This window comes from Malaclemys terrapin, chromosome 15, assembly GCF_027887155.1.
Source record: "Malaclemys terrapin pileata isolate rMalTer1 chromosome 15, rMalTer1.hap1, whole genome shotgun sequence".
Lineage (NCBI taxonomy): Eukaryota > Metazoa > Chordata > Testudines > Emydidae > Malaclemys > Malaclemys terrapin.
Window position 1 is genome coordinate 10,200,075 of NC_071519.1, and position 1,144,383 is coordinate 11,344,457.

Genomic DNA, 1,144,383 nt, shown 5'->3' on the forward strand with positions numbered 1-1,144,383 from the left:
CGGGAAACTGAACAAAGGCTGTGGGAGGGGTCGCTGAAAGCAGAGTGCTGGAAGCAGGCTGGAGAGATGGCTGGGAGGCAGAGATGGCTCTGACCCCCCAAGGGGGGTGGGCTGGCATGCCCTGGGACCCCAAGCTGGACCTAACTGAGGGGGGCCCTGTTGTCTGTGCCTGCAAGACCTGTCTTGGACTGTATTCCTGTCATCCAAATAAACCTTCTGCTTTACTGGCTGGCTGAGAGTCATGGTGAATCACAGGAAACCGGGGGTGCAGGGCCCTGAGTCCCCCGATACTCCGTGACAACTGGTGGCAGCGGCGGGATCTACTGCACCCCGTGGACGGCGCTTCCTGCAGTAAGTGACTGGGGAGCAGTAAAACGAAGGGGGATTGACGGGGACCAGGCCTGCTGAAGAGTGGGAGAGAGACGGTTATTACCCCTGGGAGTGTGTGACCAGCGAGAAGGACTTTTGCAGTAACAGGGTCCCCCGGGGGGATCGCAGCGAGTGGTCCCAGGGGCGGAGGAGTCTGCAGCTCGACCCTGGCAGAGAGGCGGTGACCTCGAGAAGGGCTGGCACACTAGGGGGCCCCCTGGGAACTGTGGGGAGCTGTGAGCACACAGGCCGGTGAGTGGCCAGCAGGAAGATGTATGCCAAGCGGCTTAAGAGCGACCTGGTGGAGCTGTGCAAGCAGAGGCGGCTGCGCATTGGGAGGCTCACCAAAGAACAGCTCATTGCCCAGCTAGAGGCGGAAGATCGCGCGAATGAACTGATCCCTGTGTCTCAGGGAAGCAGCCTGGCAAATGCAGCGCAGGCACCAGTGTCTGTCCAGCTGGGAGTGGTCAGCCGGCTGCTGAGGGCTTCCCGAGACCCCTCCTTCCTATGCCTAGGGGAAGGGTGGGGAGGAGCCCAGCAAATACCGAAGGCGCCGTGACCCCCCCGGCCAGCAGGGGACCCTCCCGGCGAAGCTCGCCGGCCAGCAGAGGATCCTCCCGGCGACGTTCGGCATCCGTGGAGCGGAATTGGCTGGAATGGGAAAAAGAGCTAAAACTGAGAGAGCTGGAGGATCGTGAACAACAGAGACAGCATGAACGGGAGGAGAAAGAGAGACAGCATCAGCGTGAAGAGAGACAGCGTCAGCATGAACGGGAGGAGAAAGAGAGACAGAGACAGGAGAATGAGAGACAGCGTCAGCATGAAGAGAGACAGAGACAGGAGAATGAGAGACAGCGTCAGCATGACCTGGAACTGGCGAGATTGAAGGGCAGCGAACCCCCGGCTGCGGTGAGTGAGGGGGGACCCAGGACTGCACGGAGCTTTGATAAGTGCATCATGGCCCCATACAAGGAGGGGGAGGACATGGATGACTTCCTGGAGGCCTTTGAGACGGCCTGCGAGCTGCACCGGGTTGATCCCGCGGACAGACTCCGGGTCCTTACCCCCTTACTGGACCCCAAAGCCGTGGCATTGTACCGCCAACTGGGAGAGGCAGAGAAAGGGGACTACGAACTATTCAAAAAGGCCCTGCTACGTGAGTTTGGGCTGACTCCTGAGATGTACCGGGAAAGGTTCCGGAGTCAAGATAAAACCCCTGAGATCTCATATCTGCAACTAGCCGTCCGCATGGAAAGATACGCCAGCAAGTGGGCTGGTGGGGCCCAGACGAAGGAGGACCTGATTAAACTGCTGGTACTGGAGCAACTGTATGAGCGGTGCCCATTCGACCTGAGGCTGTGGTTGGTGGACAGAAAGCCAGAGAACCCGCAACACGCCGGGCAGCTGGCTGATGAGTTTGTAAAGAGCCGGTCAGGGGGTGGCAGGGAGGAGCCCCAAAGGAACAGGCCCGCCGCGATGCAGAGAGAGAGTCTCCCTGGGACCTCCCAAAGGGGGAATATGGGGAATCCCCTCCCACGGGGAATGCCCAGCGTCAGGGACAACCGACCGGCTCGAGGGGACCCACAGGTCATGAGCTGCTATTACTGTGGCCGAAGAGGCCACGTTCGGACCCAGTGCCCCAAGCTCAAGGACAGACTGAGCAGACCGAACCCGCATAGGGTTAACTTGGTAGAGGCCCAGACGGACGAGGGGCAGGCTTCTCACGCCAGAGGGGCTGGCAGCTTATCAACTGCTCAAGAGAGAGAAGGGCCCCAGGCCAGCTCCTCTAGGGGTCTGGATGCCCCAGACTCAGGGTTTTTGGTTCATACGGTGGGCGCGGGGCTGTCCCTCCGGAGAGAGTACCTTGTTCCCCTGGAGGTGGATGGGAGGAAGGTCAATGGATACTGGGATACGGGCGCAGAGATGACGCTGGCCCGGCCCGAGGTGGTGGCCCCAGATCAGGTGGTGCCCAACTCCTACCTGACCCTGACGGGGGTGGGCGGAACACCAGTCAAAGTGCCCGTGGCAAGGGTACACCTGAAGTGGGGGGCCAAGGAGGGCCCCAAGGATGTGGGGGTACACCCGTATTTGCCCACTGAGGTATTGATGGGGGGGGACCTGGAGAACTGGCCAAGCAACCCCCAAAAGGCACTGGTTGTGACCCGCAGTCAGAGCCGGCGAGGGGCCCTGCGCCCTGGCCTTGGGGGGGGTGCCTTGCCTGAGGCGCAGGACCCTAACCTGGTGGGGAGGGAACGCCCAGGGACACGGCTCAGGGAGGCTGCAGCTTCAGACCCAGCGGGCGAGAAAGAGCAGGTGGCCATCCCTGTCCCAGCTGCTGAGTTCCAGGCCGAGTTACAGAGAGATCCCTCCTTGCGGAAGATAAGGGACCTGGCCGACCTCAATGCGGTACAGACCATGGGACGAGGTGGCCGGAAAAGGTTCCTGTGGGAGAAGGGGTTCCTGTACCGAGAATGGGCTCCCCCAGGGAAAATGGAGTCAGGGGGGATCAGGAGGCAGCTGGTGGTACCCCAGAAGTATCGCCGCCAGCTGCTGTGCCGGGCCCATGACATTCCCCTCTCAGGGCACCAGGGAACCTGGCGTACCCAGCAGAGGCTGCTACGGAGCTTTTACTGGCCTGGGGTCTTTGTTACTGTCCGACAGTACTGCGGATCCTGTGACCCCTGTCAGAAGGGGAGGAAGGCCTGGGACAAGGGGAAAACAGCTTTAGGACCCTTGCCCAGCATAAAGGATCCTTTCCGGAGGGTGGCCAAGGTTAAAAGGGCAGCTCTAAACCAAGAGAGCCCAAAGCACAGACCTCCAGACTGGAGCGCTGGGAGAAGACCACAGCCCAGTTGGAACCCCAGAGGTATGGGGGTGGGAAAAGGGCACAGGCCACATAAACCTTCCCACATGCGAACTGCGAGTGCCATCAAGCACCCTGACCTAAGGGGGGGCGTGAAATTGAAGGGGCCTGGTGTAATTCCCACCAAGGAACTGGAGGGATGCGGGGGCATCCATGGGAACGGGGGTAGGTTCGAACTTCCCCAGGTCACTGGCTAAAGTGACCCCGCTCAGTTCGGTCTCGAAGGGGGGAGAGATGTGACGAACTGGGACTGTTCTTGCTGGGGTGTGGGAATGCTGACAGGGGAGTGTGACTAGGATGGTCTGCATCGGAGGATGGGAGTCGGCCCGAGGGAACATACCTGAGCTTGTAACATGAGAACCCAGGAGGGGGTTGGAGGTCAGGTGACTCCGGGGCCCGGGAAACTGAACAAAGGCTGTGGGAGGGGTCGCTGAAAGCAGAGTGCTGGAAGCAGGCTGGAGAGATGGCTGGGAGGCAGAGATGGCTCTGACCCCCCAAGGGGGGTGGGCTGGCATGCCCTGGGACCCCAAGCTGGACCTAACTGAGGGGGGCCCTGTTGTCTGTGCCTGCAAGACCTGTCTTGGACTGTATTCCTGTCATCCAAATAAACCTTCTGCTTTACTGGCTGGCTGAGAGTCATGGTGAATCACAGGAAACCGGGGGTGCAGGGCCCTGAGTCCCCCGATACTCCGTGACACCTACTCTTAAATATCTCCAGAGATGGAGATTCCACAACCTCCCTAGGCAATTTATTCCAGTGTTTAACCACCCTGACAGTTAGGAACTTTTTCCTAATGTCCAACCTAGACCTCCCTTGCTGCAGTTTAAGCCCATTGGTTCTTGTTCTATCCTTAGAGGCTAAGATGAATAAGTTTTCTCCCTCCTTATGACACCCTTTTAAATACATGAAAACTGCTATCATGTCCCCTCTCAGTCTTCTCTTTTCCAAACTAAACAAACCCAATTCTTTCAGCCTTCCTTCATAGGTCATGTTCTCAAGACCTTTAATCATTCTTGTTGCTCTTCTCTGGACCCTTTCCAATTTCTCCACATCTTTTTTAAAATGCGGTGCCCAGAACTGGACACAATACTCCAGCTGAGGCCTAACCAGAGCAGAGTAGAGCGGAAGAATGACTTCTCGTGTCTTGCTCACAACACACCTGTTAATGCATTCCAGAATCATGTTTGCTTTTTTTGCAACAGCATCACACTGTTGACTCATATTTAGCTTGTGGTCCACTATAACCCCTAGATCCCTTTCTGCCGTACTCCTTCCTAGACAGTCTCTTCCCATTCTGTATGTGTGAAATTGATTTTTCCTTCCTAAGTGGAGCACTTTACATTTGTCTTTGTCTTTGAACTTGTGTGTGGTTAACCTTGTCCTAAAGCTTTGCAGCATTAAGCACCATTGCCTATATTACTAGCGATATATACAATCATTTTAGGTAAAAGCACACTCTAGTTTGTGCCAATCATTTGTGAAACAAACAAGCTGTGTCCCCATTAATTTATTCCAAACAAGAACCAGTTGAGTTACCAGTGCTTTGGGTTCTAAAACCCGTGAGTAACAGATTTGGCAAGCCAACCAGGAGTGGTGGAGAGAAGGGGATGATGGCACAAATGGTTTGTTGGTTGGTTTCCTGTGCAAAAGGGAAGAACTGCAGGGTAGGGTAGCAACCTGTAATTTCCCTGTGACATAGTCAACAAGTCGATTTACGAATACATTCCATTACTGGAACTCAGGGCTCAGGCTGGTAGCCTGGTCAAGGAAAAAATAAGCCTGAAGTCAAATCCAAATACCCTCCGCATCACCCGTGTAACTCAGGCCACGCAAATCATGGCAAAGGAAAAGTAGGTATGTCCTAGTAAGCAAAAATGTCACAGGCTGAGGCAAGAACTGTCTAAATTAAAACAGCAAACAATAAAAAGCAAAGGGGAAAAAAAAGTTACAGCCTGACTAAAAAAAATCCCCAAATAAAACCGACACAGATCACGGGGAATGTAAAAGACAAAGCTGGGCTCTCAAGCCATGTTAAAAAAGCAAAAGTGGATGCAATTCGAAAAAGTCGTAGTCTGAAAAGGGTTGAAGAAAAAGTTAAAACAAGAAGAAAAAAAAAAGAGTTCAAGGTTAAACCCTTCACCCCTAACCATGCTAGGGCAGCAGAAAAAAATCGGTTGGCCCGATAAGTAACGATAGACATTTTTCCCACACTCAGAGCATCTAGAGTGTCTCTATGAGGTGTGGAGCCTCTGATGTCTAATAAGATTGGAGCTCCGAGTGAAGTTTTTCCCGCACTCGCTGCATTCATAAGGTCTGGCTCCCATGTGGATTCTCTGATGTTTCAAAAGTGCTGAGTTGTCTATGAATTTTTTCCCACACTCACGGCACCCATAGGGTCTCTCCCCTGTGTGGATTTTCTGATGTGTAATAAGGTTGGAGCGCCAAGTGAAGCTTTTTCCACACTCAGCGCATCCATAGGGTCGTTCCCCCGTGTGGATTCGCTGATGTTTAATAAGGCATGATCTCTGAGTGAAGCTTTTCCCACAGTCACAGCATGTATGCGGTCTCTCTCCAGTGTGGATTCGCTGGTGTTTAATCAGGTCTGAGCTGTCAGTGAAGCTTTTCCCGCACTCACCACATTCATAGGGCTTTTCTCCGGTGTGGATTCTCTGATGTTTAATAAGGTCTGAGCTGTCTGTGAAGCTTTTCTGACACTCACCACATTCATAGGGCCTCTCCCCCGTGTGGATCCTCTGATGTTTAATAAGGAGAGAGCTGTCCGTGAAGCTTTTCCCGCACTCACAGCATTCGTAGGGTCTCTCTCCTGTGTGGGTTCGCTGATGTGTAATGAGATTTGAGCTGCGAGTGAAAGTTTTCCCGCACTCACAGCATCCATAAGGCCTGTCCCCCGTGTGGATTCTCTGATGCTTCTTAAGCGATGAGCTGTCAATGAATTTTTTCCCGCACTCACAGCATCCATAGGGTCTCTCTCCTGTGTGGATTCTCTGATGTACAATTAGGTTTGAGCGCCGAGTGAAGCTTTTTCCACACACAGAGCATGCATAGGATCGCGCCCCGGTGTGGATGATCTGATGTCTAAAAAGTCCTGAGCTCTGAGTGAAGGTTTTCCCGCACTCACAGCATTCATGGGGTCTCTCTCCTGTGTGGATTCTCTGATGTTTAATAAGCGATGCTCTCTGAGTGAAGCTTTTCCCACACACACTGCATTCATAGGGTCTCTCTCCTGTGTGGATTCGCTGATGCGTAATGAGGTCCGAGCTCTGAGTGAAGCTTTTCCCGCACTCACTGCATTCGTGGGGTCTCTCTCCCGCATGGAATTTCTGATGTTTAATAAGGGCTGAGCTGTCAATGAAGTTTTTGCCACACTCACAGCACGCATAGGGTCTCTCTCCTGTGTGTATCCTCCGATGTTTAATAAGGGATGATCTGTGAGTGAAGCTTTTCTGACACTCACGGCATTCATAGGGTCTCTCTCCTGTGTGGATCTTCTGATGTTTAAGAAGAACTGAGCGGCTACTGAAATTTTTCCCACACTCAGAGCATGTGTTGTTTCTCGCTCCTGCCTGGATTTTCTGCTGGGCTATGGTTTTCTTGACGTATTTGTGAAGTCCCCAACTATTAATGGATTTATTCAATTTCTCCTTTGGCTTGTTTCCCTGCTTCCTCTCTGGCCTGTGCTGACTCTCACATCCTTCTCTCTGCTCAGCACTCCTCGACACATCCTCCTCAGATATTTGCAATAATGCCCCGTGTGGTTGGTCTTGCTCAGCATCTTCCTGCTGAGGTTGGTGCTCTTCCTTCTCCCTCAGCATCCCATCACCTGTTGGCAGAAAAAGGAATCAAAAAGGGGAGACCAACCATGATGCAAATTAGCTGCGGTGGAAGAGGCCAGAAGCGCCTCGTGTTCTGGCAATCCCTAATCCCTAGAGTTTCAATGAGACCACTCACATAGAATCATAGACTCATAGAATATTAGGGTTGGAAGAGACCTCAGGAGTTCATCTAGTCCAACTCCCTACTCAAGCAGGACCGATCCCCAACTAAATATTTAATGTGCTTTCAATTAAGCACATACTTCGGTGGATTCAGACTGGTAGGCTTGAAAGGATTAGATTGTTATCAATAAATATCAATTTCACTGCAAACACACAAACCAAGCAAAAATATTGCCGTCAAGAATCAAAATTTCACATAGGCAACTTAAGAAAAATGCTGCTTGAGAACACAGAGTTTGCTTTAAGGATACCGACTTCGTATATTTCGGCACGTGAGGTTGAGAGTTTGTTTTCCCAGCGAAAAAGCTTTAACGGTTTGAATCTCAACATCTACTCATCCGAATCTCAACAGCTATGCATCCGAAGAAGTGAGGTTTTTACTCACGAAAGCTTATGCCCAAATAAATCTGTTAGTCTTTAAGGTGCCACCAGACTCCTTGTTGTTTTCAACATCTACTGCCATTAAATAATGATTGTCTGACTTCCCCGCATAATTTCCTGCAACTGAAAACTTAAAATGGATAAACATTGAAAAAAAAGGCTAAAACTTTTATTTTGCACAATTATGAAAATTTAAAACAATACAAATTGAAAAAAAGCTTAAAAATAAGTTGACATTATAAAAAAAAATAAAAATAAAAATTGAATTCTACAGGTTGGTGACCTAAAGGTAAAGTTCCCTCACCCCATTGCTATTCATCTGAGCTATGTAGTCCTGTACCTCGATACTTTAATACAGTTAACTTGTGTTTTGTTCATCAAATTCTAGACCAGACCCCTTAGCTTCTAGAATACTTTAGAGCAAAGTTGGAGGCATTTAAAGTATGTTTTTCATCTTTGGCCCTGTTTTCTTCTCTCTACCTTCTTCTAAGGGAGTCTGATGCAACAACCATTCAGGCTCTGAGTTCTCTTCACAGATCCCAAATTTTAGACTTAAAAATTTTTTAACCCAGAGATCTTGTTCTAAATATCACTTTATATCTCACCGTGACAGGGCATGCTTTCCCCGCACTGGTTCAGCAGGGGTTAACCCCACTCTGTGGGCCAAAGAGGCCACACCCCCTCGACTCTGCTGGGCATGCTCTGGCTGGAACCCAGGTATAAAAGGCAGCAGCTCTGCTCAGTTGGGGCTGATCGCTGAGGAGGGAGGATGCACCAGCCTGGGAGCTCCGGAAGCCTCAGACCACAGGAGCCAGAGACACCGAGACTCAAGCGGACGCCCAGGTACCTACGGACACCCAAGAGGGATTAGAGCCACCAGGAACTGTGCAGGCTGAGGAACCTGGAGACCCCAGAGGTGCCCGGACCACAGCTTCAGGGACAGAATAGGAAGTAGCCCAGGGGGACTAATGAATGTGACGGGTGATATCAGTGTGTTGTGGTCCCGCTGACTCAGTGGCAAATACTTTCACCACTGACAGGGTCCTGGGCTGGGACCCGGTGGAGCAGGGAGGGCCCAGGTTCCCCTACCCCGGCCACCAACCACCCCTAGGTGATGGTACACTTCTTCCCATTGGCCATCAGGCTATGCAGTCCTGAGGGATGGGGGCAGCCATATTGCCTTTGGTCCCTACACCGCATCACCCCAAGGCTCAGGGAGATCAGGCGGACTCAGCCACAGGGCGATAATGTCCCCTCTCCTGTCCCAAAAAGGGGACGGGGCGCGCTTGCACCATGACATTCACCAACTCAGAGAGCCCCAGTCCTAACAGTTTACCTGCGAAGTCTGCATAACCATCTACACAGCGTGCTTTCACTTCAAAATAAATGGCGAGCAAATGCTGCGCAGAGAGAAGTGGAGGAATAACAGTGCTGGCTTTGAGCCAGCAATTGTGTAGACAGGAGCTGTGCAAGCTTTCTCCCACAGATAGGGTTACCATTCGTCCGGATTTACCCGGACATGTCCTCCTTTTCGCGCTAAAAATAGCGTCCGGGGGGAATTTGTAAAGCACTCACAATGTCCGGGATTTCCCCCTCCCCCGGCAGAGCGAGCGGCTGGGAGGGCTGCAGAAAAATCCTGGGCTGGACTCCTGAGCAGCTGTAGAGGAGCCGGAGCCGCCCTGCATTCTGAGTTGGCCTCTCCTGCAACCCGGTCCGGCAGCACTGTGCAGGGCCAGGGACCGGGTTTTGTTGTGCAGGGCCAGGGACCGGGTTTTGTTGTGCTGGGAAGCGCAGCCACGTGTCCGGCTCGGCTCGCACAGAGCCCAACACCCTGTTCTGAGCAGCAGGGTAAGGGGGACCGGGGGCAGGAAGGCTCTGGAGGGGGCAGTCAAGAAACAGGGGGGGGGGCTTTTGGGGGGGGTGGAGAAAGTTTTGGGCAGTCAGGGTACAGGTAGGGGGTAGGGTCCTGGGGGGCAGTTGGGGGGGGTCTTAGGAGGGGGCAGTTAGGGGACAAGGAACAGGGAGGCTTAGGGGTGGGGTTCTGGAGGGCAGTTAGGAGCAGGGGTCCCAGGAAGGGGCAGTCAGGGGACAAGGAGCAGGGGGGTGGGGAGCTGGGAGTTCTGGGGGGGGGCTGTCAGGGGGCAGGAGTGGGGAGAGGGATCGGAGCAGTCAGGGGACAGGGAGCAGAGAGGTTTAGATGGGTTGGGAGTTCTGGGGGGGGCTGTCAAGGGGGCAGGAGTGGGGAGAGGGATCGGAGCAGTCAGGGGACAGGGAGCAGAGAGGTTTAGATGGGTTGGGAGTTCTGGGGGGGGCTGTCAGGGGGCAGGAGTGCGGAGAGGGATCGGAGCAGTCAGGGGACAGGGAGCAGAGGGGTTTAGATGGGTTGGGAGTTCGGGGGGGGGCTGTCAGGGGGTGGGGAGTGGTTGGATGGGGCGTGGGAGTCCCAGGGGTCTGTCTGGGGGTGGGGATGTGGATAAGGGTTGGGGCAGTCAGGGGACAAGAGGCAGGGAGGCTTAGATAGGGAGTGGAGTCCTGGGGGGCAGTTAGGGGCAGGGGTCCCAGGAGGGGGCAGTCAGGGGACAAGGAACGGGGGGAGGGTTGGGGGTTCTGGGGGGGCGGGAAGTGGGAGGGGCAGGGGCGGGGCTAGGGCGGGGCTCCTCCCGTCCTCTTTTTTGCTTGCTGAAATATGGTAACCCTACCCACAGAGCCACCAATGAATACTAGTTCTGTCCTACAAAACTCCTGCTGTTTCAATGGCCTTCTCTTGAGCCAGCTGTATAGGACCAGGATTTTATATTTGTACTATAAGAAATAATATATGATTTAATTATTTTGTTAGTTTTTTTTTTGAATAGCGAAAAAGAATGATTTTTTGGGATATTGGTAGAAACATTTGATAGATTGCTAGTGTTTGTACTGATGTTAAGGCAGGGGCAGATTAGAATAATTTTTATGATTATGGGTTTTTTTTTGTTTTAGGATAAGGGTACGTCTACCGGATCAGCGGGTAGTGATCGATCTATCGAGGATCAATTTATCGAGTCTACAAATCGATACCCGATCGCTCTGCTGTCGACTCCTGTACTCTACCGCGGCGAGGCGGAAGTGGAGTCGACAGGGGAGCGGCGGCAGTTGACCCCACGCCGTAAGGACGCAAGGTAAGTCGACCTAAGATACGTTGACTTCAGCTACGCTATTCACGTATCTTAGGTCGATCCTCCCGTCCCCCTCACCCCCCAGTGTAGATCAGGCCAAAGTTATAATGTTTATTATGTTTTTTTTATATGTATTATAAATTAGGCGTTTTAGTTAAATATCAATTTTTTTTGTTTTAAGGTTTAGTAAGTAAAAAATAGAATTTTGTATTGTGTTTATGTTAAGGAAATTAGAGGAATGTTAAAGGCTCGGGCCACAAGGTGTACTGTTTTAATTACAAAATTTAGTGAGGTTTAATTTATAATGCTTTTTTTGCTTAATATAAAAATTGCTGTATATTTTTTGAAGGTTTTTGTAAAAAACTGTTTGTGTAAATAAAAAATGCATGCATTAGAAAAAAAATGGTGTAAGGGCCACTGTTAACCAATGGTTTAAAAAAATAAGTGTTTTTGCTATTTATTAATGCTAAAAAACTATTACCGCGCATTTATGATTGAAGAAGGACAAATTAACAACCCTGAGGTATAGGCTGGCATTTTAAAACACAATTAATTAAATTTGGAACAAAATAGCCTTTTTGGCGGTGTTTTAAAATATTAATATTAAAAAATAACACCAATTTAAAAATGACCGGTTATAAACTAACACAGCAAACTTTATAAACTTTAATAATAATTAAAAAAAAAAAGACTATAAAAACAGTGTGCTTTGCCATGGGACTTTGGGTTCGTCTTGCCACGCTCCAGAAGCATCGAATCGCAACTGACAGACCCCTGTTCCCCTCTGCGACCAATCTGTCTGGCCACTAAATTAATCCAAACTCTGGGCTAGTAACTATAAACATCAACTGGCGGGACTGTGTGCATGGTGTGGGTCTGTAATTAAAAAAGCATGTGCTAACTGTTGTATTCTCAATAAATGCAGCGTGCTGCCTTCTCCCCTATAAAAATCCCGTGTGCTTCTAAGAAGTATAACATTTTTGGTGGAGAATTGCAGCAAACAGGAATGTTGTGGAGCAGGCCAAGATAAAAGCAAACTCCTTTCCATGGTTGATCGGAGATGAATTTTGAACCCATGGGTAAGTGGCTGGCACACTGCCCTGTTGGCAAGTATTGATCTATCAGTATCAGGGAAAGGTTTACATGAGTTCTGCTGACTCCCTGAGGCAGATGAGTCCTTCGCACAGTTGATTAGAAGTATAAGGGAAGTGTGTGATTATGACCCAAGAGTCCCTCAATGCCACCCGGCAAGGGGTTACAAGAATACCCTGTTCTGGCATGTACATTCTGCTTTAACAAAAAATCTCATGTGAAGTTATAAATGAAGCCAGGGTCATAAGAACGGCCACATTGAGTCAGACCAATGATCCGTCTAGCCCAGTATCCGGTCTTCCGACACAGGCCAATGCCAGCTGCTTCAGAGGGAATAAACAGACCAGGCAATCATCAACTGATCCATCCCCTGTTGCCCACTCCCAGCTTCTGACAATCAGAAGGCTGGGGACACACAGGCTGGATCCCTGACTATCCTGGCTAATAGCCATTGATAGACCTAGCTTCCATGAACTTATCTAGTTCTTTTTTGAACCCTGTTATAGTTTTGGCCTTCACAACATCCTCTGGCAAGGAGTTCCACAGGCTGACTATGAGTTGTGTGAAAAATACTTCCTTTTGTTTGTTTCAAACCTGCTGCTTATTCATTTCATTGGGTGACCCCTAGTTCTTGTGTTATGTGAAGGAGAAAATAACATTTTCTTATTCACTTTCTCCACACCTGTCGTGATTTTATAGCCCACTATCATATCCTCCCTTCATTGTCTCTTTTCCAAGCTGAAAACACCAGTCTTTTTAATCTCTTCTCATACAGAAGCTGTTCCATACCCCTATTCATTTTTGTTGACCTTCTCTGTACCTTTTCCAAATCCAATGCATCTTTTTTGAGATGGGGAGACCACATCTGCGCACAGTATTCAAGCTGTGGGTGCATCATGGATTTATATAGAGGCAACATGATATTTTGTATCTTATCTATCTTTTCCTAATAATCCCCAATATTGTTACCTTTTTTGACTGCCGTGGCATATTGAGCAAATCTTTTCAGAGAACTATCCACAATGACTCCAAGATCCCTTTCTTGAGTGGTAACAGCTAACTTAGATTCTGTCATTCAGTATGTATAGCTGGGATTATGTTTTCCAATGTGCATTACTTTTCATTTATCAACTCTGAATTTCATCTGCCATTTTCTTGCCCAGTCGTCCAGATTTCTGAGATCCCTTTGTAACTCTTCACAGTCTGCTTTGGACTTAACTCTCCTGAGTAGTTTTGTATTGTCTGTATATTTTGTCACCTCCTTTTCCAGATAATTTATGGATATGTTGAACAGTGCAGGTCCAATACAGACTCCTGGGGAACCCCACTGTTTCTCTCTCTCCATTCTGACAATTTAACATTTATTCCTAGTTTGTTTCCTCTCTTTTAACCAGATCCTGAGAGGACCTTCCTTCTTAATCCATGACAGTTTACTTTGCTTAAGAGCCTTGAGTGAGAGACTTTGTCAAAGGCTTTCTGAACATCTAAGAACACTAGATTCATTGGATCACCCTTGTCCACATGCTTGCTGACTCCCTCAAAGAATTCTAGTAGATTGGTGAGGCATGAATTCCCTTTACAAAAGCCATGTTGACTCTTCCTCAACAAATCATGTTCATCTATGAGTCTGATAATTCTCTTCTTTACTAGAGTTTCAACCAATTTGCCTGATAGTGAAGTTAGGCCTACTGGCCTGTAAATGCTGGGATTGCCTCTGGAGCCTTTTTTAAAAATGTGCATCGCATTAGCTCTCCTCCAGTCATCTGGCACAGAAGCTGATTTCAATGATAGATGACATACCATAGTCACTAGCTCTGCAATTTCACATTTGACTTCCTTCAGAACTCTTGGGTGAGTCCTGTTGACTTATTGTTGTTTAATTTATCATTTGTTCCCAAAACCGCTTCTAATGACACCTCAATCTGGGACAGTTCCTCAAATTTGTCACCTAAAAAAGAATGGCTCATGTGTAGGAATCCCCCTCACAATCTCTGCAGGGAAGACTGATGCAAAGAATTAATTTAGTTTCTCCACAATGACCTTATCATCCTTGAGTGCTATTATAGTACCTCGATCGGCCAGTGGCCCCCCGTCTGTTTAGCAAGTGTCCTGCTTCTGGTGTGCTTAAAAATTTTGTTGTTGTTACTTTTTGAGTCTTTGGCTAGTTGCTCTTCAAATTCTTTTTTGGTCTGCCAGATTATACTTTTACACGTGGCTGTGACATTATCTGATTAAACTATGACCATATAGATCATTGTTGCAACCACTGTTATATATTTGCAACCAATCGTGTACAAAATGGGGCGTGTAAGATGTCTATGGAAAGGTTATGATTTGCTGAATATGATTATGCTATCTGGATGCATGTATCATTCTTGTATTTGAAGTTATGAGCATTGGCTCTACAACTGGGTTTCAAATGTTGGCTCCTGGGATAACGCCCACACGGTAGCTAGCCAGCGCATCTTGGAGGGACTATTCAAATTGCGTGGCCCATTAAAGGACACTTGATTTACAATGGGAGACGGCGATCTACTCTTAATGGACTTTCCTGACAGGACTAAATGAAGTCAAGCACAGACATGTGACTTGCCCATGTGACTCCAAACTCCATCTTGTACCTGTAATTTTCCACTAGCTTTGTTTGAAAGAATGGGTTTCCCGCCACATGGCAGAAGCTATAAAAGGCCCTGGAAACATCTCCACTGTGCCTCTATCCTGATCCACCCTCTTTCCTGCTCAAACCTCTGGACTATGGACTTATACTAATGGGAGCATCTAACCAAAGGACTGAGGACCCTCCAGTTATTTAGAAGCAACCAGAGACTTATCAAGCCAGCAGTTTATTCCATCACTGCTACAAGCCTGAACCAAGAACTTGGCATTTATTGTATGTATTTGACTCCTTTAACCAATTTTAACTCTCACCTTTCTTTCTTTCTTTTTATAAACAAACCTTAAGATTTTAGGTCCTAAAGGATTGGCAACAGTGTGATTTTTGGGTAAGATCTGACTTGACCTGGGTGTGTGGCTGGTCCTTTGGGATCAGAAGAACCACTTATTTGATTAAATTGGTTTTAAAGAACCACTCATCAATAAGTCTAGTGTTTTTGTTGGTGATACAAGGGACTGGAATTCCTAAGGAAACTGCTGTTCTGACTTCTTGGTAGCCAGTGTGGTGAAACAGAAGTTTACTTTTGTTGCTGGTTTGGTATATCTCATGGGAGAATAACCTCCTGTTTTGGGCTATGTCCACCCTATTTCTCAGCAGTTTGTCCTGAATTTGGGTATTGTCAGTTGTGACCCACAAAGGCATGGTTACAGTGGCTTTCCACAGTTTATGTTCCTTTCTATTTTCCTCAGTAGGATTTAACTTCCTTTTTGCCTCTAACAGCTTCTTTTACTTTGTAGTTTAGACATGGTGGCACTTTCTTGGTCCTCTTACCACATTTTTTTAAATTTTAGGATACACATGTAATTTGAGCTTCCACTGCTGTGTTTTTAAGTTTCCATGCAGTTTGCAGGCATTTCTCTTTTGAGATTGTACCTTTTGATTTCAGGTAAACCAACTTCCTCATTTTGGTGTAGGTCCCCTTTCTGAAATTAAATGCTACTATGGTGGGCTTCTTTGGTGTTTTCCCCCTTCCGCGGGGATGTTAAATTTAATTATATTATAGGCGCTATTACCAAGTGGTCCAGCTACATTCACCTCTTGGACCAGATCCTGTGCTCCACTTAGGACTAAATCAAGAATTGCCTCTCCTCTTGTGGGTTCCAGGACCAGCTGCTCCAAGAAACAGTCATTTATGGTGTCAAGAAACTTTCTCTCTGCATCCTGTCCTGAGGTGACATGGACCCAGTCAACATGGGGATAGTGAAAATGCCCCATTATTGAGTTTATTTTTATAGACTCTCTAATCTCCCTGAGCATTTCATGGTCACTATCACCATCCTGGTCAACCAAAGAAGGGCTGGAGAGATGGACATAAATCAGGGACTGAATTTCCCCAAATTCTGTCCTGCAGAGGTAAGGGGATCAATTCTGCCTGTAAATCCCGTCCAAGCACTCAGGGGGAAGGGAGGTGAAGGAGGGAGTTACTGCCAGCTGTCACTCACGATGGGTAGGAAGTCATGAGCAACTTCTGCCCTGAGGATACAAACCTGCTGGGCAGAATCCTGAACTCAGAGAACTCACAAGGTCTCTGTCGGGAACCCCAGCTGTGTCCTTCAGACATGGACAAGTTTTGAATTGATTTAGTGATTCCTCACCTGTGCAGGTACCTCTCAGGATCTCTCTTTCCTCTGAATGCAAGAGATCTGGGACCCACGGCTCTTTGTCTTCTTCCAGGTGAGAGAGCTCATCAGGTGTGACAACTGGAAACTCTGCACGGGGAAAGGAAATCAGGTGGGCTCAAGGGGATTTCTCACAAATTTATTATTATTTTAACCTGAGGCCATTTTAACATAGCAATGTGCTGAGGCTAGTGCCACAGAGGTGCAGATGTGTAGGACATTCTGCTTAAAGAGGGATTTAACAAACCCCATCTCTGCTGGGAAAACACATCGCCCGACCATCCTCCTCAAAGAGGAGCCTAAAACACAGAGACTGCAACTCCGTAGCTTAGAAGGTGAAGATTGCAGCCAGCAGGGAAACCACCTATTTCTTTCCAAGAAAGAGAGGACAAGAGAAAAAACAGAGTCACAGGAAAGCTGGGTAGAGTGAGCGTGGGTCGGTGGGGTTCAGAGGGCTAATGTGCATTATGCATTTTCCCTGCATTCTGCAGGAGTTCCTCTGGGGCGTTGTGCCCACGAAAACCAAAATTTCTGGGCTCAGAGCAGTATTTTAAAGTCCTCTAATATCCACATGCAGATTACGACTTGGGCTGCTTTTTCAAATCTGGCAGCATACTTAGCTCAGTCATAGAATCATAGAATAGCAGGGTTGGAAGGGACCTCAGGAGGTATCTAGTCCAACCCCCTGCTCAAAGCACGACCAATCCCCAACTAAATCATCCCAGCCAGGGCTTTGTCAAGCCTGACCTTAAAAACCTCTAAGGAAGGAGATTCCACCACCTCCCTAGGGAACCCGTTCCAGTGCTTCACCACCCTCCTAGTGAAAAAGTTTTTCCTAATATCCAACCTAGACCTCCCCCACTGCAACTTGAGACCATTGCTCCTTGTTCTGTCATCTGCCACCACCGAGAAAAAACGGTTACTCACCTTCTCGTAACTGTTGTTCTTCGAGATGTGTTGTTCATGTCCATTCCAAGCAGGTGTGTGCGCGCCGCGTGCACGCCAGCCAGAAGATTTTACTATAGCAGCGTCCATAGGGTCGGCTTCGGCGCCCCCTGGAGTGGCGCCTTCATGGCGCTGTATATAGGGACCAGCCGACCCCTCCACCCCCTCAGTTCCTTCTTGCTGATACTCCGACAGAGGGGTAAGGAGGGTGGGTATTGGAATGGACATGAACAACACATCTCAAAGAACAACAGTTACGAGAAGGTGAGTAACCGTTTTTTCTTCTTCGAGTGATTGTTCATGTCCATTCCAAGCAGGTGACTCACAAGCCCGAATCTAGGCGGTGGGGTTGGAGGTCACTGCAGACTGGAGGATTGCGCGGCCAAAGGCAGCATCAGCTCTGGCCTGGTGTGTGATGGCGTAGTGCGCCATAAAGGTGTGGATTGAGGACCAGGTGGCCGCTCTACAAATTTCCTGCGTCGGGACCTGGGCCAGGAACGCAGCAGAAGAGGCCTGCGCTCTTGTGGAGTGGGCCGTGATAGGCAGGGCTGGTATACTGGCCCAACTGTAGCACTCCCGGATGCAGGTTCTGATCCAAGCCGAGATCACTGTGAGGAGACCAGCAGCCCTTTCATCCTTTCGGCCACGGCGACAAAAAGTTGGGTGGACTTCCTGAAGGATCTTGTCCTTTCGATATAGAACGCGAGAGCCCTGCGAACGTCCAGGGAATGCAGCCTACGCTCCTTCGCAGAGGAGTGTAGTTTCGGATAAAACACCGGGAGAAAAATGTCTTGACCCATGTGAAATGGGGAAACCACCTTAGGGAGGAAAGCTGGGTGTGGCCTGAGTTGGACCTTGTCTTGTGGAAGACGGTGTATGGAGGTTCAGATGTTAGAGCTCTGAGTTCTGACACTCTCCGGGCTGATGTCATAGCCACCAAGAATGCAACCTTATATGAAAGATGTAACAGCGAGCATGAAGCCAGCGGCTCAAAGGGGGGCCCTGTGAGGACGGACAGGACCAAATTGAGGTCCCAAGCAGGGACAGGTTGACGAATGTGCGGGAACAATTTGTCAAGGCCCTTGAGGTATCGTCCAACGAGTGGGTCCGCAAACACTGAGGTACCCCTCGCTCCAGGGTGGAACGCCGAGATTGCAGCAAGGTGTACTCGAACCGAAGAGAGAGTCAGTCCCAGGTGTCTCAGATGTAGCAAATAGTCCAATATCAGAGGGACTGGGGCGAGCAAGGGAGCCTGACCCCGTTGTGTGGCCCAGAGGGAGAAGCGTTTCCACTTGGCCAAGTACGTGGTCCTTGTTGAGGGCTTCCTGCTACCAAGAAGGACCTGCCTGACCTGATGAGAGCATTGCAACTCCACGGGGTTTAGCCATGGAGCATCCAGGCTGTAAGGTGGAGCGACTCCAGGTTCGGGTGAAGGAGGCGACCGCAATCCTGTGTGATCAAGTCCGGTAGTAGGGGCAACCTGAGGGGCACCCGCATAGACATGTGCAGGAGAGACGTGTACCAGTGCTGGTGCGGCCACGCAGGCACTATCAGGATGAGCTGAGCGTGATCTCTGTGGGCCTTGAGGATTACTCTGTGAACCATGGGAATCGGGGGAAAGGCGTAAAATAGCCCGTCTGCCCAAGAGAGGAGAAAGGCATTTGTTAGAGACCCCGGACTGCATCCCATGAGGGAGCAGAATTGACGACACTTCCTGTTCTCGCTGGAGGCAAACAGGTCCACCTGGGGATGACCCCAAAGCCGGAAAATTGAGAGTACTATATCTCATCGGATAGACCACTCATGACCCTGGAACGAGCAGCTGAGGGCGTCCGCAAGCCCGTTGTGCGTCCCTGGGAGGTAGGACGCTGTGAGGTGAATTACGTTCTGTACGCAAAAGTCCCATAATGCAAGGGCCTCCCAGCAAAGGGGAGAGGAGCGAGCACCACCCTGTTTGTTGATATAGAACATCGTTGGAGTATTGTCCGTGAGGACAGAAACGCACCTGCTTGCCAGCTGGGATTTGAAGGCTATGCATGCGAGGTGCACCGCTCGTAATTCCCTGACATTGATGTGCAACGAAAGATCCTCTCATGACCAAAGGCCTTGGGTTCTGAGGCCGCCCAGATGTGCACCCCATCCCCGATCCAATGCATCCGTTGCCAGGGATAGGGAGGGCTCGGGGTCGAGGAAAGGCACTCCCGCGCAGACCACCCGTGGATCGAGCCACCATTGAAGGGAATCCAACACCAGCCGAGGTAACGTCACCACTGATTCTAGGGAGTCCCTGACTGGCCGATAAACCCCTGCCAACCAAGAATGGAGTGGGCGCAGTCTGAGTCTGCCGTGTCTCACCACGTAGGTACATGCCGCCATGTGCCCTAGTAATTTGAGGCAGCTTCTTGCTGTGGTGGTCGGGTAATGTTGGAGGCTGAGAATAATGTTGGATATAGTCCGGAATCTGGCCTCTGGGAGATACGCCCTGGCGTGTGTCGAGTCCAGGGCATATCCTGCTCCTATGAATTTGATTTTTTGGGTTGGAGATAGTGTGGACTTGGCCTCATTAAGTAAGAGGCCGAGCGCGAGGAAGGTCTGCCTGGTAAAGACCACCTGAGCCTCCACCTGCGCCTTGGTCCTGCCCTTGATGAGCCAATCGTCCAGGTAGGGAAACACCTGAATCCCCTCCTGCGCAGGAAGGCTGCCACGACTGCCATGCACTTTGTGAAGACCCTTGGGGCTGCTGACAGACCAAAGGGCAGAACCGTAAATTGTAGATGAGCATTGCCCACGAGAAACCTGAGGTAACGCCTGTGCCGAGGGATTATCGCAATATGAAAGAATGCGTCCTTTAAATCGAGGGCGGCATACCAGTCTCCTGGATCCATGGAAGGAATGATGGAGGACAGGGAGACCATGCGGAACTTGAGCTTCTTCACAAACTTGTTGAGACGCCGCAAGTCCAGAATAGATCTGAGGCCCCCTTTCGCTTTTGGTATTAGGAAATAGCGAGAATAGAAGCCCTTGCCCCGTAGCTCCTGAGGAACCTCCTCTACTGCCTCTGCTGCGAGGAGGGACTGAACTTCTTGAAGTAGAAGTTGCTCGTGAGAGGGGTCCCTGAAGAGGGACGGGGAGGGGGGCTGGTGGGGCGGGAGGGAGGAGAACTGGATAGAATATCCCTCTCTACCGTGCGAAGCACCCAAGCGTCCAATGTGATCCGGGCCCATGCACTTTAGAAGGGGGACAGACGTGACGAGAAGGTAAGGTTGGACGGATCCAGGGTTCTGACTGGGAGGTCGTCCTCGACCAAGCCATCAAAATGATGGTCTAGGCCCCTGTGTAGGCCTTGGTTGGGCAGATGACTGGCCGAAGGGCTGCTGTTGTTGCCTCCTCCTGCCCGTCCTTGTCCTTCTGCACAATCCCCTCGATTTGGAGGCTGGTACAGCCGAGGGGCCTGCGTTGGCCTGAATGCCTACGCTGGGTGACCGGGGTGTGTAGGCCTAATGAACGGAGGGTGGTCCGTGAATCCCTTAGGCTATGAAGCCTCTTATCGGCCTTCTCCGAGAAGAGCATGGGCCCTTCAAAGGGGAGGTCCTGGATCGTTTGTTGGACCTCATGAGGGAGGCCGGAAACTTGAAGCCAGGCTCAGCGCCTCATGACAAGACCAGTCGCCAATGTGCATGAGGCTGAATCGGCCGCGTCCAAGGCCGCCTGGAGGGAAGCCCGGGTAATCAATCTTCCCTCTTCAACCAGGGCTGAAAACTCAGTTCGTGACTCCTGTGGAAGGAGGTCCACGAACCTAGACAAAGCCGAGCACGTGTTGTGTCCATACCGGCTCAGTATGGCCTGCTGATTGGCAATGCGCAATTCAGGCCCCCCGTCGAATATACCTTGTGCCCGAACAGGTCCAACTTTTTGGCCTCTCTATTTTTAGGTGTAGCTCCCTGAAACCCTTGGCCGCATCTACCACTAGGGAGTCGGGGGGAGGGTGTGTATAAAGATGTTCATAGCCCTTGGTTGGAACAAAATATCGCCTCTCAGTCCTTTTAGCCGTAGGGGCCAATGAGGCTGGAGTTTGCCACAAGAGCAGGTTGTGTCCATAACAGTCTTTATGAGAGGTAGGGCTACCCTAGATGGGCCTGACGGGGTCAGGATATCAATCACCGGATCTGTATCCACCTCGATCTCCTCGGTCTGTATCAAGAGGCTTTGGGCCGCTCGAGTAAGCAGCTGTTGGAGGATCCTATTGTCCTCTAGGGCCGGTGCCGCTGAAGTTCCCGCTACTGCCTCATCCGGAGATGAGGAGGAAGAGATCCCCTGAAGAGGGCCTTCATCTACCCCCTCTCCCTCTACGAGGGCCTGCAGCACACGGTACTCAGGCTGCGTGGCCGGTGTGGGCTCAGGATGCGGCATCGCGGCCGGTACCAAGGTCGATGCCGAGTGATGAGGTGTGCTGGACGGTGCCTGCGGTGTTGGGAGCAAGGTCCCCGTCGGTGCCGTTGTTTGGCTAGGCGGTGCCGTGTCCCTTTGTGGCACACTCCTGTCAGACGGCGGTGCCGGTGGTGGTGGCATTAGCGGCGGGACTGCCGACGTCAAAGAGACAGATGCGGCTCATGAGCAGGGTCCGTACGCCTGACCCACTGACTGGTGGTAGGCCCATGGCGTCCAGAATGGCCACTGGGGGGGCGGTTGCCACTGCTGCTGCCACTGCGGTGGGTACGGTTAGGTACTCATACGCGAGGACGATCGCCTACTCCTTGATCTGTTAGAGTGGTACGAGTCCACCTCCGAGTCCGAAGTCTCTGAGTAGGAGGACATAGGAGGCGCGGTACCCACTGTCGCCGTAGAGAGTGCCGTCTGCACCGGTGCCGCTAGAGTGGCGCGGCGCGGGGAGCGCGGCAAGAGCATTGCTGGTTTGCCCCTAGATTGATAATGGGGCCGAGCAGTAACCAGAGGTTCTCTGCACCGGTGCGGTGACACCGGCACCGGGAGGCTCAAGAGGTCTGAGGTGGCCTCGAATGCCTCCGGCGTCGATGGGAGACGCACTTCCTCCATCATATCCGGGGATCTAGGCTTTTCTGGACTCGACCGTACCCTCTCTGGGGCGGGAGTCAACGGGATGGCCAAATGGGTCTGCGGCGCGAATTGTCCTGTAGCACTCGTGGACAGCGCCAGCCCTTTAGTGTCCCGGTGGGGAGAGTTTTCCCTCACCGGCCTGTTCCTTTTAACTGACACTGGCAATGGGGAACGGTGTCTCATCGAGGCCGGTTTCTTGTGCGCCAACTCTCTCCGGTGCTGGGGTTTGGGGGCCTTGGCCTCACGACTTATCTCCGATGCCGGGGCACTGCGCACCGAGGATGAAGTGCTGGGTGCCGGCTCGGTAGGCCCGGGATCTGATTGCGGCCGCAGGGGTCCATTAGGAGGACTTTAAGTCTCTACTCTCTATCTTTGAGAGTCCTGGGGCGAAAAGCCCTGCAGATACTGCACCTATCTCTTTGGTGGCTCTCCCCTAGGCACCTTAAGCACGAAGAGTGCGGGTCACTCTTCGGCATGAATTTCCCGCAGTCCCGGCAGAGTTTGAACCCTGGGGACCCGGGCATGCCCCAGCGGGGCGACGAAAACTTGGGCAAAACCCCCCAACTAATATCTAACTAAGTTAACACTAAACAACAAACTAACTAACTATTTACAACGACGGAACACTGCCACGATTGCTGAAGAGCAAGCGAAGTTCCAGCTAGCCGTCACCGGCGGTAAGAAGGAACTGAGGGGGTGGAGGGGTCGGCTGGCCCCTATATACAGCGCCATGAAGGCGCCACTCCAGGGGGCACCGAAGCCGACCCTACGGACGCTGCTATAGTAAAATGTTCCGGCTGGTGAGCACGCGGCGTGCACACACCTGCTTGGAATGGACATGAACAATCTAAGGAAGGAGATTCCACCACCTCCCTAGGGAACCCATTCCAGTGTTTCACCACTCTCCTAGTGAAAAAGTTTTTCCTAATATCCAACCTAAACCTCCCTAACTGCAACTTGAGACCATTACTCCTTGTTCTGTCATCAGGTACCACTGAGAACAGTCTACATCCATCCTCTTTGGAACCCCCTTTCAGGTAGTTGAAAGCAGCTATCAAATCCCCCCTCATTCTTCTCTTCTACAGACTGAAAAATCCCAGTTCCCTCAGCCTCTCCGCATAAGTCATGTGTTCCAGCCCCCTAATCATTTTTGTTGCCCTCCACTGCACTCTTTCCAAATTTTCCACATCCTTCTTGTAGTGTGGGACCCAAAACTGAACAAAGTACTCCAGATGAGGCCTCACTGAACAGAGGGGAATGATCACATCCCTCGATGTTTTTTCTGCTTTTGACAGTCACCACGTGTCTCCCGCTTACAGGTGGGAAGAATCATACCCTGAACCAAAAAAATTATAGTCTAGGCTCAGTTAATTCACTTCAACCCAGAGTTAGGGTTGCCGAGGGCTGCCATGCGTCCTTCCAGAACGTGGACGGTGACGAAACTTAGAGCTCTGAAAACCAGGAAATGAAGCATGAAAGTTCATACCACCTCTGCAGCATAACCTTAACTCTGCTCCCCAATCCTAGAGCTGGCATTAGCCACTGACTATCGATTAGTGAGGGTTACTGAACTACTGAGGAAATGGGGGATTCTCTTGGGAGTCTTCAAGTCAAGACTGGATGCCTTTCTGGATGAGTATTTAGTCTAACACAAGGTATTCAACTCAATACAAAAGCAACAGGAGAAAACTCTATGGTCTGTGTTATACAGAAGGTCAGAGGCGATGACCTAATAGTCCCTTGGGCCATAAAATCTATGAATTTATAATAGAGATGAGGAAGGACTAAGAGAACGTGCCACTGTCTGTGTTGTGTTCACAGATGGGAATCCCAGCATTTATCTGCATGCCCTGCAGCTGTGTGCAGTGTGTCACCTGTAATGGCGGGATTAGTAGCAGTGATATAAAGGGAGGTGCATGTGATCCTTGAAGGAGCAAGCCTGCCTCATTTCATTCCTGAGTGTTGTAGGTTGCAACAATCAAGGTGCACAAGGGTGTGTTCTTTCCATGAGTGTTGTCGGCACTTTGGGGGAACACATGCTAGCCCTCTGCAGGGTTTAGAGAAAGGTAATAGATGGCAATGACTCAGAAGGAATTATCATCAGTGGTAGATGACAGAACAAGGAGCAATGGTCTCAAGTTGCAGTGGGGGAGGTCTAGGTTGGATATTAGGAAACACTGTCACTAGGAGGGTGGTGAAGCCCTGGAATGAGTTACCTAGAGAGGTGGTGGAATCTCCTTCCTTAGAGGTTTTTAAGGCCCGGCTTGACAAAGCCCTGGCTGGGATGATTTAGTTGGGGATTGGTCCTGCTTTGAGCAGGGGGTTGGACTAGATACCTCCCGAGGTCCCTTCCAACCCTGATATTCTATGATTTGCCAGAGGCTGGGAATGGGCGGCAGGGGATGGATCTCTTGATGATTGATTCCCTGTTCTGTTCATTCCCTGTGGGGCACCTGGCATTGGCCACTGTTGGAAGACAGGATACTGGGCTAGATGGACCTTTGGTCTAACCCAGTCTGACCGTTCTTAACCCTCAGGGGCAAAGACATGGTGATATTTTGCAAGTCTGTGATGGTTCGTGTGGTGTAGGCTCCATCTGAGAGCCGGCCAGGAGTCGGAAGCTTCTGTTCGCTATGCCGGACTTAAACCCAAGTTTTGCCTGAGCAAAGAGAAGATGTTAGACTTTGTGCTGTACTGCTCTGTTCCCAGAGCGCTCGGTAATGAGCAGGTAATGAGAGTGCTGGTGTGTGTGTCACTGGCTTGTTGCGGTGTTGTTGAATCAGGGCAGAATGAACAAGGCATTGCGGGGGGTGACATGAACCTTAACGCTGCATTTCCCCTTCTAGTAACCGAGAGGACAGGAATCCTTACCCAGCGAGGTCACATTCTCATAGTTCTCCTGCATGACGTCTCTGTAGAGGGCTTTTTGACGGGGGTCCAGCAGAGCCCACTCTTCCCTGGTGAAATACACAGCCACCGCCTCAAAGGTCACCGGCCTCTGGAAAAGCAAGAGCAAGTGGAAGAGGAAGAGGGATAGCTCAGTGGTTTGAGCATTGGCCTGCTAAACCCAGGGTTGTGAGTTCAATCCTTGAGGGGGTCATTTAGGGAACTGGGGCAAAAAAAAAAAAAAATCTGTGGGGGACAGTACTTGGTCCTGCCTAGTGAAGGCAGAGGACTGGACTCAATGACCTTTCAAGGCCTATGAGATAGGTATATCTCCATATATTAATTATTAAGAGTTCAACACTCAGTACCTACTGCCCCATTATTCATGGGGGAGGAGGACAATCAAAAGGATACAGCGTCAGAGGAGTCCAACCCAACGGCCACGTGGCTATTCCTAAAAACTTGGTCCTGGGTTTACCAAGTCCCAGCAGCTCCATCACACCTAGAACCCTCCTCCCACCCTTAGATCAAACTCCCACTTCCCGTGTATTCTCTGGCTCCTGCGGGAACCCCCCAGCATCCCTACCTGAGACAGCTCTGCTGCATCCATTTCCCTTCCCCAGGAGGATCTGGAGGGACCCGGGGATGTTATTCTGCAGCCTATCAGGGAGAGAAGGGTTATGGGGGGGGGTTTCAGAACAGACTTTAGGTCATTACACGTCTCACAGGCGCTTTCTCTGCAGAGACGTTTTCGACTCTCCCGCTGGGAAAATGCTCCGTCACTGCAGTGTAGATCCATCCCCTCCCAGCAGGGCTAAACCCACTGAGACCCTTTAAAGCTGACATGGATCCCCAGGACAGAACGTAAGAACGGCCATACTGGGTCAGACCAAAGGTCCATCCAGCCCAGTATCCTGTCTGCCGACAGTGGCCAACGCCAGGTGCCCCAGAGGGAGTGAACCTAACAGGTAATGATCAAGTGATCTCTCTCCTGCCATCCATCTCCACCCTCTGACAAACAGAGGCTAGGGACACCATTCCTTACCCATCCTGGCTAATAGCCATTAACGGACTTAACAGCCATGAATTTATCCAATTCTCTTTTAAACGCTGTTATAGTCTTAGCGTTCACAACCTCCTCAGGCAAGGAGTTCCACAGGTTGACTGCGCACTGTGTGAAGAAGAACTTCCTTTTATTTGTTTTAAACCTGCTACCCATTAATTACATTTGGCGGCCCCTAGTCCTTATATTATGGGAACAAGTAAATAACTTTGCTGTATTCACTTTCTCCACACCACTCATGATTTTATAGACCTCTATCATATCCCCCCTTGGTCTCCTCTTTTCCAAGCTGAAAAGTACTAGCCTCTTTAATCTCTCCTCATACAGCCAAACCCCTAATCATTTTAGTTGCCTTTCTCTGAACCTTTTCTAATGCCAGTATATCTTTTTTGAGATGAGGAGACCACATCTGTACGCAGTATTCAAGATGTGGGTGTACCATGGATTTATATAAGGGCAATAAAATATTCTCCGTCTTATTCTCTATCCCTTTTTTGAATGACTCCTAACATCCTGTTTGCTTTTTTGACCGCCGCTGCACACTGCATGGACGTCTTCAGAGAACTATCCATGATGACTCCAAGATCTCTTTCCTGATTAGTTGTAGCTAAATTAGCCCCCATCATATTGTATGTATAGTTGGGGTTATTTTCTCCAATGTGCATTACTTTACATTTATCCACATTCAATTTCATTTGCCATTTTGTTGCCCAATCACTTCGTTTTGTGAGACAGCAGAGGGAGAACTACGCAGAGGTAAGGACTAGGCAAAGCTTGTCCAGTGCTGAGACAGGAACTGGATCTGAGCAGGTCAGCACGTTCCCCCCCAGCACAGGGGGACAGATTTATTATAATCTTCAGCAAAGAAAAATCTCACTCCCTGCACTTTTAGTCCTCAGGGACACCCCTTTTCCATCAGCCTCTTGAGACACACACATGCACATTCTATAGGATCAGCCTTGTTACGGGTTTTATTCTTATTTTCTACTAAATGTCAGGGGTTTGCCAAAAAAAAAGGGGGGGGGGACCCCTTTTTGGAAATCAATATGAAAAGTATGAAAAACTTGCCCACGCACTGCACAGCTCCCTCCGCATTCACCATGAACATTCACAGCTGGTCTGTCTGCGGTACACCAGCCCCACGGCACAGCCCACGGCACAGCCCACGGCACAGCCCACGGCACAGCCGGGCTCCCCCCCTCCTCGCGCCCGAGACTCTGCTGCCCACATCTGACCATTTACACTCACTCATGAAAGCTTTCAGACTCCACAGGGGCTGGAGATTTTTTCCTTGTTTCATCCTATTTCACACCATTCAGGTGTTGTTCCTTTCCCCAAAGGGAAACACCCCCCTGAGATCCGGGATTCGCTCTGAATCCCCGTCAGACATCACAGCAGGAGCGAATCAGTCACGGGGGTCACCCGGCTTCACATTCTTCCACAGCTTCTAGGTGCACATGGGGGCTGGAGGCCATGATGCCCCATCACTAACATGGTTATTGGTCTGAAATCTCCCCATGGCCCGTCAGAGACAGACACGTACCTGTGTCGCTCCCCAGCTCCAGTCGCAGCATCTCTAGGGGAAGGAGAAGACAGGAGAGGTGAGAATTCAGGCCCTCGCATTCATGGAGAAATCCCCATTGCTTATTAATGTAACTGCTGTTAACTACGAGATGGTGACAGAGATCAGAGGCCGATAACGCAGCCGCTGCAGACAGAGCCAGCCCCACAGGGCTACTCCCATGTGGAAGGGCGACCCGCTGAGCTGGGCTGTGAGATGGAGCCGAGGATCAGTGATATCACTCGAGTCCCCGACTCCTCCCCAGGGTGAGGGTCGCTCTAACCAGAGGAGACGCCACCTCCAGACTCCAATTCACCTTTGAATCCCAGCAGCACCTCCTGGAGCATGGCACTTTTCAGAGAGAAATCGCTGAGTCTCTTCTCCAGCTCCACAAATGCCGGCTCTGGCTTCTGAAACGTCCCGTCCTCTCTGCTGGGGAAAGGAGGAGGGCTGAGAAATAGTCCTGATCCCTCGACCCTGAGCCCAGCAACCCCCAAACTCCAGGAACCCTGGATCTGAGCTTTGTAGCCTGAGATAGTCACGGTTATGGTGAGTCACCTGCCTTCAGCCCTGTGCTCGCCATGGGCCAGAGAGATGGGACACGGGGAAACACTGAGGCAAGGAACAGAGACAGGTTCAGGAGCTTTCTGCGGGACGCTCTGGTTCTGTGGGGAGCAGAGCCACCTCCCACCCGGGAATATTCCAGCAACAAGGGGCACCAGCACTGGGATTATGTGGAAAGGGAGGAGACGCAGACCAAAGAGTGGGCAGGTCCCACCTGCTCAGACAGAGCCCAGGTCTTCAGCAGGGAATGAACGTGGGCCCTTAAACACCAGAAGCCCTGAGCCCTTCCGCGGAAGCAGTAACGCTGGGGTGTCCAGCTCCTTTGGAGGAGAAGCTGTCTTCCACTTTCTGTTATGGACAGTGGCCCAGGGCATCAATTTTGGACTCTGTCCCCCACCTCCCTCCAAATACACCTCCCTGCTCTCAGTGGGACACCCAGGCGCAAAGAACCAGAGGAGACGCTGCCCGTTGAGCAGGAAATAACAGTGTTATTTATAAAGTCCTTTACTGTCACAATCAATATCACTCCACGGGAAAATAGCTCCCCTCGCACACAACCCTGTATGGCCCCTGCTATTTCTCCCCTTTCCTTGCCTTCCTTTCCCACCATCCTCCCTCTATTTATCTCTTGCTTCCTTGTGTCTCTCCTCTGTCCCCCACAAAGCAATCCCCTATTCCTGCCTCTCTATGGCTTCGTTCCTGCCCCCTCCTGATTCCACTTCCTCAAGCGATCAGCCAGGGAATGTTGTCACCAAAGCGTCGGCACTCCAATGAGATCAAGGGAGGCCAAGGGCATTCACACCCCTCTGAGCTACGGTTTCAGGCTGTCTGCAGACTCAGGAAGGCAACGCTGGCTCCTTGTGTCCATTTGGGAGGGTTTCTTTGCAACCAGGAGGGCTAGAAACTTACTTTAAAAAAAATAAACTGAAAGCTGAGATTCTGCACATTCTGAATATGTGATGTGGCCACATAAATACGTCAGACAGGCCCTGTCTGGCCTATACGTCTGACAGCCCTTGTGGGACCGTATCAGCTGCCCGAGAGTAACAGGGTCCGCCCCTTGCTGAGGCAGCCGCTAGGGGAGACAGATTCACAGGCTCCAAGCCAGCGTCACACGGCGGGGGCTGGGGGAAGCTCCGTATTCAGTGCAGTTACCAGACCTAACACACCACGAGGGGAGTGAGACAGAGCCCAGGACTTACCTGCTCCCACAGCTCCCGGCACCCTAGAGAGGGAGAGAAAGACGAGGCCGTCAGAGGACTTGTCCCAGGCTGCGGGAGCCTCCTGCTCTGCAGGGTATCACCAGGGAACCTCTGGGATTTAGGGGAATTTCAGACACTCGGGTTCTTGTGCAGACAGCAGCGGCATCTCCCCCGTCCCCCCCAGCCGGGACAGTGGCTCTCAGCAGCCCCAGCAACCCCTGCTGGGAGGTGGCCACAGGGGGAAAATGTCTCCCCAGGCACTTTACAGGGAGAAAATGTTTCTCTGCCCTGAGAGGCAAATTCCCCCCAGGGCTGAGAGTCCCACAAGCCCCCTGGCCCCAGTAACCCATTAACCTGGTGTGAGCGGGGTCCTCAGCATGGGGGAGGGGATTTACAGACATTTCCAGGAGAGGAGAGAAGGTCTCGGGATTGGCAGCATCCAGGAGCCATCCCTGGTGCTGCCACAGACTCATTATTTGACCTCGGGCTCTGCCCCTCCCTCTGCCTCACTTTCCCCCTTTGTCCCATAGGGCTAATGCCCTTGACCCCCTTTGTAAAGTGCTTTAGGGTCTGGGGCTCAGAAGCGCCTGCAGAAACGCTGCGTATGATCATTGCAATAACAGCCTGACCTGCAGGGACTGGCTCAGCGGCTGCTGCCCCTCGTCTCCTCCCCTCTCCCTGAGCAGGGAAATCCCCCGGGACAGGCTGCAGACGCCCTCATCCCTTCCCTGGACAATGGCTCTCTCTAGCTCTTCCAGCCGGGACAGCAGCCGCTGCTCCTGCTCCTCCAGAAACCCTCGCAGCTCCTGCCACTCCCAGACGATCTTCCGCCTCTCGGCTGCCGTCTGTTTCTGCAGCAACAGGGAGAGGGCGGGTCGGTACTGGGGGAGAACCATAAATACACCTCCCGGCGGGTGGGGGAGTTATTTACCAGAGCATGGGACCTCTTGCGCTGGGGGATGGGAAGTTTATTTACCCCAGGAAGGGAGGACAGATCAGGGCCGGGGTGAGCTGTACATTGCTCACAGGGGGGGACTGTTCTCCTCAAAACCTCATCAGATTGCCCTGGGCCAAACCCTCCATCTCTGCAACCCACATTTCATCTCCTTCCCCCCAGGCGCTAAAAAGGATCCCCGGTCGCTGTGACATGCAGCCAGCCCGTGGGCAGGGGCTCTGGGCTCACACAGACTGACCCTCTCCTGCCCAGCAGCCTCCTGCCCCCTAAGGGCATCATGTCACCCCTGTGTCTGACCCTGCCTCTCCCGGGGCTCCCGTGGGGATGGGTCCCCGGCTGAGGCTGGCAGGCCGGGCCCTGCATTCATCGTCACTCAGGGCTCTGGGACCCCAGACAAACCTGAGGGGCAGGTGGCCTTGGGCACCTACCAGCAGCTCCTCGGCTTTGGCGGCTTCTCCGTCGTCTGGCAGAGGGGCCGGACGCTCTGGTGGGGGCTCCTGGAAGAACCAGGGGAGGGGGTTACACACTGCTGCAAACCACCTCCCAGCTGCCAGATTTCAGGGCCTGTCCCGCCCTGCAGAGCCCCTGGGACTCCCTGAGACCTTTTTTCCAGCTCTAATTCAACCTCAGCGAGGATGATACGGGAGGCGATGGTGAAAGTGGGGGGGACCACGTTTTCCAGAGAAAACACAGAACCCCCTGGTGAAGTGACGGGGGTGCAGCACAACCCCCAACCGTGATCTGACATCATTCGCTACCAGTAGCCGTTAATCATCAGTACGATTGTGCTTATTTGCTGACTTGCCCCAATTGGCTACCTCTCTGCTTTCCCGGCTTCTGGTGCACAGGGAGCAAATTGGGGGCACCTCTGTCGCAGGCTGACACCTCTGACATTGTGGAACGCTATGGGTTGCATATGGCCCGTGGGCTCTACTTTGGCCATCACCGGCACCAAATTAGAAATCACAGTAAAAAACCACAGCAATTGCAATGCTAGAAACACAGATGTCATTGCCACTACTAGCAACATCCCTACTTATACAGACTTCCGAGGAGTATTTGAGATTAAAATATAAATGAAATAGCACAAAGACATGTATGTGCACAGTGATAACACGGGTACATGAGGACGTGCTAAGAGTAATTAAAATAGTATTTAAAAAGTAACCCATGAAAAGGAGCCAATGGATGTTGAAAATGGATTCCAAGGAAGGGAGAGTCACTCAGGGAATCCAAGCAGCCAATATGAGAAATCGGTGAATGGCTACGAGACTCTATGCAGGCAGATGCACTGATAAGGGATTCTCTGTTTCTGAGGGGGGCGTATGGAAAATATTTCACTGAATCAAGTCTCCTACCGCACCTCAGTAGGTGACACAGACAGAGAGGAGCGGCAGTGACTAGGCATTGGGATGCCCTGTGTCTTTAAGAACCCAGTCCTGGGAAGCCCATGCTGAGAGGTGCTGTCTGGGGGAGGGGAAATAAAAAAGCCCCTCTGCCCCCCCTCCACCCTATTTTTACAAACACTGGGGTCACTGTTCCCCCCCTCTACTCCTGCCTGGGCCTGGAGTTTACCCTCTGGCAGAGCCTCAGCCTTGAGCTTAACTCCAATTCTTCTTCCCCCTCACCCCATTTTGTCCCTCAGCCCCTCTCCTAACCCTGCCTCCAGCTGCTTTACCCTGTCAATTTCCACCCCCTGCTCAGACCCTGGACACCCCCCCTCCTCCGATTTGCCCCTTTTTAGCCCCTGTAAAAGCAGTACACAGACTCTGATGGCAAGGAAGGGCAGGGTGGGGGCCGTGGCTTCAACAGAGGTGACTGAGCATGCTCAGTACAACCGAGGTAGGAAATTTTGCCAGAGAGCAGATTGTTACACCCCCAACCCACTCCAGACATTCCCAAAGCCTGAGCCCCCCAAGCTCCCGCAGGGCCAGAGCTCAACATGGACCCCCCCCCCGCCGAACATCCCCCCCAAAGTCCCGGCTCTGCCCCCCCACCGAACATCCCCCCGACCCCCCCAGCTCTGCCCCCCCACCGAACATCCCCCCGACCCCCCCAGCTCTGCCCCCCCACCGAACATCCCCCCGACCCCCCCAGCTCTGCCCCCCCACCGAACATCCCCCCGACCCCCCCAGCTCTGCCCCCCCACCGAACATCCCCCCGACCCCCCCAGCTCTGCCCCCCACCGAACATCCCCCCGACCCCCCAGCTCTGCCCCCCACCAAACATCCCCCCGACCCCCCCAGCTCTGCCCCCCACCAAACATCCCCCCGACCCCCCCAGCTCTGCCCCCCACCAAACATCCCCCCGACCCCCAGCTCTGCCCCCCACCAAACATCCCCCCGACCCCCCAGCTCTGCCCCCCCACCGAACATCCCCCCGACCCCCCAGCTCTGCCCCCCCACCGAACATCCCCCCGACCCCCAGCTCTGCCCCCCACCAAACATCCCCCAAACCCCAGTCCTGCTCCCCCCAAACTCCCCGCTCCAAACAGGCCCCAGCAGCCCCACGACCCCCAGCTCCAGCCGGTCCCCCGACCCAGGCTCTGACTCGCAGGCCCCTCCCCTCGCTCCCGGGCCCCGCCTGGGCTCCGAGCTCCGCAGCCGAGCCGGGCTCCGGGCCCCGCCCCGCGTATCCGCCCCCGGACCCACCGCGCTGCCCCGCGGGCTGCAGGGCCGGAGCAGCCCCCGCGCTGCGCTCCCGGGCCCGGCCATGGCCCCGCTGCAAACACACAAAGGGGCGGGGCCGGGCCGGGCCGGGCCGGGCCGGGCCGGGGGGGGAGGGGGGGGCAGGAAGGGGCGGCTCCTCCCCGGGCCTGGCCCGGCCCCCACGCAGGCGGGCGGGACACGCGGGGAGCCCAGCTGCAGGAGACCCCGAGCGAGAGGGGCAGGTGCCCACGGTCGGCTGGGGGGACACGTGACAGTCTGGGGGGGGGGGTAGAACTGGGGTTACCACGGTGGGCCGGGCTAGGCCCGAGGAGAACAAACTGCTCTCACTCCCGTTTCGCTACTTTGGGTGCACTGAGCATGCGCACTCGAACTGAGCATGCCCAGTAACCTTCGCTGTAGCCACTGCCCTCTCTCTGCCCTTACTTCTGCTAACGATTTGCTGCCTCCTCTTTGGGGGGGGGGGGTTAAAAGGATTAAGGGGGCAAATCGCAGCGGGGGGCTGTCAGGGTCTGAGCAGGGGGCAGAATTTTACTGGCCTGGGGGGTTCAAGCTACTGTAGCTAGCGTCAGAAGAGGGGCTGAAGGGCAAAAATCGGTGGTGGGGGGTGAGAGCCGGGGTTAAGCCGGGGGGGGGGGGGGGAGACACTGCCAGACCCCGTGCGGGGACAAAACCCCCGTTTAGGGAGGGGGAGGGGGGGGAACAGTGACCCCGTGGGATGAGCCACACACTGTGCTCGCTAATCTAGGGGTGTGGGGGGGGCAGAGGCTGTTTTTGTTGTTCTCACTGGGACGCTGCATGTCAGCCTCGGAGCAGGGGGCGGGTTCCTGGGGCTGGGGTCTTAAAGGCACAGGCCTCCAATTCCTAGCCTGTCAAAGCTTAATCACCGCAGCTCCTCTCTATCCTATACAAGTGTTGCAGGGCCAGGGCCGCCCAGACGGGGGGGCCAAGTGGGGCAATTTTCCGCAGGGGCCCCCACGAATATGTCGGAGGCTGCCCCCGCCTCCGTCTTCCCCCGGGGTCTCAGCGTGCCGCGTCCGGGAGCGGCCCTGGCGCACTGCAGCGCGGTGGCTCCAACGCTGTCCGGGGCCGCTCCTGGTCGCAGCACGCTGAGGCTCCAGGAGAGGGGGTAAGCGCCATGGTAAGGGGTGGGGCACCCCCCCCCGACCCCATCCTAACCATCACCATCACCCAGCAACAGCCCATTATGTAATTGCAAATGTATACATACCATTAAAGCATTTAATGTTTTTAAATAATGTATTTAGTGTATTTTCAAATTATTACAAATTAATTTTTGAATGTATGTCACTGGTTATTTTTTACATTTCAAAATACATGTTACTATAGTATTGCAACTGTTTTTATGGAAGGGGCCCCCAAAATTGCTTTGCCCCAGGCCCCCTGAATCCTCTGGGCAGCCCTGTACACGGCTACGTTACTGATCCAGCCAGGAGACTGAATGCGGTGAAATATTGTACAGACACCCCCTCCCTCCAACTCTGCCTCTCACATTTTGAATATGTAAAAGTGTCTTCTATCAGTTTCTATGCCTATATGAAATCACTGCAGCTCATTTCTCTTATATAACGTGCTGAGTTGCTAACTCCCTCCCAGAGCCCACATGTCTGCACCCCCTCCTGTACCCCAATCCCATGCCCCAGGTCAGAGCCTGCACCCCTCACTCAAACTACCCATAGCCTGCAACCCTCCTGCACCCCAACTCCATCCCAGAGCCTGCACCCCAAAAAGGGCTGGATTAACTTTTTGTGGGCCTGGTGCTAAACATATTTGTGGTCCCCAAGGGGGGAAATGGGGACATGGGGCATGGGGGGCAGAGTCCTCAGAGCGACGGGCTGGCCGGGGGCAATGGGAGATGGGTCATGGCACGGCAGGGACAACCCTGCTCCACCCAGCCCAGTACAATAGCACTGTTTACAAACCGGGAGCTGCCAGACGCACACTGGCCAGCCCCGCCCTGTGCTCCCATCATGCTTCTTCCCCTTCGGGGCGGGCCCATGACCCCAAGGTGATACCAGAGTGGCCCCTTTGGTTGATCTGCTTCCTCCTGGCTAATGTGACAAATTGATCTATTGTACGATTGAGGCGCGCTGTTTCACGTATTTGTGTGTGAGTCCGTGAAAAGGGAGGTAAGCTTTGGGGGTATGGAGCATGCCCCTGAGCCCAAGGTGAGACCAGAGTGGCCCCTTTCATCGATCTGCTTCCTTCTGGCTAGCATGCCCCTGAGCCCAAGGTCATACCAGAGTGGCCCCTTTCATTTTTTCCACTGGCTTCCGCCTTCCTTATTTCCAATGACTTGTCTGCTCATGCACCTGTCACTGGTCCATGGGGTTGCAAATCAGGAGGGATGGGGTTTGTGGTCAAAAACACTCACGGTCTGCTTCCTCCTGGCTAATGTGCCAAACTGATCTATTGGACAATTGAGGCGCGCTGTTTCACGTTTTTGTGTGTGAATACGTGAAAAGACCCCCACAAACCCCCATGCCCAGTGCCCTCCCACAGACCACTCCGAACCCCCCCAGATCCTCTCACTGCCCAGTGCCCCCTAGCTGTAGACCCCCCACAGGCCTCCCACAACTGCACAGTGCCCTGCCCCTCCCCGCCCAGAGCCCCCCCACAGATTCCCTCACTGCCCAGTGCCCCCCACCGCCCCACTGCCACAACTGCACAGTGCCCCACCCAGACCCCTGCACACTTCCCAGTGCCCCAACACACACAGATCTCCCCACCCCCCACTGCACAGCACCCCCCCAGACCCACTAGAGACCTACTCTCCCACACCCTAACCCCCAGCCACAATACCCGGCCCTGATGGGAGGTGACTGTGTCTGCCAGGCTGAGCCGGCAGCGCAGCCAGAGCTTGTCCTGGGGCAGGATAACTCCGGCCCTTGGGGGTGCAATCAGCCAGGCTGGAGCAGGAGCAGGGCCTACCCGGGCCAGGCTCCCTCAGGACCCACATGCCTGGCAGGACCCAGCTGAGCCTCCCACACTCTCCCCCTCCCCCAGCCGTCCTCTGGGACTGGCTGAGACTGGCCCAGCCTCTGCACCAATCCCAGGTGGCTCTTTCCCTGGGGAGGCAGGTGGGGCCCCACAGGTCCCAGACAGTGGAGACAGCTCAGAGCTGGAGCAGTGCTGGGGAGTGGGGCATATCCCTGGGACATGACTCCTGAGATCCCACCCACAGCCATTGGCCCCGTGGCCAGCAGCCCTGCCGAGCCCACATGGTAGCCCCCAGCTGCTGGGTGATGAGCCCCCTACAGCAGCGGCATAGCCAGGTTCTAACATCAGGGATTTCTTGTATTATGTATAGTGAGTGTATTATATACAAATCAGGTAGTAGGTGTACAATGTTCTAACAAGAGATTCTGCTATTATCATTCTCCAGTCAACTTGCACACCACTATTTTGAATTCGTGATAATTCACAGAGAGAGAAAGAAGAAAGCTGAATTTAGAGAATAATTATTAACCAGATTCTTGGTTATTCACTCCAGTCCATAGCACACAGCACCATAAACCCAGTAGAATCTGGCCAAGAGAATATTCACCTCAAATCGGCATCTGCTACACTCTCCCCACCCCATTCCCAGTCACCACTATTCAGGAGATGGCGAAGTGACAAGCTGGCATGGCTGAAGAATTTAGCAGGCAATTGAAAACTAGTCTAGAGTTTGTACAGTCCCTGAGAACACTGCTTCATTCTGAGCACGGGGGCTGCAGCTAGTCAGCAGTGAGACTGAGGAGATATAACTGGCACCTTAAAGCACATTTACCCTCCTTCCTTCACAAGCTGCACTAAGCACAGTTTCACAGCCCCGGGCGCAGCACTGGGGGGTAAGTTCGGGGGGGGGAATAACCCAAAGTCGCTCTTTTGCCTCCTGGTCCTGCCGCTCTCTCAGCCCCCTCCGCTGAAGAGAGACCACGAGGAAAAAACACCCCCCCCCCCTGTTTTCCTTCCTTCTCCACCAGCACCAGCTGGGCTTCAGAGCCCCCTTCCCTGCCATGGCCGCCTTGCTATGTATGGGGCTGCCGGGGACCAATGGGGCTGCTGCTCCTCAGCCCCCCGCCACGCTGGGGGGCTATGCCGCCACGCTGGGGGGCTACGCTGCCACCCCTTCCCCTCCTGGCAGAGCCCACCCCGGCTTAGATAGTGGTGTAGCCAGCTTCTCAGTGCAGGGGGAGCAACCATAAATAAGGTGCCCCCCCTTGGCTCCTCCTCTGGCCGCTCCACGCTCCCCCCCTTGGCTCCTCTGGCCATGCTGCGCCCCCCCCCCCCAGAGGGGCTTGGGGGCAGGCACGGGGGAAGGGGTGGCGGGCAGGCGCTGCTCGCTTCTCCCGGGGGCTGGGGGGAGCAGAGCAGTGGGGCGGGCAGCAGCTGGAGGGCAGATCCCCTCTCCCCGGCAGCTTCCTGGTTTCCTCGCCTGGGCAGCCTAGCAATTTTTTCAAAAGCGGAGCCTGCCGGGCCGCCGCTGGGCTCCTGCAGGCAAGGGTGGGGCAGCACGGCCGGACTCCGGAGGAGCCATTGGGGGGGGCGGCGGGCGTGGCCGGAGGAGCAAGGCGGGCGCGGCCAGAGGAGCAAAGTGGCCGGGCTCCTCAGCCATCGCGTCCCAGGCTCAGCACGGCCGCCTCCTGCAGCGGCTCAGGGCTCGGCGGCCGAGCGCTCCACAGCTGGCGGGCAGATCCCCTCTCCCCAGCAGCTTCCTGCTTCCCTCGGCCCGGCGATGTTGGGGCCGCGCTGAGCTTGGGGCGCGATGGCCGAGGAGCCCAGCTGCCTGCCACCCCACCCCCAATGGCTCTTCCGGAGTCCGGCCATGCTGCCCCTCAGACGGGAGGAGCAGGAGGTGGGTCAGCAGGATGGCAGGAATCAGGGCAGACAATCCCCCAGAACGGATGGTTTAGTTTATAACTAGATTCAGCTTTTGCTGTACCACGCTGCTTGACCAGAGGCCAAACACAGCCCCCTTTAGGCATTCCAGGCCTTGGCTCCCGCTGACACAACCAGCTGTAATATAGTGAGAGGTTACTGAAAACCCAGTGCACCACATGTGAGGCTCTTACTCATCCCAAAGGATCAGACACTTACCCCAGGTCAGTATGTATCTCAGACCTTACCCAGATATCACGCTGCCAGCCAATCCTTGGTAAACAAAGATTCGTTAATACCAGAAAAGAAGAGCGTTATGAATGGTTAATAGATCACATGCACACAAATGATTGCAAAGCCCTTAGATCAGAGGCGTGGCAGCGAGGGAATAGATCGCTGGTTTGCAAGCGTCTGGTAACTGCCAAAAGATTGGCTGTCCTCGGTCCATTGTTGAAAACACCGCTTTTCCTTGTAAATCCACAGCCCGGAGAATCGGAGCAGGATGTCACAGCTTGCAATTCAGAGCCTAGCCCAGGAGCATGGAAAGTTACCGGCCCAATTTGGAGTCCGGGGTCACATGAGCATGGGACGGTTACTGGTAAAAGCTGGCGTCTTAGGTCACATGACCTCGTCCCATGTCCTTGCACGGTTCGCTGAATCACGGGGGCAGCCAGCACTATTCATAACTTCCGATGCAAAGCTGCTACAGGCCTATAAACAGGATCATCCTACTTAGCAAAGCGCCACTTTCCCGGTGGTACCTTCCAGGATATAGTGCAAGATTTAGTGCAACTTCGTAACCATGGGGACGGCATTGTTGTAACCAGTCATCACCATTAAACAAGGTCTCCTCCCGTGCCAGGAAATCCCCAAATCAATCCCCCCCCCCTTCAAGCCCCGTTTTCTACCCCCCAATACGGAAAAGAGGCTAGAGCTGCCCGGGCTTTGCCGTTGCCGGCTGTGAAACGGGGTCCTGGTGCAGAGCCGTTGATGCACGGATTGGAGTTTGGGGCTGGGGGAGGTATGGGGGCGATACAGGCAGACACACCTATGAGTGGCTGCTCCGGGGCAGCTGTGGGATGCCCAAGGTGCACTTGCTGTCATAGGTGAGGGTCCCACGTTCCCACGGCATCTCCAGGAGCCTCTCTTGTTTCATTTCCCGGCCCCCGGCTGGGGGCGCAGCCTGCGATAACGGGGAGATTCCTGCAGCCCCAAAACCCTGCTGCCACCAGGATCGGGCATGCTTCTAGGTAAATCTTTGTTCTTCGTTTAATAAACCTTCTTTGGGTTTTTTTTAATAGGGGCTCACGAGTGCTGCCTGGTGCACCGGCGAGGGGGGTTCAGGGAAAACTGGAGTAGACTGGACCTGTGGGTACCGCTGATGTAGAATTTCTGTGAGTAGCCAGAGTCAGGAGCAACATTCCCTCTAATTCGTTACGTCCGTGTGTGGACTGAATTTTGTTCTGGGCGCCAATATGGAGGGGATGTGTGGCGGGGGTGGGGCTGAGGGGTTCGATGTGTGGGAGGGGGCACAGGGCTGGGGCAGAGGATTGGAGTGGGGGGGGCTGAGGGCTCCGGCTGGGGGTGTGGGCTCTGGGGTGGGGCCAGGGATGAGGGGTCTGGGAGGGGCTCAGGGCTGGGGAAGAGGGTTGGGGTATGGGGGGGGTGAGGGCTCTGGGGTGGGCCCGGCGATGAGGGGTCTGGGGTGTGGGAGGGGCTCAGGGCTGGGGCAGAGGGTTGGGGGGGTGAGGGCTCTGGCTGGGGGTGCAGGCTCTGGGTTAGGGCCAGGGATGAGGGTCTGGGGTGTAGGAGGGGGCTCAGGGCTGTGGCAAAGGGTTGGGGTGCATGGGGGGCGTGAGGGCTCTGGCTGGGGGTGTGGGCTCTGAGATGGGGTTGGGGATAAGGGGTTCAGCGTGTGGGAGGGGCTCAGGGCTGGGGCAGAGGGTTGGGGTGTGGGGGGCTCAGGGCTCCGGCTGGGGGTAAGGGCTCTGGGGTGGGGCTGGGGATGAGGTGGTGTTGGGGTGTTGGGGGGGCTCAGGACTAGGGCAGAGGGTTGGGGTGCGGGGGAATGAGGGCTCTGGGGTGGGGCTGAGGGGTTCGGGGTGTAGGAGGGGCTCAGGGCTGGGGCAGAGGGTTGGGGTGTGGGAGGCTGAGGGCTCTGGGTAGGGGTGCAGGTTCTGGGGTGGGGCTGGGGGTGAGGGGTTTGGGATGCGGGGGGGCTCAGGGCTGGGGTAGAGGGTTGGGGTGTGGGGGGCTGAGGGCTCTGGGTAGGGGTGCAGGTTCTGGGGTGGGGCTGGGGGTGAGGGGTTTGGGATGCGGGGGGGCTCAGGGCTGGGGTAGAGGGTTGGGGTGTGGGGGGCTGAGGGCTCCAGCTGGGGGTGCGGGCTTTGGGATGGGGTTGGGGAGGAGGGGTTCAGCGTGTGGGAGGGGGCTCAGGGGTGGGGCAGAGGGTGGGGGTGTGGGGGGCTCAGGGCTCCAGCTGATGGGCCCAGGGATGAGGGTTTTTGAGGTGCAGGCTGCCCCGGGGCTGCCGCGGGGAGAAAGGACTCCCTTCATCTCTTTCTCCTTCCCTGCGGCAGCCCTGCATGCCCCAACTCGCTCCCCTCCCCGCCCACCCCCTTACCTCTCTCCTCTCCAGGCCCCTGTGGCTGCCTGCGCGACCCTTAATGGCCGGCTGCACGGCCGCGCAGCTTAGAGGGAACTTAGGCCAGGAGCTGGATACCGCGGGGGAACGATTCAAAGGTACTAGGGGGCTGGGGGTGCAGCTATTGTTAACCTGCAAGGCAAAGTTAGGGGCGGCGTAGCCCAGAGGCGAGTGCCTGAGAGGCTCACAGGCTGCTGGAGACCTGCCACGAGAGACTCCCTCTCAGGGGGTAATTAGGTGACTCAGTTCTGAGTCCCCCCAGAACCACCACAACACCCCAAACTGCAGGGAAGTGTTGACACGCCCAAAGGAATCCAAGGGGTTTCGGGGGTGGGGGGCTGGCTCTACCTGACATTGTCTGCCTGGTAAGCTGCCGGCGGAAGATGCACACGGAAACCCCCAAACCACAAGCTTGCAGGCGTTCACTGACAGAGACAGCCAAGCGCTGAATCGCAACTCCTGATATGGCACCAATGGGCATGAGCGAGGGGAAATAAACAGGGGCGGGGAATTTAGCAGGGAAGTTAGAGGGCCGAGACCGAGACCAGAAACGCAAAAGGATCTCGGAGCTCACTCCTTGGGATGTGGGGGCGGGAATTGAGTGGGGGACAGCAATGCTTCTGCAGAAAATGCGACCCGACTCCAGTCCCCGTGTGTTCCTGGGTGTGTCTTGGTCCTGCCTGAAACGCACAAGGAACTCCCCAACGGTTTCTACCTTATCTCCTGAGAACAAGCAAATCCTGGGTCATAAGGATGAAGAAAGCTGCCTTTTAAATGTCACCTTGCTTTAACTTTGTACCGTTTTCTTTGTACTATGTTTAAAAGCTGCCTTCATCATTGAAATTTGTGCTTTGCACGGTATTTTTAATAGATGTTGAATCACTACCGCGAACAAATGGTAACTCGAAGCAGCTTGGGTCGAGAAGATCACACAGATAAAACATTCATGTTTTCAGGAAGCGACCCAGTTGCAACAGGATGTTATAAGAACGATAAACAACGTCATCAAGTGCATCTTTTAGCCTTCCTCTTTGCAAAGGAAAAACCTCAGCTTAATCCTGCGCACGGAACTTGAGAACTATCCTTACTGAAATGAATTTATTTCGTAAACCCACTGAAATCGTCATTCTTTAAACTTGGAGAATGTGTACGGTGGGAAATGTTTTACAGAAGATACTGGTGCCTTCTACTTCACGTTTCCAATTAAAGGTTTTGCTGTTTATCAAATGCTTAAGATGGAATAAGCGTCTTTTGAAATGTATATTTGCAAATATTTTGTATCTAAAGGCAAACGTTCATGTAATAACTTCCTGATCTCACTGTAGCTCCTGTGTGGACTGGAACCAACTGGGTCTTAGTGCCACCTCAGGGTGAGCTGCCCGCTCCACTCAATGAGTCACTTTTTGCCCAGGCTGGGCAGCAGTTGTGGGGCTGTTATGTGATTCCCACGGAGGGATGAGGGGGATGGCGCAGGAAAATAGGTTTGGGATCCTCTGAGCTAAGCCAAGGTGTAAAGTCAACGAAAGAGTGAATACAACCAACTTTGAATCTCAACACGCCTGAAGGAAGTGGGGTGGGGGGTGGGGTTTCCCATCATTTCATGAAAATCGGAAGAAGGGTGTAAAAGAATCCTGCTTGGATAGCAAGCACACCCCATCCAGCTCTGCAAGCAAGCTGCCCCAGACCGCTAAGCAAAACAGTGGAGACTCGAGAGACCCAAGCCAAGGAAAACCTCCCCAAAACTTCAACGTGGACTGGTGAGAGAACGTTAACTGCACTTGCTTTGCTGTGGCGCTTAGTGAAGACACTAGCTATATCAAGAGGAGAACGTCTCCCACGGGCGTAGGTACGCCACTTCCTTGAAAAGCACTGTCTACACGAGGTCAGTATCACTAGGTCGCTCAGGGGTGTGGATTTTCCACACCCCTGAGCCATGCACTTACACTGACATACGTTTGTTGAGTAGACCAGAGCTGGGACAACGCCAGGGGTTTAGATTTGAACGCGTGTTGTGATTTTATTGGAATTTCAAAGTGGTGTTGTCGCTTAAAATACGAACAGTTTCTCAAGCGGTCAGACCATGACTTACTGGAGATGTGAAAAGGGCTAAACATTGTTAAACAGAGAAATAGCAGGACTTAATTGAATTTAAAATTCTTGATATTCGTAATTGGCCTGTTTAAATACAGGTCCTTAAATGGCTTCTTCTAATAAACAGATCTGAATATTTTCTTCATTTTCATAGGATCTAGTTAAGATTCGTCACTTTGCCCAATTATAAATGGGCTGGTTATTCGTTAATAACCAACACGATACGCCTGCCCTTAAAGCAAATTATTTTGCCCATTTAGAAACATCCGTAGTTATCTAAGGATATACCAGAGAATGGAATCTCCATAATTTTGAGAAACAATATACCTTGGTCTCAACGTACCTGGAGAAAAGTACCCCTGTGAAGGTGAGCCGACTCTAATAGGGTTAAAAACTCTCAACAGAGAGGCATACAAAAGAGATTGTAACAGAAATAATCAGTTTATCATGTGTAGGCTGTCATTTGTGTTGCTTTTTTTGATGTTTCCTTTTTTAATAATAAAATAGCCATGGTTAATAATTGTGGTGATTTTGCTTGGTCTTAATCCTGGTCTCCTCTAAGGTACATAAAAGAACTCCGGTGACTAAACATTGGGAGCCAGCACCCTGAATTGCAGTGAGATAAACAATTGGTGGAGCTCGCCTCCCTGCTCTTATTTCTCTAAACTATATGTTTGTTAGTCATTTTTAAAATAAAATGACTTTGTGTATGTAAGGAGGACAAACTCTGGGTAGGTCAGGCAGAAGCTAATGCTGCTGGAGTGAGGGGGTGGGCGGGGGCCAGACGGCGATGGGGAAAGAGCGAATCTCTCGGACTCACCCCGAGATAGATCTGTTTTCAGTGTGTCTAGCTGAGGTCAGCTCTGTCTCCCTCACCGGGAGACATTCCGGGTAAGAGAGGGACACACTCCCATGACTAATAGGACAAAAGACTTGATAGAAAGGATCATGGGATTTACCAAAGGCCAAGCTGTAAAAGCAAGCAACTCCCCTGAGAGACCACGGTGAGCAAATGGTGCAAACACCCTTTCAAGGCCACTCTGCGGGAAGCAAAATCTTTGTCCCGTTAGTCTCCGTTGTGGATCCTCTGGTGTTTAATAAGGGCTGAGCTCTGTGTGAAGCGTTTCCGGCACTCAGTGCACATATAGGGTCTGTCTCCTGTGTGAATTCTCTGATGTGCCGTAAGGTTTGGAGTTCTGTTTGAAGCTGCTCCCACAGTCGGCGCATTTATAAGGGTTCTCGCCAGTGTGGGTGCCCTGGTGTTGAATAAGGTGTGAGCTCACCGTGAATCTTTTCCCGCACTCGGCGCATCCGTAGGGGGTCTCTCCCGTGTGGATTCTCTGATGCCGGATCAGGTTTGAACTGATGGTGAAGCTTTTCCCACAGTCATGGCATTTGTAAGCTCGCTCCCCGGTGTGGATCCTCTGGTGGGCTATGAGGTTTGAGCTCTGAGTGAAGCGTTTCTCGCATGCCGAGCACTGATAGGGGGTCTCCCCAGTGTGGATCCTCTGGTGGCTAACAAGGGCTGAGCGCTGAGGAAAGCGTTTCCCGCACTCGGGGCATTTGTAAGGTCTCTGCCTCGTGTGGAGTCTCTGGTGTCTGATAAGGGTTGAGCTGCGATTGAAGCATTTCCCGCACTCAGGGCACTCATAGGGTCTCTCCCCCATGTGGATTCTTTCGTGTATAAGAAGGTCTGAGCGGTAAGTGAAGTTTTTCCCACACTCGGTGCATGGGTTTTTTCTCTTTGCCGTGGGGATTTGCTGCTGGGCTGTGATTGCTTTGAGGTTCCTATGAGTTCTCTGACAATCAGTGGATTTACCCACTTTCTGCCCTGGCTGGTTTCCCTGTTGCGGCTCCGGCCTGTGCCGCCCCTCATGAGCTTTTCCCTGCTCACGATGCCTGGACGCGCTCCCTTTGGATCTCCGCGATAATCCTCCATGTGCTCCCACGTGCTCAGCCTCTTCCTGCTGCGGGCTCTGCGCCGCGTTCTCACCCAGCACCTGCTGGGACAGAGAGAAAGAGTCCAGCGACCAGTCATCCCCCGGGCCCCGCCGAAAGGGGAAAGACTCGGGGGCAACACACCAAAGGAAGTGCTGTGGAGCTGGAAAGAATTAGGAGCCTAATCCCTGACACTCCTCATAAGAACATAAGAATGGCCGTACTGGGTCAGACCAAAGGTCCATCTAGCCCAGTATCCTGTCTACCGACAGTGGCCAATGCCAGGTGCCCCAGAGGGAGTGAACCTAACAGGCAATGATCAAGTGATCTCTCTCCTGCCATCCATCTCCACTATCTGACAAACAGAGGCTAGGGCCACCATTCCTTACCCGTCCTGGCTAATAGCCATTAACGGACTTAACCTCCATGAATTTATCTAGTTCTCTTTTAAACCTTGTTATAGTCCTAGCCTTCACAACCTCCTCAGGCAAGGAGTTCCACAGGTTGACTCTGCGCTGAGTGAAGAAGAACTTCCTTTTATTTGTTTTAAACCTGCTGCCCATTAATTTAATTTGGTGGCCCCTAGTTCTTGTATTATGGGAATAAGTAAATAACTTTTCCTTATCTACTTTCCCCACATCACTCATGATTTTATAGACCTCTATCATATCTCCCCTTAGTCTCCTCTTTTCCAAGCTGAAAAGTCCTAGCCTCTTTAATCTCTCCTCATATGGGACCCATTCCAAACCCCTAATCATTTTAGTTGCCCTTCTCTGAACCTTTTCTAGTGCCAGTGCTCCCAAGGGAGAGAAGCAGGGATCGATTCCGCCCTCACACCCCCTCCAACGCTCAGGGGGAAGGGAGGCCAGGGAGGCAGCTGCCAAGTGTCGGACAGGATGGGTAGGAAGCCATGAGCAACATCTGGCCTGAGGCCACGACACCTGCAAGGGACAATCCTGATCTCAGAGAGTGGGTTTAATGAATTCACCCATGCAGACGCCTCGCAGACTCTGTCTTTTCTCGGAGCCCTGGAGCTCCAGGATCCACGGCTCTTCACCTTTTCCCAGCTGGGAGATCACATCTGCTTTGGAAATCGGCAACCCTGTTCGCAGGAAAGGAAAAGAAAACAAGTGAGCTCAGGTGAATTCACGGGGCATGTGCCACCAGGAACCTTCTAGTGTTTTAACCCCGGGTCATTTCTAAACAGTAACGTTCGGGGACCAGCTCCCCAGGTAATCCAAGCCACAGAACACTCCCCATGAAAGCAGGCTCCTAGAACTCAGAGACAGCATCTCTGTGTCCCAGCCAGAGCGGGGAGTCACCCTGGCCCGGCTTTATACTGACACAGAGGGGCCCCGGGACACATCACCAGGAAGCTGGGACCAGGGAGGACGGGCTGGTGGGGATTAGCTCAGTCAGGAACTGGAGGGAACAGGGGCTTTCGCCGAATGCAGCAGCTAAGGGGATGAGAGGCCAAGACAGCATATTTTGAGGAATTAGGGAACGTAGCGAGTCAGATGCAGTGGAAGGCAGGGCCGTCCCTAGCCATTTGGGTGCCCTATGCAGCCCTCCCATGTGGGGGCTGTGTGGGGCCCCAGGCCTCCCCCCTCCAGGGTCTGGAGGGTAGGAGCGGTGGGGGGGCACTTTTGGGGGCCCCGCAGTCCCAGAGTGGCCCGGGGGATTAGCGGGGGGCTGGGAGCCGCCCATTCTGCTTCCCTCGCCCCGGCCCCAGCTGTGTCGCTCAGGGGAGGGGGTTTGGGGGAAGGGATCCCCCCCACCCCCTGCAGCGGCAGGAAGCAGAGCAGCCCGGCCCTAGCCCGCTCTACTCCACCAGCTCCCAACCTTTCTCCAACCCGAGCGACACAGCTGGGGCTGGGGCAAGGGAAGTGGAGCGGGTTGGGGCTGCGTCTCTCCGTTTCCCACCGCTGGTGAGTGTGGGGGGCGTCCTTTTCCCCAACCTCCCCGCACTCACCAGGGGGGAAGGGTAAGAGGTAGGGCGGAGGGAGTTGTCCAGGGCCCCACACCCTCCTAAGGACAGCCCTGCCCCTTGCAGTGGGCACAGCCCATGGGGGGGCCAGCCAGGGGATAGGGCTGGTCGCTGGGGCTGCCGCGTATGAAGCATGCAGCTGCTTAGGGCACCATGAAATTTGGGGCAATTTGGGGCCCCAAATGTCATCGTGCCCTACACAGCTGCGTATGCCTGAGGACGGCCCTGGTGGACGGGATTATGAAGAGCCCCAAGTGTGTGGAATCAGTCCCGATAATTCAGGCTCTATAAACTGGAGACTCGTCTGCGGGGGAGGACAGAGGAGAAAGACCCAGGTGTATTAGTCATTCAGAGGATGGATTATAAGACACCAGTGTGAAGCAGCTGGGAGAAAGGCAAACGTAATCCCCGGCTGGATCAGGGGAGGGATTTGTAATGAGCAGCTGAAAACCTGGGCTGTTCCGTGGGTGGAAGTTAGAAAGTCAGGTGCAGAAAGACACTGAAAAGGGCTGAGAACTGAAAAATTGGACGGCGACAGATGGCAAATCCCAGTGATGACAGAACCTGGAGATCTTCTCAACAAGACGAGCTCTCCTTGACTGTTGCCGTCACTTCAGCCTGATTCAACAGGCATTTTAGGCTTCAGAGCAGTGTTTGGGGTGCATGCCGGTTGTGTTGTGTGGGGGTGGTTTGTGCGTAGGAGGGGTTGTGCGGGGAAATTCGTGTTGGTTTGGGAAGGAGGCGAATGAGCGGTGCTCGCTGGGGCGAGGGGCTACGCGTGTTTGGAGTTATTGTGAGTGTGCGGGTTGTGTTGTGTTGTGCTGTGTGGATTGGTGTGTGTGGCGTGTGCTGCGGTGAGGGGCTGTGAGCCTTTGGGCATATTGCGGATGCTGGTTGTGTAACTCTCTCAGCATTAGCCACAGTGCCGGTTGCAAGCCTGGAGAAAAAGAGGAGAATTCTGCGACCAGGTCAGGGAGAACTTTACTGCATGTACTTTGTGAACTCCAGGAAAGCTGACACCGATTCCGTGAGAAATGAGAAAATACTTGGTGTCCGTGGGATGCGATGGGGAGGGAGCAGGGAGATGTTGTCTGAGGGTGCAGCAACCTTATATTCAGGAGGACGAACCCATGACAGACGTGTAGGAATGATACTGGAGAACATCACAACTGTCACAGCTGATTCCCCGCTCTGGTGCTTCGAGCGCAGAAAGTGGGGACCCGCCAGGATTCTAAAAATTCATACTGGCCACTCCAGGCTGGTATTAAACCCCCAAGGTTACAGCTTCTCTCTGACCTTGGCTTGGTAAATGCTGCCACCACCAAATGCAAAAAAACCCCTTGGCCCCAGGAAGGAACACTTGGGAATTTCTCCCTGTGGGGTACCCTCCAGCCCCTTCACCCCCGCTCCGAGAGAGCTGAGAAAGAAAACAAAGGAAATCAGCTGTTGCCCCCAGCTAATTAAACGACATGCACAAACCTCTTAGGACACCAAAACCCAAATCCTGTTCTTAAAAAAGGTAAATTTTATTAAAAACAAAAAGGAAGAAGATTTTAGGCTTTTCCCTAGATCTTAAAAGAGCAATTCTAAAAAATTAAGCACCCAAACTAGCTTTCTTGGGGGTTCAGCTTAAAGGTTACAAGCAAACAAAAGCATCAGGGGTTAGCACAGAGGAGATCCACAAGCCAAAATAAATAAATAAACCTGATTGCATTTATCTAAACATTCCCTACCCAAATGATTCCTTCTAGGTATGGAAGATAATTTTTCATACCTGGTTCAAACCTTACACAGCATTGCTGCTTATAGCATTGCTGCTCTGTGTCCCTGCAGCCCAGAGAGAACAACGGGCAAAGGGAAAGTTTCTTTCCCCATTTTAAAAAGTTCTACCTTCCCATTGGCTCTTTGGGTCAGGTGCCCACTTTCTTTTCTTTACCTGGGGGACTTTGGAAGCCAGCGCGTGACAGAATGACAATCACCAGCCTGCAAACAAGACCTGTGAAGTGACCAGTCATCCAAATATCTGCCCCAGGAAATGCAGCAGATGACGGCAAAAAGGATATACTCTTAGGGTTACCATACGTCCGGTTTTTCCCGGACATGTCCGGCTTTTCGGCAATCAACCCCCCGTCCGGGAGGAATTGCCAAAAAGCCGAACATGTCCGGGAAAAATACGGGCCGGGCACTTGCTCTCCCGCGGCTGCTCTGCTCCTCCCTGACTCAGACTTCGGCTCTGTTTAAGAGCCAAGCTGCCCGAGCCAGCGCTACCGGCTTCGGGCAGCCCCCGTGCCTCCGGACCCCAAACCGCCGGCCGGGCACTTCTCCTCCCCGGCTCCAGCTGCTCTGCTCCTCCCCAACTCAGACTTCGGCTCTGTTTAAGAGCCAAGCTGTCCGAGCCAGCGCTACTGGCTTCGGGCAGCCCCTGTGCCTCCGGACCCCAAGCCGCTGGCCGGGCACTTCCCTTCCCGGGCTCCAGCTGCTCTGCTCCGGCGGTGCAGGGTCTGGAGGCAGGGGGGCTGCCCGAAGCCGGTAGCGCTGGCTCGGGCAGCTCGGCTCTTAAACAGAGCCGAAGAGTCAGGGGAGGAGCAGAGCAGCTGGAGCCTGGGAGGGGAAGTGCCTGGCCGGGGGCGCAGGGTCCGGAGGCATAGGGGCTGCCCGAAGCCCGAGCACTACCGGCTTCACGGGTTTGCCGGGCAGCCTCCAGACCCTGCGCCCCCGGCTGGGCGCTTCCCCTCCCGGGCTCCAGCTGTGCTGGGGAAGAGCCGGCCGGGGGCGCAGGGTCTGGGGGCTGCCCGGCAAACCGTGAAGCTGGTAGCGCTTGGGCAGCCCTTTTCGCGTGGCTGGGAGGGAGGAGGGAGAGTTAGGGCGGGGACTTTGGGGAATGGGTGGGGAATGGGCGGAGTTAGGGCGGGGAAGGGACGGAGTTGGGGCGGGGGCGGGGTTGGGAAAGGGGCGGGGCCAGGGCCCGTGGAGTGTCCTCTTTTTTTTATTTTTTAAATATGGTAACCCTGTATACTCTGCCTGCTGGGAAGGAGTTGTGAATGGCTCTTGAATCTCCCTGGCACAAACAGCCTGAAGACCAGAGCCAGTCTTTTTCAGCACAAGAGGATTCAAATGCACATACGAAGATTGGCCCACAATGCGACTGGCAATCGCAGAGAACACGTGGGTATATGGGCATTCGCTCAGAGGGGTGCCTGAGTCAGCAGAGGAGCAGATGGGGTCTCAGATCACTCTCTTTTAGTGGCTCCGTTACAACTGACACTCAAAAAGTTCCCGGGGAGAGACAAAAGGCGAGTTGTAGCAATAGAGGAGTTCAGGGTCCAAGAAAGACGGGGCAGATTCCAGACTGCATTCAGCAACTGTGCCAGTGTTTTACAGGAACAGGCTGATCAAAAGTCTGTGAGACAGATGTTTGAATGGGAAAAAGACAGTAGACAAGACAGCAGAGGAAGTAGTGGGCCACTGAAGAGGCCAGAAGAAGGCGGAACGTGGGCATTGATTGACAAGGGGGCAAAGACGAACGGTGCAAGAGACAGACCTCAGAGTGCACACGAGAGAAAAGGGATAAAGCCGGGAGGCATGCAAGATAGGAATGCCTGGGTGCAGGTGAAGGCTGTGGCGGCAGAAGTAGCGGCACAGAGGAGAGATATCAAGCAGCTCTATGAAATAGTGGAAGACCTCTCAGGAAAAACCAGACCACCACAGGCGGTGCCCATCAGCGACTCTCCTCGACAGATATTTGAAATGCACAAGTCAGACGATGAAAAGTGCATTCCCATTCCATATTCAACTGCCCAGAGCCAGAGATCGTGCCCAGGTTTCAGAGAAAGGCCAATGCTAAGTTAGAAACAGACGAGGCACCAGTAACACCCAAAGAAATGAAAGGGCTCAAACAGGAGAACGCTCCAGGGGTGGAGAGAATTCAAGAAGCTGGAGTTAAAATTCTAATTGAACAGCTAACCAAACGACCCAAATAAAGGTGAAGGAACGAATGCCACGTGGCGTCATTGTGACAGTGCCCAAAAGGGGGATCTTAGTGTGCAAACTGGAGCGGCGTTATGCTGTTATTAATCCTGGGGAAAGTAGTGGCTACCGTTTTGCTGAACTGAATTAAGGAGGCCGGGAAAGAAACATTATGAGCAGAACAGGCTGGCATCCAGCCAGCCAGATCATTTTGGAACAGCTGTTCATGCCTCAACTGTTCATCGGAAAAGCGACGGGAGCTTAGTCAACTTTAAGGAAGCGTTTGACGGTGTCCACAGAGAGACCTTGAGGAATACAGACAATCTGGTCTATGTAAGGAGGAGTTGATATGATGGATGTACGGCAGAACCTCCGGGTTACCAACACCTCGGGAAGGGAGGTTGTCTGTAACTCTGAAATGTTCGTAACTCTGAACAAAACGTTATAATTGTTCTCTCAAAAGTTTACAACTGAACATTGACCTAATACAGCTTTGAAATTTTACGGTGCAGAAAAAAAAGTGCTGCTTTCCTTTTATATTTTTAGTAGTTTGTGTTTAATACAGCACTGTATTGTGTTTGCTTTTCTTCTTTGGTCTCCGCGGCTGCCCGATTGTGTACTTCTGGTTCCAAGTGAGGTGTGTGGTGACTAGTCAGTTCGGAACTCTGAGGTTCTACAGCAGATGAGCATTAGGATTGGCTGCAGGCTTTGGTGAATGGCTCCATATTGTGAGTGGGGTCAGATGAGGGTATGTATAATCACCAATCCTCTTTCCATTCACAATAGAGTGGCTGATGAAGCAGGCAACCAAAGGCATTATGGACTGTGTCCAATGGGTTGGCACAGTCCAGTTACACAACTTTGACTTTGCTGAGGACTTTGCTTTACTAAGTTTGACATGGAACAAAATGATCACCCTTAACCCAGGGCAATCAAAAATTAGATTGAACGTAAATGCCGGGAAAACCAAGGATGGAATCCAGACAACAGGGGCAAAGATGCAGGTGGATGGCACAGAAATCTAACCGGTCGAAGAGCTTTGCTCTTGCGGGAGTGTGGTGATATCTGAAGGTGGCTGCGCTGAAGATATTCGTGCCAGCTGAGGAAAAGCAAACACCGCTTTTGGAAGGATTAGCAACATCTGGTCAAACAGAGTATCAGAGTCATAGAACCAGAGGGTTAAAATGGACTGCAAGGGTCATCTAGGCTAACCCCCTGCCAAGACGCAGGATGTGTTGTGTCTAAGCCAGCCGAGACAGATGCTCTCCAGTTCCCTTCTGAAAACCTCCAGTAAAGGAGCTTCCAGGACCTCCCCAGGCGTCTGTTCCATTGTCCTGCTGTTCTCACACTTAGGAAGTCTTTCCTGAGATTTAATCTAAATCTCCTGTTCTGTAGTTTGACCCCATCACCTCTTGTCCTGCCCTCTGTTACAGACTAGGGACCGAATGGCTAGGTAGCAGTTCTGCAGAAAAGGACCTAGGGGTTACAGTGAACGAGAAGCTGGATATGAGTCAGTGGGCCCTTGTTGCCAAGAAGGCTAACGGCATTTTGGGCTGTATAAGTAGGGGCATTGCCAGCAGATCGAGGGACGTGATCGTTCCCCTCTATTCGACATTGGTGAGGCCTCATCTGGAGTACTGTGTCCAGTTTTGGGCCCCACACTACAAGAAGGATGTGGAAAAATGGAGGGCAATGAAAATGATTCGGGGGCTGGAGCACATGACTTATGAGGAGAGGCTGAGGGAACTGGGATTGTTTAGTCTGCAGAAGAGAAGAGTGAGGGGAGATTTGATAGCTGCTTTCAACTACCTGAAAGGGGGTTCCAAAGAGGATGGATTTAGACTGTTCTCAGTGGTAGCAGATGACAGAACAAAAATTAATGGTCTCAAGTTGCAGTGGGGGAGGTTTAGGTTGGATAGTAGGAAAAACTTTTTCACCAGGAGGGTGGTGAAACACTGGAATGGGTTCCCTAGGGAAGTGGTGGAATCTCCTTCCTTAGAGGTGTTTAAGGTCAGGCTTGACAAAGCCCTGGCTGAGATGATTTAGTTGGGGATTGGTCCTGCTTTGAGCAGGGGGTTGGACTAGATACCTCCTGAGGTCCCTTCCAACCCTGATATTCTCTGATTTTATGAACGGTCAAATGGGGTCAAACCCATGGTCTGTCTATCCCAGTATCCTGTCTGCCGACAGTGGCCAGAGCCAGGTGCTTCAGAGGGAATGAACAGAACAGGGAATTCCTAGTGATCCATCCCCTGCTGTCCAATCCCAGCTTCGGGAAATTGGAGGTTTAGGGACACCCAGAGCAGGGGGCTGTGTCCCTGACCATCTTGGCTAATAGCCACTGATAAACGTATGCTCTATGAGTTTATCTAATTCTTCTTTGAATCCAGTTATACTTTTGGCCTTCACAACAGCCCCTGGCAGGGAGTTCCACAGGTTGACTCTGAGTTGTGTGAAGAAATATTTCTTTTGGTTTGTTTTAAACCTGCTGCCTATTCATTTCATTGGGTGACTCCTAGTTCTTGTGTTATGAGAAGGAGTAAACAACACTTCCTTATTTACTTTCTCCACACCGGTCATGATTTTATAGACCTCTATCATATCCTCACCTTAGTCATCTCTTTTCCAAGCTGAAAAGTCCCAGTCCTATTAATCTTGCCTTATAGAGAAGCCATTCCATACTCCTAATCATTTTAGTTGCTCTTCTCTGATCCTTTTCTAATGCCAGTATATCTTTTCTGAGATGAGGTGACCACATCTACGCTCAGTAATCAAGGTGTGGGCCTATCATGGATTTATATAGAGGCAACATGATATTTTCTGTCTTATTATCTATCCCTTTCTTAATGATTCCCAGCATTCTGTTTGCTTTTTACTGCTGCTCGCAGTTGAGTGGATGTTTTCAGAGAACTATCCACAATGACTCCAAGTTCTCCCTCATGCTAACGGGGTTAATGGAGGCCAGATGGACCAATTAACCTATTAGGCTGAAGGCTGAGAGGAAAATCCTACTTAGGGGACGCTCGCCTGTGTGGGAACAGGCAGGGAGCTGATCATAGGAAGGGGGCTTCAGGGAGGTAGTTTGCAGTCACTCCCTGGGAGACGGGAGCTGTGTTTGGGGGCTAGAGAGACGAACGGCCCACGGTTGCTCCCTGGGAGAGCGGCGTACAGAGACCAGCAAAGGCCAGACAAGGGGGAATGCTGGGATAGGAAGCAGCCCAGGGATTAAAGAGCAACGTTGTGGCCTGAACAGAACTTGGATGTTTGTTGCAGGGTCCCTGGGCTGGAACCCAGAGCAGCCAGGAGAAGTCGCAAGCTGAGTGGCGCATCCAGTGATTGGTGGTAACAGTTAATTGAGACCTCGTTATTTTGTGTGCATAGCTGGGATGTTTTCCAACGTGCATCACTTTGCATTTATCCGCATTGAATTTCATTGGCCAGTTTGTTGTCCGATCACCCAGTTTTGTGAGATCCCTTTGTAGCTCTTCGCAGTCTGCTTTGAGTCATTCTGGATCCTATGCAAACTTGGCCACCTCTCTGTTTACCCCCTTTTCCCAGATTATTTATGAATATGGTCCCAGTGCAGCTCCTTGGGGGACCCTGCTAGTCACCTCTCTCCATGCTGAACCCGACCGTTTTATTTCTATCTGGCAGGTAGAAATCACCCAGGAAGGGGCTCTGGGAAGAGTGCCTGTCACGGCGACTTCACGGAGAGCGTAGGGGCTGACCCCTCAGGAATGAGAGGAGGGCTGTGGGAAGGAAACAGGATCACACATGAGTTGTGGGGACGATGTGACAAAGTCTCCTTTAATCTAAGGAACCAGGGAAAGAACTTCCAGCAGAGACTGATACGGGTGCTGGAGAGACCCCACAGCTTCTAGTAACCGAGGGGACGGGAATCCTTACCCAGCGAGGTCACATTCTCATAGTTCTCCTGCATGATGTCCCAGTAGAGGGCTCTCTAAGCGGGGTCCAGCAGAGCCCACTCTTCCCTGGTGAAATACACAGCCACCTCCTCGAAGGTCACCAACCCCTGAAAGAGCAAGAGTCCCACACTCAGCACCTGCTGCCCCACTCACAGCCCCACTATTCACGGGAAAGGAGCCAATCAAATGAAAACGCTGGGAGGCTCCCAGTCAGAGTCCCATCCCCAAACTGGGAAGTTGACCCAGCCCAGTCCGGGGAGGGTTGTTTCCAGTTTCAAAAATTGGGGAATTTTCACCTCAACCTCATGGGTCTGTTCATAGAATCTAGTTCCAGGCTGAACAAGTCCCAGTAGGTGAGTCACACCCTGTCCCCTTCCCTTTCTCCGCCCTGGGTATTTCCTGCCCCTTCCTGTCTGAAGACCAAATCCCTCAACAGCGCCCACCTCTTGTGCATCTACTGCCCCTCTCCCTCCAGTCGGAGCCACTGGGAAGTCGCTACCTGAATCATCTCCTCTGCAGCCTTTTCTCTTCCCTGTCCCCGTGAACGATGGGACAATCTGGAGTGACAGCCTGTCCAGGTGAGAGGGGCAATTGAGGCGATAGTTAATTTCACACCCTGATTCCCCCAAGCCCTTTCCCCTCAGATGGACATCGTCAACCCTGCCGCGCTGGGAAAACGCTCCGTCTCTTTGTAACTCAGCAGGCCCAGCCCCCTCCCCAAAGCGCCGAACCCACAGAGACTTTTTAAACCCTCCCAGGAACGGTGTCTGCATCGAACACTAGAGAAAGAGCAGCCGCAAAGGAGCCCCCGACGCTGTCCCGCCAGCAGGGCCAGAACTAGACAGAGCCAGGAAGCGTTTTTTCCTCTCTCTGCTCCTCACCCCGTCTACAGTGGGCGTGTCTGGGTGAGTTAGAGATTCGGGAATCTCCCACCACTTCTTTCTCCTGACGCCCTCTTCAGTCGCTCTCTCTCTCCCCTATCTCCTCCCGCCCTCGAGATGGGAGACTGGGCCACCACCCCATTCTTGGGGGTTTTCTCTTCCCCTCACAGGACCCGCTCCGCCAGTCAGGAAGGTAAGCTTTATCAACAACTCAATACAAGGTCAGTGGGAGACATTTAAGGGCCCGGGTGAAGCCGGTCAGCCTCTCTGACAGAAACATCCCTTTTGGCCTGAATCGTTAGGAGGGCAGCAGCTCTGTGGCTCCCAGAGACACGAGGAGCGGAGATGGGGGAGGAGGAAGCGCTCACTGTGCAGTCAATTTCCTGCCCGGCCCCAGTGCTTTCCCTGAGCTCTCTCTCAACCACCTGGACGCTCTGATCAGGAGATCCTGTCAGCAGCGTCTGGGGCTAGTCCTAGCTGGAGAACTTCCCCACCTTGGCTGGGCTCAGAAGGAGCTTTAATGAAGGTCTCTTCCCAGCACAGACCCAGCTGTTTCTCTGCAGGCAGCGTCAGGAATAAATCAATGGGAACACAGGGCTTCCGTCTGATAAATGACGGATACAAGCAAGCGTGTTCTTATCTAAAACTACTATTTATTAGATATTAAGCGCGCGCACAAACACACACACACAGAGTAGGTTTAGGACAACCCAGATATAATTAACCACAGTCTGAGATGGTTTCGAGTGATCACCAGCCGGGTTTCCAGAGGCCCTTGTTCCATCCAGCTGATGGGGAGTTTAGATGCAAGCTCCTTACCCTAAGAAAAGCTCCCTCGGACTGCTCCAAGGTGTTTACTTTCACCTAATCTTTTATAGCAAACTCTAACAAAGCACATAACCCACAGGGACTCCTCCCCTGGGTCACCAATTCTCCTCATTTCAACAAACTGCTCATTATCTCAAAACACTTCTAGTATTTCTACCCAGAACAACAATACATCTGGGGCACTTCAAACCCAGGTCGCTGTTCACTTCCATAACTTTCTCTCCCATCCTCCCATTCTGGTTAACCAACTGCAAGCCTGCCGCTGTCTGTCCTTGTCTCATACAGGCCTAAGATCATTCCTACGTCAGTGGTAGTGGGGTTTCAGATGGCAGTGGGGGGAGGGATAGCTCAGTGGTTTGAGCATTGGTCTGCTAAACCCAGGGTTGTGAGTTCAATCCTTGAGGGGGCCATTTAGGGAACTGGGGTAAAAATCTGTCTGGGGATTGGTCCTGCTTTGAGCAGGGGGTTGGACTAGATGACCTCCTGAGGTCCCTTCCAACCCTGATATTCTAATCTACAAAATCGCTGATGGCAGGGCTGTCACGTCCAGGGTATATGCAAGAATGTCAAATTCCGGGGTAACGTTCCTAGTGGATGATGATCAGGCTGGAGTTTTTCATGCCTCTCGGCTGCACTCCAGCAATGCAACAGACCTGGGCATGAAGCCTTCTCTGCTTAGGACACTTGAACTTGTACAGAGCCTGTCACACATCTCAGCAACACACGAGACTGCAAAAACCTCAGAGCGGTCCTCTACCTTCTGGGCTGCCTCCAGAGCATTCCCTGGCCTGGGCCCAGGATAGCTAATAGATCACGTAACACTCTGGGAGGAAGTGTGTGGTCACCAGCTACGCTTCTCTGGCACAACAGAACTCTCTACAAGAAGGGTGAAGCTCATAAAAACCTAAGAACGGCCACACTGGGTCAGACCAATGGTCCATCTAGCCCAGTGTCTTGTGCCAGATGCTGCAGAGGGAATGAACAGAACAGGGCAATAATTGAGTGATCCAGCCCCTGTCGCCCATTCCCGGCTTCTGGCAGTCAGAGGTTTAGGGGCACCCAGAGCGTGGGGTTGTATCCCTGACCATCTTGGTGAATAGCCATTGATGGACCTGTCCTCCATGAACTTATCTTTTTTTCCCCTTTAACCCAGCTCATCTGTGAGGGAGACAAAGCTTTCTGAGAGTCTGGAATGGACGCTCCTAGGAACTAAAGACCATCCCAAACCTCACCACCTTCCAATCCGAGTGCAAGGCACTTTTTTTTTTTTAAGGTTGTCTCCTCTAACGGCAAATACATCGCAACTATGAGTCTATTCAGACCCACCACCACCAGAAAGTGAAACCGGCAGACAACCCAACCAAAACGAGACACTCCGGTGCACAAGCTTCTCCCGCAGGAGAGAGGAGAAGAAAACAAAGAACAACATGTAACTGATGAGTAGTTACCTTGTTTAATGACTGGAAACTCCTCACGTACCATGATGCTGTATGCAATACAAGGACCTAATCGAACAGAGATCCTGCATCTCAACCCCATAGCAATACCCAGAGACCTCTGGTGATAGGATCTAATGAAACCACCTCCCCACAGAGACAGAGGCTGATCATTGGGGAGCCTCTTCCCACCAATCCTGACCCCCACATCAGGGGTAAAGACTCAGAGCAACCAGTTTTCACTCCAAAACATGAAGTTCCTGTAGTTTTGAAGGGTGGAAAGAAAAAAAAAACCCACCTATTTCTTTGATTTTTGACATGAGTATTTAATATTACCACCCGCAGATGGCCATGCACACAGGCCACAGGGAGCCCCTTGCAATGTGGCTTTAGCAGGAGAAGGGAGACATTTCAAGTCGGAGATAACTAGAGCGAAAATGGGGCAAAAACTGAACAGCGGAGAACGTGTAATAAAAATGCAATGCCTGAGAGACAAGGGGAGAAATTGGAGGGGATTTTAAATGAATGTTTGATCAATTAGAAAATGACGGCATGCCCCTGGAGTGCCGTTCACATGGGCAGCAGGAAGCCTTGGGCGACCCACTTTAAAAAGGGAAAAGGCGGGGTTATGGGGCTGGATGTTTCTCTGACAAAGTGGGGAGGTGTGGGGTGGGATGGCCTAGGTACGGAGGCCCCCTACTGGGGGCCTCGTGGCCCTACATCAACCTGCCCCAGAAAAGAGCAGCGAGAAGTCCTCCAGGCAGCCTAGAGTGGCTGCAGAGGAGCGGCCAATCAGAGGGGCTGATGGAGCGACCAATCCGGGGCCGGAAGGGCCCTATATAAGACAAGCAGCAGGACCAGAGAAAGGTCAGTGCGGGCAGGCTGATGCCCAGGGGGCTGAGCACAGAACCTGCCCAGGCCAGGGAGGTTACTGAGATGGGCCCCACTGATCTGGTTGAAATGGCTAGGTGGGGAGTGCAACATCTGTCATGGGAAAACTCAACCTGGCATTAATGATTTCACCTTCTTTCTTCCCTGACTGCCTCTCATAGGCTTTCCCCTGCTCATGATTCTGGGAAACCTTCCCTTTATATCTTCCTGCTAATCTCCCGTGTGGTTCTTCCGGCTCTGCTTTCCGCCGCTGAGACGTCTCCACCTCATTCTTACTCATCCTCCCCTCTCAGCTGCTGGGATGGAGGGAGAAGTGAGACGTGGGTCGCGCCCTGTGCCGAGGAGAAGGGGCAAGTGGGGAAGAAACCAGATTAAATGGTGGAGAGATGGGGGGGGAAACTCAGGGGTTGAATCCGCCAAACTATTCCCCATAGGGGAAGAGAGGAGGGGATCAATTCTGCTTCCACATTCCATCGGAAAACTCGGGGGGAAAGGAGGTGAGAGAGGGAGCTGCTGCCAGGGATCAGTGACGATGCATGGGGCTAGCACATCTGTGGGGGGCAGCCCTGACCTCAGAGCTCCCAACTGTTTCCCACAGACCCTGAGATTATTTTTTGAGTGGGTTTAACTAATTCCTTACCTGTGCATGAAGTTCTCAGCATCTCCCTTCCCTCATAGCCCTGCAGATTCCTCGGGGGACCCCTGGCTCTTGTGAGATGCAAAAGCGGGTAAATAACCCCCCCTTATTCATTTTCTGCACACGACTCGTGATTTGAGAGATTTCTATCATATGCCCCCTCCATGGTCTCGCTTCTAAGCTGACCGTTTCCAGTTCTTTTAATCTCCCCTGGCACAGGAGCGGTTCCGTGCCCCTAATCATGTTCGTTGCCCTTCTCTGTCCTTTTTCCAATTCGAACAGATCTTTGTCGAGATGGGGCAGGCCCTATTCAAGCTTGTTTCTAAGCAGCGAAATCCTGGGGCTCCATATTTAATTATCTGCATCTCTGCTGGGAACACACACAGCCTCGCCCTCACCGTCCAAGGGACACCTCAACCCCAGAGAAGGCACCTCTGTGTCCCAGTATATAGAGACTCCAACCAGAGGGGGAACTGCTCTGGGTCATCATCTGACTGACAGACAGGCCCAGTAGAAAATGAGATCGTCCTAGGGAAGCCGGGGGCCAGTGAGCGTGAGCTAGCGGGATGCAGCCTAGGAAGGCCTGGTAAGAGGGTCAGAGGTATCTCAGAGGGATTAGATGCCAGGAAAGCACCTGTGAGAAATTAGAGAATCTACTGAGTGCAGTGGGAGGGAGTGTTAAATTCCCCCCAGCCCTAGGGACAAGGCTAAAGAATTAGATGCTATAATTCAGGAGCAACAGAATCAACGAGTGCTCGATCCCCCGAGGTCACCCAAACGGGACAGGCCTCTCGTTGCTGTTCGCCCAGGGGTCAGGCACTCATCCAGGGAGTTAATATTGGATCAGGGGTGTTCCGCCTCTCAGGGGAGCACCTGAGCGCTGGGCTAAAGAGAGATTCTCCTGCGGTCGGTGGCCCAATTAATATTTAATCGATTCCATTCGTTACTTGCAGTGGCATGAAGCCAGCAAGAAGATTGAGAACCCCTCGCACCTGGAGTCGTGCAGCGGTGGTGGTCCCTAAGCTACCAGGCTCCTGGAGAGGGGTTCCCATCTATGGATCACAAATTAGCCACACTGCCCTGTAACGAGTTGACCCCTGGGAGGGGGATGATGGGGAAATTCAGGGGAAATCCCTGGCCTCTTCCAGGCCCTGTTGCTGGCAGAGAACAGCCACCCCGGCTCCACCCCAGAAGCAGCCGGGTCTCAGGGCTCCCCCAAACAGCCCCCACTGACCCCCTGCCCATTTGGGGGAATGAATCGAGACAATTTCCTACCTGGACAAGGACAAATGGCTGCCGATCAAATGGGGTGGGGAAAATCCCCCACATCGGAGGAAATTTGAAATGGACATTTTGAGAATTGGAAAGAAAAAATGGGGCAAGCGCGGAGGAGGGGAAGAGAGAAGAGACGGATACTTTGAGAGAAAAGGGGAAAATCTACGTGGATTTAATGCACCTTTTTTAGTGATGGGAAAAGGGGCAAAACTGGGGGAGAATTTGATCAGTATTAGAGAGAGAGAAGAGGGACCTTCTGAGGGGAATTGATGACCCCCTTTCTCTCCCTAATGTCCAGCCGCACAGAGACAGGGAAAGCCACCGCACTTCCCCCCAGTCCCTGCCCCCTTTTCCATCCCTTCCCTGCCCGACCCCTCCAGCCCCCGCGGGGGCCCAGCTCTCTTCCCACCTGGGTCCCGCAGTTTGGCCCCGGATGGGTTTGCAGCTAAGCCGCTTCCCGCAAGCTCCTTAGCAGCAAGGGGGCAGTGTCCCAGGGGGGCTGGGAGATTTAATGCCCCCAGCGTCACTTTCCTGCCCGCCCCCGGCACGTTCCCACGGGCTCTGTACCTGGCTCCGGAGTGGATGCGGGCAGAGCGCAGGGGGCAGGTCCCCGTCCCCCCAGGCCAGGCAGGGAGGTGTTAATGCCGGGCTCCCCCTCCCAGCACAGACCCGTGTCTGATGCTCTCCGGGCTTTGTTCTCCCAGCTCCTGTCTCCTTCCTCCCGGCACCCATCGCTCCCAGCTGCTCCAGCCCCTTCCTGTGCCTGCAACCCCCCTCTCCCTCGAGGACACGCATGTAGGTTTTTCATAAATGATCTGGAAAAAGGGATAAACCGTGAGGTGGCAACATTTGCAGATGATACAAAACTGCTCTAGATAGTTAAGTCCCAGGCAGACTGCGAAGAGGTACAAAGGGATCTCTCAAAACTGGGTGACTGGGCAACAAAATGACAGGTGAAATTCAATGTTGATAAATGCAAAGTAATGTACACTGGAAAACATAATCCCAACTCTACATATAAAATGATAGGGTCTAAATTAGCTGTTACCACTCAAGAAAAATCTTGGAGTCATTGTGGACAGTTCTCTGAAAACATCCACTCAACATGCAGCGGCAGTAAAAAGCAAACAGAATGTTGGGAATCATTAAGAAAGGGATAGATAATAAGGCAGAAAATATCATATCGCTTCTATATAAATCCATGGTATGCCCACATCTTGAATACTGCATGCAGATGTGGTCGCCCCGTCCCAAAAAAAGATCTATTGGAATTGGAAAAGGTTCAGAAAAGGGCAACAAAAATGATGAGGGGTATGGAATGGCTTCTGTATGAGGAGAGATTAATAAGACTGGGAGTTTTCAGCTGGTAAAAGAGATGACTAAGGGGGGATATGATAGAGGTCTATAAAATCATGACTGGTGCGGAGAAAGTAAATAAGGAAGTGTTGTTTACTTCTTCTCATAACACAAGAGCTAGGGGTCACCCAATGAAATTAATAGGCAGCACGTTTAAAATAAACAAAAGGAGGTATTTCTTCACACAACGCACAATCAACTCGTGGAACTCCTTGCCTGAGGATGTTGTGAAGGTTAGGACCCTAACAGGGTTCAAAAAAGAACTAAATAAGTTCATGGAGGAGAGGTCCATCAATGGCTATTAGCGAGGCTGGGCAGGGATGGTGTCCCTAGCCTCCATTTGCCAGAAACTGGGAATGGGCGACAGGGGCTGGATCACTTGATGATTGTCTGTTCTGTTCATTCCCACTGGGGCACCTGGTACTGGCCACTGGCGGAAGACATGACACTGGGTGAGATGGACCCTTGGTCTGACCCAGTACGGCCACTCTTATGTTCTTATGAAAGGAAGTCCCCACTTGCAGCTTTCTATAAAGGCCGGTGTTCCTGAAGATACCTGCGTCATGCACCTTCCCAGACCACAAGTGCCTTCAATACCATAGAGAATACTATTGGTGTCCTGCGTCACAAGATGCTCCGGGACCAACACTAGGATCTGCATTCCATCGATCGCCCTTCCACAGCTAGGGAATCCCATTGCCGCAAAGCCATGCCCTATTTCACACACATTCCCAAGAATCACAGTCCTTCGTAGCAGGGTTCAAGTCCCTGGTCAGGGAATACGCCTCTCCAGCTGTTCCATACACCTACAGCTAAAAAGTTCTCTCTGGTTAAGGCAGCCCCCACGATCGAGTGTGGCGCTCAAGTCACCAGAGCGAGCAGGGAAATGACCGGCTTCCACGTCATTTGAGAGTGCAAGAGAAAGCCAGGCAAGTCCCAAGATATCTACGTGGCCAGCAAGGTGCCCTAAGGCCCCACCGGCTTTTAAATTCGGATTGCAGGATTCAAAGCCCTCAGTGCTGGCCCTTACACCATGGGACCAAACGGCTGCTTGGCTTTTCTCTGCAGACTTCTGACGGAGAGGACTTAGTTGGGACAAGATGACGCTTCTCTCAAGCAAGGCCTCCATCACCTCTCTGCCCATGCTCAACAGCTCAGCACAGGGTGCTTTGCTCCAGGCCTTTCTTCCTCCAGACTGCGAGGCCGGGGGCATGGTAGGAAGCTGCCTCTTGAATCCTACCCACTAAGGGCATTTCCCAGGAAACTCCAAGTCCTCAAAAGAAACCGCAAGGATGCCGCAGAGGCAATTTTTTAGCTGTAGGGACATGAAAGAACTCAAGAGGTTAATAGCCTGACCAGGGATTTGAACCCTCAGATTAAAAGTCTGATGCTTTACCAACTGAGCTAGCCAGGCTGCCAGAAAAGCCTTTCAGGTTGGTGCAGAAGAGACGGCAGACAGGAAAAAGGGAGCGATACAGAGCAAACGCAGGGGTAGGCAACCTATGGCACGCGTGCCGAAGGCAGCACACGAGCTGATTTTCAGTGGCACTCACACTGCCCGGGTCCTGGCCACCAGTCCGGGGGGCTCTGCATTTTAATTTAATTTTAAATGAAGCTTCTTAAACATTTTAAAAACCTTATTTACTTTACATAGAGGGACATATGAATCTTTAGCGCATCTGGCATGTAAATATCTTGCAATGCCGGCTACAAAAGTGGCGTGTGAACACCCATTCTCACTTTCAAGTGACGTGAACAAGAAGCGGGCAGCATTATCTCCTGCAAATTGTAACCAAATTTGTTTGTCTGAGCGACGGTCAGAACAAGAAGCAGGACTGAGAGGACTTCTAGGCTCTAAAGTTTTACATTGTTTTATTTTTGAATGCAGTTATTTTTTGTACATAATTCTACATTTGTAAGTTCAACTTTCACGATAGAGAGATTGCACTACAGTACTTGTATGAGGTGAATTGAAATATACTATTTCTTTTGTTTTTTCAGGGCAAATATTTGTAATCAAAAATAACTATTAAGTGAGCATTGTACACTTTGTATTGTGTTGTAATTGAAATCAATATATTTGAAAATGGAGACAACATCCACAAATATTTAAATAAATCGTATTCTATTATTGTTTAACAGTGCGATGAATCGCCATTAATTTTTTTAATCACAGGACAGCCCTGGTTCCTGCACAAGTGATTGCCGAGCGGCGCGGGAACGTTTCCTACAACGGGGGAAGAAACAAAGCAGTTCTGTCACAGAACCTTTGGCAGAGAATTGGCGAGTGCTTCCAGGAAATTTTCCTAGAGATCTCTCTGGAGGATTCCCGTGAAATCTCAGGGTGCTTTAACACGCTGTTGTGACTGTCAAGGCTGCTTCCCCACTTTGAACTTTAGGGTACAAATGTGGGGGCCTGCATGAAAACTTCTAAGCTTAACTACCAGCTTAGATCTGGTCCGCTGCCACCACTCCCAAAGTGCTAATTCCCTTCCCTGGGTAGCCTTGAGAGACTCTCCACCAATTCCCTGGTGAATACAGATCCAAACCCCTTGGATCTTAAAACAAGGAGAAATTAACCATCCCCCTCCTTTCTCCCACCAACTCCTGGTGGATCAAGATCCAACCCCCTTGGATCTAAAAACAAGGAAAAATCAATCAGGTTCTTAAAAAGAAGGCTTTTAATTAAAGAAAAAGGTAAAAATCATCTCTGTAAAATCAGGATGGAAAAATAACTTTACAGGGTAATCAAACTTAAAGAGCTCAGAGGACCCCCCTCTAGCCTTAGGTTCAAAATACAGCAAACAGAGATAAACACTCTAGTAAAAGGTACATTTACAAGTTGAGAAAACAAAGGAAAACTAACACGCCTTGCCTGGCTATTTACTTACAAGTTTGAAATAGGAGAGACTTGTTTAGAAAGATGGGGAGAACCTGGATTGATGTCTGGTCCCTCTCAGTCCCGAGAACGAACACACTCCCCAACAAAGAACACAAACAAAAGCCTTCCCCCTCCCCAAGATTTGAAAGTATCTTGTCCCCTTATTGGTCCTTTGGGTCAGATGCCAGCCAGGTTACCTGAGCTTCTTAACCCTTTACAGGGAAAAGGATTTTGGAGTCTCTGGCCAGGAGGGATTTTCTAGTACTGTACACAGGACAGCTGTTACCCTTCCCTTTCTAGTTATGACAGTGACGCACTGCTTAGCTGCACAAGGGCATGTGGAGCACAGTCAAACACAGCTTGTCTTGCATATTTCTATTCCTTCCTTGACTTCTAGAATATAGAGCAACAGAAACCTGCACCTCATACAACTGAGCAGCAACAGCTCAAAGAGATCACTTACCAGAGCACCCCTCTTCTGCACCATATGGACCAGAGTGGAAAAGAGGTTCTGACTCACCACTGGGCGACCCTACCGTGTGCTCCATATCGTCCTCCAACTCATCCTCCTTGGCCAGGACTATCTTCGCCCAGCACTGCACCGTGTCCTGTTCATTGCTCTTTTCTAACAAGCCACGAGCATTTTGCCCAGAGGTGTCGAAGTGCCTACGGCTGGAACAGCGCTGGCCCTGCCCAGCTGCCTCTCCTCACAGACCCAGCAGATCCAACCACTCATCTGTGCTTCAAGTGGAAGAGCATTTGTTGCGTGGAGCTGCCATGGTCAGCAGGGCAGATGCGATGTGAACTCTACACCCCGAGCAAACAGGAAGTGGAATTTTAAAATTTCCCCGGCCTTTAAAGAGGGAGGGACAGATACTTGTATACCTGGATGCAGGGCAGTGGAGTTGAAACTGTTGGTCAGGATGGGCATTGTGGGACACCTGCTGGAGGCCATCAACAGCGACAAAAATCCAGCCTGACGCTTTGTCAATATGACTTTGCCGCAAAAAGCTCTACACCTCTCGTCGAGGTGGTTTTATTTTGTTGGCAAAGCAGGAGAGTTTTGCCAGCGGGAGGAGCATCGTAGTGTGTAAACCTGCACTGTTTGGTCGGCAAAAGCTGCCTTTTGCCGACAAAGTTCTGTAGTGTAGACAAGGCCCAGATTGGTGCAAAGATAGACAATTGAGCAATACATCATGTAATTGGCTAGCAAGCGTGGGGTGATAATTTCCTCCCACTGGAACGGGCCGCCACCACTGAGACCTATGATTGGGGTGACGTTCACTCCAAGACAATACCGGCATAATTTCCCCATATTTACATTATTCCTTAAATATGACTCATCCACACGTCTTGCAGTGATGACGAGTCCCCATAATTTACAAGCTTTCAGGAGAGGCCTCACATGCTACCCTTCCTGGACAAATATCATGGAAGTAGTGTATTAGGTGTGGTGAGTTTGTCAGGGCCGAGACAGGAGTCGCTTGTGAAGAACAGTGACCCCTTTGCCAATTGGCACCAGTGGGCTTCTGTCACACACACACACACACACACACACACACACAGCTACACTGTCACAGGCTGATATAACAGACAGGCCAGGATACCTCCTAGTTAATAAAAACAAAACAATTGAGACTGGAACAATGAGATCCCAAAATGGCAATGGTTGGAACGCTCCATTTCTCTCGGTCTTTGGATTCATGGGTACTACGAGCTGTAGCTACATCTGATGAACCAGGCGATCGGGTAGCTGGCTCAGCCCTCCATACTAGCAGCTTCTTTCCCAGAGGGGCTCAATCTCTCTAAGGCCTGAGGGTTAAATGGCCGTGCTCCACCAGCTGCCCTCCTCAAAAGGAAAATAGGTGTCAGCTCCTATAACAAGAACTGGTAGCAAAAATATGTAACAGCAAAATTGCATCATGCGCCCACCATCATTCTTAAAAATAAATGGAGATATCCTATGACAGATGTCCTGTCTTTCCTTGGCAAGTAAGAGAAGCGGGGAAGTCAGTGACTCTTACAGTCTAACTGGGTAAAAGGTTATACACCTTGTCTCCTTGACTAGTTTTCCTGTTAATAGAAATGAACTTTGAAGCTCATCAAAAGAAGTTCCATTTGAAATACAAAAAATGAAGATCTGTACTGGTCCAACATTCTCTTCTAGACTATTTCCCACACACATTCTCCCAGCCTAACCATTGGCGTGAGGTTTTCTATCAGAACTCCTGAGGCAAAAGGGAGTCTATTACATCAAATAAACTTTTCAGGATTAGCCACCGTTCTCCGCATGACTACCAAAACAAAACACGAGACAACTTTCCGTTTTCCAATGTAATTAAGGGGATCACACCTGGTTAACACGCAGGTAGCCTGATTCCGGGACAAGAAACTTCTCTTCTGGTCAGATCAATTGGTGACCCCTATAACCATAATATACAACTCTCGAAAATCAGGTAACATATTCAAAGATCACAAAACCTTGTCATATGTGTTAGTTTTCATTTAATCATCACAGTCACTAAGTGAACCTTTGAGTCAAGTTGTGGTTTGAGGTGCCTCCCACTTATGTGAGTTCACATATCTCCAGAACTTCTGCCATGTGTGTTGGTGGAAGGGGTCTTCTCTGTGGGAATATTTGCATCGTGAGAAAAAACTCCTTCCTTGTATTTTCACACTTTTTCGTCTTTCAAAGTAGGAGGACGTAGAGGAGAAGGGATGCAAATGCACAAAACACAAGAGCAAAACCACAATCTGGTCTACGCTACAGTCCTGTATCGGTATAACGGCATCGCTTAGGTGTGTGAAAAATCCACACCCCTGAGCGGCTTAGTTATACTGACCTAACGCCCCATATAGACAGCACTGTGTGGGCAGGAAAGCGTCTTCTGCTGACATAGCTACCACTGCGTGGGGAGGTGGAGTCACTGAGCAGATGGGAGCGCTATTATTTGAGAGTTTCTTCCTTACAGATTGCAGCATTTTAAGTGTAGTAGACAAGCCCTGAGACAAAACCAGAGAATCAGGACTCAACATGCGTGTACCCTGCCGTCTGATATTGGAGCTCGACAAGTTCATACCCTCACTGGTTACTATTATTTCCACTGCATGCAAGTCCTTGTTACCGCCTCAGACAGCCAGTCTGGGATCCACGGGGAAGGAATGTCCTCTAAAGAACTCTCTTTCTCTCTCTGCCTTATGAAACTTTGGAGCCAAACAGTGAAGGATGATTGTGCTCAATCTAACCATGGCATCCTTTGGGACTGTAACCAGGGACACTGAGATAGGGAGTGGGGTTCTACAAACATTTTCCTTGGGCTGTTGGTCACCATAGCTACCTTTATTGGGGTGAAAATCAAGAACCGGGTGTGTACTATTCCTTCCCCCCTTCTTTCTAAATCCTGGGCCGGGTTAGGGTAAATTGACACGTCTCTGAAGTAGAATCCTTTACCAAACCAGCAGTGTTAGTACGGAATGGCTTCCCCAAACATGCCCAAATTTTTTTTAATGCGGTGGCACGGGTCTAGACTAGGAACTAGATACAGGCCTGGATCAGAATCTCTGTACATTACCAGAAGTGACATTTCTATTCAAAAATGGCTATTTTTCTGCAGCTATTACATTTTATACATATTTGTGGCTCCTACAAAGGATAAATTCAACAAAAAACCCACTTCTATTCCTTCCACACACTGCATCGTGAAGGGCAGCATTTCCCATATCATAGGATTAGCTAGGAGAGATCTTCTGTAGAGCCTGGGTTACAAATGCTCTGGGTACTGAATACAGGGGCATTTTGCCTAGCTCCAACTCACTTACGGTGGAATTCTCTTCCCAGATCATCTGAGACGATATTGACTTAAACAATGTGATCATCTGCACTTCCTTCAATTCAGTCTGCTGGTGGTCACCATTTCCGAGTGGAGATTTTAAATCACTGCTGTTTCTTTGTTAGCATGTCCAGTAAATTGGAGAGTTCTCTCCTGTTGACAGAACTGCACTTGAACTTTCTCCATGTCATCATGGAGGGGTGGGGAAAAAGCAACGCTGAAGTGAGAAGTAATGACTTTAGCAAATGGTCATTTGTCTCAAAGTCTCCAATAAATCTGAGCTATATCCTGTCAAACTAAACTAATATCCAGTTGGGCGACCAAACATTCTTCAGGAGAGATAGAAACCCACATCACAGAGAGACAGAATACATGACAATAAAAGTGTCAAGGGAAAAATCCAGAGCAGGTTACATCTAATAACTCAGAATCAAGACAAGATTCTCCCATGACATTCTCCTCTGATCCATTCAAACCTGCTTCATTAAGCACGGTCTCATTTTTTGAGTTAAATTATATACAAAAGTTTTAGCATCCTCACAATGGGGGGAAAAACAGCCACCTTGCCAGAAGTGGCTTTGCCAATAGATGGAACCTGGGATTTAAACTCCAAATGATCACAATGTGTTTGAGATCCATTTGAATTCCCCTTCCAGGTCTTTGACACTTTCCTCTCCAGTCACAGTGACTCCGATATAGGATTAAAGAAGTCAAAGCGTCATCTCCAAACACAAACACTGCATCACATGACTCTCTGAGAGGTTGAGGGACTGAATGTGATGAAGATACCTCCTGTCTGAGCCAGGCAGAGTTTAACAGTTCTGCAGTGATGGGGAAGGAAGGAATCTCTGAGTTACCCCATCTCCTTCCTGTGTCGCAGAGGCTGAAATGACACTTTTCCCCCTGCACCGCCTGCTTTTCACCATATTTAAATATATTTAAAATAAAAACAATGTCCAAAAATAACTGCTCTTCAGCACAACCCAGAGCAATCTGTTCATTGGAGACTCTAACAGTACCTTTGCAATAGGAGGAACGGTATAAATGTGATGCTCCCTGGTTCCTGGAAGGAGGGACGCACTCCCATTACTCATGGGACAATGGAGTTGATAGAAAAGACAATTGGAACCACCTCAAAACACGGCAAATGGCAAAAAGCAAAAATGGGCAACTCATCTGGACAAGCTGAGGGAGAACAGTGATGCAAATGGTTCAAACAGCCTTAAAGGTTACTACGTGGGAATTAGCACAAGAAAATTTTTTTTTCGGTAGCCCTAAAGTTTTTTATGGCGTTTCTCTCCCTTGCAGATTCTCTGATGAGAGATAAAGGCGGAGCTCCGAGTGAAGGTTTTCCCGCACTCACAGCATTTGTAGGGTTTGTCTCCTGCGTGGATTCTCCGATGTTTAAGAAGGGCCGAGCTCTCCGTGAAGCTTTTCCCGCACTCACATTGATAGAGCCTTTCCGCTGTGTGGATTCTCTGATGCGTTATAAGGTTTGAGCTGTGAGTGAATCTTTTCCCGCACTCACTGCATTCGTAGGGTTTCTCACCTGTGTGAATTCTCTGATGTGTAATGAGGTTTGAGCTCCGAGTGAAGGTTTTCCCGCACTCAAAGCATACGTAGGGTCTCTCTCCGGTGTGGATTCGCTGATGATTGAGAAAGGCGGAGCGGTCAGTGAAATTTGTCCCACACTCACAGCATTCATAGGGTCTCTCTCCCTTGTGCATTCTCTGATGTGTAGCAAGTTCTGAGCTCTGAGTGAAGCTTTTCCCACACTCGCAACATTGGTATGGCCTCTCCCCTGTGTGGATTCTCTGATGCTGAATAAGGTTTGAACTGGCTGTGAAGCTTTTCCCGCACTCACAGCATTCATAGGGTTTCTCACCTGTGTGGATTCTCTGATGCGTAATCAGGTGTGACCGTCGAATGAAGCTTTTCCCGCACTCACAGCATACATAGGGTCTCTCCCCCGTATGGATTCTCTGATGTGTAGTAAGGTCTGAGCTCTGAGTGAAACTTTTCCCACACTCGCTGCATTCATAGGGCCTCTCCCCTGTGTGGATCCTCTGATGCTGAATAAGGTTTGAGCTGGCAGTGAAGCTTTTCCCGCACTCACAGCATTCATAGGGCCTCTCTCCTGTGTGGATTCTTTTATGCGTAATCAGGTGTGACCGTCTAATGAAGCTTTTCTTACACTCACGGCATTCATAGGGTCTCTCCCCTGTATGGATTCTCTGATGGGTAGTAAGGTCTGAGCTCTGAGTGAAGTTTTTCCCACACTCGCCACACTCATAAGGTTTCTCACCTGTGTGGATTTTGTGATGTGCAATAAGGTTTGAGTTCGGAGTGAAGGTTTTCCCACCCTCACGGTACTCATAGCGTTTCGCACTGGTGTGGATTCTCTGATGCGCAATAAGGTGAGAGTGCCAAATGAAGGTTTTCCCACACTCACAGCATTCAAAGGGTCTCTCTGCTCTGTGTGTTCTCCGATGTTTAGTAAGGGTTGAGCAGTGACTAAAGTTTTTCCCACACTCGGGGCATGTATTTTTTTTCGTTCTCCTGAGGATTTTCTGCTGGGCTGTGGTTTCCTTCAGGTCCTTGTGAGTTCCCTGAGAGCAAATGAATTTCTCCAATTTCTCCCCTGGCTGGTTTCCCTGCTCTCTCTCTGGTGTCTGCTGAATCTCACAGGATTGTCCCTCCTCATGACTCCTGGACACATCCCCTTCGGATCTTTGCGATAATGCTCCATGTGATTCCACTTGCGCAGCATCTTCCTGCTGAGACTTTTGCACCTCATTCTCACTCACCATCACCTCACCTGCTGGGACAGAGAGAGAAACCTCAAACAGGGATGGAAAAGGGAAGAGCAAACCAAAACAAGTGCTGGAGAGATGTCAAATAAAAACCAGGAACTGAACTCCCCCAAACTCTTCCCCCAAAGGGAATCAATTCGTCCTTCACATCCCATCTAAATACTCCATGGGAAGGGAAGAAGCTACTGACAGGTGTCAGTTAGGAGCTGTAGTACGCCATGAGCTATATCTTCCCTGGGGATACGACACCTCCTGGGGACAATCCTGAACCCAGAGAGCTCCCAAGCTCTTTGTAGAGGATCCCAGATGTTTCCTTCAGGCACTTTCATACTCTGAGTAGGTTTCACGTTTCCTCACCTGTGCAGGGAAGTCTTAGGATCTCTTTTTCCCCTGAACCCTGGAGGTCTGGGACCCACGGCTCTTCCCCCTGTTCCAGCTGGGAGATCACATCAGGTCTGGAAATGGGAAACCCTGCTCAGATGAAAGAAAACAAATGAGATCAGGTGAATTCCTAAGATGCTGTCATTAATTATTTTTTATTAATTAAGCCCCAGTCCTTAGTAACCAATAAAGTCCAGATCCAGCTCCCCAGGTCCTCAAAGGTGCAGAACACTTTGCTTATGAGGGACATATCTGCTGGGAACACGCACAGACTAAAGGCCTAGAACACATGACCTACGAGGGAAGATTGAAAAAAAATGGGTTTGTTTAGTCTGGAGAAGAGAAGACTGAGTGGAGACATAACAGTTTTCAAGTACATAAAAGGTTGTTAGATAATAAGCCAGAAAATATCATATTGCCACTATATAAATCCATGGTATGCCCACATCTTGAATATTGCGTGCAGTTCTGGTTGCCCCATCTCAAAAAGGATAAATTGGAATTGGAAAAGGTTATGATAGAGACCTGTAAAATCATGACTGGTGTGGAGAAAGTAAATAAGGAAATGTTATTTATTCCTTCTCATAACACAAGAACTAGGAGTTACCAAATGAAATTAATAGGCAGCAGGTTTAAAACAAACAAAAGGAAGTATTTTTTCCACACAACATACAGTCAACCTGTGGAACTCCTTGCCAGAGGATGTTGTGAAGGCCAAGAATATAACAGGGCTCAAAAAAGAACTAAATAAGTTCATGGAGGACAGGTCCATCAATGGCTATTAGCCAGGATGGGCAGGGATGGTGTCCCTGGCCTCAGTTTGCCAGAAGCTCTAAATGGGCAACAGGGGATGGATCACTTGATGATTCCCTGTTATGTTCATTCCCTCCCTGGCATTGGCTGCTGTCAGAAGACAGGATACTGGGCTAGAGGGACCTTTGGTCTGACATAGTATGGCTGTTCTTATGTTACAAAGAGGAGGGAGAAAAAATTGTTCTCCTTAACTACTGAGGAGAGGACAAGTTGCAGCAAAGGAGGTTCAGGTTGGACATTAGAAAAAACTTCCTAGCTGTCAGAGTGGTTAAGCACTGGAGTAAATTGCCCAGGGAGGTGGTGGAGTCTCCATCATTGGAGATTTTTAAGAGCAGGTTGGACAAACACCTGTCAGGGAAAGTCTAGATAATACTTAGTCCTGCCATGAGTGCAGGGGACTGGACTAGATGACCTCTCGAGGTCCCTTCCAGTTGTACGATTCTGTGATCAGCCTCCAAGTGACCAATGGTTTGCCCCTATCAGTTAGCAAGTATTGTAAGTGCATGTTACTTGCTCAGGTGACCCTGGACTCCATCTTGTGCCTGTAATTTTCTCCATACTTAGACTGAGGGACAGTAGAATCCCATCTACACGGGAGAGGGGATAAAAGACTGTGGAAACATCTCCATTTTGTCTTCTTTTCCTGTTTCATTTCTTGGGACTGGATTTCTAACAAGGAAGCTTCAAACAAGGACCAATGACCCCCAAGTTGTTTGGGTAATTTCCAGAGAAGCCTTTTGCAAGCTAGCAGTATTAAAAGACTGGAAACAGTATGATTATTGGGTAAGATCTGAATTATATACTGAGCTGGCGATGTGGCTGATCTTTTGAGATCAGAAGAACCCTTTGATGACAGTGGTTTTCAGTATTCACTAATCATAACGTCTAGGGTCTGGGGGGTGAAATAAATGCTGAGAGGCTTAAGGAGATGGCATTTTTGACGACTGTGTGGTGAGACAGACATTTACTTTTGTTACTGCCTTGGTACGTCGAAGGGTAGAATAACCACCCGCTTGGTGAGGAGTCTGCCCTATTTCTCAGCAGTTTGTCCTGAATCTGGTATTCTCAGCTGGAACCCACTGAGTCATGGTGACAACAGGATCTCAACAGTATTAGATGTCAGGAAAGCACCTATTGCAGAATTAGGGAATCTAGTGTGTCCAGTGTAATGGGCGGGAGTATGAAAATCTCTGGGTGTGGAGAACACTGGGAAATTAGCCGCTATAATCCAGGAACAACAGACTCTAATTCCTCTGGACAAGCAGAATGTGAAAAATAAGCATCAGGCCAGGTGACGTCAGGCATGATGGAGCCCAAGATCCAAGGCGCCTGCAGAGAAGAGAGATTGTGGCTATTGCAGGTGGGGTTGGGGGAGCAGGACTCTCGAGATGTTTCACTACCAACCTAGGCCATTTTCACATCCTGGGGGCAATCCAGACCCGTGAGGAGTTGTGTCGTCTGTAATCCTGGGGGAGTTTCAATGTTCTGCTGCTGGAGCTCCCTTGTCTGGATGCTCCCAGCCAGCATTCAAGGACACACCGAGTGTCTGTGTGATAAGTGACCCTGGACCAGCAGCTCTGAGACCAACAGCCTGCTTCTTACACCCCAGGCACACTCTGGATTCTACCAGCCTTGAATACACTTGGCAAGAGTCAGCAACAGCTGAATTTTCCCCAAACCATGTGCTCTGCAATGGCTACTTTGTCCTGAACCGTTCAGAGGAATAATAAGGATTCTTTGCTGATCAAGAGAGACAAATGGTACAACTTACTACTTTAACTAGAGTTAACTATCAACATAAGAAAATAAGAACGGCCCTACTGGGTCAGACCAAAGGTCCATCTAGCCCAGTATCCTGACAGTGGCCAATGCCAGGTACCCCAGAGGGAATGAACAAAACAGGGAATTATCAAATGATCCATCCCCTGTCACCCATTCCCAGCTTCTGGGAAACAAACAAAAGGAAATATTTCTTCAAACAACACAGACAACCTGTGGAACTCCTTGCCAGAGGATGTTGTGAAGACCAAGACTATAACAGGATTCAAAAAAGAACATGATAAATCCATGGAGGATAGGTCCATCAATGGCTATTAGTCAGGATGGACAGGGAAGTTGTCTCTCACTTCTGTTAGCCAGAAGCTGGGAATGGGTGACAGGGGATGGATCACTTGATGAAAACCTGTCTGTTCATTCCCTCTGGGGCACCTGGCATTGGAAGACAGGACATTGGGCTAGATGGACCTTTGGTCTGACCCAGTCTGGCCGCTCTTATGAGACACACCAGGAAGGGGACAGGGTCCCTGATTTTGACACCCACTCCCCTTCCACCCACTGCTCTCAACCACTCTGCCCTCATCCCACTGCCCCTGGAGCACCCTCTCCTTGCGATCTTCCCTCCACTCCCATTGCCCGCAGCCTTCCTCACTACAGGCTCCCCCAAATTTCCCACAGCCCAACCGTTTTCCAGCTCACCTTCCCACTGCCCCAAGTTGTCTTTGCTTCAAACTCCCAAGAGCTCCTGTTCCCTCCCTCCCATTGCTAGTTCCCCCATTTTTTGCGGCAAACATTACCCAGCCCCCACCTCCCCTTTACTCCCCCCTCCAACTCCTCGGCATCCCAACTCCTTCCCAGATCTTCCAGCCCTTCACTACCCCCAGACGTCCCAGTGCACAGGAACTCTTCACCCCAAACCTACTCCCCACCAGCCTGCCACTGCCTGGACACTCTCCTACTCTCTCTCCCATTGCTTGGGCCTGCCAATGATTGTTATTTGTATTACTGTAATGCTCATAGTCTCAGTCGTTGGCCAGGATTCTGTTAGTACTGGTTATTAAATATTAATACTTTTAGTTCAACAAAGAGTCTCTCTGAATTCTAAGGCCCAGAACACCGGCCCTTGACTGATAAGTGACCCAATTCAGGAATGTTCTCTATTATGCTATATTTTAACCATCTCGAATACCTTCCATGTCTATACAACTGCAGATCTGCTTGGAAACCCTCTCTTTAACATAGATCTATAATGCTGGCATAAGCACATATAGATTTGGGAAACTAATTAGGGATGAATGTTACAGCAGATGTTCCCTGTTGGGGAATCAACAGGGAAGAATAACTGTGGGGTAAGAAGGACCCACAGAGAGATTATCTTGAAGAATTGTTAGTTCTCCCAGCTGTAAATAATCATGCCTTCACATAAATCAGGTAAACGGAGAATGTACAGAAATGACACCAAAACACATGTTTCTGGGAGAATATTCTTGGCAATGAGGTTTCCTTTGTCTGAAACCCTATGCCATTATATTGATATGGGAACTTAGTTGAGGGAATGAACACTGCGCATCCCCTCCAGATACAGGAGACACACAGATCCCGCTTAATCTGACAACAAAGGGTGGTAATGTACCTATTTCTGTCTGTGCTCTGTATGGTGCTGTACTAATCTCCGATTGATGATCTTACATTAAATAATTCCAAGTGAGTCGGTTATTTTGACAACCTCGAGTCATTAACTCGGACACGCAACAATCCCACGGGGCTGGAGATTCTACAGACACAGACCAAAAAGACGCCCCCCTTCAGAGCTGGCAATCTAAGACTAAGACAAGAGACAGATGGGATCAGACAGACAGATGGGGGACGTGGCCCAGTTTGTACGCTGAGCCAACTGCTAATGAAGAGATTGTGAAATCTGCAAGAGAGGAAATGTACACACGCACACAAAAAAGCGGCAGAATCCTATTTATGAGTGATGATAATGGCACGTGGGGGTACGTTTCAGGGTATAGAGGAACACCCTGCATCTTCCACCTTGGAGGCAAGCTGGCAGCGGGATTTGTCTCACGAAGCATTTCACAGCCAACCCCGGCTGTGAAATGCTGGAAGCATTTTGCAATTGCATTGCTGTACAACACACGAAAGAATCTAGTTCTGTAAGGCTAGGTCCAGGGCTCTGATTGTACTTGAGGTGTAGTTTTCCCCAATACTTCCCCTTGCTATCACTTAAACTTCTAGACTTCATTAAATAAACATTTACTTGTTTTCACTCTAAACACGTCGAAGTGCTGTGTTAGGCAGATCAGTGATGGGAGGTGTAACTGTTAAACTGGAATATCTGTGAATCTGAGAGTACTGAGAGCATCTAATGGAACAGGGGCTGGATTCTCCAGGGAGACTCTCAGAGGGCTCAGCGGTTTGAGTGTGTCTATCGCTTCCCTGTTGAGAATATTTTGAAGTGCTGCAAAATCCATATGCAGACTCTGACGTGGTCTGCTCTTGAAAGTTTTGCCAGGATAGCGCGATTGTTTAGGGCTGTGAAAAATCACTTTCCTTCCTGCTCCCTTCCCTTGCAAATCCACACAGTTCTGCTGGCAAAAGTTTGAGTGTAGTCAGAGTTAGAGTGGCAAAATGTCCACTACAAAAAATGAAGCAAACTAAATACCCAGAAACTACTTTACTGCGGAGCTAAGGGCGCCCAGGGCTGTCTCCTGCCTTTCACCATATGGACGGCGGCTAAACTTAAACCTCTGCAAACCAGAAAACGAAGTTCATGTACATGCCACCCCTACAATGCAACCTTTACTGTGCTCACACCTCCAACTCTGCAGCTGGCAAGAGCCACTGGGAATGCAATGGTGCAAAGGTGAACAAACTACCACAGGAACCGGAGACTTCTCCATCTGTTGAAGTCTTCACGTCAAGACCGGATGCCTTTCCGAATAGGATTTAGTCAAACACAAGGTGTTCAGCTCAGGACGGCAGTAACTGGATGAAATTCCATTGCCGGTGTTATTGTAACATTCCATACCTTAGGGGAGCACCCTGAACCCCCCATATTCCTCATTTATATATAATTGTGATCTTGCATAGAAAGCCTGCCTTGTAAGGTATCCGGGGAAAGGTTATGATCTGCTGAAAGCCATTGTTCTATCTAATTAGGTATGTCATTAGTGCATATGAAGTTATGAGAATTGTGTTGTAGGATTGTCACTAAAACATGCTGTGGGTTTGGGAGGTGCCCAAATACTAGCTCTCCAGAGACAATGATAAGGGGGGTAACCAACACCCAGGTGGGTGCTGAACAGACATCACCAGCCATTGTCCAGCAAGGGAGCTACAATGCAATGACTCACCTGCATAAAGCCACACCAGGGGAATTGCTCAACCTCCCCTGGTGACTCAGTAATGCCCCCCAGACATGCCTGGATGTGTGTTCTCCAAGCACCTGGGACTAAGGGTATAAAACAGAACATGGGGGTCCCAGGCTTGGCCTGTCTCCTGCCCCCACCTGTGCTGAAAACAACAAGGACACTGAAGACTTGAGACGCCAACAGAAGATACTGGCCCAGATTTCAAGGGTGAAAGGACTGCAATATCTGGTGGGTGGGGGTGGGAACTGCTTAATCTAGATGTTGCCCAGTCTAATAGGGTAGAGAGTTTAGACTGTGCGCTTATATTTTATTTTATTTTGGTAACTAACTCTGACTTTTTGCCTATCATTTATAATCAGTTAAAATCGATAGCCAATACATTTGTTTAACTGTTTATCTTTACCAGTGAGTTTGCCTGACGCGCCTGGTAATTCTGCTCAGGTTTTACAAAGGCCGGTGTCTGTCCACTTTCCATTGACGAAGTGGGGAACCAATTAATAAATCTGCACTGCTTATCTTGAGCAGTGCAAGGTGGTATATTCCTGAGGTACAAGGTTGGGAGCCGGGGGGATTTGGTTGGTGCCTTTCTTTGTGTGATTCATGAGTGGCTCTGGGAGCATTCATGCAATAGAGCTGGGTGTGGGGTCTCCACATGCGGTTGTGCTGAGTGGTCACAGCGCCTGGAGGGGTTGCTGCTGGTCACTCGTGAGGCATTGTGAGAGACAGCCCAGGCTGGAGAGTTAAGGGGGCAAAGCGGTCGCACAGTGCCAGGCTGCACCCCGGGGGTCCCGTTTCAGTTATACAGGAGATCAGACTAGATAAGCTAAGCCAGCCCTGGCCTTACAAATCTATAATAGATATGAGGAAGGACTAAGAACGTGCCATTGTTTGCATTGTGCTCCACAGACTAGAACACCAGCATTTATCCGCATGCCCTGCAGCTGTGTGCCCTGGGCCAGCTGACGCTGTAATCGGATGGTGGAGGGAGCAGTTGGAGCAGCCTGGCAGAGCTGTGACTGTGGTATGCAGAGAGGTGCAGGTGACCCCTGAGGGACCGAGTCTGCCCCACGTCAGTGCTGAGTGTTGTAGGTTGTGTCACTAAAGATGCACAAAGGGGAGTTCTTGCCCTGAGGATTGTCAGCAGGCTGGTGCCGTACACGCTAGTGGTTTCCAGGGCTCAGTGAGGGGCAAGTGCAGGTAACGACTCAGAAGAAATCCTCACGGTGAGGGTAAGGGAGTGGGATCATTTTGCAAGTCGGAGCTGGTTTGTGTAGAGGAGGATCAGTGTTTTAGTGAAGTCCGGGGGTAAGAAGTTTCTTTTCTTTATGCGGGACCCAAACCCCAGTTTTATCTTAGCAAAGAGAAGATATGTGACATTGTGCTGTACTGCTCCTGTACTCTGTTCCCAAAGTGTCGTGTAGCAGGGGAGGGCAGAGTGTTAGTGTGTGTGTCTCTGGTATGCTGGGGTGATGCTGAAACAGGGCAGAGTACAAGTTGCATTGTAGGGGTGATGTGAACCTTATTTCGTCATTTCCCCTTCTAAGAACCGAGGGGACGGGAATCCTTACCCAGCGAAGTCACATTCTCATAGTTCTCCTGCATGACGTCCCTCTCTTCCCTGGTGAAATACACAGCCACCTCCTCGAAGGTCACCGGTCCCTGAAAGAGCAAGAGTCCAACACTGAGTATCTGCTGCCCCATTCACAGCCCCACTATTCGTGGGGGAAGAGGAGCCCATCAAATGGAAGCTCTGGGAGGCTCATGGTCAACACAGTCCTATCCCCATCCAGATCTCTGCTTTCCCATCCAGGAACCACCAGGGTGAGGGGACAGAGAGAGCCCCTTGTCTCTCCCAGCAGATCCATCACACCCCTACTAGCCACAGACTGACATAGGAGGTGGAGCCCCTAGCAGGGTGCAGGGAGAGCTCCGGAGAAGGAAGCCCAACATGCTTCTTGTTGTGAGGAGCTGGATATGAGAGGAGAGAGATGTCCCCTACGCCTCACTGGTGGGTGCCCCCTTCATATCTCACAGCAGCCGCTGGTTAGTCGGCTCAGGCTCCAGCACTGGGAGTCTGGTGAGTTTTCCGTACCTATGATGAGATCTATCTACTCCACATTGGCCATGCTGGGGTTAGCTGTGCATTGCAGGCTGAGGAAACCACACCCTGCTGTCCTGCAAGGCACGCCCAGCCTGGAGACAGGATATAAAGGAAAGCAGCAGAGCTTTGTCGGGCTGGACTGCCCAGGAGGAAGGATGCATATTGCGAGCTGCTCCCCAGGGATCTGTGGGACCCCCTGTCCACAGAGGCCAGGCACACCAAACCCCAGGTGGACATGGGACAATTTGCAGTGATCCAGGAAGGGACGGAGATGGGTAGGAAGAGGCCCAGGGGAAATAGATCCTGAAGTTCAAGTCATAGGACCAAGAAATTGGTCAGCACGTTACAGCTGGATCCCCGCTGACACACACCACTGTTCAGTCCCTGGGCTGGGACCCGGAGGAGCAGGGTGGGCCCGGCTCTCCCTACCTCCTGCGGCTAACCCCACACAGGGGTGGCAGCTCCCCAACCGCTAGGTCACGCTCTCCTGTTTTCTGGGTTAGGCCATCAGGGAGACTCTGGCAGCTGAGACGTAAGCTCCCCGCTGACTCTACATGACCAGACACCCCTTCACCAGGTGTATCTACCCCACGACACAGCCCTATGTAGGTGGGTTGTTTCCCCTTCCACAAAGTAGGGCATTTCCACTTCTGAACCCTCATGGGTCTGTTCCTAGAATCTAGGCCACTTATGAGTCCTCGCAGGTTTGCCACCCCCATCCTCCTCCCTTTCTCCACCCCGTGTATTCCCATGGGAGGTCGGGAAAAGGGCGTTCAGGGTCCACGAAAACAGAAGGAATGTTTGGACAGCCGACTTTGGGGTTCGGTGTCTCTGCCACGTACATTTTATTGCTGTTATCAGAAAGCGTTTCTAGTCATAAGAAGAATGGTCATTGGCGGTGGCTAGGGAAATGGTTCGCCTGGTAGGGGTGGTTCTGAGTTATGTGATTTGTATGGAGAACATTTATAAAATGGTGATTTTGACAGCATGCAGTCCGAGGAAGTTTTCTTTGGGCAAGGATCTGCCACCTCAGCTCCCCAGCAGCTAGACGGAAGGAGGCTTTAGTTCCAGGGCCGGTGCAAGGATGTTTCGCGCCCTAGGCGAAAGTTCCACCTTGCGCCCCCCCTCAGCCCTGCGGCAGCTCCCCGCTCCCCCCCCCGCCCTGAGGCGCTCCCCCCACGGCAGCTCCCCCCCGGGGAGCCGTGCGGCAGCTCCCCACCCCAGCTCACCTCTGCTCCGCCTCCTCCCCGAGCACACCGCTCCCGCTCTAATTTTCCTCCCCTCCCAGGCTTGCGGCGCCAAACAGCTGATTGGCGCCGCAAGCCTGGGAGGTGGGAGAAGTGGAGCGGCGACCACGCGCTCGGGGAGGGGGCGTAGCAGAGATGAGCTGGGGTGGGGAGCTGCCGCACGGCTCCCCGGGCTGGGGGGCGGGGGGAGCTGCCTCGGGGGGAGGGGGTGCCTCCAGGTGTGGGGGGGGAAAGCTGCTGCAGAGCTCCCCACCCCAGCTCACCTCTGCTACACCCCCTCCCCGAGCACGCCGCCCCCGCCGGCAATGACAATAATTGCATGGAGCGGCCGCTGCGCTGGGAGAGGGACTCTGAGCCGCACGTGTCAGTGCGCCGCCGGCAGCCCAGACTGAAAACACTGTAAAAAACAAAATTGGGGGCACCGCTTTTTGGCGCCCCCAAATCTTGGTGCCCTAGGCAACCGCCTACTTCGCCTTAATGGTAGCGCCGGCCCTGTTTAGTTCATTTCACAGCACGATACCCCCAGGCCCTTTCCCTGCAGACAGACACCCCAGATTCCCATGCTGGGAAATTGCTTGATCTCTTTGTTACAGTGTAGACCTGGCCCCACCTGCCAGTCTAAGCCCACAGAGACATTTCTAAGCCTTTCCAGTAACAAAGTCTTTATTAGAAAAGAGCAGAACCAAAGGAATGACTTGGGGAGATTCCCACTGACAATGACTCCATGGCAGCCACACCCCAGCTGGTGGGGATATGGAGTCAGGAACTGGCTTTTCCTCTCTCTGAACCTCATCTTGTCCACAGCAAAGTGACACTGCCCAGGAGTGCTGCAATACCTGTGTCTACACAGATCAGAGTCCTGGAAATCTCTCTCCCCACTTTTCTCCCACTTCCCTTTCAGTCTCTCTTTCCCCTTCTATCTCCTTTGCCCAGTCCCCTCTCCCTGCCCCTCTGGCTGGGAAAGCCCCATTCCTGGGTTCTTTGCTCCCCCATGGGTGGATTTTCTCCTCACAATTGCAGATGGGAGGAGAAACGAGGAGAGAGTCACTTTCATGCCAGACCCCAGCACTTTCCCTGAGGTCCCTCTCGATTACCTGGAGTCTCTGGCTCAGAATTTAGTATTAACGGCCTAGGGCTGCCCTAGGGGGCTAGTACCAGCTGGAGAAAGGACTCAACTTGATGGGCAGAGAAGAAGCTTTAATTAAGGTCACTTCCTCGCAGACCCCCATGGAGCAACAGCTGCTAAGCCTGGTCTCCCAGATCACAGCGGAGGCTGCAGCATCTGACCCAGGAAGCCAAACCCCAATATCCTGAGCAGAGGGGGACAGAGCGTTTGAGCAGCTTCCCTCCTTTAGCAACAACCAGAGCTCTCTGGGGGGAGCAGCTAATGAACCCACCTCCCCATGGGGACAGGTGCTGATCTCATTGGCCCAACTGTTCATCTGGAGTCACTCCTTGTCTTTCCTTGCCATGACTCCGGATTAACACTGGTCTCAATGACACCAGAAGCACAGTTCAGAAAGGAGGGGGCCAGAATCCTCTTCAGCAGATCACTGTGTGGGACTCCTAACCCCCTTCCCACCTCCCTCACCCCCAGATCTAGGACAAGGACTCAGGGCAAGAATTCTCCCCAGGGCCGCCTAGAGGATTCAGGGGGCCTGGGGTCTTCGGCAGCAGGGGGTCCCCACCGCCAAATTGCCGCCGAAGACCCAGTGCTTCGGCGGCAGGTCCCGGGGCGGAAGGACCCCCCACCGCGGGTCTTCAGGGCACTTCGGCGGCAGGTCCCGGGGCGGAAGGACCCCCCACCGCGGGTCTTCAGGGCACTTCGGCGGCAGGTCCGGAGCGGAAGGACCCCCCGCCACCGAAGACCTGGAGCGGAAGAAGCTCTGGGGGCCTGGGTGCCACGAGAGTTTTCCGGGTGCCGCGGAGTGAGTGAAGGACCCTGCTCCAGGGGCCCCGAAAAACTCTCGTGGGGGCCCCTGCGGGGCCCGGGGCAAATTGTCCCACTTGCCCCCTGCCCAGGTGGCCCTGATTCTCCCTACAGAACATGAAGTTTCTGCAGTTGTCCAGAATTGCAGGGGAGAGGAGCAAAATCGGTGGTGGTTTCACCTCACAGTGGTTGATAAGTGGATAGAGATTTATCACACACACACCCCCCGCCAGCCATTCACAGAGGCAGAGGGAGCCCTGCGGGATGCTTCTATAACAGGAGAAGGGATGGCCTGGAGGGCCAAAATAGGTAAGACATGTCCATGCCCTGTCACTAGCAAATAATGGGCACCTGGATCCACCCCAGAGGTGGCTGCATCTTAGCACGGTGGGAAGCAACCCCTCATGGAGGACATTTGTCATGAGGTTTGGGAAACTTCTGGACCCACACTGCACTCAGAGAGACCTCCTCATCCTGTGCCAGCTGGAGCAGAGAAAAGGGTCCAGCCAACTCTCCTGTTACCAGGTGGGGGCCACTGATCCCCAAACAGGGGGAGGCCTCTGGCTTTGACGTGTATTAGAGATATGGCTGATCTCATTCATAGGCAAACATTTTAACAGAGATAAACGGGGGGACAAATGATTCTCAAAGGAGAGGGGGGAAGATGAGGACTGGGCAATTTAACCCTCTGCGACCTCCAGGATGGAGAACGACTCAGGGCAACAGGTTCCCCCCAAGGAAGAAGTTGTTGTGATTTAGGAACGTGGGGAACAGCCCCAAAGCCGAGAGGATTTTTAACTGACATTTCATAATGACATAGACAGAGGCAAAACCTGAAATCTGAGATCAGTGTTCAGAAATGAAAGAGAAAGGCTGGAAATCTGAGGGATTTTGGATCCATTTTTGCAAATTATAGAGAGGAAAGTGGAAAATCAGAGGGATTTCATATTAGTTGTTGATATGAGGTAAAATCTGAGTGTATTTCACATCAATAGTCGATAAATGAATAGCGAGGAAATGGGAGACATTTGCAAAGATTTTATAGCCATGTTCAAGAATTTGAGAAAAAGGGTAAATCTGAGATTGTTCATATTTTATAATTAGAGAGACAGGGAAAAAGCTCAGGGTGTATTCAATTAGTAATAGAGAACTAGAGAGAAAAGGGGTAAAATTTTGGAGTATTTTATATCAATCTTTGAGATTTGCAGAAAAAAAGCAAGTCCCAAACTATGTATTTGATCACATGAGAAGAAAAACACCAGTATCTGAGGGGATTTTATGTTGCTATTAAATAAGGAGAGGGGAAAGGGGGACAGTTTGAAGGGATTTTATGTGACTGTCCAACACAAACAGAAAGTGACGGTTCCCCCCCCCCCCATTCACACGGGCCGCAGGGAGCCCTGGGGGGGGGAACCAGTTTGAAGGGGGTCAGGGAGGGGAAGCTGGAAGGTCCCTGGATGAGGGAAGAGGGCAGCAGTGGGGGATGGGCAGGTGGCCCCACTGACCCCGACTCAATGCAACAATTTCCCACCGGGACTAGGACAAATCACTGCAGATACAGTGGGTGGGAAAATCTCCCACATCAGAGAGTTTAAATGGACACTTGAGGATGGAGAGAACATCAGAAAATCAGGAGAGATGAGAGAGCTGATCATCTGAGGGGAAGGGGGGGGGAAATCGCCACGTGTGAGATAAGGAGAGTGCAAAGGGGCAGAACTAGAGAGAATTTGTATCGGGGGTGAGAGGCAAGTGTCACAAACAGGGACCGGATCCAAAAACTCACCTCCCCCCCCCGAGTTACCCCCCTCATCCCACTGACCTTCCCCGCTGCAATTCCAGTTCCCCCCGACACCTCCCCCCACACCACAGAGGACCCTCGCCAGGCCCCAGTCTCTGCCTCCCCTCCAGGGTGACCAGACAGCAAGTGTGAAAAATCAGGACAGGGGGTGGGGGGGGGGTAATAGGAGCCTATGTAAGAAAAGGACCCAAAAATTGGGACTGTCCCTATAAAATCAGGACATCTAGTCACCCAACCGCCCCCCCTCCAATCCCAGCTGTGCCGGGGGCAGCTCTGAAGCTTCTCCCAGGTTCCCGGGGCGGAGAGTCACTTTCCTGCCCGGCCCAGCGCCCGCCCCCCCGTCTCTCACTCCCGGGGCTGCCCGGGGGCGGGTCCCAGCTGGAGAAAGCCCCCCCGGCCGGGCCAGGCTCCCCCCTAGCAGCAGCTGCCCCGGATCACAAGGGAGGCAGCAGCCGCGTCTGTTCTGTGCCAGGGCCCCCAGCCCTGGGAGCTGGGAGCGCTGTGCCCAGGAATTGGGGGGGCAGCTGCTGCACCCCCCGGGCTGGAAGCGGTTTCCATCATCCCCAGTGGTTACAGTTCGGTTCAGTGGCTCTCAGCCCCCCTGCACAAATCGTTCCAGCCCCCCCCCTTGCCTCTGGGCTTTGTTCTCCTTCCTCCCGGCACCCACCGCTCCCAGCTGCTCCAGCCCCTTCCTGTGTCTGCAAACCCCACCCGGCCTTACCGGCGGCCCCTGCCAGCAGTCAAGGGCAATGGGGTGATGCACAGCAGCAGCGGGAGACAGAGGCGCCCTGCACCGGACCAACCAGCGCCAGGGGCTTGTTGGGGGCGAGAACCCAGGAGTCCCCACACCTTAAGTTGCAGGAGAGAGAGAGAGACAGGGATGGAGGTGTGGCCTGATGCCCTCTCTGTATCCGCAGCTGATTGGTCCATTCCTCTGCAAGCTGACAGATCCCCAGCCCTGTGGAGGGGGGGGCTGGTCCATGCCAGAAACTGCCCCCACCCCCGAATGTGCTACCTTAGTCTCTAAGGTGCCACAAGGCACCTGTTCTTTTTGTGGATACAGACTAACAGGGCTGCTACCTGTAGTAACAAGGAGTCTGGTGGCACCTTAAAGACTAACAGATTTATTTGGGCATAAGCTTTCGTGAGTAAAAACCTCACTTCTTCGGATGCAATACCTGTAGCAGTTACTCATAGGTAAGGGATTGTGAAAAACAGCAATTGTGAAAAACGGCTCGCTGATCTCGCCAGTTCCTACAGCTAGCAGTTTCCTCGCACGCTTGTAAAAAAAACCCCACAAAACTGCTCTCTGGTGCAATTCGCTGCCAGGAGCCGTGATCGAGACCAAAGGTAGTTCTTATTTGCTGACTCGTCCTGATTTGCTAAAACTCCACAGTGGCGGGGGGCGGCAGCATGAAGTCTTGGGCTTCCAAACGACCCAGGCTGGTGCACAAGTGCCTCTTAATAGAGGATTGTAAAAAAAAAAAAAAAAAGAGAGTGAGGTCATTGAAACGTTATTTGTGGTGTCTGAGTGGTCTAAAGCACCAGGCGTAGTAGAACTTTATTATCTCCTCACTTGGGTGTTCTGGTCTCTGGATGGAGGCTTGGGTTCAAAATCCCACATCTGAAAAGTGAAATTCTTTCAACCCCCAGCAGTGTGTGCGTAGATGTGGGATCGTTTCAACGCAAGAACTAGCACTAAAAGATGATCAATTTACCACTGAAGTGAAAAATGTTAGAATTAAAAATTCCAAATTAGAAATCACCTCAGAAACATCGCAAGTGCAATGCTAGAAACACAGCTGTCATTGCTACTACTAGCAAGTACGTACTTACACAGATTTGCGAGGAGGACTTGTTGTTAAAATAGGAATGAAATAGCACAAAGACCTGCATCTGCACAATAACAAAGCAAAATGATGAAGTGATAAAAGTAATTCAGGGAGTCCCAGCAGCAGAGAAGACAAATTGGTGAAGTGCTGGGAGATTTTATGCCGTCAGATGCACTGGTAAGGGATTCTCTGTTTCTGAGGGGGGGGGGGGGGCGCGTATGGAAAATAGTTCACTGAATGAAGTCTCCTGCACCACCTCGGGAGGTGACAGCAGACAGAGGAGCTGCGGGGGACTAGCCCTGGTGCCTTTAAGCACCCAGCCCATGCTGAGAGGTGCTGTCTGGGGAGGGGAAATAAAAAAGCCCCTGTGCCCCCCACCCTATTTTTGCAAACACGGGTGTCTCAGGCCACTGGGGTCACTGTTACCCCCTCTGCCCTTGCCTGCGCTGGGGTTTTACCCTCTGCCAGCCCCTCTCCTAACCCTGCTCCAGCTGCTTCACCCCCCTGACGAGTCAATTTCTGCCCCCAGCTCAGACCCTGGCCACCCCCCTGCTCCGATTCGCCCCTTTTTAGCCCCTGTGAAAAGCAGCCCACAGACTGTGATGGCAAGTAAGGGCAGGGAGAAGGGCAGTGGCTACAGCCGAGGTGACTGCGCATGCTCAGTTCCTGTGCGCATGCTCCGTGCACCCCAAGGGGCACACTGCCAGGGAGAGCCGTTTCTCCAGCACACACGGGCCCGGGCTGGTGGAGCGTTTCAACGTGGGGCGGGAAACGGTTAACAATCCCCGCAGCCAGCCCCGCCCCCGCTGCCCCCGGGCACCGCCCCCTCTGCCAACCCCCCGCCCCCGCCTTGCACCCCCTGCCAAGTCCCCCTCCCCGCAGCCCGGCGCCCCCCTCCCACTTTGGGATGAGGCAACCCCCGCGCGCCTGGGCTCTGGCCCCGCCCCCCAACCCGGGGCAGCTCCCGGCTCCGCCCCCCTGCGCGCGGCGCGCTCGCTCCAACCGTCCTAACGGAACCGCCTCGCGCCGGACCCGCGGGTGCGTCACTTCCGGCTTCTGCTGCCCGGCTCGCACCTCCTTCCCCCACTCCCCGGTAAGAGCCGGAGCCGGGTCACTGCGGGCCGGGGGTCACCTGCGGGGTGGGCGGAGCCGGAGTCGCGGGGGGTCAGTGCGGGGGGAGGGTAACTGTCTCGGGGCAGCAGGAAATCCCCGGGGGGTGGGGGGAGAAACTGGAGTTGCGGGGGGGGAGTTAATTGTTTGTGCCACTTGCCCCCCCCGATAATTCCCCCCCCCCGGTTACGTTCCTGCCCTGGGAGCAGATCCCGAGTCTGGGACCCGCTTTTCTCCGCCCGTCTCACGGGTTGGATCCAAACCTCGAATATCCCCCTTGTCTCCCGGTGTCTGTCCCGGACTGAACGTGCCCCGAGATCCCCCCCCCCCCGCTCTGATTATCAAATACCAACAACCCCAGATGGACCCTCCCCCGATTCTCCAACCCGGGTCTCAAATCTGTGCCCATGTCGCCCCCTTGTCTCTCTTCACTCGTCAGTTACTGATGGGAAACACGTTCAGCTTTCACCTCATCTCCACCACTGACATCACCCCCCCCATTTGTCACTTTTCTCAAATTTACAAAACTAGACCCACATTCCTCACATTTCTGCCTTTTCTCTTCCATTGCTGAACATGGACTCAGATCTCAGGTTTGCCTCTTTCTATGTCATTATCAAACGGCAATTACAAATCCTGGACTTAAGAGGGTTAAATTGCACAAGGATCATCTTCCTCCTCTCCTTTGAAAGTCATTTGTTCCCCCCTTTATCTCTGTTAAAATGTTTGCCGATCAAAGAGACCAGCCACATATTTAATACACGTCAAAGCCAGAGACCTCCCCCCGTTTTGGGGATCAGTGGTTCCCAGCTGGTAACAGGAGAGTTGGCTGGACCCTTTTCTCTGTTCCAGCCGGCACAGGATGAGGAGGTCTCTCTGAGTGCAGCGTGGGTCCAGAAGTTTCCCAAACCCCATGACAAATGGTCTCTGTGAAGGGTTGATTCCCGCAGTGCTAAGATGCAGCCACCTCTGGGATGGATCCATGGTGGCCATTATTTGCTAGTGACAGGGCATGGACATGTCTTCAGTGTTTTGGCCCTCCATTCTCCCGTTAAAGATGCACCCCCCAGGGCTCCCTCTGCCTGTGTGAGTGGCCAGCAGAGGCTGGTGATAACTTTCTATCCACTTATCAGACATTGAGAGGTGAAACCACCAGCAGATTTTTGCTTCTCTTCCCTCTGGAAAACTGCAGGAACTTCAGGTTCTGTAGGGAAAATTCTTCCTGAGTCCTTGTCCTAGATCTGGGGGTGAGGGAGGTGGGAAGGGGGTTAGGAGTCCCACACAGTGATCTGCAGAAGAGGATTCTGGCCTCATCCTTTCTGAACTGTGCTTCTGGTGTCATTGAGAGTAGTGTTAATCCGGAGTCACTGCAAGGAAAGACTACTAGTACCATGAACAATTGTCCCTCTCAGGAGGGGGTTTCATTAACTGCTCTTACCACAGGGTTCTGCTTGTTGCTAAAAGAGGGAAGGCGGCTCAAACTCTCTGTCCTGGGTATTAGGATTCAGCTTCCTGGGTCAGAGACTGCAGCTTCCATTGTGATCTGGGAGAAGAAAAGCCAGTTCCTGACTCCATATCCCCCCAGCTGGGATGTGCACGGCTCGGGGGTCAGTGTCGGGGTAATGCCCCAAAGTGACTCCTTTGGTTCTGCTCTTTTCTGGGGGCTTAAAACTGTGTGGGCTTTGCCTGGCAGGAGCGGCCAGGTCTACACGGCAATAAAGCGATCAAACATGTTCCCAGCATGGCAGAATCTGGGTTGTCTGTCTGCAGGGAAAGGGCCTGGGGGAATCGTGATGTGAAATGAACTAAAGTCTGTTCTGAAACTTCCACAACTGCCCTTCTCACCCTGCCAGGCTGCAGAATGACGCCCACGTTTCGCTCCAGCTGATCCCAGTCTCCCATGGGACAGGGAAGGGAAATGGCTGCAGAGGAGCCAGTCCAGGTAGGGATCACTGGGGGGTTGCTGGTGGGTTCCTGCAGGAGGGAGAGGGGCAGCAAATGCACAGGAGGTGGGAAGGTTTGTGCAGTCTGGTTTGGAGGTTGGAGCGGGGCAGGAAATACACAGGGTGGGGAAGGGAGGAGGCCGGGGTGGAAACCTGCTGGGATCTGTTTAATGAGAGGCTTAGATTCCAGGAACAGACTGTAGTGGTGGTGTAATCATCCTTCCCCTTCTGGGTCGGAGGGAGGCCGCAGCACCTGCCTCATCTCAGGGGAATAAGTAGTCCAGGTGTCTGTGTCCCGACCTCCCTAACAGGCGAAAACCCCTGTCAGTATCAGGGTTATGATCCTCAGGCAGGAGCAGGGCCACCCAGGAGTCTGTGGGTTCTAGGCCCTTAGGTGGGGCAGAGCGGTGAACAGTCTAGCACCCTGGCTTTGGCAGGTGAACGCTGGCCTACGGTGGGCAGGCTGCCACCCCAAAAGTGGGGGGCCCGGGGCCTACCCGACTCCAGCAGTCCCAGCCCAGGGCTTAACAGTGGTGGAGTGATCCGCCGCTGGGTTAGCAGGGAGTCCAGCCGCAGTACGCTGACCGCGCTTCACGCTGCCCCGGGCCACTTCCTCCCTCCCCTCCCCTCGGGGCGTACCTGGGTCAGCGGCGGGCCTGTCTGCCTGGGGTCGGTAGCCAGTGGCAGTCACGGCAGGTCCCCGGGTTCCTCCGGGAGCAGGGTGTGTCTTGGCTCCAGCAAAGCCGCAGTCTGGAGCTACGAGGATGCATCTGTCTCCGCTCCAGCTGAGTTGGGGGCTGGGCCTTTTATACCTCCAGTTCCCCTGATCCACTGCTGGGTCAGCGGGAGCCCCCTCCGCCCCAATGCAATGTGGCCAGTTCTCTGGCTGCCGCTGGCGGGAGCACTCCCTGGCTGCCACTGGCTGGACTACCCTGCCCTCCGAAGGGACGTGAGGCCCCACCACCCTCCCTGGGGTCTCCTGGCTGCCTGCTGCTGTGGGCGAGGAGGAGGAAAAGGAGGAGTCACAGGACGGCTGCAGGACACGGGAGGGGGTTTGTTGCGGGTCTGAGGGACTCTTCCATCTCTGCTCCTGTGCTGGTGAGAGCTACTGGTGTTGTGGGGAGGGGGCATGGAGCCCTCCCCCCCTCTCACCACCCCCACCTACCCTCTGGACCAGCTCTTCGCCCCTCGACACAGCTGCTTCCTTCACGGCCTTCCCCATACCCCTCGGACTGGCCCTGCCTTCCCCAGCTCTGTTTGGCCAGTGGGCTCCCCAGCTCTGTTTGGCCAGTGGGCCCCCCCCCCCCCCCCCGGCTTGCCCACCAGCCTCCTTGCAGCAGTTTCCCCCCTTCCCCTTGCTGCCTGCCCCCCTGCCCCTTACTACCCATTTTCCTCCACCCTCCTTCCGCCTTGACCCCTTGGGAGTTTGTGTTCATTTGCCTGGCCCTCCCCCAGCCTGTCTTCAGTCTGCTCCCTCCCCCTTTCCCTGCACTGCTCCCTCCTCACTCAGCCCCCGGCTGCGTGCGCCACGTTCCCTCCCTAAGTACTTGTGCCCCTTTCCCTTTTTTACATTGCCCTCCCTTCACTGCACCCTCCCATTGGTATTGTGGTCCCTCCCCTTCCCAGTGCAGCCAGAGGAGCAGGTACCCCCATTCTGCCTCGCCTCGATCGGCCTCCCCAAGCCCTCCCTCCATTGGCACCTTCCTGCCCTGCCCGCAGCCTAGCGGGAGGAGTGGTTGGCCTTTCCCCTTCCCCTTCTCCCTCCATCTCCCGCCCCCCACCGGTGCTCCCTCCTGCCCCTTCCCAGAATTGCAGGGGAGAGTGTGGGTGGGGCCTCTCATGCTGACCCTGTGGCCCCCTCCTGCCAGCTCTCCCATCTCTCCCTGCTGCTAACCTCTCCACCACCACCGCCGGCCCCTCTGCCATTGCCCCGATAGGGGGCGCCACCAGCAAACACAAGAACGGATTCTGAGGCTGCCGTGGCCCCTGCCCCCTCCAGTTTTGGGGGAGCCCCCTCGGCCACTAAAAAAGGCCCGGGGAAGAAAAAGGGCAAGAGCCCCATTCGGAAGGTGAAACCCCCCCTGTGGTCAGGGCCATCCTCCCATCATCCACCATGGGACCCCCCTTCTCCTGCTATTCCCTCCACCAGCTCTGGGGGTGTCCCTCCCTTGACCCCAGAGCATACGCCCAGGTGGCTGCAGCCCATCCACCCGCCACTACTTCACCTGCCGCATCCAGTTCCATCCCTGGCGGCCGGGGCCCCTTTCCCACTCTAAGCAGGGAGCCTGGCGTCTGTAGCCTCCTGGTGCCGACCTCTCCCCACATGGAGACCTACGTGCGGGCGTTGGCGCGGGTGGTGGGGCTCACAGCCGCGGTGGCAGCCTCCAAGATGTACAGGAAGATCGTTGTCTTCCTGGCGTCGGAGGCCACCTCTTCTTGGAGGTAGGGGGCGAATATGTCCCCCATTGACCCCTGGAAGACATGAGCGTACGGGTGGATTTTACCTCCTTCCCACCCTTTCTGCCCCATGCTGACCTACTGCCCTTCCTCTCCATCCTGGGGAGACCCCTTTCTGTCATCAGACCTCTCCCCCGGGGCTGGAAGGACCCCGCCCTCTGTCACATCCTGTCCTTCCGCCGGCAGCTCCAGAGCCACGCTAGAGGAGTCCTTTCTGGTGTCCCACCATGGGGCCCATTACCGGGTTCTCTGCTCTTCGGGGGAGGCCCGGTGCTCCCTCTGCCAGTCCAGAGGGACTGATCCCTGGTCTGGCACGGAGGAATGCTTGGGACCGCCAAGACCCAGGTGCTGGGAGCTCAGACAGGGGAATGTGTCAAACGCGAGGCCCGGTCTCACCACCTGCCTTGACGCGGAGAGGGAGGGGACCCCCGCAAGACTGAGGGGGGCCGCTACTGCCGAGCCGTCCGTCCCACCCCCTCATAGGGCCCAGCAGGGGGAGCCAGCTGAGGATGCTGTGGGGAACGGCACCGCCCTCCTCCTGGAGTCCCTCCCTGGGGGGGCCTCGGATGGAGCCCCTCCCGCCCCCTCGGCGCCGAGGCAGTTGTTGACTCGGTTGCTGGCGGGGAGAGATTTTCGCTCCGGTTTTCAGGAGATGGAGGCCCTGGGTGTGACCCCGCTCACCCAGCGGGAGGATGCCCCCTTTGCCAGAGGCCTCGATGTGGGGGGAGCATTAGTCACGCTGCCTCCTCCTCTCCCTTCCCTTCCCCAGGCCGCTGCCTCCACTCTCGGCCCTGGGGTGTTCCTGGGCTCGTCCATCTGCACAGCCACAGATGGCACCAAGCCACGGCCCTTGTGGCGACGGACAGTGCCGAGTGAGCGGGCCCAGAGCCCTTGGGTGCACCCCCCCGAGGCGAAGTGCTGCCTTTCCTCCCAGCGGGGGCTAATTGCAGATGCCATCCTGCCCGACACCGTGGTTACGGGTGCTGAACTTGCGGTGCCCAGGCCCGATGTCGTTGAGGGCCCCCTTCCTCTCCCGGTACCCTTGGCCCCTGAACGCCATCGAGAGGTGCTGCCCGCTGGGGACACTGACCCCATCTCTGCCTCTGCTCCTGATCCCGTTCGCACTCCTGGCTCTGTCGCATTCTCCGTCTCTCTCCCCTCCACCTCCCATACCGCTGCCGCCCCCAGGGTCGTCTCATTCCCCCTTCCCTTGGACGACCCTCAGAGCATCTGTCTCCCCTTCCCAACCCTTCTCTGAGCGGCTGCGGAGGTGGATGTGACTGCTCCGTGCCTTTCCCTACGGGGGAGGACGCTGATGCTCAACCCGCTGGTCCTGTCCATACTCTGAGCCCAGCCCCGTGTATCCTGGCCCGGCTCCAAAGGTGAGCTCTGGAGTTCGTCTGGCCAGGATAGCACTGGGTCTCGCTACACAGACGCATGGGGTTCGGAGGTGGAAACGCCCTAATTTGTGGAACAGGAAACAACCCACCTAGCTGGGGTTAGGAAAAAGAACCACACTCCTAGTGCTGGAGCCTGACCTGACTAACCACTGGCTACTGAGCGATGACGGGGGCATCCACATGTGAGGTGTAGGGGACATGTCTCTCCTCTTATATCCAACTCCTCACAACAAGGAGCGTGTTGGGCTTCCTTCTCCGGAGCTCTCCCTGCACCCTGCTAGGGGCTCCACCTCCTGTATCAGTCTGTGGCTAGTATGTGTGATGGATCTGCTGGGAGAGACAAGGGGCTCTCTCTGTCCCGTCACCCTGGTGGTTCCTGGATGCTCTGAGCGGGGTGGGGGTGGGACTCCTGACTGTGAGCCACCCAGAGCTTCCATTTGATTGGGTCCTTTCCCCCATGAGTGGTGGGGCTGTGAGTGGGGCAGCAGGTACTGAGTGTGGGACTCTTGCTCTTTCAGGGGCCGGTGACCTTCGAGGAGGTGGCTGTGTATTTCACCAGGGAAGAATGGGCTCTGCTGGACCCCACTCAGAGAGCCCTCTACAGGGGTGTCATGCAGGAGAACTACGTGAATGTGACCTCGCTGGGTAAGGATTCCCGTCCCCTCGGTTCTTAGAAGGGGAAGTGACTAATTAAGGTTCACGTCACCCCTACAGTGTAACCATTATGCTGCCCTGATGCAGCATCACCCCACATGCCAGTGACACGCGCACTATCTCTCTGGCCTTCTCCGCTACACAACACTACAGGAACAGAGCACAGGAGCAATACGGCACAATGTCCCACCAGAGCGCTGACAATCCTCAGGGCAAGAACTCCCCCTTGCGTACCTTTAGTGACACAACCTACAAGACTGAAATGGGGCAGACTCGGTCCCTCAGGGGTCACCTGCACCTCTCTGCATACCACAGTCACAGCTCTGCCAGGCTGCTCCAACTGCTCCCTTCACCATGCGACTACAGCTACAGCTGACCCAGTGCACACAGCTGCAGGGCATGCGGATAAATGCTGGTATTCCCGTCTGTGAACACAACACAAACAATGGGATGTTCTTAGTCCTTCCTTGTATCTATTATAGATTCATAGATTTTTAAGCCCCGAAGGGATGACTTGGTCATCTAGTCTGATCTCCTGTATCACAGACTGTAGAATTTCTTTCAGTTACTGCTGTACTGAGCTGAACATCTTCTGTTTGACTAAATCATTTTCAGAAAGGCATCCAGCCTTGATGTGAACTCCTGAACAGATGGGGAATACCCCAGGGACTGGGGTAGGTTGTTAATCTTTGCACCACCCTTAGAGAACCATTCCCAGTGGCTCTTACCAGCTGCAGGGATGGGAGCAGGGTTAAGGTGGCAATGCAGGGATGGCGTGTACATTTATTGTTCATTTTCTGGTTTGCAGAAATTTAAGTTTAGCACCGTCCATATGGTGACAGGCAGGAGACAGCACTGGGCACTCTTAGCTCTGCAGTAAAGTAGTTTCTGGGCATTTAGTTTGTTTAATTTTTGTAGTGGACATTTTGCCACTATAACTGTGTCCACACTCATCCCTTTGCCAGTATAGTTGTGCGTGTGAGATTTTTCACAGCCCTAAACAACAGAGCTGTCTTGACAGAACTGTAAAGAGCAGACCACGCCAGATTTTACAGCATGTGGATTTTACAGCACTTCAAAATATTCTCAACAGGGAAGCAATAGACACATTCAAACCGCTGAGCCCTCTGAGAGTCTCCCTGGAGAGTCCAGCCCCTGTTCCATTGGACGCTCTCAGTACTCTTATATTCACAGATGTTCCAGCTTAACAGTTACACCTCCCATCACCGATCCACTTAGCACAGCACCTATGTGATGTCTACACTAGCACTTTTGTCGGTAACACTTTTGTCAGTCAGGGGGTATGAAAAAAACATCCCCCTGACCAACATAAGTTTCACCCACAAAAGCCCTGGTGTGGACAGCACTATGCTGGCGGGAGCCGCTCTCCTGCTGACATAGCTACCGCCGCTTGTGGGGGGTTTCATTCTGCCGAGAGGAGAGAGCTCTCTCTCGTTGGCATAGAGAGGCGACATGGGAGACTTACAGCAGTACAGCTGTGCCTCTGTAGTGTAGACAGTCTGAGATGCGTATAGAGTGAAAACAAGTCATAGTTTAATTAATGAAGTCTAGAGATTCCAGTGATAGCAAGTAGAAGTATTGGGGAAAAATAGTTACACACAAAGTACAATCAGAGCCCTCGGTCTAGACCCTAGACGTACAGAACTAGAGCCTTTTGTACGTTCTACAGCAATGCTCACACAAAGTCCTTCTAGTGTTTTACAGCCGGGCTGGGCTGTGATCTTCTGTTCATGAGACAAATCACACTGCCAGCTTACCTCCACGCTGGAAGATGCAGGGTGTACCTCTTGTGACAAAGTTCCTCCTCTACCTTGGTGGGTCCTGCGCTTATTGGTGGATTTTCTTGCCTCACAGATTCACCATGTGGATTGGGAAACAGCCCAGAGATCTTCCCCTCTGGTAGAAGCCACAGTCCAGGTCAATTCCTCCTGTGTTTGATCAGGAGTTGGGAGGTTTGGGGGGAACCCGGGCCTGCCCTCTACTCCAGGTTCCAGCCCAGGGCCCTGTGGACTGCAGCTGTCTAGAGTGCCTCCTGGTACAGTTGCACGACACCTACAACTCCCTGGGCTACTTCCCCATGGCCTCCTCCAAACACCTTTATCCTCACCACAGGACCTTCCTCCTGGTGTCTGATAATGCTTGTGCTTCTCAGTCTTCCAACAATAGGTCTTCTCGCTCTCAGCTCCTTGTGCCTCTTGCTCCCAGCTCCTCGCATGCACGCCACAAACTGAAGCGAGGTCCTTTTTAAACTCAGGTGCCCTGATTAGCTAGCCTGTCCTAATTGATTCTAGCAGTTTAATTGGCTCCAGGTGTCTTAATTATCCTGCCTGTCTTAATTGGTTCTAGCAGGTTCCTGATTACTCTAGTGCAGCCCCTGCTCTGGTCACTCAGGGAACCGAAAACTACTCATCCAGTGACCAGTATATTTGCCCTCTACCAGACTCCTGTACCCCACTGGTCTGGGTCGGTCACACTCTGTACAGCCAAATGTACCCCAACATGCCATTATCCTCACTCATAAACAGGATCCTGCTTTTTATTATTTTGTGTAAATTTCCTCTCTTACAGATTTCACAATCTCTTCATTAGCAGTTGGCTCAGCGTACAAACTGGGCACCTCCCCCATCTGTCTGTCTGATCCCATCTGTCTCTTGTCTTAGTCTTAGGTTGTCAGCTCCATGGGGCAGGGACTGTGTTTTTGTTCTGTGTCTGGAGAACGTCCAGCACACTGGGATGATGGTCAGTGGCTGGGGATATGAGCATTACGGTAATAGAAATAATAAATACCAATCATTGGGAGGGGGTTGGAGAGCAGAGAGGTGCAGGGTAGGTTTGGGGTGAAGAGTTCCTGTGAGCTGGGAGGCCTGGGGGCAGTGGGAAGGAGATGTACCATGGAGCAGGTCCTGTAGGGAGTTGTGATGCAATGGAGGGCTGGAAGAAATAAGAAGGAGCTGGTTTCAGTGGGCATGAACCGTTCAGAGTACCCCAACTCACTACAATCGTAACCTGTGCAATAGGACCTCAGAGTTACAAACACCTGGGGTATGGCATTTGTTCTAATTCTGAACAAAATGTTGTGGTTCTTCTTTCAAATGTTTACAACTGAACATTGACTTAATACAGCTTTGAAACTTTATTATGCAGAAGAAAATGCTGCTTTCAACCATCTTCATTTAAATGAAACTAGCACAGAAACACTTTCCTTTTTGTGTCAAAGCTTTTTTTAAAACTTCCCCTTTATTTTTTTAGTAATTTACATTTAGCACAGTACAGTACTGTATTTGCTTCCTTTTTGGGGGCATACGGGGGGGGGTCTTTGCTGCTGCCTGATTGAGTATTTCCCATTCCAAATGACGTGTACGGTTGACCGGTCAATTCATAACTTTGTAACGCTGAGGTTGTAGTGTGTTTAAAAGGTGTCATGGAAGGCTATGGCTGCACTACGGATGATCTAAACCAACAGGAGAGAGTTCTCCCATCGACTTAATTACTCCAGGCCCCAGGAGCAGCAGTAGCTCTGTTGGCAGGAGAAGCTTTCCCACTGACACAGCGCCGGCCACACCGACACGTCACTGTAACTTACGTCGCTCAGGAAGGTGGCGTCCTCACACCCCAGAGTAACATTATTTATACCAACAGAATCTGTAGTGTGTATCTAGCTTAAGATGCCAATTAGGGCTGTCAAACGATTAAAAAAATTAATCACGATTAATCAGACTCTTAAAAATAATAAAATATCATTTATTTAATATTTTTGGGATGTTTTCTACATTCTCAAATATATTGATTTCTATTACAACACAGAATACAAAGTGTACAGAGCTCACTTTATAGTTATTTCTCATTACAAATATTTGCCCTGTAAAAAACAAAAGAAATAGTATTTTTCAAGTACTGTAGTGCAATCTCTTTGTCATGGAAGTTGAACTTACAAATGTAGAATTATGTACAAAATATAACTGCATTCAAAAATAGAACAATGTAAAACTTTAGAGCCTACAAGTCCACTCAGTTCTATTTCTTGTTCAGCCACTCGCTCAGATAAACAAGTTTGTTTACATTTGCAGGAGATAATGTTGCCCGCTTCTTGTTCACAATGTCACCTGAAAGTGAGAACAGGCATTCGCATGGCACTGTTGTAGCTGGCGTTGCAATGTATTTACATGCCAGATGTGCTAAAAATTCATATGTCCTTTCATGCTTCAACCACCATTCCTGAGGACATGCATCCATGCTGATGACAGGTTCTGCTCGATAACAATCCAATGCTGTATGGACCAATGCATGTTTATTTTCATCCTCTGGGTCAGATGCCACCAGCAGATGGTTGATTTTCTTTTTTGGTAGTTCAGGTTCTGTAGTTTCCGCATTGGAGTGTTGCTCTTTTAAGACTTTTGAAAGCATGTTCCACACCTAGTCCCTCTCAAATTTTGGAAGGCACTTCAGATTCTTTAACCTTGGGTCGAGTGCTGTAGCTAGCTTTAGAAATCTCACATTGGTACCTTCTTTGCATTTTGTCAAATCTGCGGCAAAAGTGTTCTTAAAACGAACAACATGTTCTGGGTCATCATCCGAGACTGCTATAACGTGAAATAGATGGCAGAATACAGGTAAAACAGAGCCGGAGACATACAATTCTCCACCAAGGAGTTCAGTCACAAATTTAATTAGCACATTATTTTTTTAATGAATGTTGTCAGCATGGAAGCATGTCCTCTGGAATGGTGGCTGAAGCATGAAGGGGCATACAAATGTTTAGCATATCTGGCACATAAATATCTTGCAATGTCGGCTACAAAAGTCCCATGCAAATGCCTTTTCTCACTTTCTGGTGACATTGTATATAAGTGGGCAGCATTATCTCCTGTAAATGTAGATAATTTGTTTGTTTTAGAGATTGGCTGAACAGGTAGGACTGAGTGGACTTGTAGGCTCTAAAGTTTTCTTTTTGAGTGCAGTTATGTAACAAAAAATCGACATTTGTAAATTGCACTGTTACAAGAGCGAGCTTGCACGACAGTTCTTGTATGAGGTGAATTGAAAAATAGTATTTCTTTTGTTTATCATTTTTACAGTGCAAATATTTGTAATAAAAAATGATATAAACTGAGCAGTGTACACTTTGTATTCTGTGTTGTAATAGAAATCAATATATTTGAAAATGTAGAAAAGCATCCAAAAAGATGTAATAAATGTCAGTTGGTATTCTATTGTTTAACAGTGTGATTAAAACAGCGATTAATCGTGATTCATTTTTTTTAGTTTATCGTGTGAGTTAACTACAATTAATCGACAGCCCTAATACCAATAGAAACCTAATGACATCATGTTCATTAATATTATTGCATGGTGTATGTATGGAGGACAAATTCAATATTATAGATGTTGCAAATGATGTTCTTAAAGCGTGTCTGCCAGCCAGGGTTGAAATTACCCCACCCTAGACAAAGGCAGGTAGTTCTGTTACCTTGAAGGTACTTTCAAGGTACATTAAGAGACAATGGGAATGCAATTTACATAAAAGAAACCATCAAAACTAACAAGGTAACCACTCAGCATCATGGTGGGAGAGGATATCGCAGGACCAGACCAAATTCCATTTTCGCAAACACCAGCAAGGGAATAAACCACCATGGAACTTCCTTCAGCACTAGACTCCAGGCCTTCCTCACAGCTTGAATGCCCTTTACTTTAGAGAGGAACCTTCAGAAAACTCCCTTTCAAAGGTTCACTGAACTATACAAAAGAGAGGCAGAGAATCCCAAGTTATCTTCCACTTAAGAAGACAAAGGAACCAAGCCCTTTGGACTTTGGGGGAGATATTGAGTAAGGGGATGGTCTGCCCTCTTGCTGGTAAGTAGCGTGGTAAGAATCTTACCTTGAGCCAGGACTGTAGTTTTATTAGGTCCTAGTCTCCAGATAGGGTGAGCAGATGTCCCGATTTTATAGGGACAGTCCTGATTTTTGGCTCTTTTTCTTATATAGGCTCCTATTACCCCCTCATCCCCGTCCCGATTTTTCACATTTGCTGTCTGGTCGCCCTATCTCCAGAAAGCATTTTTCACTTTCACTTGCTTGTAACCATTTCTGACTTTCTCCTTTATACCTGAACTCACCTTAATGCTTTTGTTTCTAAACTTGTTTTAATCTTAATCTAAACGAATCCGGTGCTGTCTTTGAATTCAAGTGCTAGCCAGCTCCAGTTGAAGTGATAAGCTGGGCCATTTGAGGAGAAAACAATCCTTATTATTCCTCTGAATGATCTGGGACAAAGTAGCCATTGCAGAGCACATGGTTTGGGGAGAATTCAGCTGTTGCTGACTCTTGCCAAGTGTATTCAAGGCTGGTAGAATCCAGAGTGTGCCTGGGGTGTAACAAGCAGGCTGTTGGTCTCAGAGCTGCTGGTCCAGGGTCACTTATCACACAGACACTCGGTGTGTCCTTGAATGCTGGCTGGGGGTATTCAGACAAGGGAGCTCCAGCAGCAGAACATTGAAACTCCCCCAGGATTACAGACAACACAACTCCTCACGGGTCTGTCTCGGGGCAGCAGGAAATCCCCGGGGGGAGAAACTGGAGTTGCGGGGGGGGAGTTAATTGTTTGTGCCACTTGCCCCCCCCGATAATTCCCCCCCCCCCGGTTACGTTCCTGCCCTGGGAGCAGATCCCGAGTCTGGGACCCGCTTTTCTCCGCCCGTCTCACGGGTTGGATCCAAACCTCGAATATCCCCCTTGTCTCCCGGTGTCTGTCCCGGACTGAACGTGCCCCGAGATCCCCCCCCCCCCCCGCTCTGATTATCAAATACCAACAACCCCAGATGGACCCTCCCCCGATTCTCCAACCCGGGTCTCAAATCTGTGCCCATGTCGCCCCCTTGTCTCTCTTCACTCGTCAGATACTGATGGGAAACATGTTCAGCTTTCACCTCATCTCCACCACTGACATCACCCCCCCCCCCATTTGTCACTTTTCTCAAATTTACAAAACTAGACCCACATTCCTCACATTTCTGCCTTTTCTCTTCCATTGCTGAACATGGACTCAGATCTCAGGTTTGCCTCTTTCTATGTCATTATCAAACGGCTATTACAAATCCTGGACTTAAGAGGGTTAAATTGCATAAGGATCATCTTCCTCCTCTCCTTTGAAAGTCATTTGTTCCCCCCTTTATCTCTGTTAAAAGGTTTGCCGATCAAAGAGACCAGCCACATATTTAATACACGTCAAAGCCAGAGACCTCCCCCTGTTTGGGGGATCAGTGGTTCCCAGCTGGTAACAGGAGAGTTGGCTGGACCCTTTTCTCTGTTCCAGCCGGCACAGGATGAGGAGGTCTCTCTGAGTGCAGCGTGGGTCCAGAAGTTTCCCAAACCCCATGACAAATGGTCTCTGTGAAGGGTTGATTCCCGCAGTGCTAAGATGCAGCCACCTCTGGGATGGATCCATGGTGGCCATTATTTGCTAGTGACAGGGCATGGACATGTCTTCAGTGTTTTGGCCCTCCATTCTCCCGTTAAAGATGCACCCCCCAGGGCTCCCTCTGCCTGTGTGAGTGGCCAGCAGAGGCTGGTGATAACTTTCTATCCACTTATCAGACATTGAGAGGTGAAACCACCAGCAGATTTTTGCTTCTCTTCCCTCTGGAAAACTGCAGGAACTTCAGGTTCTGTAGGGAAAATTCTTCCTGAGTCCTTGTCCTAGATCTGGGGGTGAGGGAGGTGGGAAGGGGGTTAGGAGTCCCACACAGTGATCTGCAGAAGAGGATTCTGGCCTCATCCTTTCTGAACTGTGCTTCTGGTGTCATTGAGAGTAGTGTTAATCCGGAGTCACTGCAAGGAAAGACTACTAGTACCATGAACAATTGTCCCTCTCAGGAGGGGGTTTCATTAGCTGCTCTTACCACAGGGTTCTGCTTGTTGCTAAAAGAGGGAAGGCGGCTCAAACTCTCTGTCCTGGGTATTAGGATTCAGCTTCCTGGGTCAGAGACTGCAGCTTCCATTGTGATCTGGGAGAAGAAAAGCCAGTTCCTGACTCCATATCCCCCCAGCTGGGATGTGCACGGCTCGGGGGTCAGTGTCGGGGTAATGCCCCAAAGTGACTCCTTTGGTTCTGCTCTTTTCTGGGGGCTTAAAACTGTGTGGGCTTTGCCTGGCAGGAGCGGCCAGGTCTACACGGCAATAAAGCGATCAAACATGTTCCCAGCATGGCAGAATCTGGGTTGTCTGTCTGCAGGGAAAGGGCCTGGGGGAATCGTGATGTGAAATGAACTAAAGTCTGTTCTGAAACTTCCACAACTGCCCTTCTCACCCTGCCAGGCTGCAGAATGACGCCCACGTTTCGCTCCAGCTGATCCCAGTCTCCCATGGGACAGGGAAGGGAAATGGCTGCAGAGGAGCCAGTCCAGGTAGGGATCACTGGGGGGTTGCTGGTGGGTTCCTGCAGGAGGGAGAGGGGCAGCAAATGCACAGGAGGTGGGAAGGTTTGTGCAGTCTGGTTTGGAGGTTGGAGCGGGGCAGGAAATACACAGGGTGGGGAAGGGAGGAGGCCGGGGTGGAAACCTGCTGGGATCTGTTTAATGAGAGGCTTAGATTCCAGGAACAGACTGTAGTGGTGGTGTAATCATCCTTCCCCTTCTGGGTCGGAGGGAGGCCGCAGCACCTGCCTCATCTCAGGGGAATAAGTAGTCCAGGTGTCTGTGTCCCGACCTCCCTAACAGGCGAAAACCCCTGTCAGTATCAGGGTTATGATCCTCAGGCAGGAGCAGGGCCACCCAGGAGTCTGTGGGTTCTAGGCCCTTAGGTGGGGCAGAGCGGTGAACAGTCTAGCACCCTGGCTTTGGCAGGTGAACGCTGGCCTACGGTGGGCAGGCTGCCACCCCAAAAGTGGGGGGCCCGGGGCCTACCCGACTCCAGCAGTCCCAGCCCAGGGCCTAACAGTGGTGGAGTGATCCGCCGCTGGGTTAGCAGGGAGTCCAGCCGCAGTACGCTGACCGCGCTTCACGCTGCCCCGGGCCACTTCCTCCCTCCCCTCCCCTCGGGGCGTACCTGGGTCAGCGGCGGGCCTGTCTGCCTGGGGTCGGTAGCCAGTGGCAGTCACGGCAGGTCCCCGGGTTCCTCCGGGAGCAGGGTGTGTCTTGGCTCCAGCAAAGCCGCAGTCTGGAGCTACGAGGATGCATCTGTCTCCGCTCCAGCTGAGTTGGGGGCTGGGCCTTTTATACCTCCAGTTCCCCTGATCCACTGCTGGGTCAGCGGGAGCCCCCTCCGCCCCAATGCAATGTGGCCAGTTCTCTGGCTGCCGCTGGCGGGAGCACTCCCTGGCTGCCACTGGCTGGACTACCCTGCCCTCCGAAGGGACGTGAGGCCCCACCACCCTCCCTGGGGTCTCCTGGCTGCCTGCTGCTGTGGGCGAGGAGGAGGAAAAGGAGGAGTCACAGGACGGCTGCAGGACACGGGAGGGGGTTTGTTGCGGGTCTGAGGGACTCTTCCATCTCTGCTCCTGTGCTGGTGAGAGCTACTGGTGTTGTGGGGAGGGGGCATGGAGCCCTCCCCCCCTCTCACCACCCCCACCTACCCTCTGGACCAGCTCTTCGCCCCTCGACACAGCTGCTTCCTTCACGGCCTTCCCCATACCCCTCGGACTGGCCCTGCCTTCCCCAGCTCTGTTTGGCCAGTGGGCTCCCCAGCTCTGTTTGGCCAGTGGGCCCCCCCCCCCCCCCCGGCTTGCCCACCAGCCTCCTTGCAGCAGTTTCCCCCCTTCCCCTTGCTGCCTGCCCCCCTGCCCCTTACTACCCATTTTCCTCCACCCTCCTTCCGCCTTGACCCCTTGGGAGTTTGTGTTCATTTGCCTGGCCCTCCCCCAGCCTGTCTTCAGTCTGCTCCCTCCCCCTTTCCCTGCACTGCTCCCTCCTCACTCAGCCCCCGGCTGCGTGCGCCACGTTCCCTCCCTAAGTACTTGTGCCCCTTTCCCTTTTTTACATTGCCCTCCCTTCACTGCACCCTCCCATTGGTATTGTGGTCCCTCCCCTTCCCAGTGCAGCCAGAGGAGCAGGTACCCCCATTCTGCCTCGCCTCGATCGGCCTCCCCAAGCCCTCCCTCCATTGGCACCTTCCTGCCCTGCCCGCAGCCTAGCGGGAGGAGTGGTTGGCCTTTCCCCTTCCCCTTCTCCCTCCATCTCCCGCCCCCCACCGGTGCTCCCTCCTGCCCCTTCCCAGAATTGCAGGGGAGAGTGTGGGTGGGGCCTCTCATGCTGACCCTGTGGCCCCCTCCTGCCAGCTCTCCCATCTCTCCCTGCTGCTAACCTCTCCACCACCACCGCCGGCCCCTCTGCCATTGCCCCGATAGGGGGCGCCACCAGCAAACACAAGAACGGATTCTGAGGCTGCCGTGGCCCCTGCCCCCTCCAGTTTTGGGGGAGCCCCCTCGGCCACTAAAAAAGGCCCGGGGAAGAAAAAGGGCAAGAGCCCCATTCGGAAGGTGAAACCCCCCCTGTGGTCAGGGCCATCCTCCCATCATCCACCATGGGACCCCCCTTCTCCTGCTATTCCCTCCACCAGCTCTGGGGGTGTCCCTCCCTTGACCCCAGAGCATACGCCCAGGTGGCTGCAGCCCATCCACCCGCCACTACTTCACCTGCCGCATCCAGTTCCATCCCTGGCGGCCGGGGCCCCTTTCCCACTCTAAGCAGGGAGCCTGGCGTCTGTAGCCTCCTGGTGCCGGCCTCTCCCCACATGGAGACCTACGTGCGGGCGTTGGCGCGGGTGGTGGGGCTCACAGCCGCGGTGGCAGCCTCCAAGATGTACAGGAAGATCGTTGTCTTCCTGGCGTCGGAGGCCACCTCTTCTTGGAGGTAGGGGGCGAATATGTCCCCCATTGACCCCTGGAAGACATGAGCGTACGGGTGGATTTTACCTCCTTCCCACCCTTTCTGCCCCATGCTGACCTACTGCCCTTCCTCTCCATCCTGGGGAGACCCCTTTCTGTCATCAGACCTCTCCCCCGGGGCTGGAAGGACCCCGCCCTCTGTCACATCCTGTCCTTCCGCCGGCAGCTCCAGAGCCACGCTAGAGGAGTCCTTTCTGGTGTCCCACCATGGGGCCCATTACCGGGTTCTCTGCTCTTCGGGGGAGGCCCGGTGCTCCCTCTGCCAGTCCAGAGGGACTGATCCCTGGTCTGGCACGGAGGAATGCTTGGGACCGCCAAGACCCAGGTGCTGGGAGCTCAGACAGGGGAATGTGTCAAACGCGAGGCCCGGTCTCACCACCTGCCTTGACGCGGAGAGGGAGGGGACCCCCGCAAGACTGAGGGGGGCCGCTACTGCCGAGCCGTCCGTCCCACCCCCTCATAGGGCCCAGCAGGGGGAGCCAGCTGAGGATGCTGTGGGGAACGGCACCGCCCTCCTCCTGGAGTCCCTCCCTGGGGGGGCCTCGGATGGAGCCCCTCCCGCCCCCTCGGCGCCGAGGCAGTTGTTGACTCGGTTGCTGGCGGGGAGAGATTTTCGCTCCGGTTTTCAGGAGATGGAGGCCCTGGGTGTGACCCCGCTCACCCAGCGGGAGGATGCCCCCTTTGCCAGAGGCCTCGATGTGGGGGGAGCATTAGTCACGCTGCCTCCTCCTCTCCCTTCCCTTCCCCAGGCCGCTGCCTCCACTCTCGGCCCTGGGGTGTTCCTGGGCTCGTCCATCTGCACAGCCACAGATGGCACCAAGCCACGGCCCTTGTGGCGACGGACAGTGCCGAGTGAGCGGGCCCAGAGCCCTTGGGTGCACCCCCCCGAGGCGAAGTGCTGCCTTTCCTCCCAGCGGGGGCTAATTGCAGATGCCATCCTGCCCGACACCGTGGTTACGGGTGCTGAACTTGCGGTGCCCAGGCCCGATGTCGTTGAGGGCCCCCTTCCTCTCCCGGTACCCTTGGCCCCTGAACGCCATCGAGAGGTGCTGCCCGCTGGGGACACTGACCCCATCTCTGCCTCTGCTCCTGATCCCGTTCGCACTCCTGGCTCTGTCGCATTCTCCGTCTCTCTCCCCTCCACCTCCCATACCGCTGCCGCCCCCAGGGTCGTCTCATTCCCCCTTCCCTTGGACGACCCTCAGAGCATCTGTCTCCCCTTCCCAACCCTTCTCTGAGCGGCTGCGGAGGTGGATGTGACTGCTCCGTGCCTTTCCCTACGGGGGAGGACGCTGATGCTCAACCCGCTGGTCCTGTCCATACTCTGAGCCCAGCCCCGTGTATCCTGGCCCGGCTCCAAAGGTGAGCTCTGGAGTTCGTCTGGCCAGGATAGCACTGGGTCTCGCTACACAGACGCATGGGGTTCGGAGGTGGAAACGCCCTAATTTGTGGAACAGGAAACAACCCACCTAGCTGGGGTTAGGAAAAAGAACCACACTCCTAGTGCTGGAGCCTGACCTGACTAACCACTGGCTACTGAGCGATGACGGGGGCATCCACATGTGAGGTGTAGGGGACATGTCTCTCCTCTTATATCCAACTCCTCACAACAAGGAGCGTGTTGGGCTTCCTTCTCCGGAGCTCTCCCTGCACCCTGCTAGGGGCTCCACCTCCTGTATCAGTCTGTGGCTAGTATGTGTGATGGATCTGCTGGGAGAGACAAGGGGCTCTCTCTGTCCCGTCACCCTGGTGGTTCCTGGATGCTCTGAGCGGGGTGGGGGTGGGACTCCTGACTGTGAGCCACCCAGAGCTTCCATTTGATTGGGTCCTTTCCCCCATGAGTGGTGGGGCTGTGAGTGGGGCAGCAGGTACTGAGTGTGGGACTCTTGCTCTTTCAGGGGCCGGTGACCTTCGAGGAGGTGGCTGTGTATTTCACCAGGGAAGAATGGGCTCTGCTGGACCCCACTCAGAGAGCCCTCTACAGGGGTGTCATGCAGGAGAACTACGTGAATGTGACCTCGCTGGGTAAGGATTCCCGTCCCCTCGGTTCTTAGAAGGGGAAGTGACTAATTAAGGTTCACGTCACCCCTACAGTGTAACCATTATGCTGCCCTGATGCAGCATCACCCCACATGCCAGTGACACGCGCACTATCTCTCTGGCCTTCTCCGCTACACAACACTACAGGAACAGAGCACAGGAGCAATACGGCACAATGTCCCACCAGAGCGCTGACAATCCTCAGGGCAAGAACTCCCCCTTGCGTACCTTTAGTGACACAACCTACAAGACTGAAATGGGGCAGACTCGGTCCCTCAGGGGTCACCTGCACCTCTCTGCATACCACAGTCACAGCTCTGCCAGGCTGCTCCAACTGCTCCCTTCACCATGCGACTACAGCTACAGCTGACCCAGTGCACACAGCTGCAGGGCATGCGGATAAATGCTGGTATTCCCGTCTGTGAACACAACACAAACAATGGGATGTTCTTAGTCCTTCCTTGTATCTATTATAGATTCATAGATTTTTAAGCCCCGAAGGGATGACTTGGTCATCTAGTCTGATCTCCTGTATCACAGACTGTAGAATTTCTTTCAGTTACTGCTGTACTGAGCTGAACATCTTCTGTTTGACTAAATCATTTTCAGAAAGGCATCCAGCCTTGATGTGAACTCCTGAACAGATGGGGAATACCCCAGGGACTGGGGTAGGTTGTTAATCTTTGCACCACCCTTAGAGAACCATTCCCAGTGGCTCTTACCAGCTGCAGGGATGGGAGCAGGGTTAAGGTGGCAATGCAGGGATGGCGTGTACATTTATTGTTCATTTTCTGGTTTGCAGAAATTTAAGTTTAGCACCGTCCATATGGTGACAGGCAGGAGACAGCACTGGGCACTCTTAGCTCTGCAGTAAAGTAGTTTCTGGGCATTTAGTTTGTTTAATTTTTGTAGTGGACATTTTGCCACTATAACTGTGTCCACACTCATCCCTTTGCCAGTATAGTTGTGCGTGTGAGATTTTTCACAGCCCTAAACAACAGAGCTGTCTTGACAGAACTGTAAAGAGCAGACCACGCCAGATTTTACAGCATGTGGATTTTACAGCACTTCAAAATATTCTCAACAGGGAAGCAATAGACACATTCAAACCGCTGAGCCCTCTGAGAGTCTCCCTGGAGAGTCCAGCCCCTGTTCCATTGGACGCTCTCAGTACTCTTATATTCACAGATGTTCCAGCTTAACAGTTACACCTCCCATCACCGATCCACTTAGCACAGCACCTATGTGATGTCTACACTAGCACTTTTGTCGGTAACACTTTTGTCAGTCAGGGGGTATGAAAAAAACATCCCCCTGACCAACATAAGTTTCACCCACAAAAGCCCTGGTGTGGACAGCACTATGCTGGCGGGAGCCGCTCTCCTGCTGACATAGCTACCGCCGCTTGTGGGGGGTTTCATTCTGCCGAGAGGAGAGAGCTCTCTCTCGTTGGCATAGAGAGGCGACATGGGAGACTTACAGCAGTACAGCTGTGCCTCTGTAGTGTAGACAGTCTGAGATGCGTATAGAGTGAAAACAAGTCATAGTTTAATTAATGAAGTCTAGAGATTCCAGTGATAGCAAGTAGAAGTATTGGGGAAAAATAGTTACACACAAAGTACAATCAGAGCCCTCGGTCTAGACCCTAGACGTACAGAACTAGAGCCTTTTGTACGTTCTACAGCAATGCTCACACAAAGTCCTTCTAGTGTTTTACAGCCGGGCTGGGCTGTGATCTTCTGTTCATGAGACAAATCACACTGCCAGCTTACCTCCACGCTGGAAGATGCAGGGTGTACCTCTTGTGACAAAGTTCCTCCTCTACCTTGGTGGGTCCTGCGCTTATTGGTGGATTTTCTTGCCTCACAGATTCACCATGTGGATTGGGAAACAGCCCAGAGATCTTCCCCTCTGGTAGAAGCCACAGTCCAGGTCAATTCCTCCTGTGTTTGATCAGGAGTTGGGAGGTTTGGGGGGAACCCGGGCCTGCCCTCTACTCCAGGTTCCAGCCCAGGGCCCTGTGGACTGCAGCTGTCTAGAGTGCCTCCTGGTACAGTTGCACGACACCTACAACTCCCTGGGCTACTTCCCCATGGCCTCCTCCAAACACCTTTATCCTCACCACAGGACCTTCCTCCTGGTGTCTGATAATGCTTGTGCTTCTCAGTCTTCCAACAATAGGTCTTCTCGCTCTCAGCTCCTTGTGCCTCTTGCTCCCAGCTCCTCGCATGCACGCCACAAACTGAAGCGAGGTCCTTTTTAAACTCAGGTGCCCTGATTAGCTAGCCTGTCCTAATTGATTCTAGCAGTTTCTTAATTGGCTCCAGGTGTCTTAATTATCCTGCCTGTCTTAATTGGTTCTAGCAGGTTCCTGATTACTCTAGTGCAGCCCCTGCTCTGGTCACTCAGGGAACCGAAAACTACTCATCCAGTGACCAGTATATTTGCCCTCTACCAGACTCCTGTACCCCACTGGTCTGGGTCGGTCACACTCTGTACAGCCAAATGTACCCCAACATGCCATTATCCTCACTCATAAACAGGATCCTGCTTTTTATTATTTTGTGTAAATTTCCTCTCTTACAGATTTCACAATCTCTTCATTAGCAGTTGGCTCAGCGTACAAACTGGGCACCTCCCCCATCTGTCTGTCTGATCCCATCTGTCTCTTGTCTTAGTCTTAGGTTGTCAGCTCCATGGGGCAGGGACTGTGTTTTTGTTCTGTGTCTGGAGAACGTCCAGCACACTGGGATGATGGTCAGTGGCTGGGGATATGAGCATTACGGTAATAGAAATAATAAATACCAATCATTGGGAGGGGGTTGGAGAGCAGAGAGGTGCAGGGTAGGTTTGGGGTGAAGAGTTCCTGTGAGCTGGGAGGCCTGGGGGCAGTGGGAAGGAGATGTACCATGGAGCAGGTCCTGTAGGGAGTTGTGATGCAATGGAGGGCTGGAAGAAATAAGAAGGAGCTGGTTTCAGTGGGCATGAACCGTTCAGAGTACCCCAACTCACTACAATCGTAACCTGTGCAATAGGACCTCAGAGTTACAAACACCTGGGGTATGGCATTTGTTCTAATTCTGAACAAAATGTTGTGGTTCTTCTTTCAAATGTTTACAACTGAACATTGACTTAATACAGCTTTGAAACTTTATTATGCAGAAGAAAATGCTGCTTTCAACCATCTTCATTTAAATGAAACTAGCACAGAAACACTTTCCTTTTTGTGTCAAAGCTTTTTTTAAAACTTCCCCTTTATTTTTTTAGTAATTTACATTTAGCACAGTACAGTACTGTATTTGCTTCCTTTTTGGGGGCATACGGGGGGGGGTCTTTGCTGCTGCCTGATTGAGTATTTCCCATTCCAAATGACGTGTACGGTTGACCGGTCAATTCATAACTTTGTAACGCTGAGGTTGTAGTGTGTTTAAAAGGTGTCATGGAAGGCTATGGCTGCACTACGGATGATCTAAACCAACAGGAGAGAGTTCTCCCATCGACTTAATTACTCCAGGCCCCAGGAGCAGCAGTAGCTCTGTTGGCAGGAGAAGCTTTCCCACTGACACAGCGCCGGCCACACCGACACGTCACTGTAACTTACGTCGCTCAGGAAGGTGGCGTCCTCACACCCCAGAGTAACATTATTTATACCAACAGAATCTGTAGTGTGTATCTAGCTTAAGATGCCAATTAGGGCTGTCAAACGATTAAAAAAATTAATCACGATTAATCAGACTCTTAAAAATAATAAAATATCATTTATTTAATATTTTTGGGATGTTTTCTACATTCTCAAATATATTGATTTCTATTACAACACAGAATACAAAGTGTACAGAGCTCACTTTATAGTTATTTCTCATTACAAATATTTGCCCTGTAAAAAACAAAAGAAATAGTATTTTTCAAGTACTGTAGTGCAATCTCTTTGTCATGGAAGTTGAACTTACAAATGTAGAATTATGTACAAAATATAACTGCATTCAAAAATAGAACAATGTAAAACTTTAGAGCCTACAAGTCCACTCAGTTCTATTTCTTGTTCAGCCACTCGCTCAGATAAACAAGTTTGTTTACATTTGCAGGAGATAATGTTGCCCGCTTCTTGTTCACAATGTCACCTGAAAGTGAGAACAGGCATTCGCATGGCACTGTTGTAGCTGGCGTTGCAATGTATTTACATGCCAGATGTGCTAAAAATTCATATGTCCTTTCATGCTTCAACCACCATTCCTGAGGACATGCATCCATGCTGATGACAGGTTCTGCTCGATAACAATCCAATGCTGTATGGACCAATGCATGTTTATTTTCATCCTCTGGGTCAGATGCCACCAGCAGATGGTTGATTTTCTTTTTTGGTAGTTCAGGTTCTGTAGTTTCCGCATTGGAGTGTTGCTCTTTTAAGACTTTTGAAAGCATGTTCCACACCTAGTCCCTCTCAAATTTTGGAAGGCACTTCAGATTCTTTAACCTTGGGTCGAGTGCTGTAGCTAGCTTTAGAAATCTCACATTGGTACCTTCTTTGCATTTTGTCAAATCTGCGGCAAAAGTGTTCTTAAAACGAACAACATGTTCTGGGTCATCATCCGAGACTGCTATAACGTGAAATAGATGGCAGAATACAGGTAAAACAGAGCCGGAGACATACAATTCTCCACCAAGGAGTTCAGTCACAAATTTAATTAGCACATTATTTTTTTAATGAATGTTGTCAGCATGGAAGCATGTCCTCTGGAATGGTGGCTGAAGCATGAAGGGGCATACAAATGTTTAGCATATCTGGCACATAAATATCTTGCAATGTCGGCTACAAAAGTCCCATGCAAATGCCTTTTCTCACTTTCTGTGGTGACATTGTATATAAGTGGGCAGCATTATCTCCTGTAAATGTAGACAAATTTGTTTGTTTTAGAGATTGGCTGAACAGGTAGGACTGAGTGGACTTGTAGGCTCTAAAGTTTTCTTTTTGAGTGCAGTTATGTAACAAAAAATCGACATTTGTAAATTGCACTGTTACAAGAGCGAGCTTGCACGACAGTTCTTGTATGAGGTGAATTGAAAAATAGTATTTCTTTTGTTTATCATTTTTACAGTGCAAATATTTGTAATAAAAAATGATATAAACTGAGCAGTGTACACTTTGTATTCTGTGTTGTAATAGAAATCAATATATTTGAAAATGTAGAAAAGCATCCAAAAAGATGTAATAAATGTCAGTTGGTATTCTATTGTTTAACAGTGTGATTAAAACAGCGATTAATCGTGATTCATTTTTTTTAGTTTATCGTGTGAGTTAACTACAATTAATCGACAGCCCTAATACCAATAGAAACCTAATGACATCATGTTCATTAATATTATTGCATGGTGTATGTATGGAGGACAAATTCAATATTATAGATGTTGCAAATGATGTTCTTAAAGCGTGTCTGCCAGCCAGGGTTGAAATTACCCCACCCTAGACAAAGGCAGGTAGTTCTGTTACCTTGAAGGTACTTTCAAGGTACATTAAGAGACAATGGGAATGCAATTTACATAAAAGAAACCATCAAAACTAACAAGGTAACCACTCAGCATCATGGTGGGAGAGGATATCGCAGGACCAGACCAAATTCCATTTTCGCAAACACCAGCAAGGGAATAAACCACCATGGAACTTCCTTCAGCACTAGACTCCAGGCCTTCCTCACAGCTTGAATGCCCTTTACTTTAGAGAGGAACCTTCAGAAAACTCCCTTTCAAAGGTTCACTGAACTATACAAAAGAGAGGCAGAGAATCCCAAGTTATCTTCCACTTAAGAAGACAAAGGAACCAAGCCCTTTGGACTTTGGGGGAGATATTGAGTAAGGGGGTGGTCTGCCCTCTTGCTGGTAAGTAGCGTGGTAAGAATCTTACCTTGAGCCAGGACTGTAGTTTTATTAGGTCCTAGTCTCCAGATAGGGTGAGCAGATGTCCCGATTTTATAGGGACAGTCCTGATTTTTGGCTCTTTTTCTTATATAGGCTCCTATTACCCCCTCATCCCCGTCCCGATTTTTCACATTTGCTGTCTGGTCGCCCTATCTCCAGAAAGCATTTTTCACTTTCACTTGCTTGTAACCATTTCTGACTTTCTCCTTTATACCTGAACTCACCTTAATGCTTTTGTTTCTAAACTTGTTTTAATCTTAATCTAAACGAATCCGGTGCTGTCTTTGAATTCAAGTGCTAGCCAGCTCCAGTTGAAGTGATAAGCTGGGCCATTTGAGGAGAAAACAATCCTTATTATTCCTCTGAATGATCTGGGACAAAGTAGCCATTGCAGAGCACATGGTTTGGGGAGAATTCAGCTGTTGCTGACTCTTGCCAAGTGTATTCAAGGCTGGTAGAATCCAGAGTGTGCCTGGGGTGTAACAAGCAGGCTGTTGGTCTCAGAGCTGCTGGTCCAGGGTCACTTATCACACAGACACTCGGTGTGTCCTTGAATGCTGGCTGGGGGTATTCAGACAAGGGAGCTCCAGCAGCAGAACATTGAAACTCCCCCAGGATTACAGACAACACAACTCCTCACGGGTCTGGATTGCCCCCAGGATGTGAAAATGGCCTAGGTTGGTAGTGAAACATCTTGAGAGTCCTGCTCCCCCAACCCCACCTGCAATAGCCACAATCTCTCTTCTCTGCAGGCGCCTTGGATCTTGGGCTCCATCATGCCTGACGTCACCTGGCCTGATGCTTATTTTTCACATTCTGCTTGTCCAGAGGAATTGGAGTCTGTTGTTCCTGGATTATAGCGGCTGATTTCCCAGCACTCTCCACACCCAGGGATTTTCATACTCCCATTACACCTGACTCACTAGATTCCCTAATGCTGCAATAGGTGCTTTCCTGACATCTAACAGTGGTGAGATCCTGCATTCAGTAATATCCCTGCCCTTCCTATTCCTTACTCCACCGAACCCCACCAGCCCAGGCTGACTGTTCCCAGCTTCCCCAGGACTCTCGCATTGTCTCTGGACCTCTCTGTCAGCAAGAAGAAGTGCCAGGGAGACTTGCCCTCTGTCTGGACTCTCCACTTTCTGAGTCAGTCATTTACCTTCTGTGTGTTTTAGGAGCCCTCTTTGATAATGAGTGTCTGGGACATAAATAAATTAAATAAATTAATTAATTAATGGAGATATCCTATCTCTTAGAACTGGAAGGGACCTTGAAAGGTCATTGAGTCCAGCCCCCTGCCTTCACTAGCAGGACCAAGGCTACATTACCCAGGCTACACTCTGGACTGTTGAACAGCTGTCCCTCATCAGTTTTCCAACCTGGGATGCCTTTCCACACTGCTTTGCTGTGAGAACAGCCACTCCTGGGCAGCTAGCACACATTCTCCAGCATGTAACTCGCTCCCAGCGGCACAGTATTGAGTGCTGCTACTCAACCACTTGTGAATTACACCCCAGGGGAATACCGGCACATTCTCTAGTCCCAGATTTCCCCCCAGAAATGTGTCTTGCACTCTCCAGCACATTACTGAACAATACAAGGTCATACAAAGTCTGTCACTTCATCCATGAGAAATGACAGGCAACAGGCTTGTTATCCCAAGTGCAGTTTCTTACACTGTAATCCAACAATAAAGTTGTTTTATTGTTTTATCTATTAACTACAGAAAGAAAAGATTTTAAGTGACTACAAGTAATGAGGCGTAAAAGTCAGAATTGCTTACAAAAGAAATAAAAGATGAAACGCAAACTAACGTCTAACTTCACAAGCTGAAACAGATGCACAGCAAATCTCTCTCTCTCCCCGTATGCTGTGACAGGCTGAGTTTCCTTTCAGCCAGGGGCCCTGTCTCCCAAAGTTCAGTTCTTCAGGAGGAGTTGATGTCCTGAGCAGAGAGAAAAGGGGCAGGAGAGAGAGAGAGAATCAAGTGTTTTCCTCACCTCTTTTTATAATTCAGTCCTTTGTGCTAGAAACATCTTCAGTTTTCAGCTGAGTCATGGTGACAGGCTCCATGTGCTGTCGATGTGAGGTTCAAGTCCTCCCTGTGATGGAATGTAAATTTCTCGCTCACGCCTTCCCCCTGCTGGAGAATGGCCACTTAACCAGCTGTTAGCTGTGCTGTCTCGGAGGAACTGGTCCGCGGGTGTTCCCCAGAATTCTAACATTTTTTCTGTAACATCATGCAGTAAAATCTTATATCTTTTGTGACGGGGTCAGGCCAGCCGGTTACAGGAGAGTGGTGGAAGGCAGGTATATTAGCTCCAGGATAAGCAGGTTCCTTTTCCCCTGGTAACTGAACAGGAGTTACCCCAGGTTAATTAAGACACCTGGGGCCAATCAACTGGCCTGCCAAAACCTGTTAAGAGCCTCCCCCTCCAGCCAGATAGGAGGGCACGATAGGAGCTGTGGGAGGCAGGCACGCTCCCGGAGACCTGGGTGGTGCAGATGCTGACAAGCACCAGGAGGGAAACCCCACAGGTGCAAAGGCAAAGGGCAGGGCAAACAGCCCTTCTGGGTCCTGGAGGTTTGAGGGATGAGAACCCACCAGAGGGAAGAGACTGAACTGGGTATCTGGCCTGTCCCCACCATGCCCAGAGGGGCTACCAGACATTAAGAGGCTCCCCTCCGCCTTCCCCTGTCAAGAAGGCCGTGAGGAACCCTGCTCAGGCAAGGCATGGACAGTAAACCAAAGGGCATGGGTGTAACAATGCCGTCTTTGGCGGGACACTACTGAGAGTATCAATTCAGGACAAATTGCTTAGAGCAGGGCAGTTACAGCCCAAGACTGGGGGTCTAAGGCACACCAAACCACCCAAACAGAGGACTTCGGTTTTACCCCACGGGCTAACCAGAAGTCATACAAACAATTCCCTTAGATACTCCTGTTCCCTTGTATACCCACCAGCGCCACTCCTTATGGGGATGAATGGTTATGAAAACCAATACCCCAGTAAAAGAGAAAAGGTTCTCTCAATTCCAAAGGACCAAGCCCCAGCCCCAGGTCAATATACCAGTCAGATCTTGCCCACAAATCACGCTGTTGCCAATCCTTTAGAATCTAAAATCTAAAGGTTTATTCATAAAAAGGAAGTAATATAGATGAGTTAAAATTGGTTAAATGGAATCAAATACATACAATTGCAAAGTTCTTAGTTCAGGCTTGTTTCAGGTTTGATGGGATTACTGTTGATTTAAACCAATCAAGTCTCTGGAGTACAAACATCCCAGCTTGGATGGGTTATTCAGTCCTATGTTCAGAGCTTCAGTTTCAAACACAGTTCCTCCAGAGGTCAGAAGGAGGACTGAAGACAAAATGGAGGGGTTTCCAGGGCCTTTTATATCCTCTGCCATGTGGAAGGACCCCTTTGTTCTTACTGTGGAAAATCACAGCAGCAAGATGGAGTTTGGGGTCACATGGGCAAGTCACATGTCCATGCATGACTCAGTTTGCAGGCAGCAGCCATTGCTGACATGCTACTTTGAACGTTCCCAGGAAGGCTCCTCAGATGTGCATTGGAGTCTCCCAAGGTCCACTGTCCGTTCAGTGTTTCTTTACTGGGCAATTAATCTGAAGAATTCCTTTCTCAAGAAGCTGACCAAAAGCTTTACTAATGCTACTTAAAAGAAACACATTGAGATACAAGTACATAGCCAATATTTATAACTTCAAATACAAAATAATACACCTACAGGCATCATAATCATAACCAGCAAATTATAACCTTTTCATAGACACCTTTCTTGATCATCTTTGTACAAGATTTGGTGCAACTATAGGACCTTGGTTGCAACAATGATCTATACGGTCACAGTTCATGTCAATAACGTCACAGTGGGGAAATCCTGAGGGGAAGAGGAATACCCCACCCCGCCACTAAGAGGAAGCGTGGAACCCACTGAGGCGGAGGAGCTCTGTCACACTTTATATATGCAGTGTTTCTATTTTAAATACACAGTTTGACAAGACAATAATGTTCAGCATATTACGAGTTTCCAGATTATACTCAACAAGGTAGACTTTGTACAAAATATATCATAGTTTTGCAAAAGAGTGAATACAGGGTTACAGACTGTCACAGTGTCTGTTTGTGTTCCCAGCAGATGTGTGATTACAATCCCTCATGAAAGCAACAGAGGGTCCTGTGGCACCTTTGAGACTAACAGAAGTACTGGGAGCATAAGCTTTCGTGGGTCAGAACCTCATGAGCAGAGCGTTCTGCACCTTTGAGGACCAGGGGAGCTGGCCCTGGGATTTCACTGGTTTACTAAGGATTGGGTTTTAAATTAATAATTATTTTTCATGACAAAGTCTTATAAATTCACCTGATCTCCTTGTTTTCTTTCATCTGAACAGGGTTTCCAGTTTCCAAACCTGATGTCATCTCCCAGCTGGAACAAGGGGAAGAGCCGTGGGTCCCAGACCTCCAGGATTCAGAGGAAAAAGAGATCCTGAGAGGTCCCTGCACAGGTGAGGAACATTTAACCAACTCAGAATCTGTAAGTGCCTGATCAGAAAATCTGGGGATACCCTACCAAGACCTTGGGAGCTTTCAGTTCAGGATTGTCCCCAGCAGGTGTCGTATTGTCTGGGAGGTACAGCTCAGGGCTTCCTACAGATCCTAACTGACACCTGGCAGTAGCTTCCTCCCTTCCGCCTGAGTATTTGGATGGGATGTGAAGGAAGAGTTAGGGGAATTCAGTTCCTGTTTTTGACATCTCTCCAGCACTTATTTTGGCTTGGTCTTCCCTTGTCCAGCCCAGTTTCAGGTTTCTCTCTCTGTCCCAGCAGGTGATGCGATGGTGAGTGAGAATGAGGAGCAGAAGTCCCAGCAGGAAGATCCTGAGCAAGTGGAATCACACGGAGCATTATCGCAAAGATCCAAAGAGAAAGTGCCCACGATTCATGAGCAGGGAAAAGTCTTTGAGATTCAGCGCAGTCCAGAGCGTCAGCAAGGAAACCAACCAGGGGAGAAAATGGGAAAAGTAATTTACTCTTGGGGAACTCACAAGGACCACAAAGAAACCACAGCCCAGCAGAAAATCCTCAGAGGAAAGAGAAAATATACATGCAGTAAGTGTAGGGCAAACTTCAGTGAATCCACACAGGAGAGAAACTCTATGAATGCAGTGAGTGCAGGAAAACCTTCACTCTCAGCTCATATCTTACTACACATGAGCGAATGCACAGGGGGGAGAGGCCCTTTCAGTGCTCTCAGTGTGGGAAAAGCTTCACTAGGAGCTCATCCCTTATTAGACATGAGAGAATCCACACGGGGGAGAGACCCTATAAATGCTGTGAGTGCGGGAAAAGCTTCACTTCCAGCTCAAACCTTATTCAACATCAGAGAATGCACACAGGGGAGAGGCCCTATGAATGTGGTGAGTGCGGGAAAGCCTTCACTTGCAGCTCCGAGCTCACTAGACATGAGAGAATCCACACAGGAGAGAGACCCTATGAATGCAGTGAATGTAGGAAAACCTTCACTCTCAGGTCAGATCTTACTACCCATGAGAGAATCCACACAGGAGAGAGGCCCTTTCAATGCTCTCAGTGCGGGAAAACCTTCACTAGGAGCTCAGACCTTACTAGACATGAGAGAATCCACATGGGCGAGAGACCCTATGAATGCTGTGAGTGTGGGAAAAGCTTCATTTCCAGTTCAAAACTTATTCAACATGAGAGAATCCACACACGGGAAAGTCCCCATACATGCGGTGAATGCGGGAAAGCCTTCAGTTGCAGTTCAAAGCTCACTAGACATGAGAGAATGCACAGGGGGGAGAGACCTTATGAATGCTGTGAGTGCGGGAAAACCTTCACACACAGCTCAGATCTTACTACCCATGAGAGAATCCACACAGGGGAGAGGCCCTTTGAATGCTCTCAGTGTGGGAAACGCTTCACCAGGAGCTCAGACGTCACTAGACATGAGAGAATCCACACAGGAGAGAGACCCTATGAATGCTGTGAGTGCGGGAAAAGCTTTGTTTCCACCTCAAACCTTACTAAACATCAGCGAATCCACACCGGGGAGCGCCCCTTTACATTCGATGAGTGCGGGAAAGCCTTCAATTGCGGCTCACAGCTCACTAGACATGAGAGAATCCACACGGGAGAGAGACCCTTTGAATGCTGAGAGTGTGGGAAAACCTTCACTCACAGCTCAGATCTTACTAGATATTGGAGAATCCACACGACAGAGATCCTATGAATGTGAATTCAGGAAAACCTTCAATCAAAGCTCATACCTCAGTACTACGGCTATCCATTAATTATAGTTAACTCAGGCGATTAACTCAAAAAATTAATCACGATTACAAATATTAGTCGTTATTATTCACAGTTTTAATCACACTGTTAATAGAATACCAATTGACATTTATTAAGTCTTTGTGGATGTCTTTCTATATTTTGAATATATTGATTTCAACTACAACAAAGAATACAAAGTGTATGGTGCTCAGTTTATATTATTTTTATTAGATATCTGCACTGTAAAAAAGATAAAGAAAACAGTATTTTTCAGTTCCTCTAATACAAGTAATGTAGTGCAATCACTATCATGAAAGTGCAACTTACAAATGTAGATTTTTTTTGTTACATATCTGCACTCAAAAACAAAACAGTGTAAAACTTTACAGTCTACAAGTCCACTCAGTCCTACTTCTTGTTCAGCCAATCGCTAAGATAAACAAGTTTGTTTACATTTACAGGAGATAATGCTGTTCGCTTCTTATTTGCAGTGTCAACTGAATGTGAGAACAGGTGTTCATATGGCACTTTTGTAGCCGGCATTGCAAGCTATTTACATGCCAGATACGCTAAACATTTGTGTGCCCCTTCACGCTTCGACTACCATTCCCGAGGACATGCTTCCATGCTGCTGATGCGCGTTAAAAATCGCGTCACAAATTTAATTAGTGCATTTTTTTTTAATGAGCGTCATCAGCATGGAAGCATGTCCTCTGGAATGACACTATGGGGTCATGACACTGGTCACATTACACTATGGCAGGCCTGCACAACTTGTAGTGTCGAGGGCCATATTACTCCAAAGAAAACAGCTAAGGGCCGAACTCCCCCAGCCCTGCTGAAACACTGCCCCCCCCAGCACTGCCCGCCCGCCCCACGGAAACAGCCCCCCCAGCACCGCCCAGCCCCCCCGAAATATCCCCCCAGCACCGCCCGCCCCATGGAAACAAACCCTCCTTCCCCAGCGCCGCTCCGCCAAAACAGCAGTATTGAATCTTGGTAATATGTTATAGCGGGTCCCTAAGGTAGTATAATTAAGGTAAAAGAAAAATGTTTTTTTGCTAGAAGTAGAATAAGATCTCCCCCCCCCCCCACTTTGTAATCAATTGCCCTGTTGAATGAATGAGGTGTGAATGAGGAAGGTGTGGAAGGCAGGCACTTCCAGACAGCTGCAACCCTTGGAGAGGGGTTGGGAGCCAGACCAGATCAGTAGAACAGGTCAGCCACCGACTCGCCGATCGCCTCCTCAGCCCCCATCCCCCGCCACTGGCTCACCTGCCCCCCCACCACTGCCCGCCCGCTCACCTCCTCAGCTGCTGGCTTACCTGCCCATCCGTCTCCTCAGACCCCCCCCTTGGCTCACCTACTCACTACCCGCCCGCTCGCCTCCTCAGGCCCCACCTTCCCCGGCTCGCCTACTCACCCCCTGCCACTACCTGCCCACTCACCTACTCAGCCCCCCTCCCTCACCCGCTGCTTGCCTACTCACCCCCCGCGGGCCGCACAGTGAGCCCACGCGAGCTGCATGTGGCCCCCAGGCCACATGTTGTGCAGGCCTGCACTATGGGGTCATGTGACCAGATCACCTGGTACTGGACTCCATCTTGGAATAACAATGTTTTTCCACTGAAAGGTGTGGGCACCAAGCTTGGAGACAAATGATTCCCGCCATATGCAAAAGATATTTAAGGCAGGAGCGTGACATCTCCCTATCGCAAATACCTAAGGAACAAAGACTGAACTGGGGGAGAAGTGCTGGACCCAGGCTAGAGGGGTTTCTAGTCTGTAAAAGGAATACCTGGGGTTTTTAAGTTGCAAGCCAGGGCAGCTGGCCCCTTAAGAATCTCTGAAACCAGCTTAAATCATCTAGGGTGAGAATTTGCTATTCATATCCAATTACATTAGTATATTAAGTTTAAATTGTGTTTTTATTTGCTAGGTCATCTGCTTTGATCCATTTGCTATCTCTTATAACCACTGTGGAAGAAAACGCGTTTTCTTCCACACCACTTAAAATCTATCTTCTGTAGTTAATAAACTTGTTTTTGTTTGTCTAAAACCAGTGCGTGGAAGTCATAACTTGGGGCAGAAAGCTGTTGTATATTCCCTTTCCGCACTGAGGGAGGAGGCGAATTTCATGAGCTTACACTGTACAGTTCTCTGTGCAGCGCGAGGCGGTATAATTTTGGGTTTACCCTCTGGGGGGTGGTGCCTTAGGAAATGGGAGGTGCCTTAGCTGTGCCTTCCCAGGCAGGGACCAGTTAAAGAACCCGTGTGTACGTAGCTGCAGCTGGGTGTGTCCCTACCTGTGTGAGCGCTGGTGGAAGGGCATTGTGAAGCCTGGAGGGGTTGGGAGCTAGTCACAGCAGTACAGCGTGAGTGGAAACCCAGGCTGCTGGGTCAGGGGGTCTCAGTGGTGACCCAGTTCCAGGTGGCATCCCAGGGGGGAACCCATCACAGTGACGCAATTGAGCAGGATCATATGCTCAGTGTGTTGCTCTGAGACGGGGTCTCCAAACTTTATGAGACAAGGGCCAGATTAGATTTTTGAAGGGGCTTCGCGGGCCGAAGCAACTGTGAAAGAAATGAAATGTATGCAAATATATGCAAAATCATTAAAAAAACCAACACTACTGTGTCAGTGTTGCATTAAATTCTAAATCAGGTATAAAAGTTAATCGATGCAGGTACTGTGAAATCACACAAAATATTTGTCAATACATTAAAAATCATTTCACTTTTTTTTTTTAACTCACCCATTTGTCTCATACAAATACTGTTTGGTTCTATTAGTGCTGTAGTTAAAATTTAACCATTATGAAATTGTTAATTTCCATCTTCTTTACTCCATTTATTGGAGATGTAATTAAGCATCTGGCTTCTATTTTTACTCTTAGGCAGGGGTCCGTGCCTGCTCGGCTGCAGCAGCAACTCTCCCCTAAGTTGGCTCCCCTTTTGGGGGGACACTGGCTCCTGGGGACACTCACCCCTCCACACAGCTCAGCTGAGCTACCCCACCTCCCCCCCGTGTGAGCCGGCAGCCCCTCCCCCTGCCTGCTCGGCTGCCTACTCAGCTGTTCGCTTCTCCCCTGTTGGTTGGAGGGCTGGACAAATGCAAGCCCCGGGCTGGATTCGGCCCGCGGGTCGTAGTTTGGAGACTCCTGCTCTGAGACACTGGTGGTGATTTTATGTGAGTTTTAAATGTAGTGGCTGAAGATCAGTCAAAGAAGTTACCAGTTATTTTCTGTTTGCTTATTTCGGGCAAGGGAAGTCGGGAGAGAAAAACAGGAAAATGCATGAAAGTGAAACTAGTAAGAAGCTGGAGCTGTGCAGATTGCAGGCAGAAGAGAAGGGAAAAGAACACAGAAGACATATGGCATTACAGCGACTGCAGATTGAAGCAGAGAATGCCAGACAAGAAGCTGCGCACCAAAGGGTCCTGGAACTCCAAGGTAAAGAAATAGAGGGGAAGGAACAAGAAAGGAAGCACAAACTAGACTTGATATAGAGGTGGAACAAGAACCCCCCCTCCCGCTTCAGGGAGTCCAACCTCCAAAAATCAGTGCTGAGTGAATCAGGTTTGAAAGGATCAGAGGAGACTGTGATGGGAGAATCTCTTTTCCTAATTCTGAGTCATCAGATGTAACCGGCTCTGGAATTTCACTTGACACTTTCGTTTTCATGTAGTCTACCTCTCTGCAATGTGGGTTTCTCTCTTTCCCAAAGGCTGTTTCGTCACCCAATTGGAGATCTGTTTATTTGGACAGGCTGGAGCTCAGATTTATTGGAGACGTTGAGACAAATGACCATTTGCTAAAGTCACTACTTCTCACTTAGCTTTGCTTTTTCCCCACCCCTCCATGATGACGTGGAGAAAGTTCACGTGCAGTTCTGTCAACAGGAGAGAACTCTCCAATTTACTGGACATGCTAATGTAACCCTTCTGCCCATCTAAGTTGGCAGCAACAAGGGCTGGGTTCTGTATCTAGGGGTTCCGTTTCAATAACGCAATGCAAAACCGGCTCGAGCCCCCACCCAGTGACCTGGGACAATTATATACCACCCCCTGGGTGCCTCTAAGAGTCAATACTTCCCCTCTCGCAAGCACGGAGTCTGAGTGTAACAGAAAATGTTTAATAACATGAGGTAAACGACATCAGCATTAAATTGGAAAAACACCACAAACAGGATTCATAACACAAACCATGAGCAAAAAACCCACCCCAGCAAGTTGGGCTGTGTCCTTTCCCTTTGGGTTCTTGAAACCAGCAACCCAAGGATCACCAAAGTCCCAAAAGTCCAACAACCCCCCAAAGTCTCTGTCCCTGGTCAGTGCAGCCCCAGAGTTCAGGGGGAGGGTGGGGGGGCACGCAGGGTGTTAAGGGGCACCTTACGTGATCCAAGGCCGACTGGGTTCCGCCGCAGCCTTCACCATGAGCCGCTCCACTCCACCAGCTGTCCCGTGAGCTGCTCCCGCTGTCCCACGAACTGCTCTGGCAGCTGCTCCACTCTGCTCACCGAGCTGTGAGCCGCTCAGCTCTGCTCTGCTCCACTTCAGCCGTTCCTTGGGCCGCTCCCACAAGGCTCCGCTCTGCTAGCTGCTCCTCCAGCCGCTCCGCTCTCCGACCTGTGAGTCACTCAGCTCCACTCCAACCGTCCTGCAAGGCTCCACTCTGCTAGCTGCTCCGCCAGCCACTTAGCAATATAGCTTCAGGCTCCCCCACTAGTTAACACAGCCTCAGTGATCTCAGCTCTTTTGTGAATTCAGCTCTTAGCAATTTCAGCTCATAGTAGGGGAGCCCCACTGCTAGTGCACCATTGGCCCAAAGTGAATTCAGCTCAGCAGTCTGTAACTAGAGGGGAAGTATTGCCTCTTAGAGGCGCCCAGGGGGTGGTATGTAATTGTCCCAGGTCACTGGGTGGGGGCTCGAGCCGGTTTTGCATTGCGTTATTGAAATGGAACCCCTAGATACAGAACCCGGCCCTTGTTGCTGCCAACTTAGATGGGCAGAAGGGTTACATACATTTGGGCGTTAGGTGTGTGGACGGAACTGAGCCTCTCATTCGTAATTCCTCAGAGTGGAAGCCATTGCGTGCGATGAAGCTCTGAGGTCGAATTGGGATCCTTCTGTCCCATCCCCTGTAGCGGTCAGTATTAGTAGAAATTCCTGTAATAGGATCCTATTAGGCCATAATTCCCTCTGTTCTCTGTGTAATTCTCTGTTAGAGTATCAGCAGGCAGATGGGTGGGTCTCTGGTAAAACCCTCTAAGGATAGCCTTTTGAATTATATGTTAAGTAAATGGCCTTTACCCAGTGTTCAGAAAAGAATGTCGAAGAGATGCTTGTTGCAGCTTTGCACCCAGGATTGGCCAGCCCTGGGCACTAATTGGCCCGAATCCGGATCTTTTGACATTCCGACTTACTTAACTCCCTTGCACCTGGTACTGGAAAACCAGGCACCGGGACAAATAAATGATTGGTTTTTGTGGGATCTGTGTTTTATAAGTTTGAGATGAATTGGTATTGTTTAAAGTTTCAAAAACCGAGAATACTTTTGCCAGACACAGGAAACTAGTGTTGTTTAATATGGTATTTAGGATTTAATCCTTAAGGTGACTTAATGCTTTACAAGATTTAAAATGTTTTAACTAAAGACCAAAGGTTGTGGCTGCAGCAGGGTAGTCAAAGCCAGGAGAATAAAAGATTTGAATTTGGTTTTGGGTAACAAAATAGCAGATAAAAGATCTGGTAAAGAGAGAGAAGGACAGTGCCCCTGGCTCTGTGTGGTCAAACTGTCACTTTACTAAGGGTGCATGGAGATTTTGTAAGCACAAAAGAAACAGTTACACCTTGTGTAGAAGTTGATGTGGCTAGTGTTGTGGAAATTGAATTGTGGAGAGGATGTGCATTTTCCCCAGAACATGTGCAGTGTATATTGTAGCAGAGGTAAAAGAAATGCAAACCTACCAATATAGGTTGTGTTGTCTCTTTCAGATCACTGGGTGTTTGAAAGCAGGAGTTAGAAGTAAAAGGCAATCAAAAGTCTGGGAAAGTTAATTGTGACCCTTTTTACGTAAGAATCTTTAAGCTGTGGATAGCTTTGGTTCTGAAAGCAAGCCAGAAAGCATCTGTATTAATGCAATTATCTAACTAATAAGGTAGAAGCCACTGAAACCTGGGCTGCCTATGAAACAAATACAAGGAAATATGGGGTAATTCCTCTGTTTTGTCTACTCTGGGAGTCTGATGACCGGGTAGGTCGGGAGACAGTCACAGCTGTGGGATGGGAAAAAGGGAGTGAATTCCTCAGAAAGATAAATTTTTTGGTGAACAAAGAAAATAGTCTTTCTCTGTGAACAAGACCATTCACAGCACCTATCACATGCGCACTCAGGACAAGGTCGAATTTTCGGCCTTCGCATTCAGTCCCTGGGGTCTTGCAGTGCAGATCACAGAAGCGGAACAGGACAGCGGAATTTGGGTAGCAGGCTGACATGGTAAGCTGTAGACTTGTGGCAGCTTAAAACTTTAATAATAGCACTGCCCTACTTTCACGTTCAAAGCAATGCTCCTAGCATTGGCCAGTTCCTGCTGCCAGCAATCCGGCAAGCATGAACTCTGCCCCTGTCCCACCCCCTCGCGGCTGTCCCCGGGAAAGATCCCTCTATGCTGCCCCTCTCCCGCCTCCACCACATGGCTGTAAACCGCCGGTTACAGTTCTGTAAAGGAACAGGCAAGCAGTCCCAATACTAACATTCCCCTAATTCAAAGCAGGTCACCATGAGCGACATCACTCTGATGCGGATTTCAGACAGCGACAAGGAATTCAAACTGTCCAGACAGGAAAAAGAATTCAAATTTTCCCGGGGCTTTTCCTGTGTGGCTGGTCAGAGCATCCGAGCTCGGACTGCTGTCCAGAGCGTCAACAGAGTGGTGCACTGTGGGATAGCTCCCGGAGCTATTAGCGTCGATTTCCATCCACACCTACCCTAATTCAACATGGCCATGTCAAATTTAGCGCTACTCCCCTCGTTGGGGAGGAGTACAGAAGTCGAATTTAAGAGACCTCTATGTCGAACTAAATAGCTTTGTTGTGTGGACGGGTGCAGAGTTAATTCGATTTAATGCTGCTAAATTCGACATACCCTCCTAGTGTAGACCAGGCCTTACAGTCTAACTGGGTAAAAGTTTATACACCTTGTCTTCTCAAGTAGTTTTCCTTTCAGTAGAAATCGACTTTGAAGCTAAACAAAATAAGTTCCATTTGAAATACAAATAAAATATAATCTATAGTAGGCCAATATTCTCTTCTACACTATTTCCCACACACATTTCCCCATCCCAGCCTTTGGAGTGAGGTTTTACATCAGAACTCCTTATGCTACAGGTGGTAAATTATATTAATAAACTTGTCAGGATTAACCAACACTTCCTGTATTACTAACAAGAGACAATATAAGTCAGGTGATCACATAATTAGTCTCTTCCGCTTTAACCCATAACTTCACCTTTAATTTCCTTTTCAGTGGTGTAGCCCATAGGGCTGGCAGCTGGTTGCTTTATGATATCCTGCCTTTATTTATTGGTTTGCTGTTTGTTTTATTATATTTATCTTATATTTTTGTATTGGATTATTCTATTATGTTTGGCTGTAATGCGAGGATCCTACAGGTCTGTATGATTCACTTAAGTAAATTAGCATAAATTTGGCTTGTGACCTTTGGCATAAATAAATGGCCTTGTAGTTACCCTTTTGGATTTTGAGGAACTAAACATGTCTACCTAAGACATCTGGGACTTTGCAGTAACCACAAGGTACACCACAAGAACATGGACGTAACGACCAGAAACTGGTTTGAGCAACAGATTTTGAGAACGAGCTTGTTGGCATTAATAGGTATGACTGTGCTAGCCTATAGGATAAGTGCACCCCAATATTATGGGGGTGAGGAAATTAGGTTTAGGAACAGAAGTTTGGGCACTGGCATGAATATTCAGGAGTGCTCAGACCCCAGAAGAGAGCAAACCACCATGTGGAAGCAGCTCTCGCTAGGTTTTTCCAGCTGTAACGATGCGGTTCTGGCGGGACCCAACTGAGAGTGCCAGTTCAGGACAAATCGCTTAAAACAGGGCAGTTACAGCCCTGGGCTGGGGTTTTTCCACCTCTAAGGCAAACCAAACCAGCCAGACAAAGAGGACTTTGGTCTCACCCCACTGGCTAACCACAAATCACACAAGCAATTCCCTTAGACACTCCAGTTTCCCAGGATCACCACCAGTGCCACTCGTTGTGGGGACAAATGGTTATGAAAACCAATACCCCAATAAAAGAAAAAAGGTTCTCCTGATCCCATAGGACCAAGCCCCAGACCCAGGTCAATATACATATCAGATCTTACCCACAAATCACGCGGTTGCCAATCCTTTAGAATCTAAAATCTAAAGGTTTATCATAAAAGGAAAAAGATATCGCTGAGAGCTAGAACTGGTTAAATGGAATCAATTACATACAGTAATGGCAAAGTTCTTGGTTCAGGCTTGTAGCAGTGATAGAATAAACTGCAGGTTCAAATCAAGACTTTGGAACATCCTCAGCTGGGATGGGTCATCAGTCCTTTGTTCAGAGCTTCAGTTTGTAGCAAAGTTCCTCCAGAGGTAAGAAGCAGGATTGAAGACAAGATGGAGGAGAGGCATCAGCCTTTTATAGTCTTTTCCAGGTGTAAGAACACCTCTTTGTTCTTACTGTGGAAAATTACAGCAAAAAGGAGTCTGGAGTCATATGGGCCAGTTTCTGCATACTTTGCTGAGTCTCAAGGCATATTTGCCTTCTCTCAATGGGTCTATTGTATAGCTGATGGTCCTTAATGGGCCATCAAGCAGGCTAGGCAGAGCTAACACCAGCTTGTCTGGGATGTCACCCAGAAGCACAGCATAAGTTTGAAATACAGATAGTATAGAGCCAATATTCATAACTTCAACTACAAAATTGTTACACACATATAGACAGCATAATCATAACCAGTAAATAATAACCTTGTCTTAGACACCCCATTTGACCCCCTTTATACAAGATTTGGGTGCCACTACAGGACCTTGGTTGCAACCATGTTCTATATGGTCCCATATTATGTCAATAACGTCACACCAGCTCTTGGCTTTTTCATCTTCTTTATTTTTTAAGGGCTTGTCTCTAGTTACCGTGGATTGACGCTGCGGTGATTGATCCACCGGGGGTCAATTTAGCAGGTATTCACTAGACCCGCTAAATCAACTGCCAATCGCTGTCTCATCGGCTCAGGTACTGCATCGGAACGAGAAGCATAAGGTAAGTCGACAGGAGAGTTTCTCTCATTGACCCAGCGCGGTGTAGACACCACAGTAAGTCTACCTAAGGTACATCGACTCCAGCTACATTATTCACATAGCTGGAGTCACGTAACTTGGGTCGACTTAACCCCATAGTGTAGACCTGCCGTTAGTCTCTTAGTTGGAAACTTAGCCACTCAACATTTGACCCTTCAGCTCTATTATTCACCATCAATGTCAAGCGTTGAGGAACCTGGACCATCAGACTCATTTGACATTGCCAGAGACGAGGCTGGTCCTATGTGTCTTACCACTGGGTCCCCAAGGAAGGTGTGAGGATGCTAATTTAGGAAACTTTTCTACAACGGTACCACATGTACCCCCAGAACTGTATTATTTTGGGATCTTCTGCCATGTGTGTTGGTGGAAGTGGTCTCGCAAGTGAGAATATTTGCATCATGAGAAACACCTCTTGTATTTTCACACTTCTTAATCTTTCACAGGAGGAGGAGGAGGAAGAGAAGTGATGCAAATGCATAAAACACAACAGAAAATCTAAGGTCTGGGCTACACTACAGTCCTATATCGGTATAACGACATTGCTCAGGGTTTGAAAAATCCACACGTCTGAGCAACGTAGTGATACCGACCTAAACCCCTGCGATGGGATCCCTGCGGTACAACCGGGCACTGTGGGACCACTGTGCCTCCTTAATTCTCCTGCCTGGGTTGACTCTCACAATGCTATGTCAGTGACAAGCAGCAAACCCCGCCAAGCACTGTGATCACACAGCCATTAGCACGTGGAGCCCCGCACCCAGCTAAATTGCATGATGCTCCCCAAGTTCCCCATGGAAAATAGAGAGGCACCAGTTAATCGCCCCAGCCCACACTCTTACACCCCAGAAACATACCATCTTACACTGCTCAAGACTCCCTTGGACAGTGCAAGCTCATTAATTAATTTGCCACTTCTTCCAAGGAATGTGGACATGCACCAGCCTTTGTAACCTGAACAGAGATTCCCCAAGCACTTCAACCAAAATCACACTGGTTTAGATAAAATATAAAACAGATTTATTAACTACAGACAGATTTGAAGTGACTATAAGTAGCATGAATAGAGAGAAAAATTGGTTACCTACCAAATAAAAATAGAAACAGTCTAAATTCTAACTTTAACAGACTAAGCAAGATTTGAATCAAACAGTCTCTCACCCTAATGGACGTTACAGGCAGCTCACAGTTCTCAATACTCAGCCTGAACTCCCTTCCAGCCTGGGACCAATCTCCCTAGTTCAAAGTCTTTGTCCTCCAGACAATCTTTCAGGTGTTGATATGAGGAGGGGAGGGGGAGAGGCCAAGTGATGTTGTTTTCCCTCTTTTATACTTCCAGCTGCTAGAAAGATCCTTGCTGTGACATTGGTTAGGGTAAATTCAACAAAAAAACCAACCAAACAAAAACACCACTTCTATTTCCTCCACATCTGCATCGTGAAGGGCAGCATTTCCCATAACATAGGATTAGCTAGGAGATACCTTCTGGGTTACAAATCCTCTGGGAACCAAATACTGTACGTGAGCATTTTGCCTAGTTCCAAGTCAGTTACTGTGAAATTCTCTTCCCCAGATCATGAGACAATATTGACTAAACCAGCAGTTCTCAACCCATTTTAAGGGGATCACCAGGGCTGGCGTTAGACCCTGGACTGAAGCCCAAGCCCAAGCCCCCCTGCCTGGTTAAAGCCAAAGCTTGAGGACTTCAGCTCCCACACATGGCAGGACTTGGGCTGTGGCTTCATCCCCCCTGCAGGGCGGGGTACTGCCCTGCCGCCTGGGGCTGAAGCTCTTGGACTTCAGTTTCCGGGGGGGGGGGGGGTGGAATCCTGTAGCAATTTTTGTTGTCAGAAGGGGGTCACGGTGCAATGACGTTTAAGAATGGTGTTTAGCTCCCTTGCAGCTTCTGATAAGGGCTGAGCTCCGAGTGATGCTTTTCCCACACTCTCAGCATTCAAGGGGTCTCTTTCCCATGTCGATTCAATGCTGTCGAGTGAGCTGGGAGCTGCAACTGAAGGTTTTCCCGCACTCGCAGCATTTATAGGATCCCTCTCCTGTGTGGATTCTCTGATGTGCAGTGAGTAGTGATTACAAAAATTAATTATGATTAATTGCACTGTTAAACAATCATAGAATACCATGTATTTAAATATTTTTGGATGCCTTCTACATTTTCAAAAATATTAATTTCAATTAGTGTGATGGGTTCCCCCCTGGGATGCCACCTGGAACTGGGTCACCACTGAGACCCCCTGGCCCAGCAGCCTGGGTTTCCACTCACGCTGTACTGCTGTGACTAGCTCCCAACCCCTCCAGGCTTCACAATGCCCTTCCACCAGCGCTCACACAGGTAGGGACACACCCAGCTGCAGCTACGTACACACGGGTTCTTTAACTGGTCCCTGCCTGGGAAGGCACAGCTAAGGCACCTCCCATTTCCTAAGGCACCACCCCCCAGAGGGTAAACCCAAAATTATACCGCCTCGCGCTGCACAGAGAACTGTACAGTGTAAGCTCATGAAATTCGCCTCCTCCCTCAGTGCGGAAAGGGAATATACAACAGCTTTCTGCCCCAAGTTATGACTTCCACGCACTGGTTTTAGACAAAACAAAAACAAGTTTATTAACTACAGAAGATAGATTTTAAGTGGTTATAAGGGATAGCAAACAGATCAAAGAAAATTACTTAGCAAATACACAAAACACAATCTAAACTTAATATATTAAAGTGATTAGCTATGAATAGCAAATTCTCACCCTAGATGATGCTTTAAGCTGATTGCAGAGATTCTTAAGGGGCCAGCTGCCCTGGCTTGCAGCTTAAAAATCCCAGGAATTCCTTTCACAGGCTAGAAACCCCTGTAGCCTGCATCCAGCACTTCTCCCCCCAGTTCAGACTTTGTTTCTTAGATGTTTCCGAGAGTCTCTTTGGGATAGGGAGTCAGTGAAGAACCCCGATGATGTCACTCTCCTGCCTTAAATATCTTTTGCATATGGCGGGAACCATTTGTCTCCAAGCTTGCTCCCCACGCCTTTCAGTGGAAAAACATTGGTATTCCAAGAGGGAGTCCATTATCAGGTGATCTGGTCACATGACCCCATAGTGTAATGTGACCAGTGTCATGATCCCGTAGTGTCATTCCAGAGGACATGCTTCCATGCTGAGGATGTTCATTAAAAAAAATAATGCATTAATTAAATTTGTGACTCATGTTTTTAACGAGTGTCATCAGCATGGAAGCATGTCCTCTAGAATGGTGGTCAAAGCGTGAAGGGGTACACAACTGTTTAGCGTATCTGGCATGTAAATACCTTGCAATGCCGGCTACAAAAGTGCCATATGAACACCTGTTCTCACATTCAGTTGGCACTGTAAATAAGAAGCGAGCAGCATTATCTCCTGTAAATGTAAACAAACTTTTTTGTCTTAGCGATTGGCTGAACAAGAAGTAGGACTGAGTGGACTTGTAGACTGTAAAGTGTTACATTGTTTTGTTTTTGAGTGCAGATATGTAACAAAAAAAATCTACATTTATAAGTTGCACTTTCACTATAGAGATTGCACTACATTACTTTAATTATATTAACTGAAAAATACTGTTATTTTTACAGTGCAGATATCTAAGAAAAATAATATAAACTGAGTACTGTACACTTTGTATTCTGTGTTGTAGTTGAAATCAATATTTGAAAATATAGGAAGACATCCACAAATATTTAATAAATGGCAGTTCGTATTCTATTAACAGCACAATCAAAACTGAATAATCACAATTAATTTCTCTAATTGTAATTAATTTTTTGAGTTAATCGTGTGAGTTAACTGTGATTAATGGACAGCCCTAGTACTGAGGTATGAGCTTTGATTGAAGGTTTTCCCGAATTCACATTCATAGGATCTCTCTCCCATGTGGATTCTCCAATATCTAGTAAGGTGTGAGCTGAGAGTATAGGTTTTCCCGCACTCTCAGCATTCATAGGGTGTCTCTCCCATGTGGATTCTCTCATGTCGAGTGAGCTGTGAGCCGCAATTGAAGGTTTTCCCGCACTCACCGCATTTAAAGGGGCGCTCCCCAGTGTGGATTCGCTGATGTTTAATAAGATTTGAGGTGGAAATAAAGCTTTTCCCACACTCACTGCATTCATAGGGTCTCTCTCCTGTGTGAATTCTCTCATGTCTAGTGACATCTGAGCTCCTAGTGAAGGTTTTCCCACACTGGGAGCATTGAAAGGGCCTCTCTCCTGTGTGGATTCTCTCATGGGTAGTAAGATCTGAGCTGTAAGTGAAGGTTTTCCCGCACTCACAGCATTCATAAGGTCTCTCCCCCCTGTGCATTCTCTCATGTCTAGTGAGCTTTGAACTGCAACTGAAGGCTTTCCCACACTCACCGCATTTATAGGGTCTCTCCCCTGTGTGGATTCTCTCATGTTGAATAAGTTTTGAGCTGGAAATGAAGCTTTTCCCACACTCACAGCATTCATAGGGTCTCTCTCCCGTGTGGATTCTCTCATGTCTAGTAAGGTCTGAGCTCCTAGTGAAGCTTTTTCCACACTGAGAGCATTGAAAAGGCCTCTCCCCTGTGTGGATTCTCTCATGGGTAGTAAGATCTGACCTGAGAGTGAAGCTTTTCCCACACTCTCTGCATTCATGGGGTCTCTCTCCTGTGTGGATTCTCTCATGTCTAGTGAGCTCGGAGCTGCAATTGAAGGCTTTCCCGCACTCACTGCATTCATAGGGCCTCTCCCCTGTGTGGATTCTCTGATGTTGAATAAGGTTTGAGCTGGAAGTGAAGGTTTTCCCACACTCACAGCATTTATAGGGTCTCTCTCCCGTGTGCATTCTCTCATGTCTAATAAGGGATGAGCTCCTAGTGAAGCTTTTCCCACACTGAGAGCACTGAAAGGGCCTCTCCCCTCTGTGCATTCGCTCATGTGTAGTAAGATATGAGCTGAGAGTGAAGGTTTTTCCACACTCATGGCATTCATAGGGTCTCTCTCCTGTGTGGATTATCTCATGTCTAGTGAGCTGTGAACTGCAATTGAAGGTTTTCCCGCACTCACTGCATTCATAGGGTCTCTCTCCCATGTGGATTCTCAGATGTCGAGTGAGGTGTGAGCTGCGATTGAAGCTTTTCCCGCACTCACAGCATTCATAGAGTTTCTCTCCTGTGTGGATTTTCTGATGAGCAATAAGGGCTGAGCAGTCACTGAAGTTTGCCCCACACTCACTGCATGTATATTTTCTCTTTCCTCTGAGGATTTTCTGCTGGGCTGTGGTTTCTTTGAGGTCCTTGTGAGTTCCCCAAGAGTAAATTAATTTTCCCATTTTCTCCCCTGGTTGGTTTCCTTGCTCACTCTCTGGACTACGCTGAATCTCCAAGACTTTTCCCTGCTCATGAATCGTGGGCACTTTCTCTTTGGATCTTTGCGATAATGCTCCGTGTGATTCCACTTGCTCAGCATCTTCCTGCTGAGACTTCTGCTCCTCATTCTCACTCACCATCACATCACCTGCTGGGACAGAGAGAGAAACCTGAAACTGGGCTGGACAAGGGAGGGATGTGACGGAGCAGGGAGCAGGGCAGATTTGACCTGGGAATGTTGCAGGGGGGTTGCAGTGGGGATGTGGGACTTCCCTTGAAGGAAGCTACCTGAGCTGTAACCTGAGCCAGGAACGGGGGTGGGGAGAATTAACACCTTCTGCCCGGGAGACTGAACAAAGGAGAGGAGGAGCTGGGGGGAGGGGGAAGAGAGGAGCTGCAGGAGGAGTTTTGGTTTGGTTTCAGTTTGGGCTGGGTGGTGCAACGCAGGGAACCCCAAGCTGGGGTCTAAGCTCCCTGAACCTCCCAGAGGGACCTAATTGAGGGGGTCTGGTCGTACCTACACGCTCTGCTTGAGACTGTGTTCCTGTCCTTAAATAAACCTTCTGCTTTACTGGCTGGTTGAGAGTCACAGTGAATCTCAGGAAGAGGGGTGCAGGGCCCTGACTCCCCCACACTCCGCGACAACTGGTGGCAGCGGCGGGATCTACTGCACCCCGTGGACGGCGCTTCCTGCAGTAAGTGACTGGGGAGCAGTAAAACGAAGGGGGATTGACGGGGACCAGGCGTGCTGAAGAGTGAGAGAGAGACGGTTATTACCCCTGGGAGTGTGTGACCAGCGAGAAGGACTTTTGCAGTAACAGGGTCCCCCGGGGGGATCGCAGCGAGTGGTCCCGGGGCGGAGGAGTCTGCAGCTCGACCCTGGCAGAGAGGTGGTGACCTCGAGAAGGGCTGGCACACTAGGGGTCTCCCTGGGAATTGTGGGGAGCTGTGAGCACACAGGCCGGTGAGTGGCCAGCAGGAAGATGTATGCCAAGCGGCTTAAGAGCGACCTGGTGGAGCTGTGCAAGCAGAGGGGGCTGCACATTGGGAGGCTCACCAAAGAACAGCTCATTGCCCAGCTGGAGGCGGAAGATCGCGCGAATGAACTGATCCCTGTGTCTCAGGGAAGCAGCCTGGCAAATGCAGCGCAGGCACCAGTGTCTGTCCCAGCTGGGAGTGGTCAGCCGGCTGCTGAGGGCTTCCCGAGACCCCTCCTTCCTATGCCTAGGGGAAGGGTGGGGAGGAGCCCAGCAAATACCGAGGGCGCCGTGACCCCCCCGGCCAGCAGGGGATCCTCCCGGCGAAGCTCGCCAGCCAGCAGAGGATCCTCCCGGCGACGTTCGGCATCCCTGGAGCGGAACTAGCTGGAATGGGAGAAAGAGCTAAAACTGAGAGAGCTGGAGGATCGTGAACAACAGAGACAGCTTGAAAAGAGACAGCATCAGCATGAATGGGAGGAGAATGAGAGACAGAGACAGCATGAACTGGAACTTGCGAGACTGAGGGGCAGCGAACCCCCGGCTGCGGTGAGTGAGGGGGGAGCCAGGACTGCACGGAGCTTTGATAAGTGCATCCTGGCCCCACGCAAGGAGGGGGAGGACATGGATGACTTCCTGGAGGCCTTTGAGACGGCCTGCGAGCTGCACCGGGTTGATCCCGCGGACAGACTCCAGGTCCTTACCCCCTTACTGGACCCCAAAGCCGTGGCATTGTACCGCCAACTGGAAGAGGCAGAGAAAGGGGACTACGAACTATTCAAAAAGGCCCTGCTACGAGAGTTTGGGCTGACTCCTGAGATGTACCGGGAAAGGTTCCGGAGTCAGGATAAAACCCCTGAGATCTCATATCTGCAACTAGCCGTCCGCATGGAAGGATACGCCAGCAAGTGGGCTGATGGGGCCCAGACTAAGGAGGACCTGGTTAAACTGCTGGTACTGGAGCAACTGTATGAGCGGTGCCCATCCGACCTGAGGCTGTGGTTGGTGGACCGAAAGCCAGAGAACCCGCGACATGCAGGGCGGCTGGCCGATGAGTTTGTAAAGAGCCGGTCAGGGGGTGGCAGAGAGGAGCCCCAAAGGAACAGGCCCGCCGCGATGCAGAGAGAGAGTCACCCGGGTACCTCCCAAAGGGGGAATATGGGGAATCCCCTCCCAAGGGGAATGCCCAGCGTCAGGGACAACTGACCGGCTCGAGGGGACCCACGGGACATGAGCTGCTATTACTGCGGCCGAAGAGGCCACGTTCGGGCCCAGTGCCCCAAGCTCAAGGACAGACTGAGCAGACCGAACCCGCACCGGGTTAACTTGGTAGAGGCCCAGACGGACGAGGGGCAGGCTTCTCACGCAAGAGGGGCTGGCAGCTTATCAACTGCTCAAGAGAGAGAAGGGCCCCAGGCCAGCTTCTCTGGGGGGCCAGATGCTCCGGATTCAAAGTTCTCCGTTTACAGGGTTGGCGTGGGGCTGTCCCTGCGGAGCGAGTGCCTTGTTCCCCTGGAGGTGGATGGGAAGAAAGTTTATGGATACTGGGACACGGGCGCAGAGGTGACACTGGCCCGGCCCGAGGTGGTGGCCCCAGCTCGGGTGGTGCCCAACACCTTCCTGACCCTGACAGGGGTGGGCGGGACCCCATTCAAGGTTCCCGTAGCGAAGGTACACCTGAAATGGGGGGCCAAGGAGGGCCCCAAGGACGTGGGAGTGCACCACCATTTGCCCACTGAGGTGTTGATGGGGGGGACCTAGAGGACTGGCCAAGCAGCCCCCAGACCGCCTTAGTCGTGACCCGTAGCCAGAGCCGGCGAGGGGCACTACGCCCTGACCTTGGGAAGGATGTCACACCGGAGGCACCGAACCCTACCCGGGTGGGGAGGGAACACCCAAGGACAAGGCTCGGGGTGGCTGGGGCTTCCGACCCAGCCGACGAGAGGGAGCAGGTCCCCATCCCTTCCCCAGCCGCCGAGTTCCAGGCCGAGTTGCAGAAGGACCCCTCCCTGCGGAAGCTAAGGGGCCTGGCTGACCTCAGTGTGGTACAGACCATGATGAGAGGATGCAAGGAGAGGTTCCTGTGGGAGAAGGGGTTCCTGTACCGAGAGTGGGCTCCCCCAGGGGAAGTGGAGTCGTGGGGGATCAGGAGGCAGCTGGTGGTTCCCCAGAAGTTTCGCCGCAAGCTACTGTACCTGGCCCATGACATCCCTCTCGCAGGGCACCAGGGGATCCGGCGCACCAGGCAGAGGCTGCTACAGAACTTATACTGGCCCGGGGTCTTCACCAACGTCCGGCAGTACTGCCGATCCTGTGACCCCTGCCAGAGGGTGGGGAAAGCCCGGGACAAGGGGAAAGCAGCGTTGAGACCTTTGCCCATCACAGAGGAGCCTTTCCAGAAGGTGGCCATGGACATAGTGGGACCTCTCAGCAAGACGACCCGGTCTGGGAAGAAATACATCCTGGTGGTGGTAGATTTCGCCACCCGCTACCCCGAGGCAGTGCCCTTATCGTCCATCGAAGCAGACACTGTGGCAGATGCGCTGCTGACCATTTTCAGCCGAGTGGGGTTCCCCAAGGAAGTCTTGACGGACCAAGGGTCCAACTTCATGTCGGCCCTACTCCGGTGCTTGTGGGAGAGATGTAGGGTCCGGCACAACTGGGCCTCAGCATATCACCCCCAATCCAACGGGCTGGTGGAGAGGTTCAATGGGACGCTAAAAATGATGCTGAAAACATTTATGAATCAGCACCCGCAGGACTGGGACAAGTACTTACCTCACCTGCTGTTTGCGTACAGGGAGGTACCCCAGGAGTCTACCGGGTTTTCGCCTTTCGAACTGTTATATGGAAGGCGGGTAAGGGGGCCCCTGGACCTGATGAGAGACGAATGGGAGGGGAAGGCCACTCCTGAAGGAGAGTCGGTGGTGGAGTATGTCCTGACCTTCCGGGAACGACTTGCCGAGCTCATGGGCCTGGCCAGGGAGAATCTGGCCAGAGCCCAGAGGAAGCAGAAGGTCTGGTATGACCGCACAGCACGGGCCCGGGCGTTCGCCACTGGGGATCAGGTGATGGTCCTCATCCCCGTGAGGAAAAACAAACTCCAGGCCGCCTGGGAAGGGCCCTTCAAGGTTATCAAGCAACTAAACGAGGTAAACTATGTGGTGGAGCTGTCGAACCGGGCACACCACCACCGGGTGTACCATGTGAATATGATGAAGCCATATTATGACAGGGGGAATGTGGTGTTGGCCGTGTGTGGACATTGGGAGGGGCAGGGAGATGACCCTTTAGTAGATCTATTCCCTGGGACAAGAGCTGGCTTCCCCCTGGAAGCAATTCCCCTCTCTGATCGGCTAACCCCTGCCCAGCAAGCTGAGATCGGAGGGGTGCTGTATCTGTACCAACAACTGTTTTCCAACCAGCCTGGACGCACTAATCTGACTGTCCACCGGGTGCAGACAGGATCGCACCCGCCTATAAAATGCTCCCCCTTCCGAGTCACAGGGAAAACTGCTCAGGACCTGGAAAGAGAGGTCAATGACATGCTGGCTTTGGGGTTGATCCAGCCGTCTTCCAGCCCTTGGGCCTCGCCGGTGGTGCTGGTCCCCAAAAAGGACGGGTCGATCCGGTTCTGTGTGGACTATCGGAAGCTCAATGCCATCACTGTAGCCGATGCCTACCCCATGCCCAGGCCTGACGAGCTCCTAGACAAGCTGGGAGGTGCTCGGTACCTTACCACCATGGATCTTACAAAGGGCTATTGGCAAGTGCCGCTGGATGCAGATGCCAGGCTGCAATCGGCCTTTATCACCCCTCTGGGGCTCTATGAGTTCCTGACCCTGCCCTTTGGCCTCAAGGGAGCGCCGGCCACCTTCCAACGCCTGGTGGATCAGCTACTGAGGGGGATGGAGAGTTTTGCCGTGGCGTATATCGATGACATCTGTGTCTTTAGCCAGACCTGGGAGGACCACATGTCCCAGGTTAGACAAGTGCTGGACCGACTCCAGAAGGCTGGGCTGACCGTAAAACCGGAGAAGTGCAAGGTGGGGATGGCTGAGGTATCCTACCTAGGCCACCGGGTGGGAAGTGGCTGCCTAAAGCCGGAACCAGCCAAAGTGGAGGTGATCAGAGACTGTCCCGCTCCTCAAACCAAAAAGCAGGTCCAAGCCTTTATTGGGATGGCAGGGTACTATCGAAGGTTCGTGCCCCACTTTAGCGCCATAGCCGTCCCCATCACTGAGCTGTGCAAGAAGGGGAAGCCAGACAAGGTGGTCTGGACCGAGGAGTGCCAGGAGGCTCTCCGGGCGCTGAAGGAGGCTCTGGTCAGTGGCCCAGTTCTGGCAAACCCAGACTTTGACAAGCCCTTTATGGTGTTCACCGACGCCTCAGACACGGGACTGGGTGCGGTGTTAATGCAGGAGGATGAAAAGGGGGAGAGACACCCCATCGTGTACCTGAGCAAGAAGTTGCTACCCCGGGAGCAGAACTACGCGGCCATCGAGAAGGAATGCCTGGCCATGGTGTGGGCCCTCAAGAAACTAGAGCCATATCTCTTTGGGCGACACTTCACCGTGCACACCGACCACTCTCCCCTGACCGGGCTGCACCAGATGAAAGGAGCCAACGCCAAGCTCCTGAGATGGAGCCTGCTCCTGCAGGATTATGACATGGATGTGGTCCATGTGAAGGGACGTGACAACCTGATAGCAGACGCGTTGTCCCGGAGAGGGAGCCCTGAACTTCCCCAGGTCACTGGTCAGAGTGACCCCGCTCAGTTCAGTCTCGAAGGGGGGAGAGATGTGACGGAGCAGGGCAGATTTGACCTGGGAATGTTGCAGGGGGGTTGCAGTGGGGATGTGGGACTTCCCTTGAAGGAAGCTACCTGAGCTGTAACCTGAGCCAGGAACGGGGGTGGGGAGAATTAACACCTTCTGCCCGGGAGACTGAACAAAGGAGAGGAGGAGCTGGGGGGAGGGGGAAGAGAGGAGCTGCAGGAGGAGTTTTGGTTTGGTTTCAGTTTGGGCTGGGTGGTGCAACGCAGGGAACCCCAAGCTGGGGTCTAAGCTCCCTGAACCTCCCAGAGGGACCTAATTGAGGGGGTCTGGTCGTACCTACACGCTCTGCTTGAGACTGTTCCTGTCCTTAAATAAACCTTCTGCTTTACTGGCTGGTTGAGAGTCACAGTGAATCTCAGGAAGAGGGGTGCAGGGCCCTGACTCCCCCACACTCCGCGACAAGGACCAAGCCAAAATAAGTGCTGGAGAGATGTCAAAAAACAGGAACTCAATTCCCCTAACTCTTCCCCAAAATTCAGCCTTCACATCCCATCCAAATTCTCAGACGGAAGGGAGGAAGTTACTGCCAGGTATCAGTTAGGATCTGTAGGAAGCCATGAGCTGTATCTGCCCTGACGATACGACACCTGCTGGGGACAATCCTGAACTGAGAGCTCCCAAGGTCTTTGTAGGGCATCCCCAGATTTTTCGCTCAGGCACTTACAGATTCTGAGTTGTTTAAATGTTCCTCACCTGTGCAGGGAGCTCTCAGGATCTCTTTTTCCTCTGAATCCTGGAGGTCTGGGACCAATGGCTCTTCCCCTTCTTCCACCTGGGAGATGACATCAGGTTTGGAAACTGGAACGCCTGCTCAGATGAAAGAAAACAAAGGAGATCAGGTGAATTCATAAGACTTTGTCATGAAAAATAATTATTTATCCAAAACCCAGTCCTTAGTAAACCAGTGAAATCCCAGGGCCAGCTCCCCAAAGGTGCAGAACGCTCTGCTCATGAGGGATTGTAATCACACATCTGCTGGGAACACACACAGACACTGTGACAGTCCGTAATCCTGTATTCACTCTTTTGAAAAACTATGATATATTTTGTACAAAGTCTGCCTTGTCAAGTATAATCTGGAAACTCATAATACGCTGAACATTATTATCTTGTTAAACTGTGTATTAAAATAGAAACACTCCATATGTAAAGTTTGACAGAGCTCCTTCTCCAGCTCAGTGGGTTCCATACTTCCTCTTAGAGGCAGGCTGGAGTATTCCTCATCCTCTCAGGATTTCCCCACACCCCTGGGTTTACTGTCCAAACTTTGCCTGAGCAGGGTTTCTCCCAGCCTTCTTGATGGCGGAAGGGGGATGGGAGCCTCTGAATCACTACTAGCTCCTCTGGGCATGGTGGCGACAGGCCAGATACCCAGTTCAGTCTCTCCCCTCTGGTGGGTTCTCTTCCCTCAAACTTCCAGGACCTGGAAGGGCTGTTTGCCCTGCCCTTTACCTTTGTATCTGTGGGGTTTCCCTCCTGGTGCTTGTCAGCGTCTGCACCACCCAGCTCTCCAGTAGCGTGCCTGCCTCCCACAGCACCTATCATGTGCTCCTATCTGGCTGGAGGGGAGGCTCTTAACAAGTTCTGGCAGGCCCCTTCATTGGCCCCAGGTGTTTTAATTAACCTGGAGTAACCCCTGTTCAGTTACCAGGGGAAAAGGAACCTGCTTATCCTGGAGCTAATATACTTGCCGCCTTTCACCCTCTCCTGTAGCCAGCTGGCTTGACCCCGTCACAAAAGATATAAGATTTTATTGCATGATGTTTCAGAAAATATGTTAGAATTCTGGGGAACACCCACAGACCAGTTCCTCCGAGACAGCACAGCTAACACCTGGTTAAGTGGCCATTCTCCAGTAGGGGGAAAACATGAGTGAGAAATTTACATTCCATCACAGGGAGGACTTGAACCTCACATCGACAACACATGGAGCCTGTAACCATGACTCAGCTGAAAACTGAAGATGTTTCTAGCACACAGGACTGAATTATAAAAAGAGGTGAGGAAAACACTTGATACTCTCTCTCTTTCCTGCCCCTTTTCTCTCTATTCATGACATCAACTCCTCCTGAAGAACTGAACTTCGGGAGGCAGGGCCCCTGGCTGAAAGGAAACTCAGCCTGTCACAGCATACGGGGAGAGAGAGAGATTTGCTGTGAATCTGTTTCAGCTTGTGAAGTTAGACGTTAGTTTGCGTTTCATCTTTTATTTCTTTTGTAAGCAATTCTGACTTTTATGCCTCATTACTTGTAGTCACTTAAAATCTTTTCTTTCTGTAGTTAATAGATAAAACAATAAAACAACTTTATTGTTGGATTACAGTGTGAGACACTCCGCTTGGGATAACAAGCCTGGTGCCTGTCATTTCCCATGGATGAAGTGACAGACTTTGTATGACCTTGTATTGTTTAGTAATGTGCTGGAGAGTGCAAGACACATTTCTGGGGGGAAATCTGGGACTAGAGAATGTGCCGGTATTCCCCTGGGGTGTAATTCACGAGTGGTTGAGTAGCAGCACTCAATACTGTGTCGCTGGGAGCGAGTTACATGCTGGAGAATGTGTGCTAGCTGCCCAGGAGTGGCTGTTCTCACAGCAAAGCAGTGTGGAAAGGCATCCCAGGTTGGAGAACTGATGGGAGACAGCTGTTCAACAGTCCAGAATGTACCCTGGGTAATGTCACAGACACACATTATCAAAGAGGGCTCCTAAAACACACAGAAGGTAAATGACTGTCTCAGAAAGTGGAGAGTCCAGACAGAGGGCAAGTCTCCCTGGCACTGCTTCTTGCTGACAGAGAGGTCCAGAGACAATGCGAGAGTCTTGGGGAAGCTGGGAACAGTCAGCCTGGGCTGGTGGGGTTCGGTGGAGTAAGGAATAGGAAGGGCAGGGATATCACTGAATGCAGGATCTCACCACTGTCAGATGTCAGGATAGCACCTATTGCAGCATTAGGGAATCTAGTGAGTCAGGTGTAATGGGCGGGAGTATGAAAATCCCTGAGTGTGGGGAATGCTGGGAAATCAGCCGCTATAATCCAGGAACAACAGACTCCAATTCCTCTGGACAAGCAGAATGTGAAAAATAAGCATCAGGCCAGGTGACGTCAGGCGTGATGGAGCCCAAGATCTAAGGCGCCTGCAGAGAAGAGAGATTGTGGCTATTGCAGATGGTGATGGGGAGCAGGACTCTCAAGATGTTTCACTACCAACCTAGGCCATTTTCACATCCTGGGGGGCAATCCAGACCCGTAAGGAGTTATGTCATCTGTAATCCTGGGGGAGTTTCAATGTTCTGCTGCTGGAGCTCCCTTGTCTGGATACCCCCAGCCAGCATTCAAGGACACACCGAGTGTCTGTGTGATAAGTAACCCTGGACCAGCAGCTCTGAGACCAACAGCCTGCTTGTTACACCCCAGGCACACTCTGGATTCTACCAGCCTTGAATACACTTGGCAAGAGTCAGCAACAGCTGAATTTTCCCCAAACCATGTGCTCTGCAATGGCTACTTTGTCCTGAACCGTTCAGAGGAATAATAAGGATTGTTTTCTCCTCAAATGGCCCAGCTTATCACTTCAACTGGAGCTGGCTAGCACTTGAATTCAAAGACAGCACCGGATTCGTTTAGATTAAGATTAAAACAAGTTTAGAAACAAAAGCATTAAGGTGAGTTCAGGTATAAAGGAGAAAGTCAGAAATGGTTACAAGCAAGTGAAAGTGAAAAATGCTTTCTGGAGATAGGGTGACCAGACAGCAAATGTGAAAAATCGGGACGGGGATGAGGGGTAATAGGAGCCTATATAAGAAAAAGAGCCAAAAATCAGGACTGTCCCTATAAAATCGGGACATCTGGTCACCCTATCTGGAGACTAGGACCTAATAAAACTACAGTCCTGGCTCAAGGTAAGATTCTTACCACACTGCTTACCAGCAAGAGGGCAGACCATCCCCTTACTCAATATCTCCCCCAAAGTCCAAAGGGCTTGGTTCCTTTGTCTTCTACGTGGAAGATAACTTGGGATTCTCTGCCTCTCTTTTGTATAGTTCAGTGAACCTTTGAAAGGGAGTTTTCTGAAGGTTCCCCTCTAAAGTAAAGGGCATTCAAGCTGTGAGGAAGGCCTGGAGTCTAGTGCTGAAGGAAGTTCCATGGTGGTTTATTCCCTTGCTGGTGTTTGCGAAAATGGAATTTGGTCTGGTCCTGCGATATCCTCTCCCACCAAGATGCTGAGTGGTTACCCCTTGTTAGTTTGATGGTATCTTTTATGTAAATTGCATTCCCATTGTCTCTTAATGTACCTTGAAAGTACCTTCAAGGTAGCAGAATCACCTGCCTTTGTCTAGGGTGGGGTAATTTCAACCCTGGCTGGCTGGCAGACATGCTTTAAGAATATCATTTGCAACATCTATAATATTGAATTTGTCCTCCATACATACACCATGCAATAATATTAATGATGTCATTAGGTTTCTATTGGTATTTGGGCTACCGATTAATCGTAGTTAACTCAGACGATAAACTCAAAAAAAAAAAATTAATCATGATTAATCGCTGTTTTAATCACACTGTTAAACAATAGAATACCAACTGAAATTTATTACATCTTTTTGGATGTTTTCTACATTTTCAAATATATTGATTTCTATTACAACACAGAATACAAAGTGTACACTGCTCAGTTTATATCATTTTTATTACAAATATTTGCACTGTAAAAATGATAAACAAAAGAAATAGTATTTTTCAATTCACCTCATACAAGAACTGTCGTGCAAGCTCGCTCTTGTAACAGTGCAATTTACAAATGTCGATTTTTTGTTACATAACTGCACTCAAAAAGAAAACTTTAGAGCCTACAAGTCCACTCAGTCCTACCTGTTCAGCCAATCTCTAAAACAAACAAATTATCTACATTTACAGGAGATAATGCTGCCCACTTATATACAATGTCACCAGAAAGTGAGAAAAGGCATTTGCATGGGACTTTTGTAGCCAGCATTGCAAGATATTTATGTGCCAGATATGCTAAACATTTGTATGCCCCTTCATGCTTCAGCCACCATTCCAGAGGACATGCTTCCATGCTGACGACATTCATTAAAAAAATAATGTGCTAATTAAATTTGTGACTGAACTCCTTGGTGGAGAATTGTAGGTCTCCAGCTCTGTTTTACCCGCATTCTGCCACCTATTTCATGTTATAGCAGTCTGAGACGATGACCCAGCACGTGTTGTTTGTTTTAAGAACACTTTTGCCGGAGATCTGACAAAATGCAAAGAAGGTACCAATGTGAGATTTCTAAAGCTAGCTACAGCAGTCAACCCAAGGTTAAAGAATCTGAAGTGCCTTCCAAAATTTGAGAGAGACTAGGTGTGGAGCATGCTTTCAGAATCTTAAAAGAGCAACACTCTGATGCGGAAACTACAGAACCTGAACCACCAAAAAAGAAAATCAACCATCTGCTGGTGGCATCTGACCCAGAGGATGAAAATAAACATGCATTGGTCCGCATAGCATTGCATCATTATCGAGCAGAACCTGTCATCAGCATGGACGCATGTCCTCAGGAATGGTGGTTGAAGCATGAAAGGACATATGAATTTTTAGCACATCTGGCATGTAAATACATTGCAACGCCAGCTACAACAGTGCCATGCGAATGCCTGTTCTCACTTTCAGGTGACATTGTGAACAAGAAGCGGGAGCATTATCTCCTGCAAATGTAAACAAACTTGTTTGTCTGAGCGAGTGGCTTAACAGGAAATAGAACTGAGTGGACTTGTAGGCTCTAAAGTTTTACATTGTTTTATTTTTGAATGCAGTTATATTTTGTACATAATTCTACATTTGTAAATTTAACTTCCATGACAAAGAGATTGCACTACAGTACTTGAAAAATACTATTTGTTTTTTACAGTGCAAATATTTGTAATCAGAAATATAAAATGAGCTCTGTACACTTTGTATTCTGTGTTGTAATAGAAATCAATATCTTTGAAAATGTAGAAAACATCCAAAAATATTAAATACATGATATTTTATTATTTTTAACAGTCTGATTAATTGCAATTATTTTTTTTAATCGCTTGATAGCCCTAATTGGTATCTTAAACTAGATACACACTACAGATTATGTCGGCACAAATAACGCCACCTTCCTGAGCGACGTAAGTTACAAGGGCTCTGGGCCCGCTCGCTCGGCACTGTCCGTTGCCACAAGGGGCGTTGCTTGGTGCCGTCTGTGACTGGGTAGATGGACGAGCCCAGGAACACCCCAGGGCCGAGAGTGGAGGCAACGGCCTGGGGTAGGGGAGAGAGAGGAAGAGGCAGTGTGACTAATCCCCCCCCACATCGAGGCCTGTGGCAAGGGGGCGTCCTCCTGCTGGGTGACCGGGGTCACACCCACGGCTTCCATCTCCTGAAAACTAGAGTGAAAATCTCCTCCCCACCAGCAACCGAGGGGGCGGGAGGGGCTCCATCCGAGGCCCCCCAGGGAGGGACTCCAGGAGGAGGGCAGTGCCGTTCCCCACGGCATCCTCAGCTGGCTCCCCCTGCTGGGCCCTATGAGGGGGAGGGACGGACGGCTCGGCAGTAGCGGCCCCCCTCAGTCTTGCGGGGGTCCCCTCCCCCTCCGTGTCAAGGTAGGTGGTGAGCCCGGGCGTTGCGTTTGACGCATTCCCCTGTCTGAGCTCCCAGCCCTCCAAGGTGGAGGCAGAGGGCTGAACAACAGGGTGGAGCCGGGGGGTAGGGATACCTCCCCCGTGGTGGGCCCTCTCCCATGTCCCTCTGGACATGGCAGAGGGAGCACCAGGCCTCCCCCGAAGAGCAGAGCACCCGGTAATGGGCCCCATGGTGGGACACCAGAAAGGACCCCTCTAGCGTGGCTCTGGAGCTGCCGGCGGAAGGACAGGATGTGACAGAGGGCGGGGTCCTTCCAGCCCCAGGGGAGAGGGCTGATGACAGAAAGGGGTCTCCCCAGGGTGGAGAGGAAGGGCAGTAGGACAGCATGGGGCAGTAAGGGTGGGATGGAGGTAAACTCCACCCGCACGCCCAAGTCTTCCAGGAGCTCAATGGGAACATATACGCCCCCCACCATCAGGCCTTTCTCCACTTCCTCCTAGGCAGTGGCCTCTGATGCCAGAAAGACAACGACCTTCCTGTACATCTTGGAGGCCGCCACCGCCGCCGTGAGCCTCACCACCCGCGCCAACGCCCGCACGTAGGTCTCCACGTGGGGAGAGGCCAGCACCAGGAGGCTACGGACGCCAGGCTCCCTGCTTAGAGTGGGAAAGGGGCCCCGGACGCCAGGGATGGAACTGGATGCGGCAGGTGAAGTAGTGGCGTGTGGAGGGGCTGCAGCCACCTGGGCGTATGCTCTGGGGTCAAGGGAGGGACACCTCCAGAGCTGGTGGAAGGAATAGCAGGAGAAGGGGGGTCCCATGGTGGATGATGGAGGGACAGCCTCGACCACAGGGGGAGTTTCACCTTCCGAATGGGGCTCTTGCCCTTTTTCTTCCCCAGGCCCTTTTTTAGTGGCCGAGGGGGCTCCCCCGAAACTGGAGGGGGCAGGGGCCACGGCAGCCTCAGAATCCGTTCTTGTGTTTGCTGGTGGCGCCCCCTATCGGGCAATGGCAGAGGGGCCGGCGGTGGTGGTGGAGAGGTTAGCAGCAGGGAGAGATGGGGAAGCTGGCAGGAAGGGGCCAGAGGGTCAGCACGAGGGGCCCCACCCACACTCTCCCTCGCCATTCTGGAAAGGGGCAGGAGGAAGCACCAGTGGAGGGGGGGGTAGGCAAGAGGGGGGGAAGGGGAAAGGCCAACCACTCCTCCCGCTAGGCTGCGGGCAGGGCAGGAAGGTGCCAATGGGGGGGGGCTCGGGGAGGCCGATCGAGGCGGGGCAGGGTGGGGGTACCTGCTCCTCCGGCTGCACTGGGAAGGGGAGGGACCACAATACCAATGGGGGGGCACAGTGAACGGGAGGGGGCGTAATGTAAAAAAGAGAAAGGGGCACAAGTGCTTAGGGAGGGAACGTGGCGCACACAGCCGGGGGCTGAGCGGGGGTGGGGGAGCAGTGCAGGGAAAGGGGGAGGGAGCAGACTGAAAACAGGCTGGAGGAGGAGCAGGCAAACGAACGCAAACTCCCAAGGGGTCAAGGCGGAAGGGCGGGGGGGAGGAAAATAGGTAGTAAGGGGGGGCAGGCAGCAAGGGGAAGGGGGTCAAACTGCTGCAGGGAGGCTGGTGGCCAAACAGCTGGGGAGCCCACTGGCCAAACAGAGCTGGGGAAGGCAGGGCCAGTCCAAGGGAGGTGGGGAAGGCCGTGAAGGAAGCAGCTGTGTCGAGGGGCGAAGAGCCGGTCCAGAGGGTAGGTGGAGGTGGTGAGGGGGGGGGGAGGGCTCCACGCCCCCTCCCCACAACATCAGTAGCTCTCACCAGCACAGGAGCAGAGATGGAAGAGTCCCTCAGTCCCACAAGAAATCCCCTCCCCCGTTTCCTGCAGCTGTCCTGTGACTCCTCCTCACCCACAGCAGCAGGCTCCGAAGCAGCAGGCCGCCAGGAGACCCCACGGAGGGTGGTGGAGCCTTGCATCCCTCCGGAGGGCAGGGCAGGCCAGCCAGCGGCAGCCAGGGAGCGCTCCCGCCAGCAGGACAGCCAGAAAGAACTGGCCAGGCACTGCAGTGGGGCGGAGGGGGCTCCCGCTGACCCAGCAGTGGATCGGGGGAACTGGAGGTATAAAAGGCCCAGCCCCCAACTCAGCTGGAGCCGAGACAGATGCATCCTGGTAGCTCCAGGCTGCGGCTTTGATGGAGCCAAGAGACACCCTGCTCCCAGAGGAACCCAGGGACCTGCCGTGACTGCCACTGGCTACCGACCCCGGGCAGACAGGCCCGCCGCTGACCCAGGTACGCCCCGAGGGGAGGAGAGGGAGGAAGTGGCCCGGGGCAGCGTGAAGCGCGGTCAGCGTACTGCGTCTGGACTCCCTGCTGACCCAGTGGCAGATCACTCCACCCCTGTTAGGCCCTGGGCTGGGACTGGTGGAGTTTGGTAGGCCCCAGGCCCCAAACCGCTGGGGTGGCAGCCTGCCCACCGTAGGCCAGTGTTCACCTGCCAAAGCCAGGGTGCTAGACTGTTCACCACTCCACCCTGCCTTAGGGTTGGGGCCTTGGACTAATGGTGCCCGCCTTGCCTGAGGCCTGGGCCCCTAAAGCGTTGTCTGCTCTGCCCCACCTAAGGGCCAAGAGCCCACAGACTCCAGGGGGCCCTGCTCCTGCCTGAGGATCAGAACCCTGATACTGACAGGGGTTTTGCCTGTTAGGGTGGTCAGGACACTGCTAATTCCCCTGAGACGAGGCAGGTGCTGCGGCCTCCCTCCGACCCAGAAGGGGAGGGACGATTACACCACCACCACCAGTCTGTTCCTGGAATCTAAGCCACTCATTAAACAGATCCCAGCAGGTTTCCACCCCCGGCCTCCTCCCTTTCTCCACCCTGTGCATTTCCTGCCCCACTTCAACCTCCAAACCAGACTGTGCAAACCTTCCCATCTCCTGTGCATTTGCTGCCCCTCTCCCTCCTGCAGGAACCCACCAGCAACCTCCCAGTGATCCCTACCTGGACTGGCTCCTCTGCAGCCATTTCCCTTCCCTGTCCCAAGGGAGGCTGGGATCAGCTGGAGCGAAACGTGGGCGTCATTCTGCAGCCTGGCAGGGCGAGAAGGGCAGTTGTGGAGGTTTCAGAACAGACTTTAGTTCATTTCACATCACGACTCCCCCAGGCCCTTTCCCTGCAGACACACATCCTAGATTCTGCCATGCTAGGAACATGCTTGACCTCTTTTACAGTGTAGACCTGGCCCCTCCTGCCAGGCAAAGCCCACACAGTTTTAAGCCCCCAGAAAAGAGGAGAACCAAAGGAGTCACTTTGGGGCATTACCCCGACACTGACCCCTGAGCCGTGCACACCCCAGCTGGGGGGATATGGAGTCAGGAACTGGCTTTTCTTCTCCCAGATCACAATGGAGGCTGCAGCCTCTGACCCAGGAAGCTGAATCCTAATACCCAGGACAGAGAGTTTGAGCCGCCTTCCCTCTTTTAGCAACAAGCAGAACCCTGTGGTAAGAGCAGCTAATGAAACCCCCTCCCGAGAGGGACAATTGTTCATGGCACTCGTAGCCTTTCCTTGCAGTGACTCCGGATTAACACTGCTCTCAATGACACCAGAAGCACAGTTCAGAAAGGATGAGGCCAGAATCCTCTTCAGCAGGTCACTGTGTGGGACTCCTAACCCCCTTCCCACCTCCCTCACCCCCAGATCTAGGACAAGGACTCAGGGCAAGAATTCTCCCACAGAACTGGAAGTTCCTGCAGTTTTCTAGAGGGAAGAGAAACAAAAATCTGCTGGTGGTTTCACCTCTCAGTGTCTGATAAGTGGATAGAAAGTTATCACCAGCCTCTGCTGGCCACTCACACAGGCAGAGGGAGCCCTGGGGGGTACATCTTTAACGGGAGAATGGAGGGCCAAAATAGTGAAGACATGTCCAGGCCTCTCACTAACAAATAATGGCCACCATGGATCCATCCCAGAGGTGGCTGCATCTTAGCACTGCGGGAAGCAGCCCCTCATAAAGACCCTTTGTCATGGGGTTTGAGAAACTTCTGGACCCACGCTGCACTCAGAGAGACCTCCTCATCCCATGCCAGCTGGAGAAAAGAAAAGGGTCCAGCCAACTCTCCTGTTACCAGCTGGGATCCATTGATCCCCCAAACAGGGGGAGGCCTCTGGCTTTGACGTGTATTAAATATGTGGCTGGTCTCTTTGATCGGCAAACCTTTTCACGTAGATGAAGAGGGGAACAAATGACGTTCAAAGGAGAGGAGGAAGATGATCCTTATGCAATTTAACCCCCTTAAAGTCCAGGATTTGTAATAGCCGTTTGATAATGACATAGAAAGAGGCAAACCTGAGATCTGAGTCCATGTTCAGCAATGGAAGAGAAAAAGGCAGAAATGTGAGGAATGTGGGTCTAGTTTTGTAAATTTGAGAAAAGTGACAAATGGGGGGGGTGATGTCAGTGGTGGAGATGAGGTGAAAGCTGAACGTGTTTCTCATCAGTATCTGATAAATGAAGAGAAAAAAAGGGGCAGGAAGGGGTCAATCTGGGATTGTTGGTATTTGATAATCAGAGCGACGGGGGGATATCGGGGCACGTTCAGTCCGGGACAGACACCGGGAGACAAGGGGGATATTCGAGGTTTGGATCCAACCCGTGAGACGGGCGGAGAAAAGCGGGTCCCAGACTCGGGATCTGCTCCCAGGGCAGGAACCGGGAGGGCCCCGTGGGTCGGGGTTTGTAACGGGGGAGGGGGGGTGACCCGGGGGGGGGGGAAGTGGCACAAACAGGAACTGGATCCGATTAACTCCCCCCGGGGATTTCCTGCTGCCCCGAGACAGTTCAACCTCCCGCCCCCCACTGACCTCCCCTCCCCCCGCACCTCCCCGCACTGACCTCCCCTCCCCCCGCATCTCCGGCTCCGCCCCCCCCCGCACTGACCCCCGCGATTCCGGTTTCTCCCCCCGGGGATTTCCTGCTGCCCCGCAACAGTTCAACCCCCCGCCCCAGCTCCGGCTCTGCCCCGGCCCGCACTGCCCCGGCTCCGGCTCCGGCTCTTACCGGCTTCCGCAGCCTCCCCCCGCACCGGGGAGAAGTGGAGGCGAGGCGGGCAGCAGAAGCCGGAAGTGACGCACCCGCGGGTCCGGCGCGAGGCGGTTCCGTTAGGACGGTTGGAACGAGCGCGCCGCGCGCAGGGGGGCGGAGCCGGGAGCTGCCCACGGGTTGGGGGCGGGGCCAGAGCCCAGGCGACGGGGGGGGCCTGGCGCGCGGGTGCTGCCCCGTCCCAAAGTGGGAGGGGGGCTCAGCGGGGCGGGTGCTGCGGGGAATGGGGGGTTCAGTGAGGGGGCGCTGTGCTGCGGGGAACGGGGGGTTCAGCGGGGGGGAGCGCTGTGCTGCGGGGAACGGGGGGCTCAGCGGGGGGGCGCTGTGCTGCGGGGAACGGGGGGTTGGGGGGGCGCCGGGCTGCGGGGAGGGGGGCTCAGCGGGGCGGGTGCTGCGGGGGGGCGCTGTGCTGCGGGGAACGGGGGGCTCAGCGGGGGGGCGCTGTGCTGCGGGGAACGGGGGGTTCAGCGGGGGGGGGCGCTGTGCTGCGGGGAACGGGGGGCTCAGCGGGGGGGCGCTGTGCTGCGGGGAACGGGGGGCTCAGCGGGGGGGCGCTGTGCTGCGGGGAACGGGGGGCTCAGCGGGGGGGCGCTGTGCTGCGGGGAACGGGGGGCTCAGCGGGGGGGGGGCGCTGTGCTGCGGGGAACGGGGGGCTCAGCGGGGGGGGCGCTGTGCTGCGGGGAACGGGGGGCTCAGCGGGGGGGGGCGCTGTGCTGCGGGGAACGGGGGGCTCAGCGGGGGGGGCGCTGTGCTGCGGGGAACGGGGGGCTCAGCGGGGGGGGGCGCTGTGCTGCGGGGAACGGGGGGCTCAGCGGGGGGGGCGCTGTGCTGCGGGGAACGGGGGGCTCAGCGGGGGGGGGCGCTGTGCTGCGGGGAACGGGGGGCTCAGCGGGGGGGGCGCTGTGCTGCGGGGAACGGGGGGCTCAGCGGGGGGGGCGCTGTGCTGCGGGGAACGGGGGGCTCAGGGGGGGCGCTCGCTGCGGGCAGCAGATTTGAATCCCAGCTGTTCTCGTCCTATACCTGCCTGTGCCTAGTCCCTGCACTCCAGAAGAAATGTGCTGCCCTCAGGGACCATGTCAGGGTTGTAGAAGGCCTCAGTGGGTTTAGCCCTGGTGGGAAGGGTTGGGTATGTTCTGTAATAAAATAATAGAATGACTGATTGTTTTCCCAGGGAAAGCGCTAGGGGGAATCAAGATGTGACATGAACTAAGGTGCCTTCTGAACTCTCACCTGTTCTCCTCTCACCCCGACAGGCTGTAGAATAACACCCACGTTTAGTGCCGGATTGTCTCATCCTCCCAGGAGAAGGGGAAGGGAAATGGCTGCGGAAGAGGAGGCTCAGGTAGGGACCACAAGGGAGTTGTTGGTGTTTTCCTGCTGGAGGGAGAGGGGCAGCAAACACAGAGGCGTTTGGGGCTTCTGCGGGGTTCAGTCTGGAGGTGGGGCAGGAAGTCCACAGGCTGGAGAAAGGGAGGGGATCAGGGGGTGACAAACCTGCTGGGGCTTGTTTTACTTGGGGACTAGATTATAGGAACAGACCCCCGGGGGTTATGGTGAAGATTCCTTATTTGTGGAACAGAAAACAACCCCCTGACCCGGGGCCGGGAAAAACAATCAGATTCTCAGTCCTGGAGCACGAACCTAGTACGCGGAGATAAGAAGGAGGCACCAATGAGACACCCCATCCCCTCCCATCCAGCTGCTGGCAATGGGGAGGGTGTTCTGATTCCCACTAGGGAGTTGTCCCTGGTTCCTGCTGGGGGCTCCATCTCCTGTATCAGCCTATGGCTAGTAGGTGTGTGATGAGTGTGAGGGCCCCTGTCCCCTCTCTCTGCTAGGAGGGGTGAAGGGCTCTCGCTTTCTCCCCTCACCCTGATGCCTCCTGGCTGCTCTGAAGAGGGTGGGACTCTGGGCCTCCCAGAGCTTCTAATTAATTGGCCTTGCTGCCTCACGAAGAGTGGGGCTGTGAGTGGGGCAGCAGTACTGAGTGCGGGGCTCTTGCTCTTTCAGGGGGCGGTGACCATTGAGGAGGTGTCTGAGGAAGAGTGGGCTCTGCTGGACCCCGCTCAGAGAGCCCTCTATGGAGATGTCATGCAGGAGAACTATGAGACTGTGACCTCGCTGGGTAAGGATTCCCGTCCCCTCGGTTCTTAGAAGGGGAAATGACGAAATAAAGTACGCATCACCCCTACAATGCAACTTGTACTCTGCCCTGTTTCAGCATCACCCCGACATGCCAATGACACACACACCAGCTTTCTGCCCTCCCCTGCTACACAACACTGCGGGAACAGAGCCCAGGAGCAGAACAGCACAAATTCTAACAGGGTCTTTCTACTAAGGCAAAACTTGGGTTTAGCTCCATCCTTGCAAACAGAAGCTGCTTATGCTCAAACACGGAGCCTACTTCACACAAACCATCTCAGACTTGTAAAATGTTACCCTCTCTTTACCATCGCCCCGAGAATTCCTTCTGCCTCGTCGCCTTCACGTCCCCCTCACTGAGCCCTGGAGACCCCTAGTGTGTATCCCACCAGAGCGCTGACAATCCCCCTGACAAGAACGCACCCTTCTGCACCTTTAGTGACACAGCCTACAACACTGAGCACTGACGTGGGGCAGACTCGGTCCCTCAGGGGTCACCTGCACCTCTCTGCATACCACAGTCACAGCTCTGCCAGGCTGCTCCAACTGCTCCCTCCACCATCCGATCACAGCTACAGCTGACCCAGGGGCACAGCCGGAGGGCATGCGGATAAATGCTGGTGTTCCCATCTCTGGAACACAACACAAACAGTAGCATGTTCCCTTAGTCCTTCCTCAGATTGATTATAGAGTCATAGGTTTTATGGCAAGAAGGGATTATAAATTCATCTAGTCGGACCTCATGTGTAAGAAGCCAAAGAATCTCATCCAATTACTGTGGGATTGAGCTGAATAGCTTGTGCCGAACTGAATCATCCTCCAGAAAGTCATCAAGTCTTGACATGAAGATTTGGAGTGATGGAGAATCGGCCGCTTCCCGTGGTGGTGTGTTTACCTTTGGAACGGGGGTCACAGCAGGAGCTTTGCCGTGGCAATCCCGGTCACCCTTAAAGGTTGGGAATCCCACAAAACACCTCCTATTATCACTTTTCCACTTCTTATTACTATGGTGCTATAAAACAGAGGAAGACATCAGTGACAAGAACTTTCATCCAAGTCCAGACACAAAAGAGTCCTTGTCTCTGCATAAAAGATAAAGGACTCAGTTCCTAAACAGCAGGGCCTGCGGACCCCAGTTTGAGAGATGCTGCACTGACATAAGAACATAAGAGCGGCCAGACTGGGTCAGACCAAAGGTCCATCTAGCCCAGTGTCCTGTCTTCTGACAGTGGCCAGTGCCAGGTGTCCCAGAGGGAATGAACAAAACAGGTAATGATCAAGTGATCCATCCCCTGTCACCCATTCCCAGCTTCTGGCAAACAGAGGCTAGAGACACCATTCCTGCCCATCCTGCTAATAGCCATTGATGGATCTATCCTCCATGGACTTATCTAGTTCTTTTTTGAACCCTGTTATAGTCTTGGCTTTCACAACATCCTCTGGCAAGGAGTTCCACAGGTTGACTGTGCGCAGTGTGAAGACATACTTCCTTTTGTTTGTTTTAAACCTGCCGCCTATTCATTTCATTTGGTGAAATTCTAGTTCTTGTGTTACGAGAAGGAGTAAATAACACTTTCTTATCTACTTTCTCTACACCAGTCATGATTTTATAGACCTCAATCCTATCCCCCCTTAGTCGCGGGTCAGTATCCCCACCAGCTGATGCTTAGTTGACTAAAGCCACAACAAAGTTTTCTTGCTCAGTTAAACTCCTGACGTGGTGACCCAAACAGACAAGAGTTCAATTGTGGGCAACAAAAGCAGAAAACGGCCCTGTAGCCTTTGCACTCCAGTTCCCACCCAGGGCAGATCAGGCATGGCCTTAATTCACTCTGCGCAGGAGTTGGCTTATCTAGAGATGCGATGATCAAGTGAGGCGATGTCACAGTCCCCAGTGGCTGGGAGTGTGGCTGAGAGACTCAAAATACGAAGAATCCGACCTGTGATGCCAGCCAGCTCCAGGGCTATGGGCTGGGGGGCAGAGTTAAGGTTTCATAGTAGGGATAGCGTGAACTTGAACTCTTCATTTTCTGGGTTTCAGAGATTTAAATGGAAAGAGTCCAGCAGAGGGCAACAAAAATGATTAGGGGGCTGGAGCACATGATTTATGAGGAGAGGCTGAGGGAACTGGGATTGTGTAGTCTCCAGAAGAGAAGAATGGGGGGAGATTTGATAGCTGCTTTCAACTACTTGAAATGGGGTTCCAAAGACGATGGAGCTCGGCTGTTCTCAGTGGTGGCAGATGACAGAACAAGGAGCAATGGTCTCAAGTTGCAGTGGGGGAGGTCCAGGTTGGATATTAGGAAACACTATTTCACTAGGAGGGTGGTGAAGCACTGGAATGGGTTACCTAGGGAGGTGGTGGAATCTCCTTCCTTGGAGGTTTTTAAGACCCAGCTTGACAAAGCCCTGGCTGGGATGATTTAGTTGGGAATTGGTCCTGCTTTGAGCAGGGGGTTGGACTAGATACCTCCTGAGGTTCCTTCCAACCCTGATATTCTATGATTCTATGATTCATTTATTCACTCTAATTTAAGGTTTCATGTTCCAGTAATACATTGTAATGTTTTTAGAAGGTCTCTTTCTATAAGTCTATAATATATAACAAAACTATTGTTGTATGTAAAGTAAATAAGGTTTTTAAAATATTCAAGAAGCTTCATTTAAAATTAAATTAAAATGCAGAGCCCCCCGGACCGGTGGCCAGGACCCAGGCAGTGTGAGTGCCACTGAAAATCAGCTCCCGTGCCGCCTTTGGCACACATGCCATAGGTTGCCTACCCCTGGGCTAGTGGGAGGAGCAGATTTGTTAGTGGAAGGGATTAAGGCTACCCAGGTGGGGACAGTTGTCACTAGGTGGGAACTGACAGTCTATTATTTAGTTGTAGTGAGTTGAAGTGCTTTCGCTTGTGAAATGGCGTGCCTAAGCAAACAGCTCCAGGGAAAAAGCCAATTCATTTTAGGCTAAAACCATCTTTTTCAGCTCCAAATATGGAACATGGGGAGGCAAAAACTACAAACATTGAAAATAAAAGGGCTTTTTTTTTTTAGCCCTGCACTTTAAAAGCCCTGTGTTCTTAAAAAAAATTATAATAAAAACAAAAAATATTTAAATAATAGAGTAGTTAAATAATACCATGGTCCTAATCAAAAATAAAAAAAATTACCTATAATAAAAAAAATCTAAAAAAATCACTATATTTATTTTACTAATATCAAAAGCAAAAATAAAATGAAATATTTTCCCCCCATTATAGGCACAGAGAGGGAGAGAGAGAGAGTGAGCCTTAGATAGGGCCTTACCGTTAATCAAATCGTAATAAGGCCCATAAACCACAGCGTATCGGTAACAAACAAGTCCAGGGTAAAAAACAATAATATTACAAACCTGCTTAAATAACCTAAAATTAAATATAAATACACTAAAAATAGCTTGCAGCCACAAAATATATGTTAATTTTTTTAAATAGTCATTATGCCATTTATCAATTTGCAAATACATCTGTAATAGTATATGTGGGTAATAATTACGTATGTTTTAAAAGTTAATGCCGAGAGCCAATAATTATGTGTATTATGTACCTCATAATCCACATAAAATATTTTTGCCATATTACAGCTATTAAAAAGTAATTTTAAATGCCTAAATTCAAATATTGTCAATTAAAAATGAAATACACATTCTATTCAAATGTAATGCGGGCAGGGGACTGGACTCGATGACCTCTCGCGGTCCCTTCCAGTCCTAGAATCTATGAATCTATGAATAATGCCTGTACCCATTGAAATAAATGTGGGCACTACCATTTTAAAATTATTTACAGGCTGCTAAATAAAATCATAGTCACTGTCCATGACTCCCCTCAAAAAATTAAATAAATAATTTAAAGGCTTAGCACAAATTTCAAATAGAAATGGTAAAATAAGATTGTTGGAATGGTCCCCCATGGCAATGGGGATTTTTAATTTGGCCTTACATCCAATTGTGGGACTCCTAATGTTTCAGGCGTTTGTTTTATTCTTGGCACTGACGTACTGGGTAGTAAAGAAAATTAACTGGCTGCGAAGCTTGTGGTTTTACAGACCCTGGCCCTTTCCTAAGAAAGACCATATAAAATCTGGCCACTAACAAGGCAAAAATCAGAGGCAAAAGTTAAGGACGCAAGTGAAAAGATCTTTGCTCGGTCTCAATTAAAAGCCATAAGCCTATACTGGGCCGCTCACTAGTAATCTACTGAATGCATTATAAGTGAAGGTTGTCATGTTATAAGATCTTCAAGGAGGGGAATAGTATCAGAGGGGTAGCTGTGTTAGTCTGAATCTGTAAAAAGCAACAGAGGGTCCTGTGGCATCCTATCCTATCTCCTAGAACTGGAAGGGACCTTGAAAGGTCATTGAGTCCAGCCCCCTGCCTTCATTGGCAGGACCAAGTACTGATTTTGCCCCAGATCCCTAAGTGGCCCCCTCAAGGATTGAACTCACAACCCTGGGTTTAGCAGGCCAATGCTCAAACCACTGAGCTATCCCTCCCCCCTTTAAGACTAACAGAAGTATTGGGAGCATAAGCTTTCGTGGGTAAGAACCTCACTTCTTCAGATGCAAGTAATGGAAATCTCCAGAGGCAGGTATAAATCAGTATGGAGATAACGAGGTTAGTTCAATCAGGGAGGGTGAGGTGCTCTGCTAGCAGTTGAGGTGTGAACACCAAGGGAGGAGAAACTGCTTCTGTAGTTGGATAGCCATTCACAGTCTTTGTTTAATCCTGATCTGATGGTGTCAAATTTGCAAATGAACTGGAGCTCAGCAGTTTCTCTCTGGAGTCTGGTCCTGAAGTTTTTTTGCTGTAAGATGGTTACCTTTACATCTGCTATCGTGTGGCCAGGGAGGTTGAAGTGTTCTCCTACAGGTTTTTGTATATTGCCATTCCTGATATCTGACTTGTGTCCATTTATCCTCTTGCGTAGTGACTGTCCAGTTTGGCCAATGTACATAGCAGAGGGGCATTGCTGGCATATGATGGCATATATAACATTGGTGGACGTGCAGGTGAATGAGCCGGTAATGTTGTAGCTGATCTGGCTAGGTCCTGTGATGGTGTTGCTGGTGTAGATATGTGGGAGTTCTCCTACCAACTCTAAGAGGCTAATCAATTAAGATGAGCAATTATCAGCAGGAGAAAAAAAAACTTTTGTAGTGATAATCAAGATGACCCATTCCAGACAGCTTGACAAGGTGTGAGGATACTTAACATGGGGGAATAGATTCAATGTGTGTAATGGCGCAGCCATTCCCAGTCTCTAGATGTGCTTAATTATTCATGTGCTGTGCCTTTTACACACGCACACAAGACACAGAAGAAACTGAATTATTTGAGTTATCCACATTCCCACTTTCTCACGGCATGTTAGCTCTGATGGTTGTTTTAATTTCCTAATTTTCTTGGAACCAGAAATAGGGAAAGAGAACACTGGAGTCAGTGGAATTACAGCAGTGAGAGATTAGTCTCATTATTTGTCACTAACCAAAGGCTCTGTTAACAGAGCGTTAATGTTAGTGAATGGTATGTCTAGCCCTGCAGTTAGTTGGATGCAGACACACCCAGCGCTGTGGGTGGTAAATTTACAGAGACTCTGCCGCTGATCATGAAATAGAAGCACATTATCTTTAAATGGCTGCCCTTTCAATGCCTCTGAAAGTTACAAAAAACAATGATCTGGGTTAAAGGAAAGTTGCCATTTCTCAGAGTCCCAATTTCTATTGTGTGTGTACAGGAAGGTTTGAATGTGTCACAGGTAGTTTGGTAAAGCTTAGCTATTTTGTGTTTGTAACAGGCTCTTGTCCACCTTTCAGTCACATGCAAAGGGAACTTACCAAGTGTAACACAAACTAGCCCATTCCTCCCCCTATGCAATCTCTGACCAGAATGTTGGAATGAGGCAGAGTACTGGGAAAGTATCATAGTAGGAATAAATGAAAAACTAGGATTAATCAAAGGTGAGATGCAGATACAGCCTATTGTACAGCTGGTGAAGTGAGAGGGACACACTCCCGCTGGTGCTGGTTCTGAAATAACAGCAGAAGCTGATCAAAGAGAACGAGTTCATGTAGGAGCTAGGGGCAGCTGCCTTCTCAGTGCATCACTCACCTGGGAGGTGTTTCACAAAACACAGCGCTTCCCCTCTGGAAGAGAAACACTTCCCCCCGCTGCCACCACTTCATTATACTATCCATTGGGCTGTTTGTCCTGCAGGACTTTGATGTCTCTGGGTGGTCCATGGTGATCCACAAATAGGGTGACCAAACAGCAAGTGTGAAAAACTGGGATGGGGATGGAGGGTAATAGGAGCCTATATAAGAAAAAGACCCTAAAATCGGGATTGTCCCTATAAAATTGGGACATCTGGTCACCCTATTAGAGGAGCAGGAGTTATCCCCATGGAAATCTCTTCACTTCTTTCTCAGGGCCACCTTCTTAGCCCTGGCTTTGGGTGGTTTGAAGTTGGCTTTAGTTTTGCTCTCTACTGTCTTGATTTTAGGTGGGATCTTGGCTCAGCGGCTTAGACCTTTTGAGGGCTTTTCTCTGCTTTTTTGGTCCCTGATGAAGTCAGCACATACTGATGATTATTTCTAGCCCTGGGCATGGTGGCCTTCCTGAGGATCTTGGCAGCTTTAGCCAGCTCCTTGGTGGCTATTTTCCAGCTCAGAGCCGCTGTCTTCTTCTCATGCCTTGTCCTGGGGGCCCAGCTGCTGGCTGAGTGTGAAGGAGCCAAGGGGCTGGTGACTTCAGCCTGCACCAAGGTGGCTTTGCCCATCAGACTCCTGAACCCCAACTGGATGTGGCTCTTCTTCTTCTGCACAGCATAGCCCCTGGAGAACAGGGATCTGCAAATGTGTATTCATATTATGCCTTTGTTTAATTGATGAAAAAATAATCTAGACACTTAGGGGACTGGAAGTGATTTCAGCTGATGGACAGATTTGCAAGGTTTTTATGCATTTACAGAGAAAACCATTGAGTGTTTAAATTCATTTCAAGCATCGCCGTGCAGTGGAACTCATGAGCATACTGGAGATGGATATGAAAATATATTTCCATTAAAAAAGGGAACTACCAAGGGAGCATCTGGATTTGAACCAGAGACCTCTTGATCTGCAGTCAAATGCTCTACCACTGAGCTATACTCCCTCTGACACTGTAGTCTTGGACCTAGTCATCTTGAGGATTATGAAGGACACACCCTAGTTCAAAGAGTTCATGTTACATTTCCAGACATGGGTGGTTTTGAAAATGGGGTTTCACTGAATTTTATATATAAACATAAACACCACAGCTTGCACAATCCCCGCACCTGCTCAGTCTCACCAGAGCAGAACAACTATTGAGGGACCGCACCCCGCTACCCAGCTGTGTGCCCTTTAACCTCTTCACCATTACTCCAATTCCTTAAAGGCACAGGGCACATGTAACTTGAACCCACAATAATGACTTAATTCCCAAAGAACTCCATTCTGACCAGAAGCAGAGAGCTCCCAGGAGTATCAGCCACATCCCTGTGCCCTGTAGCAGAGACGGGCTGTGGCAGTGGGTAGGGCTCATAGTGCACAGGTCACTTTTTATATTTTGCATACTTGTGGTCCAGTGGGAGAATTCTTGTCTCCCATCCAGCAGGCCTGGGCTTAATTCATGGCCAGGGTGGACCTGAGCTTTATGCTTAGATGTAGAAATTGCAGAATTTAAGCTTGAAATACGGGCCGGTTTCCCCCCATAGCATTTCACATTTTTACATCCAAACACAATGACTCTCTGAGTGATCTGTCCTTGTTCAACCATAAGGTGTTGGGGTCCATGTAGGACTCACTGGGTATAATTCTCTGGACTGTTAGGCAGCAGGTCAGACCAGATGTTCACAGAGGTTTAACCTGCCTTTAAAATCTATGAATAAAAACAAAATATGGTGTCATATTAACCCTCAGAAGCTGCTTCTCCCCTATCCAGATCCCCAGCAAAGTGCAGTCCAAGGAAGAGGGCTGTTTATGAAGGATAGAAAAAGGATAGCCTTCTCCCGCTGGACGAATCAGACTCCAACTTTGTTACATGCTGAGTTGGCTTCCTTTCCTACTCCAGATGGTCAAGCCGTGCGTGGTAGTGTACTCCCATTAAAGACTTCCTTAGACAAAGTAGGCTTGAATCCTATTTCTGATAACAGGCCTATAAGAAGCCACTTGGATTTGAATCAAAGACCACTGGATCTGCCATCAAACCCTACCACTGAGCTATCCCCCCATAACAATGCTCTGCTGGAGTCAGTCATCTCCAGGACTCTGAAGGACAGACCTTGCTTCAGCAACCTCCTTTTCTATTCCCCAACCACAGGTGGTTTTAAAAATGGGGTTTGATTAAACGTAATAAACACCACCACTTGCACACCCACCGACATAGCTTCTCCCATTGACATAACTACCGTCTCTTGGGGAAACCGATTAACTACACCGACAACAAAGCTCTCTCCCATCAGCATAGAGCATCGGTTCTCAAACTGTGGGTCAGGACCCCAAAGTGGGTCGTGCCCAGCGTTCCCGCTAATTTTTCATGTCCATGTGCGGAATGAATTTTGTTATGTGCACCAATATGGAGGTGATGTGTGGTAGGGGTGGGGCCGAGGGGTTCAGAGTGTGGGATGGGGCTCAGGGCTGGGGTGCAGGGGGGGTGATGGCTCTGGCTTGGGGTGTGGGCTCTGGGGTGGGGCCAGGGATGAGGGGCTCAGGGCTGGGGCAGAGGGTTGGGGTGAGGGGGGGTGCGGGCTCTGGGGTTGGGCTGGGGATGTGGGGTTTGGGATGCAGGCCATCTCTCACTGCAGCAGCTTGGGGCCAGGAGAGAGGCGCCTCTCCCTGGGTATGGGAGCTCCGGCGGGGCTGGGCCAGATTGGGGGAGGGCTCCTCTCCCTCATCAGCGGCAAGTCTGGGGCAGATCCATGCTGGGGCCGGTGGGGAGGGGTGCGTCTCCCCACTGCGGCAGGTCCACACTGGGGAGAGGCATCTCTCCCAGCCGCAGCTCTGAGCCCCTGTGAAGGGCTTAATAGGCGGCTGCACAACTTACAGGGAACGTAGGTCGTGACCCTGTTATCATGGGGTCACCAGGGCTGGCGTTAGACTTGCTGGGGCCTGGGGCTGAAGCCAAAAGCCTGAGCCCCACCACCCAGGAATCATCATCAGCAAACCGTTCTGTACGTAGCAGGAACCAACACAAAATGTGCTTTAAAAGGAGCTGTCTCCTTCCTGCTGGGGTGAAATTTGTCATTAGGGTCATTGATTTTCATTTCCCTTCTCTGAGGGCAGAGATGGGGTTGGAGCTACCTGAGGCTGGGATGTCGAGCCCATGTCCCCATCTGTCCGTCACTCTGGGAACCTGTCTCTGCTCACAGGCTGCCTCCAGCCTGTCCAGCCACCTCCTGAGCTCTGTGGGGGTGAGTCATTTGGCATAAGTGGCACCTGGGAGAAACACTCCTGCCAGACGCATTAGTGGTATAGTGGTGAGCATGGCTGCCTTCCAAGCAGTTGACCCGGGTTCGATTCCCGGCCAATGCAAGGATGTCCCTTTTTCTTGGCTGGGAATTGGTTTAATTTCAGTCACATTGTAGCAGTTTATCAATGGAACAAGAGAATTAATGTCCCAAATCCCACCAGGTCATTCAACACCCGGTGGCGGAAGAAAGGGGTGGGACCATACAGTGAGCTGTTGGAGTCATCCTGGTATTACAATGTTTGGTTTATTCTTTAAAAATGTGTTCTTTACTCCCCTCTCCTGTTTAGACTCAGACCCTTTAAGATCAGAAGGGACCATCGTGATCATCTGGTTAAACCTCCTGCACCTTGCAGGCCAAAGGACCCCAACCACCCGCTCCTGTAATAGACCCCCAACCTCTGCTTGAGTTACTGACATCCTGAAATCATGGATTAAAGACGTCAAATTACAGAGAATCCACCATTTACACTGGTTTAAATCTGCAAGTGACCCATGCCCCATGCTGCAGAGGAAGGCGAAACCCCCCAGGGTCTCTGCCAATCTACCCACGGGGAAAACTCCTTCCCAACCCCAAATATGGCCATCAGTGAGACCCTGAGCATGCGGACAAGACGCACGGGGCAGACACCTGGGAAAGAATTCTCTGCAGTAACTCTGAGCCCTCCCCACCTATTGTCCCATCTCCGGCCGTTGGAGATATTTGCTGCTAGCAATCACAGATCGGCCACATGCCGTTACAGGCAGTCCCATCACACCACCCCGTCCATAAACTTATCAAGCTCAGTCTTGAAGCCTGTTCAGTTTTTTGCCCCCCCACTGCTCCCCTTGGGAGGCTGTTCCAGAATTTCACTCCTCCAGTGGTTAGAAACCTTCACCTAATTTCAAGGTTAAGCTTGTTGATGGGCAGTTTATATCCATTAGTTAATTACTAGTGGGGGCATGTGATAGTGTGGGGGAGGGAGGGAGGGAGAAAGACTGGAGAACTGAAAGTGGGAGCCGGAGAGATTCCCTGTTCCCCGATCACCCATCTCTGGGAGGAACCAGTTGGAATTGCCCTTGGGAAGCTGCCGCTAATGACTCAGGTGTAAAATCATTATTCCATTGGAATCAGATTATAGCCTCCTCACACCCGGTGTCACGGTCATCGATACGGCTCATTCCTGGGATGTTACCTGCCGCAGCAATGCAATGAATGGAACCAAATCCCTTTCCAGAGCCCAGGCACACAGAAATCCTGGGGCTTTTCATTCCTAGGCTTCTGGCGCCATCGTGTGGCCATTTGGTTTCACTCCTTTCTGTTAAAACCTTTAGCTTTCTGCACAGAAATGTTAATTCCCTGGGAGAGACTCGGGAGCGTTTCTCTGTTTTGTGTTCATAGAATCATAGAATATCAGGGTTGGAAGGGACCTCAAGAGGTCATCTAGTCCAACCCCCTGCTCAAAGCAGGACCAATCCCCAACTAAATCATCCCAGCCAGGGCTTTGTCAAGCCGGGCCTTAAAAACCTCCAAGGAAGGAGACTCCATCACCTCCCTAGGGAACCCATTCCAGTGCTTCACCACCCTCCTAGTGAAATAGTGTTTCCTAATATCCAACTTGGACCTCCCCCACTGCAACTTGAGACCATTGCTCCTTGTTCTGTCATCTGCCACCACTGAGAACAGCCGAGCTCCATCCTCTTTGGAACCCCCCTTCGGGTAGTTGAAGGCTGCTATCAAATCCCCCCTCATTCTTCTCTTCTGGAGACTAAACAATCCCAGTTCCCTCAGCCTCCCCTCATAAGTCATGTGCTCCAGACCCCTAATCATTTTTGTTGTCCTCCGCTGGACTCTTTCCAATTTTTCCACATCTTTCCTGTAGTGTGGGGCCCAAAACTGGACACAGTACTCCAGATGAGGCCTCACCAATGTCAAATAAAGGGGAATGATCATGTTCCTCGATCTGCTGGTGTTGTTAAGGATTGAAAATGTAACCCTTCTGCCCATCTAAGTTGGCAGCAACAAGGGCCGGGTTCTGTATCTAGGGGTTCCGTTTCAATAACACAATGCAAAACCGGCTCGAGCCCCCACCCAGTGACCTGGGACAATTACATACCACCCCCTGGGCACCTCTAAGAGGCAATACTTCCCCTCTCGCAAGCACGGAGTCTGAGTGTAACAGAAAATGTTTAATAACATGAGGTAAACAACATCAGCATTAAATTGGAAAAACACCACAACTAGAGTTCTTAGACCAAACCATGAGCGAAGACCCACCCCAGCAAATTGGGCCGTGTCCTCTCCCGTTGGTTCTTGAAACCAGCGACCCAAGAATCACCAAAGTCCCAAAAGTCCACCAATCCCAAAGTCTCTTGGGTCCAGCAACCCAAGAATCACAAAAGTCCGGCAACCCCCCAAAGTCTCTGTCCATGATCAGTGCAACCCCAGAGTTCAAAAGGGGGGGGGTGAGCAGGGTGTTAAGGGGCACCTTACGTGATCCGAGGCCAACCGGCTGCTTCTCCGTGGGGTTCCACCACATCCTTCACCACGAACTGCTCTGGCAGCTGCTCCGCTCTGCTCCGCTCACTGACCTGTGAGCCGCTCCGCCCCGCTCACCGACCTGTGAGCCGCGCCACGCCGCTCCGCTCGTCCCTTGGGCCGCTCCCACAAGGCTCTGCTCTGCTAGCTGCTCCTCCAGCCGCTCCGCTCACCCCCGCTAAGCTAAGTTAGCTTAGCAATAATAGCTTCAGGCTCCCCCACTAGTTAACACAGCCTCAGTGATCTCAGCTCTTAAATAGCTTTAGCTCTTTTGTGATTTCAGCTCTTTTGTGATTTCAGCTAGTAGTAGGGGAGCCCCAGTGCTGGTGCACTATTGGCCCAAAGTGAACTCAGCTCAGCAGTCTGTAACTAGACTCCTAAGGGAATCAAAGTTAGTTCTGACATTCAACAGTGGAGAGAGGAGGAGGTGCAATTGGTGTTTCGGACCCACACCACCAGGTACCAATACCTACCCCCAACCTCTCTCAATTCACTGGGTTTTGTAACCCATGCTCCTTGACAAGCAAATGCTACTTAGGTAATGGTGAATGACTCACTCAGTCCTTCTGTCATACAACAGTTCCACTGGCCTTGATTCACAGAATCAGGGTAACAAAACTTTATTCTTCCTGCCCCAATAACAGAGAAACTGGGGATCCCACACCAGCCAAAGTAACCACTTTGAGTTGCTGTTGTTTCCTGCCAGGCGAGTGAGTGTGCCTATGCAAACAAGATCAGCCCCTGGAGTTCTTTTCCACACTCGCCATAATTCACCACCAGATGTCAGGGTAGAGCTCATCCTGACTCTGCTTACAAAATGTTCCCTGGTTCCTCGGTGCCCTGTGCTGGCCTTGACTCATCTAGGGAGGATAACAACATTTCATTGTACTCATGTGATTTGTAACCCACCATCAGCCAAAACTGGTCCTTTTGGCAAAGCCACCCCATCATGCTGCGTAGCTAGGCGGAGTAGGTGGGTCTGTGCGAACACGGTCTGTTCCTGAAGTCTTTCCGCCAGCTCATCACTAGGTGTGAGGGGGAGCTCGTTCAGACCCTGCTTACGCTTAAACTCCTTATTGTCCCTACCCCTGCTGGCCTTAGATTTCTCCTCCTGTCCCTTCCCTGATAGCTCAGATGAGGTGGCCGAGTGGTTAAGGTGCTACTGCTAATTAATTGTGCTCTCCCTGTGTGGGTTCAAATCCCCTCCTCATTAGAGGCCTTCTGTTTTCCTTTACAAACAACCATCTTCTCCCTTTGGTACAATCACAGACCAAACCATGTTGCTTCCTGCAAACAAAAACAACAAGGAGTCCGGTGGCACCTTAAAGACTAACAGATTTATTTGGGCATAAGCTTTCGTGGGTAAAAACCTCACTTCTTCAGAGGCTTTTCTCTATCAAATATGGGGATCAAATCCATGTAGATCCCCCCAACACACACATACACACACCCTTTTCTCTCCAGTGATTGTCCATGTCTCTATTCTCCTCGGATTTTGCCCCGGTTTCTAATTCTCACACGCTAGATTAAAATCTCCTCGGCCTGGGGAAATTTTCCCACCTGTTTTATCTGCAGCCGATTGTCCTTGTTCAGGTGGGAAATTGTCGCCCTGAGTCATTCCCCGAAACTGGCAGGAGGTTAGAGTCTGCAGCTGAGGGGAGCCAGGAGAAGCTGCTGGCTCTGGGGTGGGACGGGGCGGCCGGTTGGTCTCTGCCAGTAACAGGGCCTGGGAGGGACACAGGAGGGGAAGGGAGAAGCAACTGTTCTCAGTGGAGTAACTGGGCCCAGCTGCTGCCCCTAGGGTGACCAGATGTCCTGATTTTATAGGGACAGTCCTGATTTTTGGGTCTTTTTCTTATATAGGCTCCTATTACCCCCCACGCTCGTCCCGATTTTTCACACTTGCTGTCTGGTCACCCTAGCTGCCCCCCCCCCACACCCTCCTGTCTCCCCAGTGCAGCGCCCCACAGCCACCAGCTGCCTGGCCCCTACCCCTCCCATCCTGCTGCCCCCTCCCCACAGCCAGGGAGCCTTCCTGCTCCAGCCCCCCTCCCTGGCCTTAAAACACCTTCACAAAGGGCTCCAGCTGCCCCTGGGACTGGTGGTGATGGAGGGGAACCGTAACTTTCTGGTTGTTTATTTGTTGTACAATCAGCCTGGACAGCGGGTAATGGAAGCTGGAGGAGGCCCTGGCAGGACTCAGAGCGACTCTGTGTGGCCCGGCTCAGGGCTTGGCCCTGGCTGGCTGAGGCTCGGGGCTCCTTGGGTGCCGGTGGGGACTCAGGGCCAGCCCACGGTAGTGGGGGTGGGGCAGGGTCCTGGACATTAGAGGGAGGCAGGGGGTGCCCGAACCGGGGGTGCCCCTGCCGCCCATAAAAATCAGATCCAATCCTGTCAAACTTTCCCACTAATTATTGACCATCCCTCAGATCTTGGTGTTTTTATCTCATATTATCAAATATTCCGTTTTTGACCCATTTTCTCCCCAGTTCTTAAGGACTGTTCTAAAGTACCCGAGCGGCCAGGTGGGTGAGGTGACAGTGTTTACTGTACCGATTTCCGCTGTTGAGCTCTTCTTCCCGTCGGGGGAAGATACTCCGAGTGGAGCAGATCGTTAAGCGTAAGAAATGAACCCATGTTGCCAGAACTGTTCAAACTGAAGTGGGCAGTTAATACCGCTGCACTCCTAGGAGAAAGGAGAATTCGTGGATTACAGATTGTTATAATGAGACACATAGCCAGCATCTTTCTTTTTTCTTGTTCTGTTTTTTGAGGCCATGATTTTTAGAGTCTGGCACAGCTATGAATGTAAGCTCCCAGGCTCGGCTTTTGAAGGTGTTTTGCAAGTTTCCTTTGAGGGCTAGGACTGAGAGGGGAGATCTTGAGTGATTATTTGGTGGAAGTGTTTGTCCACAGGCGATGGGGTGGGTTTTGTCTTCTACCGTGTTTCTGTGTGAGTTCGTTCAAGCGCAGAGGGATTGTCTAGCTTCACCCATGTAGTTTTTGCTGGGGGCATTTGGTGCACTGGATGGAGTCCAGCACATGCTGTGATAGGCATGTGTAGGACCCCATAGGTGCCAGAACTGCCACACCCCCAGGTTTTACTGTGAAAAATTTGCTGGTGCTGTCAGAACAAATTCTTGAGAATCCTGGAGCTTCACTGCAGCCATGTGGTGTGAGCAGGAATTGCGCTTTCCACGTTGCTTTTGAACACATGGTTTACAGGCCTAGTCTTCACTTACCGGCTGGTCCGGCGGCACGCCATCGATGTTCTGGGATCGATTTATCGCGTCTGGTTAAGACGCGATAAATCGATCCCGGATCGATCCCGGAAGTGCTCACAGTCGGCGCCGGTACTCCAGCTCGCCGAGAGGAGTACGCGGCGTCGACGGGGGGAAACTTCTGGCCGCGTCTGGACCGCGGTAAGTTCGGACTAAGGTACTTCGAATTCAGCTACGTTATTAACGTAGCTGAATTTGCGTACCTTAGTCCGAAGTCCGGACTAAGTGGGGACCAGGCCACAGTTTCCTAGCTGGCTTTCAGCACCCCTCATACAAAAAGTGTTCCCATGCTACTGTGTAGATCTTGTCAGGTGTGTTTTGTGGGGCATTGATCATGGCAGCAGGGGAGATATGGCTGCAGGTTTGGCATCAGTTGTTCTGGTGAGGTCTGGTGCAGCTTTGAGTTGGTGTGTCCTGGTCTGTAGGGAACCTGGTTGTGCTGATGAGGTTGGGGGGTTGTTTAAGGGCCAAAAGAGGGGATTGGGGAAAGATGTCTTTCAGGATGTGGTCCCCATCAGGTCTGGATTGTAATTGTTTGCAGATCCCCCAGGTGGATTGTAGTGTGGTGTGGTGGATGACCATCAGAAGGGTGGTCATTGTGTTTTTCTATACTGAAGCAGGTTCTCTTGAGGTACGAGGGGGCCCATTCCATGATGCCAGGGTGATGTTCTGGCGCCTCCTGCTGGTTGCTCAGGGAATTACCTCTGAGCATCAGCAGGGCGCCCCCCTCTGGTGGTGTCTCATTCTTCGTTGCTCCATCTCTGCTCTCTGTTGGGACCCATGTCGCTCCCTGACGGCGGCGGCCTCTTCAGGGCCCGGCCCTCCGGCTGTGCCTCAACTCCATTGTCTCCCCGCCCTTCCGGGGGAACCGGCAGTCCTTCGCCCGGCCTCTTGCCGCAGTGGTGAACTGCAGCCCTTAGTCCAGCCCTTCGCCAGTCCTTTGGCTGGCCACTTCCCTCAGTGCCCAGTGAGGGCCAGTCCCGCCTGCTATTCTGGCCCTGATCCAGGGACCCTATAGCTGGCAGCTGCTCACTGCCTCTCCTTCCCCTCTGTTGCAACCTGCTTTCCCTGGGCCACTTCCCCTAGCCCCAGCACCTACTCGGCCCCTGTATCAAGGCCTCAGTCTGGGAGCCAGCCAGGCTGGAGCTCCGTTTGCTCCCCTGACCCTGCCCAGCACTGCTCTGTCGCTACGGGCAGCCAGTCCTTCTCCCTCAAGCTCCAGGGAGAGACCGAGCTCCTCTTTGCCCTGCAGCCCTTCTTATAGGGCCCAGCCTGGCCCTGATTGGCTGCTTCTAAGCCTTCCTCTGATTGGCTGGATTCTGCATGGCTGCTCCAAGGGCTGCTATTAACCTTTTGCCAGGCAGTGAGGGGCACCTGCCCCATCACAGGGAGACCCCAGGAAATCCCTCCAGTCTTGCACCCCAGAAACGTACCGCCTTACACTGCTTAAGACCTCTTGAACAGTGCAAGCTCATTAATTAGTTTGCCACTTTGTCAAAGGAAAGTGGACATGTACCAGCCTTTGTAATCTGAGCAGATTCCCCCAAACACTTTAGACATACTCACTAGTCAGTATAAAACATTCAACTAAGTTTATTACGTACAGAAAGATAGATTTTCAGTGATTATAAGTGGTAGGCATGAAGGTCGGATCTAGTTACCTTAAGAAAATAAAAAGTAAACACGCATTTTACTTATTATCATTTTCATTTAGTAACAAGAAGGGTTTCTTCAGGTATGTTAGCAACAAGAAGAAAGTCAAGGAAAGTGTGGGCCCCTTACTGAATGAGGGAGGCAACCTAGTGACAGAGGATGTGGAAAAAACTAATGTATTCAATGCTTTTTTCATCTCTGTCTTCACGAACAAGGTCAGCTCCCAGACTACTGCACTGGGCACCAGAGCATGGGCAGGAGGTGACCAGTCCTCTGTGGAGAAATAAGTGGTTCCGGACTATTTAGAAAAGCTGGACGAGCACAAGTCCATGGGGCCGGATGCGCTGCATCCGAGGGTTGGCGGATGTGATTGGAGAGCCATTGGCCATTATCTTTGAAAACTCATGGCTATCGGGGGAGGACCCGGATGACTGGAAAAAGGCTAATATAATGCTCATCTTTAAAAAAGGGAAGAAGGAGAATCCAGGGAACTACAGGCCAGTCAGCCTCACCTCAGTCCCTGGAAAAATCATGGAGCAGGTCCTCAAGAAATCAATTCTGAAGCACTTAGAGGAGAGGAAAGTGATCAGGAACAGTCAGCATGGATTCACCAAGGGCAAGTCATGCCTGACTAACCTAATTGCCTTCTATGAGGAGATAACTCACTCTGTGGATGAGGGGAAAGCAGTGGATTGTGTTATTCCTTGACTTTAGCAAAGCTTTTGATATGGTCTCCCACAGTATTCTTGCCAGCAAGTTAAAGAAGTATGGACTGGAGGAATGGACTATAAGGTGGATAGAAAGTTGGCTAAATCGTCAATGGGTAGTGATCAGTGGCTCCATGTCTAGTTGGTAGCCGGTATCAAGCGGAGTACCCCAAGGGTCGGTCCTGGGGCCGGTTTTGTTCAATATCTTCATTAATGATCTGGAGGATGGCGTGGACTGCACCCTCAGCAAGTTTGCAGATGACACTAAACTGGTAGGAGTGGTAGATACGCTGGAGGTTAGGGAAAGGATACAGAGGGACCTAGACAAATTAGAGGATTGGGCCAAAAGAAATCTGATGAGGTTCAACAAGGACAAGTGCAGAGTCCTGCACTTGGGATGGAAGAATCCCATACACTGCTACAGACTAGGGACCGAATGGCTAGGAAGCAGTTCTGCAGAAAAGGACCTAGGGGTTACAGTGGACGAGAAGCTGGATATGAGTCGACAGTGTGCCCTTGTTGCCAAGAAGGCTAACGGCATTTTGGGCTGTATAAGAAGGAGCATTGCCAACAGATCGAGGGACATGATCATTCCCCTCTATTTGACATTGGCCTCATCTGGAGTACTGTGTCCAGTTTTGGGCCCCACACTACAAGAAGGATGTGGAAAAATTGGAATGAGTCCAGTGGAGGGCAACAAAAAAGATTAGGGGACTGGAGCACATGATTTATGAGGAGAGGCTGAGGGACCTGGGATTATTTAGTCTGCAGAGGAGGAGAATGAGGGGAGATTTGATAGCTGCTTTCAACTACCTAAAAGGGGGTTCCAAATTGGATAGATCTAGACTGTTCTCAGTGGTGGCAGATGACAGAACAAGGAGCAATGGTCTCAAGTTGCAGTGGGGGAGGTTTAGGTTGGATATTAGGAAACACTTTTTCACTAGGAGGGTGGTGAAGCCCTGGAATGGGTTACCTAGGGAGGTGGTGGAATCTCCTTCCTTGGAGGTTTTTAAGGTCAGGCTTGACAAAGCCCTGGCTGGGATGATTTAGTTGGGGATTGGTCCTGCTTTGAACAGGGGGTTGGACTAGATGACCTCCTGAGGTCCCTTCCAACCCTGATCTTCTATGATTCTATGATTACTGATGCCCTGTTAAAATTTGCTACCCCTGGACCAGAGTCTGGGAAAGGTGAGAGGGAGAAAATTGAGACAGATGTACTACCATCTGTCAGCCTGTGCAAAGAACACCAAATCTATTATTTTTACATAATCTCATGATTTTTAAGCCAATTTCATGATTTTTGAACATTTGGGGTTGGCGATAAGTCAGTTTCACTCCTATTTCAAGTCAGTTTCCTGTCTATTATTTATAGTATGGTGACCCCCCAAGAGCCCCAGGCAGGTGAAGGATAAACTTACGAGGTCTTGCCCCTAGTAGGATGTTTCCAAAAGTTAAATGATCTATTCCAAGCTTGGTGAACTGCAAAAAGTAAGTAGCTTAAATGATAGAAAAAAAAACTAGGTGACATTCTACAATTGTTTCAATAGTTGTATTCAAGAGTGAGAATATACATGAAAATTTTAAACCTAACCAGTGTCCAGTGAGTGACTTGATACAAGGTGTCAGAACATGTTAGCATTTGTGTTGAGCGGGTCTAATATTCATTTAATTCTCTTTCTTTATATAGGAATTAGATACAGTGCTCTTGTCAACTAATTGCTATGTTGCGATCCGTAAAAAAAAAAAAAAAAAGCTTAAGAGTTTTCATGTCCCTGGAGTCACAGTTAAACTTGTGCACGCCCCCTCCCACCCCCCAAAAAATCTAAAATGGTGCCCGTTTCTTGGGCCCAGAACCAGTAGTCCTCCATCTGCACCTGCTCCGTGAATGCCACCAACCATTTTGAATTGGTTGTCGCTATGTCCCCCAGCGAGCTGTTCTGCATGGACTCATCACGTCCCCCACTTCCCTTCCTGCAGCTCTGCAAATACTGCAGGGTCCTGCACCCTGGGCTTGCAACGCTCATGACAATAGTGCAGCGCCGTGCAGGGTCCATGTTCTGTCAGAGATGGCAGACAGCGAGGAGGGCCAGGAGAGTTTGGGAGATTTGGGAAAAAAGGTGCAAAAATTGTGTATAATTTTAAATTGGGATAAGTATAAAATTAGGGGATGGTGAACCCTGCACAATGTGAAGTTGATCCCTGTGTGACCCATGTTGGCCCCAGCATGCATTGCCAAAACCTCTAAAAGTACAGTACAGGGGAGGGTGGCGCGTTGCACCGTGCGATACCGATCCACGGTGCACTGCACTCCGGATCGATACAAGCATTTCTGGTGAGCACACTTAGCTCCGAAACAAGTAGGCCCGCGCCCATGTGACATACTAACTGTGGCAATTCTATGGAGATGTCATGTGAGTTAATGTCAGTTTCTAGTGTTGATATGGCCTTAGGTCTATGAAAGGTTTGGGAGCGGTAACAGGAAAAGTGTGAATCTAGGCCAAGATTCAGTCAGGTGTTTAGGTTCCTGCTTTTGTGGAACTGGGCCCATGGCCCCCTAAAGGCTCAGGAACCAAGAGGCGCATACAAAGAACCCAGCATCATTTCTTTCTTTTTTGATAATTTCATGACTTGAGAGTGTATAACTCATGATTTTGGAATTTGTGTGGTTGTCAAGCAATGTTGGGGCTGTAGATGTGTGTTCATTATGCTGTGAAGGCCAAAACTCTCAGTGGGTTCAAAAAGGAATTAGATCAGTTCCTCACGCTAGGTCCATCAATGGCTATTAGCCAAGCTGGTCAGGGATGCAACGCCAAGCTCTGCGTGTTCCTAGCCTGTGACTGCCAGAAGCTGGGTGTGGACAACAGAGGGTGGATCACTCGATAATTGCCTGTTCTCTTCATTCCCTGTGAATGAAGACAGGATACTGGGTTAGATGGACCAGTGATCTGACCCACTGTGGCTATTCTTATGTTCAGCAAAAATGACAGAAAGTTTTGCCCTTGAGAAGGATGTTACATGACACAGCATACTGCCCTCAGTGAATATTTGTGAATCAAGTCCTACACACAAGCAATGACAGGTGAAAAACCACTAAGAGCTGGATTGAAAGGCAAAACAACAGTTGGGAAAGGCAGTCCCCATTAATGGATCAAATGCAAATGAAGTTTTGACACCAGGCCAGGAAATCAGTCAGACTGGAAGTCACAGGATCCAACAGAATAAACTTGTGCTATAAAAAGTTAGAATTAAAAATTCCAAATTAAAATCTCAGTAAAAAACATCGCAAGTGCTATACTAGGAACACAGATGGCATTGCTAAAACCACCCGCAACTGTTCACTTATAAACGCTTTTGATGAGTATTTGCCATTAAAATAAAAATGAGATAGCACAACGACCTGCATCTGCACAGTGATAACAAAGGTCTGTTGTGGTCAAAGACACCCACGCAATGATTTTAGTTCAAAGACTCAAGCCTGAGGCCAGTTTATTGACATACATACCAGTGCACTGGGGTGCAGTCCGAAGACTGACACCCCGAGGGCCGCTCGCAGGCGGGTTTTTATTTAATTAAACCGCAAGCAAAGTACAAACAATACGTCATGAGTTAAGAAACTGGGGTTGGGGTCAGTTCCTCCCCAAACCGCGAGTTAAGAAATTAGGGTTGGGGTCAGTTTCCCTCCCGCTCCCCCCCAGGTATCTTCGTCATTTTTCCGAGAATTGGATGTTTATTTGGATAGAGGGGCGCTTGGTGGTTTTCCCCAGGGGTGGTACTTGGCACCAGTTTGGGTACATTTCTCAAGACACATGTTATTTTCCGGGGTCTTTTGGGTAAAGATTGGGGGGGGTGTTTCTAGGGGACGCCTACAGAGCGTCTATGATTGGTCATTTTGCAGATAGCTGGAATCACGGAGTGGGTCACAGATCACCCAAAAGAGAAGCTGCATGAGTCAAGAAATTGCATTTAGCTAAAGTTACCTATTGCTTCACACAAGTGGTTATTATATTTCATTAGTGCTGCTGCTGGGGCTTTTTTTTATTCTTTCCCTCCTTGCCCCCCCCCCCCCCCCTCTGGTCATGACCCTTGACCGAGTTTGGCAGGGAATTGTGCCGTCTAGTCTAGTTCAGGCCCTGGCCTGGGCCCTGGCCTGTACTGCTTTGTGTAAGGGTAGTTAGCATAACAGATCTCTGTTGGAGGGTTTATTTTGGGGCCTTCAGATTCACAGCTCTGGCTATTAAAAAGAAGGCCCCGCTGCTCTATTTCCCCACAGGTCAATGATGAAGTGGTGAGAGTAATAGAAATAACATTTTAAAAGGAGCAAAACTCGATTTAAAATGGATTCCAAGGAAGGGAGCGCATCAGGGAAACACAGCAGCAGATAAGCAGTGACCTGCTCGGAGACTTTCTGCAGACATCTAAACCGATACGGGATTCTTTTAAACACTCACAATGCGTGACACAGAGTTTTTGGTGGTCGATGTAAAACATTTCACTGAATCAAGTCTTGTGTATCCCCTCAGTAGGTTATGTCAGAGAGAAAGGAGCTGCCGGGTCTAAGCATTGGGATGCCCGGCCCTTTAAAAACCCAGCCCTAAAAAGCCGCTCTGTCCCCTGCTTTTACATACACACCAGGTGGCTCATTCCCTCGGGGTAACTGTTCCCCCTCCTTTGCCCTCTGCTACAGTCTGGCAGCACCTCCCCCCTGGGCTTAACCCTGGCCCCTACGGCTCCATCCCTGATTCAGCCCCTCTCCTGCCCCTGCCTCCAGCACCTTGACCCCTCTGGCCAGTCAGTTTCCACCCCTGCTCCGACCCTACCCTCTGATTTCCCCCTTTTAACCCCTCTAAAGAGCACGCAGCAGAATCTGATGCCACGGGCGGGCAGCAGCTTGAGCAGATGTTCCTGACCGTGCTCAGTATAAACAAAGCAGCAAACTGTGACAAGGAGCAGTGTGTGACGGGCGACACGATGCCCCTGGGGTCTTTCCAGCCCTGCCAGCCCTCTGCGCAAACTCCCATCCCCCCTCGGAGCCACTCTGTGCCCACTGCCAGGACACATCAGGCCAAACCCCCATCCCTGTCTGTGTCCTGCAAGCCCTGGGTTCTCGGCCTGGCTCCGGGAGGGGAACAGGGGCTAGTGGGTTAAGGCAGGGGGGCTGGTTCCCAAAATTTTGTAAAGCGTTGAGTTACCTTCAGGGTTAAATGCTAAATACCGAAGTTAAACAACACTGGTTACCTGTGTCTGGCAAAAGTGTTTGCAACTTTGAATGGAAGATTCAAATGGATGTTAATGGTATTATTTAAACAAAACCAGTTCATTTAGTTCTTTTTCTTAACACCCCTTACACTGCTTTAATTTGTACACAGCTGTACCTAGATTACATTTGTATCCACTTAGGGGCAGTTAAGTTCCAATAGACGCCCCTTATGTTCTTTTAGCAAATCTGACTAAATTGTCTAGAGTCAGAGGATTTCGGTTGAAGAGTCTCTTTTCCTGGATTAGTTACAGATATTCCTCTGGAAAAGGCCCATTTTCCCTTCAGAATTGCTGCAAAGAAACCAAGAATGTTCTTCTCTAACACTTTTACAACGTTCAACCGATTAATTCTCTCCAGCCTCTGCAGAGTTAATTTCTCACTCTCTTTCCTGAAATCACTTGCTGCTCTCCCAAAATGACACCTTACTCCACTCAGATTTTACCATTCCAAGTACTATTTCAGGGATTTAAATTCCCCATGTCGGCACTTATTCCTTTTTTCACTCCTGCTGCTATGCCCTCAAGGCTGTTTTCCAATTTCTTTATCTGTTGCCTGCCTGCTTGTCTGGGCCTGATCCTGTTTTTCTCGTTGAACCGTTTCTTTCCATTGGCACAGGCTTTGTTCCACTACCAATTCAGCAAGGAGAGTGGGCTCCTTAACTAGACACCACCCCTCCTGGTCCCTTTGCTTTTCATAATCACCCCTCGTAGTTGGGGGCGCCGTACATACAACTTTCTCCCCCCTTCACCCGCTGGACCTCTCCTCAGTCTTAATGAGGGCCACTAGACAACAAGTTTCCGCCCAAAATTGAGGATCCTCACAAAAGGGAGAGATTAAACAAGGGTCACCCAAATCGTCCCCCGAACACACGGCCAATCGATGTTTTAACTGTTCCAGTTCCTTTTCTTGGCGAGCACACTGCCGCTGCGGTGTATGCTGGGCACTGATGGTCAAGTCTTTGACAAGTCCCTGAAGGACTGGTACCTGCTTAGCCAGTGCTTCCAGGTGGGTGGATTCTGCCTTTTCCGACTGGAAGTCCTGTCTCAAGGTCTGCGACTTGTCCTGGACATAGGCCTGGGTTGCCACCTGGTTAGTGATCTGCGCTTTCAGTTGTTTAATTTCCACCAGCTGTCGGGCACACACCTCCTCCCTTCTCTTCAACTCCTCTGTCTGTCCCGACAGCATTTGATACCACATGGCTGCTGCAGTCCAAATTAATCCCACAGCTGCCCCTAGGGTTTTGCCCTTCTGCTTTTTATACTCAGTGGACAGATCCAACAAATCCTGCCAAGAATGCACCCTTTTCTGAAGCTCTGTCACGGAACCCCAGCGATTGTACCCCACCTTGGCGACAGCCCTCTCCAGCCGGGAGAGGTCCTCACTCCCCTTTTGAAAGCGGCAGCAGGGTCCCGTCCCTCTTTGCTGCCTCCCCCGTGCCTCGGGCATCAGGTCCAACTGCCTCCCGTGACGCCAGCTGACCGGGCATGCCTGTGCTCCCTAAAGGCTGAAAGTCCAGCATTGAACCCATCGCTGATGCCGTCGCCCACGACTGTGGGACTCCCAAGTCTGCAGCTGCACCCTTCTGTTTTCTGAACATGTCACAATCTCTTAGTACAACTCTTAAGCTCTTTCAATCACTTGAAATTTCACATAGCTCTCACCGACTGGCACCGGGGCTTACAATGCTCACCCTTCCCGGGCCGGAGGGAGAGACCCTAAATCTCCCTCCATATTACTCGGTCCGTTCCCACCGAGGGTCCATACACCAAGTGCCCCCCTGGGCTGAGCGAAAAACCCAAAGCTCTCCTCTATACTCAGGCATACTATGGCTGAGTGTGTATGAACCGAGGATTGTCCGCTTAGAGCGAGAATCTTTAAGTCCTCCTCCTAATACCTGGGACTTCTACACCCGGGGATATACCCACTTGCACCCTTCCCCCGCCGACCGGGGTGGAGAGAGGAACGCTAAACCTCTCTCCGGTTCTCAGTCCTACTACGGCTGAGGGTGGGCACCACCTTTATCATAAAATCCTCAACATGCAATACTAACAGTGCCGTGCGAAGCAAACATGAAATACCAACGGCAGAACAGTTGGTGCGCGCCGCAGGGCTCCCCCTCCGCAATTCTCCACCAAAACTGTGACAGATTTTCGTTACCAATCTGCCTGGGACCACGGTTGATCAGGCCATGGCCACAGGATCTTTTTGGCAGTAGATGACGAGGCACACCAAGTGTCTACATTTTAAAGCTTTATTGATAAAATAATAAAATAACAGTGCGGTGAGTGATGGAAATGCTTCCACGTCACTCAAGGGAAGGAAGAAAAGTGTTAGTGCCCCAAGCCCCAGCCCACTTTCATACTCACATATGCTCGACCCAAAGCTGGCCAGGCCTGGGTGTAACGTAAGACGAAGAAGGGGGATGGGGTGGACAGGAGTGCTGTACTGGGCCCAGGCCATCCAAGAATCCGCTGTGCTCTCTGATTTGCTCCGGTTCTCAGGCGGGTTTTAAGTCCTGGGTTCCTTTGGGGGGCATCTCCTTCAGGGACCTTTGTTAGTGGTGCTCTTTGTGCCAGTCCAAACAGGCTTGCTGTGGCCTTCCCTGTTTCCCAAAACTGTTGTAGGAGCACCAGTGATCTGTATCCTATGTGTAACCTGTATGCTGAAAAGGTCTGTTACACTTACCCCACCTTTTGTCTCCTCTCCCTCTCTGAATACCTGTGAAGTGGCTTTCCTCCTCCCCCACCCTCCTGGAATGCTTGTGGGATGAAGGGGCTGGTTGAACAGCTGGAAGATCAGAAGAGCTCCTAGATAGACAAGATGTCTGGGACTCGGATTAGGCAGCGCTCACACACCCAGTGCATGGACACTGCATGGACACTGGCCGAGGTGGCGTGTGACAAACTAGACGCAGCTAAGTCATCTCTAGTTGCAGGCCATGAGGAGCAGGTGCTTACTAGGGGAAAGGGCCATGTGCTCAGGAGTGCACTCACAAGCCTGTACCTCCAGTGAAAGCCCTTCGCCCAGACCACCTGGCCAGCGGTTTGCCACGTTGCATTCCATCGTGCCTCGGGAAGACTTACCTTCATCGCCCCGTCCATCGCTGCGCGGTGGGACATTTACCTTGAAGGATCCTGACATCTCCAGTGCCATGCCTGTCCTGGGAGCGTGAGTATGCGAGTGTGTGACCCCTCCCCTTTTTTTTGAGCTTAGCTCTCAGTATAATAAACATACTGCTTTCCGCCAAACTCTGGTGGGTCATTAGTCCTCCCTAAGCTTACTAGCTGGCCCAATTTCGGGTAACAAAAACATCCCGGCTCCAGAGACTGTTTTCCCTTCTGTCGGCATCTGCTGTTGCTCTCACTGTTCTCGTTCTCACTGTGGGACCGCTGTGCCTCCTTAACTCTCCTGCCTGGGTTGTCTCTCACAAAACTAAGCCAGTGACAAGCAGCAAACCCCGCCAGACGCTGTGATCACTCAGCCATCGGCAGGTGGAGCCCCGCACCCAGCTAAATTGCATGAATGCTCCCTGAGCCACTCATGAAAAATACGGTGAGGCACCAGCCAATCACCCCAGCCTTACACCCCAAAAATATACCGTCTTACACTGCTCAAGTGCAAGCTCATTAATTTGCCACTTCTTCAAAGGAACATGGACATGCACCAGCCTTTGTAACCTGAGCAGAGATTCCCCAAGCACTTCAACCAAAACCACACTGGTTTAGGTAAAATATAAAACAGATTTATGAACTACAGACAGATTTTAAGTGACTATAAGTAGCATGAATAGAGAGAAAAATTGGTTACCTACGAAATGAAACTAGAAACACAGTCTAAATTTGAACTTTAACAGACTAAGCAAGATTTGACTCAAACAGTCTCTCACCCTAATGGACGTTACAGGCAGCTCACAGTTCTCAATACTCAGCCTGAACTCCCTTCCAGCCTGGGACCAATCTCCCTAGTTCAAAGCCTTTGTCCTCCACACAATCTTCCAGGTGGTGAGAGGGGGTGGGGGGAAGAAGCCAAGTGATGATGTCATTTTCCCTTTTTTGTACTTCCAGCTGGTAGAAAGAGCCTTGCTGTGACATTGGTTAGGCTGTCCCCATTACGTATGTGCCCTCTCTAAGGAGCCTCTGGGAGAGTGGATTTTTCTTGATAAGCCATCAACGCCAGTCTGGCCGGCGATAGCTTCTCCCTTGTTGCAATGGAAAGGCTGGCTCTGGGCATTTCCCAACCTCACAACGTATTTCAGTAATACATAGAGCAGTACTTCACAACTTCACATACAAGGATTGTACCTACAATTCAACAAGGTATTAAGGTTCAACAGACCAAGACTTAAAATGACACTTCACAAGGCCTGCATTGTACAAAACATGTCCATTGTATGACAGTGGTGAATACGGGGATTCCAGGGTGCTTTGAGGTACAGAGTATTAGTCCTCCCCCTCTCCCCCCGTACACAGGGCCATATCAGCGGGAGAGCTTCTCCTGCTGACAAAGCTACCGCCTCTCGGGGCAGTGGATTACCTAAGCTGACTGGAGACCTCTCTCCCTTCTCCTTAGAGCTTCTTCATTCGAGTGCTAGAGCAGCACAGTTCCACTGGTGCAGCTGTGCTGATGCAGCATTTTAAATGAAGACGAGCCCTAAGACGCAAACCCATAGAATCAGAACTCTAACATTCGTGTATCCCACAGTCTGCAATTGGAGCCCGACATGTTTATTCCCTCATTGGTTACCATCATTACCACAGCATGGTAGTCCTTGTTAACCAATCCGCCAGCCAGTTTGGGATTCATGGGGAAGGAATATCCCCTGAAGGAATCTCTCTCTCTCGTTGCCTCATGAAACTTTGGCGCCAAAGAATGAAGGATGGTTGTTCCCATGGCATCCTCTGTGACTGTAATCAGTGACATTAAACTAGGGAGTCGTGTACTACAATTTTCCTTGGGCCGTTAGTCACCTTAGTGTCCTTTACTGGGGTGAAAACCAAGAACTGGGTGTGTACTATTTCTAACCCACTTCTTTCCCAATCCTTGGCCTTGCTTAGAGTAGAGTAAATGTACACTTCTCTGAAGTAAAACTCTTTCCCAAACCACTCAAAATCTCAGCCGTGCTAGTGCAGAACGGCTTCCCCAAACATGCCCAGTTTTCCTTTCATTTGGTGGCACGGGTCTGGGCTAGGAACTAGATACAGACCTGGACCTGAAATCTCTGTAGCTTACCAGAGGTGGAGTTTCTAGTCAAAAGTAGCTATTTTTCTGCAGCAATTTCATTTTCCACACGGATTTCATTTTATACCCGTTCATAGCACCTACAAAGGGTAAATTCAACATCAACAACAAAACCCCACTTCTATTTCCTCCACATCTGCATCGTGAAGGGCAGCATTTCCCATAACATAGGATTAGCTAGGAGACACCTTCCCTAGGGCCTGGGTTTCAAATGCTCTGGGAACCAAATACAGGGGCATTTTGCCTAGTTCCAAGTCACTTACTGTGGAATTCTCTCTCCAGATCATGAGACAATATTGACTAAACCAGCAGTTCTCAACCCATTTTAAGGGGATCACCAGGGCTGGCATTAGACCCTGGACTGAAGCCCAAACCCTGCTACCTGGGGTTGAAGCCAAAGCTCCTCAAGCCCGGGAGGACTCGGGCTGCAGCTTCATCTCCCCTGCAGGGTGGAGCTCAGGCTACTGTCCTGACGCTTGGGGCTGATGCCCTCTGACTTCGGCTTCCGCGGAGGGGGGCAGAGGTCGTGTAGTAATTTTTGTTGTCAGACGGGCGTCACGGTGCAATGAAGTTTGAGAACCATGGACTTAAACAATTGAACTCCACTGTGATCATCTGCACTTCCTTCAGTTAGTTGCACAGTTTGGGTCTGGTGGTGTTCACCATTTGCGAATGGAGATTGGAAATCACTGCTTCTTCTTTGTTAGCATGTCCAGTAAATTGGAGAGTTCTCTCCTGGTGACAGAACTGCACATGAACTTTCTCCACGTCATCATGGAGGGGTGGGGAAAAAGCAAAGCTAAGTGAGAAGTAATGGCTTTAGCAAATGGTCATTTGTCTCAACGTCTCCAATAAATCTGAGCTCCAGCCTGTCGAAATAAACAGATCTCCAACTGGGTGACAAAACAGCCTTCAGGAAAGAGAGAAACCCACATTGCAGAGAGGTAGACTACATGAAAACGAAAGTGTCAAGTGAAATTTCAGAGCCGGTTACATCTGATGACTCAGAATTAGGACAAGAGATTCTCCCATCACAGTCTCCTCTGATCCTTTCAAACTTGATTCACTCAGCACTGATTTTCGGAGGTGGGACTCCCTGAAGCGGGAGGAGGGAGGGGGGTGTGACGGAGCAGGGAGCAGGGCAGATTTGACCTGGGAATGTTGCAGGGGGGTTGCAGTGGGGATGTGGGACTTCCCTTGAAGGAAGCTACCTGAGCTGTAACCTGAGCCAGGAACGGGGGTGGGGAGAATTAACACCTTCTGCCCGGGAGACTGAACAAAGGAGAGGAGCAGCGGGAGGGGCTGGGAGTTTAGTTTCGGTTTGGGCTGGGTGGTGCAACGCAGGGAACCCCAAGCTGGGGTCTAAGCTCCCTGAACCTCCCAGAGGGACCTAATGGAGGGGGGGTCTGGTCGTACCTACACGCTCTGCTTGAGACTGTGTTCCTGTCCTTAAATAAACCTTCTGCTTTACTGGCTGGTTGAGAGTCGCAGTGAATCTCGGGAAGAGGGGTGCAGGGCCCTAACTCCCCCACAATCCGCAACAACTGGTGGCAGCGGCGGGATCTACTGCACCCCGTGGACGGCGCTTCCTGCAGTAAGTGACTGGGGAGCAGTAAAACGAAGGGAGATTGACGGGGACCAGGCGTGCTGAAGAGTGGGAGAGAGACGGTTATTACCCCTGGGAGTGTGTGACCAGCGAGAAGGACTTTTGCAGTAACAGGGTCCCCCGGGGGGATCGCAGCGAGTGGTCCCAGGGGCGGAGGAGTCTGCAGCTTGACCCTGGCAGAGAGGCGGTGACCTCGAGAAGGGCTGGCACACTAGGGGTCCCCCTGGGAACTGTGGGGAGCTGTGAGCACACAGGCCGGTGAGTGGCCAGCAGGAAGATGTATGCCAAGCGGCTTAAGAGCGACCTGGTGGAGCTGTGCAAGCAGAGGCGGCTGTGCATTGGGAGGCTCACCAAAGAACAGCTCATTGCCCAGCTGGAGGCGGAAGATCGCGCGAATGAACTGATCCCTGTGTCTCAGGGAAGCAGCCTGGCAAATGCAGCACAGGCACCAGTGTCTGTCCCAGCTGGGAGTGGTCAGCCAGCTGCTGAGGGCTTCCCGAGACCCCTCCTTCCTATGCCTAGGGGAAGGGTGGGGAGGAGCCCAGCAAATACCGAAGGCGCCGTGACCCCCCCGGCCAGCAGGGAATCCCCCCGGCGAAGCCCGCCGGCCAGCAGAGGATCCTCCCGGCGACGTTCGGCATCCGTGGAGCGGAATTGGCTGGAATGGGAGAAAGAGCTAAAACTGAGACAGCTGGAGGATCGTGAACAACAGAGACAGCATGAACGGGAGGAGAAAGAGAGACAGAGACAGCATGAAGAGAGACAGAGACAGGAGAATGAGAGACAGCGTCAGCATGACCTGGAACTGGCGAGATTGAAGGGCAGCGAACCCCCGGCTGCGGTGAGTGAGGGGGGGACCCAGGACTGCACGGAGCTTTGATAAGTGCATCATGGCCCCATACAAGGAGGGGGAGGACATGGATGACTTCCTGGAGGCCTTTGAGACGGCCTGCGAGCTGCACCGGGTTGATCCCGCGGACAGACTCTGGGTCCTTACCCCCTTACTGGACCCCAAAGCCGTGGCATTGTACCGCCAACTGGGAGAGGCAGAGAAAGGGGACTACGAACTATTCAAAAAGGCCCTGCTACGTGAGTTTGGGCTGACTCCTGAGATGTACCGGGAAAGGTTCCGGAGTCAAGATAAAACCCCTGAGATCTCATATCTGCAACTAGCCGTCCGCATGGAAAGATACGCCAGCAAGTGGGCTGGTGGGGCCCAGACGAAGGAGGACCTGATTAAACTGCTGGTACTGGAGCAACTGTAGGAGCGGTGCCCATCCGACCTGAGGCTGTGGTTGGTGGACAGAAAGCCAGAGAACCCGCGACACGCCGGGCAGCTGGCTGATGAGTTTGTAAAGAGCCGGTCAGGGGGTGGCAGGGAGGAGCCCCAAAGGAACAGGCCCGCCGCGATGCAGAGAGAGAGTCACCCTGGGACCTCCCAAAGGGGGAATATGGGGAATCCCCTCCCACGGGGAATGCCCAGCATCAGGGACAACCGACCGGCTCGAGGGGACCCACGGGACCTGAGCTGCTATTACTGCGGCCGAAGAGGCCACGTTCGGGCCCAGTGCCCCAAGCTCAAGGACAGACTGAGCAGACCGAACCCGCACCGGGTTAACTTGGTAGAGGCCCAGACGGACGAGGGGCAGGCTTCCCACGCAAGAGGGGCTGGCAGCTTATCAACTGCTCAAGACAGAGAAGGGCCCCCGGCCAGCTTCTCTGGGGGGCCAGATGCTCCGGATTCAAAGTTCTCCGTTTACAGGGTTGGCGCGGGGCTGTCCCTGCGGAGCGAGTGCCTTGTTCCCCTGGAGGTGGATGGGAAGAAAGTTTATGGATACTGGGACACGGGCGCAGAGGTGACACTGGCCCGGCCCGAGGTGGTGGCCCCAGATCGGGTGGTGCCCAACACCTTCCTGACCCTGACCGGGGTGGGCGGGACCCCATTCAAGGTTCCCGTAGCGAGGGTACACCTGAAATGGGGGGCCAAGGAGGGCCCCAAGGACGTGGGAGTGCACCACCATTTGCCCACTGAGGTGTTGATGGAGGGGGACCTAGAGGACTGGCCAAGCAGCCCCCAGACCGCCTTAGTCGTGACCCGTAGCCAGAGCCGGCGAGGGGCACTACGCCCTGACCTTGGGAAGGATGTCCCACCGGAGGCACCGAACCCTTCCCGGGTGGGGAGGGAACACCCAAGGACAGGCCGCGGGGTGGCTGGGGCTTCCGACCCAGCCGACGAGAGGGAGCAGGTCCCCATCCCTTCCCCAGCCGCCGAGTTCCAGGCCGAGTTGCAGAAGGACCCCTCCCTGCGGAAGCTAAGGGGCCTGGCTGACCTCAGTGTGGTACAGACCATGAGGAGAGGATGCAAGGAGAGGTTCCTGTGGGAGGAGGGGTTCCTGTACCGAGAGTGGGCTCCCCCGGGGGAAGTGGAGTCGTGGGGGATCAGGAGGCAGCTGGTGGTTCCCCAGAAGTTTCGCCACAAGCTACTGTACCTGGCCCATGACATCCCTCTCGCAGGGCACCAGGGGATCCGGCGCACCAGGCAGAGGCTGCTACAGAACTTTTACTGGCCCGGGGTCTTCACCAACGTCCGGCAGTACTGCCGATCCTGTGACCCCTGCCAGAGGGTGGGGAAGGCCCGGGACAAGGGGAAGGCAGCATTGAGACCTTTGCCCATCATAGAGGAGCCTTTCCAGAAGGTGGCCATGGACATAGTGGGACCTCTCAGCAAGACGACCCGGTCTGGGAAGAAATACATCCTGGTGGTGGTAGATTTCGCCACCCGCTACCCCGAGGCAGTGCCCTTATCGTCCATTGAAGCAGACACTGTGGCGGATGCGCTGCTGACCATTTTCAGCCGAGTGGGGTTCCCCAAGGAAGTCTTGACGGACCAAGGGTCCAACTTCATGTCGGCCCTACTCCGGTGCTTGTGGGAGAGATGTGGGGTCCGGCACAACTGGGCCTCAGCATATCACCCCCAATCCAACGGGCTGGTGGAGAGGTTCAATGGGACGCTAAAAATGATGCTGAAAACATTTATGAATCAGCACCCGCAGGACTGGGACAAGTACTTACCTCACCTGCTGTTTGCGTACAGGGAGGTACCCCAGGAGTCTACCGGGTTTTCGCCTTTCGAACTGCTATATGGAAGGCGGGTAAGGGGGCCCCTGGACCTGATGAGAGACGAATGGGAGGGGAAGGCCACTCCTGACGGAGAGTCGGTGGTGGAGTATGTCCTGACCTTCCGGGAACGACTTGCCGAGCTCATGGGCCTGGCCAGGGAGAATCTGGCCAGAGCCCAGAGGAAGCAGAAGGTCTGGTATGACCGCACAGCACGGGCCCGCGCGTTCGCCACCGGGGATCAGGTGATGGTCCTCATCCCCGTGAGGAAAAACAAACTCCAGGCTGCCTGGGAAGGGCCCTTCAAGGTTGTCAAGCCACTAAACGAGGTAAACTATGTGGTGGAGCTGTCGAACCGGGCACACCACCACCGGGTGTACCATGTGAATATGATGAAGCCATATTATGACAGGGGGAATATGGTGTTGGCCGTGTGTGGACAGTGGGAGGGGCAGGGAGATGACCCTTTAGTAGATCTATTCCCTGGGACAAGAGTTGGCTTCCCCCTGGAAGCAATTCCCCTCTCTGATCGGCTAACCCCTGCCCAGCGAGCTGAGATCGGAGGGGTGCTGCATCTGTACCAGCAGCTGTTTTCCAACCAGCCTGGACGCACTAATCTGACTGTCCACCGGGTGCAGACAGGATCGCACCCGCCTATAAAATGCTCCCCCTTCCGAGCCACAGGGAAAACTGCTCAGGACCTGGAAAGAGAGGTCAATGACATGCTGGCTTTGGGGGTGATCCAGCCGTCTTCCAGCCCTTGGGCCTCGCCGGTGGTGCTGGTCCCCAAAAAGGACGGGTCGATCCGGTTCTGTGTGGACTATCGGAAGCTCAATGCCATCACTGTAGCCGATGCCTACCCCATGCCCAGGCCGGACGAGCTCCTAGACAAGCTGGGAGGTGCTCGGTACCTTACCACCATGGATCTTACAAAGGGCTATTGGCAAGTGCCGCTGGATGCAGATGCCAGGCTGAAATCGGCCTTTGTCACCCCTCTGGGGCTCTATGAGTTCCTGACCCTGCCCTTCGGCCTCAAGGGAGCGCCGGCCACCTTCCAACGCCTGGTGGATCAGCTACTGAGGGGGATGGAGAGTTTTGCCGTGGCGTATATCGATGACATCTGTGTCTTTAGCCAGACCTGGGAGGACCACATATCCCAGGTTAGACAAGTGCTGGACCGACTCCAGAAGGCTGGGCTGACCGTAAAACCGGAGAAGTGCAAGGTGGGGATGGCTGAGGTATCCTACCGAGGCCACCGGGTGGGAAGCGGCTGCCTAAAGCCGGAACCAGCCAAAGTGGAGGTGATCAGAGACTGGCCCGCTCCTCAAACCAAAAAGCAGGTCCAAGCCTTTATTGGGATGGCAGGGTACTATCGGAGGTTCGTGCCCCACTTTAGCGCCATAGCCGCCCCCATCACTGAGCTGTGCAAGAAGGGGAAGCCAGACAAAGTGGTCTGGACCGAGGAGTGCCAGGAGGCTCTCCGGGCGCTGAAGGAGGCTCTGGTCAGTGACCCAGTTCTGGCAAACCCAGACTTTGACAAGCCCTTTATGGTGTTCACCGACGCCTCAGACATAGGACTGGGGGCGGTGTTAATGCAGGAGGATGAAAAGGGGGAGAGACACCCCATCGTGTACCTGAGCAAGAAGTTGCTACCCCGGGAGCAGAACTACGCGGCCATCGAGAAGGAATGCCTGGCCATGGTGTGGGCCCTCAAGAAACTAGAGCCATATCTCTTTGGGCGTCACTTCACCGTGCACACCGACCACTCTCCCCTGACCTGGCTGCACCAGATGAAAGGAGCCAACGCCAAGCTCCTGAGATGGAGCCTGCTCCTGCAGGATTATGACATGGACGTGGTCCATGTGAAGGGACGTGACAACCTGATAGCGGACGCATTGTCCCGGAGAGGGAGCCCTGAACTTCCCCAGGTCACTGGTCAGAGTGACCCCGCTCAGTTCAGTCTCGAAGGGGGGAGAGATGTGACGGAGCAGGGAGCAGGGCAGATTTGACCTGGGAATGTTGCAGGGGGGTTGCAGTGGGGATGTGGGACTTCCCTTGAAGGAAGCTACCTGAGCTGTAACCTGAGCCAGGAACGGGGGTAGGGAGAATTAACACCTTCTGCCCGGGAGACTGAACAAAGGAGAGGAGCAGCGGGAGGGGCTGGGAGTTTAGTTTCGGTTTGGGCTGGGTGGTGCAACGCAGGTAGGGTTACCATTCGTCCGGATTTACCCGGACATGTCCTCCTTTTTGTGCTAAAAATAGCGTCCGGGGGGAATTTGTAAAGCACTCACAATGTCCGGGATTTCCCCCCTCCCCCGGAGCGGCTGGGAGGGCTGCAGGAAAGTCCCGGGCTGGACTCCGGAGCAGCTGGAGAGGAGCTCCGCCCTGCATTCTGAGCAAGTGTCTCAGCACAAAGTGCAGCCCTCCCCTTTTGCAACTGGGAGCGGTTACTGCCATGCAGCGTAGCAAAACGGGAGCGAGAGCACTTTGTGCTGATACAAGGGCAGCTCTCCCCTGCAACCCGGTCCGGACCAGGGACCAGGTTTTGTTGTGCAGGGGAGCTTAGCCACGTGTCCGGCTCGCACAGAGCCCAACACCCTGTTCTGAGCAGCAGGGTAAGGGGGGCAGGAGAAGGGGCAGGGAGGTTCTGGAGGGGGCAGTCAAGAAACGGGGGGGGGGCTTTTTGGGGGGAGTGGAGAAAGTTTTGGGCAGTCAGGGTACAGGTAGGGGGTAGGGTCCTGGTGGGCAGTTGGGGGGGGGTCTTAGGAGGGGGCAGTTAGGGGACAAGGAACAGGGAGTCTTAGGTAGGGGGTGGGGTTCTGGAGGGAAGTTAGGAGCAGGGGTCCCAGGAGGGGGCAGTCAGGGGACAAGGAGCGGGGGGTAGGGGGCTGGGAGTTCTGGGGGGGAGCTGTCAGGGGGCAGGAGTGGGGAGAGGGATTGGAGCAGTCAGGGGACAGGGAGCAGAGGGGTTTAGATGGGTTGGGAGTTCTGGGGGGGAGCTGTCAGGGGGCAGGAGTGCGGAGAGGGATCGGAGCAGTCAGGGGACAGGGAGCAGAGGGGTTTAGATGGGTTGGGAGTTCTGGGGGGGAACTGTCAGGGGGTGGGGAGTGGTTGGATGGGGCGTGGGAGTCCCAGGGGTCTGTCTGGGGGTGGGGGTGTGGATAAAGGTTGGGGCAGTCAGGGGACAAGAGGCAGGGAGGCTTAGATAGTCCTGGGGGCAGTTAGGGGCAGGGGTCCCAGGAGGGGGTAGTCAGGGGACAAGGAACGGGGGGAGGGTTGGGAGGTCAGGGGGGGCGGGAAGTGGGAGGGGCAGGGGCGGGGCTAGGGCGGGGCTTCTCCCGTCCTCTTTTTTGCTCGCTGAAATATGGTAACCCTAAACGCAGGGAACCCCAAGCTGGGATCTAAGCTCCCTGAACCTCCCAGAGGGACCTAATGGAGGGGGGGTCTGGTCGTACCTACACGCTCTGCTTGAGACTGTGTTCCTGTCCTTAAATAAACCTTCTGCTTTACTGGCTGGTTGAGAGTCGCAGTGAATCTCGGGAAGAGGGGTGCAGGGCCCTAACTCCCCCACAATCCGCAACAGGGGGTTCTTGTTCCACCTCTATATCACTTCCAGTTTGTGCTTCCTTTCTTGTTCCTTCCCCTCCATTTCTTTACCTTGCAATTCCAGGACCCTTTGGTGCGCAGCTTCTTGTCTGGCATTCTCTGCTTCAATCTGCAGTCGCTGTAATGCCATATGTCTTCTGTGTTCTTTTCCCTTCTCTTCTGCCTGCAATCTGCACAGCTCCAGCTTCTTAGTAGTTTCACTTTCATGCATTTTCCTGTTTTTCTCTCCCGACTTCCCTTGCCCGAAATAAGCAAACAGAAAATAACTGGTAACTTCTTTGACTGATCTTCAGCCACTACATTTAAAACTCACATAAAATCACCACCAATGTCTCAGAGCAGGGGTCTCCAAACTACGGCCTATGTGCCGAATCCAGCCTGGGGCTTCCATTTGTTCGGCCCTCCAACCAACAGGAGAGAAGCGAACAGCTGAGTAGGCACGCCAAGTGGGCAGGGGGAGGGGCTGCCGGCTCACATGGGGGGGGGGGTAGCTCAGCTGAGCTGTGTGGCGGGGTGAGTGCCCCCGGGAGCCAGTGTCCCCCCAAAAGGGGAGCCAACTTAGGGGAGAGTTGCTGCTGCAGCCGAGCAGGCACGGACCCCTGCCTAAGAGTAAAAATAGAAGCCAGATGCTTAATTACATCTCCAATAAATGGAGTAAAGAAGATGGAAATTAACAATTTCATAATGGTTAAATTTTAACTACAGCACTAATAGAACCAAACAGTATTTGTATGAGACAAATGTGTGAGTTTAAAAAAAAAAAATAAAAAAAAAAATAAAGGGAAATGATTTTTAATGTATTGACAAATATTTTGTGTGATTTCACAGTATCTGCATCAATTAACTTTTATACCTGATTTAGAATTTAATGCAACACTGACACAGTAGTGTTGGTTTTTTTAAATGATTTTGCATATATTTGCATACATTTCATTTCTTTCACAGTTGCTTTGGCCCGCGAAGCCCCTTCAAAAATCTGATCTGGCCCTTGTCTCATAAAGTTTGGAGACCCCGTCTCAGAGCAACACACTGAGCATATGATCCTGCTCAATTGCGTCACTGTGATGGGTTCCCCCCCTGGGATGCCACCTGGAACTGGGTCACCACTGAGACCCCCTGGCCCAGCAGCCTGGGTTTCCACTCACGCTGTGCTGCTGTGACTAGCTCCCAACCCCTCCAGGCTTCACAATGCCCTTCCACCAGCGCACACACAGGTAGGGACACACCCAGCTGCAGCTACATACACACGGGTTCTTTAACCGGTCCCTGCCTGGGAACGCACAGCTAAGGCACCTCCCATTTCCTAAGGCACCACCCCCCCGAGGGTAAACCCAAAATTATACCGCCTCGCGCTGCACAGAGAACTGTACAGTGTAAGCTCATGAAATTCGCCTCCTCCCTCAGTGCGGAAAGGGAATATACAACAGCTTTCTGCCCCAGGTTATGACTTCCACGCACTGGTTTTAGACAAAACAAAAACAAGTTTATTAACTACAGAAGATAGATTTTAAGTGGTGTGGAAGAAAACGCGTTTTCTTCCACAGTATAAGAGATAGCAAATGGATCAAAGCAGATGACCTAGCAAATAAAAACACAATTTAAACTTAATATACTAAAGAGATTGGCTATGAATAGCAAATTCTCACCCTAGATGATGATTTAAGCTGCTTGCAGAGATTCTTAAGGGACCAGCTGCCCTGGCTTGCAGCTTAAAAACCCCAGGAATTCCTTTCACAGGCTAGAAACCCCTGTAGCCTGCATCCAGCACTTCTCCCCCAGTTCAGTCTTTGTTCCTTAGGTATTTCCGAGAGTCTCTTTGCGATAGGGAGTCAGTGAAGAACCCTGATGTTGTCATTCTCCTGCCTTAAATATCTTTTGCATATGGTGGGAATCATTTGTCTCCAAGCTTGCTCCCCACGCCTTTCAGTGGAAAAACATTGGTATTCCAAGAGGGAGTCCATTATCAGGTGATCTGGTCACATGACCCCATAGTGTAATGTGACTGAGCACTGTACACTTTGTATTCTGTGTTGTAGGTGAAATCAATATATTCAAAATATAGAAAGACATCCACAAAGATTTAATAAATGTCAATTGGTATTCTATTAACAGTGTGATTAAAACTGTGAATAATAACGACTAATATTTGTAATCGTGATTAATTTTTTGAGTTAATCGTGTGAGTTAACTGTGATCAACGGACAGCCCTAGTACTGAGGTATGAGCTTGATTGAAGGTTTTCCTGAATTCACATTCATAGGATCTCTGTCGTGTGGATTCTCCAACATCTAGTAAGATCTGAGCTGTGAGTGAAGGTTTTCCCACACTCTCAGCATTCAAAGGGTCTCTCTCCCGTGTGGATTCTCTCATGTCTAGTGAGCTGTGAGCCGCAATTGAAGGCTTTCCCGCACTCACTGCATTTAAAGGGGCGCTCCCCAGTGTGGATTCGCTGATGTTTAATAAGGTTTGAGGTGGAAATGAAGCTTTTCCCACACTCACAGCATTCATAGGGTCTCTCTCCTGTGTGAATTCTCTCATGTCTAGTGACGTCTGAGCTCCTAGTGAAGGTTTTCCCACACTGAGAGCATTCAAAGGGCCTCTCCCCTGTGTGGATTCTTTCATGGGTAGTAAGATCTGAGCTGTGCGTGAAGGTTTTCCCGCACTCACAGCATTCATAAGGTCTCTCCCCCCTGTGCATTCTCTCATGTCTAGTGAGCTTTGAACTGCAACTGAAGGCTTTCCCACACTCACCGCATTTATAGGGACTTTCCCCTGTGTGGATTCTCTCATGTTGAATAAGTTTTGAGCTGGAAATGAAGCTTTTCCCACACTCACAGCATTCATAGGGTCTCTCTCCCGTGTGGATTCTCTCATGTCTAGTAAGGTCTGAGCTCCTAGTGAAGGTTTTCCCGCATTGAGAGCATTGAAAAGGCCTCTCCCCTGTGTGGATTCTCTCATGGGTAGTAAGATCTGACCTGAGAGTGAAGCTTTTCCCACACTCTCTGCATTCATGAGGCCTCTCTCCTGTGTGGATTTTCTCATGTCTAGTGAGCTCGGAGCTGCAATTGAAGGCTTTTCCGCACTCACCACATTCATAGGGCCTCTCCCCTGTGTGGATTGTCTGATGTTGAATAAGGTTTGAGCTGGAAGTGAAGGTTTTCCCACACTCACAGCATTTATAGGGTCTCTCTCCCGTGTGCATTCTCTCATGTCTAATAAGGGATGAGCTCCTAGTGAAGCTTTTCCCACACTGAGAGCACTGAAAGGGCGTCTCCCCCCTGTGCATTCGCTCATGTGTACTAAGATATGAGCTGAGAGTGAAGGTTTTCCCACACTCATGGCATTCATAGGGTTTCTCTCCTGTGTGGATTATCTCATGTCGAGTGAGGTGTGAGATGCGATTGAAGGTTTTCCCGCACTCACAGCATTCATAGAGTTTCTCTCCTGTGTGGATTCTCTGATGTGCAATAAGGGCGGAGCAGTCACTGAAGTTTGCCCCACACTCACTGCATGTATATTTTCTCTTTCCTCTGAGGATTTCCTGCTGGGCTGTGGTTTCTTTGTGGTCCTTGTGAGTTCCCCAAGAGTAAATTACTTTTCCCATTTTCTCCCCTGGTTGGTTTCCTTGCTCACTCTCTGGACTGCGCTGAATCTCAAAGACTTTTCCCTGCTCATGAATCGTGGGCACTTTCTCTTTGGATCTTTGCGATAATGCTCTGTGTGATTCCAATTGCTCAGGATCTTCCTGCAGGGACTTCTGCTCCTCATTCTCACTCACCATCACATCACCTGCTGGGACAGAGAGAGAAACCTGAAACTGGGCTGGACAAGGGAAGACCAACCCAAAATAAGTGCTGGAGAGATGTCAAAAAACAGGAACTCAATTCCCCTAACTCTTCCCCCAAATTCTGCCTTCACATCCCATCCAAATTCTCAGACAGAAGGGAGGAAGCTACTGCCAGGTGTCAGTTAGGATCTGTAGGAAGCCCTGAGCTGTATTTGCCCGGATGATATGACACCTGCTGGGGACACTCCTGAATTGAGAGCTCTCAAGCTCTTTGTGGGGTACCCCAGATTTTTCGCTCGGGCACTTACAGATTCTGAGTTGTTTAAATGTTCCTCACCTGTGCAGGGAGCTCTCAGGATCTCTTTTTCCTCTGAATCCTGGAGGTCTGGGACCCACGTCTCTTCCCCTTGTTCCAGCTGGGAGATGACATCAGGTTTGGAAACTGGAAACCCTGTTCAGATGAAAGAAAACAAGGAGATCAGGTGAATTTATATGACTTTGTCATGAAAAATAATTATTAATTTAAAACCCAGTCCTTAGTAAACCAGTGAAATCCCAGGGCCAGCTCCTCAGGTCCTCAAAGATACAGAACACTATGCTTAAGAGGGATTGAAATACACACATATCTGCTAGGAACACACACAGACAGACACTGTGACAGTCTGTAACCCTGTATTCACTCTTTTGCAAAACTATGATATATTTTGTACAAAGTATGCCTTGTCGGGTATCATTGGAAACTCATAATATGCTGAACATCATTGTCCTGTTAAACTGTGTGTTAAAATAGAAACACTGCATATATAAAGTGTGACAGAGCTCCTTCTCCGCCTCGGTGGTTTCCATGATTCCTCTTAGTGGCGGGCTGGGGTATTCCTCTTCCCCTCAGGATTTCCCCACTGTGACGTTATTGACATGAACTGTGACCGTATAGATTATTGTTGCAACCAAGCTCTTATAATTGCACCAAATCTTGTACAAAGGAGGTCAAGTAAGGTGTCTATGAAAGGTTAGAATTTGCTGGTTATGGTTATGCTGCCTGTAGGTGCATTGTTTTTGTATCTGAAGTTATAAATATTGGCTATGTACTTGTATCTCAATGTGTTTGATTCTAAGTAGTATTAGTGAAGCTTTTGGTCAGCTTCTTGAGAAAGAATTCTTCAGATTAAGTGCCCAATCAAGAAACACTTAACGGACAGTGGACCTTGGGAGACTCCAATCCACATCTGAAGAGCCTTCCTGGAAACGTTCAAAGTAGCACGTGAGCAATGGCTGCTGCCTGCAAACTGAGTCATGCATGGACATGTGACTTGCCCATGTGACCCCAAACTCCATCTTGCTGCTGTGATTTTCCACAATAAGAACAAAGGGGTCCTTCCACATGGCAGAGGATATAAAAGGCTCTGGAAACCCCTCCAGTTTGTCTTCAATCTTGACCTCTGGAGGAACTGTGTTTGAAACTGAAGCTCTGAACATAGGACTGAAAGACCCATCCAAGCGGGGATGTTTGTACTCCAGAGACTTGATTGGTTTAAATCAGCAGTAATCCCATCAAGCCTGAAACAAGCCTGAACTAAGAACTTTGCAATTGTATGTATTTGATCCCATTTAACCAATTTTAATTCTTATCTATATTTCTTCCTTTTTATGAATAAAACTTTAGATTTTAGATTCTAAAGGATTGGCAACAGCGTGATTTGTGGGCAAGATCTGACTGGTATATTGACCTGGGGCTGGGTCCTTAGGGCTCGGGAAAACCTTTTTTCTTTTATTGGGGTATTGGTTTTCATAACCATTCATCCCCATAAGGAGTGGCGCTGGTGGATATACAAGGGAACAGGAGTATCTAAGGGAATTGTTTGTATGACTTCTGGTTAGCCCGTGGGGTAAAACCGAAGTCCTCTGTTTGGGTGGTTTGGTGTGCCTTAGACCCCCAGTCTTGGGCTGTAACTGCCCTGCTCTAAGCAATTTGTCCTGAATTGATACTCTCAGTAGTGTCCCGCCAAAGACGGCATTGTTACACCCATGCCCTTTGGTTTACTGTCCATGCCTTGCCTGAGCAGGGTTCCTCATGGCCTTCTTGATGGGGAAGGAAGAGGGGAGCCTCTTAATCTCTGGTAGCCCCTCCAGGCATAGTGGGGACAGGCCAGATACCCAGTTCAGTCTCTTCCCTCTGGTGGGTTCTCGTCCCTCAAACCTCCAGGACCCGGAAGGGCTGTTTGCCCTGCCCTTTGCCTTTGTACCTGTGGGGTTTCCCGCCTGGTGCTTGTCAGCATCTGCACCACCCAGCTCTCCAGGAGCATGCCTGCCTCCCACAGCTCCTATCGTGCCCTCCTATCTGGCTGGAGGGGAGGCTCTTAACAGGTTTTGGCAGGCCAGTTGATTGGCCCCAGGTGTCTTAATTAACCTGGAGTAACCCCTGTTCAGTTACCAGGGGAAAAGGAACCTGCTTATCCTGGAGCTAATATACTTGCCTTCCACCACTCTCCTGTAACCAGCTGGCCTGACCCCGTCACAAAAGATATAAGATTTTACTGCATGATGTTACAGAAAAAATGTTAGAATTCTGGGGAACACCCGCAGACCAGTTCCTCCGAGACAGCACGGCTAACACGTGGTTAAGAGGCCATTCTCCAGCAGGGGGAAGGCGTGAGGGAGAAATTTACATTCTATCACAGGGAGGACTTGAACCTCACATCGACAACACATGGAGCCTGTCACCACGACTCAGCTGAAAACTAAAGATGTTTCTAGCACAAAGGACTTAATTATAAAAAGAGGTGAGGAAAATACTTGATACTCTCTCTCCTGCCCCTTTTCTCTCTGCTCATGACATCAACTCCTCCTGAAGAACTGAACTTCGGGAGGCAGGGCCCCTGGCTGAAAGGAAACCCAGCCTGTCACAGCATATGGGGAGAGAGAGAGATTTGCTGTGCATCTGTTTCAGCTTGTGAAGTTAGACGTTAGTTTGTGTTTCATCTTTTATTTCTTTTGTAAGCAATTCTGACTTTTACGCCTCATTACTTGTAGTCACTTAAAATCTTTTCTTTCTGTAGTTAATAGATAAAACAATAAAACAACTTTATTGTTGGATTACAGTGTGAGACACTCCGCTTGGGATAACAAGCCTGGTGCCTGTCATTTCCCATGGATGAAGTGACAGACTTTGTATGACCTTGTATTGTTTAGTAATGTGCTGGAGAGTGCAAGACACATTTATGGGGGGAAATCTGGGACTAGAGAATGTGCCGGTATTCCCCTGGGGTGTAATTCACGAGTGGTTGAGTAGCAGCACTCAATACTGTGTCGCTGGGAGCGAGTTACATGCTGGAGAACATGTGCTAGCTGCCCAGGAGTAGCTGTTCTCACAGCAAAGCAGTGTGGAAAGGCATCTCAGGTTGGAGAACTGATGGGGGACAACTGTTCAACAGTCCAGAGTGTACCCTGGGTAATGTCACAGACACACATTATCAAAGAGGGCTCCTAAAACACACAGAAGGTAAATGACTGTCTCAGAAACTGAAGTATCAGAGGGGTAGCCGTGTTAGTCTGAATCTGTAAAAAGCAACAGAGGGTCCTGTGACACCTTTGAGAATAACAGAAGTATTGGGAACATAAGCTTTCGTGGGTAAGAACCTCACTTCTTCAGAAAAGAAGCTTATGCTCCCAATACTTCTGTTAGTCTCAAAGGTGCCACAGGACCCTCAGAAACTGAAGACTCCAGACAGAGGACAAGTCTCCCTGGCTCTGCTTCTTGCTGACAGAGAGGTCCAGAGACAATGCGAGAGTCCTGGGGAAGCTGGGAACAGACAGCCTGGGCTGGTGGGGTTCAGTAGAGAAAGGGGAGGGAGATCACTGAATGCAGGATCTCACCACTGTTAGATGTCAGGATAGCACCTATTGCAGCATTAGGGAATCTAGTGAGTCAGGTGTAATGGGCGGGAGTATGAAAATCCCTGGGTGTGGGGAATGCTGGGAAATCAGCCGCTATAATCCAGGAACAACAGACTCCAATTCCTCTGGACAAGCAGAATGTGAAAAATAAGCATCAGGCCAGGTGACGTCAGGAATGATGGAGCCCAAGATCCAAGGCGCCTGCAGAGAAGAGAGATTGTGGCTATTGCAGATGGTGATGGGGAGCAGGACTCTCGAGATGTTTCACTACCAACCTAGGCCATTTTCACATCCTGGGGGCAATCCAGACCCGTGAGGAGTTGTGTCGTCTGTAATCCTGGGGGAGTTTCAATGTTCTGCTGCTGGAGCTCCCTTGTCTGGATACCCCCAGCCAGCATTCAAGGACACACCGAGTGTCTGTGTGATAAGTGACCCTGGACCAGCAGCTCTGAGACCAGCAGCCTGCTTCTTACACCCCAGGCACACTCTGGATTCTACCAGCCTTGAATACACTTGGCAAGAGTCAGCAACAGCTGAATTCTCCCCAAACCATGTGCTCTGCAATGGCTACTTTGTCCTGAACCGTTCAGAGGAATAATAAGGATTGTTTTCTCCTCAAATGGCCCAGCTTATCACTTCAACTGGAGCTGGCTAGCACTTGAATTCAAAGACAGCACCGGATTCGTTTAGATTAAGAGTAAAACAAGTTTAGAAACAAAAGCATTAAGTTCAGGTATAAAGGTGAGTTCAGGTATAAAGAAAAAAGTCAGAAATGGTTACAAGCAGGTGAAAGTGAAAAATGCTTTCTGGAGACTAGGACTTAACAAAACTACAGTTTTGGCTCAAGGTAAGATTCTTACCACGCTACTTTCCAGCAAGAGGGCAGACCACCCCCTTACTCAATATCTCCCCCAAAGTCCAAAGGGCTTGGTTCCGTTGTCTTCTTAAATGGAAGATAACTTGGGGTTCTCTGCCTCTCTTTTGTGTAGTTCAGTGAACCTTTGAAAGGGAGTTTTCCGAAGGTTCCCCTCCAAAGTAAAGGGCATTCAAGCTGTGAGGATGGAAGCCTGGAATCTAGTGCTGAAGGAAGTTCAATGGTGGTTTCTTCCCCTGCTGGTGTTTGCTAAAATGGAATTTGGTCTGTTCCTGTGATATCCTCCCCCACCATGATGCTGAGTGGTTACCCCTTGTTAGTTTGATGGTTTCTTTTATGTAAATTGCATTCCCATTGTCTCTTAATGTACCTGGAAAGTACCTTCAAGGTAGCAGAACCACCTGCCTTTGTCTAGGGTGTGGTAATTTCAACCCTGGCTGGCAGACACGCTTTAAGAACATTATTTGCAATGTCTGTAATATTGAATTTGTCCTCCATACAAACACCATGCAATAATATCAATGTCATTAGGTTTCTATTGGTATTAGGGCTGCCAATTAATTAAAGTTAACTTGTGCGATAAACTCAAAAAAATTAATCGTGATTAAAAAAGTTAATTGCGATTAATCGCTGTTTTAATCACACTGTTAAAGAACAGAATAACAATTGAAATTTATTAAACATTTTTGGATGTTTTTCTACATTTTCATATATACTGATTTCTAGTACAACACAGAATATAAAGTGTACACTGCTCAGTTAATATTATTTTTGATTACTAATATTTGCACTGTAAAAATGATAAAAGAAATAGTATTTTTCAATTCACCTCATACTGTCGTGCAAGCTCGCTCTTGTAACAGTGCAATTTACAAATGTCGATTTTTTTTGTTACATAACTGCACTCAAAACCAAAACTTTAGAGCCTACAAGTCCACTCAGTCCTATTTCTTATTCAGCTAATCGCTAAGACAGACAAGTTTGTTTACATTTACGGGAGATAATGCTGTCCACTTATTTACGTCTCCAGATAGTGAGTATAGATGTTCACATGGGACTTTTGTAGCCGGCATTGCAAAATATTTACGTGCCAGATATGCTAAACATTTGTGTGCCCTTCATGCTTCCATGCTGACAATGCTCACTAAAAAAATAATGCGTTAATTAAATTTATGACTGAACTCCTTGGGGGAGAATTGTATCAGAGGGGTAGCCATGTTTGTCGCTTTTTACAGATCCAGACTAAGAGTCCTGTGGCACCTTATAGACTAACAGAAGTATTGGAGCATAAGCTTTCGTGGGTGAATACCCACTTCGTCAGACACATGACGAAGTGGGTATTCACCCATGAAAGCTTATGCTCCAATACTTCTGTTAGTCTATAAGGTGCCACAGGACTCTTTGTCGCTTTTGGGGGGGAGAATTCTATGTCTCCAGCTCTGTTTTATCCACATTCTGCCATATATTTCATGTTATAGCAGTCTCGGATGATGACCCAGCTCATGTTGTTCATTTTAAGAACACTTTTACTGCAGATTTGACAAAATGCAAAGAAGATACCAATGTGAGATTTCTAAAGATAGCTACAGCACTCGACCCAAAATTTAAGAATCTGAAGTCCTTCCAAAATCTGAGAGGGACGAGGTGTGGAGCATGCTTTCAGAAGTCTTAAAAGAGCAACACTCCGATGCGGAAATTACAGAACCTCAACCACCGAAAAAGAAAATCAACCTTCTGCTGGTGGCATCTGACTCAGATGATGAAAATGAACATGCATCAGTCTGCACTGCTTTGGATTGTTATCAAGCAGAACCCATCATCAGCCATGTACGCATGTCCTCTGGAATGGTGGTTGAAGCATAAAGGGACATATGAATATTTAGCACATCTGGCATGTAAATATCTTGCGATGCTGGCTACAACACTGCCATGCAAATGCTTGTTCTCCCTTTCAGGTGACAATGTGAACAAGAAGCGGGTAGCATTATCTCCTGCAAATGTAAACAAACTTGTTTGTCTGAGCGAGTGGCTGAACAAGAAATAGAACTGAGTGGACTTGTAGGCTCTAACGTTTTACATTGTTTTATTTTTGAATGCAGTTATTTTTTATGCGTAATTCTACATTTGTATGTTCAACTTCCATGACAAATTGTACTACAGTACTTGAAAAATACTATTTCTTTTGTTTTTTACAGTGCAAATATTTGTAATCAGAAATAAATATAAAGTGATCACTGTACACTTTGAATTCTGTGTTGTAATAGAAATCAATATCTTTGAAAACATAGAAAACATCCAAAAATAGAATGCCGTTTATTTAAGTATTATTTTTAACAGTCTGATTAATCGTGATTAATTTTTTTAATCGCTTGACAGCTCTAATTGCTATCTTAGGCTAGATACACACTACAGATTATGTTGGCATAAATTATGTTACTCTGGGGTGTGAGGACATCACATTCCTGAGCGACGTAAGTTACAGTGACGTGTCGGTGTGGCCGGCGCTGTGTCAGTGGGAAAGCTTCTCCTGCCAACAGAGCTACTGCTGCTCCTGCGGCCTGGAGTAATTAAGTCGATGGGAGAACTCTCTCCTGTTGGTTTAGATCATCCGTAGTGCAGCCATAGCCTTCCATGACACCTTTTAAACACACTACAACCTCAGCGTTACAAACACCAGAGTTATGAACTGACCGGTCAACCATACATGTCATTTAGAATGGGAAATACTCAATCAGGCAGCAGTAAAGACCCCCCCCCCCCAAAACAAATACAGTACTGTACTGTGTTAAATGTAAAATTACTAAAAAAATAAAGGGGAAGTTTTAAAAAAAGATTTGACACAAAAAGGAAAGTGTTTCTGTGCTAGTTTCATTTAAATGAAGATGGTTGAAAGCAGCATTTTCTTCTGCATAATAAAGTTTCAAAGCTGTATTAAGTCAATGTTCGGTTGTAAACATTTGAAAGAAGAACCATAACGATTTGTTCAGAGTTATGAACATTTCAGAGTTACAAACAACCTCCAGTGCTTTTGTGGGTGAAACTTATGTTGGTCAGGGGGGTATTTTTCATACCCCTGACTGACAAAAAGTGTTACCGACAACAGTGCTACTGTAGACATCGTCTAGGTGCTGTGCTAAGTGGATTGGTGATGGGAGGTGTAACTGGTAGGCTGGAATATCTGTGAATCTGAGGCCTGGTCCACACTAACCCCCCATTTCGAACTAAGGTACGCAAATTCAGCTACGTTAATAACATAGCTCAATTCAAAGTACCTTAGTTCGAACTTACCGCGGGTCCAGACGCGGCAGGCAGGCTCCCCTGTCGATGCCGCGTACTCCTGTCGCCGAGCTGGAGTACCGGCGTTGATGGCGAGCACTTCCGGGATCGATTTATCGCGTCTAGACAAGACATGATAAATCGATCCCAGAAGATCGATTGCTTACCGCTGGACCCGGAGGTAAGTGTAGACCTACCCTAAGAGTACTGAAAGCATCTAATGGAACAGGGGCTGGACTCTCCAGGGAGACTCTCAGAGGCCTCAGCGGTTTGAGTGTGTCTATCACTTCCCTATTGAGAATATTTTGGAAGTGCTGTAAAATCCACATGCAGACTCTGGCATGGCCTGCTCTTTACAGTTCTGCCAAGACAGCTCTGTTGCTTAGGGCTGTGAAAAATCACACACTCCCTCCCCCGGACAGCTATACTGGCACAAGGATGAGTGTGGACACAGTCATAGTGGCAAAACATCCACTACAAAACATGAAACAAACTAAATGCCCAGAAACTACTTTTCTGCAGAGCTAAGGTTGCCCGGTGCTGTCTCCTGCTTTTCACCGTATGGTCGGTGGCTAAACTTAAATCTCTGCAAACCAGAAAATGAACAGTAAATATACATGTCTTCTCAGCACTGCCACCTTAACTCTGCTCCCATCCCTGCAGCTGGTAAGAGCCACTGGGAAAGGTTCTCCAAGGGTGGTGCAAAGATTAACAACTGTGACAGACCCAGACCAGTGGGGTACAGGAGTCTGGAAGAGGGCAAATATACTGGTCACTGGATGGTAGTTTTCTGTTCCCAGAGTGACCAGAGCAGGGGCTGCACTAGAGTAATCAGGAACCTGCTAGAACCAGTTAAGGCAGGCAGGCTAATTAGGACACCTGGAGCCAATTAAGAAGAAGCTGCTAGAATCAATTAAGGCAGGCTAAACAGAGCACCTGGGTTTTAAAAGGAGCTCACTTCAGTTTGTGGTGTGAGTGTGAGGCGCTGGGAGCAAGAGCCGCAAGGAGCTGAGAGTGAGAGGGTGTGCTGCTGGAGGACTGAGGAGCACAAGCGTTATCAGATACCAGAAGGAAGGTCCTGTGGTGAGAATAAGGAAGGTGTTTGGAGGAGGCCATGGGGAAGTAGCCCAGGGAGTTGTAACTGTCATGCAGCTGTTACAGGAGGCACTATAGACAGCTGCAGTCCACAGGGCCCTGGGCTGGAACCCGGAGTAGAGGGCGGGCCCGGGTTCCCCCCAAGCCTCCCAATTGACCTGGACTGTGGGTTCTTCCAGAGGGGAAGGTCTCTGGGCTGTTCCCCAACCCACATGGTGAATCTCTGAGGCAAGAAAATCCGCCAATAAGCGCAGGACCCACCAAGATAGAGAAGGAACTTTGTCACATTGGTGTCAGGAGTAGGATCTTGGGGTGCACAGCGTGGCGGAAGGAGGGTGATTTAAAAAAACAAAAAACAAAAACAAAAAAAAAGGGAGAGGGTTTATTTTTTTTCACCACAGTGGATGACGTAGTGCGGGCACTGATACAAGCTACGGTGGCCCAGCAGGAGGCTACCTGTGTCCAGGCAGCCGCCCAACAGGAGGCAGTGCGGCTGCAGCAAGAGACTAATCGCCTGCTGATGGACCAGGCTGCTCAAGACCGAGCTATGTTGCGGGATCTAGTAAACCAGGTAAAGTCCCTTACAAAGCTGAATCGTGTTCATGCTGGGAAGCAGCTCATACGGGCCAGCCATTGGCTGCAGAAAATGACATGGGAGGATGATGTAGAGGCAAACCTTCTGGCCTCTGAGAGGACAGCCTTACGGGAAGCCTGGCCTCGAGATCAGTGGTCTGGCATCCTTGCCCCATTCCTGTGTGGGGAGGCCCAGAAGGCCTACCATGATCTGCCGGAGGCTGCGGCAGACTACCCCCAGCTGAAAGCAGAGATCCTGGCACAAGATCTGGGGTAACGACAGCAGTGCGGGCCCAGCAGTATCACGGTTGGAGGTACCAGGAAGACAAAACCCCGCGGTCCCAATTGTATGACCTCATCTATCTCGCACGAAAGTGGTTGCAAACAGAGTCCTGGAGTCCGGAAGAGATACTAGTGGTTCTGGTCATTGATCGATACGTGAGGGGACTACCACCAGACCTTCGTGCCTGGGTAAGCCAGAACGAACCCTCCACCTATGACGAGGTTGTTGCCCTGGTAGAGAGGTGAAGGACAGCGAGGGAGATGACCCGACCAGTTAAGGAAGAGGCACCCCGGGTTAAACTAGCAGCACCAAGCCCTAAAGTTCGGGTGACTGGGCCAGCAGGAGGGCCCAGGTGGAAAAAGAGAGAGACTGAAGGCCCATCAGAGGCCACAAAGAGTCGGAGCACTGAGGGAGAAGAGGATCGTGATGTTAGACTGCCCAAACCAAGAGACTGAGGAACGCCTAGGGCTCCATACACATGTTATGCCTGCGGGGAGTGGGGACACATAGCTGCACAGTGTCCCAATGCTGAGGACCCTATGCAGTGTAACCTGGGGAACTGGGCAGATCCATGCTCCCTAATCCACCTTGTGGGGGTCTCACTAACCCCACATATGTATACCAGACCAGTGAAACTAAATGGGGTAGGGACCACGGCACTGGTTGATTCGGGGAGTGCTATCACACTTATCTCAGGGAAGCTCGTGACGCGTAGTCAGCGGCTACAGGCTAAACGTACGGGGATAACATGTGTCCATGGGACAGTTAGTTACTACCCCACCATCCCAGTAAAAATTGAGATCCAAGGGAACACTACTGAGGTAGCAGCAGGTGTAGTCCCTAAACTCCCATACCCGGTGCTCATAGGGAGGGACTTCCCAGGTTTTGGAAACTTACTCCCAGTAGAGGGATTGAAGAAAGATGGCGACCCTAAAATTGGTGAGGCATCCACAGCAGACTGTCAACCCCCAATCTTCTCTGAAATATCCCCAGATTTGTTCTCCACTCCCAGACAGAGTAGAAAGACAAAAAGGGAAAGAAGGGCAGCTAAGGCCTTGGGAACCTGAATACGGACCCAAAGCCAGAAGGTCGCTCTCGTAGGTAGGCGGACCCACGCAGCTGAAAAGGAGGCCACGCAGGAGGGAGAAGCACCTGAGTCTGACCCCCACCCTAATGCTTCTGAACCAGTAGAGGCAACAGAGACTGGGCCCCTAGATCTTGGGCAGATTAGCTCCGGGAGAGGAAATTATGGACGGGACCAGGCAGAAGACCCAAGGTATGACAACACTAGGAAGGAAGTGACTGAAATAGATGGGGTCCCGTGGAAGGGAAAACCCAGGGACCAGGACCCTACTTCATATTGAAGAAGGATCTCTTATACCGGTTGTACCAGTACAGGGGCAGAAGGTACAGCAGATCCTCGTACCTCAAAAACACCAGAACGCTGTATTAAGTCTTGCTCATAGTCATCTTTTTGGGGGGCATTTGGGGGTAGAGAAGACCCTGGCACGAGTCCTACAACGGTTCTTCTGGCCCGGAGTACATGAAGAAGTGCGGAGGTACTGTGCCTCAGGCCCGGAGTGTTAGCTGCACAGTCCCTGTCCCCACTTGAGGGCACCTTTAGTACCCCTTCCCATCATAGAGGTCCCCTTCGAGCAAATAGCCATGGACCTAGGGGGACCCCTGGAGAAGACGGCTCGGGGCCACCAATATATACTTGCTGTTTTGGACTATGCTACTCGCTACCAAGAAGCCGTCCCCCTGCGGAACACAGCCTCTAAAACTATAGCCAAAGAGCTGGTGGGGATCTTTGCCCAAATGGAGCTACCGAAGGAGATATTAACCGACCAAGGAACCCCATTTATGTCGAAGCTAATGAATGACCTCTGTACGCTGCTCCATATACATACCCTGAGAACTTCTGTCTACCATCCGCAGACTGATGGGTTGGTAGAAAGGTTTAACTGAACCCTCAAGGCTATGATAAGGAAGGTGGTAAGTCGGGACGGGAAGGATTGGGACACCCTACTACCCTACCTTATGTTCGCTATCCGGGAGGTACTTCAGACCTCAACTGGGTTTTCTCCCTTCGAGTTATTATACGGGCGTCACCCCCGTGGCATACTAGATATCGCCAAAGAGATCTGGGAAGAGGAACCCAATGAGGAGAGAAATATAATAGAGCATGTAATGCAGATGCGAGACCGGATAGCCCAGGTTACCCCTATTGTATGGGAACATTTGGAGAAGGCACAGGAGGCCCAGCGAACCCATTACAATCGCCAGGCAAAAATGCGACAGTTCCAACCAGGGGATCAGGTTATGGTGTTGGTACCCACAGCAGAAAGCAAGCTTCTGGCCCAATGGCAGGGACCCTATGAGGTGGTTGAACCCGTGGGGGAAGTAACCTACAAGGTGCAACAGCCTGGACGCAGAAAACAAGAACAGATTTATCATGTTAACCTTCTGAAACCTTGGCATGCACAAGAGGCATGCACAACGGTCCAAGAAGACCTAACCCAGGAAAACAAGCCTTCCAAACGGGTGAGAATGTCTCCCGATTTAACACCAGACCAGAAGAATGAGGTGTCTGAGATGATCTTCCGGAACCAAGATGTGTTCTCGACAAAACCGGGTCAAACAACCGAGACATATTACCACATCGTCACGAACCCTGGGGCCAGAGTAATAATCAGGCCCTATCGGGTGCCAGCAGCAAAAAGGGAGGAAATAAAAGCAGAAGTAAAAAAAAATGCTGGAGTTAGGGATCATCGAAGAATCCCACAGTCAGTGGTCCAGCCCAATCGTGCTGGTGCCCAAACCTGATGGCACCACAAGATTTTGCAACGACTTCCGGCGACTAAACGAAGTATCCCAGTTCGACGCGTACCCCATACCTCGCATAGATGAGCTAGTGGACCGTCTGGGTAATGCCCGGTACTTGACTACCCTAGACTTGACAAAGGGGTACTGGCAGATTCCCCTTGCAGAAGACGCAAAGGAAAAGACTGCGTTCTCTACACCAGAGGGTCTTTTTCAATATACTGTCCTACCTTTTGGACTACATGGGGCCCCAGCTACCTTCCAGCGCCTCATGGACAAGCTATTACGCCCACATAACAGTTATGCTGCTGCCTACTTGGACGATGTGGTCATTCATACCCCAAACTGGGAAACCCACCTGGAGAAGGTGGAGGCAGTCCTCGATACCTTCAGGCGAGCTGGCCTTACAGCAAACCCTGCCAAGTGCGCTGTGGGGTTTACAGAGGCCAAATATCTTGGTTACATTGTGGGAAAAGGTTTGGTAAAACCCCAAGTGAACAAGTTAGAGGCCATCTAAAATTGGCCCCGACCAAGTCGCAAGAAACAAGTCCGGGCGTTCCTAGGTGTGGTGGGGTATTACCGACCATTTATCCCCCACTTTGCCACAAGGGCAAACCCCCTGACAGACCTAGTGAAAGCCCATGGACCTGATCTGGTGAGATGGTCTGATGCAGCAGAGGAAGCATTCACAGACCTACGAACTGCCCTCTGCAGTAACCCTGTACTGATAGCCCCTGATTTCACCAAGGAGTTTATCCTGCAGACGGATGCATCGGAAGTAGGGTTGGGGGCCGTTCTATCACAGATGGTCAGGGAGGAGGAACACCCAATTCTATACCTCAGTCGGAAACTCCTTCCAAGGGAACAAAAATATGCAGTGGTGGAGAGAGAATGCCTCGCTGTAAAATGGGCCATGGAAACATTGCGCTACTACCTGCTCGGGCACAGATTTGTCCTTGTGACTGACCATGCCCCTCTTCAATGGATGCAGTGGAACCAGGAGAAGAACACAAGGGTGACCAGGTGGTTCTTATCCCTTCAACCTTTCCAGTTCCGTGTGCAACACAGAGCAGGGAGCCGTCATGGCAACGTCTATGGCTTGTCACGTGTGCACTGTCTGGCATCCCAAGCTGCCCAACCCCTTGGCGTTGAGCAGGGGGGAGGGATATGTGACAGACCCAGAGCAGTGGGGTACAGGAGTCTGGTAGAGGGCAAATATACTGGTCACTGGATGAGTAGTTTTCTGTTCCCTGAGTGACCAGAGCAGGGGCTGCACTAGAGTAATCAGGAACTTGCTAGAACCAGTTAAGGCAGGCAGGCTAATTAGGACACTTGGAGCCAATTAAGAAGAAGCTGCTAGAATCAATTAAGGCAGGCTAATCAGGGCACCTGGGTTTTAAAAGGAGCTCACTTCAGTTTGTGGTGGGAGTGTGAGGAGCTGGGAGCAGGAGGCGCAAGGAGCTGAGAGGGTGAGGGTGTGCTGCTGGAGGACTGAGGAACACAAGTGTTATCAGATACCAGGAGGAAGGTCCTGTGGTGAGAAAAAGGAAGGTGTTTGGAGGAGGCCATGGGGAAGTAGCCCAGGGAGTTGTAGCTGTCACGCAGCTGTTACAGGAGGCACTATAGACAGCTGCAGTCCACAGGGCCCTGGACTGGAACCTGGAGTAGACGGCGGGCCTGGGTTCCCCGCAAACCTCCCAATTGACCTGGACTGTGGGTTCTTCCAGAGGGGAAGGTCTCTGGGCTGTTCCCCAACCCACATGGTGAATCTCTGAGGCAAGACAATCTGCCAATAAGCGCAGGACCCACCAAGATAGAGGAGGAACTTTGTCACACAACCTACCCCAGGCCCTGGGGTATTTGCCATCTGTTCAGGACTTCACATCAAGGCTGGATGTCTTTCTGAAAATGATTTAGTCAAACACAAGGTGTCCAGCTCAGTACAGCACTAACTGAAAGAAATTCTACAGTCTGTGATACAGGAGATCAGTCTAGACGACCAAGTCATCCCTTCGGGGCTTAAAAATCTATGAATCCATAACAGATACAAGGAAGGAGAAAGAACGTGCCATTGTTTGTGTTGTGTTTCACAGAGTGGAACACCAGCATTTATCTGAACGCCCTGCAGCTGTGTGCACTGGGTCAGCTGTAGCTGTAGTCGGATGGTGAAGGGAGCAGTTGGAGCAGCCCGGTAGAGCTGTGACTGTGGTATGCAGAGAGGTGCAGGTGAACCCCGTGGAACTGAGTTTGCCCCATTTCAGTGCTCAGTGTTGTAGGTTGTGTCATTAAAGGCGCACAAGAGGGAGTTCTTGCCCTGAGGATTGTCAGCGCTCTGGTGGGATAGACGCTAGTGGTCTCCAGGGCTCAGTGAGGGGCAAGTGCAGGTAACGACTCTGAAGAAATCCTCACGGTGAGCGTAGGGGAGTGGGATCATTTTGCAAGTCGGAGCTGGTTTGCGTGGAGGAGGATCCGTGTTTCAGTGAAGGCCGGGGTTGGAAGGTTCTGTCCATTGTGCGGGATCCAAACCCCAGTTTCACCGTAAAACCAGAAGGTATTTGACCGTGTGCCAAACTGCTCCTGTGCTCTGTTCCCGCAGTGTTGTGTAGCGGGGAGGGCAGACAGCTAGTTTGTGTGTCACTGGCATGTGGGGTGATGCTGAAACTGGGCAGCGTAATGGTTACACTATAGGGGTGATGTGAACCTTAATTAGTCACTTCCCCTTCTAAGAACCGAGGGGACGGGAATCCTTACCCAGCGAGGTCACATTCTCATAGTTCTCCTGCATGACGGCTCTGTAGAGGGCTCTTGGAGGGGGGTCCAGCAGAGACCCCTCTTCTCTGGTGAAATACACAGCCACCTCCTCGAAGGTCACCGGCCCCTGAAAGAGCAAGAGTCCACCACTCAGTACCTGCTGCCCCACTCACAGCCCCACTATTCGTGGGGGAGAGGAGCCAATCAAATGGAAGCTCTGGATGGTTTGGCATCAACAGTCCCACCTCCACACCACTCAGAGCATCCAGGAACCACCAGGGTGAGGGGACAGAGAGAGCCCCTTGTCTCTCCCAGCAGATCCATCACACAGCTACTAGCCACAGACTGATACAGGAGGTGGATCCCCTAGCAGGGTGCAAGGAGAACTCCGGGGAAGGAAGCCCAACACGCTCCTTGTTGTGAGGAGTTGGATATAAGAGGAGAGACGTGTCCCCTCTGCCTCACGCGTAGGTGCCCCCTTCATCTCTCAGTAGCCAGTGGTTAGTCGGGTCAGGCTCCAGCACTGGGAGTGTGGTTCTTTTTCCTAACTCCAGCTAGGCAGGTTGTTTCCTGTTCCACAGATTAGGGCGTTTCCACCTCCGAACCCCAAGCGTCTGTGTAGCGAGACCCAGTGCTATCCTGGCCAGACGAACTCCAGAGCTCACCTCTGGAGCCAGGCCAGGATACACGGGGCTGGGCTCAGAGCATGGACAGGACCAGCGGGTTGAGCATCAGTGTCCTCCCCCGTAGGGAAAGGCACGGAGCAGTCACATCCACCTCCGCAGCCACTCAGAGAAGGGGAGACACAAAAACTGCCCCCCGAGGGTCACCCAAGGGAAGGGGGAATGAGACGACCCTGGGGGCGGCAGCGGTATGGGAGGTGGAGGGGAGAGAGACGGAGAATGCGACAGAGCCAGGAGTGCGAACGGGATCAGGAGCAGAGGCAGAGATGGGGTCAGTGTCCCCAGCGGGCAGCACCTCTCGACGGCGTTCAGGGGCCGAGGGTACAGGGAGAGGAAGGGGGCCCTCAACGACGCCGAGTCTGGGCACCGCAAGTTCAGCACCCGTAACCACGGTGTCAGGCAGGATGGCATCTGCAATTGGCCCCCGTTGGGAGGAAAGGCAGCACTTCGCCTCGGAGGGGTGCACCCAAGGGCTCTGGGCCCGCTCACTCGGCACTGTCCGTTGCCACAAGGGGCGTTGCTTGGTGCCATCTGTGGCTGGGCAGATGGACGAGCCCAGGAACACCCCAGGGCTGAGAGTGGAGGTAGGGGAGGGAGAGGAGGAGGCAGCGTGACTAATCCTCCCCCCACATCGAGGCCTCTGGCAAGGGGGCGTCCTCCCGCTGGGTGACCGGGGTCACACCCAAGGCCTCCATCTCCTGAAAACTGGAGCGAAAATCTCCCCCCGCTGCCCCAGACTCCTTCCCGCCAGCAACCGAAGGGGGCACAGATGACGAGGGGGCGGGAGGGGCTCCATCCGAGGCCCCCCAGGGAGGGACTCCAGGAGGAGGGCGGTGCCGTTCCCCACGGCATCCTCAGCTGGCTCCCCCTGCTGGGCCCTATGACGGGGTGGGACGGACGGCTCGGCAGTAGCGGCCCCTCTCAGTCTTGCAGGGGTCCCCTCCCTCTCCGCGTCAAGGCAGGTGGTGAGCCTGGGCCTTGCGTTTGACGCATTCCCCTGTCTGAGCTCCCAGCCCTCCAAGGTGGAGGCAGAGGGCTGAACAACAGGGTGGAGCCGGGGGGAAGGGATACCTCCCCCGTAGTGGGCCCTCTCCCATGCCCGGCAGCAGCCCTGCTGTCCTCTCCTCCATGGGCCCCACTGCACTGCGTCCGACGGAGGTGGGGCCCACCCTCTCGTCTGGGCATGATGGGGGGGTCACCCCCGGGGCCTGAGTGCGAGCAAGGACAGAAGGAGGAGAGGCGACTATGGGAGCCGGGCCATCAGGGTCGTCAGTGATGACAGGGTCGGCACCCTCCCGGGTATCGGTGGTCCCAGGCACCCCTCCGTGCCGGGGGCAGTCCCTCCGGACATGGCAGAGGGAGCACTGGGCCTCCCCCGAAGAGCAGAGAACCCGGTAATGGGCACTATGGTGGGACACCAGAAAGGACCCCTCTAGCGTGGCTCTGGAGCTGCCGGTGGAAGGACAGAACGTGACAGAGGGCGGGGTCCTTCCAGCCCCAGGGGAGAGGGCTGATGACAGAAAGGGGTCTCCCCAGGGTGGAGAGGAAGGGCAGTAGGGCAGCATGGGGCAGTAAGGGTGGGATGGAGGTAAAATCCACCCGCACACCCAGGTCTTCCAGGGGCTCAATGGGAACATATACGCCCCCCACCGCCAGGCCCTTCCCCACCGCCTCCTAGGCAGTGGCCTCCGACGCCAGGAAGACAACGACCTTCCTGTACATCTTGGAGGCCGCCACCGCCGCCGTGGGCCCCACCACCCGCACTAACGCCTGCACGTAGGTCTGCACATGGGGAGAGGCCAGCACCAGGAGGATACGGACGCCAGGCTCCCTGCTTAGAGTGGGAAAGGGGCCCCGGCCGCCAGGGATGGAACTGGATGCGGCAGGTGAAGTAGTGGCGTGTGGAGGGGCTGCAGCCACCTGGGCGTATGCTCTGGGGTCAAGGGAGGGACACCCCCAGAGCTGGTGGAGGGAATAGCAGGAGAAGGGGGGTCCCATGGTGGATGATGGGGGGGGTTTTACCTTCCAAATGTGGCTCTTGCCCTTTTTCTTCTCTGGGCCCTTTTTACTGGCCAAGGGGGCTCCCCCGAAACTGGAGGGGGCAGGGGTCACGGCAGCCTCAGAGTCTGTTCTCGTGTCCACCGGTGGCGCCCCCTATCGGGGCGATAGCAGAGGGGCAGGCGGTGGTGGTGGAGAGGTTAGCAGCAGGGAGAGATGGGGAAGCTGGCAGGAGGGGGCCCACCCACACTCTCCCCCGCCATTCTGGGAAGGGGCAGCACCAGTTGGGGGGGGGGGGGGAGATGGAGGGAGTGGGGGAAGGGGAAAGGCCAACCACTCCTCCCCGCTAGGCTGCGGGCAGGGCAGGAAGGTGCCAATGGAGGGGGGGCTCGGGGACGCCGATCAAGGCGGGGCAGGGAGGGGGTACCTGCTCCTCCAGCTGCACTGGGAAGGGGAGGGACCACAATACCAATGGGGGAGGGCGCAGTGAACGGGAGAGGCCGCAATGTAAAAAAGGGAAAGGGGCACAAGTGCTTAGGGAGGGAACGTGGCGCACACAGCCGGGGAGTGAGCGAGGAGGGAGCAGTGCAGGAAAAGGGGAAGGGAGCAGACTGAAGACAGGCTGGGGGCAGGACAGGCAAACGAACACAAACTCCCAAGGGGTCAAGGCGGAAGGAGGGTGGGGGGGAGGAAAATGGATAGTAAGGGGCAGGAGGGGCAGGCAGCAAGGGGAAGGGGGGCAAACTGCTGCAGGGAGGCTGGTGGGCAAGCAGAGCTGGGGAGCCCACTGGCCAAACAGAGCTGGGGAAGGCAGGGCCAGTCCGAGGGGGGTGGGGAAGGCCGTGAAGGAAGCAGCTGTGTCGAGGGGCGAAGAGCTGGTCCAGAGGGTAGGTGGGGGTGGTGAGGGGGGGGAGGGCTCCACGCCCCCTCCCCACAACACCAGGAGCTCTCACCAGCACAGGAGCAGAGATGGAAGAGTCCCTCAGTCCCGCAACAAACCCCCTCCCGTGTCCTGCAGCCGTCCTGTGACTCCTCCTCACCCACAGCAGCAGGCAGCCAGGAGACCCCAGTGAGGGTGGTGGAGCCTCACGTCCCTCCGGAGGGCAGGGCAGGCCAGCCAGCGGCAGCCAGGGAGCGCTCCCGCCAGCAGGACAGCCAGAAAGAACTGACCAGGCACTGCAGTGGGGCGGAGGGGGCTCCCGCTGACCCAGCGGTGGATCGGGGGAACTGGAGGTATAAAAGGCCCAGCCCCTAGCTAAGCTGAAGCTGAGACAGATGCATCCTGGTAGCTCCAGGCTGCGGCTTTGCTGGAGCCAAGACACACCCTGCTCCCGGAGGAACCCGGGGACCTGCCGTGACTGCCACTGGCTACCGACCCCAGGCAGACAGGCCCGCCGCTGACCCAGGTACGCCCCGAGGGGAGGGGAGGGAGGAAGTGGCCCGGGGCAGCGTGAAGCGCGGTCAGCGTACTGCGGCTGGACTCCCTGCTGACCCAGCGGCAGATCACTCCACCACTGTTAGGCCCTGGGCTGGGACTGGTGGAGTCGGGTAGGCCCCAGGCCCCCCACCGCTGGGGTGGCAGCCTGCCCACCGTAGGCCAGTGTTCACCTGCCAAAGCCAGGGTGCTAGACTGTTCACCACTCCACCCTGCCTTAGGGTTGGGGCCTTGGACTAATGGTGCCCGCCTTGCCTGAGGCCTGGGCCCCTAAAGCGTTGTCTGCTCTGCCCCACCTAAGGGCCAAGAGCCCACAGACTCCAGGGGGCCCTGCTCCTGCCTGAGGATCAGAACCCTGATACTGACAGGGGTTTTGCCTGTTAGGGTGGTCAGGACACTGCTAATTCCCCTGAGACGAGGCAGGTGCTGCGGCCTCCCTCCGACCCAGAAGGGGAGGGACGATTACACCACCACTACAGTCTGTTCCTGGAATCTAAACCACTCATTAAACAGATCCCAGCAGGTTTCCACCCCGGCCTCCTCCCTTCCCCACCCTGTGTATTTCCTGCCCTGCTCCAACCTCTGAACCAGACTGCACAAACCTTCCCACCTCCTGTGTATTTGCTGCCCCCTCCCTCCTGCAGGAACCCACCAGCAACCCCCCAATAATCCCTACCTGGACTAGCTCCTCTGCAGCCATTTCCCTTCCCTGTCCCAAGGGAGGCTGGGATCAGCTGGAGCGAAACGTGGGCGTCATTCTGCAGCCTGGCAGGGCGAGAAGGGAAGTTGTGGAGGTTTCAGAACAGACTTTAGTTCATTTCACATCACGATTCCCTCAGGCCCTTTCCCTGCAGACAGACAACCCAGATTCTGTCATGCTGGGAACATGTATGATCGCTTTATTGCCGTGTAGACCTGGCCGCTCCTGCCAGGCAAAGCCCACACAGTTTTAAGCCCCCAGAAAAGAGCAGAACCAAAGGAGTCACTTTGGGGCATTACCCCGACACTGACCCTTGAGCCATGCACACCCCAGCTGGGGGGATATGGAGTCAGGAACTGGCTTTTCTTCTCCCAGATCACAATGGAGGCTGCAGCCTCTGATCCAGGAAGCTGAATCCCAATACCCAGGACAGAGAGTTTGAGCCGCCTTCCCTCTTTTAGCAACAAGCAGAACCCTGTGGTAAGAGCAGCTAATGAAACCCCCTCATGAGAGGGACAATTGTTCATGTCACTCCTTGTCTTTTCTTGCAGTGACTCCGGATTAACACTGGTCTCAATGACACCAGAAGCACAGTTCAGAAAGGATGAGGCCAGAATCCTCTTCAGCAGATCACTGTGTGGGACTCCTAACCCCCTTCCCACCTCCCTCCCCCCCCCAGATCTAGGACAAGGACTCAGGGCAAGAATTTTCCCACAGAACCAGAAGTTCCTGCAGTTTTCCAGAGGGAAGAGAAGCAAAAATCTGCTGGTAGTTTCACCTCTCAGTGTCTGATAAGTGGATAGAAAGTTATCACCAGCCTCTGCTGGCCACTCACACAGGCAGAGGGAGCCCCTGGGGGGTACATCTTTAATGGGAGAATGGAGGGCCAAAACACTGAAGACATGTCCATGCCCTGTCACTAGCAAATAGCAGCCACCATGGATCCATCCCAGAGGTGGCTGCATCTTAGCACTGTGGGAAGCAGCCTCTCATGGTGACCCTTTGTCATGGGGTTTGGGATACTTCTGGAGCCACGCTGCACTCAGAGAGACCTCCTCATCCCGTGCCAGCTGGAGAAAAGAAAAGGGTCCAGCCAACTCTCCTGTTACCAGCTGGGAACCACTGATCCCCAAACAGGGGGAGGCCTCTGGCTTTGACGTGTATTAAATATGTGGCTGGTCTCTTTCATCAGCAAACCTTTTAACAGAGATAAAGGCGGGGACAAATGATTCTCAAAGGAGAGGAGGAAGATGATCCTTGTGCAATTTAACCCTCTTAAACCTCCAGGATTTGTAATTGCCATTTGATAATGACATTGAAAGAGGCAAACCTGAGATCTGAGTCCATGTTCAGAAATGGAAGAGAAAAGGCAGAAATGTGAGGAATGTGGGTCTAGTTTTGTAAATTTGAGAAAAGTGACAAATGCGGGGGGGTGATGTCAGTGGTGGAGATGAGGTGAAAGCTGAACATGTTTCCCATCAGTAACTGACGAGTGAAGAGAGACAAGGGGGCGACATGGGCACAGATTTGAGACCCGGGTTGGAGAATCGGGGGAGGGTCCATCTGGGGTTGTTGGTATTTGATAATCAGAGCGGGGGGGGGGGATCTCGGGGCACGTTCAGTCCGGGACAGACACCGGGAGACAAGGGGGATATTCGAGGTTTGGATCCAACCCGTGAGACGGGCGGAGAAAAGCGGGTCCCAGACTCGGGATCTGCTCCCAGGGCAGGAACCGGGAGGGCCCCGTGGGTCGGGGTTTGTAACGGGGGAGGGGGGTGACCCGGGGGGGGGGGAGTGGCACAAACAGGAACTGGATCCGATTAACTCCCCCCGGGGATTTCCTGCTGCCCCGAGACAGTCCAACATCCCCCCCCCGCGACTCCGGCTCCGCCCCCCGCACTCCGTCACTCCTCCCGCCCCACAGGGGACCCCACTGCCAGGCCTCGCTCTCTGCCCCGCCCCCCCCCGGCCCGCACTGACCCGGCTCCGGCTCCCCCCGGCCCGGGAAGAAAAGGGGGGGATCCGAGGCGGGCAGCAGAGGCCGGAAGTGACGCACCCGCGGGTCCGGCGCGAGGCGGTTCCGTTAGGACGGTTGGAGCGAGCGCGCCGCACGCAGGGGGCGGAGCCGGGAGCTGCCCACGGGTTGGGGGCGGGGCCTGGCGCGCGGGTGCTGCTGGGAGGGATGGCTCAGCGGGGCGGGTGCTGCGGGGAGGGGGGCTCGCTGGGGGCGGCAGGTTTGAATCCCAGCCAGTGCGGGCAGCGGGTTCAGATGTTCCGCGCATGCGCAGTCCAAGCCCCCGTGAGCGCTGCAGCCCCGGGGGGTAATTAACAAAGGGCGGTGAGGCGGGGGGCTCTGGGCGCCGGCACAGGCAGGGACACAAGGGGGCCCAGATCCCCCCGCCCCTGGGAACCGGCCCCTGGTTGTTCCCGCCCCTGGGGCAGGCTCCGAGCTGCGTTCACACCAGTGACCCGCTGCCCCCCTCCAGCCAGGGGCATCAGCAGGGCGCCCCCCTCTGGTGGGGTCTCATTCTTCCTTGCTCCATCTCTGCTCTCTGTGGGGACCCGTGTCGCTCCCTGACGGCGGCGGCCTCTTCAGGGCCCGGCCCTCCGGCTGTGCCTCAACTCCATTGTCTCCCCGCCCTTCCGGGGGAACCGGCAGTCCTTCGCCCGGCCTCTCGCCGCAGTGGTGAACTGCAGCCCTTAGTCCAGCCCTTCGCCAGTCCACTTCCCTCAGTGCCCAGTGAGGGCCAGTCCCGCCTGCTATTCTGGCCCTGATCCAGGGACCCTATAGCTGGCAGCTGCTCACTGCCTCTCCTTCCCCTCTGTTGCAACCTGCTTTCCCCGGGCCACTTCCCCTAGCCCCAGCACCTACTCGGCCCCTGTATCAAGGCCTCAGTCTGGGAGCCAGCCAGGCTGGAGCTCCGTTTGCTCCCCTGACCCTGCCCAGCACTGCTCTGTCTCTACGGGCAGCCAGTCCTTCTCCCTCAAGCTCCAGGGAGAGACCGAGCTCCTCTCTGCCCTGCAGCCCTTCTTATAGGGCCCAGCCTGGCCCTGATTGGCTGCTTCTAAGCCTTCCTCTGATTGGCTGGATTCTGCATGGCTGCTATTAACCCTTTGCCAGGCAGTCAGGAGCACCTGCCCCGTCACAGGGAGACCCCAGGAAATCCCTCCAGTCTTGCACCCCAGAAACGTACCGCCTTACACTGCTTAAGACCTCTTGAACAGTGCAAGCTCATTAATTACTTTGCCACTTTGTCAAAGGAAAGTGGACATGTACCAGCCTTTGTAATCTGAGCAATTCCCCCAAACACTTTAGACATACTCACTAGTCAGTATAAAACATTCAACTAAGTTTATTACCTACAGAAAGATAGATTTTCAGTGATTCTAAGTGGTAGGCATGAAGGTCGGATCTAGTTACCTTAAGAAAATAAAAAGTAAACACTCATTTTACTTATTATCATTTTCATTTAGTAACAAGAAGGGTTTCTTCAGGTATGTTAGCAACAAGAAGAAAGTCAAGGAAAGTGTGGGCCCCTTACTGAATGGGGGAGGCAACCTAGTGACCGAGGATGTGGAAAAAGCTAATGTATTCAATGATTTTTTGGCGGATGTGATTGCAGAGCCATTGGCCATTATCTTTGAAAACTCATGGCAATCGGGGGAAGTCCCGGATAACTGGAAAAAGGCTAATGTAGTGCCCATCTTTAAAAAAGGGAAGACGGAGGATCCGGGGAACTACAGGCCAGTCAGCCTCACCTCAGTCCCTGGAAAAATCATGGAGCAGGTCCTCAAGGAATCAATTCTGAAGCACTTAGAGGAGAGGAAAGTGATCAGGAACACTCAGCATGGATTCACGAAGGGGAAGTCGTGCCTGACTAACCTAATTGCCTTCTATTACAAGATAACTGGGCCTATGGATGAGGGGAAAGCAGTGGATTGTGTTATTCCTTGACTTTAGCAAAGCTTTTGATACGGTCTCCCACAGTATTCTTGCCAGCAAGTTAAAGAAGTGTGGACTGGAGGAATGGACTATAAGGTGGATAGAAAGCTGGCTAAATCGTCAATGGGTAGGGATCAGTGGCTCCATGTCTAGTTGGCAGCCGGTATCAAGCGGAGTGCCTGGGCCGGTTTTGTTCAATATCTTCATTAATGATCTGGAGGATGGTGTGGACTGCACTCTCAGCAAGTTTGCAGATGACACTAAACTGGGAGGAGTGGTAGATACGCTGGAGGTTAGGGAAAGGATACAGAGGGACCTAGACAAATTAGAGGATTGGGCCAAAAGAAATCTGATGAGGTTCAACAAGGACAAGTGCAGAGTCCTGCACTTGGGATGGAAGAATCCCATGCACTGCTACAGACTAGGGACCGAATGGCTAGGCAGCAGTTCTGTAGAAAAGGGGTTACAGTGGACAAGAAGCTGGATATGAGTCGACAGTGTGCCCTTGTTGCCAAGAAGGCTAACGGCATTTCAGGTTGTATAAGTAGGGGCATTGCCAGCAGATCGAGGGACGTGATCATTCCCCTCTATTTGACATTGGCCTCATCTGGAATACTGTGTCCAGTTTTGGGCCCCACACTACAAGAAGGATGTGGAAAAATTGGAAAGAGTCCATCCGAGGGCAACAAAAAAGATTGGGGACTGGAGCACATGACTTATGAGGAGAGGCTGAGGGAACTTGGATTATTTAGTCTGCAGAAGAGAAGAATGAGGGGAGATTTGATAGCTGCTTTCAACTACCTGAAAGGGGGTTCCAAATTGGATAGATCTAGACTGTTCTCAGTAGTGGCAGATGACAGAACAAGGAGCAATGGTCTCAAGTTGCAGTGGGGGAGGTTTAGGTTGGATATTAGGAAACACTTTTTCACTAGCAGGGTGGTGAAACACTGGAATGGGTTACTTAGGGAGGTGGTGGAATCTCCTTTCTTAGAGGTTTTTAAGGCCCGGCTTGACAAAGCCCTGGCTGGGATGATTTAGTTGGGGATTGGTCCTGCTTTGAACAGAGGGTTGGACTAGATGACCTCCTGAAGTCCCTTCCAACCCTGATCTTCTATGATTGCTGATGCCCTGTTAAAATTTGCTACCCCTGGACCAGAGTCTGGGAAAGGTGAGAGGGAGAAAATTGAGACAGATATTCCACTATCTGTCAGCCTGTGCAAAGAACACCAAATCTATTATTTTTACATAATGTCATGATTTTTAAGCCAATTTCATGATTTTTGAAAATTTGGGGTTGGCAATAAGTCAGTTTCACTCCTGTTTCAAGTCAGTTTCCTGTCTATTATTTATAGTATGGTGACCCCCTAAGAGCACCAGGCAGGTGAAGGATAAACTCACGAGGTCTTGCCCTAGTAGGATGTTTCCAAAAGTTAAATGATCTATTCCAAGCTTGGTGAACTGCAAAAAGTAAGTAGCTTAAATGATAGAATGTCACCTAGATTTTTTTCTACAATTGTTTCAATAGTTGTATTCAAGAGTGAGAATATACATGAAAATTTTAAACCTAACCAGTGTCCAGTAAGTGACTTGATACAAGATGTCAGAACATGTTAGCATTCGTGCTGAGCGGGTCTAATATTCATTTAATTCTCTTTCTTTATATAGGAATTAGATACAGTGCTCTTGTCAGCTAATTGCTCAATTACTATCTGTTAAAAAAAAAAAAGCTTATAGTTTTCATGTGCCTAAGTAGCCCCTGGAGTCACAGTTAAAGTCCCCCCCCAAAAAAAATCTAAAATGGTGCCTGTTTCTTGGGCTCAGAACCAGTACTTCTCCATCTGCAGCCGCTCCGTGAATGCCACCAACCATTTTGAATTGGTTGTCGCTATGTCCCCCAGCAAGCTGTTCTGCATGGACTCATCACGTCCCCCACTTCCCTTCCTGCAGCTCTGCAAATACTGCAGGGTCCTGCACCCTGGGCTTGCAACGCTCATGACAATAGTGCAGCGCCGTGCAGGGTCCATGTTCTGTCAGAGATGGCAGACAGCGAAGAGGGCCAGGAGAGTTTGGGAGATTTGGGAAAAAAAGTGCAAAAATTGTGTATAATTTTCCATATGAGATAAGTATAAAATCTTGGGGCTGTAGATGTGTGTTCATTATGCTGTGAAGGCCAAAACTCTCAGTGGGTTCAAAAAGGAATTAGATCAGTTCCTCACGCTAGGTCCATCAATGGCTATTAGCCAAGCTGGTCAGGGATGCAACGCCAAGCTCTGCGTGTTCCTAGCCTGTGACTGTCAGAAGCTGGGTGTGGACAACAGAGGGTGGATCACTCGATGATGGCCTGTTCTATTCATTCCCTGTGAATGAAGACAGGACACTGGGTTAGATGGACCAGTGACCTGACCCACTGTGGCTATTCTTATGTTCAGCAAAAATGACAGAAGGTTTTTGCCCTTGAGAAGGATGTTACATGACATAGCATACTGCGCTCAGTGAATATTTGTGAATCAAGTCCTACACACAAGCAATGACATGTGAAAAACCACTAAGGGCTGGATTGAGAGGCAAAATAACAGTTGCAAAAGGCAGTCCCCATTGGTGGATCAAATGCAAACGAAGTTTTGACACCAGGCCAGGAAATCAGTCAGACTGGAAGTCACATGATCCAACAGAATAAACTTGTGCTATAAAAAGTTAGAATTAAAAATTCCAAATTAAAATCACAGTAAAAAACATCGCAAGTGCTATACTAGAAACACAGATGGCATTGCTAAAACCACCCGCAACTGTTCACTTATAAACGCTTTTGATGAGTATTTGCCATTAAAATAAAAATGAAACAGCACAACGACCTGCATCTGCAGAGTGATAACAAAAGTCAATGATGAAGTGGTGAGAGTAATAGAAATAACATTTTAAAAGGAGCAAAACTCGATTTAAAATGGATTCCAAGGAAGGAAGCGCATCAGGGAAACACAGCAGCAGATAAGCAGTGACCTGCTCGGAGACTTTCTGCAGACATCTAAACCAATACGGGATTCTTTTAAACACTCACAATGCGTGACACAGAGTTTTTGGTGGTCGATGTAAAACATTTCACTGAATCAAGTCTTGTGTATCCCCTCAGTAGGTTATGTCAGAGAGAAAGGAGCTGCCGGGTCTAAGCATTGGGATGCCCGGGCCTTTAAAAACCCAGCCCTAAAAAGCCGCTCTGTCCCCTGCTTTTACATACACACCAGGTGGCTCATTCCCTCGGGGTAACTGTTCCCCCTCCTTTGCCCTCTGCTACAGTCTGGCAGCACCTCCCCTCTGGGTTTAACCCTGGCCCCTACGGCTCCATCCCTGATTCAGCCCCTCTCCTGCCCCTGCCTCCAGCACCTTGACCCCTCTGGCCAGTCAGTTTCCACCCCTGCTCCGACCCTACCCTCTGATTTCCCCCTTTTAACCCCTCTAAAGAGCACGCAGCAGAATCTGATGCCACGTGCGGGCAGCAGCTTGAGCAGATGTTCCTGACCGTGCTCAGTATAAACGAAGCAGCAAATTGTGACGAGCAGTGTGTGACGGGCGACACGATGCCCCTGGGGTCTTTCCAGCCCTGCCAGCCCTCTGCGCAAACTCCCATCCCCCCTCGGAGCCACTCTGTGCCCACTGCCAGGACACATCAGGCCAAACCGACATCCCTGTCTGTGTCCTGCAAGCCCTGGGTTCTCGGCCTGGCTCTGGTAGGGGAGCGGGGGCTAGTGGGTTAAGGCAGGGGGGCTGGTTCCCAAAAAGAGGATACTGTGGCGGAAGGGGTTGGTGGAACTGGAGGAGCAGCTGGGGGGGGTACAGTTGTGGGCGCTGAGAGAGGAGCTGGGGGTACAGTTGGGGGAGCTGGGGAGGGGGAGTTGGGAAGGGATGGGGGAGTTAGGGGAGATGGGGTGGGTGGGGTTGGGGGAGTTAGGTGAGGAGGAGGTGGGGGGTTCAGGGGGTACAGGTGGGGGAAGAAACGGGGGAGTTAGGGAAGGGTGAGGGATTGGGGGTAGAATTGGGGGGAAGTTGGGGGGATGGGGAAGTAAGGGAAGGTTGGGGGAAGATGGGATGGGGAGGGTGGGGAGAATTGGGGGTGCAGGTGGGGGAGTTTGGGGGGATAGGGGATGATGGGGGGTTCAGGGGGTGGAGCTGGGGGTGTTAGGGGAGGGCAGAGTTAGGGAGGGATTGGGGGTGCAGATGGGGGAGGGTGTAGAGGAACCCTGGGGTGCAAGATCAGGGGATGCAGGAGTGGAGATGGGGGGAGTTATGGGAGGGGCGGGACGAGCCCGGGTCAGTATCCGCAGGACCCAGGCCGGGGCTGGAGCAGCGCGCGGGGGCTGCCAGGAGGAAATTAGGGTGGGGCCGGAGCTGCGTGCGCGGGGGCTGCCGGGAGGAGCCCGGGGCCGTTGGAACGTCTCGTGCGCTGCTGCAACCGCTCCAACTGCCGCATCTTGCGGCACACCGTCCCCACTCCCGCGCACGCACACCCCCCACCGAGTGCGGCCCGTCACTTCCGGTCTCTGCTTCTCACCGCCTGATGTCCCCCCCCCAACCTCCTCCCGGTGCGCTGAGGCCAGGGCCGGCTCTAGGCACCAGCAAAGCAAGCAGTTGCTTGGGGCTGCAAATTTGCAGGGGCGCAAGAATCCAGCATGGGAGCTGAGAACCAACAGGGGGCCCTGGGAGCTGTAGTTCCTTGGTTAGCTCCCTGCCTGTAGAGCCAGCCCTGGAGCAGGGAAAGAACTACATTTTCCAGCATTCCCTCGGCCGCAATTAACAGGAAAAGGAGGGGGAAGGAGTGTGGAACTGAAACCTCATGCTGCAGCTTGCTGTGAATGGTAGGGACCAAGCCAGCTCTAGGTTTTTTGCTGCCCCCCCCACACCAGCCCTGGGTTCCCCACGCACTCCCATGTTGCCCCAGCCCTGGACTCTCCCCCGCCCACATCCCCTGCTGCCCCAGCTCTGGCCCCCACCTGCACCTCCTGCCACCCCAGCCCTGGACTCTTCCCCCCCACCACCATCTCTTGCCACCCCAGCCCTGGGCTCTTCTCTCCCCCCTGCACCCGCACTCCCTGCCGCCCCAGCTCTGGCCCTCACCTGCACCTCCTGCCACCCCAGCCCTGGACTCTTCCCCCCCCGCCACCATCTCCTGCCACCCCAGCCCTGGGCTCTTCTCTCCCCCCTGCACCCGCACTCCCTGCCGCCCCAGCTCTGGCCCCCACCTGCACCTCCTGCCACCCCAGCCCTGGGCTCTTCTCCCCCCCCTGCCGCCCCAGCTCTGGCCCCCACCCGCATCTCCTGCCACCCCAGCCCTGGGCTCTCCCCCCACCTGCACCTCCTGCCACCCCAGCCCTGGACTCTTCCCCCCCCGCCACCATCTCCTGCCACCCCAGCCCTGGGCTCTTCTCCCCCCCCTGCCGCCCCAGCTCTGGCCCCCACCTGCATCTCCTGCCACCCCAGCCCTGGGCTCTTCTCTCCCCTCTGTACCCGCACTCCCTGCCGCCCCAGCTCTGGCCCCCACCTGCACCTCCTGCCACCCCAGCCCTGGGCTCTCCCCACACCCGCATCTCCTGCCGCCCCAGCTCTGGGCTGTCCCCCAAAGAAAGAATTGAGTGGACTAAATGGACGTTGCACCTCTCTGGAGCCTAGCAAGGCAGGTACGTGGATCCCACTAGAATTTAAAATGAAAAGTAGTGGGGGGAGGCTCTACTAGACTGGGCAGCTTTAGATCCAGTACCAGGCACGTAGGAGGATTTCCACTTCTGAGCCATGGAAGCAGAAATTGACTTTTCTTTTCCAGATGTAGCTAATATTCAGAAAGGGAATCCAGCACCTGCCCTCCAGATTTGAACACCTCAAAATTCAGGAGTGCTCAAGCTCAATTTGGGCAGCTGTTACTTCATTTCTCCCAAATCAAATCTACTGATCCACTGTAACTTGCTGTAGAAAAAGTAGAATAAATTGAGCAAGAAATGCTTCCCAGTGGTTATTAGGACTGGAATTGCTATTTTCAACAGCCATTGCTTTTGGTTTTATTTGTTTAAAAGGAAGACAGTGATATTGCATTGGCAAATTCCCCATAGAAACAAAGAATGGAACAAAAGAATAATAAAGGCACCTCAACTTTTCCTCATTTATGTAGGACAGTCTTATAATATGCATCCAGATATCCTCCAATCACACGAGCTGAAAATTGTTCCACTTCACTGCAGTTCTGTAACCATATGGGAACCAATCCTGTCTGTGTTCTGTGCACATCCAAAATTCCTGCTGAATGACCTGCCCTGGGAGCGAGTTACCAGTGGCAGGAGGGTGCGGGGGGGGGGCAACCAAAATTTTTTTTGCTTGGGGCAGCAAAAAACCTAGAGCCGGCCCTGGCTGAGGCCGGGGTCGCTGCGGGGGAGTTGAACTGTCTCCGGGCAGCCAGGAAATTCCCGGGGGAGGGGGAGTTAATTGGATCTGTTGCCCCTCCCCGTCACTCAACCCCACTGGCTGCCCCTGAACTGCCCCCAGTCACCTGCCCCCCCCCCACTGCCCCCTTCCCTCCTCCAGCAACCTGCCAGCCCCCCCTCCCCGGCCCCCTGAGAGCTGGTCCTGACCCGTTTTCTCTGCAGATCTCAAAGCTGGGAAGAAAATCTCCTAAACATTTGCCCCCTTTTCTGTCTCAGGGTCTGTTACTAATCGAATGTGCCCTGAGATTCCCCCCGTCTCTCTAATGATAAAATACCCACAACATCCCCAATTTACCCCTTTTCTCAGATCCTTCAACATGGGTGTCCCATCTGTGTGAATGTCGCCCCCTTTTCTCTATTCATTTATCAGATATTGTTGTGAAATACACCCCGATTTTACCTCCTCTCCACCACTGACGTCAAACCCCTCCGATTTTCTACTTTCCTCTCGAATATTCAAAACTGGATCCAAAAATCCCTCACATTTCTGCCCTTTTCTCTTTCATTTCTGAACGCTGATCTCAAATCTCAGGTTTTGACTTTTTCTGTGTCATTTTCAAATGTCAGATAAAAATCCTCTCGGGTTTGGGCTGTTCCCCATGTTCCTAAATCCCAGCAACTTCTCCGTCCTTGGAGGGAACCTGTTGCCCTGAGTCGTTCTCCATGCTAGATGTTCCAGGCAGTTAAGTTCCCCAGTGATCATCTTCCCCCCTCTCCTTTGAGAATCATTTGTTCCCTCCTTTATCTCTGTTAAAATGTTTGCCGATGAATGAGACCAGCCACATCTCTAATACATGTCAAAGCCAGAGGCCTCCCTCTGTTTGGGGATCAGTGGTTCCCAGCTGGTAACAGGAGAGTTGGCTGGACCCTTTTCTCTGCTCCAGCTGGCACGGGATGAGGTCACTCTGAGTGCAGCGTGGGTCCAGAAATATCCCAAACCCCATGACATGTCCCCATGAGGGGTTGCTTCCCACTGTGCTAAGATGCAGCCACCTCTGGGGTGGATCCATGGTGGCCATTATTTAACAGTGACAGGAAATGTGAACTTTTTAATTATTTTGGTCCTCCAGGCCTTCACCTCTCCTGTTCAAGAAGCAAACCTAAGGCTCTCTCTGCCTCTTTGAATGGCTGGCAGAGGATGGTGATAACTTTCTATCTACTTATCAAACACTATGAGGTGAAACCACCACCGATTTCTGCTTCTCTTCCCTCTGGACAACTGCAGGAACTTCGGGTTCTGTAGGGAAAATTCTTCCTGAGTCCTTGTCCTAGATCTGGAGGTGAGGGAGGTGGGAAGGGGGTTAGGAGTCCCACACAGTGATGTGCTGAAGAAGATTCTGGTCTCATCCTTTCTGAACTGTGTTTCTGGTTTTATTGACACCAGTGTTAATCCACAGTCATAGACTCATAGAAGATCAGGATTGGAAGGGACCTCAGGAGGTATCTAGTCCAACCCCCTTCTCAAAGCAGGTCCAAACTCAACTAAATCATCCCAGCCAGGGCTTTGTCAAGCCAGGCCTTAAACACCTCTAAGGAAGGAGATTCCCGCCCTGCTCCCCAGGTAACCCATTCCACTGCTTCACCACCCTCCTAGTGAAATAGTGTTTCCTAATATCCAACCTAAACCTCCCCCACTGCAACTTGAGACCATTGCTCCTTGTTCTGTCGTCTGCCACCACTGAGAACAGCCGAGCTCCATCATCTTTGGAACCCCCCTTTCAGGTAGTTGAAAGCAGCTATCAAATCCCCCTTCATTCTTCTCTTCTGCAGACTAAACAATCCCAGTTCCCTCAGCCTCTCCTCGTAAGTCATGTGCCCCAGGCCCCCTGATAATTTTCGTTGCCCTCCGCTGGACTCTCTCCAGTTTGTTCCCATCCTTTCTGTAGTGGGGGGGGAGGGGCAAACATGGACACAATACTCCAAATGTGGCCTCACCAGTGCCGAATAGAGGGGAATAATCACTTCCCTCGATCTGCTGGCAATGCTCCTTCTAATGCAGCCCACTATGCCATTAGCCTTCTTGGCAACAAGGGCACACTGCTGACTCATATCCAGCTTCTCATCCACTGTAATCCCCAGGTCCTTTTCTGCGGAACTGCCGCTTAGCCAGTCGGTCCCCAGCCTGTAGCAGTGCATGGGATTCTTCCATCCTACGTGCAGGACTCTGCACTTGTCCTTGTTGAACCTCGTCAGATTTCTTTTGGCCCAATCCTCCAATTAGGGTCACTCTGGACCCTATCCCTACCCTCCAGTTTATCTACCTCTCCCCCCAGCTTAGTGTCATCTGCGAACTTGCTGAGGGTAAAATTCATCCCATCATCCAGATCATTAATGAAGATGTTGAACAAAACCAGCCCCAGGACCAACCCCTGGAGTCGTTGAAGTCACTGCAAGGAAAGACAAGGAGTGACTCCAGATGAACAATTGTCCCTGTGGGGATGTGGTTTCATTAGCTGCTCTTTCCACCGAGTTCTGGTTGTTGCTAAAAGAGGGAAGGCGGCTCAAACTGCTCACGATATTGGGATTCAGCTTCCTGGGTCAGAGGCTGCAGCCTCCATTGTGATCTGGGAGACCAGGCTTAGCAGCTGCTGCTCCTCCAGTGGGGTTCTGTGCTGGGAAGTGACTTTCATTAAAGCTTTCTCTGTACCTGGCCAAGGTGAGGACTTACTCCAGCTAGTACTAGCCCCCTAGGGCAGCCCTGGGCTCTGTTAATAGTAAATTTTGAGCCAGAGTCTCCAGGTAAGTGAGAGAGACCTTGGAGAAAGTGCTGGGGACTGTGCAGACTCACTTTCATGGCACATAGCTCCTCCTCATTTCTCCTCCCATTAGCAATTGCCAGGAGAAAATCCAGCCATGGGAGACAAACCCAGGAGTGGGGCTTTCCCAGCCAGAGGGGCTGGGAGACAGGACAGGGGAAAGAGACTGAAAGGGGCAGTGGTAGAAAGAAGTGGGGAGAGAGATTTCCAGCTCTCTAATCCACCCAGGCACATGTACTGCAGCATCCCTGGGCAGAATCACTTTGATGTGAACAAGATGAGGATTGAAGAGAGGAAAAGCCAGTTCCTGACTCCATATCCCCCAGCTGGGGTGTAGCTGCCATGGGGTCAGTGTCAGAGGGACTCCTTTGGTTCTAATTTTTTCTAGCATTCTGTTCAGACACTTTGTGATTCGGGGGGGACTTAAAAATATTTCTGTGAGCTTGGCCTGGCAGGAGCGGCCAGGTCTACACGGCAATAAAGCGATCAAGCATGTTCCCAGCATGGCAGAATCTGGGTTGTCTGTCTGCAGGGAAAGGGCCTGGGGGAGTCGTGATGTGAAATGAACTAAAGTCTGTTCTGAAACCTCCACAACTGCCCTTCTCGCCCTGCCAGGCTGCAGAATGACGCCCACGTTTCGCTCCAGCTGATCCCAGCCTCCCATGGGACAGGGAAGGGAAATGGCTGCAGAGGAGCCAGTCCAGGTAGGGATCGTTGGGGGGTGGCTGGTGGGTTCTTGCAGGAGGGAGAGGGGCAGCAAATGCACAGGAGGTGGGAAGGTTTGCGCAGTCTGGTTCGGAGGTTGAAGCGGGGCAGGAAATACACAGGGTGGGGAAGGGAGGAGGCCAGGGGGTGGAAACCTGCTGGGATCTGTTTAATGAGTGGCTTAGATTCCAGGAACAGACTGTAGTGGTCGTGTAATCGTCCTTCCCCTTCTGGGTCAGAGGGAGGCTGCACTGCCTCACTACATCCTAGGGATCACTGCTTAGACTCAGGGGAATTAGCAGTCCAGGTGAAAACCCCAGACAGGAGCAGAGCCACCCAGGAGTCTGTCAGCTCTGGGCCCTCAGGCAGGGCGTGACACTAACAATGCAAAGCTCCAGCGCTAAGGCAGGGCAGAGCGGTGAATAGTCTAGTGTTCTAGCTTTGGCAGACGATAGGTGAACATTGGCCTCCTGGCCTACAGTGGGGAGGCTGCCACCACAAGTGTGGGGAGGTAGGGGGACCCGGGCCCACCTGACTCCATCAGGTCCCAGCCCGGGCCCTTACAGTAGTGGAGGAGTCCATCAGTGAGGATTCCACCTGCAACACAGCACCAGTTTTGAAATACAAATCATAGGACTGGAAGGGACCTTAAGCGGTCATCTAGTTCAGTCCCTTGCACTCAAGGGAGGACTAAGTATTATCGAGACCATCCCTTGAGAGGTGTTTGTCCAGCCTGCTCTTAAAAATCTCCAATGTTGAAGATTCCACAACCTCCCTGGGCAATTTGTTCCAGTGCTTAACCACCCTGACAGTTTTTCCTAATGTCCAACCTAAACCTCCCTTGCTGCAATTTAAGCCCATTCCTTCTGGTCCTATTCTCAGAGGTTAAGAACAACAATTTTTCTCCCACCTCCTTATAACAACCTTTTACGTACTTGAAAACTGTGATCATGTCCTCTCCCAGTCTTCTCTTCTCCAGACTCAACAAACCCAAATTTTTCAGTCTTCCCTCACAGGTCATGTTTTCTAGGTATTCATAAAAATAAAATGTCTGATATATTCCATACAGCATCACAATGCTGACTGCGTTTCAGGCTGCACTACAGCCAGACTGGGGTTGGCTGCCCCAGGCCACTTCCTCCCTTCCCCTCAGGGTGTACTTGGATCAGCAGCGGTCCTCCATCTCCTCGGGACAGGTAGCCAATGGCAGCTCCCCCGGTTCCTCCGGGAGGAGGACATCTGTGTCCCTCACTGTCTCAGCTCCAACTGAGCTAGGGGCTCCGCCTTTTATACTTCCTGTGCCATCTATCCACTTCCGGCGGGAAGGGCGAGGCGGGTCTGGCTCTGCCCACCTGGATACAGAGTGTGGTTCTTCCCCTTCCGGGTCAGGGGGAGGCCACTTCTCCTCACTACAGTGGCTGTGTACAGAGCCGTGAGCACAGGTGTGTACCTGGCGCAGTTCACCCCCACCCCCGACACCTGCCCATTTTGCGTTGTGAGAGCCCCTGACACTCGCCTATCTGGAATGTGCCAGGTTGCAGCCCCTATTCCGGCTCCTCCAGAACCTCCTTTTGAAATTCTGAATGCACCTTTCCCCACATCTTTTCCTACGCTCACCTGTCTATGACCCCACGAAGTCACGAGACCTCCTTGTCAGCCTCCTCCTGGCGCGGGCCAAAGTGGCCATCTACAATACCAGGAGGATGCTGGACGAGGAGGTGCCTATTCCGTTCCTCCCTTGTCTCACCTATCTGGGCAGAGTTCCTCTGGGCGGCATCCACTGGCTCACTAGACAGCTTTGAGGAGCAGTGGGTGCTGTCCGGGATTGTTTGCTTGGTGTCCCCCGCCGCTCCCAATGGATCCCCAATTTTGAACCTATGACCCCCACTCCTGGCCCTGTTATTCCTTAGTTGTTCCCCGTATTCTGTTGGGTCCCGGGTCCAGTGGCTCCTCCCACAAGGCTGGAATGCCCGGAATTGAGTAAGGCCTCATTACACAGACCTATGAGGTTTGGAGGTAGAAATGCCCCAATTTTGTGGAACAGGAAACAACCCACCTAGATGGGGCTGGGAAAATGGACCAGACTCCCAGTGCTGGAGCCTGACCCGACTCACCAGCGACTGCTGTGAGATATGAAGGGGGAACCCAGCGGTGAGGCTTAGGGGAGGTGCCTCTCCCTTCAGATCCAGTTCTGGCATTCACTATGTTAGACGACCAATCACCACCAACCTTCTTGGTGAAATCCGAAACAACGAAGTCATTAAGCACCTCTGCCATTTCCACTTTTTCTGTTAGTTTTTTCCCCCATCATGGATTAATGGGCCTACCTGTCCTTTGTCTTCCTCTTGCTTCTGATGTATTTGTAGAATGTTTTCTTGTTACCCTTTATGTCTCTGGCTAGTTTGATCTCGTTTTGTGCCTTGGCCTTTCTAATTTTGTTTCTACATACTTGTGTTATTTGTTTATATTCATTTAACCTAGTTTCCACTTTTTTAGGACTCTTTTTTTTTTTGATTTTCAGATAATTGAAAATTTCCTGGGTTAAGCCAGGATGGTCTCTTGCCATCCTTCCTGTCGTTCCTACGCAGAATGGGCACCTTCTGTTCCTTGTACCGTCCCCTAGTGTTGAGTGCAAGGGATAGCGAACTTCCCCCACTCCCGTCTCATAGACTGTTTGTGGGAGGAGTATTAAGAACTGGTCGATGCTGGCAGGCAATTCTGCATAGGTTGCAGAGTGACTCTAGCATCCAACTGCCTTTCTTGAAGCTCAATCAGATGCCTCAACATGTCTGATTGGTCCTTTATAATCCGCAGCATCTCATTCTGCATGGCACGTTCCTGTTCCCAGCATGCTCGCCTGTTCATGTCCAGTTTCTCAGAGAGTGTAATCCTCTATACTCTGAACTCTGTCTCAGCTGTCCCGGAGGCGTGCATTAATTTGATGAACATGTCCTCCCGAGTCTTCTTTTTCTGCCCTCTAATCTGGGAAAGTCTCTGTCCCGGTGTGGAGGATGCACTGCAGGACAAGGTTTCCACTGCAAGGTATGCAAAGCACAAGGGAAGCACTGACAGTGCCTACATTGTTTCTGGTGCAAGGTTGGGTTTTTTTTTTTTTTTAAGCATCCCCCAATATACACTTCACTGCAAGCCACAACGTATTCACAATGCCTAGTTATTGCAAGAGTCGGTTTGCTGCTCCAGCCGTGGTGAGTATGGCCATGAAGCATGGGCGCAGGTCTTGTGCTACTACTTCTGTAAAGACATCATCGGGAGCACAGCTGGGCTCTTGAGAAAGACTCCCTTTCCCCTCGCAACCTGGACCATGTAAAGCTCCTCTTTCTTACAAAGGCGGCACCAAGTGGGGGAGGAGGCACACTCAGGAAGCCCTCCCCCCACCCTTTTTTTCAATGCTGCTTGCAATACACGGTGATCCTTTCCAACCACAGCCATGGTATATTAGGGAAAGCGTGGTTGTGGGACCTGGATTTCACCAAATGGGAGGTGGATTATTTGTTGAATTTTTTGCGGTTTAAGGACTAGCATGAAAACTTCCCCCAGGTGACCCTATGCGATATCAATCTCCTGAGGGGAACAGAGGCAGCCAGGGAGCAGATGCTGAAAACATCTGGGTACAGACTTGGTCCTTATGCTCCGTGCTGCAATGATGCCAGCAGAGTTAATACGGGAGTGGCGCGGGAAAGTGTTCTACCCTGGTGCAAGAAATAAGGCAGCTCTTCCCAGAAACCTTCTGCAAAGGATTGCAGAGTTACCTCCATGAAAGCGCCCTAGAGATCTCCATGGAGGATTCCCAGGCCATCCCTGTGCACATAAACCATCTTTTTCTGAGAGCAATGTCTGCGTAACTGGTGTGGCCACCAGGAAGCAGATACCCATGGCACCTCCTCTTTTCTTCACATTCAACATCAAATACAATAGCATGTAACCCCTTCCGTTTGATTGGAAATGTGTACTCACCAGAGGTGCCTCCCTGGCATCATGCTCGGCTGCTACCTTGTCCTGTGAAGGAATGGGCTCCAGAGTTAAAAACGGTGCTTGTCTCTTGGGGAGAATGGATCCACCGCTCGTCTGTCTCCCATTCTCCTCCTCATCAACAATGTGCTCATTGTTGCCCGAGGTAGCCCAGGACTCCTGGGAGGTAATTAACAGGAAATTAAAATTCAAAAGTTCCTGGGGCTTTAATGGGAGCGGCTGCTTGTTGTGTACCTGGCTGACAGGCAGTGGAGTTGAAAATGCTCTCCAGAGCGGTCACAGCGCAGCACTGTGGGACACCTCCTGGAGGCCAATTCATTTAAATTACACAACGCAGTGTCTACACTATCCCCATGTCCACCCGTGGATGTTGAATCAAGTGCTGCGCCTCTCTCAGAGGTGGAGTACAGAAGTTGACTTTACAGGTGACTTAGGTCTGAGGAAGGGACTCGGTCGTATAGACACACACCTCATTAGATCAAATTAACAGGGCTTCTGTCGACCTAAGTTTGTAGTGTAGACCAGGCCTGAGTGTCTCCCTGGGAAATCCAGTCCCTGTTCCACTGCATGCTCACAGTACTCACAGATTCACAGCTATACCAGTTTCCCAGTTACATTTCCAATCACCGCTCTGATTAACATCTATCTCTTAAGTGCTAGTGTGGACATAGGCTTTATTGGTAAAGCTTTTGTCAGTCAGGGTGTGAAAAAAACACACCAATGTAAGTTTCACCGACAAAAGCGCCGGTGTGGACAGCGGTATGTCGGCAGGAGACGCTCGTGGGAGGTTGAATGATGTCGATGGGAGAGCTATCTCCCGTTGGCATAGAGCGGCTAGATGGGAGACTTTCAAGTGACGCAGCTGTGCTGCTATTCAGTCTGTCGTGGACGGTGTTTGGTCCTGCTGTGAAGGCAGGGGACTGGACTCGATGACCTTTCAAGGTCCCTTCCAGTTCTATGAGATCGCTATAGCTCCATATTAAAAAAAAAAAAAAGTGTAGACTTAGTCTAAGGTGTGATTAGACTGAAAACAAATAAAGGTTTATTTAATAAAGTCTAGTGATTCAAGTGATAAGTAGAAGTATTGGGGAAAAATTGTTACACATCAAGTACAATCAGAGCCCTCAGTCTAGATCCTAGACGTACAGAACTGGAGCCTTTCGTATGTTCTACAGCAATGCTCATGCAAAGTCCTTCCAGCGTTTTACAGCCGGGCTGGGCTGTGATCTTCTGGAAGATGCAGGGTGTACCTGTGTATAGCCAAATATACCTTCACATGCCATGAGCTGACCTCATAAACAGGATCCTACTGTTTATTATTTTGTGTAAATTTCCTCTCTTATATTGCTTTGCTGTGAGAACAGCCATTCCTGGCCAGTTAACACACTGTGTGCAGCACGTAACTCGCTGTCAGCCGCACAGTGTTGAGTGCTGCTAGTCAACCGCTCATGAATTACACCCCAGGAGAACACCTGCAAATTCTCTAGTCCCAGACTTTCTCCCTGGCACTCTCCAGCACGTTATTAAACAATACAAGGTCGTATAAAGTCTGTCACTTCATTAGTGGGAAATGACATGCACCAGGCTTGTTATCCCAAGTGGAGTTTCTCACACACTTTAATCCAAACACGCTAGTTCTATGAAACAATAAAATAACTTCATTAACTACAGAAAGAAAAGATTTTAGGTGACTACAAGTAATGAGGCATAAAAGTCAGAATTGGTTACCAAAGAAATAAAAGATAAAATACTAACTTCTAACTTAAGCTAAAACAGATTCACAGTGAATGTCTTTCTCTCACTATATGCTGTGACAAACTGGGGTTCCTTTCAGCCGGGACCCTACCTCCCCAATTTCAGTTCTTCAGGAGTGGTTGTGATTAGCAGAGAGAAAAGGGGAGAGAGAGTCTCAAGCATTTTCCCCACCTCTTCTTCTTATTCAGTCATTTGTGCTAGAGACATCCTCATTTTTCAGCTGAGTCATGGTGAAAGGCTGTCTGTTGTGGATCTGAGCATCAAGCCATCCCTGTGATGGAATGTAAATGTCTAGTTCACACCTTCCCCCTGCTGGAGAATGGCCATTTAACCAGGTGATAGCTTTGCTGTCTCTGAGGAACTGGTCTCTGGCTGTTCTGCAGAATTCTAGCATTTTTTCAGAAACACCATACAGTAAAATCTCATATGTTTACAGATACAGTGTTGCTACACATATTTTAACAAGACAGTAAAGTTCAACATATATTCATTTTCCAAATTCTGCCTGACAAGGCAGACTTTGTACAAAATATATCATAATGTTGCAAAAGAGTGACTATACGATTACAGACTGTCACAGTGTCTGTCTGTGTGTGCTCCCAGCATATATGTGAGTAATTCAATCCTTCATAAGCAGAGTGTTCTGCACCTTTCAGGACCTGGGGAGGAGGCCCTGGGATTTCACGGGTTTACTAAGCACCAAGTTAATTTTGTCATTATTTTTTATTACAAAGTCTTAGGAATTCACCTGCTCTCATTTGTTTTCTTTCATCTGAGCAGTTTCCAAACCTGATGTGATCTCCCAGCTGGATACAAGGGGAAGAGCCGTGGGTCCCAGACCTCCAGGGTTCAGGGGAAAGAGAGATCCTGAGACATCCCTGCACAGGTGAGGAAACATTAAACTAACTCCAAATCGGTAAGTGCCTGATGGAAAAATCTGGGATACCCTACAATGACCTTGGGAGCTCTCTGAGTTCAGGAGGATAGTCCCCAGCAGGTGTTGTATCCTCAGGGTATATATATATAGCTTATGGCTTCCTACAGATCCTAACTGACACATGTCAGTAGCTTCCCACCTTCCCACTGATTCTTTGGATTTGATAGGAAGGCAGAATTGATCCCCTCCTGTCTCCCCTTTTGGGGAAGAGTTAGGGGAATTCACTTCCTGGTTTTTGACATCTCTCCAGCACTTCTTTTGGTTTGCCCTTCCCTTTTCCATCCCTGTTTGAGGTTTCTCTCTCTGTCCCAGCAGGTGAGGCGACGGTGAGTGAGAATGAGAAGCAGAAGTCTCAGCAGGAAGATGCTGTGCAAATTGCACCACACGGAATATTATCAAAAATAACGAAAGGGAACATGTCCAGGAATCATGAGCAGGGAAAATCCGTGAGATTCAGCACAGGCCAGAGAGAGAGAGCAGGGAGACCAGCCAGGAGAGAAATTTAATAAAATTATTTCCTGTCAGGGAACTCACAGGGACCTCAAAGAAACCACAACCCAACAGAGAATCCTGATGGGAAGGAGGGAAAAAAAATACACCATGTGTGGGAAAAACTTCAATGATGGCTTAGCCCTTATTAAACATCAGAGAATTCACGCAGCTGCGAAACCCGTTGAATGGTGTGAGAGTGGGAAAAGCTTCACGGAGAGCTCAGAACTTACTGCACATCAGAGAATCCACACACGGGAGAGGCCCTATGAATGCAGTGAGTGCAGGAAAACCTTCACTCAGTGCTCACACCTCATTAGACATCAGAGAATTCACAAGGGAGAGAGACCTTATAAATGCTCTGAGTGTAGGAAAACCTTCACTTCCAGCTCAAGCCTTATTAAACATCAGAGAATCCACACAGGGGAGTGGCCCTATGAATGCAGTGAGTGCAGGAAAACCATCACTCGCAGCTCATACCTCACTAGTCATCAGTGTATCCGTACAGGAGAGGCTCTATAAATGCTGTGAGTGTGGGAAAAGCTTCACTGAGAACTCAAACCTTGCTTGACATCAGAGAATCCACACATGTGAGAAACCCTATGAATGCAGTGAGTGTGGGAAAAGCTCCACTTGGAGCTCAGCCCTTAACTATCATCAGAGACTCTCCAAGGGAGCTAAACACCATAAAAACCTCCAGGGCTATCCCAACGTTTGTTCTTTCATACTTTTGCTAATTCCCACGTAGTAACCTTTAAAGCTGTTTGAACCAGTTGCATCAGTGTTATCCCTCAGCTTGTCCCGGCAAGTTGCCCATTTTTGTCTTTTGCAGCTCTCCCTTTTCTGGGGTGGACACGATTGTCCTTTCTATCCACTCCATTGTCCCATGAGTAATGGGAGTTTGTCTCTCCTTCCACAAAACAAGGAGCATCACATTTATACCGTTCCTCTTATTGCACAGTTATTTTTAGAGTCACCAATGATAGATTGTATCATTCTCAGTTGTTCGCACATTGCTCTGGAGTGTGCTCAACGGCATTTTTGGACCTTTTTTTTCCATTTATGATGTATTTAAATACAATGAAGAGAAGCAGGGGCAGGAAAAAATTGTCATTTCAGCCTCTGACACTGGAAGGAGATGGGGTGACTCAGCGGTTTCTTCCTTCTCCATCACCCCAGAACTGTTTCCTCCTGTCTGAGCCAGGCAGAGTTTATCTTCTTCACATTCTGTCCCTCCACCTCTCAGAGTGTCATGTGGTGCAGTGTTCTCAGTCGTCTGTGCTTGGAGATGACGCTTTAACTTGTTTAATCCTATACCAGAGTCGCTATGACTGGAGACGAAAGGGTCAAAGACCTGCAAGGGGAATTCAAATGGATCCCAAATGCAGTGTGATGATTTTGGGAGTTTGAATTCCAGTTTCCATCTATTGGCAAAGCCACTTGGGGTGTTTTTCTTCGATGAGGACGTTGGATTGGTAAAACATTTGTAACTAATGCAATTCAATAATGAGACCGTGCTGAGTGAAGCAGCTTTGAATGGATCAGAGGAGAATGTGATGGGAGAATCTATCGTCCTAATTCTGATTCATCAGATGTAACCTGCTCTGGAATTTCACTTGACTCTTTCATTTTCATGTAGTCTATCTCTTTGTGAGGTGGGTGTGACACTATGCCCCATATTCTTCATAGAAATATTGTTATAATTATAGCATATCTAAGATGTATTTTATGCAAGGTGGGTCATGTGAGGTATTATTGGAAAGGCTGTGATTAATTGAATGTGATCATCCTATGTATGCATGTATCCTTTTTGTATCTAAAGTTAGGAATATTGACTACACATCTGTACTGCAAAAGTGTTTGCACCTCGGGAACGCCCACCAGACAGAATGCAATCAGTCTGGATCGGCCATTAGGGAGAACAATTGGTCTTTGAAGATGCTAATCTCCCACCTTTCTGAGAAGCTTTTCTGGGATGCCACAAACAACCTCTGACTCATGGCTGCTTTGACACTGCAGGGTCATGTGATCACGTCACCTGGTGCTGGACTCCATGATAGAATACCAGTATTTTTTCCACTGGGGGTTAGAAACCACACTCAAAAACAAAGGGTTCCCGCCCTATGTAAAACCTATTTAAGGCTGGGGAGTGGCTTAATCAGTGTTCATTCTTCACTGAATCCCCGCCCAGGGTGACTGTTGGAAACATCTAAGAAACAAAGACCCAGGGGGCAGGGGGGAGAAGGCCTGAGCCCAGGCTGGGAAGGTATCTGGCCTGTGAAAGAAATACCTGGAGTTTTAAGCTGCAAGCAAGAGCAGTTTGTTTTCAAGAAACTCTGCAACCTGCTTAAAACAACATTTAGAGTGAGAAATTACCACTTGTAGCCAGTTTCTTTAGTGTATTAATCTTAGTTTGCGTGTTTTATTTGCTCAGTAAGCTAATTTGATCTGTTTGCTAACCCTTATAATCACTTAAAATCTATCTTTTGTAGTTAATGAACTTGTTTTGTTTTCTCTAAACCCAGTTTGTGGAATTCATAACTGGGGGCAAAAAGCTGTGCATATCTCCCTCCACACTGAGGGGGAGGGATCAAATTTCAATAGCTTACACTGGACAGTGCAAGACAATACGATTTTGGGTTTGCACTCCAGAGAGGGGTGTGCACTTGAGTTCCTTAGCTGAAGCCTTCCCGTGCAGTGCTGATTTCAGTGTCTTTCTGCAGCTGGGTGTGCCCCTACCTGTGTGTGCTGGAGGAGGCTTGAGGGCCTGGCTCAGCAGGACAGTGTAAGGGAGTCCAGGCTGGTGGAAAAGGCGGGCTCAGTGGTATCCCAGTATATCAGGTGGCACCGTTACAGTGGGTTTCTCTCTTTCCTAAAGGCTGTTTGGTCGCCCAATTGGATATTAATTTAGTTTGACAGCATGTAACTCAGATTTATTGGCGACTTCGAGACATTTTGCTAAAGTCATTGTTTCTTGCTTTTTTTGTTTTGTTGAATTTATCCTTTGTAGGCGCTACAAATGTGTATAAAATGAAATCAGTGTTGAAAATGAAACAGTTTAAGAAAAATAGCTATTTTTGAATAGAAACTCCCGCTCTGGTAATTAAGAGAGATTCTGATCCGGGCCTGTATCCAGTTCCTTGCCTGGACCTGTGCCACCAAATTAAAGAAAAACTGGGCACGTTTCGGGAAGCCGTTCCTCACTTACATACTGAGATTTTGAGTGGTTTGGTAAAGGGTTCGACTTCAGAGAAATGTAAATGTACCCTGGCCAAGGCCAAGGATTTGGAAAGAAGGAGGGTAGAAATAGTACACACCTACTTCTTAGTTTTCACCCCAGTAAAGGAAGCTTAAGGTGACCAATGGCCCAAGGGAAAAAAAACAAAAACCAAGACAACTTTCAATTTTCCAATATAATTCAGGTGATCACATAATTAGTCTCTTACTCTTTAACCCATAACTTCACCTTTAATTTCCTTTTCAGTGGTGTAGCCCATAGGGCTGGCCTGCTGGCTTGCTTTATGATATCCTGCCTTTATTTATCGGTTTGCTGTTTGTTTTATTATATTTGGCTTATAATTTTTTATTGGATTATTCTATTATGTTTGGCTGTAATGCAAGGATCCTACAGGCCTGTATGATTAGCTTAAGTAAATTAGCATAAGTTTGGCTTGTGACCTTTGGCATAGATAAATGGTCTTGTAGTTACCCTTTTGGATTTTGGGGAACTAAACATGTCTACCTAAGACATTTGGGACTTACCAGTAACCACAAAGTACACCACAAGAACATGGACGTAATGACCAGAAACTGGTTTGTGCAACAGGTTTCCAGAACAAGCTCGTTGGCATTAATAGGTATGACTGTGCTAGTGTCACGTTATTGATTTGAACTGGGACCATATAGAACATGGTTGCAACCAAAGTCCGGTAGTGGCACCAAATCTTGTATAAAGGGGGTCAAATGAGGTGTCTAAGACAAGGTTATGGTTTGCTGGTTATGATTATGCTGTCTATATGTGTGTATCAGTCTTGTAGTTGAAGTTATGAATATTGCCTCTATACTGTCTGTATTTCAAACTTATACTATTGCTTCTGGGAGACATCCCAAACAAATTGGTGTTACCCCTGCCTAGCCTGCTTGATGGCCCATTAAGGATCATCAGCTACAACTGACCCATTGAGAGAAGGCAGAAAGGCCTTGTAACTCAGCGAAGTATGCGGGAACTTGCCCATTGACCCCAGTGACCCCACACTCCATTTTGCTGTAATTTTCCACAGTAAGAACAAAGAGGTGTTCTTACACCTGGAAAAGACTATAAAAGGCTAATGCCTCGTTTCTATCTTGTCTTCAATCCTGCTTCTTACCTCTGGAGAGACTTTGCTACAAATGGAAGCTCTGAACAAAGGACTGAATGACCCGTCCCAGCTGGGGATGTTCTCCAGAGACTTGATTTGAACCTGCAGTTTATTCTATCACTGCTACAAGCCTGAACCAAGACTTTGCTGTCTCTGTATGTAATTGATTCCATTTAACCAATTCTAGTTCTCATCTACATCTTTTTCCTTTTATGAATAAACCTTTAGATTTTAGATTCTAAAGGATTGGCAACAGCATGATTTGTGGGTAAGAGCTGATTTGTATATTGACCTGGGGCTTGGTCCTTCGGGATTGAGAGAACCTTTTTTCTTTTACTGGGGTGTTGGTTTTCATAACCATTTGTCCCCATAATGAGTGGCACTGGTGGTGATACTGGAAAACTGGAGTGTCTAAGGGAATTGCTTGTCTGACTTGTGGTTAGCCAGTGGGTTGAGACCAAAGTCCTCTTTGTCTGGCTGATTTGGTTTGCCTTAGGGCTGGTCTAAACTAGGGGGGGGATCGATCCAAGATACGCAACTTCAGCTACGCGAATAGCATAGCTGAAGTCTAAGTATCTTGGATTGAATTACCTGGGGTCCAGACGGTGCGGGATCGATGGCTGCGGCTCCCCCGTTGACTGCGCTACCACCGCTCGCTCTGGTGGAGTTCCGGAGTCGACGGTGAGCACTTTCGGGGATCAATATATTGCATCTTAACGAGACGCGATATATCGATCCCGGATAAATTGATTGCTACCCGCTGATACGGCGGGTAGTGAAGATGTACCCTTAGAGGTGGAAAACCCCAGCCTTGGGCTGTAACTGCCCTGTTTTAAGCAATTTGTCCTGAACTGACACTCTCAGTTGGGTCCCGCCAGAACCAGCATCGTTACAGCTAGCCTATAGGATAAGTGCACCCCAATATTATGTGGGTGAGGACATTAGATTTAGGCATGGAAGATTGGGCACTGGCATGAATATTCAGGAGAGTGCTCAGACCCAAACCACCATATGGAAGCAGCTCTCGCTGGCTTTTTCCAGCTCTTGGCTTTTTCATCTTCTTTATTTTTTAAGGGCTTGTCTCCACTTACTGGTGGATCGACGCTGCGGCGATTGATCCACCGGGGGTCGATTTAGCGGGTGTTCACTAGACCCACCAAATCGACCGCCAATCGCTCTCCTGTGGACTCTGGTACTGCACTGGAATGAGAAGCATAAGGTAAGTCGACAGGAGAGTTTCTCCCGACAAACCAGCATGGTTTAGACACCGCAATAAGTCGACCCAAGGTACGTTGACTCCAGTTACATTATTCACATAGCTGGAATCACATAACTTTAAACTAGGTTCACCGGGGGAAGGAGACCAAAGCCCTGAGATAATTGGGAAAATGGGATACCGGGAGGAAGCACGAGCAGGAGAGTGCAAGAGGGGAGGACTCCTGTCTCAGACTGAGAAAGCGGGACAATCAGCGAGTTATCTTAAGTGCCTATACACAAATGCAAGAAGCATGGGAAACAAGCAGAGAGAACTGGAAGTCCTGGCACAGTCAAGGAACTATGATGTGATTGGAATAACAGAGACTTGGTGGGATAACTCACATGACTGGAGTACTGTCATGGATGGATATAAACTGTTCAGGAAGGACAGGCAGGGCAGAAAACGTGGGGGAGTTGCATTGTATGTAAGAGAGCAGTATGACTGCTCAGAGCTCCGGTATCAAACTGCAGAAAAACCTGAGAGTCTCTGGATTAAGTTTAGAAGTGTGAGTAACAAGGGTGATGTCGTGGTGGGAGTCTGCTATAGACCACCAGACCAGGGGGATGAGGTGGACGAGGTTTTCTTCTGGCAACTAGCAGAAGTTACTAGATCACAGGCCCTGGTTCTCATGGGAGACTTTAATCACCCTGATATCTGCTGGGAGAGCAATACAGCGGTGCACAGACAATCCAGGAAGTTTTTGGAAAGTGTAGGGGACAATTTCCTGGTGCAAGTGCTGGAGGAACCAACTAGGGGCAGAGCTCTTCTAGACCTGCTGCTCATAAATGGGAAAAATTAGTAGGGGAAGCAAAAGTGGATGGAAACCTGGGAGGCAGTGACCATGAGATGGTCGAGTTCAAGATCCTGACACAAGGAAGAAAGGAGAGAAGCAGAATACGGACCCTGGACTTCAGAAAAGCAGACTTTGACTCCCTCAGGGAACTGACGGGCAGGATACCCTGGGAGAATAACATGAGGGGAAAAGGAGTCCAGGAGAGCTGGCTGTATTTTAAAGAATCCTTATTGAGGTTGCAGGAAAAAACCATCCCGATGTGTAGAAAGAACAGTAAATATGGCAGGCGACCAGCTTGGCTTAACAGTGAAATCCTTGCTGATCTTAAATGCAAAAAAGAAGCTTACAAGAAGTGGAAGATTGGACAAATGACCAGGGAGGAGTATAAAAATATTGCTCAGGCATGCAGGAGTGAAATCAGGAAGGCCAAATCACACTTGGAGTTGCAGCTAGCAAGAGATGTTAAGAGTAACAAGAAGGGTTTCTTCAGGTATGTTAGCAACAAGAAGAAAGTCAAGGAAAGTGTGGGCCCCTTACTAAATGAGGGAGGCAACCTAGTGACAGAGGATGTGGAAAAAACTAGTGTACTCAATGATTTTTTTGCCTCTGTCTTCACGAAAAAGGTCAGCTCCCAGACTGCTACACTGGGCAGCAAAGTATGGGGAGAAGGTGACCAGCCCTCTGTGGAGAAAGAAGTGGTTTGGGACTATTTAGAAAAACTGGACGAGCACAAGTCCATGGGGCCGGATGCGCTGCATCCGAGGGTTGGCGGATGTGATTGCAGAGCCATTGGCCATTATCTTTGAAAACTCATGGCTATTGGGGGAGGACCCAGATGACTGGAAAAAGGCTAATGTAATGCCCATCTTTAAAAAAGGGAAGGAGGAGGATCCGGGGAACTACAGGCCAGTCAGCCTCACCTCAGTCCCTGGAAAAATCATGGAGCAGGTCTTCAAGGAATCAATTCTGAAGCACTTAGAGGAGAGGAAAGTGATCAGGAACCGTCAGCATGGATTCACCAAGGGCAAGTCATGCCTGACTAACCTAATTGCCTTCTATGAGGAGATAACTCACTCTGTGGATGAAGGGAAAGCAGTGGATGTGTTATTCCTAGACTTTAGCAAAGCTTTTGATACAGTCTCCCACAGTATTCTTGTCAGCAAGTTAAAGAAGTATGGGTTGAATGAATGGACTACAAGGTGGATAGAAAGCTGGCTAGATCGTTGGGCTCAACGGGTAGTGATCAACGGCACCATGTCTAGTTGGCAGCTGGTTTCAAGTGGAGTGCCCCAAGGGTCGGTCCTGGGGCCGGTTTTGTTCAATATCTTCATTAATGATCTGGAGGATGGCGTGGACTGCACTCTCAGCAAGTTTGCAGATGACACTAAACTGGGAGGAGTGGTAGATACGCTGGAGGGTAGGGATAGGATACAAAGGGACCTAGACAAATTAGAGGATTGGGCCAAAAGAAACCTGATAAGGTTCAACAAGGACAAGTGCAGAGTCCTGCACTTAGGACGGAAGAATCCCATTCACTGTTACAGACTAGGGACCGAATGGCCAGGAAGCAGTTCTGCAGAAAAGGACCTAGGGGTTACAGTGGACGAGAAGCTGGATATGAGTCAAGTGTGCCCTTGTTGCCAAGAAGGCTAATGGCATTTTGGGCTGTATAAGTAGGGGCATTGCTAGCAGATCGAGGGACGTGATCATTCCCCTCTATTTGACATTGGCCTCATCTGGAGTACTGTGTCCAGTTTTGGGCTTCCACACTACAAGAAGGATGTGGAAAAATTGGAAAGAGTCCAGCGGAGGGCAACAAAAATTATTAGGGGGCTGGAGCACATGACTTATGAGGAGAGGCTGAGGGAACTGGGATTGTTTAGTCTGCAGAAGAGAAGAATGAGGGGAGATTTGATAGCTGCTTTCAACTACTGAAAGGGGGTTCCAAAGAGGATGGATCTAGACTGTTCTCAGTGGTACCTGATGACAGAACAAGGAGTAATGGTCTCAAGTTGCAGTGGGGGAGGTTTAGGTTGGATATTAGGAAAAACTTTTTCACTATGAGGGTGGTGAAGCACTGGAATGGGTTACCTAGGGAGGTGGTGTAATCTCCTTCTCTAGAGGTTTTTAAGGTCAGGCTTGACAAAGCCCTGGCTGGGATGATTTAGTTGGGAATTGGTCCTGCTTTGAGCAGGGGGTTGGACTAGATACCTCCTGAGGTCCCTTCCAACCCTGATATTCTATGACTCTAACTTAGGTCGACTTAACCCCGACTTAACCCCATAGTGTAGACCTACCGTTAGTCTCTTAGCTGGTAACTTAGCCACTCAACATTTGACCCTTCGGCTCTATTATTCTGCGTCAATGTCAAGCGTTGCGCAACCTGGACCATCGGACTCATTTGGCATTGCCAGAGACGAGGCTGGTCCTATGTCTCTTACCACTGGGTAAGGAAAGTGTGAGGATGCTAATTAAGGAAACTTTTCTACAATGGTACCACATGTACCCCCAGAACTGTATTATTTTGGGATCTTCTGCCATGTGTGTTTGTGGAAGGGGTCTCCTATGTGAGTATATTTGCATCATGAGAAACACCTCTTGTATTTTCACACTTCTTAATCTTTCAAAGTAGGAGGAGGTAGAGAAGTGATGCAAATCTGTAAAACACAACAGAAAATCTAAGGTCTGGTCTACACTACAGTCCTATATCGGTATAACGACATTGCTCAGGGTTTGAAAAATTCACACCCCTGAGCAACATAGTGATACCGACCTAACCCCCTGTGATGGGATCCTCGGGGTACAGCCTAGCACTGTGGGACCGCTGTGTCTCCTTCACTCTCCTGCCTGGGTTGTCTCTCACAAAGCTATGCCAGCGACAAGCAGCAAACCCCAAGTGCTGTGATCACGCAGCCATCGGCAGGTGGAGCCCCGCACCCAGCTAAATTGCATGAATGCTCCCTGAGCCACTCATGAAAAATACGGTGAGGCACCAGCCAATCACCCCAGCCTTACACCCCAGAAACATACTGTCTTACACTGCTCAAGACTCCCTTGGACAGTGCAAGCTCATTAATTTGCCACTTCTTCAAAGGAACATGGCCATGCACCAGCCTTTATATCCTGAGCAGAGATTCCCCAAGCACTTCAACCAAAACCACACTGGTTTAGGTAAAATATAAAACAGATTTATGAACTACAGACAGATTTTAAGTGACTATAAGTAGCAAGAATAGAGATAAAAAAATTGGTTACCTACCAAATAAAAATAGAAACACAGTCTAAATTTGAACGTTAACAAAGCAAGATTTGAATCAGTCTCTCACCCTAATGGACGTTACAGGCAGCTCACAGTTCTCAATACTCAGCCTGAACTCCCTTCCAGCCTGGGACCAATCTCCCTAGTTCAAAGTCTTTGTCCTCCACACAATCTTCCAGGTGTTGAGAGGGGGGGAAGAAGCCAAGTGCTGATGTCATTTTCCCTTTTATACTTCCAGCTGGTAGAAAGATCCTTGCTGTGACATTGGTTAGGCCAAAGACGGCACGCGAGCCGATTTTTAATGGCACGCTGCTACCTGCCACCTGCCGGGGTCTCGGCCCCACTCAGCCCCCCCCCCACCGCTCTCTCCTGTGGGGGCAGGAGGCAGAAGCATGGTCCTGCCGGCAGCCAAGCTCCCCCCTCCCCCGCTTCTTCCCCCAGCGTGGTGCTTTCCTGCCCCTCCTCCTCTCCTTCCCTGCGCCAATCACCCTAGCCAGGGGGAGGGGGAGCAGAGACGCAGCATCCTTGCTCTCCAGGGAGGAGGCAGAGAAAAGGTGGGAAACGGACAGGGCCCTGCGGAAAGGGGTGGAATCGGGCATATCCCCTCCAGCCCCCTGTCGTGAGCCACTCATGGCAGGGGGGCTGGGAGCACCCCCATGAGCTGAGCACTCCAGCTCTCTGCCCTGAACCCCCCCACACACCCAGCCCTCTGCCCTGACCCCTGAAACCCCCCCACACACATCCAGTCCTCTGCCCTGACCCCTGCACCCCCCCACAACCCTAGCCCTGACTTTTGCACCCCCCCACATACCCAGCCATCCCACACGACTCCTGCACCCCCTCACACATCTCCAGCGCGTTCTGACTCCTGCACCCCCCCCACATCCCCAGCCCCCCCCACACCCCATGCCCTGACTCTTGCACCCCCCCTCACATCCCCACCCTGAGCACCAGACGGGAGCTCCTGCACCCCTCTCTACATTCCCATCTGCACCCCCGGTCTGGGATCCCAACCGCCGGCCCCGCTCAGCCCGCTGCCGGTCTGGGGTCCCAGCTGCTGGCCCTTTGCCAGCCGGGGTCCCGCAGGCCCCGCTCAGCCCGCTGCCGAACTAGGTGAACAGAACCCCAGGCTGGCAGTGGACTGAGTGGACCACCTGCATAAGATCAGCATTTTAATTTAATTTTAAATTAAGCTTCTTAAACATTTTGAAAACCTTGTTTACTTTACATACAACAATAGTTTAGTTATATAATATAGACTTATAGAGAGAGTCCTTCTAAAAAACGTTAAAATGTATTACTGGCATGCGAAACCTTAAGTTAAAGTGAATAAGTGAAGACTCGGCCCACCACTTCTGAAAGGTTGCCAACCCCTGGGTTAGGCATATGTTCCCTCTCTAAGGAGCCTCTGGGAGAGTGGATTCTTCTTGGTGGGCCATCAATGCCTGTCTGGCCAGTGATAGCTTCTCGCTTGTTGCAGTAGAAAGGCTGGCTCTGGGCGTTTCCCAACCTCACAACGTATTAAAGTAACACATAGAGCAGTACTTCACAACTTCACATACAAGGATTGTACCTACAATTCACAAGGTATTAAGGTTCAACAGACCAAGACTTAAATGATACTTCACAAGGCCTGCATTGTACAAAACATGTCCATCATATGACAGTGGTGAATATGGGGATTCCAGGGTGCTTTGAGATACAGAGTATTACCCCTCCCGCCCCTGTACACAGGGCCATATCAGCGGGAGAGCTTATCCTGCTGACAAAGCTACCGCCTCCTGGGGAGGTGGATTATCTAAGATGACTGGAGACCTCTCTCCCTTCTCCTTAGAGCTTCTTCATTCAAGCACTAGTGGCGCAGTTCCACTGGTGCAGCTGTGCCAATGTAGCATTTTAAGTGTAGACGAGCACTAAGACAAAAACCCATAGATCAGAGCTCTAATATTCGTGTATCCCACAGTCTGCAATTGGAGCCTGACACCTTAATTCCCTCATTGCTTACCATCATTTCCACAGCATGGAAGTGGCAGCCACTTTGGGATTCACAGGGAAGGAATGTCCTCGGAAGGACTCTCTCTCTCTTTGCCTCATGAAACTTTAGATCCAAACGGTGAAAGATGATTGTTCTCAATCTAACCCTGGCATCCTTTGAGACTGTAATCTGTGACACTTAACTAGGAAGTGGAGCTGTACAAACAATTTTCCTTGGGCCATTCGTCGCCATAGCAGCTTTTACCGGGTGAAAACTAAGAACTGGGTGTGTACTATTTCTGCCCCCTTTTTTTTCCCCGAATCATTGGCCTTGGCTAGGGTACATTTACACTTCTCTGAAGTAGAACCCTTTACCAAACCACTCAAAAAACTCAGCAGTGCTAGTGCGGAACGGCTTCCCCAAACATGCCCAGTGTTTCTTTAACTTAGGAACTAGCTAAAGGCCTGGACAAGAATCTTGGTAAGTTACCAGAGGTGGAGTTTCTATTCAAAAATAGATATTTTTCTGCAGCTATTCTGCATCTTCAGCCCCCTCATATGGCAGGACTTGGGGTGCAGCTTCATTCCTCCCCCAACACACACACACACGGCAGGACTCGGGTGTGGCTTCATCCACTCTGCAGAGCAGAGCTTGGGCTACTGTCCTGCCGCCCTGGGCTTCAGCATCCATCGGGGGAGGGGCATGTCATGGATTAATTTTTGTTGTCAGACGGGGGTCACGGTGCAATGAAGTTTGAGAACCACTGGCTTAAACAATTGAACTCCACTGTGGTCATCTGCACTTGCTTCAGTTAGTTGGGATTCTGCTGTTGTTCACCATTTCCCACTGGAGATTTAAAATCACTGCTGCTTCTTTGTTAGCGTGTCCAGTAAATTGGAGAGTTCTCTCCTGTTGACTGAACTCCACTTGAACTTTCTCCACGTCATCATGGAGGGGTGGGGAAAAAGCAACACTGAAGTGAGAAGTAATGACTTTAGCAAATGGTCATTTGTCTCAAAATCTCAAATAAATCTGAGCTATGTCTCATCAAAGTAAACTAATATCCAATTGGGCGACCAAACAACTTTTCAGGAAAGATAGAAACCCACATCACAGAGACAGAATACATGACAGTGAAAGTGTCGAGTGAAATGCCAGAGCAGGTTACATCTAATAACTCACAATTGGGACAAGAGATTCTCCCACCACATTCTCCTCTGATCCATTCAAACCTGCTTCATTCAGCACTGTCGAGTTATGTAATTTAGAAAAGTTTTAGCATTTTAGTATCGTCATAATGGAGGAAAATACAGCCAACCTTCCCCCAAGTGGCTTGGCCAATAGTTGGAAACTGGGATTTAAACTGCAAATAATCCCATTGTGTTTGGGATCCATTTGAATTCCCCTTCCAGGTCTTTGACATTTTCATCTCCAGTCATAGTGACTCTGCTATAGGATTAAAGAAGTCAAAGCGTCATCTCCAAACACAGACAGCTGAGAACACTGCACCACATGACACTGAGAAGTAGAGGGACAGAATGTGATGAAGATAAACTCTGCCTGGCTCAGACAGGAGGTAACAGTTCTGCAGTGATGGGGAAGGAAGGAATCTCTGTGAGTCACCCCATCTCCTTCCAGTGTCACCGAGGCTGAAATGACACGTTTTTCCCTGCCACTGCTCCTCTTCATTTAAAATACATTTAAATATAACGGGGGGAAAAGGTCCAAAAATAACGGCTCTTCAGCACAACCCAGAGCAACGTGAGAACAACTGAGAATGAAACAATCTGTATCATGGATGACCCTAATAATAACTTTACAATAGGAGGAACAGTATAAATGTGATGCTCCTTGTTTCCTGGAAGAAGGGACGCACTCCCATTACTCCTGGGACAATGGAGTTGATAGCAAGGACAACCGGGTCCACTCCAAAACAGGGCGAAATGCAAAAGGCAAAAATGGGCAACTCTTCTGGACAAGCTGAGGGATAATGGTGCTGCAAATGGTTCAAACAGACTTAAAGGTTACTATATGGAAATTAGCAAAAGTATTAAAGAAAAAAATGTCTGGCTAGCCTGTGAGGTTTTTATGGAGTTTCTCTCCCTTGCAGATTCTCTGATGATATTTAAGGGATGAGCTCTGAGTGAACCTTGTCCCACACTCACGGCATTCATAGGGCTTCTCTCCTGTGTGGATTCTTTCATGTCGAGTAAGTTCTGACAGCTGAATGAAGGTCTTCTCACACTCACAGCACTCATAGGGTTTCTCACCCGTGTGGTTTCTCTGATGTCTAATGAGGTGTGAATGCTGAATGAAGGTTTTCCCGCACTCAGAGCATACGTAAGGTCTCTCCCCCGTGTGCATTCTTTGATGTATAATGAGGTCTGAGCTCTGAGTGAAGCTTTTCCCGCACTCACCGCATTTATAGGGTCTCTCACCTGTGTGGTTTCTCTGATGCCTAATGAGGTGTGAGTGCTGAATGAAGCTTTTCCCGCACTCACAGCATCCATAAGGTCTCTCCCCCGTGTGGATTCTCTGATGTCTAGTAAGCTCAAAGCTCTGACTGAAGGCTTTCCGACACTCACAGCATACGTAGGGTCTCTCTCCCGTGTGGATTCTGTGATGTTTAAGAAGGGCTGAGCTATCCGTGAAGCTTTTTCCACATTCACCGCATTCATAGAGTCCCTGCCCAGTGTGGACTTTGTGATGTTTAGTAAGGTGTGAGCTGTCAGTGAAGCTTTTTCCACACTCCCTGCATTCATAGGGTCTTTCCCCTGTGTGGATTCTCTGATGCGTAATAAGGCTTGAGTTGTTAGTGAAGCTTTTCCCGCACTCACAGCATTCATAGGGTCTTTCCCCTGTGTGTATTCTCTGATGTCTAATAAGGGATGAGCAGTGACTAAAGTATTTCCCACACTCAGGGCATGTAGTTTTTCTCTTTGCCCTGAGGATTTCCTGCTGGGCTGTGGTTTCCTTCGAGTCCTTGTGAGTTCCCCAACAGTAAATTAATTTTCCCATTTTCTCCCCTGGCTGGTTTCCCTGCTCCCTCTCTGGTCTGTGCTGAATCTCACAGGCTGTTCCCTGCTCATGACTCCTGGACACATCCCCTTTCAATCTTTGCGATAATGCTCCGTGTGATTCCACTTGCACAGCATCTTCCTGCTGAGACTTCTGCTCCTCATTCTCACTCACCATCACCTCACCTGCTGGAACAGAGAGAGAAACCTCAAACAGGGATGGAAAAGGGAAGAGCAAACCAAAACAAGTGCTGGAGAGATGTCAAATAAAAACCAGGAACTGAACTCCCCCCAAACTCTTCCCCCAAAGGGAATCAATTTGGCCTTTACATCCCATCTAAATACTCAGTGGGAAGGGAAGAAGCTACTGACAGGTGTCAGTTAGGATCTGTAGTACGCCATGAGTTATATCTTCCCTGGGGATACGACACCTCCTGGGGACAATTCTTAACTCAAAGAGCTCCCAAGGTCTTCCTAGGGTACACCAGATGTCAACTTCAGGCACTTAGATTCTGAGTAGGTTTAATGTTTCCTCACCTGTGCAGGGACCTCTCAGGAGCTCCCTTTTCTCTGAACTGAGGAGGTCTGGGACCCATGGCTCTTCCCTTTCTTCCAGCTGGGAGATCACATCAGGTTTGGAAACTAGAAACCCTGCTCAGATGAAAGAAAACAAATGAGATCAGGTGAATTCCTGAGACTCTGTCATAAAAAATAGTCTAACTCCAGTCCTTAGTAAACCAATGAAATCCCAGGGCCACCTCCTCAGGTTCTCAAAGGTGCAGAACACTCTGTTTATATGGGATTGAACTACCTGCTGGGAACATGACACTGTGTGACAGTCTGTACTCCTATGTTCCCTCTTTTACAAAATGAGCTATTTTGTACAAATTATGCCTTGGGAGGGATCATTTGAAAACTCATAATCCGCTGAACATGATCATCCTTTTAAGCAACATGGCATGTAGTTATGAGATTTTACTGTATAATGTTACTGAAAATATTACAATTCTGTGGAACACCCTGAGACTGGTTCCTCAGAGACAGCAAAGCTATCATCTGGTTAAATGGCCATTCTCCGGCCAGGGGAAGGGTGAACAAGAAATTTACATTCCATCACAAGGACGGCTTGAAGCTCACATCCACAACAGACAGCCTTTCACCATGATTCAGCTGAAAACTGAAGATGTTTCTAGTACAAAGGACTGAATTATTAAAAGAGGTGAGAAAATTGCTTGATACTCTCTCTCTCCCTTTTCTCTGTGCTCATGACATCAACGCCTCCTGAAGAACTGAACTTGGGCAGCAGGAAAGGGTGAGGGGAGCCCTGGCTGAAAGGAAACCCAGCCTGTCACAACATGCAGTTAGAGAAAGACATTTTAGCTTATGAAGTTAGACGTCAGTTTGTGTTTTATCTTTTATTTCTTTCTTAACCAATTCGGAATGTTATGCCTCGTTACTTGTAGTCACTTAACATCTTTTCTTTCAGTAGTTAATAAAACTGTTTTATCTAACCAGTGTGTTTGGATTAAAGAGTGTGGGAAACTCCATTTGGGATAACAAGGTTGGTGCAGGTCATTTTCCACTGATGAAATGACAGACTTTATATGAGTATCAGTAGTGTGCTGGACACCGCAAGAAACACATTTCCGGGGGAAAGTCTCAGACTAGTGAATTTGCTAGTATTCTCCCCTGGAGTAATTTCTAAGTGGCTGACTAATATAGTGTTTCTCAAATTCAGCCACCAGGGGCTTTTCTTACCACCACAGCATCCTGGGTAGTGATTCGGGGAAGTAAAGCAGGGATTGGGCCCTGTCCCCTTTCTGGGCATGGTGGGGCTTGGGCTTCAGCCCTGGGGTGGCAGGTGGCAGGCTCTGGTTGTGAGGGTTCAGGCTCCAGCCACATGGCAGTGGGCCCCATCCTCGGAGCTCCAGCTGTCGGACCCCAAGATGCAGCTGTGGGGCTTACGGCCCCAGCCTGCAGGGGGTGCTGGTCCCAGGCTCAACACCCCACATCTTCCTGGTCCCTGCTACCTCCTCCGGCTTCAGGCTCTGGTCCCAGGCTTCAGTTGTGCAGTGGCAGGCTCTGGCCCCAGGATATAGCTATGGGGCTTCAGGCTCTGGGCCTGGCTATGAAGCAGGGGTGCTGGCCTGGGCTCAACCCCTGCCCCACATTGCCCTGGCCCCCCCTGCAGGGCTTTGGGCTCTAGCCCTGGGCTCCGGGCCCTGGCCACACAGCAGTGAGTGCCAGCTCCAGTCTCACCCCCCATCAACCCACCACCCCCAGCTTGCCAGGGCTGAGTAAGTCCACTGTGAAAATTGATATTTATAGGTTTGTTAATATCACTTTTCACAGCAGACTTACTAGCTAGCGAGGAGGTTGTGAAAAGTGATATTAAGAAACATACAAATAGTACTTTTCACAGCAGCTGACTTATGACCTAGCAAGTCTAGGGGGGAAAAAGCAACCAAAAATGCAAAAGAAACAAGAACAAAAGACAAGAACTTGCAAAGCACCTTCTTTGTGTTTCTCTGCTGCTTAGGTCCAGTAAAGAATAGAGACAACTGTATATTATTTTATTACTGAGTCTGCAAAAAAAACCCTACATAAATTATTTTTGTTTTTCCTAAAGTTAATTAAGTATTTTAGGAAAAATTGTCAGAGCGGAGGCCAGCAAGAGTTCATGGCCGCACTCTGAGGCCACCAAAATACGTGTTGTGAGAACTCCTGGACTAGCAGCACCCAATACTGTGCAGCGAGAGTGAATGACATGCTGGAGCCTGGGGGTTAACTGGCCAGGAGAGGTTGTTCTCACAGCAAAGCTGTGTAAAAGGCACCCCGGGTTGGGGAACTGAGGGGAAACAGCTGTTCAACAGTCCAAGGGTAATGTCACAGTGGCGCTGTGAGAAAGATCTATGCACAGCTTGTTATTTTAAGCACTGGTATAGTGATTTTAAGGGAAACTCAAGCATGGTGGCTAGAAACAGTTAAAGAAAGGTTACAGTTTGTTGTGTTCTGTCTGCTTACTTTGGGAAAGGGAAAACGAAACAGTAAAGCATAAATATGAGCAGTGACAACTGCAAAGTTAGAGGCAGCAGGAAAAGTACCAGCTCTGGCAGGCAGAAATGTGACTGAAAGCTGCACTGGAAGCTGAAAAGCAAAAAGCAGAAAGATCTCCTGTGAAGGAAGAGAGCCCAAGAAGGTGTTATCGGTGTATCAGTACCCTGCTGAAAGAAACCAAGCCCCAAGCAATCCATGATAATGGGCTAATGATAGCTGCAAAAGCCTCGGAGGCATCTGAAGCCTACCTGACACATTTTAGAACTGGCTCTGCAGAGCCAGATATGGAGCATATTAAGGTTGTCAAAATCAATGGGCAGGCATCTGCGGGATGGAAATGTGATGGTGCACAGATTTCTCTGGTTAAACAAAGGGTGGTCCTAGAGACTGACATGGTACCTGGTCAACTGGCAGAACTTGTGTTAACAGGAGGATCTAGGCTCCTTGTGCCTTTAGTGAACATGCCCTATTGACAGCCTTAGCCACATGGGGTGGACAGAGGCTGAATTACCCCCTCCTATCCTGGGCATTCACTCCTGAGTGACTAGCAAAAGGACAGTTATGTGCTAACAACATTACCCCCCCGCCTCCCCCCAGTGCTGGACAGGTACAATCAACTGCTTATAAGGCTGCCCAGGGCTTTTCTTCTTCCCCACGGGAGCCTCCCTTTTTATGTTCTTCAAAAAAATGTGTCTCCCTTTTCCCTTCCAGGGGCCTCCTCCAGCACACACTTCCTTGTGCTCTCTGGAGTGGGGTCTGCCTCTGTTCAGCTCCAAAACGCTGGCAGCTGACAACTGGGTTAGACGCCTCTGTTAGAGGCATCACTTCTCCCTCTCCCTGCCCTCCTTTGGCTCTGAGGGTGTGTTGCCTTTTGGTGCTGTGTAGGAGTTATTCTCACCTCCCCGCACATACACACACAGATACACACTGCTTTCTCCTTTAGCAGTTTCTGCGGTTTACCATTTCCTTCTGGACAAGCAGAATGTGAAAAATAAGAATCAGGCCAGTTGACTTCAGGAAAGATGGATCCCAAAATCCAAGGAGCCTGCAGAGAAGAGAGATTGTGACTATTGCACATGGTGATGGGGGAGCAAGATGCTCCACATCTCAAGGAGTTTAATTACCGACCTAGGCCATTTTCACATTCTGCCGTACAGTCGAGACCAGTGAGGCGTTGTCATCTGTAATCCTGGGTGACTTTCAATGTTCTGCTGCTGGAGCTCCCTTGTCTGGCATTGAAGGATGCACTGAGTATTTGTGAGATAAATAACCCTGGACCAGCAGCTCTGACTTCAGCAACCTGCTTATGGCACCCTTGACACATTGTGGCTTCCACCAGCCTTGGATACAACTGGCAAGAGATTGCAACACCCCCACTCCTTAATTTTCCCAAAACCATGTGCTCTGCAACGGCTACTTTCTCCTCGACCATTCAGAGGAATAAGGATTGGTTGCCCTCAGAAGAGACAAATGGCCCAGCTTATCACTTTAATTGGAGATAGCTATCGCTTGTATTCAAAGACAGCACCAGATTCATTCACTAAACGTTTAATCTAACGAAAGCATTTAAAGTGAGTTCAGGTATAAACAATAGAGTTAGAAATGGTTACCAGGAAGTGAACAATGCTTTCTAGAGACTAGGACCTAATAAAACTACAGTCCTGGTCCAAGGTAAGATTCTTACCACACTACTTTCCACCAAGAAGGCAGACCACCCAGGGCCGATGCAAGGATATTTTGTGCCCTAGGTGAAACTTCCACCTTGTGCCCCCCCCCCCTCACCTGCCCTGCCCCCCCGGGACCATCACTTATTATAAACTTTCAACATACTTTCAAAAACACACCCTTTTTAGTCACATATTTCCTTCCTTCATTCTTTCATATCAAAATCTACTACATTTTATTCTACCTTTAGAATATCCAATTATTGTTACTAATAATTTTTTTAAAATTAGAATGGTGGATACTCCATCATACAACAACTGACAATATCAATATGACAAATTTCAACAACCTACACACGCCTATTCACACAATAGTGAGTTGGGATCCCATGCCACTCCCAGGAGTCATCGGTGGATCCCTGGTGAGACTAGTGGATCCAATCGGAGAGAAACCCCCATGCAGCTCTGGGGTGGGCAGGTGGCCTGAACTAGGTCCTTTGCCCGATGTCCCTTGACCCTTTTTGCTTAGTGCCAGGGAGTCCCACTTTTTTGACTGCTTCTTGGGCACTGGCAAAGGATAGTGGTGCCAGACTGAGCCCGGTGCCAGGGGTGCACTACAAACCGAGGTCGAGGTGCCAGGCCTAGAGGCAGGAAGGAAGCAGGTGCTTCGGGCGGCCAATACAAAGGGGCGGCACGTTCAGGTCTTCAGCGGCAAGTCCTTCAGTCCCTCTCTTCCTCTTTGAGCTGCCGCCAAAGAGGAAGGGAGGGAGTGAAGGACCCAGCACCAAACTGCCACTGAAGAAGGAAGCAGCGTGATTGAGCTGCCGCCGAAGTGCCACCGATCGGCTTTTTTTTTTTCCGCTGCTTGGGGCGGCAGAAAACCTGGAGCCGGCCCTGCCGAGATTGCAGTCCTGCGCCGGGCAGAGTGCAGCCACCATGAGGAGAGCCCTCAAACGAATATCACGCTCCTATGTTCTCGGACGAAAATTTTTACAAATCCGACACTTGTCTTTCATGTGTGATCGCCCCAAGCACTTCAGGCAGCTGCTATGGGGGGTCACTCATAGGCTTAGGCCTGTTGCAGGCATAACAGGGCTTAAAACCCAGATACTGACAGGGGTGGCAGGTCTGTAGAAATTTTGGTGGTGCCTAGAACCCACCCCCCCAAACTCCAGCCCCCACCTGCCTAAGGCTCTGGAATGGAGTTGGGGGGGGGGGAGGAGGTCTTGGGTGCAGGCCCTGGGAGGGAGTTTGGGTGGGGGAGGGGGGTCTGGGGTGCAGGCTCCGGGAGGGAGTTTGGGTGGTGGGTGCAGGCTCCGGGCTGGGGCAGAGGGTGAGGCTGCAGGAGGGGGTGAAAGGTGCAGGCTCTGGGAGGGCGTGCGAAGGGCTGGGGTGCAGGCCCTGGGACGAAGTTTGGGGGCAGAGAGGGTGTGTAGGAAGGGGGTGGAGAGGTGAAGACTGGGGGGTGGGGCTGAGGGATTTGGGGTGTGGGAGGAGGCTTAGGGCTGGGCAGAGGGTTAGGGTGCAGGAGGATAAGGGCTCTGGCTGGGGGTGCGGGATCTCGGGGGGAGCAGGGCTGAGGATGAGTTTGGGGTGCAGGCAGGCTGCCCCAGGGATGGGGCCAGAGAGGACTCCCCCCAGCCCTCTCCCCGAAGGCAGCAGTGAACTCTGGGGGAGGGACCCCTCCTCTCTTCCCCCCGCAGCACATTCACTCTGCACCACGGTCACTGCACATGCTCCTAGGGCCCCTCTCAGGTCCAGGAAGCCCCCTCGCCTCCCCGGTGGTGGATGCCGGGGGGGGGGGGGTTGCCATCACAGGTGCGCCTCCTCCCCTGCTGCTGCTCCTCACTGTAGCCTCACTGGGGGTGACCCTTGCCCAGTGTGGGGCAGGAGCGGTGACTGTGGGCACGGGCTGTGCTGGTGGAGGGTCCCAACGGAAAAGGGAAGGGTCGGAGGGGGAAGGGCAGGCTGCCCTGCCACTAGTGATGGAGAGGCACTAAGACCTTGCGGCAGCAGTTGATGCCCAGAGCCAGTAGAGTGGAGGCAGCGTGGGACACACTCGGGGGAAGTGTGGGGAGGCAGCAGGTGGGGGCTGGCAGGCTGAAACACTGTAAAAAAAATTGAGGGGCACTGCTTTTTGGCACCCCCAAATCTTGGCATCCTAGGCAACCGCCTAGTTTGCCTAGTGGTTGCACTGGCCCTGAGATCACCCCCTTACTCAGTATCTCCCCCAAAGTCAAAAGTGCTTGGTTCCTTTGTCATCTTTGTGGGAGGGATAGATCAGTGGTTTGAGCATTGGCCTACTAAACCCAGGGTTGTGAGGGGGCCACTTAGGGAATCTGGGGCAAAATCAGCACTTGGTCCTGCTAGTGAAGTCAGGGGGCTGGACTCAATGACCTTTCAGAGTCCCTTCCAGCTCTATGAGATCGGTATATCTCCATATATTATCTTAAATGAAAGATAACTTGGGGTTCTCTGCTCTCTTCTGTATAGTTCAGTCAACCTTTGAAAGGGAGTTTCCTGGAGGTTCCCCTCCAAAGTAAAAGGCATTCAAGCTGTGAGGAAGGAGGCCTGGAGTCTAGTGATGAAGGAAGTTCCATGCTGGTTTCTTCCCCTGCTGGTGCTTGCTAAAATGGAATTTGGTCTGGTCCTGAGATAGCCTCCCCTGCCATGATGCTGAGTGGTTACCTCTGCCCCTTGTAAGTATGACAGGTTTGTTTTTCGTTTATGTAAATTGCATTCCCATTGTCTCTTAATGTACCCTGAAAGTGCCTTCAAGGTGGCAGAACCACCTGCCTTTGTCTAGGGTGGGGTAACTTCTGCCCTGGCTGGCAGACACGCTTTAACATCATTCCCCAGCTATCTGTAATCTTGCCTTTGTCCTCCATACATACACCATGCAAGAATATTAACGAACATCATGCCAGTAGCTTTCTATTGATATCTTACATGACACCTTTTCAAGACAGGTGAAGACATTAGTGACTTGGGGTCAGGCCAGCTGAAACTCACTATCAGATACCATGGAGCCCCTTCCCCCGGGATGCTGGGAGGGTCAGAGACATAACCAAGGAAGTGCATATTTGTGCCAGGCCTGCTGGGTAAGTCCAGCGGATACCCAGGACGTTGTAGCCCTGGTCTAGTCCAGGAGAAGGATAGTTGTAGAATTCCAGTCCAGGAGAGGAAAAGACAGGTGGCCTGACACCTGTGGGGCGAAGGGGCGCACTGAGAGAGAGCAGGAAGGGGACAGGGTGAAGCTAGCCTTCTCACTCATTATGACACCCACTACTCTCACCCCTCCCCACCTTCTTGGGACCCACAAGCACCGCTCCTCGTGTTCTCCCCTCCCCTCCCATTGTCGCCAGCCTTCCTCACTAGAGCTTCCCCCAAATTTCCCACTGTCCAACCACTTTCCATCTCACCTTCCCTCTGCCCCAAGTCGTCTTTGCTTCAGACTCCCAAGAGCTCCAGTTCCCTCCCCATTGCTAGTTCCCCCATTTCCTGAAGCAAACACTACCCAGCCCCCACTTCCCCTTTACTCCCACCGCCACCACCACCCCTCCCAGCTCCTTGACATCCTGACCTACGCCTTCCCATTTCTTCCAGCCCTCCATTGCATCACAACTCCCTACAGAACCTACTCCATGGTACATCTCTTTCCCACTGCCCCCAGACGTCCCAGCTCACAGGAACTCTTCACCCCAAACCTACCCCCCACCAGCCTACCACTATCTGGACACTCCCCTGCTCTCCAACACCCTCCCTCCCACTGCCTGGACCCTCCCAATTATAGTTATTTATTATTTCTATTACCGTAATGCTCATATCCCCAGTCATTGACCAGATCCCACTGTGCTAGAAATTCTACAGACATAGAACAAAAACACAATCCCTGCCCACAAAGGGACGAAGAATAAGACAAGAGACAGATGGGAACAGACAGACGGGAGATGTGTCCCAGTTTGTACGCTGAGCCGAATGCTAATGAAGAGATTGTGAAATCTTCGAGAGAGGAAATTTACACGAAAAAATAAACAGGATCCGGAGTTTAGATAATGGCATGTCGGGGGTACATTTGGATGTACAGGGGTACAACCTGCAACTTCTACCGGGGAAGCAAGTGGACAGCATGATTTGTTGCATGAAAAATAATGGAGCAAATAATTAAGCAATCAAGATGCAAACCCCTAGAAGATAATAAGGTGATAAGTAACAGTCAGCATGGATTTGTCAAGAACAAACCGTGTCAAACCAACCAGATAGCTTTCTTTCATGGAGTAACAAGCCTTGTGAATGGGGGTAAGCAATAAATGTGGTATATCTTGACATTAGTAAGGCTTTTGATACTGTCTCCCATGACCTTCTCATAAACAAACTAGGGAAATTTCAACCTAGATGGAGCTACTGTAAGATGGGTGCAAAACTGGTTGGAAAATCGTTCCCAGAGAGTAGTTATCAGTGGTTCACAGTCAAGCTGGAAGGGCACAATGAGTGGGGTCGCCAGAGATCAGTTCTGGGTCCAGGTCTGTTCAGTATCTTCATCAATGGTATAGACAATGGCATAGAGAGTACACGTCTCAAGTTTGTGGAGGATACCAAGCTGGGAGGGGTTCGCAAGTGTTTTGGAGAACAGGATTAAAATTCAGAATGATTTGGACAAACTGGAAAAATGGTATTAAATAAATAGGATCAGTAAGGTCAAATGCAAAGTACTTCACTTAGAAAGGAAAACTCAACTGCACACATACAAAATGGGAAAGGACTGCCTAGAAAGGAGCACTGCAGAAAAAGATCTGGGGGGGTCATAGTGGATCACGAGCTAAACGTGACTGAACAGTGTTGCAAAAAAAAGCAAACATCATTCTGGGCTATATTAGCAGGAGTATTGTAAGCAAGACACGAGAAGTAATTCTTCCGCTCTACTCCACGCTGATTAGGCCTGAACTGGAGTAGTGTGTCCAGTTCTGGGCGCCACATTTCAGGAAAGATGAGGACAAATTGTACAAAGTCCAGTAAAGTGTCTTTCGCTTCTGTTGAGAATAATTTCAAGTGCTGTAAAATCCACAGGCAGGCTCTGACATGGCCTGCTCTTCAGTTTTGCCAGTACAGCTCTGCTCTATAGGGCTGTGAAAAAAAATCACCCCTCTCCCCCTAAACCAACATAGCTATCTTGGCAAAAGATTCAATGTAGACACAGTTATAGTGGCAGAAAGTCCACTACAAAAAATGTTGCAAACTAAATGCCCAGAAACTACTTTACTGCAGAGCTAAAGGTGCCCAGTGCTGCGCCCGCCCCCGCCCCCCCCCCCCCCCCCCCCCCCCCCGTAATGCAACCTTAACTCTGCTCTCAACTGAAACCTTGCAGCTGGTAAGAGCCTCTGGGAATGGTTCTGTCAGGGTGGTGCAAAGGTTAACGAAGTACCACAGGAACTGGAGAATTCTCCATCTGTTGTCAAGGCTGGATGCCTTCCTGGAAGATGATTTAGTCAAACACAAAGTGTTCAGCTCAGTACAGCAGTAACTGGATGAAATTCTATTGCCTGAGTGACACAGGAGATCAGCCTAGATAACCTAATCATCCCTTCTGGCTTTAAAAAAAAAAAATCTATGAATCTATAACAGATACGAGGAAGGACGAAGAACATGGCATTGTTTGCGTTGTGCTCTACAGATGGGAACACCAGCATTTATCTGCCTGCCCCCCAGCTGTGTGCCCTGGGCCAGCTGTAGCTGTAGTCGCATGGTGGAGGGAGCAGTTGGAGCAGCTTGGCAGAGCTGTGACTGTGGTATGCAGAGAGTGCAGGTGACCCCTGAGGGACCGAGTCTGCCCCATGTCAGTGCTCAGTGTTGTAGGCTGTGTCACTAAAGGTGCACAAGGGGGAGTTCTTGCCACCGGGATTGTCAGCACTCTAGTGGGATACACGCTAGTGTTCTCCAGGGCTCAGTGAGGGTGCAAGTGAAGGCAGGGCCGACTCTAGGTTTTTTGCTGCCCCAAGCAAAAAATTTTTTGGCTGCCCCCAACCCCAGCCCTGGGCTCCCCCCGCACCTCCCTGCCGCCCCAGCCCTGGGCTCTCCCCCCCGCCCCAACCCACCCCACCCGCACTCCCTGCTGCCCCAGCCCTGGGCTTCCCTCCACCAGTGCTGACTCTGCCCGCTCCCCCCTCGCCTCCAGCCGGTCTGGTGCTGGCAGAGTCGAGGTAAGCAGCGGGTCTCCTGGGCCGCACCTCAGCTCAGGGTCCCTACAGCCAGGGCTCCCGCCTCCAGGACTGGCCGGGACCGGGAGGGCAGAGCTGAGGGACTGCCCGGCAGAGGAGCCAGGGCAGGGCAGCCCCACAGGGAGCGGAGCCCTGGAGAACGGGACGCGGGTCTCGCACAGCAGCGCCCCGGGCACCGGTCCCCACTATGGCCCCGCTGCTGCTGCTGCTCCTGGCTGCCCTGTCGCAGTCCCTGGGTGGCTCGGGCTGCGGCGCTGGGGGGCACCCACAGGCGGCTCCGTACGCCCCACGGGGCGGACCCCAGCCTGAGTGTCCCATGCTCGGAGCCTGCTCAGCCATAAGGGCGCCCCCCGTGCAGGATGCGCTGCTGCTGCCAGGGCCGGCTCTAGGCTTTTGCCACCCCAAGTGGGGGGAAAAAAAAAAAAAAAGGCTGGCTGGAATGCCGCCCCTGAAAATGTGCCACCCCAAGCACGTGCTTGGTTTGCTGCTGCCTGGAGCGCTGGTGCCTGGAGCCAGCCCTGAGTGAAGGTAACGACTCAGAAGGAATCCTCACGGTGAGGGTAGGGGAGTGGGATCATTTTGCAAGTTGGAGCTGTTTTTTTGTGGATTAGGATCAGTGTTTGAGTGAAGTCCGGGGGTAAGAAGTTTCTTTTCTTTATGCTGGACCAACCCCCATTTTTACCTGAGCAAACAGGAGATATTTGACATTGTGCTGTTCTGCTCCTGTGCTCTGTTCCCGCAGTGTCCTGGAGCAGGGGAGGGCAGAGCGCTAGTGTGTGTGTTACTGGCTGAAACAGGCCAGACTAGAGGTTGCATTGTGGGGGTGACGCGAACCTTAATTAGTCACTTCCCCTTCTAAGAACCGAGGGGACGGGAATCCTTACCCAGCGAGGTCACATTCCCATAGTTCTCCTGCATGACGGCTCTGTAGAGAGCTCTCTGAGCGGGGTCTAGCAGAGCCCCCTCTTCCCTGGTGAAATACACAGCCACCTCCTCGAAGGTCACCGGCCCCTGAAAGAACAAGAGGCCAACACTGAGTATCTGCTGCCCCATTCACAGCCCCACTATTCATCACGGTGAGAGAGCCCCTTGTCTCTCCCAGCAGATCCATCACACCCCTACTAGCCACAGACTGATACAGAAGATGAAGCCCCTAGTAGGGTCTGGGGAGAGCTCCTTGGTAGGAAGCCCAACACCCTGCTCATTATGAGGAGCTGGATGTGAGGGGCAGGGTATCTCCCCTAAATCTGACTGGTGGGTGCCCCCTTCATATCTCACAGCAGTCGCTCGTTAGTCGGATCAGGCTCCAGCACTGGGAGTCTGGTCAGTTCTCCTAGCCCCACCAAGTTGATTGGTCCTGTTCCTTATATTAGGGCATTTCCACCTCCAAACGTCACTGGTTTCTTCCTAGAATCTAAGCCACATATTAAACTAGTTCTGGCAGGTTTGCCAGACCCTGTCCTTTTCCCTTTCTGCACCCTGTGTATTTCCTGCCCCGCTCCAGCCTCCAAACCAGACTGCACAAACCTTCCCACCTCCTATGTATTTGCTGTCCCTCTCCCTCCAGCAGGAACCCAGAAGTAACTCCCAATAATCCATAGCTGAACTGGCTTCTCTGCAGCCATTTCTGTTCCCTGTCCCAAGGGAGGCTGGGATGAGCTGGAGCCTGGCAGGGCGAGAAGGGCAGTTGTGGAAGTTTCAGAACAGGCTTTAGTTCATTTCACATCACGATTCCCCCCAGGCCCTTTCCCTTTGGACAAACATGATAGATTCTGCCATGCTGGGAAAACGCTTGATCTCTTTGTTACAATGTAGACCTGGCCCCTCCTGCCAGGCTATGCTCACAGACAGATTTTTAAGCCTCTCCAGTCACAAAGTCTTTGCTAGAAAAGAGCAGAACCAAAAGAGTCACTGTGGGGGATTCCCTCTGACACTGACCCCATGGCAGCCACACCCCAGCTGGGGGGGGATATGGAGTCAGGAACTGGCTTTTCCTCTCTCTCATACTCATCTTGTCCACAGCAAAGTGACACTGCCCAGGGATGCAGTAATCCATGTGTCTGGGCAGATTAGAGTCCTGGAAATCTCTCTCCCCACTCATTTCTCCTACTGCCCCTTTCAGTCTCTCTTTCCCCTGTGCTCTCTCCCTGCCCCTCTGGCTGGGAAAGTCTCATTCCTGGGTTGTTTGCTCTCCCATGGCTGGATTTTCTCCTGGCAATTGCTAATGGGAAGAGCTGTTTGTGCAGAGTCTCTTTCATGCCAGTCCCCAGTGTGTTAGAAAGTCTGAGACAGGAGGTCTGGTATAAGGGCCTGGGATAAGGCCTAAAGCAAAGTTAGCAAAGAGTCAGGCGCTGCGTAAAAGTCAGCCCCCATTACAAAACAGATGCCTGCTTGCAAGTTCACCATGTGGCCCATGAACTTGGCTTGCGTTGCACAAACACAAGCAGTCCCAGGCACTAAGAAGTCATGTAAACACCTAGCAGAGGGGTAGTATCAGAGCACCCCGACACAAAGTTATGGTATAAACACACTCCCCAGAGATGATACAGGGACACACTGACCCCTCCTAAAGATCAGGGCAGGACAGGGTGATGGATAGAGATGTCTGGATCGAACCACCAAGTACAAGGTGAAGGGTGGTAACTAACCACGTCAGAGGGGTAATACAGAACTTGTTTGTATCAGTGTAGAAGAAAGGGGTCACAGAGGGGGTGGAAAGTCCCACCACTCACTGAGCCAAGTCCGTTGTAACGGGCGTCCACGTGTTAGTGTCCCCGAACAGTCTGCCAGGCATTAGGACTGTGCATCGTTAATAATAAGCCTGGCCAAGCGCCTTTGCCACTCAACCCAAGTCTGTGGTCCTTAGGGGCAGTTCGATCCAGGCTTGTGGTGCCGGCTACCTGGCCAGAGCTGGTGCAGCACGCAGAGGAAACACAGCCAAGCACTGACAACAGCCAGCACCTTCCCTGAGGTCTCTCAATTACCTGGAGTCTCTGGCTCAGAATTTAGTATTAACAGGGCCTAGGGCTGCCTTAGGGGGCTAGTACCACTTGGAGAAAGTCCTCACCTCAGGTGGGCACAGAGGAAGCCTTAATTAAGGTCACTTCTCAGGACCTCCCTACCCCCGGCTCCCCGGGGAAAACAGCAGCTGCTAAGCCTGGACTCTGATCACAGCGGAGGCTGCAGCATCTGACCCAGGAAGCCGAACCCCATATCCTGAGCACAGAGGGACAGAGTTTGAACAACCTTCCCTCCTTTAGTGCATTTCACATCTATATTTGATAACTAAATCAAGAAAAAGGAGCAACATTTACCAAGATTTTATATTCACGTTCAAGAATTAGAGAAAAGGGGTAAATCTGAGATTGTTCGTATTTTATAATTAGAGAGACTGGAAAATCTCAGGGCATATTCAATCAGTAATAGACAACTAGAGAGAACGTGGGGCAAATGTTTAGGGTATTTTAGATCAATCTTTAAGATTTACAGAGAAAACGGGTCCCAAACTCCCCATTTGATCCCGAGAGAAAAACACCAGTATTTGAGGGGATTTTATGTTGCTACTAAATAAGGAGAGGGGAAAGGGGGACAGTTTGAAGGGATTTTATGTGACTGTCCAACAAACAGAAAGTGACGGTTCCCTCCCCTTCACACGGGCCGCAGGGAGCCCTGGGGGGGGGGCAGTTTGAAGGGGGCTGGGGAGGGGAAGCTGGAAGGTCCCTGGATGAGGGAAGGGGGCAGCAGTGGGGGATGGGCAGGTGACTGGGGGCGACCGTGTTGGCAGTTCGGGGGATTGTGTAACTGGGTCTGGGCCATCCCCATGGGGGACACGTGCTCCCGCTTCCCTGCCCTGGCAGAGAACAACCCCCCACTCCCACCCCAGAGGCAGCCAGGTCTCAGGGCTCCCCCAAACAGCCCCCCCGACCCCGACCCCTTTGGGGGAACGACTCAGGGCAACAATTTCCCACGGGGCCCAGGACAAATGGCTGCAGGTACAGTGGGTGGGGACCCCCCATGGGAGGGGGTTGTAAAGGGACCTTGGAGGGTTATGGGGAGAACAGGAGGGATCGGGGGAGGGGAAATGGGGGGGCGCCCCGGGTTTTACACCCACGTGTGACACGGGGAAGAACTGGAGAGAAGCTGTATTGGGGGAGGGGAGGCAAGTGGCACAGACAGGGACCGGATCCAATTAACCCCCCGCAACTCCGGTTTCCGTCCCCAGCCCCCGGGAATTTCCTGCTGCCCAGAGACAGTTCAACATCCCCCCCACCCGGACCCAGCCTCTGCTCACCCCCCCGGGGTCTCTGACTCACCGGGGGGGTCCCGCTCCCCCCGCCCGGGCGGCTCCTACCAGCAGCAGCTGCGAGCCCCGCCTGGCACCGGGCAGGGGGGGAGGGGGCGGAGAGAAGCAGCGGCCGGAAGTGACGCACCGCACTGGGTTGCGGGAGGCGGGGGTGGCCGCTGCCGTTAGGGCGGTTGCAGCAGCGCCGCCGCGCGCAGGAGTTCGGTCGGGGGCGGGGCTATTGCCCATGCGGCGGGAGGGGCCAGAGCAGGGGGCGGTGGCGCGCGGGGAGGGCAGCTGTGGGGCTGGCTCTGGGCGGGGCAGGATGGGTAAGGGGGCTGGAAGGGAGGTGGGGCTGGCTCTGGGAGAGGCGGGGCGGGGAGGCTCCGTTTATTGCCAGCGGGGGGGTTTGTCTCACACTCCATGGGGCTGGAAGGGAGGTGGGGGGGCAGCTGTGGGGCTGGCTCTGGGAGGGGTGGGGGGCAGCTGTGGGGCTGGCTCGGGGCAGGACAGGGGGGGCAGTTGTGGGACTGGCTCTGGGAGAGGCGGGTTGGGGGGCTCCCTTTATTGCCAGCGGGGGGGTTTGTCTCACACTCCATGGGGCTGGAAGGGAGATATGTGGGGCAGCTGTGGGGCTGGCTCTGGGCAGGGGGGGGATCCCTTTATCCCCAGCGCTGGACCCCCCAGGATCTCCCTCCTCTCCCAGGACAAACCCCCACGGCCTCACCGCCGCCTTAGGCAGGGCCTCCGTGCTGGCAGCCCCCTGCGTCCCACCCTAAGCTGCGTTCAGCCCCCGGAAAGGACTCCGGCTTTCCGCTCCCCGCCCCGTCACACTGGCCGTGTTGTCAGTGGGTGAATCGTAGCGTCGTAGGCCTGGCAGGGACCTCACGGGTCAGGACTAAGGATTATCTAGCCCATCCCTGACAGGGGTTTGTCCAGCCTGCTCCTAAAAATCACAACCTCCCTGGCCATTTATTCCAGTGCTTAACCACCCTGACAGGAAATTTTTCCTAACGTCCAACCTAAACCGCCCTTGCTGCAATTTTAGCCCACTGCTTCTTGTCCGGGCTGCACTGGTTCCAGAATGCCTGTGGATGTGGGTGGTGCCTGCGACCCCCGCAAAGGGGAGCCCTGACCAGGGAAGCTGGTCATAGTGAGAGGCTTGTTCCCGGGCTAGCACCGGCCCAAAACCTGGTTGTCAGACGGGTGTCCATTTTTAGCAGTGCCTCTGAGGTCACGCTCGCTTAAAAATGGCATCCCCCCCCATGCAGCGTGACCTCATGCACCATGCATAAGAGTTTGCATGGGGGAAGGGCGGGTCACATGAAAGGGGGTGGGCCCCAAACATTCCCAGAAAGTCCAGTATTCCAGCCCCCTGACCCACCTCAGCCCTGACTAGGGTGACCATATGTCCCGATTTTATAGGGACAGTCCCGATATTCAGGGCTTTTTCTTAGATAGGGACCTATTACCCAGTGGAGCCGGTTCGCAAGAACCGGTTGTTAAATTTAGAAGCCATTGTAGAACTGGTTATTAAAGGGGCCAGCGGGTTAGCAAACTCTGGTCTGTGGGCCACATCCGGCCCGTGGGACCGGCCTGTCCGGCCCACCTGAGCTCCCAGCTGGGGAGGCTCCCCTGGCCCCACCCCCACTCGCCTCCCCTCGCAGAGCCCCAGCTCTGCAGCTCCTGCCGCTTTGAGCAGCATAGTAAGGGTGCCAGGGCTGGGAGGAGAGGTTCGATAAGGGGCAGGGAGGGGCTGGAGGGGGCAGAGGTTTTGGGTGTGGGGACAGTCAGGGGATGGGGAAGGTGGGGTTTGGGTAGGCATGGGAGTTCCAGGGGTCTTTTGGGGTGGTGGTGGATGGGGTCGGGGCAGTCAGGGGACAGGGAGTGGGGCAAGTTGGGTGGGGTCCTGGAGGGCAGTTAGGGTGGGGGCAGGCAACGAAGCTTGGGGTTTCTGGCCTGCAGTGCAGAGACTTGCCGCAGACCGGATGAAATGAAGCAGTGGGCCGGATGCAGCCCGCGGACCATAGGTTCCTCGCCCCTGGCTAATGTCGATGTAACTTACATCATTCAGGGGTGTGAAAAAAACAACCCCCTGAGCTATGTAAGTTACATCAACTTAAAGGGGTGTCTGCACCCTGCTATGTCAGCGGGAGCTAATGAGAAAGAATGGGTGACGGGAGACAGCTCTGAGTCAGGAAAGATCGGAGTGCTGGTGCCAGAAGAATGACGGAGAATTTGAGAAAGGCAGCTGTGCCCAGAGACACAGATCACAGGGTTGTCTACACTGCAAAGTGAAGTCGACATCAGGCAGTTTATGTCCGTCTAACGATGGAGGTGTACACGCTACAATGCTCCTCGCGCCGCTGTGGTTTGCCTGCTAAGCCAACATAGTACAACCACCTTGCCGAAAGGCATAGTGCTTAGGGCAGTGGTTTCTAACCGATGGATCATTGTGGGCCGCCTATGTGTTACCTGGGCCGCCGATTGAGAACCACAGCGCCCCCCCCCCCCCCCCCCCACAGACCCCTCTGCCCAGCGCTCCCACCCCGAGTTCCCTCCACAGAGTGGGGCCAGAAGCAGACCCCGCTGAGGGGCTGGGTGGCAGGGCGGCCCCAGACCCAACGGCGTGGCAAGGCAGTGCAGCCCCAGCGGCTCTGGACCCAGTCACGTGGGCCCTGCAGCCTTTAGCACGCAGGTGTTTTTTCACACCCTTGAGCGACAAAAGTTTGGTCAATGAAAATGTCAGTGTAGACATAGACTGTAAGGGTCACTGAGGCTAAATGGGTAAAAGGTTATACACCTTGTCTCCTCAAGTAGTTTTCCTTTTAATAGAAACGGACTTTGAAGCTACTCTAAATAAGTTCCATTTGAAATACAAAAAAAAAAAAAAAAAATCTATACTGGGCCAATAATCTCTGATATATTATTTCTCACACACATTCCCACACCCCAACCTTTGGAGTGGGGTTTTACATTAGAAATCCTTCTGTTAAAGATGGTAAATTACATTAATAAACTTGTCAGGATTAGCCACCACTTCCTGTATTACTAAGAAAACAAAAACCAAGACAACTTTCAATTTTCCAATATAATTCAGGTGATCACATAATTAGTCTCTTACTCTTTAACCCATAACTTCACCTTTAATTTCCTTTTCAATGGTGTAGCCCATAGGGCTGGCCTGCTGGTTGCTTTATGATATCCTGCCTTTATAGATTGGTTTGCTGTTTGTTTTGTTATATTTAGTTTATATTTTTGTATTGGATTATTCTATTATGGTTGGATGTAATGTGAGGATCCAGCCGGCCTGTATCTTGTATCATTAGCTTAAGTAAATTAGCTTAAGTTTGGCTCATTAATTAAGCTCATTAATTTGGCACTTGTTCCAAGGAACGTGGCCATGCACCAGCCTTTGTAACCCATGCAGACACTTCCCAAGCACTTGAACCAATTTCACACTGGTTTAGATAAAACATAAAACAGATTTATGAACTACAGACAGATTTTAGGTCATTATAAATAACAGGCATAGAGATCAGAATTAGTTACCTAAGAAACAGAAATAGAAACGCAGTCTAAATTCTAACTTTAACAGACTAAGCAAGATTTGAATCAAACAGTCTCTCTCCCTAATAGATGTTACAGGCAGCTCACAGTTCTTCTTCGAGTGCTTGCTCATATCGATTCCAATTAGGTGTGCGCGCGCCGCGTGCACGATCGTCGGAGAATTTTCTACCCTAGCAACACCCGGTGGGTCAGCTGTAGAGCCCCCTGGAGTGGCGCCTTCATGGCGCTGGATATACACCCCAGCCGACCCAACGCCCCCTCAGTTCCTTCTTACCGCCCCTGACGGTCGTTGGAACTGTGGAGCGCGGCATAGCTGTTCTCCACTCTCCCTAGCTTATCCTGTTAATTCTGTAGATAGTTCTAGTCATAGTTGTTGTATAGTGTTAGATAGTTTTTCATCTTCGTCTCGCTCCTCCATCCATTCCAAACCCACCCCCCTTCCCCACTGTCGGAGTAGCCGGCAAGAAGGAACTGAAGGGGCGCTGGGTCGGCTGGGGTATATATCCAGCGCCATGGAGGTGCCACTCCAGGGGGCTCCACAGCCGACCCACCAGGTGTTGCTAGGGTAGAAAATTCTCAGACGATCGTGCACGCGGCGCGCGCACACCTAATTGGAATGGATATGAGCAACACGTCTCGAAGAACAACAGTTACAAAGGTGAGTAACTGTCTTTTCTCAATACTCAGCCTGAACTCCCTTCCAGCCTGGGACCAATCTCCCTAGTTCAAAGTCTTTGTCCTCCACACAATCTTCCAGGTGGTGAGAGGGGGTAGGGGGAAGAAGCCAAGTGATGATGTCATTTTCCCTTTTTTATACTTTCTTCTAGCTGCTAGAAAGATCCTTGCTGTGACATTGGTTAGGCTGTCCCCAGTGCATATGTGCCCTAAGGAGCCTCTGGGAGAGTGGATTCTTCTTGGTGGGCCATCAATGCCTGTCTGGCCAGCGATAGCTTCTCCTTTGTTGCAAGTGGAAGCCTGGCTCTGGGCGTTTCCCACCTCGCAACATATTTCAGCAACACACATAGAAGAACATAAGAACATACGAACGGCCGTCCTGGGTCAGACCAAAGGTCCATCCAGCCCAGTATCCTGTCTACCGACAGTGGCCAATGCCAGGTGCCCCAGAGGGAGTGAACCTAACAGGTAATGATCAAGTGATTTCTCTCCTGCCATCCATCTCCACCCTCTGACAAACAGAGGCTAGGGACACCATTCCTTACCCATCCTGGTTAATAGCCATTAATGGACTTAACCTCCATGAATTTATCCAGTTCTCTTTTAAACGCTGTTATAGTCCTAGCTTCACAATCTCCTAAGGCAAGGAGTTCCACAAATTGACTGTGTGCTGTGTGAACTATACTTCACATACAATGAAACTACATATAATTCAACAGGATATTAAGGTATAAAGGCTCAAGCATGCATTGTTCAAAACATATAATCACACTACAGTAGTGAATATAGTGGCTCCAGGGTGCTACTTTGAAGTACAGAATATAGTCGCCCCCTCCATGTAGACAGTGCCTTGTCGGCGGGAGAGTTTCTCCTGTTGACAAAGCTGCCACTTCTCGGGGAGGTGAATTAATTAAGATGATGGGAGAGCTCTCTCCCTTCACCTTAGAGTTTCTTCATAAAAGCACTACAGCAGCAAAGAGACAGCAAGCCCTAAGATACAAAACCATAGAATCAGGACTTCAAATGTGTGTATCCTGCAGTTTGAAACTGGAGCCCGACACATTAATTCCCTCGTTAGTTACCATCGTTTCCACAGCATAAAAGTCCTTTTCACCCAATCGGGGAGCTAGTTTGAGATCCACATGGAATGAATGTCCTCTAAAGGACTCTCTCTCTCTCTGCCTAATGAAACGTTGGATCCAAAGAGTGAAGCATGATTGTGCTCAAACTAACCATGGCATCCTTTGGGACTGTAATCAGTGACACTGAACTAGGAAGTGGTGTTCTACAAACATTTTCCTTGGGCCGTTGGGTCACCATAGCTTCCCTTACTGGGGTGAAAACCAAGAACTGGGTGTATACTATTTCTAACCCACTTCTTTCAAAATCCTTGGCTTTGATTAGAGTAAATTTACCTTTTCCTGAAGTAGAATCTTTTACCAAACCACTCAAAATCTCAGCAGTGTTAGTGTGGAACGGCTTCCCAAAACATGTCCAGTTTTTCTTTAATTTGGTTGCCCGGGTCTAAGCTAGGGATTGAATACAGTCCTGGATCAGAATCTCTGTTAGTTACCGGAGTTGGAGTTTCTATTCAAATATAGCTATTTTTCTGCAGCTATTTCATTTTCAACACTGATTTCATTTTATACACATTTGCAGTACCTACATAGGGTAAATTCAACAAACCCCACTTCTATTGCCTCGACATCTGCATCATAAAGGGCGTCAAGTATCAGGGGGTGGCCGTGTTAGTCTGTATCCACAAAAACAACAAAGAGTCCAGTGGCACAAGTGGCAAAAGCTTTGCCTCTCCTGGAATTGACACCTCCTCATCTATTATTGGGAGTGGACTATATCCACCCTGATCAAATTGGCCCTGTCAACACTGGTTCTCCACTTGTGAGATAACTTCCTTCTCTTCATGTGCCATTATATAATGCCTGCATCTGCAATTTTCACTCCATGCCCCTGAAGAAGTGGGTTTTTTTACCCACGAAAGCTTATGCCCACATAAATCTGTTAGTCTTACAGGTGCCACTGGACTCCTTGTTATCATAACGGGCAGCATTTCCCATACCATAGGATTAGCTAGGAGAGATCTTCTGTAGGGCCTGGGTTACTACTCTAGGAACCAAATACATGGGTATTTTGCCTAGCTCCAACTCACTTACTGTGGAATCCTCTCCCCAGATCATCTGAGACAATATTGACAAACAATTGAACTCCACTGTGATCAGCTGCACTTCCTTCAGTTAGTTGCACAGTTCGGGTCTGCTGTTGTTCACCATTTCCGAGTGGAGATTTTAAATCAGTACCGTTTCTTTGTTAGCATGTCCAGTAAATTGGAGAGTTATCTCCTGTTGATTGAACTGCACTGAGAACTTTCTCCATGTCATCATGGACAGGTGGGGAAAAAGCCAAAGTAAAGTGCCAAGTATCAGAGGGGTAGCCGTGTTAGTCTGTATCCATAAAAACAGTGAGAAGTAATGACTTTAGCAAAAGGTCATTTGTCTCAAAGTCTCCAATAAATCTGAGTTACATGCTGTCAAACTAAATTAATAAAATTGGGTGACCAAACAGCCTTCAGAAAAGATAGAAACCCACATCACAGAGAGGTAGACTACATGACAATGAAAGTGTCAAGTGGGATTCCAGAGCAGATTGCATCTGTTGACTCAGAATCAGAAGAGATTCTCCCACGACATTCTCCTCTGATCCATTCAAACCTGCTTCACTCAACACTGTCTCTTTATTGAGTTATGCTATTTACAAAAGTTTTAGCATCCTAACAGCCTCATAATGGGGAGGAGGGCGGGGAACAGCCAACCTTCCCAAAGGTGGCTTGGCCAATAGGTGGAAACTGGGACTTAAACTCCAAATGATCCCATTGCATTTGGGATCCATTTGAATTCCCCTTCCAGGTCTTCGACACTTTCTTCGGCAGCCATGGTGACTCTGATTAAAGAAGTCAAAACGTCATCTCCAAGCCCAGACAGCTGAGAACACTGCATCACATGACACTTTGAGAGGTGGAGGGATAGAATGTGAAGAAGATAAACTCTGCATGGCTCAGACAGGAGGTAACAGTTTTGGAACGATGGGGAAGGAGGGAATCTCTGAGTCACCCCATCTACATCCAGTGTCACAGAGACTGAAATGACACTTTTTTCCCTGCCCCTGCTCCTCTTCATTTAAATATAATGAAAAAAGGTCCAAAAATAACTGCAGTGCAGCATAACCCAGAGCAACCTGAGAACAACTGGGAACGATACAATTTGTATCATTGGTGACATAAATAACTCGGCAAAAGGAGGAACAGCATAAATGTGTCAAGTATCAGAGCGGTAGCCGTGTTAGTCTGGATCTGTAAAAGTTGCATCCGACGAAGTGGGTATTCACCCACGAAAGCTCATGCTCCAATACGTCTGTTAGTCTATAAGGTACCAGCGGACTCTTTGCTGCCAGTATAAATGTGATTCTCCTGGTTTCCTGGAAGGATGGACTCACTTCCATTACTCATGGGACAATGGAGTTGATAGCAAGGACAACCAGGTCCAACCCAAAACAGGGCAAACTACAAAACTGCAAAAGGCAAAAATGGGCAACACTTTTGGACAAGCTGAGGGATAACAATGGTGCAAATGGTTCAAACAGCCTTAAAGGTTACTACATGGGAATTAGGAAAACTATTAAAGAAAATAAAAGTTTTGATAGATCTAGAGGTTTTTATGGTGTTTAGCTCCCTTGCAGATTCTGTGATGTCTAGTAAGGGCTGAGCTCCGAGTGAAGCTTTTCCCGCACTCACAGCATTCATAGGGTCTCTCTCCCGTGTGGATTCTGTGATGTCTAGTCAGGGCTGAACTCCGAGTGAAGCTTTTCCCGCACTCACAGCATGCATAAGGTCTCTCTCCCGTATGGATTCTCTGATGCGTAGTAAGGTCTGAGCTCAGAGTGAAGTTTTTCCCACACTCACAGCATTCAAAGGGTTTCTCTCCTGTGTGGATTCTCTGATGCCGAATGAGGTGCGACCTCAGAGTGAAGCTTTTCCTACACTCACAACATACATAGGGTTTCTCTCCTGTGTGGATTTTCTGATGTATAGTAAGGTGTGAGCTCTGAGTGAAGGTTTTTCCGCACTCACAGCATTCGTAGGGTCTTTGTCCTGTGTGAATTCTGTGATGTGTAATGAGGGTTGAGCTCTGAGAGAAGCTTTTCCCGCACTCCCAGCATTCATAGGGTTTCTCTCCCGTGTGGACTCTCTGATGAGAGATAAGGGATGAGAGATCAGTGAAGCTTTTCCTGCACTCACAGCATGCATAGCGTTTCTCACCTGTGTGGATTCTCTGATGTGTAAAAAGGTGAGCGCGCCGAATGAAGGTTTTCCCGCACTCACAGCATACATAGGGTCTGTCTCCTCTGTGTATTCTCTGATGTGCAAGAAGGACTGAGTGGTCCCTAAAGCTTTTCCCACACTCAGTGGATGTATTTTTTCTCTGACCCCTGAGGATTTTCTGCTGGGCTGTGGTTTCCTTGAGGTCCTTGTGAGTTCCCCGAGAGCAAATGAATTTATCCAATTTCTCCCCTGGCTGGTTTCCCTGCTCTCTCTCTGGTGTCTGCTGAATCTCACAGGCTATTCCCTGCTCATGACTCCTGGAGACATTCCCTTCGGATGTTTGCGTTAATGCTCTGTGTGGTTCCACTTGCTCAGCATCTTTCTGCGGAGAATTCTGCTCCTCATTCTCACTCACCATCGCATCACCTGCTGTGATAGAAAAAAAAAACCTCAAACACGGATGGAAAGGGAAAGACCAAACCAGAATAAGTGCTGGAGAGATGTCAAATAAAAACCAGGAACTGAATTACCCCAAACTCTTCCCCTAAAGGGGAGAGAGGACAGGATCAATTCTGCCTTCACATCCCATCTAAATTTTCAGTGGGAAGGGAAGTAGCCACTCACAGGTGTCAGTTAGGATCTGTAGGAAGCCATGAGCTATATCTGCCCGGAGGATACATTTGCTGGGGCAATGCTAAAATCAGAGAGTTCACAAGGTCTTTGTAGGGTATCCTAGAGGTTTCCTTCAGGCATTTTCAGATTCCGAGTAGGTTTCATGTTTCCTCACCTGTGCAGGGACCTCTCAGGATCTCTCTTTCCCCTGAACCCTGGAGGTCTGGGACCCACGGCTCTGCCCCTTGTTCCAGCTGGGAGATCACATCAGGTTTGGAAACTGGAAAGCCTGCTCAGATGAAAGAAAATAAAGGAGATCAGGTGACTTCATAAGACTTTGTCATAAAAAACATTCTCTTAGCTTAACCCCAGTCCTTAGTAAACCAGTGAAATCCCAGGGCCAGCTCCCCAGGTCCTCAAAGCTGCAGAACACTTTGCTTATGAGGGACTGAACTACCAACATATCTGCTAGGAACCCACACAGACACCGTGACAGGCTGTACCCCCGTATTCACTCTTTTACAAAATGATATATTTTGTCCGAAGTATGCCTTGTAAGGTATCATTGGAAAACTCAAAAACCTTCTGAACATTAACTATGTGAAGTTATGAGACTTTACTGTATGATGTTACTGAAAATGTTACAGTTCTGGGGAAGACCCACAGACCACTTCCTCAGAGACAGCACGGCTATTGCCTGGTTAAATGGTGTGAACAAGACATTTACATTCCATCACAGGGATGGCTAGGAGCTCACGTCCACAACAGACAGCCTGTCACCATGACTCAGCTGAGAATTGAAAGCGTTTCTAGCACAAAGGACTGAATTACAGTAACTCCTCACTTTAAGTTGTCCCGGCTAACGTTGTTTTGTTGTTACGTCGCTGATCAATTAGGGAACATGCTCATTTAAAGTTGTGCAATGCTCCCTTCTAACGTCGTTTGGCTGCCTGCTTTCTCCACAGCTAGCAGTCTCCCTAGGCCCCCCCTCCCCAGAGCACCTCCCGCCCGCCGGCAGACCCCACGGATCAGTGCCTTCCTCCTCCTTCCCTGCCTCCTGCCCGCGGCAATCAGCTGGCTTGCGGCGTTTAGGGAGCAGGAGGGAGGGGGGAGGACTCGGCACACAGGCTCCCCGTCCCTCCCCTGTCTCCTGAACGCCGCAAGCCAGCTGATTGCCCCAGTTAGTTTGGACTTGTCTATGCTACCAAGTTATGTCAACAAAAGCAATGCTGACACTCAAAAATCAGCATAATAAAAGTTGGAATGTCATGTTCGCACTAGCTCCCTCTGTCAGCAGAGCGCGTCCACAGTTGGGGCATTATCATCAACAGTGTGAGCAATGCACTGTGGGTACTTATCCCACAGTTCATCTCCTCATCATCTTCTGTCACTAGGTGTTGTGGGAAGGCGGAGTGGATCGCGGCGTCTCTTGGGACCAGGCGCAATGCATTGCTTTCTGTGCTAGCACTCCATGGGCTTCCAGCTTGATTTCACAGCATTTTTCAACGGTCCTTCTTTGCTGTGCACATCTTTGTGAGAAGGGATGGATCCCACACTGCTCTCCTATGCTCTGTTAACTGTCATCATGACAGGCAGTTCAGTTAATCGTGAAGTTCCTAACTGAAGAAGACTCTCAGGCACCTGACATGCTGCATGATATGGATAGGAGCAACTTTAGATTGCTTTTGGCATTCACAGAACAGCTGCATAGGGTAGACTATCGCTTTTGGGCTCAGGAAACAAGCACCGAATAGTAGGATTGTATCGTCATGCGGGTGTGGAATGAAGAACAGTGGCTAGAGAACTTTTGAATGCGGAAAGCCATCTTCCTGGAAGTGTGTGCGGAGCTCGCCCCAGACCTGCGGCACAAGGACATCAGAATGAGAACTGCTGTATTAGTAGAGAAGTGTGTGGCAATTGCTGTGTGGAAGCTGGCGACACCAGACTGCTACCGGTCGGTCACAAATCAGTTTGGAGTCAGGCCGTTGGGGCTTCATTGATGCAAGTGTGCAGGGCAATTAATTGCATCTTGCTGCGAAGGACCGGGTCCGTGACTCTGGGAAATGTTCATGAAATAGGGAAACCCATTTCTGTAAAGCCATCCACTAACTGTGGAGAGGCGATAGATGGCACATATATTCCAGTTTTGGCACCAGACCACCTTGCGACAGAGTACATCTATAGGACGGGGTACTGCTCCATGGTGTTGCAGGTATCTGTGGATCACCGTGAGCATTTCACTGACATCCACGTGGGGTGGTCCAGGAAGGTGCATGATACACACATTTTCAGGAACACGGGCCTGTATAGAAAGCTACAAGCAGGGACTTTCTTTCCAAATCAAAAGATTACAGTGGGAAAAGGTAAAATGCCTATAGTGATCCTGGGAGACCCGGCGTACCTCTTACAGCTGTGGCTCATAAAACTTTACACAGGAAACTTGAACAGCAGTAAGGAGCGGTTCAACAACAGGCTGAGTAGGTGCTGGATGACAGTTGAATGTGCCTTTGGCAGATTAAAGGCACGCTGGCGATGCCTTTATGGCAAGTCAGACCTTAATAAGGATACTATTCCCATGGTCATAGATGCATGTTGTAAGTTGCATAATCTTTGTGAAGCTAAGGGTGAAAGTTTTGCTCAGGGGTGGAGTGCTGAGGAAGACCACTTTGAAAATGAGAACCAGTAATGTATGTTTCTGTCAGAGATGCTTCAATGTTACTTTACATGTCATTTTCCTGAGAAGCAATGGTGACATTTGGGGCCTTACATTCCAGCAAGCACATGAATAAGTAAGTATTGGTAGTGCCTGATGTCTCAATGTGTAGAAAACAAATAAAGATGAGTTATCATTCAGAAACTTTACTTTTATTGCACAAGAAACAGCATACACAGACACACAAAGATGCTTGGTGGGAAAGGAGGAACCAGGGAAGGGCAGACATTCGAACATGTGTGTATGTCCAGCTATCACTGTGAAAGTTGTCGGAGGGGGTGGAGTGCAGGGGTAACAGAGAAGTCCTGGAAAGTGGAAAGAACTGTGTGGGCGGAGTTGGGTGTGTGTGTGTATGTGCATGGAAAAGGGTTCTGAATGTGCTGCAGGGGAGGGCAGGCACAGATCTGCTGACTCTGCAGCATTATTAAGGACTTCAGCCTCTGTATTTGCGCCTCCATTACTTTAATCATCCATTCAGTAGCATCCTTAAACTCCTGATTTTCTTTTCCGTCTTGCCTTTCAGCTTCCCAGCACTCCTTGCATTCCCTTTTCTCTGCATTGGAGCAGTGCAGTACCTCCTGAAACATGTCTTCTTTGCTCCGTCTTGGGCGCTTTCTTATTTGGTGGAGACACTTGGCTGGTGTGTGGCGGGTGTTCCTGAAGGCCACATCTGCCGAAGCACAAGGGACAATGCACAGATTGTTAAATTCACGCACAACATTGACACGTTTCAGTTAAATACACCTTTTGCAACATAACAATCACTTTCTCGCTGACCCTTGGCAAGCACACATCTCTGTGAACATCCAAAGCATGGTGAGTGTTTTCCACAGGCGGGTGTCATTCTAGCAGCTATCTCACTGCTAGGGGTAAGCAGAGAGATGAGGTGCGACCTATATAGAATCTGGGGGACACTTGAGGATATTATGCATACCAATAGTGTAAAATTGCAATGAGTTGTGCCAGATATGCCATGGAAGATTTTTGCACAAATGTTATAATTTGCCAGATATGATAATCTCATTTATGTATTTGTATCACCTTTGTATTATGAGTTTAGATATGTACATATGTCTGTATTTCAAAACTCGTGTTATGCTTCTGGGTGACACCCCCAGACAGTTTGGCATCAGCACTGCCTAGCCTGCTTGATGGCCCATTAAGGACCATCAGCTATACAACTGACCCATTGAGAGAAGGCAAGGGATACACCTTATGACTCAGCAAGGCATGCAGGGACATACCTATGGACGGAAAAGGCTTCCAAGCCATGTGCTGGGCAGCTTGTGTTTGAAACAAAGGAAGTACAAACCACATGGCAAGTCTAAAAAAGGCAGCTGCATTTTCTCCATTTTGTCTTAAATCCTGCTTCTTATCTCTGGAGGAACTTTGCTACAAACTGAAGCTCTAAACAAAGGACTGAATGACCCATCCAAGCGGTGGATGTGTTCCAGAGGAACTTTCAAGCCAGCAACACACCAATACTGCTAAGAACCTGATATATGGACTTTGAAATCTTTGTGTGTATGTGACTGTTTTACCAATATTTCTCTTCTTGCTCTGTTTCTTTATATTAAACCTTTAGTTTTAGATACTAAAGGATTGGCTGGGAGCGTGGTATTTTGGGTAAGATCCAAACCTACACTGACTTGGTAATGTGGCTGACCCTTTGGGGTCAGAAGAATATTTTGTATATGTGAGCAGAGTTTTTAAAATAACTTCTCACTGTACCAGGCCTAGGTGCTGATTGGGAGCCTGAGAACTGGAATGCAATAAAGGGGGCTATGTGATTTCTTTTTTGCTTCTTGATAACCAGTGTGGGGAATCAGCAGCACAGTTTGTGACTGGCTGGGGAGTTTAATTTCAGTGTTACGCACCAGTCTTGGGAGTATCTGCGCTCCCTTTTGCAGCCTGCCCTGAACTTGGTATTTCCAGGGAGGGCTGCCCCAGGCACCACAGGTCACATGAAGGTACATCTGCTCCATGCTTGTAGCTTCCGCCCTGCTCACCTGTGTGCTGCTTTAGTCCCTGCACAAGTGACTGCCGAATGGCGCGGGAAAGTTTCCTACAATGGGGGAAGGAACAAAGCTGCTCTGTCAAGGAACCTTTGGCAGAGGATTACTGAATACCTCCAGGAGATCTCTCTGGAGGACTCCCGTGAGATCTCGGCATGCAGCAACACCCTGTTCTGCCGTACCAATTAGCTACACAGGAAAACATCCAGCTCACAGAAATACAGCCAGCCTCCCACGTTTCTATAACCAGAACCCACCTCCGCACTACACAGGCCACAGCCACTTACCAGGGATCTTATCTCCTGCTTCTTGCTCCCCGAGAGCAACTGCTGACACTGGCTAGACACCTCTGGAATGGAAAACAGTTCCTGGCTGCTTGCCCCACCGGACGACCCTGCCGGGAGCTCCACATCCTCATCTAACTCCACCTCTTCATCGATTACTTCATCCTCTGGGTTAGATCCTCTTTCCACTGCCTCCAGGCCCGCCAAAGTATCCACGGGGCTCTTGGTGCTGGAGGTGGGGTCACCACTGAGGATAGCGCCCAGCTCCTTATAGAACCAGTAGGACTTAGGTGCAGCACCTGAGCGACGGTTTGCCTCCCTCGCCTTATGGTAGGCCTGCCGCTGCTCCTTTATCTTTGCTCTGCACTGCAGCATGTCCCGATCACAGCCCTTTTCGCACAAGCCTCAAGAAATGTGCCCGTAGGTATCCCAATTCCCATGTCTCAAGCGCATCTGGGACTGCACAGCCTCCTTTCCCCATATACTGAGCAGAACCAGCAGCTCCGCAGGAGTCCAGGCGGGACAGCGTTTGCTGCAATAACCTACCCTGGTCACCTGGGAAGACGCGATGAGTCCTCTCCACGCCGAGCCAGCAGGAAATGGGATCTCAAAAATTCCCAGGGCTTCTAAGAGGGAGGGGCAGATGGTCGTTTACTTGGCTGCAGGGCAGTGGAGTTCAAAATGCTGAGCAGAGCGGTCACGATGGGCATTGTGGGACACCTCCTGGAGGCCAATTAAAGCGATAAATTCACTGCCACTTTGTTGACAAAAATGTAGAGGAAAAAGACATATGTCTCTCATTGGGGTGGTTGTATTTTGTTGCCAAAACAGGGCATTTTTGCCGCCAAAATTCACATTGCAGTGTGTACGCATTCATTCTCTTGTCGACAAAAGCTGGCAGGGGAGTAAGGGAGTGGGATCATTTTGCAATTCAGAGCTGTTTTGTGTGGAGTAGGATCAGTGTTTGAGTGAAGGCCACAGGTAGGAAGCCAGACCTGAACCCCAATTTTGCCTCAGCAAAGAGAAGTTGTTAGACTTTGTGCTGTAGTTCTCCTGTGTTCTGTTCCTACAGTGTTGTGTAGCAGGGGAGGGCAGAGTACGTGTGTGTGTGTGTCACTGGCATGTTGGGGTGATGCTGAAACAGGGCAGAGTTGAGATTGCATTGTGGGGGTGACGAACATTAACTGCTCATTTCCCCTTGTAATAACTATGGGGACAGGAATCCTTACCCAGCGAGGTCACATTCTCATAGTTCTCCTGCATGACGGCTCTGTAGAGGGCTCTCTGAGTGGGGTCCAGCAGAGCCCCCTCTTCCCTGGTGAAATACACAGCCACCTCCTCGAAGGTCACCGGCCCCTGAAAGAGCAAGAGTCCCACACTCAGTACCTGCTGCCCCACTCACAGCCCCACTATTCATGGGGGAAAGGATCCAATCAAACGGGAACTCTGGATGGCTCACAGTCAACAAAGCTCCACCCCCACCCTGCTCAGAGCATCCAGGAACCACCAGGGTGAGGGGACAAAGAGAGCCCCTTGTCTCTCCCAGCAGATCCATCACACATACTAGCCACAGACTGATACAGGAGATGGAGCCCCTAGCAGGGTCCAGGGCGAGCTCCCTCGTAGGAAGCCCAACACCCTCCTCATTGTAAGGAGCTGGATATGAGGGAGGGGCACTTACCCTAAGTCTGATTGGTGAGTGCCCCCTTCATATCTCACAGCAGTCGCTGGTTAGTCGTGTCAGGCTCCAACACTGGGAGTCTGGTCAGTTTTCCTAGCCCCATCTAGGTGGGTTGTTTCCTGTTCCACAGATTAGGGCATTTCCACCACCAAACGCCATGGGTCTGTTCCTAGAATCTAGGCCACTTATTAAACTAGTCCTGGCAGGTTTGCCACAACCTGGCCTCCTCCCTTTCTCCAGCCTGTGAGTTTCCTGCCCCGCTCCAACCTCCAAACCAGACTGCACAAACCTTCCCACTTCCTGTGTATTTGCTGGTTTCAGAGTAGCAACCGTGTTAGTCTGTGTCCGCAAAAAGAACAGGAGTATTTGTGGCACTTTAGAGACTGACAAATTTATCTGAGCATAAGCTTTCGTGGGCTACAGCCCACTTCTTCTGATCCCTCTTCCTCCTGCAGGAACCCACCAGCCACCCCGGTTAATCCCTACCTGAACTGACTCCACTGCAGCCATTTTTCTTCCCTGTCCCATGGGAGGACGGGATGAGCTGGAGCGAGACATGGACGTCATTCTGCAGCCTGGCAAGGCGAGAAGGGCAATTGTGGAGGTTTCAGAACAGGCTTTAGTTCATTTCACATCATGATTCCCCCAGGCCCTTTCCCTTCGGACAAACATGATAGATTCTGCCATGCTGGGAAATTGCTTGATCTCTTTATTATAGCGTAGACCTGGCCCCACCTGCCAGTCTAAGCTCACAGAGACATTTTTAAACCTGTCCAGTAACAAAGTCTTTATTAGAAAAGAGCAGAACCAAAGGAGTTACGTTGGAGGATTCCCTCTGACACGGACACCAGGGCAGCCACAGTCCAGCAGGGGAATATGGAGTCCGGAACTGGCTTTTCGTCTCTCTGTTCCTCATTTTGTTTACAGGAAAGTGATTCCACCCAGGGGTGGCTACCTTCTCCCACTGCCCCTTTCAGTCTCTTTCCCCTGTCCCCCCTCCCTGCCCCTCGGGCTGGAGAAGTCCCATTCCCGGGTTCTTTGCTCTCCCATGGCTGGACTTGCTCCTGCAATTGCTAATGGGAGGAGAAATGAGGAGGGGCTGTTTGCACAGAGTCACTTTCATGCTAGTCCCCAGTGTAGTAGAAAGAGAAAGCCTGAGACAGGAGGCCTGGGGTAAGGCTTAAGGCCCAAACTAAAATCAAGCCCTGCTGATACAAAGCAAAGTTTGCAAGAGTCAGGCTATGAGCAAAAGTCTGGCCCGATTACAAAACAGATACCTGCTTGCAAATTCACTGTCTGGTACTTGAACTTGACAAGAACAGGGCTGGCGTTGCACAAACACGAGCAGTCCCAGGCGCTAAGAAGTCACGTAAACACCTAGCAGAGGGGTAGTATCAGAGCACCCCAATACAAAGTTATGGTATAAACACACTCCCCAGAGATGATACAGGGACACACTGACCCCTCCTAAAGATCAGGGCAGGACAGGGTGATGGATAGAGATGTTTGGATCGAATCACCAAGCACAAGGTGAAGGGTGGTAACTAACCACGTCAGAGGGGTAATACAGAACTTGTTTGTATCAGTGTAGAAGAGAGGGGTCACAGAGGGGGTGGAAAGTCCCACCACTCACTGAGCCAAGTCCATTGTAACGGGCGTCCATGTGCTAGTGTCCCAGAACAGTCTGCCAGGCATTAGGACTGTGCATCATTAACAAGCGCCTTTGCCACTCAACCCAAGTCTGTGGTCCTTAGGGGCAGTTCGATCCAGGCTTGTGGTGCCGGCTACCTGGCCAGAACTGGTGCAGCACGCAGAGAGCACACACACAGCCAAGCACTGACAAGAGCCAGCACTTTCCCTGAGGTCTCTCTCAATTACCTGGAGTCTCTGGCTCAGAATTTAGTATTAACAGGGCCTAAGGCTACTCTAGGGGGCTTGTACCAGCTGGAGAAAGTCCTCATCTTGGCTGGGCACAGAGGTAGCTTTAATTCAGGTCACTTCCCAGTACAGGTTCTCTCCCCCTCCTCCTGAGAAAGCAGCAGCTGCTAAGCCTGGAGATCACAATGGAGGCTGCAGTGTCTGACCCAGGAAACTGAACCCCCGTATCCGAGCAGAGGGACAGAGAGTCTGAGCAGCCTTCCTTCCCATAGCAACAACCAGAGCTCTCTGGGGGGAGCAGCTAATGAAACCACCTCCCCATAGGGACGGGTGCTGATCTCATTTGCCCAACTGTTCATCTGGGGTCACTCCTTGTCTTTCCTTGCAGTGACTCCGGATTAACACTGGTCTCAATGACACCAGAAACACAGTTCAGAAAGGATGAGGCCAGAATCCTCTTCAACAGATCACTGGATGCGAGTGCTAACCCCCTTCTCACCTCCCTTACTCCACAGATCTAAGACCAGCACTCAGGGCAACAGTTTACTCCCCAGAACCTAAAGTTTCTGCAGTTTGGAAGAGGGGGAGAAAAGCAAAAAATAATGGCCACCCTGGATCCACCCCAGAGGTGGCTGCATCTTAGCACTGTGGGAAGCAACCCCTCATGGAGACCCTTTGTCATGGGGTTTGGGATACTTCTGGACTAACATTCCTCATCCTGTGCTGGCTGGAGAAAAGAAAAGCGGCCACCCAACCCTCCTGTTACGGGCCAATGAGGGGGAGGCCTCTAGCTTTGAAGTCTATTAAATATGTGGCTGGTCTCTTTCATCGGGAAAGCTTTTAACAGAGATAAAGATGGAAACAAATGATTCTCAAAGGAGAGGGGGAAAGATGATCACTGGGCAATTTACCCCCTGCAACCTCCAGGAAGGAGAACAATTTAGGGCAATAGGTTCCCTCCAAAAAAGGAGAAGTTGCTGGGATTTAGGAACATGGGGAACAGCCCCAAATCTGAGAGGATTTTTAATAGACATTTGATAATGACATAGAAAGAGAGAAAACCTGAGATTTGAGATTAATGTTCAGCAATGAAAGAGAATAGGGTGAAAATCTAAGGAATTTTGGATCCACTTTTGTAAATAAGAGAGGAAAGAGGAAAATCAGAGGGATTTTGTATCAGCTGTGGAGACTGAGGTTATTTCCCATCAATATTTGATAAAGGAATAGAGAGAAAATGGGCAACATTTACAAAGATTTCATGTCCATGTTCAAAAATCTGAGAAAAGGGCTAAATCTGAGACGTTGTTAGTATTTCATAATTAGAGAGACAGAAAAAATTCCCAGGGCATATTCCATGAGTAATAGAGAATTAGACAGACCGTGGGGCAAAATGTTAGCGTATTTGAGATCAAACTTTGAATATGGGGGAAGAAAATGGGTGACAAACAACATGTTTGATAATACACCTCTAACCAGATACAACACGAATTCGGATATAACGCGGTAAAGTAGTGCTCCGGGGGGGGGGGGCGGGGCTGCGCACTCCAGCGGATCAAAGCAAGTTCGATATAACGCGGTTTCACCTAGAACACGGTACGATGTTTTGGCTCCTGAGGACAGCGTTATATCGAGGTAGAGGCGTAGAAGAGAAAAACACCAAGATCTAAGAGAATTTTATATTGCTGTTAAATGACTAGAGGGAAAAGGGGGACTGTTTGACTGAATTTTACGACTGTCTAACACATAAACACAAAGTGATAATTCCCTCCACCACCATCACCCACATGGGCCGCAGGGAGCCCTGGGGGGGACCAGTTTGAAGGGGGCTGGGGAGGGGAGCTGGGGAGGGGGAGCTGGAAGGTCCCTGGATGAGGGAAGGGGGCAGCAGTGGGGGATGGGCAGGACAAATGGCTGCAGGTACAGTGGGTGGGGACCCCCCATGGGAGGGGGCTGTAAAGGGACATTGGAGGGTTATGGGGAGAACAGGAGGGATCGGGGGAGGGGAAATGGGGGGGGCGCCCCGGGTTTTACACCCACGTGTGACACGGGGAGAGAAAAGGGGAAGAACGGGAGAGAAGCTATATTGGGGGGGGAGGCAAAGGCACAGACAGGGACCGGATCCAATTAACTCCCCCGGGAATTTCCTGCTGCCCATCGACAGTTCAACCCCCTCCACTAACCTCCCCCACCCGCACCTCCGGCTTCGCCCCTGCCCCCCCCTCAGCCCCACCCCCCGCGTCTCTCGCTCACCGGGGGGCTCCGGCCCGGGGGCGGGTCCCAGCTGGAGAAAGCCCCCTCCCCCCCCGCCGGCCGGGCACGGAGGGGTTAATGCCGGGCTATTCCCCCCGGACCGCAGTACTCAGACGGACCGGAAGTGACGAAGGTTTCTCCCCCCCCCCTCGGCGCGCGCTGACGCCGCTGCGGCCGTTTTTGGCCGTTAGGGCGGTTGGGCCGCGGCGCGCGCCTGGAGCGGGGGAGGGGCGGGGCTAGCAGCCGGCGTCGCCGCGCCCGTTGGGGGCGGGGCCTGTGTCGCGCTGGGGGCTGCCCCGTCCCCCGAGTGGGGGCAGGGCAGGGCCGTGCGCTGACCTTTGCCCTACTTCTCCCAGCCAGATCTAGGGGGTCGCCTGGGGTGTGTGCGTGTGGGGAGCTGTTAACCCTTTCCTGGTATGGGGGGGTCCGGCTCCCTCTGGGTGGCTGGTTGCTTGGGGTCGCTGTCCGGGCCGTTGTATTTGCCTTTGTCTTCTCAGAGGCTCCATTGATAGAGGGGCAAAGGCCCCCCCTACAGCTTGGCGACACCCCCACCTCTGTCCCTCAGCCGCCCCTGAGAGCAAACAGCCCTTTCCCACCCCACTGGGTCACAGTGCATCATGCAGGGGAAACTGAGGCACGCAGTGGCTTCCAAAAGATGGCCGACTGCTCCAGCTTCCTCACGCCTGCCTTCTAGCCAAAGCCACGTGCTCCACTGATACGGGGGCCTGAGCCCCCTGGGCGACACCCCCATTATAACAAAACTGTCCATAAAGACATTGTCTGAACGGGAGCTTTCTGTGATGAACGGCTGGTGCCTGGTTCCCCCAGTTCAGTTCCAAATTCTCTTCTAGAAACGCCCCCCCGGGACTAGGGCAACCAGACAGCAAATGTGAAAAATCGGGACGGGGTGGGGGGGGTGTAATAGGAGCCTACATAAGAAAAAGTCCCCAAAATCAGGACTGTCCCTATAAAATCAGGACATCTGGTCACCCTACCTGGGACCCCGCACTCCCCAGCAGGAGTGAAAGGAGAAACCCCCAGCTCTGCACTTAGCTCCAGGCTGATTTATCGGGGAACGGGGGAGAAATTATTCTTTGCTGCTGAGCAGGGAGCCAGGGCCGTTCTCTGGGAATCAAGGTGCCCAGCCTGACCCAGCTGCTTCATTGCCCCCCGGGGGCCCTGCAGGCTCAGACCGCCCCTGAGGCCAGGCAGCTGCTCGGGGAGCTGTCCTGGTGTCGCTGGCCGTGCCTGGATATCCCACTCTCAGGACCTGAGTTCAGCCATCAGCAAAGGCAGCAGCTTTACTCTCCACTTCAGACTTGTCAAGGCAGAGCTCGGGGGGGGAGGGGGGGAATAAAGACTCAATCGATTTGCCAGCGCTCATGATTTTGCCATGAGTCTCATGAGAATGATTGTTTTCCGTCAAGCCCCAGCTCCTGGAGTCCAGTGAGCATGTGATGATTTCAGCCTTGGCTTTTAAAGAAACAGTATGTGGCTGTGGAGAAAGCTTCAAAATGTCACCCCAGTGAGCCCTAAAGGCATATCAAGCAGAAGACAAATAAATACAGTAGATTCCTCAAATCTATTATTTGTACAGAATCTCCTGATTTCAAAGTCAATCTGGTGATTTTTGGTGAGCCTGATTCAGGGTTTTTGAACGTTCGGGGTCGGCCATTCTGCAGACTGAGAGCTGGGCACCCTCCTCCACACCTAGCGCACCCAGACTGTTCTAAAGCTTTAACTCTCTTCTCCTTCCTGCCGCTGTAACGCAGCTGGGAATCCCCAGTCCTAAACGTGCTTTTCCACAGACAGTGAATTCCCCACAGGGCTGTTCCAGGGGCTCCAGGCCCCCACCCCAGGACAGACGGGGCAGTTATCTCACATCACCCCTTTGTGACTCCCAGGGACCCTGCAGGGACAGCAGCTCCATGCTGGGCCCTAGGGCCCCCCAAAGCACCTGGGGGGAGGAGGTAGTAAACCCCCATGTCAGGGGGCTCCTGCTGCCTGGAGGTGACCATATCCTCACAGCCCCTCCCCTCACAGAGACACTCCATAGCCCTCCCCCTCACAGCCCCTCACCTCACACCGACACCCCATGGACCCTCCCTCTCACACTGACACCCCCATGGACCCTCCCCCTTACAGCCCCTCCCCTTCCCACTGACATCCCTGTGGACCCTCCCCTCATACTTACACCCCATATCCCTCCCCCTCACAGTCCCTCCCCTCATCCTGACACTTCATAACCCTCCCCCTCACAGCCCCTCCCTTCACAGAGACACCCCATAACCCTCCCCCCTCACAGTCCCTCCCCCTCACACTGACAGCCCCATGGACCCTCCCCCTCACAGCCCCTCTCCTCACACCAACACCCCATGGACCCTCTCCCTCACAGCCCCTCCCTTCACATTGAGACACACATGGACCGTCCCGCTCACACACAGAGGGACTTGTTTGCTGGGGCCTGATATTACAAACCCAGGGGTGAGATTTCTGAGGAATTTACTCACTGAGCCCCTCCACCCCCCGACCCCATTTGGCATCTTACCCTATGGCCCCACACAGGCTCAACCCCAAGGCTCTGACCCTGCTCAGCCTCTTCTCCCTAGGCCCACACAGGCTTCACCCCGAGGCCCTGTCCCCACTCGGCCTCTTACCCCCATGGCACTGCCCACGCTGCTCCTCTTCCCACACTTGCTACAAGATCCTTGATTTGGGACATTAATTCTCTCATTCCATTGATAAATGGGTAGAACGTGACTGAAATTAAACGAATTCCTGGCCAAGAAAAGGGCACATCACTGCATTGGCCGGGAATCGAACCCGGGTCAACTGCTTGGAAGGCAGCTATGCTCACCACTATACCACCAATGCCTCTGACAGGAGTGTTTCTCCCAGGTGCCACTTATGCCAAATGACTCACCTCCACAGTGCTCTCAGGAACTGGCCAGACAGGCTGGAGGCAGCCCATGAGTAGAGACAGATTCCCAGAGTGACGGACAGATGGGGACATGGGCTTGACATCCCAGCCTGAGGTAGCACCAACCCCATCTCTGCTTTCAGAGAAAGGAAATGAAAATCAATGACCCTAAGGGCAAATTTTACCCCAGAAGGAAGGAGACACCTCCTTTCAAAGCACATTTTGTGTTGGTTCCCGCTACGTACAGATGGTTTTGTTGTTGCTGCTGATTCCATTTCTTGAGCTCTGCCCAGATAAGGAATGATTCAGGCTGTCACTCAAGTGAAGATGGGAGATAATTTTTTTGACAGGGACGGCTGCCTCATCTTAAGGGTGTTTGTCTGTCACCTTCTAATCTAGTGGGTACTTGGTACATGCAGGCAGCCTCCGCTCCTGGAAATAAAGTTTCTACACAAAATCCAAAAGCTTTTAACTGAAAGGAGGGAAAGGAAATGGCCAGTAGGACATAAGGAATGTAAGCCTACACAATTCTTAGGGGTAAGCCATTCTTTTTTGTCAAGGTCCAAATTTCTTGGTCACGATCTACTCAAAGTCCAGCCTCCAGAGAAAATAATAATAAAAAATAACAATAATGGTAATGTTGCGGAGTCCCCGGGTGATGCTCTGGAACTGCTCCGTACAAAGCCAGACAGGACTCTGGGGAACCTCCTCTCAGCAGACTGTCTTCAGGGCAAGAAGCTTCCACAGCTTCCACCTTCCTGGGTCTGACCTTGGAGCATTCAGCTGCCCCTGCTCCACCAAGCGCTTCCCACAGCGAGTCGCCCGGGCGGGGTCCTGGGTAAGCCAGAGGGCCCTGCCCCGCAACTCCGCAGTCAGACGTGACTCTCAGCCAGCCGGGAAAACAGAAGGTTTATTAGATGACAGGAACACGGTCTAAAACAGAGCTTGTAGGTACAGAACCAAGACCCCTTAGTCAGATCCATCTTGGGGCCAGGGAGGCCAGAGCCCCATCTGGACCTCCCTCCATTTCCCCAGCCAGCTCCAAACTGAAACTCTCCAGCAGCTCCTCTGCCTTTGACTCTGTCCCGGGCCAGGAGGCCACCTGATCTCTTTGTTCTCCAACACCTTCCGTTGGCACCTTGCAGAAGAGGAGGGGCCCAGGCCATCAGTTGCCAGGAGATGGGATGTCGGCCATTCTCTGTGCAGACACCATCACACTGGCCCTCTAGAGCTCTGCAACAATCACACCCCCTGATTCCCACCACCTAGAGACTTAAGAACTGCATAGGGGAAACTGAGGCACCCACACAGTATTCAGAGAAAACATTAAGAACATTCCCACTTCTTCTCAATTGGTGCACCAGCACCAGGCCCATGGGCAGCAGGGAGCCCTCGGGGAAGCTGCTTTAAAAAGGCAGAAGAGGGGGTGTGGATCTAGAAGGCTCCCTGGCAGCGGGGTGGGGATGGGCAGGGGACTGGTGGCTGTGGGGTACTTCCATTGGGAGCTGGGACTGGTTACTGGGTGACACTTGCTTCTCCCTTCCCCTCCTGTGCCCCTTCCAGGCCTATTTGCTTGCAGAGAATGGCCACCCCATTCCACCCCAGAGCCAGCCGTATTTCAGGGCTCTCCCAGGCTGCGCCCTTCCCCATTTAGGGGATGACTCACAATTTCCCCCCCAAACAAGGACAAATTGCTGCAGATAACACGGGTGGGAAAATATCCCAAATCGGAGGAGATTTTAAACTGACCTTTGAGGATTAGAGAGAAAAAATGGAGCAACATCTCAGGAGGAGACCAGAGTGTCAAGTATCAGGGGAGAGCCTCGGGGCTGGTGCGCGCAGAGCCCGGGGGCTGGTCCCAGCTGGAGAAAGCCCCCCCGGCCAGACAGGAAGGGGTTAATGATGGGCTCCCCCCCAGCACAGATCCCAGAGAGCAGCAGCGTCTGGTCTGGGCCAGGAGCTGCCCCGGGTCCAGGCTCTGGGCTTTGTTCTCCCGGCTCCTTCCTCTAGCCCCTTCCTGTGTCTGCAAACACCAACCTGGGCTGCAGTGCTGGCTGGGACGGGGGCTGAACCCAGAGATTTCCAGCCCCCCCCATGTCTGCCAGTCCCAGAGCTGCAGGATGTGAGCCCCCCGGGTCCCGTGGGAACAGGAAAGAGACGCATTCTCTCAGCCAGAGGAGGAGAGGAGATGGGGAAGGGGCTAGCAAGGAGAAGAGGAGAGAGAAATTGAAAGGGGGGAGAAGGAGAAAGAAGTGGGCCGGGGGGTGGGGTGGGGGAGTTTTTCCAGCTCTTTTTGCTGCCTGGCCCTAGCTGGTTCCTCCTGAGCGCTGGGGAAATCCCCCCAAACTCAATGTCTAGTGAGTCCCTGGCTCCCAAGTGAACTCACCCCGGTGTCTCCTTCAGGCCGGTGACCCGCCGGGCTGAGAATGGCAGAAACTCAATGCTGCTGCTGCCCCTTTGTTACCCCAGGGGGCAGGAACTGTGCGGGGGGATGCCAGGAAAAGCCCCCATTATTATGTTACCCTGCTGATACCAGCATAGTCCCGCTGCTGAGCGAGAGGTGGCCTGGGCCCTGCAGGTCGGCTTCCCAGGGGAGGAGAAATCAGCGCTCAGAATCTAGGGTCATCAGCTGTCCCGATTTTATAGGGACAGTCCTGATTTTTGGGTCTTTTTCTTAAATAGGCTCTTATTCCCCATCCCCAACCCCCTGTCCCGGTTTTTCACACTTGCTGTCTGGTCACCCTCACAGAGTCTGTGTGGATTCTAAGTGTGATTTGCTTTTCTTTACACAAATACTCCTGCAATAGAGATCAGCCGCACACGGACAGCCCGTCTACCAGAAAACTCAGCCCACCGCAGGGCCGGGGTCCCAGGAAGCTACTCCGGGGCCAGGAATCACCTCCGAATCCAGAGAATGAAGCCGAGTGAACTCCACTGTGTGCCGCGGCTTCTCTCCCAGGACAGCTGCATCACTGGTCTCACCGCACCCAGCCTGTCTGCCAGCGTGACTGACCACTTCCTCACCTGCTGAGAAAGAGAACCTGTCAGCCAAGCTGGGCTCCCGGGTGCCCCCCTCGCCCTACCCCACCCCACCCAACCCCACTGATTCCTGGAGGAAAGAAGCCAGGAGCTCTTGGCTAAAAGGGGAGGTCAGTCTCCAGACCAGGGGTGGGCAAACTTTTTGGCCTGAGGGCCACATCAGGGTGTGAAACTGTATGGAGGGACGGGTAGGGGAAGGTGTGTCCCCATACAGCCTGGCCCCGCCTGCCCCCTATCCGCCCCTTCCCACTTCCTGCCCCCTGACTGCCACCCTCAGAACCCCCAACCTATTCAACCCCCCCTGCTCCTTGTCCCCTGACTGCCCCCTCCCGGGACCCCCGCCCCTAACCGCCCCCCTGGGATCCCACCCCTTATCCAACCACCCCTGCTCCCTGTCCCCTGACTGCTCTGACCCCTATCCACACCCCTGCCCCCTGACCGGCACCCCCGGGGACTCCCATGCCTATCCAATCCCCCCCGTTCCCATCCCCTGACCGCTCCCCCGCCCCAGAATCTGTGCCCCATCCAACCGCCCCCTGCTCCCTGTCCCCTGACTGCCCCCCCGGGACCTCCAGCCCCTTATCCAACCCCCCCGTTCCTGCCCCCTTATCATGCCGCTCAGAGCACCAGGACTTGTAGCCGTGCCGCCCGGCCGGAGCCAGCCAGGGCACCGCACAGTGTAGAGCACCGGGGCAGGCCGGCGGTTCTCGCAGCCGCGCTGCCCAGCAGGAGCTCGCAGTCCCACTGCTCAGAGCACTGGCAGCACGGCAAGCTGAGGCTGCAGGGGAGGGGGGACAGCAGGGGAGGGGACGGGGGCTAGCCTTCCTGGCCGGGAGCTCAAGGGCCAGGCAGGACGGTCCTGCGGGCCGGATGTGGCCCCCGGGCCGTAGTTTGCCCACCTCTGCTCCAGACCCCGTTCAGCTTTGGCCTGACCTGCCCCACTATGGAGCATATTGCCGGGGAGTGAGGAATTCAATCAACCAGGTCTTTGTCCCTTGATTCTACATGATGCCCCGTTCGCCTTCAATGGGATGAGCGCTTTACCTGAATTCATGCTGCTTTTCCTATTTGGGGAGGAACAGAATGACAGAGGTTTACAATCTGTCTTCATACCATGGGCTACCAGTATTATAAATAGGATTAACGCATCCTGCATCCTAAAGTGGAGATGCCTGACACGTTCTTACAACCCTTCTTACGACGGGTAGCTGTGTTAGTCTGCATCCACAAAAACAACGAGGAGTCCGGTGGCACTTTAAAGACTAACAGATTTATTTGGGCATAAGCTTTCGTTGGTAAAAAAAACCCCACTTCTTCAGAGTGTGATTTGCTTTCTTTACACAAACACGCCAGCCCTGGAACAGAGGCAAACAGATGCATCTGAAGAAGTGAGGTTTTTTACCCACGAAAGCTTATGCCCAAAGAAAGCTGTTAGTCTTTAAAGTGCCTCCACCGGACTCCTGGTTGTTTTTGAGGAATATTAGCTCCCAAAGCTCATTCATTCCTCAGTGACCCTTACAGAGAGCCCAGCGAGTCCTGTTCATTCCCTGGCTGACCCTGAGCTCCTGTCACCAGCTCTGATCTCTCAGCATCGGAGGGGTGCAGGGTAGGGAGATGATCCTGAACGGACATGCGGACACTGAGCCCTGCAGGGTTCAACCTCCAGCTCTGGATTCTCCTGACACTCAGCATCGAACGTGAGCGCTGGTCCCCACATGTCACAAACACCCTGTGAGGGGCCCGCCCGGGGCAGGGCCAGGCCCGGGTAGGATCCACCCCTTCCTGTCCCCCTCCCCAGCCCGGGAGCCCTTTGTGTTGGCAGCGGAGCCGAAGACAGTGGGGCAGTGCGGAGTGAGCGGGTCCTGATGGGGCGGAGGAGGGCGTGGGGCGGACACGATCCTGCCGGGAGAGGCCAGGCCTGGCTCAGCTGTAAAGCTTGGAGCGAGGGGATGGTGTGTGTGGAGGTGTATCTGGGGGTCAGAGTCGGGGCTGTGGGATGGGAGGAATGGCTGGAGCTGGGAGTTTGGGGTGTGTTTGTGGGTGGGTCATAGAATCGTAGGACTGGAAGGGACCTCGGGAGGTCATCTAGTCCAGTCCCCTGCACTCAAGGCAGGACTATGTATTATCTAGACCATCCCTGCAGGTGTTTGTCCAGCCTGCTCTTAAAAATCCCCAATGATGGAGATTCCACAACCTCCTTGGGCAATTTATGTCATCCATTCCCAGCTTCTGGCAGTCACAGGCTAGGGACACCCAGCGCATGGGGTAGCATCCCTGACCATCTAGGTGAATAGCCATTGAGGGACCTATTCTCCAGGATCTCACCTAATTCTTTTTTGAACCCAGTTATAATTTTGGCCTTCACAACATCCCCTGGCAACAAGTTTCTAATAACTTTCTTTTTTAGGTATCGCCTTATCTGGAGGAGGTATAACACTAGCCTACCAGAAGGCGGATGCAATTCTCGAATTGCCCACGTCCACTGACTTAACTTCTTTATGATATTTTCTAGGACACCACTCACCACTGATACTTCATTCCTCACTTGGTTTCCATTGCAGGTCCACTGTATAAACTGCTGAAAAAAGGGGTTGCTTGGGCCTGGTCAGACCGGCATGGGAATGCATTTGTAAAATTGCAGCAAGCAGCAAGGCAAGCACCTGGGCGGATCACTCCAGATCCCAGCAAACTGTGTGCTCCTGATATCTTGGACAAAACATCCCTGTTCGTTGTTTTGTCAAACCATCTTATCTTGGACTAGTCTGGGATGTAGCTGGACTAGCTGGGATATATTTACATAAATCTCTAGTGCCGAGGACACTAGCAACAGCTTTGCCAAGTTCACGTACTGGGCAATGAACTTGTAAGCATCCGCTTCAATACATGGCCTGACTTTGGTTCACAGCCTCTGGTTCAGACCTCAGCACCAAGCCCTCTGCTCCAGGCCCGCTCTCTCTCTCTACTATGTTGGCAGAAGCCTATTTTGACAAAGGCCAAAGAGAAAACAGTTGTGAAATTGGAGATCATGTTATGTCCCTATCGTATGCTGTGTCAGCACACCATTTATGTAATTGATGGACTGGCCCACACCATATTATGGATAGACTCACTTCCTCTGTGTACAAGAAAGATTAGAATGGTGTCTCTAGCCTCTGTTTGCCAGAAGCTGGGAATGAGTGACAGGGGATGGATCACTTGATGATTCCCTGTTCTGTTCATTCCCTCTGGGGCACCTGGCATTGGCCTCTGTTGGAAGACAGGATACTGGGCTAGATGGACTTTTGGTCTGACCCAGTATGGTCGTTCTTATGTTTTTATGACAAAAGAAAAGGGTTCAAGGGCTGTCAAAAGAGAGAGCACCAGTGTGAGATCATGTGCAGCCGCAATTTGCTTATTGACTTTGTTCGTGACCAGACGTGACCAGACGTCCCGATTTTATCGGGACTGTCCCGATATTTGCTTGTTTGTCCCGCGTCCCGACTGATGGTAGGTCGGGACACTGGACAAACAAGCAAATGCTCCGGAGCCCGGAAGTGCTCCCGCCCCCCCGCACCACCCCCTCCTTCCCCATTGGCTCCCTCGCCAAATCCCCGCCTCTTCCCCAGGCTCACCATTCCTCCTCCCTCCACTAGCTCTGGAGGGAGGACCTGGAGACGCAGGGGGAGCACGGTGCCGTGAGTGAGAGTCCGGCCTGGCCCCGAGCAGGCAGGACTCAGTCGGGCAGTAGGGAGCGTAGGGGGGCGGCCCGCAGGGCCAGGTGGCAGCTGTTCTCCCCCCCGGGCAGCGGGATTTGGGAGCAGCCGCTGCTGCAGCTACCACTGCCGCGGGGGGAGGAAGCGGCCGATGGCCAAGCTCGGCGGCTGCGGCTCTGGCGCCCAGGCCCGAACCCCCCGAGCCCGGGCCTGCTGCGGGGACCCAGCAGCACGCATGCTGTGCCCAGCCCCTGGCCAGTCACGTCTGGGCTGGCTGCCCAGCTGGTGCAATCCCGCGGCGGCCCCGGGGCGGAGGCATCGGTAGCCCAGGCCCGTTCGTTCCCCTGCGGGACCCGAGCAGGACGGGGGGGCTGGGGCCTGCTGCCCCCACTCCGGGGCCGCCGCGGGATTGCACCAGCTGGGCAGCAGCCCAGATGCAACTGGCCAGGGGCTGGGTGCAGCGTGCGCACTGCTGGGTTCCCCGCAGCAGGCCCAGGCTCAGGGGGTTCAGGCCCGGGCACCAGAGCCGCAGCCGTAGCCGCCGAGTTTGGCCGCTTCCTCCCCCCGCGGCAGTGGGAGCTGCAGCAGCGGCTGCTCCCGAGTCCCGCTGCCCGGGGGGGGAGAACAGCCGCCGCCTGGCCCCGTGGGCCGCCCCCCTCCTCGCCCTACCACCCAACTGAGTCCTGCCTGCTCGGGGCCAGGCCGGACTCTCACTCACGGCACCGTGCTCCCCCTGCGTCTCTGGGGCCTCCCTCCAGCACTTGTGGAGGAGGGGTTTTTTTTTGTTTTTTTTTTGCCCCACCCCCCGCATCCCGATATTTGACCTGGGTGATCGGGTCACCCTATTCGTGTTCCTACAAGTTGTAGGAACATGTTAAGGGTCAGCAGCACAGAATGGAGCAAGCTAATGACTGGTTGGTTTATTATCAGGGGCTCGTTCACCTGCACATCTACCAATGTGATATATGCCATCATGTGCCAGCAATGCCCCTCTGCCATGTACATTGGCCAAACCGGACAGTCTCTACGCAAAAGAATTAATGGACACAAATCTGACATCAGGAATCATAATACTCAAAAACCAGTGGGAGAACACTTTAACCTGTCTGGTCATTCAATGACAGACCTGCGGGTGGCTATATTACAACAGAAAAACTTCAAAAACAGACTCCAACGAGAGACTGCTGAGCTGGAATTGATATGCAAACTAGACACAATCAACAAAGGATTGAATAAGGACTGGGAATGGCTGAGCCATTACAAACATTGAATCTATCTCCCCTTGTAAGTATTCTCACACTTCTTATCAAACTGTCTGTACTGGGCTATCTTGATTATCACTTCAAAAGTTTTTTTTCTCTTACTTAATTGGTCTCTCAGAGTTGGTAAGACAACTCCCACCTGTTTATGCTCTCTGTATGTGTGTATATATATCTCCTCATTATATGTTCCATTCTATATGCATCCGAAGAAGTGGGCTGTAGTCCACGAAAGCTTATGCTCTAATAAATTTGTTAGTCTCTAAGGTGCCACAAGTACTCCTGTTCTTTTTATTATTAATGTTATTATGAGAGTACTGGAGGATTGGAGCCTAATGGATGATTTGAGCCTGTGTGGCACATTGTATATTGTTGCTGACATCGATAGTGCAGCAGTTTAAAAATTAACACGTTTGCTTTGCAATGTAGGGCTAGTGCTGATAAAAAAAATTTTGAGGGAGGGATAGCTCAGTGGTTTGAGCATTGGCCTGCTAAATCCAGGATTGTGAGTTCAATCCTTGAGGGGACCAATTAGGGATCTAGGGCAAAATCAGTACTTGGTCTTGCTAGTAAAGGCAGGGGGCTGGACTTGATGATCTTTCAAAGTCCCTTCCAGCTCTATGAGATAGGTATATCTCCATATATTATATTTATCTGTTCTACCATGCCAATCAATTAAAGTTGTACCAGAAAAGAAAGATTTCAGAGACTTTGTTCACAAAAGAGGAAGTGAAGAACCAGATACAGACAGGCCAGTAGTGGCGGGATGGGGCTGCATGTCTTAACAACATTGATTCTGTATTATCACCTTAATACTGCATCTGTTCATACGGAACAACAACAGACTGTTCTAGTGGAACAGAAAACAAGGATAATCAAGGCTGATCAGGATGTTCTGTTGGGAGTAGACTCAGACTTGCCGGCTGAAGCTCATAATCAATAACAACTGCGATTTGAGTGCGAGAATGGATGAAACAAGACCAAGGACTCAAGTTGATTGCACCACATCAATCAACTGAGATTCATTAGAAGAAAATCTATTAACCCATCCAGAGGCAACTTATGACCAAAACATGGGCCAATACACTGTTTACAGCATGGACTAATAGTACAACTTGGAAAATCCATAAAGTACAAAGTCATCTGTCAAGTCTGGATAGTCTAACATTAGATGGTAGACGAAAATGTATATTATGGAGGGACTTCCAATTGAAAGTCAAAAACCTGGAGTAAATACTTAAAAAATAACAATAATAATAATGCAAGTTGCAGTTTTTGAAGATGAGACTGTTATCCTTAGTAACCCAGATAATCAAGATTTAATTAAGAAACGCACTCCAATATTTCATGCATATATACCGCCATTAAATTTGCAGCTAAAGCAGCTGTTGAAAAGGAAAGATTCACATTCAGCTGAGATTAGTAACAATAGGAATAAGGCAGAAGAAGCCCTGTCTGAGGTTTTGGACAGTAGCCCTCCAAGTGAAGTATTCACCTCTCCTCAAGTGGTGTTCTAAACACGTTTTGATCTAGCGATAATTCACAAGAGCTTCCTTCTCTGGGGTGAAAAATAGCAACTGGGGGTCTGCTATTTCTACCTGAGTTCTTGCCAAATCCTGGGCCTGAGTAAATTTGCTCATCTCTGGGGCAAATCTCAGAATGGGGACCCCAAACAAGCCCTGTGTCTTTCTTTAATCTGGTGAGACAAACCTAATTTAGGGTCCGGATAACAGCCTGGATCAGAATCTCTGTCAGTTACCCGAGGTGGAGTTTCATGTTCAAAAATTGTTATTTTTCTACAGCCATCTCACATTCAACACTAAATGAATTTAATATGCATGAGCAGCATCGACAAAATATGAGCTCAGCAGGAACCCCACTTCCATTTCCTCCACAGCTGCATAGTTAGGGGCCCCATTTCCCAGATCATAGGACTAGCCAGAAGACATCTTCAGCAGTAACCTCCTGTAGGACCTGGGTCACAACGGCTTTGGGACCTAAATACATGTGGATTTTACCTAGTTGCAAGTCAGTTCCTGTGGAATTCTCTTTATGGATCATCTGAGTCATAACTGATCTAAAACAACTGTGATCGTATCCAGTTAATTGCACAGTTTGGGATATGCTGTTTTTCGCCATTTCAGGCTGGAGATTTAAAAACACAACTGTTTCCTAGGTAGCAGGTTAAATAGTTTGGAGCATTCGCTGCTGTTGACTGAACTGAACTTAAACCTCTTCCCTGTGATCACGGAGGGTTGGTGGGAAAGCAAAAATATAGTCAGAAATGATTATTTTAGCAAATGGCCATCTATCTCAAAGCTCCCCCCCCCAAAAAAAATCTGAGCTATATTCGGTCAAACAAAACTAATATCCAGTTGTGTGACCAAAAAGCCTTCAGAAAAGAGAGAAAAAGCCATGTCTCGGATCAGTGTAAGACCCTTTCAGTTTCATAGAGGGTGACATTTCATATCAGGTTACATCTGACGACTCAGAATCAGGACAAAAGATTCTCCCATTGAGTTCTTCTCTCATCCGTTCAAAGCCGCTTCACTCAGCGTTGTCTCGGAAATATGGAGGTGTGTTATTTATTAAAGTTTTAGCATCGTCATAATAGGAGAAAAAAATCAGCCAAACTTTCCATCTTCAAGCCATCCCAACTCGGCAGGAAAAAGCCAAGCAGTGGCTTTGGAAACTGGGATATAAACGCTGCATGATCACACTGTTTGGGCTCCATGCATATTCCCTTTCCACTTCTGTGACACTTTCCTTTCCAGCTCTGATGAGTCTGTTCTAGGATCACAGAAATCAAAGTGTGAAGGGGTAGACTGTGAAGGAGATAAACGCTATCTGGCTCCGACCATAAATGACACTGCTGGGGATGATGGGGAAGAAGGAAATTCCTCCAATTCACCCCATCTCCCTCGGGTGTCACAGAGGTTGAGACGACACTTCCCCTCCCACCTGCCCCTGCTCTTCTTATATTTAAATATCTTTTAAATGAGCAACATGGTACAAAAATAACTGAGGAAACGTGTATTGATATCAGAATCGCTAACTCGAGATGGCTAACTCCCTGGGCAATCTAGAAGAGATGAGGTCCAGGTAGATTTTCCCTTGATGTAGTTAGTTGAGGTCACCCCGGTGACACTGTTCGCCAAAGCAAAACCCTAGTACCCCATATTCACCATGGTGATATATATATATATATTATATTTTTTACAAAGTATGCCTTATAACAGGGGTGGGCAAACTTTTTGGGCCAGGGCCACATTGGGGTTGCAAAACTGTACGGAGGGCCGGGTAGGGAAGGCTGTGCCTCCCCAAACAGCCTGGCCGCCGCTCCCTATCCGCTCCCTCCCACTTCCTGCCCCCCTCAGAACCCCCAACCTATCCAACCCCCCTGCTCCTTGTCCCCTGACTGCCCCCTCCCGGGACCCCCCACCCCTAACCGCCCCTGGGACCCCACCTCCTATCCAACCCCCCTGCTCTCAGTCCCCTCACTCCTCTGACCCCTATCCACACCCCTGCCCCCTGACAGGCCCCCCCGGAACTCCCACACTTATCCAACCCCCCCCCCCCCGAGCAGCATGTCTGGCAGGCACGCCGCCCGGCTGGAGCCAGACACGTTGCTGAGCTACTCTGCAGGAGCATGCAACCCTGCCACCCAGAGCACTGGCGGCACGATGAGCTGAGGCTGCGGGGGAGGGGGGACAGCAGGGGAGGGGGCGGGGGCTAGCCTCCCTGGCCAGGAGCTCAAGGGCCAGGCAGGACAGTCCTGCGGGCCAGATGTGGCCCGTGGGCCGTAGTTTGCCCACCTCTGCCTTATAAGGATATAATTCTAAAAGTCTTGATCTGTTGACCATTAATATCCTGTTGGATTGCACGTGCTGTCATTGTATGTGGAGTTATGAAGTTTGGCTACGTGTATGTGACTGAAATAGGTTGTGAAGTGGGGAACACCCACAACCAGCCTTTCAGGTACAACAATGGGGCAGGCAGACACTGATTGGGGTATACACACCCGCACAAGGACGACCCCAGGAACTGCATACAATGGAGACCTCTCAGAGAGAGCATGGAGACAATGGAGGCCGCTTGACTCACCTCATAGCAAAGGGTCTTTCCAGCAAGCTGGAGGAACCTATCAAAGAGGGGAACTGACATCATCACTTGGCCTCACTTTCCCCCCACAACTCAACACCTGGAAACACATCTGGAGGACAAAGACTGACCTGGGGAGGTGGTCCCGGGCTGGAAAGAGGAATCCCTGCCTGTGTATGAAGGAACTACATCATCAGGGTGAGATACGGCTTGATTCAAATCCTCTCTGGTTTATAGAACCCAGATTGTGATTTTATTTTTTATTTCATAGGTAACCAACTGGGATCAGTGCGCTTATTACTTATAATCACTTAAAATCTACCTTTCTGTCTTCAATAAATCTGTTTTATATTTAATCTAAAACAGAGTGTTTTGCTTGAAGTGCTTGAGAAATCTGCTCAGGGACAAGGGCTGGTGCATGTTCAATATCTTCAATGACTTAGATATTGGCATAGAAAGTATGCTTATTAAGTTTGCAGATGATACCAAACTGGGAGGGATTGCAACTGCTTTGGAGGATAGGGTCAAAATTCAAAATGATCTGGACAAATTGGAGAAATGGTCTGAGGTAAACAGGATGAAGTTTAATAAAGACAAATGCAAAGTGCTCCACTTAGGAAGGAACAATCAGTTTCACTCATACAGAATGGGAAGAGACTGTCTAGGAAGGAGTACGGCAGAAAGGGATCTAGGGGTTATAGTGGACCACAAGCTAAATATGAGTCAACAGTATGATGCTATTGCAAAAAAAGCAAACATGATTCTGGGATGCATTAACAGGTGTGTTGTGAACAAGACACGAGAAGTCATTCTTCCGCTCTACTCTGCACTGGTTAGGCCTCAGCTGAAGTATTGTGTCCAGTTCTGGGCACCGCATTTCAAGAAAGTTGTGGAGAAATTGGAGAACGTCCAGAGAAGAGCAACAAGAATGATTAAAGGTCTTGAGAACATGACCTATGAAGGAAGGCTGAAAGAATTGGGTTTGTTTAGTTTGGAAAAGAGAAAACTGAGAGGGGACATGATAGCAGTTTTCAGGTATCTAAAAGGGTGTCATAAGGAGGAGGGAGAAAACTTGTTCATCTTAGCCTCTAAGGATAGAACAAGAAGCAATGGGCTTAAACTGCAGCAAGGGAGGTTTAGGTTGGACATTAGGAAAAAGTTCCTAACCGTCAGGGTGGTTAAACACTGGAATAAATTGCCTAGGGAGGTTGTGGAATCTCCATCTCTGGAGATATTTAAGAGCAGGTTAGATAAATGTCTATCAGGGATGGTCTAGACAGTATTTGGTCCTGCCATGAGGGGAGGGGACTGGACTCAATGATCTCTTGAGGTCCCTTCCAGCCCTAGAGCCTATGAATCTATGTCCTCTCCACATTGAGGGAGGGCCAGACTGGGTTATAAACTCACACTGGCCAGCCTTCTGACCAGGGCAAGACGGTACAGACCTGGGGTCCTAGTCTGGGGAGCTAGAGAAATTGGCTGAAGCTTCTCTGATGTTGGTTCATGAGTGGCTAGAATTGCATTCATGTAACTCCGTTGGGTGTGTCCCGGCCTGTGGATGGCTGTGTAAGTGCAGGACATGGAGAGGTTTGCAGCTTGTCACAGCATCATAGTGTGAGAGGGAGCCCAGGTTGGTAAGACAGAGGGCTCACCGGTACCCCAGTTACCTAGGTTGCACCCAGGGGAACCTGTCATAACCGCTATCTCCCCAACATGGGGTGGATGGAAATATCTGGTAGGAAGGACACATACTCACAAGACTCATAGGACAAAGGAGTTGATAATAAGGACCATGGGAGAGACTCCAAAGAAGGGTGAATTGCAAAGGTAAAAGCTGGCAATTCACGTGAGTAACCTGTGGGAACACAGCAAAGAAAATGGTGCAAATACCCTTACAGGTCACTATGTAGCAAAAGACCTACAGAAAAAAAAATCCTTTTTCATGCCTAGACAAGATCTGTATGTTGTTGATCTCCTTTGCAGATTCTCTGATGATAAATGAGGTGTGACCTCTGATGGAAGCTTTTCCCACACTCGGAGCATCTATAGGGTCTCTCTCCTGTGTGGATCCTCTGATGTCTAACCAGGGCTGAGCTCACGTTGAAGCTTTTCCCACACTCACAGCACTCATAGGGTCTCTCTTTTTTGTGGATCCTCTGATGTTTACTAAAGGCTGAGCTGTCAATGAAGGTTTTCTCGCACTCACTGCATTCATAGGGTCTCTCTCCCGTGTGGATTCTCTGATGATTAATAAGGGCTGAGCTGTCAGCAAAGCTTTTCCCGCACTCACAGCATTCATAGGGTTTCTCCCCTGTGTGGCTTCTCTGATGCCTAACAAGGTGTGAACGCCGAGTGAAGGTTTTCCCGCACTCACAGCACTCATAGGGTCTCTCTCCCGTGTGGATTCTCTGGTGCGTAAGAAGGTCTGAGCGGTCGCTGAAGTTTTTCCCACACTCACCACATTCGTAGGGTCTGAGTCCGGAGTGGATTCTCTGGTGTCTAATAAGATCTGAGCGGTAAATAAAGTTTTTCCCGCAGTCACAGCATTCGTATGGTCTCTCTCCCACGTGACTTCGCTGGTGTCTGATAAGGTCTGAACTCTGACTGAAGCTTTTCCCACACTCACAGCACTCATAGGGCTTCTCTCCCGTATGGTTTCTCTGATGTCTAATAAGGTGTGAGCTCCGAGTGAAGGTTTTCCCGCACTCACTGCATTCATAGAGTCTCTCTTTCACGAGGATTCTCTCATGGGTAATAAGGACTGAGCGGTTACTGAAGTTTTCCCCACGCTCAGTAAATGTGTTGTTTCTATCTCCCATGAGGGTTCTCTGCTGGGCTGTGGATTCCTTGAGGTCCTTGTGCATTCCCTCACAATTAATAGATTCACCAGCTTTCTCCCCTGACTGGTTGTCCTGCTGCGTCCCTGGCCTGCGCTGACTCTCACAGGCTTTTCCCTGCTCACGACACATGGACGCATTCCTTTTAGATCTTTGCGATAATCCCCTATGTGCTTCCACTCCCTCAGCCTCTTCCTGCTGAGACATCGACTCCGTGTTCTCACTCACCATCCCGTCACCTAATGGGATAGAGAGAGAAACCTCAGAAACAGGAATGGAAATGCGGAAAGCAAACCAAAAGTGTTGGAGAGATGGGGGGGGAAATGATCAGGAACCGAATTCCCCCAAACTCTTCCCTATGTGGGGAGAGAGGAGGGAATTGAGTCTGCCTCTACGTTGCATGAAAACACTCAGAGGGAAGGGAAGGAGCTCCTGCCAGGGGTTGGGATGGGTAGGAAGCCCTGAGTGATATCTGACCTGACACCTGCTGGGGACAATACTGAACATGCAGAGCTCACAAGGTCTTGGTAGGCAAAGCCACTTGTTTCCTTCAGGCATTGCCAGTCTTTGAGTTGGTTTAATGAGTCCTTACCTCTCAGGATCTCTCTTTCCTGGAGATCCAGGACCCACGGCTCCTCCCCCCGCTCCAGCTCGGAAACCGCGTCAGAATGGGAGACTGGAAACCCTGCTCATGAGACGGGAGATCAGGGGAATTCATGGGACATTTGTCCCAAAAAAATCTTCCATTATTTTAACCCCAGCTCATTTTAAAGCAATAAAGTCCCAGGGCCAGCTCCCCATATGCTCAAAGGTGCAGGTCCCTCTGCTTATGAGTGAATTTCCCAACACACACAGCCAGACACTCCTCATCAAAGGGGCTCCTAAAACATAGGGTAGGTAACTCCATGGCCCAGAAAGTGAAGACTCCGGCCAGAGGGGAAGTCCCCCTGAAACTGCTTCTTACTGACAGAATGAGACCCAATGATACCACTGGTCTACACTTTTTGAGAAGTCGTCTGCTTCAGAGATAAAATGTGCTATTTATTATGTATTTTGATGTGCTGAATTCAAATATGACAATTAAAACAACTGATTGGCTAGTGTTTCTAAGATATTTAAGTTTTTACATTTTATGTCTATGTATATTGTGTAGATAGTAGAGTTTTAATCATAAATTGTAAACCTAGGTCTTTTCATGTGTTTATGGTTGCTTTACATGATAATATTTCACCTGTCCTGTTTATGTAACACTTTAAAAATCAGCAAAAGGGTTATATAAATAAAATTGATTATGAAACAAAAGGCAAAAAACTATTCTGTACATAGTTTAGTCCTATTCAGTGTCTACTCGGCGCTTCTTGGCTTGTCTCTTGTATTCATTAAATGGAGCATCTCTTGTCACTGTCCAGCAATAGTCTGCAAGCATTGATGGGCTCCATTTGCCCTGATAGCGTTTCTCCATTGTTGCAATGTCCTGGTGAAATCGCTCGCCGTGCTCGTCGCTCACTGCTCCGCAGTTCGGTGGAAAAAAATCTAGATGAAAGTGCAAAAAATGTATCTTTAGTGACATGTTGCAACCAAGGCTTTTGTATGCCTCGAGGAGGTTTTCCACCAACAACCTGTAGTTGTCTGCCTTGTTGTTTCTGAGAAAATGTATTGCCACTAACTGGAAGGCTTTCCATGCCGTCTTTTCCTTGCCACGCAGTGCATGGTCAAATGCATCGTCTTGAAGAAGTTCACGAATCTGAGGACCAACAAAGACACCTTCCTTTATCTTAGCTTCACTTAACCTTGGAAATTTTCCACGGAGGTACTTGAAAGCTGCTTGTGTTTTGTCAATGGCCTTGACAAAGTTCTTCATCAGACCCAGCTTGATGTGTAAGGGTGGTAACAAAATCTTCCTTGATTCAACAAGTGGTGGATGCTGAACACTTTTCCTCCCAGGCTCCAATGACTGTTGGAGTGGCCAATCTTTCTTGATGTAGTGGGAATCTCTTGCATGACTATCCCATTCACAGAGAAAACAGCAGTACTTTGTGTATCCAGTCTGCAGACCAAGCAAGAGAGCAACAACCTTCAAATCGCCACAAAGCTGCCACTGATGTTGGTCATAGTTTATGCACCTCAAAAGTTGTTTCATGTTTTCATAGGTTTCCTTCATATGGACTGCATGACCAACTGGAATTGATGGCAAAACATTGCCATTATGCAGTAAAACAGCTTTAAGACTCGTCTTCGATGAATCAATGAACAGTCTCCACTCATCTGGATCGTGAACGATGTTGAGGGCTGCCATCACACCATCGATGTTGTTGCAGGCTACAAGATCACCTTCCATGAAGAAGAATGGGACAAGATCCTTTTGACGGTCATGGAACATGGAAACCCTAACATCACCTGCCAGGAGATTCCATTGCTGTAGTCTGGAGCCCAACAGCTCTGCCTTACTCTTGGGTAGTTCCAAATCCCTGACAAGGTCATTCAGTTCACCTTGTGTTATGAGGTGTGGTTCAGAGGAGGAGGATGGGAGAAAATGTGGGTCCTGTGACATTGATGGTTCAGGACCAGAAGTTTCATCCTCTTCCTCTTCCTCTTCTGACTCAAGTGAGAATGATTCTGGTGCATCAGGAAGCTGCAGTCCTTCTCCGTGGGATACTGGGCGTATAGCTGATGGAATGTTTGGATAATGCACAGTCCACTTTTTCTTCTTTGACACACCTTTCCCAACTGGAGGCACCATGCAGAAGTAACAATTGCTGGTATGATCTGTTGGCTCTCTCCAAATCATTGGCACTGCAAAAGGCATAGATTTCCTTTTCCTGTTCAACCACTGGCGAAGATTTGTTGCACAAGTGTTGCAGCATATGTGTGGGGCCCACCTCTTGTCCTGATCTCCAATTTTGCAGCCAAAATAAAGGCGATAGGCTTTCTTAACCATAGTGGTTATACTGCGTTTTTGTGATGCAAAAGTCACTTCACCACAAACATAGCAGAAGTTATCTGCACTGTTCACACAAGTACGAGGCATCTCTGCTCACTTTGGCTAAACAGAAATGTGTCCCTTTGCAAAATCAAACACTGACAAATAAGAGAGCACGACACTGTGTGATTTCTAGAGCTGATATAGGGCAATTTGTTCAGCAGAGTGATGTAAGCTTCGTTATGATTGCATCATCCATGACTTCTAGGAATAACATGATGCAATTCATATCATGTATGACGCAATACCAGCTTCAGATTGCATCATTCATTGTTTTGCCTAAAAAGCAAGTACTGTCCAAACCCAGTCATAGATTTATTCATAGATCCAGTCAAAGATGTATTTTAGTCATTTCTGGTTTAAATTGAGATCCCTTCCCTTTATGACTCACTTATCCTCCGCCATTCCCAAGTCAAGGGTCGTATATACTGACCGAATAGCATATCTTGAAAACTAGAGCCAATCAACAATTTTAAGCATCATTTTCGTTCTCAGTGACCCAGAATTAGTAAAGTTTGACTACATTTATTTCAGAAGCATTTTAGCTGTAGAGCAGTGTAGTGGGAAAAGTCCTAAGGAACCTGGGACCGGTGAGAATGGGCTAGAGGTGTTCAGTGCAGTAAGGAAGAGGAGGGAGAAGGGATATCACTGAATGCAGGATCTCAGGTGTATTAGATGTGAATAAAGCCCATTTTGAGGAATTGTGGACTATAGAGAGAGTCAGGTGTAACGGTAGGGAATATGAAAATTGCCCAGTGTGTGGAGGTTATAGAATCGTAGAAAGGTAGCTCTGGAAGGCACCTTGGAAAGATGTCCTGTGGCAGGACAAAGTAACCTTAGACCATCCCTGACAGGCGTTTGTCCAACCTGTTCTTAAAAACCTACAACGATCGAGATTTCCGCAATCTCCCTCGGTAACCTATTTCAGTAATTAACTCCCCTTATTGTTAGAAAGCTTTTCCGAATATCTAACCTAAATCTCCCTTGCTGCAGATTAAGTTAGTCATTTCTTGTTCTACCCTGGTGGACAGGCAGAATTATTCAGCACCATCTTTTTTATAGCAGACCACAACATTTTTATCAGGCCCCCCTCTCAGCCTTCTTTTCTCAAGACTAAAACAGTCCAGTTTTTTTAAAAACTTTCCTCTTCGGTGAAGTTTTCTAAATTTCTTGTTTTTTTGTTGCTTTCTTCAGGACTCACTCTAATTTTTCCACATCTAAAGTGTAATGCTCAGAATTAGACACAGTACGCCAGCTGAGACCGCATCAGTACCAAATAGAGCAGGACAATTACCACCCGTGTCTTACATCTGACACTCCTGGTAATACACCAAACAATGATCTGAGCTTCATTTGCACCTGCGTCACAGTGTTGACTCGTATTCACTTTGTGATCCGCTATAGCCTCCGATCTTTTTCAGCCGTACTGCTACCTAGACCGACGTTCTCCATTTGGTAGTGGTGTATTTGATTTTTTTCCTTCCGAAGTGGAGTACTTTGCACTTACCTTTATCGAATTTCATCTTGTTGGTTTCACAGCAATTTGTCAAAGTGATTTTAAATCCTAATAGTGTTCTCCCAAGTGCCGGCAATCCTTCCCAGCTTGGTGTCATCCACATATTTCATAGGGCTGGTCTACACTGGGGGGGATCGATCCAAGATCCAAGTTGAAGTATCTTGGATTGAATTACCTGGGGTCCAGATGGCACAGGATCGACGGCTGCGGCTCCCCCGTCGACTATGCTACCGCCGCTCGCTCTGGTGGAGTTCCGGTGAGCGCGTTCGGGGATTGATATATCGCGTCTTAATGAGACGCGATATATCAATCCCAGATAAATCAATTGCTACCCGCCGATATGGCGGGTAGTGAAGACGTACCCTTAGGCATCCTCTCCACTCCATTGTCCATGTAATTAATTAAAATATTGAATAGTACTGGACCCAGGACTGACCCCTCTGGGACCAATTAAGAGACAGCCTCCCAATATGAGAGCAAATGATTGATAATTACTCTCTGATTACTGTCTTCCAAACAGTTGTGCACTCATCATATAGTAGTTTCATCTACCCCATTTCCTTATGTTAATGTCATGTGGGGCTGTATCACTATCCCTAAAATCAAGCTATGACAACTCCTCTGCTTCCCCCATCCACTAGGCCAGTAATCTAAGTTCCCTCCAAGCTGCGCGGCCATGCAACAGGCTATCAAGAGCCGTGCAGGTGCTCAGGCACCTCTCCCCTGGCCCCAGCCCTGTAGGGATCAGGTCTTCGTCTGCAGTCAGATTAAAAGAGCAGCCGAGCAGCTGCCATTGGCTGAGAAGCAGGAAGTCACATCCTCACATTCCATCTAAATGACATTAAAACAATGGAATATCAGGCAGTTAAGAAGGAGACCCCCGTCCTAATGGCCCCCACTATCACCATATAAAGAAACAGATCGTAAGATGGTTAAAGAAAACTTAGTTCACTAGCATCCTGTCTGGCAAGAACTCACTTCTCAATAGTTGTGGTTGTGAAATCCTCATTTTGTATTGTTTTATCTTTATGGTCTCTCCCCCAGCCCCAGAGCTACTGCAGTGGGGAGAGGCACACCAGGTGCTGGTGCAGGGAAAGAGGGTTGGGGGGAGCCTGCAACCCAAACCCCTCATCCCCGGCCCCACCCCAGAGCCCGCATCCCCAGACGGAGCCCTCACCCCCCCACAGCCAAACCCTCTGCCCCATCCCTGAGCCCCCTCCCACACGCCGAACCCCTCGGCCCCACCCCTGCCACACATCACCTCCATACTGGTGCCCATAACAAAATTCATTCCGCACATGGATGGGAAAAACAAGAGGGAACATTGCGGCCGTAACCTTCCCAAAGAAGGATATTAGCTTGGTTTGGCATGATCATTCTAACTGCGGTGACTTACTCACACTTACTTATATTGTCTTGAAATTTGCTACTCTTTATTGGCATGCCGAGCTGGGCTACTGGTTGAAATTTGGGTTTAATTGATCAAGGGGCTCCTGAGATACAGCTTTCGGCCAATGTATGTTGCGAATTTTTATTGCATTTTGAAGGAGTTCCTTTTGGAAGTTTTGCCCTCTGATATCAACATGCCTGGATTAAGAGCACTATTTTAGAGTACTTAAATCCAAATGCAGACTTTTGCCTGGTCTACACTTAGACTTAGCTCTGTGGGTTAGGGATGTGAAAAAAAAAAACCCACCCCTAACTGAAAGAGCTATGCCAGCAAAATCTCTAGTTATAGCGGCAAAAAAAGGTCCATTAAAAAAAAATCAAGGAAATCAAATGTCCATAAACTACATTAATTATCTACAATTGCCCAGTGCAGCCTCATGCCCTTCCAGCATATAGACGGTGGCTAAAGTTAAACCTCTGAAAAAGCAGAAAATGAAGAGATAAAGTACACTCCATCCCTGCATTGTAACCTTAACTCTGCCCCCGCCCACGAACCCTGGAGACGGCAATAGCCGCTGCGAATGTGTCTGTCAGGGTGGTGCAGAGGTTAAAAGCTACCAAGGGAAGTGGAAGTTTCTCCATCACTTGAAGTCTTCAAGTCCAGACTGGATGCCTTTCTGGAAGATGATTTAGTCCAACACAAGGTATTCAGCTCAGTACAGCAGTGACTGGATGAAATTCTATGGTTTGTGTGATACAGGAGATCAGAGGAGATGATCTAATATCCCCATCTGGCCTTAAAAAATCTATAATAGATATGAGGAAGGACTAAGAACATCCCATTGTTTGTGTTGCATTCACAGACGGGAACACCAGCATTTATCCGCATGCCTTGCAGCTGTGTGCCCTGGGCCAGCTGTAGCTGTAATCGGATGGTGGAGGGAGCAGTTGGAGCAGCCTGGCAGAGCTGTGACTGTGGTATGCAGAGAGGTGCAGGTGACCTCTGTGGGCCCAAGTCTGCCCCATTTCAGGGCTGAGTTTTCTAGGTGGTGCCAGTAAAGGTGCACAAGGGGGAGTTCTTGCCATGGGGACTGTCAGCATTCCGGTGGCGTACGTGTTAATGGTCTCCAGGGCTTCGTGAGCGGTAAATGAAGACAATGACCCCGAAGGAATATTCAGGGAGAGGGGAAATGGGTCGTAAGATTTTGCACGTCTGAGCTGGTTTGTGTGGAGGAAGCTCAGGACAGGTATAGGCAAATTCCAGTCACGAGGCCAGACCTAAACCCCAGTTCTGCCTTAGCAAAGAGAAGTTGTTAGACGTTGCCCTGTTCTGCTCCTGGGCCCTGTTCCTGGAGCATTCTGTAACGGGGGAGGGCTGAGTGTTAGTGTGCATGTCACTGGCATGTCGGGGTGATGCTGAAACTGGGCAGAGGAGAGGTGGCATTGTGGGGGTGACATGAACCTTATTTCGTCACTTCCCCTTCCAAGAATGGAGGGGACAGGAATCCTTACCCAGCGAGGTCACAGTGTCATAGTTCTCCTGCATGATGGCTCTGTAGAGGGCTCTCTGAGCGGGGTCCAACAGAGCCCACTCTTCCCTGGTGAAATACACAGCCACCTCCTCGAAGGTCACCGGCCCCTGAAAGAGCAAGAGTCCCACACTCAGTACCTGCTGCCCCACTCACAGTCCCACTATTCGTGGGGGAGAGAAGCCAATCACATGGAAGCTCTGGGAGGCTCCCAGTCAGAGTCCCACCCCCACCCCGCTCAGAGCATCCAGGAGGCATCAGGGTGAGGGGAGAGAGAGACCTTCACCCCTCCCAGCAGAGAGAGGGGGGTAGAGGCCCTCACACTCATCACTCACTTACTAGCCAGAGGCTGATACAGGAGATGGAGCCTCCAGCAGGCTCCAGGCCCCCAGGTAATAAGCCCAACTCCCTCCTCATTCCCAGCAGCTGGATGCAAGGGGATGGAGCATCTCCCCTAAGCCCTACTGGTGGGTGCCCCCTTCTTATCTCACAGCAGCCGCTGGTTGATCTGTTCTGGCTCCAGTGCTAGGGGTCAGGAAGGTTTTCCCGACACTTTCCAGGGGGGTTTGTTTCGTGTTCCAAAAATGAAGGAATTTCCAACCCCAAACCCTAAGAGTCTCTTCCTAGACTCTAGGAACCAGGTGACAAGTCCCAGCAGGTTTGTCACACCCTCTTTCTGCACCACCTCCTATGTATTAACTGTTCCCTTCCCCAACTCCCCAACAGTCCCTACCTGAACCAGTGCCAGTGCAACCCTTGCCCTTCCCCGTCCCACAGGAGAATCGGATGGTCGGGAACAAAATGTGGGTGTTATTCTGCAGCCTGTCAAGGCGAGAGGAGCATCTGGGGAGATGTTAGAAGGGGCTATAGTTAGCTTCACATCCCGGCTCTTTGCCCACCCCCCTCCCAACGCTTTCCCTGCAGAAAGACATTCCAGGCTCTGCCACTGAAACAACAGAAAAGTCCCAAACACAAGACCGGTAATAAGAGGGGGGTAAGAGTAACTAGATATCTGTGGGTGAGGGGCTCAGGGCTGGGGACTGGGGCGGTGCTTACCTGGGGAGGGCTCCCCAGAAAGGCGACAGGAATGCCCCTCCCTCAGCTCCTAGCTCCACATGCTGTCTCCGCCCGCAAGCACCGCCTCGGCAGCTCCCATTGGCCACGCACGGTTCCCAGCCAATCATAGAATCATAGAATTGGAAGGGACCTCAAGAGGACATCTAGTCCAGTCCCCTGCACTCAAGGCAGGACTAAGTATTATCTAGACCATCCCTGACAGGTGTTTGTCCAGCCTGCTCCTAAAAATCCCCAATGATGGAGACTCCACAACCTCCCTGGGCAATTTATTCCAGTGCTTAACCACCCTGACAGTTAGGAAGTTTTTTCGAATGTCCAACCTAAACTGCCCTTGCTGCAATTTAAGCCCATTGCTTCTGGTCCTATTCTCAGAGGTTAAGAACAATTTTTCTCCCACCTCCTTGTAACAACCTTGAAAACTGTGATCATGTCCCCTCTTAGTCTTCTCTTCTCCAGACTAAACAAATGCAATTTTTTCAATCTTCCCTCATAGGTCATGTTTTCTAGACCTTTAATCATTTTTGTCGCTCTTCTTTGGACTTTCTCCAATTTGTTCAAATCTTTCCTGAAATGTGGTGCCCAGAACTGGACACACTTCTCCAGCTGAGGCCTAATCAGTGTGGAGTAGAGCAGAAGAATTACTTCTTGTGTCTTGCTTACAATACCCGTGTTAATACCTCCCAGAATGATGTCTGCTTTTTTTGCAGCAGCATTACACTGTTCAATCATATTTATCTTGTGATCCACTGTGACCCCCAGATCCCTTTCCGCAGAGCTCCTTCCTAGGCAGTCATTTCCCATTTTGTATGTGTGCAACTGATTGTTCCTTCCTAAGTGAAGTACTTTGCATTTGTCCTTATTGAATTTCATCCTATTGACTTCAGACCAGTTCTCCAGTTTGGAGAGCTGCAGAACCGGGGCTGGGGGTGGAGCAGAGGCAGCACATGGAGTTAGGCGCTGGAGGTGGCGGCTTCCCAGGAGCCAAGTAGGGACCTGCCCCAGCCCCACCAACTCCCCCCGAGCACCTGTGCTCCCCCAAGCACCCACAGTGCCCCCCCCCAGGCTGCGACCCCCCCAGCAGGAGTGGGTGAGTGGTCTGGGCTGGGGCAGGGGGTTGGGGTGCAGGAGAGGGTCGGCGCTTACCTCACTCCCAAAAGCGACCGACACACCCCTCTGGCAGCAGCTCCTAGGCGGGGGGGCTCAGGGGGTGTCCACACACTGCTGCCGGCAGGCACTGCCCCCGCAGCTCCCATTGGCTGCAGTTCCCAGCCAATGGGAGCTGTGGAGTCGGCGCTTGGGGCAGGGACAGCGTGCGGAGACCCCCTTCCCAGGGGCCGCAGGAAGGTGCTGGCTGCTTCCGGGAGCGGTGCGGAGTGAGTGTGGGCAGAAAGCCTCCCTTAGCCCCGCTGCATTGCCCCCAGGCCCTTTTAAATCGCCCAGGCCCCTGGGAAATTGCCCCCCTCCCCATCAGTGGGCTTGGGGATAAGAACTCAGGGCAACAGTTTTCCCTTCAGATGATGAAGTTCCTCCATCTTAGATTGAGGGGAGAGAAACAAAACCTGTGGTGATTTCCTCTCGCGATTGGATAAATAGATAGAAAGTTGCCACCAGCACCTGCCGGCCATCCACACCGGCAGCGGGGAGCTCTGGGAGATGCTTCTTGAACAAGAGGATGCTGGGCATGGAGGAGCCGAAATATTTAAGACATTTCCAGGCAAATAATGGTCACTGACCCACTCCAGAGGTGGCTGCATCTCTCAGCAACCCCTCATGGAGACCATTCCCTCATAGGTTTTGGGGATATTTCTGCTCATAATCAAAGAGTCATGGTCAGAGAGACTGAGGCCAGAAAGGACCACCAGATCATCTGATCTAGCTTCCGGTGCATCTCAGGACACTGTCGCTCGATGTAGATTTGACTTGGTAAAAGATAAGCAGGACTAGCACCACGGGGTTTGGACTGGATCACCGATGACTGTGAATGAGGTGTGTAGGTAAGATAAGGCTCCCCACTTCCGTTTGAACAGTTTCTGGCAATATGGGTTAATTTCTTATGCTTTGTGAAGGTGTTTTAAGAAGGCCAGGGAGGGGGGCTGGAGCAGGAAGGCTCCCTGGCCATGGGGAGGGGGCAGCAGGATGGGAGGGGCAGGGGACAGGCCGCTGGTGGCTGTGGGGTGCTGCACTGGAGAGACGGTGGTGGTGGGGGAGCTGCTGGGCCTGGTCACTCCACTGAGAACAGTCGCTTCTCCCTTCCCCTCCTGTGTCCCTCCCAGGCTCTGTTACTGGCAGAGTCCGACCGGCCGCCCCGTCCCACCCCAGAGCCAGCCGCATCTCCAGGCTCCCCTCAGCTGCACCCACTAACCCCTCTTTCAGTTTGGGGGAATGACTCAGGGCGACAATTTCCCACCTGAACAAGGGCAATTGGCTGCAGATAAAACGGGTGGGAAAATTTCCCCAGGCCGAGGAGATTTTAATCTAGCGTGTGAGAATTAGAAACCGGGGCAAAGCCTCAGGAGAATAGAGACATGGACAATCACTGGAGAGAAAAGAGTGTGTGTGTGTCGAGGGGGGATCTACATGGATTTGATCCCCATATTTGATAGTTAGAGAAAAGGGGGAAGAATTCAGGGAAATGATTCAGTCTCTGAGACTGAAGTGACAAAACCAGAGAGAACCCCCCCTGCCTCCCCTCGATCTCCTGCCTGCCCAGAGCCGGGTCTCCCCCCCCCCCCCCCGCTCATCCCTCCCCTCCCGGTCCCCCACCCCCAGACACACCCAGGGGAACCTCACTGGAGCCCGGCCTCTGGCCCCATCTGATCCCCCGCCCCGCCTCTGGGGCAGCCCCTGGCTGGAGGGGCTGGGCAGAGTGTCACTGCTGTGAACGCAGCTCGGAGCCTGCCCCAGGGTGGGAATAAACCGGGGTCCGGTTCCCAGGGGCGGGGGCATCTGCCCCCCCCTCGCCCTTTGTTAATTACCTGCGGGCTCCGGCTCGGGGCTGGTCCCAGCAGGGAGGGGTTAATGCCGGGCTCCCCCCCAGCACGGACCCCGGGGGGGGGGGGCAGCGTCTGGTATTGCCCCGCCCGGAGCTGCTGCAGGATTTTCCTGCCTCCGCCCCCGGCTGCTGCATCCAGCCCCTTCCTGCGCCTCCTGCAAACCCGGGCCGGGCGGCTGCGCCGGCTGGGCCAAGGGGGGACCCAGCCCCCAGCCCTGCCCCTGCAAACGGGAGGACGCCCAGGAGCTTTGGCTGCAGCCTTCCCTGGGGGGGACCCTCTGCTCCCTGCTGAGGTTAGAGGGGGGAAATCTAAAGGGAATCTGTGCAAGGGCCAAACTGCCCCTCCAGGAGGGCCAAACAGCTGGAGGCAGGGGCAGGAGAGGGGCCACGGGGCAGGATCAGGGGTCGGGGGGTTAAGAACAGGGAGCTGCACTTGCAGTGGAAGAGAGAACCGCCAGGAAAGGGGGCTGGAAGTTCCCACAAAAGGGGTGAGCCCTTCTTCCAGGGGTACATCCCCTCATCTCGAGATTTGCAACCGGCTCAAGAAAAAGCACCTGCAAAGTCAGTCCCAACTAAAATTGCAGACAGGGGCATGTTCCTACTGCTCTCTATCCTGTGTGCTGCCACGTCTGCGCAAGGCTTATTTTCCAGTGGATTTATAACTATCTGGTACCGTGAGAAATTCAGCCGTTGTTCCAGTCCTGGTGCACTGGGACACCTTTGTATTTTTCAGAGTAGCAGCCGTGTTAGTCTGTAGACGCAAAACAAACAGGGGTATTTGTGGCACTTTAGAGACGAACCAATTTGTTTGAGCATAAGCTTTCGTGGGCTAAAACCCACTTCATCGGACGCATAGAATGGAACATACAGTAAGGAGATATATATACACACATACAGAGAACATGAAAAGGTGGGAATTGCCCCACCGACTCTAAGAGGCTAATTAATTAAGATGAGCAATTATCAGCAGGAGGGAAAAAAACGTTTGTAGTGATAATCAAGATGGCCCATTCCAGACAGTTGACAAGAAGGTGCGAGGATACTTAACATGGGGAAATAGATTAAATTTGTGTAATGACCCAGCCACTCCTAGTCTCTATTCAAGCTCAAATTAATAGTATCTAGTTTGCAAATTAATTCGATTCACGAAAGTTTATGCTCAAATAAATTTGTTAGTCTCCAAGGTGCCACCAGTGCTGCCGTTCTTTGTATTTTTATGTTAGATTTTGCAGGCAAGCAGAGGTGAAATCAGACTCCTGAAAGGGGTACAGGGTAGGGAAGTCAGCTCTCCCGTCAAGGGTGACTTACCGAGCTGCAAAAGGAAACTCGGTTCCGGAAATGTTCTGCATACACACACCCCATGCACGTTGTTAGTGTTTAAAAGAGTCATTTCTCCGTTTATACTGGAGCTCGGCTGGTCTCAGTGGTGGCAGATGACAGAACAAGGAGCAATGGTCTCAAGTTGCAGTGGGGGAGGTCTAGGTTGGATATTAGGAAACACTATTTCACAAGGAAGGTGGTGAAGCACTGGGATGGGTTCCTTAGGGAGGTGGTGGAATCTCCTTCCTTAGAGATTTTTAAGGTCAGGCTTGACAAAGCCCTGGCTGGGATGATTTAGTTGGGGATTGGTCCTGCTTTGAGCAGGGGGTTGGACTAGATGACCTCCTGAGGTCCCTTCCAACTCTGAGTCTATACATCTGCAGAAAGCCTCCTCGCAGTTCCCAGATCTGGCTTATCTGCTCTTCTGAGTCCCTGCATTGGGACTCCAGTGTGAATGGAGTGGTGCTCCTTTTATTTGCTTTTTAAAAATGTTTTTTTTATTACTCTTAGCATTTCCTCATTTACCTGTGTTAACATTGTGCAGATGGATGTCACTATGGTATTGAATTGATATGTTAATAGCCAATAATCACTGAACATATTAATATTTGCTACTTTTAGCAACCACAGCTCAGTGTTTCTAGTATAATGTTTCCTATGTTTTTATTAAAAAGAACGGGAGTACTTGCGGATACAGACTAACATGGCTGCTACTCTGAAACCTATGTTTTTATTGTGATTTTGTAATTTGCAATATTTCATTCAAAGTTTTTGTTCATATATGTTTATTCTTTTGGTACATGTGATTTCAAGGCTGACCGATTTTCAAGGCTGATGTCAAAACTAGGTCTGCCAATTACTCGCAGTTAACGCAAGTGATTAATGCAAAACAAATGAACTAGATTACAAAAAAATATTTGTGATTCATTGCAGTTTGAATCGCACTGTTAAACAATAATAGAAGACCAATTTAAATGTATTATAAATATTTTGGATGCGTTTCTACATTTTGAAATATATCAATTTCCGTTATAACTCAATACAACGTGGACAGTGCTCACTTGATATTTTTATTACAAATATTTGCACGGTAAAAAAGATAAACAAAAGAAATAGTATTTTTGAATTCACCTCATACAAGTCCTATGGTGCAATCTCTTTATCATGAAAGTGCAACTTAAAAATTGTTTGTCTGAGTGATTGGCTGAACAAGAAGTAGGACTGATTGGACTTCTAGGCTCTAAAGTTTTACAATGTTTTATTTTTGAATGCAGTTTTTTTTTTTTACATAATTCTACATTTGTAAGTTCAACTTTCATGATAAAGAGATTGCACTACAGTACTTGTATTAGGTGAATTCAAAAATACCATTTCTTTTGTTTTTTACAGTGCAAATATTTCTAATAAAAAAAGTGAGCACTGTACACTCTGTATTCTGTGTTGTAACTGAAATCAATATATTTGAAAAAGTAGAAAACCTCCAAAAATATTTAAATAGATGGTATTCTATTATTGTTTAACAGCGCAATTGATCATGCAATTAATCATGATTATTTTTTTTAATCGCTTGACAGCCCTAGTTCTTTGCCATTTTGTTCCTGAGCCTTTATGGTGCACTAGGACGAGATCCACAAAAGTATTTAGGATTCTAATTTCTATTGGTTTCCTTTGTGGATCTGGGCCTATGCTCATATTTTTGCTGTTACCTTTCCCAAAGAATCCCTATATCTAAAATGGCTCTATGATATTCCGTACTGTTTTGGACTCCCCCCTTGCCCCCATCGAAAATGTATTTTAAAAGCCTTATTTCTGTAAGTAATTCCCCCCCCCTCTTGCAAACACTGAAACACACGCTGTACTCTTCCATTTCCTCATTTGCTGCATAGCTCGATGCTGATTTTTCTACAGACTTGTTTACATTTCTAATTACATACTTGACGGTTGTAGCCTTTGATGTATGATACATAGTTTTGCTATGACCCAGCTCGGCCATGTTCTTCATACTGTGTACAAACCAGTAAACTTTTCAGTACACAAATCAACATGGATTTTTAAAACAGAATTATTTTGTTCCTCCTTTGCGTTGGTCACGTGGCGGGGCAGACTGTTGCATTCACCAATTTGACGTTTTGGTGAAACTAAAGTGTCTTGGCTCCCCTATGTTTTTGCAGTAGGATAGGTTAAGACATGTTAGTTACCCCCATAGCAAAACCACACATTGTGGCTAGCCACAGGTGACGTAAACCCTCCATTTTACTAACGGGGCGCTCCTTGGAAAATGTAACTTGCAAACCCAGCATTGTCTCTTGCAGCTTTCTTACATTAGTTATGATTGATTCAATTGTGATATCCACAAAGGTGTGAGGACCCAATCTGATAGGCTGCAGCAAAGAGGTTGTCAGCTCACTTCTAGCTCTGAGAGGTGTCTCTGCCCTCATGCAAAGGGCAGGGCAATCACTGGCCAGAAACATCCAGAAGTAAGGGGGTTGCCATTATCAGACACTCTCTGTGTTTGATGCCCTAGAGGCAGTTTTCATTGTGGGCGATCCACCTGGCAGGCCACTCCCTGTTACCTCACCTGATAGCTGAGCCAGTCAGGCCCCAAGGTGGGAAATGTTTAGACAGGGGCGGCTTTAGGCCGATTCAGCCGATTCGGCTGAATTGGGCCCCGCGCCAAGAGGGCCCCGCGCTGCAGCTCTCCACCCCGCCCTCAGCTCACTTCCCCCTCCTCCCCTGAACGCTCCACCCCCTCCCCTGCTTCCCGCGAATCAGAGATTCGCGGGAAGTCTGAAAAGAAGCAGGGGCGGGCAGGCAGCACCAGGTAAGCTGGGGTGGTGGGGGCGCGAGAAGGGCTCCGGGGAGGCGCGGCCCAGCTTGGCTCCAGCCCGGCCCCCGCGGCGCGGTGTGGCTCGGGTCCGGCTCGGCCCCCGCGGCGCGGCCCGGGTCGGCTCCGGACCGGTCCCCGCGGCGCAGCTCCGGCCCAGCCCGGTCCCCGTGGTGCAGCTCCAGCCTGGCCCCGGCGGCACAGCTCTGGCCCGGCCCCGGCCCGGCCCCCGCGACGCGGCTCCGGCACGGCCCCGGCCCAGTCCCCCGGCACGGCTCCGGCACGGCCCCGGCCCGGTCCCCGCGGCGCGGCTCCGGCAGTGTGACAGTGTTATCTGCAACAGAGGACATAGCAAACCAAGTGACTGATGGGAGGGGCGGGAGACAGCAAGGAACAGCGGCCGGCGGGGCGCCTGCCAGAGCAAGTGCTCAGATGGGCACAGTAAAGGAGATTTTGGTGGTAGGACTCAAGAACATGAGGCAGAAGACACTGCCCCACACACTCTAGGGTGGCCGTCCTGCTCACAGTTTTATGATTATGAATCCGCTTGTGGCATTGTCGGCTGACTTCCCTCCTTTCATTAAACATTTCTTTTCTACACTCAGACTCTGTGCTTGCGAAAGAGGAACTACTGCCTCTTAGAGGCACCCAGGGGTGCTGTGTAATTCCCCCAGGTTACTGGGTGGGGGCTCAAGCCGGTTCTGTGTTGTATTGTTTACAAGGAACCCCGAGATATTGAACTCAGCCCTGGATACTGCCGGCTCCACATGGCAGAAAGTTTACACTGGCACTACCCTCCTGCACGCCGTTCTCCCCTAATCTCTGCCACCTCCCATATTATGTTCCCATAATATAAGAACTAGGGGCCACCAAATGAAATTAATGGGCAGCAGGTTTAAAACAAATCAAAGGAAGTTCTTCTTCACACAGCGCACAGTCAACCTGTGGAACTCCTTGCCTGAGGAGGTTGTGAAGGCTAGGACTGTAACAGGGTTTAAAAGAGAACTGGATACATTCATGGAGGTTAAGTCCATTAATGGCTATTAGCCAGGATGGGTAAGGAATGGTGTCCCTAGCCTCTGTTTGTCAGAGGGTGGAGATGGATGGCAGGAGAGAGATCACTTGATCATTGCCTGTTAGGTTCACTCCCTCTGGGGCATCTGGCATTGGCCACTGTCGGTGGACAGGATACTGGGCTGGATGGACCTTTGGTCTGACCCAGTACGGCCGCTCTTATGTTCTTCCTCATGGCCTGAGCCCCCCGTGCCCCCTCCCCATGCAGCGCCCCCCACCCCCCAGACACTCCTACCTCTCTTCCCCCCTGTTCCTCCCAGCTCCAACCCTGACTCCTGGACTTTGCCATCCACCCCAGACAGGCCTCTGTTCCCCTCCCACACTGCCCCCCTGCATTCCCCTGATACTCCAGCTGGGCTCCCCCGACACCCCCACTGCTCGCCAGCAGACCCTGTCTGCCCCCCAGATTCTGCCCCCATGCCTCCCCCCACACACCCCGGTGTAAAACTGCGCTCTGCTGATATGTGTCAGGGCCTGCAGGCTGGGGAGACGGGGAGGGCTGGTGGGGATAGAGGGAAGGGGCCCCCACCTCTGCCCCCCCAAAAGGGCCCCCAGTTCTAGCACAGACCCCCCCCCAAGTCACCAGCCTCAGATAAAAGGGACGTTCTCTCCCCCACAGGATGTAAGGGGTGCGTCCCCCATCTGGTGCTGGTGCCCCACAGCGATCTCAGGGGCCGACGACTGCACCTGGATGTGGGTATGGACCTGCTGGTGGCGGGTGGGGGGTGGATACAGGGATATCTTAGATGCCCCAAGGAGACCAAGCGGGGGCATCTGGAGTCTCTGCCCCCAATCATGCTACAATGGACCTAGAGAGAACCCCGGCCGCTCCCCACCCCCCCAATCTGCCCTGGCCCTTCGGCCCCCCCTCTTCCCTGGTCACGCCCCACCACCCCAATCTTCCCTGGCCCTACCGCCCCCTCTGCCCCCCATTCTTCCCTGGCGGCACCCCATCCCCCCAATATGCCCTGGCTCTATGCCACCCCCATTCTTCCCTGGCTGCACCCCACCCCCCAATCTGCCCTGGTCTAGGGCCCACCCTGCCCCCCATTCTTCCCCGGCTGCGCCCCACCCTCCAATTTGCCCTGGTCTAGGTCTGGCCCCTGCCCCCCATTCTGCCATGGCCGTGCCCCACCCCCAAATCTGCCCCGGTCTAGGTCTGGCCCTGGCTCCCCAAGAGGGCACCCAGGACCCCGGCCAGCCCGCTACACAAGGGACCGAGGGGCCGGTCAGGCCCCCAGGGATACCAGGTGCTATACGCCAGCCCGTACTGGCCCAGCCTGACCCTGTTGGTGCCCCACTGGCAAAGCAGGGCCAGCGCTAGCCCTCGCGGCAGGGTGGCCGGCCCTGCGCTCGCCCAATGGCCCAGACAGCGGCGGTAGGGCCAGGGTTGGTGCCCTGCGCCTGGAGCTCCCCTGGCAGCTGCACCCGCGTCTTCATCACCATCACCCGAGCTGCCGCTGCAGCCCGCAAGCCTGCAGCCCATGGCCCGGGATGCTGGGGTGTGGATCAGAGGCGCAAGAGATTGGGATTTTAGGGGGGCTGGGGAAAGCAGAAAGATGGGGGAAGTCAAGGAGGCAATGGGGGGAGGCGGGGTAGTAAGGGATTGGGGGGACCTTTCGGGGGGGTGGGGAGATATTAGGGGTGGCGGGCACTCTGGGGGGGTGGATGAAGCAAGAGATCAGGAAGAGCAGGGTGGGGCGGGGGGGAAGATCAGGGATTTGGAGAAGGGGAGGGTGGAGACTGGGGGAGCTGGGGGCAGGGGGAACCAGTCTGTTGGGTGGTTGGATGTGGAGGTCGGTAAGGGACCTGAGGGAGATCAGGGTGCTATGGGGGGGTCCCTTTGGCGCTTGGTGCAGCTGGTAATGGAGGGGTGTGGGGGGAGGGAGGGTCTCTGGGCACACTGACCTGGGAGGGCTCTGGCCATGGGGGTGGGATCTCAGCAGGAGCAGGGATCTGGGGGCTGGGTCAGGGGGTCCCAGACAGGCAGTGGGGGAGTGAGTTTCCAGTGGGGCACCCCTGACTGGTGAAGTGTGTGTGGCGGGGCTGGCCGCTGGTAGGGGTCTCCCTTTGGGGGTCCTAGGCAGGTGGTGGGGGGTACCAGGAAGGTGGAGTGGTGGGATTCTGGGGGGGGTGGTGGTCCCTGGCCTGTGATGGGGGTCCTAGTGGTGGGCCTGGGGGGCTCATGGGGGGAGTGTCTGAGGAGAGTCTCGGGGCAGGCCCGGGGGGTGTCTGGGGGCTGTGTCCCTGCAGGCAGCGGGGGTCTCTGGCCAGGAAGGTGTTGGGGGGTTCCTGGCTGAGGGGGGCTGGATCCTGGGGGGGTGTCTGGGGTTCCCTGAGCGGTGGCTGCTCCCAGCCACACTCCTCACCCGTCAGCTGGTGCTGGACTCTCAACTCAGGTCAGGCAGGAGGGTTTCTCTGCCCACACCCCAAGACGGGAGGGTCCGAGCTGGACCTGTGGTGCCGCGAGCCTGGGGAACTCCCTGCCACTGGACCCTGCGAAGACTCAGCCACCTCGCCACAATAGGGATGTGGAAGAACCATGGTGGGAGAGATGGGAGGATGCCCCCCCCCTTGCTTCCCAGCTTTTCCCACAACCCCCTGAGAGGCATGTAATCAGCTTCAGGTTACCCCGGGGGAAACTGAGGCAGAGAAGGACAAAAATCCCCCAAGGTGAGACATAAAGGATTAGAACCCAGGCATCCGGGCTCCCAACCCCCACTCTAACCACTAGTCCCCACAGCCTTCCCAGAGCCAGGATAAAACCCAGGAGTGAGCCGGGGCCTATGCCCAATGGTGGCCCCTGGGTACCTCCCGTTGCAATAGACACAGGGTGGCTCATTCTTCTCCCCCCTCCGTGTGGGAGCAGGGAACGTGCCCACCCCCCCCTGCTCTAACCACTAGACCCCACTCCTCCCCTGGCCCCCGGGGATAGAAACCAGGCATCCTGAGCTGGGCTAGCTGGCACCAGTAACCACCTTGCCCCGCGGGACTGCCCCAGAGCCAAGACTCAGCCCTTTCCCAGCCCAAACCCAGGCACCCTAGCTCCCAGCACAGGACTTACAGGTCTGGGAGCCAGGACTCCTGGTTCTCTCCCCGGCTCTGGGAGGGGAGTGGGGTCTAGTGGTTAGAGGAGGGGGAGTTGGGAGCCAGGACTCCTGGGTTCTCTCCCTGGCTCCAGGAGGGGGGCGGGGGCATTAGAGCAGGGGGGGCTGGGAGCCAGGACTCCTGGGTTCTCTCCCCGGCTCTGGGAGGGGAGTGGGGGCTGGTAGGTTAGAGCAGGGGGGGCTGGGAGCCAGGACTCCTGCGTTTTCTCCCCAGCTCTGGGAGGGGAGTGGGGGCCGGTGGGTTAGAGCAGGGGGGGCTGGGAGCCAGGACTCCTGGGTTCTCTCCCCGGCTCTGGGAGGGGAGTGGTGGCTGGTGGGTTAGAGCAGGGGGGCTGGGGGCCAGGACGTCTGGGTTCTCTCCCCGGCTCTGGGAGGGGAGTGGGGGCGCTGGGGACCCAGGAGTCCGGGCTGCAGGGAGCGCTGCCGCCCGGGCTGGTATGCGCAGGGCACAGGAAGGGGGCGGGAGGAAGGAGGCAGGAGTCGGGGAGAACAAAGGACGGTGAGTAGATCGGGGGGGGGGGGCAGAGGCTGGGTCCGGGTGGGGGGGATGTTGAACTGTCTCTGGGCAGCAGGAAATTCCCGGGGGCTGGGGACGGAAACCGGAGTTGCGGGGGGTTAATTGGATCCGGTCCCTGTCTGTGCCACTTGCCTCCCCTCCCCCAATACAGCTTCTCTCCAGTTCTTCCCCGTGTCACACGTGGGTGTAAAACCCGGGGCGCCCCCCCAATTTCTCTCTTCCCCGATCCCTCCTGTTCTCCCCATAACCCTCCAAGGTCCCTTTACAACCCCCTCCCATGGGGGGTCCCCACCCATTGTACCTGCAGCCATTTGTCCTGGGCCCCGTGGGAAATTGTTGCCCTGAGTCGTTCCCCCAAAGGGGTCGGGGTCGGGGGGGCTGTTTGGGGGAGCCCTGAGACCTGGCTGCCTCTGGGGTGGGGGTGGGGGGTTGTTCTCTGCCAGGGCAGGGAAGGGGGAGCACGTGTCCCCCATGGGGCCGGCCCAGACCCCGTTACACAATCCCCCGAACTGCCCACACAGTCGCCCCCAGCCACCTGCCCATCCCCCACTGCTGCCCCCTTCCCTCATCCAGGGACCTTCTAGCTCCCCCTCCCCAGCTCCCCTCCCCAGCCCCCTTCAAATTGGTCCCCCCCAGGGCTCCCTGTGGCCCGTGTGAAGTGGGGGGGGGAACCGCCACTTTCTGTTTATGTATTGGACAGTCACATAAAATCCCTTCAAACTGTCCCCCTTTCCCCTCTCCTTATTTAATAGCGACATAAAATCCCCTCAAATACTGGTGTTTTTCTTTCATGTGATCAAATGGGGAGTTTGTGACCCATTTTCTCCACAAATCTCAAAGATTGATATAAAATATCCTAAAATTTTGCCCCACTTTCTCTCTAGTTGTCCATTACTAGTTTAATACACCCTGAGAATTTTCTGTCTCTCTAATGATAAAATAATAACAAAATCTCAGATTTAGCCTTTTTCTCAAATTCTCGAGCATGAATATAATTTTTTTTTTGCAAATGTCGCCCATTTCCTCTTTGTTCATTTATCAAATACTGATGTAAAACACACTCAGATTTTACCTCTTACAACAACTGACATAAAATCCCTCTGATTTTCCACTTTTCTCTCTAATTTGCAAAAATGGATCCCAAAATCCCTCACCTTTCCATCTTTTCTCTTTCATTTCTGAACATTGATCTCAAATCTCAGGTTTTCCCTCTGTCTATGTCATTATCAAATGTCAGTTAAAAATCCTCTTGGGTTTGGGGCTGTTCCCCATGTTCCTAAATCCCAACAACTTCTCCTTCCTTGGAGGGAACCTGTTGCCCTGAGTTGTTCTCCATCCTGGATGATGCAGGCAGTTAAATTTCCCAGTGATCATCTTCTCCCCTCTCCTTTGAGAATCATTTGTCCCTCCCCCCCCTTTATCTCTGTTAAAATGTTTGCCAATGAAAGAGACCAGCCACATCTCTAATACACGTCAAAGCCAGAGGCTTCCCCCTGTTTGGGGGATCAGTGGTTCCCAGCTGGTAACAGGAGAGTTGGCTGGACCCTTTTCGCTGCTTCAGCTGGCACGGGATGAGGAGGTCTCTCTGAGTGCAGCGTGGGTCCAGAAGTATCCCAAACCCCATGACAAATGGTCTCCATGAGGGGTTGCTTCCTGCAGTGCTAAGATGCAGCCACTTCTGGGATGGATCCATGGTGGTCATTATTTGCTAGTGACAGGGCATGGAAATTTCTTATCTATGTTGGCCCCTCTAGGCCTTCCCTTCTCCTGTTAAAGATGCACCCCCCAGGGCTCCCTTTGCCTGTGTGACTGGCCAGCAGAGACGCGTGGAAACTTTCTATCCACTTACCACTGTGAGGTGAAACCACCACCGATTTCTACTTCTCTTCCCTCTGGAAAACTGCAGGAACTTCATGTTCTGGAGGGAAAACTGTTGCCCCGAGTCCTTGTCCTAGATCAAGGGAGGTGGGAAGGGGGTTAGCACTGCCACACAGTGATCTGTTGAAGAGGATTATGGCCTCATCCTTTCTGAACTGTGCTTCTGGTGTCATGGAGACCAGTGTTAATCCAGAGTCACGACAAGGAAAGACAAGGAGTGACTCCAGATTAAGAGTGGGGCAAATGAGATCAGCACCAGTCCCTGTGGTGAGGTGGTTTCATTAGCTGCTCTCCCCACAGAGTTCTGGTTGTTGCTAAAGGAGGGAAGGTGGCTCAAATGCTCTGCCCCTCTGTTGTCAGTGCTTGGCTGTGTGTGTGCTCTCTGCGTGCTGCACCAGCTCTGGCCAGGTAGCCGGCACCACAAGCCTGGATCGAACTGCCCCTAAGGACCACAGACTTGGGTTGAGTGGCAAAGGCGCTTGGCCAGGTTTATTGTTAACGATGCACAGTTCTAATGCCCGGCAGATTCTATGGGGACACTAGCATATGGATGCCCGTTACAATGGACTTGGCTCAGTGAGTGGTGGGACTTTCCACCCCCTCTGTGACCCCTTTCTTCTACACTGATACAAACAAGTTCTGTATTACCCCTCTGACGTGGTTAGTTACCACCTTCACCTTGTGCTTGGTGCTTAGATCCAAACATCTCTATCCATCACCCTGTCCTGCCCTGATCTTTGGGAGGGGTCCGTGTGTCCCTGTATCATCTCTGGGGCGTGTGTTTATACCATAACTTTGTATCGGGGTGCTCTGATACTACCCCTCTGCTAGGTGTTTACGTGACTTCTTAGCGCCTGGGACTGCTTGTGTTTGTGCAACACCAGCCCTGTTCTTGCCAAGTTCATGGACCACACGGTGAACTTGCAAGTTGGCATCTGTTTCCTAACATGGCCTGACTTTTGCTCAGATCCTGACTCTTTGCTAAGTTTGCTTTATAGCAGCAGGGCCTTACTTTAGGCCTTATCCCAGGCCTCCTGTCTCAGACTCTCTCTTTTCTACTACACTGGGGACTAGCATGAAAGTGACTCTGTGCAAACAGCCCCTCCTCATTTCTCCTCCCATTAGCAATTGCCAGGAGTAAATCCAGCCATGGGAGAGCAAACAACCCAGGAATGGGACTTTTCCAGCCCGAGGGGCAGGGAGAGGGGACACAGGAAAGAGAGACTTAAAAGGAAAGTGGGAGAAAGAAGTGGGGAGAGAGATTTCCAGGACTGCCCAGACACATGTAACACAGCACCCCTGGGCAGAATCACTTTCCTGTGAACAAGATGAGGATGCGAGAGAGGAAAAGCCAGTTCCTAACTCCATATCCCCCAGCTGGGGTGTGGCTGCCCTGGGGTCAGTGTTAGAGGGAACCCTCAAAAGTGACTCCTTTGGTTCTGCTCTTTTCTAGCAGAGGCTTCGTTACTGGGAAAACGAGGAGTCCGGTGGCACCTTAAAGACAAACAGTTGTATTTGGGCATCAGCTTTCGTGGGCTAGAACCCACTTCATCAGATGCATGGGGTGGAAAATAGAGTAGGCAGGTATAAATACACAGCCCATGAAAAGATGGGAGTTACCCTCGTTAGCACTGACCCCCCAATTGGTAAGGCAATTCAATTAGGGTGGATGTGGCCCATTCCTAATAGTTAATAAGAAGGTCTGAGTATCAACAGAAGGGAAATTATTTTTTGTCGTGACCCAGCCACTCCCAGTCTTTATTCAGGCCTAATTTGATGGTGTCCAGTTTGCAAATTAATTCCAGTTTTGCAGTTTCTCATTGGAGTCTGTTTTTGAAGATTTTGTGTTGAAGAATGGCCACTTTTAAGTCTGTTATTGACTGTCCAGGGAAGTTGAAGTGTTCTCCTACTGGCTTTTGAATGTTATAATTCTTGATGTCTGATTTGCGTCCATTTATTCTTTTGCGTAGAGACTGTCCAGTTTGGCCAATGTACATGGCAGAGGAGTATTGCTGGCTCATGACTGCTCTTGGAAATGGGCCACATCCACCCTAATTGAATTGGCCTCGTTAGCACTGACCCACCACTTAGTACGGCACCTTCCATCTTTTCATGGGCTGTGTATTTATACCTCTCTACTGTATGTTCCACTCCACGCATCTGATGAAGTGGGTTCTAGCCCATGAAAGCTTCTGCTCAAATAAATTTGTTAGTCTCTAAGGTGCCACCGGACTCCTCATTGTTTTTGTGGCTACAGACTAACATGGCTGCCCCCTGATATTTGTTACTGGGGAGGCTTAAAAATGTGTCTGTGAGCATAGCCTGCAGGAGGGGCCAGGTCTACATTGTAAGAAAGAGATCAAGCATTTTCCGAGAATGGCAGAATCTAGGATGTCTCTGCAGGGAAAGGGCCTGGGGGAATCATGACATGAAATGAACTAAAGCCTGTTCTGAAACCTCCACAACCTCCCTTCTCGCCCTGCCAGGCTGCAGAATGACGCCCATGTTTCACTCCAGTTCATCCCAGCCTCCCTTGGGACAGGGAAGAGAAATGGCTGCAGAGGAGCTAGTTCAGGTAGGGATTATTGGGGGGGTTGCTGGTGGGTTCCTGCAGGAGGGAGAGGGGCAGCAAATACACAGGAGGTGGGAAGGTTTGTGCAGTCTGGTTTGGTGGTTGGAGCGGGGCAGGAAATACACAGGGTGGAGAAAGGGAGGAGGCCAGGGTGAAGTAAACCTGGTGGGAGTTGTTTAATAAGTGGCCTAGATTCTAGGAACAGACCCATGAGGTTGGAAGGTGGAAATGCCCTAATCTGTGGAACAGGAAACAATCCACCTGGATGGGGCTAGGAAAACTGACCAGACTCCCAATGTTGGAGCCTGACCCGACTAACCAGCGACTGCTGTGAGATATGAAGGGGGCACTCACCAGTCAGACTTAGTGGAGGTGCCCCTCCCTCATATCCAGCTCCTCACAACGAGGAGGGTGTTGGACTTCCTACCAGGGAGTTCTCCCTGGACTCTGCTAGGGGCTCCATCTCCTGTATCAGTCTGTGGCTAGTAGGGGTGTGATGGATCTGCTGGGAGAGACAAGTGGCTCTCTCTGTCCCCTCACCCTGGTGTATCCTGGATGCTCTGAGCAGGGTGGGGGTGGGATTCTGTTGATGGTGAGCCATCCAGAGCTTCCCTTTGATTGGCTCCTCTCCCCCACGAATAGTGGGGCTGTGAGTGGGGCAGCAGGTACTGAGTGTAGGACTCTTGCTCTTTCAGGGGCCGGTGGCCTTCGAGGAGGTGGCTGTGTATTTCACCAGGGAAGAATGGGCTCTGCTGGAGCCCGCTCAGAGAGCCCTCTACAGAGCCGTCATGCAGGAGAACTATGAGAATGTGACCTCGCTGGGTAAGGAGTCCCGTCCCCTCGGTTCTTAGAAGGGGAAATGAAGAGTTAAAGTTCACATCAGCCCCACAATACAACCTTAACTCTGCCCTGGCTCAGCAACACCCCGACATGCCAGTGACACACACGCTAGCACTCTGCCCTCCTCTGTTACACAACACTTCAGGAACAGAGCACAGGAGCAGAACAGCATAAAGTCTAATGCCTTCTCTTTGCTAAGACAAAACTTGGATTTAAGTCCAGCGTAATGAACAGAAGTTGCCTACCCCTGGCCGGCCCTCAAACACTGAGCCTGCTCCGCACAAACCAGCTCAGACTTGCAAAGAGATCTCACCCCCGAGGATTCCTTCTGAGCCACTGACTTCATTTACCCCTCATTGAGCCCTGGAGACCACTAGCACGTACGGCCCCCAGGCCGCTGCCAAGCTCCGTGACAAGAACGCCGCCCCCCCCCCCCTCCCGGTGCTTCTTCACAGACACAACCTACAACACTCAGCATGGAAATGAGGGATACTTGGTACTTGGTCCCCCAAGTTCCACACACACCTCTCTTCATATCACAGTCACAGCTCTGCCAAGTAATCCATCCACCATCCAATTACAGCTACAGCTGGCCCAGGGCACACAGCTGGGGGGCGTGCGGATAAACACAACACAACACATGTTCTTCGTCCTTCCTCGTATCTGTTCTAGATTCATAGATTTTTTTAAAGCCAGAAGGGGTGATTAGGTTATCTAGGCTGATCTCCTGTGTCACTCAGGCAATAGAATTTCATCCAGTTACTGCTGTACGGAGCTGAACACCTTGTGTGGGACTAAATCCTCTCCCAAAAAGGCATCCAGCCTTGACATGAGACTTCCTGAGATGGAGAATCTGCCACTTTCCTTGCTAGTTTCTTAACCTTTTCCCCAGCCTCACTGACCCATTCCCAGTGGTTAGTGCCAGCTGCAGGGTTCGTGAAGGAGCGGAGCCCCAGTTGCATTGCAGGTGTGGTTTGTACTTTAACTCTTCATTTCATAGTTATCAGAGATTTAAGAGCAGCTGCCATGCACATGCTGCAAGGCCAGGAGTCAGCACTTGGCAATTTGAACTCTGCATGAATGGCACGTGTGGGTATTTCATTACCTTGATTTTTTTTTTTAATGGCTCTGTGGCGGGCTTCTTACCTTGTCGACCCCTTAAGTCAGGGGGACGGGAGGTAACCCCGCCTCTCTTTGCCTAGGTCCATTTTCTAACCTCCCCCCCTCCCCCAGTAGTCAGCTCAGTGTGGCCCGATGGCCAGGGTCCGTCTGTTGCCTCTTCCCGAGTGGGGTAATGCAGCCTAGCGGCCAGAGTCGATTCAATGTGCCCCTAGGGCAGTGTGGCCTAATGGCCAGAGTCCACCTAATTCTCCTCCTCTAGTGGGATAGCACAGCCTAGCGGCCACAGTCAATACAGCCACTTTTGGAGGCAAATCAGGGGCCTAGTGGCTGGTGCCTGGGGGCCATCACAAGGGGGTGGCAGCCCCCGGTAGGGGGGGCCCGGGCCCACCCAACTCCACCGGGCCCCTACCCAGGGTCCTGACAGCGGCGGAGCCATCCTCCACGGGGTCAGCGGGGAATCCTACCGAAACACGCTGACCTCATAAGGGGTGGGAGGTACCACTCCCCCACCCTCCCTGGGTCACTTCCTCCCGGCTCTCTGACAGCAGCGGTCCATAGGGTATTGGGGTCTCCAGGATCCACAGGACCAGACACTCCCTGGGGTTCTGGTAGCAGCAGGTCTCTGGTACAGGTTTCGGGCTGCTCAGCTCTCGTAGGTAAAGGCTGTAATGGTTCCTGGGATGGAGCCCCTGCCGAGTGTCCTTCCTCCTCGGCAGTCTGCCCCGACTGAACAGCTCTGCAGGCTTTTATACCTGGTGGCACATGCCCAGCAGAGCCTCGGGGCGGGGCTTCGTCTGCTAGGAGGGAAGGATTAACCCCCTTCGTACCAGTACAGGGCCGATCCGCCCCATCACAGGTTCTTTTTTGTGTTTGCCACAATAACTGTGCCTACCTTAGAGCTTTTTCCGGCATCACTGTGTTGATTTTTTTCACACCCCTACCTGGTAGGACTATACTGGCAAAACTTTTAAGTACAGACCAGGCAAGAGTCTGCATGTGGATTTTAGGGCACTTTAAAATACTACTCTTGACTGAAACATTTTGGTATCCAAGGGCAAAACATCCAAGAAGCGTGTCTGCGAATGCAAGAAAAATGCACAACACACATTGTCTGAGAGGTCTGGCTCAATCTCAAATTCAAGTTCTGGTTCAATGGCCACAGCACATCCCCTTGGGCCAACTTTTTACAGTGACAGCAGCTTGCAGGAAACCTCTAGCAGTTAAAAGGGATTTAGTCTTGCAGCACATGTGCATTTCAATGTCATCGACTCACCAGTTTGGCTTGTGCTGCTCTGAAATTCCAAATTCTACAGTTATTGACTTTTTCAGTTCTGGCTCCCCGCAGAAGTAGTGGGTACGATGTATTAACTGAGTGACTGAGATAAGTCAGGGGACAAGGCGAACCATAGCCTGAGCCCCAGCTGTGTGCAAGGAAATGTTATAAGAACGAGACGATTTTGTAAGAGGACAGAAGATGCTAAAATATGGGTCGGATCTGATGAGAAACAGTCAAATGAAAAAAAGGCCCATTCAATTCCATCACGTAACGGCAGACAGCTAAAAAGTGACAGTGCTTATATACGAATGCTAGAAGTCTAAATAATAAGATGGGTGAACTAGAGTGCCTCGTATTAAATGAGGAGATTGATATAATAGGCATCACAGAAACTTGGTGGAATGAGGATAATCCACGGGACACAGTAATACACAGTGATGCGTCTGACGAAGTGGGTATTCGCCCACGAAAGCTTATGCTCCAACATGTCTGTTAGTCTATAAGGTGCCACAGGACTCTTTGTTGCTTTTTACAGATCCAGACTAACACAGCTACCCCTCTGATAAATAATACCGGGGTACAAAATATATCGGAAGGACAGAACAGGTCATGCTGTTGGGGAAGTGGCATTATATGTGAAAGAAAGCGTAGAATCAAATGAAGTAAAAAACTTAAATGAACCAAACTGTACCATAGAATCTCTATGGATAGTAATTCCATGCGCTAATAATAATATAGCAGTAGGGATATATTACCGACTACCTGACCAGGATGGTGATAGTGACTGTGAAATGCTCAGGGAGATTAGAGAGGCTAGAAAAATAAAAAACTCAATAATAATGGGGAATTTCAACTATCCCCATGTTGACTGGGTCCATGTCACCTCAGGACGGGATGCAGAGATAAAGTTTCTTGACACCTTAAATGACTGTTTCTTGGAGCAGCTGGTCCTGGAACCCACCAGAGGAGAGGCAATTCTTGATTTAGTCCTAAGCGGAGCACAGGATCTGGTCCAAGAGGTGAATGTAGCTGAACTGCTTGGTAATAGTGACCATAATATAATTAAATTTAATATCCATGTGGCGGGGAAAACACCACAGTGGCCCAACACTGTAGCATTTAATTTCAGAAAGGGGAACTACATAAAACTGAGGAAGTTAGTTAAACAGAAATTAAAGGGTACAGCGCAAAAAGTGAAATCCCTGCAAACTGCATGGAAACTTTTTAAAGACACCATAATAGAGGCTCAACTTAAATGTACACCCCAAATTCAAAAACGTAGTAAGAGAACCAAAAAAGACCCACCGTGGCTAAACAACAAAGTAAAAGAAGCAGTGAGAGGCAAAAAGGCATCCTTTAAAAAATGGAAGTTAAATCCTAGTGAGGAAAATAGAAAGGAGCATAAACTCTGGCAAACGAAGTGTAAAAATATAATTAGGAAGGCCAAAAAAAGAATTTGAGGAACAGCTAGCCAAAGACTCAAAAAGTAATAACGATTTTTTTTAAAGTACATCAGAAGCATGAAGCCTGCTAAACAACCAGTTGGGGCACTGGACGATTGAGATGCTAAAGAAGCACTCCAGGACGATATGGCCATTGCGGAGAAACTAAATGAATTCTTTGCATCAGTCTTCACAGCTGAGGATGTGAGGGGGATTCCCAAACCTGAGATATTCTGTTTAGGTGACAGATCTGAGGAACTGTCCCAGATTGAGGTGTCATTAGAGGAGGTTTTGGAAAAAATTGATAAACTAAACAGTAATAAGTCACCAGGACCAGATGGCATTCACCCAAGAGTTCTGAAGGAACTCAAATGTGAAATTGTAGAACTACTAACTGTAGTCTGTAACCTATCATTTACATCACGATGACTGGAGGATAACTAATGTGACACCAATTTTTAAAAAGGGCTCCAGAGATGATCCCAGCAATTACAGGCCTGTAAGCCTGACTTCAATACTAGGCAAACTGGTTGAAACTATAGTAAAGAACAAAATTGTCAGACACATAAATGAACATAATGTGTTGAGGAAGAGTCAATATGGTTTTTGTAAAGGGAAATCATGCCTCACCTGTTATATCCTTGGTGGCAACAGTTTTAGGAAGAAATCACTGGAGACACAGAGAGCTGTAAACCTTGGAGTAGCCATTTATTGCTACACACAGAACTAACCAACAGCCAGCCAAACAGGCTGGACTATCCCCTAATAATCTAACTCAGTTGCCATAGCAACACAAGATTCTATTACCACGACAACCAAATACACAACATATTCCTCCCCCCTTAATAAGAATGTCCCCAAAATAAAACAAACACTAACTAGACAAGGAGGGTAGAATGCCTCCATTCCTGGCTAAACCCTGGGGATTATTTTGCCCCGTAACCATGGGTTCGCCCTAGCTAAAGATCCAGCCGACGAGGAGGCCCTCTGTCTCTAGGTGGATTACGGCGGACTTCTGGTGTTGTTGCACCCGAAAGTGTCTTGGGCACGGGCCTGACAATGGGCTCAGGGTTCGTAGGGAGAATGGGTGAGGATGTGGTATCAGCTCGTGCCGGGCAGAGGGGTATCTCTGCCACCAGCAGTAATGGAGGGGAAAAGTCAGGAACAGTTGACTCTCGATTCAGTGTCTCACCGGAGGTGGTGAAGTCAGGCAACTCAACTGAAGATGTGTCCTGAGGACTGGTATGACTTGGCAGCAGCTGATCTACATGTCGCCGCCAGGTGAGATCCTCTGCAGTCCGGACTGTGTAGGAAACAGGTCCCGTTTGAGCGATGACAGTGGCAGGGACCCATTTAGCTCCAGAAGTATAATTCCGAGCCAAAACCGGCTGTCCCGGGCTAAAGGTTTGGTCTTTTGCTCTGGGTGCATGCCTGATGACTTGATCTTGCTGCTGACGTTGCACAATTTGTTGGGGTTCAGAAGGTTTCAGCAGATCAAAGCAAGTGCGCAGCTATCGTCCCATCATTAGAAAGGCCGGGGATGCCTTGGTCGTAGCATGAGGTGTGTTTCTGTAGGATAGTAAGAAGGTGTCCAGACGCTTTTGAATGGATAATTGTCCCCTTGCCAATTTCAAAGCTTGTTTCATTGTCTGCACAGATCTTTCAGCTAATCCATTGGTGGATGGATGATCTGGTGCTGAAGTGATGTGGTGTATCCCATTTGCCTTCATAAACTTTTGAAACTCCTGAGAGACGAACTGCGGTCTGTTGTTACTCACAAGTTGTTCTGGCAGACTGAAACGACTAAAGAGTTCTCGTAGTTTTTGGATAGTACTCTCTGCAGTAGTGGACTGCATTATAGAGACTTCTGGCCATTTAGAATGGGCATCTACCACCACCAAGAACATGGTTCCTTCAAGGGGGCCAGCGAAGTCAACGTGAATACGTTGCCACAGGTTTTCAGGCCAGTCCCATGGATGTAGGGGTGCCCACTGGGGTGCATTCCTCACACCCTGACATGACATACAAGCTCTTGCCTTCTCTTCAATAGCATGTCCAATCCAGGCCACCAAAAAAACTTTGTGCAATTTCCTTCATGCGCACTATTCCACAGTGACCGGAATGGAGCTGTTCTAACATCTGTGATCTCAGTGGTGGTGGCATAATGACACGTCTCCCCCACAACGAACAACCAGATTGGATTGATAACTCCGTCCTCCTGGACATGTAGGTAACGAGGTTGGGTGAGACCAGAGAGGTTCGTCGAGATGTTCCATACATTACCAGGTCCATAACCTGGGACAATACTGGGTCAACTCGAGTTGCCTTCTTTACCTGAATAGCGGTGATGGGTGTATTCTCTACCTGTTCAAAGTAAAAGATTTCCTTCTGGGCAATATCTCGACGCTTGACTGGCAAAGGCAGCCTTGAGAGACCATCCGCATTGCCGTGCAGAGTGGATTTCCGATATTTGATTTCTTATGTGTGCGCGGAAAGCAACAATGCCCTCCGTTGCATACAACTAGCGGCTAATGGAGGAATGCCTGTGTGGGGTCCAAAAATTGAAGTCAGGGGTCAATGGTCTGTGAGAAGAGTAAACTTCCCTCTGAACAAGTACTGATGAAACTTCCAAATTCCGAAAATGATTCCCAGTGCCTCACGTTCGATTTGGGCATAGTTAGTTTCTGCTTTGCTTAGAGTGCGTGAAGCAAAAGCAATAGGTCTCTCTTCTCCCGAAGGCATAATGTGTGACACGACTGCTCCCACTCCATAAGGGGACGCATTGCAGGCCAGCTGTAGGGGTAAGGATGGATCAAAGTGTGTCAGAACTTCAGAATTTAGCAATGAATCCTTAGCTTTGTTAAATGCAACATCACAGGCTTCAGTCCACTTCCAGGCCTTGTTCTGCCCAAGGAGTTTGTGAAGTGGTTTTAGCAGCGTGGCTAACTGTGAGATGAACTTTCCATAATAGTTCAATAGTCCTAGAAACGAGCACAGCTGGCTAACATTTCGAGAAGGGGGAGCCTCGACAATAGCCTGAACTTTGGCAGGGGCCTTATGAAGACCTGTAGCATCAATAATGTGTCCCAAATATTCAACAGAGGGCTGGAAGAATTCACACTTGTCTTTGCGGACTCGCAGTCCATACTCTTCCAGTCTTTGTAGGGTAGCCTCTAAATTCTTTAGGTGATCCTCCTCATTTCTTCCAGTGACCAGGATGTCATCCAGATAGCACTGGACTCCTGGCAAGCCACACAAGATCTGGTCCATAGCCCTCTGGAACAGGGCAGGAGCAGATGTTATTCCAAAGGGTAGGTGACAGTATCGATAAAGCCCCTTATGCATCACAATAGTCAACAGCTCTTGGGACTTTTCGTCAATGTGCATCTGTAAATACACTTGACTCAGATCAATCTTACTGAACTTTTGTCCCCCAGCCAGGCCTGCAAAGAGGTCATCAATGCTGGGAAGCGGGTATTGCTCTGCACATAACACTGGGTTGACAGTGACTTTAAAATCACGGCAAATCCGGAGGGAGCCATCTTTCTTCACTATTGGAACAATAGGAGTTGCCTATGGGCTATGGGTAACTGATATTAGGACTCCATTTGTGACCAGGCGCTCCAGGTCCGCTTCAACTTTTGGCCTGACAGCATATGGCACGGTTCTGGCTTTCAGATATTTCGGTTGACTGTCAGGTTTAATGTTCAATGTCACAGTGATTCCCTTCATACTTCCCAGATCCTCTCCAAAAACAGCAGCATGTCTCCTTAGTCCTGTGGTCAGACCGGTTACTTCTTTAGTCACTCGGTGCACTCTGCCCAATTCAGCTGAATCTTCCTAAGCCAAGACCTACCCATTAAGGATGGGTAATTACCTCTCACCACAAACAGTGGCAATTTAGCAGCCTGTCCATTGAGCTCCACCTTAACATCAATAGTGCCCAACATGGGCACAGCTTCTCCTGTATATGTCTTCAGAACAGTTTTTGTTGCTTTAAGCGGAAGATGCTGTAGCTTTTCTATATACACAGTCTCAGAGACCAGCGAGACGGCTGCACCGGTGTCCAGTTCCATGCGTATAGGTTTGCCGTCCAACAACGGGGTTACCCAGTATTCATGTGAGCCCACTGCCAAAGACAAAACGTGCAGTGGCTCTTCTTCTTGTGAGGAGGTATCTCCTTGGTCATCCTGGGTCTGCTCTAGGGTATGCAGGGTTCCCCTTTTGGTCGGCCAGACCACAGGCCTCTTTTTCTTTTGTTTACAGGCACACTCGATATGTCCCTTTTTGCCACACTCTCGACACACCAGGTCCTTACACCAGCATTCTGACGCCTGGTGACCCGGCTTACCACAGCGGTAACATTCCTGACTCCCCACAGTTTTGTGGGTAGGTTCTTGTGACACCTTATGCACCCTAGGGGATGCACCGATGTATTGCACCTCCTTTGTAGCCAGTTCCATGGAGACAGCAATATCAACAGCCTTCTGTAAGGTAAGCTGAGCCTCTGTCAGTTAGGGTGACCAGACAGCAAGTGTGAAAAATCGGGACGGGGGTGGGGGGTAATAGGAGCCTATGTAAGAAAAAGACCCAAAAATCGGGACTGTCCCTATAAAATCGGGACATCTGGTCACCCTACTGTCAATAGGCGCTTCCGTATAGCTTCACTGTGCAGGCCACACACTAACCTGTCACGTAGGGCATCATTTAAGATCTCCTTAAATTCACAGTGCTCTGCAAGCTTTCTCAAAGTTGCTACAAATTGTACAACTGTTTCATCTTCTTTCTGGTCTCTTTTGTGGAACCTATATCTTTCAGGTTTCAGAGTAGCTGCTGTGTTAGTCTGTATCCGCAAAAAGAACAGGAGTACTTGTGGCACCTTAGAGACTAACAAATTTATTAGAGCATAAGCATAAGGAGCATAAGGAGATATATATACACATACAGAGAGCATGAACAGGTGGGAGTTGTCTTACCAACTCTGAGAGGCCAATTAAGTAAGAGAAAAAAACTTTTGAAGTGATAATCAAGCTAGCCCAGTACAGACAGTTTGATAAGAAGTGTGAGAATACTTACAAGGGGAGATAGATTCAATGTTTGTAATGGCTCAGCCATTCTCAGTCCTTATTCAAGCCTACGCTACCAGCACTCCCGGCTATCTTAGAGACACCACTGACTTCCTGAGGAATCTACAATCCATCGGTGATCTCCCAGAAAACACCATCCTGGCCACTATGGATGTAGAAGCCCTCTACACAAAAATGGACTACAAGCTATCAGGAACAGTATCCCCAATAATGTCACAGCTAACCTGGTGGCTGAACTTTATGACTTTGTCCTCACTCACAACTATTTCACATTTGGGGACAATATATACCTTCAAATCAGCGGCACTGCTATGGGTACCCGCGTGGCCCCACAGTATGCCAACATTTTCATGGCTGACTTAGAACAACACTTCCTTAGCTCTCGTCCCCTAACTCCCCTACTCTACTTGCACTACATTGATGACATCTTCATCATCTGGACCCATGGAAAAGAAGCTCTTGAAGAATTCCACCATGATTTCAATAATTTCCATCCCACCATCAACCTCAGCCTAGATCAATCCACACAAGCGGTCCATTTCCTGGACACTAATGTGCTAATAAGCGATGGTCACCTAAATACCACCCTATACCGGAAACCTACTGACCGCTATACTTACCTACATGCCACCAGCTTCCATCCAGGACACACCACACGATCCATTGTCTACAGCCAAGCTCTAAGATACAACTGCATTTGCTCCAATCCCTCAGACAGAGACAAGCACCTACAATATCTCTATCAAGCATTCTTAAAACTACAATACCCACCTACTGAAGTGAAAAAACAGATTGACAGAGCCAGACGAGTACCCAGAAGTCACCTCCTACAAGACAGGTCCAACAAAGAAAATAACAGAACACCACTAGCTATCACCTTCAGCCCCCAACTAAAACCTCTCCAGCGCATCATCAAAGATCTACAACCTATCCTGAAAGATGATTTTCCAAACTTTGCAGATGATACCAAACTGGGAGGGATTGCAACTGCTTTGGAGGACAGGGTCATAATTCAAAATGATCTGGACAAATTGGAGAAATGGTCTGAGTTAAACAGGATGAAGTTTAACAAAGACAAATGCAAAGTGCTCCTTTTAGGAAGAAAAAATCAGTTTCACACATACAGAATGGGAAGAGACTGTCTAGGAAAGAGTACGGCAGAAAGGGATCTAGGGGTTATAGTGGAGCACAAGCTAAATATGAGTCAACAGTGTGCTGCTGTTGCAAAAAAAGCAAACATGATTCTGGGATGTATTAACAGGTGTGTTGTGAGCAAGACATGAGAAGTCATTCTTCCGCTCTACTCTGCTCTGGTTAGACCTCAGCTGGAGTATTGTGTCCAGTTCTGACACATTTCAAGAAAGATGTGGAGAAATTGGAGAGGGTCCAGAGAAGAGCAACAAGAATGATTAAAGGTCTAGAGAACATGACCTATGAAGGAAGGCTGAAAGAATTGGGTTTGTTTAGTTTGGAAAAGAGAAGACTGAGAGGGGACATGATAGCAGTTTTCAGGTATCTAAAAGGGTGTCGTAAGGAGGAGGGAGAAAACTTGTTCACCTTAGCCTCTGAGGATAGAACAAGAAGCAATGGGCTTAAACTGCAGCAAGGGAGGTCTAGGTTGGACATTAGGAAAAAGTTCCTAACTGTCAAGGTGGTTAAACACTGAAATAAATTGCCTAGGGAGGTTGTGGAATCTCCATCTCTGGAGATTTTTAAAAGTAGGTTAGATAAATGTCTATCAGGGATGGTCTAGACAGTATTTGGTCCTGCCATGCGGGCAGGGGACTGGACTCGATGATCTCTCGAGGTCCCTTCCAGTCCTAGAATCTATGAATCTATGATCCCTCACTCTCACAGATCTTGGGAGACAGACCTGTCCTTGCTTACAGACAACCCCCCAACCTGAAGCAAATACTCACCAGCAACCACACATCACTGACAGGGCCAGCTCCAGGGTTTTGGCCGCTCCAAGCAGCCAAAAAAAAAAAAAAAAAAAGCCGCGATCTGCGGCGGCAATTCGGCGGAAGGTCCTTCGCTCCAAGCGGGAGTGAGGGACCGTCCACCGAATAGCTGGACCTGCTGCCCCTCTCCAGAGTGGCCGCCCCAAGCACCTGCTTGCCAAGCTGGTGCCTGGAGCCATCCCTGAGCACTGAACAAAAACACTGACCCAGGAACCTATCCTTGCAACAAAGCCCGACGCCAACTCTGTCCACATATCTATTCAAGTGACATCATCATAGGACCTAATCACATCAGCCATACCATGAGGGGCTCGTTCACCTGCACATCTACCAATGTGATATATGCCATCATGTGCCAGCAATGCCCCTCTGCCATGTACATTGGCCAAACCGGACAGTCTCTACGCAAAAGAATTAATGGACACAAATCTGACATCAGGAATCATAATACTCAAAAACCAGTGGGAGAACACTTCAACCTGTCTGGTCATTCAATGGCAGACCTGCGGGTGGCTATTTTACAACAGAAAAACTTCAAAAACAGACTCCAACGAGAGACTGCTGAGCTGGAATTGATATGCAAACTAGATACAATCAATTTAGGCTTGAATAAGGACTGGGAATGGCTGAGCCATTACAAACATTGACTCTATCTCCCCTTGTAAGTACTCTCACACTTCTTATCAACCTGTCTGTACTGGGCTATCTTGATTATCACTTCAAAAGTTTTTTTCTCTTACTGAATTGGCCTCTCAGAGTTGGTAAGACAACTCCCACCTGTTCATGCTCTCTGTATGTGTATATATATCTCCTCAATATATGTTCCATTCTATGCATCCGAAGAAGTGGGCTGTAGCCCCAGAGGGAATGAATGCTCTAAGAAATTTGTTAGTCTCTAAGGTGCCACAAGTACTCCTGTTCTATATCTTTCAGCAATTACCAGTGGTTTTGGAGAAAAATGGGACCCCAGGATTTCCACAATGTCACTGTAAGATTTAGTGTCTGGCTTAACAGGGTGTAGTAAGCTGCGTAGCCGGGAGTAGGTCTTAGCCCCTACAACACTTAAGAATATTGGCACCTTCTTCTCTTCTGTAATGTCATTTGCAATAACAAAAAGCTCAAAACACTCAGTATATACATGCCTTTGCATTATAGTCTCCTCGAAAGGTTCCAGTGGCCCTGTAAGTGTGGTCATAATTTTAGTTTCAGTTTGCACAGTCAGAGCAAACAAGCCAGTTCTCACCCCCTTCCAGCAGCAAACAAGGTTTGTTTGTTTGTTTTTGGACCTTAACTTCTACTTCCTTCTGTTGCTGGGCCAGCACAGATATCCCATACTCATCGCCACGTTGTTATATCCTTGGGGGCAACAGTTTTAGGAAGAAATCACTGGAGACACAGAGAGCTGTAAACCTTGGAGCAGCCATTTATTGCTACACACAGAAATAACCAACAGCCAGCCAAACAGGCTTGGTTATCCCCAATAATCTAACTCAGTTGCCATAGCAACACAAGATTCTATTACCACGACAACCAAATACACAACAACACCAATCTACTAGAATTCTTTGAGGGGGTCAACAAGCACGTGGACAAGGGGGATCCAGTGGACATAATGTACTTAGATTTTCAGAAAGCCTTTGACAAGGTCCCTCACCAAAGGCTCTTAAGAAAAGTAAGCTGTCATGGGATAAGAGGGAAGGTCCTCTCATGGATTGGTAACTGGGTAAAAGATAGGAAACAAAGGGTAGGAATAACTGATCAGTTTTCAGACTGGAGAGAGGTAAATAGTGGTGTCCCCCAGGGGTCTGTACAGTTGTGTTCAACATGTTCATAAATGATCTGGAAAAAGAGGTAAACAGTGAGGTGGCAAAATTTGCAGATGATACAAAATTAGTCAAGATAGTTAAGTCCCAGGCAGACTGTGAAGAGCTACAAAAGGATCTCACAAAACTTGGTGACTGGGCAAAAAAAATGGCAGATGAAATTCAGTGTTGATAAATGCAAAGTAATGTACACTGGAAAACATAATCCCAACTCTACATATAAAATGATGGGGTCTAAATTAGCTGTTATTACTCAAGAAAGAGATCATGGAGTCATTGTGGATAGTTCTCTGAAAACATCCACTCAATGTACAGCGGCAGTCAAAAAAGTGAACAGAATGTTGGGAATCATTAGGAAAGGGATAGATAATAAGACAGAAAATATATTGTCTCTATATAAATGCATGATACGCCCACAGCTTGAATATTGTGTGCAGATGTGGTCGCCCCATCTCAAAAAAAGATATATTGGAATTGGAAAAGTTCAAAAAAGGTGAACAAAAATGATTGGGGTATAGAATGGCTTCCATATGAGGAGAGATTAATAAGACTGGGACTTTTCAGCTTGGAAAAGAGATGACTAAGGGGGATATGCTAGAGGTCTATAAATTCATGACTGGTGTGGAGAAAGTAAATAAGGAAGTGGTATTTACTATTTCTCATAACACAAGAACTATGGGTCACCAAATGAAATTAATAGGCAGCAGGTTTAAAACAAACAAACAAAGGGAAGTATTTCTTCAGTCAACCTGTGGAACTCTTTACCAGAAGATGTTGTGAAGGCCAAGACTATAACAGGGCTCAAAAATGAACTATGTAAATTCATGGAGGATAGGTTCATCAATGCCTATTAGCCAGGATGGGCAGGGATGGTGGCCCTAACCTCTGTTTTCCAGAAGCTGGGAATGGACGATAGGGGATGGATCACTTGATGATTCCCTGTTCTGTTCATTCCCTCTGGGGCACCTCGCATTGGCCACTGTCAGAAGACAGGATCCTGGCTAGATGGACCATTGGTCTAACCCAGTATGGCCGTTCTTATGTAAAAAGCTGCCTCTGGTGGCAAGGTTGTATCCAGGGCCAGCTCTAGGCACCAGCAAAGCAAGCAGTTGCTTGGGGTGGCAAATTTGCAGGGGTGCAAGAATCCAGCATGGGAGCTGAGAACCAACAGGGGGCCCTGGGAGCTGTAGTTCCTTGGTTAGCTCCCTGCCTGTAGAGCCAGCCCTGGAGCAGGGAAAGAACTACATTTCCCAGCATTCCCTCGGCCGCAATTAACAGGAAAGGGAGGGGGAAGAAGTGTGGAACTGAAACCTCATGCTGCAGCTTGCTGTGAATGGTAGGGACAAAGCCAGCTATAGGTTTTTTGCCACCCCCACCCTAGCCCTGGGCTCCCCTCACACCCCCGTGTTGCCCCAGCCCTGGACTCTCCCGTGCCCACACCCCCTGCTGCCCCAGTTCTGGTCCCTACCTGCACCCCTCTGCTGCCCCAGCCCTGGGCTCTCCCCCAACCCGCATCTCCTGCCGCCCAGCCCTGGGCTCTTCTCCCCCCCACACACCCGCACCCCCTGCTGCCCCAGCTCTGGCCCCCACCTGCACCTCCTGCTGCCCCAGCCCTGGGCTGTCCCCCAAAGAAAGAATTGACTAAATGGACAGTGCACCTCTCTGAAGCCTAGCAAGGGAGGTACGTGGATCCCACTAGAATTTAAAATGAAAAGTAAGGGGGGGGAGGCTCTACTAGACTGGGCAGCTTTAGATACAGTACCAGGCACGTAGGAGGATTTACACTTCTGAGCCATGGAAGCAGAAATTGACTTTTCTTTTCCAGATTTAGCTAATATTCAGAAAGGGAATCCAGCACCTGCCTTCCAGATTTGAACACCCTCAAAATTCAGGAGTGCTCAAGCTCAGTTCGGGCAGCTGTTACTTCATTTCCCCCAAATCAAATATACTGATCCACTGTAACTTGCTGTAGAAAAAGTAGAATAAATTGAGCAAGAAATGCTTCCCAGTGGTTATTAGGATTGGAATTGCTATTTTCAACAGCCATTGCTGTTTTTCTTTAGTTTTAGTTTTATTTGTTTAAAAGGAAGACAAATTGGCAAATTCCCCATAGAAACAAAGAATGGAACAAAAGAATAATAAAGGCACCTCAACTTTTCCTCATTTATGGAGGACAGGCTTATAATATGCATCCAGATATCCTCCAATCACACGAGCTGAAAATTGTTCCACTTCACTGCAGTTCTGTAACCATATGAGAACCAATCCTGTCTGTGTTCTGTGCACATCTAAAATTCCCGCTGAATGACCCGCCCTGGGAGTGAGTTACCAGTGACCCAGGGCTGGGGCAGCAGGAGGGTGCAGTTGGGGTGGGGAGAGAGAGCCCAGGGCTGGCGGGGGGGTGGGGAGGGGGACAGCCAAAATGTTTTTGCTTGGGGCAGCAAAAAATCTAGAGCCGGCCCTGCTTGTATCTCAGGAATCTCTTGATCAAATCACCCAATATTTGGACCAGTCGCCCTTCATTGAATGCCCATAAAAAACAGAAAATGTCAAGACAATTCAAATAAATATGTGGCTTTTATAGTTGTTAGAATAGATAATGTTTAAACAGGAAATAAGGCTTCTGTCCACCGAGCCGAAGGAGAACCCTTCGCATTGCTGGATTGAGTGGCTACGCTGAAGCGCCACAGAAGTGCAGCTACAGTTTCTCAATTGTAGACAAGCCCTGAGATATGACATTTAGTGACACCCCCCCCCGTCCCTCCTATTCCTTACTGCCCTGAACCCCACCAATGCATGCGCGCTGATCCCGGCTCTTGTACAACTCTCTGGGTTTCTCTCTGTGATGAAAAAACAGGTCCAAGGTGACTGTTGTAGCCTGATTTAGGGTGTACTGATAATATTAATTTGGATAATATAGGAATTTAATTTTAATTTTATTTTGATTTAATTTAAGTAACAATATTGATAATAATTAATCATTAATATGAATAGTATGGGTTTTAGGCTCGCCAATCTGTTTCATCAGAAGATAAAAGTTCTTGTCCTGAATCAGGCTCCACAGAATTTACAAAGGACCCTCGGGGGTGTGACAGGAAGCTCACACTGAGAGAGATGTAGCCTTAAAGACTTTTTATTAAAATTAATGAAATAGTAAGTAAATGGTAAAATAACCAGAGTTCCAAAGTTACAATTGCATTACTGCTATTCAAAAGATACATGTGCTAATAGAATATTATATGCAGCAAAGCTTTGGTTAATATACTCACATCCTTCCTTGATAACCTGGTGGTAAGAGACACAGGACCAGCCTTGCAGTTCAGGTTTTTCAATTCTTGAGTGAGGGATGCAGTGCTTAGAAGAAACTAATGCTACGAGCTATTAAAGTGAACTTAGGGTTTACTTGACTAACTTAAACTTAAAATCAAAACCTAATAAACAAACTAAGAATAAAACTTAGGGAAACCAAGCTTAGCCTGCATGCGTCTGATGAAGTGGGTATTCACCCACGAAAGCTTATGCTCCAACACGTCTGTTAGTCTATAAGGTGCCACAGGACGCTTTGTTGCTTTTTACAAGCTTAGCCTAGTTCCCTTGAAACTTAAAGTTTAAGGGTAGGTCTACACTTACCTCCGGGTCCGGCAGTAAGCAATCAATCTTCTGGGATCGATTTATCGCGTCTTGTCTAGACGCGATAAATCGATCCCGGATCGATCCCGGATCGATCCCGGAAGTGCTCACCGTCGACGCCAGTACTCCAGCTCGACGAGAGGAGTATGCGGCATCTACGGGGGAGCCTGCCTGCCGCGTCTGGACCCGCAGTAAGTTCGAACTAAGGTACTTCAAATTCAGCTACGTTATTAACTTAGTACCTTAGTTCGAAATGGGGGGTTACTGTGGACCAGGCCTAAGAAGAACAAGTATGGCCTACTAAGTAGTAGTAGCCATTGTAGATAGATAGAATAGATAGAGAATAAGTAAGAATAGAAATGGAGTAAGTAAGAATGGAGCAAAGTGAGAACTGGAGATACTCTATTGAGGTGGGTCCCCTCTTTGGTAGGGCAAATGCCGGAAATCCTTCCTCTTATGCCCAAATTTCATTCCTCACCCACAGAAATGTTAGGGTCACTTACCCCATAGGCGTATTGATGACAGGTATGTACGCACATCAGTCTCTTGTGGTGTACTTGTTAAGTCTGTGGGTACAACACTGGAAACCCCCCCCCATGCCATTCTCCATTGTCTACTGGTCTAAGTAAAGGGCTTAGCCTCAGGTGTAGGCACTTTATTTGGGGATAGGAAAAACAAGATAAAAGGTCAACTTTGCTTTTCTGGGTAAAAGGGCGCAGGATATAGATATGCTAACTTTGCCTTAGCTCAATATGCAGGATCTGGCCTGTTGGTCTCCTGCATTGCAGCCAAACTTACCTTAATATACATCTATAAACCTATTACGATAAACCAAACACTTAAACTATAAGAAAATATATAGATATATCCATATATCTATATAGAGATATATATTATCTATCTATCTATCCATCCACAGACACCCCATCTATCTATCTATCTATCTATCCATCCACAGACACCCCATCTATCTATCTATCCATCCACAGACACCCCATCTATCTATCGATCTATCCATCCACAGACACCCCATCTATCTATCTATCTATCTATCTATCTACAAACAAGCAGGTTAGTCCTATAGGCTACATCTCTTCTCTGGCTGGAGTCTTTACTTTCTGGGACATGTGTTTTAGCACTCCTTTGATGAGGAGTGTCTGGCTGTGTGTGTTCCCAGCAGAGATTGGGATTGTCAAATCCCTCCTAAGCAGAGTGTCCTGCGCCTTTGAGCCCCTGGGGAGCCGCCCTCGGGATTTTACTGCTTTAAAATGGGCTGGGGTAAAAGTCATCCAATCTTCCTTGAGACAAATGTCCCACGAATTCATCTCCTCCCCCTTGTTTTCTTTCCCCTGAGCAGGGTGTCCCGTTGCCAAACCAGACGTGATCTCGCAGCTGGAACGAGGGGAAGAGCCGTGGGTCCCGGACCTCCAGGGCTCTGAGGAAGGAGAGATCCCGAGAGGCGCCTGTGCAGGTGAGGGATCATTAAACCAATTCAAAAACTCTCAGTGCCTAAAGGAAAGAGCTGGGACTCCCTAGAAAAACCTTGTGAGCTCTTGGGATTCAGGAGTATCCCCAGGAGGCCTTGTACCCTATGGGCAGCGATCGCTCACGGCTTCCTACCCATCCTCACTGGCAGGAGCTCCCTCCCTGATGTGATGCGGAGACAGAATCGGTCCCCTCCTCTCTCCCCTATGGGGAAGGGTTTTGCAGAATTCAGCTATTAGGTTTTTTCCTGTCTCTTCAGCTCTAATTTCAGTTTGTTTCCCTGTTCCACCCGTTTCTGAGATTTCTCCCTCTGTCCCAGCAGGGGATGCGATGGTAAGTGAGAATGAGGAGCAGGAAGATGGTGAGCACGTGGAAGCACACGGGGGATTATCGCAAGGATCCAAGGGGAATGTGTCCAGACGTCATGTGCAGGGAAAAGCCTCTGAGAGCCAGCAAAGTCCAGAGAGAGATCAGGGAAACCAGCCCAGGGAGAAAGTGGGCAAATCCATTAATTGTCAGCGAACTCACCAGGACTTCAAGGAAATCACAGCCCAGCAGAGAACCCTCACAGGAGAGAGAAAAAACACATGTACTGAGTGTGGGAAACACTTCATTCTGAACTCCACCCTTATTAAACATCAGAGGATCCACACAGGAGAGCGCCCCTACGAATGCTGTGAGTGTGGGAAACAGTTCAGTGAGAAATCAAACCTTATTAAACATCAGACAAACCACACCCAAGAGCGACCCTATGAGTGCCATGAGTGCGGGAAAAAATTCACTCGGAGCTCAACCCTTATCAGACATCAGAGGAGCCACACAGAAGAGAGACCGTATGAATGCAGTGAGTGCGGGAAAAGGTTCACTCGGAGCTCAGTCCTTATTAATCATCAGAGAATCCACACAGGAGAGCGACCCTATGAATGCAGTGAGTGCGGGAAAACCTTCCCTCAGAGCTCAATCCTCTTTAAACATCAGAAGATCCACACGGGAGAGCGCCCCTACAAATGCTATGAGTGTGGGAAACAGTTCATTGAGAAATCAACACTTATTAAACATCAGACAAGCCACACGGGAGAAAGACCCTATGAGTGCCGTGAGTGTGGGAAACAGTTCAGTCAGAAATCAAGCCTTGTTAAACATCAGACAAGCCACACAAGAGAGAGATCCTGTCAGTGCTGTGAGTGCGGGAAAAGCTTCACCCACAGCTCATCCCTTATCAGACATCAGAGGATCCATACGGGAGAGAGACCCTATGAGTGCTGTGAGTGTGGGAAAAGCTTCACTTTCAAATACGACCTTAATAAACATCAGAGGATCCACACAGGAGAGCGCCCCTATGAATGCTGCGAGTGCGGGAAACAGTTCACCTGGAGCTCAGGGCTTATTAATCATCAGCGAATGCACACGGGAGAGCGCCCCTATGAATGCTGTGAGTGCGAGAAAAAGTTCACTCAGTGCTCGGGCCTTATTAGTCATCAGAGAATGCACACAGGAGAGCGGCCCTATACATGCTGTGAGTGCGGGAAAAGCTTCACTCAGAATTCAGGCCTTCTTAATCATCAGAGAATTCACACAGGAGAGCGACCCTATACATGCTCTGAGTGCGGGAAAACGTTCCCTCAGAGCTCAGCCCTTTTTAAACATCGAAGGATCCACACGGGAGAGCACCCCTATGAATGCTCTGAGTGCGGGAAACAGTTCAGTGAGAAATCAAAACTTATTAAACATCAGACAAGCCACACAGGAGAGAGACCCTATGAGTGCCGTGAGTGTGGGAAAAGCTTCACTCAGACTTCATCCCTTATTAGACATCAGAAGATCCACACGGGAGAGAGACCCTATGAGTGCTGTGAGTGTGGGAAAAGCTTCACTTTCAAATACGACCTTAATAAACATCAGAGGATCCATACAGGAGAGCGCCCCTATGAATGCTGCGAGTGCGGGAAACAGTTCACCTGGAGCTCAGGGCTTATTATTCATCAGAGAATCCACACAGGAGAGCGACCCCATGAATGCTGTGAGTGCGGGAAAACCTTCACTCAGAGCTCAGGCCTTATTACTCATCAGAGAATGCACACAGGAGAGCGACCCTATACATGCTGTGAGTGTGGGAAAAAATTCACTCAGAGCTCAGGCCTTATTAATCATCAGAGAATGCACACAAGGGAGCAACCCTATATATGCTGTGAGTGCGGGAAAACCTTCCCTCAGGACTCAGCCCTTTTTAAACATCAGAGGATCCACACAGGAGAGAACCCTATGAATGCTGTGAGTGAGGGAAAAGTTTCATCTGGTGCTCACACCTTAATAGACATCAGTGATTTCACAGGATAGATAAACACCATAAAAAGTTTGTGCGGGGCAGAGACATATTTTTTAAAGACCTTTGCTAATTCCCACCTAGTGACTTTTTTTTTTAGGGCTGTTTGTAGCATTTGTATCACCGTGTTCTCTCAGCTCCCCCAGGTGAGTTGCCCGCTTTTCCTTTTGCAGGTCACTCTTCTCAGGGGTGAATCCCATGGTCCTTTCCACCAACTCCTTTCTCCTGGGAGTCATGGGAGTGTGTCTCCCTCCTGCCAGGAGCGTCCATTAGCCCCAGGTGCGGGAAATCGGGGTGACCTCAAGTAGCTAAACTGAGTGAAAGTTGACCCGGGCTTTGTCTCTCTAGGATACTGCGTAAAGATGTGGTCTCCCCATCTCAAAAAAGATATACTGACACTAGAAAAGGTTCAGAGAAGGGCAACTAAAATGATTAGGGGTTTGGAAAGGGTCCCATATGAGGAGAGATTAAAGAGGCTAGGACTTTTCAGCTTGGAAAAGAGGAGACTAAGGGGGGATATGATAGAGGTCTATAAAATCATGAGTGATGTGGAGAAAGTGGATAAGGAAAAGTTATTTACTTGTTCCCATAATACAAGAACTAGGGGCCACCAAATGAAATTAATAGGCAGCAGGTTTAAAATAAATAAAAGGACGTTCTTCTTCACACAATGCACAGTCAATTTGTGGAACTCCTTACCTGAGGAGGTTGTGAAGGCTAGGAGTATAACAGGGTTTAAAAGAGAACTGGATAAATTCATGGTGGTTAAGTCCATTAATGGCTATTAGCCAGAATGGGTAAGGAATGGTGTCCCTAGCCTCTGTTTGTCAGAGGGTGGAGATGGACGGCAGGAGAGAGATCACTTGCTCATTACCTGTTAGGCTCACTGCCTCTGGGGCACCTGGCATTGGCCACGGTCGACAGACAGGATACTGGACTAGACGGACCTTTGGTCTGACCCAGTACGGCTGTTCTTATGTTCTTATGATTTTTCATGGAGTTGGCCTGCTGGAAGTAGCTATCCTAATGTGTAAACACTGCTATATGTGCAGTGCTGATACAGCGCAGACTCAGTGGTTGGGGTTAGCTAGCACGTTCCCCTTTGAGCTGTCCTAATCAACACCAATTTTCATAGTGTAGACAAGCCCTGAGCATCACATTCATACTATCACCATAGTAGCAGAGCGATTGTTAGAGTCAGCAAGCTCCCCCTTTGGCAACAGATTGTCTCATTCCCAGGTTTTCTCACGCTGGTCCAGGTTTGCACTGGACAGCAGGTTGTTTAGTTTATTCACCGTTTTTCTCATTTAAAATATATTTCAATATAAAATAGAGGAGGAGGAGGAGTGGGACAAATGCATATTTTCGGCCTCCGCAACATCAGAAGGAAATGGGGTGAGTTGAGGGATTCCCTCCTTCTCCATCACCGTTATTAGGCTGGCTCACTCCAGCAGCGCTGGCGTCTGTCTGAGCCCCGATGGAGTTTATCCACCTTTATTCTATCCCTCCACTTCCCAAACGTAATAATAGCAATTTGATCCTAAATCCGACTCTTGAGGGCTGGAGATGAAAGTGTCCCAGACCTGGATGGGGAATTCCAGGGGCTCCCAAACACACTGTGATCATTCCCAGTTCAAATCCCAGTTTCTGCCCAGTGACAAATCCACTTCTGGGCTTTTTCCTGCTGAGCTGGGATAGTTTGCAGGTGAGAAGGTCGGCAGTTTTTCCCTATTACAATGATGCTCATTTTTGTTTTTGTGAATAACACGGCTCTGTAATAAGGAAGTGCTGTTGAGTGGAGCAGGTTTGAACGGATCAGAGGAGAAAGCGACGGGGGGAATCTGCTCTCCTCATTTGTGAGTCATCAGATGTAACCTGCTCTGGAATTTCATTTTGTATGAACGAGAAAGTGACTTATACCGCTCTGTGTTGTGGGTTTTTCTCTCTCTCCTGAAGGCCATTTGGTCACATAACTGAATATTAGTTTTGTTCTCCAGGATGTAGCTCAGATTTATCGGGGACTTTGGGACAAATGACTGTTTGCTAAAAGAGTCCTTCCTTATCTTATTTTTCACTTTCCTCCACCGCTGCACGATGACGTGGAAGAAGCTCATGTGAAGTTCACTCACCAGGAGAGGATGCTCCAAGCCACTGGGCAGGCTACCAAGAAAACAGTTGCGGGTTTAGGGCTCCACTCTGAAATGGTGAAGAACAGCACGCCTTAAATTGTGCAACTAACTGAAGTCACTGGGTGCGCGTGGCCCATGATGTGGGAAACACGGTCTCTGTCTGTGGAGAAAATAAAAGTGGCACTTTTGCTGAACTTGTCCCTGGTAGATGCTGCAAATGTGCACTACAATGAAACTGGTGCTGAATGTGATATAGCTGCAGAATATCTATTTTTAATATATTCCCCTCCTTTGGTGACTTACAGGGATTCTGATGCAGGAGTGTTTCTAGTCCCTAACTTGGACCTGTGCCACCAGATTAAAGAAACAAATAGGGTGTGTTTGGGGAAGCCATTCCTCACTAGCACTGCTCACATTTTGGGTAGTTTGGTAAAAGATTCTACACCAGAGAAGTGTAAATGTACCCTGACCAAGGCCAAGGATTTGGCAAGAACTCAGTTTGATATAGAAGGCACCCAGTAGTCGATTTTCGCCCCAGAGAAGGAAGCTGTGGTGAACGACAGTCCAGGTAAAACTGTTTGTTTCTTAACACTGGTGTTAAAAAACACCAGTTTGGTGTCTCTGATACACACCCAAAGGACCCATGACTCGAGTGGAAGGACCTTCACGATTTTGATCCAAAGTTCCATGAGGCAAAGTGAGAAATAGTTGATGCCTTCAGAGGAGATTCCTTCCCCAGCCTGGTTGGGCAACAAGACTTTCATGGTGTTGAAATGACGGTAACCTAGATGGAGCTACTATAAGGTGGGTGCAAAACTGGTTGGAAAACTGATCCCAGAGAGTCGTTATTAGTTGTTCACGTCATGCTGGAAGGGCATAATGAGTGGGGTTCTGCAGGGATCAGTTCTGGGTCCGGTTCTGTTCAATATCTTCATCAATGATTTAGATAATGGCACAGAGAGTACACTTATAAAGTTTGTGGAGGATACCAAGTTGGGAGGGATTGCAAGTGCTTTGGAGGATAGGATTAAAATTCAAAATGATCTGGACAAATTGGAGAAATGGTCTGAAGTAAAGAGGATGAAATTCAATGCGGACAAATGTAAAGTACTCCATTTAGGAAGGAACAATCAGTTGCACACATACAAAATGGGAAATGACTGCCTAGGAAGGAGTACTGCGGAAAGGGATCATAGTGGACCACAAGCTAAATAAGAGTCAACAGTATAACACTGTTGCAAGAAAAGCAAACATCATTCTGGGATGTATTAGCAGGAGTATGGTAAGCAAGACACAAGAAGTAATTCTTCCTCTCTACTCCACGCTGATTAGGTCTCAACTGGAGCAGTGTATGCAGTTCTGGAAAATTTCAGGAAAGATGTGGACAAATTGGAGAAAGTCCAGAGAAGAGCAACAAAAATGATGAAAGGTCTAGAAAACATGACCTATGAGGGAAGGTTGAAAAAATTGGGTTTGTTTAGTCTGGAGAAGAGAAGATTGAGAGGGGACACGATCACAGTTTTCAAGTACATAAAAGGTTGTTACAAGGAGGAAGAATAATTGTTCTTCTTAACCTCTGAGGATAGGACAAGAAGCAATGGGCTTAAATTGCAGGAAGGGCGGTTTAGGTCGGACATTAGGAAAATCTTCCTGTCAGTGTGGTTAAGCCCTAGAATAAATTGCCTAGGGAGGTTGTGGAATCTCCATCATTGGGGATTTTTAAGAGCAGGTTGGACATACACCTGTCAGGGATGGTCTAGATAATACTTAGTCCTGCCTTGATAGCAGGGGACTGGACTAGATGACCTCTCGAGGTCTCTTCCAGTTCTATGAGTCTATGAATGAATGCATCAGCCTCCAATTTTAGACTGCCAGGTATACATATGTTGAGTCCTGATTCTACGCTTTTGTCTCATAGTTTTGTTCCTGTGTCTTATGCATTTGTCCCACATTGCCTCCACCTCCTGCTTCTTTGAAAGAGTAGAAAGTGCTAAAATAGAGCTGAGGTCCTTTTCCTCATGATGCAAACCTTCCCGCGTAGCCTGAGGCCTCTTCCACTCACACTTATGTCAGAAATGAACAGACAGAAATGAACTCTCAGATGTGGAAGGCTCCTATGCTGGTGTAAACCACATTGACACGGTGCTTGCTTGGTGGAAATGGGGCTTAAAAGCAAACTAACCTGTATGAATAGATGTTATAATCTTTGACTGTGTTCTTGTTAGCAATGAAATTAAACATGAAGTTAATCACCAGTTCAAGCCTTACTTTGTGATCACCTGAATTATATCGAAGCACTGTGACTTACAGTTCTGTTAGTCATATAGAAAGTGGTGGCTAACCCAGAAAAGTGTATTTGATGTCAAATAAGCTTTTGAGTTTACACGGAGTTTTTCTTCAGGCCTGGGAATTTAACGCAGAATGTCACAGCTAAATACCAGGTAGAAAAGCTCACCTCTCACACCAACACAAGTTGCTTAATAAAAGATATCACCTCCCCCACCTTGTCTCTCTAATATCTTGGGGCTGACATGGCTACACCCACACGGCACACGACAGTAGCCGTGTCGGTCCCAGGATATTTTACTTTTAACAGAAAGAAATGAAAGGAAATGGCCACATGAAGGCACCAGAACCTAAGGAATAAAACAATGCGCTTCTATGCACATTGATTCTGAATGGTGCTTGAATTTGACTCCCTTATAATTAGAAAGACTTTTCTTTCTATGGCAGGTAAAATACAGGATAAAGAAACGTTGATAAGTGCAACAACTAAATTTATAAGAGCGGTCAGACCAAAGGTCTGTCTAGCCCAGTGTCCTGTCTTCCGACAGTGGCCAATGCCAGGCGGGTCACAGCGAATGAACTGTCTGTGGGGGGCCGGGAAACCCCCGGTGGAGAAAAGTGTGTGTGTGGGTCTGTGTGTTGCACCTGTCCATCCATCTTATGTTCTTATGTCTGACCTGCTCAGGGGGAATGTGTGTGGAAGGATCACCTGGCTGGAGGGGAGCTGAGACCCGGGGCTGGGAGGACAACGGGGGTTGAAGGAGCTCAGGGGAACAGTACAAGGGCTGGTGGAGACACAGGCTGGGACCCCAACACGCCTGAGCAGGGGCTTTGTACCGCAACCAGTGCCCCCTAAAGGGGAAATGGAATGGAGTGGTACCATGCGTTACATTTTGTGGGGATGGAAGCTGGTCTGAGATCTCTGCCTGAGACCCCAGTGTGCCCTGTCCCCACAAGCTCAGTATTTACAAGTCACACACGTGTGCCCACCCCCCCCCACTGCACATACGCTCCTGCCCCTAGCACCCCATATATTCCACTGGGCTTTTACAGAATGATCACCATCAAGCGGGGAGTTCAGAATCTTTCCAATTATAGAGACGAGAGCCCCGTGCATCGCCCGATCCCCCACCGGGAATACAACAAGGAGACCCGGAACAATGACATCATGCCACTGCAATGCTCCTACTTATACAGCCCAAAATGCCGTTAGCCTTCTTGGCAACACGGGCACCCTGTTGACTCAGTGATAACTTGGTGAACCCATACAAGAGTGCACTACTGGCCTTGCGTACTGAGCTTGTGGTAAACACCTCCAGTGGCTCCACTTACCTTAGTCTAGTGAGATCCTGCCATGGCCACTGATCCTTCAGCACTGTGCACCCTCCAGTACAAGTTGTATGTACCCAAAGATTGAGGGTCTCCCTGGCTGAGTGTGTGAACAGGGGTTTGTGGGATTTAGGGGAAAAGGTGCAAAAATGATGGATAAAGTTCCGTATGGGATATGTATAAAATTAGGGGATGGTGAACACTGCACGATGTGAAGTTGATCCCTGTGTGACCCATGTTGGCCCCAGCATGCATTGCCAAAACTTCTAAAAGTACAGTACAGGGGAGGGTGGCGCGTTGCACAGTGCGATACCGATCCACGGTGCACCGCACTCCAGATCGATACAAGCATTTCTGGTGAGCACACTTAGCTCCGAAACAAGTAGGCCTGTGCCCATGTGACATACTAACTGTGGCAATTCTATGGAGACGTAACTCGAGTTAACATAAGTTTGTAGTGTCGATATGGCCGTAGATCTATGAAAGGTTTGGGAGAGGTAACAAGAGAAGTGTGAGAATAGGCCAAGATTCATTCAGATGTTTAGGCTCCTGCTTTTGTGGAAATAGGCCCATGGCCCCCTAAAGGTTCAGGAACCAAGAGGCGCATACAAAGAACCCAGCATCATTTCTTTCTTTTTTGATAATTTCATGACTTGAGGGTGTATAACTCATGATTTTGGAATTTGTGCGGCTGTCAAGCAATCTTGGGGCTGTAGATGTGTGTGCATTATGCGGTGAAGGCCAAAACTATCAGTAGGTTCAAAAAAAAATTAGATCAGTTCCTCATGATAGGTTCATCAAAGGCTATTAGCCAAGCTGATCAGTGATGCAACCCCATGTTCTGGATGTGCCTAAACCTCTGTTTGCCAGAAGTTGGGAATGGGCAACAGGGGATGGATCACTTGATGATTCCCTGTTCTGTTCATTCCCTCTGAAGCACCTGGATTTAGCCACTGTCGGCAGACAGGATACTGGGCTAGATGGACCTTTGGTCAGACCCAGTGTGACCATTCTTATGTTCAGCAAAAATGACAGAAGGTTTTTGCCCTTGAGAAGGATGTTACATGACATAGCATACTGCCCTTAGTGAATATTTGCTAATCAAGTTCTACACACAAGCAATGACAGGTGAAAAACCACTAAGAGCTGGATTGAGAGGCAAAATAACAGTTGGGAAAGGCAATCCCCATTGGTGGATCAAAGGCAAATGTACTTTTGACACCAGGCCAGGAAATCAGTCAGACTGGAAGTCACATGATCCCATAGGCGCCGACTTCTGCTCCCGCTGGTGGGTGCTCGACCCCCACTCTGCCCCCGGCCCCGCCCCCACTCCACCCCCTTCACTAGGCCCCGCCCCTGTCTCACACTCTCCCGCCCCGGCCCCGCCTCTTCCCCTGAGTGCACCACATCCCCCCTTCACCCCCTCTCTCCCAACATGCCACTAAACAGCGGTGGCAGCCGGGCGGGAAGCGCTGGGAAGTAGGCAGAGGAGCAGGGATGCAGCACGCTCTGAGGGGGTAGGAGGACGGGACGGACTTTGGCTGCCAATGGGTGCAGAGCACCCACTGATTTTTCCCCAAGGGTTCTCCAGCACCAGAGCACCCACAGAGTCAGCGCCTATGCATGATCCAACAGAATAAACTTCTGCTCTAAAAATCAGAAGACAAAGATAGAGTTAAAAATTCCAAATTAAAAATCACAGTAAAAAACCATCGCAAGTGCTATGCTAGGAACACAGATGTCATTGCTAAAACTACCAGCAACTAGGGCTGTCAATTCATCACAGTTAATGCCTGCGATTAACTCGAAACAAAATTAACACATTCATTTTTCTAACGCGTTAATCGCATACCTGTGTGGGATGACGTTGGTGATGGAGGGCGGGGCCTGAAGCCCCAGCTTGTGTGTGTGTGAGAGAAGCCCCAACTCACAGTTCAGAGGCGGCTGGGAGGTGTGGGGGCTGAAGCCCCGTGATTCAAGGGGGGCTGAAGCCCCAGGCCCCAGGCTCCGAGCCTATATTTGAAAATATAGAAACCCTGCAAAATATTGAAATAAACGATATTCTAATATTGTTTACCAGTGTGATTAAAACTGAGATTAATCACAATTAAGTTTTTAAATCTCGCAACGAATCGCTATTCGTTTTTTTAATCGCTTGGCAGCCTTACTAGCAGCTATTTACTTATCAATATTTTTGATGAGCATTTGCTATTAAAATATAAATTAAATAGCTCAGTGACGATGAAGTGGTAAGAGTAATAAAAAATAACGTTTTCAAAGGAGGAAAACGATGTTTAAAATGGATTACAAGGAAGAGAGTAAAAAGAACAGGAGTACTTGTGGCACCTTAGAAACTAACAAATTTATTTGAGCATAAGCTTTCATGGGCTAAAACCCACTTCATCGCATGCATGCAGTGGAAAATACAGCAGGAAGATATATATATATATATATATATATACACAGAGAACATGAAACAATGGGTGTTACCCTACACACTATAACGCGAGTGATCAGTTAAGGTGAGCTATTACCAGCAGGAGAGAAAAAAAAACTTTCTGTAGTGGTAATCAAAATGGCCCATTTCCAGCAGTTGACAAGAAGGTGTGAGGAACAGTAGGGGGGGAAATAAACATGGGGAAATAGTTTTACTTTGCAAACCAGGGCATCCCAGCAGTAGATAAGACAAACTTGTGAACTGCTAGGAGACTTTATGCAGTCAGATACACTGAGAAGGGATTTTTTTTTAAACACTCCAAATGTGTGACATCACTTGTAGGGGTGTGTGTAAAATCTTTCGCTGAAGCTGGTCTCCTGCAGCACCTCCCTACATTAAAGCAGACAGAGAGGAGCTGCAATTTCTAGGCACTGGGATGTTCTGTGCCAGGTTGAGAATCCAGCCCTGGGGAAGCCTGTGCTGAGAGGTACTGTCCTGGAAGGGGGGAAATAAAAAAGCCCCCCAACCCTATTTTTGCAACCTCGGCAGGTGGCTCAGCCCCTCGGGGTAACTGTTACCACTTCTACCCCTCCCTGTGTGGGGGTTTTCCACCAACTCCCAGCGCCTCACCCCTGGGCTTAACCCAGGGGTGCAGATAAGGTCAGGTACACCGTAGCATGAAGATATTTATTGCTGGTACGCTGGACCGGAAAGACACGGGAGCAGAAGGTGGGGCTGCCGGGCGGGCCCACATGCCAGCAGCTCCTCCGGAGCGACAGTACCGCCTCCAGCCCCTCCGCGCAGCGGCGCCTCCTCTTTGGGCGTCTTTACTAGGGTGACCAGACAACAAGTTTGAAAAATCGGGACAGGGGATGGGGCGGTAATAGGAGCCCATATAAAAAAAAGCCCCAGATATTGGGACTGTCCCTATAAAATCAGGCCATCTGGGCCCCCTAGTCTGTACAGGGCTGGGGGGGCTGGTACAGCCGCCCAGGTGGAGCTGCGGGCCCACGTTCGGCTCCGTTTGCCGCTGCGGGTCAGAAATCTGTATCCGGCGCGGCGGGGCGGGGGACAGAGCCCCCATCCCAATGGGGCAGGGAGAGGGGAGGGAGGCGCTAGGGGCAGGGCGGAGTCATGGGGGGGGTCCATGTGCTCCCCTTTGTGGCCCCCCCAGGAGTCCCCCATGCACAGTGGTAAGAAATAAATTCTACTTGCACTGGGGCTGCCCCCCCTCCCTGATTTATCCCCCCTCCCCCACGTCAATTTCCGCCCCCGCTCAGACCCTGCCCATCCCCCTGCTCTGATCCGCCCCCTGGGAACAGCACGTGGGGCGTGAGACTGTGCGACTGAGCATGCGCAGTTCACCTGCCGAAGCCGCTGCCCTCCTCCACGCCCTTCCTCGCCAGCACTGTCTGCGGCTGCTATCGTCCGCGGCTGGAGCGGGGCGGGGCCCGGAGGGGGGGATAAGGGGCGGGGCTGTGGAGAACCCCGCCCCCAATGGCGGGGCAGCACCGCCTCCCAGCCCCCCCTGCACACGGTGCGTTCCAACGGCCCTAACGGCCGCAACCGTCACGTGTCTTCTGCCCCCTCTCTTCGCGGGGCGCGTCACTTCCGGGCCGCTGCGGGGGGAGCCGGTAAGAGTCGAGTCGAGCCGAGCGGGGCGCCCTGCCTGGGTCCGAGACCCCCCCCGCCCTGGGGTCCCGGTGCGGCCTCCGTAGCGATGGGGGGGGGGGTTGAACTGTCTGGGGGGGGCCGGGAAACCCCCGGTGGAGAAAAGTGGGTCTGTGGGTCTGTGTGTTGCACCTGCCCATCCCCCACTGCTGCCCCCCTCCCTGCTCCAGGGATCTCCCCCCCCCGGCCCCCTTCAAACTGCCCCCCCCCGGCTCCCTGCGGCCCGTGTGAAGGGGGGGGAGGGGAACCGTCACTGTCTGTGTGTGTTGGACAGTCACATAAAATCCCTTCACACTGCCCCTCCCCCTCCTCCTCCCCTCATTTCATAGCCACAGAAACTCCCCCCGCCCCTCCCCAGCGTCTGGGGGTTTGTCTCTCCTGTTACCAACTGCGCAGTGTGTGACCCGTTTTCCCCACAACTCTCATAGATGGATATAAAACAGGGGTTCTCAAACTGGGGGTCGGGACCCCTCAGGGGGTCATGAGGTTATTACATGGGGGTCCTGAGCTGTCAGCCTCCACCCCAAACCCCGCTTTGCCTCCAGCATTGATAATGGTGTTAAATATATAAAAAAGTGTTTTTCATTTATAAGGGGGGGGGGTCGCACTCAGAAGCTTACTGTGTGAAAGGGGGTCACCAGTACAAAAGTCTGAGAACCACTGATATAAAAATCCTAAAATCCCTCCGCCCCCCCGACACTTTCTCTCTCGGGACCTTAATTCTGCCCAGTCCCAGCTGCTTCTGCCCCCCACCATACCCCAAACCTCTTCACCCCTGGAACTATCCGTTTCCAGTCTTCCCTCGCTGCTACCCCTTCCTGACTGGCAGAGAAACTCTAAGCTCTATCCCCTTCTCTTTGCTTCTGAAAGTTGCCTTTCCCAGGGCTTTGCTGCCTGTGGGAATGGCAGGTAGGGATGGGGAGCCATCACTTTCTGCATATTTACTGAACATTCATCTAGTCCCTGACACCTTCATTAATGCAGAGGTAAGGTTGCCCAGCAGTATGTTGGGCCTTCCCAGAGTGTCAAGTTCAGCAAAATTCAAACCTCCAAAAACTAGGAAATGGAGAGCTAATGTGCATGCCAATGCAACCTTAACTCTGCCCCCTCAAGCTGGCAACAGCCACTGGGCATTATCTGCCAGCACTCCAGCTGCACTCACTGTGTTAGGTGTAGCTGCACTGAAAGGTAGAGGCATTAGTTAGAGCAACTTGGTGGAGGTGTGATTGTGATATGAGAAGATCTGGGTCTGAGTCTCCCGGTGTGCGATGAAAGGAAAGAGGTGCATGTGTACCTTGAGCTTCCAGTCTGTATCATTTCTGCACTGAGCTGTGCATGTTGTCACGAGGAGAGAGGGGACTGTTTGCCATGGGAATGGTCAGCAGTGAGATGGGATGTGGGAGCAGTCTGTGTGCTTAACGATGGGTAAGTGAATGTAGAACGTTAGCTGGAACTTCTGTGAGTAAGGATGAAAGAGTTGTAAAAAGGGGTGAAGAGGTGTTCAGTTGACCAAGTGTGTGGCTGTTTCTGGGGAGCAGGCCCAGTGTCTGAGTGTAGATCAGGTGTCGGTAGCTCGTGTACAGCGCAGCTCACCTAAAACCAAATTCCGTCTTAGCAAAGATAAAGTGCTTTATTGTGTGCCCTGGTTGTCGTTTTCCCTAGTACTTTAGTGATAGGCACTATCTCAACTGGCTGGGTGCACATAGGTCTGTTGTAGGAGTAAAGAAAGGGTCATTGCTCACATGGGTCAGAATTAGGATTACATTGGTGTGTACCTTATCTCTGCATTTCCTGATTATTACAAGTTTGAGTTTTGCTGATCTCTCTTCTGGAGGGGCACCAGACAGCTCCGGGCAATCTTAAATCCTGAATCATCATTTTTTGGAAGTGAATTTCCTAGGTTTTTGCACAGAGTGATGTTGGCGGGAGGAGTTAGCAACCCTATAGGCAGTGGCGGGTCTCATACAAGTTTGCAATCGGAGGCACAGAGAAGTGCAATGACTTACCTAAGGTCACCCAGCAGGCCCGTGGCAGAGCCAGGAATAGTCCCTGTCCAGTGCTCTCTCCACGTAGTTGCTGGGTGATTCTGAAGTGGTGCTCCCTTCTCCTGTACCTTTTGTTATGGTGGAATGGGACCAGTTATGCTTTCAAACGTCTCTCTCCTTCTCCACCTCCTCCTCCTGCCACCATTTCCTGTTCAACCTCCCCTTCTTGTCCATCCCCTCCAGCTCTCTCTTAGCGCTGTAGGAGCCAGTAGCTGTCTGCTGTCCTAGGCTGCTGCACACACATTACAGGCAGCAGCAGCATATGGTCTGGTGCATGCCAGCTTGGTGATGTAGCCTGAGCTGGGCCCCTCACTGCTACTTACAGCTGGGTCTCCTGCCCCTGGTCCAGCCATGCCCTAGCTCTATCCAGTCTGCCTCTCCTCCAAACAGCCCCCCCCCCGCCCCCATACACTCTGACCTGCCCCTCCACAACATACATGGGTGACATGTACCTTTAAACTATTCATATTTTCAATTTCAGATGATTAAATTTGTGTTACCTTCAGCTCCCCCCACCCCAGTTTCAGTTGTCTGGTGGTGCCCTGATGGTTTTCCATTGATAGTTTGGGAGGGAGAAAGGCTGGTCACTTGAGCCTTGCGTTACCTTGCCAGCTGACTAGTGAGAAGTGACGACTCCCTCTTGGGTGGATGGGCCAATCCCAGGGCCTGTTACTTCTCGGTGATTGATTTTCCATTCCAAGTCCATAAAGTAGATTTTCAATATAAATGCTTTGTTCCTTACGTATGGCCCATACGTTGATCTCTCAGTCATTGAGTCTTGACCAGCTATGAGCTTTCTGTAGACACCTCACATGACCATCCTCCGAGAGATGTGTTTGGTGTGATGGGTTTGTCAGTCTTTGCCAGCAGCTCTCACCTGAGACCTAAGTGACCCTTTGCCAAGGGATCTCTGTGTCACTGTCTGACCCCCGTAGGCCAGGGAGAGGACGACTTTCTGCCAATAGCCTTCAGGAGGGGTGCTGAATTCACTGCAGTGCCCCTCGTCCCCTCTCCATTTCCCTTCTCGGTGTGCTGTCTGGGACGCTGCCCCGCTTCCTGCTCCGCAGGCCACCCCATACTACTCCATGTGCCAGGCTGCTGGCAGCCCCCAGTGAGAGGCCATCCAGCCCATCAAACTGGTGCCAAACTGCTGGGCCTCCCTCAGTGAAGGCGAGAGCCCCGAATGCTGCCAGCCCTCTCTTTGGGGCTGGAGATGCTCCACAGACTGTTCCCTTCCCAGGGTTGCCCCCGTCTGTGTCAAGTAAGTCTCTCCTGTTAACTCCTGCTCCAGTCCTGGCATGGGTTGCAGGTGTGGAGGAGCTGGGCGAGTCCAGATTAAAGCAGTTTAACCCCTTCTGTGCCAGCGTGGGGTTTATATAGCCCTTCACAGGCACCCAGGCCCAGGGAATGGCCCCCTATCAGCCCCATGCCTGATGTGGTGGGGAGACCCACTGGCAGCATTGCCTTTGAGGGTGCTGCTCCCTCCTGCTCCCACTCCCTCCCCTCCCCTCCCCTTTACTGCCACCCCAATGTCTGTGATTTTAACTTCCTGAGGGGTGACCCCAGAAGGTGTGTTTTGTTATCCCTTTCCCTACCCCCCCCCCCCGGATCCGTTGCGCACCCTCTGTCACTCACCTGTCTCAGGAGTCAAGGCGGGTCATGCGGCGCGGGTGATGCTATGCTGGGGATCCATCATCACTGAAGGAGTGGCAGTCTTGACAGCCCTTGAAGGTTGCCGGGATGCTGACGTGCATTGGTGGAGAACTGGGGCTTGACTGAGTCCATGGACCATTTGGCCCACACTGTGTCACTGTAAAGCCTGCTCTGCATTGGTGCAATTTGTTGCTGGTGGCGTTGTGCCCATAAGTCTCTGTAACGCTGTCTTCAGTGACTCGAGGGCATGAGCACCAGCCTCAGGCAGACTGGTAAAAAGCAGGGAACAAACCCCAAATTGGTTGTGAGGTCCATATGTAGATTTCACCAACCAAATATCCAGTGTAAACGCTTCAGGCACTGTAACAGCATTAACATGGAATCACCGACAGTCCCCTTGGGTCATCCCATATATCTCACCACACAGGTGAGCTCACCTTTGTGACAGATGGTCCCTTACTCCAGGGGCTCTCAACCTTTTTCTTTTTGAGGGCCCCCCCAACATGCTATAAAAACTTCACGGCCATGTGGGCCACAATAACTGGTTTTCTGCATACAAAAGCCAGGGCTGGCGTTAGGGGGTAACAAGCAGGGCAACTGCCTGTGGCCCCATGCCACAGGGCCCCCACAAAGCTATATTGCTTAGGCTTTGGCTTCAGCTCCTGGTGGTGGGGCTCAGGGCCCTGGACTTCATCCCCGTGCGCTGGGACTTCTGCTTTCTGCCCTGGGCCTCAGCAAGTCTAATGCTGGCCTTGCTTGGCAGCCCCTGATAACTGCTTGTGGCCCCTAAAGGGGCTCCAAACCCTTGGTTGAGAACCACTGCCTTACACCACGAATCACAGCAATGTTCAGGTTACTCCCAGTCCCAAAGGATCAGTCACTTCCTGAGGTCAATTGAATCTTAGATCTCACAACAAAGACAACACTTGTAGCCAGTCCTTTCATAACCTGTATTGAGATTTATTTAAAAGGAAACGAGAGTTGTTTACAAAGTTAAAGCAGGTTAAAGCAGGTGCAAACGAGTTACACTCTTAAATTTCAAAAGGTAATAGAAGCTTCTATAATGAGCAAGCTCTACATATTCTTTAGGACTAATGCATGCTAAGCAGCTGGGGATCTCTTGCTTATGCCTAAAAACCTTTCCCCCCAGAGTCCAAGCAGCATACAGCTAATCAGTTCCTTCCGTATGAGGTTTCTTTATCCCCTTCCTACCATGTGCTCTGAGCTGCAAACCCAGCTAATGGGAAGTCAAGAGCACAACAACAGTCTTGTGTCTTCTTTAACATCCCATAATAGTCTCTCTGGTGTTGATGGACCTTTCCTGCCAGGCAGGGTGTAATGCATTCTGTTGCCAATCGGCACTTCACATAGATAAAGTCTCTCTCCTGTCTGGTGATTTACATAGCCACAGAGGCTCACAATGCAACTAGTCAGATATTAACCCCGGCAGCAACTCACTAAACACATTGTTATAATTCTAATACCTGTTTTAACAATACTAACACAGGTGAGCCAGACTGATTCCAGCTATGCGTTTGTCGCTGTTCAGTTAAGACTTGGGAGCTTTTGCAAGAGCTAAAACCTCATCTGCCAGTGTCACAGGCAGGATGGGCAGGGATGGTGTCTCTAGCCTCTGTTTGCCAGAAGCTGGGAATGGGTGATGGGATGGATCACTTGATGATTACTGGCATTGGCCACTGAGCTAGATGGACCATTGTCTACACTACGGGATTAATCCGAATTTACAGAATTCAAATTTTGGAAACAGATTGTATAAAGTCGAATGTATGTGGCCACACTAAGCACATTAATTCAGCGGTGTGCGTCCATGTACCAGGGCTAGTGTCAATTTCTGGAGCGTTGCACTGCGGGTAGCTATCCCATAGTTCCCGCAGTCTCCTCCGCCCATTGGAATTCTGGGTTGAGATCCCAATGCCTGATGGGGCCAAAAACATTGTCGCGGGTGGTTCTGGGTACATCCTACCCCTCTCTCTAGGAAAGCAATGGCAGACAACCGTCTTGTGCCTTTTTCCTGGGTGAAAAGTGCAGACACCATACCACGGCAAGCATGGAGCCCACTCAGCTCAAGACAGCAGTCCTGAACATTGTAAACACCTCGTGCGTTATCGTGCAGTTTATGCTGAACCAGAACCTGCAAAACCAAGAGGCGAGGAGTAGGCTACGGCAGCGCGGCGGTGAGAATGATGAGGACATGGACTTGGAATTCTATCAAACCACGGGCCCCGGTGCTTTGGAGATCATGCTGTTAATGGGGCAGGTTATAGCTGTGGAACGCCGATTCTGGGCCCGGGAAACAAGCACAGACTAGTGGGACCGCATAGTGTTGCGGGTGTGGGACGATTCCCAGTGGCTGAGAAACTTTCGCATGCGTAAGGGCACTTTCATGGAACTTTGTGACTTGCTTTCCCCTGCCCTGAAGCCCCAGATTACCAAGATGAGAGCTGCCCTCACAGTTGAGAAGCGAGTGGCGATAGCCCTGTGGAAGCTTGCAGCGCCAGACAGCTACCGGTCAGTCGGGAATCAATTTGGAGTGGGCAAATCTACTGTGGGGGCTGCTGTGATGCAAGTAGCCAAAGCAATCGCTGAGCTGCTGCTACGAAAGGTAGTGACTCTGGGAAATGTGCAGGTCACAGTGGATGGCTTTGCTGCAATGGGATTCCCTAACTGTGGTGGGGCGATAGATGGAACCCATATCCCTATCTTGGCACCGGAGCACCAGGGTACCCAGTACATAAACCACAAGGGGTACTTTTCAATGCTGCTGCAAGCACTGGTGGATCACAAGGGACGTTTCACCAACTTCAACGTGGGCTGGCCGGGAAGGGTTCATGACGCCCGCGTCTTCAGGAACACTACACTGTTTAAACGGCTGCAGCAAGGGACTTACTTACCGGACCAGAAAATAACCGTTGGGGGATGTTGAAATGCCAATAGTTATTCTTGGGGACCCAGCCTACCCCTTAATGCCATGGCTCATGAAGCCATACACAGGCAGCCTGGACAGGAGTCAGGAGCTGTTCAACTACAGGCTGAGCAAGTGCAGAATGGTGGTAGAATGTGCATTTGGCCGTTTAAAAGATCGCTGGTGCTCCTTACTGACTTGGTCAGACCTCAGCCAAACCAGTTGTCACGGAGTATTGGGGAACTCAGGGCCCTGCACCCCCGGCTTCCTGCGATTCACTGCGACTCTCAGCCAGCCAGTAAAGCAGAAGGTTTATTTGGATGACAGGAATACAGTCCAAGACAGGTCTTGCAGGCACAGACAACAGGGACCCCCTCAGTTAGGTCCATCTTGGGGGCCCAAGGCATCCCAGCCCAGCCCCCCTTGGGAGGTCAGAGCCATCTCTGCCTCCCAGACATCTCTCCAGCCTGCTTCCCACACTCTCGCCTCAGCGACCCCTCCCACAGCCTTTGTTCAGTTTCCCGGGCTAAGGAGTCCCCTGGCCTTCAACCCCTTCCTGGGTTCTCGTGTTACACACTCAGGTATGCGCCCTCAGGCTGTCTCCCATCCTCCAATGCAGACTATTCCAGCCACACTCCCCTGTCAGCACTCACAGACCACAGTGAGAACAGGCCCAGTTCGTCACATCTCCCCCCTTCGAGACCGAACTGAGCAGGGTCACTTTAGCCAGTGACCCTGGGAAGTTCGAACCTACCCCCGTTCCCATGGATGCCCCCGCATCCCTCCCATTCCTTGGTGAGAATTACACCAGGCCCCTTCAGTTTCACGCCCCCCCTTAGGTCGGGGGTGCTTGATGGCACTCGCAGTTCGCATGTGGGAAGGTTTATGCGGCCTGTGCCCTTTCCCCACCCCCATACCTCTGGGGCTCCAACTGGGCTGTGGTCTTCTCCCAGCGCTCCAGTCTGGAGGTCTGTGCTTTGGGCTCTCTTGGTTCAGAGCCGCCCTTTTAACCTTGGCCACCCTCCGGAAAGGCTCCTCTATGCTGGGCAGGGGTCCTAAAGCTGTTTTCCCCTTGTCCCAGGCCTTCCTCCCCCTCTGACAGGGGTCACAGGATCCGCAGTACTGTCGGACAGTAACAAAGACCCCAGGCCAGTAAAAGCTCCGTAGCAGCCTCTGCTGGGTACGCCAGGTTCCCTGGTGCCCTGAGAGGGGAATGTCATGGGCCCGGCACAGCAGCTGGCGGCGATACTTCTGGGGTACCACCAGCTGCCTCCTGATCCCCCCTGACTCCATTTCCCCTGGGGGAGCCCATTCTCGGTACAGGAACCCCTTCTCCCACAGGAACCTTTTCCGGCCACCTCGTCCCATGGTCTGTACCGCATTGAGGTCGGCTAGGTCCCTTATCTTCCGCAAGGAGGGGTCTCTCTGTAACTCGGCCTGGAACTCAGCAGCTGGGACAGGGATGGCCACCTGCTCTTCCTCGCCCGCTGGGCCTGAAGCTGCAGCCTCCCTGAGCCGTGTCCCTGGGCGTTCCCTCCCCACCAGGTTAGGGTCCTGCGCCTCAGGCAAGGCACCCCCCCCAAGGCCAGGGCGCAGTGCCCCTCGCCGGCTCTGACTGTGGGTCACAACCAGTGCCCTTTGGGGGTTGCTTGGCCAGTTCTCCAGGTCCCCCCCCATCAATACCTCAGTGGGCAAATACGGGTATACCCCCACATCCTTGGGGCCCTCCTTGGCCCCCCACTTCAGGTGTACCCTTGCCACGGGTACTTTGACTGGTGTTCCGCCCACCCCCGTCAGGGTCAGGTAGGTGTTGGGCACCACCTGATCTGGGGCCACCACCTCGGGCCGGGCCAGCGTCACCTCTGCGCCCGTATCCCAGTATCCATTGACCTTCCTCCCATCCACCTCCAGGGGAACAAGGTACTCTCTCCGGAGGGACAACCCCGCGCCTACCATATAAACCAAAAACCCTGAGTCTGGAGCATCCAGCCCCCTAGAGGAGCTGGCCTGGAGCTCTCCTCCCTCCTTAGCAGGTGGTACTCTGCCAGCCCCCCTTCCCTGGGAATGCTGCCTTTCGCCGGGCTGGGTCTCTACCCAGTCAACCCTCTGTGGGTTCGGTCTGCTCAGTCTGTCCCTGAGCCTAGGGCACTGGGCCCGTATGTGGCCCTTTTGGCCACAGTGGTAGCAGCCCATGTCCCATGGGTCCCCTTGAGTAGGTCGGATGGTCCTGATGCCGGATGCTCCCCTCTGATGGGTTTTTTCTGTATTTTCCCATGGGGAGGTCCCATGGTGACTCTCTCTCTGCGTTGTGGTGGGACTGTTCCTTTGGGACTCCTCCCTTTTATCTCCTGACCGGCTCTTTACAAACTCATCGGCCAGCTGCCCGGCGTGTCGCGGGTTCTCTGGCTTTCTGTCCACCAACCACAGCCTCAGGTTGGATGGGCACTGCTCATACAGTTGCTCCAGTACCAGCAGTTTAATCAGGTCCTCCTTCGTCTGGGCCCCACCAGCCCACTTGCTGGCGTATCTTTCCATGCGGGCGGCTAGTTGCAGATATGAGATCTCAGGGGTTTTATCTTGACTCCGGAACCTTTCCCAGTACATCTCAGGAGTCAGCCCAAACTCTCGTAGCAGGGCCTTTTTGAATAGTTCGTAGTCCCCTTTCTCTGCCTCTCCCAGTTGGCGGTACAATGCCACGGATTTGGGGTCCAGTAAGGGGGTAAGGACCCGGAGTCTGTCTGCGGGATCAACCCGGTGCAGCTCGCAGGCCGTCTCAAAGGCCTCCAGGAAGTCATCCATGTCCTCCCCCTCCTTGTGTGGGGCCAGGATGCACTTATCAAAGCTCCGTGCAGTCCTGGGTCCCCCCTCACTCACCGCAGCCGGGGGTTCGCTGCCCTTCAATCTCGCCAGTTCCAGTTCATGCTGACGCTGTCTCTCATTCTCCTGTCTCTGTCTCTCGTTCTCCTCCTGTTCACGCTGATGCTGTCTCTCTTCATGCTGTCTCTGTTGTTCACGATCCTCCAGCTCTCTCAGTTTTAGCTCTTTCTCCCATTCCAGCCAATTCCGCTCCCCAGATGCCGAACGTCGCCGGGAGGATCCTCTGCTGGCCGGCGAGCTTCGCTGGGAGGGTCCCCTGCTGGCCGGGGGGGCCACGGCGCCTTCGGTATTTGCTGGGCTCCTCCCCACCCTTCCCCTAGGCATAGGAAGGAGGGGTCTCGGGAAGCCCTCAGCAGCCGGCTGACCACTCCCAGCTGGGACAGACACTGGTGCCTGCGCTGCATTTGCCAGGCTGCTTCCCTGAGACACAGGGATCAGTTCATTCGCGCGATCTTCCGCCTCCAGCCGGGCAATGAGCTGTTCTTTGGTGAGCCTCCCAATGCACAGCCCCCTCTGCTTGCACAGCTTCACCAGGTCGCTCTTAAGCCGCTTGGCATACATCTTCCTGCTGGCCACTCACCGGCCTGTGTGCTCACAGCTCCCCACAGTTCCCAGGGAGACCCCTAGTGTGCCAGCCCTTCTCGAGGTCACCACCTCTCTGCCAGGGTCGAGCTGCAGACTCCTCCGCCCCTGGGACCACTCGCTGCGATCCCCCCGGGGGACCCTGTTACTGCAAAAGTCCTTCTCGCTGGTCACACACTCCCAGGGGTAATAACTCTCTCTCTCTCACTCTTCAGCACGCCTGGTCCCCGTCAATCCCCCTTCGTTTTACTGCTCCCCAGTCACTTACTGCAGGAAGCGCCGTCCACGGGGTGCAGTAGATCCCGCCGCTGCCACCAGTTGTCACGGAGTATTGGGGAACTCAGGGCCCTGCACCCCCGGCTTCCTGCGATTCACTGCGACTCTCAGCCAGCCAGTAAAGCAGAAGGTTTATTTGGATGACAGGAATACAGTCCAAGACAGGTCTTGCAGGCACAGACAACAGGGACCCCCTCAGTTAGGTCCATCTTGGGGGCCCAAGGCATCCCAGCCCAGCCCCCCTTGGGAGGTCAGAGCCATCTCTGCCTCCCAGCCATCTCTCCAGCCTGCTTCCCACACTCTCGCCTCAGCGACCCCTCCCACAGCCTTTGTTCAGTTTCCCGGGCTAAGGAGTCCCCTGGCCTTCAACCCCTTCCTGGGTTCTCGTGTTACACACTCAGGTATGCGCCCTCGGGCTGTCTCCCATCCTCCAATGCAGACTATTCCAGCCACACTCCCCTGTCAGCACTCACAGACCACAGTGAGAACAGGCCCAGTTCGTCACACCAATATCCCCATTGTTATTGCTGCTTGCTGTGTGCTCCACAATCTCTGTGAGAGTAAGGGGGAGACCTTTATGGCGGGGTGGGAGGCTGAGGTAAATCGCCTGGCTGCTGATTATGCGTATCCAGACACCAGGGCGATTAGAAGATCACACCAGGAAGCGCTGCGCATCAGAGAAGCTTTGAAAGCCAGTTTTGTGACTGGCCACGCTATGGTGTGAAAGTTCTGTTTGTTGAAAACCCACCCCCTTGATTGACTCATTCCCTGTAAGCAAACCACCCTCCCCTCTTAAATCACAGCTTGCTTTTAAAGGAAATAAAGTCACTACCATTTAAAAATCATGTATTCTTTATTAATTGATTATAAACATAGGGAGAGAACTGACAAGCTAGCCTGGGTGGGGTTTGGGAGGAGGATAGGAGGGAAGTAAAAGGCCACTGAAAAAATTCAATATAATGACAGCCTTTTGCTTGGGCTGTCCACTGGGGTGGGGTGGAGTGGAAGGGTGCACGGAGCCTCCCCCCCACGCGTCCTTACACGTCTGGGTGAGGAGGATATGGAACATGGTGAGGGGGAAGGGAGGTTATACAGTGGCTGCAGCGGCACTCTGTTATCCTTCTGCCGTTCCTGAAGCTCCACCAGACGCCGGAGCATGTCCGTTTGATCACGCAGCAGCCCCAGCATTGCAGCCTGCCACCTCTCATCTCGAGCGTCCCTCATGACCTCACGTTTACTGACATCTTTCCTGTACTTAGATACCGTGTCCTGCCACTCATTCAAATGAGCTCTTTCATTGGGGGTGCATTCCATTATTTCCGAGAACATCTCATCTCGCTGCCTCTTTCTCCGCCACCTTATCTGAGATAGCCTTCGGGACGGAGGAGGGAGGCTTGAAAAATTTGCAGCTGCTGGAGGGATGGAAAAAAGGAGAGAAGTTTTTAAAATGATACATTTTACAGAACAATGCTTATACTCTTTCATGGTGAACAATGCTATTCACATTACATAGCACATGTGATTGTACAAGGTCACGTTTTCCATCTTAATATTGAGTGCCTGTGTCTTTCGTGTTAGAGATCACAGACGCAGGTCCAGGCAACAGAATTTGGCTTGCATGCGGCCATGGTAAGCCATTGTCTTTTGGCTTCTGCTCCCTCCTTTCCCACATACCAAGCAAAGCCCGTTGACTGCTGCGGTTTTCCTGTTAACCTTGAGCAGCAGAAAACAAACTAAACCCCCTGCCCCCCCCCCATCCAATTCTCTGGGATGATCGCTTTATCCCTCCCCCCACTGCGTGGCTGGTATCAGGGAAGATCCCTGCTAGCCAAACGCAAAAAACTCAGCGCCAATTCCCCCCCCCCCCTCCGCGCTTGGCTAACTGCAGGGAAGGATTTCCTTTCAGCCACAGGCAAACAGCCCAGTAGGAACAGCCACCTCTGTCCCTTTAATTAAATTCCCGTATTTCAACCACGTTACCATGAGCGATATCACTCTCTTGAGGATTACACAGCGAGATAAAGAACGGATGTTGCTTGAATGCCAGCAAACACCGGGACCATACGCTGCCAGGCTTTGTCAGGCAATGATACCAGATTACTTGCTACTAGCATGGCATTTTCAAGTGTCCTACCATGGAGGACGGAATAAGGCTGCGCTGCCCAGAAACCTTCTGCAAAGGCTTTTGGAGTACCTCCAGGAGATGTCCCTGGAGGATTTCCGCTCCATCCCCAGACACGTTAACAGACTTTTCCAGTAGCTCTACTGGCCGCGAATGCATCCCAAGTCCTCAGGGCAAAGTAATCATTAAAAAACACTTGCTTTTAAACCATGTTTTATATTTTAAAAGGTAAACTCACCTTAGGTCCCTTCTATTGGGTCATGGTCTTGGGTACTAGCTTGGGAGGGTACTTCAGTCAGGTTGAGAAAAAGATCCTGGCTGTTGGGGAGAACGGAGTGCTGTGTGCTCTCCGCAAGCTCATCCTCCTCCTCCTCTTCCCCGTCCGCAGAATCCTCAGGTGTGGCTGATGAGATTACCCCCACCTCGGAATCCATGGTCAGAGGTGGGGTAGTGGTGGCGGCCCCCCCCCTAGAATTGCATGCAGCTCAGCATAGAAGTGGCACGTCTGCGGCTCTGACCCAGAGCGACTGTTTGCTTCCTTTGTTTTCTGATAGGCTTGCCTGAGCTCCTTGACTTTCACGCGGCACTGCTCTGAGTCCCTATTGTGGCCTCTCTCCATCATGCCCTTGGAGATTTTTTCAAAAGTTTTGGCATTTCGTCTTTTCGAACGCAGTTCTGCTAGCACTGAATCCTCTCCCCATATAGCAGTCAGATCCAGTACGTCCCGTACGGTTCATGCTGGTGCTCTTTTTCGATTATCGGCCTGCATGGTTACCTGTGCTGATGAGCTATCTGTGGTCACCTGTGCTCTCCTGTGCTGGGCAAACAGGAAATTAAATTCAAATGTTTGCGGGGCTTTTCTTGTCTACCTGGCCAGTGCATCCGAGTTCAGATTGTGACCGCTCTGGACAGCAATGGTGCACTGTGGGATAGCTCCCGGAGGTCAATACCATCGAATTGCGGCCACACTAACCCTAATTCGAAATGGCAATATTGATTTCGGCGCTATTCCGCTCGTCGGGGAGGAGTACAGAAATCGATTTTAAGAGCCCTTTATTTTGAAATAAATGGCTTCGTTGTGTGGACGGGTGCAGGGTTAATTCGATTTAACGCTGCTAAATTCGAATTAAACTCATAGCGTAGACCAGGCCCTACTCATTTGGACTCACTGGGGAGCCGCAGAAAGAAACAAGGTGTGCTGAGACAAGGAGGCCCAGTCTCAGAGCCCCCAGGGTCACGCTTGCCAAAAGCTAAAACTAGGCCCAGCCCATGAAATGGGGCACTCCCAGGAGAGACTGTATAAAGGCTGGAGCATCAAACAACTTAGTAAACCTGAGACAGCCTTGGAGACAATGAGAGGGAGAATCCCCCAAAGTGACTCCTTTGATTCTGCTCTTCTCTGGCCCTTGGTTTATAAAATCATAGAACTGGAAGGGACCTTGAGAGTTCATCTAGTCCTGTCCCCTGCACTCAAGGCAGGAGTAAGTATTATCTAGACCATCCCTGACAGGTGTTTGTCCAGCCTGCTCTTAAAAATCCCCAGTGATGGAGATTCCACAACCTCCCTAGGCAATTTATTCAAGTGCTTAACCACTCTGAGAGATAGGATTTTTTTCCTAATGTCCCACCTAAACCTCTCTTTCTGCAATTTAAGCCCATTGCTTCTTGTCCTATCCTCAGATGTTAAGAAGAACAATTTTTCTCCCTCCTCCTTGTAACAACCATTTATGTATTTGAAAACTGTGATCCTGTCCTTTCTCAGTCTTCTCTTCTCCAGACTAAACAAATGCAATTTTTTCAATCTTGCCTCATAGGTCATGTTTTCTAGACCTTTCATCATTTTTGTTGCTCTTCTCTGGACTTTCTCCAATTTGTCCACATCTTTCCTGAAATGTGGTGCCCAGAACTGGACACACTGCTCCAGTTGAGGCCTAATCAGCGTGGAGTAGAGAGGAAGAATTACTTCTCGTGTCTTGCTTACAATACTCCTGCTAATACATCCCAGAATGATACTTGCTTTTTTTGCAACACTGTAACACTGATGACTCATATTTACCTTGTGATCCACTGTGACCCCCAGATCTCTTTCCGCAGTACTCCTTCCTAGGCAGTCATTTCCCACTTTGTATGTGTACAACTGATTGTTCCTTCCTAAGTGAAGTACTTTGGATTTGTCCTTATCGAATTTCATCCTATATACTTCAGACCATTTCTCCAGTTTGTCCAGATTATTTTAATTCTATCCTTCAAAGCACTTGCAACCCCTCCCAGCTTGGTATCATCTGCAAACTTTATAAGTGTAACAGAAAGACTCTGTTACTGGGAGGGTGTCACCATGTCTCAGAGGGTTACACCCTTGTGGGTGGGGGCTAGGCCTGTACTGGAATAAGGTCACTCTGTGCTTCGCAGTGTGGCAGAACCTAGAATGTCCATTAGCAGGGAAAAATCCAGGGGGAATCGGCTTGTGGAATGGACAGAAACCCCATTTGAATGCTCTCACATTGCCCTTCTCGCCCTGGCAGGCTACAGAATAATGTCCACATTTCGCTGCAGATCATCCCCTCCTCCCAGCAAGAAGGAAATGGCTGCAATGGAGCTGGCTCAGGTAAGGGATTATCAGGGAGCTGGTGATGGGTTCTGCTTGGAGGAAGAGGAGCAGTAAATGCATAGGAGGGTGGGAGCTGCTCGAGGTGGTGGGAGGCAGGAACTATGTAGGGTGGAGAAAGGGAGGGGACAGGATGTGACAAACATGCTGAGACTTGTGTAATCTAGGGTGTGATGGGTTGTCACTCTGGGGTGCAGTCTGGGGGGCTTCTGGGAATTGCTGTGCCCTCTAACCCTCAAGCTGGGCTGGCCCTTCTCATACTGCTTTGCTGGAGATTCAGCCAGCCTCTCCAGGCCTTGTTATCACCCAACACGAGAGCAGGTGGTGCCATACACTCAACTAAGCTACCCGAGTGCTTTACCTAAGCCACTCAGGGACAGATAGAAGCCATCAGCCAATTTCCCAGCGATAAGTGATAGCAAATAGATCAAAGCAGATTACTTAGCAAATAACCAAAAACTCAAACTAAGCCTAACATACTAGATCAGAGGTGGGCAAACTATGGCCCACGGTCCACATCTGGCCCGCGGGATTCTCCTGCCCGGCCCCTGAGCTCCTGGCCCGGGAGGCTAGCCCCCAGACCCTTTCCTCCTGTTCCCCCTCCCCCGCAGCCTCAGCTCGCCCCTCTGCCAGCGCAATGCTCGGGGTGGCGAGGCTGTGAGCTCCTGCGGAAGTGCCGCTGCAGGGTCCGGCCTGACCCGGTGCTCTATGCTGCACAGTGTGTGGCTGTAGCATCACCAGCCACCGGTGCTCCAGGCACTGCGGTAAGGAGGCAGGGAGCGGGGGGGTTGGAAAGAGGGCAGGGGAGTTCAGGGTGTTGGTCGGGGGCCGGGGTGTGGATACGGGTCAGTGCGGTCAGAAGGTGGGGAATTGGGAGGGTTGAATGGGGGTAGGTGTCTGGGGGGGGCTGTCAGGAAGGAAGGGGGGTTGGCTGGGGTGGCAGGGGCAGTCAGGGGTGGGGGTTCTGGGAGCAGTCATGGAACAGGGAGCAGGGGGGTGGATGGGGCAGGGGTCCCAGGGGGCCATCAGGGAACAGGGGGTGTTGGATGAGACAGGAGTCCTGGGGATGGGCTGTCAGGGGTGAGAAGTGGGAGGGAGCAGATAGGGAGTGGGGGCTGGGCCACTCCCCCCTCCCCGAACCGGTCCTCCATACAATTTCCAAAACCCGATGCGGTCCTCGTGCCAAAAAGTTTGCCTGCCCCTGTACTAGATGGATAGAATTTGAATTAGCAATTTCTCACCCTGACTGATGATTGAAGCAGTCCGCCAAGTTTCCATACACAAGCTGGAAATCACTTTACCCTGGGACCAACACTTCCCCCAGTTCAGTCTTTGTTCCTCAGGTGCTTCCAGGAGTTCTGTTGTGTGGGAAATGAGGCCAAGAGAAGATGTCACACCCCACCTCATGTAGCTTTTCCAGATGGCGGGAACCCTTTGTTCCAAACTCAGTTTCCATTCCTGTTAGTGGAAAAATACAGGTACCAAAATGGAGTTCAGTGTCATGTGGTCTGGTCACATGCCCTAGCATGCCGTGCTGAGTCATAGTAGCCATGACTCATAGGCTGGCTGAAACATTCACAGGAAGGGTAAGCTCTTCCACGGTCCATTGTCTTTGTTGGTGAGCCATCAGCACTGTCTGGCTTCTTCATTGTTGTACCTGAAAGGCTAGTTGTGGGTGTTACCCGAATAAGCACATTTGAAATACAGATACATAGTCAATGTCCATAACTTCAGATACAAATATGATCCATGTACACAAATAGGATAATCATATTCAACAAATCATAACTTTTCCAATGATACCGCACATAACGCATCTTGCACAAAATGCATCATAATTATATCCTATATCATATTATAATCCTACCACTATGCTGAATATGGGGTGTAGTGTCAGATAGGGCCTAATTTCAAGGCACAGGAGTTGGGAATGGAACTTCCCCTCTTTGTGGAACAGGAAATAACCCTCCAGCCAGGGCTGGGAAAACTTCCCAGACTCCCAGTGCTGGAACCTGAATCTACTGACACTTCATTAGTTACCACCACTCCCAATCTTTGTGGCAACTGCAAACTTTATAAGTGATGATCTTGTATTCTCTTCTAGGTCATTGATAAGAATGTTAAATAGCACAGAGCCAAGAACCAATCCTTGTGGGAACCCCCTAGAAAGAAATCCACTCGACCATGGTTCCCCATTTACAATCACAGTTTTTAATCTATTTAATGTATGCCGTGTGTGTTTTGTATCTTTCTAGTCAAAATATTGTGCTGAACCAACTCATATACCTTACAGAAGTCTAGGTATATTACATCAGTTCTATTAGCTGCAACCAAACTTTTGATCTCATCCAATAAGGATATCCAGTTAGTTTAATAGGATCTATTGTGTCTACACTTTTGTTAACGGGTACTAATGATATTACCCTCCTTTAATTCTTTATTAATGAAGTCCAGTATCGGCTGCTCCATTCTCTTGCCCAGTATCGATTTCTGACTAACACTCTTGTAATGAGATAGGTCATCTCTTTTATACCTTTTAAATATTGGCACAGCATTAGCTTTATTCCTGTCTTATGGAATTTCCCCAGTGTTCCAAGCCGTAATTAAAATCCACATTAACAGTCCACCATGCTCCTCCACCAGGTCTTTCAAAACTCTAGTTATATGGACCCACTGATTTAAACACATCTAACTTTAATAGCTGCTGTTTAACATCCTTGTGAGTTGGGGCTGGTCTTCACTAGAGGGGGGGATCGATCCAAGATACGCAACTTCATCTACGCGAATACCGTAGCTGAAATCGAAGTATCTTGGATCGAATTACCTGGGGTCCACATGGCGCAGGATCGACGGCCGCAGCTCCCCCGTCGACTGCGCTACCGCCGCTCGCTCTGGTGGAGTTCCGGAGTCGACGGTGAGCACGTTCGGGGATCGATATATCAATCCCGGATAAGACGTACCCTTACTGTTGGAATGGAAAGACTGTCGGCGTCAACATCTTATGATATGAGTTACATCATCTGTTTTTCTCCAAATCCAGGAGAGAAATATTTATTGAACACTTTACCTCTTCTGCATTATTTTTGATAATTCTACCATTTCCATCTAGTAATTTACCACTACCATTGTTAGGATTCATTTTGTACTTAATATACTTTTTAAAACTTCCTTCTTATTTTCATTGATTTCTGATAGCTTCCCTTACCAATTTTCTACAATTCTGACCTTCTAACTTATATTCTTTACTATTGACTTCCCTTTCTTTCATATATTTTATTTGAAGGGTGTTGGTATTCCTACCAGGGAGCCACCAGCAGGGTCCAGAGACAGCCCCATCTCCTATATCAAGCTCTGGCTAGTAGGCATGTGATAAATGTGAAGACCCTGCCTCCATCTGTCAGCTGGGAGAGACAAAGGTTCTCTCTTTCTACCCTCTGATGCCTCCTGGCTGCTCTAAACAAGGTGGGGTGGGACTCTGTTAACATGTGCCTCCCGGAGTTTCCATTTACTTGGCGCTGCTGTTCCGTGAATAGTGGGGTTGTGAGTGGGGCAGCAGGTACTGAGTGTTGGACTCTTTCTCTTTCAGGGGTTGGTGACTTTCGAGGAGGTGGCTGTGTATTTCACGAAGGGGGAATGGGCTCTGCTGGACCCCGCTCAGAAAGCCCTCTACAGGGATGTCATGCAGGAGAACTATGAAACGGTGGTCTTGTTGGGTAAGGAGTCCTGTCCCCTGGGTTATTAGAAGCTGCAGGGTCTCAAGAACCAGAATAACTTTATACCTTTATTCGTCATACAAGTTTTGACAAGTTTCCCTGCCCCCCCCTTTTTGCCTTATCTCCCATACGCTAGTATAATTTTTGCCCATGTGCCTTTTTGGTGCCGTTAGTCATTTTAAAATTGCATTTAAGGTATCCTTATTGGCTACATTAATAACTGTAGCTTTCATGCCTTTTCCTCATTTTAAGAGGCAAATATGCTGCCTGTAGAATTCTAAATTAAGTAAATAGGTGTATGACTCATGCATGGCTTGTGTGACAGTAAATTAAATAAATTAATGGAGATGTCCTATCTCCTAGAACTGGAAGGGACCTTGAAAGGTGATTGAGTCCAGCCCCCTGCCTTTACTAGGAGGACCAAGTACTGATTTTCCCCCAAATCCCTAAGTGGCCCCCGCCCGGATTGAACTCACAACCCTGGGTTTAGCAGGCCAATGCTGAAACCCCTGAGCTATTCCTCCCCCCAAATGAGTCAGATGAGCTCCTCTTTTGCTAGGAGAGCGTAAAATGTTGCCATTCAGGACCCCATGGGTGAAGGGAGAACAGAGCTTTGGGACGGGAGGAGAATGGGGGAGTAGATAATTCTGGGGTGCCAGGACATGAGGAGGGTGTGTGCAGGATTAGAGTTAAGAATCAGCAGGGAGGGATGAGGTAGTGAGAGACTAGGAGGGAAGACAAGAAGCTCCCAGGGTGCCGGGAGGTGGTGATGGCTGAGAGTAATGGGAAGAAGGGGAGGGGAGTGTGGAGGGAGGGCACCCAGGAAGTGAGCTGAGTGGGTCAGTGGGAGGGAGGAGAGGTTTAGGGATCTAGAGCTGTGGGGGATCCCAGACCTTTAACCCCGAATCCCTGCCCAAGCCTCAAGTAAATCCTAGACTTCAGCATAACTACTCCCACAAAGCCTCAACTTAATATAAGGCCCTGAACTGTAGTAAGCTTAGGCTATGTTTACACTACTGCGGCCAGTCAACCTGCACTACGCAACTCCAGCTACAAGAAAAACAGCTGGAGTGGACGTACCTTAGGTCGAGTTCCAGCAGGGTGTACACTGTGGGGGGTCGACGGGAGAGCTTCAGGGGTAGAGTCAGGAGTAGAGAACTGGAGAGCGATTTGCAGTCGATTTGGCAGGTCTTTATTAGACCCGCTAAATCGACCACTGGTGGATCGATCTCAGAGCGTCGATCCCGGCTGTAGTGTAGACCTGCCCTTAATAACCTATTTATTTATGTTCACCTCCTTGCCCCTCCACGCATGTTCCAAGCTAATAAGCAATACTGTGATAATGGCATTTTACCTCTAGCGAGTATAAAATTGTCCACAAGACATGAGACTAGGGCCTGGTCTACACTATGAGTTTAATTCGAATTTAGCAGCGTTAAATCATCCACACAACGAAGCCATTTATTTCAAAATAAGGGGCTCTTCAAATCGATTTCTGTACTCCTCCCCGACGAGCGGAGTAGCGCCAAAATCGATATTGTCATTTCGAATTAGGGTTAGTGTGGCCGCAATTCGATGTTATTGGCCTCCGGGAGCTATCCCACAGTGCACCATTGTGACCGCTCTGGACAGCAATCTGAACTCGGATGCACTGGCCAGGTAGACAGGAAAAGCCCCGCGAACATTTGAATTTCATTTCCTGTTTGCCCAGCACAGGAGAGCACAGGTGACCACAAAGAGCTCATCAGCACAGGTAACCATGCAGGCTGATAATCGAAAAAGAGCACCAGCATGGACTGTACGGGAGGTACTGGATCTGATCGCTATATGGGGAGAGGATTCAGTGCTAGCAGAACTTCGTTCGAAAAGACGAAATGCCAAAACTTTTGAAAAAATCTCCAAGGGCATGATGGAGAGAGGCCACAATAGGGACTCAGAGCAGTGCCGCGTGAAAGTCAAGGAGCTCATACAAGCCTATCAGAAAACAAAGGAGGCAAACGGTCGCTCCGGGTCAGAGCCGCAGACATGCCACTTCTACGGTGAGCTGCATGCAATTCTAGGGGGGGCCGCCACCACTACCCCACCTCTGACTGTGGATTCCGAGGCGGGGGTAATCTCATCAGCCACACCTGAGGATTCTGGGGACGGGGAAGAGGAGAGGAGGAGGACGACAAGCTTGCGGAGAGCACACAGCACTCCGTTCTCCCCAACATACAGGATCTTTTTCTCAGCCTGACTGAAGTACCCTCCCAAGCCAGTACCCAAGACCATGACCCCATGGAAGGGAACTCAGGTGAGTTTACCTTTTAAAATATAAAACCTGTTTTAAAAGCAAGCGTTTTTTAATGATTACTTTGCCCTGAGAACTTGGGATGCATTCGCGGCCAGTACAGCTACTGGAAAAGTCTATTAACGTGTCTGGGGACGGAGCGGAAATCCTCCAGGGACATCTCCATGAAGCTCTCCTGGAGATACTCCAAAAGCCTTTGCAGAAGGTTTCTGGGCAGCGCAGCCTTATTCTGTCCTCCATGGTAGGACACTTGAAAATGCCATGCTAGTAGCAAGTAATCTGGTATCATTGCATGACAAAGCCTGGCAGCGTATGGTCCCGGTGTTTGCTGGCATTCAAGCAACATCCGTTCTTTATCTCGCTGTGTAATCCTCAGGAGAGTGATATCGCTCATGGTAACCTGGTTGAAATACGGGAATTTAATTAAAGGGACAGAGGTGGCTGTTCCTACTGGGCTGTTTGCCTGTGGCTGAAAAGAAATCCTTCCCTGCAGTTAGCCAAGCGTGGCGGGGGGGGGGGAATTGGCGCTGAGCTTTTCGCCTTTGGCTAGCAGGGATCTTCCCTGATAACAGCCACGCAGTGGGGGGAGGGGTACAGCGATCATCCCAGATAATTCATGGGGGGCGGGGGGTTAGTTTGGTTTCTGCAGGGATCTTCCCTGATAACAGCCACGCGGTTGGGGGAGGGATAAAGCGATCATCCCAGAGAATTGGATGCCGGGGGGGGGGGGAGTAGTTTGTTTTCTGCTGCTGAAGGTTAACAGGAAAACCGCAGCACTCAACGGGCTTTGCTTGGTATGTGGGAAAGGAGGGCGCACAAGCCGAAAGACAATGGCTTACCATGGCCACACGCAAGCCGAATTCTGTTGCCCGGACCTGCGTCTGTGATCTCTAACACCAAAGCCACAGGCACTCAATATTAAGATGGAAAATGCGACCTTGTACTGAAATCACATGTGCTATGTAATGTGAATAGTGTTGTTCACCATGAAAGAGTATAAGCATTGTTCTGTAAAATGTATCATTTTAAAAACTTCTCTCCTTTTTTTTCATCCCTCCAGCAGCTGCAAATTTTTCAAGCCTCCCTCCTCTGTCCCGAAGTCTATCTCAGATAAGGCGGCGGAGAAAGAGGACGCGAGACAAGATGTTCTCGGAAATAATGGAATGCACCCGCAATGAAAGAGCTCATTTGAATGAGTGGAAGGACACAGTATCTAAATACAGGAAAGATGCCAGTGAACGTGAGTCATGAGGGACGCTCGAGATGAGAGGTGGCAAGCTGCAACGCTGGGGCTGCTGCGTGATCAAACGGACATGCTCTGGCGTCTGGTGGAGCTTCAGGAACGGCAGCAGGATAACAGAGTGCCGCTGCAGCCACTGTATAACCTCCCTCCCCACTCACCATGTTCCATAGCCTCCTCACCCAGACATGTAAGAACGTGGTGGGGGAGGCTCCGTGCACCCTCCTAGTCCACCCCAGTGGACAGGCCAACCAAAAGGCTGTCATTATATTGAATTTTTTCAATGGCCTTTTACTTCCCTCCTATCCTCCTCCCAAACCTCACCCAGGTTACCTTGTTGGTTCTCTCCCTATGTTTATAATCAATTAATAAAGAATACATGATTATTAAATGATAGTGACTTTATTTCCTTTAAAAGCAAGCTGTGATTTAAGGGGGGAGGGTGGTTTGCTTACAGGGAATGAGTCAATCAAGGGGGCGGGTTTTCAACAAACAGATATTTCACACCGTAGCGTGGCCAGTCATGAAACTGGTTTTCAAAGCTTCTCTGATGCGCAGCGCTTCCTGGTGTGATCTTCTAATCGCCCTGGTGTCTGGCTGCGCATAAGCAGCGGCCAGGCGATTTGCCTCAGCCTCCCACCCCGCCATAAAGGTCTCCCCCTTACTCTCACAGAGATTGTGGAGCACACAGCAAGCAGCAATAACAATGGGGATATTGGTTTGGCTGAGGTCTGAGCAAGTCAGTAACGATCGCCAGCGGCCTTTTAAACGGCCAAATGCACATTCTACCACCATTCTGCACTTGCTCAGGCTGTAGTTGAACAGCTCCTGACTCCTGTCCAGGCTGCCTGTGTATGGCTTCATGAGCCATGGCATCAAGGGGTAGGCTGGGTCCCCAAGAATAACTATTGGCATTTCAACATCCCCAACGGTTATTTTCTGGTCCGGGAAGTAAGTCCCTTGCTGCAGCCGTTTAAACAGAGAAGTGTTCCTGAAGACATGAGCGTCATGAACCCTTCCTGGCCAGCCCACGTTGATGTTGGTGAAACATCCCTTGTGATCCACCAGGGCTTGCAGCAGCATTGAAAAGTACCCCTTGCGGTTTATGTACTGGGTACCCTGGTGCTCCGGTGCCAAGATAGGGATATGGGTTCCATCTATCGCCCCACCACAGTTAGGGAATCCCATTGCAGCAAAGCCATCCACTATGACCTGCACATTTCCCAGAGTCACTACCTTTCGTAGCAGCACCTCAGTGATTGCTTTGGCTACTTGCATCACAGCAGCCCCCACAGTAGATTTGCCCACTCCACATTGATTCCCGACTGACCGGTAGCTGTCTGGCGTTGCAAGCTTCCACAGGGTTATCGCCACTCGCTTCTCAACTGTGAGGGCTGCTCTTGTTTTAGTATTCTGGCACTTCAGGGCAGGGGAAAGCAAGTCACAAAGTTCCATGAAAGTGCCCTTACGCATGCGAAAGTTTCGCAGCCACTGGGAATTGTCCCACACCTGCAACACTGTGCGGTCCCACCAGCCTGTGCTTGTTTCCCGGACCCAGAATCGGCATTCCATGTTTATAACCTGCCCCATTAACAGCATGATCTCCAAAGCACCGGGGCCCGCGGTTTGATAGAATTCCATGTCCAGGTCCTCATCACTCTCAACGCCGCGCTACCGTAGCCTACTCCTCGCCGCCTGGTTTTGCAGGTTCTGGTTCAGCATAAACTGCACAATAACGCACGAGGTGTTTACAATATTTATGACTGCTGTCTTGAGCTGAGCGGGCTCCATGCTTGCCGTGGTATGTCGTCTGCACTGTTCACCCAGGAAAAAGGCGTGAAACAGTTGTCTGCCGTTGCTTCCCTGGAGAGGGGGGAGGATGTACCCAGAACCACCCGCGAAAATGTTTTTGGCCCCATCAGGCATTGGGATCTCAACCCAGAATTCCAATACTTCTGTTAGTCTTAAAGGTGCCACAGGACCCTCTGTTGCTTTTTACAGATTCAGGCTAACACGGCTACCCCTCTGATAAGGGAATAATTGTCTCCTGTCCATGGGAGGATCTCCACTTGGCTGAGTGAAGCATACATGGATTCGTTACGTTTTGGGAGCGGGAAGGACTGGGCTCGCAGATGCAGGGAGCTCTACCGGAGCGAAGACTAATGGATAGGCACAGGGAAAGGAAACCAAAGCATTTTCTACAGCAGCAGGGCTCACGGGCATTGGCCAGTATGGACTATATTGTCTTCTTCGCTTCCCTGTGCTAATCTAAGGACTTTCCAATGCTGTGTTTCGGTCGACTAATAAACCCTGCTATGTTTTAAAAGTCTGCCCAGTGTCACAGCAAAAACTTGCTCTGTTCATTGACTGAGGAACAGTCTCTGACCAGGAGTATCATTCAGCTGGACCTGCTGGGCAGAGCTCACAGGTTGAAATAGGAGTGTTGAAGCCAGAGGCTCAGTCTCAGGTGTTGAAGCTACATGGCCTATTCTTGTGGAAGAATGGGACCCCTTGGGGGTCTAATGCACTCAAGGGGCACCTCCCAAGGACTGTTTAAAAGCCAGGGCATTGCACAGATCCTGTGGATCCATGACAGTGTGCCAGTGTGCCTTCTGGGGAAAAGATATAAAACAAGAAAAGGATCTAAATGTGTATTTACCATCGCCCCCTCATCAGTCCTCGTGGGAATCCCTGATCAGTTCCAAAGTGTATTAAAACCTTCCTTAAAGGCTTACCTGTTGCTTATCAGGTCATGTCAGTTTTGTTAGAGGGCTTTCCCTTCACCCTCCCACTTCCCTGGTTCTTGTCACGCAGACAGCAAGCAGCAAAAGACCAGACGTTCGAAGCGCAGATAAGGCATATTCCGAAGCCCTTCACACCAATTGGCCTTATCTCTATACGCGATAGAGTCTGTTCCCCAGTGTTCCGTTGACAGCTCTGATACCGCAGAGCATTTTCCCCGTGTCCCCCTTCCCAGCTGTGACGCCACAGAGCGTTTTCCCCGTTTCCCCCATCCCAGCTCTGACGCCACAGAGTCTTGCCTGTGTCTCCATTCCTTGTTCCTGTTTTCCCCCCTTAACAAACATGATTCCAATTTCCTTTCCCCCTCCTTTTTGATCCCATTTATATAGTAATATTCTCAGCTATACCTTAACCAATCATTGTACTGAAATTTAACTAACCAATTCTAACATATTCTCTAACCAATTGTATTCCACTACATAATTTGCTTACACCTAGCAACATTAATTATACAGCAGACAGAAACAATTAGAGAACCAGACAGATTAACAAGGTAAAAGTTGTGGCCATAAAGATAAAACAATATGGAAATGAGGGTTTCACAACCACAACCATTAATAAGTGATTTATTGCCAGACATGATGCTATCAAACTAAGTTTTCTTAAACCATCTTAAGATCTGTTTCTTTATCTGGTGGGGATGGACGCTGTCCGGACATTGACCGTCTTCCTAACAGCCCAATAGCACCTTATGTCAGTGTGATTGGTTTGGGAGGTGAGGATGTGACCCTACGCTTCCCAGCTTATGGCTGCCCCTCCTGCTTAGCCAAAGGCCTTAGCCTGAGAACAAGGCCTCAGACTATCCTAGTGAGAGAAGGCCCAGACACAGGTGGACTGTGATCTTGATTCTTTGTTTTTATACCCCTGTAAGTAGCTAAGTGATAAAAATACACCTAAGTTCTTAAAGTATAGGCTTTACAGGCAGGCCTGAATATCTATATCCTAACAGTGGGTTCTACCCCTTCCCCCATTCTGTGTCTGTCTTGTCTATTTAGATTGTAAATTCTTCAGGGCATGGACCATCTATCTACTATTCTGTGTTTGTACTTGTCCTAGCACAATGGGGACCCACTGTTAATGGGTCCTCAGGCACTAAGGTAATGCATATGATTTATAATAATAATAACTCTCCTGCCACTTTGAGCCAAGGAAGATGGCCTTGGGATGTTACTGCTTAAAAATGATCTGGGGTTAAAACCATGGAATATTCTTTGTGACAAGTATCCCACAAATTCCACTGACCTCCCTTGTTTTCTTTCCCTGGAGTAGGGTTTCCAATTTCCAAACCTGATGTGATCTCGCAGCTGGAACGAGGGGAAGAGCCGTGGGTCCCGGACCTCCAGGGCTCTGAGAAAGAAGTGCTCCCAAGAGCTGCCTTCACAGGTGAGGAATTGGTTAAACCAACTCAACAACTGTTTGGGAATGCAGGAAACATTTGGGATGCCCTACAAAGACCCTGTGAGCTCTCCAAGTTCAGGATTGTTCCCTGCAGATGTGGAATCATTACGGCAGATGTCACTCATGACTTCCCTCCTATTCTGACTGACAACTGGCAGGAGATCCCTCCCCGATCTCGCTTTCCCCTGAGTGTCCTGGTGAGATGCGGACCAAAACTGATCCCTTCCTCTCTCGTCTGTGGGAAGGGTTTGGGGAAAATCAGCTCCTTATAGGTTTGATCTCTCACACACATATTTTGGTTTGTTCATCCCTTTTTCCATTCCTCTCTCTGAGATCTCCTTTCTTTCTTGCACAGGGACTGACCTATGTCTGGATTCTCTCTGTCTCCCATCAGGTGTTGGGATGGTGAGTGAGAATGAGGAGGAGAAACCCCAGCAGGAAGATGCTGAGCAAGTAGAACCACATGGAATGTTATCAGGAAGATCCAAAGGGAATGTTTCCAGGAGTTGTGCACTCCGAGAAAAAGCAAAAGCCTGTGAGACTCAGGAGAGGTCAGAGGAAAACTTTAGTAGCCACTCAGACCTTATAACAAGCAACAGAATCAACTTGGAAGAGAGACACTACACATGCTCCGAGTGCGGGAAAAGCTTCAGGCGGAGCTCAAACCTTATCATACATCGTAGAATCCACACAGGAGAGAAGCCCTACACATGCACTGAGTGCGGGAAAAGCTTCAATTACAGCTCTACCCTTATCACACATCAGAGAATCCACACAGGGGAGAAGCCCTACACATGCTCTGAGTGTGGGAAAAGCTTTAATCACAGCTCTACCCTGATCACACATCATAGAATCCACACAGGGCAGAATCCCTACACATGCTCTGAGTGTGGGAAAAGCTTCAGTCGGCGCTCAGACCTTGTCACACATCGTAGAATCCACACAGGAGAGTTGCCCTACACATGCTCTGAGTGCGGGAAAAGCTTCAGTCGGAGCTCAAACCTTATCACACATCGTAGAATCCACACAGGGGAGAAGCCCTACACATGCTCTGAGTGCGGGAAAAGCTTCAGTTGTAGCTCATACCTTATCACACATCGTAGAACCCACACAGGAGAGACGCCCTACACATGCTCTGAGTGCGGGAAAAGCTTCAGTTGTAGCTCATATCTTATCAGACATCAGAGAATGCACACGGGGAGACACCCTACACGTGCTCTTAGTGCGGGAAAAGCTTCAGTCACAGCTCTGCCCTGATCACACATCAGACAATCATCACAGGAGAGACGCCCTACACATGCTCTGTGTGCGGGAAAAGCTTCAGTGATAGCTCAAGCCTCATTAGACATCAGAAAATCCACATGAGAGAGAACTGTAATAAATCCCCTGACTAGGGCTGGCCAAAGATTTTTTGTTTTCTTTTGTTTTTTAAATCACATTTGCTAATTCCCACATCGTGATTTTTGCACCATCTTCACTGTGATCTCTCAGGTCCACCATATGAGTTGCCTGCTTTTGCCTTTTGCAGCTCACCCTTCTTTGGGGTCAGTCCTGTGATCTTTTCTATCAACTCCTTTTGAGTCATAGGAGTGTGTGTCTGTGACGTTATTGACATAAACTGGGACCGTGTAGATCATTGTTGCAACCAAGGTCCTGTAGTGGCACCCAAATCTTGTGTAAAGGTGGTCAAATGGGGTGTCTAGGACAAGGTTATGGTTTACTGGTTATGATTATGCTGTCTATATGTGTGTATCAGTTTTGTAGTTGAAGTTATGAATATTGGCTCTAGACTGTCTGTATTTCAAACTTATGCTATGCTTCTGGGTGACATCCCAGACAGACTGGTGTTAGCTCTGCCTAGCCTGCTTGATGGCCCATTAAGGACCATCAGCTATACAATGGACCCATTGAGAGAAGGCAAATATGCCTTGAGACAAAGCAAAGTATGCAGGAACTTGCCCATGTGACTCCAGACTCCATTTTGCTGTAATTTTCCACAGTAAGAACAAAGAGGTGTGCTTACACCTGGAAAAGACTATATAAGGCTGATGCCTCATCTCCATCTTGTCTTCAATCCTGCTTCATACCTCTGGAGGAACTTTGCTACAAGCTGAAGCTTTGAACAAAGGACTGAGGACCCATCCCAGCGGGGGATGTATTCCAGAGACTTGATTTGAACCTGCAGTTTATTCCATCGCTGCTGCAAGCCTGAACCAAGAACTTTGCCATTACTGTATGTAATTGATTCCAGTTAACCAATTCTAACTCTTATCTCTATCTTTTTCCTTTTATGAATAAACCTTTAGATTTTAGATTCTGAAGGATTGGCAACAGCGTGATTTGTGGGTAAGGTCTGATTTGTATATTGACCTGGGTCTGGGGCTTGGTCCTTTGGGATCAGGAGAACCTTTTTCTTTTACTGGGGTATTGGTTTTCATAACCATTTGTCCCCATAACGAGTGGCACTGGTGGGAATACTGGGAAACTGGAGTGTCTAAGGAGATTGCTTGTGAGACTTGCGGTTAGCCAGTGGGGTGAGACCGAAGTCCTCTTAGTCTGGCTGGTTTGGTTTGCCTTAGAGGTGGAAAAAACCCCAGCCTTGGGCTGTAACTGCCCTATTTGAGCAATTTGTCCTGAGTTGGCACTCTCAGTTGGGTTCCGCCAGAACCGCATTGTCACAGTGACGTAGTCGTGCTTGGATCCACAGAACCAGGTCAATTAAGCTTTGGATCAGAACCCCACGTTATCCAAATTTGAATTTTGGGATTGAGAGTTTGGTTGGTTAAAGAGCAGTTGCAATGGGTGAGCAAAGAGCATATGAGGGCCTTGACAAAAAAGCCCTGAAAGATTTGTGTTCAGAAAAGGGGATAAGCTTTAGAAAGAAAGCTACAAATCAAGAACTGAGAGATCTATTAATGGCCAGTGATCAGAAGGCAGAAGCAATTGAAAAGCAAAAGGCAGCAAGTAAACTGCAACTTGAACATGAACAAAGACTGGCAGAAATTCGATTGCAGGAACTAGAAGCTGAGGCAAAAGTGCAAAGATTTCAGCTCCAAGTCAAAAAAGCAAGGGAAGAAAAGCAGAAATTGTATCCTCTTGAAAGTCCGGTTTATAACAATGTTGGTATGTTGTATAACTCTGAGCAGTTGTCTGGGTGTAACCAAATGTACCCCAATTCTGCCACCTTTTATGTAAATGCTTTTACTGTGTGTTCAGTAAAGGGGGTGGCTCCATAACTTGTGCCAATGCTCTGTATGGGAGTGGTAATGAAAAATTCACAGAGAATGTAAAAGTCAATGGTAAAAGCTGTTTAGGGCAAATTATGGCTTCTAACATCACTCTGGTTAAAGCAGATCTTGTCAAAGAGGAAGATTATTTACCAAATCAGAGTGTGAATGTTGTAGTCCTCTATGAGTTTACTGTAAGCGTGCCATTAGCCAGAATCCACCTTGAATGGAATGGTGCTAAGCATGAAGTTATAGCTGGTGTAAAAAAGTTATTGCCTAAGGATCTTTTGATTGGGGAAAATGTTAAAGCTTTGTTCAGTCCAGGTAGTCAGTCACAGGACAGGAATGATCTTAAACCTGTGTCTATTGTGGGCAATGATTTGCCTGGGGAGGGTTGCTCCAAAGTTTTGTCTGAGAAGAGCTATTTGTCTGTAAATGAAGTTTCTGAATGTTGGTCTAGTGTCTCAGAAGTGAATCTGGAGTTAAATCAAGAGCAGCAAAATCTTATTGGGCAGGAAAATGTTTCTCTGGAGCAGATTAAAGTAGATGGTCAGGTGGAAGCCCTAACTGAGGAAGGAAAGGGTGGATTTTGGATGGGTGATGCATTGGTGGCTAGTACAGCTTGTAAAAGTGAATCTGAAAAGGGTAACTGTGATTTGCTGGCAGTGGCTCAGTGTAGTAAGAAGAGCAGTTTATCTGTTGGGAGTGGCAAGGTGCCTGGTAAGGAAGCTGCCCCATTCTCCCAGTCTTTGTCTGTAATCAGCCCTGTGTGCTGGGACAAAGGAGAGGAAGGCAGGAAAAGTTTGGAGGAGCCAAGGCAGCCTTGTGAGCCGATGGCTTTGTCTAGTCAGCAGTTTGGGAAGGCAGGGATAGTGGAAGATGAATGTCCCTATACCTTACCTGTTTCCTGTGTGGAGAATAGTGATAGTGAAGGAAATGTGCCTGTATCTGTCAGGGGTATTGACTTGCCTATGGAGGAAGCTACCTCAGTCTCCAAGCAGTTGTCTGGGAACAGCCCTGTGTGCTGGGACAAGGGAAATGAAATCCCAAGCTGTGTGTCTGGTAGAAAGGGTGTCTCCAGCTCTTCTTTGTCTGTGGAGCAGACAGAAGGTGCCTTTCAGCCTGTGATGGTTGAGAATAGTGCAGTTATCTCAGAATTGGTTCTGAATTCAACTAAAGCCCAGGAAGGGAATGATCCTAAGTCTGTGTCTGCTGGGGAGAATGGCACTGTAACTAGGTTGCATCCAGTTAGTGTCTTAGCAAAATCCCAGAGAACAGACAATTCTGGTGCTTATATTTTGCCTGTTGCTAGTGTATGGTTGGTAAAGGGTGTAGCAACTCTGTCTAATCAGGGTAATACCCTAGCCAGGGCACAAGGAGAGCATGAAGGTGATTTGGTTGTGTTATCTACTGATGGTGTGGAAACTTGTAGCAAGAAGGAAAGAATTCCTGAACTTGTGTGTGGCAAAGGGAAGGGAAATGTTTCTAACCTTTTATCTAGGAAGTCTATGGGTTTGCCTGAAAGGGGATTGTGTAGAGATCTGCCTGATGGGCCAAAGGTGATCCTGGATGTAAGTAAGACCCAGAAAAAGTCTGTTATTGCTCAGGGAAGTGTTCCTTTAGAGCAAGCCCTAGGTGAAGAGGGTAAGGGCAAAATTTCTGTGAGGGGTGATTTGCTGCTTAGAAAAGCTCCTGGGGAAAGGAATCCTCATGGTAAGCTGTGCAAGCAGTTCCCTGTAACTGAAGGGTGTGAGAGTGATTTAATCAAGGAAGTTTCAGTTCCTAACAGCCAGAAATTTTCTGTTGTGAATGGATCCACTGACTTTCCTTTCGAAAGATCCAGCGTGGGTAGCTTTGAGAAGGTCTCAGATGGAGTAAGAGCTGTTAAGAAAGTTGAGCAACCCTATAACCGAGTGGCTGTGTGTGGCCAGCTTGTTGGGAAGACAATGGTGTTGGAACAGGACTGTCTCCATGCTAATTCTTTAAGTGAGCAGTCTGTGCTTCAGGGTCTGAGGACAGATTTGGTTACTGGTGTTTCAAAGCAGAACAGTTTTATGGCTAAATGCTTGGGGATGCAGGGGAGAGCAAGCAAACTCTCACCCTCAAACTCTTTGGATTTGTGTGGTATCTCTTTAAGACAGAGTCCAGCCTTGGAAATGATAGCAGTTAAGGATATGAAAACTGGTGGACTGGCTTCTGTCTGTGGTAATGCAAATTACTTGTCTGGCTGGGAGGGGAAGGACTTGCTAATAGCTGTTAGCACAGAGAGCCCACCCCATCAGCCAGTGAATTCTGGTAAGCAAGAAAAATCAGGGTTTGATCCTGCAGGACAAGGAGGAAAGAGAAAACTGCATTTTGCAAAGGGAAGCAACAGGTTAACCCTAAAATGTCCGAACTCCAATGGTATTGAGCCAAATGTGTGGCATGACAACCATAATTGTAGATGGACACTTGCAATGGATTTGTTGTTAATGCTAATAGTGATTTTGTAACTAAGGGTATGTCTACACTACGAAATTAGTTCGAATTTATAGAAGCCGGTTTTATTGAAATCGGTTGTATACAGCCGATTGTGTGTGTCCACACAATAAAATGCTCTAGGTGCTCTAGTCGGCGGACTGCGTCCACAGTACAAGGCTAGCGTCGACTTCCGGAGCATTGCACTATGGGTAGCTATCCCACAGCTATCCCACAGTTCCCGCAGTCTCCGCCGCCCCTTTGAATTCTGGGTTGAGATCCCAATGCCCGGATGATGCAAAACAGTGTTGCGGGCGGTTCTGGGTACATGTCAGGCCCCTCCCTCCCCCGTCACAGCAACGGCAGACAATAGATTCGCGCCTTTTTACCTGGGTTACCTGTGCAGACAACATGGAGCCCGCTCAGCTGAGCTCACAGTCACCATATGTCCTCTGGGTGCCGGCAGACGTGGGACTGCATTGCTACACAGCAGCAGCTGCTAACTGCCTTTTGGGGGTAGACGGTGCAGTAGACTGGTAGCCTTCATCGGCGATCTGGGTGCTGGCAGCCGTGGGGCTTGCCTTTTGGCAGTAAATGGTGTATTACGACTGTTATCTGTCCTATTACAAGTCGGGTCATCGTACGTTAGCAGAGTCTTTCCTGAGCAGCCGATTGTGCAATAGGCCTGAAGACCATCGTCATACACCGCCCCGTATTTGCTGCCAAGCACCCAGAAAGATGCCGAGGGCTATCAGTCACGCTGCACCGTCGTCTTAAGATGTAAAAAATAGATTTGCTCTGTATTCATTTGCTTCCCCCTCCCTCCGTCAAATCAACGGCCTGCTAAACCCAGGATTTTCAGTTTAATCTTTGGGGGGGACCATTCTGTGTGACAGTTGTTTGTGTCTCTCCCTGATGCACAGCCACCGTTCTTGATTTTAATTCCCTGTGCCTGTACGCCATGTCGTCACTCGGCCCCCCTCCCTCCTTCCCCTAGTCCGTCAGATAATACGTTTGCGCCACAGCTCAGAGAGCCGAGAAGCGGTTCGCACCTTTTCTTTGAATTCTGGGTTGAGATCCCAATGCCCGGATGATGCAAAACAGTGTCGCGGGCAGTTCTGGGTACATGTCGTCAGGCCCCTCCCCCCTCGTCACAGCAACGGCAGACAATAGATTCGCGCCTTTTTACCTGGGTTACCTGTGCAGACAACATACCACGGCAAGCATGGAGCCCGCTCAGCTCAGCTGAGCTCACCGTCACCATATGTCCTCTGGGTGCCGGCAGACGTGGGACTGCATTGCTACACAGCAGCAGCTGCTAACTGCCTTTTGGCGGTAGACGGTGTAGCATGAGTGATAGTCGTGGGGCTGGCAGCCGTAGGGCTGCATTGCACCAGCCCCTTGCAGGCGATGGTATATTATGACTGGTACCCATCGTCGTCATACTGGTATGGCTGTCAATCATGGCCACCTGGGCAGACATGCTACTGTTTTGATGATGATGGTTACCAGTCGTAATATACTATTTTCTGCCAATTGCCCAGTATTGTCTGCTAAGCACCCAGAAGAGGCCGAGGGCGATGCTGGGTGCTGGCGGACGTGGGGCTGGCAGACGTGGGGCTGCATTGCTACACAGCAGCAGCCCCTTGCCTTTTTGCAGATGATGGTATTTTATTATTGGTATCCATCATCATCGTACTGGAGAGGCTATCACTCATGCTGCACCGTCGGCTGCCACCTTAAGATGTAAAAAATAGATTTGTTCTGTATTCATTTGCTTCCCCTTCCTCCGTGAAATCAATGGCCTGCTAAGCCCAGGGTTTCCAGTTTAATCTTTGGGGGGACCATTCTGTGTGACAGTTGTTTGTGTTTCTCCCTGTTCCTGTACCTGTACGCCATGTCGTCACTCGGCCCTCCTGCCCTCCCTCCTTCTCCTGGTCCATCAGATACTACTTTCGCGCCTTTTTTCTGACCAGGCGCCATAGCTAGCACTGGGATCATGGAGCCCGCTCAGATCACCGCGGCAATTATGAGCACTATGAACACCACGCGCATTGTCCTGGAGTATATGCAGAGCCAGGACATGCCAAGGCGAAACCCGGACCAGGCGAGGAGGCGATTGCAGCGCGGCGACGAGAGTGATGAGGAAATTGACATGGACATAGACCTCTCACAAGGCACAGGCCCCAGCAATGTGGAAATCATGGTGTCACTGGGGCAGGTTCATGCCGTGGAACGCCGATTCTGGGCCCGGGAAACAAGCACAGACTGGTGGGATCGCATCGTGCTGCAGGTATGGGACGATTCCCAGTGGCTGTGAAACTTTCGCATGCGTAAGGGCACTTTCATGGAACTTTGTGACTTGCTTTCCCCTGCCCTGAAATGCCAGGATACCAAGATGAGAGCAGCCCTCACAGTTGAGAAGCGAGTGGCGATAGCCCTGTGGAAGCTTGCAACGCCAGACAGCTACCGGTCAGTCGGGAATCAATTTGGAGTGGGCAAATCTACGGTAGGGGCTGCTGTGATCCAATTTGCCAGGGCAATGAAAGACCTGGTGATAGCAAGGGTAGTGACTCTGGGAAACGTGCAGTCAATAGTGGATGGTTTTGCTGAAATGGGATTCCCAAACTGTGGCGGGGCCATAGACGGAACCCATATCCCTATCTTGTCACCGGAGCACCAAGCCACCAACTACGTAAACCGCAAGGGGTTCTTTTCAATGCTGCTGCAAGCCCTGGTGGATCACAAGGGACGTTTCACCAACATCAACGTGGGATGGCCGGGAAAGGTACATGATGCTCGCGTCTTCAGGAACTCTGCTCTGTTTCAAAAGCTGGAGGAAGGGACTTTCTTCCCGGACCAGAAAGTGACCATTGGTGATGTTGAAATGCCTATCGTGATCCTTGGGGACCCAGCCTACCCCTTAATGCCATGGCTCATGAAGCCGTACACAGGCAGCCTGGACAGGAGTCAGGACCTGTTCAACTACAGGCTGAGCAAGTGCCGAATGGTGGTGGAATGTGCATTTGGACGTTTAAAAGCGCGCTGGCGCAGCTTACTGACTCGCTCAGACCTCAGCGAAAAGAATATCCCCATTGTTATTGCTGCTTGCTGTGCGCTCCACAATATCTGTGAGAGTAAGGGAGAGACCTTTATGGCGGGATGGGAGGTTGAGGCAACTCGCCTGGCCGCTGATTACGCGCAGCCAGACACCAGGGCGGTTAGAGGAGGACAGCAGGGCGCGGTGCGCATCAGAGAAGCTTTGAAAACGAGTTTTGTGACTGGCCAGGCTACTGTGTGAAACTTCTGTTTGTTTCTCCTTGATGAACCCTCCAACACCCCCCCCCCCGACCCGGTTCACTCTACTTCCCTGTAAACCAACCACCCCACCCCACCCTCCCCTCCCACTTGCAGAGGCAATAAAGTCATTGTTTTTTCACATTCATGCATTCTTTATTAGTTCCTTACAGAGGTAGGGGGATAATTGCCAAGGTAGCCTGGGATGGGTGGGGGAGGAGGGATGGAAAAGGACACACTGCATTTTAAAACTTTAACTCTTATTGAAGGCCAGCCTTCTGATGCTTGGGCGATCATCTGGGGTGGAGTGACTGGGTGGACGGAGGCCCCCCCACCGTGTTCTTGGGTGTCTTGGTGAGGAGGCTATGGAACTTGGGGAGGAGGGCTGTTGGTTACACAGGGGCTGTAGCGGCGGTCTCTGCTCCTGCTGCCTTTCCTGCAACTCAACCATACGCTCGAGCATATCAGTTTGATGCTCCAGCAGACGGAGCATTGCCTCTTGCCGTCTGTCTGCAAGCTGACGCCACCTATCGTCTTCAGCCCGCCACTTGCTCTGTTCATCCCGCGATTCAGCCCGCCACCTCTCCTCTCGTTCATATTGGGCTTTTCTCATCTCCGACATTGACTGCCTCCACGCATTCTGCTGTGCTCTATCAGCGTGGGCGGACATCTGCAGCTCCGTGAACATATCGTCCCTCGTCCTACGTTTTCTCTTTCTAATGTTCACGAGCCTCTGCGAAGGAGAAACATTTGCAGCTGGTGGAGGAGAAGGGAGAGGTGGTTAAAAAAGACACATTTTAGAGAACAATGGGTACACTCTTTCATTACAAGGTCGCATATTTCATAGACTCATAGACTTTAAGGTCAGAAGGGACCATTATGATCATCTGGTCTGACCCCCTGCATGCTGCAGGCCATAAAACCGTCCCTACCCCTTCCCTGGACTCTGCTGTTGAAGTCCCCAATCCTGTTTTTAGTGACTTCAATCGGCAGAGACCCTCCTGCTAGAGATCCCTGCCCCATGCTGTGGAGGAAGGCGAAAAACCTCCAGAGGCTCAGCCAATCTGCCCTGGAGGAAAATTCCTTCCCGACCCCAAATATGGTGATCAGTAAGACCCCGAGCATATAGGCAAGAGTCTCCAGCCCGACCCCTGTTAGCCATTATACTATTTACCTACCATTGCTTGGCTTTCCTTGACTACTATGTTTTACCATTAAACCATTCCCTCCATAAACTTATCTAACTTAATCTTAAAACCAGACAGGTCCGTCGCCCCCACCGTTTCCCTCGGTAGGCCGTTCCAATATTTCACCCCTCTGACGGTCAGAAACCTTCGTCTAATTTCAAGTCTGAACTTCCCCACGGCCAGTTTATATCCATTCGTTCTTGTATCCACGTTAGTACTAAGCTGGAATAATTCTTCTCCCTCCCTTGTATTAATCCCTCTAATATATTTAAAGATAGCAATCATATCCCCCCTCATCCTTCGCTTTGTCAGACTAAACAACCCAAGCTCCTCTAGTCTCCTTTCGTACGACAGGTTTTCCATTCCTCTGATCATCCTAGTGGCCCTTCTCTGCACCCGTTCCAGTTTGAGTTCATCTTTTTTAAACATGGGAGACCAGAACTGCACACAGTACTCCAAATGAGGTCTCACCAGTGCCTTGTACAACGGAAGCAGGACCTCCTTATCCCTACTAGATATACCTCGCCTAATGCATCCCAAGACAGCATTGGCTTTTTTCACCGCCACGTCACATTGTCGACTCATAGTCATCCTGCGGTCTACAAGAACCCCTAGGTCCTTCTCCTCTTCCGTTACTTCTAACCAATGCGTCCCCATCTTGTAACTAAAATTGTTATTAGTCATCCCCAAATGCATCACCTTACACTTTTCACTATTAAATTTCATCCTATTTCTGATACTCCAATTCACAAGCTCATTCAAGTCTCCCTGCAGGATATCCCTATCCTCCTCCGAATTTACAACGCCTCCCACCTTCGTATCATCCGCAAACTTTATCAGCCCACTCCTGCAATCGGTTCCGAGGTCAGTTATAAATAGATTAAATAAAATGGGTCCCAAAACCGAACCTTGAGGCACTCCACTAGTAACCTCCCTCCAACCTGACAGTTCACCCTTTAATAAAACCCGCTGCATTCTCCCCATTAACCAATTCCTTATCCACCTCTGGATTTTCATATCGATCCCCATGTTTTTCAGTTTAACTAATAATTCCTCATGGGGTACAGTATCAAACGCTTTACTGAAATCCAGGTATATTAGGTCCACCGCATTTCCCTTATCTAATAAATCCGTTACTTTCTCAAAGAAGATCAGATTCGTTTGGCACGATCTGCCCTTCGTAAAACCATGTTGTAATTTATCGCAATTGCCACTACCCTCCAGGTCCTCAACTAGTTTCTCTTTCAGAATTTTCTCTAACACCTTGCACACTACAGATGTTAAACTAACAGGCCTGTAGTTACCCGGATTACTTTTTTTCCCTTTCTTGAAAATAGGAACCACATTAGCTATTCTCCAGTCTAACGGGACCACCCCCGCGTTTACAGATTCATTAAATATTATCGCTAATGGGCCTGCTACTTCCCGTGCCAATTCCTTCAATATTCTCGGATGAAGATCGTCCGGTCCTCCTGACTTAGCCCCATTAAGGTGTTCAAGTTTTGTTTCTACCTCGGATATGGTAATCCCCCATCCTGAATGCCCCTCTGTAGTGGTGCTAGTATCCCTAATACCTTCATTGGCCTCATTAAACACCGATGCAAAATATTCATTAAGATATTGCGCCATGCCTAGATTGTCTTTAATCTCCTCTCCGTCAATAGTCTTCAGCGGTCCCACTTCTTCTTTCTTTGCTTTCTTCCTATTTATGTGGCTGTAAAACCTCTTACTATTGCTTTTAATTCCCCTCGCTAGGTCCAACTCTACACGGCCTTTAGCCTTTCTCACTCTATCTCTACATTCTCTGACTTCACTTAGGTACATTTCCTTACTGATCCCTCAAATTTCGGCTTGCAGGCAGCCATCGTAGGCCACAGTGTTTTGGCTTTTTTAACCTTCTTAACATGCGGGAAAGGTTGCAAACAGCAGCGCATTTCCCATATCAAGGATGAATTGGGTTGTCCATTTAAAATGGGGTTTCAATGTAAAAGGAGGGGGCTGCGGTTTCCCGGTTAACATGCGGCACAAACACAAGTAAACCACCCCCCCCCCACACACACACACACGATTCTCTGGGATGATCACTTCACCCCTCCCCCCACCGCGTGGTTAACAGCGGGGAACATTTCTGGTCAGAAGAGCAGGAACGGGCGCCTCTGAATGTCCCCTTAATAAAATCACCCCATTTCAACCAGGAGAGCTTTCTGGAGATGTCCCTGGAGGATTTCCGCTCCATCCCCATACACGTTAACAGACTTGCTTGCTTTTTTTTTGTAATGTTTACAAATATTTACAAAGGTACACTCACCAGAGGTCTCCTGTGTGCCCTGAGGGTCTTGGGTGAGTTCGGGGGTTACTGGTTCCAGGTCCAGGGTCACAAACATATCCTGGCTTTTGGGGAAACCGGTTTCTCCGCTTCCTTGCTGCTGTGAGCTACCTACAGTACCTCCATCCTCATCTTCCTCGTTCCCCGAACCGTCTTCCCTGTGTGTTTCTCCAGTGAGAGAGTCATAGCACACGGTTGGGGTAGTGGTGGCTGCACCCCCTAGGATCGCATGCAGCTCTGCGTAGTAGCGGCAAGTTTGCGGCTCTGCCCCGGACCTTCCGTTTGCTTCTCTGGCTTTGTGGTAAGCTTGCCGTAGCTCCTTAATTTTCACGCGGCACTGCTGTGTGTCCCTGTTATGGCCTCGGTCCTTCATGGCCTTGGAGATCTTTTCTAATACTTTTCCATTTCTTTTACTGCTACGGAGTTCAGCTATCACTGCTTCATCTCCCCATATGGCGAGCAAATCTCGTACCTCCCGTTCGGTCCATGCTGGAGCTCTTTTGCGATCCTGGGAGGACTCCATCACGGTTACCTGTGCTAATGAGCTCTGCGTGGTCACCTGTGCTCTCCACGCTGGGCAAACAGGAAATGAAATTCAAACCTTCGCGGGTCTTTTCCTGTCTACCTGGTCAGTGCATCTGAGTTGAGAGTGCTGTCCAGAGCGGTCACAATGAAGCACTGTGGGATAGCTCCCGGAGGCCAATAACGTCGAATTCCGTCCACACTACCCCAATTCCGACCTGCAAAGGCCGGTTTTATCGCTAATCCCCTCGTCGGAGGTGGTGTAAAGAAACCGGTTTAAAGGGCCCTTTAAGTCGAAAGAAAGGGCTTCGTTGTGTGGACGTGTCCAGGCTTAATTCGATTTAACGCTGCTAAAGTCGACCTAAACCCGTAGTGTAGACCAGGCCTAAGGGGTTGCTATTACCAAGAACTGTAAGAATGTACAATGTTCCTAATCTGTTGGAAAATCCCTTGAACATGTTAAAAGGAATACATGAGAACACACTTTATGTTAAAAGGCCTTGTTATACTGATGTTTCACAGTTGATGCCTATAAACAGTATTGGAACTTTTCACAGGAGAAAAGACATTCCAGACCTAATGTGCTGTATGAGAAGGGAAACTAAGGCACACTACCATATTGCTTTCACGGCTAAATTCCAAGATTCCTGTACTATGAACATCATTAATATCTGCATTTATTTGATGTTAATTGGGTTCCAAACATTTGCCCGAGCTCGTGTGGATAAAGTAGCTGTTTTCTCTAGCTCTTGGCAAGGTCACATGAGACATACAGGAACCGTGCTGCAAGAGCAGATCCAATCCACTATTGTTCTAACCAAGTTTTACCTTGAGTTTGTAAAGAGGTTCAATCATGTTGTTGAACACAATTTTGATAAACCATTTCTGTTATACACTGGTACGGCTTCTAACCCAATACTAGCTGTAGTGAGACAGAACCCAGGATGGGGAGCTCTTGGGATGCAGTCAGTGATGTTTGTGTCATCCCTTCCTGCATCAATTTTGCGTTGGGGGTGTGACGTTATTGACATAAACTGGGACCGTATAGATCATTGTTGCAACCAAGGTCCTGTAGTGGCACCCAAATCTTGTGTAAAGGGGGTCAAATGGGGTGTCTAGGACAAGGTTATGGTTTACTGGTTATGATTATGCTGTCTATATGTGTGTATCAGTTTTGTAGTTGAAGTTATGAATATTGGCTCTATACTGTCTGTATTTCAAACTTATGCTATGCTGCTGGGTGACATCCCAGACAAACTGGTGTTAGCTCTGCCTAGCCTGCTTGATGGCCCATTAAGGACCATCAGCTATACAATGGACCCATTGAGAGAAGGCAAATATTCCTTGAGACAAAGCAAAGTATGCAGGAACTTGCCCATGTGACTCCAGACTCCATTTTGCTGTAATTTTCCACAGTAAGAACAAAGAGGTGTGCTTACACCTGGAAAAGACTATATAAGGCTGATGCCTCATCTCCATCTTGTCTTCAATCCTGCTTCATACCTCTGGAGGAACTTTGCTACAAGCTGAAGCTTTGAACAAAGGACTGAGGACCCATCCCAGCGGGGGATGTATTCCAGAGACTTGATTTGAACCTGCAGTTTATTCCATCGCTGCTGCAAGCCTGAACCAAGAACTTTGCCATTACTGTATGTAATTGATTCCAGTTAACCAATTCTAACTCTCATCTCTATCTTTTTCCTTTTATGAATAAACCTTTAGATTTTAGATTCTGAAGGATTGGCAACAGCGTGATTTGTGGGTAAGATCTGATTTGTATATTGACCTGGGTCTGGGGCTTGGTCCTTTGGGATCAGGAGAACCTTTTTCTTTTACTGGGGTATTGGTTTTCATAACCATTTGTCCCCATAACGAGTGGCACTGGTGGTAATACTGGGAAACTGGAGTGTCTAAGGGGATTGCTTGTGAGACTTGCTGTTAGCCAGTGGGGTGAGACCGAAGTCCTCTTAGTCTGGCTGGTTTGGTTTGCCTTAGAGGTGGAAAAAACCCCAGCCTTGGGCTGTAACTGCCCTATTTGAGCAATTTGTCCTGAGTTGGCACTCTCAGTTGGGTTCTGCCAGAACCGCATTGTCACAGTGTCCCTCCAGCCAGTACTGTTCATTGGCTCCCGGAGGGAGAGAGAGGTTTGATCCCAACAAGCTACACTGAGGCAAAAACTACCTGTGCCTGACATCCACTAGGACTGTACATGGCGTTGGCTCCTCAAGTTAGTGATCTTGGTGTAAAAAGACAATTCTAGTTGTAGAGCAGATGCAGCCCAGGTGCAGTGGTTGGCATTAGCTTTCCCCTTGATCTGACCTAAACAAACCCTGAGCGTCACGGTTATACTGTTTCCCCCATTTCAAAGCAATTGTTAGTCATCAAGTTCCCCCTTTGGGAACAAATTGTTTCATTCCCACTTGCTCTGATGTTGCTTCAGGGAGTGCTGGAAAGCAGATATTTTTACTACGGTTTTCCTCACTTAAAATATATTGAACTATAACAAAGAGCAGGAACAGGGCAGAGATAGTGAAAAATGTCATTTCACTCTCTGTAACAACAGAAGAAGATAGAGTACATCAGAGGGATTTCCTTATTCCCCATCGCCATCCCAATCCCCCTGTTGTTCAATTGGTTAAGACAATATTTTTTCTAAAGGGCTGGGAAGAGGATTCCCTAGTAAATGACTTGGAACTAAGCAAAATGCCCATACATTGGGCTCCCAAAGCAGTTGTGGCTCAGGCTCTGCAGGAGGTCGCTCCTGAAGATATCTCCTTCCTAATCAGCTGCATGTTGCCTGTTATCTGGGAAAGGCAATCCCTATCTAGGTAAAGATGGGAAAAATGGAAGTGACATTTCTGTTCAACTCTCCCCTGGGAGAAGCTGCAAATGTGTAGAAAATTAAATCCATATTGAATGTGATATAGCTGCAGAAAGATATCTATTTTTAATAGATACCTGACAATTTGGATCTTACACGGATTCTAAGCCGTACCTGAATTTCGGTCCTAATTTAAATCTGTGCCACCAGATTAAAGAAATAAAAGGGCATATTTGGGGGAGTTATACCTCACTATCACTACTGATATGTTGTGTGGTTGGTGAAGAATTCTATGCCAGAGAAGTGTAAAATTACTCCAAGTAAGGTCAAAGATTTGACAAGAACTCAGGTAGAAATTGCAGGTACTGGTGGTTTCACCCCAGAGATAGAAGCTATGGTGACCTGTGGCCAAGGTAAACTATTTTTAGAACCCTGCTCCCTTGTTAAGTGGCATTGGTCACGCTCCTAAAGGATGCCATGATTAAATTGGGCACGACTGGCTTTTACCATTTGGATCCAAAGTTTCATGAAGCACAGAGAGAAACAGCTGATTCCTTCAGAGCCATTCCATGCTCGGCAAATAATGGTAGCCAGAGTCTGTGGTTTGGTCTCTTCGCTTTTCTTATTAAAACTAATGCATTTGTATCACTTCTCCTCCTGCTGCTACTTTGAAAGATTAGAAAGTGTGAAAATGAAGAGAAAACTGCCCTATAGGTTTATATTTTGTAATCTTTGAATAAGTTGTTACCAGCGACAATGAAGTTACACTAAATAACTTCATGTTTAACGGAAGAGGCTGATCATTTGATAACTTTCAGTGTTACAATATAATTCAGGTTTCTTCTAGTTCTGTCCCTGCCCCCTCCTACTACATAGGAAATGGAGGCTAATTCTGAAATTAAAACCTCACTCCAAAGGAGTTAGTGGGGGAATATGTGAGAGAAATAGCATGTACGAGAATAGAGACCCAGTATAGACGGTAAAATGGAATTTATTATGATAAATTTTAAAATAAATCTTCCCTTAAGAGGAAAATTACTCGAGACAAGATGTGGAACCTTTTACCCAGTTAGAGGGTAACAACCACAGAGTTCTCCAGGTCTCTTGTTTGCAAAGCAGAGATGTCACATCAGGCAGGAGATGTCAAAAGCTAAAATGGTGATGGATGTGTGATGGTAGCTTTTCTGGGTTGGTTTTTAGGGGGTTGGTTTTTTAATGTGATTTTTGTTTTGTTTTTGCAACCAGTTATTTTTATAGGTGCTGAGGCCCTTTTCCTTTTGAGCACAGCTGTTTAACCCTCAGGCCTGGCTCTGGAAACCTCCCCAAAACTGGCCTTGTGTTTCTTTCATGTTTGATATCTTTGGGGTTGACACATCCACACTACATGCAGTTCACAGCAACAGATACTTTGAGAAACCTGCTGGGTTAAGCGGACCTTTTCCAAACTGACATTGGCCCAAAGTCTGCCTCAATTCAGCTGGACTGGGACACATCTGCATCAAAGGAGTGGTTCACACCTGATTAGCCCAGAAACCTCGGGGGAGCTGTGGTAAAATAGGATAAGTAGGAATCCACAACAATAAAGTTAAAGGTAAGGGTGAAAGACTCTCACCTTGCAGGTCAACAAGCCTGTTCTGTTCATTCCCTCTGATGCATCTCGCACTGGTCACTCTCAGGCAGCATACTGGGCTTGACGGGTGACTGTGGGTTTCCTCATCTGAAAGCTCTGCAGCCACTGCTCGCCATCCCAGATGTGTATGATGATGTGATCCCACCGCTCAGTGCTTGTTTCCTGAGCCCAAACGCGGCGTTCCACTGTGAATGCCACAAGCGATCTCCTGTCATAGCTACTACATGTGGTGAGATCAATGTTGAACTCCTCTGCTTTTGCACTTTAAGGAAAACTCCACTGCCACTCGTGGCATGTAACATATTGGTCAACAGTGCGGGATCCATTCCTGCAGCACGAAGAGGCAGAATGCGCAGTGCACCAACCGTTGAAAGATGGCGCCAAATGTGGATGGAAGCACAGGGATTGCTGGGATGCGAAGCAATGCATCACGGGGCATTGGGACAGGACCCAGGATGCCCCGCAATCCCCTCTGTCTTCTCACAATGCTGAGTGGCAGAAGAGGAAGCGATGCTCAGTGTGATAGCTGCCCAGAGTGCACGGCTCCCAACACCGCTGCAAGTGCCACAAGTGTGAACACGCTATTGCACAGGCAGCTGACTGTGAACACACAATAGCGGTTTCCCTTCAGCACTCTCTGAGCGGCACTGTAACTCCCAGCGCTGTACCTCTGCCAGTGTAGACACAGCCTCAGAGGGACTGACTGCCAGGATCCCAGGACTGATCCCCTCTGGGGAATGAAGCACAATGTCAACAAAACCATGCTAGTCCAAAGTGCTGGACCATCTATGCCATTTCCTGGTTCCTAAACTGCAGCTACAGTTCCTCCTCCAAGTGAATCCAAAGACTGAGAGGTGCAGAGATCCAACCCCTTATAATCTTAGAAACGTTTTGTTTCTTCTTCTATTTTTTGTCTGTTTCTTTTTATGAACTTGGAGACCTCCCAGCTTTTCTATTAGATTGGGCGGGTGTGTGTGTACACACAACTCTGAAATCTATAAAGGGAAGATGCTAGGAATAATAGTTCCCCAAATCTTAATAGTTTTAAAACTCTGCCCTATGAAATGACTGAACGCATGCTCCTCACCTATGGAAGCACTGCAAGGAATTGAGCTGTCAGATATGTATTGTTCAGCGAGAGCTGTTTGAACTTTTTTTACTAATGTCTCTCTAAGGTCTGTATGTGTTTTGGGGCGAGAAGGCAGGAAGTATTAGCTACACAATAGTGACATCTAAGAAGAAAACTAATTGGCTTTGAGGTTGTGGGATAAATGTAAGCAATAATTTGGTTTTGGTATTGAAATATTCAGCTGGCTAAATCTGGGTTGCACTGCCTGGGGAAAAATCTCTGATTGGGGTTTCGGCATCACTAACTATTCACCTGCCTTCTTGGGTTGCTCTTTTACGATTTATAAAGGTTGGTTTTCTGGTGTATTAATCTGATGGTTTGACTAAATTGATGACTTGATTCCAATGCAATATCCTTCTTAACTCATTGATTTACTGATTTGACCTGAACTTTGTCACTGTATTGTTTAACCCTTAGCTGAGTGGAGTCTGTAGTCATTTAGCCTTAGTGATGGGTGCTCTTGGATTTATTTGTTCGTGTTAATAAAACATGTAACTGGGCTATTGAGTCATTTCTTTCAATGAGCAACCGGGGCTGGAACTTTTATTTGTAGATTTCCCTTTAATTCAATCTCCATTTTCTTCATTTCATACTGTCCTAAGTTAAGGAATGTGCAGCACCAGAAACTGACACAAGCCTTTTGCTGTCCCATTCTGTGCCCATCCAGCAGGAGTAGAGAACAAACCCCTCCTGGAGGGGGATTGTCACACTAGACTGTAAATACAGACGCATGTTCCCAAGCTTTGCTGTCTGTCTCAAATCCTGGCATAAGGGTGACCCCTACAGCTGCTTGTATTCATGCCTGGCAGGAAGGAGACCCCTATGTGCATTCCCTTGGGAGGCAGGGGGATCTGGGAGACCCTGGACACTGGGGGATATTTACCCAGAGCTCAGGAGCAATCTACTCAGGGGTGATGCAGGAGAAAAGAGCTGGGTGCTGCTTTCCCCACTTATTTCTCCTTATCCCCTTTCGGTCTCTCTCCTCTTTCCCTTTCTTCCATCCCCCTGCCCCCTTGCAAGGAGACTTGGTCACTTCCCTGCTCCCAGGGGCAATAATTTTCCCATAGCTGGATTGGCCCCTGCAAGTGCTAATAGGAACGAGAGCCTGGGTGCGGGACAGTCCCTGCAGCGGCTCTGGGACACACACAAGCAAGAGGAGCAGCAGAGATGGGGCTAGTTCCCACCTCAGAAAGTCCCTGGCTTGGTTAGTGCGGCAGCTGCAGCCCGGGTTAGGCTTGAAGGAGGCAGGAAGGGCCCAGAACAGGGAGCTGGGAAGAAGGAAGCAGGAAAAACAAGGAAAAGAGCCATGGGGCAGCTCCTGGAGGCGGAGCTCTGTAAGGTAGGAGACATTGCTGGTGCTGCTGCCTCCAGTGTCAGCTGGGAGCCCGGGCTGTAGTGTGAGAAACTGCTGTCTGTAGGATTGTGCTATTGAGAGTGCACTGGGCATGCTCAGTAACATCTGCTGAAGCCACTTCCCTTCACCCTGCCCTTACTTGGAATCATATTCTGCAGACTATTATTTACAGGGACTCAAAGGGGGAAAATCTGAGGAGGGGGTGGAAATGGACTGGTCAGTGGGGTCAGCTGGAGGCAGGGTTAGGAGAGGGGCTGAGGGCCAAAATGAGGGATGAGGGGAAACCCAGGGGTGAGGCGGTGACAGGGTAAAACTCCAGCACAGGCAGGGGCACAGGAGATAACAGTTGCCGCGATGGACAGACACTAGTGTTTGCAAAAATAGCATGGGCGGGGGGGCAGAGGGGCTTTTTTGTTTCCCCTCCCACAGACATTACCGCCGATCTTATTGTGGTCACTTAGAACAGGGGCAAGGGTGTCCCCATTCTGGGGTCCTCTCTCCACACTGGACTCTTCCCTGACCCACTGATCATTGCATATGCTTCAAGCAAATACCATTTATTAAATAGCAATCAATTTAAAAAATAAGGAAAGATGGGAAAGGTTAAAGGCAAACACGTAATCTCATTCTGTGGCACAGGGATATCACAGACAGCGTCTCTGGAACATAAGGGAAGTTCATAGTCTCTCCCTCACGTGTCCCAGGCCTCCTTCCCAGGTCCTGGCTGTGGTGCAGAGATGCTACAGATCGGACACTTGCTCTGGCGGTGGTCACATGTCCTCAGGCGCTAGATGGCAGGACACTTCTTCCCAGCATCAGCCCCCATGTCGGGGTTACGATCCCCCAAATCTGGCCTGCAAGCCCTCTTGACTGGTGGCGTCTCCCTGCGCTTCTGCCCTGGGTCCCCCTCACTCTCCCAAGCTGCTCCCCACACCCACCTCCAGCCACAGGCTGCCGCTGCTCTGCCTCCATGTCCCTGGGCTTCTTCTCTGGCTCTGGCAGTCACAGCTCGGTTCCCCGGCTCTGCTTGGGCTCCTGCTCTCTCCTTAGCTCGGCCCCACTCGGGCCCAGGTAGTTCCAGCTGACATGGAGGAAGGGACCCCCTGGCCTCCTAAATCTCTCAGACTGCCTGCCCGTCAGGGTGACCTGGAGATTTGGCATCTCCGCATTGCCCCTAGAGCTGAAAGCTGAGGAAGCTGAACGCCAAAGACTCGCCATGAAGGAGAAAGAAAGAGCAAAACCATTAATTGGACGGCTAGAAAAGCAGAACCAGAACCTTCCCCTGTCACTGATTCCCACCTTCCAAAAATCCACAAATGGGAACAATTGTGTCTTGCATCCAAAGTGACAGATGATGTTACAGAACGTTTCACTACCTTTGAGAGGCTGTGTGTGATTCATGAGATTCCTGAGGACAAGAAAATCCCCACTTTGGTTGCAAAGTTAACTGGTAAAGTTCTGAATACATTCAAGGAAATGCCAATTCAGGATGCTTTAGATTACTAGAAATTCAAAGAAATGATTTCAGATCACCCCTGATACAGATCGGGCGAATTTTAGGAGTCTTAAGAGAAATGCGTGTTTGAGTAACGGGGAATGTGTAACAGGATGAAAGATCTGATGGGAAATGGTGAGGGGAAGGGGAATTGCAAGCTTTGAAGAAATGTTTGAACTTGTTACTCTGGAACATTTCTTAAGCATATGTAGAGATGATATGAAGCAGTGTCTGTGGGATAAAAATGTGAACACTCTGGATGAGGTGGTCTCTCTAGATGATGCTTTGAGTGTAAACCTATTGAGTGTAAACCACACAAAGGGAAGTTTAAACCTGGTGGGAAGCAGGGTTCCCGTTTTACTCGTGGGAAAAAGGAGGGTGGCTGGGAGACTGGGCACTCACAGCCTGTGACATTTCCCTCTGGTGTTGTCTGGACCAGTGATCTGCTAGGTCACTCCAATTCTTGCCTCTGGGAGCCAGCCTTACCCTGCTCTGCTGTGAGAACCCCCACTCCTGGGGTGCTCACGCACAGCCTCTGGCATGTCAGCTGCTCCCAGCTACTTGTGAGCGAATGACACTAGCCAGTATCTCCGGTCTCAAAGACAACCCTAGGAACCTCCATCCTGCAGTGTCCACTTATGCCCACTGGACACTGCAAGCTTATATAAGTTCCTCAATTTAACAAAGAAATTGAAATGTACCAGGCTTGTTCTCCCAAGGGAGTCTCTGACACACTGCAAACCAAACGCACTGCTTCAGGTAGAATAAACAGATTTATTAACTATAAAGGTAGATCTGAGTGATTATAAGTCAAAGCACAACAAAGTCAGATTTGGTCAAATGAAATAAAAGCAAAACACATTCTAAGCTGACCGTAACACTTTCAATGTCCTTTCAAACTTAGAGGCTTCTCACCACAGGCTGGCTCTTCGGCTAGGGTCTCCCCTTTGATCAGTGGTTCAGTCACTTGGTGGTGGTGGTGTCTGTAGATTGTGACAAAGTTCCTCCTCTGCCTTGGTGGGTCCTGCGCTTATAGGCGAATTTGCTCACCTCAGAGATTCACAGCAGCTCTCAGTTTGCCCACTTTTTCTAGTGGCTCAACCCTGCCGTTCACTCAGCTAACCTCATCACTGGCCAGCCTGGGGAAAGGGAGGAGAACAATCCCCCGCAGTCTCTGCTGATCCACCTAGTCGGGGGACAGGCCAGGGACCTTCTCCTCTGGTGGGACCAACAGTCCAGGTCAACTCCTCTTCTATCCAATAGGGAGTTGGGGGGGAACCTGGGCCCACCATCTACTCTGTGTTCCAGCCCAGGGCCCTGTGGATTGCAGCTGTCTACAGTGTTTCCTGTAACAGCTGCGTGACAGCTACAACTCCCTGGGCTACTTCCCCATGGCCTCCTCCCAACACCTTCTTTATCCTCACCACAGGACCTTCCTCCTGATGGCTGTAGCCACTTGTACTCCTCAGTCCTCCAGCAGTACGCCTACTCACTCTCAGCTTCTTGCACACCTCTTACTCCCAGCTCCTCTCACACACCTCACTAAGTGAAGTGAGGTCCTTTATAAACCAGGTTCCCTGATTAGCCTGCCTGTGCTAATTGATTCCAGCAACTTCCTGATTGTTCTGGAACAGCCCATTATCTTACTCAGCAAAAAGGGACCTGCTTAATCTGGGGCTAATAGATCTACCTTCTATCACTCTCCTCTACCCTGACCCTATCACAAGATGTAGGCGAAAGAGAGAGAGCATGGCAAAATGTCACTTCCTTTTATCATATCCTTTCTTTCTGCTTGGCTTCCCCCCCCCCCCCCCTTCAGAGTCAGGTGAGTATTACCTCATCACAGTCCCAAACTGCCCAAAGGAAAGGGGTGATTCCCTCCAGGGTCTAACACAGGGGTCTCAAACTCAAATCATCACGAGAGCCACATGAGGACTAGTACATTGGCGCAAGGGCCGCATCACGGACACCTTTACATATAAAGATACAACCCCCCCACCCTCACTCCACCCCTCCCATGAGGCCCTGGCCCTGCCCTGCCTCTTCCCACCCCTTTCCCAAAGTCCCCACCCCAATTCTGCCCCCTCCCTGCCCCTATTCCAACCCCTTCCCCAAATCCCCACCCCTGTCCGGCCTTTTTTCTGCCTCCTCCCTGTTCCTCCCCCTTCCTCCTGGAAAGTGCTAAATGCCACCAAACAGCTGTTTGGTGGCAGGAAGCGCCTGGAGGTAGGCAGAGGAGCGGGGGATGCGGCACGCTGGGAGGGAAGGGGGGCGGTGGGTGAGGGGAGCTTGTTGGGCTGCAGGAAATAACTCCCCGGGCCGCATGTTTGAGACCCCTGGTCGAACAGATTCTTTATTGCTGCCTAAGACAGCGTCCATTGTTCCTGTGAGGCTGGGCTGGGTTTGTCCCATCCATGCTGTTACCATGATGAGGTGTGAACTGCCTCTCTGCTCTTGGACAGTTTTTGCAGGGGTTTGCTTTAAGCCACGAGGGTACATTTTCAGCCTCATAACTATATACATGAAATTGTAACCTACAACCTTACTATAACATTACAAAAACAACAAAGAGTCTGGTGGCACCTTAAAGACTAACAGATTTATTTGGGCATAAGCTTTCGTGAGTAAAAACCTCACTTCTTCGGATGCATCCGAAGAAGTGAGGTTTTTACTCACGAAAGCTTATGCCCAAATAAATCTGTTAGTCTTTAAGGTGCCACCAGACTCTTTGTTGTTTTTGTAGATACAGACTAACACGGCTACCCCCTGATACTTTATAACATTACAGTAACAATTATTATAACAACCATGCACAGTGCATCACGAGCCTTCCGAACACACCCAACATGACAAACTTTGCATTGGATACCACACAATCATTTTATAAAGATGAAGATGGGGGTGTAGGATGTCCCCCCGAAGTACAGAGCGTCACACATCCCCAAAACCATTCCTCTAATCCCCATCCCAAACCTCCAGTGAAAACAGAAGAGCCAAAAAGGTGCTATCCCTGTAATTAACCTGAGGAATAAATGCCCTGTACTGATAGGAAGCAGACAACAAATAGCCCATGTTAATACTGCTGTCCTCAACACAGAAATCTCACAGGCGCCGGACACTTATCATCTTGGTTTTGTGGGATTACCCTCTGCAGAACCAGACATGGAGCACATCAAGGTTTTCAAGATTCATGGCAAGGGATACTTATGATGGGAGGCTACAGGTGCAGAAATTTCTGTGGTTAAGCAGAGTATAATTCAAGAAGGTAACACTGCCAGAACTTTTATTAGTAGGAGGTTACAGGATTCATGTGTCTTTGACTGAAATGCAGATCAACACTGATGGTTTTAAAAACTATTGACATTGACATACTTATTGGAAATTATTTTTTCAGTGCAGCTCAGGCTGTTATACCCGCAGCAAGAAGAAATACGATGCTGGGACCTCATAGGGAAACAGTAAAGTCCCATGAACTGCTGAACGAATGTGAGAGAGTCTCTTTAACTGCTCTGCAGAAGGGGGAAGCAGCATTCTTCCAGGTGTGGGGGAGGTGGAGACCAGTTCCTGCACTGCAGCTGAAGGCACCACCACCACCACCTCAGGAAGGGAGGGGGATAAAGTGCCTGTCAGTGAGAAAACTGTCCAGGCTGTTGGCTGTGAGCCCTTTGCAGCTGAACAGGGGTCATAGACTGCTGTAGAAAGCACAGAGGTGTGTGCCCTGGGGCGGGGGGGCGGGAGGGCAGAGAAGAAAACTGGGGAAAGAATAGTGGAAGTACATGAATGTCTCCTCACTGGTCACTTGGGACAGGATGCCCAGGACAGAGTGGCTGATTCAGCATCTCTGCACCCAGGCACTCAGCCTGTGACTCGGGTTCAGAGAGGACGGACTGTGAAACCGACCTCCCGAAAGGGAGCAGTCACACAGCTGACTCCTCAGGGATAGATTGGGAACCCCAATCCAGGTCCCAGTTTTTCAGGACACTGGTCGGTCCCGATATGCTTGTGGAAATTAATGGTCTCTTTAAGACAGGATGCAAATTCTACTGAAGAAATACTTGTCTGTAAGAATGCAAATGACCCAACTGGCAGGGGGAGGAGGGCTTCCCCTGGGGTTGGGAAGACACAGAAAGCAGCCGAGAGAGATACAGATTTAATGTTTTATCCTTACCAGTGAGTTTGTCTAAAGTGCTGGAGAAATCTGCCCAGGTTGCAAAGGCTGGTGCATGTCCACTTCCCTTTGACAAAGTGGCAAACTGGGTAATGAACTTACAGTGGCCAGGCTTCTGACCAGTGCAAAATGGGACAGTTCTGGGGTGCTGGGCTGGGGAATTGGCTGGAGCCCATTGATGGTTCATGAGTGGCTGGGAGATCATTGGTGTAACACAGTTGGGTTTGTCCCTGCCTGTGGAGGGCTGTGTAAGTGCAGTGCCTGGCAAAGGCTTGGAGCTTGACATCAGTATCACAGTGTGAGAGGCGAGAAGACGCCGGGGCCGGGTCTGAGGGGCCCGGGGGTCACTGCGGGCGGGGGGACAGGGGCCGGGGGGGTCTCTACGAGGGGAGGGGAGATGGGGAAAGGCTCAGGCTGACCCCGGGGCCCGCCCTTACCTGGCTGCAGAGGACAGAAGCGCTCCCGGGGCAGGCTGGGAGATGTAGTTCCGGACTCTCCCGGGAGCGGAAGTGACGTCGGGCGGGGAGGCGGGGCGCTGCGGCTCTGCCTGGTTCGCGCTGGGCCGTTGGAGCCTCTCCCGGGGCCGGGGCCGGTTTGTGCCGTTGGAGCTCTGGGCATGCGCAGATCGCGGCGGGGGGAGAGACCTTCATTAACCCCCCCGTGCCCGGCCCGCGCCCTGCTCCCGCTGGGGCCGCCCCGGGCTCTGCTCGCCCCGCTGCGGCGCTGCAGCCTCCAGGTACCGGAGCGAGCCCCGGGGGCGGGGCCGGGCGGTGACTCTGCCCCAGTGTCCGTGGGGGGGACCCGGCATCTCGCAGCGCCGGGATCTGCTCCCTGGGGCAGCGCCCGCGGGGGGCTCGGAGCTGCTGTCCCCGCAGGAGCCCAACGCCCCCGGCCCGGCCAGGCTCTGCCCTGGGGCCCCACGGGGGAGAACCAGCCCCCACTGGGGTCCCGGCGTGGGGCCGGGCGGGGGGGAGACCTGGGAAAGGGGCGGATGGAAAATGTCTGTGCAGCCCGGACATGGCCGGGGGGGGAGAAGAGCCGGTGACCCCCGAGGAGCGGGGAGAGGAAGGGGGGGCTGAGATCCCCTCGGATTTACCGCTGCCCCCTCCCGTGGGGACCCCCCCATCCTCTCCAGCCCTGCCCCCTTTCTCCCTAGAGAGCAACGAGCCACATCCAGGGTGACCCCCCCCCTTTCCCTCAGATCCTTGAGAAGGTCTCTGTTCCCCTCCCCCGATTGTGCCCCATTTTCTCTCCACTTCACCAGTGACCAGTTCAAATCTCAGGTTTGGGGTGTTTCCCCCCATTTTTATCTGCAATGATTCGTCCTTGTTTAGGTGGGAAATCGTGGCCATGTGAATGTGCGGCAATAAGAATCCGTCCCATTCTGTTGTTGATTGAATATCGCTGTATAATCCCCTCAAATTTCCCCTCCTTTCTCTTGAACTGTTGAATGGTGACATAAAATCTCCCCACATGTTGGTGCTTCTCTCTTATATTGGCAAATATTTAGTTTGTGCCCCATTTTTTCCCCTCAGTTCTGAAATACTGATAGCTAATTCTTGAAAATCTTCCCGCTTTTCTCCCCAGGTGTCTGACTGAGATCAGGGCTCTTCTCATACTGAGCGTGGCACATGCCTTGCCTGAGATCAGGTCCCCCAGTGTGCCGGGCACTGCACAAACCCTGACCAGAGCAGGGACCTTGCTGGCCCGGGCGCTGCAGAGACCCCAAGTGAGGTCTGGGCCCTGTTCTGCTGGGCGCTGCAGAGACCCCAACTGAGATCAGACCCCACTGTTGTGCCAGGTAAAACTGAGACCTGGACCGAGCTCACGGCCCCCTTTGTGCCAGGCAGTGCACGACTGCAGCCCAGATGGCTGCCTCCATTGTGCTGGGCACTTCAGAGACCTCGACTGAGATCTGTGTTCCTGTCGGGCCTGGGCTTGCACTGATCCCGACCGAGATCATGCCCCACCATTGTACTGGGCACTGCAGAGACCCTGACAGAGATCCTGCCCCCACATTTTGCCAGATGCTGCAGGGACCCCAAATAAAATCAGGGATCCTGTAATGCCGGGAGTTGCAGAGCCCCTGACTGAGGTCAGGCCCCTGTTGTGCAGGGCTCTGCACAGACACTGACCAAGATCAGGGTCCCCATTGTGACAGGTGCTGAACAGACACCAAGGGTATCTCTACCCTGCCATGAAAAACCCACAGCTGGCCCATGCCAGCTGACTCAGGCTCACAGGGCTCAGGTGAAGGGGTTGTTTAATTGCAGTGTAGATGTCTGGGCTCGGGCTGGAGCGAGGCTGTAGGACCCTGCGAGGTTGGACTGTGCCAGGCCTTGGGCTGCAGCCCAAGCCGGAACATCTACACCACAATTAAACAGCCCCGCAGCTGTGTGAGCCCAAGTCAGTGGGCATGGGCCAGCCGCCGGTGTCTAACTGCAGTGTAGATATGCCCACAGTGATCGAGAGTCCTTGCACAAAAAGTTCAAAGGCTAAATAGGCAAATGGTGGGAGGCGACTCTCCATTTTACAGATGGGGAAACTGAAGCTCAGAGAGCTGAAGTAATTTGCTCAAGTTGCATGGAGAATTTGGGGCAGAGCTGGGAACTGAACCCAGATTGTTTGAATTCTTGCCTCTCCCCTTAACCGCAAGCCCAGCGTGTGCGTGTACAGCGTTGTTTTGGTCTGTGTTTGTGTTGTATTGACTTCCAACGGAGGTTGTGGAAATTCCTTCATTGGAGGTTTTTAAGACCAGTTTAGAGGTCCACCAGTCTGGGAATGTCTAGGGATACTTGGTCCTGCCTCATCACAGGAGGCTTCAGTAAACAACCTCTCAAGATCCCTTCCAGCCTCCATTGAAATAATTCTGTCTTGTGCTGTGCCGTGTTCTACGCTGAGCTGTTTTGCATAGTGCCATTTGGAACTGTGATGCATCATGTTGTGTTGCATAGTTTTATAGTGCATTGTTTTGCCTCCGCTTGTTTGGTGCCTGTGCTGTGTTGGTTTGAGTTGAGCTCTTTTGTATGGTGTACTTTTGTTCTAGGTTGTGTTAGTTCGCATTGTGTTGCTTTGCTCTCCTTTGTATTCTGTCATTTGATGTTGTGGAGTGTAGGGGTTTTTTTTAGGGGGGGAGGATGAATTGTCTGGCATTATGTTGTGGTGGGTTTTATTCTGTCTGTTGTGTTTTCATTTGTACGTATTGCCTAGCATCCTAGAAATGTAGGGCTGAACAGGGCCTCAAGCTGTCATCAAATCCATCTCTCTCTGCCGAGGCAGGACCAAGTATATGTAGATTCTCTCTGACAGAAGTTTGTCCTACTGTTCTTAAAAAGCTTCCAGGGAAAGAGACTCCACAGCTGCCCTTGTAAGACTATTCCAGAGCTGAACTACCTGAGCTCTGGGGACCCCACACAGATTTTAGTGGTGAGCAGCTCTGGAGAGAGGAGACCCCAGTGAGTGGGCAGCTGAGTAAATAGACTAAAGTTGGGAGGAGAAACATTGATGTGTCCACGGTCACCCAGGCTGTCTGTGACAGAGCTAGAAATAGATCCCACCTCTAGTGCCACCGTACTGCTGTTTTGGGTACTGAAGATCTCTGCTACACTGATATTTTAGGCACTGGTGCAAACCCTTCGTATAGACAGAATTTACACTAGTGCACTCTGATTGGCACTGGTGCATGTCCCCGTTTGAAGGCTTGCAGGGGGGGAGGGGTGGATAGTGACCTCAATGAGGCCTGGGACTGGCTGACCAGTGCAGCTGGTAATGGAGGGGCAGCAGTGAGGTATGAGCCAGGAGCACAGCCCCACAGGACTGGGCACTGACTTCCCCCAACCCAGGACACCCACCCGCAGCTGTGTGCAGGGACTGCAGCTGAGCTGCCCTGCCAAGACAGCCTGTGCATCCATGGAGAAACCACCGCTTCTTTTGTTTTCTGCACATTTAGGAGTCCATGTCTCTGCTCCCTGTGGCCGTGGTGCATTCCGTGCTAGAGCAGGACGTCAACAGAGCAGACGCACGCACCATAGCTCCGTCTGGAACACGCAGCATTCACTGCCAGACGGGATGGGTGATTTTTCAGGGGCCCAGCTTGTTATGCCTTGCTGGGGTGGATTCAGTTGGATGGGGGTCTGGTGCTCTGATAGTTTGGGATGTTCCTTTTTGCAAAGTCAGTTCTTTCCCTTTATTGTTTTACCCCCACCTATGCCTGATGCCACTCTCTTCTTAACTTGCTTTGGTTATTTCAGTTCCAGTTTTTAAATGGGATCTAATAATCGCAAAGGAATGGAAAACCTGTCGTATGAAAAGAGATTAGAGGAGCTTGGGTTGTTTAGTCTGACAAAACGAAGGCTGAGGGGGGATATGATTGCTATCTTTAAATATATCAGAGGGATAAATACAAGGGAGTGAGAGGAATTATTCCAGCTTAGTACTAATGTGGACACGAGAACGAATGGATATAAACTGGCCGTGGGGAAGTTCAGGCTTGAAATTAGACGAAGGTTTCTGACCGTCAGAGGGGTGAAATATTGGAATGGCCTTCCGAGGGAAATGGTGGGGGCGACGGACCTGTCTGGTTTTAAGATTAAGTTAGATAAGTTTATGGAGGGAATGGTTTAATGGTAAAACACAGTAGCCAAGGAAAACCAAGCAATGGTACGTAAATAGCATAATGGCCAACAAGGGTCAGGCTAGAGACTCTTGCCTACATGCTCGGGGTCTTACTGATAGCCATATTTGGGGTCGGGAAGGAATTTTCCTCCAGGGTAGATTGGCTGAGCCTCTGGAGGTTTTTCGCCTTCCTCCGCAACATGGGGCAGGGATCACCAGCAGGAGGGTCTCTGCCGATTGAAGTCACTAAAACACAGGATTGGGGACTTCAACGGCAGAGTCCAGGGAAGGGTCTTGTGGCCTGCAGCATGCAGGGGGTCAGACCAGATGATCATAATGGTCCCTTCTGACCTTAAAGTCTATGAGTCTGAGTCTATGAAAGATAAAACAAACAGAACCATTTCAATTTTGGCACATAGCTGGTAGAATTATACCTAGTGAAGGTCTGCTGTAATTACCTGGTTACCTATAGCATTTTTTGGTGGGGCGGATAAAGCAATGTCAAAGAGCCAAAAGCACTTTTTAGGGCAAAAGGGCTCATCAAATGTTTGCTCTCTAGGGAGCATGTCACCGGCCAGGGCTTGCAGTCTTTCAGGGGTGGTGCACTGGATTGTATTTAGTAATCTCAAAGTAAAAGGTTAAGACGGCTGGTTCACAATATCCACTGAAATCTTGCAAACAATTATACAAACAGACTCTAAGGGTATGTCTACACTACGAGAGTAGTTCGATTTTACTTAAATAGAATATGTGGAATCGATATTACAAAGTCGACTGTGTTTATCCACACTAAGAACAGTAATTCGACTTTGTGAGTCCACACTAATGGGGCAAGCGTCGACATCGGAAGCGGTGCACTGTGGGCAGCTATCCCACAATTCCCGCTGCCCATTGGAATTCTGGGTTGAGTCCCCAATGCCTGCTGGGGGAAAAATGTGTCGAGGGTGGTTTTGGGTAACTATCGTCATCCAACCGTCACTCCCGCCCTCCCTCCCTGAAAGCGCCGGCGGGTAATCAGTTCGTGCATTTTTCTGGTGAGTGACAGCGCGGACGCCACAGCATTGCAAGCATGGAGCCCGCTGTGACCATGGAGCCCGCTGCCACCATTGCTGTAGTTATGGCTGTTGTCAACACCTCGCACCTTATCATGCACCTTTTCCAGAGGCAGATGGTGAGAAATCGGGCGAGGAAGCTACAGCAGCGTGGTGAGGACATGAAGTCTGAGAGTGGCACAGACCTGTCACAAAGCACGGGACCCCATGCCGTGGACATCATGGTGGCAATGGGTCATGTTGATGCTGTGGAACGGCGATTCTGAGCCCGGGAAACAAGCACGGACTGGTGGGACCGCATAGTGCTGCAGGTCTGGAATGAATCACAGTGGCTGCGAAACTTTCGCATGTGGAAGGGAACTTTCCTGGTACTTTCTGAGTTGCTGTCCCCTGCCCTGAAGCGCAAGGACACCCGGATGCAAGCAGCTCTGAGTGTCCAGAAGCGAGTGGCCATAGCCCTCTGGAAGCTTGCAACGCCAGACAGCTACCAGTCAGTCGTGAACCACTTAGGCGTGGGCAAATCTACCGTGGGGGTTGCTGTGATGCAAGTAGCCAACGCAATCGTTGAGGTACTGCTGTCAAAGGTAGTGACCCTGGGAAACGTGGAGGTCATCATAGATGGCTTTGCCGCGATGGGATTCCCAAACTGCGGTGGGGCTATAGATGGAACTCACATCCCTATCCTGGGACCGGACCACCAGGCCAGCCAGTACATTAACCGAAAGGGCTACTTTTCAATGGTGCTGCAAGCACTGGTGGACCATAGGGGACGTTTTACAAACATCAACGTCGGATGGCCGGGCAAGGTTCATGATGTTTGTGTTTTCAGGAACTCTGGTCTGTTTAGACGGCTGCAGCAAGGTATTTACTTCCCAGACCACAAAATAACTGTTGGGGTTGTGGAGATGCCTATAGTCATCCTCGGGGACCCAGCCTACCCGCTAATGCCCTGGCTCATGAAGCCCTATACAGGCGCCCTGGACACTGAAAAAAACCTCTTCAACTACCGTCTGAGCAAGTGCAGAATGGTGGTGGAGTGTGCTTTTGGACCTCTCCAGGGGAGATGGAGAAGCTTACTGACTCGCTGTGATCTCAGCGAAACCAATGTCCCCATTGTTATTGCAGCTTGCTGTGTGCTCCACAATCTCTGTGAGAGCAAGGGGGAGACCTTTATGGCGGGGTGGGAGGTTGAGGAAAATAGCCTGGCTGCTGATTACGCACAGCCGGGCGATTAGAAGAGCCCAGCGGGACACGCTGTGCATCCGGGAGGCTTTGAAAGCTAGGTTCCTCAGTGAGCAGGGTAACCTGTGACTATTAAGTTTGTTGAAAGAGAAGCTGAACCTGCCCCCGTTTCTTTACCCAGTGAATGTTCACTCTCCTCTCCAGTCACATACCCTGTTCACCTCATTCCACACACATTTAAAAATAAAATCACTGGAAATTTGTTAATGAACACATTTTTCTTTATTACTGTTTTCGCGGTAAAGTGTTGAAACTGGGACACAGACTGTGGTGGGGAGCGGGTGTAGTGATGCAAAGATCGCTTCTAAACTTGAGGAATGACAGGCTCCTGCTCCTAGAGTGGTCCGCACTGGTGGACTGGTTGTTTCAACGGAGCCTGCCACCCCTCCTGTTCGGGACTCTGTGTGGGGGCTATGTGACTTTGTGGCAGGGGGAGGACGGTTACAGATCCCCTGCTGCGTGGCTCTGTGATCCAGGTTAAGGACCGCTGCATAAGATCTCTAACCGCCCTCCCCCGCCACAAAGTCACATGCCCCCCCCCTCTCCCCCCCCGCCCCAGAACATGAAAACCACCTCCCAGACTGACCAGGGTGCCTAGTGACTGCACTGTGTGTGTGACCTGCTGCTGAACCTGCCCCTGCGTCTGTACCCTGGTAAAGGTGACTGTCCTGTCCAATTACCAACCCCCTTCCCTCCCTTCAAACAGCCTCTCCTCTAAAAGCACATGATGGAAACAGTAATTAACAAACATATTTTTTATTAGCAACTACACACTTAGGGGATGAAACTGGGACGGGGGCTTGGAAAGGACTTATCAAATTTTGGGGAATGACAGCCTTCTGTTACTTGAGCGGTCTGCAGGGGTGGAGTGAGTTTTCACGGCCTCTGCCGCCCCTCCTTCTTGGGACTTTGGGTGAGGGGGGTATGGGACTTTGTGGCGGGGGAGGGCAGTTAGAGAGAGACTGCAGCGGGGCTCTGTCCTCCTGCCTCCGGACCTGCAGAACATCCACAAGGCGCTGGAGCGTGTCCGTTCGCAGCTGTGGGAAAAAGGGAGTGAATTCCTCGGAAAGATAAATTTTGTTGTGAACAAAGAACACAGTCTTTCTCTGTGAACAAGACCATGCACAGCACCTATCACATGCGCACTCAGGACAAGGTCGAATTTTCAGCCTTCGCATTCAGTGCCTGCGGTCTTGCAGTGCAGATCTGACAAGCGGGGCAGGACAGCGGAATTTGGGTAGCAGTCTGACGTGGTAAGCCGTAGACTTGTGGCTGCTTAAAACTTTAATAATAGCACTGGCCTCCTTTCACGTTCAAAGCAATGATCCTAGCGTTGGCCAGTTCCTGCTGCCAGCAATCCGGCAAGCATGAACTCTGCCCCTGTCCCACCCCCTCGCGGCTGTCCCAGGGAAAGATCCCTGTATGCTGCCCCTCTCCCGCCTCCACCGGTTAATTAATGAATGCATGTCAATTACTGATGGCTTTCTGTTGCAAAAGCATCTGATTAAGCACCTAATTAAAACTGTAGCATTTTGAATGGAAATGTATCAACACAGTTTAGCTCCAGTGTGTTTAAATGTAAATGAAAAGTTTCTAAGTTAAATACATGGCATGATGGTAAATGGGGAAAATAAACTGAAGTTCCTCTAAACAGTCCTGAGGACTTCTGCTCCCAGCCCTTCCTGAGTTCTGGCCTCTTGGCCCACTTGGCTCCCAGTCCCCCATTAGCTGTGTCCCCCTCCCCCAACCTCACCCCTGCTTTTACTGCAGATCTTCACTCCCCTCAACTAGGCGAGGGGGTTGGCACTGCAGCCCCTAAAGCATCTGCATTACTCTGGTCTTGCTGATACTGTCTCACATATTGGGGTATGTAGATGGGAAACGATTTGCCGGAGTTACGGATCCTGGGAGGTCGGAAAGAAGAGTCTGAGAGAGAGTTTGCTCCCCACACTCTGTAGGGCCATGTTCAACCCTGGTAGGCTCCATGTTACCTCATCCTCTCCCCTCCCCCCATGTGTCTCTGCTCATGTGTCAGAGTGTCACCTTCTGATCATAATGCCACTGGCCTCAGCAGAGCTCCCAGAAAGGAGCTACATCATGATGGGGTTAAAGTGGAGAGCACATGTCAGGGACTGAGGGTGAAATACGTCACAGGGAGGGTGTAATTATCCTCATAGCAAGCATTATAGTCTAGGAAGTGAAAGAATTAAAGTACTTCATTACTTAAAAGTACGGTTGAAAGGATTGGATTTTTATCAGTAAATCTCAGTAAATGTCAATTTCATTGCACATACATAAGAACGGCCATACTGGGTCAGACCAAAGGTCTATCAAGCCCAGTATCCTGTTCTCTGATAGTGGCCAATGGCAGGTGCCCCAAAGGGAATGAACAGACAGGTTTTCATCAAGTGATCCATCCCCTGTTGCCCAATCCCAGCTTCTGGCGAACAGCGGCTAGGGATACCATCCCTGCCCATCCCGGCTAAAAGCCACTGTTGGAAGATAGGTCCATGGACCTATCTAGCTCCCTTTTGAACCCCATTATAGTAATGCAAACACACATACACAGATGAAAAAAATATTTATATAGGCAAAATGGCAAAAATGCTGCTGGAGTAAGTCGAGTTTGATTGAAGGATATTTACACTGTAGATTTTGCGTGTGACATTGACAATTTCTGTTTGAACCGTTCTAAAGTTCTATCTTTTTTTGAATCTCAACATTTAATTACATAATTATTGTCTGACCACCCCCATAACTGCCCACAGCTCTGAACACTGAAATTGGAGAAAGGGCTTAAAAACCGACATTGATATCATCTGTTGAAATTAACAACAAAAAATAGACATAATGGATTCAGCCAAGCCTACCAAACAGCAATCGCAATATGCTAGGGGATGGAAATTCACAACTAAGCCACCCAACCTTAATTCTGCCCTGTAGTGACACCAGGTAATCGCCATAGGGCTACGAATAAGGCATTTTAGTGTATAATGTCCCAGATTAGACTACACTGATTTGTAAAGACACATGAGATTTTTCCCTCAAGGTATCACCTTCACTGGGTTGTTCCTTTTATAGGTAATTCCCAGAAGTCAAGAGATAAATAAGATTCTATCAGTTATAAAGTGGCCATTTCAGATTTCTGGGGAGGGACTATAATTTTGCACTAGTGTCCAGGTCCTTGGAGAGAAGGAGCCTTGGTAATATCCGGCCAAGTCTAAGAAGGATTGGACCTGTTTGACTTTGGGACAGGCCACTTTTGGATAGCATTCACTTTAGCCTGTAGGGGGATGAGAATTCCTTGACCCACCTGGTGTCCAAGGTAAGTCACTCTATTTAGGCCTATTTGACGCTTTTTAGCCTTAACAGTTAGTCCTGCCTCCCTTATGTGCTCAAAGACTTTTTGTAGATGCTCCAGGTGTTCTACCCATGAATCGGAAAAGATGGCCACATCATCAAGGTAGGCAACTGCAGATTCTCCCAATCCCACTAGGAGACTATCTACAAGTTTCTGGAAGGTGGCGTGTGCATTTTGCAGCCCAAAAGGGAGCACATTAAATTCATACAGCCCTACATGGATGATGAAGGCTGACCTTTCCTTGGCGAATTCATCTAGCGGTACTTGCCAGTACCCCTTGGTTAAGTCTAAGGTAGAGATATACTGGGCACATCCCAGTTTCTCCAATAGCTCAGCTGTGCATGGCATTGGAAAGTTGTCTGGGTGAGTCACGGCATTTAGCTTATGGTAGTCCACGCAAAAGCGTATTTTCCCCATTTGGTTTGGGAACTAGAACCACTGGAGATACCCATTCACTTTTAGAAGGGGGGATTGCCCCCATCTGTAGCATGTCCTGGATCTCCTGTTCTATAGCAGTTTTGGCTTGAGGAGCCACCCGGTAATGTTGGGCTCTAATTGGGCGAGCATTACCTGTGTCAAAGGTATGGTATACCCGTTCGGTCCATCCTGGGGTGGCTGAGAACATTGGCGCGAAGCTACTGCACAGCTCCTTGATTTACTGTCACTGCATACGTCCGAGGGTCATGGAGAGGTTCACCTCTTCCACATCACCATCACTTTTTCCTTCATAGTAGACACCTTCAGGCCACTCAGCACTCTCCTTCCTGGGCTGTAAACTGACAAACTTTTAATTCTCTGGAATAAAAGGGCTTTAGAGAATTAACGTGGTACACTTTAGGCTTTAGGTTTGAGGTGGGGGATGCTATGAGATAGTTAACAGCTCCCAGGCGCACTTGGACCGTAAATGGCCCATCCCACAACACTTCCATCTTATGGGCCTGGAGCGCCTTCAAGACCATGACCTGGTCCCCTACTTTGAAGGAACGCTCTCTGGCATGTTTATCGTACCCGGCCTTTTGCTCTTCCTGAGCGTCTTTTAGGTTTTCTCTAGCAAGGGCTAAAGCGTTTCGGAGGGTGTTTTGTAGGTTGTTTACAAAGTTCAGAATGTTAGTTCCTGGAGAAGGCGTAAACCCCTCCCATTCCTGCTTCACCAACTGTAATGGCCCGTTAACCTCATGACCATACACAAGTTCAAATGGTGAAAACCCTAAACTGGGATGTGGCACAACCCTGTAGGCCAAGAGCAACTGCTGCAACATTAGGTCCCAGTCATTGGAGTACTCATTTACGAATTTATGTATCATGGCCCCCAAAGTTCCATTAAACTTCTCCACCAGGCCGTTTGTTTGATGGTAAGGGGTGGCAACCAAGTTGTTCACCCCATGAGCTTTCCAAAGGCTTTTCATTGTCCCTGCCAGGAAATTAGTTTCCGAATCTGTAAGGATGTTGGAGGGCCAACCTACCCTGGCAAAAATGTCTGTTAATACCTGGCACACGTTTTTAGCCCTGGTGTTGCTTAGAGCTACTGCTTCCAGCCATCGGGTGGCAAAATCCATGAAAGTCAGTAGGTACTGCTTTCCTCTGGGTGTTTTTTTTCAGAAAAGGACCTAGAATATCCACAGCTACTCGCTGAAATGGAATCTCAATTATGGGGAGTGGCTGGAGAGGGATTTTGACCTGGTCTTGGGGTTTTCCCATTCTTTGGCACACCTCACAAGACTGGACATTGGTAGAAATGTCCTTGCCCATTCCCTCCCAGTGGAATGACCTCCCTAAAAGGTCTTTGGTCCTGTTCTCCCCAGCCTGGCCACTATAATGATTGTGGGCTAAGCTCAAGAGCTTTACCCGCATGAAAGACCCCCTAAGCTTATTTCTACCTGCTTAGGTTAAATCTTCCCCAAGGCACAAATCCTTTTCTTGTCCTTGGACGGTATTGCTGCCACCACCAAGTGATTTAGATAAAAATCTAGGGAAAAGGGCCACTTAAATTCCCTGTTTCCCCAAAATATTTCCCCAAACCCCTTCACCCCCTTTTCTGGGGACGTTTGAGAAAAATATACTAACCAATTGGTTACAAAGTGAGAAGAGACCAACCCCCTGGGATTTTAGGACACTGAAAATCAACCAGGTTCTGAAAAGGGGGAGGGATAGGTCAGTGGCTTGAGCATTGGTCTGCTAAACCCAGGGTTGTGAGTTCAGTCCTTGAGGGGGGCATTTAGGGAACTGGGATAAAAATCTGTCTGGGGATTGGTCCTGCTTTGAGCAGGGGGTTGGATTAGATGACCTCCTGAGGTCCCTTCCAACCCTTGTATTCTATGATCTGAGTGTAGAACAGATGTCAGTAGCCCCTGTACAGCGCAGCTCACCTAAAACCAAATTCCATCTTAGCAAAGATAAAGTGCTTTATTGTGTGCCCTGGTTGACATTTTTCCCAGTACTTTAGTGATAGGCACTATCTCAAATAGCTGGGTGCACATAGGTGTGTTGTAGGAGTAAAGAAAGGGTCATTGCTCATGTGGGTCAGAATTAGGATTACGTTGGTGTGTACCTTATCTCTGCATTTTCTGATTATTACAAGTTTGAGTTTTGCTGATCTCTCTTCTGGAGAGCACCAGACAACTCCGGGCAACCTTAAATCCTGAATTATCATTTTTTGGAAGTGAATTTCCTAGTTTTGGCACAGAGCGATGTTGGCTGGAGGAGTTAGCAGCCCTATAGGCAGTTGTGGGTCTCTCACTAGTTTGCAATCAGGCACAGAGAAGTGCAATGACTTACCCAAGGTCACCCAGCAGTCCCGTGGCAGAACCAGGAATTGTCCCGGTCCAGTGCTCTCTCTACGTAGTTGCTGGGTGATTCTGAAGTGTTGCTCTCCTCTCCTGTACCTTTTGTTATGGTGGAATGGGAATAATGGTCATGCTTTCAAACGTCTCTCTCCTTCTCCTCCTCCTCCTTCTGTCACCATTTCCAGCTCCACCTCCCCTCTTTCAAGTGTTTGTCATGGGCAGTTGATAACAGAGCCAATGAGAGAAATCTCTGATATGGTCTGTGCCTCAAGATCTTGACAGTTTAATCATGTGTTGGTTACAGTAACTAAGTATATGAGAGAAGACTGGTGTTTGTGTCTCTCTCTCCTTCTCCACCTCCTCTTCCAGCCACCATTTCCCGTTCAACCTCCCCTTCTTGTCCATCCCATCCAGCCCTTTCTTAGCACTGTAGAAGCCAGTAGCTGTTTCCTGTCCTAGGCTGCTGCACACTCGTATTACAGGCAGCAACTGCATGTGGTCTGGTGCATGCCACCTTGGTGACGTAGCCTGAGCTGGGCCCCTCACTGCTACCTCCAGCTGGGCCTAGTCCAGCCATGCCCTAGCTCTGCCCCTCCTCCAAACAGGCCCCATCACCTATACACTTTGGCCTCCCTCTCCACTCCCCTCCTTTAAACTATTCATATTTTGGATTTGGGATGATTAAATTTGTTACCTTCAGCATCCCCCCCTTCCCCCCCCCCCCCCAGTTTCATTTGTTTGGTGGTGCCCTGATGGTTTTCCATTGATAGTTTGGGAGGGAGAAAGGCTGGTCACTTGAGCCTTGCGTTACCTTGCCAGCTGACTAGTGAGAAGTGACGACTCCCTCTTAGGTGGATGGGCCAATCCCGGGGCCTCTTACCTCTCGGTGATTGATTTTCCATTCCAAGTCCATAAAATAGATTTTCAATATAAATGCTTTGTTCCGTACATATGGCCCATATGTTGATCTCTCAGTCATTGAGTCTTGACCAGTTAAGACTTTCTGTAGACACCTCACAGGATCATCCTCTAAGAGATGCATTTGGTGTGATGGGTTTGTCAGGTCTCAGGTGAGAGCTGCTGGCAAAGACCAAATGACCCTTTGCCAAGGGATCTCTGTGTCATTCTCTGACCCCTGTAGGCCAGGGAGAGAATGACTTTCTGCCAGTGGCCTTCAGGACAGGTACTGAGTTCACTGCAGTGCCCCTCGTCCCCTCTCCATTTCCCTTCTCGGTGTGCTGTCTGGGACTCTGCCCCACTTTCTGCTCCCCAGGCCACCTCGTATCTGTTCCATGTGCCAGGCTGCTGGCAGCCCCCAGTGAGAGGCCATCCAGCCCATCAAACTGGTGCCCAACTGCTGGGCCTCAGGCCTTCTGGGGTGCACCTCTGTGAGTCCAATTACCCCCTGCGCCAGAGGTACTACAGATGCATGTCCTTCTAGTGTGTCAGGGCTCCACCCTCTGGCTAAGGCCTTGGGGCACTTTCTTATTCTCTTGGGGTACCAGGTGAAACAGCAAAAGAGCCAACTGTCGGCAAACAAGGGTAAATAAAGGAATGAAAGAAAGAAACGGGGTGGGGGGGCGGAATGTGGACAGCTCCCATCAGGATATGGGCCTCTCTTACTTCTGAGGGCCCTGGGAGCGTCTCAGTCCCCTTCAGAGTTTACTGGGTCTCTAGTGCAAGTTTCAGCCTGCTCCCCCTTTGAAACTTTGCCCCCCCAGAATCCAAGTAGCATACAGGTAATAAATTCCTTCTGTATGGGTTTTTTTTATCCCCTTCCTGCCATGTGCTCTGAGCTGCTGGGAACTCAGCTAATGGGAGGTCAAGAGCACAACATTAGTCTTTTGTCTTCTTTAATGTCCCATAATGGTCTATCTGGTGTTGATGGACCTTTCCTGCCAGGCAGGGTGTAATGCATTCTGTTGCCAATCAGCACTTCCCCTAGGTAAAGTCTCTTTCCTGTCTGGTGACTTACATAGCCACAGAGGCTCACAACGCAACTAGTCAGATATTAAACCAGGCAGCAACTCACAAGCATTCAATAAATCTAAACACTAAACACATTCTTATAATTCTAATACCTGTTTTAACAATACTAACACAAGTGAGCCAGACTGATTCCAGCTATGCGTTTGTCCCTGTTCAATTGAGACATGGGGGCTTTTGCAAGAGCTAACTTCTCATCTGCTGGTGTCACAGGCAGGATGGGCAGGGATGGTGTCTCTAACCTCTGTTTGCCAGAAGTGGGAATGGGTGACTGGATGGATCACATGATGATTCCCTGTTCTGTTCATTCCCTCTGAAGCACCTGGCATTGGCCACTGAGCTAGATGGACCATTGGTCTGACACAGTGGGTCGTTCTTATGTTCACAGTTTCTATCAGGAGTATCTACTTGTTTGGACTCACTGGGGAGCCACAGAAAGAAACCAGGTGTGCTGAGGAAAGAAGGCCCAGTCTCAGCGCCCCCGGGGTCACGTTTGCCAAAAGCTAAAACAAGGCCCAGCCCATGAAAGGGAGCACTCCCAGGAGAGAGTGTATAAAAGCTGGACCATCAAACAACTTTGTAAACCTGAGTCAGCTGCCTTGGGACAATGACAGGGAGAATCCCCCAATGTGACTGCTTTGATTCTGCTCTTCTCTGGCCTTTGGTTCATAGCATCATAGAACTGGAAGGGACCTCGAGAGGTCATCTAGTCCAGTCCCCTGCTATCAAGGCAGGACTAAGTATTATCTAGACCATCCCTGACAGGTGTTTGTCCAGCCTGCTCTTAAAAATCCCCAATGATGGAGATTCCACAACCTCCCTGGGCAATTTATTCCAGTGCTTAACCACTCTGACAGGAAGTTTTTTCCTAATGTCCCACCTAAACTGTCCTTGCTCCAATTTTAGCCCTTGTTTCTTGTCCTATCCTCAGAGGTTAAGAACAATAATTTTTCTCCCTCCTCCTTGTAACAACTTTTTATGTACTTGAAAGCTGTGATCATGTCCCCCCTCAGTCTTCTCTTCTACAGATTAAACAAACACAATTTTTTCAATCTTCCCTCATAGGTCATGTTTTCTAGACCTTTCATCATTTTTGTTGCTCTTCTCTGGACTTTCTCCAATTTGTCCACATCTTTCCTGAAATGTGACACCCAGAACTCGACACAGTAGTCCAGTTGAGGCATAATCAGCGCAGAGTAGAGCAGAAGAATTACGTCTCTTGTCTTGCTTACAATACTCCTGCTAATACATCCCAGAATGATGTTTGCTTTTTTTGCAACAGTGTTACACTGTTGACTCAAATTTAGCTTGTGATCCACTATGACTCCCAGACCTCTTTCCGCAGTACTCCTTCCTAGGCAGTCATTTCCCATTTTGTATGTGTGCAACTGATTATTCCTTCCTAAGTGGAGTACTTTGCATTTGTCCTTATTGAATTTAATCCTAGATACTTCAGACCATTTCTCCAGTTTGTCCAGATAATTGTGAATTTTAATTCTAGCCTCCAAAGCACTTGCAACCCCCTCCCAGCTTGGTATTGCCCACAAACTTTATAAGTGTGACAGAGACTCTCTGCTACTGGGAGTGTTTCACCATATCTGAGGGTTACACCCTGGTGGGAGAGGGCTTGGCCTGTACTGGAATAAGGTCACTTTGAGCTTCACAATGCGGCAGAACGTAGAATGTCTATTAGAAGGGAAAAATCCAGGGGGAATTGGCATATGGAATGGACAAAACCCCTGTCTGAAGTCTCTCACATGGCCCTTCTCGCCCTGGCAGGCTACAGAATAACGTCCACGTTTTGCTCCAGATCATCCCTTCCTCCCAGGGGGAAGGAAATGGCTGCAATGGAGCTGGCTCAGGTAAGGGATTGTCAGGGAGCTGGTGGTGGGTTCTGCTTGGAGGGAGAGGAGCAGTAAATGCATGGGAGGGTGGGAGCTGCTAGAGGTGATGGGAGGCAGGAAATATCTAGGGTGGAGAAAGGGAGGGGACAGGATCTGACAAACCTGCTGAGACTTGTGTAATCTAGGGTGTGAAGGGTTGTTGCCCCCGGGGTGCAGTCTGGGGGGCTTCTGGGAACCGCTGTGCCCTCTAACTCTGAAGCTGGGCTGGCCCTTCTCACACTGCTTTGCTGGAGATTCAGCAAGCCTCTCCAGGCCCTGTTATCACCCAGCACGACAGCAGGTGGTGCCATACACCCAACTAAGCTACCTGAGTGCTTTACCTAAGCCATTCAAGGACAGATAGAAGACCACAGCCAATTTCCCAGCTCCCCAACCTTGTACACCTGCTGTAGTATAAATCCAAAATTATACCATCTTGTAGTGCACAGGGATCTGTATAATGGAAGCTCATTAATATAGTTCGTCTTTCCCTCAATATGGGGAAGATATGCACAACAAGCTTGTGCAAACCAAGCTGAGATTTTCCCTAGACACTTCACTCAAAGTACACTGGTTAAGATAAAGCATAAAACAAGTTTATTAACTACAGAAAGATAGATTTTAAGTCATTATATGTGATAGCAAACAGATCAAAGCAGATTACTTAGCAAATAACCAAAAATTCAAACTAAGCCTAGCATACCAGATGGATAGAATTTGAATTAGAAATTTCTCACCCTGACTGATGATACAAGCAGTCTACCAAATTTCCATACACAAACTAGAAATCTCCTTACCCTGGGACCAACCCTTTCCCCACTTCAGTCTTTGTTCCTCAGGTGTTTCCAGGAGTTCTCTTGTGTGGGGAATGAGGCCAAGAGATGATGTCACACTCCCCTTATGTAGCTTTTCCACATGGCGGGAACCCTTTGTTCCAAACTTCCAAGTTTGTGGACTACTGGTACCAAAATGGAGTTCAGTGTCATGTGGTCCATAACGTCAGAAACAAACATGATCCATGCACACAAACAGGATAATCATATTCAGCAAATCCTGACTTTTCCAGTGACACCGCACATGATGCATCTTGCACAAAATGGATCATCATTATGTCCTAATCATATTATAATTATACCACTACGCTGAATATTGGGTGTAGTGTGAGATAGGCCATAATTTCAAGGCACAGGAGTTGGGTATGGAACGTCCCCTCTTTGTGGAACAGGAAATAACCCTCCAGCCAGGGATGGGAAAACTTCCCAGACTCCCAGTGCTGGAGCCTGAATCTACTGACACTTCATTAGTTACCACCAACCCCAATCTTTGTGGCAACTGCAAACTTGATCAGTGATGATTTTATATTGTCTTCTAGGTCATTGATAAGAATGTGAAATAGCGCAGGGCCAAGAACCAATCCTTGCGTGAACCTGCTAGAAAGAAATCCACTCGACCATGGTTCCCCATTTACAATTCCAGTTTTTAATCTATTTAATGTATGCCATGTTTATTTTGTATCATTCTAGTTTTTTAGTCAGAATATTGTGCTGAACCAAGTCATATGCCTTACAGAAGTCTAGGTATATTACATCAATACTGTTAGCTGCAACCAAAGTTTTCATCTCATCCAATAAGGATATCCAGTTAGTTTGATAGGATTTATTGTGTCTAAGAGCTCTTCTTGACCTGCTGCTCACAAATAGGGAAGAATTAGTAGGGGAAGCAAAAGTGGATGGGAACCTGGGAGGCAGTGACCATGAGATGGTTGAGTTCAGGATCCTGACACAAGGAAGAAAGGAGAGCAGCAGAATACGGACCCTGGACTGCAGAAAATTAGACTTTGACTCTCAGGGAACTGATGGGCAGGATCCCCTGGGAGAATAACATGAGGGGGAAAGGAGTCCAGGAGAACTGGCTGTATTTTAAAGAATCCTTATTGAGGTTGCAGGAATAAACCATCCTGATGTGTAGAAAGAATAGTAATATGGCAGGCAACCAGCAGGGCCGGCTTTAGGAAGTGTGGGGCCCAATTCGAACGGTTTCGATGGGGCCCCGGCAGGGATGACTAAAAAAAAAAAACTTTAAAAAACCGCTCTCATTTCTTCCATGTATTATTTACTTTCCATGACTATATAAATAACAAAATTATATATTACAAACATTGCATCATATATTATAAAATATCAAGTTCATTAAGAGGAACTTTATTGTACACCTCACCTATATGTTTTTAAAACTTTATCTTCCTTGCTTTTTGTTTGACAGAATCTTTCAGTATATTGCCTAACTCTAAGCTCTTCATTACTTCGCATTCAATTGACATGATTGCCAAATTGTTTAATTGGTCATCCTGCATTGTTGATCGCAGATATGTTTTAATTAGGGAGGGGACTGCCATCACATGTGGCTTCCTTCCTCCCCTGCTGCCCCTCACCATAGCCTCACTGGGGGTGGGGGATGGGGCTGCCCCTTGCCCAGTGTTTGCAGGAGTGGTGGCTGGGGGGGAATCACAGGGTCAAACACTCACCGACCGAAGCCCCAGCAGCTGCTCAGGTGAGTGAGGTCCACTGCAGATGATCCTGTCTCCCACCGGACTGGAAGCCCCCTCGGCATCTCCTCCAGGTGGGTGCCGGGGGAGGGGAGGGAAGGGCTGCGAAACACATGTGTGCCTCCCTCCTCCCGACGTGCAACAGCCGCTATCTCTGCCTCAGCCCTCTGCCAGCTGGGCCAGCATCAGCGTCTCTCGTTGCCATAACAACAGCTGCTTCCGGGAGAGATGCACAGCTTTCCTTCTGGCAGCGTCCCGATTGGTGGGGCCCTCTTAGACGTGGGGCCCAATTCGGGGGAATCGGTGGAATCGGCCTAAAGCTGGCCCTGGCAACCAGCTTGGCTTAACAGTGAAATCATTGCTGGTCTTAAACACAAAAAAGACACTTACAAGAAGTGGAAGATTGGACAAATTACCAGGGACGGGTATAAAAATATTGCTCAGGTATGTGGAATCAGGAGTGAAATCAGGAAGGCTAAATCACACTTGTAGTTGCAGCTAGCAAGGGATGTGAAGGGTTTCTTCAGGTATTTTAGCAACAAGAAGGTGGTCAAGGAAAGTGTGGGCCCCTTACTGAATGAGGGAGGCAACCTAGTGACAGAGGATATGGAAAAAGCTAATGTACTCAATGCTTTTTTTTTTTTTTTTTTTTTTTTTTTTTTTTTGCCTCTGTCTTCACGAACAAGGTTAGCTCCCAGACTGCTGCACTGGGCAGCACAGCATGAGGAGGAAGTGACCAGCCCTTTGTGGAGAAAGATGTGGTTCAGGACTATTTAGAAAAGCTGGACCTACACAAGTCCAAGATCTAATGCATCTGAGGATGCTGAGGGAATTGGCAGATATGATTGCAGAACCATTGGCCATTATCTTTGAAAACTCATGGTGATCGGGGGATGTCCCAGATGACTAGAAAAAGGCTAATGTAGTGCCCATCTTTTAAAAAGGGAAGGAGGAGGATCTGGGGAACTACAGGCCAGTCAGCCTCACCTCAGTCCCTGGAAAAATCATGGAGCAGGTCCTCGAGGAATCAATTCTGAAGCACTTAGAGGAGAGGAAAGTGATCAACAACATGGATTCACCAAGGGCAAGTCATGCCTGACTAACTTAAATGCCTTCTATGATGAGATAACTGGCTCTGTGGATGAGGGGAAAGCACTGGACGTGTTATTCCTTGACTTTAGCAAAGCTTTTGATACAGTCTCCCACAGTATTCTTGCCAGCAAGTTAAAGAAGTATGGGCTGGATGAATGGACGACAAGGTGGATAGAAAGCTGGCTAGGTCGTCGGGCTCAACGGGTAGTGATCAATGGCTCCATGTCTAGTTGGCAGCTGGTATCAAGTGGAGTTCCCAAAGGGTCGATCCTGTGACCAGTTTTGTTCAATATCTTCATTAATGATCTGGAGGATGGCGTGGACTGCACCCTCAGCAAGTTTGCAGATGACACTAAACTGGGAGGAGTCGTAGATACACTGGAGGTTAGGGATAGGATACAGAGGGAGCTAGACAAATTAGAGGATTGGGCCAAAAGAAATCTAAGGTTCAACAAGGACAAGCGCAGAGTCCTGCACTTAGGATGGAAGAATCCCAGGCACTGTTACAGACTAGGGACCGAATAGATAGGCAGCAGTTCTGCAGAAAAGGACCTAGGGGTTACAGTGGACGAGAAGCTGGATATGAGTCGACAGTGTGCCCTTGTTGCCAAGAAGGCTACGGCATAAGTAGGGGCATTGCCAGCAGATCGAGGGATGTGATCATTCCCCTCTATTCGACATTGGTGAGGTCTCATCTGGAGTACTGTGTCCAGTTTGGGGCCCCACACTACAAGAAGGATGTGGAAAAATTGGGAAGAGTCCAGCAGAGGGCAACAAAAATGATTAGGGGGCTGGAGCACATGACTTATGAGGAGAGGCTGAGGGACCTGGGATTGTTTAGTCTGCAGAAGAGAAGAATGAGGAGGGATTTGATAGCTGTTTTCAACTACCTGAAAGCGGTTCCAAAGAGGATGGATCTAGATTTTTCTCAGTGGTAGCAGATGACAGAACAAGGAGTAATGGTCTCAAGTTGCAATGGTGGAGGTTTAGGTTGGATATTAGGAAAAACTTTTTCACTAGGAGGGTGGTGAAACACTGGAATGGGTTATCTAGGGATGTGGTGGAATCTCCTTCCTTAGAGGTTTTTAAGGTCAGGCTTGACAAAGCCCTGGCTGGGATGATTTAGTTGGGAATTGGTCCTGCTTTGAGCAGGGAGTTGGACTAGATGACCTCCCGAGGTCCCTTCCAACCCTGATATTCTATGATTCTAAACCTTTGTTAATGGGTACTAATTATATATTTGGAGCATGCCCAGTATGAGCGGGGCAGGACTTCCGCCGACAGAGCTACTTGTCTGGCGCTGCCGGGGCTAGTGTGAGGTGGGGCTGCCCTGTCACCCCCCCCCTTTAATTCTTTATTAATGAACTCCAGCATCAGCTGGTCCATTATCTTACCCAGTATCAATGTCAGACTCTTGGATACAAGTTATCTGGACGCGCTGATTTAAACATGTCTAACTTTAATAGCTGCTGTTTACCGTCCTCGTGAGTTATTGTTGGAATGGAAAGAGTGTTGTCATCAACATCTTCTGATAAGAGTTACATTATCTGTTTTTCTCCAAATCCAGGAGAGAAATATTTACTGAACACTTTTACCTCTTCTGCATTATTTTTGATAATTCTGTCATTTCCGTCTAGTAATTTATCATGACCATTGTTGGGATTAACTTTGTACTTTAAAAAACTTCCTTCTTATTTTCATTGATTGGTCATTAATTTCTGATAGGTTCCCTTACCAATTTTCTACACTTTTGATCTTCTAACTTACATTCTTTACTATTGACTTCCCTTCTCTTCCATATATTTTATTTGGAGAGTGTTGGGATTCCTACCAGGGAGACACCAGCAGGGTCCAGAGCCAGCCCCATCTCCTGTATCAAGCTTTGTCTAGTAGGTATGTGATAAATGTGAAGACCGTGCCTCCGTCTGTCAGCTGGGAGACACAAAGGTTCTCTCTTTCTACCCTCTGATGCCTCCTGGCTGCTCTAGGCAAGGTGAGGTGGGACTCTGTTAACATGTGCCTCCCGGAGCTTCCATTTCCCTGGTGCTGCTGTTCTGTGAATAGTGGGATTGTGAGTGGGGCAGCAGGTACTAAGTGTTGGACTCTTGCTCTTTCAGGGGCCAGTGACTTTTGAGGAGGTGGCTGTGTATTTCACCAGGGAATAGTGGGCTCTGCTGGACCCCACTCAGAGAGCCCTCTACAGGGATGTCATGCAGGAGAACTATGAATCGGTGGTCTTGTTGGGTAAGGAGTCCTGTCCCCTCGGTTATTCGAAGCTGTGAAGTCTCTAAAGAGCCTGAGTAGTAATAACTTTATACGTTTGTCATACAAGTTCTGACAATTTTCCTTGCTGCCTTTTTTTGCCTTATCTCCCACACACTTGTATAATTTTTGGACATGTGCCTTTTTGGTGTCAGTCATTTTAAAATTGCATTTAATGTATCCGTATAGTTATTAATATAGCTATTAATGTATCCAATAGCTTTCATGCCTTTTCCTCATTTTAAAACGAAAATATGCTGCCTGTAGAATACTAAATTGAGTAAATAGGTGTATGACTCATGCACGGCTTGTGTGACAGTCAGATGAGCTTTTCTTTTGATAGAGCATATAATGTTGCCATTCAGGACCCCACAGGTGAAGGGAGAACAGAGCTGTGGGAGGAGAGGAGAAGGGGGGAGGAGATAATTCTGGGGTGCCAGGACATGGGGAGGGTGTGTATAGGATTAGAGCTAAGAAGCAGCAGGGAGAGATGAGGTAGTGAGAGATGAGGAGGGAACACAAGAAGCTCCCAAGGTGCCAGGAGGTGGTGCTGGCTGAGAGTAATGGGACAAAAAGGAGGGGAGTGTGGAGGAAGGGCACCCAGGAAGTGGGCTGGGTGGGTCAGTGGGAGGAAGGAGAGGTTTGGGGATCTAGAACTGTGGGGGATCCCAAACCTTTAACCCCGAATCCCTACCCAAGCCTTGTTGCTTTAGAGCCTACACTCCAGTTTTATTTCTGTTCAGTTTCACTTCATTATACATTTCCCCCAATTATTATTATTTTAACTCTTGACCTCCCTCTTCCACTCATTACCCCCTCCCCATATAACCTCCCCATCTCTATGCACAGCGACCCTGGCCACCGATCCTGATCCTTGCTGCATTCCTCCCTCCCATAGCAGGGCTCCTACTCAGGCTCAAATGGGCACTTTGTTGATGATGTCACAGGGTGGTAGTGTAGCCTGTACAATTTTTACACCTATAAGATTACGTATTGGGGTACAGCTTGCCCTTGTAACATGGCTACTCAAAGTTAATTGAGAAGATGAAATTTGGTGAAACGCACAGAAACTTGATTTAATACAGACAGTTATAATTGAAATCATAGGCAAGGATCAATACACATAATGATTAGACTACGATAAGTATAGTAAAGAGGGTCTTGCACCGTGTGTACTTACAAGTTATGGACACCATTGGAAACAAAGATGGAGGGGCAAGGGAGACCATCAAAAGGGAGGCCCTGATTCAATTTACCCTGTCTTGGGGACCTGACAAAATGAAAAAATGGTAAGTAGAAGAGGTGTATTATCCGCTTTCTTATGGTAATAGGATGGCTATATACCACATCTGCTCCTTTACTCTGATTACAAGAATGTCAATAGTTCCTCCAACCCATATGTGGCCTTTGGGAAGTCCATAATTAAGCATCAAGCATTGATACTCATGATTTATGTCATTTATTAATAATTCCAATATATGATGTAGCCTGGCCCAAAGTTGGCTATATATATAATTATAACTTGAGGATAAACAGGTTCTTGTCCCAAGATCAGGCCCAGTAAGATTATTGTAAAATGATCATATAGTTTGGGAACCCCATGTGCACAGGTGCAACTCTCACACCATGGGAACTCTCTCTCTATATTTATACAAGTAAATGATGTATTAATAATTTAGCACACTTAACACACTTAAACTCAACAAAGCAGATAGAGATAATACAGAAAGTACTTTTGGACGACCATACTTACATCCTTATCTTTCTTAACCTTCTGAACCATTATCTTACAGACTTAACCATTATCTTTCTCATCACCGTCATTGTCCTCATCTTCCCCGGCGGCAAATCATTCAGGCCCCTCCCAAAGTCTACATCTCTCTACCCTCTGCTGCCCCTGGGATGTTACTTTTATAGTCGGTTAAGCTGATGCTGCCATGTCCAATGCATATTCAAGAGGTTCTTATTTGTATTTCCTCCGCTTAAGGTGTCCGTTTCTATTGGTTAGTATATGTATGGTCAAAAAGAACGAGGAGTACTTGTGGTACCTTAGAGACTAACAAATGTATTTGGGCAGGGATTCTCAGACTTTTCTACTGGTGACCCCTTTCACACAGCAAGCCTCTGAGTGCGACCCCCCCCCATACATTAAAAACACTTTTTTATATATTTAACACCATTATAAATGCTGGAGGCAAAGTGGGATTTGGGGTGCAGGCTGACCGCTCATGACCCCCCCAAGGAATAACCTCACAACCCCTGAGGGGTCCCAACCCCCAGTTTGAGAACCCCTGTATTTGGGCATAAGCTTTTGTGGGCTGAAACCCACTTCATCAGATGCATGCAGTGGGAAAATACAGTAGGAAGATATATATATACACACACACACAGAGATACAGAGAACATGAAAAAATAGGGGTTGCCATACCAACTCTAACAAAACTAGTCAATTAAGGTAGGCTATTATCAGCAGGAGAAAAAAAACCTTTTGTAGTGGTAATCAGAATGGTCCATTTCAAACAGTTGACAAGAAGGTGTGAGTAACAGTAGGCGAAAACTTAGCATGGGGAAATAGTTTTTAATTTGTGTAATGACCCATCCACTCCCAGTCTTTATTCAGGCTTAATTTAATGGTGTGCAGTTTGCAAATTAATTCCAGTTCTGCAGTTTCTCATTGGAGTCTGTTTTTGAAGTTTTTTTGTTGTAGAATTGCCACTCTTAGGTCTGTAATTGAACGTCCAGGGAGGTTGAAGTGTTCTCCTACTGGGTTTTTGGATGTGTTAATTCTTGACATCTGATTTGTGTCCATTTATTCTTTTGCATAGAGACTCTCCAGTTTGGCTAATGTACATGGCAGAGGGGCATTGCTGGCACATGATGGCATATTTCACATTGGTAGATGTACAGGTGAACGATGGTGTGGCTGATGTGATTTAGGTCCTATAATGGTGTCCCTTGAATAGATATGTGGACAGAGTTGGCAACGGGCTTTGTTGCAAGGATCCCTCTGTAGAGGGTCTGGACTCACCCCTGCGGCGCCTCCTGCTGGTCGTCCAGGGAATTATCTCACCAGCCTCTGGAGCACCCTCTGCAGGCCGGTGATCTGCCTTGTCCTCTGCACTGGCCCCAGTGTCCCTCCCAGGACCCCGGTGCCCCTTTGCTCTGGGTGCTGCCCCCTGGCAGTACCCACACGCTAGGTCTCCCCTCCCTGGGGAATCCCCACCCACTATCCCCACCTTACCTCAGCACTAGTCACCAACTGCCAGTCACCAACTAACCCCTGCTCCCCGTGGCAGACTGCAGTATAGGCCACTCATCACTGGCAAGGAGGGTTTGGACCTGCTGCCTTGGCCTAGCCCTGGGCTGCCCTCTGCAACCCCCAGTACCCCTTGGCCTTCCGCTAGGCCGCAGCCTGGGGCTATCCAGGCTGGAGCTCCCCAGCTCCTCAGCCTGTCCCCAGCCCTGCTCCACCACAGGTACCCTGTCTAGCTCCCTGCAGCCAGGCCCTTCTCTTTCTGAAGGCAGAGAGAGACTCTACTGAGCTCCTGGCGCCTAGCCTCTTATATAGGCCTGCTGAGGCTGTTTGGGGCGTGGCCCCAGCTGCAGCCACTTCCCCCAATCAGCTCAGCCTTCACACTGCCTACTCCCTGGGCTATCCCAGGCCCTTCCAGGCAGGAGCAGGTATCCACCCTGCTACACCCCCTTCCCAACTCTAACGCCGCAGAGCCTTGCCTGTGTCCCTGTTCCCCATTTCTTGTTCCCGCCCCCTTAACAAACGTGATTCCAATTTCTTCTTCGAGTGATTGCTCATGTGTATTCCACAGTAGGTGTGTGTGCTCACCACGTGCACCAGTGTCAGAAGTTTTTTTCCCTTAGCAGTACCCATACGGGGGAGTGTCGCTGCGACCCCTAGAGTGGCTCCTCTATACCGGACTATAAGGGGAGCTGCGCAAAGGACTTCAAGGCTCTGGTAGTGGAAGGGGTGGCAGCGGCAAAAGCAACCCTCCAGGCGGCATCGGACGCGGCCGATATGGCAGCCTGCTCGATGGCTTCCGCCTTTTCCATGCGCAGGGCATCGTGGCTCCTCCTATCCGGGCTGTCAGCGGCGGCCCAGTCCCTCATGCAGGACCTGCCCTTTGATGGGAAAGTGCTGTTTGCAGACCAAACGGAGGTCCGTCTGCACAGGATGAAGGATTCCCGTACCACCCTGCAAACCTTGGGCCTCTACGTCCAGCTGGCTAAGGACAAGCCCAGGCCGCAAACTTTGACTCCACCTGCATGGAGCAGATATGAGCCCCCATTCAATAGGTCGAGAGACCAGAGGCGTCCGTCTCAACGTCAGTCCCGCTCTGCCCCGCAGCCCGGGACCTCTAAGGGCAAGAGGCAGGGAAATAGGTGGTTTTGACTATTTGCAGGGGGGGCACCAGGCCTGTTGCCAGGGAACCCCCCCATTAATAAAGTTCGTGTTCTGCAACCGATTGTCTGCCTTCCGAGTGGAGTGGTCCCCTATGACGTCGGACCAATGGATCCTCAACACCATTTCCAAGGGCTACATGTTGCAGTTCACTTCACCCCCACCTTACCACCCCACGTCCCTTGTGAGTCCTGGGGACCCAGAGCATGCTTGCTTCCTAGGGCAGGAGGTGGCACATCTGCTCCACCTGGGGGCGTTGGAAAGAGTACCAGTTGACTCCCAGGACAGAGGCTTCTACTCCCGGTACTTCCTGATCCCAAAGGCAAAAGGGGGGCTCAGGCCCATCCTGGACCTACGGGATCTCAACCGGTTTATAGTCAGCTCCAAGTTCCACATGGTGTCCCTAGCCTCTATTATTCCCTCCCTGGACCTGGGGGATTGGTACACAGCCGTGGACCTTCGGGACGTGTATTCCCATATCCATATATTTGAAGGGCACAAGCATTTCCTCTGGTTCCTGGTGGGGCGGGATCACTACCAGTTCACGGTCCTCCCTTTTGGTCTATCCACGGCACCCAGGGTTTTCACCAAGTGCATGGCAGTGGTAGCGGCCTACCTCTGGCGGAAAGGTGTGCAGATCTTCCCATACCTGGCGATTGGCTTCTCAAGGGCAGCTCTCGGTCCCAGATGCAGACCCACGTGGAACTGCTCCTGTCCACATGTGCAGTTCCCAGCCTAGTAGTGAAAGAGAACAAATCCACGTTAGTCCCAGTTCAGCTCATAGAATTCATAGGAGCGATGCTGGACTCCTTAAGGCCCACAGCCTCTCTCCTTCCGGGCAGGTTCGAGACCCTCAAAGGCCTCATTGCCTCGGTCACAGCCTTCCCTATGACAATGGCAAGCGCGTGGCTTCAGATCCTCGGGCACATGGCAGCATGCATGTACGTGGTCCGCCATGCCAGGCTCAGAATGAGGCCCCTCCAGCTCTGGCTAGCCTCTCAGTGCTCCCAGGCCCGGGACGGGCTGGATAAGGTTATCATGGTACCGCCCCAGGTAGTTGCCTCCCTATAATGGTGATCCCTCCCGAGCAACATGCTGCAAGGGGTCCCTTTCTGGGAACCCTCCCCATCATTAGACCTGTGTCAGATGCCTCTGATCTGGGATGGGGAGCTCATATAGGGAACATTCAAACCCAAGGGAGATGGTCTGCCTCGGACTTGTCCCTCCACATAAATGCCAGAGAGCTCAGGGTGATACGGTTGGCATGTGTAGCTTTCAGCATGCACCTTCACGGGAAGGTAGTCAGAGTCCTTATGGACAACACCGCTGCGATGTATTACATCAACAGGCAAGGCGGGACTCATTCCTTGGCCCTATGCCTGGAACCCCTGAGCCTATGGGAATTCTGTATAGCCCACGATATCTCCCTGCAAGCCTTCCACCTACTCGGCATCTGCAATGTGCGAGCCGATCGCCTCAGAGGGTTTTCTCCTGCCAGTATGAGTGATCTCTCTATTCGGAGGTCACCCACCAGCTCTTCCGAGAGTGGGGAGTTCCCCGGGTCAATCTCTTTGCAACCGACCAGAACCAGCGCTGTCTCCAGTTCTGCTCCAGTGGAGGAGTGGGGAAGGGGGCAATCTTGGATGCCTTCTTCATGCAGTGGTCAGGCCAGCTTTTCTATGCCTTCCCACCCTTCCCCTTGATCGGCAAGGTCCTGCAAAAAGTAAAAATGGACAGGACACGGGTTATCTTCATAGCCCCAGACTGGGCCCAACGACGCTGGTACGGGACCCTCATGCACCTCTTAGCGGCTCCCCTGCGGAGGCTACCGCTTCACCTGGACCTTTTCTCCCAGGAAGGGGGCCGCCTCCTTCATCCCAACCTAGCTGCGCTCCACCTGACAGTGTGGTTGCTCAGTGGTTAGATGAGGAGGAGGGAAGGTGTTCAGAGGACGTCAAACGAGTCCTGCTGGAAAGTAGAAAGCTGTCCACATGACGGATGTACCTGGCAAAGTGGTCCAGATTCTCTAGGTGGGCGGCAGAGCGGGGAACCTCCCCATCATCCGCACTGCTTCAGATTATCCTTGATTACCTCCTGTCCCTTAGAACCCAAGGGCTAGCTCCCGCCTCTGTCAGGGTACATTTGGCAGCCATATCGGCCTTCCACCCACCAGTGCAGGGCCAATCGGTCTTTTCTCACACTATGATCTCCCGCTTTCTAAGAGGCCTGGACCATTCATTCCCGTATGCTAGGTCCCCCGTTCCACAATAGGACTTAAACCTAGTGTTATCCCATCTCACAGGACCTCCCTTTGAACCCTTGGCCACGTGTTCCTGGTCTCACCTGTCATGGAAGGTAGCATTCCTTGTAGCTATCACGTCACCCCAATGTGTCTCGGAGCTCAGGGCCTTGACCTCGGAACCCCCATATACAGTCTTCCACAAGGATAAGGTCCAGCTTCGCACACACCCCGCATTCCTCCCGAAGGTGGTCTCCACCGTCCATATGGAACAGGACATTTTCCTCCCGGTGCTCTGTCCTAAGCCCCATTCCTCCAATGAGGAACGTCGCCTTCACACGCTCGATGTGTGTAGGGCACTGGCCTTCTACCTGGACCAGAGCAAGCTGTTCCGGAAATCCTCGCAGCTGTTCGTTGCATCGGCCGAGCGTATGAGGGGGCAACCAATTTCCACCCAGTGCCTGGATCACCTCGTTCATATGCACGTGCTATGACCTGGCAAGGGTTCCCCCGCCACCAATCATCAGAGTGCACTCAACGAGAGCTCAGGTCTCGTCGGCTGCCTATGTAGCCCATGTCCCAATCCAGGACATCTGTAGGGCTGTAGGGCTGCCACATGGTCCTCTGTCCACACATTTTCTTCACGTTATGCGATTGTCTCCCAAGCGAGGGATGACGCTGGATTTGGTAGGGCGTTACTGCGTCCCAGAAACCCTTAAACTCCTACCCGCCTCCATCAGATATAGCTTGAAGTCCCCTACTGTGGAATACACATGAGCAATCACTTGAAGAAGAAAGGACAGTTACCTGTTCCGTAACTAGCATTCTTCGAGATGTGTTGCTCAGGTGTATTCCACATCCCGCCCTCCTTCCCCTCTGTCGGAGTTGTCTGCCAAGAAGGAACCGAGGGTGGGGGGAGTGTGCAGCTCCCCTTATAGGGCGGTATAGAGGCGCCACTCTAGGGGTCGCAGCAGTGTTTCCCCGTATGGATACTGCTAAGGGAAAAACTTCCAACACCAGTGCACGTGGCGAGCATGCACAACTACTGTGGAATACACCTGAGCAACACATCTCGAAGAATGCTAGTTACGGAACAGGTAACTGTCCTTTCCCTTCCCCCTCCTGTTCAACCCCAGTTTATACAGTATTATTCTCAACTATACCTTAACCAGTCCTTTTACTGAAATTTATCTTAACCAATCCTAATATATTATAACACAATTCTCTAACCAATTATATCCCACTACCCTAATTAACTTGCACCTAGCAAAATTAATTATACAGCAGACAGAAACAATTAACGAACCAGACACATTAACAATAGAAAAGTGGAGGCCATAAAGATAAAACATACAGAAATGAGGGTTTCCCAACCACAACCATTGATAATTAAGTGATTTCTTGCCAGAGAGGATGCTATCAAACTAAGTTTTCTTTAACCCTCTTAAGATCTGTTTCTTTATCTGCTGGTGATGGGCACTATCCGGACAGGATCATCTTCCTAACAGCCCAATACCACCTTATTTCAGTGTGATTGGTTTAGGATGTGACCGTACTCTTCCCAGCTTATGTCTGCCCCTGCTGCTTAGTCAAAGAACAAGGCCTCAGACTATCCTAGTGAGAGAAGGCCCATACACAGGCGGACTGTGATTTTGATTCTTTGTTTTTATACCTTTGTAACTAGCTTAGTGATAAAAATACACCTAAGTTCTTCAAGTATAGGCTTTACAGGCAGGCCTGAATATCTCTATTCTAACAGTGGGTTCTATCTCTTCCACCATTCTGTCTTATCTATTTAGATTGTAAATTCTTCAGGCCATGGGCCATCTAATATTCTCTGTTTGTACTTTGCCTAGCATAATGCGGCCCCACTGTTAGTTGGCCCATAGAAATTAAGGTAATGAATATCATTTACAATAATAACAATTCTCCTGCCGCTTTGAGTCAAGGAAGATGGCCTTGGCATGTTACTGCTTAAAATTGATCTGGAGTTAAAACTATGGAATATTCTTTGTGACACGTATCACACAAATTCCACTGACCTCCCTTGTTTTCTTTGCTTGGAGTAGGGTTTCCAATTTCCAAACCTGATGTGACCTCGCAGCTGGAACGAGGGGAAGAGCCATGGGTCGCAGACCTCCAGGACTCTGAGAAAGGAGTGCTCCCGAGAGCTGCCTGCACAGGTGAGGAATTGGTTAAACCAATACAAAAACTGTTCATGAATATAGGAAACATTTGGGATTCCCTACAAAGACCCTGTGAGCTCTCCAAGTTCAGGATTCCTCCCAGCAGAATGGAATCATTAGGCAGATGTCACGCATGGCTTCCCACCTATCCTGACTGACAACTGGCAGCAGGTCCCTCCCCGATCTCGCTTTCCCCTGAGTGTGGTGGTGAGGATGTGGACCCAAAACTGAACCCTTCCTCTCTCCTTTGGGGAAGGGTTTGGGGAAAAGCAGCTCTTGCTAGGTTTGATCTCTCCCACACACATTTTGGCTTATTCATCCCTTTTTCCATTCCTCTCTCTGAGATTTCTGTTCTCTCCGGTGCAGGGAGTGACCTATATCTGGATTCTCTGTCTCCCATCAGGTGATGGGATGGTGAGTGAGAATGAGGAGGAGAAACCCCAGCAGGAAGATGCTGAGCAAGTAGAACCACATGGGATGTTACCAGGAAGATCCAAAGGGAATGTTTTCGGGAGTTGTCCACTCCCAGAAAAAGCAAAAGCCTGTGAGACTCAGCACAGGCCAGAGGAAAACTTCAGTAGCCACTCAGACCTTTTAACACGTGACCAAATCAACTTGGAAGAGACGCGTTACACATGCCATGAGTGTGGGAAAAGCTTCAATGGGATCTCTGACCTTCTCACACATCAGAAAATCCACAGTGGAGAGAGACCTTTCATGTGCTCTGAGTGCGGGAAAAGCTTCAATCGGAGTTCCTCCCTTATCACACATTGGAGAGTCCACACGGGTGAGAAACCTTTTGGATGCTCTGAGTGTGGGAAATACTTCAATTGGAGCTCACATGTTATCCGACATAGGCGAATCCACACAGGTGAGAAACCTTATGGATGCTTTGATTGTGGGAAACGCTTCAATCGGAGCTCACACCTCATCAGACATAGGAGAATCCACACAGGAGAGACGCTCTACGCATGCTCTGAGTGTGGGAAAAGCTTCAATCAGAGCTCTGCCCTTACCACACATCAGAGAATCCACACAGGAGAGACACCCTACACATGCTCTGAGTGCGGGAAAAGCTTCAATCAAAGCTCAAACCTTATCAGACATCAGCGAATCCACACAGGAGAGACGCCCTACATGTGCTCTGAGTGTGGGAAAAGCTTCAATGATAGCTCAGCCCTGATCACACATCGTAGAATCCACACAGGAGAGAAACCTTATGGGTGCCCTGAGTGTGGGAAACGCTTCAATCGGAGCTCACACCTCATCAGACATAGGAGAATCCACACAGGAGAGACGCTCTATGCATGCTCTGAGTGTGGGAAAAGCTTCAATCAGAGCTCTGCCCTTATCACACATCAGAGAATCCACACAGGAGAGACGCCCTACACATGCTCTGAGTGCGGGAAAAGCTTCAATCTGAGCTCAACCCTTATTAGACATCAGAGAATCCACACAGGAGAGACACCCTACACGTGCTCTGAGTGCGGGAAAAGCTTTAGTCAGCACTCACACCTTATCATACATCGTAGAATCCACACAGGAGAGAAACCCTACACGTGCTCTGAGTGTGGGAAACACTTCAGTGATAGCTCAGCCCTTACCACACATCAGAGAATCCACACCGGTGAGAAACCTTATGGATGCTCTGAGTGTGGGAAAAACTTCAATCAAAGCTCAACCCTTATTAAACATCAGAAAATCCACATGAGAGAGAACTGTAATAAATGCCCTGACTAGGGCTGGCCAAAGATCTGATTTTTTTAAAAATCACTTTTGCTAATTCCCATGTGGTGCAAATATCACTATCTTCATGTGGTCTCTCAGCTCCCCCAGATGAGTTGCCTGCTTCTGCCTTTTGAAGCTCACTGTTCTTTGGGGTCAGTCCTGTGATCTTTTCTATCAACTACTTTCCTTTTGAGTCGTAGGAGTGTGTGTCCCTCCAGCCAGGAATGTTCATCAGCTCCCGGAGGGGGAGAGAGATTTGATCCCAACAAGCTACACTGAGGCAAAAACTGCCCGTGCCTTACATCCACTAGGACTGTACATGGCGTTGGCTGCTCAAGTTAGTGATCTTGGTGTAAAAAGATAATTCTAGTTGTAGAGCAGATGCAGCCCAGGTGCAGTGGTTGGCATTAGCTTTCCCCTTGACCTGACCTAAACAAACCCTGAGCATCACGGTTATACTGTTCCCCCATTTCAAAGCAACTGTTAGTCATCAAGTTCCCCCTTCGGGAACAAATTGTTTCATTCCCAGTTGCACTAATGTTGCTTCAGGTTGTGCGGGAAAACAGATATTTTTACTACCATTTTCCTCATTTAAAATATATTGAACTATAACAAAGAGCAGGAACAGGGCACAGATAAGGAAAAATGTCATTTCACCCTCTGTAACAACAGAAGAAGATAGGGTAAGTCAGAGGGATTTCCTTATTCCCCATCACCATCCCAATCCCCCTGTTGTTCAATTGGTTAGGTCAATATTTTTTCTAAAGGCCTGGGAAGAGTATTCCCTAGTAAATGACTTGTAACTAAGCAAAATACCCATGCATTGGGCTCCCAAAGCAGTTGTGGCCCAGGCCCTGCAGGAGGTCGCTCCTGAAGATATCTCCTTCCTAGTAAGGTGCATGTTGCCTATTATTTGGGAAATGCAATACCTATCAAGGTAGAGATGGGAAAAATGGAAGTGACATTTCTCTTCAGCTCACCCCTGGGAGATGCTGCAAATGTGTAGAAAATGAAATCCGTGTTGAATCTGATATAGCTGCAGAAATATATCTATTTTTAATAGATACCTGATATTTGGTATCTTACAGAGATTCTAAAACGCACCTGAATTTAGTCCCTAATTTAAATCTGTCCCACCAAATTAAAAAAATAAAAGGGCATATTTGGGGGAGTTATACCTCACTATTGCTACTTATATGTTGTGTGGTTGGTGAAGTATTCTACGCCAGAGAATTGAAAATTACTCCAAGTAAGGTCAAAGATTTGACAACACTCAGGTAGAAATTGCAGGTACTAGTGGTTGATTTTTCACCCCAGAGATAGAAGCTATGGTGACCTGTGGCCCAGGTAAACTATTTTTAGAATGCTGCTCCGTAGTTCAATGGCATTGATCACACTCTTAAAGGATGCCATGATTAAAATGGGAACAACTGTCTTTTACCATTTTGATCCAAAGTTTCATGAAGCATAGAGAGAATCATAGAAGATTAGGGTTGGAAGAGTCCTCAAGAGGTCTTCTAGTCCAACCCCCTGCTTAAAGCAGGACCAACACCAACTAAATCATTCCAGCCAGGGCTTTGTGAAGCCGTGCCTTAAAAACCTTTAAGGATGGAGATTCCACCACCTCCCTAGGTAACCCATTCCAGTGCTTCACCACCTTCCTAGTGAAATAGTATTTGCTAATATCCAACCTAGATCTCCCACTCTGCAACTTGAGACCATTGCTCCTTGTTCTGTCATCTGCCACCACTGAATAGCCAAGCACCATCCTCCTTGGAACCCCCCTTCAGGTAGTTGAAGGCTGCTATCAAATCCCCCTTCAATCTCCTCTTCTGCAGACTAAATAAGCCTACTTCCCTCAGCCTCTCCTCGTAAGTCATGTGCCCCAGGCCCCTGATCATTTTCGTTGCCCTCCGCTGGACTCTCTCCAATTTGTCTACATCCTTTGTGTAGTGGGGCCCCCAAAACTGGACGCAATACTCCAGATGTAGCTTCACCAGTGCCGAATAGAGGGGAATGATCATGTCCCTCAATCTGCTGGCAGTGCTCCTACTAATGCATCCCAATATGCCGTTAGCCTTCTTGCCAACAAGGGCATACTTCTGACTCATTTCCAGCTTCTGATCCACTGTAATCCCCAGGTCCTTTCCTGCAGAACTGCTGCTTAGCCAGTCCATCCCCAACCTGTAGCAGTTCATGGGATTCTTCCATCCTAAGTGCAGGACTCTGCACTTGTCCTTGTTGAACTTCATCAGACTTCTTTTGGCTCAATCCTCCAATTTGTCTACCCCTCCCCCCCTGTTTAGTGTCCTCTGCCGACTTGCAGAGGATGCAATTAATCCCATCATCCAGATCATTAATAAAGATATTGAACAAAACCGGCCCCAGGACCGACCCCAGGGGCACTATGCTTGATACCAGCTGTCAACTAGACATCGAGCCATTGATCACTACCCATTGAGCCTGACAATCTAGCCATCTTTCTATCCACCTTATATTCCATTAATCCAATCCATACTTTTTAACTTGCTGGCAAGAATACTGTGGGAGACTTTAGCAATGATTTTGATACCATCAAGATATATCATATCCACCACTTTCCCCATATCCCCAGAGCCAGTTCTCATCATAGAAGGCAATCGGGTTGGTCAGGCATGACTTGCCCTTGGTGAATTCATGTTGACTGTTCTTGAGCGGGGAGGGATAGCTCAGTGTTTTGAGCATTGGCCTTCTAAACCAAGGGTTGTGAGTTCAGTCCTTTGAGGGGGTCACTTAGGGATCTGGGACAAAAATCTGTCTGGGATTGGGCCTTCTTTGAGCAGGGGGTTGGACTAGATGATCTCCTGAGGTCCCTTCCAACCCTGATATTCTATGATCACCTTCCTCTCCTCCAAGTGTTTCAAAATAGTTTCCTTGAGGACCTGCTCAATGATGTTTCCAGGGACTGAGGTGAGGCTGTCGTTCCCTGGATTCTCCTTCTTCCCCTTTTTTAAAGATGGGCACTATATTTGCCTTTTCCATTTGTCTGGGACCTCCCTCGATTGCCATGAGTTTTCAAAGATAATGGTCAATGGCTCTGCAACCACATCAGCCAATTCCCTCAGCACCCTCAGATGCATTAGATCTGGACCATGGACTTGTGCATGTCCAGTTTTTCTAAATCATCCTTAACCTGATCTTTCTCCACTGAGGGCTGCTCTCTTCCTCCGCATACTGTGTTGCCCAGTGCAGCAGAGTGGGAGCTGACTTTGTCTGTGAAGACGGAGGTAAAAAAAGCATTGAGTACTTCAGCTTTTTCCTCATCATCTCTCACTAGGTTGCCTCCCCCATTCGTTAATGGTCCCACACTTTCCCTGACCACCTTGTTGCTAACATACCTATAGAAACTTTTATTACCCTTCACATCCATTGCTAGCTGCAACTCCTGCATGCTTGAGCAATATTTTTATACCGTCCCTGGTCATCTGACCAAGTTTCCACTTCTTGTAAGTTTCCTTTTTGTGTTTAAGCTCACCGAAGATTTCACTGTTAAACCAAGCTGGTTGCCTTCCATATTTGCTATTCTTTCTGCACATCGGGATGGTTTGTTCCTGTGCCCTTAATAAGGCTTCTTTAAAATACAGCCAGCTTTCCTGGACTCCTTTCCCCACCCCATGTTAGCCTCCCAGGGGATCCTGCCCATCAGTTCCCTAAGGGAGTCAAAGTCTGCTTTTTCTGAAGTGCAGTGTCTGTATTTTGCTACTCTCCTTTCTTCCTTTTGTGAGGATCCTGAACTCAACCATCTCATGGTCACTGCTGCCCAGGTTGCCACCCACTTCTACTTCCCCTACCGATTCTTCCCTGTTTGTAAGCAGCAGATCAAGAGGAGAAAGGCCCCTGGTTGATTCCTCCAGTAGTTGCACCAGGAAGTTGTCCCCAACACTCTCTAAAAACTGCCTGAATTGTCTGTGCACTGCTGTATGGCTCTCCCAGCACATCAGGATGATTGAAGTCTCCCATTAGAAACTTCAGTTAATTGTCCAAAGAAAGCCTCGTCTAACTCATCCTCCTGGTCTGGTGGTCTATAGCACATGCCCACCATGACATCACCCTTGTTGCTCTCGCTTCTAAACTTAAACCAAAGACTCTCAACAGGCTTTTCTCCAGTTTCATACTGGAGCTCTGAGCAATCATACTGCTGTCTTACATACAGTGCAACTCCTCCACCTTTCCTCCCTTGCCTGTCCTTCCTGAATAGTTTATACCCATCCATGATAATGCTCCAGTCATGTGAGCTACCCCACCAAGTCTCTTTATTCCAATCACATCATAGTTCCTTGATTGGACCAGGACTTCCAATGCTTCCTGCTTGTTTCCCAGGCTTCTTGCGTTCGTGTACATGCACCTAAGATAACTAGCCGATTGCCCCGCTTTCTCAGTATGAATCAGGAGCCCCTTCCTCCCCCCCCCCCCGGTTACAAGGAAGAGGGTGTGTTTCCTCCCGGTATCCCACTTCCCTACTTACCTCACGGCTTAGGTCACTGTCCCCCCGTGAACCTAGTTTAAAGCCCTCCTCACTAGGTTAGCAAGCCTGCCTGCGAAGATACTGTTCCCTCTCTTCATTAGTTGGATCTCATCTCTTCCTTGCAATCCTTCTTCCCGGAACATGCCATGGTTGTGGAATCCAAAGCCCTGTCTCTGACACCACCTGCGTAAACACGCATTCACCTCCACAATTCAACGGTTCCTACCTGGGCCTTTTCCTTCAACAGGGAGGATGGATGAGAACATGACTTGCGCCTCAAACTCCTTTATTCTTCTTCCCAGAGCCACGTAGTCTGTAGTGACCCACTCAAAGTCATTCTTGGCAGTATCATTGCTGCCCATGTGGAGAAGTAGGAAGGGCTAGCGGTCCCAGGGCTTGATCAGTCTCGGCAGACACTCCCTCACATCCTGAATTCTAGCTCCAGGCAAGCAGCACACTTCTTGAGTTTCTCAGTCTGGTCGGCAGATGGATGACTCCGTCCCCCTTAGGAGGTAGATATGTGCATCATGCACCTTTCTGGACCAGCCTGACTTCATGTCTGTGAAACGCCCACAATCGCCTGGAAAACCATTGAGAACCCCCCCCTTGTGATTAATTTTTTCGAGGGCTAGGTTGTCTGGTGCCAGAATTGGAATATGCATGCCATCTATCGCCCCTCCGCAGTTAGGGAAGCCCATTTGTGCAAAGCCGTCTACAATGTCATTCACGTTGCCCAGAGTCAGTGTCTTTCAGAGCAGGATGCAATTAATTGCCCTGCACACTTCTATCAACACGTGTTCAACGGTTGACTTTCCCACTCTGAACTGGTTAGCGACTGATTGATAGCAATCTGGAGTAGCCAGCTTCCACAGTGCAATTGCCACACAGTCCCATGAATGTGGCTTTCCTCATCTGAAAGCTCTGCAGCCACTGCTTGTCCTCCAGATGTGCATGACGATGTGATCCCACCACTCGGTGCTTGTTTGCTGAGCCCAAAAGCGGCGTTCCACTGTGGTCAGCACCTCCGTGAATGCCACAAGCAACCTCCTGTCATAGCTGCTACGCATGGCAAGATCAATGTTGCACTCCTCTTGCCTTTGTAGTTTAAGGAATAACACCACTGCCACTCATGACGTGTTAGTGAGAGCGAGCAGCATATTGATCAACAGTGCAGGATCTATTCCTGCAGCTTGAAAGAGGCAGAATGTGCAGTACTCAAACAGTTGAAAGATGACGCCAAATGTGCACGGAAGCACAGGAATTACTGGCATATGAAGATATGCATGACGGGACATTGGGACAGGACCCAGGATGCCCCGTGACGCCCTCTGCCTTCCCACAACTCTTAGCCGTAGAAGAGGAAGAGATGCTTAGTGGGATAGCTGCCCAGAGTGTACCACTCTAAATACTGCTGCAAGTGTGAACATGCTATTGCACAGGCAGCTGACAGTGTGAACACACAATAGCAGTTTCCCTTAAGTGCTCTCTGAGCCGCACTGTAACTCCCAGCGCTGTAACTCTGCCAGTGTAGACATAGCCTCAGAGAGACCGACTGCCAGGATCCCAGGACTGATCCTCTCTGGGGAATGAAGCACAACGGCGACAGGCTATGCAGCCTTCACTAGTCTCCCTGTACCTGAAAAGCCTGCTAGCCCAAAGTGCTGGACCATCTATGCCATTACCTGGTTCCTAAACTGCAGCTACAGTTCCTACTCCAGGTGTATCCAAAGACTGAGAGGTGCAGAGATCCAACCCCTTATCATCTTAGAAATGTTTTGTTCCTTTTTCTATTTTTTGTCTTTCTTTTTAGGAACTTGGAGACCTCCCAGCCTTTCTGTTAGATTGGGTGTAACCGTGCGGCTCAGTGAGAGTGAGGGTGTGAACACCATTGAAATCTACAAAGGGAAGATGCTAGGAAGAATATTTCCCCAAATCTTAATAGCCTTAAAACTCTGCCCTATGAAATGACTGAATGCATGCTCCTCACCTATGGAAGCATTGCAAGGCATTGAGCTGTCAGATATGTATTGTTCAGCGAGAGCTGTTTGAACTTCTTTTACTAATGTCAAGGTCTGTGTGTGTTTTGGGGCGAGAGGGCGAGGAGAAGTGTTAGTTACACAATAGTGAAATCTAAGGAGAAAACTGTAATTAGCTTTGAGGTTGTAGGCTAAATGTAAGCAATAATTTGGTTTTGATATTGAAATATTCAGCTGGCTAAATCTGGGTTGCACTGCCTGGGGAAAAATCTCTGATTGGGGTTTCGGCATCACTAAATATGCACCTGGCTTCTTGGGTTGCTGTTTTAGGATTTATAAGTGTTGATTTTCTGCTGTATTAATCTGATGGTTTGACTAAATTGATGACTTGATTCCAATGCAATATCCTTGTTAACTCATTGATTTACTGATTTGACCTGAACTTTCACACTGTATTGTTTAACCCTTAGCTGAGTGGAGTCTGTAGTCATTTAGCCTTAGTGATGTGTGCTCTTGGATTTATTTGTTCGTGTTAATAAAACATGTAACTGGGCTATTGAGTCATTTCTTTCAATAAGCAACAGGGGCTGGAACATTTATTTGTATATTTCCCTTTAATTCAATCTCCATTTTCTTCATTTCATACTCTTCTAAGTTAAGGAATGTGCAGCCGCAGAAACTGACACAAGCCTTTTGCTGCCCCATTCTGTGCCCATCCAGCAGGAGTAGAGAACAAACCCCTCCTGGAGCGGGTATTGTAACACTGGACTGTAAATACAGACGCATGTTCCTAAGCTTTTCTGTCTTTCTCCAATCCTGGCATAAGGGTGACACCTACAGCTGCTTGTAATCATGCCTGGCAGGAAGGAGACCCCTATGTGCATTCCCTGGGAGGCAGGGGGATCTGGGAGACCCTGGACACTGGGGGATATTTACCCAGAGCTCAGGTGCAATCTACTCAGGGGTGATGCAGGAGAAAAGAGCTGGGGGCTGCTTTCCCCACTTATTTTTCCTTATCCTCTTTCGGTCTCTCCTCTTTCCCTTTCTTCCATCCCCCTACCTCCCGGCAAGGAGACTTGGTTACTTCCCTACTCCCAGGGGCACTCACTTTCCCGTAGCTGGATTGGCCCCTGCGAATGCTAATAGGAACGAGAGCCTGGGTGCGGGTCAGTCCCTGCAGCAGCTCTGGGGGACTCAGAAGCAAGAGAAGCAGCAGAGAGGGGGCTTGTTCCCATCTCAGAAAATCCCTGGCCTGGTGCATGCGGCACCTGCAGCCCGGGTTGGGCTTGAAGGAGCCAGGAAGGGGCTGGAGCAGTGGGGAGCGGGAGCTGGTAGGAAGGAAGCAGGAAAAGATCTATGGGTCAGATCCCAGAGGCAGGGCTCTATAAGGTAACACTGCTGGTGCTGTTGCCTCCAGTGTGAGCTGGGAGCCGGAACTGAGCTCCGGGCTGCTGCTGTGGCTCCAGCACGGCTGGTCCAGGGACAGACTTTCACAGAAGCACTTTCTGTTCCCATCCGAGGTGGGGATTTTCTCCAGCCGACCCAGTCCCAGGATCTGCTGCCCCTGGCCAGGAGCTGCAGGTACCAGGGTCCAGAGAGACCCCGGGGCCAGTGCTGGGCGGGCAGGACAGAGACTCTGGCCAAAGGCTTCGGGAGCAGCAGGTCTCACTGCCCCTGGGGATCTGCTCTTGGGGGGGGGACGTTCCTGAGCAGGACAGTGATGGAGCTGCTGCCCTCACGCTGCCTCAGGTGTAGTGTGAGAAACTATCTGTAGGAATTTGCTACTTAGGGTGCACGGAGCATGCTCAGTAACATCTGCTGAAGCCACTTCTTCTGATTGGCGCTGCAAGCCTGGGAGGCGGGAGAAGTGGAGCGGTGACTGTGCACTCGGGGAGGGGGCGTAGGAACGCTGTAAAAAAAATTGGGGGCACCGCTTTTTGGTGTCCCCAAATCTTGGAGCCCTAGGCAACCACCTAGTTTGCCTTAATGGTAGCACCGTCCCCGATCCAGAGGGACCCACTTCCTGGATCCCAATAGGTCTGGTCACTCAGAGAACAGAATACTGTTCAGCCAGTGGCCGGTGTGTTTGCTTTCGACCAGACTCCTGTACCCCTCTGGCCTAGAGGGAGATAGGTAGAGAGCTGCTCCTCCTGCTACTAGGCCCTGGGTTCTCCCTACAACTGCTGTCTGTTGCTGCTGCTCCAGCTACTCTCCTGGCTGAGCCAACGCCCCCATCTCTGCTACCTGCTTGTTGGTTGGCTGGCTGCTAGACCCCCCCCGCCCCCCGGTTGCTGCTGCTCCAGTTACAGCCCCTGGGGGGGGCCTGCTGGCCCACTCCCCAGAGGAGGGGAGGGAGGGAGCCAGCCATTGCTCCTGCTGCTGAGACACCACCACCATCGACACCTGAGGGGTCCTTCCTGCTGGCCACCAGACTGCCACCTAAAGCTGCTGGAGCCCTGAGGAGGAGGAAAAGAAGAGGGCCATCTGCCAGTAGGGGAGCGCGTAGGAACAGACCACCATGGAGGGGGTTCTCACAGACTGAGTAACTTTCGAACTGTGCTCTTGTGGTGGGGGTCTAGACTGTGTTTGTGGGACACAGGGGGTGTGGTGTGGAGCCTGCCCCCTGGTCCATCTGTGTCCCACCCCCACCATCATCGTTGCCCCCTCCACCACCCCCACTGGCTACTCACTATCTGCCTTGGACTCCTGCCTCTGGGGCTCAGCTGCTCCCCTAGGCTTGCCATGCCCTGTTGCCACCATTGGGCCTGATGCAGCAACCAGCTTACAAGAACTTTCTTTTTTGTTGCAAGTGCATGTGGGTGCATGTGCCCCCCGTTTTGGACTGACCCTTTCCCCCCTGCAGCAAGCCCCCAACTTTGCCCGTTACCTACCCTTTTGCCCCTCTCCCTTGCCCCAGCCCCTCGCTAGCTCCAATTTGTTTGCCTGCCCCGCCCTTTCCCTCTGCAGCCTTTGTTTGTTTGACTCGCCCCAACCTCCGAAGCTAGCCCCATGGTTCCTCTGCCCCATTCCCCGACTGGTTGCTCCCTTCCCCCTGCAGTCCCCTTGCCCTGATTAGCCCCTTCCCTCATGCGCCCATGTCCCCTCCAATGCGCTTCTGCCCCTCCCCGTTTTAGTTTGAACCTGTCTCACTGCACCCCCCATGGCTGTTATATCCCCCTTTCCTTGGTGCAACTAGAGGAGCTGGAAACCTTCCCTGAGTCGGTGACTGACCCCTAGCCCTTGATAGCCCCCGCATCCACCCCTCCCTTTTTTTGGCACCCTCCTCCCCTGCCTACAGCCTAGCGGGGAGGAGTGGTCGACCTGCTTCCCCCTTCCCTATCCCCCCTCCAGTGTTTGCTCTCCCCCCGTCCTCATTATGGCAGGGGACGAGGAGAGTGAGACCCCTCGGGCAGACCCTGCTGCCCCTCCTCCACCCGCCCCACCATCGTCCCCCCCCAGCCTCTACCTCAACTGCCGCTGCCGAGCCACCTGCTACCACCCCTGCTGGAGCGCTGGCAGCGGTGGGTAACGAGGTGACCTCCGCTGCTGCCACGTCCCTCGCCCCCTCTGACTCTGGGGGAGTCCCCCCAGCCGGCAGGAAGGGCCAGGGCACAAAGAAGGGTAAAGGCCCCGCTAAAAAAGCCAGGCCCTCCATGGCAGGAGGTGACCCCACTGCCGCGGCCCTGCAACCGGCCGTGGCGTCCCTCCCTGCTGTTCCCTCCACCAGCTCTGTAGGTGTCCCACCCCCGGCTCCCAGGGCGTATGCCCAGGTGGCAGCGGCCCCCCCCGCCTACCCCTATGTCATCTCCCCCATCCACCACCTCTGCTACCATCTATAGCGGCCAGGGCCCCTTCCCCACCTTGACCAGGAAGCACGGCATCCGTTGCCTCCTGGTACCCGCCTTACCCCACGTGGAGACCTACGTGCAGGCTTTGGCGAGGGTGGTGGGACCCACGGCCATTGTGGCGGCCTCCAAGATGTACGGAAAGGTCGTCTTCTTCCTAGCATCAGAGGCCGCCGCCCAGGAGGCAGTGGAGAGGGCCTAGCGGTGGGGGGCGTGTACGTCCCCCTGGAGCCGCTAGAAGACCTGGGCGCCCGACTGGTCCTGACTTCTGTCCCTCCCTTCCTTCCAAATGCCGCCCTGTTACTCACCCTCTCTACCATGGGGAGGCCGATCTCTGTGGTCAGCCCTCTCCCATTGGGCTGCAAAGACCCCGCCCTCCGTCACGTCCTCTCGTTCCGCCAGCAGGTACAGTTACAACTGCCGCCAGCGGCACGTGACAGTGAGGCGCTCAAGGGGTCCTTCTTGGTCCCTTACCGTGGGCCTGCTACCGGGTGCATTATTCAACGGGGGAGGCCCGGTGCTACCTCTGCCGGGCGATAGGACACGTCCGGAGGGACTGCCCCTTGGCCCGGCATAGAGGGACATCCAGTACCCCCGAGCTCCGGCAGGGCGCCGGCCCCATCATCGCTGGCGCCCCTAGCTGCCTGGTGCCCGAAGCCGCCCCTCCTCCTTTCCGGCCCACCAACGCTCCCGCTCGGGCCCAAGGGGTATCTCCCCCAGTGCGCCTAGATGAGCGGGAGGGCCCTGCCTCTGCCGCCTGTGATCTGGCGGGACCTGTGGAGGAGGGTGAGGTAGGGATATCACCGGGCATAAAAGAGGGCATGCCCCAGGGAGAATCCTCCCTCCTACATGCTGCCCCACCATTGCCTCCCCGAGCCCGTAAGCCTTCGCTCTTGCTCCCTGACCCGACTCCTGTTAGCCAGCCCTCAGATGATGCCATGGAGGGCTGGTCCTCAGTACAGGGGAAGCGGGGGCAAGCGGAAGGCTCGAGCTCCGCTCCTTCCATCTGATGCGGTAGCCCCCCGGAAGACCAGGAAGGGGGGCACCGATGCTGAGCCTTCCGCTTTGCCCCCTTCCGCTTTGTCCACCATTACCGGCTAGGGAAGACGTGGCAGAATCGGAGGATAGCACTACCCCTCCTCCAGAGTCCCTTCCTATGGAAGCCCCTGATGGAGCCCCTCTCGCCCCCTTACAATCTGAAGCCCCTGCACACACCATGGCGAGCGTCGCTTCGGGTGCAGGCGGGCAGAGCCCTGGGGTGGTGGAAGGTGATCTCCCTTCCATTTATGAGGAGATCGAGGCCCTGGGTCTGACCCCGGCTACGCAGGGGGAGGACGACCCTCTGCCAGCGGGCCTCGATCTGAGCAACCTCGCCTCGGCCCCCCTTTCCCCATGTTCCGTCCCCCTACCCACTGTTTCCGCTCCCACCTCCGAGGAGCCCCTGGAGTCTTCCACCAACCCGGCCGCAGAAGGCACCCCACTAGCGGCCACCGAGCCTCTTGAGGCGATGGCCAGTGCCATGCAACCGGCACCCGAGTCACCAGGGGACTCACTCATGGCTGAGGGGCAGCCGACCTCCTTCCCGGGTGAGGGCCCCATCATTGATTCTCCACCTACGGATGCCGTGGCCTTCCATCTGCCTTGGAGCACAAGTCCTGCATCGCCGAGGGCCCACCTCCCTCCCTGCAAATCCCTGAGCCCCTTTGCGGGGTGTTACCCCCCCCCACCCAGTGGCCTGGCTGCTGGGGCCCCCGATCCCACTATTGCCCCTTCCCCTGTCCCTATTCCTGACTCCGACCCTGCCCCTGTCACTGACCCCGTCCCTGTCCCCTCCACTTCCCGTGATGCTTTTGCCGCCCCTGGGGCTGTCTCCTTCCATATCCCAGAGGATGACTCCCAAGGAGCGGCCTTTGTTTTTCCCTGTCCCGACCCACCAGGGGCTGCTATTTTCCCTCCGCCGCCCCCCATTGAGCCAGGATCTGAGGAGGGCCACGTGGCGTCGGCCCATCGGACTCCACGTCGAGGGTCTGCCCCCTGCTTGCCCGTCTCAGTGGGCCACGGGGCTGTGACAGGGGCCCCACTGGGGGAAAGCCATAGATCAGTGACCCCACCCCCCCATACACTGAGAGAGGAGCTACGGGAGTTCCTTGAGGACGTCCGTGGCTCCCGCAACAAGGTACAGCTTGCACTCCAGCAATGGGGGGATTTTCATCAGATCCTCTGGGCCGCGAGGGCCCTCATGGGGGAGGGTAAGAGGACCGGGCAGCAGGCCGCCGCGGCGTACCAACGGGTCTGCCTCTTCCATGACTCCTTAATCGGTTCTGGGGTAGGTCACGGATTGTTGCGTGGCCCGACGGAGGCCGTGAGCATCTCTACTGGCAAGGATCCCCCCCAGCCCTCCTTATGGCACCAATCACTTTTGCAACTTTAAACAGCCGAGGCTGTAGGATGCGTCTCCGCAGGAGCCAGGTGCTCTCCTTCCTTTGGGAGGGGAGGTACTCTGTGATTTTCCTGCAGGAGACCCATACGGATCTGGCCGCTGAAGCTAGCTGGCAGCTGGAGTGGGGGGACAGGGTCTATTTTAGCCACCTCACAGTTCGTATGGCTGGAGTGGTGACCCTGTTCTCCCCCGACCTATGGCCCGAGGTGCTGGGGGTCGCCGAGGCTGTGCCGGGCCGCCTGCTGCACCTCCGGGTCCACATGGAGGGGCTTGTGGTTAATCTCGTCAATGTTTACGCCCCAACATCGGGCCCGGAGAGGTTGTATATTTATCAGCAGGCATCCGCCTTCCTCGACACCTTGGATCTTCGCGAGTGCCTGGTCCTGGGCGGGGACTTTAACGCCACCCTCGAGGAACGGGACCGCTCGGGGACCGAGCAGCACCCGGCCGCCGTGGATGTCCTCCAGGAGATCATCAAACATCACTCCCTGATGGACATCTGGTGCGACCACCACCTGGATGACGTTTCGACATTCACTTTTGTCCGGGTAGAGGTCCATCAGTCGTACCACTCCCGGTTGGACCGCATCTATATGTCATGCTTCCATCTTTCCGGGGCCCACTCCTCCAGCGTCCGGCCAGCCCCTTTTTCAGATCACCATCTAGCCACCGTGACAGCCTCTCTCTGCGCGGAGAGGCCGGGGCCGGCCTATTGGCACTTTAATAATAGCTTGTTGGAGGATGTGGGCTTCGTGGCGTCCTTCCGGGAGTTCTGGCTGGCCTGGCGAGGGCTGCAGCGTGCCTTTCCCTTGGCGCGGCAGTGGTGGGACCTGGAGAAGGTGCGCGCCTGGCTCTTCTGCTGTGACTACACCCGGGGCGCCAGCTGACGGAGGGATGCGGCGATAGGGCAGTTGGAACGGGAGGTCTTAGAGCTGGAGAGGCGTCTGGCCGCCAGCCCCGGTGATCCATCCCTCTGTGGAGCGTGCCGGGAGAAGCGGGAAGAGCTCTAGACCCTCGAGGACCATCGGGCCTGAGGTGCCTTTGTTCGATCCCACATCCGCCTCCTTCGGGAGATGGATCACGGCTCCCGCTTCTTCTACACCCTGGAGAAAAAGAGGGGGGCCAAGAAGCACATCACCTGCCTTCTAGCAGAGGACGGCACCCCCCTCACGGATCCGGCGGAAATGTGCGGGAGGGCCAGGGCCTTCTACGCAAGCCTTTTCTCCCCGGATCCGACCGATCCTAACACTTACAGAATGCTCTGGGATGAACTCCCGATGGTCAGCGCGGGCGACCGAGACCGGCTGGAGCTGCCTCTCACTCTGGCCGAGTTCTCGGAAGCCCTCCGCCGCATGCCCACCAATAAATCTCCGGGCATGGACGGGCTGACCGTGGAGTTCTACCGCGTGTTTTGGGACGTCCTCGGCCCGAACCTTGTCACCGTCTGGGCCGAGTCCTTGCAGGGCTGGGTCCTCCCTCTTTTGTGCAGGCGAGCCCTGCTCGCCTTATTGCTGAAGAAGGGGGACCTCCGCGATTTACGGAATTGGCGTCCCATCTCGCTCCTCAGCACAGACTATAAAATCGTAGTGAAGGCCATCTCGCTGCGGCTAAGGTCTGTGCTGGTGGACATGATCCACCCAGACCAGACCTACACTGTCCCGGGCCACACCATCTCCGACAACTTGTATCTGGTCCGGGACCTCTTGGAACTTGGGTGTAGGGATGGTCTGTCGTTCGCCCTCCTGTCCCTGGATCAGGAGAAGGCGTTCGACAGGGTGGACCACAGGTATCTCCTGGGCACTCTGTGAGCGTTTGGCTTCGGGCCCCAGTTTGTGGGTTTTCTCCAGGTGCTGTACGCCTCCGCAGAGTGTTTGGTCAGGCTCAACTGGACCCTGACCGAGCCGGTCAGCTTCGGGCGAGGAGTACGTCAAGGGTGCCCCCTCTCGGGCCAGCTGTATGCTCTGGCGATCGAGCCCTTCCTCTGTCTCTTCCATAAGAGGTTGGCGGGGTTGGTGCTGCGGGAGCCGGAGCTGCAGCTGGTCCTGTCGGCGTACGCCGACGACGTGCTCGTCGTGGTCCAGGACCCGGGCAACTTGGTGCAGGTGGAGGCTTGCCAGACCATCTATTCGGCGGCCTCCTCCGCCCGGGTCAACTGGGGTCAAGAGCTCTGGCCTGGTGGTAGGGGACGGGTGGCAGGTGAGCTCCCTCCCACCCACGCTTCAGGCCGTCCGGTGGAGCGCGGGTCCGCTGCTCTATCTTGGCGTTTACCTTTCTGCCACGCATCCGTTTCCGCCGGAGAACTGGCTAGGTTTAGAGGGCAGAGTGTCGGAGCGGCTCCGGAAATGGACAGGACTACTCCGGTGTCTCTCCCTTCGAGGGAGAGCACTGGTGCTCAATCAACTAGTCCTGTCCATGCTCTGGTACCGGCTCAACACCCTGGTCCCGGCCCCAGGCTTCCTGACCACCCTCCGGACGTTGATTCTGGAGTTCTTTTGGTCAGGACTGCACTGGGTCTCTGCGGGGATTCTCCATCTACCCCTGGAGGAGGGAGGGCAGGGCCTGAAGTGTCTGCACGCTCAGGTCCACATCTTCCGCCTCCAGGCCCTGCAGAGGCTCCTTTATGGTGCAGGTAGTCCAGCATGGAGCGTATTGGCGCACGCCTTCCTGCGCCGCTTCCGAGGGCTCCGATATGACCGGCAGCTCCTTTGTCTCCATCCGAGAGATCTTCTGCGAGACCTCTCCAGGCTGCCGGTCTTCTACCAGGACCTCCTCCGGACCTGGAAACTGTTTTCAGTGACCAGGTCCATGGCGGCTACCGTGGGGGCAGATCTCCTCGCGGAGCCCCTGCTACACAACCCCCAGCTTCGTGTGCAGGTGGCGGAGTCCCCCATGATGCGCCAGAGGTTGGTCCTAGCAGAAGTCACCAAAGTCGGAGACCTCCTGGACTACGACCGAGGAGACTGGCTGGATCCCCTGACACTCGCTCAGCGCATAGGGCTCTCCAGACCTTGTACTCCCCGGTGCGTTCTTCAGGAGGTGAGGGCCGCTTTTCCGCCCTCTGCTCGGGACTACCTCGACCGGGTGCTGCGAGAGGGCACGCCCCTCCCACCCTCCACTCCGAGCCCTCCAGACTTTTTCATCGGGCCCCTGCCCCGTGGACCCAATCGCCCCCCCCGCCCCTTCGCCATGAGCCGGCTGCACCATCTGCAGCCGGTTCTGTTCCGGACCGCGCCAAGGAAACATCTATACACCCTCATGCTCCATGTTCTTCATGTCCTCACCCTCGCGTCCCACCCCAATATGAAGTGGCGGGACCTTCTGCCACCTCTGGAGTGTGAGGAGCCCCGGTAGGCCAGCCTTTATTCTGCTCTGATCCCGAAGCCCACCAGGGACATCAATTGGCGGCTCCTTCACGGAGCCGTGAGCACGGGTGTGCACTTGGCGCGGTTTACCCCTATCCCAGACACCTGCCCCTTTTGCGGCGTGAGGGAGACCCTGGCGCATGTTTACCTGGAGTGCGCCAGGCTGCAGCCCCTATTCCGACTCCTCACGGATATTTTGTTAAGATTTTGGTTGCACTTTTCTCCTCACCTTTTTATTTATGCACTCCCTATCCATTGCACCACGAAGTCACGGGACCTCCTGGTCAACCTCCTCCTGGCCCTAGCAAAACTGGCCATTTATAAAACCAGAGTGAGGAGGTTGGCCGATGGAGTCTCCTGTGACTGTGGGGCCTATTTCCAGTCCTCCGTTCGTTCACGTATCCAGGCAGAGTTCCTCGGGGCGGCATCCACTGACTCCCTTGACGCCTTCGAGGAGTAGTGGGCGCTGTCCAGAGTTCTCTGCTCGGTGTCCCCGTCTGGTTCCCTTCTTTTGACCCTTTGACCTCACTCCTGTCCCTGTTCTTTTATTAGTTGTCCCCCGTAATTTTTTGGTCTCCAGGCCCTGTGAACCCCCCCCCAAAGGCTGGGGGGGATCCTTTAGCAGTGGGCGGGCTTCGCCCGCCCACATCCTGGATCCCAACAGGACCAGACTCCTGTACCCCATTGGTCTGGGTCTGTCACAGTGGGTTCAGCTTGGAAAAGAGACGACTAACGGGGGATATGATAGAGGTCTATAAAATCATGACTTGTGTGGAGAAAGTGGATCAGGAAGAGTTATTAAGCCCTTCACATAACACAGAAACCAGGGGTCATGTGATGAAATTAATAGGCAGCAGATTTATAACAAAGAAAAGGAAGTACTTTTTCATACAATGTAAAATCATCCTGTAGAACTCATTGCCAGGGGATGTTGTGAAGGCTGTAATTATAAGTAGACTAAAAAAAAATTAGATAAGTTCATGGAGAATAGGTCCATCAATGGCTATTTGCCAAGATGGTCAAAGATGCAACCCCATGCTCTGCGTGTCCCTAAGCCTCTGACTGCGACGTGCTGTGAGTACATATATCTTCTGTTCATTCCCTCTGAAGCGTCTGGGATTGGCTACTATCAGAAGACAGGACACTGCACTAGATGGGATCATTGTTCTGACCCAGTGTGGCCATTCTTATGTTCTGATCAGTTTGGCTTTTGCTGATCTGAAGTTCCAAGTTGTACGGTTATTACCTTGGTGAATACTGCTTCTCCGAACAGGGAGTGTAGCTCAGGAACCTCTGGAGCAATTAACCCCATCTTCGGACCACTAACCTTGTCATGCAGCCACGTGCTGAGCAGTGTATTTCAGGGCAATGTGAGTAAGCAGGTAAACTGTAGAGAAATTAGAATAGTTGGCCTTTAAACAGAAAGTAATGCTGAATCGTAAATATAGTGGTGCTGGTGGATCTGCTAGGATAAACACTGGAAGAGTGGTAAAGACAGAAAAGGTTCATGATCAGCGACAAAAATATCTGCCCCATCATGTAGCCTGCCAACTACTGGCTTGGGGTCTCAGTCCAGTGACAATGATTAATGGTCTCCTAAATCAAGAAAATAAATGAAGTAATTTCTTTCATGTGTCAAAACAAAATAATGTTTAATTTTGTGGGTCACAAGTCACAACAAAAGGGACTATATATATATATATATATATATATATATACATTTCTGCATACATAAAGACACTAGATAAAAAACTTTTTTATGTGTCAAGTCAAGAGACGTACTCTTTTAATTTCAAGCATAAAGAAAGTGTAACAATTATTTTATTTCATTCATCAATACTAATGATAAAATATTTTGTTTCCTATGTCAAGAAAATAGATAATTTTTGTTTTATGCCTCAAAGGAACAGATACATGTAAGATTCTAAAAGGCTATTGAAAATTTTACAGTGTTAATTTTCTTTTTATTTGATTTCATATTAAATAAACATCTTAAGCAGCGCACCTTACTGATTATCCCTTGTTTTACTATTCTTTCTTCTTCCATACCTATAACTTTTTAAAAATATATTATATCTAGGTTTTTTGTTTGTACTGGTGGGTGGTGATGCACATAACAAATGCATTCCGCACATGGATGGAAATAATTAGAGGGAACATTGTGGTGTGGCTAATATATCTCCTCTCCCTCTCCCTCCAACATATGGAGCAGGACCTTTAGCTGAAGTTAAGGAAACAGGTGTGCCGCTGTATGGAATATGAGTTACTATGTATAATATTGATACCAATATTACAAACTTGCAATTGATCTTACAAGATATGCCATGTAAGGTATCGGTGGGAAACTTATAGTTGGCTAAATATATCATATTTATATGTATGTGTCATCTTTGTATTGTGAGTTATAAATATTTGTGGCATAACTGTATATCAAACTTCTGCTGTTTCTGGGCAACATCCCCAGACAGATGGGCATCAGCACTATCTAGCCTGCTCAATGGCCCATCAAAGACAATGAGCCCATTGAGAGAAGGCAGGGGTTACATCTGTGAGTCAGCAGGACATGTAAGGACATGTCTGTGTACAAGGGACTTCAAGTACTTTTCCATGTCCATGTATTGTCAGCTTATGTTTGGGACACACAACGTACAGGCCACATGGCAAAGGATATAAAAGGCAGCGGCATCACCTCCATTTTGTCTTCAATCCTGCTTCTTACCTCTGGAGCAACTTCTCTGCAAACTGAAGCTCCGAACAAAGGACTGATAGACCCATCCAAGCGTTGTATGTGTTCCAGAAGGACTCTACAAGCCAGCAAACACACCAATGCTGCTAAGAACCTGACATATGGATTCTGAAGTGATATGTATCTGATTGCTTTGACCAATTAAAAACTCTTCTTTTCCTTTTCTAATAAACCTTTAATTTTAGATACTGAAGGATTGGCTGGCAGCATGGTTTTGGGTAAGAGCCAAACTAGTACTGAGCTGGTAATGTGATTGGCCCTTTGGGGATCAGAAGAACATTTTGTATAGTGAGCAGAGTTTTTAAATAACTTCTCACTGTACTGGACCTAGGTGCTGATTGGGAGCCAGAGAAATGGAATGCAATAAAGGGAGTGGTTTTCTTTTTTTCTTTAAGCTTCTTGATTGCCAGTGTGGGAGATCAGTTTGTGACGGGTTGGTGAATCTAACTGCAGTGTTAACCACCAGTTTTGGGAAAATCTGCTCTCCTTTTGCATCTTGCCTTGACTTTGGCATTTTCAGTGTGGGGTACCCTAGCCACCTCAGGTCACACCAATTATGACATAGATGGCCCAGGACTTTGGGCTAGCAGGCTTTTTCAGGTACAGGGAGATTAGTGAATGCTGCATAGCCTGTCGACATGCTTCATTCCTCAGAAGGGATCAGTCCTGGGATCCTAGTCTCTCTTAGATGGCTTACATAATATAAGAACGTAAGACTGGCTATACTGGGTCAGACCAATGGTCCATCTAACCTTATGTGCTGCCTGAGTGATCAGTGCCAGATGCTTCAGAGGGAATGAACAGAACACGCTTGTTGACCTGAAAGGTGATGAACTTCCACCCTTACCTTTAACTTTATTATTGTTGATTCCAGCTTACCCCACCTTACCACACCTCCACTGAGGTCTCCGGGCAAATCAGGAGTGAACCACTCCTTCGATACAGATGTGTCCCAATGCAGCTGAAGTGAAGCAAACTTTGAGCCAATGTCAGTTTGGAAAAGGCCCGCTTAACCCAGCAGGTTTCTCAAAGTATCCATTGTTGTGAACCGCATGAAGTATGCATATGTGAACCCCAAACATTATCAAAAATGAAAGAAACATAAGGCCAGTTCTGGGGAGGATTCCAGAGCCAGGCCTGAGGGTTAAACAGCTGTGCTGTAACAACTGGCCTCCTCAGGACCCATAAAAATAATTGGCTGCAAAAACAGAACAAAAACAAAATTAAAAAAACAAAACAAACCAACCTACAAAAGCTACCATCATGCATCCATCTCCTGCCCGATGTGACATCTTTGCTTTGCAAACAAGAGAACTGGAGAACTCTGTGACTGTTATACCAATTAAATAAAAAATGATACATCTTGTCTCAAGTAACTTTCCTCTTAACAGAAGATTTATTTTAAAGCTTATCAAAATAAATTCCATTTGAAATAGAAATAATTACCGTCTATACTGGGTCTCTAGTTTCATACATGCTATTTCTCTCACATATTCCCCCACTCTAATTCCTTTGGAGTGAGGTTTTAATTTCAGGATTAGCCTCCATTTCCTATGTAGTAGGAGGCGGCAGGGAAAGAAGAAGAAAACTTTGAGGTTTATAAAAGAATTCAGGTTATCACATAATCAGTCTCTTACTTTACACTAATTAACTTCATGTTTAATTCCATTTTCACTGGTAAAAATTTAAGATTATAAAATATAAACCTATAGAGCAGTTTCCTCCCAGTGAGCTTTGTGTGAAGTCACATTCTACAATAACCTAGGAGCCTTCCATTTCTGTGAGTTCATTTCTCCCTGGGGCTTCTCCCAGAAGTGTGGGTGGAAGGGGTCTCACACTACATGGGAAGGCTGCATCATGAGAAAAACCACCTGTGCTCTATTTTCACACTTTCTAATCCTTCAAAGTAGCAGGAGTCGGAGAAGTGGTACAAATACATTAGATTCTAGAGCAAAACTAAGAGACCAAACCACAGACTCAGGACTCAGCAGTCATGTATTCTGCAGTCTGAACTTGGAATCTGATACATTCATTCCCTCACTGGCTACCATCATTTGCCCAGCACGGAAGTGTTTCTTGTCCAACAAGGCAGCCAGATTGGGACCCATAGGCATGGAATGGCTCTGAAGGAAGCTCCTCCACTCCTGTCTGTTTCTGGCAAGTCTTTCAATGGTTCCTGAGCTGTGCCCCAGATTTTTCAGCTTGACTTCCACAGCTCTTCAACATGTTGTTTTTGGGCAGCTTCATTTTCGCTTGCCTTCAGGTGTCCATCTTATTGCTATTCTGGTGATGGAATCAGTTTCCTTCCGAATCACATGGCCAATCTATCTCCAATGCCTCCTGGCAATGATGGTGCGCAGATCCTCTTGGCTGCACTGTATCAATAGATCTTGGGTTTAGATTGTTCTGGGCCAAAAGATACAGAGGATTTTTCTGAGGCAGGTTGTATGGAATGCAGACAGTTTGGACATGTCAGACTTTCTCATTCCCCTGCATTCGGCACTATAAAGTAATGTTGAAAATACTCAGCTCTGATAAATCTTGAATTTGGTTTTGGTGTTGTATTTTGATGATTTCCAGACTGTATGTTTAAGCTCCTGAAGTTGTTCCTGGCTTCCTGGCTGATGGTGCTACCCAAGTATGTGACTGTTTCTACATAGGTGAGAACATAATCATCTATCCATATTGGTGATGGTGAGGCAATATTAAAGGTCATGATATCCATCTTATTGTGGTTGATTTTCAATCCAATTTCCTGGCTGAAGGGTTGAGTCGATTTGTTTTTTCTTGTATATGGTTTTGGGTATGTGATAGGAAAGCGAGATCATCTACAAAGTCCAGGTCTTCAAGGAATGAGAAGGGTGTCCATTTAATCCCTCTTGGTGTGTCTTCTGTTGTACGCCACATTACCCAGCCAATGGCAATGTTGAAGAAGATTTCAGACATGACACATCCCTGACATACTCCTGTTTTGACTTCAAAACTGCTCTCACTCTGATCAACACTGCATTTGAAGTTGAAATAGTGAGGTATAACTCCCCCCAAATGCCCATTTCTTTCTTTAATCTGGTGGCACAAATTAAACTAGGCAGTAAATACAGGTGTGGCTCAGAATCCCCATAAGACACCAAATGTCAGGTATCTATTTAAAATAGGTATCTTTCTGCAGATATATCACACTCAACACTGATTTCATTTTCTACACATTTGCAGCATCTCCCAGGGTGAGCTCAACAGAAATGTCATCCATTTTCTCCCTTTCTACCTACATAGGGATTGCATTTCCCAAATAATAGGCAACATGCACCTGATTAGGAAAGAGATATCTTCAGGAGCGACCTCCTGCAGGGTCTGGGCCACAACTGCTTTGGGAGCCAAACACATGGGTATTTCACCTAGTTCCAAGTTATTTACTAGGGAATAGTCTTCACAGCTCTTTAGAAAAAATATTGACTTAACCAATTGAACAACAGTGTGATCGTATGCAGTTATTTCCACAATTTGTGATTTGCTGTTTTTCACCATTTCAGAATGGGAAGTAAAAGTGCTACTGTCTCCTTGGTAGCATGCCCAACAGATTGGAGTATTCTCTCCTGATGACCTAATTGCACTTGAGCTTCCCCCAGGGCATCATGGAGGGGAGGGGGAAAGAAAAAAAACTATCCTAAGAAATTACTGTTTTAGCAAATGGTCACTTGTCTCAAAGTCCGAAACAAATCTGAGTGACATGCTGCCAAAGAAAACTAAGATGTAATTATGTAACCAAATGGTGTTCAGGAAAGAGAGACACCTGCAATACCAAGGAGCGTAAGATATTCCTGCGGGAATTCTGTGCCAGACATGAATTCTGCACGTGTGCAGTGGCGCAAATTCCTCCAAGAGTAATTAAGACACTTTCAGTTTCATATAAAATGAAATTCCAGAGCAGGTTATATCTAATGATTGAAATAAGAACAGAATCTTGCACTTCATTCTCCTCCGATGTATTCAAACCTGCTTCACACAGCATCACCTTATTATTAAGTCATGTTCTTTACAAGACATTTCACATCATCATAACAGGGAAAAACAGCCAACCTTCCCATCTGTAAACAAAACTCCCAGATCAGCAGGAAAAAGGTCAGAAGCAGCTTTGCAAATAGGTAAAAACAGGAATTGAAACACAGAATGAATACCCTGTGTTTGGGATCCATTCAAATCTCCCCTCCAACTCTGTGATACTTGAATCCCCAGCCCCAACAAGACTGATTGAGAATCCAAGTCTGGTACCTAGCACAGAGAGCAGAGAACACCACATCATGAGATATCTGCTCTCCAGCACAACCCAAAGCAACATGAGAGCAACGGGGAAGGAGACAATTTGCCCCCAAAGGGAGAAATAAATGACTAACAATTGCTTTGAAATGGAGGAACAGTATAACCATGATGCTCAGGGTTTGTTTAGACTAGGAAAAGTGATGGAGTTTAGGTCACATCAAGGCAAAAGCTAACGCCAACCATTGCAACTGGGCTGCATCTGCTCTACAACTAGAATTGTCTTTTTACACCAAGATCACTAACTTGAGCAGCCAACGCCATTTACAGTCCTAGTGGATGGAAGGCACAGGTAGTTTTTGCCTCAGTGTAGCTTGTTGGGATCAAACCTCTCTCTCCCACCTGGAGCGGATGAACATTCCTGGCTGGAGGGACACACACTCCTATGACTCAAAAGGAAAGGAGTTGATAGAAAAGATCACAGGACTGACCCCAAAGAAGGTGAGCTGCAAAAGGCAGAAGCAGGCAATTCATCTGGTGGAGCTGAGAGACCACTGTGAAGATGGTGCAAAAATCATTATGGGGGAATTAGCAAATGTGATTTAAAAAACAAAAATCTTTGGCTAGTCCTAGTCAAGGGATTTAGTATAGTACTGTGTCATGTGGCTTTTCTGATGTCTAGTAAGTGCTGAGCCCTGACTGAAGCTTTTCCCACACTCAGAGCACGTGTAGGGCGTCTCTCCTGTGTGGATTCTCTGATGTGTGATAAGGGCAGAGCTGTGACTGAAGCTTTTGCCGCATTCAGAGCACACGTAGGGCGTCTCTCCCGTGTGGATTCGCCAATGTGTGATAAGGTTTGAGCTCTGATTGAAGCTTTTCCCGCACTCAGAGCACGTGTAGGGTGTCTCTCCTGTGTGGATTCTCCGGTGTCTAATAAGGGCTGAGCTATGGCTGAAGCTTTTCCCGCACTCAGAGCATCTGTAGGATGACACGCCAGTGTGGATTCTCTGATGCGTGATAAGGTTTGAACTCCGATTGAAGCTTTTCCCGCACTCAGGGCACGTGTAGGGCGTCTCGCCTGTGTGGATTCTCTGGTGTGTGATGAGGGCTGAGCTATAACTGAAGCGTTTCCCGCACTCAGGGCATGTGTAGGGCGTCTCTCCCGTGTGGATTCTCTGATGTGTGGTAAGGGCTGAGCGCTGATTGAAGCGTTTCCCACACTCTGGGCATGTGTAGGGCGTCTCTCCCGTGTGGATTCGCCGATGCCTAATAAGGTTCGCACTCTGACTGAAGCTTTTCCCACACTCAGAGCACGCATAGGGCGTCTCTCCAGTGTGGGTTCTCTGATGTGTGATCAGGGCAGAGCTATGACCAAAGCTTTTCCCGCACTCAGAGCACGTGTAGGGCATCTCTCCCGTATGGATTCTCCGATGTCTAATAAGGGCTGAGCTACGATTGAAGCTTTTCCCACACTCAGAGCATGTGTAGGGCGTCTCTCCTGTGTGGATTCTCTGATGTGTGATCAGGGCAGAGCTCTGACTGAAGCTTTTCCCACACTCCGAACATCCATAGGGCATCTCTCCCGTGTGAATTCTCCTGTGTGTGATAAGGTGTGAGCTCTGATTGAAGCTTTTCCCGCACTCCAAGCAGGTGTAGGGCGTCTCTCCCGTGTGGATTCTCCAATGTGTGATAAGGGCTGAGCTCTGATTGAAGCTTTTCCCGCACTCAGAGCACGTGTAAAGTCTCTCTTCTCTGTGGATTCTCTGATGTGTGAAAAGGTCTGAGCTCACTTTGAAGCTTTTCCCACACTCATGGCATGTGTAGCGCGTCTCTTCCAAGTTGATTCTCTCATTTCCAATAAGGTCTGAGTGGCTACTGAAGTTTTCCTCTTGCCTGTGCTGAGTCTCACAGGCTTTTGCTTTTTCTGGGAGTGCACAACTCCTGGAAACATTCCCTTTGGATCTTCCTGGTAACATCCCATGTGGTTCTACTTGCTCAGCATCTTCCTGCTGGGGTTTCTCCTCCTCATTCTCACTCACCATCCCATCACCTGATGGGAGACAGAGAGAATCCAGATATAGGTCACTCCCTGTACCACAGAAAAATGAAATCTCAGAGAGAGGAATGGAAAAAGGGATGAACAAGCCAAAACAATTGTGAAACGAACAAAAATATAAGCTGGGGAGGTCAAACCTATCAGGAGCTGATTTTCCCCAAACTCTTCCACAGAGGAGAGAGGAAGGGATCAGTTTTGGTCCGCGTCTCACCAGAACACTCAGGGGAAAGTGAGATCGGGGAGGGACCTGCTGCCAGTTGTCAGTCAGAATAGGTGGGAAGCCATGAGTGACATCTGCCGTAATGATTCCACATCTGCAGGGAACAATCCTGAACTTGGAGAGCTCACAGGGTCTTTGTAGGGCATCCCAAATGTTTCCTGCATTCCCAAACAGTTGTTGAATTGGTTTAACCAATTCCTCACCTGTGAAGGCAGCTCTTGGGAGCACTTCTTTCTCAGAGCCCTGGAGGTCCGGGACCCACGGCTCTTCCCCTCGTTCCAGCTGTGAGATCACATCAGGTTTGGAAACTGGAAACCCTACTCAAGGCAAAGAAAACAAGGGAGGTCAGTGGAATTTGTGTGATACTTGTCACAAAGAATATTCCATGATTTTAACCCCAGCTCATTTTTAAGCAGTAACATCCCAAGGCCATCTTCCTTGGCTCAAAGTGGAAGGAGGGCTATTATTATAATAATAAATCATATGCATTACCTTAGTGCCTAAGGAGCAACTAACAGTGGGTCCCCATTGTGCTAGGCACAGTACAAACAGAGAATAGTAGATGGCCATGCCCTGAAGAATTTACAATCTAAATAGAGAAAATAGACGCAGAATGGAGAAAGGGGTAGAGCCCAGCAGCAAAGTGAACGATGTGATGGCAGAGTGACAGATCTGATGAACGCAGGCATATATCTTGAGACTATTGTATTTAATGTTATGACTTGGGACAGAGTTTTCTGGAAATTGCCGCTATTACTGCATTTCCCCCCCAAAAAATGACTCTTCATTTCTGGAATCACGTTTCATATCCAGAATTGCTGGTCAGAGGGTGGGTGGGCACACAGGATCATGCCCCCCCCCCCCCCCGCGCCCCGGATTTCTACTTGGAGACACCTGACTCATCCCCAGGGTGCAGGGCAGAGGCTGGGTGCACAGATGATGTGTGGGCGGAGCATACAGGGTCACACACCTCCAGTTTCTGACAGAAGACACCTGACTTCTCCCCAGGGCACAGGGCAGAGGCTGGGGACTGGCTGCTGTTGAGACTTGCTGGCCAGGGCCGGCTTTAGCAAGAGCGGGGCCCGATTCCTGGGGGCGGGGCTTGCTGCAAGCCCCGCCCCCAGGACCCGAGCCGCGCCGCGGGGGGGGACGGGACGGGGGACCCGAGCCGCGCTGCGGGGGGGGGAGACGGGGGGACCCGAGCCGCGCCGCGGGGGGGGGGGGAGGGGGGGAGAGAGCCGAGCCGCGCCGCGGGGACCGGGAGGGGGGGGGGGAAGAGAGCCGAGCCGTGCCGCGGGGACCGGGAGCGGGGGGGGAAGAGAGCCAAGCCGCGGGGACCGGGAGCGGGGGGGGAAGAGAGCCGAGCCGTGCCGCGGGGACCAGGAGCGGGGGGGGGAAGAGAGCCGAGCCACGCCGCGGGGGGGACGGGGGGACCCGAGCCGCGCCGCGGGGGGGGACGGGGGGACCCGAGCCGCGCCGTGGGGGCTGTGCCGGGGGGGGACCTGAGCCGCGGGGACCGGGCCGAGCCAGAGCCGGGCCCCGGGGCCGGGCTGGAACCAAGCCGGGCCAGAGCCGCTGGGGCCTGCGGGAACGGGCCGCGCCTCCCCGGAGCCTTTCTCCCGCCCCCACCCCAGCTTACCTCGTGCTGCTGGCCCGTCCCTGCTTCGTCTCAGACTTCCCGCGAATCTCTGATTCGCGGGAAGCAGGGGAGGGGGCGGGGCATGCAGGGGAGGGGAGGAGGGGGAAGTGAGCTGGGGGCGGGGTGGACAGCTGCAGCGCGGGGCCCTCTTGGCGCGGGGCCCAATTCAGCCGAATCGGCTGAATCGGCCTAAAGCCGGCCCTGTTGCTGGCAATCCACCTCAGCAAGTTTGTGCTGTGACACTGGGCAGAGTTTCAAAACATAGCACGGTTTATTAGTCAGCTGAACCACAGCATTGGAAAGTCCTTAAATTAGCACAGAGAAGCAAAGATAAAGACATAGTCCATGCTAGCCAATGCCCTTGAGCCCTGCTGCTGTAGAAAACGCTTTGGTTTCCTTTCACTGTGACTGTCCATTTGTCTTCACTCCGGCAGAGCTTCCTGCGTCTGCGAGCCCAGTTCTTCCTGCTCCCAAAAACATAACGAGTCCATGTATGCTTCAGTCAGCCAAGCGGATATCCTCCCATGGACAGGTGACAATTATATTCCCTTGTCTCTGTTGGGTATTCCATTGATGTGGGTTGGTCCCAGCTAGTCCGTAATGACTAGAGCCCTACCAAATTCATGGCTGTGAAAAATGCGTCACGGACCATGAAATCTGGTCTCCCCCGTTAAATCTGGTCTTTTGTGTTATTTTACCCTATACTATATAGATTTCACGGGGAGACCAGCTTTTCTCAAACTGGGAGTCCCAACCAGCAGGGGATTGTGTGTGGGGGGGAGGGGTTGCAAGCCTATTGTAGGGGTGTTTTGGTATTTCCACCTGTACTTCTGCTGGCCCCCCAGCTCTGAAGGCAGTGCTGCAGCCAGCAGCAGCACAGAAGGAAAGGTGGCGATACCATACCGTGACACCATTATTTCAGCGCTGCTGCTGGCAGTGATGCTGCCTTTGGAGCTGGGCTCCCAGCCAGCAGCTGCAGAGCTTCCTGCAGCCGGGGCAGGTTCTTGGAGCCAGGTGGGTCTGACCCAGCCCCAGCAGCAGCCCCGGCAGGGGAAGAGGAAGACCCGTCCCTTAATAGCCCAGCCAGGACCAGCAGTTGGAGCCCAGCGTGTAGTAGGAGCTCTCGGCCAGATCGCCTCCAGCCCTGGCCCGCCCCAGCTCCAGGCCCCATGGCACTCAGGGCTTAAAGAGGCCTTGGCTTGGCTGTGTACAGTTGGGCAGTGACCAGAGAAACTCCCAACCACGGTACCATGGGCGGTCGTCCATGTCGCCCACCCAAAGGCTGGCCCTGACCCCTCCAAATGTGAGGACCCCACCCATGTCATGCGCCCCTCACTTCTGCTCTGCTGCTGGTGGCGGTGCTGCCTTCAAAGCTGGGCACCCAGCCAGCAGCTGCTGGTCTCTGGCCACCCAGCTCTGAAGGCAGTTCCACCACCAGCAGCAGGGCAGAAGTGAGGGGGGCAATACCACACCTCCCCATACAATAGTCTTGTCACCCCACTCCCCATGTTCTCCATAATCCCCTTTTAGGTTGGGACCCCCGTGGTTAGAACACTGTGAAATTTCAGATGTAAGTATCTGAAACTGTGACATTTCAAATCCTATGACTGTGAAACTGACCAAAATCGACCGTGAATTTGGTAGGGCCCTAATGACCCATTCATATCACCCCATGACAGTTACATGAAAAAACACCTGATGTCTCCTGTTCTTTCTAATCACAGCAGTACCAATCACAGAGGGAAACTGAGGTGTGTATTGGAGTCATAGAAATATTACCAAAATTCCCACCTCTATCACACACACACTGCTCACAGCCCTTGGAGAGAAAGCAAAGCACAGGAGCTGGACTTTCGTCCAGTGAACACAGTGGAGGACAAGCTGCAATCCTCAAACCCTGGTCAAAGAGGAGAGGCATGTGGGTCCCCACCCATAGAGAGGGGCTGTCTAGAGGCCTGATACCTGAGAGGGCATTCCTTGAGCAGACCATGGAGGCAGGTGAAATGTGTAGCTACCTGTGATGGGGTGGAGTAGGCTCAGAGGCCCCCTGCTGGAGGCCTCAGGGTCCTGACACACCCATCCCAGGTAAGGAGCAATGGAGAGGTCCTCCAAGCAGGCGAGAGTGGCTGCAGGGGAAGCAGCCAATCAGGGCCCAGGAAGGCCCTATAAAAAACAGCTACAGAGTCCAAAACAGTGCAGTTCCTTGGAGGAGTGTGGCTGGCCTAGTGCTAGTAGAGACTGGGGGAGCAAGTAAGATCTCCTGACTGACTACTGGGCCTGAGCTTAGAAGAATCCTGAGCTAAGGGTAAGACATTGGTGAAGGCTGGAACCTGGAGTAGTGAAGTAGGCCTGGGTCCCTCCCAGTAGGACACTGGGGCAGGGCCTACGATTGGATATCAGTAAATCCCCAGAAGGGCACTGAACTGTCAGGAGGCCCAGCTGAAGACTTGGGCCAAAACAGACTAAGTGAAGAAGTCCTATGGGTATGGCCCAATGGCAGGTCTGGGACTGGTTTAAAGACCATGGACACACCAAACTAGAGGGGGTGTTGTGAGAAGCAGATGCTGACCCCATTACATTACCCTGTAACATTGCAAAAGCACATTTTGGGGAATTAGGAAATCTAGTAATGGGAGGGAGAATTAAACTCCCCCAGCGTGTGGAGAAGGCTGGGGAATTAAACACTAAAATTCAGGAGCAACAGCCTCTAATTCTTCCGGAAAAGGAGAATGTAAGAAACAAGAATTGGGCCATGCAACCTAGGAGGGACAGGCTCAAAGAGCCTGGAGGGAAGACAGCTTGTGACTGCTGCACATGGGGAGAACAAGACTCTTCCCCAAACATACTCCCATTGACCCAGATAATGACCCAGTCTCATGGGCAATGTTATGCTAGCCAGAGGTAAAATGACATAATCAGAGAATGGTTTATTAGCTTGGAACATGTGTGGAGGGGCAAGCAGGTGAACATAAATAAATGGCTTCTTAAGCTTGCTACAGTTAAAGGCCTGTTCTATTAAGCTGAGGCTTTGTGGGAGGAATTATGCTAAAATCTGGGTTTTAGCTGAATGGGCCTAAGGAGAGAATCCCAGGTCAGGTACTTTACACCCTCATTTTGAGAGACTAACGAGGAACCGCAAACAGGTGCAATACGCCACAGGATACTGGAAGAAGGAAGTTTGGGGCGGGCTTTAGCAATTAGGTTGCTATGAAGTATCTCAGCAGTTGGACACATTCATAGATTGGAATTATTAATAAATAAGTGATGTAAATCATGTGTATTAATGCTTGATGCTTAATTATGGACTTCCCAAAGGCCACATATGGGCAGGGGCAGCTATTGAAATTATTGTAATCAGAGTAAAGGAGCAGATATGGTATATAGCCATCCTATTACCATAAGGAAGGGGATAAAATACCTCTCCCAGTTACCATTTTTGCAGGTTTGTTGGGTCCCCGAGACAGTGTAAACTGAAGCAGGGCTTCCCTTCTGATGGGCTCCCTTGCCCCTCCATCTTTGTTTCCAATGGTGTGGATAAGTTATAAGTATACACAATGCAAGATAAGTATGAACAATGCAGGATCCTTACTACAGGTATTTAAAAGGGTGTCATAAGGAGGAGGGAGAAAACTTGTTCACCTTAGCCTCTAAGGATAGAGCCAGAAGCAATGGGTTTAAACTGCAGCAAGGGAGGTCTAGGTTGGACATTAGGAAAAAGTTCCTAACTGTCAGGGTGGTTAAACACTGGAACAAATTGCCTAGGGAGGTTGTGGAATCTCCGTCTCTGGAGATATTTAAGAGTAGGTTAGAGAAATGTCTATCAGGGATGGTCTAGACAGTATTTGGTCCTGCCATGCGGGCAGGGGACTGGACTCGATGACCTCTCGAGGTCCCTCCCAGTCCTAGAATCTATGAATCAATGAATCTACACTTACCTTATTCTAAGCATTATGTATATTGATCCTTGCCTATTATATCATTATAACTGTCCGTATTAAATAAAATTTGTGTATGTTACACCAAAATTTCATCTTCAGAATTAACTCTGAGTAGCCACCTACAAGGACAAGTTATATCCCAATACATAATCTTATAGGTGTAAAAATTGTACAGGCTACACTACCACCCTGTGACATCATCAACCAAGTGCCCATTTGTGCCTGGGTAGGGGCCCTGCTATGGGAGGGAGGAATGCAGCAAGGACTCAGGAAGGTTGGCCAGGGTCACTGTGAATAGAGATGGGGAGGTTATATGGGGATGGGGTAATGAGTGGGAGAGGGAGATCAAGAGTTAAAATAATATTTTTGGGGGGAGAAATGTATAATGAAGTGAAACTGAACAGAAATAAAACTGGAGTGTAGGCTCTAAAGCCACAAGGGTTGGGTACGAATTTGGGGTTAAAGGTCTGGGATCCCCCACAGCTCTAGATCCCCAAACCTCTCCTCCCTCCCATTGACCCTCCCAGACCACTTCCTGGGTGCCCTTCCTCCACACTCCCCTCCCCTTCTTCCCATTACTCTCAGCCGTCACCACCTCCCAGCACCTTGGAAACTTATTATGTTCCTTCCTCATCCCTCCCTACCTCATCCCTCCCTGATCCTTCTTACCTCTAACCCTGCACACACCCTCCCCATGTCCTGGCACCCCAGAATTATCTACTGCCCCCTTCTCCTCCCCTCCCATGGCTCTGTTCTCCCTTCACCTGTGGGGTCCTGAATGGCAATATTATACGCTCTCCTATCAAAAGAGGAGCTCATCTGACTGTCACACAAGCCAGGCATGAGTCATACACCAATTTACTCAACTTAATTCAGAATTGTACAGACAGTATATTTTCTTCTTAAAATGAGGAAGAAGGCATGAAAGCTACAGTTATTAATGTATTTTAATGCGTCCAGTAAGGATACTTTAAATACAATTTTTAAATGACTGACAGAACCAAAAATGCAAATGTCCAAAAAATTATACCAGCAAGTGGGAGATAAGGCCAAAAAATGTGGGCAAGGAAACTTGTCAAAACTTGTTTGATTACTCCTGGGGGAATTCTGCATCAGTGCATGTGCACAGAATTCATGGCCTCCACAGATTTCTTTGCTTACCTGCAGAAAAATGACTATTGACGGGGAAGCAAAGGGAAGCCGCAAGAGCGGTCATTTGCCCACTCCTTGGCAGTGTAGACAGGTCAGTTTGGCAGCTGGTAGAGATGTAAATCACCGCCTGAGGGTGTGGGGCTGGGTAATCGTGTGTGTGTTTGTGAGAGAGAGAAACTCTGTCCCTCTTGCTTGCTATTGCAGCATGCTTGGCATGGAGGGGTAGGGGTAGTGGCTTGGGGCATTTCTGAATTGTTCCCATTGTTAGTGAATTCCCCCAAGAGTATAAAACAGGTTGGCAATGTAAGGGAGCCTTAACATTTGTACGAGTGGTGTAAAAGAATCTTATTCTAAAGGACAATATGGCTTTATAAATGCTCATGGTGCATTAGTGATTAGAACTGGTCTAAATTTTTGGACTGAAAAAATTTCCTCTCAAAACATGCTCCATGAACTGAGCATATGGCTCCATATATTTGTTGACTAATAATTACAAGTAAAGGGTCAATACTAGCTACATTACTATTAGACTGAGGGGGGTTGGTGATTTCCACCAATGCTCCATGCTCCCATTCTCCATCCATTGTATTGTAGTTTAAATAAATTACCAAAATAATTGAAACAAGCTGGATTCTATTGCATTATTTTGAGGGGAAAAATGCAGAATTTTAAAACATTGTGCACAGAATTTAATATTTTGGTGCAGAATTCCCCCAGGAGTAGTATAAGTAAAGGTATAAAGTTGTTACTCAGGTTCTTCAGAGACGCCACAGCTTCTAATAACGGAGGGGATGGGGAATACTTACCCAGCAAGGCCACCGTCTCATAGTTCTCCTGCATGACGTCTCTGTAGAGAGCTCTCTGAGCGGGGTCCAGCAGAGCCCACTCTGCCCTGGTGAAATACACAGCCACCTCCTCGAAAGTCAGCAGCCCCTGAAAGCACAAGAGTCCCTCACTCAGTACCTGCTGCCCCAGTCACAGCCCCATTATTTGTGGGAGATCAGGGTCATGTAAATTGAACATGTAACTCCAAGAGCTTCCAAGTCCCACCCCCACCTTGCTTAGAGCAGCCAGGAGGCATCAGAGGGTAGAGTAGAACAAGAGAACCTTTGTGTCTCTCAGCTGACAGAGGGAGGCAGGGTCTTCACATTTATCTCACACCCACAAGCCAGAGCTTGGTACAGGAGATGGAGCTTCCAGCAGTGTCCAGAGACAGCCCCCTGATAGGAATCCCAACACCCTCTCAGCAAAATATATGGAAGAAAGGAGAAGTCAATAGGAAAGTGTATACAAGTCAGAAGATTGGAAATGTAGCAAATGGGTAAGGGAAGCAAACAGAAATATATGGCCAGCAGAGCCTAGGAAAATCAGAAGGAAGTTTTTAAAAGTATATGTACAAAAAGAATCCTAACAATGGCATTGGTCCATTATTAGACGGAAATGGCAGAATTAGCACACACAAAAAATGCTGAAGAGATAAGTGTTCAATAAGAATTTCTCTCCTAGATTTTTTTTTGGGGAAAGCAGATGATGTAGTCCTATTATATGATGATGAACATGACTCTTTCCTTTCCAATAATAACTCACTAGGACGTTAAACAGCAGCTATTAAAGTTAGATGTGTTTAAATCAGCAGGTCCAGATAACTTGCATCCGAGACTTTTAAAAGACCTGGTGGAGGAGCGTGGTGGACTGTTAATGTTGATTTTAATTAGGACTTGGAACACTGGGGAAATTCCATAAGACTGGAATAAAGCTAATGCTGTGCCAATATTTAAAAAGTATAAAAGAGATGACCCAGCTAATTACAAGAGTTAGTCTGACGTCGATACTGGGCAAGAGAATGGAGCAGCCGATACTGGATTTTATTAATAAAAGAATTAAAGGAAGGTAATATAATTGTACTAATCAACAAAGGTTTAGGGAAAATAGATCCTATCAAACTAACTGGATATCCTTATTGGATGAGGCCAGACGACTGGTTGATATGTTGCCCCGGATCTGAGGGTGACAAATTTGTGTATACCCCAGAATATGATCAAGCTGATTGCAACCATATTGTATGCATTCAGCCACCAGGAATTAATTAATTAGAACACAACATAGTTAAGGGTTAATTTGAAAAACAGGCTTTTAGAGGCAAGGTCAAAACTACACCTCTACCTTAATATAACGCTGTCTTCAGGAGCCAAAAAATCTTATCGCGTTATAGGTGAAACCGCGTTTTATCGAATTTGTTTTGATCCACTGGAGTGCGCAGCCCCGCCCCCCTGGTGTTATATCGGGTCACGTTATATTGGGGTAGAGGTGTAGCTGGCATTTTCTGCTAATCAGAATGGGAGGAGGGGAGAGAAGTAAATAACTGAGAATGACAGAAGATAAGTGGATGAAAACCTTGAGTGTAGATGCCTCTGATATTAGAAGTTTATTGAAAGTTAGGAGACGTGATGAGCCAGTAGGGGTCATTATGACCTATATGTCTTGAGAAGTCAGCTATAAGAAGTTTAGATAATAGAGTGTACTTTGGAGCAGTCATCTGGAGCTATCCTTGAAGAGAAATCTTTCCTGTCCTCTTTTGTCCCTGGCAGGGAGGCGTTTGGCCAGCACTGACCCATCGTTGATTACTCAATACTGTCCCAGAATTTAGGTAAATACCTGGGATGTTCTAAATCTATTGTTTATCTGTGTGTGCGTAAATCTAAACATTGCAGTGTTAGACACGAGCACGCTTACTTGCATTACTCTCTGATCAGACAGAATTGCTTTAAGTTTCTGAAAAACCACAGGTAACAGATAAAGCTAAGAGTATTGATTTAATATACTGAGACTTCTGTAAGACACCTCACTTGGTTCAGTACAATATATTGATTAAAAAAACTAGAATGATACAAAATAAACACGGCATACATTAAATAGATTAAAAACTGACTGATAGATTCAGGCTCCAGCACTGGGAATCTGGGAAGTTTTCCCAGCCTTGGCTGAGGGGTTATTTCCTCTTCCACAAAGAGGGGAAGTTCCACTCCTATTCCTTAAAAGTAGACCCCAGATTACACAAGTCTCAGCAGGTTTGTCACATCCTGTCCCCTTCCTTCCTGCACCCGAGATATTTCCTGCCTCCCAGCACCTCTAGAAGCTCCCACCTTCCTATGCATTTACGGCTCCTCTCCCTCCAAGCAGAACCCAACACCAGCTCCCTGATAATCCCTTACCTGAGCCAGCTCCATTGCAGCCATTTCCTTCCCCCTGGGAGGAGGGGATGATCTGGAGCGAAATGTGGACGTTATTCTGTAGCCTGCCAGGATGAGAAGGACAATGTGAGAGAATTCAGACGGGGTTTTTGTCCATTCCACAAGCCGTTTCCCCCCAGGATTTTTCCCTGCTAATGGACATTCTAGGTTCTGCCAAACTGCGAAGCACAGAGTGACCTTATTCCAGTGCAGGCCTAGCCCCCTCCCACCAGGGTGTAACCCTCTGAGACATGGTGAAACCCTCCCAGTAACAGGGATCCTGACCGAGATGTGGCAGTAATAGCAGAAGCCAAGGCTGGGGGTGCTGAGTCCATCCAGGCAAGGTCACAAGTCTGTAGGTGGTGGAGCGCCCCCTTTAGGAGGAAAAAGTCCCTTGCTTCTTGCTGGCAACATGCACAGCTCGGCGGTTCCAGGTTCATTTTTGCACAGGTACACATGCGCACCTTTCCTTTCATCACACACATGGGGCACTCAGACCCGGTTCTCCTTATATGACTATCATACCTCCACCACTTTGCTCTCACTAACACTTCTCCCAATCAGTGCAGCTACACCGAGTACCATGAGTGCAGGCAGATAACGCCCAGTGGCTGTTGCCAGCTCCAGGGGGCAGAGTTAAGGTTGCACTGGAATGCACATTAGCTCTCCATTTCCTAGTTTTTGGAGGTTTGAGTTTTGCTGAACTTGACACTCTGGAAGGGCCCAAAATACTGCTGGGCGACCTTACCTCTGCATTAATGAAGGTGTCAGGGACTAGATGAATGTTCAGTAAATACCCAGAAAGTGATGGCTCCCCATCCCTACCTGCCATTCACACAGGCAGCAAAGCCCTGGGAAAGGCAACTTTCAGAGGCAAAGAGAAGGCGATAGAGCTTAGAGGTTCTCTGCCAGTCAGGATGGAGTAGCAGTGAGGGAAGTTTGGTAGTTGGAGGGGTGAAGAGATTTGGGTCATGCTCGGGGGGCAGAAGCGGCTGGGACTGGGTAACCCGGGGCTGGGCAGTCTCCATGGGGGACACATGCTCCTCCTGTGCCCCTTCCACACTCGGTTGCTGGCAGAGAACAGCCACCTTGCTCCCAATCCCAGAGGCAGCCAGGTCTCTGGGTTGTCCCAAGCGGCACTCGCTAACTCTCTTCCCATTGGGGAATAGCTCAGGGCAACCATTTCCCACCCAAGCAAGGACAAATCCTGCAGATAAAATGGGTGGGAAACGCCCTAAATCTGAGGAGGTTTTAAACAAAGGTTGGAGCTTTACAGAGAAGAGGGGACAAAAATCAGTGCAGAAGATAAGAGAAATAGGGTCATTTTATTCACTATCGGGGAGCACCAGCTGCTCAATCCAGACTCCCAGATCACAGTGGAGGCAGTGGCATCCTGCATTTTACCAAGAACTCACACCCTGCACAAACATCCCCTCCCCACTCCCATCTCTTCTCCCTATGCATCTCTGAATCCCAGAGCTGCTGCTGCCTCTGACGCACCCTGGCTTCCACTCCCGTTAGTGTTGGGGGGACCTAATCCAGCTCCAGGAGTGAGCCCTAATTTCCCCATCATATGAGGCAGTCCCAGCTGAGAGGGGGGTGACAGGGGAAGGGGGTACAAGGAGACAAGGAGTGAGATTGAAAGTTGTTGTAGCCATGTTGGTCCCAGGATATTAAAGAGATGGAATATTTTTTTTCAATGGGTCCTAAAAGAAATTACCTCACCCACCTTGTCTCTCCAAGAGATCTGAAAGTGGCAGAAGGAGACAAACAGGAAGACAGAGCTCAGGACTCTAAACCAAACATTTCCAATCCCCTGGAGGAAACTGCATTTCCCATCTGCCCATGGGTGTGTTCTATATGAGGGACCACCCCATTCCTCTCTCAACAGCAAGAAGAGACTGCAGCCAGCCCCAGAGGGTCCTTCCCCACCCTGGGATGTGAAAGATCCTTGTGCCTTAGGTTCCACACTGGGCAAAGGAGGTTACTAGTACTTCCTCCCCAGACTCCCCGGGGCAGCCAGGGATAATTAGTGGGTTATGGGAATTAGAAGAGGAAAATTCATTAAGAATGATGATATTTGTGTGTTTATTAAATCCCCAGACCCCCACAAATCCCCGTCCTTCTTCTGATGAGCTATAAATATCTAAGGGACTCAGCTACTGATCCTACAGGGAGTTTCTGCCACTCCCCTCTTTCTATAGCAGCTCTTTTAAGAACAGGCCAGAAAAACATGGAACTACTTTAAACCAAATTCTGGAAGCCGCTGAGCATGCACAAGTTAAAATGAAACCAAGGCTCCGTCTTACAAGGACCTGGCCCCTAGTGCAAAATTATAGACACTCGACAGAAATCCAAAATGGCCACTTCATAACTGATACAATGTTATTGATCTATTGACTTCTGGGAATTACCAATAAAAGAAAGAACCCAGTGAAGTTGATACCATGAGGGAAAGATCTCATGTGTCTTTACAAATTGGTATAATCTAATCTGGAACTTTATACAGTAAAATGCCTTATTCGTAGCCCTATGGCGATTGTCTAGTGTCACTAAGGGGCAGAATTAAGGTTGGATGCCTTAGCTGTGAATTTCCATCCCCTAGCATATTGCGATTGCTGTTTGGTAGGCTTGGCTGAATCCATTATGTCTATTTTTTTATTAATAATTTCAACAGATGATATCTATGTCTGTTTTTTAAGCCCTTTCTCCAATTTCAGTGTTCAGAGCTGTGGGCAGTTATGGGGGTGGTCAGACAATAATTATGTAATTACATGTTGAGATTCAAAAAAGCTAGATCTTTAGAACGGTTCAAACAGAAATTGTCAATGTCACATGCAAAATATACACTGTAAATATCCTTCAATCAAACTCAACTTTCTCCAGAAGCATTTTTGTCATTTTGCCTATATCAATTTTTTTCATCTGTGTGCATTTGCATGTGCAGTATAATTGACATGTACTGATTAAAAATCCAATCCTTTCAACCGTACTTTTAAGTAATGAAGTACTTTCATTCTTTCACTTCCTAGACTGTAATGCGTGCTCTGAGGATAATTACACCCTCCCTGTGATGCATTTCACCCTCAGTCCCTGTCACGTGCTCTCCACTTTAACCCCATCGTGATGTAGCTCCTTTCTGGGAGCTCTGCTGAGGCCAGTGGCATTATGATCAGAAGGTGACACTCTGACACATGAGCAGAGACACATGAGGGAGGATGGAGGATGAGGTAACATGGAGGCTACCAGGGTTGAACATGGCCCTACAGAGTGTGGGGAGCAAACTCCCTCTCAGCCTCTCCTCTCTCCCACCTCCCAGAGTCAGTAACTCTGGCAAATCGTCCCCTGAAATCTAAATAGCCCGGATATGTGAGACAATATCAGCAAGACCAGAGTAACGCAGATGCTTTAGGGGCTGCAGTGTCAACCCCCTCGCCTAGTTGAGGGGAGTGAAGATCTGCAGTAGAAGCAGGGGTGAGGCTGGGGGAGGGGGACACAGCTGATGTGGGACTGGGAGCCAAGTGGCCCAAGAGGCCAGAACTCATGAAGGGCTGGGAGCAGAAGTTCTCAGGACAGTTTAGAGGCACTTCTGTGTATTTCCCCCCTGTTTACCATCCTGCCATGTATTTAATTTGGAAACTTTTCATTCACATTTAAACACATTGGAGCTAAGCTGTTTTGATACATTTCCATTCAAAATGCTACAGTTTTAATTAGGTGCATAAGCATCTGATTAAGCAACAGAAAGCAATCAGTAATTGACATGCATTCATTAACTTGACTGGTTGCTGTGCATCAAATTTAAAAAAAACACCACCAAAACAGATGGTGTGAGTGAGTGTAAAAATATCAGGCATTAAGAAATGGAAATTAGACATCAGTTCATATCCCATGTGCTCATCTTGTAATTTTAATTACATAGCTTTAAGGGACTGAATAGTAACACCATGTTGTTTTAATAGCATTAGAGTCTGTATAACTGTTTGCAAGATTTCAGTGGATATTGTGAACCAGCAGTCTTAACCTTTTACTTTGAGATTACTAAATACAATCCAGTGCACCACTCCTGAAAGACTGCAAGCTCTGGCCGGTGACATGCTCCCTAGAGAGCAAACACCGACGAGCCCTTCTGCCCTAAAAAGTGCTTTTGGCTCTTTGACATCGCTTTATCCGCCCACCAGACAATGCTATAGGTAACCAGGTAATTACAGCAGACCTTCACTAGGTACAGTTCTACCAGCTATGTGCCAAAATTCAAATGGTTCTGTTTGTTTTATCTTTCATTCAGCTTTGCAATTATTAGATCCCATTTAAAAACTGGAACTGAAATAACCAAAGCAAGTTAAGAAGAGAGTGGCCTCAGGCATAAGTGGGGGTAAAACAATAAAGGGAAAGAACTGACTTTGCAAAAAGGAACATCCCAAACTATCAGAGCCCCAGACCCCCGTCCAACTGAATCCACCCCAGCCAGGCATAACAAGCTGGGCCCCTGAAAAATCACCCATCCCGTCTGGCAGTGAATGCTGCGTGTTCCAGACGGAGCTATGGTGCGTGCGTCTGCTCTGTTGACGTCCTGCTCTAGCACGGAATGCACCACGGCCACAGGGAGCAGAGACATAGACTCCTAAATGTGCAGAAAACAAAAGAAGCGGTGGTTTCTCCATGGATGCACAGGCTGTCTTGGCAGGGCAGCTCAGCTGCAGTCCCGGCACACAGCTGCGGGTGGGTGTCCTGGGTCAGGGGAAGTCAGTGCCCAGGCCTGTGGGGCTGTGCTCCTGGCTCATACCTCACTGCTGCCCCTCTGTTACCAGCTGCACTGGTCAGCCAGCCCCAGGCCTCACTGAGGTCACTGTCTCCCCGCCCGCCCCCCGCAAGCCTTCAAACTGGGACATGGTGCACCAGTGCCAATCAGAGTGCACTAGTGTAAATTCTGTCTATACTAAGGTTTTCCACCAGTTCCTAAAACACCAGCGTGGCAGAGACCTTCAGCAGCCAAAACAGCCCCTAGAACTGGGATCTATGTCTAGCTGTGTCACTGACAGCCTGGGTGACCTTGGACACGTCAATGTTTCTCTTCCCAACTTTAGTCTATTTACCCAGCTGCCCACTCACTGGGGTCTCCTCTCTCCACAGCTGCTCACCACTAAAACTTGTGTGGGTGTCCCCAGAGCTCAGGTAGTTCAGCTCTGGAATAGTCTTACAAGAGTGGCTGTGGAGTCTCTTTCCCTGGAAGTTTTTAAGAACAGGTAGGACAAACCTCTATCAGAGATAATCTACATATACTGGGTCCTGCCTCGGCAGAGACAGCTGGATTTGATGACATCTTGAGGTCTCTTCCAGCCCTACATTTCGAGGATGCTACGCAATATATATGTATAAAAACAAAACATACAGGAAAAAAAACCCACCACACACAATGTCAGGCAATTCAGCAAAAAACAAAAAAACCCACCCTACACTCCACAGCATAAAATGACAGAATACAAAGGAGAGCAAAGCAACACAAAGCAAACTAGGACAACCTAGGACAAAAGTACAGCATGCAAAAGAGCTCAGCTCAAACCAACCCAACACAGGCATGAACCAACCTGAGGCAAAACAATGCACCATAAAACTATGCAACACAACGTGGTGTGATCACAGTTCCAAATGGCACCATGCAAAACAGCTCAGTGTAGAACACGACACGGCACAAGACAGAATTATTTCAATGTAGGCATAGAAGGGATCTTGAGAGGTCGTCTACTCAAGCCTCCTGTGCTGAGGCAGGACCAAGTATCCGTAGACGTTCCCAGACTGGTGTATCGCTAACCTGGTCTTAAAAACCTCCAATGATTGAAATTCCACAACCTCTCTTGGAAGCCAATGCAATGCAAATAATGAAATCAACACAACACTGAACATGCACAAGCTGGGCTTGAAGTTAAGGGGAGAGGCAAAAATTCAAACAGTCTGGGTTCAGTTCCCAGTTTTGCCCCAAACTCTCCATGCAAACTTGAGCAAATTACTTCAGCTCTCTGAGCGTCAGTTTCCCCATTGGCGTAGTGTGAAAAACTGCTCTCTGTCTTAATTTGCTACCAGTCGCAGTTACTGATCCGTAAGGTATTGTAAAAAAACTGCCATCTGCCCTAATCTGCTACTGGAACAGGGGTAGCGAATTGTAACCAGTAGCAGTTACTAATACATAAGGTTGTTATTTGCTGACTTGCTAAAACTTGACAGTGGTGGGGGATGGAAGCACAGGCTTCAGCTTCCAAACAACCCAGCCTGGTACACATCTGTTTCAAGTACCTCTTAATAGAGCGAGGCTATTTAAACATCATTTATTTTGCAGCTTCATTTACTGTGCTCACAATGTAGCATCCAGACATTGATACTTCTGCCCAAGTGACCTGTGGGTTGGATTCATTTTAGTGGAACGTGGGACATGTGGTGGATAATTTAAATTCTTAATATCCTTCAGCAAAAAGAAGAACAGGAGTACTTGTGGCACCTTAGAGACTAATAAATTTAAATTTGTTAGTCTCTAAGGTGCCACAAGTACTCCTGTTCTTTTTGCGGATACAGACTAACACGGCTGCTACTCTGAAATATCTTTCAGGTTCGCCTTCGATATACTTCTATGCTGGTGAGATGTCTGACCATTACAGTTCATCAACTCGGCAGGCAGGCACCGGCAGCAATGCACTTGTCCTGGTGCCTTGACTGAGAGAGGTTTCTGATCAAAGGGATTCCAGCCAGCTCCTGGGGTAATAACTCATTGGAGATGTATCAGAGGGGTAGCCGTGTTAGTCTGAATCTGTAAAAAGCAACAGAGGGTCCTGTGGCACCTTTGAGACTAACAGAAGTATTGGGAGCATAAGCTTTCGTGGGTAAGAACCTCACTTCTTCATTGGAGATGAAAGGGCTTGTTCAGAAAAAGATTTTGACATCTGTAGGGTAAAGATGAGCCAGGTGAGTTTATCTCCATGCAGGTGTATTTTAGATTCTGGGGCTAGGTAGAAAGGAGAGAGAAGTATTTGGGATTTCCTATTTACCTTCCTCAGGGCAGGGCCGGCTCCAGGCACCAGCTGAGAAAGCAGGTGCTTGGGGCGGCCAAGGGGAAGGGGTGGCATGTCAGGCTCGTTGAGGGCAATTCGGCGGAGGGTCCCTGTCCCTCTCGGAGGGAAAGACCTGCTGCCGAATTGCCGCCGAAGAAGAAAGCGGCGCAGTGGAGCTGCTGCGGATCACAATCGTGGCTATTTTTTTCCCCGCCGCTTGGGGTGGCAAAAACCCTGGAGCCGGCCCTGCCTCAGGGCCATCTATGCTCACCTGACTTTTTTTATGGCAGAAGTAGTTCCTATCAAAGGTAAATGATGAAATCCTAAGAGGAATTCAGGGAATCCCAACAGCAGATAAGACAAATTGGTGAACTCTTATGAGACTTTATGCAGCCAGATACACTGGTAAGGGATTCTTTGTTTTAAAAAAAGTCTCTCTGCCCCTCCCACCAGGGTATAGTCATGTGCTGCCTGGCACAAGGGGGGCTGTAATCTTGGTTCGGGTCTCAGTTTTACCTGGCACAACAGTGGGGTCTCATCTCACTTGGGGTCTCTGCAGTGCCTAGCAAAGGAGAGCTAAGTTCTCTCTAAGCTGCATGGCCACCCACCAGCTTATCAAGGGCTGCGCAGCACTCAGGCTGAGGCGGGGAGAGATGCCTCTCTCCCAGCCCTGGACCTGCCATGGCAGGGAGAGGCAGGGACAGACACTCTCCCACAACCCCATAGCTGCTGCAGCTGGGGACAGGTGCCTCTCCCCAGTCCTGGATCTGCCGCAGCAGTGAGAGGCAAAGCATCATAAAATATCAGGGTTGGAAGGGACCTCAGGAGGTATCTAGTCCCATCCCCTGCTCAAAGAAGGACCAATACCCAGACAGATTTTTGCCCCGGATCCCTAAATGGCCCCCTCAAGGTTGAACTCACAACCCTGGATTTAGCAGGCCAATGATCAAACCACTGAGAGATGCTCTCCCCCAGCCCTGTAGCTGCCAAGGGAGAAGCGCCCCTCCCCAGCCCCGGAGCTGCCGCAGTGGGAAGAGATGCCTTCCCACCCAGCCCCAACCCAGCTGCTGCTGCGGGGAAAGAGGGCTGGAGGGAGTCTGCACCCCCAGCCGGAGCCCTCACCCCCATCCCAACCCTCTACCCCAGCCCTTTGTCCCTCCCACACTCAGAACCCCTCAGCCCTACCCCAGCCACACATCACCTCCATATTGAGGTACATAACAAAATTCATTCTGTACATGCATGGGAAAATGAGAGGGAACATTGAGAGAGGGTCTGTGATGTCAGTCAGGGTCTCTGCCATGTGTGGCACAATAGGGACCCTGATCTTGGACCCTGCACTAGGCTGAATGAAGGCCCCAAACTTGGTCAAGGTCTGTGCAGCACACCGTGGGCCCTGAGCTCAGTCCAGGTCAGAGCCATGTTCAATACAATAGGAGCCCTGACCTCAGTCACGGTTTGTGCCACATTTGTCACAATGGGGATCCAGCTCTTGGTCAGGGTCTGGGCAGAGCCTTCCACAATGCGGGGCCTGATCTCTGTTGAGGTCTCTGCCATCTCCAGCACATCAGGGGCCCTGATCTCTGTCTGGGTTTGTACAGGGAGGGATGGGGGGGTGGAGATACAGGGCCTGATCTGGGGGAGGGGGCGGGATTCCAGGCATCAGATTGGGGAGTTCTGGGAGCGGAGGTAACCCTGCAACCTCCAACATGGAGAAAGAGTCAGGCAACAGGTTCCCTCCAAAAAAGTAGAAGAGGCTGCATGAGGAGCACCTCCACATCAGTGAGGATTTTTTTAAATGAGAGCTGGATAATAATATGGGAAATGGTAACATCTGATGTTTGAAATCGGTATTTAGTAATACAAAGAAAAGGCTGCAAATATGGGGAACTTTAGCATCCTTCTCACTGGTTAGAGGAAAAGCTTGAGGAATTTTCTAGCAGTAGTTGACACAAGGGAAAGAGATAAAATTTGAAAGGATTTCAGGTCAATCTTTGATAGCTAGAGAGAAAAGGGCAAAATTCGCAAGGGTTTTATATCAATCAATATTCAAGAAGTTGAGGAAAGGGCAACACCTGAGGAGCTTTGATGTTCTCAGATAAATTAGATGGGAAAATCTCCAGGAATAATAAATGAGTCAGACACCTGGAGAGAAAAGTGGGAAGTATTTCAGAAGTGAGGAGAAAATGGGGTACAAACTAAGTATTTGCCAATATAAGAGAGAAGCACCAACATCTGGGGAGATTTTATGTCACTGTTCAACAGTTCAAGCAAAAGGAAGGGAAATTTGAGGGGATTATACAGCGATATTCAATCAAACCAGAATGGGATGGATTCTCTTTCCCTCACATTCACAGGGCCAGGAGGGAGCCCTGGGTGATGTCCTTGTCACAGGGGAAAGGAGCGGGGCTGGAGCCAGAAGGTCGCTGGCAGTGGGGTCTGGGAATGGGACTAGCAGGCAGTTGTTTGGGGGGGAGGGGGGAGGAGGAAGTAGTTGGGACTGGGAAACCTGGGGCTGGGCTGTCTCCAGGGGGACGCTTGCTCCTCCCTTCCCTTCCTGGGCCTTTCCATGCCCTGTTGCCAGCAGAGAGTGCCCCCCGCAAGCTGAGCCCAGAGGTATCCCTGTCTCAGGGCTCTCCCAGCCTCTGCCCATTAACCCTCTGCCCAGTTCAGAAATCACTCAGGGGAACGATTTCCCACCTAAACAAGGACAAATCACTGCAGATACAAATGGGGGGAAACACCCCAGACCTGAGATTTGAACGGGCCACTGGTGAAGTGGAGAGAAAATGGGGCACAATCGGGGGAGGGGAACAGAGACCTTCTCAAGGATCTGAGGGAAAGGGGGGGGGTCACCCTGGATGTGGCTCGTTGCTCTCTAGGGAGAAAGGGGGCAGGGCTGGAGAGGATGGGGGGGTCCCCACGGGAGGGGGCAGCGGTAAATCCGAGGGGATCTCAGCCCCCCCTTCCTCTCCCCGCTCCTCGGGGGTCACCGGCTCTTCTCCCCCCCCCGGCCATGTCCGGGCTGCACGGACATTTTCCATCCGCCCCTTTCCCAGATCTCGCCCAGCCCGGCAGCCCCCGCCCGGCCCCACGCAGGGACCCCAGTGGGGGCTGGTTCTCCCCCGTGGGGCCCCAGGGCAGAGCCTGGCCGGGCCGGGGGCGTTGGGCTCCTGCGGGGACAGCAACTCCGAGCCCCCCGCGGGCGCTGCCCCCAGGGAGCAGATCCCGGCGCTGCGAGATGCCGGGTCCCCCCCACGGACACTGGGGAGAGTCACCGCCCGGCCCCGCCCCCGGGGCTCGCTCCGGTACCTGGAGGCTGCAGCTCCGCAGCGGGGCGGGCAGAGCCCGGGGCGGCCCCAGCGCGAGCAGGGCGCGGGCCGGGCAGGGGGGGTTAATGGGTCTCCCCGGCACAGACCCTCCTGCTCCGCCCGGGGTCCCAGATCACAATGGAGGCAGCAGCAGGCTGCAGCGTGGCATTTCCATTCGCAGGAGCTGGTCACACACCGCCCTTCCTCCTTTGTTCTCCGGACTCCTCCCCCAGCGCTCTCAGCGCCCTGGGCTGCCAGCTGATCCTGCGCCTAAGGACATGGGGGGACGCTCGCGGGGAGGAGCTGCCTGGAAAGCCCCATGTGCCAGATTTTCTGGGAAATGTAGTTTCTCTGGGTTCTGCCTCTGCGCATGTAGGATTGTCCCCCACCGCCCTACACTGCGATCTGCACATGCTAAGAGCCTGCAGCTCGAGAGACGAGGTGAGGGCAAGGTTACATCTGTCACTGCACCAGTCTCTGTTGGCGAGAGAGACAAGCTTTCGAGCGGCACAAAACTCTTCTCCGGCTCTGGGAGAGGCTTAGGGTGACCAGACAGCAAATGTGAAAAATTGGGACAGTGGTTTGGGGGGGGGTAATAGGAGCCTATATAAGAAAAAGACCCCAAAATCGGGACTGTCCCTATAAAATGTGGACCTCTGGTCACCCTAGAGAGGCTCCCACTGTACCGCATGAGCCAGGCAGAGCCACAATGCCCCAGAGTTAGCAGCCCGGCTCGTCATCCCCCGTCCAACTGGCTTGCGTATTATTAAGCCCCCCCCCGACACCCAGCCTTAACCACTGTACCCAAAAGAATAAAACTGGGGAGGGGGATGCAGCCCCAAAGGAATTCTGGGCAACAGGTCGACCAATAGGGCTGCATGTAATTCCATAGACGCATAGGACTGGAAGGGACCTCAAGAGGACATCTAGTCCAGTCCCCTGCACTCAAGGCAGGACTAAGTATTAACTAGATCATCCCTGACAGGTGTTTGTCCAGCCTGATCTTAAAAATCCCCAATGATGGAGATTCCACAACCTCCCTGGGAAATTTATTCCAGTACTTAACCACCCTGACAGGGAGTTTTTCCTCATGTCCAACCTTGCTGCAATTTAAGCCCATTGCTTCTTATCCAAGCACATGGTGCAGCTGGAGGATACACCACAAATACAGTCTCCACACTTTCCCATAGGGCTCCACACAACTGCAGCCATCTGGAGCAAATGTCCCTTCTAGCATTCAGTTGTAAGCAGCCTGCAGGCAAAAGCCAGGTGTCACTGTTAACTACAATTACATCTGTATTACACACACACACACACACACACGCTAGGTGCCAGGCTCCTTAGCCATCAACTGTCTTGGGTAAATGCCTATGTCTCTCTTCCTCCTCCTGATTGGGTTTTTCCAGGCAACACAGTTCCCTCCCTACACCAGGGGTTCTCACAATAAATTTTTGGTGGCCTCGAAGTGCAACCACCAACTCTTGCTGGTGGCCACACTGACAGTTTTCCCTGAAATACTTAATTAACTTTAAAAACAATGAGGAGTCCAGTGGCACCTTAAAGACTAACAGATTTATTTGGGCATAAGCTTTTGTGGGTAAAAACCCACTTCTTCAGAGGCATGGAGTGAAAATTACAGATGCAGGCATAAATATACTGACACATGAAGAGAACTGGAGTTTATTCCTTTGCACATGGATGAGCATCATAACTTGGTCCACCATACCATATGTCCAACTCCACATGGTACGGTCACACCAGACTTTCTGTTACTCCTGTGTTGTAGTTAGAGTCTCCTGGGCAAAACCTAGGAGTTCTGTGAATTTTTCCTGGAAGGCCAACACAGACTCCACCACAGACTCCCCTTCAGGAGAGGTCAGACCTTCCCGTTCCATGTTCATTAGGTCCAGGGGCCCAGTATCTCCTCCCATAAAGCAGTTGAAAAGTGGACGATCCTGTGCATTCCTGGGCAAACCTCCTCACAGGGAAATGGCAGGTAACTTGGGCAGTTGGTCCACAAAAGTTTTCAACATCATTTTAAGGGTTCCATTAAATCCTTCAACCAGCCAGTTACTCAAGGGTGGGACGGAGGTGACCAGAAGTGTGGAACATCACATTTCTCTCATAGTCACTCAAAACGTTGGAAAACATAATCCCAACTATACACATAAAATGGTGGGGTCTAAATTAGCGGTTACCACTCAAGAAAGAGATCTTGGAGTCATTGTCGATAGTTCTTTGAAAACATCCACTCAACGTGCAGCAGCAGTCAAAAAAGCGAACAGAATGTTGGGAATCATTAAGATAATAGGACAGAAAATATCATATTGCTCTATATAAATCCATGGTATGCCCACATCTTGAATACTGCGTGCAGATGTGGTCACCCCATCTCAAAAAAGATATATTGAAATTGGAAAAGGTTGAGAAAAGGGAACAAAATGATTAGGGGTATGGAACGGCTTCCGCATGAGGAGAGATTAATAAGACTGGGACTTTACAGCTTGGAAAAGAGAAAGCTAAGGGGAGATATAATTGAGGTCTATAAAATCATGACTGGTGTAGAGAAAGTAGATAAGGAAGTGTTGTTTACTCCTTCTCATAACACAAGAATGAGGGGTCACCACATGAAATTAATAGGCAGCAGGTTTAAAACAAATAAAAGGAAGTTGTTCACACAGTGCACAGTCAACCTGTGGAACTCCTTGCCAGACAATGTTGTGAAGGCCAAGACCATAACAGGGTTCAGAAAAGAACTAGATTAATTCACAGAGGATAGGTCCATCAATGGCTATTAGCCAGGATGGGCAGGGATGGTGTCCCTAGCCTCTGTTTGTCAGAGGCTGGGAATGAACGACAGGGGATGGATCACTTGATGATGACCTGTTCTGTTCATTCCCTCTGGGGCACCTGGCACTGGCCACTGTTGGAAGACAGGATACTGGGCTAGATGGACCTTTGGTCTGACCCAGTAGGGCCGTTCTTATGTAGAGCAGAGATAAAATTTGCCCTGAGTCTAACCCGCACAGACAAACCCCACCCAGCTGATTGTTGCTAGCGAGGCATTAGCCACCATATTCGCCTCTAAAGGAGAGAAAATCGACTACCACCGGGATATATTTTTCCTCATCCAGGTAACTTTGCTAAGGGGCCCTACAATGACCAAAGTGACCCGCAGAAAATGTTCTGCTATGATGGAAAGTGAAATCAGGGCAGCCTTGCCCTTATCTTGGGCCTTTCCCACACTTTCACCTGGGTCACAGGACTTACAGTATTTTTGTACTGCCTCAAAAGCCTCCCCCTAGCAGAAGTTCTGGAGTCAGCACCGTTTGATGTGCTGTATTCCTTGTGCCTTAAGGAGTGCATCTTGTGGGCCAGGCTGAGTAATCTAAGCTGGTTCTTTTGTGGTACCAAAAATTGTCTCCATGTTTTTTCTGGCTGCATTCCCCTCTGCAGTTTTATTCTTTCAGGTACAGTGGTTAAGGGTGGGCATGAGAAACGGGGGCTTAATACTCAAGCCAGTTTGGCAGGGATGAAGAGCAGGGCTGCTAACTCACGCCAGGCATGACTGCTCTACCCAGCTTGTGCACCTATTGAAATCTGGGAGGCGGGCGGGCAGGCATATGCATCTAAAGGCCCCTCCCCCAGCTTGAGGGTAGGAGCTGCTGGACCTGGGATTCAAATAATTATGGGAGACAACTAATGAATCAGGAGTGAGGAGTGAGGGTCAGGAGTGAGAGTCACAGGTACAAAGTCACAGATCCAAGCAGAGAACTTTGGTCAGCACCCACTGCTCCTCAAATGTGTCTAGGGAGCCAGTGGACGCCGCCCAGAGGAACTCTGCCCAGAGACATGAGCCAAGGGAGGAACAGAAGTAAGCTCCACAGTTGCAGAGCACCTCCCTGTCCAACATCCTCCTCCTGGAGTTATAGATGGCCACATTGGCCAACTCCAGGAGGACATGAGTGCAGGAGACTAGACCAGATGATCTCTCAAGATCCCTTCCAGACCTACGATTCTATGGAATGACATGCAGCCCTATTGGTCGACTGTTGCCCAGAATTTTTCTGGGCTACATTCGCCTCCCCAGTATTACTCTTTCTGGTATAGTGGTTAAGGGCAGGACCGGCTCTAGGCACCAGCAAAGCAAGCACGTGCTTGGACAGTTCCAGTCTCGGAGCTTGGGGTGGCAAAAAACCTAGAGCCGGTCCTGTTTAAGGGTGAGCATCAGAGAGGGAGGCTTAATACTCAAGCCTGTTTGGCAGGGATGAGGAGCCGGCAGAGCCGGTGCTACCATTAAGGCGAACTAGGCGTTTGCCTACGGTGCCAAGATTTGGGGGCACCAAAAAGCAGTGCCCTCAATTTTTTTTACAGCGTTCCTCCCCGAGCGCGCGGTCGCCGCTCCACTTCTCCCGCCTCCCAGGCTTGCAGCACCAATCAGCTGTTTGGCGCCGCAAGCCTGGGAGGAGAATTGGAGTGGGGGTGGCGTACTCGGGGAGGAGGTGGAGCAGAGGTGAGCTGGCGTGGGGAGGTGCCGCACAGCTCCGGGGGGGGGGGGGGAGCTGCCACGGGGAGGGGGCTTCGGGAGGGGGGTGAGCTGCCACAGGGGGGCGCCTCAGGACAGGAGGAGGGGTGGGGAGCTGCCACAGGGCTGGGGGAGCGCAAGGTGGAAGTTTCGCCTAGGGCGCACGGAACTTCCTTGCACCGGCCCTGGGAGCCGGGCTGCTAACTCTGGGGCGCTGCGGCTCTACCTGGCTCCTGAAGTGCAGTTGGAGCCTTTCCCAGACCGGAAGAAGAGTTTTGTGTGGCTCGATAGCTCGTCTCTCTCGCCAACAGAGGCTGGTGCCCTGACAGATGTGACCTTGCCCCCACCGTTGTCTCTCTAGCTGCCCGGCTCTTGGCATGCACAGATGGCAGTGCAGGGAGAATCCTACATGCGGATAGGCAGGACCCAGAGAAACTACATTTCCCACAAGACCTGGGGCTTTCCAGGGGGCTGCCCGTTCCTCCCTCAGGTTTTAGGCTCAGGCAGCCCAGCCAGGAGGTGCTGAGATCCCGAGCGGGTGCTGGGGAGAGGCGGGAGCCGGAGAACAAAGGGAGGGCGGAGTGTGATCAGCTGCTGGGTGAGCACCGCGCTGCTACTGCTGCCTCCATTGTGATCTGGGACCCCGGGCGGAGCAGGAGGGTCTGTGCCGGGGAGACCCATTAACCCCCCGGGCCCGGCCCGCGCCCTGCTCCCGCTGGGACCGCCCCGGGCTCTGCCCGCCCCGCTGCGGCGCTGCAGCCTCCAGGTACCGGAGCGAGCCCCGGGGGCGGGGCCGGGCGGTGACTCTGCCCCAGTGTCCGTGGGGGGGACCCGGCATCTCGCAGCGCCGGGATCTGCTCCCTGGGGCAGCGCCCGCGGGGGGCTCGGAGCTGCTGTCCCCGCAGGAGCCCAACGCCCCCGGGCCCGGCCAGGCTCTGCCCTGGGGCCCCACGGGGGAGAACCAGCCCCACTGGGGTCCCTGCGTGGGGCCGGGCGGGGGGGAGACCTGGGAAAGGGGCGGATGGAAAATGTCTGCAGTCCGGACATGGCGGGGGGGGGGGGGGGAGAAGAGCCGGTGACCCCCGAGGAGCGGGGAGAGAAGGGGGGGGCTGAGATCCCCTCGGATTTACCGCTGCCCCCTCCCGTGGGGATAATGGAGCCCACACACCTCCTGGGTGTGCTGGTCTGGCCCATCTAGTGGCACCAAGACCCCTTAGAGAGCAATTAATGAGTCTGTGACAGCCTTAGCTAGCAGCCAGCTGGCTTTTAGCTCATGCTGTAGAGGCTCCTGCACTAAGCTCCAAAGGCCCCTAGGTCTATCCTGCCCCCTTCCCCCCTCCCCCCCCGGATGTTATGTTCTCTTCCATCCTGCCCCCTTTCTCTCTAGACAGCAAAATCCATGGTGAGCCCCCCCCGCTTCTCTCAAATCCCTGAGAAGGTCTGTTCTCCTCCACTTATTGTACCCCATTTTCTCGCCACTTCTCTAATGCGCACTTCAAATCTCTTCTGATTTGGGGTTTCCCCTTCCTCCCCCCATTTTTACCTGCAGTGATTTGTCCTTGTTTAGGTGGGAAATCATTTCCCTGAGTGATTTCTGAACTGGGAAGAGGATTAATGGGCAGAGGCTGGGAGAGCCCTGAGACACAGATACCTCTGGGCTGGGCTGCGGGGGACCACTCTCTGCTGGCAACAGGGCATGGGAAGGCCCAGGAAGGGAAGGGAGGAGCAAGCGTCCCCCATGGAGACGGCCCAGTCCCAGCTACTTCCCCTTCCCCCACCCTGCCCAACCCAGAAGCCCCCCCCCCAAGACACCGCCTGCTAGTCACATTCTCAGTTCCTGTTCCGCCGGCGCTGCAGAGACCCCAAGTGAGATCTGGGATCTGTTCTGCCAGGCGCTGCAGAGACCCAAATCAACATCAGATCCCACCATTATACCAGGCACTGAAGAGACCCCAACAAAGGTCAGACCCCACTGTTGTGACAGGTGCTGTGGAGACCCCAACTGAGATCTGCACCCATGTTATCCTGGGCACTGTAGAGACACTAACTGACATCTGGCCCCCCATTGTGCCAGGCAAAACTCAGACCCGGCCCGAGATCACAGCCCCCCTTGTGCCAGGCAGCGCACGACTGCAGCCCAGATTGCTGCCTCCATTGTGCTGGGCACTTCAGAGACCTCGACTGAGATCTGTGTCCCTTTGGGCCTGGCCCTGTACTAACCCCGACCCAGATCACACCCCACCACTGTACTGGGCACAGCACAGACCCTGACAGAGATCCTGCCCCCATATTTTGCCAGATGCTGCAGGGCCCCCAAACAAAATCAGGGATCCTGTAATGCCGGGAGTTGCAGAGCCCCCAGTTGAGCTCCTGTTATGCCAGGCACTGAAGAGAAGCCAGGGGAGATCAGGGCTTCTGTTGTGCCACTCACTGCACAGACCCTGACCTACATCACCTGTTCATTTTTTTGCCCCCACTGCTCCCCTTGGAAGGCTGTTCCAGAACTTCACTCCTCCGGTGGTTAGAAACCTTCATCTAATTTCAAGTCTAAATTTGTTGATGGCCAATATTCATTTGGTTTAGTGCCAGCATTGGTGCTTAACCTCAATAACTCCTCTTCTTCCCTGGTATTTATCCTTCTGATGTATTTATAGAGAGCGATCATATCTCCCCTCAGCCTTCTTTTGGTTAGACTAAACACAAGCCAAGCTCTTTGAGTCTCCTCTCATAAAGCAGATTTTTCCATTCCTCGGATCATCCTAGTAGCCCTTCTCTGCACCTGTTCCAGTTTGAATTCATTTTTCTTAAGCATGGGAGACAAAAACTGCACAGTATTTCAGATGAGGTCTCACCAGTGCCTTATATAATGGCACTAACACTTCCCTGTTGCTACTGGAACTACCTCACCTGATGCATCCTAGGACTGCATTAGCCTTTTTCATGGCTGCATCACAGTGGCAGCTCATCCTGTGATGAACCAATACACCTAGGTCTTTCTCCTCCTCTGTCACTTCCAACTGATAAATCCCCAGTTTACAGGAAAAATTCTTGTTGTTAGTCCTTAAATGCATGACTTTGCACTATTAAATATCATCCCATTTCTATTACTTCAGTTTACAAGGACATCCAGATCTTCTTGTATGATAATCTGGTCCTCCTCCGCATTGGCAATCCCTCCCAGCTTTGTGTCATCTGCAAATTTTATTAGAATGCTCCCACTTTTTCTGCCAAGGTCACTAATAAAAATGTGAAATAATACTGGTCCCAAGACCAATCCCTGAGAAACTCCACTAGTGACCTCCCTCCAGCCTGGCAGTTCAGTATGACCCCTTGTAGTCTCCTCTTTAACCAGTTCCTTATCCACCTTTCAGTTCTCAAATTAATCCCCATCTTCTCCAATGTAACAAACAGTTTCCCATGTGGAACTGTATCAAATGCCTTACTGACATTCAGATAGATTTGAGCTACTGCATTTCCTTTGTCCAAAAAATTAGTTACCTTCTCACAGAAGGAGATCAAGTTTCTCTGGCATGATCAGCCTTTTGCAACACCATGTTTTATTTATTTACAGTGCTGAAGGCTGGAAGGAACTGTTAGCAATAGGCTGAGAATGGCCATGTGGAGGTGGGGGAGGGGATGGCAGACTGTGTGGAGGTGGGGAGGGGATGTGATGTTGGATTTGGGGATTTTGTTTTGTAGGAGTCCATGTCTCTGCTCCCTGTGGCCGTGGTGCATTCTGTACCAAAGCAGCATGTCAGCAAAGCAGACACACACCCCATAGCTCCATCTGGAACACGCAGCATTCACTGCCAGATGGTCTGGGCAGTTTTTCAGGGACCCAGCTTGTTATGCCTGGCTGGGGTGGATTCAGTTGGACGGGGGTCTGGGGCTCTGATAGTTTGGGATGTTCCTTTTTGCATAGTCAGTTCTTTCCCTTTTTTGTCTTACCCCCACCTATGCCCTATGCCACTCTCTTCTTAACTTAGGGGGGAGGGATAGCTCAGTGGTTTGAGCATTAGCCTGCTAAATCCAGGGTTGTGAGTTTAATCCTTGAGGAGGCCATTTAGGGATCTGGGGCAAAATCAGTACTTGGTCCTGCTAGAGAAGGCAGTGGGCTGGACTCAATGACCTTTCAGGGTCCCTTCCAGTTCTATGACATAGGTATAGCTCCATATATTATTTATTTAACTTGCTTTGGTTATTTCAGTTCCAGTTTTTAAATGGGATCTAATAATTGCAAAGCTGAATGAAAGATAAAACAAACAGAACCATTTGAATTTTGGCACATAGCTGGTAGAACTGTACCTAGTGAAGCTATGCTGTAATTACCTGGCTACCTATAACATTTTGTGGTGGGGTGGATAAAGCAATGTCACATAGGGTTACCATATTTAATAAATAAAAAAAGAGGACCCTCCACAGGCCCTGGCCCCGCCCATTTCCCCACCTCTAGCCCCGCCCCAACCCCCCCCTTCCCCGCCCTAACTCCGCCCCCTCCTCCTCCCACTCCCAGCTATGGGGAAAGGGCTGACCCAGCGCTACCAGCTTCACGGTTTGCCGGGCAGCCCCTAGACCCTGCACCCCCGGCCAGCGCTTCCCCAGCGCAGCTGGAGCCCGGGAGGGGATGCGCCCAGCCGGGGGCGCAGGGTCTGGAGGCTGCCCGGCAAACCGTGAAGCCAGTAGCGCTTGGGCTTTGGGCAGCCCCTATGCCTCCGGACCCTGCGCCCCCAGCCGGGCACTTCCCCTCCCGGGCTCTGGCGGCGCAGGGTCCGGAGGCACGGGGGCTGCCCGAAGCCAGTAGCGCTCGGGCAGCTCGGATCTTAAACAGAGCCGAGCTGCCCGAGCGCTACCGGCTTCGGGCAGCCCCCGTGCCTCTGGACCCCGAGCCGCCGGCCAGGCACTTCCCTTCCTGGGCTCCAGCTGAGCTGCTCTGCTCCTCCCCTCTCAGACTTTAAAAGCCGAGCTGCTCGAGCCAGCGCTACCGGCTTCGGGCAGCCCCCCTTGCCTCCGGACCCCGAGCCGCCGGAGCAGAGCAGCTGGAGCCCAGGAAGGGAAGTGCCTGGCCAGCGGCTCGGGGTCCGGAGGCAGGGGGGGCTGCCCGAAGCCAGTAGCGCTGGCTCAGGCAGCTCGGCTTTTAAAGTCTGAGAGGGGAGGAGCGGAGCAGAGCAGCCGCGGGAGGGGAAGTGCCCGGCCGGCATTTTCCCGAACATGTTCGGCTTTTCGGTAATTCCCCCCGGACAGGGGTTTGATTGCCGAAAAGCAGGACATGTCCGGGAAAAAACGGACGTATGGTAACCCTAATATCACAGAGCCAAAAGTGCTTTTTAGGGCAAAAGGGCTCGTCAGGTGTTTGCTCTCTAAGGAACATGTCACCGGCCAGAGCTTGCAGTCTTTCAGGAGTGGTGCGCTGGATTGTATTTAGTAATCTCCAAATAAAAGGTTAAGACGGCTGGTTCACAATATCCAATGAAATCTTGCAAACAATTATACAAATAGACCCTAATGCTATTAAAACAACATGGGATTAATACTGATTCAAAACTGAAATTAAAATTATGGGATAAATGCATGAGAATGGAACTGACACCTAATTTCCATTTCTTAATGCTTGAAATTTTGACACTTGCTCACATCATCTGTTTTTGTAAAAGCGATGCACAGCACACAGTCAAGTTAATGAATGAAAGCACACCAATTATTGACTGCTTTGTGTTGTGTAAGCATCTGATTAAGCACCTAATTAAAACTGTACCACTGTAAGTGGAAATGTATCAACACAGTTTAGCTCCAATGTGCTTAAATGTGAATGAAAAGTTTCTAAATTAAATACATGGCAGGATGATAAACGGGGAAAATACACAGAAGTGCCTCTATCCAATCCTCTTGATTTCTTGTCCCAACCCCCCATGAGTTCTGGCCTCTTGGTCAACTTGGCTCCCAGTCCCACATCAGCTGTGACCTCTCCCAGCCTAACCCATTTCTACTGCATTTCTTCATCGCCCTCATCCAGGCAGGGGTTGGTGCTGCAGCCCATAAGGCACCTGCGTTAATCACTGTCTCACATACTGGGGCTATTTAGGTATCATGCAACGATTTATCAGGGTTTCTAACTCTGGGAGGTGGGTGAGAGGAGAGGCTGAGAGGGAGTTTGCTCCCCACCCTCTTTAGGGTCATGTTCAAGCCTGGTAGCCTCCATGTTACCGCCCTCTCCCCCATGTGTCAGAGTGTCACTTTCTGATCATAATGCCACTGGCCTCAGCAGAGCTCCCAGACAGGAGCTACATCACTAGGGGATTATGGTGGAGAGCACGTGTCAGTGACTTAGGGTAAAATACATCATAGGGAGGGTGTAGTTATCCCCAAAGCAAGCATTACAGTCCAGGAAGTGAAAGAATTTGAGTATTTAGTTACTTAAAAGTACACTTGAAAGGATTGGATTTTTATCAATAAATCTCACTAAATGTTGATTTCACTGTACACACATACACAAACACAAAAATATTTATATAGGCAAAATACAAAAATGCTTCTGGAGAAAGTTGAGTTTGATTTAAGGATATTTACACTCTATATTTTGCATGTGACACTGACAATTTGTGTTTGAACAGTTATAAAGATTTGGCTTTTTAAATCTCAACATTTACTGTAATTAAATAATTGTTGTCTGACCACCCCTGTAACTTCCCACAGCTCTTAACATTGAAATTGTAAATATTGGAAAAAGGTCTTAAAATAAATATCAATATCATCTATTGAAATTAAAAGAAAGAAATAGACAAAATGAATTTTGCCAAACCCACTTAACAGCAATCGCAATATGCTAGGGGATGGGAATTCCCAGCTAAGGCATCCAACCTTTAACTCTGCCCTGTAGTGACACCAGGCAACCGTCATAGGGCTACGAATAAGGCATTTTACTGTATAAAGTTCCAGATTAGATTATACCAATTTGTAAAGACACATGAGATCTTTCCCTCAGGATATCACCTTCACTGGGTTGTTTCTTTTATTGGTAATTCCCAGAAGTCAATAGATCAATAACATTCTATCAGTTATGAAGTGGCCATTTTGGATTTCTGTCGAGTGTCTACAATTTTGCACTAGGGGCCAGGTCCTTGTGAGATGGAGCCTTGGTTTCATTTTAACTTGTGCATGCTCAGCGGCCTCCAGAATTTGGTTTAAAGTAGTTCCATGTTTCCCTGGCCTGTTCTTAAAAGTGCTGCTATAGAAAGAGGGGAGGGGCAGGAACTCACTGTAGGATCAGTAGCTGAGTCCCTTAGATATTTATAGCTCATCGGAAGAAGGACGGGGATTGGTGGGTGTCTGGGGATTTAATAATAAACACACAAATATCATCATTCTTAATGAATTGTCATCTTATGATTCCCATAACACACTAATAAACTCTGGCCACCCCTGGCAGTCCAGGGAGGGTATTAATAAACTCCTTTGGCCAGTGTTGAACCTAAGGCACAAGGATCTTTCAGTGGCTGTCTGAGTCACCCAGAGTGAAATTCACTTCACTGGATAAATCCTTAGTTGCTGGCTCTGCAGAGGGGAGGTGAATTCCATCCCCCATTCCTGGGCATGGGAGCCCCACACAATCCTCACCCCAATCTCAGCCATTACCCGAACCTTCCCCTGCAGTAATGGACCCACTTGATGCTGCCAGTGCCATCTGCCATGGGACCCAGAGGGAGCAGAGGCCCAGCTCCAGAACTGCTCCCCCTGCCCAGAGCCCCCATGCTGTGCTGGAGTTGCCCTGGCTTTCAAGTCTGCAGATGGGTCTAGCTGTCTGGGGACCTAGCCCGTGCACCCACCACACACACACACACACACACACACTTCATCTCAACACACATCCCAGGATGGGGAAGGACCATTTGGGGCTGGCTGCAGTCTCCCCTTGCTGCTATAAGGGGAATGGGGTAGTCCCCCATATAGGACACAAATACACCCATGGGCAGATGGGAAATGTAGTTTCCTCTGTGGGGTTGAAAATGTTTGGTTTAGAGTCATGAGTTCTGTCTTCCTGCTTATTTCTCCTTCTGCCACTTTCAGGTCTTTTGGAGAGACAAGGTGTGTGAAGTAATTTCTTTTAGGACTTATTAAAAAAACTACTTCTCTTTAATATCCTGGGACAAACATGGCTACAAGAACCCATTCAGTCTTTCTCCTTTTCCCTTTGTACCTCCTCCCCTTTTTACTTCCCCCTCAGCTGAGACTGTCCCATGTGATGAGGAAATTAGGGTTCACTCCTGTAATGATTGGGTCCTGCCATCACTAATGGGAGTGAAAGCCTCTGTATGTCAGTGACAGCAGCAGCTCTGGGACTTGGAGACACCTAGGGAGAAGAGATGGGAGTGAGCTGGTGATGTTTGTTCAGGGTGTGAGTTATTCCTCACATGCAGAATTCATGTCCAGCACATAATTTCTTTTCTCCCCTCCGCAGAAAATACATTCTGCCTGAGAAGTACTGCATTTACACCTTTCACCCACCAGAGGACACTGTGGAGCCAGACCAGCCAGCAGTAAGCTGGGCTCATCACAGCACTCTGCCTGCAGAGCCAGGTTAGGACAGACAATGGGGCACATGGGATGGCGGAGGTGTGTGTCACAGACTGGGGTTCAGAATGCCTAGTGGGGCGGGGGACACAGACTGGGGCATAGCCTTAGGAACTAGTGGGGTGACAGCATTGAGCCAGGGGTTGAATGGGAGGCGGGCTGCAGGGCCACATGGTGACAGGGGGTATGGAGGTTCAGGGACACATGGGGGGCTGCAGGGACACACAGGGACAGGGGCAAGTGTGCCTGACTGAATGGGAGAGGCTTGTGGTCAGCCAGGGTCTACATGAGGGAGGCTCCCCAACTCCTAACAATCGCTTCCCCTCCCCCCAAAAATCTGTTTCATACGTCTCTTACCCGCACCAAATAACCCACCAGGTTCACTCCCAGGCTCCTTCCCTCTCCCTCAGCTCCCCTGTCACCCCTGACTCCTCCAAGCCTTTGCGCTGCTTCTGAGGGGTGTGGGAAATACAGTTCTCTATTGTATTTTGAAGTAATTACTCAAAGTTCTGTATTAATATGCCTAGTAAGGAATCTATTTGTAAAAAAAAATACCTGAATCATTGGTGCTTTTTTGTTTGTTCTTTGGGTCGAGGGTTGTCTGTATTGTTAGAGATATACTTGGTGACAGGTATTTTGAAATAAATTACCAAAACAATTGAAAATGGCATGCTTATATTTTGTTATTTTGACAAATAAAATATGCAGAATTTTAAAATATTGTGTGTAGAATTTTTAATTGTTTGGCGCAGAATTCCCCCAGGAGTAGTGAGTGCTTGGTAAAATACAGGATGCTGCTGTCTCCTTTCTGATCCAGGAGCTGGGCTGAGCAGTTGCTGCTCCCCAGTGGTGTCAATTTATTCACAATTTCTCTATTTTCCTCCACTGATTTTGTCCCCTTTTCTCTCTAAAGCTCCAATGCTTTTTAAAAAACACCTCAGATTTGGTGGGTTTCCCCACCCACTCTATCTGCAGGATTTCTCCTTGCTTCGGTGGGAAATTGTTGCCCTGAGCTATTCCCCAATGGGAAGAGAGTAAGGATATGTCTACACTGGCAGAGTTACAGCACCACTCAGAGAGCGCTGAAGGGAAACCGCTATTGTTTGTTCACACTAGCAGCACTTCACACTAGCAGCTGCCTGCTCAATGCGTGTTCACACTAGCAGCACTTGCAGTGATATTCAGAGTGGTGCACTCTGGGCAGCTATCCCACAGAACATCTCTTCCTCTTCTGCCACTAGGAGTTGTGGGAAGGTGGAGGGGTCATGGGGCATCCTGGGTCCTGATACAAAATTACTAAAGATACCAAAGATAGTTAAGACTCAGGCAAACTGTGAAGAGCTACAAAAGGATTTCTCAAAGCTGGGTGACTGGGCAACAAAATGGTAGATCAAATTTCATGTTAATAAATGCAAAGTAATGCAGGTTGGAAAGCATAATCCCAACTATACATATAAAATGATGGGGTCTAAGTTAGTTGTTACCACTCAAGAAAGAGATCTTGGAGTCATTGTGGATAGTTCTCTGAAAACATCCACTCAGTGTGCAGTGGCAGTCAAAAAAGCAGAATGCTGGGAATCATTAAGAAAGCGATAGAAAATAGGATAAAAAATATCATGTTGCCTCTATATAAATCCATGGTATGCCCACATCTTGAATACTGCATGCAGATGTTGTTGCCCCATCTCAAAAAAGATATATTGGAATTGGAAAAGGTTGAGAAAAGGGAACAAAATGATTAGGAGTATGGAATGGCTTTTGTATGAGGAGAGATTAATAAGACTGGGACTTTTCAGCTTGGAAAAGAGATGGCTAAGGGGAGATATGATTGAGGTCTATAAAATCAGGACTGGTGTAGAGAAAGTACATAAGGAAGTGTTGTTTACTCCTTCTCATAACACAAGAACTAGGGCTCACCACATGAAATTAATAGGCAGCAGGTTTAAAACAAATAAAAGTAAGTATTTCTTCACACAATGCACAGTCAACCTGTGGAACTCCTTGCCGGAGGATGTTGTGAAGGCCAAGACCATAACAGGGTTCAAAAAAAGAACTAGATAAATTCATGGAGGATAGGTCCATCAATGGCTATTAGCCAGGCTGGGCAGGAATGGTGTCCCTAGCCTCTGTTTGCCAGAAGCTGGGAATGAGCGACAGGGGATGGTTCACTTGATGATGACCTGTTCTGTTCATTCCCTCTGGGGCACCTGGCACTGGCCACTGTCGGAAGAGCTAGGTGGACCTTCCACAATTGGTGCCATCTTTCAATGGTTTGTGTACTGCACGCTCTGCCTCTTCAGTCTGCAGGAATGAATCCTGCATTGTTGATCAGTATGCTGCTCACTCGGACTTACATGTCACAAGTGGCCGTGAAGTTATTCCTTAAAGCAGCAAAGGCAAGGGGAGTGTGACATTGATCTCACCACACGTAGTAGCTATGACACAAGATTGCTTGTGGCATTCACAGGGGTGCTGAGGATAGGACAAGAAGCAATGTGCTTAAATTGCAGCAAAGGAGGTTTAGGTGGGACATTAGGAAAAACTTCCTGTCAGGGTGGCTAAGCACTGGAATAAATTGCCTAGGGAGGTTGTCGAAACTCCATCATTGGAGATTTTTAAGAGCAGGTTAGAAAATACCTGTCAGGGATGGTCTAGATAAAACTTTAGTCCAGTCCCCAGCACTCATGGCAGGACAGATGACCTCTCGAGGTCCCTTCTCGTCCTATGATACTCAGATATTATCGCAGGCAGCAACTCAAAAGCATTCAATAAAGTCTAAACACTAAACAAATGCTTATAATTCTAATACCTGTTTTAACAATACTAATACACGTGAGCAAGACTGATTCCAGCTATGCGGTTGTCCATGTTCAATTGAGACGTGGGGGCTTTTGCAAGAGCTAACTCCTCATCTGCCAGTGTCACAGGCAGGATGGGCAGGGATGGTGTCTCTAGCCTCTGTTTGTCAGAAGTGGGAATGGGTGACAGGGGATGGATCACTTGATGATTACCTGTTCTCTTCATTCCCTCTGAAGCACCTGGCATTGGCCACTGAGCTAGATGGACCATTGGTCTGACGCAGTGGGCCATTCTTATGTTCACAGTCTCTATCAGGAGTATCTACTCATTTGGACTCACTGGGGAGCCACAGAAAGAAACCAGGTGTGCTGAGGAAAGAAGGCCCAGTCTCAGAGCCCCCGGGGTCATGCTTGTCAAAAGCTAAAACTAGGCCCAGCCCATGAAAGGGGCACTCCCAGGAGAGACTGTATAAAGGCTGGAGCATCAAACAACTTAGTAAACCTGAGACAGCTGCCTTGGGACAATGACAGGGAGAATCCCCCAAAGTCAGTCCTGGGATTCTGCTCTTCTCTGGACTTTGGTTCAGAGACTCAGTTACTGGGAGGGTTTCACCATGTCTCAGAGGGTTGCATCCTGGTGGAAGGAGGCTGGCCTGTCTGGAATAAGGTCACTCTGTGATTCACAATGTGGCAGAACCTAGAATGTCTGTTAGCAGGGAAAAATCCTGGGGGGAATTGGCTTGTGGAATGGACAAAACCCCTGTCTGAAGTCTCTCACGTTGCCCTTCTCGCCCTGGCAGGCTACAGAATAACATCCACATTTCACTCCAGATCATCCCCTACTCCCAGGGGGAAGGAAATGGCTGCAATGGAGCTGGCTCAGGTAAGGGATTATCAGGGAGCTGGTGATGGGTTCTGCTTGGAGGGAGAGGAGCAGTAAATGCATAGGAGTGTGGGAGCTGCTAGAGGTGCTGGGAGGCAGGACATTTCTAGATTGGAGAAGGGGAGGGGACAGGATGTGACAAACCTGCTGAGACTTGTGTAATCTAGGGTGTGAAGGGTTGTCACCCTGGGGTGCAATGTGGGGGGCTTCTGGGAACCGCTGTGCCCTCTAACTCTGAAGCTGGGCTGGCCCTTCTCACACTGCTTTGCTGGAGATTCAGCCAGCCTCTCCAAGCCCTGTTATCACCCTATACAACAGCAGGTGGCACCACACATCCAACTAAGCTACCTGAGTGCTTTACTTAAGCCACTCAAAGACAGATAGAAGACAACAGCCAATTTCCCAGCTCCCCAACCTTGTACACCTGCTGTAGTATAAATCCAAAATTATACCATCTTGTAGTGCACAGGGATCTGTATAATGGAAGCTCATTAATATAGTTCGCCTTTCCCTCGATATGGGGAAGATGTGCACAACAAGCTTGTGCTAACCAAGCTGAGATTTTCCCCAGACACTTCACTCAAAATACACTGGTTAAGATAAAGCATAAAATAAGTTTATTAACTGCAGAAAGATAGATTTTAAGTGATTATAAGTGATAGCAAACAGATCAAAGTAGGTTACTTAGCAAATCCTTAAAAACTCAAACTAAGCCTAGCATACTAGATCCGGGATCGGCAACCTTTCAGAAGTGGTGTGCCGAGTCTTCATTTATTCACTCTAATTTAAGGTTTCGCGTGCCAGTCATACATTTTAACATTTTTAGAAGGTCTTTCTCTAAGACTATAATATATAACTAAACTATTGTTGTATGTAAAGTAAATAAGGTTTTTAAAATGTTTAAGAAGCTTCATTTAAAATTAAATTAAAATGCAGAACCCCCTGGACCAGTGGCCAGGACCTGGGCAGTGTGAGTGCCACTGAAAATCAGCTTGTGTGCCGCCTTTGGCACGCGTGCCATAGGTTGCCTACCCCTGTACTAGATGGATAGAATTTGAATTAGCAATTTCTCACCCTGAATGACGATAGAAGCAGTCCACCAAGTTTCCATACACAGGCTAGAAATCCCATTACCCTGGGACCAGCACTACCCCAGTTCAGTCTTTGTTCCTCAGGTGTTTCCAGGAGTTCTCTTGTGTGGGGAATGAGGCCAAGAGATGATGTCACACTCCTGGGTGTGGAGTTCTGTTCCACTTAGAGAGAGATTAATGAGTCTGCTCTACCGTCTTAGTTAAGGGCTACATGGCTTTTTAGCTCATGCAGTAGAGGCTCGTGCACTAAACTCGAGAGGCCTGAGGTTCGATCCCACCCATTGATGACCGGGGTCCATCGGTGTTACAATAGCAGCCATTACTCATAGGTTCACTGAAAGGTTCATGGGAATGCTAAACTCTTCCATTGTCTTTGTTGATGAGCCATCAGCACTGTCTGGCTTCTTCATTGTTGTACCTGAAAGGCTCGTTGTGGGTGTTACCCAGAGTAAGCACATTTGAAATTCATATACATAGTCAATATCCATAACTTCAGATACAAACATGATCCATGCACACAGGTAGGATAATTATTGTGACGGGTTGGTTCACAGAAACCCCCTTGGGAGCTGCCACCTAATGTACCAAGACTACTTCTATTCCTGTTTTCCCTGCCAGCTCAGGACTTCAGCATCCTGTCTTGCTGAGCCAGACACTCCCATCTGCTCCAACACACCCCCAAACCTGCAAGTTTACCTGAAAACAGCTCACAGAAGTTTCCTTGTCTTTAGCACTCAGATGCCCAACTCCCAAAGGGGTCTAAACCCAAATAAATCCATTTTACCCTGTATAAAGCTTATACAGGGTAAACTCATAAATTGTTGACCCTCTATAACACTGATAGAGAGATATGCACAGTTGTTTGCTCCCCCAGGTATTAATACATACTCTGAGTTAATTACTAAGTAGAAAGTGATTTTATTAAATACAGAAAGTAGGATTTAAATGGTTCCAATTAGTAACAGACAGAACAAAGTAAGTCACCAAACAAAATAAAATAAAATGCGCGAATCTATGTCTAATCAAACTGAATACAGATAATCTCACCCTCAGAGATGCTTCAGTAAGCTTTTTCTCAGACTGGACACTTCCAGGCCTGGGCACAATTCTTTCCCCTGGTACAGCTCTTGTTGCAGCTCAGGTGATAGCTAGGGGATTCTTCATGATGGCTCCTCTCCTCACTTTGTTCTCTTCCACCCCTTTATATATCTTTTGCATAAGGCGGGAACCCTTTGTCCCTCTGGGTCCCCCCCCCTCCGCTGGAAAAGCACCAGGTTAAAGATGGATTCCAGTTCAGGTGACATGATCACATGTCACTGCAAGACTTCATTACCCACTTGCCGGCACACACATATACAGGAAGACTTAACAGGTAAACACAGCCATCTGCAGACCATAGTCCTGGTTAATGGGAGTCATCAAGATTCCAAACCACTATTAATGGCCCACACTTTGCATAATTACAATAGGCCCTCAGAGTTATATTTCATATTTCTAGTTTTAGATACAAGAGTGGTACAGTTATACATATAGGATGATCACACTCGGTAGATTATAAGCTTTGTAATGATACCTTACAAGAGACCTTTTGCATGAAGCATATTCCAGTTACATTATATTCACTTCTTATTATGTTTTTATAAAACCATATAGACTGCACAACGTCACAATTATATTTAGCAAATCATCACTTTTGACACCACACATGACACATCTTGTACAAAATGCATCATAATTATGTCATAATCATATTATAATCACACGACTATGGGGTGTAGTGTCAGATAGGGCCTAGTTGCAAGGCACAGGAGTTGGGAATGGAACTTCCCCTCTTTGTGGAACAGGAAGTAACCCCCTAGCCAGGGCTGGGAAAACTTCCCAGTCGCCCAGTGCTGGAACCGGAATCTACTGACACTTCATTAGTTACCACCACCCCCAAACTTTGTGGCAACTGCAAAATTTATCAGTGATGATTTTATATTCTCTTCCAGGTCATTGATAAGAATGTGAAATATCACAGGGCCAAGAACCAATCCTTGCGGGAACCTGCTAGAAATAAATCCACTCAACTACGCTTCCGCATTTACAATCACATATTTTATGTATGCCGTGTTTATTTTGTATCATTCTAGTTTTTTAGTCAAAATATTGTGGTGAACCAAGTCATTAGCCTTACAGAAGTCTAGGTATATTACATCAACACTATTTGCTGCAACCAAACTTTTGACCTCATCCAATAAAGATATACAGTTAGCTTGATAGGATCTATTTTCTCTAAACCTTTGTTGATGGATACTAATTATATTACCCACCTTTAAGTCTTTATTAATGAAATCCAGTATTGGCTGCTCCATTATCTTGCCCAGTATTGATGTCAGATTGACACTCTTCTAATTAGCTGGGTCATCTCTTTTATACTTTTTAAATATTGGCACAGCATTAGCTTTATTCCAGTCTCCTGGAATTTCCCCAGTGTTCCAAGCCCTAATGAAAATCAACATTAACAGTCCAACACGCTCCTCTGACAGGTCTTTTAAAACTCTTCGATACAAGTTATATGGACCTGCTGATTTAAACATATCTAAGTTTAATAGCTGCTGTTTAACGTCCTAGTGAGTTATTACTGGAATGGAAAGAGTGTCGTCATCAACATCTTATGATATGACTACATCATCTGTTTTTCCCCCAAATCCAGGAGAGAAATATTTATTGAACACTTTTACCTCTTTTGCATTATTTTTGATAATTCTGCCATTTCCATCTAGTAATTTACCACTACCATTGTTAGGATTCATTTTGTACTTAATATACTTTTAATAACTTCCTTCTCATCTTCATTGTTTGGTCATTGATTTCTGATAGCTTCTGTAACGGGGTCTAGACTCAGCACCGCTGGCGCCTCCTGCTAGTTACTCCGTGAATTAGCTCTTGTCTGTGCGTGATGTCTCGCTCGTTGTCTGCTCTGCTGATTTGGGAACCGCCTTGCTCCCTGCTTTGTGGTGTCCTCTTCAGGACATTGCCCTCCAGAGCCCACTACTCCATTCTCATCCCCTTCGGGGGGGAGGGGGGGGTTAACGGCAGTCCTTCAGCTTGCATCTGCCTCAGTGGCCAACCATAACCCCAAAGTCTAGCCCCTCACCTCAGGGGTAAGTTGCAGTCTTTCTCAACCACCCTCCTAGTGGCCAGGTGCAGTGCAAGGGGGGAAGAGGGGGAACTCAGGGCCACGCGCTACTCTGGGTCCTGACCCAGGGACCCTCTAGCAGCAGCCTCCCTCTGCCCTCCTTCTTTCCCCTCTTGTCCGCCTATCTTCTCTGGGCCCCTTCCTCTTTGGCCCCGAGCACCTTCTCCACCCTTTTTATCAGGGGCCGCAGCCTGGCAGGTAACTGGGCTGGAGCTCTCCTCTGCTCCCCCAAGCCTGCCCCGCACTGCTCTGTCCAAGGTGCTACCTCCCTACCTCAGGAGCCAATCCTCCTCCCTTGCTAGTCAGGGAAAGACTGCCCTCTCCTTTGCTAGGCAGTCTTTATATAGGGCCCAGCCCAGCCCTGATTGGCTGCCTCTTTCTTTGCTCTCCACAGGCCTTTGCTGATTGGCTGCTGGTCTGTGCAGCCTCTCTGGCCTGTTCCAGCCCTTTTTCTCATGGAGTGGGGCAGCCACCCAACTACCCTTCCCTTACCAATTTTCTACAATTCTGACCTTCTAACTTATATTCTTTACCATTGACTTCCCCTTTCTTCCATATATTTTATTTGGAGAGTGTTGGGATTCCTACCAGGGAGCCACCAGCAGGGTCCAGAGACAGCCCCATCTCCTATATCAAGCTCTGGCTAGTAGGTATGTGATAAATGTGAAGACCCTGCCTCCGTCTGTCAGCTGGGTGACACAAAGGTTCTCTCTTTCTACCCTCTGATGCCTCCTGGCTGCTCTAAGCAAGGTGGGGTGGGACTCTGCTAACATGTGCCTCCTGGAGCTTAAATTTACATGGCCCTGCTGTTCCGTGAATAGTGGGGTTGTGAGTGGGGTAGCAGGTACTAAGTGTTGGACTCTTGCTCTTTCAGGGGCCGGTGACTTTTGAGGAGGTGGCTGTGTATTTCACCAGGGAGGAGGGGGCTCTGCTGGACCCTGCTCAGAGAGCCCTCTACAGGGACGTCATGCAGGAGAACTATGAGACGGTGGTCTTGTTGGGTAAGGAGTCATGTCCTCTTGGTTACTAGAAGCTGTGGGGTCTCTGAAGAACTTGAGTGGTAATAACTTTATACCTTTACTCATGAAAGCTTTGCAGGTTTCCTTTCCCCCCTTTTCTTGCCTTATCTCCCACCTATTAGTATAATTTTTGGACATGTGCCTTTTTGGTGCTGTCAGTCATTTTAAAATTGCATTTAATATATCCTTATTGAATGCATTAAAACTATATTGATAATGATAGCTTTCATGCCTTTTCCTCATTTTAAGAGGAAAATATGCTGCCTGTAGAATTCTAAATTGAGTAAAATAATGTAATTACGGCAGTTTATGATCATTGATGTAACTTAAGTCAACTTAACTCTGTAGTGTAGACATAGTGTCAGTTGATCCTTAGTCACAAAGGCAATGAACATGGTTAATAATAATTATAACTATCCTGCCACTTTGACCCAAGAAAGCTAGCCTTGGGATGTTACTGCTTAAAAATGAGCTGGGGGTAAAACCATGGAATATTCTTTGTGACAAGTATCCCACAAATTCCACTGACCTCCCTTGTTTTCTTTGCCTCGAGCAGGGTTTCCAGTTTCCAAACCTGATATGATATTCCAGATGGAACGAGGGGAAGAGCCGTGGGTCCCAGACATCCAGCGCTCTGAAAAAGAAGTGCTCCCGAGAGCTACCTTCACAGGTGAGGAATTGGTTAAACCAACTCAAAAACTGTCTGTGAATACAGGAAACATTTGGGATGCCCTACAATGACCTTGTGAGCACTCCATGTTCAGGATTGTTCCCAGCAGGTGTGGAATCATTATGGCAGATGTCACTCATGGCTTCCCACCTATCCTGACTGACAACTGGCAGCAGGTCCCTCCCTGATCTTGCTTTCCCCTGAGTGTTCTGGTGAGATGTGGACCAAAACTGATCCCTTCCTCTCTCCTCTGGGGAAGAGTTTGGGGGAAAATCAGCTCCTGATAGGTTTGATCTCTCCAACACATATTTTGATTTGTTCATACCCTTTTCCATTGCTCTCTCTGAGATTTCCTTTCTCTCCGGTGCAGGGAGTGACCTATGTCTGGATTCTCCCTGTCTCCCATCAGGTGAGAATGAGGAGGAGAAACCCCAGCAGGAAGATGCTGAGCAAGTAGAACAACATGGAACGTTATCAGGAAGATCCAAAGGGAATGTTTCCGGGAGTTGTGAATTCCCAGAAAAAGCAAAAACCTGGGAGAGTCAGCACAGGCCAGAGGAAAATTTCAGTAGCCACTCAGACCTTACTGGAAATGAGAGAATCAACTTGGAAGAGACATGCTACACATGCCATGAGTGTGGGAAAAGCTTCAAACACCGCTCTGCCTTTATAACACACTATAGAATCCACTCTGGAGAAAGACCCTACACATGCTCTGAGTGTGCCAAAAGCTTCAGTCATAGCTCAACCCTTATTAGACATCAGAGAATTCACACTGGAGAGACACCTTACACATGCTCTGAGTGTGGGAAAAGCTTCAATCACAGATCAGCCCTTATGACACACCAGAGAATTCACACAGGAGAGAAACCCTACACATGCCCTGGGTGTGAGAAAAGCTTCAGGCATAGTTCAGCCCTCATCACACATCAGAGAATCCACACTGGAGAGAGACCCTACACATGCCTTGAGTGTGGCAAAAGCTTCAGTGATAGCTCAGGCCTTATCACACATCAGAGAATCCACACTGGTGTGACACCCTACACATGCCCTGAGTGTGGGAAAAGCTTCAGTCGGAGCTCAGCCGTTATCACGCATCAGAGAATCCACACTGGCGAGACACCTTACACATGCACAGAGTGTGGGAAAAGCTTCAGTCAGAACTCAACCCTTCTTAGACATCAGAAAATCCACACTGGAGAGACACCCTACACGTGCCCTGAATGTGGGAAAAGATTCAGTCGGAGCTCATACCTTATCACACATCAGAGAATTCACACTGGAGAGACGCCCTACACATGCTCTGAGTGTGAGAAAAGCTTCAGTCAGAGGTCAAACCTTATTAGACATCAAAAAATCCACATGGGAGAGACACCCTACGCATGCCCTGAGTGTGGGAAAAGCTTCAATCAGAGGTCAAACCTTATTAGACATCAGAGAATTCACATGGGAGAGAACTGTAACAAATGTCTTGATTAGGGCTGTGCAAAGATTTAAAAAAAATAATCACATTTGCTAATTCTCACATAGTTATCTGTGCACCATCTTCACTGTAGTCTCTCAGGTCCACCAGATGAGTTGCCTGCTTCTGCCTTTGCATCTCACCTTCTTTGGGGTCACTCCTCTGATCTTTTCTATCAACTGCTTTCCTTTTGAGTCATAGGAGTGTGTGTCCCTCAGCCAGAAATGTTCATCGGCTCCAGGTGGGAGAGAGAAGTTAGATCCCAACAAGCTACACTGAGGCAAAAACTACCTGTGCCTTACATCTACTAGGACTGTACATGGCGTTGGCTGCTCAAGTTAGTGATCTTGGTGTAAAAAGACAATTATATTTGTAGAGCAGATGCAGTGGTTGGCATTAGCTCTCCCCTTGACCTGACCTAAGCTCCATAAATTTTTCCTACTCTAAGCGCACCTTGAGCATCACAGTTCTACTCTTACCCCATTTCAAAGCAATTGTCTATTTCCCCCTTAGGGGAAAAATTGTCTCAGTCCCAGTTTGCGCTCATGTTGCTTCAGGTTGTGCTGGATAACAGAAAATTTTTCTACCATTTTCCTCACCTAAAATATATTGAACTATAACAAAGATCAGGAACAGGGGTAGGGAAAAATCTCACCCTCTGTAACATCAGAAGAAGATAGGATGAATTAGAGGGATTCACTCCTTCCCCGTGACTATCACAATCCCCCTTCACCCCAGCAGTTTTCACTTCTGTGTCAGCCATAATAGAGTTTATCCTCCCCATATGCAATCTCTCCGCTTCCCAAAGTGTCACATGATGCAGTGTTCTCTGCTGTCTGTGCTAGCTATCACACTTTGATTCTCAATCAATCTCACTGGGGCTGGAGATTGAAGTGTCAGAGAGTTGGAGGGAAAACATGAATGGATCCCAAACACAAAGTAATTGCTTTTAATCCCTGTTTCTGTCTCTTGGGAAAGCTGCTTCTGACCTTTTTCCTGCTTATCTGGGAGTTTTGTCTACAGATGAGAAGGTTGGCTGTTTTCCCCCATTATGATGATGCCAATGGTCTTGTAAATAACATGACTTGATAATAATAGGGTGGTGTTGGGTGAAGAAGGTTTGAATGCATCAGAGGAGAATTCAGTGCAAGATTCTGTTTTTATTGTGAATCATCAGATTAACCTGCTCTGGAATTTCATTTTATATGAAACTGAAAGTGTCTTATTACTCCTTGGGGAATTCTGCACCACTGCGCATGCGCAGAATTCATGTCTGTCACAGAATTTTTTTTCCTGCAGAAAATACATTCTGCCTGAGAAGTGCTGCAATTCCGCCTTTTTCCCACCAGAGCCTAGTGTGGCACCAGAACAGCCACAAGCGTGAATGCACCCTGCTGTTCTGGCACCACAGCAGCCTCTGGTGAGCCAAAGGTGAAAGTGCAGCACTTCTCAGGTAGAAAGTATTTTCTGTAGGGAAAAAATTGTGTGCATGCAGTGGCGCAGAATTCCCACAGGAGTAGATGTTAATCACAGCAGCCTGCCCATGAAACCAGGTTAGGACAGAAGAGTGGGGCATATGGGGCTTCTGGTGGGGGTCACAGACTGGAGTTCAGAATGGCTAGTGGGAGGACAGACAGGGGCACGGGCTCAGGAGTTACTGGGGAGACAGCATTGAGCCAGAGGCTAAATAGGAGTGGGGGTGCAAGGCCACATGGGGACAGGGGAGAGGGGCTGCCGGGACACATGGGGATGGGGAGGCAGCTGCAGAGACTCATGGGTATAGGGAGCGGTGCAGGGACAGGGGAAAATGTGCCTGACTGAATGGGAGCAGCTCGAGGTCAGTCAGGGTCTGCATGGGGAAGGGTCTCCCTAACATACCTTCCCCCAAAAAATACCTGTTCCATACTTCTCCCACACACACCCAACAACCCTCCAAGTTCACTCCAGGCTCCTTCCTTTCTCTCAGCTCTTCCATTATCCCTGACTCCTCCAAGCCTTTGCACTGCTTCTGAGGGGGTGGGAAATAAGTTTCTGTGTTGTCGTTTAAATGAATTACTCAAAGTTCTGTATTAATATGCCTAGTAAGGAACCTATTTGTCAGAAAAATTACCAGAATCTTTTTCTGTCTGTATTGTTACAGACATACTTGCTGATAGGTATTTTGAAATAAATTACAAAAATAATTCAAACTGGCATGATTATATTATGTTATTTTAACAAATAAAATATGCAGAATTTTTAATTTTTTGGCTCAGAATTACTCCAGGAGTATCTTATGCCCCTCTGTGTTGTGGGTTTTTCTTTCCTGAATGCTATTTGGTTACATGATTGGATATTAATTTTATTTGACAGGATGTAGCTCAGATTTGTTCCAGACTTTGAGACAAAGGACCTAGGGGTCACAGTGGACGAGAGGCTGGATATGAATCAACAGTGTGCCCTTGTTGCCAAGAAGGCTAACGGCATATTGGGCTGTACAAGTAGGGGCATTGCCAGCAGATCGAGGGACATGATCATTCCCCTCTATTCAACATTGGTGAGGCCTCATCTGGAGTACTGTGTCCAGTTTTGGGCCCCACAGTACAAGAAGGATGTGGAAACACTGGAAAGAGTCCAGCGGAGGGCAACAAAAATTATTAGGGGGCTGGAGCACATAACTTATGAGGAGAGGCTGAGGGAACTGGGATTGTTTTGTCTGCAAGAGAGAAGAATGAGGGGGGATTTGATAGCTACTTTCAACTACCTGAAAGGGGGTTCCAAAGAGGATGCATCTAGACTGTTCTCAGGGGTACCTAATGACAGAACAAGGAGTAATGGTTTCAAGTTGCAGTGGGGGAGGTTTAAGTTGGATATTAGGAAAAACTTTTTCACTAGGAGGGTGGTGAAGCACTGGAATGGGTTACCTAGGGAGGTGGTGGAATCTCCTTCCTTAGAGGCTTTTAAGGTCAGGCTTGACAAAGCCCTGGCTGGGATGATTTAGTTGGGGATTGGTCCTGCTTTGAGCAGGGTGTCGGAGAATAACAGAGTTCTCACTTTTTGTTTGGGTACAGCAAGTCAGATACTTTATTTTCTCTCTATCAATTGCATAGAGGGAGAGAGCTAAATAGGTCTCTTCACCGGTAAACAATTACAGCAAGCATTTATACCTTTTGTTACAGACAATAATAAGCAACAGCTGCATTTTGTTTATACATATGTAAGCAGAGTCAGGATGAGCTCTACCCTGACATCTGGTGGTGAATTATGGCGAGTGTGGAAAAGAACTCCAAGGGCTGATCTCGTTTGCATAGGCACACCCACTCGCCTGGCATGAAACAACAGCAACTCAAAGTGGTTACTTTGGCTGGTGTGGGATCCCCAGTTTTCTCTGTTATTGGGGCAGGAAGAATAAAGTTTTGTTACCCTGATTCTGTGAATCAAGGCCAGTGGAACTGTTGTATGACAGAAGGACTGAGTGAGTCCTTCACCATTACCTAAGTAGCACTTGCTTGACAAGGGGCATGGGTTACAAAATGCAGTGAATATAGAGAGAGGATGGGGACAGGTATTTGTATCTGGTGGTATGGGCCCCCATCTGAGGGCTTGACAGACCAATTGCACTATCTTCTCTCTCCACTGTTGAATGTCAGAGCTAACTTTGATTTCATTAGGAGTCTAGTTATAGGCTGCTGAGCTGAATTCACTTTGGGCCAATGGTGCACTAGCACTGGAGCTCTCCTACTATGAGCTGAAATTGCTAAGAGCCGAAATCACAAAAGAGCTAAAGTTATTAAGAGCTGAAATCACTGGGTGCTGTGTTAACTAGTGGGGGAGCCTGAAGCTATATTGCTAAGCAGCTGGTGGAGCAATTTGTGGGGATGACTGGAGGAGCAGCGAGCGGTGCGGAGCCTTGCGGGGCCGGTTGGAGCGGCCCAAGGAACAGCGAGCGGAGCTGTTTGCGGGGACAGCTGGAGTGGCTCACAGGTCGGTGAGAGGAGCGGAGCAGCTTGTAGAGCGGAGCTGTTTATGGGACGGCAGGAAGTGGACTGGCTCGTGGTGAAGGCTGTGGCGGAACCCCACGGAGAGATGGCCAGCTGGCCTCGGATCACGTAAGGAGCCCCTTAACACCCTGCGTGCCCCCCCTTTTACTCTGGGGCTGCACTGACCAGGGACAGAGACTTTGGGGTCTGTTGGACTTTTGGGACTTTGGGTGGTTGCTGGACCCAAGAGATTTTGGGGGTGTTGGACTTTGGGGACTCTGGGTGATTTTTGGGTTGCTGGATTCAAGAACCAAAGGGAAAGGACACAGCCCAATTTGCTGGGGTGGGTTTTTTGCTCATGGTTTGTGTTATGAATCCTGTTTGTGGTGTTTTTCCAATTTAATGCTGATGTCATTTACCTCGTGTTATTAAACATTTTTTGTTACACTCAGACTCCGTGCTTGCGAGAGGGGAAGTATTGCGTCTTAGAGGCACCCAGGGGGTGGTATGTAATTGTCCCAAGTCACTGGGTGGGGGCTCGAGCCGGTTTTGCATTGCGTTATTGAAATGGAACCCCTAGATACAGAACCCGGCCCTTGTTGCTGCAAACTTAGGTGGGCAGAAGGATTACACATAGGTTATTTTGATATTTTGTTTTGCTTACTAATGTAGACTCTTAGTCTACATTCCATATTATTTACACATTATTTACACAAGGTCGCAACAACTTTTTACACAGTTCTTTTCCACTTACCTTACACATTTTTTGCTTTTACAAATCTCGCGTTATTAGGGTTACACGTAGCCTGACTTTTGCTAACAAACTGTTATACATTGCATTTTCTTTCTGTTAGTTCTTTTTTTGCTTTTACAACCCCCCCTTTTGTACTACTAGTACAACAAACATTTTCAAATTTGTATTTGCATTAAGTTTTGGAATTTAGATTTTACTTTAGATGCTTTAACCTTAGGAGTTTTGATTGGATGTAATGACAATGCGTGATGAGCATGGACATGAAAGGTACTACTATTATTACATTTTTTACAACAACAACAACAACAACAACAACAACATAATTTTAAAACTAACTAATAGCAACACACGCAATAACATTTTCATAGCAATAATATGATGGGGTTGTTCAATTTTAGTTATAAAGCAAAATACATTTTACTTAGTACATAAAGTAGACACTTTATAAGCATACTTTTTAACTTCATATATATTTTGAAACATGAATTTGCCCTTGTATTTCAGAGATTTTCTGAACCTCTGGTAACAGTGAAAGCAAATTCTGAAATTGATTAGGCACTAAACTAGTTTAATAAAAGGGTATTTGGAACGTAAGGGCTACTTGCAAAATTCTATCTGCAGGCCAGTAAATAATATGATTGCCTGCAGTGGTAATGAGATTAAAATGTATGTTTTGCAATGTGGTGGCTTTAACATACACACAGCTATTATTAGCTTGAAAAAGTAAGTGTTCTGTTAGGGTAGTTTCTTGTTCCCTACCCTTCCAGCAAACGTAGTTATGAAGAGTAACAACTTTTTCTGGGTTTAGTTTACGGATACACTGAAGCTGTGGGGGTTTTAACGGCCAAAATGTTTATTGACTTCCTAACCCCATTTAAATGTCAGATGTAATTTTAGGAGCACTAACTAAAAATTGATTGGGCATACCAGGTAGTTTAATTTTTCAGATGTTTTGGTGAATTACCCAATTCCACATGCATTTTTTCCACGGACCCGGCAGGATTCGGTATGTGGGAGCCCACACACCCCCAACTGCTCCATATGCTTGGAAGGAGCACTGAGAACGTCTGCACTTTTACCCAGAAAGTTTTCAAGTATGTTTTTATGGCCACAGATTAGATGGTACTCCTGATGTGTTTGTAAGGGCAGTGGGCCAAGCCTGATGCTCTAGATCATTCCGAATGGCCATTAGCTGGTTATTCAGGAAATTCTGAATTTTGAACATGCTAGATTTTACTGCAATGCCTTTTTAGCCTTAGTGATATTTAATACTATTTTTGTTAGCAACTTCTGGGTCATTGAACTAAGGGCGGAAATAACATGTAACTCACCAACTCCAGCCTGTACCTGGGTTAGTTGTGCCCCACAAACAAGGCCAATGGCCTTCTTTAGTTGCCCCAATTTTTTATTATGTTTTTGGTTTTTAAAAATATTTTAAACTGCTGCTGCACTATTGGCCCCATTCCAAAGGGATCCGGTCAAGTTTTTTTTTTTTTTTTAGAAGAAATAACCCAAGCTCTCTGTTGTGCTAATTTAATGACAGCCCTCTTTGAAGAATTTGGGTATGTAGAGGTAATTTGGAAACTGGATAAGGGCAATGAAAATTTAACAGTTCCTAGTGTAGTGTTAATTACAGTTTATTGATATTTTGATACATTTTTTTGGGTGTAATACTATACCATATTTGTTGGTTGAACACCTTTATGTATTTCCAGGAGGCATTGATATTAATGGCATAAGAAGGGGTGTATTGCATTAAGGTACAGGTCACATTATTAGTCACTGGAATAATTTTTATGCAGGTAAAATTTCCAGTGGCAAAACAAACTTTTTGGGTATTTGTTTAATTGTTTACTAATTGAGTGACCAAATAACAATAAGGGCCTCTTTTATTTAACACAGTGCAAATTTTAGGAACATTCGCTATAGAACCCATTAATTGCAATTACAGATTCTTGGGGTTTACTGGTAGTGATATTATATACTTTTATTTTCACTGATTTTTTTTTATTTAATTGTTCGCTTATATGGGATATCCTGAACCTTAAAAAATATTTTTTTAAACAGTATTTAAATAAATTACTAAAGTGTGAAGGCCTTGGCCATTGGTTTTATCAAATATATGGCATTGTCTGTATTTGGATGTGTTACAGGGGTAATAGTGTAATGGAGGAGATGGCAGGGGCAATGGCAACAAGTGCCTTTGGTACTTATCATTTAAAATCCAATTAGGGAGGCAATACATCCTGAAGGACTTATCCAAAACACAGGGCGCAGCCTGTAGAATAAACCCCAAAATTTAATTAATAACACGTTTTCAAGCATGGGTCCCACAAGTTTTTTTCTGCCAGTATATAATTTTTTGGTTTTTTACCAGGGTTAGTTTTTAATGTTTTTTGTAGTTAGGAATTCCTGGACTTTGGTGGTTTCAATGAAGCAAGTGTTTCTTTTCTTTTTTTTTCTGAAACAGTTATGGTTTAGCATTATACAGGGGAGAGGTTACTAGCACATTGCCCTGTAATGGTTTTGCGTTTTTTAAAAAAAAAATTAAAGGCACAGTAGGTCTGTCAGTGGACAAGGGAGAGGTTACTAGCACTTTACCTTGGTTTTTTTTCCTTTTTCCTGATGTTCAGAAGGCACAGCAGAGCTAAAAGGAGAAATAAGTTTATTAGTCGGAGAGTTCTTCCGAGGTGGAGGGGTCTTTTTACAGTGAGAAGCATGGGTCCAGGTAGGCAGTCCTTGGCACTTAACCTGTCGTTAACAGGACTTGGAAAGGGCCTTTCCAGCATGGAGCCAAAGCAGTCTTTTGTTGATGGACTTTACATAGACTTAGTTTTCTGGTTTCAATGAATGGCAGGGCTACTAGGGTCTTTGGGTAGCACTTCTTTTGTCTGTGAGAAAAGAAACCTAACACATTTCATTAATGCCTGGAAGTGTTTTGCAGATTTTATAGTTGCTTGGGCACATTTAGGCCCCCCTTTTTTGGTTGTTAGCCAAGTTTTAGCTGTGAACAATGTTTTTGGATGGGGCCAGCATTTTATTTTTGGACTGAGCTTGCTAGCTATACTTTTTTTTTAGTTAACTTGTTTTTTGTTGTTGTTTTTTGTTTGTTTGTTTTTGGCTTTTTTTAACCTACAAAGGAAACTTTTACTTTTCACTTATACACCTTTTCCCAACAATGAACACATACACATTGCCATTATACAGTACATTAGTTTTATTACTTAATGTATGCCATGTACACTCTTTTAGTCAAATAACTTTATTACAGAGCTTTGGAGCAACAAACCAGGACAAGCACACCCACTTTTGAGGAGTCCATTTGGTACAACCTCTGGTGTCCAATAGCTTTTCCTTTTTTCCATCCTTTGGCTAGAAATCTGAGGTGGCCAGAAGGATCCCATGGGCAATATGGGGAGTGGGTTAACCTTTCATATCCTTGCTTCCAAAGACTGTTGGTATGCAAATTTTAACAACAATTTTTTAATTAAAAAAAATCTGGCCAATGAAGTTTTTTTTTTTTACTTAAGCAAATGTAATAGACTTTAGTATATCACATTTTTCTGATTTATCCAAACACTTTGTATTCCAAGTTCAATAAAACAAGTATTTGCTTTTTGATTGAACCCTTCTATTTAATTTTGAACTAGACTGTCCTATGAAAATATTAAACACAACAATTCTGGCCACAAGACAAACACCACAAGACAGGACATAGAACACAAAAATAATTCCTATTGTACCAGTAAATGCATGGTACATTGAATGCTGTTCAGCTGGCATCCGTTTTCTCTGATGATCTGAAAGACAAAAGAACAGAGGTTTACCCCTTTTGGGCAGTTAGTTATTGCTTACAATATTTTTGATATACACATACTCTTGTTGATTTTAGGCAAAACAGAGGAATTATTTTTTTTGTATTTGTTTCATAGGCAGCCCAGGTTTCAGTGGCTTTTACCTTATTAGTTAGAAAATTGCATTAATACAGATGCTTTCTGGCTTGCGTTCAGATACAAAGCTATTCACAGCTTAAAGATTTTTACTTAAAAATAAAAGGACACAATTAACTTTTTCAGACTTTTGATTGCCTTTTACTTTTAACTTTTGCTTTCAAACACCCAGTGATCTGAAAGAGACGACACAACCTATATTGGTAGGTTTGCATTTCTTTTACCTCTGCTACAATATACACTGCACGTTCCAGGGAAAATGCACATTTTTTTCACAATTTAATTTTTACAACACTAGCCACATTAATTTTTACACAAGGTGTAACTATTTCTTTTTTGAACACCGGGTAAAGGCCATTTACTTAACATATAATTCAAAGGGCTATCCTTAGAGGGTTTTACCAGAGACCCACCCATCTGCCTGCTGACACTTTAACAGAGAATTGCACAGAGAACAGAGGGAATTATGGCCTAATAGGATCTTATTAGAGGAATTTTTAGTAATACTGACCGCTACAGGGGACGGGACAGAAGGATTCCAGTTTGACCTCAGAGCTTTATTGCACGTGATGGCTTCCACTTTGAGGAATTACGAATGAGAGGCTCAGTTTCGTTTATACACCTAACGCCCAAATGTATATGACAGAAATTTATTAACCGGTTAACCAAAACAGAACCAAACCAGAACCAGATAGTGTTTCCTTATCCTATTAGGACTCACCTTATTGGAACACGAACCCCAGGGGCTGTGGTGAAGCAGAGAAAAGGGGCGAAACACCCCGTTGGTGCCGTTCCCAGTTCGCCGCAGCCATCTGGAGTCCAATGTCTGAGCTAGGAGAGTTCCGGCGGAGTTGCCAGAAACTGTTACCGAAATATCGGGTCCACCTAGCTGAGAGCCAATAACAGCCAGACAGGGATAAGGAAGAGTTGCTTTATTTTGCAGAAGAAAGGAGAGCTTTGCACCTTGGTACAAAGACTTTGTTTTACACACATTTTACCATTTCAATTATTATCCTGGGGATTTGAAATCCCCATGCTTATAATTACTTACATCCCAGCCAGGGCTTTGTCAAGCCTGACCTTAAAAACATTTTGGGGGGGGGGGGCGGGTGTTAAGGGATAAAGTAGAGTCTTTTGCTGGAGCAAAGGGAGAATTTTTTGTAGATGAATTTTAACCCAGTGACAAACCCCCTTCCTAGGTCCCAACTCTGCAACCTCCCAACATGCTGGAAAAGCTCCCAGATATCCTGGGACAACCTCCACCCCCCCCTCAGTCTGGCCCGTTCTCTGCTGTAAACCCCCTGTCCCGATCCCAGACCAACCCCTGTCCCAGCTGGGTCCGTGGCAGCCACAGCTCATTGAGGAGCTTCCCTGTCTGGTTCTCCTCAGTGCCTGTGCAAAAGCAGCTCCTAATTTCTTCCTCGTTAGTATAGGGGTGAGTTTTCCTGCCTGTCCCGTAGGAGACTGGTGTCTGATTCCTCAATGGGAAAGCCACGCTTTGATGCCAGGTCTCACTGCTGCAAATTATTCCAGAATCTGGGAAGAAAATCACAGTAGCCCACAATCCCAGCACTGGTAGCTCTTTGCTGTCACTGGGACATGTTGTCACAAGTCTGTCCCTGCTCAGTGTGCAGGCAAACATCTCTGTGTTTTCTCTGCTGTTCATGGTGGGGAGTTGCCCCATTTATAACATTTCTTGCTGGGAGGGGGAGGGGAGAGAGCAGAGGTGTTTTCTCTATTTCTTTCCTCTCCTTTTGCTGTTCCTCCCTGGCATTGCAGGTTGCGCAGTGACCCCTTTCCAACCCCCGGGACTCTGGAGCCTTTGGAGCAGAAAGATCCCATGAGCTCAGCAGTGAACAAGGGACATTTCCACCACCCAAGAGACCCCAGCCTGAGACTAAAGGCAGCTCTGGGCTTTGCCTCTCTCCCTTGACCTGGGATCAAGGTCATGAGGCCTTAGCCCTGCCCCCTGGGTCTGAATTAATATCCCATTTCCCACTATGTGCTTGGAAAAAACAAATGTTTCAAACCCGAGTGGAGTTAATTCAGTTTTCAGCCAGAGTCCTTCCCCTTCATTCCTTAGGGCATTGTCCCACCATGTGGGTGTTTCTTTTCCCTCCTCAGTTTCACACAGAGAAACAATTTCCTTTGCACTGATCCATGAACAGCAAAATCTTTCCCTGGGAGACGCTCTCCCATTGACTTACCTTACTCCTCTTGTTCCGGTGGAGTACCAGAGTCAACCGGAGAGCGCTCTGTGGTCGATGTAGCGGGTGACCCACTAAATTAACCCCTGCTGCATCGATTACAACAGCATCAATCCCCTGGTAAGTGTAGACATGCCATAAGGGAGTCCATTGACACTGCTGTATTTATACCAGTAGAACACCCCATGGGGACACTAAGGCCTTGTCTACACTACAGGAGAAATTTGATCTAAGCTACACAATTTGAGTTACGTGAATAGCATAACGCAAATCAATGTAATTTAGATCTACTTACCGTGGGGTGCACATTATGCAATGTCGACTGGAGGGATCTCCCATTGATTCCCCCTATTCTTTTTGATCCGGTGGAGTACAGAATTCACTAGACCCACTAAATCGACCGCCGATGCATCGATCACCACTCGTAGATCCCCCAGTAAGTGTAGCGAAGCCCTCATTCTCGTAGAAGTGGGGCCTGTTCTCAGTTTAGCTGATATCACCTTGGAAGACAATTAAGCTATAAGAAACCCACTTTTAGTCTGGGATAAGAGAGGTGAGACCAGCTGCCTCCACCTCTCTCTCTCCTCCCCCTACACCTCTCAGGAGCTCTCCCCTCAGCACTCAGGAGAAGCCATTCTCTAGAACAGTGTTTCTCAACCTTTTTGATACCAGGGCACAGGCAGATTAAGATTTATTGGGGCCCTGGGCACAGACTGGGGAGCAGGGTGTGGTCTCACAAAAATAGTTGTGCTCTGGTGAGACTGAGCAGGTGTGGGGATTGGGCAAACTGTGGTGTTTATATGCATTTATAAACTTTAATATAACCCTAATTTTAAAATCACCCATGGCCTGGGAATATAACAGAAACTCTTTGAAAGTGGGTGTGTCCTTCATAATCCTCAAGATCACTGGCTCCAATATTCCATTATCAGAGGGAATAGAGCTCAGTGGCAGAGCATTTGACTGCAGATCAAGAGGTCTCTGGTTCAAATCCAAGTGCTCCCTTAAGAGTTTTTATTAAATTAAAATATATTTTCATATCCATCTCCAGTATGTTCAGGAGTTCCACTGAATGGGTATGTTTGAAAGGAATTTAAACACTCGACATTTTCCCCTGTTCAAATGTATAAAAACTTAGCACACCCATCCATCAGCTGAAATCAGTTCCAATCCTCTGAGTCTGTAGTTTGTTTTCTTACCAAATGTAATCCAAATTAGTCCATTCCTCCCCGTATTCAATCTGTGACCAAATATTAGAATGAGGCAGAGTACTGTGAAAGTACCATAATCCAAATAAAGTAAAAGCGAGGATTAATCAAAGCTGAGATGTAGACAGTCTATTGTACAGCTGGTAAAATAACTACCTGTTACAGATTAAAACTTTTCTTTGTGCGCAAAACATGAATTGGGGCTCTAATAAATGGCACCCTTCCTTTAACACAGATCATTGTTTTTTGTAACTTTCAGATGCATTCATAGGGCAGCTATTTAGAGGCAATGTGCTTCTATTTCATGATCAGCAGCAGGTCTCTGTAAGTTTACCGAGCATAGAGCTGGGTGTGTCTGCATCTAACTAATTGCAGGGTTAGTATAATACCAGATAGTTAATTGAACAGTCTTACTTCTCTAGTCTCACTTTCTGGTCTCATTGAACCCTTGGTGGAAAAGGCTAGGGATTTCCCCCACTTTATTTTCTCCTAAGGACTGTGTGATCTTGGGCATGTTACTTTAACTTCCCTATGGGTCAGGAAAATACCATCTCTTTGAAATGTGTGGGGAAGTGAGCTGTTTGGATAACCAATTAATTACTAAAGAAACAAACTCTTGGGAAGTAGCTGTAATTTGTCCCCAAACCTTTCTTTGTTCGCATATGGTACCATGGAATCTCTCCAAGAGGGCAGAGTTAAGGTTATCTGGGCATGTACCTTCAGTCTCTATTCCCTGCATTTCCAGAGTTTGCATTTTGCTGAACTCAATGTTCTGGATGTGTACGAGATACCTCTGGGGGAACCTTAACTCTGTGTTAACAAAGCCTATTGTTACTGACAAATAATGAGACTAATCGCTCACTGCTGTAATTCCACTGACTCCAGTGTTCTTGTTCCCCATTTCTGGTTCCAAGAAAATAAGGACATTAAAATAACCTTCAGAACTAACATGCTGTGAGAAAGTGGAAGTGTTGGTAGCTCAAATAATTCAGTGTTCTCTGTGTGAGTGTGTGTTTGCATGGGCACGTGCATGTAAAAAGCACAAAACATTAATTTATACCATCTTTCTTAATTCCTTTAAATATCATGTAGTACATTAATTATATCAAGTGGATTGTTCAATGCAATGACTGTTTTTATGCATTGCCCAGAACATATTTTTAGAATTATTTAAATTATTTAACTCATCTAATTGAACATAAAGGTGTTTACTATATTCTGTTAAGTGTGTTAGTAACTCAAATAATTAACAACCCTGGGTTTAGCAGGCCAATGCTCAAACCACTGAGCTATCCCTCAGTCAAATAATTAAGTTATTTTCCCTGTGTGGGTGTGAGGCACAACACATTAATTTAGTAATGCTGAAAATGTTCCCTTCTCCCTCCAGAACTGCCTTGGGATCACCTTCCCTTTGTAAATTAATCAACTCCTGTGTCTGTATGACAAAAATATCGTTTCTATGAAAAAAACGTTGTTTATTTAAAAGGACTGACACCGAATGGCCACACGATGGAGCCACAGCATCAGGAATGCAAAGCTCATTGATTATGACAAGGGATTGAACTCAGCTTCCCTCTGGCCACAGACAGATTTGTTTTTCTCTGAGAGCCAAACATAAGCTTAAAGAAATGTCTAGAGCTGATGAAAGGAGACTTTGGGATTGATTTCACTTGTAAAAACCACAGTGTTTGTTGGTATAAATAGCACAGGGGCTGGCCAGAGAATGGAGACAGAGTCCCTGACTTGCCTGGTAGCAAAGCCTGGCTTCCCAGCTGCAATTGGATATGCCGCACATCTGCAGTGCTGATATAAGTAGCCCAGCCTGGCCCTTTTGGGGTTTTGTGCCTGGCCCAGGGCTGCTGGTAGAAGTGCTGATGCCATGAATGGCTGCACAGTGCTGTGGCATGATGCCCACATACCCTACACCAGGGTCATTCTATCCCCCAGCTCAGATGCAAGAACAGGAGTTAGTTTCACATGCCTTTTCTTCAGGCTGTGATCTGAGGCACCCTGCTCTGTGGGAGGGATCCCGGCAGCTCAGACTCAGGGCTGGAACAGGCCCCTGATTTAGCCAGTGGCCACAGGGTTTCCAACACTCTGATGTCTCAGACAATCTCTCTCTCCCAAAGCCTCAGGCCCGTGGCCCCAGGGAAGGCTCCTGCAATGCCTCTGCTCCTTTCGCACTCTACAGAGAGGAGCAGAAGCCAAGACTAGAGCTAATCCATGGGCATGGGGTACTAAGCAGGTGCCCGGAGTGTTTGCCCCTCCTGGGCATTTTGCCAGAAACATTAGGGGCACAGTGTGAGGCAGGATCCCAGGCCAGGACCCAGAGCTGGGGCAGATTCTCTCCCCAGAGAAAGGGGCTGAATGGGAAATGAAGATCCGGGCCTTGGTACCAACATGAACAAATGCCCCCTCATAGTCCATAGAAACCTGGATCCTACCCTGAATCCTACTGCCGCTCCCACTGCCCACAGCTCAGATCCCCCCTCAGGGTTAAACACATTGTGACATTCTCTGGACTGAAAAATAGCTGTGTCCCCTCAGTACTCCAACCTGGGATGCCTTTTACACTGCCTCGCTGTGAGTGGTACCACTCACATCCAGCCTCCAGCGTGTGGAGAACGTAAATAAGGAAGTGTTATTTACTCCTTCTCATAATACAAGAACTAGGGGGCAGCAACTGAAATTAATAGGCAGCAGGTTTAAAACAAACAAAAGGAAGTATTTTTTTCACACAATGCACTGTCAACCTGTGGAACTCCTTGCCAGAGGATGTTGTGAAGGCCAAGACTATAACAGGGTGAAAAAAAGAACTAGATAAATTTATGGAGGATAGGTCCATCAATGGTTATTAGCCAGGATGAGCAGGTATGGTTTCCTAACCTCTTTTTGCCAGAAGCTGGGAATGGGTGACAAGATGGATCACTTGATGATGACCTGTTCTGTTCATTCCCTCTGGGGCACCTGCCATTGGCCACTGTCGGAAAACAGGATACTGGGCTAGATGGACCTTTGGTCTCACCCAGTATGGCCGTTCTTATGTTCTTATGTAAGTCAGCCCCAGTTATGCTATCTGAGTGCTATGGCCAGCCACTCTGAATCACACTGCAGAGCGACACAAGCAAGTTTCCAGTCCCAGACTTTTCCCCAGAAATGCGTGTTTTATACTGTCCAGCACTCTTCTGGATAGTACAAGCTCATATAAAGTCTTTATATTAATCAATGACAATGAGATGTGCAGCACTGTTATCCCACATGGAGTTTCCCACACACTTTAATCCAAACACACTGGTCTAGATAAAACAATAAAACAAGTGTATTAACTACAGAAAGACAGATTTTTAAGTGACTACAAGTAATGAGGCATAAAAGTCCGAATTGGTTACAAAGCTATAAAAGGTAAAACACAGGTAACACCAAACTCAACAAACTGAGTGACTTCAAGGCATACGCTGACACAGTTTTACCAGTTGAGTCAGTGTTCAGGGAGGCTCTCCCCCTCAGTCCTTGCTCCTTCCTTTGTTCTTCAGATGTTCATGATGTTGTGGGTAGAGAGAAAAGGAGGGAGACCATGTGCTGCGTTTTGCTTTCTTCTTTTATAGACCCCTTTCTTGTGCAAGAGTCATCTCCAGACAAAAAGTCTGTTTGGGAAGGAACTTCAAGCTGCTTCTTTGTCAAGATGCAGATTTTTGCTCACACCCTCTTTCCTGCTGATGAATGGCCACTTAATCAGGTGATGGTCCATTTGATCTTTTTGTCACCTGGCTGGGGCATTGGCTAGCCTTTTGTCTCTGGAGAACTGTTTGTAGACTACTATAACTTTACATACAATGTTGTCATACATATTTTACCAGGACAATAATGATCAGCCAATTATGAGCTTTTAAATGATACCTTATAAGGCATACTTTGTAGAAACTTTGACATAGTCCAGTAAACGGGTGAACAGACTGGGATGCACACTCCATGGAGTCACCCTGGGCCCACTAACTGCCCCTACCCCCACTTACCAGTGACATCTCCTAGAGGTGACTCCTTCCCAGCCCAACATGCAAGGAAGCAGTCAGATGGCTGGGGTGGAGGGGAGAGCTTTCTCCTTTGGCCCTTGCAGATGGGAGTTGGGGATCAGTCACATCTAGGTTCAGAGTCACCATTGCCACTTCCTGCAGCTCCCATTGGCTGGGAATGGTGAACCGTGGCCACAGGGAGCTGAGGGGCTCCATGCCTGCAGATGCTCCAGGTAAACAAAATGACAATGTATTAGATATTCAATGTAATGATTCCATAGAGTTTAAAATCATCAAATTTTGGTGTAGACCTGTTTATAAGCCGACCCCCATTCTTTGATGCATCACTTTTTTACCAAAAATATTTGGCTTATGAACGAGCATATACAGTATAAAATGTCCTAGTAACATCTCCATTTTGCATCTTTCCTGCTCTAACCTCTGGACTATGAACTTATACTAATGGGAACAGTCTAACCAAGGGAGTGAGGACCTTCCAATCATTTGGAAGCAACCAGAGACTTAACAAGCCAGCAGTTTATGCCATCACTGCTTCAAGCCGGATTCAAGAACTTGGCAATTATTGTATGTATTTGATTCCTTTAAACAACTCTTACCTCTTTCTTTTCTCTTATAATTAACATTTAGATTTTAGATACTAAAAGATTGGCAACAGCATGATTATTGGATAAGATCTGAGTTATATATTGACTTCGGTACATGGCTGGTCCTTTGGTTGATGAAATTGGTCTTAAATAACCACTCATCATTAAGTCTAGTGTCTGAGTGTTGAATCCAAAACTGGAATACTTAGGGAGGCTGCATTTCTGACTTCTTGTTACCCAGTGTGGTGAGACAGAAGTTTACTTTTGTTTCTAGTTTGGTATATCTTACAGAAGAATAACCACCAGTTTTGGGGTGTGTCTGTGCTACTTCTCAGCAGTTTGTCCTGAATATGGTATTTTCAGATGTGACCCACTGAGGCAGGGTGACAACTCCCATTACTCATGGGACAATGGAGTTAACAGAAAGGACAACGGGATCCACCCCAAAATGGGGCAAAATGCAAAAGGCAAAAATTGGCAACTCATCTGGACAAGTTGCAGGATGACAGAGATGCAAATGGTTCGAACAGCACTAAAAGTTACTACATGGTAATTAGTAAAAGTATTAAAGAAAACAAAATGTTTGAATAGCCCTACAGTTTTTCCTGGTATTTATCTCCCTTGCAGATTCTCTGATGATAGATAAGGGCTGAGTTCCAAGTGAAGCTTTTCCCACACACAAAGCATTCATAGGGTTGCTCATCTTTGTGGATTTTCTGATGCGTAATAAGGTGTGAGCGCCGAGTGAAGCTTTTCCCACACTCACAGCATACATAGGGTCTTGTCCCCATGTGGATTCTCTGATGTGTAGTAAGGTCTGAGCTCTGAGTGAAAGTTTTCCCGCACTCACAGCACTCATAGGGTTTCTCTCCTGTGTGGATTCTCTGATGCGTAATAAGGTGTGAGCTCCGAGTGAAGCTTTTCCCGCACTCACCGCATTCATAGGGTCTCTCCCCTGTGTGGAGTCTTTGTTGCGTAGTAAGGTCTGAGCTCTGAGTGACCGTTTTCCCACACTCACAGCATTCATAGGGTTTCTCACCTGTGTGGATTCTCTGATGCGTAATAAATTGTGAGCGCCAAGTGAAGCTTTTCCCACACTCACTGCATTCATAGGGTCTCTCCCCTGTGTGGAGTCTTTGATGCGTAGTAAGGTCTGAGCTCTGAGTGACGGTTTTCCCACACTCACAGCATTCATAGGGTTTCTCACCTGTGTGGATTCTCTGATGTGTAATAAGTTGTGAGCGCCAAGTGAAGTTTTTCCCACACTCACAGCATTCATAGGGTCTCTCTCCAGTGTGGATTCGCTTATGTATAATAAGGTCTGAGCTCTGAATGAAGGTTTTCCCACATTCACAGCATTGATAGGGTTTCTCACCTTTGTGGCTTTTTTGATGCGTAATAAGGTGCGAACACCGAGTGAAGCTTTTCCCACACTCACAGCATTCGTAGGGTCTCTCCCCCATGTGGATTCCATGATGTTTTATAATGGCTGAGCAGTGACTAAACTTTTTCCCACATTCAGTGTGTGTATTTTTACTCTTTCCCCCAAGGGTTTTCTGGTGGGCCGTGGTTTCCTTGAGGTCCTTCTGAGTGCCCCAGAAATAAATTAATTTACCCATTTTCTCCTCTGGCTGGTTTCCCTGCTCCCTCTCTGGTTTGTGCTGAATCTCACAGACTTTTCCCTGCTCATGACTCCTGGACACATCCCCTTTGTATCTTTGCAATAATGCTCCATGTGATTCCACTTGCTCAGCATCTTCTTGATGAGACTTCTGCTTCTCATTCTCACTCACCATCACATCACCTGCTGGGACAGAGATAGAGACAGAAACCTCAAACAGGATGGAAAGGGGAAGACCAAACCAAAATAAGTGCTGGAGAGGTGTCAAATAAAAATCAGAAACGGAATTTCCCCAAACTTCCCCCAAAGGGGAGATGGGAGGAAATCAATTCTGCCTTCATATCCCATACACATTCTCAGTGGGAAGGGAGGAAGCTACTGTGAGGTGTCAGTTAGGATCTGTAGGAAGCTGTGAGCTATATCTTCCTTAGGGATATGACACTTGCTGGGGACAATCCTGAACTCAGAGCTCCCAAAGCCTTTGTAGGGAATCCCAGATGTTTTCTTCAGGCACTTACACATTCCGAGTAGGTTTCATGTTTCCTCACCTGTGCAGGTACCTCTCAGGATCTCTCTTTCCTCTGAACCCTGGAGGTCTGGGACCCACGGCTCTTCCCTTTCTTCCAGCTGGGAGATCACATCAGGTTTGGAAACTGGAAAGCCTGTTCAGATGAGAGAAAACAAATGAGATCAGGTGAATTCATAAGACTTTGTCGTAAAAAATAGTCTATTAATTGAACTCCAGTCCTTAGTAAACGAGTGAAATCCCAGGGCCAGCTCCCCAGGTCCTCAAAGGTGCAGAACTCTTTGCTTATGAGGGATTGAATTACCCACATATTGGCTGGGAATACGCACAGACAGACACTGTGAAAGTCTGTAACCCTATATTCACTCCTCAGCAAAATTATGATATATTTTGTACAATATATACCTTGTGAGGTATCATTTGAACATTATCATCCTGTTAAAATATGTAGCAACACTGTACGTAGTTATGAGATTTTACTGTATGACGTTACTGAGAATGTTACAATTCTGGAGAGCCGCCACAGACCAGTTTCTCAGAGATAGCAAAGCTCCCACCTGGTCAAATGGCCATTCTCTGGCAGGAGAAATGTGTGAACAAGAAATTTACATTCCATCACAGGGACGGCTTGAAGCTCACATCGACAACACCTGGAGCCTGTCACCATGATTCAGCTGAAAATTGAAGATGTTTCTAGTACATAGGACTGAATTATAAAAAGCGATGAGGAAAATGTTTGAAACGCACTCTCTCCCCTTTTCTCTCTATTCATGATATCAACAAGACCTGAAGAACTGAACTGGTGCAGGAGAGGGGGTTGGGGCAGTCCTGGCTGAAAGGAAAGCCAGACTGTCACAACATGTGGTGAGAGAAAGAGATTTGCTTTGAATTCATTTCAGCTTGTTAAGTTAGACGTTCATTTGCGTTTCATCTTTTATTTCTTTTGTAGCCAATTCTAACTTTTATGCCTCATTACTTGTAGTCACTTAAAATCTTTTCTTTCTGTGGTTAATAAACAAGTTTTATTGCTTCATCTAACCAGTGTGTTTGGATTAAAGTGTGTGGGGAAACTCCATTTAGGATAACAAGGCTGATGCATGTCATTTTCCACTGATTAAATGATAGACTTTATACGAGCTTGTACTGTTCAGTCATGTGCTGCACATTTCTGGGGGAAGTCTGGGACTAGAGAATTTGCTGGTGTTCTCCTGGGGTGTAATTCATGAGTGGCTGACTAGCAGCACTCACTTAGCTGGAAGTGAGTTACATGCTGGAAACTGTGTGTTAACTGGCCAGGAATGGCTGTTCTCTCAGCCCATGTTGGAGAACTAAGGGCACATATCTGTTCAACAGTTCAGATTGTACCCTGGGTAATGTCACAGACACTCATCATCATCGTCTCCTAAAATATAGAGAAGCTAAATCCATGTCCCAGAAAGTGAAGACTCCAGACAGAGGGAAAAAGTCTCCCTGCAACTGCTTCTTGCTAACAAAGAGGTCCAGAGACAATGCGAGAGTCCTGGAGAAGCTGGGAACAGTCAGCATGGGCTGGTGGGGTTCAGTGGAGTAAGGAACAGAAAGGGCATGTATATTACCAAATGCAGGATCTCAGCAGCATTCAAGGGCAGGAAAGCACATATTGCGGCATTAGGGAATCTAGGGAATCCGGTGTAATACAAGGGAGTATGAAAATCCCTGGGTGTGGAGAACACTGGGAAATTAGAAGCTATAATTCAAGAGCAACAGACTCTAATTTGTCTGAAAAACCAGAATGTGAAAAATAAGAATCAGGCCCCATGACTTCAGGGATTCAAGGAGCCTGCAGAGAACAGACATTGTGGCTACTGCAGATGGGGAGCAAGACTCTCCGTGTCTCAAGAAGTTTCACTACTCCACTAAGCCATTTTTTCATTTTGGAGTGCAAGCCAGATGAGTGAGGAGTTGTGTCATCTATAACCCTGGGTGACTTTCAATGTTCTGCTGCTGTAGCTGCCTTTTCTGGATGCTCCCAGTCAGCATTCAAGGACGTACTGAGTGTCTGTTTGATAAGTGATCCTGGACCAGCAGCTGTGATTCCATCAGTCTGCTTGTTACACCCTGGCACATTCTGGCTTCCACCAGCCTTAGATACACCTGGCAAGAGATCGCAATACCCCCACTCCTGAATTTTTCCAAAACCATGTGCTCCGCCATGAGTATTTTTCCTGGACCACTCAGAGTAACAAAGATTGTTTGCTTCTCAAAAGAGACAAATGGCCCATCTTATCGCTTTAACTGGAGTTAGCTATCACCTGAATTAAAAGACAGCAGTGGATTCGTTTTGATTAAAAGTATAACAAGTTTAGTAACACAAGCATTTAAAGTGAGTTCAAGCATAAATGAGAGTCAGATATGGTTACCAGGAAGTGAAAGTGAACAATGCTTTCTAGAGACTAGGACCTAACAAAACTATAGTCCTGGTTCAAGGTAAGATGCTTACCACACTACTTTCCAGCAAGATAGCAGCCCATCCCCTTGCCCAATATTTCCCTCAAATCCAAAGTGCTTGGTTCCTTTGTCTTAAGTGAAAGATAGAGTCAGAGAATCCCACGTTCTTTTGTATACTTCAGTGAACCTTTACAAAAGGGAGTTTTCTGAAGGGAGTTTGAAAGGGAGTTTTCTGGAGGTTCCCCTCCAAAGTAAATTTCATTCAAGCTGTGAGGAAGAAGGACTGGAGTCTAGTGCTGAAGGAAGTTCAATGCTGGTTTCTTCCCCTGCTGGTGTTTGCTAAAATGGAATTTGGTCTGTTCCTGAGATATCCTCCCCTGCCATGAAGCTGAGTGGTTACCTCTGCACCTTGTTAGTGTGATGGGTTTGTTTATTGTTTATATAAATTGCATTCCCATTGTCTCTTAATGTACCTTGAAAGTGCCTTCAAGGTGGCAGAACCACCTGCCTTTGTCTAGGGTAGGGTAACTTCAACCCTGGCTGGCAGACACGCTTTAAGAACATCATTCCCCAGCTATCTGTAATCTTGCCTTTATCCTCCATACATACACCATGCAATAATATTAATGAACATCATGTCAGTAGCTTTCTGTGATATCTTTCATGACACCTTTTCAATACAGATGAAGACATTAGTGAGTTAGGGTCAGGCCAGCTGAAACTCACTATCAGATACCATGGAGCCCCTTCCCCCGGGATGCTCGGAGGTTCACAGACATAACCAAGGAAGTGCATATTTGTGCCAGGCCTGCTGGGTAAGTCCAGCGGATACCCAGGACGTTGTAGCCCCGGTCTAGTCCAGGAGAAGGATAGTTGTAGAATTCCAGTCCAGGAGAGGAAAAGACAGGTGGCCTGACACCTGTGGGGCGAAGGGGCGCACTGAGAGAGAGCAGGAAGGGGACAGGGTGCAGCTAGCCTTCTCACTCATTATGACACCCACTCCCCTTCATCCCACTGCTCTCACCCCTCTCCACCTTCTTCAGCCCCAGGAGCACCTGCTCCTTGTGTTCTGTCCTCCCCTCCCATTGCCCACAGCCTTCCTCACTAGAGCTTCCCCCAAATTTCCCGCTGCATAGCCACTTTCCGTCTCACCTTCCCACTGCCCCAAGTCGTCTTTGCTTCTGACTCCCAAGAGCTCCTGTTCCCTCCCTCCCATTGCTAGTTCCCCCATTTCCTGGAGCAAACACTACCCAGCCCCCACCTCCCCTTTACTCCCACCAGCACCACCCCTTGACATCCTGACCCTTCCCATTGCTTCCAGCCCCCTTGCATCACAACTCCCTACAGAACTTACTCCATGGTACATCTCCTTCCCACTGCCCCCAGGCATCCCAGCTCACAGGAACTCTTCACCCCAAACCTATCCCCCACCAGCCTACCTCCATCTGGACACTCCTCTGCTCTCCAACACCCTCCCTCCCACTGCCTGGACCCTCCCAATTATTGTTATTTATTATTTATATTATCATAATGCTCATATCCCCAGTCATTGACCAGGATCCCATTGTGCTGGACGTTCTCCAGACACAGAACAAAAAGACAGTCCCTGCCCCACGGAACTGACAATCTAAGAATAAGACAAGAGACAGATGGGATCAGACAGACAGATGGGGGAGGTGCCCAGTTTGTACGCTGAGCCAAATGCTAATGAAGAGATTGTGAAATCTGCAAGAGAAGAAATGTACATGACAAAAATCAACAGCAGGATCCAGTTTTCAAGAGAAGATTATGGCATGTTGGGGTACATTTGGGTGTACGGAAGTAGACTCTGCATCTTTCAACACAGAGGCAAGCTGACTGCGTGACTTTTCTCATGAACAGAAGATGTCAGCCAAGCCTGGCTGTAAAATGCTGGAAGGACTTTGCATGAGCATTGCTGTATAACATATGAAAGGATCCAGTTACGTAAGTATGACACTCTGTACCTCAAAGCAGCACCTTGGAGCCCCCATATTCACCACTGTCATGTGATTATATGTTTTGTACAAAGCTGACCCAGTGACGAATACATTCGCTGCTGACACAGTGGCATAGGGAGGGCCCGGGTCCCCCAGCCCAAGCCAACAACCAACCCCTGGATGGTGGCCCTATTTGATGGTGGCTGCTGGTCCAGGCTCCCCTGCCCATGGTCACCAGGCCAGGCTGCCCTCAATCTGAGGATAATCCCCCTAACAGGGTATACCTGCCCACAGTCATTCTTTCAATAAGGACAAAGGAGCACCCATCACTTGCCAGACAGGCATTAATGGCTCCTCAACACCCATTCCACTATCCCAGAGGCTTCTCAGAGAAGGCTTGTATGCCATGTGAGCAGACTAACCCACATCACAGCAAGGATCTTTCTAGCAGCTGGAAGAAAGTATAAAAGAGGGAGAATTACATCATCAATTGGCCGGCCTCTCTCCCTCCCTCACCCCCCCAATCTCAAAACCTGGAAGAAGGTCTGGAAGACACAGACTTTTAACTGGGGAAGATTGGTCCCAGTCTGGAAGGGCGTCCAGTCTTGGTACTGAAGAACTGTAAGCTGCTTTTACCATCTGTTAGGTTGAGAGTCTGTGATGCAAATTTTACTTAGTCTGTTTAAGTTAAGAATTCAGACTGTAAATATACTTTTATTTCTTTAGGTAACCAACTCTGATCTCTATGTCTGCTACTTATAGTCACTTAAAAATCTACTTGTCTGTAGTTCATAATTCTATTTTATATTTTACCTAAAACAGTGTGTTTTTGGGTGAGATGCTTGGGAAATCTCTGCTCAGTTTACAAAGGCTGGTGTATGTCCATTCCACATTGAGGGAATGGCGAACTAAGTAATGAGCTGACAGCGGCCAGCGCAAGATGGAACAGTTCTGGAGTGTAGGTCTGGAGCTGGGGGGAATTGGATGAGGCCTCTCTACTGATGGTATGTGAGTGGCTGGGAGATCATTCATGTAACTCAGTTGGGTGTGTCCCTACCTGTGAACGGCTGAGTAAGTGCAGTGCCTGTCAGAGGCTTCTATATTGACATTAATATCACAATGTGAGAGGCAGCCCAGGCTGGTGGGTTTGGAGGGCTCAGCGGTTCCACACCAGAGACCCTGTCACAGTGAGCAAGGTGAAATGCACAGATAATTGTTCAGAGTGAGAGTTGCACATCTGGTGTAGAGATTTTAAGTGAGACTGCAAGTATGCTAGCTGAGAACAGTCAAAGAGAAGGTTACCAGTTTATTTTCTGTTTGCTTATTTTGAGAAAGGGAAGTAGGAACAGAAAAAGCAGAAAGATGGGCAAGCGCGATGCAGTTGCAAAGTTATAACTGTACAGACTGCAGGTGGCAGAGAGAGAGAAAACATCAGTAAATCTTGGAGCTAAAGGATCTGGAAACAGGGGCTGAGGAGTTAGCACATCAGCAAGCCCTAGAGCTGAGGCCCAGAGACTACCCATGGAGGATAAGGAAAAAGAGCAGAGGCATCAATTGGATGTGCTAGAAAAGCAAAACCAGAACCCTTCCAGACCACTGATTCCGACCTCTCCAGAATTCCACAAATGGGAATAATTGGGTCCTGCGTGCAAAGAGACAGACGATGTTACAGAATATTTCACTACCTTTGAGAGGCTGTGTGTGATTCATGAGATTCCCTCAGACAAGAAAATCCCCACTTTGGTTGCAAAGTTAACTGGTAAAGCTCTGAATATGTTCACTGAAATGCCAATTCAGGATGCTTTAGATTACTGTAAATTCAAAGAAATGGCTGTGAAATTATTTCAGATCACCCCTGAAACATATACGGTGAAATTTAGGAAGCTTAAGGGAAATGCTGGTATGAGTAATGGGGAATATGTAACCAGGATGAAAAAAATCAAGAGGCAAAAATGGGTGAGGGAAAAGGGGTTGAAAGTTTTGAAGAAATGTTTGACCTTGTTGCTCAGAAGCATTTCCTAAACATATGTATAGATGATGTGAAAGTGCCTATGGGACAATAATGTGAAAACTGCATTAGATATTGTCTCTAGCTGATGCCTTTTAAGCAGACCCAGGTATCTATTGAGTGTAAACCACAGAAAGAGGGGGTTAAACCTGGTGGGAAGCAGGGCTCCCATTTTACCCCTGGGAAAAAGGAGGGTGGCTGAGAGGCTGGGCACTCACATCCTCAGAACCATCCCTCTAATCCCCATCCCAAATCTTCTGTTAAAAACAGAAGAGCCCAAAAGGTGCTATCCCTGTAATTCCACTGATCGCCTGAGGAATGAATGCTCTGTGCTGGGAGGAATCAGGCAACAGATAGCAGCATTTACATGGGCTGTCCACAGCACAGAAGCCTCTTGGGCATTTGAGATTAGCCTCTGCAGACCCAGACGTGGAGCACATAAATGTTGTCAGGATTAATGGCAGGGAATACTGAGGATGGGAGGGTACAGGTGCAGAGATTTCTGTAGTTAAGCAGAGCGTAATTCAAGAAGGGGACATATTGCCAGGACAAAGGGCGGAGTTTTTATGAGGAGGAGGTTTCAGGATTCTTGTGCCTTTGGCCAAAATGCGCATAGACACTAATGGTTTGGAAAGTGTATTGAAAGCGGGAGTAGTTGACGATATTCCCAGCGACATGCTTATTGGAAAAGATTTTTCTGTGTGGCTCAGGCTGTTAAGGTATTTACTCACTGCAAGGTGGTGTACTATACTGGGATCCCAGAGGGAAAGGGTAAAATCCCAAGAACTGCTGAAGGAAAGGGAGAAAGTCTCTTTGATTCCTCTGCAGCAGAGGAAAGCAGAATGCCTCCAGCTGTGGGGGAAGGTTGAGACCAGCTCCTGCACCGCAGGTGAAGGCAACACCTCCCTCAGAAAGGGAGGGCGTGAAGTGACTGTCACTCAGAGAACTGTTCTAGCTGTTAGCTGCAAGCTCTTTGTAGCTGATCAGGGGGCCTATCCCACTCTAGAGAGCATAGAGAGAGGTGTCTGGGGGGCGGGGGGCAAGAAGCAGAAAGGGAAACTGGGGAAAGAATAGTGGAAGTACATGAATGTCTCCTCACTGGTCACTAGGGAGAGGATGCCCAGGACAGAGTGGCTGATTCTGCACCTGTGCACCCAGGTACTCAGCCTGTGACTCGGGTTCAGAGAGGGAACTGGGTAACTGTCCTTTCAGTAGGGAGCAGTCACACAGCTGACTTCCCGGGGGCAGAAAAAGGGATGACGGAGGGTACCCCAACCCAGCTCCCAGTTTTCCAGGACACTGGTCCTGCTTATGCTCGTGCAAAGTAACTGTCTCTCTTTAAATCAAGATGCATCTCCCATGCCTGTGACAGCCAAGAAGATGAGTCCAGGAAACTTTTAGGCAGCAGTTGTCTGTGAGAATGTAAATGACTATGCTGGCAGAGGGGAAGAGGACATCCCAAGGGCTGGTAAGACAGAAAGCAGCTGAGGGAGAGTGCTGGGAAAAGGTGCATCTGACCAAAGAGTAGACACTCTTATAGTACAGATCACAACCCTCTAGGAAAAGGGGGCGGAGAAGGTCTCAGTGCAGGGAGTGGGGGTCACAGGGTAATTCCAAACCAGGAGATAGATTTTTTTTGTGCATAACCCTGGGATTGGGAGATACCTCCACAAAGGGCTAGCCGATATGCAGAATCCCTTATCTCACCAGACCCTGGAGAACCAAAGCCCCGAAGATACCACTGAGTTGAGGACCCACAGTGAAAGGAACACTAAAAGAAAAGAAAAAACAGGAACTCAGCACATGCTAAGGTTCAGAAAGGAGTTGGAAGACACAATGGGTAATGAAAAAACCAGATTGTCTAAACAGAAGGTGTGGTATGATAAAATTAATTGGAAATGCGTGCCTGTGATGAAGATTTGGTGATACTGTTAAACCTCATAATGAAAAAAAAATTGATGCCAATGTTAAACCTGATCATAAAAAAATTGGTACTGATGGTAAACCCTAGGAAAAGGTGCAATATGCATAATTTTTGTGAAAAGCTTTTGGACATGCTAGGAGCAGTAGATAAGAAGACACCCTGTGTTAAGAAGCCTTATGGTAATGCTGCTTCTCAGCTAATACATGTAAACTGGCTTGAAGCTTGTCACAGCAGAGAAACCATAATAAATCTGGTCTGCTGTGTAGAAGGGGAAACTGAGGCACACCATCTCATGGCATCGATGGATAAATGCTGAGATGCCTATGCTCTCGAAAACATTGATACTTGCCTTGGGATAACAGCTCTGCACAGATACAAAAATGTTTTCTAGCAACCCAGAGAAGACACACTTACTAACTTTGAGATCAGACTGATCCACAAAGTATTAAAAGGTACACAAAACTTTGCAAGAGCTTATGGGGAGAGCACTGTAATATTTAGCAACACTTGGGAGTTACATTGTCAAAACCTTGGGCACACTGCATCCTCTGCATTAGTGACTAACACTAAGCGGGGAGGCGTGACACTCTGTACCTCAAAATAGCATCCTTGAACCCCCATATTCAGCACTGTCATCTAATTATGATATGTTTTCTACAAAGTATACCTTGTGAGGTATCATTTTAAAATTTTGATCTGCTGAACATTAATATAAGAACGGCCATACTGGGTCAGACCAAAGGTCCATCTAGCCCAGTATCTTGTCTGCCGACAGTGGCCAATGCCAGGTGCCCCAGAGGGAGTGAACAGAACAGGTCATCATCAAATGATCCATCCCCTGTCTCTCATTCCCAGCTTCTGGGAAACAGCGGCTAGGGACACCATCCCTGCCCATCCCGGCTAATAGCCATTGATGGACCTATCCTCCATGAACTTATCTAGTATCCTTTTGAACTGTATGTACTATCACTGTACATGAAGTTTTGCTGTATGTTGTGAGGTTGGGAAATACACAGAGTCAATGTTTCAGTAAGGACAAAGGAGCAGGAAGACAGACTTCAAACTGGGTAAGTTTGGTCGCAGGCTGGAAGGGGGTCTAGACTGTGTATTGAAGAACGGTAAGCTGCTTGTACCATCTGTTAGGGTTAGAGTCCGTTTGATTCAAATCTTACAGAGTTTGTTTAAGTTTGAATTCAGACTGCAAATTTATTTTTATTTCTTAGGGACCCAATTCTGATCTCTATTCCTGATACTTATAATCACTTAAAATCCACCTTTCTGTAGTTCATAAATCTATTTATATTTTACCGAAAAGAGTGTGTTTTGGTGGAAGCACTTGGGAAATCTCTGCTCAGGTTACGAAGGCTGGTGTGGGTGTCTTCTCCACATTGAGGGCAGGGCGATCTAGGTGATGAGTTTAAACTGGCCAGGCTTCTGACCAGTGCAAGATGGAACAGTTCTGGGGTGCAGGGCTGGAGCTGGGGGGAATTGGCTGAAGCCTCTCTATTGATGATTCATGAGTGCCTGTGGATGGCTATGTAAGTGCAGTGCCTCTCAGAGGCTTGAAGCTTGACTTCAGCACCACAGTGTGAGAGGCAGCCTAGGTTGGTAGGTTTTGGGGGGGGGGGCTCAGCGCTCCCACAGTCCAGATTGCACCCTGGGGATCCCATCACAATAACTCTAGGTTGTAGAAAGAGTGTTCTGATTTTATTTTTTACCTATTTTCCCCCAATACTTCTACTTGCTATCACTTAAATCTCTTGACTTCATTAAATAAACTTACTTTTTTCACTCTAAAAACTGTGAAAAATCACCCCCATGCCCACCAACATAGCTGGAACAAGGACAAGTGTAGAGACAGTTATAATGGCAAAGAGTCCACTACAAGAAACGAAGGAAACTAAATGCCCAGAAACTACTTTGCTGCAGAGATAAGGTTGCCCAGTGCTGTCTCCTGCCTTTCACCGTATGGTCGGTGGCTAAACTTAAACCTCTGCAAACCAGAAAATGAACAGTAAATGTACACACCATCCCTGCATTGCCACCTTAACTCTGCTCCCATCCCCATCCCTGCAGCTGGTAAGAGCCACTAGGAGTGCATCTGTAAGGGTCGTAGAAAGATTAACACACTGCCACAGGAACTGGGGAATTCTCCAGCTGTTGACATCTTTATGTCAAGGCTGGATGCCTTTCTGGAAGAGGATTTAGTCAAACACAAGGTATTCAGCTCAGAACAGCAGTAACTGGACGAAATTCTGTTGCCTGAGTGATACAGGAGATCAGACTAGATCAGGGGTCGGCAACCGACAACACACGAGCCGATTTTTAATGGCAGGCTGGAGCCTGCCGGGACTCCAGTGTGCCATTAAAAATCCTGCCCAGCCTGGCCTGCTGTCCTTTGCCCTCTGCTCCCCCCGCGGGGGCAGGGAGCAGAAGCATAGCCGTACGCAGGGGGTGGGCAAATGACCCACTCTCCCGGCACGGCAAGCCGTGGGATCCGCGCTCCTGGGCCAGAGCGCAGCAAGCTGCCAGCCTCTCCCATGCCTTCTCCCCTCCCCTGGAGCTCTGCCACCGCGCGCACAGCACTCTGGGGGTTGGGGCTGTGCACTCCCACGGGGCAGTGTTTGGCTCCGCGGGGAGGGAAAGATGCTCCCTGCTCACCTGGAGCCCTGCCGCCACGTGCGCAGAGCTCTAGGGGCCGAGGCTGCACGCTCCCGTGGGGCAGCTTATCATGCTCTGCGTGGCGCCTCATGGTAAGGGGTCCGGGGCTGGGGGGGTTGGATAATGGGTGGGCATGGGGGCAGTCAGGGGACAGGGTGGGTTGGATGGGGGGGGGTCTCTGGAGGGGGCAGTCAAGGAGCGGGGGGGTTGGATGGGGCATGGGAGTCCCGGGGTCTGTCAGGGGGCGGGGGCTAGATAGGGGTCAGGGCAGTCAGGGGACAGGGAGCAAGGAGGATCCTGGGGGGCAGTTAGGGTTGGGGGTCTCTGGAGGGGGTGGTCAGGGGACAAGGAGCTGGGGGGTTGGGAGTTCTTAGGGGGGCAGTCACCCAGCCCTCTCCCCTGAGCCCTGACCCACCCACACACACCCTGCCCTCTGCCCTGAGCCCCGCACACACCCCAGACCCCTGCCCTAAGCCCTGTACCTCCCCTCATACACATCCAGCCCTCTGCTTGACTCCTTCATCCCACCCCCACAACCTTAGCCCTGACTCTGGCACCCCCACACATCCCCAGCCCCCCCCTCTGCCCTGACACCTGCACCGCCCCACATTCCCAGCCCCCTATATCCATGCACCCGCCACATCCCCACCCCCACCCAGAGCACCAAATGGGAGCTCCTGCACCCCCCCACATTCCCATCTTCACCCCTCGCATCAAATGGGAGCTGCCCAGGTAAGTGCCCCACACTCGAACCTCCTGCCCCAACCCTGAGCCCCCTCCCTCATTTTAGCTCCTGGCCCAACCCTTCATCCCCAGCCCTGTGCTCAGTGCACTGCCACCCTCAGCTCAGTGCAGAGAGAGGAAGAGAATGGCCAGAACCAGGGAGAAGGTAGGTACCCACTGTATGTGGGGAGGGCCAGGACCCCAGACTGGTAGCGGGCTGAGTGGATCTGGCAGCCAGGATCCCGGCTCGCAGGAGCCGGCGGATGGAACCCCTGAGTGGCAGTGAGCTGAGCCGCTCAGTCCACTGCTGGTTTGGGGTCCTGGCCGCCGGCCCCACACAGCCCACTGCTGGTCTGGGGTCCTGGCTGCCGGCCCCACACAGCCCGCTGCTGGTCTGAGGTTCTGGCTGCCGGACCCTTGCCAGCTGGGGTCCTGGCCGCAGGCCTCGCTCAGCCCGCTGCAGGCCTAAGTGAACAGAACCCCAGACCAGCAGCGGGCTGAGCGGGCCGGTGGCGTAAGATCAACATTTTAATTTCATTTTAAATGAAGCTTCTTAAATATTTTAAAAACCTTGTTTATTTTACAATACAACACTAGTTTAGTTATATAATATATAGACTTCTAGAGAGAGACCTTCTAAAAAACATTAAAATATATTACTGGCACGCGAAACCTTAAATTAGAGTGAATAAATGAAGACTCGGCACACGGCTTCTGAAAGGTTGCTGACCCCTGGACTAGATAAACTAATAATCCCTTCTGGCTTTAAAAATCTATGAATCTATAATAGAGATGAGGAAGGACTAAGACTGTGCCATTGTTTGCGTTGTGCTCTATAGATCAGAACACCAGCATTTATCCGCGTGCCCTGCAGCTGCGTGCCCTGGGTCAGCTGTAATCGGATGGTGGAGGGAGCACTTGGACCAGCCTGGTAGAGCTGGGACCGTGGTATGCGAAGAGGTGCATCTGAACCCTGAGGGGCCTAGTCTGCCCCATTCCAGTGCTGAGTGTTGTAGGGTGGTGGATATCGGAGGCCAGGGGAGGCTAAGCCTTCCCAAACAGCCAGCCATAGCCATGCCCTTGCTGTGTCCCGAGGCCCCCTCCTGCTGCATACCGCTCTGTCTCCGTGGCCCCAGCTCAGGCTGCTCCTCTTCCCGCTGTTGCTCAGCCTCTTCCACCAAAGTGGACAGGGGCTGGGGCGGGCCAGCCAGCGGCCTGAGACTCAGGGTGGCTGGTGTGGGGCTCCTCTGACCATGGTAGGGGGCTAAGAGCTCCAATGGGGCAGGGCCTCAGGCAGAAGAGGCAGGGCTGGGGGCTAACCTCCTTGAACAGGGGGTCACATGCCACCCATGGTGGTAGGCTGTATCAGTAAAGGTGCCCAAGGGGGAGTTTTTGCCCTGAGGATTGTCAGCAGGCTGGTGACGTACATGTTAGTGGTCACCAGGGCTTAGTGAGTGGGCAAGTGAAGGTTATGACTCGGAAAGAATCTTAAAGGTGAGGGCAAGGGAGTGGTATTATTTTGCAAGTCAGAGCCGGTTTGTGTGGAGTAGGCTCAGTGTTTCAGTGAACTCCATGGGTAGGAAGCTTCTGTCCATTATGCTGGAAAGTGTTGGGGACAACTTCCTGGTGCAAGTGCTGGAGGAACCAACGAGGGGCCGTGCTGCTCTTGACCTGCTGCTTACAAACAGGGAACACTTGATAAGGGAAGTAGAAGTGGGTGGCAACCTCGGCAGCAGTGACCATGAGATGGTTGAGTTCAGGATCCTGACAAAAGGAAGAAAGGAGAACAGCAGAATATGGACCCTGAACTTCAGAAAAGCAGACTGACTCCCTCAGGGAACTGATGGGCAGTATCCCCTGGGAGGCTAAGATGAGGGGGAAAGGTGTCCAGGGAAGCTGGCTGTATTTTAAAGAAGCCTTATTGAGGGTGCAGGAACAAACCATCCCAATGTGCAGAAATAAATAGCAAATATGGGAGGCAACCAGCTTGGCTTAACAGTGAAATCTTCGGTGACCTTAAGCTCAAAAAGGAAGCTTACAAGAAGTGGAAACTTGGTCAGGTGACTAGGGAGGAGTATAAAAATATTACTTGAGCATGCAGGGGTGTAATCAGGAAGGCCAAAGCACAACTGGAAATGCAGCTAGCAAGGAAAAATTCAATAAGGACAAATCCAAAGTACTTCACTTAGGAAGGAACAATCAGTTGCACACATACAAAACAGGAAATGACTGCCTAGGAAGGAGCACTGCAGAAAGGGATCTGGGGTCATAGTGGATTACAAGCTAAATATGAGTCAACAGAGTTACACTGTTGCAAAAAAAGTAAGTCTCATTCTGGGATGTATTAGCAGGAGTATTGTAAGCAAGACACGAGAAGAAATTCTTCCACTCTACTCCGCGCTGATTACGCCTCAACTGGAGTATTGTGTCCAGTTCTCGGTGCCACATTTCAAGAAAGATGTGGACAAATTGGAGAAAGTCCAGAGAATAGCAACAAAAATGATTAAAGGTCTAGCAAAGATGACCTATGAGGGAAGAAATTGTGTTTGTTTAGTCTGGAGAAGAGAAGACAGAGGGGACATGATCACAGTTTTCAAGTACATAAAAGGTTCTTACAAGGAGGAGGGAGAAAAATTGTTCTTAACCTCTGAGCCTAGGAAAAGAAGCAATGGGCTTAAATTGCAGCAAGGGTGGTTTAGGTTGAACATAAGGAAAATCTTCCTAACTGTCAGGGTGGTTAAGCACTGGAATAAATTGCCTAGGGAGGTTGTGGAATCTCCATCATTGGGGGTTTTTAAGAGCAGGTTGGACAAACACCTGTCAGGATGGTCTAGATAATACTTAGTCCTGCCTTGAGTGCCAGGGACTGGACTAGATGACCTCTCAAGGTCCCTTCCAGTTCTATGATTGGAAAAAGGCAAATATAGTGCCCATCTTTAAAAAAGGGAAGAGGGAGAATCCGGAGAACTACAGACAGGTCAGCTTCACCTCAGTCTCTGGAAAAATCATGGAGCAGGTCCTCAAGAAAACCATTTTGACGCATTGGAGGAGAGGAAGGTGATCAGGAAAAGTCCACATGGATTCACCAAGGGCAAGTCATGCCTGACCAACCTGCTTGCCTTTTATGATGAGATAACTGGCTCTGTGGATATGGGGAAAACAGTGGATGTGAGATATCTTGACTTTAGCAAAGCTTTTGATATGGTCTCCCACAGTATTCTTGCCAGCAAGTTAAAAAGGTATGGATTGGATGAATGGACTATAAGGTGGATAGAAAGCTGACTAGATCATCGGGCTCAACGGGTAGTGATCAACAGCTCCATGTCTAGTTGGTAGCTGGTATCAAGCGGAGTACCCCAAGGGTCGGTCCTGGGGCCGGTTTTGTTCAACATCTTCATTAATGATCTGGATGATGGGATGGATTGCACCCTCAGCAAGTTCACAGATGACACTAAGCTGGGGGGAGAGGTAGATATGCTGGAGGGTAAGGATAGGGTCCAGAGTGACCTAAACAAATTGGAGGTTTGGGGCAAAAGAAATCTGATGAGGTTCAACAAGAACAAGTGCAGAGTCCTGCACTTAGGACAGAAGAATCCCATGCACCGCTACAGGCTGGGGACCAACTGGTTAAGCAGCAATTTTGCAGAAAAGGACCTGGGGGTTACAGTGGATGAGAAGCTGGATATGACTCAGCAGTGCGACCTTGTTGCCAAGAAGGCTAACGGCATATTGGGCTGCATTAGTAGGAGCATTGCCAGCAGATCGAGGGAAGTGATTATTCCCCTCTATTTGGCACTAGTGAGACCACATCTGGAGTATTGCATCCAGTTTTGGTCCCCCCACTACAGAAAGGATGTGGACAAATTGAAGCAAGTCCAGTGGAAGGCAACAAAAATGATTAGGGGGCTGGAGCACATGATTTACGAGGAGAGGCTGAGGGAACTGGGATTGTTTAGTCTGCAGAAGAGAAGAATGAGGGGGGATTTGATAGCAGCCTTCAACTACCTGAAGGGGGAGTCCAAAGAGGAAGAAGCTCACCTGTTCTCAGTGGTGGCAGATGACAGAACAAGAAGCAATGGTCTCAAGTTGCAGTAGGGGAGGTCCAGGTTGTATATTAGGAAACACTATTTCACTAGGAGGGTGGTGAAGCACTGGAATGGGTTACCTAGGGAGGTGGTGGAATCTCCTTCCTTAGACATTTTTAAGGCCTGGCTTGACAGATCCCTGGCTGGGATGATTTAGTTGGGGATTGGTCCTGCTTTGAGCAGGGGGCTGGACTAGATGACCTCCTGAGGTCCCTTCCAACCCTAATCATCTATGATTGTATGATCCTATTATTCTAACCCCCAGTTCTACCTTAGCAAACAGGAGATATTTGACATTGTGATGCTCCTGTGCAATGTTCCCAAATTGTTCTGTAGCAGGGCAGGGCAGAGTGCTAGTGCGCGTGTCACTGGCATGTTGGGGTGATACTGAAACAGGGCAGAGTTATGGTTGCATTGTAGGGGTGATGTGAACCTTAATTAGTCACTTCCCCTTCTAAGAACTGAGGGGACGGGAATCCTTACCCAGCGAGGTCACAATCTCATAGATCTCCTGCATGATGGCTCTGTAGAGGGCTCTCTGAGCGGAGTCCAGCAGAGCCCCCTCTTCCCTGGTGAAATACACAGCCACCTCCTCGAAGGTCACCAGCCCCTGAAAGAGGAAGAGTCCCACACTCAGTACCTGCTGCCCCATTATTCCTGGGGAAAAGGAGCCAATTAAATGAAAGCTCTGGGAGGCTCGCAGTCAGAGTCCCACCCCCACCCTGCTCAGAGCATCCAGGAAACACCAGGGTGAGGGGAGGAAGAGAGCCCCTTGTCTCTCCCAGAAAATTCATCACACAGCTACTAGCCACAGACTGATACAGGAGGTGGAGCCCCCAGCAGGGTCCAGGGTGAACTCCCTGGTAGGAAGCCCAACACCCTCCTCATTGTGAGGCGCTAGATATGAGGTGAGGGGCATCTCCCCTGAGCCTCACTGCTGTCTGCCCCCTTCATATCTCACAGCAGAAGCTGGTTAGTCGGGTCAGGCTCCAACACTGAAATCTGGATAGTTTTCCTAGCCCCATCTAGGTGGGTTGTTTCCTGTTCCACAGATTAGGGCATTTCCACCACCAAACGCCATGGTTCCTAGAATATAGGCCACTTATTAAACTAGTCCTGGCATGTTTGCCACACTCTGGCCTCCTCCGTTTCTCAACCCTGTGTATTTCCTGCCCCGCTCCAGCCTCCTGTCCCTCTCCCTCCAGCAGGAACCCACCAGCAACCCCCAATAATCCCTACCTTAACTGGCTCCTCTGCAGTGATTTCCCTTCCCTGTCCCAAGGGAGGCTGGGATGAGCTGAAGCAAAACATGGACATCATTCTGCAGCCTGGCAGGGCGAGAAGGGCAGTTGTGGAGGTTTCAGAACAGGCTTTAGTTCATTTCACTTCACGATTCCCCCCAGCCCTTTCCCTGCAGACAGACATCCTAGATGCTGCCGTGCTAGGAACATGCTTGATCGCTTTATTGCCATGTAGACCTGGCCCCTCCTGCCAGGTGAAGCTCACAGTGACATTTTTAAGCCTCTTCAATAGCAAAGACTCTGAATAGAAAGCTAGAAAAGAGCAGAACCCAAGGAGAGAAGCTTTTTTAACAGGAGAATGGAAGGCCTGGAAGGGCCTTAGGTAAGACATTTCCATGCCCTGTCACTAGCAAATAATGGCCACCAACTGCTGAGAAATAGGGCAGATACATCCCAAAACAGGTGGTTATTCTTCTATTAGATATACCAAACCAGCTACAAAAGTAAACTTCTGTCTCACCACACTGGGTAACAAGTAGTCAGAAATACAGCCTCCTTAGGCATTCCAGTCCTGGATTCAACACCCAGACACTAGACTTAATGATGAATGGTTATTTAAGACCAGTTTCATCAACTAAAGGGTTTTTCTGAACCCAAAGGACCAGCCATGTACCCAGGTCAATGTATAACTCAGATCTTATCCAATAATCATGCTGTTGCCAATGCTTTAGTACAGGGGTCGGCAACCTTTCAGAAGTGGTGTGCCGAGTCTTCATTTATTCACTCTAATTTAAGGTTTCACGGGCCAGTCATACATTTTAATGTTTTTAGGAGGTCTCTTTCTTTAAGTCTATAATATATAACTAAACTATTGTTGTATGTAAAGTAAATAAGGTTTTAAAAATATTTAAGAAGCTTCATTTAAAATTAAATTAAAATGCAGAGCCCCCCCAGACCGGTGGCCAGGACCTGGGCAGTGTGAGTGCCACTGAAAATCAGCTCGCGTGCCGCCTTTGGCATGCGCGCCATAGGTTGCCTATCCCTGCCTTAGTATCTAATATCTAAAATGTCTATTTAGAAGAGAAAAGAAAGAGGTGCGAGTTTAAATTGGTTAAAGGAATCAAATTTATACAGGAATTGCAAGGGTTTTGGATCAGGTCTGAAGTAATAATGGCATAAACTCCTGGCTCAGTCCCTGGGTTAGAATGCTCCCATTAGTAGAAGTCCATAGTCCAGAGATCAGAGCAGGAAAGAGGCCCTCAGTCAAGTTTGTGGAAATATACATCTAACAAGATCAATTTTAGGGTCACATGGTTTAGTTGCATGCATGCTTTGCTGAATCATAGGCCATTACCCATACCCTAGCTAGAAAGTTCACAAGAAAGAAGCTTCCACTACATGGAAGAAACCTATGGTCCATTGTGAGTTAAGTGCTCTTTGATGGCCCATCAACTTGCTGGCTAAATACTTTGAGGGTGTTACCACAGGAACAAACATTTGAAATACAGGTACATGGTTAATATTTATAACTTCAGCTACAAAAACGATACACGCACACAAATATCGTAATTATATTCAGCAAAGCATAACGTTTCCATAGACATCTTACATGGAATACTTTGCACAAGACTTGTTGCATTTATATAACAATGGTAGCAACAATGATCTACTTGGTCATATTTTAATCATATATCATCACACGCCCAAACCCGCGAGGATTTTTAATTGACATTTGATATTGATGCAAAGAGGGAACACCTGAGATTTGAAATCAATGTTCAGAAAGGAAAGAGAAAAAGTTGGGAATCTGAGGAATTTTGGATTCATTTTTGCAAATTAATTACAGAGGAGAGTGGAAAATCAGAGGGATGTTATATCAGTTGTTGCTGGCAGAAAATGGCCATCCCATCCCCACCACAGCGACAGTCATATTTTGGGGAATAACTCAGGGTAACCATTTCCCACCTAAATAAGAAAAAAAAATTGCTGCAGATAAAAGTGTGGAAAATCCCACCCCACCCTCAAATCTGAGGAGATTTAAAAATTGACACAATTATTATTTATGGAGGGAACAGGGCAAAATCAGAGAAGACAAGAGAGTTGATCATTTGAGAGGAAAGGGGAAAAATCTGTATGGATTTTATAGCCAGATGTGATAACAAGAGAGCAAAGGGGAAGAACTAGAGAGAATTCGTGTCAGTGTGTGAAAGGGAAGTGGCACAAACAGGGAAAGGATGCAATTAGCTCTCACACTCAGATGCACCCCCACCCCCCGCACAACCCTCCCCCCAAACACACACCCCTGGAATTTCCTGGCTGCACAGAGACAGTTCGATTCCCCACCCCACTGACCTCCCCCCCCCCCCCGCAACTCCAGCTTCTGCCCCCCCACCTCCACCCTACCACAGGGGACCCCCGCCGGGCCCCAGTCTCTGCCCCCCCCATCCCAGCGGGGCCGGGGGCAGATCCTGCTGCAGCTCCACTGGCGCTGAGGCAGCTCCGAGGCTTCTCGCAGGTTCCCCGGGGCAGAGAGTCACTTTCTTGCCCGGCCCCAGCGCCCCTCGGGGTCTCTCACTCACCACCGGCCCTGGGCTGGTCCCAGCTGGAGAAAGCCCCCCCCCCCCCGGCCGGGCAGGGAGAGGTTAATGTCGGGCTTCCCCCAGCACAGACTCCAGGAAGCAGCAGCGTCTGGTCTGTCCCAGGAGCTACCCCGTGTCCGGACTCTGGGCTTTCTTCTCCGGGCTGCAGTGTGAAAAGCTGCTCTGGGTGACTTGATTTGCTACTTCGGCTGGACTGAGCATGCTCACCTGAACAGGGTGGCTAAGGGCTGGGGGGGGGCAAAATCAGGGAGGAGCTGGAGTTAAGCCCAGGGGTGAGGCGCTGCCGGAGGGTAAAACCCGGCAGGGGCAGAGGGGGAAACAGTTACCGCGATGGACTGAGACACCCGTGTTTGCAAAAATAGGATGTCAGTCTCAGCTGTAAAAAGCAACAGAGGGGCCTGGGGCACCTTTAAGACTAACAGATGTATTGGAGCATAAACTTTCGTGGGTGAATGCCCACTCCGTCTCAGCTGGGCTTCCCAGGGCTGGGGTCTTAAAGGCACAGGCATCCCAATGACTAGACACTGCAGCTCCTCTCTGTCTGCTGTCACCTCCTGAGGTGCTGCAGGAGACTTCATTCATATGCCCCCCTCAGAAACAGAGAATCCCTTACCAGTGCATCTGACTGCGTAAAATCTCACAGCAGGTCACAGATTTGTCCTAGCTGCTGCGCGGACTCCCTGAATGACTCTCCCCCCTTGGAATCCGTTTTAAATATCCACTTGCTCCTTTTTAATTGATTACTTTTTAAAATGTTATTTTCATGACTCTTAGCAAGGCTGGCAAACTTCAGCCTGTGAGCGCAGGCTTCCTCACTCTGGCAGACAGACTTGGTCCAGTGAGATCAGTGTTAGGGGGACCAGATGTCCCGATTTTATAGGGACAGTCCCAATTTTGGGGTCTTTTTCTTATATAGCCTCCTATTGCCCTCCATCCCCGTCCCAATTTTTCACACTTGCTGTCTGGTCACCCTAGTTTGCCCAAACTGTGCACTGATTTCTCCTCCCGGGGAAGCCACGGACCTGAAGGACTAAGGCCATCTCTCGCTCAGCAGCGGGGCCACGCTGGCTCCAGTAGGATTATAGAATCAGACAGAACAATGGCAATACAATACCAACAGTGTCTTCGGTTATTATCTGAACAGCGCCCACGAGTGTGTGAGTTTCCTGGGGGCCTCCCCACAGAGCTCAGTGACACAGTTCATCCCCCGGGAAGCAGAAAAGCTAACCACAGCCATGACCCAGTCTTAGGGGTAACAAAGGGGTAGGGTGGGGAGGAACAGCAGCAGCAGTGGGTTTCTACTGTTCTCAGCCAGGCTGGTCACAGGCATGAAGGAGACACAGGCGTGAGTTCCCTTGAATATTGGAAACACTATGTCACTAGGAGGGTGGTGAAGCACTGGAATGGGTTCCCTAGGGAGGTGGTGGAATCTCCTTCCTTAGAGGTGTTTAAGGCCCGGCTTGACAAAGCCCTGGCTGGGATGATTTAGTTGGGGATTGGTCCTGCTTTGAGCACGGGGGTTGGACTAGATGACCTCCTGAGGTCCCTTCCAACCCTGATCTATGATCTGTGACTTGCTAGACACTGGGGGGATTTCCCCAGCGCTCAGGAGGGATTCAGGAAAAGGAGTTGGGAACCTCTCTCCCCACCTATGTCCCCTTCGGCCATTCGCCCTCCCTCTGTCTTTCCAGCCCTTTCCCCTGTTCCCTCCCGCACCGGCAGAGACTTGGTCACTTGCCTGTCCCTGGGGGCCTCTCCCCTAGCTGGATGGCCTCCTGCGAGTGCTGACAGGAGGGACAGTCAGGGCAGGGGGTTGGGGGCTGGCAGAGGTGGGAGCCAGCCCCTGTCCCAGCCAGCGCTGCAGCCCGGGTTGGTGTTTGCAGGACACAGGAAGGGGCTGGAGCAGCTGGGAGCGGTGGGGGCTGGGAGGAAGGAGCAGGTAGGAATCAGACTCCGAGAACAAAGCCCAGAGACCGGACCCGGGGCAGCTCCCGGGCGTGGGGAAATACAAGGAGCTGCTGCCTCCGGTGTGATCCGGGAGCCCTGAGCTGCTGCTGCTGCTCCCCCAAGGAGGTCCGTGCTGGGGGGAGCCCGGCATTAACCCCTCCCTGCCCCGCCGGGGGGGGAGGGGGCTGGGCTTTCTCCAGCTGGGACCAGCCCCTGAGCCAGAGGCTGCAGGTAAGTGAGGAAGATGTAGCTTCCCCCTGTTCTCTCAATATCGATCTGTAATCTAGTCCCCTCCCCGGATTTTGCCCCGTTTTCTCTCTATTTCTCCGAATGTCCATTGAAAATCAGGTCAGATGGGGGGGGGGGGGAATTCTCCACCCATTTTATCTGCAGCGATTTGTCCTTGTTCGGGTGGGAAAGTGTTGCCCTGAGTCGTTCCCCCAAAGGGATCGGGGCTTAGTGGGAGAGCCCTGAGACCCAGCTGCCTCTGGGGTGGGGATGGGGGGGCCTTCATGGAAGGGGCACTGGCGGCGGGGAGAGGAACTACTGTACCCCATGTGCCCAGCCCCAGCTTACCCAGTCCCACCCGCTTCCTACCCGGCCCAACCCAGCTCCCCTGCAGCCACCAGCTGCCAGGAACCACCTGGCTCCATCTTTTCCCCTGTGAAAGCCGCATGGCCCCCAGGCTCCCTGCTGACACGTGACTGTCCGCCCAAAAAAGGGGGGTGGGACATGGCTTCTGGTTGTGTATTGAACATGGCCCCCTTCCCCCTCTGGCTTCCCCACTTCCCCTCCCATCACTGACTGTCAACGCAAAGTCCCCGCAGAGCTTCTCTTAGGTTAGCAAAGATTGAGCTTTTGCCCCATTTTCTCCTCATTTCTAAAATACTGATTGTCATGCTTTCAACTACCTGAAAGGGGGGTTCCTAAGAGGATGGATCTAGACTGTTCTCTGTGGTGGCAGATGACAGAACAAGGAGCAATGGTCTCAAGTTGCAGTAGGGGAGGTTTAGGTTGGATATTAGGGGAAAAAATTTCACTAGGAGGGTGGTGAAGCACTGGAATGGGTTACCTAGGGAGGTGGTGGAATCTCCTTCCTTAGAGGTTTTTAAGGTCAGGCTTGACAAAGCCCTGGCTGGGATGATTTAGTTGGGGATTGGTCCTGTTTTGAGCAGGGAGTTGGACTAGGTGACCTACTGAGGTTCCTTCCAACTAGGGTGACCATATAGCGAGTGTGAAAAATCAGGATGGGGGGGGTGTAATAGGAGCCTATATAAGAAAATGACCCAAAAATCAGGACATCTGGTCACCCTACTTCCAACCCTGATATTCTGTGATTCTATGCTTGAAAATCTCCCCCCGTTTTCTCTCTAGCAATCCAGGTCTGATCCATTATCCGTGAGATATCCCATCTAATTATCAGATATTCACATCAAAGCTCAGATGTTGCCCTTTGAGCCGATTCTTGACTATTGAGTGATATAAAATCATTGGAAGTTTTGCCTCTTTTCTCTTGACTTAACAAAACATTTATATGAAATCCATTCACATTTTACCCTTTTCCTTTGTATCAACTATTGGTACAAAATTCCTCATGTGTTTCCACTTTCCTGAAATCGGTGACAAAGATTCTCAAATTCCTTATATTTGCCTCCTTTTTTATTAATCACTAAACACCAATGTCAAATTTCAGATTTTACCATGTCCCATGTAGTGATGGAAGATTGATTTGAAAAAGGCCTCTCAGGTGTGGAGGGCTGTTTTTAATGGCAACCTTTTCTCTGTTTTGGAGGGAACCTGTTGTCCTGAGTCATTCTTCATACTAGAGATTGCAGGGGGTTAAATTGTCCCGCTCACCTTCTCCTGATCAGACTCAGGTCCATGCAGGCCGGGATCTCACCAGTAGATCACAGTCATTGGCCCAACAAGCCTGATACCCTCTCTCTGAGAAACAGCCAAAGACACTGTAACCCTTTCCCCACCCGCTCACACGGACCCTTATCATACTGTATTATGTGGGAATATTCCCCCTGAAACCCAGCCCAAGGGCAGTTTGTGACCTGAAGCAGGAGTGTAGCCTGTCCCTTTTATTTTCATTGTCAATGCAGATTCTAATATTACTTCTACCATGCCAGAATATGCACCATAGCAGAGATCCCTGCCTCCTCTTCCTGCTGTGAGAAAAGTTACAGGTTACTGATGGGGAAACTGAGGCACAAAGTGAGTAAGGGACTTGCTGAAAGTCCCACAGGCTGTGTCAGAGCTGGAAGGGAACAAAGACCCTTAGAAATGCCTTAACCACATCACTGCCTTTCCTCCCAGATGTGTCCCACTCTAGGGCTGGGCAAGCAGTCCCTGCTCAGTTACTATCCAACTGCCCTGACCATAGAACCCAGGAGTCCTGGCTCCCAGCCTCCACCTCCCCTTTGGCCCCCCCATTCTAACCTATTAAATCCCACTCCTTTCATCAAGCAGCAAATTCAAGAATTAAGGTGATATTTAAAAATAGGCTTGAAAGGATTGGATTTTTAATCAGTCAATATCGGCAAATCTTGATTTCACAGTACACACACAAACGAAAAACCCATTTTGAGTATAATAATCTAAAGTCAACGAGAGGCAATGTAAGGGGAAAATGCTGTTTCAGAACCTCTTAAATTGATTTAATGATATTTACTTTTGTCCATTTGGTGACGGTTTGTATCTGAGCAGTTATAAAGCTGTAACTTGAATCTCAACATCTGCCATTGAATAATTGTCTGGCCTCAACCCAAATTCCCCACAACTGTGAAAATTTAAATCCATAAAATTAGAAAGGCTTCAGTAAACATCAATCTCTATCAAAATGATTTTGATCAAAAATCAAATTCTGCCAAGTTTATTTAAAAGCAATCCCAACATGCTAGGAAATCAAACTATCCACATAAGGCACCTCAACAACCTTAACTCTGCCCTGTAGTGACACCAGGCCATAGCTGCAGTGGTAGGATGAAAGCATTTTAACATGTGGAGTCCCACATTCGATTAAAGGGATTTGTAAAGACACAGGCGACTTTTCCCCTCAGGGCGCCACCTGCACTCGATTGTTCCTTTTATTGTTAATTCCCTGAAGTGAGCCGATGCATTCAATTCTGTCTGATCTAAAGTATCCCTTTCAGATTTCAGGCATGTGTCTATTACTTTGCACGTAGGGCCAGGCCCTGGGAGAGACAGAGCTTTGGCTTCATTTAAACTTGGGGTTGGAAGCAGCTTCCACAATTTGGCCCCTAGTATTTACATTTTCCCCTGTCCTGTTTAAAAAGTCCTGGGCAGTGGGGAGGGTCTGCAGCTGAGTCCCTTAGATTGTTATAGCCCAGCAGAGGGAAGGCCGGGATTGGTGGGTCTCTGGGGATTTAATAATAAACACGCCAATGTCCTAGTTCTTAATGAATTTTCATCTGACGATTCCCAGAACACACTGGCCAGCCCCAGGAGTCTGGGGAGGGAATATGATTAACCTCCTTTGGCCAGCGGGGACCCAAAGCACAAGGAGTTTTCCGCGGTTGGCTCGCAGTCACCCAGAGTGAAATTCACTTCATGGGGTAAATCCCAAGTCACTGGGCTGTGCAGGTGAAATGCTGGGATGGGGAGGTGAATTCCAGCCCCGCTTCCCAGGCATGGGACCCCAGCACAACCCCCGCCCTCGGCCTTCCCTTGCAGTGATGGCTTCTGCCCCACTTGGTGCTACCAGAGCCCCCTGCCATGGGGCACAGAGGGGGCAGAGTCCCTGCTGCAGAACCGCTCCTCCTCCCTGCAGCCCCCATGCTGGGCTGTGGTTGTGTGTAATGGGAGGAGGTTACTCTGGGTCTCCAGGCTGGGGGTGGGTTTCACCCCAAGAGAGAGACAGGGACAGAGCAGGAACTAGCACTCCTGTGACCCATTCCCTGCCCCAACCCCACACCCAGTCTCCAGACAGAGCCTAGAGGAGGGGAAGGGTCCTGGGGGCTGGCTGCTCTCTCCCTGGGCTGCTGTGAGAGGAACGCAGTGCCCCCTCGCACAGCATGCACACAGCCTGAGGCAGATGGGAAATGCAGTTTCCTTGGGGGGGTTGAAAAATGTTCGTCCTGGAGCTCTGTCTCCCCTTCATGACTGGTCCATGTCCAAGCATGGCCATGATCTGCCATGGGGCTATGCAGTGGAGGGGTCTGGGAGGGTATAACCCCTTTGCCTATTTATTTCTCCTCCTGCCTCTGCCCGTTTCTCTCTCCTTTCCCCTTTGTGCCCTTCCCGTGTGTGCCAGCAATGGCAGCAGTGCCGACACGCCCAGAGAAGGGCTGGGGAGGGGCTATTCGTGCCGGCTGTGAGTGCTCTTAAAATATATACTGCTGCTCACTCCACTGGGATCTGGGAGCCCGGACTCAGCAGCCGCTGCTCCCCAGCAGGGTCAAATTATTGACCATTTCTTGATTCCCCTCCGCTGATTTTTGCCCCATTTTCTTTCCAGTTCTCCAATGCCAATTTAAAATCCCCTCGCACTTGGGGCGTTCGCCCACCCATTTTATTTGCAGCGATTTGTCTGGGCGTAGGGGGGAAATTTGTTTTTTGCCCTGAGTCATTCCCCAAGTGAGAAGAGAGTTAGTGGGTGCTGCTTGTGAGAGCCACAGCTGCCTCTGGGGTGGGAGTAGAGGGGCTATTCCATGCCAGCAACAGGGCATGAAAGGGGCACAGGAGGGGAAGGGAGGAGCAGGTGTCCCCTATGGAGACTGCCCAGTCCCAGGTAACTCAAGTCCCAACTGCTGCCCCCCCCCACCATGGCCCAACTCTGTTCTATGCCAACTACCAGCTGCCTGTCATCTCCTGCTGCTCTGGCCCTGCTGCCAGAGAACCTCCCAGCTCCATTCCTGTTCCTTTGCCTGTGAAAGTTGCCTTGCTCAGGGCTTTGCTGCCTGTGTGAATGGCAGGTAAGGATGGGGAGCCATCACTTTCTGGGTATTTACTGAACATTCATCTAGTCCCTCACACCTTCATTAATGCAGAGGTAAGGTTGCCCGGCAATATGTTGGGCCCTGCCAGAGTGTCAAGTTCAGCAAAAGTCAAACCTGCAAAAACTTGGAAATACAGAGCTAATGTACACGCCAATGCAACCTTAACTCTGCCCCCTGGATATGGCAACAGCCACTGGGCATTCTCTGCCAGCACTCCAGCTGCATTCACTGTGTTAGGTGTAGCTGCACCGAAAGGTAGAGGGGTTAGTTGGAGCAGCTTGGTAGAGTTGTGATGTGATGAAATCTGGGCATTAATTTGAGGAGTGTCACAGAACCGTGACTGTGATATGAGGAGATCTGGGTTTGAGTGTCTCTCCCCCATGGGTATGATCAAAGGAAAGAGAGGTATGTGCACCTTGAGGTGCCAATCTGCATCATGTCTGCACTGAGTTGTGTTAGTAGCAGGCCACAGGGGTCTTCTTGCCGTGGGGATTGTCAGCAGTAAGGTGGGATAGGAGCGCCGTCTATGTGCTCGGTGATGGGTCAGTGACAGTGGAACGTTAGCTGGAAATCTTCTGGGGAAGGGTGGAAGGGCTGCAAAAGGGGGCGAAGGTGTTGTTACATTTACCAAGGCTACGTCTGCACTGGAAGCACTACAGAGGCAAAGCTGCACCAATGCTTCTAGTGCAGACGCTGTAAGCTGGCGGGAGAGAGCTTGCCCATCGATTTATTAACTCCAGCCCCCAGGCTCAGGGGTGGCTTATTCACACCCCTGAGCAGTGTAAATTATACTGGAGTAATTTCCAGTGTTGACATGATCCAGGAGTGAGATGGTTTCTAGGGAGCAGGCTGAGTGTTTCAGAGTAGAACTAATGTAAGTACCTCCTGTTCACCTACAACCAAATTCAGTCTTAGCAAAGGGCAGGGGTTTGTGCTGCATTTGTCATGGGCCCTGTTCTCTGAGTGATATGCACCATCTGCAACAGCACAGTGGAAGTGTGGGAGTAATCAGTCATCATAGATGATTAGGCTTGGAAGAGACCTCAAGAGGTCATCTAGTCCAATCCCCTGCTCAAAGCAGGACCAATCCCCAACTAAATCATCCCAGCCAGGGCTTTGTCAAGCCGGACCTTAAAAACCTCTAAGAATGGAGATTCCACCACCTCTCTAGGGAACCCGTTCCAGTGCTTCACCACCCTCCCAGTGAAATAATGTTTCCTAATATCTAACCTAGACCTCCCCACTGGAACTTGAGACCATTGCTCCTTGTTCTGTCACCTGCCACCACTGAGAACAGCTGAGCTCCATCCTCTTTAGAACCCCCCTTCAGGTAGTTGAAGGCTGCTATCAAATCCCCCTTCACTCTTCTCTTCCTCAGACTAAATAATCCCAGTTCCCTTAGCCTCTCCTCATAAGTCATGTGCCCCAGCCCCCTAATCATTTTTGTTGCCCTCTGCTGGACTCTTCAATTTATTCACATTGTTTCTGTAATGGGGGCCCCAAAACTGGACTCAGTACGCCAGATGTGGCCTCACCAGTGCTGAAGAGAGAGGAATAATCCCTCGATCTGCTGGCAATGCTCCTACTAATTAATGCAGCCCAATATGCTGTTGGCCTTCTTGGCAACAAGGGCACACTGCTGACTCATATCCAGCTTTTCATCTACTGTAATCCCCAGGTCCTTTTCTGAAGAACTGCAGCTTAGCCAGTCAGTCCCCATCCTGTAGCAGTGCATGGGATTCTTCCCTCCTAAGTGCAGAACTCTGCACTTGTCCTTGTTGAACAGTATCAGATTTCTCTTGGCCCAATCCTCCAATTTGTCTAGGTCACTCTGGACCCTATCCTTACCCTCCAGCGTATCTACCTCTCCCTCCAGCTTAGTGTCATCCGTGAACTTGCTGAGGGTGCAATCTATCCCATTTCCAGGGGGTTGGGGTTTTTTACACTATAACTAGAAATGTTTGCTGTAGGAGATAATGTTAATTCAGGCAGTTATAATTCTCACATAGGTTGTAATTGTAAGCATAGAGAGGTGAAGTGTCTTGCCCAAGGTCATGCAGCAGACCATTAGCAGAGCCAGGAATTGTCCCAGTCCAGCTGTCTTTCCCCTGGGACTCACAGTGGCCATGTGATTCTTAGCTGTTTCTCCCATCATCCCTACCTGTTGTTACAGTGCACTGGGGATAATGGTGTTTCAAAATGCTTGCAGTGTCTATTTGCTAACAGGACTGATGGGAGACATTTCAGGCATGCTTTGTGGCCCAAAATCTTGACAGCTTTATGACATCATGTCATGACCAGGCTGGGGGTGGTCAGTCCTAGTGGTTGGAGCAGGAGTTGGGAGCCAGGAAGTGGAGTCAGTGGTCAGAGCCGAAGTCAGGAATCAGGAGGGTCAGAGCTGGAGTTGGGAAGCAGGAGAGGAGCAAAACTGGGAACAAGGCAGGATCAAGGCGTGGAACAGACACAGGTGCACCTGATGCACTGTGGTTACAATAACTCTCCGTATACAAGAGGAGACTGGTGCACTGCTATCTTTCACCCCTACCCCTCCCTCAAACACTTCCAGCTCACTCTCCCACTCCTGTCCATGCCTGGCAGCCATTAGCTGGCACTGGAGAAGCCACGAGCATGTAAGAAGATAAGACCTGCTCTCTCCTGCCTTGTGCGGCTGCATTCACAGATCCCAGGCAGGAGCTTACTGGAGGGCCGCATGCTACCCTGGTTATGTAGCCCAAGCTGCAGGTCCCACACTCCCATTTCCAGCTGGGACTTTTGCCTTTGCTTTAGCCAGGTTTCCCAAGGCCCACCTAGTTTATCCTTCCACCTAGCCTAGGGTGACCAGATGTCCCAATTTTATAGGGACAGTCCCAATATTTGGGGCTCTGTCTTATATAGGCTCCTATTACCCTCCATCCCCTGCCCGGTTTTTCACACTTGCTGTCTGGTCACCCTAACCTAGCCAGGCCCCCTGCCCCACGGAGGGGTGACATATACCTTAACTATTCATTTCCTGGATTTTGGAGGATTGAATTTGTTACCTTCCCTCCACCCCCACACATCCCCAGTCTCAGCTCCCATGGGGCCAAGGAGAGGGGATCAAACTCCTGCAGATGGACAGAGCCTCCTTGACGTCAGCTCACATTGGGGAAGAGAGGTGGCAGAGAGAGCCGCTCACACTGTCCCAAGAAGGGCAGAATCCCCCAGATCCCAGGACAGAGAGGGGGCAGAGAGAGGGACTCTCTCCCCTGCAGAGGTGCAGGGCCTCCCCTAGATCCTAGTGCACACAGCTAGAGCCAGAAGTCCAGAATCAGAGCTGAGGGTCAGAACTGAGTTACCTGGAGTGAAACAAAACCAAGGCAAGGCTGGAAACAAGAAGGTGCAGAAGCTGTCACAGCCATGGGGAATGGTGTGGGAAGCCAACTGACTCTGCTGCGGGTCCTGCTTGCTGACAGTAACCCCCCCCTCGGCAGCCTTAGGGCCAAATTTCTCAGAGTACTTCTGGTGGAACTCTCACAAGGATGTTCTCTACTGGTTAGGGGGGAGGGATAGCTCAGTGGTTTGAGCATTGGCCTGCTAAACCCAGGGTTGTGAGTTCAATCCTTGAGGGGCCACTTGGGGATCTGGGGCAAAATCAGTACTTGGTCCTGCTAGTGAAGGCAGGGGGCTGGACTTGATGACCTTTCAAGGTCCCTACCAGTTCTAGGAGATGGGATATCTCCATTAATTATTATTCTCAGGTCACTTGGCCAGATCAAAGCCTTCCCAGTCCACCAGAAACTGGGGCTTTACTCTAACTCACCAAGAGTCAAGGATTTGGTGGACCAAATTGTACCAGGTTGGATCACAGAAACCCCCTGGGAGCTGCCACCTGATGTGCCAAGACTACTTCTGCCCCCTGCTTTCCCTGCCAGCTCGGGACCCCAGCACCCCATCTTGCTGAGCCAGACACTCCCGACTGCTCCAACAAAGACCCAGGGTCTGAATTATTTGCCCCAAAGCTGCAGGTTTACCTGAAAACAGCTCACAGAAGTGTGCTTGTCTTTAGCACTCAGATGCCCAACTCCCAATAGGGTCTAAACACAAATAAATCCATTTTACCCTGTATAAAGCTTATAAACTCATAAATTGTCTGCCCTCTATAACACTGATAGAAAGATATGCACAGCTGTTTGCTCCCCCAGGTATTAATACATACTCTGAGTTAATTACTAAATAAAAAGTTATTTTATTAAATACAGAAAGTAGAATTTAAGTGGTTCCAAGTAGTAATAGACAGAACAAAGTAAGTCACCAAGGAAAATAAAATAAAATGCACAAATCTATGTCTAATCAAACTGAATACAGATAATCTCACCCTCAGAGATGCTTCAGTAAGTTTTTTCTCAGACTGGACATCTTCAAGGCCTGGGCACAATTCTTTCCCCGGTACAGCAATTGTTCCAGCTCAGGTGGTAGCTAGGGGATTCTTCATGATGGCTCCTTTCTCCTCTTTGTTCTGTTCTACCCCTTTATATATCTTTTGCATAAGGCAGGAACCCTTTGTCCCTCTCTGGGTTCCCACCCCCTCTTTCTCAATGGAAAGACACCAGGTTAAAGATGGATTCCAGTTCGGGTGACATGATCACATGTCACTGCAAGACTTCATTACCCACTTGCCAGCACACACGTATACCAGGAAGACTTGCAGGTAAAACACACCCATCTGCAAACAATTGTCCTAGTTAATGAGAGTCATCAAGATTCCAAACAACCATTAATTGCCCACACTTTGCATAATTACAATAGGCTCTCAGAGTTATATTTCATATTTCTAATTTCAGATACAAGAGTGGTACATTTTTACAAATAGGATGATCACACTCTTTAGATAATAAGCTTTGTGATGATAGCTTACAAGAGACCTTTTGCATGAAGCATATTCCAGTTACATTATATTCACTCATTATCAATTTTTTATAAAATCATATAGACTGCAACGTCACACAAATACTCCTCCTATCGACTGAATCTTATGGGTGGCAGTGGTGGGCTGGAGCAGGTTGGGTTCCCAGTATAGGGCTTCAAAAGTGAGATGTGAAAGAGGAGATGGATCTTCAAGAACTTGAGCAGCTGTAACTTGATGGCTCCTGGAGTCACTGGTTCTGTAATATTGAAGGGACCCAGGACTTGATAGTCTAGTTTGGCAGATGGGTGGCTTGATCAAAAGTTCTGGGCAGAGAGCTGCAGCTTGCCCCTATGGGCAGATTGGGGGCAGCCCACATGGTGCTTATAGACTTGTTTAGTGAACTACAAGTGGCCTTTGAGCTCCCGGTCCACCTGATGTGGTGGGAGGCTATATCTGTGGTGGCTGGTACTGGGTAACTCACGGACGAGTCTGGGTGGTAGCCATAGTTTGCAAAGAATGGGCCATATTGGATCAAGGCATGGCTTGGATTTTTCTATGTAAATTCAGTGTAGCACAGGAGGGAAAAGCCAGTCACCCTGGCAGTAGCTCAGAAAGAAGCAAAGATACTTCTGTAAGATTTTATTAGTTTGCCTATTAGCCTGCAAGTGAAAGATGGATTAGGGGAGGGACTTGATGCCAAGGACTCCCAATATGATGCCTGTATGTAACCTGTGATAGCAGAAGGCTTTTTCAAGCTAGAGCCGAGCCATCTCCCCTGTGGTAGGAATTGTACGACACAGGATGAAGTGCACCATTGTTGTTAGCAGGTGGATGACAAGCAGGATTACTAAGTGTCCTTGGGAGCATGGCAGCTCTACAGTGAAGTCCATTGAGATAGTCAATCAAAGCTGTGGATTCATGGGCAGAGTTTGGAGGAGATCTAGGGGCTTCAATCCTGAGTTCTTGGTATGGGCGCGCAGGTCACAGGATTGCATATAATCTTAGATGTAAGCTCAGAGGCCTGGCCACCAGAAGCTCATTGAAACCAGATTCCAAGTCTGTAGCTGGCCAAAATGGCCTGCAAAAGTGAATTGTGACAATGTTTCAATATTTGAAGCCTAGATTGTCCCTCTGGATCATAAAGACAACCTTGCAATAGGGGAAGCCATTCTGTAGTTGAAACTCTGATTCGTGTTGGGTTGGATACCTGCATCATTCAGGGTTTGGGTCGGGAATGGGTCATCGGGGATCAGGTAGTGGATGGAAGATGTCACACAGCTGACAATAGTCCTGTTGACAGAGTTGGATGCCTTGAGCATGGTGATGGAATGCTCTTCATCAAGTGTGAGAGACTCAACTTTGCAGAACAGGGCATCTGCCTTCCCTTTTCTCATTCCTGGGTGAGAGATTACAACAAAATGTAAGTGAGAACCAAAGTGGGATCCGTTGGTCCCTCTTCTTCAAATTCATGTAGCAGTCCCTAGGTATTCGAAGTTCTTATGGATCATCGGGACTTGGATTAGGAATTGGGTTCCTTCTAGGAGGCGGCACCACTCCTTGAAAGCCACCTTTTAAGATGGTATCTCCTTCCCCAAATATTGTAATTGTTCTCTGTGGCGGTTAGCTTCCAAGATTAAAAAGCACAGAGTGGATTTGGTTGTGCGGACCTGCACGTTGAGATAATATTGCACCAATGGCAAAGTTTGAGGCATTGTTCTTGATATAAATGGGTTAGTGGGATCTGAGTGAATCAGGATAAGTGATGAGGTGAATGCACTCGTCAGTCAATCGAGGGTTGACTGATTCTCTGTGGACCAGGCAAAATTGGGTCCCCTTTTTCTCGGTGAAACCAGGCTAGAGAATCTTTTAATAAATTGCCTGTAGAAATTGGCAAATCTCAGGAATTGTTGCTCCCCTGTACATCCTTGGGTGCGGCCCAGACAGATACTGCCAGTCTTATGTGGGTCCAAGGTGAGTCCCTCAGGTGTGACCATCTATCCCAAGAATTTCACTATCTCCTTATTGAACTCGCATTTCTCAAACTTTGAGTAGAGATGGTTGGTTTAGGTGTAGACTCTCCCAAGACTGCACACATGCTCAGGAGTCAGACCCCAGGGTCAGAACCTAGTTATCTGGAGTGGGGCAAGCCTGGGTCCAAGGCTGGAGCAGAGCTGGGAACAAGCAGGTGCAGGAGCTATCACAGCCATTGATGAATGCTTTGAGCAGCTGCTGGACTGCTGTTGCTGCTGAACATAAGAGTTGGTCTGCTGACTCTTCCAATCAATCACACAGTATAGCCAATTAGCAATCTATTACAAGCTAGCTGCACTCGTTAGGTTGCACAGAAACTGGTTCTGCTGCAGGCCCTGCTTTCAGGCTGACTGCTTGCAGGCCCTGATTCCTGACAATCATTTATTTTTTTTATAGAACAGAACTGAAAAAAATTACCTCTTCTTCATTATTAGTGATACTTCTACCATTTAGTAATGTACCAATACCATTGTTAGGATTTGTTTTGTTCTAGTACAATTTTAAAAAATATCTTCTTTATATCATCCTTAACTCTGCTGGCCCTAGAGTTCTCCTTGTGTCCCTTTGCTTCCCTTTTCAATTTCCTACAATTCCAAGCTTCTGACTTATATTCTTTCCTATCGACTTCCCCTTTCTTTTATTTGTTATATATTGTTTCTTTATTTTGAGGGAGTTGGGATTCCTTCCAGGGGGCTGTACCAGGACCCTGCTGGGGGCTCCATCTACTGTATCAATCTCTGGTTAGTAGATGTGTGATAAACGTGAAGACCGTGCCTCCCTCTGTCCTCTGGGTGGAATGAGGGGCTCTTTCTCACCTTACCCTGATGCCTCCTAGCTGCTCTGAAAAGCATGGAGGTGGGACTCTGCTACCATGCCACTCCAAGAGCTTCCATTTTACTGGCCCCGCTCTCCCATAAATAGTGTGATTATCACTGGGGCAGCAGGTACTGACTGGGGAATTATTCTCTTTCAGTGGGTGGTGACCTTCTAGGAAGTGGCTGTGCATTTCACCAAGGAAGAGTGGGCTCTGCTGGACCCTGCTCAGAGAGCCCTCTACAGAGACGTCATGCAGGAGAACTATGAGAATATGGCATCGCTGGGTAAGAATTCCTATCCCATCAGTTATTAATAATTGTGGGGGTTTGCTTTTATGTTTTCTCATCATATACTTTGACAAGTTTCTAAAGTTTTTATATCCCCCTCCCCCCTTTTTTTTTCTTATGTGATTTTTTTTGTGCTATCAGCCATTTTGGAAAAAAATAGCATTTTTACATTTTATTTAATTTATCCTTTCTGGATTTATGAAAACTGAATGATGACTTTCCTACCTTTTCCTCATTTTAAGAGTCAATTCTAAATAAAGTCTAGTAAACAGATGTACTATGTCATGCCTGGATTGTGTGGTGGTCAGATGTGCCCATCTGTTGATAGGAGAATGTATATGGTGCTGTTTGGGAGTGAAGGGAGAACAGGGAGCAGTGGGAGGGGAAAAGAAGTTGCCAGTAGGTGGGGAGGGCTGAGGCTGTGTAAGGAAGGGGAAGGTGTCTGTGGAGGATTAGGGCTCAGGCCTGGTCCACACCTGAAACTTAGGTTGACCTAGCTATGTTACTGAGGGATGTGGGAAAAAAAAAAAATCACATCCCTGAGAGACATAGTTAAGCCAACCTAAGCCGTGGTATAGACACTGCTAGGTCGATGGAAGTATTCTTCTGCCAACCTAGTGTGGCAGAGCTCAGACCTTGTCCCTGTGGGTCCCGCACTTCTAGGCGGTATATACTAGCCTCAGTGGCTCACTGCGACCCTCCACGTAGCCCTTCTCTCTCGAGGGCCAGGGTTACAGTCTACTGAGCCCTTTTCATCATCAGCCAGCAAGGAGGTTGGTGAGAGAACTCCCACAGTCTCTGCTGTCCATACGGGCTTATTTCAGAACAGTTTAGCCTCCTGTCCTGACAGGGGCCTGTCTTCCCTTCCTAGGGGGTGTTTCTGTAGTGGCAGGTTGGGGGGAACCCAGCCCCGCCCTCTATTCCAGGTTCCAGCCCAGGGACCCTAATGGTAGCAGCTGTTGGCAGCCAACCTTTCACTGCCAGAGTTGCTACATTTCCCTGGGTCACTTCCCCACAGCTCTCCCGCTTCTCCCTTCTTCACCCTTACCTTAGGGCTCCCTTACCGATGGCTTGAGGGTGTCTTAATTAACCAGCCCTTCAGCCACACTTCCTCTCCTCTGGCTCCTTGGCTTTCCCCAGCCTGACTAGAGGGAGCCCTTTTATAGTATCAAAAGGGCCTTAATTAGAGTCAGGTGTTCACATTATCTTAATGGCCTCACCTGACTCTTTGCAGGTTAATTGGAGTCAGGTGTTCTCATTAGCCTGGAGCAGCCCCTGCTCTGATCAGTCAAGGAACAGAAAACTGCTAATCCAGTGGCCAGTATATCTGCCTTCTACTACTTTGTTGTACTCCACTGGCCTGGGTCTATCACACTAGCTACCGTCTCTCAAGGAGGTGGATTTCTTACAGTGACAGAAAAACGTCAGTGTACTGAGTGTCTATGCTTATAATTAAGGGTTGTTGCTGCACTTAATTGTTTCTGGGCATTATATGTTATCTTCCTATGTACTCTGGCCTCACTAGGCATACATAACAAAATTATTGTCGGACTCTTGCATTAAAAATGATTGCTATTTTTCTTCTATATATAGTTATGGTCTCTTGTTCTCGCCACAGTACTGATGTCTTTATGCTTCAAATAGGTTTCTGCAGACTAATAAAACTTTGAATTAGAAATCATATCATACCAACACACCATTAAGACATAATAATGAAAAATTTACATTAAATAAGTTTAGAATGATTGGCTCACAACTGTGTCCATTCCCTTGTGTTTCACAATTTGTTTTCCAGAGTCCTGTTGTAGAATTCCCAGTTTTTCATCAGATGAAGGATCTGAAATGAATACGGAGTAGCAGTAGCCAATTGTATAGACAGATTTCATGTTTTCTTGAAGTTACTCTCAATGTTTACTACGGCTTTATTTTTCTGTTCAATGAATAGTTGCAATTAGCTCATGATCATATATTTACACAGACTTAGGCCTTGTCTACGCTATAGAGTTTTGTTGACAAAAGTCAGATTTCATCAACAAAACAGTTGTGTACACACTACAATGCTCCTCTTGCCAATTTAACTCTTCTGCTTTGCTGACAAAATAAAACCACCATGATGAGAGGCATAGGGTTTTTGCGGCAAAGTTAGGTCGACAATGTGTCAGTGTAGACACTGTGCTGGTTATATCACTGTACATGGCCTCCAGGAGGTGCCCCACAATGCCCATCCTGACCGCTCTGGTCAGCAATTCAAACTTGGCTGCCCTGCAGCCAGGTACACAGACATTCACCTCTCCCCCTTTAAAGTACTGGGAAATTTTGAAATTCCACTTCCTGTTTGCTTGGTGTGGAGAACTCACATTGCATCTTCCCAGCTGACCATGATGGCTCCATGCAGCAAACGTGCTCCTGCCTGGAGTAAATCGGAGTTGTTGGATCTGCTGGGTCTGTGGGGAGAGCAGTCTGTCCCAGCTCCTTCCAGCCATAGGAACTGAAATAGCTACGGGAAGATTTCTCATGGCATGTTGGAAAAGGGCTACAAACGGGATGTACAAAGATCAAGGAGCTGAGGCAGATGTACAAAAAGGCAAGGGAGTCAAACCATCTGGTGCTGGACCTCTAGTGCTGCACCAGAGACCTGCCACTGCTACAAGGAGCTGTATGCGGTCTTCGGTGGTGACCCCACCTCCACCACCAAGAGCCCTGTGGATACTTCAGGGGGGCTGGAGACAGCGGCCAGCACACTCAACCCTGAGGACAAAGTGGAATTGGAGGATGAGGTGGGAAAGGGTCATCCAGTACCATGGCAAGCCAGGACCTCTTTTCAACCCTGGAGGATTCAAGACAGTCCCAGCACTCTGGCTCTGGCACTCACGGTGCAGAAGGGAGCTTCGGTAAGTGCTCATTTTGATTTCCGACTGCTCTGTTTCATATATAGATGTCCTTGGTTTCATTTTATGGTAGAAGTTGGTTCAGGTATAGAAATGTACAAGACTAGCAGTTTTTGTGTCTGCTTCCCATTCCCCTATGTGGCTACACAGTGGGGGTGTGACCAGACCCCCAGGGTACAACCTGGAACTGTGGGACCACTGTGCCCCCTTAAAATCTCCAGCCTGGGCTGGCTCTCAATACTTAACCAGCGATAAAGAGTGAAGCCCTCAAAGTGGTGTTTTCACTCAGCCACCAGCAAGCAGAGGCACACCCAGCTAAGCTGCATGAAGGCTCCCAAGCCCCTAACCTTGAACCCCAGAAACATACCATCTTACACTGCTCAAGACTGCACTCTTCAAGAGTGCAAACTTACTCATTAGTTCACCACTTCTTCAAAGGAAAGTGGACATGCCCCAGCCCCTTTGTAAGCTGAGCAAATTTCCCAGCACTTTAGACAAACTCACTGATAAGGATAAAATGTTAAAAGAATAAATTCATTAACTACAGAGCTAGATATTTAAGTGATTATAAGTGGTAGGCATAAAGGTCAGAAATAGTTACCAAATAAAATAAAAAGTAAGTATGAGTCTAAATCCTAAATCTCGTTAGACTAAGCAGTATTTGGATCAAGCAGTTTTTCTCACCTCACTGGATGTTGCAGGCAGGTTACAATCCTTAATACACAGGCTGACTTTCCTCCTCAGCCTGGGACCAGGCTCCTCAGTTCAAGTCTTGTCTTCCCACTGTTCTTGTTGCCGTCAGTGTAGGTGGGGGAGGAGAAAGGTAATTGCATGATGCCACTGTCCCTTATTTTATACCCTCAGTCAATGTGCCTGGAAAATACTAGCTCAGACATATCCTGGTAACTCTAGTATCGGAGGTAGCCGTGTTAGTCTGTATCCACAAAAACAACCAGGAGTCTGGTGGCACCTTAAAGACCAACAGATTTAATTGGGCATAAGCTTTTGTGGGTAAAACCCCTCACTTCTGCAGATGCAAGAACTCCGGTAACTCTGTGACTGGTAATTCTGTGACTCAGCAAGGCCTGAGCAATCCCACTGGTGTGGCCTTGTGCAACTGTGTCATAGAGTTGAGCAATCCAGATTGTGTGGTACTTGCACAACAAGGCACAATTTACATAATTGTAAATTCCTTGTTTATGACACCCTTGCGGTCGTTTAATGCCCTGGGTGTGGGTTACCTCCTTTGTTGTCACTGGAGAACTAGCCGTGGGCGACTCCCAAACCCACAACGTATTTCATTAATAACCATATAACAGGCTCTCATAACTTCATACACACTAACGATATACATATTTTGACAAACAAGGAGTTTCAGCAGATCATGACCTTTCATATGGTATCTTAAATGGCATGCTTTGTATGATATATCACAGCCATATATGAATGAAGAATAGGGGGTGTAATGGGGTCAGGACTCACCACCACGGCACCTCCTTCTGGTTAGTCCAGGAATTAGCTCGTCCCAACCTCAGAGCACCTCCTGCTGGCCGGTGTCTCTCCTGCTTCCTGATAAATCTCCACCACTGAACTTCAGGCCCTGCGTCCCTCCTGGCCTGCGGTGCCCCTTCTCTTGTGTACTGCCCTGGGGAACCCTAATCCTCTAAGCCCACTTTGCCTCAGTGACCCATTGCCAGTCTTCATCTAGCCCCTTCCCTCAGGGGCAAACTGCAGTCTGAAGTGGCCACTCATCATCGGCAACGGGGTTGGACCTGCTACCTCTTCCTCCTGTGGCTGCTTCCCCACAGCCCTAGGACCTCCTCCAGCCCTTAAAACAAGGCCCCTGCCTGGGGGTTTGCCTGGCTAGAGCTTCCCCAGCTCCTCCTGCCCTTCCCCATCACTGCGCTGTCCAAAGTACCCTTTTTTCCTTCAGGCAGCCAGGTCCATCTCTCTCCAAAGCTGGAGAAAGACTGACTGCCTTCTGGCCCTGCAGCCCTTTTATAGGGCCCAGCCTGGCCCTGATTGGCTGCCTCCCAGCCTTCTATGTTTGGTTTTCAGCCCCAGCCCCCTCCGAGGACTGGCTTTTAACCCTTTTAGGGCTGGAGCGGGGTGACCGCCCCTTTACAAGGGGTTACAGGGTGCTACTTTGAGGTACAGTGTGTCACAGGAGGCCCAGTGGAAAAGTGTTAATGCACACCAAGATTTCACAGGAGTCCTCCAGAGGGATAGCTAGGAAACTTTCCTGGAGGTACTTGCCAATTCTCTGCTGAAGGTTCCTTGACAGAGCTGCTTTGTTTCTTACCCTGCTGTAGGAAAATTTCCCGCATCAATTGGCAATCACTTGTGCAGGGATCAAAGCAGCACACAGGCAATCAGCATAGGGACCCGATCTGAAGCCACACGTACACAGGAGATGCACTATTGCATTCTTGTTTACCCTCAGGAATGAAGTATCAGCTTCAATGACCCCTGCTTATGGAAAACGGTGACAGAATTTACAGTAGTGTCTCTAGTTGCTTGCAGTGATTCTCTTCCAAAACCACCCAGACATTTTGCCCCATCTTGGATCTTCCCCCATCCCCCCCATGGGCCAAACTCACCACGTTTAGGGCACTCATAGTGCTTGCCAAGGGAGAGTGAGAAAGAGGTGTATTTAATTACTATGATTAAATGCTGTGAGTGCACTCACACAGTCCTGCCTCTATTGATTGCTTCTTGTGTTTCTGCAGATGTGGCCTTGAGGGGAACCCCTTACACACCGGCAGAGCGCTTGCGTCAGATAAGGCGGCCACCCAGGTGGAGGAAGGAGGACATGTTTAGAGAGGTGCTCCAAACGTCTGACACCACAGATCATGATCACAGGGAATGGCGAGAGTCAATTAATGAAAAATTGAAAATACATAGCCAGGAGAGGTAGCAGGGCCAGGAGCAGATAATAGAATTGATGGAGGACCAAACAGAGATGCTGAAGTCCCTAACTGAGATAACTGTGTGCCATACCCTTCCCAAACTCCACCCTCACATTCTTTGCATGTGCCCTGCTTGTTGTTGCGCTCCATCCTTCAGACAGGTTCCTTAACTACAGTTGGACTTACACACAGCTATGAGAGCCTCCATTAAGAGACTGCACTTCAGTGTGCTGTCCCTTGCAAGACATTGTATATTAGTTATTGCTGTTTAATAAAAATGTGCTCATAGGAGAAAAATAAAGACTCATTTTCTTTCTACATATGATGGTTGCTGCTGGAATTCATACACAGTGGGAACGGGCACATATGCAGACTACAGATCATACTCAGGAAACAATCATCACAAGGGTCATTCCAGGCAGCATGTAAACAAAGCCTAGCTTTGCATTGCAGAAAGACACATTACTGTGGTTCATTGTCAAAATGCTGCTTCAAAGCCTCCCTGATTCGAATAGCCCCCCTATTGTGTCCCTTTAATAGCCCTGGTATCTGGCTGCTCAGAATCAGTCGCCAGGTGATCTGCCTCCATGCTCCACCCCAGGCAAACTTTTCCCCTTTAGTTTTACAAATATGCAGAGTTCAGCAAGCTGCTATGTCCATGGAAGTATTTTCCTCATTGGAGGTCTAACCTGCCATAAAGGCATCGCCAGCGAGCCTTTAATCTGCCAAACTACATTCAACGGTCATTCTGTGTCTGCTCTGCCAGTTGCTGAAGCATTCCTTGCTGCTGTCAAGGTTTCCACTATATGGCTTCATGAGCCATGGGAGTAAGGGGTAGGCTGAGTCTCCTAGGATCACTATGGGCATTTCAACATCCCCCAGTGGAATATTCTGGTCTGGAAAGAAAGACCCTGCTTGCAGCTTGCTATACAGGCTAGTGTTCTTAAAGATGAGTGTGTCATGCACCTTCCCTGACCACCCTGCTTTGATATCAGTGACACAACCCCGGTGATCCACAAGCACCTACAATACCACACAGAAGTAGCCCTTTCTATTGATGTACTCCATCGCAAGATGGTCTGGGGCCAAAATTGGGATATGGGTGTCATCTGTCACCCCAAAACAGTTAAGGAATCCCATTCCTGCAAAGCCATCTGCTAATTCATGCACATTTCCCAGAGTCACAGTCCTTCATAGCAGGATGCAATGAATGGCCTTGCACACTTGCGTGAATGTGACCCCCACCGTCAACTTCCCGACTCCAAACGGATTCGTGACCAACCTGTAGCAGTCAGGAGTTGTCAACTTCCACACAGCAATTGCCATGTGCTTCTCCACCGAGAGAGCAGCTCTTATTTTGGTGTCCTTGCAGCGCAGGGCAGAGGTGAGCTCTGCTCACAGTTCCAGGAAATTGGCTTTGTGCATCCAAAAGTTTTTCAGCCACTGCTTGTCATCCCAGACCTGCATAACAATATGATCCCACCACTCAGTGTTTGTTTCCCAAGCCCAGTAGCAACGGTCCACCATGTGCAGCTGCTCCATGAATGCCAAAAGTAATCTGGAATTGTTTCTTTCCATGGCACACAGCAGGGCAGGCTCCTTGGATTCCTGTTCAGATTTGCAGCTGATGAAATACTGTATGATTAGCCACATTATGTAACCAGGGCACTACGAATGTGCCTGGCGGGCAGTAAAACTTGCTGAGTGCCTTTGTCACTGAACCATGCTTGTATTTGTCTTTTTTATAAGTAACATTGAGGTTTGCTGAATTAACATGCTGAACTATTTACTAATTACACTAAAGTTTTAAGGACAGAAGCAGGGAGCACCCTGAACACCATTACTAAGGCAATGACATTTTAGCCTTTAGCCCCCTCCCACACACACACGTTTTTTCCCTAAGCCCTGTGACCCAGCCACCTTTGCTGAAATCTTACGTTCCTTGTTCCAACAATTCGCTCCATTCCTGCCACAAATGTGTGCTTTCTAGTGATGTCATTGGTTGGTAGGGAAACTTCTGGGAACTGAAAGGGTCTCACTTCACTCACTCTCCTTCTGCAGTGACCACAATCTGTCTTCCCTGCAGGTTCCTGGGATCTATGAGTTAGTCCCTCCTAAAGTTGCATGTCCTGATTCTTCTTTTTCACATTCTTCTTTCCCCGAAGAATCAGAGTCTGTTGCACCTAAATTATAGTATTTAATTCACTGGAGTTATCCACACACTGGGGGAAATTCATACTCCCTTCCATTTCTCCTCACTTACTAGAGTCCCCATTTCCTCAAAATGTGTTTTCCTGACATATAATACCCTGACATACTGCATTCTGGGACCTCTGCACTCCCTCTTCTTCCTTACTGTGCTGAACCCCACCAGCCAATGCTCACCTGTTCCAGCTCTCCTCTGGCTCATAGTCTCTGGTCCTCTCTCTGCCAGAAAGAAGCATTTCTCGGGGGACTTACCCACTGTCTGGAGTCTTCACTGTCTGGGACACGGAATCTCTGTGTTTTAGGAGCCCATTTGATGAGTGTCTGTCTTTGTGTGTTCACAGGAGAGATGGGGATAGTTAAATCCCCCAAAAGCAGAGTGTCCAGCACCTTTGAGCAACTTGAGAGTTGGGCCTGGTTACTGGCTGGGGTTAAAATAATAGAACTTTTTTTCTGACAAGTGTCCCATGAATTCAACTGATGTTCCTTATTTTCTTCCCCTGAGCAGGGTTTCCTGTTTCCAAACCTGATGTGATCTCCCAGCTGGAGAAAGGGGAAGAACCCTGGGTCTCAGAAATCCAGGAATCAGAGGAACAAGAGATCCTGAGAGGTGCCTGCCCAGGTGAGGAATCATTAAACGAACTCAAAAACTGTCAGTGCTTGAAGGAAAGAGCTGGGACTCCCTACAAAGTCCTTCGGAGCTCTCTCAGTTCAGGATTTTCCCCAGCATGTGTCATATCCTCAGGGCATATGTTGCTCATGACTTCCTGCCCATCCTGACTGACCCCGGGCAGTAGCTCCTTCCCTGACCTGTTGTCATCCTGAGTGTTTGGATAGGGGGTGTGGAAACAAAATTTCTCCCATTTTCTCTCCCCTATGGGAAAAAAAGGTTATGTAATTCAGTTCCTGATTTCCCCTCCATCTCTCCAGCACTTACTTTGGTTTCCTCTTCCATTTTCCATTCCTGTTTGTGATTTCTGTCTGTATCCCAGCAGGTGATGGGATAGTGAATGAGAAGAAGGGTCAGAATCTTCAGCAGAAGGATGATGTGCAACTGGAACCACACAGGATATTATTGCAAAGATCCAAAGGGAATGTGTCCAGAAGTCTTGAGCAAGGAAAATTGTATGAGAGTCAGCACAGGCCAGAGAGCCAGCCAGGGGAGAAAGAGGGTAAATCCATTAATTGTCAGACAACTCTCAAAGACCTCAGGGGAACCACAGGACAGCACACAAACCTCACAGAAGAGGGAAAAAACTCATGCACCGAGTGTGGGAAAAACTTCCGAGGACGCTCAGGCCTTAGTAATCATAAGAGAATCCACACAGGAGAAAGACCCTATGAATGCAGCGAGTGTGGGAAAACCTTCACACAGAGTTCTCACCTCATTAGACATGAGAGAATCCATACTCGGGAGAGACCCTACGAATGCTGTGAGTGCGGGAAAAGCTTCACTCGGCACTCAGACCTTATTATACATCAGAGAATCCACACAGGGGAGCGGCCCTATGTATGCTCCGAGTGTGGGAAAACCTTTGCTCAACGCTCAGCCCTTACTAAACATCAGAGGATCCACACAGGCGAGCGACCCTATGAATGCAGCGAGTGTGGGAAAAGCTATACTCGGAGCTCAGACCTTATTACACATCAAAGAATCCACACGGGGGAGAGACCCTATGAATGCAGCGAGTGTGGGAAAACCTTTACTTGGCGCTCAGCCCTTACTACACATCAGAGTATCCACACAGGGGAGAGACCCTATGAATGCAGTGAGTGTGGTGAAACCTTTGCTCAGCGCTCAGCCCATATTAGACATCAGAAAATCCATGCAGGGGAGAGGCCCTATGAATGCTGTGAGTGTAGGAAAAGCTTCACTGAGAGCTCACATCTTATTACACATCAGAGAATCCACACAGGAGAGAAGCCCTACGAATGCTGTGAGTGTGGGAAAAGGTTCAGTCAGAGCTCATACCTTACTAAACATCAGAGAATTCATACAGGAGAGAGACCCTACGAATGCTGTGAGTGCGGGAAAAGGTTCACTGACCACTCTAGCCTTACTAAACATCAGAGAATCCACACAGGGGAGCGTCCCTATGAATGCAGCGAGTGCGGAAAAACCTTTACTGAGAGCTCACACCTTATTACACATCAGAGAATCCACACCGGCGGGCAATCCTATGAATGCGTCGAGTGCAGGAAAAGGTTTGCAGAGCACTCAACCCTTACTAAACATCAGAGAATCCACACAAGAGAGAAACGCCATCAATGCACTGAGTGTGGGAAAACCTTCTCTCAACACTCACACCTTATGAATCATGGGAGAATCCACACAGGAGAGAGACCCTATGAATGCAGTGAGTGTGGAAGAACCTTCACTTGGCGCTCAGCCCTTAGACATCAGAGAATCCACAGCGGGGAGAAACCCTATGAATGCAGCCAGTGCAGGAAACGTTTTACTGAGAGCTCACAACTTGTTAGGCATCAGAAAGTCCACAAGGGAAATGATAAATCATAAAAAACCATATCTAGGGCTGACAAATGCTTTTTTCCCTCTTTAATACTTTTCCTAATTCCGACATCCAGACCGTTAAAGTTATTTGCACCATTTGCTTCACCGTGGGCCCTCATGTTGTTTCCCACCTTTTCTTTTGCAGCTAGCCCTTCTTTGGAGTGAATCTCATGGGCCTTTCTGTAAAACTCCATAGTCCTATGACTCAAGGGAACGTGTGTCCCTCCTGCCAGGAATGTCAGTCAGCTCAAGGTGTGGGAGATAAGGGTGATCTCAACTAGCTATATCAGCGTAAAAATCTACCTAGGCCTCATCCCCAGTAGGATTTTCCATGGAGTTAGGTAGCTCGTGTTAGCTATCCTGATGTAAAAACACAACTAATCTTACAGTAACAACATTGCTCATGTCTAGTGTCCAAGGTTCTCTAGCACATTTCCTTATGACCTGACCCAGTCTCCGTTTCCTAGTCAAAGCCAATCTGGATCATTACATTTATACTCTTCCTCCCACTGCAAAGTGACTGTTAGAGCCACGGAGTTCACCCTTTGGAACAGATTGTCTCATTCCCAGTCGTTCACACGTTGAATTTGGGTGTGCTGAAGATGTTTTGTATCATTTTCCTCATTTAAAATACATTTAAATATAACAAAGAGCAGTAGCAGGGTGGAAAAAGTGTGGTTTCAGCCTCTGTGGCACCTGAAGGTGATGGGTGATTTGCAGGGATTCCATCCTGTTACAGTGTTACCTTCTAAGTTTATCTTCCTCACATTCTGCCTGTCTACTTCCTAAAATGTCACTTGATTCAGTGTCCTCAGCTCTCAGAGGCTAATACCCTTGAAGTCTAGAAAGGAGCTGTGATGCTATCAGGTTGCCAGCTCAGACCAAGGCAGCAGCCTAATTCACTCACATGCTAAGAGAAATCAAAAGAGTGTCAAAAGGTATTGTACTGTGATCAGGCCAATTCACTTCTGTGTTGGTATATTTCAGAGGAAATGTAATATAATTGTTCTCGCTTATCCATAAACCTGTTGCGATAACCTTACGTTAGCTATGTCCCTATACTTAGTTAACCCTAGATCAAAAGCATGTGATTGTATTAGGATGAGAATTTATTTGATGTGTAAACTTCATTTCAACTAATGAAAGATTGCTTGGAATGCTCAAATGAATGCATAATGGTACTATTCTTGCATCGGAATTGGAGCCTTGGAGCGGTAAATGAAGAAGCATGCTGACTTCAAAGCATGGGTCATTGTGTTTGACACTGGGAAATCTACAAACTTAGCCCTGGTCTACACTACACAGTTACGTCATCATAAGGCAGCTTATGTTGACCTAACAATGTCAGTGTACACACTACAGCCTTGCTCTCACCAACGTAAGGGCCCTACTACACCAACATAATAAATCCACCTCCATGAGAAGCATAGAGTTTATGTCAGTGTAGTTAGGGTGAGGCAGTATCAGTGTAGACACCATGTTACTTACATCAGCTGTTGGCTTACCTCCACCGCAGCCATGAAATTGATAAGAAGGCCCGGCTACCCAGCCAGGCTGCTGCCGGGTCTCTGCTCCAAGCCAGGCTGACACCCAGGCTCCCAATTTGGGCTGCCACTCAGACTCCCCGCTGGGAGCCCTGCGCTCTGTCCCTCCCCCGGGCTCTCAGTTCCCCACCGGGAGCACAGCAGCTGACTGGACTGTGGGTGTGGATCTCCCTGTGGAAGTGCTCCTGGTAAGGATATGCACCACCAACAGAAGGAGGGTAGTGTGGACATCAGCCACCTAGTTCAACTTAAAATTGTAGTGCAGACATGTCCTGAGTCTGTTTAGTCAACAAAGGAAGAGGCCATGCAGTGATGAGAGCACCTGCCAGATTGCTTTCTGGGGAAAGCAACTGAAAGAATGAACCCTGGGAATGATCCCATATCTCTGAGCTGTTTGGACACTTACAGGGAAGCATTACAGATGCAAGACAGAGATTCTCCAGAATTGTTTTGGGTATCACTGGAGCCTTTTTGACACTGGGAGATAACTACATCTCTACTATCATTTTGGACTTACAAACTTGGTCTCGCCTGTTCATGTATTTTACTTGTTTTAACCTCAAACTCTCATTTCTTTTTCTTAGCTAATAAATCTTGAGTTAGTTTACTAGACGAGAAATTGGCTGCAGCATTGTCGCTGGTGTGAGATTGAGAGTATCCATTGACCTGGGGTATGTGACTGGCCCGTTGGGGCTGGGAGCATCATGGGCTGCACTGGCTTGGTGCTTGGGAACCACTCCGAATGAAGTTCAGACAGGACCCTTGTGTAATGTGACATCACTCAGCATACACGCTTTAGGGCAAGTCTCCTCGGCTTCAGCGCCTCCTTGGGTCTGACCTCAGAGTGTTTCATGCCTGATTCATGCTGTGAGCTCCCTGCAGTGAGCCCACCTGATTAGGACACCTGGGGGAGGATTACTTGCCCCCAAAGGGACCATGCACCCCACCTTTGCAGTCAGCAGTGACTCTTAGCCAGCATTGTAAAACAGAAGGGTTTATTAGTTGTCTGGAACACAGCGTAGAACAGATCTTGTAAGCACAGAAAGCAGGACGTTACAGCAAAGACCATCTTGGGGGCGGGAGGGGGATCCAGAGCCCTGGGCTCTTCCATCTGAGTCCCAAGCTAGGAGAACGACCAGCTTCTAGCAGTCCACCCTCAGTCACGCCCTGTTGCTCCTCCATCCTTGGTCTCTTTTCTAGCTAAACTGGTCACCTGGCCTCCACCTCTCTCTTTGTTCTCCAACTCCTTCGGCTGGCTCCTTGGGTATGATGGGCTCCAGCTATAAGTTGCTAGGATACAGAGCATCCAGTGGGCTCAGGCAACTAGATAGCACTCACACCTGCCCTCCAGTGCAATGATCACACACCCATGTTCCACCACCTAGATACTTGTGCAACACATAGGGGAAACTGTGGGGCACACAGTATTCTTGCATGTCACAGAGCAAGAACCCCCCATCATCCTGGGGGTTGGGTCAAGGGTATAGTAGCCCCGCACTTAAGTCTGTATGGCTTAGCCTTGGGGCTGTGTAGCCCAATGGCCAGAGTAAATAGGGCTCTCCTCGGCTGCAGGGAAGTGCAGCCCAATGGCCAGAGTCAATAAGGGAGGTTTGGTGAGCTGCCTACTCAAAGGGTAGGGGGACCCAAGCCCGGCAACTGCAATCTCCCTGGGGTATCTGGGCATCTGTCTGGATCTCAGAGTCTTCTGCTCCTGTAGCCTGGAATTCCAGCTGCTCCTCAGCTGGAGCCAATGAGGTGCATCCTCCCTTCTCAGTGGTCAGCCCTGACTGAGCTGGGCTGCTCCCTTTTATACTGTAGCAGCCGTTGGAGCATGCCCAGTAGGGACGAGGGGGCGTGGCTTCCACTGCCAAGAGTGCTGCCTTAACCCCGTCATCTCCAATGCAGGGCAAGTACACCCTGTCACAATGCAAAACATTAAGAACGTTCCCACTTCATCACAAGGGGCAACCTAAGGTGCGGATCTTTGGCTTCAATAATTTTTCATTACAAATTCTAGTTTGTCTGGGTGGTAGAGAAGGGGGCTGGAGAGCCTCAGGGGCCTGTGGCTCCATGGTAAAACTGATTCTATAATCCAGGGGTTCACATTTGTTCCTGGCTTGGTGAAACCTAAGTATCTCACCAGTTTGGGGGGGAGGGGTCTGCCCTGTTTTCTGACCTGAGATCGGCACTCTCAGTTCTGAGCATGCCCCAGACAGCATGACAAGAGCATCCAATCTAACCTCCCGCACATCACAGGCTACGGAACCTCACCCACCCACTACTGCCCTCAACCTCTGGCTGACCTCCTGAAGTCCTCAAATCATGATTTAAAGATTTCATATGACAGACTCCACAATTTACTCTTGTCTATGGGTTCTCAGACTGGGGATTGGGACCCTTCAGGGGGTCACAAGGTTATTACATGGGGAGTCGTAAGCTGTCAGCCTCCCCCCCAAGCCCCACTTTGCCTTCAGCATTTATAATGGTGTTAACTATATTAAAAAGTGTTTTTAATTTATAATGGGGGGTCGCACTCAGAGGCTTGCTGTGTGAAAGGGGTCACCAGTAAAAACGTTTGAGAGGCACTGCTCTAGTCCAAACCAGCAAGTTACCTGTACCTCATGCTGCAGAGGAAGGCGCACACACACACACACCCCCTCTACCAATCTGACCTAGGGAAGAAATTCTTCCCTATGCCAAATATGATGATCAGTTAGATGGTGACCATGTGGGTGAGACCCACCAGCCAAAGATCTGGAGAAAAAATTGTAAGAACTTTGAGCCCTTCCCCTCTATGTGACCACTGGAGATGTTTCTATCAGCCATCATGCAGGGGCCATATGCCACTGTAGGAAATCTCATCATGCTGTTCCCTCCAGAAACTTATCAAGCTCAATCTTGAACCAAGTTAGGTTTTGTTGTCCCCACTACTGCCTTTGACAGCTGTTCTGGAATGTCACAGCTCTGCTGGTGGGAAACCTTCTTGTAATTTCCAGCCTAAATTTGTTGAGGGCCAGATTATATCCATTTGTTCTTGTTCCTACACTGGGCCCTACCTTGAATAACTCCTCTCCCCTCCCTGGTGTTTATCCATCTGATGAATTTATAGAGAGCAATCATCTTTCCAATCAGCCTTTGTTTTCTTAGGCTAAACAAGCCAAACTCTTTCAGTTTCCTCTCATCAGGTAGGTTCTCCATTCCTCTGATCATCCTAATAGTTCTTCTCTGGGCTTCAGAATCATGTTTTGATTTCTTTGACCCTAAATCAGATTCCTTAGGGCTGGACATGAAAATGTCACAGAGCTGGAAGGGGAATTTGAATGGATCCCAAACACAGTGTGATTATTCAGAGTTTAAATCCCAGGTTCCATCTTTTGACAAAGCGACTTCTGGGCTTTTTCCTGCTGAACTGGGATTGTTTGCAGGTGGAAATGTGGACTGTTGTTCCTATTATGATGGTTCTAAACCTTTCATAAATATCACAACTAGTAACAGTAACAAGACATGGGAGAGTGAAGCAGATTTGAACAGATCAGAGGACAACACAATGGGAGAATCTCTTGTCCTGATTCAGAATCATTAGATGTAACCTCCTCTGGAATTTCAATTTATATGAAACTGAACATGTCTTATACCTCTATGTGGTGTGGGTTTTTCCCTTTTCTCTGAAGGCGGTGTGGTCACCTAACTGGATATTAGTTTGACAGAATGTAATTGAAATTCATTGGGGACTTTGAGACAAATGATCATTTGCTAAAATAGAGACAAGGTGGGCCAACTTCTCTTGATGAGACAGACAACCTTTCGACCTTAGTCCTGGTCTACACTACAGGATTAGGGCAACATAAAACTGCTTACATTGACCTAACTGTGTAAGTGTGTACACAAAAATGCAGCTCCCACCGATGTAACTCACCCTGGGCAGCAGGTGGCACGCTGGTTCGTCACCTTTGGAGCGCTGCCGCCAGAAGTTCCTGAGAAGTGGGGGACCACTAGCGCCCACACTGTGGCTCCCCCTATGCTCTGTCCCATGACCCCCTCAGCCCTCTTCCTGCCCACACTCTGCTTCTCCCACCCCCCGCCCACCGCTTGCAACTTTCTAGGTGAGGGGGCAGAAAGGTCACGGGGCAGAGAACAGGATCCTAGTCCCTGTGATCTACACAACCACCTAGGAATTCAGCCCTGTATAACTGAGGCTGAGCAAGGCCACCGTACCAGGTGCTGATGGGGACAGCACGTTAAACAGGGATTCCGCAGGCACTTCCATATCCTCTGCCTGGAGATGGAGGCTTGCTGCCACCCTCTTTAAGAGGTTTTGGTGGGCCCTGAAGCCCTCCTGCAGGATGGAGGGGGTGGGGCTGCAATCACCTCCTCTGGGCAGGGCGAAGAGGCCGGGGCAGTGCTCTGGATGTCAGCCGGCACCGTAGGATCCACCGCCTGGTTGGACTCTGGGCACAGTGCCAAGGATGTGCGTCCCACCGGCTCCTCCGTCGGGGGTCTGGAGATGAATGCTGATGGAGCTTCCGAAGCTATGGCCACCAAGCGAGCTCCCACCAGGGGCTGCGTCAGAGGCCGCAGTGCCCACTGGTACCACTGGGCCAGCCATGACGCTTGGTGCCACTGCACTTGCTCTGGCACTGGCAGGGCCAGCTATCTGGGTTGGCCGGTTTGGCTCGTTGAAGGGCGGCTATGAATGGAGACCTGTCTGGTGTCGGATATGCTGCTGTCTCTCGCCCAAGAGGCGTGGCAGTGCCGGGGCCTGTGAAGGTCACGGGACCACAATCTCAATGTGGAGGACTGGTACTGACGGTAATAGCTGCTCCGCGAATAGCCTCGATGGGCGGACCCACCATGTCGAGATGCCGGCAGTTGACACCCGGGGCTGCGATGTCTCAGCAGCAACTCAGAGACAGAGTCCAATTGGGAACGGTGTCCACAACTGTGCTGTGACTGACTGTGGTCCCTTTTCCAGGATGAGGACTGATGACAACGTCCGCCGTGGTCCCGTCGATATCTGCTCTCTGAGGAGGACCAGTGCCACGAGTCCCAGCTGGATGGAACCCAGCCCGACAGTCTAGCCGGTGTCGGGGGCAATCCATGTGGACTCTGCCCCGAGCAGACGCTGGGCGGGGATCGGTGTCAGGAACATTCCCTCGACCGAGACCGGCACTGAGCCGGGGGCGACTGCGGAGATCCCAGCAGCGGCTTGCCTCTGGAGCATGGGGCTAACATCAGAGGGGCTCTGGGCACCAGCATGGACATGACGTCCTGGGCCGCCTGGAGGGCTTCAGGTGTGTAAGGAATCTGGACATCCAGAGAGGCCTTCATCCTCTTGGCGTGTCCCGAGGACGGGGAGCGGTGCCGACTGGTCAAAGGCACCAGCTGATCGCCATGTACCGACACCGCGGTGCCTGGTACCAGCTTGGAGGGGCGTTCCGGGGTCGGAGTCAGTGCTGACTCCATCAGAAAGGCCTGGAGCCTAATGTCTCTTTCCTTTTTGGTCCAAGGCTTAAACGATTTGCAAATTTTGCACCTTTCACTGATGTGTGTCTCTCCCAAACAACCCAAAAAGTCTGTGTGCGGGTCCCTTCTTGCCATAGAATGCCAACAAGAACCGCACTACTTAAATCCCAGGGTACGGGGCATGCCCCGGCCTGGGCTCACTGACTGACTAAAACTAAAACTAACTACAGGTACTAAACAAATCAACAGTTCTGGGGACGAGCTACAGGGAAGCTGAAGCAGAGCAGTTCCGACACACCTTCACTGGCGGCATGAAGGAAGGCTCCACCTTAGAGGTCGTGGGGGGTGCTCCCCGCTATAGATACTGCTAGGGGAAAAACTTCCAGCACCGGTGCACTTGGTGAGCACGCACACCTACTGTGGAATACACATGAGTAATCACTCAAAGAAGAACTAGTCCCATCTCTGCTCCTCCTCCTGCCTCTGTGCATCCCAGATACACTGCAGGGACTGACCTGCACCCAGGCTCTCGATCCTATTAGCACTTGCAGGGGCCAATCCAGCTACGGGAGAGTGAGCGCCCCTGGGAGCAGAGAAGTGAACAAGTCTCTCTGCCAGAGGGTGGGGGGAGGGGGATGAAAGGGAAAGAGGAGAGAGAGACCGAAAGGGGATAAGGAGAAATAAGTGGGGAAAGCAGCGCCCAGCTCTTTTCTCCTGCATCACCCCTGAGTAGATTGCTCCTGAGCTCTGGGTAAATATCCCCCAGTGTCCAGGGTCTCCCAGATCTCCCTGTCTCCCAAGAGAATGCACATAGGGGTCTCCTTCCTGCCAGGTGTGATTACAAGGTGTAGGTTTCACCCTTATGCCACAATTTGAAAAAGACAGCAAACCTTGGGAACATGAATCTGTATTTACAGTCCAGTGTTACATTCCCTGCCCCAGGAGGTGTCTGTTCTATACGTTGGATGGGCACAGAATGGGGCAGCAACAGGTTTGTGTCAGTTTTTGTTGCTGCACATTTCTTAATTTAGCAGAGTATGAAATGAAGAAAATGGAGATTGAATTAAAGGGAAATATACAAATAAAAGTTCCAGCCCCTGTTGCTTATTGAAAGAAATGACTCAATAGCCCAGTTACATGTTTTATTAACATGAACAAATAAATCCAAGAGCACACATCACTAAGGCTAAATTACTACAGACTCCACTCAGCTAAGGGTTAAACAATACAGTGATAAAGTTCAGGTCAAATCAGGAAATCAATGAGCGAACAAGGATATTTCATTGGAATCAAGTTGTCAATTTAGTCAAACCCTCAGATTAATACAGCAGAAAATCAACTCTTATAAATCCTAAAAGAGTAACCCACGAAGGCAAGTGCATATTTAGAGATGCCGAAACCCCAATCAGAGATTTTTACCCAGGCAGTGCAACCCAGATTTAGCCAGGCTATGTCCTCACTACGGGGGGGGGGGGGGGGTGTCGATTTAAGATATGCAAATTCAGCTACGCGAATAGCCGACTTACCCCGCTGTGAGGATGGCGGCAAATCGACCTCCGCGGCTCCCCCATCAACGGCACTTACTCCTACCTGCCCTGGTGGAGTATAAGCGCCAATTCGGGGATCGAATGTCGCGTCCCGACGAGACGCGATAATTCAATCCCCGATTGATTTCTACCCACCAATTCAGGCGGATAGTGTAGACGTAGCCCCAGCTGAATATTTCAATACCCATACCAAATTATTGCTTACATTTAGCCTACAACCTCAAAGGTAATTAGTTTTACCTTACATTTCACTATTGTGTACCTAATACTTCTCCTTGCCCTCTCACCCCAAAACACATACAGACCTTAGAGAGACATTAGTAAAAGAAGTTCAAACAGCTCTCGCTGAACAATACATATCTGACAGCTCAATTCCTTGCAATGCTTCTATAGGTGAGGAGCATGCGTTCAGTCATTTCATAGGGTACAGTTTTAAGGGTATTAAGATTTGGGGAACTATTCTTCCTAGCATCTTCCCTCGGTAGATTTCAGAGGTGCGCGTGCACACATACACAGTTACACCCCAATCTAATAGAAAGGCTGGGAGGTCTCCAAGTTCCTAAAAAGAAACAGACAAAAAATAGAAAAAGAAACAAAATGTTTCTAAGATTATAAGGGGTTGGATCTGCACCTCTTGGTCTTTGGATTCACCTGGAGTAGGAACTGTAGCTGAATAGATGGTCCAGCACTTTGGGCTAGCAGGCTTCTCAGGTACAGGGAGACTAGTGAAGGCTGCATAGTCTGTCAACGTTGTGCTTCATTCCCCACAGGGGATCAGTCTGGGGGTCCTGACAGTCAGTCTCTCCAAAGCTACGTCTACACTGGCAGAGTTAAAGATTTAAAATTTATCAAAATAAATTCCAATTTAAATAGAAATAATTACAGGTCTCTATTCTCGTACATGCTATTTCTCTCACGTATTTCCCCACTCTAATTCCTTTGGAATGAGGTTTTAATTTCAGGATTAGCCTCTATGTTCTATATAGTAAGAGCAGGCAGGGAGAGAACTAGAAGAAAACCTGAATTATATTGTAACACTGAAAGTTATCACATAATCAGCCTCTTATGTTACACTAATTAATTTAATGTTTAATTTCACTGTCACTGCTAACAACTTATTCAACAATTAGAAAATATAAACCTATACGGCAGTTTTCTCTTAATTCCCATTTCCACCCAGTGAGCTTTGTGTGAAGTCAGATTCTACAATAACCTAGGAGCCTTCCATTTCTGTGAGTTCAATTCTCCCTGGGTCTTCTCCCAGAAGTGTGGGTGGAAGGGGTCTCACACTACATGGGAAGGCTGCATCATGAGAAACACCACCTGTGCTCTATTTTCACACTTGCTAATCTTTCAAAGTAGCAGAGGGTGGAGAAGTGATACAAATGCATCAGACTCTAGAGCAAAATGAGCAGACAAAACCACAGACTCTGGACTTAGCAGTCACGTATCCTGCAGTCTGAACATGGAATCGGATACATTCCCTCATTGGCTACCATTTTCCCAGCATGGAAGTGCTTCTTGTCCAACGAGGCAGCCAGATTGGGACCAATAGGCATGGAATGGCTCTGATGGAATCAGCTATTGCCTGGGAGTTTGCCTGGGGGGAGTTCCCACAGAGTGTTTTTGCCTTTCAGGCTTCTGTGAGAAGTAAATACATCTGAGGACACTTTTAAAGGAAGACATGGATACTGAGCGATCAGCTGTTATGACCTGCACAGGATGTGCCATGTTTGTCTTTCTCCAAGAGGATAGAAGTGACTTTGTCTGTAAAAAGTGCAAACTGGTCTCCATATTGGAAGAGAAGGTTAAAGGACTAAAGACAAGTATCAACATTGTGTTGCATCAGAGAAAATGAAGACTTTCTGGACAGAAGTCAGCATTTGGTCCTGGAGTCAAAACATGCCGAAGAATCAGAGAGGGCAGTGCAGAATGGGGAATAAAACTGGCAGCATGTGACTTCCAGAAGTTTAATGAGGAGAATCCATGTACCCCCTATGCAGATAGAGGTAAGGAAACATTTTCAGGCTCTCTGCACAGGTTCTACTGCGGAGAATGATTTGGAAGAGCAATCTAGGGATCAGAAGGAGACCCCATCGACCAGAAGGCATGAGATGCATTGTCCTAGGATTGGGGGTCCCATGGACCACCACTTCCAAGAGGAGGAGACGGGTGGTGGTGGTTGGGGACTCTTCCCTAAGGGGACAGAGTCATCCATCTGCTGACCAGACCGGGAGACTCGAGAAGTGTGCTGCTTGCCTGGAGCTAGACTTCAGGATATGATGGAGTGTCTGCCGAGACTGATCAAGCTCTCGGACCACTACCCTTCCTACTTCTCCACATGGGCACCAATGATAATGCCAAGAATGACCTTGAATGGGTCACTGCAGACTACGTGCATCTGAGAAGAAGCATAAAGGAGTTTGAGGCACAAGTTGTGTTCTCGTCCATCCTCCCTTTTGAAGAAAAAGGCCAAGGTAGGCACCGTCGAATTGTGGAGGTAAATGCATTGTTACGCAGGTGGTGTCAGAGACAGGGCTTTGGATTCCTCAACCATGGGATGTTGTTCCGGGAAGAAGGATTGCTAGAAAGAGATGGGATAGACCTAATGAAGAGAGGGAAGAGTATCTTCGCAGACAGGGTTGTTAACATAGTGAGGAGGGCTTTAAACTAGGTTCACCGGTGGATGGTGACCTAAGCCCTGAGGTAAATGGGGAAGTGGGATACCGGGAGGAAACACAAGGAGGAGGATGCAATGGGGGTGGGGGGTCCTGATGCATATTGAGAAAGCAGGGCAATTGGCTAGTTATCTTACCCTTCCTACTTCTCCACATGGGCACCAATGATAACGCCAAGAATGACCTTGAATGGGTCACTGCAGACTACATGGATCTGAGAAGAAGCATAAAGGAGTTTGAGGCACAAGTCGTGTTCTCGTCCATCCTCCCTAGATGCATGTAAACCAATGCACGAAGCCTGGGAAACAAGCTGGAATTCCTGGAACAGTCAAAGAACTGTTCAACTATAGGCTGAGCAAGTGCAGAATGGTGGTAGAATGTGCATTTGGATGTTTAAAAGTGTGCTGATGCAGTTTACTGACTCGGATAGACCTCAGCAAAGCCAATATTCCAATTGTTATTGCTGCTTGCTGTGCACTCCACAATATCTGTGAGAGTAAGGGGGAGACATTTATGGCGGGGTGGGAAGTTGAGGCAAATCACCTAGCCACTGATTACGTGCAGCCAGACACCAGGGCGGTTAGAAGAGTACAGCAGGGCGCGGTGCACATCAGAGAAGCTTTGAAAACCAGTTTTGTGACTGGCCAGGCTACGGTGTGAAACTTCTGTTTGTTTCTCCTTGATGAACTCTCCCCCCCCCCCCGGGTTCACTCTACTTCCCTGTAAACTAACCACCCTCCCCTACCCCCTTCAAGCCCGTTTGCAGAGGCAATAAAGTCATTGTTACTTCACATTCATGCATTCTTTATTAATTCATCACACAACTAGGGGGATAACTGCCAAGGTAGCCCAGAAGGGGTGGGGGAGGAGGGAAGGAAAAGGACACACTGCAGTTTAAAACTTTAACACTTATTGAAGGCAATCATCTGGGGTGGAGTGGCTGGGTGGCCGGAGCCCACTCTCCCCCCCCCCCCCCCCGCATTCTTGGGCATCTGGGTGAGGAAGCAATGTAACTTGGGGAGGAGGGCTGTTAGTTACACAGGGGCTGTAGTGGCGGTCTCTGCTCCTGCTGCCTTTCCTTCAGTTCAACCATACGCTGGAGCATTTCAGTTTGATGCTCCAGCAGCCGGAGCATCGACTCTTGCCTTCTGTCAGCAAGCTGATGCCACCTATCTTCTTCAGGCTGCCACTTGCTCTCCTCAGCCCGTGATTCAGCCCGCCACCTCTCCTCTCGTTCATATTGTGCTTTTTTGCACTCTGACATTGACTGCCTCCACGCATTCTGCTGTGCTCTGTCAGTGTGGGAGGACATCTGGAGCTCCGAGAACATATCATCCCGAGTCCGCCGTTTTCTCCTTCTGATCTTCACTAGCCTCTGTGAAGGAGAAACATTTGGAGCTGGTGGAGGAGAAGGGAGAGGTGGTTAAAAAAAGACATTTTAGAGAACAATGGGTACACTCTTTCACGTTAAATTTTGCTGTTCACATTACACAGCACATGTGCTTTCGTTACAAGGTCGCATTTTTCCTCTTATATTGAGGGCCTGCCGGTTTGGTGTGAGAGATCTCTCACACAGTGCCAGGCAACAGAATTCAGCTTGCAGGCAGCCATGGTAAGCCACAGTCTTTTGGCTTTTTTAACCTTCATTACATGTGGGAATGGTTTCCAACAGCTGCGCTCTCATTTCCCATACCAAGCACCTGTTGGGTTGGCCATTTTAAATGGGTTTGCAATGTAAAAAGAGGGGCTGCAGTTTCCAGGTTAACATGTAGCACAAACCCAACTACCCCAAACACACACACCCAATTCTCTGGGATGATCACTCCTCCCCCCCCACCGCGTGGCTAACAGCGGGGAACATTTCTGTTCAGCCGAGCAGGAACGGACACCTCTGAAAGTCCCCTTAATAAAATCACCCCATTTCAATCAGGTGACCGTGAATGATATCACTCTCCTGATGATAACAAAGAGATAAGGAATGGATGTTGTCTGCATGCCAGCAAACACCGGGACCATATGCTGCCATGCTTTGTTATGCAATGATTCCAGACTACGTGCTACTGGCCTGGCGTGGTAAAGTGTCCGACCATGGCAGACAGGATAAGGCAGCCCTCCCCAGAAACCTTTTGCAAAGGCTTTGGGAGTACATGAAGGAGAGCTTTCTGGAGATGTCCCTGGAGGATTTACGCTCCATCCCCATACACGTTAACAGACTTTTCCAGTAGCTGTACTGGCTGCGATTGCCAGGGCAAATTAATCATTAATCATTAAACATGCTTGCTTTTAAACCATGTGTAATATTTACAAAAGGTACACTCACCAGAGGTCCCTTGTGTGCCCTCAGGGTCTGGGAGTACGCCTTGGGTGAGTTCGGGGGTTGCTGGTTCCAGGTCCAGGGTGATTAACATATCCTGGCTGTTGGGGAAACCGGTTTCTCCGCTTCCTTGCTGTGAACTATCTTCATTGTCTTCATCATCATCTTCCTCGTACCCTGAACCTGCTTCCCTGTTGCGTGATTCTCCATTGATGGAGTCAAAGCACACGGTTGGGGTAGTGGTGGCTGCACCCCCTAGCTTGGCATGCAGCTCTGCGTAAAAGCGGCATGTTTGCGGCTCTGCCCCGGACCTTCCGTTTGCCTCTCTGGCTTTGTGGTAGGCTTGCCTTAGCTCCTTAATTTTCACGTGGCACTGCTGTGCATTCCTGTTATGGCCTCTGTCCTTCATGGCCTTTGAGACTTTTTCTAATATTTTGCCATTTCCTTTACTGCTACAGAGTTCAGCTAGCACTGATTCATCTCCCCATATGGCGAGCAGATCCCGTACCTCCCAATCGGTCCATGCTGGAGCTCTTTTGCGATCCTGGGACTCCATCATGGTTACTTGTGCTGATGAGCTCTGCGTGGTCACCTGTGCTCTCCATGCTGGGCAAACATGAAATGAAATTCAAAAGTTCGCGGGGCTTTTCCTGTCTACCTGGTCAGTGCATCTGAGTTGAGTGCTGTCCAGAGCGGTCACAATGAAGCACTGTGGGATAGCTCCCGGAGGCCAATAACATCGAATTCTGTCCACACTACCCCAAATCCGACCCGCAACGGCCGGCACTAATCCCCTCGTCGGAGGTGGAGTAAAGAAACCGGTTTAAAGGGCCCTTTAAATCGAAAAAAAGGGCTTTGTCGTGTGGACGTGTCCAGGCTTAATTCAATTTAATGCTGCTAAATTCAACCTAAACTCCTAGTGTAGACCAGGCCTTAGACACTCCAGTTTCCCAGTATCACCACCAGTGCCACTCGTTATTGGGACAAATGGTTATGAAAACCAATACCCCAATAAAATAAAAGAGGTTCTCTTGATCCCAAAGGACCAAGCCCCAGACCCAGGTCAATATACAAATCAGATCTTACCCACAAATCACACTGTTGCCAATCCTTTAGAATCTAAAAATCTAAAAGTTTATTCATAAAAGGAAAAAGATACAGATGAGAGCTAGAATTGGTTAAATGGAATCAATTACATGCAGTAATGGCAAAGTTCTTGGTTCAGGCTTGTAGCAGTGATAGAATAAACTGCAGGTTCAAATCAAGTCTCTGGAGTCCATCCCCAGCTGAGATGGATCATCAGCCTTTGTGCAGAGCTTCCATTTGTAGCAAAGTCCCTCCAGAGGTAAGAAGCAGGACTGAAGACAAGATGGAGATGAGGCATCAGCCTTTTATAGTCTCTTCCAGGTGTAAGGACACCTCTTTGTCCTTACTGTAGAAAATTATAGGAAAATGGAGTCTGGAGTCCCATGGGCAAGTCCCTGAATACTTTGCTGAGTCACAAGGTGTATTTGCCTTCTCCAATGTGTCAATTGTATAGCGGATGGTCCTTAATGGGCCATCAAGCAGGCTAGGCAGAGCTGACACCAACTTGTCTGGGGGGAAGCCTATGCTGAGAGGTGCCGTCGGTGGGAGGGGAAATGAGAAAGCCCCTCTGTCCCCCCAAGGTAACTGTTAACCCCTCTGCCCCAGCCTCTGCAAGGGCTTTGCTCTCTGTCACCATCTGGCAGCTCCTTTCCTCTGGACTTAACCTCATGCTCTTTCCCCTATCACTGATTTTGCACCTCAGCTCCATCCTAACCCTGCCTCTTGACCCCCCTGATCAGTCCATTTCCACCCCCTCCTCTGATTTGCCCCTTTTCAGCCCCTGTAAATAGCAGGCTCCAGAAGCTGATTCCAAGTAAGGGCAGGGTAAATGGAAGTGGCTTCAGCAGATGTTACTGAGCATGCTCTGTGCACCCTAAGTAGCAAATTCCTACAGATAGTTTCTCACACTACACCTGAGGCAGCGTGAGGGCAGCAGCTCCATCACTGTCCAGGTACTGCTCAGGAACATTCCCCCCCACCCCCCCCCCCGGGAGCAGATCCTCAGGGGCAATGAGACCTCCTGCTCCCGAAGCCTTTAGCTAGAGTCTCTGTCCTGCCTGCCCAGCGCTGGCCCCGGGGTCTCTCTGGACCCTGGTACCTGCAGCTCCTGGCCAGGGGCAGCAGATCCTGGGACTGGGTCCAGCTGGAGTAAATCCCCACCTTGGATGGGAACAGAAAGTGCTTCTGTGAAAGTCTGTCCCTGGAACAGCCCCCTGGAGCCACAGCAGCAGCCCGGAGCTCAGTCCCGGTTCCCAGCTCACACTGGAGGCAACAGCACCAGCAGTGTCTCATACCTTATAGAGCCCTGTCTCTGGGATCTGACCCATAGATCTTTTCCTGCTTCCTTCTTATGAGCTCCTGCTCCCCACTGCTCCAGCCCCTTCCTGGCTCCTTCAAGCCCAACCCGGGCTGCAGCTGCTGCACGCACCAGGCCAGGGACTTTCTGAGATGGGAATTAGAAGCAAGAGGAGCAGCAGAGATGGGGCTGAGTCCCCCAGAGCTGCTGCAGGGACTGACCTGCACCCAGGCTCTCGTTCCTATTAGCATTCGCAGGGGCCAATCCAGCTACGGGAAAGTGAGTGCCCCTGGGAGTAGGGAAGTGACCAAGTCTCCTTGCCGGGAGGAAGGCAATGGAAGAAAGGGAAAAGAGGAGAGACCGAAAGGGGATAAGGAAAAATAAGTGGGGAAAGCAGCCCCCAGCTCTTTTCTCCTGCATCACCCCTGAGTAGATTGCTCCTGAGCTCTGGGTAAATATGCCCCCGTGTCCAGGGTCTCCCAGATCCCCCTGCCTCCCAAGAGAATGCACATAGAGGTCTCCTTCCTGCCAGGCGTGAGTACAAGCAGCTGTAGGTGTCATCCTTATGCCAGGATTTGAGAGACAGCAAAGCTTGGGAACATGTCTGTATTTACAGTCCAGTGTGACAATCCCCACTCCAGGAGGTGTTTGTTCTCTACTCCTGCTGGATGGGCACAGAATGGGGCAGCAAAAGGCTTGTATCAGTTTCTAGTGCTGCACATTCCTTAACTCAGGACAGTATGAAATGAAGAAAATGGAGATTGAATTAAAGGGAAATATACAAATAAAAGTTCCAGCCCCTGTTACTTATTGAAATAAATGACTCAATAGCCCAGTTACATGTTTTATTAACATGAACAAATAAATCCAAGAGCACACATCACTAAGGCTAAATGACTACAGACTCCACTCAGCTAAGGGTTAAACAATACAGTGACAAAGTTCAGGTCAAATCAGTAAATCAATGAGTTAGCAAGGATATTGCATTGGAATCAAGTCATCAATTTAGTCAAACCATCAGATTAATACAGCAGAAAATCAACACTTATAAATCCTAAAACAGCAACCCAAGAAGCCAGGTGCATCTTTAGTGATGCCGAAACCCCAATCAGAGATTTTTCCCCAGGCAGTGCAACCCAGATTTAGCCAGCTGAATATTTCAATATCAAAACCAAGTTATTGCTTACATTTAGCCTACAACCTCAAAGCTAATTACAGTTTTCTCCTTAGATTTCACTATTGTGTAACTAACACTTCTCCTCACCCTCTTACCCCAAAACACACACAGACCTTGACATTAGTAAAAGAAGTTCAAACAGCTCTCGTTGAACAATACATATCTGACAACTCAATTCCTTGCAATGCTTCCATAGGTGAGGAGCATGCATTCAGTCATTTCAGAGGGCGGAGTTTTAAGGCTATTAAGATTTGGGGAAATATTCTTCCTAGCATCTTCCCTTTGTAGATTCCAATGGTGTTCACACCCTCACTCAGCCGCATGGTTACACCCAATCTAATAGAAAGGCCGGGAGGTCTCCAAGTTCCTAAAAAGAAACAGACAAAAAATAGAAAAAGAAACAAAATGTTTCTAAGATTATAAGGGGTTGGATCGCTGCACCTCTCAGTCTTTGGATACACCCGGAGTAGGAACTGTAGCTGCAGTTTAGGAACCAGGTAATGGCATAGATGGTCCAGCACTTTGGGCTAGCAGGCTTTTCAGGTACAGGGAGACTAGTGAAGGCTGCATAGCCGATCAACGTTGTGCTTCATTCCCCAGAGAGGATCAGTCCTGGGATCCTGGCAGTCAGTCTCTCTGAGGCTATGTCTACACTGGCAGAGTTACAGCGCTGGGAGTTACAGTGCGGCTCAGAGAGCACTTAAGGGAAACTGCTATTGTGTGTTCACACTGTCAGCTGCCTGTGCAATAGCATGTTCACACTTGCAGCAGTATTTAGAGTGGTGCACTCTGGGCAGCTATCCCACTAAGCATCTCTTCCTCTTCTACGGCTAAGAGTTGTGGGAAGGCAGAGGGCGTCACGGGGCATCCTGGGTCCTGTCCCAATGTTCCGTCATGCATATCTTCATATGCCAGTAATCCCTGTGCTTCCGTGCACATTTGGCGTCATCTTTCAACTGTTTGTGTACTGCACATTCTGCCTCTTTCAAGCTGCAGGAATGGATCCTGCACTGTTGATCAATATGCTGCTCGCTCTCACTAACACGTCATGAGTGGCAGTGGTGTTATTCCTTAAACTACAAAGGCAAGAGGAGTGCAACATTGATCTTGCCATGCGTAGCAGCTATGACAGGAGGTTGCTTGTGGCATTCATGGAGGTGCTGACCACAGTGGAACGCCGCTTTTGGGCTCAGCAAACAAGCACCGAGCGGTGGGATCACATCGTCATGCACATCTGGAGGACAAGCAGTGGCTGCAGAGCTTTCAGATGAGGAAAGCCACATTCATGGGACTGTATGGCAATTGCACTGTGAAAGCTGGCTACTCCAGATTGCTATCAATCAGTCGCTAACCAGTTCAGAGTGGGAAAGTCAACCGTTGGACACGTGTTGATGGAAGTGTGCAGGGCTATTAATTGAATCCTGCTCTGAAAGATACTGACTCTGGGCAACGTGTATGACATTGTGGACGGCTTTGCACAAATGGGCTTCCCTAACTGCGGAGGGGCGATAGATGGCATGCATATTCCAATTCTGGCACCAGACAACCTAGCCATCGAAAACATCAATCACAAGGGGGGGGGGGGGGGGTTTCTCAATGGTTCTCCAGGCGATTGTGGGCGTTTCACAGACATGAAGTCAGGCTGGTCCAGAAAGATGCATGATGCACATATCTACCTCCTAAGGGGGACGGAGTCATCCATCTGCCGACCAGACTGAGAGACTCAAGAAGTGTGCTGCTTGCCTGGAGCTAGAATTCAGGATGTGAGGGAGTGTCTGCCGAGACTGATCAAGCCCTGGGACCGCTAGCCCTTCCTACTTCTCCACATGGGCAGCAATGATACTGCCAAGAATGACTTTGAGTGGGTCACTACAGACTACGTGGCTCTGGGAAGAAGAATAAAGGAGTTTGAGGCGCAAGTCGTGTTCTCGTCCATTCTCCCTGTTGAAGGAAAAGGCCCCGGTAGGAACCGTTGAATTGTGGAGGTGAATGCGTGTTTACGCAGGTGGTGTCAGAGACAGGGCTTTGGATTCCACAACCATGGCATGTTCCGGGAAGAAGGATTGCAAGGAAGAGATGAGATCCAACTAATGAAGAGAGGGAACAGTATCTTCGCAGGCAGGCTTGCTAACCTAGTGAGGAGGGCTTTAAACTAGGTTCACGGGGGGACAGTGACCTAAGCCGTGAGGTAAGTAGGGAAGTGGGATACCGGGAGGAAACACACCCTCTTCCTTGTAACCGGGGGGGGAGGGGGGGGAAGGAAGGGGCTCCTGATTCATACTGAGAAAGCAGGGCAATCGGCTAGTTATCTTAGGTGCATGTACACGAACGCAAGAAGCCTGGGAAACAAGCAGGAAGCATTGGAAGTCCTGGTCCAATCAAGGAACTATGATGTGATTGGAATAAAGAGACTTGGTGGGGTAGCTCACATGACTGGAGCATTATCATGGATGGGTATAAACTATTCAGGAAGGACAGGCAAGGGAGGAAAGGTGGAGGAGTTGCACTGTATGTAAGACAGCAGTATGATTGCTCAGAGCTCCAGTATGAAACTGGAGAAAAGCCTGTTGAGAGTCTTTGGTTTAAGTTTAGAAGCGAGAGCAACAAGGGTGATGTCATGGTGGGCATGTGCTATAGACCACCAGACCAGGAGGATGAGTTAGACGAGGCTTTCTTCGGACAATTAACTGAAGTTTCTAATGGGAGACTTCAATCATCCTGACGTGCTGGGAGAGCCATACAGCAGTGCACAGACAATTCAGGCAGTTTTTAGAGAGTGTTGGGGACAACTTCCTGGTGCAACTACTGGAGGAATCAACCAGGGGCCTTTCTCCTCTTGATCTGCTGCTTACAAACAGGGAAGAATCGGTAGGGGAAGTAGAAGTGGGTGGCAACCTGGGCAGCAGTGACCATGAGATGGTTGAGTTCAGGATCCTCACAAAAGGAAGAAAGGAGAGTAGCAAAATACAGACACTGCACTTCAGAAAAAGCAGACTTTGACTCCCTTAGGGAACTGATGGGCAGGATCCCCTGGGAGGCTAACATGGGGTGGGGAAAGGAGTCCAGGAAAGCTGGCTGTATTTTAAAGAAGCCTTATTAAGGGCACAGGAACAAACCATCCCGATGTGCAGAAAGAATAGCAAATATGGAAGGCAACCAGCTTGGTTTAACAGTGAAATCTTCGGTGAGCTTAAACACAAAAAGGAAACTTACAAGAAGTGGAAACTTGGTCAGATGACCAGGGAAGGGTATAAAAATATTGCTCAAGCATGCAGGAGTTGCAGCTAGCAATGGATGTGAAGGGTAATAAAAGTTTCTACAGGTATGTTAGCAACAAGGTGGTCAGGGAAAGTGTGGGACCATTAATGAATGGGGGAGGCAACCTAGTGAGAGATGATGAGGAAAAAGCTGAAGTACTCAATGCTTTTTTTACCTCCGTCTTCACAGACAAAGTCAGCTCCCACTCTGCTGCACTGGGCAACACAGTATGCGGAGGAAGAGAGCAGCCCTCAGTGGAGAAAGATCAGGTTAAGGATGATTTAGAAAAACTGGACATGCACAAGTCCATGGTCCAGATCTAATGCATCTGAGGGTGCTGAGGGAATTGGCTGATGTTGTTGCAGAGCCATTGACCATTATCTTTGAAAACTCATGGCAATCGAGGGAGGTCCCAGACAAATGGAAAAGGCAAATATAGTGCCCATCTTTAAAAAAGGGGAAGAAGGAGAATCCAGGGAACGACAGCCTCACCTCAGTCCCTGGAAACATCATTGAGCAGGTCCTCAAGGAAACTATTTTGAAACACTTGGAGGAGAGGAAGGTGATCATAGAATCATAGAATATCAGGGTTGGAAGGGACCTCAGGAGATCATCTAGTCCAACCCCCTGCTCAAAGAAGGCCCAATCCCAGACAGATTTTTGTCCCAGATCCCTAAGTGACCCCCTCAAAGGACTGAACTCACAACCCTTGGTTTAGAAGGCCAATGCTCAAAACACTGAGCTATGCCTCCCCGCTCAGGAACAGTCAACATGAATTCACCAAGGGCAAGTCATGCCTGACCAACCTAATTGCCTTTTAAGATGAGATAACTGGCTCTGGGGATATGGGGAAAGTGGTGGATATGATATATCTTGATGGTATCAAAAACATTGCTAAAGTCTCCCACAGTATTCTTGCCAGCAAGTTAAAAAGTATGGATTGGATTAATGGAATATAAGGTGGATAGAAAGATGGCTAGATTGTCAGGCTCAATGGGTAGTGATCAATGGCTCGATGTCTAGTTGACAGCTGGTATCAAGCATAGTGCCCCTGGGGTCGGTCCTGGGGCCGGTTTTGTTCAACATCTTTATTAATGATCTGGATGATGGGATTAATTGAATCCTCTGCAAGTTCGCAGAGGACACTAAATGGGGGGGGGGGGGGGGAGACAAATTGGAGGATTGAGCCAAAAGAAGGCTGATGAAGTTCAACAAGGACAACTGCAGAGTCCTGCACTTAGGAAGGAAGAATCCCATGAACTGCTACAGGTTGGGGACGGACTGGCTAAGCAGCAGTTCTGCAGGAAAGGACCTGGGGATTACAGTGTATCAGAAGCTGGATATGAGTCAGAAGTATGCCCTTGTTGGCAAGAAGGCTAACGGCATATTGGGATGTATTAGTAGGAGCACTGCCAGCAGATTGAGGGACATGATCATTCCCCTCTATTCGGCACTGGTGAAGCCAGATCTGCAGTATTGCGTCCAGTTTTGGGCCCCCACGACACAAAGGATGTGGACAAATTGGAGAGAGTCCAGCAGAGTGCAACAAAAATGATCAGGGGCCTGGGGCACATGACTTACGAGGAGAGGCTGAGGGAAGTAGGCTTAGTCAGTCTGCAGAAGAGTAGAGTGAAGGGGGATTTGATAGCAGCCTTCAACTACCTGAAGGGGGGTTCCAAAGAGGATGGTGCTTGGCTGTTCAGTGGTGGCAGATGACAGAACAAGGAGCAACGGTCTCAAGTTGCAGAGTGGGAGAGCTAGGTTGGATATTAGCAAATACTATTTCACTAGGAAGGTGGTGAAGCACTGGAATGGGTTCCCTAGGGAGGTGGTGGAATCTCCATCCTTAGAGGTTTTTAAGGCACGGCTTCACAAAGTCCTGGCTGGAATGATTTAGTTGGTGTTGATCCTGCTTTAAGCAGGGAGTTGGACTAGATGACCTTTGGAGGACGCTTCCAACCCTAATCTTCTATGATTCTCTCTATGCTTCATGAAACTTTGGATCAAAATGGTAAAAGACAGTTGTTCCCATTTTAATCATGGCATCCTTTAAGAGCGTGATCAATGCCATTTAACTAGGGAGCAGCTTTCTAAAAATAGTTTACCTGGGCCACAGGTCACCATAGCTTCTATCTCTGGGGTGAAAAATCAACCACTAGTACCTGCAATTTCTACCTGAGTTCTTGTCAAATCTTTGACTTTACTTGGAGTAATTTTACAATTCTCTGGCGTAGAATACTTCACCAACCACACAACATATCAGTAGCAATAGTGAGGTATAACTCCCCCAAATATGCCCTTTTATTTTTTTTAATTTGGTGGGACAGATTTAAATTAGGAACTAAATTCAGGTGCGTCTTAGAATCCCTGTAAGATACCAAATATCAGGTTTCTATTAAAAATAGATATATTTCTGCAGCTATATCAGATTCAACACGGATTTCATTTTCTACATATTTGCAGCATCTCCCAGGGGTAAGCTGAAGAGAAATGTCACTTCCATTTTTCCCATCTCTACCTTGATAGGGATTGCATTTCCCAAATAATAGGCAACATGCACCTGACTAGGAAGGAGATATCTTCAGGAGCGACCTCCTGCAGGGCCTGGGCCACAACTGCTTTGGGAGCCCAATACATGGATATATTGCTTAGTTACAAGTCATTTCCTAGGGAATGCTCTTCCCAAGCCTTTAGAAAAAATATTGACCTAACCAACTGAACAACAGGGGGATTGGGATGGTGATGGGGAATAAGCAAATCTCTCTGACTTACCCTATCTTCTTCTGTTGTTACAGAGAGTGAAATGACATTTTTCCTTATCCCTGCCCTGTTCCTGCTCTTTGTTATAGTTCAATATATTTTTATTACCATTTTCCTCATTTAAAATATCTGTTTTCCAGCACAACCTGAAGCAACATCAGTGCAAATGGGAATGAAACAATTTGTTCCCGGACGGGGAACTTGATGACTAACAATTGCTTTGAAATGGGGGAAACAGTATAACCGTGCTGCTCAGGGTTTGTTTAGGTCAGGTCAAGGGGAAAGCTAATGCTAACGACTGCACCTGGGCTGCATCTGCTCTACAATTAGAATTGTCTTTTTACACCAAGATCACTAACTTGAGCAGCCAACGCCATGTACAGTCCTAGTGGATGTCAGGCACAGGTAGTTTTTGCCTCAGTGTAGCTTGTTGGGATCAAATCTCTCTCCCCCACCTGGAGCCGATGAACATTACTGGCTGGAGGGACACACACGCCTATGACTCAAAAGGAAAGGAGTGGATAGAAAAGATCACAGGACTGACCCCAAAGAATGGTGAGTTTCAAAAGGCAGAAGCAGGCAACTCATCTGGGGGAGCTGAGAGACCACGTGAAGATTGTGATATTTGCACCACATGGGAATTAGCAAAAGTGATTTTTTAAAAAATCAAATCTTTGGCCAGCCCTAATCTAGGCATTTATTACAGTTCTCTCTCATGTGGATTTTCTGATGTTTAATAAGGGTTGAGCTTTGATTGAAGTTTTTCCCACACTCAGAGCATCCATAAGGTTTCTCACCAGTGTGGATTCTCTGATGTGTGGTAAGGGCTGAGCTATCACTGAAGTGTTTCCCACACTCAGAGCACGTGTAGGGTTTCTCTCCTGTGTGGATTCTACGATGTATGATAAGGTGTGAGTGCTGACTAAAGCTTTTCCCGCACTCAGAGCACGTGTAGGGTGTCTCTCCTGTGTGGATTCTCTGATGTCTAATAAGGGTTGAGCTCAGATTGAAGCGTTTCCCACACTCAGGGCACCCATAAGGTTTCTCTCCTGTGTGGATTCTACGATGTGTGATCAGGGCTGAGCTATCATTGAAGCTTTTCCCACACTCAGAGCACATGTAGGGCGTCTCTCCTGTGTGGATTCGCTGATGTCTGATAAGGTTTGAGCTTTGATTGAAGCTTTTCCCGCACTCAGAGCATGTGTAGGGCGTCTCTCCTGTGTGGATTCTCTGATGTGTGATAAGGGCAGAGCTCTGATTGAAGCTTTTCCCACACTCAGAGCATGAGTAGAGCGTCTCTCCTGTGTGGATTCTCCTATGTCTGATGAGGTGTGAGCTCCGATTGAAGCGTTTCCCGCACTCAGAGCATCCATAAGGTTTCTCACCTGTGTGGATTCGCCTATGTCGGATAACATGTGAGCTCCAATTGAAGCATTTTCCACACTCAGAGCATCCAAAAGGTTTCTCACCAGTGTGGACTCTCCAATGTGTGATAAGGGAAGAACTCCGATTGAAGCTTTTCCCGCACTCAGAGCACATGAAAGGTCTCTCTCCACTGTGGATTTTCTGATGTGTGAGAAGGTCAGAGATCCCATTGAAGCTTTTCCCACACTCATGGCATGTGTAGCGCGTCTCTTCCAAGTTGATTTGGTCATGTGTTAAAAGGTCTGAGTGGCTACTGAAGTTTTCCTCTTGCCTGTGCTGAGTCTCACAGGCTTTTGCTTTTTCTGGGAGTGCACAACTCCCGGAAACATTCCCTTTGGATCTTCCTGGTAACATCCCATGTGGTTCTACTTGCTCAGCATCTTCCTGCTGGGGTTTCTCCTCCTCATTCTCACTCACCATCCCATCACCTGATGGGAGACAGAGAATCCAGATATAGGTCACTCCCTGCACCGGAGAGAACTGAAATCTCAGAGAAAGGAATGGAAAAAGGGATGAATAAGCCAAAATATGTGTGGGAGAGATCAAACCTATCAAGAGCTGCTTTTCCCCAAACCCTTCCCCAAAGGAGAGAGGAAGGGATCAGTTTTGGGTCCACATCCTCACCACCACACTCAGGGGAAAGCGAGATCGGGGAGGGACCTGCTGCCAGTTGTCAGTCAGGATAGGTGGGAAGCCATGCGTGACATCTGCCTAATGATTCCATTCTGCTGGGAGGAATCCTGAACTTGGAGAGCTCACAGCATCTTTGTAGGGCATCCCTAATGTTTCCTGTATTCACGAACAGTTTTTGCATTGGTTTAACCAATTCCTCACCTGTGCAGGCAGCTCTCAGGAGCACTTCTTTCTCAGAGCCCTGGATGTCTGGGACCCACGGGTCTTCCCCTCGTTCCAGCTGTGGGATCACATCAGGTTTGGAAATTGGAAACCCTACTCCAGGCAAAGAAAAGAAGGGAGGTCAGTGGAATTTGTGGGATACTTGTCACAAAGAATATTCCATAGTTTTAACTCCAGATCAATTTTAAGCAGTAACATCCCAAGACCATCTTCCTTGACTCAAAGTGGCAGGAGAATTGTTATTATTGTAAATGATATTCATTACCTTAGTTTCTATGGGCCAACTAACAGTGGGTCAGCATTATGCTAGGCAAAGTACAAACAGAGAATAGCAGATGGCCCATGGCCTGAAGAATTTACAATCTAAATAGACAAGACAGACAGAATGGGGGAAGAGGTAGAACCCACTGTTAGAATAGAGATATTCAGGCCTGCCTGTAAAGCCTATACTTGAAGAACTTAGGTGTATTTTTATCACTTAGCTAGTTACAGAGGTATAAAAACAAAGAATCAAAATCAGAGTCCGCCTGTGTCTGGGCCTTCTCTCACTAGGATAGTCTGAGGTCTTGTTCTTTGACTAAGCAGCAGGGGCAGCCATAAGCTGGGAAGAGTACGGTTACATCTTCACATCCCAAACCAATCACACTGAAATAAGGTGGTATTGGGCTGTTAGGAAGACAATCCTGTCCGGATAGTGCCCATCACCAGCAGATAAAGAAACAGATCTTAAGATGGTTAAAGAAAACTTAGTTTGATAGCATCCTGTCTGGCAAGAAATCACTTAATTATCAATGGTTGTGGTTGGGAAACCCTCATTTCTGTATGTTTTATCTTTATGGCCTCCACTTTTCTATTGTTAATGTGTCTGGTTCGCTAATTGTTTCTGTCTGCTGTATAATTAATTTTGCTAGGTGCAAGTTAATTAGGGTAGTGGGATATAATTGGTTAGAGAATTGTGTTACAATATATTAGGACTGGTTAAGATAAATTTCAGTAAAATGACTGGTTAAGGTATAGTTGAGAATAATACTGTATAAACTGGGGTTGAACAGGAGGGGGAAGGGAAAGGACAATTACCTGTTTCATAACTGGCGTTCTTCGAGATGTGTTGCTCAGGTGTATTCCACAGTAGGTGTGCGTGCTCGCCACGTGCACTGGTGTTGGAAGTTTTTCCCTTAGCAGTATCCATACGGGGAAGCGCCGCTGCGACTCCTAGAGTGGCGCCTCTATACTGCCCTATAAGGGGAGCTGCGCACTCCCCCCATCCTCGGTTCCTTCTTGCCAGACAACTCCGACAGAGGGGAAGGAGGGCGGGATGTGGAATACACCTGAGCAACACATCTCGAAGAATGCTAGTTACGGAACAGGTAACTGTCCTTTCTTCTTCGAGTGATTGCTCATGTGTATTCCACAGTAGGGGACTCCAAGCTATATCTGATGGAGGCGGGTAGGAGTTTAAGGGTTTCTGGGACACAGTAACACCCTACCAAATCCAGCGTCATCCCTCGCTTGGGAGACAATCGCATAACGAAGAAAATGTGTGGACAGAGGACCATGTGGCAGCCCTACAGCGGTCCTGGATTGGGACGTGGGCTACATAGGCAGCCGATGAGACCTGAGCTCTCATTGAGTGCACTCTGATGATTGGTGGCGGGGGAACCCTTGCCAGGTCATAGCACGTGTATATGAATGAGGTGATCCAGGCACTGGGTGGAAATTGGTTGCCCCCTCATACGCTCGGCTGATGCAATGAACAGCTGCGAGGATTTCTGGAACAGCTTGGTCTGGTCCAGGTAGAACGCCAGTGCCCTACACACATCGAGCGTGTGAAGGAGACGTTCCTCATTGGAGGAATGGGGCTTAGGACAGAGCACCGGGAGGAAAATGTCCTGTTCCATATGGAAGGTGGAGACCACCTTCGGGAGGAATGTGGGGTGTGTGCGAAGCTGGACCTTATCCTTGTGGAAGACTGTATATGGGGGTTCCGAGGTCAAGGCCCTGAGCTCCGAGACACATTGGGGTGACGTGATAGCTACAAGGAATGCTACCTTCCATGACAGGTGAGACCAGGAACACGTGGCCAAGGGTTCAAAGGGAGGTCCTGTGAGACGGGATAACACTAGTTTTAGGTCCTATTGCGGATGGGGACTCATATCTGCTCCATGCAGGTGGAGTCAAAGTTTGCGGCCTGGGCTTGTCCTTAGCCAGCTGGACGTAGAGGCCCAAGGTTTGCAGGGTGGTACGGGAATCCTTCATCCTGTGCAGATGGACATCCGTTTGGTCTGCAAACAGCGCTTTCCCATCAAAGGGCAGGTCCTGCATGAGGGACTGGGCCCCCACCGACAGCCCGGATAGGAGGAGCCACGATGCCCTGCGCATGGAAATGGTGGAAGACATCGAGCGGGCTGCCATATCGGCCGCGTCCGATGCCGCCTGGATGGTTGCTTTTGCAGCTGCCGCCCCTTCCACTACCAGAGCCTTGAAGTCCTTTTTATCCCGCTCCGGGAGGAGAGGTTCAAATTTTGGTAGGGACTGCCTTAAGTTAAATTCATAGCAGCTCAGTAGGGCCTGATGATTGGCCACCCTGAGCTGGAAACTTGCTGAAGAATAAACTTTGGGGGTAGGCGTGGGCTGGCATGTCGTTCTCGGTGGTTTACCGATTCCACCACCAGAGAGTTAGGTGCCAGGTTGGAATAAAGGTACTCATGGTCCTTAGCCGGCACAAAGTACTTCCTCTCCGCCTTTTTGGAAATGGGGGCCAAGGAAGCAGGAGTCTGCCACAAGGTAGTGGAAATGTTGGCTACTCCCTGGTGGAGGGGCAGGGCCACACTGCCCGGTGCTGAGGACGACAGCATATTGAAAAGGGAGTCAGATGGGCCCTCCATCTCCTCAGCCTGGAGCTGGAGGTTGAATGCCACCCTCTGAAGGAGGTCTTGATGTGCCCTGAAGTCCTCATGTGGAATGGGCGGCGGTGCCATAATGGCATCATCCCATGCTGGAGAGGGGGCCGGCGTGGAGCCGAGAGTCGCAGGCGGTACCAGGGGGTCGGTCCCCAAGTCAGAGTCCGGGCACAGGGCCACCAACTCGGGACCTGTTGACTTGTCCCTCTGCCGAGAAGGGGAGGCTGAAGGAGCCTGGGATGCTCCAGCCACCGAGCGAGTTCCTGTCTGGGCGGGCATCTATGGCCACAGTGCCCACTGACACCACTGTCCTTGCCATGGTGCCCCTTGCCACTGACCAATTTGGGGGCCTAGTGGCACCATCTGTTCCAGCTGAGCCACACAACCTGGTGATGGGCGGCTGGGTGCCGATGCTGAGGTCACCATCGAGCGCACAGTCTCATAGGAGCGGCAAGGGCGACGGTGCCTATGATGGTGCCTTCCACAGGGATTGGGATCTCGACACCGAGGACCGGTACCCATCGGAAGTGCTGCTCCTGTACTCCTCCCAGCGCCAGGAGCTATGATGTTCTGGTGCCAGTGAATTGCGAGAGGAGTCTCAAGTGCAATGCCTGGCAGAGCGGGAATGCGAGTGGGAGCATCAACGTCAATGGCATCGGGACTGGCTGTGGTAGCTGTGTCGCGAGGAAGAGCGTGTGCGGCGCCTGTCACGGTGCCTGCACCCATCACTGCATGGCATGGAGAGGCCTCGAGACTCCCATTTGAGCAGCAAGCCGGTCAACCTGACTGGTGTAGAGGGCTGGCGTGAGCCATGAGAAGACCACATCGAACAAGGTAAGGAGTAGTTCCTGGAGTGGGAGCTGCGCTGTGCTGGGGAGGTCTGATGAGCGCCCAGTGGCGGCTTGTCTTGGGACTGAGGACCGACACCGGCAGTGCCCCAGGTATCGGTAAACTCAAGATGTCTCGCGTGGCCTGTGCAGCCTCTGGCATCGATGGCATCCTCCCCGCAGGGGAGGCACGCGCGGACGGAACCGGGCTGCTCCGCTCAACACAAGTCAGAGGCCTAGGGCCCAGGGGGGAATCGAGGACTGCCCGGCTTAGGACCAGCCTCACCCCTCTCCGTTTTTCAGCGCTGCTGTGAGACGAAAGTCTTCCCTTACTTCTTAGAAGGGGAGCAGTGCCGGCTAGTGTAGGAGACTTCGCTACACACCGAAGATGCGGTGCCGGGCACCGAGTCTGCTCGGCGTGCTGGGGTAGGGGCCAGTGTAGATTCCATCAGGAGAGCGCGAAGCCTGATGTCCCTCTCCCTCTTAGTCTGTGGCTTGAATGACCTGCAGATCTTGCAGCGCTCACTCACGTGAGTTTCGCCCAAGCAGCGGAGACACTCAACAGGCGGATCACTTCTGGGCATAGAACAGCGACAGGAGTTGCACGACTTGAAGCCTGAGGCACGGGGCATGCCCCGAGCCCACTCTAACTACTTGAAAAACTACTAAAAGTAACAGTACCACTAAGGTCAACTAGAGAAGCTGCAGCAAGGCTGGAGCAAGACGTTCTGACTACCTTCACCGGCGGCAAGGAGGAACTGAGGGTGGGGGGAGTGCGCAGCTCCCCTTATAGCGCGGTATAGAGGAGCCACTCTAGGGGTCGCAGCGGCGCTCCCCCATATGGGTACTGCTAAGGGAAAAAAACTTCTGACACTGGTGCACGTGGCGAGCACACACACCTACTGTGGAATACACATGAGCAATCACTCGAAGAAGAAATTGGAATCATGTTTGTTAGGGGGGCGGGAACAAGGAATGGGGAACAGGGACACAGGCAAGGCTCTGCGGCATTAGAGTTGGGAAGGGGGTTTAGCAGGGTGGATACCTGCTCCTGCCTGGAAGGGCCTGGGATAGCCCAGGGAGTAGGCAGTGTGAAGGCTGAACTGATTGGGGGAAGTGGCTGCAGCTGGGGCCACGCCCCAAACAGCCTCAGCAGGCCTATATAAGAGGCTAGGCGCCAGGAGCTCAGTAGAGTCTCTCTCTGCCTTCAGAAAGAGAAGGGCCTGGCTGCAGGGAGCTAGACAGGGTACCTGTGGTGGAGCAGGGCTGGGGACAGGCTGAGGAGCTGGGGAGCTCCAGCCTGGATAGCCCCAGGCTGCGGCCTAGCGGAAGGCCAAGGGGTACTGGGGGTTGCAGAGGGCAGCCCAGGGCTAGGCCAAGGCAGCAGGTCCAAACCCTCCTTGCCAGTGATGAGTGGCCTATACTGCAGTCTGCCCCAGGGAGCGGGGGCTAGTTGGTGACTGGCAGTGACCCAGTGCTGAGGCAAGGTGGGGATAGTGGGTGGGGATTCCCCAGGGAGGGGAGACCTAGCGTGTGGGTACTGCCAGGGGGCAGCACCCAGAGCAAAGGGGCACCAGGGTCCTGGGAGGGACACTGGGGCCAGTGCAGAGGACAAGGCGGAGCACCGGCCTGCAGAGGGCGCTCCAGAGGCTGGTGAGCTAATTCCCTGGACAACCAGCAGGAGGCACCGCAGGGGTGAGTCCGGACCCTCTACAGGGGGATCCTTGCAACAAAGCCCGTTGCCAACTCTGTCCACATATCTATTCAAGGGACACCATTATAGGACCTAAATCACATCAGCCACACCATCAGGGGCTTGTTCACCTGCACATGTACCAATGTGATATATGCCATCATGTGCCAGCAATGCACCTCTGCCATGTACATTAGCCAAACTGGAGAGTCTCTATGCAAAAGAATAAATGGACACAAATCAGATGTCAAGAATTAACACATCCAAAAACCAGTAGGAGAACACTTCAACCTCCCTGGACGTTCAATTACAGACCTAAGAGTGGCAATTCTACAACAAAAAAAACTTCAAAAACAGACTCCAATGAGAAACTGCAGAACTGGAATTAATTTGCAAACTGCACACCATTAAATTAAGCCTGAATAAAGACTGGGAGTGGATGGGTCATTACACAAATTAAAAACTATTTCCCCATGCTAAGTTTTCACCTACTGTTACTCACACCTTCTTGTCAACTGTTTGAAATGGACCATTCTGATTACCACTACAAAAGGTTTTTTTTCTCCTGCTGATAATAGCCTACCTTAATTGACTAGTTTTGTTAGAGTTGGTATGGCAACCCCTATTTTTTCATGTTCTCTCTCTCTCTGTGTGTGTGTGTGTGTGTGTGTGTGTGTGTGTGTGTGTGTGTGTGTGTGTATCTTCCTACAGTATTTTCCCACTGCATGCATCTGATGAAGTGGGTTTCAGCCCACAAAAGCTTATGCCCAAATACAGGGGTTCTCAAACTGGGGGTTGGGACCCCTCAGGGGTTGTGAGGTTATTCCTTGGGGGGGTCATGAGCTGTCAGCCTGCACCCCAAATCCCACTTTGCCTCCAGCATTTATAATGGTGTTAAATATATAAAAAAGTGTTTTTAATGTATTGGGGGGGGGGGGCTCGCACTCAGAGGCTTGCTGTGTGAAAGGGGTCACCAGTAGAAAAGTCTGAGAATCCCTGCCCAAATACATTTGTTAGTCTCTAAGGTACCACAAGTACTCCTCGTTCTTTTTGACCATACATATACTAACCAATAGAAACGGACACCTTAAGCGGAGGAAATACAAATAAGAACCTCTTGAATATGCATTGGACATGGCAGCATCAGCTTAACCGACTATAAAAGTAACATCCCAGGGGCAGCAGAGGGCACAGAGATGTAGACTTTGGGAGGGGCCTGAATGATTTGCCGCCGGGGAAGATGAGGACAATGACGGTGATGAGAAAGATAATGGTTAAGTCTGTAAGATAATGGTTCAGAAGGTTAAGAAAGATAAGGATGTAAGTATGGTCGTCCAAAAGTACTTTCTGTATTATCTCTATCTGCTTTGTTGAGTTTAAGTGTGTTAAGTGTGCTAAATTATTAATAAATCATTTACTTGTATAAATATATATAGAGAGTTCCCATGGTGTGAGAGTTGCACCTGTGCACATTGGGGTTCCCAAACTATATGATAATTTTACAATAATCTTACTGGGCCTGATCTTGGGACAAGAACCTGTTTATCCTCAAGTTATAATTATATATATCCAACTTTGGGCCAGGCTACATCATATATTGGCATTATTAATAAATGACATAAATCATGAGTATTAATGCTTGATGCTTAATTATGAACTTCCCAAAGGCCACATATGGGTTGGAGGAACTATTGACATTCTTGTAATCAGAGTAAAGGAGCAGATGTGGTATATAGCCATCCTATTACCATAAGGAAGCGGATAAAATACCTCTCCTACTTACCATTTTTTCATTTTGTCAGGTCCCCAAGACAGAGTAAATTGAATCAGGGCCTCCCTTCTGATGGTCTCCCTTACCCCTCCATCTTTGTTTTCAATGGTGTCCATAACTTGTAAGTACACACAGTGCAAGACCCTCTTTACTATACTTATCGTAGTCTAATCGTTATGTGTATTGATCCTTGCCTATGATTTCAATTATAACTGTCTGTATTAAATCAAGTTTCTGTGCGTTTTACCAAATTTCATCTTCTCAATTAACTTTGAGTAGCCATGTTACAAGGGCAAGCTGTACCCCAATACGTAATCTTATAGGTGTAAAAATTGTACAGGCTACACTACCACCCTGTGACATCATCAACAAAGTGCCCATTTGAGCCTGAGTAGGAGCCCTGCTATGGGAGGGAGGAATGCAGCAAGGATCAGGATCGGTGGCCAGGGTCGCTGTGCATAGAGATGGGGAGGTTATATGGGGAGGGGGTAATGAGTGGGAAGGGAGGTGAAGAGTTAAAATAATAATATTTGGGGGAAATGTATAATGAAGTGAAACTGAACAGAAATAAAACTGGAGTGTAGGCTCTAAAGCAACAAGGCTTGGGTAGGGATTCGGGGTTAAAGGTCTGGGATCCCCCACAGTTCTAGATCCCCAAACCTCTCCTCCTTCCTACTGACCCACCCAGCCCACTTCCTGGGTGCCCTTCCTCCACACTCCCCTCCCCTTCATCCCATTACTCTCAGCCGGCACCACCTCCCGGCACCTTGGGAACGTCTTGTGTTCCCTCCTTGTCTCTCACTACCTCATCTCTCCCTGCTGCTTCTTAGCTCTAATCCTGTACACACCCTCCCCATGTCCTGGCACCCCAGAATTATCTCCTCCCCTCCCATGGCTCTGTTCTCCCTTCACCCGTGGGGTCCTAAATGGCAACATTATACCCTCTCCTATCAAAAGAAGAGCTCATCTGACTGTCACACAAGCCATGCATGAGTCATACACCTATTTACTCAATTTAGTATTCTACAGGCAGCATATTTTCGTTTTAAAATGAGGAAAAGGCATGAAAGCTATTGGATACACTAATAGCTATATTAATAACTATACGGCTACATTAAATGCAATTTTAAAATGACTGATGGCACCAAAAAGGCACATGTCCAAAAATTATACAAGTGTGTGGGAGATAAGGCAAAAAAAGGCGGCAAGGAAAATTGTCAGAACTTGTATGACAAACAAACGTATAAAGTTATTACTACTCGGGCTCTTTAGAGACTTCACAGCTTCTAATAACCGAGGGGACAGGACTCCTTACCCAACAAGACCACCGTTTCATAGTTCTCCTACATGACATCCCTGTAGAGGGCTCTCTGAGTGGGGTCCAGCAGAGCCCACTATTCCCTGGTGAAATACACAGCCACCTCCTCAAAAGTCACTGGCCCCTGAAAGAGCAAGAGTCCAACACTCAGTACCTGCTGCCCCAGTCACAACCCCACTATTCACGGAACAGCAGCACCAGGGAAATGGAAGCTCTGGGAGGCACTTGTTAACAGAGTCCCACCCCACCTTGCCTAGAGCAGCCAGGAGGCATCAGAGGGTGGAAAGAGAGAACCTTTGTGTCTCCCAGCTGACAGACAGAGGCAGGGTCTTCACATTTATCACATACCTACTAGACAAAACTTGATACAGGAGATGGGGTTGTCTCTGGACCCTGCTGGTGTCTCCCTGGTAGGAATCCCAACACTCTCCAAATAAAATATATGGAAGAGAAGGGAAGTCAATAGTAAAGAATGTAAGTTAGAAGATCAAAAGTGTAGAAAACTGGTAAGGGAAGCTATCAGAAATAAATGGCCAATCAATGAAAATAAGAAGGAAGTTTTTAAAAGTATATTAAGTACAAAATTAATCCCAACAATTGTCATGATAAATTACTAGACGGAAATGACACAAATAGCAAAAATAATGCAGAAGAGGTAAAAGTGTTCAGTAAATATTTCTCTCCTGGATTTGGAGAAAAACAGATAATGTAACTCTTATCAGAAGACGTTGACGACAACACTCTTTCCATTCCAATAATAACTCACGAGGACGGTAAACAGCAGCTATTAAAGTTAGACATGTTTAAATCAGCGCGTCCAGATAACTTGTATCCAAGAGTCTGACATTGATACTGGGTAAGATAATGGACCAGCTGATGCTGGAGTTCATTAATAAAGAATTAAAGGGAGTGTGCGACAGGGCAGCCCCGCCCCACACTAGTCCCGGCAGCGCCAGACAAGTAGCTCTGTCGGCGGAAGTCCTGCCCCGCTCATACTGGGCATGCTCCAAATATATAATTAGTACCCATTAACAAAGGTTTAGAATCATAATATATCAGGGTTGGAAGGGACCTCGGGAGGTCATCTAGTCCAACCCGCTGCTCAAAGCAGGACCAATCCCCAACTAAATCATCCCAGCCAGGGCTTAGTCAAGCCTGACCTTAAAAACCTCTAAGGAAGGAGATTCCACCACCTCCCTAGGTAACCCATTCCAGTGTTTCACCACCCTCCTAGTGAAAAAGTTTTTTCTAATATCCAACCTAAACCGCCACCATTGCAACTTGGGACCATTACTCCTTGTTCTGTCATCTGCTACCACTGAGAAAAATCTAGATCCATCCTCTTTGGAACCGCTTTCAGGTAGTTGAAAACAGCTATCAAATCCCCCCTCATTCTTCTCTTCTGCAGACTAAACAATCCCAGTTCCCTCAGCCTCTCCTCATAAGTCATGTGCTCCAGCCCCCTAATCATTTTTGTTGCCCTCTGCTGGACTCTTTCCAATTTTTCCACATCCTTCTTGTAGTGTGGGGCCCCAAACTGGACACAGTACTCCAGATGAGACCTCACCAATGTCGAATAGAGGGGAATGATCACGTCCCTAGATCTGCTGGCAATGCCCCTATTTATACAGTCCAAAATGCTGTTAGCCTTCTTGGCAACAAGGGCACACTGTCGACTCATATCCAGCTTCTCGTCCACTGTAACCCCTAGGTCCTTTTCTGCAAAACTGCTGCCTACCTATTCGGTCCCTAGTCTGTAACAGTGCCTGGGATTCTTCCATCCTAAGTGCAGGACTCTGCGCTTGTCCTTGTTGAACCTCATCAGATTTCTTTTGGCCCAATCCTCTAATTTGTCTAGCTCCCTCTGTATCCTATCCCTACCCTCCAGTGTATCTACCACACCTCCCAGTTTAGTGTCATCTGCAAACTTGCTGAGGGTGCAGTACACGCCATCCTCCAGATCATTAATGAAGATATTGAACAAAACCGGTCACAGGATCGACCCTTTGGGCACTCCGCTTGATACCGGCTGCCAACTAAGACATTGAGCCATTGATCACTACCCGTTGAGCCCGACGACCTAGCCAGCTTTCTATCCACCTTAGAGTCCATTCATCCAGCCCATACTTCTTTAATTTGCTGGCAAGAATACTGTGGAGACCGTATCAAAAGCTTTGCTCAAGTCAAGGAATAACACGTCCAGTGCTTTCCCCTCATCCCCAGAGACAGTTATCTCATCATAGAAGGCATTTAAGTTAATCAGGCATGACTTGCCCTTGGTGAATCCATGTTGTTGATCAATTTCCTCTCCTCTAAGTGCTTCAGAATTGATTCCTTGAGGACCTGCTCCATGATTTTTCCAGAGACTGAGGTGAGGCTGACTGGCCTGTAGTTCCTCAGATCCTCCTCCTTCCCTTTTTTAAAGATGGGCACTACATTAGCCTTTTTCTAGTCATCTGGGACATAGCCCGATCACCATGAGTTTTCAAAGATAATGGCCAATGGCTCTGCAATCATATCCGCCAATTCCCTCAGCATCCTCAGATGCATTAGATCTTGGATTTGTGTAGGTCCAGCTTTTCTAAATAGTCCTGAACCACTTCTTTCTCCACTAAGGGCTGGTCACCTCCTCCCCATGCTGTGCTGCCCACTGCAGCAGTCTGGGAGCTAACCTTGTTCGTGAAGACAGAGGGGAAAAAAAAAAGCATTCAGTACATTAGCTTTTTCCACATCCTCTGTCACTAGGTTGCCTCCCTCATTCAGTAAGGGGCCCACACTTTCCTTGACCACCTTCTTGTTGCTAAGATACCTGAAGAAACCCTTCTTGTTACTCTTAACATCCCTTGCTAGCTGCAACTACAAGTGTGATTTAGCCTTCCTGATTTCACTTCCTGATTTCACATACCTGAGCAATATTTTTATACCCCGCCCTGGTAATTTGTCCAATCTTCCACTTCTTGTAAGCATCTTTTTTGTGTTTAAGACAAGCAATGATTTCACTGTTAAGCCAAGCTGGTTGCCAGGACCAGCTTTAGGCCGATTCCACCGATTCCCCCAAATTGGGCCCCACGTCTAAGAGGGCCCCACCAATCGGGACGCTGCCGGAAGGAAAGCTGTGCATCTCTCCCGGAAGAGAGCTGCTGCTGCTATGGCAACGAGACACGCTGATGCTGGCCCAGCCGGCAGAGGGCTGAGGCAGAGGCAGCGGCTGTTGCACGTCAGGACGGGGGAGGAGGGAGGCACACACGTGCTTCGCAGCCCTTCCCTCCTCTCCCCCAGCACTCACCTGGAGGAGACACCTAGGGGGCTTCCAGTCCGGTGGGAGACAGGATCATCTGCAGTGGACCTCACTCACCTGAGCAGCTGCTGGGGCTTCGGTCGGTGAGTGTTTGACCCTGTGATTCCCCCCCAGCCACCACTCCTGCAAACACTGGGCAAGGGGCAGCCCCATCCCCCACCCCCAGTGAGGCTATGGTGAGGGGCAGCAGGGGAGGAAGGAAGCCACATGTGATGGCAGTCCCCTCCCTAATTAAAACATATCTGCGATCAACAATGCAGGATGACCGATTAAACAATTTGGCAATCATGTCAATTGAATGCGAAGTAACGAAGAGCTTAGAATTAGGCAATATACTGAAAGATTCTGTCAAACAAAAAGCAAGGAAGATAAAGTTTTAAAAACATATAGGTGAGGTGTACAATAAAGTTCCTCTTAATGAACTTGATATTTTATAATATATGATGCAATGTTTGTAATATATAATTGTTATTTATATAGTCATGGAAAGTAAATAATACATGGAAGAAATGAGAGCGGTTTTTTTAAGTGGGTTTTTTTTTTTAAGTCATCCCTGCCGGGGCCCCGTCGAAACCATTCGAATTGGGCCCCACACTTCCTAAAGCCGGCCCTGCTGGTCGCCTGCCATATTACTATTCTTTCTACACATCAGGATGGTTTGTTCCTGCAACCTCAATAAGGATTCTTTAAAATACAGCCAGCTCTCCTGGACTTCTTTCCCCCTCATGTTATTCTCCCAGATTATCCTGCCCATCAGTTCCCTGAGAGAGTTAAAGTCTACTTTTCTGCAGTCCAGGGTCCGTATTCTGCTGCTCTCCTTTCTTCCTTGTGTCAGGATCCTGAACTCGACCATCTCATGGTCACTGCCTCCCAGGTTCCCATCCACTTTTGCTTCCCCTACTAATTCTTCCCTGTTTGTGAGCAGCAGGTCAAGAAGAGCTCTTAGACACAATAAATCCTATCAAACTAACTGGATATCCTTATTGGATGAGATGAAAACTTTGGTTGCAGCTAATAGTATTGATGTAATATACCTAGACTTCTGTAAGGCATATGACTTGGTTCAGCACAATATTCTGACTAAAAAACTAGAATATTACAAAATAAACACGGCATACATTAAATAGGTTAAAAACTGGAATTGTAAATGGGAAACCATGGTCGAGTGGATTTCTTTCTAGCGGGTTCCCGCCAGGATTGGTTCTTGGCCCTGCGTTATTTCACATTCTTATCAATGACCTAGAAGACCATATAAAATCATCACTGATCAAGTTTGCAGTTGCCACAAAGATTGGGGGTGGTGGTAACTAATGAAGTGTCAGTAGATTCAGGTACATGGAGGGGAGTGGAGAGGGAGGCCAAAGTGTATAGGTGATGGGGCCTGTTTGGAGGAGGGGCAGAGCTAGGGCATGGCTGGACTAGGAGCAGAAGGCCCAGCTGGAGGTAGCAGTGAGGGGCCCAGCTCAGGCTACAATACCAAGCTGGCATGCACCAGACCATATGCAGTTGCTGCCAGTAATATGTGCGTGCAGCAGCCTAGGACAGGAAACACCTACTGGCTTCTACGGTGCTAAGAAAGGGCTGGAGGGGATGGACAAGAAGGGGAGGTTGAACGGGAAATGGTGGCTGGAAGAGGAGGTGCAGAAGGAGAGAGAGCGACAAACACCAGTCTTCTCTCATATACTTGGTTACTGTAACCAACACATGATTAAACTGTCAAGATCTTGAGGCACAGACCAGGTCAGAGATTTCTCTCATTGGCTCTGTTATCAACTGCCCATGACAAACACTTGAAAGAGGGGAGGCAGAGCTGGAAATGGTGACAGAAGGAGGAGGAGGAGAAAGAGAGATGTTTGAAAGCATGACCATTATTTCCATTCCACCGTAACAAAATGTACAGGAGAAGGGAACAGCACTTCAGAATCACCCAGCAACTACATAGAGAGAGCTCTGGACAGGGACAATTCCTGGTTCTGCTACGGGACTGCTGGGTGACCTTGGATAAGTCATTGAACTTCTCTGTGCCTCTGATTGCAAACTCGTGAGAGATCCATAACTGCCTATAGGGCTGCTAACTCCTCCAGACAACATCGCTCTGTGCCAAAACTAGGAAATTCACTTCCAAAAAGTGACTCTTTGGATTTGTGTGGTATCTCTTTAAGACAGAGTCCAGCCTTGGAAATAATAGCAGTTACGAATATGAAAACTGGTGAACTGGCTCTGGTCTGGGGTAGTGCAAATTACTTGCCTGGCTGGGAAAGGGAGGACTTGCTAATAGCTGTTAGCACAGAGGGCCCACCCCATCAGCCAGTGAATTCTGTTAAGCAAAAGAAATCAGGGTTTGATCCTGCAGGACAAGGAGGAAAGAGAAAACTGAATTTTGCAAAGGGAAGCCACAGGTTAACCCTAAAATGCCCAAACTCCAATGGTATTGAGCCAAAGGTGTGGCATGACAAACATGATTGTAGATGGACACTTGCAATGAACTTGCGGTTATTGCTAAATTTTGTAATGAATGTGTTGCTATTGCCACAAACCGTAAAAATGTACAATGTGCCTAATCTTTTGGAAAATCCCTTGAACGTGTTAAAAGGAATACATGAGAACACACGTTATGTTAAAAGGCCTTGTTACACTGGGGTTTCACAGTTCATGCCTATAAACAATATGGGAACTTTTCACAGGGGAAAAGACATTCCAGACCTAATGTGCTGTATGAAAAGGAAGACTGAGGCACACTACCATATTGCTTTCAGGGATAAATGCCAAGATTCCTGTACTATGAACATCATTAATATCTGCATTTATTCGATGTTAATTGGGTTCCAAACATTTGCCCAAGCTTGTGTAGATAAAGTAGCGGTTTTCTTTAGCTCTTGGCAAGATCACATGAGACATACAGGAACCATGCTGCAAGAGCAGATCCAATCCACTATTGTTCTAACTAAGTTTTACCTTGAGTTTGTAAAGAGGTTCAATCATGTGGTTGAACATGATTTTGATAAACCATTTCTGTTATACACGGGTATGGCTTCTAACCCAATACTAGCTGTAGTGAGACAGAACCCAGGATGGGGAGCTCTTGGGATGCAGTCAGTGATGTTTGTGTCATCCCTTCCTGCATCAATTTTGCGTTGGGGGTGTGACGTTATTGACATAAACTGGGACCGTATAGATCATTGTTGCAACCAAGGTCCTGTGGTGGCACCCAAATCTTGTATAAAGGGGGTAAAATGGGGTGTCTAGGACAAGGTTATGGTTTACTGATTATGCTGTCTATATGTGTGTATCAGTTTTGTAGTTGAAGTTATGAATATTGGCTCTATACTGTCTGTATGGCAAACTTATGCTATGCTTCTGGGTGACATCCCAGATAAACTGAGATTAGCTCTGCCTAGCCTGCTTGATGGCCCATTAAGGACCATCAGCTATACAATGGACCCATTGAGAGAAGGCAGATACGCCTTGTAACTCAGCAAAGTATGCAGGGACTGGCCCATGTGACTCCAGACTCCATTTTGCTGTAATTTTCCACAGTAAGAACAAAGAGGTGTTCTTACACCTGGAAAAGACTATATAAGGCTGATGCCTCATCTCCATCTTGTCTTCAATCCTGCTTCATACCTCTGGAGGAACTTTGCTACAAGCTGAAGCTTTGAACAAAGGATTGAGGACCCATCCCAGCGGGGGATGTATTCCAGAGACTTGATTTGAACCTGCAGTTTATTCCATCGCTGCTGCAAGCCTGAACCAAGAACTTTGCCATTACTGTATGTAATTGATTCCATTTAACCAATTCTAACTCTCATTTCTATCTTTTTCCTTTTATGAATAAACTTTTAGATTCTAAAGGATTGGCAAAAGCGTGATTTGTGGGTAAGATCTGATTTGTATATTGACCTGGGTCTGGGGCTTGGTCCTTTGGGATCAGGAGAACCTTTTTCTTTTACTGGGGTATTGGTTTTCATAACCATTTGTCCCCATAACGAGTGGCACTGGTGGTAATACTGGGAAACTGGAGTGTCTAAGGAGATTGCTTGTGAGACTTGTGGTTAGCCAGTGGGGTGAGACCGAAGTCCTCCTAGTCTGGCTGGTTTGGTTTGCCTTAGAGGTGGAAAAACCCCAGCCTTGGGCTGTAACTGCCCTGTTTGAGCAATTTGTCCTGAGTTAGCACTCTCAGTTGGGTTCCGCCAGAACCGCATTGTCACAGCCCTCTCACTGGGGTCTCCTCTCTCCAGAGCTGCTCACCACTAAAATCTGTGTGGGGTCCCCAGAGCTCAGGTAGTTCAGCTCTGGAATAGTCTTACAAGGGTGGCTGTGGAGTCTCTTTCACTGGGAAGTTTTTAAGAACAGTAGGACAAACCTCTGTCAGAGATAATCTACATATACTTGGTCCTGCCTCAGCAGAGAGAGATGGATTTGATGACAGCTTGAGGCCCTGTTGAGCCCTACATTTCTAGGATGCTATGCAATACATACATATGAAAACATAACAGACAGAATAAAACCCACCACAACATAATGCCAGACAATTCATCCTCCCCCCCCTAAAAAAAACCCTACACTCCACAACATCAAATGACAGAATACAAAGGAGAGTAAAGCAACACAATGCGAACTAACACAACCTAGAACAAAAGTACACCATACAAAAGAGCTCAACTCAAACCAACACAGCACAGGCACCAAACAAGCGGAGGCAAAACAATGCACTATAAAACTATGCAACACAACATGATGCATCACAGTTCCAAATGGCACTATGCAAAACAGCTCAGCGTAGAACACGGCACAGCACAAGACAGAATTATTTCAATGGAGGCATGGATGGGATCTTGAGAGGTTGTCTATTGAAGCCTCCTGTGATGAGGCAGGACCAAGTATCCCTAGACATTCCCAGACTGGTGGACCTCTAATCTGGTCTTAAAAACCTCCAATGAAGGAATTTCCACAACCTCCGTTGGAAGTCAATACAACACAAACACAGACCAAAACAATGCTGTACACACTTACGCTGGGCTTGCGGTTAAGAGGAGAGGCAAGAATTCAAACAATCTGGGTTCAGTTCCCAGCTCTGCCCCAAATTCTCCATGCAAACTTGAGCAAATTACTTCAGCTCTCTGAGCTTCAGTTTCCCCATCTGTGAAATGGAGAATAGCCGCCCACCATTTGCCTATTTAGTCTTTGAGCTTTTTGTGCAAGGACTCTCGATCACTGTGGGCATGTCTACACTGCAGTTAGACACTGGCGGCTGGCCCATGCCCACTGACTTGGGCTCACACAGCTGCGGGGCTGTTTAATTGTGGTGTAGATGTTCCGGCTTGGGCTGCAGCCCAAGGCCTGGCACCCTCCCACCTCGCAGGATCCTACAGCCTGGCTCCAGCCCGAGCCCAGACATCTACACTGCAATTAAACAGCCCCTTCACCTGAGCCCTGTGAGCCTGTGGGTTTTTCATGGCAGGGTAGAGATACCCTTGGTGTCTGTTCAGCACCTGTCACAATGGGGACCCTGATCTTGGTCAGTGTCTGTGCAGAGCCCTGCACAACAGGGGCCTGACCTCAGTCGGGGGCTCTGCAACTCCCGGCATTACAGGATCCCTGATTTTGTTTGGGGGCCCTGCAGCATCTGGCAAAATGTGGGGGCAGGATCTCTGTCAGGGTCTCTGCAGTGCCCAGTACAATGGTGGGACGTGATCTCGGTCGGGATCAGTGCAAGCCCAGGCCCGACAGGGACACAGATCTCAGTCGAGGTCTCTGAAGTGCCCAGCACAATGGAGGCAGCCATCTGGGCTGCAGTCGTGCACTGCCTGGCACAAAGGGGGCCATGAGCTCGGTCCAGGTCTCAGTTTTACTTGGCACAACAGTGGGGTCTGATCTCACTTGGGGTCTCTGCAGCACCCGGGCCAGCAAGGTCCCTGCTCTGGTCAGGGTTTGTGCAGTGCTCGGGACACTGGGGGACCTGATCTCAGGCAAGGCATGTGCCACGCTCAGTATGAGAAGAGCCCTGATCTCAGTCAGACACCTGGGGAGAAAAGCGGGAAGATTTTCAATAATTAGCTATCAGTATTTCAGAACTGAGGGGAAAAAATGGGGCACAAACTAAATATTTGTCAATATAAGAGAGAAGCACCAACATGTGGGGAGATTTTATGTCACCATTCAACAGTTCAAGAGAAAGGAGGGGAAATTTGAGGGGATTATACAGCGATATTCAATCAACAACAGAATGGGACGGATTCTTATTGCCTCGCATTCACATGGCCACGATTTCCCACCTAAACAAGGACGAATCAGTGCAGATAAAAATGGGGGGAAACACCCCAAACCTGAGATTTGAACTGGCCAATGGCGAAGTGGAGAGAAAATGGGGCACAATCGGGGGAGGGGAACAGAGACCTTCTCAGGGATTGGAGGGAAAGGGGGGGGGTCACCCTGGATGTGGCTCGTTGCTCTCTAGGGAGAAAGGGGGCAGGGCTGGAGAGGATGGGGGGTCCCCACGGGAGGGGGCAGCGGTAAATCCGAGGGGATCTCAGCCCCCCCTTCTCTCCCCACTCCTCGGGGGTCACCGGCTCTTCTCCCCCCCCCCCGGCCATGTCCGGGCTGCACAGACATTTTCCATCCGCCCCTTTCCCAGGTCTCCCCCCCCCCCGGCCCCACGCAGGGACCCCAGTGGGGGCTGGTTCTCCCCCGTGGGGCCCCAGGGCAGAGCCGGGCCGGGCCCGGGGGCGTTGGGCTCCTGCGGGGACAGCAGCTCCGAGCCCCCCGCGGGCGCTGCCCCAGGGAGCAGATCCCGGCGCTGCGAGATGCCGGGTCCCCCCCACGGACACTGGGGCAGAGTCACCGCCCGGCCCCGCCCCCGGGGCTCGCTCCGGTACCTGGAGGCTGCAGCGCCGCAGCGGGGCGGGCAGAGCCCGGGGGGGTTAATGAAGGTCTCTCCCCCCGCCGCGATCTGCGCATGCCCAGAGCTCCAACGGCACAAACCGTCTCCGGCCCCGGGAGAGGCTCCAATGGCCCAGCGCGAGCCAGGCAGAGCCGCAGCGCTACACGCGCGTTCGCAGCCCAGCCCCGCCTCCCCGCCCGACGTCACTTCCGCTCCCGGGAAAGTCCGGAACTACATCTCCCAGCCTGCCCCGGGGGCGCTTCCGCCCTCTGTAGCCAGGTAAGGGCGGGCCCCGGGGTCAGCCTGAGCCTTTCCCCATCTCCCCTCCCCTCGTAGAGACCCCCCCGGCCCCTGTCCCCCCGCCCGCAGTGACCCCCGGGCCCCTCAGACCCGGCCCCGGCGTCTTCTCGCCTCTCACACTGTGACACTGATGTCAAGCTCCAAGCCTTTGCCAGGCACTGCACTTACACAGCCCTCCACAGGCAGGGACAAACCCAACTGTGTTACACCAATGATCTCCCAGCCACTCATGAACCATCAATGGGCTCCAGCCAATTCCCCAGCCCAGCACCCCAGAACTGTCCCATTTTGCACTGGTCAGAAGCCTGGCTACTGAAAGTTCATTACCTAGTTTGCCACTTTGTCAAAGGGAAGTGGACATGCACCAGCCTTTGTAACCTGGGCAGATTTCTCCAGCACTTTAGGCAAACTCACTGGTAAGGATAAAACATTAAATCTAACAGAAGTACTGGGAGCATAAGCTTTCGTGGGTAAGAACCTCACTTCTTCAGATGCAAGATGCACAAGGAAGCCCTCCTCCCCTTGCCAATTGGGTCATTTGCATTCTTACAGACAAGTATTTCTTCAGTAGAATTTGCATCCTGTCTTAGAGAGACAGTTAATTTCCACACGCATATCGGGAGCGACCGGTGTCCTGAAAAACTGGGACCTGGATTGGGGTTCCCAATCTATCCCTGAGGAGTCAGCTGTGTGACTGCTCCCTTTCTGGAGGTCGGTTTCACAGTCCGTCCTCTCTGAACCCGAGTCACAGGCTGAGTGCCTGGGTGCAGAGATGCTGAATCAGCCACTCTGTCCTGGGCATCCTGTCCCAAGTGACCAGTGAGGAGACATTCATGTACTTCCACTATTCTTTCCCCAGTTTTCTTCTCTGCCCCTCGCCTCTAGGATACACACCTCTGTGCTTTCTACAGCAGTCTATGACCCCTGTTCAGCTGCAAAGGGCTCACAGCCAACAGCCTGGACAGTTTTCTCACTGACAGGCACTTTATCCCCCTCCCTTCCTGAGGTGGTGGTGGTGGTGCCTTCAGCTGCAGTGCAGGAACTGGTCTCCACCTCCCCCACACCTGGAAGAATGCTGCTTCCCCCTCCTGCAGAGCAGTTAAAGAGACTCTCTTGCATTCGTTCAGCAGTTCATGGGACTTTACTGTTTCCCTATGGGGTCCCAGCATCGTATTTCTTCTTGCTGCGGGTATAACAGCCTGAGCTGCACTGAAAAAATCATTTCCAATAAGTATGTCAATGGCAATAGTTTTTAAAACCATCAGTTTTGATCTGCATTTCAGTCAAAGACACAAGAATCCTGTAACCTCCTACTAATAAAAGTTCTGGCAGTGTTACCTTCTTGAATTATACTCTGCTTAACCACAGAAATTTCTGCACCTGTAGCCTCCCATGGTAAGTATCCCTTGCCATGAATCTTGAAAACCTTGATGTGCTGCATGTCTGGTTCTGCAGAGGGTAATCCCACAAAACCAAGATGATAAGTGTCCAGCACCTGTGAGATTTCTGTGTTGAGGACAGCAGTATTAACATGGGCTATTTGTTGTCTGCTTCCTCTCAGTACAGGGCATTTATTCCTCAGGTGAATTACAGGGATAGCACCTTTTTGGCTCTTCTTTTCACAGGAGGTTTGGGATGGGGATTAGAGGAATGGTTTTGGGGATGTGTGACGCTCTGTACCTCGGGGGGACATCCTACACCCCCATCTTCATCTTTATAAAATAATTGTGTGGTATCCAATGCAAAATTTGTCATATTGGGTGTGTTCGGAAGGCTCGTGATGCACTGTGCATGGTTGTTATAATAATTGTTACTGTAATGTTATAGTAAGGTTGTAGGTTACAATTTCATGTATATAGTTATGAGGCTGAAAATGTATCCTCGTGGCTTAAAGCAAACCCCTGCAAAAACTCTCCAAGAGCAGAGAGGCAGTTCACACCTTGTCATGGCAATGGCATGGATGGGACAAACCCAGCCCAGCCTCACAGGAACAATGAACGCTGTCTTAGGCAGCAATAAAGAATCTGTTCGACCAGGGGTCTCAAACATGCGGCCCAGGGAGTTATTTCCTGCGGCCCAACAAGCTCCCCTCACCCACCGCCCCGCTTCCCTCCCAGCATGCCGCATCCCCGCTCCTCTGCCTACCTCCAGGCGCTTCCTGCCACCAAACAGCTGTTTGGTGGCATTTAGCACTTTCCAGGAGGAAGGGGGAAGAGCAGGGAGGAGGCAGAAAAAAGGCCAGACAGTGGTGGGGATTTGGGGAAGGGGTTGGAATAGGGGCAGGGAGGGGGCAGAATTGGGGTGAGGACTTTGGGAAAGGGGTGGGAATGGGGGCGGGGAAGGGGTGGGAAGAGGCAGGGCAGGGCCAGGGCCTCATGGGAGGGGTGGAGTGGGGGTGGGGGGGGTTGTATCTTTATATGTAAAGGTGTCAGTGATGCGGCCCTTGCGCCAATGTACTAGTCCTCATGTGGCCCTCGTGGTGATTTGAGTTTGAGACCCCTGTGTTAGACCCTGGAGGGAATCACCCCTTTCCTTTGGGCAGTTTGGGACTGGGATGACATAATACTCACCTGACTCTGAAGGTGGGCGGGGGCAAAGCCAAGCAGAAAGAAAGGACATGATAAAAGGAAGTGACATTTTGCCATGCTCTCTCTCTTTTGCCTACATCTTGTGACAGGGTCGGGGTAGAGGAGAGTGATAGAAGGTAGATCTATTAGCCCCAGATTAGGCAGGTCCCTTTTCCCTGAGTAAGATAATGGGCTGTTCCAGAACAATCAGGAAGTTGCTGGAATCAATTATGGCAGGCAGGCTAATTAGGACATCTGGAGCCAATTAAGAAGCTACTAGAATCAATTAGCACAGGCAGGCTAATCAGGGAACCTGGTTTATAAAGGACCTCACTTCAGTTAGTGAGGTGTGTGAGAGAAGCTGGGAGTAAGAGGTGTGCAAGAAGCTGAGAGTGAGTAGGCGTACTGCTGGAGGACTGAGGAGTACAAGCGGCTACAGCCATCAGGAGGAAGGTCCTGTGGTGAGGATAAAGAAGGTGTTGGGAGGAGGCCATGGGGAAGTAGCCCAGGGAGTTGTAGCTGTCACGCAGCTGTTACAGGAAACACTGTAGACAGCTGCAATCCACAGGGCCCTGGGCTGGAACACAGAGTAGATGGTGGGCCCAGGTTCCCCCCCAACTCCCTATTGGATAGAAGAGGAGTTGACCTGGACTGTTGGTCCCACCAGAGGAGAAGGTCCCTGGCCTGTCCCCCGACTAGGTGGATCAGCAGAGACTGCGGGGGATTGTTCTCCTCCCTTTCCCCAGGCTGGCCAGTGATGAGGTTAGCTGAGTGAACGGCAGGGTTGAGCCACTAGAAAAAGTGGGCAAACTGAGAGCTGCTGTGAATCTCTGAGGTGAGCAAATTCGCCTATAAGCGCAGGACCCACCAAGGCAGAGGAGGAACTTTGTCACAATCTACAGACACCACCACCACCAAGTGACTGAACCACTGATCAAAGGGGAGACCCTAGCTGAAGAGCCAGCCTGTGGTGAGAAGCCTCTAAGTTTGAAAGGACATTGAAAGTGTTACGGTCAGCTTAGAATGTGTTTTGCTTTTATTTCATTTGACCAAATCTGACTTTGTTGTGCTTTGACTTATAATCACTTAGATCTACCTTTATAGTTAATAAATCTGTTTATTCTACTTGAAGCAGTGCGTTTGGTTTGCAGTGTGTCAGAGACTCCCTTGGGAGAACAAGCCTGGTACATTTCAATTTCTTTGTTAAATTGATGAACTTATATAAGCTTGCAGTGTCCAGTGGGCATAACTGAACACTGCAGGATGGAGGTTCCTAGGGTTGTGTCTGGGACCGGAGATACTGGCTAGTGTCAGTCACTCACAAGTAGCTGGGAGCAGCTGACATGCCAGAGGCTGTGCGTGAGCACCCCAGGAGTGGGGGTTCTCACAGCAGAGCAGGGTAAGGCTGGCTCCCAGAGGCAAGAATTGGAGTGACCTAGCAGATCACTGGTCCAGACAACACCAGAGGGGAATGTCACAGGCTGTGAGTGCCCAGCCTCCCAGCCACCTTCCTTTTTCCCACGGGTAAAACGGGAACCCTGCTTCCCACCAGGTTTAAACTTCCCTTTGTGTGGTTTACACTCACTCAAAGCATCATCTAGAGAGACCACCTCATCCAGAGTTCACATTTTTATCCCACAGACACTGCTTCATATCATCTCTACATATGCTTAAGAAATGTTCCGGAGCAACAAGTTCAAACATTGCTTCAAAGCTTGCAATTCCCCTTCCCCTCACCATTTCCCATCAGATCTTTCATCCTGTTACACATTCCCCGTTACTCAAACACGCATTTCTCTTAAGACTCCTAAAATTCGCCCGATCTGTATCAGGGGTGATCTGAAATCATTTCTTTGAATTTCTAGTAATCTAAAGCATCCTGAATTGACATTTCCTTGAATGTATTCAGAACTTTACCAGTTAACTTTGCAACCAAAGTGGGGATTTTCTTGTCCTCAGGAATCTCATGACTCACACGCAGCCTCTCAAAGGTAGTGAAATATTCTGTAACATCATCTGTCACTTCGGATGCAAGACACAATTGTTCCCATTTGTGGATTTTTGGAAGGTGGGAATCAGTGACAGGGGAAGGTTCTGGTTCTGCTTTTCTAGCCGTCCAATTAATGTTTTTGCTCTTTCTTTCTCCTTCATGGCGAGTCTTTGGCGTTCAGCTTCCTCAGCTTTCAGCTCTAGGGGCAATGCGGAGATGCCAAAGCTCCAGGTCACCCTGACGGACAGGGCAGGCAGTCTGATGAGAGATTTAGCAGGCCAGGGGGTCCCTTCCTCCATGTGAGCTGGAACCACCTGGGGCCGAGCTAAGGAGAGAGCAGGAGCCCAAGAAGAGCCGAGGAACCGAGCTTCGACAGCCAGAGAAGCAGCCCAGGGACATGGAGGCAGAGCAGCGGCAGCCTGTGGCTGGAGGTGGGTGTGGGGAGCAGCTTGGGAGAGTGAGGGGGACCCAGGGCAGAAGCGCAGGGAGACGCCACCAGTCAAGAGGGCTTGCAGGCCAGATTTGGGGGATCATAACCCCAACATGGGGGCTGATGCTGGGAAGAAGTGTCCTGCCATCTAGCGCCTGAGGACATGTGGCCACCCCCAGAGCAAGTGTTCGATCTGTAGCATCTCTGCACCACAGCCAGGACCTGGGAAGGAGGCCTGGGACACGTGAGGGAGAGACTGTGAACTTCCCTTATGTTCCAGAGACTCTGTTTGTGATATCCCTGTGCCACAGAATGAGATTACATGTTTGCCTTTAACCTTTCCCATCTTTCCTTATTTTTTAAATTGATTGCTCTTTAATAAATTGTATTTGCTTGAAGCATATGCAATGATCAGTGGGTCAGGGAAGAGTCCAGTGTGGAGAGAGGACCCCAGAAGGGGGACACCCTCGCCCCTGTTCTAAGTGACCACAATAAGAGCGGGGGTAATATCTGTGGGAGGGGAAATAAAAAAGCCCCTCTGCCCTCCTCCCATGCTATTTTTGCAAACACTAGTATCTGTCCATCGCGGCAACTGTTATCCCCTGTGCCCCTGCCTGTGCTGGAGTTTTACCCTCTGTCACCGCCTCACCCCTGGGTTTCCCCTCAGCTCCTTTTCCCCTCATCCCTCATTTTGGCCCTCAGCCCCTCTCCTAACCCTGCCTCCAGCTGACCCCACTGATCAGTCCATTTCCGCCCCCTCCTCAGATCCTGGCCACTTCACAACTCTGATTTGCTCCCTTTGAACCCCTGTAAATAACAGTCTGCAGAATATGATTCCAAGTAAGGGCAGGGTGAAGGGAAGTGGCTTCAGCAGATGTTACTGAGCATGCCCAGTGCACTCTCAGTAGCACATTCCTACAGACAGCAGTTTCTCACACTACAGCCCGGGCTCCCAGCTCACACTGGAGGCAGCAGCACCAGCAGTGTCTCTTACTTTAGAGAACTCCACCTCCAGGAGCTCCCCATGGCTCTTTTCCTTGTTTTTCCTGCTTCCTTCTTCCCAGCTCCCTGTTCTGGGCCCTTCCTGCCTCCTTCAAGCCCAACCCGGGCTGCAGCTGCCGCACTCACCAGGTCAGGGACTTTCTGAGGTGGGAACTAGCCCATCTCTGCTGCTCCTCTTGCTTGTGTGTGTCCCAGAGCCGCTGCAGGGACTGTCCCGCACCCAGGCTCTCAGTTCCTATTAGCACTCGCAGGGGCCGATCCAGCTACGGGAAAATGAGTGCCCCTGGGAGCAGGGAAGTGACCAAGTCTCCTTGCAAGGGGGCAGGGGGATGGAACAAAGGGAAAGAGGAGAGAGACCGAAAGGGGATAAGGAGAAATAAGTGGGGAAAGCATCCCCCAGCTCTTTTCTCTAGCATCACCCCTGAGTAGATTGCTCCTGAGCTCTGGGTAAATATCCCCCCGTGTCCAGGGTCTCCCAGATCCCCCTGCCTCCCAAGGGAATGCACATAGGGGTCTCTTTCCTGCCAGGCGTGATTACAAGCGGCTGTAGGTGTCACCCTTATGCCAGGATTTGAGACAGACAGCAAAGCTTGGGAACATGTCTGTATTTACAGTCTAGTGTGACAATCCCCACTCCAGGAGGTGTTTGTTTTCTACTCCTGCTGGATGGGCACAGAATGGGGCAGCAAAAGGCTTGTGTCCAGTTTCTGGTGCTGCACATTCCTTAACTTAGGACAGTATGAAATGAAGAAAATGGAGATTGAATTAAAGGGAAATATACAAATAAAAGTTCCAGCCCCTGTTGCTTATTGAAAGAAATGACTCAGTAGCCCAGTTACATGTTTTATTAACATGAACAAATACATCCAAGAGCACACATCACTAAGGCTAAATGACTACAGACTCCACTCAGCTAAGGGTTAAACAATACAGTGACAAAGTTCAGGTCAAATCAGTAAATCAATGAGTTAACAAGGATATTGCATTGGAATCAAGTCATCAATTTAGTCAAACCATCAGATTAATACACCAGAAAACCAACCTTTATAAATCCTAAAACAGCAACCCAAGAAGGCAGGTGAATAGTTAGTGATGCCGAAACCCCAATCAGAGATTTTTCCCCAGGCAGTGCAACCCAGATTTAGCCAGCTGAATATTTAAATACTGAAACCAAATTATTGCTTACATTTAGCCTACAACCTCAAAGCCAATTAGTTTTCTCCTTAGATGTCACTATTGTGTAGCTAATACTTCCTGCCTTCTCGCCCCAAAACACATACAGACCTTAGAGAGACATTAGTATAAAAAAAGTTCAAACAGCTCTCCCTGAACAATACATATCTGACAGCTTATTTCCTTGCAGTGCTTCCATAGGTGAGGAGCATGCGTTCAGTCATTTCATAGGGCAGAGTTTTAAGACTATTAAGATTTGGGGAACTATTATTCCTAGCATCTCCCCTTTATAGATTTCAGAGTTGTGTGTACACACACACACACACACACACCCCCAATCTAAGAGAGAGGCTTGGAGGTCTCCAAGTTCATAAAAAGAAACAGACAAAAAATAGAAGAAAAAACAAAACGTTTCTAAGATTATAAGGGGTTGGATCTCTGCACCTCTCGGTCTTTGGATTCACTTGGAGGAGGAACTGTAGCTGCAGTTTAGGAACCAGGTAATGGCATAGATGGTCCAGCACTTTGGACTAGCATGGTTTTGTTGACATTGTGCTTCATTCCCCAGAGGGGATCAGTCCTGGGATCCTGGCAGTCAGTCCCTCTGAGGCTGTGTCTACACTGGGAGAGTTACAGCACTGGGAGTTCAGTGCCGCTCAGAGAGTGCTGAAGGGAAACCGCTATTGTGTGTTCACAGTCAGCTGCCTGTGCAATAGCGTGTTCACACTTGTGGCACTTGCAGCGGTGTTGGGAGCGGTGCACTCTGGGGAGCTATCCCACTGAGCATCGCTTCCTCTTCTGCCACTAAGCATTGTGAGAAGACAGAGGGGATTGCGGGGCATCCTGGGTCCTGTCCCAATGCCCCGTGATGCATTGCTTCGCATCCCAGCAATCCCTGTGCTTCCATCCACATTTGGCGCCATCTTTCAACGGTTGGAGCACTGCGCATTCTGCCTCTTTGTGCTGCAGGAATGGATCCAGCACTGTTGACCAATATGCTACACGTCACGAGTGGCAGTGGAGTTTTCCTTAAAGTGCAAAAGCAGAGGAGTTCAACATTGATCTCACCACATGTAGTAGCTATGACAGGAGATCGCTTGTGGCATTCACAGTGGAACGCCGCATTTGGGCTCAGGAAACAAGCACTGAGCGGTGGGATCACATCATCATACACATCTGGGATGGCGAGCAGTGGCTGCAGAGCTTTCAGATGAGGAAACCCACAGTCACCCATCAAGCCCAGTATGCTGCCTGAGAGTGACCAGTGCGAGATGCATTAGAGGGAATGAACAGAACAGGCTTGTTGACCTGCAAGGTGAGAGTCTTTCACCCTTACCTTTAACTTTATTGTTGTGGATTCCTACTTATCCTATTTTACCACAGCTCCCCCGAGGTTTCTGCGTTAATCAGGTGTGAACCACTCCTTTGATGCAGATGTGTCCCAATCCAGCTGAATTGAGGCAGACTTCGGGCCAATGTCAGTTTGGAAAAGGCCTGTTTAACCCAGCAGGTTTCTCAAAGTATCTGTTGCTGTGAACCGCATGTAGTGTGGATGTGTGAACCCCAAAGATATCAAACATGAAAGAAACACAAGGCCAGTTTTGGGGAGTTTCCAGAGCCAGGTCTGAGGGTTAAACAGCTGTGCTCAAAAGGAAAAGGGCCTCAGCACCTATAAAAATAACTGGTTGCAAAATTTAAATTAAATTAAAAAACCAAAACAAAACAAAAACAAAAAACCCCAGAAAAGCTACCATCACACATCCATCACAATTTTATATTTTGACATCTCCTGCCTGATATGACATCTTTTCTTTGCAAACAAGAGACCTGGAGAACTAGGTGAACTCTAACTGGGTAAAAAGTTCCTAATATTGTCTCAAGTAAGTTTCCTCTTAACAGAAGATTTAAAATTTATCAAAAGATTCCATTTTAAATAGAAATAATTACAGTCTCTACTGGGTCTCTATTCTCATACAGGCTATTTCTCTCACATATTCCCCCACTCTAATTCATTTGGATTAAGTTTTTAATTTCAGGATTAGCCACCATTTCCTATCTAGTAGGAGGGGGCAGGGAGAGAACTAGAAGAAACAATATAATTCAGGTTAACACTGAAAGTTATCAAATGATCAGCTTCTTACGTTACATTAATTAACTTCATGTTTAATTTCATTGTCGCTGGTAACAACTTATTCAATGATTACAAAATATAAACCGATAGGGCAGTTTTCTCTTAATTCCCATTTCCACCCAGTGAGCTTTGTGTGAAGTCGCATTCTACAATAATCTAGTAGCCTTCCATTTCTGAGAGTTCATTTCTCCCTGGGTCTTCTCCCAGAAGTGTGTGTGGAAGGGGTCTCGCACTATGTGGGAAGGCTGCATCATGAGAAAAACCACCTGTGCTCTATTTTCACACTTTCTAATCTTTCAGAGTAGCAGGAGGTGGATATGTGATACAAATGCATTAGACTCTAGAGTAAAACTAAGAGACCAAACCACAGACTCTGGACACAACATTCACGTTACCTTCAGTCTGAACGTGGAATCTGATACATTCCCTCATTGGCTACCATCATTTGCCCAGCATGGAAGTGTTTCTTGTCCAACAAGGCAGCCAGATTGGGACCCAGAGGCATGGAATGGCTCTGAAGGAATCAGCTGTTGCCTGGGAGTTTGCCTGGGGGGAGTTCCCACAGAGTGTTTTTGCCTTTCAGGCTTCTGTGAGAAGTAAATACATCATCTGAGGACACTTTTAGAAGGAACACATAGATACTGAGCGATCAGCTGTTGTGACCTGCACAGGCTGTGCCATGTTTGTCTTTCTCCCAGAGGATAGAAGTGACTTTGTCTGTACAAAGTGCAAACTGGTCTCCATATTAGAAGGTTAAAGGACTAGAGATGTAAGTATCAACTTTGCGTTACATCAGAGAAAACGAAGACTTTCTGGACAGAAGTCAGTGTTTGGTTCTGGGGGCACAACATGCCAAAGAATCAGAGAGGGCAGGGCAGAACGGGGAAGAAAACTGGCACCATGTGATCTTCAGAAGAAGAATGAGGAGAACCTATGTACCCCCAGTGCAGATAGAGGTACAAAACACAACGGCCCTGAAGGTGTTCACGGAAAACCAGATAGCTCTCTGCATAGGTTCTACTGCGGAGAATGATTTGGAAGAGCAATCTAGCGATCAGAAGGAGACCCCATCGACCAGAAGGCATAAGATCCATTTTCCTAGGGATGGGGGTTCCACGACCACACTCTCAAGAGGAGAAGACGGGTGGTGGTGGTGGTCGGGGACTCCGTCCTAAGGGGGACGAAGTCATCCATCTGCTGACCAGACTGAGAGACTCGAAGTGTGCTGCTTGCCTGGAGCTAGAATTCAGGATGTGACGGAGTGTCTGCCGAGACTGATCAAGCCCTCAGACCGCTACCCCTTCCTACTTCTCCTTGTGGGCACCAATGATACTGCCAAGAATGATCTTGAGTGGGTCACTGCAGACTACATGGCTCTGGGAAAAAGGATAAAGGAGTTTGAGGTGAAAAAGATGGTTACTCACCTTTGTAACTATTGTTCTTCAAGTTTTGTTGCTCATATCCATTCCAATTAAGTGTGCACGCACCGCGTGCACGATCGTCAGAAGACTTTTACCCTAGCATCACTCGGTGGGTCAGCTGAGGCGCCCCCTGGAGTGGCGCCCTTATGGCACTGGATATATGCCCCTGCCGACCCAGTGCCCCCTCAGTTCCTTCTTCCCTCTACTCCAACAGAGGGGAAGGAGGGTGGGTTTGGAATGGATATGAGCAACACATCTCAAAGAACAACAGTTATAAAGGTGAGTAACCATCTTTTCTTCTTCAAGTGCTTGCTCATATCGATTCCAATTAGGTGACTCACAAGCCTTACCTAGGCGGTGGGGTTGGAGTGAGATGTCGTGGAGTGCAGGACTGCTGAACTAAATGCAGCATCACCCGTTGACTGCTGCACTATGGCATAGTGGGAAGCGAAGGTATGCACGGATGACCAAGTTGCTGCACTACAGATCTCCTGTATGGGCACATGAGCCAGGAAGGTGGAGGACGAAGCTTGAGCCCGAGTGGAGTGGGCAGTAAGATGCGTAGTTGGGACACCAGCCAAGTCATAGCACGCACAGATGCATGATGTGATCCAGGATGAGAAGCATTGTATGGAGACCGGGAGGCCCTTCATCCAGTCTGCCACTGCCACAAACAGCTGGGCTGTCCTCCTAAAGGGTCTTGTTAGATCGATGTAAAAGGTGAGAGCCCTATGAACATCTAGAGAATGCAGCTGTTGTTCTCATCAAGAAGTGTGCGGCTTCGGATAGAAGACTGGAAGGAAGATGTCTTGATTGACATGAAAGGTAGACACCACCTTAGGAAGGAAGGTGGGGTGTGGTCGCAGCTGTGTTCCATAAGGACAAGATACTGTATACGGTGGATCTGAAGTCAGGGCCCGAAGCTCCGACACACGTCTCACCGAGGTGATAGCGATAAGGAATGCTGTTTTCCAGGAAAGGTACAGAAGCGAGCAGGTGGCCATTGGCTCGAACGGAGCACCCATGAGTCTAGATAGGACCAGGTTGAGGTCTTAGGTAGGGGCCGGACGCCAAATTTGTGGGTACAGATGTTCCAATCCCTTAAGGAACCTGCTGACTATGGGATTGGAGAAAACCAAGCACCCGTTTTCGCCGGGATGGAGGCTGAAATCGCTGCTAGGTGTACTCTGATGGATGAAACAGCGAGGCCTTGCTGTTTCAGGGACAAGAGATAATCCAGGATGGTAGGTACTGACGCCTCCAGAGGAGCAGTATTGTTCAGGGCACACCAGCAGGAGAAACGCTTCCACTTAGCCAGATACGTGGACCTAGTAGAGGGCTTTCTGCCACCCAAGAGCACTTGCTGCACCGAGCGGGAGCAAGGCAGCTCAGATTGAGTTAGCTATGCAGCATCCATGCTGTGAGATGGAGGGATTGTAGGTCTGGGTGACATAGTCAGCCATGCTCCTGAGTGATCAGGTCCGGTCACAACGGGAGAGGGATTGGTGCGGCCACCGACAGATCGAGGAGTGTGGTGTACCAATGTTGTCTGGGCCACGCGGGGGCGATCAATATTAAGCGGGCCCTGTCTCTGCGTAACTTGAGAAGGACCTTGTGGACCAACGGAAATGGAGGGAAGGCATAGAGCAGGTGGTCTTTCCACGGTATTAGGAAGGCGTCCGACAGGGAGCCTGGGGAGCGTCCCTGGAGAGAGCAGAACACCTGGCACTTCCAATTCTTGCGAGAGGCAAAGACGTCTACTTGGGGAAATCCCCACTTCCGGAAAACAGAATGGATAACGTCCGGGTGAATCGACCTCTCGTGAGCCAGGAAGGATCTGCTGAGGCGATCTGCCAAGGTGTTTTGGACTCCTGGGAGAAATGATGCCACCAGGTCGATCGAGTGGGCTATGCAGAATTCCCACTGTTGGATGGCCTCCTGACAGAGGAGAGATGACTGCGCTCCCCCTTGCTTGTTGATGTAAAACATGGCCGTTGTGTTGTCCATGAGGACTGCGACACAATGGCCCTGAAGGTGTTCACGGAAAACCTGACACGCCAGGCGTACTCCTCTCAGTTCTCAAGCATTGATGTGCAGGGCTATCTCTTGAGTGGACCAAAGGCCCTGTGTGCGGAGGTCCGCAAGGTGAGCGCCCCAGCCCAGAGATGATGCATACGTGGTTAGGACCAGGGAGGGCTGTGGGGCATGGAATGGTATTCCCCCACATACAAAGTCGGGGTTCAGCCACCAAGCCAGGGAGGATAAGACTTCCTTCAGTACAGTGAGCACTGTGTCTAAATTGTGTCGGCCTGGATGGTATACTGATGAGAGTCAGGTCTGAAATGGACGGAGACGTAGTCTGGCATGTCTGATCACGAAGCTGCATGATGCCATGTGCCCCAGAAGACCGAGGCACGTGCGTGCTGTCGAGGTCGGGAAGCTCTGGAGGCTGTGGATAATGTCCACCATGGACTGGAAGCGGGTGTGCGGTAGGCATGCACGGCAAGATTTGAATCCAGGACTGCTCCAAGAGGTGGAGGTATAGCTCAGTGGTTTGAGCATTGGCCTGCTAAACCCAGGGTTATGAGTTCAATCCTTGAGGGGGCCATTTGGGGATCTGGGGCAAAAATCTGTCTGGGGATTGGTCCTACCTTGAGCAGGGGGTTGGACTAGATGACCTCCTGAGGTCCCTTCCAACCCTGAGATTCTATGATTCTAAGTCTATTCTTTGGGTAGGCTGCAAAGTGAACTTTTCAGCATTGAGCAGGAGGCCCAGCTGTTTGAACAAGCTCACGGTGAACTGAACACAGGATTACACCTGGAGCTCGGAGCGACCCTGAAAGAGTCAGTCGTCGAGGCACGGAAACACTTGGATCCGATGTCGACGGAGTGAGGCAGCTACGACGGCCATGCACTTCATAAAGACCCTTGGTGCTGTGGATATACCGAAGGGAAGGATGGTAAATTGGAAGTGCTGTTGGTTGACCACAAAGCGGAGGAAACGCTTGTGCGATGGGTAAATCGCTATGTGGAAGTACGCGTCCTTCATGTCGAGGGCGGCGTACCAGTCTCCAGGATCCAGGGAAGGAATAATGGTCCCCAGGGAAACCATGCGGAACTTCAACTTTACCATGAATTTGTTGAATCTGCACATGTACAGAATGGGCCGTAGCCCCCTTTTGCCTTGGGGATCAGGAAGTAACGGGAGTAAAACCCCCTGCCCCTCAGGTCCCTTGGAACCTCTTCTCTGGCTCCGACAGCCAGGAGCGACTGTACCTCCTTTAGAAGGAGTTGCTCGTGAGAGGGGTCCCTGAAGAGGGACGGGGAGGGAGGGTGGGAAAGAGGGGACAAACCAAACTGAAGTTGGTATCCACTTTCCACCTTGCGTAGGACCCAGCGGTCTAATGTTATGCGGGACCATGCAGGGAGGAAATAGGAGAGGTGGCTGGAGAAAGGTGGAAAAGGATCCTGCAAGGAGACTGGTGCTCCGCCCTCGGGCGCACCTTCAAAAGTTTTGCTTGGGCCCCGCTGACAGCTTGGGGGGGCCCTGGTTTTGGCCCGTCTGAGGGCCAGATTGCCTACTACTACTATCCCGGTCACACCTTCTGGAGAAGTCCTGTTGTGGCTGAGGGTTAGGGTAGGTGCGCTGCAGTTGGGGTCGGAAGGGCCTATGCTGCATCACTGGAGTATGCATGCCCAATGAGCGCATGATGGCCTGGTTATCCTTAAGACTCTGAAGTCTAGAGTCAGTTTTGTCCGAGAATAACCCCTGGCCATCAAAGGGCATGTCTTGAATTGTTTGCTGCAACTCCAGCGGAAGACCGGACACCTGCAACCATGAAATGCGGCGCATAGCTACGCTGGAGGCTAGAGTCCTAGCCACCGAGTCTGCCACATCTATTGAAGCCTGCAAGGACGTCCTGGCTACCTTCTTGCCCTCCTCCAGCAAGGCCCCGAACTCCTCCCTGGACTCTTGAGGAACCAGCTCTTTGAACTTCCCCATCGAGTTCCAGGTATTGTAATTATAACGGCTCAAGAGAGCCTGCTGGTTAGCCACCCTGAGTTGTAGGCCACCAGTCGAATAGACCTTGTGCCCAAATAAATCCAGGTGCCTAGCGTCCTTGGATTTAGGAGCGGGCGCTTGTTGACCGTGCCTTTCCCTCTCATTAACTGACTGTACCACTAGGGAGCACGGTTGGGGTTGAATGTACAAGTACTCATAGTCCTTGGAGAGGACCAAGTACTTCCTCTCCACCCCCATGGCAGTGGGAGGAATAGATGCCGGGGACTGCTAGATCATATTGGCATTAGCCCGGATGGTCCAGATAAATGGCAAGGCTACACGTGTGGGGGCATCGGCTGACAAGATGTCCACCACCGGATCCTCTACCTCTACCACCTCCTCCACCTGGAGGTTCATATTTTGTGCCATCCTACGCAGTAAGTCTTGGTGTGCAAGGAGGTCTATAGGTGGTGGGCCAGAGGAGGTCATGCCCACCACCGCCTCGTCAGGCGACGACGAGGAAGACAGCCCCAGGACTAACGGTTCCTGGGGCAAGTCTTGCTGGGGGAGGTCCGGCTGTCCTAAGTCCTCTATGCTAGAGGAATGGGCCTGAGTTGAGGGCAAGGCCGCTGTCTCTGAGCCCCCTGGGGTGGGCAGCTGACCGTGGCCTCCAGGACTCGGGGTTCCAAATGGGCCGAACGAGAAGGGGGATGCCTTGGGCCTCGTGGGCCTTGAGGGGACACCTTGGGCCTGGTGGTATGCCCAAGGGGTCCAAAAGGACCACTGCGGTGGTCCCTGAGCCGGATCGGGGTAGCCACTCTCCGTCTGGGACGACCTCAAGTTGGGGTGGGAAGGCCAAGGTGGAGCCAACTGGTCATGCTGTGGCGAACTATCCCATGTCGCTGGGCCTCATCGCGGAGATAGAGATCGGTGCTGTGATCTGGAGAGGTACCGCAACCTGGACCGGGACCGACGGCCATATCAGTACCGGGAGGCAGATCTGGACCCCGATGAAGATCTACGCGTGGAGCGGTGCCGGGAGCAACTCCGCGGAGACTGGCGCCGGGATCGGTGCAGGGAGCTTGACTGGTACCGACCGTACCAGGAAGGATATCTTCTTGAGGTGGAGCGGTGCCGCAAGTACAACAAGCGCCGAGATGATGATCGGTGCCAGGACTGCGAGCAGTACCATGCACGGGACCAGCATCTAGATCGGGACCGCGACTTGGACTGAGGTTGGTGCTGAGCCATCTCAGTCTGTGATGGAGGGCGCATGGTAGCCGGCTTCCCTATCGATGGGACAGACTGCACCGGCGGTGCCGGAGGCTACAACGGTCCCGACTCGGTGAGTGCGATTAAGTCACAGGCTGTGGAGAAGGTCTCCGGGGTAGACGGTAGACCGAGCTCGACCATGGTGCACACCGGGGAACTTATATGAACCGGACTCAACGGCGCTTGTGGCGCCGGAATTGACGGTGTCGGAGTTGGAGCCTTTGCGGGATGGTCTGGCATGGGGCGTTGCTCCATGGCGGGCACAGGCTGTGCCTGCAACTGTGCAGGAGCAGCAGGATGCTTGCGTTGCTTCTTAGACCCCGGAGATAGCGAGCGCTGAGGACGTCCGGGTGCCGGGAGTCTTTGCCGGTGCTGGGTCGTTCCGGTGCCAGAGGTGCGCTTCTGGCCGATGGCGCCGGGTCTTGGCTCGGGCCCACGGGCACAGGGCTAAGTGCCGCTTCCATGAGGAGCTGCCTCAAACAAAAATCCCGCTTGTTTTTTGTCCGAGGCTTGAATGCCTTACAGATGTGGCACTATCTGGTTGATGGGATTCCCCCAGGCCCTTCAGGCAGGAGTCATGGGGGTCTCCTGTAGGCATCGGCTTAAGGCAATGAAACCTGGAGACCTAGGCATGAGCCCAGGTACCGGGAAGGAGGAAAGGGGAGGGCCCCTTTCCTCCAACTACTATATACACGAACTACAACTATAAACTACTAACAACTATACTACAAAAACTAACTAGAGATACAAATGAGTAAAGAGCTAGGGAGAGTGGAGAACAGCTACGCCGCGCTCCACAGTTCCAACGACCGTCACGGGCGGTAAGAAAGAACTGAGGGGGCGCTGGGTCGGCAGGGACATATATCCAGCACCATAAGGGCGCCACTCCAGGGGGCACCTCAGCCGACCCACCGAGTGTTGCTAGGGTAAAAGTCTTGTGACGATGGTGCACGCGGCGCGCGCACACCTAATTGGAATCGATATGAGCAATTACTCAAAGAAGAAGTCGTGTTCTCATCCATCATCCCTGTTGAAGGAAAAGGCCCAGGTAGGACCCATTGAATTGTGGAGATAATGCGTGGTTACACAGGTGGTGTCGGAGACAGGGCTTTGGATTCCTCGACCATGGCATGTTCCGGGAAGAAGGATTGCTAGAAAGAGATGGGATCCACCTAACGAAGAGAGGGAAGAGTATCTTCACAGGCAGGCTAGTGAGGAGGGCTTTAAACTAGGTTTGCCGGGGGATGGTGACCTAAGTCCTGAGGTAAGTGGGGAAGGGGGTTACCGGGAGGAAACACAAGGAGGAGAATGCAATTGGAGGGCCTCCAGATTCATACTGAGAAAGCAGGGCAATTGGCTAGTTATCTTAGGTGCATGTAAATGAACACAAGGAGCCTGAGAAACAAGCAGGAAGAATTGGAAGTCCTGGCACAGTCAAAGAACTATGATGTGACTGGAATATCAGAGACTTCATGGGGCAGTTCACATGACTGGAGCACTGACATGGATGGGTATAGACTGTTCAGGAAGGACAGGCAGGGGAGGAAAAGTGGAGGAGTTGCACTGTATGTAAGAGAGTGGTATGATTGCTCGGAGCTCCAGTATGAAACTGAAGAAAAGCCTGGTGAGAGTCCTTGGGTTATATTTAGACGTGAGAGCAACACAGGAGATGTGGTGATGGGTGTGTGCTATAGACCACCAGACCAGGAGTATGAGGTAGATGAGGCTTTCTTTGGACAACTAACAGAAGTTTCCAGATCATAGGCCCTGGTTCTCATGGGGCACTTCAATCACCCGACATCTGCTGGGAGAGCAATACAGCAGTGCACAGACAATCTAGGCAGTTTTTGGAGAGTGTTGGGGATAACTTCCTGGTGCAAATGCTGGAGAAACCAACCAGGGGACGTTCTCCTCTTGACCGGCTGCTCACAAACTGGGAAGAGTAGGTAGGGAAAGTAAAAGTGGGTGGCAACCTGGGCAGCAGTGACCATGAGATGGTTGAGTTCAGGATCCTCACAAAAGGAAGAAAGAGTAGCAAAATATGGACCCTAGACTTCAGAAAAGCAAACTTTGACTCCATTAGGGAACTGATGGGCACGATCCCCTGGGAGGCTAAGATGAAGGGGAAAGGTGTCCAGGAAAGGTGGCTGTATTTTAAAGAAGACCTATTAAGGGCACAGAAACAAACCATCCCAATGAGCAGAAAGAACAGCAAATATGGCAGGTGACCAGCTTGACTTAATAGTGAAATCTTCGTTGAGCTTAAACACAAAGTGAAAGCTTACAAGAAGTGGAAACTTGGTCAGGTGACTAGGGAGGAGTATAAAAATATTGATTGAGCACGCAGGGTGTAATCAGGAAGGAGAAAACACAACTGGAGTTGCAGCTAGCAATGGATGTGAAGGGTAACAAGAAGGGTGTCTACAGGTATGTTAGCAACAAGATAAAGGTGAGGGAAAGTAAGGGACCCTTAATGAATGGGGGAGGCAACCTAGTGACAGATTATGTGGAAAAAACTGAAGTACTCAATGCTTTTTTTTGTCTCAGTCTTCACAAAGTCAGCTAACACACTGCTGTCCTGGGCAACACAGTATGGGGAGGTAGGTGAGCATCCCTCAGTGGCGAAAACAGGTTAAGGACTATTTAGAAAAGCTGAACATACACAACTCCATGGGTCCAGATCTAATGCATCTGAGGTTGCTGTAGGAATTGACTGATGTGACTGCAGAGCCATTGGCCATTATCTTTGAAAACTCGTGGCGATCAGGGGAGGTCCAGGATGATTGGAAAAAGGCAAATATAATGCCCATCTTTTAAAAAGAGAAGGAGAACCCAGGGAACTACAGACCGGTCAGCCTCACCTCAGTCCCTGGAAAAGTCATGGAGTGGGTCCTCAAGGAACCCATTTTGAAGCACTTGGAGGAGAGGAAGGTGATCAGGAACAATCAACATGGATTCACCAAGACAAGTCATGCCTGACCAAACTGATTGCCTTCTCTGATGAGTTAACTGGTTCTGTGGATATGGGGAAAACGGTGGATGTGATATATCTTGAGTTTAGCAAACCTTCTAATATGGTCTCCCACAGTATTCTTGTCAGCAAGTTAAAGAGGTATGGATTGGATGAATGGACTATAAGGTGGATAGAAAGCTGGCTAGATTGTCAGGCTCAACGGGTACTGATTAATGGCTCAATGTCTAGTTGGCAGCCAGTATTAAGTGGAGTACCCCAGGGGTCTGTCCTGGGGACGGTTTTGTTCAACTTATTTATTAATGATCTGGATGATGGGATGGATTGCACCCTCAGCAAGTTCATGGATGACACTAAGCTGCGGCGAGAGGCAGATACCCTGGAGGGTAGGCATAGGGTCCAGAGTGACCTAGACAAATTAGTGGATTGGGCCAAAAGAAATCTGATGAGGTTCAACAAGGACAAGTGCGAAGTCCTGAACTTAGGAGGGAAGAATCCCATGCACCACTACAGGATGGGGACTGACTGGCTAAGCAGCAGTTCTTCAGAAAAGGACCTGGGGATTGTAGTGGATGAAGCTGGATATGAGTCAGCAGTGTGCCCTTGTTGCCAAGAAGGCTAACAACATATTGGGCTGCATTAGTAGGAGCATTGCTAGCAGATCAAGGGACATTATTATTCCCCTCTATTCGGCACTGGTGAAGCCACATCTGGAGTATTGCGTCCAGTTTTGGGGCCCCCAGTGCAGAAAGGATGTGGAGAAATTGGAGAGAGTCCAGCGGAGGGCAACAAAAATTATTAGGGGTCTGGGGCACATGACTTACGAGGAGAGGCTGAAGGAACTGGGCTTGTTTAGTCTGCAGAAGAGAAGAGTGAGGGGGGATTTGATAGCAGCCCTCAACTGCCTGAAGGGGGGTTCCAGAGAGGATGGAGCTCAGCTGCTCTCAGTGGTGGCAGATGACAGAACGGGCAATGGACTCAGGTTGCAGCGGGGGAGGTCTAGGTTGGTTATTAGGAAACACTATTTCACTAGGAGGGTGGTGAAGCACTGGAATGGGTTCCCTAGGAAGGTGGTGGAATCTCTGTCCTTAGAGATTTTTAAGGGCCAGCTTGACAAAGCCCTGGCTGGGATGATTTAGTTGGTGTTGGTCCTGCTTTGAGCAGGGGTTTGGACTAGATGACCTCTGGAGGTCTCTTCCAACCCTAATCATCTATGATTCTCTCTGTGCTTCATGAAAACTTTGGATCCAAATGGTAAAAGACAGTTGTGCCTAATTTAATCATAGCATCCTTGAGGAGTGTGATCAATGCCACTTAACAAGGGAGCAGTGTCCTAAAAATAGTTTACCTGGGCCACTGGTCACCATACCTTCCATCTCTGGGGTGAAAATCAACCACTAGTACCTACAATTTCTACCTGAGTTCTTGTCAAATCTTTGACCTTACTTGGAGTAATTTGACACTTCTCTGGTGTAGAATTCTTCACCAACCACACAACATATCAGTAGTGATAGTGAGGTATAACTCCATCTATGCCCTTTTACTTCTTTAATCTAGTGGCACAGATTTAAATTAGGGACTAAATTCAGGGGCAGCTTAGAATCCCTGTAAGACACCAAATGTCAGGTATCTATTAAAAATAGGTATCTTTTTGAAGCTATATCATATTCAACACAGATTACATTTTCTACACATTTCCAGCATCTCCCAGGGGTGAGCTGAAGACAAATGTCATTTCCATCTTTCCCATCTCTACCTAGATAGGGATTGCATTTCCCAAATAATAGGCAACATGCAGCTGATTAGGAAGGAGATATCTTCAGGAGCGACCTCCTGCAGGGCCTGGGCCACAACTGCTTTGGGAGCCCAATGCATGGGTATTTTGCTTATTTACAAGTCATATACTAGGGAATCCTCTTCCCAGGCCTTTAGAAAAACTATTGACCTAACCAATTGAACAACAGGGGGATTGGGATGGTGATGGGGAATAAGGGAATTCCTCTGACTTACCCTATCTTCTTCTGTTATTACAGACGGTTGTCGGAGAATAACAGAGTTCTCACTTTTTGTTTGGGTACAGCAAGTCAGATACTTTATTTTCTCAAGCAATTGCATAGAGGGAGAGAGCTAAACAGGTCTCTCAACAGGTAAACAATTACAGCAAGCATTTATACCTTTTGTTACAGACAATAATGAGCAACAGCTGCATTTTGTTTATACATAGGTCATTCTGATATCTTGTTTTGCTCACTAATGTAGACTCTTAGTCTACATTCCATATTATCTACACAAGGTCGCAACAACTTCTCACACAGTTCTTTCCCACTTGCCTCACACATTCCTCGCTTCTACAAATCTCACGTTATTAGGGTTACAGTTAGCCTGACTCTTGCTAACAAACTGTCATGCATTGCATCCCCTTCCTGTCAGTTCTTTCTCTGCTTCCACAGGGTGAAATGACAATTTTTCCCTGCCCTGTTCCTGCTCTTTGTTATAGTTCAATATATTTTAAGTGAGGAAAATGGTAGTAAAAATATCTGCTCTCCAACACAACTTGAAGCAACAACAGAGCAACTGGGAATGAAACAATTTCTTCCCCAAGAGGGAACTTGATGACTAACAATTGCTTTGAAATCGGGGAACAGTATAACCGTGATGCTCAGGGTTTGTTTAGGTCAGGTCAAGGGGAAAGCTAATGCCAACCACTGCACCTGGGCGGCATCTGCTCTACAACTAGAATTGTCTTTTTACACCAAGATCACGAACTTGAGCAGCCAACGCCATTTACAGTCCTAGTGGATGTCAGGCACAGGTAGTTTTTGCCTCAGTGTAGCTTGTTGGGATCAAACCTCTCTCTCCCACCTGGAGCAGATGAACATTCCTGGCTGGAGGGACACATACTCGTACGACTCAAAAGGAAAGGAGTTGATAGAAAAGATCACAAGACTGACCCCAAAAGAAGGGTTTCAGAGTAAAAGAAGGGTGAACTGCAAAAGGCAGAAGCAGGTAACTGATCTGGTGGAGCTGAGAGGCCATGGTGAAGACAGTGCAAAAATCACTGTGGGAATTAGCAAATGTGATTTGTTTAAAAATAAAAAAATCTTTGGCCAGCCCTAGTCAAGGGATTTATTACAGTTCTCTCTTATGTGAATTTTCTGATGTCTAATAAGGGTTGAGCTATCATTGAAGCTTTTCCTGCACTCAGAGCATGTGTAGGGTTTCTCTCCCATGTGGATTCTCCAATGTATGATAAGATCTGTGGTCTGATTGAAGCTTTTCCCGCACTCAGAGCACGTGTAGGGCGTCTCTCCTGTGTGGATTCTCCTATGTGTGATCAGGACAGAGCTGTGACTGAAGCTTTTCCTGCACTGAGAGCATGTGTAGGGCTTCTCTCCTGTGTGGATTCTAGAATGTGTGATAAGGTCTGAGCTCCGACTGAAGATTTTCCTGCACTCAGAGCATGTGTACCATGTCTCTTCCAAGTTGATTCTGTCATGTGTTACAAGGTCTGGGATGCTACTGAAGTTTTCCTCTGGCCTGTCCTGAGTCTCACAGGCTTTTTCTTTTTCTTGGAGTGCACAACTCCTGGAAACATTCCCTTTGCATCTTCCTGATAACGTTCCATGTGGTCCTACTTGCTCAGAATCTTCCTGCTGGGGTTTCTCCTCCTCATTCTCACTCACCATCCCATCACCTGATGGGAGACAGAGAGAATCCAGACATAGGTCACTCCCTGCACCAGAAAGAAAGGACATCTCAGACAGAGGAATAGAAAAAGGGATGAACAAACCAAAATATGTGTGGGAGAGATGAAAATTATCAGGAGCTGATTTTCTCCAAACCCTTCCCCAGAGAAGAGAGGAAGGGATCAGTTTTGGTCCGCATCTCACCAGAACACTCAGGGGAAAGTGAGATCGGGGAGGGACCTGCTGCCAGTTGTCAGTCAGAATAGGAGGGATGCCATGAGTGACATCTGCCATAATGATTCCACATCTGCAGGCAATAATCCTGAACTTGGAGAGCTCACAGGGTCTTTGTAGGGCATCCCTAATGTTTCCTGCATTCCTAAACAGTTTTTGAGTTGGTTTAACCAATTCCTCACCTGTGCAGGGAGCTCTCGGGAGCACTTCTTTCTCAGAGCCCTGGAGGTCTGGGACCCATGGTTCTTCCCCTTGTTCCAGCTGCGAGATCACATCAGGTTTGGAAATTGGAAACCCTACTCCAGGCAAAGAAAAGAAGGGAGGTCAGTGGAATTTGTGGGATACTTGTCACAAAGAATATTCCATGGTTTTAACCCCAGCTCATTTTTAAGCAGTAACATCCCAAGGCCAGCTTCCTTGGCTCAAAGTGGCATGAGAGTTATTATTATTATAAGTCATATGCATTGCCGTAGTGCCTAAGGACCAACTAACAGTGGGTCCCCATTGTGCTAGGACAAGTATAAACACAGAATAGTAGATGGCCCATGCCCTGAAGAATTTACAATCTAAATAGACAGGACAGACACAGAATGGGGGAAGGGGTAGAACCCACTGTTAGAATAGAGATATTCAGGCCTGCCTGTAAAGCCTGTACTTGAAGAACTTAGGTGTATTTTTATCACTTAGCTAGTTACAGAGGTATAAAAACAAAGAATCAAAATCACAGTCTGCCTGTGTCTGGGCCTTGTCTCACTAGGAGAGTCTGAGGCCTTGTTCTCAGGCTAAGGCCTTTGGCTAAGCGGGAGGGGCAGCCATAAGCTGGGAAGCGTAGGGTCACATCCTCATATCCCAAACCAATCACACTGAAATAAGGTGCTATTGGGCTGTTAGGAAGACGGTCAATGTCCGGACAGTGTCCATCACCACCAGATAAAGAAACAGATCTGAGGCTGAGTAGGGGGCCCATAAAAGCGGCCGCCCAGCCAGGCAGCAGCACAGCTGCGAGCAGTGGCACCGGAGGCAGCAAACAGGGCGGCTAACGGGAGTTTGAGAGGAAGTTTGCAGGGGGAGGTAAAGGGGGAGGCAGGAGGGCGCGGTGCGGTGTGTGCCCTGTTTCCCCAGGTGCCGTGGGCAGAGACTGCAGCAGCCATGAGCCAAGCAGCAGCAGACAGAATGCAGATGGCGGCATGTGGGAGCTGTGGTATGTATATAGTCCTAGCAGGGGACCTGGAACAAAGGTATGTGTGTATGAAGTGTCGCCTTATAGTGTTACTGGAGGAAAAGATTAGGGGGCTGGAGATGCAGGTAGAGACCCTGGTGGAGTTTAGACGGGGGGTTGAGCAGCTGATAGAGGATAGGCAAGGCGGGGTTGGAGGGGAATGCTCTAGGGTGGAGGAGGAGGCAGTAGTAGATGACAGCGAGAGGGGAATGGAAGGGGGAGAACAAGGGAAGTGGAAGCATGTGACTGTGAGAAGCAGGCCAAGGAAAAGAAGGGCCAGTGAGGGGGGAATAGAACTCAGGAATAGGTTTGGGTGTTTGGATAACGAGGTGGAGGGGCAGCAGGTGGTGACTGAAGGTGAGAGGGTGAGGAAGAAGAGAAGAGCAGCTAGTCCAAGAGAGAGAGGGGAGGAGTTGATGGAGACAGCACCGATTCTGGGCCCCCGGAGGATTCAGGAAGGCATAAGGGGGAGCATAAGGGAAGATAGGAACAGACACAGGTCAGGACTAGAGGGATCATAGACTAGATTACTAGATCGCACTGTTGCCAGGTAACGGCAGGTGTATGTAATTGGAGACTCTTTACTGAGGAGATTGGACAGGCCTGTGACCAGGGCGGACCCGGAGAACAGAAGGGTGTGCTGTCTACCGGGCGCAAAGATACGCGATGTGGACCTGCGGTTGAAAAGGATCCTAAAAGGAGCAGGTAAGAACCCCTTGATAATCCTTCATGTAGGAACGAATGACACGGCTAGGTTCTCGTTAGAGAGAATCAAGGGAGATTATGCCAGGCTGGGTAAGACGCTCAAGGAGATAGAGGCTCAGATTATCTTTAGTGGGATTCTGCCTGTTCCGAGGGAAGGGCAGCAAAGGGCCGATAGGATTGTTACAATAAATAGTTGGCTAAGAGAGTGGTGCTATAAGGAGGGCTTTGGGATGTATGGCCACTGGGAGGCTTTCGGGGACAGACACCTGTTCTCGCGGGATGGGCTTCACCTGAGTAGGGAAGGAAATAGACTTCTGGGAGGGAGATTGGCTCATCTTATCAAAAGAGCTTTAAACTAGGAAGTTTGGGGAGACGGTTGGGAGATGCACAGTTAATCTCCACACCAGATTCCAGTATTGAAAAGCTGAGTGAAATAAGAGGAGACATAGCCGGGGAGATGAGATTGGACATAGGAAGGACAGGGGGGACGGACACAAAGAGGCCCGCAACATATAGTGCTACTAATGGGAGACAGGCTAAACAACATACATTAGGGTGTTTATACACCAATGCGAGAAGCCTAGGTAATAAAATGGAGGAATTGGAGCTCTTGGTCCAAGAATTGAAACCAGATATCGTAGGAATAACTGAAACGTGGTGGAATGGCAGCCACGACTGGAACACAGGTATGGAGGGGTATGCACTGTTTAGGAAAGACCGGGACAAAGGTAAAGGTGGGGGGGTGGCATTGTATGTCAATAGTGAAATAAGCTGTAAAGAAATAATAGTGGATGGAATAGATAACAGAGTCCGTCTGGGCGATACTCACACTGGGTAAAAAGACTACTAGAGCCTCTCCGGGGATAGTGCTTGGGGTGTGCTATAGACCGCCGGGATCGACCCAGGATATGGATAAGGAACTATTTAATGTATTTAGGGAAGTAAATACTAATAGAAACTGTGTAATTATGGGGGACTTTAACTTCCCGGATATAGATTGGGGAACAAACACTAGTAGCAATAATAGGGCTCAGATGTTCCTAGATGTGCTTGCTGATCAATTCCTTCATCAAGTGGTAGCTGAACCGACGAGGGGGGAGGCCATTTTAGATTTGATTCTGGTAAGTAGTGAGGACCTCGTTGAGGAAGTGGTAGTAGGGGACAACTTGGGCTCCAGTGATCATGAGCTAATTCGGTTTAAACTAAATGGAAGGAGTAACAGAATTAAGTCAAAGACTAGGGTTTATAATTTTAAAAAGGCCAATTTTAACAAATTAAGGGGACTGGTAAGGGAAGTGGATTGGGCAAACGTATTAATGGATCTAAAGGCAGAAGAAGCCTGGGATTACTTTAAGTTAAAGATGCATGAGCTGTCAGAGGCCTGTATCCCCAAAAAGGAAAAAAGATTACTAAGCAAGAGATTTAGACCGAGCTGGATGAGCGACCGACTCAAAGGGGCGATTAGGAAAAAACAGAAAGCGTACAAAGAGTGGAAGAGGGGAGGGATCAGTAAGGAAACTTACCTTAGTGAAGTCAGAGAATGTAGAGATAGAGTGAGAAAGGCCAAAGGCCGTGTAGAGTTGGACCTAGCGAGGGGAATTAAAAGCAATAGTAAAAGGTTTTACAGCCATATAAATAAAAAGAAAACAAAGAAAGAAGTGGGACCGCTGAAGACTATAGCCGGAGAGGAGATTAAAGATAATCTAGGCATGGCGCAATATCTCAATGAATATTTTGCATCGGTGTTTAATGAGGCCAATGAAGGTATTAGGGAAACTAGCACCATTACAGAGGGGCATACAGGATGGGGGATTACCGTATCCGAGGTAGAAACAAAACTTGAACACCTTAATGGGACTAAGTCGGGAGGACCGGACGATCTTCATCCGAGAATATTGAAGGAATTGGCACGGGAAATAGCAGGCCCATTAGCGATAATATTTAATGAATCTGTAAACTCAGGGGTGATCCCGTTAGACTGGAGAATAGCTAACGTGGTTCCTATTTTCAAGAAAGGGAAAAAAAGTGATCCGGGTAACTACAGGCCTGTTAGTTTAACATCTGTAGTGTGCAAGGTGCTGGAGAAAATTCTGAAAGAGAAACTAGTTGAGGACCTTGAGGTTAATGGCAATTGCGATAAATTACAACATGGTTTTACGAAGGGCAGATCGTGCCAAACGAATCTGATCTCCTTCTTTGAGAAAGTAACGGACTTATTAGATAAGGGAAATGCGGTGGACCTAATATACCTGGATTTCAGTAAAGCGTTTGATACTGTACCCCATGAGGAATTATTGGTTAAACTGAAAAACATGGGGATCAATATGAAAATCCAGAGGTGGATAAGGAATTGGTTAATGGGGAGAATGCAGCGGGTCGTATTGAAGGGTGAACTGTCAGGTTGGAGGGAGGTTACTAGTGGAGTGCCTCAAGGTTCGGTTTTGGGACCCATTTTATTTAATCTATTTATAATTGACCTCGTAACCGATTGCAGGAGTGGGCTGATAAAGTTTGCGGATGATACGAAGGTGGGAGGCGTTGCAAATTCGGAGGAGGATAGGGATATTCTGCAGGGAGACTTGAATGAGCTTGTGAATTGGAGTATCAGAAATAGGATGAAATTTAATAGTGAAAAGTGTAAGGTGATGCACTTGGGGATAACTAATAACAATTTTAGTTACAAGATGGGGACGCATTGGTTAGAAGTAACGGAAGAGGAGAAGGACCTAGGGGTGCTTATAGACCGCAGGATGACTATGAGTCGACAATGTGACGTGGTGGTGAAAAAAGCCAATGCGGTCTTGGGATGCATTAGGCGAGGTATATCTAGTAGGGATAAGGAGGTCCTGCTTCTGTTGTATAAGGTGCTGGTGAGACCTCATTTGGAATACTGTGTGCAGTTCTGGTCTCCCATGTTTAAAAAAGATGAACTCAAACTGGAACGGGCGCAGAGAAGGGCGACTAGGATGATCAGAGGAATGGAAAACCTGTCGTATGAAAGGAGACTAGAGGAGCTTGGGTTGTTTAGTCTGACAAAGCAAAGGCTGAGGGGGGGATATGATTGCTATCTTTAAATATATCAGAGGGATAAATACAAGGGAGGGAGAGGAATTATTCTAGCTTAGTACTAATGTGGACACGAGAACGAATGGATATAAACTGGCCGTGGGGAAGTTCAGGCTTGAAATTAGACGAAGGTTTCTGACCGTCAGAGGGGTGAAATATTGGAACGGCCTTCCGAGGGAAACGGTGGGGGCGACGGACCTGTCTGGTTTTAAGATTAAGTTAGATAAGTTTATGGAGGGAATGGTTTAATGGTAAAACATAGTAGACAAGGAAAACCAAGCAATGGTACGTAAATAGTATAATGGCCAACAGGGGTCAGGCTAGAGACTCTTGCCTACATGCTCGGGGTCTTACTGATCGCCATATTTGGGGTCGGGAAGGAATTTTCCTCCAGGGCAGATTGGCTGAGCCTCTGGAGGTTTTTCGCCTTCCTCTGCAGCATGGGGCAGGGATCACTAGCAGGAGGGTCTCTGCCAATTGAAGTCACTAAAACACAGGATTGGGGACTTCAACAGCAGAGTCCAGGGAAGGGTTTTGTGGCCTGCAGCATGCAGGGGGTCAGACCAGATGATCATAATGGTCCCTTCTGACCTTAAATTCTATGAGTCTGAGATCTTAAGATGGTTAAAGAAAACTTAGTTTGATAGCATCCTGTCTGGCAAGAAATCACTTATCTATGGTTGTGGTTGTGAAACCCTCATTTCCGTATTGTTTTATCTTTCTGGCCACCGCTTTTACATTGTTAATCAGTCTCATTCTCTAATAGTTTCTCTCTGCTGTATAATTAATGTTGCCAGCTGTAAGTTAATTAGGGTAGTGGGATATAATTGGTTAGATCAGGGGTAGGCAACCTATGGTATGCAAGCTGATTTTCAGTGGCACTCACACTGCCCGGGTCCTGGCCGCCGGTCCGGGGGCTCTGCATTTTAATTTAATTTTAAATGAAGTTTCTTAAATTTAAAAACTTTATTTTACATACATCAATAGTTTAGTTATATATTATAGACTTATAGAAAGAGACCTTCTGAAAACGTTAAAATGTATTACTGGCACGTGAAACCTTACATTAGAGTGAATAAATGAAGACTTGGCACACCACTTCTGAAAGGTTGCCGACCCCTGTTCTAAACAGAGTTCCCAGGCAGTGGTTCTCAACCAGGGGTCCCCAGTTGAGGGGGCAGCGAGCAGGTTTCAGTGGGGCCACACCAAAATAAATCAGAAAGCAGCGCCGGCGTTAGACTCACTGGGGCTCAGGGCAGAAAGCAGAAATCTGAGTCCCTCCACCCAGGGCTGAAGCCGAAGGTGGAGCAACTTAACTTTGTGGGGGCCCCTGTGCTGTGGGGCCCTGCGCAATTGCTCTGCTGGCTACCCCCTAACGACAGCCCCGGCATTTAATCTACTGGACGTGCATAAAAACAGTTGTTGTGGCACAGGTGGGCTGTGGAGGTTTTATACCACATTGGGCGGGAGCTACAGAAAGAAAAAGGTCGGGAACCCCAGCTCCAGGGAATCCCGGAGAATAAAGACTCAATCCACTCAGTGCTGCCAACTCCCATGAATCTTGTGAGAGTTATTGTTTTTCCATAAAGCCCCAGCTCCTGGACTCAAGTGGAGATGTGATGATTGCAGCCTTCGCTCTTAAAGAAACAGGACGTTTCTAGCCCTTTTGGCTGTGGAGAAAGCTACAAAACGGGACCCCCGTGCGCCCTAAAGGCTCATCAAGCAGAAGGCAAATAAAAAAGATCCCCAAATCTATTATTTGTACAGAATCTCCTGGTTTCCAAGCCAATCTGGTGATTTTTGGTGAGCCCGACTCAGGGTTTTTGAACGTTTGGGGTTGGACGTTCTGCAGACTGAGAGCTGGGCACCCTCCTCCACACCCAGCGCACCCAGACTGTTCTGAAGCTTTAACTCTCTCTTCTCCTTCCTGCTGCTGTAATGCAGCTGGGAATCCCCCGTCCTAGACGTGCTTTTCCACAGACCATGAATTCCCCACAGGGCTGAGTCCCCACAGGGCTGTTCCGGGGGCTCCAGGCCCCCACCCCAGGACAGACGGGGCAGTTACCTCATATCACCCCTTTGTGACTTCCAGGGACAGCAGCTCCATGCTGAGCCCTAGGGCCCCCCAAAGCACCTGGGGGGAGGGGGCAGTAAACCCCCATGTCAGGGGGCTCCTGCTGCCTGGAGGTGACTATATCCTCACAGCCCCTCCCCCTCACACTGACACCCTCATGGACCCTCCCCCTCACAGAGACACTCCATCGCCCTCCCCCTCACAGCCTCTCCCTCCACACATAGAGGGACATGTTTGCTGGAGTATGACATTACAAACCCAGGGGTGAGATTTTATGGATGTGGAATTCTCCCAACCACATATTGACCCCCCCAAACTCCCCAGTGCAAGGACTCCCCAAGCTAGTCGAGTCCATACATGGGTCACTCTTTTCATCACACCAGACGGCTCCTTTTGAGCAACGACCCTTTAAGGCCAACAAGGAACCTTCTAGTTTGGGCTCATTCATGCACCACATTTACCAGTTGTCTTAGGCTGCACCTCGATCCCATCATGCTTAAGCCTCCCTGCCAAAGTCCTGCACCTGGCTCCAGAGAATTAAGTCTCACATCTCGCTGGGGACTTGACTTCTTGTGCCCAGAGTGTCTCTGCCCCCTCAGTAGATGACCCAAAAAATGCACTGTCCACCTTTTCTAAAGAAATACTTGGAGAGGATTTTCTCATGTGGCCTAATGGATAAGGTGCCTGACTTTGGATCAGGTGATTGAGGGGTCGAGTCCCTTCGTGGTTGTGCTTGTGCAGTTTTCCCTTTGTACTGAAAGTCCTGCTTTCTTCAGGGCTGGAACCTCTTCTTGGCCGCTCAGGCCAATGCTCTGGCTTCAGCTAGAGCCCCGGGATGGAGTTGGGGGTAGGACTTCACAAAGGCTAGGGCATGAACCCCACGTGTTCCAGTCTGGCCTTTGCCATTCCTGACTTACCAAAGAAAATGAGCGTCTGCCTGGCCTAGTGTGTAGAGCAGTTTCCCTCTTCCAAACATGCGCCCGTCCCTGTGCTTGAGGGGACTTGCTAAATGGAGCCTAGGTGATTTGCTGCTTCTCGCCAGCTGGGGAAAAGCCTCTTGGGGAAAAATCTCCTGCCCCACTGCAAAAGTGAGCACTTTGAGTGAGAACAGTCAGAGTCCCCACCGGGGAGCTGGCCCTGCTCTCCTACAACATTCTGATGTTGGCCACAGAGCATCAGCAGCTGCCCCACATGCTGGTCTGCGGGTGGCCTTCAGTGGGTGTTTGGCATGCCAGGGAGCAGGCTGGCCGGGTGTCTTTGTGGCTGTCAGCTGGCCATGCGTAGGCCTGGTCCTCCTCGCCCTTGGTTCCTCTGTGGCTTTTAAGCCTTCCCTTGGAGCTGTCAGCACCAGCCGCCTCTGCTCTAGGTGCCCAGAGGAGGAAAGGTGTGCTGGGCTCCAGCCTGGGACTCTTCCTCCCTCCTGCCTATCCCTGCCTATGAAGCCTGGCCCTGGCACTCCTTCCTTTAAGAACCATGTGGGCAGGAGGAAAAGTATGGCAGCAAGCACAAGGGCCAAACTTGCAGACATCAGGTGAAGCAGCGAGAATCCCTCACTTTATTTTTTACAATCCTATATTAAGAGGCAATTGATTATATATATATATATATATATATACACACACACACACCAGGCAGGGTCGTTTGAAAGCCAAAGACTTTATGCTTCTATCCCCCACCACTATCAAGTTTTAGCAAATTAGGACAAGTCATCAAATAAGAACAACCTCCGGTATCAGTAACTGCTACTGGTATCAATTCGCTATCTCTGTACCAGAAGGTGGGAAAGGCGAGAAGTACCAAATTAGGACAAGTTAGCAAATACGAACAACCGTAGGTATCAGTAGCTGCTACTGGTAGCAAATTACATCAGATCACAGTTTTTTACAATCTCTTACATATGAGTAACTGCTACAGGTAGCAAATTCCTACAGGTAATAGATTCTCGCACTACACCTGCCCAGCTCTGCTCCTCGGCTCTGCTTGAGCTCCTGATCTCTCCTTAGCTCGGCTCCACTCTGGCCAAAGTAGTTCCAGCTCACATGGAGGATGGGACCCCCTGGCCTGGTGACTCCCTCATCAGACATTCTGCCTGGTCAGTCAGGGTGAGCTGGAGCTTTGGCCTCTCCCCCTTGCCCTGGGAACTGTCAGTCTCAAGGTCCTGATTTCCCATAGACCTTTCCCCTTCCTTTTGGTAGGGAACTAGCCAACCAAAAAACCCCACTAAGTTTTAGTAAGGGGCCAACAATCCCCTTACACAAGCCAGCCCCATGAGGGTCACAGATGTCCAGAGAAAACAGCACAAGCTGGTTCCATGGTGTAACGGTCAGCACTGAGGACTCTGAATCCTGCAATCCGAATATCAGTGGGACCTCGTCTTTGTGTGCAGCAAAGCCCTGGCACTCAAAGTGCTCACCTTCCCTGGCTCCAGTTGTGAAAGAGTGAGTCTTTCCCCTCCTGCTGCGTGACTCATGCCACTGGAGTCAGGTCTTCGGTCGGGATGGCGTGACAGGATGGCCGCAGTGGGTTGGGCCTCTAGAACTTGCCATCCTGGCTACCAATGCCAGCCGCCCTGTGGTTTGACCTGATGGGGAATTCACGGTCTGTGTAAAAGCATGTCTAGGACGGGGGATTCCCAGCTGCGTTACAGCGGCAGGAAGGAGAAGAGAGCTAAAGCTTTAGAACAGTCTGGGTGCGTTGGATGTGGAGGAGGGTGCCCAGCTCTCAGTCTGCAGAATGGCCAACCCCGAACGTTCAAAAACCCTGAATCAGGCTCACCAAAAATCACCAGATTGGCTTTGAAATCAGGAGAGTCTGTAAAAATAATAGATTTGGGGATCTTTTTTATTTGCCTTCTGCTTGATGAGCCTTTAGGGTGCCCGGGGGTCCCGTTTTGAAGCTTTCTCCACAGCCACAAGGGCTAGAAACGTACTGTGTCTTTAAGAGCGAAGGATGAAATCATCAGGTCTCCACTTGAGTCCAGGAGCTGGGGCTTTACAGAAGAACAATAACTCTCACAAGACTCATGGGAGTTGGCAGCACTGAGTGGATTGAGTCTTTATTCTCCGGGATTCCCTGGAGCTGTGGTTCCCAACATTTTTCTTTCTGTAGCTCCCGCCCAAAGTGGTATAAAATCTCCACAGCCCACCTGTGCCACAACAACTGTTTTTCTGCACGTCCAGTAGATTAAAAGCCAGGGCTGTCATTAGGAGGTGAGCAGAGCAGAGCAATTGCGCAGGGCCCCACAGCACAGGGGCCCCCACAAAGTTAAATTGCTTCAGCTTCAGCCCTGAGCGGTGGGACTCAGATTTCTGCTTTTGGCCCTGAGCAAGTCTAACGCCGGCCCTGCTTTCTGGTTTATTTTGGTGGGGGCCCCCCTGAAACCTTCTCGCTGCCCCCTCAACTGGGGACCCCTGGTTGAGAACCACTGCCTGGGAACTCTGTTTGTGCCAAGTCTTCATTTATTCACTCTAATGTAAGGTTTCACGTGCCAGTAATACATGTTAACGTTCTCTTTCTATAAGTCTATAATATATAACTAAACTATTGTTGTATGTAAAGTAAATAAAGTTTTTAAATATTTTAAGAAGCTTCACTTAAAATTAAATGAAAATGCAGAGCCCCCCGGACCGGTGGCCAGGACCCGGGCAGTGTTTGTCTGGTGAGTATTTGTTTTAGGTTGGGGGGTTGTCTGTAAGCGAGGACAGGTCTGTCTCCCAAGATCTGTGAGAGTAAAGGATCATCTTTCAGGATAGGTTGTAGATCTCTGATGATGCGCTGGAGAGGTTTTAGTTGGGGGCTGAAGGTGACAGCTAGTGGTGTTCTGTTATTTTCTTTGTTGGCCCTGTCTTGTAGGAGGTGACTTCTGGGTACTCATCTGGCTCTGTCAATCTGTTTTTTCACTTCAGCAGGTGGGTATTGTAGTTTTAAGAATGCTTGATAGAGATCTTGTAGGTGCTTGTCTCTATCTGAGGCATTAGAGCAAATGCTGTGACATTATCAGGGATACTGTTCCTGATAGCTTGTAGTCCATCTTTGTGTGGAATATTGGTGTAGAGGGTTTCTACGTCCATAGTGGCCAGGAACAGTATCCCCGATAATGTCACAGCTAACCTGGTGGCTGAACTCTGTGACTTTGTCCTCACCCACAACTATTTCACATTTGGGGACAATATATACCTTCAAGTCAGCGGCACTGCTATGGGTACCCGCATGGCCCCACAGTATGCCAACATTTTTATGGCTGACTTAGAACAACACTTCCTTAGCTCTCGTCCCCTAAAGCCCCTACTCTACTTGCGCTACATTGATGACATCTTCATCATCTGGACCCATGGAAAAGAAGCCCTTGAGGAATTCCACCATGATTTCAATAATTTCCATCCCACCATCAACCTCAGCCTAGATCAATCCACACAAGCGGTCCATTTCCTGGACACTACTGTGCTAATAAGCGATGGTCACATAAATACCACCCTATACCGGAAACCTACTGACCGCTACACTTACCTACATGCCTCCAGCTTCCATCCAGGACACACCACACGGTCCATTGTCTACAGCCAAGCTCTAAGATATAACCACATTTGCTCTAATGCCTCAGATAGAGACACCTCTATCTGCACATCTACCAATGTGATATATGCCATCATGTGCCAGCAATGCCCCTCTGCCATGTACATTGGCCAAACCGGACAGTCTCTATGCAAAAGAATTAATGGACACAAATCTGACATCAGGAATCATAATACTCAAAAACCAGTGGGAGAACACTTTAACCTGTCTGGTCATTCTATGACAGACCTGCGGGTGGCTATCTTAAAACAGAAAAACTTCAAAAACAGACTCCAACGAGAGACTGCTGAGCTGGAATTGATATGCAAACTAGACACAATCAACTCAGGATTAAATAAGGACTGGGAATGGCTGAGCCATTACAAACATTGAATCTATCTCCCCTTGTAAGTATTCTCACACTTGCTTCTTATCAAACTGTCTGTTCTGAGCTATCTTGATTATCACTTCAAAAGTTTTTTTTCTCTTACTTAATTGGCCTCTCAGAGTTGGTAAGACAACTCCCACCTGTTCATGCTCTCTGTATGTGTGTATATATATCTCCTCAATATATGTTTCACTCTATATGCATCCGAAGGAGTGGGCTGTAGCCCACGAAAGCTTATGCTCTAATAAATTTGTTAGTCTCTAAGGTGCCACAGGTACTCCTGTTCTTTTTGAGGATACAGACTAACACGGCTGCTACCCTGAAACCTGTTAGTATTTAAAAACTCCTTATTTTCCTTACCTCTGCTGGCCTTAGATTTCTCCTCCTGTCCCTTACTTGACAACTCAGATGAGGTAGCCGTGTGGTTAAGGTGATGGACTGCTAATCTATTGTGCTCTGCACACATGGGTTTGAATCCCATCCTCAGCAGAAGCCTTCAGTCTTCTCTCTTCCTTGACAAACATCTTCCCCCTTTGGTACAATCACAGACCAAACCATGTTGCTTCCTGCAAACAAAAACCATCTCAAGAACTCAGAACCCCCCCTGCTTAAAATAAAACATCTAAATACCAGATTTCTAAAAGAATTCTCTAGTCCTGGTTTTCTTAGTTTTTATCTCAAAAGGTGACATCCTCATCATCTCCCCCAAACATCCCGGGACCTCCACAAATTATTACAATGCCCCAGTCCTCAGCAAGGCCACGACAGTGACCCACGGCGAAAGTGTTCTGAAGGAGGCAACTCAAACATTTTCTCTGTACTTCCCTTGGCAAGGTCTGACTGGGACAACAAAATCCCCCAAACTGAAAATGTTCTGCTGAAAAACCAATTACTAATCTGCTTGGGGACTTTGATTTGAATGTCCCAAACAAGGCGAGCACACGCCATCCAACAAGATATTAATGTTCAACAGATCACGGCTTTTGAACTGATACCTCACCAGGCAGAGTTTGTACAAACCATATCATCATTATATGACAATGGTGAGTAGGGAGTTGCTTTGCGCACAGCTGGGCTGACATTGCAATGGAGACGTACCCGCAGAGTCCATCTCTCCTGGGATAAAGATTGCAGCAGGGCTGGCCTGGGTCATCGGACTTGGGCTCCTGGAGCTAAAGCTGTGGGGCTCAAAACTGTGGTGCAAATACGTGTGTTCCTGCTGGGTTTGGAAACCCTCCCCCCTCGTGGGTCTCAGGCGCGGCTGGGCTCAAGCCCGTATGTCTGCACTGTCCTGGTACAGCTCCAGCCCCACAAGCCTGAGCCAGCTGCCCCGGGCTTGGAGACAGGTGCCCCGGGAGTGTTAATCGCAGTGTAGACATAATGTCAGGGCACGTCTACACGGCGACGAAACCCGCGGCTGGTCCGTGTCTGACGAATCCGGCTTTGCCTCCTTCTGCTCCTTGTTCCCCGGGACGGGACGATCTGCCCACAGAGGCTGCAGCCAGTGGGTCTGGGCAGGTGCCGGGTCTGGGAATCTCCCCCTCCATCTCGCCCCCTTCCCCGGTCCCGTCTCCCCCGGGCTGGGGGCTCTGAGCTCGTTCCCTGCAGGCTCCGGCCCAGGGGCTGCCCCTCCCCCCCGGGCAGGGCGGGGCTAATGACGGCCCCACCCCCAGCGCAGACCCCGGGAGAGGGGGAGGGGCAGGCCCCGCGTGGGGCGGACACGCGCCTGCCGGGGGGAGGGGCCGGGCCCGGTTCACCCCCCGCCCGGGAGGGCCCCGCGCTCCCCGCGGCCGGAGCGGGGCGGGGCCAGGAGCGGCAGGAGGGGCCCGGAGCGGGGAGGAAGGTGGGTTAAGGGGCGGGGCTGTGGAGAACCCCGCCCCCAACGGGGGAACAGCGCCGCCTCCCAGCCCCGCGCGCGTGCCGCGCTCCAACGGCCCTAACGGCCGCAACCGTCACGTGTCTCCTCTCCCCTCTCCTCCATGGGTGCCGCGCGGGGTGCGTCACTTCCGGGCCGCTGCTGGGGGAGCTCCGGACTCGCGGGAGAGCCGGTAAGAGCTGAGCCGGTTGAGGGAGGAGCGCCCGGGCCCGAGACCCCTGTGTCTGGGTGTGTTGCACCTGCTCATCCCCCACTGCTGCCCCCTTCCCTGCTCCAGGGACCTTCCTCCCCCGCACGCCCTTCAAACTGCCCCCCCCGGCTCCCTGCGGCCCGTGTGAAGGGGGGGGGAGGGGAACCGTCACTGTCTGTGTGTGTTGGACAGTCACATAAACTCCCTTCACACTGCCCCTCCCCCTCCTCCTCCCCTCATTTCATAGCCACAGAAACTCCCCCCGCCCCTCCCCAGCGTCTGGGGGTTTGTCTCTCCTGTTACCAACTGCGCAGTGTGTGACCCGTTTTCCCCACAACTCTCATAGATGGATATAAAATATCCTAAAATCTCCACCTCCCCCCAGCCCACTTTCTCTCTTGTTGTCTAGTTCTACTTGAATGGGCCCTGAGCGTTGGGCCCTGTCTCTCTAATGATAAACCACGAACCACAGCTCAGATTTACCCCTTTGCTCCGGTTCTTCAGCGTGACTAAACATTTATTGTAAATCTTGCCTCTTCTCTCTGTTCATTTATCAAATACTGATGGGAAACACTCAGATTTTGCCTCTGATCAACAACTGACATATGCTGTGGAGTGTAGTTTTCTGGCAGGGAGGGGTTGTTTTTTTTTTTTCGTGAATTGCCTGACATTATGTTGTGGTGGGGATTTTTCTGTATGTTTTGTCTTTATACGTATATATTGTATGGCATCCTAGGAATGTAGGGCTGGACAGGGCCTCAAGCTGTTAGCAAGTCCCACTCTCGCTACGGAAGTAGGACCCAGTCGATGTAGATTATCTCTGACAGAGGTTTGTCCTACCTGTTCTTAAAAACTTCCAGGGAAAGAGACTCCAGCAGCTAGGGATTCATCCAGTGAAGTGGGTGACTTTGAGCCAGACACTGAAAGATCCTTGTGCCTTAGTTTCCACAGGAGGTTACTAGTACTCCCTCCCCAGACTCCTGGGGGCAGCCAGGGATAATTAATGGTTTATGGGAATTAGAAGATGAAAATTCATTAAGAATGATATTTGTGTGATTATTATTAAATCCCCAGACACCCACCAATCCCCGTCCTTCTTCCGATGAGCTATAAATATCTAAGGGACTCAGCTACTGATCCTACAGTGAGTTTCTGCCCTTCCCCACTTTCTATAGCAGCACTTTTAAGGACAGGCCAGGGAAACATGTAAATATTTTGAACCAAATTCTGGAAGCCGCTGAGCATGTACAAGTTAAAATGAAAACAAGTTTCTGTCTCTCTAAGGACCTGGCCCCAGTGCAAAATTATAGACACTCCCCAGAAATCTGAAATGGCCACTTCATAACTGATAGAATGCTATTGATCTATTGACTTCTGGGAATTACCAATAAAAGAAACACCCCAGTGAAGGTGATACCCTGAGGGAAAGATCTCATGTGTCTTTACAAATTGGTATAATCTAATCTGGAACTTTAGACAGTAAAATGCCTTATTCGTAGCCCTATGGCGATTGCCTGTACCCTGTAGGGACCTTAATTCTGCCCAGTCCCAGCTGCTTTTGTCCCCCACCATACCCCCAAATCTTTTCACCCCTCCAACTATCCATTGCCAGTCTTCCCTCGCTGCTACCCCTTCCTGACTGGCAGAGAACCTCTAGCCCTATCCCCTTCTCTTTGCTTCTGAAAGTTGCCTTTCCCAGGGCTTTGCTGCCTGTGTAAATGGCAGGTAGTGATGGGGAGCCATCACTTTCTGGGTATTTACTGAAAATTCATCTAGCCCCTGACACCTTCATTAATGCAGAAGTAAAATTGCCCAGCAGTATGTTGGGCCCTGCCAGAGTGTCAAGTTCAGCAAAATTCAGACTTCCAAAAACTAGGAAATAGAGAGCTAATGTGCATGCCAATGCAACCTTAACTCTGCCCCTTGGAGCTGGCAACAGCCACTGGGCGGTATCTGCCAGCACTCCAGCTGCACTCCCTCTGTTAGGTGTAGCTGCACTGAAAGGTAGAGGCGTTAGTTGGAGCAACTTGGTGGAGGTGTGATTGTGATATGAGAAGACCAGTCTGTATCGTTTCTGTACTGAGCTGTGCATGTTGTCAGGAGGTAACAGGGGACTGTTTGCCATGGGAATGGTCAGCAGTGAGATGGGATCTGAGAGCAGTCCGTGTGCTTAACGATGGGTAAGTGAATGTAGAACGTTAGCTGGAACTTCTGTGAGTAAGGATGAAAGAATTGTAAAAAGGGGTGAAGCGGTGTTCAATTGACCAAGTGTGCAGCTGTTTCTGGGGAGCAGGCCCAGTATCTGAGTGTAGAACAGGTGCCAGTAGCTCCTGTACAGTGCAGCTCAGCTCACCTAAAACCAAATTCCGTCTTAGCAAAGATAAAGTGCTTTATTGTGTGCCCTGGTTGACATTTTCCCCAGTACTTTAGTGATAGGCACTAGCTCAAATGGCTGAGTGCACATAGGTGTGTTGTAGGAGTAAAGAAAGGGTCATTGCTCACGTGGGTCAGAATTAGGATTACATTGGTGTGTACCTTATCTCTGCATTTCCTGATTATTACAAGTTTGAGTTTTGCTGATCTCTTCTCAGGGCCGGCTTTAGGCCGATTCCCTGGAATTGGGCCCTGCGCCTAAGAGGATCCCGTGCCTTAGGCGCCTTTTTAATTTTTTTTACTCACCCCGGCGGCAGTCCGCTCCGGGGTCGTCTTCGGCCACGCATCCCCGGCCGGAGCGCAGCAGCCCCGTAGCCCCATGACCACGGCCAGAGCCCCCCCGGCCCTGCATCCCCATCCGGAGTGCGGCAAGCCCCGCGGCCCCCCTCCCCTGGCCGGCAATCCAAAGTGCTGCCGAAGACTGGGAGTACTGCCCGGTGAGTACAAGTCCCAGGAATCGGGCCCCGCACTTGCTAAAGTCAGCCCTGTCTCTTCTGGAGGGGCACCAGACAGCTCCGGGCAACCTTAAATCCGGCGTTCACAAAGTTTTTTGTACATGAATTTCCTAGTTTTTGCACAGAGCGATGGTGGCTGGAGGAGTTAGGAGCCGTATAGGCAGTTCTGGGTCTCACACAAGTTTGCAATCGGAGGCACAGAGAAGTGCAATGACTTAGCCAAGGTCACCCAGTAGGCCCGTAGCAGAGCCAGGAATGGTCCCCATCCAGTGCTCTCTCCACATAAGTTCTGGGTGATTCTGAAGTGCAACTCCCTTCTCCTGTACTTTTTGTTACAGTGGAATGGGAACGGTTATGCTTTCAAATGTCTCTCTCCTTCTCCTTCTCCTCTTGCCACCATTTCCAGCTCCATCTCCCCTTCTTTCAAGTGTTTGTTATGGGCAGTTGGCAACAGAGCCAGTGAAATATGCCAGGAATAATCTGATGGGGAAGGAATAATGTGGCACCCCCGCTAGTTTCCACTGTTAGAATTATAGTGCAAACACAGAACAGTGACTCCCCTGCAGTTCTAGACCAAAATATTTTTCACCTAGTATCAGCAGGGAAAGATGAAGAGCTTGTTTTTGGCCATGTTGAGTTTCAGTAGACAGCTGATAGACATCTGCCGGAGGTATTGGAATGACTGGGCTAAGATTTAGTTTGATTGGAGGGAGACAGATCCAGAGCAGAAAGGTAAAGAGGGCTGAGGGATTCTGTATTTTCAGATCTTAATGCACAATCTGAATTGTATTGGTAAGGAACCCACCCTCCCCCTTCGATCACAGCTTGCTTTCAAAGGAAATAAAGTCACTATTGTTTAAAAATCATTTATTCTTTATTAATTGATTATAAAAAGAGGGAGAGCACCCGGGTGGGGTTTGGGAGGAGAATCGGCGGGAAGGAAAAGGCCACTAAAAAAAGGTTTAAAAAAATGACAGCCTTTTGCTTGGGCTGTTGACTGCGAGGGTGCACGGAGCCTTCCCTCCTGCGTTCTTACACATCTGGGTGAGGAGGCTATGGAACATGAGTGGGGAGGGGGATTATACAGGGGCTGCAGCGGCACTCTGTTATCCTGCTGCCTTTCCTGAAGCTCCACGAGACGCTGGAGCATGTCTGTTTGCTCATGCAGCAGCCCCAGTGATGCATCCTGCCTCCTCTGATCTTCCTGCCGCCACCTCTCATCTCTAGTGTCTCTGCTGTCCTCACGTTGGTCCCTCATGTCCTCACATTGGTCCCTCCTGTCCTCACATTCACTGGCATCTTTCCTTTACTTTGAAACTGTGTCCTTCCACTCATTCAGATGAGCTCTTTCACTGCGGGTGGATTCCATGATTTCCGTGAACATCTCATCTCGCGTCCTCTTTTTCTGACGCCTTATCTGAGATAGCCTTCGGGACGGAGGAGGGAGGCTTGAAAAATTTGCAGCTGCTGGAGGGAAGGAAAAAAGCAGAGAATTTTTTTAAAAGATACATTTTACAGAACAATGCTTATACTCTTTCACGGTGACCAACACTATTCACATTACATAGCACATGTGATTTCTGTGCAAGGTCGCATTTTGCCTCTTAATATTGAGTGCCTGTGGCTTTGCTGCTAGAGATCACAGACGCAGGTCCGGGCAACAGAATTCGGCTTGCATGTGGCCATGGTAAGCCATTGTCTTTCAGCTTCTGCGCCCTCCTTTCCCACATACTAAGCAGAGCCCGTTGAGTGCTGCGGTTTTCCTGTTAACTTTCAGCAGCAGAAAACAATCTAACCACCCCCCCCCCATCCAATTCTCTGGATGATCGCTTTATCCCTACCCCCACCGCGTGGCTGCTATCAGGGAAGATCCCTGCTAGCCAAACGTGAAAAGCTCAAGGCCAATTCCTCCCCCCACGCTTGGCTAACTGCAGGGAAGGATTTCTTTTCAGCCACAGGCAAACAGCCCAGTAGGAACGGCCACCTCTGTCCCCTTAATTAAATTCCCGTATTTCAACCAGGTTACCATGAGCGATATCACTCTCCTTGAATGCCAGCAAACACCGGGACCATACGCTGCCAGGCTTTGTCATGCAATGATACCAGATTACTTGCTACTAGCATGGCGTGGTCAAGTGTCCTACCATGGAGGACGGAATAAGGCTGCACTGCCCAGAAACCTTCTGCAAAGGCTTTTGGAGTACCTCCAGGAGAGCTTCATGGAGATGTCCCTGGAGGATTTTCGCTCCATCCCCAGACACGTTAACAGACTTTTCCAGTAGGTGTACTGGCCGCAAATGCATCCCAAGTCCTCAGGGCCAAGTAATCATTAAAAAATGCTTGCTTTTAAACCATGTTTTATATTTTAAAAGGTAAACTCACCTGAGGTCCCTTCCATTGGGTCATGGTCTTGGATACTGACTTGGGAGGGTACTTCAGTCAGACTGAGAAAAAGATCCTGGCTGTTGGGGAGAACGGAGTGCTGTGTGCTCTCCACAAGCTCGTCGTCCTCCTCCTCCTCCTCCTTGTCCCCTTCCACAGAATCCTCAGGTGTGGCTGATGAGATTACCCCTGTCTTGGAATCCACGGTCAGAGGTGGGGTAGTGGTGGCGGCCCTCCCCGCCCCCAGAATTGCATGCAGCTCAGTGTAGAAGCGGTATGTCTGCGGCTCTGACTGGGAGCGACCATTTGCCTCCTTTGTTTTCTGATAGGCTTGTCTGATCTCCTTGACTTTCACGTGGCACTGCTCTGAGTCCCCATTGTGGCCTCTCTCCATCATGCCCTTGGAGATATTTTCAAAAGTTTTGGCATTTCGTCTTTTCGAACGAAGTTCTGCTAGCACTGAATCCTCTCCCCATATAGCAATCAGATTCAGTACCTCCTGTATGGTCCATGCTGGTGCTCTTTTTTGATTATCGCCTGCATGGTTATCTGTGCTGATGAGCTATCTGTGGTCACCTGTGCTCTCCACGCTGGTCAAACAGGAAATAAAATTCAAATGTTCGCGGGGCTTTTCCTGTCTACCTGGCCAGTGCATCTGAGTTCAGATTGCTGTCCAGAGCGGTCACAATGGTGCACTGTGGGATAGCTCCCGGAGGCCAATACCATCAAATTGCGGCCACACTAACCCTAATTCGAAATGACAATATCGATTTCGGCACTACTCTGCTCATCGGGGAGGAGTACAGAAATCAATTTTAAGAGCCCTTTATTTCGAAAGAAATGGCTTTGTTGTGTGGACGGGTGCAGGGTTAATTCGATTTAACACTGCTAAATTCGAATTAAACTCATAGTGTAGACCAGGCCAAAGACAAGGATTCTTTTAACAACATAATTCTTTTGGAGTGTTGTAGGTATCTGAAAACTATGATCTTAATGATTTTTTTTTTTTTAAAATGTCCTGTGTTACTAATCAGTAGAAGGTAAATAGTTACAACTGGAAGAATTTTACCATGGGTGCTGCTTTATTTGTTTGGCCTTTCAATTAGAGTTGGATTCCAGACAAGTGATTTCCATTAAGTTTTAGAATTTGTTTGGGGAGAGGTATTGGAAACCATTAATGCCAGATCTTTGCTATCTGGTATAGTTCCCGCTCTTCCGAGTACTCCTATTGACTCAGAAGTAGCAAGCAGTAGGTGTGGTACTAGGTTTTTTGTAGGATGAAGATCTTATTTGCAAGCTCTTTGAAGCAGGGATCTGTCTGCAAACTCCAAAGCCATGTGTCAGTGTGCTCCAGGGCTTCTACGCTGAGTTTTTGAGTTGGTGACACACACACACACAATGTGAGAACAGGAGAACTTTGCCTGTTTCTACAGGGCTCTGTTGCACTTGCACAGCGTTGGGTCCTAAACACTCATTTAAAATACCCACCACCAACCAGTTGATGTTTTACTTCCCTTCCTAAGTTCAGTGTTGTCACTTGTTTGTTTGTGGTTTTGTTTGCTGTCTGTGTTGCTTTATTACTTATTTTTACTATTCTATGTGTGTGAAGTATTCATTAAATTAAGAATTGACATCCCATAGAAATGGTATAAGCTGGAGTGAATACCTTTTACTCTCCTTTCCAGTATCAGAAAATATTGTATTAATATATGCGATGAGAGCATGAGAATTTCTACTTGACTCATAGATTTCTTCAGCAGCTTAAAGCTGAGCTGTGTGCACAGATAATACACATGCAGGAGGGATAGTTTTGTGTGTAGAGTAGGTCTCTCCTGTTAACTCCTGCTCTAGTCCTGGCATGGTTTGCAGGTGTGAAGGGGCTGGACCAGTCCAGACTAAAGCAGCAGTTTAACCCCTTCTGTGCCAGTGTGCAGTTTATGTAGCCCTTCACAGGCGCACAGGGAATGGCCCCCTATCAATCCCATGCCTGATGTGGTGGGGTGACCCACTGGCAGCATTGCCTTTGAGGCTGCTGCTCCCCCTCTCTCTCCTCCCCCTTTACTGCCACCACAATGCCTGTCACCTTCACTTCATGAGGGGTGACCCCCAGAAGGTGTGTTTTGTTATCCCTTTCCCTACCCCCTAGGATCCGTTATACACCCTCTGTCACTCACCTCTGTCTCAGGAGACAAGGCGGGTCATGGGGCGTGGGTGATGCTATGCTGCAGATCCATCATCACTGAAGGAGTGGCAGCCTTGACCCTCCTTGAAGGTTGCCGGGATGCTGACGTGCACTGGCGGAGAACTGGGGCAAGACTGAGTCCAGAGACCATTTGGCCCACGCTGTGTCACTGTAAAGCCTGCTCTGCATTGCTGCCAATTGCTGCTGGTGGCATTGTGCCCGTAAGTCTCTGTAACGCTGTCTTCAGTGACTCTATGGCATGAGCACCAGCCTCAAGCAGACTGGTAAGAAGCAGGGAACAAACCCCGAATTGGTTGTGAGGTCTATATGTAGATTTCACCAACCAAATATCCAGTGTAAACGCTTCAGGCACTGTAACAGCATTAACGTGGAATCACAGACCGTCCCCTTGGGTCATCCCATATATCTCACCACACAGGTGAGCTCACCTTTGTGACAGATTGCCCCTTACTCTGGGGGTTCTCAACCTTTTTCTTTCTGAGGCCCCGCCCCAACATACTATAAAAACTCCACAGCCCACATGGGCCACAATAACTGGTTTTCTGCATACAAAATCCAACGCTGGCATTAGGGGGTAGCAAGCAGGGCAACTGCCTTTGGCCCCATGCCACAGGGGCACCCACAACGCTACATTGCTTAGGCTTTGGCTTCAGCCCTGGGTGGTGGGGCTCAGGGGCCTAGACTTCAGCCCCATGCGCTGGGACTTCAGTTTTCTGCCCTGGGCCTCGGCAAGTCTAATGCTGGACTTGCTTGGCAGCCCCCTGATAACTGCTTGTGGCCCCCCGGGGAGCCCCAGACTCCTGATTGAGAACGACTGCCTTACATCATGAATCACAGCAATGTTCAGGTTACTGCCAGTCCCGAAGGATCAGTCACTTATTAGGTCAATTGAATCTTAGATCTCACAACAAAGACAACACTTGTAGCCAGTCCTGTCGTAACTGTATTAAGATTTAAAAGAAACGAGAGTTGTTTACAAAGTTAAAGCAGGTTAAAGCAGATGCAGATGAGTTACAGTCTTAAATTTCAAAAGGTAATAGAAGCTTCTATAATAAGCAAGCTCTACATATTCTTTAGGACTAATGCATGCTAAGCAGCTGGGGATCTCTTGCTTATGCCTAGAAACCTTTCCCCCCAGAGTCCAAGCAGCATACAGATAATCAATTCCTTCTGTATGGGGTTTTTTATCCCCTTCCTGCCATGTGCTCTGAGCTGGAAACTCAGTTAATGGGAGGTCAAGAGCACAACAGTCTTTTGTCTTCTTTAACATCCCATTATAGTCTATCTGGTGTTGACAGACCTCTCCTGCCAGGCAGGGTGTAATGCATTCTGTTGCCAATCAGCACTTCCCCTAGCTAAAGTCTCTCCCCTGTCTGGTGATTTAAATAGCCACAGAGGCTCACAATGCAACTAGTCAGATATTAACCCAGGCAGCAACTCAATAAAGCATTCAATAAAGTCTAAACACATTCTTGTCATTCTAATACCCGTTTTAACACTATTAACACTGGTGAGTCAGAATGATTCCAGCTATGCATTTGTCCATGTTCAAATAAGACATGGGGGCTTTTACAAGAGCTAACACCTCATCTGCCAGTGTCACAGGCAGGATGGGCAGGGATGGTGTCTCTGGCTTCAGTTTGCCAGAAGTTGGGAATGGGTGACGGGATGGATCACTTGATGATTACCTGTTCTCTTCATTCCCTCTGAAGCACCTGGCATTGGGCACTGAGCTAGATGGACCATTGGTCTGACGCAGTGGGCCATTCTTATGTTCACAGTCTCTATCAGGAGTATCTACTCATCTGTACTCACTGGGGAGCCACAGAAAGAAACAAGGTGTGCTGAGACAAGGAGGCCCAGTCTCATAGCCCCCAGGGTCACGCTTGCCAAAAGCTAAAACTAGGGCACTCCCAGGAGAGACTGTATAAAGGCTGGAGCATCAAACAACTTAGTAAACCTGAGACAGCTGCCTTGGGGACAATGACAGGGAGAATTCCCCAAAGTGACTCCTTTGATTCTGCTCTTCTCTGGCCTTTGGTTCATAGAATTATAGAACTGGAAGAGACCTCAAGAGGTCATCTACTCCTGTCCCCTGCACTCAAGGCAGGACTAAGTATTATCTAGACCATCCCTGAGAAGTGTTTGTCCAACCTACTCTTAAAAATCCCCAATGATGGAGATTCCACAACCTCCCTAGGCAATTTATTCCAGTGCTTAACCACTCTGACAGTTAGCAAGTTTTTCCTAATGTCCGACCTAAACCGCCCTTGCTGCAATTTAAGCCCATTGCTTCTTGTCTTATCCTCAGAGGTTAAAAAGAACATTTTTTCTCCCTCCTCCTTCCAACAACCTTTTATGTACTTGAAAACTGTGATCATGTCCCCTCTCAATCTTCTCTTCTCCAGACTAAACAAACACAATTTTTTCAATCTTCACTCATGGGTCTTGTTTTCTAGACCTTTTATCATTTTTGTTGCTCTTCTCTGGACTTCCTCCAATTTGTCCACATCTTTCCTGAAATGTGGCGCCCAGAACTGGACACACTATTCCAGTTGAAGCCTAATAAGCGTGGTGTAGAGTTGAATAATTACTTCTCATGTCTTGCTTAAAATACTCGTACAAATACATCCCAGAATGATACTTGCTTTTTTTTTTTTTTTTTTTTTTTGCAACAGTGTAATTCTGTTGACTCATATTTAGTTTGTGATCCATTGCGACCCCCAGATACATTTCCACAGTACTCCTTCCTAGGCAGTCGTTTCCCATTTTGTATGTGTACAACTGATTGTTCCTTCCTAAGTGAATTACTTTGGATTTGTCCTTATTGAATTTCATCCTATATACTTCAGACGATTTCTCCAGTTTGTCCACGTCATTTAGAATTTTAATTCTGTCCTCCAAAGCACTTGGAACTCCTCCCAGCTTGGTATCCTCCGCAAAGTTGATAAGTGCTACTGGGAGGGTTTCACCATATCTCAGAGGGTTACACCCTTGTGGGTGGGGGCTAGGCCTGTACTGGAATAAGGTCACTCTGTGCTTCGCTGTGTGGCAGAACCTAGAATGTCCATTAGCAGGGAAAAATCCAGGGGGAATCGGCTTGTGGAATGGACAAAAGCCCCATCTGAATGCTCTCACATTGCCCTTCTCTCCCTGGCAGGCTACAGAATAATGTCCACATTTCGCTCCAGATCATCCCCTCCTCCCAGCGGGAAGGAAATGGCTTCAATGGAGCTGGCTCAGGTAAGGGATTATCAGGGAGCTGGTGATGGGTTCTGCTTGGAGGGAGAGGAGCAGTAAATGTATAGGAGGGTGGGAGCTGCTCAAGGTGGTGGGAGGCAGGAACTATGTAGGGTGGAGAAAGGGAGGGGACAGAATGTGACAAACATGCTGAGACTTGTGTAATCTAGGGTGTAATGGGTTGTCACTCTGGGGTGCAGTCTGAGGGGCTTCTGGGACCCACTGTGCCCTCTAACCCTCAAGCTGGGCTGGCCCTTCTCACACTGCTTTTCTGGAGATTCAGCCAGCCTCTCCAGGTCTTGTTATCACCCAACACGAGAGCAGGTGGTGCCATATACTCAACTAAGCTACCTGAGTGCTTTACCTAAGCCACTCAGGGACAGATAGAAGCCATCAGCCAATTTCCCAGTGATAAGTGATAGCAAATAGATCAAAGCAGATTACTTAGCAAATAACCAAAAACTCAAACTAAGCTATACTAGATCAGAGGTGGGCAAACTATGGCCCACGGTCCACATCCGGCTCGCGGGATTCTCCTGCCCGGCCCCTGAGCTCCTGGCCCGGGAGGCTAGCCCCCAGACCCTTTCCTCCTGTTCCCCCTCCCCCACAGCCTCAGCTCACCCCTCTGCCAGCGCAATGCTCGGGGTGGCGGGGCTGAGAGCTCCTGGGGCAGTGCCGCTACAGAGTCCAGCCTGACCCGGTGCTCTATGCTGCACAGTATGTGGCTGTAGCACCGCTAGCCACCGGTGCTCCAGGCACTGCGGTAAGGAGGCAAGGAGCGGGGGGTTTGGATAGAGGGCAGGAGAGTTCAGGGTGTTGTTCGGGGGCGGGGGTGTGGATAGGGGTCAGGGCGGTCAGAAGGTGGGGAATAGGGAGGGTTGAATGGGGGTAGGTGTCTGGGGGGGCTGTTAGGAAGGAGGGGGGGTTGGCTGGGGTGGCAGGGGCAGTCAGGGGTGGGGGTTCTGGGAACGGTCATGGAACAGGGAGCAGGGGGGTGGATGGGGCAGGGGTCCCAGGGGGACATCGGGGAACAGGGGGTGTTGGATGAGACAGGAGTCCTGGGGATGGGCTGTCAGGGGTGAGAAGTGGGAGGGGGCAGATAGGGAGTGGGGGCTGGGCCACTCCCCCCTCCCCGAACCGGTCCTCCATACAATTTCCAAAACCCGATGCAGTCCTCAGGCCAAAAAGTTTGCCTGCCCCTGTACTAGATGGATAGAATTTGAATTAGCAGTTTCTCACTCTGACTGATGATTGAAGCAGTCCACCAAGTTTCCATACGCAAGCTGGAAATCCTTTTACCCTGGGACCAACACTTCCCCCAGTTCAGTCTTTGTTCCTCAGGTGCTTCCAGGAGTTCTCTTGTGTGGGGAATGAGGCCAAGAGAAGATGTCACACCCCACCTTATGTAGCTTTTCCACATAGCGGGAACCCTTTGTTCCAAACTCAGTTTCCAGTCCAGTTAGTGGAAAAATACAGGTACCAAAATGTCACTTCATTAGTTACCACGACTCCCAATCTTTGTGGCAACTGCAAACTTTATAAGTGATGATCTTGTATTCTCTTCTAGGTCATTGATAAGAATGTTAAATAGCACAGAGCCAAGAACCAATCCTTGTGGGAACCCCCTAGAAAGAAATCCACTCGACCATGGTTCCCCATTTACAATCACAGTTTTTAATCTATTTAATGTATGCCGTGTGTGTTTTGTATCTTTCTAGTCAAAATATTGTGCTGAACCAACTCATATACCTTACAGAAGTCTAGGTATATTACATCAGTACTATTAGCTGCAACCAAACTTTTGATCTCATCCAATAAAGATATCCAGTTAGTTTGATAGGATCTGTTGTGTCTACACTTTTGTTAACGGGTACTAATATTACCCCCCTTTAATTCTTTATTAATGAAGTCCAGTATCGGCTGCTCAATTCTCTTGCCCAGTATCGATTTCTGACTAACACTCTTGTAATTAGCTGCGTCATCTCTTTTATACTTTTTAAATATTGGCATAGCATTAGCTTTATTCCTGTCTTATGGAATTTCCCCAGTGTTCCAAGTCATAATTAAAATCAACATTAACAGTCCACCATGCTCCTCCACCAGGTCTTTCAAAACTCTAGTTATATGGACCCACTGATTTAAACACGTCTAACTTTAATAGCTGCTGTTTAACGTCCTTGTGAGTTACTGTTGGAATGGAAAGACTGTTGGCGTCAACATCTTATGATATGAGTTACATCATCTGTTTTTCTCCAAATCCAGGAGAGAAATATTTATTGAACACTTTACCTCTTCTGCATTATTTTTGATAATTCTACCATTTCCATCTAGTAATTTACCACTACCATTGTTAGGATTCATTTTGTACTTAATATACTTTTTAAAACTTCCTTCTTATTTTCATTGATTTCTGATAGCTTCCCTTACCAATTTTCTACAATTCTGACCTTCTAACTTATATTATTTACTATTGACTTCCCCTTTCTTCCATATATTTTATTTGGAGAGTGTTGGTATTCCTACCAGGGAGCCACCAGCAGGGTCCAGAGACAGCCCCATCTCCTATATGAAGCTCTGGCTATTACGCATGTGATAAATGTGAAGCCCCTGCCTCCATCTGTCAGCTGGGAGAGACAAAGGTTTCTCTTTCTACCCTCTGATGCCTCCTGGCTGCTCTAAACAAGGTGGGGTGGGATTCTGTTAACATGTGCCTCCCGGAGTTTCCATTTACTTGGCGCTGCTGTTCCGTGAATAATGGGGTTGTGAGTGGTGCAGCAAGTACTGAGTGTTGGACTCTTTCTCTTTCAGGGGTTGGTGACTTTCGAGGAGGTGGTTGTGTATTTCACCAAGGGGGAATGGCCTCTGCTGGACCCCACTCAGAGATCCCTCTACAGGGATGTCATGCAGGAGAACTATGAGACGGTGGTCTTGCTGGGTAAGGAGTCCTGTCCCTCGGTTATTAGAAGCTGTGGGGTCTCTAAAGAACTAGAGTAGTAATAACTTTATACCTTTATTCGTCATACAAGTTTTGACAAGTTTCCCTGCCCCCCCTTTTTTGCCTTATCTCCCATACACTAGTATAATTTTTGCCCATGTGCCTTTTTGGTGCCGTCAGTCATTTTAAAATTGCATTTAAGGTATCCTTGTTGGCTACATTAATAACTACATTAATAACTTTAGCTTTCATGCCTTTTCCTCATTTTAAGAGGAAAATATGCTGCCTGTAGAATTCTAAATTAAGTAAATAGGTGTATGATTCATGCATGGCTTGTGTGACAGTAAATTAAATAAATTAATGGAGATGTCCTATCTCCTAGAACTGGAAGGGACCTTGAAAGGTCATTGAGTCCAGCCCCCTGCCTTTACTAGGAGGACCAAGTACTGTTTTTGCCCCAAATCCCTAAGTGGCCCCCTCCAGGATTGAACTCACAACCCTGGGTTTAGCAGGCCAATGCTCAAACCCCTGAGCTATTCCTCCCCGCAAATGAGTCAGATGAGCTCCTCTTTTGCTAGGAGAGCGTATAATGTTGTCATTCAGGACCCCATGGGTGAAGGGAGAACAGAGCTTTGGGAGGGGAGGAGAATGGGGGAGTAGATAATTCTGGGGTGCCAGGACATGGGGAGGATGTGTGCAGGATTTGAGCTAAGAATCAGCAGGGAGGGATGAGGTAGTGAGAGACTAGGAGGGAAGACAAGAAGCTCCCAGGGTGCCGGGAGGCGGTGATGGATGAGAGTAATGGGACGAAGGGGAGGGGAGTGTGGAGGGAGGGCACCCAGGAAGTGAGCTGGGTGGGTCAGTGGGAGGGAGGAGAGGTTTAGGGATCTAGAGCTGTGGGGGATCTCAGACCCTTAACCCCAAATCCCTGCCCAAGCCTCAGGTAAATCCTAAACTTCAGCATAACTACTCCCACAAAGCCTCAACTTAATATAAGGCCCTGAACTGTAGCAAGCTTAGGCTATGTTTACACTACTGCGGCCAGTCAACCTGCACTACGCAACTCCAGCTACAAGAATAACAGCTGGAGTGGACATACCTTAGGTCGAGTTACAGCAGGGTGTACACCGTGGGGGGTCGACGGGAGAGCTTCAGGGGTAGAGTCAGGAGTAGAGAACTGGAGAGCGATTTGCAGTCGATTTGGCAGGTCTTTATTAGAGCCGCTAAATCGACCACCGGTGGATCAATCTCAGAGCGTCGATCCCGGATGTAGTGTAGACCTGCCCTTAATAACCTATTTATTTATGTTCACCTCCTTGCCCCTCCAGGCATGTTCCAAGCTAATAAGCAATACTGTGATAATGGCATTTTTACCTCTAGCGAGTATAAAATTGCCCACAAGACATGAGACTAGGGCCTGGTCTACACTATGAGTTTAATTCGAATTTAGCAGCGTTAAATCAAATTAACCCTACACCCGTCCACACAACGAAGCCATTTATTTTGAAATAAAGGGCTCTTCAAATCGATTTCTGTACTCCTCCCCGACGAGCGGAGTAGCGCCAAAATCGATATTGTCATTTCGAATTAGGGTTAGTGTGGCCGCAATTTGATGGGATTGGCCTCCGGGAGGTATCCCACAGTGCACCATTGTGACTGCTCTGGACAGCAATCTGAACTCTGATGCACTGGCCAGGTAGACAGGAAAAGCCCCGCGAACATTTAAATTTCATTTCCTGTTTGCCAAGCACAGGAGAGCATAGGTGACCACAGAGAGCTCAACACAGATAACCATGCAGGCCGATAATCGAAAAAGAGCACCAGTGTGGACCGTACGGGAGGTACTGGATCTGATGGCTATATGGGGAGAGGATTCAGTGCTAGCAGAACTTCGTTCGAAAAGACGAAATGCCAAAACTTCTGAAAAAATCTCCAAGGGCATGGTGCAGAGACGCCACAATAGGGACTCAGATCAGTGCCGCGTGAAAGTCAAGAAGATCAGACAAGCCTACCAGAAAACAAAGGAGGCAAACGGTCGCTCCGGGTCAGAGCCTCAGACATACCGCTTCTACGCTGAGCTGCATGCAATTCTAGGGGGAGGCCGCCACCACTACCCCACCTCTGACCGTGGATTCCGAGGCAGGGGTAATCTCATCAGCCACACCTAAGGATTCTGCGGAGGAGGAGGAGGAGGAGGACGAGCTTGCGGAGAGCACACAGCACTCCGTTCTCCCCAACAGCCAGGATCTTTTTCTCAACCTGACTGAAGTACCCTCCCAAACCAGTACCCAAGACCATGATCCAATGGAAGGGACCTCAGGTGAGTTTACCTTTTAAAATATAAAACATGGTTTAAAAGCAAGCGTTTTTTAATGATTACTTTGCCCTGAGGACTTGGGATGCATTTGCGGCCAGTACAGCTACTGGAAAAGTCTGTTAACGTGTCTGGGGACGGAGCAGAAATCCTCCAGGGACATCTCCATGACGCTCTCCTAGAGGTACTCCAAAAGCCTTTGCAGAAGGTTTCTGGGCAGTGCAGCCTTATTCCGTCCTCCATGGTAGGACACTTGACCACGCCATGCTAGTAGCAAGTAATCTGGTATCATTGCATGACAAAGCCTGGCAGCATATGGTCCCGGTGTTTGCTGGCATTCAAGGAGAGTGATATCGCTCATGGTAACCTGGTTGAAATACGGGAATTTAATTAAGGGGACAGAGGTGGCCGTTCCTACTGGGCTGTTTGCCTGTGGCTGAAAAGAAATCCTTCCCTGCAGTTAGCCAAGCGTGGCCGGGGGGGGGGGGGGGGGGGGGAAAGCAGGGTGAATTGGCGCTGAGCTTTTCGCCTTTGGCTAGCAGGGATCTTCCCTGATACCAGCCACGCGGTGGGGGAGGGGTACAGCGATCATCCCAAATAATTCATGGGGGCGGGGGGTTAGTTTGGTTCTGCAGGGATCTTCCCTGATACCAGCCATGTGGTGGGGGGAGGGATAAAGTGATCATCCCAGAGAATTGGATGGGGCGGGTTTTAGTTTGTTTTCTGCTGCTGAAAATTAACAGGAAAACCGCAACAGTCAGCGGGCTTTGCTTGTTATGTGGGAAAGGAGGGCGCAGAAGCCGAAAGACAATGGCTTACCATGGCCGCACGCAATCCGAATTCTGTTGCCCGGACCTGCGTCTGTGATCTCTAACACCAAAGCCACAGGCACTCAATATTAAGATGGAAAATGCAACCTTGTACTGAAATCACATGTGCTATGTAATGTGAATAGTGTTGGTCACCATGAAAGAGTATAAGCATTGTTCTGTAAAATGTATCATTTTAAAAACTTCTCTCCTTTTTTTCATCCCTCCAGCAGCTGCAAATTTTTCAAGCCTCCCTCCTTTGTCCCGAAGGCCATCTCCGATAAGGCGGCGGAGAAAGAGGATGCGAGACGAGATGTTCTCGGAAGTAATGGAATGCACCCGCAATGAAAGAGCTCATTTGAATGAGTGGAAGGACACGGTATCTAAGTACAGGAAAGATGCCAGTGAACGTGAGGTCATGAGGGACGCTCGAGATGAGAAGTGGCAGGCTGCAACGCTGGGCTGCAGCATGATCAAACGGACATGCTCCGGTGTCTGGTGGAGCTTCAGGAACGGCAGCAGGATAACAGACTGCCGCTGCAGCCGCTGTATAACCTCCCTCCCCCCTCACCATGTTCCATAGCCTCCTCACCAAGACGTGTAAGAACGTGGTGGGGGAGGCTCCGTGCACCCTCCCACTCCACCCCAGTGGACAGCCCAAGCATAAGGCTGTCATTATGTTGAATTTTTTCAGTGGCCTTTTACTTCCCTCCTATCCTCCTCTCAAACCTCACCCAGGTTACCTTGTCGGTTCTCTCCCTATGTTTATAATCAATTAATAAAGAATACATGATTTTTAAACGATAGTGACTTTATTTCCTTTAAAAGCAAGCTGTGATTTAAGGGGGGAGGGTGGTTTGCTTACAGGGAATGAGTCAATCAAGGGGGCGGGTTTTCAACAAACAGAACTTTCACACCATAACCTGCTCAGTCATGAAACTGGTTTTCAAAGCTTCTCTGATGCGCAGCGCTTCCTGGTGTGATCTTCTAATTGCCCTGGTGTCTGGCTGCGCATAATCAGCAGCCAGGCGATTTGCCTCAGCCTCCCACCCCGCCATAAAGGTCTCCCCCTTACTTTCACAGAGATTGTGGAGCACACAGCAAGCAGCAATAACAATGGGGACATTGGTTTGGCTGAGGTCTGAGCGAGTCAGTAACGAGCGCCAGCGACCTTTTAAACGTCCAAATGCACATTCTACCACCATTCTGCACTTGCTCAGCCTGTAGTTGAACAGCTCCTGACTCCTGTCCAGGCTGCCTGTGTATGGCTTCATTAGCCATGGCATTACAGAGTAGGCTGGGTCCCCAAGGATAACTATAGGCATTTCAACATCCCCCAACGGTTATTTTCTGGTCCGGGAAGTAAGTCCCTTGCTGCAGCCGTTTAAACAGAGAAGTGTTCCTGAAGACATGAGCGTCATGAACCCTTCCCGGCCAGCCCACGTTGATGTTGGTGAAACGTCCCTTGTGATCCACAAGGGCTTGCAGCACCATTGAAAAGGACCCCTTGCGGTTTATGTACTAGGTACCCTGGTGTTCCAGTGCCAAGATAGAGATATAGGTTCCATCTATCGCCCCACCACAGTTAGGGAATCCCATTGCAGCAAAGCCATCCACTATGACATGCACATTTCCCAGAGTCACTACCTTTCGTAGCAGCAGCTCAGTGATTGCTTTGGCTACTTGCATCACAGCAGCCCCCACAGTAGATTTGCCCACTCTAAATTGATCCCCGACTGACCGGTAGCTGTCTGGCGTTGCAAGCTTCCACAGGGCTATCGCCACTCGCTTCTCAACTGTGAGGGCTGCTCTCATCTTGGTATTCTGGCACTTCAGAGCAGGGGAAAGCAAGTCACAAAGTTCCATGAAAGTGCCCTTACACATGCGAAAGTTTTGCAGCCACTGGGAATCGTCCCACACCCGCAACACTATGCGGTCCCACCAGTCTGTGCTTGTTTCCTGGGCCCAGAATCTGCGTTCCACGGCTATAACCTGCCCCATTAACAGCATGATCTCCAAAGCACTGGGGCCCGCAGTTTGATAGAATTCCATGTCCATGTCCTCATCACTCTCGCTGCCGTAGCCTACTCCTCGCCGCCTGGTTTTGCAGGTTCTGCTTCAGCATAAACTGCACGATAACGCGCGAGGTGTTTACAATGTTCAGGACTGCTGTCTTGAGCTGAACAGGCTCCATGCTTGCCGTGGTATGGCGTCTGCACTGTTTACCCAGGAAAAAAGCACGAAACGGTTGTCTGCAGTTGCTTCCCTGGAGAGGGAGGAGGATGTACCCAGAACCACCCACGAAAATCTTTTTGACCCCATCAGGCAGTGGGATCTCAACCCAGAATTCCAATGGGCAGAGGAAACTGCAGGAACTATAGGATAGCTATGGGATAGCTACCCACAGTGCAACGCTCCTTAAATCGACGCTAGCCCTGGTACATGGATGCACACCACCGAATTAATGTGCTTACTGTGGCTGCATACATTCGACTTTATACAATCTGTTTTCAAAATTCTAATTGTATAAATTCGGATTAATCCCGTAGTGTAGACATACCCTGGGTCATAGATCATAAAATCAGGTCGGGGTCAACAAGAGTGAGAGTTTGTAGAGAGTCTTGTCCCCTCTCTCCCCATCTACAGCAGCCCGAAGCTGTCTTCCTTCCAGGCTTCTTGGCCCAGTTCTTGTTTCTTACATTCTCCTTTTCCAGAAGAATTAGAGGCTGTTGCTCCTGAATTTTAGGGTTTTATTCCCCAGCTTTATCCACACACTGGGGGAGTTTAATTCTCCCTCCCATTACACTTGAGTCACTCGATTTCCTAATTCCCCAAAATGTGCTTTTGCGATGTCACAGTTCTGGGTTAGCTGAGCCTTTGACTTGCCTCCACGGTCTGCTCAAGGAATGCACTGTCAGGTATCAGGCCTCTAGCCAGCCCCTCTCTATGGGTAGGGACCCACATGCCTCTCCTTTTTGACTAGGGTTTGAGGATTGCAGCTTGTCCTCCACTGTGTTCACTGGACTAACGTCCAGCTCCTGTGCTTTGCTTTCTCTCCAAGGGCTGTGAGCAGTGTGTGTGTGTGTAATAGAGGTGGGAATTTTGGTGATACTTATATGATGCAATACACACTTCAGTTTCCTGCTGTGATTTGTATTGCTATGATTATAAACAGCAGGAGACATCAAGTGTTTTGTCATGTAGCTGTCATGGGGTGATATGAATGGATCATTAAGGACTGGCTGGGCCAACCTACATCAATGGACTACCCGAGAGAGACAAGGGAATAATTGTCACCTGTCCATGGGAGGATCTCCACTTGGCTGAGTGAAGCGTACATGGACTTGTTATGTTTGGGGAGCGGGAAGGACTGGGCTCGCAGATGCAGGGAGCTCTACCGGAGGGATGACAAATGGACAGTCACAGTGAGAGGAAACCAAAGAAAACTACAGCAGCAGGGCTCCAGGGCATTGGCATTGGCCAGTATGGACTATATTGTCTTCTTTGCTTCCCTGTGCTAATCTAAGGACTTTCCAATACTGAGTTGACCAATAAATCCTGCTATATTTTAAAAGTCTGCCCAGTGTCACAGCAAAAACTTGCTCTGTTCATTGACTGAGGAACAGTCTCTGACCAGGAGTGTCGTTCAGCTGGACCTGCTGGGCAGAGCTCACAGGTTGAAATAGGAGAAGCCAGAGGCTCAATCTCAGGTGTTGAAGCTACGTGGCCTATCCTTGTGGAAGAATGGGACCCCTTGGGGGTCTAGTGCACTCCAGGGGCACCTCCCAAGGACTGTTTAAAAGCCAGGGCATTGCACAGATCCTGTGGATCCATGACAGTGTGCCAGTACGGCTTCTGGGGAAAAGATATATAACAAGAAAAGGATCTAAATGTGTATTTACCATCTCCCCCTCATCAGTCCTCGTGGGAATCCCTGATCAGTTCCAAAGTGTATTAAAACCTTCCTTAAAGGCTTACCCGTTGCTTATAAGGTCATGTCAGTTTTGTTCGCGGGCTTTCCCTTCACCCTCCCACTTCCCTGGTTCTTGTCACGCAGACAGCAAGCAGCAAAAAGACGAGACGTTCAAAGCGCAGATAAGGCATATTCCGAAGCCCTTCACACCAATTGGCCTTATCTCTATACGGGATAGAGTCTGTTCCCCAGTGTTCCGTTGACAGCTCTGATACCGCAGAGCATTTTCCCCGTCTCCCTCTTCCCAGCTCTGACGCCACAGAGCCTTGCCTGTGTCTCCATTCCTTGTTCCTGTTTTTCCCCCTTAACAAACATGATTCCAATTTCCTTTCCCCCTCCTGTTTGATCCCATTTATATAGTAATATTCTCAGCTATACCTTAACCAGTCATTGTACTGAAATTTAACTAACCAATTCTACCATATTCTCTTACCAATTGTATCCCAGTACATAATTTGCTTTCACCTAACAACATTAATTTTACAGCAGACAGAAACAATTAGAGAACCAGACTGATTAACAAGGTAAAAGTTGTGGCCATAAAGATAAAACAATATGGAAATGAGGGTTTCACAACCACAACCATTAATAAGTGATTTATTGCCAGACATGATGCTATCAAACTAAGTTTTCTTTAACCATCTTAAGATCTGGTTCTTTATCTGGTGGTGATGGATGCTGTCCGGACATTGACTGTTTTCCTAACAGCCCAATACCACCTTATTTCAGTGTGATTGGTTTGGGATATGAGGATGTGACCCTACGCTTCCCAGCTTATGGCTGTCCCTCCTGCTTCACCAAAGGCCTTAGCCTGAGAACAAGGCCTCAGACTATCCTAGTGAGAGAAGGCCCATACACGGGCGGACTGTGATTTTGATAATTTGTTTTTATACTCCTGTAAGTAGCTAAGTGATAAAAATACACCTAAGTGATTAAAGTACAGGCTTTACAGGCAGGCCTGAATATCTCTATTCTAACAGTGGGTTCTACCCCTTCCCCCATTCTGTGTCTGTCTTGTCTATTTAGATTGTAAATTCTTCAGGGCATGGGCCATCTACTATTCTGGGTTTGTACTTGTCCTAGCACAATGGGTACCCACTGTTAATGGGTCCTCAGGCACTAAGGTAATACATATGATTTATAATAATAATAACTCTCCTGCCACTTTGAGCCAAGGAAGATGGCCTTAGGATGTTACTGCTTTAAAATGATCTGGGGTTAAAACCATGGAATATTCTTTGACAAGTATCCCACAAATTCCACTGACCTCCCTTGTTTTCTTTCCCTGGAGTAGGGTTTCCAGTTTCCAAACCTGATGTGATCTCGCAGCTGGAACGAGGTGAAGAGCCGTGGGTCCCGGACCTCCAGGGCTCTGAGAAAGAAGTGCTCCCAAGAGCTGCCTTCACAGGTGAGGAATTGGTTAAATCAACTGTTTGGGAATGCAGGAAACATTAGGGATGCCCTACAAAGACCCTGTGAGCTCTCCAAGTTCAGGATTGTTTCCTGCAGATGTGGAATCATTACAGCAGATGTCACTCATGGCATCCCTCCTATTCTGACTGACAACTGGCAGCAGATCCCGCCCCGATCTCGCTTTCCCCTGAGTGTTCTGGTGAGATGCGGACCAAAACTGATCCCTTCCTCTCTCGTCTGTGGGAAGGGTTTGGGGAAAATCAGCGCCTGATAGGTTTGATCTCTCCCACACATATTTTGGTTTGTTCATTCCTTTTTCCATTCCTATCTCTGAGATGTCCTTTCTTTCTGGCGCAGGGACTGACCTATGTCTGGATTCTCTCTGTCTCCCATCAGGTGATGGGATGGTGAGTGAGAATGAGGAGGAGAAACCCCATCAGGAAGATGCTGAGCAAGTAGAACCACATGGAATGTTATCAGGAAGATCCAAAGGGAATGTTTCCGGGAGTAGTGCACTCCGAGAAAAAGCAAAAGCCTGTGAGACTCAGGAGAGGTCAGAGGAAAACTTTAGTAGCCACTCAGACCTTATAACAAGCAACAGAATCAACTTGAAAGAGAGACACTACACATGCTCCGAGTGTGGGAAAAGCTTCAGTTGGAGCTCAGATCTTGTTGCACATAGGAGAATCCACATGGGCGAGAAACTTTATGGACGCTCTGAGTGTGGGAAACGCATCATCGATAGTTCAACCCTCATCTCACATCAGCGAATCCATACAGGAGAGATGCCCCACACATGCTCTGAGTGCGGAAAAAGCTTCAGTCGGAGCTCACACCTTATCACACATCGTAGAATCCACACAGGAGAGACGCCCTACACATGCTCTGAGTGTGGGAAAAGCTTCAATCACAGCTCTACCCTTAACCCACATCAGAGAATCCACACAGGGGAGAAGCCCTACACATGCTCTGAGTGTGGGAAAAGCTTCAATCACAGCTCAAACCTTATCACACATCGTAGAATCCACACAGGAGAGACGCCCTACACATGCTCTGAGTGCGGAAAAAGCTTCAGTTGTAGCTCACACCTTATCAGACATCAGAAAATGCACACAGGGGAGAAGCCCTACACATGCTCTGAGTGTGGGAAAAGCTTCAATCAGAGCTCAAACCTTATCACACATCGTAGAATCCACACAGGAGAGACGCCCTACACATGCTCTGAGTGCGGGAAAAGCTTCAGTTGTAGCTCACACCTTATCAGACATCAGAAAATGCACACAGGGGAGAAGCCCTACACATGCTCTGAGTGCGGGAAAAGCTTCAGTTGTAGCTCACACCTTATCACTCATCAGAGAATCCACACAGGGGAGAAGCCCTACACATGCTCTGAGTGTGGGAAAAGCTTCAGTCACAGCTCTGCCCTGATCGCACATCAGAGAATCCACACAGGAGAGACGCCCTACACATGCTCTGAGTGCGGGAAAAGCTTCAATCAGAGCTCACACCTTATCACACATCGTAGAATCCACACAGGAGAGAAGCCCTACACATGCTCTGTGTGTGGGAAAAGCTTCAGTGATAGCTCAAGCCTTATTAGACATCAGCAAATCCACATGAGAGAGAAGTGTAATAAATCCCCTGACTAGGGCTGGCTTTTAAATCACATTTGCTAATTCCCACATAGTGATTTTTGCACCATCTTCACTGTGGTCTCTCAGATCCACCATATGAGTTGCCTGCTTCTGCCTTTTGCAGCTCACCCTTCTTTGGGGTCAGTCTTGTGATCTTTTCTATCAACTACTTTTGAGTTGTAGGAGTGTGTCCCCCTCCAGCCAGGAATGTTCATCAGCTCCAGGTGGGAGAGAGAGGTTTGATCCCAACAAGCTACACTGAGGCAAAAACTACCTGTGCCTTACATCCACTAGGACTGCACATGGCGTTGGCTCCTCAAGTTAGTGATCTTGGTGTAAAAAGAAAATTCTAGTTGTAGAGCAGATGCAGCCCAGGTGCAGTGGTTGGCATTAGCTTTCCCCTTGACCTGACCTAAACAAACCCTGAGCGTCACGGTTATACTGTTTCCCCCATTTCAAAGCAATTGTTAGTCATCAAGTTCCCCCTTCGGGAACAAATTGTTTCATTCCCAGTTGCTCTGATGTTGCTTCAGGTTGTGTTGGAAAGCAGATATTTTTACTACCGTTTTCCTCACTTAAAATATATTGAACTATAACAAAGAGCAGGAAGAGGACCGGGATAGCGAAAAATGTCATTTCACCCTCTGTCACAACAGAAGAAGATAGGATAAGTCAGAGGGATTTCCTTATTCCCCATCACCATCCCAATCCCCCTGTTGTTCAATTGGTTAGGACAATATTTTTTCTAAAGGGCTGGGAAGAGGATTCCCTAGTAAATGACTTGGAACTAAGCAAAATGCCCATGCACTGGGCTTCCAAAGCAGTTGTGGCCCAGGCCCTGCAGGAGGTCGCTCCTGAAGATATCTCCTTCCTAATCAGCTGCATGTTGCCTATTATTTGGGAAAGGCAATCCCTATCTAGGTAGAGATGGGGAAAATGGAAGTGACATTTCTGTTCAACTCTCCCCTTGGAGAAGCTGCAAATGTGTAGAAAATGAAATCCATGTTGAATGTGATATAGCTGCAGAAAGATATCTATTTTTAATAGATACCTGACATTTTGTGTCTTACATGGATTCTAAGCCGTACCTGAATTTAGGTCCTAATTTAAATCTGTGCCACCAGATTAAAGAAATAAAAGGGCATATTTGGGGGAGTTATACCTCACTATCGCTACTGATATGTTGTGTGGTTGGTGAAGAATTCTACGCTAGAGAAGTGTAAAATTACTCCAAGTAAGGTCAAAGATTTGACAGGAACTCAGGTAGAAATTGCAGGTACTGGTGGTTGATTTTTCACCCCAAAGATACCCCAGAGATAGAAGCAATGGTGACCTGTGGCCAAGGTAACTATTTTTAGAACCCTGCTCCCTTGTTAAGTGGCATTGGTCACACTCCTAAAGGATGCCATGATTAAATTGGGCACAACTGTCTTTTACCATTTGGATCCAACGTTTCATGAAGCACAGAGAGAAACAGCTGATTCCTTCAGAGCCATTCCATGCCTATGGGTCCCAGTCTGGCTGCCTTTTGTTGGACAAGAAGCTCTTCCATGCTCAGCAAATAATGGTAGCCAGAGTCTGTGGTTTGGTCTCTTCGTTTTTCTTATTAAAATTAATGCATTTGTATCACTTCTCCTCCTGCTGCTACTTTGAAAGATTAGAAAGTGTGAAAATCAAGAGAAAACTGCCCTATAGGTTTATATTTTGTAATCTTTGAATAAGTTGTTACCAGTGACAATTAAGTTAAACATGAAGTTACTTAGTGTAACGGAAGAGGTTGATCATGTAATAACTTTCAGTGTTACAATATAATTCAGGTTTCTTCTAGTCCCCTCCTACTACATAGGAAATGGAGGCTAATCCTGAAATTAAAACCTCTCTCCAAAGGAGTTAGTGGGGGAATATGTGAGAGAAATAGCATGTGTGAGAATAGAGCCCCAGTATAGATGGTAAAATGGAATTTATTATGATAAGTTTTAAAATAAATCTTCCCTTAAGAGGAAAATTACACCAGACAAGATGTGGAACCTTTTACCCAGTTAGAGGGTAACAACCACAGAGTTCTCCAGGTCTCTTGTTTGCAAAGCAAAGATGTCACATCAGGCAGGAGATGTCAAAATCTAAAATGGTGATGGATGTGTGATAGTAGCTTTTCTGGGTTGGTGTTTGTTTTTTTAATTTAATTTAAATTTTGCAACCAGTTATTTTTATAGGTGCTGAGGCCCCTTTTCTTTTTGAGCACAGGTGTTTAACCCTCAGGCCTGGCTCTGGAAACTCCCCAAAACTGGCCTTGTGTTTCTTTCATGTTTGATATCTTTGGGGTTCACACATCCACACTACATGCGGTTCACAGCAACAGATACTTTGAGAAACCTGCTGGGTTAAGCAGACCTTTTCCAAACGCACATTGGCCCAAAGTCTGCCTCAATTCAGGTGGATTGGGACACATTTGTATGAAAGGAGTGGTTCACACCTGATTTGCCCAGAGACCTTGGGGGAGGTGTGGTAAGATTGGGTAAGCAGGAATCCACAACAATAAAGTTAAAGGTAAGGGTGACAGACCTTCACCTTGCAGGTCAACAAGCCTGTTCTGCTCATTCCCTCTGACACATCTGGCACTGGTCACTCTCAGGCAGCACACTGGGCTAGATGGACCATTGGTCTGACCCAGTATGACCAGTCTTGCGCTCTTCTGTAAGCCATCTAGGGCCTGGTCTACACTGGCAAGTTTCTGCCCAGTAAAGCAGCTTTCTGCGCTGTAACTCCCGAGGGGTACACACTGCCAAGCCACTTGCTGCGCAGAAACTGAGCAGTTGCAGCGCTGTAAAGAAACCACCCCGACGAGAGGTGTACAGCTTCCTGCGCCGGGGCTATAGTGCCACGGTGCCAGTGTAGACACCCTGGTCAATTACAGTGGTGCGATTGGCCTCCGGGGGGTGTCCCGCAATCCCTGTTCTCGCCTCTCTGGTCATCGGTTTGAACTCTACTGCACTGCCCTCAGGTGACCAACCATTAAATTCCTTGGGAATTTTTAAAGTCCCCTTCCTGTTTGCTTGGTGATGCATGCAGTGGTCTCAGTGCATCTTTCCAGGTGACCATGCCTGCTCCACGCACCAGGCGATCCCTTGCTTGAAGCAATGTTTAAATGTTGGACCTCATTAGCATTTGGGGAGAGGAGGCTGTTGTAGCTCTAATGATTAATATGCTTCTTTGCATAGATATATGCAAGTTAGAAAGTAAACAGCTTTAACAGCTTTTGCATTAGCTTCCTCTGCCAGAGGTGTGACATTAGTTTCCCCTGTCAGAGGCACCACCAAAGGTGTGATCCTATATCTTCAACACCAGGTCATTAGAACAGGGTGTAAGTATTAACCAAAGCTTTGCAGCACATAAGCATGTATTGCCATATATATATATATATATCTTGAATAACTGTGATACAATTATAATTTTGTAATTCTAAAAAAATCTTTAACTATACCTGTCTCAGTGTAAGCTTCCTGTCATACCCCCAAAGGTCCTTTTATAAACTCTGTAAAGCCTAATTCAAAACAGGCTACATGTCCAGTCCCAGCTGTGCTCCAGCCACAGAAATTATGATACGTATAGACAGATTTCACGATGCATGAGAGAAAGGGGCCATGACCAGGACACGCTGCAATGCAGGGTCAAAGTGAAGGAGCTGTGGAACGCCTACTCCATGGCATGGGAGGCAAACCGCTGCTCCAGTGCTGCACCCACCAGCTCCCGGTTCTACAAAGGGCTGGATGCGATACTCGGTGATGACCCCACCTCCATTACGAAGGCCACTGTGGATACTTGGGTGGCTCATGTGCCAGTTGACAGTGGACTGAGTCAGTAGGGGGAAATCTTGGATGAGGATGTGGAGGCGGAGGGAGACCCAGAGGCAGAGGATGAGTTGGAGGTCAGAGGTGCATGCAGCCAGGAGTTCTTCTCTACCCTGGAGAAGGCTAGCCAGTCACAGCTGTCGGAGTTTGGCGAAGCACAAACAGGAGAGGAGGCCCCTGGTAAGTGGCTTTGATTTTGGGAATCACTGAAGCGAGTTGTTGGGGGCAGGAGGGTTGCAGAAAGCAGGCTTGTGTCTGTATGATGTGCATACCACCACATGCCCAGTCTCAGCGGCAGAACAGGGTGATGATTGACTCCCTCGCTTCATGCGAATCTGTGCCAGAGATCTCCATGAAACTCTCATGGAGATACAGGATAATCCGCTGCCGCAGGTTCTTTGGCAGAGCTGCTTTGTTTCTTGCCCCATTAAGGGTAACTTTCCTGCACTACTCTGCCATCATGGGAGGGACGGGGGGGGGCCATTGCTGCACACAGGTGAGCCACATAAGGGCCAGGGTGGAAGCCGCAGTCTTGGACAAGACCCTCTGTCATAACTATAAAGGGAAGGGTAACAGCCCTCCTGTGTACAATACTATAAAATCCCTCCTGGCCAGAGACTCCAAAATCCTTTTACCTGTAAAGGGTTAAGAAGCTCAGGTAACCTGGCTGACACCTGACCCAAAGGACCAATAAGGGGACAAGATGCTTTAAAATCTTGGTGGGGGGAAGGTTTTTGTTTGTGCTCTTTGTTTTGGTGGTTGTTCGCTCTTGGGACTAAGAGGGACCAGGCATCAATCCATGTTCTCCAAATCTTTCTGAACAAGTCTCTCATATTTCAAACTTGTAAGTACAGCCAGGCAAGGCGTGTTAGTTTTATCTTTGTTTTCTCAACTTGTAAATGTACCTTTTACTAGGGTGTTTACCTCGGTTTGCTGTAACTTTGAACCTAAAGCTAGAGGGGGTTCCTCTGAGCTCTTTAAGTTTGATTACCCTGTAAAGCTATTTCCCATCCTGATTTTACAGAGATGATTTTTACCTTTTTCTTTAATTAAAAGCCTTCTTTTTAAGAACCTGATTTATTTTTCCTTGTTTTTAGATCCAAGGGGGTTGGATCTTGATCCACCAGGACTTGGTGGGAGAAAGGAGGGGGGATGGTTAATTTCTCCTTGTTTTAAGATCCAAGGGGTTTGGATCTGTATTCACCAGGGAATTGGTGAAGAGTCTCTCAGGGCTACCCAGGGAAGGGAATTAGCACATTGGGAGTGGTGGCAGTGGACCAGATCTAAGCTGGTAGTTAAGCTTAGAAGTTTTCATGCAGGCCCTCACATCTGTACCCTAAAGTTCAGAGTGGGGAAGGAGCCTTGACATGGTGGTAGAGTGGTGGGATCATTTTAAACCAAAAGCCAGTAAGATTTTTTTCCTCCTTTCTAGCTGCTTAGAAAGCAGAGCTGAAGGTAGATGCATATCTTATGTCTCCTTGCCTGAAAGCAGAGGTGTTAAGTTTTTTTAACAAGGGTCTTTGCTAAGAGAAGGGGTCAAGCAGTGAGCAAACAGCTGGCAAAGGGAATTTACAAGCTGAATTGTTTTTTTTTTCTTTCTACCTCTCGGGGATAGTTAGTTAGAAAGTCTCTGTTAACTAAGCAGCCCCTGAGCTGAGTGCATCCCAGTTTCAGTGATCTGCAGAGGGGTGTGGCCCAGCATAAGAAAGCAGGAAAATGACTTCCAGTGAAGCAGCAAAGAAACTAGAACTGGCTAGACTGGAAGCAACAGAGAAAGAAAATGAACATAAGAGACAGCCAGAATTAAAACAATTAGAAATTAATGCAGAAAAAGCCAGGGAAGAAGCTGCCTACAAGAGAGCTATGGAGCAAAAAGAAAAAGAGATGGAGGAGAGAGAAAAAGAAAGGAAGCATGAACTGGAATTAGCAAGGGCTAGGCAGAGTAATCCAGCCAACCCTAGCAACCCCTCTCCAGGTACCACTTTCCATCCCAGAAAATTCCCAACAAGGCAGGTGATGATACTGAGGCCTTCTTAGAAAATTTTGAAAGGGCCTGCCTTGGGTACAGTATCACTACAGACCAGTACATGGTAGAGCTGAGGCCGCAGTTCAGTGGACCCTTAGCAGAGGTGGTGGCTGAAATGCCTAAGGAACACATGAACAGTTATGAACTTTTTAAAAACAAGGCCAGAATCAGAATGGGGCTAAAACCCGAGCATGCCCGTCAGCGGTTCAGAGCCCTAAGGTGGAAACCAGACGTGTCATTTACCCGACATGCCTACCACATTGACAAAAATTGTGATGCCTGGGTATCAGGAGCAAATGTTAAATCTCTGGAAGATCTGTTTTTCCTAGTGAAAATGGAGCAGTTCTTAGAGGGTGTTCCTGAGGAAATAGAAAGGTACATCCTAGATGGGAAGCCCAAAACTGTAACCGAGACGGGGGAGATTGGAGCCAAATGGGTGGAGGTGGCAGAAAAGAAAATAACTAGTAGCAGTTGGAGTGAATATCAGAAGGGGCAACCCAAAACAAAACCTTACCACTGAGGACAACCCAAGGCCCCACCTACCTCCCAAGGGAAACCCCAGATGCCTTCTCATCCCACCACACCAGTATCCACCAACCAACATTGCCCCGGTGATACCTTAGCAGGGCGATGTTTTAAATGTAATGAACTCGGACTTATAAAGGCCCACTGCCCCAAGAACCCCAACCGATTACAGTTCATTACACCACAATCATACCAAAGATCCCCAGGCCCAGATGTCTCTCAAATACCCTTCGAGCAAAAGGAAACCTTGAGAGTGGGTGGAAAGAAGGTTATCGCGTGGAGGGGCACTGGGGCACAAGTGTCGACTATCCACCAATCCCTAGTGGACCCTGAACTCATCAACCCGGAGGCTCTGGTGACAATTCAACCCTTCATGTCACACTCTGTAACCTTGCCTACAGCCAAGTTGCATGTCCAGGACAAGGTGCTGGTCAGGAATGTGGACTTTTGCAGTCTATGACCATTATCCCATCCCCATGCTGCCCGGGGAAGACTTGGCCAACCATGTGAAGCTAGCCAAGAGGGTGGGAATGGTCACCCGCAGCCAGGCTAAGCAAGCTTTCACACCCATCCCTGTTCCTGAGCCATCCACCAGGGCCCCGTCTGTGTTATCAGAGACCCAGACAGAGGTGGTGGAACCAGATCCCCTGCCAACGACTGCAACAGCCATAGTGGATCCAATCCCAGAGACCCAGCCAAAGCCAGTCCCAGAACCGTAACTGGCAATACAACCAGCGCTAGAACCATTGCCAGCACGGAGTACAGCGTTTGCAAACCCGTCTACAACTCCAATGCCAGAGGGCACCAGCGAGCCTGAAATGGCAGAAACAGTAGATAACTCTACCCAAGAGGCTCAGCCAGAGCCTGAAATACCACATAGTGCACCAGCAGACAGCGGTTCACCATCAACGGAAACAGCCCCAGCACCTGCATCGCTTCCAGAGTGATCAAGCCCCAGTCCACAGTCCAAGGAGGAACTGATGTCTCCAGCATCAAGGGAACAGTTCCAGGCCGAACAGGAAGCAGATGACAGCCTTCAGAAAGCTTGGGCGGCAGCACGGAGCACCCCACCGCCTCTCAGCTCTTCTAACCGATCCCGGTTTGTTGTAGAACAAGGACTTTTATACAAGGAGACTCTTTCTTGTGGGCACCAGGAAGACCGGCATCCTCAAAGACAGTTGGTAGTTCCCACTAAGTATCAGGTAAAGCTCTTGAGCTTAGCCCATGATCATCCCAGTGGCCATTCTGGAGTGAACAGAACCAAAGACCGGTTGGGGAAGTCCTTCCACTGGGAGGGAATGGGCAAGGACATTGCTAATTATGTGGTGTGAGGTGTGCCAATGAGTGGGAAAGCCCCAAGACCAGGTCAAAGCCCCTCTCCAGCCACTACCCATAATTGAGGTCCCATTTCAGCGAGTAGCTGTGGATATTCTGGGTCCTTTCCCAAAGAAGACACCCAGAGGAAAGCAGTACATACTGACTTTCATGGATTTTGCTACCCGATGGCCGGAAGCAGTACCCTTAAGCAACACCAGGGCTAAAAGTGTGTGCCAGGCATTAGCAGACATTTTTGCCAGGGTAGGTTGGCCCTCCGACATCCTTACAGATTTGGGAACTAATTTCCTGGCAGGGACCATGAAAAACCTGTGGGAAACTCATGGGGTGAATCACTTGGTTGCCACCCCTTATCACCATCAAACGAATGGCCTGGTGGAGAGGTTTAATGGAACTTTGGGGGCCATGATACGTAAATTCGTAAATGAACACTCCAATGATTGGGACCTAGTGTTACAGCAGTTGCTTTTTGCCTACAGGGTTTAGGGTTTTCACCATTTGAACGTGTGTATGGCCACGAGGTTAAGGGGCCATTACAGTTGGTGAAGCAGCAATGGGAGGGGTTTACGCCTTCTCCAGGAACTAACATTCTAGACTTTGTAAGCAACCTACAAAGCACCCTCCGACACTCTTTAGCCCTTGCTAAAGAAAACCTAAAGGATGCTCAGGAAGAGCAAAAGGCCTGGTATGATAAACATTCCAGAGAATGGTCCTTCAAAGTAGGAGAACAAGTCATGGTCTTAAAGGCACTCCAGGCCCATAAAATGGAAGCGTCGTGGGAAGGACCATTCACGGTCCAGGAGCGCCTAGGAGCTGTTAACTATCTCATAACCTCCCCCCCGCCCAACATAAAGCCTAAGGTATACCATGTTAATTCTCTTAAGACCTTTTATTCCAGAGAATTAAAGGTTTTCCAGTTTACAGCCCAGGAAACAGATGACGCTGAGTGGCCTGAAGGTGTCTACTACGAAGGAAAAAGTGACGGTGGCGTGGAAGAGGTGAACCTCTCCACGACCCTTGGACGTCTGCAGCGACAGCAGATCAAGGAGCCGTGCACTAGCTTTGCGCTAATGTTCTCAGCCACCCCAGGATGGAACGAACGGGCATACCACTCCATTGACACAGATAATGCTCACCGAATTAGAACCCCACCGTACCGGGAGTCACCTCATGCCCAAACTGCTATAAAAAGGGAGATCCAGGACATGCTACAGATGAGTATAATCCGCCCCTCTAAGAGACATCTCCAGTGGTTCTAGTTCCCAAACCAGATGGGGAAATACGCTTCTGCGTGGACTACCGTAAGCTAAATGCTGCAACTCGTCCTGACAACTATCCAATGCCACGCACAGATGAGCTATTGGAGAAATTGGGACATGCCCAATTCATCTCTACTTTAGACTTAACCAAGGGGTACTGGCAAGTACCACTAGATGAACCCGCCAAAGAAAGGTCAGCCTTCGTCACCCAGGCAGGGGTGTATGAATTCAATGTACTCCCTTTCGGGCTGCGAAATGCACCCGCCATGTTCCAAAGATTTGTAGATGGTCTCCTAGCGGGATTGGGATCTGCAGTTGCCTACCTCGATGATGTGGCCATTTTTTCTGATTCATGAGCAGAACACCTGGAGCACCTGGAAAAAGTCTTCGAGCACACCAGGCAGGCAGGACTAACTGATAAGGCTAAAAAGTGTCAAATAGGCCAAAACAGAGTGACTTACCTGGGGCACCAGGTGGGTCAAGGAACTATAAATCCCCTACAGGCCAAAGTGGATGCTATCCAAAAGTGGCCGGTTCCAAAGTCAAAGAAACAGGTCAATCCTTCTTAGGCTTGGCCGGCTATTATAGGCGATTTGTACCACACTACAGACAAATCGCCACCCCACTGACAGACCTAACCAGAAAGAACCAGCCAAATGCAGTTCAGTGGACTGATGAGTGTCAAAAGGCTTTTAACCAGCTTAAGGCGATACTCTGTCGGACCCTGTGCTAAGGGCACCAGACTTTGACAAACTGTTCCTAGTAACCACAGATGCGTCCGAGCAGGGTGTGGGAGCAGTTTTAATGCAGGAAGGACCGGATCAAGAATTCCATCCTGTTGTGTTTCTCAGCAAGAAACTGTCTGAGAGGGAAAGCCACTGGTCAGTCAGCGAAAAGGAATGCTACGCCATTTTGTACGCACTGGAAAAGCTATGCCCATACGTTTGGGGATGGCGTTTCCAACTTCAAACCGACCATGCTGCGCTAACGTGGCTTCATACCACCAAGGGGAATAACAAAAAACTTCTTCGGTGGAGTTTAGCTTTCCAAGATTTCGATTTTGAAATACAACACATTTCAGGAGCTTCTAACAAAGTGGCTGATGCACTCTCCCGGGAACGTTTCCCAGAATCAACTGGTTAAAAATTGTTCTTGGAATGTGGGACATATTGTTAGTTTTTATATAATCAGTACTATGTCTAAAGGTGCATGTGTCTTATTAACTCTGTTTTCTCCTAGAGCTCCAGGAAGAAATCACAGCCAGTGTGGAACCAGCTGTCCAACACTATCTGTGATTTGGGGGGCGTGTCATAACTATAAAGGGAAGGGTAACAGCCCTCCTATGTACAATACTATAAAATCCCTCCTGGCCAGAGACTCCAAAATCCTTTTACCTGTAAAGGGTTAAGAAGCTCAGGTAACCTGGCTGGCATCTGACCCAAAGGACCAATAAGGGAAAAGATACTTTCAAATCTTGGTGGGGGGAAGGTTTTTGTTTGTGCTCTTTGTTTTGGTGGTGGTTCGCTCTTGGGACTAAGAGGGACCAGGCATCAATCCATGTTCTCCAAATCTTTCTGAACAAGTCTCTCATATTTCAAACTTGTAAGTACAGCCAGGCAAGGTGTGTTAGTTTTATCTTTGTTTTCTCAACTTGTAAATGTATCTTTTACTAGGGTGTTTACCTCTGTTTGCTGTAACTTTGAATCTAAAGCTAGAGGGGGTTCCTCTGAGCTCTTTAATTTGATTACCCTGTAAAGTTATTTCCCATCCTGATTTTACAGAGATGATTTTTACCTTTTTCTTTAATTAAAAGCCTTCTTTTTAAGAACCTGATTGATTTTTCCTTGTTTTTACATCCAAGGGGGTTAGATCTTGATCCACCAGGAGTTAGTGGGAGAAAGGAGGGGGGATGGTTAACTTCTCCTTGTTTTAAGATCCAAGGGGTTTGGATCTGTATTCACCAGGGAATTGGTGAAAAGTCTCTCAAGGCTACCCAGGGAAGGGAATTAGCTTTGGGAGTGGTGGCAGCGGACCAGATCTAAGCTGGTAGTTAAGCTTAGAAGTTTTCATGCAGGCCCCAACATTTGTACCCTAAAGTTCAAAGTGGGGAAGCAGCCTTGACAACACCATAGATTACAAAAGTCTCAGCACGTTTGTCACGTCCTGTCCCCTCCCTATCTCCCACCACCTCTAGCAGCTCCCACCCTCCTATGCCTTTACTGCTCCTCTCCCTCCAGGCAGAACCCATCACCAGCTCCCTGATAATCCCTTACCTGAGCCAGGTCCATTGCAGCCATTTCCTTCCCCCTGGGAGGATGGGATGATCTGGAGCAAAACGTGGGCGTTATTCTGTAGCCTGCCAGGGAGAGAAGGGCAATGTGAGAGAATTCAGATGGGGCTTTTGTCCATTCCACAAGCCAATTCCCCCCAGATTTTTCCCTTCTAATGGACATTCTAGGTTCTGCCACACTGCGAAGCACAGAGTGACCTTATTCCAGTACAGGCCTAGCCCCCTCCCACCAGGGTGTAACCCTCTGACACATGGTGAAACCCTCCCAGTAGCAGAGTCTCTCTGTTACACTTATCAAGTTTGCGGAGGATTCCAAGCTGGGAGGAATTGCAAGTGCTTTGGAGAATAGAATTAAAATTCAAAATGATCTGGACAAACTGGAGAAATGGTCTGACGTAAATAGGATGAAATTCAATAAGGACAAATCCAAAGTACTTCACTTAGGAAGGAACAAGCAGTTGCACACATACAAAATGGGAAATGACTGCCTAGGAAGGAGTACTGTGGAAAGGGATCTGCGGGGTCACAGTGGATCACAAGCTAAATACGAATCAACAGAGTTACATTGTTGCAAAAAAAGCAAACATCATTCTGGGATGTATTAGCAGGAGTATTGTAAGCAAGACACGAGAAGTAATTCTTCCGCTCTACTCCGTGCTGATTAGGCCTCAACTGGAGCAGTGTGTCCAGTTCTGGGCACCACATTTCAGGAAAGATGTGGACAAATTGGAGAAAGTCCAGAGAAGACCAACAAAAATGATGAAAGGTCTAGAAAACATGACCTATGAGGGAAGATTGAAAAAATTGTGTTTGTTGAGTCTGGAGAAGAGAAGACTGAGAAGGAACATGATCACAGTTTTCAAGTACATAAAAGGTTGTTACAAGGAGGAGGGAGAAAAATTGTTGTTCTTAACCTCTGAGGATATCATGAAAAGCAATGGGCTTAAATTGCAGAAAGGGAGGTTTAGGTCCGACATTAGGAAAAACTTCCTAACTGTCTGTAGTTAAGTACTGGAATAAGTTGCCTAGGGAGGTTGTGGAATCTCCATCATTGGGGATTTTTAAGAGCAAGCTGGACAAACACCTGTCAGGGATGGGCTAGATAATATTTCGTCCTGCCTTGAATGCAGGGGACAGGAGTAGATGACCTCTCGAGGTCTCTTCCAGTTCTATGATTCTATGAACCAAAGGCCAGAGAAGAGCAGAATCAAAGGAGTCACTTTGGGGGATTCTCCCTATCATTGTCCCCAAGGCAGCTGTCTCAGGTTTACTAAGTTGTTTGATGCTCCAGCCTTTTAGAGTCTCTCCTGGGAGTGCCCCCTTTCATGGGCTGGGTGTAGTTTTAGCTTTTGGCAAGCGTGACCCTGGGGGCTCTGAGACTCGGCCTCCTTGTCTCAGCACAGCTTGTTTCTTTCTGTGGCTCCCCACTGAGTCCAGATGAGTAGATACTCCTGATAGAACCTGTGAACATAAGAACGGCCCACTGTGTCAGACCAATGGTCCATCTAGCTCAGTGGCCAATGCCAGGTGCTTCAGAGGGAATGAAGAGAACAGGGAATCATCAAGTGATCCATCCCATCACCCATTCCCAACTTCTGGCAAACAGAGGCCAGAGACACCATCCCTGCCTGTGACACTGGCAGATGAGGTGTTAGCTCTTGCAAAAGCCCCCATGTCTTAATTGAACATGGACAAACGCATATCTGGAATCAGTCTGACTCACCAGCGTTAGTATTATTAAAACAGGTATTAGAATGACAAGAATGTGTTTAGACTTTATTGAGTTGCTGCCTGGGTTAATAACTGACTAGTTGCATTGTGAGCCTCTGTGGCTATTTAAATCATCAGACAGGGGAGAGACTTTAGCTAGGGGAAGTGCTGATTGGCAACAGAATTATACCCTGCCTGGCAGGAAAGGTCCATTAACACCAGATAGACTATTATGGGACGTTAAAGAAGACACAAGACTGTTGTTGTGCTCTTGACCTCTCATTAGCTGAGTTTGCAGCTATGAGCACATGGCAGAAAGAGGATAAAAAAACCCATGCTGAAGGAACTGATTATCTGTATGCCGCTTCGACTCTGGGGGGGCAAAGTTTCTAGGCATAAGGAAGAGATTCTCAGCTCCTTATCCTGGGTTAGTCCTTAAGAATATGTAGAGCTTGCTTATTATAGAACATGGGTAGGCAACCTATGGCACGTGTGCCAAAGGCAGCATGCAAGCTGATTTTCAGTGGCACTCACACTGCCCGGGTCCTGGCCACCGGTCCAGGGGGCTCTGCATTTTCATTTAATTTTAAATGAAGCTTCTTAAACATTTTAAAAACCGTAGTTACTTTACATACAACAATAGTTTAGTGATATATTATAGACTTCTAGAAAGAGACCTTCTAAAAACGTTAAAATGGATTATTGGCACGCAAAACCTTAAATTAGAGTGACTAAATGAAGACTCGGCACATCACTTCTGAAAGGTTGCCGACCTCTGTTATAGAAGCTTCCATTGCCTTTTGAAATTTAAGACTGTAACTCGTCTGCATCTGCTTTAACCTGCTTTAACTTTGTAAACCATTCTCACTTTGTTTTAAATTAATCTCAATACAGGTTATGACAGGACTGGCTACAAGTGTTGTCTTTGTTGTGAGATCTAAGATTCAATTGACCCAAGGAAGTGACTGATCCTTTGGGACTGGCAGTAACCTGAACATTGCTGTGATTCGTGGTGTAAGGCAGTGGTTCTCAACCAGGGGTCTGGAGCCCGCTGGGGGGCCACGAGCAGTTACCGGGGGGCTGCCAAGCAAGGCCAGCATTAGACTTGCCGAGGCCCAGGGCAGAAAGCTGAAGTCCCAGCGCATGGGGCTGAAGTCCAGGGCCCCTGAGGTTTAGGTTTTGTAATGACCCAACCACTCCCAGTCTTTATTCAGGCCTAAGCTGATGGTATCTAGTATGCAAATTAATTGCAGTTCTGCAGCTTCACGTTGGAGTCTGTTTTTGAAGCTTTTTTGTTGAAGAATTGCCACTTTTAAGTCTGTTATTGAATGACCAGAGAGATTGAAGTGTTCTCCTACTGGTTTTTGAATGTTATGATTCCTGATGTCAGATTTGTGTCCATTTATTCTTTTGCGTAGAGACTGTCCGGTTTGGCCAATGTACATGGCAGAAGGGCATTGCTGAAAACAGTCTTACAGAGACTTACGGGTGCAACACCACCAGCTGCAATTGGCAGCAATGCAGAGCAGGCTTTACAGTGACACAGTGTGGGCCAAATGGTCCATGGACTCAGTCAAGCCCCAGTTCTCCGCCAGTGCACGTCAGCATCCCGGCAACCTTCAAGGGGGGTCAAGGCTGCCACTCCTTCAGTGATGATGGATCTCCAGCATAGCATCACCCGCGCCCCATGACCCGCCTTGTTGCCTGAGACAGAGGTGAGTGACCGAGGGTGCACAACGGATTCTGGGGTTTGGGGTGGGGGTAGAAAAAGGGATAACAAAACACACCACCTGGGGGTCACCCCTCAGGAAGTGAAGGTGACAGGCATTGTAGTGGCAGTAAAGGGGGAGGGGAGGAGCAGTACCCTCAAAGGCAATGCTGCCAGTGGGTTGCCCCACCACATCAGGCATGCGGCTGATAGGGGACCATTCCCTGGGTGCCTGTGAAGGGCTATATAAACCCCACACTGGTACAGAAAGGGTTAAATTGCTGCTTTAGTCTGGACTGGCCCAGCTCCTCAGTTTACAACTGAAAACCATGCTAGGATTGGAGCATGAGTTAACAGAACAGACCTACTCTACTCAGATGGGGGCAACGCTGGGAAGAGAACAGTCTGTGGAGCATCTCCAGCCCCAAAGAGAGGGCTGGCAGCATTCGGGACTCTGGCCTTCACTGAGGGAGGGTGGGGATCCCCGGAGCTCCAAGGGGGAGCAGGTTAAAACTTGTACTGGAGACCCAGTAAACTTTGAAGGGGACGGAGATGCTCCCAGGGCCCCCAGAAGTAAGAGAGGCCCATATCGTGATGGGAGCTGTCCACATTTATCACCCCCATTTCTTTTTTTCTTTCCTTTATTTACCCTTATTTGTCGACAGTCGGCTCTTTTTCTGTTTCACTTGGTACCCCGAGAGAGGAAGAAAGTGCCCCGAGGCCTCAGCCAGAGGGTGGAGCCCTGACACACTAGAAGGACATGCCCCTGTAGCACCTCTGGGGCAGGGGGCAATTGGTCTCACAGAGGTGCATCCCAGAAGGCCTGAGGCCCAGCAGTTGGGCACCAGTTTGATGGGCTGGATGGCCTCTCACTGGGGGCTGCCAGCAGCCTGGCACCTGGAGTAGATATGAGCTGGCTTGGGGAGCAGGAAGAGGGGCAGCGTCCCAGACAGCACACTGAGAAGGGAAATGGAGAGGGGACAAGGAGCACTGCAGTGAACTCAGCACCCGTCCTGAAGGCCATTGGCAGAAAGTCGTCCTCTCCCTGGCCTACGGGGGTCAGACAGTGACACAGAGATCACTTGGCAAAGGGTCACTTGATCTTTGCCAGCAGCTCTCACCTGAGACCTGACAAACCCATCACACCAAACATCTCTTGGAGGATGGTCATGGGAGGTGTCTACAGAAAGCTCATAAATGGTTAAGACTCATAATGACAGAGAGATCAACGTGTGGGTCATATGTAAGGAACAAAGCATTTATGTTGAAAATCTACTTTATGGACTTGGAATGGAAAAAATCAATCACCGAGAGGTAACGGGCCCCGGGATTGACCCATCCACCCAAGAGGGAGTTGTCACTTCTCACTCGTCAGCTGGCAATGTAACACAAGGCTCAACTGACCAGCCATACTCCCTCCCAAACTATCAATGGAAAACCATCAGGGCACCACCAAACAAGTGAAACTGGGGTCAGGGGTGTAGGGGGGAACTGAAGGTAACACTAATTTAATCATCCCAAAGCCAAAATAGGAAGAGTTTAAAGCTACATGTTACACGTGTATGGTGTGGAGGGGCAGGCCAGAATGTATAGGGGATGGGGCCTGTTTGGAGGAGGCAATACCGTCCAAGGACAAGAAAAGTATTTGTGCCTTGGGGAAGTTTTAACCTAAGCTGGTAGAAATAAGCTTAGGGGGTCTTTCATGCGGGTCCCCACATCTGTACCCCAGAGTTCAGTGTGGGGAGGGAACCCTGACATAGTGGCAGCTTGGTGGGATCATTTTGAATCCGAAGCACAGACCTCAGGATTTTAAAAGGACACATTTTTTCTTTTGGCTGCTTGAAAATCAGGGAGGGTTTTTTTTTTTTTGTTTTTTTTTTAAAAAGGACACTTTTTTTTTTTTAAACCTGAGAGCAGCTGGATTTTTTTCCTTTGCCTGAGGGCAGGGTAGTTAAGTTCCTGCAAGGGAATTCACAAGCTTCCCCCCCCTTCAGGCTCTCAGGTTAGGCTAGGCTAAGTGCAAGGCTAGGATGATGGAAAGTGAGGTCCAAAAGAAACTAGAATTAGCCAGATTGGAAGTTGAAGAGAGACAGAAAGAACACGAAAGACAAACTGACTTAAAGCGCTTGGAGTTGGAAGTGGAGGAGAAGAGAGAAGCGAAATGCTTAGAGACAGGAATGGAGGCAAACCGCTTGAAGGCAGAGACGAAACGTTGGATACGGAGTTAGAGCTGAAGCACTTAGCTCTGGAAAGGGCTAAGCTGGGTCTACCAGATAACCCTAACAGTCCTTCTCCAGGTACCACTCCACATTCCAAAAAATTCCCCACCTACAACTAGGCGATGATACAGAGGCCTTCTTAGAAAATTTTGAAAGTGCCTACCTTGGATACAGCTTCTCTACAGACCAGTATATGGTGGAGCTGAGGCCACAGCTCAGTGGACCCTTAGCAGAGGTGGCAGCTGAAATGCCTAAAGAACACATGAACAGCTATGAACTTTTTTTTTAAAAAGGCCAGAATTAGAATGTTTTAAATAAATCTCAATACAGGTTATGACAGGACTGGCTCCAAGTGTTGTCTTTGTGGGAAATCTAAGATTCAATTGACCTAAGGAAGTGACTGATCCTTTGGGACTGGCAGTAACCTGAACATTGCTGTGATTCATGGTCCATTACACCTGAGTCACTAGATTTCCTAATTCCCCAAAATGTGCTTTTGTGATGTCACAGTTCTGGGTTAGCTAAGCCTTTGACCTGCCTCCACGGTCTGCTCAAGGAATGCACTCTCCTGTATCAGGCCTCTAGCCAGCCCCTCTCTATGGGTAGGGACCCACATGCCTCTCCTTTTTGACTAAGGTGTGAGGATTGCAGCTTATCCTCCACTGAGTTCACTGGACTAAGGTCCAGTTCCTGTGCTTTGCTTTCTCTCCAAAGGCTGTGAGCAGTGTGTGTGCGATAGAGGTGGGAATTTTGGTGATACTTGTATGATGCCAATACACACCTCAGTTTCCCTCTGTGATTTGTATTGCTATGATTATAAAGAGAAGGAGACATGAGGTGTTTTGTTATGTAGCTGTCATGGGGTGATATGAATGGGTTGTTAAGGACTGCCTGAGACCACCTACATCAATGGAATACCCGACAGAGAAAAGAGAATAATTGTCACCTGTCCATGGGAGGATATCTGCTTGGCTGAGTGAAGCATACATGGACTCGTCATGTTTTTGGGAGCAGGAAGAACTGGGCTCGCAGATGCAGGAAGCTCTGCCAGAGCAAAGAGAAATGGACAGTCACAGTGAAAGGAAACCAAACTGTTTTCTACAGCAGAATGGTTCAAGGGCATTGGCCAGTATGGACTATATTGTCTTCTTTGCTTCTCTGTCCTAATCTAAGGACTTTCGAATGCTGTGTTTCAGTTGACTAATAAACCCTGCTATGTTTTAAAAGTCTGCCCAGTGTCACAGCAAACATTTGCTCTGTGCATTGACTGAGGAACAGTCTCTGAACAGGAGTGTCGTTCAGCTGGACCTGCTGGGCAGAGCTCACAGGTTGAAATAGGAGTGTTGAAGCCAGAGGCTCAGTCTTAGGTGTTGAAGCTACGTGGCCTATCCTTGTGGAAGACTGGGACCCCTAGGGGGTCTAGTGCACTCAAGGGGCACCTCCCAAGGACCGTTTAAAAGCCAGGGTATTGCACAGATCCTATGGATCCATGACAGTGTGCCAGTGCACTTTCTGGAGAAAAGATATAAAACAAGAAAGGGATCTAAATGTGTATTTACCATCGCCCCCTCATCAGTCCTCATGGGAATCCCTGATCAGTTCCAAAGTGTATTAAAACCTTTCTTAAAGGCTTACCTGTTGCTTATCAGGTCATTTCAGTTTTGTTAGAGGGCTTTCCCTTCACCCTCCCACTTCCCTGGTTCTTGTCATGCAGACAGCAAGCAGCAAAAGACCAGAAGTCCGAAGCGCAGAGAATACGATGTTTATTGGGGTTAGTTTCCAAGCAGGCATATTCCGAAGCCCTTCACACTAGTCAGCCTTATCTCTATATGCCCATAGAGTCTGTTCCCCAGTGTTCTGCTCTGTTCCCAGCTCTGACGCTGCAGAACTTTCCCGTTGCCCCCGCTTATCAAACATGATTCCAATTTCCCTTCCCCCTCCTGTTTGACCCTGTTTATATAATAATATTCTCAGCTATACCTTGACCAGTCATTGTACTGAAATTTAACTAACCAATTCTAACATATTGTAACATAATTTTCTAACCAATTATATCCCAGTACCCTAATTAACTTACACCTAGCAAAATTAATTATACAGCAGACAGAAACAATTAGAGAACCAGACTGATTTACAATGTCAAAGCGGTGACCATAAAGATAAAACAATACGGAAATGAGGGTTTCACAACCACAACCATTGATAAGTGATTTCTTGCCAGACAGGATGCTATCAGACTAAGTTTTCTTTAACCATCTTAAGGTCTGTTTCTTTATCAGGTGGTGATGGGTGCTATCGGGACAGGATTGTCTTCCTAACTGCCCAATACCCCCTTATTTCAGTGTGAGTGGTTTGGGAGGTGAGGATGTGATCCTACGCTTCCCAGCTTATGGCTGCCCCTGCTGCTTAGCCAAAGGCCTTAGCCTGAGAACAAGGCCTCAGACTCTCCTAGTGAGAGAAGGCCCAGACACAGGTGGACTGTGATTTTGATTCTTCGTTTTTATACCCCTGTAACTAGCTAAGTGATAAAAATACACCTAAGTTCTTAAAGTATAGGCTTTACAGGCAGGCCTGAATATCTCTATTCTAACAGTGGGTTCTACCCCTTCCCCCATTCTGTGTCTGTCTTGTCTATTTAGATTGTAAATTCTTCAGGGCATGGGCCATCTACTATTCTGGGTTTGTACTTGTCCTAGCACAATGGAGACCCAGTGTTAGTTGGTCCTTAGGCACTAAGGTAATGAATATAATTTAGGCACTAAGGGCTGGTCTACGTTGTGGGGGGATTGATCTAAGATGCGTAACTTCAGCTACGCTATCCGCTGAATAGCTGAATATGCATAGCTGAAGTCAAAGTATCTAGTTCGACTTATCTGGCCGTGAGGATGGTGGCAAGTTGACCGCCGCAGCTCCCCGTCGACTCAGCTTACTCCTCCTGCCGAGGTGGAGTAGGGGGATCGATTTATCGCGTCTAGACAAGATGCGATAAATCGATCTCCCATAGATCGACTACTACCCGCTGGTCCAGGCGGGTAGTGTAGATGTGCCCTAAGGTAATGCATATGATTTATAATAATAATAACTCTCATACCACTTTGAGCCAAGAAAGATGGCCTTGGGATGTTACTGCTTAAAAGTGAGCTCGGGTTAAAACCATGGAATATTCTTTGTCACAAGTATCCCACAAATTCCACTGACCTCCCTTCTTTTCTTTGCCTGGAGTAGGGTTTCCAATTTCCAAACCTGACGTGATCTCGCAGCTGGAACGAGGGGAAGAGCCATGGGTCCCAGACCTCCAGGGTTCTGAAAAAGAAGTGCTCCCAAGAGGTGCCTTCGCAGGTGAGGAATTGGTTAAACCAACTCAACAACTGTTTAGAAATACAGGAAACATTTGGGATGCCCTACAAAGACCCTGTTCAGGATTGTTCCCTGCAGATGTGGAATCGTTATGGCAGATGTCACTCATGGCTTCCCTCATATTCTGACTGGCAGCAGGTCCCTCCCCAATCTCGCTTTCCCCTGAGTGTTCTGGTGAGATGCGGACCAAAAATGATCCCTTCCTCTCTCGTCTGTGGGAAGGGTTTGGGAAAAATCAGCTCCGGATAGGTTTGATCTCTCGCACACATATTTTGGTTTGTTCATCCCTTTTTCCATTCCTCTCTCTGAGATTTCCTTTCTCTCTGGTGCAGGGAGTGACCTATGTCTGGATTCTCTTTGTCTCCCATTCAGGTGATGGGATGGTGAGTGAGAATGAGGAGGAGAAACCCCATCAGGAAGATGCTGAGCAAGTAGAACCACATGGAACGTTATCAGGAAGATTCAAAGGGAATGTTTCCGGGAGTTGTGCAGTCCCAGATAAAGCAAAAGCATGTGAGACTCAGCAGAGGCCAGGGGAAAACTTCAATAGCCTCCCAGACCTTATAACCCGTGACCGAATCAACTTGGAAGGTAGACGCTACACATGCTCTGAGTGCGGGAAATGCTTCAGTCGGAGCTCAGACCTTATCTCACATTGGAGAATCCATACAGGAGAGAAGCCCTACACGTGCTCCGAGTGCAGGAAAAGCTTCAATGAGCACTCACACCTTATCACACATAGGAGAATCCACATGGGTGAGAAACCGTATGGATGCTCGGAGTGTGGGAAATGGTTCATTTATCGTTCAGGACTCATCTTACATCAGAGAATCCACACAGGAGAGAAGCCCTACACATGCTCTGAGTGTGGGAAAAGCTTCAAGCAGAGCTCTACCCTCATCACACATCAGAGAATCCACACAGCTGAGAAGCCCTACACATGCTCTGAGTGTTGGAAAAGCTTCAATCACAGCTCAAACCTTATCTCACATAGGAGAATTCATGTGGGAGAAAAGCTTCAGTGATAGCTCAAGCCTTATTAGACATCAGAAAATCCACATAAGAGAAGAACTGTAATAAATTCCCTGACTAGGGCTGGCCAAAATTAAAAAAAAAAAAAAATCACATTTGCTAATTCCCACACAGTGATTTTCGCACCATCTTCACTGTGGTCTCTCAGCTCCACCAGATGAGTTGCCTGCTTCTGCCTTTTGCAGCTCACCTTCTTTGGGGTCAGCCCTGTGATCTTTTCTATCAACTCCTTTCCTTTTGAGTTGTAGGAGTGTGTGTCCCTCCAGCCAGGAATGTTCATCCGCTCCAGGTGGGAGAGAGAGGTTTGATTCCAACAAGCTACACTGAGGCAAAAACTACCTGTGCCTGACATCCACTAGGACTGTACATGGCGTTGGCTGCTCAAGTTAGTGATCTTGGTGTAAAAAGACAATTCTAGTTGTAGAGCAGATGCAGCCCAGGTGCAGTGGTTGGCATTAGCTTTCCCCTTGACCTGACCTAAACTCCATCACTTTTCCTAGTCTAAACAAACCCTGAGCATCACGGCTATACTGTTCCCCCATTTTAAGCAATTCTTGGTCATCAAGTTCCCCCTTCAGAAACAAATTGTTTCATTCCCACTTGCTCTGATGTTGCTTCAGGGAGTGCTGGAGAGCAGATATTTTTACTACCATTTTCCTCACTTAAAATATATTGAACTAGAACAAAGAGCAGGAACAGGGCAGGGATAGGGAAAAATGTCATTTCACCCTCTGTAACAACAGAAGAAGATAGGGTAAGTCAGGGGGATTTCCTTATTCACCATCCCAATCCCCCTGTTCAATTGGTTAGGTCAATATTTTTTCTAAAGGGCTGGGAAGAGGATTCCCTAGTAAATGATTTGTAACTAACCAAAATACCCATGCATTGGGCTCCCAAAGCAGTTGTGGCACGGGCTCTGCAGGAGGTCGCTCCTGAAGATATCTCCTTCCTAATCAGCTGCATGTTGCCTGTTATCTGGGAAAGGCAATCCCTATCTAGGTAAAGATGGGAAAAAGGGAAGTGACATTTCTGTTCAACTCTCCCCTGGGAGATGCTGCAAATGTGTAGAAAATGAAATCCATGTTGAATGTGATATAGCTGCAGAAAGATATCTATTTTTAATAGATACCTGACAATTTGGATCTTACACTGATTCTAAGCCATACCTGAATTTAGGTCCTAATTTAAATCTGTGCCACCAGATTAAAGAAATAAAAGGGCATATTTGGGGGAGTTATACCTCACTATCGCTACTGATATGTTGTGTGGTTAGTGAAGAATTCTATGCCAGAGAAGTGTAAAATTACTCCAAGTAAGGTCAAAGATTTGACAAGAACTCAGGTAGAAATTGCAGGTACTGGTGGTTGATTTTTCACCCCCAGAGATAGAAGCTATGGTGACCTGTGGCCAAGGTAACTATTTTTAGAACCCTGCTCCCTTGTTAAGTGGCATTGGTCACACTCCTAAAGGATGCCATGATTAAATTGGGCACGACTGTCTTTTACCATTTGGATCCAAAGTTTCATGAAGCACAGAGAGAAACAGCTGATTCCCTCAGAGCCATTCCATGCTCGGCAAATAATGGTAGCCAGAGTCTGTGGTTTGGTTTCAGGGCCGTGAGACAGTTCTGTTTGTCCCTGGCTGGCCTTTGCCGTCTTGCTCCTTTTCCCGGCCCCTGCATTTTATTCAACAACTCTCCTTTCTCATGGCTGGTTGGGGGGGTTGGACTTCCCCCCCTTCTGTCTTGGCAGGTAGCAGCTGGCCTTGGGCTGGAGTCAGCTTCTTATCTTTGGATTTAGCTGGAATATCAAGTTAAACCCTTCTTTTCTCCCCCGCCCCCGGCCTTTCACCATCTGTAAAGAAATCTTTCGTTCCGCATTCATACCTTTAACCCTTCCCAGAATACTTTGCAATGCCTGCAACAGCATTAGCAATATACAATGCTGATCTGCTGCCCCAGGAGACCTCCCTGAGGGAGGGGGTCATTGGGGTGTGACAACAATTCTACTTCAGATGCATCTGTTTGTAAAATTAATTTTTTGTTGAAGTCTGGGGCTATAAACATTGGGTTACTGCAGAGGCCTGTCCGGAGATACGTGAATGTTTTCTCTGCCGCATCTGTCCACTTCACCATATCCAGACCCCAGGCTTTTATCAGGTCCATCAGGGGACTCGCTCTGGTGGCGAAATGGGGAATAAATCGCTGGTAGTACCCCACCAAAGCCAGGAATGCCCGGACTTGCTTTTTCGGATTTGGCCAGGGCCAATTTTGGATAGCCTCCAGTTTGTTCAGTTGGGGCTTGACCATGCCCCTTCCTACAATGTAGCCAAGGTATTTAGCCTCAATTAGCCCTATAGCACACTTGGCTGGGTTGGCTGTGAGGCCAGCCCGTCTTAGCGTGTCTGGAACCGCTTCCACCTTTTCCAAGTGGGTCTCCCAGTCAGGGGTATGAGTAATCACGTCATCCAGGTACGCAGCTGCATAACTGATATGGGGCCGCAGTCCAAAAGGAAGAACAGTATATTGATAAAGACAATGCCAATCTGACAATGCCCTCTTTTCTTTTGCATCTTTGGCAAGGGGAATCTGCCAGTATCCCCTTTGTTAAATCAAGGGTGGTAAAAAAAAAAAAAAATCTGACATTGCCCAAGTGGTCAAATAACTCATCAATACGGGGTATGGAGTATGCAACGAATTTGGATATCTCCTTCAGCCGGTAAAAGTCATTACAAAACCTAATTGTGCCATCGGGTTTGGGCACCAATACAATTGGGCTCTATCATTGACTGTGGGACTCTTCGATGACTCCCAGCTCCAACATCCTTTTTACCTCTGCCTTGATCTCCTCCCTTTTTGCTGCTGGTACCCGGTAGGGCCTTAAAGTTACCTTTGCCCCAGGGTCTGTGATAATGTGGTAATATGCTTCGGTGGTCCAGCCTGGTTTAGTTGAAAACATGTCGTAGTACTGGTTGATCATCTCAGTTACCTCCTTCTTCTGGTTCGGTGTCAGATCAGTGGATATCCTGATCTGCTCATGCAGGTTATTTCCCTGGATCGGGATGTCTTGGGCCACTACACATGCCTCTCGCGGGTGCCAAGGCTTTAAGAGGTTAACGTGATACAGCTGTTCTTGTTTCCGGTGTCTGGGCTGCCGCACCTTGTAGCCGCACTTGGGCAAAGATCCCCACCAGCTCTTTGGCTGTCGTTTTAGAGGCTGTGTTCTGCAGGGGGACGGCTTCTGGGTAACGAGTAGCATAGTCCAGAATGACAAGTATATATTGGTGGCCCCAGGCCGTCTTCTCCAGGGGTCCCACTAGGTCCATGGCTATTCACTCGAAGGGGACCTCTATGATGGGAAGTATCAGGGGGTAGCCGTGTTAGTCTGTATCTACAAAAACAACAAAGAGTCTGGTGGCACCTTAAAGACTAACAGATTTATTTGGGCATAAGCTTTCGTGAGTAAAAACCTCACTTCTTCGTGAGGTTTTTACTCACGAAAGCTTATGCCCAAATAAATCTGTTAGTCTTTATGATGGGAAGGGGTACTAAAGATGCCCTCAAGTGAGGATGGGGACTGTGCAGCTGAAACTCCGGGCAGGAGGCACAGTACCGCCACACTTCTTCATGTACTCCGGGCCAGAAGAACCGTCATAGGACCCCGTGCCAGGATCTTTTCTACCCCCAAATGCCCCCCCCCAAAAGATGACTCTGGCCTGACCCTGTCACAAGATGTAGGCAGAAGAGGGAGAGCATGGCAAAATGTCACTTCCTTTTATCATGTCCTTTCTTTCCTCTTGGCTTTGCCCCCCACTTCAGAATCAGGTATTACCTCATCGCAGTCCCAAACTGCCCAAAGGAAAGGGGTGACTCCCTCCAGGGTCTAACACAGGGATCTCAAACTCAAGTCACCACAAGGGCCACATCACTGACATCTTTACATATAAAGATACAAAAGCCCCCCCTGCCCCTGGCCCCACCCCACCCCTCCCATGAGGCCCTGGCCCTCCCCTGCCTCTTCCCACCCCTTCCCCAAAGTCCCCACCCCATCTCCGCCCCCTCCCTGCCCCTATTCCAACCCCTTCCCCAAATTCCCGCCCCTGCCCAGCCTCTTCTCTGCCTACTCCCCTGAGTGCACGGCACCCTGCTCCTCCCCCTCCCATCTGGAGAGTGCTAAATGCCACCAAACAGCTGTTTCGTGGTGGGAAGCGCCTGCAGGTAGGCAGAGGAGCGGGGATGCGGCATGCTGGGAGGGAAGGGGGGCGGCGGGTGAGGGGAGCTTGGCAGCAGCAGGAAATAACTCCATGGACCGCACGTTTGAGACCCCTGGTCTAACAGATTCTTTTGTTGCTGCCTAAGCCAGTGTCCATTGTTCCTGTGAGACTGGGCTGGGTTTGTCAACTGCCTCTCTGTTCTTGGACAGTTTTTGCATGGGCTTGCTTTAAGCCACGAGGACACATTTTCAGCCTCATAACTATATACATGAAATTGTAACCTACAACCTTACTATAACATTACAGTAACAATTACTATAACAACCATGCACAGTGCATTATGAGCCTTCCGAACACACCCAACATGACAAACTTTGCATTGGATACCACAATCATTTTATAAAGATGAAGATGGGGGTGTAAGGTGTCCCCCTGAGGTTCAGAGTGTCACACATCCCCAAAACCATTCCTCTAATCCCCATCCCAAACCTCCTGTGAAAACAGAAGAGCCAAAAAAGTGCTATCCCTGTAATTCACCTGAGGAATAAATGCCCTGTTCTGAGAGGAAGCAGATAACAAATGGCCCATGTTAATTCTGCTGTCATCAACGCAGAAATCTCACAGGTGCTGGACACTTATCTTGGTTTTGTGGGATTACCCTCTGCAGAACCAGACATGGAGCACATCAAGGTTTTCAAGATTCATGGCAAGGGATACTTACAATACGAGGCTACAGGTGCAGAAATTTCTGTGGTTAAGCAGAGTGTAATACAAGAAGGTAACATTGCCAGAACTTTTATTAGTAGGAGGTTACAGGATTCTTGTGTCTTTGACTGAAATGCAGATCAACACTGATGGTTTTAAAAACTATTGACATTGACATACTTATTGGAAATGATTTTTTCAGTGCAGCTCAGGCTGTTATACCCGCAGCAAGAAGAAATACGATGCTGGGACCCCATAGGGAAACAGTAAAGTCCCATGAACTGCTGAACGAATGCGAGAGAGTCTCTTTAACTGCTCTGCAGGAGGGGGAAGCAGCATTCTTCCAGGTGTGGGGGAGGTGGAGACCAGTTCCTGCACTGCAGCTGAAGGCACCACCACCTCAGGAAGGGAGGGGGATAAAGTGCCTGTCAGTGAGAAAACTGTCCAAGCTGTTGGCTGTGAGCCCTTTGCAGCTGAACAGGGGTCATAGACTGCTGTAGAAAGCACAGAGGTGTGTGTCCTAGAGGCGGGGGGCAGAGAAGAAAACTGGGGAAAGAATAGTGGAAGTACATGAATGTCTCCTCACTGGTCACTTGGGAGAGGATGCCCAGGACAGAGTGGCTGATTCAGCATCTCTGCACCCAGGCACTCAGCCTGTGACTCGGGTTCAGAGAGGACGGACTGTGAAACCGACCTCCCGAAAGGGAGCAGTCACACAGCTGACTTCTCAGGGATAGAGAAAGGGGTGTTGGGGGGAACCCCAATCCAGGTCCCAGTTTTTCAGGACACTGGTTGGTCCCGATATGCTTGTGGAAATTAATGGTCTCTTTAAGACAGGATGCAAATTCTACTGAAGAAATACTTGTCTGTAAGAATGCAAATGACCCAACTGGCAGGGGGAGGAGGGCTTTCCCTGGGGTTGGGAAGACACAGAAAGCAGCCGAGAGAGATACAGATTTAATGTTTTATCCTTACCAGTGAGTTTGTCTAAAGTGCTGGAGAAATCTGCCCAGGTTGCAAAGGCTGGTGCATGTCCACTTCCCTTTGACAAAGTGGCAAACTAGGTAATGAACTTTCAGTAGCCAGGCTTCTGACCAGTGCAAAATGGGACAGTTCTGGGGTGCTGGGCTGGGGAATTGGCTGGAGCCTATTGATGGTTCATGAGTGGCTGGGAGATCATTTGCGTAACACAGTTGGGTTTGTCCCTGCCTGTGGATGGCTGTGTAAGTGCAGTGCCTGTCAAAGGCTTGGAGCTTGACATCAGTATCACAGTGTGAGAGGCAGCCCAGGTTGGTGGGTTTGGAGGGCTCAGAAGTCCCTGCATTTCAGATTTCACCCCGGGGATCCCATTGCCCCAGGCAGTGCAACCCACACTAAGGCAGTTGGATATTTCAACATTGAAACCAAAACATTGTTCATGTTTAAGCTACAACCCCAAAGCCAATTAAAGCTTCCTCCTTAGATTTCATGATTGGCTAGATCCTTCTCCTTCCCCCTCTGACACAGATCGAGACCTCACCGGGGTTTTCATAAGCAGAAATTTAACAGCTTGTCACTGAATAGTTTACAGCTAACAGTTTAGTTTCTTCAGACTTCACAAAATGGGAAGTACACATTCAAGCAAATGAGTGTACTTGAATGCCTGGCTTTAAATTAGGAGATTGATAAAACCAGGTATTACTGAACTTGGTGGAATGATGATAATCAATGGGACATGGTAATATTACAATACAAAATATAAAGGAATGACAGAATAGGTTTTGCTTGCGGTTTTACCTGCACAGTCTAATGTACCCCACCGAGGGCTCGCGCTGTAAGACACCTATCCTTACCCACGGGGCTCAGGAAGAAACCTGGTCAATTTAAGTACCAGCCCTTTCCCAGGGGGCTCAGGGCTCTGCGGAGCTAGAGAACCTTTCCCAAGTGAAACAGCCTTATGCAGCTGTGCTCTAACCATCGATTTATTAGCAACACAAACACCACAAATACCAAACAAATCTCTTACGCTCACCACTCCCCATACACAGACAAATTTCAGCCGATGGCCAGTCAGGATCTACTGCTCTGTGGGTTCCCAGCGCCCATACACGTCATGGGCGTGTAGGGGGTATGACGTTTTGCAGCTTGTTGTACTGCAGTCCAAGGTTGAGTCCCAAAGAACGTTGCTTTTCATCTGCATTATAGCGATAAAACTAGCTACCGCCTTCAAATTTCCTAAATCGATCACATTATCCTACAGGCCTAAATACACCATCCTGCTTCCCGCCCACGTTTTTTACATTGTATCTTTCATGCCCAAATTGGAACTCAGCTGCGAGTAATGACAGGTTTAAATCACACTGTTAAGCAATGGACAGGGCTGGCTCCAGGCACCAGATGAGAAAGCAGGTGCCTGGGGCGGCACATTGTAAGGGGTGGCATTCTGGCCAATCTTGGGGCGGCATATTCCGGCAGCCCTGCCGTGGTTCTTTTTTTTTTTTTGGCTTTGGTAGCCCGGTCCGCATCTCTGGAGCCCCCGGCTGGCTCCCCGTGCTCCGCCAGTGCCAGCCTAGCCCTGCAGGGGCACGGATCCCGGCCCGGGTGGGCAGGAACTAACGATCCCCGCTGTTTACTGTGCTGCTGGGCTCCCCGGGACACGCCACTCCCTGCTGCCTGCACTGGCCTCCACCTCCCGCCCTGCTCTGAGCCCGGCCCAGCCGAGCTGCCTTTAAAGGAGGGGCTGAGCCAGCACCTCCTGCAGCCTCCGGGGGCTCTGCCTGCCCAACTGGGAGAGGTACCCCAAGGCCGGAGCCCCCTCACCTGGCTGCGAGTGGGCTGCAGCACCTGGCTGCCCACGGGCGGAGGGAGTGGGCGGGAGCCACCCTTCACCCCCCTGGGAGCCGCCTTGACTGCCCTCCACATGCTCCTGCGGCTGCCTTTTTTTTTTTTTTTTTTGCTTGGGGTGGCAAAAAAGCTAGAGCAGGTGTATCAGCACAAAGTGCTGCCCTCCCCTTTTGCAACTGGGGGCGGTTTCTGCCACGCAACGTAGCAGTTTGGTAAACTGTTTGTTAACTTGCTACCGCCTGTCCATGGGGTTGCGAATCAGGAGGGGATGGGGTACGTGGTCAAAAACCACCCCGATCTGCTTCCTGACCAGAGTGGCCGCTTTCATTGCATTCGTGAAAGGGGAGGTAGGGTTTGTGGGTATGGAGCATGCCCCTGAGCCCAAGGTGAGACCACAGTGGCCCCTTTTCATTTTTTCCACTGGCTTCTCCTTGCTTAGTTCCAATGACTGGGCTGCTCATACACCTGTCACTGGTCATGGGATGGTTGCAAAACGGGAGGGATGGGGTTTGTGGTGGAAAACACACCGGCCCTGGCAATGCAATCCCCATTGGATTGGATCCGATGTTAGCAATAGAGAGTATAGATGTCTCCTGCTCTGCGGCTCTATCCCCATTCGGTCCGGGGGGTGGTCAGACCAAGGGGGGGGGCTCGGGAGGGGTCGCTCAGCCCCGTAGGGAGTGAAGGGTCGGGGGCGAGACGCAGGGCGGGGGAGGTGGGGCGGGGGGACTTGGGGAGGGCGGGGGATGGGGACACGAGAGTTCACCTGAGACGCGGGAAGACGCCGGGGGCGGGTCTGAGAGGCAGGGGAGGGGAGGGGAGGGGAGCGGGGGGGTCTCGGCGGGGGAAGGGGATGAGAGGCGGGAGGGGCGCGGGGGTCACTGCGGGCGGCTGGGGACAGGGGCCGGGGGGTCTCTACGAGGGGAGGGGAGATGGGGAAAGGCTCAGGCTGACCCCGGGGCCCGCCCTTACCTGGCTGCAGAGGGCGGAAGCGCCCCCGGGGCAGGCTGGGAGATGTAGTTCCGGACTTTCCCGAGAGCGGAAGTGACGTCGGGCGGAGCCGGGCTGCGAATACGCGCGGGGCGCTGTGGCTCTGCCTGGCTCGCGCGGGTCCGTTGTAGCCTCTGCCGGAGCCGGGGCCGGGGCCGGTTTGTGCCGTTGGAGCTCTGGGCATGCGCAGATCGCGCCGGGGGGAGAGACCTTCATTAAACCTCCCCGGGCTCTGCCCGCCCCGCTGCGGCGCTGCAGCCTCCAGGTACCGGAGCGAGCCCCGGGGGCGGGGCCGGGCGGTGACTCTGCCCCAGTGTCCGTGGGGGGGACCCGGCATCTCGCAGCGCCGGGATCTGCTCCCTGGGGCAGCGCCCGCGGGGGGCTCGGAGCTGCTGTCCCCGCAGGAGCCCAACGCCCCCGGGCCCGGCCAGGCTCTGCCCTGGGGCCCCACGGGGGAGAACCAGCCCCCACTGGGGTCCCTGCGTGGGGCCGGGCTGGGGGGAGACCTGGGAAAGGGGCGGATGGAAAATGTCCGTGCAGCCCGGACATGGCCGGGGGGGGGAGAAGAGCCGGTGACCCCCGAGGAGCGGGGAGAGGAAGGGGGGGCTGAGATCCCCTCGGATTTACCGCTGCCCCCTCCCGTGGGGATCCCCCATCCTCCAGCCCTGCCCCCATCCTCTCTCTAGAGAGCAACGAGCCACATCCAGGGTGACCCCCCCCCTTTCCCTCAGATCCTTGAGAAGGTCTCTGTTCCCCTCCCCCGATTGTGCCCCATTTTCTCTCCACTTCACCAGTGACCAGTTCAAATCTCAGGTCTGGGGTGTTTCCCCCCATTTTTACCTGCAGTGATTTGTCCTTGTTTAGGTGGGAAATCGTTCCCCTGAGTGATTTCTGAACTGGGAAGAGGGTTAATGGGCAGAGGCTGGGAGAGCCCTGAGACAGGGGCTGGGCTGGGGGTGGGGGCTGCTCTCTGCTGGCAACAGGGCATGGAAAGGCCCAGGAAGGGAAGGGAGGAGCAGGTGTCCCCCATGGAGACGGCCCAGCCCCAGGTTTCCCAGTCCCAACTACTTCCCCTCCCGCACCCTGCACGACCCAGCAACTCCCCTTCCACACACACACCACTGCCTGTCACATTTCCAGACCCCACAGCCACTGACCTTCTGACTCCAGCCACACTCCTTTCCCCTGTGAAAGCCACATCACCCCGGGCTCCCTCCTGGCCATGTGAATGTGAGGGAAGGGGAAACCATCCCATTCTGTTGTTGCTTGAATATCGCTGTATAATCCCCTCAATTTTCCCCTCTTTTCTCTTGAACTGTTGAATGGTGACATAAAATCTCCCCAAATGTTGGTGCTTCTCTCTTACACAGGGGCACAAACCAAATATTTGCCATTTTCTCCTCAGTTCTGAAATACTGATATCAAATTATTGAAAATCTTCCTGCTTTTCTCTCCAGGTGTCTGACTGATTTATTATTCCTGGAGATTTTCCCATCTAATTATCTGAGAACATCAAAGCTCCTCAGGTGTTGCCCTTTCCTCAACTTCTTGAATATTGATTGATATAAAACCCATTCAAATTTTACCTCTTTCCCTTGTGTCAACTACTGCTAGAAAATTTCTCAAGCTTTTCCCACTTTCCTCTAACCTGTGATAAGGATGCTAAAGTTCCCCCTATTTGCAGCCAGGGCTGGTGTAACCACTAGGCGAACTAGGCAGCCGCCTAGGGCACCAAGATTTGGGGGTGCCAAAAAGCGGTGCCCAAACATTTTTTTACACTACAGTGGAGTCGCATCTTACATGGGGGTTAGGTTCTAAGGTCCGCGCATAAGAGGAAAATTGCATATAATTAAAATTACCATAAAGTACAGTATACACTGTACACTCTAGAACAGGGGTCCTCAACCTACGGCATGCGAGCCGATCTTTTTTTAATGGTGGGCTGTGGGTCCCGGCCACCGCTGAGCCCACTGCCAGTCTGGAGTTCCGTCCGCCAGCCTGGGGTTCCATTCAGCTGGAAGGAGGCTGAGCGGAGTCGGCAGCTAGGAGCCCGGCTGGCAGTGGGCTGAGGTCCTAGGCACCGCCCCGCTTAGCCCACTGCCGGTCTGGGGTTCCGGCTGCCGGCCCCTTGCCAGCCGGTGTCTCGTCCGCCGGCCCCGCTCAGCCTCCTGCCAGCTGAATGGAACCCCAGACTATCAGCGGACTGAGTGGGGCCGGTGGCCGGGACCCCAGATGGTCAACGGGCTCAGCTGCTCAGCCCACTGCTGGTCTGGGATTCCGTCCACCGGTTCCTGGCAGCCGGGATCACGGCCACGGGCATCGCTCAGCCCGCTGCCAGTCTGGGGTTCTGTTCACCCAGGCCGGCAGGAGGCTGAGCGGAGCCGCTGGCTGGGACCCCGGCTGGCAGGAGTCAGCAGACAGAACCCCAGGCTGGCAGCAGGCTCAGCGGCGGCCGGGACCTGCAGTCTGCCATTAAAAAAAGATTGGCTCGCAGGCCACCTTTGGCACGTGTTCCGTAGGTTGAGGATCCCTGTTCTAGTGTATACTGTGTGTACTGTACTTCATGGTAATTTTCAGTATAGGCAATTTTCCTCTTACACGCTGACCTTAGAACCCCCGTGTAACCTCCGCATAAGATGTGACTTCATTGTATTCATTTTTGTACATTTATAATAAGCAATACTCTGGGGGGAGGAGTGTGGGGAGGTGCAAGGGGGAATTTTAGCCTAGGGTGCAAAATATCCTTGCACCAGCCCTGTTTGCAGCCTTTTCTTTTTATTACTAAATACCGATTTCAAACATCAGATGTTACCATTTCCTGTATTATTATCCAGCTCTGATTTAAAAAAATCCTCACTGGTTTGAAGGTGCTCCTCATGCGTTTTAATTGCAGCCTCTTCTACCTTTTTGGAGGGAACCTGTTGCCTGACTCTTTCTCAGTGTTGGAGGTTCCAGGGTTACCTCCGCTCCCAGACCTCCCCAATCCGATGCCTAGAATCCCACCCCCTCCCCCAGATCAGGCCCTGTATCTCCACCCCCCATCCCTCTCTGTACAAATCCAGACAGAGATCAGGGCCCCTGCTGTGCAGGAGATGGCAGAGACCTCAACAGAGATCAGGCCCTGCATTGTGGAAGGCTCTGCCCAGACCCTGACCAAGAGCTGGGTCCCCATTGTGACAAATGTGGCACAAACCGTGACTGAAGTCAGGGCTCCTATCGTACTGAACATGGCTCTGACCTGGACTGAGCTCAGGGCCCCTGGTGTGCTGGGTGCTGCACAGACCTTGGCCAAGTTTGGGGCCCTCATTCAGCCTGGTGCAGGGTCCAAGATCAGGGTTCCAATTGTGCCACACACGGCAGAGACCCCGACTGACATCACAGACCCTCTCTCAATGTTCCCTCTCATTTTCCCCATGCACGTGTGGAATGAATTTTCTTACGTGCCTCAATATGGAAGTGATGTGTGGCGGGGGTAGGGCCGAGGAGTTCAGAGTGTGGGAGGGGACGAAGGGCTGGGGTAGCAGGGGGGTGTGAGGGCTCCGGCTGGGGGTGCAGACTCTCCCAGCCCTCTCTCCCCACAGCAGCATCTGAGTTGGGGGTGGGGGAGAGGAGCCTCTTCCCACTGCGGCAGCTCCGGGGCTGGGGAGGGGAACTTCTCCCCGGCCTTGGCAGCTACGGGGCTGGGGGAGAGCGTCTCTCCCCACCTATCCCTGCTGTGGCAGATCCAGGATTGGGGAGAGGCACCTGTGCCTGGCTGCAGCAGCTACGGGGCTGGGGGAGAGTGTCTTTCCCCACCTCTCCCCGCCATGGCAGGTCCAGGGCTGAGAGGCATCTCTCCCTGCCACAGCCCTGAGCGTTGCCCAGCCACACAGCTTAGAGGGAACTTAGCTCTCTGGCCAGGCACTGCAGAGACCCCAAGTGAGATGAGACCCCGCTGTTGTGCCAGGTAAAACTGAGACCTGGACCGAGATTACAGCCCCCCTTGTGCCAGGCAGCACATGACTGGCCCAGATTGCTGTTTCCCTTTCTGTGCCAGTGTGGGGTTTATATAGCCCTTCACAGGCACCCAGGGAATGGCCCCCTATCATCCCCATGCCTGATGTGGTGGGGCAACCAACTGGCAGCATTGCCTTTGAGGGTACTGCTCCCCCCCTCCCCCTTTACTGCCACCACAATGCCTGTCACCTTCACTTCCTGAGGGGTGACCCCCAGGTGGTGTGTTTTGTTATCCCTTTTTCTACCCCCCCCCCAAACCCCAGAATCCGTTGTGCACCCTCGGTCACTCACCTATGTCTCAGGCGACACGGCGGGTCATGGGGCGCGGGTGATGCTATGCTGGAGATCCATCATCACTGAAGGAGTGGCAGCCTTGACCGCCCTAGAAGGTTGCCGGGATGCTGATGTGCACTGGCGGAGAACTGGGGCTTGACTGAGTCCATGGACCATTTGGCCCACACTGTGTCACTGTAAAGCCTGCTCCGCATTGCTGCCAATTGCTGCTGGTGGCGTTGTGCCCGTAAGTCTCTGTAAGACTGTTTTCAGCAATGCCCCTCTGCCATGTACATTGGCCAAACCGGACAGTCTCTACGCAAAAGAATAAATGGACACAAATCTGACATCAGGAATCATAACATTCAAAAACCAGTAGGAGAACACTTCAATCTCTCTGGTCACTCAATAACAGACTTAAAAGTGGCAATTCTTCAACAAAAAAGCTTCAAAAACAGACTCCAACGTGAAGCTGCAGAACTGGAATTAATTTGCAAACTGGATACCATCAGCTTAGGCCTGAATAAAGACTGGGTGTGGTTCGGTCCTTACAAAACCTAAACCTAATTTCTCCAATACTAATGTCTCCCTACTGTTACACACACATTCTTGTCAACTGTCTGTAATGGGCCACTCTTACCACTTCAATAGTAATTTTTCCTCCCTTGGTTTCCTGCTGTTAATGGATTTATCTCGTTAGACTGACCTCACACTTGGTAAAGCAACCCTATCCTTTCATGTATACCTGCTCCTGTATTTTTCACTCCATGCATCTGATGAAGTGGGTTCTAGCCCACAGAAACTTATGCCCAAATACATTTGTTAGTCTCTAAGGTGCTACGAGGACTCCTCGTTGTTTTTGCTTTCTTCAGTGACTCAAGAGCATGAGCACCAGCCTCAGGCAGACTGGTAAGAAGCAGGGAACAAACTCCAAATTGGTTGTGAGGTCTACATGTAGATTTCACCAACCACGTATCCAGTGTAAACGCTTCAGGTACTGTAACAGCATTAACGTGGAATTACAGATCATCCTCTTGGGTCATCCTACATATCTCACCATGCAGGTGAGCTCACCTTTGTGACAGATGGTCCCTTACACCAGGGGTTCTCAACCTTTTTCTTTCTGAGGCCTCCCCAAAATGGTATTAAAAACTCCATGGGCCACGATAACTGGTTTTCTGTATATACAAGCCAGGGCTGGCATTAGGGAGTAGCAAGCAGGGCAACTGCCTGGGGCCCCATGCCAAGGGGCCCCCACAAAGCTACATTGCTTAGGCTTTGGCTTTAGCTCCTGGTGGTGGGGCTCAGGGGCCCTGGACTTCAGCCCCATGCGCTGGGACTTCAGCTTTCTGACCTGGGCCTCGGCAAGTCTAATGCTGGCCTTGCTTGGCAGCCCCCTGATAACTGCTCGTGGCCCCCCCCAGCGGGCTCCAGACCCCTGGTTGAGAACCACTGCCTTACACCATGAATCACAGCAATGTTCAGGTTACTGCCAGTCCCAAAGGATCAGTCACTTCCTTAGGTCAATTGAATCTTAGATTTCCCACAAAGACAACACTTGTAGCCAGTCCTGTCATAACCTGTATTGAGATTTATTTAAAAGGAAATGAGAATGGTTTACAAAGTTAAAGTAGGTTAAAGCAGATGCAGATGAGTTACAGTCTTAAATTTCAAAATGTAATAGGAGCTTCTATAATAAGCAAGCTCTACATATTCATTAGGACTAATGCAGGCTAAGCAGCTGGGGAACTCTTGCTTATGCCTAGAAACTTTCCCTCCAGAGTCCAAGTAGCATACAGATAATCAGTTCCTTCTGTATGGGGTTTTTTATTCCCTTCCTGCCATGTGCTCTGAGCTCCTGGGATCTCAGCTAATGGGCAGTCAAGAGTAGAACAGTTGTTTGTCTTCTTTAACATCCCATAATAGTCTATCTGGTGTTGATGGACCTCTCTTGCCAGGCAGGGTGTAATTCATTCTGCTGCCAATCAGCACTTCACGTAGGTAAAGTCTCTCTCCTTTCTGGTGATTTACATAGCCACAGAGGCTCACAATGCAACTAGTCAGATATTAATCCAGACAGCAACTCGCAAGCATTCAATAAAGTCTAAGCACATTCTTGTCATTCTAATACCTGTTTTAACAATACTAACACTGGTGAGTCAGACTAATTCCAGCTATGCATTTGTCCATGTTCAATTAAGACATGGGGGCTTTTGCAAGAGTCACAGGCAGGATGGGCAGGGATGGTGTCTCTAGCTTCTGTTTCCCAGAAGCTGGGAATGGGTGACAGAGGATGGATCACTTGATGATTCCCTGTTCTGTTCATTCCCTCTGAAGCACCTGGCATTGGCCAGTGAACTAGATGGATTATTGGTCTGACGCAGTGAGTCGCTCTTTTGTTCACAGTCTCTATCAGGAGTATCTACTCATCTGAGGAAAGAAGGCCCAGTCTCAGCGCTCCCAGGGTAATGCTTGCCAAAAGCTAAAACTAGGCCCAGCCCATGAAAGGGGGCACTCCCAGGAGAGACTGTATGGAGGCTGGAGCATCAAACCACTTTGTAAACCTGAGACCGCTGCTTTGGGGACAATGAGAACTGAAAGGGACCTCAAGAGGTCATCTAGTCCAGTCCCCTGTGCTCAAGGCAGGTCAAAGTATTATTTAGACCATCCCTGACAGGTGTTTGTCCAGCCTGTTCTTAAAAATCCCCAATGATGGAGATTCCACAACCTCCCTAAGTAATTTATTCCAGTGCATAACCACTCTGACAGGAAGTTTTTCCAAATGTCCAACCTAAACCGCCCTTACTGCAATTTAAGCCCATTGCTTCTTCTCCTATTCTCAGAGGTTAAGAAGAACAATTTTTCTCCCTCCTCCTTGTAAGCACCTTTTATGTACTTGAAAACTGTGATCATGTCCCCTCTCAATCTTCTCTTCTCCAGACTAAACAAACACAATTTTTTCCATCTTCCCTCATAGATCATGTTTTCTAGACCTTTCATCATTTTTGTTGCTTTTCTCTGGACTTTCTTCAATTTGTCCACATCTTTCCTGAAATGTGGTACCGAGAACTGGACACAGTACTCCAGGTGAGGACTAATCAGCGCAGAGTAGAGCTGAAGAATTACTTCTCATGTCTTGCTTACAATCCTCCTGCTAATACATCCCAGAATGATGTTTCCTTTTTTTGCAACAGCGTTACACTGTTCTCCAGTGATTCTCAAACTTTTGTACTGGTGACCCCTTTCACATAACAAGCCTCTGAGGGTTACCCCACTTATAAATTAAAAATCCTTTTTTGTATACTTAATACTATTATAAATGCTGGAGGCAAAGTGGGGTTTGGGGTGGAGGCTGCCAGCTTGTGACTCCTGCATGTAATAACCTTGTGACCCCCTGAGGGGTCCTGACCCCTAGTTTGAGAACCCCTGCTGTTGACTCATATTTAGCTTGTGATCTGCTATGGCCCACCGATCACTTTCCGCACTATTCCTTCCTAGGCAGTCATTTCCCATTTTGTATGTGTGCTACTGATTATTCCTTCCTAAGTGCAGTACTTTTCATTTGCCCTTATTGAATTTCATCCAGTTTACTTCAGACCATTTCTCCAATTGTCTAGATCATTTTGAATTTTAATCCTATCCTCCAAAGCACTTTGCAACTCCTCCCAGCTTGGTATCCTCTGCAAACTTGATAAGTGTAACAGAGAGACTCTGCTACTGGGAGGTTGTCACCATGTCTCAGAGGGTTACACCCTTGTGGGATGGGCTAGGCCTGTACTGGAATAAGGACACTTTCAGCTTCACAGTGTGGCAGAACCTAGAACGGGGTCTCAAACTCAAATGACCAGCAGGGCCACATGAGGACTAGTACATTGGTCCGAGGGCTGCATTACTGACACCTCCCCCCCCACTGCCCTCAGCCCCGCCCCCACTCCACCCCTTCCATGAGGCCCTGCTTCTTCCCACCCGTTCCCTGCCCCCATTCCAACCCCTTCCCCAAAATCCCCACCCCAACTCTGCCCCCTCCCTGCCCCCAGGGAGTGCAGGTGGGGTGTGGTGGGGGCTCAGGGCAGGGAGTTTGGGTGTTGGGTGCAGGAGGGGTGAGGGATACAGCAAGGGTGCAGGGTGCGGCAGGGGGCTCAGGGCAGGGGGTTGGGGTGCAAGAGGGGTGTGGGGTGCAGCAGGGGGACCAGGGCAGTGGGTTGGGGTGCAAGAGGAGTGCGGGGTGCGGCAGGGGGTTCAGGGCAGGGGTTAGGGTGCAGGAGGGGTGCAGGGTATGGCAGGGGGTCAGGGTACAGGAGGGGTGCGGTCTGGGGCTCAGGGCAGTGGGTTGGGATGCAGGAGGGGTGCGGCATGGGGCTCACGGCAGTAGGTTGGGATGTAGGAGGGGTGTGGGGGGGCAGGATCTGGCCCGGCATGTACCAGGGGCAGGGCAGGCTGCCTGCCTGCCTGTCTGCCCTGCCCTGCCCCCGCAAGAGACTGGAACATGGGGAAGGGGGGATGGAGGGGCTGTGTGTTTCTGTTGCTTGAGGCATCGCCTCCAGCAGCTCCCATTGGCCGCGGTTCCCCGTTCCTGGCCAATGGGAGCTGCTGGGGGCGCTGCCTAAAGTAACAGCCACCCACAGCCCCTCCGCACCCCCCTTCCCCACATTCCAGCCTCTTCCTGGAGCTGGGCAGGGCAGGGCAGGCAGGCAGGGGGCCTGCCCTGCTCCCGGTGCTCGTCTGGCCGCTCTGGTAAACACTGGGGGAGGGCGGGAGGGGCTGCGAGGGGCTCGCAGGCCGCAGAAAATCACCCCGCGGGCCGCGTGTTTGAGACCCCTGACCTAGAATGCCCATTAGTAGGGGAAAATCCTGGGGGGAATCATGTGGATTGGACAAAAACCCCGTCTGAAGTCTCTTACATTGCTCTTCTCGCTCTGGCAGGCTACAGATTAACATCCACGTTTTGCTCCAGATCATCCCATCCTTGCAGCTGGAAGGAAATGGCCGCAACGGAGCTGGCTCAGGTAAGGGAATATCAGGGAGCTGGTGGTGGGTTCTGCTTGGAGGGAGAGGAGCAGTAAATGCATAGGAGGGTGGGAGTTGCTAGAAGTGGTGGGAGGTAGGAAATATCTAGGGTGGAGAAAGGGACGGGACAGGATGTGATAAACCTGCTGAGACTTGTGTACTCTAGGGTGTGATGGGTTGTCACCCTAGGGTGTAGTCTGAGGGGCTTCTGGGAACCGCTGTGCCCTCTAACCCTGAAGCTGGGCTGGCCCTTCTCACACTGCTTTGCTGGAGATTCAGCCAGTGTCTCCAGGCCCTGTTATCACCGAAAATGACAGCAAGTGGCGCCATGCATCCAGCTAAGCTACCTGAGTTCTTTACCTAAGCCACTCAAGGACAGATAGAAAACAAGAGCCAATTTCCTAGAGATAAGTGATAGCAAAGAGATCAAAGCAGATTACTTAGCAAATAACCAAAAACTCAAACTAAGCATAATATACCAGCTGGACAGAATTTGAATTAGCAATTTCTCACCCTGACTGATGATAGAAGCAGTCCACCAAGTTTCCATACACAAGCTAGAAATCCTTTTACCCTGGAACCAACACTTCCCCCAGTTCAGTCTTCGTTCCTCAGCTCTCTTGTGTGGGGAATGAGGCCAAGAGATGATGTCACACCCCACCTTAAGTAGCTTTTTCATATGGTGGGAACCCTCTGTTCCAAACTCAGTTCCCAGTCCAGTTTGTGGGAAAATACTGGTACCAAAATGGAGTTCAGTGTCATGTGGTCTGGTCACATGCCCTAGCATGCCCTTCTGAGTCATAATAGCTGAAACATTCACAGGAAGGCTAAGCTCTTTCATGGTCCATTTTCTTTGTTGATGAGCCATCAGCACTGTCTGGCTTCTTCACTGTTGTACCTGAAAGGCTCGTTGTGGGTGTTACCCAGAGTAAGCACATTTGAAATACAGATACATAGTCAATATCCATAACTTCAGATACAAACATGATCCATGCACACAAATAGGATAATCATATTCAGCAAACCATAACTTTTCCAATGACACTGAACATGACACATCATGCACAAAATGCATCATAATTATGTCCTAATCATATTATAATCCTACCATTATGCTGAATGTGGGGAGGGATAGCTCAGTGGTTTGAGCATTGGCCTGCTAAACGCAGGGTTGTGAGTTCAATCCTTGAGGGGGCCACTTAGGGATCTGGGGCAAGGTCCCTTCCAGTTCTAGGAGATAGGATATCTCCATTAATTTAATGTGGGGTGTAGTGTCAGATAGGACCTAATTTCAAGGCACAGGAGTTGAGAATGGAACTTCCCCTCTTTGTGGAACAGGAAATAACCCCCCAGCCAGGCCTGGGAAAACTTCCCAGACTCCCAGTGCTGGAGCCTGAATCTACTGAAACTTTGTTAGTTACCACCCCACCCCCCCAATCTTTGTGGCAACTGCAGACTTTATCAGTGATGATTTTATATTCTCTTCTAGGTCATTGATAAGAATGTGAAATAGCACAGGGTCAAGAACCAATCCTTGTGAGAGCCTGCGAGAAATAAATCCACTTGACCATGGTTCCCCATTTACAATCCCAGTTTTTAATCTATTCAATGTATGCTGTTTGTATTTTGTATCTTTCTAGTTTTTTAGTCAATATATTGTGCTGAATCAAGTCATATGCCTTACAGAAGTCTAGGTATATTACATCAGTACTATTTGCTGCAACCAAACTTTTGATCTCATCCAATAAGGATATCCAGTTAGTTTGATAGGATCTATTGTGTCTAAACCTTTGTTAATGGGTACTAATTATATTACTCTCCTTTAATTTTTTATTAATGAAATCCAGTATCGGCTGCTCCATTCTCTTGCCCAGTATCGATTTCAGACTAACACTCTTGTAATTAGCTGGGTCATCTCTTTTACACTTTTTAAATGTTGGCACAGGATTAGCTTTATTCCTGTCTTATGGAATTTCCCCAGTGTTCCAAGTCCTAATTAAAATCAACATTGACAGTCCACCACGCTCCTCCACCAGGTCTTTCAAAACTCTTGCAATCTGGACCCGCTGATTTAAACATGTCTAACATTAATAGCTGCTGTTTAATGTCCTTGTGAGTTATTGTTGGAATGGAAAGACTGTCGGCATCAACATCTTATGATAAGAGTTACATCATCTGTTTTTCTCCAAATCCAGGAGAGAAATATTTATTGAACACTTTACCTCTTCTGCATTATTTTTGATAATTCTGCCATTTCCATCTAGTAATTTACCACTACCATTGTTAGGTTTAATGTTGTACTTAATATACTTTTAAAAACTTCCTTCTTATTTCCATTGATTGATCATTGATTTCTGATACCAATTTTCACTTACCAATTTTCTAGAATTCTGATTTCTAATTTATATTCTTTACTATTGACTTCCCCTTTCTTCCATATATTTTATTTGGAGAGTTGGGATTCCTATCAGGGAGCCACCAGCAGGGTCCAGAGACAGCCCCATCTCCTATATCAAGCTCTGGGTCATAGGTATGTGATAAATGTGAAGACCCTGCCTCCGTCTGTCAGCTGGGAGACACAAAGGTTCTCTCTTTCTACCCTCTGATGCCTCCTGGCTGCTCTAAGCAAGGTGGGGTGGGACTCTGTTAACATGTGCCTCCCGGAGCTTCCATTTACCTGGTGCTGCTGTTCCATGAAGAGTGGGGCAGCAGGTACTGAGTGTTGGACTCTTACTCTTTCAGGGGCCCGTGACTTTCGAGGAGGTGGCTGTGTATTTCACCAGGGAAGAGGGGGCTCTGCTGGACCCCACTCAGAGAGCCTTCTACAGGGATGTCATGCAGGAGAACTATGAGATGGTGGTCTTGCTAGGTAATAAGTCCTGTCCCCTGGGTTATTAGAAGCTGTGGGGTCTCTAAAGAACCTGAGTAGTAATAACTTTATACCTTTATTCTTCATACAAGTTTTGACAAGTTTTCTTGCCCTGCTTTTTTTGCCTTATCTCCCACCCACTAGTATAATTTTTGGACATGTGCCTTTTTGGTGTTATCGGTCATTTTAAAATTGCATTTAATGTATCATTATTGGCTACACTAATAACTGCATTAATAACTGTAGCTTTCATGCCTTTTCCTCATTTTAAGAGGAAAATATGCCGCCTGTAGAATTCTAAATTGAGTAAATAGACGTAGCCTTAGGTGTTGAAGGTACATGGCCTAGAGTGGGACCCCTTGGGGGTCTAGTGTACTCAAGGGGCACCTCCCAAGGACTGTTTAAAAGCCAGGGCATTGCACATATCCTATGGATCCATGACAGTGCCTGTGCGCCTTATGGGGAAAAGATCTAAAACAAGAAAAGGATCTAAATGTGTATTTACCATCACCCCCTCATCAGTCTTCGTGGGAATCCCTGATCTGTTCCAAAGTGTATTTAAACTTTCCTTAAAGGCTTACCTCTTGGTTATCGGGTCATGTCAGTTTTGTTAGAGGGCTTTCCCTTCACCCTCCCACTTCCCTGGTTCTTGTCACGCAGACAGGAAGCAGGAAAAGACCAGAAGTCAGAAGTGCAGAGAATGCCATGTTTATTGGGGTTAGTTTCCAAGCAGGGATATTCCAAAACCCTTCACACCAGTCGGGCTTATCTCTATGTGCCGATACAGTCTGTTCCCCAGTGTCCGCCTGCTCAGCTCTGACGCTGCAGGGCGTTTACCCCGTATCCCCCTCCCAAACTCTAACGCCGCAGAGCCTTCATGTGTCCCTGTTCTTTGTTCCCTGTTCCTGTCCCAATTATATCCCACTACCCTAATTAACTTACACCTAGCAAAATTAATTATACAGCAGACAGAAACAATTATTGAACCAGACTGATTGACAATTTAAAAGTGGTGGCCATAAAGATAGAACAATACAGAAATGAGGGTTTCACAACCACAACCAGTGATAAGTGATTTCTTGCCAGACAGGATGCTATCCAGCTAAGTTTTCTTTAACCGTCTAAAAATTTGTTTCTTTATCTGGTGGTGATGGGCACTATCCAGACTGGATCGTCTTCCTAACAGCCCAGTACCACCTTATTTCAATGTGACTGGTTTGGGATGTGAGGACGTGACCCTAATCTTCCCAGCTTAAGGCCTCAGACTGTCCTAATGAGAGAAGTCCCATACACAGGCGGACTGTGATTTTGATTCTTTGTTTTTATACCCCTGTAAGTAGCTAAGTGATAAAAATACACCTAAGTTCTTAAAGTATAGGTTTTACAGGCAGGCCTGAATATCTCTGTTCTAACAGTGGGTTCTACCCCTTCCCCCATTCTGTGTCTGTCTTGTCTATTTAGATTGTAAATTCTTCAGGGCATGGGCCATCTACTATTCTGTGTTTGTACTGTTCCTAGCACAATGGGGACCCACAGTTAGTTGGTCCCTAGACACTAAGGTAATGAATATGATTTATAATAATAATAACCCTCCTTCCACTTTGAGCCAAGGAAGATGACCTTGGGATGTTGCTGCTTAAAAATGAGCTGGGGTTAAAACCATGGAATATTCTTTGTGACAAGTATCCCACAAATTCCACTGACCTCCCTTCTTTTCTTTGCCTGGAGTAGGGTTTCCAATTTCCAAACCTGATGTGATCTCGCAGCTGGAACGAGGGGAAGAGCCGTGGGTCCCAGACCTCCAGGGTTCTGAGAAAGAAGTGCTCCTGAGAGCTGCCTGCACAGGTGAGGAATTGGTTAAACCAAATCAAAAACTGTTTGGGAATGCAGGAAACATTAGGGATGCCCTACAAAGACCCTGTGAGCTCTCCGAGTTCAGGATTGTTCCCTGCAGATGTGGAATCATTATGGCAGATGTCATTCATGGCATCCCTCCTATTCTGACTGACAAATGGCAGCAGGTCCCTCCCCGATCTTGCTTTCCCCTGAGTGTTCTGGTGAGATGCGGACCAAAAGTGATCCCTTCCTCTCTCGTCTGTGGAAGGGTTTGAGGAAAATCAGCTTCTGATAGGTTTGATCTCTCCCACACATATTTTGGTTTGTTCATCCCTTTGTCCATTCCTCTCTCTGAGATTTTCTTTCTTTCTGGTGCAGGGACTGACCTATGTCTGGATTCTCTCTGTCTCCCATCAGGTGATGGGATGGTGAGTGAGAATGAGGAGGAGAAACCCCAGCAGGAATATGCTGAGGAAATAGAACCACATGGAACGTTACCAGAAAGATCCAAAGGGAATGTTTCCAGGAGTTGTGCACTCCCAGAAAAAGCAAAAGCATGTGAGACTCAGCAGAGGCCAGAGGAAAACTTCAGTAGCCACTTAGACCTTATTACACACGACAGAATCAACTTGGAAGAGACACGCTACACATGCCATGAGTGCAGGAAAAGTTTCAATCGGAGCTCAGACCTTCTCATACATCAGAGAACCCACACTGGAGAGAAACCCTACATGTGCTCTGAGTGCGGGAAAAGCTTCAGTCGGAGCTCTGCCCTTATCACACATCGGAGAATCCATACGGGTGAGAAACCTTATGAATGCTCTGAGTGTGGGAAACGCTTCAATCAGCGCTCAAACCTTACTGTACATCAGACAGTCCATATAGGTGAGAAACCTTATGAATGCTGTGAGTGTGGGAAAAGCTTCATTGATAGTTCAACCCTCATCTCACATCAGCGAATCCACTCAGGAGAGATGCCCCACACATGCTCTGCGTGTGGGAAAAGCTTCAATCGGAGCTCAAACCTTATCACACATCGTAGAATCCACACAGGAGAGACGCCATACACGTGCTCTGAGTGTGGGAAAAGCTTCAATCAGAGCTCTACTCTGAGCACACATAGGAGAATCCACACAGGTGAGAAACCATATGGTTGCTCTCAGTGTGAAAAAAGCTTCAGGCATAGCTCAGCCCTCATCTCACATCAGAGAATCCACACAGGAGAGACTCCCTACATATGTTCTGAGTGCGGGAAGAGCTTCAGTCACAGCTCTGCCCTGTTCATACATCAGAGGATCCACACAGGAGAGACGCCCTACACATGCTCTGAATGTGGGAAAAGCTTCAATCAGAGATCTGCTCTGATCGCACATCAGAGGATCCACACAGGAGAGACACCGTACACGTGCTCTGAATGTGGGAAAAGGTTCAATCGGAGCTCTGCCCTTACCACACATCAGAGAATCCACACGGGTGAGAAACCTTATGGATGCTCTGAGTGTGGGAAATGCTTCAGGCATAGCTCAGCCCTCATCTCACATCAGCGGATCCACACAGGAGAGACACCCTACACATGCTCTGAGTGCGGGAAGAGCTTCAATCAGCGCTCAAACTTTATCACACATCAGAGAATCCACACAGGTGAGAAACCTTATGGATGCCCTGAGTGTGGGGAACGCTTCATTCGTCGTTCAGTCCTCATCTTACATCAGCGAATCCACACAGGAGAGATGCCCTACACATGCTCTGAGTGCGGGAAAAGCTTTAGTGGGCACTCAGCCCTTATCACACATCTTAGAATCCACACAGGGGAGAAACTCTACTCGTGCTCTGAGTGCAGGAAAAGCTTTAATCAGCGCTCAAACCTTATCACACATCGGAGAATCCACAAGGGAGAGAAACCTTATACATGCTCTGAGTGTGGGAAATGCTTCATTCGTCGTTCAGTCCTCATCTTACATCAGAGAATCCACACAGGAGAGAAGCCCTACACATGCTCTGAGTGCGGGAAAAGCTTCAATCACAGCTCTGCCCTGATCAATCATAGGAGAATCCACACAGGGGAGAAGCCCTACCCGTGCGCTGAGTGTGGGAAAAGCTTCAGTCAGCGCTCACACCTTATCAGACATCAGAGAATCCACACAGGGGAGACACCCTTCACATGCTCTGAGTGCGGGAAAAGATTCAATCAGAGCTCAAACCTTATCGCACATAGGAGAATCCACATGGGAGAGAAACCTTATACATGCTCTGAGTGCGGGAAAAGCTTTAGTGATAACTCAAGCCTTATTAGACATCAGAAATTCCACATGAGAGAGAACTGTAATAAATGCCTCGACTAACGCTGGCCGAAGATTTTTTTTTTTTAATCACATTTGCTAATTCCCACATAGTGATCTTTGCACCATCTTCACCTTGGTCTATCCGCTCCCCTAGATGAGTTGCCTCCTTCTGCCTTTTGCAGCTCACCCTTCTTTGGAGTCAGTCCTGTGATCTTTTCTATCAACTCCTTTCCTTTTGAGTCGCAGGAGTTTGTGTCCCTCCAGCCAGGAATGTTCATTGGCTCCAGGTGGGAGAGAGAGTTTTGATCCCAACAAGCTACACTGAGGCAAAAACTACCTGTACCTGACATCCACTAGGACTGTACATGGCTTTGGCTGCTCAAGTTAGTGATCTTGATACCATTCTAGTTGTAGTGCAGATGCAGCTCAGGTGCAGTGGTTGGCGTTAGCTTTCGCCTTGAGCTAACATAAATTCCATCACTTTTCCTAGTCTAACAAACCCTGAGCATCACAGTTATACTGTTCCCCCATTTCAAAGCAATTTTTAGTCATCAAGTTCCCCCTTCAGGAAGAAATTGTTTCATTCCCAGTTGCTCTGTTGTTGCTTCAGGTTGTGCTGGAGAGGAGATATTTTTACTACCATTTTCCTCATTTAAAATATATTGAACTAGAACAAAGAGCAGGAAGAGGGCAGGGATAGGGAAAATGTCATTTTACCCTCTGTAACAACAGAAGAAGATAGGGTAAGTCAGAGGGATTCCCTTATTCCCCATTACCATCCCAATCCCCCTGTTGTTCAATTGGTTAGGTCAATATTTTTTCTAAAGGGCTGGGAAGAGGATTCCCTAGTAAATGACTTGTAACTAAGCAAAATACCCATATATTTGGCTCCCAAAACAGTTGTGGCCCAGGGCCTGCAGGAGGTCACTCCTGAAGATATCTCCTTCCTAATCAGCTGCATGTTGCCTATTATTTGGGAAATGCAATCCCTATCTAGGTAGAGATGGGGAAAATGGAAGTGACATTTCTCTTCAGCTTCCCCCGGGAGATGCTGCAAATGTGTAGAAAATGAAATCTGTGTTAATTGTGATATAGCTGCAGAAAGATACCTATTTTTAATAGATACCTGGCATTTGGTGTCTTACAGAGATTCTAAGCTGCACCTGAATTTTGTCCCTAATTTAAATCTGTGCCACCAGATTAAAGAAATAAAAAGGCATATTTTGGGGAGTTATATCTCACTATCGCTACTGATACGTTGTGTGGTTGGTGAAGAATTCTATGCCAGAGAAGTGTCAAATTACTCCAAGTAGGGTCAAAGATTTGACAAGAACTCATGTAGAAATTGCAGATACTAGTGGTTGATTTTCACCCCAGAGATGGAAGGTATGGTGACCAGTGGCCCAGGTAAACTATTTTTAGAATGCTGCTCCCTAGTTAAGTGGCATTGGTCACACTCCTATCGGATGCCATGACTAAATTGGGCACAACTGTCTTTTACCTTTGGATCCAAAGTTTCATGAAGCACAGAGAGAATCATAGAAGATTAGGGTTGGAAGAGACCTCAAGAGGTCATCTAGTCCAACCCCATGCTCAAAGCAGGACCAACATCAACTAAATCATCCCAGCCAGGGTTTTGTCAAGCCGGGCCTTAAAAACCTCTAAGGAAGGAGATTCCACCACCTCCCTAGGGAACCCATCCCAGTGCTTCACCACCCTCCTAGTGAAAAAGTTTTTCCTAATATCCAACCTAAACCTCCCCCACTGCAACTTGAGACCATTACTCCTTGTTCTGTTATCTGCCACCACTGAGAACAGCCGAGCTCCATCCTCTTTGGAACCCCCCCTTCAGGCAGTTGAGGGCTGCTATCAAATCCCCACTCACTATCCCATCCCAGGGGGGAGGGATAGCTCAGTGGGTTTGAGCATTGGCCTACTAAACCCAGGGTTGTGAGTTCAATCCTTGAGGGGGCCACTTGGGGATCTGGGGCAAAATCAGTACTTGGTCCTGCTAGTGAAGGCAGGTGGCTGGACTCAATGACCTTTCAAGGTCCCTTCCAGTTCTAGGAGATGGGATATCTCCATTAATTTTTTTTTTCTCTTCTGCAGACTAAGCAAGTCTAGTTCATTCAGCCTCTCCTCATCAGTCATGTGCCCCAGCCCCCGATTATTTTTGTTGCCCCTTGCTGGACTCTCTCCAATTTCTCCACACCCTTTCTGTAGTGGGGGGCCCAAAACTGGACGTATTACTCCAGATGTGGCTTCACCAGTGCCAAATAGAGGGGAATAATCACTTCCCTCTATCTGCTGGCAGTGCTCCTACTAATGCAGGCCAATATGCTCTTAGCCTTCTTGGCAATGAGGGCACACTGCTGACTCATATCCAGCTTCTCATCCACTCTAATCCCCAGGTCCTTTTCTGAAGAACTGCTGCTTAGCCAGTCGGTCACCGGCCTGTAGTGGTGCATGGGATTCTTCCATCCTAAATGCAGTACTCTGCACTTGTCCTAGTTGAACCTCATCAGATTTCTTTTGGCCCAATCCTCTAATTTGTCTAGGTCACTCTGGACCCTATCCCTACCCTCCAGCATATCTACCTCTCCCCCTAGTTTAGTGTCATCCACAAACTTGCTGAGGGTGCAATCTATCCCATCATCCAGATCATTAATAAATAGGTTGAACAAAAAAAGCGGCCCCAGGACCGACCCCTGGGGTACTCTGCTTGATACTGGCTGCCAACTAGACATTGAGCCTTTAATCACTACCCGTTGAGCCTGACATTCTAGCCAGCTTTCTATCCACCTTATAGTCCATCCAATCCATATTTTTTTAACTTGCTGGCAAGAATACTGTGGGATACCGCATCAAAAGCTTTGCTAAAGTCAAGGTATATCACATCCACTGCTTTCTCCATATCCACAGAGCCAGTTAACTCTTCATAGAAGGCAATCGAGTTGGTCAGGCATGACTTGCCCTTGGTGAATCCATGCTGACTGTTCCTGATCACTTTTCTCTCCGCTAAGTGCTTCAGAATTGATTCCTTGAGGACCTGCTCCATGATTTTTCCAGGGACTGAGGTGAGGCTGACCGGTCTGTAGTTCCCTGGGTTCTCCTTCTTCCCTCTTTTAAAGATGGGCACTATATTTGCCTTTTTTCCAATCATCCGGGACCTCCCCTGATTGCCACAAGTTTTCAAAGATAATGGCCAATGGCTCTGCAATCACATCAGCCAATTCCCTCAGCATCCTCAGATGCATTAGATCTGGACCCATGCACTTGTGCATGTACAGCTTTTCTAAATAGTCCTTGTGACGTTATTGACATAATCTGTAACTGTATAGATCACTGATGCGACCACTGTTATATATTTGCAGCAAATATTTTATAAAGATTGTTGTGTAAGAGGTCTATGGAGAGGTTATTGTTCTGCTGGTTATGATTATGCTGTCTATATGTGTGTATAATTTTTGTAGTTGAAGTTATGAATATTGCCTCTATACTGTCTGTATTTCAAACTTATGCTATGCTTCTGGGTGACACCCCAGACAAGTTGGTGTCAGCTCTGCCTAGCCTGCTTGATGGCCCATTAAGGACCATCCGCTACACAATTGACACATTGGAGAAGGCAAATACACCTTGTGACTCAGCAAAGTATTCAGGGACTTGCCCAGGGGACTCCAGACTCCATTTTCCTATAATTTTCCACAGTAAGGACAAAGAGGTGTCCTTACACCTGGAAGAGACTATAAAAGGCTGATGCCTCATCTCCATCTTGTCTTCAGTCCTGCTTCTTACCTCTGGAGGGACTTTGCTACAAACGGAAGCTCTGCACAAAGGATGATGACCCATCTCAGCTGGGGATGGACTCCAGAGACTTGATTTGAACCTGCAGTTTATTCTATCACTACTACAAGCCTGAACCAAGAACTTTGCCATTACTGCATGTAATTGATTCGATTTAACCAATTCTACCTCTCATCTGTATCTTTTTCCTTTTATGAATAAACTTTTAGATTTTAGATTCTAAAGGATTGGCAACAGTGTGATTTGTGGGTAAAATCTGATTTGTATATTGACCTGGGGCTTGGTCCTTTGGGATCAAGAGAACCTCTTTCATTTTATTGGGGTATTGGTTTTCATAACCATTCTCTGATGCAACACAAGGTTGATACTTGTGTCTTTAGTCCTTTAACCTTCTCTTCCAATATGGAGACCAGTTTGCACTTTGTACAGCCAAAGTCACTTCTGTCCTCTTGGAGAAAGACAAACATGGCACATCCTGTGCAGATCATAACAGCTGATCGCTCAGTATCCATGTCTTCCTTCTAAAAGTGTCCTGAGATGTATTTACTTCTCACAGAAGCCTGAAAGGCAAAAACACTCTGTGGCAACTCCCCCCAGGCAAACTCCCAGGCAATAGCTGATTCCATCAGAGCCATTCCATGCTTATTGGTCCCAATCTGGCTGCCTCGTTGGACAAGAAGCACTTCCATGCTGGGAAAATGATGGTAGCCAATGAGGGAATGTATCCGATTCCACGTTCAGACTGCAGGATACGTGACTGCTGAGTCCAGAGTCTGTGGTTTTGTCTCCTCATTTTGCTCTAGAGTCTGATGCATTTGTATCACTTCTCCACCTCCTGCTACTTTGAAAGATTAGAAAGTGTGAAAATAGAGCACAGGTGGTTTTTCTCATGATGCAGCCTTCCCATGTAGTGTGAGACCCCTTCCACCCACACTTCTGGGAGAAGACCCAGGGAGAATTGAACTCATAGAAATGGAAGGCTCCTAGGTTATTATAGAATGTGACATCACAAAAAGCTCACTTGGTGGAAATTGGAATTAAGAGAAAACTGCGCTATAGGTTTATATTTTATAATTGTTGAATAAGTTGTTACCAGCGACAGTGAAATTAAACATGAAATTAATTAGTGTAACATAAGAGGCTGATTATGTGATAACTTTCAGTGTTACAATATAATTCAGGTTTTCTTCTAGTTCTCTCCCTGTCTGCTCTTACTATATAGAAAATACAGGTTAATCCTGAAATTAAAACCTCACTCCAAAGGAATTAGAGTAGGGGAATATGTGAGAGAAATAGCATGTACGAGAATAGAGACTGCAATTATTTCTATTTAAAATGGAATTTATTTTGATAAATTTTAAATCTTCTGTTAAGAGGAAAATTACTTGAGACAGGATTTGGAACCTTTTACCCAGTTAGAGGGTAACAGCCACAGAGTTCTCCAGGTCTCTTGTTTGCAAAGCAAAGATGTCACATCAGGCAGGAGATGTCAAAATCTAAAATGGTGATGGATGTGTGATGGTAGCTTTTCTGGGGTGGTTCTTTTTTTGGGGGTTGTTTTTTTAATGTAATTTTTGTTTTGTTTTTGCAACCAGTTATTTTTATAGATGCTGAGGCCCCTTTTCCTTTTGAGCACAGCTGTTTAACCCTCAGACCTGGCTCTGGAAACCTCCTCAGAACTGGCCTTGTGTTTCTTTTGTGTTTGATATCTTTGGGGTAACAGATCCATGCGGTTCACAGCAACAGATGCTTTGAGAAACCTGCTGGGTTAAGCGGGCCTTTTCCAAACTGACATTGGCCCAAAGTCTGCTTCAATTCAGCTGGATTGGGACACGTCTGTATCAAAGGAGTGGTTCACACCTGATTTGCCCAGAGACCTCGGGGGAGGTGTGGTAAGATAGGATAAATAGGAATCGACAACAATACAGTTAAAGGTAAGGGTGAAAGACCCTCACCTTGCAGGTTAACAAGCCTGTTCTGTTCATTCCCTCTGAAGCATTTGGCACTTGTCACTCTCAGGCAACATACTGGGCTAGATGGATGAATGTGGCTTTCCTCATCTGAAAGCTCTGCAGCCACTGCTCGTCATCCCAGATGTGCATGACCATGTGATCCCACCACTCGGTGCTTGTCTCCTGAGCCCAAAAGTGGTGTTCCGCCATGGTCAGCACCTCCGTGAATGCCACAAGCAATCTTGTGTCATAGCTACTTCGTGTGGTGAGATCAATGTCGAATTCCTCTGCCTTTGTAGTTTAAGGAATAACTCCACTGCCACTCGTGACATGTAGCATATTGATCAACAGTGCGGGATCCATTCCTGCAGCAGAAGAGGCAGAATGCGCAGTATACCAACCATTGAAAGATGGCGCCAAATGCGGACAGAAGCACAGGGATTTCTGGGATGCGAAGCAATGCCTCATGGGGCATTGGGACAGGACCCAGGATGCCCCACAATCCCCTCTGCCATCTCACAACTCTTGTGGCAGAAGAGGAAGCGATGCTCAGTGGGATAGCTGGCCAGAGTGCACCGCTTCCAACACCGCTGCAAGTGCCGCAAGTGTGAACACACTATTGCGCAGTCAGCTGACAGTGTGAACACACAATAATGGTTTCCCTTCAGCACTTGCTGAGCGGCGCTGAACTCCCAGCGCTTTAACTCTGCCAGTGTAGACGTAGCCTTGGAGAGACTGACTGCCAGGACCCCCAGACTGATCCCCTCTGGGGAATGAAGCACAACGTTGACAGACTATGCAGCCTTCACTAGTCTCCCTGTACCTGAAAAGCCTGCTAGCCCAAAGTGCTGGACCATCTATTCAGCTACAGTTCATACTCCAGGTGAATCCAAAGACCAAGAGGTGCAGATCCAACCCCTTATAATCTTAGAAACATTTTGTTTCTTTTTCTATTTTTTTGTCTGTTTCTTTTTAGGAACCTGGAGACCTCCCAGGCTTTCTATTAGATTGGGGTGTAACTCTGTGTGTGTGTGTGTGTGTGTGTGTGTGTGTGTGTGTGTGTGTGTGTGTGTGTGTGTGTGCGCGTGCACCTCTGAAATCTACCGAGGGAAGATGCTAGGAAGAATAGTTCCCCAAATCTTAATACCCTTAAAACTGTGCCCTATGAAATGACTGAACGCATGCTCCTCACCTATGGAAGCATTGCAAGGAATTGAGATGTCCGATGTGTATTGTTCAGTGAAAGCTGTTTGAACTTCTTTTACTAATGTCTCTCTAAGGTCTGTATGTGTTTTGGGGCGAGAGGGCAAGGAGAAGTATTAGGTACACAATAGTGAAATGTAAGGTGAAAACTAATTACCTTTTAGGTTGTAGGCTAAATGTAAGCAATAATTTGGTATGGGTATTGAAATATTCAGCTGGGGCTACATCTACACTATCCGCCTGAATCAGCGGGTAGAAATCGATCTCGGGGATAGAGACACGACATTCGATCCCCGAATCTGCGCTTGTACTCCACCAGGGCAGGTAGGAGTAAGTGCTGTCGATGGGGGAGCCGCGGAGGTCGATTTGCCGCCATCCTCACAGCGGGATAAGTCGGCTCTGATATGTCGAATTCAGCTACGCTATTCGCGTAGCTGAATTTGCGTATCTTAAATCGACCCCCCCCCGTAGTGAGGACGTAGCCTGGCTAAATCTGGGTTGCACTGCCTGGGTAAAAATCTCTGGGGTTTTGGCATCACTAAATATGCACTTGCCCTCGTGGGTTGCTCTTTTAGGATTTATAAGAGTTGGTTTTCTGCTGTATTAATCTGATGGTTTGACTAAATTGACAACTTGATTCCAATGCAATATCCTTGTTCACTCATTGATTTCCTGATTTGACCTGAACTTTATCACTGTATTGTTTAACCCTTAGCTGAGTGGTGTCTATAGTCATTTAGCCTTAGTGATGGGTGCTCTTGGATTTATTTGTTCATGTTAATAAAACATGTAACTGGGCTATTGAGTCATTTCTTTCAATAAGCAACCGGGGCTGGAACTTTTATTTGTATATTTCCCTTTAATTCAATCTCCATGTTCTTCATTTCATACTCTAAGTTAAGAAATGTGCAGCAACAAAAACTGACACAAACCTGTTGCTGCCCCATTCTGTGCCCATCTAGCATATAGAACAGACACCTCCTGGGGCAGGGAATGTAACACTGGACTGTAAATACAGATTCATGTTTCCAAGGTTTGCTGTCTTTTTCAAATTGTGGCATAAGGGTGACACCTACATCTCCTTGTAATCACGCCTGGCAGGAAGGAGACTCCTATGTGCATTCTCTTGGGAGACAGGGAGATCTGGGAGACCCTGGACACTGGGGGATATTTACCCAGAGCTCAGGAGCAATCTACTCAGGGATGATGCAGGAGAAAAGAGCTGGGGGCTGCTTTCCCCACTTATTTCTCCCTATCCCCTTTCGGTCTCTCTCTCCTCTTTCCATTTCATCTCCCACCCCCCACCCTCTGGCAGAGAGACTTGGTCACTCCTCTGCTCCCAGGGGCGCTCACTCTCCCATAGCTGGATTGGCCCCTGCAAGTGCTAATAGGAGCGAGAGCCTGGGTGCAGGTCAGTCCCTGCAGTGGATCTGGGATGCACAGAGGCAGGAAGAGGAGCAGAGATGGGGCTAGTTCTTCTTTGAGTGATTGCTCATGTGTATTCCACAGTAGGTGTGCATGCTCACCAAGTGCACCGGTGCTGCAAGTTTTTCCCCTAGCAGTATCTATAGCGGGGAGCGCCCCCCGCGACCTCTAAGGTGGAGCCTTCCTTCCTGCCGCCAGTGAAGGTGTGTCGGAACTGCTCTGCTTCAGCTTCCCTGTAGCTCGTCCCCAGAACTGTTGATTTGTTTAGTACCTGTAGTTAGTTAGCTGCGTAGTTAGTTTTAGTCAGTCAGTGAGCCCAGGCCAGGACATGCCCCGTACCCCGGGATTTAAGTAGTGCGGTTCTTGTCGGCATTCTATGCCAAGAAGGGACCCGCACACAGACATTTTGTGCTGTTTGGGAGAGACCCACATCAGTGAAAGGTGCAAAATTTGCAAATCGTTTAAGCCTTGGACCAAAAAGGAAAGAGACATTAGGCTCCAGGCCTTTCTGATGGAGTCAGTGCTGACTCCAACCCCGGAACGCCCCTCCAAGCTGGTACCAGGCACCGCGGTGTCGGTACATGGCGATCAGCTGGTGCCTTCAACCAGTCGGCACCGCTCCCCATCCTCGGGACACGCCAAGAGGATGAAGATTCCCTCCTCGCAACGGCACCGAGGGAAGTCTGGGAAAGAGGCTAGGTCCATGTCAGGCAGTCCTCGATCCCCATCGGGTTCCAGGTCTCCGACTCACGTGGAGCGGAATAGCCCGGCCCCTTCGGAACAGGCCTCTCTGGATGTCCAGATGCCTTCCACACCTGAAGCCCTCCAGGCGGCCCAGGACGTCATGTCCATGCTGGTGCCCGGAGCCCCTCCGAAGTCAGCCCCATGCTCCAGAGGCAAGCCGCTGCTGGGATCTCGGCAGTCGCCCCCGGCTCAGTGCCGGTCTTGGTCGAGGTAATGTTTCTGACGCCGATCACCGCCCAGCGTCTGCTCGGGGAAGAGTCCACATGGATTGCCCCCGACACTGGCTAGACTGTCAGGCTGGGTTCCATCCAGCTGGGACTCGTGGCACCAGTCCTCCTCAGAGAGCGGATATCGATGGGACCACGGTGGACATCGTCATCAGTCCTCATCCTGGAAAAGTCAGGTCACAGCACAGTTGTGGGCGCCATTCTGTCGGACTCTGTCTCTGAGTTGCTGCTGAGACATCGCAGCCCCGGGTGTCAATTGCCGGCGTCTCGACTTTGTGGGTCCGCCCATCGAGGCTATTCACAGAGCAGCTATTACCATCAGTACCAGTCCTCCACATTGAGATTGTGGTCCCGTGACCTTCACAGGTCCCGGCACTGCCACACCTCTTGGTCGAGAGACAGCAGCATATCCGATGCCAGACAGGTCTCCATTTGTAGCCGCCCTTCAACGAGCCAAACCGGCCAACCGAGATCGCTGGCCCTGCCGGTGCCAGAGCAAGTGCAGTGGCACTGAGGATCCTGGCTGGCCCAGTGGTACCAGTGGGCACCATGGCCTCCGATGCAGCCCCTGGTGGGAGCTCGCTCGGTGGCCAGAGCTTCGGAAGCTCCATCAGCATTCATCTCCAGACCCCCAACGGAAGAGTCGGTGGGACGCACATCCTTGGCACTGTGCCCAGAGTCCAACCAGGTGGTGGATCCTCCGGTGCTGGCCGACATCCAGAGCACTGCGCCGGCCTCTTCGCCCCGCCCAGAGGAGGTGATTGCAACCCTGCCCCCTCCATCCTGCAGGAGGGCTTCAGGGCCCACCAAAACCTCTTAAAGAGGGTGGCAGCAAGCCTCCATCTCCAGGCAGAGGATATGGAAGAGCCTGCGGAATCCCTGTTTAACGTGCTGTCCCCATCAGCACCTGGTACGGTGGCCTTGCTCAGCCTCAGTTATACAGGGCTGAATTCCTAGGTGGTTGTGTAGATCACAGGGACTAGGATCCTGTTCTCTGCCCCGTGGCCTTTCTGCCCCCTCACCCAGAAAGTTGCAAGCGGTTGGTGCGGGGTGGGAGAGGCAGAGTGTGGGCAGGAAGAGGGCTGAGGGGGTCATGGGGCAGAGCACAGGGGGAGCCACAGTGTGGGCGCTAGTGGTCCCCCACTTCTCAGGAACTTCTGGCGGCAGCGCTCCAAAGGTGATGTACCGGCATGCCACCTGCTGCCCAGGATGAGTTACATCAGTGGGAGCTGCATTTTAGTGTACACACTTACATAGTTAGATCAATGTAAGCTGTTTTATGTTGCCCTAATCCTGTAGTGTAGACCAGGGCTAAGGTCGAAAGGTTGTCTGTCTCACCAAGAGAAGTTGGCCCACCTTGTCACTATTTTAGCAAATGGTCATTTGTCTCTAAGTCCCCAATGAATCTTAACTGCATTCTGTCAAACTAATATTCAGTTAGGTGACCACACCGCCTTCAGAGAAAAGGGAAAAACCCACACCACATAGAGGTATAAGACACGTTCAGTTTCATATAAATTGAAATTCCAGAGGAGGTTACATCTGATGATTCCAAATCAGGACAAGAGATTCTCCCATTGTGTTCTCCTCTGATCTGTTCAAATCTGCTTCACTCTGCAAAGTCTCGTTACTATTACTAGTTGTGATATTTATGAAAGGTTTAGAACCATCATAATAGGAACAACAGTCCACATTTCCACCTGCAAACAATCCCAGCTCAGCAGGAAAAAGCCCAGAAGTTGTTTTGTCAAAAGATGGAACCTGGGATTTAAACTCTGAATAATCACACTGTGTTTGGGATCCATTCAAATTCCCCTTCCAGCTCTGTGACATTTTCATTTCCAGCCCTAAGGAATCTGATTTAGGGTCAAAGAAATCAAAACATGATTCTGAAGCCCAGAGAAGAACTATTAGGATGATCAGAGGAATGGAGAACCTACCTGATGAGAGGAAACGGAAGGAGTTTGGCTTGTTTAGCCTAAGAAAACAAAGGCTGATTGGAAAGATGATTGCTCTCTATAAATTCATCAGATGGATAAACACCAGGGAGGGGAGAGGAGTTATTCAAGTTAGAGCCCAGTGTAGGAACAAGAACAAATGGATATAATCTGGCCCTCTACAAATTTAGGCTGGAAATTACAAGAAGGTTTCCCACCAGCAGAGCTGTGACATTCCAGAACAGCTGTCAAAGGCAGTAGTGGGGACAACAAAACCTAACTTGGTTCAAGATTGAGCTTGATAAGGGGACAGCATGATGAGATTTCCTACAGTGGCATATGGCCCCTGCATGATTGCTAATGGAAACATCTCCAGTGGTCACAGATGGGACACTAGAGGGGAAGGGCTCAGAGTTCTTACAATTTTTTCTCCAGATCTTTGGCTGGTGGGTCTCACCCACGTGGTCACCATCTAACTGATCATCATATTTGGCATAGGGAAGAAATTCTTCCCCAGGTCAGATTGGTAGAGACCCAAGTGTGTGTGTGTGTGTGTGTGTGTGTGTTCACCTTCCTCTGCAGCATGAGGTACAGGTAACTTGCTGGTTTGGACTAGAGCCGTGGCTCTCAAACTTTTTTTTACTGGTGACCCCTTTCACACAGCAAGCCTCTGAGTGCGACCCCCCATTATAAATTAAAAACGCTTTTTAATATAGTTAACACCATTATAAATGCTGAAGGCAAAGTGGGGCTTGGGGGGGGAGGCTGACAGCTTACGACTCCCCATGTAATAACCTCGTGACCCCCTGAAGGGTCCCAATCCCCAGTCTGAGAACCCATGGACTAGAGTAAATTGTGGAGTCTGTCATATGAAATCTTTAAATCATGATTTGAGGACTGGGTTTCAGCATGTGTCAGAGGGTTACACCCTGGTGGGAGGAGGCTAGGCCTGTACGGGAATAAGGTCACTCTGTGCTTCGCAGTGTAGCAGAACCTAGAATGTGCATTAGCAGGGAAAAATCTGGGGGGAATCGGCTTGTGGAGTGGACAAAAGCCCCATCTGAATTCTCTCACATTGCCCTTCTCTCCCTGGCAGGCTACAGAATAACGTCCACGTTTCGCTCCAGATCATCCCGTCCTCCCAGGGGAAAGAAAATGGCTGCAATGGAGCTGGCTCAGGTAAGGGATTATCAGGGAGCTGGTGGTGGGTTCTGCTTGGAGAGAGAGGAGCAGTAAATGCATAGGAGGGTGGGAGCTGCTAGAGGTGGTGGGAGATAGGAACTATCTAGGGTGGAGAAGGGGAGGGGACAGGATGTGACAAACTTGCTGAGACTTCTGTAATCTAGGGTGTAATGGGTTGTCACCCCGGTGTGCAGTCTGGGGAGCTTCTGGGAACCGCTGTACCCTCTAACCCTGAACCTGGACTGGCCCTTCTCACACTGCTTTGCTGGAGATTCAGCCAGCCTCTCCAGGCCTTTTTATCACCGAACACAACAGCAGGTGGCGCCATACACTCAGTTAAGCTATCTCAGTGCTTTACCTAAGTCAGTCAAGGACAGACAGAAAACAGCAACCAATTTCCCAGCAATAAGTGATAGCAAATAGATCAAAGCAGATTACTTGGCAAATAACCAGAAACTCAAACTGAGCCTAGCATACTAGATAAGAGGTGGGCAAACTATGACCTGCAGGCCACATCCAGCCGGAGGACCCTGAGCTCCTGGCCCGGGAGGCTAGGCCCTGGTCCCTCCCCTCCTGTTCCCCCTCTGCGGCAGCCACAGCTTGCCCCGCCACCGGCACAATGCTCTGGGCGGTGGGGCTGCGAGCTCCTGGGGCAGCTCCACTGCAGAGCCCAGCCTGACCCGGTGCTCTGTGCTGCGTGCTGTGTGGCTGTAGTGCTGCCAGCCACCGGTGCTCCAGGCATGGTAAGGGGGCAGGTAGCGGGGGGGTTGGATAGAGGGCAGGGGAGTTCGGGGTGGTGGTCAGGAGACGGAGGTGTGGATAGGGGTCAGGGAGGTCACAGGGCCGCTCAGAGGGCGGGGCAAGTGGGGCAATTTGCCCCGGGCCCTGCAGGAGCCCCCACAAGAATATAGTATTCTATAGTATTGCAACTTATTTTTGTGGAAGGGGCCCTCGAAATTGCTTTGCCCCAGGCCTCCTGAATCCTAACTGCCCTCCATACAATTTCCAAAACCCGATGCGACGCTCAGGCCAAAAAGTTTTCCCGCCCCTTTACTAGCTGCATAGAATTTGAATTAGCAGTTTCTCATCCTGACTGATGATTGAAACAGTCCACCAGCAAATCCCGCAGTTCAGTTTTTGTTCCTCAGGTGCTTCCAGGAGTTCTCTTGTCTGGGGAATGAGGCCAAGAGATGACGTCACACCCCACCTTATGTAGCTTTTCCATATGGCGGGAACCCTTTGTTCCAAACTCAGTTCCCAGTCCCCTTTCTGGAAAAATACAGGTACGAAAATGGAGTTCATTGTCATGTGGTCTGGTCACATGACCTAGCATGCCCTGCTGTAGCCATGACTCATAGGCTGGCTGGAACATTCACAGGAAGGGGAAGCTCTTCCATGGTCCATTGTCTTTGTTGATGAGCCATCAGCACTGTCTGGCTTCTTCACTGTTGTACCTGAAAGGCTCGTTGTGGGTGTTACCCAGAGTAAGCACATTTGAAATACAGATACATAGTCAATATCCATAACTTCAGATACAAACATGATCCATGCACACAAATAGGATAATCCTATTCAGGAAATTATAACTTTTCCAATGACCCTGCACATGACACATCTTCAACAAAATGCCTCATAATTATGTCCTAATCATATTATAATCCTACCACTATGCTGAATATTGGGTGTAGTGTGAGATAGGTCTTAATTTCAAGGCACAGGAGTTGGGAGTGGATCTTTCCCTCTTTGTGGAACAGGAAATAACCCCCCAGCCAGGGCTGGGAAAACTTCCCAGACTCCCAGTGCTGGAGCCTGAATCTACTGACACTTTATTAGTTACCAGCACCACCAATCTTTGTGGCAACTGCAAACTTTATCAGTGATGATTTTATATTCTCTTCTAGGTCATTGATAAGAATGTGAAATATCACAGGGCCAAGAACCAATCCTTGCGGGAAGCCACTAGAAAGAAATCCACTCAACCATGGTTCTCCATTTACAATCCCAGTTTTTAATCTATTTAATGTATGCCATGTGTATTTTGTATCTTTCTAGTTTTCTAGTCAAAATATTGTGCTGAACCAAGTCATATGCTTTACAGAAGTCTAGGTATATTACATCAGTACTATTAGCTGCGACCAAACTTGGATCTCATCCAATAAGGATATCCAGTTAGTTTGGTAGGATCTATTGTGTCTAAACCTTTGTTAATGGGTACTAATTATATTAGCCCCCCTTTAATTCTTTATTAATGAAATCCAGTATCGGCTGTTCCATTCTCTTGCCCAGTATCAATTTTAGACCAACACTCTTGTAATGAGATAGGTAGGTCATCTCTTTTACACTTTTTAGATATTAGCACAGCATTAGCTTTATTCCTGTCTAATGGAATTTACCCAGTGTTCCAAGTCCTAATTAAAATCAACATTAAAAGTCAATCACGCTCCTACACCAGGTCTTTCAAAACTCTTGTTGTCTGGACCCACTGATTTAAACACATCTACATTTAATAGCTGCTGTTTAACGTCCTTGTGAGTTACTGTTGGAATGGAAAGACTGTCGGCATCAACATCTTATGATAAGAGTTACATCATCTGTTTTTCTCCAAATCCAAGAGAGAAATATTTATTGAACGCTTTTACCTCTTCTGCATTATTTTTGATAATTCTGCCATTTCCATCTAATAATTTACCACTACCATTGTTAGGTTTAATGTTGTACTTCATATACTTTTAAACATTTCCTCTTATTTTCATTGATTGATCATTGATTTCCCTTACCAATTTTCTACAGTTCTGACCTTCTAACTTATATTCTTTACTATTGACTTCCCCTTTCTTCCATATATTTTATTTGGAGAGTGTTGGGATTCCTAGCAGGGAGCCACCAGCAGGGTCCCAGAGACAGCCCCATCTCCTATATCAAGCTCTGGCTATTACGCATGTGATAAATGTGAAGACCCTGCCTCCATCTGTCAGCTGGGAGAGACAAAGGTTTCTCTTTCTACCCTCTGATGCCTCCTGGCTGCTCTAGGCAAGGTGGGGTGGGACTCTGTTAACATGTGCCTCCCGGAGCTTCCATTTACCTGGTGCTGCTGTTCCGTGAATAGTGGGGTTGTAACTGGGGCAGCAGGTACTGAGTGTTGGACTATTTCTCTTTCAGGGGCCGGTGACTTTCGAGGAGGTGGCTGTGTATTTCACCAGGGAAGAGTGGGCTCTGCTGGACCCCACTCAGAGAGCCCTCTACAGGGATGTCATGCAGGAGAACTATGAGAATGTGACCTCGCTGGGTAAGGATTCCCGTCCCCTCAGTTATTAGATGCTGTGGGATCTCTAAAGAACCTGAGTAGTAATAACTTTATATCTTTATTCATCATACAAGTTTTGACAAGTTTCCTTACCCCCCCTTTTTTTGCCTTATCTCCCACCCACTAGTATAATTTTTGGACATGTGCCTTTTTGGTGTTATTGGTCATTTTAAAATTACGTTTAATGTATCGTTATTGGATACATTAATAACTGTAACTTTCGTGCCTTTTCCTCATTTTAAGAGGAAACTACGCTGCCTGTAGAATTCTAAATTAAGTAAATAGTGTAGGACTCATGCATAGCTTGTGTGACAGTCAGATGAGCTCCTCTTTTGATAGGAGAGCGTATAATGTTGCTATTCAGGACCCCACAGGTGAAGGGAGAACAGAGCTGTGGGAGGGGAGGAGAAGGGGGGGGAGTAGATAATTCTGGGTTGCCAGGACATGGGGAGGGTGTGTATAGGATTAGAGCTAAGAAGCAGCAGGGAGGGATGAGGTAGTGAGAGACGAGGAGGGAACACGAGAAGTTCCCAAGGTGCCGGGAGGTGGTGCCAGCTGAGAGTAATGGGACGAAGGGGCAGGGAGTGTGTAGGAAGGGCACCCAGGAAGTGGGCTGGGTGGGTCAGTGGGAGGGAGGAGAGGTTTGGGGATCTAGAGCTTGGGGGATCCCAGAGCTTTAACCCCGAATCCCTATCCAAGCCTTGTTGCTTTAGAGCCTACACTCCAGTTTTATTTCTGTTCAGTTTCACTTAATTGTACATTTCCCCCCCAAATATTATTATTTTAACTCTTGACCTCCCTCTCCCTCTCATTACCCCTCTCCTCATAAAACCTCCCCATCTCTATGCACAGCGACTCTGGCCAACCATCCTGAGTCCTTGATGCATCCTGAGTCCTCCCTCCCATACCAGGGCCCCTACCCAGGCACAAATGGGGACTTGGTTGATGATGTCACAGGGTGGTAGTGTAGCCTGTACAATTTTTACACCTATAAGATTACGTATTGGGATACAACTTGTCCTTGTAGATGGCTACTCAGAGTTAATGGAGGAGATGAAATTTGGTGAAACACACAGAACTTGATTTAATACAGACAGTTATAATTGAAATCATAGGCAAAAATCAATACACATAACAATTAGATTAAGGTAAGTACAGTAAAGAGGGTCTTGCACTGTGCGTACTTACAAATTATGGACACCATTGGAAACAAAGATGGAGGGGCAAGGGAGACCATCAGAAGGGAGGCCCTCCTTCAGTTTACACTGTCTCGGGGACCCGACAAAATGAAAAAATGGTAACTAGGAGAGGTATTTTATCCGCTTTCTTATGGTAATAGGATGGCTATATACCATATCTGCTCCTTTACTCTGATTACAATAATGTCAATAGCTGCCCCAAACCATTGAGAAGTCCATAATTAAGCATCAAGACTCATGATTTACATCACTTATTTATTAATAATTCCAATATATGAATGCGGTCCAACTGCTGAGATACTTCATAGCAACCTAATTGCTGAAACCTGCCCCAAACTTCCTTCTTTCAGAATCCTGTGGCGTATTGCATGTGTTTGTGGTTCCTCGTTAGTCTCTCAAAATAGGGGTGCAAAATATCTGACCTGGAATTCTCTCCTTAGGCCTATTCAGGTAAATCCCAGACTTCAGCATAACTACTCCCACAGAGCCTTAACCTAATATAAGACCCTTTATTGTAGCAAGCTAAGGCTATGTCTACACTACTGCGATAATTCAACCTATGCTGCACAACTCCAGCTGCCCCCAACCATACGTGGCCTTTGGGAAGTCCATAATTATGCATCAAGCATTAATACTCATGATTTACATCACTTATTTACTAATAATTCCAATATATGAATGCGGTCCAACTGCTGAGATCCTTCATAGCAACCTAACTGATGAAGCCCACCTCAAACTTCCTTCTTTTCGAATCCTGTAGTGTATTGCACCTGTTTGCGGTTCCTCATTAGTCTCTCAAAATAGGGGTGCAAAATATCTGACCTGGGATTCTCTCCTTAGTCCTATTCAGGTGAATCCCAGACTTCAGCATAACTACTCCCACAGAGCCTCAACCTAATATAAGACCCTTTATTGTAGCAAGCTTAGGCTATGTCTACACTACTGCGGTAAGTCAACCTATGTACCTTAGATAGAGTTATCGCAGGGTCTACTTACCTTACTTTTCTCGTCAGGGTAGAGTACAGGGTTCGACTGCAGAGAGTTCTAGTGAGTATAAAATTGCCCTCAAGACATGAGACTAGGTCATAGATCATAAAATCAGGTTGGGGTCAGCAGGAATGAGAGTTTGGAGAGAGTCTTGTCCCCTCTCTCCCCATCTGCAGCAGCCGCAAGCTGTTTTCCCTCCAGGCTCCTTGGATCTTTGAGCCTGTCCCTCCTAGGTTGCATGGCCCAGTTCTTGTTTCTTACATTCTCCTTTTCTTTGAGAATTAGAGGCTGTTGCACCTGAATTTTAGGGATTAATTCCCCAGCCTTCTCCACACGCTGGGGGAGTTTAATTACACCTGAGTCACTAGATTTGTTAATGCCCCAAAATGTGCTTTTGCGATGTCATAGTTCTGGGGTAGCTAAGCCTTTGACTTGCCTCCGCGGTCTGCTCAAGGAATGCCCTCACCGATATGAGGCCTCTAGCCAGCCCCTCTCTATGGGTGGGGACCCACGTGCCTCTCCTTTTTGTCTAAGGTGTGAGGATTGCAGCTGGTCCTCCATTGTGTTCACTGGACTAACGTCCTGTTCCTGTGCTCTGCTCTCTCTCCAAGGGATGTGAGCTGTGTGTGTGTGATAGAGGTGGGAATTTTGGTGATACTTGTATGATGCCAATACACACTTGAGTTTCCCTCTGTGATGGGTATTGTTATGATTATAAAGAGCAGGAGACATGAGGTGTTTTGTCATGTAGCTGTCATGGGGTGATATGAATGGATCATTAAGGACTGGCTGGGACCAGCCTACATCAATGGAATACCCGACAGAGACAAGGGAATAATTATTACCTGTCCATGGGAGGATATCTGCTTGGCTGAGTGAAGCATACATGGACTCGTTATGTTTTTGGGAGCAGGAAGAACTGGGCTCACAGACACAGGAAGCTCTGCCGGAGCGAAGACAAATGAACAGTCACAGTGAAAGGAAACCAAAGCGTTTTCTACAGCAGCAGGGCTCAAGGGCATTGGCCAGTACGGACTATATTGTCTTCTTGGCTTCTCTGTCCTAATCTAAGGACTTTCCAATGCTCAGTTGACTAATAAGCTCTGCTATGTTTTAAAAGTCTGCCCAGTGTCACAGCAAACATTTGCTCTGTGCATTGACTGAGGAACAGTCTCTGATCAGGAGTATCGTTCAGCTGGACCTGCTGGCAGAGCTCACAGGTTGAAACAGGAGTGTTGAAGCCAGAGGTTCAGTCTCAGGTGTTGAAGCTACATGGCCTATCTTTGTGCAAGTTTCCCAAGGACTGTTTAAAAGCCAGGGCATTGCACAGATCCTATGGATCCATGACAGTATGCCAGTGTGCCTTCTTTGGAAAAGATATAAAACAAGAAAAGGATCTAAATGTCTATTTACCATCGCCCCCTCATGTGTCCTCGTGGGAATCCCTGATCAGTTCCAAAATGTATTACAACCTTCCTTAAAGGCTTACATCTTGGTTATCAGGTCATGTCAGTTTTGTTAGCGGGCTTTCCCTTCAGCCTCCCACTTTCCTGGTTCTTGTCACGCAGACAGCAAGCAGGAAAAGACAGAAGTCCGAAGCGCAAAGAATGCGATGTTTATTGGGGTTAGTTTCCAAGCAGGCATATTCCGAAGGCCTTCACACAAGTCGGGCTTATCTCTATACGCGATAGAGTCTGTTCCCCAGTGTTCCCTTCCCAGCTCTGATGCCGCAGAGCGTTTTCCTCGTGTCCCCCTTCCCAGCTCTGATTCCACAGAGCCTTGCCTGTGTCCCCATTCCCTGTTCCCTTCCCCCCTTAACAAACATGATTCCAATTTCCCTTCCCCCTCCTGTTTGACCCTGTTATATAATAATATTCTCAGCTATACCTTAACTAGTCATTGTACTGAAATTTAACTAACCAATTTTGACATATTGTAATATAATTTTCTAACCAATTATATCCCAGTACCCTAATTAACTTACACCTAGCAAAATTAATTATACAGCAGACAGAAACAATTAGAGAACCAGACTGATTAACAATGTAAAAATTGTGGCCATGAAGATAAAACAATGCAGAAATGAGGGTTTCACAACCATTGATAAGTGATTTCTTGCCAGACAGGATTCTATCAAAGTAAGTTTTCTTTAACCATCTTAAAGTCTGTTTCTTTATCTGGTGGTGATGGGCGCTATCGGGACAGGATTGTCTTCCTAACAGCCCAATAGCACCTTATTTCAGTGTGATTGGTTTGGGATGTTAGGATGTGACCCTACGCTTCCCAGCTTATGGCTGCCCCTGCTGCTTAGCCAAAGGCCTTAGCCTGAGAACAAGGCCTCAGACTCTCCTAGTGAGAGAAGGCCCAGACACAGGCGGACTGTGATTTTGATTCTTTGCTTTTATACCTTTGTAACTAGCTAAATGATAAAAATACACCTAAGTTCTTAAATATAGGCTTTAAAGGCAGGCTTGACTATCTCTATTCTAACAGTGGGATCTACCTCCTACCCCATTCTGTGTCCGTCTTGTCTATTTAGATTGTAAATTCTTCAGGGCATGGGCCGTCTACTATTCTGGGTTTGTACTTCACCTAGCACAATGGGGACCCACTGTTAGTTGGTCCTGAGGCACTAAGGTAATGCATATGATTTTTTATAAAAACTCTCCTGCCACTTTGAGCCAAGTAAGATGGCTTTGGGATGTTACTGCTTAAAAATGAGCTGGGTTAAAACCATGGAATATTCTTTTTGCCAAGTATCCCATAAATTCCACTTACCTCCCATGTTTTCTTTGCCTGTAGTAGGGTTTCCAGTTTCCAAACCTGATGTGATCTCGCAGCTGGAACGAGGGGAAGAGCTGTGGATCATGGACCTCCAGGGTTCTAAGAAAGAAGAGCTCCCGAGAGGTGAGAAATTGTTTAAATCAACTCAGCTGTTTGGGAATGCAGGAAACATTTGGGATGCCCTACAAAGACCTTGTGAGCTTTCCAAGTTTAGGATTGTTCCCTGCAGATGTGGAATCATTATGGCAAATGTCACTGATGGATTCCCTCCTATTCTGACAACTGGCAGCAGATCCCTCCCTGATCTCGCTTTTCCCTGAGTGTTCTGGTGAGATGCAGACCAAAACTGATCCCTTCCTTTCTCCTCTATGGAAGGGTTTGGGGAAAATCAGCTCCTGATAGGTTTGATCTCCAACACATATTTTGATTTGCTGATACCCTTTTCCATTCCTCTCTCTGAGGTTTCCTTTCTCTCCGGTGCAGGGAATGACCTATGTCTGGATTCTCTGTGTCTCTTGTCAGGTGATGGGATAGTGAGTGAGAATGAGGACGAAAAACCCCAGCAGGAAGATGCTGAGCAAGTAGAACCACATGGAACGTTATCAGGAAGATCCAAAGGTCATGTTTCCGGGAGTTGTGAACTCCCAGAAAAAGCAAAAGCCTGGGAGAGTCAGCACAGGCTAGAGGAAAACTTCAGTAGCCACTCAAACCTTATTGGAAATGAGAGAATCAACTTGGAAGAGACACACTATGCATGCCATGAGTGTGGGAAAAGCTTCAATGGGAATGCTGCCCTTATCACACATCACACAATCTACACAGGTGAGAAACGCTTCATTGATAGTTCACCCTCATCTCACATCGGCAAATCCACACAGGAGAAGCGCCCCACATATGCTCTGAGTGCGTGAAACGCTTCAATCAGAGCTCTGCCCTGAGCACACATAGGAGAATCCACACAGGGGACACGCCCTACACATGCTCTGAGTGTGGGAAAAGCTTCAGTCGGAGCTCTGCCCTTATCACTCATCAGAGAATCCACACAGGGGACACGCCCTACACATGTTCTGAGTGCGGGAAAAATTTCAGTCGGAGCTCTACCCTTATCACCCATCAGAGAATCCACACAGGAGAGAGGCCCTACACATGCTCCGAGTGTGGGAAAAGCTTCAATGGAAGCTCAAACCTTATCATACATCAGAGAATCCACACTGGAGAGAAGCCCTACACATGCTCTGAGTTCGGGAAAAGCTTCAGTCAGAGCTCTGCCCTGAGCGCACATAGGAGAATCCACACTGGTGAAAAACCATATGGATGCTCTGAGTGCGGGAGAAGCTTCAGTCACAGCTCTTCCCTGAGCACACATAGGAGAATCCACACAGGAGAGAAGCCCTACCCATGCTCTGAGTGCGGAAAAATCTTCAGTCAGAGCTCACACCTTATCACACATCAGAGAATGCACACAGGAGAGAGACCCTACACTTGCTCCGAGTGTGGGAAAAGCTTCAATCGGAGCTCAAACCTTATTAAACATCAGAGAATCCACATGGGCGAGAACTGTAATAAATCCCTTGACTAGGGCTGGCCAAAGGGTATGTCTACATTATGGGATTAATCCGAATATACAGAATTCGAATTTTGGAAACAGTTTTTATAAAGTCGAATGTATGCGGCCACACTAAGCACATTAATTCGGCAGTGTGCCGGAGCGTTGCACTGCGGGTAGCTATCCCATAGTTCCCGCAGTCTCCCCCGCCCATTGGAATTCTGGGTTGAGATCCCAGTGCCTGATGGGGCGAAAAACATTGTCGCAGGTTGTTCTGGGTACAGCCTCTCCCCTCCCTCCACGAAAACCACGGCAGACAGCCGCTTCGCGCCTTTTTTCCTGGGTGAACACAGCAGATGCTATACCACGGCAAGCATGGAGCCCGCTCAGCTCAAGACAGCAGTCATGAATATTGTAAATACCTTGCGCATTATCGTGCAGTTTATGCTGAACTAGGACCAGAAAACGAGGCAAGGAGGAGGCAGCGCGGCGATGAGAGTGATATGGACATGGACACAGACTTCTCTCAAACCGCGGGTCCCGGCGCTTTGGAGATCATGTTGTTGATGGGGCAGGTTCTATCCGTGGGATGCCGATTCTGGGCCCGGGAAACAAGCACAGACTGGTGGGACCGCATAGTGTTGCAGGTGTGGGACGATTCCCAGTGGCTGCGAAACTTCCGCATGCGTAAGGGCACTTTCATGGAACTTTGTGACTTGCTTTCCCCTACCCTGAAGCTCCAGAATACCAGGATGAGAGCAGCCCTCACAGTTGAGAAGCAAGTGGTGATAGCCCTGTGGAAGCTTGCAACGCCAGACAGCTACCGGTCAGTCGGGAATAAATTTGGAGTGGGCAAATCTACTGTGGGGGCTGCTGTCATGCAAGTAGCCAAAGCAATCATTGAGCTGCTGCTACGAAAGTTAGTGACTCTGGGAAATGTGCAGGCCATAGTGGATGGCTTTGCTGCAATGGGATTCCCTAACTGTGGTGGGACAATAGATGGAACCCATATCCCTATCTTGGCACTGGAGCACCAGGGTACCCAGTACATAAACCGCAAGGGGTACTTTTCAGTGGTGCTGCAAGCACTGGTGGATCACAGGGGACATTTAGCCAACATCAACGTGGGCTGGCCAGGAAGGTTTTGTGATGCTCGCGTCTTCAGGAACACTACTCTGTTTAAACGGCTGCAGCAAGGGACTTACTTCCCGGACCAGAAAATGACTGTTGGGGATGTTGAAATGCCTATAGTTATCCTTGGGGACCCAGCCTACCCCTTAATGCCATGGCTCATGAAGCCATACACAGGCAGCCTGGACAGGAGTCAGGAACTGTTCAACTACAGGCTGAGCAAGTGCAGAATGGTGGTGGAATGTGCATTTGGCCGTTTAAAAGGTCGCTGGTGCACTTTACTGACTCGCTCAGACCTCAGCCAAACCAATATCCCCATTGTTATTTCTGCTTGCTGTGTGCTCCACAATCTCTTTGAGAGTAAGGGGGAGACCTTTATGGTGGGGTGGGAGGCTGAGGCAAATTGCCTGGCTGCTGATTACACGCAGCCAGACACAAGGGCAATTAGAGCACACCAGGAAGCGCTGCGCATCAGAGAAGCTTTGAAAACGAGTTTCACGATTGGCCAAGGTACCGTGTGAAAGTTCTGTTTGTTTCTCCTTGATGAAAACCCGCCCCCTTTATTGACTCATTCTCTGTAGGCAACCCACCCTCCCCCTTCGATCACAGCTTGCTTTCAAAGGAAATAAAGTCACTCTCATTTTAAAGTAATGTATTCTTTATTAATTGATTATAAAAAGAGAGAGAGAACTGAGAAGGTAGCCCGGGTGGGGTTTGGGAGGAGGATCGGAGGGAAGGAAAAGGCCACTAAAAAAAGGTTAAAATAATGACAGCTTGGGCTGTCCACTGGGGTGGAATGGGAGGGTGCACGGAGCCTCCCGCCCCGCGTTCTTACACATCTGGTTGAGGAGGCTATGGAACATGGTGAGGGGGGAGGGTGGTTATACAGGGGCTGCAGCGGCAGTCTGTGATCCTGCTGCCATTCCTGAAGCTCCACCAGACACCAGAGCATGTCTGTTTGCTCACGCAGCAGCCCCAGCATTGCATCTTGCCTCCTCTGATCTTCCTGCTGCCAGCTCTCATCTCGAGCGTCCCTTCTGTCCTCATGTTGGTCCCTCATGTCCTCACGTTCACTGGCATCTTTCCTATACTTTGAAACCGTGTCCTTCCACTCATTCAGATTAACTCTTTCATTGCCGGTGGATTCCATGATTTCCGCGAACATCTTGTCTCGCATCCTCTTTTTCCTACATCTTATCTGAGATATCCTTCGGGACGGAGGAGGGAAGCTTGAAAAATTTGCAGCTGCTGGAGGGAGGGAAAAAAGGAGAGAATTTTTTAAAAAGATACATTTTGCAGAACAATGCTTATACTCTTTCACGGTGAACAACACTATTCACATTAGATAGCACATGTGATTTCTCTGCAAGGTCGCATTTTGCCTCTTAATATTGAGTGCCTGTGGCTTTGCTGCTGGAGATCACAGACGCAGGTCCAGGCAAGAGAATTTGGCTTGCATACGGCCATGGTAAGCCATTGTCTTTCGGCTTCTGCGCCCTCCTTTCCCACATGCAAAGCTCGTTGAGTGCTGCGGTTTTCCTGGTAACCTTCAGCAGCAGAAAACAAACTAACCCCCCCCCATCCAATTCTCTGGGATGATCGCTTTATCCCTCCCCCCACCACATGGCTGGTATCAGGGAAGATCCCTGCTAGCCACATGTGAAAAGGTCAGCGCCAATCCCCTCCCCCCCCGCCCTTGGCTTACTACAGGGAAGGATTCCTTTTCAGCCACAGGCAAACAGCCCAGTAGGAAGGGCCACCTCTGTCCCCTTCATTAAATTCCCGTATTTCAACCAGGGCGTTCCTGAAGCTTTACCAGACACGATATCACTCTCCTGAGGATTACACAGCGAGATAAGGAACGGATGTTGCTTGAATGCCAGCAAACACCGGGACCATACACTGCCAGGCTTTATCATGCAATGATACCAGATTACTTGTTACTAGTATGGCGTGGTCAAGTGTCATTCCATGGAGGACGGAATAAGGCTGCACTGCCCAGAAACCTTTTTCAAAGGCTTTTGGAGTACCTCCAGGAGAGCTTCATGGAGATGTCCCTGGAGGATTTCTGCTCCATCCCCAGACACGTTAACAGACTTTTCCAGGAGCTGTACTGGCCGCGAATGCATCCCAAGTCCTCAGGGCAAATGAATCCTTAAACGCTTGCTTTTAAACCATGTTTTATATTTTAAAAGGTAAACTCACCTGAGGTCCCTTCCATGGGGTCATGGTCTTGGGTACTGGCTTGGGAGGGTACTTCAGTCAGGCTGAGAAAAAGATCCTAGCTGTTGGGGAGAACGGAGTGCTGTATGCTCTCCGCAAGCTCGTTGTCCTCCTCTTTCTCCTCCTCCTCTTCCCCGTCCGCAGAATCCTCAGGTGTGGCTGATGAGATTACCCCCGCCTCGGAATCCATGGTCAGAGGTGGGGTAGTGGTGGCGGCCCCCGCCTAGAATTTCATGGAGCTCAGCATAGAAGCGGCATGTCTGCGGCTCTGACCCGGAGCAACTGTTTGCCTCCTTTGTTTTCTGATAGGTTTGTCTGAGCTCCTTGACTTTCACGCGGCACTACTGAGTCCCAATTGTGGCCTCTCTCCATCATGCCCTTGGAGATTTTTTCAAAAGTTTTGGCATTTCGTCTTTTCAAACAAAGTTCTGCTAGCACTGAATCCTCTCCCCATATAGCGATCAGATCCAGTACCTCCCCTACGGTCCATGCTGGTGCTCTTTTTCGATTATCGGCCTGCATGGTTACCTATGCTGATGAGCTCTCTATGGTCACCTGTGCTCTCTTGCGCTGGGCAAACAGGAAATGAAATTCAAATGTTCACGGGGCTTTTCCTGTCTACCTGGCCAGTGCATCCGAGTTCAGATTGCTGTCCAGAGTGGTCACAATGGTGCACTGTGGGATAGCTCCCGGAGGCCAATACCATCGAATTGCGGCCACACTAACCCTAATTCGAAATGACAATATCGAATTTGGCACTACTCCGCTCGTCGGGGAGGAGTACAGAAATCGATTTTAAGAGCCCTTTATTTAGAAAGACATGGCTTCGTTGTGTGGACAGGTGCAGGGTTAATTCGATTTAACGCTGCTAAATTTGAATTACTCATAGTGTAGACCAGGCCAAAGATTAAAAAAAAAAATCATATATGCTAATTTCCACATAGTGCAAAAATCACTATCTTCACCGTGGTCTCTCAGCTCCACCAGATGAGTTGCCTGCTTCTTCCTTTTGCTGCTCACCTTCTTTGGGGTCAGTCCTGTGATCTTTTCTATCAACTCCTTTCCTTTTGAGTCATAGAAGTGTGTGTCCCTGCAGCCAGGAATGTTCATCAGCTCCAGATGCGGGAGAGAGGTTTGATCCCAACAAGCTACACTGAGGCAAAAACTACCTGTGCCTTATATCCACTAGGACTGTACATGGTGTTGGCTGCTCAAGTTAGTGATCTTGGTGTAAAAAGACAATTCTAGTTGTAGAGCAGATGCAGCCCAGGTGCAGTGGTTGGCATTAGGTTCCCCCTTGACCTGACCTAAACAAACCCTGAGCATCATGGTTATACTGTTCCCCCATTTCAAAGCAATTGTTAATCATCAAGTTCCCCCTTTGGGAACAGATTGTTTCATTCCCAGTTGCTCTGATGTTGCTTCACGTTGTGCTGGAAAGCAGATATTTTTACTACCATTTTCCTCACTTAAAATATATTGAACTATAACGAAGAGGTTCTGCAGGAGGTCGCTTCCTGAAGATATCTCCTTCCTAATCAGCTGAAAGTTGCCTATTACACTGCTCTACAGCCAAAATGCTTCTGAAATAAATGTAGTCAAACTTTACTAATTCTGGGTCACTGAGAACAAAAATGATGCTTAAAATTGTTGATTGGCTCTAGTTTTCAAGATATGCTATTGGGTCAGTATATACGACCCTTGACTTGGGAATGGTGGAGGATAAGTGAGTTATAAAGGGAAGGGATCTCAATTTAAACCAGAAATGACTAAAATACATCTTTGACTGGATCTATGAATAAATCTATGATTGGGTTTGGACAGTACTTGCTTTTTAGGCAAAACAATGAATGAAACAATCTGAAGCTGGTATTGCGTCATACATGATATGAATTGCATCATGTTATTCCTAGAAGACATGGATGATGCAATCATAACAAAGGTTACATCACTCAGCTGAACAAATTGCCCTATATCAGCTCTGGAAATCATACAGTGTCGTGCTCTCTTATTTGTCAGTGTTTGATTTTGCAAAGGGACACATTTCTGTTTAGCCAAAGTGAGCAGAGATGCCTCCTACTTGTGTGAACAGTGCAGATAACTTCTGCTATGTTTGTGGTGAAGTGACTTTTGCATCACAAAAGCGCAGTATAACCACTATGGTTAAGAAAGCCTATCACCTTTATTTTGGCTGCAAAATTGGAGATCAGGACAAGAGGTGGGCCCCACACATACGCTGCAACACTTGTGCAACAAATCTTTGCCAGTGGTTGAACAGAAAAAGGAAATCTATGCCTTTTGCAGTGCCAATGATTTGGAGAGAGCCAACAGATCATACTAGCAATTGTTACTTCTGCATGGTGCCTCCAGTTGGGAGAGGTGTGTTAAGAAAAAGTGGACTGTGCATTATCCAAACATTCCATCAGCTATATGCCCAGTACCCCACGGAGAAGGACTGCCGGTTCCTGATGCACCAGAATCATTCTCACTTGAGTCAGACGAGGAAGAGGAAGAGGATGAAACTTCTGGTTCTGAACCATCAATGTCACAGGACCCACATTTTCTCCCATCCTCCTCCTCTGAGCCACACCTCATAACACAAGGTGAACTGAATGACCTTGTCAGGGATTTGGAACTACCCAAGAGTAAGGCAGAGCTGTTGAGCTCCCGATTACAGCAGTGGAATCTCCTGGCAGGTGATGTTAGGGTTTCCATGTTCCATGACCGTCAAAAGGATCTTGTCCCATTCTTCTTCATGGAAGGTGATCTTGTAGCCTGCAACAACATCGATGGTGTGATGGCAGCCCTCAACATCGTTCATGATCCAGATGAATGGAGACTTCATTGATTCATCGAAGACGAGTCTTAAAGCTGTTTTACTGCATAATGGCAATGTTTTGCCATCAATTCCAGTTGGTCATGCAGTCCATATGAAGGAAACCTATGACCACATGAAACAACTTTTGAGGTGCATAAACTATGACCAATATCAGTGGCGATTTGAAGGTTGTTGCTCTCTTGCTTGGTCTGCAGACTGGATACACAAAGTACTGCTGTTTTCTCTGTGAATGGGATAGTCATGCAAGAGATTCCCACTACATCAAGAAAGATTGGCCACTCCGACAGTCATTGGAGCCTGGGAGGAAAAGTGTTCAGTATCCACCACTTGTTGAATCAAGGAAGATTTTGTTACCACCCTTCCACATCAAGCTCGGTCTGATGAAGAACTTTGTCAAGGCCATTGACAAAACACAAGCAGCTTTCAAGTACCTCCTTGTAAAATTTCCAAGCTTAAGTGAAGTTAAGATAAAGGAAGGTGTCTTTGTTGGTCCTCAGATTCGTGAACTTCTTCGAGATGATGCATTTGACCATGCACTGCGTGGCAAGGAAAAGACGGCATGGAAAGCCTTCCAGTTAGTGGCAATAAATTTTCTCGGAAACAACAAGGCAGACAACTACAGGTTGTTGGTGGAAAACCTCCGCGAGGCATACAAAAGCCTTGGTTGCAACATGTCACTAAAGATACATTTTTTGCACTATCATCTAGATTTTTTCCCACCGAACTGCGGAGCAGTGAGCGACGAGCACGGCGAGCGATTTCACCAGGACATTGCAACAATGGAGGAACGCTATCAGGGCAAACGGAGCCCATCAATGCTTGCCGACTATTGCTGGACAGTGACATGAGATACTCCATTTAATGAATACAAGAGACAAGCCAAGAAGTGCCGAGTAGACACTGAATAGGACTAAACTATTTACATAATAGTTTTTTGCCTTTTGTTTCATAATAAATTTTATTTATGTAACACTTTTGCTGATTTTTAAAGTGTTACATAAACAGGACAGGTGAAATATTATCATGTAAAGCAACCCTAAACACATGAAAAGACCTAGGTTTACAATTAATGATTAAAACTCTACTATTTACACACTATACATAGACATAAAATGGTAACACTTAAATATCTTAGAAACACTAGCCAATCAGTTGTTTTAATTGTCATATTTCAATTCAGCACATCAAAATACATAATAAATAGCACATTTTATCTCTGAAGCAGACAACTTCTCAAAAATTGTAGACCAGTGTTATTTGGGAAATGCAATCCCTATCTAGGTAGAGATGGGAAAATGCAAGTGACATTTCTCTTCAGCTCACCCCTGGGAGATGCTGCAAATGTGTAGAAAATGAAATCCATGTTCAATGTGATATAGCTGCAGAAAGATACCTATTTTTAATAGATACCTAACATTTGGTGTCTTACAGGGATTCTAAGCCGCACCTGAATTTAGTCCCTAATTTGAATCTGCCATCGGATTAAAGAAATAAAAGGGCAAGATTGGGGGAGTTATACCTCTCTATCACTACTGATACTTTGTGTGGTAGGTGAAGAATTCTATGCCAGAGAAATGTAAAATTACTCCAAGTAAGGTCAAAGATTTGACAAGAACTCAGGAAGAAATTGTAGGTACTGGTGGTTGATTTTCACCCCAGAGATGGAAGCTATGGTGACCTGTGGCCCAGGTAAACTATTTTTAGAACCCTGCTCCCTTGTTTAGTGGCATTGGTCACACTCCTACAGGATGCCATGATTAAATTGGGCGCAACTGTCTTTTACCATTTGGATCCAAAGTTTCATGAAGCACAGAGAGAAACGTCTGATTCCTTTAGAGCCATTATATGCCTATGGGTCTGAATCTGGCTGCTTTGTTGGACAAGAAGCACTTCCATGCTGGGCAAATGATGGTAGCCAATGAGGGAATGTATCAGATTCCAAGTTCAGACTGCAGGATACATGAATGCTGAGTGCAGAGTCTGTGGTTTGATCTCTTGGATTTGCTATTAACTCTAGTGCATTTGTATCGCTGCTGCTACTTTGAAGGATTAGAAAGTGTGAAAATAGAGCACAGGTGGTTTTTCTCATGATGCAGCCTTCCCATGTAGTGGGAGACCCCTTCCACCCATACTTCTGGGAGAAGACCCAGGGAGAAATGAATTCACAGAAATGGAAGGATCCTAGGTTATTGTAGAATGTGATTTCACACAAAGCTCACTGGGTGGAAATGGGAATTAAGAGAAAACTGCCCTATGGGTTTATATTTTGTAATTGTTGGATAAGTTGGTACCAGCGACAATGAAATTAAACATTAAGTTAATTAGTGTCACGGAAGAGGCTGATCATGTGATAACTTTCAGTGTTACCATATAATTCAGGTTTTCTTCTAATTCTCTCCCTGCCCCCTCCTACTGCATAGGAAATGGTGGCTAATCCTGAAATTAAAACCTCACTCCAAAGGAGTTAGTGGGGGGATATGTGAGAGAAATAGCATGAACAAGAATAGAGACCTAGTATAGACTGTAATTATTTCTATTTCAAATGGAATTTATTATGATAAATTTTAAAATAAATCTTCCCTTAAGAGGAAAATTACTTGAGACAAGATGTGGAACCTTTTACCTAGTTAGAGGGTCTCTTGTTTGCAAAGCAAAGATGTCACATCAGGCAGGAGATGTCAAAATCTAAAATGGTGATGGATGTGTGATTTTTGGTTTGGTTTCTTAATTTAATTTAAATTTTATAACCAGTTATTTTTATAGGTGCTGAGGCCCCTTTTCCTTAGGCCTGGCTCTGGAAACCTCCCCAAAACTGGCCTTGTGTTTCTTTCATGTTTGATATCTTTGCGGTTCACACATCCACACTGCATGCAGTTCACAGCAACAGATACTTTGAGAAACCTGCTGGGTTAAGCGGGCCTTTTCAAAACTGACATTGGCCCAAAGTCTGCCTCAATTCAGCTGGATTGGGACACGTCTGTATCAAAGGAGTGGTTCACACCTGATTTGCCCAGAGACCTCGGGGGAGGTATCTTAAAATAGGGTAAGCTGGAATCCACAATAGAGTTAAAGGTAAGGCTGACAGACCTTCACCTTGCAGGTCAACAAGCCTGGTTCTGTTCATTCCCTCTGATGCATCTGGCACTGGTCACTCTCAGGCAGCACACTGGGCTAGATGGACCATTGGTCTGACCCAGTATGACCAGTCTTGCGTTCTTCTGTAAGCCATCTAGGGTCTTGTCTACACTGGCAAGTTTCTGCCCAGTAAAGCAGCTTTCTGCAGTGTAACTCCCGAGGTGTACACACTGCCAAGCCACTTACTGCGCAGAAACTGAGAAGTTGCAGCACTGTAAAAAAAAACACGTTGACGAGAGTTGTACGCCTTCCTGCGCCGGGGCTACAGCACCACGGTGCCAGTTTAGACACCCTCGTCAATTACAGCGCTGTGATTAGCCTCCGGGAGCTTTCCCACAATCCTTGTTCTCGCCTCTCTGGTCATCGATTTGAATTCTACTGCATTGCTTTCCGGTGACCAACCATGAACCCTGCCCCTTAAATTCCGTGGGAATTTTGAAAGTTCCCTTCCTGTTTGCTCGGTGACGCGTGCAGTGATCTCAGCGCATCTTTCCAGGTGACCATGTCTGCTCCACGCACCAGGCGATCCCCTGCTTGAAGCAATGTTGAGCTGCTGGACCTCATCAGCATTTGGGGAGAGGAGGCTGTTGCAGCTCTAAGGATTAATATGCTTCTTTGCATAGATATATGCAAGTTAGAAAGTAAACAGCTTTACCAGCTTTCGCATTAGCTTCCTCTGCCAGAGGCACCACCAAAGGTGTGATCCTATATCTTTCAACCCCAGGTCATCAAAACAGGGTGCGAGTATTAACCAAAGCTTTGCAGCATATAATCGTGTATTACCATATATATCTATATCTCTTGAATAACTGTGATACAATTATAATCTTGTAATTCTAACTGTTTTACCATTTATTTACTATGTCATTGATTTTAATAAGTCTTTATAACTATACTTGTCTCAGTGTAAGCTTCCTGTCATACCCCCAGAGGTCCTTTTATAAACTCTATAAAGCCTAATTCAAAACAAACTTTATCTTCTAATCAAACAAATTGGCAAGCCTAAACCCATACTAATTAATATCCATAATTATTATTAATAATAAATTAAAATTAAGAAAATTAAGTTAATACATTAAATCAACACTCCTAACATACCCCAAATCAGGCTACACTGTCCAGTCTCAGCTGTGCTCCAGCCACAGAAATTATGATACTTAGGGACAGATTTCACGATGCATGAGAGAAAGGGGCCATGACCGGGATACACTGCAATGCAGGGTCAAAGTGAAGGAGCTGTGGAATGCCTATTCCATGGCACGGGAGGCAAACCACCTCTCCGGTGCTGCACCCACCAGCTCCCGGTTCTACAAAGAGCTGGATGCGATACTCAGTGGTGACCCCACCTCCACTGCGAAGGCCACTCTGGATACTTCTGTGGCTCATGTGCCAGTTGACAGTGGACCAAGAAAGGAGGAGGAAATCTTGGATGAGGATGTGGAGGCGGAGGGAGACCCAGAGGCAGAGGATGAGTTGGAGGTCAGAGGTGCATGCAGCCAGGAGTCCTTCTCTACCCTGGAGGAGGCTAGCCAGTCGCAGCTGCCGGAGCTTGGCAAAGTTCAACAGGAGAGGAGGCCCCTGGTAAGTGGCTTTGATTTGGGGAATCACTGAAGTGAGTTCTTGGGGGCAGGAGGTTTGCAGAAAGCAGGCTTGTGTCTGTATGATGTGCGTACCACCACATGCCCAGTCTGAGCGACGGAACAGGGTGTTGATTGACTCCTTCACTTCATGGGAATCTGCACCAGAGATCTCCATGAAACTCTCATGGAGATACAGGGCAATCCACTGCTGCATGTTCTTTGGCAGAGCTGCTTTGTTTCTTGCCCCATTAAGGGTAACTTTCCTGCACTACTCTGCTATCATGGGAGGGGTGGGGGGGACATAAGGGCCAGTGTGGAAGCCACAGTCTTGGAGAAGACCCTCCCTTGATTCCCTGCTCACCCTCAGCAGTGAGATATCTTCCATAATTAACACAGCCTGTGGAAAATGTGGACATAGGAATGATTAAAAGCCCCCACCCCTACAGTGCTGTCTCTCCCCAAGAGCCACGTGCCCAGTGTACAGTACGGTTCGGGAACAGTGATTTCCCCTGCCCCTGCTGTTACCATTTTGGGGGTCTTGTGGCTTATGTGTGCTTGCCTGGGATTAGCTAGTTAGTGATAGGTATCTGAATAGTGGCTGTGTTTTAAATCACTGCATCAGCGGTCTCTGTGTTGCAAACAATACTGCTTCTGTAAAATGTTGCATTTTGGCTTCACAGAGATGATCTTGGGAGCCAAGCCTGCCTCTTATCGCCGTCTGAACGGCTGCACAGAATTAGAAAGCGACCATGAAGAACTAAAGAGAACTTTCTACATGCGGTCATGATGCACTCCGTGGCCAAAAAGCAAGAATTGCAGGAGTGGCCGGACAGTGAGAAGAGGGACCGAAAGGAGAACACGGTGTGTCAGAATGAAGCCACAGAGCGGCTTTTAAATGGTATGGACTGCCAAGTGAATATGCTCCAGGTGCTACTAGCACTGCAAACCGAGCAGTTCTACGACCACCCTCCCCTGCATCTGCTGTCGCAAAACTCTTTCCAATGCATCCCCCTGACACCACCAACACACTCTTATCCACCTTCTGGCTCCAGTCTGTACTCGCTGCATTCCACTCCTGCCCTATCACAATCCAGCCATGCTGACACCTAATGCACTCAACAACCATCCCTCTGTAGTTTATTCCTCCTGAAGTACATTACCCACTGCACTGTATTCCAAAGGATAACGGATATGATACCTGGACATACACAAATCTTTAACTGTCCCGGGACCCCACCTTCTCATGTGTCCCTCCCTTCCCCTATCCCCTACAGTGCTGATGTGTTGTTGTTTTTTCTCTCTCTCCTCCGGGTGTTGTTTTTTAATAAAAGAATAGTTTTGGTTTGAAAGCAATCTTTATTCCATTAAAGGAAAGCAAACAGAGCTTTGCAAAGCAACACACAATTTTCTTAAACCTTCATAGTGCATCGTCTGCAGCAATCACAATCACCTCCTAGCATTACAAGCACTGCACTGAACTCCTGTGACTAGCAACAAATATTAGTGGCTTTTAGCTTCAGATTCCTGCCTCGAGGCATTCCTGATCCTTATGGCCCCAGGGCTCACCCTTCCAATAGCCCTGGTCTCTGGCTGTTCAAATTCAGCCTCCGGGTGCTGAGCCTCAGCCATCCAACCCTAAATGAAGCTTTCACCCTTCCCTCCACAGATATTATGGAGTGTACAGCATGCCGCAATAAGCATAGGAATATTGTCATCGGCCAGGTCCAGCCTTTCACATAGGCAGCACCAGCGGGCCTTTAAATGGCTAAAAGGACACTCAACTGTCATTCTGCAGTTGCTCAGCCTGTTGTTGAACAAACTCCTTGCTGCTGTCAAGCTACCCCATGTATGACTTCATAAGCCACGGCATTAAGGGGTAAGTAGGGTCTCCCAGGATCACAGTGGGCATTTTGACTTCTCCTAAAGTGATCTTCTGGTCCGGGAAGAAAGTCCCTGCTTTCAGCTTCCTGAATAGGCCAGTGTTCTGAAAGATGCGTGCAGCATGCACCTTTCCAGATCAGTCTGTGTTAATGTCTGTGAAATACCCACGGTCATCCACAAGTGCCTGGAGAACCATAGAAAAATACCCCTTGTCATTAATGTACGCGGTGGCTAGGCAGTCAGGTGCCAGAATTGGAATATGCGTGCCATCTATCCCCCTCCGCAGTTAGGGAAGCCCATTTGTGCAAAGCCATCCACAATGTCACACGTTTCCCAGAGTCTCAGTCTTTCAGAGCAGGATGCAATTAATGGTCCTCTACACTTATCAACAGGGGTCCAACGGTCAACATTCCCACTCCGAACTGGTTAGCGACAGATTGGTAGCAGTCTGGCGTAGCCAGCTTCCACAGTGCAATTGCCACACGCTTCTCCAATGTCAGGGCAGCTCTCATTCTCATGTCCTTGCACTGCAGGGCTGGGGCGAGCTCATCACATAGTCCCATGAATGTGGCTTTCTGCAGTCACTGCTCGTCATCCCAGACGTGCATCATAATGTGATCCCACCACTCGGTGCTTGTTTCCTGAGCCCAAAAGAGGCATTCCCTTGTGGTCAGCACCTCCGTGAATGCCACAAGCAATCACGTGTCCTAGCTACTGCGTGTGGCGAGATCAATATCGAACTCCTCTTGCCTTTGTAGTTTAAGGAATAACTCCACTGCCACTCGTGGCGTGTTAGTAAGTGTGGAATCCATTCCTACACACCGAATAGGCAGAGCGTGTAGTACACAAATCATTGAAAGATGGCACCAAATATGGACAGAAGCACAGGAATTGCTGAGATGAGAAGCAATGCATGACAGGGCATTCACGGCGGTGCTGACCACAGTGGAATGCCGCTTTTGGGCTCAGGAAACACCTTCCTCCCACCTTCCCACAACTCTTAGTGGCAGAGGAGAAAGAGGTGCTCAGTGCAATAGCTGCCCAGAGTGCACCGCTCCGAGTACCACTGTAAGTTCAGCAGGCAGCTGACAGTGTGAACACACAATAGCGGTTTCCCTTCAGCACTCTCTGAGTGGCACTGTAACTCTGCCAGTGTAGACATAGCCTCAGAGAGACTGACTGCCAGGATCCCAGGACTGATCCCCTCTGGGGAATGAAGCACAAGGTCGACAGGCTATGCAGCCTTCACTAGTCTCCCTGTACCTGCAAACCCTGCTAGCCCAAAGTGCTGGACTATCTATACCATTACCTGGTTCCTAAACTGCAGCTACAGTTCCTACTCCAGGTGAATCCAAAGACCGAGAGGTGCAGAGATCCAACCCCTTATAATCTTAGAAATGCTTTGTTCCTTTATCTATTTTTTGTCTGTTTCTTTTTATGAACTTGGAGACCTCCCAGCCTTTCTGTTAGATTGGGATGTAACTGTGCGGCTGAGTGGGTGTGAGTATGTGAACGCCTCTGAAATCTACAAAGGGAAGATGTGAGGAAGAATAGTTCCCCAAATCTGAATAGACTTAAAACTCTGCCCTATGAAATGACTGAACGCATGCTCCTCACCTATGAAAGCATTGCAAGGCATTGAGCTGTCAGATATGTATTGTTCAGCGAGAGCTGTTTGAACTTCTTTTACTAATGTCTCTCTAAGGTCTGTATGTGTTCTGGGGCAAGAGGGCGAGGAGAAGTATTAGCTACACAATAGTGAAATCTAAGGAGAAAACTAAGGGCTTTGAGGTTGTAGGCTAAATGTAAGCAATAATTTGGTTTCGGTATTGAAATATTCAGCTGGCTAAATCTGGGTTGCACTGCCTGGGTAAATCTATGATTGGGGTTTTGGCATCACTAAATATACACCTGCCTTCTTGGGTTGCTCTTTTAGGATTTATAAGGGTTGATTTTCTGCTGTATTAATCTGATGGTTTGTCTAAATTGATAACTTGATTCCAATGCAATATCCTTGTTAACTCATTGATTTGACCTGAACTTTATCACTGTATTGTTTAACCCTTAGCTGAGTGGAGTCTATAGTCATTTAGCCTTAGTGATGTGTGCTCTTGGATTTATTTGTTTGTGTTAATAAAACATGTAACTGGGCTATTGAGTCATTTCTTTCAATGAGCAACAGGGGCTGGAACTTTTATTTGTATATTTCCCTTTAATTCAATCTCCATTTTCTTCATTTCATACTGTTCTATGTTAAGGAATGTGGAGACCAGAAACTGACACAAGCCTTTTGTTGCCCCATTCTGTGCCCATCCAGCAGGAGTAGAGAACAAACACCTCCTGGAGCAGGGATTCTTACACTGGACTGTAAATACAGACGCATGTTCCCAAGCTTTGCTGTCTGTCTCAAATCCTGGCATGAGGGTGACACCTACAGCTGCTTGTAATCATGCCTGGCAGGAAGGAGACCCCTATGTGCATTCTCTTGGGAGTCAGGGGGATCTGGGAGACCCTGGACACTGGGGGATATTTACCCAGAGCTCAGGAGCAAACTACTCAATGGTGATGCAGGAGAAAAGAGCTGGGTGCTGCTTTCCCCACATTTCTCCTTATTCCCTTTCAGTCTCTTCACTTTCCCTTTCTTCTCCCTTCCCCAACCCTCTGGCAGGGAGACTTGGTCACTTTCCTGCTCCCAGGGCCGCTCACTCTCCCATAGCTGGACTGACCCCTGCGAGTGCTAATAGGAGTGACAGCCTGGGTGTGGGTCAGTCCCTGCAGCAGCTCTGGGAAACACAGAGGCAGGAGGAGGAGCAGAGATGGGGGTGCTGTAGGAGACTTGATTCAGTGATATTGGAGCATAAGCTTTCATGGGTGAATACCCACTTTGTGAGATGATGAAGTGGGCATTCACCCATGAAAGCTTATGCTCCAATCCGTCTGTTAGTCTATAAGGTGCCACAGGACTGTCTGTCGCTTTTTACAGATCCAGACTAACACGGCTACCCCTCTGATACTTCATTCAGTGAAATCCTTTACAGAACCAAAGAATCCCTTAGCAGTGTATCTGGCTGCATAAAGTCTCACAGAAGTTCACCAATTTGTCTTATCTGCTGCTGGGATTCCCTGAATTACTTTTATCACTTCGTCATTTAGCTTTGTTATTGTGCAGATGCAGGTCATTGTGCTATTTCATTCCTATTTTAACAACAAGTCCTCCTTGAAAATATGCAGCAGTAAGAAATTGCTAGTTTTAGCAGCGACATCTGTGTTTCTGGTATTGCACTTGCTCTGTTTTTTTACTGTGATTTCTCATTTGGAATTTTTAATTCTAACTTTTTCTTCTTATTTTTAGAGCAGATGTTGATTCTGCTGGATCAGCTGACTTCCAGCCGGACTGAATTTCTGGGCTGGTCTCAAAAACATTTTGGGGTTTGCCTTTTGCAACTGCTATTTTGCCTCTCAATCCAGCCCTTAATTTTTTTCCACATGCCATTGCTTGTGTGTAGAACTTGATCCACAAATATTGCATAAAGGCTGTATAGTCTCTCATGTAACATCCTTGTCAAAGGCAAAAATCGATTGTAATTTTTGCTGAACTTTAGAACTGCTGTAGTGGGTCAGACGAATAGCCCATCTAGTACAGGATCCTGTCTTCTGACGGCGGCCAGTGCCAGGTGCTTCTGAGGGAATGAACAAAACAGGTGATCACTGAGTGACCCATCCTGGCAGTCAGAAGTTTAGGGACACCCAGAGCATGGGGATGCATTCCTGGTTCTCTTGGCTAATACCTGATGCACCTAGCCTGAGGAACTGATCTAATGCTTTGTTAAACCCATTTATAGTTTTGTCCTTCAAAACATAATGAGCACACATCTACAACCCCAAGAGGGCTTGACAACCACAAGAATTCTAAAAACATGAGTTATACACCCTGAGGTCAAGAAACTTTAATTAATACAGGATATTTTGTTCTTATGTGCCTCTGAGCCTGAGCCTTTAGGGCTTTGAGCAGGGGTTGGACTAGATGACCTCCTGAGGTCCCTTCCAAGCCTGATCTTCTATAATATATTCTATGGTGCCATAAGGCCACTTCCACAAAAGCTGGAGCTAAACACGTGAGTGAAACTTGGTCTACCCCTATACTTCTCTTGTTACCTCTCCCAAACCTTTCACATACCTTAGCCCATATCTACACTACAAGCCTATGTTAACTCAAGTTATGTCAGCCTAGTCTCGCTATGGGTACTGTGTCACTTCTGTGACTGACTTGTGCTCTTGTAATAAATAAAATAGAACTGTAGTGGGGATAAATCACACCAGCATAGAAGTATATTGAATGCGAACCCTATGGAAATTAAACATTTAAATTATCCTCCACTTGTCCCATTAAAATGAATCCAACCCTCAGGTCACTTGGGCACAAGTATCAGTGTCAGGATGCTACATTTTGAACACAGTAAATGAAGCTGCAAAATAAATGATGTTTAAATGACCTCACTATTTTTTACATATATTAAAAGGCAATTTTTATATTTGGAAGCTGAAGACTTTATGCTTCCATCCCTCACCACTATCACGTTTTAGCAAATTAGGACAAGTCATCAAATAAGAACAAGCGTAGGTATCAGTAACTGCTACTGGTATCAATTCGCTACCTCTGTACCAGAAGGTGGGAAAGGCGAGAAGTACCAAATTAGGACAAGTTAGCAAATACGAAGAACCATAGGTATCAGTAGCTGCTACTGGTGGCAAATTACAGCAGATCACAATTTTTTATGATCTCTTACATATGAGTAACTGCCAGAGGTAGCAAATTCCTACAGGTAGCAGTTTCTTGCACCACACCTGCACAGCTCTGCTCCCGGGCTTTTCTTCAGCTCTTGCTCTCTCCTTATCTTGGTCCCACTCTGGCCCAGGTAGTTCCAGCTCACATGGAGAATGGGACCCCCTGGCCTGGTGACCCCCTGTGACAGGTTGGATCACAGAAACCCCTTTGGGAGCTGCCACCCGATGTGCAAAGACTACCCCTGCTTCTGTTTGCCCTGCCAGCTCAGGACTCCAGCACCCTGTCTTGCTGAGCCAGACACTCCCATCTGGCTCCAGACACAGACCCAGGGTCTGAATCACTTGTCCCAAAGCTGCAAGTTTACCTGAAATAAGCTCACAGAAGTGTGCTTGTCTCTAGCACTCAGATGCCCAACTCCCAATGGGGTCTAAACCCAGATAAATCCGTTTTACCCTGCATAAAGCTTATGCAGGGCAAACTCAAATTGTTCACCCTCTATAACACTGAGAGAGATATGCACAGTTGTTTGCTCCCCCAGGTATTAATACATATTCTGAGTAAATTACTAAATAAAAAGTGATTTTATTAAATACAGACAGTAGGATTTAAGTGGTTCCAAGTAGTAACAGACAGAACAAAGTAAGTCATCAAGTAAAATAAAATAAAATGCGCAAATCTATGCCTAATCAAACTGAATACAGATAATCTCACCCTCAGAGATGCTTCAGTAAGTTTTTTCTCAGACTGGACACCTTCCAGGCCTGGGCACAATTCTTTCCCCTGGTACAGCTCTTGTTGCAGCTCAGGTGGTAGCTAGGGGATTCTTCATGATGGCTCCTCTCCCCCTTGTTCTCTTCCACCCCTTTATATATCTTTTGCATAAGGTGGGAACACTTTGTCCCTCTGGGTTTCCACCCCCCCTCACTGGAAAAGCACCAGGTTAAAGATGGATTCCAGTTCAGGTGACATGATCACATGTCACTGCAAGACTTGATTGCCCACTTGTCAGCACACACATATACAGGAAGACTAACAGATAAACACAGCCATCTGCAGACAATGGTCCTGGTTAATGGGAGTCATCAAGATTCCAAACCATCATTAATGGCCCACACTTTGCATAATGACAATAGGCCCTCAGAGTTATATTTCATATTTCCAGTTTTAGATACAAGAGTGGTACATTTATACAAATGGGATGATCACACTCAGTAGATTATAAGCTTTGTAATGATACCTTACAAGAGACTTTCTGCATGAAGCATATTCCAGTTACATTATATTCACTTATATTTTTATAAAACCATATAGACTGCACCACGTCACACCCCCTCATTAGACTGTCAGGGTGAACTGGAGCTTTGGCCTCTCCCCATTGCCCTGGGGACTGTCAGTCTCAGGTTCCTGATTTCCCATTGGCCCTTCCCCTTCGTTTTGGTACTGGGAACCAGCCAACCAAAAAACCCCACTAAGTTTTAGTAAGGGGCCAACAATCCCCTTACACAAGCCAGCCCCGTGAGGGTCACAGATGTCCAGAGAAAACAGCACAAGATGGCTCCATGGTGTAACAGTCAGCACTCGGGACTCTGAATCCACTTCTTTGGAAAAGGCGGACACTGTTTCTCAGGTCATCTACTGAGGGGATGGAGACATTCTGGGCACAAGAAGTCGAGTTCCCAGCGAGGTGTGAGTCTTAATTCTATGGAGCCAGGTGCAGGACTTTGGCAGGGAGGCTCAGGCATGGGGGATCGGGGTGCAGCAGATGGGCCAGCTGTCTAGGTGTGGAGATTTAGTCGCACTGAGGCCCAGGAGGGAAGAGAAGGAGGAACCCTGCTGATGGGCAGTGGCTGTGGAGAAAAAGAGGAAGGGTTCCTGGGACTTTCCCCCCTCTCTTTTACCTGCCTGCTTGCTGTTGTGGTGGAAGGGGACAGATGCTCCCAGGAAGCCTGTTTTGTTAGTTCCCTCTGGGGCACCTGGTATTGGCCACTGTCAGAGGACAGGATACTGGGCTAGATGGACCTTTGGTCTGACCCAGTCTGGCCGTTCTTATGGGGTTTGCCAAGGTCACCTATGGATCTTCTCTTTGTGTCTCTGAATGCTCTATGGGGCTGCATAAGCTGCAACAAGTTTCTGGTCTTGGGTTTGATTTTGAGAAACAGGATTGTAGGCGAGGCAGGGATCAAAGGGTCTCACGCCTGACTGCCAGCAGCCGTGCAGGTCACGGGCAACAAGCCCAGGACAACTGATAAATGTGGTGCATGAATGAGCCCAAACTAGAAGGTCTCTTGTTGGCCTCAAAAGGTCGTTGCTCAAAGGGAGCCGTCTGGTGTGATGAAAAGAGTGACCCATGTACGGGCTCAACTAGCTTGGGGAGTCCTTGCACTGGGGGGGATGGGGAAGTTAATATGTGGTTTGGAGAATTCCACATCCATAAAATCTCACCCCTGGGTTTGTAATGTCAGGCTGCAGCAAACAAGTACCTCTATGTGTGAGGAGGAGGGGCTGTGATGGGGAGGGTCCATTGGAATGTCAGTTTGAGGGGAGGGGCTATGAGGGGGAGGGCTATGCAGTGTCTCTGTGAGGGGGAGGGGCTGTGAGGATAGAGTCACCTCCAGGCAGCAGGAGCCCCATGACATGAGGTTTACTGCCCTCTCTCCCCAGGTGCTTTGGGGGGCCCTAGGGCCCAGCATGGAGCTGCTGTCCCTGCAGGGTCCCTGGGAGTCACAAAGGGGTGAGGTGAAGTTACTGCCCCGTCTGTGCTGGGAACAACACAGGGGCCCCCACAAAGTTAAGTTGCTTTGAATTCAGCCCCAGCTAGTTGGGCTCAGATTTCAGCTTTCTGCCCCAAGCCCCGTGAGTCTAACGCTGGCCCTGCTTTCTGGGTTATTTTGGTGCCCCCCTCCCAAAATCTGTTTACTGTCCCCTCAACTTGGGACCCCTGGTTGAGAACCACTGCCTGGGAGCTCTGTTTAGACATAGGGAGCAAAGCTGCTGCCTTTGCTGATGGCTGAACTCAGGCCCTAAGAGTGGGATATCCAGGCATGGCCAGCAACACCAGGAGAGCTCCCCGAGCAGCTGCCTGGCCTCAGGGACGGTCTGAGCCTGCAGGGCCCAGGGGGCAATGAAGCAGCTGGGTCAGGCTGGGCACCTCGATTCCCAGAGAACAGCCCTGGCTCCCTGCTCAGCAGCAAAGAATAATTTCTCCCCCGTTCCCCAGCCTGGAGCTAAGTGCAGAGCTGGGGGTTTCTCCTTTCACTCCTGCTGGGGAATGTAGGGGTCCCGAGGGCATTTCTAGGAGAGCATTTGGGACTCAACTGGGGGAACCAGCCTTTCATTGCAGAACGCTGAAGTTCTGACGACATCTTTATTTACAATTTTTTATAATGTGATATAATCCTTCAATCCTAGTGTCACCATCGATAACATGGCTTGATCAGCCTGGTGGGATATCATGGGTAAAACTAACCAGCTCTTCAAATCCAAGAGAGTGGAGATCAATCACCTGTCAGAGTCAATGTGGGTCATCAATAGGCAGACAGCAGGCCAAATCGCTTTTCAATGGACCCCCAACATCTATTTATTTCCTTATTAGCATTATTGTTATTTTTTTGTTTATTTTCTTCTCTGGAGTCTGGACTTCGACTAGACCTTGACCAACAGTTTTGGATCTTGACAAAAAAGAATGGCTTACCCCTAAGAATGGGGTTGTGTTACCTTCCTTATGTCCTGGCCCCATCTTGTGGCCATTTCCTTTCCCTCCTTTCGGTGAAAAGCTTTGAGCTTTTGTGGGGTCCAACAAACACCCTGAAGATGAGTCAGCATCCCTGTCAAAAAAATAATCTCCCATCTTCACTTGAGTGACAGCCTGAATCGTTCCTTATCCGGGCAGAGCCCAAAGATTGGCATCATCAGAAGAAACAAACCGTTCTGTACGTAGCAGGAACCAACACAAAATGTGCTTTAAAAGGAGCTGCCGCCTGCCTGCTGGGGTGAAATTTGTCATTATGGTCATCAATTTTCATTTCCTTTCTCGGAGGGTGGAGATGAGGTTGGTGCTACCTCAGGCTAGGACAGGAGTGGGCAAACCTTTTGGCCTGAGGGCCACATCAGGGTTGCAAAAGTGTATGGAGGGCCAGGCAGGGAAGGCTGTGCATCCCCAAACAGCATGGTCCCCGCCCCCTATCCACTCCTTTCCACTTCCTGCCCCCTGACTGCCACCCTCACAACCCCCAACCCATCCAATCCCCCCTGCTCCTTATCACTGACAGTCCCCTTCTGGGACCCCCCGCCCCTAACTGTCCCCCTGGGATCCCACCCCCTATTCAACCACCCCTGCTCCCTGTCCCCTGACTGCCCCGACCCCTATCCACACCCCCTGATAGGCCCCCCCAGGACTCCCAACCCCCCGGTTCCCCATCCCCTGACCACCACCCCCAGAACCTCCGCCTCATCCAACCACCCCCTGTTCCCTGACTGCCCCCCAGGACCCCCCACTCCCTGCCCCCTTACCATGCCGGAACCAGCCACGCCGTCTTGCTGCCCGGCAGGAGTGGCGTGCCAGAGCGCTGGCAGTGCGGTGAGGTGAGGCTGTGGGGGAGGAGGGACAGCAGGGGAGGGGCCAGGGCGAGCCTGCCTGGCCTGGAGCTCAATGGCCGGGCAGGAAAGTCCCGCAGGCTGGACGTGGCCCGCAGGCCGTAGTTTGCCCACCTCTGGGGTAGGATGTAGATCCCATGTTCCCATCTGTCTGTCAGCCTGGGAACCTGTCTCTGCTCACAGGCTGCCTCCAGCCTGTCCAGCCACCTCCTGCGCTCTGTGGGAGTGAGTCATTTGGCATAAGTGGCACCTGGGAGAAACACTCCTGCCAGACGCATTAGTGGTAAAGTGGTGAGCATAGCTGCCTTCCAAGCAGTTGACCTGGGTTTGATTCCCAGCCAATGCAGGGATGTCCCCTTTTCTTGGCTGGGAATTTGTTTAATTTCAGTCACATTGTATCAGTTTTTCAATGGAATGGGAGAATTAATGTCCCAAATCCCAGCAGGTCATTCAACACCCAGTGGTGGAAGAAAGGGGCGGGACTATACAGTGCGCTGTTAGAGTCATCCTGGTATTACAATGTTTGGTTTATTAATTTTAAACGTGTTCTTTACTTCCCTCTCCTGTTTAGACTCAGAGCCTTTAAGGTCAGAAGGGACCATCGTGATCATCTCGTTCAAGCTCCTGCACCTTGCAGGCCAAAGGACCCCACCCACCGACTCCTGTAACAGCCCCCTAACCTCTGCTTGAGTTACTGACATCCTGAAATCATGGATTAAAGCTGTCAAGTTACAGAGAATCCACCATTTACACTGGTTTAAACCTGCAAGTGACCCATGCCCCATGCTGCAGAGGAAGGCGAAACCCCCCAGGGTCTCTGCCAATCTACCCTTGGGGAAAACTCCTTCCCAACCCCAAATATGGCCATCAGTGAGACCCTGAGCATGCGGACAAGACGCACGGGGCAGACACCTGGGAAAGAATTCTCTGCAGTAACTCTGAGCCCTCCCCACCTATTGTCCCAACTCCGGCCGTTGGAGATGTTTGCTGCTAGCAATCACAGATCGGCCACATGCCGTTACAGGCAGTCCCATCACACCACCCCATCCATAAACTTATCAAGCTCAGTCTTGAAGCCTGTTCGGTTTTTTGCCCCCACTGCTCCCCTTGGGAGGTTGTTCCTGAACTTCACTCCTCCGGTGGTTAGAAACCTTCACCTAATTTCAAGGTTAAGTTTGTTGATGGTCAGCTTATATCTATTAGTTCATTACTAGTGGGGGCATGTGATAGTTCTCTTGTCTTTCTCCCTCCCCCACACTAACAGTCGGAGCCTAGGGTGATCAGATGTCCTGATTTTCTGGGGATAGTCCTGATATTTGGGGCTTTTTTTATATGAGCTCCTATTACCCCCCACCCCAGTCCCGAATTTTCACACTTGCTATCTGGTCATCCTATGGGAGCCGAAGAGATTCCCTGATCACCCATCTCTGGGAGGAACCAGTTGGAATTGCCCTTGGGAAGCTGCTGCTAATAACACAGGTGTAAAATCATTATTCCGTTGGAATCAGATTAAAGCCTCCTCACTCCCGGTGTCACGGTCATTGACATGGCTCATTCCTGGGATGTCACCCACCAGAGCAATACAATGAGTGGAACCAAATCCCTTTCCAGAGCCCAGGCACACAGAAATCCTGGGGCTTTTTGTTCCTAGGCTTCTTGCGCCATTGTGTGGCCCTTTGGTTTCACTCCTTTAGCTTTCTGCACAGAAATGTTAATTCCCTGGGAGAGACTCGGGAGCGTTTCTCTTTTGTGTTGTTAAGGATTGAAATGTTCCTGGTTCCTTGCAACAAAGCCCGTTGTCAACTCTGTCCACATATCAGGGGACACCATCATAGGACCTAATCACATCAGCCACACTATCAGAGGCTCGTTCACCTGCACATCTACCAATGTGATATATACCATCAGGTGCCAGCAATGCCCCTCTGCCATGTACATTGGACAAACCAGACAGTCTCTATGCAAAAGAATAAATGGACACAAATCAGACGTCAAGAATTATAACATTCAAAAACCAGCTGGAGAACACTTCAACCTCCCTGGTCACTCGATTACAGACCTAAAAATCGCAATATTACAACAACAAAACTTCAAAACGAGACTCCAGCAAGAGACTGCTGAATTGGAATTAATCTGCAAATTGGACACCATTAAATTAGGTTTGAAGAAAGAATGGGAGTGGATGGGCCATTACACAAAGTAAAACTATTTCCCCATGCTTATCTTCCCCCCCTCTACAGTTCCTTATATCTCCTTGTCAAGTGCTGGAAATGGGCATGTAGTAGTGTTGGCCGAGGTTCGGCCCTCAGCGGGGCTGTGGGGTAGCCCACCGCCTTGCTCTGGTCCGCAGTCAGTCTGGGTCCGGCGGCAATCTGAGGCCACAGACACACAGTTAGGGGCTCAGGCCCGTGAGCAGTGGCTGAGCCAATAGGTCAGGACCCAGGCCCTTAAGCAGGGGCTGAGGCAGAGTCTATAGCAGCCCAGGCCCTAAGTCAGGGCGGGGCAACAATCAAATAGGCAACAGGTCCCAGCTTCTCTAGGCCAGGGGAATAAGGGGGAGTCTGCCACCCAAGGAGTGGGTGGCAGGGGGGACGCAGGCCCTCCCACTCCACTTCATCCCAGCCCGGGGCCTTAGCAGTGACGGCAACTCACTGCTGTCAGTGGGGATCCTGGCCGCAACATACGGACATCGGCTCAGGCAGTGCAGCAGCCAGACTGGGGTCAGCTGCCCCCGGGCTACTTCCACACTCCCCCTCTTATGGTAGCTGGGCCGTCCTTGTATCATCAGTGCTCTCCACCAGCATCGGCTCCTCCGGGTAGGTAGCGAAGGGCAGGCTCGGCCCCTCCTCGGGGTAGCTGGCAGGGGGCAGGCTTGGCCAGTCGCAGCCTGCGGCTGTCTCCCAAGCGGGAGCTCAGTTACGGATATCTGCTCTCTCTGCCAGCGTGGGCTCCACTGAGCTCGGCAGGCGGGCTTTTATACTTCCGGGTTGGGGCCGTGACCTCTGAGGGGCGGGCGCTGGACCCAGTGGCTCCGCCCACATTGGGATTACGGGAGGTTCGGCTCTCAGCAGGGCTGTGGGGTAGCCCACCGCCTTGCTACAGGGCCATTTTCATTACCACTACAAACAATTCTTTTTCTCTCCTGCCAATAATAGCTCACCTTAACTGATCACTCTCCTTATAGTGTGTATGCTAACACACATTGTTTCACGTTCCCTGTGCATATATATATCTTCCTAGTGTATTTTCCACTACATGCATCCGATGAAGTGAGTTGTAGCCCACGAAAGCTTATGCTACAATAAATTTGTTAGTCTCTAAGGTGCCACAAGTACTCCTATTCTTTTTGCGGATATCGAGTGTAGAGGGTCCAGACTCACCCCTGCGGCGCCTTCTGCTGGTCATCCAGGGAATTAGCTCTCCAGCCTCTGGAGCGCCCTCTGCAGGCCAGTGATCTGCCTGTCCTCTTCCTCAGGCTCCCGTGTCCCTCCCAGGACCCCGGTGCCCCTTGCCCTGGGTATTGCCCCCTGGCAGTACCCACACACGCTAGGTCTCCCTTCCCAGGGGAACCCCCACCCACTAACCCCACCTCACCTCAGGATAAGGCCACTGCCAGTCACCAGCTAGCCCCCACTCTCTGGGGCAGACTGCAGTATAGGCCACACATCATCAGCAAGGTTGGGTTTGGACCTGCTGCTTTGGCCTAGCCCTGAGCTGCTCTCTGCAACCCCCAGTACCGCTTAGCCTATTACCAGGCTGCAGCCTGGGGCTATCCAGGCTGGAGTTCCCCAGCCTTTCCCCAGCCCTGCTCCACTCAAGTACCCTGTCTAGCTCCCTACAGCCAGGCCCTTCTCCCTCTGAAGGCAGAGAGAGACTCTTGAGTGCCTGGCTCCCAGCCTTCTTATACAGGCCAGCTGGGGCCTGATTGGGGAAGTAGCCACAGCTGGGCCACGCCCCAATCAGCCAGGTAGCTTTTCCCTTTGCCCCAGCCCTCTGCCAGGGCTGTTTTAAACCCCTCAGGCAGGAGCAGGAGCAGGGTAGCCACCCTGCTACACAGACTAACACAATTGGAGAGTCCTTGCACTGGGGGGGATGGGGAAGTTAATATGTGGTTGGGAGAATTCACTCCTCTGGTAATTAGGTGAAGGTTTCTAACCACAAGGGTTAAACTTGTTGATGGTCAGTTTAGATCCATTAGTTCACTACTAGTGGGGGCATGTGATAGTGTGGGGCAGGGAGGGAGAAAGACTGGAGAACTGACAGTGGGAGCCAGAGAGATTCCCTGTTCCCCGGTCACCCATCTCTGGGAGGAACCAGTTGGAATTGCCCTTGGGAAGCTGCCGCTAATAACTCAGGTGTAAAATCATTATTCCGTTGGAATCAGATTAAATCCTCCTCACACCCAGCGTCACGGTCATCAACATGACTCATTCACAGGATGCTCCCAGCCACAGCAATGCAATAAGTGGAACCAAATCCCTTTCCAGAGCCCAGGCACACACAGAAATTCTGGGGCTTATCATCTCTAGGCTTCTGGCGCCATCGTCTGGCCCTTTGGTTTCAGTCCTTTCTGTTCAAACCTTTAGCTTTCTGCACAGAAATGTTAATTCCCTGGGAGAGACTCGGGAGCGTTTCTCTGTTTTGTGTTTGTAACCCTTCTGCCCATCTAAGTTGGCAGCAACAAGGGCCGGGTTCTGTATCTAGGGGTTCCGTTTCAATAACGCAATGCAAAACCGTCTCAAGCCCCCACCCAGTGACCTGGGACAATTACATACCACCCCCTGGGCGCCTCTAAGAGGCAATACTTCCCCTCTCGCAAGCACGGAGTCTGAGTGTAACAGAAAATGTTTAATAACATGAGGTAAACGACATCAGTATTACATTGGAAAAACACCACAAACAGGCTTCATGAGCAAAAAACTCACCCCAGCAAATTGGGCTGTGTCCTTTCCCTTTGGTTCTTGAAACCAGCAACCCAAGGATCACCAAAGTCCCAAAAGTCCAACAACCCCCCAAAGTCTCTTGGGTCCAGCAACCCAAGGATCACCAAAGTCCAACAACCCCCCGAAGTCTCTGTCCCTGGTCAGTGCAGCCCCAGAGTTCAAGCGGGGGGGGGGGGGGGGGAGAGGCACGCAGGGTGTTAAGGGGCACCTTACGTGATCCGAGGCCGACCGGCTGCGTCTCCGTGGGGTTCCGCCACAGCCTTCTCCACAAGCCACTCCACTCCAGCAGCTGTCCCGCGAGCCACTCCCGCCGTCCACGAACTGCTCTGGCAGCTGCTCCGCTCTGCTCACCAACCTGTGAGCCGCTCAGCTCTGCTCCACTTCAGCCGTTCCTTGGGCCACTCCCACAAGGCTCCACTCTGCTCGCTGCTTCTCCAGCTGCTCTGCGTTGCTCACTGACCTGTGAGTCGCTCAGCTCCACTCCAACCGTCCCCGTGAGGCTCCACTCTGCTAGCTGCTCCGCCAGCCGCTTAGCAATACAGCTTCAGGCTCCCCCACTAGTTAACACAGCCTCAGTGATCTCAGCTCTTTTGTGATTTCAGCTCTTAGTGATTTCAGCTCATAGTAGGGGAGCCCCAGTGCTAGTGCACCATTGGCCCAAAGTGAATTCAGCTCAGCAGTCTGTAACTAGACTTCTAAGGGAATCAAAGTTAGCTCTGACATTCAACAGTGGAGAGAGGTGCAATTGGTGTTTCAGACCCACAAAAGGGACCCACACCACCAGGTACCAATACCAACCCCCAACCTCTCTCAATTCACTGGGTTTTGTAACCCATGCCCTTGTCAAGCAAGTGCTACTTAGGTAATGGTGAAGGACTCACTCAGTCCTTCTGTCATACAACAGGTTCACTGGCCTTGATTCACAGAATCAGGGTAACAAAACTTTATTCTTCCTGCCCCAATAACAGAGAAACTGGGGATCCCACACCAGCCAAAGTAACCACTTTGAGTTGCTGTTGTTTCCTGCCAGGCGAGTGGGTGTGCCTATGCAAACAAGATCAGCCCCTGGAGGTCTTTTCCACACTCGCCATAATTCACCACCAGATGTCAGGGTAGAGCTCATCCTGACTCTGCTTACATGTTGTTAAGGATTGAAATGTTCCCCCGTTCCTCAGTCCCAACCTGCCTCCCGTTCTACTGCCCATGCAGCCCCATCCCAGTCCTCAGCCGCCAGTAGATGCCGATTCCCTCAGCCCCATCTGTGCAGGAGGTGAAGCCCTTTCACTCCGCATTGCCTAGTTCCCCTAACTCTGAGGGACTTCAGCTCCTCTCTGTCCCCAGGGACCCTCCACACCACACCCCTGCTTACCACGGTTCAATTGCAGTAGCATGAGTCTGACACTCACTTTAGAGGCCCCACATTAATAACCATTTTCAATATGAACTTACTGGGGTTTTTATTACAATAGTTGGGTGGGGGGAACCTGTTAAAAATATTCATAAAACTCTTTTCCCAATAGAGTCCCAGGGCTCTTGATATCCCGTGTATCGGGTGATGAACATCCACTGACCATGTAGCTGATTGTGGTATAAACATCTTAGATTTCCCCAGCTAGATAAGATCCCATCTTTACGTAAATGTCAGGGAGCCCTGTCTGAAAACAGTGACAATCTTAGAGCAGTTCATCGGCATAATTATCACACTAAAGCATATGTGTAAAGCACGTGCCCTGCCACTGAGCTCCCTCCCCACCAATACAGCTAATGCCATAAGGCATTGGGGGGGGAGAGGGAGAGTCTCCATGCTTGATCTTGGTGGCAGAAGTGATTTGGGGCTACAAGAGCTTCCACATTATCACATAGTGGATGGGGCCGTGGGTGGAAGGCGTGGAAGGGGTGGAAGAGGGCGGGGCTGCAGGCAGAAAGGGTGGGGATTTGGTATCACTAGCTCCTGCTTAGAGAGTAGGGTTCAGTTTAGGGCATTGGTCCCCAAAATGTGGGGCACGCTTCATAGGGGGGCATAGGGGAAAGTTCATGGGGGCACCTCAGGGCCTAAGCCAGCTCCCATGGAGGGCACGGAGGGAGCACCACTCAGCCCCACTGTGCCCCAACCCTGGTCCCCTGGCTCCTGGCCCGGCCTTGACCCCCTTACCCCGTACACACCCCTCTCTGCAGGCAGCCACCGTCCCGCTACCAGCCCCAGTTCTTGACCGTGGCTGCAAAGGGGCCACAGACACAGATAAAAGGGCAGTGTGAAAAGTTTGGGGACCACTGGTTTAGGGTGACACCCTCAATCACTTCTATGCAGTCCAATAAAAGGTATTCCTCACCCCTCAAGCAGGAAGGACTATGTTCTGCTGCCCTTTACTCATCCAGGAAGGATAATAACATTTCATTGCACTCATGTGATTTGTAACCCACCATCAGCCCAAACTGGTCCTTTTGGCAAAGCCGCCCCATCATGCTGCGTAGCTAGGCGGAGTAGGCGGGTCGGTGCAAACACGGTCTGTTCCTGAAGTATTTCCCCCAGCTCATCACTAGGTGTGAGGGGGGAACTCGTTCAGACCCTGCTTACACTTGGTATTTAAAAACTCCTTAATGTCCCTACCTCTGCTGGACTTAGATTTCTCCTCCTATCCCTTCCCTGACAGCTCAGATGAGGTGGCCGAGTGGTTAAGGTGATGCTGCTAATCCATTGTGCTCTGCAAGTCTGGGTTTGAATCCCATCCTCATCGGAGGCCATCAGGCTTCTCTCTTCCTTTACAAACAACCATCTCCCCCCTTTGGTACAATCACAGACCACAGCATGTTGCTTCCTGCAAACAAAAGCAATCTCGGGAACTCAGACCTCCTCCCCCCCCCCAACCCCCACTTAAAATAAAATGTCTAAATACCAGATTTCTAAAAGAATTCTCTAGTCCTGAATTCCTTAGTTTTTATCTCAAAAGGTGACATCCTCATCATTTCCCCCAAACACCCCAAGACCTCCATTATTATTAAAATTATTAAAATGCCCCAGTCCTCCGCAAGGCCACGACAGTGACCCACGGCAAGAGTTTCTAGGCCAAGCTGTTCTGAGGGAGGCAAATCAAATATTTTCTCTCTGCTTCCCTTGGCAAGGTCTGACAGGAAAACAAAATCCCCCAAACTGAAGATTTTCTGCTGAAAAACCAATACTAGTCTGCTTGGGGACTTTGATTTGAATGTATTATTATTATTCTCTTGTGATTTCTGAATTCTTTCAGTTCAGTCTTTGTGCTCCAGGTGTGTTTCTAGGTTTTGAGTTGTGGGGGAGAGAGGCCAGGTCATGATGTCTCTTTCCCTCTTTCACAGTTTCTTCCAACTCGCTAGGAAGCTGCTTTGCTACGATGTGAGTCAAGCAGTGTCCATTGTCTCCGGGCTATCTCGGAGAAGTCTGCATTGTACGCGGCTCCTGGGATAGTCCTTGGGAGCGTGGATTCCTTCAATGGGCCAGCAGTGAGTCTGGCTCCACCACTGTGACACCAGAAAGGCTGGTTCTGGGCATTTGCCAACCTCGTAACATAGTTCAGTAACGCACACAGAGCAAAACATCCACTGACCATGTAGCTGATTGTGGTATAAACATCTTAGATTTCCCCAGCTAGATAAGATCCCATCCTTATGTAAATGTCACAGAGCAAAACTTCATCACGTCCCAAACAAGGCGAGCAGACGCCATCCAACAAGATATTAATGTTCAACAGATCACGGCTTTTGAACTGATACCTCACCAGGCAGACTGTTAGGGTGACCAGACCACAGAAACGAAATATCGGGATGGGGGGGGCAGAGCAAGAAAAAAAGCTGTTTTGCAGGGGCCGGGGAAATTAGCAGGCCCTGCCGGGAAGGAGCCGCTGGAGCGCAGCCAAGCGACAGAGGCGCAAAGCTCCGGACCCTGGCAGGGGAGTGGGAGAGCGGCTCGGGCCGTGCGAGTGGGCCATGTAAAGTTTATTGGCTCAGGGGGGACCCCGGCCAGCTCCTCGCCCCAGTAGAGGGGTAGCGTCCCCGCCCCGTGCCAGCATGTGTCCCCGGCTGCCGCAGGCCAGGTAAGAAGCCGAGTTCCCCTCTCCCCCTCGTCCTGGCTCCTCAGCTAAGTGGCATTCCTCCTCCCTCCCAGGCTTCCAGCTGTAATGGCGGCGCAAGCCTGGAGGGAGGGGCTGGTGGCGCGGCTTCCAGTTCCTGGAGCTGCTGATGAGTATGAGCTCCGGCACCGGGCGGGCAAGGGGGGCTGGCAAGGGGGTTGCTCCCCCAGGAGGGAGACGGGGGGGGCTTAGCAGAGGAGCCAGGATGAGAGGGAAGGGGGGACTCGGCTCCTTACCTGGCCTGCGGCGGCCAGCAAAACATGCTGAAGCAGGTGCGGGGCGGGAACTGAAAGCTGCCACCACCCCTCCCTCCAGGCTTGCGCCGCCATTACAGCTGCAAGACTGGGAGGGAGGAGGAATGCCACCTGCTTGGGGAAGAGGCTGGGCCAGGGCGGGGATTTGGGGAGGGATCCAATAGGGGAAGGAGGGGGCAGAGTCAGGGCAGGGGAGGGAGAGAGTCCCTGCAGGAGGGCAAAATTGCTTGTTTGTCCAGTGTCCCGACCGCACATGGGTCAGGACCAGTGCCGTATTATTGCCTAGGCCAACAAGGCCTAGGCCTAGGGCGGCAAATTTGCAGGGGCGGAAGCTCCCCTCCGCGCCCCACCCACCTGCTCCAGCTCACCTCCGCCTCCTCTGCAAGTGCGCCGCCGTGTCCTGTTTCTCTCCCCTCCCAGCGCTTGCACTGTGAAACAGCTGTTTCGCGGGGCAGGGAGGGAGTGGTGAGGAGGGGGAACGCCGCGCGCTGGGGGAAGAGGTGGGACCTGGGGGAAGGGATCCAATGGGGAAAGGAGGGGCGGAGTTGGGGCGGGGACTTTGGGAAGGGGGTTGGAATGGGGGCGGGAAAAGGGCGGAGTCAGGGCGGGCCAGGGCGGCAATTATTTCTCGGCCTAGGGGCGTCAAAATTATTAATCCGCCACTGGTCAGGACACGGGACAAACAAGCAAATATCGGGACAGTGCCGATAAAATCGGGACATCTGGTCACCCTACAGACTGTGTACAAACCATTGCATCATTATATGACAGTGGTGAATAGGGTGTGCTTTGCGCACACCAGGGCTGACATTGCAATGGAGACGTACCCGCAGAGTCCATCTCTCCCGGGGTAAAGATTGCAGCAGGGCTGGCCTGGGTCATCGGACTTGGGCTCCTGGAGCTAAAGCTGTGGGGCTCAAAACTGTGGTGCAGATACGTGTGTTCCTGCTGGGTTTGGAAACCCTCCCGCCTCGTGGGGCTCAGTGGCTGGGCTCAAGCCCGTATGTCTGCACTGTCATGGTACAGCCCTGCAGCCCCAGCCCCACAAGCCTGAGCCAGCTGCTCCGGGCTTGGAGACAGGTGCCCCGGGGGTGTTAATCGCAGTGTAGACATAATGTCAGGGCACGTCTACACGGCGACGAAACCCGCGGCTGGTCCGTGTCTGACGAATCCGGCTTTGCCTCCTTCTGCTCCTTGTTCCCCGGGACGGGACGATCTGCCCACAGAGGCTGCAGCCAGTGGGTCTGGGCAGGTGCCGGGTCTGGGAATCTCCCCCTCCATCTCGCCCCCTTCCCCGGTCCCGTCTCACCCGGGCTGGGGGCTCTGAGCTCGTTCCCTGCAGGCTCCGGCCCAGGGGCTGCCCCTCCCCCCCGGGCAGGGCGGGGCTAATGACGGCCCCACCCCCAGCGCAGACCCCGGGAGAGGGGGAGGGGAGGCCCCGCGTGGGGCGGGGACACGTGTGGGGCGGACTCGCTCCTGCCCAGGGGCGGGGCTGGGGCCGGGCGGTGACTCTGCCCCAGTGTCCGTTGGGGGGAAGCTCCGCCGATCTGCGCATGCCCAGAGCCGGGAGACACAAAACTCTTCTCCGGCCCCGGGAGAGGCTCCAACGGCCCCGCACGAGCCAGGCAGAGCCGCAGCGCCCCGCGCGTATTCGCAGCCGGGCCCAGCCCCCCCCGTCCGACGTCACGTCCGGTCCAGAGAGAGTCCGGAACTACATTTCCTAGCCTGCCCCAGGGGCGCTTCCGCCCTAATTAGCTGAGGTAAGGGAAGGTTTCAGTAGCTGTTACTGCGCATGCTCCGTTCGATCCCCGTTCGTCCGCCCCCAGGCCTAAAGTCACTTCCGCTGCTGTCCCCGTGTGATCCGGGAGCGCGGGCTGAGCGGGGCGGGGCCGGGAGCGGCAGGAGGGGCCCGGAGCGGGGCTGTGGAGAACCCCGCCCCCAAGGGAGGGGCAGCACCGCCTACCAACGCCGCGCGCGGTGCGCTCCAACGGCCCTAACGGCCGCAACTGTCACCTGTCTCCTCCCCCCCGCCCGGCGCCGCACGGGATGCGTCACTTCCGGGCCCGCTGCGAGGCGGGGCTCTGGGCCCGCGGGAGAGCCGGTAAGAGCGGAGCTGGGTAGGGGGAAGCCCCGCGATCCCCCGCCCTGAGCCAGGCCGGAAGCTGGGGTGAGGCGGAGGGTCCCGGTGCGGCCTCTGTAGCGATCGGGGGGAGGCGGGTTGAGCTCTCTGTGGGGGGCCGGGAAAGTCCTGGCGGAGAAAAGTGACTGTGTGTGTGTGTGTGTCTGGGTGTGTCGCACTTGCCCATCCCCCACTGCTGCCCCGCTCCCTGCTCCAGGGACCTTCCCCCCCCCCCCGGCCCCCTTCAAACTGCCCCCCCCGGCTCCCTGCGGCCCGTGTGGGGGGGGGGAGGGGAACCGTCACTGTCTGTGTGTGTTGGACAGTCACATAAACTCCCTTCACACTGCCCCTCCCCCTCCTCCTCCCCCCATTTCATAGCCACAGAAACTCCCCCCCACCCCCCGCATCCCCGTCTGGGGCTTTGTCTCTCCTGTTACGAAATGCGCAGTGTGTGACCCATTTTCTGCACGACTCTTATAGAAGGATATAAAAATCCTAAATCCCCCCCCCCCCGCCACTTTCTCTCTCTTTCTCTAATTCTACTTAAATTGTGCCCTGTCTCTCAAATGATAAAACACAAACAACATCTCAGATTTACCCCTTTGCTCTGATTCTTCAGCCTGACTAGACATTTATTGCAAATCTTGTCTCTTTTCTTTCTGTTCATTTATCAAATACTGATGGGAAATACACTCAGATTTTACTTCTGATCAACAACTGACATGTGCTGTGGAGTGTAGGTTTTTTTGGGGGGTGGGGGGAGAGAGGGATTGTTCTTATTCCTGATTTGCCTGACATTATGTTGTGGTGGTGATTTTTCTGTATGTAGTGTTTTTATACCTATATATTGCATAGTATCCTAGACATGTAGGGGCTACTCAGGATCTCAAGCTGTCATCAAGTCCAGCTCTCTCTGCTGAGGCAGGACCCAGTATATGTAGATTATCTCTGACAGAGGTTTGTCCTACCTGTTCTTAAAAACTTCCAGGGAAAGAGACTCCAGCAACTAGGGATTTATCCAGTGAAGTAGGTGACTTTGAGCCAGACACTGAAAGATCCTTGTGCCTTAGTTTCCACACTGGCCACAGGAGGTTACTAGTATCAGGGGTGCATCCGAAGAAGTGAGGTTTTTACCCACGAAAGCTTATGCCCGAATAAATCTGTTAGTCTTTAAGGTGCCACCAGACTCCTTGTTGTTTTTTTTAGGAGGTTACTAGTACTCCCTCCCCAGACTCTTGGGTGCAGCCAGGGATAATTTAGTGATTTATGGGAATTAGAAGAGGAAAATTCATTAAGAAGGATATTTGTGTGTTTATTATTAAATCCCCAGACACCCACCAATCCCCGTCCTTCTTCCGATGAGCTATAAATAGCTATGATCCTATAGTGAGTTTCTGCCTCTCCCCACTTTCTATAGCAGCGCTTTTAAGAACAGGCCAGGGAAACATGGAAATACTTTGAACCAAATTCCAGAAGCCGCTGAGCATGCACAAGTTAAAATGAAAACAAGGTTCTGTCTCTCCAAGGACCTGGCCCCTAGTTCAAAATTATAGACACTCCCCAGAAATCTGAAATGGCCACTTCATAACTGATAGAATGTTATTGATTTATTGACTTCTGGGAATTACCAGTAAAAGAAAGAACCCAGTGAAGTTGATACCATGAGGGAAAGATCTCATGTGTCTTTACAAATTGGTATAATCTAATCTGGAACTTTATACAGTAAAATGCCTTATTCATAGCCCTATGGTGATTGCCTGTATCCTGTAGGGACCTTAATTCTGCACAGTCCCAGCTGCTTCTGTCCTCCACCATACCCCCAAACCTTTTCACCTCTCCAACTATCAGCTGTCAGTTTTCCCTTGCTGCTACCCCTTCCTGACTGGCAGAGAAACTCTAAGCTCTAGCCCCTTCTCTTTGCCTCTGAAAGTTGCCTTTCCCAGGGCTTTGCTGCCTGTGTGATTGGCAGATAGGGATGGGGAGCCATCACTTTCTGCGTATTGACTGAACTAGTCCCTGACACCTTCATTTATGCAGCGGTACATTTATTGTAATTATTTATCTTTTAAAAAAAGCAAAAACATCAAAGATCAGGTCTGCAGCCTACAAACCCTCCGTGTCCTTAAACAGCAGTATGTTGGGCCCTGCCAGAGTATCAAGTTCAGCAAAATTCAAACCTCCAAAAACTAGGAAATAGAGAACTAATGTGCACGCCAATGCAACCTTAATTCTGCCCCCTAGAGGTGGCAACTGCCACTGGGCATTATCTGCCAGCACTCCAGCTGCACTCACTGTGTTAGGTGTAGCTTCACTGAAAGGTAGAGGCGTTAGTTGGAGCAACTTAGTGGAGGTGTGATTGTGATATAAGAAGATCTGGGTCTGAGTCCCCCATGTGTGCGATGAAAGGAAAAAGGGGCATGTGTACCTTGAGCTTCCAGTCTGTATTTGCACTGAGCTGTGCATGTTGTCAGATGGAAATGGGACTGTTTGCCATGGGAATGGTCAGCAGTGAGATGGGATGCGAGAGCAGTCTGTGTGCTTAACGATGGGTAAGTGAATGTAGAACGTTAGCTGGAACTTCTGTGAGTAAGGATGAAAGAGTTGTAAAAAGGGGTGAAGAGGTGTTCAGTTGACAAGTGTGCGGCTGTTTCTGGGGAGCAGCCCAGTATCTGAGTGTAGAACAGGTGTCAGTAGCTCCTGTACAGCACAGCTCACCTAAAACCAAATTCCAACTGAGCAAAGATAAAGTGCTTTATTGTGTGCCCTGGTTGACATTTTCCCTAGTACTTGGAAGGCTCATTGTTCACGTGGGTCAGAATTAGGATTACATTGGTGTGTACCTTATCTCTGCATTTCCCGATTATTACAAGTTTGAGTTTTGCTGATCTCTCTTCTGGAGGGGCACCAGACAGCTCCAGGCAACCTTAAATCCTGTGTTCATAAAGTTTTTTGTAAGTGAATTTCCTAGCTTTTTGCACAGAGCGATGTTGGCGGGAGGAGGTAGCAGCCCTATAGGCAGTTGTAGGTCTCACACAAGTTTGCAATCGGAGGCACGGAGAAGTGCAAGGACTTACCCAAGGTCGCCCAACAGGTCTGTGGCAAAGCCAGGTATAGTCCCAGTCCAGTGCTCTCTCCACGTAGGTGCTGGGTGATTGTGAAGTGTTGCTCCCCTCTCCTGTACTTTTTTCATTACGGTGGAATATGAATAATGGTCATGCCTTCAAATGTTTCTCTCCTTCCCCACCTCCTCCTTCTGCTACCATTTCCAGCTCGGCCTCCCCTTCTTTCAAGTGTTTGTCATGGGCAGTTGGTAATAGAGCCACCGAGAGAAATCTCTCACATGGTCTGTGCCCCAGCTGGGCCTTCTACTCCTAGTCTAGCCATGTCCTAGCTCTGCCCCTCCTCCAAACACGCCCCCTCCCCGATACACTGTGGCCTGCCCCTCCACCCCATACATGTGTAACATGTACCTTTAAAATATTCATATTTTGGATTTCAGATAGTTAAATTTGTTACCTTCTGCTCCCTGTCATAAGTTTCATTTGTTTGGTGGTGCTCTGATGGTTTTCCATTGACAGTTTGGGAGGGAGAAGGCTGGTCACTTGAGCGTTGCGTTACCTTGCATGCTGACTAGTGAGAAGTGACGACTCCCTCTTGGGTGGATGGTCCGATCCCGGGGCCCGTTACCTCTCGGTGATTGATTTTTCCATTCCAAGTTCATAAAGTAGATTTTCAATATAAATGCTTTGTTCCTTACATATGACCCCTATGTTGATCTCTCGGTCTTTGAGTCTTGACCACCTATGAGCTTTCTGTAGACACCTCACATGACCATCCTCCGAGAGATGTGTTTGGTGTGATAGGTTTGTCAGGTCTCAGGTGAGAGCTGCTGGCAAAGACCAAGTGACCCTTTGCCAAGGGGTCTGTGTGTCACTGTCTGACCCCCGTAGGCCAGGGAGAGGACGACTTTCTGCCAGTGGTCTTCAGGACGGGTCTTGAATTCACTGCAGTGCCCCATGTCCCCTCTCCATTTCCCTTCTCTGTGTGCTGTCTGGGACGCTGCTCCACTTCCTGCTCCACAGGCCACCCCGTATCTACTCCATGTGCCAGGCTGCTGGCAGCCCCCAGTGAGAGGCCATCCAGCCCATCAACCTGGTGCCCAACTGCTGGGCCTCCACTCAGTGAAGGCCAGAGCCCTGAATGCTGCCAGCCCTCTGTTTGGGGCTGGAGATGCTCCACAGACTGTTCCCTTCCCAGGGTTGCCCCAGTCTGAATAGAGTAGGTCTCTCCTGTTAACTCCGGCTCCAGTCCTGGCATGGGTTGCAGGTGTGGAGGAGCTGGGCCAGTCCAGACTAAAGCAGTTTAACCCCCTTCTGTGCCAGCGTGGGGTTTATATAGCCCTTCACAGGCACCCAGGCCCAGGGAATGGCCCCCTATCAACCCCATGCCTAATGTGGTGGGGCAACCCACTGGCAGCGTTGCCTTTGAGGGTGCTGCTCCCTCCTACTCCCACTCCCTCCCCTCCCCCTTTACTGCCACCACAGTGCCTGTTACCTTGACTTCCTGAGGGGTGTGTTTTCTTATCTCTTTCCCACCCCCACCCCACCCCGGATCCGTTGTGAACCCTCTGTCACTCACCTCTGTCTCAGGAGACAAGGCGGGTCATGGGGTGCGGGTGATGCTATGCTGGAGATCCATCATCACTCCAGGAGTGGCAGCCTTGAGCTTCCTTGAAGGTTGCCGGGATGCTGACGTGAACTGGGGCTTGACTGAGTCCATGGACCATTTGGCCCACACTGTGTCACTGTAAAGCCTGCTCCGCATTGCTGCCAATTGTTGCTGGTGGTGTTGTGCCCGTAAGTCTCTGTAACGCTGTCTTCAGTGACTTGAGGGCATGAGCACCAGCCTCAGGCAGACTGGTAAGTAGCAGGGAACAAACCCCAAATTGGTTGTGAGGTCTATATGTAGATTTCACCAACCAAGTATCCAGTGTAACAGCATTAATGTGGAATCACAGACAGTTCTCTTGTGTCATCCCATATATCTCACCACACAGGTGAGCTCACCTTTGTGACAGATGGTCCCTTACTCCAGGGGTTCTCAACCTTTTTCTTTCTGAGGCCCCCCCCCCAACATACTATAAAAACTCCATGGCCCATGTGGGCCACAATACTGCCTTTCTGCATCCAAAAGCCAGGGCTGGCGTTAGGGTGTAGCAAGCAGGGAAACTGCCTGGGGCCCCATGCCACAGGGGCACCCACAAAGCTACATTGCTTAGGCTTTGGCTTTAGCTCCTAGTGTTGGGGCTCAGGGGCCCTGGACTTCAGCCCCATGCGCTAGGACTTCAGTTTTCTGCCCTGGGCCTCAGAAGTCTAATGCTGGCCTTGCTTGGCAGCCCCTGATAACTGCTCGTGGCCCCACAGGGGGCTCCACACCCCTGGTTGAGAACCACTGCCTTACACCACGAATCACAGCAATGTTCAGGTAACTGCCAGTCCCAAAGGATCAGTCACTTCATTAGGTCAATTGAATCTTAGATCTCCCACAAAGACAACAGTCCTGTCATAACCTGTATTGAGATTTATTTAAAAAAAAATGAGAATAGTTTATAAACTTAAAGCAGATGGAGACGAGTTACAGTCTTAAATATCAAAAGGCAATGGAAGCTTAATAAGCAAGCTCTACATATTCTTTAGGACTAATCCAGGATAAGGAGCTGAGAATCTCTTCCTTATGCCTAGAAACTTTGCCCCCCCAGAATCCAAGCAGCGTACACATAATCAGTTCCTTCAGCATGGGGTTTTTTATCCTCTTTTTGCCATGTGCTCTGAGCTGCAAACTCAGCCAATGAGAGATCAAGAGGACAACAACAGTCTTGTGTCTTCTTTAATGTCCCATAATAGTCTATCTAGTGTTGATGGACCTTTCCTGCCAGGCAGGGTGTAATGCATTCTGTTGCCAATCAGCACTTCCCCTAGGTAAAGTCTCTCCCCTGTCTGGTGATTTAAATAGCCACAGAGGCTCACAATGCAACTAGCCCAGGCAACAACTCAGTAAAGCATTCAATAAAGTCTAAACACATTCTTGTCATTATAATACTGTTTTAACACTACTAACACTGGTGTGTCAGACTGATTCCAGCTGTGCATTTGTCCATGTTCAATTAAGACATGGGGGACTTTTACAAGAGCTAACACCTCATCTGCCAGTGTCACAGGCAGGATGGGCAGGGATGGTGTCTCTAGCCTCTGTTTGCCAGAAGCTGGGAAAGGGCGACAGGGGATGGATCACTTGATGATGACCTGTTCTCTTCATTCCCTCTGAAGCACCTGGCATTGGCCACAGAGCTAGATGGACCATTGGTCTGATGCAGTGGGCCGTTCTTATGTTCACAGGTTCTATGAGGAGTATCTACTCATCTGGACTCGCTGGGGAGCCACAGAAAGAAACAAGGTGTGCTGAGACAAGGAGGCCCAGTCTCAGAGCCCCCAGGGTCACGCTTGCCAAAAGCTAAAACTAGACCCAGCCCCTGAAAGGGGGCACTCCCAGGAGAGACTGTATAAAGGCTGGAACATCAAACAACTTAGTAAACCTGAGACAGCTGCCCTGGGACAATGACAGGGAGAATCCCCCAAAGTGACTCCTTTGATTCTGCTCTTCTCTGGCCTTTGGTTCATAGAATCATAGAACTGGAAGAGACCTCGAGAGGTCATCTAGTCCAGTCCCCTGCACTCAAGGCAGGACTAAGTATTATCTAGATAATCCCTGTGAGGTGTTTGTCCAGCCTGCTCTTAAAAATCCCCAATGATGGAGATTCCACAACCTCCCTAGGCAATTTATTCCAGTGCTTAACCACTCTGACAGGAAGTTTTTCCTACTGTCGGACCTAAACCTCCCTTTCTGCAATTTAAGCCCATTGCTTTTTGTGCTATCTTCAGAGGATAAGAAGAACAATTTTTCTCCCTCCTCCTTCTAACAACCTTTTATGTACTTGAAAACTGTAATCATGTCCCTTCTCAGTCTTCTCTTCTCCAGACTCAACAAACACAATTTTTTGAATCTTCCCTCATAGGTCATGTTTTCTATACCTTCAATCATTTTTGTTGCTCTTCTCTGGACTTTCTCCAATTTGTCCACATCTTTTCTGAAATATGGCGCCCAGAACTGGAAACACTGCTCCAGTTGAGCCTAATCAACACGGAGGAGTGCAGAAGAATTACTTCTCGTGTCTTGCTTACAATAATCCTGCTAATACATACCAGAATGATGTTTGCTTTTTTTGCAACAGTGTAACTCTGTTGACTGGTATTTAGCTTGTGATCCACTGTGACACCCCCACCCCCACCCCCCGATCCCTTTCCACAGTACTCCTTCCTAGGCAGTCATTTCCCATTTTGTATGTGTGCAACTGCTTGTTCCTTCCTAAGTGAAGTAATTTGGATTTGTCCTTATTGAATTTCATCCTATATACTTCAGACCATTTCTCCAGTTTGTTCAGATCATTTTGAATTTTAATCCTATTCTCCAAAGCACTTCCAACTCCTCCCAGCTTGGTATCCTCCGCAAACTTGATAAGTGTGTCGTGGAAAAAGTCACCCACGCATTGATTTTAGTTCACAGACTCAAGCCTGAGGCACTTTATTGCAATACATACCAACGCGTTGGGGCGACAGGCAGAAAACTGTCAAACCTAGCAGCAGCCTGCAAGCTGCTTTAGTCCATCAAACCGCAAGTATAGTACAAATAATACGTCATTTATGTGAAAATAAGAGTAGCGGTCTGTCCCTTTTTCCCGGTAGCTTTCTCATTATTTACGAGAATTGGGTGTGTATTGGGTGGGGGGGTTCTTGGTGGTTTTGACATGGATGGTACTTGGCACCAGCGGGGGTGTTGTTTTTCATCAGGGTACATATTGTTTTCCCGGGGGGTCTGGGGGTTTATTACAGGATGCCCAAAGATGATATATGATTGGCTGGTGGCAGGTAGCTGGAGGAGCTGGCCTTTACTAGAAGCAATTTCTTCATATAAGCCGTTACTATGTTTCATCAGCAAGCAGTTATGTTTTTTTATCTATAACCGGTTATCATGTTGCTAAGGCCTTTCGCATGGCTTCCTCCCCTCCCTCCTCTGGTCATAGCCCATGACCGTATTTGGCAGAGAATTGCACAGCTTAGCTGTGTTCAGGTTCTGGCCTGTACTGTTTTATGTAAAGGCCGTCTGTACAGTCAGCTTTTGTCACTGGGCCTGAATTTGGGCCTTTGGTGTTACTGTGGCTGTCATTAAAAAGGCTACCTAGCTCTTTTTCCCCACAATTTCCCTCCTCTGATGCCATGTAGGCATCATTATCGTAATTTGCTAAAGCGGCTATAGGGTAGTATTTAGACTTGGTGGAAAAGGGGGATTAGCGGACACGAGACTGGAGGTACTGATGGATTTGACACTAAAGTGGCTTATTTCTGGGTCTTAGGGGGAATACAGTGTGGTTTCAGGGATATCTATGTGGAAAAGAAGGGCTTGGGGTGGAGGTTGAACCTGTAGCTGGGGTAAACGACATATCTTGCAGAGACAGCAGAGGGAGGCGATTAATAAACAGCAACAGATCGTGAGAATTATTCCAGTTAGGTTTTTAAGATTGAGGAAGTGAAGAGGCTGGGCGTGGCTTGGGTGATTTCTTTAGAGGCAAAATACAAAACGTCATGGGAAGTACATAGGGTACCCACTCGATAGGGGGCCTGAAATGCTTTGGCCTCTTCGTTGTATTCGATCTCTATTACATGTACCTGGTCTTGGAGGTGCGATAGGTTGGAGAGGAGGGAAAGTAGAAAAGTTAAATTTAAGAAGCGGTTTGGGAGAGGGAAGTTCAATCAAAGGTAAGAGGGACGGCTGGGTGGAGGGATACAGAGATTTGGGGATTAGCAAGCCATGTGATAAATCGGCTACCCAGAGCAGTGGTTAAATTAAGGTGAAAAGGAAGAGGGGTGTGGGGATTGGATGGCAGGGCGCAACCATCCCTTTTCCCAAACAGGGCTTCTCCTCCTGGGGCCTTGCCTACTGCTTCTCCTTCCCAACAAACTGTATCAAAGATGTTCAGCAATTCCCCAAGGTGTAACTTACGGAGACAAAATAATTGTGGGGGTTCCAAGGGCCATAAGGACCACAAGGTTCCGATTCCCACCCAGACGTGTTGAGCAGTGAAACCATGGGGAGTGGTGATAAAACGGCTAGGTCCGTGGGGTGGCTTGACTTCCCATACCTGCCGGCTGATAACCCAGTCCCATAGACAGCCCGCCCAGGGTCCCGGCAACAGTAAGTGCGCTGGGGCCTATGTGCCATTGACAGGCCCCGAGGCCTGGAAGGAGCATTTTGAGGAGTCTCAGGCCCACCCTGACAACGCCCACGTATGCCTCCATTTCCATAGCTCGGGTGGCACTCCTGCAGTAGCTTTAAGGGCTTTGGGCCATTGCTGACTCAGGACATCGCTCTGCATTTCTGCTAAGAAACCATTAAAGAAATCCTGCATTTGTCTGCAAGCTGAATCCCATCCGGTGTTTTTCCCTATTAAAACGAGGGTGTTTATTAATTTTGTTAAGAGGGTTTGGGTTGTGGTTCCCAGTCCTGACAGGGCATGGAGGATTTTTATATTTGAGAGGCTGCTGGTTAACCCTGCCTCAATGAGGAGGCCTGATGCCCTTTCCAAATTCCCCAGGCGTTGTTCATGGTCCTGGGCCTTGTCTATCGTCCAGATAGCAGCTGCTCTAGTTAGACCATGCAAGGCCCCTTTCAGCAAGCCTCTTTTTCGCCGAAAATTTTCCCACTGCAGAAGCTGGGCTAATCGAATGGCCGCTCCTTGGGTACAATTGGGGTATAGGGTAATTATTTGGAAGGCGGAAATGGGAAATGACAAGGTGATGGTTCCCATAGTTGCATTTAGCACCATCCACCGTCGGTAGCGGGAATTCTGTTGGTTGGGTGGGCTGTACCACATTTGGTGGTCCGAGACTCGAATTTCTCTGAGGCCGTGATTAGACAGATGTGTGTGGGAAGGATATGAAGGGGAGTAGTTGGGGAATGGAGATTGTAACGATGGGCTAGGAGGCAGTCGTGTAGAGTAGGGGTCCCCTCCTGTAGGTGAAAGTAAACTTAGGGTGACAACCAGAATAAGTGGTAGGAATACCAAAAAGCAGGTAACTGATTACAAAACATTGCATGGAAGTTCCCGTACCAAACGACAGTTCACAGGTGCAAGCTGTTGCTAATATGTCAATCTCTGCATGGGAGTTTTCCTCCAGAGCCTCAAAGTTGGTGTCGGTAAGGGAAAAGGGGAAGGATGCCTTGGTGACAGTTTTGTTTTTACGCCACTTGATAGTGTGGCCATATAGATAGCCGTTAGGTCCTGTTGAGAACAGGCCGGGACAAAATTTCCCAAGTGAAAAGGGGCCTTCTGGCCTTGGGCAGTCGGAAGCATTTACAAAAGTATCTTGGGACCTGGCTTGGGAAGTGCCCACGGGGCTTAGAGGGGAAGGGGTGACAGTCTGACTGGTAACTGACTTGCCTACTCAGTTGGGGAGTGCAGTGCACCAGGAAGGAACCTGGGGGTAGCGGCAAGGGGCTTCCCCTGGGAGAAATCCTAGGTAATAGCGAGCCCCACATTCCCAAGAAGTCATACCACATGTCCCTCCTTGCCAGGTAATAATACTTCTTCGCTGGTTGTTATACCAATAAAAACTAGCAGGATCTTATTAAAGGGGACAAGATAAAGATGCCACATTTATTATGATAACAATTTTATTTATGACCAATAACTAATATCTTAATCCTTATACACACACATTATACCTAATACCTAGAGAGAGAGAGAGAGAGACACACACACACACACACACACACACACACACACACACACACACACACACACACACACACACACACACACACACACACACACACACACCCCATCAGATGTTCTGCAGCTGCTGCATAGTTACCAGTCCTGCTTCAGTTTGCAGCTTGGGTTCGTAGCTTGTGGCGGCTAACTGGCCAGGAAAGCCGGGCACAAGGACGAGCTGGGTCTCTGTTGGGCATGCACCGATGCCCTTCCATGTTGGCAGCAGAATGTTACCCTCCTCCAAAGTTTTCCAATTTACCCATCCTTTTTGTAGGCTTTAGTTTGAATCCAGAGTTTATAGGTCTTGCTGTGTCATGCTGCCTCTGGGTTGGTGATTGATCACCCATCAATTGCAGACATGACTTTCAGCCTTGGACCAGGCTTTGATCTTCTTTCTATTGTACCTTTTCTTTTTAGGGTGGATTCTTTTTACTTTGTTAGGGCTTTTGTCTGCATCTTCAGCCGTTGGTGTTTGAACTTTATTTAATCAGGACAGGCTGGGGCTGGAGGTTGATTCCATTATCCATACATACCTCTGTCATAACTATAAAGAAAAGGGTGTAACAGCTGTCCTTTGTACAGTACTATAAAATCCCTCCTGGCCAGAAACTCCAAAATCCTTTTCCCTGTAAAGGGTTAAGAAGCTCAGGTAACCTGGCTGGCATCTGACCCAAAGGACCAATAAGGGGACAAGATACTTTCAAATCGAGGGGGGGGGAGAGGGGTGAAGGCTTTTGTTTGTGCTCTTTGTTTGGAAGTTTGTTCGCTCTTGGGACTGAGAGGGACCAGACATCAATCCAGGTTCTCCCCATCTTTCTAAACAAGTCTCTCATATTTCAAACGTGTAAGTAAAAAGCCAGGCAAGGCGTCTTAGTTTTACTTTGTTTTCTCAACTTGTAAATGTATCTTTTACTAGAGTGTTTATCTCTGTTTGCTATACTTTAAACCTAAGGCTAGAGGGAGGTCCTCTGAGCTCTTTAAGTTTGATTACCCTGTAAAATTATTTTCCATACTAATTTTACAGAAATGATTTTTACCTTTTTCTTTAATTAAAAGCCTTCTTTTTAAGAACCTGATTGATTTTTCCTTGTTTTTTTGATCCAAGGGGTTTGGATCTGTATTCTTCAGAAAATTGGTGAAGGTCTCTCAAGGCTACCCAGGGAAGGAAATTAGCTTTGGGATGGTGGCAGCGGACCAAACCTAAGCTGGTAATTAAGCTTAGAAGTTTTCATGCAGGCCCCCATATTTGTACCCTAAAGTTCAAAGTGGGGATACAGTCTTGACATGGTGGTAGCGGTGGGATTCATTTAAAACCCAAAAGCCAGGAAGATTTTTTTTTTCCTTCTAGCTGCTTGGAAAGCAGAGCTGAAGGTAGATGCATATCTTATCTCTCCTTGCCTGAAGGCAGAGGTGTTAAGTATTTTAACAAGGGCCTTTGTTAAGAGAAGGGTTCAATTAATAAGCAAACGACTGGTAAAAGGAATTTACAAGCTGAATTTTTTCTTTTTACATCCTTGGGAGTAGCTAGTTAGAAAGTCTCTGTTAACTCAGCACCAGCCTGAGCTAAGTGCATCCCAGTTTCAGTCAACTTCAGAGGGGTGTGACCCAGCACAAGAAAACAGAAAAATAACTACCAAAGAAGTAGCTAACAAAATAAAACTGGCCAAACTAGAAGCAGAAGAAAATGAAAAAAAAATCAGACTACTTCAAATTAAAAAACTCGAAAAAGAAGCCAAAAAGGAGGCCCATAAAAGAAAAAAAAAAAAGCCAAAGAGGAGGCCCATGAAAGAGAAGAGAAAGCCAAAGAGGAGGCCCACAAAAAAGAGATGGAGCTGAAAAAAGCCAAAGAGGAGGCCCACAAGAGAACTATGGAGCTGGAAAAAGCCAAAGAGGAGGCGAGAGAAAAAGAAAGGAAGCATGAACTGGAAGTAACAAGGGCTAGGCAGGATGCACCAGCCCATCCTAGCAACTCCTCTCCAGGTACCACTTCCCATCCCAGAAAATTCCCCACCTACAAGGCAGGCAATAATACTAAGGCCTTCTTAGAAAATTTTAAAAGGGCCTGCCATGGATACAGCATCACTCCAAACCAGTACATGGTAGAGCTGAGGCCGCAGCTCAGTGGACCCTTAGCAGAGGTGGCGGCTGAAATGCCTAAGGAACACATGAACAGTTATAAACTTTTTTAAAAACAAGGCCAGACTCAGAATGGGGCTAACACCCGAGCATGCCCGTCGACGCTTCAGAGCCCTAAGGTGGAAACCCGATGTGTCATTTACCCGACATGCCTACCACATTGGAAAAAATTGGGATGCCTGGATATCAGGAGCAAATGTTAAATCTACGGAAAAGTTGCCCTTCCTAATGCAAATGAAGAAGTTTTTAGAGGGTGTTCCTGAGGAAATAGAAAGGTACATCCTAGATAGGAAGCCCAAAACTGTAACCGAGGCGGGGGAAATTGGAGCCAAATGGGTGGAGGTGGCAGAAAAGAAAAAAAATAGTAGCAGTTGGAGCGAATATCAGAAGGGGCAAGCCGAAACAAAACCTTACCACCGGGACAACCCAAGGCCCCGCCCACATCCCAAGGGAAACCCCAGGTGCCTTCTCACCCCACCACACCAGTCTCCACCAACCAACATCACCCCGGTGATACCTTAGCAGGGCGATGTTTTAAATGTAATGAACTGGAACATGTAAAGGCTCACTGCCCCAAAAACCCCAACCAATTACAGTTCATTACACCCCAATCACACCAAAGATCCCCAAACCCAGATGCCTCTCTCATACCCTCAGAGCAAAGGGAAACCTTGAAAGTGGGCGGAAAGAAGGTTATCACTTGGAGGGACACTGGGGCACAAGTGTCAACTATCCACCAATCCCTAGTGGACCCCAAACTCACCAACCCGGAGGCTCCAGTAACAATTCAACCCTTCGTGTCACACTCTGTAACCTTGCCTACAGCCAAGTTGCATGTCCAGTACAAGGGCTTGTCAGAAATGTGGACTTTTGCAGTCTGACAATTATCCCATCCCCATGCTGCTGGGGGAAGACTTGGCCAACCATGTGAAGCTAGCCAAGAAGGTGGAAATAGCCTGGCTGCGGGTGACTAAGCAAGCTTGCACCCCCATCCCTGTTCCTGAGCCGTCCACCAGGGCCCCGTCTGTGTTACCGAAGACCCAAACAAAGGTGGTGGAACCGGATCCCCTGCCAACAACTGCAACAGCCGTAGTGGATCCAATCCCAGAGACCCAGCCAAAGCCAGTCCCAAAACCGGCAACGCAACCAGCACCAGAACCATTGCCAGCACTGAGTCCAGCGCTTGCAAACCCGTCTACAACTCCAATGCCAGAGGGCACCAGCGAGCCTAAACTGGCAGAAGCAGCAGATAACCCTACCCAAGAGGCTCAGCCAGAGCCTAAAATACCACATAGTGCACCAGCGGACAGCGGTTCACAGTCAATGGAAACCACCCCAGCACCTGCATCGCTTCCAGAGGGGCCAAGCCCCAGTCCACAGTCCAAGGAGGAACTGATGTCTCCAGCATCAAGGGAACAGTTCCAGGCTGAGCAGGAAGCAGATGACAGCCTTCAGAAAGCTTGGGCGGTGGCGCGGAGCACCCCACCGCCTCTCAGCTCTTCTAACTGATCCCGGTTTGTTGTAGAACAAGGACTTTTATACAAGGAGACTCTTTCTGGTGGGCACCAGGAAGACTGGCATCCTCAAAGACAGTTGGTAGTTCCCACTAAGTATTGGGTAAAGCTCTTGAGCTTAGCCCATGATCATCCCAGTGGCCATTCTGGGGTGAACAGAACCAAAGACCAGTTGGGGAAGTCCTTCCACTGGGAGGGAATGGGCAAGGACGTTGCTAATTATGTCCGGTCTTGTGAGGTGTGCCAACAAGTGGGAAAGCCCCAAGACCAGGTTAAAGCCCCTCTCCAGCCACTACCCATAATTGAGGTCCCATTTCAGCAAGTAGCTGTGGATATTCTGGGTCCTTTCCCAAAGAAGACACCCAGAGGAAAGCAGTACGTGCTAACTTTCATGGATTTTGCTACCCGATGGCCGGAAGCAGTACCCTTAAGCAACACCAGGGCTAAAAGTGTGTGCCAGGCATTAACAGACATTTTTGCCAGGGTAGGTTGGCCCTCCGACATCCTTACAGATCCGGGAACTAATTTCCTGGCAGGGACCATGGAAAACCTGTGGGAAGCTCATGGGGTGAATCACTTGGTTGCCAACCCTTACCACCGTGAAACCAATGGCCTGGTGGAGAGGTTTAATGAAACTTTGGGGGCCATAATACGTAAATTCGTAAATGAACACTCCAATAATTGGAACCTAGTGTTGCAGCAGTTGCTTTTCGCCTACAGGGCTGTACCACATCCCAGTTTAGGGTTTTCACCATTTAAACTTGTGTATGGCCGCGAGGTTAAGGGGCCATTACAGTTGGTGAAGCAGCAATGGAAGGGGTTTACGCCTTCTCCAGGAACTGACATTCTAGACTTTGTAAGCAACCTACAAAGCACCCTCCGACACTCTTTAGCCCTTGCTAAAGAAAACCTAAAGAATGCTCAGAAAAAGCAAAAGGCCTGGTATAATAAACATTCCAGAGAATGGTCCTTCAAAGTAGGAGACCAAGTCATGGTCTTAAAGGCGCTCCAGGGCCATAAAATGAAAGCGTCATGGGAAAAACCATTCACGGTCCAGGAGCGCCTAGGAGCTGTTAACTGTCTCATAGCCTCCCCCACCTCCAACATAAAGCCTAAGGTATACCATGTTAATTCTCTTAAGCCCTTTTATTCCAGAGAATTAAATGTTTGCCAGTTTACAGCCCAGAAAACAAATAACGCGGAGTGGCCTGAAGGTGTCTACTACAAAGGAAAAAAAATGGTGGCGTGGAAGAGGTAAACCTCTCCACGACCCTTGAACATCTACAGCAACAGCAAATCAAGGAGCTGTGCACAAGCTTTGCACCAGTTTTCTCAGCCACTCCAGGACGGACCGAACAGGCATACCACTCCATTAACACAGGTAATGCTCACCCAATTAGAACCCCACCCTACCGGGAGTCACCTCATGCCCAAATTCCTATACAAAGGGAGATCCAGAACATGCTACAGATGGGTATAATCCGCCCCTCTAATAGTGCATGGGCATCTCCAGTGGTTCTAGTTCCCAAACCAGATGGGGAAATACGCTTTTGTGTGGACTACCGTAAGCTAAATGCTGTAACTCGTCCTGACAACTATCCAATGCCACGCATAGATAAGCTATTGGAGAAATTGGGACATGCCCAATTCAGCTCTACTTTAGACTTAACCAAGGGGTACTGGCATGTACCACTAGATGAACCCACTAAGGAAAGGTCAGCCTTCGTCACCCAGGCAGGGGTGTATAAATTCAATGTACTCCCTTTCGGGTTGCGAAATGCACCCGCCACCTTCCAAAAACTTGTAGATGGTCTCCTAGCGGAATTAAAAAAATCTGCAGTTGCCTACCTCAATAATGTGGCCATTTTTTTTTATTCATGGACAGAACACCTGGAGCACCTGGAAAAAGTCTTCGAGTGCATCCGACAGGCAGAACTAACTGTTAAGGCTAAAAAGTATCAAATAGGCCAAAACAGAGTGACTTACCTGGGGCACCAGGTGGGTCAAGAAGCTATAAATCCCCTACAGGCCAAAGTGGACGCTGTCCAAAAGTGGCCGGTTCCAAAGTCAAAGAAACAGGTCCAATCCTTCTTTGGCTTGGCCGGATATTATAGGCGATTTGTACCCCACTACAGCCAAATCGCCGCCCTGCTAACAAACCTAACCAGAAAGAAACAGCCAAATGCAGTTCAGTGAACTGATAAGTGTCAAAAGGCCTTTCACCAGCTTAAGGCAACACTCATGTCTGACCCTGTGCTAAGGGCCCCAGACTTTGACAAACCGTTCCTAGTAACCACAGATGCGTCCGAGCGAGGCGTGGGAGCAGTTTTAATGCAGGAAGGACCGGATCAAGAATTCCACCCTGTTGTGTTTCTCAGCAAGAAACTGTCTAAGAGGGAAAGCCACTGGTCAATCAGCAAAAAAAATGCTATGCCATTATGTACGCGCTGGAAAAGCTACGCCCATATGTTTGGGGACGGCATTTCCAACTACAAACAGACCATGCTGCGTTACAGTGGCTTCATACCGCCAGGGGGAATAACAAAAAACTTCTTCGGTGAAGCTTAGCTCTCCAAAATTTTAATTTTAAAATACAACACATTTCAGGGGCTTCTAACAAAGTGGCTGATGCACTGTCCCGGAAAAGTTTCCCAGAATCAACTGGTTAAAAATTGGTCTTGGAATGTGAAACATATTGTTAGTTTTTATATAATCAGTAGTATGTCTAAAGGCACATGTGTCTTATTAACTCTGTTTTCTCCTAGAGCTCCAGGAAGAAATCACAGCCAGTGTGAAACCGGATGTCCAACACTATCTGTGATTTGGGGGGCGTGTCATAAGTATAAAGGGAAGGGTGTAACAGCTGTCCTGTGTACAGTACTATAAAATCCCTCCTGGCCAGAAACTCCAAAACCCTTTTCCCTGTAAAGGGTTAAGAAGCTCAGGTAACCTGGCTGGCATCTGACCCAAAGGACCAATAAGGGACAAGATACTTTCAAATCTTAGGGGCGGGGCGGGGAAGGCTTTTGTTTGTGCTCTTTGTTTGGAAGTTTGTCCTCTCTTGGGACTGAGAGGGACCAGACATCAATCCAGGTTCTCCACATCTTTCTAAACAAGTCTCTCCTATTTCAAACTTGTAAGTAAAAAGCCAGGCAAGGCATCTTAGTTTTACTTTGTTTTCTCAACTTGTAAATGTACCTTTTACTAAAGTGTTTATCTCTGTTTGCTATACTTTAAACCTAAGGCTAGAGGGAGGTCCTCTGAGCTCTTTACGTTTGATTACCCTGTAAAGTTATTTTCCATACCAATTTTACAGAAATGATTTTTACCTTTTTCTTTAATTAAAAGCCTTCTTTTTAAGAACCTGATTGATTTTTCCTTGTTTTTTAGATCCAAGGGGGTTGGATCTGTATTCACCAGGAGTTGGTGGGAGAAAGAAGGGGGGATGGTTAATTTCTCCTTGTTTTAGATCCAAGGGGTTTGGATCTGTATTCACCAGAAAATTGGTAAAGGTCTCTCAAGGCTACCCAGGGAAGGAAATTAGCTTTGGGATGGTGGCAGCGGACCAAACCTAAGCTGGTAGTTAAGCTTAGAAGTTTTCATGCAGGCCCCCATATTTGTACCCTAAAGTTCAAAGTGGGGATACAGCCTTGACAACCTCATTCACACATCTAAACTAATAAGATTACAGCAGGGTTTGCAAAAATGAAGGTTGCAGCAAGCCCTTACAAAATGGAGTAAGCGTTTTAAAATGGGGTTTGAATTACAATATGGCAAACAGTGAACAGAAGTTACAATATAGACAAGTGTAATAAATGGTGAACAGAAATTACAATACTGAAACAGTGCAAGTCTCAGTGATTTAAGCAGGAATTGGATTGATAGTGAAATTTACAAAGGCCGCTGACTGAACAACTGTGGCTCTTAACAAGCATCTTAACTGTTAATTAGCCAGTTATTGGGGTAACCGGTTTTATGAATGAATATTGTTTCATTCATAAAACTTTACTTATGAAGTTACATTAATAAAGTAAACAATTAAACAATTTTATTCATCAGTTCTACATTGTTCCCCTTTTGACCCTTCAATCCAAGGGTATTGCATGGGTCACACTTTATGTAATTGTTTTAAGGCAGAACCAACATAACAGTTAGGATTACTAACAGGACAATGATGGGATGAAAAATTATATTTAGAACTGCTTTTACAACACTTTGCCCCTTTATTTATGATTATTACAGCAGTTGTTGTTGTTGTAGGGCACGGGTGATTTGTTGCAAACAAACCAAACAATCATAATTATAATAATTGGGAATACAATAAAAGCATTACCATTACAATAATTGGGTACATTGACAAACAAGATGAGGCCCAAGTTTGATGCTGCAATAACCATCAAACAATAAAAGTCACTGAGGTCAGGACCTTCTTAAGCACACACAACAAAGAAGATTTTGTAGGAGTACCACAGTTGTCATGCAAGGTTAAGCTGATTTGGACTTAAACTAACATTTAGTTGCTAAAATGTTGCAGAATTTTTTATTTTTAACAGCTGTTTTTAAGAGGTTTCTGGGGACCTGAAAGATGGGGCCCTTCAATTATGGGCCAAGGTTTTGCAGGTTATGGGGGCCCAAGAACTACCCTTTAGGGCTTGGGGAAGTAGGACCAGAGTGCATAGTGGAAAATGTGGAATTAACAATACAAGCAAATGTAACTAACAATACAAATGTATTAATAACAAAAATTAACAACAAAATGACTATTAGAGAACCTAACAAAAAATAAACGTGATGCCCTGGGGACCAAAGTGTTTTGGACACAAGGATTGATAAATTGGATGGACATGGGGGAAGTAGAGAGAGGAAAAGACATTTGCCCTGTCTAGTGTAGTATCCCCTCTTTTTTTGGACCCAATGCTAGCACAGGACACCGCTAGAGACAGACACAGATCATGCAACACAGAACACTGAACACAGACTTTGTCATGACACTATAACCATGGTATTTTATAACTCTTCAGCTGGTACCAGCTCTCCTGATGTTCTGGTTCAGAGCCTGAAAGATAGAAGCTTGGAAACCAATTAGCACAGTGCTTTTACCATGGCAGAACCTGCTTGGTCTCTGCCACAGTGTGTTTTGTACTTGGGGCTTCACAAATGCTAATTAAGTGATGCATTTCTTGTGAGTGTAAATCCTCCCTTTCTTTCAGTAAAAGGGCATTAATGCTCCATTTAGAAAAAAAAAATTGTTTTAAAATCTCCAGCCATTTTGCCATGGCCTGGAGATCTGAGGCAGAAGCAGGCACTGTTGTTAACTGTTTCAATGGCATTTTGGCCCCGGGAGGAGGAATTTACCCAAATATTCCCCTTTCCAATCTTCAGAGGGGTCCCAAAGGTCTGCCCCCTTCAGGGATCTTAAATGTTTTTTCTCCTGATGTTACTGCTGCTGTAAGATTTGAGAGTGCTGTTTTAATTCTCTGTACCCAACCTGTTTTCCAATTTTTCTATTTGTTGCTTACCTGGGCCCGATCCTGCTTTTTCCAATAAACAGTTCCTTTTTATGGGCACAAGCCTTGTTCCACTACCAATTTAGCAAGGAGGGTGGGCTTTTTAACTAGCCCCCACCCTTCCTGGTCCCGTTTCTTAAACATTTTCTTCAAAATTGTGAAATTACCACAATATTACTTACAAAAAAACAAAACAAAACAAACAAACCACACTACACTGCCCAAAAGTCTATATCCTTCAGAGTTTGGTTTAACAGAACAAGATTTGTATCTTATGTTTTTAACCCACTCTGGGCCAGAGGGAGAGAAGCTAAGCTTCCCTCTGTATTGCTCGGCCTTCTACCACCGAGGGTTCATACACCAAAAATAAAAACCCCTCCCAGGGGCAGAGCGAGAAACCCTAACTTCTCCTCTTATGCTCAGATATGCTACGACTGAGGGTGTATGCACCTTTTCTTGAACATTTTTAAAAGCTTGTTTAAACTTTCCTGTTGCTCCTGATATCGTTTAGCGAGTGACACAGCCTAGATTCTGAAATCATAGCTTATATTTGTTATTTTTTTGCTACCTATTCAGAGGCCAGCAGGTTTGGTTAACTAGATTCTATTATGCTAAGTTTACTTGGTGGTGTGCACACCAATGTTTACAATAACTGAGGCATTTTACCAATATTCCCCTTTCGCAATTCTCCACCAAAATGTTATACCAATAAAAACTAGCAGGATCTTATTAAAGGGGACAAGATAAAGATGCCACATTTATTATGATAACAATTTGATTTATGACGAATAACTAATATCTTAATCCTTATACACACACATTATACCTAATATATATATATATATATATATATATATATATATATATATATATATACACACACACACACACACCAGATGTTCTGCAGCTGCTGCATAGTTACCAGTCCTGCTTGAGTCTGTGGCTTGAGTTTGCAGCTTGGGTTCGTAGCTTGTGGCGGCTAACTGGCCAGGAAAGCCGGGCACAAGAATGAGCTGGGTCTCTGTTGGGCATGCACCGATGCCCTTCCATGTTGGCAGCAGAATGTTCCCCTCCTCCAAAGTTTTCCATTTCACCCATCCTTTTTGTAGGCTTTAGTTTGAATCCAGAGTCTATAGGTCTTGCTGCCTCTGGGTTTGGTGATTGATCACCCATCAATTGCAGACATGACTTTCAGCCTTGGACAGGGCTTTGATCTTCCATCTATTGTACCTTTTCTTTTTAGGGTGGATTCTTTTTACTTTGTTAGGGCTCTTGTCTGCATCTTCAGCTGTTGGTGTTTGAACTTTATTTAATCAGGACAGGCTGGGGCTGGAGGTTGATTCCATCATCCTTACATACCTCATTCACACATCTAAACTAAACTAAAAGATTACAGCAGGGTTTGCAAAAATGAAGGTTGCAGCAAGCCCTTACAAAATGGAGTAAGCGTTTTAAAATGGGGTTTGAATTACAATATGGCAAACAGTGAACAGAAGTTACACTGTAGGCAAGTGTAATAAATGGTGAACAGAAATTACAATACTAAAACAGTGCAAGTCTCAGTGATTTAAGCAGGAATTGGATTGATAGTGAAATTTACAAAGGCAGCTGACTGAACAACTGTGGCTCTTAACAAGCATCTTAACTGTTAATTAGCCAGTTATTGGGGTAACCGGTTTTATGAATGAATATTGTTTCATTCATAAAACTTTACTTATGACGTTACATTAATAAAGTAAACAATTAAAAACAATTTCATTCATCAGTTCTACATGGTACCATGGCAAGTTTTTAATGTGCTCTGTTGTAACCAGCCTCTTTCCCTTCAGGGTATCCAAGGATCAGGTGACTCGGGTTCTCCGGGAAGCTTGGGGGTGGGATGTAGAGTGTGCCGGTCCGAGGGTTGGGGGTGGGGGTGGGGCAGGAGTTGACCCGGAAGTCCAAAAGAAAATAAGCGAATCATGAAAGTTTAGGATTAGCAGCAATAGCAGAGTCACACACTTAAACCAAATGGAAGACGTGAGCCATTTTCGGACTTGAGCAGACTCCTTAATTCTGTCGGCTGGGTCTGTCATAGTTACTTGGTTGTACCTGCGGGCGCTTGGCTCTCCACAGGATTTTTAGAAGGCTTTATTTTGGCCTTTTGTTTTCTTCCTCTTAATAAGTAGCCAGGGCTTTTAAGGGAGAGGTCTTGGGCCACCTCCGCAGTTTCCCACGGTTCTTCAGGGCCAAGGAGTGGAGGTGAGATTCTCGTGTCCACTGGGGCCTGGACTCGCTTGCACTGGGAAGTGTGGATCCAGTTGGGCAGGTTGTGGCACTTGACAACGGTGTTGGTGGTTAGCAATATCTGGAACGGGCCATTCCAGCGAGGTTCCAAGCAGTTCATTGATATTTTTTGATGTATACCCACTCTCCTGGTTGCCAGTCGTGACAGGAGGAGTCCACTGGAGCAGGGAAGGCACACTGAACCTGTTTGTGTAAAGACTTAATACATTGCATGAGTTTTTTACCAGATACCTGGGTGTGATAGGAGGGGCCGCTGGTATTCTCATTGGCCTACCTGTTAAAATTTCATGGGGGGAAAGACCATGTTTGCGAGCAGGGATGCTCCTCATTTCCATTAGGGCCAGGGGTAAAGCGACGGGCCACTTAAGGTTGGTTTCTGAACACATTTTAGCAATTTTGTGTTTTAGCACCCCTTTTCCCCGTTCCACTGCCCCAGCACTTTGGAGGTGGTGAGCGCAGTGAAAGTGCTGAGTGATTCTTAGTGCCTTGCAGATTTGCTGCACGACTTGGCCTGTGAAATGAGTACCCTATCGCTGTTGATAGAAAGGGGCAGTCCAAACTGCGGAATGAATTCATGTAGCAGTTTCTTTGCCACTGTGAGGGAGTCGGCTGTGGCACAGGGGTAAGCCTCAACCCACCCTGAGAATCTACATACACCACTACGTATTCGAACGAGCAGCAGTTAGGCATGCTGATAAAGTCAATTTGTATATTAACAAAAGGGCCCCCTGGGGAGGGATGGGCTGCAGGCTTGGTTTTCACAGGCTTTCCCACATTATGAGCAAGGCACACCGGGCAGGTGTCGCAATACTGTCAGGCCATTACTGCAAAATGCGGGGCAAACCAATGCTGTTCAATTGATAGTATCATTCCCCTGCTCCCTACATGGGTTAGCCTGTGGGCCAGGCGGGCCAAATAAGGGAGCAAGCCTCTAGGTGCTACCGGGCGACCATCCGGAGTGCGCCATACGCTGTCGGGAGACTTTTCACAACCCACTGTTCTCCCGTAGTCCTTTTCCACCTTTTCTGTCGACTCCTGCATGTCCCCCAACTCTCGTATGAGGGTTGGGGGCATGTCAGGAGACGATGAGTCAACAAGGGTCAGGACTAGGTCGGAGCTAGCTAGGGCTATATAACAAATGGCAGAAAATTCAGCCGGAGACCCAGAAAGGGCCGCTTGCTTGGCTGATCCGTCAGCCAGAGCATTTCCTTCTGTGACCTCATCACAAGGAGTTTGACGGGCAGCGCATTTTATAATGGCTATTTCAGAAGGGAATAAAAGAGCAGTAAGAAGTGCATCAACATAACACCCATTTCGGATGGGAGTCCCTGCAGAAGTGAGGAACCCTCGGTACTTCCAGAGTTTCCCATAATCGTGCACTACCCCGAAGACATAGCGGGAATCAGTGTAGATGTTAACAGACCGTTTTTCCACTAGGGAGCAGGCACGGGTAAGGCAATCAACTCAGCGACTTGGGCCGAGTTCACCCCTGGAAGGGAGTGAGCTTCCACTAAGTCGTGGGGTGAGCATATAGCATACCCTGCTACAAGGATACCCTTGGGGTCCCTTAAACAGGACCCATCAACAAAATATACTAGTTCAGCGTTAGGTAAAGGGGTCTCTTTTAAATCTACTTGGGGAGAGCATAATTCAGCAGTCACCGCTTGGCAGTCATGTGGCTCCCCATCCCAAACAGTTGGGAGTAGAGAAGCCAGGTTGAGAACAGGGCAACGGGCTAGGGTCACATTAGGAGCATTTTGAAGCAATATTTCATATTTAGTCAAGCGAGAATTGGACATGTGTTGGGTCGCTCCTTTTAGGAGGAGTAGGGTTACAGCATGGGGGACCGACACAAGGAGAGGGGACCCCAAAATGAGTGCGGCTGAAGTGTCCACCATAATTGCCACTGCAGCAAGACACGGGGGCAGTCCTGCCACCCCCGGTCTAGAGGGGCACTATAATAAGCGACAGGCCATTGGGAGTCCCCGTGTTCCTGAGTCAACACCCCCGGTGCTATTCCATCCTTCTCCTGACAAAAGAGGGTGAAGGTTTTAGAGTAATCGGGTATGCCCAAGGCTGGGGCACTGGCCAATTGTTCTTTAAGAGTTTTGAAAGTGGTTTCAGCTGTTTGGGTCTAGGGGAGGGATTCCGGCACATCCTTGTGGGTTAGGTTATGTAAAAGCTTGGCAATAGAGGCGTATTCAGCTATCCATTGCCAGCAATAGCCTGCCATTCCAAGAAAGCCACGCAGTTGCTTTTTAGTAGTGGGTCTGGGAACCTGTAGTAGTGCTTTAATTGTATTGTGAACAAGTGTCTCTCTCCTGCGGTCAAATCGTGCCCTAAGTAGTGGACTCAGGGAAGACAGAGATGCAGCTTTGATTTGGAAGCTTTATGTCCCCTTTCTGCCAGAGCCTGCAGCAGGATTAGAGAATCCACCTGACAAGCCTCTAACGTTGGAGAGGCTATCAGGAGATTGTCCACATATTGTACTAAAACGTGGACCCTTTAGGAAGCGTAACATTCTCCAGGTCCTTCCTGAGAATCTGGGAGAAAATGGTAGGCGATTCCGTGTAACCTTGTGGCAGTCTGGTCCAGGTATACTGCAGGCCCTGAAAAGTAAAGGCAAACAGATACTGGCTTTCTGGGTGAATGGGGATGGAGAAAAAGGCTGAGCATAAATCTGCTACTGTGAAGTAGGTAGCAGAGGGGGGGATGCACGAGAGAATGGTTGCAGGGTTGGGCACAACTGGGAACAGGGGGTGTACTACTGCATTTACAACTCTCAGGACCTGAACAAAACGCCATTTCCCTGTACCCGGTTTTCGGACAGGTAGGATTGGGGTATTACATTCACTACTAGTTTGAAAAATAACCCCCTGCTGAACCAGGGAGACCAAAACTGGCCTGATCCCCTCCTCTGCAGCTTTAGAAAGGGGGTATTGTGGGATTCTGGGAAGGGACTTAGTCGGGTCTAACCGAATTTTGACAGGCTGTGCCGATTTTATACAGCCCACTTGATTTGGATGTTCCTCCCACAAAGCTGGGGGAACTTGGGCCAATATTTCCTTTTGAACCGGGGAGAGATCTGGGCCTGTTGTTTTGTCGGGGGAGTGTGCCTTCAGGACCCCCAAGACCTCATGCTGTGCGGCCTCCGGAGCCTCCAGGAACACCCCTTTAGGAGTACAGAAGATAGAACAGTCTAATTTACATAACAGATCCCTTCCCAGGAGGTTGACGGGGGAACAAGGGCTGAGGAGAAAGGCATGTTGTTCTGTCAAAGGGCCTATTGATATCAACAATGGGGTTGACACAGGATGGGGGATAGGGACACTACCGACCCCCACTGCGTTAATAACTTCCCCAGATAAGGGAAGGGAGGGGAATTCCTCCACTCGCAGTGTGGATCGAGAAGCTCCGATGTCCACTAAGCACTTTACCAGGGTTTTGTTAATGGTGCAGGTAACATAAGGGCCAGATTGATCCAAGGGGGGATAACTGGGGCAATAAGGTCACATAAGGTCTCATGGCTATCCTATCTATAGTCCACCTGTGCGGGTGGTTGGGGTGCAGCCAACGGGCCCTCCCACTGTGGGGCCTGGGCCCTTCCTTGCGCTCTCTAGTCCCATCGATTTCGATGGGGGCAGGCCCTTTTGATGTGTCCCTCCTCTCCACATCCATAGCAGTAAAAGGCTGGCGGGCGTCCGGTGGCTCCACCTGTTCGTGTCATAGCCGCGAAGGGTATTTCTCCCCTGGTGTTTCCTTCCCCATACCTATAGGGTCGATTGGGTTCCTTCCCATTGTACGATTTCCTTTCCTTGTATCTTGGGGTTTAAATTATTGATTTGGAGAGCCATTAGGTGGTTCTCCACTTCTTCCCTTTTTTTCTCGCTTTGGTGGTAATAATGTTGGGCTGCAGCTAGGATTTCCTTTAAACCCTTTCCTTCCCAACCCACTAGACCCAGGCGTAATTGTTCACTAATTTTTGGGCAGAGACCCTGGACAAAAACAGCCATGATAGCTTGCTCTGCTTGGGTTTCAGTGTTATTAATGCCCGAGTATTTTTCAAAGACCAATTATAACCGGTCCAAATAATCAGCAGGTTTATAACAAAGGTTACTTTGTTTGCAAGTGTTTATTTTAGTCCAATCGGCCTTTGTTGGGCAGGCCTTAAGAATAGCTTCTAACAATTTTCCCCTCATCTCGTTAATGGTTCTCTATCTGGCTCCACTTTGTCTGTCCACTCCATTGTTTCATAAAGATGCCTCTGTGTTTCCCTGGGCATTACGCTTCTCAGGAATTGGTCTAGGTCTCCCATAGTGGGATTATAACAATTTATAACAACCTCCAACTCCTCTTTAAAGTGGAGAGGGTCATCCCGAATTTTTGGGAATTTAAGGCCCAGAGTGCCCATATCTGTTGGGCTCCAAGGTGTATGGACCTCCGTTACCTCACCGTCCAGTGCAGGGAGTTGTCTTAAGGGAAAATTTCTTACCTCATGGGAGGTCCCAATTTTCCCATCTGGGCTGGTTTTGAGCTTCCGTACAAGCTCCCTTCGAGCCTTACTTACATCTCCTAAGATATCCTCCTCCATTTCTCTAAATTTACTGGGGCGGACTTCTTCCCCCCCCCTTTTAATTTGTCCGAGCAGGCCACTTGCTGCCTAGTACGGTAGGCTGGGCCAGGAGATATGCGCAGCATCTCAGCCAACTGGTCTGCCTGGTCGAAGATGCGGTGCATACATTTCTCCAATTCCCCAACCGGGGAACTTGGAGAGGATACTAAGGGCATTATAGATTCCGTGGGGGAAGAGGGAGCGGGCTGCTGTCCGCTCGCCTCGTCCTCATCCTCGAACCCCGCCCCCCCATAGTGGGGAACTTCCTATGGCTGCTCCCCCTCTGGTTGCCCCCTGGGGTACCCGGGCTTGCCTAGGCAGTCTCCCATGATCCAAATAAAAATCTTTGGGGGTTGGTTAAAGAGAGGAGGTACCGTCGGGGCCCGGGGAGCTGAGGGTATTTGTCTAACGGGGAACATAGGGGCAGGCAGGGGAGTTAAGGGTTTAGATTGAACTTCCTTCAATTGTTTTTTTGCTTCTTCTAATTGGGCCTTAACCTTCTCATGGGAGTTATTTAGACTTCGTTGAATGGACTCTCAACGTCGCTTTTCCATTTCCCATACCAATTAAAAAATGCATCCCACTGGGTTTGATTTGCCTTGTAAACTAATAAGGCACCCCAAAGGTGCAAAATCTTTTTAAAATCAAAAGTCCCTTCCTCCAGGAACTGCAAACTTGGATTATCCCTTGTGTTCCAATTCCACTCCTTTAAAAATTTGCAGGTCAGGGGCCCATAGTTGGAATGCATATACGCGGCCGGAGTATCGTTTTCCGGTGCTGGGACCTGCTTGGACTGTGAGGTTCCCATGGTCAGATGGCTTTGCCTCAACACTCTCTAAACGATCAAACAAGACAGTATTATGGTGATAAACCCCGTATTGCCTAACTGTTCAGTGAATATTATGGCGTTAAATCAGTTAAGCAGACCCAGCCGCTCATAAACAAGGAATGGCGTTTCTTTTCCCTTCACCCGGCCCCACCCCAAGCCCGACAGACTTGCAGTGCCTCTGTCGGTGCCGGGCGTTGCGATCCGGCCGGGGATGGCACAATCAGTGTTCTCTCACTGAGGCACAGGTGAGCAGTTAAACAAGCAGAACCAGTCACTCATAAACAAGGAGTGGATCTCCTCTTCCCGCCCCCCCCCAGGGCTCTACATCAAGCCTGGCAGACCTGTAGTGCCTCTGTCGGTACCAGATGCAGCACCCCAGCCGGGGATGACCCGAAAGGCCTGATTCACCTTAATTCTATATCCATATAGTGAATTAGATCTGGACAATGCAACCCCCCCGCCCTTTTTCCGTGAGTGAGGGTTAAGTACTTAATGAAGCAATTTGCTAGAAAAAAAACCACTTCCTGACTATTAAAAGCAATATTTCTCTAAATCCTAGCCACTAGAACACTGCGGTAAGCCTCGGTCTCTTTTCCAGGCGAGGCCATCTCCCCAAGCCTCCTTTACAGGCGAGGCCAACTCCCCAAGCCTCCTTTTCCAGGCGAGGCCAACTCCTCAACATTCACACCAATGGGGAGGATTTATAAGGGAGGTCCTCGCACACCCCACTTCAAGCAAAGAGCACCGGCCCATCTTTTAAAGGAACGGGGTAGGATACCCTATTGCCTCCGGTACGGTGGGCGATTTCCAGGGACTTCCCCTCTCTCCGAGCAAGGGGAGGGAGCCCATGGCTCCAAAAGGAAGATCTGCAAACTTCAAAAGGAAGATCTGGGGTAAGGTTTTGGTCGTAGGTCAACCACACAGAAGGGTCAGGAAAGGCGCAGTCCCTGCACACCCCTCCCCCAGCAGAGAGCACCGGCCCGCCTTCAAGAGAACAGGATGGGTTACTCTACTGCCTAGGAGTACGTGGGCGGTTTCCCAGGGCCTCCCTGCTCTCCGAGCAAGGAGGGGCTCCTCAGCACTTCAAGGGAAACGGGTGGGATCACCTTACGGCCCACAATCACACAGCACATCTAATTCGGGACTTCATTACGGCATTCTGTCACGCTGCCAGCATATTGCTGGTGGGAACCGTGCCAACCCCTCTCGGCTGCTCCGGGACTCCCTGGATGCCCAGCTTACTTCACAGTAGGGATCCAGGGATTCCTTGGATTTCTGCCCCACCCACTGTAGGATCCACCTTTTCCCAGGGTCACCCAGCAGCCGGTCAATCGTCCTCCAGGGGGACCAGTCCCCGAAGGCCGAGCCACACGAAGCAGCTGACTAACACAAAGTAGGAAGCTATAAAAGCAAAGCACAGGAGCTTGGCGTACTCCTTGTTCTCGCCGGGTATCATCACATAATAAACAAATTCCCTGTCCTCATGGGGTCCAAACGACTTCCCCTTTCTCATCGGGATCAGAAATCTTAATCTACACTTCCTCACGCTGTCCGTGCACAGCTCCTCCCTTAACAGGACAGTGAGCTATGCCCGTACGTAGGTAGAAAGCATCAAATGCTTCCCTGTCAGTTTGTCTATCCCTAGTCCTCGGGCCTTTCCACCCGAGTTGCAGCAGCCACCCTGTATCAGTGATGGTTTCCTTTATGTCCTGGGGAGACCACCCAGCCTATTCACCCTCTGTTCTTGCCTGAATAATCTACTGTCATCCGAAACTTGTTTTTATACTGGGTTGGCACTCTAAAAGTGTTTAACTGCCAAACGCATGTCCCATTAATTTCACTGAGGCTGTCCCAAGGAAACGGTTGGGTCTAAGACCCTTGTGTACTCATAACACAAAACAGACAGTTCCCGACGCGCCCCCCAGGCTTATAGCCTAAGTAAACAATGATCGAGATAGCGCAGCATGATGCAAGAGATTAAACAGCAGCCTGCCAAGTAAGTGTGCCAGCAGAGCAAGCATCAGTCAATTGAGTCTGTTTTAGCAAAGTTCAGATCACAGCCTACCCACCCCGAGCCAGAGCCTACAGACAACTTCCCACCGAAGCCCAAATAGAGACAATGGTCTCTTACCTGGCACCTGGGGTCAGTGTGGAAGCGGCCTGCGGTCCTCCTGCCCGGAGAGATATCGAGTGATCCCGAACGAGTCCCCAAATTGTCGTGGAAAAAGTCACCCACGCATTGATTTTAGTTCACAGACTCAAGCCTGAGGCCACTTTATTGCAATACATACCAACGCGTTGGGGCAACAGTCCGAAAATTGTCACACCTAGCAGCAGCTCGCAGGCTCCTTTATTCCATCAAACCACAAGCATAGAACAAATAATACATCATTTATGCGAAAATAAGAGTAGGGGTCTGTCCCTTTTTCCCCGGTAGCTTCCTCATTATTTATGAGAATTGGGTGCCTATTGGGTGGGGGGTTTCTTGGTGGTTTTGACATGGATGGTACTTGGCACCAGCGGGGGTGTTGTTTTTCGTCAGGGTACATATTGTTTTCCCGGGGGGGACTGGGGGTTTATTACAGGATGCCCAAAGATGATATATGATTGGCTGGTGGCAGGTAGCTGGAGGAGTTGGCCTTTACTAGAAGCAATTGCTTCATATAAGCCGTTACTATGTTTCATCAGCAAGCAGTTATCATGTTTTTTTATCTATAAGCGGTTATCACATTGCTAAGGCCTTTCGCATGACTTCCTCCCCTTCCTCCTCTGGTCATAGCCCATGACCGTATTTGGCAGAGAATTGCACAGCTTAGCTTTGTTCAGGTTCTGGCCTGTACTGTTTTATGTAAAGGCCATCTGTGCAGTCAGCTTTTGTCAGAGGGCCTGAATTTGGGCCTTCGGTTTTACTCTGGCTGTCATTAAAAAGGCTACCTAGTTCTTTTTCCCCACAAGTGTAACAGAGAGAGACTGCCACTGGGAGGGTTTCACCATGTATCAGAGGGTTACACCCTGGTGGGAGTGGGCTAGGCATGTACTGGAATAAGGTCACTCTGCTTCGCAGTGTGGCAGAACCTATAATGTCCATTAGCAGGGAAAAATCTGGGGGAGGAATCGGCTTGTGGAATGGACAAAAGCCCCATCTGAATTCTCACAAATTGGCCTTCTCTCCCTGGCAGGCTACAGAATAACGTCCACGTTTCACTCCAGATCATCCCGTCCTCCCAGGGGGAAGGAAATGGCTGCAATGGAGCTGGCTCAGGTAAGGGATTATCAGGGAGCTGGTGATGGGTTCTGCTAGGAGAGAGAGGAGCAGTAAAGGCATAGGAGGGTGGGAGCTGCTAGAGGTGGTGGGAGATAGGAACTATCTAGGGTGGAGAAGGGGAGGGGACAGGATGTGACAAACTTGCTGAGACTTGTTCAATCTTGGGTGTAATGGGTTGTCACCCCGGTGTGCAGTCAGGGGGGGCTTCTGGGAACCGCTGTGCCCTCTAACCCCGAGCCTGGGCTGGCCCTTCTCACACTGCTTTGCTGGAGATTCAGCCAGCCTCTCCAGGCCTTCTTATCACCCAACAGGACAGCAGGTGGCGCCATACACTCAGTTAAGCTACCTGAGTGCTTTACCTAAGCCACTCAAGGACAGACAGAAAACAACCACCAATTTACCAGCAATAAGTGATAGCAAATAGATCAAAGCAGATTACTTGGCAAATAACCAGAAACTCAAACTGAGCCTAGCATACTAGATAAGAGGTGGGTAAACTATGGCCTGCAGGCCACATCCAGCCCGCAGGACCCTCCTGCCTGGCCCCTGAGCTCCTGGCCCGGGAGCTAGCCCCTGGTCCCTCCTCTCCTGTTCCCCCTCCACAGCACCCACAGCTTGCCCCGCCACTGGCACAATGCTCTGGGCGGTGGGGCTGCGAGCTCCTGGGGCAGTGCCACTGCAGAGCCCAGCCTGAACCGGTGCTGCGTGGTATGTGGCTGTAGTGCTGCCAGCCACCGGTGCTCCAGGAATGGTAAGGGGGCAGGAAGCGGGGGGGTTGTATAGAGGGCAGGGGAGTTCGGGGTGGTGGTCAGGAGGTGGGGGTGTGGATAGGGGTCAGGGAGGGTGGCAGGGCCACTCAGAAAGTGGGGCAGTTTGCCTCGGGCCCTGAAGGAGCCCCCACAAGCATATAGTATTCTATAGTATTGCAACTTATTTTTGTGGAAGGGCCCTCGAAATTGCTTTGCCCCAGGCCTCCTGAATCCTAACCGGCCCTCCATACAATTTCCAAAACCCGATGCGACGCTTAGGCCAAAAAGTTTTCCCGCCTCTTTACTAGCTGCATAGAATTTGAATTAGCAGTTTCTCACCCTGACTGATGATTGAAGCAGTTCACAAGCACATCCCCCAGTTCAGTCTTTGTTCCTCAGGTGCTTCCAGGAGTTCTCGTGTCTGGGGAATGAGGCCAAGAGATGATGTCACACCCCACCTTATGTAGCTTTTCCATATGGTGGAAACCCTTTGTTACAAACTCAGTTCCCAGTCCAGTTTGTGGAAAAATACAGGTACCTAAATGGAGTTCAGTGTCATGTGGTCTGGTCACATGACCTAGCATGCCCTCCTGAGTCATACTAGCCATGACTCATAGGCTGGCTGGAACATTCACAGGAAGGCTAAGCTCTTCCACGGTCCATTGTCTTTGTTGATGAGCCATCAGCACTTTCTGGCTTCTTCATTGTTGTACCTGAAAGGCTAGTTGTGGGTGTTACCCAGAGTAAGCACATTTGAAATACAGATACATAGTCCATATCCATAACTTCAGATACAAACATGATCCATGCACACAAATAGAATAATCCTATTCAGGAAATTATAACTTTTCCAAGGACCCTGCACATGACACATCTTGCACAAAATACTTCATAATTATACCCTAATCATATTATAATCCTACCACTATGCTGAATATGGGGTGTAGTGTGAGATAGGTCTTAATTTCAAGGTACAGGAGTTGGGAATGGAACTTCCCCTCTTTGTGGAACAGGAAATAAACCCCCAGCCAGGGCTGGGAAAACTTCCCAGACTCCCAGTGCTGGAGCCTGAATCTACTGACACTTTATTAGTTACCAGCACCCCCAATCTTTGTGGCAACTGCAAACCTTATCAGTGATGATTTTATATTCTCTTCTAGGTCATTGATAAGACTGTGAAATATCACAGGGCCAAGAACCAATCCTTGCGGGAACCCGCTAGCAAGAAATCCACTCGACCATGGTTCCCCATTTAAAATCACAGTTTTTAATCTATTTAATGTATGCCATGTGTATTTTGTATCTTTCTAGTTTTCTAGTCAAAATATTGTGCTGAACCAACTCATGTGCCTTACAGAAGTCTAGGTATATTACATCAGTACTATTAGCTGCAACCAAACTTTTGATCTCATCCAATAAGGATATCCAGTTAGTTTGATAGGATCTATTGTGTCTAAACCTTTGTTAATGGGTACTAATTATATTACCCCCTGTGAGGGTTTAACCCCTGCGTCACAGGGCAGCACGGCCTAGTGGCCAGACTCCCGGAAATCAGCCCTCATCACAGGGCAGCACAGCCTAGTGGCCAGAGTCCCTGGTAATTAACCCTCCTCACAGGGCAGTATGGCGTTGTTACTGACTCAGCGGGGGGGTCCTACCGAAACACGCTGAGGCTTACCGGCGCCGAGATACCAGTCGGTCACTCCACCTGGGTCGCTTCCGTTGGAGTCTCCCACAGGTGTCCTGGTTCTCCGTGAATCTCGGGGTCTGTTGCCTCCTCTGGTTCCTCCCGCAGTGGGGCTTCGCACCACCCTGGAGAGGCCTCGGTTCCCGGTAGCTTCAATAGTGCGTTCTGGTCCTTGGCCGGAGCTCTCCCTATACGTGCTTCTCCTGCGGCCACCAGCCCAGACTGAGCTGAGTTCCCTCTTTTTATACTCCCTGAGCATTTGGAGCATGCTCAGTATGAGCAGGGCGGGACTTCCGCCAACAGAGCTACTTGTCTAGCGCTGCCGGGGATAGTGTGGGGCGGGGCTCCCCCGTCACCCCCCCTTAATTCTTTATTAATGAAATTCAGTATCGGCTGCTCCATTCTCTTGCCCAGTATCAATTTCAGACTAACACTCTTGTAATTAGATAGGTCATCTCTTTTACACTTTTTAAATATTGGCACAGCATTAGCTTTATTCCTGTCTTATGGAATTTCCCCAGTGTTCCAAGTCCTAATTAAAATCAACATTAACAGTCCATCATGCTCCTCCACCAGCTCTTTCAAAACTCTTGTTATCTGGACCCACTGATTTAAACACATCTAACTTTAATAGATGGTGTTTAAGGTCCTCGTGAGTTACTGTTGGAATGGAAAGGCTGTCGGCGTCAACATCTTATGATAAGAGTTACATCATCTGTTTTTCTCCAAATCCAGGAGAGAAATATTTATTGAACACTTTTACCTCTTCTGCATTATTTTTGATAATTCTACCATTTCCATCTAGTAATTTACCACTACCATTGTTAGGATTAATGTTGTACTTAATATACTTTTAAAAACTTCCTTCTTATTGTCATTGATTGATCATTGATTTCTGATAGCTTCCCTTACCCATTTTCTACAATTCTGACCTTCTAACTTATATTCTTTACTATTGACTTCCCCTTTCTTCCATATATTTTATTTGAAGAGTATTGGGATTCCTAGCAGGGAGCCACCAGCAGGGTCCAGAGACAGCCCCATCTCCTATATCAAGCTCTGGCTAGTAGGTATGTGATAAATGTGAAGACCCTGCCTCCGTCTGTCAGCTGGGAGACACAAAGGCTCTCTCTTTCCACCCTCTGATGCCTCCTGGCTGCTCTAGGCAAGGTGGGGTGGGACTCTGTTAACATGTGCCTCCCGGAGCTTCCATTTCCCTGGTGCTGCTGTTCCGTGAATAGTGGGGTTGTTACTGGGGCAGCAGGTTCTGAGTGTTGGGCTCTTGCTCTTTCAGGGGCTGGTGACTTTCGAGGAGGTGGCTGTGTATTTCACCAGGGAAGAGTGGGCTCTGCTGCACCCCACTCAGAGAGCCTTCTACAGGGATGTTATGCAGGAGAACTATGAGACGGTTGTCTTACTGGGTAAGGATTCCCGTCCCCTCAGTTTTTTAGAAGCTGTGGGGTCTCTAAAGAACCTGAGTAGTAATAACTTTATACCTTTATTCATCATACAAGTTTTGACAAGTTTCCTTGCCCCCCCCTTTTTTGCCTTATCTCCCACCCACAAGTATAATTTTTGGACATGTGCCTTTTTGGTGTTATCGGCCATTTTAAAATTGCATTTAATGTATCGTTATTGGATATATTAATATCTATATTAATAACTGTAACTTTCATGCCTTTTCCTCATTTTAAGAGGAAAATACGCTGCCTGTAGAATTCTAAATTAAGTAAATAGTGTAGGACTCATGCATGGCTTGTGTGACAATCAGATGACCTCCTCTTTCGATAGGAGAGCGTATAATGTTGCCATTCAGGACCCCACAGGTGAAGGGAGAAGAGAGCTGTGGGAGGGGAGGAGAAGTGGGGGAGTAGATAATTCTGGGGTGCCAGGACATGGGGAGGGTGTGTATAGGATTAGAGCTAAGAAGCAGCAGGGAGGGATGAGGTAGTGAGAGATGAGGAGGGAACACGAGAAGTTCCTAAGGTGCTGGGAGGTGGTGCCGGCTGAGAGTAATGGGACGAAGTAGAGAGGAGTGTGGTGGAAGGGCACCCAGGAAGTGGGCTGGGTGGGTATGTGTGAGGGAGGGAGGAGAGGTTTGGGGATCTAGAGCTTGGGGGATCCCAGACCTTTAACCCCGAATCCCTATCCAAGCCTTGTTGCTTTAGAACCTACACTCCAGTTTTATTTCTGTTCAGTTTCACTTAATTGTACATATTCCCCCCCAAATATTATTATTTTAACTCTTGACCTCCTTCTCTCACTCATTACCCCTCTCCTCATATAAACTCCCCATCTCTATGCACAGTGACCCTGGCCACCGATCCTGAGTCCTTGATGCATTCCTCCCTCCCATACCAGGGCCCCTACCCAGGCACAAATGGGCACTTTGTTCATGATGTCACAGGGTGGTAGTGTAGCCTGTACGATTTTTACACCTATAAGATTATGTATTGGAGTACAACTTGTCCTTGTACAAGGCTAGTCAAAGTTAATGGAGGAGATGAAATTTGGTGAAATACAGAACTTGATTTAATACAGACAATTATAATTGAAATCATAGTAAAAAATCAATATATATAACTATTAAGGTAAGTACAATAAAGAGGGTCTTGCACTCTGCATACTTACAAATTATGGACACCATTGGAAACAAAGATGGAGGGGCAAGGGAGACCATCAGAAGGGAGGCCCTGCTTCAGTTTACACTGTCTCGGGGACCCGACAAAATGAAAAAATGGTAACTAGGAGAGGTATTTTATCCGCTTTCTTATGGTAATAGGATGGCTATATACCATATCTGCTCCTTTACTCTGATTACAATAATGTCAATAGTTGCCCCAAACCATTGGGAAGTCCATAATTAAGCATCAAGCATTAATACTCATGATTTACATCACTTATTTATTAATAATTCCAATATAAGAATGCGGTCCAACTGCTGAGATACTTCATAGCAACCTAATTGCTGAAACCTGCCCCAAACTTCCTTCTTTCAGAATCCTGTGGCGTATTGCATGTGTTTGTGGTTCCTCGTTAGTCTCTCAAAATTGGGGTGTAAAATATCTGACCTGGAATTCTCTCCTTAGGCCTATTCAGGTAAATCCCAGACTTCAGCATAACTACTCCCACAGAGCCTTAACCTAATATAAGACCCTTTATTGTAGCAAGCTAAGGCTATGTCTACACTATTGCGATAATTCAACCTATGCTGCACAACTCCAGCTACATGAATAACGTAGCTGGAGTCGATGTACCTTAGGTAGAGTTACCGCAGGGTCTACTTACCTTATTCTTCTCATCAGGGTAGAGTACAGGGTTCGACTGCAGAGAGATCTGTAGTCGATTTGGTGGGTCTTCACTAGACCTGCTACATTGACCACCGGTGGATTGATCTCAGAGCTTTGATCCCGGCTGTAGTGTAGTACCTGCCCTTAATAACCCATTTATATATTATGATCACCGCCTTGTCCCTCCATGCATGTTCCAAGCTAATAAGCAATACTCTGATAATGCATCCGAAGAAGTGGTCTGTAGTCCACGAAAGCTTATGCTCTAATAAATTTGTTACTCTCTAAGGTGCCACAAGTACTCCTGTTCTTTTTACTCTGATAATGACGTTTTACCTCTAGCGTGTATAAAATTGCCCACAAGACATGAGACTAGGTCATAGATCATAAAATCAGGTTGGGGTCAGCAGGAGTGAGAGTTTGTAGAGAGTCTTGTCCCCCATCTGCAGCAGCCACAAGCTGTCTGCCCTCCAGGCTCCTTGGATCTTTGAGCCTGTCCCTCCTAGGTTGCGTGGCCCAGTTCTTGTTTCTTACATTGTCTTTTTCTGAAAGTATTAGAGGCTGTTGTTCCTGAATTTTAGTGTTTAATTCCCCAGCCTTCTCCACACACTGGGGGAGTTTAATTCTCCCTCCATTACACCTGAGTCATTAGATTTCCTAATTTCCCCAAAATGTGCTTTTGCGATGTCACAGTTCTGGGGTAGCTAAGCCTTTGACCTGCCTCCACGGTCTGCTCAAGGAACGCCCTCTCAAGCATCAGGCCTCTAGTCAGCCCCTCTCTATGGGAGGGGACCCACATGCCTCTCCTTTTTGACTAAGGTGTGAGGATTGCAGCTTCTCCTCCACTGTGTTCACTGGAATAAGCTCCAGCTCCTGTGCTTTGCTCTCTCTCCAAGGGATGTGAGCTGTGTGTGTGTGTGTGTGTGTGTGTGTGTGTGTGTGTGTGTGTGTGTGATAGAGATGTGAATTTTGGTGATACTTGTATGATGCCAATACACACCTCAGTTTCCCTCTGTGATTGGTATTGCTATGATTATAAAGAGCAGGAGACATGAGGTGTTTTCTCACGTAGCTGTCATGGGGTGATATGAATAGATCATTAAGGTCTGGCTGGGACCAACCTACATCGATGGAATACCTGACAGAGACAAAGGAATAATTATTACCTGTCCATGGGAGGATATCTGCTTGGATGAGTGAAGCATACATGGACTCATTATGTTTTTGGGAGCAGGAAGAACTGGGCTCGCAGACACAGGAAGCTCTACCGGAGCGAAGACAAATGGACAGTCACAGTGAAAGGAAACCAAAGTGTTTTCTACAGTAGCAGGGCTCCAGGGCATTGGCCAATATGGACTATATTGTCTTCTTTGCTTCTCTGTCCTAATCTAAGGACTTTCCAAAGCTCAGTTGACTAATAAGCTCTGCTATGTTTTAAAAGTCTGCTCTGTGCATTGACTGAGGAATAGTCTCTGACCAGGAGTGTTGTTCAGCTGGACCTGCTGGCAGAGCTCACAGGTTGAAATAGGAGTGTTGAAGCCAGAGGCTCAGTCTCAGGTGTTGAAGCTACATCGCCTATCCTTGTGGAACAATGGGACCCCTTGGAGGCCTAGTGCACTCAAGGGGCACCTCCCAAGGACTGTTTAAAAGCCAGGGCATTGCACAGTTCTTCTTCGAGTGCTTGCTCATATCGATTCCAATTAAGTGTGCACGTGCCGCGTGCACGATCGTCGGAGAAATTTTCTACCCTAGCAACACCCGGTGGGTCGGCTGTGGAGCCCCCTCGAGTGGCGCTTTCATGGCACTGGATATATACCCCAGCCAATCCGGCGCCCCCTCAGTTCCTTCTTACCACTCCTGATGGTCATTGGAACTGTGGAGCGCGGCATAGCTGTTCTCCACTCTCCCTAGCTTAACCTGTTAGTTCTTATAGATAGTTGTAGTTATAGTTGTAGTTATATTCTTTAAAAAGGAGCGGGACTTTAGATTCAAGCAGCTCCTGATGGAGGCGGCACTTAGCCCAGATCCTCCCTCGGCGCGCCAAGTTCCGGCATCGAGCGCCTCGGCGCACAGCGCCCCTGTGGCACCTACCGGTACTGCACCGCAAGCAGACGCAGATAAGGCCTCACAGCACTGTCCTCACTTGGCACTGCGTCCACCACAAGCGCCTCGGCGCCGTTCCCTGTCTCCGGGACATAAGAGACCCCGCAAGACACAGGAGGCCGCTGTCCTAGAGGCACTGGCTCTCCGGCACCGGTGGTAGAGCCGCGTCCGCCTCTAGAGCGCCAGAAGGTGCAGATATCTTCAACACCATTGACTCCGGCCCCGGATGTAGGGCCGTTGAGTCCGGTGCGGACTCGCTCATCGCCTCATTCGGTTGTGGAGCCCTGTCTCCCGTCTACTCCGGAGACCTTTGCGATGGCGAAAGACTTCATCGCCCTCACGGAGCCGGCGCCATCTCAGCCCACGGCACCGGCTGCTCTTTGGACCGCGCAATCCAGGGACAGGCCTGCCCTGGTACGCCCGCCATCTCCGAGCGTGGACTCGTGGCACCGCTTCAGGTCTCGGAGCAGGTCCCGATGCCACTCGCAGTCCCGGCACCGACCTTCACCCCGGCACTGGTCGTACTCGCGGCCTAGGTCTTCTTCACGGCACCGATCTACGTCTCGGCACCATCAGGACCATCGGTACCGATCGGAGTCTAGGCGTAGTTCTCGGCACCGGTACGAGCACCGCTCCAGTTCAAGGGGCCGCTCCCGGCACCACGTCTACAGGCGGTCTTCTTCGTCTCAGTCCAGATCCGGATCTCGGCACCGACATGGCCAGCGGCACTGCTCTTGATCACGGTACCGCTCACCGGCACCGCGCAGGGACCGCTCGCCTATGGACCAGCACCGTACCGGACCGAGCCGATGCAGCCGCGTTCAGCACCGCCCTGGCCCTCGAGATCAGCGTCTCATTCATCCGACGGGGCTTCCAGATCAGCATACCCTGCTCAGGGTCAGGCGGCCGCTGACTTGGGTCACTGGCAGGAGGGGACAGAGGACCCTGCGCAGGACCCTATGCATTGGTCTTTCTGGACCCCATGGGCGTATCATCAGGCGCAAGGGGCTCCACCATCGGCCTCTCGCTCAGCACAATCCGAGCCCAGAGTCCCGGAGGCCACCATCTCCCGTCCTCCCCCAGGGGGCATGGAGGCTCCCGTGCCTACACCACCTCAGGCCCCAGACCTCGGGGCAGGAGATCCTCCGCATCAGGGACCCTTAGAACCAGACCCTCATTTGGATCCCTTGCCCCGGAGGCATCCTCCTCATCTTCCCCGGATGAGGCGGTGGCGGGCACAAGAGCCTCAGGCCTGCCCCCAATAGATCTTTGTGCCCACCAAGACCTATTACGTAGGGTGGCACGTAACATGGACCTCCAGGCGGAGGAGATAGTAGAGGTGCAGGACCCAGTGGTGAGCATCCTGTCGGCTGATGCCCCATCCCGGGTGGCGTTACCCCTGATTTGTACGATTCAGGCTAATGTCAATACCATATGGCAAACCCCTGCCTCTATTCCACCCAGAGGGGTAGAGAGAAAGTACTTCGTCCCCTCCAAAGACCATGAATACTTATACACGCACCCTCCACCGTGTTCACTAGTTGTGTCCTCGGTGAAAGCAAGGGAGCGTCATGGCCAGCAGGCAGCAGCGCCCAAATCGAAGGACGCTAAACACTTCGATTTGTTCAGGCGTAAAGTGTACTCGGCGGGGGGGTCTGCAGCTCAGAGCCACGAACCAACAGGCGCTCTTGAGCCGCTACAGTTACAACTCATGGAACTCCATGGGTAAATTCAAAGAGTTGGTTCCCCAGGACTCAAGAGAGGAGTTCGGTGCCTTAGTGGAAGAAGGTAAGAAGGTGGCTAGGACCTCCTTACAAGCCTCCCTGGACATAGCGGACTCGGCCACCAGGACACTAGCATCGGGCATAGCCATGCGACGTGTCTCCTGGCTCCAGGTTTCGGACTTACCGCCAGAACTGCAGCAGACCCTGCAGGATCTACTGTTCAAGGGCCAGGGATTGTTCTCGGACAAGATGGACTCTCGATTGCAGAGCCTCAAGGACTCGAGAACCATCATGCGCTATCTGGGGATGCGTGTCCCAGGGCCCCAGCACAGGCCCTTTAGGCCCCAGCCACTAAGGTTCTACCCTCCCCCGCCTCGTCCGAGACAGGATTTTGCCAGAAGGCGGGGACGAGGTGGTAGATGGAGGTCGACCGGCCCTCAACCCGGTCAGAACCAGGGCCCTCCTAGGCCACCTTCCGGTCCTAGACAAAACTTTTGAAGGTGCGCCCGAGGACGGCGCGCCAGCCACTTCCCAGGATCCATTTCCCTCCTTTCGAGATCGCCTCTCTCGTTTCCACCGTGCTTGGTCCCTTATAACCTTGGACCGTTGGGTCCTTCGCACGGTGGAGAGGGGATACGCTCTCCAGTTTTCTTCATTTCCCCCCTCCCACCCCCCCTCCCTGTTCCTCTTCAGGGACCCTTCTCACCAGCATCTCCTTACACAGGAGGTTTTTGGCCTCCTCTCCATGGGGGCCATAGAGGAGGTTCCCCCAGAGTTAAGGGGCAGGGGGTTCTACTCCCGCTACTTCCTGATCCCCAAAGCAAAAGGGGGTCTGCGTCCCATTTTAGACTTACGGGGACTCAACAAATTCATAGTAAAGTTGAAGTTCCGCATGGTCTCCTTGGGGACCATTATCCCTTCCCTGGATCCTGGAGACTGGTTCGCCGCCCTCGACATGAAGGACGCATATTTTCATATAGCAATCTACCCCCCGCACAGGAGCTTCCTTCGATTTGTAGTAAACAATGTGCACTACCAATTTGCCATCCTTCCCTTCGGCCTGTCCGCGGCTCCGAGAGTGTTCACCAAATGTATGACTGTCGTGGCAGCATACCTTCGTTGACAAAGGATACAGGTGTTCCCGTATCTAGACGACTGGCTGGTGCGTGGCCGCACCAGGGAGCAAGTTCAAGCTCACATCCAGATAATACTGCAAACATTTCACGAGTTAGGCATTCTACTCAACAAAGAAAAGTCCACTTTGGAACCAACCCAGAGAATAGAGTTTATCGGGGCAGTCTTAGACTCCAGACTTGCCCGAGCTCTTCTGCCAGACACTCGGTTTCACACCATCACAAGCATCATCCGAGGGCTCCAGGTCTTCCCAATTACCACAATAAGGACATGCATCGGCCTGTTGGGACACATGGCCTCTTGTACTTACGTAACCAGGCATGCCAGACTTCGGCTTCACCAACTTCAGGCCTGGATATCGTCAGTGTACCGCCCTTATCGACACAACCTGAACATGGTGGTCACGATTCCGAACTTGGTCTTGACCTCTCTCACCTGGTGGCTGGATCACAAGGCGGTTTGCGCAGGAGTGCCGTTTCACACCCCACAACCCTCCCTGCACCTGGTCACGGACGCTTCATCTCTAGGTTGGGGCGCTCACCTCGGGGAGCATCATACCCAGGGCCTGTGGACCGCATCCCAACTAGCTGTGTACATCAACGTTTGAGAGCTGATGGCGGTGCGCCTAGCCTGTCAGGCATTTCTCGGTCTCCTATATGGCCGTTGCGTGTCAGTCCTCACAGACAACACCACGGCCATGTTCTACATCAACAAGCAAGGAGGAGCCCAGTCGTCTCTCCTATGCCAAGAAGCCATTCGCCTGTGGGAGTTCTGCATTGCCCACTCGATACATCTCATGGCATCGTTCCTCCCTGGAGTCCAGAACACTCTAGCAGACTGTGTCAGCAGATCCTTCCAGATGCACGAGTGGTCCATTCGCCCAGATATCATCCATTCCATCTTCCAGAGGTGGGGATTTCCCCAGGTCGACCTGTTCGCATCATGAGCCAATAGGAAATGACACATGTTCTGCTCCCTACAAGGGCGATCTCCGGGCTCCCTGTCGGATGCTTTCCTTCTAACGTGGAAAGACCAGCTCTTCTACGCTTTCCCTCCATTCCCATTGGTCCACAGGGTACTGCTCAAGCTACGCAGAGACGAGTCACATATGATTCTAGTCGCTCCAGCTTGGCTAAGACAGCACTGGTACACCACGCTTCTGGAGCTATCGGTTCAAACTCCGATCACACTTCCCTTGTGCCCAGACTTGAACCACAGCCGACTCTGTCACCCCGACCTGCAATTGCTCCACCTTACAGCGTGGATGCTCCATGGCTGAATCGGACAGAGCTACAGTGCTCACATCCTGTGCAACAGATTCTGCTGGGAAGTAGAAAGCCCTCTACACGGACCGCTTACTTAGCCAATTGGAAACGGTTCTCCTGTTGGTGTGAGCAGCGGGCCATGCCCCTCTTGGAAGCGTCTATTCCTTTTATTCTCGAATATCTCCTATCCCCGAAACAGCAGGGCTTGGCGATATCTTCAATCAGGGTTCACCTGGCTGCTATATCGGCGTTCCACCCAGGAGAACTCGCTTCCACGGTCTTCTCTAACCCAATGGTCATGAGGTTCCTCAAGGGCTTAGACCAGATGTACCCACAGCAACGCCAACCCGTTCCGGCGTGGGATCTTAACCTGGTTCTCTCCAAGCTCACAGGACCCCCGTTCGAGCCTTTGGCTACCTGCTCACTCCTGTACCTATCTTGGAAGACAGCCTTCCTTGTAGCCATCACTTCAGCAAGGCGTGTTTCTGAAATCAGGGCACTCACGTCTGAGCCTCCATACACAGTTTTCCATAAAGACAAGGTGCAGCTTCGCCCCCACCCTGCCTTTCTTCCCAAGGTAGTTTCACCTTTTCATGTGAACCAGGATATATTTCTCCCGGTCTTCCATCCTAAGCCGCACGCCACCAGTCAAAACCAGGGTATGCATTCCTTGAACGTACGCAGGGCCCTGGCTTTCAATATTGAGCGTACGAAGCCGTTTAGGAAGACGACACAACTCTTCGTTGCAGTTGCCGACCAGATGAAAGGCTTACCAGTCTCCTCACAACGTCTCTCCTCTTGGATCACGTCCTGCATTCGTGCTTGCTACGACCTGGCCGGTGCCCCGACGCCGCGCCTCACCGCACACTCCACAAGGGCCCAAGCCTCCTCGACTGCCTTCCTGTCTCGAGTCCCAGTCCAGGGCATTTGTAGAGCTGCGGTTTGGTCATCGGTCCACACCTTCACCGCTCACTATGCGCTGGTACAGCAGTCCAGAGACGATTCTGGATTCGGATCAGCAGTTTTGCACACAGTGATGTCTCACTCCAACCCCACTGCCTAGGTAAGGCTTGGTAGTCACCTAATTGGAATCGATATGAGCAAGCACTCGAAGAAGAAAAAACGGTTACTCACCTTTGTAACTGTTGTTCTTCGAGATGTGTTGCTCATATCCATTCCAAACCCGCCCCCCTTCCCCACTGTCGGAGTAGCCGGCAAGAAGGAACTGAGGGGGCGCTGGGTCGGCTGGGGTATATATACAGTGCCATGAAGGCGCCACTCCAGCGGCCTCCACAGCCAACCCACCGGGTGTTGCTAGGGTAGAAAATTTCTCCGGTCGTACACGCGGCACACGCACACCTAATTGGAATGGATATGAGCAACACATCTCGAAGAACAACAGTTACAAAGGTGAGTAACCGTTTTATCCTATGGATCCATGACAGTGTGCCAGTGCTTTCTGGGGAAAAGATATAAAACAAGAAAAGGATCTAAATGTGTATTTACCATCACGCCCTCATCAATCCTCATGGGAATCCCCCATCAGTTCCAAAGTGTATTAAAACCTTCCTTAAAGGGTTACCTCTTGGTTATCAGGTCATGTCAGTTTTGTTAGCGGGCTTTCCCTTCACCCTCCCACTTACCTGGTTCTTGTCACGCAGACAGCAAGCAGCAAAAGAACAGAAGTCCGAAGCGCAGAGAATGCGATGTTTGTTTGGGTTAGTTTCCAAGCAGGAATATTCTGAAGCCCTTCACACCAGTCGGGCTTATCTCTATACGCGATAGAGTCTGTTCCCCAGTGTTCCCTTCCCAGCTCTGATGCCGCAGAGCTTTGTGTGTGTCCCCATTCCCTGTTCCCTTTCCCCCCTTAACAAACATGATTCCAATTTCCCTTCCCCCTCCTGTTTGACCCTGTTTATATAATAATATTCTCAACTATACATTAACCAGTCATTGTACTGAAATTTAACTAACCAATTCTAACGTATTGTAACATAATTTTCTAACCAATTATATCCCAGTACCCTAATTAACTTACACCTAGCAAAATTAATTATACAGCAGACAGAAACAATTAGAGAACCAGACTGATTGACAATATAAAAGTGGGGGCCATAAAGATAAAACAATATGGAAATGAGGGTTTCACAACCAGAACCATTGATAAGTGATTTCTTGCCAGACAGGATGCTATCAAACTAAGTTTTCTTTAACCATCTTAAGGTCTGTTTCTTTATCTGGTGGTGATGGGCACTATCGGGACAGGATTGTCTTCCTAACAGCCCAATAGCACCTTATTTCAGTGTGACTGGTTTGGGAGGTGAGGATGTGACCCTACGCTTCCCAGCTTATGTCTGCCCCTGCTGCTTAGCCAAAGGCCTTAGCCTGAGAACAAGGCCTCAGACTCTCCTAGTGAGAGAAGGCCCAGACACAGGCGGACTGAGATTTTGATTCTTTGTTTTTATATCTCTGTAACTAGCTAAGTGATAAAAATACACCTAAGTTCTTAAAGTACAGGCTTTACAGGCAGGCCTGAATATCTAGTGGGTTCTACCCCTTCCCCCATTCTGTGTCCGTCTTGTCTATTTAGATTGTAAATTCTTCAGGGCATGGGCCATCTACTATTCTGGGTTTGTAATTTGCCTAGCACGATGGGGACCCGCTTTAGTTGGTCCTGAGGTACTAAGGTAATGCATATGATTTATTATAATAATAACTCTCCTGCCACTTTGAGCCAAGGAAGATGGCCTTGGGATGTTACTGCTTTAAAATGATCTGGGGTTAAAACCATGGAATATTCTTTGACAAGTATCCCACAAATTCCACTGACCTCCCTTGTTTTCTTTGCCTGGAGTAGGGTTTCCAGTTTCCAAACCTGATGTGATCTCACAGCTGGAACAAGGGGAAGAGCCGTGGATCCTGGACCTCCAGGGCTCTGAGAAAGAAGAGCTCCCCAGAGGTGAGAAATTGGTTAAACCAACTCAACAACTGTTTGGGAATGCAGGAAACATTTGGGATGCCCTACAAAGACCCTGTGAGCTCTCCAAGTTTAGGATTGTTCCCTGCAGATGTGGAATCATTATGGCAGATGTCACTCATGGCTTCCCTCCTATTCTGACTGACAACTGGCAGCAGATCCCTCCCCAATCTCACTTTTCCCTGAGTGTTCTGGTGAGATGCAGACCAAAACTGATCCCTTCCTCTCTCCCACACATATTTTCGGTTGTTCATCCCTTTTTCCATTCCTCTCTCTCTCTGAGATTTCCTTTCTTTCTGGTACAGGGAGTGACCTGTATCTGGATTATCTGTCTCCCATTCAGGTGATGGGATGGTGAGTGAGAATGAGGAGAAACCCCAGCAGGAAGATGCTGAGCAAGTAGAACCACATGGAACATTATCAGGAAGATCCAAAGGGAATGTTTCCAGGAGTTGTGCACTCCGAGAAAAAGGAAAAGCCTGTGAGACTCGGGAGATGCCAGAGGAAAACTTCAGTAGCCACTCAAACCTTATAACCCGCGACAGAATCAACTTGGAAGAGACACGCTACACATGCCATGAGTGCGGGAAAAGCTTCAATGGGAACGCTGCCCTTATCACACATCAAACAATCTACACGGGTGAGAAAGCTTATGGATGCTCTGAGTGTGGGAAACGCTTCATTGATAGTTCAACCCTCACCTCACATCAGCGAATCCACACAGGAGAAGTGCCCCACATATGCTCTGAGTGCGGGAAACGCTTCACTCGGAGCTCACACCTTATCAGACATCAGAGAATCCACACAGGAGAGAGGCCCTACACATGCTCTGAGTGCGGTAAAAGCTTCATTCGGAGCTCACACCTTATCAGACATCAGAGAATCCACACAGGCGAGACGCCCTACACGTGCTCTGAGTGCGGGAAAAGCTTCAGTCGGAGCTCACACCTTATCTCACATAGGAGAATCCACACAGGTGAGAAACCGTATGGATGCTCTGAGTGCGGGAAAAGCTTCAGTCGGAGCTCACACCTTATCACACATAGGAGAATCCACACAGGGGACACGCCCTACACATGCTCTGAGTGCGGGAAAAGCTTCAGTCAGAGCTCTGCCCTGAGTGCACACAGGAGAATCCACACAGGAGAGACGCCCTACACATGCTCCGAGTGCGGGAAAAGCTTCAGTCGGAGCTCAAACCTAATCACACATCAGAGAATCCACACAGGAAAGACACCGTACACATGCTCTGAGTGCGGGAAAAGCTTCAATCGGAGCTCACACCTTATCAGACATCAGAGAATCCACACAGGAGAGAAGCCCTACACATGCTCTGAGTGCGGGAAAAGCTTCAGTCGGAGCTCACACCTTATCACACATAGGAGAATCCACACAGGTGAGAAACCATATGGATGCTCTGAGTGCGGGAAAAGCTTCAATCAGAGCTCTGCCCTCAGCGCACATAGGAGAATCCACACCAGTGAAAAACCATATGGATGCTCTGAGTGCGGGAAAAGCTTCAATCACAGCTCTGCCCTGAGAAGACATAGGAGAATCCACACAGGAGAGAGGCCCTACACATGCTCCGAGTGTGGGAAAAGCTTCAGTCGGAGCTCACACCTTATCACACATCAGAGAACCCACATGGGCAAGAACTGTAATAAATCCCTTGACTAGGGCTGGCCAAAGATTTCTTTTTAAAAAAATCACATTTTTGCACCATATTCACCATGGTTTCTCAGCTCCGCCAGATGAGTTGCCTGGTTCTGCCTTTTGCTGCTCACCTTCTTTGGGGTCAGTCTGTGATCTTTTCTATCAACTCATTTCCTTTTGAGTCGTAGGAGTGTGTGTCCCTCCAGCCAGGAATGTTCCTGAGCTCCAGATGGGGGGGAGAGGTTTGATCCCAGCAAGCTACACTGAGCAAAAACTACCTGTGCCTGACATCCACTAGGACTGTAAATGCCGTTGGCTGCTCAAGTTAGTGATCTTGATGTAAAAAGACAATTCTAGTTGTAGAGCAGATTCAGCCCAGGTGCAGTGGTTGGCATTAGGTTCCCCCTTGTCCTGACCTAAACAAACCTTGATCATCACGGTTATACTGTTCCCCCATTTCAAAGCAATTGTTAGTCATCAAGTTCCCCCTTCGGGAATAAATTGTTTCATTCCCAGTTGCTCGGATGTTGCTTCAGGTTGTGCTGCAGAGCAGATATTTTTACTACCATTTTCTTCACTTAAAATATATTGAACTATAACAAAGAGCAGGAACAGGGCAGGGATAGGAAAAAATGTTATTTCACCCTCTGTAACAACAGAAGAAGATCGGGTAAGTCAGAGGGATTCCCTTATTCCTCATCACCATCCCAATCCCCCTGTTGTTCAGTTGGTTAGGTCAATAGTTTTTCTAAAGGGCTGGGAAGAGGATTCCCTAGTAAATGACTTGGAACTAAGCAAAATACCCATGCATTGGGCTCCCAAAGCAGTTGTGGCACGGGCTTTGCAGGAGGTCGCTCCTGAAGATATCTCCTTCCTAATCAGCTGCATGTTGCCTATTATTTGGGAAAGGCAATCCCTATCTAGGTAAAGATGGGGAAAATGAAAGGGACATTTCTCTTCAGCTCACCCCTGGGAGAAGCTGCAAATGTGTAGAAAATGAAATCCATGTTGAATGTGATATAGCTGCAGAAAGATACCTATTTTTAATAGGCACCTGACATTTGGTGTCTTAGAGGTATTCTAAGCAGCACCTGAATTTAGTCCCTAATTTAAATCTGTGCCACCAGATTAAAGAAATAAAAGGGCATATTTGGGGGCGTTATACCTCACTATCGCTACTGATATGTTGTGTGGTTGGTGAAGTATTCTACGCCAGGAAAGTCTAAAATTACTCGAAGTAAGGTTAAAGATTTGACAAGAACTAAGGTAGAAATTGCAGGTACTGGTGGTTGATTTTCACCCCAGAGATGGAAGCTATGGTGACCTGTGGCCCAGGTAAACTATTTTTAGAACCCTGCTCCCTTGTTTAGTGGCATTGGTCACACACCTGAAGGATGCCATAATTAAATTGGGCACAACTGTCTTTTACCATTTGGATCCAAAGTTTCATTAATCACAGAGAAAAACAGCTGATTCCCTCAGAGACATTCTATGCCTCTGGGTCCGAATATGGCTGCCTTGTTGGACAAGAAGCACTTTGATGCTGGGCAAATGATGGTAGCCAATGAGGGAATGTATCAGATTCCAAGTTCAGACTGCAGGATACGTGAATGCTGAGTACATAGTCTGTTGTTTGGTCTCTTCGATTTGCTATTAAGTCTAATGCATTTGTATCAGTTCTCCTCCTTCTGCTATTTTGAAAGATTAGAAAGTGTGAAAATAGAGCACAGGTGGTTTTTCTCATGATGCAGCCTTCCCATGTAGCGCGAGACCCCCTTTCACCCACACTTCTGGGAGAAGACCCAGGGAGAAATGAACTCACAGAAATGGAAGGCTCCTAGGTTATTGTAGAATGTGACTTCACACAAAGCTCACTGGGTGGAAATGGGAATTAAGAGAAAATTGCTCTATCAGTTTATATTTTGTAATTGTTAAATGAGTTGTTACCAGCAACAATGAAATTAAACATGAAGTTAATTAGTGTCACGGAAGAGGCTGATGATGTGATAACTTTCAGTGTTACAATATAATTCAGATTTTCTTCCAGTTCTCTCCCTGCCCCCTCCTACTATATAGGAAATGGAGGCTAATCCTGAAATTAAAACCTCACTCCAGAGGAATTAGAGTAGGGGAATATGTGAGAGAAATAGCATGTAGGAGAATAGAGACGCAGTATAGACTGTAATTATTTCTATTTCAAATTGAATTTATTTTGATAAATTTTAAATCTTCTGTTAAGAGGAAAATTACTTGAGACAAGATTTGGAAACTTTTATCCAGTTAGAGGGTAACAGCCACAGAGTTCTCCAGGTCTCTTGTTTGCAAAGCAAAGATGTCACATCAGGCAGGAGATGTCCAAATCTAAAATGGTGATGGATGTGTGATGGTAGCTTTACTGGGTTGGTTTTTAGGGGGTTGGTTTTTTAATGTAATTTTTGTTTTGTTTTTGCAACCAGTTATTTTTATAGGTGCTGAGGCCCCTTTTCCTTTTGAGCACAGCTGTTTAACCCTCAGGCCTGGCTCTGGAAACCTCCCCAAAACTGGCCTTGTGTTTCTTTCATTGGGACACGTCTGTATCAAAGGAGTGGTTCACACCTGATTTGTCCTGAGACCTCGGGGGAGGGGTAGTAAGATAGCATAAGGAGGAATCGACAACAATAAAGTTAAAGGTAAGGGTGAAAGACCCTCACCTTGCAGGTCAACAAGCCTGTTCTGTTCGTTACCTCTGATGCCTCTGGCACTGGTCGCTCTCAGGCAGCACACTGGGCTAGATGGATGATTGTGGCTTTCCTCATCTGAAAGCTCTGCAGCCACTGTTTGTCATTCCAGATGTGCATGACGATGTGATCCCACCACTCAGTGCTTGTTTCCCGAGCCCAAAAGCAGCAATCCACTGTGGTCAGCACCTCCATGAATGCCACGAGCAATCTCCTGTCGTAGCTACTAAGTGTGGCAAGATCAATGTTGAACTCCTCTGCCTTTGTAGTTTAAGGAATAACTCCACTGCCACTCATGACATGTAGCATATTCGTCAACAGTGCGGGATCCATTCCTGTAGTACGAAGAGGCAGAATGCGCAGTACACCAACCATTGAAAGATGGCGCCAAATGCTGATGGAGGCACAGGGATTGCTGGGATGTGAAGCAATGCCTCATGGGACATTGGGACAGGACTCAGGATGTCCCGTGACCCCCTCTGCCTTCTCACAACTCTTAGCAGCAGAAGAGGAAGCGATGCACAGTGAGGTGAACACCGCTGCAAGTGCCGCAAGTGTGAATACGCTATTGCACAGGCAGCTGACAGTGTGAACACACAATAGCGATGTCCCTTCACCGCTCTGTGAGTGGCACTGAACTCCCAGCGCTGTAACTCTGCCAGTGTAGACATAGCCTCAGACAGACTGACTGCCAGGATCCTGGGACTGATCCCTCTGGGGAATGAAGTACAATGTCAACAAAACCCTGCGAGTCCAAAGTGCTGGACCATCTATGCCATTACCTGGTTCCTAAACTGCAGCTACAGTTCCTACTCCAGGTGAATCCAAAGACCGAGAGGTGCAGAGATCCAACCCCTTATCTTAGAAATGCTTTATTCCTTTTTCTATTCTGTGTCTGTTTCTTTTTATGAACTTGGAGACCTCCCAGCCTTTCTGTTACATTGGGGTGTAATAGTGCGGCTGTGTGTGTGTGTGTGTGTGTGTGAACACCTCTGAAATCTACAAAGGAAAGATGCTAGGAAGAATAGTTCCCCAAAGCTTAATAGCTTTAAAACTCTGCCCTATGAAATGACTGAATGCATGCTCCTCACCTATGGAAGCATTGCAAGGCATTGAGCTGTCAGATATGTATTGTTCAGCGAGAGCTGTTTGAACTTCTTTTACTAATGTCTCTCTAAGGTTTGTATGTGTTCTGGGTCAAGAGGGCGAGGAGAAGTGTTAGCTACACAATAGTGACATCTAAGGAGAAAACTGTAATTGGCTTTGAGGTTGTAGGCTAAATGTAAGCAATAATTTGGTTTTGATGTTGATATATTCAGCTGGCTAAATCTGGGTTGCATTGCCTGGGTAAAAGGCTCTGATTGGGGTTTCAGCATCACTAAATATGCACCTGCCTTTTTCGGTTGCTCTTTTAGGGTTTATAAGGGTTGATTTTCTGCTGTACTAATCTGATGGTTTGTCTAAATTGATGACTTGATTCCACTGCAATATCATTAACTCATTGAGTTACTGATTTGACCTGAACTTTATCATTGTATTGTTTAACCCTTAGCTGAGTGGTGTCTATAGCAGTGGTTCCCAAACTTTAACAGCCCGCCAACCCCTTTCTCTAAATTGTGAAATCTCATGAACTCCCTCCTAAAAATGAATATTTCCAGGGTTTTAAATTTAAATTTCCTCAGTGTGATGGATGTGCTTGCTTTGCTCTGCATAGCTCTTTGAAGTCTGGAACCTTTGGAGAAAGATAAAGTTTCAGGTCTGGTTTGGCATCAAGTCTCTTTCTGTATTTCGTTTTCAGATGTGCATACGAGGAAAAGGCTTTCTCGCATAAGTATGTTGTTGAAAATGGTAACAAAACTGCAGCAGCTTTTTCTGCCAGAAGGGGGTACTCGTTTCTTAAACTCAGCCAAAAGTTGATCAATGACAGATTTCTGAAACTCCTTTTCAGTTTGTAATCACGGGAGATCTCAATCATTTTCTCTTTTTCCTCAGTGTTCAATATCTGTGTTGAGAAAGTGGTATCATCAAAAGGGTTGTGAATCCAGTCATTATCGCTGATATAGCTGGAAAGTAATCCCTGAAAGTTGTGCAAAGTCCTTTTAGGTGTGCAGTTATATTGGTTTTAGTGCACTGATCCAACTGAAGTTTATGTTCTGCCAGGAAGTCATGAAGATTACTGAAACACTGTTTGATTGTTTTCCAAACAACTTTCCCAGAACTGCAATTTCTTTATCATGGATTCAGCTCGGTCTTGCACATTGAAAACTGTTATATTGAGACCTTGAAGAGAGAAATTTACGTCATTAATTCTTGAGAAAATATCTGCTAAATAAGCTAGGCTCTGGAGACAGACATTATTTTCCATACAGCTGGCAAGGTGGAAAGGGTGGCTGTTGAAAAAAAGTAGGATTTCCGTTTTAAGCTCAAACAAGCGCACCAGGATTTTGCCCCGTGAGAGCCATCTAACTTCAGTATGGGTCAACAGACAATGGTGTTCTGGAATTTGTTGACCGTGATTTTATGAAATTCACCATTTTCACTGCATTGTCCAGCACTTCCTTCAGTCCCTCAGGCATGCGTTTTGTTGCGAGGGCTTGTCTATGGATGCTGTAATGAGTCCAAGAGACTTTTGATGCAATGTTTTTTGCTCGAGCTACAAATCCAGGATACTTCCCCGTCATTGATGTGGCCTCATCAGTGCAAATGCCTCGGCAACAAGACCAATCTATTTCATTTTCTTGAAAATATGCATTAGTCAGATTGAAGATATCTTCTCCAGTTGTACATTCTTCCAATGCTCGGCAAAACAACAAGTCTTCTTCAACCAGACCTTCATTCACATAACGTACAAACAGTAGCAAAATAGCTAGATTAGCTTCATCACTTGATTCATCCAACTGTCTAGCATAATATGGACTATTTTTCACTCTCTGTACAATTATGGTCTCCACGTTATTTGCATGTCATTAATTCTTCGTGACAATGTATTATTGGACAAAGGTACCATGTCAATCCTTTTTGCAGCCTTTTCTCCGAGCATGCAATGAACTACGTCTTTTATACATGGACCAATCAAGCTCTCTGCTACGGTATGGGCTTTTGATGCTTTTGCTACTCGGTAGCTCATGCGGTATGATGCTTCAAGTGCATTTTCATTATCAGTACTTGCTTTGGATATAAAACTGGTAATGTCACTTTTCCTCTCAGCTAATTTTCGCTTGTAAAAATCAACAGGCTTGTCGAGTTGTGCAGGATGCCTAGTTTCTAAATGGCGCCAAAGTAGAGAAGGTTTGAGGCTGCTGTTTGCTAGAACATCACCACAAATCACACACAGTGGTTTTGGACATTCTTGATCACCAATGCATGTAAAGCCATATTTTATATAATCATCATCATATTTTCTTTTCTTTGTAAGTGACTTTCCAGGACCATCATGATCATTAGACGTAGATTTTCCACAGTGTGGACTTGAGGAAACACTAGCTGATTCTTGCGTCTTTACACTTTCCTTTTTCAGCCACTTATCCATTGAACTTATGTACAAAAGTTCTAATAAAAACAACACAGAGAGACTGCTAACAACCAACAAACTAGAAAATGAGAAGATTCACTCAAGTCTCACTGAAGCAAAACAGCACTCCAGAGAGAATGACAATTACAGAAGCAACTTAACACTGCTACACTGGCTACAACGTTCTTCCGGCTGGTTTGGCTCCCAAACAGCTTTTCTTCCTGCGAGGGACAAATTAGCTTGGATCACCCCCCACGTACAGCACTGCTCCTGCTCACTCAGTCCTCCATGCCAGCTTCCCCTGTCTGACAAGGACAGGAGTCCGAGCTGCCACCTTCAGGTCTGGGGGTCTCAGCTGCCACCCTGCCCACCACAGGGCTCAGGCTACTGGCCCCGCACCAGGGCCTGGGCTGCCAGATCCACTCTCCCTGGGGCTCTTGCTGCTGGACCCCATTGATCGGCCCGGTCAACTGAGCTCCACTGAGTTTGTGCTGCAGGTCCCGCTGACCTCTGGGGCTCGGGCTGCTGGCCCCAGCTGTCCGGCCCCACTCTCCCTTGGGCTTGGGGCTGCCAGCCCTTCCGGAGCGCTGGGGTTCGGGCTGCCGGCTACCCCTCTGACGGAGGCAGGGCTCGGGCTGCCAGCCCCAACTGCACGGCCCTGCTCTCCCTGAGGCTCTGGTTGTCTGCTCTGCAACCGTGTCCCACCTGCTGCCTCCAATGTCGGGGTCCTCTGGCCACCATTAATGATTTTTTTTCTTGTGAACCCCCTGTAACCTTCTGCGAACCCCAGTTTGGGAACCACTGGTATATAGTCATTTAGCCTTAGTGATGTGTGCTCTTGGATTTATTTGTTCGTGTTAATAAAACATGTAACTGGGCTATTGAGTCATTTCTTTCAATAAGCAACAGGGGCTGGAACTTTTATTTGTATATTTCCCTTTAATTCAATCTCCATTTTCTTCATTTCATACTCTTCTAAGTTAAGGAACGTGGAGCACCAGAAACTGACACAAGCCTTTTGCTGCCCCATTCTGTGTCCATCCAGCAGGAGTAGAGAACAAACCCCTCCTGGGGCAGGGATTGTCACACTGGACTGTAAATACAGATGCATGTTCCCAAGCTTTGCTGTCTGTCTCAAATCCTGGCATAAGGGTGACACCTACAGCTGCTTGTAATCACGCCTGGCAGGAAGCAGACCCCTATGTGTATTCCCTGGGGAGACAGGGGGATCTGGGAGACCCTGGACTCTGGAGGATATTTACCCAGAGCTCAGGTGCAATCTGGGCCAGGCTTCATAGTCAGGGATAGGGTGGAGGGAGTCCTAGGCAGGAGCCCAGCAGACCTTTCCTCCTCTGGGCACCTAGAGCAGAGGCGGCTGGTGCTGACTGCTCCAAGGGAAGGCTTAAAAGCCACAGAGGAACCAAGGGCAAGGAGGACCAGGCCTACGCATGGCCAGCTGACAGCCACAAAGACACCCGGTCAGCCTGCTCCCTGGCATGCCAAACACCCACTGAAGGCCACCTGCAGACCAGCATGTCGGGCAGCTGCTGATGCACTGTGGCCAACATCAGAATGTTGTAGGAAAGCAGGGCCAGCCCCCGGTGGGGCCTCTTACCGTTCCCACTCAAGGTGCTCACTTTTGCAGTGGGGCAGGAGATTTTTCCCCAAGAGGCTTTTCCCTAGCTGGCGAGAAGCAGCGAATCACCCAGGCTCCATTTAGCAAGCCCCCCCTCAAGCACAGGGACAGGCGCACATTTGGAAGAGGGAAACTGCTCTACACGCTAGCCAAGGCAGCCACCCATTTTCTTTCTCAAGTCAGGAATGGCAAAGGCCAGACTGGAAGACCTGGGGTTCACGCCCCAGGCTTTGTGATGTCCTACCCCCAACTCCTTCCCAGGGCTCTAGCTGAAGCCAGAGCATTGGCCTGAGCAGCCAAGAAGAGAGCAGGACTTTCAGTGCAAAGGGAAAACTGCACAAGCACAACTGCAAAGGGACCCAAACCCTCAATTGCCTGATCCAAAGTCAGGCACCTTATCCATTAGGCCACACGAGAAAATTCTCTCCAAGCACTTCTTTAGAAAAGGTGGACACTGCGTTTCTCAGGTCATCTACTGAGGGGGCAGAGACACTCTGGGCACAAGAAGTTGAGTTCCCAGTGAAATATGAGACTTAATTCTATGGAGCCAGGTGCTGGACTTTGGCAGGGAGACTCAGGCATGGGAGATCGGGGTGCAACGGACGAGCCGGCTGTCTAGGTGTGGAGGTTTAGTCGCACTGAGGCCCAGGAGGGAGGAGGAGGAGGAATCCTGCTGATGGTTAGTGGCTGCGGAGAAAAAGAGGAAGGGTTCCTGGAACTTCCCCTCTCCCCCGTTTTACCTGCCTGCTTGCTTTTGTGGTGGAAGGGGGCAGATGATCTCAGGAAGCCTTTTTTGTTAGTTCCCTCTGGGGCACCTGGCACTGGCCACTGTCAGAGGACAGGATACTGGGCTAGATGGACCTTTGGTCTGACCCAGTCTGGCCGTTCTTACGGGGTTTGCCAAGGTCACCTATGGATCTTCTCTTTGTGTCTCTGAATACTCTACAGGGCTGCATAAACTGCAGCAAGTTTGTGGTCTTGGGTTTGAGCTTGAGAAACAGGATTATAGGCGAGGCAGGGATCAAAGGGTCTCACGCCTGACAGCCAGCAGACGTGCAGGTCACAGGCAATGAGCCCAGGACAACTGGTAAATGTGGTGTGTGAATGAGCCCAAACTAGAAGGTCTCTTGTTGGCCTCAAAGGGTACTTGCTCAAAGGGAGCTGTTTGGTGTGATGAAAAGAGTGACCCATGTATGGACTTGACTAGCTTGGGGAGTCCTTGCACTGGCGGGGATGGGGGGTTAATATGTGGTTGGGAGAATTCCACATCCATAAAATCTCACCTCTGGGTTTGTAATGTTAGACTGAAGCAAACAAATCCCTCTATGTGTGAAGGGAGGGGCTGTGAGGGGAGGGGCTGTGAGGATATAGTCACTTCCAGGCAGCAGGAGCCCCCTGACATGGGAGTTGAACTGCCCCCTAACCCCACAGGTGCTTTGGGGGGCCCTAGGGCCCAGCATGGAGCTGCTGTCCCTGCAGGGGACATGAGGTTACTGCCCTGTCTGTCCTGGGGTGGGGGACTGGAGCCCCCAGAACAGCACAGGGGCCCCCACAAAGTTAAGTTGCTTCAAATTCAGCCCCGGGCAGTCAGGATCGGATTTCAGCTTTCTGCCCTGAGTCCCAGTGAATCTAACGCCGGCCCTGCTTTCTGGGTTATTTTGGTGGGTCCCCCCAAAACCTACTCACTGCCCCCTCAACCGGGGACCCCTCGCTGAGAACCACTGCCTGGGAACTCTGTTTAGAAGTAGGGAGCAAAGCTGCTGCCTTTCCTGATGGCTGAACTCAGGCCCTGAGAGTGGGATATCCAGGCACTGCCAGTGACACCAGGAGAGCTCCCCGAGCAGCTGCCTAGCCTCAGGGACGGTCTGAGCCTGCAGGGCCCCCGGGGGACAATGAAGCAGCTGGGTCAGGCTGGGCACCTCGATTCCCAGAGAATGGCCCTGGCTCCCTGCTCAGCAGCAAAGAATAAATCAGCCTGAGCTAAGTGCAGTGTTGGGGGGTTCTCCTTTCACTCCTGCTGGGGATTGTGGGAGTCCCGGGGGCATTTATAGCAGAGCATTTGGGACTCAACTGGGGGAAGCAGACGACATCTTTATTTACAGTTTTTTATAATGTGATATAATCCTTCAATCCTAGTGTCACCATCGATAACATGGCTTGATCAGCCTGGTGGGATACCAAGGGTAAAACTAACCAGCTCTTCAAATCCAAGAGAGTGGGGATAAATCACCTCTCAGAGTCAATGTGGGGTAATCAATAGGCAGACAGCGGGCCAAATCGCTTTTCAATGGACCCCAACAACTTTTTATTTACTTATTATTAGCATTATTGTTTTTTTATTATTATTATTATTTTCTCTGGAGTCTGAACTTTGACTGGACCTTGACCAACAATTTTGGACCTTGAAAAAAAAGAATGGCTTACCCCTAACAATGGGGTTGTTACCTTCCTTATGTCCTGGCGCCATCTTGTGGCCATTTCTTTTCCCTCTTTTCGGTGAAAAGCTTTGGGATTTTGTGTAGAAACTTTATTTCCTCGGGAGAGAACCAGGAACGGGGGCTGCCTGCATGTATCACCCACTAGATTAAAAGGTGACAGACAAACACCCTTAAGACGAGGCAGCGTCACTGTCAAAAAAATCATCTCCCGTCTTCACTTGAGTGACAGCCTGAATCGTTCCTTATCCGGGCAAAGCCCAAGGACTGGAATCAGCAGTAGCAACAAACCGTTCTGTACGTAGCAAGAACCAACACAAAATGTGCTTTAAAAGGAGCTGTCGCCTTCCTCCTGGGGTGAAATTTGCCCTTATGGTCATAGATTTTCATTTCCCTTCTCTGAGAGCAGAGCTGGGGTTGGTGCACCTTAGGCTCAACATCCCAGCCTATGTCCCCATCTGTCCGTCACTCTGGGGACCTGTTTCTGCTGACAGGCTGCCTCCAGCCTGTCCGGCCAGCTCCTGAGCTCTGTTGGGGTGAGTCATTTGGCATACGTAGCACCTGGGAGAAACACTCCTGCCATATGTGTTGGTGGTATAGTGGTGAGCATACGGTAGCTGTTTTCCAAGCAGTTGACCCGGCTTTAATTCCCGGCCAATGCAGGGATGTCCCCTTTTCTTGGCTGGGAATTGGTTTAATTTCAGTCACATTGTATCAGTTTATCAATGGAACGAGAAAATTAACGTCCCAAATCCCAGCAGGTCCTTGAACATCCAGTGGAGGAAGAAAGGGGCGGGACTAGACAGTGAGCTGTTCGAGTCATCCTGGTATTACAGTGTTTGCTTTATTATTTAAAAATTTTCCTTTACTTCCCTCTCCTATTTAGACTCAGAGCCTTTAAGGGCAGAAGGGACCATAGTGATCATCTGGTTTGATTTCCTGCACCTTGCAGGCCAAAGGACCCCACCCACCCATTCCTCTAACAGACCCCTAACCTCTGCTTGAGTTACTGACATCCTGAAATCATGGATTAAAGCTGTCAAGTTTCAGAGAATCCACCATTTAGACTAGTTTAAACCTGCAAGTGACCCATGCCCAATGCTGCAGAGGAAGGTGACAAGCCCCCAGGGTCTCTGCTAATCTACCCATGGAGAAAACTCCTTTCCAACCCAAAATATGGCCATCAGTGAGACCCTGAGCATGCAGACAAGATGCACCGGGCAGACACCTGGGAAAGAATTCTCTGCAGTAACTCTGAGCCCTCCCCATCTATTGTCCCATCTCCGGCGGTTGGAGATGTTTGCTGCTAGCAATCACAGATAGGCCACATGCCGTTACGGACAGTCCCATCACACCACCCCGTCTATAAACTTATCACGCTCAGTCTTGAAGCCAGTTCGGTTTTTTGCTCCCACTGCTCCCCTTGGGAGGCTATTCCAGAAGTTCACTCCTTGTTGATGGTCAGTTTATATCCATTAGTTCATTACTAGTGGGGGCATGTGATAGTGTGGGGCAGGGAGGGAGAAAGACTGGAGAACTGAGAGTGGGAGCCGGAGAGATTCCCTGTTCCCCGATCACCCATCTCTGGGACGAACCAGTTGCAATTGCCCTTGGGAAGCTGCCGCTAATAACTCAGGTGTAAAATCATTATTCCGTTGGAAAGAGATTAAAGCCTCCTCACACCCAGGGTCACGGTCATCGACATGGCTCTTTCCTGGGATGTCTCTGGTCAGAGCAATGCAATGAGTGGAACCAAATCCCTTCCGAGAGCCCAGGCACACACAGAAATCCTGGGGCTTTTCGTCCCTAGGCTTCTGGCACCATCGTCTGGCTGCTTGGTTTCACTCCTTTCTGTTAAAACCTTTAGCTTTCTGCACAGAAATGTTAATTCTTTGGGAGAGACTTGTGAGCATTTCTCTGTTTTGTGTTGTTAAGGATTGAAATGTTCCCAGTTCCTTGGTCCCAACCTGCCTCCCGTTCTACTGCCCATGCAGCCCCATCTCAGCCCCCAGTAGATGCCGATTCCCTCAGCCCCATCTGTGCAGGGGCTGAACCCTGTCACTCCGCATTGCCTAGTTCCCCTAACTCTGAGAGACTTCAGCTCCTCTGTGTCCCCAGGGACCCTCCACACCACTCCCCTTTAACCATGGTTCAGATATTGCAGTAGGATGAGTCTGACACTCACTTTAGAGGCCCCACATTAATAACCATTTTCAGTATGAACCTACTGGAGATTCTATCGCAATATTTGGGTGGGGAACCTGTTAAAAACATTCATAAAACTCCTTTCCCAAGAGCGTCCCAGGGCTCTTGATATCCCGTGTATCGGGTGATGAATGTCCATGACCATGTAGCTGATTGTGGTATAAACATCTTAGATATCCCCAGCTAGATAAGATCCCATCTTTACATAAATGTCAGGGAGCCCTGCCTGAAAACAGTGACAATCTTAGAACAGTTCATCGGCAGAATTATCACACTAAAGCATATGTGGAAAGCATGTGCCCTACCACTGAGCTCCCTCCCCACCAATACAGATAATGCCATAAGGCATTGGGGCGGGGGGGAGGAGGGTCTCCATGCCTGGTCTCGGTGGCAGAAGTGGTTTGGGGCTTGAAGAGCTTCCACATTATCACATAGTGGATGGGGTTGGGGGTGGAAGGTTGGAAGGGGGCAGGCAGAAAGGGTGGGGATCTGGCATCACTAGCCCCTGCTTAGTGAGTAGAGTTCAGTTTAGGGCTGTGGTCCCCAAAATGTGGGGCATGCCTCCTAGGGGGGCACAGGGGAACATTCATGGGGGCACCTCAGGGCCTGAGCCAGCCCCCATGGAGAGCAGGAGGGAGCACCACTCAGCCCCACTCTGCCTCAATGCCCCCAGCCTGGGCCCCTGGCCTGGTCTCAAACCCCTTACCCCCGTCCACACCCCTCTCCCCAGCAAGCCACGGCCCCACTACGAGCCCTAGGTCTCGACTGTGGTTGCCAAAACTCTGCAGACACAGATAAGAGGGTACAACGTGAAAAGTCTGGGGACCACTGGTTTAGGGTGACGCCCTCAAATCACTTCTATGCAGTCCAATAAAAGCCACTCAAACAGGATAGACTAGGTATGTTCTGGTGCCCTTTACTCATCCAGGAAGGATAAAAACATTTCATTGCACTCATGTGATTTGTAACTCCCCATCTGCCAAAACTGGTCCTTTTGGCAAAGTGGCCCCACCATGCTGCGTAGCTAGGCAGAGTAGGCGGGTCTGTGTAAACACGGTCTGTTCCTGAAGTCTTTCCCCCAGCTCATCACTAGATGTGAGGGGGGAGTTCATTCAGACCCTGCTTATACTTAGTAACCATAAACTCCCTGAACATTAAATCTCACCAAATGAGGGTCAATCCGTCCTCATCATCATACCCACTCATAATACTCCACACCCTAACATACCACTTCGTGAACTTCATAACCTCATATCTCAATGTCTGTACTTTGACCCATCAACCTTTTACCCCCAATCGGGGATACTGCAGATTATGTATTCCTTATGCCACCCGATCTTAAACCAAACTTTACATCCTTGATAATCTGAATGTTATTCCCTGATAACCAGAAACTTCTATGCTTAAACTCTGTACCGTTCACTTTTTTTAAAACATCATCTTAATAAAATTTTTAAAACTCCTTATTGTCCCTACCTCTGCTGGCCTTCTCCTCCTGTCCCTTCTCTGACAGCTCAGATGAGGTGGCCAAGTGGTTAAGGTGATGGACTACTAATCCATTATGCTCTGCATATGTGGGTTCAAATCCCATCCTCATTAGAGGCCTTCAGTCTTCTCTCTTCCTTTACAAACAACCATCTTCCTCCTTTGGTACAATCACAGAGCAAACCATGTTGCTTCCTGCAAACAAAAGCAATCTCAATAACTCAGACCCCCGTTCCCTGCTTAAAATAAAATGTCTAAATACCAGATTTCTAAAAGAATTCTCTAGTCCTGGATTTCTCAGTTTTTATTTCAAAAAGTGACATCCTCATCATCTCCCCCAAGCACCCCGCGACCTCCACAAATTATTAAAATACCCCCATCCTCAGCAAGGCCATGGCAATGACCCACAGTGAGAGTGTCTAGGCCAAGCTGTTCTGAGGGAGGCAAATCAAACATTTTCTCTCTGGTTCTCTTGGCATGGTCTGACGGGAAAACAAAATCCCCCAAACTGAAGATTTTCTGCTGAAAAACCAATACTAGTCTGCTTGGGGACTTTGATTTGAATGTATTATTATTATTCTCTTCTTATTTCTGAATTCTTTCAGTTTAGTCTTTGTGCTTCAGATGTCATTCCTGGTGTCGATTTGTGGGGGAGAGAGGCCAGGTCATGATGTCTCTTCCCCTCTTTCATAGTTTGTGAGTCAAGCAGTGTCCATTGTCTCCGGGCTATCTCGGAGAAGTCTGCATTGTACACGGCTCCTGGGATAGTCCTTTGGAGTGTAGATACCTTCAATGGGCCAGCAGCAAGTCTGGCTCCTCCATTGTTGCACTGGAAAGGCTTGTTGTGGGCATTTCCCAACCTCGTAACATAGTTCAGTAAGGCACACAGAGCAAAACTTCATCATGTCCCAAACAAGGTGAGCACACTCCATCCAACAAGATATTAATGTTCAACAGATCACGGCTTTTGAACTGATACCTCACCAGGCAGACTTTCTACAAATCATAGCATCATTATATGACAGTGGTGAGTAGGGGGCTGCTTTGCGCACACCAGGGCTGACATTGCAATGGAGACGTACCCGCAGAGTCCATCTCTCCTGGGATAAAGATTGCAGCAGGGCTGGCCTGGGTCATCGGACTTGGGCTCCTGGAGCTAAAGCTGTGGGGCTCAGAACTGTGGTGCAGATACTTGTGTTCCCGCTGGGTTGGGAAACCCTCCCCCCTCGTGGGTCTCAGTGGCTGGGCTTAAGGCCGTATGTCTGCACTGTCATGGTACAGCCCTGCAGCCACAGCCCCACATGCCTGAGCCAGCTGCCCCGGGCTTGGAGACAGGTGCCCCGGGGGTGTTAATCGCAGTGTAGACATAATGTCAGGGCACGTCTACACGGCGACGAAAGCCCCACGGCTGGTCCGTGTCTGACGAATCCGGCTTTGCCTCCTTCTGCTCCTTATTCCCTGGGACAGGATGATCTGCCCAGAGAGGCTGCAGCCAGTGGGTCTGTGCAGGTCCCAGGTCTGGGAATCCCCCGCCCCCATTCTCCTCCTTCCCCACCCCGGTCCCGTCTCCCCCCATCTCCCCTGAGTCCTATGTCTCCCATCTCCCTACTCCCCTCCCCGGTCCTGTGTCCTCCCCCCTGTCCCATCTGTCCCCCTCTCCCCCTTCGTCTACCCCACAACCCCACTGCAGGCTCTGGCCCATGGGCTGCCCCTCCCCCCCAGGCAGGGCGGGGCTAATGATGGGCCCTGCCCCCAGCGCAGACCCGGGAGAGGCGGACGTGCAGGCCCCGCGTGGGGCGGACACACTCCTGTCGGTGGGAGGGTCTGGGCCCGGTTCGCCCCCTGTCCCGGGGCGGGGCCGGGGTTGGGTGGTGACTCTGGCCCACTGTCCGTTGGGGGGAAGCCCCCCGCGATCTGCACATGCCCAGAGCCGGGAGACACAAAACTCTTCTCTGGCCCCGGGAGAGGCTCCAACGGCCCCGCACGAGACAGGCAGAGCCGCAGCGCCCCGCGCGTATCCGCAGCCGGGCCGGGCCCCGCCCCCCCATCCGACGTCACTTCCGGTACACAGAGAGTCTGGAACTACATCTCCCTGCCTGCCCCAGGGGCGCTTCCGCCCTATTCAGCTCAGGTAAGGGAAGGATTCAGCAGCTGTTACTGCGCATGTTCCGTGCGGGGAGAAAGGGGGGATAAGGGGCGGGGCTGTGGAGAACTCCACCCCCAATGGGGTAGCAGCGCCGCCTCCCAGCCCCACGCGCTCCAACGGCCGCAACCGTAACGTGTCTCCTTCCCCCTTCCCCTGCCAGGCACCCCATGCGGTGAGTCACTTCCGGACCAGCTGCGGGGGAGCTCCAGGCCTGCGGGAGAGCCGGTAAGGGCCAGGCCGGAAGCTGGGATAGGGTGACCAGACGTCCCGATTTTATCGGGACTGTCCAGATATTTACTTGTTTGTCCCGCGTCCCGACCGATGTTTGGTCGGGACACTGGACAAAGAAGCAATTTTTGCCCTCCACTCCGGCTCGCGCCCTCCCCTCCCCGCCCCGCCCCGACTCCGCCCCCTCCTTCCCCCATTGGATAGCTCCCCAAATCCCCGCCCTGGCCCCGCCTCTTCCCCACGCACACCGCTTGCGCGCTGATCAGCTGTATGGCGGCGGCGCAACCGCCGGAGGGAGGCCGGACACCAGCGTGTGTGGCGCGGCCACCATGAAGATTAAGAGGGTGGTGCGGTACAGCAGCTGCGCCTGGAGGCCAGCGGAGGAGGGATGTGTGGAGGGGGGATGGAGGGAGGAGGGTCGGGCAGTTGCTCCGAGTCCGCGCCTCTCTCTTGGCGCGGCCACTGTGGGGGGTCCAGGTGCGGGCGCTGTAACCCGAAACCTCCCGCCCGTGAGTGGAGCGGAGGCGGTGGGGGAAGAAGGAAGTGGCTCGGCAGTCCCAAACACACCGAGGGGGGAGCGCTCCGGTTTGTTCACTGGAGCTTATGGTAGCTACAGGGTGGGGAAGGGCAGGGGTCTGTGCCTCCTTTGCGGGGCTCTCCCGTCCCCGGGTAGGTTCTCACTGCCCCCTGCTCTTGCGGCCTTCCCGGCCCCACCCCCCGGGACTTTGCCTCCTGCACCAGCCTTTGTGTGCGGAGGCAGGACAAGCCCGTGCCGGGAGGAAGGCTGGTTTTTAGGGCAGAGGAGCAGCTGAGCACTGCATCTCTGATTGCAGAGCCGGGGGGGGCAGCCATCGGCTCCAGAGGGTTGGGGCGGGGGCGGGGCTCTGGCGGCTTTTTTCTTTTTTTGCTCCGCCCCCCCCAGCGTCCCGATATTTCATCTTTGGTATCTGGTCACCCTAAGCTGGGGTGGTGTGGTGGGTACTGGTTTGGCCTCTGTAGCGATGGGAGTGGGGGCGGGTTGAGCTCTCTGTGGGGGGCCGGGAAATCCCCAGGGGAGAAAAGTGTCTGTGTGTGAGTGTGTCTCCGTGTGTTGCACTTGCCCATCCCCCACTGCTGCCCCCTTCCCTGCTCCAGGGATCTTCCTCCCCCGCACGCCCTTCAAACTGCCCCCCCCCGGCTCCCTGCGGCCCGTGTAAATGTGTGTGGGGGAAACTGTCATTGTTTGTGTGTGTTGGACAGTCACATAAAATCCCTTCAAACTGCCCCCTCCCCTCATTTCATAGCCACAGAAAATCCCCTCCCTCCCGCCCCCAGTCTGGGGGTTTCTCTCTCCTGTTACCAAATGCGCAGTTTGTGACCCGTTTTTCCCACAACTCTCAAAGATGGATATAAAATATCCTAAAATCTCCCCCTCCCCCCAGCCCACTTTCTCTCTTGTTGTCTAGTTCTACTTGAATGGGCCCTGAGAGTTGGGCCCTCTCTCTCTAATGATAAAACACAAACAACATCTCAGATTTATCCCTTTGCTCTGGTTCTTCAGCGTGACTAGACATTTATTACAAATGTTGCCTCTTTCCTCTCTGTTCATTTATCAAGTAGTGATGGGAAATACACTCAGATTTTACTTCTGATCAACAATTGACATATGCTGTGGAGTGTAGGTTTTTTGGGGTGGGGTTAGTTTTTTTCCCTGAATTGCCTGACCTGTTGCAGTGTATTCTGTATGTTTTGTCTTTATATCTATATATTGCATAGCATCCTAGAAATGTAGGGCTGGACAGGACCTCAAGCTGTTATCAAGTCCCGCTCTCTCTATGTCTTTACAAATTGGTATAATCTAATCTAGAACTTTGTACAGTAAAATGCCTTATTCGTAGCCCTATGGCGATTGCCTGTATCCTGTAGGGACCTTAATTCTGCACAGTCCCAGCTGCTTCTGTCCCCCACCATACCCCCAAACCTTTTCACCCCTGGAACTATCAGCTGTCAGTCTTCCCTTGCTGCTACCCCTTCCTGACTGGCAGAGAAACTCTAAGCTCTAGTCCCTTCTCTTTGCCTCTGAAAGTTGTCTTTCCCAGGGCTTTGCTGCCTCTGTGAATGGCAGGTAGGGATGGGGAGCCATCATTCTGTGTATTTACTGAACATCCATCTAGTCCCTCACACCTTCATTTATGCAGCGGTACATTTATTGTAATTATTTATCTTTTTAAAAAAAAACGTCAAAGATCAGGTTTGCAGCATAGAAACCCTCCATGTCTTTAAACAGCTGTATGTTGGGCCCTGCTAGAGTATCAAGTTCAGCAAAATTCAAACCTCCAAAAACTAGGAAATAGAGAGCTAATGTGCATACCAATGCAACCTTAACTCTGCCCCCTGGAGGTGGCAACAGCCACTGGGCATTATCTGCCAGCACTCCAGCTGCACTCACTGTGTTAGGTGTAGCTTCACTGAAAGGTAGAGGCGTTAGTTGGAGCAACTTGGTGGAGGTGTGATTGTGATATAAGAAGATATGGGTCTGAGTCCCCCATGTGTGCGATGAAAGGAAAGAGGTGCATGTGTACCTTGAGCTTCCAGTCTGTATCGGCACTGAGTTGTGCATGTTGTCAGGTGGAAATGGGACTGTTTGCCATGGGAATGGTCAGCAGTGAGATGGGATGTGGGAGCAGTCTGTGTGCTTAACAATGGGTACGTGAATGTAGAACGTTAGCTGGAACTTCTGTTAGTAAGGATGAAAGAGTTGTAAAAAGGGGTGAAGAGGTGTTCAGTTGACAAGTGTGCGGCTGTTTATGGGGAGCAGCCCAGTATCTGAGTTTAGAACAGGTGTCAGTAGCTCCTGTACAGCGCAGCTCATCTAAAACCAAATTGTCTTAGCAAAGATAAAGTGCTTTATTGTGTGCCCTGGTTGACATTTTCCCTAGTACTTTAGTGATAGGCACTAGCTCAAATAGCTGGGTGCACATAGGTGTGTTGTAGGAGTAAAGAAAGGGTCATTGCTCACGTGGGTCAGAATTAGGATTACATTGGTGTGTACCTTCTCTCTGCATCTCCTGACTATTACAAGTTTGAGTTTTACTGATCTCTCTTCTGGAGGGGCACCAGACAGCTCTGGGCAACCTTAAATCCTGCGTTCATAAAGCTTTTTGTAAGTGAATTTCCTAGCTTTTTGCACAGAGCGATGTTGGCGGGAGAAGTTAGCAGCCGTATAGGCAGTTGTGGGTCTCACACAAGTTTGCAATAGGAAGCACAGAGAAGTGCAATGAGTTACCCAAGGTCGCCCAACACGTCTGTGGCAGAGCCAGGAATAGTCCCAGTCCAGTGCTCTCTCCACGTAGGTGCTGGGTGATTGTGAAGTGCAGCTCCCCTCTCCTGTACATTTTTCATTACAGAGGAATGGGAATAATGGTCATGCTTTCAAAAGTTTCTCTCTTCCTCAACTCCTACCACCATTTCCAGCTCAGCCTCCCCTTCTTTCAAGTGTTTGTCATGGGCAGTTGGTAACCGAGCCAGCGAGAGAAATCTCTCACATGGTCTGTGCTCCAGCTAGGCCTTCTGCTCCTGGTCTAGCCATGTCCTAGCTCTGCCCATCCTCCAAACACGCCCCCTCCCTGCTACACTGTGGCCTGCCCCTCCACCCCATACATGTGTAACATATACCTTTAAACTATTCATATTTTGGATTTCAGATAATTAAATTTGTTACCTTCAGCTCCCCCCCATACGTTTCAGTTGTTTGGTGGTGCTCTAATGGTTTTCCATTGATAGTTTGGGAGGGAGCAAGGCTGGTCACTTGAGCGTTGCATTGTCTTGCTAGCTGATTAGTGAGAAGTGACGACTCCCTTTTGGGTGGATGGGCCGATCCTGGGGCCCATTACCTCTCAGTGATTGATTTTCCATTCCAAGTTCATAAAGTAGATTTTCAATATAAATGCTTTGTTACTTACATATGACCCGTACGTTGATCTGTCGGTCTTTAAGTCTTGACCAGCTATGAGCTTTCTGTAGACAGCTGACATGACCGTCCTCCAAGAGATGTTTGGTGTGATGGTTTGTCAGGTCTCAGGTGAGAGCTGCTGGCAAAGACCAAGTGACCCTTTGCCAAGGGATCTCTGTGTCACTGTCTGACCCCTGTAGGCCAGGGAGAGGACGACAATGCCAGTGGCCTTCAGGACAGGTGCTGAATTTGCTGCAGTGCCTCAAGTCCCCTCTCCAGTTCCCTTTTTGGTGTGCTGTCTGGGATGCTGCTCCACTTCCTGCTCCACAGGCCACCCCATATCTACTCCATGTGCCAGGCTGCTGGCAGCCCCCAGTGAGAGGCCATCCAGCCCATCAAACTGGTGCCCAACTGCTGGGCCTCCCTCAGTGAAGGCCAGAGCCCCGAATGCTGCCAGCCCTCTTTTTGGGGCTGGAGATGCTCCACGGACTGTTCCCTTCCCAGTGTTGCCCCCGTCTGAATAGAGTAGGTCTCTCCTGTTAACTCCTGCTCCAGTCCTGGCATTGTTTGCAGGTGTGGAGAAGCTGGGCGAGTCCAGATTAAAGCAGTTTAACCCCTTCTGTGCCAGCGTGGGGTTTATATAGCCCTTCACAGGCACCCAGGCCCAGGTAATGGCCCCCTATCAGCCCCATGCCTGATGTGGTGGGGAGACCCACTGGCAGCATTGCCTTTGAGGATGCTGCTCCCTCCTGCTCCCACTCCCTCCCCCTTTACTGCCACCACAGTGCCTGTTACCTTGACTTCCTGAGGAGTGACCCCTAGAAGGTGCATTTTGTTATCTCTTTCCCACTCCCACCCCACCCCGGATCCCTTGTGCACCCTCTGTCACTCACCTCTGTCTCAGGAGACAATGCGGGTTATGGGGCGTGGGTGATGCTATGCTGGAGATCCATCATCACTGAAGGAGTGGCAGACTTGACCCTCCTTGAAAGTTGCCGGGATGCTGATGTGCACTGGCGGAGAACTGGGGCTTCAGTGAGTCTATGGACCATTTGGCCCACACTGTGTCATTGTAAAGTCTGCTGTGCATTGCTGCCAATTGCTGCTGGTGGCGTTGTGCCCGTAAGTCTCTGTAACACGGTCTTCAGTGACTTGAGGGCATGAGCACCAGCCTCAGGCAGACTGGTAAGAAGAAGGGAACAAACCCCAAATTGGTTGTGAGGTCTATATGTAGATTTCACCAACCAGGGCTGGTGTTATTCATAGATTCAAGGACTGGAAGGGACCTCGAGAGGTCATCGAGTCCAGTCCCCTGCCCGCATGGCAGGACCAAATACTGTCTAGACCATCCCTGATAGATATTTATCTAACCTACTCTTAAATATCTCCAGAGATGGAGATTCCACAACCTCTCTAGGCAATTTATTCCAGTGTTTAACCACCCTGACAGTTAGGAACTTTTTCCTAATGTCCAACCTAGACCTCCCTTGCTGCAGTTTAAGCCCATTGCTTCTAGTTCTATCCTTAGAGGCTAAGGTGAACAAGTTTTCTCCCTCCTCCTTATGACACCCTTTTAGATACCTGAAAACTGCTATCATGTCCCCTCTCAGTCTTCTCTTTTCCAAACTAAACAAACCCAATTCTTTCAGCCTTCCTTCATAGGTCATGTTCTCAAGACCTTTAATCATTCTTGTTGCTCTTCTCTGGACCCTTTCCAATTTCTCCACATCTTTTTTAAAATGCGGTGCCCAGAACTGGACACAATACTCCAGCTGAGGCCTAACCAGAGCAGAGTAGAGCGGAAGAATGACTTCTCGTGTCTTGCTCACAACACACCTGTTAATGCATCCCAGAATCATGTTTGCTTTTTTTGCAACAGCATCACACTGTTGACTCATATTTAGCTTGTGGTCCACTATAACCCCTAGATCCCTTTCTGCCATACTCCTTCCTAGACAGTCTCTTCCCATTCTGTATGTGTGAAACTGATTGTTCCTTCCTAAGTGGAGCACTTTGCATTTGTCTTTGTTAAACTTCATCCTGTTTACCTCAGACCATTTCTCCAGATCATTTTGAATTATGACCCTGTCCTCCAAAGCAGTTGCAATCCCTACCAGTTTGGTATCATCCGCAAACTTAATAAGCGTACTTTCTATGCCAATATCTAAGTCGTTGATGAAGATATTGAACAGAGCTGGTCCCAAAACAGTCCCCTGCGGTACCCCACTCGTTACGCCTTTCCAGCAGGATTGGGAACCATTAATAACAACTCTCCGAGTACGGTTATCCAGCCAGTTGTGCACCCACCTTATAGTAGCCCCATCTAAATTGTATTTGCCTAGCTTATCGATAAGAATATCATGTGAGACTGTATCAAATGCCTTACTAAAGTCTAGGTATACCACATCCACAGCTTCACCCTTATCCACAAGGCTCGTTATCCTATAAAAGAAAGCTATCAGATTTGTTTGACATGATTTGTTCTTTACAAATCCATGCTGGCTATTCCCTATCACCTTACCACCTTCCAAGTGTTTGCAGATGATTTCCTTAATTACTTGCTCCATTATCTTCCCTGGCACAGAAGTTAAACTAACCGGTCTGTAGTTTCCTGGGTTGTTTTTATTTCCCTTTTTATAGATGGGCACTATATTTGCCCTTTTCTAGTCTTCTGGAATCTCTCCCGTCTCCCATGACTTTCCAAAGATAATAGCTAGAGGCTCAGATACCTCCTCTATTAGCTCCTTGAGTATTCTAGGATGCATTTCATCAGGCCCGGGTGACTTGCAGGCATCTAACTTTTCTAAGTGATTTTTAGCTTGTTTTTTTTATTTTATCTGCTAAACCTACCCCCTTCCCATTAGCATTCACTATGTTAAGCATTCCTTCAGACTTCTCAGTGAAGACCGAAACAAAGAAGTCATTAAGCATCTCTGCCATTTCCAAGTTTCCTGTTACTGTTTCTCCCTCTTCACGAAGCAGTGGGCCTACCCTGTCTTTGGTCTTCCTCTTGCTTCTAATGTATTGATAAAAAGTCTTCTTGTTTCCCTTTATTCCTGTAGCTAGTTTGAGCTCATTTTGTGCCTTTGCCTTTCTAATCTTGCCCCTGCATTCCTGTGTTGTTTGCCTATATTCATCCTTTGTAATCTGTCCTAGTTTCCATTTTTTATATGACTCCTTTTTATTTTTTAGATCATGCAAGATCTCATGGTTAAGCCAAGGTGGTCTTTTGCCACATTTTCTATCTTTCCTAACCAGCGGAATAGCTTGCTTTTGGGCCCTTAATAGTGTCCCTTTGAAAAACTGCCAACTCTCCTCAGTTGTTTTTCCCCTCAGTCTTGATTCCCATGGGACCTTACCTATCAGCTCTCTGAGCTTACCAAGATCTGCCTTCCTGAAATCCATTGTCTCTATTTTGCTGTTCTCCCTTCTACCCTTCCTTAGAATTGCAAGCTCTATGATTTCATGATCACTTTCACCCAGGCTGCCTTCTACTTTCAAATTCTCAACGAGTTCCTCCCCATTTGTTAAAATCAAGTCTAGAACAGCTTCCCCCCAGTAGCTTTTTCAGCCTTCTGAAATAAAAAGTTGTCTCCAATGCAGTCCAAGAGTTTGTTGGATAGTCTGTGCCCCGCTGTGTTATTTTCCCAACATATATCCGGATAGTTGAAGTCCCCCATCACCACCAAATCTTGGTCTTTGGATGATTTTGTTAGTTGCTTGAAAAAAGCCTCATCCACCTCTTCCACCTGGTTAGGTGGCCTGTAGTAGACTCATAGCATGACATCTCCCTTGTTTTTTACCCCTTTTAGCCTAACCCAGAGACTCTCAACACTTCCATCTCCTATGTCCATCTCTACCTCAGTCCAAGTGTGTACATTTTTAATATATAAGGCAACACCTCCTCCCTTTTTCCCCTGTCTATCCTTCCTGAGCAAGCTGTACCCATCCACACCAACATTCCAATCATGTGTATTATCCCACCAAGTTTCAGTGATGCTAACAATGTCATAGTTGTATTTATTTATTAGCACTTCCAGTTCTTCCTGCTTATTCCCCATACATCTTGCATTTGTATATAGGCATCTAAGATACTGGTTTGATCTTTCCTCCCAGTTTTGTCCTGACTCTCCTTTCTCTCTGCCAATATAGCCCACACTCCCTCTCATTTCCAACCCATCTCCCCTGTCTCCATGTTCCTCACTTACCTGTGGGCTTTGCTCACCTGTCCCCGTCGAACCTAGTTTAAAGCCCTCCTCACTAGGTTAGCCAGTCTGTGTCCAAATAGGGCCTTTCCTCTCCTCGAAAGGTGAACGCCATCTCTGCCTAGCAGTCCTTCCTTGAATAGCATCCCGTGGTCTAGGAAGCCCTCCTGGCGACACCATCTTCACAGCCAGGCATTCACCTCCATGATGCATCTGTCTCTGCCCGGGCCCCTACCTTTGACAGGAAGAATTGAAGAGAATACCACCTGCGCTCCAAACTCCTTCACCCGTACTCCCAGAGCCCTGTAGTCACTCTTGATCCATTCAGTGTCACACCACGCAGTATCATTTGTGCCCACATGGATGAGTAGCATGGGGTAGTAGTCAGAGGGCTGGATAATCCTCGACAATGCCTCCGTAACGTCTCGGATACGGGCTCCCGGCAGGCAGCATACCTCCCGAGATGAAATGTCAGGGCGACAGATGGGCGCCTCCGTCCCCCTCAGCAGAGAGTCTCCGACCACCACTACCCTACGTTTCCTATTTGCAGTGGTGGCAGCAGACCTCCCAGCCTTAGGGGTACGAGGCTTCTCCTCCTTTACTGTAGGGAGTGATTCCTTCTTTCCTGTATCAAGAAGAGCATAATGGTTACCTATTACCACGGCAGGAGGGTTCGGAGCAGGGCTGGAGCACTGCCTGCTGCCAGAAGTAACCAGCTGCCAGTGTCCACCCTGAGCCATCTCCTCCTCCACCGGTGGTGTATCAGTAGTCCTGCGTACTGGGACAGCTACCTCAGCTGTCTCCACATGGACATGGTCGAGGAATTGCGCATGGATTCGGATGCTCCTCAACCTAGCCACCTCCTCCTGTAGCTCTCCCACCTGCTGCCTGAGAGATTCCACCAGCAGGCACCTCTCACATTGGATGGTCCCGCCAGCCTGGATATCAGTAAGTGGAAATTGCAAGTTACAGTCTCTGCAAAACCACACCAGGATCTGGGTAGAAGCATCCATGCTCAGGCGCTCTGTCTGGCTACAGGCACAGGTGGAGGAGACAGAAGCAGTGCTGGCACAGGTGTTGCGGGTCTTCCTAACCATCATAAGCCTCCCTCTGTCAAACTCCCGTCTGCAGCCCCGTCGGATGAAAGGGTTGTTTAAGCAAGAAGTTTTGAATGTAGTTGGTTTATAAGTATTAAGGGGAATAAAGAGAAAACAGATGGAACCGGCAAGGGACCCTCACCCCCTTCCTGCTCCCCTTCCAAACTCCCTTGCAAAACTCCCTGTTAGCAGCCCCTGTTCGCTATCCTGTTAGGGGATAGCAAGCAGGGCAACTACCTGGGGCCCCATGCCACAGGGCCCTGTGACAGGCTCCGTAGCTCACCGCTGCAGCACCTCCTCCTGGTCGTCTCAGGGAATTAGTTTGAGCCAGTAGAGCACCCTCTTTGGGTGGCATCCCACCTGTCGTCTCGCCTTCGTTGGGTGCGCAGGCTTGCACTGCTCTCAACGTACGGCGTCCTCTTCCGGAGCACTGTCCTCCGACAGTGTCCCTTTGTCCATTCACACCCCCTTCCGGGGGGGGGGGGGGGGAACAGCAGCCCCACACCTTCGAGTCTGATCCTTACAGTCTAGGACCTGGTGTGGTTCAGGCTGGCCACTCCCTGCGGCTGGGTGTAGGGCAGCACATCAAACAAAGGGGGGAAAAGGGGGGGGGACTCAGGCCCGCCCACTACTCTGAGTCCCGGTCCAGAGGCCCTCAGGTGACAGTCTCGCTGTCTTCCTTCTCCTTCCTCCTCTGTCTATCCCTCTGCACCGCTTCCCCAACAGCCCTTCTCTACGCTAGGCCTCCTCCTCCCAGGCCTGCCACCTGGCAGGCTATGGAGTAGGGCCTTCTCCCACTCTCCCGAGCTGGCCTGCACTGCGCTGTCCATGGTGCTGGCCTCCCAGCTCTGGAGACAGACCTTCCCCTCTGAAGGCCTGGGACAGACTGAGTGCTCCTGGTCTGGGCAGTCTTTTATATGGCTAAGCCGGGCCCTGATTGGCTGGCCCCAATCTGTCCTCTGATTGGCTCTCTGTAAGCCCTTCCCTGATGGGTTGTGCATCTGCGCAGGCGCCTAGGCCTGCTGCAGCCCACCCTCTCTGGGCGTGGGGCAATCGCCCCACCACAGGCCCCAACAAAGCTACATTGCTTAGGCTTTGGCTTTAGCTCCTGGTGGTGGGGCTCAGGGGCCCTGGACTTCAGCCCCATGCACTGGGACTTGAGTTTTCTACCCTGGGCCTCGGCAAGTCTAATGCTGGCCTTGCTTGGCAGCCCCCCTGATAACTACTCGTGGCCCCCCAGGGGGCTCCAGACCCCTGGTTCAGAACCACTGCCTTACGCCACGAATCACAGCAATTGTCAGGTTACTGCCAGTCCCAAAGGATCAGTCACTTCCTTAGGTCAATTGAATCTTAGATCTCCCACAAAGACAACACTTGTAGCCAGTCCTGTCATAACCTCTACTGAGATTTATTTCAAAGAAAATGAGAATTGTTTACAAAGTTAAAGCAGATGGAGACGAGTTACAGTCTTAAATTTCAAAAGGCAATGGAAGCTTAATAAGCAAGCTCTACATATTCTTTAGGACTAACCCAGGATAAGGAGCTGAGAATATCTTCCTTATACCTAGAAACTTTGCCCCCCCAGAGTTGAAGCAGCATACAGATAATCAGTTCCTTCAGCATGGGGTTTTTTATCCTCTTTCTGCCATGTGCTCTGAGCTGCAAACTCAGTTAATGAGAGGTCAAGAGGACAACAACAGTCTTGTGTCTTCTTTAATGTCCCATAATAGTCTGTCTGGTGTTGATGGACCTTTCCTGCCAGGCAGGGTGTAATGCATTCTGTTGCCAATCAGCACTTCACATAGGTAAAGTCTCTCTGCTGTCTGCTGATTTACATAGCCACAGAGGCTCACAATGCAACTAGTCAGATATGAACCCAGCAGCAACTCAATAAAGCATTCAATAAAGTCTAAACACATTCTTGTCATTCTAATACCTGTTTTAACAATACTAATGCTGGGGAGTCAGACTGATTCCAGCTATGCATTTGTCCATGTTCAATTAAGACATGGGGGGCTTTTACAAGAGCTAACACCTCATCTGCCAGTGTCACAGGCAGGATGGGCAGGGATGGTGTCTCTGGCCTCAGTTTGCCAGAAGCTGGGAAAGGGTGACAGGGGATGGATCACTTGATGATTCCCTGTTCTGTTCATTCCCTCTGAAGCACCTGGCATTGGCCACAGAGCTAGATGGACCATTGATCTGACGCAGTGGGCCATTCTTATGTTCACAGTCTCTATCAGGAGTATCTACTCATCTGTACTCACTGGGGAGCCACGGAAAGAAACAAGGTGTGCTGAGACAAGGAGGCCCAGTCTCAGAGCCCCCAGGGTCACGCTTGCCAAAAGCTAAAACTAGGCCCAGCCCATGAAAGGGGGCACTCCCAGGAGAGACTGTATAAAGGCTGGAGCATCAAACAACTTAGTGAACCTGAGACAGCTGCCTTGGGACAATGACTGGGAGAATCCCCCAAAGTGACTCCTTTGATTCTGCTCTTCTCTGGCCTTTGGTTCATAGAATCAAAGAACTGGAAGAGACCTCGAGAGGTCATTTAGTCCTGTCCCCTGCACTCAAGGCAGGACTAAGTATTATCTAGATAATCCCTGAGAGGTGTTTGTCCAGCCTGCTCTTAAAAATCCCCAATAATGGAGATTCCACAACCTCTCTAGGCAATTTATTCCAGTGCTTAACCACACTGACAGGAAGTTTTTCCTACTGTCGGACCTAAACCTCCCTTTCTGCAATTTAAGCCCGGTGCTTTTTGTGCTATCCTCAGAGGTTAAGAAGAACAATTTTTCTCCCTCCTCCTTCTAACAACCTTTTATGTACTTGAAAACTGTGATCATGTCCCTTTTCAGTATTCTCTTCTCCAGACTAAACAAACACAATTTTTTCAATCTTCCCTCATAGGTCATGTTTTCTAGACCTTTCATCATTTTTGTTGCTCTTCTCTGGACTTTCTCCAATTTGTCCACATCTTACATGAAATGTGGCACCCAGAACTGGATACACTGCTCCAGTTGAGGCCTAATCAGCGCGGAGTAGAGCGGAAGAATTACTTCTCGTGTCTTGCTTACAATACTCCTGCTAATAGATCCCAGAATGATGTTTGCTTTGTTTGCCACAGTGTAACTCTGTTGACTCGTATTTAGCTTGTGATCCACTGTGACCCCCCAGATCCCTTTCCACAGTACACCTTCCTAGGCAGTCATTTCCCATTTTGTATGTGTGCAACTGCTTGTTCCTTCCTAAGTGAAGTACTTTGGATTTGTCCTTATTGAATTTCATCCTATATACTTCAGACCATTTCTCCAATTTGTCCAGATCATTTTGAATTTTAATGCTGTTCTCCAAAGCACTTGCAACCCCTCCCAGCTTGGTATCCTCCGCAAACTTGGTAAGTGTAACAGAGAGACTCTGCTACAATGGTAATATGATAGGGTTACCATACGTCCATTTTTTCCTGGACATGTTCGGCTTTTTGGTAATCAAACCTCCGTCCGGGGGGAATTTCCAAAAAGCCAAATATGTCCGGGAAAAATACTCCCAGCTTTGCCGCATCCCTGGCTTACCTTAGAGCTGGCTCTGGCGACTGCTGCTGCTCCCTGACTCCCCAGCTCTGTAAGAGCCGAACTGCCCGAGCGCTACCGGCTTCAGGCAGCCCCCATGTCTCCCGCCACTGTGCCCCCGGAGCCGAAGTGCCCAGCCAAGGGGGCAGGGTGCAGAGGTATGGGGGCTGCTTGGCAAACCATGAAGCTGGTAGTGCTCGGGCAGCTGTTTTGCGTGGCTGGGAGGTAGGGTGACCAGACGTCCCGATTTTATCAGGACTGTCCCGATATTTGCTTCTTTGTCCCGTGTCCCGACCAATGTTTGGTCGGAACACTGGACAAAAAAGAAATGTTGTCCTCCGCTCTGGCGCTCGCGCCCTGGCTCCGCCCCCTCCTTCCCCCATTGGCTCCCTCCCCAAATCCCTGCCCTGGCCCTGCCTCTTCCCCAACCACGCAGCATTCCTCCTCCCTCCCAGGCTTGCAGCATGGCCGCGCAAGCCTGGAGGGAGGCGGGTGGCGGCGGTGCCTGGATCCTGGAGCTGGTGAGTCAGCTCCGGCACCTGGCGGGCAAAGGGGAGCTGGCAAGGGAGGGAGACAGGGGGCTCAGCTGTGAACCTCCCCGCCGTGCCAGAGGGCTTCTGCCTGGGCTGCTACACCCGGGCCCGGGAGCACAGCCTGGAGGCTGCTCCAGCCCTGCAGCCCGCGGGGCAGCGTGGCGGGTCCGGGCAGGGGCAGCGCGGAGCGGGTAGGGGCCCGGTGGGCGGGGCGGGTCGAATCCCTGCTGCTTCCAGGGAGCCCCGCGCCTCTCCCTCCCGCTCGCAGCTGCGGCTCCTTCCCGGCGGGATGCACCCCCCGGCCTGCCCCGCATGTCCAGATGCTCCTTCCCGGCGGGAGGGGGACTAGGCGCGGGGGACGCGTGCCGCATGTGGCCGGGTCAGCAGAAGGGGCGTCCCGCCGGGAATGAGCCACAGCTGCGAGCGGGAGGGAGAGGCACGGGGCTCCCTGGCAGCAGCGGGGATTCGGCCCACGTCCCCGCGCCGTCCACCGGGCCCCTGCCCTCTCCGCGCTGCCCCCGCCCAGACCCACCGCGCCCTGCATATGCCCGTAGCGGGCGGCTCCGCGGGAAGGGCAGGACACGGGGCCGGGGCCTGCTAATGCCCCAGGTCCCTTTAAAACTAATTTTTTTTGCTCCACCTCCCCCCTTTTTTTGCTCTGCCCCCGTCCCGATCTTTTATACTGCCAATCTGGTCACCCTACTGAGAGGAAGAATGCGGGGTACTCAGGGGAAGTGGCGGAGACTTTGGGGAAGGGGCAGAGTTGGGGTCCTGTGGACTGTCCTCTTTTTTTTAATTTGGTAACCCTAGGATGTGATTCAAACCCACTTGTGTAGAGTACAATGGATTAACAGCTCATAGGGTGACCAGATGTCCTGATTTTATAGGGACAGTCCCGATTTTTGGGTCTTTTTCTTATATAGGCTCCTATTATCCCCCACCCCCGTCCCGATTTTTCACACATGCTGTCTGGTCACCCTAACAGCTCATCACCTTAACCACTCGGCCACCTCATTTGAGCTGTTGGGGAAGGGACAGGAGGAGAAATCTAAGGCCAGCAGAGGTAGGGCCAATAAGCAGTTTTTAAATACTAAGTGTAAGCAGGGTCTGAACGAGCTCCCCCCTCACACCTAGTGATGAGCTGGGGGAAATACTTCAGGAACAGACCGTGTTTGCACCGACCCGCCTACTCCGCCTAGCTACGCAGCATGATGGGGCGGCTTTGCCAAAAGGACCAGTTTGGGCTGATGTTGGGTTACAAAACACATGAGGGCAAAGAAATGTTATTATCTTTGTTAGATGATGCAGGGGAGGGATAGCCCAGTGTTTTGAGCATTGGCCTGCTAAACTCAGGGTTGTGAGTTCAATCCTTGAGGGGACAATTAGGGGATTTAGTTGGGGGTTGGTCCTGCTTTGAGCAGGGGGTTGGACTAAATGACCTCCTGAGGTCCCTTCCAACTCTATGAGTAAAGGACAAGAGAACACACCTAGTCCATCCTGCTTGAGGGACAAGGAATACATTTTATTGGACTGCACAGAAGTGATTGAGGGTGTTAACCGAAACCAGTGGTCCCCAAACTTTTCATATTGTGCCCTCTTATCCATGTCTGCAGCCCCTCAGCAGCCACGATCTAGAACTGGGGCTGGGAGCGGGGCCATGGCTTGCCGGGGAGAGGGGTGTGGACGGGGTAATAAGGCCGAGGCCAGGCTGGGAGCCTGGGGGCAGAGTGGTGCTCCCTCCCTGCTCTCCATGGGGGCTGGCTTAGGCCCAGAGGTGCCCCCATGAACATTCTTCTGTGCCCCTAGGAGGCATGCCCCACATTTTGGGGACGACTGCTCTAAACTGAACCCTACTCGCTAAGCAGGGGCTAGTGATATCAAATCCCCACCCTTTCTGCCTGCAGCCCCGCCCTCTTCCACCCCTTCCACGCCTTCCACCCACGGCCCCATCCACTATGTCATAATGTGGAAGCTCTTGAAGCCCCAAACCCCTTCTGCCACCGAGATCAGGCATAGAGACTCTCCCCCTCCCCCCCCAATGCCTTATGGCATTAGCTGTATTGGTGGGGAGGGAGCTCAGTGGCAGGGTACATGCTTTCCACATATGCTTTAGTGTGATAATTATGCCGATGAACTGCTCTAAGATTGTCACTGTTTTCAGGCAGGGCTCCCTGACATTTATGTAAAGACGGGATCTTATCTAGCTGGGGAAATCTGAGATGTTTATACCACAATCAGCTACATGGTCAGTGGACGTTCATGACGATACACAGGATTTCAAGAGCCCTGGGACTCTCTTGGGAAAGGAGTTTTATGAATATTTTTAACAGGTTCCCCCCACCCAAATATTGCGATAGAATCTCCAGTAAGTTCATATTGAAAATGATTATTAATGTGGGGTCTCTAAAGTGAGTGTCAAACTCATGCTACTGCAATATCTGAACCATGGTAAACAGGGGAGTGGTGTGCAGGGTTCCTGGGGACACAGAGGAGCTGAAGTCCCTCAGAGTTAGGGGAACTAGGCAATGCGGAGTGACAGGTTTCACCCCCTGCACAGATGGGGCTGAGGGAATCAGCATCGACTGGCCACTGAGGGCTGGGAGGGGGCTGCATGGGCAGTAGAACGGGAGGCAGGTTGGGACCGAGGAAGTGAGGAACATTTCAATCCTTAACAACACAAAACAGAGAAATGCTCCTGACTCTCTCCGAGGGAATTAACATTTCTGTGCAGAAAGCTAAAGGTTTGAACAGAAAGGACTGAAATCAAATGGCCACACGACGGTGCCAGAAGCCTAGGAACGAAAAGCCCCAGGATTTCTGTGTGTGCCTGGGCTCTGGAAAGGGATTTGGTTCCACTCATTGCATTGCTGTGGCCGGTGACATCCCAGGAATAAGCCATGTCAATGACTGTGACCCTGGGTGTGAGGAGGCTTTAATCTGATTCAAACGGAATAATGATTTTACATCTGAGTTATTAGCGGCAGCTTCCCAAGGGCAAGTCCAACTGGTTCCTCCCAGAGATGGGTGATAGGGGAACAGGGAATCTCTCCGGCTCCCACTGTCAGTTCTCCTGTCTTTCTCCCTCCCGCCCCCACACTATCACATGCCCCCACTAGTAATGAACTAATGGATATAAACTGAGCATCAACAACCTTGAAATTAGGTGAAGGTTTCTAACCACCGGAGGAGTGAAGTTCTGGAACAGCGTCCCAAGGGGAGCAGTGGGGCAAAAAACTGAAAAGGCTTCAAGACTGAGCTTGATAAGATTATGGACGGGGTGGTGTGATGGGACTGCCTGCAACGGCATGTGGCCGATCTGGGATTGCTAGCAGCAAATGTATCTCCAATGGCCGGAGATGGGACAATAGGTGGGGAGGGCTCAGAGTTACTGCAGAGAATTCTTTCCCAGGTGTCTGCCCGGTGCATCTTGTCCGCATGCTCAGGGTCTCACTGATGGCCATATTTGGGGTTGGGAAGGAGTTTTCCCCAAGGGTAGATTGGCAGAGACCCTGGGGGGTTTCGCCTTCCTCTGCAGCATGGGGCATGGGTCACTTGCAGGTTTAAACCAGTGTAAATGGTGGATTCTCTGTAACTTGACAGCTTTAATCCATGATTTCAGGATGTCAGTAACTCAAGCAGAGGTTAGGGGTCTGTTACAGGAGTGGGTGGGTGGGGTCCTTTGGCCTGCAAGGTGCAGGAGGTCGAACTAGATGACCACTCTGGTCCCTTCTACCCTTAAAGGCTCTGAGTCTGAATCGGAGAGGGAAGTAAAGGAAAATTTTTAAAGAATAAACCAAACATTGTAATACCAGGATGACTCTAACAGCGCACTGTCTAGTCCCGCCCCTTTCTTCCGCCACTGGGTGTTGAATGACCTGATGGGATTTGGGACATTAATTCTCCCATTCCATTGATAAACTGATACAATGTGACTGAAATTAAACCAATTCCCAGCCAAGAAAAGGGGAGATCCCTGTATTGACCAGGAATTGAACCCAGGTCAACTGCTTGGAAGGCAGCTATGCTCACCACTTTACCACTTGTGGCACCTTAGAGACTAACAAATTTATTAGAGCATAAGCTTTCGTGGACTACAGCCCACTTCTTCGGATGCATATAGAATGGAACATATAATGAGGAGATATATATACACACATACAGAGAGCATAAACAGGTGGGAGTTGTCTTACTAACTCTGAGAGGCCAATTAATTGAGAGAGAAAAAAAAAAAAAATCTTTTGAAGTGATAATCAAGCTAGCCGAGTACGGCTAGCTTGATTATCACTTCAAAAGTTTTTTTTTTTTTTTTTTTTTTTTTCTCTCTTAATTAATTGGCCTCTCAGAGTTAGTAAGACAACTCCCCACCTGTTCATGCTCTCTGTATGTGTGTATATATATATCTCCTCATTATATGTTCCATTCTATATGCATCCGAAGAAGTGGGCTGTAGTCCACGAAAGCTTATGCTCTAATAAATTTGTTAGTCTCTAAGGTGCCACAAGTACTCCTGTTCTTCTTTTTGCGGATACAGACTAACACGGCTGTTACTCTGAAACTTGTCACTTTACCACTAATGCGTCTGGCAGGAGTGTTTCTCCCAGGTGCCACTTATGCCAAATGACTCACGCCCACAGAGCTCAGGAGCTGGCTGGACAGGCTGGAGGCAGCCTGTGAGAAGAGACACGTTCCCAGAGTGACGGACAGATGGGGACATGGGCTCGACATCCCAGCCTAAGGTGCGCTAACCCCAGCTCTGCTCTCAGAGAAGGGAAATGAAAATCTATGACCATAAGGGCAAATTTCACCCCAGCAGGAAGGAGACAGCTCCTTTTAAAGCACATTTTGTGTTGGTTCTTGCTACATACATAACGATTTGTTGCTGCTGCTGATTCCAGTCCTTGGGCTCTGCCCGGATAAGGAACGATTCAGGCTGTCATTCAAGTGAAGACAGGAGATGATTTTTTTGACAGTGACGCTGCCTCGTCCTAAGGGTGTTTGTCTGTCACCTTCTAATGTAGTGGGTGATACATGCAGGCAGCCCCTGTTCCTGAGGAAATAAAGTTTCTACACAAAATCCCAAATCTTTTCACGGAAAGGAGGGAAAGGAAATGGCCACAAGATGGCGCCAGGACATAAGGAAGGTAACACAACCCCATTGTTAGGCCTTGGCTACACTTGAGGATTCACTGTGCTGTAAGTACTCCACCTCTCCGAGGGGAATAGCTTGTAGTGCAGCGAGGGAGCATGCAGCGCTGCAGGTGCTGATTACACTGGCGCTTTAAACACCCCCCTGAGCGCAGCAAGTTGCAGCTCGGTACGGCGCCAGTGTAACGAAGGCCTTAGTGGTAAGCCATTCTTTTTTTTTTGTCAAGGTCCAAAATTGTTGGTCAAAGTACAGTCAAAGTCCAGACTCCAGAGAAAATAATAATAATAATAATAATAAAAAATAATGCTAATAATAAGTAAATAAAAAATAGTTGGGGTCCATTGAAAAGCGATTTGGCCCGCTGTCTGCCTATTGATTACCCCGCATTCACTCTGAGAGGTGATTTATCTCCACTCTCTTGGATTTGAAGAGCTGGTTAGTTTTACCCTTGGTATCCCACCAGGCTGACCAAGCCATGTTATCGATGGTGACACTAGGATTGAAGGATTATATCGTATTATAAAAAACTGTAAATAAAGATGTCGTCAGAACGTGAGCGTTCTGTAATGAAAGGCTGGTTCCCCAAGTTGAGTCCCAAATGCTCTTCTAGAAACGCCCCTGGGACCCGGCCCTCCCCAGCAGGGGTGAAAGGAGAAACTCCCAGCTCTGCACTTAGATCAGGCTGATTTATTGGGGAACGGGGGAGAAATTATTACATAAGAACATCCATACTGGGTCAGACCAAAGGTCCATCTAACCCAGTATCCTGTCTACCGACAGTGGCCAATGCCAGGTGCCCCAGAGGGAGTGAACCTAAGTGACAATGATCAAGTGATCTCTCTCCTGCTGTCCATCTCCATCCTCTGACAAAGAGAGGCTAGGGACACCATTCCTTACCCATCCTGGCTAATAGCTATTAATGGACTTCACCACCATTAATTCTTTGCTGCTGAGCAGGGAGCCAGGGCCGTTCTCTGGGAATCAAGGTGCCCAGCCTGACCCAGCTGCTTCATTGTCCCCCGGGGGCCCTGCAGGCTCAGACTGTCCCTGAGGCCACGCAGCTGCTCGGGGAGCTCTCCTGGTGTCGCTGACCGTGCCTGGATATCCCACTCTCAGGGCCTGTGTTCAGCCATCAGGAAAGGCAGCAGCTTTGCTCCCTCCTGCTAAACAGAGTTCCCAGGCAGCGGTTCTCAACCAGGGGTCCTCGGTTGAGGGGGCAGTGAGCAGGTTTTGGGGGGACCCACCAAAGTAACTCAGAAAGCAGGGCCGGCGTTAGATTCACTGGGGCTCGGGGCAGAAAGCTGAAATCCGATCCTGACTGCCCTGGGCTGAATTTGAAGCAACTTAACTTTGTGGGGGCCCCTGTGTTGTGGCCGGGACTCCAATCCCCCACACCAGCACAGACGGGGTAGTAACCTCACATCACCCCTTTGTGACTCCCAGGGACCCTGCAGGGATAGCAGCTCCATGCTGGGCCCTAGGGCCCCCCAAAGCACGTGTGAGGGAAGGGGGCAGTTCCACTCCCATGTCAGGGGGCTCCTGCTGCCTGGAGGTGACTATATCCTCATAGCCCCTCCCCTCACAGAGACACTCCATAGCCCTCACACTGACACCCCCATGGACCCTCCCCCTCACAGCCCCTCCCCCTCACACTGACACCCCATAGGCCTCCCCTCACAGCCCATCCCTTCACACATAGAGGGACTTGTTTGCTGCAGTCTGACATTACAAACCCAGGGGTGAGATTTTATGGATGCGGAATTCTCCCAACCACATATTTGCCCCACCATCCCCCCCCCCAGTGCAAGGACTCCCCAAGCTAGTCAAGTCCATAAATGGGTCACTCTTTTCATCACACCAGACCGCTCCCTTTGAGCAACTACCCTTTGAGGCCAACAAGAAACCTTCTAGTTTGGGCTCATTCATGCACCACATATACCAGTTGTCCTGGGCTCATTGCCCGTGACCTGCACATCTGCTGGCCGTCAGCCATGAGACCCTTTGATCCCTGCCTCGCCTATAATCCCTGTTTCTCAAGCTCAAACCCAAGACCAGAAACTTGCTGCAGCTTATGCAGCCCTGTAGAGTATTCAGAGACACAAAGAGAAGATCCATAGGTGACCTTGGCAAACCCCATAAGAACTGCTAGACTGGTCAGAGCAAAGGTCCATCTAGCCCAGTACCTGTCCTCTGACAGTGGCCAGTGCCAGGTGCCCCAGAGGGAACTAACAAAACAGGCTTCCTGGGAGCATCTGCCCCCTTCCACCACAACAGCAAGCAGGCAGATAAAAGGGGGGGGGGGGGAGTTCCAGGAACCCTTCCTCTTTTTCTCCACAGCCACTGCCCATCAGCAGGGTTCCTCCTTCTCTTCCCTCCTGGGCCTCAGTGCGACTAAATCGCCACACCTAGACAGCTGGCCCGTCTGCTGCACCCCGATCCCCCATGCCTGAGCCTCCCTGACAAAGTCCAGCACCTGGCTCCATAGAATTAAGTCTCACACCTCACTGGGGAGTCGACTTCTTGTGCCCAGAGTGTCTCCGTCCCCTCAGTAGATGACCTGAAAAACGCAGTGTCTGCCTTTTCCAAAGACGTGGATTCAGAGTCCCGAGTGCTGACCGTTACACCATGGAACCACCTTGTGCTGTTTTCTTTGGACATCTGTGACCCTCACGGGGCTGGCTTCTGTAAGGGGATTGTTGGCCCCTTACTAAAATTTAGTGGGGTTTTTTGGTTGGCTGGTTCCCAGTACCAAAAGGAAGGGGAAGGGTCGATGGGAAATCAGGACCTTGAGACTGACAGTCCCCAGGGGCAATGGGGAGAGGCCAAAGCTCCAGCTCACCCTGACAGACAGTCTAATGAGGGGGTCACCAGGCCAGGGGGTCCCATTCTCCATGTGAGCTGGAACTACCTGGGCCAGAGTGGGGCCGAGATAAGGAGAGATCAGGAGCCCAAGAAGAGCCGGGGAGCAGAGCTGTGCCGGTGTAATGCGCGAAACTATTACCTGTAGGAATTTTCTACCTGTAGCAGTTACTCATATGTAAGAGATTGTAAAAAACTGCGATCTGATGTAATCTGCTACCAGTAGCAGCTACTGATACCTATGGTTGTTCATATTTGCTAACTTGTCCTAATTTGGTACTTCTCACCTTTCCCATCTTCTGGTACAGAGATAGCGAATTGATACCAGTAGCAGTTACTGATACCTACGCTGCTTCTTATTTGATGACTTGTCCTAATTTGCTAAAACTTGACAGTGGTGGGGGATGGAAGGATAAAGTCTTTGGCTTCCAAACGACCCTGCCTAGTTTATATATAAAATCAATTGCCTCTTAATATAGGATTGTAAAAAATAGAGTGAGGTCATTTAAACATCATTTATTTTGCAGCTTCATTTACTGTGCTCACAATGTAGCATCCTGATATCGATACTTCTGCCCAAGTGACCAGAGGTTTGGATTCATTTTAGTGGGACACATGGAGGATAATTTAAATTTTTAATTTCCGTAGGGTTCGCATTCAATATACTTCTACCCTGTTTCCCCGAAAATAAGACAGTGTCTTATATTAATTTTTGCTCCCAAAGATGCGCTAGGTCTTATTTTCAGGGGATGTCTTATTTTTCAGAAATGAAAAATGCCTTATCGGTGGATGCCTTATTATCGGGGAGGTCTTATTATCGGGGGGATGCCTTATATTACAACGAGAGGCAAAACTGTAAGTAGGCCTTATTTTCGGAGGATGTCTTATTTTCGGGGAAACAGGGTATGCTGGTGTAATTTATCCCCATTACAGTTCTATTTGATTTATTACAAGAGCACAAGTCAGTCACAGAAGTGACACAGTACCCCTAGCGAGTCTGTGCTGACATAACTTGGGTTAACATAGGCTTGTAGTGTAGATATGGCCTAAGGTATGTGAAATGTTTGGGAGAGGGAACAGGAGAAGTATGAGGGTAGACCACGTTTCATTCAGGTGTTTAGCTCCAGCTTTTCTGGAAGTGGCCTTATGGCACCATAGAATATATCATAGAATATCAGGGTTGGAAGGGACCTCAGGAGGTCATCTAGTCCAACCCCCTCCTCAAAGCCCTGAAGGCTCAAGATCAAAGATGCACATAAGACCAAAATATCATGTATTAATTAAAATTTCTTGACCTCAGGGAGTATAACTCATGTTTTTAGAATTCTTGTGGTTGTCAAGCCCTCTTGGGGTTGTAGATGTGTGCTCATTATGTTTTGAAGGCCAAAACTATAAATGGGTTTAACAAAGCATTAGATCAGTTCCTCAGGCTAGGTGCATGAGGTATTAGCCAAGAGAACCAGGAGTGCATCCCCATGCTCTGGGTGTCCCTAAACCTCTGACTGTCACTCAGTGATTGCCTGTTGTGTTCATTCCCTCAGAAGCACCTGGCACTGGCCGCCGTCAGAAGACAGGATCCTGTACTAGATGGACTATTCGTCTGACCCACTACAACAGTTCTAATGTTCAGCAAAAATTACAATCAATTTTTGCCTTTGACATGGATGTTACATGAGAGACTATACAGCCTTTATTGAATATTTGCGAATTGAGTTCTACACACAAGCAATGGCATGCAGAAAAAAACAAAGGGCGGGATTGAGAGGCAAAACAGCAGTTGCAAAAGGCAATCGCCATTGAATAAAAAAATTTTTTGAGACCAGCCCAGAAATTCAGTCAGGCTGGAAGTCAGATGATCCAGCAGAATAACCTTCTGCTCTAAAAATAAGAAGAAAAAGTTAGAATTAAAAATTCCAAATGAGAAATCACAGTAAAAAACCAGAGCAAGTGCAATACCAGAAACACAGATGTTGCTGCTAAAACTAGCAATTTCTTACTGCTGCATATTTTCAAGGAGGACTTGTTGGTAAAATATAAATTAAATAGCACAATGACCTGCATCTGCACAATAACAAAGCAAAATGACGAAGTGATAAAAGTAATTCAGGGAATCCCAGCAGCAGAGAAGACAAATTGGTGAACTTCTGTGAGACTTTATGCAGCCAGATACACTGATAAGGGATTCTTTGGTTCTGTAAAGGATTTCACTGAATGAAGTATCCGAGGGGAAGCCGTGTTAGTCTGGATCTGTAAAAAAGCAACAGAGTCCTGTGGCACCTTATAGACTAACAGACGGATTGCAGCATAAGCTTTTGTGGGTGAATGCCCCTTCATCATCTGATGAAGTGAGTATTCACCCACGAAAGCTTATGATCCAGTATCACTGAATCAAGTCTCCTACAGCACCCCCATCTCTGCTCCTCCTCCTGCCTCTGTGTGTCCCAGAGCCGCTGCAGAGACTGACCCACACCCAGGCTCTCTCTCCTATTAGCACTTGCAGGGGCCAATCCAGGTACAGGAGAGTGAGCACCCCTGGGAGCAGGGAAGTGACCAAGTCTCCCTGCCAGAGGGTGGGAAGAGGGGGAAGAAAGGGAAAGAGGAGAGAGAGACCGAAAGGGGATGAGGAGAAATAAGTGGGGAAAGCAGCGCCCAGCTCTTTTCTCCTGCATCACCCCTGAGTAGATTGCATCTGAGCTCTGGGTAAATATCGCCCCCGTGTCCAGGGTCTCCCAGATCCCCCTGCCTCCCAAGAGAATGCACATAGGGGTGTCCTTCCTGCCAGGTGTAATTACAAGCAGCTGTAGGTGTCACCCTTATGCCAGGATTGGAGAAAGACAGCAAAGCTTGGGAACATGCGTCTGTATTTACAGTCCAGTGTGACAATCCCTGCCCCAGGAGGTGTTTGTTCTCTACTCCTGCTGGATGGGCACAGAATGGGGCAGCAAAAGGCTTGTGTCAGTTTCTGATGCTGCACATTCCTTAACTTAGGACAGTATGAAATGAAGAAAATGGAGATTGAATTAAAGGGAAATATACAAATAAAAGTTCCAGCCCCTGTTGCTTATTGAAAGAAATGACTCAATAGCCCAGTTACATGTTTTATTAACACGAACAAATAAATCTAAGAGCACACATCACTAAGGCTAAATGACCCCAAACTGGGGTTTGCGAACCCCTGGGGGTTCGCAGAACGTTACAGGGGGTTCGCAAGAAAAAATCATTAATGGTGGCCAGAGGACCCCGGCATTGGAGGCAACAGGTGGGACCCGGTTGCAGGGCAGACAACCAGAGCCCCAGGGAGAGCGGGGCTGGGCAGTTGGGGCTGGCAGCCCGAGCCCTGCCCCCATCAGCGGGGAAGCTGGCAGCCCGAACCCCAGGGAGAGCAGGGCCAGGCAGTTGGGACTGGCAGCTCGAGCCCTGCTCCCCGTCAGCGGGAGAGCCGGCAGCAAGAACCCCAGCGCTTCAGCGGGGCTGGCAGCCCCGAGCCCCAGGGAGAGCGGGACCGGGCAGTTGGGGCCAGCAGCCCGAGCCCCAGAGGTCAGCGGGACCTGCAGCACAAACTCAGTGGAGCTCAGTTGACCGGCCCAGTCAATGGGGTCCAGCAGCAAGAGCCCCAGGGAGTGTGGATCTGGCAGCCCAGGCCCTGGTGCGGGGCCAGTAGCCTGAGCCCTGTGGTGGGCAGGGTGGCAGCTGAGCCCCACAGACCTGCAGGTGGCAGCTCGGACTCCTGTCCTTGTCAGACAGGGGAAGCTGGCATGGAGGACTGAGTTAGCAGGAGCAGTGCTGTACGTGGGGGGTGATCCCAGCTAATTTGTCCCTCGCAGGACACCCTCCTAGGGAGAAACCTCGTGGCGGAAGAAAAGCTGTTTGGGAGCCAAACTAGCCGGAAGCACGTTGTAGCCAGTGTAGCAGTGTTAAGGTGCCTCTGTAATTGTCATTCTCTCTGGAGTGCTGTTTTGCTTCAGTGAGACTTGAGTGAATCTTCTCATTTTCTAGTTTGTTGGTTGTTAGCAGTCTCTCTGTGTTGTTTTTATTAGAACTTTTGTACATAAGTTCAATGGATAAGTGGCTGAAAAAGGAAAGTGTAAAGACGCAAGAATCAGCTAGTGTTTCCTCAAGTCCACACAGTGGAAAATCTACGTCTAATGATCATGATGGTCCTGGAAAGTCACTTACAAAGAAAAGAAAATATGATGATGATTATATAAAATATGGCTTTACATGCATTGGTGATCAAGAATGTCCAAAACCACTGTGTGTGATTTGTGGTGATGTTCTAGCAAACAGCAGCCTCAAACCTTCTCTACTTTGGTGCCATTTAGAAACTAGGCATCCTGCACAACTCGACAAGCCTGTTGATTTTTTCAAGCGAAAATTAGCTGAGAGGAAAAGTGACATTACCAGTTTTATATCCAAAGCAAGTACTGATAATGAAAATGCACTTGAAGCATCATACCACGTGAGCTACCGAGTAGCAAAAGCATCAAAAGCCCATACCGTAGCAGAGAGCTTGATTGGTCCATGTATAAAAGACGTAGTTCATTGCATGCTCGGAGAAAAGGCTGCAAAAAGGATTGACATGGTACCTTTGTCCAATAATACGTTGTCACAAAGAATTAATGACATGTCAAATAACGTAGAGACCATAATTGTACAGAGAGTTAAAAATAGTCCACATTATGCTATACAGTTGGATGAATCAAGTGATGTAGCTAATCTAGCTATTTTGCTACTGTTTGTACGTTATGTGAATGAAGGTCTGGTTGAATAAGACTTATTGTTTTGCTGACCATTGAAAGAACGTACAACTGGTTGGTGGGGGACTAACTAGGAGGGATGCAGCAAGTCAGCGGGGGGCTAGGGGTGAAATTGAGGCAAATTGCGACCTTGAACAGAAATCACATGTGCTATGTAATGTGAATAGTGTTGTTCACTGTGAAAAGAGTATAAGCATTGTTCTGTAAAAATATATCTTTTTAAAAAATTCTCTCCTTTTTTCCCCTCCCTCCAGCAGCTGCAAATTTTTCAAGCCTCCCTCCTCCATCCCGAAGGCTATCTCAGATAAGGCGTCGGAAAAAGAGGACGCAAGAGGAGATGTTCGCGGAAATCATGGAATCCACCCGCAATGAAAGAGCCCATCTGAATGACTGGAAGGACACGGTTTCAAAGTATAGGAAAGATGCCAGTGAATGTGAGGACAGGAGGGACCAACGTGAGGACATGAGGGACGCTCGAGATGAGAGGTGGTGGCAGGAAGATCAGAGGAGGCAGGATGCAACGCTGGGGCTGCTGCGTGAGCAAACAGACATGCTCCGGCGTCTGGTGGAGCTTCAGGAATGGCAGCAAGATCACAGACTGCCGCTGCAGACCCTGTATAACCACCCTCCCCCCTCACCATGTTCCATAGCCTCCTCACCCAGACGTGTAAGAACGTGTGTGTGTGGGGGGAAGGCTCCATGCACCCTCCCATTCCACCCCAGTGGACAGCCCAAGCAAAAGGCTGTCATTATTTTAACCTTTTTTTAGTGGCCTTTTCCTTCCCTCCAATCCTCCTCCTAAGCCCCACCCGGGCTACCTTCTCAGTTCTCTCCCTCTTTTTATAATCAATTAATAAAGAATACATGATTTTAAAACAATAGTGACTTTATTTCCTTTGAAAGCAAGCTGTGATCAAAGGGGGAGGGTGGGTTGCCTACAGAGAATGAGTCAATAAAGGGGGCGGGTTTTCATCAAGGAGAAAGACAGAACTTTCACACGGTAGCTTGGCCAATCATGAAACTGGTTTTCAAAGCTTCTCTGATGCACCGCGCTTCCTGGTGTGCTCTTCTAATCGCCCTGGTGTCTGGCTGCGCGTAATCAGCAGCCAGGCGATTTGCCTCAGCCTCCCACCCCGCCATAAATGTCTCCTCTTTACTCTCACAGAGATTGTGGAGCACACAGCAATAACAATGGGGATATTGGTTTGGCTGAGGTCTAAGCGAGTCATTAACAATCGCCAGCAACGTTTTAAACGACCAAATGCACATTCCACCACCATTCTGCACTTGCTCAGCCTGTAGTTGAACAGCTCCTGACTCCTGTCCAGGCTGCCTGTGTATGGCTTCATGAGCCATGGCATTAAGGGGTAGGCTGGGTCCCCAAGGATAACTATAGGCATTTCAATATCCCCAATGGTTATTTTCTGGTCCGGTAAGTAAGTCCCTTACTGCAGCTGTTTAGTAGTGTTCCTGAAGACGAGAGCGTCATGAACCCTTCCTGGCCAGCCCACGTTGGTGAAACGTCCCCCGTGATCCACCAGTGCTTGCAGCACCATTGAAAAGTAACCCCTGCGGTTTGTGTACTGGGTACCCTGGTGCTCCAGTGCCAAGGTAGGTATATGGGTTCCATCTATCGTCCCACCACAGTTAGGCAATCCCATTGCAGCAAAGCCACCCACTATGGCCTCCACATTTCCCAGAATCACTACCTTTCGTAGCAGCAGCTCAGTGATTGCTTTGGCTACTTGCATGACAGCAGCCCCCACAGTAGATTTGCCCACTCCAAATTGATTCCCGACTGACCGGTAGCTGTCTGGCATTGCAAGCTTCCACAGGGGTATCGCCACTCGTTTCTCAACTGTGAGGGCTGCTCTCATCCTGGTATTCTGGCGCTTCAGGGCAGGGGAAAACAAGTCACAAAGTTCCGTGAAAGTGTCCTTACGCATGCGAAAGTTTCGCAGCCACTGGGAATCTTCCCACGGCTGCAACGCTACGCTGGCCCACCAGTCTGTGCTTGTTTCCTGGGCCCAGAATCGGCATTCTACGGATAGAACCTGCCCCATCAACAACATGATCTCCAAAGCGCCGAGACCCGCGGTTTGAGAGAAGTGTGTGTCCATGTCCATATCCTCATCACTCTCATCGCCGCGCTGCTGTTGCTGCCTCCTCCTTGCCTCGTATTTCTCTTCCTGGTTCAGCATAAACTGCATGATAATGCGTGAGGTGTTTACAATGTTCATAACTGCTGTCTTGAGCTGAGCGGGCTCCATGCTTGCCGTGGTATGGCGTCTGCTGTGTTCACCCAGGAAAAAAGGTGCATAACGGTTGTCTGCCATTGCTTTCATGGAGGGAGGGGTGAGGCTATACCCAGAACCACCTGCGACAATGTTTTTTGCCCCATCAGGCACTGGGATCTCAACCCAGAATTCCAATGGGTGGGGCAGACTGTGGGAACTATGGGATAGCTATGGGATACCTACCCACAGTGCAACGCTCCGGAAATCGACGTACATGGATGCACACCGACGAATTAATGTGCTTACTCTGGCTGCATACATTCGACTTTATACAATCTGTTTCCAAAATTTGAATTCCGTAAATTCAGATTAATCCCGTAGTTTAGACATACCCTTTGGCCAGGTCTAGTCAAGGGATTTATTACAGTTCTTGCCCATGTGGATTCTCTGATGTTTAATAAGGTTTGAGCTCTGATTGAAGCTTTTCCCACACTCGGAGCATGTGTAGGGCGTGTCCCCTGTGTGGATTCTCTGATGTGTGATAAGGGCAGAGCTCCGACTGAAGCTTTTCCCACACTCAGAGCATGTGTAGGGCGTGTCCCCTGTGTGGATTCTCTGATGTGTGATAAAGGCAGAGCTCTGACTGAAACTTTTCCCGCACTCAGAGCATGTGTAGGGTGTGTCCCCTGTGTGGATTCTCTGATGTGTGATAAGGTGTGAGCTCTGACTGAAGATTTTTCCGCACTCAGAGCATGTGTAGGGCCTCTCTCCTGTGTGGATTCTCCTATGCGTGATCAGGGCAGAGCTGTGATTGAAGCTTTTCCCGCACTCAGAGCATCTATATGGTTTTTCACCAGTGTGGATTCTCCTATGTGCGCTCAGGGCACAGCTCTGACTGAAACTTTTCCCGCAGTCAGTGCATGTGTAGGGTTTCTCTCCTGTGTGGATTCTCTGATGTATGGTAAGGTTTGAGCTCCGATTGAAGCTTTTCCCACACTCGTAGCATGTGTAGGGCCTCTCACCTGTGTGGATTCTCTGATGTGTGATAAGGGAAGAGCTCCGACTGAAGCTTTTCCCGCACTGAGAGCATATGTAGGGCGTCTCCCCTGTGTGGATACTCTGATGTGTGATAAGGGCAGAGCTCCGACTGAAGCTTTTCCCGCACTCAGAGCATGTGTAGGGCGTGTCCCCTGTGTGGATTCTCTGATGTGTGATAAGGGCAGAGCTCTGATTGAAGCTTTTCCCGCACTCAGAGCACGTGTAGGGCTTCTCTCCTGAGTGGATTCTCTGATGTCTGATAAGGTGTGAGCTCCGACTGAAGCTTTTCCCGCACTCAGAGCACTTGTAGGGCATCTCTCCTGTGTGGATTCTCCTATGTGTACTCAAGGTAGAGCTCTGATTGAAGCGTTTCCTACACTCAGAGCATTCATAAAGTTTCTCACCCGTGTAGATTGTGTGATGTGTAATAAGGGCAGCGTTCAAATTGAAGCTTTTCCCGCACTCATGGCATGTGTAGCGTGTCTCTTCCAAGTTGATTCTGTCGCGTGTTGTAAGGTCTGAGTGGCTACTGAAGTTTTCCTCTGGCCTGTCCTGAGTCTCACAGGCTTTTGCTTTTCCTCGGAGTGCACAACTCCCGGAAACATTCCCTTTGGATCTTCCTGATAACATTCCATGTGGTTTTACTTGCTCAACATCTTCCTGCTGGGGTTTCTCCTCATTCTCACTCACCATCCCATCACCTCAATGGGAGACAAAGAGAATCCAGACATAGGTCACTCCCTGTACCAGAAAGAAAGGAAATCTCAGAGAGAGGAATGGAAAAAGGTATGAACAAACCAAAATATGTGTGGGAGAGATCAAACCTATCAGGAGCTGATTTTCCCCAACCCTTCCCCAGAGGAGAAAGGAAGAGATCAGTTTTGGTCCGCATCTCACCAGAACACTCAGGGAAAAGCGAGATCGGGAAGGGATATGCTGCCAGTTGTCAGTCAGAATAGGAGGGAATCCATGAGTGACATCCGCCATAATGATTCCACATCTGCAGGGAACAATCCTAAATTTGGGAGAGCTCACAGGGTCTTTGTAGGGCATCCCAAATGTTTCCTGCATTTCCAAAAACAGTTGTTGAGTTTGTTTAACTAATTTCTCACCTCTCAGAAGCTCTTCTTTCTCAGAGCCCTGGAGGTCCAAGATCCACGGCTCTTCCCCTCGTTCCAGCTGTGAGATCACATCAGGTTTGGAAACTGGAAACGCTACTACAGGCAAAGAAAACAAGGGAGGTCAGTGGAATTTATGGGATACTTCGCATAAAGAATATTCCATGGTTTTAACCCAGCTCATTTTTAAGCAGTAACATCCCAAAACCACCTTCCTTGGTTCAAAGTGGCAGGAGAGTTATTATTATAATAAATCATATGCATTACCTTAGTACCTCAGGACCAACTAACAGTGGGTCCCCACTGTGCTAGGCAAATTTCAAACCCAGAATAGTAGCTGGTCCATGCCCTGAAGAATTTACAATCTAAATAGACAAGACGGACACAGAATGGGGGAAGAGGTAGAACCCACTGTTAGAATAGAGATATTCAGGCCTGCCTGTAAGGCCTGTACTTTAAGAACTTAGGTGTATTTTTATCATTTAGCTAGTTACAGGGGTATAAAAACAAAGAATCAAAATCACAGTCCGCCTGTGTCTGGGCCTTGTCTCACTAGGAGAGTCTGAGGCCTTGTTCTCAGGCTAAGGCCTTTGGCTAAGCAGCAGGGGCAGCCATAAGCTGGGAAGCGTAGGGTCACATCCTCACCTCCCAAACCAATCACACTGAAATAAGGGGGTATTGGGCAGTTAGGAAGACAATCCTGTCCCGATAGCGCCCATCACCACCTGATAAAGAAACAGACCTTAAGATGGTTAAAGAAAACTTAGTTTGATAGCATCCTGTCTGGCAAGAAATCACTTATCAATGGTTGTGGTTGTGAAACCCTCATTTCCGTATTGTTTTATCTTTATGGCCACCGCTTTGACATTGTAAATCAGTCTGGTTCTCTAATTGTTTGTCTGCTGTATAATTAATTTTGCTAGGTGTAAGTTAATTAGGGTAGTGGGATATAATTGGTTAGAAAATTATGTTACAATATGTTAGAATTGGTTAGTTAAATTTCAGTACAATGACTGGTTAAGGTATAGCTGAGAATATTATTATATAAACAGGGTCAAAAAGGAGGGGGAAGGGAAATTGGCATCAATGTTTGTTAAGAGGGGGAAAGGGAACAGGGAATGGGGACACAGGCAAGGCTCTGTGGCATCAGAGCTGGGAAGGGGGACACGAGGAAAATGCTCTGCGGCATCAGAGCTGGGAAGGGAACACTGGAGAACAGATTATCGCGTATAGAGATAAGACCGACTGGTATGAAGGGCTTCGGAATATGCCTGCTTGGAAACTAAACCCAATCACATTCTCTGCGCTTCGGACTTCTGATCTTTTGCTGCTTGCTGTCTGCATGACAAGAACCAGGCAAGTGGGAGGGTGAAGGGAAAGCCCGCTAACAAAACTGACAGGCCCTGATAACCAAGAGGTAAGCCTTTAAGGAAGGTTTTAATACACTTTGGAACTGATAACGGATTCCAACGAGGACTGATGAGGGGGCGATGGTAAATACACATTTCAATCCTTTTCTTGTTTTTATATCTTTTCCAAAGAAGGCACACTGGCATACTGTCATGGATCCATAGGATCTGTGCAATGCCCTGGCTTTTAAAAAATCCTTGGGAGGTGCCCCTTGAGTGCACTAGACCTCCAAGGGGTCCCACTCTTCCACAAGAATAGGCCACGTAGCTTCAACACCTAAGGGTATGTCTACACTACGGGATTAATCCGAATTTATATAATTCGGATTTGAAAAACAGGTTGTATAAAGTCGAAATGTATGCGGCCACACTAAGCACATTAATTCAGTGGTGTGCGTCTAAGTACCGGGGCTAGCGTCGATTTCTGAAGCGTTGCACTGTGGGTAGCTATCCCATAGCTATCCCATAGTTCCCGCAGTCTCCCGCGCCCATTGGAATTGTGGGTTAAGATCCCAGTGCCTGATGGGACAAAAAACATCGTCACAGGTGGTTCTGGGTACAGCCTCACCTCCTCCCTCCCTCCCACCTCCCTCCCTCCCTGGATGAAAGCAACGGATGGCAGACAACCATTTCGTGCCTTTTTTCCTGGGTGGGTGAACACTGCAATCTCCATACCACGGCAAGCATGGAGCCCGCTCAGCTCAAGACAGCAGTCATGAACATTGTAAACACCTCGCGCGTTCTCGTGCAGTTTATGCTGAGCCAGGAGCAGAAAAACGAGGTGAGGAGGCAGCGGTGGCGGCAGCGCAGCAACAAGCATGATGAGGACATTGACATGGACATGGACACGGATACAGAATTCTGTGAAACCACGGGCCCCGGTGCTTTGGAGATCATGTTGTTAATGGGACAGATTCTATCCATGGAACGCCGATTCTGGGCAAGGGAAACAAGCACAGACTGGTGGGACCGCATAGCGTTGCAGGTGTGGGAAGATTCCCAGTGGCTGCAGAACTTTCGCATGGGTAAGGGAACTTTCATGGAACTTTGTGACTTGCTGTCCCCTGCCCTAAAATGCCAGAATACCAAGATGAGAGCAGCCCTCACAGTTGAGAAGCGCGTGGCGATAGCCCTGTGGAAGCTTGCAACGCCAGACAGCTACCGGTCAGTCGGGAATCAATTTGGAGTGGGCAAATCTACTGTGGGGGCTGCTGTGATGCAAGTAGCCAAAGCAATCACTCAGGTGCTGCTACGAAAGTTAGTGACTCTGGGAAATGTGCAGGCCATAGTGGATGGTTTTGCTGCAATGGGATTCCCTAACTGTGGTGGGGCAATAGACGGAACCCATATCCCTATCTTGGCACTGGAGCACCAAGCCACCGGGTACATAAACTGCAAGGGGTACTTTTCAATGGTGCTGCAAGCACTTGTGGATCACAAGGGACGTTTCACCAACATCAACGCGGGCTGGGCGGGAAGGGTTCATGACGCTCGCGTCTTCAGAAACACTACTCTGTTTAAAGGGCTGCAGCAAGGGACTTACTTTCCGGACCAGAAAATAACTGTTGGGGATGTTGAAATGCCAATAGTTATTCTTGGGGGCCCAGCCTACCCCTTAATGCCATGGGTCATGAAGCCGTACACAGGCAGCCTGGACAGGAGTCAGGAGCTGTTTAACTACAGACTAAGCAAGTGTAGAATGGTGGTAGAATGTGCATTTGGCCGTTTAAAAGGTCGCTGGCGATCATTATTGACTCGCTCTGACCTCAGCCAAAGAAATCTCCCCATTGTTATTTCTGCTTGCTGTGTGCTCAACAATCTCTGTGAAAGTAAGGGGGAGACCTTTATGGTGGGGTGGGAGGCTGAGGCAAATCGCCTGGCTGCTGATTACGCGCAGCCAGACACCAGGGCGATTAGAAGAGCACACCAGGAAGCGCTGTGCATCAGAGAAGCTTTAAAAAAGAGTTTAATGACTGGCCAGGCTACAGTGTGAAATATCTGTTTGTTTCTCCTTCATGAAAACCCGCCCCCTTTATTGACTGATTTTCTGTAAGGAACCCACCCTCCCCCTTCCCCCAGCTTGCTTTCAAACCAAATAAAGTCACTATTATTTAAAAATCATTTATTCTTTATTAATAGATTAGAAAAAGAGGGAGGGAACCCGGGTAGGATTTGGGAGGAGGATTGCTGGGAAGGAAAAAGCCACTAAGAAAAGGTTAAAAAAATGACAGCCTTTTGCTTGGGCTGTCTACTGGGGTGGAATGGGAAGGTGTACGGAGCCTCCCCCCGCCCATGTTCTTACACGTCTGGGTGAGGAGGATACGGAACATGGGGAGGGGGGAGGGTGGAACAGGGGCTGAAGCGGCAGTCTGTTTTCCTGCAGCCGTTCCTGAAGCTCCACCAGACGCCGGAGCATGTCTGTTTGCTCACGCAGCAGCCCCAGCATTGCATCCTGCCTCCTCTGATCTTCCTGCCGCCACCTCTCATCTCGAGCATCTCTCCTCTCCTCACGTTGGTCCCTCCTGTCCTCACGTTGGTCCCTCCTGTCCTCACGTTCACTGGCTTCTTTCCTATACTTTGAAACCGTTTCCTTCCACTCATTCAGATGAGCTCTGTCACTGCGGCTGGATTCCATAATTTCAGAAAACATCTCTTCTCGCGTTCTCTTCTTACGACGCCTTATCTGTGATAACCTTCGGGATGGAGGAGGGAGGCTTGAGGAATTTGCAGCTGCTGTAGGGAGGGGAAAAAAAGAGAGAGAATTGTTTAAAAAGCTACATTTTGCAGAACAATGCTTATACTCTTTCACGGTGACAAACACTATTCACATTACATAGCACATGTGATTTCTGTGCAAGGTCGCATTTTGCCTCTTAATGCTGAGTGCCTGTGGCTTTGCTGCTAGAGATCACAGGTCTGGGCAACAGAATTCGGCTTGCATGCAGCCATGGTAAGCCATTGTCTTACAGCTTCTGCGCCCTCCTTTCCCACATACCAAGCAAAGCCCGTAGAGTACTGCGGTTTTTCTGTTAACATTCAGCAGCAGCAGAAAACAAACTAACCCCCCCGCCTCCTGCCATGAATTCTCTGGGATGATCGCTGTACCCCTCCCCCCCACCGCGTGGCTGGTAACAGGGAAGATCCCTGCTAGCCAAACGCGAAAAGCTCAGGGCCAATTTCCCATCTACGCTTGGCTAACTGCAGGGAAGGATTTATTTTCCGCCACAGGCAAACAGCCCAGTAGGAACGGCCACCTCTGTCCCCTTAATTAAGTTCCTGTATTTCAACCAGGTTACCAGGAGTGATATCACTCTCCTGAGGATTACACAACAAGATAAAGAACGGATGTTGCTTGAATGCCAGCAAACACCGGGACCATACGCTGCCAGGCTTTGTCAGGCAATGATACCAGATTACTTGCTGCAAGCATGGCGTGGTCAAGTGTCCTACCATGGAGGACGGAATAAGGATGCACTGCCCAGAAACCTTGTGGCAAGGCTTTTGGAGTACCTCCAGGAGAGCTTCATGGAGATGTCCCTGGAGGATTTCCGCTCCATCCCCAGACATGTTAACAGACTTTTCCAGTAGCTGAACTGACCGCGAATGCATCCCAAGTCCTCAGGGCAAAGTAATCATTAAAAACCGTTTGCTTTTAAAACAAGTTTTATATTTTAAAAGGTAAACTCACCTGAGGTCCCTTCCATGGGGTCAGAGTCTTGGGTACTGGCTTGGGAGGGTACTTCAGTCAGGGTGATAAAAAGATCCTGGCTGTTGGGGAGAACGGAGTGCTGTGTGCTCTCTGCAAGCTCATCCTCCTCCTCCTCCTCTCCCCCATCGGCAGAATCCTCAGGCGTCGCTGATGAGACTATCCCCGACCCAGAATCCACGATCACAGGTGGGGTAGTCGTGGCAGCCCCCCCTAGAATTGCATGCAGCTCGGCGTAGAAGCGGCATGTCCGCGGCTCTGACCCGGAGCGACCGTTTGCCTCCTTTGTTTTTTGATAGGCTTGTATGAGCTCCTTGACTTTCACGCGGCACTGATCTGAGTCCCTATTGTGGCCTCTCTCCATCATGCCCTTGGAGATTTTTTCAAAAGTTTTTGCATTTCGTCTTTTAGAACGAAGTTCTGCAAGCACTGAATCCTCTCCCCATATAGCGATCAGATCCAGTACCTCCCTCACGGTCCATGCTGGTGCTCTTTTTCAATTATCAGCCTGCATGGTTACCTGTGCTGATGAGCTATCTGTGGTCACCTGTGCTCTCCACGCTGGGCAAACAGGAAATGAAATTCAAATGTTCGCGGGGCTTTTCCTGTCTACCTGGCCAGTGCATCCGAGTTTAGATTGCGGTCCAGAGTGGTCACAATGATGCACTGTGGGATAGCTCCCGGAGGCCAATACCATCGAATTGCGGCCACACTATCCCTAATTCGAAATGTTGAAATCGATTTTGGCGCTACTCCGCTCGTCGGGGTGGAGTACAGAAATCGATTTAAAGGGCCCTTTACATCGAAATAAATAGCGTCGTTGTGTGGACGGTTGCAGGGTAAATTCGAATTAAAGTCGTAGTGTAGACCAGGCCTAAGACTGAGCCTCTGGCTTCAACACTCCTATTTCAACCTGTGAGCTCTGCCAGCAGGTCCAGCTGAATGACACTCCTGGTCAGAGACTGTTCCTCAGTCAATGCACAGAGCAAATGTTTGCTGTGACACTGGGCAGACTTTTAAAGCATAGCAGAGCTTATTAGTCAACTGAGCATTGGAAAGTCCTTAGATTAGGACAGAGAAGCCAAGAAGACAATATAGTCCATACTGGCCAATGCCCTTGAGCCCTGCTGCTGTAGAAAACACTTTGGTTTCCTTTCACTGTGACTGTCCATTTGTCTTCGCTCCGGCAGAGCTTCCTGTGTCTGCAAGCCCAGTTCTTCAGGCTCCCAAAAACATAATGAGTCCATGTATGCTTCACTCAGCCAAGCAGATATCCTCCCATGGACAGGTAATAATTATTCCCTTGTCTCTGTCAGGTATTCCATTGATGTAGGCTGGTCCCAGCCAGTCCTTAATAACCCATTCATATCACCCCATGACAGCTACATAACAAAACACCTCATGTCTCCTGCTTTTTATAATCATAGCAATACCAATCACAGAGGGAAACAGAGGTGTGTATTGGCATCATACAAGTATCACCAAAATTCCCACCTCTATCGCACACACACACTGCTCACAGCCCTTGGAGAGAAAGCAAAGCACAGGAACTGGACCTTAGTCCAGTGAACACAGTGGAGGATAAGCTGCAATCCTCACACCTTAGTCAAAAAGGAGAGGCGTGTGGGTCTCCACCCATAGAGAGGGGCTGGCGAGAGGCCTGATACAGGAGCGCGCATTGCTTGAGCAGACCATGGAGGCGGGTCAAAGGCTTAGCTATCCCAGAACTGTGACATCGCAAAAGCACGTTTTGGGGAATTAGGAAATCGAGTGACTCAGGTGTAATGGGAGGGAGAATTAAACTCCCCCAGTCTGTGGAGACGGCTGGGGAATTAAACACTAAAATTCAGGAGCAACAGCCTCTAATACTTGCAGAAAAGGAGAACGTAAGAAACAAGAACTAGGCCATGCAACCGAGGAGGGACAGGCTAAAAGATCCAAGGAGCCTGAAGGGAAGACAGCTTGTGGCTGCTGCAGAAGGGCGGAGGGGGGACAAGACTCTCTCCAAACTCTCACTCCTCCTGACCCCGACCTGATTTTATGATCTATGACCTACTCTCATGTCTTGTGGGCAATTTTATACACGCTAGAGGTAAAATGTCATGATCAGAGTATTGCTTATTAGCTTGGAACATGCGTGGAGGGGCAAGGAGGTGATCATATATAAATGGGTTATTAAGGGCAGGGACTACACTACAGCCGGGATCAAAGCTCTGAGATCGATCCACCGGTGGTCGATGTAGCAGGTCTAATAAAGACCCACCAAATAGACTACAGATCTCTCTGCAGTCGAACCCTGTATTCTACCCTGACGAGAAGAGTAAGGTAACTAGACCCTGCGATCAAAAGTTAAAATAATAATATTTGGGGGGGAAATGTACAATTAAGTGAAACTGAACAGAAATAAAACTGGAGTGTAGGCTCTAAAGCAACAAGGCTTGGATAGGGATTCGGGGTTAAAGGTCTGGGATCCCCCAAGCTCAAGATCCCCAAACCTGTCCTCCGTCCCACGGACCCACCCAGCCCACTTCCTGGGTGCCGTTCCACCACACTCCCCTACCCTTCGTCCCATTACTCTCAGACGGCACCACCTCCCAGCACCTTGGGAACTTCTCGTCTTCCCTCCTCGTCTCTCACTACCTTATCCCTCCCTGCTGCTTCTTAGCTCTAATCCTATACACACCCTTCCCATGTCCTGGCAACCCAGAATTATCTACTCCCCCCCTTCTCCTCCCCTCCCACAGCTCTGTGGGGTCCTGAATGGCAACATTATATGCTCTCCTATCAAGAGAGGAGCTCATCTGATTGTCACACAAGACATGCATAAGTCAAAACTTGAGTGATGAATAAAGGTATAAAGTTATTACTACTCAGGTTCTTTAGAGACCCCACAGCTTCTAAAAAACTGAGGGGATGGGAATCCTTACACAGTAAGACCACCGTCTCATAGTTCTCCTGCATGACATCCCTGTAGAAGGCTCTGTGAGTGGGGGGCAGGAGAGCCCACTCTTCCCTGGTGAAATACACAGCCACCTCCTCGAAAGTCACCAGCCCCTGAAAGAGCAAGAGGCCAATACTCAGTATCTGCTGCCCCACTCACAACCCCACTATTCACAGAACAGCAGCACCAGGTGAATCGAAGCTCTGGGAGGCACATGTTAACAGAGTCCCACCCCACCTTGCCGAGAGCAGACAGGAAGCATTAGAGGGTAGAAAGAGAACCTTTGTGTCTCCCAGCTGACAGACGGAGGCAGGGTTTTCACATTTATCACATACCTACTAGCCAGAGCTTGATATAGGAGATAGGACTGTCTCTGGACCCTGCTGGTGGCTCCCTGCTAGGAATCCCAACACTCTCCAAATAAAATACATGGAAGAAAGGGGAAGTCAATAGTAAAGAATATAAGTTAGAAGTTCAGAATTGTAGAAAATTGGTAAGGGACGCTATCAGAAATCAATGATCAATCAATGACAATAAGAAGGAAGTTTTTAAAAGTATATTAAGTACAACATAAATCCTAACAATGGTAGTGGTAAATTACTAGATGGAAATGGTAGAATTATCAAAAATAATGCAGAAGAGGTAAAAGTGTTCAATAAATATTTCTCTCCTGGATTTGGAGAAAAACAGATGATGTAACTCTTATCATAAGATGTTGACGCCGACAGCCTTTCCATTCCAACAGTAACTCACGAGGACGTTAAACACCATCCATTAAAGTTAGATGTGTTTAAATCAGTGGGTCCAGATAACAAGAGTTTTGAAAGACCTGGTGGAGGAGCGTGATGGACTGTTAATGTTGATTTTAATTGGGACTTGGAACACTCTGAAAATTCCATAAGTCAGGAATAAAGCTAATGCTGTGCCAAAGTGTAAAAGAGATGATCTCTCTAATTACAAGAGTGTTAGTCTGAAATTGATACTGGGCAAGAAAGATGCAAAATACACATGGCATACATTAAATAGATTAAAAACTGTGATTTTAAATGGGGAACCATGGTCGAGTGGATTTCTTTCTAGTGGGTTCCCGCAAGGATTGGATCTTGGCCCTGTGCCATTCTTATCAATGACCTAGAAGAGAATATAAAATCATCACTCAAAGTTTGGAGTTGCCACAAAGATTGGGGGTGGTGGTAACTAATAAAGTGTCAGTAGAATCAGGCTCCAGCACTGAGAGTCTGGGAAATTTTCCCAGCCTTGGCTGGGGGGTTATTTCCTGTTCCACAAAGAGGGGAAGTTCCATTCACAATTCCTGTGTCTTGAAATTAATACCTATCTCACACTACACCCCATATTCACCATAGTGGTAGGATTATAATATGATTAGGACATAATTATGAGGTATTTTGTGCAAGATGCGTCATGTGCAGGGTCATTGGAAAAGTTATAGTTTCCTGAATAGGATTATCCTATTTGTGTGCATGGATCATGTTTGTATCTGAAGTTATGGATATTGACTATGTATCTGTGGCATGGTCTACACTACGACTTTAATTCGGTTTTCTCAGCATTAATTTGAATTTACCCTGCAACCGTCCACACAACGACGCCATTTATTTCGAAATAAAGGGCCCTTTTAATCGATTTCTGTACTCCACCCCGACGAGCGGAGTAGCGCCAAAATCGATTTTAACATTTCGAATTAGGGATAGTGTGGCCGCAATTCGATGGTATTGGCCTCCGGGAGCTATCCCACAGTGCATCATTGTGACCGCTCTGGACAGCAATCTAAACTCGGATGCACTGGCCAGGTAGACAGGAAAAGCCCCGCGAACATTTGAATTTCATTTCCTGTTTGCCCAGCGTGGAGAGCACAGGTGACCACAGATAGCTCATCAGCACAGGTAACCATGCAGGCCAATAATCGAAAAAGAGCACCAGCATGGACCGCGAGGGAGGTACTGGATCTGATCGCTATATGGGGAGAGGATTCAGTGCTAGCAGAACTTCGTTCTAAAAGACGAAATGCCAAAACTTTTGAAAAAATCTCCAAGGGCATGATGGAGAGAGGCCACAATAGGGACTCAGATCAGTGCCGCGTGAAAGTCAAGGAGCTCAGACAAGCCTATCAAAAAAAAAGGAGGCAAACTGTCGCTCTGGGTCAGAGCCACGGACATGCCGCTTCTACGCCGAGCTGCATGCAATTCTAGGGGGGGCCGCCACCACTACCCTACCTGTGATCGTGGATTCCGGGTCGGGGATAGTCTCATCAGCGACGCCTGAGGATTCTGCCGATGGGGGAGAGGAGGAGGAGGAGGATGAGCTTGCAGAGAGCACACAGCACTCCGTTCTCCCCAACAGCCAGGATCTTTTTATCACCCTGACTGAAGTACCCTCCCAAGCCAGTACCCAAGACTCTGACCCCATGGAAGGGACCTCAGGTGAGTTTACCTTTTAAAATATAAAACTTGTTTTAAAAGCAAACGGTTTTTAATGATTACTTTGCCCTGAGGACTTGGGATGCATTCGCGGTCAGTTCAGCTACTGGAAAAGTCTGTTAACGTGTCTGGGGATGGAGCGGAAATCCTCCAGGGACATCTCCATGAAGCTCTCCTGGAGGTACTCCAAAAGCCTTGCCACAAGGTTTCTGGGCAGTGCATCCTTATTCCGTCCTCCATGGTAGGACACTTGACCACGCCATGCTTGCAGCAAGTAATCTGGTATCATTGCCTGACAAAGCCTGGCAGCGTATGGTCCCGGTGTTTGCTGGCATTCAAGCAACATCCGTTCTTTATCTTGTTGTGTAATCCTCAGGAGAGTGATATCACTCATGGTAACCTGGTTGAAATATGGGAACTTAATTAAGGGAACAGAGGTGGCCATTCCTACTGGGCTGTTTGCCTGTGGCTGAAAATAATTCCTTCCCTGCAGTTAGCCAAGCGCAGATGGGAAATTGGCCCTGAGCTTTTCGCGTTTGGCTAGCAGGGATCTTCCCTGTTACCAGCCACGCGGTGGGGGGAGGGGTACAGCGATCATCCCAGAGAATTCATGGCGGGAGGGGGGGGGTGGTTAGTTTGTTTTCTGCTGCTGCTGAATGTTAACAGAAAAAACGCAGCACTCTACGGGTTTTGCTTGGTATGTGGGAAAGGAGGGCGCAGAAGCCGTAAGACAATGGCTTACCATGGCCGCATGCAAGCCGAATTCTGTTGCCCGGACCTGTGATCTCTAGCAGCAAAGCCACAGGCACTCAGTATTAAGAGGCAAAATGCGACCTTGCACAGAAATAACATGTGCTATGTAATGTGAATAGTGTTGGTCACCGTGAAAGAGTATAAGCATTGTTCTGCAAAATGTATCTTTTTAAACAATTCTCTTTTTTCCCCTCCCTATAGCAGCTGCAAATTCCTCAAGCCTCCCTCCTCCATACCGAAGGTTATCACAGATAAGGCGTCGTAAGAAGAAGACGCGAGACGAGATGTTTTCTGAAATTATGGAATCCAGCCGCAGTGACAGAGCTCATCTGAATGAGTGGAAGGAAACGGTTTCAAAGTATAGGAAAGAAGCCAGTGAACGTGAGGACATGAGGGACCAACGTGAGGACATGAGGGACGCTCAAGATGAGAGGTGGCAGCAGGAAGATCAGAGGAGGCAGGATGCAACGCTGGGGCTGCTGCGTGAGCAAACAGACATGCTCCGGCATCTGGTGGAGCTTCAGGAACGGCTGAGGAAAACAGACTGCCGCTACAGCCCCTGTACCCCCCTCCCCATGTTCCGTATCCTCCTCACCCAGACGTGTAAGAACGCAGGGGCGGGGGGAGGCTCCGTACACCTTCCCATTCCACCCCAGTAGACAGCCCAAGCAAAAGGCTGTCATTTTTTTAACGTTTTTTTAGTGGCCTTTTACTTCCCACCAATCCTCCTCCCAAATCCCACCCGGGTTCCCTCCCTCTTTTTCTAATCTATCAATAAAGAATAAATGATTTTTAAATGATAGTGACTTTATTTGGTTTGAAAGCAAGCTGGGGGAAGGGGAAGGGTGGGTTCCTTACAGAAAATGAGTCAATAAAGGGGGCGGGTTTTCATGAAGGAGAAACAAACAGATATTTCACACTGTAGCCTGGCCAGTCATGAAACTGGTTTTCAAAGCTTCTCTGATGCACAGCGCTTCCTGGTGTGCTCTTCTAATCACCCTGGTGTCTGGCTGGGCGTAATCAGCAGCCAGGCGATTTGCCTCAGCCTCCCACCCCTCCATAAAGGTCTCCCCCTTACTTTCACAGAGATTGTGGAGCACACAGCAAGCAGAAATAACAATGGGGAGATTTCTTTGGCTGAGGTCAGAGCGAGTCAAAAATGAACGCCAGTGACCTTTTAAACAGCCAAATGCACATTTTACCACCATTCTGCACTTGCTCAGCCTGTAGTTGAACAGCTCCTGACTCCTGTCCAGGCTGCCTGTGTATGGCTTCATGAGCCATGGCATTAAGGGGTAGGCTGGGCCCCCAAGAATAACTATTGGCATTTCAACATCCCCAACGGTTATTTTCTGGTCCGGAAAGTAAGTCCCTTGCTGCAGCCCTTTAAACAGAGTAGTGTTTCTGAAGACGCGAGCGTCATGAACCCTTCCCGCCTAGCCCGCGTTGATGTTGGTGAAACGTCCCTTGTGATCCACAAGTGCTTGCAGCACCATTGAAAAGTACCCCTTGCGGTTTATGTACTCGGTGGCTTGGTGCTCCGGTGCCAAGATAGGGATATGGGTTCCGTCTATTGCCCCACCACAGTTAGGGAATCCCATTGCAGCAAAACCATCCACTATGGCCTGCACATTTCCCAGAGTCACTAACTTTCGTAGCAGCACCTGAGTGATTGCTTTGGCTACTTGCATCACAGCAGCCCCCACCGTAGATTTGCCCACTCCAAATTGATTCCCGACTGACCGGTAGCTGTCTGGCGTTGCAAGCTTCCACAGGGCTATCGCCACGCGCTTCTCAACTGTGAGGGCTGCTCTCATCTTGGTATTCTGGCGTTTCAGGGCAGGGGACAGCAAGTCACAAAGTTCCATGAAAGTGCCCTTACGCATGCAAAAGTTGCGCAGCCACTGGGAATCTTCCCAGACCTGCAACACTATGCGGTCCCACCAGTCTGTGCTTGTTTCCCTTGCCCAGAATCGGCGTTCCATGGATAGAACCTGCCCCATTAACAACATGATCTCCAAAGCACCGGGGCCCGTGGTTTCAGAGAATTCTGTGTCCGTGTCCATGTCCATGTCCTCATCATGCTTGTCGCTGTGCTGCCGCCGCCGCTGCCTCCTCGCCTCGTTTTTCAGGTCCTGGCTCAGCATAAACTCCATGAGAACGTGCGAGGTGTTTACAATGTTCATGACTGCTGTCTTGAGCTGAGCAGGCTCCATGCTTGCCATGGTATGGAGTCTGCACTGTTCACCCAGGAAAAAAGGCGCGAAATGGTTGTCTGCCGTCCGTTGCTTTCATGCAGGGAGGGAGGGAGGGAGGTGAGGCTGTATCCAGAACCACCTGCGACGATGTTTTTTGTCCCATCAGGCACTGGGATCTCAACCCAGAATTCCAATGGGCGCGGGAGACTGCGGGAACTATGGGATAGCTACCCAGAGTGCAACGCTGCAGAAATCGACGCTAGCCCCGGTAATTGGACGCACACCGCCGAATTAATGTGCTTAGTGTGGCCGCATACATTTCAACTTTATACAATCTGTTTCCCAAATTCGAATTATATAAATTCGGATTAATCCCATAGTGTAGACATACCCAGAGTAAGCACATTTGAAATACAGGGTAACACCCACAACTAGCCTTTCAGGTACAACAATGAACAAGCCAGACAGTGCTGATGGCTCATCAACAAAGATAATGGACCGTGGAAGAGCTTCCCCTTCCTGTGAATGTTCCAGCCAGCCTATGAGTCATGGCTACAGCAGGGCATGCGACCAGACCACATGACAATGAACTCCATTTTGGTACCTGTATTTTTCCACAAAGGGGACTGGGAACTGAGTTTGGAACAAAGGGTTCCTGCCATATGCAAAAGCTACATAAGGTGGGGTGTGACATCATCTCTTGGCCTCATTCCCCAGACACGAGAACTCCTGGAAGCACCTGAGGAACAAAGACTAAACTGGGGGATGTGCTGGTGGACTGCTTCAATCATCAGTCAGGGTGAGAAACTGCTAATTCAAATTCTATCCAGCTAGTACAGGGGCCGGAAAACTTTTTGGCCTGAGGGTCGCATCGAGTTTTGGAAATTGTACGGAGGGCCGGTTAGGATTCAGGAGGCCTGGGGCAAAGCAATTTCGGGGGCCACTTACATAAAAATAAGTTGCAATACTATAGAATACTATATTCTAGTTGGGGCCCCTGCAGGGCCCGGGGCAAATTGCCCCAGTTGCCCCACCCTCTGGGTGACCCTGCTGACCTCCCTGACCCCTATCCACACCCCTGCCCCCGACCATCACCCCAAACTCCCCTGCCCTCTATCCAACCCCCCCACTACCTGGCCCCCTTACCATTCCTGGAGCACCGGTGGCTGGCAGCACTACTGCCTCACACCGTGCAGCACAAAGCACCGGGTCAGGCTGGGCTCTGCAGCGGCACTGCCCCAGGAGCTGGCAGCCCCGCCGCCCAGAGCATTGTGCCGGTGGCGGGGCAAGCTGTGGCTGCCGCGGAGGGGGAACAAGAGGGGAGGGACCAGGGGCTACCCTCCCGGGCCAGGAGCTCAGGGGCCGGGTACGAGGGTCCCGCGGGCTGGATGTGGCCTGCGGGCCATAATTTCCCCACCTCTTATCTAGTATGCTAGGCTCAGTTTGAGTTTCTGGTTATTTGCCAAGTAATCTGCTTTGATCTATTTGCTATCACTTATCACTGGGAAATTGGTGGTTGTTTTCTGTCTGTCCTTGAGTGGCTTAGGTAAAGCACTCAGGTAGCTTAACTGAGTGTATGGCACCACCTGTTCTCGTGTTGGGTGATAAAAAGGCCTGGAGAGGCTGACTGAATCTCCAGCAAAGCAGTGTGAGAAGGGCCAGCCCAGCTTGAGGGTTAGAGGGCACAGTGGTTCCCAGAAGCCGCCCACACTGCACATCGGGGTCACAACCCATTACACCTTTCATAACTATAAAGGGAAGGGTAACAGCTCTCCTGTGTACAGTACTATAAAATCCCGCCTGGCCAGAGACTCCAAAATCCTTTTACCTGTAAAGGGTTAAGAAGCTCAGGTAACCTGGCTGACACCTGACCCAAAGGACCAATAAGGGGACAAGATACTTTCAAATCTTGGGAGGGCGGGGGGGAAGGCTTTTGTTTGTGCTCTTTGTTTTGGGAGGTTTTCACTCTTGGGACTAAGAAGGACCAGACATCAATCCAGGCTCTCCACATCTTTCTGAACAAGTCTCTCATATTTCAAACTTGTAAGTAAACAGCCAGGCAAGGCGTGTTAGTTTACCTTTGTTTTCTCAACTTGTAAATGTACCTTTTACTAGATTGTTTATCTCTGTTTACTGTACTTTGAACCTAAGGCTAGAGGGGGGGTCCTCTGAGCTCTTTAAATTTGATTACCCTGTAAAGTTATTTTCCATCCTGATTTTACAGAGAGGATTTTTACGTTTTTCTTTAATTAAAAGCCTTCTTTTTAAGAACCTGATTGATTTTTCCTTGTTTTTACATCCAACCGGGTTGGATCTTGATCCACCACGAATTAGTGGGAGAAAGAAGGGGGGATGGTTAATTTCTCCTTGTTTTAAGGGGTTTGGATCTGTATTCACCAGGGAATTGGTGGAGAATCTCTCAAGGCTACCCGGGGAAGGGAATTAGCTTTGGGCAGCGGACCAGATCTAAGCTGGTAGTTAAGCTTAGAAGTTTTCATGCAGGTCCCCACATTTGTACCCTAAAGTTCAAAGTGGGGAAGCAGCCTTGACAACACCATAGATTACAAATTCTCAGCACGTTTGTCACGTCCTGTCCCCTCCCTATCTCCCACCACCTCTAGCAGCTCCCACCCTCCTATGCCTTTACTGCTCCTCTCTCTCCAAGCAGAACCCACCACCAGCTCACTGATAATCCCTTACGTGAGCCAGCCCCATTGCAGCCATTTCCTTCCCCCTGGGAGGAGGGGATGATCTGGAGCGAAACGTGAAGTAATTCTTCCGCTCTATTCCGTGCTGATTAGGCCTCAACTGGAGAAGTGTGTCCAGTTCTGAGCGCCACATTTCAGGAAAGATGTGGACAAATTGGAGAAAGTCCTGATAAGAGCAACCAAAATGATTAAAGGTCTAGAAAACATGACCTATGAGGGAAGACTGAAAAAATTGTGTTCGTTTAGTCTGGAGAAGAGAAAACTGAGAGGGGACATGATCAGTTTTCAAATACATAAAAGGTCGTTTCAAGGAGGAGGGAGAAAAATTGTTCTTCTTAACCTCTGAGGACAGGACAAGAAGCAATGGGCTTAAATTGCAGAAAGGGAGGTTTAGGTGGGACATTAGGAGAAACTTCCTCTCAGTGTGGTTAAGCACTGGAATAAATTGCCTAGGGAGGTTGTGGAATCTCCATCATTGGGGATTTTTAAGAGCAGGCTTGACAAAGACCTGTGAGGGATGTTCTAGATAATATTTCGTCCTGCCTTGAGTGCAGGGGACAGGAGTAGATGACCTCTCGAGGTCTCTTCCAGTTCTATGATTCTATGAACCAAAGGCCGCAGAAGAGCAGAATCAAAGGAGTCACTTTGGGGGATTCTCCCTCTCATTGTCCCCAAGGCTGTCTCAGGTTTACTAAGGTGTTTGATGCTCCAGCCTTTATACAGTCTCTCCTGGGAGTGCCCCCTTTCATGGGCTGGGCCTAGTTTTAACTTTTGGCAAGCATGACCCTGGGGGCTCGGAGAATGGGCCTCCTTGTCTCAGCACACCTTGTTTCTTTCTGTGGCTCCCCAGTGAGTCCAGATGAGTAGATACTCCTGATAGAACCTGTGAACATAAGAACGGCCCACTGTGTCAGACCAATGATCCATCTAGCTCAGTGGCCAATGCCAGGTGCTTCATAGGGAATGAAGAGAACAGGGAATCATCAAGTGATCCATCCCATCACCCATTCCCAACTTCTGGCAAACAGAGGCCAGAGACACCATCCCTGCCCACCCTGCCTGTGACACTGGCAGATGAGGTGTTAGCTCTTGCAAAAGCCCGCATGTCTTAATTGAACATGGACAAACGCATAGCTGGAATCAGTCTGACTCACCAGCGTTAGTATTATTAAAACAGGTGTGGAAGCAGAGAAAGAACTGACAGGAAGGGGATGCAATACATGACAGTTCGTTAGCAAGAGTCAGGCTAACTGTAACCCTGATAACGCGAGATTTGTAGAAGTGAGGATTGTGTGAGGCGGGTGAGAGAGAACTGTGTAAGAAGTCATTATGACCTGGTATAGATAAGGTGTAGAAGACCTTGTGTAGATAAGGTATAGAAAATATTGTATGTTGGCAAGAGTCAAAACAAGTGAGGAAATGAGATATCAAGATGGCCTATGTATAAACAAAATACAACTGTTGCTCATTATTGTCTGTAACAAAAGGTATAAATGCTTGCTGTAATTGTTTACCTGTTGAGAGACCTGCTTAGCTCTCTCCCTCTGCGCAATTGTGAGAGTTAATAAAGCATCTGACTTGCTATATCTAAACAAATAGTGAGAACTCTGTTTTTCTCCGACCATCTGGGGGCTCATCCGGGATGGCAACGCCCGCAGAGGCACCGGCAGCTGCTACGGATCGTTCCCCTTTGAACCCCATGGTGCCACAATAGAGGTAGGAGACCTTTTGAAATCTCTATTGGGGTGTCAGAGGAGGACTGTCCGTGGGGCCGTCTTTCCCTGTTGGGCTCACGCCATCCGAACTTATTGACTGTGCAGCAAGGTCAGATGCTGAGCGGCTTAGGGGAATTGTTGCCGCCCCCTGTATGCATATGCGAGGTGCATAGGGTTTGCACCTGTGTTGAGGGGCTGTTACCGCCTCAGGAGGGGTTTTTAATGCCTCGAGTGATGCATCGAGGTACTTGGGAATAGTACCTGGAGGTACTTGGGAATAGTACCTGGAATAAGGCCTGGGTGTGTGGGTGTGTGTGTGTACACCAGTGTGAATTGAGTGTTAACGGAAGACGCCCAGAGTACTCTGCGAAGTCTTTTGGCTCGTGACCAGAACTACTCTAATGCAAGCCCGGTAACTAGAGGATCTTTTAGGAGATCCGACCCACGGTGGGCTAACTCGGCCTGGCATCGTCCGGCAAGGAGGCTACCTGGGTCTAGGAGTGTGTGAACCCATCTTCCCTCCCCTTTTCCTCTCCGTATGAGCCACTGACAGTCTGATCATCTCACTGGATGCAACAGAGTAAGCGGCGCCATCTCTCTGAGACTAGCCGATGCTCTTTGCTGAAGGGAGGTGTAGGAGGGTCGTGGCCATCCTCGTTAGTCTCTCCTGTGTGAATACCCTGTAGGGAGAGATCCTTAGTTTATGTGCCGCTAGCGCGGACAGGGCATCCTCCTCCCTGTGTGTGTGATTGGAAAATGGGTGGGGGACAGTCTAAGGATTCCCTCTCACCCCCTAAGGGTACCCCAGCTTATTTCATGTACGTACATTATGGTACTAAAACCTGCAGGTATTTACAGAATTGAAATCATTACACGCGTGAAAATTCATCTAAACAATGCCCACTAGAAGGTACCTTCAATCTAGATAAGATCATACATCTCAGAGGAGCTTTTAATCACCAAAAAGCCTCCGACACACAATGGGAGCAATTTGTCTATTGAGGAAAGGAACGGGTTAATTTGAAATTCAGCTTGGTCCAGAGATAAAGAGAAAGTTAATCTGCGTTCAAGGTCAAGAATCAATGCAGACCAGGCTAAGTACAAAGAAAAACTGCTTTCGGCCCCAGCTGACTGTGAAAAAATATAGACATAGTCAAACCAAAGGCAATACAAGTTACAGTGCTGAGATTACATTTGCAAAGCTTAACTGTCCAGTGAGATCCAACAGTCTACCTTTGCGACCCTGGAGCTGGCGTGGTTTGGGGAAGCTGAAGAAGCCACAGGCAGCCGGCCTGGACTGGAATCACTGAAAAGACGCCCCAGGAGACCTCAGGGTGTAAAAGAACTGCCCTCCCAAGAGAGGAAGCAAGTTGGAGATTGCACAGCACCTTCTCTGAACGTTATACACAGACGTGGCCAGTCTGGATGTACGTGTGTGAGTATGAAAGTGTGCCTACTCTCAGCCGCAGTAAGTCTGAGAACCGGAGAGGGATTTAGCATTCCTTTTTCCACCCCGGCTGACCGGGAAGGGTGTCAGGTGGATCTACCCCAGTCGTAGCAGGACTGGGCAATAGAGGAGTTGGAGAAAAGGGAAGAGTTGTGTACTTGATAACTAGAATTGAGCAATTAAGAGCATAGATCATGAACTAGGCAGCAACTCAAACCTACGCCCAGGGCAAGTTGCAAGCCTTGAGACAGGACTTCCAGGCAGAAAAGGAAGCATTGGCTAAGCAAGTACCGGTCCTTCAGGGACTTGTCAGAATTTAACCATTTGTGTTTACATATGCTGTAAGAGCAGTGTGTTTGCCACAAGAGAAAATTGAATAGTTAAATGCCAATGGGTCATGCGTTTTGCCCAAGTGGCAAGCCTCACGAGGGAGGACTCGGGTAGCCTTGTGAGTAAGAATGTTTAAGAGAAGAGACCAGGAAGGGTGGGGGCTAGTTGAGAAGCCCACCCTCCTATCTAAATTGGTAGTGAAAAAGCTGGTGCCCATGGAAGGGACGGTTCAGCGAGAAAAGCAGGATCGGGCCCAAGCGGGCAGGCAATAGATAGAGAGATTGGAGAACAGGTTGGAAACTTTGAGGGCATAGTGGAAGGAAAGGAGTAAGTAATTATAAGCATGGGGATTTCAAATCCCCAGGATAATAATTGAAATGGTAAAATGTGTGTAAGACAGAGTCTTTGTACCAAGGTGCAAGGCTCTCCTTTCTTCTGCTGAATAAAGCAACTCTTCCTTATCCCTGTCTGGCTGTTATTGGCTCTCAGCTAGGTGGACCCGATATTTTGGTGACAGTTACTGGCGACTCCGGTTAATGAATTTCCGTCTTATACATTTAGGTGTTAGGTGTGTGGACGGAACTGAGCCTCTCATTTGTAACTCCTCAGAGTGGAAGCCATTGCGTGCGATGAAGCTCTGAGGTCGAATTGGGATCCTTCTGTCCCGTCCCCTGTAGTGGTCAGTATTAGTAGAAATTCCTGTAATAGGATCCTATTAGGCCATAATTCCCTCTGTTCTCTGTGTAATTCTCTGTTAGAGTATCAGCACGCAGATGGGTGGGTCTCTGGTAAAACCCTCTAAGGATAGCCCTTTGAATTATATGTTAAGTAAATGGCCTTTACCCAGTGTTCAGGAAAGAATAAAGATTTGAATTTGTTTTTGGGTAACAAAATAGCAGATAAAAGATCTGGTAAAAAAGAGAGAGAAGGACAGTGCCCCTGGCTCTGTGTGGTCGAGCTGTCACTTTACTAGGGGTGCATGGAGATTTTGTAAGCACAAAAGAAACAGTTACACCTGTGTAGAAATTGATACGGCTAGTGTTGTGGAAATTGAACTGTGGAGAGGATGTGCATTTTCCCCAGAACATGTGCAGTGTATATTGTAGCAGAGGTAAAAGAAATGCAAACCTACCAATATAGGTTGTGTTGTCTCTTTCAGATCACTGGGTGTTTGAAAGCAGGAGTTAGAAGTAAAAGGCAATCAAAAGTCTGGGAAAGTTAATTGTGTCCCTTTTTACATAAGAATTTTTAAGCTGTGGATAGCTTTGGATCTGGAAGCAAGCCAGAAAGCATCTGTATTAATGCAATTTTCTAACTAATAAGGTAGAAGCCACTGAAACCTGGGCTGCCTATGAAACAAATACAAGGAAATATGGGGTAATTCCTCTGTTTTGTCTAAAATCAACAAGAGTATGTGTGTATATAAAGGAAATATTTTAAGCAATGACTGACTACCCAGAAGGGGTAGACCTCTGTTCTTTTGTCTTTCAGATCATCAGAGAAAACGGATGCCAGCTGAACAGCATTCAATGTACCATGCATTTACTGGTACAATAGGAATTATTTTTGTGTTCTTTGTCCTGTCTTGTGGTGTTTGTCTTGTGGCCAGAATTGTTGGGTTTAATATTTTCATAAGACAGTCTAGTTCAAAATTAAATAGAAGGGTTAAATCAGAAAAGCAGATACATGTTTTTATGCAACTTGGAATACAAAAAGTGTTTGGATAAATCAGGAAAATGTGATATACTAAAGTCTAATGCAGTTGCTTAAGTAAGAAAAAGAAACTTCATTGGCCAGATTTTTTTTAATTGAAAAAAACTGTTGTTAAAATTTGCATACCAACAGTCTTTGGAAGCAAGGACATGGAAGGTTAACCCACTCCCCATATTGCCCATGGGATCCTTCTGGCTACTTCAGATTTCTAGCCAGAGGGCTGGGGAGGGAGGAAAGCTATTGGACACCTGAGGTTGTACCGAGTGGACTCCTCAAAAGTGGGTGTGCTTGTCCTGGTTTGTTGTTCCAAAGCTCTGTAATAAAGTTATTTTACTGGAAGGGTGTACATGGCATACATTGAATAATAAGACTAATGTACTGTATAATGGCAATGTGTATGTGTTCATTGTTGGGAAAAGGTGTATGAGTGAAAAGTGGAAGTTTCCTTTGTAGGTTAAAAGAAGCCAAGAAGGGGAGAAGGAAAAAGAACAGAATGAGTTAACTGAGGAAAAATAGCTAGCAAGCTCAGTCCAAAGATAAGATGCTGGCACCATCCAAGGACACTGCCCACAGCTAAGACTTGGCTGATAGCCAAGAAAAGGGGGGCCTGAATGTGCCCAAGCAACTATGAGATCTGCAAAACACTGCCAGGCATTAATGAAATGTGTTAGGTTTCTTTTCTCACAGATAAAAGAAGTGCTACCCAAAGACCCTAGCAGCCCTGCCATTCATTGAAACAAGGAGACTGAGTCTACGTAAAGTCCATCAACGAAAGACTGCTTTGGCTCCACACTGGAAAGGCCCTTTCCAAGTCCTGTTAACCACCACCACCGTGAAGTGCCAAGGACTACCTGCCTGGACCCATACTTCTCACTGTAAAAAGACCCCTCCACCTCGGGAGGACTCTCCGACTGATAAGCCTATTTCTCCTTCTAGCTCTGCTGTGTCTTCTGGACAGCAGGAAAAAGAAAGAAAGAAAAAAAAAAAAAAGACAAAGTGAAGTGCTAGGAACCTCTCCCTTGTCCACTGACAGACCTACTGTGCCTCTGGATTTTTCTAGAAGAAGCAAAACCATTACAGGGTGATGTGCTAGTAACCTCTCCCCTGTATGATGCTAAACCACACTGTTTCAGGAAAAGAGAAGAAGGAACACTTGCTTCACTGAAACCACAAAGTCCAGGGATTCCTGACTACAAGAGACATTAAGAACTGACCCTGGTGAAGAAACAAAGAATTATACACTGGCAGGAAGAAACTTGTGGGACCCATGCTTGGGAACGTGGTATTGATTGGATTTTGGGGTTTATTCTACAGGCTGCGCCCTGTGTTTTGGATAAGTCCTTCAGGATGTATTGCCTCCCTAATTGGATTTTAAATGATAAGTACCAAAGGCACCTTGTTGCCATTGCCCCTGCCATCTCCTCCATTACACTATTACCCCTGTAACACATCCAAATACAGACAATGCCATATATTTGATAAAACCAATGACTAAGGCCTTCACACTTTAATGATTTATTTAAATATTGTTTGAAAAAATATATTTTTAAGGTTCAGGATATCCCATATAAGCGAACAATTGAATGGATCAGTGGAGATAAAAGTATATGATATCACTACCAGTGAACCCCAAGAATTTATAATTGCTCACAGGGGGCTGCCATTAGATTAGCACAACTGAGGGCTTGGGTTATTTCCTCTAGAAAGAAGAGAGACTTGACCGGATCCCTGTGGGAGGGGCCAATAATGCAGCAGCAGTTTGGAATATTTTTAAGAACCAAGAACATGATGAGAAATTGGGGCAACTAGAGAAGGCCATTGGCCTTGTTTCTGGAGCACAACTAACCCAGGTACAGGCTGGAGTTGATGAGTTACATGTTATTTCCGCCCTTAGTTCAATGACCCAGAAGTTGCTGACAGAGATGGTATTGAATATCACTGAGGCTGGGAAGGCATTGCAGTGGGATCTAGCATGCTCAGAGATTCAGGATTTCTTGAATGACCAGCTAATGGCCATTCAAAATGATCTAGAGCACCAGGCTTGGCCCACTGCCCTTACAGACACATCAGGAGTACCATCTGATCTGTGGCCATGGAAACATACTTGGAAACTTTCTGGGTGGAAGTGTGGACGTTCTCAGTGCTCCTTCCAAGCATATGGACCGGTTCAGGGGGTGTGGGCTCCCACATACCGAATCCTGCCGGGTCCATGGGGAGGATGCATGTGGGATTGGGTAATTCACCGAGACATCTGGGAAATTAGACCTCCTGGTATGCCCAATCGATTTTTAGTCAGTGCTCCTGGGATTACATCTGACATTTGGATGGGGTTAGGGAGTCAATGGACATTTTGGCCGTCCGTTACAACCCCCACAGCTTCAGTGTATCCGTAAACTGAAGCCAGGAGAAGTTGTTACTCTTCATGACTACGTTTGCTGGGAGGGTAGGGGACAAGGAACTACCCTGACAGGACACTTAGTTTTTAAGCTAATGATAGCTGTGTGTATGTTAAAGCCACCACATTGCAAGACATACATTTTAATCTCATTACCACTGCAGGCAATCATATTATTTACTGGCCTGCAGATAGAATTTTGCAAGTAGTCCTTAGGTTCCAGATACCCTTTAATTGGACTAGTTTAGTACCTGATCGATTTCAAAATTTGCTTTCACTGTTACCAGAGGTTCAGAAAATCTCTGAAATACAAGGGCAAATTCACATGCTTCAAAATATGTATCAAGTTAAAAAGTATGCCTTTCAGACAGCTTATAGAGTATCCACCTTATGTACTAAGTATGATGTATTGTGTTATATGACTAAGATTGTACAACAACCCCATCATATTATCGCTATGGGAATATTATTGCTTGTGTTGTGCAGGAGTATGTTATTGTTGTTGTAAAGGACGTGATAATAGTAATACCTTTCATGTCCATGCTCATCATGCATTGTCATTACATCCAATCAAAACCCCTAAGGTTGAAGCATCTGATGTAGAATCTGAATTCCGAGATTTAATGCAAATAGAGATTTGAAAATGTTTGTTGTACTAGTAGTACAAAAGGGGGGTTGTGGAAGCAGAGAAAGAACTGACAGGAAGGGGATGCAATACATGACAGTTCGTTAGCAAGAGTCAGGCTAACTGTAACCCTGATAACGCGAGATTTGTAGAAGTGAGGATTGTGTGAGGCGGGTGAGAAAGAACTGTGTAAGAAGTCATTATGACCTGGTATAGATAAGGTGTAGAAAACCTTGTGTAGATAAGGTATAGAAAATATTGTATGTTGGCAAGAGTCAAAACAAGTGAGGAAATGAGATATCAAGATGGCCTATGTATAAACAAAATGCAACTGTTGCTCATTATTGTCTGTAACAAAAGGTATAAATGCTTGCTGTAATTGTTTACCTGTTGAGAGACCTGCTTAGCTCTCTCGCTCTGCGCAATTGAGAGAGTTAATAAAGCATCTGACTTGCTATACCTAAACAAATAGTGAGAACTCTGTTTTTCTCCGACACAGGTATTAGAATGACAAGAATGTGTTTAGACTTTATTGAATTCTTTATTGAGTTGCTGCCTGGGTTAATAACTGACTAGTTGCATTGTGAGCCTCTGTGGCTATTTAAATCACCAGACAGGGGAGAGACTTTACCTAGGGGAAGTGCTGATTGGCAACAGTATGCATTACACCCTGTTTGGCAGGAAAGGTCTATTAACACCAGATAGACTATTATGGGACGTTAAAGAAGACACAAGACTGTTGTTGTGCTCTTGACCTCTCATTCGCTGAGTTTGCAGCTCTGAGCACATGGCAGAAAGGGGATAAAAAAAACCCATGCTGAAGGAACTGATTATCTGTATGCTGCTTCGACTCTGGGGGGGCAAAGTTTCTAGGCATAAGGAAGAGATTCTCAGCTCCTTATCCTGGGTTAGTCCTTAAGAATATGTAGAGCTTGCTTAATATAGAACAGGGGTAGCAACCTATGGCACGTGTGCCAAAGGCAGCATGCAAGCTGATTTTCAGTGGCACTCACACTGCCTGGGTCCTGGCCACCGGTCCGGGGGGCTCTACATTTTCATTTAATTTTAAATGAAGCTTCTTAAACATTTTAAAAACCGTAGTTACTTTACATACAACAATAGTTTAGTGATATATTATAGACTTATAGAAAGAGACCTTCTAAAAACGTTAAAATGGATTATTGGCACGCAAAACCTTAAATTAGAGTGACTAAATGAAGATTCGGTACATCACTTCTGAAAGGTTGCCGACCCCTGTTATAGAAGCTTCCATTGCCTTTTGAAATTGAAGACTGTAACTCGTCTGCCTCTGCTTTAACCTGCTTTAACTTTGTAAACCATTCTCATTTTGTTTTAAATAAATCTCAATACAGGTTATGACAGGACTGGATAAGATTCAATTGACCTAAGGAAGCGACTGATCCTTTGGGACTGGCACTAACCTGAACATTGCTGTGATTCGTGGTGTAAGGCAGTGGTTCTCAACCAGGGGTCTGGAGCCCGCTGGGGGGCCACGAGCAGTTATCAGGGGGGCTGCCAAGCAAGGCCAGCATTAGACTTGCCGAGACCCAGGGCAGAAAGCTGAAGTCCCAGCGCATGGGGCTGAAGTCCAGGGCCCCTGAGCCCCACCACAAGGAGCTAAAACCTAAGCAATGTAGCTTTGTGGGGGCCCCCTGTGGCATGGGGCCCCAGGCAGTTGCCCTGGTTGCTACCTCCTAACGCTAGCCCTGGCTTTTGGATGCAGAAAGCCAGTATTGTGGCCCACATGGCCCATGCAGTTTTTATAGTATGTTGAGGGGGGCCTCAGAAAGAAAAAGGTTGAGAACCCCTGGAGTAAGGGACCATCTGTCACAAAGGTGAGCTCACCTGTGTGGTGAGATATATGGGATGACACAAGGGAACTGTCTGTGATTCCATGTTACTGCTGTTACAGTGCCGGAAGCGTTTATACTGGATGCTTGGTTGTTGAAATCTACATATAGACCTCACAACCAATTTGGGGTTTGTTCCCTGCTTCTTACCAGTCTGCCTGAGGCAGCTGCTCATGCCCTCGAGTCACTGAAGACAGCGTTAGAGACTTACGGGCACTATGACACCAGCAGGAATTGGCAGCAATGCAGAGCAGGCTTTACACTGACACAGTGTGGGCCAAATGGTCCATGGACTCAGTCAAGCCGCAGTTCTCCGCCAGTGCACGTCAGCGTCCCGGCAACCTTCAAGGAGTGTCAAGACTGCCACGCCTGGAGTGATGATGGATCTCCAGCATAGCATCACCCGCGCCCCATGACCCACCTTGTCTCCTGAGACAGAGGTGAGTGACACAGGGTGCACACCGGATCCGGGGGGGTGGGGGTGGGAAAGAGATAACAAAACACACCTTCTAGGGGTCACCCCTCAGGAAGTCAAGGTAACAGGCACTGTGGTGGCAGTAAAGGGGAGGGGAGGGAGTGGGAGCAGCACCCTCAAAGGCAATGCTGCCAGTGGGTCACCCCACCACATCAGGCATGGGGCTGATAGGGGGCCATTCCCTGGGCCTGGGTGCCTGTGAAGGGATATATAAACCCCTCACTGGCACAGAAGGGGTTAAACTGCTTTAGTCTGGACTGGCCCAGCTCCTCCACACCTGCAAACCATGCCAGGACTGGAGCAGGAGATAACAGGAGAGACCTACTCTACTCAGACGGGGGCAACCCTGGGAACAGTCTGTGGGCATCTCCAGCCCCAAAGAGAGGGCTGGCAGCATTCGGGGCTCTGGCCTTCACTGAGGGAGGCCCAGCTGTTGGGCACCGGTTTGATGGGCAGGATGGCCTCTCAATGGGGACTGCCAACAGCCTGGCACATGGAGTAGATACGGGGTGGCCTGTGGAGCAGGAAGTGGGGCAGCGTCCCAGACAGCACACCAAAAAGGGAACTGGAGAGGGGACTTGGGGCACTGCAACAAATTCAGCACCCATCCTGAAGGCCACTGGCATTAAGTCGTCCTCTCCCTGGCCTACAGGGGTCAGACAGTGACACAGAGATCCCTTGGCAAAGGGTCACTTGGTCTTTGCCAGCAGCTTTCACCTGAGACCTGACAAACCATCACACCAAACATCTCTTGGAGGACGGTCATGTCAGCTGTCTACAGAAAGCTCATAGCTGGTCAAGACTTAAAGACCGACAGATCAACGTACGGGTCATATGTAAGGAACAAAGCATTTATATTGAAAATCTACTTTATGAACTTGGAATGGAAAAATCAATCACTGAGAGGTAATGGGCCCCGGGATCGGCCCATCCACCCAAAAGGGAGTCGTCACTTCTCACTAATCAGCTAGCAAGACAATGCAACGCTCAAGTGACCAGCCTTGCTCCCTCCCAAACTATCAATGGAAAACCATTAGAGCACCACCAAACAACTGAAACTTATGGGGGGAGCTGAAGGTAACAAATTTAATTATCTGAAATCCAAAATATGAATAGTTTAAAGGTATATGTTACACATGTATGGGGTGGAGGGGCAGGCCACAGTGTAGCGGGGAGGGGGCGTGTTTGGAGGATGGGCAGAGCTAGGACATGGCTAGACCAGGAGCAGAAGGCCCAGCTGGAGCACAGACCATGTGAGAGATTTCTCTCGCTGGCTCGGTTACCAACTGCCCATGACAAACACTTGAAAGAAGGGGAGGCTGAGCTGGAAATGGTGGTAGAAGGAGTTGAGGAAGAGAGAAACTTTTGAAAGCATGACCATTATTCCCATTCCTCTGTAATGAAAAATGTACAGGAGAGGGGAGCTGCACTTCACAATCACCCAGCACCTACGTGGAGAGAGCACTGGACTGGGACTATTCCTGGCTCTGCCACAGACGTGTTGGGCGACCTTGGGTAACTCATTGCACTTCTCTGTGCTTCCTATTGCAAACTTGTGTGAGACCCACAACTGCCTATAGGGCTGCTACCTCCTCCCGCCAACATCGCTCCGTGCAAAAAGCTAGGAAATTCACTTACAAAAAGCTTTATGAACGCAGGATTTAAGGTTGCCCAGAGCTGTCTGGTGCCCCTCCAGAAGAGAGATCAGCAAAACTCAAACTTGTAATACTCAGGAAATGCAGAGATAAGGTACACACCAATGTAATCCTAATTCTGACCCACGTGAGCAATGACCCTTTCTTTAGTCCTATAACACACCTATGTGCACCCAGCTATTTGAGATAGTGCCTATCACTAAAGTACGAGGGAAAATGTCAACCAGGGCACACAATAAAGCACTTTATCTTTGCTAAGACAGAATTTGGTTTTAGATGAGCTGCGCTGTACAGGAGCTACTGACACCTGTTCTAAACTCAGATACTGGGCTGCTCCCCAGAAACAGCTGCACACTTGTCAACTGAACACCTCTTCACCCCTTTTTACAACTCTTTCATCCTTACTCACAGAAGTTCCAGCTAACGTTCTACATTCACTTACCCATCGTTAAGCACACAGACTGCTCTCGCATCCCATCTCACTGCTGACCATTCCCATGGCAAACAGTCCCGTTTCCCCCTGACAACATGCACAGCTCAGTGCCGATACAGACTGGAAGCTCAAGGTACACATGCACCTCTTTTCTTTCATCGCACACATGGGGGACTCAGACCCAGATCTTCTTATATCACAATCACACCTCCACCAAGTTGCTCCAACTAACGCCTCTACCTTTCAGTGAAGCTACACCTAACACAATGAATGCAGCTGGAGTGCTGGCAGATAATGCCCAGTGGCTGTTGCCACCTCCAGGGGGGCAGAGTTAAGGTTGCATTGGTATGCACATTAGCTCTCTATTTCCTAGTTTTTGGAGGTTTGAATTTTGCTGAACTTGATACTCTAGCAGGGCCCAACATACTGCTGTTTAAAGACATGGAGGGTTTCTATGCTGCAAACCTGATCTTTGACGTTTTTGTTTTTTTAAAAGATAAATAATTACAATAAATGTACCGCTGCATAAATGAAGGTGTCAGTGACTAGATGAATGTTCAGTAAATACACAGAAAGTGATGGCTCCCCATCCCTATCTGCCATTCACAGAGGCAGCAAAGCCCTGTGAAAGGCAACTTTCAGAGGCAAAGAGAAGGGACTAGAGCTTAGAGTTTCTCTGCCAGTCAGGAAGGGGTAGCAGCAAGGGAAGACTGACAGCTGATAGTTGGAGGGGTGAAAAGATTTGGGGGTATGGTGGGAGACAGAAGCAGCTGGGACTGTGCAGAATTAAGGTCCCTACAGGATACAGGCAATCGCCATAGGGCTACGAATAAGGCATTTTACTGTATAAAGTTCTAGATTAGATTATACCAATTTGTAAAGACACAGAGAGACCAGGACTTGATAACAGCTTGAGGTCCTGTCCAGCCCTACATTTCTAGGATGCTATGCAACATATAGGTATAAAGACAAAACATACAGAATACACTGCGACATGTCAGGCAATTCAGGGAAAAAAACTAACCCCACCCCAAAAAACCTGCACTCCACAGCATATGTCAATTGTTGATCAGAAGTAAAATCTGAGTGTATTTCCCATCACTACTTGATAAATGAACAGAGAGGAAAGAGGCAACATTTGTAATAAATGTCTAGTCACGCTGAAGAACCGGAGCAAAGGGGTAAATCTGAGCTGTGGTTTGTGTTTTATCATTAGCGAGACAGGACCCAACACTCAGGGCCCATTCAAGTAGAACTAGACAACGAGAGAGAAAGTGGGCTGGGGGGAGGGGGAGATTTAGGATATTTTATATCCATCTATGAGAGTTGTGGGGAAAACGGGTCACAAACTGCACATTTGGTAACAGGAGAGAGAAACCCCCAGACTGGGGGGGGGGGGGGGGAAGGGAAGGGATTTTCTGTGGCTATGAAATGAGGGGAGGGGGAGGGGGAGGGGCAGTGTGAAGGGAGTTTATGTGACTGTCCAACACACACAGACAGTGACGGTTCCCCTCCCCCCCCTTCACACGGGCCGCAGGGAGCCGGGGGGGGCAGTTTGAAGGGGGCCGGGGAGGGGGAAGGTCCCTGGAGCAGGGAGCGGGGCAGCAGTGGGGGATGAGCAAGTGCAACACACAGAGACACACACACACAGACACTTTTCTCCCTCGGGGGTTTCCCGCCCACTGACCCTCCCATCGCTACGGAGGCCGCACCGGGACCCACCCACCCCAGCTTCCGGGCTGGCCCAGGGCGGGGGGGCTCGCGGCGGGCCGGGCCGGGCCGGGCCTCCCCCACTCGGCTCTTACCGGCTCTCCCGCGGGCCCGGAGCTCCCCCCGCAGCGGGCCCGGAAGTGACGCATCCCGCGGGGCGCCGGGCGGGGGGGAGGAGACACGTGACGGTTGCGGCCGTTAGGGCCGTTGGAGCGCACCGCGCGCGGCGTTGGTAGGCGGTGCTGCCCCTCCCTTGGGGGCGGGGTTCTCCACAGCCCCGCTCCGGGCCCCTCCTGCCGCTCCCGGCCCCGCCCCGCTCAGCCCGCGCTCCCGGATCACAGGGGACAGCAGCGGAAATGATTTTGGGCATGGCGGCAGACGAACGGGGATCGAACGGAGCATGCGCAGTAACAGCTGCGGAAACCTTCCCTTACCTGAGCTAAAAAGGGCGGAAGCGCCCCTGGGGCAGGCTGGGAGATGTAGTTCCGGACTCTCTCTGGCCCGGAAGTGACGTCGGGCGGGGGGGCTGGGCCCGCCTGCGAATACGCGCGGGGCGCTGCGGCTCTGCCTGTCTCGTGCGGGGCCGTTGGAGCCTCTCCCGGGGCCGGAGAAGAGTTTTGTGTCTCCCGGCTCTGGGCATGCGCAGATCGGCGGAGCTTCCCCCCAACGGACACTGGGGCAGAGTCACCGCCCGGCCCCAGCCCCGCCCCCGGGCAGGAGCGAGTCCGCCCCACACGTGTCCCCTAGGGTTACCATATTTCAGTAAGCAAAAAAGAGGATGGGAGGAGCCCCGCCCCCCCCCGAACCCCCAACCCTCCCCCCGTTCCTTGTCCCCTAACTGCCCCCCAGGACTCCACCCCTATCTAAGCCTCCCTGCCTCTTGTCCCCTGACTGCCCCAAACCTTATCCACACCCCCACACAGACCCCTGGGACTCCCACGCCCCATCCAACCACTCCCCACCCCCTGACAGCCCCCCCCAGAACTCCCGACCCATCTAAACCCCTCTGCTCCCTGTCCCCTGACTGCTCCGATCCATCTCCCCACCCCTGCCCCCTGACAGCTCCCCCCCAGAACTCCCGACCCATCTAAACCCCTCTGCTCCCTGTCCCCTGACTGCTCCGATCCCTCTCCCCACCCCTGCCCCCTGACAGCTCCCCCCCAGAACTCCCGACCCATCTAAACCCCCCCGCTCCTTGTCCCCTGACTGCCCCCTCCTGGGACCCCTGCTCCTAACTGCCCTCCAGAACCCCACCCCCTACCTAAGACTCCCTGTTCCTTGTCCCCTAACTGCCCCCTCCTGAGACCTTCCCCACATCCTAACTGGCCCCCTAGGACTCTACCCCCTACCTGTACCCTGACTGCCCAAAACTTTCTCCACTCCCCCCAAAAAGCCCCCCCCGAACTCCCGACCCCCCCCGTTTCTTGACTGCCCCCTCCAGAACCTCCCTGCCCCTTCTCCTGCCCCCTGGCCCCCTTACCCTGCTGCTCAGAACACGGTGTTGGGCTCTGTGCGAGCCGGACACGTGGCTGCGCTCCCCAGCGCAACACACAACCCGGTCCCTGGCCCGGCACAGTGCTGCCGGAGCGGGGCGTGGGGCTGCAGGGGAGGAGGAGCTGCCGGCTCAGAATTCAGGGAGGGAGGGGGGAGGAGGAGCTCCTCTCCAGCTGCTCCGGAGTCCAGCCCGTGACTTTCCTGCAGCCCTCCCAGCTGCTCGCTCTGCTCTGCCGGGGAGGGGGGAAATCCCGGACATTTTCAGTGATTTACAAATTCCCCCCGGACGCTATTTTTAGCACAAAAAGGAGTACATGTCCAGGTAAATCAGGACGAATGGTAACCCTAGTGTCCCCGCCCCACGCGGGGCCTCCCCTCTCCCAGGGTCTGCGCTGGGGGTGGGGCCCGTCATTAGCCCCGCCCTGCCCGGGGGGAGGGGCAGCCCCTGAGCCAGAGCCTGCAGGGAACGAGCTCAGAGCCCCCAGCCCGGGTGGGAGGGAGAGACGGGACCGGGGAGGGGGAGTAAGGGGGAGATGGGGGTAGATGGGACAGCAGTGGGGAAGGGGGAGATGGGGGGGGGGGGGATTCCCAGACTCGGGGCCTGCCCAGACCCACTGGCTGCAGCATCTCTGGGCAGATCGTCCCGTCCCGGGGAACAAGGAGCAGAAGGAGGCAAAGCAGGACAGCCGCGGGGGTTTCATCGCCGTGTAGACGTGCCCTGACATTATCTCTACACTGCGATTAACACCCCCGGGGCACCTGTCTCCAAACCCGGGGCAGCTGGCTCAGGCTTGTGGGGCTGGAGCTGCAGGGCTGTACAAGGAGAGCGCAGACATACGGCCTTGAGCCCAGCCACTGAGACCCACGAGGCGGGAGGGTTTCCAAACCCAGTGGGAACACAAGTATCTGCACCACAGTTTTGAGCCCCAAAGCTTTAGCTCCAGGAGCCCAAGTCCGATGACCCAGGCCAGCCCTGCTGCAATCTTTACCCCGGGAGAGATGGATTCTGCAGGTACGTCTCCATTGCAATGTCAGCCCTGGTGTGCGCAAAGCACACCCTATTCACCACTGTCATATAATGATGCTATGGTTTGTACACAGTCTGTAGGGTGACCAGATGTCCCGATTTTATCGGGACTGTCCCAATATTTGCTTGTTTGTCCCGTGTCCTGACCAGTGGCGGATTAATAATTTTGACACCCCTAGGCCAGGAAATAATTGCCACCGTTTTCTTGCCCCCATTCCAACACCCTCCCCAAAGTCCCCACCCCAACTCTGCCCCTCGCTTCCCCTTTTGGATCCCTTTGTACCAGCCCCACCTCTTCCCCCAGCGCGCGGCGTTCCCCCTCCTCCCCACTCCCTCCCTGCCCCACAAAACAGCTGTTTCGCGGCACAAGTGCTGGGAGGGGAGAGAAACAGGACGCAACGGCGTGCTTGCAGAGGAGGTGAAGGTGAGCTGGAGCAGGTGGGTGGGGCGCGGAGGGGAGCTTCCGCCCCTGCAAATTTGCCGCCCTAGGCAATAATACGGCACTGGTCCTGACCAATGTGCGGTCGGGACACTGGACAAACAAGCAATTTTGCCCTCCCGGAGGCACTCTCTCTCCCCCCCGCCCCGACTTCGCCCCCTCCTTCCCCTATTGGATCCCTCCCCAAATCCCCGCCCTGGCCCCGCCTCCTCCCCAAGCAGGTGGCATTCCTCCACCCTCCCAGGCTTGCAGCTGTAATGGCGGCGCAAGCCTGGAGGGAGGGAGGAGGTGGTGGCGGCCAGGGCCGGCTTTAGCAAGAGCGGGACCCGATTCCTGGGGGCGGGGCTTGCTGCTCCGGACTGGAGCCGCGCCGCGGGGACCGGGCCGGGCCAGAGCCGACCCGCGCCAACCCGCGGGGATCGGGCCGGAGCCGCGCCGCGGGGATCGGGCCGGAGCCGCGCCGCGGGGACCGGGCCGGGCCAGAGATGCTCCGGTCCCCAGAGCCGTGCCCCGGCGCGGGGACCAGGCCGGGCCGGAGCCGCGCCGCGGGGACCGGGCCGGAGCCGACCAACCCGAGCCGCGGGGACCGGCCGGGCTGGAGCCGGGCCGCGCTGCGGGGGGCTGGGCCGGAGCCAAGCCAGGCCAGAACCGCTGGGGCCTGCCTGCTCGGCAGGAACGGGCCTCGCCTCCCCAGAGCCCTTCTCGCGCTCCCACCACCCCAGCTTACCTGGTGCTGCCGGCCCGCCCCTGCTTCTTTTCAGCAGGGGAGGGGGCGGAGCGTTCAGGAGAGGGGAGGAGGGGGAAGTGAGCTGGGGGTGGGGTGGAGAGCTGCAGCGCGGGGCCCTCTTGGCGCGGGGCCCAATTCAGCCAAATCGGCTGAATCGGCCTAAAGCCGGCCCTGGTGGCGGCTTCCAGTTCTTGGAGCTGGTGAGTACGAGCTCCGACCCCTACAAGGACAGTGCACACATACGGCTTGAGCCCAGCTGCTGAGACCCACGAGGGGGCAGGGTCTCCGAACCCAGCAGGAACACACGTATCTGCACCACAGTTTTGAGCCCCACAGCTTTAGCTCCAGGAGCCCAAGTCCCATGACCCAGGCCAGCCCTGCTGCAAACTTTATCCCGGGAGAGATGGACTCTGCGGGTATGTCTCCATTGCAATGTCAGCCCTGCTTTGCGCAAAGCAGCCCCCTACCCACCACTGTCACATAATGATGCTATGGTTTGTAGAAAGTCTGCCTGGTGAGGTATCAGTTCAAAAGCCGTGATCTGTTGAACATTAATATCTTGTTGGATGGTGTGTGCTCGCCTTGTTTGGGACGTGATGAAGTTTTGCTCTGTGTGCCTTACTGAACTATGTTACGAAGTTGGGAAATGCCCACAACCAGCCTTTCCGGTGCCACAGTGGAGGAGCAAGACTCGCTGCTGGCCCATTGAAAGTATCCACGCTCCCAAGGACTATCCCAGGAGCCCTGTACAATGCAGACTTCTCCGAGATAGCCCGGAGACAATGGACACTGCTTGACTCACATCGTAGCAAAGCAGCTTCCTAGCAAGTTGGAAGAAACTATGAAAGAGGGGAAGAGACATCATGACCTGGCCTCTCTCCCCCACAACTCAAAACTTGGAAACGCACTTGGAGCACAAAGACTGAACTGAAAGAATTCAGAAATCACAAGACAATAATAATAATACATTCAAATCAAAGTCCCCAAGCAGACTAGTATTGGTTTTTCAAGAGAAAATCTTCAGTTTGGGGGATTTTGTTTTCCTGTCAGACCTTGCCAAGGGAAGCAGAGAGAAAATGTTTGATTTGCCTCCCTCAGAACAGCTTGGCCTAGACACTATAGCCATGGGTCACTGTCATGGCCTTGCTGAGGACTGGGGCATTTTAATAATTTGTGGCGGTCCTGGGATGTTTGGGGGAATAGATAGGATGTTACCTTTTGAGATAAAAACTAAGAAATCCAGGACTAGAGAATTCTTTTAGAAATCTGGTATTTAGACATTTTATTTTAAGCAGGGGGGTGGGGCTGAGTTCCTGAGATGGTTTTTGTTTGCAGGAAGCAACATGGTTTGGTCTGTGATTGTACCAAAGGGGGAAGATGGTTGTTTGTAAAGGAAGAGAGAAGACCAAATGCCTTTGATGAAATTTGAACCCACATGTGCAGAGCACAATGGATTAGCAGTTCATCTCCTTAACCACTTGGCCACCCCATCTGAGTTGTCAAGTAAAGGACAGGAGGAGAAATCTGAGGCCTGTAGAGGTAGGGACAATAAGGAGTTTTTAAATACTAAGCGTAAGCAGGGTCTGAATGAGCTCCCCCCTCACATCTAGTGATGAGCCAGGGGAAAGACTTCAGGAACAGACTGTGTTTGCATAGACCACCTACTCTGCCTAGCTACGCAGAATGATGGGGCGGTTTTGCCAAAAGGACCAGTTTGGGCTGATGTTGGGTTACAAATCACATGAGTACTATTAAATGTTATTATAGTTGCTGGATAATGAAGGGGAGGGATAGCTCAGTGGTTTGAGCAGTCATCTGCTAAACTCAGCGTTGTGAGCTCAATCATTGAGAGGACAATTTGGGGATTTAGTTGGGGATTGGTCCTGCTTTGAGCAGGGGGTTGGACTAAATGATCTCCTGAGTTCTCTTCCAATGTTATGAGTAAAGGGCAAGAGAACACAACTAGTCCATCCTGCTTGAGGGGCAAGGAATACATTTTATTGGACTGCATAGAAGTGGTTGAGGGTGTCCCCCAAAACCAGTGGTCTCCAAACTTTTCATATTGTGCCCTCTTATCCATGTCTGCAGTGCCTCAGCAGCCACGGTCTAGAACTGGGGCTGGGAGCGGGGCCATGGCTTGCCGGGGAGAGGGCTGTGGATGGGGTAAGGGGGCGAGGCCAGGCTGGGAGCCTGGGGGCAGAGTGGTGCTCCCTCCCTGCTCTCCATGGGGGCTGGCTCAGGCCCTGAGGTGCCCCCATGAACATTCCTCTTTGCCCCTAGGAGGCATGCCCCACATTTTGGGGACCACTGCCCTAAACTGAACCCTACTCGCTAAGCAGGGGCTAGTGATACCAAATCCTCAACCTTTCTGCCTGTGGCTCCACCCTCTTCCATCCCTCCCAACCTTCCACCCACGGCCCCATCCACTATGTGATAATGTGGAAGCTCTTGTTGCCCCAAATCACCGAGATGAGACATGGAGACTGTGATCGGCGTTGGCCCACCTACCCGCTAGGGGGCGGTGGGGAGCTATGAGGTCACTGGCCGGCCTGGGTCACGCCTCCGTCAGCGGGGAATTAGCGGCGGGGCGGCCGCCAGCCAGAGTCTGTAGCGCGCCCCTCAGGCAGGGGAGCGCCGGCAAAGGTCAGTAGCGCGCCCCTCAGGCAGGGGAGCGCCGGCAAAGGTCAGTAGCGCGCCCCTCAGGCAGGGGAGCGCCGGCAAAGGTCAGTAGCGCGCCCCTCAGGCAGGGGAGCGCCGGCAAAGGTCAGTGGCGCGCCCCTCAGGCAGGGGAGCGCCGGCAAAGGTCAGTGGCGCGCCCCTCAGGCAGGGGAGCGCCGGCAAAGGTCAGTGGCGCGCCCCTCAGGCAGGGGAGCGCCGGCAAAGGTCAGTGGCGCGCCCCTCAGGCAGGGGAGCGCCGGCAAAGGTCAGTGGCGCGCCCCTCAGGCAGGGGAGCGCCGGCAAAGGTCAGTGGCGCGCCCCTCAGGCAGGGGAGCGCCGGCAAAGGTCAGTGGCGCGCCCCTCAGGCAGGGGAGCGCCGGCAAAGGTCAGTGGCGCGCCCCTCAGGCAGGGGAGCGCCGGCAAAGGTCAGTGGCGCGCCCCTCAGGCAGGGGAGCGCCGGCTAAGGTCAGTGGCGCGCCCCTCAGGCAGGGGAGCGCCGGCTAAGGTCAGTGGCGCGCCCCTCAGGCAGGGGAGCGCCGGCTAAGGTCAGTGGCGCGCCCCTCAGGCAGGGGAGCGCCGGCTAAGGTCAGTGGCGCGCCCCTCAGGCAGGGGAGCGCCGGCTAAGGTCAGTGGCGCGCCCCTCAGGCAGGGGAGCGCCGGCTAAGGTCAGTGGCGCGCCCCTCAGGCAGGGGAGCGCCGGCTAAGGTCAGTGGCGCGCCCCTCAGGCAGGGGAGCGCCGGCTAAGGTCAGTGGCGCGCCCCTCAGGCAGGGGAGCGCCGGCAAAGGTCCCGGCGTGGCTCTGCCGGGTAGGGGAGCGCAGGCCCACCCTACACCACTGCGCTCCAGCCCAGGGCCCTGACAGTGGCAGAACGAGGGTCCCACCACTGGGTCAGCGGGGTCGTCCCGCTACATAGACTCACCACTGTGCAGCTCTGTCCCTGGGCTACTTCCTACCCGACAGTTTTCCCCGAATCCCTCTGGTCCCGTGAGTGCGTCGGGGTAGTCCGCTGCTGGCAGCTCCGGCTCCCCCTCAGGCTCAGGCTCCTCCAGCTCCTCCGGGTACTCGGCTGCTGGCAGCTCCCGCTCCCCCTCCGACTCCTCCAGTTCCTCTGGGTACTCGGCAGCGGGCAGTCCTGGCAGCCCCAGTCCGTCCTCCAGGTGAGGTCTCCACTGGCCCAGGGCCTCCCCTGGTGTGGCAGCAGGCTCTGACGGGAGCAGCCCACGGTCTGTGTCTGCCTCCCTCCCTGGTGCTGCCCTCACTGAGCTAAGGGCCCCGCCCTTTATACTTCCTGTTCCACCCCTCCCCTTCCGGGGGGTGGAGCGAGCTTGGGCTGGCCCCGCCCACTCAGGCTGAGGGACAGGCACTTTACCCTCAGGTTCGGAGGGAAGCCACCCTGGCTCCCTACAGAGACCCTCTCCCCCAATGCCTTATGGCATTAGTTGTATTGGTTGGGAGGGAGCTCAGTGGCAGGGCATATGCTTTACACATATGCTTTAGTGTGATAATTCTACTGACGAACTGTTCTAAGGTTGTCACTGTTTTCAGGCAGGGCTCCCTGACATTTGTGTACAGATGGGATCTTATCTAGCTGGTTTCAGAGTAGCAGCCGTGTTAGTCTGTATCCGCAAAAAGAATAGGAGTACTTGTGGCACCTTAGAGACTAACAAATTTATTGTAGCATAAGCTTTCGTGGGCTACAGCTCACTTCATCGGATGAATGTAGTGGAAAATAAAGTAGGAAGATGTATATATACACAGGGAACATGAAACAATGTGTGTTACCATACACACTATAAGGAGAGTGAGCAGTTAAGGTGAGCTATTATCAGCAGGAGAGAAAAAGAACTGTTTGTAGTGGTAATGAAAATGGCCCATTTCCAGCACTTGACAAGGAGATATAAGGAACTGTAGGGAGGGGAAGATAAGCATGGGGAAATAGTTTTACTTTGTGTAATGGCCCAACCACTCCCAGTCTTTATTCAAACCTAATTTAATGGTGTCCAATTTACAGATTAATTCCAATTCAGCAGTCTCTCACTGGAGTCTGGTTTTGAAGTTTTTTTGTTGTAATATTGCGACTTTTAGGTCTGTAATCGAGTGACCAGGGAGGTTGAAATGTTCTCCAACTGGTTTTTGAATGTTATAATTCTTGACATCTGATTTGTGTCCATTTATTCTTTTTGCCTAGAGACTGTCCGGTTTGGCCAATGTACATGGCAGAGGGGTATTGCTGGCACATGATGGCATATATCACAGTGGTAGATGTGCAGGTGAACGAGCCTCTGATAGTATGGCTGATGTGATTAGGTCCTGTGATGGTGTCCCCTGAATAGATATGTGGAGAGGGTTGGCAACGGGCTTTGTTGCAAGGACAGGTTCCTGGGTTAGTGTTTTTGTTGTGTGGTTGCTGATGAGTATTTGCTTCAGGTTTGGGGGCTGTCCGTAAGCAAGGACTGGCCTGTTTCCCAAGATCTGTGAGAGTTATGGATCGTCCTTCAGGACAGGTTGTAGATCTTTGATGTTGCGCTGGAGAGGTTTTAGTTGGGGGCTGTAGGTGATGGCTAGTGGCGTTCGGTTACTTTCTTTGTTGGGCCTGTCCTGTAGTAGGTGACTTCTGGGTACTCTTCTGGCTCTGTCAATCTGTTTCTTCACTTCAGCAGGTGGATGTTGTAGTTGTAAGAACGCTTGATCAAGATCTTGTAGGTCTTGTCTGAGGGGTTGGAGCAAATGCGATTCTATCGTAGAGCTTGGCTGTAGACAATGGATCGAGTGGTGTGGTCTGGATGAAAGCTGGAGGCATGTAGGTAAGTATAGCAGTCAGTAGGTTTCCGGTATACGGTGGTGTTTATGTGGCCATTGTTTATTAGTACTGTAGTGTCCAGGAAGTGGCTCTCTAATCAGCTACATGGTCAGTGGACGTTCATTGTCCGATACACGGGATATCAAAAGCCCTGGGACTTTCTTGGGAAAGGTGTTTTATGAATATTTTTAATAGGTTCCCCCCACCCAAATATTGCGATAGAATCTCCAGTAAGTTCATATTGAAAATGGTTATTAATGTGGGGCCTCTAAAGTGAGTGTCAGACTGATGCTACTGTAATATCTGAACCGTGGTAAACAGGGGAGTGGTGTGAGGGTCCCTGGGGACACAGAGGAACTGAAGTCCCTCAGAGTTAGGGGAACTAGGCAATGTGGAGTGACAGGTTTCACCCCCTGCACAGATGGGGATTAGGGAATCAGCATCGACTGGGGGCTGAGGTCGGGGATGGGGCTGCATGGGCAGTAGAACGGGAAGCAGGTTGGGACCGAGGAACCGGGAACATTTCAATCCTTAACAACACAAAACAGAGAAACGCTCCCGAGTCTCTCCCAGGGAATTAACATTTCTGTGCAGAAAGCTAAAGGTTTGAACAGAAAGGAGTGAAACCAAAGGGCCACACGATGGCGCCAGAAGCCTAGGAATGAAAAGCCCCAGGATTTCTGTGTTTGCCTGGGCTCTGGAAAGGGATTTGGTTCTACTCATTGTATTGCTCTTGCCAGTGACATCCCAGGAATGAGCCATGTCGATGACCATGACACCGGGTGTGAGGAGGCTTTAATCTGATTCCAACGGAATAATGATTTTACACCTGAGTTATTAGCGGCAGCTTCCCAAGGGCACTTCCAACTGGTTCCTCCCAGAGATGGGTGATGGGGAACAGGGAATCTCTCCGGCTCCCTCCCACTGTTAGTTCTTCTGTCTTTCTCCCTCCCCCACACTATCACATGCCCCCACTAGTAATGAACTAATGGATATAAACTGACCATGAACAAACTTAACCTTGAAATTAGGTGAAGGTTTCTAACCACTGGAGGAGTGAAGTTCTGGAGGAGCCTCCCAAGGGGAGCAGTGGGGGCAAAAAACCGAACAGGCTTCAAGACTGAGCTTGATAAGATTATGGACGGGGTGGTGTGATGGGACTGCCTGCAACGGCATGTGGCCGATCTGTGAATGCTAGTAGCAAATATCTCCAATGGCTGGAGTTGGGACAATAGGTGGGGAGGGTTCAGAGTTACTGCAGATAATTCTTTCCCAGGTGTCTGCCCACTGTGTCTTTTCCGCATACTCAGGTCTCACTGATGGCAATATTTGGGGTTGGGAAGGAGTTTTCCCCAAGGGTAGATTGGCAGAGACCCTGGGGGGGGGGGGTTCACCTTCCTCTGCAGCATGGGGGATGGGTCACTTGCAGGTTTAAACCAGTGTAAATGGTGGATTCTCTGTAACTTGACAGCTTTAATCCATGATTTCAGGGTGTCAGTAACTCAAGCAGAGGTTGGGGGTCTATTACAGGAGTGGGTGGGTGGGGTCCTTTGGCCTGCAAGGTGCAGGAGATCAGACCAGATGATCACCATGATCCCTTCTGCCCTTAAAGGCTCTGAGTCTAAAACAGAGAGGGAAGTAAAGGAAAATTTTTAAAGAATAAACCAAACATTGTAATACCAGGATGACTCGAAGAGCTCACTGTATAGTTCCACCCCTTTCTTCCGCCACTGGGTGTTGAATGACCTGCTGGGATTTGGGACATTAATTCTCCCATTCCATTGATAAACTGATACAATGTGACTGAAATTAAACCAATTCCCAGCGAAGAAAAGGGGAGATCCCTGTATTGGCCGGGAATTGAACCCAGGTCAACTGCTTGGAAGACACCTATGCGCACCACTATACCACCAATGCATATGGCAAGATTGTTTCTCCCAGGTGCTACGTATGCCAAATGACTTACCCGCACAGCACTCAGGAGCTGGCCGGACAGGCTGGAGGCAGCCTGTGAGCAGAGACAGGTTCCCAGAGTGACGGACAGATGGGGACATGGGCTCGACATCCCAGCCTGAGGTATCACCAACCCCATCTCTGCCCTCAGAGAAAGGAAATGAAAATTGATGACCCCATAAGGGTAAATTTCACCCAAGGAGGCAGGCGGAAGCTCCTTAAAGATAAAGTCTTCGGCTTCCAAACGACCCTGCCTAGTTTATATATAAAATCAATTGCCTCTTAACATAGGATTGTAAAAAATAGAGTGAGGTCATTTAAACATCATTTATTTTGCAGCTTCATTTAATGTGCTCACAATGTAGCATCCTGACACTGATAATTTTGCCCAAGTGACCTGAGGGTTGGATTCATTTTAGTGGGACACGTGGAGGATAATTTAAATTTTTAATTTCCATAGGGTTCTCATTCAATATCCTTCTATGCTGGTGTAATTTATTCCCATTACAGATTTATTACAAGAGCACAAATCAGTAACATAATTGACACAGTACCCCTAGCGAGTCTAGGTTGACATAACTTGAGTTAACATAGGCTTGTAGTGTAGATATGGTCTAAGGTATGTGAAATGTTTGGGAGAGGTAACAGGAGAAGTATGAGGGTAGACCAAGTTTCATTCAGGTGTTTAGCTCCAGCTTTTCTGGAAGTGGCCTTATGTCACCATAGAATATATCATAGAATATCAGGGTTGGAAGGGATCTCAGGAGCTCATCTAGTCAAACCCCCTCCTCAAAGCCCTAAAGGTTCAGGCTCAAAGAGGCACATAAGAACAAAATATCCTGTATTAATTAAAGTTTCTTGACCTCAGGGTGTATAACTCATGTTTTTAGAATTCTTCGGGATGTCAAGCCCTCTTGGGGTTGTAGATGTGTGCTCATTATGTTTTGAAGGACAAAACTATATATGGGTTTAACAAAGCATTAGATCAGTTCCGCAGGCTAGGTGCATCAGGTATTAGCCAAGAGAACCAGGAATACATCCCCATGCTCTGGGTGTCCCTAAACTTCTGACTGCCAGGATGGGTCACTCAGTGATTGCCTGTTGCGTTCATTCCCTCAGAAGCACCTGACACTGGCCGCCGTCAGAAGACAGGATCCTGTACTAGATGGACTATTCGTCTGACCCACTACAGCAGTTCTAAAGTTCAGCAAAAATTACAATCGATTTTTGCCTTTGACAAGGATGTTACATGAGAGGGTATACCGTCTTTACTGAATATTTGCGAATCAAATTCTACACACAAGCAATGACATACGGAAAAAAACAAAGGGCGGGATTGAGAGGCAAAACAGCAGTTGCAAAAGGCAATCGCCATTGATTAAAAACATTTTTTGAGACCAGCCCAGAAATTCAGTCAGGCTGGAAGTCAGCTGATCCAGCAGAATAACCTTCTGCTCTAAAAATAAGAAGAGAAAGTTAGAATTAAAAATTTCAAATTAGAAATCACAGTAAAAAAACCAGAGCAAGTGCAATACCAGAAACACAGATGTCACTGCTAAAACTAGCAATTTCTTACTGCTGCATATTTTCAAGGAGGACTTGTTGGTAAAATAGAAATGAAATAGCACAATGACCTGCATCTGCACAATAACAAAGCTAAATGACGAAGTGATAAAAGTAATTCAGGGAATCCCAGCAGCAGATAAGACAAGTTGGTGAACTGCTGTGAGACTTTATGCAGCCAGATGCACTGCTAAGGGATTCTTTGGTTCTGTAAAGGATTTCACTGAATGAAGTATCAGGGGGTAGCCGAGTTAGTCTGGATCTGTAAAAAGTGACAGAGTCCTGTGGCACCTTATAGACTAACAGACGGATTGGAGCATAAGCTTTTGTGGGTGAATGCCCACTTCATCATCTCACAAAGTGGGTATTCACCCACGAAAGCTTATGCTCCAGTATCACTGAATCAAGTCTCCTACAGCACCCCCATCTCTGCTCCTCCTTCTGCCTCTGTGTCCCAGAGCCGCTGAAGGGACTGTCCCGCACCCAGGGCCTCGCTCCTATTAGCACACGAGAGTGAGCGCCCCTGGGAGCAGGGAAGTGACCAAGCCTCCCTGCCAGAGGGTGGGCAGAGGGGGAAGAAAGGGAAAGAGGAGAGAGAGACCGAAAGGGGATAAGGAGAAATGTGGGGAAAGCAGTGCCCAGCTCTTTTCTCCAGCATCACCCCTGAATAGATTGCACATGAGCTCTGGGTAAATATCCCCCCGTGTCCAGGGTCTCCCAGATCCCCCTGTCTCCCCAGGGAATGCACATAGGGGTCTCCTTCCTGCCAGGCGTGATTACAAGCAGCTGTAGGTGTCACCCTTATGCCAGGATTTGAGACAGACAGCAAAGCTTGGGAACATGCATCTGTATTTACAGCCCAGTGTGACAATCCCTGCCCCAGGAGGGGTTTGTTCTCTACTCCTGCTGGATGGACACAGAATGGGGCAGCAAAAGGCTTCTGTCAGTTTCTGGTCTCCACATTCCTTAACTTAGAAGAGTATGAAATGAAGAAAATGGAGATTGAATTAAAGGGAAATATACAAATAAAAGTTCCAGCCCCTGTTGCTTATTGAAAGAAATGACTCAGTAGCCCAGTTACATGTTTTATTAACACAAACAAATAAATCCAAGAGCACACATCACTAAGGCTAAATGACTATATACCAGTGGTTCCCAAACTGGGGTTCGCAGAAGGTTACAGGGGGTTCGCAAGAAAAAAAATCATTAATGGTGGCCAGAGGACCCCAACATTGGAGGCAGCAGGTGGGACACGGTTGCAGGGCAGACAACCAGAGCCTCAGGGAGAGCAGGGCCGTGCAGTTGGGGCTGGCAGCCCGAGCCATGCCTCCGTCAGAGGGGTAGCCGGCAGCCCGAACCCCAGCGCTCCGGAAGGGCTGGCAGCCCCAAGCCCAAGGGAGAGTGGGGCCGGACAGCTGGGGCCAGCAGCCCGAGCCCCAGAGGTCAGCGGGACCTGCAGCACAAACTCAGTGGAGCTCAGTTGACCGTCCCGGTCAATGGGGTCCAGCAGCAAGAGCCCCAGGGAGAGTGGATCTGGCAGCCCAGGCCCTGGTGCGGGGCCAGTAGCCTGAGCCCTGTGGTGGGCAGGGTGGCAGCTGAGAACCCCAGACCTGAAGGTGGCAGCTTGGACTCCTATCCTTGTCAGACAGGGGAAGCTGGCATGGAGGACTGAGTTAGCAGGAGCAGTGCTGTACGTGGGGGGTGATCCCAGCTAATTTGTCCCTCGCAGGACACCCTCCTAGGGAGAAACCTCGTGGTGGAAGAAAAGCTGTTTGGGAGCCAAACCAGCCGGAAGCACGTTGTAGCCAGTGTAGCAGTGTTAAGTTGCCTCTGTAATTGTCATTCTCTCTGGAGTGCTGTTTTGCTTCAGTGAGACTTGAGTGAATCTTCTCATTTTCTAGTTTGTTGGTTGTATGATTATATAAAATATGGCTTTACATGCATTGGTGATCAAGAATGTCCAAAACCACTGTGTGTGATTTGTGGTGATGTTCTAGCAAACAGCAGCCTCAAACCTTCTCTACTTTGGTGCCATTTAGAAACTAGGCATCCTGCACAACTCGACAAGCCTGTTGATTTTTTCAAGCGAAAATTAGCTGAGAGGAAAAGTGACATTACCAGTTTTATATCCAAAGCAAGTACTGATAATGAAAATGCACTTGAAGCATCATACTGTAGATAAATCTCTGATAATTTTCATATGACTTTACATTGTGCCTCTTCATATAACCTTGTGGTGGGTCTACCCACGTGTGACCTCTGTTTTCATGGGACTTTGTATCAAAGCCTTATTTAGAAACTTTGCATTGCCCTTGGTATAATATTATAGCCCCTAAGGATAGAATAAGATAGAAGAAAAATTTCTTTTTGCTAGCAGTAGAACAAGAGCTCTCCCCCCCCCCACTCTTAATCAATTGCCCTGTTGAATGAATGAGGTGTGGATGAGCAAGGCATGGAAGGCAGCACCTCCAGACAGCCTCAACTGTTGGAGAGGGGCTGGGAGCCAGACCCAAGGACAATAAAACGTGTCAAGTGGGCTCATTAAAGACAAGCAGACATACTGACGGCCTCGGGGGTTAGAAGTAAGCACCTTCTTTTGGAAACACCCTCTTTGCAGCATTGGGACAACACTCAAAAGAAAGCAGCACAAAGGACCAATGGACACAGACACAGAGTTTGAATCTGGTATAGATTTGCATAAGAGGGAAGCTGGTATAAAAGTGAGGTGTCTTGCAGAGGACCCCGGGTCTCGTCTTGTCAACATGGGAGCATCGATCCGGATCGGCAGAAGCCCGGCTCCACCCCTCCCCCATCTAACTCACCTGGCCAGTGAAGTTAAGGGGAGCGCAACTAATTTGTAACAACAAGACGGAGTGTGTTTGTGTGTGTGTGTGAGTGTAAGTGTAATATATTATATGCATATGATACAGTGTTAATGAATACATGTATTACTAATAAATGTGGCATTTTGTCTTATTCCCCCTGAAAAGATCCTGTGCAGTACTTTAAGTACAACAATACCGCGTGAGCTACCGAGTAGCAAAAGCATCAAAAGCCCATACCGTAGCAGAGAGCTTGATTGGTCCATGTATAAAAGACGTAGTTCATTGCATGCTCGGAGAAAAGGCTGCAAAAAGGATTGACATGGTACCTTTGTCCAATAATACATTGTCACGAAGAATTAATGACATGCAAGTAATGTAGAGACCATAATTGTACAGAGAGTGAAAAACAGTCCATATTATGCTAGACAGTTGGATGAATCAAGTGATGAAGCTAATCTAGCTATTTTGCTACTGTTTGTACGTTATGTGAATGAAGGTCTGGTTGAAGAAGACTTGTTTTTCCGAGCATTGGAAGAATGTACAACTGGAGAAAATATTTTCAATCTGACTAATGCATATTTTCAAGAAATGAAATAGATTGGTCTTGTTGCCTAGGCATTTGCACTGATGGGGCCACATCAATGACGGGGAAGTATCCTGGATTTGTAGCTCGAACAAAAAACGTTTCATCAAAAGTCTCTTGGACTCATTACAGCATCCATAGACAAGCCCTCGCAACAAAACGCATGCCTGAGGGCCTGAAGGAAGTGCTGGACAATGCAGTGAAAATGGTGAATTTCATAAAATCACGGTCAACAAATTCCAGAATATTTCACGTACTTTGTGAAGAAATGGGTAGTATACACCATTGTCTGTTGACCCATACTGAAGTTAGATGGCTGTCACGGGGCAAAATCCTGATGCGCTTGTTTGAGCTTAAAACGGAAATCCTACTTTTTTTCAACAGCCACCCTTTCCACCTTGCCAGCTGTATGGAAAATAATGTCTGTCTCCAGAGCCTAGCTTATTTAGCAGATATTTTCTCAAGAATTAATGACATAAATTTCTCTCTTCAAGGTCTCAATATAACAGTTTTCAATGTGCAAGACCGAGCTGAATCCATGATAAAGAAATTGCAGTTCTGGGAAAGTTGTTTGGAAAACAATCAAACAGTGTTTCAGTAATCTTCATGACTTCCTGGCAGAACATAAACTTCAGTTGGATCAGTGCACTAAAACAATATAACTGCACACCTAAAAGGACTTTGCACAACTTTCAGGGATTACTTTCCAGCTATATCAGCGATAATGACTGGATTCGCAACCCTTTTGATGATACCACTTTCTCAACACAGATATTGAACACTGAGGAAAAAGAGAAAATGATTGAGATCTCCCGTGATTACAAACTGAAAAGGAGTTTCAGAAATCTGTCATTGATCAACTTTTGGCTGAGTTTAAGAAACGAGTACCCCCTTCTGGCAGAAAAAGCTGCTGCAGTTTTGTTACCATTTTCAACAACATACTTATGCGAGAAAGCCTTTTCCTCGTATGCACATCTGAAAACGAAATACAGAAAGAGACTTGATGCCAAACCAGACCTGAAACTTTATCTTTCTCCAAAGGTTCCAGACTTCAAAGAGCTATGCAGAGCAAAGCAAGCACATCCATCACACTGAGGAAATTTAAATTTAAAACCCTGGAAATATTCATTTTTAGGAGGGAGTTCATGAGATTTCACAATTTAGAGAAAGGGGTTGGCGGGCTGTTAAAGTTTGGGAACCACTGCTATAGACACCACTCAGCTAAGGGTTAAACAATACAATGATAAAGTTCAGGTCAAATCAGTAACTCAATGAGTTAATGATATTGCAGTGGAATCAAGTCATCAATTTAGACAAACCATCAGATTAGTACAGCAGAAAATCAACCCTTATAAACCCTAAAAGAGCAACCGAAAAAGGCAGGTGCATATTTAGTGATGCTGAAACCCCAATCAGAGCCTTTTACCCAGGCAATGCAACCCAGATTTAGCCAGCTGAATATATCAACATCAAAACCAAATTATTGCTTACATTTAGCCTACAACCTCAAAGCCAATTACAGTTTTCTCCTTAGATGTCACTATTGTGTAGCTAACACTTCTCCTCGCCCTCTTGACCCAGAACACATACAAACCTTAGAGAGACATTAGTAAAAGAAGTTCAAACAGCTCTTGCTGAACAATACATATCTGACAGCTCAATGCCTTGCAATGCTTCCATAGGTGAGGAGCATGCATTCAGTCATTTCATAGGGCAGAGTTTTAAAGCTATTAAGCTTTGGGGAACTATTCTTCCTAGCATCTTTCCTTTGTAGATTTCAGAGGTGTTCACACACACACACACACACACACAGCCGCACTATTACACCCCAATGTAACAGAAAGGCTGGGAGGTCTCCAAGTTCATAAAAAGAAACAGACACAGAATAGAAAAAGGAATAAAGCATTTCTAAGATAAGGGGTTGGATCTCTGCTCCTCTCGGTCTTTGGATTCACCTGGAGTAGGAACTGTAGCTGCAGTTTAGGAACCAGGTAATGGCATAGATGGTCCAGCACTTTGGACTCGCAGGGTTTTGTTGACATTGTACTTCATTCCCCAGAGGGATCAGTCCCAGGATCCTGGCAGTCAGTCTGTCTGAAGCTATGTCTACACTGGCAGAGTTACAGTGCTGGGAGTTCAGTGCCACTCACAGAGCGGTGAAGGGACATCGCTATTGTGTGTTCACACTGTCAGCTGCCTGTGCAATAGCATGTTCACACTTGCGGCACTTGCAGCGGTGTTCACCCCACCGTGCATCGCTTCCTCTTCTGCTGCTAAGAGTTGTGAGAAGGCAGAGGGGGTCACGGGACATCCTGAGTCCTGTCCCAATGGCCCATGAGGCATTGCTTCACATCCCAGCAATCCCTGCACCTCCATCAGCATTTGGCGCCATCTTTCAATGGTTGGTGTACTGTGCATTCTGCCTCTTCGTACTACAGGAATGGATCCCACACTGTTGACGAATATGCTACATGTCATGAGTGGCAGTGGAGTTATTCCTTAAACTACAAAGGCAGAGGAGTTCAACATTGATCTTGCCACACGTAGTAGCTACGACAGGAGATTGCTCGTGGCATTCACGGAGGTGCTGACCACAGTGGAACGCTGCTTTTGGGCTCGGGAAACAAGCACTGAGTGCTGGGATCACATTGTCATGCACATCTGCTGCAGAGCTTTCAGATGAGGAAAGCCACAATCATCCATCTAGCCCAGAGTGCTGCCTGAGAGCGACCAGTGCCAGAGGCGTCAGAGGTAACGAACAGAACAGGCTTGTTGACCTGCAAGGTGAGGGTCTTTCACCCTTACCTTTAACTTTATTGTTGTCGATTCCTCCTTATGCTATCTTACTACCCCTTCCCCGAGGTCTCAGGACAAATCAGGTGTGAACCACTCCTTTGATACAGACGTGTCCCAATCCAGCTGAATTGAGGCAGACTTTGGGCCAATGTCAGTTTGGAAAAGGCCTGCTTAACCCAGCAGCTTTCTCAAAGTATCTGTTGCTGTGAACCGCATGTAGTGTGGATGTGTGAATCCCAAAGATAACAAACATGAAAGAAACACAAGGCCAGTTTTGGGGAGGTTTCCAGAGCCAGGCCTGAGGGTTAAACAGCTGTGCTCAAAAGGAAAAGGGGCCTCAGCACCTATAAAAATAACTGGTTGCAAAAACAAAACAAAAATTACATTAAAAAAACAACCCCCTAAAAACCAACCCAGAAAAGCTACCATCACACATCCATCACCATTTTAGATTTGGACATCTCCTGCCTGATGTGACATCTTTGCTTTGCAAACAAGAGACCTGGAGAACTCTGTGGCTGTTACCCTCTAACTGGATAAAAGTTTCCAAATCTTGTCTCAAGTAATTTTCCTCTTAACAGAAGATTTAAAATTTATCAAAATAAATTCAATTTGAAATAGAAATAATTACAGTCTATACTGCATCTCTATTCTCCTACATGCTATTTCTCTCACATATCACCCTACTCTAATTCCTCTGGAGTGAGGTTTTAATTTCAGGATTAGCCTCCACTTCCTATATAGTAGGAGGGGGCAGGGAGAGAACTGGAAGAAAACCTGAATTATATTGTAACACTGAAAGTTATCACATCATCAGCCTCTTCCGTGACACTAAATAACTTCATGTTTAATTTCATTGTCGCTGGTAACAACTCATTTAACGATTACAAAATATAAACCGATAGGGCAGTTTTCTCTTAATTCCCATTTCCACCCAGTGAGCTTTGTGTGAAGTCACGTTCTACAATAACCTAGGAGCCTTCCATTTCTGTGAGTTCATTTCTCCCTGGGTCTTCTCCCAGAAGTGTGGGTGAAAGGGGGTCTCGCGCTACATGGGAAGGCTGCATCATGAGAAAAACCACCTGTGCTCTATTTTCACACTTTCTAATCTTTCAAAATAGCAGAAGGAGGAGAACTGATACAAATGCATTAGACTTAATAGCAAATCTAAGAGACCAAACAACAGACTATGAACTCAGCATTCACGTATCCTGCAGTCTGAACTTGGAATCTGATACATTCCCTCATTGGCTACCATCATTTGCCCAGCATCAAAGTGCTTCTTGTCCAACAAGGCAGCCATATTCGGACCCAGAGGCATAGAATGTCTCTGAAGGAATCAGCTGTTTTTCTCTGTGATTAATGAAACTTTGGATCCAAATGGTAAAAGACAGTTGTGCCCAATTTTATCATGGCATCCTTCAGGTGTGTGACCAATGCCACTAAACAAGGGAGCAGGATACTAAAAATAGTTTACCTGGGCCACAGGTCACCATAGCTTCCATTTCTGGGGTGAAAATCAACCACCAGTAGCTGCAATTTCTACCTTAGTTCTGGTCAAATCTTTAACCTTACTTGGAGTAATTTTAGACTTTCCTGGCGTAGAATACTTCACCAACCACATAACATATCAGTAGCGATAGTGAGGTATAACGCCCCAAATATGCCCTTTTATTTCTTTAATCTGGTGACACAGATTTAAATTAGGGACTAAATTCAGGTGCTGTTTAGAATACCCGTAAGACACCAAATGTCAGGTGTCTATTAAAAATAGGTATCTTTCTGCAGCTATATCACATTCAACATGGATTTCATTTTCTACACATCTGCAGCATCTCCCAGGGGTGAGCTGAAGAGAAATGTCCCTTCCATTTTCCCCATCTCTACCTAGATAGGGATTGCCTTTCCCACATAATAGGCAACATGCAGCTGATTAGGAAGGAGATATCTTCAGGAGCGACCTCCTGCAGAGCCCGTGCCACAATTGCTTTGGGAGACCAATGCATGAGTATTTTGCTTAGTTCCAAGTCATTTACTAGGGAATCCTCTTGCCAGTCCTTTAGATAAACTATTGACCTAACCAACTGAACAACAGGGGGATTGGGATGGTGATGGGGAATAAGGGAATCCCTCTGACTTACCCGATCTTCTTCTGTTGTTACAGAGGGTGAAATAACATTTTTTCCTATCCCTGCCCTGTTCCTGCTCTTTGTTATAGTTCAATATATTTTAAGTGAGGAAAATGGTAGTAAAAATATCTGCTCTGCAGCACAACCTGAAGCAACATCCGAGCAACTGGGAATGAAACAATTTGTTCCCAAAGGGGGAACTTGAAGACTAACAATTGCTTTGAAATGGGGGAACAGTATAACCGTGATGCTCAAGGTTTGTTTAGGTCAGGTCAAGGGGGAACCTAATGCCAACCACTGCACCTGGGCTGCATCTGCGCTACAACTAGAATTGTCTTTTTACATCAAGATCACTAACTTGAGCAGCCAACGGCATTTACAGTCCTAGTGGATGTAAGGCACAGGTAGTTTTTGCTTCAGCTTGTTGGGATCAAACCTCTCTCCCCCACCTGGAGCTCAGGAACGTTCCTGGCTGGAGGGACACACACTCCTACAACTCAAAAGGAAATGAGTTGATAGAAAAGATCACAGACTGATCCCAAAGAAGGTGAGCAGCAAAAGGCAGAACCAGGCAACTCATCTGGTGGAGCTGAGAAACCATGGTGAATATGGTGCAAAAATCATTATGTGGGAATTAGCATATGTGATTTTTTTTAAAAAAAAATCTTTGGCCAGCCCTAGTGAAGGGATTTATTACAGTTCTTGCCCATGTGGATTCTCTGATGTGTGATAAGGTGTGAGCTCCGACTGAAGCTTTTCCTGCACTCAGAGCATGTGTAGGGCTTCTCTCCTGTGTGGATTCTCTGATGTCTGATAAGGTGTGAGCTCCAATTGAAGCTTTTCCCGCACTCAGAGCATGTGTACGGTGTCTTTCCTGTGTGGATTCTCTGATGTGTGATTAGGTTTGAGCTCCGACGGAAGCTTTTCCCACACTCGGAGCATGTGTAGGGCGTGTCCCCTGTGTGGATTCTCTGATGTCTGATAAGGTGTGAGCTCCGAATGAAGCTTTTCCTGCACTCAGAGCATGTGTAGGGCTTCTCTCCTGTGTGGATTCTCTGATGTCTGATAAGGTGTGAGCTCCGACTGAAGCTTTTCCCACACTCAGAGCATGTGTAGGGCCTCTCTCCTGTGTGGATTCTCCTATGTCTTCTCAGGGCAGAGCTGTAATGGAAGCTTTTCCCGCACTCAGAGCATCCATATGGTTTCTCACCTGTGTGGATTCTCCTATGTGCGCTCAGGGCACAGCTCTGACTGAAGCTTTTCCCATACTCTGAGCACGTGTAGGGCGTCTCTCCTGTGTGGATTCTCTGATGTCTGATAAGGTATGAGCTCCGCCTGAAGCTTTTCCCGCACTCAGAGCACGTGTAGGGTGTCTCTCCTGTGTGGATTCTCTGATGTGTGATAAGGTATGAGCTCCGACTGAAGCTTTTCCTGCACTCAGCGCATGTGTAGGGCTTCTCTCCTGTGTGGATTCTCTGATGTCTGATCAGGTGTGAGCTCCGCTTGAAGCTTTTCCCGCACTCAAAGCATGTGTACGGTGTCTCTCCTGTGTGGATTCTCTGATGTGTGATTAGGTTTGAGCTCCGACTGAAGCTTTTCCCGCACTCGGAGCATGTGTAGGGCGTGTCCCCTGTGTGGATTCTCTGATGTCTGATAAGGTGTGAGCTCTGACTGAAGCTTTTCCCGCACTCAGCGCATGGGTAGGGCGTCTCTCCTGCGTGGATTCTCCTATGTCTTCTCAGGGCAGAGCTGTGATTGAAGCTTTTCCCGCACTCAGAGCATCCATACGGTTTCTCACCTGTGTGGATTCTCCTATGTGAGATAAGGTGTGAGCTCCAACTGAAGCTTTTCCCGCACTCAGAGCATGTGTAGGGCGTCTCTCCTGTGTGGATTCTCTGATGTCTCATAAGGTGTGAGCTCTGACTGAAGCTTTTCCTACACTCAGAGCACGTGTAGGGCCTCTCGCCTGTGTGGATTCTCTGATGTCTGATAAGGTGTGAGCTCCGACTGAGGCGTTTCCCGCACTCAGAGCATATGTGGGGCGCTTCTCCTGTGTGGATTCGCTGATGTGAGGTGAGGGTTGAACTATCAATGAAGCGTTTCCCACACTCAGAGCATCCATAAGCTTTCTCACCCGTGTAGATTGTTTGATGTGTGATAAGGGCAGCGTTCCCATTGAAGCTTTTCCCGCACTCATGGCATGTGTAGCGTGTCTCTTCCAAGTTGATTCTGTCGCGGGTTATAAGGTTTGAGTGGCTACTGAAGTTTTCCTCTAGCCTCTCCTGAGTCTCACAGGCTTTTGCTTTTTCTTGGAGTGCACAACTCCCGAAAACATTCCCTTTGGATCTTCCTGATAATGTTCCATGTGGTTCTACTTGCTCAGCATCTTCCTGCTGGGGTTTCTCCTCATTCTCACTCACCATCCCATCACCTGAATGGGAGACAGATAATCCAGACACAGGTCACTCCCTGTACCAGAAAGAAAGGAAATCTCAGAGAGAGAGAGGAATGAAAAAAGGGATGAAAAACCAAAAATATGTGTGGGAGAGAGGAAGGGATCAGTTTTGGTCCACATCTCACCAGAACACTCAGGGAAAAGTGAGATTGGGGAGGGATCTGCTGCCAGTTGTCAGTCAGAATAGGAGGGAAGCCATGAGTGACATCTGCCATAATGATTCCACATCTGCAGGGAACAATCCTAAACTTGGAGAGCTCACAGGGTCTTTGTAGGGCATCCCAAATGTTTCCTGCATTCCCAAACAGTTGTTGAGTTGGTTTAACCAATTTCTCACCTCTGGGGAGCTCTACTTTCTCAGAGCCCTGGAGGTCCAGGATCCACAGCTCTTCCCCTTGTTCCAGCTGTGAGATCACATCAGGTTTGGAAACTGGAAACCCTACTCCAGGCAAAGAAAACAAGGGAGGTCAGTGGAATTTATGGGATATTTGGCACAAAGAATATTCCATGGTTTTAACCCAGCTCATTTTTAAGCAGTAACATCCCAAAGCCATCTTCCTTGGCTCAAAGAGGCAGGAGAGTTATTATTATAATAAATCATATGCATTACCTTAGTACCTCAGGACCAACTAAAGCGGGTCCCCATCGTGCTAGGCAAATTACAAACCCAGAATAGTAGATGGCCCATGCCCTGAAGAATTTACAATCTAAATAGACAAGACGGTCACAGAATGGGGGAAGGGGTAGAACCCACTGTTAGAATAGAGATATTCAGGCCTGCCTGTAAAGCCTATACTTTAAGAACTTAGGTGTAAGTTAATTAGGGTACTGGGATATAATTGGTTAGAAAATTATGTTACAATAAGTTAGAATTGGTTAGTTAAATTTCAGTACAATGACTGGTTAATGTATAATTGAGAATATTATTATATAAACAGGGTCAAACAGGAGGGGGAAGGGAAATTGGAATCATGTTTGCTAAGGGGGGAAAGGGAATGGGGACACACACAAGACTCTGCGGCATCAGAGCTGGGAAGGGAACACTGGGGAACAGACTCTATCGCGTATAGAGATAAGCCCGACTGGTGGGAAGGGCTTCAGAATATTCCTGCTTGGAACCTAACCCAAACAAACATCGCATTCTCTGCGCTTCGGACTTCTGTTCTTTTGCTGCTTGCTGTCTGTGTGACAAGAACCAGGTAAGTGGGAGGGTGAAGGGAAAGCCCGCTAATAAAACTGACATGACCTGATAACCAAAGGTAACCCTTTAAGGAAGGTTTTAATACACTTTGGAACTGATGGGGGATTCCCATGAGGATTGATGAGGGCGTGATGGTAAATACACATTTAGATCCTTTTCTTGTTTTATATCTTTTCCCCAGAAAGTGCACTGGCACACTGTCATGGATCCATAGGATAAAACGGTTACTCACCTTTGTAACTGTTGTTCTTCGAGATGTGTTGCTCATATCCATTCCAATTAGGTGTGCGTGCACAATCAGAGAAATTTTCTATCTTAGCAACACCCGGTGGGTTGGCTGTGGAGCCCCCTGGAGTGGCGCCTTCATGGCACTGGATATATACCCCAGCCGACCCAGCGCCCCCTCAGTTCCTTCTTGCCGGCTACTCCGACAGTGGGGAAGGGGGGCGGGTTTGGAATGGATATGAGCAACACATCTCGAAGAACAACAGTTACAAAGGTGAGTAACCGTTTTTTCTTCTTCGAGTGCTTGCTCATATCGATTACAATTAGTTGACTACCAAGCCTTACCTATGCGGTGGGGTTGGAGTGAGACATCGCTGTGTGCAAAACCGCTGATCCGAATGCAGAATTGTCTCTGGACTGCTGTACCAACGCATAGTGAGCGGTGAAGGTGTGGACCGATGACCAAACCGCAGCTCTACAAATGTCCTGGATTGGGACTCGAGACAGGAAGGCAGTTGAGGAGGCTTGAGCCCTTGTGGAGTGTGCGGTGAGGCGCAGCGTCGGGGCACCGGCCAGGTCGTAGCAAGCACGAATGCAGGACGTGATCCAAGAGGAGTGACGTTGTGAGGAGACTGGTAAGCCTTTCATCTGGTCGGCAACTGCAACGAAGAGTTGTGTGGTCTTCCTAAATGGCTTCGTATGCTCAATATAGAAAGCCAGGGCCCTGCGTATGTTCAAGGAATGCATACCCTGGTCTTGACTGGTGGCGTGCGGCTTAGGATGGAAGACCGGGAGAAATATATCCTGGTTCACATGAAAAGGTGAAACTACCTTGGGAAGAAAGGTAGGGTTGGGGCGAAGCTGCACCTTGTCTTTATGGAAAACTGTGTATGGCGGCTCAGACGTGAGTGCCCTGATTTCAGAAACACGCCTTGCTGAAGTGATGGCTACAAGGAAGGCTGTCTTCCAAGATAGGTACAGGAGTGAGCAGGTAGCCAATGGCTCGAACGGGGGCCCTGTGAGCTTGGAGAGAACCAGGTTAAGATCCCACGCCGGAACGGGTTGGCGTTGCTGTGGGTACAGCCGGTCTAAGCCCTTGAGGAACCTGATGACCATTGGGTTAGAGAAGACCGAGGAAGTGAGTTCTCCTGGGTGGAACGCCGATATAGCGGCCAGGTGAACCCTGATTGAAGATATCGCCAAGCCCTGCTGTTTCGGGGATAGGAGATATTCAAGAATAAAAGGAATATACGCCTCCAAGAGGGGCATGGCCCGCTGCTCACACCAACAGGAGAACCATTTCCTCTTGGCTAAGTAAGCGGTCCGTTTAGAGGGCTTTCTACTTCCTAGCAGAATCTGTTGCACGGGATGTGAGCATTGTAGCTCTGTCCGATTCAGCCATGGAGCATCCACGCTGTAAGGTGGAGCGATTGCAGGTCGGGGTGACAGAGTCGGCTGTGGTTCTGAGAGATCAAAGTCTGGGCACAAGGGAAGTGTGATCAGAGTTTGAACCGATAGCTCCAGAAGCGTGGTGTACCAGTGCCGTCTTAGCCAAGCTGGAGCAACTAGAATCATATGTGACTCGTCTCTGTGTAGCTTGAGCAGTACCCTGTGGACCAATGGGAATGGAGGGAAAGCGTAGAAGAGCTCGTCTTTCCACGTTAGAAGCAAAGCGTTCGACAGGGAGCCCGGAGATCGCCCTTGTAGGGAGCAGAACATGTGTCATTTCCTGTTGGCTCGTGATGCGAACAGGTCGACCTGGGGAAATCCCCACCTCTGGAAGATGGAATGGATGATATCTGGGCGAATGGACCACTCGTGCGTCTGGAAGGATCTGCTGACACAGTCTGCTAGAGTGTTCTGGACTCCAGGGAGGAACGATGCCATGAGATGTATCGAGTGGGCAATGCAGAACTCCCACAGGCGAATGGCCTCTTGGCATAGGAGAGACGACTGGGCTCCTCCTTGCTTGTTGATGTAGAACATGGCCGTGGTGTTGTCTATGAGGACTGACACGCAACGGCCATATAGGAGACCGAGAAATGCCTGACAGGCTAGGCGCACCACCATCAGCTCTCAAACGTTGATGTACACAGCTAGTTGGGATGCGGTCCACAGGCCCTGGGTATGATGCTCCCCGAGGTGAGCGCCCCAACCTAGAGATGAAGCATCCGTGACCAGGTGCAGGGAGGGTTGTGGGGCGTGAAACGGCACTCCTGCGCAAACCGCCTTGTGATCCAGCCACCAGGTGAGAGAGGTCAAGACCAAGTTCGGAATCGTGACAACCATATTCAGGTTGTGTCGCTAAGGGCGGTACACTGACGATATCCAGGCCTGAAGTTGGTGAAGCCGAAGTCTGGCATGCCTGGTTACGTAAGTACAAGAGGCCATGTGTCCCAACAGGCCGAGGCATGTCCTTATTGTGGTAATTGGGAAGACCTGGAGCTCTCGGATGATGCTTGTGATGGTGTGAAACCGAGTGTCTGGCAGAAGAGCTCGGGCAAGTCTGGAGTCTAAGACTGCCCCAATAAACTCTATTCTCTGGGTTGGCTCCAAAGTGGACTTTTCTTTGTTGAGTAGAATGCCTAACTCGTGAAATGTTTGCAGTATTATCTGGATGTGAGCTTGAACTTGCTCCCTGGTGCGGCCACGCACCAGCCAGTCATCTAGATACGGGAACACCTGTATCCTTTGTCGACGAAGGTATGCTGCCACGACAGTCATACATTTGGTGAACACTCTCGGAGCCGCGGACAGGCCGAAGGGAAGGATGTCAAATTGGTAGTGCACATTGTTTACTACAAATCGAAGGAAGCTCCTGTGCGGGGGGTAGATTGCTATATGAAAATATGCTTCCTTCATGTTGAGGGCGGCGAACCAGTCTCCAGGATCCAGGGAAGGGATAATGGTCCCCAAGGAGACCATGCGGAACTTCAACTTTACTATGAATTTGTTGAGTCCCCGTAAGTCTAAAATGGGACGCAGACCCCCTTTTGCTTTGGGGATCAGGAAGTAGCGGGAGTAGAACCCCCTGCCCCTTAACTCTGGGGGAACCTCCTCTATGGCCCCCATGGAGAGGAGGCCAAAAACCTCCTGTGTAAGGAGATGCTGGTGAGAAGGGTCCCTGAAGAGGGACAGGGAGGGGGAGTGGGAGGGGGGAAATGAAGAAAATTGGAGAGCGTATCCCCTCTCCACCGTGCGAAGGACCCAACGGTCCAAGGTTATAAGGGACCAAGCACGGTGGAAACGAGAGAGGGGATCTCGAAAGGAGGGAAATGGATCCTGGGAAGTGGCTGGCGCGCCGTCCTCGGGCGCACCTTCAAAAGTTTTGTCTAGGACCGGAAGGTGGCCTAGGAGGGCCCTGGTTCTGACCGGGTTGAGGGCCGGTCGACCTCCATCTACCACCTCGTCCCCGCCTTCTGGCAAAGTCCTGTCTCGGACGAGGCGGGGGAGGGTAGAACCTTAGTGGCTGGGGCCTAAAGGGCCTGTGCTGGGGCCCTGGGACATGCATCCCCAGAGAGCGCATGATGGTTCTCGAGTCCTTGAGGCTCTGCAATCGAGAGTCCATCTTGTCCAAGAACAATCCCTGGCCCTCGAACGGTAGATCCTGCAGGGTCTGCTGCAGTTCTGGCGGTAAGTCTGAAACCTGGAGACAGGAGACACGTCGCATGGCTATGCCTGATGCTAGTGTCCTGGCGGTCGAGTGTGCTATGTCCAGGGAGGCTTGTAAGGAGGTCCTAGCCACCTTCTTACCTTCCTCCACTAAGGCACCGAACTCCTCTCTTGAGTCCTGGGGAACCAACTCTTTGAATTTACCCATGGAGTTCCATGAGTTGTAACTGTAGCGGCTCAAGAGCGCCTGTTGGTTCGTGGCTCTGAGCTGCAGACCCCCCGCCGAGTACACTTTACGCCTGAACAATTCAAAGTGTTTAGCGTCCTTCGATTTGGGCGTTGCCGCCTGCTGGCCATGACGCTCCCTTGCTTTCACCGAGGACACAACTAGTGAACACGGTGGAGGGTGCGTGTATAAGTATTCATGGTCTTTGGAGGGAACGAAGTACTTTCTCTCTACCCCTCTGGGTGGAATAGAGGCAGGGGTTTGCCATATGGTATTGGCATTAGCCTGAATCGTACAAATCAGGGGTAACGCCACCCGGGATGGGGCATCAGCTGACAGGATGCTCACCACCGGATCCTGCACCTCTACTATCTCCTCCGCCTGGAGGTCCATGTTACATGCCACCCTACGTAATAGGTCTTGGTGGGCACGAAGATCTATTGGGGGCGGGCCTGAGGCTCTTGTGCCTGCCACCGCCTCATCCGGGGAAGATGAGGAGGATGCCTCCGGGGGCAAGGGATCCAAATGAGGGTCTGGTTCTAAGTGTCCCTGATGCGGAGGATCTCCTGCCCCGAGGTCTGGGGCCTGAGGTGGTGTAGGCACGGGAGCCTCCATGTCCCCTGAGGGAGGACGGGAGATGGTGGCCTCCGGGACTCTGGGCTCGGATTGTGCTGAGCGAGAGGCCGATGGTGGAGCCCCTTGCGCCTGATGATACGCCCATGGGGACCAGAAAGACCAATGCAAAGGGTCCTGCGCAGGGTCCTCTGTCCCCTCAGGCCAGTGACCCAAGTCAGCGGCCGCCTGACCCTGAGCAGGGTATGCTGATCTGGAAGCCCCGTCGGATGAGTGAGACGCTGATCTCGAGGGCCAGGGCGGTGCTGAATGCGGCTGCATCGGCTCGGTCCGGTACGGTGCCAACCGGTGCCAGTCCATAGGCGAGCGGTCCCTGCGTGGTGCCGGTGAGTGGTACCGTGATTGAGAGCAGTGCCGCTGGCCATGTCGGTGCCGAGATCCGGATCTGGACTGAGACGAAGAAGATCGCCTGTAGACGTGGTGCCGGGAGCGGCCCCTTGAACTGGAGCGGTCCTCGTACCGGTGCCGAGAACTACGCCTAGACTCCAATCGGTACCGATGGTCCTGACGGTGCCGAGACGTAGATCGGTGCCGTGAAGAAGACCTAGGCCATGAGTACGACCGGTGCCGGGGTGAAGGTCGGAGCCAGGACTGCGAGTGGCGTCGGGACCTGCTCCGAGACCTGAAGCAGTGCCGCGACTCCATGCTCTGAGATGGCGGGCGTACCAGGGCAGGCCTGTCCCTGGATTGCGCGGTCCAAAGAGCAGGCGGTGCCGCGGGCTGAGAGGGCACCGGCTTCGTGAGGGCGATGAAGTCTTTCGCCATCACAAAGGTCTCCGGAGTAGACGGGAGACAGGGCTCCACAACCGAACGAGGTGGTGAGCCAGTCCGCACCGGACTCAACGGCCCTACATCCGGGGCCGGAGTCAAGGGTGTTGATGATATCTGCACCTTCTGGCACTCTAGAGCCACGTCTGCCTCTACCACAGGTGCTGGGGGAGCCGGTGCCTCCAGGACAGCGGCCTCCTGTGCCTTGCGGGATCTCTTATGTCCCGGAGACAGGGAACGGCGCCGAGGCGCTTGTGGTGGACGCAGTGCCGAGGGAGGACAGTGCTGTGAGTGCTGCGTCTGCTTGCGGTGCAGTACCGGTAGGTGCCGCAGGGGCACCGAGGGAGGATCTGGGCTAAGTGCCGCCTCCATCAGGAGCTGCTTGAATCTAAAGTCCCGTTCCTTTTTAAAGAATATAACTACAACTATAACTACAACTATCTATAAGAACTAACAGGTTAAGCTAGGGAGAGTGGAGAACAGCTATGCCGCGCTCCACAGTTCCAATGACCGTCAGGAGCGGTAAGAAGGAACTGAGGGGGCGCCGGGTTGGCTGGGGTATATATCCAGTGCCATGAAAGCACCACTTGAGGGGGCTCCACAGCCGACCCACCGGGTGTTGCTAGGGTAGAAAATTTCTCCGACGATCGTGCACGCGGCACGTGCACACTTAATTGGAATCGATATGAGCAGGCACTCGAAGAAGAACTGTGCAATGCCCTGGCTTTTAAACAGTCCTTGGGAGGTGCCCCTTGCGTGCACTAGGCCTCCAAGGGGTCCCATTCTTCCACAAGGATAGGCCATGTAGCTTCAACACCTGAGACTGAGCCTCTGGCTTCAACACTCCTATTTCAACCTGTGAGCTCTGCCAGCAGGTCCAGCTGAACGACACTCCTGGTCAGAGACTGTTCCTCAGTCAATGCACAGAGCAAATGTTTGCTGTGACACTGGGCAGACTTTTAAAACATAGCAGAGCTTATTAGTCAACTGAGCACTGGAAAGTCCTTAGATTAGGACAGAGAAGCAAAGAAGACAATATAGTCCATATTGGCCAATGCCCTGGAGCCCTGCTGCTGTAGAAAACACTTTGGTTTTCTTTCACTGTGACTGTCCATTTGTCTTCGCTCTGGTAGAGCTTCCTGTGTCTGCGAGCCCAGTTCTTCCTGCTCCCAAAAACATAATGAGTCCATGTATGCTTCACTCATCCACGCAGATATCCTCCCATGGACAGGTAATAATTATTCCTTTGTCTCTGTCAGGTATTCCATCGATGTAGGTTGGTCCCAGCCAGACCTTAATGATCTATTCATATCACCCCATGACAGCTACGTGAGAAAACACCTCATGTCTCCTGCTCTTTATAATCATAGCAATACCAATCACAGAGGGAAACTGAGGTGTGTATTGGCATCATACAAGTATCACCAAAATTCCCACCTCTATCACACACACACACACACACACACACACCTCATGTCCCTTGGAGAGAGAGCAAAGCACAGGAGCTGGAGCTTATTCCAGTGAACACAGTGGAGGAGAAGCTGCAATCCTCATACCTTAGTCAAAAAGGAGAGGCATGTGAGTCCTCACCCATAAATTAGGAAATCTAGTGACTCAGGTGTAATGGGAGGGAGAATTAAACTCCCCCAGTGTGTGGAGAAAGCTGGGGAATTAAACACTAAAATTCAGGAACAACAGCCTCTAATACTTTCAGAAAAAGACAATGTAAGAAACAAGAACTGGGCCACGCAACCTAGGAGGGACAGGCTCAAAGTTCCAAGGAGCCTGGAGGGCAGATAGCTTGTGGCTGCTGCAGATGGGGGACAAGACTCTCTACAAACTCTCACTCCTGCTGACCCCAACCTGATTTTATGATCTATGACCTAGTCTCATGTCTTGTGGGCAATTTTATACACGCTAGAGGTAAAATGTCATTATCAGAGTAAAAAGAACAGGAGTACTTGTGGCACCTTAGAGACTAACAAATTTATTAGAGCATAAGCTTTCGTGGACTACAGCCCACTTCTTCGGATGCATTATCAGAGTATTGCTTATTAGCTTGGAACATGCATGGAGGGACAAGGCGGTGATCATAATATATAAATGGGTTATTAAGGGCAGGTACTACACTACAGCCGGGATCAAAGCTCTGAGATCAATCCACCGGTGGTCGATGTAGCAGGTCTAGTAAAGACCCACCAAATCGACTACAGATCTCTCTGCAGTCGAACCCTGTACTCTACCCTGATGAGAAGAATAAGGTAAGTAGACCCTGTGGTAACTCTACCTAAGGTACATCGACTCCAGCTACGTTATTCATGTAGTTGGAGTTGTGCAGCATAGGTTGAATTATCGCAATAGTGTAGACATAGCCTTAGCTTGCTACAATAAAGGGTCTTATATTAGGTTAAGGCTCTGTGGGAGTAGTTATGCTGAAGTCTGGGATTTACCTGAATAGGCCTAAGGAGAGAATTCCAGGTCAGATATTTTGCACCCCAATTTTGAAAGACTAACGAGGAACCACAAACACATGCAATACGCCACAGGATTCTGAAAGAAGGAAGTTTGGGGCAGGTTTCAGCAATTAGGTTGCTATGAAGTATCTCAGCAGTTGGACCGCATTCATATATTGGAATTATTAATAAATAAGTGATGTAAATCATGAGTATTAATGCTTGATGCTTAATTATGGACTTCCCAATGGTTTGGGGCAACTATTGACATTATTGTAATCAGAGTAAAGGAGCAGATATGGTATATAGAAATCCTACCATAAGAAAGCGGATAAAATACCTCTCCTAGTTACCATTTTTTCATTTTGTCGGGTCCCCGAGACAGTGTAAACTGAAGCAGGGCCTCCCTTCTGATGGTCTCCCTTGCCCCTCCATCTTTGTTTCCAATGGTGTCCATAATTTGTAAGTATGCATAGTGCAAGACCCTCTTTATTGTACTTACCTTAATAGTTATATATATTGATTTTTGACTATGATTTCAATTATAATTGTCTGTATTAAATCAAGTTCTGTATTTCACCAAATTTCATCTCCTCCATTAACTTTGACTAGCCTTGTACAAGGACAAGTTGTACTCCAATACATAATCTTATAGGTGTAAAAATCGTACAGGCTACACTACCACCCTGTGACATCATCAACCAAGTCCCCATTTGTGCCTGGGTAGGGGCCCTGGTATGGGAGGGAGGAATGCTGCAAGGACTCAGGATCGGTGGCCAGGGTCACTGTGCATAGAGATGGGGAGGTTATATGAGGAGAGGGGTAATGAGTGAGAGAGGGAGGTCAAGAGTTAAAATAATAATATTTGGAGGGGAATATGTACAATTAAGTGAAACTGAACAGAAATAAAACTGGAGTGTAGGCTCTAAAGCAACAACGCTTGGATAGGGATTCGGGGTTAAAGGTCTGGGATCCCCCAAGCTCTAGATCCCCAAACCTCTCCTCCCTCCCTCACACATACCCACGCAGCCCACTTCCTGGGTGCCCTTCCACCACACTCCTCTCTACTTCGTCCCATTACTCTCAGCCGGCACCACCTCCCAGCACCTTAGGAACTTCTCGTGTTCCCTCCTCATCTCTCACTACCTCATCCCTCCCTGCTGCTTCTTAGCTCTAATCCTATACACACCCTCCCTATGCCCTGGCACCCCAGAATTATCTACTGCCCGCTTCTCCTCCCCTCCCACAGCTCTCTTCTCCCTTCACCTGTGGGGTCCTGAATGGCAACATTATACGCTCTCCTATCGAAAGAGGAGGTCATCTGATTGTCAAACAAGCCATGCATGAGTCCTACACTATTTACTTAATTTAGAATTCTACAGGCAGCATATTTTCTTCTTAAAATGAGGAAAAGGCATGAAAGTTACAGTTATTAATGTAGATATTAATGTATCCAATAACGATACATTAAATGCAATTTTAAAATGGCAGATAACACCAAAAAGGCACATGTCCAAAAATTATACTTGTGGGTAGGAGATAAGGCAAAAAAAGGGGGGCAAGGAAACTTGTCAAAACTTGTATGATGAATAAAGGTATAAAGTTATTACTACTCAGGTTCTTTAGAGACCCCACAGCTTCTAAAAAACTGAGGGGACGGGAATCCTTACCCAGTAAGACAACCGTCTCATAGTTCTCCTGCATAACATCCCTGTAGAGGGCTCTCTGAGTGGGGTGCAGCAGAGCCCACTCTTCCCTGGTGAAATACACAGCCACCTCCTCGAAAGTCACCAGCCCCTGAAAGAGCAAGAGCCCAACACTCAGTACCTGCTGCCCCAGTCACAACCCCACTATTCACGGAACAGCAGCACCAGGGAAATGGAAGCTCCGGGAGGCACATGTTAACAGAGTCCCACCCCACCTTGCCTAGAGCAGCCAGGAGGCATCAGAGGGTGGAAAGAGACAACCTTTGTGTCTCCCAGCTGACAGACGGAGGCAGGGTCTTCACATTTATCACATACCTACTAGCCAGAGCTTGATATAGGAGATGGGGCTGTCTCTGGACCCTGCTGGTGGCTCCCTGCTAGGAATCCCAACACTCTTCAAATAAAATATATGGAAGAAAGGGGAAGTCAATAGTAAAGAATATAAGTTAGAAGGTCAGAATTGTAGAAAATGGGTAAGGGAAGCTATCAGAAATCAATGATCAATCAATGACAATAAGAAGGAAGTTTTTTAAAGTATATTAAGTACAACATTAATCTTAACAATGGTAGTGGTAAATTACTAGATGGAAATGGTAGAATTATCAAAAATAATGCAGAAGAGGTAAAAGTGTTCAATAAATATTTCTCTCCTGGATTTGGAGGAAAACAGATGATGTAACTCTTATCATAAGATGTTGACGCCGACAGCCTTTCCATTCCAACAGTAACTCACGAGGACCTTAAACACCATCTATTAAAGTTAGATGTGTTTAAATCAGTGGGTCCAGATAACAAGAGTTTTGAAAGAGCTGGTGGAGGAGCATGATGGACTGTTAATGTTGATTTTAATTAGGACTTGGAACACTGGGGAAATTCCATAAGACAGGAATAAAGCTAATGCTGTGCCAATATTTAAAAAGTGTAAAAGAGATGACCTATCTATTTACAAGAGTGTTAGTCTGAAATTGATACTGGGCAAGAGAATGGAGCAGCCGATACTGAATTTCATTAATAAAGAATTAAGGGGCGGGTGACGGGGCAGCCCCGCCCCACACTATCCCCGGCAGCGCTAGACAAGTAGCTCTGTTGGCGGAAGTCCTGCCCTGCTCATACTGAGCATGCTCCAAATGCTCAGGGAGTATAAAAAGAGGGAACTCAGCTCAGTCTGGGCTGGTGGCCGCAGGAGAAGCACGTATAGGGAGAGCTCCGGCCAAGGACCAGAACGCACTATTGAAGCTACTGGGAACCGAGGCCTCTCCAGGGTGGTGCGAAGCCCCACTGCAGGAGGAACCAGAGGAGGCAACAGACCCCGAGATTCACGGAGAACCAGGACACATGTGGGAGACTCCAACGGAAGTGACCCAGGTGGAGTGACGGACTGGTATCTCGACCCGGGTAAGCCTCAGCGTGTTTCGGTAGGACCCCCCCGCTGAGTCAGTAACAACGCCATACTGCCCTGTGAGGAAGGTTAATTACCAGGGACTCTGGCCACTAGGCTGTGCTGCCCTGTGACGCAGGGGTTAAACCCTCACAGGGGGTAATATAATTAGTACCCATTAACAAAGGTTTAGACACAATAGATCTTATCAACTAACTGGATATCCTTATTGGATGAGATCAAAAGTTTGGTTGCAGCTAATAGTACTGATGTAATATACCTAGACTTCGGTAAGGCATATGAGTTGGTTCAGCACAATATTTTGACGAGAAAACTAGAAAGATACAAAATACACATGGCATACATTAAATAGATTAAAAACTATGATTTTAAATGGGGAACCATGGTCGAGTGGATTTCTTGCTAGCGGGTTCCCGCAAGGATTGGTTCTTGGCCCTGTGCCATTCTTATCAATGACATAGAAGACAATATAAAATCATCACTGATAAGGTTTGCAGTTGCCACAAAGATTGGGGGTGGTGGTAACTAATAAAGTGTCAGTAGATTCAGGCTCCAGCACTGGGAGTCTGGGAAGTTTTCCCAGCTCTGGCTGGGGGTTTATTTCCTGTTCCACAAAGAGGGGAAGTTCCATTCCCAACTCCTGTGCCTTGAAATTAAGACCTATCTCACACTACACCCCATATTCAGCATAGTGGTAGGATTATAATATGATAAGGGCATAATTATGAGCTATTTTGTGCAAGATGCGTCATGTGCAGGGTCATTGGAAAAGTTATAATTTCCTGAATAGGATTATTCTATTTGTGTGCATGGATCATGTTTGTATCTGAAGTTATGGATATTGACTATGTATCTGTATTTCAAATGTGCTTACTCTGGGTAACACCCACAACTAGCCTTTCAGGTACAACAATGAAGAAGTCAGAAAGTGCTGATGGCTCATCAACAAAGACAATGGACTGTGGAAGAGCTTCCCCTTCCTGTGAATGTTCCAGCCAGCCTATGAGTCATGGCTAGTATGACTCAGGAGGGCATGCTAGGTCATGTGACCAGACCACATGACACTGAACTCCATTTAGGTACCTGTATTTTTCCACAAACTGGACTGGGAACTGAGTTTGGAACAAAGGGTTTCCACCATACGGAAAAGCTACATAAGGTGGGGTGTGACATCATCTCTTGGCCTCATTCCCCAGACACGAGAACTCCTGGAAGCACCTGAGGAACAAAGACTAAACTGGGGGATGTGCTTGTGGACTGCTTCAATCATCAGTCAGGGTGAGAAACTGCTAATTCAAATTCTATGCAGCTAGTAAAGGGGCGGGAAAACTTTTTGGCCTGAGCGTCGCATCGGGTTTTGGAAATTGTATGGAGGGCCGGTTAGGATTCAGGAGGCCTGGGGCAAAGCAATTTCGAGGGCCCCTTCCACAAAAATAAGTTGCAATACTATAGAATACTATATTCTTGTGGGGGCTCCTGCAGGGCCTGGGGCAAACTGCCCCACTTGCCCCACTCTCTGAGTGGCCCTGCCACCCTCCCTGACCCCTATCCACACCCCCACCTCCTGACCACCATCCCGAACTCCCCTGCCCTCTATCCAACCCCCCCGCTTCCTGCCCTCTTACCATTCCTGGAGCACCGGTGGCTGGCAGCACTACAGCCACATACCACGCAGCACCGGTTCAGGCTGGGCTCTGCAGTGGCACTGCCCCAGGAGCTCGCAGCCCCACCGCCCAGAGCATTGTGCCAGTGGCGGGGCAAGCTGTGGCTGCCGTGGAGGGGGAAGAGGAGGGGAGGGACCAGGAGCTCAGGGGCTGGGCAGGAGGGTCCTGCGGGCTGGATGTGGTCTGCGGGCAATAATTTACCCACCTCTTATCTAGTATGCTAGGCTCAGTTTGAGTTTCTGGTTATTTGCCAAATAATCTGCTTTGATCTATTTGCTATCACTTATCGCTGGGAAATTGGTGGTTGTTTTCTGTCTGTCCTTGAGTGGCTTAGGTAAAGCACTTAGGTAGCTTAACTGAGTGTATGGCGCCACCTGCTGTCCTGTTGGGTGATAAGAAGGCCTGGAGAGGCTGGCTGAATCTCCAGCAAAGCAGTGTGAGAAGGGCCAGCCCAGGCTCAGGGTTAGAGGGCACAGCGGTTCCCAGAAGCCCCCCAGACTGCACACCGGGGTGACAACCCATTACACCCAAGATTGAACAAGTCTCAGCAAGTTTGTCACGTCCTGTCCCCTCCCTTTCTCCACCCTAGATAGTTCCTATCTCCCACCTCCTCTAGCAGCACCCACCCTCCTATGCCTTTACTGCTCCTCTCTCTCCAAGCAGAACCCATCACCAGCTCCCTGATAATCCCTTACCTGAGCCAGCTCCATTGCAGCCATTTCCTTCCCCCTGGGAGGAGGGGATGATCTGGAGCGAAACGTGGACGTTATTCTGTAGCCTGCCAGGGAGAGAAGGCCAATTTGTGAGAATTCAGATGGGGCTTTTGTCCATTCCACAAGCCGATTCCTCCCCCAGATTTTTCCCTGCTAATGGACATTCTAGGTTCTGCCACACTGCGAAGCAGAGTGACCTTATTCCAGTACATGCCTAGCCCACTCCCACCAGGGTGTAACCCTCTGATACATGGTGAAACCCTCCCAGTGGCAGTCTCTCTCTGTTACACTTGTGGGGAAAAAGAACTAGGTAGCCTTTTTAATGACAGCCAGAGTAAAACCGAAGGCCCAAATTCAGGCCCTCTGACAAAAGCTGACTGCACAGATGGCCTTTACATAAAACAGTACAGGCCAGAACCTGAACAAAGCTAAGCTGTGCAATTCTCTGCCAAATACGGTCATGGGCTATGACCAGAGGAGGAAGGGGAGGAAGTCATGCGAAAGGCCTTAGCAATGTGATAACCGCTTATAGATAAAAAAACATGATAACTGCTTGCTGATGAAACATAGTAACGGCTTATATGAAGCAATTGCTTCTAGTAAAGGCCAACTCCTCCAGCTACCAGCCACCAGCCAATCATATATCATCTTTGGGCATCCTGTAATAAACCCCCAGACCCCCCCGGGAAAACAATATGTACCCTGACAAAAAACAACACCCCCGCTGGTGCCAAGTACCATCCATGTCAAAACCACCAAGAAACCCCCCACCCAATAGGCACCCAATTCTCGTAAATAATGAGGAAGCTACCGGGGAAAAAGGGACAGACCCCTACTCTTATTTTCGCATAAATGATGTATTATTTGTTCTATGCTTGTGGTTTGATGGAATAAAGCAGCCTGCGAGCTGCTGCTAGGTGTGACAATTTTTGGACTGTCGCCCCAACACGTTGGTACTTATTGCAATAAAGTGGCCTCAGGCTTGAGTCTGTGAACTAAAATCAATGCGTGGGTGACTTTTTCCACGACAATTTGGGGACTCGTTCGGGATCACTCGATATCTCTCTGGGCAGGAGGACCGCAGGCCGCTTCCACACTGACCCCAGGTGCCAGGTAAGAGACCATTGTCTCTATTTGGGCTTCGGTGGGAAGTTGCCTGTAGGCTCTGGCTCGGGGCGGGTACGCTGTGATCTGAACTTTGCTAAAACAGACTCAATTGACTGATGCTTGCTCTGCTGGCACACTTACTTGGCAGGCTGCTGTTTAATCTCTTGCATCATGCTGCGCTATCTCGATCATTGTTTACTTAGGCTATAAGCCTGGGGGGCGCGTCGGGAACTGTCTGTTTTGTGTTATGAGTACACGAGGGTCTTAGACCCAACGGTTTCCTTGGGACAGCCTCGGTGAAATTACTGGGACATCCGTTTGGCAGTTAAACACTTTTAGAGTGCCAACCCAGTATAAAAACAAGTTTCGGATGACAGATTATTCAGGCAGGAACAGAGGGTGAATAGGCTGGGTGGTCTCCCCAGGACATAAAGGAAACCGTCACTGATTCCAGGGTGGCTGCTGCAACTCGGGTGGAAAGGCCCGAGACTAAGGATAGACAAACTGACAGGGAAGCATTTGATGCTTTCTACCTACGTTCGGGCATAGCTCACTGTCCTATTAAGGGAGGGGCTGTGCAGGGACAGCGTGAGGAAGTGTAGATTAAGATTTCTGATCCCGATGAGAACGGGGAAGTCGTTTGGACCCCATGAGGACAGGGAATTTGTTTATTATGTGATGAGACCCGGCGAGAACAAGGAGTACGCCAAGCTCCTGTGCTTTGCTTTTATAGCTTCCTACTTTGTGTTAGTCAGCTGCTTCGTGTGGCTCGGCCTTCAGGGACTGGTCCCTCCAGAGGATGATTGACCGGGTGCTGGGTGACCCTGGAAAAGGTGGATCCTACAGTGGGTGGGGCAGAAATTCAAGGAATCCCTGGATCCCTACTGTGAAGTAAGCTGGGCATCCAGTGAGTCCCGGAGCAGCCGAGAGGGGTTGGCAGGGTTCCCACCAGCAATAGGCTGGCAGTGTGACAGAATGCCGTAATGAAGTCCCGAATTAGATGTGCTGTGTGATTGTAGGCTGTAAGGTGATCCCACCCCTGTTTCCCTTGAAGTGCTGAGGAGCCCCTCCTTGCTCGGAGAGCAGGGAGGCCCTGGGAAACTGCCCACGTACTCCTAGGCAGTAGAGTAACCCATCCTGTTCTCTTGAAGGCAGGCCGGTGCTCTCTGCTGGGGAGGGGTGTGCAGGGACTGCGCCTTTCCTGACCCTTCTGTGTGGTTGACCTACGACCAAAACCTTACCCCAGATCTTCCTTTTGAAGTTTGCAGATCTTCCTTTTGGAGCCATGGGCTCCCTCCCCTTGCTCGGAGAGAGGGGAAGTCCCTGGAAATCGCCCACCGTACCGGAGGCAATAGGGTATCCTACCCCGTTCCTTTAAAAGATGGGCCGGTGCTCTTTGCTGGAAGTGGGGTGTGTGAGGACCTCCCTTATAAATCCTCCCCATTGGTGTGAATGTTGAGGAGTTGGCCTCGCCTGGAAAAGGAGGCTTGGGGAGTTGGCCTCGCCTGGAAAAGAGACCGAGGCTTACCGCAGTGTTCTAGTGGCTAGGATTTAGAGAAATATTGCTTTTAATAGTCAGGAAGTTTTTTTTTCTAGCAAATTGCTTCATTAAGTACTTAACCCTCACTCATGGAAAAAGGGGAAGGGTTGCATTGTCCAGATCTAATTCACTATATGGATATAGAATTAAGGTGAATCAGGCCTTTCGGGTCATCCCCGGCTGGGGTGCTGCATCTGGTACCAACAGAGGCACTACAGGTCTGCCGTGCTTGATGTAGAGCCCTGGGGGGAGGGGGGAGGAGAAGGGGAGATCCACTCCTTGTTTACAAGTGACTGGTTCTGCTTGTTTAACTGCTCACCTGTGCCTCAGTGAGAGAACTCTGATTGTGCCATCTCTGGCCAGATCGCTACGCCCGGCAATGACAGAGGCACTGCAAGTCTGTCGGGCTTGGGGTGGGGCCGGGTGAAGGGAAAAGAAACGCCATTCCTTGTTTATGAGCGGCTGGGTCTGCTTAACCGATTTAACGCCATAATATTCACTGAACAGTTAGGCAATACAGGGTTTATCACCATAATACTGTCTTGTTTGATCGTTTAGGGAGTGTTGAGGCAAAGCCATCTGACCATGGGAACCTCACAGGCCAAGCAGGTCCCAGCACCGGAAAACAATACTCCGGCCGCGTATATGCATTCCAACTATGGGCCCCTGACCTGCAAATTTTTAAAGGAGTGGAATTGGAACACAAGGGATAATACAAGTTTGCAGTTCCTGGAGGAAGGGACTTTTGATTTTAAAAAGATTTTGCACCTTTGGGGCGCCTTATTAGTTTACAAGGCAAATCAAACCCAGTGGGATGCATTTTTTAATTGGTATGGGGAAATGGAAAAGCGACGTTGAGAGTCCATTCAACGAAGTCTAAATAACTCCCATGAGAAGGTTAAGGCCCAATTAGAAGAAGCAAAAAAACAATTGAAGGAAGTTCAATCTAAACCCTTAACTCCCTGCCTGCCCCTATGTTCCCCGTTAGACAAATACCCTCAGCTCCCCGGGCCCCGACGGTCCCCCCTCCCTTTAAATAACCCCCAAAGATTTTTATTTGGATCATGGGAGACTGCCTAGGCAAGCCCGGGTACCCCAGGGGCAACCAGAGGGGGAGCAGCCACAGCAAGTTCCCCACTATGGGGGGCGGGGTTCGAGGATGAGGACGAGGCGAGCGAACAGCAGCCCGCTCCCTTTTCCCCCACAGAATCTATAATCCCCTTAGTATCCTCTCCAAGTTCCCTGGTTGGGGAATTGGAGAAATGTATGCACCGCATCTTCGACCAGGCAGACCAGTTGCCTGAGATGCTGCGCATATCTCCTGGCCCAGCCTACCATACTAGGCAGCAAGTGGCCCGCTGGGACAAATTAAAAAGGGGGGGGAGGGAAGAAGTCCGCCCCAGTAAATTTAGAGAAATGGAGGAGGATATCTTAGGAGATGTAAGTAAGGCTCAAAGGGAAGGATATAGACTTTTGGGCAGTGTAGTGTGGTTTATGTTTATTTGTTTTGTTTTTTTGTAAGTAATATTGTGGCAATTTCACAATTTTGAAGAAAATGTTTAAGAAACAGGACCAGGAAGGGTAGGGGCTAGTTAAAAAGCCCACCCTCCTTGCTAAATTGGTAGTGGAACAAGGCTTGTGCCCATAAAAAGGAACTGTTTATTGGAAAAAGCAGGATCGGGCCCAGACAAGCAACAAATAGAAAAACTGGAAAACAGGTTGGGTACAGAGAATTAAAACAGCACTCAAATATTACAGCAGCAGTAACATCAGGAGAAAAAACATTTAAGACCCCAGAAGGGGGCAGACCTTTGGGACCCCTCTGAAGATTGGAAAGGGGAATATTTGGGTAAATTCCTCCTCCCGGGGCCAAAATGCCATTGAAACAGTTAACAACAGTGCCTGCTTCTGCCTCAGATCTCCAGGCCATGGCAAAATGGCTGGAGATTTTAAAACATTTTTTTTTCTAAATGGAGCATTAATGCCCTTTTACTGAAAGAAAGGGAGGATTTACACTCACAAGAAATGCACCACTTAATTAGCATTTGTGCAGCCCCAAGTACAAAACACACTGTGGCAGAGACCAAGCAGGTTCTGCCATGGTGGAAGCACTGTGCTAATTTGTTTCCAAGCTTCTATCTTTCAGGCTCTGAACCAGAACATCAGGAGAGCTGATACCAGCTGAAGAGTTATAAAATACCACGGTTATAGTGTCATGACAAAGTCTGTGTTCAGTGTTCTGTGTTGCATGATCTGTGTCTGTCTCTAGCGGTGTCCTGTGCTAGCATTGGGTCCAGAAAATAGGGGATACTACACTAGACAGGGCAAATGTCTTTTCCTCTCTCTACTTCCCCCATATCCATCCAATTTATCAATCCTTGTGTCCAAAGGACTTTGGTCCCCAGTGCATCAGGTTTATTTTTTGTTAGGTTCTCTAATAGTCATTTTGTTGTTAATTTTTGTTATTAATACATTTGTATTGTTGGTTACATTTGCTTGTATTGTTAATTCCACATTTTCCTCTATGCACTCTGGTTCTACTTCCCCAAGCCCTAAAGGGTAGTTCTTGGGCCCCCATAACCTGCAAAACCTTGGCCCATAATTGAAGGGCCCCATCTTTCAGGTCCCCAGAAACCTCTTAAAAACAACTGTTAAAAATAAAAAATTCTGCAACATTTTAGCAACTAAATGTTAGTTTAAGTCCAAATCAGCTTAACCTTGCATGACAACTGTGGTACTCCTACAAAATCTTCTTTGTTGTGTGTGCTTAAGAAGGTCCTGACCTCAGTGACTTTTATTGTTTGATGGTTATTGCAGCATCAAACTTGGGCCTCATCTTGTTTGTCAATGTACCCAATTATTGTAATGGTAATGGTTTTATTGTATTCCCAATTATTATAATTATGATTGTTTGGTTTGTTTGCAACAAATCACCCATGCCCTACAATAACAACTGCTGTAATAATCATAAATAAAGGGGCAAAGTGTTGTAAAAGCAGTTCTAAATATAATTTTTCATCCCATCATTGTCCTGTTAGTAATCCTAACTGTTATGTTGGTTCTGCCTTAAAACAATTACATAAACTGTGACCCATTCAATACCCTTGGATTGAAGGGTCAAAAGGGGGACAATGTAGAACTGATGAATAAAATTGTTTAATTGTTTACTTTATTAATGTAACTTCATAAGTAAAGTTTTATGAATGAAACAATATTCATTCATAAAACCGGTTACCCCAATAACTGGCTAATTAACAGTTAAGATGCTTGTTAAGAGCCACAGTTGTTCAGTCAGCTGCCTTTGTAAATTTCACTATCAATCCAATTCCTGCTTAAATCACTGAGGCTAGGTCTACACTACCCGCCTGAATCGGCGGGTAGAAATAGACCTCTCGGGGATCGATTTATCGCGTCCCAATCGACGCTCTTACTCCACCAGCGGAGGTGGGAGTAAGCGCCGTCGACAGAAAGCCGCAGAAGTCGATTTTGCTGCCGTCCTCACAGCGGGGTAAGTCGGCTGCGATACGTCGAATTCAGCAACGCTATTCACGTAGCTGAATTTGCGTATCTTAAATCGACTCCCCCCTGTAGTGTAGATGTACCCTGAGACTTGCACTGTTTCAGTATTGTAATTTCTGTTCACCATTTATTACACTTGTCTATATTGTAACTTCTGTTCACTGTTTGCCATATTGTAATTCACACCCCATTTTAAAACGCTTACTCCATTTTGTAAGGGCTTGCTGCAACCTTCATTTTTGCAAACCCTGCTGTAATCTTATTAGTTTAGATGTGTGAATGAGGTTGTCAAGGCTGTATCCCCACTTTGAACTTTAGGGTACAAATATGGGGGCCTGCATGAAAACTTCTAAGCTTCACTTCCAGCTTAGGTTTGGTCCGCTGCCACCATCCCAAAGCTAATTTCCTTCCCTGGGTAGCCTTGAGAGACCTTCACCAGTTTTCTGGTGAATACAGATCCAAACCCCTTGGATCTAAAACAAGGAGAAATTAACCATCCCCCCCTTCTTTCTCCCACCAACTCCTGGTGAATACAGATCCAACCCCCTTGGATCTAAAAAACAAGGAAAAATCAATCAGGTTCTTAAAAAGAAGGCTTTTAATTAAAGAAAAAGGTAAAAATCATTTCTGTAAAATTGGTATGGAAAATAACTTTACAGGGTAATCAAACTTAAAGAGCTCAGAGGACCTCCCTCTAGCCTTAGGTTTAAAGTATAGCAAACAGAGATAAACACTCTAATAAAAGGTACATTTACAAGTTGAGAAAACAAAGTAAAACTAAGACGCCTTGCCTGGCTTTTTACTTACAAGTTTGAAATATGAGAGACTTGTTTAGAAAGATGGGGAGAACCTGGATTGATGTCTGGTCCCTCTCAGTCCCAAGAGCGAACAAACTTCCAAACAAAGAGCACAAACAAAAGCCTTCCCCCCTCCCCCCCCAAGATTTGAAAGTATCTTGTCCCCTTATTGGTCCTTTGGGTCAGATGCCAGCCAGGTTAGCTGAGCTTCTTAACCCTTTACAGGGAAAAGGGTTTTGGAGTTTCTGGCCAGGAGGGATTTTATAGTACTGTACACAGGACAGCCGTTACACCCTTCCCTTTATAGTTATGACACGCCCCCCAAATCACAGATAGTGTTGGACAGCCGGTTTCACACTGGCTGTGATTTCTTCCTGGAGCTCTAGGAGAAAACAGAGTTAATAAGACACATGTACCTTTAGACATACTACTGATTATATAAAAACTAACAATATGTTTCACATTCCAAGACCAATTTTTAACCAGTTGATTCTGGGAAACGTTTCCGGGAGAGTGCATCAGCCACTTTGTTAGAAGCCCCTGAAATGTGTTGTATTTTAAAATTAAAATTTTGGAGAGCTAAGCTTCACCGAAGAAGTTTTTTGTTATTCCCCCTGACGGTATGAAGCCACTGTAACGCAGCATGGTCTGTTTGTAGTTGGAAACGCCGTCCCCAAACATATGGCATAGCATTTTTTTTTGCTGATTGACCAGTGGCTTTCCCTCTCAGACCGTTTCTTGCTGAGAAACACAACAGGATGGAATTTTTGATCCGGTCCTTCCTGCATTAAAACTGCTCCTACGCCCCGCTCGGACGCATTTGTGGTTACTAGGAACGGTTTGTTAAAGTCTGGGGCCCTTAGCACAGGGTCAGACATGAGTGTTGCCTTAAGCTGGTGAAAGGCCTTTTGACACTTATCAGTTCACTGAACTGCATCTGGCTGTTTCTTTCTGGTTAGGTTTGTTAGCAGGGCGGCGATTTGGCTGTAGTGGGGTACAAATCGCCTATAATATCCGGCCAAGCCTAAGAAGGATTGGACCTGTTTCTTTGACTTTGGAACCGGCCACTTTTGGACAGCGTCCACTTTGGCCTGTAGGGGATTTATAGCTTCTTGACCCACCTGGTGCCCCAGGTAAGTCACTCTGTTTTGGCCTATTTGACACTTTTTAGCCTTAACAGTTAGTTCTGCCTGTCGGATGCACTCAAAGACTTTTTTCAGGTGCTCCAGGTGTTCTGTCCATGAATAAAAAAAAAATGGCCACATTATTGAGGTAGGCAACTGCAGATTTTTTTAATTCCGCTAGGAGACCATCTACAAGTTTTTGGAAGGTGGCGGGTGCATTTTGCAACCCGAAAGGGAGTACATTGAATTTATACACCCCTGCCTGGGTGACGAAGGCTGACCTTTCCTTAGTGGGTTCATCTAGTGGTACCTGCCAGTACCCCTTGGTTAAGTCTAAAGTAGAGATGAATTGGGCATATCCCAATTTCTCCAATAGCTTATCTGTGCGTGGCATTGGATAGTTGTCAGGACGAGTTACAGCATTTAGCTTACGGTAGTCCACGCAAAAGCGTATTTCCCCATCTGGTTTGGGAACTAGAACCACTGGAGATGCCCATGCACTATTAGAGGGGCGAATTATACCCATCTGTAGCATGTTCTGGATCTCCCTTTGTATAGCAATTTGGGCATGAGGTGACTCCCGGTAGGGTGGGGTTCTAATTGGGTGAGCATTACCTGTGTTAATGGAGTGGTATGCCCATTCGCTGAGAAAATTGGTGCAAAGCTTGTGCACAGCTCCTTGATTTGCTGTTGCTGCAGACGTTCAAGGGTCGTGGAGAGGTTTACCTCTTCCACGCCATCATTTTTTTTCCTTTGTAGTAGACACCTTCAGGCCACTCCGCGTTATTTGTTTTCTGGGCTGTAAACTGGCAAACGTTTAATTCTCTGGAATAAAAGGGCTTAAGAGAATTAACATGGTATACCTTAGGCTTTATGTTGGAGGTGGGGGAGGCTATGAGACAGTTAACAGCTCCTAGGCGCTCCTGGACCGTGAATAGTTTTTCCCATGACGCTTTCATTTTATGGCCCTGGAGCGCCTTTAAGACCATGACTTGGTCTTCTACTTTGAAGGACCATTCTCTGGAATGTTTATTATACCAGGCCTTTTGCTTTTTCTGAGCATTCTTTAGGTTTTCTTTAGCAAGGGCTAAAGAGTGTCGGAGGGTGCTTTGTAGGTTGCTTACAAAGTCTAGAATGTCAGTTCCTGGAGAAGGCGTAAACCCCTTCCATTGCTGCTTCACCAACTGTAATGGCCCCTTAACCTCGCGGCCATACACAAGTTCAAATGGTGAAAACCCTAAACTGGGATGTGGTACAGCCCTGTAGGCGAAAAGCAACTGCTGCAACACTAGGTTCCAATTATTGGAGTGTTCATTTACGAATTTACGTATTATGGCCCCCAAAGTTTCATTAAACCTCTCCACCAGGCCATAGGTTTCACGGTGGTAAGGGTTGGCAACCAAGTGATTCACCCCATGAGCTTCCCACAGGTTTTCCATGGTCCCTGCCAGGAAATTAGTTCCCAAATCTGTAAGGATGTCGGAGGGCCAACCTACCCTGGCAAAAATGTCTGTTAATGCCTGGCACACACTTTTAGCCCTGGTGTTGCTTAAGGGTACTGCTTCTGGCCATCGGGTAGCAAAATCCATGAAAGTTAGTACGTACTGCTTTCCTCTGGGTGTCTTCTTTGGGAAAGGACCCAGAATATCCACAGCTACTTGCTGAAATGGGACCTCAATTATGGGTAGTGGCTGGAGAGGGGCTTTAACCTGGTCTTGGGGCTTTCCCACTTGTTGGCACACCTCACAAGACCAGACATAATTAGCAATGTCCTTGCCCATTCCCTCCCAGTGGAAGAACTTCCCCAACCGGTCTTTGGTTCTGTTCACCCCAGAATGGCCACTGGGATGATCATGGGCTAAGCTCAAGAGCTTTACCCGATACTTAGTGGGAACTACCAACTGTCTTTGAGGATGCCAGTCTTCCTGGTGCCCACCAGAAAGAGTCTCCTTGTATAAAAGTCCTTGTTCTACAACAAACCGGGATCGGTTAGAAGAGCTGAGAGGTGGTGGGGTGCTCCGCGCCACCGCCCAAGCTTTCTGAAGGCTGTCATCTGCTTCCTGCTCAGCCTGGAACTGTTCCCTTGATGCTGGAGACATCAGTTCCTCCTTGGACTGTGGACTGGGGCTTGGCCCCTCTGGAAGCGATGCACGTGCTGGGGCGGTTTCCATTGACTGTGAACCGCTGTCCGCTGGTGCACTATGTGGTATTTTAGGCTCTGGCTGAGCCTCTTGGGTAGGGTTATCTGCTGCTTCTGCCAGTTTAGGCTCGCTGGTGCCCTCTGGCATTGGAGTTGTAGACGGGTTTGCAAGCGCTGGACTCAGTGCTGGCAATGGTTCTGGTGCTGGTTGCGTTGCCAGTTCCAGTTTTGGGACTGGCTTTGGCTTGGTCTCTGGGATTGGATCCACTACGGCTGTTGCAGTTGTTGGCAGGGGATCTAGTTCCACCACCTTTGTTTGGGTCTTCGGTAACACAGACGGGGCCCTTGTGGACGGCTCAGGAACAGGGATGGGGGTGCAAGCTTGCTTAGTCACCCGCAGCCAGGCTATTTCCACCTTCTTGGCTAGCTTCACATGGTTGGCCAAGTCTTCCCCCAGTAGCATGGGGATGGGATAATTGTCAGACTGCAAAAGTCCACATTTCTGACAAGCCCTTGTACTGGACATGCAACTTGGATGTAGGCAAGGTTACAGAGTGTGACACGAAGGTTTGAATTGTTACTGGAGCCTCCGGGTTGGTGAGTTTGGGGTCCACTAGGGATTGGTGGATAGGTGACACTTGTGCCCCAGTGTCCCTCCAAGCGATAACCTTCTTTCCGCCCACTTTCAAGGTTTCCCTTTGCTCTGAGGGTATGAGAGAGGCATCTGGGTTTGGGGATCTTTGGTGTGATTGGGGTGTAATGAACTGTAATTGGTTGGGGTTTTTGGGGCAGTGAGCCTTTATATGTTCCAGTTCATTACATTTAAAACATCGCCCTGCTAAGGTATCAGCGGGGCGATGTTGGTTGGTGGAGACTGGTGTGGTGGGGTGAGAAGGCGCCTGGGTTTTCCGTTGGGATGTGGGCAGGGCCATGGGTTGCCCCCGGTGATAAGGTTTTGTTTCAGCTTGCCCCTTCTGATATTCGCTCCAACTGCTACTATTTTTTTTCTTTTCTGCCACCTCCACCCATTTGGCTCCAATTTCTCCCGCCTCGGTTACAGTTTTGGGCTTCCTATCTAGGATGTACCTTTCTATTTCCTCAGGAACACCCTCTAAAAACTTCTTCATTTGCATTAGGAACGGCAACTTTTCCGTAGATTTAACATTTGCTCCTGATATCCAGGCATCCCAATTTTTTCCAATGTGGTAGGCATGTCGGGTAAATGACACATCGGGTTTCCACCTTAGGGCTCTGAACCGTCGACGGGCATGCTTGGGTGTTAGCCCCATTCTGAGTCTGGCCTTGTTTTTAAAAAGTTTATAACTGTTCATGTGTTCCTTAGGCATTTCAGCCGCCACCTCTGCTAAGGGTCCATTGAGCTGCGGCCTCAGCTCTACCATGTACTGGTTTGGAGTGATGCTGTATCCATGGCAGGCCCTTTCAAAATTTTCTAAGAAGGCCTTAGTATTATTGCCTGCCTTGTAGGTGGGGAATTTTCTGGGATGGGAAGTGGTACCTGGAGAGGCGTTGCTAGGATGGGCTGGTGCATCCTGCCTAGCCCTTGCTACTTCCAGTTCATGCTTCCTTTCTTTTTCTCTCGCCTCCTCTTTGGCTTTTTCCAGCTCCATAGTTCTCTTGTGGGCCTCCTCTTTGGCTTTTTTCAGCTCCATCTCTTTTTTGTGGGCCTCCTCTTTGGCTTTCTCTTCTCTTTCATGGGCCTCCTTTTTGGCTTCTTTTTCGAGTTTTTTATTTTGAAGTAGTCTGATTTTTTTTTCATTTTCTTCTGCTTCTAGTTTGGCCAGTTTTATTTTGTTAGCTACTTCTTTGGTAGTTATTTTTCTGTTTTCTTGTGCTGGGTCACACCCCTCTGAAGTTGACTGAAACTGGGATGCACTTAGCTCAGGCTGCTACTGAGTTAACAGAGACTTTCTAACTAGCTACTCCCAAGGATGTAAAAAGAAAAAAAACAATTCAGCTTGTAAATTCCTTTTACCAGTCGTTTGCTTATTAATTGAACCCTTCTCTTAACAAAGGCCCTTGTTAAAATACTTAACACCTCTGCCTTCAGGCAAGGAGAGATAAGATATGCATCTACCTTCAGCTCTGCTTTCCAAACAGCTAGAAGGAAAAAAAAAAAAAAATCTTCCTGGCTTTTGGGTTTTAAATGAATCCCACCGCTGCCACCATGTCAAGGCTGTATCCCCACTTTGAACTTTAGGGTACAAATATGGGGGCCTGCATGAAAACTTCTAAGCTTAATTACCAGCTTAGGTTTGGTCCGCTGCCACCATCCCATTCCTTCCCTGGGTAGCCTTGAGAGACCTTCACCAATTTTCTGGTGAATACAGATCCAAACCCCTTGGATCTAAAAAACAAGGAAAAAATCAATCAGGTTCTTAAAAAGAAGGCTTTTAATTAAAGAAAAAGGTAAAAATCATTTCTGTAAAATTAGTATGGAAAATAATTTTACAGGGTAATCAAACTTAAAGAGCTCAGAGGACCTCCCTCTAGCCTTAGGTTTAAAGTATAGCAAACAGAGATAAACACTCTAGTAAAAGGTACATTTACAAGTTGAGAAAACAAAGTAAAACTAAGATGCCTTGCCTGGCTTTTTACTTACACGTTTGAAATATGAGAGACTTGTTTAGAAAGATGGGGAGAACCTGGATTGATGTCTGGTCCCTCTCAGTCCCAAGAGCGAACAAACTTCCAAACAAAGAGCACAAACAAAAGCCTTCACCCCTCTCCCCCCCCCTCGATTTGAAAGTATCTTGTCCCCTTATTGGTCCTTTGGGTCAGATGCCAGCCAGGTTACCTGAGCTTCTTAACCCTTTACAGGGAAAAGGATTTTGGAGTTTCTGGCCAGGAGGGATTTTATAGTACTGTACAAAGGACAGCTGTTACACCCTTTTCTTTATAGTTATGACAGAGGTATGTATGGATAATGGAATCAACCTCCAGCCCCAGCCTGTCCTGATTAAATAAAGTTCAAACACCAACGGCTGAAGATGCAGACAAAAGCCCTAACAAAGTAAAAAGAATCCACCCTAAAAAGAAAAGGTACAATAGAAAGAAGATCAAAGCCTGGTCCAAGGCTGAAAGTCATATCTGCAATTGACGGGTGATCAATCACCAACCCAGAGGCAGCATGACACAGCAAGACCTATAAACTCTGGATTCAAACTAAAGCCTACAAAAAGGATGGGTAAATTGGAATACTTTGGAGGAGGGTAACATTCTGCTGCCAACATGGAAGGGCATCGGTGCATGCCCAACAGAGACCCAGCTCGTCCTTGTGCCCGGCTTTCCTGGCCAGTCAGCCGCCACAAGCTACGAACCCAAGCTGCAAACTCAAGCCACAGACTCAAGCAGGACTGGTAACTATGCAGCAGCTGCAGAACATCTGATGGATGTGTGTGTGTGTGTCTCTCTCTCTATAGGTATTAGGTATAATGTGTGTGTATAAGGATTAAGATATTAGTTATTGGTCATAAATAAAATTGTTATCATAATAAATGTGGCATCTTTATCTTGTCCCCTTTAATAAGATCCTGCTAGTTTTTATTGGTATAACAACCAGCGAAGAAGTATTATTACCTGGCAAGGAGGGACATGTGGTATGACTTCTTGGGAATGTGGGGCTCGCTATTACCTAGGATTTCTCCCAGGGGAAGCCCCTTGCCGCTACCCCCAGGTTCCTTCCTGGTGCACTGCACTCCCCAACTGAGTAGGCAAGTCAGTTACCAGTCAGACTGTCACCCCTTCCCCTCTAAGCCCCGTGGGCACTTCCCAAGCCAGGTCCCAAGATACTTTTGTAAATGCTTCCGACTGCCCAAGGCCGGAAGGCCCCTTTTCACTTGGGAAATTTTGTCCCGGCCTGTTCTCAACAGGACCTAACGGCTATCTATATGGCCACACTATCAAGTGGCGTAAAAACAAAACTGTCACCAAGGCATCCTTCCCCTTTTCCCTTACCGATACCAACTTTGAGGCTCTGGAGGAAAACTCCCATGCAGAGATTGACATATTAGCAACAGCTTGCACCTGTGAACTGTCGTTTGGTACGGGAACTTCCATGCAATGTTTTGTAATCAGTTACCTGCTTTTTGGTATTCCTACCACTTATTCTGGTTGTCACCCTAAGTTTACTTTCACCTACAGGAGGGGGACCCCTACTCTACACGACTGCCTCCTAGCCCATCGTTACAATCTCCATTCCCCAACTACTCCCCTTCATATCCTTCCCACACACATCTGTCTAATCACGGCCTCAGAGAAATTCGAGTCTCGGACCACCAAATGTGGTACAGCCCACCCAACCAACAGAATTCCCGCTACCGACGGTGGATGGTGCTAAATGCAACTATGGGAACCATCACCTTGTCATTTCCCATTTCCGCCTTCCAAATAATTACCCTATACCCCAATTGTACCCAAGGAGCGGCCATTCGATTAGCCCAGCTTCTGCAGTGGGAAAATTTTCGGCGAAAAAGAGGCTTGCTGAAAGGGGCCTTGCATGGTCTAACTAGAGCAGCTGCTATCTGGACGATAGACAAGGCCCAGGACCATGAACAACGCCTGGGGAATTTGGAAAGGGCATCAGGCCTCCTCATTGAGGCAGGGTTAACCAGCAGCCTCTCAAATATAAAAATCCTCCATGCCCTGTCAGGACTGGGAACCACAACCCAAACCCTCTTAACAAAATTAATAAACACCCTCGTTTTAATAGGGAAAAACACCGGATGGGATTCAGCTTGCAGACAAATGCAGGATTTCTTTAATGGTTTCTTAGCAGAAATGCAGAGCGATGTCCTGAGTCAGCAATGGCCCAAAGCCCTTAAAGCTACTGCAGGAGTGCCACCCGAGCTATGGAAATGGAGGCATACGTGGGCGTTGTCAGGGTGGGCCTGAGACTCCTCAAAATGCTCCTTCCAGGCCTCGGGGCCTGTCAATGGCACATAGGCCCCAGCGCACTTACTGTTGCCGGGACCCTGGGCGGGCTGTCTATGGGACTGGGTTATCAGCCGGCAGGTATGGGAAGTCAAGCCACCCCACGGACCTAGCCGTTTTATCACCACTCCCCATGGTTTCACTGCTCAACACGTCTGGGTGGGAATCGGAACCTTGTGGTCCTTATGGCCCTTGGAACCCCCACAATTATTTTGTCTCCGTAAGTTACACCTTGGGGAATTGCTGAACATCTTTGATACAGTTTGTTGGGAAGGAGAAGCAGTAGGCAAGGCCCCAGGAGGAGAAGCCCTGTTTGGGAAAAGGGATGGTTGCGCCCTGCCATCCAATCCCCACACCCCTCTTCCTTTTCACCTTAATTTAACCACTGCTCTGGGTAGCCGATTTATCACATGGCTTGCTAATCCCCAAATCTCTGTATCCCTCCACCCAGCCGTCCCTCTTACCTTTGATTGAACTTCCCTCTCCCAAACCGCTTCTTAAATTTAACTTTTCTACTTTCCCTCCTCTCCAACCTATCGCACCTCCAAGACCAGGTACATGTAATAGAGATCGAATACAACGAAGAGGCCAAAGCATTTCAGGCCCCCTATCGAGTGGGTACCCTATGTACTTCCCATGACGTTTTGTATTTTGCCTCTAAAGAAATCACCCAAGCCACGCCCAGCCTCTTCACTTCCTCAATCTTAAAAACCTAACTGGAATAATTCTCACGATCTGTTGCTGTTTATTAATCGCCTCCCTCTGCTGTCTCTGCAAGATATGTCGTTTACCCCAGCTACAGGTTCAACCTCCACCCCAAGCCCTTCTTTTCCACATAGATATCCCTGAAACCACACTGTATTCCCCCTAAGACCCAGAAATAAGCCACCTTAGTGTCAAATCCATCAGTACCTCCAGTCTCGTGTCCGCTAATCCCCCTTTTCCACCAAGTCTAAATACTACCCTATAGCCGCTTTAGCAAATTACGATAATGATGCCTACATGGCATCAGAGGAGGGAAATTGTGGGGAAAAAGAGCTAGGTAGCCTTTTTAATGACAGCCACAGTAACACCAAAGGCCCAAATTCAGGCCCAGTGACAAAAGCTGACTGTACAGACGGCCTTTACATAAAACAGTACAGGCCAGAACCTGAACACAGCTAAGCTGTGCAATTCTCTGCCAAATACGGTCATGGGCTATGACCAGAGGAGGGAGGGGAGGAAGCCATGCGAAAGGCCTTAGCAACATGATAACCGGTTATAGATAAAAAAACATAACTGCTTGCTGATGAAACATAGTAACGGCTTATATGAAGAAATTGCTTCTAGTAAAGGCCAGCTCCTCCAGCTACCTGCCACCAGCCAATCATATATCATCTTTGGGCATCCTGTAATAAACCCCCAGACCCCCCGGGAAAACAATATGTACCCTGATGAAAAACAACACCCCCGCTGGTGTCAAGTACCATCCATGTCAAAACCACCAAGAACCCCCCCCACCCAATACACACCCAATTCTCGTAAATAATGAGAAAGCTACCGGGAAAAAGGGACAGACCGCTACTCTTATTTTCACATAAATGACGTATTATTTGTACTATACTTGCGGTTTGATGGACTAAAGCAGCTTGCAGGCTGCTGCTAGGTTTGACAGTTTTCTGCCTGTCGCCCCAACGCGTTGGTATGTATTGCAATAAAGTGCCTCAGGCTTGAGTCTGTGAACTAAAATCAATGCGTGGGTGACTTTTTCCACGACACACTTATCAAGTTTGCGGAGGATACCAAGCTGGGAGGAGTTGGAAGTGCTTTGGAGAATAGGATTAAAATTCAAAATGATCTGAACAAACTGGAGAAATGGTCTGAAGTATATAGGATGAAATTCAATAAGGACAAATCCAAATTACTTCACTTAGGAAGGAACAAGCAGTTGCACACATACAAAATGGGAAATGACTGCCTAGGAAGGAGTACTGTGGAAAGGAATCGGGGGGGGGGGGGTGTCACAGTGGATCACAAGCTAAATACGAGTCAACAGAGTTACACTGTTGCAAAAAAAGCAAACATCATTCTGGTATGTATTAGCAGGATTATTGTAAGCAAGACACGAGAAGTAATTCTTCTGCACTCCTCCGTGTTGATTAGGCTCAACTGGAGCAGTGTTTCCAGTTCTGGGCGCCATATTTCAGAAAAGATGTGGACAAATTGGAGAAAGTCCAGAGAAGAGCAACAAAAATGATTGAAGGTATAGAAAACATGACCTATGAGGGAAGATTCAAAAAATTGTGTTCGTTGAGTCTGGAGAAGAGAAGACTGAGAAGGGACATGATCACAGTTTTCAAGTACATAAAAGGTTGTTAGAAGGAGGAGGGAGAAAAATTGTTCTTCTTATCCTCTGAAGATAGCACAAAAAGCAATGGGCTTAAATTGCAGAAAGGGAGGTTTAGGTCCGACATTAGGAAAAACTTCCTGTCAGAGTGGTTAAGCACTGGAATAAATTGCCTAGGGAGGTTGTGGAATCTCCATCATTGGGGATTTTTAAGAGCAGGCTGGACAAACACCTCACAGGGATTATCTAGATAATACTTAGTCCTGCCTTGAGTGAGGGGACAGGAGTAGATGACCTCTCGAGGTCTCTTCCAGTTCTATGATTCTATGAACCAAAGGCCAGAGAAGAGCAGAATCAAAGGAGTCACTTTGGGGGATTCTCCCAGTCATTGTCCCAAGGCAGCTGTCTCAGGTTTATTAAGTTGTTTGATGCTCCAGCCTTTATACAGTCTCTCCTGGGAGTGCCCCTTTCATGGGCTGGGCCTAGTTTTAGCTTTTCGCAAGCGTGACCCTGGGGACTCTGAGACTGGGCCTCCTTGTCTCAGCACACCTCATTTCTTTCTGTGGCTCCCCAGCGAGTCCAGATGAGTAGATACTCCTCATAGAACCTGTGAACATAAGAATGGCCCACTGCATCAGACCAATGGTCCATCTAGCTCTGTGGCCAATGCCAGGTGCTTCAGAGGGAATGAAGAGAACAGGGAATCATCAAGTGATCCATCCCCTGTCGCCCATTCCCAGCTTCTGACAAACAGAAGCTAGAGACACCATCCCTGCCCATCCTGCCTGTGACACTGGCAGATGAGGTGTTAGCTCTTGTAAAAGTCCCCCATGTCTTAATTGAACATGGACAAATGCACAGCTGGAATCAGTCTGACACACCAGTGTTAGTAGTGTTAAAACAGTATTATAATGACAAGAATGTGTTTAGACTTTATTGAATGCTTTACTGAGTTGTTGCCTGGGCTAGTTGCATTGTGAGCCTCTGTGGCTATTTAAATCACCAGACAGGGGAGAGACTTTACCTAGGGGAAGTGCTGATTGGCAACAGAATGCATTACACCCTGCCTGGCAGGAAAGGTCCATCAACACTAGATAGACTATTATGGGACATTAAAGAAGACACAAGACTGTTGTTGTCCTCTTGATCTCTCATTGGCTGAGTTTGCAGCTCAGAGCACATGGCAAAAAGAGGATAAAAAACCCCATGCTGAAGGAACTGATTATGTGTACGCTGCTTGGATTCTGGGGGGGCAAAGTTTCTAGGCATAAGGAAGAGATTCTCAGCTCCTTATCCTGGATTAGTCCTAAAGAATATGTAGAGCTTGCTTATTAAGCTTCCATTGCCTTTTGATATTTAAGACTGTAACTCGTCTCCATCTGCTTTAAGTTTATAAACTATTCTCATTTTTTTTTAAATAAATCTCAATACAGGTTATGACAGGACTGTTGTCTTTGTGGGAGATCTAAGATTCAATTGACCTAATGAAGTGACTGATCCTTTGGGACTGGCAGTTACCTGAACATTGCTGTGATTCGTGGTGTAAGGCAGTGGTTCTCAACCAGGGGTGTGGAGCCCCCTGTGGGGCCACGAGCAGTTATCAGGGGCTGCCAAGCAAGGCCAGCATTAGACTTGCTGAGGCCCAGGGCAGAAAACTGAAGTCCTAGCGCATGGGGCTGAAGTCCAGGGCCCCTGAGCCCCAACACTAGGAGCTAAAGCCAAAGCCTAAGCAATGTAGCTTTGTGGGTGCCCCTGTGGCATGGGGCCCCAGGCAGTTTCCCTGCTTGCTACACCCTAACGCCAGCCCTGGCTTTTGGATGCAGAAAGGCAGTATTGTGGCCCACATGGGCCATGGAGTTTTTATAGTATGTTGGGGGGGGGCCTCAGAAAGAAAAAGGTTGAGAACCCCTGGAGTAAGGGACCATCTGTCACAAAGGTGAGCTCACCTGTGTGGTGAGATATATGGGATGACACAAGAGAACTGTCTGTGATTCCACATTAATGCTGTTACACTGGATACTTGGTTGGTGAAATCTACATATAGACCTCACAACCAATTTGGGGTTTGTTCCCTGCTACTTACCAGTCTGCCTGAGGCTGGTGCTCATGCCCTCAAGTCACTGAAGACAGCGTTACAGAGACTTACGGGCACAACACCACCAGCAACAATTGGCAGCAATGCGGAGCAGGCTTTACAGTGACACAGTGTGGGCCAAATGGTCCATGGACTCAGTCAAGCCCCAGTTCACGTCAGCATCCCGGCAACCTTCAAGGAAGCTCAAGGCTGCCACTCCTGGAGTGATGATGGATCTCCAGCATAGCATCACCCGCACCCCATGACCCGCCTTGTCTCCTGAGACAGAGGTGAGTGACAGAGGGTTCACAACGGATCCGGGGTGGGGTGGGGGTGGGAAAGAGATAAGAAAACACACCCCTCAGGAAGTCAAGGTAACAGGCACTGTGGTGGCAGTAAAGGGGGAGGGGAGGGAGTGGGAGTAGGAGGGAGCAGCACCCTCAAAGGCAACGCTGCCAGTGGGTTGCCCCACCACATTAGGCATGGGGTTGATAGGGGGCCATTCCCTGGGCCTGGGTGCCTGTGAAGGGCTATATAAACCCCACGCTGGCACAGAAGGGGGTTAAACTGCTTTAGTCTGGACTGGCCCAGCTCCTCCACACCTGCAACCCATGCCAGGACTGGAGCCGGAGTTAACAGGAGAGACCTACTCTATTCAGACTGGGGCAACCCTGGGAAGGGAACAGTCTGTGGAGCATCTCCAGCCCCAAACAGAGGGCTGGCAGCATTCAGGGCTCTGGCCTTCACTGAGTGGAGGCCCAGCAGTTGGGCACCAGGTTGATGGGCTGGATGGCCTCTCACTGGGGGCTGCCAGCAGCCTGGCACATGGAGTAGATACGGGGTGGCCTGTGGAGCAGGAAGTGGAGCAGCGTCCCAGACAGCACACAGAGAAGGGAAATGGAGAGGGGACATGGGGCACTGCAGTGAATTCAAGACCCGTCCTGAAGACCACTGGCAGAAAGTCGTCCTCTCCCTGGCCTACGGGGGTCAGACAGTGACACACAGACCCCTTGGCAAAGGGTCACTTGGTCTTTGCCAGCAGCTCTCACCTGAGACCTGACAAACCTATCACACCAAACACATCTCTCGGAGGATGGTCATGTGAGGTGTCTACAGAAAGCTCATAGGTGGTCAAGACTCAAAGACCGAGAGATCAACATAGGGGTCATATGTAAGGAACAAAGCATTTATATTGAAAATCTACTTTATGAACTTGGAATGGAAAAATCAATCACCGAGAGGTAACGGGCCCCGGGATCGGACCATCCACCCAAGAGGGAGTCGTCACTTCTCACTAGTCAGCATGCAAGGTAACGCAACGCTCAAGTGACCAGCCTTCTCCCTCCCAAACTGTCAATGGAAAACCATCAGAGCACCACCAAACAAATGAAACTTATGACAGGGAGCAGAAGGTAACAAATTTAACTATCTGAAATCCAAAATATGAATATTTTAAAGGTACATGTTACACATGTATGGGGTGGAGGGGCAGGCCACAGTGTATCGGGGAGGGGGCGTGTTTGGAGGAGGGGCAGAGCTAGGACATGGCTAGACTAGGAGTAGAAGGCCCAGCTGGGGCACAGACCATGTGAGAGATTTCTCTCGGTGGCTCTATTACCAACTGCCCATGACAAACACTTGAAAGAAGGGGAGGCCGAGCTGGAAATGGTAGCAGAAGGAGGAGGTGGGGAAGGAGAGAAACATTTGAAGGCATGACCATTATTCATATTCCACCGTAATGAAAAAAGTACAGGAGAGGGGAGCAACACTTCACAATCACCCAGCACCTACGTGGAGAGAGCACTGGACTGGGACTATACCTGGCTTTGCCACAGACCTGTTGGGCGACCTTGGGTAAGTCCTTGCACTTCTCCGTGCCTCCGATTGCAAACTTGTGTGAGACCTACAACTGCCTATAGGGCTGCTACCTCCTCCCGCCAACATCGCTCTGTGCAAAAAGCTAGGAAATTCACTTACAAAAAACTTTATGAACACAGGATTTAAGGTTGCCTGGAGCTGTCTGGTGCCCCTCCAGAAGAGAGATCAGCAAAACTCAAACTTGTAATAATCGGGAAATGCAGAGATAAGGTACACACCAATGTAATCCTAATTCTGACCCACGTCAATGAGCCTTCCAAGTACTAGGGAAAATGTCAACCAGGGCACACAATAAAGCACTTTATCTTTGCTCAGTTGGAATTTGGTTTTAGGTGAGCTGTGCTGTACAGGAGCTACTGACACCTGTTCTAAACTCAGATACTGGGCTGCTCCCCAGAAACAGCCGCACACTTTTCAACTGAACACCTCTTCACCCCTTTTTACAACTCTTTCATCCTTACTCACAGAAGTTCCAGCTAACGTTCTACATTCACTTACCCATCGTTAAGCACACAGACTGCTCTCGCATCCCATCTCACTGCTGACCATTCCCATGGCAAACAGTCCCATTTCCATCTGACAACATGCACAGCTCAGTGCAAATACAGACTGGAAGCTCAAGGTACACATGCCCCTTTTTCCTTTCATCGCACACATGGGGGACTCAGACCCAGATCTTCTTATATCACAATCACACCTCCACTAAGTTGCTCCAACTAACGCCTCTACCTTTCAGTGAAGCTACACCTAACACAGTGAGTGCAGCTGGAGTGCTGGCAGATAATGCCCAGTGGCAGTTGCCACCTCTAGGGGGCAGAATTAAGGTTGCATTGGCGTGCACATTAGTTCTCTATTTCCTAGTTTTTGGAGGTTTGAATTTTGCTGAACTTGATACTCTGGCAGGGCCCAACATACTGCTGTTTAAGGACACGGAGGGTTTGTAGGCTGCAGACCTGATCTTTGATGTTTTTGCTTTTTTTAAAAGATAAATAATTACAATAAATGTACCGCTGCATAAATGAAGGTGTCAGGGACTAGTTCAGTCAATACGCAGAAAGTGATGGCTCCCCATCCCTATCTGCCAATCACACAGGCAGCAAAGCCCTGGGAAAGGCAACTTTCAGAGGCAAAGAGAAGGGGCTAGAGCTTAGAGTTTCTCTGCCAGTCAGGAAGGGGTAGCAGCAAGGGAAAACTGACAGCTGATAGTTGGAGAGGTGAAAAGGTTTGGGGGTATGGTGGAGGACAGAAGCAGCTGGGACTGTGCAGAATTAAGGTCCCTACAGGATACAGGCAATCACCATAGGGCTATGAATAAGGCATTTTACTGTATAAAGTTCCAGATTAGATTATACCAATTTGTAAAGACACATGAGATCTTTCCCTCATGGTATCAACTTCACTGGGTTCTTTCTTTTACTGGTAATTCCCAGAAGTCAATAAATCAATAACATTCTATCAGTTATGAAGTGGCCATTTCAGATTTCTGGGGAGTGTCTATAATTTTGAACTAGGGGCCAGGTCCTTGGAGAGACAGAACCTTGTTTTCATTTTAACTTGTGCATGCTCAGCGGCTTCTGGAATTTGGTTCAAAGTATTTCCATGTTTCCCTGGCCTGTTCTTAAAAGCGCTGCTATAGAAAGTGGGGAGAGGCAGAAACTCACTATAGGATCATAGCTATTTATAGCTCATCGGAAGAAGGACGGGGATTGGTGGGTGTCTGGGGATTTAATAATAAACACACAAATATCATCCTTCTTAATGAATTTTCCTCTTCTAATTCCCATAAATCACTAAATTATCCCTGGCTGCACCCAGGAGTCTGGGGAGGGAGTACTAGTAACCTCCTAAAAAAAACAACAAGGAGTCTGGTGGCACCTTAAAGACTAACAGATTTATTCGGGCATAAGCTTTCGTGGGTAAAAACCTCACTTCTTCGGATGCACCCCTGATACTAGTAACCTCCTGTGGCCAGTGTGGAAACTAAGGCACAAGGATCTTTAAGTGTCTGGCTCAAAGTCACCTACTTCACTGGATAAATCCCTAGTTGCTGGAGTCTCTTTCCCTGGAAGTTTTTAAGAACAGGTAGGACAAACCTCTGTCAGAGATAATCTACATATACTGGGTCCTGCCTCAGCAGAGAGAGCTGGACTTGATGACAGCTTGAGATCCTGAGTAGCCCTACATGTCTAGGATACTATGCAATATATAGGTATAAAAACACTACATACAGAAAAATCACCACCACAACATAATGTCAGGCAAATCAGGAATAAGAACAATCCCTCTCTCCCCCCACCCCCCAAAAAAACCTACACTCCACAGCACATGTCAGTTGTTGATCAGAAGTAAAATCTGAGTGTATTTCCCATCAGTATTTGATAAATGAACAGAAAGAAAAGAGACAAGATTTGCAATAAATGTCTAGTCACGCTGAAGAATCAGAGCAAAGGGGTAAATCTGAGATGTTGTTTGTGTTTTATCATTTGAGAGACAGGGCACAATTTAAGTAGAATTAGAGAAAGAGAGAGAAAGTGGCGGGGGGGGGGATTTAGGATTTTTATATCCTTCTATAAGAGTCGTGCAGAAAATGGGTCACAAACTCCGCATTTCGTAACTGCACATTTGGTAACAGGAGAGACAAAGCCCCAGACGGGGATGCGGGGGGTGGGGGGGGAGTTTCTGTGGCTATGAAATGAGGGGAGGGGGAGGGGCAGTGTGAAGGGAGTTTATGTGACTGTCCAACACACACAGACAGTGACGGTTCCCCTCCCCCCCCCCACACGGGCCGCAGGGAGCCGGGGGGGGCAGTTTGAAGGGGGCCGGGGAGGGGGAAGGTCCCTGGAGCAGGGAGGGGGGCAGCAGTGGGGGATGGGCAAGTGCAACACACAGAGACACACACACACACACACACACACAGTCACTTTTCTCCGCCAGGACTTTTCCGGCCCCCCACAGAGAGCTCAACCCGCCTCCCCCCGATCGCTAAGGAGGCCGCACCGGGACCCTCCGCCTCACCCCAGCTTCCGGCCTGGCCCAGGGCGGGGGTCTCGGGGCGGGGCAGGGCCGGGCCTCCCGCACTCGGCTCTCACCGGCTCTCCCGCGGGCCCGGAGCTCCCCCCGGAAGTGACGGATCCCGTGCGGCGCCGGGCCGAGAGAACGAGACACGTGACGGTTGCGGCAGTTAGGGCCGTTGGAACGCAGCGCGCGCGGCGTTGGTAGGCGGTGCTGCCCCTCCGTTGGGGGCGGGGTTCTCCACAGCCCCGCTCCGGGCCCCTCCTGCCGCTGCCGGCCCCGCCCCGCTCAGCCCGCGCTCCTGGATCACACGGGGACAGCAGCGGAAGTAACTTTACGCCTGTGGGGAGACGAACGGGGATCGAACGGAGCATGCGCAGTAACAGCTACTGAAACCTTCCCTCACCTGAGCTAACTAGGACGGAAGCGCCCCTGGGGCAGGCTGGGAGATGTAGTTCCGGACTCTCTCTGGACCGGACGTGACGTCGGGCGGGGGGGCTGGGCCCGGCTGCGAATACGCGCGGGGCGCTGCGGCTCTGCCTGGCTCGTGCGGGGCCGTTGGAGCCTCTCCCGGGGCCGGAGAAGAGTTTTGTGTCTCCCGGCTCTGGGCATGCGCAGATCGGCGGAGCTTCCCCCCAACGGACACTGGGGCAGAGTCACCGCCCGGCCCCAGCCCCGCCCCCGGGCAGGAGCGAGTCCGCCCCACACGTGTCCCCGCCCCACGCGGGGCCTCCCCTCCCCCTCTCCCGGGGTCTGCGCTGGGGGCGGGGCCCGTCATTAGCCCCGCCCTGCCCGGGGGGGAGGGGCAGCCCCTGGGCCGGAGCCTGCAGGGAACGAGCTCAGAGCCCCCAGCCCGGGTGGGAGGGAGAGACGGGACCGGGGAGGGGGAGTAAGGGGGAGATGGGGGGAGACGGGACAGCGGTGGGGATGGGGGCGGGTCCCAGACTCGGGACCTGCCCAGACCCACTGGCTGCAGCCTCTCTGGGCAGATCGTCCCGTCCCGGGGAACAAGGAGCAGAAGGAGGCAAAGCCGGATTCGTCAGACACGGACCAGCCGCGGGTTTCGTCGCCGTGTAGACGTGCCCTGACATTATGTCTACACTGCGATTAACACCCCCGGGGCACCTGTCTCCAAGCCCGGGGCAGCTGGCTCAGGCTTGTGGGGCTGGGGCTGCAGGGCTGTACCATGACAGTGCAGACATACGGCCTTGAGCCCAGCCACTGAGCCCCACGAGGCGGGAGGGTTTCCCAACCCAGCGGGAACACAAGTATCTGCACCACAGTTTTGAGCCCCACAACTTTAGCTCCAGGAGCCCAAGTCCAATGACCCAGGCCAGCCCTGCTGCAATCTTTATCCCGGGAGAGATGGACTCTGCAGGTACGTCTCCATTGCAATGTCAGCCCTGGTGTGCGCAAAGCACACCCTATTCACCACTGTCATATAATGATGCAATGGTTTGTACACAGTCTGTCCCGATATCGGCACTGTCCCGATATTTGCTTGTTTGTCCCGTGTCCTGACCAGTGGCAGATTAATAATTTTGCTGCCCCAGGCCGGGAAATAATTGCCGCCCTGGCCCGCCCCGACTCCGCCCTTTTCCCGCCCCCATTCCAACCCCCTTCCCAAAGTCCCCGCCCCAACTCCGCCCCTCCTTTCCCCTATTGGATCCCTTTCCCCCGGCCCCACCTCTTCCCCCAGCGTGCGGCGTTCCCCCTCCTCACCACTCCCTCCCTGCCCCACGAAACAGCTGTTTCACAGTGCCAGCGCTGGGAGGGGAGAGAAACAGGACACGGCGGCGCACTTGCAGAGGAGGCGGAGGTGAGCTGGAGCAGGTGGGTGGGGCGCGGAGGGGAGCTTCTGCCCCTGCAAATTTGCCGCCCTAGGCCTAGGCCTTGTTGGCCTAGGCAATAATACGGCACTGGTCCTGACCCATGTGCGGTCGGGACACTGGACAAACAAGCAATTTTGCCCTCCTGCAGGGACTCTCTCTCTCCCCTGCCCTGATTCTGCCCCCTCCTTCCCCTATTGGATCCCTCCCCAAATCCCCACCCTGGCCCCGCCTCTTCCCCAAGCAGGTGGCATTCCTCCTCCCTCCCAGGCTTGCAGCTGTAATGGCGGCGCAAGCCAGGAGGGAGGGGTGGTGGCGGCTTCCAGTTCCTGGAGCTGGTGAGTCATGAGTACGGGCTCCAGCACCGGGCGGGCAAGCGGGGCTGGCAAGGGGAGTGCTCCCCCAGGAGGGAGACGGGGGCACTCTGGGGCTCTGGACCCCGGCAGTGGCGGGAGAGAGCGGCTCGGGGCGCGTGAGCGGGCCATATAAAGTTTATCGGCTCGAGGGGGACCCCGGCCGGCTCCTTGCCCCTGTAGGGGGGTAGAGTCCCCGCCCCGTACCTGCTTCAGCATGTTTTGCTGGCCGCCGCAGGCCAGGTAAGGAGCCGAGTCCCCCCCTTCCCTCTTATCCAGGCTCCTCTGCTAAGCCCCCCCGTGTCCTTCCTGGGGGAGCAACCCCCTTGCCAGCCCCCCTTGCCCGCCCGGTGCCGGAGCTCGTACTCACCAGCAGTTCCAGGAACTGGAAGCCGCCACCAGCCCCTCCCTCCAGGCTTGCGCCGCCATTACAGCTGGAAGCCTGGGGGGAGGAGGAATGCCGCTCAGCTGAGGAGCCAGGACGATGGGGGAGAGGGGAACTCGGCTTCTTACCTGGCCTGCGGCAGCTGGGGACGCATGCTGGCACGGGGCGGGGACGCTACCCCTCTACTGGGGCGAGGAGCTGGCCGGGGTCCCCCCTGGGCCGATAAACTTTACATGGCCCACTCGCACGGCCCGAGCCGCTCTCCCACACCCCTGCCAGGGTCCGGAGCTTTGCGCCTCTGTCGCTTGGCTGCGCTCCAGCGGCTCCTTCCCGGCGGGGCCTGCTAATTTCCCCGGCCCCTGCGAAACAGCTTTTTTTTTTTTTTTTTGCTCTGCCCCCCATCCCGGTATTTCGTTTCTGTGATCTGGTCACCCTAACAGTCTGCCTGGTGAGGTATCAGTTCAAAAGCCGTGATCTGTTGAACATTAATATCTTGTTGGATGGCGTCTGCTCGCCTTGTTTGGGTCGTGATGAAGTTTTGCTCTGTGACATTTATATAAAGATGGGATCTTATCTAGCTGGGGAAATCTAAGATGTTTATACCATAATCAGCTACGTGGTCAGTGGATGTTTTGCTCTGTGTGCGTTACTGAACTATGTTACAAGGTTGGCAAATGCCCACAACCAGCCTTTCTGGTGTCACAGTGGTGGAGCCAGACTCGCTGTTGGCCTATTGAAGGAATCCACGCTCCCAAGGACTATCCCAGGAGCCGCGTACAATGCAGACTTCTCCGAGATAGCCCGGAGACAATGGACACTGCTTGACTCACATCGTAGCAAAGCAGCTTCCTAGCAAGTTGGAAGAAACTGTGAAAGAGGGGAAGAGACATCATGACCTGGCCTCTCTCCCCCACAACTCAAAACCTGGAAACGCACCTGGAGCACAAAGACTGAACTGAAAGAATTCAGAAATCACAAGAGAATAATAATACATTCAAATCAAAGTCCCCAAGCAGACTAGTATTGGTTTTTCAGCAGAAAATCTTCAGTTTGGGGGATTTTGTTTTCCAGTCAGACCTTGCCAAGGGAAGCAGAGAGAAAATATTTGATTTCCCTCCCTCAGAACAGCTTGGCCTAGACACTCTTGCCGTGGGTCACTGTCGTGGCCTTGCTGAGGACTGGGGCATTTTAATAATTTTAATAATAATGGAGGTCTTGGGGTGTTTTGGGGAATTGATGAGGATGTCACCTTTTGAGATAAAAACTAAGAAATCCAGGACTAGAGAATCCTTTTAGAAATCTGGTATTTAGACATTTTATTTTAAGTGGGGGTTGGGGGGGGGGAGGAGGTCTGAGTTCCCGAGATTGCTTTTGTTTGCAGGAAGCAACATGCTGTGGTCTGTGATTGTACCAAAGAGGGAAGATGGTTGTTTGTAAAGGAAGAGAGAAGCCTGAAGGCCTCCGATGAGGATAGGATTCAAACCCACACATGCAGAGCACAATCAATTAGCAGCATCACCTTAACCACTCGGTCACCTCATCTGAGCTATCAGGGAAGGGACAGGAGGAGAAATCTAAGTCCAGCAGACATAGGGCCAATAAGGAGTTTTTAAATACTAAGTGTAAGCAGGGTCTGAATGAGTTCCCCCCTCACACCTAGTGATGAGCTGGGGGAAAGACTTCAGGAACAGACCGTGTTTGCACAGACCCACCTACTCCGCCTAGCTACGCAGCATGATGGGGCGGCTTTGCCAAAAGGACCAGTTTGGGCTGATGGGGGTTACAAATCACATGAGTGCAATGAAATGTTGTTATCCTTCCTGGATGAGTAAAGGGCAGCAGAACATAGTCCTTCCTGCTTGAGGGGTGAGGAATACCTTTTATTGGACTACATAGAAGTGATTGAGGGTGTCACCCTAAACCAGTGGTCCCCAAACTTTCCACACTGCCCTTTTATCTGTGTCTGCAGCCCCTTGGCAGCCACGGTCGAGAACTGGGGCTGGTAGCAGGACGGTGGCTTTCTGCAGAGAGGGGTGTGTATGGGGTAAGGGGTCAAGGCTGGGCCTGGAGCCAGGGGGGCAGGATTGGGGCAGAGTGGGGCTGAGTGGTGCTCCCTCCCTGCCCTCCATGGGAGCTGGCTTAGGCCCTGAGGTGCCCCCATGAACTTTCCCCTGTACCCCCTATGAAGCATGCCCCACATTTTGGGGACCAATGCCCTAAACTGAACCCTACTCGCTAAGCAGGAGCTAGTGATACCAAATCCCCACCCTTTCTGCCTGCAGCCCCGCCCTCTTCCACCCCTTCCACCCACGGCCCCATCCACTATGTGATAATGTGGAAGCTCTTGAAGCCCCAAATCACTTCTGCCACCAAGATCAAGCATGGAGACTCTCCCCCTCCCCCCCCAATGCCTTATGGCATTAGCTGTATTGGTGGGGAGGGAGCTCAGTGTCAGGGCACATGCTTTCCACATATGCTTTAGTGTGATAATTCTGCCGATGAACTGTTCTAAGATTGTCACTGTTTTCAGACAGGGCTCCCTGACATTTACGTAAAGATGGGATCTTATCTAGCTAGGGAAATCTAAGATGTTTATACCACAATCAGCTACATGGTCAGTGGATGTTCATCACCCGATACATGGAATATCAAGAGCCCTGGGACTCTATTGGGAAAAGAGTTTTATGAATATTTTTAACAGGTTCCCCCCACCCAAATATTGCAATAAAAACCCCAGTAAGTTCATATTGAAAATGGTTATTAATGCGGGGCCTCTAAAGTGAGTGTCAGACTCATGCTACTGCAATAATTGAACCGTGGTAAGCAGGGGTGTGGTGTGGAGGGTCCCTGGGGACAGAGGGGAGCTGAAGTCCCTCAGAGTTAGGGGAACTAGGCAATGCGGAGTGAAAGGGCTTCACCGCCTGCACAGATGGGGCTGAGGGAATCGGCATCTACTGGCGGCTGAGGGCTGGGATGGGGCTGCATGGGCAGTAGAACGGGAGGCAGGTTGGGACCGAGGAAACGGGGAACATTTCAATCCTTAACAACACAAAACAGAGAAACGCTCCCGAGTCTCTCCCAGGGAATTAACATTTCTGTGCAGAAAGCTAAAGGTTTGAACAGAAAGGAGTGAAACCAAAGGGCCAGACGATGGCGCCAGAAGCCTAGGGATGATAAGCCCCAGGATTTCTGTATGTGCCTGGGCTCTGGAAAGGGATTTGGTTCCACTTATTGCATTGCTGTGGCCGTGAGCATCCTGGGAATGAGCCATGTCGATGACCGTGACACCGGGTGTGAGGAGGCTTTAATCTGATTTCCAACGGAATAATGATTTTACACCTGAGTTATTAGCGGCAGCTTCCCAAGGGCAATTCCAACTGGTTCCTCCCAGAGATGGGGGAACAGGGAATCTCTCTGGCTCCCACTGTCAGTTCTCCAGTCTTTCTCCCTCCCTGCCCCACACTATCACATGCCCCCACTAGTAGTGAACTAATGGATCTAAACTGACCATCAACAAGTTTAACCCTTGTAATTAGATGAAGGTTTCTAACCACCAGAGGAGTGAATTCTCCCAACCACATATTAACTTCCCCATCCCCCCCAGTGCAAGGACTCCCCAATTGTATTAGTCTGTGTACATATTGGGTTCCCCCGCAGCCTAAGGGGAGGATCCACAGGGCCTGGAACTCAAATAATTACGGGGGACAACTAATGTAAAAAACAGGGACAGGAGTGCGGTCAAAGGGTCAAAAGAAGGGAACCTGACGGGGATACCGAGCAGAGAACCCCGGACAGCGCCCACTGCTCCTCAAAGGCGTCAAGGGAGCCAGTGGACGCCGCCCAGAGGAACTTTGCCCGGATACGTGAACGGACAGAGGATCGGAAACAGGCCCCACAGTCACAGGAACCTCCATCGGCCAACCTCCTCTCCCTGGTTTTATAGATGGCCTGTTTAGCCAGTGCCAAGAGGAAGTTGACCAGGAGGACCCGTGACTTTGTGGGGCCACGGATAGGGAGTGCATAAATGAGAAGGTGAGGGGAAAAGTGTAACCAAAAACTTAACATAATATCGGTGAGGAGCCGGTGTAGGGGCTGCAACCTGGCACACTCTAAATAAACGTGAGCCAGGGTCTCCCTCACGCCGCAGAAAGGACAGGTGTCCGGGACAGGGGTAAACCGCGCCAAGTACACGCCCGTGCTCACGGTCCCATGAAGGAGCCGCCAGCTGATATCCCCGGCAGGCCTCGGGACCAGAGTGGAATAGAGGCTGGCCCACCGGGGCTTCTCACCCTCGACAGGTGGCAGGAGGTCCCGCCACTTTGTATCGGGGCGGGACACGAGGGTAAGAAAGTGAAGAGTGTGGAGCACGAGCGTGTATAGATGTTTCCTTGGCGCAGTCAGGAAATGAACCGGCTGCAAGTCGTGCAGCCGGCTCACGGAGAAGGGGCGGGGGGGCCGGTTGGGTCCACGGGGCAGGGGCCCAATGTAAAGGTCTGGAGGGCCAAGGGTGGAGGGTGGGCGGGGCATGCCCTCGTGCAGGATCCGGTCGAGGCAAACCCGAGCAGCGGGCGGCAAAGCGGCCCTCACCTCCTGAAGTACGCGCTGGGGAGTACAAGGCCTGGAGAGCCCCATGCACCGAGCGAGTGTCAGGGGATCCAGCCAGTCTCCCCCGTCGTAGTCCAGGAGGTCTCCGACTCTAGTGACTTCTGCCAGGACCAACCTCTGGCGCACCACGGGGGACTCCGCTACCTGCACACTGAGCTGGGGATTGTGTAGCAGGGGCTCCGCGAGGAGATCTGCCCCCCCCAGTGGCCGCCACAGACCTGGTCGCTGAGAACAGTTTCCAGGTCTGGAGGAGGTCCTGGTAGAATACCGGCAGCCCGGAGAGGTCTCGCGGAAGACCTCTCGGATCGAGATAAAAGAGCTGCCGGTCGTATCGGAGCCCTCGGAAGCGGCGCAGGAAGGCGTGCGCCAATACGCTCCACGCCGGATTACCTGCACCATAAAGGAGCCTCTGCAGGGCCTGGAGGCGGAAGACATGGACCTGAGTGTGGAGGCACTTCAGGCCCTGCCCTTCCTCCTCCAGGGGCAGATGGAGGACCCCTGCAGAGACCCAGTGCAGTCCTGGCCAAAAGAACTCCAGAATCACCCTCCGGAGGTCGGCCAGGAAGCCCGGGGCCGGGACCAGGGTGTTGAGATGGTACCAGAGCATGGACAGGACTAGTTGATTGAGCACCAGTGCCCTCCCGTGAAGGGAGAGGCACCGGAGTAGTCCTGTCCATTTCTGGAGCCGCTCCGTCACCCTGCCCTGTAAACCTTGCCAGTTCTCCGGCGGAGATGGATGCGTGGCAGAAAGGTAAACGCCGAGATAGAGGAGCGGACCCGCGCTCCATCAGATGGCCTGAAGCGCGGGTGGGAGGGAGCTCGCCTGCCACCCGGCCCCTACCACCAGGCCAGAGCTCTTGACCCGGTTGACTCGGGCAGAGGAGGCCGCCGAGTACACGGTCTGGCAAGCCTCCACCCGCGCCAAGTCGCCCGGGTCCTGGACCACAAGGAGCACATCGTCGGCGTACGCCGACAGGACCAGCTGCAGCTCCGGCTCCCGGAGCACCAACCCCGTCAACCTCTTGCAGAGGAGACAGAGGAAGGCCTCGATCGCCAGAGCGTACAGCTGGCCCGAGAGGGGGCACCCCTGCCGTACTCCCCGCCCGAAGCTGACCGGCTCGGTCAGGGTCCAGTTGAGCCTGACCAGACACTCTGCGGAGGCGTACAGCACCTGGAGAAAACCCACAAACTGGGGTCCGAAGCCTAACGCTTGCAGAGTGCCCAGGAGATACCCGTGATCCACCCTGTCAAACGCCTTCTCCTGATCCAGGGACAGGAGGGCGAACGACAGACCATCCCCACACCCAAGTTGCAAAAGATCCCGGACCAGGTAGAGGTTATCAAAGATGCTACGGCCCGGGACGGTGTAGGTCTGGTCTGGGTGGATCACGTCCTCCAGCACGGACCCCAGCCGCAGCGAGATGGCCTTGGCTACGATTTTGTAGTCCTCGCTGAGGAGTGAGACGGGATGCCAATTCCGTAAGTCGCGGAGGTCCCCCTTCTTCGGCAATAAGGCGAGCACAGCTCGCTGCACGAAAGAGGAAGGACCCCGCTCCGCAAGGCCTCGGCCCAGACGGTGACTAGGTCCGGGCCGAGGACGTCCCAGAACACGTGGTAGAACTCCACGGTCAGCCCGTCCATGCCCGGAGATTTATTGGTGGGCATGTGGCGGAGGGCTTCCGAGAACTCGGCCAGAGAGAGAGGCAACTCCAGCCGGTCCCGGTCGCCCGCGCTAATAGTTGGGAGTCTGTCCCAGAGCACTCTGCAAGCGGTAGGGTTGGTTGGATCCGGGGAGAAAAGGTGTGCGTAGAAGGCCCTGGCTCTCTGGCACATCTCCACCGGATCCGTAAGGGGGGTGCCATCCTCCGCTAGAAGGCAGGTGACGTGCTTCTTGGCCCCCCTCCTTTTCTCCAGGGCGTAGAAGAAGCGGGAGCCACGATCCATCTCCCGAAGGAGGCGGATGCGGGATCGAACAAAAGCACCCCGGGCCCAATGATCGTCGAGACGCCTGCGGTCCCCAAGCGGTCCCGCTCCTCGAGGGTAGTGTTGAAGTCCCCGCCCAGGACCAGGCACTCATGAGGATCCAAGGAGCCGAGGAAGGCAGATGCCTGCTGATAAAAAGGCAGCCGCTCCGGGCCCGATGTTGGGGCATAGACGTTGACAAGATTGACCACAAGCCCCTCCATACGGACCCGGAGGTGCAGCAGGCGGCCCGGCACAACCTTGGCAACCCCCAGCACCTCGGGCCGTAGGTCGGGAGAGAACAGGGTAGCCACTCCAGCCGTACGAACTGTGAGATGGCTAAAATAGACCCTGTCCCCCCCACTCCAGCCGCCAGCTGTCTTCGGCAGCCGGATCCATGTGGGTCTCCTGCAGGAAAACCACAGAGTACCCCCCTTCCCGAAGGAAGGAGAGCACCTGGCACCTGCGGAGACCCACCCTACAGCCCCGGGTGTTCAATGTTGCAAAAGTGATAGGTGGCATAAGGAGGGCTGTGGGGGGGATCCTCGCTGGCAGGGAATCTCACGGCCCCCCATTGGGCCACGCAGTAAACCGTGACCCACCCCAAAGGTGAGCAAGGAGTCACGGAAGCTGCGGACCCGCTGGTAAGCCGCAGCACCCTGCTTCCCGGTCCTTTTACCCTCCCCCATGAGGGCCCTCGCGGCCCGGAGGATCTGGTGGAAATCCCCCCATCGCTGGAGAGCGAGCGGCACCTTATTGCGGGAGCCACGCACATCTTCTAAAAACTCCCGCAGCTCTTCTCGCAGCGTATGAGGGGGTGGGGTCACTGGCTGCAGATCATCCCCCGTTGGGGCCCCTGGCACGGCCCCGTGGCCCACTGAGACGGGCAGGCAAGGCCCGATGGACCGGCGCCACACGGTCCGCCTCAGACCCCGGCTTAATGAGGGGCGGCAGCGGAGGGAGGACAGCAGCCCCTAGTGGGTCGGGACTGGGGAACACAAAGGCCGCTCGCTGGGGGTCACCCTCTGGGAAAGAGAAAGACATCCCCAGAGGCGGCAATGGCATCGTGGGAGGTGAAGGGGATAGGGCTGGGGTCAGGAGTAGGGGTAGGGTCGGGGGCAGGAGTAGGGTCGGGAAGAGGGCCAGAGGTGGGATCCTGGGCCCCAGGAGCTGTACAGCTGGAAGGTAGCTCCTCTTGGTCGGGCCCAGGGGTCTGAGGGTTAGGGAGGGGGCCCCCAGGGATGCCGGGCTCAGGCTCTACGGCAGATGGAACAGCCACGGCAGCAGGAGGTGAATAATCTGCAACGGGGCCCCCACCCGGGAAGGAACTCGGTTGCCCCACGCCAACAAGGGATACCCTGGTAACTCGAGTCTCGGCCGCGAGGCACCGGCCGTCGCCTGAAGAGGCTCGGCGGCCGTCAGCAATGTGTCACCCGCAGCCGGGCAGGTCAAGGAGTCCAGGGGTTCCCCTAAGGCAGGAGCAGTGGTCAGGGGAACAGGAGACGGAGAAGGGGGGGTTGGGGTGAGGTCAGCCAGATTGAGGCCCACTGGCAGAGGGTCGTCCTCCCCCTGGGTGACCGGCGTCAGACCCAGGGCCTTGATCTCCTCATAGATAGAGGGCAGCTCACCTCCCACCACCCCGGGGTCATCCCCGCTAGCACCCGAGGCGGCGCTTGCCTCGGGTATCGCAGGGGATATAGATGGTAAGGGGGTAGGAGGGGCTGCAACATGGGCCTCCGCAAGGAAGGACCGCAGAGAATGGATGGCGGCATCCCCCGGTGCTGCCACAACTTCCCCAGCCGGCAACGGTAGATGTAATGCACTCGTGGACAAAGCGGAAGGCTCAGCGGTGGTGCCCCCCTTCCTGGTTTTCCAAGGGGCCTCCGCACCGGATGGCAGGAGCGGAGCTCGAGCCTTCCGCTTGCCCCGCTTTCCCTGTGCTAGGGTCCAGCCCTCCATGGCATTGTCTGCGGGCTGGTTGACAGGGATTGGGTCGGGGGGCAAAGATGATGGCTCGAGGACCTGAGGAGGTAACAATGGGGCAGTAGGAGGGGGGGCAGAATCCCCCTGGGGAGGGCCCTCTCCCACGCCCGGCAATACCCCCACCGCACTCTCCTCTACAGGCCCCGCCACAGTGCACGTAGCAGAGACGGGGCTCTCTCGCTCGTCTGGGCATGGTGGGGGAGGTGCCCCTTGAGCCCGAGCGGGAGCAGTGGTGGTCTGAGAAGGAGGAGGGGCGGCTCCGGGTACCAGGCAACTAGGGGCGCCAGCAATGGTGGGGCTGGCACTCTGCCGGGGCTCGGGGGTCCCGGACGCTCCTCCGTGCCGGGCCAAGGGGCAGTCCCTCCGGACGTGCCCTATCGCCCGGCAGAGGCAGCACCGGGCCTCCCCCATAGAATAGTGCACCCGGTAATGGGCCCCCTGATAGGGGACCAAGAAAGACCCCTCAAGCGCCTCTCCGGCACGTGCCACCGGCGGCAGTTGGAGCTGCACGTGCCGGCGGAACGAGAGGACGTGACGGAGGGCGGGGTCCTTGCAGCCTAGCGAGAGAGGACTAATGATGGAAATAGGTTTCCCCAGGGTGGAAAGGGCAGGCAGCAGGGCGACATTGGGAAGGAAAGGAGGAACAGAGGTAAGGACCACACGGACACCCAGGTCCTCCAGCGGCTCCAGGGGGATGAATACGCCCCCCACCGCCAGGCCCTTCTCCACCGCCTCTTGGGCAGCGGCCTCCGAGGCAAGGAAAAAGACAACCTTGCCATACATTTTGGAGGCCGCCATGATGCCCGTGGGCCCCACCACCCTCGCCAACGCCCACACGTAGGTCTCCACGTGCGGCGAGGTGGGCACCTGGAGGCAACGGATGCCATGCCTCCTAGTCAAGGTGGGGAAGGGGCCCAGGCCACTATAGATGGAAGCGGAGGCGGTGGATGGGCGAGATGGCATACCGGCAGGCGGGGGGGGGGGCGCCGCCACCTGGGCATACGCCCTGGGGGCCGGGGGAGGGGAACCTGCAGAGCTGGTGGAGGGAGCAGCGGGAAGGGTTGCCGCGGCCGGTGGCAGGGCCGCAGCAGTGAAGGTAGCCCCTGCCATGGAGGGCCCAGTCTTTTTAGCGGGGCTCTTTCCCTTTTTCTTGCCCTGACCTTTCCTGCCGGCTGGGGCAGCTCCCCCATAATTGGAGGGAGCGAAGGATGTGGCAGCAGCGGAGGTCACCCCGTCGCCCGCCGCTGCCAATGCCGCAGTGATGGCAGGTGGTTCGGCAGCGGAGGTTGAGGTAGAGGCTAAGGGGACAGGCGGGGGAGGGGTGGCGGGGCCTACTTGGGGGGGCTCGCCCGCCGTGTTCCCCTCCATATTGAGCAGGGAGGGAGGGGAAAACACACTGGAGAAAAAAGGGGGGGCGGCTAAAGGAAAGGCAGGTCAACCACTCCTCCCCGCTAGGCTGCAGGCAGAGGAGGAGGGCACCGAAACACAGGGAGATGCGGGAGTATCAAGGGCTTAGGGGGGACAGTCACCGACACCGGCTCCTCTAGTTACACTAGGGGAGGGAAGGTCACAATAACAGAAGGGGGTGCAGTGATTAACCAAAATGTGAGGGGGGGGCACAAGCGCACGGGAGGGGGCATTGGCACACGAGGGGAGGGGTCAATCAGGGCCAGGGGGGCGCAAGGGAGCAACAAGGCTGGGAATGGGGCAGAGGAACCAAGGGGCTAACCGCAGGGCTGGGGTGGGACAACGGAACCAAACTGCAGAGGGAAAAGGGCGTGGCAGGCAAACAAACTGAAGCTGGGGAGGGGCAAAAGGCTACAGAGGGCAAAGGGGGTAGGCAGCAAGGGGCAAAGCTGGGGGACCTGTTGCAAAAGGGGAAGGGGTCAGTCCAGGGGGGTGGTAGGTGCACTCACGAGCGCTTGCGAAAAGTCAATGTGTGGGCCCCCTGCCCGCCGCTGCAGGTCCAAACGCTGTCAGTAGGGCATGGCAGGCCAGGAAAGCAGCAGAGTCCCAGAGGCAGGAGCGGAGGCCGATGGGAAATGAGCTGTGGGGTTGGTGGTGGAGGGGGCAACAGTGGTGGTGGGGGATTGGGGGGGGACACAGATGGACCAGGGGGCAGGCTCCACGCCACACCCCCTGTGTCCCCACAAACACAGTCTAGACCCCCACCACTAGAGCACAGTTCGAAAATTACTCAGTCCAAAACAGCCCCCTCCACAGTGGTCTCCAGAGTCTCATGCGCTCCCCCAGCAGCCGATGGACCACGCAGGCCTCTTCCTCCACCTCCAGGCTCCAGCAGCTCCCCAGGACACGCACAGCACCGGCAGTAGCAGCTCCGGCAACCCTGGCAGCCAGGCAGGAAGGAAGGACCTCCACAGGTGGTAGTGCTGATGGTGAAGGTGGGGGTCTTAGCTTCTCCCTCCAGAGATGGTGGGGAGGGGGGGTGGCCGGCAAGGCCCCCCCACCCCTGACTCAGCAGCAGTGGTAGCAGCAGTCTAGGGAGGAAGCTCTGGCCAGCAGTAGCCCAGGAAGTAAGGAAGAGCTCCAGCTAGCAGGGCAGTCAGAGAACACTGAGCATGCTCTGTAGAGGGGTTTAAAACAGCCCTGGCAGAGGGCTGGGGCAAAGGGAAAATCTACCTGGCTGATTGGGGAAGTAGCCACAGCTGGGCCACGCCCCAATCAGGCCCCAGCTGGCCTGTATAAGAAGGCTGGGAGCCAGGCACTCAAGAGTCTCTCTCTGCCTTCAGAGGGAAAAGGGCCTGGGTGCAGGGAGCTAGACAGGGTACCTGAGTGGAACAGGGCTAGGGAAAGGCTGGGGAGCTTCAGCCTGGATAGCCCCAGGCTGCGGCCTGGTAATAGGCTAAGTAGTACTGGGGGTTGCAGAGAGCAGCCCAGTGCTAGGCCAAAGCAGCAGGTCCAAACCCAACCTTGCTGATGATGAGTGGCCTATACTGCAGTCTGCCCCAGAGAGTGGGGGCTAGCTGGTGACTGGCAGTGGCCTTATCCTGAGGTGAGGTGGGGTTAGTGGGTGGGGGTTCCCCTGGGAAGGGAGACCTAGCATGTGTGGGTACTGCCAGGGGGCAATACCCAGGGCAAGGGGCACTGGGGTCCTGGGAAGGACATGGGAGCCTGAGGAAGAGGACAGGCAGATCACTGGCCTGCAGAGGGCGCTCCAGAGGCTGGAGAGCTAATTCCCTAGACAACCAGCAGGAGGTGCCGCAGGGGTGAGTCCAGACCCTCTACACTCGGTATCCGCAAAAAGAATAGGAGTACTTGTGACACCTTAGAAACTAACAAATTTATTGTAGCATAAGCTTTTGTGGGCTACAACTCACTTCATTGGATGCATGTAGTGGAAAATACAGTAGGGATATATATATATATATATATATATATATATATATGCACAGGGAACATGAAACAATGTGTGTTAGCATACACACTATAAGGAGAGTGATCAGTTAAGGTGAGCTATTATTGGCAGGAGAGAAAAAGAATTGTTTGTAGTGGTAATGAAAATGGCCCTGTAGCAAGGCGGTGGGCTACCCCACAGCCCTGCTGAGAGCCGAACCTCCCGTAATCCCAATGTGGGTGGAGTCACCGGGTCCAGCGCCTGCCCCTCAGAGGTCACGGCCCCGACCCGGAAGTATAAAAGCCCGCCTGCCGAGCTCAGTGGAGCCCACGCTGGCAGAGAGAGCAGATGTCCGTAACTGAGCTCCTGCTTGGGAGACAGCTGCAGGCAGCGACTGGCCTGCCCTGTGCCAGCTACCCCGAGGAGGGGCCGAGCCTGCCCTTCACTACCTACCCTGAGGAGCCGATGCTGGTGGAGAGCACTGATGTTATGAGGACGGCCCAGGTACCATAAGAGGGGGAGTGTGGAAGTAGCCCGGGGGCAGCCGACCCCAGTCTGGCTGCGCTGCCAGAGCTGATGTCAGTATGTTGCGGCCAGGATCCCCACTGACAGCAGTGAGTTGCCATCACTGCTAAGGCCCCGGGCTGGGATGAAGTGGAGTGGGAGGGCCTGCGTCCCCCCTGCCACCCACTCCTTGGGTGGCAGACTCCCCCTTTTTCCCCTGGCCTAGAGAGGCTGGGACCTGTTGCCTATTTGATTGTTGCCCCGCCCTGACTTAGGGCCTGGGCTGCTATAGACTCTGCCTCAGCCCCTGCTTAAGGGCCTGGGTCCTGACCTATTGCCTCAGCCACTGCTCACGGGCCTGAGCCCCTAACTGTGTGTCTGCGGCCTCAGATTGCCGCCGGACCCAGACTGACTGTGGACCAGAGCAAGGCGGTGGGCTACCCCACAGCCCCGCTGAGGGCCGAACCTCGGCCAACACTACTACAGGCCCTTTTCCAGCACTTGACAAGGAGATATAAGGAACTGTAGAGGGGGGGAAGATAAGCATGGGGAAATAGTTTTACTTTGTGTAATGGCCCAGCCACTCCCAGTCTTTATGCAAACCTAATTTAATGGTGTCCAATTTGCAGATTAATTCCAATTCAGCAGTCTCTCGCTGGAATCTGTTTTTGAAGTTTTTTGTTGTAATATTGCAACTTTTAGGTCTGTAATCGAGAGACGAGGGAGGTTGAAGTGTTCTCCAACTGGTTTTTGAATGTTATAATTCTTAACGTCTGATTTGTGTCCATTTATTCTTTTGAATAGAGACTGTCCGGTTTGGCCAATGTACATGGCAGAGGGGCATTGCTGGCACCTGATGGTATATATCACATTGGTAGATGTGCAGGTGAACGAGCCTCTGATAGTGTGGCTGATGTGATTAGGTCCTATGACGGTGTCCCCTGAATAGATATGTGGACAGAGTTGGCAACGGGCTTTGTTGCAAGGACAGGTTCCTCGGTTAGTGTTTTTGTTGTGTGGTTGCTGGTGAGTATTTGCTTCAGGTTTGGGGGCTGTCTGTAAGCAAGGACTGGCCTGTTTCCCAAGATCTGTGAGAGTGATGGATCCTTGATGATGCGCTGGAGAGGTTTTAGTTGGGGGCTGTAGGTGATGGCTAGTGGCGTTCTGTTACTTTCTTTGTTGGGCCTGTCCTGTAGTAGGTGTCTTCTGGCTCTGTCAATCTGTTTCTTCACTTCAGCAGGTGGGTATTGTAGTTGTAAGAATGCTTGATTGAGATCTTGTAGGTGTTTGTCTCTGTCTGAGGGGTTGGAGCAAATGCGATTGTATTGTAGAGCTTGGCTGTAGACAATGGATCGAGTGGTGTGGTCTGGATGAAAGCTGGAGGCATGTAGGTAAGTATAGCAGTCAGTAAGTTTCTGGTATAGGGTGGTGTTTATGTGGCCATTGTTTATTAGTACTGTAGTGTCCAGGAAGTGGCTCTCTAATCAGCTATATGGTCAGTGGACGTTCATCGCCCGATACACGGGATATCAAGAGCCCTGGGACTCACTTGGGAAAGGAGTTTTATGAATAATAGGTTCCCCCCCACCCAAATATTGCAATAGAATCTCCAGTAAGTTCATATTGAAAATGGTTATTAATGCGGGGCTTCTAAAGTGAGTGTCACTCATGCTACTGTAATATCTGAACCGTGGTAAGCAGGGGAGTTGTGTGGAGGGTCCCTGGGGACACAGAGGAGCTGAAGTTCCTCAGAGTTAGGAGAACTAGGCAATGCGGAGCGACAGGTTTCACTCCCTGCACAGCTGGGGATTAGGGAAACAGCATCGACTGGGGGCTGAGGTCTGGGATGGGGCTACATGGGCAGTAGAACGGGAGGCAGGTTGGGACCAAGGAACCAGGAACATTTCAATCCTTAACAACACAAAAGAGAAACGCTCCCGAGTCTCTCCCAGGGAATTAACATTTCTGTGCAGAAAGCTAAAGGTTTGAACAGAAAGGAGTGAAACCAAAGGGCCACACAATGGCGCCAGAAGCCTAGGAATGAAAACCCCCAGGATTTCTGTGTGCCTGGGCTCTGGGAAGGGATTTGGTTCCACTCATTGTATTGCTCTGGCGGGTGACATCCCAGGAATGAGCCGTATCGATGACCATGACACCAGGTGTGAGGAGGCTTTAATCTGATTCCAACGGAATAATGATTTTACACCTGTGTTATTAGCAGCAGCTTCCCAAGGGCAATTCCAACTGGTTCCTCCCAGAGATGGGTGATCAGGGAATCTCTTCGGCTCCCATAGGATGACCAGATAGCAAGTGTGAAAATTCGGGACTGGGGTGGGGGGTAATAGGAGCTCATAAAAAAAGCCCCAAATATCAGGACTATCCCCAGAAAATCAGGACATCTGATCACCCTAGGCTCCGACTGTTAGTGTGGGGGAGGGAGAAAGACAAGAGAACTATCACATGCCCCCACTAGTAATGAACTAATAGATATAAGCTGACCATCAACAACCTTGAAATTAGGTGAAGGTTTCTAACCACCGGAGGAGTGAAGTTACGGAACAGCCTCCCAAGGGGAGCAGTGGGGGCAAAAAACCGAACAGGCTTCAAGACTGAGCTTGATAAGATTATGGACGGGGTGGTGTGATGGGACTGCCTGCAACGGCATGTGGCCAATCTGTGATTGCTAGCAGCAAACATCTCCAACAGCCGGAGATGGGACAATAGGTGGGGAGGGCTCAGAGTTACTGCAGAGAATTCTTTCCCAGGTGTCTGCCCCGTGCGTCTTGTCCGCATGCTCAGGGTCTCACTGATGGCCATATTTGGGGTTGGGAAGGAGTTTTCCCCGTGGGTAGATTGGCAGAGACCCTGGGGGGTTTCGCCTTCCTCTGCAGCATGGGGCATGGGTCACTTGCAGGTTTAAACCAGTGTAAATTGTGGATTCTCTGTAACTTGACAGCCTTAATCCATGATTTCAGGGTGTCAGTAACTCAAGCAGAGGTTGGGGGTCTATTACAGGAGTCGGTGGGTGGGGTCCTTTGGCCTGCAAGGTGCAGGAGGTCGAACTAGATGACCACTCTGGTCCCTTCTACCCTTAAAGGCTCTGAGTCTAAACAGGAGAGGGAAGTAAAGAACACATTTAAAATTAATAAACCAAACATTGTAATATCAGGATGACTCTAACTGCTCACTGTATAGTCCCGCCCCTTTCTTCCACCACTGGGTGTTGAGTGACCTGCTGGGATTTGGGACATTAATTCTCCCATTCCATTGAAAAACCTGATACAATGTGACTGAAATTAAACTAATTCCCAGCCAAGAAAAGGGCACATCCCTGCATTGGCTGGGAATCAAACCCAGGTCAACTGCTTGGAAGGCAGCCATGCTCACCACTATACCACCAATGCCTCTGGCAGGACTTTCTCCCAGGTGCCACTTATGCCAAATGACTCACCCCCACAGAGCGCAGGAGGTGGCTGGACAGGCTGGAGGCAGGCTGTGAGCAGAGACAGGTTCCCAGGATGACAGACAGATGGGAACATGGGATCTACATCCTACCCCAGAGGTGGGCAAACTACGGCCTGCAGGCCACATCCAGCCTGCAGGGCTTTCCTGCTCGGCCCTTGAGCTCCCGGCCAGGCAGGCTCACCCTCCCCCCTCCCCTGCTGTCTCCCCTCCCCCACAGCCTCACCTCGCTGCACTGCCAGCGCTCTGGCACACCACTCCTGCCGGGCAGCAAGACGGCGTGGCTGGTTCCGGCTTGGTAAGGGGGCAGGGAGTGGGGGGGGGGTCCTGGGGAGCAGTCAGGGAACAGGGGGTGGTTGGATGAGGCAGAGGGTCTGGGGGTGGTGGTCAGGGGATGGGGAACCGGGGGGTTGGGAGTCCCGGGGGGGGGCCTATCAGGGGGTGTGGATAGGGGTCGGGGCAGTCAGGGGACAGGGAGCAGGGGTGGTTGAATAGGGGGTGGGATCCCAGGGGGACAGTTAGGGGCGGGGGGTCCCAGAAGGGGACTGTCAGTGACAAGGAGCAGGGGGGATTGGATGGGTTGGGGGTTGTGAGGGTGGCAGTCAGGGGGCAGGAAGTGGGAATGAGTGGATAGGAGGTGGGGATCAGGTGGTTTGGGGATGCACAGCCTTCCTTGCCTGGCCCTCCATACACTTTTGCAACCCTGATGTGGCCCTCAGGCCAAAAGGTTTGCCCACTCCTGTCCTAGCCTGAGGTAGCACCAACCTCATCTCCACCCTCCGAGAAAGGAAATGAAAATCTATGACCATAATGACAAATTTCACCCCAGCAGGCAGGAGACAGCTCCTTTTAAAGCACATTTTGTGCTGGTTCCTGCTACGTACAGAACGGTTTGTCATCATCAGGAGAAACAATCTTTGGGCTCTACCCGGATAAGGAACGATTCAGGCTGTCACTCAAGTGAAGATGGGAGATTATTTTTTTGACAGGGATGCTGACTCATCTTCAGGGTGTTTGTTGGACCCCACAAAAGCTCAAAGCTTTTCACCAAAAGGAGGGAAAGGAAATGGCCACAAGATGGGGCCAGGACATAAGGAAGGTAACACAACCCCATTCTTAGGGGTAAGCCATTCTTTTTTGTCAAGATCCAAAACTGTTGGTCAAGGTCTAGTCGAAGTCCAGACTCCAGAGAAGAAAATAAACAAAAAAATAACAATAATGCTAATAAGGAAATAAATAGATGTTGGGGGTCCATTAAAAAGCGATTTGGCCTGCCGTCTGGCTATTGATGACCCCGCATTGACTCTGACAGGTGATTGATCTCCACTCTCTTGGATTTGAAGAGCTGGTTAGTTTTACCCATGATATCCCACCAGGCTGACCAAGCCATGTTATCTATGGTGACACTAGGATTGAAGGATTATATCACATTATAAAAAATTGTAAATAAAGATGTCATCAGAACTTGAGCGTTCTGCAATGAAAGGCTGGTTTCCCCCAGTTGAGTCCCAAATGCTCTCCTAGAAATGCCCTCAGGACCCCTACATTCCCCAGCAGGAGTGAAAGGAGAAACCCCCAGCTCTGCACTTAGCTCCAGGCTGATTTATTGGGGAACGGGGGAGAAATTATTCTTTGGTGCCGAGCAGGGAGCCAGGGCCGTTCTCTGAGAATCAAGGTGCCCAGCCTGACCCAGCTGCTTCATTGCCCCCTGGGCCCTGCAGGCTCAGACCGTCCCTGAGGCCAGGCAGCTGCTTGGGGAGCTCTCCTGGTGTTGCTGGCCATGCCTGGATATCCCACTCTCAGGGCCTGAGTTCAGCCATCAGCAAAGGCAGCAGCTTTGCTCCCTATGTCTAAACAGAGCTCCCAGGCAGTGGTTCTCAACCAGGGGTCCCAAGTTGAGGGGACAGAAAACAGATTTTGGGAGGGGGGCACCAAAATAACCCAGAAAGCAGGGCCGGCATTAGACTCACGGGGCTTGGGGCAGAAAGCTGAAATCTGAGCCCAACTAGCTGGGGCTGAATTCAAAGCAACTTAACTTTGTGGGGGCCCCTGTGTTGTTCCCGGGGCTCCAGGCCCCCATCCCAGCACAGACGGGGCAGTAACTTCACCTTACCCCTTTGTGACTCCCAGGGACCCTGCAGGGAAAGCAGCTCCATGCTGGGCCCTAGGGCCCCCCAAAGCACTTGGGGAGACGGGGCAGTAAACCTCATGTCAGGGGGCTCCTGCTGCCTGGAGGTGACTCTATCCTCACAGCCCCTCCCCCTCACAGAGACAATGCATAGCCCTCCCCCTCATAGCCCCTCCCCTCAAACTGACACATTCCAATGGACCCTCCCCATCACAGCCCCTCCTCCTCACACATAGAGGTACTTGTTTGCTGCACCCTGACATTACAAACCCAGGGGTGAGATTTTATGGCTGTAGAATTCTCCCAACCACATATTAACTTCCCCATCCCCCCCCAGTGCAAGGACTCCCCAAGCTAGTTGAGCCCATACATGGGGTCACTCTTTTCATCACACCAAACAGCTCCCTTTGAGCAACGACCCTTTGAGGCCAACAAGAAACCTTCTAGTTTGGGCTCATTCATGCACCACATTTATCAGTTGTCCTGGGCTCGTTGCCCGTGACCTGCACATCTGACGTGGCGGTCAGGCGTGAGACCCTTTGATCCCTGCCTCGCCTACAATCCTGTTTCTCAAAATCAAACCCAACACCAGAAACTTGTTGCAGCTTATGCAGCCCCATAGAGCATTCAGAGACACAAAGAGAAGATCCATAGGTGACCTTGGCAAACCCCATAAGAACAGCCAGACTGGGTCAGACCAAAGGTCCATCTAGCCCAGTATCCTGTCCTCTGACAGTGGCCAATGCCGGGTGCCCCAGAGGGAACTAACAAAACAGGCTTCCTGGGAGATCTATCCCCTTCCACCACAACAGCAGGCAGGTAAAAGAGGGGGGAAAGTCCCAGGAACCCTTCCTCTTTTTCTCCACAGCCACTGCCCATCAGCAGGGTTCCCCCTTCTCTTCCCTCCTAGGCCTCAGTGCGACTAAATCTCCACACCTAGACAGCTGGCCCATCCGCTGCACCCTGATCCCCCATGTCTGAGCCTCCCTGCCAAAGTTCTGCACCTGGCTCCATAGAATTAAGACTCACACCTCGCTGGGGACTTGACTTCTTGTGCCTAGAATGTCTCCGTCCCCTCAGTAGATGACCTGAGAAACAGTGTCCGCCTTTTCCAAAGACATGGATTCAGAGTCCCGAGTGCTGACTGTTACACCACTGAGCCAGCTTGTGCTGTTTTCTCTGGACATCTGTGACCCTCATGGGGCTGGCTTGTGTAAGGGAACTGTTGGCCCCTTACTAAAACTTAGTGGGGTTTTTTGGTTGGCTGGTTCCCAGTACCAAAAGGAAGGGGAAGGGCCAATGGGAAATCAGGACCCTGAGACTGACAGTCCCCAGGGGCAATGGGGAGAGGCCAAAGCTCCAGCTCACCCTGACAGTCTAATGAGGGGGTGTGACGTGGTGCAGTCTATATGGTTTTATAAAAATATAAGTGAATATAATGTAACTGGAATATGCTTCATGCAGAAAGTCTCTTGTAAGGTATCATTACAAAGCTTATAATCTACTGAGTGTGATCATCCCATTTGTATAAATGTACCACTCTTGTATCTAAAACTAGAAATATGAAATATAACTCTGAGGGCCTATTGTAATTATGTAAAGTGTGGGCCATTAATGATGGTTTGGAATCTTGATGACTCCCATTAACAAGGACCATTGTCTGCAGATGGCGGTGTTTACCTGTTAGTCTTCCTGTATATGTGTGTGCTGACAAGTGGGCAATGAAGTCTTGCAGTGACATGTGATCATGTCACCTGAACTGGAATCCATCTTTAGCCTGGTGCTTTTCCAGTGGGGGTGGAAACCCAGAGGGACAAAGGGTTCCCGCCTTATGCAAAAGATATATAAAGGAGTGGAAGAGAACAGAGAGAGAACATCATGAAGAATCCCCTAGCTATCACCTGAGCTGCAACAAGAGCTGTACCAGGGGAAAGAATTGTGCCCAGGCCTGGAAGGTGTCCAGTCTGAGAAAAAACTTATTGAAGCATCTCTGAGGATGAGATTATCTGTATGCAGTTTGATTAGACATAGATTTGCGCATTTTATTTTATTTTACTTGGTGACTTACTTTGTTCTGTCTGTTACTACTTGGAACCACTTAAATCCTACTGTCTGTATTTAATAAAATCACTTTTTATTTAGTAATTTACTCAGAATATGTATTAATACCTGGGGGAGCAAACAACTGTGCATATCTCTCTATCAGTGTTATAGAGGGTGAACAAATTGAGTTTGCCCTGCATAAGCTTTATGCAGGGTAAAACAGATTTATCTGGCTTTAGACCCCATTGGGAGTTGGGCATCTGAGTGCTAGAGACAAGCACACTTCTGTGAGCTTATTTCAGATAAACTTGCAGCTTTGGGACAGACCCTGGGTCTGTGTCTGGAGCCAGACGGGAGTGTCTGGCTCAGCAAGACAGGGTGCTGGAGTCCTGAGCTGACAGGGAAAACAGAAGCAGGGGTAGTCTTTGCACATCGGGTGGCAGCTCCCAAGGGGGTTTCTGTGATCCAACCCGTCACAGGGGGTCACCAGGCCAGGGGGTCCCATTCTCCATGTGAGCTGGAACTACCTGGGCCAGAGTGGGGCCGAGATAAGGAGAGAGCAAGAGCTGAAGAAAAGCCTGGGAACAGAGCTGTGCAGGTGTGCTGGCAGTTACTCATATGTAAGAGATCATAAAAAACTGTGATCTGCTGTAATTTGCCACCAGTAGCAGCTACTGTGATACCTATGGTTCTTCGTATTTGCTAACTTGTCCTAATTTGGTACTTCTCGCCTTTCCCACCTTCTGGTACAGAGGTAGCGAATTGATACCAATAGTAGTTACTGATACCTACGCTTGTTCTTATTTGATGACTTGTCCTAATTTGCTAAAACGTGATAGTGGTGGGGGATGGAAGCATAAAGGCTTCAGCTTCCAAATATAAAAATTGCCTCTTTATATAGGATTGTAACAATAGAGTGAGGTCATTTAAACATCATTTATTTTGCAGCTTCATTTACTGTGTTCAATATGTAGCATCCTGACACTGATACTTCTGCCCAAGTGACCTGTGGGTTGGATTCATTTTAGTGGGACAAGTGGAGGATAATTTAAATGTTTAATTTCCGTAGTGTTCGCATTCAACATACTTCTATGCTGGTGTGATTTATCCCCATTACAGTTCTATTTTATTTATTACAAGAGCACAAGTCAGCCACAGAAGTGACACAGTACCCCTACCGAGACTAGGCTGACATAACTTGAATTAACATAGGCTTGTAGTGTAGATATGGGCTAAGGTATGTGAAAGGTTTGGGAGAGGTAACAAGAGAAGTATGAGGGTAGACCAAGATTCATGCAGGTGTTTAGCTCCAGCTTTTGTGGAAGTGGCCTTATGGCACCATAGAATATATCATAGAATATCAGGCTTGGAAGGGACCTCAGGAGCTCATCTAGTCCAACCCCCTGCTCAAAGCCCTAAAGGCTCAGGCTCAAAGAGGCACATAAGAACAAAATATCATGTATTTAATTAAAGTTTCTTGACCTCAGGGTGTATAACTCATGTTTTTAGAATTTTTGGGGTTGTCAAGCCCTCTTGGGGTTGTAGATGTGTGCTCATTATGTTTTGAAGGACAAAACTATAAATGGGTTTAACAAAGAATTAGATCAGTCCCTCAGGCTAGGTGCATGAGGTATTAGCCAAGAGAACCAGGAATGCATCCCCATGCTCTGGGTGTCCCTAAACCTCTGACTGCCAGGATAGGTCACTCAGTGATCACCTGTTTTGTTCATTCCCTCAGAAGCACCTGGCGCTGGCCGCTGTCAGAAGACAGGATCCTGTACTAGATGGACTATTCGTCTGATCCACTACAGAAGTTCTAATGTTCAGCAAAAATTACAATCGATTTTTGCCTTTGACAAGGATGTTACATGAGAGACTATACAGCCTTTATGCAATATTTGTGGATCAAGTTCTACACACAAGCAATGGCATGTGGAAAAAAATAAGGGCTGGATTGAGAGGCAAAATAGCAGTTGCAAAAGACAAACACCATTGGTGGATTGAACAAAAAATTTTTTTTGAGACCAGCCCAGAAATTCAGTCAGGCTGGAAGTCAGATGATCCAGCAGAATCAACATTTTCTCTAAAAAGAAGAAGAAAAAGTTTGAATTAAAAATTCCAAATTAGAAATCACAGTACAAAAATAGAGCAAGTGCAATACCAGAAACACAGATGTCAATGCTAAAACTAGCGATTTCTTACTGCTGCATATTTTTGAGGAGGACTTGTTGGTAAAATATAAATGAAATAGCACAATGACCTGCATCTGCACAATAACAAAACTAAATGACGAAGTGATAAAAGTAATTCAGGGAATCGCAGCAGCAGATAAGACAAATTGGTGAAATTCTGTGAGACTTTATGCAGCCAGATACACTGATAAGGGATTCTTTGGTTCTATAAACTATTTCACTGAATGAAGTATCAGGGGGTAGCCATGTTAGTCTGGATCTGTAAAAAGTGACAAAGAGTCCTGAGGCACCTTATAGACTAACAGCCGGATTGGAGCATAACCTTTCATGAGTGAATGCCCAGTTCATCATCTCACGAAGTGGGTATTCACCCACGATAGCTTATGCTCCAATATAATTGAATCAAGTCTCCTACAGCACCTCCATCTCTGCTCCTCCTCCTGCCTCTGTGTTTCCCAGAGCTGCTGCAGGGACTGACCCGCACCCAGGCTCTCGCTCCTATTAGCACTTGCAGGGACCAATCCAACTACGGGAGAGTGAGCGGCCATGGGAGCAGGAAAGTGACCAAGTCTCCCTGCCAGAGGGTTGGGGAAGGGAGAAGAAAGGGAGAGTGAAGAGACTGAAAGGGATTAAGGAGAAATGTGGGGAAAGCAGTGCCCAGCTCTTTTCTCCTGCATCACCCTTGAGTAGATTGCTCCTGAGCTCTGGGTAAATATCCCCCTATGTCCAGGGTCTCCCAGATCCCCCTGACTCCCCAGGGAATGAACATAGGGGTCTCCTTCCTGCCAGGTGTGATTACAAGCAGCTGTAGGCATTACCCTCATGCCAGGATTTGAGACAGACAGCACAGCTTGGGAATATGCCTCTGTATATACAGTTCAGTGTGACAATCACCACCCCAGGAGGTGTTTGTTCTCTACTCCTGCTGGATGGGCACAGAATGGGGCAACAAAAGGCTTGTCAGTTTCTGCGGCTGCACATTCCTTAACTTAGGACAGTATGAAATGAAGAAAATGGAGATTGAATTAAAGGGAAATCTACAAATAAAATTTCCAGACCCTGTTGCTTATTGAAAGAAATGACTCAATAGCCCAGTTACATGTTTTATTAACACGAACAAATAAATCCAAGAGCACACATCACTAAGGCTAAATGACTATAGACACCACTCAGGCCTGGTCTACACTATGGGTTTAGGTCGACTTTAGCAGCGTTAAATCGAATTAAGCCTGGACACGTCCACACGACGAAGCCCTTTCTTTCGACTTAAAGGGTCCTTTAAACTGGTTTCTTTACACCACCTCTGACGAGGGGATTAGCAATAAAACCGGCCTTTGCGGGTCGGAATTGGGGTAGTGTGGACGGAATTCGACATTATTGGCCTCTGGGAGCTATCCCACAGTGCTTCATTGTGACTGCTCTGGACAGCACTCTCAACTCAGATGCACTGACCAGGTAGACAGGAAAAGACCTGTGAACATTTGAATTTCATTTCCTGTTTGCTCAGCATGGAGAGCACAGGTGACCACACAGAGCTCATCAGCACAGGTAACCGTGATGGAGTCCCAGGATCGCAAAAGAGCTCCAGCATGGACCGAACGGGAGGTACGGGATCTGCTCGCCATATGGGGAGATGAATCAGTGCTAGCTGAACTCCGTAGCAGTAAAAGAAATGGCAAAGTATTAGAAAAGGTCTCCAAGGCCATGAAGGACCGAGGCCATAACAGGGACACACTGCAGTGCCGCGTGAAAATTAAGGAGCTACGGCAACCTTACCACAAAGCCAGAGAAGCAAATGGAAGGTCCGGGGCAGAGCCACAAACTTGCCGCTTCTACGCGGAGCTGCATGCCATTCTAGGGGGTGCAGCCACCACTACCCCAACCCTGTGCTATGACTCTCTCACTGGAGAAACACACAGGGAAGACGGTTTGGGGAACGAGGAAGATGAGGATGGAAGTACTGTAGGTAGCTCACAGCAGCAAGGAAGCGGAGAAACCAGTTTCCCCAACAGCCAGGATCTGTTTGTTACCCTGGACCTGGAACCAGTAACCCCCGAACTCACCCAAGACCCTCAGGGCACACAGGAGACCTCTGGTGTGTGTACCTTTGTAAATATTTGTAAACATTACACATGGTTTAAAAGCAAGCGTGTTTAATTATTAATTTGCCCTGGCAATCGCGGCCAGTACATCTACTGGAAAAGTCTGTTAACGTGTATGGGGATGGAGCAGAAATCCTCCAGGGACATGTCCAGAAAGCTCTCCTTTATGTACTCCCAAAGCCTTTGCAAAAGGTTTCTGGGGAGGGCTGCCTTATCCCGTCCGCCATGGTAGGACACTTTACCACGCCAGGCCAGTAGCACATAATCTGGAATCATTGCATAACAAAGCATGGCAGCATATGGTCCCGGTGTTTGCTGGCATGCAGACAATATCCATTCCTTATCTCTCTCTGTTATCCTCAGGAGAGTGATATCATTCACGGTCACCTGGTTGAAATGGGGTGATTTTATTAAGGGGACATTCAGAGGCGCCCGTTCCTGCTCTTCTGAACAGAAATGTTCCCCGCTGTTAACCACGCAGTGGAGGGGAGGGGTGAAGTGATCATTCCAGAGAATCGTGTGTGTGGGTGGCTTACTTGGGTTTGTGCCGCATGTTAACTGGGAAACCGCAGCCCCTCCTTTTACATTGAAAAACCCATTTTAAATGGCCAACCCAATTCATCCTTGATATGGGAAATGCGCTGCTGTTTGAAACCTTTCCCGCATGTTAAGAAGGTTAAAAAAGCCAAAACACTGTGGCCTACCATGGCTGCCTGCAAGCCGAAATATGCGACCCTGTAATGAAAGAGTGTACCCATTGTTCTCTAAAATGTGTCTTTTTTAACCACCTCTCCCTTCTCCTCAACCAGCTGCAAATGTTTCTCCTTCGCAGAGGCTAGTGAACATTAGAAAGAGAAAACGTAGGACGAGGGACGATATGTTCACAGAACTGCAGATGTCCTCCCACGCTGATAGAGCACAGCAGAATGCGTGGAGGCAGTCAATGTCGGACATGAGAGAAGCACAATATGAACGAGAGGAGAGGTGGCGGAATGAATGGCGGGCTGAAAAGAGCAAGTGGCGGGCTGAAGACGATAGGTGGCGTCAGCTTGCAGACAGACGGCAAGAGTCAATGCTCCGTCTGCTGGAGCATCAAACTGATATGCTTGAGCGTATGGTTGAGCTGCAGGAAAGGCAGCAGGAGCAGAGACCGCTGCTACAGCCCCTGTTTAACCAACAGCCCTCCTCCCGAAGTTCCATAGCCTCCTCACCAAGACGCCCAAGAACACCGTGGGGGGGCCTCCGTCCACCAGTCACTGCACCCCAGATGATCGCCCAAGCATCAGAAGGCTGGCCTTCAATAAGACTTAACGTTTTAAAATGCAGTGTGTCCTTTTTCATCCCTCCTCCCCCACCCATCCCAGGCTACCTTGGCAATTATCCCCCTACTTCTGTGAGGAACTAATAAAGAATGCATGAATGTGAAAAAACAATGACTTTATTGCCTCTGCAAGCGGTGCTCGAATTGGGGAAGGTAGGGTGGGGTGGGGTGGTTGGTTTACAGGGAAGTAGAGTGAACCGGGTCGGGGGGGGGGTTGGAGGGTTCATCAAGGAGAAACAAACAGAAGTTTCACACCGTAGCCTGGCCAGTCACAAAACTCGTTTTCAAAGCTTCTCTGATGCGCACCGCGCCCTGCTGTGCTCCTCTAACCGCCCTGGTGTCTGGCTGCGTGTAATCAGCGGCCAGGCGAGTTGCCTCAACCTCCCACCCCGCCATAAATGTCTCCCCCTTACTCTCACAGATATTGTGGAGTGCACAGCAAGCAGCAATAACAATGGGGATATTCTTTTCGCTGAGGTCTGAGCTAGTCAGTAAGCTGCGCCAGCGCGCTTTTAAACGTCCAAATGCACATTCCACCACCATTCGGCACTTGCTCAGCCTGTAGTTGAACAGGTCCTGACTACTGTCCAGGCTGCCTGTGTATGGCTTCATGAGCCATGGCATTAAGGGGTAGGCTGGGTTCCCAAGGATCACGATAGGCATTTCAACATCCCCAACGGTTACTTTCTGGTCCGGGAAGAAAGTCCCTTCCTCCAGCTTTCGAAACAGAGCAGAGTTCCTGAAGACGCGAGCATCATGTAGCTTTCCCGGCCATCCCACGTTGATGTTGGTGAAACGTCCCTTGTGATCCACCAGGGCTTGCAGCAGCATTGAAAAGTACCCCTTGCGGTTTACGTAGTCGGTGGCTTGGTGCTCCGGTGACAAGATAGGGATATGGGTTCCGTCTATGGCCCCGCCACAGTTTGGGAATCCCATTTCAGCAAAACCATTCACTATTGACTGCACGTTGCCCAGAGTCACTACCCTTGATATCACCAGGTCTTTCATTGCCCTGGCAAATTGGATCACAGCAGCCCCCACCGTAGATTTGCCCACTCCAAATTGATTCCCGACTGACCGGTAGCTGTCTGGCGTTGCAAGCTTCCACAGGGCTATCGCCACTGGCTTCTCAACTGTGAGGGCTGCTCTCATCTTGGTATCCTGGCGTTTTAAGGCAGGGGAAAGCAAATCACAAAGTTCCATGAAAGTGGCCTTACGCATGCGAAAGTTTCGCAGCCACTGGGAATCGTCCCATACCTGCAGCACGATGCGGTCCCACCAGTCTGTGCTTGTTTCCCGGGCCCAGAATCGGTGTTCCACGCCATGAACCTGCCCCAGTGACACGATTTCCACATTGCTGGGGCCTGTGCCTTGTGAGAGGTCTATGTCCATGTCAATTTCCTCATCACTCTCTTCACCGCGCTGCAATCGCCTCCTCGGCTGGTCCGGGTTTCGCCTTGGCATGTCCTGGCTCTGCATATACTCCAGGACAATGCGCGTGGTGTTCATAGTGCTCATAATTGCCGCGGTGATCTGAGCGGGCTCCATGATCCCAGTGCTAGCTATGGCGCCTGGTCAGAAAAAAGGTGCGAAACTAGTATCTGATGGACCAGGATAAGGAGGGAGGGCGGGAGGGCGGGAGGGAGGGCCGAGTGACGACATGGCGTACAGGTACAGGAACAGGGAATTAAAATCAAAAAAGGTGGCTGTGCATCAGGGAGAAACACAAACAACTGTCACACAGAATGGTCTCCCCAAAGATTAAACTGAAAACCCTGGGCTTAGCAGGCCGTTGATTTCACGGAGGAAGGGGAAGCAAATGAATACAGAACAAATCTATTTTTTACATCTTAAGCTGGCAGCCGACGGTGCAGTACGATGACGATGTTTACCAATCGTAATATACTATCGTCTACCAAAAGGCAAGGGGCTGCTGCTGTGTAGCAATGCAGCCCCATGTCTGCCAGCCCCACGTCTGCCAGCCCCGAGCATCACCCTCGGCCTCTTCTGGGTGCTGAGCAGACAATACTGGGCAATTGGCAGAAAATAGTATACTACGACTGGCAGCCATCATCATCGAGACAGTAGCATGTCTGCCCAGGTGCCCATGATTGACAGCCACACCAGTACGACGACGATGGGTACCAGTCATAATATACCATCGCCTGGCAAGGGGCTGGTGCAATGCAGCCCTACGGCTGCTGGCCCCACGACTATCACTCATGCTACACCATCTACCGCCAAAAGGCAGTTAGCAGCTGCTGCTGTGTAGCAATGCAGTCCCACGTCTGCCGGCACCCAGAGGACATATGGTGACGGTGAGCTCAGCTGAGCTGAGCGGGCTCCATGCTTGCCGTGGTATGTTGTCTGCACAGGTAACCCAGGTAAAAAGGTGCGAATCTATTGTCTGCCGTTGCTGTGACGGGGGGGGAGGGGCCTGACGACAGGTACCCAGAACCTCCCGCGACACTGTTTTGTATCATCCGGGCATTGGGATCTCAACCCAGAATTCAAAAAAAAGGCGCGAAAGTATCTGACAGACTAGGGGAAGGAGGGAGGGTGGGCTGAGTGACGACATGGCGTACAGGTACAGGGAATTAAAATCAAGAAAGGTGGCTGTGCATCAGGGAGAAACACAAACAACTGTCACACAGAATGGTCCCCCCAAAGATTAAACTGAAAACCCTGGGCTTAGCAGGCCGTTGATTTGACGGAGGGAGGGGGAAGCAAATGAATACAGAGCACATCTATTTTTTACATCTTAAGACGATGGTGCAGCGTGACTGATAGCCCTCGGCATCTTTCTGGGTGCTTGGCAGCAAATACTGGGCGCTTGGCAGTTAGTGTATTACGATGGCCTTCAGGCCTATTGCACGATCTGCTCCTCAGGGAAGACTCTGCTAATGTGCGATGAGCCACCTTGTAATAGGACGCTTACCAGTCGTAATACACCATCTACTGCCAAAAGGCAAGGGGCTGGTGCAATGCAGCCCCACAGCTGCCAGCACCCAGATCGCCGATGAAGGCTACCAGTCTACTGCACCGTCTACCGCCAAAAGGCAGTTAGCAGCAGCTGCTGCTGTGTAGCAATGCAGTCCCACGTCTGCCGGCACCCAGAGGACATATGGTGACGGTGAGCTGAGCGGGCTCCATGCTTGCCGTGGTATGTTGTCTGCACAGGTAACCCAGGTAAAAAGGCGCTAATGAAGGGAGGGTCTTCTCCAAGACTGTGGCTTCCAGACTGGCCCTTATGTCCCTCCCCTGCCCCTCCCATGATGGCAGAGTAGTGCAGGAAAGTTACCCTTAATGGGGCAAGAAAAAAAGCAGCTCTGCCAAAGAACTGGATTGCCCTGTATCTCCATGAGAGTTTCGTGTAGATATCTAGCGCAGATTCCCATGAAGTGAGGGAGTCAATCAACACCCTGTTCCGCCGCTCAGACTGGGCATGTGGTAGTATAAACATCATACAGACACAAGCCTTCTTTCTGCAACCCTCCTGCCCCCAAGAACTCACTTCAGTGATTCCCCAAATCAAAGCCACTTACCAGGGGCTCCTCTCCTGTTTGAACTTTGCTAAGCTCCGGCAGCTGCGACTGGCTAGCCTCCTCCAGGGTAGAGAAGAACTCCTGGCTGCATGCACCTCTGACCTCCAACTCATCCTCTGCCTCTGGGTCTCCCTCCGCCTCCACATCCTCATCCAAGATTTCCTCTTCCTGGCTCAGTCCACTGTCAGCTGGCATGTGAACCACCGAAGTATCCACAGTGGAGATGGGGTCACCACTGAGTTTGGCATCCAGGCCTTTGTAGAACCGGGAGCTGATGGGTACAGCACCGGAGCAGCTGTTTGCCTCCCGTGCCATGTAATAGGCGTTCCACAGCTCCTTCACTTTGACCCTGAATTGCAGTGTATCCCGATCATGGCCCCTTTCTCTCATGCATCGTGAAATCTGTCCATAGGTATCAATTTCTGTGGCTGAAGCACAGCTGGGACTGGACGGTGTAGCCTGATTTGGGGTGTGTTAGTAGTGTTGATTTAATTTATTAAATTAATATACTTAATTTTTAATTAATTGATAATATTAATACTTATTATGGATATTAATTAGTATGGGTTTAGGCTTGCCAATTTGATTAGAAGATAAAGTTTGTTTTGAATTAGGCTTTATAGAGTTTATAAAAGGATCTTTGGGGGTATGACAGGAAGCTTACACTGAGACAGGTGTGGAAGCAAAAAAAGCACTGACAGGAAGGGAATGACAATGCATGACAGTTTGTTAGCAAGGGTCAGGCTAACTGTAATCCTAATAACGCGAAATTTGTAAAAGCGAGAAATGTGTAAGGCAAGTGGAAAAAAACTGTGTAAAAAGTTGTTGCAACCTTGTGTAAATAATGTGTAGATAATATGGAATGTAGACTGAGAGTCTATGTTAGTGAGCAAAACAAGATATCAGAATGATCTATGTATAAACAAAATGCAGCTGTTGCTCATTGTAACAAAAGGTATAAATGCTTGCTGTAATTGTTTACCTGTTAAGAGACCTGTTTAGCTCTCTCCCTCTATGCAATTAATAGAAAAAAATAAAGTATGTAACTTGCTGTACCCAAACAAAAAGTAAAATCTCTGTTATTGTCCGACACAGGTATAGTTATAAAGACTTTTTATTAAAATCGATGACATAGTAAGTAAATGGTAAAACAGTTAGAATTACAAAATTATAACTGTATCACAGTTATTCAAGATTATATATATGGTAATACACAATTATATGCTGCAAAGTTTTGGTTAATACTTGCACCCTGTTTTGATGATCTGGTGTTGAAAGATATAGGATCACACCTTTGGTGGTGCCTCTGGCAGAGGAAACTAATGTCACACCTCTGGCAGAGGAAGCTAATGCAAAAGCTGTTAGAGCTGTTTACTTTCTAACTATGCAAATAAGCATATTAATCCTTAGATCTCCAACAGCCTCCTCTCCCCAAATGCTGATGAGGTCCAGCATTTCAACATTGCTCCAAGCAAGGGATCGCTTGGTGCATGTAGCAGGCAGGTCACCTGGAAAGATGCGCTGAGACCACTGCATGCATCACCAAGCAAACAGGAAGGGGACTTTCAAAATTCCCAAGGAATTTAAGGGGGGGGGGTATTCATGGTTGGTCACCTGAGAGCAGTGCAGTAGAGTTCAAACCGATGACCAGAAAGGCGAGAGCAGGGTTTGTGGTACACCTCCCGGAGGCCAATCGCAGCACTGGAATTGACCAGGGTGTCTACACTGGCACCGTGGCGCTGTAGCCCCGGTGCTGGAAGCTGTACACCTCTCGTCGCGGTGGCTTTTTTTTTTTTTTTTTTTTTAAACAGCGCTGCAACTGCTCAGTTTCTGTGCAGTAAGTGGCTTGGCAGTGTGTACACCTCAGGCGTTACACTGCAGAAAGCTGCTTTACTGGGCAGAAACTTGCCAGTGTAGACAAGGCCCTAGATGACTTACAGAAGAACGCAAGACTGGTCATACTGGGTCAGACTAATTGTCCATCTAGCCCAGCGTGCTGCCTGAGAGTGACCAGTGCCAGATGCATCAGAGGGAATGAACAAAACAGGCTTGTTGACCTCCAAGGTGAAGGTCTGTCACCCTTTCCTTTAACTCTATTGTTGTGGATTCCAGCTTACCCTATCTTACCACACCTCCCCCGAGGTCTCTGGGCAAATCAGGTGTGAACCACTCCTTTGATACAGACGTGTCCCAATCCAGCTGAACTGAGGCAGACTTTGGGCCAATGTCAGTTTGGAAAAGGCTCGCTTAACCCAGCAGGTTTCTCAAAGTATCTGTTGCTGTGAACCGCATGTAGTGTGGATGTGTGAACCCCAAAGATATCAAACATGAAAGAAACACAAGGCCAGTTTTGGGGAGGTTTCCAGAGCCAGGCCTAAGGAAAAGGGGCCTCAGCACCTATAAAAATAACTGGTTACAAAATTTAAATTAAATTAAGAAATCAAACCAAACACCAACCCAGAAAAGCTACCATCACACATCCATCACCATTTTAGATTTTGACATCTCCTGCCTGATGTGACATCTTTGCTTTGCAAACAAGAGACCTGGAGAACTCTGTGGCTGTTACCCTCTAACTGGGTGAAAGGTTCCAAATCCTGTCTCAAGTAATTTTCCTCTTAAGAGAAGATTTATTTTAAAATTTATCATAATAAATTCCATTTTAAATAGAAATAATTACCGTCTATACTGGGTCTCTATTCTCGTACATGCTATTTCTCTCACATATTCCCCTATTCTAATTCCTTTGGAGTGAGGTTTCAATTTCAGGATTAGCCTCCATTTCCTATGTAGTAGGAGGCAGCAGGGAGAGAATTAGAAGAAAACCTGAATTATATTGTAACACTGAAAGTTATCACATCATCAGCCTCTTCCATGACACTAATTAACTTCATGTTTAATTTCATTGTTGCTGGTAACAACTTATCCAATGATTACAAAATATAAACCAATAGGGCAGTTTTCTCTTCATTCCCATTTCCACCCAGTGAGCTTTGTGTGAAGTCACATTCTACAATAACCTAGGAGCCTTCCATTTCTGTTAATTCATTTCTCCCTGGGTCTTCTCCCAGAAGTATGGGTGGAAAGGGTCTCCCACTACATGGGAAGGCTGCATCATGATAAAACCCACCTGTGCTCTATTTTCACGCTTGCTAATCCTTCAAAGTAGCAGCAGTAGGAGAAGTGATACAAATGCACTAGACATAATAGCAAATCCAAGAGACCAAACCACAGACTCTGGACTTAGCATTCATGAATCCTGCAGTCTGAACTTGGAATCTGATACATTCCCTCATTGGCTACCATCATTTGTCCAGCATGGAAGTGCTTCTTGTCCAACAAAGTAGCCAGATTCAGACCCATAGGCATAGAATGGCTCTGAAGGAATCAGCTGTTTCTCTCTGTGCTTCATGAAACTTTGAATCCAAATGGTAAAGGACGGTTATTCCCAATTTAATTATGGCATCCGTTAGGAGTGTGACCAGTACCTCTTAACAAGGGAGCAGGGTTGTAAAAATAGTTTACCAGGGCCACAGGTCACCATAGCTTCCATCTCTGGGGTGAAAATCAACCACCAGTACCTGCAATTTCTACCTGAGTTCTTGTCAAATCTTTGACCTTACTTGGAGTAATTTTACCCTTCTTTGGCGTAGTATTCTTCACCAACCACACAACATATCCGTAGCGATAGTGAGATATAACGCCCCCAAAGATGCCCTTTTATTTCTTTAATCTGGTGGCACAGATTGAAATTAGGGACTAAATTCAGGTACTGCTTAGAATCCCTATAAGATACCAAATGTCAAGTATCTATTAAAAATAGGTATCTCTTTTCAGTACTACATGTAGTTGCAGACTTACTCTTCAGCGTCAGTCCAAAATCTTCCTTGGTCTTATAATCCTTCAGAAGGCTGACTTTGTACTTCGCTCTTCTATCTGACGCATCTATCCAGTTCTTCTTCAGCTTCAATCTGGCCACCACTAAGTCATGGTCGGACACTACGTCTGCTCCTCTTCTAACTCTAACGGCCTGCAAAGATCTTCTGAACTTCTTGCTAATACAGACATGATCAATCTGGTTTTCAGTAGTATCTGCTGGCGATACCCAGGTACCCTTGTGGATCCGCTTGTGAGGAAAGATGCTGCCTCCTATGACCAGGTTGTTAAGTGCACACAGATCCACAAATCTCTCTCCATTCTCACTCATCTCTTCTAGAGCGTGGGTCCCCATGACTTGTTCATATCCTGTGTTGTCAGGTCCAATTTTGGCATTGAAGTTTCCCATAAGGATGGTGATGTCTTTATCTGGGAGAATCTCTAATATTTTCTGAAGTCTGTTGTAAAAATAGTCTTTATCCTCCTCTTCAGTCATTGGTTGGAGCATAGCACTGTACAACATTTATCTTAATCCTCTTCATTTTAGTTCTGAAGGATGCTGCGATGATCCTGGAGCCATGTGCCTCCCAACCGATCAGTGCTCTCTGTGCCTGCTTGGACAACATGAAGCCTACTCCTTGTGTGTGGAGTGCGTCGCTCTCTTCATGCCCAGAATACAGCAACAGCTCTCCTGTCAACAATCATCTCTGTCCAGCTTGCGTCCATCTTGTCTCGCTAATGCCTAGTAGGGTCAGGTTGTTACTCATCTCTGCTGCGACCTGCGCCGTCTTTCTTGACTCGTACATGGTCCTCACATTCCATGTACCGATTGTAGTCCTCCTGGTTGCAAGAAGGGTAATCGGCTTAGTGGCTTCCTCACAACTTTCACCACCCAGCGTCATACATCTTCGAGTTGAAGACCCTTCTTTTTCTAGGCTAAAAGTCTCTATTCTCTCTATTGTTGGCATTTCTGTAGCAAGTTAATTTTTTATGGGGTGGAGTTGCTAGCCCCACGCCCAACCCTCCTCCTTTATCCTGACTTGGGACAGTTTTCAGTACTACATGATCGGTCTGAGGAAGAGGAAGACAGTGTACTCAATGGATGGCAGAAAGTGAGAGACACACTTAGGTCAGCATGCCAGGAAGTCCTTGGAATCAAGAAACATCAGCAGAAAGAGTGGATCACAGCAGAGACCTTGACTAAGATAGAAGATAGAAAGAAAAAGAAGACAGTAGTTAACAACAGCAGGACTAGAGCAGCAAAAGCTAAAGCGCAAAAAGAGTATACTGAAGCCCACAGAGCAGTGAAGAGGAATATTAGGAAGGATAAGAGAGATTATGTGGATGGACTGGCAGCAGAAGTGGAGCAGGCAGCATACTATGGTAATAGGAAACAGCTGTACGACATCACCAAGCAACTGTCTGGAAAGTTCAGCAAGCGAGAACGTCCCGTCAAAGATAAGCAGGGAAAGTCTATAACAGGAATAGAACAGATGGGCGGAGCACTTTGAGGAACTCCTGAATAGACCAGCACCACCAAATCCACCAGACATTGACCCAGCTAATGAGGACCTTCCAATCAATTGTGACAGACCAACCAGAGATGAGATCAGAAAAGCTATCACTATGATGAACAGGAAGGCGGCTGGACCTGACGACATTCCAGCAGAGGCCCTGAAAGTAGATCTGGATGCTTCAGTAGAAATGCTGTATCCCCTCTTTGAGAAGATATGGGAAGAAGTAGTGATTCCGGCAGACTGGAAAGAGGGATACCTTATTAAAATCCCTAAGAAAGGAGACCTCAGTAACTGTGCCAACTACAGAGGAATCACACTTCTGTCGGTGCCAGGGAAGGTCTTCAACCGAGTCCTCTTAGAGAGAATGAAGGATGCCATTGATCCACAGCTACGAGATGAGCAGGCAGGTTTCCGGCAAAACAGATCATGCACGGAGTGGAACTCCTCGTTGTAAATCAACTTTGTTGACTATGAGAAAGCATTCGATAGCGTGGATCGAGAGACTCTCTGGAAGCTCCTTCGGCACTTCGGCATCCCAGCAAAGGTGGTCAACCTGATTAAGAACTTATATGACCGCATACTCTGTAGAGTGATCCATGGACAGCAGCTTGCAAACAGCTTCCAGGTGCGAACTGGAGTCAGACAAGGATGCTTGTTGTCACCATTTCTTTTTCTCCTTGTCATTGATTGGATTATGAAGACATCCACTTATGAGCGCAGGAACGGAATCCAGTGGATGTTGTGGACCCAGCTTGATGACCTGGACTTTGCCGACGACCTTGCACTCCTTTCGCATAGCAAACAGCAGATGCAAGAGAAGACCAGCGTAGTGGCAGCCACGTCATCACAGGTTGGCCTCAACATCCACAAGGACAAGACCAAGATCCTCAAGATCAACTCCATCAGTAACGACCCAGTCACACTGAATGGAAGCCCTCTGGAAGAAGTGCAGTTCTTCACCTACCCAGGCATCATCGACCAGCAGGGTGGCACAGACGCAGACATCAAAGCAAGGATCGATAAGGCAAGAGCAGCTTTCTTACAGCTCAAGAACATCTGGAGCTCCAGAGAGCTCTCTTTGGCAATAAAGATTCGACTGTTCAACTCCAACATGAAATCAGTCTTATTGTATGGAGCTGAAATCTAGAGAACAACTAAAACAACCACCAGGAAGATCCAGACCTTCATAAATAGTTGCCTTAGAAGGATTCTCCAGATCCTCTGGCCAGACACCATCAGCAACATCCACCTCTTGGAGAGGACCTATCAACTTCCAGTAGAGGAAGAAATTAGAAGGAGAAGGTGGGGCTGGATAGGACACACACTACGAACATCACTAGACAGGCACTGCGGTGGAACCCCCAAGGCAAGCGGAAAAGAGGCCGTCCAAGAAACATCTGGCAACACGACCTTCAGGCTGATAGCATAAAAATGGGCTATACCTGGAACCAGTTAGAGCAAATGGCCCAGGATAGAGGACTCTGGAGATCTGTGGTTGGTGGCCCATACCTCGATTGGGGTGACGGGCATGAGTGAGTGAGTTTATTCGGCAACTATATCACATTCAACATGGATTTCATTTTCTACACATTGCAGCATCTCCCAGGGGTGAGCTGAAGAGAAATGTCACTTCCATTTTCCCCATCTCTACCTAGATAGGGATTGCCTTTCCCAAATAATAGGCAACATGAACCTGATTAGGAAGGTGATATCTTCAGGAGCGACCTCCTGCAGACCCCATGCCACAACTGCTTTGGGAGCCCAATGCATGGGTATTTTGCTTAGTTCCAAGTCATTTACTAGGGAATCCTCTTCCCAGCCCTTTAGAAAAAATATTGACCTAACCAATTGAACAACAGGGGGATTGGGATGGTGATGGGGAATAAGAAAATCCCTCTGATTTACCCTATCTTCTGCTGTTGTTACAGAGGGTGAAATGACATTTTCCCCTATCCCTGCCCTGTTCCTGCTCTTTGTTATAGTTCAATATTTTTAAGTGATAAAAATAGTAGTAAAAGTATCTGCTCTGCAGCACAACCTGAAGCAACCTCAGGGCAACTGGGAATGAAACAATTCCCAAAGGGGGAACTTGAAAACTAACAGTTGCTTTGAAATGGAGGAACAGTATAACCGTGATGCTCAGGTTTTGTTTAGGTCAGGTCAAGGGGGAACCTAATGCCAACCAATGCACCTGGGCTGCATCTGCTCTACAACTAGAATTGTCTTTTTACACCAAGATCACTAACTTGAGCAGCCAACGCCATGTACAGTCCTAGTGAATGTCAGGCACAGATAGTTTTTGCTTCAGCTTGTTGGGATCAAACCTCTCTCTCCCACCTGGAGCTGATGAACATTCCTGGCTGGAGGGACACACACTCCTACAACTCAAAAGGAAAGGAGTTGATAGAAAAGATCACAGGACTGACCCCAAAGAAGGTGAGCTGCAAAAGGCACAAGCAGGCAACTCATCTGGTGGAGCTAAGAGACTACGGTGAATACGGTGCAAAAATCACTATGTGGGAATTAGCAAATGTAATTAAAAAAAAAATCTTTGGCCAGCCCTAGTCAAAGGATTTATTACAGTTCTTGCTTATGTGGATTCTCTGATGTCTGATAAGGTGTGAGCGCTGACTGAAGCTTTCTCCGCACTCAGTGCATGTGTAGGGCATCTCTCCTGTGTGGATTCTCTGATGTATGATAAGGTTTGAGCTCCGATTGAAGCTTTTCCCACACTCGGAGCATGTGTAGGGCTTCTCTCCTGTGTGGATTCTCTGATGGGTGATAAGGGTAGAGCTCTTACTGAAGCTTTTCCCGCACTCAGAGCATGTGTAGGGCCTCTCTCCTGTGTGGATTCTCCTATGTGTGCTCAGGGCAGAGCTGTGACTGAAGCTTTTCCCGCACTCAGAGCATCCATACGGTTTTTCACCTGTGTGGATTCTCCAATGTTTGCTAAGGGCAGAGCTGTGATTGAAGCGTTTCCCACACTCGGAGCATGTGTAGGGCCTCTCTCCTGTATGGATTCTCTGATGTGTGATAAGGGAAGAGCTGTGACTGAAGCTTTTCCCGCACTCAGAGCATCCATACGGTTTCTCACCTGTGTGGATTCTCCTATGTGAGATAAGGTTTGAGCTCAGCCTGAAGCTTTTCCTGCACTCAGAGCATGTGTAGGGCGTCTCTCCTGTGTGGATTCTGTAATGTCTGATAAGGGTTGAGCTCCGACTGAAGCTTTTCCCACACTCAGAGCACGTGTAGGGCGTCTCTCCCGTGTGGATTCGCTGATGTAAGATGAGGGCAGAGCTCCGACTGAAGCTTTTCTTGCACTCAGAGCATGTGTAGGGTGTCTTTCCTGTGTGGATTCGCTGATGTGAGATGAAGGTTGAACTATCAATGAAGCGTTTCCCGCACTCAGAGCAACCATAAGGTTTCTCACCCATGTGGATTCTCCTATGTGCGATCAGGGCAGAGCTCCGACTGAAGCTTTTACCACACTCGGAGCATGTGTAGGGCGTCTCTCCCGTGTGGATTCTCTGATGTGTGATAAGGTTTGAGCGCCGACTGAAGTTTTTCCCACACTCAGAGCACGTATAAGGCGTCTCTCCTGTGTGGATTCTCTGATGTGTGATAAGGTTAGAGCTCCTATTAAAGCATTTCCCACACTCAGAGCATCCATATGGTTTCTCACCTGTGTGGATTCTACTGTGTGTGCTCGGGGCAGAGCTCTGATTGAAGGTTTTCCCACCCTCAGAGCATGTGTTGGGCGCTTCTCCTGTGTGGATTCGCTGATGTGAGATGAGGGTTGAACTATTAATGAAGCGTTTCCCACACTCAGAGCATCCATAAGGTTTCTCACCCGTGTAGATTGTCTGATGTGTGATAAGGGCAGAGTTCCCATTGAAGATTTTCCCGTACTCAGAGCACGTGTAGCGTGTCTCTTCCAAGTTGATTCTGTCATGTATTAAAAGGTCTGAGTGGGTACTGAAGTTTTCCTCTGGCCTTTCCTGAATCTCACAGGCTTTTGCTTTTTCTCGGAGTGCACAACTCCCGGAAACATTCCCTTTGGATCTTCCTGATAACATCCCATGTGGTTCTACTTGCTCAGCATCTTCCTGCTGGAGTTTCTCCACATTCTCACTCACCATCCCATCACCTGAATGGGAGACAAAAAGAATCCAGACATAGATCACTCCCTGCACCAGAAAGAAAGGAAATCTCAGAGAGAGGAACAACCGAAAATATGTGTGGGAGAGATCAAAACTATCAGGAGCTGATTTTCCCCAAACAACCCTTCCACAGAGGAGAGAGGAAGGGATCAGTTTTGGTCTGCATCTCACCAGAACACTCAGAGAAAAGCGAGATTGGAGAGGGATCTGCTGCCAGTTGTCAGTCAGAATCGGAGGGAAGCCAACAGTGACATCTGCCATAATGATTCCACATCTGCAGGGAACAACCCTAAACTTGGAGAGCTCACAGGGTCTTTGTAAGGCATCCCAAATGTTTTTTGCATTCCCAAACAGTTGTTGAGTGGTTTAACCAATTTCTCACCTTTCAGGAGCACTTCTTTCTCAGAGCCCTGGAGGTCTGGGATCCATGGCTCTTCCCCTCGTTCTAGCTGCGAGATCACATCAGGTTTGGAAACTGGAAACCCTACTACAAGCAAAGAAAACAAGGGAGGTCAGTGGAATTAGTGGAATACTTGGCACAAAGAATATTCCATGGTTTTAACCCCAGCTCATTTTTAAGCAGTAACATCCCAAGGCCAGCTTCCTTAGCTCAAAGTGGCAGGAGAGTTATTATTATAATAAATCATATTCATTACCTTAGTGCCTCAGGACCAACTAACAGTGGGTCCCCATTGTGCTAGGCAAAGTACAAACCCAGAATAGTAGATGGCCCATGCCCTGAAGAATTTACAATCTAACTAGACAAGACGTACACAGAATGGGGGAAGGGGTAGAACCCACTGTTAGAATAGAGATATTCAGGCCTGCCTGTAAAGCCTGTACTTTAAGAACTTAGGTGTATTTCTATCACTTAGCAAGTTACAGGCGTATAAAAACAAAGAATCAAAATCACAGTCCGCCTGTGTCTGGGCCTTGTCTCATTAGGAGAGTCTGAGGCCTTGTTCTCAGGCTAAGGCCTTTGGCTAAGCAGCAGGGGCAGCCATAAGCTGGGAAGTGTAGGGTCACATCCTCACATGCCAAACCAGTCACACTGAACTAAGGTGCTATTGGGCTGTTAGGAAGACAATCCTGTCCCGATAGCGCCCATCACCACCTGATAAAGAAACAGACCTTAAGATGCTTAAAGAAAACTTAGTTTGATAGCATCCTGTCTGGCAAGAAACCACTTATCAATGGTTGTGAAACCCTCATTTCCGTATTGTTTTATCTTTATGGCCACCGCTTTTACATTGTCAATCAGTCTGGTTCTCTCATTTTTTCTGTCTGCTGTATAATTAATTTTGCTAGGTGTAAGTTAATTAGGGTACTGGGATATATTGGTTAGAAAATTATATTACAATATGTTAGAATTCGTTAGTTAAATTTCAGTACAATGACTGGTTAAGGTATAGCTGAGAGTATTATTATATAAACAGGGTCAAACAGGAGGGGGAAGGGAAATTGGAATCATGTTTGATAAGTGGGGGGAAGGGAACAGGGAGTGAGGACACAGGCAAGACTCTGTGGCATCAGAGCTGGGAAGGGGGATACGAGGAAAACGCTCTGCGGCATCAGAGCTGGGAAGGGAACACTGGGGAACAGACTCTATCGCGTATAGAGATAAGCCCGACTGGTGTGAAGGGCTTCGGAATATGCCTGCTTGGAAACTAACCCCAATAAACATGGCATTCTCTGCACTTCAGACTTCTGGTCTTTTGCTGCTTGCTGTCTGCATGACAAGAACCAGGGAGGGTGAAAGGAAAGCCCTGTAACAAAACTGACATGACCTGATAAGCAACAGGTAAGCCTTTAAGGAAGGTTTTAATACACTTTGGAACTGATCAGGGATTCCCACGAGGACTGATGAGGGGGCGATGGTAAATACACATTTAGATCCTTTTCTTGTTTTATATCTTTTCCACAGAAGGCGCACTGGCATGGACCCATAGAATCTGTGCAATGCGCTGGCTTTTAAGCAGTCCTTGGGAGGTTCCCCTTGAGTTCACTAGACCTCCAAGGGGTCCCACTCTCTTCCACAAGGATAGGCCACGTAGCTTCAACACCTGAGACTGAGCCTCTGGCTTCAACACTCCTATTTCAACCTGTGAGCTCTGCCACCAGGTACAGCTGAACGACACTCCTGGTCAGAGACGGTTCCTCAGTCAATGCACATAGCAAATGTTTGCTGTGACACTGGGCAGACTTTTAAAACATAGCAGAGCTTATTAGTCAACTGAGCACTGGAAAGTCCTTAGATTAGGACAGAGAAGCAAAGAAGACAATATAGTCCGTACTGGCCAATGCCCTTGAGCACTGCTGCTGTAGAAAACGCTTTGGTTTCCTTTCACTGTGACTGTCCATTTGTCTTCGCTCCGGCAGAGCTTCCTGCGTCTGCGAGCCCAGTTCTTCCTGCTCCCAAAAACATAACGAGTCCATGTATACTTCACTCAGCCAAGCAGATATCCTCCCATGGCCAGGTAATTATTATTCCCTTGTCTCTGTTGGGTATTCCATTGATGTAGGATGGTCCCAGCCAGTCCTTAATAACCCATTCATATCACCCCATGACAGCTACGTGACAAAACACCTCATTTCTCCTGCTCTTTATAATCATAGCAATACCAATCACAGAGGGAAACTGAGGTGTGTATTGGCATCATATAAATATCATCAAAATTCCCACCTCTATCACACACACACTGCTCACAGCCCTTGGAGAGAGAGCAAAGCACAGGAGTGGGAGCTTATGCCAGTGAACACAGTGGACGACAAGCTGCAATGCTCACACCTTAGTCAAGAAGGAGAGGTATGTAGGTCTCCACCCATAGAGAGGGGCTGGCTAGAGGCCTGATACAGGAGAGCGCATTCCTTGAGCACACCACAGAGGCAGATCAAAGGCTTAGCTATCCCAGAACTGTGACATCGCAAAAGCACATTTTGGGACATTAAGAAATCGAGTGACTCAGGTGTAATGGGAGGGAGAATTCAACTCCGCCAGCATGTGGAGAAGGCTGGGGAATTAAATACAAAAATTCAGGAGCAACAGCCTCTAATTCTCCCAGAAAAGGAGAATGTAAGAAACAAGAACTGGGCCATGAAACCTAGGAGGGACAGGCTCAAAGATCCAAGGAGCCTGGAGGGAAAACAGCTTGTGGCTGCTGCAGATGGGGAGAGGGGGGACAAGACTCTCTCCAAACTCTCACTCCTGCTGACCCCGACCTGATTTTATGATCTATGACCTAGTCTCATGTCTTGTAGGCAATTTTATACTTGCTAGAGGTAAAACATCATTCTCAGAGTATTGCTTATTAGCTTGGAACATGCGTGGAGGGGCAAGGAGGTGATCATATATAAATGGGTTATTAAGGGCAAGGACTACACTACAGCTGGGATTAAAGCTCTGAGATCGATCCACCGGTGGTCGATATAGCGGGTCTAATAAAGACCCACCAAATCGACTACAGATCTCTCTGCAGTCGAACCCTGTACTCTACTCTGACGAGAAGAGTAAGGTAAGTAGACCCTGCGGTAACTCTACCTAAGGTACATAGGTTGACTTACCTCAGTAGTGTAGACATAGCCTAAGCTTGCTACAATAAAGGGTCTTATATTAGGTTGAGGCTCTGTGGGAGAAGTTATGCTGAAGTCTGGGATTCACCTGAATAGGCCTAAGGAGAGAATCCCAGGTCAGATATTTTGCACCCCCATTTTGAGAGACTAACGAGGAACCGCAAACAGGTGCAATATGCTACAGGATTCTGAAAGAAGGAAGTTTGGGGTGGGCTTCAGCAATTAGGTTCCTATGAAGTATCTCAGCAGATGGACCGCATTCATATATTGAAGAACAGGAGTACATGTGGCACCTTAGAGACTAACAAATTTAAATTTGTTAGTCTCTATGGTGCCACAAGTACTCCTGTTCTTCTTTTTGCGGATACAGACTAACACGGCTGCTACTCTGAAACCTGTCATTCATATATTGAATTATTAATAAAAAAGTGATGTAAATCATGACTATTAATGCTTGATTCATAATTATGGACTTCCCAAAGGCCCCATATGGTTTGGGGCAGCTATTGACATTATTGTAATCAGAGTAAAGGAGCAGATATGGTATATAGCCATCTTATTACCCTAAGAAAGCGGATAAAATACCTCTCCTAGTTACCATTTTTTTCATTTTGTCGGGTCCCCGAGTCAGTGTAAACTGAAGGAGGGCCTCCCTTCTGATGGTCGCCCTTGCCCCTCCATCTTTGTTTCCAATCGTGTCCATAATTTGTAAGTACGCAGAGTGCAAGACCCTCTTTACTGTACTTATCTTAATCTAATTGTTATGTGTATTGATTTTTGCCTATGATTTCATTTATAACTGTCTGTATTAAATCAAGTTCAGTGTGTTTCACCAAATTTCATCTCCTCCATTAACTTTGAGTAGCCATCTGCAAGGACAAGTTGTACCCCAACATGTAATCTTATAGGTGTAAAAAGTGTACAGGCTACACTACCACCCTGTGACATTATCAACCAAGTCCCCATTTGTGCCTGGGTAGGAGTCCTGGTACGGAAGGGAGAAATGCATCAAGGACTCAGGATGCTTGGCCAGGGTGGCTGTGCACAGAGGTGGGGAGGTTATATGGGGAGAGGGGTAATGAGTGGGAGAGGGAGGTCAAGAGTTAAAATAATAATATTTGGGGGGGGGGGGGAAATGTACAGTTAAGTGAAACTGAACAGAAATAAAACTGGAACGTAGGCTCTAAAGCAACAAGGCTTGGATAGGGATTCGGGGTTAAAGGTCTGGGATCCCCCAAGCTCTGGATCCCCAAACCTCTCCTCCCTCCAACTAACCCACCCAGTCCACTTCCTGGGTGCCCTTCCTACACCCTCCCCTCCCCTTCGTCCCATTATTCTCAGCCAGCACCACCTCCCAGCACCTTGGGAACTTCTCGTGTTCCCTTCTCGTCTCTCACTACCTCATCCCTCCCTGCTGCTTCTTACCTCTAATCCTATACACACCCTCCCCATGTCCTGGCACCCCAGAATTATCTACCCCCCCTTCTCCTCCCCTCCCACAGCTCTGTTCTCCCTTCAGCTGTGGGTTCCTGAATGGCAACATTATACGCTCTCCCTTCAAAAGAGGAGCTCATCTGACTGTCACACAAGCCATGCATGAGTCCTACACTATTTACTTAATTTAGAATTCTACAGGCAGCGTAGTTTCCTCTTAAAATGAGGAAAAGGCACGAAAGTTACAGTTATTAATGTAGATATTAATGTATCCAATAACGATACATTAAATGCAATTTTAAAATGGCCGATAACACCAAAAAGGCACATGTCCAAAAATTATACTTGTGGGTAGGAGATAAGGCAAAAAAAGGGGGGCAAGGAAACTTGTCAAAACTTGTATGATGAATAAAGGTATAAAGTTATTACTACTCAGGTTCTTTAGAGACCCCACAGCTTCTAAAAAACTGAGGGGACGGGAATCCTTACCCAGTAAGACAACCGTCTCATAGTTCTCCTGCATAACATCCCTGTAGAAGGCTCTCTGAGTGGGGTGCAGCAGAGCCCACTCTTCCCTGGTGAAATACACAGCCACCTCCTCGAAAGTCACCAGCCCCTGAAAGAGCAAGAGCCCAACACTCAGTACCTGCTGTCCCAGTCACAACCCCACTATTCACGGAACAGCAGCACCAGGGAAATGGAAGCTCCGGGAGGCACATGTTAACAGAGTCACACCCCACCTTGCCTAGAGCCGCCAGGAGGCATCAGAGGGTAGAAAGAGAGAACCTTTGTGTCTCCCAGCTGACAGACGGAGGCAGGTTCTTCACATTTATCACATACCTACTAGCCAGAGCTTGATATAGGAGATGGGGCTGTCTCTAGACCCTGCTGGTGGCTCCCTGCTAGGAATCCCAACACTCTCCAAATAAAATATATGGAAAAAAGGGGAAGTCAATAGTAAAGAATATAAGTTAGAAGGTCAGAATTGTAGAAAATTGGTAAGGGAAGCTATCAGAAATCAATGATCAATCAATGAAAATAAGAAGGAAGTTTTTAAAAGTATATTAAGTAGAACATTAACCCTAACAGTGGTAGTGGGAAATTATTAGATGGAAATGGCAGAATTATCAAAAATAATGCAGAAGAGGTAAAAGTGTTCAATAAATATTTCTCTCCTGGATTTGGAGAAAAACAGATGATGTAAGTCTTATCATAAGATGTTGACGCCGACAGTCTCTCCATTCCAACAGTAACTCATGAGGACGTTAAACACCATCTATTAAAGTTAGATGTGTTTAAATCAGTGGGTCCAGATAACAAGAGTTTTGAAAGAGCTGGTGGAGGAGCGTGATGGACTGTTAATGTTGATTTTAATTAGGACTTGGAACACTGGGGAAATTCCATAAGACAGAATAAAGCTAATGCTGTGCCAATATTTGAAAAGTGTAAAAGAGATGATCTATCTCATTACAAGAGTGTTAGTCTAAAATTGATACTGGGCAAGAGAATGGAGCAGCCAATACTGGATTTCATTAATAAAAAATTAAAGGGGGGCTAATATAATTAGTAGCCATTAACAAAGGTTTAGACACAATAGATCCTATCAAACTAACTGGCTATCCTTATTGGATGAGATCCAAGTTTGGTCACAGCTAATAGTACTGATGTAATATACCTAGACTTCTGTAAAGCATATGACTTGGTTCAGCAGAATATTTTGACTAGAAAACTAGCAAGATAGAAAATACACACGGCATACATTAATTAGATTAAAAACTGTGATTGTAAATGGGGAACCAGGGTCGAGTGGATTTCTTTCTAGTGGCTTCCCGCAAGGATTGGTTCTTGGCCCTGTGATATTTCACATTCTTTACAATGACCTAGAAGAGAATATAAAATCATCACTGATAAAGTTTACAGTTGCCACAAAAATTGGGGGTGGTGGTAACTAATAAAGTGTCAGTAGACTCAGGCTCTAGCACTGGGAGTCTGGGAAGTTTTCCCAGCCCTGGCTGGGGGGTTATTTCCTGTTCCACAAAGAGGGGAAGTTCAATTCCCAACTCCTGTGCCTTGAAATTATCCCCTGACACTACACCCCATATTCAGTGTAGTGGTATAATTATAATATGATTAGGATATAATTATGAAGCATTTTGTGCAAGGTGCATCATGTGCAGGGTCATTGGAAAAAAGTTATAATTTCCTATTTATGATTATCCTATTTGTGTGCATGGATCATGTTTGTATCTGAAGTTATGGATATTGACTATGTATCTGTATTTCAAATGTGCTTACTCTGGGTAACACCAAAACGAGCCTTTCAGGTACAACAGTGAAGAAGCCAGACAATGCTGATGGCTCATCAACAAAGACAATGGACCATGGAAGAGCTTCCCCTTCCTCTGAATGTTCCATCCAGTGTATGAGTCATGGCTACAGCAGGACATGCTAGGGCATGTGACCAGACCACATGACAATGAACTCCATTTTTGGTACGTATATTTTTCCACAAAGGGGACTGGGAACTGAATGTGGAACAAAGGGTTCCCGTCATGTGGAAAAGCTACATAAGGTGGGGTGTGACGTCATCTCTTGGCCTCATTCCCCAGACAAGTGAACTCCTGGAAGCACCTGAGGAACAAAGACTGAACTGGGGGATGTGCTGGTGGACTGCTTCAATCATCAGTCAGGGTGAGAAACTGCTAATTCAAATTCTATGCAGCTAGTAAAGAGGCGGGAAAACTTTTTGGCCTGAGCGTCGCATCGGGTTTGGGAAATTGTATGGAGGGCCGGTTAGGATTCAGGAGGCCTGGGGCAAAGCAATTTCGAGGGCCCTTCCACAAAAATAAGTTGCAATACTATAGAATACTATATTCTTGTGGGGGCTCCTGCAGGGCCCGGGGCAATTTGCCCCACTTGCCCCGCCCTCTGAGGGGCCCTGCTGACCTCCCTGACCCCTATCCACACCCCCGCCTCCTGACCACCACCACAAACTCCCCTGCCCTCTATCCAACCCCCCAACTCCCTGCCCCCTTACCATTCCTGGAGCACCGGTGGCTGGCAGCACTACAGCCACATACCACGCAGCACCGGTTCAGGCTGGGCTCGGCCAGTGGCACTGCCCCAGGAGCTCGCAGCCCCACCGCCCAGAGCATTGTGCCAGTGGCGGGGCAAACTGTGGCTGCCGCGGAGGGGGAAAAGGAGGGGAGGGACCAGGAGCTCAGGGGCTGGGCAGGAGGGTCCTGCGGGCTGGATGTGGTCTGCGGGCAATAATTTACCCACCTCTTATCTAGTATGCTAGGCTCAGTTTGAGTTTCTGGTTATTTGCCAAGTAATCTGCTTTGATCTATTTGCTATCACTTATCGCTGGGAAATTGGTGGTTGTTTTCTGTCTGTCCTTGAGTGGCTTAGGTAAAGCACTCAGGTACCCTGTTTCCCCGAAAATAAGACAGTGTCTTATATTAATTTTTGCTCCCAAAGATGCGCTAGGTCTTATTTTCAGGGGATGTCTTATTTTTGAGAAATGAAAAATGCCTTATTATCGGTGGATGCCTTATTATCGGGGAGGTCTTATTATCGGGGGGATGCCTTATATTACAACGAGAGGCAAAACTGTAAGTAGGCCTTATTTTCGGAGGATGTCTTATTTTCGGGGAAACAGGGTAGCTTAACGGAGTGTATGGCGCCACCTGCTGTCATGTTGGGTGATAAGAAGGCCTGGAGAGGCTGGCTGAATCTCCAGCAAAGCAGTGTGAGAAGGGCCAGCCCAGGTTCAGGGTTAGAGGGTACAGCGGTTCCCAGAAGCCCCTCAGACTGCACACCGGGTTGACAACCCATTACACCCTAGATTACACAAGTCTCAGCAAGTTTATCACGTCCTGTCCCCTCCCTTTCTCCACCCTAGATAGTTCCTATCTCCCACCACCTCTAGCAGCACCCACCCTCCTATGCCTTTACTGCTCCTCTCTCTCCAAGCAGAACCCACCACCAGCAGCTCCCTGATAATCCCTTACCTGAGCCAGCTCCATTGCAGCCATTTCCTTCCCCCTGGGAGGAGGGGATCATCGGGAGCAAAACGTGGACGTTATTCTGTAGCCTGCCAGGGAGAGAAGGGCAATGTGAGAGAATTCAGATGGGGCTTTTGTCCAGTCCACAAGCCGATTCCCCCCAGATTTTTCCCTGATAATGGACATTCAAGGTTCTGCCACATTGCGAAGCACAGAGTGACCTTATTCCAGTACATGCCTAGCCCCTTCCCACCAGGGCGTAACCCTCTGACACATGGTGAAACCCTCTCAGTAGCAGAGTCTCTCTGTTACACGTATCAAGTTTGTGGAGGATACCAAGCTGGGAGGAATTGCAAGTTCTTTGGAGAACAGGATTAAAATTCAAAATGATCTGGACAAACTGGAGAAATGGTCTGAAATATATAGGATGAAATTCAATAAGGACAAATCCAAAGTACTTCACTTAGGAAGGAAAAAGCAATTGCACACATACAAAATGGGAAACGACTGCCTAGGAAGGAGTACTGTGGAAAGGGATCTGGGGGGTCACAGTGGATCACAAGTGTGGGGAAATAGAGCAGGGGGGGCTTCTTTTTAATAGCCAGAGCTGTGAATCTGAAGGCCCCAAAATAAACCCTCCAACAGAGATCTGTTATGCTAACTACCCTTACACAAAGCAATACAGGCCAGAGCCTGAACTAGACTAGACTGCACAATTCCCTGCCAAACTCGGGTAAGGGTCATGACCGGGGGGGGAGGGGGGCAAGGAGGCAAAGAATAGAAAAAAAAGCCCCAGCAGCAGCACTAATGAAATATAATAACCACTTGTGTGAAGCAATAGATAACTTTAGCTAAATGCAATTTCTTGACTCATGCAGCTTCTCCTTTGGGTAATCTGTGACCCACTCCGTGATTCGAGCTATCTGCAAAAATAGCCAACCATAGATCCTCTTTAGGCGTCCCATGGAAACCCCCTCCCCATCTTTAACCAAAAGACCCCGGAAAATAACATGTCTTGAGAAATGTACCCAAACTGGTGCCAAGTACCACCCCTGGGGAAAACCACCAAGTGCCCCTCTACCCAAATAAACATCCAATTCTCAGAAAAATGAGGAAGGTACCTAGGAGGGAGGGGGAGGGAAATTGACCCCGACCCTAATTTCTTAACTTGTGGTTGGGGGGGGGGGGGGGGGGGGGGGGCTGACCCCAACCCCAGTTTCTTAACTCATGACGTATTGTTTGTACTTTGCTTGCGGTTTAATGAAATAAAAACCCGCCTGCGAGCGGCCCTCAGGGTGTCAGTCTTCGGACTGCACCCTAGTGCACTGGTATGTATGTCAATAAACTAGCCTCAGGCTTGAGTCTTTGAACTAAAATCATTGCGTGGGTGTCTTTGACCACAACACAAGCTAAATACGAGTCAACAAAGTTACACTGTTGCAAAAAAAGCAAACATCATTCTGGGATGTATTAGCAGGAGTATGGTAAGCAAGACACGAGAAGTAATTCTTTTGCTCTACTCCGTGCTGATTAGGCCTCAACTGGAGCAGTGTGTCCAGTTCTGGTCACCATATTTCAGGAAAGATGTGGACAAATTGGAGAAAGTCCAGAGAAGACCAACAAAAATGATGAAAGGTCTAGAAAACATGACCTATGAGGGAAGATTGAAAAAATTGCGTTTGTTTAATCTGGAGAAGAGAAGAGACATGATCACAGTTTTCAAGTACATAAATGGTTGTTAGAAAGAGGAGGGAGAAAAATTGTTCTTCTTAACTTCTGAGGATAGCACAAAAAGCAATGGGCTTAAATTGCAGAAAGGGAGGTTTAGGTCCGACATCAGGAAAAACTTCTTGTCAGTGTGGTTAAGCACTGGAATAAATTGCCTAGGGAGGTTGTGGAATCTCCATCATTGGGGATTTTTAAGAGCAGGCTGGACAAACACCTCTCAGGGATTATCTAGATAACACTTAGTCCTGCCTTGAGTGCAGGAGACAGGATTAGATGACCTCTCGAGGTCTCTTCCAGTTCTATGATTCTATGAACCAAAGGCCAATGAAGAGCAGAATCAAAGGAGTCACTTTGGGGGATGCTCCCTGTCATTTTCCCCCAGGCAGCCCTCTCATGGTTTACTAAGTTGTTTGATGCTCCAGCCTTTATACAGTCTCTCCTGGGAGTGCCCCCTTTCATGGGCTGGGCCTAGTTTTAGCTTTTGGCAAGCGTGACCCTGGGGGCTCTGAGACTGGGCCTCCTTGTCTCAGCACACCTCATTTCTTTCTGTGGCTCCCCAGTGAGTCCAGATGAGTAGATACTCCTCATAGAACCTGTGAACATAAGAATGGCCCACTGCGTCAGACCAATGGTCCATCTAGCTCAGTGGCTAATGCCAGGTGCTTCAGAGGGAATGAACAGAACAGGTAATGATCAAGTGATCCATCCCCTGTCACCCTTTCCCAGCTTCTGGCAAACTGAGGCCAGAGACACCATCCCTGTCCATCCTGCCTATGAGACTGGCAAATGAGGTGTTAGCTCTTGTAAAAGCCCCCACGTCTTAACTGAAAATGGACAAACGCATAGCTGGAATCAGTCTGACTCACCAGTGTTAATAGTGTTAAAACAGGTATTAGAATGACAAGAATGTGTTTAGACTTTATTGAATCTTTGAGTTGCTCCCTGGGTTTATATCTGACTAGTTGCATTGTGAGCCTCTGTGGCTATTTAAATCACCAGACAGGAGAGAGACTTTACCTATGTGAAGTGCTGATTGGCAACAGAATGCATTACACCCTGCCTGGCAGGACAGGTCCATCAACACCAGATAGACCATTATGGGACATTAAGGAAGACACAAGACTGTTGTTGTTGTGCTCTTGACCTCTCATTAGCTGAGTTTGCAGCTCAGAGCACATGGCAGAAATAGGATAAAAAAACCTATTCTGAAGGAACTGATTATCTGTATGCTGCTTGGACTCTGGGGGGCAAAGTTTCTAGGCATAAGGAAGAGATTCTCAGCTCCCATCCTGGGTTAGTCCTAAAGAATATGTAGAGCTTGCTTATTAAGCTTCCATTGCCTTTTGAAATTTAAGACTGTAACTTGTCTGCATCTGCTTTAACTTTGTAAACAATTCTCATTTTCTTTAAAATAAATCTCAGTAGAGGTTATGACAGGACTGGCTCCAAGTGTTGTCTTTGTGGGAAATCTAAGATTCAATTGACCTAAGGAAGTGACTGATCCTTTGGGACTGGCAGTAACCTGAACATTGCTGTGATTCATGGTGTAGGGCAGTGGTTCTCAACCAGGGGTCTGGAGCCCCCTGGGGGGCCACGAGCAGTTATCGGGGGGGGGCTGCCAAGCAAGGCCAGCATTAGACTTGCCGAGGCCCAGGGCAGAAATCTGAAGTCCCAGCACATGGGTCTGAAGTCCAGGGCCCCTGAGCCCCACCACCAGGAGCTAAAGCCAAAGCCTAAGCAATGTAGCTTTGTGGGGCCCCTGTAGCATGGGGCCCCAGGCAGTTGCCCTGCTTCCTACCCCCTAACGCCAGCTCTGGATTTTGTATGCAGAAAGCCAGTATTGTGGCCCACATGGGCCATGGAGTTTTTATAGTATGTTGAGGGGGGCTTCAGAAAGAAAAAGGTTGAGAACGCCTGGAGTACGGGACCATTTGTCACAAAGGTGAGCTCACCTGTGTGGTGAGATATATGGGATGACCCAAGGGGACTGTCTGTAATTCCATGTTAATGCTGTTACAGTGCCTGAAGTGTTTACACTGGATACTTGGTGAAATCTACATATTGAGCTCACAACCAATTTTGGGTTTGTTCCCTGCTTCTTACCAGTCTGCCTGAGGCTGGTGCTCATGCCCTCGAGTCACTGAAGACAGAGTTACAGAGACTTACGGGCACAACGCCACCAGCAGCAATTGGCAGCAATGCAGAGCAGGCTTTACAGTGACACAGTGTGGGCCAAATGGTCTATGGACTCAGTCAAGCCCCAGTTCTCCGCCAGTGCATGTCAGCATCCCGGCAACCTTCAAGGAGTGTCAAGGCTGCCACTCCTTCAGTGATGATGGATCTCCAGCATAGCATCACCCACGCCCCATAACCTGCCTTGTCTCCTGAGACAGAGGTGAGTGACAGAGGGCGCACAACGGATCCGGGGTGGGGTGGGGGTGGGAAAGAGATTAAAAAAAACACAGCTTCTAGGGGTCACCCCTCAGGAGGTCAAGGTAACAGGCACTGTGGTGGCAGTAAAGGGGGAGGGGAGGGAGTGGAAGCAGCACCCTGAAAGGCAATGCTGCCAGTGGGTTGCCCCACCACATCAGGCATGGGGCTGATAGGGGGCCATTCCCTGGGCCTCGGTGCCTGTGAAGGGCTATATAAACCCCATGCTGGCACAGAAGGGGTTAAACTGCTGTAATCTGGACTGGCGCAGCTCCTCCACACCTGCAACCCATGCCAGGACTACAGCAAGAGTTAACAGGAGAGACCTACTCTATTCAGACGGGGGCAACCCTGGGAAGGGAACAGTCTGTGGAGCATCTCCAGCCCCAAAGAGAGGGCTGGCAGCATTCAGGGCGCTGGCCTTCACTGAGGGAGGCTCAGCAGTTGGGCACCAGTTTGATGGGCTGGATGGCCTCTCACTGTGGGCTACCAGCAGCCTGGCACATGGAGTAGATACGGGGTGGCCTGTGGAGCAGGAAGTGGAGCAGCGTCCCAGACAGCACACCGAGAAGGGAAATGGAGGGGGGACATGGGGCACTGCAGTGAGTTCAGCACCCGTCCTGAAGGCCATTGGCAGAAAGTCGTCCTCTCCCTTGCCTGCAGGGGTCAGACAGTGACCCCTTGGCAAAGGGTCACTTGGTCTTTGCCAGCAGCTCTCACCTGAGACCTGACAAACCCATCACACCAAACACATCTCTCAGAGGATGGTCATGTGAGGTGTCTACAGAAAGCTTATAGCTGGTCAAGACTCAAAGACCAAGAGATCAACGTATGGGTCAGATGTAAGGAACAAAGCATTTATATTGAAAATCTACTTTATGAACTTGGAATGGAAAATCAATCACCGAGAGGTAACGGGCCCCGGGATTGACCCATCCACCCAAGAAGGAATCGTCATTTCTCACTCCTCAGCTCACAAGGTAACGCAACGCTCAAGTGACCAGCCTTGCTCCCTCCCAAACTGTCAATGGAAAACCATCAGAGCACTACCAAACAACTGAAACTTATGGGAGGGGGGAGCTGAAGGTAACAAATTTAATTATCTGAAATCCAAAATATGAATAGTTTAAAGGTACATGTTACACATGTATGGGGTGGAGGGGCAGGCCACAGTGTATCGGGGAGGGGGCCTGTTTAGAGGAGGGGCAGAGCTAGGACATGGCTAGACCAGGAGCAGAAGGCCCAGCTGGGGCACAGACCATGTCAGAGATTTCTCTCGCTGGCTCTGTTACCAACTGCCCATGACAAACACTTGAAAGAAGGGGAGGCCGAACTGGAAATGGTGGCAGAAGGAGGAGGTGGGGAAGAGAGAAACATTTGAAAGCATGACCATTATTCCCATTCCACCGTAATGAAAAAAGTACAGGAGAGGGGAGCAACACTTCACAATCACCCAGCACCTACGTGGAGAGAGCACTGGACGGGGACTATTCCTGGCTCTGCCACAGGCCTGTTAGGCGACCTTGGGTAACTCATTGCACTTCTCTGTACCTCCGATTGCAAACTTGTGTGAGACCCACAACTGCCTATAGGGCTGCTAACTCTTCCCGCCAACACGCTCTGTGGAAAAAGCTAGGAAATTCACTTACAAAAAACTTTATGAACGCAGGATTTAAGGTTGCCCGAAGCTGTCTGGTGCCCCTCCAGAAGAGAGATCAGCAAAACTCAAACTTGTAATAGTCAGGAAATGCAGAGATAAGGTACACACCAATGTAATCCTAATTCTGACCCATGTGAGCAATGACCCTTTCTTTACTCCTACAACACACCTATGTGCACCCAGCTATTTGAGATAGTGCCTATCACTAAAGTACTAGGGAAAATGTCAACCAGGGCACACAATAAAGCACTTTATCTTTGCTAAGACGGAATTTGATTTTAGGTGAGCTGCACTGTACAGGAGCTACTGACACCTGTTCTAAACTCAGATACTGGGCTGCTCCCCAGAAACAGCCGCACACTTGTCAACTGAACACCGCTTCACCCCTTTTTACAATTCTTTCATCCTTACTCACAGAAGTTCCAGCTAACGTTCTACATTCACTTACTCATCGTTAAGCACACAGACTGCTCCCACATCCCATCTCACTGCTGACCATTTCCATGGCAAACAGTCCCGTTCCCCCCTGACAACATGCACAGCTCAGTGCCAATACAGACTGGAAGCTCAAGGTACACATGCACCTCTTTCCTTTCATCGCACACATGGGGGACTCAGACCCAGATCTTCTTATATCACAATCACACCTCCACCAAGTTTCTCCAACTAATGCCTCTACCTTTCAGTGAAGCTACACCTAACACAGTGAGTGCAGCTGGAGTGCTGGCAGATAATGCCCAGTGGCTGTTGCCACCTCCAGGGGGCAGAGTTAAGGTTGCATTGGCGTGCACATTAGCTCTCTATTTCCTAGTTTTTGGAGGTTTGAATTTTGCTGAACTTGATACTCTGGCAGGGCCCAACATACTGCTGTTTAAGGACACAGAGGGTTTGTAAGCTGCAGACCTGATCTTTGACATTTTTGCTTTTTTTAAAAGATAAATAATTACAATAAATGTTCCTCTGCATAAATGAAGGTGTCAGGGACTAGATGAATGTTCAGTAAACACCCAGAAAGTGATGGCTCCCCATCCCTACCTGCCATTCACACAGGCAGTAAAGCCCTGTGAAAGGCAACTTTCAGAAGCAAAGAGAAGGGGATAGAGCTTAGAGTTTCTCTGCCAGTCAGGAAGGGGTAGCAGCAAGGGAAGACTGACAGCTGACAGTTCCAGGGGTGAAAAGGTTTGGGGGTATGGTGGGGGACAGAAGCAGCTGGGACTGGGCAGAATTAAGGTCCCTACAGGATACAGGCAATCACCATAGGGCTACGAATAAGGCATTTTATTGTATAAAGTTCCAGATTAGATTATACCAATTTGTAAAGACACATGAGATCTTTCCCTCATGGTATCAACTTCACTGGGTTGTTTCTTTTATTGGTAATTCCCAGAAGTCAATAGATCAATAACATTCTATCAGTTATGAAGTGGCCGTTTCAGAATTCTGGGGAGTGTCTATAATTTTGCACTAGGGGCCAGGTCCTTGGAAAGATGGAACCTTGTTTTCATTTTAATTTGTGCATGCTCAGCGGCTGCTGGAATGTGGTTCAAAGTATTTCCCTGTTTCCCTGACTTTTTCTTAAAAGCGCTGCTATAGAAAGTGGGGAGAGGCAGAAACTCACTATAGGATCATAGCTATTTATAGGTCATCGGAAGGACGGGAATTGGTGAGTTTCTGGGGATTTAATAATAAACACACAAATATCATCGTTCTTAATGAATTTTCCTCTTCTAATTCCCATAAACCACTAAATTATCCCTGGCTGTCCCCAGGAGTGTGGGGAGGGAGTACTAGTAACCTCCTAAAAAAACAACAAGGAGTCTGGTGGCACCTTAAAGACTAACAGATTTACTTGGGCATAAGCTTTCGTGGGTAAAAACCTCACTTCTTCGGATGCACCCCTGATACTAGTAACCTCCTGTGGCCAGTGTGGAAACTAAGGTACAAGGATCTTTCAGTGTCTGGCTCAAAGTCACCTACTTCACTGAATAAATCCCTAGTTGCTGGAGTCTCTTTCCCTAGAAGTTTTTAAGAACAGGTAGGACAAATCTCTGTCAGAGATAATCTACATAATACTGGGTCCTGCCTTGGCAGAGAGAGCTGGACTTGATGACAGCTTGAGATCCTGAGCAGCCCTACATGTCTAGGATGCTATGCAATATATAGAGATAAAAACACAACATAGAGAAAAATCCCCACCACAACATAATGTCAGGCAAATCAGGAATAAAAACAATCCCTCTCTCCCCCCCCTCAAAAAAAACTACACTCCACAGCATACGTCAGTTGTTGATCAGAGGTAAAATCGGAGTGTATTTCCCATCAGTATTTGATAAATGAACAGAGAGAAAAGAGGAAAGATTTGCAATAAATGTCTAGTCACGCTGAAGAACCGGAGCAAAGGGGTAAATCTGAGATGTTGTTTGTGTTTTATCATTAGAGAGAGGGCCCAACACTCAGGGCCCATTCAAGTAGAACTAGACAAAGAGAGAGAAAGTGGCAGGGGGGGATGGGGGAGGGATTTTAGGATATTTTATATCCATGTATGAGAGTTGTGGGGAAAACGGGTCACAAACTGCACATTTGGTAACAGGAGAGACAAACCCCCAGACGGGAGTGGGGGTGGGGGGGGAGTTTCTGTGGCTATGAAATGAGGGGAGGAGGAGGGGGAGGGGCAGTGTGAAGGGAGTTTATGTGACTGTCCAACACACACAGACAGTGACGGTTCCCCTCCCCCCCCTTCACACGGGCCGCAGGGAGCCGGGGGGGGGGCAGTTTGAAGGGAGGGGGAAGGGCCCTGGAGCAGGGAAGGGGGCAGCAGTGGGGGAGGGGTAGGTGCAACACCCAGACACACACTTTTCTCCCCCGAAATCATGATTTGAGAACTTCATTACTCAGCCAGAGGTTTCGGGGTCGCTACGGAGGCAGCACCGGGACCCGCCGCCCCACCCCAGCTTTCGCCCTGGCTCAGGGCCGGGCTTTCCCCCTACCCCGCTCCGCTCTTACCGGCTCTCCCGCGGGCCCAGAGCCCCGCCTCGCAGCGGGCCCGGAAGTGACGCATCCCGTGCGGCGCCGGGCGGGAGGGAGGAGACAGGTGACAGTTGCGGCCGTTAGGGCCGTTGGAACGCAGCGCGCGCGGCGTTGGTAGGCGGTGCTGCCCCTCCCTTGGGGGCGGAGTTCTCCACAGCCCCGCTCCGGGCCCCTCCTGCCGCTCCCGGCCCCGCCCCGCTCAGCCCGCGCTCCCGGATCATAGGGAGACAGCAGTGGAAGTGACTTTAGGCCTGGGGGCGGACGAACTGGGATCGCACGGCGCATGCGCAGTAACAGCTGCTGAAACCTTCCCTTACCTCAGCTAACTAGGGCGGAAGCGCCCCCGAGGCAGGCTGGGAGATGTAGTTCCGGATCCTCCCAGGACCTAAGTGACGTCGGGCGGGGCGCTGCGGCTCTGCCTGGCTCGTGCGGGGCCGTTGAAGCCTCTCCTGGGGCCCGAGAAGAATTTTGTGTCTCCCGGCTTGTATCAGCACAAACTGCTCTCACTCCCGTTTCGCTGCTTTGGGTGCACTGAGCATGCGCACTCGAACTGAGCATGCCCAGTAACCTTCGTTGTAGCCACTGCCCTCTCTCTGCCCTTACTTCTACTTACGATTTGCTGCCTCCTCTTTGGGGGGGTTTAAAAGCATTAAGGGGGCAAATCGCAGCGGGGGGCTGTCAGGGTCTGAGCAGGGGGCAGAATTTTACTGGCCTGGGGGGTTCAAGCTACTGTAGCTAGCGTCAGAAGAGGGGCTGAAGGGCAAAAATCGGTGGTGGGGGGTGAGAGCCGGGGTTAAGCCGGGGGGGGGGGGGAGACACTGCCAGACCCCGTGCGGGGACAAAACCCCCGTTTAGGGAGGGGGAGGGGGGGACAGTGACCCCGTGGGATGAGCCACCCACTGTGCTCGCTGATCTAGGGGTGTGGGGGGGGCAGAGGCTGTTTTTTTGTTCTCACAGGGACGCTGCATGTCAGCCTCGGAGCAGGGGGCGGGTTCCTGGGGCTGGGGTCTTAAAGGCACAGGCCTCCAATTCCTAGCCTGTCAAAGCTTAATCAACGCAGCTCCTCTCTATCCTGTACAAGTGTTGCAGGGCCAGGGCCGCCCAGACGGGGGGGCCAAGTGGGGCAATTTTCTGCAGGGGCCCCCACGAATATGTCGGAGGCTGCTCCCGCCTCCGTCTTCCCGGTGCCTCAGCGTGCCGCGTCCGGGAGCGGCCCTGGTGCACTGCAGCGCGGTGGCTCCAATGCTGTCCGGGGCCGCTCCTGGTCGCAGCACGCTGAGGCTCCAGGAGAGGGGGTAAGCGCCATGGTAAGGGGTGGGGCACCCCCCCCGGCCTCATCCTAACCATCACCATCACCCAGCAACAGCCCATTATGTAATTGTAAATGTATACATACCATTACAGCATTTAATGTTTTTAAATAATGTATTTCGTGTATTTTCAAATTATTACAAATTAATTTTTGAATGTATGTCACTGGTTATTTTTTACATTTCCAAATACATGTTACTATAGTATTGCAACTGTTTTTATGGAAGGGGCCCCCAAAATTGCTTTGCCCCAGGCCCCCTGAATCCTCTGGGTGGCCCTGTACACGGCTACGTTACTGATCCAGCCAGGAGACTGAATGCGGTGAAATATTGTACAGACACCCCCTCCCTCCAACTCTGCCTCTCACATTTTGAATATGTAAAAGTGTCTTCTATCAGTTTCTATGCCTATATGAAATCACTGCAGCTCATTTCTCTTATATAACGTGCTGAGTTGCTAACTCCCTCCCAGAGCCCACATGTCTGCACCCCCTCCTGTACCCCAATCCCATGCCCCAGGTCAGAGCCTGCACCCCTCACTCAAACTACCCATAGCCTGAAACCCTCCTGCACCCCAACTCCATCCCAGAGCCTGCACCCCAAAAAGGGCTGGATTAACTTTTTGTGGGCCTGGTGCTAAACATATTTGTGGTCCCCAAGGGGGGAAATGGGGACATGGGGCATGGGGGGCAGAGTCCTCAGAGCGATGGGCTGGCCGGGGGCAATGGGAGATGGGTCATGGCACGGCAGGGACAACCCTGCTCCACCCAGCCCAGTACAATGGCACTGTTTACAAACCGGGAGCTGCCAGATGCACACTGGCCAGCCCGGCCCTGTGCTCCCATCATGCTTCTTCCCCTTCGGGGCGGGCCCATGACCCCAAGGTGATACCAGAGTGCCCCCTTTGGTTGATCTGCTTCCTCCTGGCTAATGTGACAAATTGATCTATTGTACGATTGAGGCGCGCTGTTTCACGTATTTGTGTGTGAGTCCATGAAAAGGGAGGTAAGCTTTGGGGGTACGGAGCATGCCCCTGAGCCCAAGGTGAGACCAGAGTGGCCCCTTTCATCGATCTGCTTCCTCCTGGCTAGCATGCCCCTGAGCCCAAGGTCATACCAGAGTGGCCCCTTTCATTTTTTCCACTGGCTTCCGCCTTCCTTATTTCCAATGACTTGTCTGCTCATGCACCTGTCACTGGTCCATGGGGTTGCGAATCAGGAGGGATGGGGTTTGTGGTCAAAAACACTCACGGTCTGCTTCCTCCTGGCTAATGTGCCAAATTGATCTATTGGTCAATTGAGGCGCACTGTTTCACGTTTTTGTGTGTGAATACGTGAAAAGACCCCCACAAACCCCCATGCCCAGTGCCCTCCCACAGACCACTCCAAACCCCCCCAGATCCTCTCACTGCCCAGTGCCCCCTAGCTGTAGACCCCCCACAGCCCTCCCACAACTGCACAGTGCCCTGCCCCTCCCCGCCCAGAGCCCCCCCCACAGATTCCCTCACTGCCCAGTGTCCCCCACTGCCACAACTGGGAGGGATTGCAACTACTTTGGAGGACAGGGTCATAATTCAAAATGATCTGGACAAATTGGAGAAATGGTCTGAGTTAAACAGGATGAAGTTTAACAAAGACAAATGCAAAGTGCTCCACTTAGGAAGGAAAAATCAATTTCACACATACAGAATGGGAAAAGACTGTCTAGGAAGGAGTACGGCAGAAAGGGATCTAGGGGTTATAGTGGACCACAAGCTAAATATGAATCAACAGTGTGATGCTGTTGCAAAAAAAGCAAACATGATTCTGGGATGCATTAACAGGTGTGTTGTGAGCAAGACACGAGAAGTCATTCTTCCGCTCTACTCTGCTCTGGTTAGGCCTCAGCTGGAGTATTGTGTCCAGTTCTGGGCGCCGCATTTTAAAAAAGATGTGGAGAAATTGGAAAGGGTCCAAAGAAGAGCAACAAGAATGATTAAAGGTCTTGAGAACATGACCTATGAAGGAAGGCTGAAAGAATTGGGTTTGTTTAGTTTGGAAAAGAGAAGACTGAGAGGGGACATGATAGCAGTTTTCAGGTATATAAAAGGGTGTCATAAGGAGGAGGGAGAGAACTTGTTTACCTTAGCCTCTAAGGATAGAACCAGAAACAATGGGTTTAAACTGCAGCAAGGGAGGTCTAGATTGGACATTAGGAAAAAGTTCCTAACTGTCAGGGTGGTTAAACACTGGAACAAATTGCCTAGGGAGGTTGTGGAATCTCCGTCTCTGGAGATATTTAAGAGTAGGTTAGATAAATGTCTATTAGGGATGGTCTAGGCAGTATTTGGTCCTGCCATGTGGGCAGGGGACTGGACTCGATGACCTCTCGAGGTCCCTTCCAGTCCTATAATCTATGAATCTATGAACTGCACAGTGCCCCACCCAGACCCCTGCACACTTCCCAGTGCCCCAACACACACAGATCTCCCCACCCCCCACTGCACAGCACTCCCCCAGACCCACTAGAGACCTACTGTCCCACACCCTAACCCCCAGCCACAATACCTGGCCCTGATGGGAGGTGACTGTGTCTGCCAGGCTGAGCCAGCAGCGCAGCCAGAACTTGTCCTGGGGCAGGATAACTCTGGCCCCTTGGGGGTGCAATCAGCCAGGCTGGAGCAGGGCCTACCCAGGCCAGGCTCCCTCAGGACCCACATGCCTGGCAGGACCCAGCTAAGCCTCCCACACTGTCCCCCTCCCCCAGCCGTCCTCTGGGACTGGCTGAGACTGGCCCAGCCTCTGCACCAATCCCAGGTGGCTCTTTCCCTGGGGAGGCAGGTGGGGCCCCACAGGTGCCAGACAGTGGAGACAGCTCAGAGCTGGAGCAGTGCTGGGGAGTGGGGCATATCCCTGGGACATGACTCCTGAGATCCCACCCACACCCATTGGCCCCGTGGCCAGCAGCCCTGCCGAGCCCACATGGTGGCCCCCAGCTGCTGGGTGATGAGCCCCCTACAGCAGCGGCATAGCCAGGTTCTAACATCAGGGATTTCTTGTATTATGTATAGTGAGTGTATTATATACAAATCAGGTAGTAGGTGTACAATGTTCTAACAAGAGATTCTGCTATTATCATTCTCCAGTCAACTTGCACCCCACTATTTTGAATTTGTGATAATTCACAGAGAGAGAAAGAAGAAAGCTGAATTTAGAGAATAATTATTAACCAGATTCTTGGTTATTCACTCCAGTCCATAGCACACAGCACCATAAACCCAGTAGAATCTGGCCAAGAGAATATTCACCTCAAATTGTCATCTGCTACACTCCCCCCCCTGGCCCATTCCCAGTCACCACTATTCAGCAGGTCCGCTTGGGGGGGGGGCAAATGGGGCAATTTGCCCCAGGCCTGGAGTATGTCGGAGACTCCCTACACTTCCATCTTCCCCCATCCCATCCCCCGGCGTCCTGGATGTGGCACGCTGAGGCTCCGGTAGAGGGGGTAAGCGGCATGGTAAGGGAGGGGCCAGACAACCCCCTGACCCCATCCCCCCCACAGCCATGACCCCCAGCTCCGAGCCCAGCCCCTCTGAGCCGGACACCCCCTGACCCCATCCATCCCCTCCACAGCCCAAACCACCAGCTCGGAGCCCAGCCCCTCTGAGCCGGCCAACCCCCTGACCCCATCCCCCCACAGCCATGACCCCCAGCTCCAAGCCTAGCCCCTCTGAGCCAGACACCCCCTGACCCCATCTCCCCACATCCCTGAGCCCAGCCCCTGTGAGCCGGGCGCCCCCCAACCCAGAGCCCAGCTCCCCCCAGAGCCCTGGGCAACAGCGGCACCACCCCCAGGCAGCGACAGCCCATTTGCACCAACCATCACCATCACCCAGCGACAGCCCATTATGTAACTGCAAATGTCTACATCCCATTAAAGCATTTAATGTTTTCAAATGCTGGATTTAGTGTATTTTCAAATTATTACAGATTAATTTTTGAATGTATTTCACTGGTTATTTTTTACATTTCCAAATACATGTTACTAGAGTATTGCAACTTTTTTTTATGGAAGGGGCCCCCAAAATTGCTTTGCTTTGTAATAATTTGAAAATACACTAAACACATTATTTAAAAACATTAAATGCTTTAATGGTATGTATACCAGCTGCTTCGCTGCAGTGCGCCAGGGCCGCTCCCAGACACAGTGCACTGAGACACTGGGGGATGGGGGAAGACGGATGCAGGGGGAGCATCCGACATATTCATGGCGGCCCCTGCGGGGCCCCCGGGGCCTGGGGCAAATTGCACCACTTTCCCCCCTCCCCCCCGGGCGGCCCTGAGACATTCTCTCGCCTAGACCTAGACCAGTTTCAACAGATTTAAAATTTTTATTAAGATGATTTAAAAAAAAATAGTGAACAGAGTTTGAGCATAGAAGTTTATGGTTATCAGGGAATACTGTACAGAATTATCGATGGTGCAAAGTTTGGTTTAAAATCAGGTGGCATAAGGAATACATCATCTGCAATATCCCCGATTGGGGGTAAAAGGTTGATGGGTCAAAGTACAGGCATTGAGATATGAGGGTATGAAGTTCATATAGTGGCTATGTACGGGTGTGGAGTATAATGAGTAGATATAATGATGAGGATGGATTGACCCTCATTTGGTGAGATTTAATGTTCAGGGAGTTTATGGTTCCAGTAATTCTCTACAGATTTGTCAGCAAGATCAAGGACTGCAGTGAAAAGACAGCAAGGCCTGTGTGCTGGACTAGTGTGTAGAAGCTGATTCACAAATATTCAGTGTAGTGTATTATATGGTGTCATCTTACATCCTTCCCAAGGGCAAAAAATCTTCTGAAACAATGACGGCTTGGGCTCATAACCAGTGGCTGCAGAACTTTTGGATGCGCAAGTCCACATTTCTGCATCTGTGTGCAAAACTCACCAAAATAAAAGCTGCACTGACAATGGAAAAGAAAAAAAATTGCACTATGGGGATCTGCAACAACCGATTCTTATTGGTCAGTCAGTGGTCTCTCTCCTAAACCAAGGTGGACTGGATTTCTTTAATGTAAGTAGTCACAACATATTGTTAAAGCTCATTTTATGCTCAATGCTGTGTTAAGATCTCTGCAGTCACAGATAATAACGGTCTTCTTGGGGAATCAGGGCACAGTATCCAGTCTGCAAGACACACACACACACACCCCCCTTGAACAAAACCCCATCCCTCCCGTTTTGCAACCATCCCCCCAGAGGAAGCAGACCGTGAGTGTTTTCCACCACAACCCCATCCCTCCCGTTTTGCAACCATCCCCCAGAGGAAGCAGACCGTGTTTTCCACCACAAACCCCATCCCTCCCGTTTTACAACCATCCCTGGACCAGTGACAGGTGCATGAGCAGCCCAGTCATTGGAACTAAGCAAGGAGAAGCCAGTGGAAAAAATGAAAAGGGGCCACTGTGGTCTCAACTTGGGCTCAGGGGCATGCTCCATACCCACAAACCCTACCTCCCCTTTCACGAATTCAATGAAAGTGGCCACTCTGGTCAGGAAGCAGATCGGGATCGTTTTTGACCACATACTCCATCCCCTCCTGATTCGCAACCCCATGGACAGGCGGTAGCAAGTTAACAGTTTACCAAACTGCTACGTTGCGTGGCAGAAACCGCACCCAGTTGCAAAAGGGGAAGGTTGTGTTTCGTGCTGGGGGCGGGGCCCATCATTAGCCCCACCCTGCCCAGGGGGGAGGGGCAGCCCCTGGTCCGGAGTCTGCAGGGAACGAGCTCAGAGCCCCCAGGACCGTACTGTACACTGGGCATGTGGCTCTTGAGGAGAGACAGCACCGTGGGGGGGCGGGGGGAGCTTATAATCATTCCTATACCCACATTTTCCACAGGCTGTGTTCATTATGGAAGATATCTCGCTGCTGAGGGTGAGCAGGGAATCAAGGGAGGGTCTTCTCCAAGACTGCGGCTTTCACCCTGGCCCTTACGTGGCTCCCCTGTGTGCAGCAATGGCCCCCCCTGCCCCTCCCATGACAGCAGAGTAGTGCAGGAAAGTTACTCTTAATGGGGCAAGAAAAAAAGCAGCTCTGCCAAAGAACTGGATTGCCCTGTATCTCCATGAGAGTTTCATGGACATCTCTGGCGCAGATTCCCATGAAGTGAGGGAGTCAATCAACACCCTGTTCCGTCGCTCAGACTGGGCATGTGGTAGTACACACATCATACAGACACAAGCCTGCTTTCTGCAACCCTCCTGCCCCCAAGAACTCACTTCAGTGATTCCCCAAATCAAAGCCACTTACCAGGGGCCTCCTCTCCTGTTGAACTTTGCTAAGCTCCGACAGCTGCAACTGGCTAGCCTCCTCCAGGGTAGAGAAGAACTCCTGGCTGCATGCACCTCTGACCTCCAACTCATCCTCTGCCTCTGGGTCTTATTCCGCCTCCACATCCTCAACCAAGATTTCCTCCTCCTGGCTCGGTCCACTGTCAACTGGCACGTGAGCCACCGAAGTATCCACAGTGGCCTTCGCAGTGGAGGTGGGGTCACCACCAAGTATCGCATCCAGCCCTTTGTAGAACCAGGAGCTGGTGGGTGCAGCACCGGACGGCGGTTTGCCTCCCGTGCCAAGGAGTAGGCATTTTGCAGCTCCTTCACTTTGACCCCGCATTGCAGCGTGTCCTGGTCATGTCCCCTTTCTCTCATGCATCGTGAAATCTGTCCATATGTATCATAATTTCTACGGCTGAAGCACAGCTGGGACTGGACAGTGTAGCCTGATTTGGGGTGTGTTAGTAGTGTTGATTTAATTTATTAATTAAATATACTTAATTTTTAATTAATTGATAATATTAATACTTATTGTTATGGATATTAATTAGTATGGGTTTAGGCTTGCCAGTGTGTTTGATTAGAAATATAAAGTTTGTTTTGAATTAGGCTTTATAGAGTTTATAAAAGGACCTTTGGGGGTATGATAGGAAGCTTACACTGAGACAGGTGTGGAAGCAAAAAAAGAACTGACAGGAAGGGAATGACAATGCATGACAGTTTGTTAGCAAGGGTCAGGCTAACTGTAACCCTAATAACGCGAAATTTGTAAAAGCGAGAAATGTGTAAGGCAAGTGGGAAAAAACTGTGTAAAAAGTTGTTGCAACCTTGTGTAAATAATGTGTAGATAATATGGAATGTAGACTGAGAGTCTATGTTAGTGAGCAAAACAAGATATCAGAATGATCTATGTATAAACAAAATGCAGCTGTTGCTCATGGTCTGTAACAAAAGGTATAAATGCTTGCTGTAATTGTTTACCTGTGGAGAGACCTGTTTAGCTCTCTCCCTCTATGCAATTGATAGAGAGAAAATAAAGTATCTGACTTGCTGTACCCAAACAAAAAGTAAAAACTCTGTTATTCTCCGACAATTTGGGGGCTCGTCCGGGATGGCAACGCCCACTGAGGCACCGGCAGCTGCTACGGATCGTTCCCCTTCGAACCCCATGGAGCCACAATAGAGGTAGAAGACCTTTTAAAATCTCTATTGGGGTGTCGGAGGAGGACTGTCCATGGGGCCATCTGTCCCTGTTGGGCTCACGCCATCCGAACTTATTGACTGTGTAGCAAAATCAGATGCAGAGCGGTTCTGGGAAATTGTTTTGCCGCACCAAATAAGGTAGTTGTATGCGGTTCTGGGGAACTGTTAGTTTGGCCGCCCCCATATGCATAAAAAAGATGCATAGATATGCAGCGGTGGTAAAGGGTTTTTACCGCCTCAAGAGGGGTTGTTACTGCCTCATAGTGTATTAAGTCCGGACATAAGGTACAAATGCATCATGGTATTTGGAAATAGAGGCGTGTGTGTGTGTGTGTACGTACACCAGTGTGAATTGAAAGTTACCGGAAGATGCCCAGAGTACTGTGCCAAGTCTTTTGGCTCGTGACCAGAACTACTCTAATGCAAGCCCCGTAACTAGAGGATCTTTTAGGCGATCCGACCCATGGTGGGCTAACTCGGCATGGTCCGACAAGAAAGCTACCTGGGTCTAGAAGTGTGTAAACCTATCTTCCCTCCCCTTTTCCTCTCTGTGTGAGCCACTGACAGTCTAATCATCTCACTGAATGCAACGAAAGTAAACGGCGCTGTCTCTCTAAAACTAGCCAACGCTCTTTGCCGAAGGAAGGTGTAGAAGGGTCATGGCCATCCTCGTTAACCTCTCCTGTGTAAGTACCATATAGAAAAAGATCCTTAGTTTATGTGCCGCTACAGCAGACTGGGCATCCTCCCTGTGTGTGTAATTGAAAAATGGGTGGAAAACAGTCTAAGCGTTCCCTCTCACCCCCTAAGGGTACCCCATCGTATTTCATGTACGTACATTATGGTCCTAAAACCTGCAGGTATTTAGAAAACTGAAATCATTACACGTGTGCAGATCCAGCTAAACAATGCCCACTAAAAGGTACCTTCAATCTAGATAAAATCATACACCTCAAAGGAGCTTTTAATCACCAAAAAGCGTCTGACACACAATGGGAGCAATTTGTCTATTGAGGAAAGGAACGGGTTAATTTGAAATTCAGCTTGGTCCAGAGATAAAGAGAAAGTTAATCTGCGTTCAAGGTCAAGAATCAACGCAGACCAGGCTAAGTACAAAGAAAAACTGCTTTGGGCCCAGGTAGCTGTGAAAAAATATAGACATAGTCAAACCAAAGGCAATACAAGTTACAGTGCTGAGATTACATTTGCAAAGCTTAACTGTCCAGTGAGATCCAACAGTCTGCCTTTGCGACCCTGGAGCCGGCGTGGTTTGGGGACGCTAAAAAAGCCACAGGCAGCCGGCCTGAACTAAAATCACTAAAAGACACCCCAGAAAACCCCAGGGCGTAAAAAAACTGCCCTCCCAAGAGTAAGTACCGGTCTTCAGGGACTTGTCAAAATTTAACCATTTGTGTTTGCATATGCTGTAAGAGCAGTGTGTTTGCCACGAAAGAAAATTAAATAGCTAAATGCCAATGAGCCATGCGTTTGCCCAGGTGGCAAGCCTCATAAGGGAGGACTAGGGTAGCCTTGTGAGTAAAAATGTTTAAGGGAAGAGAGCAGGAAGGGTGGGGGCTAGTTAAAAAGCCCACCCTCCTAGCTAAATTGGTAGTGAAAAAGCCAGTGCCCATAAAAGGAACAGTTCAGCAAGAAAAGCAGGATCGGGCCCAAGCGGGCAGGCAACAAATAGAAAGATTAGAAAACAGGTTGGAAACTTTAAGGGCATAGTGAAAGGAAAGGAGTAAGTAATTATAAGCATGGGGATTTCAAATCCCCAGGATAACAACACTGGTCTACAATTTTTGAGAAGTCGTCTGCTTCAGAGATAAAATGTGCTATTTATTATGTATTTTGATGTGCTGAATTCAAATATGACAATTAAAACAACTGATTGGCTACTGTTTCTAAGATATTTAAGTTTTTACATTTTATGTCTATGTATATTGTGTAGATAGTAGAGTTTTAATCATAAATTGTAAACCTAGGTCTTTTCATGTGTTTATGGTTGCTTTACATGATAATATTTCACCTGTCCTGTTTATGTAACACTTTAAAAATCAGCAAAAGGGTTATATAAATAAAATTTATTATGAAATAAAAGACAAAAAACTATTATGTACATAGTTTAGTCCTATTCAGTGTCTACTTGGCGCTTCTTGGCTTGTCTCTTGTATTCATTAAATGGAGCCTCTCTTGTCACTGTCCAGCAATAGTCTACAAGCATTGATGGGCTCTATTTGCCCTGATAGCATTTCTCCATTGTTGCAATGTCCTGGTGAAATCGCTCGCCGTGCTCGTCACTCACTGCTCCGCAGTTCGGTGGAAAAAAAACTAGATGAGAGTGCAAAAAATGTATCTTTAGTGACATGTTGCAACCAAGGCTTTTGTATGCCTCGAGGAGGTTTTCCACCAACAACCTGTAGTTGTCTGCCTTGTTGTTTCCGAGAAAATTTATTGCCACTAACTGGAAGGCTTTCCATGCCGTCTTTTCCTTGCCACGCAGCGCATGGTCAAATGAATCATCTCGAAGAAGTTCACGAATCTGAGGACCAACAAAGACACCTTCCTTTATCTTAGCTTCACTTAACCTTGGAAATGTTCCACGGAGGTACTTGAAAGCTGCTTGTGTTTTGTCAATGGCCTTGACAAAGTTCTTCATCAGACCCAGCTTGATGTGGAAGGGTGGTAACAAAATCTTCCTTGATTCAACAAGTGGTGGATACTGAACACTTTTCCTCCCAGGCTCCAATGACTGTCGGAGTGGCCAATCTTTCTTGATGTAGTGGGAATCTCTTGCACGACTATCCCATTCACAGAGAAAACAGCAGAACTTTGTGTATCCAGTCTGCAGACCAAGCAAGAGAGCAACAACCTTCAAATCGCCACAAAGCTGCCACTGATGTTGGTCATAGTTTATGCACCTCAAAAGTTGTTTCATGTTGTCATAGGTTTCCTTCATATGGACTGCATGACCAACTGGAATTGATGGCAAAACATTGCCATTATGCAGTAAAACAGCTTTAAGACTCGTCTTCGATGAATCAACGAACAGTCTCCGCTCATCTGGATCGTGAACAATGTTGAGGGCTGCCATCACACCATCGATGTTGTTGGAGGCTACAAGATTACCTTCCATGAAGAAGAATGGGACAAGATCCTTTTGACGGTCACGGAACATGGAAACCCTAACATCACCTGCCAGGAGATTCCATTGCTGTAGTCTGGAGCCCAACAGCTCTGCCTTACTCTTGGGTAGTTCCAAATCCCTGACAAGGTCATTCAGTTCACCTTGTGTTATGAGGTGTGTCTCAGAGGAGGAGGATGGGAGAAAGTGTGGGTCCTGTGACATTGATGGTTCAGGACCAGAAGTTTCATCCTCTTCCTCTTCCTTGTCTGACTCAAGTGAGAATGATTCTGGTGCATCAGGAACCAGCAGTCCTTCTCCGTGGGGTACTGGGCGTATAGCTGATGGAATGTTTGGATAATGCACAGTCCACTTTTTCTTCTTTGACACACCTTTACCAACTGGAGGCACCATGCAGAAGTAACAATTGCTGGTATGATCTGTTGGCTCTCTCCAAAGCACTGGCACTGCAAAAGGCATAGATTTCCTTTTCCTGTTCAACCACTGGCCAAGATTTGTTGCACAAGTGTTGCAGCATATGTGTGGGGCCCACCTCTTGTCCTGATCTCCAATTTTGCAGCCAAAATAAAGGTGATAGGCTTTCTTAACCATAGTGATTATACTGCGCTTTTATGATGCAAAAGTCACTTCACCACAAACATAGCAGAAGTTATCTGCACTGTTCACACAAGTACGAGGCATCTCTGCTCACTTTGGCTAAACAGAAATGTGTCTCTTTGCAAAATCAAACACTGACAAATAAGAGAGCACGACACTGTACGATTTCTAGAGCTGATATAGGGCAATTTGTTCAGCAGAGTGATGTAAGCTTCGTTATGATTGCATCATCCATGACTTCTAGGAATAACATGATGCAATTCATATCATGTATGACGCAATACCAGCTTCAGATTGCATCATTCATTGTTTTGCCTAAAAAACAAGTACTGTCCAAACCCAGTCATAGATTTATTCATAGATCCAGTCAAAGATATATTTTAGTCATTTCTGGTTTAAATTGAGATCCCTTCCCTTTAAAACTCACGTATCCTCCGCCATTCCCAAGTCAAGGGTCGTATATACTGACCCAATAGCATATCTTGAAAACTAGAGCCAATCAACAATTTTAAGCATCATTTTCATTCTCAATGACCCAGAATTAGTAAAGTTTGATTACATTTATTTCAGAAGCATTTTGGCTGTAGAGCAGTGTAATTGGAATGGTAAAATGTGTGTAAGACAGAGTCTTTGTACCAAGGTGCAAGGCTCTCCTTTCTTCTGCAAAATAAAAGAACTGTTCCTTATACCTGTCTGGCTGTTACTGGCTCTCAGCTAGGTGGACCCGATATTTCGGTGACAGTTTCTGGTGACTCCGCCGGGACTCTCCTAGCTCCAACATTGAACTCTGAACAGCTGCGGCGAACCGGGAACGGTGCCAACGGGGTGTTTCGCCCCTTTTCTCTGCTTCACCACAGCCCCTGAGGTTCGTGTTCCGATAAGGTAAGTCCTAATAGGATAAGGAGACACTATCTGGTTCTGGTCTGGTTCTGTTCTGGTTAACCAGTTAATGAATTTCTGTCTTATACATTTGGGCGTTAGGTGTGTGAACGGAACTGAGCCTCTCATTCATAATTCCTCAGAGTGGAAGCCATCGTGTGTGATGAAGCTCTGAGGTCGAATTGGAATCCTTCTTTCCCGTCCCCTGTAGCAGTCAGTATTAGTAGAAATTCCTGTAATGGGATCCTATTAGGCCATAATTCCCTCTGTTCTCTGTGTAATTCTCTGTTAAAGTGTCAGCAGGCAGATGGGTGGGTCTCTGGTAAAACCCTCTAAAAATAGTCCTTTGAATTATATGTTAAGCAAATAGCCCTTACCCGGTGTTCAAAAAGGGATGTCAAGGAAGTGTTTTTTACAACTTTGCACCCAGGATTGGCCAGCCCTGGGAACTGCCTGGCCCGAGTATGGCTCCTTTAATATTCCTACCCATTTAACTCACTTGCGGCTGACATTGGAAAACCAAGTGCTGGGGCAAATGGATTATTGGTTTTTGTGGAATCTGTGTTTTATAAGTTTAAAATGAATTGGTATTGTTTAAAGTTGCAAAAACCAAACATACTTTTGCCAGACCCAGGAAACTAATGTTGTGTAAAATGGTATTTAGCCTTTACTCCTTAAGGTAACTTAATGCTTTACAAGATTTAAAATGTTTTAAATAAAGACCAAAGGTTGTGGCTGCAGCAGGGTAGTCAAAGCGAGGAGAATAAAAAATGTAAATTTGTTTTTGGGTAACAAAAATAGCAGATAAAAGATCTGGTAAAGAAAAAAAAAGGACAGTGCCTCTGGCTCTATGTGGTCGAACTGTCTTACTAGGGGTGAATGGAAATTTTGTAAGCACAAAAAAAAATAGTTACATCTTGTCTAAAAATTAATGTGGCTAGTGTTGTGGAAATTGAATTGTGGAAAGAATGTGCATTTTCCCCAGAACATGTGCAGTGTATATTGTAGTAAAGGTAAAAAAAAAAAATACAAACCTACCAATATAGGTTGTGTTGTCTTTTTCAGATCACTGTGTGTTTAAAAGCAGAAGTTAAAAGTAAAAGGCAATCAAAAGTCTGGGAAAGTTAATTGTGTCCCTTTTTAAGTAAGAATCTTTAAGCTGTGAATAGCTTTGGATCTGAAAGCAAGCCAGTAAGCATCTGTATTAATGCAATTTTCTAACTAATAAGGTAGAAGCCACTGAAACCTGGGCTGCCTATAAAACAAATACAAGAAAATATGTGGTAATTCCTCTGTTTTGTCTAAAATCAACAGACGTATGTGTATATAAAGAAAATATTTTAAGCAATAACTGACTGCCCAGAAGGGGTAGACCTCTGTTCTTTTGTCTTTCAGATCATCAAAGAAAACGGATGCCAGCTGAATAGCATTCAACGTACCATGCATTTACTGGCACAATAGGAATTATTGTTGTGTTTTATGGCCAAAATTGTTGTTAAAATTTGCATACCAGCAGTCTTTGGAAGCAAGGACATGGAAGGTTAACCCACTCCCCATATTGCCCATGGAATCCTTCTGGCTACCTCAAATTTCTAGCCAGAGGGCTGGGAAGAAAGGAAAGCTATTGAACACCAGAGGTTGTACCGAGTGGACTCCTCAAAAGTGGGTGTGCTTGTCCTGGTTTGTTGCTCCAAAGCTCTGTAATAAAGTTATTTTACTGAAAGGGTGTACATGGCATACATTAAGTAATAAGACTAATGTACTGTATAATGGCAATGTGTATGTGTTCATTGTTGGGAAAAGGTGTATGAGTAAAAACTGAAAGTTTCCTTTGTAGGTTAAAAGAACCTAAAAAAAAAAAGGAAAAGGAAAAAACCAAAACGAGTTAACTGAAAAAATATAGCGAGCAAGCTCAGTCCAAAGATAAGATGCTGGCCCCATCCAAGGACACTGCCCACAGCTAAGACTTGGCTGACAGCCAAGAACAGGGGGGCCTAAATGTGCCCAAGCAACTATAAAATCTGCAAAACACTGCCAGGCATTAATAAAATGTGTTAGGTTTCTTTTCTCACAGACAAAAGAAGTGCTACCCAAAGACCCTAGCAGCCCTGCCATTCATTGAAACAAGGAGACCGAGTCTACGTAAAGTCCATCGACAAAAGTCTGCTTTGGCTCCATGCTGGAAAGGCCCTTTCCAAGTCCTGTTAACCACCAACACGGCTGTGAAGTGCCAAGGACTACCTGCCTGAACCCATGCTTCTCACTGTAAAAAGACCCCTCCACCTCGGGAGAACTCTCCGACTGATAAGCCTATTTCTCCTTCTAGCTCTGCTGTGCCTTCTGGAGAGCAGGAAAAAGGAAAAAAAGACAAGGTGAAGTGCTAGTAACCTCTCCCTTATCCACTAACAGACCTACTGTGCCTTTGAATTTAAAAAAAAACAAAACACAAAACCATTACAGGGTGATGTGCTTGTAACCTGTCCCCTGTATAATGCTGAACCATAACTGTTTCAGGAAAAAAAAAAACAAAAAAAGGAACACTTGCTCCATTGAAACCACCAAAGTCCAGGAATTCCTGCCTACAAAAAACAAACAAACAAACAAACAAACAAAAAAAACATTAAAAACTGACCCTGGTAAAGAAACAAAAAATTATACACTGGCAGAAAAAAACTTGTGGGACCCATGCTTGGAAATGTGGTATAGTACTACCCCAAAAAGAAATGTATTAGAATATCAAGGAACTGTAACTAACACTACACTAGGAACTGTTAAATGTTCATTACCTTTATCCAGTTTCCAGATCACCTCTACATATCCAAATGGTTCACAGGGGGCTGCCATTAGATTAGCACAACAAAGGGCTTGGGTTATTTCCTCTAGAAAGAAAAAAAACTTAACTGAATCCCTTTGGGATGGGGCCAATACTGCAGCAGCAGTTTAAAATATTTTTAAGAACCAAAAAACACAAAACAAAACATAATAAGAAATTGGGGCACAGCTAACCCAGGTACAGGCTGGAATTGGTAAGTTACATGTTATCTCCACCCTTAGTTCTATGACCCAGAAGTTGCTAACAAAAATGGTATTAAATATCACTGAGGCTGGGAAGGCATTGCAGTGGGATCTAGCACGTTCAGAAATTCAGGATTTCCTGAATGACCAGCTAATGGCCATTCGAAATAATCTAGAGCATCAGGCTTGGCCCACTGCCCTTGCAGACACATCAGAAGTACCATCTGATCTGTGGCCATGGAAACATACTTGAAAACTTTCTGGGTGAAAGTGCGGACGTTCTCAGTGCTCCTTCCAAGCATATGGACCGGTGCGGGGGGGTGTGGGCTCCCACATACGGAATCTTGCCGGGTCCATGGGAAGAATGCATGTGGAACTGGGTAATTCACCGAGACATCTGGGAAATTAGACTACCTGGTATGCCCAATCAATTTTTAGTAAGTGCTCCTGGAATTACACCAGACATTTAAATGGAATTAAAAAGTCAATGGACATTTTGGCTGTTAGAACCCCCACAGCTTCAGTGTATCTTGAAACTGAAGCCAGGAGAAGTTGTTACTCTTCATGACTATGTTTGCTGGGAGGGTAGGGGACAACGAACTACCCTGACAGGACACTTACACACAGCTATCATTAGCTTGAAAAAGTATGTTAAAGCCACCACATTGCAAGACATACATATTAATCTCACTACCACTGCAGGCAATCATATTATTTACTGGCCTGCAGATAAAATTTTGCAAGTAGCCCTTAGGTTCCAGATACCCTTTAATTGAACTAGTTTAGTACCTGATCGATTTCAAAATTTGCTTTCACTGTTACCAAAAGTTCAGTGAATCTCTGAAATGCAAGGGCAAATTCACATGCTTCAATATATATATATATCAAGTTAAAAAGTATGCCTTTTATACAGCTTATAAGGTGTCTATTTTATGTACTAAGTATAATGTATGGTGCTTTATGACTAAAACTGTACAAAAACCCCATCATATAATTGCTATGGGAATGTTATTGCTTGTATTGCTATTAGTTAGTTTAGAATTATGTTATTGTTGTTAAGGATGTAATAATAGTAGTACCTTTCATGTCCATGCTCATCATGCATTGTCATTACATCCAATCAAAACCCCTAAGGTTAAAGCATGTAAAGTAAAATCTGAATTCCAAGACTGAATGCAAATAAAGATTTAAAAATGTTTGTTGTACTAGTAGTACAAAAGGGGGGGTTGTGCAAGCAAAAAAAAAAAAACTGACAGGAAGGGAATTGCAATGCATGACAGTTTGTTAGCATGAGTCAGGCTAACTGTAATCCTAATAACGCGAAATTTGTAAAAGCGAGAAATGTGTAAGGCAAGTGGGAAAAGACTGTGTAAAAAGTTGTTGCAACCTTGTGTAAATAATGTGTAGATAATATGGAATGTAGACTGAGAGTCTGTTAGTGAGCAAAACAAGATATCAGAATGACCTATGTATAAACAAAATGCAGCTGTTGCTCATTATTGTCTGTAACAAAAGATATAAATGCTTGCTGTAAGTGTTTACCTGTTGAGAGACCTGTTTAGCTCTCTCCCTCTATGCAATTAATAGAAAAAAAATTAAGTATCTAACTTGCTGTACCCAAACAAAAAGTAAAAACTCTGTTATTGTCCGACACAGGTAGTTATAAAGACTTTTTATTAAAATCGATGACATAGTAAGTAAATGGTAAACAGTTAGAATTACAAAATTATAATTGTATCACAGTTATTCAAGATATATATATATATATATATATATATAGTAACACATGCTTATGTGCTGCAAAGCTTTGGTTAATACTCACACCCTGTTTTGATGACCTGGTGTTGAAAGATATAGGATCACACCTTTGGTGGTGCCTCTGGCAGAGGAAACTAATGTCACACCTCTGGCAGAGGAAGCTAATGCAAAAGCTGTTAGGGCTGTTTACTTTCTAACTATGCAAATAAGCATTTATTAATCCTTAGAGCTACAACAGCCTCCTCTCCCCAAATGCTGATGAATTCCAGCACTTCAACATTGCTCCAAGGAAGGGATCACCTGGTGCATGGAGCAGGCATGGTCACCTGGAAAGATGCGCTGAGACCACTGCATGCATCACCAAGCAAACAGGAAGGGGACTTTCAAAATTCCCAAGGAATTTAAGTGGGGGGGATGTTCATGGTTGGTCACCTGAGGGCAGTGCAGTAGAGTTCAAACCGATGACCAGAGAGGCGAGACCAAGGATTGTGGGACACCTCCCGGAGGCCAATCGCACCACTGTAATCGACCAGGGTGTCTATACTGGCACTGTGGAGCTGTAGCCCCGGTGCAGGAAGGTGTACACCTCTCGTCGACGTGTTTTTTTTTTTTTTACAGCGCTGCAACTTCTCAGTTTCTGCGCAGTAAGTGGCTTGGCAGTGTGTACCCCTCGGGAGTTACACTGCAGAAAACTGCTTTATTGCGCAGAAACTTGCCAGTGTAGACAAGGCCATAGATGGCTTACAGAAGAACGCAAGACTGGTCATACTGGGTCAGACCAATGGTCCATCTAGCCCAGCGTGCTGCCTGAGAGTGACCAGTGCCAGATGTGTCAGAGGGAATGAACAGAACAGGCTTGATGACCTGCAAGGTGAAGGTCTGTCAGCCTTACCTTTAACTCTATTGTTGTGGATTCCTACTTATCCTATTTTACCACACCTCCCCCGAGGTCTCTGGGCAAATCACGTGTGAACCACTCCTTTCATACAGACGTGTCCCAATCCAGCTGAATTGAGGCAGACTTTGGGCCAATGTCAGTTTGGAAAAGGCCCGCTTAACCCAGCAGGTTTCTCAAAGTATCTGTTGCTGTGACCCGCATATAGTGTGGATGTGTGAACCCCAAAGATATCAAACATGAAAGAAACACAAGGTCAGTTTTGGGAAGGTTTCCAGAGCCAGGCCTAAGGAAAAGGGGCCTCAGCACCTATAAAAATAACTGGTTACAAAATTTAAATTAAATTAAGAAACCAAACCAAACCAAAAACCAACTCAGAAAAGCTACCATCACACATCCATCACCATTTTAGATTTTGACATCTCCTGCCTGATGTGACATCTTTGCTTTGCAAACAAGAGACCTGGAGAACTCTGTGGCTGTTACCCTCTAACTGGGTGAAAGGTTCCAAATCCTGTCTCAAGTAATTTTCCTCTTACGGGAAGATTTATTTTAAAATTTATCATAATAAATTCCATTTTAAATAGAAATAATTACCGTCTATACTGGGTCTCTATTCTCATACATGCTATTTCTCTCACATATTCCACTACTCTAATTCCTTTGGAGTGAGGTTTTAATTTCAGGATTAGCCACCATTTCCTATGTAGTAGGAGGAAGCAGGGAGAGAATTAAAAGAAAACCTGAATTATATTGTAACACAAAGTTACCACATCATCAGCCTCTTCCGTAACACTAATTAACTTCATGTTTAATTTCATTGTCGCTGGTAACAACTTATCCAACGATTACAAAATATAAACCGATAGGGCAGTTTTCTCTTCATTCCCATTTCCACCCAGTGAGCTTTGTGTGAAGTCACATTCTACAATAACCTAGGAGCCTTCCATTTCTGTGAATTCATTGCTCCCTGGGTCTTCTCCAAGAAGAATGGGTGGAAGGGGTCTCCCACTACATGGGAAGGCTGCATCATGAGAAAAACCACCTGTGCTCTATTTTCACACTTTCTAATCCTTCAAAGTAGCAGCAGAAGTGATACAAATGCACTAGACTTAATAGCAAATCCAAGAGACCAAACCACAGACTCTGGACTTAGCATTCATGAATCCTGCAGTCTGAACTAGGAATCTGATACATTCCCTCATTGGCTACCATCATTTGCCCAGCATGGAAGTGCTTCTTGTCCAACAAAGTAGCCAGATTCAGACCCATCGGCATAGAATGGCTCTGAAGGAATCAGCTGTTTCTCTCTGTGCTTCATGAAACTTTGGATCCAAATGGTAAAGGATGGTTATTCCCAATTTAATTATGGCATCCTTTAGGAGTGTGACCAATACCACTTAACAAGGGAGCAGGGTTCTAAAAATAGTTTACCAGGGCCACAGGTCAGCATAGCTTCCATATCTGGGGTGAAAATCAACCACCAGTACCTGCAATTTCTACCTGAGTTCTTGTCAAATCTTTGACCTTACTTGGAGTAATTTTACATTTCTCTGGCATAGAATTCTTCACCTACAACACAACATATCAGTAGCGATAGTGAGGTATAACGCCCCCAAAGATGTCCTTTTATTTCTTTAATCTGGTGGCACAGATTTAAATTAGGGACTAAATTCAGGTGCTGCTTAGAATCCCTATAAGGGACCAAATGTCAAGTATCTATTAAAAATAGGTATCTTTCTGCAACTATATCATATTCAACATGGATTTCATTTTCTACACATTGCAGCATCTCCCAGGGGTGAGCTGAAGAGAAATGTCCCTTCCATTTTCCCCATCTCTACCTAGATAGGGATTGCATTTCCCAAATAATAGGCAACATGCACCTGATTAGGAAGGAGATATCTTCAGGAGCGACCTCCTGCAGAGCCCGTGCCACAACTGCTTTGGGAGCCCAATGTATGGATATTTTGCTTAGTTCCAAGTCATTTACTAGGGAATCCTCTTCCCAGCCCTTTAGAAAAAAATATTGACCTAACCAATTGAACAACAGGGGGATTGGGATGGTGATGGGGAATAAGGAAATCCCTCTGATTTACCTGTCGGAGAAAAACTGAGTTCTCACTCTTTTGTTTAGGTATAGCAAGTCAGAAGCTTTATTAACTCTCACAATTGTGCAGAGGAGAGAGCTAAGCAGGTCTCTCTCTGGTAACTAATTACATGCAAGCATTTATACCTTTCATTCACAGAAATAATGAGGGACAGACAGCTGCATTTTGTCTCTTTGACATCACATCTCTCAATTGTTTTGACTCCTGCCAACCTACAATATTTTCTATACCTTATCTACACAAGGTCTCCTACACCTTATCTATACATAACAGGTCATGATGACTTATTACACAGTTCTTCCTCACCCGCCTCACACATTCCTCGCTTCTATAAATCTCGCGTTATCAGGGCTATCAGGGTCACAGCTAGCTTGACTCTTGCTAACAAAGACTGTCTCTTGCTAACGAAGCCTGACTCTTGCTAACAACCGTCATGCATTGCAGTTCCCTTCTGTCAGTTCTTTTCTCTGCTTCCAGAACCCCCCCTTTTGTACTTCTAGTACAACAAACATTCTCAAATCTCTATTTGCATCAAGTCCTGGACTTCAGATTCTAAATCGGATGCTTCAACCTTAGGGGTTTTGATTGGATGCAATGACAATGCATGATTAGCATGAACATGAAAGGTATTACTATTATTACGTCTTTTACAACAACAATAACATAATCCTAAGCTAACTAACAACAATACAAGCAATAACATTCCCATAGCAATACTATAATGGGGTTGTTGTACAGCCTTAGTCATAAAGCACAATACATCATACTTAGTACATAAGGTAGATACTCTATAAGCAGTGTGAAAGGCATACTTTTCGAAGCATGTGAATTTGCTCTTGTACTTCAGAGATTTTCTGAATCTCAGGTAACAATGAAAACAAATTCTGAAATCTATCAGATAGTAAACTAGTCCAATTAAAGGGTATCTGGAACCTAAGGGCTACTTGAAAAACTCTATCTGCAGGCCAGTAAATGATATGATTGCCTGCAGTGGTAGTGAGATTAAAATGTATGTCTTGTGATATGGTGTCATTAACATACACACAGCTATCATTAGCTTGGAAGAGTAAGTGTCCTGTCAGGGTAGTTCCTTGTCCCCTACCCTCCCAGCAAACGTAGTCATAGACAGTGACAACTTCTCCTGGCTTCAGTTTACGTGTACACTGAAGCTGTGGAGGTTCTAATGGCCAGAATGTCCATAGGCTACCTAACCCCATCCAAATGTCAGGTGTAATCCTAGGAGCACTGACTAAAAATCGATTGGGCATACCAGGTGGTCTAATTTCCCAGATGTCTCGATGAATTACCCAATCCCATATGCATCCTCCCCATGGACCCGGCAGGATACGGTATGTGGGAGCCCACACCCCCTGTACCGGTCCATATGCTTGGAAGGAGCACTGAGAACATCCGCACTTCCACCCAGAAAGTTTCCAAGTATGTCTCCATGGCCACAGATCAGATGGTACTCCTGACGTGTCTGTAAGGGCAGTGGGCCAAGCCTGGTGCTCTAGATCATTCCGAATGGCCATTAGCTGGTCATTCAAGAAATCCTGAATCTCTGAGCATGCTAGATCCTACTGCAATGCCTTCCCAGCCTCAGTGATATTCAATACCATCTCTGTCAGTAACTTCTGGGTCATAGAACTAAGGGTGGAGATAACATGTAACTCACCAACTCCAGCCTGTACCTGGGTTAGTTGTGCTCCAGAAACAAGGCCAATGGCCTTCTCTCTTTGGCCTAATTTCTCATCATGTTCCTGGTTCTTAAAAATATTCCAAACTGCTGCTGCACTATTGGCCCCTCCCACAGGGATCCGGTCAAGTCTCTCTTCTTTCTAGAAGAAATAACCCAAGCCCTCTGTTGTGCTAATCTAATGGCAGCCCCTTGTGAGCAGTTCGGGTATGTAGAGGTAATCTGGAAACTGGATAAGGGCAATGAAAATTTAACAGTCCCTAGTGTAGTATTAATCACAGTCCATCGATATCCTACTACATCTCTCTTTGGTGTAGTGCTATACCACATCTGTTGGTCAAATACCTTTATGTATTTCCTGGAGGCATTAACATTAATGGTATAAGAGGGAGTGTACTGCAGTAAGGTACAAGTCACATTATCAGTCACTGGAATAATTTCTATGCAGGTAAAATTTCCAGTGGCAGAACAAACTCTTTGAGTGCTTGTCTGATTGTTCACTAATTGGGTGATCAAATAACAATAAGGGCCTCTTTCATTTAACACAGTACAAATTCCAGGAACAATCATCATATCTACTTCACTATAGAACCCATCAATTGCAGTTATTAATTCTTGGGGTTCACTAGTAGTGATATCATGTACTTTTATCTCTACAGATCCATTTGTTTTCCATTCAATTGTTTGCTCATATACATTATCTTGAACTTTAAAGAATAATTTCTTTGAGCAAAATTTCAGTAAATCACTGAGATGTGAAAGTCTTGGCCAATGAGTTTCATTGGAATGTGTAGTACTGTTTGTATCTGGATAAGTTACAGCGGTGGTGGCAAGGGTCAAGGGACTAGTGGTAGGTGTAGTCTTTGTAGTGGCAAGGCGTTTTTGATATTCATCATCTGAAAGCCAATTAGGGAGGGCAGTGCATCCTGAAGGTACCTGTCCATAAGCACAAAGCCCTGATCCTGGAAAAAATCCACCCCACCACTGGACCCCACATTCCCAGGAACGTTCCCCACAGTTCCCTCCTTGCCAATAAACAATGCTTCGTTTCCTCCACCAGGGCCAGTTCTTAATGTCTTTTGTAGTTAGAAAGTTCTGGACTTTGGTGGTTTCAGCAGAGCGAGTGTTTCTTCTTTTCTTCTTCAAAAGCAGTTGTGATTCACCAAAATGCAGGGGAGAGGTTACTAGCACTTCACCCTGTACTGGTGTGATTCCTGTAAAAGAATTCAAAGGCACAGTAGATCTGTCAGTGGACAAGGGAGAGGTTACTAGCACTTCACCTTGTCCTCTTTCCCTGCTGTCCAGGAGGCACAGCAGCGCTAGCAGGAGAAACAGGTTGATCAGCAGCTGGAGAATCCTCTCCAGGCGGAGGGGTCTTTTTGCAGTGCGAAGCATGGGTCCAGGTGGGCAGTCCTTGGCACTTCACAGCAGTGTTGGTAGTTAGCAGGACTTGGAAAGGGCCTTTCCAGCGTGGAGCCAAGGCAGTTTTTCGCTGATGGACCTTTATGTAGACCCAGTCTCCTGGTTCCAGCGAGTGGCAGGGCTGCACAGGATCCTTGGGTAGTGCTTCTTTCACCTGTGTATAGAAAGACTTAACACATTTCATTAGTGCCTGACAATACTTAAGCATTGTGTCATCCATTAAATGAATGTCCATCTGAGCTAGGGTCAGTGGGGGCGCAGCTGGTAGTCTCATCGGGCGCCCTGTCAGAATCTCATGAGGGCTGAGTCCAGTCTTTCAATTGGGAGTGGCCCTCATACTCATTAGTGCCAGAGGAAGGGCATCTGGCCACTTCAAGTTTGTTTCAGCACAAATCTTGGCCAGTTTATTTTTCAGAATTCCATTCTGGCGTTCCACTGTCCCAGCAGACTGCGGATGGTGGGGGCAGTGAAGGTTGTGTTGAATCTGCAAAGCTGCACATAACTCTTTTACAATCTGTCCAGTAAAATGAGTTCCACGGTCACTGTTGATACTCACAGGGATGCCAAATCGTGGTACAAAATCTTTAAGCAGAAGTTTCACAACAGTCCTGGCATCTGCTTTCCTGCAGGGAAAAGCTTCAACCCAATTTGAAAATACATCCACCAAAACCAATACATATTCATAGCCACAACATTTAGACAGTTGAATAAAATCAATCTGAATATTTACAAAAGGTCCCCAAGGGGGAGGGTGAGCTGCCTGCCTAACTTTAACAGCTTTACCAATGTTATGCTGCTGACAAATCACACATTGTTGACAGTAGTGATGTGCAATGACTGGGAACCTGAACGCACCCCAATCTCGGTTAACCGCAGCAACCATCCCCCCTTTGCTCATGTGAGCCATTCCGTGGTATACACGAGCAAGATAGGGCATTAGCATCTTCGGTGCAACCAGGCGACCAGCTGGGGCACGCCAAAGATGGTCAGGGTGTAGAATACAGCCATTAGCACTCCAAAAACGTTTCTCAGCTGCTGGTGCTGCTTCCTGGATCTTGGCCAGATCCTCAAGGGAGGCTAGTGGAGGCTGTTCAATCAAAGCACAAGTATATTCAGCCTGAGGTGCAGAAAGGGCCGCTGCTTTGGCTGCAGAGTCTGCCAAAGCATTTCCACGGGTAACTTCATCATGAGGGGTCTGGTGAGCTGTACATTTCACGACAGCTATAGCTTTGGGCAATAAAAGAGCATCTAAAAGAGCAGAGACATACAGACTGTTCTTAATAGGAGAACCAGTGGATGTAAGAAAACCTCTATACTTCCAGAGCAAACCATAATCATGTACCACTCCAAAAGCATAACGAGAGTCTGTATAGATTGTAACTGCTTGATCCTGTGCTAGAATGCAGGCTCGAGTTAAAGCTACAAGTTCGGCCACTTGAGCAGAGAACACAGAAGGAAGAAAAACACTTTCAATAACAGCATGTGCAGAGCACACAGCATAACCAGCAACCAATTTACCCTTAGAATCTCGTAAGCACGAACCATCTACAAAGTAAATAAGATCAGGATTTTGTAAAGGCACATCTAGTAAATCATCTCTTGGACGAGAGAGAACCGACGTCACAGACACACAGTCATGTGGGTCTCCGTCTTCGGGCCCAGGCAACAAGGAGGTAGGATTTAGAACAGGGCAATGAGCCAAAGTAATATGAGATGAAGACAACAAGACAAGCTCATATTTTGTAAGACGAGACGTGGATAGATGCTGTGTCTTAGATTTTAACAAGAGAGCAGCCACAGCATGAGGGACAGCAACAATCAGAGGAGATCCTAAGACAATAGATTCAGATACTTGAACAGCAAGAGCTGCTGCAGCTACAGCACACAGGCAAGGGGGAAATCCAGCTGCCACAGCGTCTAGGGCAGTACTGTAATAAGCAATGGGACGGTGTTTGTCTCCGTGCTTTTGCGTCAATACAGCCAAAGCAAACCCATTACGCCCATGACAGAAAAGAGTGAAGGGTTTAGCATAATCAGGAAGTCCCAGGGCTGGTGCACTGGACAGACTTTGCTTGATAGCAACAAAAGCTTTTTCAGCCTCTGGAGACCAAGGAAGAGGCTCAGGAGTACCTGACTTAGTCAGATCCTGTAAGGGTTTAATCATTGTTTCATAGCCTAAAATCCACTGTCTACAGTACCCAGTCATGCCAAGGAAAGTACGCATTTAAGAAATAGTGCCAGGCCTAGGCACATTTAGAATAGCTGAAATCCGAAAATCTGATAAATGACGAGTACCAGGAGAAATATCATGACCAAGGTAATGAACCCTGGGCTGACACAGCTGTAGTTTTTCCTGGGATGCCTTATGACCCTTAGCAGCTAAAGCAGTCAAAAGAATCAAAGTATCAGCTTTACAAGATTCAAAAGAAAGGGATGCTAGCAAAAGATCATCCACATACTGTATAAGCACTGATTTACCTGGAAAAACCACATCATCCAGATCCTTCTTCAGGATCTGGGAAAACAAGGAAGGGGATTCAGTATACCCTTGGGGTAACCGAGTCCAGGTGTACTGGCGTCCTTTATAGGTAAAGGCAAACAGATACTGACTCTCAGGGTGAATAGGGATAGAAAAGAAAGCTGAACATAAGTCCACAACAGTAAAGTAGGTAGCTGAAGGTGGAATACAAGAAAGGATTGTAGCTGGGTTTGGAACCACAGGAAAGGAAGGTAAAACAGCAGCATTAATCGCGCGGAGATCTTGAACAAACCGATAAGTGTTCTTTCCTGGCTTCTTTACAGGAAAGATAGGAGTATTACAAGAACTGGTGGTAGCAACAATAATACCCTGCTGTAATAAAGACTCCATTACTGGGGCTATACCTTCCTCTGCCTCAGGACGCAGAGGGTACTGAGGAACTCTTGGCAAAGCTTTAGAAGGATCAACAAAAATCTTAACTGGTTCGGCGGTCCGAATCTGTCCCACTTCATTGGCATGCCGAGACCAGAGATGAGGAGGAACTTGTGATAACAAATGCACAAGGTCAGGGCTACGAGTTGATGGTAATTTAGCTGGCTCCTCTATGTGGAGTGTAGCCAACACTAGATTGGTGTTCTCATCAGGAACCTGTAAGAATACGCCATCTGGTGTGCAATAGATAGTACAACCTAACTTACACAAAAGATCCCTTCCCAGTAGATTCACAGGAGAGCAGGGGCTGAGCAAGAATGCATGCTTGTCAGCAAGGGGCCCTAGCGAAACAGCAAGGGGTTTTGTGACAGGATGCGAAACAGGTTGATTTGAAATGCCCACAGCATTTACAGACAAAGTTGACAAAGGAACAGAGGGAAACTCCTCGGATCTTAGAGCAGATCTAGTAGCTCCAGTATCCACAAGACAAGTAACAGTTTGTCCTGCAATTTCACAGTTTACAAAAGGACCTTCTTGATCAATGGGAATTAAAGGATTCATGATGCAGTTATGTTCCCTAAGGCTGTCCTAGTAAGAGGTAGTTGGTGGGGTAAAAGTAGATGCTTCAGGATTTGGGAAAGGAGGTGGAGGGTTCTGAGATAATCGGGCTGGGCATGCATCTTTCCAGTGTCCCTCTTGGCCACAAATGTAGCATGCAGTATACCTGGGCTGGGCAGGATACGAGGGACCCTTCCCTCTTCCTCGCCCATGACCTCGTCCTCGCCCTCCTCTCATTCCCCCACGGCTCTGGTTTTGATAAGTTTCTAACTGCAGGGTCAACAGTTTTGTTTCAGTAGTCTCTTTCTTCTGCTCTATGCAAGCTGCACAATGATTGGCGACTGTCACCAATTCAGAAAGGGGTTTAGTTTGCCAGCCAATGCAGATAGTTCTTAACTGCTGCTGAATCTTTGGTAAGAGTCCCTGAACAAAAGCAGCCCCTACGGCTTCTCTGGCATTTTCAGCTGGCTGAGCAATTCCCGAATGCTGTTCAAAAACCTTAGTCAGCCTATCTAGATAATCAGCAGCGGACTCTCCTTTATTCTGTTTACAATAGGTGATCTTTGTCCAATCTGTCTTTTTGGGGCAGACTCCGGTAACAGAATTTACGAGATGGTCCCTAGCCTCTCTCAAATTATGATCAATTCCAGGGTCGGCAGCTGGCCAGGCTGCCTGTCTGGTAAGCCGTTGTCGAACTTCGGCTGGCATAATCATCCACAAGAGTTGATTAATGTCTGCCCAAGATGGATTATAACACTGAACCACCGTCCGGAGTTCGTCTCTAAACTTTTCTGGTTCCTCCCTGATATTAGGAAATTCCTTCACCAAGTTTCTCAAATCTCCTGGTGACCACGGGGCATGCACTGTAATCAACTGTCCTGCATTCCCAGGCAGTTCCCTTAAAGGAACCTGGAGTGCATGTGCCACACTTCTAGTAAGATAACGGGTACCTTCCTCAGAAGGATTAGACTCAGGAGAGCTACTGGGAGGCTCAGAATCACCTCTTTGTGGTGAAGAGGAGGCTTCTCTCCCAGGGGAAGAGAGAACAATATGTGCAGCTGATACATGCGGTGGTGAAACTGGCACTGCCGGGTGAGATTCGTTAGCAGGCCCAGGCTGTGCAGGGGGAGGAGGCAGCTCGGGCTGCTGCTGCTGAATGTTACTGAAGAAATCTAAAATATCCTCAGCAGTTTCCTCCTCACTGTCAGATCTAACTAATTGAGGATAAAGGGGAGCAGAAGGAATTGCTCGAGCGGGAATAGGATACACAGGAGCAGAAGGAATCGCTCTAGAGGGAAGACAGCTGGATGCCTTGCATTTAAGCTGTAAATGTTGTACTTGAGCTTTTAACTTTTCCTGGGAGTCCTTTAGACTCCGCACTCGAGACTCGTGGAGTCTCTTTGTTGCTTCCTCCCACCAATAGACAAATTGCTCCCACTGTGTATCAGAGGCTTTTGGTGAAGAGAGTTTCTTTGAGGTATTTAAGTTTATCTAAATCAAAGGTACCTTCTAGTGGACATTGTTTAGATGGATTTGCATGCGTGTAAAGATTCCAACTATCTAAATACCTGCAGGTTTTCGGACCATAATGTACATACATGTAATAAGCTGGGGTACCCTTAGGGGGTGAAAGGGATGACTTAGACTGTCCCCCACCCATTTTCCAATCACACACTCAAAGAAGGGAAGGATGCCCTGTCCGCGCTAGCGGCTTATAAACTAAGGACTCTCCCTACAGGGTATTCACACAGGAGTGACTAACGAGGATAGCCATGACCTCCTACACCTCCCTTCAGCAAAGAGCGTCGGCTAATCTCAGAGAGAAAGCGCCGCTTACTCTGTTGCATCCAGTGAGATGGTCAGACTGTCAGTGGCTCACACGGAGAGGAAAAGGGGAGGGAAGATGGGTTCACACACTCCTAGACCCAGGTAGCCTCCTCGCCGGACGATGCCAGACTGAGTCAACCTACGTGGGTCGGATCCCCTAAAAGATGCTCTAGTTACCGGGCTTGCGTTAGAGTAGTTCTGGTCACGAGCCAAAAGACTTCGCAGAGTACTCTGGGCGTCTTCCGGTAACACTCAATTCACACTGTGCACACACACACACAGACCACACACACACCAACACACCAAGGCCTTATACCAGGTACTACTCCTAAGTACCTCCAGGTACTATTCCCAAGTACCTCGATGCATCACTTGAGGCGGTAAAAACCCCTCCTGAGGCGGTAGCAACCCCTCAACACAGGTGCAAACCCTATGCACCTAGCATATGCATACAGGGGGCGGCAAACAATTCCCCTATTACGCCGCTCAGCTTCTGACCTTGCTGCACAGTCAATAAGTTTGGATGGCGTGAGCCCAACAGGGGCAGACGGCCCCACGGACAGTCCTCCTCTGACACCCCAATAGAGATTTCAAAAGGTCTCTTACCTCTATTGTGGCGCCATGGGGTTCAAAGGGGAACGATCCGTAGCAGCTGCCGGTGCCTCAGTGGGCGTTGCCATCCCGGACGAGCCCCCAAATTGTCGGAGAAAAACTGAGTACTCACTCTTTTGTTTAGGTATAGCAAGTCAGAGCTTTATTAACTCTCACAATTGTGCAGAGGAGAGAGCTAAGCAGGTCTCTCTCTGGTAACTAATTACATGCAAGCATTTATACCTTTCATTCACAGAAATAATGAGGGACAGACAGCTGCATTTTGTCTCTTTGACATCACATCTCTCAATTGTTTTGACTCCTGCCAACCTACAATATTTTCTATACCTTATCTACACAAGGTCTCCTACACCTTATCTATACATAACAGGTCATGATGACTTATTACACAGTTCTTCCTCACCCGCCTCACACATTCCTCGCTTCTATAAATCTCGCGTTATCAGGGCTATCAGGGTCACAGCTAGCTTGACTCTTGCTAACAAAGACTGTCTCTTGCTAACGAAGCCTGACTCTTGCTAACAACCGTCATGCATTGCAGTTCCCTTCTGTCAGTTCTTTTCTCTGCTTCCACATACCCTATCTTCTTCTGTTGTTACAGAGGGTGAAATGACATTTTCCCCTGTCCCTGCCCTGTTCCTGCTCTTTGTTATAGTTCAATATTTTTAAGTGATAAAAATAGTAGTAAAAGTATCTGCTCTGCAGCACAACCTGAAGCAACATCAGAGCAACTGGGAATAAAACAATTTGTTCCCAAAGGGGGAACCTGAAGACTAACAATTGCTTTGAAATGGGGGAACAATATAACCGTGATGTTCAGGGTTTGTTTAGGTCCGGTGAAGGGGAAAGCTAATGCCAACCACTGCACCTGGGCTGCATCTGCTCTACAACTAGAATTGTCTTTTTACACCAAGATCACTAACTTGAGCAGCCAACGCCATTTACAGTCCTAGTGGATGTCAGGCACAGGTAGTTTTTGCTTCAGCTTGTTGGGATCAAACCTCTCTCTCCCACCTGGAGCTGATGAACATTCCTGGCTGGAGGGGGACACACTCCTACAACTCAAAAGGAAAGGAGTTGATAGAAAAGATCACAGGACTGACCCCAAAGAAGGTGAGCTGCAAAAGGCAGAAGTAGGCAACTCATCTGGTGGAGCTGAGAGACCACGGTGAATATGGTGCAAAAATCACTATGTGGGAATTAGCAAATGTGATTTAAAAAAAAAAAAATTTTTGGCCAGCCCTAGTCAAAGGATTTATTACAGTTCTTGCCCATGTGGATTCTCTGATGGGTGATAAAGGTAAAGTTCTGACTGAAGCTTTTCCCGCACTCAGAGCATCTGTAGGGCGTCTCTCCTGTGTGGATTCTCCTGTCTGCACTCAGGGCAGAGCTCTGATTGAAGCTTTCCCCGCACTCAGATTATCCATACGGTTTCTCACCTCTGTGGATTCTCCTATGTGTGATAAGGTGTGAGCTCCGACTGAAGCATTTCCCGCACTCAGAGCATGTGTAGGGCCTCTCTCCTGTGTGGATTCTCTGATGTCTCATAAGGTGTGAGCTCTGACTGAAGCTTTTCCCGCACTCAGAGCATGGGTAGGGCGTCTCTCCTGTGTGGATTCTCCTATGTGTTCTCAGGGCAGAGCTGTGAGTGAAGCTTTTCCCACACTCGGAGCATGTGTAGGGCCTCTCTTCTGTGTGGATTCTCCTATGGGAGATAAGGTGTGATCTCCGCCTGAAGCTTTTCCTACACTCAGAGCATCTGTAGGGCGTCTCTCCTGTGTGGATTCTCTGATGTGTGATAAGGGAAGAGCTGTGACTGAAGCTTTTCCCGCACTCAGAGCATCCATACGGTTTCTCACCTGTGTGGATTCTCCTATGTGTGATAAGATGTGAGCTCCGACTGAAGCATTTCCCACACTCAGAGCATCCATAAGGTTTCTCACCTGTGTGGATTCTCCTATGTGTGATCAGGACAGAGCTCTGATTAAAGCTTTCCCCGCACTCAGAGCATGTGTAAGGTCTCTCACCAGTGTGGATTCTCTTATGTTTGGTAAGGGCTGAACTACCAATGAAGCGTTTCCCACACTCAGAGCATGCGTAGGGTTTCTCTCCTGTGTGAATTCTACGATGTGTGATAAGGTGTGAGTTGTGACTAAAGCTTTTCCCACACTCAGCGCATATGTAGGGCCTCTCTCCTGTGTGGATTCGCTGATGTGAGATGAGGGCTGAACTATCAATGAAGCATTTCCCACACTCTGGGCATTCATAAGGTTTCTCACCCATGTGGACTGTCCTATGTCTGATAAGGTGTGAGCTCTGATTGAAGCATTTCCCACACACAGAGCATCCATAAGGTTTCTCACCCATGTGGACTGTCCTATGTCTGATAAGGTGTGAGCTCTGATTGAAGCATTTCCCACACACAGAGCATCCATAAGGTTTCTCACCCGTGTGGATTCTCCTATGTGTGATAAGGGCTGAGCTCCAATTGAACCTTTTCCCACATTCAGGACATATGTAGGGTCTCTCTCCTCTGTGGATTCTCTGATGTTTGAGAAGGTCAGAGCTCCCATTGAAGCTTTTCCCACACTCATGGCATGTGTAGTGTGTTCCTTCCAAGTTGATTCTTTCACTTGTAATAAGGTCTGAGTGGCTATTGAAGTTTTCCTCTGGCCTGTGCTGACTCTCAGAGGCTTTTTCTTTTTCTGGGAGTGCACAACTCCTGGAAACATTCCCTTTGGATCTTACTGATAACGTCCCATGTGGTTCTACTTGCTCAGCATCTTCCTGCTGGGGTTTCTCCTTGTTCTCACTCACCATCCCAACACCTGATGGGAGACAGAGAGAATCCAGGCATATGTCACTTACTGCACCAGAGAGAAAGGAAATCTCAGTGAGAGGAATGGAAAAATGGGTGAACAAACCAAAATATGTGCAGGAGAGATTAAATCTATCAGGAGCTGATTTTTCCCAAAACCTTCCTCAGAGCAGAGAGAGGAAGAGATCAGTTCCGGGTCCGCATCTCACCAGAACTATCAGGGGAAAGCGAGACTGGGGCGGGACCTGCTGTCAGTTGTCAGTCAGGATAGGTGGGAAGCCATGAGTGACATCTGCATAATGATTCCACATCTGCAGGGAACAATCCTGAACTTGGAGTGCTCTCAAGGTCTTTGTAGGGCATCCCAACTGTTTCCTGTATTCATGGACAATTTTTGAGTTGGGGTTTAACCAATTCCTCACCTGTGCAGGCAGCTCTTGGGAACACTTCTTTCTCAGAGCCCAGGAGGTCCGGGACCCAGGGCTCTTCCCCTTGTTCCAAATGCGAGATCACATCAGGTTTGGAAACTGGAAACCCTATTCCAGGCAAAGAAAACAAGGGAGATCAGTGGAATTTGTGGGAGACTTGTCACAAGGAATATTCCTTGGTTTTAATCCCAGCTCATTTTTAAGTAGTAACATCCCAAGGCCATCTTCCTTGGCTCAAAGTGGCAGGAGAGTTATTATTATAAATCCTATTCATTACCTTAATGCATAAGAGCCAACTAACAGTGGGTCCCCATTGTGCTAGGCACAGGACAAACCCAGAATAGTAGATGACCCATGCCCTGAAGCTTTACAATCTAAATAGACAAGACAGACACAGAATGGGGAAACGGGTAGAACCCATCAGCGGGTCAGTGTTTTCTGGAAATTGCTACTATTACTGAATTTTTGTCTGAAATTACTCTTTACTTCTGGAATCACCCTTCCTGTCCGGAATTGCTGAACAGAGGGTGGGTGGGTCATGCAGGGTCACAAATCTTGGCTGCATCCACAGCACCTCTCCCCTGCACACAGCTGCTTCATGTCCCATCTCCCCAGCACATAGCTGGCTTTAGGCGCTCAACATCCAGTCTCGTTCCTACCTCCCCCACACAGCTGGCTCCTGTCCCCTCCCCCCAGTGCACTTTCATGCTGTAAAGGATTATATATTTCTCATGTTTGTCAATTACTCTGTCCTCTGTATATTTGAGCCAGCCCTTGAAAGCATGAATATTTCACAGACTATGATGCTGAGATGGGCCAGATGATACCGGGGAGGCTGAGGGATGGGTTTCCTGTGCAATCTGGTGTCACTAAGGCTGGATCTCAAGGCTGGTTATGCAGATCTCCATCTTTTGAAGCTATGCCCCCCATGCAGAAAGGGGCAGTGACTTATTTTACCTCTTTCAGGAGACTGAAGAAGACAGACAGACTCTTTGGGGAGAAACAGCTAAGTTTGAGCTGACTGAGGAGGGTCTCTTTGGGCTACAAACTGACATGGCCTGGTAACCAAGAGGTAACCCCTTAGGGAAGGTTTTAATACGCTTTGGAACTGATCAGGGATTCCCACAAGGACTGATGAGGGGGCGATGGTAAATACACATTTAGATCCTTTGCTTGTTTTATATCTTTTCCCCATAAGGCGCACTGGCACACTGTCATGGATCCATAGGATCTGTGCAATGCCCTGGTTTTTAAACAGTCCTTGGGAGGTGCCCCTTGAGTGCACTAGACCCCCAAGGGATCCCACTCTTCCACAAGGATAGGCCATGTAGCTTCAACACCTGAGACTGAGCCTCTGGCTTCAACCCTCCTATTTCAACCTGTGAGCTCTGCCAGCAGGTCCAGCTGAACGACACTGCTGTTCAGAGACTGTTCCTCATCCATGCTTCAATGCACCTCAGCAAGTTTTTGCTGTGACACTGGGAAGACTTTTAAAACTTAGCTGGGTTTATTAGTGAACCAAAACACAGCATTGGAAAGTCCTTAAATTAGCGCGGAGAAGCTGCTGTAGAAAACATTTTCTTTTCTTTTCACTGTGCCTATCCATTTGTCTTTGCTCCAGTAGAGCTTCCTGCGTCTGCGAGCCCAGTTCTTCCTGGTCCCAAAAACATAATGAGTCCACGTATGCTTTGCTCAGCCAAGCAGGGATCCTCCCATGGACAGGTGACAATTATTCCCTTGTCTCTGTCGGGTATTCCATTGATGTAGGTTGGTTCCAGCCTGTCCTTAATTAATTAATTAATTAATTAAACTCCCCCAGCGTGTGGAGAAGGCTGGGGAATTAAACACTAAAATTCAGGAGCAACAGCCTCTAATTCTTCCAGAAAAGGAGAATGTAAGAAACAAGACCTGGGCCACACGAGCTCAGCAGGGACAGGCTCAAAGATCAAAGGAGCCTGGAGGGAACACAGCTTGTGGCTGCTGCAGACAGGGAGAGGTAAGACAAGACTCTCTCCAAACTCTCACTCCTCTTGATACTGACCTGATTTTATGATCTATGACCTAGTCTCATGTGTTGTGGGCAATTTTATACTCACTAGAGGTAAAATGACATTACCAGAATATTGTTTATTAGCTTGGAACATGCATGGTGGGGCAAGGAGGTGAACCTAAATAAATGAGTTATTAAGCTTGCTACAGTTAAGGGTCTTCTATTAGGTTGAGGCTCTGTGGGAGTAGTTATGCCGAAGTGTGGGATTTACCTAAATAGGCCTAAGGAGAGAATCCCAGGTCAGATATTTTGAACCCTCATTTTAAGAGACTAACGAGGAACCATAAACAAGTGCAATACAGCACAGGATTCTAAAAAAAGTAAGTTTTGGGGGCTTTAACAATTAGGTTGCTATGCAGTATCTCAGCAGTTGGACCGTATTCATACATTGGAATTATTAATAAATAAGTGATGTAAATCATGAGTATTAATGCTTAATTATGGACTTCCCAAAGGCCACACGTGGGTTGGGGCAGCTATTGACATTACTGTAATCAGAGTAAAGTAGCAGATATGGTATAGAGGCATCCTATTACCATAAGGAAGTGGATAAAATACCTCTCCTAGTTACCATTTTTTCATTTTGTCGGGTCCCCGAGACTGTGACCTGAAGCAGGACCTCCCTTCTGATGGTCTATCTTGCCCCTTAATCTTTGTTTCCAATGGTGTCCATAACTTGTAAGCATACACAGTGCAAGACACTCTTTACTATACTTATCTTAGTCTAATCATTACATGTATTGATCCTTGCCTATGGTTTCAATTAGAACTGTCTGTATTAAATCAAGTTTCTGTGTGTTTCACCAAATTTCATCTCCTCAATTAACTTCGAGTAGCCATGAACTATTGGGGCAAGCTGTACCCCAATACGTAATCTTATAAGTGTAAAAATTATACAGGCTACACTACCACCCTATGACATCATCAACAAAATGCCCATTTGTGCCTGGGTAGTGGCCCTGCTATGGGAAGGAGGAATGCAGAAAGGACTCAGGATCGGTGGCCAGGGTCACTGTGCATAGAGATGGGGAAGTTATATGGGGAGGGGGGTAATGAGTGGGAGAGGGAGGTCAAGAATTAAAATAATAATATTTTGGGGAAAATGTATAATGAAGTGAAACTGAACAGAAATAAAACTGGAGTATAGGCTCTAAAGCAACAAGGCTTGGGTAGGGATTCAGGATTAAAGGTCTGGGATCCCCCACAGCTCTAGATCCCCAAACCTCTCCTCCCTCCCACTGACCCACCTAGCCCACTTCCTGGGTGCCCTTCCTCCATATTCTCCACCCCTTCTTCCCACTACTCTCAGCCATCACTACCTCCTGGCACCTTGGGAGCTTCTTGTATTCCCTCCTCATCTCTCAAGACCTCATCCCTCCCTGCTGTTTCTTACCTCTAATCCTGCACATGCGCTCCCCATCTCCTGGCACCTCAGAATTAGGTACTCCCCCCTTCTCCTCCCCTCCCATGGCTCTGTTCTCCGTTCACCCATGAGGTCCTGAATGGCAACATTATACGCTCTCCTATTAAAAGAGGAGCTCATCTGACTGTCACACAAGCCATGCATAAGTCACACTATTTACTTAATTTAGAATTCTACAGGCAGCATATTTTTCTCTTCAGTGAAGAAAAGGCATGAAAGATCTAGTTTTTAATGTAGTTATTAATGTCTCCAATAAGGAGACATTAAATGCAATTTTAAAATGACTGACGGCACCAAAAAGGCACATGTCCAAAAATGATTCTAGTGGGTGGGAGATAAGGCAAAAAAGGAGGGGGCAAAGAAACTTGTATGGTGAATAAAGTTATAAAGTTATTACTACTCAGGTTCTTCAGAGACCCCACAGCTACTAATAATCCAGGGGACAGGACTCCTTACCCAGCAAGACCACCGTCTCATAGTTCTCCTGCATGACATCCCTGTAGAGGGCTCTTTGAGTGGCATCCAGGAGAGCCCCCTCTTCCCTGGTGAAATACACAGCCACCTCCTCGAAAGTCACCAGTCTCTGAAAGAGCAAGAGTCCAACACTCAGTACCTGCTGCCCCAGTCAAAACCCCACTATTCACAGAACAGCAGCACCGGGGGGAAGCTCTGGGAGGCACATGTTAACAGAGTCCCACCCCAACCTTGCTTAGAGCAGCCAGGAGGCATCAGAGGGTAGAAAGAGAGAACCTTTGTCTCCCAGCTGACAGATGGAGGCAGGGTCCTCACATTTATCACATACTTACTAGCCAAAGCTTCATATAGGATATAGGGCTATCTCTGGACCCTGTTGGTGGCTCCCTGGTAGGAATCCCAACACTCTCCAAATGAAATATATGGAAGAAAGGGGAAGTCAATAGTAAAGAATATAAGTTAGAAGGTCAGAATTGTAGAAAATTGGTAGGGGAAGCTATCAGAAATCAATAACCAATCAATGAAAATAAGAAGGAAGTAGAAAATTAATCCTAGCAATGATAGTGGTAAATTACTAGATGGAAATGGCAGAAGTATCAAAAATAATGCAGAAGAGGTAAAAGTGTTCAATAAATATTTCTCTCCTAGATTTGGGGAAAAACAGATGATGTAACACATATCCTAAGATGTTGACAACGACACTCTTTCCATTCCAATAAGAATTTATGAGGACGTTAAACAACAGTTATTAAACTTAGACATGTTTAAATTAGCAGGTCCAGATAACTTGTATCTAAGAGTTTAAGCCCTGGTCTACACTATGAGGTTAGGTCAAATTTAGCCGCGGTAGGTCGATTTTATACTCAATGCGTTTACACAACCAACCCCGTTCTGTCAACTTAAAGGGCTTTTAAAACAACTCATGTACTCCTCCCCGGCTAGGGGATTAGCGTTAAAATTAACCTTGCTGGGTCAAATTTGGGTTAGTATAGACACAATTCGACGGTATTGGCCTCCGATAGCTATCCCAGAGTGCTCCAATGTGACTGCTCTGGACAGCACTTTCAACTCCGATGCACTAGTCAGGTACACAGGAAAAGCCCTGGGAACTTTTGCATTTTATTTCCTGTTTGGTCAGCGTGGCGAGCTCAGCAGCATAGGTGACCATGCAGTCCCAGAATCGCAAACGAACTCCAGCATGGACCGAATGGAAGCCACTCGATCTGATTGCTGTATGGAGAAAAGAATCTGTGCAGGCAGAACTCCGATCAAAAAGAAGGAATGTCAATATATATGCCAAAATTTCACAGGGGATGTTGGACAGAGGCTACACCAGGGACACACAGCAGTGCCATGTGAAAATTAACCATCTCAGGCAAGCCTATCAAAAGACAAAGGAGGCAAACGGTCGCTCTGGGTCAGAGCCCCATACATGCTGCTACTATGATGAGCTGCATGAAATTCCAGGGGGGACCCTACCAGTACCCCACCACTGTCAGTGGACACCTGCAAGGGGAGAGTCTCACGCAACAGGGAAGAGGATTTTGTGGATGAGGAAGAGGAGGAGGAGGAGGAGAATGCACAGCAGGCAAGTGGAGAATCCATTTTCCCCGGCAGCCAGGAACTTTTCATCACCCTAGAGCCAATACCCTCCCAAGGCAGGTTTCCAGACCCTGAAGCCAGAGAAGGCACCTCTGGCGTGTGCACCTTTGTAAATACACTACAGGGTTTAAAAGCAATTGTGTTTAATGTTTGATTTGCCATGAAGACTTGGGATGCATTCATGGCCAGTACAGCTACTGGAAAAGTCTGTTAGCGGGACTGGGGATGGAGCGGGAATCCTCCAGGGAAATCTCCATGAAGCTCTCCTGGAGGTACTCTGAAACCCTTTGCAGAAGGTTTCTGGGGAGGGCTGCCTTATTCTGTCCTCCATGGTAGGACACTTTATCACACCAAGCCAGTAGCAAGTGGTCTGGAATCATTGCAGCATAAAGCATGGCAGCGAATGGTTCTGGATTTTGGTCGTATTCAAGCAACATCAGTCTTTATCTCTCTGTGTTAGCCTCAGGAGTGTGATATCATTCATGGTCACTTGGCTGAAATAGGGGAATTTTTTTAAGGGAACAGTCAGAGGAGGCCATTCATGCTGAGCTGTTTCTGTTTGGCAGGCTAAAAGTGGTCATCCCTGATAATAGCCACGCAGTGGGGGGAGAGGTGAAGGGATCATCCCAGAGAATTGCTATGCAGTGGGTGGGGGAAGGATTGTGCTGCACATCCACCCGAAAACCACAGCCCCTCCTTTTAAATGGCCAACCCAACAGGCATTGCTTGGTATGGGAAAGGAGGGCATCGCAGTTTGAAACCATTCCAACATGTTATGAAGGCGGAAGAAGCCAACCCCGTGTACCCTTTGGCTTACCATGGCTGCCTGCAAACCGAATTCTGTTGCCCAGCCGTGTGTGATGTCTCACACCATACCGGCAGGCACTCAATATAAAAGGCAAAATGCCACCTTGTACCTAAAGCACATGTGCTGTCTGCTGTGAATTGCTTGATTCACTGTGAAAGAGTCTCCCTTTTGTTCTCAGAAGTGTATCTTCTTAAATTCTACTTTCCCTTCCCCCCCATAGGTGCAAATGTTTCTACACTTCCCCTATTATCTCCGTCCCAGAAGTTATCGCAGATTAGAAGGGAAAATAATGCTCACGATGACATGTTTTCTGAGCTCATGCAGTCCTCCCGCAATGATAGGGCACAGCTGAATGCATGGGGGATACAGTGGCAGAGTCCAGGAAAGCATTAAGTGATTGTGATGAGAAGAGGCAGGATGCGATGGTAAGGCTAATGGGGAAGCAAATGGACATGCTCATGCGTCTGGTGGAGCTGCAGGAAAGGCAGGAAGAGCACAGACTACTGCTGCATCCCCTGTATAACCGCCTGCCCTCCTCCCCAAGTTCCATATCCTCCTCACCCAGACACCCAGGAACGCCGGGGGGATGCTCCAGGCACCCAGCCATTCCACTCCAGAGGATGACCCAAGCAACAGAAGGCTGTCATTCAATAAGCTTTGATTTCTAGTGTGACTACAATAAGCAATGTGGCCTTGTCCTTCCCTCCTCCCCCAACCCACCCAGGCTACCTTGTGAGTTATCTCCCTTTTTTCTTAATCAATTAATAAAGAATGCATGGTTTTAAAACAATAGTGACTTTATTTCCTTTGCCAGCTGTGATCAAAGGGGGCAGGATGGTTGGGTTACAGGGAATTAAAATCAACAAAGGGGGTGGGTTTTCATCAAGGAGAAACACAAACAACTGTCACACCGTACCCTGGCCAGACATGAAACTGGTATTCAAAGCTTCTCTGATGTGCAGCGTGCCCTGCTGTGCTCTTCTAATCACCCTGGTGTCTGTCTGCTCAAAATCGGCTGCTAGGTGATTTGCCTTAACCTCCCACCTTGACATAAACATCTCCCCCTTACTCTCACAGATATTATGGAGCACACAGCAAGTAGCAATAACAATGGGAATATTGGTTTCACTGAGGTCTAACCTAGTTAACAAACAGCACCAAGGAGCTTTTAAACATCCAAATGCACATTCTACCACCATTGTGCACTTGCTCAGCCTATAGTTGAAATGCTCCTTACTAGTGTCCAAGCTGCCTGTGTATGGCTTCATGAGCCATGGGAGCAAGGGGTAGGCTGGGTCTCCAAGGATAACTATTGGGATTTCAACATCCCCAACAGTAATTTTCTGATCTGGGAAGTAAGTCCCTTCCTGCAGCTGTTTAAACACCCTGGAGTTCCTGAAAATGCGAGCGTTGATGTTGGTGAAATGTCCCTTGTGATCCACCATTGCTTGTAGCACCATTGAGAAGTACCCCTTGCAGTTTACATACTGGTTGCCAAGGTGGTCCGGTGCCAAGATAGGGATATGGGTTCCGTCTATCGCCCCACCACAGTTAGGGAATCCCATTGCACCAAAGCCATCCACTATGACCTGCACATTTCCCAGAGTCACTACCTTTGATAGCTGAAGATTAGTGATTGCTTTGGCTACTTGGATCACAGCAGCCCCCACAGTAGATTTGCCCACTCCAAATTGATTCCCGACTGACCGGTAGCAGTCAGGCATTGCAAGCTTCCACAGGGCTATCGCCACTCACTTCTCAAATGTCAGGGCAGCTCTCATCTTGATATTCTGGCACTTCAGGGTAGGGGAAAGCAAGTCACAAAGGTCCATGAAAGTGGCCTTACGCATGCAAATGTTTTGCAGCAACTGGGAATCATCCCATACCTGCAACACTATGTGGTCCCACCAGTCTGTGCTTGTTTGCCACGCCCAGAATCAGTGTTCCACAGTATAAACCTGCCCCATTGCCACCATGATGTCACAACTGCCACATCCCATGCTTTCAGGGAAGTCTGTGTCCATGTCCTTCTCACTATCATCCTCCTGATGACGACTCCTAGCCTGGTTCTGCACATACTGCAGGATAATGCGCGAGGTGTTTACAATGCTCACAACAGCAGCGGTGAGCTGAGCGTGCTCCATGCTTGCAGTGCTATGGCATCTGCATGGGTAACCCAGGAAAAAAGGCACAAAATGATTGCCTGCCGTTGCTTTCACGGAAGGGGGGGAGGGGAGACTGATGACATGTACCCAAAACAACCCGCAACAATGTTTTTGCCCCATCAGGCATTGAGAGCTTAACCCTGAATTCCAATGGGCAGCAGAAACTGTGGGAACTGTGGGATAGCTACCCACAGTGCACTGCTCTGCGAGTCGATGCTAGCCACGGCTATTGAGGATGCACTCCGCCGACTTAATGTGCTTAGTGGGGACACACACAATCGACTGTATAAAATCGCTTCCTAAAAATTGACTTCTATAAAAATCAACCTAATTTCATAGTGTAGACATGTCCTTAAAAGACTTGTTGGTGGAGTGTGGTGGACTGTTAATGTTGATTTTAATTAGGACTTGGAATACTGGGGAAATTCCAGAAGACTGGAATAAAGCTAATGCTGTGCCAATATTTAAAAAGTGTAAAAGAGATGATCCAGCTAATTACAAAAGTGTCAGTCTGACATCGATACTGGACAAGATAACGTAGCAGCCGATACTGGATTTCATTAATAAAGAATTAATGGAGGGTAATAACTGCATACTGCGTACAGATGTGGTCTCCTCATCTCAAAAAAGATATACTGGCATTAGAAAAGGTTCAGAGAAGGGCAACTAAAATGATTAGGGGTTTGGAACAGGTCCCATATGAGGAGAGATTAAAGAGACTAGGATTTTTCAATTTGGAAAAGAGACTAAGGGGGGGGATATTTAGATATGATAGAGGTATGTAAAATCATGAGTAGTGTGGAGAAAGTGAATAAGGAAAAGTTATTTACTTGTTCCCACAATATAACAATAGGGGCCACCAAATGAAATTAATGGGCAGCAGGTTTAAAACAAATAAAAGGAATTTCTTCTTCACACAGTGCACAGTTAACATGTGGAACTCCTTGCCTGAGGAGGTTGTGAAGGCTAAGACTATAAAAGGGTTTAAAAGACAACTAGATAAATTCATGGAGGGTAAGTCCATTAATGGCTATTAGCCAGGATGGGTTAGGAATGGTGACTCTAGCCTCTGTTTGTCAGATGGTGGAGATGGATGGCAGGAGAGAGATCACTTGCTCAGTACCTGTTAGGTTCAATCCCTCTCATAGACTTTAAGGTCAGAAGGGACCATTATGATCATCTAGTCTGACCTCCTGCACAACGCAGGCCACAGAATCTCACCCACCCACTTCCGTAATAAACCTCTAACCTATGTCTGAGCTCTTGAAGTCCTCAAATCATGTCTTAAAGACTTCAAGGTGCAGAGAATCCTCCAGCAAGTGACCCATGTCTCACGCTGCAGAGGAAAGCAAAAAAAAAACAGGGCCTCTGCCAATCTGCCCTGGAGGAAAATTCCTTCCCAATCCCAAATATGGCGATCAGCTAAACCCTGAGCATTTGGGCAAGACTCACCAGCCACTTCCCTCTGGGGCACCTGGCATTGGCCACTGTCGGCAGACAGGATACTGGGCTGGATGGACCTTTGGTGTGACCCAGTATGGCCGTTCTTATGTTCTTATGTTAATATAATTAGTGCCCACTAACAAAGGTTTAGAGAAAATAGATCCTATCAAACTAACTGGATATCCTTATTGGATGAGATCAAAAGTTTGGTTGGTATTCATGTAATATACCTAGACTTCTGTAAGGCATATGACTTGATTAAGAACAATATTTTGACTAGAAAGCTAGAATGATACAAAATAAACATTGCATACTTTAAATAGATTAAAAAAGGTGATTGTAAACAGGGAACCATGGTCGAGTGGATTTATTTCTAGCCGGTTCCCACAAGGATTGGTTCTTGGCCCTGTGCTATTTAACATTCTTATCAAGGACCTAGAAGAGAATATAAAATCATCACTGATAAAGTTTGCAGTTGCCACAAAGATTGGGGGTGATCATAACTAATGAAGTGTCAGTAGATTCAGGCTACAGCACTGGAAGTCTGCGAAGATTTCCCAGTCCTGGCTGGAGGTTTATTTCCTGTTCCACAAAGAGGGAAAGTTCCATTCTCAACTCCTGTGCCTTGAAATTAGGCCCTACACCCCATATTCAGCATAGTGGTATGATTATAATATGATTAGGACATAATTATGATGCATTTTGTGCAAGATGCATCATGTGTGGTGGCATTGGAAGAGTTATGATTTGCTGAATATGATTATCGTATCTGCGTGCATGTTTCATGTTTGTATCTAAAGTTATAGATATTGACTATGTATCTGCATTTCAAATGTGCTTACTCTGGGTAACACCCACAACTAGCCTTTCAGGTACAACAATGAAGAAGCCAGACAGTGCTGATGGCTCATCAACAAAGACAATGGACTGTGGAAGAGCTTAGCCTTTCTGTAAATGTTTCAGCCAGCCTGTGAGTCATGGCTACTATCACTCAGCAGGGCATGCTAGGGCATGTGACCAGACCACATGACACTGAACTCCATTTTGGTACCTGTATTTTCCCACAAACTGGACTGGGAACTGACTTTGGAACAAAGGGTTCTTGCCATATGGAAAAGCTCCATAAGGTGGGGTGTGACATCATCTCTTGGCCTCATTCCCTACACAAGAGAACTCCTGGAAACAACTGAGGAACAAAGACTAAACTGGGGGAAATGCTGGTCCCAGGGTAAAGGGATTTCTGGGTTGTGTATGGAAACTTGGTGGACTGCTTGTATCATCAATCACAGTGAGAAATTGCTAATTCAAATTCTATCCAGCTAGTATTTAAGGCTTAGTTTGAGATTTTAGTTATTTGCTAAGTAATCTGCTTTGATCTGTTTGCTATCACTTATAATCACTTAAAATCTATCTTTCTGTAGTTAATAAACTTGTTTCATGTTTTATTTTAACCAGTATATTTTGGGTGAAGTGTCTGGGGAAAATCTCAGCTTGGTTAGCACAAGCTTGTTATGGATATCTTTCCCATATTGAGGGGAAGGCGAACTATATTAATGAGCTTACATTATACATATCAGTGTGCACTATAAGATGGTATAATTCTGGATTCATACTACAGCAGGTGTGCAAGGTTGGGGAGCTGGGAAATTGGCTGTCATCTTCTCTCTGTCCTTGAGTGGCTTAGGTAAAGCACTCAGATAGCTTAGTTGGGTGTATGGTGCCACCTGCTGTCGTTTTGGGTGATAACAGGGCCTGTAGAGGCTGGCTGAATCTCCAGCAAAGCAGTGTGAGAAGGGCCAGCCCAGCTTGATGTTTAGACGGCACAGCAGTTCACAGAAGCCCCTCACAATGCACCTCAGAGGTGACAACCCATCACACCCTAGATTACACAAATCTCAGCAGGTTTGTCACATCCTGTCCCCTCCCTTTCTCGACCCTACAGATTTTCTGCCTCCCACCACCTCTAGTATCTCCCACCCTCCTTTGCATTTATTGCTCCTCTCCATCCAAGCACAACCCACCACCAGATCCCTGATAATCCCTTACCTGAGCCAGCTCCATTTCAGCCATTTCCTTCCCTGTGGGATGATGGGATGATGTGGAGAGAAACGTGGACATTACTCTGTAGCCTGCCAGGGCGAGAAGGGCAATGTGAGAGAATGCAGACGGGGTTTTTGTCCATTCCACAAGCTGATTCCCCCCCACCACCAAGATTTTTCCCTGCTAATGGACATTCTAGGTTCTGCTACACTGTGAAGCACAGAGTGACCGTATTCCAGTACAGGCCTAGCTCCCTCCCACCAAGGTGTAACCCTCTGAGACATGGTGAAACTCTCCCAGTAACAGTCTCTCTGTTACACTTATCAAGTTTACGAATGATACCAAGCCGGGAGGGGTTGCAAGTGCTTTGGAGGATAGGATTAAAATTCAAAATGATCTGGACAAACTAGAGAAATGGTCTGAAGTAAATAGGATGAAATTCAATAAGGACCAAATGCGAAGTACTCCACTTAAGAAGGAACAATCAGTTGCAGACATACAAAATGGGAAATGACTGCCTGGAAGGAGTACTTCGGCAAAGGATCTGGGGGTCATAGTGGATCACAAGCTAAATATAAGTCAACAGTGTAACACTGTTGCAAAAACAAGCAAATATCATTCTGGGATGTATTACGGGGAGTATTGTAAGCAAGACAAAAGAAGTAATTCTTCCGCTCTTCTCCTCGCTGGTTAGGCCTGAACTGGAGTACCGTGTCCAGTTCTGGGTGCCACGTTTCAGGAAAGATGCGGACAAATTGGACAAAGTCCAGAGAAGAGCAACAAAAATGATTAAAGGTCTAGAAAACATGACCTATGAGGGAAGATTGAAAAAAAATGGGTTTGTTTAGTCTGGAGAAGAGAAGACTGAGAGGGGACATGATCACAGATTTCAAATACATAAAAGGTTGTTACAAGGAGGAGGGAGAAAATTTGTTCTTCTTAACCTCTGGGGATAAGACAAGAAGCAATGGGCTTAAATTGCAGCAAGGGCATTTGGTTGCCCTTGAGCATTAGGAAAAACATCCTAATTGTCAGAGTGTTTAAGCACAGGAATAAATTGCCTACGGGAGACTGTGGAATCTCCATCATTGGGGATTTTTAAGAGCAGGCTGGACAAACACCTGTCAGGGATGGTCTAGATAATACTGAGGGTATGTCTACACTATGAAATTAGGTTGAATTAATGGAAGCCGGTTTTATAAAAATCATTTTTATATAGTCAATTGTGTGTGTCCCCACATAAAATGCTCTAACTGCATTAAGTCGGCAGACCGCGTCCACAGTACCAAGGCTAGCGTCAACTTCTGGAGCGTTGCACTGTGGGTAGCTATCCCATAGCTATCCCACAGTTCCCGCAGTCTCCGCCGCCCATTGGAATTCTGGGTTGAGATCCCAATGCCTGATGAGGCAAAAACAGTGTAGCAGGGGATTCTGGGTACATGTCATCAGGCCTCCCCCCCCCATGAGAGCAATGGCAGACAATCATTTTGCGCCTTTTTTCCTGGATTACCTGTGCAGGCAACATACCACGGCAAGCATGGAGCCAGCTCAGCTCAGCTCACAATCACCATATGTCATCTCGGTGCCGGCAGATGTGGGACTGCATTGCTATACAGCAGCAGCTCCTTGCCTTCTGGCAGCAGATGGTGTATTACGATTGGTATCCATCATTGTCGTACTCCTCAGTGAGTTCGGTTAGAGGCGGCTGGGCAGACATGTTTTGTCTTCTGGAGACTCAGTCCTGCCGGCAGTCCTATTGCACCGTCTTTACAATGATGGCTAGCAATCGTAATGCAGCATCTTCTGCTAAGCACCCAGAAGATGCCGATGGCTATCAGTCATGCTGCACCGTCTGATGCCAGCCTAAGATGTAAAAGATAGATGGACCAGATTTGTTCTGTATTCATTTGCGTCCCCTTCCCTCCATGAAATCAACGGCCTGTTAAACCCAGGGTTTTGAGTTCAATCTTTGGGGGGGCCATTCTGTGTGACAGTTGTTTGTGTTTCTCCCTGATGCACAGCCACCTTTGTTGATTTTAATTCCCTGTAAGCCATGTCATCACTCGCCCCCCCTCCCTCTGTCAGACAATAGTTTCGCGCCTTTTTTCAGCCCAGATGCCATAGCACTGGGATCATGGAGCCTGCTCAGATCAGCGTGGCAATTATGAGCACTATGAACACCACGCGCATTGTCCTGGAGTATATGCAGAGCCAGAACATTCCAAAGCAAAACCAGGTGAATAGGCGATTGCAGAGCGGAGATGAGAGTGATGAAGAAATTGACATGGACATAGACCTCTCACAAAGTACAGGCCCAGCAATGTGCAAATCATGGTGTTACTGGGGCACGTTCATGCCGTGGAATGCCGATTCTGGGCCCGGGAAACAAGCACAGACTGGTGGGACCGCATCGTGTTGCAGGTGTGGGACGATTCCCAATGGCTGTGAAACTTTCGCATGCGTAAGGGCTCTTTCATGGAACTTTCTGACTTGCTTTCCCCTGCCCTGAAGTACCAGAATACCAGGATGAGAGCAGCCCTCACAGTTGAGAAGCGAGTGGCGATAGCCCTGTGGAAGCTTGCAATGCCAGACAGCTATCGGTCAGTCGGGAATCAATTTGGAGTGGGCAAATCTACTGTGGGGGCTGCTGTGATCCAAGTAGCCAACACAATCAAAGACCTGCTGATATCAAGGGTAGTGACTCTAGGAAATGTGCAGGTCACAGTGGATAGCTTTGGTGCAATGGGATTCCCTAACTGTGGTGGGGCGATAGACGGAACCCATATCCCTACCTTGGCACCGGCGCACCAAGCCACCGAGTACATAAACTGAAAAGGGTACTTCTCGATGCTGCTGCAAGCCCTGGTGGATCACAAGGGACGTTTCACTAACATCAGTGTGGGATGGCCGGGAAAGGTACATGATGCTCGCGTCTTCAGGAACTTAGGTCTGTTTCAAAAGCTGGAGGAAGGGACTTTCTTCCCGGACCAGAAAATAACCGTTGGGGATGTTGAAATGCCAATAGTTATCCTTGGGAACCCAGCCTACCCCTTAATGTTCAACTATAGGCTGAGCAAGTGCAGAATGGTGGTAGAATGCATTTGGATGTTTAAAGGGTCGCTGGCGCACGTTACTGACTCTCTCAGACCTCAGCCAAAACAATATTCCCATTGTTATTGCTGCTTGCTGTGTGCTCCACAATCTCTGTGAGAGTAAGGTGGAGATCTTTATGGCGGGGTGGGAGGCTGAGGCAAATCGCCTAGCCACTGATTACATGCAGCCAGACACCAGGGCGATTAGAAGAGCACACCAGGAAGCGCTGCACATCAGAGAAGCTTTTAAAACCAGTTTCATGACTGGCCAGGCTATGGTGTGAAAGTTCTGTTTGTTTCTCCTTGATGAAAACCCACCCCCTTGATTGACTCATTCCCTGTAAGCAAATCACCCTCCCCCCTTCAATCATAGCTTGCTTTCAAAGGAAATAAAGTCACTATCATTTGAAAATCGTGTATGCTTTATTAATTGTTTATAAACATAGGAAGAGAACTGACAAGATAGCCCGGGTGGGGTCTGGGAGGAGGATAGGAGGGAAAGAAAAGGCCATTAAAAAAGTTCAAAATAATGACAGCTTTTGCTTGGGCTGTCCACTGGGGTGGAGTGGGCAGCTGCATGGAGCCTCCTTCCCCGTGTTCTTACACGTCTGGGTGAGTAGGCTATGGAACATGTGAGGGGGGAGGGAGGTTATACAGCGGCTGCAGCGGCAGTCTGTGATCCTGCTGCCGTTGATGAAGCTCCACCAGACGCTGGAGCATGTCCGTTTGATCACGCAGCAGCCCAAGCATTGCAGCCTGCCACCTCTCATCTCGAGCGTCTCTCATGGCCTCACGGTCACTGGCATCTTTCCTGTACTTTGATATCATGTCCTTCCACTCATTCAGATGAGCTCTTTCATTGCGGGTCGATTCCATGATTTCAGAGAACATTTCATCTTGCGTCCTTTTTTTTCGCCGCCTTATCTGAGATAGCCTTCGGGACGGAGGAGGGAGGCTTGAAAAATTTGCAGCTGTGGGAGGGAGGGAAAAAAGGGAGAGAAGTATTTAAAAAGCATTTTATAGAACAGTGCTTATACTCTTTCACGGTGAACAACACTATTCACATTACATAGCACATGTAATTTCAGTACAAGGTCACATTTTCCATCTTAATATTGAGTGTCTGCGGCTTTGATGTTAGAGATCACAGACGCAGGTCCAGGCAACAGAATTCGGCTTGCATGCGGCCATGGTAAGCCATTGTCTTTTGGCTTCTGCAGCCTTCCTAAAAGAGTGCTGCGGTTTTCCTGTTAACATGCAGCATTAGAAACCAAACTAAACCCCCGCATCCAATTCTCTGGGATGATCGCTTTACCCCTCCCCCCACCGAGTGGCTGGTAACAGGGAAGATCCTGCTAGCCAAATGCAAAAAGCTCAGCGCCAATGATCCACCCTCCCCCGCCAACTTGGCTAACTACAGGGAAGGATTTCTTTTCAGCCACAGGCAAACAGCCCAGTAGGAATGGCCACCTCTGTCCCCTTAATTAAATTCCCATATTTCTACTAGGTTACCATGAATGATATCACTCTCCTGAGGATAACACAGTGATTTAAAGAACGGATGTTGCTGGAATGCCAGCAAACACCGGGACCATATGCTGCCAGGCTTTGTCATGCAACGATACCAGATTACTTGCTACTAGCATGGCGTGGTCAACTGTCCTACCATGGAGGACCGGAATAAGGCTGCACTGCCCAGAAACCTTCTGCAAAGGTTTTTGGAGTACCTCCAGGAGAGCTTCATGGAGATGTCCCTGGAGGATTTCCGGCCATGCCCAGACACGTTAACAGACTTTTCCAGTAGCTGTACTGGCCGCGAATGCATCCCAAGTCCTCAGGGCAAATTAATCATTAAAACATGCTTGCATTTAAACCATGTTTTATATTTACAAAGGTACACTCACCAGAGGTCCCTTCTATGGCCTCATTGTCTGGGATAACGCCTTGGGAGGGTTGGGAGGGTACTTCAGTCAGGTTGAGAGAAAGATCCATGGCTGAGATTACCCCCTCCTCGGAATCCACAGTCAGAAGTGGTGTAGTGGTGGCGGGCCCCCCTAGAATTGCATGCAGCTCAGTGTAGAAGCGGCATGTCTGCGGCTCTGCCCCTGACCTTCCATTTGCTTCTTTGGTTTTCTGGTAGGCTTGTCTGAGCTCCTTAACTTTCACACGGCACTGATAGGAGTCCCTATTGTGGCCTCTCTCCATCATGCCCTTGCAGATTTTTTCAAATGTTTTGGCATTTCGTCTTTTGGAACGTAGTTCTGCTAGCACAGAATCCTCTCCCCATATAGCGATCAGATCCAGTACCTCCTGTATAGTCCATGCTGGTGCTCATTTTTGATTCTCGGACTGCATGGTTACCTGTGCTGATGAGCAATCTGTGGTCACCTGTGCTCTCCACACTGGGCAAACAGGAAATGAAATTCAAATGTTCCCGGGGCTTTTCCTGCCTACCTGGCCAGTGCATCCGAGTTCAGATTGCTGTCCAGAGCAGTCAGAATGGTGCACTGTGGGATAGCTCCCGGAGGCCAATACCATCGCATTGCGGCCACACTAACCCTAATTCGAAATACTAAAATCGATTTTGGCGCTACTCCACTCGTTGGGGTGGAGTACAGAAATCGATTTAATGAGCCCTTTATTTCGAATTAAATTGCGTCGTTGTGTGGACGGGTGAAGGGTTAATTCGAATTAACGCTGCTAAATCCGATTTAAAGTCGTAGTGTAGACCAGGTCTAGGTGATGACCAGGGGAGTTCTGTTGATTTCTTTTTTGGGCCTGTCTTGTAGCAGGAGGCTTCTGGGTACACGTCTGGCTCTGTTGATTTGAACTGCCATAAAAATGTTGGAGGCTCTCTACACAAACATCCCACACACAGATGGAATACAAGCTGTCAGGAACAGTATCCCTGATGATGACACAGCACAGCTTGTTGCTGAGCTCTGTGACTTTATCCTCACGCACAATTATTTCAAATTTGGTGACAATATATACCTCCAGACCAGTGGCACCGCCATGGACACCCGCATGGCCCCACAATATGCCAACATTTTTATGGCTGACCTGGAAAAACCTGTAGGAGAACACTTCAACCTCCCTGGCCACACAATAGCAGATGTAAAGGTAGCCATCTTACAGCAAAAAAACTTCAGGACCAGACTCCAAAGAGAAGCTGCTGAGCTCCATTCATTTGCAAATTTGATACCATCAGATCAGGATTAAACAAACACTGTGAATGGCTATCCAACTACAGAAGCAGTTTCTCCTCCTTTGGTGTTCACACCTTAACTGCTAGCAGAGCATCTCACCCTCCCTGATTGAACTAACCTGGTTATCTCCAAATATGGCAATCAATTAGACCCTGAGCACGTGGGCAAGACCCAACAGCCAGACACCTGGGAAAGAATTCTCTGTAGTAACTCAGAGCCCTCCCCATCTAGTGTCCCATCACCAGCCTTTGGAGATATTTGCTGCTAGCAGTTGCAGATGGGCTACATGCCACTGTAGGCAGTCCCATTATACCATCTCCTCCATGAAGGTATCAAGCTCAGTCTTGAAGCCAATTAGTTTTTTTGTCCCAACTGCTTCCCTTGGGAGGCTGTTCCAAAACTTCACTCTGATAGTTAGAAACCTTCGCCTAACGTCAATCCAGAACTTGTTGATGGCCAATATCCATTTGTTCTAGTGCCAAGATTGGTGCTTAACCTAAATAACTCCTCTCCTTCCCTGGTATTTACCCTTCTGATGTATTTATAGAGAGCGATCATATCTCCCCTCAGCCTTCTTTTGGTTAGGCTAAACAAGCCAAGCTCTTTGAGTCTCCTCTAATATGGCAGATTTTCCATACCTCGGATCATCCTAGTAGCCCTTCTCTGCTCCTGTTCCAGTTTGAATTCATCCTTCTTAAACATGGGAGACCAGAATGGCCCACAGTATTTCAGATGAGGTCTCATCAGTGCTTTGTATTACAGTACTAACCCTTCCCTGTGTCTACTGGAAATACCTCGCCTCATGCATTCTAAGACTGCATTAACCTATTTCATGGCCGCATCACATTGGCAGCTCATAATTATCCCGTGATCAACCAATACACCTAGGTCTTTTTCCTCCTCCCTCACTTCCAACTGATAAGTACCCAGGTTATTGCAAAAATTCTTGTCATTAGTCCCTAAGTGCATAATTTTGGACTATTAATTTTCATCCCATTTCTATTACCCCAGCTTTCAAGGATTGGATTGTTTTTAATAAATTGCTGTAATGTTGATTTCACTGTACACACACACACAGATGAAAAAATATTTATATAGGTAATATACAGAAATGTTTCTGGAGAAAGCCGAGTTTGATTTAAGGATATTTACACTGTTTATTTTGTGTGTGACATTGACAATTTCTGTTTGAACAATTAAAAAAAATTGGCTTTGGGAATCTCAACATTTACTGTAATTGAATAATTGTTGTCTGACCACCCCCATAACTTCCCACAGCTCTGAACATTGAAATTGTAAACATTGAAAAAAGAGCTTAAAATAAATATTGATATCTATTGAAATAAAAAAAAGAAATAGACAAAATGAATTTTGCCAAACCCACTTAACAGCAATCACAGTATGCTAGGAGATGGAAGTTCACAGCTAAGGCACCCAACCTTAATTCTGCCCTGTAGTGACACCAGCCAATCACCATGGGGCTACGAATAAGGCATTTTAGTGTATAAAGTTCTAGATTAGATTATACCAATTTGTTAAGACACATGAGATCTTTCTGTCAGGGAATCGCCTTCACTGGGTTGTTTCTTTTATTGGTAATTCCCAGAAGTCAATAGATAAATGAGATTCTGTCAGTTATGTAGTGGCCGTTTCAGATTTCTGGGAATCTGTCTATAATTTTGCACTAGGGGCCAGGTCCTTGAAGAGATGGAACCTTGGTTTCATTTTAACTTGTGCATGCTCAGCAGCTTCTGGAATTTGGTTCAAAGTATTTCCATGTTTCCCTGGCCTGTTCTTAAAAGTGCTGCTAGAGAGAGGCGGGAGGGGCAGGAACTCACTGCAGGATCAGTAGCTGAGTCCCTTCGATATTTATAGCTCATCAGAAGAAGGACGGGGATTGGTGGGTGTCTGGGGATTTAATAATAAACACACAAATATCATCGTTCTTAATGAATTTTCATTTTCTAATTCCCATAACCCACTAATTATCCCTGGCTGCCCCTGGGAGTCTCGGGAGGGAGTACTAGTAAACTCCTTTGGCCAGTATGGAACCGAAGGCACAAGGATCTTTCCATGGCTGGCTCAAAGTCACCCAGAGTGAAATTCACTTCACTGGATAAATCCCTAGTTGCTGGGCTCTGCAGAGGGGTGGGGAGGTGAATTCCATCCCGCATTCTTGGGCATCGACCCCACACACACAATCCTCACCCCAACCTCAGACACTACCCCAACCTTCCCCTGCAGTGATGGACCCACTTGATGCTGCCAGAGCCATCTGCCAATGGACCTATAGGGGGCAGAGGCCCAGCTCCAGAACTGCTACCCCTGCCCACAGCCCCCATGCTGTGCTGGAGTTGCCTGGGCTTTCCAGTCTGAAGATGGATCTAGCTGTCTGGGGACCCAGCCTGTGCACTCACCCCACACAAATTTCCTCACAACACATATCCCAGGCTGGGAAAGGACCATCTGGGGCTGGCTGCAGTCTCCCCTTGCTACTGTGAGAGGAATGGGATGGTCCCTCATATAGGACACAAACACACCCATGGGCAGATGGGAAATGTAGTTTCTTCTAGCAGCTTCAAAATGGTTGGTTTAGAGTCCTGAGCCCTGTCTTCCTGTTTATGTCTCCTGCCACTTTGAGATCTCTTGGAGAAACAAGATGGGTGACGTAATTTCTTTTAGAACCAATTAAAAATCCCTCTCTTGGAGCAGCTGGTACAGTAACCCACAAGGGGAGAGGCAATTCTCTGTTTAGTCCTGAGTGGAGCGCAGGATCCGGTCCAAGAGGTAACTATAACAGGACCACTTGGAAATAGTGACCATACTATAGTAACATTTAACATTCCTGTGGTGGGAAGAACACCTCAGCAGCCCAACACTGTGGCATTTAATTTCAGAAAGGGGAACTATGCAAAAATGAGGAGGTTAGTTAAACAGAAATTAAAAAGTACAGTGACTAGAGTGAAATCTCTGCAAGCTGCATGGACACTTTTCAAAGACCCCATAATAGAGGCCCAACTTAAACCTATACCCCAAATTAAAAAACACACTAAAAGGAATAAAAAAGAGCCACGGTGACTTGACAGCCATGTAAAAGAAGCAGTGAGAGATAAAAAGGCATCTTTTAAAAAGTGGAAGTCAAATACTAGTGAAGTAGAAAGGAGCATAAACACTGCCAAATAAAGTGTAAAAATGTAATAAGAAAAGCCAAAAAGAAGTTTGAAAAACAACTAACCAAAAACTCAAAAGGTAATAACAAAATGTTTTGTTAAATACATCAGTGGGGCTCCTGGACGATCGAGATAAAAAAGGAGCCCTTAAAGACGATAAAGTCATTGCGGAGACACTAAATTAATTCTTTGCTTCAGTCTTCATGGCTGAGGATGTTAGGGAGATTCCCAAACCTGAGCCGTTCTGTGTAGGTGACAAATCTGAGGAATTGTCACAGATTGAAGTGTCATTAGAGGAGGTTTTGGAATTAATTGATAAACTTAACAGTAATAGTCACCGGGACCAGATGGCATTCACCCAAATGTTCTGAAATAACTCAAATGTGAAATTGGGGAACTATTAACTATGGTTTGTAACCTGCCCTTGAAATCAGCTTCTGTAACAAATAACTGGAAGATAGCTAATATAACGTAAATATTTAAAAAGGGCTCTATACGTGCTCCCAGCAATTACAGACCGGTAAGTCTAATGTCAGTATGGGGCAAATTAGTTAAAACAATAGTAAAGAATAAAATTGTCAGACACATAGAAGAACATAAATGGTTGGGCAAAAGTCAACATGGTTTCTGTAAATGGAAATCATGCCTTACTTGTCTATAAGAGTTCTTTGAAGGTGTCAACAAACATGTGGACAAGGGGGATCCAATGGACATAGTGTATTTAGATTTCCAGAAAGTCTTTGACAAGGTCCCTCACCAAAGGCTCTTATGTAAATTAAGTTGTAATGCGATAAGAGGGAAGATCCTTTCATGGATTGAGAACTGGTTAAAAGACAGGGACCAAAGGATAGGAATAAATGGTAAATTTTCAGAATGGAGAGGGGTAACTAGTTGTGTTCCCCAAGGGTCAGTCCTAGGACCAATCCTATTCAACTTATTCATAAATAATCTGGAGAAAGGGGTAAACAGTGAGGTGGCAAAGTTTGCAAACAATACTAAACTACTCAAGATAGTTAAGACCAAAGCAGACTGTGAGGAACGTCAAAAAGATCTCACAAAACTAAATGATTGGGCAACAAAATGGCAAATGAAATTTAATGTGGATAAATGTAAAGTAATGCACATTGGAAATAATAACCCAAACTACACATACAATATGATGGGGGCTAATTAAGCTAGAACTAATCAGGAAAGAGATCTTGGAGTCATCTCTGAAGACGTCCATGGAGTGCGCAGCGGAAGTCAAAAAAGCAAAAAGGATGGTAGGAATCATTAAAAAAGGGATGGAGAATAAGTCAGAGAATATCTTATTGCCCTTATATAAATCCATGGTACACCCACATCTTGAATACCGTATACAGATGTGGTCTCCTCATCTCAGAAAAGATATACTGGCATTAGAAAAGATTCAGAGAAGGGCAACTAAAATGATTAGGGGTTTGGAATGGGTTCCATATGAGGAGAGATTAAAGAGGCTAGGACTTTTCAGCTTGGGAAAGAGGAGACTAAGGGGGGATATGATAGAGCAGGGGTCAGCAATGTTTGGCACGCGGCTCGCCGGGGTAAGCACCCTAGCGGGCCGGGCCAGTTTATTTACCTACTGACGTGGCAGGTTCGGCCGATCGCGGTCCCCACTGGCCACGGTTTGCCGTCCCGGGCCAATGGGGGTGTTGGGAAGCCGCGGCCAGCACATCCCTCGCCCGCACCGCTTCTCAATGCCCCCATTGGCCTGGGACAGCAAACCGCGGCGAGTGGGGGTCACAATCGGCCGAACCTGCCACGTCAGCAGGTAAATAAACTGGTCAGGCCTGCTAGGGTGCTTACCCTGGCGAGCCACGTGCCAAACGTTGCCGACCCTTGTGATAGAGCTATATAAAATCATGAGTGGTGTAGAGAAAGTGAATAAGGAAAAGTTATTTACTGGTTCCCATAATATAAGAACTAGGGGCCACCAAATGAAAATAATGGGCAGCAGATTTAAAACAAATAAAGGGAAGTTCTTTTTCACACAGTGCACAGTCAACCTGTGGATCTCCTTGCTTGAAGAGGTTGTGAAGGGTAGGACTATAACAGGGTTTAAAAGAGAAATTGATAAATTCATGGAGGGTAAGTCCATTAATGGCTATTAGCCAGGATGGGTAAGGAATGGTGTCCCTAGCCTCTGTTTGATAGAGGGTGGAGATGGATGGCAGGAGACTTGATCATTACCTGTTAGGCCTGGTCTACACTATGAGTTTAGGTCGAATTTAGCAGCGTTAAATCGAATTAACCCTGCACCCATCCGCACAATGAAGCCAGTTACTTTGACATAAAGGGCTCTTAAAATCGATTTCTGTACTCCTCCCCGACGAGGGGAGTAGCGCCAAAATCGACTTTTGAATTAGGGTTAATGTGGCCACTATTTGATGCTATTCGCCTCCGGGAGCTATCCCACAGTGCACCATTGTGACCACTCTGGACAGCAATCTGAACTCTGATGCACTGGCCAGGTAGACAGGAAAAGTCCCGTGAACTTTTGAATTTCATTTCCTGTTTGCCCAGCATGGAGAGCACAGGTGACCACGCAGAGCTCATCAGCACAGGTAACCATGCAGTCCGAGAATCGAAAAAGAGCACCAGCATGGAGCGTACAGGAGGTACTGGATCTGATCGCTATATGGGGAGAGGATTCAGTGCTAGCTGAACTTCGTTCTAAAAGACGAAATGCCAAAACTTTTGAAAAAATCTCCAAGGGCATGATGGAGAGAGGCCACAATAGGGACTCAGATCAGTGCCGCGTGAAAGTCAAGGAGCTCAGACAAGCCTATCAAAAAACAAAGGAGGCAAACGGTCGCTCCGGGTCAGAGCCGCGGACATGCCGCTTCTACGCCGAGCTGCATGCAATTCTAGGGGGGGCTGCCACCACTACCCCACCTGTGACCGTGGATTCCGGGTCGGGGATAGTCTCATCAGCGACGCCTGAGTATTCTGCGGATGGGGAAGAGGAGGAGGACAAGCTTGCAGAGAGCACCCAGCACTCCGTTCTCCCCAACAGCCAGGATCTTTTTCTCAGCCTGACTGAAGTACCCTCCCAACCCTCCCAAGCCAGTATCCAAGACCATGACCCCATGGAAGGGACCTCAGGTGAGTTTACCTTTTAAAATATAAAACTTGTTTTAAAAGAAAGCATATTTATTGATTACTTTGCCCTGAGGACTTGCATTCGCGGCCAGTACAGCCACTGGAAAAGTCTGTTAATGTGTCTGGGGATGGAGCGGAAATCCTCCAGGGACATCTCCATGAAGCTCTCCTGGAGGTACTCCAAAAGCCTTGCCACAAGGTTTCTGGGCAGTGCAGCCTTATTCCGTCCTCCATGGTAGGACACTTGACCACGCCATGCCTGCAGCAAGTAATCTGGTATCATTGCCTGACAAAGCCTGGCAGCGTATGGTCCCGGTGTTTGCTGGCATTCAAGCAACATCCGTTCTTTATCTTGCTGTGTGATCCTCAGGAGAGTGATATCGCTCATGGTAACCTGGTTGAAATATGGCAACTTAATTAAGGGGACAGAGGTGGCCGTTCCTACTGGGCTGTTTGCCTGTGGCTGAAAAGAAATCCTTCCCTGCAGTTAGCCAAGCGCGCGTGGGGGGGGGGGGGGGGGGGCGGTAATTGGCCCTGAGCTTTTCGCGTTTGGCTAGCAGGGATCTTCCCTGATACCTGCCACGCGGTGGGGGGAGGCATAAAGCGATCATCCCAGAAAATTGGATGGGGGGGGGGTTAGTTTGTTTTCTGCTGCTGAAGGTAACAGGAAAACCGCAGCAGTCAACGGGCTTTGCTTGGTATGTGGGAAAGGAGGGCGCAGAAGCCGAAAGACAATGGCTTACCATGGCTGCATGCAAGCTGAATTCTATTGCCCGGACCTGCGTCTGTGATCTCTAACACAAAAGCCACAGGCACTCAATATTAAGATGGAAATTGCAACCTTGTACTGAAATCACATATGCTATGTACTGTGAATAGTGTTTTTCACCAAGAAAGAGTATAAGCATTGTTCTGTAAAATGTATCATTTTAAGAACTTCTCTCCTTTTTCTCAACCCTCCCTCCAGCAGCTGCAAATTTATCAAGCCTCCCTCCTCCGTCATGAAGGCTATCTCAGATAAGGCGGCGTAGAAAGAGGACAAGAGACGACATGTTCACTGAAATAATGGAATGCACCCGAAATCAAAGAGCTCATTTGAATGAGTGGAAGGACACTGTAACTAAATTTAGGAAAGATGCCAGTGAACGCGAGGTCCTGAGGGACGCTCGAGATGAGAGGTGGCAGGCTGCAATGCTGGGGCTGCTGCGTGAGCAAACGGACATGCTCCGGCGTCTGGTGGAGCTTCAGGAACGGCAGCAGGATGACAGAGTGCCGCTACAGCCCCTGTATAACCTCCCTCCCCCCTCACCATGTTTCATATCCTCCTCACCCAGAGATGTAAGAACGCAGGGGGGTAGGCTACGTGCACCTTCCCACTCCACCCCAGTGGACAGCCCAACCAAAAGGCTGTCATTACATTGAATTTGTTCAGTGGCCTTTTACTTACCTCCTATCCTCCTCCCAAACCTCACCCAGATTACCTTGTTGGTTCTCTCCCTATGTTTATTACCAGTTAATAAAGAATACATGATTTTTAAATGATATTGACTTTATTTCCTTTGAAAGAAAGCTGGGGGAACGGGAAGGGTGGGTTCCTTACAGAGAATGAATGAGTCAATAAAGGGGGCGGGTTTTCATGAAGGAGAAACAAACAGAAATTTCACACTGTAGCCTGGCTAGTCATGAAACTGGTTTTCAAAGCCTCTCTGATGCACAGCGCTTCCTGGTGTGCTCTTCTAATCGCCCTGGTGTCTGGCTGTGCGTACTCAGCAGCCAGGCAATTTGCCTCAGCCTCCCACTCCGACATAAAGGTCTCCCCCTTACTTTCACATAGATTGTGGAGCACACAGCAAGCAGAAATAACAATGGGGAGATTTCTTTGGCTGAGGTCAGAGCAAGTCAATAGCGATCTCCAGCGACCTTTTAAACGGCCAAATGCACATTCTACAACCATTCTGCATTGCTCAGCCTGTAGTTAAACAGCTCCTGACTCCTGTCCAGGCTGCCTGTGTATGGCTTCATGAGCCATGGCATTAAGGGGTAGGCTGGGTCCCCAAGAATAACTATTGGCATTTCAACATCCCCAACGGTTATTTTCTGGTCCGGGAAGTAAGTCCCTTGCTGCAGCCCTTTAAACAGAGTAGTGTTCCTGAAGACGCGAGCGTCATGAACCCTTCCCGCCCAGCCCGCGTTGATGTTGGTGAAACGTCCCTTGTGATCCACAAGTGCTTGCAGCACCATTGAAAAGTACCCCTTGCGGTTTATGTACTGGCTACCCTGGTGCTCCGGTGCCAAGATAGGGATGTGGGTTCCATCTATCGCCCCACCACAGTTAGGGAATCCCATTGCAGCAAAGCCATCCACTATGACCTGCACATCTCCCAGAGTCACTAGCTTTCGTAGCAGCACCTCAGTGATTGCTTTGGCTACTTGCATGACTGCAGCCCCCACAGTAGATTTGCCCACTCCAAATTGATTCCCGACTGACCGGTAGCTGTCTGGTGTTGCAAGCTTCCACAGGGCTATCGCCACTCGCTTCTCAACTGTGAGGGCTGCTCTCATCTTCGTATTCTGGTGCTTCAGGGCAGGGGAAAGCAAGTCACAAAGTTCCAAGAAAGTGCCCTTACGCATTCGAAAGGTTCGCAGCCACTGGGAATCGTCCCACACCTGCAACACTATGCGGTCCCACCAGTCTGTGCTTGTTTCCCGGGCCCAGAATCGGCGTTCCACGGCTATAACCTGCCCCATTAACAGCATGATCTCCAAAGCACCGGGTACCGCAGTTCGATCGAATTCCATGTCCATATCCTCATCACTGTCCTCGCCGCGCTGCCATAGCCTGCTCCTCGCCGCCTGATTTTCCAGGTTCTTGTTCAGCATAAACTGCACGATAAGGCGCGAGGTATTTACAATGTTCATGACTGCTGTCTTGAGCTGAGCGGGCTACATGATTGCCATGGTATGGCGTCTGCACTGTTCACCCAGGAAAAAGGCGCGAAACGCTGTTGTTTGCCCTTGCTTCCTGGAGAGGGGGGAGGATATACCCAGAACCACCCGCAACAATGTTTTTAGCCCCATCAGGCATTGCGATCTCAACCCAGAATTCCAATGGGCGGAGGAGACTGCAGGAACTATGGGATAGCTATGGGAAAGCTACCCACAGTGCAACGCTCCGGAAATCGACACTAGCCCTGGTACATGGACGCACACCGCCGAATTAATGTGCTTAGTGTGGTTGCATACAATCGAATTTATACAACCTGTTTTCCAAATTCGAATTATATAAATTCGGATTAATCCCGTAGTGTAGACATACCCCTACAGTCCTCAGCTTAAACCTCTCCAACGCATCATCAGTGATCTACAACCCATCCTGGACAATGATCCCTCACTTTCACAGACCTTGGGAGGCAGGCCAGTCCTCATCCACAGACAACCCGCCAACCTTAAGCATATTCTCACCAGCAACCACGCACCGCACCATAACAACTCTAACTCAGGAACCAACCCATGCCACAAACCTTGATGCCAACTCTACATCTACATATCTACACCAGCAACACCATCACAGGACCTAACCAGATCAGCTACAACATCACCTGCTCATTCACCTGCACGTCCACCAATGTTATATATGCCATCATATGCCGGCAATGCCCCTCTGCTATGTACATTGGCCAAACTGGACAGTCACTACGCAAGAGGATAAATGGACACAAGTCAGATATCAGGAATGGCAATATACAAAAACCTGTAGGAGAACACTTCAACCTCCCTGGCCACACAATAGCAGATGTTAAGGTAGCCATCTTACAGCAAAAAAACTTCAGGACCAGACTCCAAAGAGAAACTGCTGAGCTCCAGTTCATTTGCAAATTTGACACCATCAGATCAGGATTAAACAAAGACTGTGAATGGCTTTCCAACTACAGAAGCAGTTTCTCCTCCCTTGGTGTTCACACCTCAACTGCTAGCAGAGCACCTCACCCTCCGTGATTGAACTAACCTCATTATCTCCATATTGATTTATACCTGCCTCTGGAAATTTCCATTACTTGCATCTGAAGAAGTGAGGTTCTTACCCACGAAAGCTTATGCTCCCAATACTTCTGTTAGTCTTAAAGGTGCCACAGGACCCTCTGTTGCTTTGTGCCAGATTTAACTCCCAGTTTCACTTGAGGAAACAGGAAATATTTGACACTGTGCGATACGGCTCCTCTGCTCTGTTCCCACAGTGTTCTGCAGCAGGGGAGGGTCTCCGGTAGTGTGTGTGTGTCACTGGCATATTGGGGTAATGCTGAAACAGGACAGAGTAGAGGTGGCATTGTGGGGCTGGCATGAACCTTATCTCTTCATTTCCCCTTCCAAGAACCGAGGGGACAGGAATCCTTACCCAGCGAGGTCACATTCTCATAGTTCTCCTGCATGACTTCCCTGTAGAGGGCTCTCTGAGTGGGGTCCAGCAGAGCCCACTCTTCCCTGGTGAAATACACAGCCACCTCCTCGAAGGTCACCAGCCCCTGAAAGAGGAAGAGTCCAACATTCGGTACCCGTTTCCCCACTCACAGCCCCACTATTCGTGGGGAGAGGAGCCAATCAAATGGAAGTTCTAGGTGGATCCCACTCAACAGAGTCGCACCCTCACCCCTTTCAGGGTATCCAGGAAACACCAGGGAGAGGGGATGAAGAGAGAGTCCTTTGTCTCTCCCAGCAGATCCATCACACACCTACTAGACACTGACTGATGGAGATGGAGCCCCTAGTAGGGTCCAGAGAGAGCTCCCTGGTAGGAAGCCCAACACCCTCCTCATTGTGAAGAGCTGGATATGAAGGGAGGGGAATCTCCCTTAAGCCTGACTCGTGGGTGCCCCCTTCATATCTCACAGCAGCCACTGTTAGTCAGGTCGGGCTCCAGCACTATGAGTATGGTCAGTTTTCCAAGCCCCATGTAGCTGGGTTATTTTCTGCTCCACAAACTAGAACATTTCCACCGCCGAACCTCATGGATCTGTTCCTAGAATCTAGGCCACTTATTAAATAACTGCCAGCAGGTTTAGCACACCCCTGTGCTCCTCCCTTTCTCCACCCTGTGAATTTCCTGCCCTGCTCCAACCTCCAAACCAGACTGTGCAAACCTTCCCATCTCCGATGTATTTGCTGTCCCTCTCCTCCAGCAGGAACCCACCAAAAACTCCCCAATAATCTCTACCTGAGCTGTCTCATTTACAGCCATTTCTCTCCCCTGTTCGATGGGAGGATGGGATGAGCTGGAGCGGAACATGGATGTCATTCTGCAGACTATCTGGATGAGAAGGGCAGTTGTGGGGGTTTCAGAACAGGTTTTAGTTAATTTCACAGCAGAATTCCCCCAGGCCCTTTCCCTGCAGAGAGACATCCTAGATTCTGCCATTCTGGGAAAATGCTTGATCTCTTTATTACAGTATAGACCTGGCCCCTACTAAGCCCACAGAGATTTTTAACGTCCCTTCTCCCTCCCCTCATCCCATAACAAAGTCTCTGAACACAATGCTAGAAAAGAGCAGAACCAAAGGAGTGACTATGGGGGATTCCCTCGGACATCGACCCCACGGCAGCCACACCCGAGCAGCTGGAACATGGAGTCAGGAACTGGAGTTTCCTTTGTCTGATCCTTTTTTTTTGTTCACTGGAAAGTGATTCTACCCAGGGATGCGGCAATACATGTGTCTCGATGGACTAGAGAGCAGGAAATCTCTCTCCCCACTCATTTCTACCACTGCCCCTTTCAGTCTCTCCTTCCCCGTCCTCTCTCCCTGCCCCTCTGGCTGGGAAAATCCCATTCCTGGGTACTGTGCTCTTCCGTGGCTGGATTTTCTCCTGGCAATTGCTAATGGGAGGAGAAATGGGGGGGGGGGGGGGGGGCTGTTTGTGCAGAGTCACTTTCTTGCCAGTCCCCAGAACTTTCCCTGAGGTACCTGGAGACTCTGGCTCAGAATTTAGTATTAACAGGGCTCAGGGCTTCCCTATGGGGCTAGTACCAGCTGGAGAAAGTCATCCCCTGGGCCAGGCAGAGAAGCAGCTTTAATTAAGGTCACTTCCCAGCACAGAACCCCCACTGGGGGAGCAGCAGCTGCTAAGCCTGGTCTCCCAGATCACAATGGAGGCTGCAGCATGTGACCCAGGAAGCTGAACCCCAATATGCTGAGCAGAGAGGGACAGAGCGTTTGAGCAGCTTCCCTCCTTTAGCTCTCTGGGGAGAGCAGCTAATGAGAGCCCCTCCTCACAGGGATCCCCTGATGCTTTACAGTGGGACCCCTCACACTGCTTGCCTAGCACTGAGGATTCTTCCCCCGCCGCACTGTGTGCACTGGGCATGACAGCGATCCCAGGAATCTGCAGGGGAAGCTCAGACAGAGTCGCTGGCACAGCACCAGGCAATTAACTCATCTCCCCCACCCCTCCCACAGGAATTTCCTGGCTGCACAGAGACAGTTCAACCCCCGCCCCCCATGACCGTCCCCTCCCTTCCTGACACCTCCCCCCAAACCAAAGGGGACACCCTCTGCCAGCGCCTCACTAGGAGCTTATTAATTATTATTATTATTATTTAATTAATGGAGATATCCCCATCTCCTAGAACTGGAAGGGACCTTGAAAGGTCATTGAGTCCAGCCCCCTGCCTTCACTAGCAGGACCAAGTACTGATTTAGCCTCAGATTCCCCAAGTGGCCCCCTCAAGGATTGAACTCACAACCTTGTGTTTAGCAGGCCAATGCTCAAACCACTGAGCTATCTCTCCCCCCCAAACTGAACTCCTGCTCCTCCCCCAGGCCTGATTTTGCCCTTTAGCCCCCTCCTAATCCTGTGTCCAACTGCTTGACCCCCCCCCCCCCCCGACCACTCAATTTTCACCCCCTGATCAGACCCTGGCCACCCCCCTCCCCACGCCTCCCTTTTGCGCACGTTGCCATCTGCAAAGTCAGCAGAATGTTATGGCTAATAAGGGCAGTGGCTTCAGCAGAGGTACTGAGCATACTCAGGACAGGGTAAAATACACATTCCAATTGGGAGCAATTTAATACACTACACCCCCCCCCCCGCCGGGCCCCAGTCTCTCCCCCCCCCCAATCCCAGCGGGGCCGGGGGCAGATCCTGCTGCAGCTCCACTGGGGCTGAGGCAGCTCCGAGGCTTCTCCCAGGTTCCCCGGGGCAGAGAGTCACTTTCCTGCCCAGCCCCACGGCTCCCCCCACCGCCTCGGGGTCTCTCACTCACCGAGGAGGCTCCGGCGGGCAGAGGGTGACCTTGGAGGCTGGTCCCAGCTGGAGAAAGCCCCCCGGCCGGGCACGGAGGGGTTAATGCCGGGCTCTCCCCCCCCCCCGCACAGACCCGGGGGAGCAGCAGCAGCTTAGCCCGGGATCCCGGAGGCAGCAGCAGCGTCTGGTCCGTGCCAGAGCCCCGCCGCTTGCAGCAGCTCCAGCCCCAGCCTGTGTCGGGGGGCCGGCCCCAGCGGGAGCAGGGCGCGGGCCGGGCACGGGGGGGTTAATGGGTCTCCCCGGCACAGACCCTCCTGCTCCGCCCGGCCCCGCAGCGCCAGGGAGCAGCAGCAGGTGAGCGCTGCCTCTGCGCATGCGGGACTTGCCCCCGATCTGCGCATGCCCAGAGCCGAGAGACACAAAACTCTTCTCCAGCTCCGGGGGAGGCTCCCAGGGCCCCGCACGAGCCGGGCAGAACCGCAGGGTCCCGTGCGTGTTCGCAGCCCAGCTCCTCCTCCCACCCCAAGCCAAACGTCACTTCCGCTCCCTGCAGAGTCAGGAACTACATCTCTCCGCCTGCTTCGGGGCGTGCTTCCGCCCTCTCCAGCCCAGGTGAGCTGAAATTGCGCATGCTCCGTGCGAGTCCACGTGGGGGCGGGAGAACAAAGCTGCTGCCTCCGTGTAACGCGGGGCTCCGAGCTGAGCAGGTGCTGCTCCCCGGGGTCCGTGCGGGGGGAGCCCGGCATTAACTCCTCCATGCCCGGCCGGGGGGGGCTTTCTCCAGCTGGGACCCGCCCCCTGGGCAGCCCCGGGCCGGAGCCCCCCGGTGAGTGAGAGACCCCGGCCGGGGGGGGGGCGCTGGGGCCGGGCAGGAAAGTGACTCTCCGCCCCGGGAACCTGGGAGAAGCCTCGGAGCTGCCTCAGCCCCAGTGGAGCTGCAGCAGGATCTGTCCCCGGCCCCGCAGGGGGGCGCGCTCAGAGACTGGGGCCCGATGGGGTGGGGGGCGGGAGAGAAGGTCAGTGGGACGCGGGGGAGGAGGGGTATTGAACTGTCTCTGTACAGCCAGGAAATCCCCGGGGGGAGAAGTGGTTGGTGGGTGGGTGGGTGGGGTGGTTAACTGGGTCCTGTCCCTGTTTGTGCCACTTGCCTTGATACAAATTTTCTCTAATTCTTCCCCTTTTCTCTTTCATCAGCTCACACGTGGCTATAAAATCCGGGGAGATTCCCCCCTTTCCCCTCAAATGATCACCTTTCTCGTCTCTCCTGATTTCCCCCTGGTCTCTCCATAATTCTGATTTTTCACCTTCAATTGCATAGTTTGTAACATGTTTTCTCTGCAAGGCTCAAATATTGATGTAAAATACCCTAAACATTTGCCCCACTTCTCTCTAGTTGTCTATTTCTAATTGAATATGCCCTGAGATTTTTGCCTGTCTTTCTAATTATAAAATACAAAGAAAATCTCAGATTTACACCTTTTCTCAGATTCTTGAACATGGATATAAAATGGTGCCCATTTCTTCTGTATTCATTTAACAAATATTGATGGGAAACACTCAGATTTTACCTCATATCAACAACTGATATAAAATCCCTCTGATTTTCCGCTTTCCTCTCTATTATTTGCAAAATTGATCCAAAATCTCTCAGATTTCCAGCCTTTCTCTTTTGTTTCTACGTTATTCTCAAATGTCAATTAAAAATCCTTTCATGTTTGGGGCTGTTCCCCATGTTTCTCAATCCCAGCAACTTCTCCTTCCTTGGAGGGAACCTGTTGCCCTGAGTCGTTCTCCATCCTGAAGGTTGCAGGGGATTAAATTGCCCAGTGATTATCTTTCCCCTCTCCTTTGAGAATCATTTCTTCCCCCCTTTATCTCTGTTAAAATCTTTGCTGATAAAAGAGACCAGCCACATATTTAATACACATCAAAGCCAGAGGCCTCCCCCTGTTTGGGGATCAGTGGCCCCCACCTGGAAACAGAGGAGTTGGTTGGACCCTTTTCTTTTCTCCAGCTGGCACGGGATGAGGAGGTTGCTCTGAGTGCAGCGTGGGTCCAGAAGTATCCCAAACTGGATTACAAATGATCTCCATGAGGGGTTGATTCCCGCAGTGCTAAGATGTAGCCACATCTGGGGTGGATCCATGGCCATTATTTGCCAGTGACAGGCCATGGACATTTCTTACCTTTCTTGCCCTCCAGGCCTTCCATTCCCCTATTCAAGAGGCATCCCCCAGGGCTCCCTCTGCCTGTGTGACTGGCCAGCAGGGGGTGGTGATAACTTTCTATCCACTTCTCAGACACTGTGAGGTAACACTGTTGTTCTGGGGGCAAGGGATGTCTGTGTGGGGAGATTGCAGCTGGAGCTGAAGGGGCATTATGGTAGGGGGAGGTGTTTGGGTGACTGGGCAGGGGGTACCCTGATCAAGTTGGTGGGTTCTGGAAGTTTGGGGGGGGTGGTTCTGATGTGCCCAGCCCTGAGGCTATGGGTCCTGGAGGTGGGTGTCACTGGGGGCCTCTTGGCTGCAGAACAGCGGGGGTGGGCGTCTCTTGGGGAGGCGGGACGGGGTTAGAGGGAGCCTGGTGCTGTGCCAGGGGCTGTGTCTGGGCTTCCCCCGCTGGGTCCAGTGCACAGAGCTGGCGGGGGGTGGGGAGGCGGAGCTCTGGCACTAGGTCACGGAATGCCAGGGAAGCAGAGTGAGGGGTCCCACTGGGCGGAGGAGGGGGTCCCAGACAAATAGCATGGCAGATCCTGCTGGAGGGCGGGAGGGGGGGTCCTAGGCAGGCAGTGAGGGACTGAGTTCCCAGTGGGGGGTTCCCTTGCGGGGGTCCCTGGCTGCTAGGGGCTCTTGGTGGGGGGAACCCTTTGGGATTCCCAACCTGGCAGTCATGGTGTGGTGGGGATTCCCTGGCCGGTGGGGCTTTGAGGGATATCTGGGGTCCCTGGCCAGGGACTCTGGGGGCTGTGTCCCAGGGAATATCTGGTGGGACCCTGGCTGGGGGCTGTCTGGGGCCCCTGCCTGTGGGCTCTGGCAACTGCTACTAACCATGATTCTTCTTTCTGATCAACTTGTGCCAGAGTCCTGGCTCCAAGCACTGCCCGGCATTCCCCAGTTACATGCCCTGTCACTGTGATAACTTTCTATCCACTTATCAAACACTGTTAGTGTGAAATCACAGGTTTTCCTTTTCTTCTCTTTTGAAAACGTAAGGAACTTTTGGTTCCGTTTGGAAAATTTGTGCCCCCCAGTCCTTGTTCTCGATCTGGGGGGATAAGGGAGGTGGGAAGGGGGTTAGCACTGTCACACAATGGTCTCTTCCACAGCATTCTGGACTCGTTCTTTCTGAAATCTTGTTTCATTGAGACGAAGGTTAATCAAGAGTGACTGTATGGAAAGAGGAGGAGTGACTCCAGATGGACAGTGGGGCAAATGAGATCAGCAATTCTCCCTGTGAGGTGGGGCTCTCATTAGCTGCTCTCCCCAGAGAGCTAAAGGAGGGAAGCTGCTCAAACGCTCTGTCCCTCTCTGCTCAGGATATTGGGGTTCAGCTTCCTGGGTCACACGCTGCAGCCTTCATTGTGATCTGGGAGACCAAGGTTAGCAGCTGCTGCTTCCCCAGTGGGAGTTCTGTGCTGGGAAGTGACCTTAATTAAAGCTTCTTCTCTGCCCAGCCCAGGTGATAACTTTCTCCAATTGGTACTAGCCCCATAGGGCAGCCCTGAGCCCTGTTAATACTAAATTCGGAGCCAAACATTCCAAGTAACTGAAAGAAAGGAAGGGAAAATGCTGGGGGTCTGGCCTTAAAATGACTCTACACAAACAGACCCCCTTCATTTCTCATCCCACTAGCAATTACAGGAGCAAATCCAGCGATGGGAGAGCAAACTACCCAGGAAATGGACTTTCCTACCAGATGGGCAGGGAGAGAGGACAGGGAAAAAGAGAGAGAAGGAGAAAGAGAGACTGAAAGGGGCTGTGGGAGAGAAGAGTTTTGAGAGAGATTTCCAGATCTCTAATCTGCCCAGACTGATGTATTACTGCACCCTGGATAGAGTCACTTTCCTGTGGAGAAAATGAGAATCAGACAGAGAAAAATCCAGTTCCTGACTCCATTTCCCTCCTGCTGGGGTGTGGCTGCTGTGGGGTCAGTGTCTGAAGGAATCCCCCACAGTGAATCATTTCGTTCTCCTCTTTTCTAGCATTGGGTTCAAAGACTTTGTTATGGGATGGGGGGGGGGAGGGAGAAGGGAGGATAAAAATGTCTCTTTTGGCTTAGCCTAGCAGGAGGGGCTAGGTCTACACTGTATAAAGAGATCAAGCCTTTTCTCAGCATGGCAGACTCTAGGGTGTCTGTCTGCAGGGGAAAAGCCTGGGGGAATCATGCTTTAATTAATTTCACAGTCTGTTTTGAAACCTCCACAACTGCCTTCTCACCCTGCCAGGCTGCAGAATGATGTCCATGTTTCACTCCAGTTCATCCCAGCCGCCCATGGGACAGGGGAGAGAAATGGCTGCAGAGGGGTCAGTCCAGGTAGGTATTATCAGGGGGTTGCTGATGGGTTCCTGCAGGAGGGAGAGGGGCAGCAAATACACCAGAGATGGGAAGGTTTTCACAGTTTGGTTTGGAAGTTGGAGTGGGGCAGGAAATGCTGTCCTCCTCCATTTCTCCACCCTGTGCATCTGGCAAACCTGCTGGGAGTTGTTTAATAAGTGGCCTAGATTCTAGGAACAGACCCATGAGCTTTGGTGGTGGAAATGACCTAATTTGTTGAACAGAAAATAACCCAGCTACATGGGGCTAGAAAAACTGACCAGACTTGTAGTACTGAAGGCTGATCTGACTAACCAGTGGCTGATGTGAGATATGAAGGGGGCACCCACCAGTCTGGCTTAGGGGAGATTCCCCTCCCTTCATATCCAGCTCTTCAGAATGGGGCGGGTGTTGGGCTCCCTAACAGGGAGCTCTTCCTGGACCCTGCTAGTGGCTCCATCTCCTTTATCAGTCTGTGGCTAGTAGGTGTGTGATTGATCTGCTGGGAGAGCAGAGGGGCTCTCTCTTGGTTCCCTCACCCTGGTGTTTCCTGGATGCTCTGAGCAGGGTGGGAGTGGGACTCTGACTGCAATCCACCCAGGGCTTCCCTTTGATGGGTTCCTCTCCCTCACAAACACTCAGACTGTGAGTGGGGCAGCAGGGTACTGAGTGTTGGTCTCTTGCTCTTTCAGGGGCCGGTGGCCTTTGAGGAGGTGGCTGTGTATTTCACCAGGGAAGAATGGGCTCTGCTGGACCCCACTCAGAGAGCCCTCTATTGGGATGTCATGCAGGAGAACTATGAGAAAGTGACCTTGCTGGGTAAGGATTTCCATCCCCTCGGTTCTTGGAAGGGGAAAAGAAGAGATAAGGTTCAAGCCAGCCCCACAATGCCACTTCTACTCTGCCCAGTTTCAACATCACCCCAATATGCCAGTGACACACACACTACCAGAGACCCTCCCCTGCTGCAGAACACTTTGGGAACAGAGCACAGGAGCAGTATCGCGCACTGTCAAATATTTCCTGTTTGCTCAAGTAAAACTGAGCGTTAGGTGCAGCATAATCAACAGAAGCTTCCTACCCCTGACCTCTCAAACCCTGAGCCTTCTCCACCCAAACCTGAATGTGCTTGGGGTGTAACGAGCAGGCTGCTGGAGTCAGAGCTGCTGGTCTAGGCTTGAGTATCACACAGACGCTCCGTGTGTCCTTGAATGCTGGCTTGGGGCATCCAGAGAAGGAAGCTCAGTGGCGGTTTTAGCGTTAGTGGGGCCCTGTGCTCAGCTGCATTTTTGGGGCTCCTCCTTGGGACCCAGGCAAAAAAAAGAACATTCTCCCACCCTGATTTTTCATTCTTTTTTTTCCTTCCTCTTACTTCCTATTACTTATAGGAGGAGATGAAAATAAAGTGAGGTACCTTGATTGTTCTTGTAGTCCAACTGATTTTTCCACAGATCAGTTGAAAATCGCTGAGGGTCTCGGTGCACCACTTAAGGATCTTTCCAGATATTGTTTGTACCATTAGCTAACTATTGTAAAGCACTTTGGATAAGAGCCCTTTATAAAAAAAAAATGTAAAAAACATTGGGGTGCGTGGACTGGCCAGGATTTAGGGGGTGTGAGGGGGCTGGGGGTGCAGGGTCTAGGAGGGAATTCGGGTGCAGGAGCAGGCTGGAGATTGGTGTCCAGGGTCTGTCCAGGAGTTAGGGTGTGGGAGGGGGCTCAGGGCGGGGCAGGGCAGGGGGTTGGGGTGTGTAGCGCTTACCTGGGGCAGCTCCCGTTTCATGCGAGGAATGTAGGTGGAGTTGTGGGAGGGCAGGAGGCTGTGTGTAGGGGGGTACAGGAGTCAGGACTGGGTGTGTGTGAGGGGGTACAGAAGTCAGAGGGGACTGGGGGTATATGAGTGGGGTGCAGGAGTCAGGGGGCTGGAGGTGTGAGGGGGTGCAGGGGCTGGGGCTGTGTGGGGGGGAGGGGTTATGGGTGGTTGCAGGAATCAGGGAGGGCAGGGAACTGGGGTGTGTTTGAGGGGGTGAAGGAATAAGGGCTGGGGGGCGAGGGGGTGCAGGAGTCAGAATGGGCTGGGGATGTGTGAGGGGTGCAGGAGTCAGACGGGTGGGGTGTGTGGCGGCAGGAGGTATGGGGGGGTTGCTGGAATCAGGGAGGGCAGGGGACTGGGGTGTGTGTGAGAGGAGTTAAGGAGTCATGGCTGGGGGGGTGTGAGGGGGTGCAGGAGGCCAGGGTGTTCAAGGTGCAGGGTCAGGGCTGGGGGTGCAGGGTCTGGGAGGGAGTTAGGGTGCAGGAGCAGGTTGGAGATTGGGGTGCAGGGTCTGGCCACGTTTTAGGATGCAGGAGGGGGCTCAGGGTTGGGGCAGGAGGTTGGGGTGTGGAGTACTTACCTGGGGCAGCTCCCATTTAGTGCAAGAGGTGCAGATGGCAATGTGGGAGGGGGTGCAGTAGTTCCCATTTGGTGTTCAGGGTTGGGGTGAGGATGGGGGTGGGGTCAGGTCCAGGAATCAGGGCATGGGGTGCGAGGGCTGGGTATGTGTGGGGAGAGCAGGGGGCTGGCTGGGTGTGTGTGTGTGGGGGTGCAGGATTCCAGTCTGAGGACTGGGGGTGTGGGCTGGGGTCGTGGGGGTGCTCCCAGCACCCTACCCTGAGTGGATTACAACAGGGGCTGGGGGTGAGGGGGGTTATGTCATAGGGGAGTCCTTAGTAAAGCAGTGAGCAAGCGACCAGGGAGCTTTGCGACCAGGGCTGCTAACAGGGAGTTTCGTGAGGGAGTTTGGAAGGGGAGTGGGAAGGGGGCAAGGTACTCTTGCCATTCTTTAATACATTTAAGCTATAATACAAACATCTTGATTTAAACAAAACCCCTATTGTTAACCTAGGTAGCTGTAAGAGAGAATGCAGGCAGAAGCCCAGCAGTAGAGTGGGGGCTATCCTGTTTATTGCACTCAATGTAGCATGTATGATTACCTGCCCTGTGGGTGGGTGGCGTATGTGTGCGTTCGGTGCAAGGAGCTCCTGGCCCTCAGAGACAGTGTGGAGCCTTTGGAGGCCAGGGTGGTGGAACTGGAGACGCTAAGGGAGGCAGAGAAGTACGCTGATGAGGCTTTCCGGGACACTGTAGATTTCTCCCACCTCCGGTCAGACAGCCCTTGCGCTCTTGAGGAGGATGAAAGGCCCAGGGAAGCAGAGCAGTCAACGGGAGCAGGGGGAAACCTTCCCGTAGTTGGGACCCTCTTTCCAGATGGTGTTGGGGTAACCGCTTGCTCTGATGTTACCTCGCCGGGGGGAGGGAACTCCAGTCATTAAGAAAAGGCAGCTGTTAGTAATGGGAGATTTAATCATTAGAAACAAGGATAGCTGGGTTTGTGAAGACCGGGAGAACCGTATGGTGACTTGCCTGCCTGGTGCAAAGATTGCGGATCTCTCGAGGCATCTAGACAGACTTATGTATAGTGCTGGGGAGGAGCCGGTGGTCGTGGTACATGTAAGTACCAATGACATAAGGAAGGGTAGGCAAGATGTCCTGGAGGCCAAATTTAGGCTGCTAGGAAAGAGACTGAAATCCAGGACCTCTATGGTGGCATTCTCAGAAATGCTTCCAGTTCCACGTGCAGGGTCAGGTATGCAGGGAGAGCTTCAGAGTCTCAATGAGTGGATGAGATGATGGTGTAGAGAGGAGGGGTTTAGATTTATTAGGAACTGGGGAAACTTTTGGGATGGGGGGGAGCCTATACGGGAGTGATGGGCTGCTCCTAAACCAAAGTGGAACCAGACTGCTGGCACTTAACATTAAAAAGGTTGCAGAGCAGTTTTTAAACTAAGAGATGGGAGAAAGCCGATGGCTGCAGAGGAGCAGGTGGATTGGACAGAGACTTCTCTTAGAGGAGAGTCTAGTGATAGAGATTTTATAGTTTTAGTCAGGAAGAGTGGCTGGAAGAGGATAAAGTAGGGGCCAGATCAGAGGAGAAGCATTCACACACAAAAGAATCTGACACATCAGAAAAAGGCAGACAAATAAACAGTGATAAGTTTTTAAAGTGCTTGTACACAAATGCTAGAAGTCTAAATAATAAGATGTGTGAATTAGAGTGCCTCGTGTTAAAAGAGGATATTGACATAATAGGCATCACAGAAACCTGGTGGAGTGAGGATAGTCAATAGGACACAATCATTCCAGGGTACAAAATATATTGGAAGGACAGAGCAGGTCGTACTTTTTGGGGTGGCGGAGGGGGAATGGCACTGTATATTAAAGAAAATGTAGACTGAAATGATGTAAAAATCTTAAATGAAACTGAATGTTCCATAGAGACTCTATGGATAGTAATTCCATGCTCTAATGAGAATACAACAATAGGGATCTATTATCGACCACCTGTCAAAGACAGTGATCGTGACGATGAAATGCTAAGGGAGTTTAGAGAGGCTATCAAAATAAAGAACTCCATAATAGTGGGGGATTTCAATTATCCCCATATTGACATGTCACCTCAGGACAAAATGCAGAGACAAAATTTGTTGATACTTTAAATGACTGCTTCTTGGAGCAGCTGGTACAAGAACCCGCAAGGGGAGAAGCAACTCTTGATTTAGTCCTAAGTGGAGCGCAGGAGCTGGTCCAAGAGGTAACTATAACAGGACGGCTTGGAATTAGTGACCATAATATAACAACATTTAAAATCCCTGTGGTGGGAAGAACACCTCAACAGCTCAACACTGACATTTAATTTCAGAAAGGGGAACTATGCAAAAATGAGGGGTTAGTTAAACAGAAATTCAAAGGTACAATGACTAGAGTGAAATCCCTGCAAGCTGCATGGACACTTTTCAAAAACACAATATTAGAGGCCCAACTTCAATGTATACCCCAAATTAAAAAAACACAGCAGAAGAACTAAAAAAGAGCCACTCTGGCTTGGCTTAACCATGTAAAAGAAGCAGTGAGAGATTAAAAGGCATCTTTTAAAAAGTGGAAGTCAAATCCTAGTGAGGTATATAGAAGGGAGCATAAGCACTGCCAAATTAAGTGTAAAAATGTAATAAGAAAAGCCAAAAAGGAGTTTGAGGAACAGCTAGCCAAAAATTCAGAAGGTAACCACAAAATGTTTAAGTACATCAGAAGCAGGAAGCCTGCTAAACAACCAGTGGGGCCCCTGAACGATCGAGATACAAAAGGAACGCTTAAAGACGATGAAGTCATTGCAGAGAAACTAAATGCATTCTTTGCTTCAGTCTTCACGGCTGAGGATGTTAGGGAGATTCCCAAACCTTTTCTGGGTGACAAGTCTGAGGAACTGGCACAAATTGAAGTGTCACTAGAGGAAGTTTTGGAACTAATTGATAAACTTAACTGTAACAAGTCAATGGAACCAGATGGTATTTACCCAAGAGTTCTGAAAGAAGTCAAATGTGAAATTGGGGAACTATTAGCTATGGTTTGTATCCTGTCCTTTAAATCATCTTCTGTACCCAATGACTGGAAGATGCTAATGTAACACCAATATTTAAAAAGGGCTCTAGAGGCGATGCTGGCAATTACAGACCAGGAAGTCCAACGTCTGTACTCTTGGGGCAAATTAGTTGAAACAATAGTAAAGAATAAAATTGTCAGGCACATAGTAGAACAAAAATTGTTGGGCAAAAGTCAACATGGTTTCTGTAAAGGGAAATCATGTCTTACTAATCTATTAGAGTTCTTTGAAGGTGTCAACAAACATGTGGACAGGGGGATCCAGTGGTGTACTTAGATTTCCAGAAAGCCTTTGACAAGGTCCCTCACCAAAGTCTCTTACATAAATTAAGCTGTCATGGGATAAAAGGGAAGATCTTTTCATGGATTGAGAACTAGTTAAAAGACAGGGAACAAAGGGTAGTAATAAATGGTAAATTTTCAGAATGGAGAGGAGTAACTAGTGGTGTTCCCCAAGGGTCAGTCCTAGGACCAATCCTATTCAACTTATTCATAAATGATCCGGAGAAAGGGGTAAACAGTGAGATGGCAAAGTTTGCAGATAATACTAAACTGCTCAAGATAGTTAAGACCAAACCAGACTGTGAAGAACTTCAAAAAGATCTCACAAAACTAAGTGAATGGGCAACAAAATGGCAAATGAAATTTAATGTGGATAAATATAAAGTAATGCACATTGGAAAAAATAACCCCAACTATACGTACAATATGATGGGGGGAAATTTAGCTACAACTAATCGGGGGGAAAAAGATCTTGGAGTCATTGTGGATAGTTCTCTGAAGACATCCACGCAATGTGCAGCAGAGGTCAGGATGTTAGGAATTATTTAAAAAGGGATAGACAATAATACAGAGAATATCTTATTGCCCTTATATAAATCAATGCAAACAACTAATTTAGACCCCTTCATTTTATATGTATATTTGGGATTCTGTTTTCCAATGGGCTGCAGTATGTGCTATCCTGACATTTAGTACTGCTGAGATCCTGCATTCAGTGATATCCCTGCCCTTCCTGTTCCCTTTCTCCACTGAACCCCACCAGCCCATGCTTACTGTTTCCAGCTTCCCCAGGACTCACTCTCTGTCACTGGACCTGTCTGTCAGCAAGAAGCAATGCCAGGGAGACTTGCCCTCTCTCTGGAGACTTCGATTTCTGGAAAAACAACAAGGAGTCTGGTGGCACCTGTCAAAGTTAGAATCAGGACTCACAATTTTGTCAAGACCACTCTGTTTATTAGCACAGCGCTCTGCTAATTCAATCAGATAATGTGAGCCTCCATGCAAGATTCAAACAGTCTTATTTATACAGATAAAAGGGTGCAAACTAAACAAAAGGACAGAGAGCAAAATTGTAAAATATGCATGGAGCACAATATGCATATCCTGCTTCCTTGTTAACTCTTATCGATCTAAGACTAATGCTTCACCAATTGCCCTTAAGTGGCAAGTTAAGCAGTTAATGTCTGCTTTCCTGCACACCTGGCTTGCAGCATTTCTCATTTCTACTTAAAGTTACATACAGCATTCTTTAATTCATTCTATTTCTTTAGTATAATTCATTTCACTTTCACACACCTTAAAGACTAACAGATTTATTTGGGCATAAGCTTTCGTGGGTAAAAACCTCACTTCTTCAGATGCAGAGTGTGAAAGTTACAGATGCAGGCATTATATACTGACATATGGAGTGCAGGGAGTTACTTCACAAGTGGAGAACCAGTGTTGACAGGGTCAATTCAATCAGGGTGGATGTAGTCCACTCCCAATAATAGATGAGGAGGTGTCAATTCCAGGAGTGGAAAAGCTGCTTCTGTAATGAGCCAGCCAGTCCCTATTCAAGCCCAGAGTAATGGTGTTAAATTCGATTTATGGGACGTGGATTTTGTTTCTTGGTGTTTTAGAGCCTCTTTGAAATTTAATGTCACAGACACTCACCACAGTGCAATCTGGACTGTTGAACAGCTGTGTCCCCTCAGTTCCCCAGGCTGGGGTGCCTTTTACACTGCTTTACTGCGAGAGCAGCCACTCCTGGGCAGTTAACACAGTCTGCAGCATGTAACTCGCTCTCAGCTACACAGTTTTGAGTGCTGCTAGTCAGCGACTCAGGAATTGCAGTACACCACAGGAGAACTGCAGAAAATTCTCTGGTCCCAGACTTTCCACCAGAAATGTGCATCTTGCCCTGTCCAGAACACTACTGAACAATGCAAAAAGAAGAACAGGAGTACTTGTGGCACCTTAGAGACTAACAAATTTATTAGAGCATAAGCTTTCGTGGACTACAGCCCACTTCTTCGGATGCATATAGAATGGAACATATATTGAGGAGATATATATACACACATACAGAGAGCATGAACAGGTGGGAGTTGTCTTACCAACTCTGAGAGGCCAATTAATTAAGAGAAAAAAAAACTTTTGAAGTGATAATCAAGCTAGCCCAGTACAGACAGTTTGATAATAAGTGTGAGAATACTTACAAGACTTACAGACTGGATTTCTACATAGATTGCTTCCGTCGACGTGCAAAAGCTGAAATTGTGGAAAAGCAACATCACTTGCCACATAACCTCAGCCATGCTGAACACAACGCCATCTACAGCCTCAGAAACAACCCTGACATCATAATCAAAAAGGCTGACAAAGGAGGTGCTGTCGTCATCATGAATAAATTGGAATATGACCAGGAGGCTGCTAGACAGCTCTCTAACACCACATTCTACAGGCCATTATCCTCTGATTCCACTGAGGATTACCTAAAGAAACTACACCATCTGATAAAAAAACTCCCTGACAAAGCACAGGAACAAATCCGTACAGACACATGCCTAGAACCCCGACCAGGGGTATTCTATTTGCTACCCAAGATCCATAAACCTGGATATCCTGGATGCCCCATCATCTCAGGCATTGGCACCCTAACATCAGGCTTGTCTAGTTATGTAGACTCTGTCCTCAGACCCTACGCTACCAGCACTCCCAGCTATCTTCAAGACACCACTGACTTCCTGAGGAAACTACAATCCATCGGTGATCTTCCAGAAAACACCATCCTGGCCACTATGGACGTAGAAGCCCTCTACACCAATATTCCACACAAAGATGGACTACAAGCTATCAGGAACAGTATCCCTGATAATGTCACAGCTAACCTGGTGGCTGAACTTTGTGATTTTTGTCCTCACCCACAACTATTTCACATTTGGGGACAATATATACCTTCAAGTCAGCGGCACTGCTATGGGTACCCGCATGGCCCCACAATATGCCAACATTTTTATGGCTGACTTAGAACAACGCTTCCTTAGCTCTCGTCCCCTAACGCCCCTACTCTACTTGCGCTACATTGATGACATCATCTTCATCTGGACCCATGGAAAAGAAGCCCTTGAGGAATTTCACCATGATTTCAATAATTCCCATCCCACCATCAACCTCAGCCTAGATCAATCCACACAAGCGGTCCATTTCCTGGACACTACTGTGCTAATAAGCGATGGTCACATCAATACCACCCTATACCGGAAACCTACTGACCGCTACACTTACCTACATGCCTCCAGCTTCCATCCAGGACACACCACACGATCCATTGTCTACAGCCAAGCTCTAAGATATAACTGCATTTGCTCCAATCCCTCGGATAGAGACAAGCACCTACAAGATCTCTATCAAGCATTCTTAAAACTACAATACCCACCTGCTGAAGTGAAAAAACAGATTGACAGAGCCAGACGAGTACCCAGAAGTCACCTCCTACAAGACAGGCCCAACAAAGAAAATAACAGAACACCACTAGCTGTCACCTTCAGCCCCCAACTAAAACCTCTCCAGCGCATCATCAGAGATCTACAACCTATCCTGAAAGATGATCCTTTACTCTCACAGATCTTGGGAGACAGACCTGTCCTCGCTTACAGACAACCCCCCAACCTAAAGCAAATACTCACCAGCAACCACACATCACTGAACAAAACCACTAACCCAGGAACCTATCCTTGTAACAAACCCCGATGCCAACTCTGTCCACATATCTATTCAAGTGACATCATCATAGGACCTAATCACATCAGCCATACCATCAGGGGCTCGTTCACCTGCACATCTACCAATGTGATATATGCCATCATGTGCCAGCAATGCCCCTCTGCCATGTACATTGGCCAAACTGGACAGTCTCTACGCAAAAGAATTAATGGACACAAATCTGACATCAGGAATCAAAATACTCAAAAACCAGTGGGAGAACACTTTAACCTGTCTGGTCATTCAGTGACAGACCTGCGGGTGGCTATATTACAACAGAAAAACTTCAAAAACAGACTCCAAAGAGAGACTGCTGAGCTAGAATTGATATGCAAACTAGACACAATCAACTCCTGTTTGAATAAGGACTGGGAATGGCTGAGCCATTACAAACATTGACTCTATCTCCCCTTGTAAGTATTCTCACACTTATTATCAAACTGTCTGTACTGGGCTAGCTTGATTATCACTTCAAAAGTTTTTTTTCTCTTAATTGGCCTCTCAAGAGTTGGTAAGACAACTCCCACCTGTTTATGCTCTCTGTATGTGTGTATATATATCTTCTCAATATATGTTCCATTCTATATGCATCCGAAGAAGTGGGCTGTAGTCCACGAAAGCTTATGCTCTAATAAATTTGTTAGTCTCTAAGGTGCCACAAGTACTCCTGTTCTTCTTTTTGCGGATACAGACTAACACGGCTGTTACTCTGAATACTGAACAATGCAAGCTCATATGAAGTCTGTTATTTCATCAGTGGAAAATGATATGCTCCAGCCTTGTTATCCCAAATGGAGTTTCCAATACACTTTAATCCAAACATACTGAAGGGGAGGGGAGAGATCTCCCTTTTGTAACACCTAACCAGCCAGTTTGCTGTAAAATCCCTGTTGGTGTGAGTTCTCTGCTTGCTTTACCTGTAAAGGATTAACAAGCCACAGGTAAAAGAAAAGGAGTGGGCACCTGACCAAAAGAGCCAATGGAAAGGCTAGAACTTTTTTAAATGGGAAAGTAACTTTCCCTTTGTCTGTCCTTCTCCTTAGAAGGAGACATGGAGTAGCAATGCTGTGCATGGCTTGAACCAGGTATGAAAATTCATCTTCCCTACCTGGAATAAATTATTTGAATAGGGAATGTTTAGACAGACACAATCAGGTTTATTTTTTATTTTGGCTTTTGGATCTCCTCTGTGCTATCCTAGATGCTTTTGTTTGCTTGTAAGCTTTAAGCTGAACCCCCAAGAAAGCTATTTGGGGTGCTTACAAAAATTAATTTTCTTTTAAGAACTAACAAAAGCCTAAGTTCCAGATGTATTCCTTTCCTTTTTAATTTTAATAAAATTTACCTCTTTTAAGAATGGGATTGGATTTTTGGTGTCCTAAGAGGTTTTTGCATGTTGTTTGATTATCTGGTAGCCACAGCTAATTTCCTTTGTTTTCTTTCTCCCCTCTTTTCTGGAAGGGAGATGAAAGGGCTTGAGGGTGCCCCAGAGGGGGTTTTTTGCATTTGGGTCGTGGCAACATTTACCAAGCCAAGGTCAGAGAAAAGCTGAAACCTTGGAGGTTTACTACAAGCCTAGAGTGGCACAAATTAATTTTAGAATCCTTGCGGGCCCCCACTTTCTGCACTTAGAGTGATAGAGTGGGGATTCAGCCCTGACACATACTATGTACAAAATTGATCATTATTTTGTAGAAGAGTGAACATAGGGGTACAGACTTGCACAGTGTCTATGTGTTTTCCCAACATATATGTGGGTATTTCAATCCCTCACAAGCAAGGTGTTTGGCATCTTCAAAGACCAGGGGAGCCTGTCCTGGGAATTCACTGGTTTATTAAGTGACTCTGTATGGAATTGAGAGACACTTTATATTATTATTATTTTATTATGAATACCAATATGATAAAATTGCAATGAATTCTGCTAGTGTGACAATGAGGTTCTGGCGGAACCCAACTGAGAATGCCAACTCAGGACAAATTGCTCAAACAGGGCAGTTACAGCCCAAGGCTGGGTTTTTTCCACCTCTAAGGCAAACCAAACCAGCCAGACTAAGAGGACTTTGGTCTCACCCCACTGGCTAACAGCAAGTCTCACAAGCAATCTCTTTAGACACTCCAGTTTCCCAGTATTACCACCAGTGCCACTCGTTATGGGGACAGATGGTTATGAAAACCAACACCCCAGTAAAAAGAAAAGCTTCTCCTGATCCCAAAGGACCGAGCCCCAGACCCAGGTCAATATACAAATCAGATCTTACCCACAAATCACGCTGTTGCCAATCCTTTAGAATCTAAAATCTAAAGGTTTATTCATAAAAGGAAAAAGATAGAGATGAGAGTTAGAATCAGTTAAATGGAATCAATTACATACAGTAATGGCAAAGTTCTTGGTTCAGGCTTGCAGCAGCGATAGAATAAACTGCAGATTCAAATCAAGTCTCTAGAATACATCCCCCCGCTGGGATGGATCCTCAGTACTTTGTTCAAAGCTTCAGCTTGTAGCAAAGTTCCTCCAGAGGTATGAAGCAGGATTGAAGACAAGATGGAGATGAGGCATCAGCCTTATATAGTCTTTTCCAGGTGTAAGCACACCTCTTTGTTCTTACTGTGGAAAATTACAGCAAAATGGAGGCTGGAGTCACATGGGCAAGTTCCTGCATACTTTGCTGAGTCTCAAGGCATATTTGTCTTCTCTCAATGGGTCCATTGTATAGCTGATGGTCCTTAATGGGCCATAAAGGAGGCTAGGCAGAGCTAACACCAGTTTGTCTGGGATGTCACCCAGCAGCATAGCATACGTTTGAAATACAGACAGTATAGAGCCAATATTCATAACTTCAACTACAAAATTGATACACACATATAGACAGCATAATCATAACCAGTAAACCATAACCTTGTCTTAGACACCCCATTTGACCCCCTTTATGCAAGATTTGCGTGCCACTACAGGACCTTGGTTGCAACAATGATCTGTATGGTCCCAGATTATATCCACTGTGGTCAGCACGGCCGTGAATGCCCTGTCATGCGTTGCTTCTCATCTCAGCAATTCCTGTGCTTCTGTCCCCATTTGGTGCCATCTTTCAATGATTTGTGTACTACACGCTCTGCCTATTCGGTCTGTAAGAATGGATCCCGCACTTACTAACACGTTATGAGTGGCAGTGGAGTTATTCCTTAAACTACAAAGGCAAGAGGAGTTCGATATTGATCTCGCCACACGCAGTAGCTAGGACACGAGATTGCTTGTGGCATTCACGGAGGTGCTGACCACAGTGGAACACCGCTTTTGCGCTCAGGAAACAAGCACCGAGCGGTGGGATCACATTATGATGCACGTCTGGGATGACGAGCAGTGGCTGGAGAGCTTTCGGATGAGGAAAGCCACATTTATAGGACTATGTGATGAGCTCGCCCCAGCCCTGTAGTCAAGGATACGAGAATGAGAGCTGCCCTGACATTGGAGAAGCGTGTGGCAATTGCACTGTAGAAGCTGGCTACTCCAGACTACTACCAATCTGTCGCTAACCAGTTCGGAGTGGGAAAGTCGACTGTTGGACCCCTGTTGATAAGTGTGCAGGGCCACTAATCGCATCCTGCTCTGAAAGACTGAGACTCTGGGAAACGTGTGACATTGTGGATCGCTTTGCATGAATGGGCTTCCCTAACTGCAGAGGGCCATAGATGGCACGCATATTCCAATTCTGGCACCTGACTACCCAGCCACCGCGTACATTAATGACAAGGGGTATTTTTCTATGGTTCTACAGGCACTTGTGGATGACCGTGGGCGTTTCACAGACATTAACACAGACTGATCCGGAAAGGTGCATGCCGCACGCATCTTTCAGAACACTGGCCTATTCAGGAAGCTGAAAGCAGGGACTTTCTTCCCTGACCAGAAGATCACTTTAGGAGAAGTTGAAATGCCCACTGTGATCCTGGGAGACCCTACTTACCCCTTAATGCCGTGGCTTATGAAGTCATACATGGGGTATTTTGACAGCAGCAAGGAGTTTGTTCAACAACAGGCTGAGCAAGTGCAGAATGACAGTTGAGTTTGCTTTTAGCCATTTAAAGACCCGCTGGCGCTGCCTATGTGGAAGGCTGGACCTGGCTGATGACAATATTCCTATACTTATAGCCGCACGCTGTACGCCCCATAATATCTGTGGAGGGAAGGGTGAAAGCTTCATTTAGGGTTGGATGGCTGAGGCTCAGCACCCGGAGGCTGAATTTGAACAGCCAGAGACCAGGCCTATTAGAGGGGTGACGCATGGGGCCATAAGGATCAGGAATGCCTCGAGGCAGCAATTTGAAGCTAAAAGCCACTAATATTTGTGGCTATTCACAGGAGTTCAGTGCAGTGCTTGTAATGCTAGGAGGTGATTGCTGCAGACGATGCACTATGAAGGTTTAAGAAAACTGTGTGTTGCCTTGGAACGCTCTGTTTGCTTTCCATTAATGGAATAAAGATTGCTTTCAAACCAAAACTATTCTTTTATGAAAAAACAACCACTGGAGGAAAGTCAAAAAAAAAAAAAAAAAACACATCAGCACTGTGGGGGATGGGGGAAGGGAGGGGCACATGAGGAGGTGGGGTCAGGGGACAGTTAAAGATTTGTGTATGTGCAGGTATCATATCCAACGTTATCCATTGGAGTACAGTGCAGCGGGTACTATACTTCAGCAGGAATAAACTACAGTGGGACGGGTGTTGAATGCACTGGGTGTTGGGCCTTCGCAGGGCTGGACTGTGATGGGGCAAGAGTGGAATGCAGCGAGTACAGACTGGAGCCAGGAGGTGGATAAGAGTGTATTGGTGGTGTCAAGGGGACGTATTGGAAAGAGTTTTGCGACAGCAGATGCAGGGGAGGGTGGTCGCGGAGTTGCTCCGTTTGCAGTGCTAGTAGCACCTGGAGCGTGTCCACTTGGTGTGACAGAATGAAGCCACAGAGCAGCTCTTAAATGTTATGGACGGCTGTGTTCTCGTTTCGGTCCCTCTTCTCGCTGTCCGGCCGCTCCTGCAATTCTTGCTTTTTGGCCATGGAGTGCATCATGACCGCATGCAGAAAGTTCTCTTTAGTTCTTCATGGTTGCTTTCTAATTCTGTGCAGCCGTTCAGCCGGCGATAACCAAGAGGGAGGCGGGGCTCCCAAGATCATCTCTCTGAAGCCAAAATGCAACATTTTACAGTATTGTTTGCAACACATAGACCATTGATACAGTGATTTAAAACACAGCCACTGTTCACATACCTATCACTAACTGGCTAAACCCAGGCAAGCATACACGAGCCACAAGACCCCCAAAATGGTAACAGCAGGGGCAGGGGAAATCACTGTTCCTGGACCGTACTGTACACTGGGCACGTGGCTCTTGGGGAGAGACAGCACCGTGGGGGCGGGGGGTTATAATCATTCCTATACCCACTGTGACGAACTGGGACTGTTCTTACTGTGGTCTGTGAATGCTGACAGGGGAGTGTGGCTGGGATAGTCTGCATTGAGGGATGGTCGACGGCCCGGAGGAGAATAAAATGAGAACCCAGGAAGGGGTTGGAGGCCAGGTCACACCTTAGCCCGGGAAACTGAACAAAGGCTGTGGGAGGGGTCGCTGAAGGCAGAGTTTTGGAAGCTGGGTGGTGAGATAGCTGGGAGGCAGAGATGGCTCTGACCTCCCAAGGGGGGCTGGGATGCCTGGGACCCCCAGATGGACCTAACTGAGGGGGGCCCTGTTGTCTGTGCCTGCAAGACCTGTCTTGGACTGTATTCCTGTCATCCAAATAAACCTTCTGCTTTACTGGCTGGCTGAGAGTCATAGTGAATCGCAGGAAGCTGGGGGTGCAGGGCCCTGAGTCCCCCAATACTCCATGACACCCACATTTTCCACAGGCTGTGTTCATTATGGAAGATATCTCACTGCTGAGGGTGAGCAGGGAATCAAGGGAGGGTCTTCTCCAAGACTGCAGCTTTCACCGTGGCTCTTACGTGGCTCCCGAGTGCAGGAATGGCCCCTCCTGCCCCTCCCATGACAGCAGATTAGTGCAGGAAAGTTACCCTTAATGGGGCAAGAAAAAAAGCAGCTCTGCCAAAGAACTGGATTGCCCTGTATCTCCATGAGAGTTTCATGGACATCTCTGGCGCCGATTCCCATGAAGTGAGGGAGTCAATCAACACCCTGTTCCACCACTCAGACTGGGCATGTGGTAGTACACACATCATACAGACACAAGCCTGCTTTCTGCAACCCTCCTGCCCCCAAGAACTCACTTCAGTGATTCCCCAAATCAAAGCCAGTTACCAGGGGCCTCCTCTCCTGTTTGAACTTTGCCAAGCTCCAACAGCTGTGACTGGCTAGCCTCCTCCAGGGTAGAGAAGAACTCCTGGCTGCATGCACCTCTGACCTCCAACTCATCCTCTGCCTCTGGGTCTCCCTCCGCCTCCACATCCTCATCCAAGATTTCCTCCTCCTGGCTCGGTCCACTGTCAACTGGCACGTGAGCCACCGAAGTATCCACAGTGGTCGTCGCAGTGGAGGTGGGGTCACCACCAAGTATCGCATCCAGCCCTTTGGAGAACCAGGAGCTGGTGGGTGCAGCACCGGAGCGGCGGTTTGCCTCCCGTGCCAAGGAGTAGGCGTTCCGCAGCTCCTTCACTTTGACCCTGCATTGCAGCGTGTCCTGGTCATGGCCCCTTTCTCTCATGCATCGTGAAATCTGTCCATAGGTATCATAATTTCTACAGCTGAAGCATGGCTGGTACTGGACAGTGGAGCCTGATTTGGCGTGTGTTAGTGGTGTTGCTTTATTAATTTAATATACTTAATTTTAAATTGATATTAATAATTATGGATATTAATTAGTATGGGTTTAGCTTGCCAATTTGTTTGATTAGAAGATAAAGTTTGTTTTGAATTAGGCTTTATAGAGTTTATAAAAGGACCTTTGGGGGTATGACAGGAGGCTTACACTGAGACAGGTATAGTCATAAAGACTTTTTATTAAAATCAATGACATAGTAAGTAAATGGTAAAACAGTTAGAATTACAAAATTATAATTTTATCAGTTATTCAAGATATATATATATATGGTAATACATGCTTATGTGCTGCAAAGGTTTGGTTACACCCTGTTTTGATGACCTGGTGTTGAAATATATAGGATCACACCTTTGGTGGTGCCTCTGACAGAGGAAACGAATGTCACACCTCTGGCAGAGGAAGCTAATGCAAAAGCTGTTAGAGCTGTTTACTTTCTAACTATGCAAATAAGCATTCATTAATTAATTAATCCTTAGAGCTACAACAGCCTCCTCTCCCCAAATACTGATGAGGTCCAGCATTTCAACATTGCTCCAAGAGATCGCCTGGTGCATGGAGCAGGCATGGTCACCTGGAAAGATGCACGGAGACCACTGCATGCATCACCAAGCAAACAGGAAGGGGACTTTCAAAATTCCCAAGGAATTTAAGGGGGCGGGATGTTCATGGTTGATCACCTGAGGGCAGTGCAGTAGAGTTCAAACCGATGACCAGAGAGGGAGACCAAGGATTGTGGGACACCTCCCGGAGGCCAATCGCAGCACTGTAATCGACCAGGGTGTCTACACTGGCACGACGGCGCTGTAGCCCCGACGCTGGAAGCTGTACACCTCTCGTTGCGGTGGGTTTTTTTACACAGCTGCAACTGCTCAGTTTCTGCACAGTAAGTGGCTTGGCAGTGTGTACACCTCGGGAGTTACACTGCAGAAAGCTGCTTTACTGGGTAGAAACTTGCCACTGTAGACAAGGCCCTAGATGGCTTACAGAAGAACTCAAGACTGGTCATACTGGGTCAGACCAATGGTCCATCTAGCCCAGCGTGCTGCCTGAGAGTAACCAGTGCCAGATGCATCAGAGGGAATGAACAGAACCAGGCTTGTTGACCTGCAAGATGAAGGTCTATCAGCCTTACATTTAACTTCATTGTTGTGGATTCCTGCTTACCCTATCTTACCACACCTCCCCCGAGGTCTCTGGGCAAATCAGGTGTGAACCACTCCTTTCATATAGATGTGTCCCAATTCAGCTGAATTGAGGCAGACTTTGGGCCAATGTCAGTTTTGAAAAGGCCCGCTTAACCCAGTAGGTTTCTCAAAGTATCTGTTGCTGTGAACCGCATGTAGTGTGGATGTGTGAACCCCAAAGATATCAAACATGAAAGAAACACAAGGCCAGTTTTGAGGAGGTTTCCAGAGCCAGACCTAAGGAAAAGGGGCCTCAGCACCTATAAAAATAACTGGTTACAAAATTTAAATTAAATTAAGAAACCAAACCAAACCAAAAAACAACCCAGAAAAGCTACCATCACACATCCATCACCATTTTAGATTTTGACATCTCCTGCCTGATGTGACATCTTTGCTTTGCAAACAAGAGACCTGGAGAACTCTGTGGCTGTTACCCTCTAACTGGGTAAAAGGTTCCAAATCCTGTCTCAAGTAATTTTCCTCTTAAGGGAAGATTTATTTTAAAATTTATCATAATAAATTCCATTTTAAATAGAAATAATTACCGTCTATACTGGGTCTCTATTCTCGTACATGCTATTTCTCTCACATATTCCCCTACTCTAATTCCTTTGAAGTGAGGTTTTAATTTCAGGATTAGCCTCCATTTCCTATGTAGTAGGAGGAAGCAGGGAGAGAATTAAAAGAAAACCTGAATTATATTGTAACACAAAGTTACCACATCATCAGCCTCTTCCGTGACACTAATTAACTTCACGTTTAATTTCATTGTCGCTGGTAACAACTTATCCAACGATTACAAAATATAAACCGATAGGGCAGTTTTCTCTTCATTCCCATTTCCAGCCAGTGAGCTTTGTGTGAAGTCACATTCTACAATAACCTAGGAGCCTTCCATTTCTGTGAATTCATTTTTCCCTGGGTCTTCTCCCAGAAGAATGAGTGGAAGGAGTCTCCCACTACGTGGGAAGGCTGCATCATGAGAAAACCCACCTGTGCTCTATTTTCACACTTTCTAATCCTTCAAAGTAGCAGCAGCAGGAGAAGTGATACAAATGCACTAAACTTAATAGCAAATCCAAGAGACCAAACCACAGATTCTGGACTTAGCATTCATGAATCCTGCAGTCTGAACTAGGAATCTGATACATTCCCTCATTGGCTACCATCATTTGCCCAGCATGGAAGTGCTTCTTGTCCAATAAAGTAGCCAGATTCAGACCCATAGGCATACAATGGCTCTGAAGGAATCAGCTGTTTCTCTCTGTGCTTCATGAAACTTTGGATCCAAATGGTAAAGGATGGTTATTCCCAATTTAATTATGGCATCCTTTAGGAGTGTGACCAATACCACTTAACAAGGGAGCAGGGTTCTAAAAATAGTTTACCAGGGCCACAGGTCACCATAGCTTCCATCTCTCGTGTGAAAATCAACCACCAGTACCTGCAATTTCTACCTGAGTTCTTGTCAAATCTTTGACCTTACTTGGAGTAACTTTACATTTCTCTGGCATAGAATTCTTCACCTACCACACAACATATCAGTAGCGATAGTGAGGTATAACGCCCCCAAAGATGCCCTTTTATTTCTTTAATCTGGTGGCACAGATTTAAATTAGGGACTAAATTCAGGTGCTGCTTAGAATCCCTATAAGGGACCAAATGTCAAGTATCTATTAAAAATAGGTATCTTTCTGCAACTATATCATATTCAACATGGATTTCATTTTCTACACATTGCAGCATCTCCCAGGGGTGAGCTGAAGAGAAATGTCCCTTCCATTTTCCCCATCTTTACCTAGATAGGGATTGCCTTTCCCAAAATAATAGGCAACATGCATCTGATTAGGAAGGGGATATCTTCAGGAGCGACCTCCTGCAGAGCCCGTCCCACAACTGCTTTGGGAGCCCAATGCATGGATATTTTGCTTAATTCCAAGTCATTTACTAGGGAATCCTCTTCCCAGCCCTTTAGAAAAAATATTGACCTAACCAATTGAACAGGGGGATTGGGATGGTGATGGGGAATAAGGAAATCTCTCTGACTTACCCGATCTTCTTCTGTTCTTACAGAGGGCGAAATGACATTTTCCCCTATCCCTGCCCTGTTCCTGCTCTTTGTTATAGTTAAAAATATTGAAGTGATAAAAATAGTAGTAAAAGTATCTGCTCTGCAGCACAACCTGAAGCAACATCAGAGCAACTGGGAATGAAACAATTTGTTCTCAAAGGGGGAACCTGAAGACTAACAGTTGCTTTGAAATGGGGGAACAATATAACCGTGATGTTCAGGGTTTGTTTAGGTCAGGTCAAGGGGAAAGCTAATGCCAACCACTGCACCTGGGCTGCATTTGCGCTACAACTAGAATTGTCTTTTTACACCAAGATCACTAACTTGAGCAGCCAACGCCATGTGCAGTGCTAGTGGATGTCAGGCACAGGTAGTTTTTGCTTCAGCTTGTTGGGATCAAACCTCTCTCTCCCACCTGGAGCGGATGAACATTCCTGGCTGGAGGGGGACACACTCCTACAACTCAAAAGGAAAGGAGTTGATAGAAAAGATCACAGGACTGACCCCAAAGAAGGTGAGCTGCAAAAGGCAGAAGTAGGCAACTCATCTGGTGGAGCTGAGAGACCACGGTGAATATGGTGCAAAAATCACTATGTGGGAATTAGCAAATGTGATTTAAAGAAAACACAATTTTTTGGCCAGCCCTAGTCAAAGGATTTATTACAGTTCTTGCCCATGTGGATTCTCTGATGGGTGATAAGGGTAAAGCTCTGACTGAAGCTTTTCCCGCACTCAGAGCATGTGTAGGGCCTCTCTCCTGTGTGGATTCTCTTATGTCTGCTCAGGGCAGAGCTGTGACTGAAGTTTTTCCCACACTCGGAGCATGTGTAGGGTCTCTCTCCTGTGTGGATTCTCTGATGGGTGATAAGGATAGATTTCCGATTGAAGCTTTCCCCGCACTCAGAGCATCTGTAGGGCGTCTCTCCTGTGTGGATTCTCCTGTCTGCACTCAGGACAGAGCTCTGATTGAAGCTTTTTCCGCACTCAGAGCATCCATAGGGTTTCTCACCTCTGTGGATTCTCCTATGTGTGATAAGGTGTGAGCTCCGACTGAAGCATTTCCCGCACTCAGAGCATGTATAGGGCCTCTCTCCTGTGTGGATTCTCCTATGTGTTCTCAGGGCAGAGCTGTGAGTGAAGCTTTTCCCGCACTCGGAGCATGTGTAGGGCCTCTCTCCTGTGTGGATTCTCCTATGTGAGATAAGGTGTGAGCTCCGCCTGAAGCTTTTCCTACACTCAGAGCATGTGTAGGGCCTCTCTCCTGTGTGGATTCTCTGATGTGTGATAAGGGAAGAGCTGTGACTGAAGCTTTTCCCGCACTCAGAGCATCCATACGGTTTCTCACCTGTGTGGATTCTTCTGTGTGTGCTCAGGGCAGAGCTCTGATTGAAGCTTTTCCCGCACTCAGAGCATGTGTAGAGCGTCTCTCCTGTGTGGATTCTCTGATGCGTGATAAGGGTAGAGCTCCGACTGAAGCTTTTCCCACACTCAGAGCATGTGTAGGGCCTCTCTCCTGTGTGGATTCTCCTATGTGTGCTCAGGGCAGAGCTGTGATTGAAGCTTTTCCCGCACTCAGAGCATCTATATGGTTTTTCACCGGTGTGTATTCTCCAATGTTTGCTCAGGGCAGAGCTGTGATTGAAGCTTTTCCCACACTCGGAGCATGTGTGGGGCACTTCTCCTGTGTCGATACGTTGATGTGAGGTGAGGGTTGAACTATCATTGAAGCTTTTCCCATACTCAGAGCACGGGTAGCGTGTCTCTTCCAAGTTGATTCTGTCATGTATTATAAGGTCTGAGTGGCTACCGAAGTTTTCCTCTGGCCTCTCCTGAGTCTCACAGGCTTTTGCTTTTTCTCCGAGTGCAAAACTCCCAGAAACATTCCCTTTACATCTTCCTGATAACGTCCCATGTGGTTCTACTTGCTCAGCATCTTCCTGCTGGGGTTTCTCCTCCTCATTCTCACTCACCATCCCATCACCTGAATGGGAGACAAAAAGAATCCAGACATAGGTCACTCCCTGCACCAGAAAGAAAGGAAATCTCAGAAAGAGGAGTGGAAAAAGGGATGAACAACCGAAAATATGTGTGGGAGAGATCAAACCTATCAGGAGCTGATTTTCCCCAAAGCCTTCCAAAGAGGGGAGAGGAAGGGATCAGTTTTGGTCTGCATCTCACCAGAACACTCAGGGAAAAGTGAGATTGGGGAGGGATCTGCTGCCAGTTGTCAGTCAAAATGGGAAGGAAGCCATGAGTGACATCTTCCATAATGATTCCACATCTGCAGGGAACAATCCTAAACTTGGAGAGCTCACAGAGTCTTTGTAGGGCATCCCAAAAGTTTCCTGCATTCCCAAACAGTTGTTCAGTGGTTTAAACAATTTCTCACCTCTCAGGAGCACTTCTTCCTCAGAACCCTGGAGGTCTGGGATCCATGGCTCTTCTCCTCGTTCCAGCTGCGAGATCACATCAGGTATGGAAACTGGAAACCCTACTACAGGCAAAGAAAACAAGGGAGGTCAGTGGAATTTGTGGAATACTTGGCACAAAGAATATTGCATGGTTTTAACCCAGCTCATTTTTAAGCAGTAACATCCCAAGGCCAGCTTCCTTAGCTCAAAGTGGCAGGAGTGTTACTATTATAATAAATCATATGCATTACCTTAGTGCCTCAGGACCAACTAAGAGTGGGTCCCCATTGTGCTAGGCAAAGTACAAACCCAGAATAGAAGATGGCCCATGCCCTGAAGAATTTACAATCTAAATAGACAAGACGGACACAAAATGGGGAAAGGGGTAGAACCCACTGTTAGAATAGAGATATTCAGGCCTGCCTGTAAAGCCTATACTTTAAGAACGTAGGTGTATTTTTATCACTTAGCTACTTACAGAAGTATAAAAACAAAGAATCAAAATCACAGTCCGCCTGTGTCTGGGCCTTGTCTCACTAGGAGAGTCTGAGGCCTTGTTCTCAGGCTAAGGCCTTTGGCTAAGCAGCAGGCACAGCCATAAGCTGGGAAGCGTAGGGTCACATCCTCACATCCCAAACCAGTCACACTGAACTAAGGTGCTATTGGGCTGTTAGGAAGACAATCCTGTCCCGATAGCGCCCATCGCCACCTGATAAAGAAACAGACCTTAAGATGCTTAAAGAAAACTTAGTTTGATAGAATCCTGTCTGGCAAGAAATCACTTATCAATGGTTGTGAAACACTCATTTCCGTATTGTTTTATCTTTATGGCCACCGCTTTTACATTGTCAATCAGTCTGGTTCTCTAATTGTTTCTGTCTGCTGCTGTATAATTAATTTTGCTAGGTGTAAGTTAATTAGGGTACTGGGATATAATTGGTTAGAAAATTATGTTACAATTATTAGAATTGGTTAGTTAAATTTCAGTACAATGACTGGTTAAAGTGTAGATGAGAATATTATTATATAAACAGGGTCAAACAGGAGGGGGAAGGGAAATTGGAATCATGTTTGTTAAGGGGGAAAGGGAACAGGGAATGGGGACACAGGCAAGGGTCTGTGGCATCAGAGCTGGGAAGGGGGACACGAGGAAAACGCTCTGCGGCATCAGAGCTGGGCAGGAAACACTGGGGAACAGACTCAATCGCGTATAGAGATAAGCCCGACTGCTGTGAAAGGCTTCGGAATATGCCTGCTTAGAAACTAACCCCGATAAACATCGAATTCTCTGTGCTTTGGACTTCTGGTCTTTTGCTGCTTGCTGTCTGCATGACAAGAACCAGGGAAGTGGGAGGGTGAAGGGAAAGCCCTGTAACAAAACTGACATGACCTGATAAGCAACAGGTAAGCCTTTAAGGAAGGTTTTAATGCACTTTGGAACTGATGAGGGATTCCCACGAGGACCGATGAGGGGGCGATGGTAAATACACGTTTAGATCCTTTTCTTGTTTTATATCTTTTCCACAGAAGGCGCACTGGCACACTGTCATGGATCTATAGGATCTGTGCAATGCCCTGGCTTTTAAGCAATCCTTGGGAGGTGCCCCTTGAGTGCACTAGACCTCCAAGGGGTCCCACTCTTCCACAAGGATAGGCCACGTAGCTTCAACACCTGAGACTGAACCTCTGGCTTCAACACTCCTATTTCAACCTGTGAGCTCTGCCACCAGGTCCAGCTGAACAACACTCCTGGTCAGAGACTGTTCCTCAATCAATGCACAGAGCAAATGTTTGCTGTGACACTGGGCAGACTTTTAAAACATAGCAGAGCTTATTAGTCAATTGAGCATTGGAAAGTCCTTAGATTAGGACAGAGAGGCCAAGAAGACAATATAGTCCATACTGGCCAATGCCCTTGAGCTCTGGTGCTGTAGAAAACGCTTTGGTTTCCTTTCACTGTGACTGTCCATTTGTCTTCGCTCCGGCAGAGCTTCCTGTGTCTGCGAGCCCAATTCTTCCGGCTCCCAAAAACATAATGAGTCCATGTATGCTTCACTCAGCCAAGCAGATATCCTCCCATGGACAGGTAATAATTATTCCCTTGTCTCTATTGGATATTCCATTGATGTAGGCTGGTCCCAGCCAGTCCTTAATAACCCATTCATATCACCCCATAACAGCTACGTGACAAATCACCTCGTGTCTCCTGCTCTTTATAATCATAGCAATCCCCATCACAGAGGGAAACTGAGGTGTGTATTGGCACCATACAAGTATCACCAAAATTCCCACCTCTATCACACACACACTGCTCACAGCCCTTGGAGAGAGAGCAAAGCACAGGAGCGGGAGCTTATTCCAGTGAACACAGTGGAGGAGAAGCTCCAATCCTCACACCTTAGTCAAAAAGGAGAGGCACGTGGATCCCCACCCATAGAGAGGGGCTGGCTAGAGGCCTGATACAGGAGAGCACATTTCTTGAGCAGACCGCGGAGGCAGGTCAAAGGCTTAGCTATCCCAGAACTGTGACATCGCAAAAGCACTTTTTGGGGCATTAAGAAATCGAGTGACTCAGGTGTAATGGGAGGGAGAATTAAACTTCCCCAGCGTGTGGAGAAGGCTGGGGAATTAAACCCTAAAATTCAGGAGCAACAGCCTCTAATACTTCCAGAAAAGGAGAATGTAAGAAACAAGAACTGGGCCATGCAACCTAGGAGGGACAGGCTCAAAGATCCAAGGAGCCTGGAGGGAAAACAGCTTGTGGCTGCTGCAGATGGGGAGAGGGGGGACAAGACTCTCTCCAAACTCTCACTCCTGCTGACCCCGACCTGATTTTATGATCTATGACCTAGTCTCCTGTCTTGTGGGCAATTTTATACTTGCTAGTGGTAAAATGTCATTCTCAGAGTATTGCTTATTAGCTTGGAACATGCGTGGAGGGGCAAGGAGGTGAACATAGATAAATGGGTTATTAAGGGCAGGGACTACACTACAGTTGGGATTAAAGCTCTGAGATCGATCCACCCGGTGGTCGATGTAGCGGGTCTAGTAAAAACCCACCAAATCGACTAAAGATGTCTCTGCAGTCGAACCCTGTACTCTACCCTGATGAGAAGAGTAAGGTAAGTAGACCCTGCGGTAACTCTACCTAAGGTTCATAGGTTGACTTACCGCAGTAGTGTAGACATAGCCTAAGCTTGCTACAATAAAGGGTCTTCTATTAGGTTGAGGCTCTGTGGGAGTAGTTATGCTGAAGTCTGGAATGTACCTGAATAGGCCTAAGGAGAGAATCCCAGGTCAGATATTTTGCACCCCCATTTTGAGAGACTAACGAGGAACCGCAAACAGGTGCAATACGCTACAGGATTCTGAAAGAAGGAAGTTTGGGGCGGGCTTCAGCAATTAGGTTGCTATGAAGAATCTCAGTAGTTGGACTGCATTCATATATTGGAATTATTAATAAAGTGATGTAAATCATGAGTATTAATGCTTGATGAATAATTATGGACTTCCCAAAGGCCACATATGGTTTGGGGCAGCTGTTGACATTATTGTAATCAGAGTAAAGGAGCAGATATGGTATATAGCCATCCTATTACCCTAAGAAAGCAGATAAAATACCTCTCCTAGTTACCATTTTTTCATTTTGTCGGGTCCCCGAGACAGTGTAAACTGAAGGAGGGCCTGCCTTCTGATGGTCGCTCTTGCCCCTCCATCTTTGTTTCCAATGGTGTCCATAATTTGTAAGTACGCAGAGTGCAAGACCCTCTTTACTGTACTTATCTTAATCTAATCGTTACGTGTATTGATTTTTGCCTATGATTTCAATTATAACTGTCTGTATTAAATCAAGTTCTGTGTGTTTCACCAAATTTCATCTCCTCCATTAACTTGGAGTAGCCATCTACAAGGACAACTTGTACCCCAATTCGTAATCTTATAGGTGTAAAAAGTGTACAGGCTACACTACCACCCTGTGAAATCATCAACCAATTCCCCATTTCTGCCTGGGTAGGGGCCCTGGTACGGGAGGAAGGAATACAGCAAGGACTCAGGATGGTTGGCCAGGGTCGCTGTGCATAGAGATGGGGAGTTTATATGGGGAGAGGGGTAATGAGTGGGAGAGGGAGGTCAAGAGTTAAAATAATAATATTTGGGGGGGAAATGTACAATTAAGTGAAACTGAACAGAAATAAAACTGGAGTTTAGGTTCTAAAGCAACAAGGCTTGGATAGGGATTTGGGGTTAAAGGTCTGGGATCCCCAAAGCTGTAGATCCCCAAACCTCTCCTCCCTCCCACTGACCCACCCAGCCCACTTCCTGGGTGCCCTTCCTACATACTCCCCTGCCCTTCGTCCCATTACTCTCAGCCGGCACCACCTCCCAGAATCTTGGGAACTTCTCGTGTTCCCTTCTCGTCTCTCACTACCTCATCCCTCCCTGCTGCTTCTTAGATCTAATCCTATACACACCCTCCCCATGTCCTGGCACCCCAGAATTATCTACTCCCCCCCGTTTTCCTCCCCTCCCATAGCTCTGTTCTCCCTTCACCTGTGGGGTCCTGAATGGCAACATTATACGCTCTCCTATCAAAAGAGGAGCTCATCTGACTGTCACACAAGCCATGCATGAGTCCTACACTATTTACTTAATTTAGAATTCTACAGGCAGCGTATTTTCCTCTTAAAATGAGGAAAAGGCATGAAAGCTACAGTTATTAATGTAGATATTAATGTATCCAATAATGACACATGAAATGCAATTTTAAAATGACCGATAACACCAAAAAGGCACATGTCCAAAAATTATACTAGTGGGTGGGAGATAAGGCAAAAAAAGGGGGGCAAGGAAACTTGTCAAAACTTGTATTATGAATAAAGGTATAAAGTTATTACCACTTTTCTTCTTTAGAGACCCCCTTAGGATCTAATAACTGAGGGGACGGGAATCCTTACCCAGCGAGGTCACATTCTCATAGTTCTGCTGCATGACATCCCTGTAGAGGGCTCTCTGAATAGGGTGCAGCAGAGCCCACTCTTCCCTGGAGAAATACACAGCCACCTCCTCAAAAGTCATCGGCCCCTGAAAGAGAAAGAGTCCAAGACTCAGTACCTGCTGCCCCAGTCACAACTCCACTATTCACGGAACAGCAGCACCAGGTAAATGGAAGCTCCGCGAGGCACATGTTAACAGAGTCCCACCCCACCTTGCCTAGAGCAGCCAGGAGGCATCCGAGGGTAGAAAGAGAAAACCTTTGTGTCTCCCAGCTGACAGACGGAGGCAGGGTCTTCACATTTATCACATACCTACTAGCCAGAACTTGATATAGGAGATGGGGAATCCCAACACTCTACAAATAAAATATACGGAAGAAAGGGGAAGTCAATACTAAAGAATATAAGTTAGAAGGTCAGAACTGTAGAAAATTGGTAAGGGAAGCTATCAGAAATCAATGATCAATCAATGAAAATAAGAAGGAAGTTTTTAAAAGTATATTAAGTACCACATTAAACCTAAAAATGGTAGTGGTATATTATTAGATGGAAATGGCAGAATTATCAAAAATAATGCAGAAGAGGTAAAAGTGTTCAATAAATATTTCTCTCCTGGATCTGGAGAAAAACAGATGATGTAAGTCTTATAATAAGATGTTGACGCCGACAGTCTTTCCATTCCAACGTAACTCACGAGGACGTTAAACACCATCTATTAAAGTTAGATGTGTTTAAATCAGTGGGTCCAGATAAAAAGAGTTTTGAAAGACCTGGTGGAGGAGCGTGATGGACTGTTAATGTTGATTTTAATTAGGACTTGGAACACTGGGGAAATTCCATAAGACAGGAATAAAGCTAATGCTGTGCTAATATTTAAAAAGTGTAAAAGAGATGACCTATCTAATTACAAGCGTGTTAGTCTGAAATTGATACTGGGCAAGAGAATGGAGCAGCCAATACTGGATTTCATTAATAAAGAATTAAAGGGGGGCTAATATAATTAGTACCCATTAACAAAGGTTTAGACACAATAGATCCTATCAAACTAACTGGATATCCTTATTGGATGAGATCCAAGTTTGGTCACAGCTAATAGTACTGATGTAATATACCTAGACTTCTGTAAGGCATATGACTTGGTTCAGCACAATATTGTGACTTGAAAACTAGCAAGATAGAAAATACACACGGCATACATGAAATAGATTAAAAACTGGGATTGTAAATGGGGAACCATGGTCGAGTGGATTTCTTTCTAGAGGGTTCTCGCAAGGATTGGTTCTTGGCCCTGTGATATTTCACATTCTTTACAATGACCTAGAAGAGAATATAAAATCATCACTGATAAAGTTTGCAGTTGCCACAAAGATTTGGGGTGGTGGTAACTAATAAAGTGTCAGTAGATTCAGGCTCCAGCACTGGGAGTCTGGGAAGTTTTTCCAGCCCTGGCTGGGGGGTTATTTCCTGTTCCACAAAGAGGGGAAGTTCCATTTCCAACTCCTATGCCTTGAAATTATCCCCTATCTGACACTACACCCCATATTCACCATAGTGGTAGGATTATAATATGATTAGGACATAATTATGAGGTATTTTGTGCAAGATGCGTCATGTGCAGGGTCATTGGAAAAGTTATAATTTCCTGAATAGGATTATCCTATTTGTGTGCATGGATCATGTTTGTATCTGAAGTTATGGATATTGACTATGTATCTGTATTTCAAATGTTCTTACTCTGGGTAACATCCACAACGAGCCTTTCAGGGACAGCAGTGAAGAAGCCAGAAAGTGCTGATGGCTCATCAACAAAGACAATGGACCATGGAAGAGCTTCCCCTTCCTGTGAATGTTCCAGCCAGCCTATGAGTCATGGCTGAAGCAGGGCATGTGACCAGACCACATGACAATGAACTCCATTTTGGTACCTGTATTTTTCCACAAAGGGGACTGGGAACTGAATGTGGAACAAAGGGTTCCTGCCATATGGAAAAACTATATAAGGTGGGGTGTGACATCATCTCTTGGCCTCATTTCCTAGAGAAGAGAACTCCTGGAAGCACCTGAGGAACAAAAACTAAACTGGGGGATGTGCTGGTGGACTGCTTCAATCATCAGTCAGGGTGAGAAACTGCTAATTCAAATTCTATCCAGCTAGTACAGGGGCGGGAAAACTTTTTGGCCTGAGCGTCGCATCAGGTTTTGGAAATTGTAGGGAGGGCCGGTTAGGATTCAGGCAGCCTGGGGCAAAGCAATTTTGGGGGTCCCTTCCATAAAAATAAGTTGCAATACTATAGAATACTATATTCTTGTGGGGGCTCCTGCAGGGCCCGGGGCAAATTGCCCCACTTGCCCTCTGAGCGGCCCTGTGACCTCCCTGACGCCTATCCACACCCCCACCTCCTGACCATCACCCCAAACTCCCCTGCCCTCTATCCAACCCCCCAACTCCCTGCCCCCTTACCATGCCTGGAGCACCGGTGGCTGGCAGCACTACAGCCACACACTACGCAAACAGAGCACCGGGTCAGGCTGGGCTCGGCAGTGGCGCTGCCCCAGGAGCTCGCAGCCCCACCGCCCAGAGCATTGTGCCGGTGGCGGGGCAAGCTGTGGCTGCCACGGAGAGGGAACAGGAGGGGAGGGACCAGGGGCTAGCCTCCTGGGCCAGGAGCTCAGGGGCCGGGCAGGAGGGTCCTTCGGGCTGGATGTGGCCTGCAGGCCACAGTTTACCCACCTCTTAACTAGTATGCTAGGCTCAGATTGAGTTTCTGGTTATGTACCAAGTAATCTGCTTTGATCTATTTGCTATCACTTATCCCTGGGAAATTGGTGGTTGTTTTGTGTCTGTCCTTAAGTGGCTTAGGTAAAGCACTCAGGTAGCTTGAGCGTGTGGCGCCACCTGCTGTCATGTTGGGTGATAAAAAGGCCAGGAGAGGCTGGCTGAATCTCCAGCAAAGCAGTGTGAGAGGGGCCAGCCCAGGTTCAGGGTTAGAGGGCACAGCGGTTCCCAGAAGCCCCTCAGACTGCATATCGGGTTGACAACCCATTACACCCTAGATTACACAAGTCTCAGCAAGTTTGTCATGTCCTGTTCCCTCCCTTTCTCCACCCTAGATAGTTCCTATCTCCCACCACCTCTAGCAGCTCCCACCATCCTATGCCTTTACTGCTCCTCTCTCTCCAAGCAGAACCCATCACCAGCTCCCTGATAATCCCTTACCTGAGCCAGCTCCATTGCAGTCATTTCCTTCCCCCTGGGAGGAGGGGATGATCTGCAGCGAAACGTGGACGTTATTCTGTAGCCTGCCAGGGAGAGAAGGGCAATGTGAGAGAATTCAGATGGGGATTTTGTCCATTCCACAAGCCGATTCCCCCCAGATTTTTCCCTGGTAATGGACATTCTAGGTTCTGCCACACGGCGAAGCACAGAGTGACCTTATTCCAGTACAGGCCTAGCCCCCTCCCACCAGGGTGTAACCCTCTGACACATGGTGAAACCCTCCCAGTGGCAGTCTCTCTCTGTTACACTTGTGGGGAAAAAGAACTAGGTAACCTTTTTAATGATAGCCACAGTAACACCGAAGGCCCAAATTCAGGCCCTCTGACAAAAGCTGACTGCACAGACCGCCTTTACATAAAACAGTACAGGCCAGAACCTGAACAAAGCTAAGCTGTGCAATTCTCTGCCAAATACAATCATGACTATGACCTGAGGAGGGAAGGGAGGAAGCCATGCGAAAGGCCTTAGCAACATGATAACCGCTTATAGATAAAAAAACATGATAACTGCTTGCTGATGAAACATAGTAACGGCTTATATGAAGAAATTGCTTCCAGTAAAGGCCAGCTCCTCCAGCTACCTGCCACCAGCCAATCATATATCATCTTTGGGCGTCCTGTAATAAACCACCAGGCCCCCCGGGAAAACAATATGTACCCTGATGAAAAACAACACCCCCGCTGGTGCCAAGTACCATCCATGTCAAAACGACCAAGAAACCCCCACCCAATAGGCACCCAATTCTCGTAAATAATGAGGAAGCTACCGGGAAAAAGGGACAGACCCCTACTCTTATTTTCGCATAAATGACGTATTATTTGTACTATGCTTGCGGTTTGACGGAATAAAGCAGCCTGCGAGCTGCTGCTGCTAGGTGTGACAATTTTCGGACTGTCGCCCCAACGCGTTGGTACGTATTGCAATAAACTGGCCTCAGGCTTGAGTCTGTGAACTAAAATCAATGCGTGGGTGACTTTTTCCATGACACGCTTCTCAAGTTTGCGGAGGATACCAAGCTGGGAGGAATTGCAAGTGCTTTGGAGAATAGGATTAAAATTCAAAATGATCTGAACAAACTGGAGAAATGGTCTGAAGTACATGGGATGAAATTCAAAAAGGACAAATCCAAATTACTTCACTTAGGAAGGAACAAGCAGTTGCACACATACAAAATGGGAAATGACTGCCTAGGAAGGAGTACTGTGGAAAGGAATCGGGGGGGGGGGGGGAGTCACAGTGGATCACAAGTTAAATACGAATCAACAGAGTTACACTGTTGCAAAAAAAGCAAACATCATTCTGGGATGTATTAGCAGGAGTATTGTAAACAAGACACGAGAAGTAATTCTTCCGCTCTACTTCGCGCTGATTAGGCGTCAACTGGAGCAGTGTGTCCAGTTCTGGGCGCCATATTTCAGGAAAGATGTGGACAAATTGGAGAAAGTCCAGAGAAGAGCAACAAAAATGATTGAAGGTCTAGAAAACATGACCTATGAGGGAAGATTGAAAAAATTGTGTTTGTTTAGTCTGGAGAAGAGAAGACTGAGAGGGGACATGATTACAGTTTTCAAGTACATAAAAGGTTGTTACAAGGAGGAGGGAGAAAAATTGTTCTTCTTAACCTCTGAGGATAGCACAAAAAGCAATGGGCTTAAATTGCAGAAAGGGAAGTTTAGATCCGACATTAGGAAAAACTTCCTGTCAGTGTGGTTAAGCACTGGAATAAATTGCCTAGAGAGGTTGTGGAATCTCCATCATTGGGGATTTTTAAGAGCAGGCTGGACAAACACCTCACAGGGATTATCTAGATAATACTTAGTCCTGCCTTGAGTGCAGGGGACTGGACTAGATGACCTCTCGAGGTCTCTTCCAGTTCTACGATTCTATGAACCAAAGGCCAATGAAGAGCAGAATCAAAGGAGTCACTTTGGGGAATTCTCCCTGTCATTGTCCCCAAGGCAGCTGTCTCAGGTTTATTAAGTTGTTTGATGCTCCAGCCTTTATACAGTCTCTCCTGGGAGTGCCCCTTTCATGGGCTGGGCCTAGTTTTAGCTTTTGGCAAGCGTGACCCTGGGGGCTCTGAGACTGGGCCTCCTTGTCTCAGCACACCTTGTTTCTTTCTGTGGCTCCCCACTGAGTCCAGATGAGTAGATACTCCTGATAGAGACTGTGAACATAAGAACGGCCCACTGCATCAGACCAATGGTCCATCTAGCTCAGTGCCCAATGCCAGGTGCTTCAGAGGGAATGAACAGAACAGGTAATCATCAAGTGATCCATCCCCTGTCACCCATTCCCAGCTTCTGGCAATCTAAGGCCAGAGACACCATCCCTGCCCATCCTGCCTGTGACACTGGCAGATGAGGTGTTCGCTCTTGTAAAAGCCCCCATGTCTTAATTGAACATGGACAAATGCATAGCTGGAATCATTCTGACTCACCAGTGTTAGTAGTGTTAAAACAGTATTATAATGACAAGAATGTGTTTAGACTTTATTGAATGCTTTACTGAGTTGTTGCCTGGGTTAATATCTCACTAGTTGCATTGTGAACCTCTGTGGCTATTTAAATCACCAGACAGGGGAGAGACTTTACCTAGGGGAAGTGTGATTGGCAACAGAATGCATTACACCCTGCCTGGCAGGAAAGGTCCATCAATACCAGATAGACTATTATGGGGCGTTAAAGAAGACAAGACTGTTGTTGTGCTCTTGACCTATCATTAGCTGAGTTTGCAGCTCTGAGCACGTGGCAGAAAGGGGATAAAAAAACCCATGCTGAAGGAACTGATTATCTCTATGCTGCTTGGACTCTGGGGGGGTCAAAGTTTCTAGGCATAAGGAAGAGATTCTAAGCTCCTTATCCTGGGTTAGTCCTTAAGAATATGTAGAGCTTGCTTAATATAGAATAGGGGTAGGCAACCTACGGCACGTGTGCCGAAGGCGGCATGCGAGATGATTTTCAGTGGCACTCACACTGCCCTGGTCCTGGCCACCGGTCCGGGGGGCTCTGCATTTTCATTTAATTTTAAATGAAGCTTCTTAAACATTTTAAAAACCGTAGCTACTTTTCATACAACTATAGTTTAGTTATATATTATAGACTTATAGAAAGAGACCTTCTAAAAACGTTAAAATGGATTATTGGCACCCAAAACCTTAAATTAGAGTGTATAAATGAAGACTCAGCACATCACTTCTAAAAGGTTGCCGACCCCGGTTATAGAAGCTTCCATTGCCTTTTGAAATTGAAGACTGTAACTCGTCTGCTTCTGCTTTAACCTGCTTTAACTTTGTAAGCAATTCTCATTTTGTTTTAAATAAATCTCAATACAGGTTATGACAGGACTGGCTCCAACTGTTGTCTTTGTGGGAAATCTAAGATTCAATTGACCTAAGGAAGTGACTGATCCTTTGGGACTGGCAGTAACCTGAACATTGCTGTGATTCGTGGTGTAAGGCAGTGGTTCTCAACCAGGGGTCTGGAGCCCCCTGGGGGGCCACGAGCAGTTATCAGGGGGGCTGCCAAGCAAGGCCAGCATTAGACTTGCTGAGGCCCAGGGCACAAAGCTGAAGTCCCAGCGCATGGGGCTGAAGTCCAGGGCCCCTGAGCCCCACGACAAGGAGCTAAAGCCAAAGCCTAAGCAATGTAGCTTTGTGGGGGCCCCTGTGGCATGGGGCCCCAGGTAGTTGCCCTGTTTGCTACCCCCTAACACCAGCCCTGGCTTTTGTATGCAGAAAGCCAGTATTTTGGCCCACATGGGCCATGGAGTTTTTATAGTACGTTGGGGGAGGCCTCAGAGAGAAAAAGGTTAAGAACCCCTGGAGTAAGGGACCATCTGTCACAAAGGTGAGCTCACCTGCGTGGTGAGATATATGGGATGACCCAAGGGAACTGTCTGTGATTCCACGTTAATGCTGTTACAGTGCCTGAAGCGTTTACACTAGATACTTGGTTGGTGAAATCTCCATATAGACCTCACAGCCAATTTGGGATTTGTTCCCTGCTTCTTCCCAGTCTGCCTGAGGCTGGTGCTCATGCCCTCGAGTCACTGAAGACAGAGTTACAGAGACTTACGGGCACAACGCCACCAGCAGCAATTGGCAGCAATGCAGAGCAGGCTTTACAGTGACACAGTGTGGGCCAAATGGTCCATGGACTCAGTCAAGCCCCAGTTCTCCGCCAGTGCATGTCAGCATCCTGGCAACCTTCAAGGAGGGTCAAGGTTGCCACTCCTGGAGTGATGATGGATCTCCAGCATAGCATCACCCACGCCCCATGACCCGCCTTGTCTCCTGAGACAGAGGTGAGTGACAGAGGGTGCACAACGGATCCGGGGTGGGGTGGGGGTGGGAAAGAGATAACAAAACACACCTTCTAGGGGTCACCCCTCAGGAAGTCAAGGTAACAGGCACTGTGGTGGCAGTAAAGGGGGAGGGGAGGGAGTGGGAGCAGGAGGGAGCAGCACCCTGAAAGGCAATGCTGCCAGTGGGTCACCCCACCACATCAGGCATGTGGCTGATAGGGGGACATTTCCTGGGCCTGGGTGCCTGTGAAGGGCTATATAAACCCCTCGCTGGCACAGAAGGGGTTAAACTGCTTTAGTCTGGACTGGCCCAGCTCCTCCACACCTGCAAACCATGCCAGGACTGGAGCAGGAGTTAACAGGAGAGACCTACTCTAGTCAGACTGGGGCAACCCTGGGAAGAGAACAGTCTGTGGAGCATCTCCAGCCCCAAAAAGAGGGCTGGCAGCATTCGGTGCTCTGGCCTTCACTGAGGGAGGCCCAGCAGTTGGGCACCGTTTTGATGGGCTGGATGGCCTCTCACTGGGGTCTGCCAGCAGCCTGGCACATGGAGTAGATACGGGGTGGTCTGTAGAGCAGGAAGTGGAGCAGTGTCCCAGACAGCACACCGAGAAGGAAAATGGAGAGGGGACGAGGGGCACTGCAGTGAATTCAGCACCCGTCCTGAAGGCCATTGGCAGAAACTCGTCCTCTCCCTGGCCTACGGGGGTCAGACAGTGACACAGAGATCCCTTGGCAAAGGGTCACTTGGTCTTTGCCAGCAGCTCTCACCTGAGACCTGACAAACCATCACACCAAACATCTCTCGGAGGATGGTCATGTGAGGTGTCTACAGAAAGCTCATAGCTGGTCAAGACTCAAAGACCGAGAGATCAACGTATGGGTCATATGTAAGGAACAAAGCATTTATATTGAAAATCTACTTTATGAACTTGGAATGGAAAATCAATCACCGAGAGGTAACGGGCCGCGGGATCGGCCCTTCCACCCAAAAGGGAGTCGTCACTTCTCACTAGTCAGCTCGCAAGGTAACGCAATGCTCAAGTGACCAGCCTTGCTCCCTCCCAAACTGTCAATGGAAAACCATCAGAGCACCACCAAACAACTGAAACTTATGGGGAGGAGCTGAAGGTAACAAATTTAATTATCTGAAATCCAAAATATGAATAGTTTAAAGGTACATGTTACACATGTATGGGGTGGAGAGGCAGGCCACAGTGTATCGGGGAGGGGGCCTGTTTGGAGGAGGGGCAGAGCTAGGACATGGCTAGACCAGGAGCAGAAGGCCCAGCAGGGGCACAGACCAGGTCAGAGATTTCTCTCGCTGGCTCTGTTACCAACTGCCATGACAAACACTTGAAAGAAGGGGAGGCCGAGTTGGAAATGGTGGCAGAAGGAGGAGGTGGGAAAGAGAGAAACATTTGAAAGCATGACCATTATTCCCATTCCACCGTAATGAAAAAAGTACAGGAGAGGAGAGCAACACTTCACAATCACCCAGCACCTACATGGAGAGAGCACTGGACGGGGACTATTCCTGGCTCTGCCACAGGCCTGTTGGGCGACCTTGGGTAACTCATTGCACTTCTCTGTGCCTCCGATTGCAAACTTGTGTGAGACCCACAACTGCCTATAGGGCTGCTAACTCTTCCTGCCAACATCGCTCTGTGCAAAAAGCTAGGAAGTTCACTTACAAAAAAACTTTATGAACGCAGAATTTAAGGTTGCCCGGAGTTGTCTGGTGCCCTCCAGAAGAGAGATCAGCAAAACTCAAACTTGTTAATAGTCAGGAAATGCAGAGATAAGGTACACACCAATGTAATCCTAATTCTGACCCACGTGAGCAATGACCCTTTCTTTACTCCTACAAGACACCTATGTGCACCCAGCTATTTGAGATAGTGCCTATCACTAAAGTACTATGGAAAATGTCAACCAGGACACACAATAAAGCACTTTATCTTTGCTAAGACGGAATTTGGTTTTAGTTCAGCTGCGCTGTACAGGAGCTACTGACACCTGTTCTAAACTCAGATACTGGGCTGCTCCCCAGAAACAGCCGCACACTTGTCAACTGAACACCTCTTCACTCCTTTTTACAACTCTTTCATCCTTACTCACAGAAGTTCCAGCTAACCTTCTACATTCACGTACCCATCGTTAAGCACACAGACTGCTCCCACATCCCATCTCACTGCTGACCATTCCCATGGCAAACAGTCCCGTTTCCACCTGACAACATGCACAGCTCAGTGCAGACACAGACTGGAAGCTCAAGGTACACATGCACCTCTTTCCTTTCATCGCACACATGGGGGACTCAGACCCAGATCTTCTTATATCACAATCACACCTCCACCAAGTTGCTCCAACCAACGCCTCTACCTTTCAGTGAAGCTACACCTAACACAGTGAGTGCAGCTGGAGTGCTGGCAGATAATGCCCAGTGGCTGTTGCCACCCCCAGGGGGCAGAGTTAAGGTTGCATTGGAATGCACATTAGCTCTCTATTTCCTAGTTTTTGGAGGTTTGAATTTTGCTGAACTTGATACTCTGGCAGGGCCCAACATACTGCTGTTTAAGGACACGGAGGGTTTGTAGGCTGCAGACCTGATCTTTGACGTTTTTGTTTTTTTAAAAAAGATAAATAATTACAATAAATGTTCCTCTGCATAATTGAAGGTGTCAGGGACTAGATGAATGTTCAGTAAATACACAGAAAGTGATGGCTCCCCATCCCTATCTGCCATTCACACAGGCAGCAAAGCCCTGGGAAAGGCAACTTTCAGAGGCAAAGAGAAGGGGATAGAGTTTAGAGTTTCTCTGCCAGTCAGGAAGGGGTAGCAGCAAGGGAAGACTGACAGCTGACAGTTCCAGGGGTGAAAAGGTGTGGGGGTATGATGGGGGACAGAAGCAGCTGGGACTGGGCAGAATTAAGGTCCCTACAGGGTACAGGCAATCGCCATAGGGCTACGAATAAGGCATTTTACTGTATAAAGTTCCAGATTACAAATTGGTATAATCTAAAGACACATGAGATCTTTCCCTCATGGTATCAACTTCACTGGGTTCTTTCTTTTATTGGTAATTCCCAGAAGTCAATAGATCAATAACATTCTATCAGTTATGAAGTGGCTGTTTCAGATTTCTGGGGAGTGTCTATAATTTTGCACTAGGGGCCAGGTCCTTGGAGAGACAGAACCTTGTTTTCATTTTAACTTGTGCATGCTCAGCGGCTTCTGGAATTTGGTTCAAAGTATTTCCATGTTTCCCTGGCCTGTTCTTAAAAGCGCTGCTATAGAAAGTGGGGAGAGGCAGAAACTCACTATAGGATCATAGCTATTTATAGCTCATCGGAAGGAGGACGGGGATTGGTGGGTGTCTGGGGATTTAATAATAAACACACAAATATCATCGTTCTTAATGAATTTTCCTCTTCTAATTCCCATAAACCACTAAATTATCCCTGGCTGTCCCCAGGAGTGTGGGGAGGGAGTACTAGTAACCTCCTAAAAAAACAACAAGGAGTCTGGTGGCACCTTAAAGACTAACAGATTTACTTGGGCATAAGCTTTCGTGGGTAAAAACCTCACTTCTTCGGATGCACCCCTGATACTAGTAACCTCCTGTGGCCAGTGTGGAAACTAAGGCACAAGGATCTTTCAGTGTCTGGCTCAAAGTCACCCACTTCACTGGATAAATCCCTAGTTGCTGGAGTCTCTTTCCCTGGAAGTTTTTAAGAACAGGTAGGACAAACCTCTGTCAGAGATAATCTACATATACTGGGTCCTGCCTCAGCAGAGAGAGCTGGACTTGATGACAGCTTGAGATCCTGAGCAGCCCTACATGTCTAGGATGCTATGCAATATATAGAGATAAAAACACTACATAGAGAAAAATCCCCACCACAACATAATGTCAGGCAAATCAGGAATAAAAACAATCCCTCCCGGGACCCACCGCCTCACCCCAGCTTCCGGCCTGGCCCTTCCCGGCTCTCCCGCGGGCCCGGAGCTCCCCCCGGCAGCTGGTCCGGAAGTGACTCACCCCGCGGGGCGTCAGGGTGGGGGAGGGGAAGGGGGGGAAGGGGGAGGGAGACACATGACGGTTGCGGCCGTTAGGGCCGTTGGAGCGCGGCGCGAGTGGGGCTGGGAGGCGGCGCTGTCCCCTCATTGGGGGCGGGGTTCTCCACAGCCCCGCCCCTTATCCGCCCTTCCTCCCCGCTCCGGGCCCCTCCTGCCGCTCCCGGCCCCGCCCCGCTCAGCCCGCGCTCCCGGATCATAGGGAGACAGCAGCGGAAGTGACTTTAGGCCTGGGGGCGGACGAACGGGAATCGCACGGAACATGCGCAGTAACAGCTGCTGAAACCTTCCCTCACCTGAGCTGAACAGGGCGGAAACCCCCCTGGCGTACGCTGGGAGATGTAGTTCCGGACTCTCTCGGGACCGGAAGTGACGTCGGACGGGGAAGCGGGGCTCAGCTGCGAATGCTCGCCGGGCGTTGCGGCTCTGCCTGGCTCGTGCGGGGCCGTTAGAGCCTCTCCCGGGGCCGGAGAAGAGTTTTGTGTCTCCCGGCTCTGGGCATGCGCAGATCGGGGGGGAAGGGGGAGATGGTGGGAGACGGGACTGGGGTGGGGCAGGAGGAGATGGGGGGCGATTCCCAGACCTGGCACCTTGCCAGACCCACTGGCTGCAGCCTCTGTGGGCAGATCGTCTCGTCCCGGGGAACAAGGAGCAGAAGGAGGCAAAGCCGGATTTGTCAGACACGTGCCAGCCGCGGGGGTTTCGTCGCCGTGTAGACGTGCCCTGACATTATGTCTACACTGCGATTAACACCCCCGGGGCACCTGTCTCCAAGCCCGGGGCAGCTGGCTCAGGCTTGTGGGGCTGGGGCTGCAGGGCTGTACAAGGAGAGCGCAGACATACGGGCTTGAGCCCAGCCACTGAGCCCCACGAGGCGGGAGGGTTTCCCAACCCAGTGGGAACACAAGTATCTGAGGAGAAGACAGAAAAGGTAGAGCCCATCACTACCTCCCCCTCCCCAAGTCCCTCTCAGAAAATTTTGCCACCCCCATATGAAGCTCCTAAAACTCCTGTGTATCCAGCTCTGCCAACAGCCCCAGAATTAACTGAATCTGAAACTGTAGCAGAAGCTTTGCCTATTGCGATAACTAAAACTAAAATAGATGCACAAACAGGCAACACCACGCAGGTTACTGAACTGCGAACACGTACTAAGGCCGAACTTAAAGAGTTTAAAGGAAACGCAACGAAAAGCCGATGAGGCACCCATGGTTTGGGTCGGGCGGCTAGCCTTAGAACACGGAGCAGAATTGGTGGACCGTGAGGAGGCTGGCATCTTAGCCAAAACGGCCAATTGGGCACGAGGCTTCCCAGGTCATGCTTTATTAAATAATCGCATTTGGCCACTTACCACCCTGGCAGCTGCCGTTTTAGCAATGCAAGGCAGTTTTAAAGGATTGTATATCCCCCCGGGAGCCTTAGTTACTCCACACGATTTAATATGGGCAATCGCAGGAGCTTCCGTAGCCCTGTGGGATCCACTACAAAACCCGCTTAATTTAACTGTTCAACAGCAATTGGTGGCCACACCCTTTATACATGTCACTGATCCCACCCAAATTCCTGTCTCAGCAGAGGCAGTTGATTTAGCATTAGAAGCTGCCCCTGGAGCTGACACCGGTGCCATGCTGCACTTGCATGCGGCTGTTCGCAGATCCATCTTAACATTATTTGAAGTAGTTAGTAAAATTAAGTTGTCACTGCCGCCCCCGCCTGTTGTCCTCCCAGTTGATTCGCCACCAAAAGACCCTCCAAAGAGTCAGTTTAATCCCCAAAAATATCCTGAGCGAACTAAAGCTGAACGGGCACGATTTGGCTTCCTTCTTAACAAAGGAATCCCCAAAGAAGCCCTGCGTAAAATGTCAGATCAAGAGCAGCAAAATATAGCCGAACTGCTAGGCTGGAAAAATTGGGAGGACTATGTTAGGTCAAAAAACGAATAGGGGCCGGATGCTGCCCGGCCCAAATTAAAGATCCCACCGATGAACGCCCATACGCCACCCTGTTAGTTAACGGTGACACCCCCACCTCCTTTTTATTAGACACTGGAGCTCAAGTTAGCATTATTGAGCCCAACGTTCCCCACTGTCCTACTGGCTCCTTTATGTTTGTTCAAGGCCTCAATGCAGTACAAGAAAAACCCGTGGTTTGGGTTAAAATTGCCCACGGAAAATACGTAAGAAAAATAAAGCTTGTTAGGATCAAAAAATCTGCTAGGTGTCTCAGATATTAAAAAATTTAAACTGCATAATCAAATTCTGCAAGCCCTCCCTATAACCGTAGGCGATCATTCCCCCTATACCCCCGAAGTAGTTAACTCCCAGCCATGGAAATTTTCCCCTATCCCCACAAAATCCGAAGGGCTTTCCCTTATTGAAGCTTTGCTCACTCAGCTTCTAGAAGAGAAAAAGATAGAAAGGGTAACTGCATCCACCTTTCTGTCCGCGGGTTGGGGTAGTCCCAAGCCCGGCGATCCCTCTAAATATCGCCTTGTCATCGATTATAGACAAGCTAACAGCCATGTAAAGCCTATCGCATTTTCCAGCTCTGTCACCATTCCAGAAATACAGCGGCAACTAAGCGATGCAAGTAATCAGTGGGCAGGTACTCTTGATTGTCCAATATAAATGGAAAGTCTGCCCACAGGGGTTCTGTAATTCACCTGCACTTGCATCGTCCCATCTCAATATCACATTACAAAAGGTAAAACCCCTACAGGATGTGTCCGTGTTAGCCTATGTAGATGACATTGTCGTTTGTGGGCCCAATCCACAAGCAGTTCAAAGTACCACCCAAATGATAATAGATGCATTAGAAGCAGATGGGTGGCAAATTAACAAAACAAAGAGCCACCTGCAGGCTAGCCAGCAATTCTCATTCTTGGGACTCCATTTCACTCCCACCACTCACACACAAGCCCCAGCCAGCATATTAGACCCTTGGACAGAAGCCCCTCCAAAAAATAAACGAGAGCTTCAGCAGCTACTAGGTCTCCTTAATTATCACCGCCAATATATTCCGGCACAATTAATTTCTAACCTAGAAATCCTACAAAGCTCTCTCTCTTCTAAACGCTCCTGAGAAGTGTGGAATGCATCAGCACAAAAAAGCTTAGAGAAGCTAGCTGGCTGGTTCGCCTCTAACTCTTCCCTCGCCTCCTCTATTGTTAGTTTTAACCCTGTTGGTTATATGATGTTACGTGATCAAGTGCTGTTTCAATCCCTTGCTATTGAAATGCTTGCTAATACTACGGGCAAGGGCCTCTCCTTAATTAATCAGCAGTTAAATTCCCTTGTTCAGTATAGTATTCAAAATAGATTAATGATTCAATATTTGTTACAATCTTCCTCATTTTGTACTAAATTTGCTGAAGTATATCCCGACTTTGCTGATAAATGCTGTGTTTCTTTGCCTTCTATTTCTCCTAATTTGTCCTCAGTTGTTAAAGACCTGCAAACGTTGAGCTCTACTGTCCAAGAGTCACGAGAGTCCTTCCAGTTTTGGTCATGGCTCGATTGGCTTGGCCTTGCGCCCTACAAATCCTATTTCCAATCCCTGTTTGTGTCCCTTCTGGTTGGGCTCGCTCTTCTCTGTCTCGGATGTGCCTTCATTAAAGCCTGCATTCACAAGTTTGTTGCCTCGGCCTACATCGCTTCCACCCCCGAAGCGCATCCCCTCGTAGGCGGGGATGAGGAGTCGGACTCGGAAGTTTAGGTT

The 1,144,383-nt window shown here is 49.3% G+C and overlaps 25 protein-coding genes, 2 long non-coding RNA genes, 6 other non-coding genes and 1 pseudogene across 73 annotated transcripts; 16 read left to right on the forward strand and 18 right to left on the reverse strand.

The window, feature by feature from the left end:
- Positions 1-4,751: 4,751 nt before the first annotated feature.
- Positions 4,752-86,690, reverse strand: LOC128822973 (zinc finger protein 850-like). The gene is made up of 7 exons (XM_054004899.1): positions 86,609-86,690; positions 85,494-85,621; positions 79,265-79,355; positions 71,707-71,820; positions 69,855-71,357; positions 44,016-44,385; positions 4,752-6,797 (listed from the first exon to the last, which is right to left on the reverse strand). The coding sequence occupies exons 3-7, from the start codon at positions 79,296-79,298 to the stop codon at positions 5,465-5,467; spliced, it is 3,354 nt and encodes a 1,117-aa protein (XP_053860874.1). The 5' UTR covers positions 79,299-79,355; positions 85,494-85,621; positions 86,609-86,690; the 3' UTR covers positions 4,752-5,464.
- A 21-nt stretch (positions 86,691-86,711) lies between these two features.
- LOC128823110 (zinc finger protein 3-like) lies at positions 86,712-96,380 on the forward strand. 2 transcript variants are annotated; one of them, XM_054005216.1, is made up of 4 exons: positions 86,712-86,781; positions 89,568-89,656; positions 94,033-94,159; positions 96,044-96,380. In XM_054005216.1, exons 1-4 carry the CDS (start codon positions 86,774-86,776, stop codon positions 96,090-96,092), a joined length of 273 nt encoding a protein of 90 aa, XP_053861191.1. In that variant the 5' UTR covers positions 86,712-86,773; the 3' UTR covers positions 96,093-96,380. The 2 variants fall into 2 exon arrangements, with proteins under 2 accessions (XP_053861191.1, XP_053861190.1); XM_054005215.1 differs by lacking the exon at positions 86,712-86,781 and adding an exon at positions 87,579-87,697.
- Positions 96,381-102,491: 6,111 nt separating this feature from the next.
- LOC128823018 (zinc finger protein 436-like) lies at positions 102,492-119,800 on the forward strand (annotated as a pseudogene).
- Positions 119,801-132,568: 12,768 nt separating this feature from the next.
- On the reverse strand, positions 132,569-151,636 carry LOC128823034 (zinc finger protein 345-like). Its single transcript, XM_054005062.1, has 4 exons — positions 151,543-151,636; positions 149,484-149,572; positions 140,574-140,687; positions 132,569-134,213 (listed from the first exon to the last, which is right to left on the reverse strand). The coding sequence occupies exon 4, from the start codon at positions 134,203-134,205 to the stop codon at positions 132,670-132,672; it is 1,536 nt and encodes a 511-aa protein (XP_053861037.1). The 5' UTR covers positions 134,206-134,213; positions 140,574-140,687; positions 149,484-149,572; positions 151,543-151,636; the 3' UTR covers positions 132,569-132,669.
- LOC128823100 (zinc finger protein 677-like) lies at positions 151,572-180,044 on the forward strand. Of its 7 annotated transcripts, XM_054005200.1 has the most exons (5): positions 151,708-151,770; positions 152,838-152,926; positions 153,595-153,709; positions 163,066-163,193; positions 163,540-164,078. In XM_054005200.1, exons 2-5 carry the CDS (start codon positions 152,903-152,905, stop codon positions 163,552-163,554), a joined length of 282 nt encoding a protein of 93 aa, XP_053861175.1. In that variant the 5' UTR covers positions 151,708-151,770; positions 152,838-152,902; the 3' UTR covers positions 163,555-164,078. The 7 variants fall into 7 exon arrangements, 5 of the variants coding, with proteins under 5 accessions (XP_053861173.1, XP_053861175.1, XP_053861176.1 ...); XM_054005198.1 differs by lacking the exons at positions 151,708-151,770; positions 163,066-163,193; positions 163,540-164,078 and adding exons at positions 151,572-151,651; positions 161,726-162,160; XR_008441659.1 differs by lacking the exons at positions 163,066-163,193; positions 163,540-164,078 and adding an exon at positions 179,392-180,044 and having other exon boundaries at positions 151,702-151,770.
- On the reverse strand, positions 160,844-160,915 carry TRNAC-GCA (transfer RNA cysteine (anticodon GCA)). Its single transcript has one exon. It is a non-coding gene; the product is annotated as a tRNA-Cys (tRNA).
- Positions 163,243-163,314, forward strand: TRNAG-UCC (transfer RNA glycine (anticodon UCC)). Its single transcript has one exon. It is a non-coding gene; the product is annotated as a tRNA-Gly (tRNA).
- A 12,420-nt stretch (positions 180,045-192,464) lies between the features above and the next one.
- On the reverse strand, positions 192,465-216,498 carry LOC128823013 (zinc finger protein 345-like). Its single transcript, XM_054005014.1, has 5 exons — positions 216,385-216,498; positions 214,381-214,462; positions 209,589-209,715; positions 194,357-194,470; positions 192,465-194,024 (listed from the first exon to the last, which is right to left on the reverse strand). The coding sequence occupies exons 2-5, from the start codon at positions 214,402-214,404 to the stop codon at positions 192,562-192,564; spliced, it is 1,728 nt and encodes a 575-aa protein (XP_053860989.1). The 5' UTR covers positions 214,405-214,462; positions 216,385-216,498; the 3' UTR covers positions 192,465-192,561.
- A 29,812-nt stretch (positions 216,499-246,310) lies between these two features.
- Positions 246,311-310,695, reverse strand: LOC128823365 (zinc finger protein 420-like). Its single transcript, XM_054005609.1, has 9 exons — positions 310,575-310,695; positions 303,770-303,862; positions 302,293-303,416; positions 294,182-294,266; positions 281,688-281,776; positions 280,750-280,876; positions 274,684-274,797; positions 273,324-274,325; positions 246,311-249,959 (listed from the first exon to the last, which is right to left on the reverse strand). Exons 1-9 carry the CDS (start codon positions 310,606-310,608, stop codon positions 249,154-249,156), a joined length of 3,474 nt encoding a protein of 1,157 aa, XP_053861584.1. The 5' UTR covers positions 310,609-310,695; the 3' UTR covers positions 246,311-249,153.
- On the reverse strand, positions 288,132-288,203 carry TRNAG-UCC (transfer RNA glycine (anticodon UCC)). The gene has a single exon. It is a non-coding gene; the product is annotated as a tRNA-Gly (tRNA).
- Positions 310,696-320,515: 9,820 nt separating the features above from the next.
- LOC128822971 (zinc finger protein OZF-like) lies at positions 320,516-451,352 on the forward strand. Of its 6 annotated transcripts, XM_054004895.1 has the most exons (7): positions 320,516-320,575; positions 327,867-327,955; positions 328,648-328,774; positions 346,491-346,604; positions 346,938-348,570; positions 385,967-386,499; positions 443,361-447,189. In XM_054004895.1, exons 2-7 carry the CDS (start codon positions 327,875-327,877, stop codon positions 444,329-444,331), a joined length of 3,459 nt encoding a protein of 1,152 aa, XP_053860870.1. In that variant the 5' UTR covers positions 320,516-320,575; positions 327,867-327,874; the 3' UTR covers positions 444,332-447,189. The 6 variants fall into 6 exon arrangements, 4 of the variants coding, with proteins under 4 accessions (XP_053860870.1, XP_053860871.1, XP_053860872.1 ...); XR_008441632.1 differs by lacking the exons at positions 385,967-386,499; positions 443,361-447,189 and adding an exon at positions 352,403-353,325 and having other exon boundaries at positions 346,938-351,874; XR_008441633.1 differs by lacking the exons at positions 320,516-320,575; positions 327,867-327,955; positions 328,648-328,774; ... (2 more) ...; positions 385,967-386,499; positions 443,361-447,189 and adding exons at positions 411,462-411,668; positions 427,750-427,832; positions 433,608-433,734; positions 442,475-442,588; positions 450,634-451,352.
- On the reverse strand, positions 418,559-424,378 carry LOC128823141 (uncharacterized). The gene is made up of 3 exons (XR_008441694.1): positions 423,977-424,378; positions 421,772-421,970; positions 418,559-418,877 (listed from the first exon to the last, which is right to left on the reverse strand). It is a non-coding gene; the product is annotated as an uncharacterized LOC128823141 (long non-coding RNA).
- A 13,217-nt stretch (positions 451,353-464,569) lies between the features above and the next one.
- On the reverse strand, positions 464,570-910,621 carry LOC128823014 (zinc finger protein 436-like). Of its 2 annotated transcripts, none has more exons than XM_054005016.1 (5): positions 910,538-910,621; positions 479,664-479,746; positions 477,258-477,384; positions 469,926-470,039; positions 464,570-469,496 (listed from the first exon to the last, which is right to left on the reverse strand). In XM_054005016.1, exons 2-5 carry the CDS (start codon positions 479,685-479,687, stop codon positions 468,076-468,078), a joined length of 1,686 nt encoding a protein of 561 aa, XP_053860991.1. In that variant the 5' UTR covers positions 479,688-479,746; positions 910,538-910,621; the 3' UTR covers positions 464,570-468,075. The 2 variants fall into 2 exon arrangements, with proteins under 2 accessions (XP_053860991.1, XP_053860990.1); XM_054005015.1 differs by having other exon boundaries at positions 464,570-469,535.
- On the forward strand, positions 495,223-514,638 carry LOC128823045 (zinc finger protein 501-like). Its single transcript, XM_054005085.1, has 6 exons — positions 495,223-495,323; positions 503,010-503,128; positions 506,721-506,803; positions 511,950-512,076; positions 512,651-512,764; positions 513,135-514,638. Exons 3-6 carry the CDS (start codon positions 506,780-506,782, stop codon positions 514,241-514,243), a joined length of 1,374 nt encoding a protein of 457 aa, XP_053861060.1. The 5' UTR covers positions 495,223-495,323; positions 503,010-503,128; positions 506,721-506,779; the 3' UTR covers positions 514,244-514,638.
- On the reverse strand, positions 529,549-565,883 carry LOC128823366 (zinc finger protein 436-like). Its single transcript, XM_054005610.1, has 4 exons — positions 565,697-565,883; positions 549,336-549,509; positions 533,089-533,202; positions 529,549-532,723 (listed from the first exon to the last, which is right to left on the reverse strand). Exons 1-4 carry the CDS (start codon positions 565,881-565,883, stop codon positions 531,513-531,515), a joined length of 1,686 nt encoding a protein of 561 aa, XP_053861585.1. The 3' UTR covers positions 529,549-531,512.
- On the forward strand, positions 554,655-580,288 carry LOC128823019 (zinc finger protein OZF-like). Of its 2 annotated transcripts, none has more exons than XM_054005025.1 (4): positions 554,655-554,871; positions 567,494-567,620; positions 576,134-576,247; positions 576,618-580,288. In XM_054005025.1, the coding sequence occupies exons 2-4, from the start codon at positions 567,587-567,589 to the stop codon at positions 578,141-578,143; spliced, it is 1,674 nt and encodes a 557-aa protein (XP_053861000.1). In that variant the 5' UTR covers positions 554,655-554,871; positions 567,494-567,586; the 3' UTR covers positions 578,144-580,288. The 2 variants fall into 2 exon arrangements, with proteins under 2 accessions (XP_053861000.1, XP_053861001.1); XM_054005026.1 differs by having other exon boundaries at positions 576,621-580,288.
- Positions 594,898-622,403, reverse strand: LOC128823046 (zinc finger protein 239-like). 3 transcript variants are annotated; one of them, XM_054005088.1, is made up of 4 exons: positions 622,224-622,311; positions 612,048-612,174; positions 603,521-603,634; positions 594,898-603,114 (listed from the first exon to the last, which is right to left on the reverse strand). In XM_054005088.1, the coding sequence occupies exon 4, from the start codon at positions 603,104-603,106 to the stop codon at positions 601,946-601,948; it is 1,161 nt and encodes a 386-aa protein (XP_053861063.1). In that variant the 5' UTR covers positions 603,107-603,114; positions 603,521-603,634; positions 612,048-612,174; positions 622,224-622,311; the 3' UTR covers positions 594,898-601,945. The 3 variants fall into 3 exon arrangements, with proteins under 3 accessions (XP_053861063.1, XP_053861064.1, XP_053861062.1); XM_054005089.1 differs by lacking the exon at positions 622,224-622,311 and adding an exon at positions 612,399-613,186; XM_054005087.1 differs by lacking the exon at positions 612,048-612,174 and having other exon boundaries at positions 622,224-622,403.
- LOC128823087 (zinc finger protein 79-like) lies at positions 643,553-659,010 on the reverse strand. Of its 2 annotated transcripts, XM_054005174.1 has the most exons (4): positions 658,510-659,010; positions 657,772-657,942; positions 645,591-645,704; positions 643,553-645,221 (listed from the first exon to the last, which is right to left on the reverse strand). In XM_054005174.1, the coding sequence occupies exons 2-4, from the start codon at positions 657,890-657,892 to the stop codon at positions 644,602-644,604; spliced, it is 855 nt and encodes a 284-aa protein (XP_053861149.1). In that variant the 5' UTR covers positions 657,893-657,942; positions 658,510-659,010; the 3' UTR covers positions 643,553-644,601. The 2 variants fall into 2 exon arrangements, with proteins under 2 accessions (XP_053861149.1, XP_053861150.1); XM_054005175.1 differs by lacking the exon at positions 657,772-657,942.
- TRNAS-GCU (transfer RNA serine (anticodon GCU)) lies at positions 657,819-657,900 on the forward strand. The gene has a single exon. It is a non-coding gene; the product is annotated as a tRNA-Ser (tRNA).
- On the forward strand, positions 659,324-733,599 carry LOC128823367 (zinc finger protein 585B-like). The gene is made up of 12 exons (XM_054005611.1): positions 659,324-659,459; positions 670,111-670,193; positions 672,999-673,125; positions 681,516-681,629; positions 681,992-683,261; positions 704,141-704,566; positions 718,571-718,640; positions 720,654-720,663; positions 722,500-722,582; positions 725,326-725,452; positions 727,184-727,297; positions 727,667-733,599. Exons 2-12 carry the CDS (start codon positions 670,122-670,124, stop codon positions 729,628-729,630), a joined length of 4,377 nt encoding a protein of 1,458 aa, XP_053861586.1. The 5' UTR covers positions 659,324-659,459; positions 670,111-670,121; the 3' UTR covers positions 729,631-733,599.
- Positions 673,925-677,052, forward strand: LOC128823117 (uncharacterized). Its single transcript, XR_008441669.1, has 2 exons — positions 673,925-675,445; positions 676,479-677,052. It is a non-coding gene; the product is annotated as an uncharacterized LOC128823117 (long non-coding RNA).
- On the forward strand, positions 745,324-752,335 carry LOC128823101 (zinc finger protein with KRAB and SCAN domains 7-like). Its single transcript, XM_054005202.1, has 4 exons — positions 745,324-745,330; positions 750,340-750,441; positions 750,841-751,140; positions 752,133-752,335. Exons 2-4 carry the CDS (start codon positions 750,402-750,404, stop codon positions 752,318-752,320), a joined length of 528 nt encoding a protein of 175 aa, XP_053861177.1. The 5' UTR covers positions 745,324-745,330; positions 750,340-750,401; the 3' UTR covers positions 752,321-752,335.
- LOC128823015 (zinc finger protein OZF-like) lies at positions 785,243-835,053 on the forward strand. Of its 2 annotated transcripts, XM_054005017.1 has the most exons (5): positions 785,243-785,433; positions 816,400-816,482; positions 820,216-820,342; positions 831,295-831,396; positions 831,758-835,053. In XM_054005017.1, the coding sequence occupies exons 1-5, from the start codon at positions 785,379-785,381 to the stop codon at positions 833,089-833,091; spliced, it is 1,701 nt and encodes a 566-aa protein (XP_053860992.1). In that variant the 5' UTR covers positions 785,243-785,378; the 3' UTR covers positions 833,092-835,053. The 2 variants fall into 2 exon arrangements, with proteins under 2 accessions (XP_053860992.1, XP_053860993.1); XM_054005018.1 differs by lacking the exons at positions 785,243-785,433; positions 816,400-816,482; positions 820,216-820,342 and having other exon boundaries at positions 831,316-831,396; positions 831,720-835,053.
- On the forward strand, positions 847,089-847,170 carry TRNAS-ACU (transfer RNA serine (anticodon ACU)). Its single transcript has one exon. It is a non-coding gene; the product is annotated as a tRNA-Ser (tRNA).
- LOC128823088 (uncharacterized) lies at positions 848,941-876,406 on the forward strand. Of its 4 annotated transcripts, none has more exons than XM_054005176.1 (3): positions 848,941-849,187; positions 871,536-871,625; positions 875,782-876,406. In XM_054005176.1, the coding sequence occupies exons 1-3, from the start codon at positions 848,977-848,979 to the stop codon at positions 876,294-876,296; spliced, it is 816 nt and encodes a 271-aa protein (XP_053861151.1). In that variant the 5' UTR covers positions 848,941-848,976; the 3' UTR covers positions 876,297-876,406. The 4 variants fall into 4 exon arrangements, 2 of the variants coding, with proteins under 2 accessions (XP_053861151.1, XP_053861153.1); XR_008441655.1 differs by lacking the exons at positions 848,941-849,187; positions 875,782-876,406 and adding exons at positions 849,277-849,427; positions 872,312-873,114; XM_054005178.1 differs by lacking the exon at positions 871,536-871,625.
- LOC128823052 (zinc finger protein OZF-like) lies at positions 876,396-910,629 on the reverse strand. 5 transcript variants are annotated; one of them, XM_054005097.1, is made up of 5 exons: positions 888,312-889,529; positions 887,963-888,089; positions 881,736-881,848; positions 879,915-880,019; positions 876,396-879,543 (listed from the first exon to the last, which is right to left on the reverse strand). In XM_054005097.1, the coding sequence occupies exon 5, from the start codon at positions 879,493-879,495 to the stop codon at positions 878,170-878,172; it is 1,326 nt and encodes a 441-aa protein (XP_053861072.1). In that variant the 5' UTR covers positions 879,496-879,543; positions 879,915-880,019; positions 881,736-881,848; positions 887,963-888,089; positions 888,312-889,529; the 3' UTR covers positions 876,396-878,169. The 5 variants fall into 5 exon arrangements, with proteins under 5 accessions (XP_053861072.1, XP_053861073.1, XP_053861074.1 ...); XM_054005098.1 differs by lacking the exons at positions 881,736-881,848; positions 888,312-889,529 and adding an exon at positions 910,538-910,610; XM_054005099.1 differs by lacking the exons at positions 881,736-881,848; positions 887,963-888,089; positions 888,312-889,529 and adding exons at positions 896,899-896,956; positions 910,538-910,605.
- Positions 883,443-885,687, reverse strand: LOC128823086 (pre-mRNA-splicing factor CWC22 homolog). The gene is made up of 2 exons (XM_054005173.1): positions 885,018-885,687; positions 883,443-884,062 (listed from the first exon to the last, which is right to left on the reverse strand). The coding sequence occupies exons 1-2, from the start codon at positions 885,400-885,402 to the stop codon at positions 883,578-883,580; spliced, it is 870 nt and encodes a 289-aa protein (XP_053861148.1). The 5' UTR covers positions 885,403-885,687; the 3' UTR covers positions 883,443-883,577.
- Positions 910,630-918,441: 7,812 nt separating the features above from the next.
- Positions 918,442-973,320, reverse strand: LOC128822986 (zinc finger protein 271-like). Of its 10 annotated transcripts, none has more exons than XM_054004931.1 (7): positions 973,037-973,319; positions 950,841-951,104; positions 948,475-948,557; positions 934,230-934,331; positions 932,648-933,868; positions 921,555-921,682; positions 918,442-919,578 (listed from the first exon to the last, which is right to left on the reverse strand). In XM_054004931.1, the coding sequence occupies exons 2-7, from the start codon at positions 951,041-951,043 to the stop codon at positions 919,270-919,272; spliced, it is 2,046 nt and encodes a 681-aa protein (XP_053860906.1). In that variant the 5' UTR covers positions 951,044-951,104; positions 973,037-973,319; the 3' UTR covers positions 918,442-919,269. The 10 variants fall into 10 exon arrangements, 9 of the variants coding, with proteins under 9 accessions (XP_053860906.1, XP_053860911.1, XP_053860910.1 ...); XR_008441634.1 differs by lacking the exons at positions 918,442-919,578; positions 921,555-921,682 and adding exons at positions 922,914-922,997; positions 928,468-929,664 and having other exon boundaries at positions 973,037-973,320; XM_054004934.1 differs by lacking the exons at positions 918,442-919,578; positions 921,555-921,682; positions 950,841-951,104 and adding exons at positions 944,681-944,807; positions 945,032-945,110; positions 947,199-947,333 and having other exon boundaries at positions 929,584-933,868; positions 972,963-973,046.
- Positions 973,321-991,267: 17,947 nt separating this feature from the next.
- TRNAG-UCC (transfer RNA glycine (anticodon UCC)) lies at positions 991,268-991,339 on the reverse strand. The gene has a single exon. It is a non-coding gene; the product is annotated as a tRNA-Gly (tRNA).
- Positions 991,340-997,760: 6,421 nt separating this feature from the next.
- On the forward strand, positions 997,761-1,001,267 carry LOC128823065 (uncharacterized). Its single transcript, XM_054005139.1, has 2 exons — positions 997,761-999,855; positions 1,000,672-1,001,267. Exons 1-2 carry the CDS (start codon positions 999,318-999,320, stop codon positions 1,001,265-1,001,267), a joined length of 1,134 nt encoding a protein of 377 aa, XP_053861114.1. The 5' UTR covers positions 997,761-999,317.
- A 4,557-nt stretch (positions 1,001,268-1,005,824) lies between these two features.
- LOC128823001 (zinc finger protein 501-like) lies at positions 1,005,825-1,032,208 on the reverse strand. 4 transcript variants are annotated; one of them, XM_054004985.1, is made up of 4 exons: positions 1,032,114-1,032,208; positions 1,023,299-1,023,381; positions 1,014,664-1,014,768; positions 1,005,825-1,014,268 (listed from the first exon to the last, which is right to left on the reverse strand). In XM_054004985.1, exons 2-4 carry the CDS (start codon positions 1,023,348-1,023,350, stop codon positions 1,012,683-1,012,685), a joined length of 1,743 nt encoding a protein of 580 aa, XP_053860960.1. In that variant the 5' UTR covers positions 1,023,351-1,023,381; positions 1,032,114-1,032,208; the 3' UTR covers positions 1,005,825-1,012,682. The 4 variants fall into 4 exon arrangements, with proteins under 4 accessions (XP_053860960.1, XP_053860959.1, XP_053860958.1 ...); XM_054004984.1 differs by lacking the exon at positions 1,032,114-1,032,208 and adding an exon at positions 1,019,775-1,019,901 and having other exon boundaries at positions 1,014,664-1,014,765; positions 1,023,299-1,023,385; XM_054004983.1 differs by lacking the exon at positions 1,032,114-1,032,208 and adding an exon at positions 1,019,775-1,019,901 and having other exon boundaries at positions 1,023,299-1,023,385.
- Positions 1,032,209-1,063,811: 31,603 nt separating this feature from the next.
- Positions 1,063,812-1,098,064, reverse strand: LOC128823009 (zinc finger protein 436-like). The gene is made up of 6 exons (XM_054005008.1): positions 1,097,493-1,098,064; positions 1,094,634-1,094,760; positions 1,077,656-1,077,738; positions 1,069,574-1,069,700; positions 1,065,639-1,065,752; positions 1,063,812-1,065,226 (listed from the first exon to the last, which is right to left on the reverse strand). The coding sequence occupies exons 2-6, from the start codon at positions 1,094,665-1,094,667 to the stop codon at positions 1,063,818-1,063,820; spliced, it is 1,767 nt and encodes a 588-aa protein (XP_053860983.1). The 5' UTR covers positions 1,094,668-1,094,760; positions 1,097,493-1,098,064; the 3' UTR covers positions 1,063,812-1,063,817.
- A 37-nt stretch (positions 1,098,065-1,098,101) lies between these two features.
- LOC128823103 (zinc finger protein 213-like) lies at positions 1,098,102-1,116,671 on the forward strand. 3 transcript variants are annotated; one of them, XM_054005205.1, is made up of 4 exons: positions 1,098,102-1,098,299; positions 1,101,918-1,102,006; positions 1,102,699-1,102,825; positions 1,115,288-1,116,671. In XM_054005205.1, exons 1-4 carry the CDS (start codon positions 1,098,230-1,098,232, stop codon positions 1,115,299-1,115,301), a joined length of 300 nt encoding a protein of 99 aa, XP_053861180.1. In that variant the 5' UTR covers positions 1,098,102-1,098,229; the 3' UTR covers positions 1,115,302-1,116,671. The 3 variants fall into 3 exon arrangements, with proteins under 3 accessions (XP_053861180.1, XP_053861179.1, XP_053861178.1); XM_054005204.1 differs by lacking the exon at positions 1,115,288-1,116,671 and adding an exon at positions 1,112,555-1,112,851; XM_054005203.1 differs by lacking the exon at positions 1,115,288-1,116,671 and having other exon boundaries at positions 1,102,699-1,103,359.
- Positions 1,116,672-1,121,960: 5,289 nt separating this feature from the next.
- On the reverse strand, positions 1,121,961-1,140,653 carry LOC128823012 (zinc finger protein 135-like). Of its 2 annotated transcripts, XM_054005013.1 has the most exons (5): positions 1,140,553-1,140,653; positions 1,132,221-1,132,303; positions 1,128,965-1,129,091; positions 1,123,988-1,124,092; positions 1,121,961-1,123,579 (listed from the first exon to the last, which is right to left on the reverse strand). In XM_054005013.1, exons 2-5 carry the CDS (start codon positions 1,132,242-1,132,244, stop codon positions 1,122,243-1,122,245), a joined length of 1,593 nt encoding a protein of 530 aa, XP_053860988.1. In that variant the 5' UTR covers positions 1,132,245-1,132,303; positions 1,140,553-1,140,653; the 3' UTR covers positions 1,121,961-1,122,242. The 2 variants fall into 2 exon arrangements, with proteins under 2 accessions (XP_053860988.1, XP_053860987.1); XM_054005012.1 differs by lacking the exon at positions 1,140,553-1,140,653 and having other exon boundaries at positions 1,132,221-1,133,428.
- Positions 1,140,654-1,144,383: the final 3,730 nt, after the last annotated feature.

Bases quoted from the DNA above. Each gene is read 5' to 3' on its own strand.
- LOC128822973 (XM_054004899.1), bottom strand. From the start codon at position 79,298: ATGCAGGAGAACTATGAGAATGTGACTTCGCTGG. The intron at 71,358-71,706 runs GTGAGGAAACGT...TCTCTGTCCCAG, and splicing joins CCTAAGACTTCCCTGCACAG to CAGGTGAGGTGATGGTGAGT. The intron at 44,386-69,854 runs ATCAGAGAATCT...ACCTTCTTATAC, and splicing joins GAGCTCCGCCTTTATCTCTC to ACGAAAGAATCCACATGGGG.
- LOC128823110 (XM_054005215.1), top strand. From the start codon at position 89,615: ATGGGACAGGGAAGGGAAATGGCTGCAGAGGAGCCAGTCCAG. The intron at 89,657-94,032 runs GTAGGGATCACT...TTGCTCTTTCAG, and splicing joins CTGCAGAGGAGCCAGTCCAG to GGGCCGGTGACCTTCGAGGA. The intron at 94,160-96,043 runs GTAAGGATTCCC...CTTGCCTCACAG, and splicing joins CGTGAATGTGACCTCGCTGG to ATTCACCATGTGGATTGGGA.
- LOC128823034 (XM_054005062.1), bottom strand. From the start codon at position 134,205: ATGGTGAGTGAGAATGAGGAGCAGAAGTCTCAGCAGGAAGATGCTGAG.
- LOC128823100 (XM_054005198.1), top strand. From the start codon at position 152,903: ATGGCTGCGGAAGAGGAGGCTCAG. The intron at 152,927-153,594 runs GTAGGGACCACA...TTGCTCTTTCAG, and splicing joins CTGCGGAAGAGGAGGCTCAG to GGGGCGGTGACCATTGAGGA. The intron at 153,710-161,725 runs GTAAGGATTCCC...TCCCCTATCCAG, and splicing joins TGAGACTGTGACCTCGCTGG to ATCCCCAGCAAAGTGCAGTC.
- LOC128823013 (XM_054005014.1), bottom strand. From the start codon at position 214,404: ATGGCTGCAGAGGAGCTAGTCCAG. The intron at 209,716-214,380 runs GTAGGGATTATT...TTGCTCTTTCAG, and splicing joins CTGCAGAGGAGCTAGTCCAG to GGGCCGGTGACCTTCGAGGA. The intron at 194,471-209,588 runs GTAAGGATTCCC...TCATCTGAACAG, and splicing joins TGAGAATGTGACCTCGCTGG to GGTTTCCAGTTTCCAAACCT.
- LOC128823365 (XM_054005609.1), bottom strand. From the start codon at position 310,608: ATGCAGGAGAACTATGACACTGTGACCTCGCTGG. The intron at 280,877-281,687 runs GTAGGGATTAAC...TTGCTCTTTCAG, and splicing joins CTGCAGTGGAGTCAGTTCAG to GGGCCGGTGACCTTCGAGGA. The intron at 274,798-280,749 runs GTAAGGATTCCT...TCATCTGAGCAG, and splicing joins TGAGAATGTGACCTCGCTGG to GCTTTCCAGTTTCCAAACCT.
- LOC128822971 (XM_054004895.1), top strand. From the start codon at position 327,875: ATGACGCCCATGTTTCACTCCAGTTCATCCCAGCCTCCCTTGGGACAG. The intron at 327,956-328,647 runs GTAGGGATTATT...TTGCTCTTTCAG, and splicing joins CTGCAGAGGAGCTAGTTCAG to GGGCCGGTGGCCTTCGAGGA. The intron at 328,775-346,490 runs GTAAGGAGTCCC...TCCCCTGAGCAG, and splicing joins TGAGAATGTGACCTCGCTGG to GGTGTCCCGTTGCCAAACCA.
- LOC128823014 (XM_054005015.1), bottom strand. From the start codon at position 479,687: ATGGCTGCAATGGAGCTGGCTCAG. The intron at 470,040-477,257 runs GTAAGTATTCCC...TGCCTTGAGTAG, and splicing joins TGAGACGGTGGCCTTGCTGG to GGTTTCCAGTTTCCAAACCT. The intron at 469,536-469,925 runs GTGAGGAATTGG...TCTGTGGTACAG, and splicing joins CCCAAGAGCTGCCTTCACAG to GGAGTGACCTATATCTGGAT.
- LOC128823045 (XM_054005085.1), top strand. From the start codon at position 506,780: ATGGCTGCAATGGAGCTGGCTCAG. The intron at 512,077-512,650 runs GTAAGGAGTCAT...TGCCTCGAGCAG, and splicing joins TGAGACGGTGGTCTTGTTGG to GGTTTCCAGTTTCCAAACCT. The intron at 512,765-513,134 runs GTGAGGAATTGG...TCTCCGGTGCAG, and splicing joins CCCGAGAGCTACCTTCACAG to GGAGTGACCTATGTCTGGAT.
- LOC128823366 (XM_054005610.1), bottom strand. From the start codon at position 565,883: ATGAGAAAAGGGAAGGCAGATGCCCTGTTCTGCAAAGTTGAGTCTCTC. The intron at 533,203-549,335 runs GTAAGGATTCCC...TCATCTGAACAG, and splicing joins TGAGATTGTGACCTCGCTGG to GCTTTCCAGTTTCCAAACCT. The intron at 532,724-533,088 runs GTGAGGAAACAT...CTGTCCCAGCAG, and splicing joins CCTGAGAGGTACCTGCACAG to GTGATGTGATGGTGAGTGAG.
- LOC128823019 (XM_054005025.1), top strand. From the start codon at position 567,587: ATGCAGGAGAACTATGAGAATATGGCATCGCTGG. The intron at 567,621-576,133 runs GTAAGAATTCCT...TCCCCTGAGCAG, and splicing joins TGAGAATATGGCATCGCTGG to GGTTTCCTGTTTCCAAACCT. The intron at 576,248-576,617 runs GTGAGGAATCAT...TCTGTATCCCAG, and splicing joins CCTGAGAGGTGCCTGCCCAG to CAGGTGATGGGATAGTGAAT.
- LOC128823046 (XM_054005087.1), bottom strand. From the start codon at position 622,305: ATGCGCAGATCGCGGCGGGGGGAGAGACCTTCATTAACCCCCCCGGGC. The intron at 603,635-622,223 runs GTACCGGAGCGA...TGCCTGGAGTAG, and splicing joins TGCGGCGCTGCAGCCTCCAG to GGTTTCCAATTTCCAAACCT. The intron at 603,115-603,520 runs GTGAGGAATTGG...GTCTCCCATCAG, and splicing joins CCTGAGAGCTGCCTGCACAG to GTGATGGGATGGTGAGTGAG.
- LOC128823087 (XM_054005174.1), bottom strand. From the start codon at position 657,892: ATGGGATTCAAACCCATGTGTGCAGAGCACAATAGATTAGCAGTCCAT. The intron at 645,705-657,771 runs GTAAGGAAAATA...TGCCTGGAGTAG, and splicing joins GAAATCTAAGGCCAGCAGAG to GGTTTCCAATTTCCAAACCT. The intron at 645,222-645,590 runs GTGAGGAATTGG...TTTCTGGTGCAG, and splicing joins CCCGAGAGCTCCCTGCACAG to GGAGTGACCTATGTCTGGAT.
- LOC128823367 (XM_054005611.1), top strand. From the start codon at position 670,122: ATGTCCACATTTCGCTCCAGATCATCCCCTCCTCCCAGCGGGAAGGAA. The intron at 704,567-718,570 runs GTGATAGCTCAA...TAAACGCTTCAG, and splicing joins CATGTGGGAGAAAAGCTTCA to GTACTGTAACAGCATTAACG. The intron at 727,298-727,666 runs GTGAGGAATTGG...TTTCTGGTGCAG, and splicing joins CCTGAGAGCTGCCTGCACAG to GGACTGACCTATGTCTGGAT.
- LOC128823101 (XM_054005202.1), top strand. From the start codon at position 750,402: ATGGACCTCCAGGGTTCTAAGAAAGAAGAGCTCCCGAGAG. The intron at 750,442-750,840 runs GTGAGAAATTGT...GTCTCTTGTCAG, and splicing joins GAAAGAAGAGCTCCCGAGAG to GTGATGGGATAGTGAGTGAG. The intron at 751,141-752,132 runs GTGAGAAACGCT...ACATTGTCGCAG, and splicing joins ACATCACACAATCTACACAG to GTTGTTCTGGGTACAGCCTC.
- LOC128823015 (XM_054005017.1), top strand. From the start codon at position 785,379: ATGCGTCACTTCCGGGCCCGCTGCGAGGCGGGGCTCTGGGCCCGCGGG. The intron at 785,434-816,399 runs GTAAGAGCGGAG...TCTCCCTGGCAG, and splicing joins CTGGGCCCGCGGGAGAGCCG to GCTACAGAATAACGTCCACG. The intron at 816,483-820,215 runs GTAAGGGATTAT...TTGCTCTTTCAG, and splicing joins CTGCAATGGAGCTGGCTCAG to GGGCTGGTGACTTTCGAGGA.
- LOC128823088 (XM_054005176.1), top strand. From the start codon at position 848,977: ATGCCCAGAGCCGGGAGACACAAAACTCTTCTCTGGCCCCGGGAGAGG. The intron at 849,188-871,535 runs GTAAGGGAAGGA...CTTATTTTTCAG, and splicing joins TTCCGCCCTATTCAGCTCAG to AAATGAAAAATGCCTTATCG. The intron at 871,626-875,781 runs GTAAGTAGGCCT...CCCTCCCTCCAG, and splicing joins TTACAACGAGAGGCAAAACT to CAGCTGCAAATTTTTCAAGC.
- LOC128823052 (XM_054005096.1), bottom strand. From the start codon at position 879,495: ATGGTGAGTGAGAATGAGGAGAAACCCCAGCAGGAAGATGTTGAGCAA.
- LOC128823086 (XM_054005173.1), bottom strand. From the start codon at position 885,402: ATGATGGAGAGAGGCCACAATAGGGACTCAGATCAGTGCCGCGTGAAA. The intron at 884,063-885,017 runs GTGAGTTTACCT...CCCTCCCTACAG, and splicing joins CCCCATGGAAGGGACCTCAG to CAGCTGCAAATTCCTCAAGC.
- LOC128822986 (XM_054004928.1), bottom strand. From the start codon at position 951,043: ATGGGGAGGATTTATAAGGGAGGTCCTCACACACCCCACTTCCAGCAA. The intron at 948,558-950,840 runs GTAAGGTTTTGG...TCTCCCTGGCAG, and splicing joins CTTCAAAAGGAAGATCTGGG to GCTACAGAATAACGTCCACG. The intron at 934,332-948,474 runs GTAAGGGATTAT...TGCCTGGAGTAG, and splicing joins CTGCAATGGAGCTGGCTCAG to GGTTTCCAGTTTCCAAACCT.
- LOC128823065 (XM_054005139.1), top strand. From the start codon at position 999,318: ATGGAGTCCCAGGATCGCAAAAGAGCTCCAGCATGGACCGAACGGGAG. The intron at 999,856-1,000,671 runs GTGTGTGTACCT...CTCCTCAACCAG, and splicing joins GGGCACACAGGAGACCTCTG to CTGCAAATGTTTCTCCTTCG.
- LOC128823001 (XM_054004983.1), bottom strand. From the start codon at position 1,023,322: ATGGCTGCAATGGAGCTGGCTCAG. The intron at 1,019,902-1,023,298 runs GTAAGGGATTAT...TTGCTCTTTCAG, and splicing joins CTGCAATGGAGCTGGCTCAG to GGGCTGGTGACTTTCGAGGA. The intron at 1,014,769-1,019,774 runs GTAAGGATTCCC...CTTTGCTTGTAG, and splicing joins TGAGACGGTTGTCTTACTGG to TAGGGTTTCCAGTTTCCAAA.
- LOC128823009 (XM_054005008.1), bottom strand. From the start codon at position 1,094,667: ATGCAGGAGAACTATGAGAATGTGACCTCGCTGG. The intron at 1,069,701-1,077,655 runs GTAAGGGATTAT...TTGCTCTTTCAG, and splicing joins CTGAAATGGAGCTGGCTCAG to AGACTGGTGACTTTCGAGGA. The intron at 1,065,227-1,065,638 runs GTGAGGAATTGG...GTCTCCCATCAG, and splicing joins CCCAAGAGCTGCCTGCACAG to GTGTTGGGATGGTGAGTGAG.
- LOC128823103 (XM_054005203.1), top strand. From the start codon at position 1,098,230: ATGCCCGGCCGGGGGGGGCTTTCTCCAGCTGGGACCCGCCCCCTGGGC. The intron at 1,098,300-1,101,917 runs GTGAGTGAGAGA...TCACCCTGCCAG, and splicing joins CCCCGGGCCGGAGCCCCCCG to GCTGCAGAATGATGTCCATG. The intron at 1,102,007-1,102,698 runs GTAGGTATTATC...TTGCTCTTTCAG, and splicing joins CTGCAGAGGGGTCAGTCCAG to GGGCCGGTGGCCTTTGAGGA.
- LOC128823012 (XM_054005012.1), bottom strand. From the start codon at position 1,132,400: ATGTCCATTACCAGGGAAAAATCTGGGGGGAATCGGCTTGTGGAATGG. The intron at 1,129,092-1,132,220 runs GTAAGGGATTAT...TTTCTCTTTCAG, and splicing joins CTGCAATGGAGCTGGCTCAG to GGGCCGATGACTTTTGAGGA. The intron at 1,124,093-1,128,964 runs GTAAGGATTCCC...CTTTGCCTGTAG, and splicing joins TGAGAATGTGACCTCGCTGG to TAGGGTTTCCAGTTTCCATA.